Genomic DNA, 1,153,433 nt, shown 5'->3' with positions numbered 1-1,153,433 from the left:
TAGACAACTGAATTCGCTCTTACTAGTTTAAGCACAAAGAGATTTAATTGACATTTTGAAGAAAACTTGCCAAATGCAGTTCTCAGAATGTCGTTGCTGGAAACATTACCTTTAAAGCTGAAAGAACAGAGAAGCAGAGAGTAGAATGGCTGCTTCCGAGGACCAGAAGATGGGAAACTGGGAAGGTATTAATCAGAGGAAACAAACTTAAAAGTATGCCAGATGATAAAATCCTGGAGATCTACTGTACAGCTTAGTACCTACAGTTAAAGGTACTCTACTGTACACTGAAAACTGTGCTAAGAAGATTGTGATTGGGGCGGCGCCTGTGGCTCACAGGGGTAGGGCGAGGCCCCATATGCCGGAGGAGGCGGGTTCAAACCCAGCCCTGACCAAAAACTACAAAAAGTAAAATAAAATAAGATTGTGATTGTGTCCTTAGCACAAAATAATGAATAATAAATAGAGAATGGCAGCAAGCTTGGTGATGGGTATGGTTATGGCACAGATTGTGGTGACGGTTTCACGAGTGTACACTCTTCTCCAAACTCATCAAGTTGTATTCTCTAAGTCTGTACAGCTTTTTGGAGTTTAGAAGTAAATAAGTAAAGAAAAGGAAAGTAAGACCCAGAGAGGCAAGTCATTTTTCCATATTCATTCAATAAGCATTTTTGAGACGTAAGTCCCCAGCATGGTACAGAAATGAACAGTAGTAGGTTTCTCCTCTCCTGGGGCTCACGGTCTGTTGTGCATAGCTCTCACTCCGAGAGTTTTAAAACACGTGGACTTCAGAATTACTAAATCAGAGTCTCCAGAGAGCCTGGGCATTGTAGTTGTAAGCTCCCTGGGTGATTCTGAACTGCTTCTAGGTATGAAAAATCCTGGTCTACAGAACCCCGTCATAACATTTAGAGCAGCTCAGATGCTTGAGGTGCAGAACTAGAATTTGACTCCAAATCTGGCCTCCGCTTTGGAGCGTCTGCCACAAAACCATACTGAATCTCCATTACTGGCAAGTAACTGATTTTTTCTCTTCATTTGAAATTAACACTACCATTTCAGTATAATTTTTATTTATAAATATCTTACACTGTTTAAATTAGAGACAACTTTGAACAGGAAACAAGGTTTGTGTTTTCAGAATATTTTTTAATAAGTTGCCCCTAAGCGAATGTAGATAAATCCATTTTCTCAAGTGAGAAATTAAATTGGATGATCTCTCACAATGTCAGCATTCCACAAAAATCCAGTCATAGAAGAATTCAATTGTTGGGCAGCCCTGTGGCTCAAAGGAGTAGGGTGCCAGCCCCATATGCCGGAGGTGGCGGGTTCAAACCCAGCCCTGGCCAAAAGCAGCGAAAAAAAAAAAAAAAGAAAAGAATTTAATTTTTGGTAAGAGGGTACAAAAGTTTTAGTTATGCTAACATATAGCATAGTAACTATAATTAATAACACTATTGTATACTAGAAATTTGCTTAAGTGTCCTCACCACTAAAATAAAATGGTGCCCACATGAAATGATGGAAAGGTTGATTAGCTTGATTGTGTTAATTATTTCATAATGTATATGTATACCAAAATATCACATTGTACTCCTTAAACATATACATTTTTATTTGTCAATTATAACTCAATAAAGCCAGAAGAAAAAAAGGAAAAAAATTAAGAAAAGTAAATTAGATGATCTCTATGATTACTTTCAGATCTATAAAGCTATGATGAAAATGTTCTGAACTATCTTTAAATCCCTTCTTTAATAGCTGTGGAAAATAGGGCTTGAATATCTAGGTCTGTTTGCTTTTCTGTCATTAGCATTTTTTTTTTTTTTTTGAGGATCTTTAAGAAGATTTTATCCTTTTAGGTCATCTTAGAAGTGGCTTTTCTCATGTAAGGATTTGTGTAGTTTTATAATTTCAGTCAGCACACTGGATGCTCATTATCTTTCATATAAGAGTCTGGTCATTTGATCTCCTAGTGTTGGTTCCTTGTTTACTTCACCTCTGTGCCACTGATAAGGTGGTTATTGATAGCCTTCAAGTCTTTAATTATTTAATCCTTGTTGATGAGAATAAAAAGTCCCCCAAAAGGACGGCTTCTCATTATAACATCTTCTCCTTTTCTTTCCCAGTTGAGACATCTCTGAACTGCCAAACAGGTATCTCAAAGAGGAAGGACACAGATCCTAGCACCTCAAAAAGCATTGAGAGGCTTGGCACCTGTAGCTCAAGTGGCTAAGGTGCCAGCCACATACACCTGAGCTGGCGGGTTCGAATCCAGCCCAGGCCTGCCAAACAACAATGACAACTATAACCAAAAAATAGCCAGGCGTTGTGGCAGACGCTTGTAGTCCCAGCTACTTGGGAGGCTGAGGCAAGAGAGTTGCTTGAGCCAGGAGTTGGAGGTTGCTGTGAGCTGTGATGCCACAGCACCCTACTCAGGGCGACAGCTTGAGGTTCTGTCTCAAAAAAAAAAAAACCCCAAACATTGAGAATCCCCTCTTTTCTGTCTCCTCCTCACCTACAGAGAGTTATGGTTACCACATTTAGCAAAGAAAAATACAACATACCAGTTGAAGTTAACAAAGAATACATCTTTAATATAGATATATCTCATGTACTATTAGGGACATACTTTTACTAAAAATTATTTCTTGCTTATCTGACATTCAAATTTAACTGGACTTCCTGTATTTTCTCTGGAAACCCTACAGAGAGTTATAATGCTTTATAAGTCCATCTAACACTCTGAGATCTAGGTTTCTTTGAGATTCGGTCCTGATTTAAACCCTCAGTGAAGTTGCCTTGGCAGTTAAGACTGTCTCTGCCTGAAGCATAGGGGATCTTGCACTGCCCACCTGCACCCAGCTCCCCTTGGTTGTGAGAATATAAGCGCAGAAGCAAGACTTTGCTTGAGAAACGTAGGCTAAATATTTCCCTTTGGTAATTTTTATTAAATATTTCACAGACACACAGTAAAGATAGTAACATAATGCATTTCACTTATACCCTCTTCAGTGTTTTTGTTTGGGTGGATGTGTAGATGAGTGGGTAAGTGTGAGTATTTGTTCTGCCATTTCCTAAGTCAGTGGTTTGGAAGTTTGGCTGTAAAATAGAATCACCTGGGAACCTTTTAAACTCTCAGTCCCTGCCTGCTTCCCAGACCAATCAAATCAGAATCCCTGGCAGTAGAGTCAGGCATCAGGAGTATTTAAAGCTTCCAGATGACTCCAATATATACCCAGTGCCAAGAACCAATGCCCTGCATGAAAATGGCAAATTTGAAGAATATTTTTTACTGCTCAATTATTTTATGTTCCTCTTCAAAATTGATTTCATAGACTTTTCAGAAAGCATATTATGTTATATCTAATACATGACAACATCATCAACTTTAAAACAACAATATTGTACTTATGTTTTTAACTTGTAGCCTTTCACAAAAATCACCACGGACTGCCCTTATGGAGACATACATGCCTCAGCTCTTAACTACAGAATAATGTAAGGGGTAATCAAATGTAAATACAGAATTGGAAGGAAGGCTAATATAGCTTCAGGAAAGTTGGGATCAATGTAAGGACTGATATTGCCCTTTTTAATGTTTCCTTGACATATAGCTGGTCAGAGCTGGCCTGATTTACAGTTGCTCTTACCTGGATCTAGAGGCAATGGCTCATGAACTTAACATGAGCTTCTGTTAAAAGTATAGATACTATCCACTTATTGCCCTGGGAGAGAACAAGTCATGTTTGTTTTTATTAATTTTGATTTTATTTTATTTATTAGTGTCAACTACATACAGAACAATATGTTAGGTGCTCTGGAGTGTCCAGAAAAGGCCTCAAAAAAATTTAGAGTACCACAAAGAATAGTTGTCAGAGGCCAGGCATAGTGGCTCATGCCTATAATCCTAGCACTCTGGGAGGCCAAGGCAGATGGATTGTTTGAGCTCAGGAGTTCGAGACCAGCCTAAGCAAGAGTAAGACCCTGTCTATAAAAAATAGCTGGGTGTTGTGGTAGGTACCTATAGTCCCCAGTTACTTGGGAGGCTGAGGCAAGAGACTCACTTCAGCCCAAGAGTTTGAGATTGCTGTGAGCTGTGATGCCACAGCACTCTACCGAGGGTGACAAAATATCTCAAAAAAAAAAAAAAAAAAAACTAGTCATCAATAGGATTTTGCCATCTAATATGGGATTTTGGCCAGGTGTGGTGGCTCACATCTATAACCCCAGCCCTTTGGGAGGCCAGGGCAGGAGGATCATTTAAGGCCAAGAATTTGAGACCAGTCTGGGCAACATAGACCCCATATCTACAAAAAGTAAAAAATTAACCAGGCATGGTAGCATGTGTCTATAGTCCCAGATACTTGGAGGCTGAACCAGGAGAATCACTTAAGCCTTGAAGTTCCAAACTGCAATAAGCTAGATTGAGCCACTATACTCCAGCCTGGGCAACAGAGTAAGATGCTGTCTCAAAAAATAATAATAAAATAAAATAATGGAGTTTTTATTTTCTCCCTTAGTTACACTCAAGAAATGCTTGTCTCCTGCTGTTGATGAATAACTTCAGAGTACTATGGATCATGCTGAAGAAAATGAAATCCTTGCAGCAACCCAGAGGTACTATGTGGAAAGGCCTATCTTTAGCCATCCGGTCCTCCAGGAAAGACTACACACGAAGGACAAGGTTCCGGATTCCATTGGGGATAAGCTGAAACAGGCATTCACGTATGTTGTACTTTAACTTATTTCCTGTATCACTCAGTTATGAGAGAAGCAAAGTCAAATGTGTAAAGAAAACCTGTGCAGTGAAGTGGAGAAAAACTGAATGGTGAGCACTTGTGATTTGCAAAGCTGTTCACAGCTTTTCAGTGCCTGGTTGATCCTTGACACAGGCTTCGTCATGTATTCCACCATGTTTATTGAATTCCTACTGTGCCTTACATCTGTATGAACAACCCACTCTCTAATTCTCCATGCACATTCAAAACATCCACCTCTGCCCCTTGTCTCCCAGGAAGGTTCCAGCCACTCTGTCTTTTTCCCCCTACCACTCCTATATTCCATTTAGCGACATCTTGAATAACCCATTCTGAATTTTTTCTTATTGTTCTTGGGTCTGAAAAGAGAATCCCTTGGTCTGAATTCTACAGAACCGTTCCTCATTTGTAACTTTATCTCTGTTTTTCTCCGTCCTCCCAGATGTACTCCTAAAAAAATAAGAAATATCATTTATATGTTCCTACCCATAACTAAGTGGTTGCCAGCATACAAATTCAAGGAGTATGTGTTGGGTGACTTGGTCTCAGGCATAAGTACAGGAGTGCTCCAGCTTCCTCAAGGTTGGTGGAATATGTTTCTTTTTTTGTTTTTCTTATTACCATCTCCTCAATTACTTGACCTCATTTCTGCTTATTTCATCATGACTTTATAGTAACATTGTCATTCCAAGTAACCTTTACCTGTCTAAAGGATTCTTCAGAAAAATCACAGAGATATTGATAATAGAAAACAGTGATACTGTTTCACAGATCAGAACACAGACTGGGCTTTATCTTACCACTTGCTAAGTCCGTCACTCAATGAACATTTTGTTGTGGCTATTGTTAAGGTTCCTGGCTTTCAAGTCCATATTCTAATTACAAGGATCTATGATATACTGAATCCTTTGCTGCTCTGTAATTTTATATATGATATACGAACTTAAGAAAATATTTGTTGATTTATTCATCTAAACAATGATTAAGCACCTGCCAGGCTCTCCCTGTCCTCATGGAGCTAACTCACCAGTCAGGAAGTGAGACACACAAAAAATGAAAGCGCATATAAATTTTTAATTAGAAGTGATGATAAACACTAGGAAGGGAAAAACATGTTACTATAAGATAATGACAGAGGGTCTAAGTAGGGAAGGGAGAGTTGAGCTGTGACCTGAGGCATGTGGAGAATGAGAGGGACCACTTTCCAGGCAGACGGAACAGTGTGTGTGAAGCCACAGAGTAGGGAAAGAGCTGGGTGAGGATGCTATTCTGAAAAAGAGTGGTCAGAGAACAAAAAAGAGCTTCTAGAAATGAAAGCTATGATAGCTGGAATAAAACATTCAGTTGGAGAGTTGGAAGCTAAACAGAGGAAATCTACTAGAAGTAGAGGAAAAAGATAAATAAATAGGTAAGAACACCAAGAGGAACCGATCCTGGTGTCCCATCATAATCTAAGTAGAACTTCCAGAAAAAAAAGAAGGGAGTGAACAGAAGGGAAGAAATTATCAAATGATCATCTCCAGAATTGAAAACAGGTTTTCCTCAGTTTTCAGACTGAGAGGAATCATTAAGTACCCAGCATACTAAATGAAAAATAAAACAAGGTATATCATATTAAAATTTCAGAATACCAGGGATCCCAAAACTTTCTAGAAAGGAAAAATAAAGTCACAGAATTATGGCATAACTAATGAAAAGCTGACGAGGTAGAAAGTTAATAGTTTATATCTAAAAATGGATAAATTAAGACATAACAATGCAGACATGTCATCTAGAACAAAATTCCCCAAGCCCGTGTCATTTACATTGCTTGTGGGGCTTGCCCTGTGCTCTGCGTCGCTGGCCTCCACCCCTGCATGCTGGTCCACACCTCCCCCACCCCCTTGACCTGCCCATCATAACAATTAAAAATGTCTCCAGACACTGCCAAATGTCCCCCAGGTGCAAAAGCATTCTCCATGAGAACTGCCGATTTAGGGAAATGGAGGCAAATACCAGAAAAACAGCAAAAACAACTGGAGGTTTTTAGCCTCTGAGGTGCAGAATCTGAAGGGAGAGGAGTGAAGCAGAAAAGGGCTGGGTTTTCCTGAGAGCCTTGGAGTGACATTTGGCTTTTTAATCTCTATTATATTTGTATTTCTTTGCTAGAAATACAATTTATATTTTTAGAAAGGACAACATTTAAGTGGCTATATTATCATACAGTAGAACCTCCGCAGTTGACCACTTCCCTTCATTCACCACTTCCTTAGGTTGACCCAGTTTTCATAGACTGGACATGCACCACACATATGTGTCAATACAGTAGGCCTAGTTCCTTCTGTTGACCACGTCCATATGTTGCCCAGTGTGTTACAGTCCCTGGGTGCTCAGCTTACAGAGTTCTGCTGTATATGAAATAGGGATGCTTTCCTAACTCTTCTTTTGCTAAAGGTTTTTTCTTCACAGCATAACAGTGTATTATGTGTATTTTCCAGTTGTCCCAGAAACTTGGCTGAGGCCTGAGAGCTGAGGACAAAGGGTGTCAGACCATCTATGCAAAATTATGAGTCAGTGATGCCCAAACTCTCTCTTTAGTTTACCACTTCAGCAAAGTATATGAGGAAATGAGGAGATTGACATAACATTTGGAATGAGAATTTTAAGTGAGGTTAAGCCTGATGCATTTCCCTTCCACCTAAAGTCAAGTAAGGAAGGACCATAAGGGGGCAGCTCTGAGCATTAGACAGTGTTTCCTGGAGTTTGCAGAGAAAAGGCTAATTCTTGTATGGAGAAAAGGCTTGCTGCTCTAAAAAATAAGGTCTGGCTTGGCGACCATAGTACAGTGGTTATGGTGCCAGCCACATACACCAGCGAGGCTGGCGGGTTTGAAACCAGCCCAGGTCAGCTAAACAACAATGACAACTGCAACAAAAAATAGCCAGGCGTGTAGCAGGCACTTGCAGTCCCAGCAACTTGGGAGGCTGAAGCAAGAGAATCGCTTAAGCCCAAGAGTTTGAGGTTACTATGAGCTGTGATGCTACGGCACTCTACTGAGGGCGACATAGTTAGACTCTGTCTCAAAAAAATAAATAATAAAAAATAAGGTCTTTTTTTTTTTTTTTTGAGACAGAGCCTCAAGCTGTTGCCCTGGGTAGAGTGCTGTGACATCACAGCTCACAGCAACCTCCAACTCCTAGGCTTAAGCGATTCTCTTGCCTCAGCCTCCCAAGTAGCTGGGACTACAGGCGCCCGCCACAATGCCCAGCTGTTTTTTTGGTTGCAGCTGTCATTGTTGTTTGGTTGGCCCGGGCTGGAGTCAAACCCGCCAGCTCAGGTGTATGTGGCTGGTGCCTTAGCCACTTGAACCATCAATAAGTTCTATTTTTATAAAAGGTCTACAGTTAAAGGATGGTGTGAACTTTCAGGACAACAGGATGAAGAGAGTTCTTCAGAGCATGTGGCCCACCCTTCCTAAGTTTCTTGGGGTAAAATGCCAATCTTTCCCATAGGAAAACTGGGTACCCTGGACCTAGCCAGACTTGGCTTATTTGAAAGATACCTGCCCAAGAAGACTGCCTACAGGATGAGCATGTACCAGAGAAAGAACCTGAAAAGGAGCTGAGGGGGGATCTAAGATTCAGGGGAGAGGATGTTACATAAGCCAGGGAATAGTATGGTGGGAGTTTCCCCCTGCAAAGGGGTCTCCGGAGAACTGACAAAATGCTCCATTACCAGTAGAGAAGGAGCCAGCATTTATGCATCAACACCAGATTGCAGCTGTACCTATTAAGACTTTTTTTCCTTATCTATTCTGCAAAAGAATAAGCAGAAAGAAAAAAATCCATCCACTGACAGGAGATGAGGAAAAACTGTCTCAGTCTCGACTCTGTAAGCACCAGTGTAAGATTGCATGCAGGATTGGGTAGGAGAAAGTTAAACACATCAACTTTAATTCAGATGAGTTTCACTTGTCCATCAGAGAGGAAGACCCAAGAGAAAAATGCACGTGACCCCTGTGTTCTCTAACGACCTCCCATTTCTGTTCCGTCTCTCACCCCACAGGCTTAGCCTTCGCAATGCTGGCAGCGGTACCCCCGGTATTTGGCCTGTACTCTTCATTTTATCCTGTTATCATGTATTGTTTTTTTGGAACCTCCAGACACATATCCATAGGTAAAAGCTTACGCTCGATAGTCTTGTACCTTTCCTTTTGAACTTCCAAGGTTTGTAGTGTGCCAAAGAGATAGCATGGTTGTTATGAAAAATCTGCTTAATACCTTTAGTTACTGCATACACAAGAAGTGCTTTAAAAAATACATTCCTCCTAAGATTTCTAGTACTTATGCTTTCTCCTTATCTTGGGATAATTTTTAAAAAGACAATTTTCTTGTGTAAAAGCAATTGTCGACATCCGTAAAATGAGAGAAATGCTTTATTTCTTACAATAATTTGCTTGCATCTGACTTTTATTTTTATTTCAATAGTAGTACTTCCAGTTGCTAATTTCTATGCATGTATTTTATTTTCACTATATTTTAGGCTCTGAATTATATGTGCTTTCTCCTTAATTTAGCAGCAGCATATGCATTTCCTAATAGTGTGGGTACCACGTGCAGCTACCACCGTCAGACACACACGTGACATTTCAGATATCTATTGCGGGGTAACAAATAGCCCCCAAATTTGGCAGCTTAAAATAATGATCATTTTTATTGTTTTTATCTTTTTTTAATTTTTTTAATCTTTTTTTTTGGCTATTAAGTCACAAGCCCATCTTTATTCAAGGAGGGGGAATTAGACTCCATCTCTTGATGGGGAAATGTCAAGGAGAGTATGTGGCATTTGAGGTGTTGCTGTGGTCATTTTTAGAAAATGCAGCCTGCACACACAATTGCCCGCACCCCAGGGGCAGGATAGTACAGGATGGCAGTGCAGTCTCCTTTCAAGGATGACTATTAGCCGCACCTGTGTCCCTTGGTGTGTGGGCAGCAGCCACACTTTCAGACACACTTTCAGACACTCTGATGGTCGTTTCCTTGGCCCCCTGAACAGGGATCGTTCATGCTTCACTATTCCAGGTCCTTTTGCTGTTATTAGCCTGATGATTGGTGGTGTGGCTGTTCGATTAGTACCAGATGATATAGTCATTCCAGGCGGAGTAAATGCGACCAATGGCACTGAAGCCAGAGATGCCTTGAGAGTGAAAGTCGCCATGTCTGTGACCTTACTCTCAGGAATCATTCAGGTAAGACTCAAAGATGGGGAAGAGGACTCTCAGCTGTTACTGTAATAATTGCCTGCTGAGTGCTTTTGGCTGGTCTTACTACATGGAAGGCAGAGACAGGCAGCAAAACTCCAGGGCTCAGGGTTCATCAGAGCTCAGGGTTCACAGCATGCAGCAACTCCGGTCCCACGGCAGGCCTCATTTACAACCATGCACAACTGGCAAGCAAGTTTCATTGGCTACTTTCGAGAAACCAAAAGCAAGACAAACTAGAAATAGCAGGATTGGTTAATCCTGGAAGAAGATATCCCTATCTGCTTGGAAGAAACAGCCGGCGATCATGCACAACAGTCTACATGACTCAGCAGGTCCCCAGTTCCATGGGACAGGGCAGGCCTGAGCGTGGACAATGTTCTGTGGAGCTCCACGCTGCTTGGTTGGTTAGTTGCTTACCTACCACAGGTGAAAGTTTGTAGTGTTAGAAAGTGATCCCGGAAGAATTTTTACATGTTTTTGTTAGTCTTAACTTCCTGATCTATCATGTGATTTATTTGTTTCTTTGTCATTAAAAAATAGTTTTGCCTAGGTGTCTGTCGGTTCGGATTTGTGGCCATATATCTCACAGAGCCCCTGGTCCGTGGGTTTACCACTGCAGCAGCCGTGCATGTCTTCACCTCCATGCTAAAATACCTGTTTGGAGTCAAAACAAAGCGGTACAGTGGGATCTTTTCAGTGGTATATGTAAGTAAGCAATTGCCTGGCTCCCTGCTTTTGTTACACACACACACACACACACACACACACACACTCTTCTTTATCTCTTTTACTTTCAAGGCTCATATTTCTTTTTTTCCAAGAAGTTCCATAAAAGGGGAAGATTCACTTATCCTAAGGCTTTCTGAGAAAAGGGCTATGAAGATTAAACCTCAAAAATCTAACGGTATTAGTATGTGATATTGCCTGCTTCACAAGAAATTTTTTGATGGGTCTTTATTTGGTAACTACATCATCACTCTAGGTGAAGAGAGAGCTTTTTCCTATGACCAAATTATGTTCTTTTGGGAAACTAACAAATAATGTAAAGGCATAGTAGAAGAACATAGCTCTCTCACAAACTGATAAGCAGAAAAAAGGCTATAAAACATAATTTATGAGTTTAATAAAAATATATATACCCTGTACACAACTGAGGTATACATATATATATATATAAATTATTTGCAAGCACTTGGGGATCTATGGTAATAACTGATCATGTTGAAATTTATGTGAATTTGATCACAGATTCTAAAAATTCAGTATCTTTTCATGTAATGCAGTATAATTAGAAATGGAAAATTAAATATATCTTTAGGACCCCATACAGTTAGAACTAAAAACACACCACATTTCTTTTTTTTTTTTTTTTATTGTTGGGGATTCATTGAGGGTACAATAAGCCAGGTTACACTGATTGCAATTGTTAGGTAAAGTCCCTCTTGCAATCATGTCTTGCCCCCATAAACATTTCTTTTTTTTTAAAGATGCATCATAGGGCTTGGTGTCCGTAGCTCAGTGAGTAGGGTGCCAGCCACATACACTGAGGCTGGTGGGTTCAAGCCCAGCCTGGGCCTGCTAAACAACAATGATGACTGCAACAAAAAAATAGCCAGGTGTTGTGGTGGGCACCTGTAGTCCCAGCTACTTGGGACGCTGAGGCAAGAGAATTGCTTAAATCCAAGATTTGAGGTTGCTGTGAGATTGTGATGCCATGGCACTCTACCCTGGGTGACATAGTGAGACTCTGTCTCCAAAAAAGAAAAGAAAAGAAAAAAAGATGCATCATAAACAGTTTTATTTTAGTGAATAGAAGTTTCTAACATAGAATCACCTTTGTAAGCAAACTTTTAGAATACATTATTGTGAAAAGCACACTTCTAAATTACCTGTGGATGAAGAAGAATTAGAAAATGATTCAAATTAATCAACAGTGAAAGTACTACATATCAAAACTTCTGAGATGCTGCTGAAGCCATCCTTGGAAATTAAGGGCTACAGCCTTCATAGGCATTGATGCCCCAGATTCTGTACTAGGCATAGAGATACAGCAGTGAGCAGAACACATACAGTCCAATGGGACAGCAGTTATTAAACCATTAATTGCATACACATGTAATTATAATTTGTGTTAAGTGCTATGAAGAAAAGGTACAGGCTGCTCTGAAAGTTGAATAACCTTTAGCTTAAGGGTCTAGGAAACTCAGGAAGTGATATATATCTGAGGAAGTAACATTGAGTCCTTGATTGACTAGAACGGATTCAAACAATAGAAATATCCCCTAAATAACCAAATTCTTAGTTTTCCACAATAGCTAATAACATAGTTCTTACTGTGAGACTTCTTGAAATGCCTTGTCACTAAGAAAATACAACATATTAGTCCACCTGAGCATGCTGTAGGTGTCGATGGGAAATGATGGGTAGGAAGTCTATTTTGTTTTTAATGGGGACTGACTGTATTTGGGGTACCCAAACTGTATTTGGGGTACCCAAACCATAAACCTATCATGTAATGAAGTGGCTTTCTTCTCTAACTCTCCAAACTTTGGCCTCTTGTGGCTTCAAAGTCCATCTGATTTCTCCTTCTTTGAGCTTCTAAAACCTTTTCTATATATTTTACCTTTGGAGTATTGTATTGTTATCAACTCATAATTCTTTCCTAATGCTCAGGATTGAGTTTCCTTTTCTAAATTTTAAATATTACAATGAAACATCAGCATCAAATGTCTCCTGATTGGTAAAAACCACAAAGGTGGAGATTTCTGCTTGAGAACTTTTAAATAGAAACGTCCAGTAATGCGATGACTGGTCTGCATGAGTGCACGGAGTATCTCCTGGGGGCAATTTCTTGATGTAAACATCCGGTGTTCCTGTGTTACAGAGTACAGTTGCTGTGTTGCAGAATGTTAAAAACCTCAACGTGTGTTCCCTAGGCGTCGGTCTGATGGTTTTTGGTTTGCTGTTGGGTGGCAAGGAGTTTAATGAAAGATTTAAAGAGAAATTGCCGGCACCCATTCCCTTAGAGTTCTTTGCGGTAAGTCAACTCGAGGTGATGACCCGTCCAACTTCAACAGCCACACACACCTGTCTCTGGGGGGGATTTTGAAGTGGATGAAAGAGGAACTGGGAGTCAAAGGGTCTTTTTTTCCCTCTCTCAGTTCTGCCCAAAGAAGGTTGGAATTTGTTAAAGGGAACATTTACAAATTCATTGACAAAAACAGTAAAAAGAAAAATAATTGTAACATAGGCACAGATGATTTTTCCAAATATAGGTGAAGACCATATATGAAAATTTTAACATTATCCCTGAGTGATGGGATTATGGAGCATTTGTTTCCCCAAGTATTTATTATTTATTTGTTCTGTAAGGAGCACCCATTACTTTAATAACGTGGGAAAAATAAAACTATTTCCATTTTGAAAAGACAAATGTTCCTAAACTTTCTCAGTTCCTTGGCACTCCTAAGCCAAAAGAAATGTCTCACAGTTCCATTTATTAAGTAGTTAGGTCCAAACACCTTATATACTTATGACTAACAATTTATTGGCTGTTTGTAAAAATATGCCCACAAATTGGAATAAACAGTATTTTGTTATATTCATAAGTAACCACTATTATTTATTCATGAAATGTGTGTGCCTGGTGGGCACCACACAAGTCTCAAACCTCAGAGTCGGATTGGACGCTGCTACCTTCATTTCTTCTTTGCATGGTTCCTGCTTTTTAATCACAGCTACCACAGAACACCCAGCTTTACAAAGAGAAGGCATTATTGAAAGGAGCACAGTGGAAACTGATGTTAAAACTGCAAACTACCTCCAGCTAGAAGCTTGCACAGTGTCCAATAGATGTCGCTGTTTGACAGACACGTTATAATACCCAATGGGTCCCAGTGACTTGACACCCTGGGTCTCCTTTGTGTGTGGGTGGGTGGGGGGTGGGGGGAGCCACAGGGATAAAAAATAAAAAGTACAGACGTCTGATCCAAATTTAGCAAAGAGTTAAATTTCTAGCTATGAAAACAAGTGACTGGTATAGTTCACCAGGAAACCAATCTGTTTGATGCTTTTCCTTGCCCTGGTCTTGTCTACTTTGTTCTAGTACCTTTTAACAGGCAAAAACTTTACATCTTTTATATTAACCTGGATGGAGTTGAAACACATTCTTCTTAGGAAAGTATCACAAGAATGGAAAAGCAGGAATCCAATGTACTCAATACTAATAGGAAGCCAGTAGGTGATCTAATACATGAGAAAAATTCAATTCAATTCAAGTAGGAGGGAGGGGGAGAAGGAGAGCAGGGAAGGGGATTGGTGTCCTCCCACATAATGGGCACAATGTGAGGGGGTATGGCACACCTCTTGGGTACGGAACACACTACAAGAGGGACTCTACCTAACAAATGCAAACATTGTAACCTACTTGTTTGTACCCTCACATTAACCAGAAATAAAAATAATAATTAATAAAAATATAAATTTTAATTTAAAAAAAAAGAGGCAAAAACAACCAAACCCCCTAACTCTACACAAGTCTAAAGCCTCTTTTCTCACTGGGGCTGAGCTCAGAGTTCCTATTTCTACTTGGAGTACAAGCAGTTCTGAGCACCTTTGCATGGGAAAGAAGAGAGGCAAGCTGTAATTATGAAGAAAATGATGAAGGCTGCCTCTCCTGCCCAGGGTTACTAGTACTGTTTCCCAGATTCCCTTTAAAGAGTCCTTCTTGGGTCCCAGGGGAACAGTTTTTCAGAATTCTATCATTGTAATTATAGTCTTTTCAATAATACCTGAAACCAGTGTTTTTTAATCTTCTTACCTAAGTGCTCCTTAGAACAAAGGAGAGAAAAGCCATACTGGAAAGTTTGGGGACAGAATCTTTATAACTATTTTAAGCATAGAATTTATTTTTTGTCATGAACACATTTTTTGAATTTTGAGTACTCTTTTATAGTACATTTGTGTCAATAGGCAAACAATGGTCTAAACTGTTTACTACTTATATAAAATTGGTGCAGTGGTAAGTAATTGGCTCCAGAGACGTAAGCCATATTTATTTATCCTGTGGTTTTTATTTTTTATATTTTATTTATTTTTTTGGTTATGATTTTTGTGTTTTAATTCCAGTCCCCAAATGCTCGTGAAAAAAGAAACGTTCGTGAATGACTTTTAAATATTAGTCAAATCAGAATCCAAGTCCCAGATGTTGTGTTGAAACCTTGTGGATTTTAATCTGCCAGGCTACGCCACCAGTTTAAGCTGCACAAAAAAACGCAACTGAGGTTGAAAACATAATGCCACCAAGAGAAAAGGGTTCTTCCATCAAAGGGACCAGAAATGCCCTGCCTTTGTTCTCTCAGGCTGCTGTCTCTGATATGTAGCAATAAACTTGCCTTATTACTGGTTTCCTGCAGCAGCCACGGCCCTTCCCTGCTGGCCATTCTTCCTTCTCTCCTGGACTACCCACTCAGACAGTTCTAAAAGCAGTAGTTCCTGGGGATGAAGCAATTTGCTATATTACCTGCTATTTTATTATTCTTCTCCTTCTCCTCCTCCTCCTTCTCCTTTTTTCTCTATTTTTTCTTACTCCCATTTGGTGTTTTTGTTTTTTTTTGGTGTTTTTTGTTTTTATTTGATTTTTTTGTTTGTTTCTTCAGTTTGGGGTTTTTTGGTTGTTGTAGTTTGTTTGTTTGTAGAGACAGGGTCTCACTCTTGTTCAGGCTGGTCTCAAACTCTTGAGCTCCAGTGATTCACCCCCCTCAGCCTCCCAGAGTGCTGGGAGGACAGGTGTGAGCCACCTCGTCAGGCCCTGTGTTTTTCTTCTTGTAGTTCACTAAAGGTTGCACTTTACACCCCAAGTAAATCTATGCCCTGACAATCCAGGATGGCCTCATGTACAGTGACACTCTGTGTGATTCCACTCTGATCCTGACTCAGAAATGGAGAAGACAGCTACAGGGTGCTGGTGGAGACCTCTAACCACACCAGGTGCTGCTATCCTGGAAACAGGATCCGCAGGGGAGGATCCTAAACCCAAACATACATTTTATAATGATACACTTGTCATTGCACCACTCCCACAATACACATTCTATCATCTTCTAGTCATAGTATCTCGGCCAAGGACTTGATTCACCTCCCCAAGAGGAAAGGTCAACCTCTGAGAGGTTTTATGGCCCCTTTCTAGTTGCAACTGAGTAGCCAAACACCTCAGCATGGAACAGAGCAAGGTGTAAGAGGAAAAATGCCAGGCTGCAAAGAAACTTATAGAGTCCCCTTTAATTATGTGGGCTAGAGTCATTAAAAGAAGTTAGAATTACTGGCAGCTAATAATTATAATGGTTTTTAAAATCTGAATGTTAAAAATGATAATAAATTTGACTTGGCTGATAAATTCTTTGAAGCTCATTTTTCTGGCATTTGAATATTCATTTCTAAAGGTGCACTTGAATTTGTGTCTGTTTTAGGTGGTAATGGGAACTGGCATTTCAGCTGGGTTTAACTTGAAAGAATCATACAACGTGGATGTCGTTGGAACACTTCCTCTGGGGTAGGAAAATAGTTTTATTTTAAGTAACAGTGTGACTTGAATAACCAATAGACCTGTTCTTTTTAACCCCTGCTTTAGTACTCTTACAAAGAAAAGTAATCTCTTTTCTACATATAAAATAGCGGAGGGTTGGAGGGTGGGTATGTGTTTTTTTTATTGTGGTGAAAAAGCCTATAACATAAAATTTACCGTCTTAACCATTTTTAAGTGTACAGTTCAGTGGTGTTAAGTATACTCATATTATTGTAAAACAGATCTCCAGGACTTTTTTTATCTTGCAAATCTGAAACTCTGTACCCATTAGACAACAACTCGTCCTCTTTCCTGTTCCCACCAGCGGCTGGTAACTACCATTCATCTTTCTGTTTTTATTAATATAAACTCTGCGTACCTCATATAAGTGGTATCACACAGTATTTGTCTTTTCGTGACTGGCTTATTTCACTTAACGTAACATCCTCAAGGTTTGTCTCTACTATAGCATGTGACAGTACTCTATTCCTTTCTAAGGATGAATAATGGTCCATTGCATGTGTTTATCGTATTTGATTTCTCCATTCATCTGTCAGTGAGCATTGGGGTTGCCTCCACTGAGGCTATTGAGAATAGAGCTGCTGTGGATATAAGTGTATAACTATGTCTTTAAGACCTTACTTTCAATTATTTTGGATATGTACCCAGAAGTGGGATGCCAGATCTATTTATTTTTTGAGGAACCTCTGTTTTCCATAGCAGTTGTACCATTTTACAATCCCACCAACAGTGGCAAGTGGTTTTTTATTTATTTTTTTTTTTTTTGCAGTTTTGGCTGGGGCTGAGTTTGAACTCACCACCTCCGGCATATGGGCCTGGCACCCTACTCCTTTGAGCCACAGGCGCCACCCCATGGTTTTTGTTTTATTTTGTTTTCTTTCTTTCTTTCTTTCTTTTTTTTTTTTGTTGGGGATTCATTGAGGGTACAAGAAACCAGGTTACCCTGATTGCATTTGTTAGGTAAAGTCCCTCTTACATTATTTTGTTTTCTTAAACAGTTAAATTCTCTCCTTGAGTGTTATAGGAATTAAGAAAAAAGAAGAAACACTTAAATCCTAGTCTGTCACTTACCTTGGGCAGGTCCCTTCTCCTCTCAAAGCCTCCATTTCCCCACCTGCCAGGTGCATGTGGTAATTTATATGCATCTCAAAGGCAGCTGGGAGAGCGGCAGGAGGTACTGCATGTGAAGCGGGTGGCATGCGTGGTACGCACTCTAGACGTGTTGACTGAACGTTCTGAGGCTTGTTATTTCATTGTTTTCTAGTTTCAAGTCACTGTTACTTCATCTATGTCTGTGGTTCTCAACCTTCCTAATGCCGTGGCCCTTTAATTCCTGTGGGTCGCAACCCACAGGCTGAGAACCAATGATCTATGTTATCTTGTGGAGCTTATATTCTACTAGTGGAGACAGACAACCGAATAATAAACAAACCAATAGTGAGAAGTACTATGAAAAAAAAAGTGGAGCCAGGTAAAGGATAGGACAGACCAGGTGGCTGTTTTAGGTACGGTGTCAGGGAAGGTGATACGTGTATTTGAGAGACATGAATGAGGTTTAGTGACTTGCTAGTGAGGTTCAGCCTGGACCCAGACTCAGTCTTCTGATACCCAGTTGTGGGTTCTTTCCATTACCTCACACCTGGGTCACTAACAAAGTTAGTAATATGATAAACATTAGTCTTTTAATGGATCCTAGAAATAATTTGATTAAATATGAAATGCTTACACTTAGATTCCTCCTTTTAAAAATATACTGACAGGCTATATAACATTAGTATATATAACATTCTATATATATATATACACACATACACATATCTATAGTATATATATTATATATGGCATATAGATAATATATGTATATATACTGATAGGTTAAAAACCGCATGTCACCATAATTTCTATGTTATACCTTCCTTTCCCTATTGCACTGTACTCAGATATGTAGCTTTCCTTCTATTTATGAGAACTTAATTAAAAAAGAAAAGGACATTTTACCTTTCTGGAACATGGCTACCCAGAAACCTTATCTTTCTGAAACTTTGCCCAAAACCAAGCAGGTAACAAATACTTACCTATCTACTTATCTATGGACAATCATGCTGATTTGGTTATCTGTGAATCTTACTGCTATGTAATGAACTACTTCCAAAACAGTGGCTTAAAACTGTGGCTAGCAACCCATAGGTCTGGGTTTGTGGCTCATGCTGGTGATCCTATTAATTTGGAGACTGAAGTGGGAAGATTGCTTGAGGCCAGGAATTCAGGACCAGCCTGAGCAACATAGCAAGACCCCTGGTTCTGAAAAAAATAGAAAAATTAGCCAGTGTGGTGATATGTGCCTGTACTGTCAGCTACTAGGATGGCTGAATCAAAAAGAATCACTTGAGCCCAGGAGTTTGAAGTTGCAGTTAGGTGTTATAATGATGCCATTGCATTGTACCCCAAGCAATAGGGTGAGATCCTGTCTCAACAAAACAGAACAAAGCAAAAAAAAAAACCCCAAAACCTCACAGCAACCATTAATTTTCTTATAATTCTTTAGTCTAGATTGGGCTCAGCTGTGTGGTTCTTCTTCCGGTCTTGCTTGGGAGTCTCTCAGGCATCTAGAGATGTTTGAAGGTGTGACTGGTGCTGGAAATCCAAGAGGGCTCCACTCACACGTCTGTCACCCCAGCTGGCGTGGCTGGAACAGCTGAGGGCTGGTCGGCATCTTCTCTAAACAGGATATCCCCAGCAGGGTAGTCAGACCACTTTACATGGTGGCTTAGGGCAAAAAGAAAGAAACAGAGAATTGACCAAGCCTCTGAAGGTACTCAACAGCCTCGCTCCCACTACATCTGTCAGTCAAAACACATGACACGGCCAGATTTAGCCAGAAGGGAAACAGATTCCACATCTAGCTGGGAGGAGCAGCATGTCTGTAAAAGTACGAGAGGATTGGTTGGTGGCCGAATTTGAAAGCAGACTACCATACTTACCTATAAACGTACATAAAAACATACATGTTGCGGTGTCCAGAAAGTGACAGTTGACTGTTAAAGATCACAATCTCACATTATAGCCTGTCTTTTGATTTATTTTCCTTAACTCATTCCAAAATGCATCCTTTTCTTTTATCCTAATTGCTCAGTCCTAACCCTGCTTTAAGGCGCTCTCAGCTAATGCATGTGCAGCAAAGTGAAGAGGAAAGATGATAAACTTCATAATCAGACCCCCTGGGTTTGACTCCCGTCTCTATCTTGGGCAAGTTACTTAACATCTGTAAACATCCATTTTCTCGCCTAATAATGGCACCTATCCAATAGGAGTGTTGTGAAAAAAAATGAGATGACTTACGTGAAGCATGTAGCATGTAATCTAGCCTCGATAGATATTAGGTTCCTGCCCCTTTCTCCCTGCCGTTTCCTTATCCAATAACTTGAAATATCCAATCTGTCATTTGTTACAACATAGTAAGTAACAGAGATAGCTGTTTGACCGTGGACAGATCCCTTAACCTCACTATGCCTCATTTTTCTCATCTGTAAAATGGGGATTATTATGATGCCTACTTCAGGACTATTAGAAATAATTAAATGAGCATAGAACCAGGCACTGAGGAAACACCTAATAAATGGTTGCTATGGTAGTAATCATAACTATTACTGCATATCAATTAAATGATTGTTATTATTATGGCTGCTGTTATTATTATTTAGCCCAGGGCCTTGAACTAGAGCAGAATGCCTTTGAAAATCCCTATCCTCTTCTCCCATTCTATGTATTTCTTTAGTATAAGGGTCCCAACCTGTAAGAATGGACCACAAAAGCTGGATTCCCCACTGTGAGGTTCCAAGAGTCACACTTTTGGCTCCTTCAGATTCCCAGGTGTATAATCTTCTGTTGCTCCTTTTCCAAGTTACACACTCAACTAAAAGGATAAGAACATGGGAAGAGATTACATCAATCAATCACAAGGTAGAGAAGTATGGACCTAATGTTTTGAAGACAGTAGTTCTCCTCTAAAGTAGCCCTTCTAGGCTGGATGCAGTGGCTCACCCCTGTAATCCTAGCACTCTGAGAGGTCAAGGCAGGTGGATTGCCTGAGCTCAGGCGTTCGAGACCAACCTGAGCAAGAGTGAAACTCTGTCTCTAAAAAATAGCCAGGCACTGTGGCGGGCACCTGTAGTCCCAGCTACTCAGGAGGCTGAGGCAAGAGAATCACTTTGACCCCAAGAGTTTGAGGTTACTGTGAGCTATGATGCTACGGCACTCTACCGAGGGCAATAAAGTGAGACCCTGTCTCAAAAAAAAAAAAAGGTAGCCCTTCTCCAATACCGTCCCACCCAGAGACTTGGGTTTGAGCGCCTTGTGGCGTCTGAGCACTTTGCTGACCCTCTCTTCTTCCTGTTACTGTGTCTTACAACGGCCTTCAGGGTGTCATGAGGTATAAGGTTCCTCCTTTTATAAATAAAACAGCATCTGCTCTCTCCTGATAACCCATCCAGGTAGAAAGCCACACCCTGCAGTTTAGGTTTGGAAAGAACCTCTCTCAGTCAAGAAGGGCTCTCCTTTTTGCCAATCTGGAGGATCCAAGCATTGATCACCTCATTTGCAGATAATGACCCTCTATATTGCGCCCCTTGGCCTGTGGTTTTTTCCCAGTGGTCACAACACTCAAGTTAAAGCCAGCTTGATTTTTCAGGCTACTACCTCCAGCCAACCCGGATACCAGCCTCTTCCACCTCGTATATGTGGATGCCATTGCCATAGCCATCGTTGGATTTTCAGTGACCATCTCAATGGCCAAGACCTTGGCAAATAAACATGGCTATCAGGTTGACGGCAATCAGGTAAAAATCAATTGCCTGCACACTTTCCACACCAGTACAGTTATCATGCTCTGTTCTGGAAGGTACATTTAGATTTATCGATCTTGGTAGAAAAACTTACTTGGGTGATGGATGTATTTGGAACCTGTATTTATTCAACTCTACCTTTTTTTTCTTTAATTATGAGCATTAGAATCATACCTGGACAGGGGTAGAACTGAAAAGGTGATATCTCCAATTTAAAGTGTATACTTTGCCAAACTCCTTTAGATGTTATCCCTATTTTTTTTTTTTTAAGACAGAGTCTTACTCTGTTGCTCTGGGTAGAGTGCCATGGCATCATTATATCTCATAGCAACCTCAAACTCTTGGGCTGACATGATCCTGTTGCCTCAGCCTCCTGGGTAACTGGGACTACAGGCACCTGCCACAACACCCAGCTAGTTTTTATTTTGCAGTTTTTGGCCGGGGCTGGGTTCGAACCCGCCACCTCCTCCGGTATATGGGGCTGGTGCCCCACTCCTTTGAGCCACAAGGTGCCGCCCTAGTTTTTGTATTTTTAGTAGAGATGGGGTCCCACTCTTGCACAGGCTGGTCAGGAACCCTTGAACTCAGGCAAACCACCGGCCTCGCCTTCCCGGAGTGTAAGATTACAGGCATGCGCCACTGAGCCTGGCCTATTGTCCCTAATTTTAAAGCTTACAATCTGGAAGTAAAACACAAGGGTCCAACAGAAGTAATGCCCTTTTGTACTCGAGCATGATATTGTGGGGTTACAGAATTCTATGCTTATGATTTTGTAATAAGATCAGTATAGATTACCAGCTCATAAGAAAACGAACATTATTTGTGCCATTATTTGCAATTTGCATGAAATTCGGTAACAACAACATCACACACTCAAGCACCAAAAGGCGTAACTTCTGCTGGACCCTGTATTTTTTCAAACCATTTTTGCTCCATAGGAAGGCCTAGCTTTGTTTATTAAAATTGGGGCAAATGGTTCATCTCTCAAACACCACAGTATTCTCTTTGCTACCTTCTCTTGTAACATAGTCACAAATAAGGTATTTAATCTAACACCATGAGCTGTAATCTTGGTATGACTATGACAATGCCTATTTTAACACCCTGTATATTTCTAAGGGAAAACTAGATGCTTCACATTCATATGAGGTATAAACCAGAAATAACCAAAGTAGCCCTAAGAACAGGACTTACTTGCCCTAGGAAGACACTGGCATAAGTTGTTGATAAGTAATAGTCCGGGCACTTAAAAGATGCCAAAAGTCCTATGCCTCACGAACTTTCTCTTAAGACAACAAAAATATTTTGTTCCCTTTTACTGCAATTTAAAAAAGAAAATAAAACATTATTTGTTTAGAGAGTGTGTTTGGGAAAGAGGAGGCTGCGTGGGGAACACAGCATTTATCTCTAACACAATAAAAATGTTAAGAGTTCCCACCCCCAATAAAATATTCCATAATTCCTGTTTTGAACCGATGCTAAACAAATTCTGGTAACTGAAAAAAGATTGAAGAGACAGCCTATACAGCTACAAATGTGTATTAAATGGGCTATACTGCTTTTACTCCTGAAGGATGACCTCTCTTTTGTATTTTGTTTCCACACGGAAAAGGAGCTCATTGCCCTGGGACTGTGCAATTCCATTGGCTCGCTCTTCCAGACCTTTTCAATTTCCTGCTCCTTGTCTCGAAGCCTAGTTCAGGAGGGAACTGGAGGGAAGACACAGGTGTGTATGTAACAGGCCTCTAAGAACTAGTGATTTGAGTGGTAATTACATTTTAATCTCTTGATTCTATTCTGAACCCAAACAAAGCTACTCTGCCTGCAGATCCACGCTCCAGTAAGCTGTGTAGTGAATCAGAGAAAGGCATGATTGGTTGAAGCGAATCACAGGAACTGAATCTATAGAAAAGGGGTATATTCTCCCGTCAAATTGGAAAGTTTTACAATACTCAGCTTCCAGTAAACCTCATAGTTCAGACATGGGATATCATCATGAAAGCTGAGTATGGACAGGATGCTGCACCATCCAATAGAACTTTCTGCAATGGTAGAAATGTTTAATATACGCACTGTCCAATATAGCAGTCATCAGCAACATAACTCTTGAGCACTTGAGATGACCTGGATTTTAAATTTTAGTTAATTTTAATTTTATAGAAATGTAGAGGCCACGTGTGGCTATTGGCTACCATATTGGACAGCAAATACTTACCTGAACTCTTGGCCCTTATGGGTTGCGGGTTGGCACCAGACACCTTTCACCACCTCTGACAAGGATTTTTCAGTCAAGGTATTTAAACAGAAGCTCATTTCAGCTTCTACTTAAAAGCCATAAGAACCAAAACTTCAAAGAGGGAATGGGAGAGAGTTCTAGGTTTCTGTAATAGTTCAGATGATTCACTTGAATCCATATTTTCTTGATCTTCCCACAGTGATTATCCAAAGAATAAGACCAACCTCTGCCCCTGCTCTTGCCCATGTCTCCTAAAAGCCCCTTCCTTGTGTCCTCTCATTCAGCTTGCAGGTTGTTTGGCCTCATTAATGATTCTGCTGGTCATATTAGCCACTGGATTCCTCTTTGAATCATTACCACAGGTGTGTAGTGTGGACTTGGTGTGCGGCGTTTCCCCATATAAACATGTTGTTACTTTATTTCTTCATATGTTTTTGGCTATACTAGGGGTTTTTACTGTAACCATAGCCGGGTGGTTTGAGAAAGGGCCAAGGCTAAGACCAAGATCCTGCTCCATGGTCTCCTGACAGCTGCCCATAGGACCTTGGCAAAGGTATTTCCCCTTCTCTTGGGCTCAGTTTCCTTATCAGCAAAGTAGTTTGGACTGGTTAACCTCCAAGGCCCCTGCCCTCTTTGACTATCTGTGACCTAATACTTTCATTGAAAATCTGAAGTGGCCTACACTCATAAGACATTTATTTGATGATAAATTTAATCCAGCAGAGATCAGGCAGTAGGTGGTGGCTCACACCTGTAATCCCAGAACTTTGGGAGGTCAAGGTGAGAGGATTACTTGAGATCAGTTCAAGACCAGCCTGAACAACAGAGTGAGAGCCCATCTTTCAAATAAATAAATAAAATGTATAACAGAAGAAAAAATCATAATGTAGGAAGACCGTGGATGAAATAATTCCTTGAATACCAAGGTTAATCCTGAACCTCTTGATCACTGTGTGTATTTGCTGCTAGGATATAAGCCTGATTTTCCAAGGCTCATTTTAGCTAACCAAGTTCTGAAAATCCTGGCTCCAAAGACACCATCAGTGCTAGGAAGTGATCAGGGAGAAGGTGTGGGGGAGGCAGCAGCAAGGCAGCGAGGAGAGGCATGCGGGGATGTGATCTGTGGACAGAGGAGAGGTGCTCTGCGGACAGCAGGAGAGAAATGCAGGGATGTGATCTGTGGACAGGAGGAGAGGAATGAGGGGATGTGATCTGTAGACAGAGGAGAGGCATGCGGGGATGTGATCTGTGGACAGAGGAGAGGCATGCCGGGGTGTGATCTGTGGACAGAGGAGAGGCATGAGGGGATGTGATCTGTGGACAGAGGAGAGGCATGCGGGGGTGTGATCTGCAGACAGGAGGAGAGGCATGCGGGGGTGTGATCTGAGGACAGGAGGAGAAGCATGCGGGGGTGTGATCTGTGGACAGAGGAGAGGCATGCGGGGGTGTGATCTGTGGACAGAGGAGAGGCATGCGGGGGTGTGATCTGTGGACAGAGGAGAGGCATGCGGAGGTGTGATCTGCGGACAGGAGGAGAGGCATGCGGGGGTGTGCTCTGTGGACAGAGGAGAGGCATGTGGGGGTGTGATCTGCAGACAGGAGGAGAGGCATGCGGGAGTGTGATCTGAGGACAGGAGGAGAGGCATGAGGGGGTGTGCTCTGTGGACAGAGGAGAAGAATGCGGGGATGTGATCTGGGGACAGAGGAGAGGCATGCGAGGGTGTGATCTGCGGACAGAGGAGAGGCATGCAGGGGTGTGATCTGCGGACAGGAGGAGAGGCATGCAGGGATGTGATCTTCAGACAGGAGGAGAGGAATGCCGGGTGTGATCTGTGGACAGAGGAGAGGCATGTGGGGGTGTGATCTGTGGACAGAGGAGAGGCATGCGGGGGTGTGATCTGTGGACAGGAGGAGAGGAATGCGGGGATGTGCTCTGGGGACAGAGGAGAGGCATGCCGGGGTGTGATCTATTTCAGGCTGTGCTGTCGGCCATTGTGATCGTCAACCTGAAGGGAATGTTTATGCAGTTCTCAGATCTCCCATTTTTCTGGAGAACCAGCAAAATAGAGCTGGTAAGTAACAAAAGTGATGATTAGGTTTATGGGTCATAGCAGCAAGTATGGTCAGTGCTAATACGTGGAAAAATGTGAGAAAGGTGAAGTAGGGTGTGTGTGTGTGTGCATGTGTGTGCATGTTTAATTCTTATGGAACTTTTAACACGATTCTCCATAAAGCTTTCTGTTTTGGTTCAGACCATCTGGCTGACCACTTTTGTGTCCTCCTTGTTCCTGGGATTGGACTATGGTTTGATTACTGCTGTGATCATTGCTCTGCTGACTGTGATTTACAGAACACAGAGGTAAGTGCCCAGACTGGAACTGGTGTGGGTGTCCTGGCTGAGATTACAATGCTGACTTTAAGGATAGACCGAAGTTTAAAGTGGTGAAAGTGGAGCCCTTTGTTTATTTCTACTTAGCATGAAAGGAAGCTGTAACATTCACATAGCCTGTTGACTAAATAAACAAAATCCCAATAAAATATTCTCTCAAATGTTGCTACATGAAAAGAGCATGGTTTCCATCACTGTCTGTGCCATTCCCCACCTAGTACTGCACTGGTTTACGTCCCCTCTTCTGAGTGAACCCTGTTCTTGCAGTTTGCTTGTCATCTCATGTCACTAGATGCTGACATGACTTTCAATGACATGAAGCAGACGTGAACATAGGCACTTCTCCAGTTGTCCCTTCTTCCACCCTGAACCATAATCCCCTGGCTTCTTTTCTTAGCTGAGCCCGCTAGGGAATAATCTTTAAAAAGCTGCCATTGGCCAGGTGTGGTGGCTCGGGCCTGTAATTCTAACATTTTGGTGGCTGAGATAAAAGGATCACTTGAGGTCAGGACTCCAAGACCAGCCTGAATAGAGGGAGAACTCCATCTCCACAAAATTTTTTAAAAAATTAGTTGGACGCGGTTATGTGTGCCTGTAGTCCCAGCTACTTGAGAGACTGAGGCCACATGATTGCCTGAGCCCAGGAGTTTGAGTTTGCCATGAGCTATAATGTTACCACTGCACTCTACCTGGGGTGACAGAATGAGACTCTGTCTCAAAACATTAATAATGAAGAAATCACCATGAAAATAAAAAGGAAACATTATGTCATAGCAACAGCCTAGACTTATTTATTTATTTATTCATTTATTTAGAAATAAAGTCTCACTCTGTTGCCCAGGCTAGAGTGCCATGGCCTCAGTCTAGCTCACAGCAACCTCAAATTCCTGGGTTCAAGTGATCCTCCTGCCTCAGCCTCCCAGGTAGCTGGGACTACAGGCACCTACCACAATGCCCAGCTAATTTTTCTATTTTTAGTAGAGATAGGGTCTCACTCTTGCTCAGATTGATCTTGAACCCTTAAGCTCAAGTGATCCTCCTGCCTTGACCTCCCAGAATGCTAGGATTATAGGTATGAGCTACTGTGCCTGGCCCAATAGCCTAGACTTTAGAGGCTGGTTCAAGTCCCAGCTGCACCTTCATAAGTTCTATAATTTAACATAACCTCTCAGGGCTTGGTTTTTGCATCTGTAAAATGGGACTAATACTTGGCACCTCAACAAGTTACAGTAAGGTTTAAATGAAAATAAGGCATACAAAGACCTAGTTCAGTGTCTGATACATTCTACCCTCTCAACCAGTAATAGTGCTAATAGTGCCCTCTTTGTTTAACGCAAAGATGAATGAAAATGAGATTAGTCTGGTTTGCCTATAGTTGCAAATCATATAATAAAGTGACGTGTTGAAAGGCCAGTGGATGTAGATATTATCTACAGAATGAGGAAAATACCTACAGTGCATCTTAGAAGGGTACAGGTGAAACTTACTAAATGCAGAATATAAATGTCTGAACACAATAACTAAGAAAATGCCTTGAAGGCTGTGTTAACCAGTTCGATGAAAATATTTCAGACTGTATATAAAACCAGCACATTGTATCCCATGATTGCATTAATGTACACAGCTATGATTTAATAAAAAAAAAAAGAAAGAAAAGAAAATTAAGTGAATCACAGCCAATAAAAAATAAAACTACACTTAGAGCCTAACAATGAATGCCCTTGTCTGTTCAACTGCAAAAAACATGTAGCCATATAATGAATATAAGATATGACAGAGAGGTAGGCGTCAAGCAATTAATTAATGGAAATAACGTGACTGTTTTGTATTTTGTAATATTTGTCATCTTTTTAAAATTTGTAGTCTGCCGTCATTCTTCTCCTCATTCTAAATAAACCTTATACCTGATTTAAAAAAAAACAAACAAAAAAAAACCACATAGGATTCCAAACTCAGGTTAAAAATAAAACTACAAATTCTAACACTGTTGCCCATTACTATCTAAAAAAAGTTTTTCCCATTGTTATGAAAAACATTATTTGAGGGAGAAAGAGAAGTACAGCCTTTTTAAAAAAAATTTTTCCTTGGCCAGGCATAGTGGCTTGCGCCTGTGATCCTAGCACACTGGGAGACCAAGGTGAGTGGATTGCCTGATCTCACAGCAAGACCTTGTCCTTAGAAAGAAAATAGCCAGGCATTGTGGTGGGTGCCAGTAGTCCCAGCTGCTTGGGAAGCTGAGGCAAGAGAATCACTTGAGCACAAGAGTTTGAGGTTGCTATGAGCTATGATGCCACGGTACTCTCTACCAAGAGCTACAAAGTGAGACTCTGTCTCAAAAAATACTTGCCCAACTTTAAAATTTATGATAAGAAATTATAATATCCAATTTGGTAAAGAAAACAAAAAAACAACAAAAATCACGAAAATTCTACACTATGGCTTGTTAAAGGACATAGATATTTCTAAACGATGATGTTCACTAAAGCTCTGAGACAGAGGACTCAGGTAGATGTTCTGTCCTTTGCTGGTAATTTTAAAGGGTCTTTGTAGGTATACAGCCAGCAGTCAGGACACTTATTTATTTTCAGCTGGCTTTCTTTTCTGTAATTAGGACAAACTTTTCAGGATATGAGGAGTGGTGCTTTGGCTTTGGCCTGTTGCTCCACTCAGAGCAGGCATAGTTGAGAAACAACTATTTCATTCAGCAAACAATTCCTGACAGTCTCCTCTATGTGGGCACAGAGGGTGCTACAAATGCAATGGAGGTTCAGCTTCTGCCCCCAAGGAGTTCGTTATAAAACATACAGCAGTGATTATAATCTTCATTGACTAGATCATAATGTTATTATGTTCCAGAGAGATGCTAGACTCTAGGGATACTGCAGTAAATGTGACAGGGCCCCTCCCTTCATTGAGAATGTATTCACTTGCGGATGACAGACATGTATTAATGATTATATTAATAATGGTAATGTCCTAGCACTCTGGGAGCCTGAGGTGGGAGGATCATTGAGCTCAAGAGTTCAAGACCAACCTGAGCAAGAGGGAAACCTCATTTCTAATAAAAATAGAAAAATTAGCCAGGGGTTTTGGTGGCCACCTATAGTTCCAGCTACTCAGGAGACTGAGGCAAGGGATTGCTTGAACACAGGAGTTTGCTATGAGCTAGGCTGAGGCCATGGCACTCTAGCCTGGACAACAGAGTGAGATAATAATAGTAATGAAGTCATGATGGCACTTAATTATTACAATTACTTATGTGCCTGTCTCTATACAATACCAATGCTTTATGTCATTTCATCCAATGACTATTGGCATCGCTATTTCATAGAGGTGGAAACTGAGGCCTGGAGTGATTGGGTAACTTACCTAAGATGACAGTAAATGGTGGGGCAATGACTCTGGTATGAGGGTTTTGGAATTCAGAAGCTGACTCTTAATCAGCATTTTCAAAAACTTAACATACACAGTTATAAGTGCTTCATTAGCTGTCAGCAAGGTACAGTGTGATAATAAGCATAAGAGACACCCAAATAAAACCCTGTAAGAATTTGTTGAAAAGACTTGCTAGCTGTCAGTGTCAACAGGGAAGTAACAGAGCTTGGCCTTTACAGGCATCAATAGCATTTAGACTTGCAGAAATGGGGTGCCAAGGCACTCCAGGGGATCAGGAAGACCCATTTCTCCTCTGCCTGTTGGATCCTCAACCTTTGAGGCCTATCTTGCCCAGCCGAAGGCCTTCAACTCCCCCTGTGCCCCCTCCACAATGCTCTGGTCTTCCTCTCCCATTTTGCACGTGTCCATCGCAGTCAGTTGTGTAACTGTGTCATCTGTGCTCCTGCCCCTCACTCTCCCTCCCCAGTGGCACTAGATTGCAACACACGGGCAGCACTTTGAGTTTCTCAGAGGTTTTCTTGTAATGGAGAACTCAGCTGAGAACCTCGTTCCCATATCTACAGTATTAGTCATTGGGATGGGGATTATCCACAGATGTCAGTAGACTGTGAACTTCTTGTTTGTAGAGTTGATGTTTGTTCCCAGTACCAGGCACATATGCATTCTCTGAATATTTGCAGAGGGAATCTACCCAGAAGAACAGCTAACGTTCATGTTATATATTCTAATTTGCAAAGCACTTTTGCATTTATGCTAAGAAGCACCAGAGTATAGTAGCAACCATGGAATGTCAAATCAAAGACCTTGAGTTGAATCCCAGCTCTCTGACCTTAAACAACTCACCTAACCCCACTGAGCCTCAATTTCTCAACCACACAATAGTGGTAATAAATGGCTCATGGCATCATATATAGGTATAATCAGGTAATAGCACGTGCTCAAGAAATAGTCTCTGTCATCATATGGTATCTAATTTGAGCCAGACTGTCCTACAAAAAGAATTAGAACTCTCAAAAGGTAGTATTAAAAATGTATTCAAACCCAATATAAGAAAATCTCTGTGCTAACTAGAGATTTTTGTTTGCTCTCCACACCATCAATTGATTACCCTCAGCCCCAACCATGAGTCACTGACTCTTGCTACTAACAAATAAAAATTCCCTCTCCTACCTTAGAATTAGAGCAGGAAGATGATCCTCTCTACTGGGCAGCATAAGGAAAACTCAAGTAACACATGTTCCTGGCATAACGTGAACTCTGCACACTTCATTATTGCCCCAGTCTTTAAATGCCAGTGTCTTTTGTCCTGTTTGTGTATGATGTGTGGTGGGGGGGGTCAGTGTGGAGTGAATGTGTGATGTGTACAATCTGTGTGGTGTGAGGTGTATGTGATGTGTGTGTACTATGTATGTGTGTAGTGTGTGCCTGTGTGGTATGTGGTGGAGGTGTGGGGGGTGCATGTACATTGTATATGTGGGGGGGTCTGAGCGTGTGTGTGTGGTATGTGATGTATGTGTAGTATATATGCGCATATGTGTGTGCACGTGTGTGTATTGTATACACGTGATATTATGTTGTGTATGTGTATGGTATGGTTGTATGTGATATGCATACATGTGTGTGGTATGTAGTGTATGTATTGTGGGGGTGGAAGGTGAGTATTGTGTGTGTGATATATTGGGTTTGGGGTGTGTGTATAAGGTATGAAGTGTATGTGATGTGTGTGTATTTGGGGGGTATATGGTATGTGTGTGGTATGTATGCATGTAGGGGGGTATGTGGTGTGTGTATTAAGGGGGGTGTATTTTGTAGTTTGTGTGCGGTACGTGGAGTGTGTGGGTATATGTAGTCTGTGTGGAGTATATGTGTGTGTGAATTGTGGGAGTATTTGATGTGTATGTTTGGTATGTGTATGCATGTGTGTGGGGTATGTGGTGTGTGTGTTGGGGGGGATGTTTTGTGTGTGGTATGTGGAGTATGTGGGTACGTCTGGTTTGGTATGAGGAGTGTGTTATGTGTGTATGTATGGGTGTATCGTGTGTGGTACCTGTGTGTGGTGTGAGGTGCGGGTGTTAGGCTTAGAATAGCACTTGGAATGTGATATATGTCAAGCTCTTCTGCAAAAACCCCACATAAGGATGAAGTATTCCTGAATTCACCAGCAAATCCTTACATGACATGTAAATACACAAAATCTTATTTTTAAATACCACGTGGCACCTTAACTCATGGTATTTAATATACTCTCTGTCCCCAGTCCGAGCTACAAAGTCCTTGGACAGCTTCCAGACACTGATGTGTATATTGACATAGACGCATATGAGGAGGTAGGACCTTTTCCTTTATCATTTTAAAAGGTTGTGAGCACGTGATTTGATTGCTAAGTGCTGTTTTTGCCTAGAACAAAAAGTAGGGTTGAAGGGAGGGAGGTATAGTGTGCAAAGTGAAAAGTCTGAGCTCCAATTTACGTCTGGATTTAGTTTTTACTATGCAGTAAATACTCATTTTCCTAATATATATTTTTCCTCATTTTTAATGGGGATAAATATGTATTATTGGAATTAAAGTATTTATTTGGAAAATACTGAAACTGAGAGGATGGTTTATATATGTATGGTTTTCTTCTGATGTGTTTATGGTAAAATACTAATTTTAACCACATAAAATATAGGTGGTGGGACTGTGGAATTCTCCCATTTCATTTTATTGGTTAAAAGCATGTCTTAGAACTTCCTTGATTCTGAAAGTTCTTTTCACCTATGGAATCTCAAAGACTTTGCAAAATCTTTTAAAACTCGTCCTGTCTGTTTTGCTATTCTGGGGAAGAAATTCTCAGACCCACAATGAGGTATTTTAAGGTAAAGGTGTCAGACTTGCTATTTTTCTCTCTATGTGCTGGACTCATCGTTTCCAAACTGCATTCTAGCGTTCCACGTGGCTTCTCAATGACATATTCCCTCGGTTTCCCGTGTCCATTTTGACTCCTTCCTGCATTCAGTGAATCAAACCGCTGTACACTTCTGTTTGCCTGCTCTTCACAGTCTGGGCAGCAGCCTTCCCTCTTCTGTCTGTCTTCTTTTGTCTTTTTGAATATTTTTTCGTTCCTTCTTCTTTGCCTTTCATGGTTAAAATAAAACAAAGCCAGACTTTTTTTAAATAAATGGGAAGATGTGCATTTTTTAAAGCTTTCCTCTCAGAACTTTTCCTTCCAAAGCTTGAGTAGAGTGGCATCATTTCCCCTAAACCCTGAAAGAGGGTTTCTTAGCAACTTCTACATTAACTTTTAAGTTGAAAGAGGAAGGCAATTAGCAGCTTTTATTCTGAAATATTTCCATGTGTTAAATTTACTAATATTTTACTTCTCAGGTGAAAGAAATTCCTGGAATAAAAATATTTCAAATAAATGCCCCAATTTACTATGCAAATAGCGACTTGTATAGCAATGCATTAAAAAGAAAGGTGAGTCACAAGAAATTGAATGATTATTTCTAAGGAGGGGACTTGTGGGCTGCCAGGGATGTGAGAGTCACTTACATGTTTCAGTACCTTTATACTATTTCATTCTCTCTCCCTCTCATCTCTCTTTCCTTTTCTAAATGGCAGTAAATATACATAACATAAAATATACACAAAAACGTCAAACATTTTCATGAGTACAATACAGTGAATGACATTAAGTACATTCATGTTGTTTTGCAACCATCACCATTACTCTCTTTTGTATATATTACAAGATGTATATATTACCTTTAAAAAAATTGAGAAAAGAAAGTGAAAAAATGATTTTACTATTCTTACTCTTTGGTTCAGGAGGGATTCCTCTGGTCATGATTAGAACTCAACCCTAAACCACCCAGTATATTGGAAAACCTCCATCAACTCACTGAGTCTCTTAAACATAGGAATCTGAGAGGTCTAAGGTTGATAAAGACCACCCTAAAAATTCTCTTTAATACTTTAGCTTCTGTTTGTCTTAAATAAAGACAGAGAATAAGAAAAGCAGCTGAGCGTGGTAGCTCATGCCTGTAATCCTAGTACTCTGGGAGGCCAAGGCAGGTGGATTGCCTGCGTTTAGGAGTTCAAGAACAGTGTAATTGACAGAGAGAGACCCCTTCTCTACTAAAAAAGTGGAAAAACTAGCCAGATATTGTGGCCTGTAGTCCCACCTACTTGAGAGGCTGAGGCAAGAGGAACACTGGAGCCCAGGAGTTTGACGTTGCTGTGAGTTATGACACCATGGCACTCTAGCCAGGGTGACAGAGTGAGGCTCTGTCTCAGAAAAAAAAAAAAGACTTGGCACCTGTAGCTCAGCAGCTAGAGTGCCAGCCACATACACCAGAGCTGGCCAGTTCGAACCCAGCCTGGGGCTGCCAAACAACAATGACAACTACAACCAAAAAAAAAAAAAAAAAAAAAATAGCTGGGTGTTGTGGTGGGCTCCTGTAGTCCCACCTACTTGGGATTCTGAGGCAAGAGAATTGCTTAAACCCAACAGTTTGAGGTTGCTATGAGCTGTGACACCATGGTACTCTACCCAGGGTGACATAGTGAGACTCTGTCTCAAAAAAAAAAAAAAAAAAAATAGAGCAAAAAAGAAAAGCTACCAATGTTCCTTTAACAAGGGAGTAACCAACTCAGGATGTTTGAGGGCAGGGCAAGGTATAACCAGGGATGGAGTGAGAACTGGCTAGGAAAGCAGTTTAATGGGGAGGTTTGAGGAGAACTGGAATTTGAGTGGATCCCTGGAGCCATGAGGTGGTTTTGCATATGTTCCTTTTTTGTGAAGACTGGAGTGAACCCTGCACTAATCATGGGAGCGAGAAGAAAGGCCATGAGGAAGTATGCCAAGGAAGTCGGAAATGCAAACGTGGCCAATGCAACTGTTGTCAAAGTGGTGAGTGGTCTTTTCATTGTAATTTCCCCATCTCTCTTGATCTGCAATGTACACCATCTTTATTCTTGATTGAAGTTTAAATACAGCATGAAGTTACTAAAATAGGAAACGTATACAGATGGGGCTCACGCCTATAACCATTGAGCCCAGAAGTTTGAGGTTCAAGTGAGCTATGATGGCACCACTGTACTCTAGTCTGGGTGACACAGTAAGACTCTGTCTCAAAAATAAATTAGGGGGAATTCTGGGAAGATGGCAGACTAGTAGCAACCCTCAGCAGAGGCTCCTGACCAGAGGGAGAAAAACTGGACAGAATCGAACTCTGTGAAACCAAAGGTGGGGAGCTGAGCCAAGAAAGAAGTTCAGCAAGCTGTGACCCCAAGGAAGACCATTCAAGAAAACAAATTACAGGTACAAAGCCTATTGACTAGAGGATAGGAGATCCCTCTCCCAAGTGGGAGGCCTGCCCAGGCTCTCTGCGAGCGAGCAGGGGAACAAAAGACCCCTCATTTTACCTCACTGGAGAGAGCCTCTAAACACTAGGTCTCTTTCTCCAGAGAGGTCCCACTTATGAACCTAGACACCACCCCACCAGGCATAAAATTTAACAAATATTTTCCCCCACAATTCCAAACTCCCAATCTATCCTTCCCCTCTTGCATGGCAGTTTGAAATTCTGCCCCCTGCAAAGTGCAGAGTGTTTGGTCTTTCCTGAGAGATCTGGGCATAGTGTAGACAGCCAAACATCAGGATGGAATCTGTGACTACTGGGGAAGAAAGAGGGTATGGGAAGAAAGGTACACATGGGATGAGGAGCAGTCCCCTGGTTATGACTTTGCCCGTCCAGTGGTGGTATTGACCCTTGGTTAGGGCTGTGTCTGGCAGGAAAGGATGAAGAACCCCTGGCTCTGATGGCAGCCACAAATGGGAGAGTAGTTGCCTGGTGTGGACTGAGTTCTACAGGTAGGGCTGGTCCCCAGCCCCCAGCTGGATAGCCAAGCAGAGGCTTGCCAGGTGTAGATGGAGACCTGAGGGCAAGGACGTGGTCCTGACTCCAACAGAGCCAGCAAGCCTCTGCGTATGGACTGAGACCTGCGGGTGGGGGCATGGTCCCCTGAACTGAGACCTGCAGGTGGGGGCATGATCCCCTGACTCCATCTGAGCCAGCCAGCTGAGTCTTACTGGGTATGGACTGAGACTGGCAGGCAGGTTGTGGTCCCTTGACTCCAACTGGGCTGGAGAGCAGAGGCTTGCCACGTGTGGACTGAGAACAGGGGTGGGGGGTAGGTGTGGTACCTGGCTCCAACTGGGCCAGCAATCAGAGAAGTGGACACCAGTGTGGACTGAATCTAGCGAGTGGGGGCATGGATCCCTGTCTCCAATCCCTGTTGGAGACCCTGGCAGGTGGGGGCATGGACCCCTGACTCCAAATGTGCTGTTGGAGATACCTCTCTGTTGAGCAGGGTTTTTACTTCCTGAGACAATTTGATTGGAACTCATGTCTGGGGCTGTCTACCGCGGGATGCTCTGAGGTTGACCTTCAAAGTTGTGTAGCACAAACGAACTTTTGTTCTGAAGAACAAAAGAAGGGTGGGGGCAGGGTGCCACAGCTGTCTGTATATCTCCACAGCTGAGATTTTAACCGAATACTGTGGCTTCTTAGGATAGCGTAGAGGTTGACTGATATCAAAACAGAGGTAGCTTGTGCTATCTCACCAAGTAGGTCCTCAGAGTGTCCAGCCAAAATTCTGAAAGGGGCCTTTGTAGGGTTATAGGGGATAAGCCACAATGACAAAGCCTAGCACTTTGGTAAGGGGCTGATTATCTCTACTACCTGGGAACTCCAATTCAATCTCACCCTGTCAGTTCTGATACCCAAACAGTGGAAAATAAACATGGTGCAGAACCAACAGAAGAACTCTGGCAACTTGAATAACCAGAGTAGATCAACCCCCCCCCGCCCCCCAAGGAATGACAAAGGAGATACAACTGAAGATGCCATGCATAGGCAAATGGCTGAAATGTTAGAAATCAAATTCAGAATATGGATGGCAAATAAGATGAACAGAATGGAAGAAAAGTTAGAAATTGAAATCCAAAGAGTAGTTCTAAAGTTTTCTTAAGAAATTAATGAATTCATGATGGCGCCTGTGGCTCAAGGAGGAGGGTGCCAGCTCCATATACTGGGGGTGGTGAGTTCAAGCCCAGCCCCAGCCAAAACTGCAAACAAAAAAAATAATAATGAATTCAAAGACTAAGTCACCAAAGATATGGACATAATGAGAAAAGAGATAGTAGAGTTCAAGGAAATGAAAAAGTTAGTTGAGGAACTCTGAAATACAGTAGACTCCCTCAGTAATAGAGTTGATCAGGTAGAAGAAAGGATCTCTGAAATTGAAGACAAAGCTTTTGAATGTTCCCAAACACACAAAGACAAAGACAAATGGAGAGCAAAAACTGATCATTCCCTGAGAGAGTTGTGGGGTCATTCCAAAAGATCAAACATTTCATCTTATAGGAGTTCCCAAAGGAGAAGAGGATGGTCCTAAAGGCACAGATGCTCTACTCCAAGAGATTATGGAGGAGAATTTTCCAACCATGGCTAGAGATACATAAATCCAGATAGAAGACAGTTTCAGAACCCCAGCAAGACTCAACCCAAATAAAGCATCTCCTAGACACATTGTGATTAACTTTGCCAAAGTTAAGATGAAGAAGAAAATTCTGCAAACAGCTAGATGTAAGAAAAGCATCACCTACAAAGGGAGAAATATCAGAATGACTGCAGATCTCTCAGCCAAAACATTTCAAGCCAGAAGAGGATGGTCATCAACCTTAAATCTCCTGAAACAAAACAAATTTCAGCCTAGAATCCTGTATCCAGCTAAACTGAGTTTCATTTGTGATGAAGAAATCAAACACTTCAATGACATACACATGTTGAAGAAATTTGTCATATCTAAACCAGCTCTCCAGGATATTCCCAGACTCATCCTCCACAATGACCAGCACAATGCTCTACCACCAAAGTAAACTCACTCAGAAATTTTTGAACAAAATTCAACTTCCACAGTGGTGAAAGGATTAAAAATGTCCACTGGACATTTGACAAATATGACACCCAAAACACTACCAGGCTTATCAATTCTCTCAATTAATGTGAATGGTTAAAATTGTCCTATAAAGAGGCACAGGTTGGCTGACTGCATACATAAACTCAGACCAGATATCTGCTGCATATGAGAATCTCATCTTACCTTAAAGGATAAAAATAGATTCAGGGTGAAGGGATGCACATCTATAATACAGGCAAATGGAAACCAGAAAAAAGCACGTGTTGCAATTTTATTTGCAGATACAACTGGCTTTAAAACAACAAAGATAAAGAAAGATAAGGAAGGTCACTATGTGTTTGTCAAGGGAAACACCCAACATGAAGAGATTTCAATAATTAACATTTATGCACCCTATCAGAATGCTCCTCAATTTATAAAGCAAACCCTAATGGATATGAACAACTTGATATCTTCCTTCACTATAACAGTCAGAGATTTTAACACTCCTTTGACGGTTTTGGATAGATCTTCCAAGAAGAAACTGAACAAAGAACTATTAGACTTAAACCTGACCCTAGAACAAATGGACTTAACAGACCTCTAGAGAACGTTTCATCCTAATAAAACTGAATATACATTCTTCTCATCAGCCCATGGATCATCCTCCAAAATTGATCATATCTTAGGACACAAGTCTAAACTCAGCAAATTTAAAAGAATAGAAATTATTCCTTGTATCTTCTCAGACCACCATGGAATAAAAGTTCAACTCAACAGCAGCAGGAATCTTCATACTCAAACAAAGTCATGGAAACTAAATAATCTTATGCTGAATGATAGATGTGTCAAAGATGAGATGAAGAAGAAAATCACCAAATTTTTGGAACAAAATGATAATGAAGACACAAGTTATCAAAACCTGTGGGATACTGCAAGGGCAGCCCTAAGGGAAATTTATAGCATTGGAAGCCTTCATCAAGAAAACAGAGAGGAAGTCAACAACCTAATGGATCATCTCAAGCAACTGGAAAAGGAAGAACATTCCAACCCCAAACCCAGTAGAAGAAAATAAATAACCAAAATTAGGGCAGAATTAAATGAAATTGAAAATAAAAGAATCATTCAGAAGATCAATGCAACAAAAAGTTGTTTTTTTAAAAAAGATTAATAAAATTGATAAACCTTTGGCCAACCTAACCAGAAACAGAAAAGTAAAATCTCTACTATCATCTATCAGAAATGATAAAGGAGAGATAACAACAACACCTCCGAAATTCAAAAAATCCTCAATGAATACTTCAAAAAACTCCATTCCCAGAAATATGAAAATCTGAAGGAAATGGACCAATACTTGGAAGCACGCCACCTTCCTGGACTCAACCAGAATTAGAAATCTTGAATAGACCTATATCAATCACTGAAATAGCATCAACAATATGAAATCTCCCAAAAAAGAAAAGTCCAGGACCAGATGGCTTCACATCTGAATTTTATACACACACACACACACACACATACATACATATAATTTTTGTTGTTGAGACTGAGTACCACTATGTCACCCTTGGTGACATCATAGCTCACAGCAACCTCAAACTGTTGGGCTTAAGCAATTCTCTTGCCTCAGCCTCCCAAGTAGCTGGGACTACAGGTGTCTGCCACAATGCCCAGCTAGGAACTGGTACCTATATTATACAACCTTTTCCAAAGCATAGAAAAATAAGGAATACTTCCTAACACATTCTATGAAGCAAATATCACCCTGATCCCCAAACCAGGAAAGGATCCAAGAAAGAAAGAAAATTATAGACCAATACCATTAATAAATATTGATGCAAAAATAATTCAATAAGATCTTCTTTTCTTCTACTGGGTTTGGGGTTGGAATGTTCTTCCTTTTCCAGTTGCTTGAGATGATCCATTAGGTTGTTGACTTCCTCTCTGTTTTCTTGATGAAACAAACAGAATTCAACAACAATCAAAATAATTATACACCATGATCAAGTTGGTTTTATTCCTGGGCTACAGGGTTGGTTCAACATACACAAATCTATAAATATAATACATCACATAAATAAAATAAAAAACAAAGACCATATGATTCTCTCAATTGATGCCAAAAAAGCTTTTGATAATATCCAGCATCTTTTCATTATGAGAACACTTAAGAAAATAGTCATAGAAGGGAAATTTCTTAAACTGATAGAGGCCATCTATAGCAAACCCACAGCCAATATCATAATGAATGGAGTAAAATTGAAAACATTTCCACTCAGATTAGGAACAAGGCACTTGTTGTCTCCACTGCTATTCAACATAGTAATGGAAGTCTTAGCTATCGCAATCAGGCAAGAGAAGGCAATTAGGGTATCCAAATAGGTTCAGAGGAGATCAAACTCCCATTCTTCGCTGATGATATGATCTTATACCTGGAAAATCCCAGGGACTCAACTACAAAACTCTTACAAGTGATCAAGGAATACAGCAGCATCTCAGAGTACAAAATCAATACTTACAGATCAGTAGCTTTTACATATGCCAATAATAGTCAAGCTGAAAATATAGTCAAGGACTCTATTCCTTTTACAGTAGTGCCAAAGATGAAATATCTGGGAATTTACCTAACAAAGGACATGAAAGATCTCTATAAAGAGAATTATGACACTCTGAGAAAAGAAATAGCCGAAGATGTTAACAAATGGAAAAACATACCATGCTTATGGCTAGGAGGAATCAACATTGTTAAAATGTCCATACTACCCAAAGCAATCTACAGGTTTAATTTAATCCCTATTAAAGCACCATTGTCTTACTTTAAAGAGTGCTTTGTTTTATATGGAATCAGAAAAAAAAAACAAATAGCCAATACATTACTCAGAAATAAAAACAAATCAAGAGGTATCATCAGGAGTTATCTTCAAGCTATAATATAAATCTATAGTCATCAAAACAGCATGGCTCTGGCACAAAAACAGAGAGGTAGATTTATGGAACAGAATAGAGAACCAAGAGATGAACTCAGCTACTTATCATCATTTGATCTTTGACAAGCCTATCAAAAATATTCAGTGGGGAAAGACTCCCTATTTAACAAATGGTGCTGGGTGAACTGGCTGGCAACCTGTAGAAGACTGAAACTGGACCCCCACCTTTCACCATTAACAAAAATCGATTCGCACTGGATAAAATATTTAAACTTAAGACATGAAACTATAAAAATACTAGAAGAGAGTGCAGGGAAAACACTTGAAGAAATCATCCTGGGAGAATATTTTATGAGAAGGACCCCTCCCCTTCCCACCCCTGGGGCAACTGAAGCAACACCAAAAATCCATTACTGGGATCTGTGTGATCATACTGAAAAGCTTTTGCACAGCCAAGAGCACAGTAAGTAAAACAAACAGACAACCTTTAGAATGGGAGAAGATTTTTGCAGTTTAGGCTTCTGACAAAGGTCTGATACCTAGAATCCACAGAGAACTCAAACTAATCAATAGGAAAAGAACAAACAACCCCATTTCCTTTTTCTTTTCCTTTTCTCTTCTTTTTTTCTTTCTTTTCTTTCTTTCTTTTTTTTTTTCTAAGGCACAGTCTTATTATGTTGCCCTCAGCAGAGTGCAATGGCATCACAGCTCACAGCAACCTCCAACTCCTGGGCTTAAGTGATTCTCTTGCCTCACCTCCCAAGTAGCTGGGACTACAGATGCCCACCACAACGCCTGGCTATTTTTTGTTGCAGTTGCCACTGCCATTTTTTTTTAGCTGGCTAGGGCCGGGTTTGAACCTGCCACCCTCGGTATATGGGGCCAGCGCCCTACCCACTGAGCCACAAGCACCACCTAATAACCCCATACCTATGTGGGCAAGAGATCGAACAGAAACTTCTCTGATAAAGACAGGTGCATGACCTAAAATACATGAAAAAAAATGCTCATCATCTTTAATCATCAGAGAAATGCAAACCAAAACCACTTTGAGATATCATCTCACTCCAGTAAGAGTAGTCCACATAACAAAATCCCAAAATTACAGATGTTGGTGTGGATGCGGAGAGAAGGGAACACTTCTTCACTGCTGGTGGAAATGCAAGCTAATACGACCTTTTTGGAAAGACATTTGGAGAATACTCAAGGAACTAAAAGTAGACCTACCATTCAATCCTGCAATTCCTCTATTAGGTATATACCCAGATGATCTAAAATTACTTTACAACAAAGACATTTGCACCAGAATGTTTGTTGCAGCCCAATTCATAATTGCCAAGGCATGGAAACAGCCCAAGTGCCCATTGACCCATGAATGGATGTGTTATATGTATACCATGGAATACTATGCAGCCATAAAAAAGTATGGAGACTTAACATCTTTTATGTTTACCTGATGGAGCTGGAACATATTCTTAGTAAAGTATCTCAAGAATGGGAAACAAAGTATCCAATGTACTCAATACTACTATGAAATCAATATATAATCACACATTCATACAATGGTCTATGAAATCAATATATAATCACCTACACATTCATACCAATGGTAAAACATAACTATAGTCCCAGAAAGTAGAAAGGAAGTGGAGAGAGAGGGGAGGGCAGGGGGGAAGGAGGGAGAAGGGTATTTGGGGGGACCTCAGCTAATGTGCATGATGCAATGGTACATTTCAAAACTATTAAGAGTATAATTGTGATGGATGTGTTAATTAGTTCAAAATAAGCATTTCACATTGTATATCAAAGCAGTACACTGAACCCCATAAATGCATCAATACACATAGTTATGATTTAGTAAAAACCAAAAAGTAATAAATAAAAAAGATCCCCAAAATTAATGTAATTATTACTATTATTTTAAAATAATAAAGCTTAGAAACAATCTAAGTACCCTTTATATATTAGATGTCAGTTATAAGGATACTTCTGAAATTAGTGAAAACATTATTCTGAAAAATAAAAATTCCCAAAATACCATAATAAATTTTTCCATTAGTGTTTTGGCATAGATTTATTCAGCTGATAGTAAGAAAGCTCAAAGGCTGTTTTTTGCTGTTCAGGCATACGATGACTTGTGACCTGTTATGCGAAGTTAATTGGAATTACTTTAGAAGTTAGGGAGAAACGGATAGAATGACTAAGGAAAGTGGATTTTATTGGACAAAAAAGGGGGGTGGGGAGAGGAAGAGAAGAAAAGAAATTGAGCTAAAATTAAATGCTGTGTATGCATTCTTTTTTGGTCACTTTACACATACAAGGCTGGAATATAACAAATATTTAGAAGGAATCTGGTATAATCATTAGCTGGTTTCCCATTATAAATCTTTCTCACAATCAGAAACTGTTAGTTGTCCACCGAGTTCTGATTTGGCTTAATTTTTGACATAGGATGCAGAAGTAGATGGAGAAGATGGTACCAAGCCTGAAGAAGAGGATGGTGAAGTAAAATATCCCCCCATAGTCATCAAAAGCGCATTTCCTGAAGAACTGCAAAGATTTATGCCCCCAGGAGATAATATCCACACCATCGTTCTGGATTTTACACAAGTGAATTTTATTGATTCTGTTGGAGTAAAAACTGTGGCAGGGGTAAGCATCATTTTAACAAGTCATTTAATATCTCTGTACCCGAGTTTGCCATCAGTAAAATCAGGAAGTTGAACTAGGGTCCCTTTCCAACTCCTAAAAACTTCTTTGTTATTATTGGTTTTTCAACTTTTGATTATGGAAAATTTCAAAAATATACAAAAGTAAAGAGCATAGTATAATAAATACCCATGTACCCATCACTCAGCTCCAATAATTATCAATTTATGGTCAATCTGGTTTTGTTTGTACCTGACATCTACTTCCCTTTTTCTTATTTTGAAGAAAATAAGACATCCCAGTCATCGCATCATCTGTAAATATTTCAGTATCTCTCTCTACAAAAAGATTCTTTTTAGAACACTACCTGGGCTGAGATGACAGGGAAGCCAGGCTCAGATGACACGCATGAGCTTCATCATAGAGAAAAGATTTTAAAAATCATTACCATGATATTTTTATTATAACTTAGTAAAATATAACAATATTTTTGATGCCCCTAATCATCACTATCTGTGTAAACAGCAAAATAATAATAATAATAAATTACTTTAACTAAAAAATGGATAATTATTGCAGCATAGTAGTTCAAGTGAGTAAGTTAGAGTATTTATATCACTGAAGAACATACGGATAGGAACTTTCAGCTGGCACGGATACAAGAGAAACTAAACTTTATTTCAACCTATTACAGATTGTAAAAGAATATGGAGACGTCGGTATTTATGTATATTTAGCAGGATGCAGTGGTGAGTAAATCTGTAGGATATAGAGAAGTTTAACATTTTAGTTTTATCTTTTTTTTTTTTTTTTGTAGAGACAGAGTCTCACCTTATCGCCCTCGGTAGAGTGCCGTGGTGTCACACAGCTCACAGCAACCTCCAAATCCTTGGGCTTAGGCAATGCTCTTGACTCAGCCTCCCAAGCAGCTGGGACTACAGACGCCCGCTACAATGCTCGGCTATTTTTTTGTTGTTGCAGTTTGGCTGGGGCTGGGTTTGAACCTGCCACCCTTGGCATATGGGGCCGGCGCCCTACCCCCTGAGCCACAGGCGCTGCCCCCTAGTTTTATCTTTTTTTAATAGCTTCATGTAGAAATTTTTCCCTTATCAGTGTAACCTGGTTTCTTGTACCCTCAATGAATCCCCTACAATAAAAAAAAAAAAAAAGAAAGAAAAGAAAAGAAATTTTTCCCTTATTTTACTTTATTTTTTTGTTTGAGAGAGGATCTTACTCTGTTGCCCTGGATAGAATGCCGTGGTGTCACAGCTCACAGCAACCTCAAACTCTTGGGCTTAAACAATTCTCTTACCTCAGCCTCCCGAGTAACTGGAACTATAGGCACCTACCACAACTCCCAGCTAATTTTTCTATTTTTATTAGAGACCGGATCTCTCTGTTGCTCAGGCTGGTATCAAACTCCTGAGCTCAAGCAATCGACTGCCTTGGCCTCCCAGAGTGCTAGGATTACAGGCATGAGCCACCAAACCCAGTCCCTTAATATTTTAATAAGAATAAAAATTATTCTTCTGAAAAATCACTCAACAGCCAGCTTTGAAATTAGCCACTTTCAGGCACTCACAATCACCAGGTTACCTGGTTACAGCAGGCCTTCTGACCTGGAGTTGGCAGAAAGGAGCTCATACACCAGCATTTATTATTTAATGGCCGCCACAAACATATTACAGTTATATAAAATCATTCAGATTGCTTATTTCTCTATCTACTTGTTTTTGGAAGACCTGGACTGCTATTTTTGTTTTATGTTATATTTTGGTTAAAACAGCACTTGAAAATAAAATCTATTTGGCTCAGCGCCTGTTGCTCAAGCAGCTAAGGCGCCAGCCACATACACCAGAACTAGTGGGTTCGAATCCAGCCCCGGCCTGCCAAACGGCAATGACAACTACAACCAAAAAATAGCCGGGCATTGTGGTGGGCGCCTGTGGTCCCAGCTACAGGATGGGATGCTGAGACAAGAGAATCGCTTAAGCCCAGAAGTTGAAGGTTGCTGTGAGCTGTGATGTAACGCACTCTACCCAGAGCAACAGCTTGAGGCTCTGTCTCAAAAATAAATAAATGAATTAAAATCTATATAAAGACTCTCTTTTTACCTGTCAGATTGGCAAAAATCAAAAATGGTTGACAATATGCTCTGTAGGCTTATGGTGGGAAAGATGCTCTCTCAGGCATCACCAGCAGGAGCGCAAACTAGAACAGCCCTTATGGAAGAAGGAATGACATTTATACATATATATATATATATATATTTCAGAATTATGAACATATTTACCTTTTAACATAGCAAATCCAGTAACATGCTTCACACATTCACAATGACTTATGTATGTGGCTGATCATCATAGCATTGTCTATGAAAACAAAGCCTGGAAAAAATTCAAGCACCAAATAAAAGGGATTAATTATTATAAATAAACTAGAGTACATCTATATAATAGAATACCATGTAGAAAAAATTGGTAAAAAGAGTCTATAATTATATAAATTTTTTTATATATGTGCTATCTTTGGGGTAAGAAAAGGGGTAAGAGAAAATATATATTTACTTATATTTGCATAGGGAACTCTTGGAAGAAAATACAAGAAAGTATTTAAAGTAACTTCCTGGAACTAGAGGTGTGATGCTGTGGAGAGAGGGATTGGAGTGAAAGTTGTCCTTAAAGCGTTTTCAAATGTAAATTACATGAAAGTGTTACTTTTTAAAAAGTGTTCCAGACCCCTATCCAGAGTGCAGACTAATTTTCTTTTCTTCTTTTCACAGCACAAGTTGTGAACGACCTCACTCGAAATAGATTTTTTGAGAATCCTGCCCTATGGGAGCTGCTGTTCCACAGCATTCATGACGCAGTGTTGGGCAGCCAACTCCGAGAGGCGCTTGCGGAACAGGAAGCCTCGGTGCTCCCGCCGCAGGACGACTTGGAGCCCAATGCCACACCTGCCACTCCAGAGGCCTAGAGGAGGACCTCGGCCTGGGATGGGGTTACGAGCCTGTCATGAAATTTCTAATCTACACATTTTAAATACTACTAGACAGTACATTTTTTTCCCTAAAGGTAACCAATAGTAGTCAAGGCTTGATTTGGAGGGTGAATGACGCATAATAGCAAGGTGTATCTCACTTGTGTTGTTTTTCTTTTTTTTTTTTAATTGAATATTCAAAGAAAAATTGGCCTCTTGCCTATATTTATTGGGTAGTGACATTTCTGTTACTTTTTAGTATTACCTTTGTGAGCTGAGCACTTAAAATTTATTTTCTTGGCTCTGCACCGGTAGCTCCCTGAGTAGGGCGCCAGCCGCAGACACTGAGGCTGGCTAAACAACAATGACAACTGCAATGAAAAAAAATAACCAGGCATTATGGTGGATGCCTGTAGTCCTAGCTACTTGGGAGGCTGAGGAAAGAGAATCACTTAAGCCCAAGAGTTTGAGGTTGCTGTGAGCTGTGATGCCACAGCACTCTACTGAGGGTGACATAGTGAGACTGTGTCTCAAAAAATATATGTATTTATTTCCTTTAAGTACTTAGGATTTAAGTATTTACTTCCTTTAAGCCTATGAATAGGATATGCTGTCCCCAGATGCTGTTCCTTGGTTTTGTGGTTGTTGGTCTACAGACTGTAATCTATTAATCTAACACAACAAGGAAACCCAAAATTTTCTACAAGTTCGTGTTTTAAAATAACCTTTTATTATTATGGAAATGATGTAAGTGTATTGGGGGATTTTTTTTTTTTTGAGACAGAATCTCAAGCTGTCACCCTGGGTAGAGTGCTGTTGCATCATAGCTCACAGCAACCTCAAACTCTAGGGCTTAAGTGATCCTCTTGCCTCAGTTATTCTGTTTTTAGTAGAGACAGGGTCTCGCTCAGGCTGGTCTCAAACTCCTGAGCTCAAGCAGTCCATCCACCTGGGCCTCCCAGAGTACTAGGATTAATAGGCCTGAGCCACTTCGCCCAGCCAGATAGGGGAATTTTTAAAAAGCAGGCAAGCAAAATTAAGAAAAGAAAAGCATTATATTCCCACCATTTAGAGATTACCACTGTTAATACCTTAATACATATCCTTCCAGGTCATTTTCTATGCATATATATATTGACATTTTTCATATCTACATAGTTTTATAACCTATTTTTTAAATTACTTATTTCAGAACATTTTATTGGGGTCTCACTGAGTTTTTGGGGGGACAGAGTCTCAATATGTTGCCCTCAGTAGAATGTCATGGTGTCATAGCTCACAGTAACCTCAGACTCTTGGCCTTAAGTGATTCTCTTGCCTCAACCTCCCAAGTAGCTGGGACTACAGACGCCCACCACAATGTCCAACTATTTTTAGAGGCAGAGTTTCACTCTGGCTCAGGTTAGTCTCGAACTCCTGAGCTCAAGCAATCCACTCGCCTTGGCTTCCCAGAGTGCTAGGGGAAGAGTGGGCCGTGCCAGTCTTAAGCTCCTGGCCTTAAGTAATCCTCCTGCCTCACCATCTCAAAGTGCTGAAATTACAGAACACCTTTACCTCAGCCTTCAAATTTCCTTTTTATCCCCAAATTTGCAGTTGGCTTGTCCAAACTGATACTCTATGACTTTTTCTTACAACCGGTCATGATTCTTTGAGTCTGTTTGGTCTATTTTAAAGTGGACATAGTTCCTTTCCTCAGAACATTGACTTGTTAAAGCTGAGGTGGATGTCTGGTAAACTCCTGTTACTTTTTTTTTTTTTTTTTTGCAGTTTTTTGGCCAGGGCCAGGCTTGAACCCACCACCCTTGATATATGGGGCCAGTGCCCTACTCCTTGAGCCACAGACACCGCCCAACTCCCATTACTTTTTCATGGTGGTTTTTAGCTTGTTTCTTTATTCTCTGAACTACGTACAACCTGGAAGTTAAAGTCTTCATGGGTTCGAACTAAAACATTTTGTGCTAGAGTATATATCATAGATAAGAAACATGTTTCATTATTGCATCATATGGAAAATATCTAATATCTAGTTGAAGTGTCATAACAGTACTACAGTAGATCACTAGATTGGCAGGACGGGCTCATCCTCCAGGTTGGCTTTTCCCTTTGTGACTTCAGAATTATCGATATGGTGTTCCTTTGACATTGAATGAATATCCAGTTCCCCATTAGCCATTTACCCAGGAGTTTTAACATCAAGTAATTCTTGTGAACTTTTTCCTAATACTCTTACTTCTCATTTATTAGTTGATTGTTATATGTCAATTATAGTTTTCCCTCAGCTTGTGTTATTTGGTCATCCTTAGTTACAGTTCTTACAAGTTGAATGTTGTATTATTTCTGTTTCATTATTAATGTCAAAGCAAAGAGTTGGGTTTAATGGATGGTGACAAATGGGGATTGCTTGTTTTACATTTTCATTTTTTGGTCTAATTGTAGTCTCATGAATTTTCATAGTTTGAATGTGTTTCAGTCCATTCTTTTTGAGGCTTGAATTTTCACAGCTGTGCCCTTGTGACCCTAACGCTTTGTTGTTCTTGCTAATAGTAAAGTAGGCTTGAAGACCTTTTTTTTAGACCAGAGTCTTACTTTGTGGTCCTTGGTAGAGTGCCATGGTATCATAGCTCACAGCAACCTCAAACTCTTGGACTCAAGGGATTCTCTTGCCTCAGCCTCCCAATTAGCTGGAACTACAGGTGCACACCACAACGCCCAGCTGTTTTTAGAAATGGGGTCTCACTCTGGCTCAGGCTGGTCTCAAACCTGAGAAATCAGGCAATCCACCCCTCCTCGACCTCACAAGTGCTTAGGATTACAGGTGTGAGCCACCATGCCCAGCAGACCATATTTTTAAGAAAACTAACCTCCCCTCATCAGTGGCTAGGGTGCCACCCACATACACTGGGGTGGGTTTGAAACTGACCTGGGCCTGCTAAACAACAATGACACAAAAAATAGCCAGACATTGTGGCCGGCACCAGTAGTCGCAGCCCGGGAGGCTGAGGCAAGAGAATTGCTTAAGCCCTACAGTTTGAGGTTGCTGTGAGCTGTGAGTGCTATAGCACTCTACCAAAGGCAACATAGTGAGACTCTGTCTCAAAAAATAAAAAAGAAAAGAAAGAAAGCTAGCCCCCAGGTATAATTTAATATCTTCCTTCAAAGTCTGTAATAGTTACAGTTAATACTTCACCAAACTCAGTTTATAGCCTCCAAGTGGGTAAAATGCTTATCTTAATCATTCCCTATAGCTGATACAGAAACATGGAATGGCAAAAGTCGGAAAGGGATGCCTCTCCGGGAGTGTCCAACCTTTTTATTTTTCTGAGGTACATTGGAAGAATAAGAATTGTCTTGGGTCACACGTTTAATACACGAACACTAGTGAAAGCTGATGAGCAAATAAATAAATAAATCCATGCATGCTTTTCATGGTATTCTACACCATAGATAAGCAGAGAAAATCATCACAAAAGCAGCCTGTGGGCCACAGGTTGGGCACCCCCTGCTGATGTAGGTGTTTCTAGTATCTCATGACCAGCTTACTGTAAACCAAAGCATAGGTATTAGCCAACCTCTCTAAAGCCTCTTCTGCTAAGAGTTCTGAATATGAGTTTGTCTTTTTGTTTTGTTTTGTTTTCTTATTGACTCCTTGTGTTAGTTTTCCTAAAGAAAGATACTGCCAGGAGAAAAGTAGTCAGATCCCAGTAGAATTATGCTGGGATGGCCTCCTTACAACCAAGTTTGTTTTAGCATCTATCAGGTTTTTCAATGTCTTTATTTAAATTCAAAGGAGACCTTTCTGATCTAATAATTTATGTAGTTCTAGAATGAAATTAGATTTCCATCCGGGTATTTCCCTTGCAGTCATCATACACAACCAGATACATCTGCATTCTGATACAGACTGCCTTCTGAAAGAGCACATAGTTGTAGAAACTCAGCTTATACAAGAGACTTTTGTGAAAGGGCCCATATCATTGCAGCCATTGAATAGAATTTAAGGATTTTAAACAATGTTATAAAATACTTCACTGCCTATGCGTTAGCACTAGTGGTCAACAAATGCTTTCTGTACAGTAGATCCTCAGTTCCCAGTGACTGGTAGATTGGAAGCAGTGTGCAAAAAAAGCTTTGTAGCTTACGTGTTTGTAGGTAACTTTTCTGTTCTTTAATTTTTTAACTGTTTTGAATAGAATTCTGTCATGTACATAAAAAACATGTCTTATTGAAGGTGGGAAAATGTATTTTTTAGTATTTTTAGCATCTTAGGACATGAGTGGATTTTAAAAAAGAATATCATTTCTCCTATATGTAAATACATCAGAATGTTTTACTTAAGAGTTATTTCATACAATGGAAAATTTCCTAACCTGTTTTGTCTTACAGTCTTGTCTCTTACCTTTCCAGGTAATTACTACATAAGCCCGTCTATTCTTTCTGGGCCTTAATAGCTGCTGATATGTGCCTGCGTTTTCCAAGTTCAGATTCATATTTTGATATTGTCCTATCTAAATGGGCATAATCTACATTGTAATCTACATATGTAGGGACTGAACTATCCTTACTTTATGGCAATATGGGAAAACCCTGTTTTCAGGAAGGTCCCATGAAGAGAAGTCCTTTGACTTCCTCCAATCCTGTGCAATGACAGCTGTTGATCTCTGCCTTATGAATGAATGCATGGAATGTTTGAAAACAACTGTGACCCAGGGCCCGGGAAACTCCGATTTAGATCATAGACATTGACTCTACAGAGCTTATGGCAGTTGATAATGGGGTCCCAACTGCCATAATCATTTGCAGTGTGACCCAGAGAAACAGTGAGGGTATGGACCCCCTTCAAGCCATGGCAGTACCTCATTCTGTGGTTTCCAGCATGTATGTTTAGTCCTATCTCCTTACCTGTTGAGCAGGGTAAGTACATAGCCTCCAAGTGTACATTTTGAGAAAATGAGTCTGCCATCTTGTGTGTGCCAGGAAGAGAGGGGGTGGTGAACCCAGAGAATCTGTCCTGGGTGGGTAGGTGTGTTTTTCTGAGTGGGGGTGGGTGGGGGTGTGTGCCCTTGTGTGGGGATGCGGGAGGGAAGAGTAGTGGTGGGGAAGGCTTTATCTATCATATCTGCCCCTTTAAAGATAGCAAATCAATTTAAATTCTAAAATCAAGCAAAATTTCCCTGTGTGAGCCTGTAGGCTTTAGTGAGTGCAAATGTGTTTGGTCCTTTGAGTGCACCTTTCACGAATGCTTTTAGGACGTTCAGTTTGTTTAGATTCTTGATACTATGTTTTGAGTGCTGATAAAAAAGTTTGAGAACTGATAAAAAGTTTTTATCTAATTCTCCAAATATATAGCCAAGGAAAATGCATGCAGTGGTTTTGAAACCCCTCCAATCCCAACAACAAAATGTTCAAAGCTAGCACCGTATCAGGCAACATGCCTGTGTACTGACTTAGGTTCTGTCAAGTTTAAGCATCTTAAAAATCTACTTTGACTTCCAAAAAGGCTTACGAGGCTTTTCATTGTACTGGTATACATGGCATTTCACTTTATGTAATAAATGAACCTGAGAAGCATCATGGTAATTAGATTTTTTATATCAAATCATTTTTTAAATGTTAAAAAAGTTGTTTAAAGGAACTCTACCTGGTATTTTTCTAAAATCCTGATTTGTCAGCACCCTGATATATGTATACTTATGTGCATGTACATATATGCATGCACACGTATTTTAGATGGCGTTATCAGTAAAATGTATATTTTATCTTTTAAATAGGGTACAAACATGCTAATCTAGACAATGTTGATGCTACCCGCATATACATGCTTATGCAGAACACTCAAACTCTTCAAATAATTCATCGTATATTTGATGTATGGCCAGTTAGAATTTTATCATGTACCTAACTGAAATATCAAGATTATTCGGTCTATGTATGTTAGGCCTGAAAGCTCAGCATATCTAATTTGAGTTGGTGTATACTGGCATGTGACTATATGAAAAAGTGGAAAAACTTCCAAGTGTATTCTAAATGCTTATTACATTTATTTAATCAAAACATTTAAAAACATACATTTTTAATCATTTACTTAAGTATACTTTATTATAAGCATAACCTGAAAATAGTTTGCTCTGTTTCATTCCTCAAGACAGACCTGGGCAGGGTTAGAAAAAAATAATTTTTCTGATCAAGTTTACAAAAGAAAGAATGCTGGTTGGATTGTATGAATAAAAGCCTTCAATTTTTTACTTGAAGACTTTCATAAATTTAAATATTTCAGTGCAACACTTAAAGCATTTTCTATGTTGTCAACTTTTTCTTTTGTGAGTTATGAATTCATCCAGCTTTCATTATTGTGCAACTTACTTATGACTGTTGAACTTTAATAAAAATATTCCTTACTGTGCTTTGGTCTCGGTATCAGGGTAAGAGGTAATTGTGATGGAAGATGGGATTTGGTGGTGGTTGCACAGATGTAATTTTAAGGAGATCCGTTGAGGATTCTAGTACCATCTTCATTTTGAAAATACCTCGCTGTAGACCAGAAGTCTAACAGGAACTTAAGCAAAAATTTAAACCACCAATTTATAAAAATGAAAATAATCACTTCTCTATACAAAGCCAATCTTGGATTGTTTAAATAGAGTATCATATATGCACATTTTCCCCCTGCTTTACCTGTGCCACTTCAGTGTTTATTAAAATACCAATTCTTCTTGATTAATTTGAAATCGTTGTCAAATTGCGGTGCAAAACATAGTATATCAAATGCTTCTTCCACCACACAGAGCTTTGGCTTGATTATTTAACATGGCAGGGTAAAACTATCCTAATGCATGTCCTATGTCTAGAAGAGCTACTTCGATGAGAGCCAGAACAGCATAATAGAAGTGTAGGTAATGAAGCTGACAGACTTGGACTTGAATCCCAGCTCTGCCAATACACAAGTAAATTAGGTAGGAAAGTTTTTGGATCCATTTGATCCTCCTCACTAGTTAGATGGGAGAATATTATGACAACATATATACAGCACCCAGCCAGCATATGCCCAGAACACACATGGTATAAGCATGCACTTTATATATGAAACTTAAATGATAGTAGGTCAAAAACTAATTATACATTATAACAAGCTTGTCTGCCTAATGACATTAGCTATCACCTTTATTACATGACAAAGAAAAGAGATCTAGGAAAAAGCATATAATTTTGAAGCCATTTATTTTTTTTGTCAATTGGTTATTAACAAGTCTACATAAGGTTAAGATTCCAATTAAAAGAAGTGTTTTCCTTTGACGATCCTCAGGGCTCAGTTGTATGTCATGTAGCGAGGAGTAGCACTGAATTTGGCATAAGACTTAATGACCTTATTTACAGCTTCTAAGAAATCCTTCTCAGTAGCAATTTTTCGCCGGGCTCTGATTGCAAACATACCAGCTTCTGTGCAGACGCTCCTAATCTCAGCACCTTTTAAACAAAAAAGAAATAAATAGATTTAATTAAAGCAGCCTGAACAGACAGACCAATAAATATAATCAAGACCTTTCCACTTACCAGTGCTATTTGGACACAGCCGTGCTAACAATTCAAACCTGATATCTCTTTCAACACTCATTGAACGAGCATGAATCTTAAAGATGTGAGTCCGACCCTAAAAATAAGGGAATTGACAAATATTAAAATGGAAAAATGTCACAGGAAGAAAAAATTTCAGGACTCTTTTCTAAAATGAAATGGTTTCTTTACCTCTAGATCAGGTAAGCTAAATTCAATCTTTCTGTCCAACCTCCCTGGCCTCATCAGTGCTGGATCCAAAGTGTCGGGTCTGTTAGTTGCCATTAACACTTTAATATTGCCTCGAGGATCAAACCCATCCAGCTGATTGATTAGTTCCAACATTGTTCTCTGCACTTCATTGTCACCTCCAGCACCATCATCAAATCTAGCCCCTGAGAAGACAAAAGTAAAGATTAAGTTTCATGCCCACTCAGAGTAAGCACTGTTCATTACTTGAAAGCACTATAATAAATCTCAGCTCAAATCCCGTCCTCTGTCACAGCCCACTTTGAAGCAAATACTGTAAGAACAATCTGTTTCACACAAAGCTAATTAGAAAGTGAATCTTGCATTCAAAAGGATTCATCACAGATTTTGAGTCTTCCTCAAACCATTTTTTAAAATTTTCTATAGGCTCAGCGCCTGTAGCTCAAGCAGCTAAGGCACCAGCCAGATACACCTGAGCTGGCGGGTTTGAATCCAGCCAAACAACAATAACAACTACAACCAAAAAAATAAATAAATAAATAAAAAGTCAGGCTTTGTTGTGGGCACCTGTCATCCCAGCTACTTGGGAGGCTGAGGCAAGAAAATCGCTTAAGCCCAGGAGTTGGAGGTTGCTGTGAGCTGTGATGCCACAGCACTCTACTCAAGGCGACAGTTTGAGGCTCTGTCTCAAAAAAAAAAAAAAATCTTCTCTATACAGAATTCTGTTTTTTCAAATCACTCAAGGACACCTTTTGATACAATATACACCTACATGAGGTTAACAAGAGTAACATGAAAACTTCAGCACTATAATGATATTTGATTATATGCAGGAAACATATCATACCATTATAAATTACCCCAAACTGCCCTTTAAAATCTGGCTAAATCCATCAATGTTCTGTGTGGAAATGTTACATAAATTAATAAATAGTATGGCTAAATTCACAACACAAAGAACCATACCAGCTTACTATTAAGCTGAGTTGGATATACCAAGGTATTCTAAGTTCATGTTAGTCTCTAATTTCAACCAGAATAGCTAAAGCAAAAAACAAAAACAAAAAAACCCTAATAGCCTCCAGATATATTTTTGCATTTTAAAGTTATATAAATGTATTGTTTATATTATAAAACAAATATAAAATGAAGTTTTATAAATGAGATTAAAAAAACCAAAGAAATTCTGGTATTTTCTTCCTGCATCTTAAAAGACTATCTTATTCACAACCCACTTAGAAACTACAGCTCCAGAGCACCCTGACATCATAAGGCATATTTCAGTGATACTACAAAAATGACTTCAGTGTCCCAACACTGCATAATTATAGTGTGACCAAATTATGGGCTACTAGAGATTACTATTATAGACTATAATAGCCAATGGCTATCAGACAGGTTAGCGTTTTCAAAGTCTACTACATTTATTACTTAATTTAAATTTCTCAAAAACTCATGATATAAAACAAGACAGGAATTATCCCTTTTTTATTTATTTATTTATTTTTTTTTTTTGAGACAGAGCCTCAAGCAGTTGCCCTGGGTAGAGTGCCGTAGCATCACAGCTCACAGCAATCTCCAACTCCTGGGCTCAAGCGAGTTTCCTGCCTCTGCCTCTCAAATAGCTGGGACTACAGGTGCCACCCACAACACCCGGCTATTTTTTTTATTGCAGTTTGGCTGGGGCCAGGTTAGAACCTGCCGTCATTGTTGTTTGGTAGGCCCGGGCTGGATTCGAACCTGCCAGCTCAGGTGTATGTGCCTGGCGCCAAGCCAGGAATTATCCCTTTTAAGATGAACAAACAGAGGTTAGTGAAAATAACCTGTCTAGATCGCATTGCAAATACTATCATCAAATCCATGAAGCAATAAAAACATTATTTTACATGCACTAAGAAACTCAACACCAATTAAATTATAACCCAGTACTTTCTTATCACATTAAAAGACAATGTATTGGGTGGCGCCTGCGGCTCAGTGAGTAGGGCACTGGCCCCACATACTGAGGGTGGTGGGTTCAAACCCGGCCGGGGCCAAACTGCACCAAAAAAATAATAATAATTAAAAAAAATAAAAAGACAATGTATCTTAGTTTAGGAGTTGTTTAAGTGTGGAAATATGTGTTGGATGAATGAAATCAGAGACAGGTTTAGCATCCCAAATCTAAAACCCAAAATGCTCCAAAATTTGAAACATTTTGAGTGCTAACATGAAGCTCAAAGGAAAGGTTCACTGGAATTTTTGGATTTGGACTTTCAGATTTTTTTTTTTATTATTAAATCACAGCTGTGTACATTAATGCGATCATGGGGCACCATACACATGGTTTTCATCACACTGGTTAACATAGCCTTCCTGGCATTTTCTTAGTTATTGTGTTAAGACATTTATATTCTACATTTAGTAAGTTTCACATGTACCCTTGTAAGATGCACCGCAGGTGTAATCCCACCAATCACCCTGGACTTTCAGATTTTGACTGCTCAACCAGTGTAATGCAAGTATTTCAAAATCCAAAAAACAAAACCCCAAACTAAAACCCAAACCATTTTGGATAAGGGATACTCAGCCTATAGCACAAACATGAAAAATTTTAAAATGGCAACAGTATCTAAGATTTCTTTTTTCCTTTAGAGTTTAGCTCTGCTGTTTATTAGATCTGTAGTTCAATGTGCCAAAGCTCATAAGAGTTGGAATTAAAATTTTGTATAAGATTAACATATAGGAACTCTAATACATATCACTTTAGAGTTCTTATGAAATCCAACCCTAAAGTAGTTCTCTAAAATATCATTCATACCTCCAATAGCATCAATTTCGTCAAAGAAGATAAGGCAGGCTTTTTTTGTTCTGGCCATTTCAAAGAGCTCACGAACCATTCGAGCCCCCTAATGAGAAAAGTGATCCATTAATTCAAAGTTGGTTTTTAAAAGCTGTTACAATACAATAAAATGTTATGTTTCGAAATTTTTGATATTTATTCCTAACAGTATTCTCACTCATTATCACATGAACTTTTTAAAAAATTCTCAAGTTTGCACCCTATTCCATCAAATTACTCTTACTAGCCTTAAAACAATATTAAGCAATTTTCATAATTCCGTATCTATTAAGTTAAGCAGTAAGTTTATGACCTGAAGAGGTCAAAATAATAGCTAAATAAAAGTACCATTCTAATCAGTAAAACTTGAATAAAAGCATCTGATCTTTTACTTAAAATTTCTCATCATTGAATTTGATTTGTAAATTCTGATTAGGAAGTGAAAGTACATCTTAACTCATGCAGCTCCTTTTCTAATTCTTATTGTAAGTATACTAATCATTAGTATACTTCAGATGCAACATATACAGCCCTAACCCTAGCCTTATTTCCTAAATATACGTGCATTTGTATGTGTATGTGTGTGTGTATATACACCCATGCATATATAGACAATGTATATTCTCACTTTCTCATTGAACATAAAACATTGCTCCTGAGGGGAAAATATACTTTTTAATTCATTCACTGCACATTTCTGTAGAAATCACAAGTACAGAAAATGTCATCTTCCTGAGTAGGAAGCATATTGAAGTTTTAAGTGGCCGCCTATTTCCAAATGACCACATGGGGCGGCTGGTGGTTTCTGGGCTTCTAATTAAAATCAATCACTCAAGATATTTCAGGTCTCAATCCTTCAATATAGAATTTAATTTCATTTATACTTTAATTTTTAATTTCATTTATACTTTACAAATATTTCACAGAGCTACACACTCTTTGATTTTGATAAATTTACTTTACCTCACCAACATATTTCTGTACAAGTTCGGATCCAATAACACGAATGAAGCAAGCATCAGTCCTATTGGCAACTGCTCGAGCACAGAGTGTCTTGCCTGTGCCTGGTGGACCAAAGAGTAGCACACCCTTGGGAGGCTCAATACCAAGGTTAACAAATCTCTCTGGCTGTGATAAAGACACAAATTTTACACTTGATCACTTAAATAATAAAAGACTACTTCACTTTAATATATTTAAACCAAAATTATTAGGTCCACAATCTATACAGCTGATCTAAATAAGAAACTTTACTTATTCTCATATATAAGATCTAAGCTAGACTCATATCAATACGTAAGACTACATGGCTTTTTTTTTTTTTATTAAATCACAGCTGTGTACATTAATGTGATCATGGGGCACCATACACTGGTTTCATAGACCGTTTGACACATTTTCATCACACTGGTTAACATAACCTTCCTGGCATTTTCTTAGTTATTGTGCTAAGACACTTACATTCCACATTTACTAAGTTTCACATATACCCTTGGAAGATGCACCACAGGTGTAATCCCACCAATCTCCCTCCCTCTGCCCCCCTCCCCCCTCCCTCCTAGATGGCTTTTAAAAGTGATTCTACACTCTGGGAGGCCAAGGCATGCGGCATGCGCATGGCCTGAGCTCGCGAGTTCAAGACCAGCCTGAGCTATAGCAAGACCCCATCTCTAAAAATAGCCGGGCGTTGTGGCAGTAGCCTGTAAACCCAGCTACTTGCGAGGCTGAGGCAAGAGAATTGCTTAAGCCCAATAGTCTGAAGTTGCTGTGAGCTCTGAAGCCATGGCACTTTACCAGGGGCAACATAGTGAGACTCTGTCTCAAAAAAATAAAAAATAAAAATAAAAGTACTTCTATAGTCTAGGCATGGTAGTTCATAATTGTAATCCCAGCATTTTGGGAGGCTAAGGCAAGAAGATCACTTGAGGCCAGGAGTTCTTTATAGCCTGGGAAACATAGTGAGACCCTGTCTCTACAAAAAATAAGAAAAATTAGCTGAGGGTAATGGTGCATGCCTATAGTCCCAGCTACTTGAGAGGCTTAGGGAGGAGGATTGCTGAAGCCTGAGAATTTAATACTGCAGTGAGCTAAGATCAAGCCACTGCACTCCAGCTTGGTTGACAGAGCAAGACCTTGTCTCAAAACAAAAACAAATAAAATAAAAATGCTTCTACTCTCCAGTCTTGAAATATTTTCCTAATTTTAAAAACTTCTTGTTTAGGGTGGCGCCTGTGGCTCAGTCAGTAAGGCGCCGGCCCCATATACCGAGGGTGGCGGGTTCAAACCCGGCCCCGGCAAAACTGCAACCAAAAAAATAGCCGGGCGTTGTGGCGGGCGCCTGTAGTCCCAGCTACTCGGGAGGCTGAGGCAAGTGAATCACTTAAGCCCAGGAGTTGGAGGTTGCTGTGAGCTGTGTGATGCCATGGCACCCTACTGAGGGCCATAAAGTGAACTCTATCTCTACAAAAAAAAAAAAAAAACTTCTTGTTTAAAGAATGTTAAGTATTAATCTGGTATTCAATGCCCTAGCTTTCCTTTATTATCCGCCCAAGTTTAACTTCATTTAGCTTAAGCACATTTCCTCTTGAGGTCATTTAAACACATGGTTTCTTCTATAACAACCCATAACATACTTTACACACTACTAAAGTTGTACCCCATCCTCCTTTGTCACCATAAATAACAGATTTTTTTTTTTTTTTTGTAGAGACAGAGTCTTACTATATCGCCCTCAGTAGAGTGCCGTGCATCACACAGCTCACAGCAACCTCCAGTTCCTGGGCTTAGGCAATTCTCTTGCCTCAGCCTCCTAAGTAGCTGGGACTACAGGCACCTGCCACAACCACAACACCCGGCTATATTTTGTTGCAGTTGGGCCGGGGCCACTCTCAGTGTATGGGGCCGGTGCCCTACTCACTGAGCCACAGGTACTGCCCAACAGATCTTTTTTTATAGTTGACTACTAAATCCTTTTTGCTTGGTCTCTCTGAAACTTACTAATTTTCCACACCCCCACTTTCCACTTTCTCAAAACATTTTCATTAAGAAAAATATTAAATTTAAAAGGTATCTAATATATGACAATTTTAGTGCTCACTACACAAAAGATTGTTACATCTTTATACACAGGGTACAACACTCAGGTACTTACATGAAGTAGTGGAGTTTCAACTACTTCTCGCAATTTCTCAATTTGTTCCTTACAGCCACCAACATCACTGTATGTGACATCAGGCTTTTCTTCCACCTAAGAGAGGGATAGAAATATGCAACATATAATCACAGGCTTTTGAGTATCAGTCCTGATTCATCAGAATAGACCTAGTAACCCCCAAATAAATAAATAAATAAAACAGATTTATAACAAGTTAAAATTTTAATAAAAAGAGAATAGAGCTGGGCATGGTAGCTCACATCTATAATCCTAGCACTCTGGGAGGCTGAGGCAGGTAGAGCACTTGAGCTCACAAGCTGTAGACCAGCCTGAGCAAGAATGAAACCCCATCTCTAAAAATAGCCAGGTGTTATAGTGGACGCTTGTATTCCCAGCTACTTGGCAGGCTGAAGCAAGAGGATCACTTGAGCCCAAGAATTTAAGGTTGCTGTGAGTTACAATGCCACGGCACTCTACCGAGGCTGACAAAATGAGACTCTGTCTCAAAAAAACATAAATACATACATATATACATAAAAATGGAATACACTGCCAGGTATATCACTAGAACTACCTGTTATATTACTTGTTGTGACACTAACAGAGACACACTAGTAAAACAAAGACCAAAGACGCCCTCACCTGAAAAACTGTTTTGTTTTTTTGGAAAGATAGAGTCTCACTTTACCGCCCTCGGTAGAATGCCATGACATCACAGGACTCACAGCAACCTCTAGCTCTTGGGCTTATGCGACTCTCTTGCCTCAGCCTCCCGAGCAGCTGAGACTACAGGCGCCTGCCACAATGCCCGGCTATTTTTTTTTTGTTGCAGTTTGGCCGGGGCTGGGTTTGAACCTGCCACCCTTGGTATATGGGGCCGGCACCCTGAAAAATAGTTTTAAAAGTTTTGGCAACTCAGGGCAGTGCCTGTGGCTCAAAGGGGTAGGGCACTGGCCCCATATGCCAGAGGTGGTGGGTTCAAACCCAGCCCCAGCCAAAAATTGCAGGAAAAAAAAAAAGTTTTGGCAAGTCTTTGGCATATACCCCCATATTAAGTTTATTAGTGAAAGATTTCAAACTTTTTGAGATGAGAGATGCAATTGTATTAAATGTCATGCCATTTCTCTTTCCTTCCCATAATTTCTTACCTGCATCATGGTAACTGTTGGGTCGATCTTAGGCGGCAGTGGAATGTGAATTTGGTATTTATTTCTGTCCACGCTAAGGAAGTAAAAAAAATTCTCACTAATACATTCTTTAAGGTTTCAAAATGCTTTTATGTTTAGTCTTTTATTCTCAAAACCATACTTTAAACAAGCAAGAGAGAGACAGAGACCCTAAAGTGAAACAAAGAAAACATTAAAACTTTTAATACTAGAAGAACCAACCTATACAATGTCAACTAAACACTTGACTCAAGAAGGGAGATTTTAAAAATTTACTGAGTGAATTGTGTATTCTATGGACATTAACTCACTTAATCATAAGTATCCTAAAGCAATTACTTCCCCAACCTATACCATTTTAACATAAATGGGCTGGTAAACTTAACTCCAAAATCCTGAACTAACTTTGATGATAACTTTTGAAGCCAATTGTAAAAAGCAATAGAGGCAGTAGTGGGTTGGGGAAGCTGGCGGAAAGTTAGGAAGCAGATGCAGAAGGACTTTTCACCTGGAGTGCATCACTAGATTATCCCTCGGTAATCCAAGGCACTTAGGTCACTCATTCACAGCAAAGCCAAGAATATGAATGCACTACAGTGTCTTTAATGATAGAGAAGTATTATATTCATTGTAAATAACCATCTTACCCAACTCTCATCCCTTCTTCAATGTCAGTAGGTGCTACCTGATCACTGAGGTCCACCACAAACTTGGCAAACTGCTTCACGTTGATAATGTATTTTGGATCCTCTGAATCAGCATTGATTATCTTTGTACACCTAACACAGCAAAAGGCTTGATTAGAGTAAGGAACCTAAACCACTATAATGAATTCAAGTAATAAGACTCTTTCCTGGGCATGTGGTACACAGGTATAAACTAGAACTTGAGAAACTGAGCCACTGTCATAGATCCTTTTCTATGCTCAACTCCAAAGGGCCACTCAACTTTAGCCAACCCATCAAATTTTCAAAAGATACATTCCCCTGGAAAATTAAACCCAAATATTTCATCATTAAGAATATGGCTTGGTGCCTATAGCACGGTGGGTATGGCACTGGCCACATACACAGAGGCTGGTGAGTTCAAACCCAGCCAGAGCCAGCTAAACAATGACAACTGCAACAAAAAAAATAGCTGGGTGTTGTGCCAGGTGCCTGTAGTCCCAGCTACTTGGGAGGCTGAGGCAAGAGAATTGCTTAAGCCCAAGAATTTGCAGTTGCTGTGACGCCATGGCACTCTACCGAGGGCAACATAGTAAGACTCTGTCTCAAAAAAAAAAAAAAGTTCTCTAATTTCTTGATTTTCATAATTATGTTCCCTTATTATAAGCAATACCCCTTTATATCTTCAGTTGCTCTCCTTTTAATTTTCCCTGTGAGATGACAGTCACCTTATCTTATAAATCAAATGCAGAAATAAACATCTCCCATTCTCTCCTGAGTTTATACTTCAAATCCATGTGTACTGTTGCTATTTTTGACTTAATTATATTCATTTTCTATATGACCTAGTGAAGGTGAATTTATAATACCATGTACACCACAGTATGAAACAATCAACTTTCTTTCCTCTGCTATATTGTCTATTATCTGTCTACTGAAGAAAACAAAACAAAACAGAACTCATGTTAGAAAAAAGCTACATAAGCCAGAGCAACAAATACAAAGAAACATAAAACCACCTCTGGCATATGCACGTAGGTGGAGCTGAAAGTAGGGTGAAGAGCACTTTGTCCTCGTAGCATAACTGTGTGACAGGACTCTGTTTTCTGTTACTAGCCAAGGTCTACTCGGGAAGAAGAATTACATACACAGTAGAACCTCTGTAAGTTGACCACCCAAGGGACTGCCAGAAGCTGGTCAGCATATGGAAGTGGTCAACATAAGGAACTAGGCCTACTGTACTGATGACGTACATGTGGGGCACGTCTGTGAAAATTAGGTCAGCTTGAGGAGGTAGACAATATAGGGAGGTGGTCAGCTATGGAGGTTCTACTGTATGCAGAAAGAATCTCATCACTACTTAATCCGATAGACTGGGCCACAACTATATGCACAGATATGCATTTTTTTTTTTTGGCGGGGGCTAGGTTTGAACCTGCCACCTCCAGCACATGGGGCCAGCACCCTACTCTTTGAGCCACAGGTGCCTCCCAGATAAGCATTTTTTAATCTACAGTTTTAAGAGTACAGAGACGTTGACTTCCAGAATGACAGAAAAAGGACCTTTAAAAATCTGCCCCTGGGTGGCGCCTGTGGCTCCAGTCCCATATGCCGGAGGTGGCGGGTTCAAACCCAGCCCCGGCCAAAAACCACAAAAAAATAAATAAATAAATAAAAATCTGCCCCTCTGCAAAAGCAACAAGAACACTGGCAGAAAAGGTTTGAAAGCCCAATCCCCAGAGGGCTGTCAGGTATTTGTCCTATTTGGCAGCCACCTGGGAAGCGCCATTCTCAGTTTGTTTTCATCTGACCTAACTGACAGCTCCCCCTGTCTGAGTGAGCCCTACCAGCTGGGTAATTGTTGAAAACAATTATCTGCATTTATTTAAATAGACCAAAAAAATTGAAAGGACAAACAAGAGTAACAAACAGCAATAATAATAATGGTTGAGGAAAGGGAAAATCTGACTTCCAGAGGTGACACACTGTATTACTTACAACGTCTGATTTCCACAAAAAAATAATCTGAGTTACAAAAACATACAGGAAATTGTGGCCCATAGACGGGGAAAAAGCACTTAATAGAAACTGTCCCTGAAGCAGCCTGGATGTTGTTCTTACTAAACAAAAACTTTAAATCACTACCACAAATATTTTCAAAGAACTAAAGGAAGCCATGTCTAAACAATTATTGAGACATATAAGAATGATGTCTCACCAAATACAAAATATCAACATAGACAGAAATTAGACTGGAACATAATTTGGCTACAAAAAGAAATTTTTGATACATATTACAACATAAATGAACCTTGAAATACACTAAGTTAAAGAAACCAGAAGCAAAAGGTCATATGATATGTGATTCTATTCATATGATACACCCAGGATGGGCAAACTCACAGAAACAAAAAGACTTAGTAGTTGCCAAGGCCTAGAAAAAGAGAGGGATGGAGGCTGTTAATAGGTATTGAGTTTCTTTTGGGGGTGAAAAAAATATTTGATTCTAGAATCAGATAGTGGTGACCAATACATAACTTTCTACATATTCTCAAAACCAAGCCAGACATGGTAGCGTACCTAAAAAGTATTAAGAGTGAACTTTATTAATTTTATATCAAAAAGATTGTTGTTTTAAAATTCATAAGCTTAAAACTATACACACATTAAATTTTATCATAAGAGAGTATAAGACTAAAAATCAATGGTAACTCTTTCAAAATAATCTTTGCTTTGTATAAAGGCCTAAGATCTTAGGGGGGTAGGGGTGGCTCTGTAGCTAGTCTGTCAATTAAATAAGCATCAGAAAAATCCATATGCAAAGGCATTTCCCTCTAACTGCATTACCGAAAAAAATTCCCCTCTTATGGCCTATAGAAATGTACCTACATTTATAAATTGACCAGGGCGGTGCTTGTGGCTCAAAGGAGTAGAGCGCCGGCCCCATATGCCAGAGGTGGCAGGTTCAAACCCAGCCCCGGCCAAAAACTGCAAAACAAACAAACAAACAAAAAAAAAACTGCAGATGCTGGCACGGGTGTGGAGAGAAGGGAACACTCTTACACTGCTGGTGGAATGGCAAACTAATATAAATTGACCAAACCAAATTTATTTCAGAATTAAATTCCAATCCTAAACTATCTGTAGAAGATATGCTTCTCTACCTATAAAACCATGGTGGTCATGCCTATAATCCCAGCAATTTGGGAGGACTGCTTGAGGCCGGGAGTTTAAGACCAGCCTGGGTAACATAGTGAGACCCTGATACTACAAATAAGAGAATTAGCTAGGCATGGTGGCATGCACTTATAGTCCCAGCTACAACAGAGGCTGAGGCAGGAGGATCACTTAAGCCCAGGAGTTTGAGGTTCCAATGAGCTATGATCCTGCCACAGTACTCCAGCCTGGGTGATAGAAAGCCAGACCCAGTTGCTAAAAAAAAAATTAAAAGTAGGCCAGGCACAGTGGCTCACACCTGTAATCCTAGCACTCTGAGAGGCTAAAGCAGGTGGATTGCTTGAGCTCAAGAGTTCGACCAGTCTGAGTAAGAGTAAGAACCCATCTCTACTAAAAGTAGAAAAACTGAGGCAAGAGGATCTCTTAGGTCCAAGAATTTGAGGTTGCTGTGAGCTGTGATGCCACAGCACTCTACAAAGGGTAACAAAGTGAGACACTGTCTCCAAAAAAAAAAAAAAAAAAAAAAATCAACATAGGAAATAAAATTTTTCCTATGTTCTAAGAAATAAAAATATACATATATAATAATTTTATAATAATATAAAATATTATTTAATAATTATTATTAAAATAAACTTTTAATAATAAAAAAGAGAGGGCTGCACCTGGCACAGTGGCTCACACCTGTAATCCTAGTACTCTGGGAGGTTGACAGGGGAGAACTGCTTGGGTTCAGGAGTTCGAGACCAGCCTGAGCAAGAGTGAGACCTCATATCTAGTAAAAATAAAAAAATTAGCCGGGCATCTAGCTCAGGCAGGGTTTTCTAGGCAACATTAACAATCAAAAGGTATAATGAAAATATTAATATAGTATTTTACCTCCTAAAAATTTTAAGTATTAGTAATAACAAAATGTGCCAGGAAGTTAAAAGTCAAGTGACAAACTAAGAAAAAAAATTGTGGCATATTTAAGAAAAGATTAATATGTACGATATAGGAAATGCTTCTAAAAAATAACAAGAAACAATCCAAGAACAAACATGAATGGTCAAAGAAATACAGATGTTTAATTAGTATAAGAAGTAGCTATCATACTAGTTAGTAATCAGCACAATGCAAATTAAAATGAAATATTTTCCCCCAAATAGCAAAAGCATAAAAACTGATAATCACATATTTTACATTGATCAGACAAATGGACATTTGCCTCAAAGCCTCTTGGTCAAAGTATAAATAAACTGGTCAAACCCCTTGTTTTCACAGATTTTTTTTTTTTTGTGTGTGTGTGTGGTTTTTGGCCGGGGCTGGGTTTGAACCTGCCACCTACGGCATATGGGACCAGCGACCTACTCCTTGAGCCACAGGCACCGCCCTTTCACAGATATTTCAAACTATAAATGCCTTTGACCCCAGACTTCCACTTATAATAAGTTAGGCTATAGAAATGTGTGCACATACGGAGAAATATTTAACATATTCATTATATCACTGTGTGTACTAACAGAAATTATAAGCAGCCTAATGTCTATGCATTATGTAATTTCTTAAAAAATAAAACAGGTACAGGCGGCGCCTGTGGCTCAGTCAGTAAGGCGCTGGCCCCATATGCCGAGGGTGGCGGGTTCAAACCCAGCCCCGGCCAAACTGCAACTGAAAAATAGCTGGGCGTTGTGGCAGGCGCCTGTAGTCCCAGCTACTCGGGAGGCTGAGGCAAGAGAATCGCTTAAGCCCAGGAGTTGGAGGTTGCTGTGAGCTGTGTGAGGCCACGGCACTCTACCAAGGGCCATAAAGTGAAACTCTGTCTCTACAAAAAAAAACCAAAAAAAAAAAAATAAAACAGGTACACCTGTATTAAAGACAAGATTTCCATAATATGTAGCAGTACCTAAAAAAAAAAAAAATTATGATATGTTTCTTTGCATACAAATATATACATGAAGATACACAGAAAGAGGATTAAGAGGACCACACTATTTCAGTAATGTCTGAGGAGGAGCAATGGGAAAGTGAGGATGAGAAGGGAGGCTTTCATATTTTGCTCTTTATCTTCCTGCATCCTTTAATTCTTTTAAATGATTCATGTATTTTCTCAATAACTGCTTAAGAGTTAAAGTATTAACCCCAGACAGTTTTGTAGAAAGCTTCATTTCTTAGAATTTGGCATAAAAATTCTTTTTTTTTTTTTTTTTTTTTGTAGAGACAGAGTCTCACTGTACCGCCCTCGGTAGAGTGCCGTGGCGTCACACGGCTCACAGCAACCTCCAACTCTCGGGCTTACGCGATCCTCTTGCCTCAGCCTCCCGAGTAGCTGGGACCACAGGCGCCTGCCACAACGCCCGGCTATTTTTCCGTTGCAGTTTGGCCGGGGCCGGGCTTGAACCCGCCACCCTCGGCATATGGGGCCGGCGCCCTGCTCACTGAGCCACAGGCGCCGCCCCGGCATAAAAATTCTTTATCAACTATTATATTATCCCCAGGACTGTAAAAAGTACTTGAAAATACAGATCAAAACAACTGTCCACAGAACGCTGTGCATACCTTGCAACCTGTAAAGGCTGTTCACTCTGGAGCGTTTGCTTATCTGCGGCCAAATCCCAGAGTGCTGGTGGGGCCAGGCCAGTGTCAGACTCTTTAATGCCTACACGGAGAAAGAGGACAGAATTCACTAAAGTGTAACGCATCACCCGAAAACATGCTTTCTCAACTTCAACACTAATGACATTTTGGACTGAATAACTTTTTGTTGTGGGGACTGTCCTGTGCATTGTAGGCCATTTAGGACAGCCTCCAGCCACCAGATGCCCTTAGTACCGTCCTTTCTCAAGTCATGAGCATCAAAAATGTCTCCAGACTTTGCCAAATGTCCAGCAGCTGAAAACCACTGCCCTAAAGTAATTGTGAAGCCAATAATGAAATGCCAAATTTGACATTTTTGTGCAGGTCAGACACTAAAATTTCACCACTGAAGTTCCCAAGAAGAAAAGTTTCCAACTCCCACTTACTTCAAGCAATACCATGTGACATCATACTTTTATTCAAAACACTTTTTTGACTCATTTATTGGAATTTATTTAACTGGGCTTTGGCCATTAAAAACATTACTTGCTTGGAGGATGGTATTGTTTTGTAGTTGCATAAGCATTACATAAGTTTACAACAGAACTGAAAAGAGATCATTAAATGAGACGCAATTTCTTTTTTTTTTTTTTTATATTGACAGAGTCTCACTTTGTCACCCTCCGTAGAGTGCCATGGCATCACACAGCTCATAGCAACCTCCAACTCCTGGGCTTAGGTGATTCTCTTGCCTCAGCCTCCTGAGTAGCTGGGACTACAGGTGCCCGCCACAACACGTGGATATTTTTTTGTTGCAGTTTGGCTGAGGCCGAGTTTGAACCCGCCACCCTCGGTAGGGGGCCGGCGCCCTGCCCACTGAGCCACAGGTACTGCCTGAGATGCAATTTCTTAAATGATAGGAAGGACAATGAGTTTTTTCAAAATCTGTAATTCATGAAGGAATAAATTTCTAAACTCACTTGATACAATTTATATATTACATTTAAAAACAGTGAAACAGCCCAAGTGCAGTGGCTCATGCCTGTAATCCTAGCCGGCATTGCGGGAGGCCAAGGTGGGATCAAATGAGGCTGAAGAGTTCTCAAGACCAGCCTGAGCACATAATGAGACTTTACCTCTACAAAAATTAAAAGCTGGGCATGCAGTGCCAGCTACTCAGGAGGCTGAGACAGGAAGATCCCTTGAGCCAACGGGACTGGTGTTGCAGTGAGCTATGTCTGCTGAACTCTAGCCTGAGCAACAAAGTGAGACCTCGTCTCATTCACTCATTCATTCACTCATACATACATAGAGTGGAACCGAGAAGCCAATTTGATTAGATCTGCCAAACTTAACTTGCCTGCTTGCTTTTGGTAACTTGCTTTTTGTTATTTTTTTCCCATGTAGCTAAAAGCCACACAACTAAAATTTGTAACTTCACCTGTATTGGCTTCCTTATAGATAATATTTGTAATGTACATGTCACTATGCTAATGGTTATTTAAGTTGTTTTTCAGGAACTTGAGGGCAGCTCCTATCCAGTTCAAACAAGTTGAAATCATTGACTGGGAAGTAGCCTTTTGATGTCAGAGGGCCAAAACTCCACTGAGGATCCCACTCATACCATTTTCTGAACATATGCCTTATAAAGAGCCATGAACCCCAACCACGTTTGCCTAGATCACAAATTACTTCACTTTCTCCCAACTGCCAATCACCTTTCCCCACACCTTACACCAGCCTAATTTTCTAACCCATAAACACCCCTAAACCTATCTTTAGGGAATTGCATTTGAAAGCTGATCTCTTGCCTTCTAGCTGGGCTGCCTTATGAATAAATCTTTTCTCCTGGTGGCGCCTGTGGCTCAAAGAAGTAGGGCGTTGGCCCCAAATGCCGGAGGTGGCGGGTTCAAACCCAGTCCCGGCCAAAACTGCAAGGAAAAAAAAAAATCTTTTCTCCTTTTGCAAAACGGGTTGTCACAGTGATTAGTTTATTGTATGTGGGCAGAATGAACCTGGTCAGTATCAAGAGGAAATGGGAATTAAAAAATACATACCAGTGAGCTCATTGATTTTCTTGAGAAGTTGCTGAATATCATCCTCAACCTGCTTGATCTGCCTAGAGTAAGTGCTCTGACCCTAGGTGATGAAAATCAATTTAATTAGAACATCAGGATACCAAGAATTTGCTAAACTAGATAAAAATTGGCCCCAAAACTCGTGAAATGAAAATAGAGAGGGAGTATATCATTTTCAGAAGTATTGCTGAACCGGCCCAGGCACAATGGCTCACGCGTAATAACCCTAGCACTCTGGAAGGCCAAAATGGGTAGACTGACTGAACTCAGAGTTCAAGACCAGCCTGAGCCAGAGGGAGATCTCGTATCTAAAAATAGCCAGGCATTGTAGTGGGCACCTGTAGTCCCAGCTACTTGGAAGGCTGAGGCAAGAAAATCACTTAAGCCCAAGAGTTTGAGGATGCTGTGAGCTGTGATGCCACAGCACGCTATCAAAGGCAATAAAGTGAGATTCTCCCTCTCAAAAAAATAAAAGTATTATTGAACCAATATGTCCCCTTAAACACATGAAAATCATGCCTAAAATTATACAGTTATAGATCCATCCCTATGCATTAAAACTTTCTATTTCAGAACTAATTTGGTTATACTTTTTAAATGTAATAAATAATTGTATAAATTTCAAATAGTACCACAGTTTAAACACAAATAATATAAAAATAATGTATAAGTTTAGACATGCTAGGTACTCGAATCTATTAATACTATAAGACAGAAACTTTAGGTAGGTAACTTTTCTCAGAGAAGATTACTGTGAACTACTACTACACAATCTTTTCTAATTATTCTGGAAGAACATACCAAAACACTTTTTTCCAACATAAAGTATCTACACTTTGTAAACACTGAAAGGACTTACATAAGTTTTCAGCAAGGCAATATCCCCCTCATCCAGAGCTAAAATAAGAGAGATAACACATGAGATTCAAAAATAAACCAGACCAAAATTGTGAAGGTATAAAATACAATCATCAAATAGCTCCTGGACTCAAGGAACTTTTGCCTACTTGAGGGAATGAGGATTTAAAAAGGTCATAATGTACATGATTACATATTTTATATACTTTATATAGTATACACATAAAACACATCCATTAAGGATCTTTGTTAAATTATAACATATTCATAAAATGAAATACAACACAGCCATTGAAAATGATTAACACAAAACAGAGCTTATAGACACAGAAAGCTATCCAAGAAATACTATTAAGTGAACCAGGTAGGCTAAAAGAAAAAAATGTATATAGGATGTACATTTAATTTGTTTTTATACAAAAATTCTTTAAAACAAATGTGAAGAGTACCCTGAAATGGTGTTCACCTAAAAGTTAACGGTGGTTATCCAGGATTTCATGATTTATAACCAATCCTTTTTATTCACAAATTCTGCATTTATGAATTTTCCCACCTTCTCAAATTTATTTGTAATCCCCAAGTAAATATTCATACACTTTTGTGATCATTTACAAACATGCATAGAGCGGAAAAAAATTGATTTCACAGCTGACAAGTCACTCTGCCCTCTTGTTTCAGCTCTCAAACAGAGAGGACTAGAGGATGGAAATAGGAGAAATGGTAGCGTAGTCTAAGAAGCTCAGGCTCTGGGACAAGTTGAACAGAATTTGAAACCTAATCCTGGAATCTATTAGTGGGATAGCCTTGGCCAAATCACTTAACATTCCTCAGCATGGTGGCTCATTCCTGTAATCTTAGCACTCTGGGAGGCCAAGGCAGGTGGATTACTTGAGCTCACAAGTTTGACACCAAAGAGACCAGTCTCTAAAAAATATAGCTGGGCATTGTAGCGAGCACCTATAGTCCCAGTTACTCAGGAGGCTGAAGCAAGAGGATCGCTTGAGCCCAAGAGTTTGAGGTTGCTGTGAGCTGTAACACCATGGCACTCAACCACAGGGCAACTAAGTGGGACTCTTATCTCAAAAAAAAAAAAAAAAAAATTCCTGAACTTCGTTTTCTTTTTTGTAAAATAAAAAAGAATCTTCCAGGATGAGTTGTTTTTAGGATTTAATATTACAATCTATGTGAGATATGTGTACATAGTTTCTTCTAGGAGCAATTGTTCAGTATTTGCAGCAACTATAAGGAGCATATACACCTCAAATAACAAGAATCAACCATACGTATTTTAAGAAAAACATTTTATTTTTCGATCTAAAAAAAAAAAAAAACAAGCTATTTTCATAGGGCAGACCAGGCTTTGATTATTTTTATTTTATTTTGTTTTTACTAAGTATAAGTAGAGGTAGAAAAAAAGCATGCTTAGGTAATAGCAGCTAGGAAACATAGTTTACATGTTAGGCAATAAAAGAAAATTAGGTAGATGGAGGTTTAGGGCCCTAATGAGGTAGACAGCAAATGCCAGAATGAGCTTTTGATAATACAAGAACTGTGCTTTAGGAAGAATTAGTTCATACGACATGAAGAACAGATTAGAGTATGTAAGTTAAAGGTCACAAGAACCTCACACAGAATAGTGGCAATGAAGAAAGGAAGGAAGGGTCGGATAAAAAGTCCTTACATGAAGAATCTATAGCACACAGCAAATGACTCAATGTAAGGATCCAAGAGGGAAGTGATGCCCAGGCTTTGCACCTAGGAACCTCAGAGGAAAGTGGTACCTTCTGGCAGAAAGAGAGAAGTCACAATAGAAACTGGCTGGCAAAGGGAGATACTAAGTTCAATTTTAATTTTCTTAAGTTCCTTATATGGCTACCTACGCAGAAGAGTTAACGCAGCAGGCATGACTGCTATCCTTTGAAAGGCCTGCTTACAAAGCTGAAGGTTGGCCCTTCACTGGTGTTTAAGAGCATAGGTTTCAAGAGGATTCCCACCATTCCTAGACCTGATAAAGTGGTTTACCGTGCCTAAACCACTTGTGCACTTGTGCAGTTGCTTCTGGAGTCTGGAATTTTGGCACATGCTAGGCAAAGGTACCTATACGACCAGCCCCTGATAAAAACTCTGGGCACTGAGGCTCTAATAAGTTACCCTGGTTAGCAACATTTTACACATGTTGTCATAACTTGTTGCTGGGGGAATTAAGTATGTCCTGTATCACTCTACCAGAAGAGGATCCCTGGAAGCCTGTGTCTGGTTTTCTCCCAACTTCCCACCACGTGCCTTTCCCCGTTGCTGATTTTACTTTATATCCTTTCAGCTACTGGGGAGGCTGAGGCAAGAGAATCGCTTAAGCCCAAGAGTTTGAGTTTGCTGTGAGCTGTGATGCCATGGCACTCTACCCAGGGCTACATAATGAGACTCTGTCTCAAAAAAAGAAAAAAAAAAGAAGAGCAATCAAAGGAGGACGATTAACAGGAAGGTTCAAGAGAGGTTCAACAATGTCAAAAACACAAAGACTTACCTAACAATTGCAATCATTGTAACCTGGTTTATTGTACCTTCAATGAATCCCCAACAATAAAAAAAAAAAAAAAAACACAAAGACTAAAATTGAGAAAATACTACAGATCTGAAAATTCAAAATCACTGATCAGTTTCAATAGATTTATAGGGACAAAACCAAACCGCAAGGAGTTTAAAAGTAAAATAAATAGTAAAGAAATGGATACAGTGGGCAGAATAGTAATAATAGCTATTTATTGAGATCATCACTGTATAAGACACTGTGCTTAGAGGTATATATAATAGACTATATTATTTAATACCATATAAGCCCATAAAGTGAATACAATTATTTTCACATTACAGAGGAAAAACTGAGTTTCACAGTTTATGTGATTTATCTATTATCATACAGCCAATAAGTAAGAAGCAAAGCCAAGATACAAACCTAGGTCTTTCTGACTTTTAACTTGTCTTTTCTGCCACTTTTACGCAGTGAAAGAGAAAAGAAAATGAGTTGTAGTTTGAGAGGGCAAGAGAGTATAAAGATTTTTCTCAACTATTTGCTAAAATGGATATCAGCATATTTACAAGAACAAAAGGGAGAAATTCTACAGGAGAACAAACAGGAGAGGTAGTGATTGACGAAACAAAATCCCAGAGGAGGAAGGGATAAGGTCAGAAACACAGATGGGAAGGTTAGACTTGACAAAAATTGCTATCACTTCCTCTAAGGCAGGACTTACCAAAAAAACAAGATGATAGAGAAGTTAACAGAATGAATTCTTGAGTGAATTCTCAATCTTCTCAGCAAAGAGGAAAGAAGTCATCAGCCAGGAAGAAAAACACTGAACTGAGGACTTGAGAAACTGGAAAAGGCTTGAAATAACCACTATGTCAAACGAAGTGGAGTCAATAGGACATTCACAAAACATTGCTTAGCAATGACAACCTCGTTAAGATCTGAAAGCTTAAATCAGAAGTAACTTACTACAGTTTTTATCTGTATGAAACAATGTTGACACCCTATGAGCAGAAACAGATAAGAAATAATAAAATTTCCAGAATTCAGGAGGGGAGAGCAAACAGAAAATGCAATGGCCAAAAATAGTAGGTTCTAAGTGCATTGTGGAAAAAGAAAACAGTCTACGTAAGAGAACAGGATACCAGATTGGAGGTGATACTAATTAGATGGATCAAGAGACAGGTCAGGTTAAGATTCAGTGGTAATGCAGATAAAAGAGCAAAAAGTTGTGGTGAGAGAAAAAATGTAAAGTTTGATATTTTAGAAGTGAAGCAGTTTCCTTTAATAATAAAGTTGAACAGTGATCACCTCCTTAAGTGGCTGAGGTGCAGTGATGATGGAAATCATCAGAATTGACATAACTCCAAAAGTATGTGACACAACAAGGACAGGGAGCCAAGAAGAATGAGTTTGAGACTCAAATGACCTAGGCATGTGGCCTAAAAAGATCACGTATGTGCTGGGTAATCTTGGAAAAACCATTTAATCTCTGTGAGCAGCAGTTTTATCATCTGGAAAAAAAAGAGATAATATAAGTTCTCCCCTCACAGTGTTTCTTTAAAGGTCAAATAAGAGATGGAGGAATAAACACACAATTAGTTATAACTGTACCCATGAAATAAACATTAATATTTTTACAGAATGACAATGAACCCAGAGAAACACATAGATTACTGTGCACGTATCAAATGATAAATCTCTGAGACTAAGTTTTCCAATGAATAATGAATACCTCTGCTGTTTCAGTGTCCTAAAATGCTCCTAAGGGAAACAGAATGGCATGAAGGTAGAGAGGAAACACTCTTTGGAGGGAGGCTGTAAATGGAAAAGAAAGTGTGCTAACAGAGGTTGAAATTAAGAAAAGAGAAGAGACACACACAAATTACATAAGAATATTTAAAAATAGCTTTTAAGGGGCGGCGCCTGTGGCTCAGTGGGTAGGGTGCTGGCCCTATATACTGAGGATGCCGGGTTTGAAGCCGGCCCAGGCCAAACTGCAACAAAAAATAGCCAGGCGTTGTGGTGGGTGCCCGTAGTCCCAGCTCCTCGGGAGGCTGAGGCAAGAGAATTGCCTAAGCCCAGGAGTTGGAGGTTGCTGTGAGCTATGATGCAACTGCACTCTACCAAGGGCGATAAAGTGAGACTCTGTCTCTAAAAAAAAAAACTTATAAGGAACAAAAGGAGACAGTGTAAAGATGAAAATGCAAACAGGGTTAGTAAAAAGAAATCATATCCCAAAATAACATGCATATCCCATGCATTGTGAGTCAAAATATCAACTGATACACTCTGCATGGAGAGTAATCTGGTCGAAATCAACTCCAAAAGAATTTACGCTGCAAGTTGTACTTGTACATATGGTAAAAGGTACATGACAATACCATAATTGCTTATAACAGTAACAGATTGGAAAAATCTAAGTGTCCATCAATAATGATTACATACATTATTGTACACCCATAAAGGAACACTACATAGATGCAGAGACAACACCAATGATATGAAATTATATTGAGAATGAAAAAAAGCACAATCTTGAACTATATACAGCATGCTACATATATGTAAAAAAGGAATATATAAACATTCTTGTACATGCCTAGAAAATTTCTAGAAAGATACCAAAAATGGCAACATTAGCTGCTTCCGCAGAGACGTTCATAGCTGGGATGGGAGACTTTTCAAATGTATCTTTCCTGCCCCTTCAGTTTTGAAAAGTGTGAATGTATTATTTAGTTAAATAAATTTTGACTTTAAAAAACAGAGGGGGGCGGCGCCTGTGGCTCAGTCGGTAAGGCGCCGGCCCCATATGCCGAGGGTGGCGGGTTCAAACCCAGCCCCGGCCAAACTGCAACAAAAAATAAAAAAAAAAAATATAGCCGGGCGTTGTGGCGGGCGCCTGTAGTCCCAGCTGCTCGGGAGGCTGAGGCAAGAGAATCGCTTAAGCCCAGGAGTTGGAGGTTGCTGTGAGCTGTGTGAGGCCACGGCACTCTACCAAGGGCCATAAAGTGAGACTCTGTCTCTACAAAAAAAAAAAAACAGAGGGGCAAAGGGTAATACCCAATATGATGAGATTTCAATTATTAATGTTTATGCACCCAACCAGAATGCGCCTCAATTTATAAGAGAAACTCTAACAGACATGAGCAACTTGATTTCCTCCAGCTCCATAACAGTCAGAAATTTCAACACTCCTTTGGCAGTGTTGGACAGATCCTCCATAAGAAGCTGAGCAAAGAAATTTTAGATTTAAGCCTAACCATCCAACGTTTGGATTTAGCAGACATCTACAGAACATTTCATCCCAACAAAACTGAATACACGTACTTCTCATCAGCCTACGGAACATACTCCAAAATCGATCACATCTTAGGTCACAAGTCTAACCTCAGTAAATTTAAAGGAACAGAAATTATTCCTTGCATCTTCTCAGACCATCATGGAATAAAAGTTGAACTCAGTAACAACAGGAATCTGCATACTCATATAAAAACATGGAAGTTAAATAACCTTATGCTGAATGATAGCTGGGTCAGATGAGATTAAGAAGGAAATTGCCAAATTTTTGGAACAAAATGACACTGAAGACACGAATTATAAGAACCTCTGGGATACCGCAAAGGCAGTCTTAAGAGGGAAATTTATAGCACTGCAAGCCTTCCTTTCTCAAGAGAATGGAAAGAGAAGTTAACAACTTAATGGGACATCTCAAGCAAATGGAAAAGGAAGAACAGTCCACTCCAAACTCAGTTGAAAAAAAGAAATAACCAAAATTAGAGCAGAATGAAATGAAATTGAAAACAAAACAATTATACAACAGATTAATAGCCGGGCGTTGTCGTGGGCGCCTGTAGTCCCAGCTACTCGGGAGGCTGAGGCAAGAGAATCGCTGAAGCCCAGGAGTTGGAGGTTGCTGTGAGCTGTGTGATGCCACGGCACTCTACTGAGGGCTATAAAGTGAGACTCTGTCTCTACAACAACAACAAAAAAAAGAATTATACAACAGATCAATAAATCAAAAAGTTGGTTTTTTGAAAAGGTCAATAAAATAGATAAACCTTTGGCTAACCTAACCAGGAAAAAAAGAGTAAAATCTCTAATTTCATCAATCAGAAATGACAAAGATGAAATAACAACAGACTCCTCAGAAATTCAAAAAATCCTTAATGAATATTACAAGAAACTTTATTCTCAGAAATATGAAAATCTGAAGGAAATTGACCAATACTTGGAAGCATGTCATCTTCCAAGACTTAGCCAGAATCAAGTGAAAATGTTGAACAGGCCTATTTCAAGTTCTGAAATAGTATCAACCATACAAAATCTCCCTAAAAAGAAAAGTCCGGGACCAGATGGCTTCATGTCAGAATTCTACCAAACCTTTAAAGAGGAACTAGTACCTATATTATTCGACCTGTTCCAAAAGGTAGAAAAAGAAGGAAGACTACCCAACATGTTCTATGAAGCAAACATCACCCTGATCCCCAAACCAGGAAAAGACCCAACAAGAAAAGAAAATTATGGACCAATATCACTAATGAATATAGATGCAAAAATATTCAACAAATCCTAACAAACAGAATCCAGCAACACATCAAACAAATTATACATCACGACCAAGTCGGTTTTATCCCAGGGTCTCAAGGCTGGTTCAATATACGTAAACTATAAATATAATTCAGCACATAAACAAATTAAAAAACAAAGACCATATGATTCTCTCAATTGATGCAGAAAAAGCTTTTGATAATATCCAGCATCCTTCATGATCAGAACACTTAAGAAAATTGGTATAGAAGGGACATTTCTTAAACTAATAGAGGCCATCTACAGCAAACCCACAGCCAATATCGTATTGAATGGAGTTAAATTGAAATCATTTCCACTCAGATCAGGAACCAGACAAGGCTGCCCATTGTCTCCACTGCTCTTTAACATTGTAATGGAAGTTTTAGCCATCACAATTAAGGAAGAAAAGGCGATCAAGGGTATCGGTATAGGGTCAGAAGAGATCAAACTTTCACTCTTCACAGATGATATGATTGTATATCTGGAAAACACCAGGGATTCTACTACAAAATTCTTAGAAGTGATCAAGGAATACAGCAGTGTCTCAGGTTACAAAATCAACATTCATAAATCGGTAGCCTTTATAGATACGAACAATAGTCAAGCTGAAAAAACAGTTAAGGACTCTATTCCATTCACAGTAGTACCAAAGAAGATGAAATATTTGGGAGTTTGTCTAACAAAGGACGTGAAAGATCTCTATAAAGAGAACTATGAAACTCAAAGAAAAGAAATAGCTGAAAATGTTAACAAACAGAAAAACATACCATGCTCATGGCTGGGAAGAATCAACATTGTTAAACTGTCCATATTACCCAAAGCAATATACAATTTTAATGCAATCCCTATTAAAGCTCCACTGTCATACTTTAAAGATCTTAAAAAAATAATACTTCATTTTATATGGAATCAGAAAAAAAACTCAAATAGCTCAGAAATAAAAACAAAGCAGGAGGAATCACGCTACTGGACCTCAGACTATACTATAAATCGATAGTGATCAAAACAGAATGGTACTGGCACAAAAACAGATAAGTAGATGTATGGAACAGAATAGAGAACCAAGAGATGAACCCAGCTACTTAACGTTGTTTGATCTTTGACAAGCCAATTAAAAACATTCAGTGGGGAAAAGATTCCCTATTTAACAAATGGTGCTGCGTGAACTGGCTGGCAACCTGTAGAAGACTGAAACTGGACCCACACCTTTCACCATTAACTAAGATAGACTCTCACTGGATTAAAGATTTAAACTTAAGACATGAAACTATAAAAATACTAGAAGAGAGTGCAGGGAAAACTCTTGAAGAAATCGGTCTGGGCGAGTATTTTATGAGAAGGACCCCCCCCAGGCAATTGAAGCAGCTTCAAAAATACACTACTGGGACCTGATCAAACTAAAAAGCTTCTGCACAGCCAAGAACACAGTAAGTAAAGCAAGCAGACAGCCCTCAGAATGGGAGAAGATATTTGCTGGTTATGTCTCCGACAAAGGTTTCATAACCAGAATCCACAGAGAACTCAAACATAAACAAGAAAAGAACAAGTGATCCCATCGCAGGCTGGGCAAGGGACTTGAAGAGAAAGTTCTCTGAAGAAGACAGGTGCACAGCCTACAGACATATGAGAAAATGCTCAGCATCCTTAATCATCAGAGAAATGCAAATCAAAACTACTTTGAGATATCATCTAACTCCAGTAAGATTAGCCCATATCACAAAATCCCAAGACCAGAGATGTTGGTGTGGATGTGGAGAAAAGGGAACACTTCTACACTGTGGGAATGCAAATTAATACATTCCTTTTGGAAAGATGTTTGGAGAACACTTAGAGATATAAAAATAGATCTGCCATTCAATCCTATAATTCCTCTACTAGGTATATACCCAGAAGACCAAAAATCACATTATAACAAAGATATTTGTACCAGAATGTTTACTGCAGCCCAATTCATAATTGCTAAGTAATAGAAAAAGCCCACGTGCCCATCGATGCACGAATGGATTAATAAATTGTGGTACATGTATACCATGGAATATTATGCAGCTTTACAGAAAGATGGAGACTTTACCTCTTTCATGTTTACATGGATGGAGATGGAACATATTCTTCTTAGTAAAGTATCTCAAGAATGGAAGAAAAAGTATCCAATGTACTCAGCCCTACTATGAAACTAATTTATGGCTTTCATATAAAAGCTATAACCCAGTTATAACCTAAGAATATGGGAAAGTGGGAGAGGGAGGGGAGAAAGGGGGAGAGGGAGGGGAGGAAGGGGGAGGATGGACAGAGGGAGGGTGATTGGTGGGTTTACACCTATGGTACATTTTACAAGGGTACATGTGAAACTTAGTAAATGTAGACTATAAATGTCTTAACACAATAACTAAGAAAATGCCAGGAAGGTTATGTTAACCAGTAAGGAAAAAATTTAAAAAAACAGAAGGGCGGCTCTTGTGGCTCAAAGGGGTAGGGCGCCGGCCCCATATACCGGAGGTGGCGGGTTCAAACCCAGCCTTGGCCCAAAACTGCAAAAAACAAAAATAAAAAACAGAAAATTTGTCTCAGGATTCTGGTTGCACAGGGATAGCACCAAGCTTTCACACTTGCACGGGACTTGGGGAGGGGGCGGCAAAGAGGACCAACTGCTCAAATACAGAGAAGCAGGGGCACTTTTCAAGAACTGTAAAGCCAACGTGCCTTCTTCAAGACCTGAGAACTGAGAATGAATACACATTTCGATCAGAAGAAGGTGAGTACACAACTTGTAGGGTCTTGAGAGAGAATGAGAAGACAGGCCGGTTAACCTGGCTGGCGCCCGGACTATATCACTAGGGGCACAAAAGGGCCAGAGCACAGAGCCGGGAGAAATCCAGCTCCTCTCCAGCGTCAAGGCCGGTCCGAGCTCCTGCCCTGGCGACTGACCTCGGATGGGTTTGTCGTCCTTCTCATCCTCTTTGGTTTTCCGCTGATCGGCACCGAGGTAATCCGGCATTTTGGGAGATGCAAGTGTCTCAGCTTCTTAGTGATTACGCAGCACTTTCCTTACTTCCGGTGGTGCCTTTGTATTCCCTTCCCCACCGGAAGGAGAGGCGGGCTCCGCGGGCCCTTTTGCGCTGCGCTCGAGAAGCGGGACTGAGTCGCGGAGGCAGCACTGCGGTGCTAGGTCGCAGTTGTAAGACCGACTGTCTTCCCGGAGGGAACGTCAGTGTACCGTGGCCCCTCACCATCTCTAGTCCCCCCGTTCCAAGACCAAACCTGGCTTGTTCGATGAGGTTAATCCAGATTTAGTCATTCCTTTAGTGGGCAGCCTCGAGTAAGTTCTTTGACCTTTGAACTTTAATTTCTCCTTTACCTCACAGGATTGTGGAGGCATTAAGTAACAGTGTTTGTAAAATACTTGGCATAATAGGCACACGATAGGTAGTGGCTATATCTACAAAAAGAGTGAAGATAATCTATTTCTGGTAATGAATATATGTGTATATTCCTACATTATGTATCTGTGTGTCAATATATTTTATATATGTGTGTATTTATTCTACAACTTGACATAAGACTATCTGGTTTTTAAAATGAGCAAAGAACTTAAATAGACATTTCTCCAAAGAAGATATACACATGGGTGACAAACACATGAAAAGATCCAACATGACTGTTAGGGACACACAAATGGAAGCCAGTGAGATGCCACTTCATACCGATTAGGACCTCTATTTTAAAAAAGGAAATAAATGTTGGAGAGGATATAAAGAAAATGGAATTTTTGTGCACTGCTGATGGGAATGTAAAATGATACAACGGATATAAAGAAAATGGAATTTTTGTGCACTGCTGATGGGAATGTAAAATGATACAACCACAGTATGGTAGTTCCTTAGAAAATGAAAAATAGAACTAGTACTACTTCTGGGTATATACCAAAGAGAACTGAAAACCTGGTCTCAGAGATAATTATATATCCATATTCATAAGCAGCATGATAGCCAACAGGTGGAAACAACCTGGGTCCATGTACAGATGAATGGATAAAATGTGGTGTGCATGCGTGTACAAATGGAATATTATTCAGCCTTAAAAAGGAATGAAAGTCTGATACATGCTACAACGCAGATGAACCCTGACTACACTATGCTAAGAGAATAAGCCAGTCACAAAATGATAAATACTACATGATCCCACTTATATTAGGTACCTATAGAAGGCAAACTCCTAGAGACAGAAACTAGACGGTGGTTGTCTGTGGCTGGGAGAGTTTCAGTTTTGCAAGATAAAAAGCATTCTGGAGACTGGTTGTACAACAATGAGATTAAACTTAGCATCACTGACATGTACTCTTAAAAATGCTCAAGAAGTTAAATCTCATGTTGTATGTATTAGTCCAGACTAATAGAGAAAAGTAGCAGGAACTTAAAAATAAAAAGCATATACCACGTGTTGTGGCAGACGCCTATAGTCTCAGCTACTTGGGAGGCTCAGGCAAGAGAATCCCTTAAGCCCAAGACTTTAAGGTTGCTGTGAGCTATCGCGCCACAGCACTCTACTGAGGGTGACAAAGTGAGACTCTGTCTCAAAAATTAATGAATAAATAAATATAAAAATAATATAACAGAATCGTCTTTTAAAAGTATTCCACCAGGACGAGGAAAATAATTCTTTCACAGAAAAACTGGAGAGCGTAGGAACCATCCTTTCGTGTGCCTTGGTGACCAGCCGGATGTGAGTCAGTGGAGGAACTAAACTGCTGCACACATTGGCTGGAGCGGTCGGCGGTGGGATTGGTGGTCGCACCAGGAAAACTCCATCCCGGAAGTGATTATTGGCCGTCTCCATGCGCCGGTTCCGGGGCGTCGTAGAGCCAAGGCGCGAGGCTCGGACTGAGAGGTAGAGCCAGAGTGGACGCTAAGCGCCCTCGGCCTGGGACGTGAGCCTCTGTGCCTGCAGTAATAGACCCGGAGCCAGCATGCTGTTGCTGCCAAGCGCCTCGGATGGCCAGGGCACCGCCGTCATCCAGTCGCTGATCTCTGGTAAGTGCCCACTCAACCTTGGCTCGGTCCCGCCTCCGCCGGCTCTGCCTGTCTTCTACCTCGGCGACTCTGGGATCTGTCTACCCTTGACCATGGGGACTAGCTCCGGGACATGTGGGACCGTGACAGCGCCCTTTTGCTCCCTGCTTTATAGTAATCCTACCCTAGATTAGAAGGAAGAAGGGTGAGGGGTGTCTTCCTTTTGCCTCTACGCTTGGTTCCTCCTCTCGCAGCTGCTGACTCATGGATTGGGCTTAGCAGTTTAGGGCTGAATCCCCCAGCTCCCACCCCACTCCCCCAGTAACCCAGAAAGTTTTCCATAAACATCTTCTTGCCTACAGCAAAGAGACTACCCACAGCGAGCACCCCGCGTGCCTGGGGTCATACAAAGCTTTGCTGCTAACTCCCTAAGTTTGCTCCTGCTTAAATTTTTCATTGTCAAAACTCAGATACTGAATCTCATACTGGGTATTAAAAGACCTTTGCATATGCTACTGAAAAGATCTGTGTATGTATACTTAGAATCACTCGTTGCAGTTAAAACTTGTCCTACACAGGTTCTTAGATTTTATAGCCCAGGACAGTCGTGGGTATTATAAACAAGAGTCTCCAGTGTCATGATTTACATTAATTCCATTACATTAGGCTCTTGTTAAATGTGACTTTGAACAAACCTTATGGCATGTGTTGCATTTGCTTATCTCTGTGTTAGAGGAAAAGGCTTGAAAGGCTATGTTCTTGAAAGCCACACCCACCCGACACAGATAGTACTTGTTAAATATAGTGATTAAAACCTCTCCTATGTAAGGTGGAGGAAGACTTAATTTCCCAAACTAGTTACAACATGAAAAGTCTGTTTTTTAGAAAACTGTGACGACGAAGTATAAGGGAAAACTCATCTGGGTTAATTCATTACTAAACAGAAAAAACTTCTTGCTTTCTTATGGAATATGAAGCTAAAATTAAAGATGTTTAGGGTTTTTTTTCCTGATGCATTTATCTTTTTTGCTGATTTACTCTCACTTCTCAGAAGTAGATAGTCTTTTCTACAAGTTTGTTATTTTTCAGAGTGATTTTATGATTTTACATTCTGTCTTCCTAGGAACTGAACGAGATCAGTATTGTTCCCATTTTGAAGGTGAAGACATCCTTGTCTTATTTCAGGTCACATAGCCACCAATTGTCGGACCTAGATAAAACCTAGAGCTTGTGGGTTCAGATCAAGAGTTTGTTCCACTACAGCACAGTTGTAAATTCCCTATAGCTGCTTGACAAATTGTCTTTCAGAACAGATCTTTGCTAGTGAAGACCTCAAATTTTTTAAGAGTTGCTTCAGTTCAAGACTTTAATAAATAAGATAATCTAAACAGTTTTACATTTTTCTGTTTTTGATGAAGCTTGCCCTTGGGGACAATTTGTCACTATTTAATGCTTTGTTTTTTCATTTTTTTGTTTTTTGAGACAGTCTCACTTTGTTGCCCTGGGTAGAGTGCTGTGGTATCCAAGCTCACAGCAACCTCAAACTCTTGGGCTCAAGCGATTCTCTTGCCTCAGCCTCCCAAGTAGCTGGGACTACAAGTACCCACCATAACACCTGGGTATTTTTAGAGCTGTCTGGCTATTTTTAGAAATGTGGTCTGGCTCAGGCTGGTTTGGAGCTAACTCCTGAGCTCAATCAGTCTACCTGCCTTGTAATCCCAGAGTGCTAGGATTACAGGTGTGAGCCAGACTTAATGCTTTGTTACAATTATTGGTGTAAATGTAAAGCATTTTGCAACATTTCTTCTTGTTCCTCACCTTTCTCTCATATCCTCAGAAGAGTTGTTGTTATTGTTGTTGTTTGAGACAGAGTCTCACTCTGTTGCCCTCAGTAGAGTGCTATGGCATCATAGCTCACAGCAATCTCGAACTCTTGGGCTTGAGCAATCTTCTTGCCTCAGTCTTCTGAGTACTTGGAACTACAGGCGTGGGCCACAAAGCCTGGCTAGTTTCTCTGTTTTTAGTTGAGATCTCTAACTCAACTCCTCAGCCTGAGATCTCTTCCTCAGGCTGGTTTGGAACTCCTGAGCTCAAGCAATCCATAGGCCCTGGCTTCCCAGAGTGCTAGGATTTCAGGTGTGAGCCACCGAGCCTAGGTCCTCAGAAGAGTTTTGATTTATTGTTGACATTGCTGTTTTGTCAGAAAACTGGGAGACATTGATCAAATATTAGAAAATGATAATATTGGGCGGCGCCTGTGGCTTAGTTGGTAAGGCGCCGGCCCCATATACCGAGGGTGGCAGGTTCAAGCCCGGCCCCGGCTGAACTGCAACCAAAAAATAGCTGGGCGTTGTGGCGGGCACCTGTAGTCCCAGCTACTCAGGAGGCTGAGGCAAGAGAATCACTTAAGCCCAGGGGTTGGAGGTTGCTGTGAGCTGTGTGATGCCATGGCACTCTACCGAGGGCCATAAAGTGAGACTCTGTCTCTACAAAAAAAAAGAAAATGATAATATCTTACAAACCCTCATGTAAACTGGTAGATGCCTGCAATTATTTTCTTAGTTCATGGTTTTAAAATTGAACTGTGATAGTATCACTGTTTTGATCTTATTTCCTGAAAAAAATTATTGCCTTAAAGATTTATTCCATGCAATACATTGAAGCCTCTCTTAACACTTTCAATCACAGCTTCTACACTTTGTCAAGTTGAACCTGTGGGAAGATGGTTTGAAGCTTTTGTTAAGAGGAGAAACAGAAATGCTTCTGCCTCTTTTCAGGAACTGGAGGATAAGAAAGAATTATCAGAAGAATCAGAAGATGAAGAATTGCAGTTAGAAGAGTTTCCCATGCTGAAAACACTTGATCCCAAGGACTGGAAGGTATTTAATATATTAATCTTTTGTTCATTCTGGTACTTTGTTAGATCAAGAAGGTCTTCTCATGAGTTTTACGTTAATAAACCATGTCTTAAGACGGTTCAGCAATTAAACGAAAAAAAAAAAGATGGTTCAGCAAGAGAATCACAGTTGAGCTGCTGTTTATTGCTCAGTCCTGAGTGGGATGGCCCTGGCTATAAAATACTATTTCTGCTGGAAAAATCATGAAAGTTTCACAGAAAAGATAATATTTGAACTGATCTTAAAAAGATGGCCGACAGTGAAGCAAAGAAGGAAGAAAGGCAACCTGGGCAGAAAGAAGAGATATGCAAAGACACGAAGGAGTAAAAGAATATATATACCACCTCTTTAGGGATTAAAGGGTAGCAAGGGTACGTGAGGGATGGTGATAAGAAATTAGGCCTGCAAAGGGCTCTAGACCAAACACTATTGTATCCTTTTTATGACATGTTAAAGAAAGATTTAAAATTTTATCTGGGGAGCAGTAAGAGGTTATCAAAAATTTCTGAGCTAATTTTAGAAAAGTAATTCTCCTGGCAGTAAAGAAAATGCTTGAAAGGAAAGGGGGTGACTAGAGGGGAAGTGAATAGTTTACTACTGAAGGGCTAGTGCTCTAATCCAAGCCTGCGAATGAAGACTTCATCTAAACTTGTGGCTGAGTTTTGAGGGAAAGGGGGCAGATTTGTTTTTGGAGGTAGAATAAGAAAAAGAGGTATTCAGAAGGCTTCCTAGTATTCTGGCTTGAGCGACCTGCTGGAGCGTGATGTCAGTAACCTGCCGGGAGGCAGAATGAGGAAGTTTGTGAGGAGTGCTGTGTCCACAAGTTTGGCTATGCTAAGATTGATATTTTTACTATACTGGTGAAATTATCTGGTAGATGGTTAGAAATTGGTTTATGACTCTGAAAAGAGGTTAGAGCCAAAGACATTTTGAAGTCTTTGGTACATAGTAGTAGTCGAAGCTATGAGGAATTGAATGACATCAGCCAGGAAAAAGAATAGACAGATAGGTGCTTAAGTGGGTACTAGTGTAATACTTATGGTGTGCTGTGGAGTTAGAGTGCTTGAATTCAAGTCTGGTTCTGCCATTTGGTGCACTGAGACCTTTGGAAAGTTACTGGACATCTCTGGACCTAATTTCTCTTGTTGGTACAGTGAATGTATTAACAGCTCAAAGGATTATAATGAGCATTAGTGAAACGATGTGTATAAAATATTTATTAGTGAAACAATGTGTATAAAATATTTAACTTAGTATTTGGCGCATGATAAATGCCAAACAATTACTAGATAATAAGAATTCTTATCTTATAGGTTATTTAGAACACTAAATGAGATAAGGCATATATGTATAAAGCACTTAGAAAAGTAGGCCAGGTGCAGTGACTCACACCTATAATCTTGGCACTTTGGGAGCCCGAGGCAGAGAATCACTTGAGCTCAGGAGTTTAAGACCAGCCTTGTCAACATAGCAAGACTCCTCTACAGAAAGAAATTAGCCAAGTGCAGTGGCATGTGACTGTAGTCAGAGGTTATTCAGAAAACTGAGGCAAGAGGATCACTTGAAGCCAGGGAGCCCAGGAGTTTGAAGTAGGAATGAACTATGATCTCACCACTGTGTTGCAGCCTGGACAACAGAGCAAGAACTGTCTCAAAAAAAGAGAGAGAGCAAGTAAACAAGCATTCAGTAAATTCCCCCACCATCATCATTATCAAAAAAAATTTTTTTTTTTTTTTTTTTTTATGAAGATAGTCTCACTTTGTCACTCTTGGTAGAGTGCCATGGCATCACAGCTCATAGCAATCTCAAACTCTGGCTCAGGCGATCCTCTTGCCTCAGCCTCCTGAATAACTAGGACTACAGGCACCCACCACAATGCCCAGCTATTTTTAGAGGCTGTATCTCAGGCTGGTCTGGAATTCATGAGCTCAAGCAGCCCACCCGCCTTGGCCTCCCAGAGTGCTAGGATTATAGGTGAGAGGCACCGCACTCACCTCATTATCAATCTTAAAAGAAAAGAATTCAGGTGGCGCCTGTGGCTCAGTGACTAGGGCGTCAGCCCCATATACCAGGGAGGTGGGTTCAAACCCGGCCCCAGCCAAACTGCAACAAAAATAGCCCGGCATTGTGGCGGGTGCCTGTTGTCCCAGCTACTTGGGAGGCTGAGGCAAGAGAATCACCTAAGCCCAAGAGCTAAAGGTACTCTACCGAGGGTGACAAAGTGAAACTTTGTCTCTAAAAAAATAAAAAGTAAATAAAAAAAAAGAACTCAAAATTGAAGAGCATGAGTATTTAACAGGTAACAGTATCACTGTTCACCTGCATAGCTTATGTTCCAGGAGGAGAAGCAGCAAAGGATAACAAAAAGAATAAAAGAAACAGGAAGAAAAAAAAAGACATTTGTTAGTTCAGCAGATGTTTATTAAACATCAGGCACTATATTCTTCCAGAACCATAAGGAGGAGAAAAATCTTAAGGAAAAAAAAAAAAAGTCACCAGTGTCACTGCTTCAGAGAGAGGTCAATCTCATAACATGAAATATAAAAAGCCACTGAATTTTGCAAACTAGAAGTTCAGTTGTCCTCATTGAAAGCAGTTCTAGTAAAATGATCAGGAAGGCAAGAGATTGCAGTGGATTGAGGAGTGATTAGGAAGTAATGAAGTAGAGACCTAATGTAAAATTCTCTTTCAAAGAGTATTTTGTAAAAAAAAAAATGAAAGAGGCTCGGAGCCCGTAGCATAGTGGTTATGGCGCCAGCCACATACACCGAGGCTGGCCGGTTTGAACCTGGCCTGGGCCAGCTAAACAACAATGACAACTGGAACAACAAAAAAATAGCCAGGCATTGTGGTGGCACCTGTAGTCTCAGCTACTTGGGAGGCTGAGGCAGGAGAATTGCTTAAGCCCAAGAGTTTGGGGTTGCTGTGAGTTGTGACACCACTGCATTACCAAGAGCAACATAGTGAGACTCTGTCTCAAAAAAAAAAGAAAGAAGATAGTAACTTGAGAAGGCAGAGGCAGGCAGGAATGGCATTGGGGAATGTTGAGCTCTCTGAAAGTAAGATAAGGAAAAAAGAATGTAGAAGGTCTTTGGTATAGAAAGTAGTAGATGGCATCAGAGCAAGGTAGCAGGTTTTATTCACTCATTCAGTTGTTTCATTCATCAAATATAGATCAGGTACCTGCTACATGTCACTATAGGTGTTGAGGATACTGTGCTGAGCATGACAGTATCACTGTTCCTGCATAGTTCAGATTCTAATGAGCAGGCTGAAAATATGTAAACAATCAAGAACATGTGACCAGGAAGTGCCTCACAAAAAAATGAGAATGGGCCAGGTGACTTTTTATTTTTTTTGTTTTGAGACAGTCTTTTTTTTTTTTGTAGAGACAGAGTCTCACTGTATCACCCTTGGTAGAGTACGTGGCGTCACTGCTCACAGCAGCCTCCCAACTCTTGGGCTTAGGTGATTCCCTTGCCTCAGCCTCCCAAGTAGCTGGGACTACAGGTGCCCGCCACAACACCTGGCTATTTTTTTGTTGCAGTTTGAACCTGCTACCCTAGGTGGGGCTGGGTTTGAACCTGCCACCCTAGGTATATGGGGCTGGAGCCTTACTGACTGAGCCACAGGAGCCACCCCGAAACAGAGTCTTTAAGATTTTTCACAGCACACTGGTTGAAAATCACTGATAAACAGAGTACTATATTATAGTCTGAGATTGGACGAGGTCACCTAGGACCACAAAGTGTAGAGCAAGAGAAAAAGAAACCCCAGAACTGAGTTTTGAAGGTCACCAAGAAGCCAGTAAAGGTGGCAGAAAAAAACTACTGGAAGGTGGGGCAGGGTGAACGAAAATAAATTCATAAAAACTCTGAAGGAAGATAGTTTCAAAGAAGGAGTCAGCTGTGTTGCCATTGGAAATTCAAGTCAAGTGAGGGTAGAAATTGATAGTGAAGAAAACAGCTTCATAGCACCTTGGGTGGGAATGGATAGAGCAGAACCGGGTTGGAATGGGTTGAAAAATAAATGTGACCGGGTAAGAAGATTGAATAGATAGCTGTTTATAAGAAGTTTATCACTGGGCAGCGCCTGTGGCTCAGTCGGTAAGGCGCCGGCCCCATAAACCGAGGGTGGTGGGTTCAAACCCGGCCCCGGCTGAATTGCAACCAAAAAAATAGCCGGTTGTTGTGGCGGGCACCTGTAGTCCCAGCTACTCGGGAGACTGAGGCAAGAGAATCACTTAAGCCCAGGAGTTGGAGGTTGCTGTGAGCTGTGTGAGGCCACGGCACTCTACCCAGGGCCATAAAGTGGGACTCTGTCTCTACAAAAAAAAAAAAAAAAGTTTATCACTGATGGGCAGAGCTCTAGGGCAACAACTGAAAGGATTTTTGAAGATGAGAGAGAAGAACGGTTTTTTTACATTGATGAGAATAATCCAGGTGAAAGTTAGGAGATAGCTGGAAGATGCTAACCTTTGAGAAAACTTACAATGGAATTCAGAACCAAGAGGAAGGATGGAGTAATTTATTTTAGTAAGAGAGGCTTTCTCAGTTGTAAACGGAGGGAAGAGGAAAAGATGTAGGTAGAGTGGTAGAAAGACGCTGGAATTCATGTAGGATAATTTTAATTTTTTTTGAGTTTATTGCAGTATATAATGTATATACAAAAAATCCTCTACACATATTTAATATATACAATTCGACACGTTTGGGATAGTTTTAATATTTTATTTAAGCAGGAGGCAAGGCTATCTGCCAGAAAGTGGAGAACAGTTTGTGTGGTTTAAACAACACTAGAGGACAGAATGTACAAAATAGCCAGCTTAGAGACTAGAAAAATTGACTGGGACAAAGTATGATTGCATGGCATAATAAGGAGCCCATCCATATGAAGTTTGTAGTCCTCTGTTTGTTTGTTTTATTTATTTTTTGTTTATTTATTTAGAGACAGAGCCTCAAGCTGTTGCCCTGGGTAGAGTGCTGTGGCATCACAGCTCACAGCAACCTCAAACTCCTGAGCTCAAGTGATTCTTCTGCTTCCGCCTCCCAAGTAGCTGGGACTACAGGTGTCTGCCACAACGCCCGGTTATTTTTTGGTTGCAGCTGACATTGTTTGGCAGGCCTGGGCTAGATTTGAACCCGCCAGCTCATGTGAATGTGGCTGGCACCTTAGCTGCTTTAGCCACAGGTGCTGAGCCTGTATGTTTATTTTTGAGACATAATCTCCCTCTGTCACCCTGAGTAGAATGCCATGGCATCATAGCTCATAGCAACCTCAAACTCTTGGGTTTGAGCATTCCTCTTGCCTCAATCTCCCAAGTAGCTGGGACTACAGGTGCCTGCCACAACGCCTTGTTATTTTTTAAGACAAGGTCTCATTCTTGCTCAGGCTGGTCTGGAACCTGTTAGCTCAGCGCAATCCACCCACCTCAGCCTCCCAGAGTGCTAGGAGTACAGGTGTGAGCAACAGCACCCAGCTTGAGTAGAGATGAGATCTTGCTCTTCCTCAGGCTGGTGTGGAACTCCTCAAGCAATCCACCTGCCTTGGTCTTCCAGAGTGCTGGGATTACAGGCATGAGTCGCCTCGCCTGGCCAGTAAAACTGGGTTTAAATGAAAACCACTCAGTCTTATTTGACTTTTTTCTTCCCCTGTTTTATGCCCTCAACTCCCCTGCCTCTACTTGATAGCCAACCTTAATCTCCAAAACAAAATACACCATTTGAGTTCTTTAGGGAGTCCTCCAATTGCTAACTCAGCTTCTGTATTTGCTAGCATGTTATCCAAAGCAGAAATGAAAACAGTATTTCCTATCCAAAGAATCCTCGTACCTCAATTTCTCAAAATTTCTACCCAACCTACCTTCTTTACTTTTCCTGTGTTGCTGTCCACTGGCTAAGTCAGAGACACAGAGGCAGACACTGCAGACGAAATGAATGATTTATTAAGGGATGGCTGGTGCTCGCTCAGGCACAGCAGCAATCAGCTGTCTTTATTCACTTTCTTATGTACCCAAAATCATCAGATAAAAAAATAATCCAAGAACAAGGAAGACAAAAGGTAAAGATTCCTTATTAGCGTTAATACAGCAGAAAACGTACACACCTTTCTAAACCAAGAATATCTTGTTTGGAGATAAACAACAATGGAGATGAACCACAAAGGGCTGGGTTGTCTGTTCTGTTTGCCTACTTCCCTATATGATTAACTGAAAGCTTTTGTGTAAATAGAGGTAGGGGATTAAGTGCAACGGTCCATTGCCCCAGGCAAATGATCTGTCTCCAGCTACGACTTGGCCAGAGTCTCCAAGTCTCCGGCACATTCTTTTCCTTTAAGGCGTGACTGCAGCCCAAGTACTGGAAATATTCCTTCTCAGAGCCTCCTGCCTCAAGGAGCACAAATGAGACTGATTCACCTCACAAGGGTGCAGTGGACTGTGCCCCTTCATTCCTGACTCCTGGTTCTATAATATTGTTGTACATTGGCACAACCTACAGGGACTACTGTAATGCTCCCGTTGGTTCTGAAATGTGCCTGTGTTCTTCCTTAAGAATGGCCATAGGATATCAATAGATAGGAAGTGAAAAAAAGCATTCTCTGTTAAGTTAGCTTAGAAAGGGTTGGGTTTTATAGGTTTCTGTTTGCCTTTTTGGTTTTGGGGGAGGTTAGTTGCAGGACTTCTCTGTGCCTTTAATAACTTTATGTATACAAATCATCAAGAAATCTATACATTAGTCTGCATTTCTCAAACTTACATGACCACAGAACCCATTTTTTACAGAACTTCTTACCAGATTCCTATTATGGAAGCATTATTTTGGGAAATGCTCTGTCGCTCCATTTTTAACTTCCTTTTTTTGTTTTTATCAGAACCAAGATCATTATGCAGTTCTTGGACTTGGACATGTAAGATACAAAGCTACACAGAGACAGATCAAAGCAGCTCGTAAGTACTTAAATTATTTTGAAAATAATCAAATATCTGGTGTGGGAAATGCCATCCTTTTGAAAAATACACAGTATCACAATCTATAGCCATAAAGCTACATTTATGGCATGTGTTATATAGTCATAACAATGTAAAATCATAGTCTCGTTTATCTTTAGAACCAGAGAAAAGCAGTTTCATGTATGGACTTTCCCATTAGGCATGAGAATCAGGGTATATGTGTGTGTGTGTATATGTATATCAGGTTAAAGAACATTTTTCTAATTGGAAGAAAAAATAATATTTCACCTCTCGAGGTATGGGCAGCTGCTTAGTTGAAGTTGCCTTGTTACTTAAATTTTTCAATGTTATTTTGTGGTCTTAGGTCACACCTTTTTTGATACCACCCTATCTTCTGTCCAAGAAAGAGTTAACCTAGTGCTTCATTGTTATTTTCATTGACAAGGTCAAAATTGTTGGGGGTGGGGGAGAATATTGGTAACCTAGTCATCATATGCCTTATAAGACAGCATCTCTTAATGTTCCTAAATGTCCTATCCTTTGCATTCCTGTGGATATAATTTTTTATACACATTTGGTTCACCTGATGAGTAAAGCTTAGTAGAAGAGGTGAAGGTGATTAGTTTTCTGTGTTTTATCTTAGGAGAATGTTCTGCCCTCCACTCTAGAGAATGGATATTGAGGTCAGAGGAGGTAAGATTGTGGCCATATGGAAAAGGAGTAGGGAGGGCCAGTTGAGAAGAGAAGTATTATACCTAAAGGAAAATGACTGGACAAAAACCTCCCTGTTGAAAAATACTAATCAAGACTTACTATAGTAAATAAACTCAGAATTTTCACCCTTAATGCTTACATTTAGGAAAATCACAGGAAATACTTTTTTTAACAAAGTAATGTATCAGACCATTTTAGACCTATTGGATTTCTTAAAAGGCTGGCATGATTTTACACAGAGCATATGAATAGTTATTCCAATATACATAAATAGAAAAGTCCACTTGGCATGTAAAAGTGCTTACAAAGTTTAACTATGTGAAAGAAAGGCATGCAAATACCAAAGATATCTTCATATATATAAATCTGTGAAAGAATTAGGAATACTTGGCTCGGCTCCTTTAGCTCAGCGGCTAGGGCACCAGCCACATATACCAGGCCTGGCAGGTTCGAACCCAGCCCAGGCCTGCCAGACAACAATGGCAATTACAAAAAAAAAAAAAAATAGGTGGGCCTTGTGGCGGGCACCTGTAGTCCTAGCTACTTGGGAGGCTGAGGCAAGAGAATCACTTCAGCCCAAGTGTTTGAGGTTGCTGTGAGCTATGATCCCATGGCACTCTACCGAGGGTGACATAGTAAGACTCTGTCTCAAAAAAAAATAAAAAAGAATTAGGAATACTTTAGAATTAGCAAAATAGTTGGTTTTTTAAGATGAAGGAATTCTGGCTTGGCGCCTGTGGCTCAAGTGGCTGAGGCGCCAGCCACATACACCTGAGCTGGCGGGTTCGAATCCAGCCCAGGTCCACCAAGCAACAGTGAGGTCTGCACCCAAAAACATAGCCAGGCATTGTGGCAGGCACCTATAATCCCAGCCACTTGGGAGGTGGAGGCAGGACAATTGCTTGAGCTCAGGAGTTGGAGGTTGCTGTGAGCTGTGCTGCCATAGCACTCTACCCAGGGCGACAGCTTGAGGCTCTGTCTCAAAAAAAAAAGATGAAGGAATTCTTTATTTCTTTCTCTGAAGATTATGCAACAAACTGTAAAGAAAACATCCATTTGCTTATATATTGTCTACTCTTTATTAGCATAATAGAAATAATTCTCAAATATATGTATTCTGTAGCCAGAAGTTTTACAACACGAGTGCAGAGATTGTTTACAGTCAGGGAAATTATAATTTATTTTCTGCCACCCTTATTGAATAGTCTGTCAAAGAATGTCATTCTTGGCCAGGCTCAGTGGCTCACATCTGTAATCCCAGCACTTGGGAGGCCAGGGCGGGTGGATTGCCTGAGCTCATGAGTTCAAGACCAGCCTGAGCAAGAGTGAGACCTCATCTCTAAAAAATAGTCGGGTGTTGTGGTGGGCATCTGTAATCCCAGCTATTTGGGAGGCTAAGGCAAGAGGATCACTTGAGCCAAAGAGTTTGAAGTTGCTATGAGCTAAGACACCACAGCACTCGACTGAGAGTGACCAAGTGAAACTCTGTCTCAAAAAAAAAAAAAATGAAAATGTCATTCTTTTCCTCTGTCACTGTAAAGTAGTCACTGCTTATAGCTTCCTGAAAGTCTAGTCCATAAATTAAAAGGCAACATTTGTGCTTGCAAATATGCAGTTATTAGCACAAACAAATATAATAATAATGTAGTCTGATAGCAGTTGAGATCCTTTGAGTTCTAACATTTTTCTACAAACACAAAAAAAGTTTTGTTTTTGTTTAATATATTTTGAATGACTGATGAAAATTGGGAAGTTAATTATGGGTAAATAAAGTAAGTGTTCTTTTTTTCCTTCTCTCCATTATGTGAAAAGAGTAAATTACTAGAAAAATTGAATGATGGGATAGGAAGTACTTGAGTACCTGCTAGGCATGGCGGCTCATGCATATAATCCTAGAAATATGGGAGGCCAAGGCTGATGGATTGCTTGAGCTCTGGAGTTCCAGCCTGAACAAGAGTGAGACCCCATCTCTACTAAAAATAGAAAAACTAGCTGAGCTTAGTGGTCCACATTTTAGTACCAGCTACTCAGCAAGCTGAGGCAAGAAGGGTCATTTGAGCCCAGGAGTTTGAGGTTGCTGTGAGCTATGATGCCATGGCACCTTACCCTAGGCAGAGTAAGACTCTTATCTTTAAAAAAAAAAAAAAAAAAGTACTTGAATACTAAAGGTAACATTTAAATTATTTATGTAATTTTGTTCTTGAAGTAAAAGTTATCACACTGGCAAATGATACATATAGGTTTGATATTCTTTGCATGAAAATAGTCTTTGGGGCAGCATCTGTGGCTCAAAGGAGTAGGGCACTGGCCACATATGCCGGAGGTGGTGGGTTCAAACCCAGCCCCAACCCAAAAAACAAAACTGCAGAAAATAGTCTTTGGTAATTTGAGTTTTCTAGAGTTGACATTTTAGCTTAAAATATATGTGATATTTTAAACTGAAAAGGTTTTTTTTTTGGCCAGGGCCGGGCTTAAACCTGCCACCCCCAGTATATGGGGCTGGTGCCCTACTCCTTGAGCTACAGGTGCCGCCCTACACTGAAAACTTTTATAACAGCCTTCTTAAAAATAAAAAATCATATTAAAGACTTTTTGTAATAATAGCAATAGGAGAGCTCCTTTGCTTATGTACCTAAAAACACCTTAGAAACTATCTTTCATGGAGGTGGGGGAGTCTGAAATGTCAATGAACTTAAAACAGCTCATCTCAAATTACCTTTGTTTGTTTCAAACTGACAATGTTCTTTGGCTCTCTTTACTTTATTTTTAAAAATTGGTCAACATCTTGTGTCCTCTTCCCCTCTTCCACCACCTAAGGACACTACATAGGACAGTCAAGACCCTCTAATGTACAGGGGTGATTAAAGATGATTAGAGAGGGCCGGGCGTGGTGGCTCACGCCTGTAGTCCCAGCGCTGTGGGAGGCCGAGGCGGGTGGATTGTCTGAGCTCAGAGGTTCAAGACCAGTATGAGCAGCAGTGAGCCAGAGTAAGACCCCGTCTCTACTAACAACATCAAAAACAGCCAGCACCGCCAGAGGAAGAAGAAAATGAACAAAAAAGGAGTACTTCAAACAAAGAAGAATGAACAAGCAAACTGAAATTAAAAATAAAAAAAATTTAAAAAAAAGATGATTAGAGAGAAAAATCAATATAGAAAAATAAGTGCAGTGTTAAGAGATTATGCAACAAAAAATGGAGACATCACTTCTGTAAGACTTCTTCATAAGGTTAAAAAAACCTTAAGTATCAGGCGGTGTCTGTGGCTCAACTGACTAGGGCGCTGGCCCCATATGCCAGAGGAAAACAACCTTAAGTATCTATTACATGTTGTCAGTGAGAAACAAAGACACTATGTTAAATGATGGGGTAGGCATTAAAGAAAGAGAATAGGGAAAAATAAGTAGAGATTACCTGGGAACTAAAAACATAAGAGTAGAATTTAAAATTACCAAGGTCAGTGTACAATTAGTAAACACAGTAAAACAGAGGACAACCTTGAGGAATGATCCCAAGATTAAGAGGGAAAGAATAAAGAGGTCCTAGATTTCCCTAAAGAAGAAATCAGAATAAATGTAACAGAAACAATAATTTCGAATAAAGAAAACTTTCCTGATTTTTATTTATTTATTTTAGGCAGAGTCTCACTTTGTTGCCCTCTGTACAGAGCTGTGTCATCACAGCTCACAACAACCTCAAACTCTTGGGCTTAAATGATTCTCTTGCCTCAGCCTCCCAAGTAGCTGGGACTATAGGTGCCCACCACAGCGCCTGGCTATTTTTAGAGATGGGGGGTCTGGCTCTTACTTAGGTTGGTCTCAAACTCTTGAACTCAAGCAGTCCACCTGCCTCAGTCTCCCAGAGTGCTGGGATTACAGGCATGAGCCACTGTGCCCAGCCCCTTTCTTGATTTTTAAAAAAGATATCTTGGGATTTAGAGGGCTGGTGTAGGCATGTGATTCAGATTTCACTAATCTGCACACAATTGCAATTCAAATGAGAAAAATGTGACTTAAGCCATGCTGCACAAAATCCATTTTGCTGGCAAGAGTGGAAGATCGTGGCAAAGAAAAACTTAAAGCCTTTGCTGGCTGTCCTGGCAGTGGTTAGAGCTTATGCTCTGTTATCTGCACTATGAGGTACAGCAGATGTGCCCAAAGTGGTAGAGTTATGATGCTTCCCAACCATCTGGTGTGGTTTGATTCTTGAGCCTTCAAGCCTGATAGTTTGGTGCTTACAGAGATTCTTTGAGTTACCCAATAATCTTTAATAAATTATTTTTCTGCTTGAATCAGCTAGAATGTAAAAAAGCCTCTTATCCAGTGTTAGTGGTGAAACTGATAATATTTAACTAGAAGAAAAATCTTGGACCTCAAAAAATTAAAATATATTTCTCAATGTTTCTGAACCCTTGAGGTATATATAGAAATAACTAAGCTTTGGCTCAGCGCCCATAGCACAATGATTATGGCGCCAGCCACATACAACCAAGGGTGGTGGGTTCGAGGCCAGCCCAGGCCAGCTAAACAACAATGACAGCTGCAACAAAAAATAGATGGGTGTTGTGGTGGATGCCTATAGTGCCAACTACTTGTGAGGGTGAGGCAAGAGAATCTCTTAAGTTCAAGAGTTTGAGGTTGCTGTGAGCTATGACACCATGGCACTCTACTGAGGGCAATATAATGAGACTCTGTCTCATCTAAACTAGGTGTTCAGAAACTGGAATATGGATAAACAAACCACTGTTTTGTGGCACAATGGAATACTACTCAGCAATTTCAAAGAAGAAAAATTGCCAATACAAACAAGAGTGTGGATGAGTCTCAAAATACGATGTTGAGCAAAAGAAGTCAGACACAGAGATATACTGTAGATTTCATCTCGAAGTTCAAATATGTTCAAAAATAATCTGTGGTGATAGGAATCAGAAAGTGGTTGCTTCAGGTGTTGGGAGTCCACTGGAAAAGGATATAAGGGAACTCTTAAAAGTCTGAGCACTTTTTAATGTAAATTTTATCTCAGTTGAATACACTTGATATGTTAAGCAAACAAACAAAAAAATCAAATCACTTGGGAAATTAAGCATTCTTTTTTATGTAGACAGAAATAAAAATAATAGACATAGACTTTTTTCAACAGTCAGATCATTGCCCATCAAAACTTAAGGGGTGGGAACTAGAGTTTTATCATTAGTAAATTCATTACCTTAACCTTTATTTTATAAAGGAAGTAATAAAATAAGCATTCAATTCAGAGGTTTAAAAGAACAGCACTAAGAAAGATGAGGGAAGAAAATAGAAGAGGTAATATCCCCAAATAGTTTTTATAACAATGGTTCTCAACCTTCCTAAAGCTGCAGCCTTTTAGTACAGTTCCTGTGGGTTGCAACCCACAGGTTGAGAACCACTGTTTTGTAAGAAGAAAGAGAACTACAAGTTGAGGTCCCTAATTCAAAACTCCCAAATCCAAAATGCTCCACGCTGAAACTTTCTGAGTACCAGCATAATGCTGAAAGGAAATGCTCCTTGGAGCATTTCAGATTTCAGATTTTTGGATTTGGGTATTCATTCGGTAAATATAATGCAAATATTCCAAAATCCAAAAGTATCTGACATCTGAAACACTCTAGTCCCAAGCAGTTGGATAAGGGTACTCAGCCTGTAATGAAATACACAAAAAGAAGATATAAACAATTGCAGGAAATAGTTTAAATTGAAACCACTATTATACACAATGAATTTGAAAATTTTGATAAAATTGACTTTTTAAATTGAGGCTGTGGGCCTGAAGTACTTGTGAAAGTATTTTTGTTAAGTATTTAAAATACTATAAAACAAGCCATAAAATTTACTATGATAAAAGAGGCATAAATCAGTGGAGAAGGGAAGGATTATTAGATATTAGGATTTTGAAAAATGGCAAGTTTAGATACTTCCTTGAAATTTTTAAAGTTATCAAAGAATTATCTCCTGAAAACTGCTTTTAGGCCCAGGTAATTTCTTGGGTAACTATTTTAAATGTTATAAAAGGATTGAAAATTATGCTGAACATAAACTGTGTTGGATCAATTTATTTTGTGAAGCTAATGAAATCCAAAGAGAGCTCAATAAAACTACAAACAATTCTTACTAATGAATGTAATGCAATAATAATAAAATCCCAGTTAGAATAATAGCAGATTCAATTTGACAATATATTATAAGAACAGTAACACTCATTACTCATGTGGAGTTTCTCTCACAAGTTCACTTAGGAAATACATCAATATAGCTAATACATGTATAGCTTAGATAATATTAAATCTGTGTGATTCCTAAGCAGATAGTGGAAGTACATAGACTGCAATTTACACTTATTCCTTTTTGACAAGAACTTTGAGAATAATGTAGTAAAGTCCCTACTTAGATAAGTATTTCAGGCTCACACCTGGCAAACCTTTAACTGTTCCATTAATGCTGTTACCTCTAACTAAAATCCAGAAGGGATTTTTTGGATGTTATGATTAAATATATTAGAAACCTATGGCCAGTTTATAGGTAGTCCCAGGACAAGAATGAATAACCAAAATAACCTCTCATAAAAATTTACTATGATAAAGGAGGCATCACAAATCTGTGGAGAGAGGAAAGATTATTAGATGGTATTAGGATTTTGAAAAATGACAAGTTTAGATGTTTCCTTGCCTGTATTAAGATTCCGAGAAGATTTAAAGGATTTAAAAAATAATCTAACCATTGAAAATATGAAACTGGAAGAAATTATAAAATAAATGATTGGTAAAATGTATATAAAAATGACTGAATATCTCCTAAAACATAAGTTTAAACACAACAGTTGGGTAAAAAACACTATCAATAAGCAGATACGATGGAATTAGGAGAGGCAGCATACAAACAGCTGAAGAGTCAGACTGCCTGGATTGGAGCCCAGATTGGGTAGAACTTTGAGCATGTTGCAATGGTCCTGGTTACTTAAACACTCTGTGCCTCACTTTCCTCAAGTGTAAATTCTCATAGGGGTACTGAGAAGATTAACTTGTAAATGTATGTCTGCTTCATATTAAACGTTCATAGATGGTAACAGCTAGCCCTTATTTGTTGAAAGTAACTCACACAGACCAAGAAAGAAAACTAAGGTAACCATCCTTCCAGTTAAAGGATGAAAGAAACAAAAAAAATTGCTGAGTACCAGTGATAATCACAAATTTTAAATAATTAGATCCAGTCAGTGCTAGTGGGGCTGTAATGAAAAGGATGTTCACATAGGAGTATAAAGTAGTAGTATGTTTGGAAAGAAGCTTATTCCTATATTCCCATTCGCTAATTTCACTTTTGTGAATATACCCAAAGAAGAAAGACTCCTAAATATGAAAAAATATTTGTATTACAAATTATTTAAATTGGAATTAGTTATAATAATGAAAAATTGGAAATGATCCAAATATCCAATAGAAGAGAAAGACTTAACTTATAATAAATCTACATGAAATACTGTACTGGGCAGTCATTTAAAAGGAAATTTTGAAGGTTTGCAAAAAGCATGGAAAGTAGAAAACCTAAAATGTTAAATTTAAAAAACAATATAAAATTTGTATATATGATATGATTACACATAAGTTTTTTTTTTTAAGTATATGTATGCTTAAGGAAAAAAATAGTCTTTGGAAATAATAACCAATGATTATTAACCAAAGTGTTAATAATCATTATCTTTGGGTGCTGTTATTCTGACTAATTCTTAAAATAATTATTTCAGTTTTTCTAGAATTTCTGCATTTAATAAGCATATATTTTACTGTGGTGGGAGAAAAGATTTTAAAATTAGCATGATAGTCCTAGAAGTGGTATATATTTAGTTCATCTTTACATGCGATGCCTAAAGTGACAGATTACCTAAATTGGCCTCATTTTGTAGATAAAGCAATGGTTTTAAAACATCACCCAGACAAACGGAAAGCAGCTGGTGAACCAATAAAAGAAGGCGATAATGACTACTTCACTTGTATAACTAAAGGTAAGAAAATACTTTAGAGTCAGAAATTTCTCATAGCAATTGTTGATTTAGTAATTGCTGGGACTGGGTTTCCTATGTAAAATGTAGTTGATTCAACTAACCAGTGACATTTTAGAACATTGCCGCTACGTCACGTTATTTCTAATAATATCCCCAGAGCCTCACCAGTAGCATCAGCAACACCTAGCACCTTGTTAGAAATGCAGGATCTTAGGCCCTGCCCTAACTGACTAATTAGAATCTGCGATTGAACAAGATCCCCAGGTGATTCTTAATAGAAGCTCATCCTACATTTAACTCCTATGTATTATATCTAATGATGAGAATACTGAGATCTTTTTCTATGTCAGACGTTTTGTGGGAATAAACTGTTCTCCGGCTATTTGGCTGGTTTAATTCAAGAAGTTGATTCTAGCACAGTACAGACCCCACAACTATTTGTTGCTATTTACTCAGCCATATCCTCATTAAGCAAATTAATACAGGTAACCATTATTTCTAAATGTTTCCATAAATGTGATTTTACATTTTGATGCTAATTTCTTTTGACAAATAAAAAGCAGTAGTTGGCAACTGAAAAAGTATATTTACTCAACAAGATAACCATACACCATAAAAGTATGGTGCTGATTTTTTAAAAATTGTATACACAACTTTCAGATTTACTCTTGGCCTGTTCTCTTACACTGTGCTAAGAAAGGCTGAGATCCTTCGATCTTTTACAACTATGGAACGTAACAGTTAACTTTCTAGCTATTTCTTTTTCCTCAGAGTCATTTCTGTTGAGGGGTGGTTATTTAACTCTTGCTTTTGAATAGTTAAGTACTTCTCCCAGAAGAAGTACTTAAAGAAGGAGTTAAGTCCAATTACATCCAGTAGTGCTAGAGCTGTTCTTACCTAAGATAAATCCTCCCTATCTCACAAACACACAAAATTCTTTTTTTCTTTTCGTTTTTTTTTTTTCTTTGAAAGACAGAGTCTAACTCTTGTCACCCTGGCTAGAGTTCCAAAATGTCAGTCTACCTTATAGCAACCTCAAACTCCCAGGCTCAAGTGATCCCCTTGCCTCAGCTTCCCAAGTAGCTGGGATGACAGGCCCTCACCACAATGCCCAGTAGTTTTTCTAAATTTTTTTTTGGTAGAGACAGAGTCTTACTTTTTCGCCCTCGGTAGAGTGCCATGGCATCACACAACTCACAGCAACCTCCAACTCCTGGGCTTAGGTGATTCTCTTGCCTCAGCCTCCCGAATAGCTGGGACTACAGGTGCCCACCACAACGCCCGACTATAGTTTTTCTATTTTTAGTAGAGACTGGGTCTTGCTCTTGTTTAGGCTGGTCTTGAACTCCTGAGCCCAAGTGATCCTCCTGCAGAGTGCTAGGATTACAGGTGAGTCCCAAAGTCTGGACCCAAATTTTTAAATATGAAAATTAATTACCTTTTTTTAAAGGAGGAGAATATTTGTTTTCTTACCTAAATAAATAAATAAATAAAAGCCATGGTGATGTGATCTTATAATTTTTTTCTCAGCTTATGAAATGTTATCTGATCCAGTGAAAAGACGAGCATTTAACAGTGTAGATCCTACTTTTGATAACTCAGTTCCTTCTAAAAGTGAAGCAAAGGATAATTTCTTCGAAGTTTTCCCCCCAGTGTTTGAAAGGAATTCCAGGTGAGTGAAGGCACATGACTTTTGATCATAATGCTCTTGACGTGCTTCTTGTAGTCTTCTAGGTTTCTGCTCTTTTCCTCTAACAATAGCTTGATTTATAGCATATCTCCACAGTCTTTTCCTCCTCTACAATATTGAGCCTTTCTTGTGAATTTACTGTTCCATTTATTTTGCTTTTTAAATAGAAGGTCTACCTTTCTGTAGTGAAATTCCTTACCAACATATGGGATTTTTTTTTTTTAAGTTTCCTTTGGAGGAAAGAATAGTATCTGACTTTCTCCCGTGTGATACTTAGGTAACAGTAATTTCCCATTCTTTTGTTTCCTCCTTGTCAATGGATACACTACTCTATTTGACTCATTTGTCTCACTCTGTCACCCTCAGTAGAGTGCTGTGGCATCACAGCTCTCACAGCAACCTCTAACTCTTGGGCTTAAGCGGTTCTCTTGCCTCAGCCTCCCAAGTAGCTGGGACTACAGGCGCCCGCCACAATGCCCGGCTATTTTTTTTGTTGCAGTTGTCATGGTTAGTTAGCTGGTCCCGGCTGGGTTTGATCCCACCAGCCTCAGTGTATGTGGCTGGCGCCATAACCACTGTGCTACAGGCGCTGAGCCTTTCTTTTTTTTTTTTTTTTTAAGACAGTTTTACTATGCCCTCAGTAGAATGTGGGCATCACAGCTCACAGCAACCTCAAACTCTTTGGCCTTAAGCGATTTTCTTACCTCAGCCTCCCAAGTAGCTGGGGCTACAGGCACCCAGCACAATGCCCAGCTATTTTTTTGTTGCAATTGTCATTGATGTTTAGCTGGCCCAGGCCAGGTCTGAAGCCACCACTCTCAGTGTATGTGGTCTGTGGGGCAGCGCCTGTAGCGCAGTGGTTACTCAAAAAAAAAAAAAAGATTTTCTTTTTTTGGAGTATCTGATATCAAAAGCTTCTTTGACAAAGTATGATTTATATTTAAGGTTAGTGCATTTAGGAGCTCCAGTGGTGCAGTCAGGTAGCATGCAGTACTTAGAAGATTAAGGCATGTATAATTTATTTCATTAAAGTTGGTTTTAAAATAGTCTGTACAAATATTATTTTACATTTTTGGTTCCATCTGCATTGGTAGATTTCCTTAAAGCACATCTTGGCTACACATTGGAATTGCCTGGAGAGCTTGAACAACTCCCGATGCCTGAGTTCCACCTGGGGAGATTCTGGCTCATTGGTTTGAATACCTGTAGGAATTTTTATTGCCTCCAGGTGATGCTGTTGTGCAGCCAGGTCTGAGATCTTTGATTAGCCCAAATACAATGATTTTGCACAGTAGAAAACATTGGCCAATAGCAGCCTCAGGATCCTTTTCAGAAGTGATGCTGAAGTGCTAAACCTAGAAGTCTGACTCTAAGGGAGAAGGTGGTAGTGATGAAGGAATGGAAATTGGTTCCCTCTGTGAATATTAACATTTTTTAAAGTACTAGGTGTATTGGTTGCTTCTATGCTGCCTATTTAAGGGCAGGAGTAAGTGAGTTTGGGAAAAGGGGAAGGTGGTCTTTTCCTATCCTGCCTGGCAGCTACTCTAGCAAACTAAAGCTAACATGTAGTGAGAGGACAGTCCCACTGTTTCTCTCCCCTCCCCAGTCCATCCTTGGCCTCACTTTTCTTGCACCTGTGTTGTTTTGTGTCCTACTGCCGACCTTCTTTGGGTTGAAGAGATTGTAGGGATGGGAGATTGGAGGGAATTAGTAAAAACTATAACTATTTTTTTTTTTTTTTTTTTTTTGTGGTTTTTGGCCGGGGCTGGGTTTGAACCCACCACCTCCGGCATATGGGACCAGCACCCTACTCCTTGAGCCACAGGCACCGCCCAAAACTATAACTATTTTTAATAAATTAGGTTGTCTCTTGAAATTTTGTGCAAAATTTTTGAGTAGAATTTTTCTTTTGTTATTTTAGATGGTCAAATAAAAAGAATGTTCCTAAGCTTGGTGATATGAATTCATCCTTTGAAGATGTAGATGCATTTTATTCTTTCTGGTAAGTGAATATAATGTTTCTATGATGATGCCATTTTTCAGAAGGATAAGTGTTCAATAAGTACTTCATCTAAGCAAACTGCAGAACCTTCCCTGAACAGAAGCACTCTTGCATACCTTCTATGTGACATTGAGGCTCTCATAATTGTTTCTTAGTCTGTTTTCTATTCATGAGGTTTCTAGATATCAAACACACTATAGCAATGAAAATTAAAACTAGGTAATCATTGGAGTTCATTAAAAATAAACACGTTTTTATTAGCTGTCTTCATATTGAAAGTACTTGAGTTCATGAGGAAGGAGATAGTATTTGTCTCTAACAATTCACTAATTTTAATAAGCACATACAAAAACTTAAAGTCAAACAAAAATAATAAGATTTACTTCTACCAGTTGAGCTATTTTTACCTTTAGAAAATACAAATCAAACATATGAAAACCACTACTAGGGATACCTTAAGACTTGACAGGCTAATGAAAATGCAGGTAGGGAAAATTTTAGCAACTTCTAGCTAGTCAAGAGAGAAACCCTAACAAAGAAGAAATACCAGAGAGGCCGGATGCAGTGGCTCACAATGGGAGGCCTAGGCAGGTGGATCATCTGAGCTTAGAAGTTTGAGACCAGACTGAGCAAGAGCAAGACCCCATCTTTACTAAAAATAGAAAAACTACCTGGGCATTATGGCAGGCACCTATAGTCCAGCTACTTGAGAAGCCCAGACAAGAGGATTTCCTTTGCCTGAGAATTGAGGTTGTTGAGTGAGACTCTGTCTTTAAAAAAACAAAAGGGTCGGGGGGCTCTGCGCCCATAGCACAGTGGTTATAGCACCAGCCATATGCACCGAGACCAAGGCTAGAGGGTTCAAGCCTGGCCCAGGCCAGCTAAACAACAATGACAACTACAACAAGAAAATAGCCAGGCGTTGTGGTGGGCACCTGTAGTCCCTAGCTACTTGGGAGGCTGAGGTAAGAGAATCACTTAAGTCCAAGAGTTTGAGTTTTCTGTGAGCTGTGACACCACAGCACTCTACTGAGGGCGACATAATGAGACTCTCTCTCAAAAAAAAAAAAAAAAAAAGAGAGGCCGGGTACCCATAGCTCAGTGGTTAGGGTGCCAGCCACATGCACTGGGGCTGGTGGGTTCAAACTCGGCCCAGGCCTGGTAAACATACAAAAATAAAAATAAAATAATAGCTGGGCGTTATGGCAGGTGCCAGTTGTTCCAGCTACTCCGGAGGCTGAGGCAAGAGAATCACTTGAGCCCAAGAGGTTGAGGTTGCTGTGAGCTATGACACTACAGCACTCTACAGAGGGCGACAAAGTGAGACTCTGTCTCGATAAAAAAGAGAGAGAGAGCAGGAAGTTACAGTTTTGACTTACTGATGACAAAATGCAGTATCGTTAAATCAAAGATCTGGATTTTTTCATTCGATACCAGAATGAATGGAAGAGATCTGTTAAAACAAACTTATCAGATTGCCATTTTTTAAAATTATATGTGTCTAACTTAATTTTAAAGGGAGTTTTCTTATTTGTTCTGCCTTGACTTTTTTTCATTTCTGTTTATATTAGGTATAATTTTGATTCTTGGAGAGAATTTTCTTATTTAGATGAAGAAGAAAAAGAAAAAGCAGAATGGTATGTATGCACATCATTAATAAAGGAAGATAGTTTGGGCACGGTTTCTCACGCCTATAATCCCAACACTCTGTGAGGCCGAGGTGGGCAGATCACTTGAGCTCAGAAGTTCAAGACCAGCCTGAGCCAAAGCAAGACCTCATCTCTAAAAAATAGTCAGGTTGTGTGGCAGGTGCCTGTGGTAGTCCCAGCTACTTGGGAGGTTGAGGCAAGAGAATCACTTGAGCTTCGGTGTTTGAGGTTGCTGTGAGCTATGATGCAACAGCACTCTATCAGGGGCAACAAAATGAGACTGTCTCAATAAAGAAATAAATACATACATGAATGCATAAATACAGGAAGATATGTATTTGGTATTTGTGATGATGTAAAAATATACCGCATATATTTTCTTTCATATGTTCTCTTTGTACATCCCTTTTTTTTTTTTTTGAGACAGAGCCTCAAGCTGTCACCCTGGGTAGAGTGCTATGGCATCACAGCTCACAGCAACCTCAAATTCCTGGGCTCAAACGATTCTCCTGCCTCAGCCTCCCAAGCAGCTGGGACTACAGACACCAGCTGTTGTTCTAAAAACCACAACACCTGGCTATTTTTTGGTTGCAGCCGTCATTGTTGTTTGGCAGGGCTCGGTTGGATTTGAACCCGCCAGCTCAGGTGTATGTGGCTGGCACCTCAGCCGCTTGAGCCACAGGTGCTGAGCCTGTACATCCTTTTTAAATAGTTTTTTAATGGTTTTGAAATTGCTCTCACATTTTAAACTAGATGGGGGCAAACCAATTTGTTAGGATATGCTTAAGGAATTGCCAAAGAATTAATTGTCAAATAGCTCAATTTAGCAAATTCTTTTTTCTTCTAGTTGCTTGAGATTTAGTTTAGTTTTTTCTATGTGTGTAGGGAAATTTTTTTGATGTGAATGTCCAAAACAATAACCAGAAGTAAGTAGCATTACATGTTAGTGTTATCAATAACATGGTATTTTAACTTTCTAAAACATTGTTTATATATAAATCTAGAAAATATTACATTTTCCTGTCAGTAGCATCAATAAGCAATATTTTGTTTCTAAAATTTTCTATTTGATAGTCGTGATGAGAGGAGATGGATTGAAAAGCAGAACAGAGCAACAAGGGCACAAAGAAAAAAAGAAGAAATGAACAGAATTAGGACATTAGTTGGTAAGTATAACCAATTTTTTTGTTAATTTTTTTAAATGTTAGAAATTCAAAACATTAACTTTTTGTTTTGGTAGACAACGCATATAGCTGTGATCCAAGGATAAAAAAATTCAAGGAAGAAGAAAAAGCCAAGAAAGAAGCAGAAAAAAAAGCAAAAGCAGAAGCCAAACGGAAGGAGCAAGAAGCTAAAGAAAAAGTAAGATTACATTTGATGAAGTTGGACTTTAAATGTTTATAAGATCTTTAATATTTAAGCCTATTTAAAAAACTATGATCTAGAAGCAGAAAATTTGGTGCTACTATGAATGAATCGTGGTAATTTGGTACAACTGATTGTACCAGCAAGTTTTTATTGAGCAAAAACATAATGTCATATAAATTCCTTTAATAGTATGCTTATTTTTAATATGTTATATTTTCTTTTTTTTTTTTTATTGTTGGGGATTCATTGAGGGTACAATAAGCCAGGTTACACTGATTGCAATTGTTAGGTAAAGTCCCTCTTGCAATCGTGTCTTGCCCCCATAAAGTGTGACACACACCAAGGCCCCACCCCACTCCCTCCGTCCCTCTTTCTGCTCCCCCCGAGAGGAGAAATGTTTCTAGATCTTTGTCAGCTGCCTTTCCCAGTTCAACCTTTGGTCTTCGATAAGTTGACCCCTCATCTAATATAATTTATTAAAACATTAATTTTTTGAATAAGATAATACAGCATTTAGAAATTTTAATTTTCTTACTAAAATGATTTTACTCTTCATTTTTAAAGCAAAGACAAGCTGAATTAGAAGCTGCTCGGTTAGCTAAGGAAAAAGAAGAAGAAGAAGTTAGACAGCAGGCATTATTGGCAAAGAAGGAAAAAGATATCCAGAAAAAGGCCATTAAAAAGGAAAGGCAAAAACTTCGAAACTCATGCAAGGTATGTCAGACTGAACAAATTCTAGGTGTGATGGCATGCACGTATAGTCCCGTCCACTCAGGAGGCAGGGGCAGGAGGATCGCTATATGTGTATATAACCCTGATAATTTTTTAAAAATATAATCATCTTGCATTTATCAAACCAAAGCAAGTTGTTCAATATTCTAATATTCTGTATTCATATCTCCCTAATTATCTCAGCAATGTCTTTTTACAGTTGTAGGCTCGGTGCCTGTAGCTCAGCAGCTAGGGCACCAGCCACATATACCAGAGCTGGTGGGTTTGAACCCAGCCTGGGCCTGCCAAACAACAATGACAACTACAACCAAAAAAATAGCCAGGCGTTGTAGCGGGCATCTGTAGTCTGAGCTATTTGAGGCAACAAAACCATGTAAGCCCAAGAGTTGGAGGTTGTTGTTAGCTGTGACACCATGGCACTCTACTGGGGGTGACATAGTGAGACTCTGTCTCCAAAAAAAAAAAAAAGGAAACATTCTTTTAGGAGTTAATGTTATTTTCAAAGTTCTAAAAGCTAACGTTTTTACCTAAACAAAGGAGTATTATTTGGGTGAGTTCTGGTAGTTTTCATGCAAATACAGTTTTTGCTAAAAAAAAAAATAAAAAAATCCCCAAAAGTTTTGAAGCATAATTTTAAGAGATGTTTTTAAATTTTAAACTGAGAAAGTCAGAGAGCAGTACTAAATCCTTATTAAACAGCATTGAATGAATACATTAGTGAAATTCCAAGGTATAGGGAGCAATTGCCACACAGGATATTTTATATATCATTGTAATTAAACTTAGCAAGTGTGTAAATGTTTAATATTTATAGAAAAATTTACATGTGACTGTCCATCAGGCTCTAGACTTTAGCATGTACAGTCTAATACATATAGGCCATCCTGAATCTTCAGGTAATGCAGTATAAATTAACCTACCCCATCAGTGGTCTTTGAAGCTGCACAAAAATATAAGCACTGGTTGTCCCTTTAGGCATTTTGGTAAGGAAGAGAAAAATCTAAACAGAAAAAATGAGATATTTTTTCAGATTTTACCTTCGAATGTTATTTTCAGAAGGAAGTACTCTATCAAAGTGGTAAAGAACATGGGCTCAAGGTTGGGAGTCATTCTCCAACTATCTCTTAATAACTGCGGACCTTTAGGTTACCTCAACAATGCCTTAATTTTCTCACCTCCACTGTGGCTGAAATAGTATCTGGTCTTAGAGTTGTAAGATTAGATGAGATAATTCACGTGCAGTACTTGGCACGTTCAGTATTCTGATACAATGAGAACTCAACTAAAACTTTAAAAAGGCCATTTAGAAATAGAATGCTTGAATATAGTTCTTAGAGAGTATGCATGAATAAGAGTAAAAGTTCTGGCATTTGGTAACTTTGTTTTATTGCTCCTTTCTCATGTGAGCTAATTTATTCATTTGTGGAAATGCTCAGGAGATAAATTACAGAGTACTAAGCAGATATAATCAATGTGGTTATAATGATGACCCAGTCCTTGCCTTCAAGGTATCCACTGATTTGTGATGGGAAATGACAAACAGGCAATTTAGACACTTCAAGATGAAAACTAGGATGAGAAGTTTCCAAAAAGATAGTAAAGGAAGGCTTACTGGATATAGTAGGATTTAGCCAGGTGAAGCAGCATCTCTAACATATGATTAGAAATAAGAGAAATAAAGTGTTAAGATTGTGGAGATCCAGAAAAATGAGGTTTAATGAGCCAGGGTCACCTAAAGAGGTAAGGAGGAGCCAGATCTTGAAAGACTTTATATGTCTTGCTAAAGTGTTCAAATCTAATCCTGGGTTGGTCTTTGTCAGGGTTCTCAGGGTAGAGGCAGAGAGACAAATTTAGGAGTCTTTTGCTACAATCCAGGTGAGAATATTGTGGCCTTCATGGTAGAGAGGTTGAGAATAGAAAAGTAAATGAAATAGGCCCGGAGCGCTGGCTCACGCCTTTAATCCTAGCACTCTGGGAGGCTGAGAAGGGAAGATTGCCTGAGCTCAGGAGTTCAAGATCAGCCTGAGCAAAAAGTGAGACCCCATCTCTACTAAAAATAGAAAAACTGAGGTAAGAAGATCACTTAAGCCCAAGAGTTGGAGGTTGCTGTGAGCTATGATGCCACAGCACTCTACCCAGGGTAACAGCTTGAGACTCTCTTTTTTTTTGAGACAGAGCCTCAAGCTGTCACCCTGGGTAGAGTGTTATGGCATCACAGCTCACAGCAACCTCAAACTCCTAGGCTCAAGCGATTCTCCTGCCTCCCCCTCCCAAGTAGCTGAGACTACAGGCGCCTACCATAACACCTGGCTATTTTTTGGTTGCAGCTGTCATTGTTGTTTGGTGGGCCCCGGGCTGGATTCGAACCCACCAGCTCAGGTGTATGTGGCTGGCACTTTAGCCGCTTAAGCCACAGGCATCGAGCCGGCTTGAGACTCTTGTCTCAAAAAAAGAAAAGTAAATGAAATAAAGAGATATTTAAGAAGTAGAATAATTTACTGCCTGTCGGGAAGGATTGTATGTTGTAGATAATAGAGAAGTGAGGTTTATATATGCCTTGGTCCATTGCATGAGATACTGGATGTGTAAGGAATGCTTCTCTTCACTGAAATAGAAGACTTAAAAATAAGGCTAGGGGGAAATGTTAAGTTTGGGTTAGGGCATGTTGAGCCTGTTGGGTCACTCAAATGAAGATGCTCAGCAGGTGATTGGGGGTATGAGTCTAGAGTTCAAGAGATCATCACACACTCATCCATATCTAGATGGCAGTAGAAGCTCTGCAGGTAGATGAGATCACCCTGGGAGTGAGTGTAGAGTCAGGAGAATGAAGATGAGACCACGGCAAACACCAGTACTTTAGAAACTAATGGAGGAAGAGAGGCCTCAGGAGGAGTGACCAGACAGGTAGGAGGACAATAGGAAAGTGCATTAAAAGAAGCAGTGGAACTTTAGTGAGAGCCAGATTGCATGAATTAAAGAAGCAAGGAGAAGTGAGACGTAGGAGACATAGTGTCAGCAGCAACTTAAGGCATGGGAAGTATCAGAATGCTGAATGTGCCAGGTACTACATGTGAACTTCCAGATACTCATACATCCAGGTGCATCATGCTGTTCTGTTTTCAACATAATTTTGAGTTAATCAAAATGTTTGCTAATACCTCCTATTTTTTAGCATACTACCCTGTTTCCCCGAAAATAAGACATCCTCCGAAAATAAGACCTACTTACAGGAAAGATAAGACATCCCCTGAAAATAAGACCTAGCGCATCTTTGGGAGCACACTTTAATTTTCGGGGAAACAGGGTATATTGTCTTTCTGTTTAATTTCGCATTTGAAATTTCCAACAGATTTTATCCTTCAGCACACTCTAGGTGAAACAGGCAGCCAAACAAAGGGATTTTATTTTGAGTCATTATAACATAATTTCATAATCCTTAAGGGTTCTCTGAGGAATTATTCTGAAATATTCTGACTTGCATAACATTCCTAGGCATTCTACACCATCTTTCTTTCCTTCCCCTCCCACCTTTGACTCCCCAGTCTTGATACAATGCCTTTTATTGCCTACTTATCAGGGAGAGCCTTAGCAGGTACCCTAGAAGTATAACTAGGGGTGATTAGAAGACCATTGTGTATGTTCCTATCAAGAATCTCTGAGAGAGCTCATGCTTTGTAATCGTGTTAATGGATGTATTTTTGATTGTCAGATGATAAGACAGAAATGTTTTGCGTTTATGCTTTTAGAACTGGAATCACTTTTCTGACAATGAAGCAGAGAGGGTTAAAATGATGGAAGAAGTGGAAAAGCTTTGTGATCGGCTTGAACTAGCAAGGTATACTATTGAATATAGTGGAACTACTATTGAAGTCTTCTATTTTTTTTTTTTTTTGTGGTTTTTGGCCGGGGCTAGATTTGAACCCACCACCTCTGGCATATGGGACCGTGAAGTCTTCTCTTGACCTTAGGATAAAGTTTCATCCCTTTTTTTCTTTAGCTTACAGTGCTTGAATGAAATACTCACATCATCCACAAAAGAAGTAGGAAAGGCTGCTCTAGAAAAACAGGTAAAAGAACACGTCACTTCTACCTATATTTAGCATTTACCTCTGCTTTTATCTACTTCTTTACCTAATTTATAAGTTACTAAGAATAAAGAGTATTGATTTTTCTATCTCCCATTATGTTTTGTTTATAGTAAATGCTATTTTTTTATTTATATTGGATTTTATGTGTATAGTTTTTACCAGGCATAGTGTTTGATTTGTATTATTCAACACATTAATCTTAGTTTTTGCCAAGTAATTACTAGGGAAAACGGTTGTTTCGATTATTCCTTATTTTCATAGGGTCATAATATTGAGAACCAAAAGAGATTTTGTTCTATCTAGTAGTTTATACTTTTATTTTCCAAATAAGGAAACAGACCCAGAAATTCAACTCAGTTAAACAAATAGTGGTACCTACTATATATACACTGTGCTTAGTTTTTTTTTTTTTTTTTTTTAGAGAAATGCCAAAAGCTATTGCTGCCACAATGGAGTTAGGCTGAACAGTTTATACTGGAAAGAAAAAGCTTAAGGACCAAATGATGAAGAGCCCACAGTGAACACTGTAGGTCAGACAGGAAGTGCCAAACTCCAAGTCTGAGTGGCCAAGGTGAAGGAAGGGAGTGAACCAGCCTGCAAGGAAGGATCGTGTTGAAATGGTCAAGGGAACAGCAGGTGCTATAAAATAAAGATAGGAGTAGAAAATTAGCAGGCAGTGGAGTGTGAAATGAAGTTGGTTATGAAAAGTAGAGCCAAATTAAGCAGGTTTTTAATAACCTTAATCAGTTTTCATTACTACAGATCTTTGAGTAACTGAGGGTTCAACATTGTACTATTAACCTGGCATTTGTGGGCAAAATGCATCTAAAAGATGTGAAGTAGCTAGTTGCTAATCTGGTGACCCACAGACTAGCCAAGTAGTGTCTAAGGCACCTGGAAGTCACGTGACATGAGTACTGGGCAGGTCAGGTAGTGGGAGGTTCTTGGTTCCTCAGGCAGATCTACGCAGTCGGGAAGCCACAGGAGGAAAAGTCAAGAGTGCAAAGCTGATGCTGGCTTTGGGGTTGACCTAGGATGAGTATAGGGTCTCAGAGTAAGGGTGACATTAAGGACCACAAAGCCCTAGCAAAATAGGGCATGAAGAATAGCAAAAAGACACTTTGTCTCTGACTTACCTGTGATATTTGCGTAGATAGAAGAAATCAATGAACAAATTAAAAAAGAGAAAGAGGAAGCTGAGGCTCGTATGCGACAAGCATCTAAGAATGCAGAAAAATCAACTGGCAGAGGTGGAAATGGCAGTAAAAATTGGTCCGAAGATGATCTGCAATTGCTAATTAAAGCTGTGAATCTTTTCCCTGCTGGAACAAATTCAAGGTACTGGTTTTAATCAAACTTCTCTTCAACCATACTGGAGCCTGGAAATAATATAAGCAAACTTTCAAATAGCAACACTGGTTCAAGTAGAAACTTCCAGAGATAAGTCTGAGTCTAAATTCTCAAGACTAACTTCCATTGAATTTTGTATCACAGGGGAAAATGTGAAAAGCAAGGGACATTTTGAACCTGTTAATCTTATCCATTACACCAACACATATACATATATTCTCACAGCCAGATGTTTCATCAATTTCTGAGGAAATTGAAGATCATGAGACATAAACCTTGACTATATTGGCTTATCCTGTCTTGGCTTGTGCTAGAGACTGGGTTTTGTGTTCTGCAATTTCTCTTTTACAGTCTTGTTCTTTGTCCCTTCCCACCTCAAATGTGAGCTTCCAAGTCTTGAGTTTAAAATCAAAAGCCTGTGAGATCCAGTTTCCCTTATTCTATACATGAGGAAACTGAGGCTCAATTTTCAGCATGATGTATCTCCTTTTCTTAAGAAGTGTTACACTAGGGCGGTACCTGTGGCTCCAAAGTGTTACAGTGGCAATAACACAATGTGTGATTTTATTTTTGTTGATTTGTACACAGAATCTGTATGTTTTTTGTGCAAACCTAAAACCAAGATCGTACATTTTTGATTTAAACATATGAAAAGCAAAAACTATAGTCTAAGGTCAGGAGTATTCAACCTGCAACCCAGGCACATGTGCATTCTGTGAAGACTATATTGCTCATCTTCGGTGTTGGATATCATGAAAATTATGTGTGGATCTTTTTTTTTTTCCTGCTCATCAGCTTTCATTAGTGTATTTAATGTGTGGCCCAAGACAACTCTTCTTCCAATATATAGCAAAGAAGAAAAAAGGTTGGACACCCCTGGCACCAATAGTAATTTAGAGCAGTAACATTAAACTTCTGATTTATTCGGAGCTCATTCTATAGATATTGTAACTAACCTTTCTATAGTAAAAAGGTAATGGTTTATGTTTTTTGTTTGTTTTTCCTTAATATTAAACTATTGTATTGGTTGCTGTAGATGGGAAGTTATTGCTAATTATATGAACATACATTCTTCTTCTGGAGTCAAAAAAACAGCCAAAGATGTTATCAGCAAAGCAAAGAGTCTCCAAAAACTTGGTGAGTAGCAGTTTTGAGAAATCAGTGTTACTTTGAATGTACATTTTTAAGATAATTTATGCAATTTAATAAAAGACTGAATGAGATGTATTTGAAATTTTTCATTTCTCAGATCCTCATCAAAAAGATGACATAAATAAAAAGGCATTTGATAAATTTAAAAAAGAACACGGAGTGGTACCTCAAGCAGAAAATGCCACACCTTCAGAACGGTTTGAAGGTAATTGAGTTTTTTCTAGAAGTAGAAAATGCTAGCCGTGCACCCAGGCTATTTGAAGATACATAAGACTAGGATCTACGTTTAGAGTGATTGGAAAGTGAAATGTTTAGCAGACGGAAAGATAAAGCATTTTCAGGACAGTCACAGATTCGCTTCCACTAACCATTACAACTGATAGTTGAAGTTCTTCCCTTCAGATTCCATAGAGGGGAAGGGCTGAGCTTGTTTTGTTTGCCAGATTTTACAAATCAGAGGATATTAATGGGGCAAATGAAGTAATACTAGTATTTTATCAAGGGTAATTTCCTGATTTTGACAAAACATTTCCTTATATAATTACATTTTTTTTTTTTTTTTTTTGAGAGAATGTCTCAAAACTGTCACTCATGGGTAGAGTGCTATGACATCATAGCTCACAGCAACCTCCAATTCCTGGACTCTAAGCGGTCCTCTTGCCTCAGTTTTTTATTTTGGGGGGGAGGGTGTTAGTAAGGATGAGGTCTGGCTGTGCCTTAGGCTGGTCTCAAACCCGTGAACTCAAGCAGTCCACCCATCTCGGCCTCCCAGAGTGCTACCGCCCAGCCAGGAAATGTCTTTTATTTTTAAGAAAAAACATACTGAAGTATCTAGGAGTAAAGAGACATCCTGGTTGGAGTTTTTTCTCATGTAGTAGAACAAAGTATGTTTACATAGAGAAAGAAAATAAGCAAATACAGAGGGCAGGCACAGAGGCTCAGGCCAGTAATCCTCTGGAAGGCTGAGGTGGGTGGATTGCTTGAGCTCAGGAGTTCAAGACCAGCCTGAGCAAGAGTGAGACCCTGTCTCTATCCTGCGGTGCATCTTACAAGGGTATATGTGAATCCTAGTAAATGTGGAATGTAAAGGTCTTAGCAAAATAACTAAGAAAATGCTACAAAAGCTATGTTAACTAATGTGATGAAAATGTGTCAAACGATCTATGAACCAAGTGTATGGTGCCCCACGATCATACTAATGTACACAGCTATGGTTTAATAAAAATAAAGAAAAAAAAAGTAGGAAAAACTATCTAGGCATTGTGGTAGGTGCCTGTAGTCCCAGCTAACCAGAGGATCACTGGGAGTTTTAGGTTGCTGTGAGCTATGACACCCAAGCACTCCACCCAGGGTGACAGTGAGACTCTTTTATCAAAAAAAAAAAAAGAGGAGGAAGGAAATACAGTAATAATGTTTACATTTTTATATTTGGAGATCCTAAGTATACAGGGATTCTTTCTGCTCTTGAAATTTCTTCAAAATTAAAAGATGTAAAACTATTAGTGTACTAAGGTTGTCAGGTATTCTAGCTGATTACTCTGGACCATGTTTTTCAAACTCCAAATCATGACCCATATCTGGGTCATGAAATCAATTTAGTGGGTCTTGACTAGAAAATAACAGTTTATACCTATCAGCATGGTATTAACTTGTGAAACTTGTTCACGTATTCATGTTACATGTTTTAGGATGTGACGTGAGTTATTTTTTTCTTGCTATGACAAAAATGGTTTGAAAAGTTTGCTTTGGGAAATGTATTCATGCATTTGTGAGCCACCAATCCTTCTTTTCCTTAAACTTGCCTTTAAAAAATGCTTTTGGATTAATAGACTTGACTCTACTGTTCTACTGTTAATCCCAATTTTACCTGTATGTTTTCTTTTTTTTTTTGAGACAGAGCCTCAAGCTGTCCCCCTGGGTAGAGTGCCCTGCCATCATAGCTCACAAACTCAAACTCCTATGTTTAAGCCATTCTCTTGCCTCAGCCTCCCAAGTAGCTGGGACCACAGGTGCCCGCCACAACACCTGGCTATATTTTGGTTGCAGTTGTCATTGTTGTTTGGCAGGCCTGGGCTGGATTAGAACCCGCCGGCTCTGGTGTATGTGGCTGGCACCTTAGCTGCTTGAGGCACAGGCGCTGAGCCACCTGTATTCTTAAATGTAGTTTATCATCCCCAAATTTTAGTTTTAAAAGTCATTCTCTGTGGTTGTAAAAATCAGGAGTGACTTGTCTGAGACATTATTTTGGCTCTTTAGATAAAGATAAGTAACAAAGTGACGTTTCAGAACACCTGAAGGGCACTTCTAAAGGAGTTTATTAGCCTGTTGTATTATCTTCCCCACAAAATACCATACAATATTCAGGTATTAGCACCATCTTCTCAACTCTTGAAGCAGATCCTGATGTTTTTTTACCAGTCTTTTCTGTGAGAAGTGAGTGACCCTGCAAGGGCAGGAGTTATCAGTAGTGATGTTATACTTGAGCTTGATGGGCAGGCTCTTCAACTGTACCCTTAAACAGGAAGCTGGTTACCATTTTTTGAAGAGTGATTTCTCATAAGAATTTTGCAGCACTACCTTTAATTTTGGTATTGTGAACAGCAGAAAATTGCATGTCAATTCCATCGTTTTTCCAAGAGGAAATAAATCTATGGTATGAAGGAGGGCTTTAGGCAAATAAAAGGAAATTCAACTAAGAACATTCCTAGAATTTAAAAGTACCTTCAGAAAAGCTTCTAATCTGCCTTCAAAAACAGATCCAAGTTCTCTGACTTAAATTTTGAGTAGGTGGTGATGTTTTTTCTTTAATTGGAAAATAACTTTGGATTCCAGACTTAACTGTACCACATCTAACAGGAAATAATTTCAAGTAGTAGTCAGGCTACTAGTAATAAAGACCTGTGTTTTCACTGCATGGTCTGAAATAACTAACTTTAAGCAGTCCATTAACATAGAGAAACCAGATCTGCTTTGTGTTTTGTCCAATTTTTTTTTTTTTTTTTTTGGTTTTTGGCCAGGGCTAGGTTTGAACCTGCTACCTCCGGCATATGGGACCCGCGCCCTACTCCTTGAGCCACAGGTACCACCCGAGTGTTTTGTCCAATTTAAAAGGTTTAGTTGAAGGACTGCAGCAGCAGTTATCAGTACTAGAAGTGCTTAGCATTGGCTCCACCAGATTTTAGCAGATGTAGTAAAAAGAAGGCCACGCTAGTGTTACAATCTTACCTCTTTAGCTCTGAAACCTTGGGCACTTGTGGAGCATGGTTTCTATCCAACAAAAAGGTTTTTTAACTATGAGGAAGCTCTTTTTCCTGTCTTGTAAGGAGCTGAATTTATCAAAACAATTAAATAACTTGTTGTGTTTTTGAGCCCAGTATCCAATGGTAGGTACTAGAACTTAAATACACTTTCTTCCAAAAAGTCTGGTGAGTATGTTAGGTTGCAAGAAACCAGCAATACAAGGCAAGTCTATTACACTGTATTTAAAAAACCTTCGAAGTGGCTCAGTGAGTGGGGTGCTGGCCCCATATACCGAGGGTGTTGGGTTCAAATGCAGCCCTAGCCAAACTGCAACAAAAAATAGCTGGGCATTGTGGCAGGCTCCTGTAGTCTCAGCTACTCAGGAGGCTGAGGCAAGAGAATCACCTAAGCCCAGGAGCTGGAGGTTGCTGACAAGTGCAACAAAAAATAGTCAGGCCTTGTGGCGGGCACCTATAGTCCCAGCTACTTGGGAGACTGAGGCAAGACAATCACTTAAGCCCGAGTTTGAGGTTGCTTGAGCTGTGAGGCCACAACACTCCACTGAGGGTAACATAATGAAACCCTGTCTCAAGAAAAAAAAAAAAAAAAAGGCCTTTAAAGTGTTTCATTTTCTGGGATGTGAGCTAATGTTTTTTTCTCTCTCTCCGATTAATATTTAGAGGTTTATTAGTATTTCTCCTCCCCAGAAGTTTGTTCAAAATTATACATCGCAGGGCAGCGCCTGTGGCTCAGTGGGTATCGGCCCCACATGCTGAGGGTGGCGGGTTTGCGCCTGGCTCCGGCCAAACTGCAACCAAAAGAAAAAAATTATACATCCCAGATTGGAACAGCCACCTAGCATATACTTGTGCACCAATATTCATCTGGCAACATGTTCCAACACAACTTTCTATCAATCAGGATGAGAGTTTTTATTTATTTATTTTTTTTAGGATGAGAGTTTTTAAATAAAAATTTCTCTCAAACAGGCCCATACACAGATTTCAGTCCTTGGACAACGGAAGAACAGAAGCTTTTGGAACAAGCTTTGAAAACATATCCAGTAAATACACCTGAAAGATGGGAAAAAATAGCAGAAGCAGTACCTGGCAGGACAAAGAAGGACTGCATGAAACGATATAAGGTTGTACATTTAGAGTTTGTAGATCACAATATCATTAAATTAAATTTAAATCAATTTAAACTTGTTACTATGTTTTGATTATATTACCTAGTTAATAATATACATTAGCATACTTAATTCAATGCTAGTAGTAATGGGGGCACATTATTATTTTTTTTTTTTATTGTTGGGGATTCATTGAGGGTACAATAAGCCAGGTTACACTGATTGCAATTGTTAGGCAAAGTCCCTCTTGCAATCCTGTCTTGCCCCCATAAAGTGTGACACACACCAAGGCCCCACCCCACTCCCTCCATTCCTCTTTCTGCTTTTCCTCCCGAGGGGGCACATTATTATTACAAACTTTCTAGCCCTGGCAGTTAGCGATGTCAACAGTGTCAATAGGATCTTTGTTTATAGATTCATCCGATTTGGATTTTTTACCTATTCACACAAAATGCTAGCTAGCTCTGTCTGACAGCTTCTCAATTTAAATCATACCTTTCTCTTCCTAGGAACTTGTCGAGATGGTAAAGGCAAAGAAAGCTGCTCAGGAGCAAGTGCTGAATGCAAGTAGAGCCAAGAAATGACTTCATGACAATCTTTGTTGTGTGTGCATTTTTATAATAAAAACGAATACTGTACAAATTTTTATTCTTAAAATTATACTTGTGGTAATAATTTGTAAGTATGCTTCCTCCAATGTAATTTGTCAGAGCACAAAGATTGACCATTATATAAAACTACCTTTACAGTGGTAGTGTTACCTTTATGACAGTATTTCATGCCGATTTCCGGATATGTATGTTTTTTTCTTTAAGGATTGATAAAATGTACAAGTCTCTTAGTTTTATAAATATATATGTGTTCAAAATATTTTGATATAGGAGCATTTTATTCACGAAGCCAACGCATGTTAGTGCGAATCTGGTTAAAATCTGGTAGTTGCTCAACAGGACCTAAGGATTAAAAAGACAGTTAAAAAAACTGAATTAAATGAAAAGTACTTGGCCAACTTTCTACATAGAAGAAAAGGAGCTAGGCTTACCAACGGCAGCAATAGCTGGACTCTTATCATAAATATATTTGGTACATACTTCCCGAATTATCTCAGCATTCACAGCCTGAAATAAGGGAGATACTATCATTCAGAGCTTTATTTCTATACTTGGAACTTTTAAAAACTAAAGCAAAATATTTTAAGCTTTTGGGGAGTTTTGTTTTGGGGTTTTTATTTTTAAAAGCCCCAGAGATGGGGCCCTGCAGTCCTGCTCTTACTCAGGCTGATCTCATGCTCCTGAGCTCAAGTGACACTCTCACCTCGGCACGAGACACTGTACCTAGCTTATTTTAAGCTTTTGTAACCTTTACCAAGGATCTTTTTACATGCAATCTGGTAGTATCTAAGGACTACTTACATCAATTCGTGCTTCAAGCTCAGGGATGGGAATCCTTCTATTATAGCATAACATTTGCCTACCAATATCTTCACATATTGGAGTTGAACCTGTTTAAAGAAAAGGAAAATCTAAGTACTGAAAAACAGATCAACCATATAAAAACAGCACCATGTCTTTAATCTTACCATCAAGCTGCAACAACATGTTTGTTTTCAAAAGATTTCTGGCTCGTGCAACTTCACTTTCAGTGACACTTGTACAGAGACGCATCCTAAAAAGCATTTGGAAAAATAGTATCATCCAGTAGTTAGAAAAGGTTGTTTTTTTATCAGTTTAATGACTTAAAAAAATAATGCTATATTCTAGGGCGGTGCCTGTGGCTCAGTCGGTAAGGTGCCAGCCCCATATACCGAGGGTGGCAGGTTCAAACCCAGCCCCCGCTGAACTGCAACCAAAAAAAAAATAGCTGGGCGTTGTGGCGGGCGCCTGTAGTCCCAGCTACTCGGGAGGCTGAGGCAAGAGAATTGCTAAGCCCAGGAGTTGGAGGTTGCTGTGAGCTGTGTGATGCCACGGCACTCTACCGAGGGCCATAAAGTGAGACTCTGTCTCTACAAAAAAAAAAAAAAAAAAAAAGAAAAGAAATAATGCTATATTCTGTATATTCACAACATACAACTGATTGTTTTTAATTTAAAAACAATCTCAATGCTTAACAAAAGCTAAAATACTGATTTACTTATCTTAGTACTTTTTCAACAAATAGTATACACAAATTTGTCTAATTATTCATTAGCAGACAAAAGTTCAATACAATTAGGCTGACCACATTTTGAGAAATGCTATAAGTGTCTTGAGACTTCATGAATGGGTCTGAATGTATAATAGGGGTTAGGTCTATGGGTCCTTCATTTTCTCAGAATGATCAGTTGAGTCTAACTTAAACATTATAGTTAAATTAATAATTACATCCCAGTTAGATTTAGAGATATAAGCAACTTAAGAGTGGAGGAATGGAACCAGAACTAAACAAATTTTCCAAGAAGCTATGAATAGTTCATCCTCATACTGACTTTTAATTTACTGGTTTTTTGTTTTGTTTTTTTTTTGTAGAGACAGAGTCTCACTTTATGGCCCTCGGTAGAGTGCCGTGGCCTCACACAGCTCACAGCAACCTCCAACTCCTGGGCTGAAGCGATTCTCTTGCCTCAGCCTCCCAAGCAGCTGGGACTACAGGCGCCCGCCACAACGCCCGGCTATTTTTTGGTTGCAGTTTGGCCAGGGCCGGGTTTGAACCCATCACCCTCGGTATATGAGGCCAGCGCCCTACCGACTGAGCCACAGGCGCCGCCCTAATATACTGGTTTTTCATTAAAACTTTTTTCTTTTAGCAATGGCAACTTCAGATTTACCTCCATAAAACTGCCTTTCCAAGCCACATTACTTTCAGAGATATTTTTTGAACAACTTCCAGTTAACTTTTTTTTTCTTTTAAAAATATGGAACGCTTCACGAATTTGCGTGTCATCCTTGCGCAGGGGCCATGCTAATCTTCTCTGTATCGTTCCAATTTTAGTATATGTGCTGCCGAAGCGAGCACTCCAGTTAACTTTTAAACTTTTAGGATCGTCTTTCTGAAGTACCTGCTTCTGAAACATTAAAACTTTCCATAGTATAATTCAACTTCACATGAGACTTAAAAAGTATCTTGTGATCCTTAAAAACACGGTGAGCATTGCTACTGCTTAGCCTAGTTCTCTTAATTAAAAGCTAAAATTACCATAAGGTATAAAGGGGAAATTAGCCTAAAATTCAAATTCTAAGCAAAATTTAAATTACTTAAAGCTATTTTCTCACCATTCTTTTTGAACAACATGTAGCATATCTGCAACTGTGGCTGGTTCACAAACCATATAGAGTCCCCATAATCCTGTATCTGTGTAAGAAGTATTGAAAGACTGGAAGCTATGGCAGAGACTGCCATGACAAGTAAGCTGGGCCAACTTGCTAGATAAATTCTATAAAGGAAAAAAAATAGTTGAAGAGTATTGTCAGTATACATGTGCAAAATACCAAGAACAATGAGATGCAACAAACTCAATGTCCTTAAGTTGCCCAGTTTTATATAGCAAATCACAATAAAGTTAAAATTCAATGAGATGAAGAATTATGCTTATTACACTGGCCCACTGCAACACCTGGAGAAGTTCACTGTGTATAGAAGCAGTGAATCCTGGTACTAAATGTAGCTGCTGTATCTATTTCTTAAAAATACTATTATCACCCAATTGTAGGGCTCTTGGCTATGTGTGCATAAAGATATGAAATATTACATGTGAAGCCTAACACATTTAGATACAATGTACTTTGAAGAAATCTATGAGTATAGAAATTTATACACACCATATTTTGAAATAATTTCACTTATAGAAGAGTTGCAAAAATAGTACAAAGAATTCTCTATCTAAATTCCCTTAACAACTGTAATCATTTTACTATGTTTGCTCTATCATCATCTTTACATGTTTTTTGAACTGTCAGTTACAGATATGATGCTTCTTCCCCTATGTTGTTGTGTACATCTGAAAAACAAGAAAGTTAACTTTCTTACATCACCTTGGAGGGATTGGTTCTCAGACTCCCATTAGATACCAAAATCCACAGATGCTCAACTCCCTTACATAGTGTGGTATTTGCATTTAAGCTGTGCATATCCTCCCATGTGCTTTAAATCACCTCTAGATTACGTATAATACCTACACTATGGAAATGCTGTGCAAACAATCATTATACTGTATTGTTTGGAGAATAATGACCAAAAAAAGTCTGCACATGTTCATTACAGATGCAAATATTTTCCATTTGTGGTTGGTTGAATCCACAGATGCAAAACTTAACAGCTGAGGCTGAGGCAAGAGAATCACTTAAGCCCAGGAGTTGGAGGTTGCTGTGAGCTGTGTGAGGCCACGGCACTCTACCAAGGGCGATAAAGTGAAACTCTGTCTCTACAGAAAAAAAAAAAAAAAACTTAACAGCTACATGGGGTCTACTGTACTTTTTAAATTAAGATATTAAAAATGATGTAGTATTATTAAATTCTTATTCAAATTTTCCCAATTATCACACTCATAAACTTTGTGGCAAAGAAAAACAAAATGATCTTTTTCTGGCCCACATGCAATCCAGGATCAGTTTATATTTTAAGTCAAAACTCATAGTACAAAGCTTTATTTTGCCACATTGGGGGGAGGAGATTCTTATAAAAAACTTAGATTTAAGGCAACTGTGGTTCAGTGAGTAGGGCGCTGCCCCATATACAGGTTCAAACCCGGCCCCGGCCAAACTGCAACCAAAAAATAGCCAGGTGCTGTGGCGGGTGCCTTTAGTCCCAGCTGCTCAGGTGGCTGAGGCAAGAGAATCGCCTAAGCCCAAGAGCTGGAGGTTGCTGTGAGCCGTGAGATGTCATGGCACTCTACTGAGGGTGGTAAAGTGAGACTCTGTCTCTACAAAAAAAAAGAACTTAGATTTAGAAAAACATAAAAATCTTCCAATTATTATAGGAAATTACTTTAAAATCATTTACCATTCCTCCTCCAAAAGAGCGATCCCAGTTGCCAATCAGTGTATTTGCAACCATGAGGCAGATTGTATCAGGATGTGACCAACCAACAGCTTCAACAGCTATTGCAAGGTGTGCCAAAGGCATCTTGTCATCTCTCACCCGAATCTAGTTAAAGAAACAAATTTAGTTAAAATTACCACTATATAACAGGTTTATCAATAAAGGAAGAAATTCACCAGTCCCATTAATTGCAAAGTTTAAACTCACTAGGACTCTTATTTTGTTTTTAAACTATCAGGCTTCATTCCATCGTATAGTTTATTTTTGAAGAATGTAATGAATTAAGGAAAAATTACATTAACCAAAGGACTTCCAATTGAAATGCTACAGAAAGCCACCAGTCTGTTTACCTGGATGAAAATTTCCAGTATCTTACTGGTAGAAATCAATCTTTTTTTTGAGACAGAGTCTCACTATGTCGCTCACTATGTGAGCTGTTGCATCACAGCTCACAGCAACCTCAAAACTCTTGGGCTCAAGCAATTCTCTTGCCTCAGCCTCCCAAGTAGCTGGGACTACAGGCACCTGCCATAATGCCTGGCTTTTTTTTTGCTGCAACTGTAACTGCTGGTTAGCTGGCCCGGGATGAGTTCAAACCTGCCAACTTTGGTGTATGTGGCTGGCGCTATAACCACTGTGCTATGTGCACTGAGGCTAGAAATCAATCTTTTGTATCTGACCAACTAAATCTTTACCTAAATTTAAACTAATATTGACATTACATGTTTATTTTTGTACAGCTAGTGCTATAATTCTATGCAGGTGCCAACATCAAACCTCTTTCCTTTGATCATCCTTAATGTGGCAAACTAAGCCCATAATAGGCTTAAAGATACAGTGACAAGTGGCAGACGCCCTGGCAAGTTCTAGCTCTAACAGCTACCCCCAGATATGTATTCTGCACAAGAACTTAGCCAAGAGTAACCTAATGTGAAAGTCCAGAATTTGGGGGGCTTTTAATTAAAAGATTACTTTTACATCTTATAATTATATATAAAGGGCTATTATGCCAAAGAAGCAGCAAATAACGCTGCTCTTAAAACCATGCTTCCTTAGCAAAGAAAAACAGGTGACTACACAACATGGGATAGGAAGGATTGTAAGCAAATGAATATCCTTTTCCCTTTTTCTATGTTTTAATTTAATGTTTTGACTTCTTACATTTTATTCTTATTGGAAATATGCACATTTTGTTTACATATAAACACAAAACAAAAACCCCAAGGCTAAATAAATGCTAGGGAACTAGCCCTACCTCACTTCCTGTGAATTTGCAGGGAGGCAGAGCTGGTATTTCTCCTTTGTGTGTGCATAAAGAGTCACCAAAATGAAACTTTGCTAACTCAAGCAGCTCATCATGGGAAACACCTAAATTAAAGGAAAATATTTTCACATCTATCAGCAGTACAGTTTATAGTAAACTGTAGGTAGTAGAATGTACATTATACATGAAATATGTGCATTCACTAAAAGCCATTAACTAATATTAAAAGGAAGCTCACACAGCACACTTACTTCCTCAGTGTTGTGAAGATTGGGCTTCTACAGCTTTCAAATTTTCAAAAGTGATTAACAGTTTTCATCAACAGACCAAGTATTCACAGCTGAAGATAATAAGAGCTTGAAAATATCACTCTTCATACAAAATGTTATATTAAATTGTAAAAAATTCTAGAATACAAACTAGCAAAAAAAGCCAATTTTCAGTAAATTATTTTTGAAGTAGAAAATACAAATATGAGGTTCTATCTCATCTAAAGAAAACTGGATATACAAATATGCTTCATTCTCTGAGATCTGCCACAGAACTCAGGAACAAAACTGTCCTCTGCATTTCTGAATACATCCATAGCTAGCCAAATGCTCACTACTAGCTAAACTTGGCACCCAAATAGATTAAGAACAAAACTGTCCTCTGCATTTCTGAATACATCCATAGCTAGCCAAATGCTCACTACTAGCTAAACTTGGCACCCAAATAAGTTTATAAAAAATTTATAAAAACAAAGGCATTAACAATAGACTGCCATATAGTTTCTTTGAATTAAACTTTCTATAAGAATATAAAAGCATGGCTTACATCCACATTTTTAATTTTTTTTTTTTTTTTTTTTGTAGAGACAGAGTCTCACTTTATCACCCTCGGTAGAGCGCCATGGCATCACACAGCTCACAGCAACCTCCAACTCCTGGGCTTAAGTGATTCTCCTGCCTCAGCCTCCCAGGTAGCTGGGACTACAGGCGCCCGCCACAACGCCCAGCTATTTTTTGGTTTGCAGTTCAGCCGGGGCCGGGTTTGAACCCGCCACCCTCAGTATATGGAGCCGGTGCCCTACCGACTGAGCCACAGGCGCCGCCCCACATTTTTTCTTTTCTTTTCTTTTTTTTTTTGAGACAAGAGTCTCACTTTGTCACCCTCAGTAGAGTGCTGTAAAATCACAGCTTACAGCAACCTCAAATTCTTGGGCTCAAGTGATTCTCCTGCCTCAGCTTCCCAAGTAGCTGCCCTAGCCGCTGAGCTACAGGCACCAAGCCCATCTGACTATTTTTAGAGATGGGGTCTGCTCAGGTTGGTCTCAAACTTTTGAGCTCAGGTGGTCTACCCACCTCAGCCTCTCAGAATGCTGGGATTACAGGCAGGAACCACCACGCCCGGCCCTCATCCACATTTTCCAAACAAATTTGTGGTGTAAAACAAGACTGTGTGATAGTACATTATTTGCAGAATCACTATGAGGACAGCACCTTGGTCAATCTAGAGGGTGACAAAACACTTGCCAGAAGCACATGTGAAAAAGTAAACATGCACAGTTCTTTTTCAGTATCTGATACAGTGGCTTCCACTCTTTTATTATCTTCACCTACTAACCCTCCTGGCTGGATGTGCCAGATAAGCTCCTGCTCCAACACCACCTCTACTTATACCGATGTAAAAGACAGAGTAACCTGCCATTTTTAAAACAATGTAACCTGCCATTTTTAAAAAAATGAACCAACGATCCAAGACAAAAACTGAGGTCAGCAGAGTCTTAAACTGGCCTATTTCACTCACTCAATTTCACCATTTATAAGGCACATCATCATTTATGTACCAATAAGATAAAAAACTAATCTATGACAGGCCATTAAAATGGCCTATAAATAGCCTGTAACTGTAAAATACCCTAACTTCAGCAATGTCAAAATAAACCCGTGAACCAAAATGGAACTCATTGTGTACATATGCTACCAAGCCAGCGAGATCTCAAATAGCTTGGTTGTTCTGGCCTCGTGTAACAAAGCTTCTCTTCCCATTTCAACGTCAGTTTCAAATCTTTAAGCCCCAATCAGGACCAGTCATTTTAGAAACAATGTCACTCAAGAGAATTTTAGAGCTCACTGCCTGCCATACAAAGGTACCTATTTAGCCAGGAGCCACAACGAATAACGTTCAAGGTATTTCACCCTCACTTTTGTCTTTTCCATTACCACCAACCCCAGTTAATTAGCTCAGAAATCTACCCACAGCAAGTAGAATTTTAATTTATTGTAATTTTGAAGAAAGAAAAATTATATTTACAAGAACACAAAAAAATATTCATCTATCTTCACTTTGCTCTAAATCAGGCATCCTCAATCTTTTTAAACAGGGGGCCAATTCACTGTCCCTCAGACCATTGGAGGGCCAGAGTATAGTTTAAAAAAAAAAACTGTGAAATTCCTATGTACACTGCCTATGTCTTATTTTCAAGTAAAAAAACAAAACGGGAACAAATATAGTAACACTGCCTCATGTGGCCTGCGGCCGCAGTTTGAGGACTCCTGCTCTAAATAAACAGAAGAGAAGGCTGGAAACCAATTAGAAAGTATTCTTTCCCTACATGCAGACTGCCTAAATATGTGGCAGAATTGTCTTTCATTCGCTGCCTTTAAACTTAACCCCCAAGGAAAACCGGTGCCACCTGCATGTCTGCATCCCCATTACACATTCTCATGGCCCCCTATGTGCTTCCCTTTCTCAATGATTAGATCTATTAAGTGAATGAGCAAAACAAAAAAGGAATGCCATGCTTAACCAAGGATGAAAATGATCCTCAAGAAATAACTTACATTCTCAAGAGATTCTCAAACCGTAGAACACTATCTTCCGGGTATAATTGTCTCCCAGTTCACTTATTTCCTTTTTTTTTTGCAGTTTTTGGCCAGGGATGGGTTTGAACCCACCACCTCCGGCATATGGGGCCTGTGGCCTACTCCTTTGAGCCACAGGCACCTCCCTATTTCCCCTTTTTTACAAGTAAATTCTACTATGTATATACACCTATGTATTGAACAGTGCATTAAGTTTTTCTAGAAATGAAACCCACTAGAAAGAAAATAGAGGGAAAGTCTGGTTCCACTGCTTCACATTCCCTTCATACAACAGTTCAGTAATTTGCGCTATAAATAAAAAACCTTAGGACAACTCCCAACAGAACCAAACTGTAAGCACACCACTGTAACAACTGTGTTTAAAACATTTATAGATATTTAAATCGACTAACCTCCAGCAGCAGCAAGCACTATTCTTGGCCCCTTATAATGCGTAGTTATATAATCAACTAAATCCTTACGATTTATAGATCTGTAAGTGGAATAAATAAAGCAATTATAAAAGGAAAACAAAAAAGCACAGATCTTTACATAACATACGCAAAATAAACTTGGACTTAAAAGATAGTCTAAAAGTTAAATGCAGTACAAAATAATATAGGCAAAAATTAACAAAGAACTTCAACTTCTTTAAAGAAAAAGATTAGCCTTGTTAATTCAAGACACAGCTATAAGCCTAGAACCTGGGAGTTAGGTAGGACTAAAGTATAGCTACTACAATTTCATTCAGGTTATCAGTGGGGAAAACATGACTTTTTGAAACATACTTTCTTTTTTTTTTTTTTTGAGACAGTCTCACTACGTTGCCCTCAGTAGGGTGCTGTGGCATCACAGCAACCTCAAACTCTTGGACTTAAGTGATTCTCTTCCCTCAGCCTCCGAAGTAGTTAGGACTACAGGTGACTGCCACAATGCCTGGCTATTGAAACATACTTTTTGAAAGTTTATAAGTGTTAATTTTCACAACTCATAAATTCCCCCAACAAAAAATTTCTAAGAATTATACTTACTTGATATTTTCAGTTGGTCCCAAAATGGTCCGTCCAAGTGCAGTATTTTGATAGGCCGTGGCATGAAGATAATCAAAAACAACTTCTTGTAAGTTGGTTTCAACTTCCTGCATCTCTCTAAGGATTACTCCACGCTCACGTTCAATCTCTGCTTCTCCCAATGTGCTATTTTGTATTATATCAGCAAGAATTTCTACAGCTAATTGAGAACAAAACATAAGAAATGTGGCTGAGCATAGTGGCTCACACAATCCCAGCACTCTGGGAGGCCAAGGCAGGCAGATGACTTGAGATCAGGTGCTCAAGGCCAGCCTAAGCAAGAGTGAGACCCCGTCTCTACTAAAAGTAGAAAAATGTAAAACAATAACAATATAAAATTAGCTGGGTGTCATGTCGCATACACCTACACTCCCAGCTGAGGGAGGCTGAGGCAAGAGGATCGCTTGAGCCCAGGAGTTTCAGAGTTTGAGATTATAGTGAGCTATGATGAAGCCACTGCTGCAGAGCAAGACTGATTTAAAAAAAAAAAGAAGAATCTTACTTTCACTGTTAAAATTTATTAAACATCAGAAACCATGACACTGATTATACTCAATACTCACTATAATATTAATCTCAGAAAATTTTCCACATATTTAACATACCTAAAAAGACAATATTTAAATAAAATAGGCAATATTAAAATTTAAGATGAAGGGGCAGCGCCTGTAGCTCAGTGGGTAGTGTCGGCCACATACACTGACGCTTGTGGCTTTGAACCCAGCCGGGGCCAGCTAAAACAACAACTGCAAGAACAAAAAAAAAAGCCAAGCATTGTGGTAGGCGCCAGAGGTCCAAGCTATTTGGGAGGCTGAGATAAGAGAAACACTTAAGCCCAAGAGTTTGAGGTTGCTGTGAGCTGTGGCACCACAGCAATCAGGCACTCTGCTGACGGCACCATAGTGAGACCCTGTCTTAAAAAAAAAAAAAAAATTTAAGATGTAGGCTGGACTCACTGGCTCATGTCTATAATCCTAATACTATGGGAGGCTGAGGCAGGAAGGAACACTTGTTCTTAAGAGTTCGAGACCAGGGCAGCGCCTGTGGCTCGGTGAGTAGAGTGCTGGTCCCATATACCGAGGATGGCGGGTTCGAACCCAGCCCCAGCCAAACTGCAACAAGAGATAGCAGGGCATTGTGGTGGGCGCCTGTAGTCCCTACAGGCTACTCGGGGGGTGCTGAGGCAAGAGAATCGCCTAAGCCCAAGAGCTGGAAGTTGCTGTGAGCTGTGACACCATGGCACTCTACTGAGGGCGACAAAATGAGACTCTGTCTCTAAAAATAAATAAATAAACAAATGAACAGAAAAAGGTAGTAGGGTATTATGGCTGGCATGGTAGTCCTAGCTACTCGGGATTTGGGGTTGCTATGAGCTAGCGTGACACTACAGCATTCTAGCTTGGGGCAACAGAGTAAGACTCAATCCTTAAAAAAAAAAAGAAGGGCGGTGCCTGTGGCTCAGCGGGTAGGGCGCCGGTCCCATATGCCGGAGGTGGCGGGTTCAAACCCAGCCCCGGCCAAATTAAAAAAAAAAAAAAGAAAAAATTTATAAAGAAATTTAGGCTCAGTGCCTGTGGCTCAAGCAGCTAAGGCGCCAGCCACATACACCTGAGCTGGCAGGTTCGAATCCAGCCCGGACCCACCAAAAAACAATAACAGCTGCAACCAAAAATTAGCCAGGTGTTGAGGCGGGCGCCTGTAGTCCCAGCTACTTGGGAGGCAGAGGCAAGAGAATCGCTTGAGCCCAGGAGCTGGAAGTTGCTGTGAGATGTGATGCCACAGCACTCTACCCAGGGCGACAGCTTAAGGATCTGTCTCAAAATAAATAAATAAATAAAATGATGTGGAAATATATTAATATATACTGTTCTATATAAAAATTACAAAGTAGAAAGTTGTCTACAAAGCCTGAAAACATCTATGTATATACAGAGGGTTCACATCATCCAAGTATTCACTATCCAACTACCCACAGCAATAAGGCTGCGACACAGAGGCAAAGAATTATTACAATCTAAAATGTACCCCCAACGAAACACTTAGAAATTGGTCTTCTCACACCTCAATTTGCAAAAAGCCAAAAGTGAAATGAAGGAAGCCATATCAGACTATTGAGTAATTTTATTGGAAAAAATCCTATCTCCAAAAAGAAAAACCAAATTTATTCTTGAAGAATTAGTATATAGTTATAATCATAAATTAAATTTTATTAAATATAAAATAAACTTAAAATCTTTTTTCTTGGGGACAGAGTCTCACTGTGTCACCCCTGGTAGAGTGCCATGGCATCACAGCTCACAGCAACCTCAGACTCTTGGGCTCAAGCAATTTTCTTGCCTCAGCCTCCCGAGTAGCTGGGACTATATGTGCTCACCACAATGCCTGGCTATTTTTAGAGATAGGGTCTCCCTCTAGTTTCGCCACAATGCCTGGCTATTTTTAGAGACAGGGTCTCCCTCTAGTTCAGGCTGGTCTTGAACTCATGAGCTCAGGGGATCTTTTCTCCTTGGTCTCAGAGAGTATTGGGATTATAAGTGTGAGCCATGCTTATAATCCTAGCACTCTGGGAGGTTAAGGCGGATGAATTGCCTGAGCTCAGAGGTTTGAGACCAGCCTGAGCCACAGTGAGACCTTGTCTCTAAAAATAGCCAGGAGTTGTGGCGGGCGCCTGTAGTCCTAGCTATGTGGGAGGCTGAGGCAAAAGAATCACTTGAGTCCAAGAGTTTGGGGTTGCTGTGAGGGATGACAGCATAGCAGCTACCAAGGGTGACAAAGTGAAACTCTGAGCCCAAGAGTTTGAGGTTGCTGTGAGCTATGATGCCACAGCACTCTACCAAGGGTGACAAAGTGAAAGTCTGTCTCCAAAAGAAAAAGAGAGAGATGAAGTCTACGTTGCCCAGGCTGGCCTTGAACTCCTGGGCTCAAGTTGTCCTCCTGCCTCAGCCTCCTCGTAGATGGGACTACAGTAAATGGGACTACAGCATCATCACATGTGGCTTAAGTTTCTTTTTTTAGTCTACCGTATAATTTTGTTCCTTGCTTTTTCTTGAGACAGAGTCTATGTTACCCTCGTGGCATCACAGCTCACAGCAACCTCAAACTCTTGGGTTTAAGTGATTCTCTTGCCTCAGCCTTCCAAGTAGCTGGGCTACAGGCACCCGCCACAACACCTGGATTTTTTTTTGTTGCAGTCTAAACTTAGCTGGCCCGAGCCAAGTTCAAACCCACCACCCTCGGTGTATGTGGCTGGCACTGTAACCACTGTGCTATGGGCACGGAGCTATTGTTCCTTGTTTTAAATTCACGTTCAGGGACCTTATCTCAGAACCAATTGTGTTTAAGTATTAAGAGCACGACAAAACGGGCCAGGCATGGTGGCTCACGTCTGTAATCCTAGCACTCTGGGAGGCCAAGGTGGGTGGATCGCTTGAGCTCAGGAGTTCGAGACCAGCCTCAGCAAGAGGGACACTTGTCTCTAAAAATTACTGGGCATTATGGCTGGCACCTGTAATTTCAGCTACTCAGGAGGCTGAGGCAAGATCAGTTGAGCCTAAGAGTCTGAGGTTGCTATGAGCTATGACACCCTGGCAGTCTATCCAGGGCAACAGAGTGAGACTCTGTCTCAAAAAAAAAGAAAAAGAAAAAAGAACATGACAAAACAAACTGTTATAGTAACCTGGGGCTAAGATCATGACCAAAGGGGAAAGAAATCTATAAAACCGGGCGGTACCTGTGGCTCAGTGAGTACGGTGCTGGCCCCATTCACGGGGGTGGTGGGTTTGAACCCGGCCCCAGCCAAACTGCAACAAAAAATTGCCGGGTGTTGTGGCGGGCACCTGTAGTCCCAGCTACTCGGGAGGCTGAGGCAAGAGAATCGCTTAAGCCCAGGAGTTGGAGGTTGCTGTGAGCTGTGTGAGGCCACGGCACTCTACGAGGGTCATAAAGTGAGACTCTGTCTCTACAAAAAAAAAAAAAAGAAAGAGCCCACAGATGAGAGGACAAGAATTCCTGTGTGAAGATCTTCCTTTAGGTGGAAGTGTTTCCAAAATGAAGGTTTCCCATTATATTTCCTAGTATTTATGTTTTAATGTGAGATCTTTTTTCTTTTTTTGAGACAGAGCCTCAAACTATCGCCCTGGGTAGAGTGCCGTGTCTTTACAGCTCACAACCTCCAACCCCTGGGCTTAAGCGATTCTCTTGCCTCAGCCTCCCAAGTAGCTGAGACCAGAGGTGCCTGCCACAACGCCCGGCTATTTTTTGGTTGCAGCTGTCATTGTAGTTTGGTGGGCTGGATTTGAACTCGCCAGCTCAGGTGTATGTAGCTGGCGCCTTAGTGGCTTGAGCCACAGGTGCTAGTCTAATTCTAATTTTCTTTTTTTTTTTTTTGCAGTTATTGGCCCAGGCCAGGTTTGAACCCGCCACCTCTGGTACATGGGGCCAGTGCCCTACTCCGTTGAGCCACAGGTGCCACCCTCTCCTTTATTTCTTTATATTTCAAATTGTATATGATAGTACAGTAATAATACAGGTATTTAACTGAACTTAAAAATATATACATATTGAGGGTGATCAAGTTTCTCACAGTAAGAATGGGTGATAATAAAAACTTTCAGATCACTAGCCTGATTTACCTTATACACACAGCTTCACCCAGATGAGGGGATTAAAATCCCCAGTAAATCTCAAAGTTGGAGTGGCTTCTAATTTGTATTTCTTAAGGAAGCCTCTCTACTGTTCCAGAGGCTCTGTCCTTCCACGCCAGAAGTGTGGGGTTGTCAAGGGTATACCAAAGGGACTTCTCCCTTACTTTTTCTTTTTTTTTGAGACAGAGTATCACTTTTTTTTTTGTAGAGACAGAGTCTCACTCTATGGCCCTCAGTAGAGTGCCGTGGCCTCACACAGCTCACAGCAACCTCCAACTCCTGGGCTTAAGCGGTTCCGTTGACTCAGCCTCCCAAGTAGCTGGGACTACAGGCGCCTGCCACAACGCCCGGCTATTTTTTGGTTGCAGTTTGGCCGGGGCCGGGTTTGACCCGCCACCCTCGGTATATGGGGCCGGCGCCTTACCGACTGAGCCACAGGCACCGCCCCAGAGTATCACTTTGTTGCTTCTAAGTAGAGTGCCCAAGGGCTGGCGTCACAGCTTACAGCAACCTCAAACTCCTAGGCTCAAACAATTCTCTTGTCTCAGCCTCCCAAGCAACCAGGATAACAGGTGCAAGCCACAACCTCCAGCTATTTTTATTTATTTATTTTTTTTTTTGAGACAGAATCTTACTTTTTTGTCCTCACTAGAGTGCCATTGTCTCACAGCAACCTCAAACCCTTGGGCTTAAGCGATTCACTTGCTTCAGCCTCCCAAGTAGCTGGGACTACAAGTGCCCACCACAACGCCCAGCTTTGTTGTAGTTGTCATTATTGTTTGGCAGGCCCAGGCTGGATTCAAACCAGCCACCCTTGGTATATGGGGCCGGTGCCCTACACACTGAGCGACACCATTTTTTTGAGACAGAATCTTACTATGTCACCCTTGGTAGAGTACTGTGGCATCACAGCTACCTCAAACTTTTGGGTGTAAACGATTCTCTTGCTTCATCCTCCCAAGTAGCTGAGACTATAGGTGCCAGCCACAATGTCCGGCTGTATTTTTGTTGTAGTTGTTGTTTGGCAGGCCCGGGCCGGGTTCCAAACTGCCAGTTCCGTGTATGTGGCTGGCGCCCTAGCTGCTGAGCTATAAGCGCCAAGCTCCCAGCTATTTTTAGGGGTGGGGTCTGGCTCTTGCTCAGGCTAGTCTCAAACTCCTGAGCTCAAGCAAACCACCGGCCTCGGCCTCCCAGAACGCTAGGATTACAAGTGTGAGCCATCAAGCCCAGCCCTTCCCTTTCTTTTTCTATTATTCTTTTTTGCTTTCCTTACTGTTCTGTGTGCAAATAAAGGAAGGGAGTAGGCTAGAATGAACAACTCTTTAAAAAAGCCTGGCCTAATGCTTTTTTCTTGGTCTCTAACCAGTAGTGGAGCAAAAAATCTTTCTAAAGAAATGATTAAAAATCTTACTATTGGTTTTTATAATTGAAACCAACACACCACTCACTGTTGTCATTTCTGTCGGTTTTAATTAAAAATTAAATTTTTAATTGTATTAATTTACAGGTGATGAGTGTATTTTGTTTTTTTTTTTTTTGTAGAGACAGAGTCTCACTGTACCGCCCTCGGGTAGAGTGCCATGATGTCACACGGCTCACAGCAACTTCTAACCCTTGGGCTTACATGATTCTCTTGCCTCAGGCACCCAAGCAGCTGGGACTACAGGCACCTGCCACAACACCCGGCTATTTTTTTGTTGCAGTTTGGCTGAGGCTGGGTTTGAACCTGCCACCCTCGGCATATGGGGCTGGCGCCCTACTCACTGAGCCACAGGCGCCACCTTTGTTTTGTTATTTTGATAAAGCAAATGAATCTGGTCAGAAGACATACATGTGCACCCATAATAAGCTACTTACTAGCTATGCAATCCTGGGCAAGTCAGAGTCAATGCCTCAATTTCTAAAACTGCAAAGTAGCAGCAATCTGATTACTATGCAAATCAAATGCATCATACATACACAAAAGTACTTGTGTAAAGCGCCATTCAATTGTTGCTAATGAAAGCCTATTAATAACTTCATCAATTAGCTCTAAAACTGCCAGATTTTGGTATTACTTCTTCCACTGGGAAAATGTCTTGTGTAATAACTTTGATTTCAAACATTCAGTACACTCTACAAATGTGGGAACCACAACATACTATGCTATGCCATCAAAATAATTAATTTTAAAAAATAAAAATAAGGGGCAGCACCTGGGGCTCAAAGGAGTAGGATGCCGGCCCCATATGCCAGAGGTGGCGGGTTCAAACCCAGCCCCAGCCAAAAACCACCATAAAAATAAAAAATAAATAACCCTTATCTTATGGCTATACAAACAATCATCAGGTTCAGTACCCATAGCTCAGTGGTCAGGGCGCCAGCCACATACACCGAGGCTGGCGGGTTCAAACCTGCCCCAGGCCTGCTAAACAACAACAAAAAATAGCCGGGCGTTGGGGTAGGCACCTGCAGTCCCAGCTACTTGGGAGGCTGAGGCAAGGGAATCGCTTAAGCCCAGGAGCTTGAGGTTGCTGTGAGCTATAATGCCATAGCATCTCTACTGAGGACCACATAGTGAGACTATGTCTCAAAAAGAAACAAACAAATAAAAAACAATCATCAATAATCTTATAAGTAGACATTTGCTAAGTATGCTCAGGACCAATAGTTTGATAAAAATAAGGAATAAAAACAATTATAAATATTTTACTACGCAGGTATGGCTCTAGAAGAAGTAGGTTTAAATCAAGTGTTAGGATTCTGTTTGCATAAATATTTGATATTATCTGTCATATTTGGAGGGAAAAAGTAAGATCAGCTCCACCCTTGCCTGGGGTTTGATTTCATTCTTTCACATTTCTAAAACTTACTCTTTTATAACAAAAACCATAGTAATTAGCTGGGTGTGGTGGCTCATGCACGTAACCCTAGCACTCTGGGAGGCTGAGATGGTGGATAGCCTGAGCAGGAGTGAGACCTCGTCTCTAAAAAATAGCCAGGTATTGTGGCAGGTGCCTATAATCCCAGCTATGCAGGAAGCTGAGGCAAGAGAATCACTTGAGCCCAAGAATTTGAGGTTGCTATGAGCTATTTCACCACAGCACTTGACTGAGGGCAACAAAGTGAGACATTGTCTCAAAAAAAAAAAAAAAAAAAAAAAGCCATAGAAATAATACTGATTTACCTCTGAATCTTCGTGAAAACTACATTATCTACAGTATAAATAAAAATACCTCTGGGCAAGTCTTTAGAGAATGCTTTGGCGTAATACACAGTCTGCTCTCTGGAGGTATAGGCGTTAAGATGAGCACCCATATTTTCAATCTCAAGTTCTAGATCCAGCTGAGATCTCTTTTTGGTGCCCTTGAAATGAAAAAAGGAAAACAAATTATGATACCTTCCTTTGCCCTTCATCTACTCTAACTAGTTCAGATAATGAATATGGAGGACATAAGCAAATATATGAGTTCCATATAGGGTTCAATTTGGTTTCTAAAGTACATCAGGCTTCAGAAATAGTATATACATTCAGATGATCCTTATTGTTTCAACTTTAAAAAGCAATTATCAGTAATTATTTCAGGTATAGTCCTGAAAAAATAAAAATAAAACATCCTATATTATAGAATTAGCTTTCATTGCCTTTTTCTTTTGTATTTTCATAGTATAAACATTGTATCTCCTTGCCTTTAAAGAATGAGATTTTGTACTACTTCTTAAAGAGAAGGCATTGTAAAAAAGTCTTACAACTTGCCTTGAAAGCCATATGCTCTAGAAAGTGAGCTGTTCCATTATTCTTCTCATTTTCATATCGACTTCCAGCATCGATCCAGAGTCCAACCTTAATGTAATCAAAGAAAATAAAGTAAACTGTTCTTGTGGGGTGAGGAGGTCAGTTTTTTTCCTTTTTATTACAAATGCTTTCTGGTCTTAATACTAAGGGTTTTTTTTAACCTGAGGGAACTGACAGTTAATAACTGTGAACAATCAAATGCTTTCTGGTCTTAATACTAAGGTTTTTTTTTTTTTTTTTTTACCTGAGTGAATTGACAGTTAATAACTGAACAATCAGATTTTAAAATTTTGATCATTAGGCTACTGCTGGGAGCTACGCTGGGCTACATTAGGCTACCTGCCAGCTTCACTGAGGATCCAAATTCTTAGCCCAACTCATTACTACATAAGTTAGTAACTGTAGTGGTATAAAGAACATCAGAGATTTTATTTCTTTCTTTTTTTTTTTTTTTGGTTTTTGGCCAGGGCTAGGTTTGAACCCGCCACCTCTGGCATATGGGACCGGCGCCCTACTCCTTGAGCCACAGGCGCCGCCCAGAACATCAGAGATTTTAAGAAAACTTAGGTTCAAATCTTGGCTCTGTCATGTATCAGCAGAGTGGCCCTGAACAAAATCATTTAACTCTGAACCTACTTCCTAAACTATAAAACAGGAGTGATGATGTCTACTACAAAGAATTGTTTTGTTTTGTTTTGTTTTGTTGAGACAGATTCTCACTCTGTCGCCCTGGCTAGAGTGCCCTGGCGTCATAGCTCACAGCAACCTCAGACTCTTGGGCTTAAGCAATCCTCTTGCCTCAGCCTCCTGAGTATATGGGACTATAGACATCCACCGCAATGCCTAGCTAGTTTTTTATTATTTTTTTTCTACTTTTTTAGTAGAGATGGGGGTCTCACTCTTGCTCAGGCTGGTCTCAAACTTCTGAGCTCAAGCAATCCACCCATGTCAGCCTCCAGAGTGCTAGGATTACAGGCATGAGCCACCACACCAGACCTACAAAGAATTTTTTTTTTTAGATAAGAGTCTCACTTTGTTACCCACTCTACCCACTTTGTCACATGGGTGGAGTGCCATGGCGTCATATCTCAACAGCAACCTCTTGGGCTCAAGTGATCCTTTTGTGACAAGTTTCATAATGAAATTTTACATTCTCTAAAGGAGTTTCTAGTGTTCACATCAGAACTGAAGCAGGCAGCTAAGTGGCCTTGACTAGACAGGGATGAAACAATGAGTGTTATCTCAGCTCCAGTGGCCTAGCAACGGCACTCTTAGAAAAAGCAGAGGAGGGCAGCACCTGTGGCTCAAAGGGGTAGGGCGCCGGCCCCATATGCTGGAGGTGGTGGGTTCAAACCCAGCCCCAGCCAAAAAAAAAACTGCAAAAAAAAGAAAAAGCAGAGGAGACAGAGAGGTCTCAGTACAAATTGGTGACAGAACTTTGTATTTATGTACACTGATACAATTGCTTTGAGTTTTTTCCAGGAAACAGAAGAACCTCCTTGCAGCACTGAGATAACTATAGGGATTTACTCTACTAGAATGTCCGGAGAAAGTCAAGATAAGAAAAACAAGAGGGGAGGGAGGGGGGAGATGGGTAGAGGGAAGGGGATTTGTGGGATTACACCATGGTGCATCTTACAAGGGTATTTATGTGAAACTTGGTAAACGGTCTGTGAAGCTAGTGAATGATGCCCCATGATCATATCAATGTACACAGCTATGATTTAATAAAAAAAAAAAAAAAAAAAAGAAAAGGGCGGCGCCTGTGGCTCAAGGAGTAGGGTGCCAGTCCCATATGCCGGAGGTGGTGGGTTCAAACCCAGCCCCAGCTAAAAGTCACAAAAAAAAAAAAAGAAAAACACCACTGCGAATTGTGACCAAGAGCCACTGAGCCTGAGCACAAGGCTGAAAGAATGAATAATATTAACACATAGCTCATTATAATACTAACATTCCCACCCTGGGGAGGGATTTGCCCACCATTTTCTGTTTATGGGATGTATGAACTAGCATGGTTCCTAACTGTGCTTACATGCCTTGCACTCCACCCCAAACATACAAAGGGATACACTCCTTCCATGCATTATTCATGTTCACCACCATAAAACCCCTTAACCCTGCTAATCTGGGAGTGGATTTCAGGTGGCTTGGGCCCTCCCTCTCAGTTGAAGCTTCTTCTAGAATAAATCCTTTCCTCCTTGACAATCCTCCTTGTCTCAGAACTGGCTTCATGTGCAGCCAGCAATAGTGAACTCCCCTTTGGGTTCATTAACACTCTTGCCTCAGCCTCCAAAGTAGCTGGGGTTAAAGACCTGTGCCATGAGGCCCAGCTTTTTTTTTTGAGACAAAAGTTTCACTATGCTGCCCTTGGTAAAGGCCGTGGCATCACAGCTCACAGCAACCTCCAACTCTTGGGCTTAAGCGATTCTCTTGCCTCAGCCTCCCAAGCAGCTGGGATTACAGGTGCCTGCCACAACGCCTGGCTATTATTATTATTACTTTTTTTTTTTTTTGCAGTTTTTTTTTTTTTGGCTGGGACTGGGTTTGAACCCACCACCTCTGGTATATGGGGCTGGTGCCCTATTCCTTTGAGCCACAGGCACCACCCAACCTGGCTATTTTGTTGTTGTTGTTGTTTGGCAGGCACAGACCAAGTTCCAATCTGCCAGCTCTAGTGTATGTGGATGGCACCCTAACCTCTGAGCTATTGTTGTTGAGCCATGCCCAGCTATTTTTAGAGACAGGGTCTCACTCACCTCCAACTCTTTTTTTTTTTTTTTGTAGAGACAGAGTCTCACTTTATGGCCCTCAGTAGAGTGCCGTGGCCTCACACAGCTCACAGCAACCTCCAACTCCTGGGCTTAAGCGATTCTCTTGCCTCAGCCTCCCGAGTAGCTGGGACTACAGGCGCCCGCCACAACGCCCGGCTATTTTTTTTTGGTTGCAGTTTGGCCGGGGCCGGGCTTGAACCCGCCACCCTCGGTATATGGGGCCGGCGCCTTACTGACTGAGCCACAGGCGCCGCCCATCTCCAACTCTTGAGCTCAAGCAATCCTCCCACCTCGGCCTCCCAGAGTGCTAGGATTACAGGCCTGAGCCACCACACCTGGCCCAAAGAATTGGTTTAAAGATCAAATAAGACAATGTGTATAAAAACACACGGCACAGGGTAGCCCAGCAAATATACCTCTTTCATTATCACAAATATTACAATAATAAATAACAGGCTACAAGAACTAGATGCAGACATAAAACAGGCTACACATGCACCCAGTAACTAAGCTTCACTGGACAAAGATTCACAACTCACAGAAACCTGTCAAGGCAAAATTACTGCCACCATTTTTGAACCACCAGCCTATGAAAGAAGATCACCAATTTGCTGTCTCTTAAATGAGAGATCACCCAGAGAAGGTTGCCTGAATCACTTACTGTGCATGTTGAGAGCCCGGAGTCTTCAGAAGCCACTCTGAGTCCATTTTCCAAACGTGTCACTCGTGTTTCAGGAACATTCAGAACAACTTGTGTAGCAGCCTGTGTACTTCTCAATCTGTTCCCTCCAAAATACAATGGCTGGTTGAGGGTAAGGAGTGGAAGAGAAGCAGCAAAGCATATTATTAATGTTCTGTTAAATGTCAATTAGAAAACCAATCTATCTCAAATCAACTCTCTGTATAAAATAATCTCTCCACTGGTTTGCCTGGCTTAGAAACTTCCTTCACCAACCACTGTCCTAAAGCCAGCAACATTATAATAAACATGCCCTTCACTTAGGGATGATGGAATTACACTACCCATAGATAAACTGACCTTATTTTAATACCGCTCCAGGAAATGTTAAACATTCATTACGGAGAAAACACGCAGAGGGTTAAAAAGTCAAGAAAAAAGGAAAGAGAAAAGGCAAAAATGGGACCGGTTTTCATTGTTCAAGAAAAGCAACAAGTTTTGAAACGGGTTGAAAGAGAATAGAAAGATGGTCCAATGCTCAAAATACACTTTAGCTGACTAGCTTGTTAACTATGGACTAACGCCTTTCAGTTTTTCTTTCGCTTTATACGTATGTTAAAGTCCCATACACGTATCCCTTAGAGAAAGTTAGAGGCTCTCATGAGAAAAATCAAATGCTGACAAAATTTTACTTTCACCACATCAATGGGAAGCCCAGGTGAGGATGAAGCTCAAGTCTCTGACAAAAAATAGAACTCTGGGGCAATAACTACTTCACTTTTCACTTTCCCGCAATTTCCAACCACTACGTTTTGAGTGGTCAACATGCACTGTTTATAATGACTCCTCGGAAGCTGGGGAGAGGGGCCGAAGCCCGCATCCTCCCCCGGTCTCGGCGGGTCACGCGGCGGATGTCCGCAGCCCGCCCGGCCCCCGCGGGTCCCCGACAGGCCGGCCGTTGGGATCCGTTGCGTCGACGCTCAGGTCCGCCGCACCGGATCCGGGGGAAGAGGCCCAGTGCGGAGCCCAAACCAGTGGAGGGATGCTCACCCGCCCGGCGGTGCCTCTGACCCGGAGCCTCTCGGCGAAACCGCAGAGCTGCCGCCGCACAGCCGGGAACAGCATTGCTCGAGCTGTGGAGGCCGCCATGTCTGCTAAAAACAAGGTGGAGGATGTGCTTCCGGGGTCGTGACCTGACGTCCCAGAGCAAGAGGCTGTCCCCACCTTGTGGCCGCGGTGGGAATGACACTCCTTGAAGCCGTCATGGAAGGAATAGTGATCTGAGCGTGACTCTGAGCGGTTTATACCAAATAACACGAATTAGGGTCTCTGTAGAAGCCCCTGTAATCATCAGTTACTTTTATCCATCACCTATGACGTGCAAGGCACAAAGGTAGCGGAGTTAAAGGTAACCTGATGCTACATATCATCCTATTGCGTGGATGGACTTAATTGGACAAACCGTGGAATAAGATCCATAACTCGCTGTGCTTAAAGGCAGCTTCGAGGGGTTGAGACATTTAAAGTTAAACGGGAGGAAAAGGCATGTCAGAGTTGACCCCTATTCACTCTTCCAAACTTTCAGTTTAGCTTATCCCATTCTACATAAATTGTACTTGGTAAGTCACTAATTGCTAAAAGACAGTCCTATTGGCAGGATTTGACATCTTTGGCCATTTTTAAATTCTCTTTTCCCATTATATTCGAGAGATCCACCTCATAGTTACTTCCCCTTCATCTTCTTGGACTTTATTTATAAAGGATCTTTATTCACAGATCCTTTAAGGATACTTTAAAAAGCAAGCACTTTTCTAACTATGAAGTTGCTACAATTATTATTCTTATTTTACATTGCAGAAACTAAAGTGAAATAACTTGCCTAAGATTGCCCTGTTATGAACAGGCTGTCTATCTCCAGGTCCTGTGCTCTGAAATACTTCACTATTTTGCCCTGAAAGTTGGTGTTCCCCAGGCTTCTGGGCCTCTTCTATATATTCTCATTCTCCCTCCGGGCTTCCTCCTCCACTGAGGATCTGTCTGCCTGACCCAGGCCCTTCTCTTGAGCTCCAGGCCCACTTGACCACCAACTAACTAGACAACTACACTTGAACATCCTGCTGGCACTCCAGTATCAACTTGTTCAAAAGAGAATCTGTTATTGCCCCTGACCGAATCTCTTCCTGTGTTTTGTTACTAAACAGCCAGTCATACCTCCATTCACCCAGACATTCAAATCAGAACCCTGGATGTTGTCATTGTCACCGTTTCCCCTTTCCCACCTTCCACGTTTAATTGATGCAGCCCTTTCTTGGGTGTTCAAACTGCTCCAGCCTCACTGTCAACAGAGTTTTACAGTGCCTATCTGATCTTGTTAGAATGAAACTCTTACCATGGCAGTCCCATTATGAAAAATCCTCCAGTGGGCTCTGCGCCTGTAGCTCAAGCGGCTAAGGTGCCAGCCATATACACCTGAGCTGGCGGGTTCGAATCCAGCCTGGGCCTGCCAAACAACAATGATGGCTGCAACCAAAAAAAAAAAAAAAAGTTAAAGGGGAGGAAACTTGGGCGTTGTGGCCCAGGCATCTGTAGTCCCAGCTACTTGGAAGGTGTAGGCAGGAGAATCGCTTGAGCCCAGGAGTTAGAGGTTGCTGTGAACTGTGATGCCACAGCACTCTACCCAGGGTGAAAGCTTGAGGCTCTGTCTCAAAAAAGGAAAAGAAAAGAAAAATCCTCCAGTGGCCCAGCACAGTGGCTCATGCCTGTAATCCTAACACTCGGGGAGGTCAAGGGTGTAGGATTGCTTTACCTCAGGAATTTGAGACCAGCCTGAGCAAGAGCAAAACCCCATCTGTACTAAAACAATAGAAAAATCAGCCAGGCATTGTGGTGAGTGGCAACTCCCCTATCTCAGTATAAAGTCAGGTCTTAGCATGGCAGACAGGGCCCTTCATAACCTGACCCCTATGTGTCTTTCAGGACTCATCTCTCGCCACCTATCCCCTCTGCTATGACATCAGGGCACATCATCTGCTATGATCCAGTTATATAAAAGGATGGCCAAGTTTATTCCCTCGTGTTTCTAAAACAAATATGTGTTAACAATAAAGAAATACAAACATGCATCCATACATAGACATATTTAGAAATGGGAAATTTTACCAAGAATTTGTATTCAACTTTTGATATAATCAATTTTATTAATTTGTTAATGATTTACAGTCAATATCTTGGAACATTAAGCCTACAGAAATTAAATGTGCCAGAGTAGGACCAAGAAATCAAAATGTTTGACTACTACCATAATGTCCCTATACACGTAACCCCAGTAGTACCCAGTGGTATTCTCCCCTCACATACTTGAATAAGATTTGGTACTTGTCCTCTGGGTCCTTGTAATTATACCCAAAACATAGTACTGATAATAAAAATACTTAAAGTGTTAAAGTGTCTGGAAGTCTTCCTTATGTCCCTCCAGATTCACTCCTCTCCCTTTTTCATTTTACTGTGAAACTGACCTGCATAAACTGTGTGGATTTACCATGTTTCTAGTTGGGTTTAGCCAATGAGAGGCATCATCAGGGCACAGGGATCCTGGTGAAGTGAGGGTGGGGGACAAGACCCAGCCTTCTTCATCCAGCTGTCTTCTCTGAATCCAGGGGGCCAATTGGTTCCTTTCTACCTTAGGTCCTAACTTGATACAGGTCTCTGCTGTGGCTAGTTTTGGAATTCTCCCACTTGTTGGTTTCTCTAACCCCTGCCCCAACATTTGTAAATAGTTTATGAAACCCTTTTCAAATTAATCATTTGAATATGCCCGGAACTAGACGGATACAAAGATTTTTAATGGAATTTGTTAATCAGTATTAATTTAAATCAGCATTACATTTAATATTTATTGAGTTGTATTAGGATTAAAACTGATTCTGTGGTATCATTATTAGTATTTAATTTTGCTTTAGCAGAAGAAAAAAGAAACTAAAATGAAACTGAAGGAATTTCAAATAGTTCTTTACTACAAGGTATTATTTCCTGAAAATTACCTCTTTAGAGGTCAAGATCTATTTTTAGTTGATTATTATTATTATTATTTTTTTTTGAGACAGTCTCACTATGTCACCCTGGGTAGAGGACTGTGGCGTCACAGCTCACAGCAACTTCCAACTCTTGGGCGGTTCTCGTGCCTCAGCCTCCCAAGTAGCTGGGACTACAGGCACCCGCCACAACGCCCAGCTATTTTTTTGTTGCAGTTTGGCGGGTGCTGGGTTTGAACCCGCCACCCTCGTTATATGGGGCCGGTGCCCCACTCACTGAGCCACAGGCGGTGCCCTATAGACGTTGATCTTATTCCGAATCTGTTTTGGGGTATCTTTTTTTGTTCATTTGTTTTTTGGTTTTGTTGTTGTCGTTGTTGTTGTTTTAGGGTATCTTGATAGTAATTCTTCTCATCTCGGGCCATGGCCATTCAGCACGTAAGGCTTGCGCACAAGCTCCCCAGGCCTCTCCTCTCCACCCACCTCCGTGGCCTTCACCTTCCTCTTCGTAAGGGTAACGCCTTGTTGGGGTCCGCAGGCAGCCCATCTCGGCCAGGTTCTGCCGCGCCGACGGAGCGTGGTCCCAGGCCGGTCGGATGTGCGAGCCCTCGATCCGCCGCGCTGCCTTCCGACCAGCATTCCGGTTCAGACGCTTTCGGTGGACGTTGTAAACGAACTTCTGCCTCCGGGTCTTGCCCTTGGCCTTAGGCATTACGCGGGGACCACAGCAGCGGCAGCTCGCACTCAGCGCTCCTCACGCTCAAAACCTCGCTTTTTTTTTTTTTTTTTTGAGACAGAGTTTCACTTTATCACCCTCGGTAGAGTGCAATGGCATCACAGCTCACAGCAACCTCCAACTCCTGGGTTTAGGCGATTCTCTTGCCTAAGCCTCCCAAGTAGCTGGGACTACAGGCGCCCGCCACAACGACCGGCTATTTTTTTGTTGCAATTTGGCCGGGGCTGGGTTTGAACCCACCACCCTCGGTATATGGGGCCGGCGCCCTACTCACTGAGCCACAGGCGCCGCCCTTCTTTTTTTTTTTTTTTTTTTTTTTTTTTTGAGACAGAGTCTTACTATGTTACCCTCAGTAGAGTGCCATGGCCTCAGCTCACAGCAACAGAGATTGCTGTGAGATATAAGCCAGGGCACACTACCTAGGGTGACAAAGTAAGATTCTGTCTCAAAAAAAAAAAAACAAAAAAACCTCCTGGGCTCAAGTGATCCTTTTGCCTCAGCCTCCAAAGTAGCTGGGACCTCAGGCGCCTGCCATACCTGGTTAGTTTTTCTATTTTAAGTAGAGATGGGGGTCTCACTCTTACTCAGGCTAGTCTTGAACTCCTGAGCTCCAGGGATCCTCACACCTTCCAAAGTGCTAGGATTATAGAAGGGAGCCACTGTGCTCTGCCTACCCTACTAATTTTTGACAAAAATTCTAAAGCAATTCAATGCATGAAGAATAGCCTATTGAAGGCCAGGTGCCCTGGCTCATGCCTGTAATCCTAGCACTCTGGGAGTGGCAAATTGCTTGACCTCAGGAGTTGGAGATCAGCCTGAGCCAGAGTGATACCTCGCCTCTAAAAAAGAGCCAGGCTCTTACAATCGCCAAAATGTGGAAACAGCCTAAATGCCCACCAACCCAGGAATGGATTAACAAGCTGTGGTATATGTATACCATGGAATACTATTCAGCCATTAAAAAAAATGGAGACTTTACATCCTTCGTATTAACCTGGATGGACGTGGAAGACATTATTCTTAGTAAAGCATCACAAGAATGGAGAAGCATGAATCCTATGTACTCAATTTTGATATGAGGACAATTAATGACAATTATGGTTATGGGGGGGAACAGAAAGAGGGAAGGAGGGAGGTGGGTGGGGCCTTGGTGTGTGTCACACTTTATGGGGGCAAGACATGATTGCAAGAGGGATTTTACCTAACAATTGCAATCAGTGTAACCTGGCTTATTGTACCCTCAATGAATCCCCAACAATAAAAAAAAAAAAAAAAGAGCCAGGCTCTGTGGTGGGTGCCTATAGTCCCAGCTACTTGAGAAGCTGAGGCAAGATAATCACTTGAGCCCAGGAGTTTGAGGTTGCTGTGAGCTATGACGCCATGGCACCACTCTACCAAGGTTAACAAAAACTCTGTGTCAAAACCCCCTCTGTGAACCTCAGCCTAAACTTCACACCTTGTACAAAAGTTAACTCAAAATGGATCATGGACTTACATGCGAAACATAAAACTATGAAATTTTTAGAAAAACATAAAATATTTATAATACTGAGTTTTTAGACATGACAATGAAAGTATAATCCATAAACAAAATTTAAAACCTTTGTTTTGCAAAAGATGCTGTAAAGAGGATGAAAAGATAAGCTAGCTACAAACTGGGAGAAAATATTTGCAAACCACATATTCAACAAAAGACTTGTGTCTAAATACGTAATGAACTCTCAAAACAGTGAAAAAACATCCATTTAGGAAATGGACTAAAGATATGACCAGACATTTCACTGTAGAAGAAACACAGATGGTAAACCACAGGAAAAGATGTCTGACATCCTTAACCATTACAGAAATGCGATTAAAATCAAGAGGTACCATGGCACATGCAGCAGAATGGCTCAAGTACAAAACTCCAGCAGTAACACCATATGCTGTCCAGGATGCAGAAAAACAAGATCACTCATACATTGCTAGTGGGAATGTGAAATTCCAGAGTGGTATAGCAATTTGCTATAAAACCCAGTAATTGTTACATATTTATCCCAGAAAGATGATAACTTAGGTTCACACAAAATCATCTACATAAATATTCATAGCAGCTTTATGTGATACCCCAAAACTGAAAACAACCAAATGTTATTCAACAGGTGGTTAACAACTGTGGTACATCCGTAGCAACTACTCAGCAGTGAAAAGGAGTGAACTATTGATAAAAGCAATGAGAGAATGGACCTCGAGAGACTCACAGTCTCAAAAGATTATATACTACAAGATATATAATATTCTTGAAACGACAAAATTATAGAGACAGAGAATGGATTAGGGTTCTCTAGGGGCTGGGGAGGAGACGGAGGTGAGCACGGCTGTAAAAGGGAAGGGAGGTCCTTGATGGAATCATTCTCATCTCAACTGCAGTGGTGGGTACATGAATCTACCCATGATGATAAAATTGTACTAAACTAAATACACACAAATGCATGCATGTAAAACTGGCAAAATAGTAATAAACTCAGTGGTTGTATCAGTATTAATTTCCCAGTTGCGATATGTATTATAGTTATGAAAGATGTTACCACTGGGGTAACAGACACTGGATAGAAGGTGTGGAAGATCTCTCTGTATTATTTCTTATAACAGCAGATGAACCTATAATTATCTCAAAAAGTTTATTTAAAAGGAAAAAAAAAAATCAAGGCTGGTCACAGTGGCTCGCACCTGTGTTCCCAGCACTCTGGGAGGTGTAGACGAGCAGATTGCTTGAGCTCAGGAATTCAAGACCAGCCTGAGCAAGAGCAAGACCCTGTCTCTACTAAAGATAGAAAGAATTAGCTGGGCATCGTAGTGGGTGCCTGTAGTCTCAGCTACTGGGGAGGCTGAAGCAAGAGAATTACTTGTGCCTAAGAATTTGAGGTTGCTGTGAGCTATGAGGACGTCAGGACACTCAGGCAACAGAGTGAGACTCTGTCTCAAAGAAAAATTTAAAAAAAATTAAAAAAAAGCGAGTTTACATTTCCTAACCCTTTTTCTATTATAGGAGGGGAGAACAGTGGGGGAATGCTTTTTATCTAGACCATTATGTACCACAGTCATGCATTCCAATACACGCATACGTACACACACACATACAACCGGTCACAGAGGTTCTTACACAAATTGAAAGAGGAAGAGAATTTCAGAATTGTGCATTTGACCATAACTAAAAAGACAATAAAGGGAATTGCAGATGAATTGGAGCAAAAAATCTTTGTATGTTTCATAAAGCTTTCCTGATCCAGCCTTTTCTACAATGGTCCCTGGTGATGAGGGGGGGATTAGTGTGCCATGAGATGTGTAATGTGACAGTTAGGGGAGCTCCCTGGATCTGGCTGTGGTGCTGTCAGCCTTTGTGCAGTCTGGACCCAGTGAAGTGCCCTGGCTTTATTTCTTTTTGTCTCTTGCCTCCCAATGGAGGTTACACTGAGGAGGAAGCAGACCCTGACCTGAATGTATGATTGCCATGGGAACCGACGCTGCAATCAATCCCTGGGAATGTAGCCCTTTCTTGTGCACCTTTCTGTGTTCTGAATGTTTCTGAGTTGAGTGTGTACGTGTCCCTGAGTGACTGTATGCTTCTTGGTTAGCTGATTTGTCCTTGAGGACAGAAGCAGATGAAAATGTGGGGTATTTTATACAAACAACTTCACATCCTTCAAGCTTCTGGGGTTTGCTTATTAATTAAGAATCAACTACAATTAAGTATGATAGAAGAAAAGTAATTTCTGAAAAACTCCGCTTTATCCCCATGGAGGCCACCATATCTCTTCCACAGGAAGTTAAGCCCAGCAATTACGATACTAGTTAAATGTAATTTTCTGTCTTTATCATTTTCATTCCCCCCTGGTCTTGATGCCCGAAAACTGAAGATCTTTCTGTTCTCAGTCTCAGTGGCCTTTCCGGGGTGTTTGAGCAGTGACTGGCCTCCTCATTTCGTTCTCCATTGTTCTTCTATTTAATGCTTCTTGATTGACACTGGATTGATGTGTGCTGAGAATTTCTGCCCCTGGCTTCTATTCACTACACACACACACACACACACACACACACACACACATACACACACACGGAGATTCTGCCTGTCTGTGGTGAGACTGACAGGGCCTTCAGGACAAGTGTTCTGCATGAGATGTCTCCATGGGTAATTTCAGAGAAGGGGCTGGTAAAGTGGAAGCAGGAGGAAAGGGACAGAGTCCAGATTCTAATATGTGGGAAAGTTTCAATACAGATCTCAACACAAATTTTCTTTTTCTATATTTGTTTTTGTTTGTTTGTTTTTGAGACAAATTCTGGCTCAATCATAGCTCACTATAGCCTTCAACTCTGTGGGCTCCAGTGATCCTCCTGGCGCAGCCTCCCCTCCCTGTGGGGAGCCAGCCATGAGCCACTATGCCTGGCCTCAAGATACTATTCTTGAGACATGGTTATCAGATTCTTTTTTTTTTTTTCCTTTGGCCGGGGCTGGGTTTGAACCCACCACCTCTGGTATATGGGGGCGGTGCCCTACTCTTTTGAGCCATAGATTCTTACAGAAGTAGATTTAACCTATTTCCAATATCTGCTCAATTATCTGATATCTGAAAAAACAATAGAAGATTTGGAAAACATAGGGATGGTAATTTTCAATGAACTCACATAGAGCATTGTTTTAGTATTGATTTCTAAGAGGGGGTGGCGCCTGTGGCTCAAAGGAGTAGGGTGCCGGCCCCATATTCCAGAGATGGCGGGTTCAAGCCCAGCCCTGGCCAAAAACTGCAAAAAAAAAAAAAAGAAAGAAAGAAAAGAAAAAGAATATATATGTATATTTCTAAGAGGAAATGCTAGTCAAGTTTGATTATCTATCTGCCTGGGTCTCTCTTGTATGCATCTTTCCCTTTTTAACGGTGGATGATTTCACCAAATCTGAGTAGAGAGCTTTAATCTTCAGGTAAAGGTATTTTTTATCTTTATTTATTTATTGGCAAGTAATTATAATGCAAGCCCTTGCATGGCAATCCAAATTTATTGAACTACTGATGCTAATTTATACAAAATTGCATCACTTTAATTAAGGCTTTTAGTTTACATTTGGCCACCTCAAAGTAGTTACAACATTAGGTTGGTCAGTTTAAATACTGTGGCTCCCTGTTGGATAGACACACAATCTTTTTTTTTTTTGTAGAGACAGAGTCTCACTTTAGGGCCCCCAGTAGAGTGCCGTGGCCTCACACAGCTCACAGCAACCTCCAACTCCTGGGCTTAAGCGATTCTCTTGCCTCAGCCTCCCGAGTAGCTGGGACTACAGGCACCCGCCACAATGCCTGGCTATATTTTGGTTGCAGTTTGGCCGGGGCTGGGCTTGAACCCACCACCCTCGGTATATGGGGCCAGCGCCTTACCGACTGAGCCACAGGCGCCGCCCAAAAGTTAATTTATTTATTTTTATTTATTTATTTTTTGCAGTTTTTTTTTGGCTGGGGCTGGGTTTGAACTCGCCACCTCCGGCATATGGGGCCGGTGCCCTACCCCTTTAAGCCACAGGCGCCGCCCAACACACAATCTTTAAATCCAAACGTTAATGCATACAAAGCAACAAGGCATTGTTAAATAAAACAGCAATAGTCACTGCAAATTAGGCCTTGTGACCAATTACACATGATTAAAATTATTTCCCACATTCATATCCACAGTACTCGTCCACCATTTAACATCTCAATCAAAACGTTACACGTGTGAAACAATCACTAACAGGCAAAAATAGTAAACCTGTACATTTGGTATTGCAAGTACACTTATGCATGAGCAAGCGAGGGATTCACAGTGAGAATCTACAGCTGCAGAAGCCTGGAAATGATTTACAAAAATTGTGAAATCATTAAAAAATTGTTAGAAAATATACACTTCTTGTTGTAGACCCCCACTGTACCCACAACTATAAACATTGTTCCCAAAAAAGGAAACATAATAAGAGATTTGGAAAGTCTGGACGTTTCCTTCCCAACAGATATTAAGGGCAAAGTCTTTAATCTAAGACATTATGCTGAAAGGACTATCATATTTTAAAGACAAGATCACTGTCTCCACCGGTTTTTTAAAAAATTAAATCTTTACATTTGTGTTCATCAAAGCACTTGTTTTGTACAATACAATGATAATGACCTTGAATTTCTTTTAAAAAATTACAATAAGCTACAAGTATCAAAGAAGTATCTGGAGTAGTCTATATAGGAGCTCTTTGGACTTTCTTTTATTAGGCTAAAATAGTGGTGCTTTCAGGATTTACATTACAGTACTCTCCAATACAAAGTATGGGGCATGTTAAAGTATACAGTACACCATTTTCATACATGTACAACATTGGTGGATGAAGAATGTCTCTTAGCAGTAACACTGGATGTAGCCTCTGGTTTTACCAGCTGCATACTCTAGGACTATTATGTAGGTAAAAATCTCTTGTGATACTGGAAAGTGATTAGAATGTGCAAACTGTTACAGTAGCTTTCATCCGCCTCTTAAAGGGTACCACCACAGGAAAGTCTATTTGAAGATGTTGGTAGGTTTAACAAAGTTGGAATGCTGGCACTGTTGAATTGGGCAACAGTTCTTCAGACCTGGCTCAGAGCTACAATGCATTTAGTTTATTAAAGCAGCTGACATGATGACTTTTTGCGAGGCTTCCCAGGCCCTGGAGTTTTTCTGTTAATTTGCCACACTAGGTCATAAAAGATCTCATTAACATTTATTTTTGATTTTGCAGAAGACTCTAAGAATGCAGTTGTTCCACTGTCTTGCTAGATTTTGACCTTGTTCTTTTCCTAAAACTCTTTCATCTTCCAAGTCACACTTACTACCGACCAGAATCATTGGAACCTCATCAGTATCTTTAACTGGAAGAATCTGTTCTCTCAGACCTTGTAAGTCATTAAATGTGGACTGTGCTGTGACTGAATAAACTAACGCAAAGCCTTGCCCATTCTTCATGTACAAATCCCTCATTGCTGTAAATTGTTCCGTTCCTGCAGTATCCAAGATTTCAAGCATACACTGTTGTGCATCTATTTCAACTTGCTTTCTATAAGAATCTTCTATCGTAGGATCCTATTTTTCAACAAAAATCCCTTAACAAATTGTACAGTCAGAGCAGACTTTCCAACACCTCCTGAGCCAAGAATGACTAACTTATACTCACTCATGATGCAAATTTGTCAAAACTTAGTACCTCTCACGCTGTCACCGGGTCCCCGCAGCCAGCGTCGCCCCGCTTCCTCCGTCGCTCTTCCCGGCGCCACCGCTGTCCTGCCCCTGCTGCTGCTGCCCCTCAGGCTGCTTTACACGGCTGACTCTGGGCGAAGATTGGCAGTGTCGCCTTGACTATTTTTTTTTTCATATATATGTGTTATTTGGTTTCCACTTTTTCCCCTTCACAAAATTAAAAAGGCTTAAAATTTAGTAACAATAACAATATTTAAGATAAGGACTAGAAACAAAAACCTTGTAAAGAATGAAGATAAATACATTCAGAAAAGAAATCAGATGATTGCGATATTTCATTGCAGCAGTAAAGGTATTTTTTTTAATCCTACTAAATCTATTAGCTGGCATGAAACTCTACTGTTATTGATCACTTTTTAGTTTCTTTTCTTTTTAATTTTGATACCAGGCCTCACGCTGGCACCCTGAGTAGAGTGCTATGGCATCATAGTTGACAGCAACCTCAAGGGCTCAAGCGATCATCATGCCTCAGTTTTTTCTTTTCTTTTCTTTTTTTTTTTTTTGAGACATAGTCTCACTATGTCACCCTCAGTACACTGCTTGGCGTCACAGCTCACAGTAACCTCAAACTCGTGGGCTTAAGCGATTCTCTTGCCTCAGCCTCCCAAGTAGCTGGGACTACAGGTGCCCACCACAAGGCTTGGCTATTTTTTTGTTGCAGTTTCCATTGTTGTTGTTTTAGATGGCCCAGGCTGGATTTGAACCCGCCACCGTGGGTGTATGTGGCCAGCACCCTACCCACTGAGCTATGGGTGCAGCCTTCTTTTTTTTTTGAGACAGAGTCTCACTATGTTGCCCTTGGTAGAGTGCTATAACGTCGCTGCTCACAGCAACCTCCAACTCTTGGGCTTAAGTGATTCTCTTGCCTCAGCCTCCTAATTAGCTGTGCCCACCACAACACCCAGCTAATTATTTTTGTTACAGTTGTCATTGTTGTTTAGCTGGCCTGGGCTGGACTTGAACCTGCCAGCCTTGGTGCATGTGGCTGGTGCCATAACCACTGTGCTACGGGTGCCGAGCCCAGTTTTTCTTTTCTTTTTTTTTTTTTAGAGACAGAGTCTCACTTTGTTGTTCTTGGTAGAGTGCTATGGCATCACAGCTCACAGCAACCTCCAGCTCTTGGGCTTAGGAGATTCTCTTGCCTTAGCCTCCCGAGTAGCTGGGACTACAGGCCCCGCTACAACCCCCAGCTGTTTTTTTTTGTTGTTGTTGCAGTTTGGCCGGGGCCGGGCTTGAACCTGCCACCCTCGGTATATGGGGCCAGCGCCCCACTCACTGAGCCATAGGTGCTGTCCCAGTTTTTCTATTTTTTTTTTTTTCTATTTTTTAATAGAGACAGGATCTAACTATTGCTCAGGCTGGTCTTGAACAGCTGAGCTCAAGCATTCCACCCACTTCAGCTTCCAAGAGTGCTAGGATTACAGGTGTGAGCCACTGGGCCTGGCCCCCACTTTTTAGATTCAATTGTGACAGACAGAATTCTAAACTGACCCTCAGTGACCCAAGACATTTCAAAATCCTTTCCCATGGAATCTCATCCTGTGACGAGATTTCATTATATGGCAAAAGTGAAGGGATTTTTCATATGTAATTAAAGTTCCTAATAAGTTGACTCTAAGTTCATCAAATAGGAGAATTTCCTGGATAGACTTTAGCTAACCAGCTGAGCCCTCTTATAGAGGTTCTAGAAGTTAAGAGTTTCTCTTGCAGGCCTGAAGAATCAAGCCACTGAGAGTTCTACAGAGGCAAGGAAATGAATTCTTCTAACAACCACATGAACTTTGAAGAGAACCGCAAGATGTGGACAAAACCCCAGCCCTGGTTGACACATTAATTGTAGCTTTACGAGACCATTAGCAGAGTACCATGGAAACTGTGAGATAATAAATGTATTGTTATAAGCCAGAAGGTTTGTGTTAATTTGTAATGCAGCAATAGAAAACAAATACACAGTTAATCTGTAGAAGTTTGGCTGGCATAGCAGAGCGACCATTTTGTTACCTTGCTTTATTGCCAGTCCCTTTTGATATGCTCTACCATCTAACAGGGGCATACAGAGAAAGACACCCCTTAACGCTAACTCTAAGCCTATGTCTGTTTGTCAAAGGGGTGATAGTATAAATACAAATTCTCACCTTGATCTCCCATTCCCTGCCCAAAATAATAAATTTTCCCCACCATAGACAATTCATTACCAAATTCTAGTACTTCTATCCCCAAAATATACCTCAAGTCCATTGCTTTCTTTCCATTCCCATTCTACCCTAGTCTAAATCACCATCACTGGGCGGCGCCTGTGGCTCAGTCAGTGGCGCAGGCCCCATATACCGAGGGTGACGGGTTCAAACCCGGCCCCGGCCAAACTGCAACCAAAAAATAGCCGGGCGTTGTGGTGGGCGCCTGTAGTCCCAGCTGCTCAGGAGGCTGAGGCAGGAGAATCGCTTAAGCCCGGGAGTTGGAGGTTACTGTGAGCTGTGTGACGCCACGGCACTCTACCGAGGGCCATAAAGTGAGACTCTGTCTCTACAAAAAAAAAAAAAAAAAATCACCATCACTTGCAGCTATAGATAACTATTACACAAATCAGCCTCCTACCTGGTTCCCCAGCATCTTCCCTATTCCTCTTCTAACTCATTCCTGACCAATCCACAGTGATATTAAAATATTTAGGGGAGGTGGAGCATGGTGTTTCATGCCTGCAATCCTAACACTTTGGGAGGCCATTTGAGGCCAGAAGTTCAAGACCAGCCTGAGCAATAACAAGACATATTTTAAAAATCAACACTATAGCAGAGGTGACAGAGCAAGACTGTGTCTCAAAGTATATATTTAGGTGGGGATTTTGTCACTTCTCTGCTTAAAACACTTCAATTGTTCCCCATTGTCCTTAGGAAAAAATCCAAAATTATCTGGACCCTTCTTTTTTATTTTTTGTTGTTGTTTTGTTTGTTTGTTTTTTAAGACAGTCTCAGTCACTTTAGGTAGAAAGCCATAGCATCATCATAGCTCACAGCAACCTCAAACTCTTAGGTTGACAATCTCTTGCTCAGCTGGAAGAACCAAGCCACTCAGAGTTCTACATATGCAAGGAAATGAGAATTCTTCCAACAACCACATGGACTTTGAAGAGGAATCCAAGCTGTAGATAAAACCCCAGCCCTGGTTGATACATTGATTGTAGCTTTATGATCAAGGTGAGATTTATATTTATACTATTTCCCTTTGATATGCAAAACCCAGGCATTGAGCTTAGTATTAAGGGGTGTTTTTTCTGTGTGTCCCTTATGCCTCAGCTTCCAGAGTAGCTGGTACTACAGGTGCCCACCGCAAAACTGGGCTAGTTTTTCTATTTTTAGTAGAGACGAGGTCTTGCTATTGCTCAGGCTGGTCTGGAACTCCTGAGCTCAAGCAATCCACCACCCTAGGCCTCCCAGAGTGCTAGGATTACAGGTGTGAGCCACCATGCCCAGCCACCTCAAGATAATCTTGATTCACTTTTTCTATACTTCATAATTTTCCAGCCCTGCTTATCTTTTTGTTTTTCTTCACCTTTAGGGCCTTTTGCATATGTTGTTTGCTGAGCCTGGAACATCTTCTTTGCCTAGTTCTTACTCATCCCTCAAACCTGAACTCAAAATCTCCATCAGAGAAACCTCCACACATGCTCCGTGGCAGGTCTTCCTGATGTTTACACCACCTGCCCTGAGCTAGTGGGTCCATCCCTTAGCCACTGCAGGTGTAGCTGCTGCTAACCAGCACACATGTGTACCTTTATCGACTGATGGGAACTGCCTTGCTGAAAGATGCGTGGAAGTTTGTTCATTTCCCAGGTCACGTAAGTCAATTATGAACTAGTGTGGGGCAAAAAGGTTCAGCCCCCTCACATCTGAGTAGGGTAAACTCAGATTTGCATTCATGCTCCAGATATTAGCAGGGTATGGCTCTCTATCCGGAGCAACAGGGGGAGATCCTGCCTCAAATGTGTGTGTGTGTGTAGGTGTGTGTGGGTCAGGCTGCATCGGGGTTCTACCTAGATTCCTCCCTGGCCCTGTCCTGCTGCCTTCACTCCCTTAAAGTTTCTACAGAGGGCATCCCCTTGCTGAATCCCCACTTCAGACTCTGCTTCTAGAGAACCTAAGACATCCCTAGTACAAATGGCATTCCCCATTATTGTCTTGTGTATACCCTCTTTTCCTTCATTGCACTTTTCAAAAATAAACAATTTTACATGCCTGTGGATTTATTCACTTTCTGTATGTTTCCCTGTCAGTTGTGAGACGGATGAGCTGTGAGCTCTGTGAAGGTGGAGACCACACCTTCTTCATCTTCCTCTGCGTCTCCAGTGCTAGCGCCAGACCCAGCACCACGGGGGAGTTGTTGAATGGATGAGTGAGTAGGTAAATGTCGTGTCTTTCTTCAACCTGAGCACAGCTGACAGTGGATATAATTCTTACATTTTCTCTTAGACCATGAGTTGCATGGCACTCAGGTCTCCAAGTCCTTGCTGAGGTTTAGTCTTCTGTTAGTACTCCCAGACTACCTCCAGCTCCTGTCTCTTCCCCCAGAAAGTGAGAAATACCCTCTGCACTAACGATAATTCTTTTTATGATTCCAGTAAATTAATATGTCTGTATTTAATAGAGATTTTATAGAAGCATGAGCCTTTTTAGCTTTGTTCCTTCATATCTAGATATATTCAGTCCCTAGTAGGTACAGGTACTGTTTTAGTTTCAGTGGCTTTAGCAACTATGGTAAGCAGACACAGTCCCTACTCTAATGAAATTCTGTGTCTACCAGGGAGACGTAGACACTGACAATGAAACAAACATAACACTGATGAGTGCCACGAGGCAAGGCAAGGAATGGCAAGGAGTGCAGAAGTGCAGACATACCCAGATAGACTAGGCAGCAAAGGCCTCTTTTACTGGTGTCATCTGAGTTCACTGGATACAAAATTGTTGTTATGTTATGATAATAGTCATGTTATAATAACTTATATAGTCATGTTATAATAATTACATGGTAATAGTAAGTACACTGTGCTTCTAAGTGGAAGCACTTAGAAAACTATGCTTTGTTAACTTACATTCTTGCTTTTTTTTTTTTTTTGTAGAGATAGAGTCTCACTTTATGGCCCTCGGTAGAGTGCCATGACATCACGCAGCTCACAGCAACCTCCAACTCCTGGGCTTAAGCGATTCTCTTGCCTCAGCTTCCGAGTAGCCTACAGGCGCCTGCCACAACACCCAGCTATTTTTTGGTTGCAGTTCAGCTGGGGCCGGGTTTGAACCCGCCACCCTCGGTATATGGGGCCGGCACCTTACCGACTGAGCCACAGGCGCCGCCCTGTCAGACAGAATTTTTAATTCTGTCTCACTTCATGCCCTGGATAGAGTGCTATGGCATCATAGCTCACAACAACCTCAAACTCTTGGGCTCAAACAATCCTCCCAAGTAGCTGGGACTATAGGTGTGCACTACAACGCCTGGCTAGTTTTTCTATTTTTAGTACAGATGGGTCTTGTTCTTGCTCAGGCTGGCCTCAAACTCCTGAGCTCAAGCAATCCATCTGCCTTGGCCTCCCAGAGTGCTGGGATTATAGGCATGAGCCACTGTGCACGGCCACATTCTTGCTTCTTGAGAAGAACCAGAAGGAGAAAGAAAAGGAAAAGAAAATAGTTATGGACAGTTGGTTGTATTTATTTATTCTCCTTATGGTAATGAGAAAACTGAGGTTCAAGGGTCACTACACAGGGTACAAATAAGTGAAAGTCTGTACTATGAACCGAATCAAAGGTTTTCTAACTCTAAAACTCCCTTTTCTCCCATTATACGTTTCTTTGTTTTTTGTTTTATTTATTTATTTATTTATTTATTTATTTTTGTTGAGACAGGGTCCCATCCCATGCCCCTGAGCAGAGTGCAGTGGGCGTGGTAGCTCGCCACAACCTCAGACTCAGGCTGCGGGCACCCCGCTGCCTCAGCCTCCGGAAGCCACTCGGATTACAGGCGCTTGCCGCGGCGCCGGGCTGGGTTTTTCCATTTTTATCATGAGTCGGGGTCTCACTGTCGCTCAGGCGAGTCTCGAACTCCTGAGCTCAAGTGATTCTCCCTCCTCAGCCTCCCACAGTGCTGGGATTACAGGCGTGAGCCACCGCGCCCGGCGGTTTTTTGTTTTATTTTTTGCAGCTTCTGGCTGGGGCTGGATTTGAACCTCCCACCTTGTGGGAGGGATATGGGGCCGGTGCTCTACTCCTTTGAGCCACAGGCGCCACCCTGTTTTGTTCTTTTTTATTATACATGTTTCTCTATTCTCTCTCTCTCTCATTTAAGTGTAAATTTAAGTGTAATAATTTATTTAATTATTTATTAAAGTGTAAATATTTGGGCTCAATATAGACTAAACTTTTGTGTTTGAATAAATGTCTTAGCTAGACATAAACCTGAAAGTTCTATTAGCCTATGAACCACTGTTAGACTATGGTATTTTACTGAAAATCTATATGTTGTGTTGCTGTCCACTGGGCTACTGGTCAATGACGCAGGGGCAGCACTACAGACGAAATGAATGATTTTAAAAGGTATGACTGGTGCTTGCTCAGGCACATCAGCAATCACTTGTCTTTATTCACTTTCTTACATACCCAAACTCATAAGATAAAAATAATCCAAGAATAAGGAAGACAAAAGGCAACAAAACTGTCATTAAGATTCCTTATCAGTGTTAATACAGCAAAGTATGTACACACCTTTCTAAACTAAGAATATCTTATTTGGAGATAAACAACAATGGAGATAAACCACTCTCCGCTGGGTTGTCTGTTCTGTTTGCCCACTTCCCTATATGACTAACTGGAAGTTATTGTGTAAATAGGGTTAGGGAATTAAGTGCAATGGTCCATTGCCCCAGGCAGATGATGGCAGATGTGCCTCTGGCACATTCTTTCCTTTAAAGCATGACTACCTGTATTTTTTCAGCAAAGCCACTTATGGGAGCTGGGGGAGAATATCCCCCAAAACTCACATCTAGCCCAAATACTGGAAATGTTCCTTCTCATGGCCTTGTACCTCAAGGAGCACAAATGAGACTGATTCACCTCACAAGGGTGCAGGAGACTGTGCCCCTTCATTTCCCCCTTTCTAATTAATGACTATTTGCCTGCACTGCTGTCATAGCCAAAAAGACAGCAGCATTATGCTCACTAGTTTTCTTTACCTGTTTCAACTTTTTTGCAAATGATATAAAGTATAAAAATTATGAGGCAAAACAGGAACAGAGTACCCGCAGAGGTTCCAAACAAGGCATGAATCTTATCTAATAGGTTAAGTTGGGCAATTCCATCAGAAATACTTCGCAATATCTCATCTACAGTGATTCATTCTCATTTTTGTTCAAATGTGCTGTATAACTGATGTTGTGATTCAATAATATTGGCAGTTAAATTTTCATGGTTTAACAAATGTTTCCTGACTTTATGCCAAGAAAATAAAGTTTCATTATAAAAAACAGGAGTAACACAATAAGAAGAGACATTCCAATCATATTTCAATTTCATTTGTTTTTCTAAACTGCACAACTGATCTCCTAGCAAAACTATTTGTTCTAAATCAACTAGCTCATTATGAATTTCTGTGTCAATTTGTTTTTGAGTAACCCACAACCCTTCTGCATCTTTATGCCAAGTATACGAATTTTTCAGTCTTTACAAATTCAGTAAGGGCTATTCCAGTGGTGGCTGCAGAAGCAGTGATGGCTATAATCCCAAGAATTGCTGTTATCGGAGAAACCACTTGGTCCTCCTCATCAGCTTCTGAGCCAGATTCATGAGAATCGAAATTGTGGGGGATTCTTCCCAAAACCTCATCATTTTCACTGGCAGCCAGACCCTGGTCCTGGCACACAGAAGAAAGATCCTATCTCAGGAAAAATCAAATCTCATAGAAATAATAAGACAAGTAAACAATTAACAAGTTCCTGGACAATAGATCTCTCCAGGTTTCTCATTCCATGAAATGTTGCCCACAAACCAAACAAAAGGCAGCTTTATGCAAGCCTGAGTAAAATGCACTTCTTGCCATTTAAAGTGAAAAGTATGTTGGGAATGGTGGTGTGGTTTATAAATGTGGGAGCCCCTCCAGGCATGAAGGCCAAACAGAGCTGGGCCAATTTTCCATAAATCAAGTTGGAATGGATATCCAGAAATGCCTGGGGCTGGTGGCGAAAAACCACTCTCCTCCCACACTAATTCCTTTGAGGATGAGTATATAATATCAGTTGCATTTTGCTGGTAACTAAGATAACCAACACCAGGTTCAAGTCTTCCCCTAACATAAGCAGAAGGTCTCCAATCAACAACAGATCCAAATTTAGTTTGCCAGAAGGCATACAAATGAGACCCTCGACATTTTCACCAATGAATCCAATCTGCAATATCAGTAAACACATGAGGCTTGCAGTGGGGCAGATGAGGCAACAAAGAATGCTGTGTCACTATTAATTTAGTAAAAGTCATAGTAGAAAGCATATACATGTCATTATTTCTGGAAGTATTTCTGAAACTGACCCATTGCTGAGCCCCAAAAGATAAACAAGGGGGCTTGGGCCCGACACAAATAGGAAGTCCCGTAACTCCTAAAGAGTAATTCTTAAGAGGTGTGCCTTCTTCCTCAGGTTTAAATGGACCACGATCATCATATGGCCCAGGAAGCCAAAAAGTTTCATTAACATAAATGGAAACAGAAGGCTCAAGCTAGGAGACCCCTCTAAGTAAAGGAGGGTTAGGAACATAGCTCCAATAAGTATAATTTGGGTTAGCACTTACCTGAACATTAAGAATGGCTATCATTGCAAGAAACAGTGCCTGGGGAGTTGCCGGATGGTTGCTCACCGTCACTATTGCTCGTGCTTCCCTGCATAGTTGAGAAAGTCCTCTCCATGTCATCTGAGGGAATGGGGTCTGTTCTCTCCTGTGCCCCATCCTCCGGACAGGTCATTGGCTTTGCTGGATCTCCCTGTCCTCCAGTGTCAGGGAGGACATTCATACTGCCAAGTTCCTGGCCTATCTTGGACGGCGGGATCAGATGGTCATTCCAGAGTTTGATGAATTTGTCTGGGAACTAGAACTCATTTTTTTCTGTAGAGAAAAGAGCATACCCTCTACCCCAACGCACTACCACTGCAGGCAGCCATTGATTGGAAGCCAAGTCTTTATAATAAATAGGTTGATTAATTGGGGTGTGTGTGGCTGTTTTACTCATAATTTTTATCAGCAGGTGTATTGCTTTCAGTGTCCAAATTTAAAAAATTTTAGGGAAATAATGTTGAATGAAATCTATTTCTAGGAGACTTATTATATACTATTCCCCCTTTCTGTTTAATCGACATTTCTTTGCGAGTACGGTTATGTCTTTCAATAACTGCTTGACCTGTGCTATTTTCTGGTATTCTTGCTATATGTTTAATATTATAACTTTGAAAAAATTGTTGACATTTTCGAGAAACATATGCAGAGCCATTATCTGTTTTAATAGTCAATGACACACCCATTACAGCAAATGCTTCTAGTAAATGGGTAATAACAGAATCAGCTTTTTCTGACGTAAGGGCAGTAGCCCATGAGAAACTAGAATAAGTGTCAATTGAATGATGAATATATTTAGATTTACCAAATTCAGGAAATTGTGTTATATCCATTTGCCAAATTTCATTAGGCTTTTGTCCTTGGGGATTTACTCCGGGAGGCAAATGGGAAATTATAATTACCTGACAAGTGGGGCAAGAGCGAATAATTTGTTTAGCATCTCTCCAAGTTATTGAATATCTTTGTTTTAAAGATGAAGCATTATTATGATGGATTGCATGTTCCTCTTGTGCCTTTTGAACAGTGCCAATCAAATGATCAATGGATTCATTACCAGCAGTTAAAGGACCAGGTAAATTAGAATGAGCTCAAATATGGGTGATAACAATTGGAACATTTCTATTACAAATTTAATTTGAAGAATATAAAAAAGATGGAATAATTCTGTATGATCATTGAACAAGGTGATAGTTTCAATATTTTGAACAGTATAAATTGAACAAACTGAGTCAGTAATAATGTTGAGAGGAATACTAGGGAAATTTTGTAATACTAATATGACAGCATATAATTCTGCCTTTTGAACTGATTTAAAAGGGGATTAGTAGTGGGCGGCGCCTGTAGCTCAAGGAGTAGGGCCCCAGTCCCATATGCCGGAGGTGGCGGGTTCAAACCTAGCCCCGGCCAAAAACCAAAAAAAAAAAAAAAGGGCAGCGCCTGTGGCTCAAGGAGTAGGGCGCTGGTCCCATATGCCGGAGGTGGCGGGTTCAAACCCAGCCCCGGCCAAAAACCACAAAAAAAAAAAAAAAAAAATGACCATTAGTAAGTATATCCTACCATACCGAGCTTATTAGCATCTGTGAAAAAATTCTGAGCATTAGGTATTGGATGAAGAGAGATTTTTTTTTTGAAGGGAAATATTTTTGGGGAGAATCCATAATGTCTTCTTTAAAAACTGTAAATGTTTGTCTGGAGGGAGATGATTATCTATAGAACCTAAATAGCCAGCTAAAGCTAGCTGCCAATCTTGGGATAGTACAAATAAATCTGAAATCTGTTAATTTGTTAAAGGAACTACAATCTTTTCAGGATCTTATCCAACTAATTGATGAAGTCGATGGCGACCTCGGATAATTACACTAGCAATCTTTTGGACATAAGTCTGTAATTTCTTGATAGCTTTATGGGGGTAAAAAACACCATTCAATAAAAGCAGATTCTTGTGTTAGTAATCCTGTAGGGAAGTGGTCAGAAGGGAAGACATAGAAAATGAAGTTTCGATAAGTAACAATTCAATCTAACTGTGCGTCCTGAATATGTTTCTCTAACCAGTGAAGCTCTTTTTCAGCTTCTGTAGTCAATGTTTGAGGGCTGTTTAATTTAGGATTCCCTTCCAATATAGAAAACAAATGTATTAAGGAGTAAGTAGGAATCCTAATGAAGGACAGACCCAAACGTTTTTAAAGAATCCCTCCTAATTTGTATTTTTTGAGGTATTATTTTTTGAGCTGTTATTTTATAACCCAAATAACTCCATGGATCAGAATTCTGAATTTTCACAGGTGCAACATTATGTTGACAGCTTGTTTAACAATATCACTTAAAATGGACTGATCTGGATGAGCAAATAATATATCATCCATATAGTGATAGAAAAGTCCCTCAAGAAATTTCAAAGTGGGCGGCGCCTGTGGCTCAGTCAGTAAGGCACCGGCCCCATATACCGAGGGTGGCGGGTTCAAACCCGGCCCCGGCCAAACTGCAACCAAAAAATAGCCGGGTGTTGTGGCGGGCACCTGTAGTCCCAGCTACTCGGGAGGCTGAGGCAAGAGAATCACTTAAGCCCAGGAGTTGGAGGTTGCTGTGAGCTGTGTGAGGCCACGGCACTCTACCGAGGGCCATAAAGTGAGACTCTGTCTCTACAAAAAAAAAATAAATAAAATAAATAAATAAATAAAAAAGAAATTTCCAAGTTATTTTTTGTAAGGGTTGTTGTACATACATTTGACATAAAGTAGGACTATTTAACATTCCTGTGGCAAGACCTGCCACTGATATCTTAAGGTAGGAGAACTATTATTTAGTCTAGGAACTGTAAAAGCAAACCTTTCAGAATCCTTGGGAGTTAGAGGAATGTCAAAAAAGTAATCTTTTAAGTCAATAATAATAATAAAATAATCATGAGGGATTAAGGATGGATTAGGGAGTCCCAACTGAATGGGTCCCATGTTGCGCGAGGGATCGTGGAGTGACTGGCATCACAAGTGTAAAGCCCGCTCCTGAAATTGTATGAAAGTAAGAAATGGCTACAAGTCCATGATGGCAAGTAGTGATAGTCTTTATTTCCAGCCAGCTTAAATAGCCAGCTAGTCACGTACACACTGTTGATCTATAATCACACAATAGCTTTACAAAACATAGGGTAAAATCTGATTAACCTTTTCTTGGTGCCTGCTGATTAACTAACATACATTACTAATATACATTTTTCTAACTCAAAACTATCACATGAGTCATACATTAGCTGCTTTGTTCGTGAGCCGATAAGCCACAAGACCACAATAAAGAAAGAGTAGATTGTTCCTTAAAATCTCTGGAAAACCACAACAACCTGAGGGGCAGAAACTTAGTAACTCGCTTAACCATGGTCCGGAGGCCGTACAGCATATTGATTACATGACTTGCATGCATCAGCCTCTGGGTGGTATCTCTGGGAGTGGAGTTTTAGCTCCAAAGCCCCCAGGCTTAACAGCCACATTCCGAGGTCGCCAGACCTACAACGAAACCTAGGGTAGCGAGAAATCTAAACCGCTTTTCTCAGGCTGCTTGGGCATAGAGCATATAGGCTTTTAGCCTATAGTCCCATAGGTTGGATAATTGAATTGAATTTTCTCAGGTCTGTTAACATCCTCCATCATCCTGATTTTTTCTTAAGGACAAAGACAGGTGAATTCCAGGAGCTTAAAGATGGGATTATATGATTAAGTTTTAATTGCTCATCAACTAATTGATGAAGTGCCTCTAGCTTTTCCTTAGAAAGGGGCCACTGCTCAACCCAAAAGTGGGTATCAAATTTCCATGAAAGTGGAATGGTGAGGTGCTCTACAGTGGCCCCTACAGTAAATCCTGTGGAAAAACAGGAAAGCCAAGACCTGAACGGTCTTTCCCTATTCTAACAGTTTCTGATGGTTTCGGAGTAACACTTTAAGAAGAATCAAATTCTATATCAAACATCATGTTCTTTGCAGCAGAAGAGATCATTGGGATAGATAACATGACTTCCCCATAGATAATATGTCTCTTCCCCATAAAGTAATGGCAATGGGAGCCACATAAGGTCTTATCTTAGCTGGCTGCCCATCAGGTCCTTGACGTAACAATATCTGACATTGTTCCAAGGCTGAAAAAGGTAGCTCTAATGCGTTGTTTTGGCCACTGTTGAGGCCAGGCAAAAGAAGCTATTATAGAAATATTGGCTCCTCTGTGGACTAGACCCTCTAATTTAGTACCATCTAAAATGTAACCTGGCATCAGGGCCGGGAATCATTTAAAAAGGATGCCAAAAAACAAAGTTCCAGTGCTGCCTAAGCCACCCTATCTTTTAATTGGTGCAGCTTTTCCTTTGTGATAAGGTAAAATTAAAAGTTGGGCAATGCGCTGTCCAGCAATGCGCTGTCCATTGGTTGAGTAGCAGAGGCAATGATAGAAATTTCACCATGATAATCATTGTCAATTACACCGACATGGATGTAAAGTCCTTTTAAAGAGGAACTGCTTTGTCCTAATATAATTCCAACAGTTCCCTTGGGGACAGGCCCATGCACTCTAGTAGCCAAAACATATGGGAGGTCATGGGGTACCAAAGAAACATTATTAACAAGTGGTAAATCAAAAGATGTACTATTATGAGTAAAATGGAATAAGTCTGAAACAAGAAGTTTTTCAGTATTTTTAGCTGGTGAAGTTTCAGGATTTTTTAGCTGGTGAAGAATCAGCTTTTACTAACTTTATAGGTTGAAAGGTTCCTGAGTCTGAGCATGGGCCTGATCTATCCTGCGGCTCACTGGATAAATCTGATTCAGTTTCACCATGTTGTTTTAATCTGGGCCCTGGGTCTGGCCCACTGAGGAGTTTCCCGAATCTCGAGGAGGAAGAATATTACCATCCTTATCTTTTATGGATCTACATTTATTAGTCCAATACCTCCCCTTTTTGCACCTTTGACAAATCCCTGGTGGAGGAGATGGGTCACTAACCTTCTCTTCATTACCCTTTCTATAATCTTTTCTAATATGCCCTAATTTTCCACAACTGTAACATTTTGGGGTGCTGCATTTTTTTCATAGGAGCGGCCATGTGGACTCCAATCTGATCTCCAATTAAAGCTGCCTGAAAAGAACTAGAGCCTCCCTTTCTACAAGCTCGAATGAACTTATCAATAGATGCATTTTCTTCATTTCTAATACCAGCCAAAATCGGTGACAGTCATCATTAGTATTCTCATATGCAAGGGAAAGCAAGAGCATGTCTTGTGTGCCCGTTCCTGGAATTGAATGCTTAATGGCAGTGCGGAGCCATGCAAGGAATTCAGCACAGGGCTCGTTTGCTCCTCGTAAAATTTTGGTAAAAAATTCTCCACCCCCAGGCTCCTCAAGTTGAGCCCAAGCATGCATGCAAACATCTTGGATTTGAAGATAAACCTGATCAGGAAGATTAATTTGCCTCTGGTGGCAGCAAAAGTTTCCCATTCCAGTTAGCTGATCATAAGCAATATTTGGGTTACTTTCATGTCGTTTATGTGCTTCATTTCTCCACCAAGAGCAAAACCGTAAATATTGAGCAGGGAATAAAGCAGTTTCGGCAATCCTTTCCCAATCTCTAGGAGTTAAAAGCCAATCCCACAATATGATCCTAAAAGTTCTTGAACGTAAGGAGCATTAGGGCCATAGGCGGTAACAGCATCTTTTAAAGTTTTAAGAAATTTCAAATCGGGCGGTGCCTGTGGCTCAGTGAGTAGGGCGCAGGCCCCATATGCCGAGGGTGGCAGGTTCAAACCCAGCCCCGGCCAAACTGCAACAAAAAAATAGCCGGGTGCTGTGGCGGGCGCCCAGCTGCTTGGGAGGCTGAGGCAAGAGAATCGCGTAAGCCCAAGAGTTAGAGGTTACTGTGAGCTGTATGATGTCATGCCATTCTACCCGAGGGCGGTACAGTGAGACTCTGACTCAGTCTCTACAAAAAAAAAAAGAAATTTCAAATCAACCTCAGCATACCGTATTTCGTTCTCACCTTCTAGGTTAGTAATGTGAGAGACAGGTATGATCAATTCAAGGTCCCGGTTGCGAGAACCGGAGCCCTCCATAGAAATTTCAGGTTCAATAAGAATTTTAATGTCTTAGATTGGGAATTACCACTCGTATGGTTAATCTAGTGGCCATCAAGCTCTTATATTCATATGGAGGAGCAGTTGGAACAGGCCCTTTTAATAGGATAAAAGTTTCCCACTAGTCCCTCTGGAGACAAGGGACTGAAAGACTTGGGGCAGGACCCCCGACTCTGCCCTGAGCGATGACGACCCCAATCAACCGCAAGAGACGGCGCCTGATGCAAACAGCAAGAGGATTTTATTCCAGCATGCTGGGGCTTGACTCGCAACTCTTTTAGGAGTCAAGCCCTGAACAGCAGGTTTTACAAGCTTATAAAGGCAAAAACCACAAGGGAGGGGTAGCAGACATAGCAGGGGCTTTAGGGAGGGGTAGCAGACATAGGGGCTTTTCCAGATAAGAAGAACTCTGGTTCATTACTCATTTGTCTTAAGACAAGATCAGCAGTTAAACATTTGCTTGGCTTTTTTCTTTCGGGGCTATTTCCTAGGACAGTTACAAAAGATCACATTCTTATGGTAGGGGACGAGGGGTGCTGCTACATATCTGGTCCCCCCCCCCCTTTTTGGATTTGGTAGTACTTTCCTTCAGGACGAGAGCACAAAGGCTTGGGTTCCTCAGGAAGAGGAGGAAAAAGCATCTCAGTTGAAATAGGTGGCAGCAGGGATTTGGGAGGTTTCTGCTTTAAGCTATCAATAAGTTCATTACACTCCCTTGAAAAACTTTTTAAATTGTTCATTTTGTCCGGCAGCGCCTGTGGCTCAATTGGTAAGGCACCGGCCCCATATACCGAGGGTGGTGGGTTCAAACCCGGCCCCCGCTGAACTGCAACCAAAAAATAGCTGGGCGTTGTGGCAGGCGCCTGTAGTCTCAACTGCTCGGGAGGCTGAGGCAAAAGAATCGCTGAAGCCCAAGAGCTGGAGGTTGCTGTGAGTCCTGTGACATCATGGCACTCTACTGAAGGCGGTAAAAGTGAGACGCTGTCTCTACAAAAAAAAAAAAGGACATGGTCAAGTGGGAAGGCGGCCAACTATGAAGGTCCTACTGTATTTTCATTCTTTATTTTTTCTTTTCTTTTTTTTTTTGTTTTTTGAGACAGTCTCACTTGGACACCCTCGGTAGAGTGCTGTGGCTTCACAGCTCACAGCAACCTCAAACTTTGGGCTCAAGCAATTCTCTTGCCTCAGTCTCCCTAGTAGCTGGGACTACAGGTGCCAGCTGCAACAACCAGCTATTTTTAGAGACAGTGTCTCACTCTTGCTCTGGCTGGTCACGAACTCCTGAGCTCAAGTAATCTGCCTGCCTCCGCCTCCCAAAGTGCTAGGTTTACAGGTATTAGTCTTTGTGTATTTTTTATTCTAAAAGCATATTGTATATGGATAATTGAACAGATGGTGAGATATATATATACACACATATATATATATAGCTGGTTGCTATGAAAATCTATCATGGAGGGCTGGGCATGGTGGCTCACGCCTGTAATCCTAGCATTCTGGGAGGCTGAGGCAGGTGGATTGCCTGAACTCACAAGTTCAAGACCAGCCTGAGCCAAAGCGAGACTGCGTCTCTAAAAATAACTGGGCATTGTGGCAGTTGCCTATAGTCCCAACTACTTGGGAGGTTGAGGTAAGAGAATCACTTGAGCCCAAGAGTTTGAGATTGCTGTGGGCTGTGACACCACAGCACTCTACCCAGGGCAACAGCTTGAGACTCTGTCTCAAAACAAACAAACAAAAAAATTAGGAGATCTAACTTTTTGTGAACTTTAAATGTTCACTAAATAACTATTTTCTTTTATTTTTTTTAGGGCCTTCAATATCTGTTATGCATGAAGTATCTTTTTTTTTTTTTTTTTTTAATAGAGACAGAGTCTCACTTTATCACCCTCAGTAGAGTGCTCTGGCGTCACAGCTCACAGCAACCTCCAACTCCTGGGCTTAGGCGATTCTCTTGCCTCAGCCTCCCGAGTTGGTGGGATTACAGGTGCCCACCACAAGGCCAGGCTATTTTTTGGTTGCACTTTGGCCGGGGCTGTGTTTAAACCCGCTACCCTCGGTTTATGGGGCCGGCGCCCTACTCACTGAGCCACAGGCACCGCCCTGTTGTGCACAAAGTATCTTAAACTGGAATATAAACAAATTTAATGATCAAGCTGCCATTCATAATATAAGGCAGCACTTAAATTTTGAAACTAAACTTCAGAAAAGTTGTATAAAAAAATCTAAAGGCAGTATTTTGTATTTTGCTATGAGCCAAGTGGGAAACTATTTGGTTATTTCTTAAATATTAATGAACTTTGGGGTACCATTTCTTCTCTCAACTTAAATATAATTCATGAGTAAATGTACCTTACATGTTTAAACAATTTGTAAACTTTTCAAATTTTTGGTGCTTATATGCTAAGTCACATTCTGTATACTTATTTTGACATTTAAAATACTTTCTGGGCGGCGCCTGTGGCTCAGGGAGTAGGGCGCTGGTCCCATATACTGAGGGTGGCAGGTTAGAACGCGTCCCCGGCCAAAACTGCAACAACAAAAAATAAATAAATAAAATAAAATAAAAAAGAAAATGACAATTTAAAAAATAATAATAAAATAAAACAAAATACTTTCCTTGATTCGGTACCTGTGGCTCAAGCACCAGCTACCTACACCAGACCTGGCAGGTTTGAATCCAGCCCGGGCCTGCCAAACAACAATGACAACTACAACCAAAAAATAGCCGGGCATTATGGCAGGTGCCTGTAGTCCCAGCTACTTGGGAGATGGGGGCAAGAGAATCGCTTAAGCCTAGGAGTTGGAGGTTGCTGTTAGCTGTGATGCCACGGCACTCTACCCAGGGCAACAGCTAGAAGCTCTATCTCAAAATAAAATAAAATAAAATAAAATAAAATAAAATAAAATACTTTCCTTGGGCCGGGCACAGTGGCTCACCCCTGTAATTCTAGTACTTTGGAAGGTTAAGGCACATGGGATTGCTTGAGCTCAGGAGTTTGAGACCAGCCTGAGCAAGAGTGAGACACTGTCTCTACTGAAAAATAAAAAAGAAATTAGTTGGATGTGGTGGTGCACACCTGTAGTCCCAGCTACTTGGGTACCTGAGGCAAGAGGATCGCTTGAGCCCAAGAGTTTGAGGTTGCTGTGAGCTACGATGCCATAGCACTCTACCCAGGGCAACAGAATGAGACTCTTTCTCAAAAAAAGAATAAATAAATAAATAATAAATAAAATACTTTGCTGGATTCTGTAAATTAAAAGAATAGCTATTTTACCATTCCAAGAATTGTGAAATAAATGTTCCTTTTCATTTTAAATAAGGAAAAAAATTTTTTAAATGTGGCACAAGGTTTAAGGAGTATTTCAATGGCTACTGCCTAAAGGTTTTTTCTACACATTGAACCAACAGACAAGAACTGAAAAGATAAAGCAAATGAATAAGACCAGAAAACTTGTATGGGAATTAAGCAGTATCCTACATTACACATTCCTTATAGCGTATGTAGTGTTTTCAACATGTGCATCTCTTGCATAGCTGTTCATTAGTAGGCTGTAAATTGCATTTTTTACGTCTATAGACGGAAATAAAGTTTTTTTCCTCTCCAATGATTAATCACTGAGCAATAGCCTGAAGAGTCTTCAGGGCACTGAGATTGGTTTTTTGTACTTTTGAGTTGTAAGGAAAACTGATTTAAAGTACAACATAATGGCTGTGGCTTGAAACGTTGCTCAGCTCATTAGTGAAGCTCACGCTTTTGAAATTGGTGATTAGGATTTTCCTTCAGGGAGATCAGGCTGCAAAGTCCACACATACACTTTTTGCTTCTAGACATTAGCTACGGAGAATGATAAAAGACATACAAAAAGTAGGCCTGTCACTTTGTCTCAAATCATTGAGTTTCTAAGATAAGCAGAACCTTTCTCAGGCACCGAAAGAATTTGAATGATTCATGAAATCCTCTTTTGACATTAAAAATAAAGAGGAACGGAGGGATGGGGGTGGGGCCTTGGTGTGTGTCACACTTTATGGAGGCAAGACAAGATTGCAAGAGGGACTTTACCTAACAATTGCAATCAGTGTAACCTGGCTTATTGTACCCTCAATGAATCCCCAACAATAAAAAAATTTTTTTTTATTAAATCATAAACACATAGATCATATATACATTAAAAAAATAATAAGTAGTAGAGGGGAACGATAAAGCAAAATGTTTCCTTTAATTGCAGCAAATAGAACTTCCTTTGGGAAAATATATGCCATCCATTTGTATTACATACACATAGGTCAATGATTTCTCATCTACAACCCTACCTAGAGACTTTCCTTTAAAACCAGTATTCACGTTAAATTAATTGTGGATTACATTTAGTAATGTATTTGTTTTTAGACAATGTAATTGCATTCATCTCATAACATTTTGTATAGACATACACGTTTTTCTCTTAAAATACTTCATTTAGAATGGCATTAACATAACAGTAGTAATAGTACAAGATAATACCATTAATTTTAGTCAGATAAGAACATTGCATCCTTGTATTAGACTAATGTATTCCTTGCTGGTTTATTTATTTATTTATTACAACACAGGAAGTATTTTAATCACATTTTAAGCTTGCAATCAAGTTAACAAATAAAAAATTACTTGAGTATTATTATTTTTTTTCGTAGAGACAGAGTCTCACGACGGGTAGAGTGCCGTGGCGTCGCACGGCTCACAGCAACCTCTAACTCTTGGGCTTACGCGATTCTCTTGCCTCAGCCTCCCGAGCAGCTGGGACTACAGGCGCCCGCCACAACGCCCGGCTATTTTTTGGTTGCAGTTTGGCCGGGGCTGGGTTTGAACCCACCACCCTCGGCATATGGGGCCGGCGCCCTACTCACTGAGCCACAGGCACCACCCTTGAGTATTACTTTTTTAAGACATCCTGTAATTAGCCGTCTCGTTTTCCATCTTCTTGGAACACCGGGGGCTTTTTTTTTTTTTTTTTTGTAGAGACAGAGTCTCACTTTATGGCCCTCGGTAGAGTGCCGTGGCCTCACACGGCTCACAGCAACCTCCAGCTCCTGGGCTTACGCGATTCTCTTGCCTCAGCCTCCCGAGTAGCTGGGACTACAGGCGCCCGCCACAACGCCCGGCTTTTTTTTTTTTTGCAGTTTGGCCGTGGCTGGGCTTGAACCCGCCACCCTCGGCATATGGGGCCGGCGCCCTACTCACTGAGCCACAGGCGCCGCCCAGGGGACTTTTCTTTTATAATTTTGTGTGTAGCTTAACCGAGGAAGAACACAAGAAGAATGGTACCTTCTGTTTTTTTTTTCACTGTCTGTGGACATTAAAAAAGCGAGCGGCGGCTGCGGGCGCCTGGGAAAGCAAATGGCCGGGCGGCTTGTGGGCGAGCAGCGATCAGGCGGCAAAGCGAGCGAGCAAAGCCAGCGCCGCGCGGTGACCTCAGCCCCAGCCGGCGCGGAGAGGAGGCAGAACGGAGCCGATCTCGGCGCCCTAGCTGCGCTCCTCCCGGCCCGAGCCAGCCCTACCGGGCCGTGGCGGCAACACATCCTCCAGCAGCGGCAGCGGCGCTCGCAGCGCTCGGACTCAGTGGCTTTGCTTCCATATAGCAGGGCTGCTGGGGCCTCCTCCTTCTCCTGACGCTCACAGCAGCCTCCAGTCCTGGTCCACTGGGAGACGCCTTGGCAGTCCGGCCCTCCAACAGTCTGAGGGACAGTGAACTGGCCCCCTGTTTAAAAAGTGAGGATTTCTCGGTGCCAGGTAATCGGCACCCTCCCAGACCTCGGGAAGAGCTGCGCCGGGACCCGCGATCGGCACCCTCTATTTATTTCTTTAGTTGAAATAAAGCCTCAAGCTGTCGCCTTAGGCAGAGTGCTGTGGCATCACAGCTCACAGCAACCTCCAACCTATTGCTCAAGCAATTCTCTTGCCTCCATCTCCCAAATAGCTGGGACCACAGGTGCCCGCCACAACACCCAGCTATTTTTTGGTTGCAGGCGTCACTGTTATCTGGCGGGCCTGGGCTGGATTCGAACCCACTAGCTCAGGTGTATATGGCTGGCGCCTTAGCCGCTTGAGCCACAGGCGCTGAGCCTCCTAGCTGGTTTATTAAAGAGATGTTATTATCTTGAAAAACATGCTAATGTTATGGTTTTAAGCCTCGTAACAGTCATTTAGTCATCTTTTACATTTATGTTTTGCTTCCCAACACGTGCTAGTATGTTGAGCTTTATCAAGTGCATATCACTAACCTATTGCTAATGGGTAGGTTAAGATGACTGTTGCTTCCGTGGAAAGCTAGGCCTAATTTTTTATTTCATTATTGTATGGAAAATTGATATTATCATTATGTATTACGAGTAATAATTTATCTTAGTTTAAGCTGCTATACAAAAATTACCATAGTCTGCATGGCTTAAGTAGCAGACATTTATATCTCACAGTTCTGGAGGCTAAGAAAGCCAAGATGAGGGTGCTGGAGGTCCAGTGACTCATGAGAGTCCACTTTCTGATTTATTGAGGAAGACAGCAGAAAAAAGAAGCTAACTTTTTCCTGTCTCTTCTTTTTTTTTTTTTTTTTTTTTGTAGAGACAGAGTCTCACTTTATGGCCCTTGGTAGAGTGCCATGGCCTCACACAGCTCACAGCAACCTCCAACTCCTGGGCTTAAGCGATTCTCTTGCCTCAGCCTCCCGAGTAGCTGGGACTACAGGCGCCCGCCACAACGCCCGGCTATTCCTGTCTCTTCTTAAGAACTCCATCCTTGGGCAGTGCCTGTGGCTCAAAGGAGTAGGGCACTGGCCCCATATGCCAGAGGTGGCGGGTTCAAATCCAGCCCCGGCCAAAAACTGCAAAAAAAAGAGCTCCATCCTTGAGTCTGGGGTACAGTGGCTCACACCTGTAATCCTAGCACTGTGGGAGGCCAAAACAGGGGTTGGAGACTAGCCTGAGCAAGACCCCTTTGTAATGGGCATGGTGGCAGGTGCCTCCAGTCCCATCTACTCTCTTGAGCCCAAGAGTTTGAGGCTGCTGTGAGCTATGATGCAATGGCACTCTACCCAGAGTGACCAAGTAAGTGAAACTCTGTTTCAAAAAATAAAAGTTAATTAATTAAAAAAACAACAACCCTGTGCCACTTCCATTCACCAAGGCTCCACCCCAGAGTTAAACCCCTCCATGTTGAATCACTTCCTTGTTGGACAGTAAAATCAACTTAGTGCTCACTCTGTCCCAGAGACTGTATTTTTCCTTAATATTATTCTTATTATTGGTATCATCACATCAATCACACACTGATTTGAACGAGGAACTTAGATCTGAAGTCAATTTGCAATGAAGCAGCACCTGGAATTGCTGTAGTTCCATTTTCAATTTCACGATGTTTTTCTTGGCCAAGAATGCACTAAGTCATCTCCAAATTCGAAACAATGGCAAGGACAAGCCACCTGAAACAAACACCTGATTTTCATGATAAATACGGTAATGCTGTATTAGCTAATGGAGCCACTTTCTGTATTTCTGTATGGACATATGCAGTGACACAAATTGGAATAGAACGGAACCTGTCCCCTATTGGCAGAGTCACTCCAAAGGAATGGAGAGATGGGTAATCATCCCAGCTGGCATAATACTGAATTGTTTCAGAACGAACTCATAATTGATGCCAAGTAAAAGCACTGTGTACTCATTAAAATATGGCCATTATTGAAATAAAGTACATTCGAAACCTTCAAAAAAAATGGGCAACTTATTTTAAAACTGGAAGCTAGTAAACTTTCTAGCAAGGATATAGTTCGTTATCCACCTAGTCCAGCAGTTCTCAACCCGTGGGTTACGACCCCTTTTTAACAATGAAAATATGTTGCAGCATTAGGAAGGTTGAGAACCACTGACGTAGTCACTCATGTTTTGGCTGCCTGCAAGGCATCATGTCAGACCTGGGTATCCAACATGGTGACATGGAACCTGTTGTTGTGGGACTAACGCTATAGTCAGGAAACAGATATCAAAGAAGGAGTGTGACAGACATTAAATGTGCAGGTGTAAACCTGAGATTGTGACAGGTGCTAAGAGGGAGAGCTGTGCCTTCACTCTGTACCATCAGCACCTTAAATACTCTCTGAAAGGGAGCAGCAGTGCAGGCAGATGGTGCAGCAGAAGAGGAGGAAGAACTCATGGAAGCCAGTGAGTGCAAGTGGGAGTAACACAGGCAGGGGCTTGTTGGCCAGCTAAGGAGCTTGTTCTTCATCCTAAGAGGTGGCAGGGCCAGACTTGTGCAAGGCAACGCTAGCTGCTGTGTGTAGAAAATGCATCAAAGGAATAGAGTGGGTGCTGGTACACCAGTGAGATGGCAATGACAATCTACTCCAGCAGATGCTGATTTTACATTGTGGAGTTAGGAAGTTTGTCTCAGAGGTATCTTCAACTCCACCTTATTTAGTAGGCACCAGTGTTTCTTTATTTTCCTTTTCATTCAGATTTTCTTCCTTAGTCACTGTTGCTCAGGTTCACACATAACAGGGCCTGCTGTAATAATAGGTGGAATGCATTAGGGAACAAAGGAATGGACAAAAGGATAGTTATTATGCCATCATTCTGTTTGTGAGAGATAAATGTTAAACTCCGGAGCAGCACCATATGCAAAGAACTAATAAATCTTTTAATAAATGCTTAATGTAAATACATGACTAATCAATGTTTTTGGTAACAATACATTGTGTTTAATAACTCTCTTTTTCCTTTATCTACAAGATAATAAATTCTCTGATGTCTTAGAAAACCTAGTTTCTTGAAATATAATATGTTAAAAGTGGTTCTCGCTAACTCGTGGAATTCCAAGTGGCCTCTATTTCCTTCTTTGTATAAAAAGAGGCCTGTTCTGGGTAAGAGCACACACTCTAACCAGGCTGCCTGGTTTGCATATGCTTTTTTGTTTTTTTTGAGACAGAGCCACAAGCTGTTGCCCTGGGTAGAGTGCTGTGGCATCACAGCTCACAGCAACCTCCAACTCTTGGACTCAAGCGATTTTCCTGCCTCCGCTTCCCAAGTGGCTAGGACCACAGGTGCCTGCCACAATGCCCGGCTGTTTTTTGGTTGCAGCCGTCATTGTTTGGTGGGCCTAGGCTGGATTTGAACCTGCCAACTCAGGTGTATGTGGCTGGCGCCTTAGCCACTTGAGCCACAGGCACCAAGCTTTTTCTTTCTTTCTTTCTTTTTTTTGAGACAGAGTTTCACTTTGTCACCCTCTATAGAGTGCTGTGGCATCATAGCTCAGAGAAACCTCAAACTCTTGGCTCAAGCAATTTTCTTGCCTCAGCCTCCCAAGTAGCTGGGACTACAAGTGCTTGCCACAAAACCCAGCTATTTTTAGAGACTGGGTCTTGTGCTGGTCTCAAACTCATGAGCTCAATTGATCTGCCTGCCTTGGCTTCCCAGAGTCCTAGGATTATAGGCACAAGGCACCACCCTGGCCTTGAATATGTTTTTACTTCCCTTACCAGCTTACCTGACAGGGCCGTTAGGAAAACTGTATAAATTAATACATACTATAGCACTTAGTACAATAGCTAGCAAATAGTAAGTGCCCAGTCAATGACAGTCATTACTTTTATTATTATTTCCCTTCAAAATATTATTTTCTACTAAACACATTGTTATATGCAAAGTTATTTTTATTTATTTATTTACTTTGGTTTTGTTTATTTATTTACTTTTTGAGACAAAATATCATTTTGGCATCACAGCTCACAGTAACCTCAAACACTTGGACTCAAGCGTCATAGCTCACAGCAACCTCAAACTCTTGGGCTCAAGCAATCCTCTTGCCTCAGCCTCCCAAGTAGCTGGGATTACAGGAATGAGCCATTGCAGCCGGCCTCCATTTTTAGAGACAGAGTCTCACTCTATTGCCCTGGGTAGAGTGCTGTGGTGTCATAGCTCACAGCAACCTCAAACTCTTGGGCTCAAGCGATTTTGCTGAGAAGCTAGGACCGTAGGCACCCACCACAACACCCAACTAGTTTTTCTATTTTTAGTAGAGACAGGATCTCACTCCCATTCAGGCTGGTCTCAAAACCGTGAGCTCAGGCAGCGCCTGTGGCTCAAAGGAGTAGAGCGCCAACCCCATATGCTGGAGGTGGTGGGTTCAAACCCAGCCCTGGCCAAAAACTCCAACAACAACAAAAAAAAAACCAAGAAAACAAGAAAAAACATGAGCTCAAACAATCCACTGGCCTCAGCTTCCCAAAGTGCTAGGATTATAGGCGTGAGCCACCACTCCCAGCCTGCAAAGTTATTTCTAAACTATGAATATGATCAGCACAACAATGTTAGCAGTACTTATCTCTAGATGCTGGGATGGATAGTGCTTTTATCTACTTCCTTATACTTCAATGTGTTTTTCTAAGTTTCTAGAGTAAACATAAATTATTGTATCAGATAAAATGTTCTTTTTAATTGTCTTCTTCCTAACATAAATTAATGCTACCAAGCAGGTAGCATAGTTAGAAAAACAACAACACAGGCGGCGCCTGTGGCTCAGTGAATAGGGCGCCGGCCCCATATGCCGAGGGTGGCAGGTTCAAACCCAGCCCCGGCCAAACTGCAACAACAACAAAAAAATAGCTGGGCGTTGTGGCGGGCTCCTGTAGTTCCAGCTACTCGGGAGGCTGAGGCAAGAGAATCGCGTAAGCCCAAGAGTTAGAGGTTGCTGTGAGCCGTGTGACGCCAGGGCACTCTACCCGAGGGCGGTACAGTGAGACTCTGTCTCTACAAAAAAAAAAAAGAAAGAAAGAAAAACAACAACACATAGTGCTTCAAATTCCTCCAGATGCTTCATCGGGAAGAAAGGATAACTGAGGCCAGTAGCTCACTAAATGGGAGTTGGGTTTACCTCCAGGATAATGTTGGCAAAACAGTGTCAGCTGTGCTGCTGCTTATTATTTTTTAGCTCCCAAACATAGTCAACAACAAGCTATCAGCTGTGTTTTTTTAGAATTGACACTATTACAACACTAATCTACGATCTAAACTGAAACTGTCTTCAGTGAGCTGTTTAATGCTTAGAGCAGCTGAACTCTCTAAAGCTGAACTTTAATACATGAATATTCTAGATTAATTTAAAGCAGTGATTCCCTTGCAACCCCAGAGTACTTTAATCCTGACATTTGCAGCCTCCATTACCATTTACAAGGCCAACAGATCAAAGTTTAACTAGATTTTACACACTTCAATGTGGTCCTCAATTAAAGGCTTCAGTGTAATGGCTTTACTATCCTGATACTTCTAGCAATATGGCTAGGCAAGAGGAATAAACAGCATTCAGGAATTAGACCTGGTAACTGATTGAGACAGATACTCAGAGAACAGGTATTGGGAAAAAAGTGCAATCAGGCAGAAAAGACATACCATCCAAGCCAGGTAAGGGAAGATCTAACGCAAAGAAGCTAGGATATCTGACCTGGTGAGGGACAAGGCCTGGAAGTCTAGAACAGGAGACCTTTGGAAGTCCAGGCAGTGGACTCAGGGAGGCTTCTTAGCTGGTGGTAGAACTGCACTGCTGGACCTGGTGAGCAGGACTGTTGTTAATCTCTTTTGTGGTTCCCTTCCTGGTAAGGGCTGGGAGGTTTAATAAGAGGGTTCCAAAGAGAGAGACTTGGTACTGCATGCACCAAAATTCAGGATCATGGGAACAGGGCTGAGGTCCAGTTCTTGAACAAAAGCAGGTGGGCGGATCTGAAGAAGAGGATTGGCCTAAACACCGGCCCAGAGCTGAGCCATCTGCTGGGGAACAAGGTGCAATGTGTCATCATACTCGTTGGGGGAAAAAGAATTAAATAGCTGGAGACTAAATAGAACCTGATATTAGTAAATTCTGGCCGGAGGGGCTGAGGTCCTGGGCTTCTGAGAATCACACTGAGACTCAGCCCCATTCTTCCTCAGCAAAACTAGCAGCTTCATTGCCTGCTCTCCTAGCCAAGTACCACAAGCACAGAGGTGAGAAGTGATGTATCTTTACAATTTACATCCCCCAATGCCAGCAAATCACCAGTACCTGAGGGGGATGAAGCCAAGAGGGTCCTGAGGATCCTGAGGGGGATGAAGCTGGAGAGCACAGACCGCAACTGAAGGACCGAGACCACCAGGGTGAACCTGTGGCCTGACAAAATCAGTCACTGACTCCACACAGTGAGGGAGAGCACACCAACGAAAGGGAAGAAGACAGCCCTTGTGTGGTTTCGGTTCCCATTGAAGCCTCATGGAGGATGGGGAAGGTGTATGGGAAGCAGGCATCAGCTGAGTGTTGGCTGCAGTTTCCATAGTGGCTTTATGAGAAATAGGGGTAATCTAGGGCCTGGGTGCTGCTTTGGGTGAGGAATCCCCAGTGAGAGGTGGGTATAACAAAATGGGTCAGGGTATCACTGGAGGGAAAGCAACACTCCCTCCAACAGAGGGGAGCTCGAGCGTTTCACAGCTGCTGCAAGACCACCTTACCGTGTTAACTGTGCAGCTGGCTTCACTTCTCTTTGTCCTTGTCCTCCCAGCCTGGTTAATAGCAGGAACCATCTGTCTTCTTTCAGTGCCTGAAACTGAAGGGGTGAGGTTGCCTGGGAAGGAAATTTGGGAGATTCCTTTAGTTATCTAGCTGTCTCTCCTGCATGTCATGTGATCTCTGGACTTCGGTTTTAGATTTCACTATCATAATTGGTGGCTGTGACCTACCCTTTGAAGTAATGTTTGTATCGTAAGTCAGTTGAGAACACTAAAGCATACCTATAACGTCAGAAATGACGCTGGGTGTGGTGGCTCTACCTGTAATCCTAGCACTTTGGGAAGCCTAGGCAAATAGTTTGCTTGAGCTCAGGAGTTTGAGACCAGCCTGAGCAAGAGTGAGACCCCATCTCTACTAAAAATAGATAAAACTGGCTCAGCACCAGCCACATACACTGGAGTTGGCGGGTTTGAACCCAGCTCGGGCCTGCCAAACAACAACTACAACCAAAAAATAGCTGAGCATTGTGATGGGTGCCTGTAGCCCCACCTACTTGGGAGGCTGAGGCAAGAGAATCGCTTAAGCCCAAGAGTTGGAGGTTGCTGTGAGCTATGACGCTATGGCACTCTACTGAGGATGACATAGTGAGACTATGTCTCAAAAAAAAAAAAAAAAGTGGGTAAAACTAGCTGAGTGTTGTGATGAGCACCTATAGTCCCAGATACTTCAGAGGCTGAGGCAAGAGGATCACTTGAGCTCAAGAGTTTGATGTTGGTGGTGCCCGTAGCACAGTGGGTAGGGCGCCGGCTATATACATGCAGGCTGGTGGGTTCGAGCCCAGCCCACACCAGCTAAACAACAATGACAACTGCAACAAAAAAATAGCCAGGTGTTGTGGCAGGTGCCTGTAATCCCAGCTACTTGGGAGGGTGAGGCAAGAGAATCTCTTTAAGCCCAAATGTTTGAGGTTGCTGTGAGCTATGACACCATAGCACTCTACCAAGGGTGGTATAGTGAAACTCTGTCTCAAAAAAGAAAAAAAAAAAAGAGTTTGAGGTTACTGTGAGCTATGATGGTATATACCATGGCACTCTACCCAGGATGACAGCGTGAGACTCAGTCTCAAAAAAAAAAAAAAAAAAAGTCATAAATGACAGAAAAGTGGAGGGATAGAACTTTCTGGATGACTAGACTGACAAGGCCCAATTGCCTTACATAAAGTGGCTCCAGCTGTGCCTTCTGACCTTACCGTATTATGATCTTTGTTAAAACCAGATTGTACACCTGGTGCAGTGGCTTATGCCTATAATCCTAGCACTCTGGGAGGCTGAGGCAAGCGGATTGCCTGAGCTCAGGAGTTAGAGACTAGGCTGAGCAAGAGCAAGACCTGGTCTCTAAAAATAGCCTGGAACTGTGGCAAGCGCCTATAGTCCCAGCTACTCAGGAGGCTGCCAATAGCAGACAACACTCAAGAGGCAAGAGGATCTCTTGAACCCAAGTGTTTGAAGATGCTGTGAGCTAGGACACCACAGCACTCTACCAAAAGTGACAAAGTGACACTCTGTCTTAAAAAAAAAAAATACTGTCTCAAAAACAAACAGATCCTGTCCCCTACCCTCAAAAACACCTTCCATGTTTAAAACTCAAGAATGGCTTTCTTTCTTTCTTTTTTTTTTTTTCGAGACAGAGCCTCAAGCTGTCACCTTGGGTAGAGTGCAATGGCATCACAGCTCACAGCAACCTCCAATGCCTGGGCTCAAGCGATTATCGTGCCTCCGCCTCCCAAGTAGCTGGCACTTGTGGCACCCACCACGATGCCTAGCTACTTTTGGGCTGCAGCCATCATTGTTGTTTGGTGGGCCTGGGCTGGATTCGAACCCACTAGCTTAGGTGTATGTGCTGGAGCCTTAGCTACTTTTTTTTTAAGAATGGCTTTCTAATGCACTTAAAATAAAAGCCAGACTTCCAATGACCTGGCCCTGCCCACCTCTCCAATTTCATTTTCTTCCATTCTCCCCTTTACTGCCTGATGTTTATTACTCTGGCCTTCTTTCAGTTCCCTAACACCAACATTGTTCTTGCATCTAGACCTTTGCTAAAATGTGCAAAGAGATTTTGACCAGAGTAACTTCTTTCCTCATCATTTAGCTCAGATTTTTATCTTTTCAGAGTCCTTCCCTGTCAGTCTTATTAATTCCCTTCTCTCCAGTCCAGTCTATTCATCATATTGCCTTGTTTTTTATCTTTTTGAACTTACCACTAATCTAAATCAACTTAAAACAATTTTTTTGAGGCTCGGCGCCTGTAGCTCAGTGGTTAGGGCGCCAGCCACATGCACCAGGGCTGGTGGGTTTGAATCTGACCCAGGTCTGCTAAACAATCATGACAACTACAACAAAATAATAGCCAGGTGTTGTGGTGGGCGCCTATAGTCCCAGATACAAAAGAGGCTGAGGCAAGAGAATCGCTTAAGCCCAAGAGTTTGAGGTTGCTGTGAGCTGTGATGCCACAGCACTCTACTGAGGGTAACAAAGTTAGACTCTGTCTCAAAAAAATTTTTTTTAGTCTGTCACCCTGGGTAGAGTGCCACAGCACCATAGCTCACAGTAACCTCAAACTCTTGGGCTCAACTGATCTTCTTGTCCCAGCCTCCCAAGTAGCTGGGACTACAGGTGACCACCACAAGGCCTGGCTTTTTCTATTTTTTTTTTTTTTTGTAGAGACAGAGTCTCACTTTATGGCCCTCGGTAGAGTGCCGTGGCCTCACACAGTTCACAGCAACCTCCAACTCCTGGGCTTAAGCGATTCTCTTGCCTCAGCCTCCCAAGTAACTGGGACTACAGGCACCCGCCACAACGCCTGGCTATTTTTTGGTTGCAGTTTGGCCGGGGCCGGGTTTGAACCTGCCACCCTTGGTATATGGGGCCAGCGCCTTACCGACTGAGCCACAGGCGCCGCCCTAGTTTTTCTATTTTTTAGTAGAGACAGGGCTTCACTCTTGCTCAGGTTGGTCTTGAACTCCTGAGCTTAGGCAATGCACCTGCCAGAGTGCTGGGATTACAGCTGTGAGCCACCACGCCCGAAAATCACACAAAATCAATTTTTTAAACATGTTTATTGTCTTTATTTCTCATCAGAAAGTGCTCCTTGAGGGCAGAGACTTAGTGTGTACCACCCGCACCTATGTGTATAAAAACATCTGGCACACAACAGGTCTCAATATCTTTTTTTTTCAGAGTCTCACCATGTCACCTTCGGTAGAGTGCAGTGGTGTCACAGCTCACAGCAATCTCCAACTCTTGGGCCTAAGCAATTCTCTTGCCTCAGCCTCCCAAGTAGCTGGGACTATAGGCACCGGCCACAATGCCTGACCATCCTTTTGTTGCAGTTGTCATTGTTGTTTTTTAGCTGACCCAGTTTGGGTTTGAACCTGCCAGCCTTGGTGTATGTGGCTGACTCTGTACCCACTGTGCTATGGGCGCAGAGCCTCAATTAATATCTTTTGAATGAAAGAATGAACACTTTTTTTGGCTTGCCGCCCATAGCACAGTGGTTATGGCACCAGCTACATACACCAAAGTTGGCGGGTTCAAACCTGGCCCAGGCCAGCTAACCAACAATGACAACTGCAACAAAAAATAGCAGGGTACTTGTGGTCCCAGCTGCTTGGGAGGCTGAGACAAGAGAATCACTTAAGGTTGCTGTGAGCTTTGATGCCATGGCCCTCTACTGAGGGCAACATAGTGAGACAAGGAAGGAAGGAAAGAAAGAAAGAAGAAAAGAAAGACAAAATTGTTTAAGTGACTCCACTCACATTTGAGGAAATCAGGAATTGCTATCCTAGTCCAAATTATCTGTCTGAGCAGTGGCTTATGAGCGGTCTGCATGAGAGACCTACCCAATGGTCTGCTACACATTGTGTGTAGCTGTCAGCTCTCACCACATTCATATTATGGGCATTTAGAATCCAAAATAGATGGAAGGCAGCAGAAATAAGAAGGAGCAGAGTGGGTGATAGAAGCAGAATTGATGCAAAAGCAGGTAGAGTGAGGGACAGACACAAATGGGGGTGTCACTAGCTTTTGAATTCACTTTGGGTTGCCAAAGATGTTTGGAGCTACAGCTATATCCTAAATGCTAAACAACTGTCTAGTTTTCTGATAGCCATTTTCTCTATATCTTTCAGTAAGAAATGAATTTTGTTTGTTTGTTTGTTTGTTTTTGAGACAAAGTCTCACTATGTTACCTCGGTAGAGTGCCATGGCATCACAGCTCACAGTGTTATGCCCAGGAGTTTCTCAAAGACCATATCACCAGATAAGTCCAATTTAAAGAGGAGTCCTTTTATTGAAGAGCCAGCCAGCGATTGCCTCAGTGTCTCAACATGGGGTTTCTGAGAGCAGCACTGAGTGCTTAAGGGGTCAGGTTTTTAAGGCTTGGTCTGCATCCTGGTTGGCACGCAGGCTTCCCAGGTGCATTTGGGTAGGTTAGCAAGCATTGTACAGAAGCAGAATTTTGCAGTTAGTTAGTTAGTCATATATCTTTGTTTCAGTACTTTTCCCACCTGGTATTTCTCAAAGGTCAGTCCAGGGACAGTTGGTACTCCCCCTGTTTCTCAGGGGAGTTAGTCAAGCAAGAAGTCAATGAGAACTTCCCCATCTATCATGGGAGTGAACCAGACTTACTCCATTTTGTTGAGAGCTTGTGGCCTAGAAATTTGCCAGGAGTTAACTGGTATTTTTCTACTTTATCCTAGGCCTAACAATAGCAGCCTCAAACTCTTGGGCTTAAGTGATTCTCTTACCTCAGCCTCCCGAGTAGCTGGGACTACAGACACCTGCTACAACGCCCAACTATTTTTTGGTTGCAGTTATCATTGTTGTCTAGCAGGCCCAGGCCAGACTTGAACCCGCCAGCCTCGGTGTATGTGGTTGGTGCCCTACTCACAGAACCACAGGTGCCAAGCCTTAAATGTAAAATTCTACATCAACCCAAGTATATAGTATAAAATAGCAAAGGAACAGACAGACCTAACTGCATCATAAGGAGGGATGCATGATCAAAGACACATTATAAATGAACATCAGTCTATATATTGTGAAAAATTGATTTCATGGGTTTTCTAGGTGTGAGGAATCAATAATCTCACTTCTGCTGAAAGGAGATTGTCAGAGTGGGTTTGTCTTTTGTTCTTCGTTTCAAGGAAAAGATGAGGAGATTATCTGAAGTACTCAAGATATATAGGGAGAGGGTACTTTTCATGCCTAAGAAGGAAAACTGAATGTAGATAGTTTTATGAGTTGTTACTTGGAATGGTCTATCTTTACGGAGTTTTTAATTAGCTACTATAAAATTCTAAAGCTGTCAGCCTCTGCCTAAAGCCATGCAAGGATGCGGAGCTGACACATCCTACGTGGCTGCCTGCCATCTACCTAGTTAAGAGCTTCTAATCAGCAGATTGCCGTGCCAGGTAGCTCATACTGTTAACTTCACTTAGACACTGACTTTGAAACAAGGTCAAGAGAGATTCCAAATTGCATGTACAATGAATATCTGAGGAGAGCCTCGAATTAAATCATCACACAATTCAGCATAGTCTTTTTCTCCAGAACTCTGAATGTCTTGCTGAACCATTAATTTCCTGTGCCTTTGTCCTTCACTTCCATTCCTCCCTACTTCTCACCCCTGCTCACGCTAATGTAGGTTCTTCAGAATTCAGGGAAAAATTATTTTTATATGATGCAGGGGGTCTCCCAAGCAAGAAAGGAAATCCCCCTGAACTCACCAATGGGTTCTTTGCTTAGTGCAGGAAAGAATTTGGGTGCCAGCCATTTAGCAAAAAGAACATTTATTGAGAAGGACAGAAAACAGAGCCTATTCTACAGACAGAGTAAGGGTCCTTTTCCAAATAAGAGGGGAATCCCTTATGGGGCATTAGTAAAGTTTTTGGGGGGGGGGTGGAGATTTTTTTTGAGACAGAGTCTCAAGCTGTTGCCATGGGTAGAGTGGTGTGGCGTCATAGCTCACAGCAACCTCCAACTCTTGGGCTCCAGTGATCCTCTTGCCTCAGTTTTTCTATTTTTAGTAGAGATGGGGTCTTATTTTTTTCTCAGGCTGGTCTTGAACTTGTGAACTCAAGAAATCCACCCGTTTCATCTTCCTGGAGTGTTAGAATTACAGGGATGAGCCAGTCTGCCTGGCCTAGTGAAGTTTTTTTAATGTTTAAAAGCCCCGCACATATGTGGCAGGCAAGGTGATTCATGCCTGTGCTCCTGGCACTCTAGGAGACCGAGTGGAGGAGGATCCCTTGAGCCCAGGAGTTCAAGACCAGCCTGAGCAAGAGAGAGACTTGTCTCTGATAAAAATAGAAAAAAATTAGGGTGAGGTGGTGGTGGCCTGTAGTCCTAGCTACTCGGGAGGCTGAAGCAGGAAGATCAGTTGAACCCAGGAGTTTGTGGTTGCTGTGAGCTATGACAATGCGATGGCACTCTACCAAGGGTGACAGAAAGAAACTGTGTCTCAAAAATAAACAAACAAAAAGAACCCAAAAAAGGTGACCAGCATTGTGTTCAGGCCATAACCGTTAATCATAAAGTGCTGTCAGAGAGAGGTAATCATGAACAGTTTGTAAGGCATTCAGCTTAGTACTTTATCCACCCTCAGGTGGTCAGGGGGGTGACTTGCTAGGGACTTCCTTGTTCAGGGCAGTTAGGGTCTGGTATTAGTCAACACGACCACACTTAGGCTCTCATGACTTTCTTTTTTTGTTTTATCTATACATTACGTAGACATAACACTAGTATTTGTACCAAGCACAAAAGTTGGTACAAGGGTATAAATATGGATCACAGTATTGGCATATGAGTACCCCGTATTCTGGTTTGGGAAACAGAAATGGAAATAAATATCACCCTATAATTTGTCAACTGCTTTAAAAATTCTATGGCAATGTCAAGGCAGAGATGACTATTCTGCTTTGAGAAGGTGGGACAGCCTCTCAAAGGAGATGATTCTTGATCTGAGTGTTGGGGGATGAATCAGGGCACTTGGGGGAGAAGGCTAGGAAGAAAATTCCAAGTAGAAGAAACCATGTCCATGAGCCTGGATGCACACGCCGTTGACATGTAGGCTTCACGGTGAACAGGAAGGCTGGAGAGAGACTGTAATAGCAATAACACATGAATATGAAATGAATATGTGACTCTACCTGAGTCACAGCATGGAGTTTAGATCTATAATCCTATGTCTATTCATTAATGCCATGCTAATCTGACAAATATTTTGTATGTATTTTATTATACATTAGACTTTAAGACTGCTTAAAGGGGACTGCATTCATTTAATGACTACATTTGTTTGATGACTCAAACAACACAACAGTCAGGAGACCAAAATCGGAAATCAGTTTTTTTTTGAGACTGAGTCTCACTCCATCATTCTGGATAGAGTGCAGTGTTGACATCATAGCTCACTGCAACCTCAAACTCCTGAGCTCAAGCAATCCACCTGCCTTGGCCTCCCAGAGTGCTGGGATTACACGCCTGGTGAACCACGGTGCCCACCCAGCCTGAAATAAGTTTCACTGAGTTAAAGTTGAGGTGTCAGCAGGATGGGTTCAGTTTAGACTCCAGGGAGAATCTGTTCCTGGCTTGTCCAGCTGTTTGCCCACATGTGTAGGCTGTGGCTGCATCCCTCCAATCTCTGTGCTGGTGTCACATTGCCTGTTTTCCCCTTTGACCTTGTTGCCTTCCTCTTATAAGGACCCTTAAGATTACATTTAGGGTTCAGAAAGGAATGAAGAAAAAAAGCAAGTCAATAAAATGTCAATTAGAACCTCAGAAAAAAAAAAAAAAAGATTACATTTAGGGCCCAGGCCTGTCTGGGTAATCCCGGCTAATCCCTCCCTCTCAAGGTCTTTAATTTTTTTTTTTTTTTTTTTTTTTTTTTTTTTTAATTTGGCCGGGGCTGGGTTTGAACCCGCCACCTCCGGCATATGGGACCGGCGCCCTACCCCCTGAGCCACAGGCGCCGCCCTCAAGGTCTTTAATTTAATAACTCTACAAAGACTCTTTTGCAATATAAGGTAACATTCACAAATTATGGGGATTAGGAAGCGGATATTTGCTTGTTGGGGATTATGAAATTTACTAGAGAGAACAATAGTCTTACTCCCTGTTAGTATGAAAACACTCTCACTGAAAGTGCTTTTTTTGGTATTCTCTCATTCGGCAACAACAACCACCACGGAAATATTTTCTGATCCCAAAATACATTAGATTAAACTCCATAGGTTGACTGCTTCCCTACATTGACCACCTTCTCAAATTGATCTAATTTTTATAGACTGGACATGCACCATGTGTACTAAGGTGGCCTAGTTCCTTGCATTGACCACCTTTGAATGTGTTGACCAGTTTGTGACAGTCCCTTGGGTAGGTCAAGTTACAGAGGTTCCACTGTACGTGGAAATTTCCTCCCACCAGCATTTAGTTCTACAGCAGACACCAGGTGGGTGTCTTCCAATTCAGTCCTGATATTACCTTTAATGTAGCATCAGGTCCCACAAGTTCAGGGCTCAGTCCCTAAGACTATCCCTCCTTTAATACTCCAGTCACAAGTGCAGGCCTTCAGAACTTCTGACCAACAAACTTCGAGTTGGGGTTCCTCTACCCCCTCTTTGGGTTCAGTTACTTTGTTGGAGCAGCTTACAAGACTCAGGAAAAGACGACTACTGGTTTATTATAATAGATTTTTTTTGAGACAGAGTTTTATTCTGTTTCACCCTAGGTAGACTGCCATGGCATCGAAGCTCACAGCAACCTCAAACTCTTGAGCTTGAGGAATCTGCTTGCCTGAGCCTCCCAAGTAGCTGTGACTACCAGCACCCGCCACAACCCCTGGCTAGTTTTTCTATTTTTAGTAGAGATGGGGGTCTCACTCTTGCTCAGGCTGGTCTCAAACTCCTGAGCTCAAGCCATCCACCTTCCTCAGCCTCCCAGAGTGCTAGATTATAGGAGTGAGCCACTGAAGCTATTTTTTTTTTTTTTTTGAGACAGAGTCTCTCTATTGCCCCAATCTAGAGTGCCTTGGCTTCATATTTCATAGCAACTTCAAACTCCTGGGCTTAAGCAATTCTCTTGCCTCAGCCTCTCTGTAGCTGGGACCATAGGCTCCTGCCATAACACCCAGCTAATTTTTTTTTCTATTTTTAGAAAAAACAGGGTTTATGCTTGCTCAGGCTGGCCTCAGCCTCCCAGAGTGCTGGAATGACAGGAGTGAGCCATTGTGCCCAGCCTATGATGAAAGATACTACAAAGGATATGGACGAGGAGATCTGTGGAGTGAGACATGGGGAAAGAGGTGTGGAGCTTCCGTGCCCTCCTTGGGCTTGTCACCTTCCAGGAACCTCCATGTGTCCAGCTACCCAGAAGTTCTTCAAACTGTGTCCTCTTGGACGTTTTGTGGAGACTTTTTTGGATAGGCATGATTGATAACCTTGTGGAAATGTGATGGGACAAAAAGGGTGTGAGGTGGAGGTGCCTGTACCTCAATGGTTAGGGCGCCTGCCACGTCACTGGAGCTGGTGGGTTCCAACCTGTCCGGGCCTGCTAAACAAAAAAAATTAGCCAGGCATTGTGGGGAGAGCCTGTAGTCCCAGCTACTAGGAAGGTGAAGGCAAGAGAACCACTTGAGCCCAAGAGTTTCAGGTTGCTGTGAGCTATGACACCATAGAACTCTACAGAGGGCAATAAAGTGAGACTCGGTCTCAATTAAAACAAACAAAAAAAGGTGTGCAGTAATACTAATAGACTGAGTGGAGAAACCTGGGAAGGTCTGTCTTCTCAGATTCTTCTGGGATGTCTGTGCAACATTCTTTCCCCTAGGGTATGGGGCAGGACCCTCTCTTGAATGAGAGTCTTTTGAGTTTGAGCCACCTGTCAGATTGGAAGGGAGGGCAGGAGAAAGTCAGAGAGAGAAAGAGAGAGAGAGAGATTCTGTTTTCTGAGGCCTGCTTCTATGGCCTAAATCACCCTAGCATTATATAATACGGGCAATGGGACTAGGTGGGATAGCTCAGCCTGTAATCCTAGTACTCTGGGAGGCTGAGGCAGGTGGAGTACCTGAGCTCAGGAGTTTGAAACCAGCCTAAGCAAAGCAAGACCAGGTCTCTACAATATAGAAAAATTAACCAGGTGTTGTGACAGGTGCCTATAGTCCCAGCTACTTGGGAGACTGAGCCAAGAGGACTGCTTGAGCCCAAGAATTTGAGGTTGCTGTGAACTATGATGCCATGGCACTCAACCCCAGGGTTCCTGAAAGATACTCTGTCTCAAAAAAAAAAAAAAAAAAAGCCAGGTGCGGTGGCTCACACCTGTAATCCCAGCACTCTGGGAGGCCAAGGTGGGTGGAATGCCTGAGCTCAGGAGTTTGAGAGCAGCCTGAGCAAGAGTGAGACCCTGTCTCTAAAAATAGCAGGTGTTGTGGTGGGAGCCCGTAGTCCCGGCTACTCAGGAGGCTGAGGCAAGAGAATCGCTTGAGCCCATGAGTTTGAGGTAGTTGTGAGCTATGACGTCATGGCACTCAACCCCAGGGCAACGGAGTAAGACTCTGTCTCAAAAAAAAAAAAAAAGGCTATAGCCGGGTGTTGTGGCAGGCGCTTGTAGTCCCAGCTACTCAGGAGGCTGAGGCAAGAGAATCGCTTAAGCCCAGGAGTTGGAGGTTGCTATTAGCTGTGTGAGGCCACGGCACTCTACCGAGGGCCATAAAGTGAGACTCTGTCTCTACAAAAAAAAAAAAAAAAAAAAAGGCTATGGGACTTATGTGTGAGGAACCCTAGATAAATATACATAGATACCATAACCTCACAGTCTCCATATTGGAAGCATGAAGCAAATATATGTATCTTTTTGTGCCTGAGGACTTTAGAATTCAAGGATGGATGGGAAGGGCTCCTTAATTAGTCTGTGGAGAATCAGAAATAAGTGAAGAAGTTGGTCTGATCTTTGCTGGGATGAAGACAATAGTCTGTTCTGCCTCCGCTCATAATAAATGCCACCAGTTGAATTAACATTGTCCTGGAAATGTGTGTGACAATTTTAAAGGAGTCGGGGTGTCCTTCTGAAATTTGTATTAACTGATCATGGATGGCAGACTCAAATGACTGACTGAGCACTGCAAGTAATCTTTTTCATGTATACATAGAGGAGGTTCGTAGTTTCTGACTCTGAAGTGACTCTGGAGTGACTGTGTATACAATTCAGGACTTGCTGAAGTCTCAGAGCAGAACTCCCTTAGGCCTAGGTAACAGGGTCCCTGCTCCAAAGCCTGCATTTGAGAACCTACGCTGGCCTCTTTTAGCTGCACCTCTCCCCATGCATTCCAAGGAGACATGCCTACTTGGAGTCCAAGCTCCTCCCACAACCACTCTCCAGGTGCCCAGGAATTGGGGGTCCTGCCCAAATGGTTCCAAGTTTGCCTCCAGGGCTTGCACCAACCTCTTTCTCAGGTCTGTCCTTCCATCCTGCTGAGGTCACGTGGCACTACTGTTGTGTGCACTCCTAGGGCCAGGGTGGCCAAGGGACAGCTTTTTCTTGGTGGTAAATGGTGCTATGGTCTGAATGTTTGTGTCCCCCAAACTAATCTGTTGAAATCCTAACTCACCAGGTGATGTATTAGAAGATAGGGCCTTTCAGCAATGATTAGGGATTGATACCCTTAAAACAACCCGAAGAAGCTCCCTTGCCCCTTCCACCATGTGATTGTGAGAAGTCAATGTCTATGAACCATAATGTGAGCTCTCATCAGACACTGAATCTGCTAGTGCCTTGATCTTGGTGTTCTCTGAAGAGAGAACTGTGAGAAATAAGTTCCCATTGTTTGTAAACCACCCAATGTGTGGTATTTTGGCATAGCAGCCCAAATGGACTATGACAGATGGGACTTGGACAATGGGAGGGTCCACATGGGTAAGATCCAGACCTTCACAGGGCAGAACAAAGCCTTGAACAAGAACTCTGAGGAGTGTGAGGATTCAGTCCATCCATCCTTGTGAAGGTGAATGTGTCAAGGAAGGAGGATCAAATATCTTTTACTTACCAGTTGTTCAGCCTCATTTATAATTTTTAAATAATTAAATAAAGAGAAAGGAGAATCAGACATTTTCCCAATATCTAAACACTAAAGACTAAGTGTTAATGAAGACATTTGGGAGTATCCAACCTTCTTTCTTTTTTGCCATTCGTTGGAAGAATAAGAATTGTCTTGAGCCACACATAATATAGATAAACATTTACAAAAGCCAGTGAACAAAAGAAAAGGTCCATTAGCCGGGCGTTGTGGCGGGCGCCTGTAGTCCCAGCTGCTCGGGAGGCTGAGGCAAGAGAATCGCGTAAGCCCAAGAGTTAGAGGTTGCTGTGAGCCGTGTGACGCCACGGCACTCTACCTGAGAGCGGTACAGTGAGACTCTGTCTCTACAAAAAAAAAAAAAAAAAAAAAAGAAAAGGTCCATGTATACTTTTCTCAATATGGACACCATCGATAAGCAAAATGGCACTCAAATAATCTGCTTGTAGCCCGGAAGCAGCAGGTTGGACACCCCTGCATCTTGCTTATCCCTGTCATGCTAGGTAATAGAATACCCTGATTTATGAAGGACAAGGCCCTAAGATATCACTTTCCTAATGACTTGTGGACTTCCTGGATTCAGTTTATCACCCAAAGAGACTCAGGTTGATTGCTTCTCCTTTCTACATGCCATTTTTTTTTTTTTTGAGACAGAGTCTTACTATGTCACCCTTGATAGAGTGCTGTGGCATAACAGCTGACAGCAACCTCAAACTCTTGGGCTTAAGCGATTCTCTTGCCTCAGCCTACCAAGTAGCTGGGACTACAGGCACCCACCAGAACACTCACCTATTTTTTGGTTGTAGTTGTTGTTGTTTAGCTGGCCAGGGCTGTGTTCCAACCCGCCCTCCTTGGTGCATGTCACTGGCACAGTAACCACTGTGCTACAGGCGCCGAGCCCTAAAGGCTAATCTTGTTATAACTATGTAACTTGGTTGCATAAGAATTAAAAATAATTGGGTGGCGCCTGTGGCTCAGTGAGTGGGGCGCCAGCCCCATATGCCTAGGGTGGCGGGTTCAAACCCAGCCCTGGCCAAACTGCAACAACAACAAAAATAGTCGGGCGTTGTGGCGGGCACCTGTAGTCCCAGCTGCTTGGGAAGCTGAGGCAAGAGAATCACGTAAGCCCAAGAGTTAGAGGTTGCTGTGAGCCGTGTGACGTCATGGCACTCTACCCGAGGGCGGTACAGTGAGACTCTGTCTCTACAAAAAAAAAAAAAAAAAGAATTAAAAATAATGCTAGCAAAAATCTAAGAGCACAAAATAAAGAGTTATTTTGCATAAGTGGTATCCTTCCCTGAAGATTTACATGAATCATACTCTTTGAACCACTTAGTTGTAGGAGGGATCCTCTCTCACTGGAGAAAACTACAGTGGGTTTTCTTAAAATTCTCATGGTTAATTTAGGGACAGATTTATTCTGACAATTTAATTAACATTGCAAGGATTAACACTTCCCAGCTACTCAGGAGGCTGAGGCAGGAGAATCACTGTAAGTCTAGATGTTTTAGGTTGTCTCAAGCTATGACTCCATGGCACTCTAGCCTGGGGCAACAGAGTGAGACTCTGCCTCAAAGAAAAAAAAAGGAGAGTGGAGGAAGCAGCTGCCTGTAATCCTAGCTCTCAGAAGTTAGATTATTGGATCTCCTTGTTGCCAGACCAAGGAGACTGCCTGCTTGTCACCCAAACCAATGAATGGAGAAGCGGATGAGAGAGCAACAACTTCACTTTATTTACAGAAAAGCCAGCAATTTCTGAGAGCAGTGAGGATATTTCCTTAAAGAACTGCTCTGCTCTCCTATTTCCTTTGCTACTTTTATACTCTCACAGTAAAAGCAAGCATCAGCAATGTTATTTGTCATCATAGTATACATTAAACAGTTCCCCTCCTCAGTTACAAGGTTGCAAAATATCCCTCTATCTTAAAGTGGTTATATCTTCAAAACATTCCTGCTCTAGACTAAATCCATAGTTACTCATTACTTCATGAAATGCACTGGGTCATTGACTGGCACCATGGTCCTTGGAATGTCCGGTCTCCTAGCTTTATCCATGACAGAGGCCTTGGAAGTGGATAAACAACTACAGATGATGGCACATGGGCTCATCTGACCCTTGACAGAGCCTGTCCAGCAACACCTTGCATACAATGGTTATTAAGGATACAGTGGCCCTCATCATCCCAACGAATTGAAAACAGTTCATGGCAGCATTATTCATAACTGTAAGAGATGGAGGCAACCCAAATTTCCCTGACGAATGAATGGATAAACAAAGTGTTGTATATACATACAACAGAAATTATTATTCATCCTTAAATGGGAATAAAATCCTGTCACATGTTACTACATACATGAACCTTCTAAAGGAACATACAATTCCAGGATTCCCAAACTCATTATGTCTCAGGAAGAACTAAGCCAGAGAACTGGGTCATGCAGCACTGTCCTCCTTCTCCTTATCAGATAGCTGTGATTTCACAACCCTGTATCATAACTTTATGCATAAGCCGAGTTCCCACAATGACAAAGGCCCTTTGCTCTTAGATGACTGTCCTCACAGATTGCTTACAAGGAAATTCCTTGTTAGACCTAAGACCTTTCAGGATCTATAGCCCCCTATAAAACAAGTGCATGCCGGTTACCACCTTAGGACTACAACCTAAGTAAATTCCTAAACCTGGGATGTGCTCAGGTTCACACTAACAATGTTGACTATAAACTATCTTCACAGATGCAGGATGAGGAAAAGATGAGATCAATCATTCCTTTACTACATTGCGATGGCTACATAATAGATTTTTCCTCTACTTTTTTTTTAAATGTTTACCTTATCTTATGTAAAATATAGATTTACTGAGCATTAATCAGAGTCTCATTAGAACATAACGATTTATTTCACTGCCTAGTCCCTTCCTTTTTTTTTGGCATGCCTTCTCTCCTTAATTTCCGGGTTCCCAAACCTTGCTTTGGAGGGTACAGGCCACAGGTGCTTCTGTAGTTTGGGCTTTTCTGGGGCATGCCCTTAAACTGTGGTTTAATAAACCTCAAGTAATGGAGACTCTCATCTCTATCACTTATTATTTGGGTTATCAACCTTAAGGACACATTGCTAAGTTAAATAAGCGAGTTGCAAAAAGGCAAAAACTGTGTGATTGCATTTATATGAGGTATCTGAAGTAGTCACATTCATACGAACAGAAAGATGAATGGTGGGTACCCAGGGCTGGGGGTTGGAGAAAAAAGGGGAGTTGTTGTTTAATGGGTACAGAGTTTGAGTTTTATAAGATGAAAAAGGTCTGGAGATCTGTTTCTTTCTTTTTTTTTTTGTACAGACAGAGTCTCACTGTACCGCCCTCAGGTAGAGTGCCATGACGTCACACGGCTCACAGCAACCTCCACAGCAACCTCTAACTCTTGGGCTTACGCGATTCTCTTGCTTCAGCCTCCCGAGCAGCTGGGACTATAGGCATCTGCCACAACGCCCGGCTATTCTTTTTGTTGCTGTTTGTCCGGGGCTGGGTTTGAACTTGCCACCCTCGGCATATGGGGCCGGGCGCCCTACTCACTGAACCACAGGTGCCACCCTGGAGATCTGTTTCACAACAATATGGTTATACTTACCACCACTGAACTGCAGTCTAAAAAATGGTATACCTGATACATTTTATGTTACATGATTTTTGCTGCAGTAAAAAAAATAAAATAGGGGCGGCGCCTGTGGCTCAATGGAGTAAGGCACTGGCCCCATATGCCAGAGGTGGTGGGTTCAAACTCAGCCCCAGCCAAAAACTGCAAAAAAATAAAAAGCATTGCTATAAGATAATTTTTTTTTACAGTTTTTGGCGGTGGCCAGGTTTGAATCCACCACCTCTGGTATATGGTGCCGGTGCCCTACTCCTTGAGCCACAGGCACTGCCCCAATATGAGTTGAATATTGAGGACTTTTGTGTTTTGAAAATACATAGTTAGAAGGCTGGGCACGGTGGCTCACACCTGTAATCTTAGCACTCTGGGAAGCCCAGGGGTGGATTGCTGGAGCTCACAGGTTCGAGACTAGCCTGAGCCAGAGCAAGACCTTGTCTCTAAAAAATAGCTGGGTATTGTGGCAGGTGCCTGTAGTCCCAGCTACTTGGGAGGCTAAGGCAAGAGAATCACTTATGCCCAAGAATTTGAGCTTGCTGTGAGCTGTGATGCCATGGCACTCTCCCGCAGGGTGACCAAGAGAACTCTGTTTCAAAAGAAAAAAAAATACATAGTTTGAATCAAACAAACACAGGCAACAGATCGAATTTGCGCCTGATTTCAAAATTTTTCTTTTTTTAAGTACCAAAGTGAGAGTGCAGGTACTGAGCATAAGTTGGAGTCAGGTTAGGGCCAACATACCAGAGTGGGTCTGGTCAGTTCAAGTCCTACCTGACCTTCACCTCATGTCTTCCATCCTTGATGTTTTGTAAATTGAGCTTTAACCTAAAAGTGCATATCTGGAATAGTTTAGGGTGATTGATTTAGGAGACAAATTTTTATTTTTATTTATTTATTTTATTGTTGAGGATTCATTGAGGAGATAAACTTTTAAATTAGAAATGTTGTTTTGGGTCATAGGTTATGCAAATTATTGTTTAGCATGGGTCATGGGTTATACTGATTATTGTTTAATATAAGGGTTAATTATTGTTCTTTAAGATAAGGGTTACTTAACAAGGTTTTTGTTTAGAACTTTTATGTGTAAAACTACGGTTTTGCGCGGTGCCTGTGGCTCAAAGGAGTGAGGCACTGGCCCCATATGCCAGAGGTGGTGGATACAAACCCAGCCCCGCCCAAAAACTGTGTCAAAAAACAAAACTACGGTTTAGGAAATAGAAGGGGAGAACAGATTTAAAAGCCTATTCTCATTGTTCTCCAGAACTGCTGGTCTTCTGACAATAAAGTTTGTTGGACCTAATCCCTGTCTCTGCATTTGGCTGACAGTGAAAGGCAGCCGGACTCTCTTCATCTGGTAACATCTTTTTCTGCTGTACCCTTTTATTTATTTATTGAGACAAAGTCTCACTATGTTGCCCTTGGTAGAGTGCCATGGAGTCATAGCTCATAGCAACCTCAATCTCTTGGGCTTAAATGATTCTCTTGCCTCAGCCTCCCAAGTAGTTGGGACTACCGATGCCTGCCACAACACTGGGCTATTTTTTTTTTCTTATTGTAGTTGTCATCGTTTAGCTGGCCCAGGCCGAGCTTGAACCCGCCAGCCCCGGTGTATGTGCCTGGCACTATAACCACTGAGCTATGGGTGCTGGGCCTGCTGTACCCTTTTATTTTATTTATTTATTTATTTATTTAATTTTTTTTTTTTGTAGAGACAGAGTCTCACTTTATGGCCCTCGGTAGAGTGCCATGGCATCACACAGCTCATAGCAACCTCCAACTCCTGGGCTTAAGTGATTCTCTTGCCTCAGCTTCCCGAGTAGCTGGGACTACAGGCGCCCGCCACAACGCCCAGCTATTTTTTGGTTGCAGTTCAGCCAGGGCCGTGTTTGAACCCGCCACCCTCGGTATATGGGGTCGGCGCCTTACCAACTGAGCCACAGGCGCCGCCCTATTTATTTATTTTTTATTTGAGACAGAGTCTCAAGCTGTCGCCCTGGGTAGAGTGCTGTGACGTCACAGCTCAAAGTCTTGGGCTTAAGTGATCCTCTTGCCTCAGCTTCCTAAGTAGTTGGGAATACAGGCACCCACCACAATGCCCGGCTATTTTGTGGTTATAGTTGTCATTGTTGTTTGGTGGGCCGGGTTGGATTCGAACCTGCCACTCCAGTGTATGTGGTTGGTGCTTTAGCCTCTTGAGCTACAGGCGCCGAGCCTGCTGTACCCTTTTACTTATTTGTTTATTTTTTAATTTTTATTTTTAATTTCAGTTTGCTTGTTCATTCTTCTTCGTTTGAAGTACTCTTTTTTTTTGTTCATTTTCTTTCTTCTTTTTTCTTTTCTTTTCTTTCTAAAATTTATTTTATTATTATTATTATTATTATTTTTGCAGTTTTTGGCCGGGGCTGGGTTTGAACCCACCACCTCCAGCATATGGGGCCGGCGCCCTACTCCGTTGAGCCACAGGTGCCACCCTTTCTTCTTTTTTTCAATGTTCTTTCTCTGGTGGATGCTCTGTCCCCTTGCCTCCCTAGTAGCTGGGATTACAGATGCCCACCACAATATCTGGCTGTTTTTTTTTTTTTTTTTTTTGTAGAGACAGAGTCTCACTTTATGGCCCTCGGTAGAGTGCCATGGCATCACACAGCTCACAGCAACCTCCAACTCCCGGGCTTAAGCGATTCTCTTGCCTCAGCCTCCCGAGCAGCTGGGACTACAGGCGCCCGCCATAACACCTGGCTATTTTTTTGTTGCAGTTTGGCTGGGGTTGGGTTTGAACCCGCCACCCTCAGTATATGGGGCCGGCGCCTTACCGACTGAGCCACAGGTGCCGCCCTGTCTGGCTGTTTTTGATGTTAGTAGAGACGGGGTCTTACTCTGGCTCACTGCTGCTCATACTGGTCTCAAACCTCTGAGGTCAGGCAATCCACCCACCTCGACCTCCCACAGCGCTGGGACTACAAGTGTGAGCCACCACGCCTGGCCTGCTGTACCCTTTTAAATAAAATGATCTGTTTTGTACAATTTGTACTCAGTCAAAGGCTGCACTTAAAGACCTAGAAGTCCACATTCTGGGAGGCTGAGGTGCATGGATTGCTTGAGCTCACAAGTTCAAGACTAGCCTGAGCAAAAGAGAGACCCTGTCTCTACTTAAAAAAAAAAAAAAATGGAAACACTGAGGCAAGAGGATTGTTTGGGCCTGCGTTGGACGTTGCTATGAGCTATGACTCCATGGGACTCTACTCAGGGTGACAGCTTGAGACTCTGTCTGAAAAAGAAAAAGGAGCTGGGTGCCATGGCTCACGCCTGTAATCCCAGCATTGTGGGAGGCTGAGGAGGGAGAATTGCTTGAGCTCAGGAGTTCGAGACTCGCCTGAGACAGTGAGACCCCGACTCATGAAAAAAATGGAAAAACCCAGCCGGGCACCTGTAATCCCAGCGGCTTCTGGAGGCCCACTGCACTCTGCTCAGGGGCATAGGGTGGGATCCTGTCTCAACAACAACAACAAAAATAAATAAAAGGACCTAAAAGTCCACGTGTGGCCTTAAGACCACAGTTCCTTACCCCTGGAACACAATCCTATTCCCTCTGTAAGAAGCACTCCAGCTTCATGTATTTTCCCTCCAAGACCTTTGTATAGGCCAGTGCAGTGGGCCTGTAATCCTAACACTCTGAGAGGCCAAGGTGGTGGATCTCTTGAGCTCAGGAGTTTGAGACCAGCCTGAGCAAGGGTGAGATCCTATCTCTACTAAAAATAGGAAAACGAGATGGGAGTCATGGTGGGCGCTTATAGTCCCAACTACTCAGGAGGCTGGGGCAAAAGGATTGCTTGAGCCCTGAATCTGAGGTTGCTGTGAGCTATGAGACCACAGCACTGCAAAGCCAGTGAGACTCTGTCTCAAAAAGAAACAAAGAAACAAAGAAACACAGCAAGTGGGCATAGATACTTAAGAGTGATTTTGTGGGGGTAATAGTAAGAGAACTGGGGAGTTAGGAGTATTTTCCAGGGTCAGAGAAATAATTGATTGCAGAGCAGTAATTAGAATTTAGTTGCCCAAGATCCTTCTGATTGCTATTTGGAGTTATCTACAGGTTTTTTTTTTTTTGTACTTTATATTACATATGTATTTTATCACATACTCAGTAAGGAATGCTGAGGTACTTCATCCATCCAATAAATTGAAAATAAAAATTTTACATTTCTACATTTGTCAGTACACAGAAATCTGAAGGGGGATCTTGAACTCAGAGTGATCAGTTTTCAAGAAAAGCCATATAATCAGTCAGTCTGGCTAACTACTATTCATTGGGAATTGGGGGAACTGAGGCAGGCTCTGATAAGGGACTAAACTCGTTTAGGAAACATCCAGGGATCCTGCAACTGGCTTTTGGGGCAGAACCATTCTTGTGGTGGAGTCTGCTTGCTATCCTTGTTCTAATATACCTTTCACAGCCTCTTCAACAGGAAGTCCTACAAAGGCTGCAAAATCGCCAGCGATTATGGAGGTGTGGGCCTGAGAGACCAAGGCGAAGGCTCATCTCCTTGTTGCGTCTCTTAGTGCTTCCATGATTGGCTGGACTGTTTCAGACCACTGGTGAGTGTTGAAATCTCTCTGCCACACTCTTTGTGCTACTGACCAAATTCCTCCAAGTTCAGAATTTGCAGATTTTATAGCAGGTGGTATTCTTTTCCAAAGATATCTTGCATTATTCATGTGATTATGGAGCAAATATAAAGCTAGAAGTTGACTATACACTGGGGGTGTAGCAATTCCTCCAGCAGTCTTGAGCTCCTGATTCTCTCATTGATCCAGCAACTTTTTGAAACTGAAGGCACTTTCTGCCACCACTGCCACTGGGATCTTCCTGGCCAGTGTTTTGTGAAGTTTGTATCAGTCAAAGGCTGTACTTAACGACCTACAAGTCCACACTCTGGGAAGCTGAGGTGGGTGGATTGCTTAAGCTCATCAGTTCAAGACCAGCTGAGCAAGAGACCCTGTCTCTACTTAAAAAAAAAATAGAAAAACCGAGGCAAGAGGATTGCTTGCACCCAAGGTGCTTATAGCACCTTAACAAGAGCCAGACTCCAGACTATTCCTCCTATCTACAGATTTTAATGATCCAGAAAATAATTTTTGATCTGACTGTGAGTAAAACGATATTTAACTGTGTCAACCTAAAATAATCCAAAGGAGGGCGGCGCCTGTGGCTCAGTGAGTAGGGCGCTGGCCCCATATGCCGAGGGTGGCGGGTTCAAACCCAGCCCCGGCCAAACTGCAACAAAAAAATAGCCGGGCGTTGTGGCGGGCGCCTGTAGTCCCAGCTGCTCGGGAGGCTGAGGCAAGAGAATCGCGTAAGCCCAAGAGTTAGAGGTTGCTGTGAGCCGTGTGATGCCACGGCACTCTACCCTAGGGCGGTACAGTGAAACTCTATGTCTCTACAAAAAAAAAAAAAAAAAAAAAAGAAGAAAAAAAAATAATCCAAAGGCTCAGAATCCAGTTTTAAAGAGTTTATAGCCGGGCGTTGTGGCGGGCGCCTGTAGTCCCAGCTACTCGGGAGGCTGAGGCAAGAGAATCGCTTAAGCCCAGGAGTTGGAGGTTGCTGTGAGCTGTGTGAGGCCACGGCACTCTACCGAGGGCCATAAAGTGAGACTCTGTCTCTACAAAAAAAAAAAAAAAAAAGAGTTTATTCAAGCAAAAAGCTAGAAATGGCCATTCTAGGACACACGGACATCACAGAAATGGAGTCAATGCTGTGAATGTGAAAGTTAAGCTCTTGCTTATATAAGACAAAGAAATTTAACAGGATTAACAACATTACAAGGCTGGTTTAAGTATTACTATCAATTAGTTTGTTTTTAGCTGATTTTCATTTCCTTCCCAATTTAAAAGAGTATACTTAACATTCCATCTTAAGACTATGAAGTCTTTGTGTGAGAAATGTAGGAGGAAGGTTAAAGAAAATCCCCTTCAGTAATTTACAACATTTTACAAAACAATGCAGGTTGGAAAGAAGGCCACTGTATAAACAGAGAAGCAAAGTAGTTTATAGTTGCCTAGGTTATGGCTATTCGTCATATGACTCAGGCGCATAATCACATTCCTTTAAGGCTTAAAAAAATTTAGAGTTCCAACAGCTTAGTTTTTTTTTTTTTTTTTGAGACAGAGCCTCAAGCTGTCACCCTGGGTAGAGTGCCATGGCATCACAGCTCACAATAACCTCCAACTCCTGGGCTCAAGTGATTCTTTTGCCTCCACCTCCCAAGTAGCTGGGACTATAGGTGCCCACCACAACGCCTGGCTATTTTTTTTTTTTTTCTTGGTTGCAGCCGTCATTGTTTGGCGGGCCAGGCTGAATTCGAACCTGCCAGTTCAGGTGTATGTGGCTGGCGCTTTACCTGCTTGAGCCACAGGCGCCGAGCCAACAGCTTAGATTTTGAATTACTTATTTTCATAACTGAATTCCATTGGTACTACTATCTATACATACAGAGTCAATTAAATTCCTCTAGTAACAAATCCTCTAGCCCTCTGTGCTTTTAAGGCTACACTCTTTGATTAATTCTGTAACAACCACCCCTCAACCCAAAAGACTTGAACTAGGAGAAGAAAGAACACAACTCACTTTAAAGGTAAGAGCTATTATGCTAAAATTGTTTAAATGTAGTTTCTCAGAAGTATTTTTTTGTTGTTGTTGAGATATAGTCTCATTCTGCCATGCACAGTAGAATGTCAAGGCATCATAGCTCACTGTAACCTCAAAATCTTGAGCTCTAAGTGATCCTCTTGCATTAGCCTCCCAAGTAGCTGGAACCACAGGCACCCGCCACAACATCCAGCTATTTTTAGAGCTGGGGTCTAGCTCTGGCTCAGGCTGGTGTCAATCCTGTGAGCTCAGGCAATCCACCTGAACCTCCCAGAGTGCTAGGATTACAGGGGTGAGCCACTGAGCTCCCCAAAAATAATTTAAATAGCAACTAATATTTTTTGTGAAGTGTCGAAACAATCATATTTGACATAGTACTAGTCTCCATAAAAAAAGTTAACATTGATTACTAGTAACTTTAGGGAATTGTGTAAATTTGTCGCTCTTCTTTACAAGATTAATTAATATTTAAAAATTAAGTGGCTGGGTGCAGTGGCTTATGCCTGTAATCCCAGCACTCTAGGGCCAAGGCAGTGGATCACCTGAGCTCACGAGTTCGCCTGAGCTAGAGAGAGACCCTGTCTCTAAAAAACAGCTGGGCATTGTGGTGGGTACCCAGCCATTCATAGGCTGAGGCAAGAGAATGGCTTGAGTCTAAGAGCCTGAGGTTGCTATGAGCCTTGGACTCAAGTCTGAGGTTACTATGATGCCACCTCATTGCACTCTATAGTGGGGGAGGGGACCGACAAAGTGAGACTTTGTCTCAAAAAAAAAAAAATTAGGCTGGTAAAGGTGGCTCACGCCTGTAATCCTAGTACTCTGGGAGGCGGAGGTAGGTGGATAGCTTGAGCTCACAGATTTGAGACCAGCCTCAGCAAGAACAGGACCTTGTCTCTAAAAATAGTCAGGCACTGTGGTGGGCGCCTGTAGTCCCAGCTACTTGGGAGGCTAAGGCAAGAGGATCATTTGAGCCCAAGAATTTGAGGTTGCTGTGAGCTGTAACGCCAGTGCACTCTACATGGGGTGACAAAGTGAGACTCTGTCTCAAGAAAAAAAAATTAACAACTTGGACAAATAGTTATTATTACTTGCAGAATGCCTGGTTTCCCAGGGGTGGCATAAAAGGGAAGGATAAATAAAGCTCAGTTCAGCAGGTCAAGATCCAAAGTTAAACCATGAGGAAGCTGCTTAGGATGCAATGTTCATTTCATTCTGTAACATGAAGCAAGACAAGCTAGAGGTTTTCCCTAGTATGATAGAAATTGTTAGTCTAGGGCGGCGCCTGTGGCTCAAGGAGTAGGGCGCCGGTCCCATATGCCGGAGGTGGCGAGTTCAAACCCAGCCCCGGCCAAAAATCACACACACACACACAAAAAGAAATTGTTAGTCTAGGGTGGCGCCTGTGGCTTAGTGAGTAGGGTGCCCGCCCCATATACCGAGGGTGGTGGGTTCAAGCCCAGCCCCGGCCAAAGTGCAACAAAAAAATAGCCGGGTGTTGTGGCAGGCGCCTGTAGTCCCAGCTGCTCAGGAGGCTGAGGCAGGAGAATTGCGTAGGCCCAAGAGCTGGAGGTTGCTGTGAGCCGTGTGACGCCACAGCACTCTACCGAGGGCGGTACAGTGAGACTCTGTCTCTACAAAAAAATAAAAATAAAAAAAAATAAGAAATTGTTATTCTAAACAATGTCTTTTCATTATCTAGAAGAAAACTTCAATCAATTATGCTTTAGAAGTTGTGTTGAGCAGAGATCTCCAAACAATCCGTAAAGCATATGTAGTATTCCAAGAGTTAAGAAAGCATAAACATATCTATATATTCCAAAGCATGTAACATATACATAAAAATGGTTTGTTAAACTGGAAAAAAAAAGAAAGCATAAACATAACCATTTAATTAATACAGCTTCAGGCCTGGCATGGTGGCTTGTGCCTATAATCCTAGCACTGTGGGAGTCTAAGTTGGGTGGATTGCTTGAGCTCAGGAGTTGGAGTGAGAGAGGATACCGGAGAAGTGTGCGGTCTAGGAGAACAGGTCTTCTCAAGGAGACCATTAGGATACACCTGCAGGGTCCTCTTCGTGGTGACTCAGCTCTTGGGAATTTGTAAACTTTACTTCCTGAAACTTGGAAATTTCCACTTCTGTGAAATCCTGTAGTTCTGTGGGAGCTGGAATAGTACCTCCCACTTAATTCAAAGTGGCCAATGGAAAAAGTACCTATGGATTGAAACTTTTTGACTGTCAATAAAAAAGGGGACCACCAAGCCAGCTATGCCATAAGCTCCTGGCTGGTGAATAAAGCCCTTCCTCTTATAAACATGGTGTTTGGGTGCTCTTTCTCTCCGTTGGGCCTCATCTTCCTGCAATATTTTTGGTTCTCTGACCGGGAAACGAGATCACCCTTGGAGAGAACATGTACCTGGTAGTTGCTGCCAATCCTCTGGATACCCACGTGGGGGCCCCTGATTGGCCTGGGCGACACGTCTGAGCGTGCCAGGGAGGCAGATTGGCCTCCCTGTGTGGATTCCTTCAGCGGGTCTTCAAGGAGTCAAACACTGGGAGGAACTGGCATGCAGGAACAGGTACCTACATAGGGAGACATCTAAGGCAAGGTATGATCAATCTGGGGTTCCCACCATTTGGGTGGAAGCAAGGGTCTGATAAACCCTGGGATGTTAGATCACCGGCAGGTCTGTTGAGAGGTGTATGAGAGTGTATGGATGTGACTGACAGGACTCCAAGGGTGGGGCTGGACCTTTCTTCACAGGGCCTAAGGGAGTGTTGGTTTGCCTCCTATGGCTAAGTAGCAGTTCCAGTGGGAAACCAAGTCTTCCCAGGTTAAGAAATGGGTTAGAATTGTGTGCATGTGAGTGCTTAGAGAAGCAGCCAAGAGACAGGTAACAATAGGTGGGGTTTCGCGCCCCCCACCCCTTAACAGGGTGAAACAATTTTGAGTGGCCCTTTCTTCCCTGCTCTAACTTTGCCCCCTGGCTATTCTGAGAGAGCCTGCAAGTTCCAGGTTTTCTGTTTTCTGTCTCAGACATAGGTCTAGTCTTTGGTGGCCACGTGGCCATGTGAGACTTGGGGGGAAATGAAAAGACATCAGAAAGGATAACTGTGTTGTGGTTTTGTTACTGGAATTGCTTCAGTGAGTCCTTGGTCTCAGGAATTTAAGAATTGAGCCCATGGGCCACAGATCAGATGGGTGATAAAAGGGATTTTGTTGGACAGAGGGGCATGTAGAGAGTGGAGAGTGCCTGAGCTACTGGCAGCGGGGAGGAGGCCCAAGTCAGAGGTCTCCTGCATGGGTCCTTTGTTGAGGGGTAAATAATTGGCCCTGAGAGATATTTTGGCCAGGACTTGGTAGATGGAAAAATACCTTTACAAAATAAATGGGTGTTCTCCAAATGAATGAATGCAGCCCCTCACCTTGGGGAAGGTTATTAGGTCTTTGTTGTGGTTTTTGTCTGGGGAGGGCTTAGGGTGTGTACTCCCTAGTCAGGGTTGAGGCATCCAAAATGTTTGGGGCTGCTTTGTTCATGACTTTGCTAGGACTCAGAGGGTGTGGCCTGTAACATGTTTGTGCCTAGAGATGGGAATCTGATGTCTGAGCTTACGTGAGCCTGAAAAATGGGGGTTCCCTGTCCAGCCCTGAGTGGGAAAATCCTGTATCAATGTTAAATTTCATAAAATGTCTCTTGTTTATAAAATGTAATAATTTGGTTTTTTTTGCAGTTTTTTTTTTGGCCGGGGCTGGGTTTGAACCCACCACCTCCGGTATATGGGGCCAGCACCCTACTCCTTGAGCCACAGGAGCTGCCCCTAATTTGTTTTTTTAAATTATTGGGGAGGGTGGCACCTATGGCTCAGTGAGTAGGGTGCTGGCTCCATAAACGGAGGGTGGTGGGTTTGAACCCACCCCCAGGCAAACTGCAACAAAAAAAATAGCTAGGTGTTGTGGTGGGTGCCTGTAGTCCCAGCTACTTGGGAGGGTGAGGCAAGAGAATCGCCCAAGCCCAAGAGCTGGAGATTGCTGTGAGCTGTGACGCCATGACACTCTACTGAGGGTGACACAGTGAGACTCTGTCTCTAAAATAAATAAATAAATAAATAAATAAACAAATACATAAATACAATAAAATAAATAAATAAATTATTGGGGAAACTGAATCTTTGTCAGAGAATAAGATTCTTGCCTAATTATCAGTTTGGTCGAGTGAATGGTTGACTTCATAGTGAACTGTGATCCTGTTTTGTGGGGAGTGGGTTATTGGGAATAAGAGAAATTAGATAGAAAGGAAAATGGTGGTCCTTTGAGCTATTTTTTGAGCTATTTGTAGCTTTTCAAGCAATGTATGTACTTATGGACAGAATTTGAAACAAGTATTTTTTCCTCTCTCCATGATTTCTTGTGTAATCTTGTGTGATTCACCTACGGTGCATTTTACAAGGGTACATGTTAAATTTACTAAGTGTAGCGTATAAATGTCTTAACACAATAACTAAGAAAATGTGGTAAAGGATATGTTAACCAGTTTGATGAAAATATTTCTTTTTTTTTGTAGAGACAGAGTCTCACTGTACTGCCCTTGGGTAGAGTGCCGTGGCGTCACACGGCTCACAGCAACCTCTAACTCTTGGGCTTACGTGATTCTCCTGCCTCAGCCTCCCGAGCAGCTGGGACCACAGGCACCTGCCACAACGCCCGGCTATTTTTTTGTTGCAGTTTGGCCGGGGCTGGGTTTGAACCCGCCACCCTCGGCATATGGGGCTAGCGCCCTACTCACTGAGCCACAGGTGCCACCCAGATGAAAATATTTCAAATGGAGGGCGGCACCTGTGGCTCAGTGAGTGGGGCCCTGGCCCCATATGCCAAGGGTGGCAGGTTCGGACCCAGCCCTGGCCAAACTGTAACAAAAATAGCCGGTGTTGTGGCGTGCGCCTGTAGTCCCAGCTGCTCGGGAGGCTGAGGTAAGAGAATCGCATAAGCCCAAGAGTTAGAGGTTGCTGTGAGCCGTGTGATGCCACGGCACTCTACCTGAGGGCAGTACAGTGAGACTCTGTCTCTACAAAAAAAAAAAAAAAAAAATATATATATATATATATATTTCAAATGGTATATAAAACCAGCACACCGTACCCCATGATTGCATTAATTAATTAATTACACAGCTATGATTTAATTAAAAAAAAAAAAAGACTCTTGTGTGATAAATTTTGTCCTAAAACAGAGTGGTTGTATAAGAAAGTGAAAGGCAGGGCAAAAGTTAAAGGAAGTTTAGAATATTTGTAGATTGTCTGTGCAGGTTAAATGAAGCCCATTAAAGGGAATTTGTGAAGGAGTTTACATGTGATCCAGTTGACTATGCATTTCCTTTAAAATCTTTTGGCTTGTAATCTTGTTTGCACAAATGTTTTAAGTCTTTGATATCTGACAAATCTTCCAAAATCAAAACTCTAAATTTGGGGCTCAGCATGTGAAGCACAGTGGTTGTGGTGCTGGCCACATGCACGAAGGCTGGCAGGTTCAAACTCGATCCAGGCCAGCAAAACAACAATGACAACTGCAACAAAACAAAACAAAACAAAAACACAACTCTAAATTTGGTCTTTTTGAAATATTAAGAATGCTGAAAATCTGAGAAAAGCAAATTAGACTCATTTGATTTATTAAAAATGTATAGGAAACATTGTCAAATATGAAATTGTGATTAATTTTGTGTGGGTATGGTTATATGTATGTTCCAATATTATAAAACATTGGTCTACCCTAATGTATATTGTCAGCAATAATTTTAACTCATCTAAAAAAAAGAAATATTAAGAGAGGCTGACGAATTCTCTCAAATTCAAATTCCTGATGTCTTTGGAAACTGAGTACCTTCAGACTAAAAGCAGACTTTTTTTTTTTTTTTTTTTGGTAGAGACAGAGTCTCACTTTATTACCCTCGGTAGAGCGCCATGGCATCACACAGCTCACAGCAACCTCCAACTCCTGGGCTCAAGCGATTCTCCTGCCTCAGCCTCCTGAGCAGCTGGGACTACAGGCGCCCGCCACAACACCCAGCCATTTTTTGGTTTGCAGTTCAGCCAGGGCTGGGCTTGAACCTGCCACCCTCAGTATATGGGGCCAGCGCCCTACCGACTGAGCCACAGGCGCCACCCTAAAAGCAGACTTTTATTTATTTATTTATTTATTTTTTGAAACAGAGTCTCATTTTGTTGCCCTTGATAGAGTGCCATAGCGTCACAGCTCACAGCAATCTCCAACTCTTGGGTTTAAGCAATTCTCTTGCCTCAGCCTCCAGAGTAGCTGGGACTACAGGCATCTGCCACAACGCTCGGCTATTTTTTGTTGCAATTCTCATTGCTATTTTAGTTGGCTGGGGTAGGGTTCAAACCTGCCACCCTCGGTATATGGGGCTGGCGCCAGACCCACTGAGCCACAGGTGCCACCCAAAGTAGATTGGATAGACCTGATTTTCAAATGTGGCTTAAAAAAACAAAGAACCTTGATTGGAAAGTTAACGTGTCCACGAGTATTGCTAAACTAACTTCAAACAGAACAGAAATCAGTTACATGGAACTGGGCTAGTTTATTATGGCTTTTTGTTTGAAATATTGCTGATTCTTTCTGTGTTCTGCTTTCCAGAAGTCAAGAAAACCATTTGCTGTCTTTTGAGCTATTTTTTGAGCTATTTGTAGCTTTTCAAGCAATGTATGTACTTATGGACAGAATTTGAAACAAGTATTTTTTCCTCTCTCCATGATTTCTCCAGAATTTGAAAGCCATTTGTAAGTATTCTTAATTTCTGACAATACAGTTATTTGCATAAGTTCAATAAGAATCTGTTTTGTTCTATAGGACATGATAAAAGCACTGGTTATTTTACCAAGGCTTTGGCTGGAATAGCATTCCAGAGGTGTCCAGACTGTGTTAAGGACTTAAGGTCGAGTTTATAAGGCCAATAAAAAAGCCCTTTGGAAAAGCTAGCCAGATACCCATCAATAACATTTCCTGATCTGTAGTAAGTCACAAAGGTCACTTTCTGACAGGTCTGGGAATTGAAATGTGCTTAGGGACCTCAAGAGAAGAGGAATTTATCCAATGCCTATAGGTATCTAATGGCAGAGATGAAACCTGGGCTTGTGGAAGGCTTTCACATCTAACCTGAGATTACTTATAAAAGGTTCCAGCAAAGCCAATTTTAAAGGAAATGAAAGCCTAAATGGTTAATAATTATTCTTACTGCACTTTATGCAAATAATCAGACCCAGTATAATGAAGGTACAGTTTATTTTGGCAACTAAGTTAGTTCTGCAATAATTTGTGTTTAGTAAAGAGATAAACTGGAGAGAGAAAAATGGTTCAAAGAAAAAGGCTGTGGCCCACCTGTATTAAATCCCAGCCTTAGAGACTGGCCAAAGAGTATAGAATTATATTCAGTAGTTATATTTGTGCTGGAGCCTTACGACTCAACAAAGGTTGCCCATTGGCTACACTGGAAAAATTTGTGCAATATTAAATGTTATCTGTTGTGTCTAAATAGATATCTCAGGAAAATGAGAATTTCCCAGTAAATGGTGTAACTGTAACACTGCATCCTACTGTGCCTAATCTGTATACTCTGCTGAGTCTGCTGCCAGGAGAAGTTAAGTGGTTCACTTCCCTGGACTTAAAAGATGCCTTTTTCAGTATAAGGTTGGCTCCAGAAAGCCAGAGGCTGTTTGCTTTTCAGCGAGAGAGACCAGACACAGGAACTGCGATCCAGTGCACATGGACCAAATTGCCATAGGAGTTCAAAAACTCACCAAAGGGGGCAGCGCCTGTGGCTCAAAGGGGTAGGACGCCGGCCCCATATGCCGGAGGTGGCGGGTTCAAACCCAGCCCCGGCCAAAAAATGCAATAAATAAATAAAGAAAATAATAATTAAAAATCCTCACCGATTTTTGGTGAAGTGCTGGCTTGTGACCCCCAGAAATTCCCAGCTAAGGAATTAGGGTGTGTGCTGCTCCAGTATGTCAATGACCTCCTCTTAGGGCACCCTACCCTAAAGGGCTGAACCCAAGGCATGGACTGTCTTTTATGACATCTAGAGGCATGTGGCTATAAAGTATCTGAATGGAAGGCCCAGATTTGCCAGCAGCAAGTACATTATCTAAGATTTACTATCCAGCAGGGGGAGGGGAATCTAGGCATGGAATGGAGGCAAGTCATTAATTGCCTCCCCACCCCACAAGCTGAAAGCAAGTTCGGGAATTCTTAGGTACAGTAGGTTTCTGCCACCTTTGGATTCCCAACTTTGCCATCTTGGCCAAACTCTTGTATAAGACAACTAAAGGAGAGGAGGGAGAGCCCTTAGCATGGGGAAGAAAACAAGAACATGCCTTTTCCCAGGTGACTGCACCTGCACTGGGGCTACCAGACTTGGCCAAGCCCTTTACCCTGTGTGTCTCAGAGAAAGGAAAGATGACTGTGGGTGTGTTAACCCAGCCAGTTGGGTCCTGGCCAAGACCTGTAGCTTACCCCTCTAAGCAGCTGGATGGAGTGGCAAAAGGATGGTCACCATGCTTATGGGCTCTAGCTGCTACTGCTCTCCTTGTGCAAGAAGCTGATAAGCTGACTGTAGGGCAGACCCTTAGAGTGAAAGTACCCCACTCTGTGGTCACTTTAATGGACGCAAAAGGACATTTCTGGCTCACTAATGCAAGATTAACTAAGTATCAAAGCTGAACGTGTGGCAATCTACACATAACAATAGAAGTATTTAACATCCTGAACCCAGCCACACTCCTTCCAGTCAGTGGAAGAGAAACTGAGCATGACTGTGTGGAGGTTATAGATAATGTGTATTCTAGCAGACTGACTTGCGTGATGAGCCTTGGACAGATGCAGACTAGGACTTGTATGTAGATGGAAGTAGTTACATGATGGCACAAGGTGAGCAGTGGGCTGGGTATGTAGTGGTTACCTTAACAGAGACTATAGAGGCTAAGCCCCTACCCTAAAGAACATTGGCTTAGAAGGCTGAGCTAATTGCCTTGACTTGAGCCTTAGAACTAAGTCAAGGGAAAAGTATGAATATCTACACAGACTCCAAGTATGCTTTTCTGACTCTCCAAGTACACAGGACATTGTACAAGGAGAAGGGACTATTAAATTCTGGGGGAAAGGACATTAAGTATCAGCAGGAGATACTTCAGTTACTAGAGGCAGTATGGAAACCCTGAAAAGTGGCAGTGATGCACTGTTGTGGATATCAACGAGATGCTTCCACTATCACTAAAAGAAACACTAGGTGTAGCAGCCTGTATAGCCTATGGCTAGGAGGAGTGAGAGTTATAAGAAATACCTGTATAGCTCAATAATGGAACACCTTGGTGAAAAGGGCATGGAGAGGGATTTAGCTTTCCTAACAAGCATGAGACCTTGTGAGATGAGAGCAGTGTTGAATTGGCAGTCTCTACACCTGTGGTGTTGAGAGGCATGAGATCAGCCTTATATTAGGCTGGAGGAGAAGGCAGTTGGGAGCATGCACATTTTATCACTGACACGCTTACTTTGTCTCCTCTCCTGCCTGCAGAACACCAGCACGATGTCTCTCTGCTGATTACCAAGCTCTACTAAAGACTAAGATTTATCTATTCTAAGAAGACTGCTTTACTCTCTCTAAGACTTTCTCTCACTCTCTCATCAGCTAAAGTAGATAGCCCTCAGGCACCTAAGAGAAATTGTTCTTGAGCAAGGTAGCTTAGCGGTCTGTGTCTGGAACCTAGTTAAGCCGGATCCTGACAACTATGGTTGGTACTGAGGCAAAAAGGGCTGCATCCAAGCCATATCAGGTGTTGCGAGTGGCTCCCCTCATCCCATGGGTTCCGGAGCTCTCACCTATCTATTCCCAGAAAGAGAAGGCATGGTTGACAGCAGAGTGGAGCCAGGAAATAGAGGGAGGATAGATAAAGATGCCAGATGGACTAGCTGGGCGTTGTGGCAGGCGCCTGTAGTCCCAGCTGCTCAGGAGGCTGAGGCAAGAGAATCGCGTAAGCCCAAGAGTTAGAGGTTGCTGTGAGCCGTGTGATGCCATGGCACTCTACCGAGGGCGGTACAGTGAGACTCTGTCTCTACAACAAAACAAAACAAAACAAAAAACAAACAAAAAAAAAGATGCCAGATGGACGACTAGCAGTCCCTTAGCTTCTAGGAGCCACCATGGTGGCAGCCATGCATGAGAGCACTCATCTGGGACAGGAGTCTTTGGTGAAGTTGCTGGTCCAGTACCTCTCCATCTCTCACCTGGCAGCCTGGCCAAAACCATCGGTCAACAGTGTGTCACCTGCAACCAGTTCAACATGCACCAAGAACCGATGGTATCCCCAGGAATCCAGTCGTATGGAGCAATGCCCTTCGAGGACTTCCAGGTAGATTTTACTGAAATGCCCAGGTGTAAAGAGAACAAGTACTTGCTGGTGATGGTCTGCACATACTTGGAATAGGTAAAAGCCCTCCCCACCAGGATAAAAAGAACTCCTAAAGCAGTAAAAGTGTTGCCCAGAGCAATCATCCAATGGTTTAGGTTGCCACTCTGGTTTAAATTTGACAATGGGCTAGCGTTCACAACAGAAATAGTGCAAATAATAGCTAAAGCTTTGGGTATCACCTGGAAACCATATGCAATTTATAGGCCTCAAAGCTTGAACAGAATAAAGTGCATGAACAGGGGCATAAGAACAGGAATCAGTAAACTCTGCCAGGAAGCAAAGCTTAATTGGCTATAGGCCTTGCCACTGGTGTTGTTCAAAAAGGCCTCCTTTTAGGAGTTCCAATTTAGCAGGAACTACTAAAAGAACTAGGAAAACTGAATTGGATAGACAAAAGCCCTAGAAAGAATAATAAGAAAAATCTTCATTTAGGTAATTAACCATGTTCTGTTTAGTCTTTTCTGTCTGTACATCCTTTCTCTGTGGGATCAAGGGAATGAAGTCTAGGTCAAGGATCAGAACCTGATCCTCCTCAAACTAAGGTAGAAACGACTTTACATCATCATCCCGACCACATGCATGGCAGCAAAGGTGGAAGGAATCCTTACCTAGAGTCATCACAGCTGGCTGAATAGGGCTTCACTGCCCCTTGGGAAGTCAAGGCAACTTTTAAGATGGTCAACATGCCTTGTTCTAGCCACATACTGGGAGCCGGCTGGTCAACGCATGGCTGAAGCCTGAGGAAACTCCTCCAGGGACTTGTCTCAATTGGACTTTGGGAAAAGGGGAGGAGAAATGTGACACAGGGAAAAGTAAAATCTGGTATGTTTATTAGCCCACCACCATGGTACTATTAAGACCTGAGTAGAGAACCTAAGAGGAGTCACAGTCCCTAAAAATCTAAGTGCTGAAAAAGTGATTAACATTGGTACCTGTAGAAGCAAGCTGATATTGAGAACCCAAATTAAAATATAATGGAATCTCAAAAGGGGGTGATGAGAGAGGATATCTGAGAAGGGTGAGGTCTAGAACAGGTCTGCTCAACGAGACCACAAGGGTCCTCTCCATGGTGACTCAGCTCTTGGGAATTTTTTTTTTTTTTTTTAGAGACAGGGTCTCACTGTACTGCCCTTGGTAGAGTGCCATGACATCACAGGACTCACAGCAACCTCCAGCTCTTGGGCTTAAGCAATTCTCTTGCCTCAGCCTCCTGAGCAGCTGGGACTACAGGCGCCCACCACGCCTGGCTATTTTTTTGTTACTGTTTGGCCGGGGCTGGGTTTGAACCTGCCACCCTCGGTATATGGGGCCGGTGCCCTGCCCACTGAGCCACAGGTGCCACCCAGCTCTTGGGAATTTGTAAACTTAACTTCCTGGAACTTGGAAATTTCCACTTCTGTGAAGTCTTATAGTTCCATGGGGACTAGAACAGCATCTCTCACTTAATTCAAATTGCCCAGTGAAAAGGTACTTATGGGTTGGAACTTTCTGTCAATAAAAAGGGAAAGACCAAGCCAGTCAGGGAGCATGTCCATTTGGACTTCTATGTTTACAGCTCCTGGCCAGTGAATAAAGCCCTTCCTCTTATAAACAGTATTTGGGTGTTCTTTCTCTCTGTTGGGCCTCACCTTCCTGCAACACGAAGAGATTCCATTTCTTTATTTTTTTTTTGAGACAGAGTCTCACTGTACCGCCCTTGGGTAGAGTGCCATGACGTCACACAGCTCACAGCAACCTCTAACTCTTGGGCTTACGTGATTCTCCTGCCTCAGCCTCCAGAGCAGCTGGGACTACAGGCAACCACCACAATGCCTGGCTATTTTTTGGTTGCAGTTTGGCCCGGGCTGGGTTTGAACCCGCCACCCTCGGCATATGGGGCCAGTGCCCTACTCACTGAGCCACAGGCGCCGCCCAAGAGATTCCATTTCTATTAAAAATAGAAAACTAGTCAGGTGTGGTGGTGCCTGTAATCCCAGCTAATGGAGAGGCTGAGGCAAGAGGATCCCCTGAGCCTAAGAGATTCTGGTTGCTGGGAGTTATGAGGCCATGGCACTCAGTACTAAGGGTAACAAAGTGAGACTCTGTCACTAACAAAAGATAAAATGGCATTGAAATCTTGAGGGGAACAAAGGGCACCTTTTCAAACTACCTTAGTCAAGAATTTATGAAGAACTGAGCAGTAACTTCAATTTACCCCATAGGACTGCACGTATGCTGTTATTTATTTTTTTTGGACTTTGCAGGCCAGGTATTAAGCTTGTGACTCACCCAGATGCAAGCAGCACTTAATGGCCCTAAGCCAAAGTGCAAGCTAGCCTGAGGAGATAAAAGTTCACATTTGGACATTAAGTTCTTTACATTCCAAAAATATCACACAGGCACATTTGCTTTCAAAATGTAGAACAGTCTGGTGAACAGTTTGGTGTGCAGTTTTCTGGCTGGCTTTTTTTTTTGAAGAGGGTTGGATGCTGGGCTCCATCACCACCCCTGTCTGACAGTCTTATCTGCATTTAGGGCCTGTTTTTTTTTTTTTTTTTAATGAGTCAGTCTCACTATGTTGCCCTCTGTAGAGTACTGTACTATCACAGCTCACAGCAACCTCAAACTCTTGGGCCTAAGTGATTCTCTTGCCTCAGCCTCCCAACTAGCTGGGACTACAGGCGCCCACCACTACCCAGCTATTTTTTTTGTTGTTGTAGTTGTCACTTTGTTTGGGAGGCCCAGGCTGGATTCGAACCCACCAGCTCCGTTGTATGCGGCTGGCGCCCTAGCTGCTGAGCTACAGGTGCCAAGCCCTCTTTTCTTTTCCTTTTTGCCAAGATAATCCCAGATTGAGGCTAATTCTTTCATACCTATGGGCACACCCCAGGAAGACTTTTATTGAGAAATTGTTTTGCCCCGCCAGTGATTGCTGAATTCTATTGCAATCTGCCTGTACTTAAGTTACTTCACAAACTGATTTCATGCTGCAGTTTAAAAATGCAAACCCGGTAAGAAACTCAGAATCTCAATTTTATGCTATTACTGTCATTATCCTAGGATTTAAAAAAGGATGCACATTTCCCCCCCCCCTTTCCCCCTAGGATGCACATTTCTTAAGAACTATTTGTACCAGCAAGCTGTGACCTAACTTTAAAAGTAAATGAGCACACAGTGGTAAGGTAGTGTTTCCATTCATATTCAATACCAACTGTACACACTTCAAATTACAGCTTACTTCCAGGCTTGTAGCGCCATGGGCCGTATGGGAGTGCTTCTCCACTATCACTGATCTGGCTGTGAGCGCCTAACAGTGGGCCACCAGGAGTTCACCTAGTTTTAGCAGTTGTGGCTGGTGTCCAGGAATGTGTTCATGCGAGATGAAAGTTGCATCTAATTTAGGACAGGAGAGCCAAAAAGGTTTCAGCACGGCTCATGCAGTAGCCAGAGCGTGGGCCGCGGGGAGCTCCGCTACTGCGCCTTTACCAAGATGGCTTCGGCCCCCGACCCGCGCGGGCGGCCATGTTGGTAAGGGCCCCGGAGGCGGTCTGCGCTGGGCTGCCGCCGGCCAGGACGCCAAATCCCAAGGTCACAGTGAGTGACTCAGCGACCGCCCGCCCGAAGGATGGTTAGGTGGCGAACGTTAATGCGTTGCTCGCAGCTAGGGATGCCCTCAGAAGGGCGCGCGCGGTGCGGCCAGGGCAGGAAAAGCTCGGGCACTTGCCGCCGCGGCCCCTCCTGCTACGCCGGGGCGCTGTGCTCCGGAATTCTGTGGCTGCAAACTGAAGAACAGCAGCGGCGGCGGCGCGCGCGCCCGGTCGCCCGCGGTGCTAGGTAAGCGCGCGCCCCCGCGTCCTCGCCCCGCCCCGCCCCACCGCCGCGCGCCTGTGGCCAGGAGCTCCAGTGCCTCCGAGCTCTGTGCTCGTTCGGGGACCGCGCTGGGGGCGGTTTCCTCCTCCCGCTGCCCTCTTTCGGATCTTCTTCCTCCTCCTCAGTCTGCGGGCTGAGCAGTCTGCACACTCTAAACCCCGGCTGTTGGGTTTCTTCTGCGAAGTAGAGGCGGCCGCGAGTGAGTACCCAGCCCCCTGCCTTACCCTGGAGATGCTGCACTTGTGAGTGACAGGGCTTCATCTGAATTTCTGCACCTCGCCAGTTGCGGTGCCTGCGTCTCTGAAGCTGCCTGGGTGAAGATCCATAGTTTTTTGTTTTTCCTTTTTGGGAGAGCAGCTGCCTCTGGGGTTTGAGATCTCATCTTCCCTACAAATTACCAGGTGGCATCTTCACTGATTGGAACACACGTGAATGTATCTTTTGGTCGTATGTAAATGATGGGTCGACAACTTCCTCAGAGCAACTTATTTCTGCTTCATCTATAGTGTTTATTTTCTAAAAATTCATCCCAATTCATCCCCTTTTATCTGGAAATAAGTGTACTTATTTAACCACAGAGTGGAAATGAAGAGAAAAAAAAATGAGGCAAAGTGGGGAAAGGGGGTGCACGGCTGTGCTTTCTTGAGTTTTACGTTTTTTTTTTAAACTTAGGTATTATTGCAGGCTTTTGTGGAACAGGTATTCAGATTTTTTTTTTCTGTCTAGAACTCTATATGGTTCTGGTAAATACACTTCCATGTGTATTTGGGATCTGATGCATTATATTTCAGTTTAACCTGAAAAACATTAAGGGAATGAGAAACTAGCCTTTTAAAAAGTCATTTAGTTCTCGTCTTTTCCTTTACTGTAGACTGTTATGTATATGGTATTAATGCAACATGACTCACCTCGTTGGCTTTGGGTTGGCATGAAGTGTTTGCTGTTTGATAATTCTGATTAATTTATTAAGAAAGTTATTCCTGAGATACAGTTCTCTGCAAATGAAAAAATAATTTCTATCCTTATTAACAAATGGAAGTCTTAACAGTTCGTTTCTGTTTTCAGTTACATTGTTTCTGAGTTAGCTGCAGACTCAAGATGGGCTAGAGAGAAGTTATGTAATCTTTAAAAAGACAAGACTACCTATATCCCACAGTAGTCTGCTTTTGTTGCAAGAAAATGTCAGGTCTGTTAAAGAAGAAATTAAGGGCACATGTACTTATTTAAGATCAGAATTTAGGAGAGAAATTGAGAGGTTAAAACTGTTTTAAGTCAACTGGAAATACAGTCAGGATTTTCAAAGATTTTATTTTGTTAATGTTCTGCAGGCTTTTCTGGTACAAGAAAAGAGATGAAAATATTCAGTGTATTTCTCAAATCCTTATTTTCACTCAATTTCTAATAGTATAGATTATACATTGCAAAATTATAATTTTTAAATTCGTACATTTATAAATAGGACATTTTAACATAAGCATTCCATCATAGGATTTTGGTTAGTCTTGTGTTTTAGAAAGGGTTATTATGTTACTTTGAGTGTTTGTGAGTTTGGAAAGCAGGATTTGTATGAATAGTTAGTCTGTGTTTGGAAAAGTAATATTTGCCTTTAATTTTGTTGTTTCAGTTTGCTTTTTCTTTGCAGTGGTGGATAGCTGTAGATATCATGGGTTTTTTCATTCCTTTCTACTTTGTAAATAAGACTATGACTGTATTGAAGGCCTGTGTTGATCTGAACCTTTTAGACTGAAATGTGTACAAGTGAAAAGTGTTTTTATGAAGTATTATTAGGGAAGTGAACTGTGCACATAATCAATCATTAAAAAGTACTTTAATCCTGAAGGCCTGTGAAGGCATGAATAAAACTGGCATTAAAAAATATCACCTATGTGGCTCATTGCCTGTAGCTCAAGAGGCTAAGGCACCAGCCACATACACCAGAGCTGGTGGGTTCAAATCCAGCCCGGCCGGCCAAATAACAATGACAACTACAACCAAAAAAAAAGCCGGGGATTGTGGCGGGCGCCTGTGGTCCCACCTACTTGGGAGGCTGAGGCAAGAGAATCGCTTAAGCCCAGGAATTGGAGGTTGCTGTGAGTTGTGAGCTGTGAGCTGTGATGCTATGGCTATGGCACTCTACCCAGGGTGACAGCGTGAGGCTCTGTCTCAAAAAAAAAAAACAAAAAACAAATCACCTATGCCTGGTGAGGTGGTTCATGCCTGTAATCCTAGTACTCTGGGAGGTCAAGGCATGTGGATTGCTCTCACAGGTTCGAGACCAGTCTAAGCCAGAGCGAGACCTTGTCTCTAAAAAGAGCCGGGCGTTGTGGTGGGTGCTTATAGTTCCAGCTACTTGGGAGGCTGAGGCAAGAGAATCACTTGAGCCCAGGAGTTTGAGGTTGCTGTGAGCTCTGAAGCCATGGCTCTCTAACAAAGGTGACAAAGTGAGACTCCATCTCAAAAAAAAAAAAAAAAAAAAGAAAAAACCTATTTCACCTATATGATTTCCAGCATAAGGTTCAAATAATAGTTCATTCTAACACCTATAATACTAAAGAATTCTTTCTACCTGTCCGCAATTTTTAGTTCCTTGATTGATTTGTCTTTGGAATTTAGTAACCAATTATAGTATATTTAAGTATTAGATTACCTATGAACTGATAAATCTCAGGGGCAGTTTTTTGCCAAAGACATAGTCTTCTACCAACTCACCTTGGTTTAATAATGTGTTAAAGCTTTATCATTTACAAAGCTCTTTCAAGCTCTTTTAATCTATTTATTTCTAGTTTGATTTTACAACCATAAAATATGTGAGGCTATTAACCCCATTCCACAGATGAGGAAAATAGGGAACTGAGAGCTTTAGAAACTAGCAGTTTGGCCAGGGTCTCTCAATTCAGCATCGCTGGCCTTCCGCAGAAAATATACACAGAGGCCAGGGGCAGTGGCACACACCTGTAATCCTAGCACTCTGGGAAGCCAAGGTGGGTGAAGAGATTGCCTAAGCTCAGGAGTTTGAGGCTGGCTTCAGCAGGAGCCAGACCCTGGCTCTACTAAAATAGAAAAAAACTAACCCACGATTGTGGCGGGTGCCTGTGGTCTGACCTACTTGGGATGCTGAGGCAGGAGGATTGGTTAAGCTCAGGAGTATGAGGTTGCTGTGAGCTAGGACATCAGGGTACTCTACCCATGGCACAGAGTGAAACTCTGTCTAAAAAAAAAAAAAAGAAAAAAACGAAAATACACACCTATACATGGCTGACTCTTGTTACACATGAGTACCAATGAAGCCAAAGTAAAGGGGTGTGGATCAACAGGCTTTGGTCAGCAACCCATTTGTAGACTGCACCCCTATACCTGAACAGGCTATGGAGACACAGGGCTGGCACATAGATGGTACTGGAGAATTAAAAATCATCGAGAAACAAATCAATTTAAGCTTGCTACCTAGAACAATCAATTCATCTTTTCCCTTGAAGGCAGCAGATTTTCATGTTTACTTAATTTTGGGACCTTCTCAGGCTAAAGGACATAATTAATGATCAAACAATGAATGCCTGTGGGCTTCTGCTTGATTTTGTAATCTCTCAGTTAAAGGAATAAAATTGTCAGAATAAAGAAACACCAAGCTTTATCATTGTTAGTAGTATTCATTACACTGGTTACATGTTTGTTTTGTTTGTAAGACTGATGCTAGGTGCTAGGACAGTTGGAGAAGAGCAATAATTTGTTTTGAAAGTTGTTTTCTATGTTTTGAAGATCTTTCAAATTACAGAGATGTTTGTTCCCTTTTCAGTTTACTATATTCATTGTTTTGGTTTGTTTAGAGAGCTCGTGAAAGCCCTGTTTTTTTGTTTTTTTTTGAGACAGAGTCCTACTTTGTCATCCTGGGTAGAGTACTGTAATATCAAAGCTCACAGCAACCTCAACCTCTTGGGCTGAACTGATTCTCTTGCCTCAGCCTCCCAGGCAGCTGGGACTACAGGCACTGACCACAACACCCTGCTATTTTTTGTTGCAGTTGTCATTGTTGTTTAGCTGGCCCCGGCTGGGTTCAAACCCGCCAGCCTCAGTGTATGTGGCCGGTACCCTACACACTGAGCCACAGGCTCAGAGAAAGGAATCCCCTTTCTCTTAAGGAGATTCCTAGAAGCACCATGTAAGACTTCTGCTTGGATCATATTGGTCAAAGTGTCACCAGTATGGCCATCTATAGCTGGAAGGCTAGGAAGTGTAGTCGTTTGGCTGGCACATAGTTATCCTCAGCAAAATGGGTTCTGTAATGGAGAAGGAAAGGAAGACTAGATTTTATGGCCATCTTCCAGTCTTCACCACTGTTCTAGCACATAACCATCATAGAATTCAACTACTCAACTATTCCCCAAGAATAGTTGGGGATACCCTTTGTTGACTTTTGTCTCTGTCCTTTAGTTATTTTTGCTTTTCCTATTATTTCATTCCCAGGAGGAGATCTTTTCAAAAACAATTAATTATCCCTATGAAGAGCAATTAGCAGCTAAGCTCTTTTTCTTCATTCTTTCATTCCGTAAATACTGAACACTCATGTACCATTTGCTGTGTGTTGTTATAGACAAAGCCAATCTTCTACTTTTTTTTTTTTTTTTGCAGTTTTTGGCTGGGGCCGGGTTTGAACCCGCCACCTCCCGAATATGGGGCTGGCGCCTACTCCTTGAGCCACAGGCACCACCCCAAAGCAAATCTTTATTGATTGTATTTCCTTTGTTTTTTTGTTTGTTTTTGGCTCGTTTTTTTTTTTGGGAGCACAGAGTTGAATTGTGACTTAGATGGATTGAATGCATGTGTGTGACCTATCACATTTTGTATTTAGCAATGTAGTCTTCCAACTGGTGGTACTGTGTAGCAGTCTCAGTATTATGCCACCTCCCTAACTTGGAGTGCAGGACAGGCAGAAAGAATAGGCTTTATGGTAGGCAGCTGCCAGGCTAGCAAAAGTTTTAGGGTACCAGAAAGTGCCTTTGGTCCTTATGTCTGTTTTACCTTTGTGCCCATGACTAATGATTTAATGTAATAGTTCTGAATCCTGCCTATATATCAGAATCACCTGCAGAACTTTCAAAAACAGTCTGGAGAACACTTTCCTGCTGGACATTTTGATTCAGTAGCCTTGGATGTAGTTTAAAAAGCTCTCCAGGTAATTCTGATGTGCAGCCAGCATTGAGAATCATAGGTTTAAAGCTTTGTACCTGCTTGGATTTGAAATATTCTAGGAAGTGTTTGCATATTATTCCTTATCAGATCAGACCCTTTCTTGACAACCTGTTTTGACAATGGAAAAAGATGGTAAGAGAAACTCTGAGATCAGCAGAGTCACTTGCTAGGAGAGTCAAGACACTGAAATGCTTTAGGGGCAAACTTAGTTACTGATAGTTTATCTAGAGCTAGGTTTGCTTGTCTGTTTTTCTGGCTCCCATTGTGTGAAATTTTTCCATTGAGCAAAAGAAGCTGGTTAACTGGGACTTCACGCCCTAGAGAAAGTGCTGAGTCTAGATGTGGCCACCATTAGTATCCTGAGTTTGCAGTTTTGCTCCTGGGGGGCTGGGGGGACAGTGAGGAGAGATGAAGGGAATTTTCAGAACCAGGAGATTATCAAGGTTTGGGGTGGTGAGGCCAAAGGAACTTTGAGGTTGGGTAGGCGTTCTGTGGAGAGACATCCTTGTATATTTGTCTTGAGAGTTGTGTGAATTCCAGGCCTTCTCTTATTCAAATACTAGAACAAAAACACATTCCAGCTTGTTCTATTTCAGTTTATTCATCCCATTGCCCTCAGCCCCCATATCTCATCAGTGTAGAAAGTTTTAGAATGGTGTTTAGGGGCAGCACCTGTGGCTCAGTGAGTAGGGTGCCGACCCCATATACTGAGGGTGGTGGGTTCAAACCTGGCCCTAGCCAAACTGCAACAGAATGGTGTTCATATCCCCACTCTTTTTTTTTTTTTTTTTGAAATGGAGTCTCACTTTGCAGCCCGTGGTAGAGTGCCATGGTTTCATCATAGCTCACAGCAACCTCAAACTCTTGGGCACAAGTGAGCCTCTTGCCTTAGCCTCCCAGGTAGCTAGGACTACAGGTGCCCGTCACAATGCCACCTATTTTTTGGGGGGTCTCACTCTTGCCCAGGCTGGTCTCAAACTTGTGAGCTTAGGCAATCCACCTGCCTCCCAAGTGTTGGGCTAATTAATGTCTTTACAGCATAATAAAACAATAGTTTGCAATCACTGATGGCTTACTATGTGCTGGGTACTGGGGTAAGAATTATGAAACTAAGGTTTAGAAAGGATAACAAGGGGTTACATTTGGGAAATATTTATTTCAAAATTATTTTACTCCCTTGTGCCCCATTTCTTGGTAATGTGGTTTTTATCTTCAAATATATTTTTATTATATTCATTTTTAATGAATATAAATTAAATCATTTATAATATACTGCATACTTTCTACTATCCTTTTTTTTTTTTTTTTTAGACATTGTCTCACTATGTCGCCCTCAGTAGAGTGCAGTGGTATCACAACTCACAGCAACCTCAAACTCTTGGGCTTAAGCAATTCTCTTGCCTCAGCCTCCCAAGTAGCTGGGACTACAGGCGCCTACCACAATGCCTGGCTATTTTTTGTTGCAATGTCATGATTATTTAGATGGCCCTGGCTGGGTTCGAACTGCCAGCCTCCGTGTATGTGGCTGGCGCAGTAACCACTGCGCTACGGTGCCACCCAATTTCCTACTATTCTTGAACAGAAGATACTGGACTGAACTCAGGGATCTCAACGTCCCTTTGAATTTCAAGATTCTATTAGTTGACCTAACTAGGGAGGGAGGTCTCCAGGCCTCCCTCAGGGTGTGACCCAGTTAGTGTCCAGGCCTTATTTCCTTGGAAAAGCCCTCACTGTTGATTTGGATTTTGTCATTTACCTTTTCTCACAAAGGATGGACCACACATGATATCGGGGCAGAATGTGTCTGCCCTTCTGCCAAATTCGTGAGTCAGGGGCTCAAGTAGCCTCCTTGATGACTTTCTTGCTTTCCGTCTCCATCTCTGTTACATCAGGGCCCTTTAACTTGTTGGCTAAATTCATGGACCTTTTCATTGTCACTGACTCACTGTATCCTGGACTGTCACTGTCAGTGTGAACCATGCAGTATGTAAGGAAAAATATTCCTCACCATCTCGAGAATTTGGGCCAGTATGTTTTGGAAATGGATTATTATAAAGACTACACCATTTTTATTATTCAGAGCTGACACATCTATAAACATATTAAGCCAAAATTTATATGGTTGCTTACGATCCCCTAACCCCAACAGATGTTGAATCCCTGCAGATCAGGGGCTCATATTTCCCACACTACCTGGAGAGCTAGAGCTTAGATAAAGTAGATATTCATTGTTTGTAAGATGTGACTTTACAAATCTTTTAAGTAGAGGCTCCTACAAATTATATCTGAAAATATTTTAAGTTTAAAACTCTAATGCAGCAGTTCTCAACCTGTGGGTCACGATCACTTGGGGGGTTGAATGACCCTTGTGAAAGGGTCCTAAGACCCTTAGGTCCTTAGTGCCCTAAGACCATCCTGCATATCAGATATTTACTATCATTCATAACAGTAGCAAAATTACAGTTACAAAGTAGCAACGAAAATAATTTTATGGTTGGGGGTCACCACAACATGAGAAACTGTATTTTTTTTTTAGTTTCATTTTGTCGCCCTCTGTAGAGAGCTGTACTGTCACAGCTCACAGCAACCTCTAGCTCTTGGGCTTAGGCGATTCTCTTGCCTCAGCCTCCCAGGTAGCTGGGACTACAGGTGCCCGCCACAACGCCTGGCTATTTTTTGTTGCAGTTTGGCCGGGGCCAGGTTCGAACCCACTACCCTCGGGGCTGGTGCCCTACTCACTGAGCCATGGCGCCACCCATGAGGAAATGTATTAAAGGGTTGCAGCATTAGGAAAGTTGAGAACCACTGCTCTAATGGCTGGGACCAGGCGCCGTGGCTCACCCCTGTAATCCCAGCACTTGGGAGGCTGAGGTGGGCGGATTGCCTGAGATATCAGGTTCAAGACCAGCCTGAGCAAGAGCGAGACTCCTGTCTCTTAAAAAATAGCTGGGTGTTGTGGCAGGCACCTGTAGTTCCAGCTACTTGGGAGGCTGAGGCTAGAGAATAGCTTGCTGTGAGCTGTGGCACCATGGCCCTCTACCAAGGGTGATAAAGTGAGATTCAGTCTCAAAAAAAAAAAAAAATCTAATGTCTGTTTATATCAGATTTGTCTTGAAAAGTCTTGACTTTTTCTGAACAACTTCCTGATCTGCCTGATAAACCTGAGACATTGCATTTTTTTGCCGTAGAGAACTTCATTGTTCTCAGGTGAAAAAAATTTGCTTCCCCAACTTCCCAGTCCACTCTGGGGAAAATGGCTGCACCTGAGCTCCTGGAGCTGGGCTCTTCCTTTCAGGGAGTGGAAACTGGCAGGGGAAGGCCAAGGCTGAGTTAGAGGGGACAGCTCTTCTGTGGCCTGAGTTGACTCTTTGGTATAACCAAAGATAGAATTTTAGAGCGGAAGGGACCTTAGAGGTACAGCCCAGTCCTCTCATTTTACAGATGAATGAAAGCGAGACTCAGCAATGTTCAGTGGCATTTTAAAGACTACAGTGAATCAGAGTAAAAATTGGAATCAAAACTGAAGTCAGAAAGAAATAAACAGGACACTTTTTCCTCTTTCCCTCTCCTTTCTGTCCAAGAGCTACAACGACACATGTTTCTCCTTCCTTTTCTTTGTGGGTTAGGCTTTAAACTGGAAGCTTTTCTTTCTGCATAATTGATTATGCCACAGACAACTGCAGAGAGAAACCATAGCTACATTCTCTAGAAGAGCCACATGGAAGCATATTTTTGTAAAAATTTTGGTTTAAGGAACATTAAATTAATATTTAAGCTTATCTAACACATTTAAGACACATTTTCAAGTTCCACAGGCATCAATGTAGTCTTTTTTCTTCCCCATCCTCCCCCATCTTTTACAATTAAATAATTCTGGATATCATTTAAGTATTATTGATTATATCAGAAATGAATCTGTACTTTGTGTTTAGTATTATTTCTCAGGCATTTAAGAGGAGCAATAACTGTCATTTCAATAAACATTTTATGTGTATTTTTTCTAAATTGGACATAATAGGACATTTTAATTTGATTATCCTAAGAATTCCATTTGTGCACTGCAAATCGTATTTTAAGATGGGTTTTGTTCTGGGCGGCACCTGTGGCTCAAGGAGTAGGGCGCCGGTCCCATATGCCGGAGGTGGCGGGTTCAAACCCAGCCCCGGCCAAAAACCACAAAAAAAAAAAAAAAATAAAATAAAGATGGGTTTTGTTCTTAAGCTCACTGTTATCTTATTTTATTGGTTTTTTTTTTTTTTTGAGACAGACCCTCAAGCTGTCACCCTGGGTAGAGTGGTGTGGCATCACAGCTCACAGCAACCTCCAACTCCTGGGCTCAAGTGATTCTCTTGCCTCAGCCTCCCAAGTAGCTGGGACGACAGGTGCCCGCCACAACGCCCAGCTATTTTATGGTTGCAGCCGACATTGTTGTTTGGTGGGTCCGGGCTGGATTCAAACCCGCCAGCTCAGGTGTATGAGGCTGGCGTCTTAGCACCCTGAGCTATAGGTGCAGAGCCTTATTTTATTGTTTTTTTTTTTTTTTTTGTAGAGACATAGTCTCACTTTATGGCCCTCAGTAGAGTGCCATGGCATCACACAGCTCACAGCAACCTCCAACTCCTGGGCTTAAGCGATTCTCTTGCCTCAGTCTCCCAAGTAGCTGGGACTATAGGTGCCCGCCACAACGCCCAGCTATTTTTTGGTTGCAGTTCAGCTGGGGCCGGGTTTGAACCCGCCACCCTCGGTATATGGGGCCGGTGCCTTACCGACTGAGCCACAGGCACCGCCCTATTTTATTGTTTTTAATTCTTTGTTTTTTTTGAGATACATTATGTTGCCCTCAGTAGAGTTTGGTGGTGTCATAGCTCACAGCAACCTCCAACTGTTGGGCTTAAGTGATTCTCTTGCCTCAGCCTCCCAAGTAGCTGTGACTACAGGTGTCTGCCACAACGCCTGGCTGGTTTTTTTTTTTTTTTTTTTTTTGTGGTTTTTGGCCGGGGCTGGGTTTGAACCCGCCACCTCTGGCATATGGGACCGGCGCCCTACTCCTTGAGCCACAGGCGCCGCCCGTGGCTGTTTTTTTGTTGCATTTGCTTAGCTGGCCTGGGCCAAGTTTGAACCTGTTACCTTCCATGTATGTGGCTGGCACTGTAACTACTGTGCTAGGGGTTATTGTTTTTAATTCTAACCCAAACTTTGCTTTCTTATTTATATGCAGGAAAAACAGGAAGCACCCAGAGTGTTTATGTATTTTGGTGACTTAAAATCTGTTAATAGCCTGTGAAATGACTTTGAGTTCAATATATTGAATTTTGTCTAAGAACTTTCAAAGTATTTGGCAATCAATGGTCAGGAATACTTGTCCTTGACTACTTTTGAAAGAAAACAAGTTTTCTCATTTGTATCCCAAAAGAGTCTAATTGTGTTTTGCATTCATTCCTTTCAAAACTCTTTGTTCTGAGTTTTATATGCTTTTGGTTAGCTAGCATTTCTTTATGAATTACTTTGCAAAGTAATTTTTTGTCTCTAATCATGTGAGCTCTTTGAGACAAATTAAAGTTTTTTTTTAACCCAAGAAAATACTGTTATTTTTATAAAGGATAAAGGGACCTATATTTGTTACATAAAATTATTAAGGAAGGAAGAATAGAAAAATTTCTGCAATCTAAGTTTTTAAATGTATTTAACATTCTAGGATGTTATATCTTTCACTTGAAAAACAATTCAATTGGATCAAAATGTTCTATTTATTGTATATTCTTTACTTTTCTGAACATTAATAATAGTAATAATAACAATTTGCATTTTATAACACTTTGAAGTACTAATCCATGGTGTCATTTGCTCATTACAGTCTTTGAAAGAGATATTTAGGAGTCACCATCTTTATTTAACAGATGAGTAAGCCTAAGTTTAGAGAAGTTGAGTTACTCCCCCAAGCTACCTGAAGTTAATGGTAGAACTGGAGTCCTGTTTTCCTAACACCCAACTAATGTTCCTGCCACTTTTATGAAGATAAATTGCTTGGTGAGATAGATTTATATTATATGTACAATAATTATTTGACTCAATAATTATTAAAAGTTGTTATAACCTATGTTTAGGGTATATAACTTAAGTTCAGAGTAAAGACGGTAATAACTATTAAACTATTTGCTTTATTTTCCTTTAGTTTCTCAGGAAAGCAGGAAAATTGGTTGTTAAGTCAACAGAGTGAGTTAAAATGAAGTTCACTGATAACAAACAATGCAGTACTTTTTTGTTTGATATATGTTGTGTTCATACCTCCCACAGAAAATTCTTGCTTTCATTATCCAGCGTACTTCTCGTGAGTGGACATACGTGCCTTCCCACCAGTGTCCTAAATGCCTGTGGAGAAATACTAATCCCTCCTGAAATCTTACTGAACATGAAGGATGGAAACAGTTTTCATTTTACCCTAGTGAAGCAGTTTGTAGACATTTCAGACATAGTTTCATTAACTATTTATCCAGCATTATATTAAAAGGCCCCTTCTTTCTTCAGTAAAGGAAAGCAAATATAAAATTGCTCACAGCAAACTCAAACTCCTGGGTTCAAGTAATCCTCATGCCTCAGCCTTCTGAGTATCTGGGACTACAGGTGCTCATTATAACGCCTGGCTACTTTTTCTATTTTTAGTAGAGATGAGGGTCTCACTCTTGCTTAGGCTGGTTTCAAACTCCCGAGCTTAAGCAGTCCACCCACCTCTGCGTCTCAGAGTTCTGGGATTACAGGTGTGAGCTACTGTGTGTGGCCTGTATCTATTTTTTTTTTTTTTTTGACATGCCATCTCTCTTGTCACTTGGGGTAGAGTGCAGTGTTATCATCATAGCTCATGCAGCCTCAAATTCCTAGGCTAAAGCGATCCTCCTGCCTCAGCCTCCCAAGTAGTTGAGAATATAAAACTCACACCACTATTCCTGGCTAATTTTTCTATTTTTATAGAGGCAGGGTCTTGCTATGTTGCTCAAGCTAGTCTTGAATACCTGGCCTTAAGCGATCCTCCTGACTCAGCCTCCTAGAATGCTGGGATTACAGGTGTGAGTCATTCCCTGGTTTGTTTACAGTTTATATGTATTCACGTACACCTCTGCTTTCAGTTGGTGTTGGCCTGAAATCAAGGCAGAATTTTCATTCCTTTGTTATTTGGAGACAGATACATAACAAGAAATAATTGGTAACTTGCTACCAATTTAATTTAGGAAACTCCAGCTAGATATGTTAAGGGATTTATCTGAGTTTGAAAATATCAAATCTAGTTAACAGCAGGACCATGCTTATAACCCACTCTCCATCTAGTTTTTCTGTCATTGGTGTTTAAAGATAGTTTGTGAGATGGCTGCTGTGTCTACTAACAGAGTGAAGAGAAGACTAAAACTCCATGAGGAATGTTCTTATGTGACCTGGGTCTCAGGTAGGTTCATACCCCTCCAGGGCTGAAGCTGTCTGTCAATAGAGCACCTGTTGGCAGTGCTTGGTTTGCATGTCCACCAAGTGGACTTCCAGTCCTTTTCCTCCAGGAGAACCAGTGAAGATTTCATGCTTCTGCTCCTTTCTGTCATTTCATTTAGAATGTGTTGTATGAAATGGTGCTTCATAGTAACATCATTTTGGGTTGCTTTAGTATCTTCCATGGGATTACTTAATCCTGTGACTGTCCACACCCTCCCACCCCCCAGGATATCAAAACAGCATGTGTGGATGCTTTATGTGCCCACTTCAGGGCCACTGATTGTGGTGGCAATTGGTGGCCCTGAAGTGGGCACATAAAGCACTTGAGGAAATTGTTTAAGGCTATGTGTCTGGAGCAGGGGAGAGTGTGGGTAGGGCTGGCAACAGACCTTGTGAACCGTCCTGCTGACCTTTACCCTCATCCTGAGAGTAAAGGAAAGGCTTTGGAAGGTGTTTTTTTTTGTGATTTACCTTTTTTTAATTATTCTTAAATCATAGCTGTGTACATTAGTGCAATCAAGGGGAAGTTTTTTCCTTTAGTTTTTTTTGTTTGTGTCCGATTTGCCTTTAAAAATAGCATTCTTGAAAACTGGACTTTGTGTTTGTCCAGCAGTAGCAGGATGGGGGACTTGTTAGGAGAGGATGGCTACCTGTTTCCATGGATTGATTGAGGTAAAAGGCTGAATACATGGGAGGTAAGAAAATGGAGCTAGTGTGAAGAGACCACTTTGCAAAAGCTTATTGTCTAGAGAGAAAAAAAGTACTTAATTCATTTTTAACTCCAGTTCTCCAGAAACCTCTGTGTTTCCCCCTTTCCCTTTTTCACAGCCTGGCTCTCAGGGTTGTCCATTTCCATTGGGTGCAGGTGAGTACGTACTCTGGGATTCCTCCCCACGACCTCAACCCTACTCAAACTCGCCAGGTCAGAGTCTACCTTGATTAGTGGTACTCCCATGCTTGGTTTATTACCCACCCTCCACTCCTCCAGCCATCCCTACAAAGTGCCTCGAACTTGGTGACCATCAGATCCTTTCAAGCCTTAGAGATTCAATTTGTTGCTGTCGGATTTCTTTCTTTTTCTTTTTTCCTTTCTCATTGTCATCGTCTCATCGTCTTTTGACTGGGCTGCTGTTCACTATTTTGTTTTGTTTTGTTTTTTTGACACAGAGTCTTACTTTGTTGTCCCTGGTAGAGTACAATGGCATCACAGCTCGTAGCAACCTCAAACTCTTGGATTTATTAAGAGTGATTCTGTTGCCTCAGCCTCCCAAGTAGCTGGGACTACAGGCGCCGCCACAAAGCCTAGTTATTTTTAGAGACTGGGTCTCGCTATTGCTCAGTCTGGTCTCGAACCCGAACCCGGGAGCTCAGGCAATCTACTTGCCTCAGCCTGCCAGACTGCTGGGATTACAGGCATGAGCCACCATACCCAGCCTTGCTGTTCACTATTTTAAAATGGAATTTGTTATGCCTACCTTGAAGGTTTGCTTGGAGCATTACTCTACAAGAAATGGATGTTCTAGGCTTCTGTTTCTCTTGCTAATCCATCTCGTAGGGTTCAGTTTTTCACTTCTGTCTTGCTGGCAGAGTTGTCATCTTTAACTCTACCACTTTTTGGATACTTTCAGTTTTCCCCCATTGCCTACAGAGTAGCCAGACCTCCTTAATGTGGCAGTCCAGGCCCACAAACTCGTCCCATCCTTTATGCTCCAGTCTTTTTTTTTTTTTTTTTTTAATTTTCGTTAATGTGAGGGTACAAACAACCAGGTCTCAATATTTAAATTTGTTAGAGTCCCTCTTATAGTTGCATTCTGAATTCAAAAGGTGTGCCATATTGTGCCCATGAAGTGGGTATGCTCCAGTCTTTTATTCTTTTTTTTTTTTCCGTAGAGACAGAGTCTCACTTTATGGCCCTTGGTAGAGTGCCGTGGCCTCACACAGCTCACAGCAACCTCCAACTCCTGGGCTCAAGCGATTTCTCTTGCCTCAGCCTCCCGAGTAGCTGGGACCACAGGTGCCCGCCACAACGCCCGGCTATTTTTTGGTTACAGTTCAGCCGGGGGCCGGGTTTGAACCCGCCACCCTCGGTATATGGGGCCGGTGCCCCACCGACTGAGCCACAGGCACCGCCCCAGTCTTTTATTCTTTTACAGTCTGGACACTGACAAGCTTTCCTTGCTTATTATGTCCCAGCTACTTTAGACTACTAGATGTTGTCCAAAAAGTGTCTATTTTCACTATTTTTGTGGTCTTTCAATCAGGGTGTCCTTTTCCTCATTCTTCCTTATTCTCTGATCGTTTAAAATAATGAGCCAAAGTTTATAACTGTATTTGGCAGAATTATTATGATTATGGCAAATATATATATATCTCATAAGCTGTTTATAAGGGGTAGCAGGAGGTCACTTCCACCATCCGTCAGACATATTGTCAGGAAGCAACTTAAACTATAAACTTGTATGTCTTAATTTGTTTAATGAAATGGGATTTAAATGGATGGTCATTGTTTTTGTCCTTTGTAGAGGCCTTGGCCTAAATTCTAACCCAGAAAGCATCATTCTATGAGAGCTGGGTTAACTCACCCAGATAACCCCCCTTTATTTGTATTTTTTTTAATTTATTTTTTTGAGACAGAGTCTCACTGTGTCTCCCTCGGTAGAGTGCTGTGGTGTCATAGCTCACAGCAAACCCAACTCTTGGGGTTAAGTGATTCTCTTGCCTTAGCCTCCCAAGTAGCTGGGACTACAGGTGCCCACCACAACACCCGGCTATTTTTTTGTGGCAGTTGTCATTGTTTAGCTGGCTTGGGCAGGGTTCGAACCTGCCTGCCTCTGTGTATGTGGCCAGAGCCCTAACCACTGAGCATAGGTGCCAAGAGCCCCCCCACTCCCCTTTATTTTTGAGACAGAGTTTACTTCTGTTAGAGTGTCATGGCATCATCGTAGCTCACTGCAACCTCAAACTCTTTGACTCAAGCAATCCTCCTGTCTCAGCCTCCAGAGTAGCTGGGACTATATGACACATGCCACTGTGTCTGGCCAATTTTTTCTACTTATTGTAGTGATAGGGTCTTGCTCTTGCTCAGGTTGGTCTCAAACCCCTGACCTCTAGTGATTTTCCCACCTTGGCTTCCCAGAGTGCTAGGATTACAGGCATGATCTGCAGATCACTTTTAAGTTCTTATAGAACTTAAAGAATTTAGATGTGTGGCCAGTTAACATCAGGATTAGGGAAAAAACAACTGGCCTTTGGGAGTGCCAGGCACTTTATGTACTTTATGTCAGTCTTAAGAAATGTCCAGAGGTAGGCAAATATATATATATATATCTTTTTAATTGCCTACATTCCTGGAGTGAGGTAGGCAGGTATTTTACAGATGACAAAATTGAGGATTAGAAAGGTTAAGTTATTTGCCCAGGATGTAAAGCTTGTTAGACTCTCCTAGCTCTCAGGCTGTCCCACACAGCAGTGGCTGCGTGACATTGGTTCTGTAGCTTCTGTCAGCTGTGATTTCTTTTCTTCACAGCTATTATTCTCTAGAGTACAGCCTATTTGCTCTAGACAGTTTAAAAAAAAAAAGTTCTGGTTCTGTGTACGTGTTTAACTTCAGGTTTGTGTTCTTTCCCTTTCTCTCCTGGACTGTATTTCTATTTAAGTGCCATGGTGGCCAAAGAAAATAATATTTGGCTTTCTGTTAGTATGCTTACTTCCTTAGGGTTATAATGTGTGTTATGTGTGTGCATTGTATTTAATTAACTGGAAAGCAAATGTTTGTTTAACAGAATAGGAAAGAAATGAAGGTCATGACAGATAAATTCATATATATATATATATATATTTTTTTTTTTTGAGACAGAGCCTCAAGCTTTCGCCCTGGGTAGAGTGCTGTGGCATCACAGCTCACAGCAACCTCTAACTCCTGGGCTCAAGCGATTCTCCTGGCTCCACATCCCAAGCAGCTGAGACTATAGGTGCCTGCAACAACACCAGGATATTTTTTGGCTGCAGCCATCATTGTTGTCTGGCGGACCCAGGCGGGATTTGAACCTGCCAGCTCAGGTGTATGTGGCTGGCGCTTTAGCCGCTTGAGCCACAGGCGCAGAGCCATAAATTCATATTTGTAATACACTTATTTATCACTTGTATGTATCTGGAGTCCTGCATAGTTCAGAATCAAGAGTTTTGCTACCTGTTATTTTTTGAGACAGTCTCACTTTGTTGCCCTGGGTAGAGAGCCATGGCATTTATAGCTCACAGCAACGTCAAACTCTTTGGTTCAAAAGATCCTCTTGCCTCAGCCTTCTGGGTAGCTGGGACTATTGGCACCCGCCATAGTGCTGGCTATTTTATTTTAGAGATGGGGGTCTTTTACTCAGGCTGGTCTTAAACTCCTAAGCTCAGGCCATCTTTCTGCCTTAGTGTCCCAGAGTGCTGGGATTACGGTGTGAGGCACTGCGCCCGCCTGTTTCTCGACCTTGAGTTAAGCAGCAGTGGTGCTGGGCGTGGCAGCAGCAGCCACGAACACTGAGCTGTGGTCATGTGCATATGTTTCTGTGTTACTGTGTTTCCAAGTCTGTTACTTGTATTAACTTTTTAAATTCTCCCAAAAACCTAAGAGACAAGCAGTCATTATCTCCATTTTATAGGTGAGGAAACTGAGGCCCAGAGAGGGTAGAAAACTTGCCCATAGGCATATAGATAGGTAGGATACTTACTGCACTGACTTGGCATTGTTAAGCAGTTAAATACATAAGTGAAATGTTTCTCAGTTAATGTGTATCTCCTTTCCTGGGGTTTGGTCTTATTGCATTGTGTAGGAGCATTGGTAGTCTGATGGTAGTCTGACTAGGGCTAGTGGGGTTATATGGAAGTCCCTTGAATTGCTGAGATATCCTCAAGTAACTAAAGCAGTCCTTAATGAGTGTTGTTAACAATATTTTTATTGTTTAATGCAGCTATGAAAATGTTACAGATTTCATCATAGTGCTTTAATTTATTCTACACAATGTCATTGGAATTGTAAATTTCATATGTTTAAATCCTGGCTGGGGACGTATGTTGTTTTGGATTGTGGCAGATAGGGGATTTTTGAAGGGCCTGGCAGTTATGCTAACAGGTAAAGCAAACATCTTTTGTACTTAGCAAGCAATGATACTATATTCTAACATTGTATTTTATAGGAAGAAAGTTTCAGCTAACAGAGACATAATATTTTATAAGTTTGGGGAAATTTTTATTGGCTAAGAAATAATTACTGTACTGTATAATAGATTTTAATGCTTTTATACTTATTATTTTGTCCCCTTCTTTTTTTAGTTCTTCACTAAAGGCCATGGATGAAAATGAAACCAACCAGTCCCTGGTGACTAGCAACCAATATCCTAAAGAAGCAGTAAGAAAATGCCAAAATTCAGCCCGGAATTCTGTAGGAAGTGATTCTTCTAGGTTTTCTAGGAAAAGCTTCAAACTGGATTATAGACTAGAGGAAGATGTAACCAAATCAAAGAAAGGGAGAGATGGGAGATTTGTTAATCCTTGGCCAACATGGAAAAATCCCTCCATTCCAAATGTTCTTAAATGGCTGATAATGGAGAAAGATCACAGCAGCATTCCACGTTCTAAAGAGGTAGGTAGTGCTTGGCTTTTTGGTGTACTTTGTATTTTTTTTTTTTTTTTTTGGTTTTTGGCCGGGACTAGGTTTGAACCTACCACCTCCGGCATATGGGATCCGTGCCCTACTCCTTGAGCCACAGGCGCCGCCCTGTATTTTTTTTTTTTTTTTAATTTAAAAAATTTTTGTTTTGAGACAGAGTTTTGCTTTGTCATCCTTGGTAGACATGGCCATGGCGTCATAGCTCACAGCAACCTCAAACTCCTGCCTCAAGTCTTCTGAGTAGCTGGGAATATAGGTGCGTGCCACCACACCTGGCTAATTTAAAAAAATGTTTTATGGAGGCCAGGTGTAGTGGCTCACACCTATAATCCTAGCACATTGAGAGGCTGAGGCAGGAGGACTGCCTGAGGTCAGGAGTTTGAGATCAGCCTGAGTAAGAGCAAGCCCATGTCTCTACAAAAAATAGAAAAGTTGGGCATGGTGGGACATATCTTTAGTTCTAGCTGCATGGGGGAGTGAAGTGGGAGGATTTTTTGAGCCCAGGAGTTTGAGGTTGCAGTGAGCTGTGGTAATGCCACTGTATTCTAGCTGGGATGACTGAGCAAGACCTCATGCCATAAAATAAAAAAAATTTGTAGAAATGGGTCTTCTTGTGTTGCCCAGGCTGGTCTGAAATTCCTGGCCTCAAATGATCCTGCCGCCTCAGCTTCCCAAAGTGCTAAGATTATAAGTGTGAACCACTTTGCCTACCCAGTTGAGCCCTTTTATATGATTAGGTTCTGGGGAGATAAAGTGAATAGATACAACTCTTGCCCTTAAGTTAATTATTCAGCAGCAAAGTATATACAGAGGGTGGCAAAAAATGTTCACAGTTTAAGAAAGATCTCTTAAAATGTGTATACATAATTTTTTTTTTTTTTTGGCACTCCTTGGTATATGAGTAACCAACTGCAAACTAGAGGTAGGACCAGAGTGCCTAGGAAAGGAAGTGATGGGTCTGACAGAGTGGGAGATGGCTTCATGGAGGAGGTGATGTTTGAGCTGGGCCTTGAAAGCTAAGAAGTACTTTGACTGTGGTTGTCCAGGTAGATGATGTTATGAACAAGGTCACACAGGTGAGAAAGCATATGATGTCTTCTAGAAAGTAGGAACCTGATATATATTTGGAACATGGATTATGAAGGTGAAGGCATGGCCTTGTATGCTTGGCTTTCAGTCCTTGGATAAGGCTGTAGAAGGTATAAACGGAATCTTCAGATGACCTTTCCAGACTTTTGAAAATTGACAATAGGTTCCTAGCCTTTAAATGTATTAGTTTTACTTAGATAAAACTAATTAACATTGGGAGGCGCCTGTGGCTCAAAGGAGTAGGGCACTGGCCCCATATGCCGGAGGTGGCGGGCAGGTTCAAATCTACCCCGGCCAAAAACTGCAAAAAAAAAAAAAAACCAAAACTTAAGGGGCAGCGTCTGTGGCTCAAAGGAGTAGGGTGCTGGCCCCATATGCTGGAGGTGGTGGGTTCAAACCCAGCCCCGGCCAAAAATGGCAACCTCCCCCCCCCCCCCCCGCAAAAAAAACCTAATTAACATTTGCCATAAAGTGTTAGGTGAATGAGACTGATTCCCAATTGCAGTAGTACCTTTTTTTCTTTCTTAGTTTCTAAGCCTCATCCCCATCCCAAATCTTAGATTTCTCTTACATACCAGCCCTACCCTGCCATTCCTTGTGGGAAGTTGTGAAGTAAGGACCTGATGTCAAGAGTTGGGGGCGTTCCTGAGGGCTCGGTCTGCTGTGGGAAGAGGCAGGAAAGTGTTGGAGGGTACTATTGGTATTAGATCTTCTTGGTAAATATGCCCATTTATCTTTGATACCACTTTGATGATAGGAATGTTCACAGTATTAATAAAACTGTTGGGCTTAAGCGATTCTCTTGCCTCAGCCTGCCAAGTAGCTGGGACTACAGGCACCTGCCACAATGCCCGGCTATTTTCTTTTCTTTTTCTTTTTTTTTGTTTAGCAGGCCTGGGCTGGGTTTGAACCCACCAGCCTTGATGCATGTGGCTGGCGCCCTAACCATGAGTGCTGCCCAAAGCCTGGCTATTTTTAGAGATAAGGTCTCACTCTTGCTCAGGCTGGTATAGAACCTGTGAGCTGAGGCAATTCACCTGCCTCGGCCTCCCAAGTGCTGGGATTACAGGCATGAGCCACTACGCCCGGCCAACATTGAGAGCCAATGAAAAACTGAAGTTGGGGCAGTGCCTGTGGCTCAGCGGGTAGGGCGCCGGTCCCATATGCCGGAGGTGGCGGGTTCAAACCCAGCCCCAGCCAAATTAAAAAAAAAAAAAAAAAAAAAAGAAAAACTGAAGTTGGGTTATTTATTACACTCATTTATTCAACCATTTTTATTGAGCACATGCTGAACTGGGCACTGTGAATGATTCCAAGTTGCCTAAGGCATGGGATAAATTCTATGTGCATGTAACCAGAATATCCAGAGGAGATGTGTAAATAGTCATAGAGGAGGAGCCAGGAGTGAGTGCTTCCAGCTCTGGAGACCCTGAGGCAGCCTTGGGAAGGCCGTGTGATTTGATTTTGGTCTCAGAGGGAGGAGAGGAGGAAGACAGTTTAACCTGAGAAGTGGGATCAGTACCGTGCAGGGTGCTCAAGCTCAGTCCAGGGCTGGGGAGTGTCCACTTGCAGGTGGGACAGAGGGGTGTCCCACATGTAGAGGAGTGTTGTGAAACACAGCTGAGGGGAGAATTGGGGCAGTCTGTGGAGAGCCTACTGTTGGACTATGGAGGTGAGACAGGCTTTGTCAGGCAGTGGAGAGTGGTGAGGATTTTGCAGCTGGGGAGAGAGTTACACCTTAATAGACTTTCATTGAGGTGGCTTTTGTATATGGATTGAGTTGACAGGCAGACAGTTGAAAAATCAAAGCAGCTTTCAAGTGTCTGGATGTTACTTAGGATCTTGACTAGGTTAGTGGCTATCTGGAAATGCGAGGGCTCCACAGGCTTGGTGCCTGAGTGGTTGTCAGGCCGGAATTTGCTTTCTTCTTTTGGAATATTTGTGGAACGCTTGGTGTGTGCCCAGCTACTCCTGATGCAATCCTCACAGCAGTGAAGTGTGGGCATAATTGTCATGCTTATTTTCCAGATGCGGAAACTAAGGCACACAGTGGCTAAGAGAAATCTTTGTCGTCTTCCACCTGCACTTCTTCTCTTCCCAGTAGGCCTCCTTCCCACTCAGATTCTCTCATTGGCTTCTCAGTTTTCCTTTAGCAGTGTCTCCCCCATTTGCCCTCTCTGGTCTCTCCCCGCTGCTACCGCCTTAGTTCAGGTCCTCATGTCTTTATGACCTGGCGACTGTTGTGACCCCCTCTAGTCATCATTTGAGGTCTAGAATTACAGTAGAGCCTCTGTAAGTTGACCACCCTCGGGACTGTAACAAACTGGCCAACGTACAGAGGTGGTCAACAGAAGGAACTAGGCCTACTGTACTGGTAGGTACATGTGGTGCATGCCCGGTCTATGAAAATTAGGTCAACTTAAGGAAGTGGTCAGTGTACGGAGGTGGTCAGCTATGGAGATTCTACTGTATTTTATCTAGACGTAAATTGGATGAGGTCTATGTGTATGTGCCAAAAAGATGCTTCATCGTTTTCTCTGGGTGGATTATGGCACTCAAGGCTCTTCCTGTCTTCTGGTCCTTTATAGATTTGGTTTGTGCCCTGCCCCTAAATACCATATTCCTGTTTGGCTCTGTGCTCCCCTGAGTCCCTTCTGTCGGAAGTGCCCTTCTTCCTTTCTCATCATCATGGATTTCTCACCATTCTTCAGGGACTCACACAAGTCACTAGCTTTTTATTCTTTATCGGGCTGTAGCATGTCTTATATTTTATTTAATTACTTACCCAATACCACAGCCTTTTCACTTTTTTTTTTTTTTTGTAGAGACAGAGTCTCATTTTATGGCCCTTGGTAGAGTGCCGTGACCTCACCCAGCTCACAGCAACCTCCAACACCTGGGCCTAAGCGATTCTCTTGCCTCAACCTCCCGAGTAGCTGGGACTACAGGCGCCCGCCACAACGCCCGGCTATTTTTTGGTTGCAGTTTGGCCGGGGCCGGGTTTGAACCCGCCACCCTCGGTATATGGGGCCGGCACCTTACCGACTGAGCCACAGGCGCCGCACCATAGCCTTTTCAAAATTGATTTCTGGCAACTTACAAGAATACATGTAGCAGTAAAAAACAAATGGATGAACATTTAAGAGTAAGTGGGCTACTAGGGCAGAGAAATAAAGCCAAGAATAAAATTAATGCATAAATACTTTACATCATCCCAGCATATTGCTGGAAGTGGACTCAGCTTTTACTTTGAACTTCCTAGTCATGACCAAGAGAGATGCAACATGAAATATTAAGAATTTCCCCAGTAGGGTGGCGCCTGTGGCCCAGTGAGTAGGGCGCCGGCCCCATATACCAAGGGTGGTAGGTTTGAACCTGGCCCTGGCCAAACTGTGCAACAACAACAAAAATAGCCGGGTGTTGTGGCAGGTGGCTGTAGTCCCAGCTACTTGGGAGGCTGAGGCAAGAGAATCGCCTAAACCCAAGACCTGGAGGTTGCTGTGACGTCACAGCACTCTACTGAGGGTGACAAAGTGAGACTGTCTCTTAAAAAAAAAAGTTTCCCCAGTGCCAGTCAAATGATAAAGCCAGTTGCTCAGAAGAAGGGCTTTTGTTGTTACCGAGAATTGAGAGAATAGTTTCTGGGGTAAGTGGGAAGGTGGAAATGGTTCCAAGTCTTCAGTCTGAATGCACGTGTGGTAGATTTAGTGACGCAGCTTACTGTGAGACCTCATTGCAGCTATAACATGACACCAGAGCACAGGTTCCTCAAAGCAGTTTTATAAAGCCAGGTCTGTGATCCTAAAGCATAGTTTATTGTTGGCCTAACTTAAATCAGAGCATAAAATATAGAATAATCAAGGAATAATACTTATCGCCCTTTGTTATGGTTGTTTTACATCTGTTTACCACCCTCTCCCCAAATGTTTAGCTTCTCAGCAGGGATCACGTTTCACTTTGGTTTGATCAATGGCGGAAAACAGGAAGGTTAAGGAATGAGCAGGACCATTTATGACTCTGATTTGCCCGCAATCATCACAGTGCTCCACTTTGAATTATAGGTATTCAAGGTCAGAGTCACATCTGAGCTCCAGGAGCTACAAATAAATGGTCATAAGCTTTCCTTACTGTTTCCAAGGACTGACCTGCTTTTGAGGCAGTTTTCAGCAGACAGTACCAGCTGAATGAAATAGTGATATAAAAGTGACTGCATCTGGGCTTGGCGCCTGTGGCTCAAGCAACTAAGGTGCCAGCCACATACAACTGAGCTGGCGGGTTCGAATCCAGCCCGGCCGCCAAACAACTATGACGGCTGCAACCAAAAAATAGCTGGGCATTGTGGCAGGTGTCTGTAGCTGTGATGCCACAGCACTCTACCCAGGGTGACAGCTTGAGGCTCTGTCTCAAAAAAAAAAAAAAAGTGACTGCATCTGGGCCAGTCTACTTCTGCCACTACTGAAGAAAGCCCTTAAAAATTTTAATAAATTTGGCAGTACTCCGGGTTGTTTTAAGTTTAATTTTCTTTTTGCCTATTGCATTTGGGATGAAAAAAATTACTAAGTTATGATTTTTTTTTTTTTTTTTTTTTTTGTAGAGACAGAGTCTCACTTTATGGCCCTCGGTAAAGTGCTGTGGCCTCACAGCTCACAGCAACCTCCAACTCCTGGGCTTAAGCGATTGTCTTGCCTCAGCCTCCCGAGTAGCTGGGACTATAGGCGCCCGCCATAACGCCCGGCTATTTTTTGGTTGCAGTTTGGCCGGGGCCGGGTTTGAACCCGCCACCCTTGGTATATGAGGCCGGCGCCCTACCGACTGAGCCACAGGCGCCGCCCGATTTTCTTTTTTTTTTTATAGAAGAAATTTTTATTTTTTTATTTTTTTTTGTTGCGATTCTTTTTTTTTATTGTTAAATCATAGCTGTGTACATTAGTGCAATCAAGGGGTACAATGTGCTGGTTTAATATACAATCTGAAATATTCTCATCAAACTGTTCAACATAGCCTTTATGGCATTTTCTTAGTTACTGTATGTAGACATTTGTATTCTGCATTTAGTAAGTTTCGCCTGTACCCATTCTAAGATGCACCGTAGGTATGGCCCCACCCATTGCCCTCCTCCCACCCTAACCTCCCCCCTCCCTTCCCCTTCCTTGGCCCTTTCCCCATAGTCTTGTGCTATAGTTGGGTTATAGCCTTCATGTGAAAGCTATAATTTAGCTTCATAGTAGGGATGAGTACATTGGATACTTTTTCTTCCATTCCTGAGATACTTTGCTAAGAAGAATATGTTCCAGCTCCATCCATGTAAACATGAAAGAGGTAAAGTCTCCATCTTTCTTTAAGGCTGCATAATATTCCATGGTATACGTGTACCACAATTTGCTAGTCCATTCGTGGGTCGATGGGCACTTGGGCTTCTTCCATGACTTAGCCATTATGAATTGGGCTGCAATAAACATTCTGGTACAGATGTCTTTGTTATATTGTGACTTTTGGTCTTCAGGGTATAAACCTAGTAAAGGAATTATAGGATCGAATGGCAGGTGTATTTTTAGGTCTCTAAGTATTCTCCAAACATCCTTCCAGAAGGAACGTATTAGTGTGCATTCCCACCAGCAGTGTAGAAGTGTGCCCTTTTCTCCACATCCAAGCCAACATCTCTGGTTTTGGGATTTTGTTATGTGGGCTACTCTTACTGGGGTTAGGTGATATCTCAAAGTAGTTTTGATTTGCATTTCTCTGATGATTAAGGATGATGAGCTTTTTTTCATGTGTTTGTAGATCGTGCGTCTGTCTTCTTTAGAGAAGTTTCTCTTTAAGTCCCTTACCCACCCTGAGATGGGGTCACGTGTTCTTTTCTTGCTAATACGTTTGAGTTCTCTGTGGATTCTGGTTATTAGACTTTATTGGAGTTATAACCTGCAAATATTTTTTCCCATTCTGAGGGTTGTCTGCTTGCTTTACTTACTATGTTCTTGGCTGTGCAGAAGTTTTTTAGTTTGATCAGGTCCCAGTAGTGTATTTTTGATACTGCTTCAGTTGCCTGGGGAGTCCTCCTCATAAAATATTCACCCAGGCCAATTCCTTCAAGAGTTTTCCCTGCACTTTCTTAAAGTATTTTTATAGTTTCATGTCTTAAGTTTCAATCTTTTATCCAGTGAGAGTCTATCTTAGTTAATGGTGAAAGGTGTGGGTCCAGTTTCAATCTTCTACAGGTTGCCAGCCAGTTCACCCAGCACCATTTGTTAAATAGGGAATCTTTTCCCCACTGAATGTTTTTAATTGGCTTGTCAAAGATCAAATAACGGTAAGTAGCTGGATTCATCTCTTGGTTCTCTATTCTGTTCCAGACATCTACTTCTCTGTTTTTGTGCCAGTACCATGCTGTTTTGATCACTATCGATTTATAGTACAGTCTCAGGTCTGGTAGCGTGATTCCTCCAGCTTTGTTTTTATGGCTGAGTAATGTTTTGGCTATTTGAGGTTTTTTCTGTTTCCATATAAAATGAAGTATTATTTTTTCAAGATCTTTAAAATATGACAATGGAGCTTTAATAGGAATTGCATTAAAGTTATATATTGCTTTGGGCAGTATGGACATTTTAACAATGTTGATTCTTCCCAGCCATGAGCATGGTATGTTTTTCCATTTGTTAACATCTTCAGCTATTTCTTTTCTTAAAGTTTCATAGTTCTCTTTGTAGAGATCTTTCACGTCCTTTGTTAGGTATACTCCCAAATATTTCATCTTCTTTGGCACTACTGTGAAAGGAATAGAGTCCTTGACTGTTTTTTCAGCTTGGTTATTGTTAGTATATATAAAGGCTACAGATTTGTGGGTGTTGATTTTGTAGCGTGAGACATTGCTGTATTCCTTGATCGCTTCTAAAAGTTTTGTAGTAGAATCTGTAGTGTTTTCCAGATATACGATCATATCATCTGTGAAGAATGAAAGTTTGATCTCTTCTGACCCTATGTGGATACCCTTGATCACTTTTTCTTCCCTATTGCAATGGCTAAAACTTCTATTACAATGTTAAAGAGCAATGGAGACAATGGGCAACCTTTCTGGTTCCTGATCTAAGTGGAAATGATTCCAATTTAACTCCATTTCAATATGATATTGTCTGGAGGTTTGCTGTAGATGGGCTGTATTAGTTTAAGTAATGTCCCTTCTATACCAATTTTCTTAAGTCTTCTGATCATGAAGGGATGCTGGATATTATCGAAAGCTTTTTCTGCATCGATTGAAAGAATCATCTGGTCCCTATTTTTTAGTTGGTTTATGTGCTGAATTACATTTATAGATTTCTGTATATTGAACCAGCCTTGAGACCCTGGGATAAATCCCCTAAGTTATAATTTTTAAGATAGATTCAAAACAGCTAAATGTGCATTTCAAGGAAAAAGTAAAAATAGCAGGTTTATCGAATGACTTCAGTTCTCCCAAAATACCCCTTCTTGCTATAATGTAGGTCAAAATATAGTCTGTGATGATATAATACCTTTTTTCCTAACTGCTGCTTTTTCCCTGCTTATATATATAGGAACTTGACAAAGAACTCCCAGTGCTAAAGCCATATTTTGTCTCTGATCCTGAAGAAGCTGGAGTGCGGGAAGCTGGCTTAAGAATCACGTGGCTGGGACATGCAACGGTGATGGTGGAAATGGATGAGCTCATATTTCTGACGGATCCCATGTTTAGCTCTCGTGCTTCACCATCCCAGTATATGGGTCCAAAGCGATTTCGGCACCCCCCATGCACAATAAGTGAACTCCCCCGGATAGATGCGGTCCTTATCAGTCACAATCACTATGACCATCTGGACTATGGTTCTGTCATCGCTTTGAATGAGCGATTTGGTAACGAGTTGAGATGGTTTGTGCCTTTGGGTCTTCTCGACTGGATGCAAAAATGTGGCTGTGAGAATGTGATTGAGCTGGACTGGTGGGAGGAGAATTGTGTCCCTGGACATGATAAGGTCACCTTTGTCTTTACACCTTCCCAACACTGGTGTAAAAGGACTCTAATGGATGACAACAGGGTTCTGTGGGGCAGCTGGTCTGTCTTGGGGCCTTGGAATCGATTTTTTTTTGCAGGAGATACTGGATATTGCACTGCATTTGAAGAGATAGGAAAAAGATTTGGACCTTTTGACCTTGCAGCTATTCCTATTGGAGCTTATGAACCAAGGTATGTAGACGTCCAAAGAAACATTCCTGCCATGTGATAAGTTAACGTGAAAATAAAGTAGTTATAATTTTGCGATACTGTGTAATTTGTGATTTTGATGGTAGAATTTATTATACATTGATTGGGGGTTGGTGGGTCAGCTTCAATTACTTTTGTTTTTGCAGTTTTTGATTGGGGCGGGTATGAACCTGCCACCTCCGGCATATGGGGCTGGTGCCCTAACCCCTTGAGCCACAGGCACTGACCAGCTTCAGTTACTTTAAAAAAAATGTTATAATAGTGGCGGTGCCTGTGGCTCAAAGGGTTAGGGCGCCAGCCCCATATGCCGGAGGTGGCGGGTTCAAACCCAGCCCCAGCCAAAAACTGCAAAAAAAAAAAAAAAAAAAAAGTTATAATATTTAATTAATTATTATTATTATTTTTTGAGACAGAGCCTTACTTTGTCCCCCTTGGTAGAGTTCTGTGGCATCATAGCTCACAGCAACCTCAAACTCTTGGGCTCAAATGACTCTCTTGCCTCAGCCTCCTGAGTAGCTGGGACTGCAGGTGCCTGCTACAATGCCTGGCTAGTTTTTCTATTTTTAGTAGAGATGGGGTCTCACTCTTGCCTAGGCTGGTCTTGAACTCCTGAGCTCAAGCAATCCAATCTCTGGAGAGCACTGGGATTACAGGCATGAGTTACTGTGTCCCGCCTGTAACCAAGTTTAATCCAAGTCAATTAGGATTTTAAGGTTTTATTCTGTTACATTGGAGTAAAGATTTTAAATTTATTTCAGATTGACAAGAGGATAGAAAGGAATACATCTATCCCTTTGATTTGGAGTACCATTAAAATAAAAAAACAATAGAGAGAAACACCAAAAACTGTTTACATCTTACCCTGAATTTCAAGTGTCTCCTGACACGGCAAAACAGTGCTTCTCTAATCTGCTTTTGAGGAGAACACAGTGGCTTTGTTTAGGCTCCCATAGGACCCAGCAGCTCCTGGCAGTAAATAACAACCCTCTCCCTGTTGCAGATGAATTTCTCAGTGGTATGTTCTGTATGGTGCAGAAGCCCCTGTATTGAATCACTGTGGGGTTTAGTTGGTGGTGGGAGACCAGGGCATAAATAACGACAATGTTGTATTTTCTCCTCTGAATGGATGGTAGAGGTTTGTTTGTAGACAGTACACTTTTTCCTTTTTTTTTTTTTTTTTTTTGAGACAGAGCCTCAAGCTGTCACCCTGGGTAGAGTGCTGTGGCATCACAGCTCACAGTAACCTCCAACTCCTGGGCTCAAGCGATTCTCCTGCCTCTACCTCCCAAGTAGCTGGGATTACAGGCCACTTTTTCCTTTGTATCAAAAAATATTCTGAAAGCATTGATTATGTCACTTTTTACTCTTTTGGGAGAATTCTATGAAGTAGGTGCTGGACTTGATGCGTCCTTAAACTTTGTCTTGTTTAATCCTCACAACACCCTTACAAGATGGGGCCAGAGTTATATTTCACAGACAAGGAAAAGGAAGCTCCGAATGTGCAGGGACTTTCCAAAGGCATTCCAGGTTCTGCAAGGGCTGGGATTCACACCACACCGCTGTCTCTCGAGCCCTTATTCTCCATGGGTTAGGCAGCCTTTCCATAATTATCTCCAATCATTCACCAAATAGTCTTCTCCTCTTGCCAAACCAAATACCTCATTGTTTAGTTTTATGATGTTCGTATAAAATTCCTTGAATAGTAATTGGATCTTTTTTGCTCCTCATCTTTAAATTTTATATACTAAAATTTGTTTGCTTTTTGCTTTAGTTAAAAAAAATTCCTATCAATACGTCATGTAGGTTCTTTTGCAGTTGAAGTTTTGGTTTTTGGTTGTTCACCCACTATTCAGTTTCTTTTATTTATATCCAGGACTGTAAAATATCTCCTCTTTTTTTTTTTTTTATTTGAGTCTTAAGCTATTGCCCTAGGCAGAGTGCCATGGCATCACAGCCCATAGCAACCTCCAACTCTTGGGCTTCAGCAATTCTCTTGCCTCAGCCTCCCAAGTACTTGGGATTATAGGCACCCAGGACAATGCCTGGCTTTTTTTTGTTGTAGTTCTCATTGTTGTTTTAGCTGGCCCAGGCCCGGTTCGAACCCAGCAGCCTCAGTGTATGTGGCTGGCGCCCTACCCACTGGGCTCCAGGTACTGCCCAAAATACCTCCTTCTTAAATTAATGATAAGTCATCTTCAGATAAATCATCAATAAAATCAAATTTTACATGAAACAAAATTTTGTCCTTTGGAGGAGAGTTTTGAGATTAGATTTATTTATTGTATAGCAAATTTTTCTTGTTATTTTTTTTTCAGCAGAAAAGTAAATTAACGGGAGATACTTTTGCCTGTTGGGACTTATTTCTTTTCTTTTCTTTTTTTTGAGAAGTCTCACTTGTTGCCCTTGGTAGAGTACCATGGTATCACAGTTCACAGCACCCTCAAACTCTTGGGCTTAAGCCATTCTCTTGTCTCTGCCTCCCTGAGCTGGGACTATAGGCACCCACCATAATGCCTGGCTATTTTTCATTTTTTTAGAGATGGAGTCTCTTGCTCAGGCTGGTCTGGAAACTCTGAGTTTAGGTGATCCACCCTCCTTGGCCTCCCAGAGTGCTGGGATTATAGGCATGAGTGACCACGCCCAGCCTGGAACTTAATTGCTATGTAGAATGTGTTTAATTTTTCTAATCTCACTTTGTCCTGCTGTCCAGCCTTGGTTTCTGGCTCATCCTCCCCAGCATTACTTATGTTCCAACCAGGGTTCTGTACTATGACTCACTTTATAAAATGCCAGTGCTCAGATCCCACCCCAGAATAATTAAATCAGAATCACTGAGTGTCTAGATGAGCCTAATGTGAGTTTAGTGGCTGAAAAGTGGTTGAAAGGACCACTATTGCATGCTGCTCTTTCTTTTGGGAAAATAACTTCATTCTTAGCTGTGCTGATTCAAAGTCAAATGGAGGAAAAGGGAGGTGGAGTGAAAATAACCACACTGAGCTGCTTGTTATTTCTCAAACATCTATATTCCTGTGGAATATCTTAAAGATTGATTAAATGAAGCAGTAATTAGAATCTTTCTTTCTCTCTCTCACCTCTCTCTCTCCTTCCTTCCCTTTCTTAACTTTCTTTCTTCTCTCTCTCTCTCATTATGTCGGCCCTTGGTAGAGTGCTGTGGTGTCATAGCTCACAGCAACCTCAACCTCTTGGGCGTAAGCGATTTTCTTGCCTCAGCCTCCCAAGTAGCTGGGACTACAGGTGCCCACCACAACATGCGGCTATTTTTTTTGTTGTTATAGTTGTCATTATTATTTGGCAGGCCCAGGCTGGGTTCCAACCTGTCAGCCCTGGTGTACGTGGCTGGCACCCTAGCCACTGAGCTGTAGGTTTCGAGCCAGTAATTAGAATTTAGTATATGTTTCAATGGGCAAAAGTAATTAATGGCTGTGTTTCATCAGGTGGTTTATGAAATACCAGCACGTAGACCCAGAAGAAGCTGTAAGGATTCACATTGATGTCCAAACAAAGAAATCTGTGGCAATTCATTGGGGAACATTTTCCTTGGCATATGAGGTGAGTTTGCATATGAGGTGAGTTTGGTTGTGATAAAAATAACTGTGACTATGTGTCTGACCAATGATAGGATTCAGGCAGTACTGTCCCCTAGTGGTGTTTTCAAAGATCAGACTGTAGAATCATACCATGTCCAGGCATCATGTCATCATATAAATTAGCATGGTAAGTCATGATAATTAGTAAAACAATATTTATACACAGTGAAAAAGCCCCATTGTGTGTTTTTCTTTTCTTTTTTTGAGACAAAGCCTCAAGCTGGGTAGAGTGCTGTGGCATCACAGCTCACAGCAACCTCCAACTCCTGGACTTAAGTGATTCTCTTGCCTCAGCCTCCCAAGTAGCTGGGACTACTGGTGCCTGCCACAATGCCTGGCTATTTTTTGGTTGTAGTTGTCTTTGTTGTTTGGCAGGCCCAGGCTGGATTCGAACCCACCAGCTGTGGTGTATGTGGCTGGCGCCTTAGCAGCTTGAGCTACAGGCGCAGAGCCCTTTTGGCTTTTTTCTATAGTTAATGAAGCATGTGTTTGGATAACCAACAATCTGTATGTGTGGTCTGGGGGATAGAAAAATGAGCTATCATGTCTGACCCCTCAGACAGGTTCTCGTTCTAGCGGAAGGTGAAAGGACATATGTGATAAGATGTTGGAAGGGGGAAGTGCTGTAATGTGGGACAGATGAAATAGTCACTTAAGGGAGGCATCAGGGGGAACTTCATGGAACTAGTGACATTTGAACTTGGCTCTGACATTCCAGAAGAGGAAAAGGCAGAGCATAGGATTGGAGGCAGTTAAGCATGGGGAACAGTGAGGAGTCAGTTCGTCAGTTCAGTAGGAGAATGGAGTGCATGGAGGGCAGTGGGAGAAGTAAGGCTGGACAGTGTGGAACTTTCTAGAAATATGGTGATTGGGTGTCTACTATGTGATTTGGTGTCTACTATGTGTCAGGCAATGGGATAAGTGTGGTTTTATAGCTAGACTAAAACAGAAGACCTGATTATTCCTTAGAGGAGCTGGACCCTAGAACTCTATTATAAGCCAGGGTTCTGGGATCACTCAGAGGACAAGAAGAGATAATATAAAAAACCTATCTCTCCTTTACTGGGTCCAGGGCCTGCCCTAAGCAAAATTTAGAAATGGATAGTTAGAACTTGGCTTCGTTGCCATTTGTGGTGTCTTCCACATGTGTGTGTGTGGTATACGAATCAGTGACTTAGATGAAGTAATAGTACTTTACTAAACCTATACAAAGAAAGGAGTCAAGGTTGACTCTTAGCTTTTTAGCTTGAGTACTTGGGTAGACAGTTATGCTCTTTACTGAGATGAGAAAAGAAACCTATCTTCAAGAATTATTGTATTATTTATCTTTTAAGAATTATTCCTGGCCAGGCACAGTGGCTCATGCCTGTAATCCTAGCAGTCTGGGAGGCTGAGGGTGGTGGATCACTTGAGCTCAGGAGTTTGAGACCAGCCTGAGCAAAGAGCGAGACCCTGTCTCTACTGAAAATAGAAAAACCAGCAGGGCATTGTGGCAGGTGCCTATAGTCCCAGCTACTCCAGAGGCTCAGGCAAGAGGATCACATGAACGCAGGAATCTGAGGTTGCTGTGAGCTAAGCTGATGTCACTAGACCCTAGCCTGGGTAACAGAGTGAGACTCTGCCTCAAAAAAAAAAAAAAAGAAAAGAAAGAATTATTCATGTTACAAATCTAACTTCCATCTTTATTTCTTAATGAGTCATGTAATAAAAACTCATTTAGCCTTCCAAATTTGGAATTTGTTTACATTTTGATATTAGTCAAATAACTAAGTTTGTTAAATTATAAAGTAGATAGAATTTTCAGAGAGGACAAGTAACCTATGGTTTCTAAACACTTTACAACTTTTTACATAAAAGCTTTCTTTTTTTTTGAGATAGAGTTTGATTCTGTCGCCCTGAAGTTGAGTGCCGTGGCATATAGCTTACAGCAACATCACATTCTTGGGCTCAAATGATTCTCTTGCCTAAGCCTCCTGAGTAGCTTGGAGGTGTCCACCACAATGCCTAGGTAGTTTTTCTATTTTTAGTAGAGATGGGGTCTTGGTTTTGCTCAGACTGGTCTCAAACTGCTGAGCTCAAGCAATCCACCCTCCGCAGCCTCCCAGAGTGCTAGGATTACAGGTCACTGTGCCTGGCTTGGTCTAATGGCCTTAAATACGATCTAGCTTCTGTATCTCTCTAAGTTAGATGTTTCTACCCCCTATGATCCACACTTATACTACGTATATCCAGCTGTCTACTTGACATCTCCATTTGTATGTCTATTAAGTACCTGGAACCAAAGTCTGAAATCCAACTTCCTCATCTTTCCTCAAACTTAGTTCTTATACATCTTAGTAAGGAGCAGCAGCTCCCTCTTTCCAGTTACTTAGGCCAAAATCTTTTTTTTTTAATTGTTAAATCATAGCTGTATACATTAGTGCAATTAAGGAGTACAATGTGCTGGTTTCATATGCAATCTGAAATATTCTCATCAAACTGTTCAACATAGCCTTTATGGCATTTTCTTAGTTATTGTATGCAGACATTTGTATTCTGCATTTAGTAAGTTTCGCCTGTATGCATTCTAAGATGCACCATAGGCGTGGCCCCACCCATTACCCTCCTTCCACCCTAACCTCCCCCCTCCCTTCCCCTTCCTTGGCCCTTTTCCCATATTCTTGTGCTGTAGTTGGGTTATAGCCTTCATGTGAAAGCTATAAATTAGCTTCATAGTAGGGCTGAGTACATTGGATACTTTTTCTTCCATTCCTGAAATACTTTACTAAGAAGAATATGTTCCATCTCCATCCATGTAAACATGAAAGAGGTAAAGTTGGGCGGCGCCTGTGGCTCAAGGAGTAGGGCGCCGGTCCCATATGACGGAGGTGGCGGGTTCAAACCCAGCCCTGGCCAAAAAAACCACAAAAAAAAAAAAGAAAGAGGTAAAGTCTCCATCTTCCTTTAAGGCTGCATAATATTCCATGGTATACATGTACCACAATTTGCTAGTCCATTCGTGGGTCGATGGGCACTTGGGCTTCTTCCATGACTTAGCAATTATGAATTGGGCTGCAATAAACATTCTGGTACAGATGTCTTTGTTATATTGTGATTTTTGGTCTTCAGGGTATAAACCTAGTAAAGGAATTATAGGATCGAATGGCAGGTGTATTTTTAGGTCTCTAAGTATTCTCCAAACATCCTTCCAGAAGGAACGTATTAGTGTGCATTCCCACCAGCAGTGTAGAAGTGTGCCCTTTTCTCCACATCCAAGCCAACATCTCTGGTTTTGGGATTTTGTTATGTGGGCTACTCTTACTGGGGTTAGGTGATATCTCAAAGTAGTTTTGATTTGCATTTCTCTGATGATTAAGGATGATGAGCTTTTTTTCATGTGTTTGTAGATCGTGCGTCTGTCTTCTTTAGAGAAGTTTCTCTTTAAGTCCCTTACCCACCCTGAGATGGGGTCACGTGTTCTTTTCTTGCTAATACGTTTGAGTTCTCTGTGGATTCTGGTTATTAGACTTTATTGGAGTTATAACCTGCAAATATTTTTTCCCATTCTGAGGGTTGTCTGCTTGCTTTACTTACTATGTTCTTGGCTGTGCAGAAGCTTTTTAGTCTGATCAGGTCCCAGTAATGTATTTTTGGTACTGGTTTATTGCCTGGGGAGTCCTCCTCATAAAATATTCACCTAGGCCGATTCCTTCAAGGGTTTTCCCTGCACTTTCCTCAAGTATTTTTGTAGTTTCATGTCTTAAGTTTAAATCTTTTATTCAGTGAGAGTCTATCTTAGTTAATGGTGTAAGTGTGGGTCCAGTTTCAGTCTTTTACATATTGCCAGCCAGTTCATCCAGCACCATTTGTTAAATAGGGAATTTGTTCCCCACTGAATGTTTTTAATTGGCTTGTCAAAGATTAAATAACGGTAAGTAGCTGGATTCATCTCTTGGTTCTCTATTCTGTTCCAGACATCTACTTCTCTGTTTTTGTGCCAGTACCATGCTGTTTTGATCACTATCGATTTATAGTACAGTCTCAGGTCTGGTAGCGTGATTCCTCCAGCTTTGTTTTTATTGCTGATTAATGTTTTGGCTATTGGAGGTTTTTTCTGATTCCATATAAACGAAGTATTATTTTTTCAAGATCTTTAAAATATGACAATGGAGCTTTAATAGGAATTGCATTAAAATTATATATTGCTTTGGGTAGTATAGACATTTTAACAATGTTGATTCTTCCCAGCCATGAGCATGGTATGTTTTTCCATTTGTTAACATCTTCAGCTATTTCTTTTCTTAAAGTTTCATAGTTATCTTTGTAGAGATCTTTCACGTCCTTTGTTAGGTATACTCCCAAATATTTCATCTTATTTGGCAGTACTGTGAAAGGAATAGAGTCCTTGACTGTTTTTTCAGCTTGGTTACTGTGGGTATACATAAAGGCTACAGATTTATGGGTGTTGATTTTGTAGCCTGAGACACTGCTGTATTCCTTGATCACTTCTAAAAGTTTTGTAGTAGAATCCCTAGTGTTTTCCAGATATACGATCATATCATCTGTGAAGAGTGAAAGTTTGATCTCTTCTGACCCTATGTGGATACCCTTGATCGCCTTTTCTTTCCTAATTGCAATGGCTAGAACTTCCATTACAATGTTAAAGAGCAATGGAGACAATGGGCAACCTTGCCTGGTTCCTGATCTAAGTGGAAATGATTTCAATTTAACTCCATTCAATACGATATTGGCTGTGGGTTTGCTGTAGATGGCCTCTATCAGTTTAAGAAATGTCTCTTCTATACCAATTTTCTTAAGTGTTCTAATCATGAAGGGATGCTGGATGTTATCAAAAGCTTTTTCTGTGTCAACTGAGAGAATCATATGGTCTTTATTTGTTAGTTTGTTTATGTGCTGAATTACATTTATAGATTTACGTATATTGAACCAGCCTTGAGACCCTGGGATAAATCCCACTTGGTCATGGTGTATAATTTTTTTGATGTGTTGTTGGATTCTGTTCGTTAGGATCTTATTGAGTATTTTTGCATCAATATTCATTAGTGATATTGGTCTATAATTTTCTATGCTTGTTGGGTCTTTCCCTGGTTTGGGTATCAAGGTGATATTTGCTTCATAGAATGTGTTGGGTAATATTCCTTCTTTTTCTATATTTTGGAAGAGGTTTAGTAACATAGGTACTAGTTCTTCTTTAAAGGTTTGGTAGAATTCTGACGTAAAGCCATCTGGTCCTGGGCTTTTCTTTTTAGGGAGATTTTGTATAGTTGATGCTATTTCAGAACTTGATATGGGCCTGTTCAACATTTCCACTTTGTTCTGGCTAAGTCTTGGTAGGTGGTGTACTTCCTGGTATTGGTCAATTTCTTTCTCATTTTCATATTTTTGACAGTAGAGTTTCCTGTAGTATTCATTAAGGATTTTTTGAATTTCTGAGGGGTCTGTTGTTATTTCATCATTACCATTTCTGATTGATGAAATTAGGGATTTTACTCTTTTTTTTCCTGGTTAGGTTAGCCAAAGGTTTATCTATTTTATTGATCTTTTAAAAAAACCAACTTTTGGATTTATTGATCTGTTGTGTGTTTTGTTTTCAATTTCATTTAATTCTGCTCTGATTTGGGTTATTTCTTTTCTTCTGCTGGGTTTGGGGTTGGAATGTTCTTCCTTCTCCAGTTGCTTGAGATGTCCCATTAAGTTAACTTTCTCTCTTTCTGTATTCTTGAGGAAGGCTTGCAGTGCTATAAATTTCCCTCTTTGGACTGCCTTTGCAGTATCCCAGAGGTTCTGATAATTCGTGTCTTCATTGTTATTTTGTTTCAAATATTTGGTAATTTCCTTCTTAATCTCATCTATAACCCATCTATCCTTCAGCATAGGTTCTTTAGCTTTCATGTTTTTGTGTGGGTATGCAGATTCCTGTTGTTATTGAGTTCAACTTTTATTCCATGATGGTCTGAGAAGATGCAAGGAATAATTTCTATTTTTTAAAATTTGCTGAGGTTAGATTTGTGGGCTAGGATGTGGTCGATTTTGGAGTATGTTCTGTGGGCTGATGAGAAGAATGTGTATTCATTTTTTTTTTTTTTTATTGTTGGGGATTCATTGAAGGTACAATAATGTATTCATTTTTTTTAGGATGAAATGTTCTGTAGATGTTGAATGGTTAAGTTCAAATCTAAGATTTCTTTGCTTAGCTTCTTTTTGGAGGATCTATCCAGCACTGCTAAAGGGGTGTTAAAATCTCCAACTACTATGGAACTGGAAGAAATCAAGTTGCTCATGTCTGTTAGAGTTTCTCTTATAAATTTAGGTGCATTCTGGTTGGGTGCATAAATATGAATAATTGAAATCTCATCATATTGAGTATTACCTTTAACAAATATGAAGTGTCCATCCTTATCCTTCCTTATTTTGGTTGGTTTTAAGCCTATTGCGTCTGCGAACAGGATTGCAGCGCCTGCTTTTTTCTGCTTTCCATTTGCCTGGAGTATAGATGACCATTCCTTCACCTTGAGTCTATATTTGTCTTTTAATGTAAGATGAGATTCTTGTATGCAGCATATATCTGGCTTGAGTTTTTGTATCCAGTCAGCCAACCTGTGCCTCTTTAGAGGACAATTTAAACAATTCACATTAATTGAGAATATTGATAAGCCTTTCGAGAGTCTGGTGGACATTTTTAATCCCTTTGTGAATGTAGAAGTTGGAATTTGATCAACATTTTCTGGGTGGGTTTACTTTTGTGGTGGAGGGTTATGCTGGTCTTTATGAAGGATAGGTCTGAGAATATCCTGGAGAGCTGGTTTAGTTATGGCAAATTTCTTCAACATGTGAATGTCGTTAAAGTATTTAATTTCTCTGTCATAAATGAAACTCAGTTTAGCTGGGTACAGGATCCTCGGTTGAAAGTTATTTTGTTTTAGGAGATTAAAATTTGATTACCATCCTCTTCTAGCTTTAAAGGTTTCAGCAGAGAGATCTGCAGTTATTCTAATATTCTTCCCCTTGTAGGTGATGGTTTTCTTTCGTCTGGTTGCTTTCAGAATTTTCTCCTTCACATTAACTTTAGTGAAATTGATTATGATGTGTCTGGGGGATGTCTTATTTGGGTTAAGTCATTCTGGAGTTCTGAAACTGTCTGCTATCTGAATTTCAGAATATCTTGGCATGTCTGGAAAGTTCTCCTTCATAATCTCATGGAGAAGAGACTCTGTGTCTTGTGATGCCACTTCGTCGCTTTCGGGGATCCCTATAAGACGAATATTGATTTTCTTTGAATTATCCCAGAGCTCTCTGAGAGAGTGATCTGTTTTTACCTCTATTTCTCTGCCTCTTTGAGAGTTTTGGAGTGTTCGAAAGCTTTGTCTTCAATGTCGGAAATTCTTTCTTCTGCTTGCTCCATTCTGTTACTGAAAGATTCTACTGTGTTTTTCAGATCTTTGAGGGCTGCAACTTCTTGTCTCAATGTGTCAAAATCTTTGGTCATTTGGTCTTTGAATTCGTTGAATTCTTGAGATATCTTTTTGGTTAATGCTAGGAATTCTAGTTCGATCTTATTTGGTATCCAGATTCTGAATTTGATTTCTCACATCTCAGCTATTTGTTTGTGCATGGGATCTTGTGCTGTGTCTGCTCCATTGACCCTTGGGGGAATTGATCTACTCTGATTATTCATATTGCCCGAGTTTTTCTGTTGATTTTGCCTCATGATTGTTTTTCACCATCGCCTCTGGCTGTCCTCAGAGTTGGGGAGGTGTCTCTCCAAGATTAGACCCCAGCGGGATCAGTCTATTGTTGCTGGATCTTTGTAGGGAGTGACCCTGTGTAGTTTGGGGCTGCTCCAGCCAGGGAGCTCTGGTTGTAGAAGCAGCTCTGGAGTGTGACACACCTGGATCTAGCAACAGGGCGGGGGGTGGTGCACACGCTTCTGGGAGTGCCTGGTGCCCAGTGACTTTGGTGCAGAGAGCCCAGGGCTCCAGCAGTCTCTGGCCAGGAGAAGGGCTCCACACAGAGGCAGGGAGGGCTCCCTGGGAACGGCTACCAGAGTCCCTGGCTAGATGAGCAGGCAGGTGTGGAGGCAGGGAAGGTAAAAGAGGGGAGAACGCTGGGTTGCCCAGCTCCTGTAGTTCCTGGTCAGGGCATGCAGAGGCCTGGCGGGCGCGGGTCACGGTTCAGCGGTCATAGTGCAGCTCTTACGGGGGTCTGGGTGGGAGCCGATTGTGGTCAAGGTGCAGCTCTTACGGAGGTCCGGGGGGGTGCCAGGTCAATGTTTCTTTCAGAGGGATATCAGACCCTAGGTCGCCTCAACTTTAACACAGCTTCTGGAAGACACATTGTGATGAACCCTTCGTGTCTGTCAGTTCTCCAGAAGGCAGATGCTCTCTCGCTGCAGCCGCAGGTTGTCACTGCTGCCTATATCACCACTGCCTCCACTGACCCCCGCTTTTAATTCTTACTTTCTAAATTATTTGATCCAGAAACTATAGCCTTAAAGTCAAGGAGGTAAAAAATTGGCTTTACTAAAGTTTCAAAGAAAAATGCTGTTTGTAAGCCCTTCTAAAACCCACGGGTCCAGACCATAATAAATCAACCTGTGCTACGGAGTACAAACTGTATATACTGGCACCCGATTCAGCTAAGATAAAATGACAAGTCCTTCAGTGATAAATTGTACTCTCCACATTATCCATTGGAAATATTCACATAGTCCAATACCTACAAGCAATTAGAAGGATTGAGTTTAACTTTCAAATTAAAAGGCCATTAAAATGGAGCACAGTCCCTCAGTCTGTCTCTGAAAAATACTCAGACAGAACCTTCTTGATCTTAAACGTGGATGGAATATGGTACCTCGTCTCAGATTTCCTTTTATCACAGAGCAATTCAGCCTATTTGGAAGTTACTGAGATCCTTGAAGGACAAGGAGGTCTCCTCACAGGCCGCAGACTTCCACGGGCGCCTGAGAGAACAGACACACAGAGCCTCTTGCTTTCATCTAAGCGTGGCCTTGCCACTCCTTGTCCACAGTCACAGTCTTGATTGCTTCCAGTTCAGCTCCCTTCATGGTAATCAGTATCAATAGGATTTCCATATTTTTATTGCCCCATGGTAAAGTGTCCTGGCATCACAGCTCACAGTAAGCTCAAACTCTTGGGCTCAAAAGATTCTCTTGCTTCAGCCTCCTGTAGCTGGGACTAGAGACGGGGTCTTCCTCTGGCTCTAGACCAAAATCTTGATTCCTCTTTCTCTCATATTATCTATCCAGTCACCCCCCCATCCCTTCCCTCCCCCCACACTCAACCTTTAGATCATATTCAGAATTTGACCACTTCTTACCACCTTCTCTGTTACCATTTTCCTCACAGGGGTCCTCAAACTACGTCCCGTGGGCCACATGAGGCAGTGTGATTGTATTTGTTCCCATTTTGTTTTTTTACTTCAAAATAAGATATGTGCAGTGTGCATAGGAATTTGTTCATAGTTTTTTTTAAACTATGGTCTGGCCCTCCAGCGTTCTGAGGGACAATGAACTGTCCCGTTTAAAAAGTTTGAGGACCTCTGAGTAGTGACGTTATAGCTTGAAGCAGAGCATGATACTCCTCTGCCACTGTAATTTGGTAGCTTCCTATTACACTTGGCATCAAAGCCTCAGCTTTCATAGTTTTCTAAAGTGCCCAATGCAACGTTTTATCAGGTCTTTGTTAAATACCACCTTTTTGGAGGCTTCTTAGATTGTCAATCTGTTGTACTTAGCGTCCTCCACCTTTGTTCTCCCCAGAACTATCAGTCACTCAGATACTATTTTTTATTTATTTGTTTCGTATCTATTTCCATGTTAGAATATAAGCTCCATGAAGGCAAGGATTTTTGTTTCCTTCACTAGCCTACCATGTTTTGTAGGTTCTCAAAAGAATACTTGTTGCTTGAGCAGAGGCAGACTTCCCTCCCAGTAATTAAAGATAGTTTGATTTTTATTCCTTATTTGTACTTCTTTCTGCATTTTACATCTACTTTAAAATTTGGTAAAACCCGTTGAATAAAGAAAAAGTAACTTCTATACAATGTAAAGGAAAGAACTGATGAAATGGTTTATCCATTCATTAATAGTTATTAAGAAATTAAAAGGTATATCTTTATTTCATATTCATGTGGTGTCAGTGTATTTGGAAAACATTTGAGTGGGTGAAACATTGTGAAATCTTTGTGTTGTCCCTTTTTATTGAGCTATGAAAAGGTGAGGAAAAGGGAAATATGGAAACTCTACCTGTCAAAGCTGTATTTTCTAGGATCCACTTTCACTCTGTAGAATATGGTTTCTGTGTTTGACTAGAGCAGTGGTTCTCAACCTTCCTAATGTGTGATGTATTTTCATTAGGGGGTCACAACCCACAGGTTGAGAACCACTGGGCTAGAGGTTTTGCTAATAACCCTTCTTAAGTTTCAAATATTTGTTCTAGCATTTCTTTACACACTCACAAACACACATACACAATCAGGCAATTTTTGAAATGTTGGTAATGTTTAATTCTCTAATGTCATCTTTGGCATGGACTTGATTTATATCAGAATTTCATATAGTGAAATAGTGGTCAAATTTAATGCAGTCCAACAATGTTCAAACTAAGATGGTACCCAAATTTGGTATACATAGTGTTGGCATAGACTGATTTTTATCCACCAGTAAATATTTCTGTTGAATTAATGACTCAAATTGTATTAGAAAATGTATAGACTCATTTCCTAAGGCTTCAATTTTAAAAAAGGCATTATTTTAACTAGGCATCTGTTGGTTATTTTAGTTTGAACTCTTATTTGAAATATTCCCCAAATATACATATTTGTTAATCTTTTTCCATTTTTCTCCTCTCTGCCCTTTGCCAGCATTACTTAGAGCCTCCAGTGAAACTGAGCGAAGCTTTAGAAAGATATGGACTTAAGACTGAAGATTTTTTTGTTTTGAAGCATGGAGAGTCAAGATACCTAAATACAGATGATGAAAACTTTGAATAAATGTGAACACAGGTGCTTTTAGTGAAAAAGGCATCATTTGATATAAATTTAAAAATGAAAAGACTGAGAAATTCATGAATATTATGATTTTTTAAATTTGTTCTGCAAGTTTGTTTTACGTTTTGTGTAATAATGTGCTTACCAGTATGATTGCCATCTCATGTAAGCTGTGAAAAAAGGCTTCAGGGATGGGTTAAATAATGAATTGGCTGATGTGAATTTTAATTCTTGTATCATGGTATAAGCATTGCAGTAGGAACTTTTTTACTAAAGCATTCTACTTTTGTGCTGGTAGAATTTTCCAAGGTGGTGAAAAATGGATAGTAAAGATTCATTTGTCTGTTCTATCCTTTAGGACCTTCTACAAGGTGGGTCAAGGTTGTCTACTCACCTAGGATTTTTTTCCAGAGGCCTACACATACAAATAGCTTTCTTATATTCGCATTATAGTAAATGATGAAATTGACTTCCATATGCGTATTAATGTAGCAGTTGTTGCTCTGTCGAGATAACCTTATATGCCAAATGTTGAAAATGTGATTTGGTAAGCATAAAAACATAGGGGTTTGGGCTAAGTTATCATTTTTAAAGACTTTTTTGTGGTAAAATATACATAACATAAAATTTACCATTTTAACTATTTTTAAGTGTACAGTTCATTGGCATTAATGCAGCCATGACCACTGTAGAGATAACATTTTTAAAAGGGGGAACAGTATATTCTATTGCACATCTACAGGTTCCAAACCAAAAGCCCTCTGATTTGGTCAGAGGAGAAAGAGTGTAGTTTAAGAATATGATTTATGCAATTTTCTATTTTAAATCTAAAAGTCGCATCTTCTGCTAAGCACAAATATAGCTATAATGAAACATTTTAAAGAGATCTAAGTGTAGATATTAAATGTTAATAGACCATATACTTTGAATTAAATTTTATTTTCTGTACACTTACTTTTTTTCTGGTCTCTTAGCTCTAACTTTATCAATAAGATTTATAAGTATTTTATGCTTTACATGATTCAGATGTCTTGTATTTTTATATTAAATGACTGCTAAGCATGAGTCTACCTTTTATTAAGCCAGGCTGAAAAACCAGTTTAAAAAAAAAAAAAGGTGATTCTGGGAGTCAGCTGGCCTAAGATTTAGTCCTGGTAAGGGGTTTGTGTTCACCTGATTACTCTGAACCTTCCTAAGTGAGGAAGCTGGATTAGATCCCATTGGAGGCCCTAATGTTCCTGATCCATAGTCTCAGTACTATTTTCACACAAAATAATCAAAATAGGTTTCTGTACCAAATGCCACTCAGGCAGTGTTCTGTAATTTTTTGCCCATATGTATGTGTATGCCAAATGTTAGCCAGTAAATCTGAATCATGGATTTTCTGTGTAACCTGAAACAAGTCCCTGATGCTCATTGTGCCTCAGTTTCCTCACCTGCAGCAAGAGGATAATTTTGACCTACCTCCAAAAAATGTGTAGGCTAAATAGTAAATTGAGTTTTTAAACACACTTTGGAATTATAAGGGAGAAAATGATTTCTTAAGATACCACTGCCTAATGTAAATGGGTACATTCAAAAGCTGAAAATGCTTTTGGTAATGTATTATTCCTTTTGCAGATGTAAACATATGAGGACAGTAAGCATTGAAAACTAACAACTTTATCTCGGTCATTTTGTAAATTTGGAGAATAATAACCAAAATAAACGATCTTTATCAAAATTTAGTATTTTTATCAACAAAGATGTGACTCAAGGGGAAATATATATGCAATGTATAATAATTTGGGGCACTAAAGCACAAAAAATTCCCCCATAAAGTTAAATTTTTGTGGAAAAACTGAACAAGCATAATTTTCTACTCTAAACAGACGTGAATCAAGGTGTTTGGTTTATGGTGGGTTAGCTTTGAGGAGTGTTGCACTAATTAGTCAAGGCTCATCTTCCTTGCTGCTGCATGCTGAACTGAAAATTCATCTCTTACCTCTACTCCATACAGCAAGCCAAGTGTATCTTGCTTAAGTGTTTCTTCCCTATGAACGGCCTTAACAGTATTTTTACATTCACATATGCTGTTTAACTGAGGGTCTCTAAGCACTTTAATCATTGTGTTCTCTTAGTAGTTCCACTCGTCTGGCCTGCCTCATTTTTCTAGACCTCCTCACCAGCTGTATTTTTTACTACATTCATTCATATTCTTTCTACACTTTATTCATTAAGTACACCAAACTTTATTGTTCCCTGTAGACTCTCACCCTATTGAGTGGTTTCTGCTTTATTTTTCACTTACCTACATTTTGAAGGGTATATGTGCAAAGTAAACATTCTGAAAATTAAGACAGATCCATTCACTTCTCTCAATTTAATTCAATCTAATCTGAATTTGAGTTTTTTTGAACTTTTTACTTTTTGTAGAGACAGGGTCTCACCATGTTACCTAGGCTGGGCTCAAGTGATTTCCCACCTGGCCTCCCAAAGTGTTGTAAATACAGGTGTGAGCCACACTGCAGTTCTCTTTTAATTGATCTAATCCTCTAAGTTAGTTTCCTTGTGAGTGTCCATACTAACATTTAAGATTTTATTGAAGCTGCTTATGGTAACTGAGGAATACTTTGCTATGCCTCACTGCCCAAGAGGGTATGTCATCAATTAGGAGACATCTCTCCTAATAAAACCAAGATATGGCCTATATAGGTAAACATGTGTCTGTGCATTTTCTTTCTGGATAGTTAAAAATTACTCCTATTTTTCTCTAGCGTTTTGACATTTTAGACTCAATCTCTAGTGAGTGTGATTATTTGTTCAAACTAATAATAGAAGAGATGGGAGTTTTAGAATCCACCTCTACTAAAGCACACTGAAAATAAATCCTAGTTTTTAATGCGTTATACTCTGAATACTTTCATTAAGTAGGCAGATTTAAAAAACTGTTACAAAGAAATGTGCCTGGGCAGCGCCTGTTGCTCAAAGGAGTGGGGTGCTGGCCCCATATGCTGGAGGTGGTGGGTTCAAACTCAGCCCCAGACAAAACTGCAAAAAAAAAAAAAAGAAATGTGCCTTTTGGGGAAATTCTTATGTTCATGTCACCAATTATTATTCTAGCCCACTGGGCAATTCCATTTTTCATTTTATACTGGATACTTTTTCTACTGTAAAAATATTCCTTCCAAGTTTGATTTCCTTATCAGGACAAATTTGAGAACCACATTTCTGTTTGAGGATTTTTGACCTCCTTTCTATGGAACTGGTCTTTTATCCATATTATTGACAAATGATATTTAAAGTACTCAAAGCTTTGCCTTAAATACATGAGTAGTAAAGTCTCTGTTTGCATATTGATTTAATGGTAAGCACTTTGGGGGTTATGAACTTAAATACAGTAAAACCTGGCTAATACAGATCTATCAAATTGTTATAGTAGCTTATAGAATAAAAACTTAAATTTTATAATACTGTAATTTTAGTCAAGTAAATGAAAAATGAATAAAATACTACAGATTAAAGGGAGAAAGTCTAACTGTGATTTTTTTCTCTTTATTTAAAAAATTATACAATTTAGGCTTATAGTAAATTCAAACAATAGAAGAAGGTGTACATAGAAGTCATTTCCTCATTCCCCAGTCCTATCCTAGGAGTTTGGATATCTAAGTGTTCTGCTGATAAACATAAATATTTTTCATTTAAAAAAAAACACATGCAATCATTTTAAAAAAAAAAAATTCATGGATATGGATGTCTTTTGACATCACATTTATACCTGCTTCATTCTTTTTCTTTTTTGAGACAGAGTGTTACTATGTTGCCCTTGGTTAAGTGCTATGTCATAGCTCACAGCAACTTCAAACTCCTGGGCTTAAGTGATTCTCTTGCCTCAGCCTCCCAGTAGCTGGGACTACAGGTTCCTGCCAAAATGCCTGGGTATTTTTGTTGTGGTTGTCATTGTTGTTTAGCTGGCCCGGGCCGGGTTTGAACCCACCAGCCTCAGTGTACATGGTTGGTGCCATAACCACTGTGCTACGTGTGCCGAGCGTGCTTTGTTCTTTGTGAAATTGACTTAACCAGCTGCCTAAAGATGGACATTTTGATTGATCCCAGTATTTTATATGTAACAACATCTTTATATACTGGAACACTGAATGGGAATGGGTGAGTCTTAGGAAACATCCTCTCCTAAAAGTTTACATTTTTCATTGACTAGACATGATTAGAATAGACTTTTGAAAGCTATCTGGCCAGGCTGGGAGGTGAACTTAGAGATCAGAATCACACTGCTACTAAAAGAACAAGGTCATTTCTATGGTAGTTCAAAAACCATTTTATCACACCCTAATGCTGTCTCAGGTTAACTGTAAATCACTTCAAACAGAAGGGTAGCTTATGTGTAAAAAAGGTCACTGCCACTTCATGTAGAGAAAATATCTGAAGTATCTGAGTAAACAGCAAAATAAATGATTTCATTACAAGCTTTTATATTCACTTGGTATCAAGTCCAAAATAAACCTGAAGACCATGGCAAGTTGCAACTGTGTTAATGATGAAATGTGGTATTTACTGTTTAAATTCAGCAACTGGAAGAATCCCCTGATCAGGAAGATTGGAAATAAGAAGCTTATGTGTGCTATTTCTAGCTGTATTTCTCTTTGGGAAAATATGACTGACTCATCAGATTTTTGGTATTATTGTTACAACCTTTTCCTTCACCTCTGCGTCATGGTGATGAACTAAAGATCTTATTTTCTGGGCACACTCTTCTCCATATAACAGGAAAAACAATGAACCTTCAGTGAAAGGCTGTGTAGCTGAACAGCCTTCCATTTTGAGGCAGTTATTTATGTTCTGAAATAATGTAAGTGCTCGAAGAAGAATCTCCTTTGCTATGTTGCCATCGTAAAGGGAAAGGAATGACGAATCCACCTGAAAGAGGAAGCAATGAGTAGTAGTCTATATTAATAATACATGAAAACATCATCTACATGTATTTTCGCATTTCTTTTTTTTTTTAGTTAATTAAGTAATTTTATTTATTTATTTTTTTGCAGTTTTTGACTGGGGCTGGGATTCAACCCGCCACCTCCAGCATATGGGGCCGGCACCCTACTCCTTTGAGCCACAGGTGCTGCCCACATTTTCACATTTCACTGCATTAAATGTTTTACATTTTCAAAATTTCATAGAAAACCCTAAAATTGCATAATTTAAATGTATAAAACCTTATGCATCCTTATGTCCATACTAATGGAAAAAAGTAGTTTTGTGTTTTAGTTGAAAAATACAATTTCTTTGGAATCCCAGAATGTAGTTATTTCCTTTATAAGACCCATTACATAGTTTTCATAGTAACTTATTAATTCACCAATCCCTGTAATGTTCACACATAATACAGGGTACAGAGCTGGGAACACAGATGAGATGAATAAGACAGCCCTTTTTCTGTAGAAGTTGAGCTCCGTTCCATCTCAGCATCACTTCTGCTTCCTTCAGAACACATCACAACTTTCAATCATCTTGTTTGATACATAGTTTTGTCTTTCCTCTGGACCACAGAATGCATGAGGACACATAGGGACATGGTGTCATGCTATGCTAACTGGGGTGTCTCGACACTCAGCCCAGCTTCTAGCAGCTACTGATGACTCAGTACTGCTATTTCTATGGATACTAGGATACACGTTAACAAAAAAAGGTCAAGTATAAAAGAAGGGACGGCGTAAGCGCATACAAAATTTGGTAGAGATTATAATTTATTGTTGCAAGAGAGAATGAAAATCTTTTCAAAAGTTAAAATATACTCATTAGGGCATTTATATATGAAAAAAAGAACAAAAAGGCCATCTTTAATATTGTTTCTCAGAGATAACCCTGTTAACATTTTAGGATAAATTTTTCTAGATAAGTTCATCCAAATCTATGTGTGAATTTACAAAATAAATATGTAAACTATTTACTTGGGCACTGAGTAGTCCTTCTGTCATGGCTGGATTTTCAGACAAATTCAAAAGCAGTTTCAAAACTTGAACCTGAAATAATCAGAATATTTGTTTATTTCAGACCAGCAAGCATGCATCTTCTTTCCCAGACATGCTGTCTTCTCCCCATGTTCTCCTTTTTTTTTTTTTTGTAGAGACAGAGTCTCACTGTACGGCCCTCGGGTAGAGTGCCGTGGCGTCACACGGCTCACAGCAACCTCTAACTCTTGGGCTTACGCGATTCTCTTGCCTCAGCCTCCCGAGCCCATGTTCTCCTTTTAAAGTCCTGCCTATGCTTCCCAAGACTGGCTCACATTCTCTCTATTCCATGAAGCCTTCTCAATTCATCCTACTTAAAAGGTTTCTTTCTCTCTCTCTGAACTCTACAACACTTGGCCATTCTCAGCTCTTACAGCGTCATTTAAACCTTATTTTTTCAATTACACTGTTAGGGAGATGGGGGAGACATTACTATAAATGTCTATACAATCACTCTAGACTCACACACTAACATATTAGTAAGCTTAACGTAAATAATTTTTTTTTTTTTCCTTTGAGGAAGGGCCTCACTCTGTTGCTCAGGCTAGAGTGTAGTTGTGCGATCACAGCTCATTGCAACCTTGAATTTCTTGGCTAAAGCAAGCCTCCTGCCTCAATCTTTTGGGTAGCCGGGACTACAAGTAAGGCCACCATGCCTGGCTAGTTTTTTTTTTTTTGTAGAGACAGGGTCTTGCTAAGTTTCCCAGACTGGCTGAAATTCTTGGCCACAAGCAATTCTCCTGCCTTGGACTCCCAAAGTACTGGGATTACAGTTGTGAACCAGTGTCTGGCCAATAAGTGATCTTAAAAACTCTTGTAAGAGCCTAGTTCGGGGTAGAGGGAAGCTGGAGGGGGAAGGAGGGAGGACGATTGGCAGGAGGGAGGGCATGAGGCGGGATCTCAATGTGCACAATGTGAGGGTGTATAACATGCTCCTTGGGTGAGGGGCTTTTCTACAAATGGAACTTCACCCTCAAAAGTGAGAACAATGTAACCTAAAAATTTGTACCCTCATATTAATTTGAAAAAAAATGAAAAAACAATGAAAAAATTAAAAACTCTTGAATCCCAGTTCGTTTCTACTTAAAGCATTAAAAATTTTGGAACAGTTTAATTACCAAGACTAAATAAATAATATGGCTCTTCTCTTTTAAGTGAGTTACTATGAATCTCTGAGGTTATCTTTATGTGAAAAATGTTTTATAATCATGTAAATAGGCACAGTGATATGAATAAGCAAACAAATGCTATTTAATAGCCTACTAGCTAAAATATCAGTATTCTTGTCACTTACAACTGAAAAGTTAGTAGTAAAAACATTCAAATATGCCAGGGGCAGTGGCTGTAATTCTAGCACTCTGGGAGGCCAAGGTGGGTGGATTGTTTGAGCTCATAAGTTCAAGACCAGCCTGAGCAAGAGTGAGACCACCATCTCTAAAAACTAGCCAGGTGTTTTCGTTGGCGCCTATAGTTCCAGCTACTCAGGAGCCTGAGGCAAGAGAATCCCTTGAGTTTGAGGTTGCTGTGAGCTATGACGTCATAGTACTCTACCGAGGGCCACAAAGTGAGACAGGTGCCCGGCCAAAGAAACTTCTTTTTTTTTTTTTTTAAATTGCAAAGGCAGTAGATCCTTACTATAGACTTTTTTTTTGGCCAGGGCTAGGTTTGAACCCACCACCTCTGGCATATGGGGCTGGCACCCTACTCCTTTGAGCCACAGGTGCTGCCCGACTTTTTTTTTTTTTTTTTTTAAATATAGAAAAGCACAAAGAGAAATTTTCCATGACCAGAAATGATCAAGTTTTGGTGTTGGGGCAGCACCTGTGGCTCAAAGGAGTAGAGTGCTGGCCCCTATATGCTGGAGGTGGCAGGTTCAAACCCAGCCCCAGCCAAAAACTGAAAAAAAAAACAAAAACAAAAACAAAAAACAAGTTTTGGTGTTTCTCTTCTGGCCTTTAACTGTGTACACATCCTATATAATTGTAATTCCTTTGATCATGCTAATTTATTAAGGAGGACATAAGGTTTTGCTTAATTTTATTGTTTTTATCAATTATTTATTTTGATAAAGTAAATATTTAGTCATGATAAAAATGTTAAGCAGTGTAGAAGGGAACAAGGTAAAAACAAAAGCCACCATCCTATCAGCCCATCCCACTCTCCAATGATAACCACTGGTAAATTCCTTGTGTAAACACTTTTTCACACACATGACTTCTTCAGGTGAAAGAGAAAGGAGACTGCTGATCCTTCTTTAATGTACTCCCTGGAGGTCACTGCCAGATCTCATCTGGCCTAATTGGCTGTCAGCAACACCAAGAATTAAGTCTTAAGAAAAGACACCTGATTCCAATGTCAGTGAAGTTATGATTAGGAGAAAAGGTATAAGAGTTATGAAATAGGATGGTCCTAAACCTATGAAATAAGCCTGGGTGAAATCAAGAAAACCTAAAAAGGTTCACTAATAGTCAAAGAGGGCAGGTATACAACCAGGGAACAGCAACAGCAATAGCAATAGCTATTTGGTATCCTGTACTAAAATTTAATGTTGCTATCCTCTGTAAAAGAGAGTTAAACATGAGAAAGAAATATATGAAGTACAACTGTAGATTAAAACCATAGTAAGGCCTCTATTTTTTTTTCCCTCTTGTTGCATGCATCATCTTGTGGTGACATTAGGACATTTATTTTAAGCCATTTGATTTGTTCTCATTGCAGATGCAGTGAACACAGTTTACTTATATTAATCTTTCACTATTTGTATTTAGTTATGAATCAGTGGTGTACACAAAAGGTTATGAGAGTACACTGAGGTCCCTGACTTAAGTAAATAACATATTTTAAAAATCATTTTAGTGGTTATTTATTAAGACAATACTTAAAATGGATAGATTTTCCCACTAACAAATGGATGACTATCCAAAAGGTTATTTGCAAGCTGGAACTTTAAACTCAATTTTTACGGAGAATCAATGTTGTGATTAGTGGCTAGGTATGTACTAAGACAGACCAAAAAAGCAAATTTTCTATCCCAGAAATACTGTTCTAGTCAATGTAATGGAAAAACACAACACAACTAAACAAAAATAGAATATGCTATTGTGGTGTGAGTCACCTTTTAAAAAGTCAAAAAAATATACTAAAACACACACCATGTCTGAGACAGATACATATAGCCCAAAGGCCACACTTGCCTGGCTCTGAACTCAGTGTTCCTCCTGAGGTTTTGAATAAAGCAGCTGTAGAGTCAGGTGGAGGATTCTCCTACAGTGGCAACACCATGGAGTAGAGAAGGAAGGAGCTTCCATGGGCCTTCAGGGGCTGGAAGCCATCTTGCTCCACCGGAGAAAGATGGTGCATGCATGTTGGAAATTGCCAGGGGGATGCAGCAATATTGCTAGAAGTGTACTTGTTCTTAAATTTAATTTTGAATGCCTTTGGGTACATCTTGGACCAGATCCAAGTAAGTTTGCTGCTAGAAATGTGAAAAGCACATCAGAAACATAAAAGCAGGATTTCAGCAAGGCTCTTATGTAATCATATCCTGATAACCTCAGGAATAACTGCAGTGATAGTGGATATTTGGAGTATAGCTTCAAAACTAGTCCTTCTAAAATGTTTGTGCCATTTTGGTATCAACTGCCCTAGAGAATACAGACCAATACAGTAAAACCCCGACGAACAATGAACTCATCTGAACTTTCACTAGCCCACATTCTATTTTATGCTATTTTCTCTCTCTCTTTTTTTTTTTTTTGCAGTTTTTGGCTGGGGCTGGGTTTGAACCCACCACCTCAGGCATATAGGACTGGTGCCCTACTCCTTTGAGCCACAGGCGCCGCCCTATGCTATCTTCTCTTGAAAAATGGCAATTGTGACACTGCACTTTACTCAAGAAACTTTCATAGGTTGTCTCCAGAGTCCTTGCTTCAGCTCTCTGTCTGTTGCCCCCTGTATCTGTGTAACTGGACAGAATGATGCACTGAGACATCTTTCACATATTCAATTCACTTTATTTTCTACAAATAATGGCTAAATTAAATAATCATTTTGTGAACACTGAGATAAGCCAAAAATTCAACTAACCATCACTATTATTCAAAGACTTCTTTTAATCAAATTGTTCCCATGTCTGGTAGGGGGAACCTAGCTAATTTGCTTCAATAAAAGGTAATTGTCAAAAGCAAAATCAACATGAATCCACTGATAAGGGAGATAACAGATGATTTTCACATGTTAATTTCATAGTGCACTATTAGGGGATAAAAATTATATACTTCCTTGGGCGGTGCCTGTGGCTCAAAGGAGTGGGGCACTGGCTCCATATGCTGGAGGTGGTGGGTTCAAACCCAGACCTGGCCATAAATTGCAAAAAAAAAAAAAAAATAAATATATATATATATATATATATATATTTTCTTAGGCCTAATGTGAACCTTGATTAAATTTCCTCTTTTTTGAGGGACATCAACTTAAGGCAGGTAGCCTGGAAATTCAATTTGAATCTAAAAATCTTATGCAGTAACTCTTCGTACGTCACATAATAACTGTTTCATACCTTGGTGCTTCCATTTCCAGTAAGCAACACCTGGAACAGATCTGTGATGTAACTGTGAAGCATGTGTTGGTGGTCGTTGGTAACAGTCATGTTTGTTAACAATCTTAATCCTGCCAGCTGCACAGCAGAGTTCAGGGGACCAGAGAAGACATCCTCACAGACTTGATTGATGTATATCTGAAGGCAGAGAGGAGGAAAATGAGCATCTGAGAATCTCCAAAATTCTATTAAATACTTTTCTGCACAGATTAGGAGTAGGGTTATTGTTCAAGATGGTACCAGCTCCTCAGAAAATACATTTTTATCTGATGTCCAAATTTTGGTAACTTTTAATTTTCTTTTACCTCTCTCTTTGGCTCTAGACAAATTTGGTAACATTTTTAAAGCTGACTTGGATAATACCAGGCATTGTGCTTACCATATTACAAATATATCTCCTTAATCCTGAAGACTATCTGAATGAGATGTGTGTTATTATGCTCATCTTACAAAGACTTGAAAGCCTTCAAGGCTCTTGAGTTCCCTGCCCAGTGTCAGTCAGCAGGTGGGGAAAGCAATGTCCAAGTCCAGAGATCATCCTCTCAACTGCAGTGGCCTCCCTCTTGTTGGGGGCCTCCCAACTTAGTCCACTTTTCTATTTTAAATTATCAGAGCACATCACCATCAGGGAAGATGCATGGGGCCATATTGCATCACTGTAAGTATCTTAGCAGTAGAGTCTAGAGAGCTATATTATGTCAGAAGTAAAGAATAGGAGGATAATGTGAAATAAAATTTTTCTTAAGAATTAATTCTATCAAAAGGAAAGCAGAGCAGGCTTGGTGCTCATTGCTCAGTGGGTAGGGCACCGGCCACATACACTGAGGCTGGTGGGTTTGGGTTTGAACCCAACCCGGGCCTGCTAAACAACAATGACAACTGCAACAAAAAAATAGCCTGTAGCTATTGTAGTCCTGTAGCACCTGTAGTCCCAGCTGGTTGGGAGGCTGAGGCAAGAGAATCGCTTAAGCCAGTGGTTCTCAACCTTCTTAATGTCTTCTAATGCCGTGACCCTTTAATACAGTTCCTCATGTTGTGGTGACCCCCCCCAACCATAAAATTATTTTCATTGTTACTTCATAACTCTAATTTTGCTAATGTTATGAATCGTAATGTCAATATCTGATATACAAGATGTATTTTCATTGTTACAAAGGGGTCGTGATCCACAGGTTGAGAACTGCTGGCTTAAGCCTAGAGTTTGAGGTTGTTGTGAGCTGTGATGCCATCTCACTCTACTGAGGGTGATACAGTGAGTATCTCAAAAAAAAAAAAAAAAAAGAAAAAAAAAGTAAACAGAGCAAAATTTTACTTGGTCCAAGATTCTCCTTACTTACCTAGGTATATGTATATAATGTACCACTGGCAAAAAGTAATGCAATGCTAGTAGTACTCAACAGAACTAAACTAGTGTGATGAAATGGAAATCTGAAATTCTATTTTCTGTGTCTGGCCATGATCTTTCCAGGTTGGAAAAATTATGATTCACAGGTAATTGGTATCTACCTAAATAAATGTGAACTTGCCCAAAAGTTCTAACTGGCAAAATTTTCCCCCCTAATTTGTAGGAATAAAAAGTTACCAATTGCTCCACAGCCATTATTAATAAAAAAAAAAATCCCCAAATGTATCCATATTACCATATAAAGTAATGGCAGTGAAGCAAAGACTTAATCTGATTTCAAGATCTAAATTACATTTAAAAGTCCACTGGCTTTCTGAGGTCACAATTTCATTACACATCGATCCTTTAAAAACATGGCATTTTCTTTAGTTCTTTATAAATCATATAAATCAAAAAAATCTTTTCATAAGATACGGATGTCTTTCAAAGCATTTCCTAAAATGTGTAGAATATTTACATACTTATTGTATCTGAATCTCTTCATCATTTCACAATTCTCATAACAAGATAACCAAATGGGCGAGCTCAGTTATTTGAAGAGCTGTGCCCACCTCATCTTGCTTTCTTTTAGAATTCTCTCCTTCACCAACTCTATCTATGGAAACCTTAGACATTCTTAAGAAGCAGGTAAGACTCCACCTCTTATAGAAACTTTCAGCTCAGATCTCTCTTTTCTACAAATCTCCAATCTCCTCATATTCCATCTTGAATTACAACTACTTTTGGACTTGCCTTATCCCTCCTTCTATGATGTGACTCAAGTTTGAGAAGTCTTCCTAGAAAAAGTCCTACATACCTCATTGTTGAATATCACTATGGTCACATTCAAAGTACTCCCCTTGGCCACCTGGTGACCATAGTAATATTCAGCAATGAGGTATGTAGCACTTTTTCTAGGATGAGTTTGTGAACTTAATCATCAGACCTTGTATGATGACTGTGCTGATGGCCATTCCAGAAGGAGTTCCAAAATTGCTTTGAAGGTGCATAGCTTCCTAAAGCGAGTACCTCAAAGGTGCCTGTAGTGATATTCAGCAATGAGATATGTAGCACTTTTCCTAGGATGAGTTTGAGAACTTAATTGTCCAACCTCGTATCTTTCTTAGAAAAAGAGTTGTACCATATGCATTCCTATACTCCAGACCACAGAGCAGGAATTCAATAAATGTAGAACTGAATTAACATAATTTCCAAATTTATTGTGTCTTTCTGTTAATGTTTATCTAACCCTGGCCTAGTCCCTTTAGCACTTGAATTAAACTGAACCCCAACTTTTAAAGTTTAATTGCACCTCTTACTGGCTGGTTGAGGTTCCTCCTTCTTCTACCTTCTTCTCTGTTCCTCTAAAGGTAATTCTTGACCATAAAGTTATAAAGGATAATGTACTAAAGTTTCATTAATTGCCTTTTTATTTTCTTTTTCATTTACAGAAAAGCTCATACATTTGTGATTTTAGACAACTTACCTTTATTTTGATTTGGTTTTCAACATTCACACTCAGATTATTTAATGCATTTAAAGCTTTCTCTTTAATACTGGGGTTAGGACTATTGATATTGTTTCCAACAATTGGGATACCACCCAATTCACGAAGAATAGCCTAAGAGGGAAAAAGAAAAAAAACATGAGTTCTATGTGCATCCCGTTTATTGAATCTTTGCATCCACAAATATAACTAAAAATGAATGTCTTTTTGAAAATACCTTTGCTATACAGAAATCTGTAATTCCTACTTTAAGAAAAAATCTTACCAGAAAATAAAAATTATTAAGATATATAATCACTTAAACTGTAGCACAGAAATACAATTAAGACTTGCAGTGCTACTATAATGACCTTGAAGCAGTTTATAAACAAAATTATTTTACTTTGAAATGAATTATGGGTTGTACCCAACTTGAGTATCTGGCTTTTCATTATGTAACTTATATATTGAAAGCAAATTTGGAAGTGAATTTAAATTCATTCATTCGTTTTGAGACAGAGTCTCAATCTGTTGCCCAGGCTAGAGTACTGTGGCATCAGCATAGCTCATGGCAACCTCAAACTCCTGGGTTCAAACAATCTTTCTACTTTAGCTCCCAAATAGCTGGGACTACAGGCACTTGCCACAACAGTTATTTTTCTATTTTTAGTAGAGATAGAGTCTCATTCTTGCTAACGCAGGTCTCAGACTCCCAAGTTCAAGTGATCCGCCTGCCTCAGCCTTCCAGAGTGCTAGGATTACAGGCATTCGTCATTGTGCCTGGCCAATTTATTTATTTTTTTAAGAAAGAGGGTCTCCCAGACTAGAATGCAGTGGACTGATCATAGCTCATTGTAACCTTGAATTACTGGGCTCAGGCAATCCTGTTGCCTTAGCCTCCCAAGTAGGCAGGGCTATAGGCACGGGCCATCACATTTGGCTAATTTTTAAAATGTTTTTAGAGAATAGTGTCTTGTTTCCTAGGCTGTCCTGAACTGTTAGCCTCAAGCGATCCTCCTACCTTGGCCTCTCCAAGTGGTAGAATTATAGGTGTGAGCCACTGTACCCAACCTAGAAGTGTTAAGATTTAAAATACTAAAGTAGTGTTTTGTTAACACATATTCCTTTTTTATTTTTTGAGACAGAGTTAGTCTAAAGCTGTCGCCCTGAGTAGAGTACCATGTCATCATCAACAGCACATAGCAACCTCAAACTCCTGGGCTTGAGCGACCCACTTGCCTCAGTTTTTCTATTTTTAGTAGACATGGGTTCTCACTTTTGTTCAGGCTGGTCTCGAACTTGAGCTCAAGCAATCCACCAGCCTTGGCCTCCCACAGTGCTAGGATTAGAGGCGTGAGCTACCATGCCTGGCCTGTTTTAATTATTACAAGAAAAATACGCTGAAAGTTACTCTTCTCAGGCCAAGACATGCTATCCTATCAGAAAAAGATTGCCATCATCTATTCTTTACAAGGAACCCAATATTTTACTTTACTGTTTAAGGGTTAGCTTAATATTAGGGAAAAAAAGAAACTTTCCCTCTAAAATTCCAGGTTCTTTCAAAGGACTTATAGTTACTAGAAAACAGTCTTTTCTTTCTAAAATTGAATGGTTAAGACAGATCAAGGCACTATAATTGATGAAGGACACTTGACCTCTACTGCTCAAGGAAGTACTTGTTTTCCGGTGGCTTTTGGCCCACTCTGACTACAACTTGTTTCAGAGCAGTATAAAATTATGGCATCAGAAATACTCCAGAAAACAGGCAGTGCCTGCACCTCAAGGAGTAGGGCACTGGCCCCATATACTGGGGGTGGTGGGTTCAAAACCAGCCCCAACCAAAACTGAAAGAAAAAAAATACTCCAAAAGAGGTGGGTTAACAAATTAGTCACCATCTATTGTTATTCTTTGTTTGCTGCCCCTTTCCACTGAGGCAGACATGGCACCTCCTCCATCCCACATAGTTCCTGGTGGAAACACTAGTTACATGTGCTCTAATCCACTCCACTGCTTGGCTATAGGATGCTCATGGTAAGCCAGGCCTAATTATAACAGGGCATGGTCCCTTGACCCAGAGATGGACCTAAGGGATAGGCACTCGATCCTATCAGAACAATCCACCTCTTGGATCATGAGCTATTGGATGAAGACTTGAGAGGCCAAGGGCTTTCCATCCCTTTGAAGAAAACCTCTTTGTGGCGAGAGAGACAGACAAATATGTAAAGAAAAGCAGGCATAAGTAAAGCCAAAAAGCAGAGAAAGAGAGCGCTCTACCCAGCTATGGGTAGTGGCTCATGCCTGTAAGCCTAGCACTCTGGGAGACGGAGGTGGGTGGAACACTTGAGCTCAGGAGTTCAAGACCAGCAACAGTGAGACCCCATCTCTACTGAAAACAGAAAAACTAGCTGGGCATTGTGGTGGGCATCTGTAGTTCCAGATACTTGGAAAGCTAAGGCAAAAGGATAGCTTGAGCCCAAGAGTTTGAGGTTGCTGTGAGCTATGATGCCATGGCACTCTATGCAGGGTGACACAACAAGACTCTTGCCTCAAAAAAAAAAAAAAAAAAAAAAAAAGAAAGAAAAGAAAAGATAACAAGGAAGAGAGCTCCGATAACTCTTTCTCCAACCTTGAACTAGATTTGGTTATGCCTGAAACCAATGCTATTCTTAGATGTCCAAGTTAGCTGAGCTCAGTATTTCCCTTTGTGGCTTAAAATAATTTAACTTGGATTCTGTCACTTATAACTGGAAGAGTAGGTAATGCACAAAGGTTCTCTCTCTCTCCCTATAAAGCTTCACAGCTTCACAGTAAACCTTGCCATTCTGGAGAAGATGAGACTGAAATGAAGTATACATTGAAAATAATTTTGCATTTATGACAATGTTAAAAAAGGACATTAGTTAAAAATATTAAAAAATAATTTAAACTATTTTCCCATGCCGGGGGGTGGGGGGGTTAGGGGTGGAGAAGGTGGAAATAGGGAGGAAACATCCAAATTAAGCTCTTTTGTCTTTTTTTTTTTTTTTTTTTTTTGAGAAAGGAGTCTCACTCTGTCACCCTGGATAGAGAGCTGGGGCCATCATCGTAGCTCACAGCAACCTCAGACTCCTGGGCTCCAGGGATCCTCCTGCCTCAGCTTCTTGAGTGGCTGGAACTATAAGCACCTGCTATACATCTGGCTAATTTTTCTATTTTTAGTAGAATGGGGTTTTACTCTTGATCAGGCTGGTCTTGAAACCAAAGCTCAAGCCATCCTCCCGCCTCAGCCCCCCAGAGGCTTACAAGTGTGAGCCACTGCACCAGCCAGCTCTTTAGTATTGGTGTTAAGTCTCTACTTGAAGACCATTCTATACTCATTGTTGATTGTCAGAGTGTGGTCCAGGGACTACCTGCACCAGAACCATCCATATAATTTAAAAACATGTACTTAAATGTTAGATGCTTTTACTGTTTTACTGACATGCTAAATTTCAAATAATTTAAAAACTCATGCAATGCTAAATGTTGATTCGATACACTTATTATGAATGTGATGCCAATGACCAACTTTGTAGGGATCTAGAATCCTATTAATCATACTCCTATGAGGTTATGCTTTTCAGAAATAAACATTGTATTGTAGCTATTAAGTAGCCAGATTATATAATGAGGAATTGAGGCTCTGGGTGGGTAGGTAACTTATCTAGGGTCACAATTACTGTTAGTGTACAATGAAGGACTTGTTTGCTGAGACAAGGGTACTTACTTGGTTAACTGAAAAGGCTGCATTGTTACCCACAGTAACCAAAGCTTTTTCAATAATTACAGGATCTTGAGTTGACTCAAGCAGGTAAAGGAGTTTCTGAAGTTGTTCAGTATTTAGGACATCATCATATGAACCATTGGTTAAGTCTTCTGCATAAGAAGAAAGTTACCTAAAATCAGTATAGTTTTTCTTAGATTTATAAAACAATATTAAACACATACTGATACAGTATTAAGCACTTTATACTTTTAATGTCATTTAATCCTCAAGCAACTGTAGGAAAGAGATACTATTAGTATTCTCAATTTACAATGGAAAACTTAGCCTTCTAGACATCAAGAAATTAGCCAATGGTCACTTGGTATGTATGTGTCTGTCAGTAAGACACTGGATGCAAATACATTTTGTTTTTTTGAGACAAAGTCTTATTCTGTTGCTCCAGCTTCCCGAGTAGCTGAGACTCCAGGTGTGCCACAATACCCAGCTATTTTTTTTTTTATTTTTAGTAATGACAGGGTCCCACCCTTATTCAGGCTGGTCTCAAACTCCTGAGCTCAAGGGATCCTCTGGCCCTGGCCTCCCAGATGGATCAAATATACTTTTAATGATAGCATTTTTCTGTTTCTTCTTTTAAAAAACCATGCACACTCATCCAATGGAACATTTATCTGTAGGATATATATTAAGAAATTGGATTGAATTTAGCAGACCTTTTCTGAGGACAGCAAATAGAAGAAAAGCTGTGGGAATAACCAATCCTGTTGCCAGTGTGGCATTTTTGTTTGATTTACAGGAATAAGGCATGATAACTGGGATGCCAGAATAATAGTTTTACTGGTGGTGATGACAAGAGAAAAGTCATCATTTTGAGTAGGAGCTAGAATTGTCAAATGCTGGATCTGCTCCATGATTTTTAGAATAGTTCAACAATTTAAAAAAATCCTCTTTCTAGAAATCATCACAAAAGAAACTTAAAAATTTTTTTTTTCGTAAAGACAGGTCTTGCTATGTTGCTCAGGCTAGTCTCCAACTCCTGGACTCAAATAATCCTCCAGTCTAGGACTCCCAAGATGTGGAGATAATAGGCTGAGCCATCACACCTGGCATGAATGACTTTTATTTCCTACCCTGTGCTCATGAGCAATTTCTATTTTTTGTACAATAAACATGTAACTACAGTAACTATATTGCTTAAAGAAGAATCACAACAAAATGTGAGGGATAGGGACAAATACAGATTATGGGAAACAGTAAATGATATGCTGTCCTGAGAGTCATATGAGAAATCTATTAAGAAAACCTCAAAGTTAAAAGCCAGTAGATTCTCATTATTAAGACTTATGATCAGGAGGGTGGCGCCTGTGGCTCAGCAAGTAGGGCGCTGGCCTCTTATACCGAGGGTGGCGGGTTCAAACCCGGCTCTGGCCAAACTGCAACCAAAAAATAGCCAGGCTTTGTGGTGGGTACTTTTAGTCCCAGCTACTCAGGAGGCTGAGGCAAGAGAATCACCATCAGTCCAAGAGCTGGAGGTTGCTGTGAGCTGTGACGCCATGATACTCTACTGAGGGTGACAAAGTGAGTATGTCTCTAAAAAAAAAAAAAAAAAAAAAGACTTATGATCAGGGCCCTGCTGTTAATTCTGAATCCATTACTGGTCTTATTTATGCTTATAAAACAGGATTTCACCCAAATAACACTTGAAAAAATAAAGGAAAGTGATAAAAATAGCTTTTTAGAATGGAGAGAATTTGGGGTTCATTCAAACCTCTCATTTTATACACGAAGAAACTTTAGTGAGAATTATTTGGGCTCTGCCTAAAGTCACAGAGGTAGCTAGTAACAGAAACCAGAGAAATGAAAATAAAAAGTGCACTCTGGGAGGCTAAAGCAGATGGATTGCTTGAACTTAGCCTGAGCAAGATATAATCTCTACTAAAAACAGAAAAACCAGACAGGTGTGGCAGTGGACACCTGTATCCCAGCAACTCGGGAGGCTGAGGCAAGAGGATTTTGAGCCCAGGAGTTTGAGCTATGATGCCTCAGCATTCTACCCAGGGTGACAAAGTGAGAGTCTTTCTGGGGTGCAGGGGGCGGGGTGAGGAAGACAAAGAAAAAGAGAAAATAAAAAGTTATGGGCAAGTTACTTAACATCTTATGTTTTGGGGGCTCAGTTTTCTCATCACTGAATAAAATGGTTGGTTAAACTTTAACTGGCTCCAGAGGTTCTTATGCAGCCCTGAAGTTGTGTGCTTTTATACATACATGTACATGGCAGAAATGTGATACATTTAAGTTAGCCATATTTGTGAAATATTTCAAAATCGTATTACCTTGTTATATATTATCCTATAAAACCACTAAAAAAAATTTCATAAATTCTTCAGGCAGTGCCTATGGCTCAGTGGGTAGGGTGGTGGTCTCATATACCGAGGGTGGTGGGTTCGAATCCAGCCCTGGCCTAACTGCAGCAACAAAAAAACAGCCGGACATTCTGGTGGGCACCTGTAGTCCTAGCTCCTTGGGAGGCTGAGGCAAGAGAATAAAGAATAAATAAATAAATAAATAATAGCCGGGCGTTGTGGCAGGCGCCTGTGGTCCCAGCTACTTGGGAAGCTGAGGCAAGAGAATCGCTTAAGCCCAGGAATTAGAGGTTGCTGTGAGCTGTGTGAGGCCACGGCACTCTACCAAGGGCCATAAAGTGAGACTCTGTCTCTAAAAATAAATAAATAAATAAATAAAATAAAAATAAATTCTTCATTAATAGTCAAATAAAATTTTACTAGGGAATGGTGTTAAATCATAGAATTTCCACTTGGAAGGGAGAAAGTTCAATGTTGTAATTAAAACTAATAAAGGCTAGGGAGCCAGCCTGTCTAGTTCAAACTCCAAGTAAGGCTCTTTTAAGGGGAGTTTTTTTTTTTTTTTTGAGTCTCACTGCGTTGCCTCTAGTAGACTGCTGTACCATCATAGCACACAGCAACCTCAAACTCTTGGGCTTAAGCAATTCTCTACAGGTGCCCACCACAACGCCGGGCTATTTTCCTGTTGCAGTTGTTATTGTTTAGCTGGCCTGGGCTGGGTTCAAACCCACCAGCCTCAGTGTATGTGGCTACACTGTAACCACTGTGCTATGGATGCCGAGCCTCAGAGAATCTTAACTCCATTAAGCCTCAGTTTTCTTATCTGTTAAATGGGGGTTAACAATGCCTACCTCAAAGCATTTTTGTGCCTAGAATATTGGGAGTTCCTGATATATTTATTACTTTTATTAATGGGACACAAAGCTGATTAATGCAAAAGTGGCTCTGGAACCCAGGTCTTTTTATTTCCAGTACATTACTCTTCTCTCCTCACCCCTTGTGAGCATTCCTCTTAATATACAACTATTTAAAATTTCACATGAACTTTATGGCCACCCTGTGATAAAAAAATGAGCCCCTAATTTAATTTTATAAATTCTAATTTGTTTGAAAAACCATACATTACTTTTTCAGTAAAGAAAGAAAACTTAAAACTAAAAGTTTTAGAGGATGGTGATCACCAATACTTAGCTCTTCTACTGGTGAGTTTTTGGACTGCTATTACACAGGTGAGTTAGTCAAATACTACATGACCTAGATGTCCATCTAGCTTTGTGCCAGTACCATTGTCAAACAATCTCAAGTTCAGTGGTTTTACTCCAGTAAAGGAGAAATTGCAATTCTCAAACGGAATAAAAAGTGACTTCAATAATTTAAACATTGCAGCAAGACAAATTTCAAGATAATTATCATGGATCTTTTCACCTAGTAACATGATAAGCCTGTTGGTGTAATCCTGGGCCCTTCAGTAATATTATCTTCATGTAGGTTTCTTGCTACATTTACTCATAGTTTTTAGTTTTTATAGCTATCATGAATATTTTAAAGTAAATTTTTGAATTGTCATTGCTTGTATTCAAGAAGCTACTGATCTAAGTATTATTTATTTGACTTCAAGATACTTTATATTAAACTTACTGCTTCTAGTAAATATTCACGAAATTGTTTACAAAAAAAATTCAAGACAAAAATTTATTTCTCATAATTTTTTTTTTTTTTTTGAGAGAGACAGCATCTCACTTTGTTGTCCTTGGTAGAGTGCTGTGGCGTCATAGCTCACAGCAACTCCAAACTCTTGGACTCAAGTGATTCTCTTGCCTCAGCCTCCCAGTAGCTGGAAGGCGCCTGCCACAATGCTCAGTTATTTTTACAGATAAGGTCTCACTTTGGCTCAGGCTGTCTCTTGGATTTCTTACAAGTAAATCATTTTGTCACCTACAAATTATAATTTTGCTTAGTATTTATGCATCTTATTTTTGTCATTCTTTAATTTCAGAGGGTACCCTCATATTGATGAGGGTATAAACTGTTAGGTTACATAATTTACACAATTGGTAAAAAATCACAGCAGTAGTTGTGTCCTACAGGGAGTGTACCATATATGTATGCATTGTATGCATCTTACTTTTTGATTCTTTATTTTTTTGAGACAGAGTTTCACTCTCTTGCCTCAGGCTAGTGTCCTGGTGTCACAAATCACAGTAACCTCAGCCTCTCTGGCTCAAGTGATACTCTTGCCTCAGCCTCCCAAGTAGCTGCGACTACAGGCAAAGCACCACCATGCTTGGGTATTTTTCTATTTTTGTTAGATGTGTCTTACTGTTGCTCAGGCTGGTCTTGAACTCCTGAGCTCAAGCAATCTACCTGCTTTGGCCTCTCAGAGTGAGACCCAATGACTGTTAGGATTACAAATGTGAGCCACTTCACCCAGCCTTGTACTGTTTTTTTTTTGAGATGCGGTCTCACTGTTACCTGGCCTGGAGTGCAGTGGTGCTCTTATAGCTCACTGTAGCCTTCAATTCCTAGGATCAAGTAATTCTGTGGAATAGCTGGGACTACAAGTGTGTACCACCACAACCGGCTCTGCTTTTGATAGATGTTCTTTAACAATTTAATATTTCCTTTTATTTACTTCTAACTTGCTTAAGTTTTTCTCAGAAATGATAATACTTTAGTATCTTTTTATGAGATCGTGTAGCTTTTGGTTTTCTAAATACAACTCCTTCTTGTCCTTTTAGTATATTATTACTTTAATTCCCTGATGGATTTGATAGTATTTCAAGATTTTTTATATATTTATTCATAATTGAAGCAGATTTATAGCTTTTCATGCTATCCCTGTCTGGTTTGGCATTAGATTGTAAGATGAATTGGGACTGTTTACATATTTTTCAATGTTCTCAAACAGTCTTAACAGTACAGAAATTACCAATTTCTTAGAGCTTAAGAAAAGATCATCCTCTAAAATTTAAGGGTGACTGACAAAATAAATATTTTTCAAGTCTTCTTCAAAGATACAGGTGCAGCTTCAGGAAGAAGGGACTGGGCGGTGCCTATGGCTCAAAGGGGTAGGGCACCGGCCCTATATGCCGGAGGTGGTGGGTTCAAACCCAGCCCTGGCCAAAAACTGCAAAAAAAAAAAAGGAAGGGACTGTGAACTTAACTTTATAAATTGCCTGACCTAAGATAATGAGGATTTTGGGAACTGGTCATTTTAAATGACTTTGTTAGTATTCATCAGGTTGAGTTAGTTAAGGGAGAAGATAATCTGAGTCCAGGGTGCCTGCCCAATGTACTTATATAAAAGTATCTCTGACATGGCAAATATTAACGAATTAGGCTTGTAACTGTTATGGTTTAAATGTCCCCTCCAAAACTCCTATTAAAACTTAATCCCCAATGTGGCAGTATTGACAGGGCCTTTAAGATGTGATTGGATCATATATTAATGAATTACAGGGTTAATGGATTAATCAGCCATCACAGAGGATTGGTGGCTTAAGAGGAAGAGGGACCTGAGCTAGCATGTTAACATGTTCAATCCCCTCACCATGTGATACCCCTGCCGCTTTGGAACCCTGCAGAGTTCCTATCAGGAAGAAGGCCTTCAACTTTGGAGTTGTTAGCTTCCATGACTGTAAGGGACAAATTCCCTACTTTCAGGTATTTTCTTATAAGCAACATAAAACAGACTAAGACAACAAGGGCAAATACAATTTAAAAAAGACTGAATCCTCCCTAGTGCCAAGAGACCTATCTCCTCACTCCCTCTTTTTTTAAGAGGCAGAGTTTTATTTTATCGCCCTTGGTAGAGTGCTGTGGCATCACAGCTTACAGCAATCTCCAACTCCTGGGCTTAAGTGATTGTCTTGCCTCAGCCTCCACAGTAGCTGGGACTACAGCCACCTGCCACAACGCCTGGCTATTCTTTCGTTGCAGTTTGGCCAAGGTCAGGTTTGAACCCGCCACCCTGGGTATATGGGGCTGCCCCGCCAACTCCCTTTTGTTAATGCATTTCCTTGAACAAACTTGTATTTAAAAATCCTGTTTGTCCCTTTGATATAAATGTGAATCCTTTTAAAAGCTAAGTAGGCTGGGTGGAGCCTGTAGCTTAGAGGGTAGGGCGCCTGTCACATACAGAGGCTGGCAGGTTTGAACCAGCCAGACTTAGTGGCCAGCGCCCTACCCACTGAGCTATGGGTGCTGCCTAAACCATTCTTTGAAATGCAAACTTGTAGGAGAGAGCCCCATTCTCCCCATCTCCGTGAGTCTGGCTCCACATTGTAACTATCTGCTTTTTTTCCCCCTCTACACAAAGGCATTAGCTAACACAACCACCCCAATTACCAGTGAATTTAGGGCGAACTATGTAGTAAATGGTGCTATCAAGTACTCTTTTTTTTTTTTTTTGAGACAGAGTCTCACTATGTTGCCCTCAGTAGAGTGTTCTAGCGTCACAGCTCACAGTAACATCCAACTCTGGGGCTTAAGCAACACTCTTGCTTCAGCCTCCCAAGTACAGGCGCCTGCCACAACGCCCGGATATTTTTTTGTTGCCGTTTGTCATTGCTGTTTAGTAGGCTCGTGCCGCGTTTGAACCTGCCTGCCTTGGTGTATGTGGCCGGCGCCTCAACCGCTGAGCCTGTCAAGTACTCTTATATAATAATAATACTTAAGGACAGATTATCTTGAGAACGCCCACCTAATATGAAATTGGATGTCTCTGCTCAGCTACATAAAGGGGTTGTAATTCTTTCTCCCATCCCATTAGCAGACTGCCTGTGATGTGCGAGGCAATCTGGTATAACAACAAAACTTTAGGTTCTCTTCTATAGTTTTGGAGAGGTGCTTCCTGATGGCAGGATTATTTTAAATTATTCCCCTAACAGCTTCCACCACCTGAAATATTTTCCTAGAACATTCAGCAAAATGTTAAGGACTTTAAAAGCTTTTAGGGTTTTAATGTACCGGTCAACTTCCGGACAGAAGCCTCTTCTTGCACTTGTCGGCCAGCAGGGCGGCAGACAACTGTTTGCATTACCAAGACATATTCAAGTTGCGAGATCCTGGACCATGGTGATTCCAAGCTATCTTCCTATCTCAGAGGCCGGTCGAACGCTAGCAGAATTGTCCCTCTGGCATCCCTTCTTCCAGGGCATCTGCACGCAGAACTTAAACCTATGTGCCAGGCCCCGCAACAGCCCTTCCACAGCGAGAGGAATCCCTTTGGCAACATAAAGGCCCCAAGCAAGCTTTAGAGAGGCAATCAAAATGGTTTTTTTTTTGTAGAGACAGAGTCTCACTTTATGGCCCTCGGTAGAGTGCCATGGCCTCACACAGCTCACAGCAACCTCCAACTCCTGGGCTTAAGCGATTCTCCTGCCTCAGCCTCCCGAGTAGCTGGGACTACAGGCGCCCGCCACAACGCCCAGCTATTTTTTGGTTGCAGTTCTGCCGGGGCCGGGTTTGAACCCGCCACGCTCGGTATATGGGGCCGGCGCCTTACCGACTGAAAACAGGCACCGCCCAATCAAAATGGTTTTTAAGAAACCTATCCTCCGCTGTGACGCCAGACTCAGGCAGGAAAAGTTTAGGCAATTATTTTCCCCGGGATTTTGAACAAAGAAGCGTTGGCAGGGAGGCGGCTCAGGACCCTACACCCACAAAATAACCCGACTTCCTCGCTGGGGCCTCCCTTGGCTACTTATTTACCCCGAGTACGCGGAAGCCACGAGCGCCCACGCTTCTCTGGCCCCCGCCTCCGCGCTGGGCAACCGGCGGCCTCACCTGCAGACCGCGAGGGACGCAGCCTGAGCCCGCGCCCGCCTCGCCGCCGGCCCCGCGTCAGTCTATAAACGCAGTAGCAGGCACCAGCCCCGAGGAGCAGGCCCGCCGCCACCCAGCCCACGTCCCGGGCGCCGCCCATGCTGCCACCGAGGGCTGGGAGCAGCTCTGGGGCCGCGCGGGAGACTCGTAGGCGCCGGCGCGGCGGTCTCACCACTGCCCACCGGGACCAGGCCTGGAAAAAAGGAAATGCGAGTCCGAGCTCCGCCTCCCGGAAACCGCCCCGCCAAAATCCTAAAACGTTCCAGACGGGCCGACGCGTCTCTGCGGCTTCCACCAGGCGGGAAGGGGAAGCTGGCCAGCGGGAGGAGCAACACCGACCGTGCACCTTGCGCCGAGACGCAGCCTGCAGTACAAGCCAGGATTGCCGCCGCATCCGGTAAGGCCCGCCCGGCGGCGCGCAAGGCTCCGCCTCCCTCCTCACGTTAGGCGCCCGGGAAGCGCGACGCTCCGCCTCCCTCCTCACGTTAGGGGCCCAGAAAGCGCGAGGCTCCGCCTCCCTCCTCACGTTAGGCGCCCGGAAAGCGCGACGCTCCGCCTCCCTCCTCACGTTAGGGGCCCGGAAAGCGCGACGCTCCGCCTCCCTCCTCACCTTAGGGGCCCGGAAAGCGCGAGGCTCCGCCTCCCTCACGCTAGCGGCCGGAGCGCTAAGTCCGACTCCCAACTTACGCTAGAGGCCGGGAAGCGCGACGCTCCGCCTCCCTTCTCACGTTAGGGCCCGGGAGCGCGACGCTCCACCTCCCTCCTCAAGCTAGTGGAGGGGAAGCGCCACGCCCTCCTCCCGTCTGGTTGCCCGGACAACGCCCGGACGCGCCTGGCCCAACTCCCGCGCGGCGACTCCTGCACTAGCTGTGCGAGTCGGCAAGGCCTCCGACCATGGCCTCGCTTCGCAACGCCACCCCCAGGCTGAGGAACTACTTCAAGGCCAACTACATTCCTCAGGTCTGCGAGGTACTGGAGGCGCGCGGCGGCAGACACCGACCGACTGAGGGGGTTACAAGGGAGAGGGGAGTGGAGGTTAGGAGGGGCGGGGTGGGAGAGACTGAAGTCAAATTGGGACTAGTCGGCGGTCTGGGCCGAAGGTAAAGATCAGAGAGAAGACAGAGGGGTGATGGTGGCAGAAAGCGAGGAGTGGGGGATATCTCCCAGAGAAAAAGAGCGCTGGGCTCGGGGCGGAAACGCCAAACTCCAACGACTTTTAAACTTTGGATGAGAAGAACCTGAGGACCGGAGGAGTGAGAAAGAAGTGTCAGAGACGCCAAGAAGAGGAAAATCAGGAGAGAGTGGCACTGTGAAAAGTGTTTTAAGGAGGGAATGGGTAGTAATCACCTAAGATAAGGACCCGAAGGAATTCTGTGGACGCTGCCCATGGTGAGCTTGGGGTTTCAAAGGAGCTATGAGGACAGAAAGTAGATGGAGATGAGCTGAGGAAGAGCAGAGCTGAGACCTTTAGGCAGAATGTGGCCAGCACTTTGTGAAGGGAAGGACCCACACAAGCGGGATTGCCTTTGGACAGCAGGAAGACCGCCCACCTCCTCTATTATAATAGGGGAGGAAGGTAGGGTGTGGTGGATAGTACGTTTTGCAAATTTGTGGGTAGGAAGTTGATCAAGTTCCTGCGCCTGTGGCTCAGAGGAGTAGGGCGCTGGCCCCGTATACCGGAGGTGGCGGGTTCAAACCCAGCCCCGGCCAAAAACTGCAAAAAAAAAGTTCTCGTTAACTTCTGTTTTCTCTACAAATAATTGGTGAGATATTTGCCAACCGTGTGTGTTTGGGTGGGGATGAGAATGGCGGTGCAGTAGGAGGTTTAAGCAAAGACAAATTATGTGGAGAATAGAATGAGGGAGAGAGCTGTCTAGGGAAGGAAGAAGGAGAGCCCAGCTGGGTGTGGTAACTCTCCTGTGCAATTCTGAGGGCTGTACATACTACAGCCTCCCTCTTTTTTTGGATGGTAAATAGAAGTACTGTTATTTATTAAAATGTTAAGTACATACACCATTTGACCAAACATTTCCACTTTTTTATTTTTTTGTAGAGACAGAGTCTCACTTTATGGCCCTCAGTAGAGTGCCGTGGAATCACACAGCTCACAGCAACCTCCAACTCCTGGGCTTAAGCGATTCTCCTGCCTCAGCCTCCAGAGTAGCTGGGACTACAGGCGCCTGCCACAACGCCCGGCTATTTTTTGGTTGCAGTTCAGTCGGGGCAGGGTTTGAACCCGCCACCCTCCGTATATGGGGCCGGGGCCTTACCGACTGAGCCACAAGGATGTGCTTTAGAGAGATACGTTCAGAAGGATGTACAAGAATATTCATTGTAACATTGTTTAATAGTTAAAGTAGTAAATAATGTAAATTGTGATTAAGAGAATGACATATGTACAATAAAGTATTTCTGTACCTACCGAGAAGGAATGCCTCCAAGTAAAAAAGAAAAAGTGCAAGTTGCCCAGCAAAGTGTCCACTATGTTCTGTCTAATTTCATGTATACATATATGCATATATATTTGTATAAGTGTTTATGTGTATGTGTGTATACCTATTTATATTTGAGACAATAACACATGCATAGAACATAGGCCAAACTATTAACAACAGATGTTTGGGGAGGGGGATGGGTTTACCAGGGAAGATGAAGGAGAATTCTAACTTCTTATTCTATACATACCTGTATTGTTTTAATTTATTATAATGAGTTTTATTCATGTTGTACCTCTATACAGTTATGCATGAAAATATGTAGATAGAGTGGTCCCCAGTTGTGTGATTTTTTTCTCAAGTAGTATTCAGTAAATGATACAGATGCAGAAATAATTGACTTCATCCAGGACAGAAATTTGCCAGGCATCCAGAATGTCATGGGAGCTAAGGTACTGAGTATCTGAAGGGATGGGCTAAGGACTCTCATGACTGTATGGGAAATCAGAACAGGATGTGATGCTGATAAATGGGCATAAAGTAGAGGTTCCTGTAAGGCAAATGAAGAGAAGTAGAGGGAATTATTAGGTAAAAGAGCTGGAATTATTAGGTAAAAGAGCTGGAAACATAAAGGTAAGGGTCAGAAAGTGAAATGTTTGTATTTAAGATTCAGGTTTGGTTGGGCAGGATAGCTCATGCCTATAATCCTAGCACTTTTGAGAGGTTGAGACCAGAGGATCACTTGAGGCCAGGAGTTCAAAACCAGCTGGGGTAACACAGCAAAACCCTATCTCTACAAATAATAAAAATAAATGGGCATGATGGTGCATGGCTGTAGTCCCACCTACTCAGAAGGCAGAGACAGAAGAGTTCACATTTACAGCGAGCTATGATGTGCCACTGTACTCTAGCCTGCGTCGCAGAGCAATACCCTGTCTTAAAAAAAAAAAAAAAGATTCAGCATCAAGTCATTCTGAGTGATAACTCAGTCCAGGGTATGGCCAGGGAGTAGGTAGCAAAAGTAGACTTGAAGGTCAGGATACATCAGGGAAGTGATAGCCACTTTTCATCTTGCCCTCCAGTTGCTGTAACATCACAAAGGTTTCAAGAGGCAGTCCTTGCTTCCTCCTTTGGTTGAGAAGGCTCTTGCCTACCACATTGCTCTGTACCCAGAGAAAAGACGCCCTCATAAGCATATTCCCCATTGCCTAAAACAGTATTCTTCTGAGTAGTTCTTTACTCACTTCTGCTGCCACATTATATTAGCAGGTGCAAGAGAGCAGTCTTCTGGAGCCACACATCCACTTTAAACTCATTACCCACTTCCTCTAAGAGATTATCAAGATGAATCCCATTCTTCCTCATATCTCTGTACAGCTGTTCATCTGACTCAATGTCTCAGGCCCCACACTGTCTTTTGCAAGCTTTTGAATATATAAATAGTCTTTTCATAATAGTTTTCCTTGTATATTGAACCTCTTCCAAACTTCACCTCCCTGCCCTAAATAAAACTTGATTGTCACTTATAATATCATTTCCCTGAAAACCATTTGAATAGAGGCTGATTTTTAAAAAATCTCACTTGGTTTCCTCAGCTTACTGAATCTGTTGATTTATGATTTGGGGGGGTTTTAGGAAATTCATGGTCAGTTCTCTCTCTTCTTATGGGATGCCAATTATGTTTTTTTTTTTTTTTAACTACTTTGTCTTACCTGTATCTTTTGTTCTGTTCTTTCCTTTTTGGTTTTTTTTTGAGACAGAGTCTCACTATGTTGCCCTCAGTAGAGTGCGGTGGTGTCACAGCTCACAGCAACCTCAAACTCTTGGGTTCAAGTGATTCTCTTGCCTCAGGCTGGGACTACAGGCACGGGCAGGATTCAAACTCTACAGCACTGGTATATGTATATAGCTGGTGCCCTAGCTGCTGAGCTACAGACATCAAGCCCTTTTGTTCTATTCTTCCCTCCCCATATCTTTTTCGTTTATATTCAAGTTTGGATCTTTTTCATTGATTTTTTTTTTTTTTTTTTTTTGTAGAGACAGAGTCTCACTGTACTGCCCTCCTGTAGAGTGCCGTGGCATCACACGGCTCACAGCAACCTCTAACTCTCGGGCTTACGCGATTCTCTTGCCTCAGCCTCCCGAGTAGCTGGGACTACAGGCGCCCGCCACAACGCCCGGCTATTTTTTTGTTGCAGTTTGGCCGGGGCCGGGTTTGAACCCGCCACCCTCGGCATATGGGGCCGGCGCCCTACTCACTGAGCCACAGGCGCCGCCCTTTCATTGATATCTTAAAGTTTACTAATTCTTTTTTATGCTATGTCCAATCTACTGTTAACATCAAATGAAATCTTTTTTTTTTTTTTTTTGAGACAGAGTCTCACTATGTCACCCTCAGTAGAGGGCTGTGGCGTCAGCAGTTCACAGCAATCTCAAATTCTTGGGCTTAAATGATTTTCTTGCCTTAGCCTCCAAAGTAGCTGGGACTACAGGTGCCCAGCTGTTTTTTCATTGTAGTTGTCATTGCTGTTTGGCAGGCCCAGGCTGGGTTCAATTCCGCCAGCTCAAGTGTATGTAGCTGACTCCCTAGCTGTTAAAGTATAGGCTCCAAGCCCAAATGGAATCTTTTTTTTTTTAAAATTATAGCTGTGTACATTAATGCAAGCATGGGGTACAATGTGCTGGTTTTATATATGATTTGAAATAATTTTCATCAAACTTGTTAACATAGCCTTCACAGCATTTGCTTAGTTATTGTGTTAAGACATTTATATTCTACACTTAGTAAATTTCACATATATCCTTGTAAGATGCACTCTAAGTGTTCTCCAAAGATCTTTCCAAAAGGAATGTATTAATTTGCATTCCCACCAGCAATGTAGAAGTGTTCCCTTTTCTCCACATCCACATCAACATCTCTGGTCTTGGGATTTTGTGATATGGGCTAATCTTACTGGAGTTAGATAATATCTCAAAGTAGTTTTGATTTGTATTTCTCTGATGATAAAGGATGATGAGCATTTTTACATATGTCTGTAGGCCGTGCGCCTATCTTCTTCAGAGAAGTTTCTCTTCAAGTCCCTTGCCCAGCCTGCAATGGGATCACTTGTTCTTTTCTTGCTAATACATTTGAGTTCTCTATGGATTCTGGTTATGAAACCTTTGTCGGAGACATAACCTGCAAATATCTTCTCCCATTCTGAGGGCTGTCTGCTTGCTTACTTACTGTGTTTGTGGCTGTGCAGAAGCTTTTTAGTTTGATCAGGTCCCAGTAGTGTATTTTAGAAGCTGCTTCAATTCCCCGGGGTGGGGGGTCCTCCTCATAAAATATTTGCCCAGACTGATTTCTTCAAGAGTTTTCCCTGTACTTTCTTCTAGTATTTTTATAGTTTCATGTCTTAAGTTTAAATCTTTAATCCAGTGAGAGTCTATCTTAGTTAGTGGTGAAAGGTGTGGGTTGAGTTTCAGTCTTCTACAGGTCACCAGCCAGTTCACCCAGCACCATTTGTTAAATAGGGAATCTTTTCCCCACTGAATGTTTTTAATTGGCTTGTCAAAGATCAAATAACGGTAACTAGCTGGGTTCATCTCTTGGTTCTCTATTCTGTTCCATACATCTACCTCTCTATTTTTGTGCCAGTACCATGCTGTTTTGATCACTATCAATTTATAGTATAGTCTGAGGTCCAGTAGCTTGATCCCTCCTGCTTTGTTTTTATTGCTGAGTAATGTCTTTGCTATTCGAGGTTTTTTTCTGATTCCATATAAAACGAAGTATTATTTTTTCGAGATCTTTAAAGTATGACAGTGGAGCTTTAATAGGGATTGCATTAAAATTGTATATTGCTTTGGGTAATATGGACATTTTAACAATGTTGATTCTTCCCAGCCATGAGCATGGTATGATTTTCCATTTGTTAACATTTTCAGCTATTTCTTTTGTTAGAGTTTCCTAGTTCTCTTTATAGAGATCTTTCACGTCCTTTGTTAGATAAACTCTCAAATATTTCATCTTCTTTGGCACTACTGTGCAAGGAATAGAGTCCTTGACTGTTTTTTCAGTTTGACTATTGTTGGTATATATAAAGGCTACCGATTTATGACTGTTGATTTTGTAACCTGAGACGCTGCTGTATTCCTTGATCACTTCTAAGAGTTTTGTAGTAGAATCCCTGGTGTTTTCCAGATACACAATCATATCATCTGCGAAGAGTGAAAGTTTGATGTCTTCTGACCCTATATGGATACCCTTGATCACCTTTTCTTCCCTAATTGCAATGGCTAAAACTTCCATTACAATGTTAAAGAGCAGTGGAGACAATGGGCAACCTTGCCTGGTTCCTGATCTAAGTGGAAATGATTTCAATTTAACTCCATTCAATACGATATTGGCTGTGGGTTTGTTGTAGATGACCTCTATCTGTTTAAGAAATGTCCCTTCTATACCAATTTTCTTAAGTGTTCTGATCATGAAGGGATGCTGGATATTATCAAAAGCTTTTTCTGCATCAATTGAGAGAATATATTGTCTTAGTTTTTTAATTCGTTTATGTGCTGAATTATATTGATTTATGTATATTGAACCAGCCTTGAGATCCTGGGATAAAACCGACTTGGTCATGATGTATAATGTGTTTGATGTGTTGCTGGATTCTGTTTGTTAGGATCTTGTTGAATATTTTTGCATCAATATTCATTAGTGATATTGGTCTATAACAATATCCTCATGGTCCTCAAACCGCGGCCCATGAGACACATGAGCTGGTGTGATTGTATTTGTTCCCGTTTTGTTTTGTTTTACTTCAAAATAAGATATGTGCAGTGTGCAGGAATTTGTTCAATTTTTTTTTTTTTAAACTATAGTCCGGCCCTCCAACAGTCTGAGGGACAGTGAACTGGCCCCCTGTTTAAAAGTTTGAGTACGCCTGGTCTATAATTTTCTTTTCATGTTAGGTCTTTTCCTGGTTTGGGGATCAGGGTGATGTTTGCGTCATAGAACAAGTTGGGTATTATTCCTTCTTTTTCTTTATTTTGGAACAGGTTGGGTAATATAGGTACTAGTTCCTCTTTAAAGGTTTGGTAGAATTCTGATGTGAAGCCATCTGGTCCCGGGCTTTTCTTTTTAGGGAGACTTTGTATGGTTGATGCTATTTCAGAACTTGATATAGGCCTGTTCAACATTTCCTCTTGATTCTGGCTACATCTTGGAAGGTGACATGCTTCCAAGTATTGGTCAATTTCCTTCAGATTTTCATATTTCTAAGAATAAAGTTACTTGTAATATTCATTAAGGATTTTTTGAATTTCTGAGGAGTCTGTTGTTATTTCATCTTTGTCATTTCTGATTGATGAAATTAGAGATTTTACTCTTTTTTTTCTTGTTAGGATAGCCAAAGATTTATTTTATTGACATTTTAAAAAATCTGACTTTTTGATTTATTGATCTGTTGTATAACTCCTTTGTTTTCAATTTCACTTAATTCTGCTCTTATTTTGGTTATTTCTACTGGGTTTGGGGTTGGAATGTTCTTCCTTTTCTAGTTGCTTGAGATGTCCCATTAAGTTGTTAACTTCCTCTCTTTCCGTTCTCTTGAGGAAGACTTCCAGTACTATAAACTTCCCTCTTAGTAGTGCCTTTGCGGTATCCCAGAGGTTCTGATAATTCGTGTCTTCAATGTCATTTTGTTCCAAAAATTTGGCAATTTCCTTCTTAATCTCATCTCTGACCCAGCTATCATTCAGCATAAGGTTATTTAACTTCCATGTTTTTGTATGAGTATGCAGATTCCTGTTGTTACTGAGTTCAACTTTTATTCCATGGGTCCGAGAAGATGCAAGGGATAATTTCTATTCCTTTAAATTTACTGAGGTTAGATTTGTGGCCTAAGATGTGATCGATTTTGGAGTATGTTCCATGGGCTGATGAGAAGTATGTGTATTCAGTTTTGCTGGGATGAAGTGTTCTGTAGATGTCTGTTAAATCCAAATGTTGAATGGTTAAGTTTAAATCTAAAATTTCTTTGCTCAGCTTTTTATTGGAGGATCTATCCAACATTGCCAAAGGAGGGTTAACATCTCCAACTGTTATGGAGCTAGAGGAAATCAAGTTGCTCATGTCTGTTAGAGTTTCTCTTATAAACTAAGGTGCATTTTGGTTGGGTGCATAAATATTAATAATTGAAATCTCATCATATTGAGTATTACCCTTAACATATATGAAGTGACCATTCTTATCCTTCCTTACTTTTGTTGGTTTAAAGTCTATTGTATCTGCAAATAGAATTCCAATGCCTGCTTTTTTCTGATTTCCATTTGCCTGAAATATAGATGACCATCCTTTGACCCTGAGTCTATATTTATCTTCTAAGGTAAGATGAGATTCTTGTATACAGCAGATATCTGGCCTGAGTTTTTGTATCCGGCCAGCCAACCTGTGCGTCTTTAGAGGTTAATTTAAGCCATTCACATTAATGGAGAATATTGATAAGCCTGGTAGAATTTTGGGTATCGAGTTTTTTGAACATCCAGTGGACATTTTTAATCCTTTTGCCACTGTGGAAGTTGGAGTTTGATCAAAAGTTTCTGAGTGAGTTTACTCTGTGGTAGAGGATGGTGCTGGTCATTATGGAAGATAGGTCTGAGAATATCCTCGAGAGCTGGTTTAGTTATGGCAAATTTCTTCAACATGTGAATGTCATTAAAGTATTTAATTTCTCCATCATAAATGCAACTCAGTTTAGCTGGACACAGGATCTGGGCTTGAACGTTATTTTGTTTTAGGATATTAAAAGTCAATGACCATTCTCTCCCGGCTTGAAAGGTTTTGGCAGAGAGATCTGTAGTCATTCTAATATTCTTCCTTTTGTGGGTTATGGTTTTCTTATGTGTGGCTGCTTTCAGAATTTTCTCTTTCATGTTAACTTTAGTAAAGTTAATTGTGATGTGCCTGGGGGATGTCTTATTTGGGTTGAGTCGTGGTGGGTTTCTGAAACTGTCTGCTATCTGAATCTCAGAATCTCTTGACATGTCTGGAAAATTCCCTTTCATAATTTCATGGAGAAAAGCCTCTGTGCCTTGCGCAGCCACTTCATTGCTTTCAGGGATTCCTATGAGGCGAATATTAGATTTCTTCAAATTGTTCCAGAGCTCCCTGAGAGAATGATCTGTTTTTGCTCTCCATTTCTCTTCCTCTTTGAGAGTTTGGGAGTGTTCAAAAGCTTTGTCTTCAATGTCAGTAATCCTTTCTTCTGCTTGCTCCACTCTGTTAGTGAGGGATTCTATTGTGTTTTTTCAGATTTTTGAGGGCTGCAAATTCTTGTCTCAGTGTGTCGAAATCTTTGGTGATTTTTGTCTTTAAATTCATTGAATTTTTGAGACAACTTTTGAACTGCTCCTGGAATTTCTAATTCCAATTTTTCCTCCATCCTATTAATCTTGTTTGCAATCCAAATTCTGAATTCGATTTCTGACATCTCGTGCATCTGTTTATGAATGGGATCTTCAGTTGCATGTGCCATATCTTTTTTTGGTGGGGCCTTGATCTACTCTGGTTATTCATGTTACCGGAGTTTTTCTGCTGATTCTTCCCCATGCTATTTTACACCGTTTGACTAGATGAGCAAATAAAGAGAAGTTGGGTTGGAGTCTACAGGAGTAGTGATTAACCATACCTTTGCCAAAAATCTGGGACTGGTGTCTGTACCTTTTCTCCTGGAGCTTTGCCAAGGACCCATACAGTGCTACGACCTGAGAAACTTGGGACCTGCTTGGTGTGGTGGGGCTAAGTGGCTCTGTCTTGTTTTCAGCTGGTCTCTGTCCTAACCTAGTGAATCAGTTACTCTGGGTTGAAGTCTCAGCTGTGGAGAAATAACAGCAATTAATTCAATCCCTCCCCCTCACAAGCAACAATTGGAAAAGGAAAAATCAAACCTTACTACAACCACACACCCAGGGTACCACTTGGATTGTCCTCAGGCAATTGGCCCAGTTCAAGAGGTCGAAATAAATTGTCTCAGCCAGCAATTGTCTCAGGTAGGAGAGTTCAAAAGGTCTATGGCAACTAGATCACAGGGGTCTGCTGACAACTCAAATATTTCTCTGGTGCTGTGGCACTCTGGTGCTCTGTGAGGTCAGGAAGATCCACCCAGCAAATAGATTAGTCTGGGAAGGTTGATGCCTCTTTCCCCACTGATAACCCTGCAGGGCTGTGACCCAGTTGCCTCCAGTAAGCAGATACTCCAGGGGTTTGCCCCTGCCTGAATCATGGGGAGATCTATGTCGTCTCAGGCAGGCCACTGCTCTCTGTCACTATCTGGCAGTGGGAAGTGAGGCCTGACAACCTCGGGTGCTTAATGGAGGCTGGAGCTGTTCACTCAGTTCCAACCCCGCCCATGATTGATGTTACTGACCAAACAGAACAACTTTGTAGAATTTGTTTCTGTCCCAGCTATATTCCCCTACAGAAGAGACACTGTTTGCATTCACAGAACCTGCGACTCAGGCCCTGTCTGTGCTGCTGCCCAGTCTCAGCTGCAGTTTGTATGGAGCGGCACAGTTAGCTGTCAATTCCAGCCTCTGCCTGCCCTCTTTTTTCTCAGCTACTGATCCCCTGAGGGCCAGGTGTGTCTTAGGCTCAGTAAAGCGGTCCTCTGGGTTAGCCTTGCCTTGGGAATCTGCCGGCTCTGCATGTGCGTATTCTAGTCCCCGCGCTCTGCCCAAGCCGTTACTGCCTCAGGCAAAACCTTTACTCAGGGCGTGCATTTCTGTCCCAGATGTGTTCTACCAATGGTTGCCACTAGAGAAGATGCCCAGCTTTCTCTGGTTGCCCAGAGAGACAAGGGGTATGACTCTGGAATATCCAGGAGTGAGCCCTATTGTTGCCGCTGGGGCTCCTGCTCTGTGTTTCAGGGCACCACCGCTCCTGTATGGTTCCCTCTAAGCTGACTGTCCTCTCCTCACTCCCATGCTGCAGAATCAGCACTGACCAGCAGCAATCCATGCCCTGTCCACACCTCTTGAGAAAATACCCAAGAATTTGGACTCCTGGGGGACAGGCCTCCAGACCTCAGAGTGAGAGTGGAGGGGAGTGCTGGGAGTTCAGAATTGCAGGTAGAGAATATATACAGTTTTGTGCCTGGCACGAAGGTGCCATGGCACCCTAGTAAGGGAAGTAGGTCCAGTTTTTAGAGGGTCTCTCCCATGGCATATTATGGGAGGACTTTTGAACTCTGCTCGCTTATTTGTATGGAGTACTCCGAGTTGTTCTCATGGGGGAGGGGACTCCTGTCTGCTTGGCGATGGATTTTGTACCTTTTGTTTTTATCCTTGGGGTCATAGCTTGCCTCAGCAGGGTTGATGTGCATTCTTCAACCTTCTCTCTTGGCACAGCTCTAATCCAAGGTTACTTGCTAAATTTCTGTCCTTTAACTCTCCTTCTGGACGGGAGCCTCTGTGCAAAGCTGGCTTCAGTCAACCATCTTGCCTCCACCCCCTCCATGTTACCGGAGCTTTTCTGCTGATTCTGTCCCATGATTATTTTACACCATCTGGCTAGATTAGCAGAAAAGGTGAAGTTGAATCGGGGGCTCCTGGAGTAGTGATTAACCAGCCCTTTGCCCAAGAGCTGGGACTGGTGTCTATACCTTTTCCCATAGATTTTTGCAAAGGACCTGTGCAGCGCTATGGCCGGAGACGGGGGACTTCCTTGTTGAGCTGGGGCTAAGTGGTTCTGTCTTATTTTCAGCTGCTCTGTGTCCTACCATAGTGAATCAGTTACTCTGGGTAGAAGTCTCGGCTGTGGAGAAATACCTGCAATTAAGCCACTCTGCACCCCATGGGCAACAACTGGAAGGGGAAAATCAAACCTTCCCACAACCACACACCCAGGATACCACTTGGGTAGTCCTCGGGTGATTGGTCTAGTTCAAGAGATCCAAATCAATCATCCCTGTCAGCACCCAGTCTCAGGTGGGAGATTTCAAAAGGTCTCCGGCAACTGGATAGCAGGGGTCTGTTGTCAGCTTGAGTATGACTCACTCCTGTGCTCCATGGAGTCAGAAGGACCCACCCAGCAAATTAATTAGTTTGGGAAAGTTGATGCCTCCTTCCCCACCTTGCACCTCTGTCACACCCAGTCACTAGTAACCCTTCAGGGCTGGGACCCAGTTACCTCCAATGAACAGATGCTCCAGGGGTTTACTCCTGCCTGAGTCACAGGGAGATCTATGTCTTCTTGGCCAGGCCACTGTGCTCTGCCACACGTTGGCAGGAGAATCTGAGGCCTGACAACCTCAGTGCTTAATGGAAGCGGGGGCGGTTGATTCAGTTCCAGCCCTGTCCCTGATTGATGTTCCTGACACTTACATTTTCACAGAATTTGTTTCTGTCCCAGCTATATTCCCCTGCAGATCAAGGGCTGTTTGAATTCACAGAAACTGCGACTCAGCCCTGGTCTGTGCCGCTGCCCAGAGCTGGCGTGTCTGTCTCTGCTGCTCTCTGTATTGGAGTGGGCATGGTTAGACCTCACACTCAGCTCTCAGTTCCAGCCTCTGCCCACCTGCTTTTGCCTCAGCTATGATCTTCTGGGGGCCAGGTGCTTCTTAGGTTCACTAAAGCAGTCCTTCTGAGTCAGCCCTGCCCTGGGGGTATGCCGTCTCTGCCCGTGTGTATTCTAGTCTCCATCCTGGCACACCTTGCCCTGGCAGGTACCACCTCAGGCATACCCTTTACTCATGGGGCCTGCATTTTTGTCCCAGATCTATTCCGCCAATGGCTGCCACAGGAGAAGATGCCTGGCTTCCTCTGGTTGCCCAGAGAGGCAGGGAGTGTCTCTCTGAAATATCCCCAGGGGTGTGAGCCCTAGTGTTCCCACTGTTGCTGCTGCTGCTTTGTGCCGTGGGGCACTGCCTCTCCCTCTCCTGTATGGTTCCTTCAGTTCACCATCTTCTTACTCTTCTTACTCCTGTGCCACAGAATTAGTACAGACCTGCAACAGCCCATGCCTTGTCCACACCTCTCAAGAAAATGCCCAAGAATCTGGACTCCTGGGGGACAGGCCTCCAGACCTTGGGGTGAGAGTGGAGGGGAGTGCTGGGAGTTCTGAATTGCAGGTAGAGAATATATACAGTTTTATACAGTTTTCTGCCTGGTGGGAGAGTGCCATGGCACACTGGTAGGTTTTTTCTGGGGAAGGAGTTCCGGTTTTTAGAGGGTCTCTCCCATGGGATAAAATAGGAGGATATCTCAACTCTGCTCACTTGTTTGCAGAAAGTATGTTCTCATGGGGGAGGGGACTTGCATCTGCTTGGCCATGGATTTTGTACCTATTGTTTGTTTCCTTGGGGGTTGCAGCTTGCCTCAGCAGGGTTGATGTGCATTCTTCAGCTCAGCTCCAAACCATCAACTTACTTGTTAAACTTCTCCCCTTTATGTCTCCTTCTGGATAGGAGCCTCTGTGGAAAGCTGGCTCCAGTTGGCCATCTTGCCTCTGCCCCCAAATGAAATCTTAATTCAGGTCTAGAATGTCCATTTGATTCTTTTTTTATATATCATGATTATTAAACTCTTGCATCTTTTTATTCATCTGTCTTTTCCTTACTGCTCTCTTTAACTTGTTAATGATTATTTTACTTATTTATTTATTTTGAGATAGGGTCTCTCTTTGTTGCCTGGGGTAGAGTGTGGTGGCCCCATCATAGCTCACTGCCATTTCAGACTCCTGGGCTCAAGCGTTCCTCTTGACTCAGCCTCCCAAGTAGCTGGGACTACAGGTGTGTGCCACCATGCCTGGCTAATTTTTCTATTTTTTTTTTTCTTTGCAGAGATAGAGTCTCACTCTGTTGCTCAAACTGATCTTGAACTCCTGGCCTCAAGCCATTCTTTGGCCTCAGCCTCTCTAAGTGCTAGTATATAGGTATAAACTACTGTGCCTGGCCTGGTTGTTATTTTGAAATCACTGTCTGTTAAGTTGAATATCTACATCATCTAAGGGTCTGCTTCTGGTGTTTGTTGATTATTTATCACATTTCCCTGCCTGTATACAAATCTTATAATTTCATATTTTTATTGGACATTGTATAAAAAAAGAAAAGTATAGGACAGATAAGGTTCTTCCTTTCCTCTCTACAGGGTGAAGAGGTGAAGGCTTCAGTCCAGGTAGTCCTTTCTCTTTCCCTCCCTCCCTCCCTACCTCTCTTTTACTTTTGAGATAAGCTCTCACTCTGTCACCGAGGCTAGAGTGCCATTGAGCCATCATACCTCACTGTAACTTTAAACTCCTTGGCTGAAGTGATCCTCTTACTTCAGTCTCCCTAGTAGCTAGGACTACAGGCATGTGCCGAGATTCCCAGCTAATTTTGTTTTCAATGTTTTTTGTAGAGATGGGGTCTTGGTATGTTGCTTAGGCTGGTCTTGAACTCCTGGGTTCAAGCAGTTTTCCCACCAAAGCCCTCCTAAAGGGCTACTATTATAGGCATGAGCCACCATGCCTGGCTAGACTCCATTTCCTGATGGGAGGTATATCAAAGTCACAAAAATAATGGTATTTATAATACCTTCCATCCCCAAAAAGCATTTGGGGATGGAAGGTATTATTGTAGCCTTTCCTGCTACATTGGGGCTACTGCTGTGGCCATGCATGTGTCCAGTGAGGCAGAAGCTTCTGAGGCTGCTCAGCCTGTGGACAGCCAGGTGGGTTTCTGGGGCCTGTGCAGCTTCATGGCCCCTTCTACATGGCCAGGCTTCAGGCCTCAGTCCTCACCCTGCACAGCTGTAGCCTACCCTGCCATTGCCCCTTCCCCTGATTGTGGTTCAGCAGAGGCTGCTCCAGAGTGCTCCTACTGGATCCCAGATCCTCCTGGATTGGGACCTCATGTGCATTGTGGGCCCTGGTGGGAGGGTACCATGGCCCAGAGGCCCTCTGTGCTCCCCTGCTTTGGAGCCCTACTATCCATGTATAATGTGCATCCTTATTTTTCCCTCAAAAATTTGGACAAAAAAGTACATATTATACATGGCACTTTTTTTTTTTAATTGCTAAATCATAGCTGTGTACATTAGTGCAATCAAGGGGTACAATGTGCTGGTTTCATATACAGTCTGAAATATTCTCATCAAACTGTTCAACGTAGCCTTCATGGCATTTTCTTAGTTATTGTATGTAGACATTTGTATTCTGCCTTTAGTAAGTTTCGCCTGTACCCATTCTAAGATGCACCGTAGGTGTGGCCCCACCTATTACCCTCCCTCCACCCTAACCACCCCCTCCCTTCCCCTTTCTTGGCCCTTTCCTCAAAGTCTTGTGCTATAGTTGGGTTATAGCCTTCATGTGATAGCTATAAATTAGCTTCATAGTAGGGCTGAGTACATTGGATACTTTTTCTTCCAATCCTGAGATACTTTGCTAAGGAGAATATGTTCCAGCTCCATCCATGTAAACATGAAAGAGGTAAAGTCTCCATCTTTCTTTGAGGCTGCATAATATTCCATGGTATACATGTACCACAATTTGTTAGTCCATTCGTGGGTCGATGGGCACTTGGGCTTCTTCCATGATTTAGCAATTATGAATTGGGCTACAATAAACATTCTGGTACAGATGTCTTTGTTATATTGTGATTTTTGGTCTTCTGGGTATAAACCTAGTAAAGGAATTATAGGATCGAATGGCAGGTCTATTTTTAGGTCTCTAAGTATTCTCCAAACATCCTTCCAGAAGGAATGTATTAGTATGCATTCCCACCAGCAGTGTAGAAGTGTGCCCTTTTCTCCACATCCAAGCCAACATCTCTGGTTTTGGGATTTTGTTATGTGGGCTACTCTTACTGGGGTTAGGTGATATCTCAAAGTAGTTTTGATTTGCATTTCTCTGATGATTAAGGATGATGAGCTTTTTTTCATGTGTTTGTAGATCGTGCGTCTGTCTTCTTTAGAGAAGTTTCTCTTCAAGTCCCTTACCCACCCTGAGATGGGGTCACGTGTTCTTTTCTTGCTAATATGTTTGAGTTCTCTGTGGATTCTGGTTATTAAACCTTTATCGGAGGTATAACCTGCAAATATTTTCTCCCATTCTGAGGGCTGTCTGCTTGCTTTACTTACTATGTTCTTGGCTGTGCAGAAGCTTTCTAGTTTGATCAGGTCCCAGTAGTGTATGTTTGGTACTGCTTCAATTGCCTGGGGAGTCCTTCTCATAAAATATTCACCCAGGCCAAATCCTTCAAGAGTTTTCCCTGCACTTTCTTCAAGTATTTTTATAGTTTCATGTCTTAATGAAACTATAAATTAAATCTTTTATCCAGTGAGAGTCTATCTTAGTTAATGGTGAAAGGTGTGGGTCCAGTTTCAATCTTCTACAGGTTGCCAGCCAGTTCACCCAGCACCATTTGTTCAATACGGAATCTTTTCCCCACTGAATGTTTTTAATTGGCTTGTCAAAGATCAAATAATGGTAAGCAGGTGGATTCATGTCTTGGTTCTCTATTCTGTTCCAGACATCTACTTCTCTGTTTTTGTGCCAATACTATGCTGTTTTGATCACTATCGATTTATAGTACAGTTGCAGGTCTGGTAGCGTGATTCCTCCTGCTGTGTTTTTATTGCTGATTAATGTTTTGGCTATTGGAGGTTTTTTCTGATTCCATATAAAACGAAGTATTATTTTTTCAAGATCTTTAAAATATGACAATGGAGCTTTAATTGGAATTGCATTAAAATTATATATTGCTTTGGGTAGTATAGACATTTTAACAATGTTGATTCTTCCCAGCCATGAGCATGGTATGTTTTTCCATTTGTTAACATATTCAGCTACTTCTTTTCTTTTTAAAAAAAAGTTTTTTTTTATTATTATTTTTAATTTCACTGTGCTTGTTCATTCTTCTTTGTTTGAAGTACTCCTTTTTTTGTTGATTTTCTTCTTTCTCCTGTGATGCTGGCTGTTTTTGATGTTGTTGGTAGAGACGGGGTCTTACTCTGGTTGACTGCTGCTCTTATGGGTCTTGAACCTCTGAGCTCAGGCAGTCCACCCACCTCGGCCTCCCACAGTGCTGGGACTACAGGCGTGAGCCACCACTGCTGGCCGCTACTCATAGTTCTCTTTGTAGAGATCTTCCACATCCTTTGTTAGGTATACTCCCAAATATTTCATCTTCTTTCGCACTACTGTGAAAGGAATACAGTACTTGACTGTTTTTTCGGCTTGGTTGTTGTTGGTATATATAAAGGCTACAGATTTATGGGGTGTTGATTTTGTAGCCTGAGACATTGCTGTATTCCTTGATCACTTCTAAAATTTTGTAGTAGAATCCCTGGTGTTTTCCAGATACACGATCATATCATCTGCGAAGAGTGAAAGTTTGATCTCTTCAGACCCTATGTGGATACCCTTGATTGCCTTTTCTTCTGTAATTGCAATGGCTAAAACTTCCATTACAATGTTAAAGAGCAATGGAGGCAATGGGCAACTTTGCCTGGTTCCTGATCTAAGTGGAAATGATTTCAATTTAACTCCATTTAATATGATATTGGCTGTGGGTTTGCTGTAGATGGCCTCTATCAGTTTAAGAAATGTCCCTTCTATAGTAATTTTCTTTTTTTTTTTTTTTTCTTTTTTTTGTAGAGACAGAGTCTCACTTTATGGCCCTCGGTAGAGTGCCGTGGCCTCACACAGCTCACAGAAACCTCCAACTTCTGGGCTTAAGCGATTCTCTTGCCTCAGCCTCCCAAGTAGCTGGGACTACAGGCGCCCACCACAACGCCCGGCTATTTTTTGGTTGCAGTTTGGCCGGGCTGGGTTTGAACCCGCCACCCTCGGTGTATGGGGCCTGCGCCCTACCGACTGAGCCACAGGCGCAGCCCTCTTTTTTTTTTTTTTTTTAACATCAAAGAAATGACATTTTTATTTCTTAAAAAGACATAATTTACATACTAAAATAACGTTACTAATATTTAAATTTTTTTCACTAACAGTACACGTAAGTTGTTTAAAACATGTTTGTTTCAAATTATGCTTTTACACTGTGTATCCTGGAAGTTTATTTATTACTAATTCACATATGTCTTTACATTGCTTGGAAATATTTAGTGAACCAAAGTCATCCTCTTCAAAGTGATCTGATGTACTGTTATCAAGAACATTAAGTTCTAGTTCTGACAAATTAGAAGGCAGATAAGAACTCATTTGAGATGTCTGCAGCAACTGACTTTTTTCTAAAGATTTGCAACCAGTTCTTGTTTTAAGTTTAACAGAGATGTCTTGACCTCTCTTTACAACTTTAGAAGTATGCATACCATTTTGGTCTATCTGGTTTTCTTTTCCTTCAGTCCATTGTGATGAAGATAAATCACTGGTAGAGATACTAGATGCTTCCTCCAAACTTTTATCCTTCGTCTTTGAAATACGAGATTTTCTGTATGAATGTACTGGTGACCCTGCTGAAAATGGTGGGCTAAGAATAGAACTCTTTTCACTGCTGTTTTTCTTTATGAACAATCTTGTTTCACTAGACTTACTTATATTTTGAGTGGGTTTTGGATTTTCTGTCTCTGGACTGCTATCATGAGCTCATAAACTTTTGTTGGTGTCTTCAGTGGTATAGAAATCTTCAGAACAGCAAGAGCTGGTGAAGTCATCTGAGTACTTCAGTTCTGAGATGTTTTCATACCAACTATTTCCACTTGCTTTATTTTCATTCACATTAGCAGTAAGATATCATTATCTGTAGTTTTGCCTGGCCCTTTATCTATTTCTTCATCTACTAAAATTCTGTCAACAGTATCTTGTAGAAAAACATATGGACTTTGAACTTCCACTTCACTTCCCAAAACATTTGTATGGGTAAACATTTCTGAAATAATGGAATGTGCAGGACTCACATTCCATTATTTATATGCTTTTTTTCTGGAAATTTCCCCCAGTGAACCATTACTGGTTCTACTTTTACCACAATCATCTCTCTTCTTATCAGTTGCACATTTCAGTTTAATTTCTTTAGTTGTGCTGGGCTCATCAAAAAAATCCACTAATTTGCCCTGAGGTATCACTATTTTCAGCAAAAGATACATCTGACTCTAAAGACTTATGCTTAGGTAGTTGATGTGGCTTCTGACTTTGTTCTGTAAAACCTAATATTTTGATTTTGGACGATGGAATTCTCAGTTTTGTGCCCAATATTTGTGCTTGCATTTTTCTGTACTGTTCTCTCTTTTCATGTACTACCAACATATCAGGATTTGTTTGTTTTAAACGAAGTCTTAGGGTATTTGTTAAGCCATAAAGTAGCCTACCTCTTGGAGCTCTTTTTTGAGGGGTACCACTGCTCTTTTCAAAATGTTTACCTTTTTAGGGTTTTCAACTTGTTGCTTTTTATGGTGTGGACTGACTGACTTTTCATGTTCCTCCGTTGAAAGCTTATTCTCTTTAGATTTAGTCCCACATGTGGACTTGGCAAAAGATTCTGATCCCTTCTTATCCTCAGCTCTGTATAACCAGGCTAAATGAGGATGTATATGAGTAGGACTTGCCACCGGTTGGTCATATAACAAGGACAATTCAACCAACAAAGCATTTAGTAAAGGCAGCTGCTTTATTGTATTAATTTTATTTTGGTCAGTTTGAGTAGGACATGTAGTTTGATTAACTGCTCCTATATCCTGAATAAGTGGAGGATTTACAAGCACTGGAGGACTCTCATCTGTTGCAAAATTTGTATGTTTTAGAGACCTCCTGTGTGTTGGGGAATTTATATGCTTTTTTTCTGGAAAAGCTCCATCCAACTCCTCGGGTACCTTCATTTGAGGCTCAATAGTGATTTTAACTTGTGCAGGAGGTGTTTATAGTAATTTTCTTAAGTGTTCTGATCATGAAGGGATGCTGGATATTATCAAAAGCTTTTTCTGCATCAATCGAAAGAATCATATGGTCCTTATTTTTTAGTTTGTTTATGTGCTGAATTACATTTATAGATTTACATATACTGAACCAGCCTTGAGACCCTGGGATAAATCCCACTTGGTCGTGGTGTATAATTTTTTGATGTGCTGTTGGATTCTGTTTGTTAGGATCTTATCAAGTATTTTAGTATCAATATTCATTAGTGATATTGGTCTATAATTTTCTTTTCTTGTTGGGTCTTTCCCTGGTTTGGGGATCAAGGTGATGTTTGCTTTGTAGAATGTGTTGGGTAATATTCCTTTTTTTATATTTTGGAAGAGGTTTAGTAATATAGGTACTAGTTCTTCTTTAAAGGTTTGGTAGAATCTGACATAAAGCCATCTGGTCCTGGGCTTTTCTTTTTAGGGAAATTTTAGTTGATGCTATTTCAGAACTTGATATAGTCCTGTTTAAAATTTCCACTTCGTTCTGGCTAAGTTTTGGTAGGTGGTGTACTTCCAGGTACTGGCCGATTTCTTTCAGATTTTCATATTTCTGAGAGTAGAGTTTCTTGTAGTATTCGTTAAGGATTTTTTGAATTTCTGTGGGGTCTGTTGTTATTTCATCGTTACCATTTCTGATTGATGAAATTAGAGATTTTACTCTTTTTTTCCAGGTTAGGTTGGCCAAAGGTTTATCTGTTTCATTGATCTTTTCAAAAAACCAACTTTTGGATTTATTGATCTGTTGTATAAGTCTTTTGTTTTCAATTTCATTTAATTCTGCTCTGATGTTGGTTATTTCTTTTCTTCTGCTGGGTTTGGGGTTGGAGTGTTCTTCATTCTCCAGTTGCTTGAGATGTCCCATTAAGTTATTAACTTCCTCTCTTTCTGTTTTCTTGAGGAAGGCTTACGGTGCTGTAAATTTCCCTCTTAGGAGTGCCTTTGCAGTATCTCAGAGGTTCTGGTAATTAGTGTCTTGATTGTTGTTTTGTTCCAAAAATTTGGTGATTTCCTTCTTAATCTTGTCTATAACCCATGTATCCTTCAGCATAAGGTTGTTTAGCTTCCATGTTTTTGTATGGGTATGCAGGTTCCTATTGTTACTGAATTCAACTTTTATTCCATGATGGTCTGAGACAATGCAAGGAATAATTTATATTATTTTAAATTTTCTGAGGTTAGATTTGTGGCCTAGGATGTGGTCGATTTTGGAGTATGTTCCATGGGCTGATGAGAAAAATGTGTATTCGGTTTTGTTGGGATGAAATGTTCTGTAGATGTTGAATGGTTAAGTTTAAATGTGAGATTTCTTTGCTTAGCTTCTTTTTGGAGCATCTATCCAGCACTGCTAAAGGGGTGTTAAAATCTCCAACTACTAGAACTGGAAGAAATCAAGATGCTCATGTCTGTTAGAGTTTCTCTTATAAATTTAGGTGCATTCTGGTTGGGTGCATAAATATTAATAATTGAAATCTCATCATATTGAATATTACCTTTAACAAATATGAAGTGTCCATCCTTATCCTTCCTTATTTTGGTTGGTTTAAAGCCTATTATGTCTGTGAATAGGATTGCAATGCCTGCTTTTTTCTGCTTTCCATTTGCCTGGAGTATAGATGACCATCCCTTCACTTTGAGTCTATATTTGTCTTTTAATGTAAGATGAAGTTTCTTCTATGCAGTGATATCTGGCTTGAGTTTTTGTATCCAGTCAGCCAACCTGTGCCTCTTTAGAGGACAATTTAAACAATTCACATTAATTGAGAATATTGATAAGCCTTTCGAGAGTCCGGTGGACATTTTTAACCCTTTTGCGAGTGTGGAAGTTGGGAATTTGATTAAAATTTTCTGGGTGGGTTTACTTTTGTGGTGGAGGGTTACGGTGGTCTTTATGAAGGATAGGTCTGAGAATATCCTGGAGAACTGGTTTAGTTATGGCAGATTTCTTCTACATGTGAATGGCAATGAACTATTTAATTTCTCCGTCATAAATGAAACTCAGTTTAGCTGGATACAGGATCTTGGGTTGAATGTTATTTTGTTTTAGGAGATTAAATGTCAATGACCATCCTCTTCTAGCTTAAAAGGTTTCAGCAGAGAGATCTGCAGTTATTCTAATATTCTTGCCCTTGTAGGTGATGGTTTTCTTTCATGTGGCTGCTTTCAGAATTTTCTCCTTCATATTAACTTTAGTGAAATTGATTATGATGTGTCTGGGAGATGTCTTGTTTGGGTTGAGTCTTGCTGGAGTTCTGAAACTGTCTGCTATCTGAATTTCAATCTCTTGGCATGTCTGGAAAGTTTTCCTTCATAATGTCATGGAGAAGAGCCTCTGCCTTGTGAAGCCACTTCTTCGAATTATCCCAGAGCTCTCTGAGTGAGTGATCTGTTTTTGCCTCCATTTCTCTTCCTCTTTGAGAGTTTGGGTGCATTCGAAAGCTTTGTCTTCAATGTCAGAAATCCTTTCTTCTGCTTGCTCCATTGTGTTACTGAGGGATTCTACTGTGTTTCTCAGATCTTTGAGGGCTAGAACTTCTTGTCTCAATGTGTCAAAATCTTTGGTCATTTGGTCTTTGAATTTGTTGAATTCTTGAGATATCTTTTGGGTTACTGCTAGGAATTCTAATTTTATCTTATTTGCTATCCAGATTCTGAATTCGATTTCTGACATCTCAGCTGTTTGTGCATGGGATCTTGTGCTGTGTCTGCCCTATTGTTCATTGCCAGAGTTTTTCTGTTGATTTCGCCTCATGATTGTTTTTCACCGTTGCCTCTGGCCATCCTCAGAGTTGGGGTTGTGTCTCTCTAAGATTAGACCCCAGCGGGATCACTCTATTGTTGCTGGATCTTTGTAGGGAGTGACCCTGTATAGTTTCTCTGGGGCTGCCCCAGTCAGGGAGTTCTGGTTGTGGAAGCAGCTCAGGAGTGTGACACACCCGGATCCAGCAACAGTGCGGGAGGTGGTGTACACAGTTCTGGGAGTGCCTGGCACCCAGTGACTTTGGCACAGAGAGCCCAAGGCTCCAGCAGTCTTTGGCCAGTAGAAGCACTCTGTGCAGAGTCAGGGAGGGCTTTGGAGGGCACACAGCTACCAGAGTCCCTGGCCAGACGAGCAGGTCATTGTGGAGGCGGGGAGGGTACAGGAGGGAGGACGCAGGGTTGTGCGGCTCCCGCAGTTTCTGGTCAGGGCCTGAGGAGACCTGGCGGGCGTGGATTGCGGGTCGGGGGTCACGGTGCAGCTCTTATGGAGGTCCGGGTGGCACCAAGACCAGGAGTTTGAGGTTGCTATGAGCTGTGACGCCACGGCACTCTACCCAGGCTCCTGTGTGCCAAAACCGGTCTCACTCTCCCCCTGAGGTTTAAGGCTGTAAGGCAGCTCAGTTCCCGCCTTTAGGCTGCTCAGTCACTAGGTTACTAGCTCCCACCCGGTCCTGAGGGCGGAGCTTGCCGGGACAGTTCTCTCACAATGGCTCCCTGTGGCCCATAGCCGAACACTGTTAGCTCTGTCCGGCTCAGCAGCTCAGTCTGGGGCCCTAGACAATGCCCAAAGTTCTCCACACTTGTGCTCAAGCTCTTCCCAATGCAGTTCAACTGAGTGCCAAGTCCAAAAACACCGAAACAGTTCACAGGTAAGGCCTTTCCGGTTTGCAGTCTCACTGCTGGTTGTACTTATGGCTGCTGGCGGGATTAGGTCGATTGAACACATGCAGCCACTTTTCAGTTTTCCACTGTTTTTTTTCCTCCTCTTGGGGTCCAGAAGTCCCTTGCTGACTCCCTGTATCCTCAAAGGGATGATTATAGGCAGATCCCACCAGCCAGAGATGACTGGAGTCTTATCTCCCCAGACTCACTGTGCCCAGTTTCAGGGAAGCTGTTACTTGGCTGCCATCTTGCTCCACCCCCATATATGGCTCTTTTTTTCTTTCTTTTCTGTGTTCTCTAGGAGTGGATGTGTACTGGACATTCATAGTTTTCTTATATAACATCTACTTCCCTCTTCCTAATATTTCCTACATTCTTTTTCTTTTTGTCTTTACCTATCTTTTTTTTTTTTTTTAATTAAATCATAGCTGTGTACATTAATGTAACCATGGGGTACAATGTGCTGGTTTTATATACCATTTGCAATATTTTCATGAAACTGGTTAACATAGCATTCACTGCATTTTCTTATTTTGTTAAGACATTTATACTCTACACTCAGTAAATTTAACACGTACCCTTGTAAAATGCACCATAGGTATGTTCCCATCAATTACTCTCCCTCTACCCATCCACTCCCCGTCCCCTCCTATCCCCTCCCTCCCTCCTCCTCTTCTTGGGTTATAGTTGGGTTGTAGCTTTCATATCAGTGCTATAAATGGGTGTCATAGTAGGGCTGAGTACATTGGATACTTTTTCTTCCATTCTTGAGATACTTTGCTAAGAAGAATATGTTTCAGCTCCATCCATGTAAACATGACAGAGGTAAAGTTATTTCCTGCATTCTTATTCCATAATCTACCTCTTGCATCACATAGCCAGAGTGTTTCAAGGAAACTGACTATCCCCTTCTCTGGGGTGGGACCCTGACTGGCTTGCAACAACAATTGTATTCAATTTCCCTGGCCACAATATTTGTGACCAAGTTGTGTGTTATGGGGCAGAATAGGATCACAGGAGAGAACAAGCTGTGGTCCAAAGTGATTTATATCAGGTTGCCAATTGGAATGCTGGCACAGAGATATACTACCTCTGGATGTTGATGGGGAAGCGTATAACCCTGGAAGCAGTTGGCAGTTATCTTGTGTCCACAAAGAGAGATAATTTTAGATTGAAGTGAATTCTGAGGAGGCCGTAGTGGGAAATGGGAAGAGATCAGGCTGCTAGTGGCCTGAATAAGTTTTGTCATGGGAACCAATAAATTACATGTTAAGGTAAGTTTGTTACTTCAAACCTAAAGTGTCTGAAGCAAGATGAAGGGATTATATTTTGTTATAAAATTGCCTAGGTTTGATTCTTGGCTTCCTATTAATTGGGTGACTGTGAGCAAGTTTCTCAGTCTCTCTATCTTAGATTTCTTTATAGTAAGATTCCACTTTACATTCTAAAGTGGGAGAGAATGATCGTGAAAGGGAAAAACGTAGGAAAAGAAGATTGCAATATGCAACAAAATCAGGTGGATTGATTTTAAGAAAGAATAGTTTTCCACTGGTATCCATGGGGGCTTTGTTCCAGGTCTTGAGGGTACCAAAACCCTTTGATGCTCATGTCCCTTATATAAAATGCCCATATATTTGCATATAATGTATGCATATCCTTCTGTATACTTTAAATCATCCCAAAATTACTTATAATACCTATTACAATATAAGTACTGTGTAAATGGTTGATATACCGTATTCTTTAGGGCAGTGGTTCTCAACCGTCCTGAGGCCGCGCCCCTTTAATACAGTTCCTTATGTTGTGGTGACCCCGCAACCATAAAATTATTTTCATTGCTACTTCATGAAGGAACATGAGAAACTGTATTAGAGGGTTGTGGCCAGTTCCACAATATGAGGAACTGTATTAAAGGGTTGTAGCATTAGGAAGGTTGAGAACCAATGCTTTAGGGAATAATGACAAGGAAAAATGGTCTATACATGTTTAGTATAGATCAGTGTTTTTGAAAATTAGACTTGAGTTTGGTTGAATCCATGGATGCACGACCCAGGGATTCAGAAGTTTGACTGTACATAGGAAAGGTGAGGATCTGGAAATGGATTCCTTTATATATATTCCTTGGAAAGCCTTTGTGGGCTTCAAGAGGTTCACACACCTGCTGGATTTTATGTTCAATTCAAGTTAGTCAGGTAATTTTTATTTTTATTTTTTTGACAGATTAGACTCTTGGCATCAGTGGGCCCTTTTTTCTTGGGGAATGGTAAGAGTGGTCAGCTAAGGGGGTACCACTGGAACATTCTATCAGCAAATATTTGTTGGTTCTCTACCAGGTACTAGTTAGAAAACACCTCAATGACTTGCAGCTATGAACTGGAATCTGTTTTTAGCTCAAAATTTGTTTCCTAAGCTCTCTTGACATTTATCAATTTGGGTGTCATACAACACATGAAATCAACTTTAATTATTTTATATGAACTAATCCATCTAAAATATATTTCAACATGGATTTAATATAAAATCATGTAAGTATTCAAAACTTGAATGTGTCATTTCCACTTAGCACACTTTGATATGGACTAGCCACTTTTGAAATGCTCAATAGCCTGATGTGTAACTAGTGGCTACCATATTCAGTGCAGGTCTGACTATATTGACAAATTTAATAAGGCAAGGAAAATTACCCTTCACCCAGAAATGATTTTTTTTTATGCGATTCTCTTGCCTCAGCCTCCAGAGCAGCTAGGACTACAGGCGCCCGCCACAATGCCCAGCTATTTTTTGATTGCAGTTTGGCTGGGGCTAGGTTGAACCCGCCACCCTTGGTAGATGGGGCCAGTGCCCTACTCACTGAGCCACAGGCGCTGCCCGATCTTTTTTTTTTTTGAGACAGAGTTTCACTATGTCACCCATGGTAGAGTGCTATAGTATCACAGTTCACAGTAACCAAGCCCTTGGGCTTAAGTGATTCTCTTGCCTCAGCCTCCCAAGTAGCTGGGACTACAGGTGCCTGCCACAATGCCTGGCTATTTTTTGTTGCATTGTTTGGCAGGCCCAGGCCAGGTTCGAACCCGCCAGCCTGGTTGTATGTGGCTGGCGTCGTAACCACTGTGCTATGGGCACCAAGCCCAGAAATGATCACTGAAGAGGTGGTTCTTCTCAACTGCAGCACAGGTTTTGAAACTTTAGGAGGAGTCTGAGTGGCACAGCAAAGATGGAGGGGTTGTCTACTGAACATAAAATCCAGCAGTCAGGTTGGCTACCCCCATCCCACCTATTAGAGGGGTCACACACTTGGGGCACTTGTTATCAAGAATTTGATGTCCACTTCAAAATTTACTTCAGGAATCACAGGGATTAGATTTTTATTGTGGAAATTAGAGAAATGATAAGAACCCAAGTCATGGACTAAATTGTTAGAGTTTGTTAGGGTTTGTGAAGTAAACCATAAAACCCTTTATCTGAGAAAGGACCCTAGAGGAGACTTCTCCACTAGTGTCCACAGAAATAAAAAAAAAAATTTTTTTTTGAGACAATTTCACTCTGGCGCCCTGAATAAGTTGCTGTGGCATCATAGCTCACAGCAGCCTCAAGCTCTTGGGCTCAAGCGATACTTTTGCCTCAATTTTTCTATTTTTAGTAGAGATGAGACTTTCTCTTACCCAGGCTGGTCTCAAGCTCCTGAGCGCAAGTGGCTCCCCTCTGTCTTTTTTTGAATTTTACCATTCCTTTGGGATATTCTCTTTTTGGTTACTTTTGTATCTGTCTGGCTATCTAAATGAGGCCTGTCACAGTTAAGAGCAAATAAAATGTATAGAAAATCAGAGATAATTAGTAAATGTTAGAAAATTCAGCCCCATTGATAAAAACATAATGTAGATAAAAATAAATTGCTATTTTTCATCCTCCAAATTAACAGAAATAAAAATTTTATAGATTTTGGGCTGGGCATGGTGGCTGAAATCTGTAATCCTAGCACTCGAGAGGCCAAGGCAGGAAGAGCACTTGAAGCCAGGAATTTAAGACCAGTGGGAGAGACCACTGTTTTTTAAAAAAGGCTTGGCGCCTGTAGCTAGTAAGACTCTTTCTTAAAAAAAAAAAAAAAAAGAAAAGAAAAGAAGAAGCTGAGTGTGGTGGTGCTTTCCTGTAATCCGAGATGCTCTGGTGGCTGAGGTGGACGATCCCTTGAGCCCAGGTGTTTGAAGCTGCAGTGAGCTATGATTGCACAACTGTACTCCAAGCCTGGGCCACAGAACAAGATGCTGTCTCTCTTTTTCTTTTTTTTTCAGGTTGATTTTAGTGTTGGCAAGGGTGAGGTGACATGGATGCTCTCACTGTTTGCTGATGAGAGTATAAATTGATAATACCTTTTGGGAAAGCAATTTTGAAATATGTATGAAGATATACAGTATAAACCTTTTGATTCTAAATTTTTATAGAAATCTGCCTTTGAGAAGTAATCAGAGATGAAGATATGTACATTTCATCATTCGTAGTGATAATTGTTAATATGTACTATATATTACATATATAATTTTTAATAATGGGAAAAAGAAACAACATAATTGGCCAACGATTTAGAAATTATTAACTGGGCATTGTGGCAGGTGCCTGTAGTCTCAGCTGCTTGGGAGATGAGGCAAGAGAATAACTTGAGTCCAAGAGTTTGAGGTTACTGTGAGCAATGATGCCTTGGCACTCTACCAAGGGTGACAAAGTGAGACTCTTTCTCAGGAAAAGAAAATATTAAGCATTTATGATATTTTATATATATATATATATATATTTTTTTTTTTAGAGACAGAGCCTCCAAGTAGCTTGGACCACAGGCGCCTGCCACAACGCCTGGCTATTTTTTGGTTGCAGCTGTCATTGTTGTTTGGCAGGCCTGGGCTGGATTCGAACCCGCCAGCTCAGGTGTATGTGGCTGGCGCCTTAGCCGCTTGAACCACAGGCGCCAAGCCTGTGGTATTCTTTTTACAAGACATTATCAACCAACCTCATTATGTGATGCTTTGGTGACATGAAATGTTTATGAAATAATAATTAGCAAAAAGAAAATACAAAAACTATATAGTATGATAATTTTGTAAAAAGTACATGCATTGAGAAAAGACTGAAATGAAAAAAAAATTTTTTTTTTGAGACAGAGTCTCACTCTGGTGCCCTGAATAAGTTGCTGTGGCATCCTAGCTCACAGCAACCTCAAGCTCTTGGGCTCAAGCTATACTTTTGCCTCAATTTTTCTATTTTTAGTAGAGATGGGATCTCTCTCTTGCCTAGGCTGGTCTCAAGCTCCTGAGCGCAAGCAATCCACCTGCCTCAGCCTCCCAGAGTGCTAGGAGCCACTGTGCCCAGCCACTGAAATTAAAATTTTTTTTTTTTTTTTAAGACAGAGTCTCACTTTATTGCCCTCGGTAGAGTGCCATGGTGTCACACAGCTCACAGCAACCTCCAACTCTGGGCTTAGGTGATTCTCTTGCTTCAGCCTCCCGAATAGCTGGGACCACAGGTGCCTGCCACAACACCCAGCTATTTTTTGTTGCAGTTTGGTTGGGGCCGGGTTCAAACCCGCCACCGTCGGTATATGGGGCCAGCACCCTACCCATTGAGCCACAGGCACTGCCTGAAATTAAAATTTTTAAGGAGAGGTTACTTCTGGTGGGCAGGATGATGGTTGGTTTTTATTTATTCTTTGCATTTTTTTCTGAATTTTCCAAATTACATAGGACTGTTTTTATAATACTATTTTTATAATCAGAAAATACTATTTTATAATCAGAAAATATGTTCATACATTAAAAAAATAATGAAATCATAGTCTAAAGGCAGAAAAATGCTTCCCTTTTCCCTTTCCAATATCGTTTTCAAATGAAATTTATTGTTGAAGAATTATAAAGAAAACACAGGAAGCATCAAAGCACTGATTGCTGGGATGCACTGGTTTCTTATCAGCTGGGTGCCCTGGTTGCAGGCCCACGTGAGTGTCTTTTTTTCTTCTGGTCACACAGCTGAAGTCTCCCGAACATCTTGTTTCCTACATGAGCTGTATAAAATCCTCTCACTGTTATTCGGCTTTCAGGTAGGCCTGTGTGCAGCTAATTGTCTACTGGTAGATTTCCATGGTATTTCCTTTTTTTGTTGTTGTTGCAGAATTCTAGGGGTCTAAAGACTCCAATGGGAATGATCTACAGGAGCAGAGAGGGCCCTGGGGACAAAGTGTGAACTCTGCTTCTTCCCTTTATTTTCACCCTGCACATTCAAGAATATCTGTTTTTATCTGGGTTAGATTTTGGGATTCCTATGAGTTAAAGATGTTTTTGTAATTTCAAAAATGAATTTGAAGTCACGGTGATCAATCGTCACGATACTATCAGAGAATAATCTCTTCTTTCATGATTTATGATCTCAGTTTTACAGCAAGCTGGTCTTTTCCATCATAGACCATCAGCGTCTAATATGACGTATGCATTCTGAATCTCTTGTTTATACAAAACACATAAACAGATACTGGAGGGCTTTTATTTAATACCTCGGAATTAAACATCTTTTGAACTTTAATTTTAGATTGGAAATAAATGATCTAAATGATCAGATACTTGGCAATTTGGACAGCAAAATAGTATGTGTAAATTATATTAAGATTGAGGAAAAGTATTTTAGAAATTAAGTTTTAAAAATACCTAATGTAGATACAGAGCTTGAACCTGGATAGAATTGAAAGAAAACTGAGTATTGCCTTCTGATCCTTACATCTCACTGTATGTGTGATTTCTGTCTCTGAGAATTCTGAGATATTCTTTCCACCACTATGGGAACTAGCTTAACATGCTCTTTTTTTTTCTTTGTTTGTTTTGTTTTGTTTTTTTGGAGATCTTCTTTCCCAAAAGCATTTGAGGATGGACATAAAGTTGGTGCAATTTAAAATAGTTTAACATAGTAAATTGCACATGAACTTTATGTCCACCCTATATTTTCAAAGAGATTGTTGAGATAGGAGCTCATACGGTCAAGCCCTGTAGGTAGAATTTCAGACAGTAGGTCATAAAAAAAAAAAAAATTAGAGGCTCAGTGCCTGTAGCTTAGCCGCTAGGGTGCCAGCCATATACACTGAAGCTAGTGGGTTCGAATCCAGCCCAGGTTTGCAAAACAACAATGACAACTACAACCAAAAAAAAAGCTGGGCATTGTGGCGGGCACCTATAGTCCCAGCTACTCAGGAGGCTGAGGCAAGAGAATCGCTTAAGCCCAAGAGCTGGAGGTTGCTGTGAGTTGTGATGCCATGGCACTCTACCGAGGGTGACATAGTGAACTTTGCCTCAAAATAAAGAAATAAATACATAAATAAAATTAGAAATCTTGTGTTTCTCTCTCAATATTCTGCCAAGCAGAAGTCAGCACATTGTTTACACAAGCAAACAGGGCTTGCCCACAGGGACCAGAGATAAGCCAGATATAATATGCAGAAGTTTTAAACAGATACATACTTAGTGTTTGTATCTGAGAACAAGAAAGTACTCTTGCAGTTGTGAGCTCTGATTTCGAGTTTAATGTTTAGGAAAGATGAAAAGAGTTTGCAAAACTAAATCTGTTCAGCAGAGGGCATACGTAAGCTACAAATCACGATTTTGAAGCAAAGTTTATTTTTATGATTTTATGAACGGTTTTTATGTTCTATGTCTTTTTTCAAGATTATGTTGCTAATCTGTAACTTTAAAATATTACATCTATTTTTTTCTGACCAAAACATTTAATTAACAAAAAATATTACAATAGCAGAGAAAATTATAATAACAGTAAGAGAAATTAGAAGTGGGAGGCAGAGTAGAAAAAAAAATGCAAAGGCCTTGGTCCCTAGAAGACCAACACTCCAGCTAAGCTGGCCTTAGCTAACCCAGCTCCTTCTGAGTTTTCCTTGGCTGCTGGCTTCTCATCTTCCCCGATGAGACGAATGATGTGCCTTTCCCGGAATTCATTTAGTTCTTTTCCCTTTGCCTGAAGCTGCTGTGTCAGTGTCTCAATGATCTTCTGTATCTGCTCCTTGTTGTTCTCCAAAGCAGGCAGCACCTCTTTGACAGTCCGCTCCACCAGCACTCTTCTGACCATGCGGTAGCATTTGCGGGTTTCATCTACCTTCTTCAGGGTGTCAATCACTACGCTGTGCTCATTCAATTCCATCTCCAGCTCAGCTGCTTTGGATGCCAGGCCTCGATGTTCCTGCCAAGGGCGGTTGAAGCCAGCAATTACCTGTTCTGCCAACACCGCCCCTTTCCCCACGCTGCTCCCACTGCTTTTGCCAGCACGACCACTGTTCTCCGCCATCTTTGCTGCCCACCTAAAATATTACATCTGTTTTTAAATCACATAGACTCTGTTATTATCCGATATTTTGTTTAGGGACTAATAGCTCTACACATTTGTCAGAGATGTAAGAATCAGAAATTACTGATTACGTGAGCAAGGAATCACCCTGCCAGTTTAGGAGAGGGTGGAATTGGTTATACTAACTCATTTTTGCTCGACCTTGGAGCAAGAACCTTGTGGCTTTTCCCAAAGGCAGTTATCTTTGCTGAGTTCTCTGAGCCCAGCCAGGGGATTAGAACGTGCCTGTGAATTGTGAATCCATGGGACACTAAAGAAATAGAAAGCTTATGAACTTCTCATTTCTCCAGTGACAATTTACTTACATAGGGATTAGACAGCTGAGATTACTTCTGGGTTGGTACAGTTACAATCCACAGGTATCAGAATCATTTGTCTTGCTCTCACCTCACAGTTCTTTCCTTAACTGTCCAGTTTGCTTTAAAATCCCTTAAGTCTGGCCCTGAGAGACATCTATGTCTTTCTCTTCCTGAAGTCTCTTCTGATTATTGAAGCTAGTTGGCCCCTTTCAATAATTTTTAAGATCTTTTCATTTATAGAGATTTAAAAATAACAATTTGATGTCACCTAAGTGCTGACAAGCATTAAAAACTCCTTTATTGGCTGGGCGCCTGTAGCTCAGCATCTACGGCGCCAGCCACATACACTGGAACTAGTGGGTTCAAACGCAGCCCGGGCCTGCCAAACAACAATGACAACTATAACCAAAAAGTAGGCGGGCCTTGTGGTGGGCGCCTGTAGTCCCAGCTACTTGGGAGGCTGAGGCAAGAGATCTCTTAAGCCCAAGAGTTTGAGGTTGCTGTGAGCTGTGATGCCATGGCACTCTACCAAGGGTAACATAGTGAGACTCTGTCTCAAAAAAGAAAAAAAAAACCCCAAATTTCTTTATTTTCAAACCCTTTCCCTTCCCTCCATGGAACTATTGCAAAGGGGGAAATTGTATCATGCATGGTCCAATTAGGAGAAATTATCTTTTTTATTTTTGAAGAAATGCTATGAGAACTGCTGAGAGACTAAGATAAGACCTAGGTCTAGTTCTGCTTAGCCTTTAGGGGTGGGAAGAACTGCTCTGTATAACTCAAGCGATGGAATTATTTTGTTTCTGAGAGAGAGGAGCAGAAAAAAGCAGCAAGAGTGGATCCTATGTTGGGGAGAAGGACTAAAAAAGTATACTCCCATCCCCAAAACATGCACACAAGATAGAGGTACTAGGAGATAGAGAATCAAAAAGGAAAAGAGACATGGCTTAAGAGAATTCCAGGTGTTTTCTGTGGGATGTGTGCTGTAATTCTTTTTCTCTGTCTCAAATGGAGTAATACTCCATAATGAAAAGTTTTTTTGGGTGGGGAGCTGGTAGAAGAAAATGAGATAGCAGCAGCTTTCCGAGTTTCATATTTGAGCTTTAAATGGTATCTTAGATCCAGTAAATTATTTATTTCCTGCCTATGTGTACTATGCCTCAATTTTTCAAATATGTATACTTAGATGTTGTGAATGCTATTTTAGAGAGAGAGTTTGCTTTGTTGCCAGGGCTAGTTGCAGTTGCATCATAATAGCTTGCTGCAAACTCACACTCCTGGACTCAAGTGATTCTCCTGGCTCAGCCTCCTGAGTAGTTGGGATTAAAAATGTACTACCACCCCCCAACTAATTTTTTTATTTTTTTGTAGAGATGGGGGTCTCTTTCTTGCTCAGGCTGGTCTCAAACTCCTGGCTTCTAGCAATTCTCCCACTTTGGCCTCTGGGAATGCTAGGATTTGGAGGTGTGAGCCACCATGCTGGGCCCACAAGTACACTTTTAAAGAGTTTTTGAATTCCCTGTAGTTTTTTTTTTCTTGAGACAGTCTTACTATGTCGCCCTTGGTAGAGTGCTGTGGTTTGCAGCTCACAGCAACCTCAAACTCTTGGGCTTAAGCTATTCTCTTGCTGCAGCCTCCCAAATAGCTGGGACTACAAGCACCCACATGGCGCCTGGCTATTTTTTTGCTGTTGTTGTAATTGTCGTTATTGTTTGGCAGGCCCAGGCTGGGTTTGAACCCACTAGCTCCGGTGTATGTGGCTGGCACCCTAGCCACTGAGTTACAGGTGCCGAGCCCCACAGTAGATTTTGATGGTGGGTTTTCTCTTATCTCTTTTATGGTTGAGTCTGAGAAATTTTTGATTTAAAATTCTATGTTTTCATATTTAAAAAGAATAGAAATCGCCGAGCTAAAGAATCACAATTATGTTTTCAGAGTGGCTATAAAGAACTTAATTTCTCACATAATTCAAAACATGGTACAACAACTTGATTATGTCATTTATGGTGATTTTTTTTGGAAAGAGGCAAGGTAAGCTGTATTTTGATTTGTTGTTAGCAAAATATCAACACTGAATAAATTCAGGAGGGTATGTAAAAAGCATGTTCAATAAAAATTGTCACATTATTTGACTTTTTAATTGTATAAGAGGAAGTGTATCTGTGAATTCAGAAACATTGGGATTTCATTTTCTTTTGTTCTAGGCCCTGTTATGTGGTATACTTGTTACATGTCCTGAGGATCCACTGAGATATTTAGAGGAAATGATCATGGTTATAATTGAAAATGGTCTTACAAGTCTCCTGTGGTAAGCACTACGTATTGCTTTGATTTATGATAGGGAAATATTATATTTTGAACGTAAAATGTTCACTGTATAGCAAGTAAGGTCTTGCCAATCAATGCTTCCAATCTCAATATTGTTTAAGGATCCCTGTGTAGGCTTTTAAGTTCCAAAGACTTAAACATGAATAATTTGCCCACTGGTTCTCAACTCGAGAAACATGGTATGAAGATCTGACAATTGAGTTTGTGAATTTGCCATGGTGTGCTTATGTCAGTAGCGTTGTACAAACAACTTAATAAGGTTTCCTACCCTTGGTGTATGAGTGTCTCACAGCTGTGTTTGTATCACTATATGGTGATGTCTTGGTGAGTGGTGTTCAATATTAACATATTTTTGTGTGCTGTCGTGAGAATGTTGGAGCTTGAATAAGAGCAAGGAATAAACATTAAATTTCTTATTAAAAATGACAAGAGTGGAAATGAAATCAGGGACATGTTAGTCCAAGTTTATGGAGATAATGCCATGAAGAAAATGGCGATATGCAAATGCATTAAATGTTTTTGTGAGGGGAGAGAAAGGACATCAAGGGGAGAGAAAGCTTCACTGACGAAGAGAGGTCAGGGCAGCCAGTAACAAGCAGAACTGATGAAAACATTGCAAAAGTTCATCAAATTTTGTGTCAGTATTATCAGGTGACTATGAGACCATAAAAGACCAAGAAAATATCAATAGAGAAACAGGAGCATCTTAAGTGAAAATCTTAGCATGAGAAAGGTGTAGCTCTTGTATCACAACAATGCACCAGCTTGCATGGCACTGTCTCTGAGAGAATTTTTGGTCAGTAAACAAATAACTGTATTGGGGCACCCTCCCCACTCATCTAATCTGGACCCCAATGACTTTTTTTCTTTACCCAAAGATAAAGGAAATATTTAAAGGAAGACATTTTGATGACAATCAGGACATCAAGGGTAATATGATGACGAGTCTGATAGCCATTCCAGAAAAAGAATTCCAAAATTGCTTTGAAGGGTAGAATAGGCACTGGGATTGTTGCATAGCTTCCCAAAAGGAGTATTTCAAAGGAAAGCATAATGATATGTAGCACTTTGTCTAGGATGAGTTCAAGAACTTAATTGTCAGACCTCGTGTACTCTCATTAGTAACATGTATTCATAGGGCCATTGTATTTCAAGTTGGGAAAGGGTAGCACATTCTCCTTGTAAGGCCCAGCAAAATCTTGGCAGGGTATTTTGAAAAAGTCTTCTGGGTAATTCTGATCTGCTTCTTCCAAAGGAAAATGATTCTTCTTTCTCTTTCTTTTTATTCCACCCATAAGAATCATTGAATTCAGCCAGTTGTGGTGGCTGATGCCTGTAATCCTAGTACTCTGGGTGGATTGTCTGAGATCACAAGTTTGAGACCAGCCTGAGCAAGTATGAAACTCCATCTCTAAAAAAAATATAAAAATAGAAAAAACAGATGGTTTTGTGGCAGGTGCTTATAGTCCCAGCTACTGGGGAGGCTGAGACAAGAGAATTGCTTGATCCCAAGAGTTTGAGGTTGCTGGGAGCTGTGACGTCACAGCACTCTACAGAGGGTGACTACGTGATACTCTGTGTCAAAAAAAAAAGAATCATTGATTTAATTATGGAATTAACTACTATAAAATGAAATTAATTTTTGACTTTATTTTATAATTTATTAAAGGGATATGTTCATTGATCCATCAATGAAGCCGAAAATTCGAAGGTTGTCTGAAACTTACATGGAACAACTTTTTGGACTGGATGATCAGCTGGTAATTATTAGTAACCAGGAATTCTAAAATAATACATCTTATGTTTTTTTTTAAACTTTCAGGTTAATGTGAGGGTACATACAACTAGGGTACAATATTTGCATTGTTAGGTAGATCCCTCTTGTTGTTGTGTCCAGCACCCAAAAGGTGTGCCATATACCCTTACATTGTGCCCATTAATTGGGAGCACCCTATCCCCTTTCCTCCTCCCCTCTTCCCTTGTTCCCTCTCCCCCCAACTTGAATTACATCTTAATTTTGATGGAAGTTTCCAATTAGATTTTATATTTTATGGAATATGTGTTTTTGGTATTGGGGTGCCCAGAAAAGTGAAGGAATGTCATATTTACACAATCACATTCATAGTAACCACCCCACATTTCCAAGGAGCATTTAGACAAGAATTTGTTCCTTCTCTTTCTGATAAAATCTTTCCATTAAGTTTCCTCCTATTCCCTTTCTCCTTGTCTTCTTCTTGTGCACCTTTATAAAGATAAAAATTGCATTATGGAAAGTTTTAAAGGAGAATGTTTTCTTTACTTTCTAATCTGCTCCCTTTTGTATTCCATCTCCCCACCCATTCTTTTTTCCACCTGCCCTCTCAGATTAGGGTACAGGGAATCACACTTATAAAGACATGGCTAAAACATTAATGAGATCTAACTTAAAAGCCAGACTTCATTGTTACTGAAAGGAACAAGCAGCTCCAGCAGCTGGTTTTGATCCTGTAAAGAGGGCAAGGAAGTAATTCCAGACATGAAGACTTTAGAACAAAGACCATGTGTCTTAAGAAAAACTAAAAGAACAAAGGCACATGGGGAGAGAAATACTAACATAAATTAGATGTGAGTGGGACTGTGTGTGATACCTCTTGATTTCAGAGCTGTCGTCTGTATAAGCCCAGGCAGGGTTTGGGAGGTGCTAGTGAAGTTGAGTATTGAAAAGTGGAATCAAAATCTTGTTCAAGGGTGGGTGCTTAGAGCCAGAAACAATTTAAAGCATCTATTTAGAAGGATGGGTGGAGAGTAACACTGGATCCTAATCAGTAGTCTCCAATAAAGGAACAAAAATAAAGGGATGGGATGATTCTGCCAAGCCTGTAATAGTACTGACACACTGGCCAGAACCCACTAGTTCCAATCCTAATTCATCTCCATTGTGGCATTTGGGTGTCTTAACTGTACTTTATTAACTAAGTACCTTTGATCTATTACGGAGTGCCAATACCTGCAAGCTGTGTTCTTTAGAGGCAATCTCAAGAGCTGAAGGGGAGGCCCAGGGAATGGGATTCTAGGTTTTCTGCCCCTACCTGTTTAATTTTGCTTTCAGTGTAATTTTGCTTGAAGAAAGCTTGAAAACCATTGCTAGAAAATGCTAAATTTTTTTAAATAGAATCTCACTATGTCGCCTTTAGGTAGAGTGCTGTGGTGTCACAGCTCACAGCAACCTGCGACTCAAGCGATTCTCTTACTTCAGCCTCCCAAGTAGCTGGGACTACAGGCACCTGCCATAACACCTGGCTATTTTTTTTTTTTTTTTGTAGTTGTCATTGTTGTTTGGCAGGCCCAGACTGGGTTCAAACCTGCCAGCCGGGTGAATGTGGCTGATGCCCTAGCTGCTGAGCTATAGGCGCTGAGCTGAAAATGCTAAATTTTTTTTAAAAAACCACTGATCTACAAAGGAAACCTCACTGTCAATATTTTGATAACAAAATACTGATTATAAAATATACATAGTAAACTCAGGCTGTGTCCAATGTCCAGCTAGAAGCCTATGGGACATCTTTCCAAGAGGCATCATACCTATTTGAAACCTAAAATGTTATTAGAAGAGATTCTCAGAGATGTTTCAAGATGTTGAAAACACAAGGATAAAATGTTGGAAGCTGGCTTGGCACCCATAGCTTAGTGGTTAGGGCACCGGCCACATCCACTGGGGCTGCTGGGTTCCAGGCCTGCCAAAACGGCAATGACAACTGCAACAATAAAATAGCCAGGCATTGTGGCAGGCGCCTGTGGTCCCAGCTACTCAGGAGGCTGAGGCAAGAGAATTACTTAAGCCCAAGAGTTTGAGGTTGCTGTGAGCTGTGACTCCATGGCACTGTACTGAGGGTGACATAGTGAAAATCTATCTCAAAAAACAAAACAAAACAAAAAACCAAAAAAAAAAAACAAAAAAAAACATGTTGGAAGCTGATCCAAACTTAGGATATGACAATTCACTAAGGCATTGAAAACATGCCCACTTACTCTCATAAATAGGAAAAAATAGAAATGAGATAAGACTTTGCAAAAGCAACAAGGAAAATATTTGTTATGGGTAGACATGAAAATGTGAATCTCCAAGTGTTCTAGGGTTGTAAGAGGGCTCAACCTAGGTTGGATCTAGGTTAATTTATTTCTCCTTTGCCCTCAGGGAAAAATGAAAAGTTTTTCTTTTTATAAAGAAATAAAACATTTTAATCTTTAGTGTTTCCAATATTTTTTTTTTTTGTAGAGACAGAGTCTTACTTTATGGCCCTCGGTAGAGTGCCATAGCATCACCCAGCTCACAGCAACCTCCAACTCCTGGGCTTAAGTGATTCTCTTGCCTCAGCCTCCCAAGTAGCTGGGACTACACGCGCCCGCCATAATGCCCAGCTATTTTTTGGTTGCAGTTCAGCCGGGGCCGGGTTTGAACCTGCCACCCTCCGTATATGGGGCTGGTGCCCTGCCAACTGAGCCACAGGTGCCGCCCTGTTTCCAATATTTTGAAATATAGTATATAATGCCAGCTGTGGGGGCACATGCCTATAGTTTCAGCTAATTGGCAGTCTAAGGGAGGAGTGTTGCTTGAGCTCAGGAGTGTGAGACCAGCTTTGACCATACAGCAAGACCTCCCATCTCCTAAAAAATAGTATACTATACTTAATAAATATTAGTTTTACTTTTTCATCATATTTCTTTCCTATACAATTTCCTGCACTGTTATAACTAGCAGTAAAAGGATTTTTAATGTTTTTTTTTTTGAGACAGAGCCTCAAGCTGTCACCCTGGGTAGAGTGCTGTGGCATCACAGCTCACAGCAACCTCCAACTCCTGGGCTCGAGTGATTCTCCTGCCTCCACCTCTCAAGTAGCTGGGATTACAGGCACCTGCCACAATGCCTGGCTATTTTTTGGTTGCAGCCATCGTTTGACAGGCCTGGGCTGGATTCGAACCTGCCAGCTTAGGTATATGTGGGTGACGCCTTAGCTGCTTGAGCCACAGGCGCTGAGCCGAATTTTTAATGTTTTAACATTTTAAAGGTCATAAACAATTGTAATTTTTTCCATTAATTATTAAGATTGCTTTGCAGTTAGCCGGGCGTTGTGGCGGGCGCCTGTAGTCCCAGCTACTCGGGAGGCTGAGGCAAGAGAATCGCGTAAGCCCAAGAGTTAGAGGTTGCTGTGAGCCGTGTGACGCCACGGCACTCTACCAAGGGCGGTACAGTGAGACTCTGTCTCTAAAAAAAAAAAAAAAAAAGATTGCTTTGCAGGGTTTTATAGTCTCTCACTGTATAGTTCTGCATAGTGAGGACAGCCTGTATATACTTATTTATAAAGCACAAGTATGTCTATTTAGAGAAATGAATATAGGAAAGTGTGAATAAGCCGATTATTTACAGAAAAAGTGGGCACTACTCTTGTAACACTAGAAAGAAAGACAGTTTAATAATTTCAGGTGTTCCAAGATGAAAGACTCAACCTTTGTAAGGAGGAAATTAACTCCACAGACTTGATTTCATTTCTTAGGAAATGAATTATCATGCAAGAAGAGAAGGCATATACAGGGTAACCATACAGTTTGTGTGCAATTTAAAATAATGCACAATTTAAAATTGTGCAGGACCTTTATGACCATCCTATATAACATTTAACAAATCCTTTTATTAAAAAAATTGAAGTGTAAAATGAAAGTAGAAAGAATACCATAATTATGAGCCATCATCCAGCTTGAACAATAATTAACATTTTGCCAATTTTGTTAATTTATTCTCCCCTCCTCCCTTATTTCTGTAATATTAGAAAGAAAATCCCAGACATTGTGTTATTTTATCAGCCCCTTGTTGATTTCAAATGGCTTTTACTTCTCTGTGCACATCTGCCCATTAATTAGTTCCAAATTATTAGAGTGTACATGTGACATTTGTTTTTCCATTGCTGAGACATTTCATGTAGGATAATGGTCTCCAACCAAATTGGATAATGGTTTCCAACCAACTTGCTGTTAAAGAAATTGATGATAATGATTTTTTACATAGAAAATCTGAAAGACTCCACCAAGAGAGTGCTGGAATTGATAAATCACCAAAGTCTCAAGTTATAAAATCAATGTATATAAATCAATACATAAATCAGTATTTATGGCTGAGTAGTACTCCCTGGTGTGTGTATGTGTGTGTGTGTATGTATGTATATATATATATACATACATACACACACACCCCCCACATTTTGTTAATTTACTTGTGAACTGATGGGTACTTAGGTTGATCATACATCTTTGCCTTTGTGAGTCATGCTACAATAAACATTCAAGTGCAGGTGTCTTTTTGATAAAATGACTTCATTTCCTTTGGGTAGATACACAGTTGTGGGATTGCTGGGTCAAATGGTAAGTCTACATTTATTTCTTTGAGAAATCTCTATTCTGTTTTCTACAGAGGTAGTACTAATTTGCTTTCCCACCAACAGTGTATAAATGTTCCTTTTTCTCTGCATCCATGCTAACATCTATTGTTTTTTGACTTTTGAATAGTAGCCATTCTGACAGGGGTAAGGTGATAGATATCCATCTATGGTTTTAATTTGCATTTCCTTGATGATTAATAATATTGACCATTTTTTTGTGTTTGTTGGCCATTTATCTTCTTTTGAAAGATTTTGTTAATGTCTTTTGCCTACTTTTGAATGGAGTTTTTTTTCTTGCTGATTTGTTTGAGTTCTTTATAGATTGAGCATATTAGCCCTTTATCAGATATATAGTTTATGAATATTTTTTTCTATTCTGTAGGTTGTAGATTTGCTCTGTTATTTCTGTGGCTGTGCAGAAGTTTTTAATTTAATCAAGCCTCATTTATTATTTTTATTATTGCTATAATTGCCTTTGGGATCTTTGTCATAAATTCTTTGCCTAACTAATGTCTAGAAGAGTTTTTCCTACTTTTTTTCTAGAATTTGTATGGTTTAATGCCTTACATTTAAGTCTTTCATCCACCTTGAATTAATTTATCCGAGTGGATAGAGGTTCTGTTTCATTCTTCTGCATGTGAGCACTATTTGCTGAATAGGGCTTTTTCTCTCCAGTGTATGTTGTTGTGTTCTTTGTTAAAGATCAGTTGATTGTAGGTAGATGGATTTATATCTGGGTTCTTTGTCTTGTTCCGTTGTCTCTATTTTTGTGATGCCTCCATATTTATTCTTTTTGCTTAAGATTGCTTTTCCTATTCATAGTTTTTTTTTTTTTTTTTGGTTTCAAGCTAAGCATAGAATTATTTTTTCTAGATCTGAAAAACATGATGTTGGTATTTTTATGAGGATTGTGTTCTGTAAATCACTTTGGGTAGTATGAACATTTTAACAATGTTGATTCTACCATTCCTTAAGCATGATATATTCTTCCATGTGTTTGTGTTATGTGTGATTTCTTTCATCATTGTTTTGTAGCAATCTTTCACCTCCTTGGTTAAGTATGTTTCTAAGTATTTTATTTTCTTTGTTACTATTGTGCATGGTACTGAATTTTTGATTTGACTCTCAGCTTGACTGTTAATTGGTATATAGGAATGCTACTGATTTAGGTACATTGATTTTACTTGAGACTTGGTTGAATTTATTTATCAATTCCAGGAGTCTCTTGGTATAGAGTTTGGGATTTTCGAGATAAAAGATCATATTATTAGTTGAAAATGATAATATGGTTTGGATATACTTTATTTCTTTTTCTTGCCTGATAGCTATGGCTAGGATTTCTAGCACTATGTTGAATAGAAGTGGTGACAGTGGGCATCCTTTTCTTGTTCTAGTTCTCAGGGGGAATGCTTTCAACTTTTCCCTGTTCAGTATGATGTTGGCTGTAGGTTTGTCATATAGTGCTTTTACAATTTTGAGATAGGTTTCTTCTATGCCTATTTTGTTGAAGATTTTTATCAGGAAGTGGTGCTGCATTTTGTCTGATGCTTTTTCTGTATCTATTGAGATGATCATGTGATCTAGATATTTGCTGCTGTTTATGTGGTGGAGCATGTTTATTGTTTTACATATATTGGACTGTCCTTGCGTGTCTGGAGAGAAGTCCCACTTGGTCATGGTGACTTTTTTTTTGGATGTGCTGTTGAATTCAGTTTGCTAGTATTTTATTGAAGATTTTTGCATGTGTACATAAGGGATAGTGCTCTATAGTTTTCTTTTTTTGTTGTATCCTTTCTTAGGTTTGGCATTAAGGTGATACTGGCTTCATAGAATGAGTTGGGATGGTTCCCTCCTTGATGTTATCGAATAATTTCTGTGGTATGTGTACCAGCTCTTCTTTGTAGGTCTGGTAGGATTTGGCTATGACACTGTCTGGTTTGTGCCTTTTTTTTTTTTTTTTTTTTTGTTTGTTGGGAGGGTTTTTTGTTTGTTTTGTTTTTTGCTTGGTTATCACTGCTCCTTTTTAGTCTGTTCAGGTCTGTTTCTTCCTGATAGAGTCTTTGGAGGTTGTGTGTTTCCAGGAATTTGTCCATTTCCACTAGGTTTTCTAGTTTATGTGCATAGAAATTTTTGTAGTATTTACGGATGATATTTTGCATATCTGTGATATTAGTTGTTCTATATCCTTTTTCATTTCTGTTTGAGCTTATTTGGGTCCTTTCTCATCCATTCCTAGTTAATCTAGCGAGAGGTCTATCAGTCTTGTTTATCTTTTCAAAGAAGCAACTTTTTGTTTCATCAATCCTTTGTTTTATTTTTTGTTTTGCATTTGGTTTAGTTCTGCTCTGACCTTTGTGATCTTTTTGATGTAGGCATTTAAGGCTGTGAATTTTCCCTCCAGGACTGCTTTTGCTGAATCCCATAGATTTTGATAGCTTATGTCACCTTTGCCATTCAGTTTGAGGACTCTTGATTTCTATCTTACTTTCATTATTGACCCAATAATGATTCAACAGAGGGTTGCTTAATTTTCATGACTTTGTGTAGATTTGAATTTCTGTTACAGTTGATTTCTAGTTTTATTCTGCTGACATATGAAGAGATACATGGTATGATTTCTATTTTTTTAATTTGTCAGACATGTTTTGTGGCCTAAGATATGATGTGTTTTGTGGAGGCAATGGATACTTGGGTTTTGTTTTCTCATTTAACCAGTCAGCCTGGTCTTTTCTTTCTTTTTTTTTTTTTTTTGAGACAGAGCCTCAAGCTGTCAGCCTGGGTAGAGTGCTATGGCATCACAGCTCACAGCAACCTCCAACTCCTGGGCTCAAGCGATTCTCCTCCCTCTGCCTTCCAAGTAGCCGGGACTACAGGCGCCCGCTACAATTCCTGGCTATTTTTTGGTTGCAGCCGTCATTGTTGTTTGGCGGGCCCAGGCTGGATTCGAACCTGCAAGCTCAGGTGTATGTGGCTGGCACCTTAGCCACTTGAGCCACAGGCGCCAAGCCAGCCTGGTCTTTTGAATGATAGAATTGATATGTAGGATGTTGGTTTTTTTCATTATGTTGGGCAGTACCTTTTTGGTTTGTTTTCCCACTTGTACTATTTTATACAAGCTCTGAGCTTTTACTTGTAGCAGTGGGATTGCTAAATCATGTGGTTGTTTTATTTTTAGTTTTTTGAAGAACTTCCTACTGTTCTCTATAATGGCTGTACTAATTTATGTTCCCACCAACAGCGTGTGAGTTCCTCTTTCTCTGCATCTTCATTAGCATTCATCATAGCCTGTTTTTTGGCTAAAAGCCATTTTAACTGGGTGAGATGATATAGTTATAGTTTTGCATTTCTCTGATGATTAGTGATATTGAACATAAAAAAAGGAAATTCTGTCATTTGCAACAGCATGGACAGAACTGGAAGGCATGATGTTAAGTGAAATATGCCAGGCACAAGAAGACAAATTCTATATGGTCTCATATGTGGGAACAGAATTTAAACAAATTTAACTCATGGTGGTAGAGAATAGAATGATGGTTACTAGATGCTGGGAATGGCAGTGGAGAGGAGAATAAAGAGGGGTGGTTAATTTGTACAAAAATACAGTTAGAATGAATAAGATCTAATATTTCGTAGTAAATAGGGTGATTGCAGTTCACAATAATTTATTATATATTAAAATAACTAAAAGAATGGAATTAGAATGTTCCAAATCAAAGAAATGGTAATTGCTTAAAGTAATGGGTACCCCAATTACTTGGATTTGATCATTACACATTGTATACCTGTATTTAAACATCACTTGCCCCTCCCATAAATATATACAACTATTACATACCCATGATAATTAAAATAAAAAGAAAATGCATGGCTTCTTTTTACTATTGTTGTTATTAATTTTGAGAGACTATGAAATATAAGTCAGAATTGGGAGGGATTTAAATTAAACATATCTAATACATATTGAAAATAAAAAAGAATGATACTATGTATGATGTTAATGATGTTAATGAAATAAAGGAATGGTACTTTAAAATGTGGTGAAATATGTTAACATAATTTCATATCTAATCTCTTGATTCAAAGATTGAGCAGAAAAGGGAATTGCCTCTTTTGTTATAATATGCTGACAGCTAAAAATTATAATATGAAGTTAATGATTTACATTCATTTTCTATTTGATTCTTACCAGATTCCTAATACTAAATCAAGCACTTTAAATATTATAGAACTAACATTTTTTTTCTGTTGCTATTGTTTAAATACAGCTATTTTTCAGGCATCACAAATGGACGATGTTGGTTCGGTGCCCATAGCTCAGTGGGTAGGGCGCCAGCCACATACACCAGGGCTGGTGGGTTTGAACTCACCTGGACCTGCCAAATCACACTGATAACTGCAAAAACAACAACACAAAAATAGCCAGGCGTTGTGGCGAATGCCTGTAGTCTCAGCTATTTGGGAGGCTGACGCAAGAGAATAGCCCAAGGGTTGGAGGTTACTGTGAGCTGTGATGCCATGGCACTCTATCTAGGGCGACATAGTGAGACTGTCTCAAAAACAAAACAAAACAATGTTTTACAAAGTTAATGGAATTTCTACCATTTATTATGGATATTTATATGCTACTTTCCAGGTAAGATCTTCTAAAGAGAATCAGGCTTAGGAAGGTTAGGGATCTTCAGTAGAGATGAAGAGCTATAATGTAGATGAAATTTGTCTTTACCTCTGCCACTAAATCCTTTTCCCGGTTTTATGCTTCCTGCTGTGGTAACCTTAATACTCCTCCTTCCTTACTCATCTGGATTATTTTTCCCCTATAAAAATCTGAATTTAGTGAGGAATGAGTGAGGAATGATTTCAATCATATCTGTTTTCCCTCACCATAAGCATAATTTGAATTTAATCCTCATTAAAAGTGAGGATTTTCAAATGTCATTGAACATGAGGTAGAATATCAGGGGGCCATGGGCTTTTCTTGGATGCCTAAATAAATCTGTGATTAATGTATGTGTGCTGAATCTATTTGCTTAAAACAGCATTTATAGCAATGTCCAAAGGAGAAAGGATTTGCTTTAAAAAAGTAGAATTCAAAATTCCTAGTCATTGGTATAGATTTGAACTAATCTCTACATCAAATAGATGGGAATATATGTTTGTATATCTATATTGTAAACAAGGTGGCAATAAAATAAGAGAAAAACTTATATCATTAGCAGTTAATAGGAGCCATGTGCATATAATGTGTTAATATGATAATATCTTTATTCATTAAATAATGTACTAGGTACAGATGATTTCAGCAATCCTCAGCTGTTCCCATGTTATAGTTAATAGTTAATAAATTTGCATCTCTTTAAGTTTAGAATTTTTTTTTTTGGAGACATAATCTTCTTGTCACCTTGGCTAGAATGCAGTGGCAGCAGTGTAGCTTACTGCAACCTCAAACTCCTGCGCTCAAGCAATCCTTCTGCTTTAGCTGTATGAGTAGCGGGGACTACAGGTGGCCACCATACCTGGTGAATTTTTTTTATTTTCTGTAGAGACAGGGCCTTGCTGTTTCTCAGCCTGGTCTCAAGCAATTCTCCCACCTGGACCTCCCAGAGTACTAGGATTATAGGTGTAACCACTGTTCCCAGCCTAGTTTTGTTTTGTTTTTGAGACAGTATCACTCTGTTGTCTGGGTTAGAGTGCTATGGCCTTTCAGGGGTCCTCAGACTATGGCCCACGGACCACATGCGGTGGTGTGATTATATTTGTTCCCGTTTTGTTTTTTTACTTCAAAATAAGATATGTGCAGTGTGCACAGGAATTTGTTCATAGTTTTTTTTTTTTAAAACTATAGTCCGGCCCTACATTGGTCTGAGGGACAGTGAACTGGCCCCTGTTTAAAAAGTTTGAGGACCCCTGGGCCCTAGTTCATGGCAATTTCAAACTCCTGGACTCACCAGTCCTCTTGCTCCAACCTCCTAAATAGCTGGGACTACAGCTGCCCAGCATGATGCCTGGCTAAATTTTATATTTTTACAAAGGGTCTTCCTCTTGTTCAGGCTGATCTCAAATTACTGACCTCAAGCTATTCCCCTGCCTAGGCTTCCCAAAATGCTAGGATTACAGGTGTGGCCTCTGTGCCTGGCACTAGTTTAGACTTTAATGTATGTGGTTTTCCTATTCCTGCCTTGTAAGTGAGGAATTCTTGTATATCAAAAAGAGAATTTCATTTTACACTCTTTTAGGAGGGAAAATTATTCAGTTTTAATAGTGACCAACAACTCTACACTATTATAAATATAGCTAGTAATAATGCCATAATATTTACCTTAAAATGCTTTAAAGTAACTGAGATAGACCCCGTCTCTACTAAAAAAATAGAAAAATTAGCCAGGCGTTGTGGTGGGTGCCTATAGCCCCAGGTACTCAGGAGGCTGAGGCAAGAGGATTGCTCAAACCCACGACTCTGAGGTTGCTGTGATCTATGATGCCCCGGCATTCTACCAAGGGTGACAGAGTGAGACTCTGTCTTGAAGAAAAAAATAAATAAAGTAACTGAAATGTAATGGGAAAATTTGAGGCTGTGATTTTTAACTTTTTTTTTTTGAGATAGAGTCTTACTGTGTTACCCTTAGTAGAGTGCCATGGCATCAACAACTCACAGCAACTTCAAACTCTTGGGCATAAACGATTCTCTTGCCTTAGCCTCCTAAGTAGCTGGGACTACAGGTGCCTGCCACAATGCCCAGCTATTTTTGTGTTGTTGTTGTCATTGTTTACAGGCCCGGGCTGGGTTCGAACCTGCCAGCTACAGTGTACGTGGCTGATGCCTTAGCTACTGAGCTACAGGCACCAAGCCTGATTTTTAACTTTTAAAAGGTAGGCAATAGGTATACATAATAGAATTCCAAAATACAGAAATGGGATATAGTTTTCTCAGTCCCTTCCTATTCTTCCACTGCCCAGGTCCCCTCCCCAGAGATACCCATTGCTCTCATTCTTTTGTCTGTATTGCAGAGGTACCCTGTGCATTCCATGTATTTCTAATGTTATTTCAATTATTTATTTTAGATGACTCCAGAATTAATGATAAAAGCATGTACGTTTTATACTGGACGTTTAGTAAAGACCCATTTTTGGTAAGAATATGATTTTTTTGTTAGAATGTTATTATTACATGTATATGCTGTTTTTTCCTCTTTGTGTTTTTATTCTGGATATTCTCTATACAGAGAAACATTCACTTTTGGCTAGTTCTGCTTATTTTATCTATATAGTCATGTTTCTACTATTGTATTATGTATTTCTTTTATATTTAACTAGCTTTTATTTAGCTAAAATATGTTCTTCAAAATATAACGTTGTCTTTTTTTTTTTCTTTAATAAAACTTCATAGTTGAAAGTGTAGGTTTACGGTCCACTTACTTGAAGCCCTTAGGGCCAGATATGTTAGTTTAGATTCCTTTAAAAAAATTTAATTATGATTAGGCTCATTCTTCTGATAAGTTGAAGTTATAACAACATGACTTTATCCAATGATTCTTTATCTTGTCCAAAAAGAAATATGACTGTCATATAATCTTCTTCTTCTAAAACTATCAGGAAATTTTCAGGTCATATTCAACTTGTAGAAGTTTCTTTCTTTGCTGTGATATAAGATAAGGAAGGTATCATGATTTGTTGCTCTTTATTTACTAATGCATTGCCCTAATATCAAAATATTATTTTTCTATATTTTCTGCTTGCAGTAGTTGGAGAGAAATAACAGTACCTCATGCAAAAGAAGATGAGATCATGTCTGGAAAACAGGAAAAAGCAGTGGCATATCACAATTTCAGACTTCAAAAATCTGTATTTCATAGCTGGCATGTTTATGTAAAAAATAAAAAACAAATTTATAATGGTAAATACTTTATTAAAACAAACAACAGCAAAGCATAGTTTGTACACTTAGAGAATTTATAATTTTTATGGTTAGAAAATTCTCATGAAATGAAGGTAGCGCCTGTGGCTCAAGGAGTAGGGGTGCCGGTCCCATATGCCGGAGGTGGTGGGTTCAAACCCAGCCCTGGCCAAAAACCAAAAAATAAAGAAAAAAAAGGGATACCAATAAAAAAACTTAAAAGTTGTTTAAAAAAAGGGCGGCACCTGTGGCTCAGTGAGTAGGGCACTGGCCCCCTATGCTGAGGGTGGCGGGTTCAAACCCAGCCCCAGCCAAACTGCAACAAAAAAATAGCTGGGCATTGTGGCAGGCGCCTGTAGTCCCAGCTGCTCGGGAGGCTGAGGCAGGAGAATCGCATAAGCCCAAGAGTTAGAGGTTGCTGTGAGCCGTGTGACGCCACGGCACTCTACCAAGGGCGGTACAGTGAGACTCTGTCTCTACAAAAAAAAAAGTTGTTTAAAAAAAAGAAATGAAGGTAGAGCCACTAATTTAAAATACTTAATGAGGCTGGGCACAAGGTCTCACATCTGTAATCCTAGCACTCTGGGAGGCTGAGGTGGGTGGATTGCTTGAGCTCAGGAGTTGGAGACCAGCTTGAGCAAGAGCCAGACCTGGTCTCTACTAAAAATAGAAAAACTACTTGAGTGTCATATGGGAACCTGTAGTCCCAGTACTTAGGAAGCTGAGACAAGAGGATCTCTTGAGCCCAGGAGTTTGAGGTTTCTGTAAGCTATGATGATACCACATCACTAAAATGAGACTGTGTCTTAAAAAAAAAAAATGACATCACAGCTCACAGCAACCTCAAACTCTTGGGCTTAAGCGATTCTCTTGCCTCAGCCTCCCAAGTAGCTGGGACTACAGACGCCCTCCACAATGCCCAGCAGTTTTTTGGTTGTAGTTGTCATTGTTGTTTAGCAGGCCTGGGCCAAGTTCAAACCCACCAGCCCTGGTGTATGTGGCTGGTGCCCTAACCACTGAGCTACAGGTGCCCAGCCAATTCTTGCCTTTTGTTTAGATTTTTTTGTAGCTTTCTTGATAATGACTTGTTTATGGCTTCTGCAAACCAGAGAATTCCTTCTTTTTGATTGACTGTCTTTTTTTTTTTTTGAGACAGAGTCTCACTGTGTCACCCTTGGTAGAGTGCTGTGGGTCACAACTCACAGCAACCTCAAACTCTTAGGCTTAAGTGATTCTCTTGCCTCAGCCTCCTGAGTAGCTGGGACTACAGGCACGTGCCACAATGCCCGGCTATTTTTTGCTTGCATTGTCGTTGTTTAGTAGGCCCCAGGCCGGGCTTGAACCCGTTATCTTAGTTGTATGTGGCCGGCTCCCTACTCACTGAGGTATGGGTGCTGAGCCGATTGGCTGTCTTTTTCTTGGTACCGGAGGTAGAGTGGACCCTCCAGAGGTTTTAACCTAAGTGTAATGAAGAGTTAAGACTAGTTAACTGGGTAACTAGAATTTCACAGGATTGTGTTAGTAGGTAATAACAATCTTCAAAATTCTTATCCTGGGTGAACTGTGAGCTCTGTAGTGAAAGCAGTTTTCTCTATTGGAAAGGCCTCTCTACCCTTCCCCATCCCCCTGCACTTCATATTATTCTTTTGGCTTTTGTGTACCTTTCCTTCTTTCTGTGGTGGGTTCTTGCTCCTCCTTCATGTTTCTCTTTTCACTGTCTCTTCCCTTGTCTCAGGGCTTCTCCTGCTTCTGCATCTTGCTTTTTTATTTCTCTCTAATTGCATCTCTTGTCTCTTTTTTCCTCCCAATCTCTTCCATGGTCAGACTGAACCATGTGCACCTGCCAATATTCCTTCCTCCTACCTTCCCTCTTCTCTCTCCTTTTCCCTAAATGCCATCCAGGTGCTGCTTCTCTATACACAGTTCTACTCATTCCATTGCCTGCCCTTTTTTCTTATCCCCTTAGAACTCACCATTATATAACACAAGAGCATATTTTAAAAAAGCATTTATTGGACTTATGCAACAAGAATTTGTATTCCTGTTTGTAATCAAAATTAAGAAATTTTCGAGTTATATAATTTCTCAGAAATATCCAAGTTGCATTCATATTGTAGCACTTGATGGATGCTATTCCTTTCCTTTACCTTCAGGTCAGAATATGTTCTGCGCAATCCTGATAATAAAAACAGTGAAAATTTTGCTTTCGAATTAATTGTCAGAAATACCAAATAATAAGCCTAACTTATGACTCTCTAAATGGTACCATTAAAATGAACCAAAAATAATAAAACATAACCAACATTTAAATATTATACATTTGGATGGGCGTGGGTGGCTCATGCCTATAATCCTAGCACTCTGGGAGGCTGAGGCATGGGGATTACATGAGCTCACAGACTTGATATTACCCTGAGTCAGAGCCAGTCTTCATCTCTAAAAATAGCCAGGCATTGTGGCAGGCACTTGTAGTCCCAGCTACTTGGGAAGCTGAGATAAGAGAATCCCTTAAGCCCAGGAGTTTGAGGTTGCTGTGAGCTGTGACGTTATGGCACTCTATCAAGAGTGACAAAGTGAGACTCTGTCTCAAAAATAAATAAATAAAAATAAATAAATAAAAATTATACATTTGTGTAATGCTATAATAACATTTTCAGTGTTTACCAAATTATTGTAATTTACAAAGTATATAATCTGGTATATTAAATGATATGCAAATGAGGTGTTTTTTTTGGAGACAGAAAATTGTTGCCCTTAGTAGAGTACTGTAGCATCACAGCTCACAGCAACCTCAAATTCTTGGGATTAAGTGATTCTCTTGCCTCAGCCTCCCAAGTAGCTGGGACTACAGGCACCCACCACAACACCCAGCTGTTTTTTGTTGCAGTTGTCATTGTTGTTTAGCTGGCCTGGGTTGGGTTTGAACCTGCTACCCTCAGTGTATGTGGCTGATGCTGTAACCACTGTGATATGGGCACCAAGCCTGCAATTGAGTTTTTGATAATACAGTAGAGTAATTCTTTTTTTTTTTTTTTTGCAGTTTTTGGCCTGGGCTGGGTTTGAACCTACCACCTCCAGCATTTGGGCCTGGCGCCCTACTCCTCTGAGCCACAGGCGCCGCCCTGTAATTCTTTCTATTTTTTTAAATTTATTTATTATTAAATCATAGCTGTGTACATTAATGCAATTGTGGGGCACCACACACTGGTTTTATATACCATTTGACTGTAATTCTTTCTAGAATGTTTTTACTTTATACTTGTGATAACTTACAGGATAAAAACTATAATCAGTATAAGCATTGGTCTTGTGGTTACAATGCTTACAGTGTAAGCAAAATTGGAATATATTGAAAGCTATTTTGGTGGGAAGGAATTCAACTAAAAAGGCATTTAACAGAAAACAAATTATAAAAAAACCCTAATATTTTAAAGAAATCATTAATTTCCAAGCTACCATTTTGCTTATTGTTTTTTTTGTTGTTGTTGTTGTTCAGACAGGGCCTCAAGCTGTCGCTCTGGGTGGAGTGCTGTGGCATCACAACTCACAGCAACCTCCAACTCCTGGGCTTAAGTGATTCTCTTGCCTTAGACTCCCAAGTAGCTGTGACTATAGGCACCCCCCACAACCCCTGAGTATTTTTTGGTTTAGTTGTTATTTGGCAGGCCAGGGCTGGATTCGAACCCGCCAGCTCTGGTGTATGTGGCTGGCACCTTAGCCACTTGAGCTACAGGCCTTGCTTGTTGATTTTAAAATATTGAAAAGTTCCTGAAATCATACAGTAGACAGATTTGGTTTTGTTTGTTCCTCTGTTTGGGAGACAAACTTAGAACTAGCTCTGTTAAGTTCTGACTGAACCAAACAGCCTTAAGCATAATGAAGAAACAGGTTGCTCAGTAGATGAGTTATGTGAACTGAGCAGATGGGCTATGTTAAATGCTTGTTCATTTCCTAGTTTACAAATTCCAATTTGAAAACTATTAATTGGCTAACCTAGTTGAGCTCTAGCCTTCCTGAGTAGCTTAGATTTTAGGATAAAATTGTAAAGTTAGTGGCCCACAAAGGCAGATGAGGCAGATGAAAGGGAGAAAAGAGAGGCTTTAAAATTCCAACCATGGTTTTTCTTTTTTGTTGAAGACAGTCTCACTCGGTCACCTTGGGTACAGTGCAGTGGTATGAGCATAGCTCACTGCAATCTCAGACTCCTAGGCTCAACTAATCTTGTCTCAGCTTCCTGAAAAGCTAAGGCTATAGGTATGTGCCATGATGCCTGACTAGTTTTTCTATTTTTAGTAGAGATGGGGTGTTGTTCTTGATCAGGTTGATCTCAAATTCTGAGTTCAAGCAGTCCTCCCAGTTTGGCCAGTTAGAGTGCTAGGATTATACACATGAGCCACCTTGGTATTGCCCAGGCCCAACCATGGTGTTGAAAATTTGTAGCCCTCGTGTTTTGATCTGTTTGCACAATATTTAAAAATTAAAAATTTTGTTTCCGAAGTTTAAGTATCAGAAGTATTAATATAAAATCCAGATATCCTGCTTCTTTCGAGAAGGGGAAAAGAAAAGAAAATAATCAAAGATAATAAAAATACTGAGCCTATGTTTCTGAGAGGAAACAATTGGCTACAGCTGAAAGGCACTGCCCTCTGTGGGTAGTATCCCTAGGCCTGGTTCAGTCATCTTCCTTCCTGGTTCCTGTATTTGACCTACTGGTCCCTGCCTAACATGCATAAAATAATCCATTTAATCATAGGGCATATAATTAACTTAAAAGGCATTTGATCTGAACGCTACTTAAGATTTAATTTCTTACATGAGTAAGATTTGAAGTTCTGGTTTTATAAAGAACAGACTTGTTAAAAAAAAAAAAGAAATGATATATCCCTTAACATTTCTATTGCAGTTATTACTTATTATTTTCTAAGGGTAAGGTAATGTTAAAAGATAATAAAATCCCCAAATACTATCTAATCCTGTCAAAAGTACTTTCATGTGTAAGCCAAATAAAAACTATCACATGCAACACTAGGTCCTATTATAAAGATGATAGAATATTAAATCGCTTTGTTTTTTTTGAAATGACCTTAACTATATATAGTAATCTAATACATTTTCTTCAGATGCACTATTGCGGATTCAGCACATACTCCATTGTCACAGACTGAAAATGATCCTAAGAAAATGGTGGGATAAAGCAAAAAGCAAGAATCAAAAGAGAGAAGATGAGCTGGTATGGTATATTTGAAACAATTTTTTATCAATCTGAATTTTTCAGTTATATTCATGTTATCTCAGATAATAATGATGTGTGGAAAATACTAAAATCTTGAATATTATACTTTTATTTTTTCCTTGAGGCAGAGTTTCACTATGTCCCTCAGTAGAGTGCGGTGGTATCATAGCTCACAGCAACCACAAACTCTTGGGCTTAAGCCATTCTCTTGCCTCAGCCTCCCAAGTAGCTGGGATTACAGGCGCCTGCCACAACACCCAGCTATTTTTTTTTTTTAATTGGTTGTTGTTGCAATTGTCATTGTTGTTCAGCTGGCCCAGGCTAGATTCGAACCCGCCAGCCTTGGTGCATGTGGTTGGCGCCGTAACCACTGTGCTATGGATGCCGAGCCTTGAATATTGTACTTTTGGTGGGGTCTTTGTTTTTTTAACTTGTAATTTTAATTTTACTTCAGCTATCCCAAAGTGTTTCCTAATGATTTTTGTTGTTTCATTTGAACTATGAATATCAAGGAAAAATCTTATACCAATTTTGTTTAAATTTATTGATAAAGAAACTATTGTTTAAACAGATATTTAGATGGATAGATAAATGTCTAAAATGGAAGAGAAAAGGCTGGGCATGGTGACTCACACCTGTGATTCTAGCATTCTGGGAGGCCCAAGGTGGGTGGATAGCATGAGCTCAGGAGTTCAAGACCAGCCTGAGCAAGAGTGGGACCCTGTCTCTACCAAAAATAGAAAAAATTTGAGTTTGAGAGGATTCATTACTCACCAAAGTGTAGTGGTGTATGCCTGTAGTCCCAGCTACTTGGGAGGCTAAGGCAAGAAGATTGCTAATTGCTTAATCCTAAGAATTTGAAGTTGCTGTGAGCTGTAATGACACTATGGCACTTTACCCAGGGGGACAGAGTGAGACTTTGTCTCAGAAAAAGGAAGAGAAACTTTGATATGATTATAATAGAGAAATAATTGAAGATTGAATAAATTTATTTCCCTTTCTAGATAAGGTTAAATGACTATTCTTTTCATCATTTAATAAAGTACAATTTCATTATTAAATGATTTCTTAAATTATTAAGTTGCTAAACTTACAGGGTCATTATTAATTGGGAAACTCATAAGAATGAAAGCAATTAAAACAGAGGACAGAGGGTGGTGCCTGTGGCTCAAGGAGTAGGGCGCCAGCCCCATATACCGGAGGTGGCAGGTTCAAACCTGGCCCTGGCGAAAACTTCAAAAAAAAAAAAAAAAAAAGAAGAAAGAAAAACAGAGGACACAAACTCTTCCAAACTGAAAAAATATTCTAGTTTGCGTCAGCTAATAGTATGTCATTATTTAGTGTTGTTTTAGGATGCTCAAAGTAACTACTAGGAGCAGACATAGAAACATGCTGGAATTTCTTTTATAGATCCTTGTTTACTGGTAATTTTTTTTTCCTTTTCTTTTTTTTTTTTTTCCTTCAGTGAGACACGTCAGCTTACAATACTGGCAACATTTTAGGACTATTCTTTGACATACAATATCAGAATAAATAGAAAAGAGAACAATAGGATGAAATTAAATCTCCCTCTTTTGTGTTTGTCCCCTAGATCAATGCCCCTACTCACCTAACACTGATTTAGTTATTGAGATTGACCATACCACACATGCAGCAAGAGAGTTTGAGAGGATTCGTTACTCACACACTGCTCAAGATGGTGTGAGAGCTTGTAGAGGACACTGAGATACATGAAGCACAGTTCTACTCTAGGAGTTTATGCGTTGGCCTCCTTGTAGGCTATCCTCTAGCCCTTGCCTTTTCGACATGGCCACTTAAACATTTCCACTTTGGTACCGTCATGGTTAGTCTGTTCTTTCAGTGCTTTCCATCACTTTCTGTCTGTACCAAGCAAGTGTTTTTTCGTTTTTTCCACTTATAATTTTTTCTTTTGATATATATATTTTTTATTATTAAATAATAGCGGTGAACATTAATGCAATCATGGGGCACCATACGCTGGTTTTATATACATTTGACATAATTTCATCACACTAGTTAACATAGCCTTCCTGGCATTTTCTTAGTTATTGTGTTAAGACATTTATATTCTACATTTAGCAAGTTTCACATATACCCTTGTAAGATGCACTGCAGGTGTGGTCCCACCAATTACCCTTCCTCTGCCCATCCTCTCCCCTCCCCTCCCTTTCCCCCTTCTCCATATTCTTAGGTTATAATTGGGTTATAGCTTTCATATGAAAGCTATAATTTAGTTTCATAGTAGGGCTGAGTACATTGGATACTTTTTCTTCCATTCTTGAGATACTTTACTAAGAAGAATATGTTCCAGCTCCATCCATGTAAACATGAAAGAGGTAAAGTCTCCATCTTTCTTTAAGGCTGCATAATATTCCATGGTCTACATATACCACAATTTATTAATCCATTCGTGGGTCAGTGGGCACTTGGGCTTCTTCTATGACTTAGCAATTATGAATTGGGCTACAGTAAACATTCCGGTACAAATATCTTTGTTATAATGTGATTTTTGGTCTTCTGGGTATATACCTAGTAGAGGAATAGTAGGATCGAATGGCAGGTCTATTTTTAGATCTCTACGTGTTCTCCAAACATCTTTCCAAAAGGAACATATTAGTTTGCATTCCCACCAGCAGTGTAGAAGTGTGCCCTTTTCTCCACATCCATGCCAACATCTCTGGTCTTGGGATTTTGTGATATGGGCTAATCCTGCTGGAGTTAGATGATATCTCAAAGTAGTTTTGATTTGCATTTTTCTGATGATTAAGGATGATGAGCATTTTTTCATATGTCTGTAGGCCATGCGCCTGTCTTCTTCAGAGAAGTTTCTCTTTAAGTCCCTTGCCCACCCTGAGATGGGATCACTTGTTCTTTTCTTGCTAATACGTTTGAGTTCTCTGTGGATTTTGGTTATAAAACCTTTGTCGGAGGCATAACCTGCAAATATCTTCTCCCATTCTGAGGGCTTTCTGCTTGCTTTACTTACTGTGTTCTTGGCTATGCAGAAGCTTTTTAGTTTGATCAGGCCGCAGTAGTGTATTTTTGATGGTGCTTCAATTGCCTGGGGGGTCCTCCTTCTAAAATGTTCATCCAGGCCAATTTCTTCAAGAGTTTTCCCTGCACTTTCTTCTAGTACTTTTCTCATGTCTTAAGTTTAAATCTTTAATCCAGTGAGAGTCTATCTTAGTTAATGGTGAAAGATGTGGGTCCAGTTTCAGTCTTCTACATGTCGCCAGCCAGTTCACCCAGCACCATTTGTTAAATAGGGAATCTTTTCCCCACTGAGTGTTTTTAATTGGCTTGTCAAAGATCAAATAACGGTAAGTAGTGGGCTTCATCTCTTGGTTCTCTATTCTGTTCCATACATCTACTTCTCTATTTTTGTGCCAGTACCATGCTGTTTTGATCACTATCGATTTATAGTATAGTCTGAGGTCTGGTAGCGTGATTCCTCCTGCTTTGTTTTTATTTCTGAGTAATGTGTTGGCTATTTGAGTTTTTTTCTGATTCCATATAAAACAAAGTATTATTTTTTCGAGATCTTTAAAGTATGACAGTAGAGCTTTAATAGGGATTGCATTAAAATTGTATATTGCTTTGGGTAGTATAATGTTTTCTTATTTCAAAATATCAAGGACATGCAAATATTTTTTGTTACATGGGTGCCTTTTATGATGCTTAAGTCAGGGCTTTTAGTGTGCCCATCACCCGAATAGTGTTCATTGTACCTGATAGATAAGTTTTTACACCCAACTCCTACCCCCTTTCTTGATTTCCAGTGACTTTTACATCCCTTTGTGTTTATGTGTGCCCATTGATTAGTTCCTCATTATCAGAGTACATGTGTTGTTTGTTTTTTCATTCCTAAGATACTTTGCTCAGGATAATGGTCTCCAGTTCCATCCAAGTTGCTACAAATGACATTATTTCATTCATTTTTGTGACTGAGTAGTACTCCATGGTGTGTGTGTGTATATACACACCACATTTTCTTAATCCTCTCTTGAATTCATGGGCACTTGGGTTGATTCCACATCTTTGCAATTGTGAATTGTTCTATAGTGAGATTGCTGGAATGGTAGGTCTACATTTATTTCTTTGAGGAATCTTCATTTCGTTTTCCATAGAGGTTATACTAATTTGCAGTCCCATCAAGATTAGGCTCTAATATGTATATATATAACACTAGTATTGAGTATATGTGTATTTATGAGTAAAATACTTATTAGCTATAGAGCTATTTATTACACAATTTTTAGGAATGTATCAAAAGTTAAAATGGGGACTTCCTTAATTCCAGCTACTTGGGAGGCTGAGGCAGGAGAATCGTGAATCGCTTAAGCCCGAGAGTTGGAGATTGCTGTGAGCTGTGATGCCACAGTACTCTACCCAGGGCGACAGCTTGAGACTTTGTCTCAAAAAAAAAAAAAACAAAATGGACTTCCTATAGTAAGGCAAGTCCCTGGTACTTTCCTTCTGATTCCAGTTTTTTGTTAGCTCTATGTTAATCACCTCCATTCCATGCACCAAATACCATTTCTATCAGGGCCAAAACCTTGACCTTGTAGGCTTTCAGCTTCCTTATATATAAAAGAGGAAGAGTAGGCCAGGTATGGTGGCTCACACCTATAACTTGAGCACCCTGGGAGGCTGAGGCAGGAGGATCACTGGAGCTCAGGAATGCTTTGGTGCTTCAGAAAGTATTAAACATGTATATGGAAAATTAAAATTTGTGTAACAACGATGATGACAGTGTTTAAGTTGGTATTGTCTTTATGTCAAACATTGTGCTTTATATCTATCATCTCATTTGAACCTTACAAAAATTCCATTTGTAAATTATTTTCATTGCAGCTGTTACAACATGAACTTCAATTGAAACAATGGAAAGATAGGTTAAAATTAAAAATTGCTTCTATAGATGTATTTTTATCTTTGGAACAATGTGCTTCTAAAGTTCCTTTTGAAGATGGGACTCAGGAATTTGACATTTCACTGTTACCCGACAGAGCAATATCACAGGTTTGTATGAATTCAGTATATATTACATAATATAATCTTGCTCTTTATGTATTGCATGGGGTTAGGATAAGGATATTTTTGCCCATTGTTTCCTTCCTTACAAATTATCTGCTCATATCTTGTCTATTCTTAAATTGTAATTTCTACAATTTTCTTACTGATTCATACTAGCTCTTTATTTATCCGCAATATTAGCCCTTTGTCAGGGATATATTTAGAGATTTTTTTCCCCACATTTAATGTTTGCTTTCAGTTTTGCCTGTGGAGTCTTTTGATAATGGAAATTTTAAAATTTTATGTGATAAAGTCTCTTATTCTTGCCCTAGTTATTTGTTTTTATGTCATATTAAAACTATGAATATGTCATTCTTAGTTGTTTTTCTACGTTGATCCACACATTTCCTACACTTAGGCAATTGATATTTTTTCCCCTGTGAACTCCTATGCTTTATCACTGGCTGGTCTGGGGATTGTAGTATACATTTTTATGATATTGCATATAACCCACAAATAATTTTATGGCACTTTACATATAAGAACAAAAAGTATGATTTTATTTTCTTTGTCCTTTGCTTTTTCTATCATTGGTGTACATTTTGTTTCTATACATTTATAAACTCTGATATAATTTATTGTTTTTGCTTTAACTAGCCAATGATCTTTTATCTAGCATGTATAATTTATTTTTGACATTCTTAAAGTCATAAGAAGTTGTAAGTACAGGACAAAGACTTTTGCTTAAACAATTTGAAAGTTGCCATCATGATGCCTCATTACCCGTGAATAATGTTGATGTATTTCCTATAAACTAGTGCATTTCTGTTATAATCAACCATCAGAATCCCCCAAATTCAGGTTTCTTCAGTGGTTTGAATAATTTTTTAGCCAAAGGACCCAGTGTAGATCACATGACACAATTGGTTATCACATCTCCTTAGTCTCCTTCAGTCTGGAACAGTTTCTTAGTCTTTCTTTAATTTTCATGACCTTAATAATGAAGATTAGTAAAATTTTATTGTAGAATATTTCTCAGTTTGGGCTTGTTTTATGTTTCATGTTATGTATTTTTTTTTTGTAGAGACAGAGTCTCACTGTACCACCCTCAGGTAGAGTGCCGTGGCGTCACACAGCTCACAGCAACCTCTAACTCTTGGGCTTACGCGATTCTCTTGCCTCAGCCTCCCAAGCAGCTGGGACTACAGGCGCCCGCCACAACGCCTGGCTATTTTTTTTTGTTGCAGTTTGGCCGGGGCTGGGTTTGAACCCGCCACCCTCAGCATATGGGGCCGGCGCCCTACTCACTGAGCCACAGGTGCCGCCCATGTTATGTATTTTTTTGTTAGAAAGACTAAAGCCATGGTTCTGCTGTGTTCTTCTCATTGTGTTCTCTCTGTAGCATAGGATTTGGATTTGGGCAGAAGTCCTCTTCTTGGACTCTCGGAGGTCTAGGATTATGTTCCTTGATTTACAAGCATATATGAAATATTTATCAAGTGTATGAAAATATCATTTAAAAAATTACTGAATTGGTTGAAGGAGTGATATCACCACACTGGCAGAGTAGAATAAGAAGCAATTTGGCTTTACTTTCCCCCATAGAAAGCCTCACCAAGATTATCACAAGCAATATTCCAGAACTCAGATTTAAGGCTGAGTTCATCCTTGAAGTTATAAAGAAATGAAAAACTCTAAGCAGACTTTTCTATTTGTGATGCCCTTCTTCCTTTCTAAAAGGCACCACATGGTAAATTCTATCCAGACTTATGGTTTTTACACTGGAAAAAGTGAGATTGAGGCAGACAGCCAGTTTCTCTCTCATCTTGGGTTCCTTCATAGGAAAATCATTCCGGCTAAGGAACTGGAAGCATCACAGGAAGCATCACAAAGGCTTATATGAGAAATACTCCTGAGAATAGTTAAAGACAGAAAAGTGGGACTAGCAACCCCAGCCTGTGAAATCCTATTCTTTATTCAGCTAAAGAAAATACCAAATTGGTTGGTTAGAAGAACTGCTCTATAGTAGGCACACTCCGTAGGTCCTCTGCTTTCCCACACAGCAGGGGTATCCCCTTTGTGATACCCCCTAAACACACTATCTGGGATGGGCAACATTCTGGATGTTTGTGAGAACCAAGGCAAACCTAGGGTTAAGGCAATATGTAGTGATAAGAAAGTGGGAGCAATCTAGGATTAAGGGGACTTAATAGGAAAGCTACAAATAACATCTAAGCAAACACCCTAGAAAGACCAAAACAAGCCAGATATTGAAAACCAGAATAAATAATCCTTCAATGTGAAGCCATAGATGTTTGTCCATAAGGAATAACAGCAAACAAGGAACCATGACCTTCCCAAATGGATAAAGCAAGGAGGTAGTGACTGACATTAATGATGGTGATGTGTGAATGAACTGTCAGATTGAGAATTCAAAAGCAGTGGCAAGGAAACTCAGCAAACTCCAAGATAGTACACAGAAGCAATTTATAAATTTATCAGAGAAATTTAACAAAGATTTTGAAATAATAATAAAAAACCTTCCCAATCCTGAAACTGAGGAATATATTTGTTAAAATGAAAAATGCATTAGGAGCTTTCAGTAGTAGAATAGATAAAGCAGAAGGGAAAGAATCATTGAACTTAAAGACAGGCTATTGGAAAATACACAGTCTGAGGGGAAAACAAATGAAAAGGATTGAGGAATGAGAGACAGAGAATAGCCTCAAAAGAGCAAATCTTTTTTTGAGGTTACAGTGAGCTACAATGATGCCACTGGATTCCAGCTGGGAAGGCAGAGACTATGTCTCAAAAAAAAAAGGAAAGGAAAAAGGGGAAACATTTCAAACAAGCAACCTAACAGTACACCTCAAGGAATCAGGAAAGCAAGAATAAGCCAAACCAAAAATGAGTAAAAAGAAAGAACTAATAAAGTTTAGAGCAAAGTAAATGAAATTGAGAGTAAAAGCAAAACAATACAAAAGATCAACAAAACGAAAAATGAGTTTTTAAAAAGATAAACAGTATCAATAAACCCTTAGCTAAACTAAGGAAAAAAGAAGACTCAAATAAATAAAATGAGAAATGAAAAAGACGGTATTACAACTGATACCACAGAAATACAAAAGGTCATCAGAGACTATTATATAGTTATATGCCAACAAATTGAAAAACCTGGATAAATTCCTTGATGCATACATACAATGTAGCAAAATTGAACCACAAAGGAATAGAAAACCTGAACAAACCAATAATGAACAATGAGATTAAAGCAGTGATAAAAAGTCTCCCATCAAAGAGAAGCCCAGGACTTGACAGCATCACTGCTGAATTGTACCAAACATTTAAAGAATTAATACCAGTTCTACTGAAACTATTTCAAAATTCTAAAATCCCTGATTAACATAGATGCAAATATGCTCAGCAAAAATACTGGCAAACCCAATACAACAACATAGGAAAAAGATGATTCACCATGATCAAGAGTGATTCATATTAGGGAGGTGAAGATGGTTCAACATGCACAAATCAATAAATGTTATACATCACATTAACAAAAGCAAGCACAAAAATATATATTATTTCAATAGATTCTGAAAAAGCATTCAATAAGACTTAACATCCTTTTATGATAAAAATTCACAACAAACTGGGTATAGAAGGAGCACACCTTAAAATAATATAGGTCATATATGACAGATCCACATTTAACATCTTACCAAACAAGGAAAAATTGAAAGCCTTTCTCAGTGATATGGAACAAGATAACAATGTCCACTTGTAGCACATTTAAAATAGTACTGACAGTACTGGAAGTCCTTGCCCAGAGCAACTAGGCAAGAGAAAGAAATAAAAGGAATCCACATTGTAAAGGAAGAAGTCATTACTTGTTCACAGAAGACATGATACTATATTTAGAAAAACGTAAACTCCAACAAAAACCTCTTAGAATTGCCCAGTGACAGATGTGATTGTTAGCTCTTTTTTTGGTTGATTAATTTGAGTTCTCTGTAGATTCCAGTTATCAACTCTTTGTCAGATTCCTATCATGTAAATATCTTTTCCCCTTCTGAAGGTTGTCTATTTGCTTTAATTGTCATGTTCTTAGCTGTGCAGAAGATTTTAAGCTTAATTAAGTTTCATTTGTTTATTTTTGTTGTTGTTGCAATTGACACTGAAGTTTTCTTCATAAAATCTCCCCCCAGGTCAACAACCATAAGAGTTTTTCCCATGTTTTCTTTTAGGATTTTTATCATTTCATGTCTTAGATTTGTATCTTTTATCCATCTTGAGTCAATTTTTGTAAGTGGTGAAAGATCTGGGTCCAGTTTGAATCTTTTACTTACAGTTATCCAGTTCTCTCAAAACCATTTGTTGAATAGGGATTCTTTTCCTCAGTGTATGCTTTTGTTTGGTTTATTGACGATGAGATGGTGATAAGAAATGGTTTCATCTCTTGGTTTTCTATTCTGTTACATACGTCTCTGTCTCTATTTTTGTGCCAAGACCATGCATGTTATTTTGATCACTGTGGACTTGTAATTCAACCTGAAGTCTGGTAGAGTGATGCTTCCAGCTTTGTTTTTATTACTAAGAGGCCTTTGATCTTTAAAATTTCCTCACTCTTATCTCCCCACCAAATCCTAGTCTAATAGGAAAGAATTTATGTTGGGTTAATCAAAGCTTTAAATTTAGTTTGGAAAATCTTATTTCAGAATATGGGAAACATGTAGAATTCCTGGGGAATGTTCCTCAGAGCAATGAATATCATGCCCAGTTTTTGCATTTTAAGCATGCTTCCAGTGCCTTCTTCCACCTTGGTTTCTCCCATCTTCACTCGCATGGGAAGTGAAATTGAGCCCTTTGGGGCTCAGATTCATAACTGCCAAAGTGTTAAAGAACTTAGAAATTTTTGTGCTATGGTTTTTGGCCAGGGCTGGGTTTGAACCCTCCACCTCCCGCATATGGGGCTGGCACCCTACCCCTTACCAGAGCCACAGGCGCTGCCCTGTGTTTTTACATTTTACAAGAGGATATCCCCAAAGTCAGACAATTACAAAACTGGGACCAGAATCTGGTTTTCCTATGTTCTTTGCTAAACTTTAACTTCTATATCTTTTTCCTCTTGGCGAATTCCAAAGAAATGGAATATTTATGAATATTTTACTGGTGAGACAAAAAGCAATAATTAAGAACCTTTATACATCTGTTTAGTTGTTCTACTCTTAAAAATATAGGTTAGGGGCGGCGCCTGTGGCTCAGTCGGTAAGGCGCTGGCCCCATATACCGAGGGTGGCAGGTTCAAACCCGGCCCCTGCTGAACTGCAACCAAAAAATAGCTGGGCGTTGTGGCGGGTGCCTGTAGTCCCAGCTACTCGGGAGGCTGAGGCAAGAGAATCGCTTAAGCCCAGGAGTTGGAGGTTGCTGTGAGCTGTGTGATGCCACGGCACTCTACCGAGGGCCATAAAGTGAGACTCTGTCTCTACAAAAAAAAAAAATATATATATAGGTTAATAGGCAGCGCCTGTGGCTCAAGGAGGCCACGGAGGTGGCAGGTTCAAACATGGTACCAGCCAAAAATTACAAAAAAAAAAACAAAACAGGTTAACTTTTTTCTTTTTAAAATTGCTAGATCTTGATATGGCATGAAACCACAGTATAATTTTTAGAGATAGCCTACAAGTTTTCCCAAATAATGTGGAGAATGTTTTCTAAAAATGGACAGGTAATGAGAAAATGGATTTATATAATAATTTATAAACCTAAAACCTAAAAGTTAATTGTTCTAATATTGGCTGGGTTTGTTAAGCTTATTATGTATTAATGTAACAGATTCGTAAAATTAATTTTTAAATCATTTTTATTTTATTTTTTTGAGACAGAGTCTCACTATGTCACCCTCGGTAGAGTGCTGTGATGTCACAGCTCAGAGCAACCTCAAACTCTTGGGCTTAAGCCATTCTCTTGCCTCAGCCTCCCATGTAGCTGGGACTACAGGTGCTCACCACAATGCCTGGCAATTTTTTGTTGTAGTTGTTATCATTGTTTAGTTGGCTCAGGCCGGGTTCAAACCCACCAGCCTCGGTGTATGTAGCTGGCAGCGTAACCACTGTGCTACGGGCGCCAAGCCTTTAAATAATTTTTAAATGCATTTAGTTTGGTGACTCTTCTGGGCAACTAATTCTCAGGGACTAAACACAAATGAAATGTGAATTTGTTCTGAACTTTATTTAAATTTTTTGGAAGTGTTAGTTTTTAAAGTAAATTGAGATTTGTACGTACATGCTGCCTAATGTTTTGAAGGAATGATTGAAAACAGCAATTTGTAATGGGAGACATTTTGAAGTTACTTGGAAAACACATATAAACTGAAGTCTTGTTTCTTAGGTTCAGTTACATCAACTCATAAAAACAAGTCAGGTTCTGTTTTGCAGCCTTTTTCCTTAGTATCATTTACTGTTAGGAAATGCTGCTTAGCAGATGGTAGGGCTCATACACTATCAGTCAAACTGCCGGCCAAACTCAAAGCTAGTGGGAGGGTTGGCAAAGACCATTTTCCGTGAAAATGCAAGGTTGTTTTCTTTTTTTTCCATCTGTGTAGTTTGGCAAGCAACACAGAGAAAAGCCTTATGTTGATGAATTTGGAAAGTCTAAATTAATGTAGTGAAGTAATGCAGTTGTCTTAAAATGTAAAAGTGCTTGATTAGTTTAATTATGTGAGTGTTGTCTTTCATTTTAAACAACTATGACTTTTTGTTTATACAAAATATATAGCATGTGGCTCTGAAAACTATTATAGAATTACCTTTAGATTTGCAGTGTGGATGGCTCATCTTACGTGGAGGAATAGAAAACCTAGAAAGCTATTAAAACTAGTACCATGTTGTAGATGAACCAGATGGTTCAGGCCTGTTTGATTAAATTACTTGGAATTGTAAAACAAAAGAATATCCTTGATAATTTTTCAAATTCATGTTTCGATAACCTTGGGGTCAGTCTGACCTTATTTCACCAGAGCAGTGGTTCCAGGTCCCATAGCCATGTAGTGTGTGTGGACTTTAGATAAGGGAAGTTTCCAAAACCACATTGCTCTATCAAGGAACTATGTGTGTGTTGGCTCAAGTTGTGGTGGGGTGAAAAAGCAGTTGAAACAAAACATTTAAACATTGCTTTAGGAACAGTTTATTTTTGGTAGAAGGTTGCTCTACCCACAGACCTCATTTTCATCACTCCAGCCTTAATCATAATGCTATGTATGTTAAAGAGTTCACAAGTGATTTTGATCAAAAGTTTTCATGACTTTTAAATTGTAGACATTCTGTTAATTTTAGCAGGAACTACCCTTGCAAAATGATTTAGCATATATAAAATGAAAAACTACGCCCAGAAAGAGGCAGCCATGTGGAAATTGAGAGGGTCTGCTATGGAGTCTGGGTAGCTGGTTCTGTCACTAGCTTTGTGTCCTAGGCATGCTGCTTAATCTTTAAGTAGTCTCATTCGTAAAAGGGGGATGATGGAGAATTTATGTTGGGATTAATCTTAATAATATATAAATTTGGAAAGTTGGGTTGGGGTCATGTTGTTGAGGCATTGGGTGTCCCTCAGGAGACAGGCTTTAACCAGCGGGCAGTGAGGGACCATCACAAGTCATGATGACAGACTTAGAAGCCATTCTTTATCTTCTTCACCTTTCTTCCTTCCTCATCCTCCTACCCTGGGTTTTTTGAGGGAGTTGGATGAAATCTGGAGGTGAAAGAGGATTTCTCCAAGAGAGAGCACTAGGATAGCACTGTGGGAATGAAAAAGAAAGGATCCACAAGAGAACTAAAGCATTACCAGAATTTTGGGACCAACTGTGTGTAGAGTGGAAGGCTAAGTGAGGAAGCTGATAGAGCAGTGTTGAAGCTGGGAGACTGTTGGGGTGAGAGTCTTAGAAATAATGAAGTCAGGAACAGAGCCAGCTTCTTATACTGATCTTAAATGCATGACTCACACCACTCATCGCTTTTTCCTGACTCATGCTCCCTGTCTTGCTAAGTATTTTTCTTTCCATACCATACAGTGTTCCATTGAGATGGTTGATGGAACCTAATTCAATTTAGCAGTTTACCATCTATGTCAGGTGGCTTGTGATTTGCACTGAAGCAGTTTATCAGTTAACTCAGAGTCTGTGTTTTATGTTATGAAGACAACCTTTGCAACATAAAGGTTATCGCACTATAGGGTAACACTAAATAGAGAACTGCTAACCCTGCTCTTCCCCATGCCTTTCCTTGCTCCATCTTCAATTTCTTTCTTTCTATTGATTTATTCCTTTGTGTCTGTAAATGTACTCAATGCATTCCTTTCCGAGAAAATATTTTTCAATATTGCTTCCCTCTTCAGCTAGTATTTTATTTTTCTCCTTTTATGTGTGGTTGAACACCACCTCCCACCTGTCCACCGAGACACTAAAAAACTGCTTAAATAGTCTCTACCTGGGTATTCCAAAGGCCTAAGCCAATACATCTTTTCCTGCTTCTAACCTTCTTTTTCTCCTATATCCTGTCCAATACTCTCTTTCTCTTACATCCTGTTTCTAAATCTATGGCACCATCATCTAAATTTATATAACATATAAATTTGGGAAGTCGGGCTGGGGCCGTGTTGTTCTAAAGACAATTTTGAAATTGTCTTTAACTTCTCTCTTTTAGTCCCTCCTGCATATTCTTTCTTCTTTTTAGCTTGTGATCTTGCTTTCTTTCTCCTCTCTATTGTCTCTGACACTCATTATCTATCAGTGACATTATTATCAAAGGTACTTAATTGGTCTTCCAGCATCTACTCCTGACTTTGACCTCCCAACTCATTTTTCACTTGCCCACCAGAATTGTCTTTCTCATATCCTATATATTCATGTCACATTCCTGGTTAAAATATTTCCTGGACTCCCCATTAGTTTTAACATGCTGCACAAAGCTATTCATGTTCAGCCCCTTACTACATCTCAGTTTCATGCTCCATGGTCTCACAGTAGTCCTGGGCTCTAGCCATGCAGAGTTACTCTCTGTTACCCAAGTGCAAGGCACTCACTCTGGTGTATGCCTTTACCCATCACGTACTCTCTGTGTAGGGACCCTGTCTCTTTTTACTTGCCTGACTCACTCCCTGCTCAGACCCAGCTCAGATGTCATCTCTTCCATAAAGGCTATCCTTTGATCTTTTGCCTTTTCCCCTCATCCCTGGTTAGTTACCCTTCCTCCCTACTCCCAGAGTCCCTGAGGTACTTCTTATTCTGTTATAATGGCCTATTTTCTGTTTTCCTCTTGGACTATACATGTCTTGAAGATAGGCACAGTGTCTTACCTGCTTTGAATTCACAATCTCTAGATGCTCAATAAATATTAGTTGAATAATTGAATATAAAATGTTTTTTTCCTCCTTCAGGTCCATCATTACAAACTTGGTCTTAATCAAGATCCCAGGAATTTCTTGATCATCAAATCCAATCGCCTATGCTCACTTCTCATCTTCCTTGTTCTTTCAGTTGCATTTGATTCTGCTTCTCTTTTAAATGCTATTTTTTGGCTTCTGTGGCATGCCATTTCCTGGCTCTTTTCTGTGGGACTTATTTTTCTATTCTTGTGATAGGTTCCTTGTGCTGCCCAGCTTTCTGGCTGCAACTCCAGTGTTGACCTTGGCTCTTTCCCTTTATACTCTTGCTAAGTTTGGTCAGGGCTTTACCACCACTCCATGATGCAGGTATTGCTTTGGAATCATAGGGACATTTCCAACTTCCCTACCATTTGGAAACTTTAACCTTTTAAATCTCAATGAATGTGAGGCCAGAGGTACTTTTGATGTGTAGGAATGTTGGGAGAGTAGCTGGTTTTGGAGGAAGAAAAAAAGAATTTTAGATTCACTGAATGTGAAATATCAACGAGGCATTACATCAGAAGGTGCTAGAAGCGTCTGAAAAGTCATAGTCATAGAATTCTCTTGAGTAATTTTAGAGTTATGTGGTCTCACCTCTTTCCTGGGACAATATTCCTCAAGATATTCTTTTTTTTTTTTAAAGACAGAATCTCATTCTGTTGCCCTCGGTAGAGTACCATGGCGTTACAGCTCACAGCAACCTCAAACTTTTGGGCATAAGCAATTCCCTTGCCTTACTCTCCCAAGTAGCTGGGACTACAGGCATCCAATAACTGGCTGTTTTTTTGTTGCAGTTGTCATTGCTGTTTGGCAGGCCCAGGCCAGGTTTGAAACTGCCTGCCTCGGTGCACGTGGCCAATGCCATAACCACTGTGCTATGGGTGCTGAGCCCTCAAAGATATTCTTGAGGTTTTACAGAACAATATAATAACACCCTTGTCCTTGCCTGAGTTTGGAACCAATTGAGAAGTAAATAGATGGAGATCAAAATATTATCTGATACAGCTTATAGGGAACTATTGCTTAAGATCACTGACCAATGGGCGGCGCCTGTGGCTCAAAGGAGTAAGGCGCCAGCCCCATATACTGGAGGTGGTGGGTTCAGACCCAGTCCCGACCAAAAAAACTACAAAAAAAATCACTGACCAAGCTGGTACTCTATTGTTTCTTTCCTGAATCAGTTAGACTCATCCCTCAGTCCCTACAAAGCTGGACAACTGCAGGTGTCTCCTGTGCTGCTGAGGACAGGTTAGGGTACATGCATCCTGCATTCAGGTTAGAGCAGAGTGGAGCAGGAGCTGAGATACAGGCCTGGTTCTTTCTCTCAATTCCCTATCAAGTATGTTCCTCCTCTTCTCCCAGAAGTGACAGGTGGAAAAGAGGCTTAGAGTGTTACTGAAGTGTCTCCAGGTGGAGATATGAGGCCAAGGGAATGAAGCATCTCCATTTACAATAATATTTACACAGCCTCTAGTCTAGTGCTTTCTGTGCTAGACAGTCTATTGACTTTGGGATGCATTCTTTTCCATTTTAGGAAAGATTTGGTAAATTAGAAAGTTGCTCCTTGTATCAAAACGGAGAAATGGCCTTCCCAGTATCTTTTGTCCTTCTGGTATATCCACAAGGAATGACTATATTTATCAATTATTTAAGCATAGCTATCATTTTGTTTTCTAATCCTTTTGTGGTTACCTATTCTTAGTACACATAACTGTTTGTTCTTCATTGATGGTTTCTAGTCTTGACTCTCCCTGTCCCCACCCTTGCCACTCTCTTGGCTGCCGCCTTCTATTCATAGGTTCTTGACAGAGTGGAAAAGGACCATGCTTTCTTGCCAACTCTGAGTGGGCCCACCCTCTGAAGGGCAGGGGAGCTCTCCAGGGAGTAAAGGTGCCTGGATCCCTTTGTACCCTTATACTGACCTCCCTGCATATCCTTATCCTGAGGTTTCCCTTCAGAGAGTAATGTGAGAAAAAACTATACAGGACAATGTGAATTTATAACCACATGATGTTACTTAACACCAAGTTGAGTGAGAGAAGCAGCAACCCAGAATGTATCGTGAGTGCCCAGGTTCAAGGTAATCCTTTTATGTGGAAAGCACTCTCTCCCAGGACATGGAAGCCTCTGCAACCAGTTACGGTTTGCTTCATGAGAATTTCCTCCTGATGCTATTTGCATTATGAAGGAGTCCGTTGCTAGAGTGACAAAGAGTGGAGGATGCACTATGCTGAGACTCCTAACCCCACAGGGGTCCCCTTGTGTTCCTAGCTCCTGTCACTCTTGTGGTTAAAAGAAGGTACACCAAGCTACATTTGTGCCCTTACCCTCTTGATTTTGTTGTTTTCCTTTTTCTATAATATAGCTGATCTGTTTGGGTTTTCCCAAATTTTCTACTTTATCTTCTATTTCCATTACTAATTTTGATGCCTCTGGGATTCTCTTATACAATGGCTTCCTCTTCCAATTAGTGCTTTACACTCTACAATGCCTAGAGGTAGAAAAAAATGTTCAAGTGTGATCTGATTAGTACAGAATCCAGTGTAAGTAGTACCTGCCTTAAAGTGAACATTCATGTAGTCTTTCTTTATCCTCCATCAAAGCTGTGCTAGCTAGACTCAAAGTTGACCTGCAACAACTGGTGAAAACTTTAGGACTCAGTTGACCTTTCTGTGACCTGACACAAATGACACCCTATTCAGCATTAAATCTCTTTTGAGACTCAGACTCAGTGATGATACTACTCCATTCTGGTTTTCCATCCATCTCTCTGACCATTCCTTTTAAGATTTATTTAGGGATAACATATCTGTGACAGTGTTTGTAAGGGTTCCATCATTGCTTTTCTGTTCTTTTCACTCTGTCCTCAATCCCCAGGTGATTTAACATGCAGGCTTTATGTTATATGCTGTTTACTCATGACTCCTAAATCTGTTTATCTCTATAGCTGGCTTTCTCTTCTGAGACCCAGACCATTGTATCAATTACTTTCTACCTGTCTGTTTTGTGGGACCACTCCTCATCCTTCACAGTCCAGGCCTTTTTTGGTAAATGATATCACTTGTTACCCAAATTATTAACAGAACTGTGGTGGTCATCCTAGACTTCTTTACTTTTTATTCCTCACATTCAAGTAGGATTAGTAATTAATTGGTACCCATTCAAGATGTATTTTCACATAAAAATAAATATAAGGTGTGATTCACATTATTTCAAAATTTTCCATATAGTGAGGCATATTTTTATCATACTATTTTAAATATGCAAGATTCAAATTTGTATAAAATACATGCACACTACCCTAAGAACTATGCTAGGTTTTTGCTATAAGTTATCTCATGTAATCCTGTCCGGTCTTTTTGAGTTAACTATTATTTTATTCTATTTTACAAATGAAAGAAGTGATGTTTGGGGAAGTGGGAGTGGTAGGGTTGAGTTTGACCTACCATACAAGCCCTTTTTACTTTGTAGAGAATATGAATTATACATACTCCCTAGAGTATTCAGATGAAAATGAATGTTATTTTTATTTGTATGAACAGGTCCATTGCTACATGTCCCCACTCATTTAACCTGTAAATCAACCTCAGTCATCAAATTTAATTCTAATGCCCTCTTGGCCCCTATTCCTTGGTTGTACAAGAGTCTAAGTGGTATTTCACAGAAGACCTTTGGATCGGAGTGGTGCATACTGGCAGCTGAGGCTGTGATCACTGCCTAAATTGACACAGTCTTCTAAAGGCAAGAGACTCCAGAGTTTCTGAGCACAGCTTGGGCATGGGCTCCATAGCTCTCAAGGCAGGCCTTGCGGAGGTCAGTTGGTGTGTCTTTCTGATGGCACCCATTAGAGGGCCTGTAACCTCTTAGGAGGGTCTTCATGGGACAGGTGACTGCCATAGCCTCCATCCCTTCCCTAAGTCTCAAGAACTCTCCAATCTCCCTGTCCCCCCAAACACTAGCAACACTTTTCCACTGATCCAACTTCTCTCTTGAAGGCTGGGTATTTTTGTGGAGCTGGTTTGGCTTCTGGTAGTTGACAATGTCTGCTTTTAGCCCTAACATGTAAGTGCTATGAAAGGATTCATATTAGCACAAAAAAACTTCAAATGTCTTCCTATTTCTATAGTAAAGAAAGAAAAACAAAAAATAATGTTTCAGTAGTTGATTTGCCAACTGCTGTGATGTCTGTCCTACTAAATGTATGGATGGGGGCATTGTGCTGGGTGCTGGGGATGTAGCTGTGGAACTGTGTTCACTGAGCACCGTTCAGACATGTTCAACATGTATTGTTATTCTCACCATTCAGTGCATTTGGTATTATAACCATTTTATATTGAGGATACAGAGGATAGGGTCATAGCAATTTGGTGGCAAAATTAGCATTTGAGATAGACTTTGTTGAATCTAAGTCTCCCCCCACCCCCCCAGTACGTGATTATACCCATCCTTGAGCTTGGGTTGAACTAAAATGCTAAGTTCTTTATCTGACTCTGGCCAGCTGTTCTCCTATGTCGATGCTATTCTCCACTTAAGCACAACAGTTTCCTTTATTCCTGTTTAATTTCATCTTGTTGATTTTGGTTCTGATTCCAGTATTCACTGTGTTAGCTATGTCTTCCAGCTTTGTGGAATTCCCTGATTTGATAAAAATGATTCTTAAAGTCTTATCCATGTTGAAAAATGTTGAATATAAATTCCATCTACTCTCCCTTTCTGGGCTCTTTCTGCTACCCCTAAGCAGTGACATGCCTCTCTGAGTGAGTTTTTTGTTAATTACTTATCTACAGTTTGTATTGTTCCACAGGCATTTGTATTGTGTGGAATATGGAGTGGTTGGTTTGCTAGTGGGAGGCTGGAGTCAGTAGTAGGGCTACCAAGGTGGTATAGGTTCTGGTGGAGTGAGGGACAGAATGTCCCATAGCAGGGCTTGGTAGGACATAGTCTCCAGAGAATTTGACTTATTTTCCAGAGGGCCAACAGCAACAGTCTAGCCTGGGGGTAAGTGCAAAAGAATCCCAAATTGCCACCTAAAGCTATTAGGTGGGGCTGGGAAAGTGGGCAGCTGCAAGGGACGTGGTTAAAGGAGCAGAGAAGGGTGTGCCAGAGTTCAAGCAAGGTGAGGAGAATGTCCTCTGAGGAGAGCTGCCCTCTAGAGGTCCACGTTTCAGTGGGGAAAGGTAGATAACCAGCCAAGGTGGGAGGGAGGGGCAGAGAATGGAATGTGGGAGCCCAGCGGGCAGGAGGAGGCTGGTCTGACACAGATCAGAACTTAAGCAAAAGGAAAAGTGGCCTAATCAAGGAGGGGGACCTGAAGGAGGGGATGGGGCCAGGGTGGAGCTTAGTGGGGTGAGGAGTGAATTTACTTGTGGGATGCAGGGGTCCTCAAACTGTGGCCCGCAGGCCGCATGAAGCAGTGTGATGGTATTTGTTCCCGTTTTGTTTTTTTACTTCAAAATAAGATATGTGTAGTGTGCATAGGAATTTGTTCATAGCTTTTTTTTTTTTTTTTTTGTAGAGACGGAGTCTCACTGTACCACCCTCGGGTAGAGTGCCATGACTTCATATGGCTCACAGCAACCTCTAATTCTTGGGCTTACGCGATTCTCTTGCCTCAGCCTCCCAAGCAGCTGGGACTACAGGCGCCCGCCACAACGCCCGGCTATTTTTTTATTGCAGTTTGGCGGGGCTGGGTTTGAACCCGCCACCCTCGGCATATGGGGCCGGCACCCTACTCACTGAGCCACAGGCATCGCCCTTTTTTTTTTTTTTTTTAACTATAGTCCAGCCCTCCAGCAGTCTGAGGGACAGTGAATTGGCCCCCTGTTTAAAAAGTTTGAGGACGCCTGGGTTAGAGACTGGCCTACGTGAGATGTCAGAAGGAGAGGGGGTTCAGAAGGTATTTGCAGAAAGGTGGATGTGTCAGTGGGATATTGGTAGCTCTGGGGGCAGAGATCAAGTAAGTAAAAATATCAGGAACTGGGAGTTAAATGCCTTGCTCTGGGAAGTATAAGTATGGAAAGGAATAACACTAGAATGAACCCTGTGGTGTTAGATTGGGCTACTGATGGGAAGTGTCAAAAGATAAAATTAGAACAAAACAAATTTAGTTAAAAGATCTAATTGGTTTTTTCTTTCTTTGTGTTTATTTCTTTTTTCTTTTTTTTAGAGACAGAGTCTCACTCTGTTGGCCATGCTGGAGTTCAGTGGTGTGATCATAGCTCACTGCAGCCTCAAACTCTTGGCCTTTAGCAATCCTTTTACCTCGGCTGCCTAACATACTGGGGCTACAGGTGTTAGCTCTTATTTGTGATTTTAGATTTTGGCAACATCTCAAACTTAGAAACTAGAATGAGTGTTCCAATGATCTGAACAGAGAAGTTTGGTTTTATAGGCAGAAAAAGACTGAATAAAGCAGAATTGGAGAACAAAATGTGGATTGGGTATTTTAAAGTTACTTTCCTTGTGAAAGTTAAAGCAGAGGGACGTGTTTATCATGGCGGCTGACTGGCTTATTTGGGGGTTTGGCTGTTACTTCTCTCTCTCCCTCCACTGGGTCTCAACAGTTCAGATAAACAACTTAGTTTCAACTTGGTCACTGGGAACCTTAGTATGAGTGGCTCCATTTTCATTTGGTCTTTTGAACCTAGTTCAGGAGTTCAGTACAAACCAATGGCCTCCTATATATTTTATTGAGCAGAAGTCATGGTTTTTAAAAAATATACACAGTATTGCTTCTAATAGAGAAACTTATTTTATAGCAAAAGAAACATCTCAATGGATCCATGCTCCTGGAATTCACTGGTCTATACCAGCTCTGAAGCAGTGGGTTTGATAGGATGGCCTTTTGAAGACTCAGTTACAGTACCCAGAAGGTTGTGTATACTTCAAACCAGTGTCCAGTAGATGATTCTGTTTCTCCCACAGCCAGGATACATGGGTCCATGAATCAAGGGTTGGAAATCGAAGTGACATCACTCATTACCCTTAGTGAACCACTAGCAAAAATTTTGTTTCCTCTTACCATACTGTTGGCCTAGAAGTCTTACTTCCAAAAGGAGAAATGTTTCCACCAGGAGACACAACAGTGATTTCACTGAATTGGTAATTAAGACTGCCACCTGGCCACTTTGGGCTCCATATGTCTCTGAATCAATAGACAGAGAAGGGAGTTACCGTGTTGGATGAGGGACTGACCCTGATATCTAGGAGAAATTGGACTTCTACTCCACAGTGGGGATAAGGAGGTATCTGGAATACAGAAGATCCTTTAGGGCATCTCTTAGTATTACTGTGCCCTATGATTAATGTTGGTGGAAAACCATCAGAACCCCATCCAAGCAGGCCCAGACCCTTTAGGAATGAAGGTTTGGATCACCCACCACATAAGGAAATGTGACCAGCCAAGGTGCTTACTGGAAGCAATGGAAATACAGGATGGATAGCAGAAGAAGGTAGTTATAAATATCAGCTATGACTATGTGACCAGCTACAGAAAGGAGGACTATTATTGTTAGTTGTAGAATTTCTCCTTATTTTGTTATGAATATATATCAATTACATATGTATCTATGTGTGCATGTCCAATATCTTTGTTTTCCTTTGGATCTTTTTCCCTTAGCATGTAATATAAGATATATTGACTTTATATCGCATTTTTTAAGAATTTCAAATTTTACATCATGATATTCAAGCTATTATGAGATTCAAGGAGAAAAGCAAACATACTCAAGTATTTTATTTCCTGTTCTGGGAAGGAGATAGTATATTATCAGCTATATGCAGCACAGTAGTATCATGTTAGGCAGAATTATGACCTTGTCATTATCTTTATTTGGGGAATGAGTATGGTTTAAGGAGATTTGTATAGGTGCTGAGTTGACAGGGGGTGGACTAGCTTTGATGTAGGCATGAGTCTTCTCTTGGACTTGGACTGGAACTTATACTGTGGGCTTTTCCTTATTCTAAGACCTTCAGGCTTAGACTGGAACAATATCATCCACTTTTTTTTTGCCATCAACCATCCACTCTTGAGTCTCCAATATGCTGACCACAGATCTTGGACCTTAGCTTTCATACTTTCATGAACCAATTTCTTACAGTAGATATATACATCCACATCCACATATCATTGGTTCTGTTTCTCTAAAGAATCCAAACTAATACAAGACACAATGTAGGGAACAGGGAACTAGGAGTGGAGAATCGGGGAAGAACCAGGATGGGTAATGTGACATTTTGAAAACTGGTAGAATAATTTCCATTAGAAAAAAAAAAAAAAAGGAGATCCACAGTAAATGGTTAACGTCAGTGTCTTTCTGGGACAAAAGGTTCTAAAGAAAAAGTTCTAGAATGTAGGTTTTCTTTCTTTTTCTTTCTTTTTTTTTTTTTTGAGAAAGGGTCTCACTATGTTGTCCTTGGTAGAGTGCTGTGGTGTCACAGCTCACAGTAACCTCAAACTCTTGGGCTTAAGTGATTCATTTGTCTCAGCCTCCCAACTATCTGGGATTACAGGCACCGCCACAACGCCTGGCTATTTTTGTTGTTGTTGTTGTTGTTGTTTAGCAGGCCTGAGGCTGGGTTCCAACCCACCAGCCCTGACCACTGAGCTATGGGTGCTGAGCCTTGAATATAGTTTTAAAAGGGCAATGTTTATTAAATATTATTAGTGTGTATATGCTTATTGTTAATTTCTGTCCTTTTATGGATGTTTTGTAATATTTTTATTTTGTGTTAAGCAGAATTTTCTAAATTTATTTGGCTACATTATCATTTTCTTTTACTCCAAAGTGTTTTTAATATTTTAAGGAAAACTTTTGGAAATATTGTCTGTATCCCTGGGATCCAGTGTTTGAATGATAGGCTATAACTACCATGATTCAGACTCATATGGATTCATATATTGAAAATAATATTTTGACCTTTAATGGAATTTGGGAAACATAGTTGCTAAAGACTGAATGTTTATGTTCCTCCAAACTCATATGTTGAGGGCGGCGCCTGTGGCTCAGTCAGTAAGGCGCCGGCCCCCTATACCGAGGGTGGCGGGTTCAAACCCAGCCCCGGCTGAACTGCAAACCAAAAAATAGCTGGGCATTGTGGCAGGCGCCTGTAGTCCCAGCTACTCGGGAGGCTGAGGCAAGAGAATCGCTTCAGCCCAGGAGTTGAAAGTTGCTGTGAGCTGTGTGATGCCATGGCACTCTACTGAGGGCCATAAAGTGAGACTCTGTCTCTACAAAAAAAAAAAAACAACTCATATGTTGAAACCTAATCTTAATATGATAGTGTTAAGAGGTGATGCTTTGGGGAGGTGATTAAGTCTTGAGGGCAGGATTGGTGCCCTTATAAAAGAGGCCCCAGAGGTGTTCCTTGCCCCTTCTGCCATGTGTGGACACAGCAAGAAGATTACTGTGTCTGAAGCAGGAAGTGGTCCTACATCAGACACTGAATCTGCTCATGCTTTGATCTTGGATCTCCAGCTTCCAGATATGTGAGCAATAAATTTCTGTTGTTTGTAGGTCACCCAAACCATAGCAGCCTAAATGGACTAAGATAATAGTGGGGTGCTTTCTGGGATACTAACTTCTAGAGGGAGCATGTCTCTTTGAGAGTAAGTCCAAATTTTGGAGAAATAAGAGACAAATGCAAAGTGAAAAACTTAGGTATTAATTGATGTATTGGTTTTTCCTTAAGAAGCCATCCATATACGTGGGAAGAAGCTCATATTAGTTGCATTTTTAGACTAATTATCATTTTATATATTTTAAAATACATTAAAAACAGGAATAACTTAAAAGTTAAAATCTTAGTTTGGGTATGCAGAACAAGATAGTTGCTAAGAATAGTCCAGGTATTATAGCAATATTTAAAAATGTAAAAGATTAAGCTTACATGCAATGTACAATTTAGCCAAGAAAGCAGACTGATTTATTATTAAGCATTTTACTTTGGGGAGTTTTATTTCTAATAGGATGTGGTTAAATTTTCCTCTATGTGTTTGGAAATGGAAGTGTTGTTATATTTTTTGACATTAGATGTTGTGCAAAGAGGAATGGTTAAACAAGGAACAGAATGCTTTTGACCTCATATTGGTTAAAGTTCTGTTTTAACTTCGGGTGAAAAGAATGACTTCATTACAGAACTGACTTTTACCCTTGAACAAATTTTGCCTTCAAGAAAAAAGGTGTTTGCAGAATTTTGACACAAGTATCTCCTAGCAGAATTTGTCAGTAAATTATGAACTCATATACTGTCAAGTAGGTTATGATCGGAAAATATCCAATAATTATCTGTGTGAGCATTTGGGAAAATGTTCAAAATAGAGTTTGTGTGGTGGAATTGAATTTTATGCTGAAAGGAGTGTTTATAAATAAATAGACTCATCTGTTCTAGGTAGGACTATAGTCAGACAGGAATGATCTATCATTCTAGAAGAGAATGGTTTCTTTGGGAATTTTGTAGGAAAACAAGCTCTAAATGTAGAAAGCTAAAGTAAGAATCTCAGTTCTAGATAACTTTTTTTTTTTTTTTGGAGACAGAGTCTTAAGCTGTCGCCCTGGGTAGAGTGCTGTGGCATCATAGCTCACAGCAACTGCCAACTCTTGGCCTCAAGCCATCCTCTTGCCTCAGTTTTTTGTATTTTTAGTAGAGAAAGGGTCTGCTTGGGCTCAGGTCTTGCTTGGGCTCCCTTGAGTTCAAGCAATCCATCCACCTCAGCCTCCCAGAGTGCTAGGATTATAGGCGTGAGCCACTGAGAACTGTGTGTTATGGACTGAATTGTGTTGTTCCTTCTTAAATTTATATATTGAAGCCTTAACCTTCAGTGTGATGATATTCGGAGGTAGTGCCTTTGGAAGGTGATTATGTTAAGCTGAGGATATGAGAGTGGAACCCCCCAATGGGATTAGTGCCCTTATGAGAAGACACCAGAGCTTCCTCTCTCTGTCGTGTGAGCACACAGGGAGAAGGCTTCCATCTGCAAACCAAAAGGAGGGCCCTCACCAAGAACTGGAGCTGCTGGCACCCCGATCTTCAACTTCCCAGCCTTTAGAACTGTGAGAAATAAATGTCTATTGTTTAAGCCTACAAGTTATGGTGTTTTGTCATAGCAGCCTGAAGTGACAAAGATACAATGTGGTCTACTGTATTCAATTTAATTTCTCGAATCTGTAGTTTTCAGATTTGTATAATTGGGATAAAATTTATGTGAACCATGATGTTTGTGAATGAGCCCATCCATACTAACCTTGAGTAAACCAATATTGAACATGAGTGGGTAGACAGTGATTTAATGGACCCAAGAGATTTGCTGTGACATTTAAAAACACATATGTCCAAGCTGCTTAACACTGACCTGAATTACTAATGAATGCTTAAATATATTCATATTCTAACAGATCTCTTCGCTGGTCCCTTAGTCACAGCTCTTGCAGATGCCTGCTTTGTTTAGTCCCACCTAAGATGGGACTAAGATGGGGCAGGGATCCAGGTTCTCCCTATGTCATTTTTTTGTCCCTAGCCAGAGGACCAGGCCTATCTGAAGATTCTAATATAGGCTTTGGCATTTTAGTATTAATGGACTGATATTAAATTTCTAATTTATTATATTTTATTTTACATCAAGAATAAAGATGTTTTCCATTTTTCCAACCAGAGGTATGGTCTTCTGGTTACAGAACTCACTAACAGGGCTTCCTACTCAGTCACCGGGTAGAGGTACCCAAGGGATGTACCTGACAGCTAAGAGAAAATCAGCTTTCACAGGGATATTTTTCTCATTTTTTCTTTTTCTCATTTTACGAGCCTCAAGAAATACAGATATCTTGACCTGATGGAAACTCCTCCTTCAGCTTGACTGAGCAACTTTAACATTTAGTCCTTGTAAATTACTTTGCCAGGATACATGTGAAAGCACTCGTAAACTAAGTGCTATCTAGTTGCCAAGGAGGTCTTGCTATTGTTATTGGATGGTGTGTACAGACACAAAATTCTGTGATGCATATTTGTTTCTAATTTAGAAGATTTCTACTGTATCTTTTTCCCCTTCCAGTGCCAATAGTGTTTGAATTTATTTGTTTTCTACTTTATGACAAGAACTCTTCACATGAATTATTATTATCCAGACAGTCTAACAAATAAGCAGGGAGTGCTTTATTACCAGAGAATAGATTTAGTTTTCCCAAAGTTCTTTTCCTTGAGACCTGGCTTGTCTTGGAGATCAGGGAATTACAAAATCTTAGAAGCATTGAATCTTTGTGCATTTGAACTTTAAGGGACTTAAAGTTCATGTCTTTGAACAGAAATTTATGAGGTTATGACTGATAAAAAGTACCTGCTTAACAAACAAGTGTTAAATGAACTGGTGAATAAATTAATAATTCCCCACATAATAGAAAAGTCATCAAAATCCTCATGTACTGGAATACCTTTCAGATAAAAGTCTATCTCCATTTATGCAAGAATTTAAGATCTAGGTGATGGGTAGGATCCATCTCAATATGAGCTTATTTTTTTGTTCCTGTAATTAATATCCTGTTGGAATTCATACTTGACAATCAATAGCTCCATCCCAGGTCAGGAACACACCCATTGCTCCATCAAGGTCGGTGGACAGGAACCATTCCTGGTCAGCCCACCACAGTTTAGTCCTTTGTCCTTCTTCCCTGCTCTGTGTAGATCACATGTGTAGATACTCCCAATATCAGTCTAACTTGATTTAGTTCTCACCATGAGCTTTGTAAATTCTTTTCTTTGGGAGCTTGCTTGTTTTGGAGACCAGAGAATTACAAACTCTTAAAATAATAGAGACCTTGCGTGCCAGAAGGGTCTTTCCTTACAAAGCTAAAGTCCACCTGCTGTTGATTTCCTCCCAGGGATCCAGGTTCTATCTTGTAAGAGCAAATGAAAATATCTGCTGTGCTCTTGGTGCTTCAGTTGATTGCCAACATTTCTTAGTCTCCCTTATCCCAGGAGTCATCCTTGGTCTCTTTCAAGACTGTCACTCATCTCCACATGATTCAGGAGGAGTGGAGAGTGGACAGGAGGCTTGAAAAGTCTCAGATTCCAGGGAGACGCTGCCTGCAGCTGCCTCTGTATCCTGTCCTCAGCTGGGATCATGGATCACCGTCACCCATTTCAGCTCAGGACAGAGCTGGCTTCCTTGCACTTAGGAATTCTTTTTCTTTTATTCTCCTCCTACTAGAGGTGGAGGGCTTCTTCACTCATCTTTAGTTCTTTTTGTTAAATTTCTCCATTTCCCACATGATGTGGGATTTCATTTCCCTTTCTCACATTATTATTTGCTCGTGGACCACTGGATGCTACTCCTTCTGAAGATCCTGAGTCCCCTGGCACATAGTGGGTGCTTATACTTACCAAATAGAATTGAGTATTCTTATATTTCATACTAATATAGACTGTCAGTGATACAGTTTTCTTTTTTTTTTTTTTTTTTTTTGTAGAGACAGAGTTTCACTTTATCGCCCTCGGTAGAGTGCCATGGCGTCACACAGCTCACAGCAACCTCCAACTCCTGGGCTGAAGCGATTCTTTTACCTCAGCCTCCCGAGTAGCTGGGACTACAGGCGCCCGCCACAACACCCAGCTATTTTTTGGTTTGCAGTTCAGCCGTGGCCGGCTTTGAACCCACCACCCTCGGTATAGGGGGCCGGTGCCTTACCGACTGAGCCACAGGCGCCACCCGATACAGTTTTCTTAAAATTCTGCTTTTTATTCTAAGTCCCATCTTGTCAGTTTTCTGGGTTTAGGACGTCTTACATGGAATAACCCATGCAGTGGTTATCTCTGGAATTGAATCAGGAATCCACACTCCCCTGCCGACATTCTTCCTGGGTACCACGCTGGTAACAGCCTGTGTTCCATGTGGAAATATTTTCTGTTTTTTCCAGGTGTAATTGTATATGAACATTTTAAAATTCTCAATATACATTATATTGTTCTAATTATAGAATAAATGGCACCACTCCCTAAGAGAAAAGTAGTTTCATAGTAATTGCACTTATATTTTTTGTAATATAATGTGGAACACTTGCCTTTTTAATATTTCTGGGCAATACTTTATAGCATTTATGAGGTATGACTTAAAAAGTAGCTGCTTAACAAACAAGTGTTAAGTGAACTAGTGAATAAATTAATAGTTCCCTGCATATTAGAAAAGGCATCATTTGGTCTTATTCTAAGAATACTTTTCATATAAAAAGTCAGTCTCTGCAAACTAGTACAACCTTTCTGGGAGGAAGTATGGAGAAACCTCAAAGCACTCAAGCGAGACCTCCCATTTGATCCGGCAATCCCATTACTGGGCATCTACCCAGAAGGAAAAAAATCCTTTTATCATAAGGACACTTGTACTAGACTGTTGATTGCAGCTCAATTTACAATCGCCAAAATGTGGAAACAGCCTAAATGCCCACCAACCCAGGAATGGATTAACAAGCTGTGATATGTGTATGCCATGGAATACTATTCAGCTATTAAAAAAAATGGAGACTTTACATCCTTCGTATTAACCTGGATGGAAGTGGAAGACATTATTCTTAGTAAAGCATCACAAGAATGGAGAAGCATGAATCCTACGTACTCAATTTTGATATGAGGACAATTAATGACAATTAAGGTCATGGTGGGGGGAGGAAAAGCAGAGAGAGGGAAGGAGGAAGAGGGGTGGGGCCTTGGTGTGTGCCACACCTTCTGGGGGCAAGACATGATTGCAAGAGGGATTACCTAACAAATGCAATCAGTGTAACCTGGCTTATTGTACCCTCAATGAATCCCCAACAATAAAAAAAAAAAAAAAAAAGAAAGATAAAAAATCTGTCTCCATTTATGCAAGAATTGAACATATAGGTGATGGGTAAGATCCATTTTGATATGAGCGTTCTTTTTGCTATAATTAATACCCGTTAGAATTCATAGTTGGCAATAAATCATACAATATGGAAAAATAAATCCTTTAGACTTAACATTAAAAATTACACAACAGCAATATAAGTGGGAGTCTAGGTTTAACTCTCTGGCCAAGAATCATAAAATTTTAGAGACTAAAGAGATCTTTAGGAGTTATCTCATCAAAGATAATTATTTTCCAGATGAGTAAACAGAATCAGAGAAGTTAGCTAATGCTACTGGGTTGCATTATGTCCTCCCAAAATTCTTACCCACCCAGAACCTCAGAATGTGATCTTATTATTTGGAAATATGATTTTTTCAGACATACTTAGTTGAGTTCATATGGAATTAGGATGGGCCCTAAATATAATCACTGGTGTCTGTGCAAGAGAAAGGAGAGGGACAGGCAGACAGATAAACACAGGAGGAAAGCATATGATGACAGATACAAAGACTGGAGTGATATAGCTATAGTCAAGGAATGCCAGCAGCTACCAGGTGCTAGGAAGAATTCTGTGGAGACTTCAGAGGGAACACTGACCCCCTAACATCTTGATTTCAGATGTAGCTATAAGCCAAGCAATTGCAGCAATCACCACCAGGTACAAGGAAGAATTCTCCTATGGGGATTACAGAGGGAGCACTATCCCCCAACATCTTGATTTCAGTTCTCTAGCCTTCAGACTGAGAGAATAAATTTCAGTTGTTTTAAGCCACTCAGTTTGTAGTAATTTGTTATGGTAGCCCTAGGAAACAAAAACAGTAACCTTCACAGGTGTAGTGATGACTTTGGATTAAAGGCCAAGTGAATCAAGGCTCAGTCTACCATGAGCAGTTGTGCTCCTAATTCTCCTGTTTACTTCAGTGTGTTGAGAGGACTTAGAGGTGCTCTCATCTGGGATTTTATGTCTTAGTTGAGTGCAGTGTGCTGTCCTTAGAGCTTTGCTTCCTGCTTCACCCGTGGTCTAAGTTGTTCTAGCGCAACTCATTTGTTCTGTCACCTACACTCTCAGACCACTGGCCTATACTTCTACTGCTTTTCTGTGTCACTGCTTTTTCTAGGTGAGTTTATGTTTCGGAACATAGACCAATCATAATACTTCCTCTTTCTTCAAAAATACTCTGTAAGTGCAGCACAGGTATAAAACTACAAGTACAGTTCTCAGGCTACTTCATCCACCTTTCCAGGACTTTTGGGTCATTTCAATGGCTGTTTTAATTGCCAGCATCTTTTTTCCTTCTCCAGTACCTGCAGACAAAAAGTGAAGTTTTTATTTTATAATGTCCTTTGATTTTGTAATGTCTTTTTATAATGTCCTTCTATTACATTGGTCTATATTTTTATTCCATACCTTAAGGTTTTGATTGCTGTGTTGTGGTAAGTTTTGAAATTAGGAAGTGTGAGCCCTCAAAGTTTTTTTAACTTTTTTTTTTTTTTGCTATTTTTGGCCGGGGCTGGTTTTGAACCCACCACTTCCAGCATATGGGGCCAGCACCCTACTCCTTTGAGTCATAGGCTCTGCCCTCAAAGTTTTTTTTTTTTTTTTATTAAATACATTGGACTTCAGAGCACCAACTTTGTTCTTTTTCAAAATCATTTTTGGCTATTTGGGACCTCTTGCAATTCCATACAAATTTGAGGGTCAGCTTTTCCAATTTTTCAAAGAAAACCTTTGGAATTTTGATAGGGATTGCATTGAATCTATAGATTACTTTGAGTGGTATCCATATCTTAGTATTTTCATTGTTAATAGTATCTATTCTTTGGATATTTGATAAAATACTCTTGTAAAAGTCTTTGGGCCTGTGTTTAGTTTGGTGTTTATTTATAGACAGATTTAAAATTCTAATTCAGTTCTTTTTATTGTTGTTATTATTATGTGTTCCAATCTGCAAACGTGGGGTGCTTATCCATTTATTTAGGTCTTTAATTTTTTTCAGCAATGTTTTATAGTTTTCAGTATACTAATCTTTCACCTCCTTGGTAAATTAAATTATTTGTACATATTTTATTCATGAGTGGGGCATTAAAATGAAGTATTTCAGATATGCATAAAAAGTAATGAACAACTGTGCACTCAGCATACAGTTTAAGAAATAAAGCATAATGTACAACTAAAGCCTCCCTGATTGCATTCTCTTCTCTCAGAGGTAATTACTCTCTTTTTTTTTTTTTAAGAGACAGAGTCTCACTTTATGGCCCTCGGTAGAGTGCCATTGGCATCACACAGCTCACAGCAACCTCCAACTCCTGGGCTTAAGCGATTCTCTTGCCTCAGCCTCCCGAGTAGCTGGGACCACAGGCACCCGCCACAACACCTGGCCATTTTTTTTTTTTTTGGTTGCAGTTCAGCCGGGGCCGGGTTTGAACCCGCCACCCTCGGTATATGGGGCCGGGGCCTTACCGACTGAGCCACAGGCGCTGCCCGGTAATTACTCTCTTAAATTGAGTGTTTATTATTTCCTTGTATAGTATGAAGTAGGCAGGACATTAGTCCTCGTGAAGATATCCATATCCTTATCCTCAGAATCTAAGAATATGTTACCTTACATGGCAAGAGTTTATTTATTTATTTATTTTTATTTTTATTTTTTGAGACAGAGCCTCAAGCTGTTGCCCTGGGTAGAGTGCTGTGTCATCACAGCTCACAGCAACCTCCAACTCCTGGACTCAAGTGATGCTCCTGGACTCAACAGTTCTTTTAGATGTCAGTAAATTAAAGATGGGGGATTACCCCAGATTATCTGGGTGGACCCATAGAGGTCACAAGAATGCTTACATGTAAAAGAGAGAGGCAGGCCTTCTTGTAATACATCTCTCCAAGGGCCAGATAAGTTTTAGTATCTCTAGCTTTTGTGACCTAGAGGTATCTTCAAAGTCCTGGGACCCATTTTCTCTTTGAATTGTAAAGTGGGGGTCTTCCTGGCACTTTAGGAATGTGACTAATCCAGGCTATAGCCATTTGACTTTCTTAGGGAGATAAGAGACCTTTTATTATCCTTTTGGAATAGAGCAATTAACTAGACAAATGGCTACAGATCTAATCTACAAAGTAAAATATTTGTAGTGGAAGTGAAGGCTAAACATTCTTTAGCTTTATATTATATAGATATCTGGAGGCTGGAGATTTTTGTGGGAGTGCTGAGAAATCCAAGTAAGCTTATTGCCTCACATTGGTCTGTCAGCTCTTGAGGTAGTTTGGTATTATCTTTCATTATGACTGCGGATTTGTCAACTTCTCCTTATAACTTTGTGGCTATTTTATTAGGTGCTTACACATTTAGGATAGTTAAATATCTCTAGTAAATTGTTTTCTTTCTTTTTTTTTTTTTTTTGAGATAGAATCTTACTCTGTTGGGACCCTGGGTAGAGTGCTATGGCTTCATAGCTCACAGCAACCTCAAACTCCTGGGTTCAGGGATCCTCTTGCCTCAGCCTCCTGAGTAGCTAGGACTACCGATGCCCACCACAATGCCCAGCTAGATTTTCTATTTTTAGTAGATACTGGGTTTCGCTTTTGCTCAGGCTGGTCTCCAATTTCTGAGCTCAAGGAATCCACCTGCCTCGGCCTCCCAGAGTGCTAGAATTACAGGTGTGAGCCACTAGGTCTGCATAAATTGTTTTTATTAATTATTATATAGTCATCTGTATCAGAAACTTTAAAAAAAAATTACCTAAAATACAATATAAAGTGAATGCAAATGAAAGGAAATCTGGTAACTATTATTCTACTCTCTCCTTCTGTGAGTTCAGCATATAAGAGAAGTCATGCAGTATTTGTCTTTCTGTGCATGGCAGAGAAGATTTTAAGTGTGTCCTTTGCAAGAAAAAGTAAAAGTATGTGAGGTGATGGATTTTTTTTTATTAAATCATAACTGTATACATTGATGCATTTATGGGTTTCAGTGTACTGATTTGATATGCAATGTGAAATGCTTACGATGATGGATTGTTAATTAACCCAATTTAATAGGTCACATTGTAAACCTATGTCAAAACATCACATTGTACCCCATAAATATATTACATTTATTATTTGTCAATTAAAAATAAAATTAAAAAGAAGGCTGATAGCTGTATTAATGTCAGGGAAACATTAAAGCAAAAACCATTACTGGGGATAATTTTTGTCTTCCAACCTGTGAATTTTGTTAAATTTATTGTAAGTATTGATATACTTGTATTCATTCTTCTCAATTTTATTTTATACTATTTATTATCTTTTTATATTCTTTTCTCCTCCTTTCTTTCCTTTATTGAGTTTTATTTTATTTATTTTGAGACATTGTTTTACTTTGTCACCCTTGGTAGAGTGCCCTGGCGTCAGAGCTCATAGCAACGGCAGACTCTTCGGCTCAAAGAATCCTCTTGCTTCAGCCTCCCTGGAACTGCAGGTGCCCTTCATAACACCTGGCTATTTTTAGAGATGGGGTCTCACTCTTGCTCAGCTTGATCTTGCATTCCTGAGTTCTGGCAATCCACTTGGCTCAGCCTCCCAGAGTGCTAGGATTATGGGCGTGAGCCATTGTACCCACCCTATTTATTGAGTTTTAAAATCTACCCCCTATTCTCTACTTTCATGTTTTAGAAAACATATATTTGATTTCTACTATTTTACTGGTTACTCTTAAATATTTTTAACTCATGCATTTACTAATAAGGCCAGAAGAAATAAATTAACATCAATACTTTTTTCTTGAATAATAATCTAAATTTAGAGGACTTTACCTCTGATTACTCCCTCCAGTGTTACAGTATCATTATTATCTAGTGTTTTTGCCTCACCTTTTTATATTCTCACATTAGTCATCATTATACTATTTTATAAGTAGTCACTCTACCTACATTCTTACTAAATTCTTTGCCCATCACTACTATTTGCATTTTACATCTTCTGTTTTCAGTGTTCTGTAGAAGTTCTTTTGTGAAAGGTCTATTGGTGGCAAACTCTCTTAGCCTTTGTCTTAAAGTGTCTTATTTATTTATTTAGTTATTTATTTTGCTGTGAACAGGGGTTTCCTTGTGTTGCCCCATCTGGCTTCAAATCCCAGGCTCAAGTAATCCTTGCACTTCAGCCTTCCGAGTGGATGGGACTATAGGCATGTGCCAATGTGCTTGGCCAAAGTATCTTAATGGCCATTCTTGAGCTGTATTACTTGCATGTGGTATGAAAGATTGATAATTATTTTCTGCTCACTTCTGCTTTATATCTTTGCCATCTAAGTGACATTCTTTTATAGGTAATCTGTCTGTAGTTGCCTTTAAGATTTTTTTGTTTGGTTTTGTTTTTGGCCTTTTGAAGTTTCACTATAATGCTGTTACTGGACAAAGAAGCCCCAGTCACTTCAGCCAATATGCAGAGATGAAAATAGGGCCACCAAACTGTCAGAAGGCTGATGATTCTGGAGAACAGTGAGAGTACCCTCTCCAAGACTGTTCTATTGTTCCATTTCCAAAATTACAGTTTTGTACATAAAAGTTCAAAGTGAAGACCTCATTAACCCTTATTTTAAATAATAATCAGCATAACCCAGTGATCTATTATAACATTTCCAATTCAAAAGTTAATCTCCTAAATCAGTCCACCTAAACTAATCAAGATAGGCATCTTTAGGTTGGGAGCTAAATTTACAAAACAATAAGAATGGGAGACAGAGGGAATGGGGTGGGGCGGGGGCCTTGGTGCATGCCACACCTTCTGGGGGCAAGACATGATTGCAAGAGGGACTTTACCTACCAAATGCAATCAGTGTAACTTGGCTTATTGTACCCTCAATGAATCCCCAACAATAAAAAAAAAAAAAAAAAAGAATGGGAGACAGGAGGTAAAGGTCACTTAGGACCTAAACCAACCAGGCCAGCTGTGTCGTGTTGGCCCTATAGTATTTTTGCCACATGCACTCTCAATGCCATGAATATCTTTTCATTTTCCTGCTTGGGACTCTTTGTGCTGTTTTTTTTTTTTTTTTTTTGGAGACAGAATCTCACTCTGTTGCTCCAGGCTAGTGTGGTAGCATTGTAGCTTCATAGCTCACAGCAACCTCTAACTCTTGGGCTCAAACCATCTTCAGCCTCCTGAGTAGCTGACACTACAGGCACTTGCCACTAACGCCTGGCTAGTTTTTCTATTTTTAAGAGACTGGGCCTTGCTCTTGCTCAGGCTGGTCTCCAACTCCTGAGCTCAAGCAATCTACCTGTCTTAGCCTCCCAGAGTGCTAGGATTACAGGCTTCTTGAATCTGACAATTGTTGCCTTTCATCATTTCTGAACATTTTAATCTGTGGTATTTTAAAATTTTGCTTTGATTCCATTTTCTTTGTTCCCTCTTGGAAATTCTATAAAAATGTATGTTGGACCTTTTCATGTTCTGATGAGATGTGAGGTTCTTTGGCCTCTCTGTCCCAAGAATGGGAGGAGGGCCTCCGCGGCAGTGGCAAGTGTTACAGCTCGAAATGAAAGAGCCAGACTCAAAGAGTGGGCATCAGCGCTGGTTTAATAGCAAGAAGGCTTTCGCATAGACACGGACCAAGCGAGGATTGCCGATGAAAGGTGGAGAGTGCTGGGTGTGTATCCTGACCATCACCCCTAACCCATCCCGGCCAATGAGGTCTGTTTATTTTCTTTTTCTTTTCTTTTCTTTTTTTTTTTTTAGAGACAGAGTTTCACTTTATCGCCCTCAGTAGAGTGCGGTGGTGTCACAGCTCACAGCAACCTTCAACTCCTGGGCTTAGGCGATTGTCTTGACTCAGCCTCTCGAGTAGCTGGGACTACAGGTGTCTGCCACAAGGCCCAGCTATTTTTTTTTTGTTGCAGTTTGACCGAGGTGGGTTTGAACTCGCCACCCTTGGTATATGGGGCTGGCGCCCTGGCCACTGAGCCACAGGCGCTGCCAACTGGTTTTTTTTTTTAGAGACAGAGTCTCAGTTTGTCATCCTCGGTAGAGTGCTGCGGCATCACAGCTTACAGCAACCTCCAACTCCTGTGCTTAGATGATTGTCTTGTCTCAGCCTCCCAAGTAGCTGGGACTACAGGTGCCGGCCACAACGCCCGGCTATTTTTGTTTTTGTTGCAGTTTGGCCGGGGCTGAACCGCCACGCTAGGTACTCACTGAGCCACAGGCACCATCCAGGTCTGTTTATTTTCAGACCTCCTGATTATTGGTTGTTTCTTAAGACTGATTGGTTCTTGACCCTGGGGAAAGTTGAAGGGGAAGTCCCAAGACGAACCCAGAAGTTCTGAGCCACTCACCCACAATGTTATGTAATGTGCCTGTAACATCCTTTCTATTTTTCCTTACTTTATTTTCCTACACTTTATCTTCTTGTCATTTCTTTAGCTAGAGATTCTAGTTTCTTGACTCTCTTTTTAGCTGAGTTATATCTGCTAACTCTTCCATTGATTTTTTAATTTTAATAATTTTATTTTTATTTTCCAGGAATTTTATTTTTTTAATATATCTGCCCAATTCTCTTTATTTTTTTATTTTTGAGACAGAACCTTTCTTTCTCACCCTTGGTAGAGTGCCATTGAGTCATAGCACACAGCAACCTCAAACTCATGGGCTAAAGTGATCCTCTGGCCTCAGTTTCCTAAGTAGCTGGGACTACAGGAGCTGGTACAATGACCGGCTGTTTTTAATGATGGGGGTCCTGCTCTTGCTCAGGCTAGTCTTGAACTTGTGAGCTCAAGCGATCCACCCACCTTGGCCTCCCAGAATGCTAGGATTACAGGTGTGAGTCACTGGGCCTGACCTCAATTCTCTTTTGACAACATCCTTCTCAAGAATTTTATTATTCAGGGCCAGGTGCAGTGGCTCATGCCTGTAATCTCAGCACTCTGGAAGGCAGAGGTGGGTGGATTGCCTGAGTTCACAAGTTTGAGACTAGCCTGAGCAAGAACGAGACCCCGTCTCTAAAAAAAATAGCCAGATGTTGTGGTGGTCACCTGTAGTCCCAGCTACTTGGGAGGCCAACGCAACAGAATTGCTTGAGCTCAAGAGTTTGAGGTTGCTGTGAGCTATGACACTAGGGCACTCTACCCAGGGCAATAAAGTGAGACTCTGTTGGGGATCCCCGCCATCTCTGCTCTGGATGTCAGGTCGCCAGCCCCAGCCTGTCTGGACGCAGATCCCTGTGCTACCTTGCTCAGGATCAACTCACCTTAGGTGTGGGAGGGCAATTCGTCTTAGGAGAGAGAGAGAGACAGAGAAACAGTAGGAGAGAGAATCTTAGAATCTTAGCAGTCTTCGTAGAAGGGCACTGGGTAGGTGCTCTACGAGCAGGAGGGGCAAAACAGTTCCGTTCTCAACCTGTGGGTCTCGGGTGGAACAACCCTTTCACAGGGGTTGCCTAAATGCATCCTGCATATCAGATATTTACATTATGATTCATAACAGTAGCAAAATTACAGTTATGAAGTAGCAATGAAAATAATTTTATGGTTGGGGTTACCACAACATGAGGAACTGTATTAAAGGGTGGTGCATTAGGAAGGTTGAGAACCACTGAGTTAGAGTGAGGGAGTCTGTGAGAGAATGAACCAATCCGGACTAACCGCTCCTGCAGCTTCTAATAGAAATGATCCGAATCCGGACTGACCTCTCCTGCAGCTACTTGTAGAAATGATCCTGTAGCTATTTAAACCACAGGTGTGGAGACTGCCAAGCACTGACACTCGTGCCCTTGTGCTGTCCTGCTAAGGAGAGCCAAATCCCTTCCCCATGCCTTTATCACCAAGGTGTTATCAAGATGTTATATCACAGGTGTTCCTTATAGTTAAACAGCGTATTCAAAGCTTAACTCTTGCGTGTCCTTCCCTTGAATCATCTGGTTTCCTACACTGTCTCCAAAAAAAAAAAAAAGTTTTACTTTTCTTTTTGTTTTTATCATGTATTTTGGAGTCAATATTTGACAATTTTGTAATATAAAATTATTGTTTTCATTTCTGTTGACTCTTGTTGGAGTTTCTTTTCCTCATATGGTTTGTAGTTTTTATTTGGGAGCTCATATTTGGGGGACGGGGGCTTAATCTGTGGGAATCCTGTAAGTCCTGGCTTGAGTATCTCTTTAGAGAAAATGATATTTATTTATGCCAGTGTCCCAGAGTTATTACCTATTTGAAACCTCGTGGCATGTTAATATATCAAATCCATTATAAAGGTTATAAGTCCAAATTAGATTCCACAAGTAATTAAAATTCAAATCCCAACACACATGATAGCTAGTCTTTGCTTACAAATTCTTTGGGGGGATTTTTATTTTCATTTCCTTTAAAAAAATTACTTTAGTGTGTTTAAAGCATACAAAATGGTTTTTTGTAACACAGATGAGTTGTATAGTGGTGACGTTAGGGCTTTTCCTGTACCTGTCGCCTGAACAGTGTACATTGTACTTGATAGGTAATTTCTCCTCCCCCTTCCTAACCTCCTCACTTCTGAGTCTCCAGTGTTCATTGTGCCACTCTGTATGACAATGCCTACTCACGTACTCATTGCTTCGTTCCCACTTAAGTGAGAACATGTGTTTTCCCACTTAAGTGAGAACATTTGTTTTTTCATTCCTGAGATACTTCACTTTTTCATCTCAGGCTGGGTACCCTAGTTTTTGTTTTGCCAGTGGTAGATATTTCTTCTAACTCTTTTGTAATCCTGGATTTCTCCCTCCCCCTCTCTTATAATTATGGTTGTGCATTCCTTAATGATGGGAATACATTCTGAGAAAAGTGTTGTTAGGTGATTTTGCCATTGAGTAAACAGTGGTTCTATGCTGTGGTTTCATAAACTTGGAGGGTATAGCCTATTGCTGTTAGGCTACAAACCTGTACATCATGTATCTGTACTGAATACTATAGGTAGTTATAGCACAATGATAAATATCTATGTATCTAAAAATAGAAAAGTTACAGTAAAGGTATGGTATAAAAGATAACCAAATGGTGTAACTGTGTAGGGCACTTACCATGAATGGAGCTTACAGAATTGGTAGTTGCTCTGGGTGAATCATTGAGTGAATGGTGAGTCAATGTGAAAGCTTAGGACATCACTGTACACTACTGTACTTTATGAACACTCCACACTTAGGCTATACTAAATTTACAAAAAATTGAATAATTGCACTACAACCTTACAATGGTTAGACATCATTAGGGGCGGCACCTGTGGCTCAGTGAGTAGGGTGCCGGCCCCATATGCCGAGGGTGGCGGGTTCAAACCCAGCCCTGGCCAAACTGCAACCAAAAAATAGCCGGGCATTGTGGCGGGCGCCTGTAGTCCCAGCTGCTCGGGAGGCTGAGGCAAGAGAATCGCGTAAGCCCAAGAGTTAGAGGTTGCTGTGAGCCGTGTGACGCCATGGCACTCTACCCGAGGGCAGTACAGTGACACTCTGTCTCTACAAAAAAAAAAAAAAGACAAAAGGAATTTTTCAGCACCATTATAATCTTACGGGACTATGCTATCATATTTGTAGTTTGTCATTGACTGAAACATTGTTACACAATGTGTAAACATTGTTACAGCTGATATTACTGTATCAGCTTTGTATGAGCCTGGTGACTTTTCTTTTGTCTCTCTCTCTTTTTTTTTGTTGTAGAGACAGAGTCTCACTGTACCACCCTCGGGTAGAGTGCCATGGTGTCACATGGCTCACAGCAACCTCTAACTCTTGGGCTTACACAATTCTCTTGCCTCAGCCTCCCGAGCAGCTGGGACTACAGGCGCCCGCCACAATGCCCGGCTATTTTTTTTGTTGTTGTTGCAGTTTGGCCGGGGCTGGGTTTGAACCCACCACCCTCGGCACATGGGGCCGGCGCCCTACTTACTGACCCACAGGCACCACCTTCTTTTGTCTCTTTATAGCCAGAGAAGTTTAAACCCATTTTCTGGGAAAAACAGCAACCATCCACTGTTTCTCTCTCCCAAGCAACTATAGTTTGAGACCCCGTCTTTATTACTACTCTGGCTTTATAAAGATTGAGGCCATGGAGATTTTTTTTATTTTCTTGAAAACTGAAATGTTTTTTTAAAAAATGTTTGTTTTAGCATTTACTTATGTTTTGTATCAAAGGATTTCCTGATTTTCTGGTCTACCATTTCTCCAGAAATAATAGGCAAAATGGGTTTATTGATCTTTCCCAGGAATTCTATAACTTTAGAAGGAATCCAGGTTAGTTCCACAAATTATTGAATGTCTTCTGTGTACCACCTACTATTTAGAGAAAATCACTTGTTTCCTAGCAGAATTCTACCTTCATTCAGAAAATAAAACAAATATGCTTATCTTTCTCACCGTCCTTCTGCAACCATCAATTAAGAAGATTACATTATATAAAAAGCATTATCAAATAAGTTCCAGTACTTTGGATAAAATTTCTATCTTCAGATGAAATTCTAGCACTTAAACTGCAATTGCAATGTATGGAGAACAGTACCGTTATTCACATGTGTGCACACACACCCATGCACACACACACACCCCAGTTAGCAGTAGAAGAGTTACTTTGAAGTTCATATATTTTTTCAAAATTGTGTATTTTTCTTTGTGTTTAGATTTTCTTCTACCTGAGTTTAAGAGATGCAGTAGTATGTAGTCAAATTAGTCATGCCTGGCTTTCAATGACGCAGATGAGCTCATTGTGGACTGCTGTAAGTAGATGCTAACTGAATTGTGTCTTTGTTCTAGTTCTGAAAGGAGAATGGACTACTATATAGCTGCCTTTTCCTTGCTCCTCCTCCTTCTAGCAAAGTGCATTTGGTTTTCTTTTGTTCAAGCACAGGTCTGGAGGAAAAAATTGAAAGATAATAATGTTATTTTAAAAGATAACGTTATTGGTATTTTAAAATGTACATACTAATTGAATATTACTTTTGGATGGAAACAAAGCTCCATTTTATTGGGAGTTTGTACCCCATTCTAGTTTTGTTATTAATGTTTGTCTGCTTTCTTTTCATGAGCACAGATGGTGTGTTCAGTCCTTGAATATGGGAAAGAGTTGTGGTGTGCAATAGCCTTTTTATTACTCATAATTTGGAGGGGGTAGTTCTACAAAAAAGAAAGGATGACTTTAGTGTACTTGGCTGCTAGTATGTAAATAGACTAGAGCAGAGATTTATGTGACCATGGAGTGGCCAGGGATGATTAATAAACAATAATATTGATATTTTAGTATTGATAATATTTTCAGCTAAAAGTTTGTGAACATCCCAATTTCTCATTGCCTTCTGAACAAAGATTTGTGCTAAAATGCTTATTAGAATTGTGCCACATTTGACACAATTCATAAATAAAGGCAGAATATAAGATGAAGGGTAAGATAAAATTGTGGAAAGAGAAATTTGCTGAACTTAAAGAAATATAACTTCCTGCCCTGACTTTGTTCCTCACTGCCAGGTGTGGCCTCTAGGCAGAAATGTTTTTTTTTTTTTTTTTTGAGACAGAGCCTCAAGTTGTCACCCTGGGTAGAGTGCAGTGGCATCACAGCTCACAGCAACCTCCAACTCCTGGGCTTAAGCAATTCTCCTGCCTCTGCCTCCCAAGTAGCTGGGACCACAGGCGCCTGCCACAACACTGGTCTATCTTTTGGTTGCAGCCATCATTGTTGTTTGGCAGGCCCAGGCTGGATTCAAATCTGCCAGCTCGGGTGTATGTGGCTGGCGCCTTAGCCACTTGAGCCACAGGCATCGAGCCAGAAGTGTTGTTTTTTTTCTAACCCCTACCGGGCTTCTGCAGATATGTCCTGACCTTAATATTGTACATATTTTTTCTCATTTAGACCAGTGGATTCATTTTGTCTTCTTTATGGCTTTCCAAAGGAAAAAATAACATCCCCAAATATCTAAGTAAGAGATTTATTTATTTTTTAAAGAGATTTATTTATTTATTTTTGTATGTACCCTGTTTTTTTTGGGCAGAGTCTTACTTTGTCTCCTTAGGTAAAGTGCTATGGCTTTGTAGTTCACAACAACCTCAAACTCATGGATGGGTTCAAGTGATCCTTTTTCCTCAGCTTCACGAGTAGCTGGGACTACAGGCACCTGTCACACTACACCCAGCTAGTTTTTCTATTCTTAGTAGAGATGGGGTCTCGCTCTTGCTCAGGCTGGTCTCAAACTACTGAGCTCAAGAAGTCCCCCTTCCCTGGCCTCCCAGAATGCTAGAATTACAGGCATGAGCCACTGAGCACAGGGGGAAGAGATTTATTACTTTAAACCAGTGGTTCTCAAAGTGTGGTCCTGGGACCAGTAGCATTAGCATCACCCAGGAAGTTGTTGGAAATGCAAATTCTCAGGTTCTATCCCAGACCTACTGAATCAGAAATTCTGGGGGTAGTAATCAGCAATCTGTTTTGGTAATTCATCCAGATGATTTTGTTATAGGCTAAAGTTTGAGACTCACTGCCTTAAGCTAAAAATAAACTTAAGCCAGGAATACCTAATTTATTAGGTAGGATGGATTTGGCAAGATAGAATCAATTCTCTTCTTGCTAAAGTGAGAACAGAACAGTACAACTAAGAACGACATAGTGCTTTCATGTAATGTAAAGATGTTGAATTGATGTATGACGCCAGAGCCACTGGTACCTTCTCAATTCCTCTTGGTTTCTTTGAGTGAGGTTAAGAGCAGGGAGGTACAACCTGTGGCCCTCAGGCTGCAGGCTGATTTTGTGAGGATGTTTTTTGCTTATCTGTGGTGTCACATATTACAAAAAGTATACACAGATCTTTTTTTTTTTTTGCTAACCAGCTTTGTTAGTGTTTATGTATTTAATGTGTGGCCCAAGACAACTCTTATTCTTCCAAGAGTGGCAGAGAAATAAAAGGTTGGATACCCCTTTTAGAGTTTCTATGCCATAAATGGCACTACACCACGTATTAATACGTCAGTCTTAGCATGTGTTAGCATCAGTCCTCTAATCATTAGCAATAAGGAAGGATTATGAAGTAACCTATGAACTGGACTTTAGACAATAGGGAATATGTGGCCACTGAACATTGATTAATGGCATAGATGATCATATTTGTATTTTTTTTTTTAGAGACAGAGTCTCATTTTGTCGCTTTTGGTAGAGTGCCATGGTGTCATAGCTCACAGCAACCTCCAGTCTTGGACTTAGGCAATTCTCTTGCCTCAACTTCCGGAGTAGCTAGGAAAACAGGCACCCGCTACAATGCCCAGCTATTTTTTTGTTGCAGTTTGGCCGAGGCCAGGTTCGAACCCACCACCCTTGGTATATGGGGCTGGCGCCCTACTCACTGAGCCACAGGCGCTGCCCCATCACATTTGTTGAGATTAAAGTATCATCCAAGAAACAAGAGAATTTGGGTGATATATGCTTATTTGCTTATTTTTTCCTTTTAATCATTGGCTGAGTCCTCTTCCCCAGTGTCTTTCTGGAATGAGAAACATAGACATGTTTTAGGGTACAGAAATAGTACAGAAATACACTAGTGCAAGAACAGTACAAAAGTGCCATCCTAGGAGTCCATATTAGAAAATGCAAGGAGTATGTGTGTCTGCATGCCTGCAAGCACACTAAGAATATCAAACAGGCTTTGCTTGTGTGTTGTGTATTTTAGTTCTATTCTATGCTTGATTTTTATTTCTAAACCATTACTTTAAAAATGGTTTTATTTTATGTACAACTAAAGGACAGATGTTCTACCCATAAATTCTATTTTTCAAAACCTATTAAGAGCTTTTATAAAGAAAATCACATAACAAATTTTATTTTTTTCTAAGCCAAACTGTATCCAGCTTTATTAAAGATACTTTTCATAAACAATCATAGTATATCAGGCAAGACATGGGGGGACAGTTGTTAACAGTGTATAATAACTTTCAAACTCTCTTCCTCAAGGGAGCCAGTGTAAAACCCAATGAAGTCTTCATTTGATGCTCTGAACAGGGAAAGTTTAGAGTGAGGGTTGACATTCCACATTTAGCATGTTGTTTAACAACTTTTTGCAAGCTGACCCTGACTTTCAGGAAATGAAATGAAAATGGCAGAATTTGTCTGAACATCCACAATCTACAAATGGAACTGCTGCTCTTTTGAGAGCTGCCATCTCAGTGTCACTGGAAAAGCCTAGATTCCTTGACATACTGGTAACCAATTATTGGGGGTCAATTCTAAGAGGTGACTGGATTTAAGGGAGTTAAGACTATGCTGAAGGCAGAGAGGGAGAATAGGACATAAAAATAAATTAGTTTTTTCATAGCAAAAGGCATTTGTGCCAAGGTTGCTGTGTGTTGACATCAGGGAATCCCTTCTCTTGGGAGCAAAGAGGAAGTCACTCAAAACTAGAAGGGAAAGGTATTTTCTCCATGTCAGTCTAGCTTGGAGACATTCTATTAGTGATATATCCCCTTTCTCCAAAAAGTAACAGTGAAGTTTTCTGTGTGCTAACAACGTAACTTTGAAAAAATGCACACACTTCACTTGGCATCTCCTGCACCTTCAGCTTTCTGTGCCTGGCTGTTTTGACATCTGCATTTTCTGCAGCGTTAGTCCCCTCCTTGCCAATGTCAGCCTTTCCCTTTTTCTCTTTGGGTACCTTCTCTGCCTTCTTTGCAAGGGCCTTTTTAGGCTTGGGCTCTAGCTTTGGAGGAGCAGCTTTAGCAGACAACCTTGTGGATCTCTGTGGTTTGTCCCTTGCCTTGTCTTTCTCTCCTTAAGCATCCCCTTTAGCCTTCCTTTTGGGCATGGTGGTGGCAGCACTATGCAGGCTATAAGCGGGGATGCAGCAGCGCTTAGTACTTTGGTTGGTCCTGGGATTGTTCTTGCTGTCTCTTTTTTTTATTTTTTCTTTGTGGAGTCATTATCGCTCAGAGCAACCTCTAACTCTTCGGTTCAAGCTATCCTCTTGCCTCAGTCTCCCAAGTAGCTGGGACTACAGGTGCCCACCCACCACAACACCCAGTTAGTTTTTTCTGTAGTGGAGATGGGGTCTTGCTCTTGCCCAGGATGGTCTTGAACTCTTGAATTTACCCGCCTTGGCCCCCCACAGTGCTAGCACCTTACCCCTGGCTCCTCTTCTTCACACTGCTCCTATACAACAATTTTTTCTTTTTCTTTTTTTTTTTTTTGTGGTTTTTGGCCGGGGCTGGGTTTGAACCCACCACCTACGGCATATGGGACCAGCGCCCTACAACAATTTTTAAAAAAGCACTGGATTCCTCTGCTTCTAGATCACTGCTGGGCTAGAAAAATAAACTTTGTTCTACTAGGAGTCACAAGTTAGAACTGAGTATTCTCCAAAGTGGAAATTATATGGTGCCATTTCAGACATAAATTATTCAGCTTTCATTCCCAACATCCATAACTACTTCTTAGAACAGTTAAATCAGGCCAAAACAGTTCAGTGTAATTAGCCTTCATGGTAAGAGGTCACTGTGCTCTTGTAGGATGCTAATAACCCCAAACAGAAAATACTCATCAAAATAAAAGATATTAGGGTGGTGCCTGTGGCTCAAAGGAGTAGGGCGCCGGCCTCCTCACACCTGGCCCTGGCCAAAAAAAAAAAAAAAAAAAAGATATTATTAGAAGCTAATATCTACAAATTGTTAGTTCCTTATTATATCCTTCCTTCATAACATTAATAAAGGGAGTATTTTACTGCAAAGAAAATTTTATTTTACCTATCACTAGCTAGACTTTTTGTCCTTAGTGATTATATAAATGCTATCTAGTGCTATTACCCAAATGGCACAGTTATGTCCACAATTCACTTATATATTTACAAACAGAATTTTCACAATTTACATAAGCATATCTATCAGTGAATAACATTGAGATGCAATCTAACATCTGTACTATCTGATATTTTGTTGATAGCAATGTAGGAGATATATTATTAATTACCTTTCGAGTGACCTTATGTAAAAAATAAATCAATAACCTAAATGTTCTAGTCTCCAAAGGACTTTTTCAAATGTACATATAGGAATGGTTACAGACAGAGTTTTAAGAAACATTTTCATGTCCACATCCTAATTGCTGTACCATTTTCTCATCCAGCTGCATTCCTTTGCCTGCAAGAGGGGCTTGGATAAGATGTATGTTTTGCTTAACTTCTTTGATGTTCTGAACTTTCTGTAGCTCTTTATTTTTCTTTAATCTGTTCATTATAAATTTAGCTGGTGTTTCTGTTTGATCTCTTCAAGAGTCTTCATTGCATCAATAATTTTATTCATTTATCTCCCTGGTATTTGCATGTTCAGTTTTCTAAATTTTCAAATTCAAGTGAATTGTAAGCTCTTCACCAGCTACTTTCCAGAATGCGTTAGTCCACCTGACCTTGCCAGGACTGTGCTCCTTTAAAATTTTTTTTTAACATTTGTATTTACAAAATCTGAACACCTTGCAATCATTGTGGATGAACATCATGCTATGGCCAGAGTAGATTGGCCTCGAACAGAAATAGCATTTCTTGATATGCATATTGAACCTGTGTAGGTCTCCAACTACCGAACCCAGGCTTGAGAGGAAATGACCCTATGCTTGATTTTTAAATCTCTTTACTTCATGTTTGTGCTGCTTTGTCATGTTTTTTTAAACTAATAACAGTAGCTAATTTTTATTGCTGTCTGTATGCCAAGTGCTGCACTAAGCACTTTACTTGAATTTTCTCAGTTTGTCTCTGTAGCTTCCTGAGTTAGTCATTATTGTTTTTCCCATCTTACAGATTGAGAAAAACTAAGGCTTAGTTAAGTAATTGTCTAAATTTTTTTTAATACTTCTATCATGATGAATTTTATTTTATTTTTAATTAATTTTTAATTAATTTTTATTGTTAAATCATAGCTGTGTACATTAGTGCAATCAAGGGGTACAATGTCCTGGTTTCATATACAATCGGAAATATTCTCATCAAACTGTTCAACGTAGCCTTCATGGCATTTTCTTAGTTATTGTATGTAGACATTTGTATTCTGCCTTTAGTAAGTTTTGCCTGTATCCATTCTAAGATGCGCTGTAGGTGTGGCCCCACCCATCACCATTCCTGTCTAAATTTTTAACATTAAGTGCCTGGGATGAGATTCAGGCTTATCTGACTACAAAGTATGTGCTCTGAATTATTAAATATTTATTAAGGAATGCCAGGTTTGCCATTTGCTTTTCCTTAACTGGAAGAATAGAATTTCTGCTCTCCAGGTACTTTTAAAATAATATCTTGCGGTCTGTGACCCAATTCTCATAAAAAAGCTGGGCATTGAGAGTAATATTCATGGTGGATTTGAGAACATTGAGTCCTCTAGATATTGTGGATTTTGTCCCTGAGTTAAATCATCCAATCAGAGAGTAGCACACTTGGATATTGTTGCTTTTTAAGTTGTATTTTTTGCCCTAACTTCATCTTCTGTACAGTGTTTTGTTACATGGAATTTCTTTAATTTATTTAATCAATCTCATATTGAAAGGTATTTAGTTTGGTTTCTATCTTGCTATTAAAATACTGTAGTGAGCATTGTTTCTCTTTTTTTTTTTTTTGTACACACGTATGACTATATCTGTAGGATACATTCCCAGATGTAAAATTATTAGGGTAAGGATTGATTTATACTCACAAAAGTGTATAGAGTTACAGAATATCATTTGCTCTACATTTTTCTTAGCTTTCTGTACTTTTTAGTATCTGATATCTCATGGTTGTTTTAATTTATATATCTTTTTTTTTTATTGTTGGGGATTCATTGAGGGTACAAGAACCAGGTTACACTGATTGCATTTGTTAGGTAAAGTCTCTCTTACAATTGTGTCTTGCCCCCCAAAGGTGTGGCACACACCAAGGTCCCACCCCCTTCTCTCCTTCCCTCTCTCTGCTCTTGAATTTATATATCTTAATTCGTGAGAGAGACTGGACATTATCTCCTATGTTAAGCCAATTTGCATTTACATTTTTTATCCTAATGTACTATACTTTTTATCAGCCAACTCAAATACATTTTTGGAAGCAAACAGGGAAATGTGTGTGTGTATTCCTTATTTTATCTATGAAATTATAAATGAACCATTCAATACTATTACTAAATAGAACACTCAAAGTAACATTTCAGTTTCTATTTGGAAATGATTTGATGAAAAGCTTTTAGTACTTGATGCTTTAAAACACTTAAAATTTTTACATGAAAAAAGATTTTTCTCATTTCTTAATGTCTTTTATTTATCATTTTTAGATTGATTTTTCCACAGTGAAAAACATAATTACAGATAAATACGTTGTATCTACTTTGCAAAGGTGGCGTCTCAATGTGCTGCGTTTGAATTTCCGTGGTTGTCTTTTCCGACCAAAAACTTTCAAATCTGTTAGTAAGTATGTTTATTGTAACTATTTGTCTTGTTTTCCTGTATTCTAATTAAGCAAATAAAAAGAAAAGCATAAATAAAGTAGAAACTTCAGTGTTAGTTCACAAAAATGTTAATTATTACCATTTAAAAAGCTTGTAATATAGTCAGATCCTGGAAGTTGGTCATCTGTGTATTCTTCCTGATCACTTTCTTTTTGTCTAGTATTTTTCTATCAATGGATCATCAATTTATGTACTAAAAAATACAATGTAATAAAATGTTCTCTAAAAAAAAAAATCTAACAATGGATAGTAAAAGCATCTTTCTTCAACTCAAATCCATTCACTTATTCCAAGGCACCAATGTATCCGTTTTCTGTTTTTATAAAATATATATATGGTGAAAAATATACAATTTTAATTTTAATTTAATTTAATTTTTTATTTTTTTTGAGACAGAGCCTCAAGCTGTCACCCTGGTAGAGTGCTGTGGCATCACAGCTCACAGCAACCTCCAACTCCTAGGCTCAAGAGGTTCTCCTGCCTCTGCCTCCCAAGTATCTGGGACTACAGGTGCCTGCCACAACGCCTGGCTATATTTTTTGGTTGCAGCCGTCATTGTTGTTTGGCGGGCCCGGGCTGGTTTCGAACCCACCAGCTCAGGTGTATGTGGCTGGCGCCTTAGCTGCTTGAGCCACAGGCGTGGAGCCCATTTTTAATTTTTAACATAAAGGGGGTATATGGTTTTATATTTTCTTTTGTGTTCTGGAAATCTTTTCATGTCAGTACATCTAGATCTACTAAATTCTTTTAAATACTATGATATCATTTTCCATATTATAGATGTACCATAATTTATTAAACCTTCTTCCTGTTGATGGACATTGAGATTATTTTCAATTTTTTTCAACTTGGCTTTTTTGTACTTCCATTGTGATATTTGTCTTCAACCTATATATCCTTTGAGATTAGTTTTTTACTTATCACATATACATTTCTGGAAATGAGAGCAAGAATATACATATTTCAAAAAATTGTACATTCTTACTGATTCCAAATAATAAAAAAAGAATGCCATATACATGTGTAAGTATCAACTTGAGTAAGTCTGAAGATATTAATGGGTAAAATCAAATTGCAGAATGATGTATATAATCTAATACCATTTACATATAGTTTTTGAATATGTAAAATAATATATATGTACTTTTTCTTTTGAAATAATTTCAATAATACCTTTTCGAGGACACACATATAGCTAGTAACATAAAAAGCATGCATGGGAATGAAAAACTATAGCTGCAAATAATGGTTATGTAAGGGGATAGAGAGACAATTTAATGAAATGGGGAAGAGGTACACAAAGAGTTTCAACTGTATCTGTAAATATTTTTCTTGAAAAAAGAAATTATATAAAATAGGATAATTCTGATTGGTTATTGCTAGTACTATAGAAAGCTATAGTTTTTTTGTCTGATATCATTGTATCTGACCATGTAGTAAGCCCTCTTCTTGGTTTTAATAGTTTGTCAGTTGATTCTCTTGGGTTTTCTATGTTGCCTGTTACAATCAACAGTTTTATTTCCTCTTATTCCTATTATATTTTTTCTTTTTTTCTCTCATTTTTTTACATTCATTCCTTAGGAGCTCCTTTGCAGTATTGGAAAGTAGCAGGGGTAGGCAATAATCTTGTCTTGTTCTTGACCCCTTTTTTCATATTTTTAATGACAATAACATTCATATTATTTTATTCATTTCTGGGATGTGGGAATATAATACAATTCTCACTTGTACAGCAGCTCTCTCCCTCATAGTCCTAGTTCAATCTGATCACATCTGCCTTTGGATTTTTAAGAACTATTAATTTCTGATCCACCAACACTATTCCTGCTTGACTTCTAGGAATGTTATAGAGTTTTGAAAAAAGACATAGTCTTCCTCTGTCACCAAAGCTGGAATGCCATGGCACAAACATAGCTTACTGAATCCTGAAACTCCTGGGCTCAAGCATTTCTTCTGCCTCAGCCTCCCATGTAACTACAGACACATGTTGCTATGCTTGACTAATTTTTTCTATATTTTGTAGAGATAGGGTCTTACTATCTCTACAAGTTGTCCAGGCTGGCCTCAAACACCTGGCCTCAAAGGATCCTCTTGCCTTGGCCTTCTGAAGTGCTGGGATTATAGATATGAGCCACCCTACCAGGTCTTAGTCCAAGTATCTTTTTCACAGAAGAAAACATAAAAGCCTGAGTAGACTTTGATTTTCTTAAGGAAGTAACTATTTCATCTTTGTGAGATTTTTAATTTGACAAAGATTACTTACTGAAATTACTTTTATGTCCAGCAAGTTTGAGTCTGTCAGAGATAAAAACCATTCTCAGAGATGTTTTAGTTTTTCCATCCCCACCCCCCCACCCCCGGCTAAAGTCAGTTCATCTGTTGATAAGTCTAGAATTGCACACATTTCTGGCAAGAATTTTAGTTCTCTGATTGTTAGATTGAAGATAAATATTGGCTGATACTTTGGGTTCTTTGACTGGACACAATAGTTGTAATCCTATGTCAATAAAAGGATTAGAAGAAAATTAACTTTAGAATGTCATCTTACAGCTGGGTGTGGTGGCTCATGCCTGTAATCCTCACACTCTGGGAGGCTGAGGCGGGTGGATTGCTTGAGTTCAGGAGTTTGAGACCAGCCTGAGCAAGAGGGAGAACCCATCTGTACTTAAAATAGAAAAAGCTAGCTGGGTGTCATGGCAGGTGCCTGTAGTCCCAGCTATTTGGGAAGCTGAGGCCAGAGGATTTCTTGAGCCCAAGAGTTTGAGGTTGCTGTGAGCTATGATGATGCCGTGGCACTCCACCCCAGGGTGACAGAGTAAGAATCTATCTAAAAAAGAAAAGAGAGAGAGAGAAAAAATAAAAAAAGAATGTTATTTTAAAATGTTTAAAAGGTAGATGAGGGGACCAGTTTACAGAATTTAGGCAAATAGATTCTCATTTCTGAATTACCTCTATTTGCTAGAGCAGGAGACTTGTTTAGATATTTCAGAAAAAGACACGTATTGATCCAAGGTATAGGCTCCAGAAGAGGGAATGCTAAGTAAATGGAAAAAAACAAAACAAAACAACTTTTGAAACTTAAATAACTTTCTCAAAAAACCAGGCCTTATGTCAGAATTAATTCAGGCTTGGAATTCAGGTGACCTCAGTTTAGAGTAAACCTTATTTATTTCAGAAAAATTAGAGAATCTTAGGACTAGTGGGAAAGTTAAAAAAACAAACCTTTTTAAAGTTTTTTTTTGGCTGGGGCTGGGTTTGAACCCACCACCTCTGGTATGTGGGGCTGGCGCTCTACTCTTTTGAGCCACAGGCGTCGCCCTAAAAAAACAAAATTTATCCAAATACTCAAGTGATAAGTATATATGGTCAATATGTGTATCTAATGATAGTCATATTTTTGACTACTATAAGATAAACTTATGTTTTGAATCTCATGAACTTCATTATCTATTATTATTATTTTTTTTTTGAGACAGAGTCTCAAGCTGTCGCCCTGGGTATTGCGCCATAGCGTTACAGCTCACAGCAACCTCCAACTCTTGGGCTTAATTGATTCTCTTGCCTCAGCCTCCCAAGTAGCTAGGACTACATAACACCCAGCTATTTTGTTGTTGCAGTTGTCATTGTTTTAGCTGGCCTGTGCCGGGTTTGAACACGCCACCCTCGTGTATGTGGCCAGCGACCTGCCGACTGAGCTACAGTGCCGCCTTCATTATTAAATAGAAGAAAAGTCCAAAGGCAAATTATTAATGTAACTATCAAGAAATTGGTAGAAGAGAAGTATCTAACTGTTCATTCCATAGATCAACTGTGCTTCCCTGTAAAACTATAAACTCTTATTCAGAGAAGAGCAATCTTTTTTTTTTTTTTTTTGAGACAGAGTCTCAAGCTGTCACCCTGGGTGGAGTGCCGTGGCATCACAGCTCACAACAACCTCAAACTCTTGTGCTTAAGAGATTCTCTTGCCTCAGCCTCCCAAGTAGCTGGGACTACAGGCGCCCACCACAATGCCAAGCTATTTTTTGGTTATAGTTGTCATTGTTGTTTGGCGGGCCCGGGCTGGATTTGAACCCACCAGGTCTGGTGTATGTGGCTGGTGCCCTACCCTCTTGAGCTGCAGGCGCTGAGCCAAGAATAGCAAATCTTAAGCTGTCAAGAATGTACTTCAACTTCAGCTCTGAGAGTTGTTAGTAACTCCTACTGACTAATTTTTGGCTGGTCTGGGTTAATTTCTATTTCACTGTGTTCCAGAGCTTTATTTCCAAATAGATCCCTGGGGATGAAACTGAATATAAAAATCAACCAATAAAATCCCTAACTGGCCTCTAAAAATTAAATTAAATTTTTCTGAATCAGGTTTAATCTCATTTTATTCCAGAATCTTTTTGTCCCCAGTGTGATTCTCCTGTCGTCTTCAAAGGTCACATCAGGTTTTCTCCGTCATCAAATCTTGGCTGTTTCAGGAACTATGTGCTTAATATTCCATTCTGAGGCTCATGAATTCATTTGTTATTTTGCTGGTAACTCTTCAGATTTAACAGTGTTTTTAACAGTGAACAATGTGGAAATTTGCGTAGAGAACCAGTATCTGTAAGTCTTCCCCTCTGACCCAAACTATTGGTAATACAATCCAGAGTTATTTCCTAAATCCCTAGTTTTGGCAACACTTTGAGCTTCCCATTCTTTTGATTTCCTGTACATATTAATACAGATTTTAACAACTTGGACCGAAACTCTCTCCTGCCCTCATTGGTGCTCATGGAGAGAAAGAATTAACCTTCCTGGTACTTGCTCTGCTTCTTTTCAATACATATCTTATATATGTGATATATGAAATATAATAACACATTATATATGAGGTATGACAATTAAGTTTGTGAACTCATCCTAGAAAAAGTACTACATACCTCATTGCTGAGTATTATTATGGTCACCTTTGAAATAATCGCCTGGGGAAGCTATGCACCAACATGAGTGTCTAGTTCACCCTTCAAAGCAGTTTTGGAACTCTTTTCGGAATGACCATTAGAATTGTTGGGCAAAGTTCTGACAATTAAGTTCTTGAACTTGCCACTGTGACCTTACATTGGCATTAGTATGTAAGTACTAATACAATGTACTATATACATTGGCATATAGTACACTATACAAACAACTCACTTTGGTTTCAGAACCTTGGTATATCAGTGTGTTCATGTTGACATGTGGTAGTATCATGCTGAGTGGCATTCATTATTGTTGTTGTATGTTTTTGTGAGCTATATGATGATAGCACTGATGACCATTTCAGAAAAAGAGTTTCAAAATTGCTTTGCAGGGTAGACTAGGTGTTGGTGTCACTGCCTGGCTTCCCAAGGGGAGTACTTTGAAGGTAACTGTGGTGATAGTCAGCAATGAGGTATGTAGCACACTTTACCTAGGATGAGTTTGTGAAGTTAATTGTCAGACTGTGTGCACGCACGCACACTCTGTGTGTGTATGTGTGTGAGAGAATAAATATCCTCTGATATTTTTTCCTTTTTTTTTTTTTGCTTCATACCAAATTCTGACCATGAATTCTAACTTAACCCTTTGTTTTATGCTCCTTGACATATTAGCTTAGCAGGGAGGGCTTCCCAGTGTGAGCCCTGCTTTAAAAATAAAAAGAACAAACCCACAATGCTATTTTTACACTCACCAGTGTTTATATCTCTTTAGAGCTCATGATTCACACCATCTACAACTGTTTCTCAGAGTGCTTCCAGTATAATTCTTGTACTTTCTATTGCTTGTGATAATTCTCCTTCAGGTGTAGCTTGACAGTTTTTTTGCAAAGATCAATGAAGAATGGTTGAGAATTTAGATTTACTAGTATTCTTATTTTGGAATTTACAGGAATCAGAAATTTATTTCATGTAGAAGCTGAGGGGGGCTGTTGAGGGGAAGGAATGACATTTTGTTATGGCTAAACATTTTAATTTTCTTTAGGTATGTACAAACAGCTCCTGAAAGACATGTACAAGTGAATCAAGTTTTTTTTTAATTGTCAAAAATCAGTAAAAACATTTATACAGGACATCATGAAATTCTAATGCCATTGTTAGGCCCCAGCTCATGCAGGTTACCAGTGTGGAATTGTTATTAGAGGAGACTGCTTCATGAACACGCAAGCAGGAGGAGAGTACTCTGGATTATGTAATTGTCACAATAAGAATTTTACTAATAATTAAAGAAAGCTTCCCATAGCTGGATACCCTGCATAAATAGGCAACACAGTTAATCAAAATGTAAACGTATGGTTTTCTGATGACAGTATAGCAAATATTAGACTAGTTACAACCAGGACAAGTTCTACATTATCCCACTATAGTAATTCTTACACTTTGCTTCTTTGGTATGTGATCCCTGTGTATTTTTTCCCATTCATCGTCTTCTGTATCCTGGTCGAATGTCTCAGGGTACGCTGGTAACTTGTCTTTGGGACATTCTTCATAGTAACTTCGAATGTATTTGCCCACAAACCACCCTTTGTATTCTTCAGGCGTTTTGCATTCCAGGCCATTATAATGGACGTTGTAGTGGTGCTTTAACCAGTAGTAGAGGTAGTGGATGTTGTAGTCACATCTCCAAGGATTATCTCTCAGCCACAAGAGTTTCAAAAAATACAAGTCTTCTAATACTCCATAGTCAAAATTTTGCAGACTGTTGTTTGATAAATCTAACTCTTCTAAGTGTGTGAGCCCTGAAAAAGCAGCTGGAAACAGAGAGTGTTTATTAAACCAGTGAACAGTTGAGTCAATCCAACTGTATGGTATATCTTCAGGATAAACACAAATTAAAAATAAGAGGCTTGAGGCAGAGCGGCTCTGCGATCTCCTCTCCGCTTTCCCACAGAGAAACCCTGACTGGCCGCAGAGGGCGAGCCACACACACGCCCTCACGCCTGCGAGGTCACTATCATATGACAAAGGCTTTGCCACAGTTCATTGTCCTCCCTGTGTACTTTCCATTTGCCTTCCTGGGATAACACAGATTTTATTTAGGAAGTGAAAGTTTAGAGCTCTTCCAAGAGAATTGAAAGTGGGTCCCTCTCATGAAGGAGAAAAGAAACCAGTATAGGAGGCGGAGCAAGATGGCAGCCGAGTAACAGCTTCCTTGCATCTGGGCACCGTGAGTCTGGGGAGATAGGACTCCAGGCATCTCTGGCTGGTGGGATCTGCCTATCATCACCCCTGAGAGGATACAGGGAGTCAGCGAGAGACTTCTGGACCCCAAGAGGAGGACTAAAACAGTGGAAAACCGGCAAGTGGTCACGTGTGTTCAATCGGTCTAAACCCGCCCACAACTATAAGTTCAGTAGCAGCGAGACTGCAAACCAGAAAGGCCTTACCTGTGAACTGTTTTGGTGTCTTTGGACTTGGCACTCAGCTGAACTGTCTTGGGGAGAGCCTGAGCGGGAGTGTGGAGAACTTTGGCCTTTGTCTAGGGCCCCAGTCTGAGCCGCTGAGCCAGACGGAGCTAATAGTGTTTGGCTCTGGGTCACAGGCAGACATTGTGAGCGATCTGCCCCGGCAAGCTCCGCCATCAGGGTTGCAGAGCTGGAATTGGGTGGGAGCTGGTAACCCAGCGACCAAGTAGCCTAAGGGCGGGGTCTGAGCCGCCTTGCAGCCCTAACCCTCGGGGGCAGAGGGAGACCAGTTTTGACACACAGGGTAAGTGGATAGCCACCTCAGCAGTGATTCCAGCGACAAGCACTTCCCAGAGAAAGCTTCTGCTCAGTAAGTGAACAAGTTCAAAGTGCCTTTTAAGTGGGCTGAAGAGAGATTTAGGGTGTCTACCTGCTGGGGTTTGAGAAACTAGCAGCCTCCAGTCGTATCAGAACTGTGATTAACATCTCATACCCCAGAAGACCACGTGTTGCCCAGACAATATTCAATAACATATACATACTGCTTTGTTTTTGGTTGGGTTTTTTTTTTTTTTTGGTTTGGTTATTTTTTTTTGTTTATTTTGATGTTGTGGATTGTTGTTTTGTTTTTTAAGTTCAACCTTTTCCATACAGATCTTTTTTCTTTCTCAATTTTTCTAATTTAATTATAATTTTCCATTGCTGCCTATTTCAATAATTAGAACTTCATTTTTGTTAGTGTTTCTACCGCTATTATTTGGTTTTTCCAGCCAATTTTATCCCGTAAAGTTTTCTGTTTGCTTGTTTTGGTTTGATTTATAGCATTTTTGTCTTTCCTCTCTACTTGGTGAAGGTGGGGTACTGTGTCTGATCAGGTTAGCAAAGAGCTGCTGACCTCAAGGGAACCACCCAACTGGGCACCCCCAAAAGGTGTTTTTTTTTTTTTTAAGGTTGTATCAAAGTACCCTACTGTACACCTATATTGCTCTGTCTCCCGCTTTCTGTGCCTCTCTTCTTTTTGTCAATATTCTTTTTACCCACCCTCTCTCCTTTCTCGATTTTTCTTTTTTTTCCTTATCACTCGGTCCTCCTTTCTTTCATCCCTTTTTTGCTCTTCAACCTTCTCACCCTTCTGGTCCTGTAACACTTAGTCCACAGGCACGAGAACTTAAAGAGCAAGAGGAAGTGAAAGGAAAATTAGGGCAAGGAAACAGATAAAAGAAATCACCCATGAGGAAGAATCAGCAGAAAACTCCATGCAACATGAAGAACCAGTCCAGAACAACCCCGCCAAGGGACCATGAGGTAGCTACTGCAGAGGATTCCACCTATACAGAAATGTTAGGAATGACAGAAAGGGAATTTAGAATACACATGTTGAAAACAATGAAAGAAATGATGGAAACAATGAAGGAAACTGCTAATAAAGTGGAAAATAACCAAAAGGAAATCCAAAAACAGAATCAAATCAGAGATGAACGATATGAAGAATATAAAAAGGATATAGCAGAGCTGAAGGAAATGAAACGGTCAATCAGGGAACTTAAAGATGCAATGGAAAGTATCAGCAACAGGTTAGACCATGCAGAAGAAAGAATTTCAGAGGTAGAAGACAAAGTTTTTGAGATAACTCAGATAGTAAAAGAGGCAGAAAAGAAGAGAGAGAAAGCAGAACGTTCACTGTCAGAATTATGGGACTTTATGAAGCGTTCCAACATACGAGTTATAGGAATTCCAGAAGTGGAAGAAGAATGCCCCAGAGGAATGGAAGCCATACTAGAGAATATTATAAAAGAAAATTTCCCAAATATCACCAAAGATTCTGACACACTGCTTTCAGAGGGCTATCGGACCCCAGGTCGCCCTAACTCTAACTGAGCTTCTCCAAGACACATTGTGATGAACCTGTCCAAAGTCAAGACAAAAGAAAAGATTCTGCAAGCTGCCAGGAGTAAGTGCCAGTTGACCTACAGTGGCAAATCCATCAGATTGACTGCACACTTCTCTAATGAAACTTTCCAAGCAAGAAGACAATGGTCATCTACCTTTAATCTACTTAAACAGAACAATTTTCAGCCCAGAATTCTGTACCCTGCTAAGCTAAGCTTCAAAATTGACGGAGAAATCAAATCATTTACGGATATACAAACATTGAGGAAATTTGCCACAACAAGACCAGCTCTACAGGAAATACTTCAACCTGTTCTGCACACTGACCACCACAATGGATCAGCAGCAAAGTAAGAACTCAGAAATTAAAGGACAGAACCAAACCTCCACACTGATGCAAAAGATAAAACTAAGCAATGGACTCTCACCAAATAAGACGAATAGAATACTACCACACTTATCAATTATCTCAATAAATGTTAATGGCTTGAATTCCCCACTGAAGAGACATAGATTGGTTGACTGGATTAAAAAACACAAGCCATCCATTTGCTGTCTGCAAGAAACACACCTGGCTTCAAAAGACAAATTAAAGCTCCGAGTCAAGGGTTGGAAGACAATTTTTCAGGCAAATGGAATTCAGAAAAAAAGAGGAGTTGCAATCTTATTTTCAGATACATGTGGATTTAAAGCAACTAAAGTCAAAAAAGACAAAGATGGTCACTTTATATTGGTCAAGGGAAAAATACAACAAGAAGACATTTCAATTCTAAATATCTATGCACCCAATTTAAATGCTCCCAGATTCTTGAAACACAACTTATTCAGTCTGAGCAATATGATATCTGATAATACCATAATAACAGGGGACCTTAACACTCCTCTTACAGAGCTGGACAGATCCTCTAAACAGAAATTAAACAAGGATATAAGAGACTTAAATGAGACCCTAGAACAACTGTGCTTGATAGACGCATATAGAACACTCCATCCCAAAGATAAAGAATATACATTCTTCTCATCACCCCATGGAACATTCTCCAAAATTGATCATATCCTGGGACACAAAACAAATATCAACAGAATCAAAAGAATTGAAATTTTACCTTGTATCTTCTCAGACCACAAGGCACTAAAGGTGGAACTCAACTCTAACAAAAATGCTCGACCCCACCCAAAGGCATGGAAATTAATCTTCTGTTGAATAACGGATGGGTGCAGGAAGAAATAAAACAGGAAATCATTAACTTCCTTGAGCATAACAACAATGAAGACACAAGCTACCAAAACCTGTGGGATACTGCAAAAGCAGTTTTGAGAGGAAAATTCATCGCTTTAGATGCCTACATTCGAAAAACAGAAAGAGAGCACATCAACAATCTCACAAGAGATCTTATGGAATTGGAAAAAGAAGAACGATCTAAGCCTAAACTCAGTAGAAGAAAAGAAATACCCAAAATCAAATCAGAGATCAATGAAATTGAAAACAAAAGAATCATTCAGAAAATTAATGAAACAAGGAGTTGGTTTTTTGAAAAAATAAATAAAATAGATAAACCATTGGCCAGACTAACGAGGAATAGAAAAGTAAAATCTCTAGTAACCTCAATCAGAAATGATAAAGAGGAAATAACAACTGATCCCACAGAGATTCAAGAGATCATCTCTGAATACTACCAGAAAGTCTATGCCCAGAAATTTGACAATGTGAAAGAAATGGATCAATATTTGGAATCACACCCTCTCCCTAGACTCAGCCAGGAAGAAATAGAGCTCCTGAACAGACCAATTTCAAGCACTGAGATCAAAGAAACAATAAAAAAATCTTCCAACCAAAAAATGCCCTGGTCCAGATGGCTTCACTCCAGAATTCTATCAAACCTTCAAGGAAGAGCTTATTCCTGTACTGCAGAAATTATTCCAAAAAATTGAGGAAGAAGGAATCTTCCCCAACACATTCTATGAACCAAACATCACCCTGATACCAAAACCAGGAAAAGACCCAAACAAAAAGGAGAATTTCAGACCAATCTCACTCATGAATATAGATGCAAAAATTCTCAACAAAATCCTAGCCAATAGATTACAGCTTATCATCAAAAAAGTCATTCATCATGATCAAGTAGGCTTCATCCCAGGGATGCAAGCCTGGTTTAACATACGCAAGTCTATAAACGTTATCCACCATATTAACAGAGGCAAAAATAAAGATCCCATGATCCTCTCAATAGATGCAGAAAAAGCATTTGATAAAATCCAGCATCCTTTTCTAATTAGAACACTGAAGAGTATAGGCATAGGTGGCACATTTCTAAAACTGATCGAAGCTATCTATGACAAACCCACAGCCAATATTTTACTGAATGGAGTAAAACTGAAAGCTTTTCCTCTTAGAACTGGAACCAGACAAGGTTGTCCTCTGTCACCTTTACTATTCAACGTAGTGCTGGAAGTTCTAGCCAATACAATTAGGCAAGACAAGGAAATAAAGGGAATCCAATGGGAGCAGAGGAGGTCAAACTCTCCCTCTTTGCTGACGACATGATCTTATACTTAGAGAACCCCAAAGACTCAACCACAAGACTCCTAGAAGTCATCAAAAAATACAGTAATGTTTCAGGATATAAAATCAATGTCCACAAGTCAGTAGCCTTTGTGTACACCAATAACAGTCAAGATGAGAAGCTAATTAAGGACACAACTCCCTTCACCATAGTCTCAAAGAAAATGAAATACCTAGGAATATACCTAACGAAGGAGGTGAAGGACCTCTATAAAGAAAACTATGAAATCCTCAGAAAGGAAATAGCAGAGGATATTAACAAATGGAAGAACATACCATGCTCATGGATGGGAAGAATCAACATTGTTAAAATGTCTATACTTCCCAAAGCAATCTACCTATTCAATGCCATTCCTATCAAAATACCAACATCATACTTTCAAGATTTGGAAAAAATGATTCTGCATTTTGTATGGAACCGGAAAAACCCCGTATAGCTAAGGCAGTTCTCTGTACCAAAAATAAAGCTGGGGGCATCAGCATACCAGATTTTAGTCTGTACTACAAAGCCATAGTGCTCAAGACAGCATGGTACTGGCACAAAAACAGAGACATAGACACTTGGAATCGAATTGAAAACCAAGAAATGAAACTAACATTTTACAACCAAAATGTTGATAAACCAAAATGTTGATAAACCTAATCTTTGATAAACCAAACAAGAACATACCTTGGGGGAAAGACTCCCTATTCAATAAATGGTGTTGGGAGAACTGGATGTCTACATGTAAAAGACTGAAACTGGATCCACACCTTTCCCCACTCACAAAAATTGATTCAAGATGGATAAAGGACTTAAACTTAAGGCATGAAACAATAAAAATCCTCCAAGAAAGCATAGGAACAACACTGGAAGATATTGGGCTGGTGACAGACTTCATGAAGAAGACTGCCATGGCAATTGCAACAACAACAAAAATAAACAAATGGGACTTCATTAAACTGAAAAGCTTCTGTACAGCTAAGGAGACAATAACCAAAGCAAAGAGACAACCTACACAATGGGAAAGGATATTTGCATATTTTCAATCAGACAAAAGCTTGATAACTAGGATCTATAGAGAACTCAAATTAATCCACATGAAAAAAGCCAACAATCCCTTATATCAATGGGCAAGAGACATGAATAAAACTTTCTCTAAAGACGACAGACGAATGGCTAACAAACACATGAAAAAATGTTCATCATCTCTATATATTAGAGAAATGCAAATCCAAACAACCCTGAGATATCATCTAACCCCAGTGAGAATGGCCCACATCACAAAATCTCAAAACTGCAGATGCTGGCATGGATGTGGAGAGAAGGGAACACTTTTACACTGCTGGTGGGACTGCAAACTAGTACAACCTTTCTGGAAGGAAGTATGGAGAAACCTCAAAGCACTCAAGCTAGACCTCCCATTTGATCCTGCAATCCCATTACTGGGCATCTACCCAGAAGGAAAAAAATCCTTTTATCATAAGGACACTTGTACTAGACTGTTTATTGCAGCTCAATTTACAATCGCCAAAATGTGGAAACAGCCTAAATGCCCACCAACCCAGGAATGGATTAACAAGCTGTGGTATATGTATACCATGGAATACTATTCAGCCATTAAAAAAAATGGAGACTTTACATCCTTCTTATTAACCTGGATGGAAGTGGAAGACATTATTCTTAGTAAAGCATCACAAGAATGGAGAAGCATGAATCCTATGTACTCAATTTTGATATGAGGATAATTAATGACAATTATGGTTATGGGGGGGAAACAAAGAGGGAAGGAGGGAGGTGGGTGGGGCCTTGGTGTGTGTCACACTTTATGGGGTCAAGACATGATTGCAAGAGGGACTTTACCTAACAATTGCAATCAGTGTAACCTGGCTCATAGTACCCTCAATGAATCCCCAACAATAAAAAAAAAAAAAATTAAAAAAAAAAAAAAGAAAATAAGAGGCTTAATTGTGCCTGTTCTTACTTTTTCTTAGAGCATTTACTTTAGAAAACTTGTAGCAGTAAGTACTTTCTCCTCTCTGAAATGCCTTTAAATTCTTTTGAGGACTAGATAGGCTTTTTGTCACTTTTTTTTTTTTTTATTAAATCATAACTGTATACATTGATATGATCATGGGGCATCATATACACCTTTTTAACCAGGAGTGTCTTTCTCAAGGATCTGGGACAAATAGCTGTTGAAAGACATTTAAAAATGAATCAAGTTTTATTTATTTGTTTATTTACTGTCAAGAAGCTTCTGTGGGAGGGTAGGAGCCACCTTCCATCACAATGGTACAAGTTTATATTTTTCTGGATAAAGCCAATAAGCAAACAACTGGTCACCCAAATTGCCAGGTGAAGTTAGCATGAACTATGTGTGACACAGCTGCTGTCAAGTCCTCTTACTTGAAGACTAGTCATTGTCCGTTCTGGGAACATGTATATGATGGGTAGTATTAGCTTGGCTACATAAAGAGAAGATTCCTTCTGTCTTTGCAATCTCTTAGTGAACTGATTGTGATATGCATCACATTCTGGTTTAAAGCTTACTCAATAATAAAAGTGTTCTTTTATTTTTTTATCTACTTTGTGGAGAGGATATCTGGGTTGAAAGAAGATTTTAGTTATATTTTCCCACTGTACATATGTCTAAATGTAAAATTCTGAAAAAATATTTTTAACTCAAAGATTTTTCCCTAATTAGATAAAGTAGAATTCAAGTAGTTTTAAGTTAACTTCTTAGAAATGTGTTTTGGGGGCGGCGCCTGTGGCTCAGCGGGTAGGGCGCTGGCCCCATATGCCGAGGGTGGCGGATTCAAACCCAGCCCCGGCCAAACTGCAACAAAAAAATAGCCGGGCGTTGTGGCGGTCGCCTGTAGTCCCAGCTACTCGGGAGGCTGAGGCAAGAGAATTGCCTAAGCCCAAGGATTTGGAGGTTGCTGTGAGCTGTGTGATGCCACGGCACTCTACCGAAGGCGATAAGGTGAGACTCTGTCTCTACAAAAAAAAAAAAAAAACAAAAAAGAAATGTGCTTTGGATGCATGTTTTTTTTTTTTTTTTTATACTTACCGGAAAAATGCCACAAAAAAGGCATGAATTAGGAAAATATTTAGAATGTAAGACATTAAGTGCAGGAAAACATGAAAAATGTGCCTAGTGGTGATTTGACAGCTCCCTAGAATATCAGTAAACTCTGAAAATGCCTAGAAAACAGCTTTTTTTCCAATTTGTGGGTTGGGGGAAGAGAGTCTATTACTGTAGAGTTTGAAAACAATTTTTTCTAGTGTTTTGAAAACATCTGGTTGTGTTTTGGCAAGCTATGGTAGCTATCAGCTTTGAATCCATAAGCATTTAATTTTGCTAGAGGGTGGATAATTAAAACCAATATCAAAAACATAACACAAAATAAAACAACAAAAAGCTTTTTTTCCTCCTCTCAAAGAAATCTATAGTTAGATTATCCCTATTTTCATAATATGGACTGACCAGATACCCTAGAAATATATGATTTCAAATACTTTGTTTCTGTTTCAAATATTATGTCATTACTGTTTTAAAATACCCCTTTTAGAGCATAGTGTTCTTATTTTGAATTTGGAAAATATGCTGTCATACCAATATCATTAACAATTTTCATATCATCTGTTCTCAAACAAAACCCATAATTCTACCGAAAAAGAATATTTTCTATTTTGGTGCAAAGCAATGGCTTGAGTGAGGGGGTGGGGAACAAAAGGTCAGCTCTTACAATAGTTTTGAAGACATTGGATTTTTTTTTTTTCTATTTGCTAGAATTTTGTGACTCATTGATCTCACAAATTTACCTTTCTTCGAACAAATCAGCCCTCAGATGGGAAGCATACGTAAACATTTGTAGGTTTTATTTTGCAAGTGCTATAGTTGTTACTTTAACCACATGTATTCAAGCACTCTGGCAAGCTAGTTTTCATCTGTTTCTTAAAGAAAGTAAAACCCTAGTAGGGTGTCTTCTTTCTCTTTTCCACAGTAATGTCTGGCATTTTATCAGACTGTTATTCATGCCTTTTAAAGTCTGGCAACTCTCACTGCATTTGTATATTTACCAGCAAAAATCATTAAAGTAAGTCTACTTTGGCAGTGTTTCATCTCAAAGACCCTGAAACATAGAAGGCCTTTCATTTTAAAACTTCTTTAGGTCATTTTTACTTATTTAAATGTTGAGATTTTTTTTGTTCCAGAAGCGCTAAGACATTAAGAAAAAGTGCTTGGCATTTAGTAGGTGCTTAATACATGCTAATGTAGAAAATACTTCCTTGGGACTGATTTGAACAGGGAAAAAACAAGAGTACCACACTGACAGTACAAATCATGTTGTGTGTCAGCTAAGAAAACACAGTGGGTGAAAAGATTGAAAGTTCTTCACGGAATCCTAAGGATGGAAAAGGAATTCTGCAATTGTGGGAATCCCATAACTGATGAAAATATTATTTGTGAGAAATATGTGAAAAATATCACAAGACAGATCCATTTTGCACTATTATCTCTCATCCATTTGCACTGTCGTCTTATTTTTCTCTAGTTTTCTTTACCTTTGATAGTTCTACTATAATTCTTTAGTATTAAGGTTTAGTATGAAGTATCTCTGGGTTCTTTGCCCTGTGGCCTGGTTTTGTGGAGACTGGCTACCAGTTATTAACCTGTATACTAATATAATGATCACTTCTGTGAAATAAAAATTGCTTTTGACCTTATAATTCAAGGGTACTCCAGAGCTTGTACTGTTACAAAGTAATAGGCTAAGGTGAAAGTACAGCATACTGTTGTCCCCTTGGGAAATTATAAAAATTACAATTTGTAATATTTTTAAAAGATGTTAATACTAAAATATGCCTTTGTTGCTCCAAAACAGTTATTCTCAATTCTTACTTTATCATGTTAAAAGTCTAATGTTTGTAACATTTTATTGCATTATTACTGTTAATTATTTTTATAATTTGGGCTTTTGAAATGGAAGAAGTATCATTGTGAGGGCATGTAAAGAGTGTGCAAAAAAAGTATACGCATTTTAAGAAAAAAAACTGTGTGTTAAAATTGTAATAACATGTCAGTAACAAAAGATGAAATAAGTCATTGTCAGTATACTTTTCTCTGCATTTGGAAGGTTCTCATTTATTTCTTTTAATAAAATTTCTACCCTCCTCTTTGCCTCTTCTTTAAGGCAAATAACTGTTAGATTAGTCCTTTGAGTCCTTTTTTTTTTAGATTTTGTAGGTATGCTTTATTCTTTCCCTTTTTTCTCTTCTGTATATTTTCATAAAGCCCATTTTTAAACTCACAGATCCTTCTGTTTGATTATTTCTGCTATTGAGAGATTATGATGCATTTTTTAGTTTGTCAATTGAATTCTTCAGCTCCAGAATTTCTACTTGATATGTAAAAATGATTTCAATCTCTTTGTTAAATTTCTCTGATAAACTTCTAAATTCACTCTGTGTTGTCTTGAAGTTCAATGAGCTTTTAACAAAACAGCTATTTTGAATTCTCTATCTGAAAGGTCACCTATCTACATCACTCTGGGTTTGGTCATTGGTGCCTTATTAGTTTGTTTTGTGAGGTCATGTTTTCCTGGATGTTCTTAATGCTTGTGAATGTATGTGTATTAGTGTCTAGGCCAGCAGTTCTCAATGTTGCGAACCATAGTAACTGTATTAAAGGGCCAGGCATTAGGAAGGTTGAGAACCACTGGTCTAAGCATTGATGAGTTAGGTATTTATTCTAATGTTTGCAGTCTGGGCTTGTTTGAACCCAGCTTTCTTGAGAAGACATTCCAGATATTCAAAGGGAGTTGAGTGCAGTTATCTAAGTCTTTGGTCACTGCAGTGGTATCAGTACTAGGGGTAGGGGGTCTCCCCAAACTCCACTAATGCTGTGATTCTTGCAGACTCCTAGGGATATTGCCTTGGTGGACTTGGGTAAGATACAAGAGAATTCTCTGCATTACCAGGCAAAGTCTCTCACTCTCTTCCCTATTTGTGTAGGGCTGCTGGAGTTGGGGCAGGAGTGACATGGGCATTCCCTTGTGGCTACCCAGTCTCAGCCAAAGCCCATGGTGACTGCTGCCTCACTATCCCTGATGTTTATGCAAAACCCAAGGCATGTTAGTCATTGGGTGGTGAATCTGCCAGGTCTGGGTCCTTCCCTTTAGGATAACACGTTTCCTTCTGACCCAGAATAAGTCTAGAAGGGCTATCCAGGAAGTAAGACCTGGATTTAGGGCTTCAATAATCTGCTTAGTACTTTATTTTAGTGTGGCTGAGCTTGTTCCAAGTTATAAGTTCTCTGAACTCTCTCCTCTCCTTTCCCCAGATGGAAGATGACTATCCTTGAGCTATACTATCTGGAGTTGGGGGAGGGGTGACAGAGGCATTGGCTTGGCAGCCACTCCTGGTGTCTCTCTGGGTCTTGTGTACCCCAAGTCCACTGGCTCCACACCAGCACAGCTGCAGGAATTGCCCAAGGACTGCAGGCCTTCTGGCCTGACTGCATTAGGAATTTATTGTAGGCCCCAGGCTGTTTTTTGGATTTCTTTCTAGTTGGGCTGGTCTAAATGCTCTCTCCATGGGAGCCAGCAGAATTCTGCCCCGTGCTGTGTTCCTCTCCAACAGGGTGGCCCTGAGTTCCAGCACATACCCCAAATCACTTCACTGTCCTTCCCCTGTGAGACAGATTCTCTCTCTACTTGCTCATTGGCATGGCACTGCCGGGGCATGAGGAGGGGTGGAGTAGGCAGTGCAAGATTTGTCTTTTGTGCCCTCTTCAGTGTTTCTTTTCTTGATATGATGTTTAAAACCAGGTAGTATGATCACTCACCTGACTTCTGGTTCTTCTGAAGGTGCTTACTTGTGTGGATAGTTGTTGAATTTGGTGTTTGTGCAGAGGGATGATTGCTGGAAATTTCCATTTAGCCTTCTTGCTCCCACATTTTATCTTAATTTTGAGCTTGGTGCTTAGCAGTTTGTTTCAAATTTATTCTAAACAAGCCTGGGCTTAATGAATACCAAAGAAGTCCAAATCTGAATTTCCCTTTTAAAAAATCACTACATGTTTAGTGTATTATTGACAAATTGCCATGTATTCTTATTTTTTTAATCTGCTCCACAGAACACTAACTCTTTGGGCTAGCTGAATAAATGTTGCTTAGTAATTTTTAGTAATATGCTTCACACAGCAACATTTTTGCAAATATTTCTCTGACTGCCAACCAAATTCTAATTTAAATTTAGTTGTCATGTTTAATTAAAATTTGTACTTTTTAAATATTTAGTTTTTTAACAAAATTATATGTACTATACATGTTGCCATAGGAAAATATCATAGAATACCTGTCACCCATTTAAGGGGCTTTTCAGTGGGACTTACCAGGATCTATAAATTCAATGCCATTGCTGCTGAGGTTTAATTTCTTTAACTCATGAACATCTTCAAATTCCTTGGGTCGAAGTTGGTTGATTTTATTGTATGACAAGTCTAGCTTAACAATATCTGGAGGGATGTTGTTTGGAACTTTTTTCAGCTCTGGAAAAATTAATAATAAGTAGGTTATTATGCCCCTCATTTTCTTCTTTTCCCCATTTTCTCTGTGCACCTGTGAACTTGAATAATCAGCTTTTAAAGACTTAGGAGAAAGGATAGCTAAAGCCAGAGAAAATTGGCATGAATAAGCCTGAGTGCAAGCTAAATCCCATCACAGCCCAGTGCAATGGCTTCCCACCTCACTATGAATAAGAGCCAGAGTCCTTAGTAAGACCCTCTGAAGCCACTAAGGGCTGTAGGTCATTCTTGCCACCTGAGTCAACACCTCCTAGCTTTAGAAAGAAGCCTGTTTATCAGGATGTGCTTATTAAACCCACATCTGCTGTGCTGGACATAAGGGTGGATGACAGAACAACCGCTGTAGGACAAACTAAAGTGGTTTTAACCACAAATAAGTGGGTAAAAAAATGCTTATGAGAACACTCTGAAACCTGGCTTAAGCAATGTGGCAGACCTGCAGATGCTGGAAAAAGGATATGAATTGCAGAAAGCACTTTGGGGTTGTCAGTAGCAGCCCTGGGTAAAAATAGCATCCACAAGTAATACCAGGAAATGCAAATCAAACCCTTTACTAGTGTGGCTTAGAAAAGCCACATTAGTAAAAATAGTTCTTTTACCGAATTTGCACAAGAATTACTAAGATTGATGTAAAATATGTTTGCTTTTGATAAAGAATATATGAATTTCCCCATATCAGAAGTCAAAATTGATGAGTAGACCAGGTTCTACTTTATGTATGTATTTCATATTTACTGCTGCCTGACATTCTTGGTAAATGCCTCAACAAATACTATATTTACTTGATTGTCCCTTTCTTAACCAAAGCTTGCTGATTTTGAGGAGGAAATTAGGAAATTTTCTCCAGTAATTTTCCCATTTACTAGGCTATCTTGATTGTCAGCAACCTGAGAACCACTCTGAAGGTTTGGTAGTGTAAAAAAAAGACATAAAGGATCCTGTCTATTGTTAAGTTTTAAAATCCTTAACTATTGTTCAAGCCAGAGGCAAAATTGTGCCCTTAACTTCAAAGGCAGCTGAGAGCAACTTACCTGCATAATTCTCCCTGATGCTAGAAGTAAAATGACTCTTTTAAAATGGCAAATTATTCTGATAAATGTGAAGCTAAAAGCAAATTTAAAAACTCTTACTCTCATGTATTCTTGGCAAATCCATTTACCTCAATATGGCATAAACATGCCTTTCAGCTAGTCCCACACTTATTCCCTGTGAAAGACTAAGTTTTGTTGGCAAAAAGCCTGTCTCTCAGTGAATAAAGCAATTATTTCTTTTTCTTGCTGTCAGATGTTTAAAGCAGAAATACATAGTGGTCTTTGACATCTGTGTGGTCAAACCCGCACACATTAGGTAGCCTCAGTGTACTGTCTGACTCATTCCAAGTCAGCTGGGAAAGGCTCAATTCTCAATTTATGGGAATCCACATGCAGGTTCTGTATATGTGATCATGGATATGGTGTACTTGTACAGAGCCTAATAGGAGAATTCAGTACAGGAGGAAGCCTACAGAGGCATTTATAAATTCTTTGTTAATAGATGTGCCCAGAATCTTGAAGGAGGAGATGGTATTGCATAGTGGTCCATGGTTTAGAAGCTGACTTACTACCTGTGTGACCTGTGAAGGGCAACTTAACTTGCCAATATCTCAAATTCATCATTTATAAAATGAGGATAATTACAGCACCTTTTATATGAGGGTTATGAGGAGCAAATGACATAATGTATGTAAACTATTACGTCTCAGAGCCACAGAGCATTTACATGTTAGCTCTTACTCATTAATATCATTGCTAGTTCCACTCTTGATGACATGTTTTAAAGCAGCAGTTCTCAACCTGTGGGTTGTGACCCCTTTGTAAGGATGAAAATACATCCTGCATATCAGATATTTACGTTACGATTCATAACAGTAACAAAATTACAGTTATGAAGTAGCAATGAAAATAACTTTATGGTTCGGGGTCACCACAATATGAGGAACTATATTAAAGGGTCACGGCATTAGGAGGCATTAGGAAGGTTGAGAACCACTGTTTTAAAGCCTTCTTTAAATTCTACGTGGAGCACTATAATCAAAAGTGCTGTGTTAACTATATTCTGACAGGGAGCTAGAGATGAACATTGTTGAAACTTCATTTTTAGTATTTGATATTTGTTACCATTTATAGACTGGAATAAGGAAAATTAGGGTGTATTAAATTCAGGTTGTCATACCTGAATTCTAGCTATGATTTCTAATTCTTTGTATTTTTATTTTTAAAGGTTGCTCAGATTACTGCTTTGAAAAAACAAAGGCAGCTCAATTCTCATCATCAGTGTAAAGTACACAGCTCTGTGCCAAGCAGTACTAAAAGGAGACAAGACCTTTGCTTTTAAACTTATGCTTTTAAACAATATAAAAAAAGGAAAAATAGGCTCGGCGCTCGTAGCTCAAGTGGCTAAGGTGCCAGCCACATACACTTGATTCGAATCCAGCCCAGGCCCACCAAACAACAATGACGGCTGCAACCAAAAAATAGCCAGGTGCCTGTAGTCCCAGCTACTTGGGAGGCTGAGGCAGGAGAATCGCTTGAGCCCAGGAATTGGAGGTTGCTGTGAGCTGTGAAGCCACGGCACTCTACCCAGGGTGACAGCTTGGGGCTCTGTCTCAAAAAAAAGGAATAATAAATGATCAAATTAATCAAGAGATTTATATAAACCATAATGAAAGGCATTTATATTGATGATATTAAAAGACAAAGCTGACCTTACAAAATTTAAAGTATAGGTTCTGAATTACATTAATTCTTGGTGCAACTTAAATTGTCCTTTAATGTATGACCTAGTATTGTATAAACTGTATGTATCATGAAATTGTTTATATTGTGTTCCAGTAAATAATGTATTTTTAAAGCAGGTGGTATGAATTTATGGGGCATTTCTGAAATGTTGTATTTAGAAAGCAGTAAGTTGAAGAGATAAAACAATGAAAACTTATTTAATGTATTTTTATAAGCTGATGTTTGCCAAGAGAAAAAGAAAAATATTATGGAAAATAAAGGGGAAAAGACAAAAGCAGAAATAGGACCATTGAAGGAGGAATTACCCAAGAGTATAAAGACAGTAGAAAGAAAGATCTTTCCAAACATACTTTCTTAGATTACAGTGTAGTCTCACTGGAGAAGTTTTAAATCTTGTGTAGATGGTATTTTTTCTCAGATAATTAATGAACTTAATCCGACCTTTCTCTTTGACACCTGATACATTAAGTACAAATTAGCTTGAGGGTAGATCCTCAGCATTCTAACCTACATTTAGAAGAGGAACTTTGCTCTAGTTTTAAGAAATGTACAATTCCAGTTTTTTGGGGGGGTTTTTTTGCAGTTTTTGGTGGGGGCTGGGTTTGAACCCTCCACTTCCGGTATATGGGGCCGGCGCCCTACTCCTTTGAGTCACAGGCACAGCCCTACAATTCCAGTTTTTAATCTAGCATCACAAAAGAAATTTTAGTGAAACATAGTCTTAAACATGAAGCACTAAGTATTCACATAACAGTATCAGGGAAATTCCCTCTAGTCTGGCTACAGAGAAACTACATTTACTGACTGTTCTGGAATTCTCTAATTCTCTAGCATTGTTGAAGCAGTCTTGTTTGGACATGATCAGATTAGTTCTGGATGACAGCAGGATGAAGTAGAAAGCTGTTAGGCTCTGGCTCAGGTAAAATGAGGTTCAAATCTTATCTTTGCTGCTTACCTGTGAGATCTTAGCCAAGTGAATGAACCTCCCTCAGCTTTTTGTTCTTTTTTTGAACCTCTCTCAGCTTGATCTGGAAATGGGGATATTACTGCCATCCTGGAAGTCATGAATGGACAGCATGTGTGTGGGGACCTGGAGGTTCTCAGTTAATGAGCACTTCTTCTCAAATTCAGAAGTGCCTAGAATGGTGTGCCCCAGATTATGATGCTGAATGTATTGTATCTGCTTCACTATGGCTTTGAATCAAAAAACAGTTCACAGGGTGACTTTGTAAGCAAAACTCTCTGTGCCACCTGTCTGTGGTGTGATTTAACCAGTGTCCCCTTTAGAGTTTGGCAGGAGGGCAATGCTCAAGTGTAACTTTGCTGATAAATGAACAAATTTACCCCTGGTTCAGGTAGCCTGATTGTTCGAATTTGACAAACTCCTGCCTGCCTGTCATTCTCTTCTCTCTGAACCTTCCCTTTCTCTTGCCTTCGAAGAAATAAAACAAAGCAAAACCTCCCAAAATTGGTGGAAGACATGATAACCAAGCGCTGTATTGATTCTAATCCAATGTCATCTGGCTTTAATTTAATGCTACAAATAAATCATTAAACCATGCCAGAAATAAAACATATAGACATTGTCATATGGTTTATTATCGTGGGATAGATTAGCAGTTCCAGACCATGCTTTGAAAACATCAGTTTTACTAACATGTCAAGACTATTACTAAAATCTCCCATCTGTTTTTAGTTCACGACTTTATCTTTTTCATGCAAATCCTACACAAGTGTGAGGATTTGCAAGAAATAGGTAATGTTCTAGAAATATTTTCTTAGTTTCATAGTTCTTGGATTAAATATTGTCAATTTAGTGTAATTTTTTTGTTTTATTCTAGATAATTTGGAAATAATTAAGATACAGGATATTACCTAGTATTTATTAAAACCTTGGGACTAAACAATGGTGCAGAAACACCATCGCTACACTGCGTCTCAGAGTGTTCTTGCCAGTCCTGTTCCGCAGATGTTTTTTCCTTGAGGTTATCATCTCCCCACAGATGTACATCATGTTTTGACTTTAATTGGCATAAATTGGCACACATAGACAGCATTTGCACCTGTTTCCATACCCACTAGTTTAGCTACATAAATTGGATTTAAGATGAAAAGAATTCCTACAGTCACAGCTTGTGATGAACAAATAAGTAGAACCCAAGTGGCCACCCCTGCTGAGGACACTCTCCTATATTGTCCCCTAATCACCAGCCACTTTGAATCTGGACTCCAGAAAAGCTTGGAGTGAATTTCATTGTCACTGGGGAAAGATTTCTGGTGAAAGTGACACCAGCAATCTCAAGGGATGGTGGGGTGTAGGGAGGATTGTAAGATTCAAAGAGCATTTTTAATTACCCATGAAAATGAAAAAGAAAAGTACGAACCTTTCCTTTTGCAGTCCAGCGTTTGTATAGGAAACACATAATTGTGGCAAAGCGTCGAGTCCACCTCAGGCTTGATGACTGGGGGTCTCCCTGACACTTGGGGTTTCGGGTCCAGTTGTTCTTTTTCTTCTTCATTACATAACTGTTCAGATTTTATCTGCCGCAGTTTTTTATTTTTTAGTTCTTGTGGGCTTTTGCACTTGGCATAGTTTCCCAAATTTCGGTTCCTTGGAATCTGCAACATTGAAATAAGCGTTTCTATCTCACAAGTACAGTGCCAGGGGTTGTCATAAAGACGCAGGTAGCTCAGGAGAGGTGTATAAATGAACACCTCCTCCGTCAAGACTTTGATCTGGTTGTGCTGCAGTAAGAGGGTGGTAAGTTTGTTTAAACCAAAGAATGCCTCACTCTCAATTTTGGAGATCTCATTCTGTTGCAAGTCCAAGCTTTTCAGCCTTTTAAACTTGGAAAACATGTTGTTCTTCAGTATGCGGATCTTGTTTCTTGCTAACAGCATGTGCAGCAAATCTTGAGGCCAGTCAGGCAGCACATAAACTAATTTTCTTTCTTGACAATCTAAGTATTTCTCGTGGAGGTACGTGTACACGTCACAGGGGAGGCCCGGTGCATAGCGTTTGACCGGGTTGGAGCCTCTTCGGCCCCCACCCACCCGGCCATGATTCATGGGGCTTCTCAGACTGCCTGGGCTTGCTTTGCGCAGCTCAGCAGCTTTGAAAAAGCTGAGCAAGATTACAATGGTAACTACGCGCATTCTGACATCCAGCTGGTCCGAGTTACTTGGTGTGACAGAGGGAACAATGAAAGTATTCCTTTGAAATCCAAGTTTGGGTAATCTTAACTAATGCAGATCAGGAGCAATGAGATCCAGCTGGGGAAGTGGCAGTCCCTATGTTGGAAGAGAAAAAAACTATTAAAAGTTGAGGGGGATGGGGCCTTGGTGTGTGCTACACCTTCTGGGGGCAAGACACGATGGCAAGAGGGACTTTACCTAACAAATGCAATCAGTGTAACCTGGCTTATTGTAGCCTCAAAGAATCCCCCCCCCCAAAAAAAAGTTAAAGACCATTGTAAGTGCTGTGTTACTGACATAATCGCATCCTTTTTTAAGGCAAAGGCCTTCCAGTTAATAAAGGTGCTCACAGAACAGTAGCGAATAAGGCTCTTCACCTTCTTATGAGCCTGTTTTAGAGGTCAAATGTTTGTGTCCTGAGTTTGAATCAAGGCTTTCCTACCTGCTTAACTGAATGAACACAGGCTGATTATTTAACTTTATCTCCAGTATCTGTGAAATGGGACCAAGGATATCTTCCAGTGTTGTTGGGAGGATGATATAGGCTGATGCATGTGAAACACCTCACAATGCCCCACCCACGGGGAGTAGTCTACAAATGGTGGGGCTCAGCATGATGAAAACTGAAACCTGTGGTTCTTCATCACATTGGATTTAAGAAATTAAATGATTTCTCCATGCAGCCTTGAGAGACACAAACAAGAGTAGGACTTGGAGGGCTGTCTTCCTGAGCTTATTTTCCTTTGCTGTCTCATGTAGATTGTGGGATCCAGAGATACCAAGAGTAAATGGCACTGTCCTTGTCATCTCCTCTATGTCCTGGCTCAGATGTCATCTCAGTGAAGCCTTCTCTGTCAGTCTCATTTTAAATTGCACCCTCCCCCTTGCTGGCCACTCCCAATCCCCTTTCTTATTTTTCTCCATAGGACTTATCACTATCTGTCAGAGTAGACCCTGTCTTTTATTTCTTTTGTTTACTGTCAATATCCCCACCTCCAACCAGAAAGTAAACTACATAAGGGCAAGAATTTTTGTCTGTTTTGTATTTTTCACTACTGTATTTCCTTGGTAAATATTTGTTGAAAGGATGAATTACATCCTAAATAACTATTCTATTCCATAAGAACATTTATCTCATAAACTTATATAGTTTGGGGATTCTGTTACTTCCTTAATAAGTATTACTGGTAACTTCCAAGATCTGTAGCTTTTAAAGAATTTTTTCATTTTTTAAAAATTCTAAAGTATTTCTGGTTTGTGTTTATCGGTTAGACACAGTACACTCTTGGCAAAGGAAGAAATGTTTGAAATGGATTTATAGGTTCGGTGCCTGCAGCTCAGCGACTAGGGAGCCAGCCACATACACTGGTGGTGGTGGGTTCAAATCCAGCCCAGGCCTGCCAAACAACAATGACAGCTACAACCAAAAAAATAGCCAGGTGTTGTGGCGGGCGCCTGTAGTCCCAGCTACTTGGGAGGCTGAGGCAAGAGAATCGCTTAAGCCCAAGAGTTGGAGGTTGCTGTGAGCTGTGATACCACAGCCCTCTACCCAGAGCGACAGCTTGAGACTCTCTCTCAAAGAAAATAATAATAAATAAAGATAAAATGCATTCATAACTGCTAACGTGTCTGTTGTTATTAATGTGGGGCTATGTGGTCATAAGCAGCAGTGTGTATTTTCTCATCATGTGGCAGTTTGAATGCCAGGATCATACCCTTGCCTGGAGTTTTCCTGCTTCATGGGGTTCCACCAGCTAGAATGCCTTCCTCCTGCTTTGCCTCAGGCATTCCTCCCATTCTCTGGTTTGTGTGTCCTCTCCAGCTGCTCTCTTCTCACATTTGGAATTTTATTTGCTGTCTGCCCAGACTTGGGGCCCTCATTGTGTAGCACTTTGCCATCTAGCTGTTTGTATACATATCTCATCTCCTCTGAGAGCATAAGCTGTGCAGTGGCCTCTGGTCCCAGAGCTAATCAGGCACTCAGCCTCTCCAAAATTCCCACTTCTCAATTTGCAATTCATTGTAAATTTTATGTAAATCTAACCTAAAAAAAAACCACATTTTGTTTATTATTATGCATGCTGAATCATTTATGATATGCATGTTGAATTATTGGGGGCAAGTATGCTGGAGTCTGTAGTTTACTTTGAAATGCATAAAAAAGACAGGTTGAGGCAATGGAGAAATGGATTGATGGGCCAATATGTGATAAAGCAAATATAGTAAAATATAAATTAAAATCTAGGTGGTAGGTAGATATTTATTTTATAATTCTTGCTACCTTTGTGTATGTTTGAAAAATTTCATAATAAAATGTTAAAACATAAAAAAAGCATGCAAAAAAGCATGAACAAAAAAGCATGCAGGTTGGCTTTCTTCAAGTGGTTCCAAGCTAAAAGCTCTAGGTAAATAGTGTTTTTCCCAAAAGTAGTGTTTTACTGTTCTCTCCTCCCTGCTATAATCCTCAAATAATAAACATTTATATATTTTAATTTTGAAGGCAAAAGAAATCATTTTTCTAGGAAAAGAAACCACATACTTAGAACTTACTTGCTAAGGTTTTTGTTTATTTTCTAGTGAATATATGCATTGAATGTAGGATACAAAAACCTTAAGTTTGAACATTTATAATATGTTGTTTAATGATGTGTACCTTGTTTGATTTAGGCCACTGTAAAAACTTGCAAGAGTTGAATGTCTCTGACTGCTCAACACTAACGGTAAGTATAAGCGCTTATTTTACTGTTGTTTATATAGATTTGGATCTGAGGCATTAGAGTGCCAATATACACAGCATACATGCCTGTGTACTCATTTAGGATGAAATGTGGAAAAGGCAAACTATTTTAAACACTGGCAAAAATTTTTATTTATGCTTCATCTGTACAATGCGATTATTAATCTTACAGATGTATACCCAGTGTTGGAGCCTCTGGCAAGTGGAAATTCTTCAACGATTACACAGATATGAACTGTACTTATATTTAATGCTATGTGTGTACGAGATAAAAAAGCTGGCCCCAGCAAAGATGATAAAATCCTTTTACTGGTCTTCATGGCTATCAGTGGCTGTGCCAAAGGAGACATGGGAATGAGCATGTATCCCTGGCTGCTGCCTTCCTGGTCCCTGTTTGCCCACACTCTGTCTTCTGCTCTGTGAGCATTCTTTCTAAAAGGCAGATCTAACAGCTTTGTTCTCATCCTCCATTAACTCTGCCCCTACTGTCATCTACACTACTAGATAAGGTCAGAGCTCTTTAATATCACTGGAACTTGGAGACCCTCTGTGGTTTTGCTTCTGCCTCCCTCTCTAGCCTCATCACACTCCACTTTGTGCACACAGTTGCAGTGATCTTGCTGCTGAGCTTGCTTTGCTGCAGGCTCCAAGTTGCTTCTTGCAGCTTTGCGTTTGCTCTTGGTCTTTCCTTGAAATGCTCTTTCTTTTTGTCCTCAAGTGGTGCTTCCTCTTTGTCAGGCTTATTGTACACATTACCTCCTCTACCAAGACATCACTGGCTCCCAGCACTGGCCTTACTGCTGCTCCTCTAGGCTCCTGTAGTTCTAACGGTGTGTTTTTGCCTCCTCTGCTAGTCTAAGAGACCCAAAGGATAGGAGATGTGTTTCATTCTTTGTGTCAGTCATAGCACCCGGTGCAAACTTTTGTATATAGTAAATGTTCAATAATGTTTAGTGAATGCAACTGTATAGAGAGGCCTAGTTGGCCATGGACAACATTGGCTAGAAGTTGAGATTCCATCTTGAGTTGTCATAACTAACATTAGGAGAATGAGTAAGATCACCTAGAGAGACAGTGAGAGGAGAAGGGGACTTAACAATTGAGCTTACTTTTAGGAGAAGGTGAAGGGTATTAAGAAGGCATAATAATAATAGAAGAAGGTTGAAAACCAAGAGGTATCAAAAAATGCAAGAGAATAAAGAGTCTCAGGAAGAAGTGAGCAAAGTGAGCAGATCTGAACAGTGCTCCCCGGATTTGAGAATTAGAAGGTGACTACTGATTTTTGCTGGAACAGCTTCCATGGGTGTTGGGGCAGACATTTAATTGTAGTGAAGTGGACAAGAGGTGAGAGAGTGGGGCATTAGGTATAACCTGCTCTTTCCAGGAAAGTAGCTGAGGGAGTGGTAGAAGGAAAACAGTCAGGGAAATAGAGGCCAGTGGAGACTCAGGAGAATGGAACAAGTTTCTAAGGAGACAGGAGGGACTACGATGCACAGCCTGATTGTCTGATGCCCCTCATTAAGCACCAACTCCAGGATGAAGGCCAAGATGCGTGGCATGGGTGAAAATGTTATGAACTGGACCCTCTTGCTACCTCCCAGCCTCATCTTTATAGTTATCTCAAATTTCTACTCTATTTCAATATTGAACCACTTAAAGTTCCCTAAGCATGTTTATGCTACTTCCATTATATCCTTGAATCCATTTTCCTCCCTGCCTAAATGACCACACTTCCTTTCTTACCACCCCATCCCAACCTAGCTAAGACTTGCTCAATCTTTAGAACGCTCTTTAACTCTATTGGGTCTTTCTATTCACTCCCCCTCCCCACTGATCTTTAAAAAATAGCCTTATTGAGATATAAATAAATTTATATTGAGATTAAATTTACCCATTTAAAGTGTACAATTTAATGGATTTGGAATATTCACGGAGTTGTGCAACCATCACTACAACCAATTTTAGAACATTTTCTCTCACCCCCAGAAGAGCCCATACTCATTAACAGTCACCCCTCATTTTCTCCTAACCCCCTTACTCCTATGCAATCCCATTAACATTTTGACAGAGTTAATTTTTCCTTCTCCTTGGCTACATCTATGGTTTCAGTACTTCAGCACTTACACTTTCCACTCTGTTATATTTATGTGTACGTACATATCTCCCATTTGAGAACTGAGAGCTCCTTGAAAAATCCTCCTTTAGTGATTTTTTTTCCATGAAATTTATCCTCCTATTTTCATAATAAAACATCTTTTCAAAAGGAGACACGTTATACATATAAATAAAATGGGTTTGTTTGTAAAAATAGTAAAACCCTTAGAACTCTTCCATTCCTTACCTCAATACACAAATTAAACGTTTAAATTAGCTGTTTGATCCCTGTCCACTAGAACATAGGGAGTTTCTCTGGACTATAAAGTAAGCATCTTGCCATGGGATTATACTTCTACATAAATAAGCTGCTGCTTTATGTATGAAAGTGCCCTCAAAAGTGATCTGCAAGGGCTTTCGGCTCAGAGGAGGCCAGGGTGCAACTTTCTTCGGTCATCTTGAATCTGGATTCATCTGACACCAACCACCTTTACCATGCCACCTAAGTTCAACCCCAGCAAGATCAAAGTCGTGTACTTGAGGTGCACTGGTGGTGAATTTGGTGCCACGTCTGCCCTAGCCCACAAAAGATCGGCTCCCTGGGTTTGTTTCCAAAAAGGGTTGGTGATGACATCGCCAAGGCAATCAGTGACTGGAAGAGTCTGAGTCATTACAGTGAAACTGACTATCCAGAACAGACAGGCCCAGACGGAAGAGGTACCTTTTATCTCTGCCCTCATCATCAAAGCCCTCAATGAACTGCTGAGAGACAGATAGAAACAGAAAAAGATTAAACACAACAGAAATATCACTTTCGATGAGATTGTCAACATTGCCAGACAGAGGCAGCACCAATCTTTAGCCAGAGAACCCTCTGGAAATATTCAAGAGATCCTGGGGACAGGCTAGTCCGTAGGCTGCAATGTTGATGGCTGCCACACCCATGACATCATAGATGACATCAACATTGGTGCCCTAGAATGCGTAGCTAGTTAAAAAGTACAAAGGAAAGTGTTTCAATAAAGGATCATTTGACACTCCCCCCCCCGAAAAAAAAAAACAAGAAAAACAAAAAACAACAATAAAAAAAGAGTGATCCAAAAGAAATTGAGGCATAGATATGTCAAAGAACACATCAGAGAAAAATGTTCTACTTTTCTCCGGTTGTGCCTAACTTTCTCTACCAGCAGAGTGAACGTGGGCTTCTCATGAAGAGAGATTTAAAATCTTTACTGCCATATCCTCCAGATGTCTGCCTGTGGTTATAATGAGGTTGTTTGTCAAATGGATTCATCCTTTCTGTGGATATTTTTAGTACCTACTATGTTAAACATATTCTGCTAGGTGCTAGAAGGAATGTTATTAATAAATGAATTGGTTTTCAGTTCTTGCCCTCAGAGAGCTTCAGTACTACATTTGGGTAAAAGATCATATTTTTTGAATCTGGTCTTCTAGTAGGAAAATCAAAACAATGTCAGATGCATTGAATTTGTGAACATCAAAGTCTTGTCCAATTTTGGAGTCTAATAGTGTGCAGGGATGATAATTTTATCCAGCTACATTTTCCTATTGTTTTTTTCCTTCAAGACATAGACTGGGGGATAGGCTTTCATTTAAGGAGTTGGGTAACATTCATTCCAAGAGCTTTGATTTCTAAGTTTGTCTTAAGAAATATATTACATTCAGAAGGATTTGAGTACATTGTGGACAAATTCACAACTCATTTTTCAGTGTAGGCACTCAAACAGTTTTTGCATTCATGTGTTTAAAGATTTGAGTATTGAATCTTGACTTCTTTTAGATACTGAAAATGAGAGTGATCTGAAGTTGTTTGGATGTCAACACTCCTCCAGGCAGGAAAATGCAGAGAATGGATTGCCTCGTCATCTCAAAGGGAGTGAGGTTCCTTTTTGGTACATAAATCATACTCACCTTCCTCTTCCTGGCCCCCACATTTTCATCTTCTCTGTGGCTGCCTCGCTAAGGATATTTAAGCCTGCTCTCCCTCCTCTCTTTGCCTCATCTTACTTGCATTTTTGCCAAGGTCTTTCAACATGTGCACGATCACTTTGATACTTGATTAGCACACTGAATGTTTTCAAAGACAGATTTTGTGTGTATTAAAGCCAGTGCCACACATTATACTTATTCTCTCCATTCTTTCTGGGAAAATTGTGCTATGCACCTTTTATCTATCTATGCATATCCAAATTCTACATTTTGGTAATGGAGTGTCTAGAAAAATTGCTGACAGTTTGAAGGCAGTGGTAAGTGTATAGTGTTTATCAAAAGCTCTGCACTTGAACTCATGCAGCATTGGTGCATAGAACCTTTCCTATAGCAGAATAACCGAATTTAACAGCTTAAAATAGAAACTTGTACTCTCTCCTGTATGGTTTGCTGCCCCAGTAAATCAACCAGTTCCTATTAGAGTGCGGCGGATGCTCTGACCTGACTCCTATATCTAAGGAATGAAATGTTAATGTCCAGGATCCTGCTAAAAATAAATCTTAATGGTGTTGGGGTGGGTATATTAACCGTGCAGAATTCTTCTCCTGTCCACATCTTCTATCCTAGTGGTGATTGCCCACTTCCAGTCAGGTAGATAACCTGCAATGGTCTATTTTTTTCAGGAGCAATATAATGTCGAACATTGCATGAACCAGAAATATTTAAAACCTAGTTGACCAGTTAGTAGACCTGGGAAGATTCATCAATCATCATTAAATAAATAAAAACCTTCTGCTATTCACTCTGTTTTCTGTATAGTGACTTATTAGGAAAAGCAACTCTTTACAGTCAAAGCTTCCAATTACCTGATCTTATAAATATCAATTTAGGACCCATACTTGAAATCACTGTTTTTCTGTCTTGTGTCACAAACACATTATTATTTGACTTTAGTTTCAGCTTTCTAAGGGGAAGGATGCTTGAATCTTTAAGGCCCTCCCCCACCCTAACCCCAACACTAAATTTCATGCCCAAATTGTATGTAGCCTATAGTTTATTTCAGCCATCTCAAACTTACCATAAATTTGTGAACATTTGTTCAGGCATTTTAATGTATGTGTTTTTAGTTAACAGAGCCACAGAAACTTAATTACATGCACACATACACATCCCTTATATATTTGTGTAAATATGGATTCACTCTTACTGAAGTCCAGTTGTTGAGAGTGCTTACTATTCCTGTCTTTCAGAATGATTTTGGTAAATTTTAAAATAGATCAGTTTTTAAAAACTTTTCCTAAAGAGCTCAAATTTGCTTGTCACAGAGTTGAACTTGAAAGAGTTTACATTTTTTTTTTTTTTAATTTGGCCGGGGCTGGGTTTGAACCCGCCACCTCCGGCATATGGGACCAGCGCCCTACCCGCTGAGCCACAGGCGCCGCCAAGAGTTTACATTTTAATGAATGTCATTGTCATGGGATGAGACTTTATTTCCAGAGGAAGGAAAAAGGAGAGAGTAATGCAGTTTCAAGCAAAACCAGGCATCGGTTTAATTTCATTTCAACTATTATCAGATAAAGATATGAAGGGACCAACTCTTGCATTTATGTATTTTCTGGGAGCACGAAAAGAGATAATAGAGAGATGATGGAGGAAGTTGCAAAGCCTGTTAGAATTTGGTAAGATTTTTTCCTCTTGTTTTTTTCTTGTGTATGTGCAGGATGAATCAATGAGACAGATTTCAGAGGGCTGCCCGGGAGTCCTGTATCTCAATCTGTCTAACACAAATATCACTAACAGGACGATGAGACTCCTGCCAAGGTAATGCTTGTGTTATTTGTATAACACTGAAAATAATTATGTTATAGGAGGCTCTGGCATTCTCAAGCATACCCCATAGGCAGTGTTCCCTTTATCAACACCTCACTACTGTGGCACCTATATTCTGACAATGGGGACTGCTGCTTTCATGTTCCCATGCTGAGACCTGTACTTTCTCTACTTGGCAGGCCCAGTTTGAATAACTTTTGCCTTGCCAGCATTGTTGTTACTCTTGTAGCGATGTGCACAGTAGCTTAAGTTAGACTTTCGCTGTCTCTTTCTTCCTGGTCCCCTTCCTGGACTTGCAGCCTGGCCCTGAAGTTCCAGTCTGGTGTTTGGGACCTCTCTACAGTAGAGTACCAACATCCTGCTTCCCTAGACGTTGAGCGTTCTGCTCCAGATTCCCTGTTGCCACTCTTGCAGCCTGTTGACACTCCCAGCACCTCCAGGGAACCTGAGACTGACACTTGACTATTTATAGACTTTTGATGACCCTGGACACAAATATTGCTTCTCCTCAACCAGCAATTCTTTGGAAGAGAAGGGATAGAAGAACAAAAGAGTTGGTAGAATATTCAAATATATCATAAATTGGTGTCTATTATTCTTTATTTTCACTATGGAAAGATTAATCAGGGAGAATACATGATCACATTGGGAGAGATTCAGATTTGACTTTGGGAGAAATGTCTCAAACTATTGTGAAAGAATGAACTATTTTTAAGAATATAACTTTTGAGATCCTTTGAAAAATAACAGTAAAACATTTGGAAAAGCTTAACCCAAAAATCCTGGGTGGTAATTTTCTTTATATTCTGACTCTACCCATTTCCTGCAAATGTGCAAGCCTAAAAAAAAGTGGTACAATATTTTCTGTTTATCCCATTAATTGAGCTGCCACATTTTATTAGTGAAATCTATTAAACCTTCCCTTTGAAATTTCTTGTTACTTTTAAACATAGAGGGTCTTCCTCCTTCCAGACATTTAATAGACATTAACTTAACTTTTTTCTTATTTTTTTAAACTTAAATACGTATGGAATTCAATCTAGAATTTATAGAATTTATTTTGGTAGGTGAAAAGAGTAATTATCTAAACCAGAGGCCACCAAACTACAACTCATATGACCCAAGGCCTGTTTTGTACAGTATACAAAGCAAGAATTTTTATCAAATGATGTGTGATTCCTCTATAGGTATATCTAAAATTCTTACATAGGCAAGAAATACTTAACACTCATCACTTTCTAATATTTTCCTACATGGTACTATGTACATTCTTGAGGTTCTTTATGTCTAGAATATCTATGTGTGAAAATGCTACAGAATGCTGTGCTACTGCTCATGTCTCAACCTCGTTTTCAGTGACCTGTCATTGTTAGCTTGGAACTTGCCCATATGGAAGCATTCAACACCATGGAAAATGGCAAACGTTACAAATCAAAGCTTGATGTATTGTTTTTGTTGATTGTTTAGATTTAAGAAGGTGACAGATACAACAGTTAATAAAGCAAATAAAATTTAAAGGCATGTCACATCTGTAGCTACAACATTCTAAGTATGAAAAATTGAGGAAACATTCTTTCAGTACTTGAAAACTGTTATCTAATTCAGCACACAAAGCACTGACATCATTGATGGACAGGTTTGGACATTTTTGTTATTTCATTTTTGTCTCATTAATGTAAATAAATATATGCATACTAGAACTATAGTATACTCATTCTTCATTTGTAACCATTGGTTTGCCTGATACATTAATAAAAGTTTCATTGGTGAAAGTCAATGAAATTATTGTGTGGGAGAATTAATTGGCTACATGGAATTTACAATGAAGAGTACTGTATATTTTATCACTTGAAGTTGTATGCTACATATCCATTATATCTATAAAACAGTAAAAATTTGGGTGGTGCCTGTGGCTCAAAGGAGTAGGGCGCCAGCCCCATATGCCAAAGGTGGTAGGTTCAAACCCAGCCCCTGCCAAAAAAAAAAAAAAACAGTAAAAATTTTATTATAAAATTTTATCTATTTATATGTATACTTTTTTTTTTTCTCCCTTCAATGTTGTATTTGGGAAGAGAAAATTAAAATTCAGAACAAAGAGAAAGTCAGGAATTTTATAAAAAGGGGAAATGTTAGCTATTGCTCTTTCAGAAGGTTCATTGGCACAGGTAATGGTTCAGAGTGCTGGCAAGTTCCACCGGTAGCAGCCATGGTGGGTGACCACCCTGGACTGCAGCAGGTCATCTCAGAGGCTAAAAATCTTCTTCAGCTGGGTAACCAGTAATTGATAATTTTCATTTAATTGGTACCAAGGCACGAATTGCATTCCCGAATTGTACACCAACTCAGCCCAACAGTATTTAAATTCTTTAAGGAACATGATGTGTACTTGGGCTCCTTCCTGAAACACCCTGCGAGGAGCCTGCTGTATTTCTGGGTGATATATGTAGTAGAGGCGGGCAGCAAAGATGGTCAGGCTCATGTTTGGGTTACTGGTCAGAAAGTTAACCACATGCCATGCACAGTGAGCTCAGGGACTCCAGGATATGTACGGTGACCTCATAGTGGTGGTCAGGGGGCATCTGCTTCTGGAACCAAGACAGGAAGCCCACTTCTGCATGAGGAGAGGTCCTGGAAAAGACCTGGTTTCGGAAGACCCCCCTGTGGAAGGAGCTAGGTGAGTTGCTGTCCTCGTTTCCTTTCACCTCAAAGCACAGCCAGGTGTCCTTCTGACCACGGAGGGCAGGTGTGTTGTTGAACTGCTTGTAGAATGTGTTTGGAAACATTCCCTCCATTGGCTCACTGAGAATCTCATTCATAATTTTTCTTCAGTCTGTTCCAACGCGTGACCCAACGCGTTCCCCAGTGGTCCACAAAGTTTTCCCAACAGTGTTGAAATTCTTTAGAGGACATGATGTACACCTGGGTCCCTTCCTCAGTCATCCTGAGCAGCCCCTGGCGGTAATCCTGTCTCCAGAAGTGGTAGAGGCGGGCAGTGTAGATGGTCAGGCTCACGTTTTCATGTGTGGCCAGAAAGGCAGCCACTTGCCACGCACAGTTGTCACAGGGACTCCAGGACATGTACCAGGTGACATGGTAGTAGTGTTAATGGGACAGCAGGGGCCTGACCCAGGTCAGGAAGCACATTTCTGTGTGCCAACGAGAATATCGAGGGCCCTGATTTCGAAAGACCCCACTGTAGAAGGAGCCAGGTGAGTTGCTGGTGGTTATTTTCAACTCAAAGCACAGACAGGTATCATTGCGGTGAGAGAGGAAGGGTCTGTTGTTAAAGTGGTAGTAGAATGTTTTCAGATACATTCGCTCCATCTGGCCTCTGATCTGTGGAATCATCCTGCAGCCTTGTCCCTGCCCTCCTCTTTGTCTGGGGCAGTAAGGTTTCATTTTCTGCTTTGGTGGCCCTTGGGGTAAGACCTATGTATACTTTTTTGGAGAGTCAGTTGTTAGATAATTAAAGATAAAATAAACTAGTGCTAATTATTATTTTTTTATAATATTGAGTCTATCAAGAATGTAAGTATCCTTTAAAAATTTTTTTTCCAAGTTCCTAAATCTTTCAAAGAAATGTTGTCTTATTCATATAGATAATTTTTGTGAAAGTTTCCTAGGTATCTTTCGAATTTTCATTGTGAATGGTTATCTTTTCTGATTCTGCTTTCTCATTATATTTTCTTTTTTGTTTCCTTTTATTAAGTCATATACACATAGATGATGAATACATTTATGCTTTTGTGAGATATAATGTGTTGATTTTTTAATACAATTTGGAATGGTTACATCAAACTAATTAATGTAGCATTCACCTCATTTACTTAATTACTGTGTTAAAACATTTATGTTCTATACTTGGTAGATTTGACTTGTACCCTTAGAATATACTGCATAGGTATGGTCCCACCATTTATCCTCCCTCTATATAATTCTGCTCTGATTTTGGTTATCTCTTTTCTTCTGCTGGGTTTGGGGTTGGAGTGTTCTTCCTTCTCCAGTTGCTTGAGATGTCCCATTAAGTTATTAACTTCCTCTCTTTCTGTTTTCTTGAGGAAGGCTTACAGTGCTATAAATTTCCCTGTTAGAATCGCCTTTACAGTATCCCAGAGGTTCTGGTAATTCGTGTCTTGATTGTTGTTTTGTTCCAAAAATTTGGTGATTTCCTTCTTAATCTCGTCTATAACCCATCTATCCTTCAGCATAAGGATTCCTGTTGTTATTGAGTTCAACTTTTATTCCATGATGGTCTGAGAAGATGCAAGGAATAATTTCTATTTTTTTAAATTGCTGAGGTTAGATTCGTGGCCTAGGATGTGATCGATTTTGGACTATGTTCCGTGGGCTGATGAGAAGAATGTGTATTCAGTTTTGTTGGGATGAAATGTTCTGTAGATGTCTGTTAAGTCCTGATGTTGAATGGTTAAGTTCGAATCTAAAATTTCTTTGCTTAGCTTCTTTTTGGAGGATCTATCCAGCACTGCTAAAGGGGTGTTAAAATCTCCAACTACTATGGAATTGGAGGAAATCAAGTTGCTCATGTCTGTTAGAGTTTCTCTTATAAATTGAGGTGCATAAATATTAATAATTGAGATCTCATCATATTGAGTATTACCTTTAACAAATATGAAGTGTCCATCCTTATCCTTCCTTATTTCAGTTGGTTTAGAGCCCATTGCATCTGCGAATAGGATTGCAATGCCTGCTTTTTTCTGCTTTCCATTTGCCTGGAGTGTAGATGACCATCCCTTCACCTTGAGTCTATATTTGTCTTTTAATGTAAGATGCGATTTTTGTGTGCATCAAGTATCTGGCTTGAGTTTTTGTATCCAGTCAGCCAACCTGTGCCTCTTTAGAGGACAATTTAAACCATTCACATTAATCGAGAATACTCATAAGCCTTTCGAGAGTCCGGTGGACATTTTTAATCCTTTCGTGACTGTGGAAGTTGGAATTTGATCAAAATTTTCTGGGAGGGTTTACTTTTGTGGTGGAGGATTACGCTGCTCTTTATGGAGGATAGGTCTGAGAATATCCTGGAGAGCTGGTTTAGTTATGGCAAATTTCTTCAACATGTGAATGTAATCGGAGTATTTAATTTCTCCGTCATAAATGAAACTCAGTTTAGCTGGGTACAGGATCCTGGGTTGAAAGTTATTTTGTTTTAGGAGATTAAAAGTCGATGACCATCCTCTTCTAGCTTAAAAGGTTTCAGCAGAGAGATCTGCAGTTATTCTAATATTCTTGCCCTTGTAGGTGATGGTTTTCTTTCGTGTGGCTGCTTTCAGAATTTTCTCCTTCATATTAACTTTAGTGAAATTGATTATGATGTGTCTGGGGGATATCTTATTTTGGTTGAGTCGTGTGGAGTTCTGAAACTGTCTGCTATTTGAATTTCAGAATCTCTTGGCATGTCTGGAAAGTTCTCCTTCATAATGTCATGGAGAAGAGACTCTGCCTTGTGAAGCCACTTCGTCACTTTCAGGGATCCCTATAAGACGAATATTGGTTTTCTTTGAATTATCCCAGAGCTCTCTGAGAGAGTGATCCATTTTGCCCTCCATTTCTCTTCCTCTTTGAGAGTTTGGGAGCGTTTGAAAGCTTTGTCTTCAATGTCAGAAATCCTTTCTTCTGCTTGCTCCATTCTGTTACTGAGGGATTTTACTGTGTTTTTCAGATCTTTGAGGGCTGCAACTTCTTGTCTCAATGTGTCAAAATCTTTGGTCATTTGGTCCTTGAATTTGTTGAATACTTGAGATATCTTTTGGGTTACTGCTTGGAATTCTAATTTGATCTTATTTGGTATCCAGATTCTGAATTCGATTTCTGACATCTCATCTATTTGTTTGTGCATGGGATCTTGTGCTGTGTCTGCCCCATTGATCCTTGGGGGAGTTGATCTACTCTGATTATTCATATTGCCAGAGTTTTTCTGTTGATTTCGCCTCTTGAGTGTTTTTCCCCGTTGCCTCTGGCTGTCCTCAGAGTGGGGAGGTGTCTCTACAAGATTAGACCCCAGTGAGATCACTCTATTATTGCTGAATCTTTGTAGGGAGTGACCCTGTATAGTTCCTCTGGGGCTGCTCCAGCCAGGGAGTTCTGGTTGTGGAAGCAGCTCTGGAGTGCGACATATCTGGATCCAGCAACAGGGTGGGAGGTGGTGCACAAGGTTATGGGAGTGCCTGGTGCCCAATGACTTTGGCACAGACAGCCCAAGGTTCCAGCAGTCTCTGGCCAGGAGAAGGGCTCTGCGCAGAGGCAGGGATGGCTCTGGAGGGCATGTGGCTACCAGAGTCCCTGGCCAGACGAGCGGGCCGGTGTGGAGGCAGGGAGGGTACAGGAGGGAGGACGCAGGGTTGTGCGGCTCCCGCAGTTCCTGGTCAGGGCATGTGGAGGCCCAGTGGGTGCGGGTCACAGGTGGGGGTCGCGGCACAGCTCTTATGGAGGTTCGGCAGTGCCAAGCCCAGGAGTTTGAGGTTGCTATGAGCTGTGACGCCACGGCACTCTACCCAGGGCAACAGCCTGAGGCTTCCCTGTGCCAAAAGCAGTCTCACTCTGCCCCTGAGGGTTAAGTCTGCAAGGCAGCTCAGTCCCCACCTTTAGGCTGCTCAGTCACTAGGTTACTAGCTCCCGCCCAATCCTTGCTCTGCGACCCTGAGGGCAGAGCTTGCTGGGGCAGTTCTCTCACAATGGCTCCCTACAGCCCACGGCCGAACACTATTAGCTCCGTCCGGCTCAGCAGCTCAGTCTGGGGCCCTAGACAATGCCCAAAGTTCTCTGCACTCTGCTCATGCTCTCCCCAAGGCAGTTGTACTGTGTGCCAAGTCATAAAACACTGAAACAGTTCACAGGTAAGGCCTTTCCAGTTTGCTGCTTGTACTTATGGCTGCTGGTGGGATTAGGTCAATCGAACACATGTGACCACTTGCCAGTTTTCCACTGTTTTTGTCCTCCTCTTGGGGTCCAGAAGTCCCTTGCTGACTCCCTGTATCCTCAAAGGGATGATTATAGGCAGATCCCACCAGCCAGAGATGCCTGGAGTCTTATCTCCCCAGACTCACCGTACCCAGTTGCAGGGAAGCTGTTATTTGGCCGCCATCTTGCTCTACCTCCAACTGGTTTTATTTTTATTGTTTTATGTTTTGGATTTTATATTACTGCACTATACTCAGTGTTTCTGTTTTTGCCATATGAACTATGTTGTTTACTTGTGTAATCTGAAGGTATTTTAAAGGTACCTACACATTCTGTTGTATATTCTAAATAGTGGATATCTGTATGTTTTTATAAAACATGCTTTAAGATGCATTTCTCTCATTATTAAAGTCAAAATAAATAATATTTATAATTTTTTTTTTTTTTATTGTTGGGGATTCATTGAGGGTACAATAAGCCAGGTTACACTGATTGCAATTGTTAGGTAAAGTCCCTCTTGCAATCATGTAATATTTATAAGTTTTAACAACTTCTGTGTTAGACTAGTGATCTAATACATTTCAATTCTCTCTCTACTTTTCCCTTGAACTTGACATCCCTCCACTACCACTATCCTATACCACATATTAATTGTGGGTTTTGCTAGTCATTTAACTCCCCTTTTAATAATTTTTTGTGTTTGCATTTAATATTATGATCATATTTATAATGATTATCTAGACCTAACTCTAGTTTAGGCCATTCAATGATAGTCTTTATTTCCCACAATTTCCTTATTTTGTAATCTTGAGTTTGATTTATCTGATGATGACTGGAAATACAATTTTAAGACTCTTTTTAAGAAAAGATGCATGTGTGTTATATTTTCAGCCATTGATCTCTGAAGATGACTATTGTCTGGAGGACAAACAACTTTTTTGGCGTATAGTTCTTGAATCATGCCCTTTGTTTTATCTTTAAAACCTAATAAATGTTGGTGTATAAACTTTGATATTTCAGGTTAAAGGAAAGTATAACACTAGTATGAATTTTTTGTTCCTTTGTTGGTAACCTATTTTTTTGGCCAAGATGGATGCAAGACTTTCCTTTTCTCTTACAAATTAAAAACATTTCCAAGCATAATTGTGTTCCTCTAATTAATTTTTCATGGAACATGGTAAACGTTTTGAACATTAAAACTTAATTTTTTTTACTTTGCCAAGGAAGGCATTTCTTTTTAATGCTTTTATCCATTTGTTCAGAGTTTGTCTGCAAATTATTATTCCCATGCTTCAAAGCTGTCATTTTCTCTTTCATCGTTTTTATTTCTACATGCATTTCCATTTGCATACTGCCTTCTATATATTAGGAGTTCTCGAAGTGTGGTCCAAGAACATCAGTGTCCTGGTAAATGTTTAACAACTTCCTGGGATGGGGAAGGAAGAAGTTCTGACTGGTAGGATTTAGTGATTTCCCTGGTGTAAACAGTTCCACCATGGATGATTTTAGGCTACCAATATGATGTCACGGAGTGTAGAGTTGGCAAGAGATGCTAACAATTGATTTTCATGAGTTGGTGAAAGCTGGCTCTAGTGACACCAATGTGAAGCCCCTGAGGATTCCTAAGACCCTTTCAAAAATTTTCTAAGATCCTGTAGTCCTGTGATGTAGAGTATCACTCAGTACTTTTCTTTAGGCATTCCATTCTATGATATATAAATATATGTGTATGTATATTTGTATTTCTCTATATGAACATATGTACATGTATGTATATATCTGTATATACAGAGAGATTATAAAATCCATAAATCCATTTGTGAAAAATTAAACTTATAAAGTAGACGATTTGGGAGTAGTTTATATCACATTACAAATTATTTTTTAACTTAAAACATATTTTTTTCCAGTCATATGTTGAGATAACTTTTTCTACTGGGAAATTTATGTAGTACTACTAAAAACTATGTATAACTTTTTAGGATCATTTATTTTACAAATGAGGCTATACCATTAGTGGGCAAAACATACAAAAGTAGGATCCAAATAAGAATTTTGTTTTGTTTTACCTTCTAGTTGTTGCCACTGAGAGAATATTCAGAATAAATACTACTTGATATTGATAATTTTTGTCATATAAAAATGTATTATAATTTATCTTTAATAAAAATGCATTTCATAATGATTCTCTATTTTTGCTGTTTTTCATGGTTTCAAACATGCTTGCATATTCAAGAGTGTGCTTTCACCCATGGACAGCCTGAGAAATGTAGGTTATTGCTGCTGTCATTCTCTCTCCATTGCCTGTAGTGTTTCTTTCCAACGAAATCATTTGCCAGAAGAAAAATGTAATTTGTTTGTCCTTTCTTGGCAATGGTGATTTGCCAGTTTTTATTTGAATGTTTTTCTTCACTCCTTTTGGGATTTAACTCAGTTTTCAAAAGTTGAAAATGAGGACTGCCCACAGCTCATGCCCATTCCAGGAAATTTTTTGCTTTACATGTTTCCTGAATTAAATCCTTTCTGTTTATTTCTATTGCCACAACCTAGGTGGCACTCTCAGCACCTCATCTGGCACAGTGTCCTGCCATTTCTGCCTCTGGTCTCTTCTTCAGTCTGCTTCATTTCATGCTACATGAAGTATCATTCTGGAACAACTTTCTTACCGTATCCTTGACTAGACTCTTCCCTACTGTCTTTTGACTCATTCAATCAAACCTCCCTGCCCAGGTTTTCTAAGAGAAGTGCTTAAATCTGGGCATCTGATTACTACCTGCTTCACTTTCCCTACCATTGAAATTCCTTTCTTCTTCTCTTGGCTCATCCTCACAGCCTTGATATCTTTAATCTTGCCATCTAACGGAAGTCTGCAGTGATTTTTCCTTTTCCTGAATTCTAATGACAGCATTCATTCACTTATCCACTATTTATTGATCAACTACTGTAGGTGCACCATTCTGGGCATACAGTGCTGAATAAAACTGTTATGATCATTGCTCTTTAATGGCACCATATAAGTTATAGTGGCATTTAATGATTTTTTCTTTTTTTTTTTTTTTTTTGGTTTTTGGCCGGGGCTGGGTTTGAACCCGCCACCTCCGGCATATGGGACCGGCGCCCTACCCCTTGAGCCACAGGCGCCGCCCTTAATGATTTTTTCATATAAACAGACCCTTCAATTGGCTTGAAAGTTTCTTTTCATTTTTATTATTATATTATTAAATCATAGCTGTGTACATTAATGCAATCATGGGGCACCATACACTAGTTTTATATACAATTTGACATATTTTCATCACACTGGTTAACATACGGCTTGGAAGTTTCTTATTGTCAGGGACTATCATGTTATATATAGTTTTATCAAAGAATGGCAGACAGAGTAAGCTATTGTCATGATTGGACAGTTTCAAGATCTACCCAGCAAATATGAGGCCAAATCATTTAGATTTTCTGCAGCATTCTATTACTTGATACTGTCTCTGTGAAACTAAAGAACCCAACATTCAACTCAAAAGAATCCACATGCGGTGGCGCCAATAGCTCAGTGGGTAGGGCGCTGACCACATACACTGAGGCTGGTGGGTTCGAACCCAGCCCCGGCCAGGTAAAGCAATAATGACAACTGCAACTAAAAAATAGCTGGGCGTTGTGGCGGGCGCCTGTAGTCCCAGCTACTTGGGAGGCTGAGGCAAGAGAATCGCTTAAGCCCAAGAGTTTGAGGTTGCAGTGAGCTATGACACCACGACAATCTACCCAGAGGTGACAGCTTGAGACTCTGTCTCAAAAAAAAAAAAAAAAATCCACATGCAGATTCCCTCTTTTATAGAGTAAGCTATGTCTTGGTAGATTTTCAGAGAAATTTTTATTTAAATACATAATTTTACATTCCTTCTGACAGGTCCTTCGAGTGTTGGAGATCTAACACGTATCACCCCAATGGAAAAAAGACAAAGGAGAAAAGAATAATCTCTGTAGTTTCTATAAGAATTGTAATTTTTTAAAGATTATAGCAGCCACAGAAAAATAAATAAATCACAAAGAGAGAACCCACCCCTCAATAAGGAGTACTTAGTTATCAAATAATTAGGAAAAGATAAAAATAAGCTGTAGATACTTTACCTCAGAGTGTAATTAGAATTACCACATAGTCTCTGGCCTGGAAAAATGATGACTCAAATCTCACTTGTCTAGAGGACACATTTTTTTTTGCCAACACACAGAATAAAAAGTATTGCATAAAATTTACCAAGTGTGATTTCACTGTTTAGCGATACTTTTCCTATCCTTAGTAACTTTAAGTCTCTGGCACTATAAATCCCTAGAAAGGCGTACCTTAAGGGCAACTCAAGATCCTTGTGCTTTGCTTTCAAACTGAGGGTTCCCATGAGGCTCTTTGAAGAGAAGCAGAGACTTTCCATTGGGAGTCATTTAGTCTAACAATTTCTTTTGTCTAAACAAGACAAGACAAGGGGGGTCAGTGGATTTCCCTAAAAGGTCAGGGATAGAATTCAGGGGTTTTGTGAATTTTAATGGGCAATAAAATAATCATCTCTAATTTCACTAATTTCTAACTGAAATGTAGGTAAAAGACAAAATAGTGTTAGCAGTCTCTAGAACTTTTTAAACCCATATAAAGGACAAATATATTCTTATCACATTACAGTTGTTATAAATATTTCAGAATATCATTGATACACATCACTACCTCACAGTCACAGTAGTTATTAGGACTGCCTCTAGATATTATTTAATATGTAAATAAAGAAGCACACTTATTATTAAACTCATTTTTTTAAGAAAAATTTTGGTAATCATATTTCAATGCAATTGGCTGTCTTTGTGATCTTATGTATTTTATTTTAAGCATTTTAAGACATATGCTGAAAAAGCGTCCATAGACTTCACCAGACTGCCAAAGGTGTCCATGACACAGAAGTTAAGAGCCCATAGTTCAATTCTCATTTTTGGCATTTGTTAACTACTCACATGAAGTTAAAGAAATTGAACATGGGTTTGGTATAGGTATAGACACAATGTAGTGTCTTCCAAACTCTTGGAATTGCTTCTGTGTGCCACTCTTGTCAGATGAGTATCCATCCCATTCAATGAAAGAAGATAGTACAAACTCCCTAAAAAAATACATTATTTGAGATAGTAACAATAATAATATGTATATCCCTATTATTTATTAATTAGGGACAGAGTTTCATGCTCTCTCTTAGGCTGAATTTGGACTCCTGGGCTAAAATGATGATCACCCTGCCTTAGCCTTCTGAGTAGCTGGGACCCCAGGGATGTGCCACCATGCTAAAGCTTTTACCATGTCCATGCCGATTTTAACTGTTAAAGTCACCCTTGAGGTAACAGTATTATATCTGTGTTCTCATTTAATTGTCATACTTCTAAAAGGAAAAAGCAGATCAGATTACACTTGTGTTACAGATGAGAAAACTGGGGTTTAGAAAGCTGTTTGCCCCATAGTTAGTTGAAGTAAAAAAAACAAAATAAAACATTATCTCCACTTAACAGATGAGAAATAATCTGTGAAAGATTAGGGAAGTCACAGTGTCAGGGCTAGGAGTCCAGTTCAATTTGGTCAGATTCCAAAACCTTGTCTATTTTCCATCATGTAGGGCCTTACTATTCCTTTCTACAAATTAGAGAACTAAAGTTAGAAATGACACCCCTGCATTTCCCCTCCCTAAGAAAATTGTACTGAGTTGAATCACTGGTATACTCAAGGGAATGAAAGATAAAGCATTTCCAAAACTTTGGCACAACTCTTAGTCCACTTTTTGGGGTAGGGGAAGGGAGGGTGAGGAGGGGGCTTGTCTTTGGGTATTAGTACTGCTTTCTCCTTCAAGGCCTCACCTGCCCTACTAGTCACTAGGGAGTCCAAAGCCTGCCCTCTTTGTTGACTCTTGTGAACACAACCATTCCCAGATGGGAATGTGTGTTCTAAATCAAGTAATTTGCTATGTGTTTTTCATATTTTAGGACTAAATCTGATTAGTGGTCAATGCTTGTAAATCTTATATGATGGTAAACCTTTTTATTTGTCAGATTTTGAGGGGCAGAGAAACATTTTCCCCTTACTTTTCATTCTTTTTGTTTTATAATTTACTGTTAAACTGTTGTAGAACACAAATCAAGAGCATTTTGTTAATTCCATTACAAAACTAGGCAGTAGTGGGAGTCCTTGCACTTTTAAAAAATGCCAGGCTTAGGAGGGCTTGGAAAATTGTCCACAGTGTGTCCTCAAACTGCGAGCCCTTGCGTGGTAGTGTGGGCTTATACCAATTACTACCCTTCTTTTTTCTGGAAGCTCTCATTTAGTCATTGTGGTAACGTCAGATTTAATCTGTTCCAACTCCAGTGAGATCGATAGCCTCTGATGTTGTTTTTAATTCTTCTCATGTGTTGCCCACTCATTTGCAGACTGTTCTTCTTAACCCATGTTTAAGTTCTGTATACCAATTAGTTTTTCTTTAACCTTAATAATAAAACTGTTACTTATGAAATCATGCATATTTAAATCTATCTTTTTAGGACATTTGCTTATCAGATCTATTTTAAGAGCCTTTTTTGTTCAATTTTTTTCTTCTGCCTCAAATTCTTGCTGTCCTTTAACAGTTAATTTGTGTTTAAGTGTTATTTTAGTGCTCAAAAAAACTCACAGCAACTATAAACTCTGCAACTTTGGTTTCAAAAGCTAACTTTTAAACAATATGAATGCACTCTCCCACCCCTCCTTCAAAAAAAAAAAGTCTTTATCTTGGTCAACTTTCTTAAAAATCCAGGCAAATATTCTTGCATTCATGAATTATATTCACTCAAAATGTAATTATGCATTATCTGGTATACCACAGTAGTTTCCTTTAATCAACAGGGAGTGAGTTAACAATAAAATTAAACTGTTGAAGCTCTGCAAGGAGAAAAGATTAATTCACAGTTTTACTTTGTCATAGAGGCTTAAGAAAGATCGGAGAGAACAACTAAAGGGTAGTTACTTTCTTTCCTCTCTTGCCTTGTCTTTTTAGGCACTTCCACAACTTACAGAATCTTAGTTTGGCTTATTGCAGAAAGTTCACAGACAAAGGCTTACAGTACCTGAACTTGGGGAACGGATGCCACAAGCTCATCTATCTGGACCTCTCCGGCTGCACCCAGGTTTGTCTCTCAGTCTTCCCTTTGCTGCAGCGGGTGAGGAAGTCCTCCCGAGAACGGGCTGCATCCAGCCTTCATGATATACTAATGCTGTGCACGGACCAACGCACACTTTTCAGAGGTTTTAAATTACACGGCCACGGCTGCTGAAATTTTCCTCAGGATTGCTACTATAGGCTCTTGGCTTCTTTCCACTGGAGTGTCACATAGACAAGCAGGCAGAGCTCATTGGATGAGGGAACAGAGCACTTCTGTGGAGACAATCTGAGCACAATTCTAATCCCAGAGCACTAATCTTAAAAACTCTGGAGTTACTACCAAGATACAAACAAAGGAAAAACTTTTGGGGGAGAATTTGTACAGGATTCCTGAAAAGTCAGTTAGCTCCCACGTGGGTTTTTTTTTTTTTTGGTAAAGTGCTGCAAGTAATAAATACGAGAAAGGAAATACAATAAAGATTGTAATTTTAAAAATTGCATCGCATGTTTGGGCTAAATAATCTGAAAGTTTGAGATCTACTTGGAAAATATTTAAGTTTAGGAGAAAAGGATTGGGGAAGTTGGGCAGAAAATAGGGTAAAGTTGTGGAGGGTAGAGCATGGCACTTTGGAAATAGTTACTGCTTTATTGATAGTTTTTTGTACTCCAATTTTGATAGTTTTAAAAAATTTTTTATTTATTTATTTTTTTAAGTTATATGCACATAGATCATGAATACACTTATGCATATGTGGGGTACAATGTGTTTTTTTAATACAATCTGACGTGCTTACATCAAAACAACCAACGTAGCTTTCGCCTCATTTATTTGATTATTGTGTTAAGACATTTATGTTCTACACTTGACAGGTTTGACTTGCAATATGCTCCATAGGTGTGGTCCTGCCTTTTATCCTCCCTCTATCAAACCCTCCCCCTCCCCTCCCTTCCCACTCCATTTCTCTTCTTCATCCTGGGCATAGTTGTGTTCTATCTTTCATAAGAAAGTGTGAGTAAATATAAGTTGGTTTCATAGAAGTACTGAGTACATTGGATACCTTTTCCTCCATCCTTGAGATACTTTACTCAGGAGAATATGTTCTAGGACCCTCCATATAAACATAAAAGAGGTAAAGTCTCATTTTTAAGGCTGCATAGTATTCCATGGTATACATATACCACAATTTATTAATCCATTCATGGGTTGGTGGGCACTTGGGCTTCTTCCATGACTTGGCTATTAGAATTGAGCTGCAATGAATTATCTGGTGCAAATATCTTTTTTGCAAAGTGACTTTTAGTCTTTTGGATATATTCCTAGTAGAGGAATTGCAGGGTCCACCAGCAGGTCAATTTATAGATCCCTGAGTGTTCTCCAAACTTCTTTCCAAAAGGAATGTATTAGTTTGCATTCCCACCAGCAGTGGAGAAGTGTTCCCTTTTCTCCACATCCATGCCAACATCTGTAGTTTTGGGATTTTGTTATGTGGGCTACTCTTACTGGAGTTAGATGGTATCTCAAAGTGATTTTGATTTGCATTTCTCTAATGATTAAAGATGATGAGCATTTTTTCATGTGTCTGTAGACCATGCGCCTGTCTTCTTTGGAGAAGATTCTGTTCAGGTCTCTTGCCCATAGTGAAATGGGATCACTTGTTCTTTTCTTCTTAATAAGTTTGAGTTCTCTGTGGATTCTGGTATTTCAGACCTTTGTCAGAAATGTAACCTGCAAATATCCTCTCCCATTCTGAGGGTGGTCTACTTGCTTTACTTATTGTGTTCTTTTTTTTTTTTTATATTAAATCATAGCTGTGTACATTAATGCAATCATGGGGTATCATACACTGGTTTTATAGACCATTTGACATATTTTCATCACACTGGATAACATGCCTTCCTGGCATTTTCTCAGTTATTGTGTGAAGACATTTATATTCTACATTTAGTAAGTTTCACATGTACCCTTGTAAGATGCACCATAGGTGTGATCCCACCAATCACCCTCCCTCCACCCATCCTTCCCCTTCCCCTCCATTCCCTCTTCCCGATATTCTTAGGTTATAACTAGGTTATACCTTTCCTATGAAAGCCATAAATTAGTTTCATAGTAGGGCTGAGTACATTGGATACCTTTTCTTCCATTCTTGAGATACTTTACTAAGAAGAATATGTTCCAGCTCCATCCATGTAAACATGAAAGAGGTAAAGTCTCCATTTTTCTTTAAGGCTGCATAATATTCCATGGTGTACATATACCACCATTTATTAATCCATTCATGGATCGATGGGCACTTGGGCTTTTTCCATGACTTAGCAATTATGAATTGAGCTGCAATAAACATTCTGGTACAAATATCTTTGTTATAATGTGATTTTTGGTCTTCTGGGTATATACCTAGTAGAGGAATTATAGGATTGAATGGCAGATCTATTTTTAGATCTTTAAGTGTTCTCCAAACATCTTTCCAAAAGGAATGTATTAATTTGCATTCCCACCAGCAGTATAGAAAGGTTCTCTTTTCTTCACATCCACGCCAACATCTCTGGTCTTGGGATTTTGTGATATGGGCTAATTTTACTAGAGTTATATGATATGTGAAAGTAGTTTTCATTTGCATTTCTCTGATGATTAAGGATGATGAGCATTTTTCATATGTCTGTAGGCCATGAGCCTGTCTTCTTCAGAGAAGTTTCTCTTCAAGTCCCTTGCCCAGCCTGCGATGGGATCACTTGTTCTTTTCTTGCTAATATGTTTGAGTTCTCTGTGGATTCGAGTTATTAAACCTTTGTTGGAGACATAACCTGCAAATATCTTCTCCCATTCTGAGGGCTGTCTGCTTGCTTTGCTTACTGTGTTCTTGGCTATGCAGAAGCTTTTAATTTGATCAGGTCCCAGTAGTGTATTTTTGAAGCTGCTTCAATTGCCCGGGGGGTCCTCCTCGTAAAATATTCACCTAGACTTATTTCTTCAAGAGTTTTCTCTGTACTTTCTTCTAGGATTTTTATAGCTTCATGTCTTAAGTTTAAATCTTTACTCCAGTGAGAGTCTATCTTAGTTAATGGCGAAAGGTGTGGGTCCAGTATCAGTCTTCTACAGGTCATCAGCCAGTTCACCCAGCACCATTTGTTAAATAGGGAACTTTTCCCCACTGAATGTTTTAATTGGCTTGTCAAAGATCAAATAATGGTAAGTAGCTGGGTTCATCTCTTGGTTCTCTATTCTGTTCCATACATCTACCTCTCCGTTTTTGTGCCAATACCATGCTGTTTTTATCACTGTTGTTTTATAGTATAGTCTGAGGTCTGGTAGCGTGATTCCTCCTGCTTTGTTTTTATTGCTGAGTAATGTTTTGGCTATTGGAGGTTTTTTCTGATTCCATATAAAACGAAGTATTATTTTTTCAAGATCTTTAATATATGACAATGGAGATTTAATAGGGATTGCATTAAAATTGTATATTGCTTTCGGTAGTATGGACATTTTAACAATGTTGATTCTTCCCAGCCAGGAGCATGGTATGTTTTTCCATTTGTTAACATCTTCAGCTATTTCTTTTCTTAGAGTTTCATAGTTCTCTTTATAGAGATCTTTCACGTCCTTTGTTAGGTATACTCCCAAATATTTCATCTTCTTTGGCACTACTGTGAACGGAATAGAGTCCTTAACTGTTATTTCAGCTTGACTATTGTTGGTATATATAAAGCTACCGATTTATGGATGTTGATTTTGTAACCTGACACGCTGCTGTATTCCTTGATCACTTCTAAGAGTTTTGTAGTAGAATTCCTGGTGTTTTCCAGATATACAATCATATCATCTGTGAAGAGGGAAAGTTTGATCTCTTCTGACCTTATATGGATACCCTTGATCGCCTTTTCTTCCCTAATTGTAATAGTAAAACTTCTATTACAATGTTAAAGAGCAGTGGAGACAATGGACAACCTTGCCTGGTTCCTGTTCTGAGTGGAAATGATTTCAATTTAACTCCATTCAATACGATATTGGCTGTGGGTTGTTGTAGATGGCCTCTATCAGTTTAAGAAATGTCCCTTCTATACCAATTTTCTTAAGTGTTCTGATCATGAAGGGATACTGGATATTATCAAAAGGTTTTTCTGCATCAATTGAGAGAATCATATGGTCTTTGTTTTTTAATTTGTTTATGTGCTGAATTATATTTATAGATTTACATATATTGAACCAGCCTTTAGAGCCTGGGATAAAACCAACTTGGTCATGATGTATAATTTGTTTGATCTGTTGCTGGATTCTGTTTGTTAGGATCTTATTGAATATTTTTGCATCTGTGCCTTGGGGCACCACTGCTCCTGTATGGTTCCCTCTCAGATGATTGTCCTCTCCTTACTGCTGTGCTGCAGAATCAGCACTGATCAGCAGCAGTCCATGCCCTGTCCATACCTCCTGAGAAAATACCCAAGAATCTGGATTCCAGGGGGACAGGCTTCCAGACCTCAGAGTGAGAGTGGAGGGGAGTGCTGGGAGCTCAGAATTGCCGGTAGAGAATATATACAGTTTTATACAGTTTTATGCCTGGCAGGAGAACGCCATGCACCCTAGTAGGGGAAGTAGGTCCAGTTTTTAGAAGGTCTCTCTCGTGGGATATAATGGGAGGACTTTTGAACTCTGCTCATTTTTTTATGGGGTACTCTGAGCCGTTCTCATGGGGGAGGGGACTCCCGTCCGCTTGGCAATGAATTTTGTACCTTTTGTTTGTGTCCTTGGTCGCAGCTCACTCAGCCAGGTTGATGTGCATTGTTCAACCTTCTCTCTTGGTGCAGCTCTAATCCACCAGGTTACTTGCTAAATTTGTGTCCTTTAACTCTCCTTCTGGATGGGAGCCTCTGCGAAAAGCTGGCTTCAGTCAGCCATCTTGTCTCCACCCCCCTCCCTGCCCCACACCCCGTTCTCTCCCCCTACTCCTACTTATTGTGTTCTTGGCTGTGCAGAAGCTTTTTAGTTTGATAAGATCCCAGTAATATATTTTTGGTATTGCTTCAATATCCCTGGGGGTACTCCTCATAAAGTTTTCTCCCATGCCAATTTCTTCAAGTGTTTCCCCTGCACTCTTTCCAAGAATCTTTAGGTTTCATGTCTTAGGTTTAAGTCTTTTATCCAGTGAGAGTCAATTTTTGTTAGAGGTGAAAGGTGTGAGTCAGTTTCCGACTTCTACAAGTCTCCAGCCAATTCACTCAGCACCATTTGTTAAATAGGGAGTCTTTCCCCCTATTTAAGTTTAAGTATTAAAGATCAAATGACGGTAAGTATCTGGATTCAAATTTAAGCTATTTAAATTTGACTTATTTTCTTTCTTTTTTTTTTAATTTTATTTATTTATTTATTTGCAGTTTTTGGCTGGGGTCAGGTTTGAACCCACCACCTCCGGTATATGGGGCCAGCGCCCTATTCCTTTGAGCCACAGGCACTGCCCCTTTTAACTTATTTTCTGTGTGTATTTTATTGACATTGAGGTTATAGTATATTCATTCTTCTATAAGAATAACATAGTGCAGGTGAGAACTGGCTGAAGTATTGATGGTTACCATTTATTGAGTCATTACCCTATGCCAGGCATTGTGTTGAGTGCTATACAAAGATCAGATTTTCTTCCTATTCAGTGCTATGTAGTATGTATTTATTATGTCTATTTGGAATCCAAGAGTCCAAGGCTTAGGACGGTTGAATAAATTGCCCAAGGTCACACAGCTGGTGAAAGCTTATGGGTACATGGTGCTGGTAGTTACAAGTACCTGTTGGTAGATGCTTATGCAGGCAAGGTTCCCTGGGGCAGCAGGAAATGCAGGGGCAGCACAAGCTTCTCCTCTAGGTTCTTGAATAGATGGAATTCCCACCTAGCCACCAGCACTGGCATACCATGATTTCCTGATGCACCAGACTGCTAGGTGGATGTCTGGAGGAAGGACTCTAAACTAGGGCTGAAAACTTATTTGAAACTAACCTGATGAGGTATAGCTTGCTAAACACCAACATCTACCACAGCTTTGTCACTAAAGTGGCCTTGATGTTGCCCTCAGCTTGACTGGCTTTAGACAGGCTTCTTCCTGACTCTTGGCCCCTGACCTCCCTTTTCTTCCAACATTTGCTTTAGAAGACTTGGAATTGTAAATTCTTTCTCTGCCTCCTTTGAGATATTTTTTTAAAAGGGCTTCTTTTGTGTTTTCCAACCCTGGAATGTCTTCCCCAAGGACCTGGAGCTATTCCTTTTATAAATAATCATCAAAGAAGATAGTATCCCATTTTTCAGTCTCTGTGGGTGGGTAGGAGCCTAACTTTGATGGACACCAGTTAGCCAAGCAGATGGCCTAATCATAGAGAAGAATATTTGCAAATCCAGGGATAACTCAATGTGCTGACACAGGCCATTGATGAGCAACCCCTCCCCCGATCTCTGTAAGTCTCCTGACTTTCCTGTTAGCTCTCACCAGTGCTGAAAACCCTGCCCACAGTATACCTCTGCTCCTTACTCTGCTCAGTTCCACAAGGTAATTATTTCAGCAGTAATATACAATGCATGTACAGACACACAAACACACATGTCCTTGGGATAAATATTCTCAGGCACTTCACTGTGTCTAAAGGTTTCAAATCTATGAACCTCTGCCCAGATAGGCATGCAAAACACATGTGATCTGTCTTTAAATTCTGAGCCAATATGTAAAACCTTGGAGTTTTTACAAAACAATCTAGATTTCAAGCTCTTAAAAAATTAGAAGAACTAGCAGAACTGGACCTACATTCCCTTGTGGCGCAGTGGGCTAGAGCTGCGTCAGCCTCTCTGTGGTCAGTGTGCCAGCCTCTCCTGCACTCAGCAGTGTCTGCACATGCACTCACACCACGCCTGCTACTATTCCGTTGCATTGCCTGCCTGGCCTTAGTAAGTATTCGAGTTCCTAACATAAAAGTAGAATTCTTTCTCTAATTGCTCCTTAATATCTAAGTCTCAAAACACAATGAAGTTATGGTATTTCACATCATTATGCAAAAATTTGTTGCTTTCTTTCATCCATCTCTCTTCCATTTCCATTCGCTCATTTAGTAACTCAATAGAGGTTTAACTCTAAGTGTCAGGCACTGTTTCAGGCCCTAGAAATTGTGCTATTTGAAACCGAGGCACTTTAGTCTCACTGGGAGTAAGAAATGGGCTCATTATGAAGCATGGATAGCTTATTTACAGCTGCTGCTTTGTAACAAACCCTTGAAGCTTGGATGTTATTCTTCTGAGAGATTTACTAAGTCTGATGATGAGGTTCTGTCTGTCTCCCTACCTCTGGGTGTGGTACAAAAATTGTTTCAAAGAAGAAAAATTGGTGATTCGTAGATTTTTTTTTAAGGTTTTCCCCTCTTAAATTAAAAAATTCTGTCTTGCAAAATAGAATTTTTTTTTTTTATAAATTTGGAATTTTGCACTAGGAAGTTATATGTTAACATATTTGACCAAGAGAAAAGGTCCTGATAAAACAAAAAGACTTGAGAATAGGAGCTTTTACCTAAATGCTTTTCACTGGTGTTTTTTTCATGCCTGCTGATACTTGGCACTGTGATGAATAAAACAGCATTCCTTATCTTTCAAGAGCTCTGGATTAACATAAACAAAATATATAAAGGACTCAACTTTAAGTAGTCACTGCTGCCTAAAAAAGGAAACATTTATTTTTTCAATATTGTGAAAGAATTTTAACCATACTTGTTAGAAAAAAAAAAATAAATGATGATGGAGAGCTGCAATGAAAAGTGAAAATCAGTTTCATATGTTTCAGAAGTACTCTGCATTCTTTTGGGATTGAATAAACACTCTAGGTACATTAAGTAACGTGAATGATTTTCTAATGAATATCAAAACTTGGAAATGTACTTGTGTGTCATCATCCTTGATGTGGTAGAGGTGATGCCTTTGCTCAGTTTCCTCTCAAAAAAGCCTCTACTTACACTTGGCCACAACTCGGGGTAAGTTCCCTCCAGTGAGCTCTTTCAGTATCCATTTCAAGCCTCTGGCCTCACATTTGTAACTGAATTATCTTTTTATCCTTTTAAAAAACCTTTGATTTTTTTTTTCTTGCTACATGTTAAATGTGTAAAAATTTGAAAATACATACAAGAAAAAAGAAGAAAAATTTTAAAATAACCAGTAATTTCACTACCCAGAAATAATAAATGCTGTTGGTGTTTTGGGAGTTAGCTTTCTGGTCTTTTTTCTGTGTGTATCTACACTTCTTTTAAGCTAAAATGGATTATATGGTACACATACCTTTTATTTGATATTCTATAAAGTTACTATTTTTCTATTACATATTTTTCTATAACTCACTTTTAGTAGCTATATAGTATTCTATTATATCAAAATATCATTAAACCATTTATTATTAGCCTACATTTTTTGCCATCATAAATAACTTGTGAGGAAAATCTTTGTAGCCATATCTCTACATATATCTATGTAATTTTTTGGTACAAAGTTTTAGAAATGAAACAGTTAGGGACTATAATTATTTTTAAGGCCATCCATACTCCACAAAATTTGTCAATATAAAATAATGCTTAGTATCTTCATAAATATACTGTAGTATATTAAAAAATTTTGTCAACTTGATATTGGAAATGACATTTAGTATTTTTAATTTGCATTTCTTTGGTTACTTGTATGGTTAAATGATATGCATTTAACTGACAATAACTGACAAGTTATTCCAACAATCTTCCAGCTACTCAACACTGGGAAAAATAAATTCTGTGTTCCCTGTGCTTATAGGGCCTAGAACATGTAAAAAACTTGTGGTTTTCTTCCCCAGCAACACAGAGGAAATTTGTCCACAGTGGGAGGAAATGAAATGATCACAAAGAAGCCAGCCTTTGAGAAGGGAGAGATGATGTATTTAAGAAGGAGAAACAATGTATTGTATAATTGGACTTTCAACTGAAGACACTATTAATTCTCATTCTACCTAAGCTGACTTATATTGGGTCTCCATAATTGCAACTGAAAGGAATTGCTACAACTCTGATAAGGCTGTCATTCATATTTAGTTTTCATTTAGGCTTAAAAAGAATACATTTGAATGTGCTTTGTGGAGACAACCTTACTTAAGAAAAAAACTGAGAGAGCTGGGTACTTGTGGCTGTACCCCCACATACCTGTAACCCCAGCACTCTGGGAGGTCAAGGCAGGTGGATTGCTTGAGCTCACAAGTTCCAGACCAGCCCGAGCCAAGAGTGAGAACCCATCTCTAAAAATAGCAGGGTGTTGTGGTAGACTCTTGTTGTCCCAGCTACTCGGGAGGCTGAGGCAAAAGAATCACTTGAGCCCAAGAGTTTGAGGTTGCCGAAGAGTGCTACAGCAATCTACCAAGGGAGACAAAGTGAGACTCTGTCTCAAAAAGAAAAAAGAAAAAGAAAAGAAAAGAAAAAAACCGAGGCCCAAGAGAAGTTGTGAAGGTTTATCACAGCTCTTCACATGCTCATATTCTATGATGTACCTGAATGTGTTGCTTTGAATGTGCTCATGCCTGACCACAAAGCAATCCTTAACACCCAAGAAGCCAAATTAAATCTGCTTCTCATTTTGCTGTACCTAACGAACTCTTAAGAAATTTCCTTAATGATACACACAGAAAAGTGCACAAAGTGCCATGAACATTCATGTACATGTCTTTTTTGGCAAACAGCACATAGGTCTGTTGGATATATGTGTGAGTGTTCTTTAGTAAAACCACAAGACAAGAGGAGACAGCCAAAGGAGCAGGAGTAGCCTGAGAAGTAAAGTGGGTCAAAGACTTAACCCTGGAAGAGTAAGAGGTCGGAGAGAAGAGGAGGCAGCTTTGGCACTTTCAGAAATACCGTTAGGAGTAAGAAGATGAGCATGAGGATTAAAATGTATACTATGAGAACCATAATATAAGAATTTAAGAATACATAGCAATTTAAAGAGCCATGTAAAACAAATTAGAGGAGTCGTTTGTATGGGGGAGGAGAATGGGAATGGGAAATGTAGTTTATTTCCAAAAGAATACACACACACACAGAGACAAATAGTATTTAATCATACGCCTCAGTTCATGGCACATTTTCATGATCAGTCAGAGCAAGGCCCTTCTATTGTTTCATTTATTTTCTTTTATCCACGTTTCCCAGTCCTGTTCTCCTCCCCCAATATAAGCAACTCCTCTAATTAGTTTTATATGTTTCCTTAAATTTTAGTGTATTTTATATTCTTTTTTTTTTTCAGATTTTAAACAGCTACCTTTATTATATTTAAAAATTTTAACCTGTAGTCCCAGCTACTCGGGAGGCTGAGGCAGAATCGCCTAAGCCCAGGAGTTGGAGGTTGCTGTGAGCTGTGTGAGGCCACGGCACTCTACCAAGGGCTATAAAGTGAGACTCTGTCTCTACAAAAAAAAAACAAACAAATTTAAATATAATTTTTAAATATTTAAAAATTTTAAATATAATAAAACTATGTTTTTTGTTTTTTGTGATTCTCTCTCTTTTTTTTTTTTTTTTTTTGTTGTTGGGGATTCATTGAGGGTACAATAAGCCAGGTTAAACTGGTTGCGTTTGTTAGGTAAAGTCCCTCTTGCAATCATGTCTTGCCCCCAGAAGGTGTGGCACACACCAAGGCCCCACCCCCTCCCTCCTTCCCTCTCTCTGCTTTTCCTCCCCCCACCATGACCTTAATTGTCATTAATTGTCCTCATATCAAAATTGAGTACATAGGATTCATGCTTCTCCATTCTTGTGATGCTTTACTAAGAATAATGTCTTCCACTTCCATCCAGGTTAATATGAAGGATGTAAAGTCTCCATTTTTTTTTTTGTTTGTTTTTGTAGACACAGAGTCTCACTTTACCGCCTTCGGTAGAGTGCCATGACGTCACAGGACTCACAGCAACCTCTAGCTCTTGGGCTTCAGCGATTCTCCTGCCTCAGCCTCCCGAGCAGCTGGGACTACAGGCGCCCACCACAACGCCTGGCTATTTTTTGGTTGCAGTTCAGCCGGGGCCGGGTTTGAACCCACCACCCTCGGTATATGGGGCCGGCACCCTACTCACTGAGCCACAGGCGCCACCCTAAGTCTCCATTTTTTTAAATAACTGAATAGTATTCCATGGTATACATATACCACAGCTTGTTAATACATTCCTGAGTTGGTGGGCATTTAGGCTGTTTCCACATTTTGGCATTTGTAAATTGAGCTGCAATAAATAGTCTAGTACAAGTGTCCTTATGATAAAAGGAATTTTTTCCTTCTGGGTAGATGCCCAGTAATGGGATTCCAGGATCAAATGGGAGGTCTAGCTTGAGTGCTTTGAGGTTTCTCCATACTTCCTTCCAGAAAGGTTGTACTAGTTTGCAGTCCCACCAGCAGTGTAAAAGTGTTCCCTTCTCTCCACATCCACGCCAGCATCTGCACTTTTGAGACTTTGTGATGTGGGCCATTCTCACTGGGATTAGATGGTATCTCAGGGTGGTTTTGATTTGCATTTCTCTAATAGATAGGGATGATGAACATTTTTTCATGTTTGTTAACCATTCGTCTGTCTTCTTTAGAGAAGGTTCTATTCATGTCTCTTGCCTATTAATATATGGGATTGTTGGCTTTTTTCATGTGGATTAATTTGAGTTCTCTATAGATCCTAGTTATCAAGCTTTTGTCTGATTGAAAATATGCAAATATCCTTTCCCATTGTGTAGGTAGTCTCTTTGCTTTGGTTGTTGTCTCCTTGGCTGTACAGAAGCTTTTCAGTTTAATGAAGTCCCATTTGTTTATTTGTCAGTAGCCTTTGTATACGCCAATAACAGTGAAGATGAGAAGCTAATTAAGGACACAACTCCCTTCACCATAGTTTCAAAGAAAATGAAATACCTAGGAATATACCTAACGAAGGAGGTGAAGGACCTGTATAAAGAAAATTATGAAATCCTAAGAAAGGAAATAGCAGAGGATTTTAACAAATGGAAGAACACACCATGCTCATGGATGGGCAGAATCAACATTGTTAATGTCTATACTTCCCAAAGCAATCTACCTATTCAATGCCATTCCTATCAAAATACCAACATCGTACTTTCTTTCTTTTTTATTTATTTATTTATTTATTTTAAATTCTTTTGTAGAATTTCTTTTTTTTTTTATTTCTTTTTTTATTTTTTATTGTTGGGGATTCATTGAGGGTACAATAAGCCAGGTTACATTGATTGCAATTGTTAGGTAAAGTCCCTCTTGCAATCATGTCTTGCCCCCATAAAGTGTGACACACACCAAGGCCCCACCCAATTCCCTCCGTCCCTCTTTCTGCTTCCCCCCCATAACCTTAATTGTCATTAATTGTCCTCACATCAAAATTGAGTACATAGGATTCATGTTTCTCCATTCTTGTCCAAAATCGTACTTTCAAGACTTGGAAAAAATAATTCTGCGTTTTGTATGGAACCAGAAAAAACCCCGTATAGCTAAGGCAGTTCTTAGTAATAAAAATAAAGCTGGGGGCATCAGCATACCAGATTTTAGTTTGTACTACAAAGCCATAGTGGTCAAGACAGCATGGTACTGGCACAAAAACAGAGACATAGACACTTGGAATCGAATAGAAAACCAAGAAATGAAACTAACATCTTACAACCACCTAATCTTTGATAAACCAAACAAGAACATACCTTGGGGGAAAGACTCCCTATTCAATAAATGATGTTGGAAGAACTGGATATCCTAATGTAAAAGACTGAAACTGAACCCACACCTTTCCCCACTCACAAAAATTGATTCAAGATGGGTAAAGGACTTAAATTTAAGCCATGAAACAATAAAAATCCTCAAAGAAAGCATAGGAAAAACACTGGAAGATATTGGCCTGGGGAAAGACTTCATGAAGAAGACTGCCATGGCAATTGCAACAACAACAAAAATAAACAAATGGGACTTCATTACACTGTATTTTTATATTCTTATATTGTGCGTTTTAATTCTCATAAATGATAATTGTGCTATAGGTTTTGCTCATCTTCTTACTCCTAACAGTATTTCTGAAAGTGCCTAAGTCACCTTCTCTTCTGTCCAATCCCTTAATCACAGAGGGCTTCAGGGTTTAGTTCATGATCTACTTTCCTTCTCAAGCTACACCTGTTTCCTTTGTGCTCATATCTTATATCATCTACAATTATGTAATATATAAACAATCATATGTACGTATGTGCTTATACATGTATATACTATACACATATACATGTATGTGCATAGAAGTCTATGTATAAAATTGTATATGTCATATACATGATATATGTCTCCAAACCAGACTTTTCTTTCACACTTTGAACTCTTCTATCTTTAAAGAAAAGTTCCCTGCTTTAAAGAATAACTCCTTGCTCCACCCATGGCCTTCCCCATCTCAGTTAATGGTAGTTCCATCTTTATAGTTGATTTGGCCAAAACTCTTGGCATCATCTGAGAATTGGGTCCCCGAAAACTCACATGTTGAAGTCTGAATTCCAGTAATGCCTCAGAACATAACCTTATTTAGAAAATAAGGTCTTTGCAGGTGTATTTAGTTAAGATGAAGTCCTTAGGGTGGGCCCTAATCCAATATGACTGATATGCTTATAAAAGAGGGCAGTTTGGGCAGACACAAGCACACAGGGAGAATGCCAGTGAACATGAAGACAGCCACCTGTAAGCCAAGAGAGAGGCCTAGAACAGATCCTTCCTTCACAGCCCTCACGGGGAACCAACTATGCCAACACCTTGTTCTTAAACTCTGAGACTCCAGAACTGTGACAGAATAAATTTCTATTGTTTAAGCCACCCAGTCTGTGGTACTTTATTATAGCAGATGTAGCAAACTAATCATGCTTAATTCTTTTCTCTCTCCCCACCCCTGAACATCCACTGTGACAGGAGGTGCAGTTGACTATCCTGCAGAATCTAATCAGGATCTGATCACCCCTCACGTTCTCCTCAGCCCGAGTTACTGTCATCTCTTACCTGGCTATTGTGATAGCTGCCTAATTGGTCTCCCTACTTGCACCCCTATAAGTTTCCTACAAGTCTACTTTCAACACTGTATCTGGAGTCCTCTTTTTAAGAACCAAGTCACTGTCATTCCTCTGCTCTAATACCTGGCAAGGTTTCCTATTCCCTTAATAAAAGAAAAACTTTGGAAGGACTTACAGACCCTGAGATATATGCTTCCTTCTCCATTTACCTCTCTGACATTATTTCCTGTAATTTCCCCTTTTGCCAACTCTGCTCTAGCCACACTGCCTTCCTTGCCATTCTCCCAAATCACAACCAAGCTCACACTTTAGGGTTTTCACACTGGCTATTCCTCCTGCCTGGAATATTATTTCTGCAGATATCTGTATGGTTAGCTTCCTTTAAATCTTTCCTCAAATATTCTCAAGAATGAATAGATGAAAAAGCACTGGCAAAAATGCTCCAAAAAGATCTCCATTAGTTCCCTGTTCATTTCAGAGTTCTATAAAATATGTTTGTATTTCTCTTAAATCTCAAAATTAAAAACAGGAAGGATTAAGAGTTTTAAAGGGAAGCACAAAGCTCCTACTTGAAGTGGCCAGTTAGGAGGCAATGATTTGGGTTTTCCTTTTCCTTTACCCTCTGCTGTGTTTGTGTGTAACTTCGAAGATTCTCCATTGACATTATCATGGGGTGGCCACTTTCCTTTGAGATTCATGTATTTCCAACTGTATGCAACAGTGGGTTATGGCATGGACGTCAGGCATGGAACAACCACAGACATGCTGGGAAGGAAAGCTGGAGCCCAGCCAAGCGCAGGCTGAAACCCAAATGCCTAGAAACTAACAGCTCTGCCCGTGGAGTAGGAGAAGCCAGATAAAGAGTGGGGAGTTTGGACTGAGTTTCAAGGTATAGTTAAACCAGACAGTAGGATACCTTGTTGTGGAGCAGTGGTTCTCAACCTTCCTAAATGCCATGAACCTTTAATACAGTTCCTCATGTTGTAGTGACCCCCAACCATAAAATTATTTTTGTCGCTACTGCATAACTATAATTTTGCTACTGTTATGAATCATAATGTAAATATTTGATATGCAGGGTAGCCTTAGGTGACTCCTGTGAAAGGGTCGTTCGACCCCCAAAGGGGTCGTGACCCACAGGTTGAGAACTGCTGAATGTAGAGTTCTGCCCCTGGACCTCCCTGTTCTTCATTTTTAGGCTTACTTGTTCTACTCAGCTCAGCTTTTGTCCTCTGCCTAGACAACCCCGTATCTTCCCTCTCTTCCATTTTCCAGGTTATCCTCAAGGCTCTGCTCAGTCACAACCAGCTCTAGAAAGGCCTTGCCAACCCCTTCCTCACTTCACCTCAAATTTGGCTATGACCCTTTCCTGTGTATGCTTCTGTCACGCACTTTTCACTAAGCATTCTCTGTGTATTGTTCATTTGTCTGCTCCCCTCCCCATTATGAGCTCTTTGATGAGAAAGATGGTGCATTATATACCTTATATATCTATGTACCTGTATCCTTAGCACATAATACCATACCTGGCATATAGCACTTTGATCAATGTTTGATGAATGATTGAATGAGATTGCAGCCAATTTTAGGACACTACTAGCCAGGTGATTCAGGTGGAAGCTCAGGACACCTGTTAAGTAGCTGAGAAGTTGGCAATTTGCTAAAGCAAGCTTTGATGATCCCTTCTTGTTATAGGTTGAATCTGAAATTTTTTTTTCTTGAGACAAACTTTCACTCTGTCACCCTGGGTACAGTGCTGTGGCATCATTGTAGCTCACAGCAACCTGAAACTCTTGAGCTCAAGAGATCCTCTTGCCTCAGTCTCTGGAACTACAGGTGTGCACCACAATGTCTGGCTAGTTTTTTCTATTTTTAGTAGAGACGGTTGGTGGGGGGGGTCTTGCTTTTATTCAGGTGGTGAAATTTCTTTAAATTTACAGAAGGAAAGCACCTAGGAAATTATGAAATATTAAAGTGAAAGTTTTTTTTGGCTTGTATGAAAGGTTTTTATTGGCAAGAGAGGGATGCTGCAGAGCAGCACCAAGGAGGAGAGAAAAGGAGAGAAGGGAGAAAAGAGAGAGGAAAGAGAGAGAGGGGAGGGGGAAGGGGGAGGGAGAGAGGAGAGACCGAGAGACCGAGGGAGAGACAAGTGAACGTTTTTTTATGAATTATATTTAATTACTATGTACAAATCAACAAAAGAGAAAAGGTACAGCATCCCAGGAATGTTCAAATGATCCTAATACTCAATGCAGTTTACTCAGTGGTTTATCAATTCTTGTGCTGTTAAATCTTTCTGGGACTTACGAAACTTAAAGGTAGGCTGTGCAAGCTAAACTGAAGACTCCGAGGTCACTTCTGTTCTTTCTAAGCTACATAAATTGCAACTTCCCCTTTCAGAGAGGCAGAGATCATGGAAGGCCTTACTTATTCCCACCCCTCCCCTCCCCTCCCCTTCCCTTCCTTTCCTTCCCTGAAGCAGAAGGCAATGAGATGGTAAGAGGAGCCCGGACACCTGGGATCTAGTCCTTGCTATGCCGCTGACCAGTTGTGCAACCGTGGACAGTTACTTGGCTTTTCTGCCTCATTTTTCTGTGGAATGGCTCCGCTGGGCTAGATCATCTGTGTGGTCTTTCTCAGCTTTAGGATTTTGTGCTTCCATATGGTGACGAGCCAAGACAAGCAAGGAAGGAGCAAGATTGGGGAAAAAGAATAAATGGATTTTAGTTTAGAAAGGACAAATTTGGGGTTCCCATGATACATCTGGGTGTAAATGACAAGTAGAAGCAGAAATAGTAGACATCTTGTCCTTGGAACAGAGTGGGGAGTAGAGGTATAGATAAGGGAACCTATCGATAAAGGTTAATTAGGACAGTAAAAGTATTGTGGCCAGCTAACCAGTTGTGAATGAGGAGATTACGTATCAAAACAAATTGGCTACAGTTAAATTAAAAATTATAGTGCACTTACAGTTGGTTGATTCCATTTTCCTTTATGCTCTGGACTGATAAAAAGTGGGAAAAGCCCTGCTTTTTAGTATTGCCTGAATTCCGTGGTGTGAATACTCTTACTGTGGCCTATTTTAAGCTACCAACAAGAGATCACTGATTAGGAAGTTGGGAAGCTGTGTAGAGGGGCACACCATTAGGTAATGATTTCACCATGGAGATACAGGAGACATAAATACCCGTAAGAGCATAGATAGTAGTAACTATCAGATCCTGAGAATTTAACTATGTGCTTTTACAAGTGGTATTAGCTGACTCTACACAGCTCTGAAACAGATGCTAGGATAGGGCAAATAACTTGCTTAAGATCATATAGAAAATGTCCAGGACAAGGTTAGAATCTTGACCCACCTAGTTTTGAAGACCAGGCTGGTAACTACTAGATCATCATTTTTAAAACTGTTAAGTGCTGAAAGAGGGATGGAGGGAGGAGGGTGGGGCCTTAGTGTGTGTCACACTTTATGGGGGCAAGACATGATTGCAAGAGGGACTTTACCTAACAATTGCAATCAGTGTAACTGGCTTATTGTACCCTCAATGAATCCCCAACAATAAAAAAAAAAATAAATAAAAAAAAAATAAAAAAAACTGTAAAGTGCTATACTGCATATTGTTTTAAAAATTGTTGCATTTTGTACTTGAAGAAAATATTATATGGCCTTAAATGTCATTTAATAAGGAAGAGTTCTAGTCAAAAACCAGTCAAGGGTCAAAAGAGATGACAGTGAAATTCCCACATGTCTGGGTCAGTTCTTATGCCTCAGTTTTTCTGTTAAAGGAATGCTTTGTGTCCTTTCTGAACCATGCTTCAACCTATGTTTAAAAAATTGTAGAATTTATGAAAGCACTTTCTTGTATCTTGTAAATAGGACTTAATATTAAATGGTTGTTATAAATGTTAGTTTGAACGTAACTGTATGTTGGCCATATTGAAAGTAAAAATAAAGAAACATAGCAAACACCTATTATCACCCACAGCTTAATATAATATCTTTGTAGGCAAAATATATAAGGATGTTTATTATATTAAGCAGTAAAAATGAAACATCTGGCAAAAATTTTTAGATCTTGAAGAATCAGATGACAAAATGATGAGTTTCAGGGGACTAAGATCATGTTTCCCCCTCTTAAAAAAAAAGCTTGAAAAATTTTTTGTGCTTTCTGAAAACCATACTTATTTTAGTTTCTTCTCTGTTCCTCACTTGGGAAGTGACTTACGTACTGAAATTCATGAACTGTTCACAAAACTTTATTTTGGTCTTGGACTTGGTTAAAGCATGTGGTTAGAATTATAGCTGTAAAGCCACTCTCTAGTTCAATAAATTGAGACAAACCAAGTAACTCTGTGGATTATTGTGTTTTAAGAAATATTATGGTTGTGATCCTCTTAGTTATTAAGGAGATAAAGCTTTGTTATAATGCAGGGGAAACTATGAGCAGTTTGGCTACTGGTTGAGGAAAAGAACCAGATAGTATACTGTAGACAAGAAAGACAAAGTTAAGCATGGGTCTTCCTGCTCTGGCAGGTCACAGCTCTGAGTCATGGTGCAGTGGGTGCACACAGAGCTGGCAAGCGTGCATGCCTGCCTAGCATCTGTGGGCTTCACTCATCTTGTGTCCTAGTTGGTTCACTCACACTGGAAAATTAAACCTTTTTTCATGTTTAGTTGACCAATGTTTTTAGATAAATTCTTTATTTTTTTTTTTTTTTTTTGCAGTTTTTGGCCAGGGCTGGGTTTGAAACTGCCACCTCCGGCATATGGGGCCGGCGCCCTACTCCTTTGAGCCACAGGCGCCGCCCTTTAGATAAATTCTTTAACAACCAACCATATTGTCTGCCTTCCCATTGGAACTTCTAAGTTTCATTTACATTCTATTAATATAATTTACTCAACAACTATTTGGTGTATTAACAAATACTCTTCGCTAGGCCTGTGTTAAACTGTGAAGGATACAATGATGGCTAAGATGCCATCCATGTTCCTTGGCAGGGATACTAGATGTGTGTGCAGGTAACTGTCATATAAGACAGTTGTGCAGACAGAGTGAGAGCTAAGGGCTTCAGTTTTCTGAGATGTTAAGAGGATGAAATATGTATACTGGAGGTGACCAGCAAGGGCAATTAGGAAGCAGTGCATTAGAGAACAGATAGGATTAAAGACCATAAAGGTGGGAATGGACATGAGAAATATATAGACCCAGAACCTACAAGATCATCCGAAGAGAAAGATTGTAACCCCATTAAGATTAGCCCACATCACAAAGCCCTCAAACTGCAGATGGTTGGTGTGGATGTGGTTAGAAGGGAAGACTTCTACACTGCTGGTGGGAATGCAAACATAGCCTTTTTGGAAAGAAGTGTGGAAAATTCTCAAAAAACTAAAAGTTGCCCTTCCATTTGATCCTGCAATACCATTACTAGGTATGTACCCAGAAGAACAAAAATCATTTTGCCACAAAGACATTTGCACCAGAATGTTTATTGCATCTCAATTCTTAATTGCAAGTCATGGAAACAGCCCAAATGGATGAACAAACTGTAATACATGTATGCCATGGAATACTATTCAGCCATTAAAAAGATGAATACCTTACATCTTTTACATTTACCTGGATTGAGTTAAAACACAATCTTCTTAGTAAAGTATCGCAAGAATGGAAAAATAAATATCCAATGTACTCAATACTAATATGAAAACAATATATAAATAATTACATGCTCATATGAACAATACAAAACAAATATAGTCTAGTATGAGGGCAGGAGGAGGAGAAATGAAATATGTATACTGGAGGCAGAAGGAGGGAGGGCATGTGGTGGGATCTCACCTAATGTGCACATTGTGAGAGTACCCCTCTTTTACAACTGGAACTTTACCCTGCAAGTGAGAACAATGTAACCTAAAAATTGTGCCCTCATATTAATTTGAAATTTAAAAATACATTAAAAAGAACCAAAGAGACAGGTTGGACCTCAAGAGAGATAATAGCCAGGTCTCTGTTTCTGTCCCTACAGAAGACACAGTATTTTATTCAAAAGCCTATCAAACCCTTTTAGCAAGGCCCCTGGAAAGTGTTGCTACTGAAGATGCTTGTAGTACATTTGAATGCAATAAAACAGAATTTTCCATAACATTTTTGGAAAAAAGCTTTGTTTTTCTCTTCAACAATTCATTCTACTTGCTAAGCTAGGCTCTTCTGAGGTCACTAAGAGGTCATGCAGAATATATGATATGACTAAAATCATTGCATTACTCATTAGTTGTTGGATACAGTGTTGAGAGAATGAGAGAAACAGCTGGAAGTGGTACAGGAACACAGCATGGGCCATGTCTGTCTCAGATTGATAGTTCCTTTTTTTTAATTTTTAAATTTTATTTTATTAAATCATAAATACATAGATCATGTATACATTAATGCATTTATGGGGTACAATGTGCTGATTTCTTATAGAATTAGGAATGTTTACATCACACTAGTTAATATGTACCTCATCTCATTTACTTAATTATTGTGTTAAGACATTTATACTCTGTACTAATAGATCAGACATGTACCCTTGCATTATGTACCATAGGTGTGATCCCACCATTCACCTTCCCTTGATCTGACCTCTCCTTTCCCCTGCCATCCTCCCTCCTTCCTCTTTCATCTTGGGCCATAGTTGTGATCTATTCTTCACATGAAAGTGTGAGTGATTATAAATTGGTTTCATAATAGTATTGAGTACATTGGATAGTTTTTTCTTCCATTCTTGAGATACTTTACTAAGTAGGATATGTTCCAGCTCCATTCATGTAAATGTAAAAGAGGTAAAGTCTTCATCTTTTTTAAAGCTGCGTACATATACCACAATTTATTAATGCATTCATGGATTGATGGGCACTTGGGCTTCTTCCATGACTTGGCTATTATGAATTGAGCTGTAATGAAAATCTGGTGCAAATATCTTTGTAATAAAGTGAGTTTTGGTCTTTTGGATATACACCTAGTAGAGGAATTGCAGGATGAAATGGCAGATCCACTTTTAGATCCCTGAGTGTTCTCCATACTTCTTTCCAAAAAGGATGTATTAGCTCGCACTCCCACCAGCAGTGCAGAAGTGTTCCCTTTTCTCCACTTCCATGCCAACATCTGTAGTTTTGGGATTTTATTTTGTTGTGTGAGTCACTCTTACTGAGATGATATCTCCAAGTGGTTTTGATTTGCATTTCTCTGATGATTAAAGATGATGAGCATTTTTTCATGCACCTATCATCTTTAGAGAAGCTTCTGTTCAAGTCCCTTGCCCACAATGAAATGGGATTACTTGTTCTTTTCTTATTAATAAATTTGAGTTCTCTGTGGATTTTGGTTATCAAACCTTTGTCAGAGCATAACCTGCAAATATCCTCTCCCATTCTGAGGGCTGTCTGCTTGCTTTACTTACTGTGTTTTTGGCTGTGCAGAAGCTTTTTAGTGTTGCTTCAATTGCACAGGGGGTCCTTCTCATAAAGTATTCTCCCAGGTCAATTTCTTCATCAGATGGATATTTCTAGCTGCCGCAAGGGTCTGGCTCTGCAGATATGTCTTTTCTGTGTTGCTGAGCTAACTGATTCAGAGACATTGCTATAGAGGAGGAACAGAAAATGGAAGATTGGTAAGATGTTATCATCCCTGTTGGTAAGCTCCTTCCTTCTTTTTATGACCTTGGAGCAGCAAAGAGGAATCTGAGCAAGTCCTTGGTACTTATTAGCACTTTGGGTTTCAGTGAGCATGTGGCTCACTGACAACTCTTTTCCTTCACAGACACGTTTGTCTTGCCATGCTGATGGGTGAGACCCACCCAGAGGCAGCTGGAGAGAATTTTCCTGTGATCACCAAAGTTCCTCTGCCCCTATCAATAGCAGTAGCTGTCTACTGGGACTTGAAGTGGGAGCATCATTGGTGAGGCCGGTTTCCCCAATTTCCTAAACAAGGGGGTTTATCCAGCAAAAAGCAAAGGGCAGGGCTCTAGGTAGTGTTAAAATAGAAGCCAAAATAACTTCACAACTAAACAGAGAAGAGAATCATACACAGAAAATGCACAGATATTAGCTATGACGAAGCCTGGGATTGTAACAAGTTAAAATACTTTGCTTTTTTCTTTAGAGAAGAATTTTTATTTCAGACTTATATCTCCATTATTTCAGTGAGGAGAAAGGACAGCTAATAGTTGCTTGGCCCAAAAGATTCTGGCAGGAATATTTGAGTCATAAAATAGTAGCCAAACGTCTTTTTGGATTTTCTTATATAAACTGTGTAGAGAACTGAACACTTCATGCCAGCACAAAGCTTAAAAGCCTCTTCTCAGAGCACCCCTGCCTCCTTGTCTGGATACTAATCTTGTTGGTTGATAGCACCAAGTTTTTGACTGTGTTGCAGGGAATCACCCAGCTGTTGCTGCTTTTTGCTATCACTTTCTCTCTCCTCATTCAGAAATTCTTGTCATGGATGTATTTCCAAGATAGCAAGAAAGAGAAAGTTGTTTGTTTGTTTTATAGAAGCCATTGTTAGAGATATTAGTGCTACGACAAGGGACCAGAATCTGGGATAAAGGGGAGGAACTTAGAAGCAGTGTCCAACAGCAGTTCTCATCCCTGGAGTTGTGTGTCATAATGGGAAGAGGTGGCTTCTAGCCCTGGCTCTGCCACTGCTGTGTGACTTGAGACCATTCATTTGTTCAGCACTTATGGAATGCTTGTTCTGTCAGACACTGTGTTCACCACTGGGGACACATTGTGAGGAATGAAGAAAACCTGTTCGCAACGTGAGGACTGCACTACAATGAGCTCTCAAGGCCCTTTACCCATAGTTCTTTTCTTTCTTTCTTTCTTTTTTTTAGTTAATAAAATCAAAATAGAATTTGTTTTTGTTTTTGTGTTCTGCTTTATTCTCTTAGTCCCAGGCTCAGCTAAATACCAGAAAAGGTTTGTTCCCTTTTTTCTGAAAGGTTGAATTACAGTTTCCCAAGTGGATCTTCGCACGTCATGAAGGATGTTGAAGTTGCTGAGTATTTTACAAAGGAAATGTGTGTGGCTCATTGAGAATATAGTTATCTTGAAGAATTTCTCCTTTATGGTTGAAAGAAAACAGGCTCTCTTATAGTGTCTTGCTGTTGATGCTTATTTGTCTTATGTGTTATATATTTAAAATTGACTTGTATGCACTATTGATAGGACTTCAAACTAGTGCAGCCTCTGTATTAAGGAATCTAATAAATGTCAAAGCTAGGGTGTGAAATCAGTCTCTTGTATACTGTTTCTATATCCCTTTTCCCTGGGTGATTCCACTGGCCCTGCATTCTTAAAACTGACTGCAGTGTAACTGTAGCTGTTCTGTAGAAAAGATCTTCCAGGGGTAGCCAAACTTTGGGCTTCTCTGTGACACACTGGAAGAAGAGTTGTCTTGGACCACACATTAAATACACAAACACTAAGAAAAGCCTTGGTAGGAAGGAAAATGATGCAGAAAAGTTGTGATGCATGCCTGTTGTTAATCAGGAGACTGTTCATCCCTGCTGCCTTTTATATGCTGAGGAATGGGCCATACTGCCCATGGCCTCCCTACAAACTGGAGCCTTAAGCAGTGTCCTGCAGGTGTGCTCCTTTTTTGTTCTGGGCTCTATACCTGCATGCAGAAACAAATATCAGTGCTATAAAATTGTACTTCATCATCTTGGAAAGATGTTTGGACCATCCCAAAAGCCTTCATTGAGGGTTATCTTTTAAGATAAACTTAAGCTTATAGGGGAAATGACGTTTTATTTTTTTTTTATTGTTAAAGCATAGCTGTGTACATTGGTGCAATCAAGGGGTACAGTGTGCTGGTTTCATATACAAACTGAAATATTCTCATCAAACTGTTCAACGTAGCCTTCATGACATTTTCTTAGTTATTGTATATAGACATTTGTATTCTGCCTTTAGTAAGTTTCGCCTGTACCCATACTAAGATGCGCCATAGCTGTGGCCCCACCCATTACCCTCCCTCCACCCTAACCTCCCCACTCCCTTCCCCTTCCTTGGCCCTTTCCTCATAGTCTTGTGCTATAGTTGGGTTATAGCCTTCATGTGAAAGCTAAAATTTAGCTTCATAGTAGAGTTGAGTACATTGGATACTTTTTCTTGCATTCCTGAAATACTTTGCTAAGAAGAATATGTTCCAGCTCCATCCATGTAAACATGAAAGAGGTAAAGTCTCCATCTTTCTTTAAGGCTGCATAATATTCCATGGTATACGTGTAACACAATTTGTTAGTCTGTTCGTGAGTTGATGGGCACTTGGGCTTCTTCCATGACTTAGCAATTATGAATTGGGCTGCAATAAACATTCTGGTACAGATGTCTTTGTTATGTTGTGATTTTTGGTCTTTTATATTTTTGGTCTTTTATAGCTTTACTAGGTATAAATCTAGTAAGGAATTATAGGATCGAATGGCAGGTCTATTTTTAGGTCTCTAAGTATTCTCCAAACATCCTTCCAGAAGGAACGTATTAGTGTGCATTCCCACCAGCAGGGTAGAAGTGTGCCCTTTTCTCCACGTCCATGCCAACATCTCTGGTTTTGGGATTTTGTTATGTGGGCTACTCTTACTGGGGTTAGGTGATATCTCAAAGTAGTTTTGATTTGCATTTCTCGGATGATTAAGGATGATGAGCTTTTTTTCATGTGTTTGTAGATCGTGTGTCTGTCTTCTTTAGAGAAGTTTCTCTTCAAGTCCCTTGCCCACCCTGAGATGGGATCACGTGTTTGTTTCTTGCTAATACATTTGAGTTCTCTGTGGATTCTGGTTATTAGACCTTTATCGGAGGTATAACCAGCAAATGTTTTCTCCCATTCTGACGACTATCTGCTTGCTTTACTCACTATGTTCTTGGCTGTGCAGAAGCTTTTTAGTTTGATCAGGTCCCAGTAGTGTATTTTTGATACTGCTTCAATTGCCTGGGGAGTCCTCCTCATAAAATATTCACCCAGGCCGATTCCTTCAAGAGTTTTCCCTGCAATTTCTTCAGGTATTTTTATAGTTTCATGTCTTAAATTTAAATCTTTAATCCAGTGAGAGTCTATCTTAGTTAATGGTGAAAGGTGTGGGTCCAGTTTCAATCTTATACAGGTTGCCAGCCAGTTCACCCAGCACCATTTGTTAAATAGGGAATCTTTTCCCCACTGAATGTTTTTAATTGGCTTGTCAAAGATCAAATAACGGTAAGTAGCTGGATTCATCTCTTGGTTCTCTATTCTGTTCCAGACATCTACTTCTCTGTTTTTGTGCCAATACTATGCTGTTTTGATCACTATCGATTTATAGTACAGTCACAGGTCTGGTAGCGTGATTCCTCCTTCTGTGTTTTTATTGCTGACTAATGTTTTGGCTATTTGAGTTTTTTTCTGATTCCATATAAAATGAAGTATTATTTTTTCGAAATCTTTAAAATATGACAATGGAGCTTTAATAGGAATTGCATTAAAATTATATATTGCTTTGGGTAGTATAGACATTTTAACAATATTGATTCTTCCCAGCCATGAGCATGGTATGTTTTTCCATTTGTTAACATCTTCAGCTGTTTCTTTTCTTAAAGTTTTATAGTTGTCTTTGTAGACATCTTTTACATTCTTTGTTAGGTATACTCCCAAATATTTCATCTTATTTGGCAGTACTGTGAAAGGAATAGAGTCCTTGACTGTTTTTTCAGCTTGGTTACTGTGGGTATATATAAAGGCTACAGATTTATGGGTGTTGATTTTGTAGCCTGTGACATTGCTGTATTCCTTGATCACTTCTAAAAGTTTTGTAGTGGAATCCCTAGTGTTTTCCAGATATACGATCATATCATCTGCGAAGAGTGAAAGTTTGATCTCTTCTGACCCTATGTGGATACCCTTGATCGCTTTTTCTTCCCTAATTGCAATGGCTAGAACTTCCATTACAATGTTAAAGAGCAATGGAGACAATGGACAACCTTGCCTGGTTCCTGGTCTAAGTGGAAATGATTTCAATTTAACTCCATTCAATATGATATTGGCTGTGTGTTTTCTGTAGATGGACTCTATCAGTTTAAGAAATGTCCCTTCTATACCAATTTTCTTAAGTGTTCTGGTCATGAAGGGATGCTGGATATTATCAAAAGCTTTTTCTGTGTCAACTGAGAGAATCATATGGTCTTTATTTTTTAGTTTGTTTATGTGCTGAATTACATTTATAGATTTACGTATATTGAACCAGCCTTGAGACCCTGTGATAAATCCCACTTGGTCATGGTGTATAATTTTTTTGATGTGTTATTGGATTCTGTTCGTTAGGATCTTATTGAGTATTTTTACATCAATATTCATTAGTGATATTGGTCTATAATTTTCTTTTCTTGTTGGGTCTTTCCCTGGTTTGGGGATCAAGGTGATATTTGCTTCATAGAATGTGTTGGGTAATATTCCTTCTTTTTCTATATTTTGGAAGAGGTTTAGTAATATAGGTACTAGTTTTTCTTTAAATGTTTGGTAGAATTCTGATGTAAAGCCATCTGGTCCTGGGCTTTTCTTTTTAGGGAGATTTTGTATAGTTGATGCTATTTCAGAACTTGATATAGACCTGTTCAACATTTCCACTTCATTCTGGCTAAGTCTTGGTAGGTGGTGTACTTCCTGGTATTGGTTGATTTCTTTCAGATTTTCGTATTTCTGAGAGTAGAGTTTCTTGTAGTATTCGTTAAGGATTTTTTGAATTTCTGAGAGGTCTGTTGTTATTTCATCATTACCATTTCTGATTGATGAAATTAGAGATTTTACTCTTTTTTTCCTGGTTAGGTTGGCCAAAGGTTTATCTATTTTATTGATCTTTTCAAAAAACCAACTTTTGGATTTATTGATCTGTTGTATAATTCTTTAGTTTTCAATTTCATTTAATTCTGCTCTGATTTTGGTTATTTCTTTTCTTCTGCTGGGTTTGGGGTTGGAGTGTTCTTCCTTCTCCAGTTGCTTGAGATGTCCCATTAAGTTATTAACTTCCTGTCTTTCCGTTTTCTTTCTTTCTTTTTTTTTTTTTTTTGTGGTTTTTGCCCGGGGCTGGATTTGAACCCACCACCTCCGGCATATGGGACCGGCGCCCTACTCCTTGAGCCGCAGGCGCCACCCTCTTTCCATTTTCTTGAGGAAGGCTTGCAGTGCTATAATTTTACCTCTTAGGACTGCCTTTGCACGTTCTGGTAATTTGTGTCTTGATTGTTGTTTTGTTCCAAAAATATGGTGATTTCCTTCTTAATCTTGTCTATGACCCATCTATCCTTCAGCATAAGGTTGTTTAGCTTCCATGTTTTTGTATGGGTATGTGGGTTCCTGTTGTTATTGAGTTCAACTTTTATTCCATGGTGGTCTGAGAAGATGCAAGGAATAATTTCTATTTTTTTAAATTTGCTGAGGTTAGATTTGTGGCCTAGGATATGGTCAATTTTGGAGTATGTTCCGTGGGCTGATGAGAAGAATGTGTATTCAGTTTTGTTGGGATGAAATGTTCTGTAGATGTCTGTTAAGTCCAAATGTTGAATGGTTAAGTTTAAATCTATAATTTCTTTGCTTAGCTTCTTTTTGGAGGATCTATCCAGTACTGCTAAAGGGGTGTTAAAATCTCTAACTACTATGGAACTGGAGGAAATTAAGTTTCTCATGTCTGTTAGAGTTTCTCTTATAAATTGAGGTGTGTTCTGGTTGGGTGCATAAATATTAATAATTGAGATCTCATCATATTGAGTATTACCTTTAACAAATATGAAGTGTCCATTCTTATCCTTCCTTATTTCAGTTGGCTTAAAGCCTATTGCGTCTGCAAATAGGATTGCAATGCCTGCTTTTTTCTGCTTTCCATTTGCCTGGAGTATAGATGACCATCCCTTCACCTTGAATCTGTAGTCTTTTAATGTAAGATGCGATTCTTGTATGCAGCAGATATCTGGCTTGAGTTTTTGTATCCAGTCAGCCAACCTGTTCCTCTTTAGAGGACAATTTAAACCATTCACGTTAATTGAGAATACTCATAAGCCTTTCGAGAGTCCGGTGGACATTTTTAATCCTTTTGCGACTGTGGAAGTTGGAATTTGATCAAAATTTTCTGGGTGGGTTTACTTTTGTGGTGGAGGATTATGCTGGTCTTTATGGAGGATAGGTCTGAGAATATCCTGGAGAGCTGGTTTAGTTTTGGCAAATTTCTTCAACATGTGAATGTCATTGAAGTATTTAATTTCTCCATCATGAATGAAATTCAGTTTAGCTGGGTACAGGATCCTGGGTTGAAAGTTATTTTGTTTTAGGAGATTAAAAGTCAATGACCATCCTCTTCTAGCTTGAAAGGTTTCAGCAGAGAGAGCTGCAGTTATTCTAATATTTTTGCCCTTGTAAGTGATGGTTTTCTTTCATCTGGCTGCTTTCAGAATTTTCTCCTTCATATTAACTTTAGTGAAGTTGATTATGATGTGTCTGGGGGATGTCTTGTTTGGCTTGAGTTGTGCTGGAGTTCTGAAACTGTCTGCTATTTGAATTTCAGAATCTCTTGGCATGTCTGGAAAGTTCTCCTTCATAATGTCATGGAGAAGAGACTGCCTTGTGAAGCCACTTCGTCACTTTTGGGGATCCCTATAAGACGAATATTGATTTTCTTTGAATTATCCCAGAACTCTCTGAGAGAGTGATCCATTTTGCCCTCCATTTCTCTTCCTCTTTGAGAGTTGGGAGCGTTTGAAAGCTTTGTCTTCAGTGTCAGAAATCCTTTCTTCTGCTTGCTCCATTCTGTTCCTGAGGGATTTTACTGTGTTTCTCAGATTTTTGAGGGCTGCAGCTTCTTGTCTCAATGTGTCAAAATCTTTGGTCATTTGGTCCTTGAATTCATTGAATTCTTGAGATATCTTTTGGGCTACTGCTTGGAATTCTAATTTGATCTTATTTGGTATCCAGATTCTGAATTCGATTTCTGACATCTCATCTGTTTGTTTGTGCATGGGATCTTGTGCTGTGTCTGCCCCACTGATCCTTGGGCGAGTTGATCTACTCTGATTATTCATATTGCCAGAATTTTTCTGTTGATTTTGCCTCATGATTGTTTTTGACTGTTGCCTCTGGCCGTCCTCATAGTCAGGGAGGTGTCTCTCCAAGATTAGACCCCAGTGGGATCTATTGTTGTTGGATCTTTGTAGGGAGTGGCCCTGTGTAGTTCATCTGGGGCTGCCCCAGCCAGGGGGTTCTGGTTGTGGAAGCAGCTCCGGAGTGTGACACATCCGTATCCAGCAACAGGGCAGGAGGTGGTGCGCATGGTTCTGGGAGTGCCTGGCGCCTAGTGACTTTGACACAGAGAGCCCAAGGTTCCAGCAGTCTCTGGCCAGGAGAAGGGCTCTGCGCAGAGGCAAGGAGGGCTCCAGAGGGCACTTGGCTACCAGAGTCTCTGGCCAGATGAGCAGGCCAGGGTGGAGGTAGGGAGGGTACAGGAGGGAGGACACAGGGTTGTGCGGCTCCCACAGTTCCTGCTCAGGGTATGCATAGGCCAGGCAGGTTGGGGGTCACGGCACAGCTCTTATGGAGGTCCGGGCAGCGCCAAGCCCGGAAGTTTGAGGTTGCTATGAGCTCTGACACCATAGCACTCTACCCAGGGCAACAGCCCTAGGCTCCAGTGTGCCAAAACCTCAGTGTGCCCGTTAGGGTTAAGGCTGTAAGGCAGCTCAGTCCCTGCCTTTAGGCTGCTCAGTCAATAGGTTACTAGCTCCCGCCCAATCCCTGCTCTGCGACCCTGAAGGCGGAGCTTGCTGGGGCAGTTCTTTCACAGTGGCTTCCTGTGGCCCACAGCTGAACACTATTGGCTCAGTGGCTTAGTCTGGGGACCTAGACAATGCCCAAAGTTCTCTGCACTCCTGCTGAAGCTCTCCCCAAAGGCAGTTCAACTGAGTGCCATGTCCACAAACACCGAAACAGTTCACAGGTAAGGCCTTTCCGGTTTGTAGTCTCACTGCTGCTTGTACTTATGGCTGCAGGCAGGATTAGGTCAATTGGACACACACAACCACTTGCCAGTTTTCCACTGTCTTAGTCCTCCTCTTGGGGTCCAGAAGTCCCTTGCTGACTCCCTGTATCCTCAAAGGGATGATTATAGGCGGATCCCACCAGCCAGAAATGCCTGGAGTCTTATCTCCCCAGACTCACCATGCCCTGTTGCAGGGAGGATGTTACTCGGCCCATGTTTACTATTTATATCAACATTTTATATATATATATATAGTCAGATACAGTTATAGATGTAAAATGTGGGTTATTATGTATGTGTATAAATGTTAGATAGATAGCCAGGAATCCAGGTCTCCTAGGGAAAAAGGACAAGGGCCCATAGTTCTTGCTTCTTTACTTTTCTGTGGGAGCAAAATGTTCCTTAAAGAACAATGATATGAAAAGTGGTACCTAATATTACATGCCAGGCATCATACTAACTATATATATGTATATATATATAGCCTTATTTTGTTTTCTCAAGAATGTCCTAAAATAGGTGTTTTTATATTCATTTTACAAGTGAGAAAATTGAGAGGTTGAGCTGCCTTTTGTTACAAGTGAGAAGGAGGCAGAGCCAGACTCAAACTCAGCTCTGCTGATTCCAAACTCAGAATTTCTTTCACCTATGTTGACCGTCTCTTTTTTATTTTTTTGAGACAGAGTTTCACTTTGTTGCCAGGTAGAGTGCCATTATTTCACAGCTCACAGCAACCTCAAACTCCTGGGCTCAAGTGAGTCTCTTGCCTCAGCTTCCCAAGTAGTTGAGACTATAGGCGCCTGCCACAATGCGGAGCTATTTTTAGAGATGAGGTCTTGCACTGGCTCAGGCTCGTCTCAAACTCCTGAGGGCAAGCAGTCCACCCGCCTTAGCCTCCTAGAGTGCTAGGATCACAGGCGTGAACCACCATGCCCAGCCTGTTGACAGTCTCTTATGTTCAATCATCTCCCCTGGACTTTGCTCTGGGATTACTTAATGGAAAACTTACTCAAGAGTCCGTGGAAAAATACCTCATTCTTGCCTTATGGGTCTTCCATTAGCTTTCCCTCTTTCTTTACCTACTAAAATTCTTATTCCTTCCAAGGGTGATCTTGCCACATCAGCTAAGACTTGGAATCATGTTTAATCTTGTCTGCTGCCAAATTCTGCACCCCTACCCAGACTCTCTCTTACTCCTAAATTTATTCAGCTTTTAGTAGTTGTCCAACTCAATAGGAAATTAAAAAAAAAAAAGAGTATATTATCATCTCTTTGGATTAAATAAGATACAGACAGATTACAGGAAAGAATTGTGGGTCAAAATAGAGAGTAATGGGTCATTTATTTTGGTGTTTTCCTGCAAGGAGAGATCTATGGCAGGAGATGATTCAAAAACTGCCCAAGGGCTTCCTTATGCTACCTTTTAATAAAAGATGCCTTTTTTGTGTGTCTTTTTTTTCTGGTTATGCATTGTCATTGTCAGAAGTTTGAAAAACACAGAAATTACTCACTCTCTAGAGATGATCACTGTTAACATTTGGTGTATTTTTATCTGTGGTGGTTAATTTTATGTCACATTGGCTAGATTATGGTGCCCAGTTGTTTGGTTAAATACTACACATCTAGGAGTTGCTATTAAGGTTTTTATAAGCTGTGTTAAATATTTGAATCAAGCCAGGAGTTGTGGTACATGCCTATTGTTCAAGCTATGCAAGTGGCTGAGGACAGAGGATTGCTTGAGCTTAGGAGTTCGAGGCTGCGGTGAGCTATAATCAGCACCACTGCACTCCAGACAGAGTGAGAAAGACCAATCTCAATAATAGTAGTAATGATAATAATAATAAGAAGAAGAAGAAGAAGAAAGCATAAAATTTCATTTAAATCAGTAGACTTTGAGTAAGGTAGAGGCTATCGTTAATAATGTGGGTGGAGCTCACCCATTAGGTTGAAGGTTTTAAGAGTAAGCACTAAGGTCTCCTGAAGAAGAAGCAATTCTGCCTTAAGACTACAATTACAGAAACTCTGAATTTTCAGGCTGTAGATTTCAGATTCAAGACTACACACACATACATATACATACACAGAGAGAGAGAAAGTAGGAAATTTATTTTAGGAAATCAGATTGAGCTGCAATAAACATTCTGGTACAGATGTCTTTGTTATATTGTGATTTTTGGTCTTCTGGGTATATACCTAGTAAAGGAATTATAGGATCAAATGGCAGGTATATTTTTAGATCGCTAAGTGTTCTCCAAACATCCTTCTAGAAGGAACGTATTAGTGTGCATTCCCACCAGCAGTGTAGAAGTGTGCCCTTTTCTCCACATCCACGCCAACATCTCTGGTTTTGGGATATCATTATGTGGGCTACTCTTACTGGGGTTAGGTGATATCTCAAAGTAGTTTTGATTTGCATTTCTTGGATGATTAAGGATGATGAGCTTTTTTTCATGTGTCTGTAGATCGTGGTCTGTCTTCTTTAGAGAAGTTTCTCTTCAAGTCCTTTGCCCACTGTATTGCAGCCCAATTCATAATTGCTAAGGCATGGAAGAAGCCCAAGTGCCCATCGACCCACGAATGGAGTAGCAAATTGTGGTACATGTATACCATGGAATATTATGCAGCCTTAAAGAAAGATGGAGACTTTACCTCTTTCATGTTTACATGGATGGAGCTGGAACATATTCTTCTTAGCAAAGTATCTCAGGAATGGAAGAAAAAGTATCCAATGTACTCAGCCCTACTATGAAGCTAATTTATAGCTTTCATATGAAGGCTATAACCCAACTGCACAAGAATATGGGGAAAGGGAGGGGAAGAGTGGGAGGGAAGTCAGGGTGGAGGGAGGGTAATGGGTGAGGCCACACCTACGCTGCATCTTAGAATGGGTACAGGCAAAACCTACTAAATGCAGAATATAAATGTCTACATACAATAACTAAGAAAATGCCATGAAGTTTACGTTGACCAGTTTGATGAGAATATTTCAGATTGCACAAATGTACACAGCTGTGATTTAACAATAAAAAAAGCCTCTTTTCTAAAAATAAAAAAAGAAAGAAAAAGAAATCAGATTGAGACTGTGGGGGCTGGTAAGTCTGAAATCTGTGGAGCAAGCTGGTAGGCTGGAAATTCAGGAAGAAGTTGATGCTGTAGTCTTGAATCTGAAATCTGCAGCCTGAAAATTCAAAGTTTCTGTAACTGTAGTCTTAAGGCAGAATTGCTGCTTCTTCAGGAGACCTTAGTGCTTACTCTTAAAACCTCAACCTAATGGGCGAGCTCCACCCACATTATTGAGGATAGCCTATATACACAGTAGAACCTCTATAAGTTGACCACCCAAGGGACTATAACATAGTGGTCAACATACAGAGTTGGTCAACATAAGAAACTATACCTTCTATACTGGTCTGTACATGTGGTGCATATCCAGTCTGTGGAAATTAGGTCAACTTGGTGTATCTTACAAGGGTACATGTGAAATTTATTAGGTGCAGAATATAAATGTCTTGACACAATAACTAAGAAAATGCCGTGAAGGCTATGTTAACTGGTTTGATGAAAACATTTCAAATTGTATATAAAACCAATGATTGCATTAATGTACATAGCTATAATTTAATAAAAAAAAAAAAAGAAAAGAAATTAGTTCCATTTAAGGAGGTGGTCAAAATGCGGATGATCACCTATGGAGGTTCTGCTGTATATATAGCCTGTTGGTTCTGTTTCTTTGGAAAACAGTAATTTACTTTCATTTTGCTCACTTATTTCCTCTGGATTAGCATTTCTCAAACTATAACGTACATGAGAATCATGGTGATACTGGTCAACTGCAGCCTGTAAGTCAGTACGTAGTGGGCTACGATTCTACATTTCTAACAAGCTCCCAGGTGATGCTACTGCTACTGGTCTACAGACCACATTTTGAGCATTAAGTCTTTATATAGCCAGTTTTTCTTTTAAACTGTATCATGAACTCATTCTCCTGAAACATTGTTTGTGGTAATTATTATATCCCATGATATGGACGGCCATAGTTTGATACATTATTCAGGTTTTAGAAACATGTTTCCTAAAGTGTTTTTTAAAAAACTGTCCAAGTACATTGCACCCAAAGGTCTGGCTTCTGTAGCAAATTGAGCCTGTATGGTCAGCCCTGGTTTCAAGGGCTTCTCTAGGCTTTTTAATTTTCTTTGTATTTTAATGGCTACAAAATTCCCGTGGCTTTTGACTGGGTATACTCGCATTATTAGTAGGATCTACTGGGCAGGAGAACTTACTGAATACACATTGTTCTCAGAATTCATTCATATACTCTCCCATTTATTCATGAAATAATAGTGCTCAATTATTTGGTGAGTTGATGCTTCTTGGAACTGGGGTTAATTTAATAATCATAAAGTCATTGAATCATAGTTATGACAATTACTTGGTGCTGTTGTATTTAACAAGACTATGTCCTGATCCAAGAGTCAGGCACACTTCCAGAGGAGGTGTCATTTGAGATGAGCTCTGGTTGTCCTGAAGATGTGACTCTTAAGGTCCCTAACTTTTGGCTAGTTCTTTTTGAATAAGTGGTGGTTCTGATGATAAGACCATTGGCAGTCACTTTTCCTGGGAGGTGGTACACATGAAGTCACTGAAGGTCTCCTTTTAGGTTTATTGTAGCTGCTCCTCATCCTCCCTGTCATGCTTTTGTAGAACTAACTCTTAAGGTGAGTTTCCCCTTCTGTCTAGGTAGAGTCTCAGTTTTCCACGACTGAATCTGCATTCTATCTGATTTCCCACCCATACTCACTTGTTATAGGAAATGGAGCCTAACAAGTTATTATAAGGTAACCCATCATAGGCAAATATTTTGATCTTTGAATTAGTCATTATTTTGAAGACTTTCTACCACTGCTTTTTCCATTAATGTGGATAACAATAATTAAAAAGAAAGAAATCATTATGACAAAGCACTAGCAATCAAAACAGTATTGCACTGACAGAAGGATAGACATATAGACCAATGGAATAGATTTGAGAGTCCAGAAATAAGTCTATGTATTTATGGCAAATTGATTTTTGACAAGAGTGCCAGCACTGTTCAATGGGGAAAACAATACTGTTTTTAACAATTGGTGCTGTGCAACCGAATATCCACATGCAAAAAAAGTGAAGTTGGACTCTTGCCCCACACTGCATACAAAAATTAATTCAAAAATAGACCAATAACCTAAATGTGAGAGCTAACATGATAAAGCTCTTTTGAAGAAAACATTGAAAGTAAGTCATCATGTCCTTGGATTTGGCAATGTATTCTTAGATTGACACCAAAGCATGAATAAGAACAACAAAATAGATAAATGGAGCTTCATCAAAATTAAAATCTCTTAAGCATCAAAGGGCATGATTTTAAAAATGAGAAGATAACCTATAGAATGGAAGACATTAATTCCAAATCATACATCTAAAAAGTGTCTAGTATCCATAATATGTAAAGAATTCTTACAAATCAACAACAAAAAGACAGTTCCATTAGAAAATTGAGATACGCAAATGGCTAACAAGTACATGAAAAGATGCTCATATCATTAATCATTCAGGAGAAGCAAATCAAAACCACAATGAGGTACCACTTCAAGCCTCCTAGGAAAATTTTTTTAAATGGAAAATAAGTATTGGCAAAGCTGTGGAGAAATTGGAACCCTCATCAATTACTGGTATGTTGCAGCCACTGTAGAAAACATTTTGGTGGTTCCTTTAAAAGCATAGAAGTATTAATACATGTACTATATGACCTAGAAGTTATACTCCTAGAAGTATACCCAAAAGAATTGAAAACCAATATTCAAACAAATAGAAAAATGGATGTTCACAGAAGCATTATTCAAAATATCCAAAAGATGGAAACAATCCAAATATTCATCAACAAATGAATGGATAAACAAAATGTGGTCTATCCATTGAATAGGATAATATTATATTAATGTGGTTGAACCTCAGAAACATTACACTGTGTGAAAGAAATCTGGTTCAAAATACTATGTATTGTATTAATTCCATTTATATGAAATATTCAGAATAGGCAAATCCATAAAGACTACAGATTAGTGATACCAGGGCCTGGAGGAGGGGAATATTGAGAGCAACTTCTTAATGGGTACAAGTTTTCTTTTTAGGGTGATGAAAATGTTTTGGAAATAGGTACAGGTGGTGGTTGCACAACATTATAAATGGTTAAGGGACTTATTTCAGTGGCTAGTTTTTTTTTTTTTTTTAATTTTTAAGAGACAGGGTATCACTGTGTTGTTCAGGCTGGCCTCAAATGTCTAGGCTCAAGAGATCCTTCCACCTTAGCCTCCTGAATTCAGCTGAGATGACAGGCATGTGCCACCGTACCTGGTTTAAGTGGTTAATTTTTTATTATGAATTTCATCTTAATAAAAATTAAATAATAAGGCCAGGTGCAGTGGCTCACGCCTGTAATCCTAGCATTCTGGGAATCCGAGGTGGGTGGATTGCTTGAGCTCACAAGTTCAAGACCAGCCTAAGCAAGAGTAAGACCCCTTCTCAAAAAAGAAAATAAATAAATAAATAAAAATAAGAATAAAAAATAAATTAAGACTAGATTCTTTATTTCCTTCTTCTGTCTGCCATAATTTAGGGTTAATTTTAAAACATAGTAACAAAATTATGGCATACCTTTAGTTATTATTACCTTGGGGTTTTGTTAGATATCATGCTAATGCATTCTTTCTCCTCCTTTGTGTTATTCAGATTTCAGTGCAAGGCTTTAGGAATATTGCAAACAGCTGCTCTGGAATTATGCATCTGACCATCAATGATATGCCAACTCTGACAGACAACTGTGTGAAAGTAGGTAGCTGAAATGTGCGTTTTCTTTTCAAAGCCATTAGATGGACACATATTCTAATGGCTTGAGTTATTGGAAAATATGAATGGATTTTTCATTTTAGTTGTTTTTTAACAGAAAACCATTTAAAAATTTGCATGTACACACACACACACATATGCACCTCAAGAAACATCTGGATCCTTAAATACCCTAAGATGCCTTGTTTCACAGTTAGTATTTTTTTTGTTCAGTGATGCTATAGCCTAAGCACAAAATGAAAGTCTGGTTCTTCGTGTCAAGCTGCCAAATGTAGTTGCTTTTTTTTAGTATTACATGTTCTCATCTTTTCCCATACTCTTATTACATGAGTTAATTCTCATTGTTCCAAACTACTTAAATGTAAGTGTATAATATGTGGAAAAAACTCAATTTTCTTTGAAAATAAGAAAATTTAGTAGTTAATGTGTCAGTTTCTGGAAATACTGAGAGAAAAAATAACCTCACTACCTTGCCAAGCCTGTTGTCTACAGTGTGGATAATTTACTCATGTTTTTTTCTTCTAAAGGCTTTAGTTGAGAAGTGCCTTCATATCACGTCAGTGGTTTTCATTGGTGCACCACATATCTCCGACAGTACTTTCAAAGCTCTTTCTATTTGCAACCTCAGAAAGATACGATTTGAAGGTCTGTGATATTAAAAATGTGGTTCAGCATTATTTTTTACTTTTATTCTTGTGGCATTATATGTACAATACTTGTCTTTTCTTCTGTTTTATTTTAAATAGGGAATAAAAGGATTACTGATACATGCTTCAAATTTATGGATAAAAATTATCCAAATATCAGTCATATCTACATGGCAGACTGTAAAGGAATAACAGATAGTAGTCTCAAACCACTGTCTCATTTGAGGAGACTGACTGTGTTGAATTTGGCCAATTGTATAAGGTAATTAGTCATTCAGTCATATGTGCAAGAAACATTATATTGCATGTGCCCCACCCTCAAGGAGCTCATGGTAAGCACAAAAGTCAGGAGTCCAAGTGTTAATGTAAAGGTAAGTGCACAGAGTTCTGTGGTAACAAGAAGGGCCATCCAACCCAGACTGATCATATGAGGGTCATGGAAATTGTCAAGGAAAGCTCAGGATATGGGACATCACAGACCCAGGGAAGATTAAGTGAACTCATAGGAACACTTACAGGCTACCTTTCCTAGAGAGTTAGTTAACAGCTAGTTCAGTTAACAGGATCTTTTTCCATATGGATTCTTTCTGACTTGCTTATGAGGAACCAGTCTTACTGAAGGTTTTTCTTTTGGGTTAAATTTCTCTTCTTATTATGACCAATGGACAGTGGTGCATTCTTATTGAAACACTTTCTTTTTTTTTTTTTTTAGAGACAGAGGCTCACTTTGTCGCCCTTGGTAGAGTGCTGTGGCATCACAGCTCATAGCAACCTCCAGCTCTTGGGCTTAGGCAATTCTCTTGCCTCAGTTTTCCAAGTAGCTGGGACTACAGGCTCCTGCCACAATGTCCAGCAATTTTTTGTTGCAGTTTGGCCAGGGCCGGGTTTGAATCCACCACCCTCGGGATATGGGGCCAGTGCCCTACTCACTGAGCCACAGGTACCACCCTGAAACCCTTTCTTTAGCTATACTATCCTGGTATTTTCAGGATGGCAAAGATCAAATTCTTACTGAAACCTTTCCCCCATTGAATATCTCAGCCTCATACCTGGGTAGATTTCTTATAATCTTATAGTCTTATAATCTTATAATCTTATAGATGATAACAAAATAGCACTCAATCTACCGTTAAGTTGGCTGACATTTGGGGAGACACAAGACAAGTGAGAGTAGTAAACTAAGCAACATAGAATCTTAACCTGTATGCCCTGTTATTAAATGGGGGGGGGATTATGGGTCAGCAAGGATCGGGGGAGGCATAAGGATCAGAATGGGAAAAATCTGAATTAAGAAATTGAGGCCTCCAGACAGCAGCCAACAAAAAATTAAGGCCTCATGCTCACAGCCATGTAAGGAAGATTGGTGGCAGACCCTCTGGCCTCCATCAAGCCTTCAGATGACTGAAGCCCCAGGTGGCATCGTGATTGCAAGCTCACAGAAAACCCCGAGCTAAAACTACCCTAGATCATTTCTAAATCCCTGAGATCTAGAAACTGGGAGGTAATAAATGTTTGCCATTTGAACCATAAAATCTGGATCAATTTGTGACATAGTGCTAGATAACAGAGATACACATACACCCAACGTACATGCCATCTGCTGACATCTTTTATACCCTCTATTTGTTTATATTTGCAAAGAAGTGAACAGTAAAGGCAAAAGGTGAACTTTTTTTTTTTTTTTTGTAGAGACAGAGTCTCACTTTATGGCCCTCGGTAGAGTGCCGTGGCCTCACACAGCTCACAGCAACCTCCAACTCCTGGGCTTAAGCGATTCTCCTGCCTCAGCCTCCCGAGTAGCTGGGACTACAGGCACCCACCACAACGCCCGGCTATTTTTTTTTTGGTTGCAGTTCAGCCGAGGCCGGGTTTGAACCCGCCACCCTCAGTATATGGGGCCGGCGCCTTACCGACTGACCCACAGGCACCGCCCCAAAAGGTGAACTTCTAAGGTGTATGTATGTGTTTGTGTCTATATGTCTGTTTTAGGCTATCTTTTCTGTTCCATCATTTATCTGTCCTCCATCTAATTTTACACAGTATTTTATCTGCTAAATGGGAAAATAGACTACGTACCTCATAGGATTGTTGTTGGGATCAAATGAGTTAATCCATGTAATATGTTTAGAATAGTGTCTGGCACTTAATAGGCACTTAATAAATGTTACCTATTATTATTCCTTTAGAATGTGTTTTAATATCTAATAGAATGAGGCTCTCCTTATTAGTCTAATATAAATTTTTTAGAATTTATAATCAACATGTAATGTTACATATTTTATGGGGTATAATGTGATGTTTCAGTACATGTTGTATAATGATCAAATTGGGATAATTATTATATTTACAATTTAAACATTAATCATTTCTTTGTAGTGACAACATTCAAAATCTTTTCTTCTAGCTATCTTAAAATATACAATGCTTTATTACTTGCCAAAGTCACCCTACTGTGTACATTATTATCTTTCAAGTTAGACATTTTTGCTAGTTTATTCTTCTAGATAAATTTTAGAATAATTTTTTTCATATTTCAGAAAAAATCCTATTGAGATATTGATTAGGATTGTGTTTAAATACAGAAATGAATTTGAGAAAATATGGGAGGCTGAGGTGGATGGATTGCCTGAAGGCACAAGTTCGAGACCCACCTTAGCAAGAGCGAGACCCCATCTCTAAAAAAAAAAAAAAAAATTGCCAGATGATGTGACAGGTGCCTGTAGTCTCAGCTACTAGAGAGGCTATTTTTTTCTTTTTCCTTTTCAAGAGAATTACTTGAGCCCAAGAGTTTGAGGTTGCTGTGAGATATGACACCATGGCAATCTACAAAGGGCAACAAAGTGAGACTCTTATCTCCAAAAAAAAAAGAATTATTAAAGATAGATTAAAATGTACAAGTAGTTTCTAATTATTATTTTATTCATTTTTAATTTTATAACATTGCACCACAAAAACATGGCCTGCACAGTTTCTATCCTTTGGAATTGAGAGTTTCTTATTTAAAGGTAGTGGCGGTGGGGAATAAGATTCTTGTGTTGTTTAGGATGTTGGGTATCATTTAAAACCCTACGGAACTTAAGTTACATTATTCAATATTTTTTTACTTTTTAAAATTATTAATTTACTTATTTATTATAGATATGGGGTCTTGCTTATTTAATATAGAGATGGAATGTAGTGACACAATAATAGCTTTTTATAGCCTCAAACTCCTGGGCTCAAGTGAGCCTTTTGCCTCAGTCTCCTGAGTAGGTAGGACTAGAGGCATGTGCCGTCATGCCTGGCTTATTATTCAAATTTTTGTGCCCTTTATTTGTCAAAAGCTGAGACTGTCACAAAATTATATCTCAATTACTTTCATTTTTAATTTCTAATTATTTTTGTTTTATTTTGCATGTATGCTATCTTTTTCTTATGCTCTTCTTTTGCCTCTTCTATGTGTTCTATTTTACTTATTTTTTTCTTTTTCCTTTTTAAATCTTTTATAGTGTATAGCTTACGTTTTGTAATTTGAAAAGCTTTTATGTATCTGTAATTATTAATTTGTTTTTATTTGTTCTTAACTTTTCCCAAGAATCTTCTTTATTTAAAGGTTGAATCTTAATTCTGTTTTCTATTACATTTCTTTTAAATTCTTTACCCTTATCTTCAGCATTCACAGGGAACTTTTCAAATATATCCTCTACTTGACCTCTAAAAGGTCAATTTTGGGTTTTTTTGAGAGAGGCCCTCAAGCTGTTGCCCTGGGTAGAGTGCTGTGACATCACAGCTCACAGCAACCTCCAACTCCTGGGCTCAAGCGATTCTCCTGCCTCTGCCTCCCAAGTGGCTGGGATTACAGGCACCCGCCAGAATGCCCAGCTATTTTTTGGTTGCAGCTGTCATTGTTGTTTGGTGGGCTGGGCTGGATTTGAACCCGCCAGCTCAGGTGTATGTTGCTGGCACCTTAGCTGCTTGAGCCACAGGCGCCGAGTCTCAATTTTGGTTTTGATGTCTTAAACTAGTTACAGTTCTTATCATTGAAACTTTATTTATTATTTTATTTTTTATCATTGGAATTTTATTTTCTTTGCCATCTGTTCTTATCTCAGATGCTCACTTTTCATCTCAGAATATATCTTAGATTCTCTTTATTTTTATTTTAGCTGGGTCTTTCAGTAATTCCTACTTCTCCTTCACTCTGTTCAAAATGTTCTAATGTTTTTCTACTTTCTGTTTAAGTCTTACAAATCCCATGCTGTATTTTATTTTCTTGTTAGTGAAAATGTCTCTCAGTACATACTCCAGACATGGTATTTAGCAAGAGACAAGTCGATTGATTGTGTTTGGACTTCCCTCCTCCCTATGCCTCACCCTACCCCTGGGTTCTTAACTATTTTCGTGGGTACTGGCACAGTCCCTCTCTCATATTACAGGTAAAAGGTGGGTTGATGGGCATGACAGGCAGCCACTTAATATGGGCTGTTCAGCTGAAACAAAATTTCACCTTTTGCCTTTACTGTTTACTTCATTTGCAAATATGAACAAATGGAGGATATAGAAGATGTCAGCAGTCAGCATGTACTTCTTCCAATGTTTTTCCCATCTATGCACACACCTGTCAGGTTGTCATGTGTGAAAACTGCCTCTTAGGTTTCATTGGTACAATCTCCTGCCCTGCTTTGTTTCCTAAAATGCTCTTTTAGAAGGAACTGGTAGAACTAATTTCAAATGGAATTAGAAATAAAGATTCCATGGAAGACAGAAAAACCGATGGGTCTGATAGACAGTAGGGGTATGGCACTGACACATAGATTTTCTAATTAGGAAAGATAGTCTGAATGGCTGAGGTCAGGGTCTTCCAGCATCAGGTATTTTCTGATTCAGAAGGAAAGAAAGGAGCTGTAAATTCTCTTATTGGGATTCCAGTTTAGCTAAATTGACCTTATATTTACTGCAAACTTCACCATTCCTCTAGTAGTTTAACTCTAGTCATGGTTCTGCCTCTCCTAAGTTTGGTCCTTTTATTTCTTTTTTTCCTCCCAGAATATTAGGGAATACAGATGTTTGGTTTACATACTTTGTTTTCGTACAGATTGAATTAAAGTTATACATGTAAGTGTGCCCTTCACACAGATAGTGTGCACTGTGCCCAGTAGGTGTGAATTTACCCACCCCTCCCCCCACCTTGATTTTCATTGAGATTTATTTCCATATGAGCACTTAAATTGATTAATTAGTTCCAATTTGGTATTGAGTACATGTGTTTCTTTCTCCATACTTGTGATGTTTCACTTAGAAGAATGGTTTCCAGTTCCCTTCACATTGTCCAAAAAGATACTAGATCACCTTTTTATGGTTGAATAATACTCCATATTATGCATATGCCACATTTTATTAATCTACTCATGTATTGGTGGGTACTTGGGTTGTTTACACTTCTTTGTTATTGTGAATTTTGCTGCTATGAACAGTTGAGTGCGGGTGTCCTTTTTATAAAATGACCTTTTTCCCTTTGGATATATACCCAGCATGGGATTGCTGGATCAAATGATAGGTCTACTTTAAGTTCTTTGAGGTATCTCAATACAGTGTTCATAGAGGTTGCGGTAGTTTTCAGTCACACCAACAGTGTATACAGTTCCTTTCTGTCTGCATTCATACCAGTATCTCTTGTCTGGAGACTATTTAATATGAGCCATTCTCATTGAAGTTAGGTGATATCTCATTGTAGTTTTGATTTGCATTTCCCTAATGATTAGAGATGTTGAACATTTTTTCTTGAGTTTGTTGGCCATTAGTATATCTTCACTTAAAAAGTTTCTAATCATGTCTTTCATCCACTTTTTAATGTGGTTGTTTGGTTGTTTCTTGCTGATTTGCTTGAGTTCTTCATAGATTCTGGTTATCAGTCCTTTATCAGATGTATAGCATGTGAATATTTTCTCATTCTATCTGTGGGTTTTCTATTTGCTTTTTTGATTGTGTCCTTGGCTGTCCAGAAGCCATTTAATTTGATTAGATCCTATTTATTTTTATTGTTGTGGAGATTGCTTTTAGGGTCTTCTTCATGAATTCTTTGCGTAGGCCAATATCCATAAGAATTTCTCCAACATTTTCTTCTAGTATTCTAATAGTTTCCTGCCTTAGGTTTACTTCTTTTGTCCATTACAAGTTAATTTTCTGGTGAACGGTCCAGGTCCTGTTTTAGTTTTTTACATGGGACTATTCAGTTCTTTCTCTTACACAGGAGACGGTATCAGGTACTGCTTACCTTGATCACATTTTTACCAAAGAGAAAGAGACCTTTAAGAGCTATCTGTCTTATTAAAAATTATGCCACCTAATTAAATGAAACATTGAACAGAAATAGTATTTTTATTGATACTTCTTTCATTACATTAAAGGCTACATGATCAAATTTGGTTTTAAAATGTTGACAAAATACCAGTATATAGATTACCTTGATATTTTGGAAATATATTGGGTATAGTGCCTATTACTTTAATATTAGTCTGTATATTCATATATAAAATCACATGTGAAGCTTTTTCCACTCTTTCCTACAGAATTGGTGATGTAGGACTAAAACACTTTCTTGATGGTCCTGCAAGCATAAGTATAAGAGAACTAAATTTAAGTAACTGTGTGCAACTGACTGATTTCTCTGCTATGAAACTATCAGATCGGTATGATAAAATATTTTACGTCATATCATTAGTAATTGTATATTTGATAATAGAGATGAGATACCTAAAAGCAAAGACTTTAAAATATTTGGAGAACACTGGAGATGTCCAGCTGGTCCCATATTCAGTGAAAACAAATAAAAGATATCAAAATATAGATTGAACTGATCTTTTGATTATATATTATAAGATGTTTCTTGATTATATATAATAAGATGTTTCTTATTAATTTCACCCAAGAGAAAGTTTGAGATGGTGTCATGCATGAAGTAATGAATGAATGACTTCTCTGTAACTTTTCATGTTATCTTCATGCAAACCCTTACTCCAGCATTTCCCAAGGTTTTCTGGCTGGTTAATTTATTCCTGACTCCCCTCTTGTCAGAGGTCTTGTGTAATTCCTTTAGCAAACTTGTAAGGGATAAGTGAGGAACTTAACTTACACTTTTAGTGGCCATTTCTTTGTGATACTTATGTGATAGTTGTTTTGTATGCATGTGGTATGTTTTTTTCTTAGTATAAATGACAATATAAAACTAAATCACCAACAGAAAGTTTTATATGTGTATAATAATCTACTTCCATTTTACTGAACTTTGTAATGCCAAATTATTTTCTACTTTTAGGCTACTTTTATATTGTGAAAAGGAAAATTCTTTGTTCAATGCCATTTATTTTCGAAAGATAGTGGAAACTAAACTGACAATGTGATTGAAAGCTAAAATTAATTCATGCTATTTTATTTCAGCTGCTATAATTTAAACTACTTGAGTTTACGAAATTGTGAACATTTGACTGATGGAGGAATTGACTATATTGTAAACATCTTATCCTTGGTATCAGTAGATCTCTCTGGAACAAACATCTCTGATGAGGTAAAAAAAATATTCCAGACAGTTCAATGACTTTTATTACTTTCTGTAATATAGTCATTTTCCATTTTGCTTTTTTTTTAGAGACAGAGTCTTACTTTGTTGCCCTTGGTAGAGTGCTGTGGCGTCACAGCTCACAGCAATCTCCAGCTCTTGGGCTTAGGCGATTCTCTTGCCTCAGCCTCCCGAGGAGCTGGGACTACAGGCGCCCGCCACAATGCCTGGCTATTTTTTTGTTGCAGTTTGGCCGGGGCCGAGTTTGAACCTGCCACCCTCGGTATATGGGACCAGCGCCCTACTCACTGAGCCACAGGTGCTGCCCTCATTTTTCATTTTGTAAACAATGGAAAGAACAACAATTAGTTTTACCTCTTATATAATTAGATTATAAAAGCAGGTAAGTTTAGGATATTATTTCTAGAATAGTGGTAAGTTTATAAGCCATTAGTTTTTTTTCTTTGCTTAAAAAATAGCAAAACATAGGTCAGGTGAGGTGGCCCAGACCTGTAACCTAGGACTTGGGGAGGCTGAGGAAGGAGGATTGCTTGAGGCCAAGAGTTGAAGACCAGACTGAGCAAGAGTGATACCCCACTTCTACAAAAGATAGAAAAGTTAGCTGGGCATGGTGGCACAGTATTCCCAGGTACTTGACATGCTGAGGCAGGAGGATTGTTTGAGCCCAGGAGTTGGAGGTTGCAGGGCTCTATTATGATGTTACTTCACTCTAGCTCAGGTAATGGAGTGAGACCCTCCCTTAAAACAACAACAAAAACAACAACAAAACCCCACAGTATTTTGAGGAAAATCCTGACAAATCATAGTATTTCATATTTCATGATAATATAGAATTTGTTTCATTTTGGAAGTTTGGTCAATGCAGAAATAATGTGTTTTAGGTGGCTTAACTATATTTTTCTTGTGGATTTCACATTCTATAAGACTACTGAGTGCCTTGAGATCTAAGTCTTTGGTTCAAGACTGAAATCTAGAAATGGCCCATCAAATTTACAAAAGGACACATTTTACGAAACTCATTTCCCCCTGGCTGATGATGCTACTCACCAGAGTTGACAGTTAGGCCATGCTCATCTTACCAGTCTGGAGCTGCCCCATTTATTAATTAAAAGTAGGATAGACCCCAAGAGATCAGCCATGTTTCTCTAAGACTTTAATGGGCTATAGTTAATCTGTGCATTGGGAGGGATATAGAAAGACAACAGAGATCTTTTCCCCATCTGCTTACTAAATCCCTGGTCAAATAGTATCTGTCTGTGAAAGCCTTCTCCAGCCCAAGTGCCTCCTTTATCATAAGCTGTTTCTCTGTTTCTCATTACATTAAAGACATCTGTGTTATGTGTCCATTCTTCCCCAACGTTCAGTGGGCTCTTTTACGTGAAGGGTTGTATCTGTTCATTGACCCACTTTTCTTTCTTTATTATTTTCTATGAATGATTTTGGATTCAGCCTCTAGTCTGCTAGATTATCTCCTCCTCCTTCCCATGTCATCCAAGTGTGATGTGAGAGTGGAGTAGCAAACAAATACATGTAGACAACTCACTTTGGTAGAGTCAGTGTCTGTCTTCTCACTGTCATTTTCTGTCCAAGCTGTAATTCAGTGAGATTTGTGAGGGCCCATTGGTCTTTGATCCCTGATGTGTCTTCTTTCCCTTCACATCTTCAGGCTCCCTTGTCATGTCTGCCTTTGGTCATGGTAGGGCATGGCAATCCTGTGACGTTATCTTAAGTCCATAGTCTGAGACAGCCCCTATAGACATGGATGTATTTGCCCACAAAACCATGCCTTACTCTCCCCTTGCTCTGCTAGAGTGGCTAACCCGAGTCAGCTGGATTCCAAGTTCGGTTTGGTACTTTTGAGGCATTTGTGAGTGATTAAAGGGTTAGTAGAAGGGAGAGGCCAACATTTTCCTTTACCTTTATTTGCATCATCTCAGCTCACTTTCCTTCTGCTCCCTTGAACAGGACTGCTATGGTCCCTGGTTTCCTGGGTAACCATGGCCCCTGGGCTTTAATAATACTATCTCTTCCTATAGTCCTTCCAGCACAGGGCCAGTAGTGGTTTCCTACTGCTGCTAATTTCTAGATTTTGTCAGTTTCTCTACCACCTAGGTAGCTAATTCCCTGCTAAAATGAAATATCTTCAGTTTCAAATACACACATTTGTTTCTGTTTTGCTCAATGGATCTTAACTGACCCAGTGATGGGAAAACTCTGATGTCTTCTTGCTTTTATTCAGTCCTACCAAGGAAAGATAGAATGGGTGCCTGGTTACTCTTAGATTCCCAAACCTATACAGAGGTGCTGATTCTCTCCCCATCTGGATTGACCCTAGGAAGGTCTATGTGGGGAAATCCCTGGAATCTCATCCTTTGCTTCCCTTGGGGTTTTCTTCCCCTCCTCTTTCTCCTCTCCTCCTTCAGTCTTCCTTTCCTGTCTTCTTTCACCCTTTCTCCTCTCCTCTTTCCTTATATTTTTAATCTAATCTAAGGGTGTAAAAAAATGTTCCAGCTGATTATATGGCTTTTTTGTTTTTTAGACAGAGTCTCAAGCTATCACCCCTGGATAGAGTGCCATAGCATCATAGCTCACAGCAACCTCAAACTCTTGAGTTTAAGCGATTCTCTAACCTCATCTTCCCAAGTAGCTGGGACTATTGGCGCCTGCCACAGCGCCCGGCTATTTTTTTGTTGTTGCAGTTGTCATTGTTGTTTTAGCAGACTCGGGCTGGGTTCGAACCCGCCAGCCTTGGTGTATGTGGCCAGCGCCCTACCCACTGAGCTATGGGCACTGCCATGATTACATGGTTTTTGAAAATGTTATGCCCCAAGTCTTTTAGGGCTTGGGCTTTTGAAGCTTGAAGGCTCAGGATTTTTTTCTCCTGTGTTCTTTGTAACACTGTTTCCCAGACATGTATGAGTAAAATGACCAGCTGTTGTCTGAAGAATCATAGCATGACAATAAGTAGAAGATCAAAGCATATTATAAAACACATCAAAATATAATTCTAACACAGCATTTAGCACAAGCTTGAAGTGCCTGGAGTGAAAGCTAAACGCCCTAACTTAGAGTTTAGCACTGGGGGATAATTCAGATTTTATTTTCAAAGACCATGTATTATTTAGATAAATAAATAATACAAGTTAAAAACTTAGGAATATAGCCTCAAGTTCCATTCTCTGTTTTTATTTTCTTCTGAAGAATATATGTAATTTGAGAGAATTGTAAGTGGACATCTATGGAGAAGAAAGCCAGATGATTAAAAAATAAGTCTTCTGAAAGTTGTCGATTTCTTCCTCCAGTAAAACTCTGTCAAAAAGGCAAATGATTGGCAATGTCAGTGCTGCCACAGCTGTGGAAGCTAACCTCAGACAGTCAAATTAAAATGAGTCACCCTGGATGTCAATATGGGTAGCTAAACAGCAGCCTAGATTGTAGGTCTGACGAAGTGCAAATTTGACTACAGACTTAATATTTGGCTTTTATACTCTGGAATGCTACAGATATTTACCAAAGATCAAATGTAATCAGTTGTGCCTTTTAGGGGAACATTTTTTCCATGTTTTCTAATAATCATATTCATTCTCAGTTCTTCTCTATAATAAGTTTTCCACTAGATTCCACATAATTTTCCACTAGAATTCCACATAATTCACTTAGGTAACAAGTATTTATGTTACTACATTGTGCTTAGTGCTAGGAACGCCAGAATGAACAAAACAGACATGGCCCCTCCTCCTAGAACTTACATTTTAGTGGGAAGACAGGCATAGGGCAGGTGGTTGCAAAATATGATGAGTGTGGGAGACAAGAGAAGGAAAATCTAACCTGATTCAGAGATTCAAGGAAGACCTCTTTTTCCCAGAGAAGGAGAATGGGTATTCTGTGAGCCAAAGAAACAGCCGCAGAAAAGCATAAAGGTTTAAAAGTGTGGTGACATCAAGAAATCCACAATTTGGGTATAGCTTGATGGTAAAGAGAGTGGCAAGAGATGTTTGAGAGTAGCCTGGTAAGTGGGGGTTCAGAAGCCATGTTAAGGAATCTGGTTTCTGCACTTTTGGCCGTGGAAGGACATTCAATATTGTCACTCGGAACATTAACATGGTAGGATTTACATTCCAACAAGATCATCCTATCTGCTCTACACACATGGGAATAATAGAGGCATAGTGACTGATTATAAAGCAGTCATTCAGGTGAAAAGTTATGAAAGTCTATATTAGAGCTAGAGCCAGGGAGATAGCAGTAGGCACGAGGCAAAGTCAGTGTATTTGAGAGACACTGAGGATGAAGAATCAACAGGAGATAAACTGAGTGTGGGAGTAAGGAAGAGAGAGAGAGGGAATCAAGGAAGACACCAGACTGTTGGCCTGAGCATTAAAGGGTGGTAACCATTTCTGAGCTGTGTGTCCCTTATATAGTTGGGGAGCACATCAGTACAGGCTGGGAAGATGGGTGTGTTTAGCTTGAGTCACTGCAGGATAACTTTATACAGATGTAGACAAGCTCAGCAAATAAGCACAAAAATAATTGAAATTTACTTCTCAGAGATAGAAGACCTCTTTGGGGCTTTGGAGGGTGAAGGCATGTTGCATTCTGAAAATCATGGAAACTCATGAGGGAGTTAATCAGCATAGGCAAAAATCTAGACATTTAGAAATCAAGAAACATATTTAATTGGTAGAGCTAACTTAAATGGGGGAAGCAAAAAGAAAAACACGGTTATTAAAATTTATCTATACATTTTTTGAGACAAAGTCTTGCTCTGTCACCCCGAGTAGAGTGCAGTGGTGTTATCGTAGCTCACAGCAACCTCCAGCTCCTGGGCTCAAGCAATCTTCTTGCCTCAGCCTCCCAAGTAGCTGGGACTACAGGCGTGTACCACCATGACTAGCTAATTTTTCTCTTTTTAGTCAAGACAGGATCTTGCTCTTGCTCAGGCTGGTCTCAAACTCCTGAGCTCAAGCAGTCCTCCCTTGGCCTCAGAGTGCTGAGATTGCAGGCATGACCCACTGTGAGCCAAAATTTGTATTTCTTATAATAATTTTATTGTCCTTAGTCATTCTTTTTGTGTAAAATAGTGAATAATTTTTATATCATCCATGGATAAAAGTTGTTTAGGAGGTTATCTACTAAGTATATAATTAGAGAAAGAGGAAATACAAGTTGATCTGCCTCTTTTAACATAAAGAGAATAGAGTTTGTGAGGGAAACAGCTTATTCATGTGAGGTAAGGTATCTTTTTTTGTGAGACCAGAGTCTCACTCTGTCACACTGACTAGAGTGCCATGGTGTCATAGCTTCCAGCAACTTCAAACTCTTAGGCTCAGGAGATCCTCTTGCTTTAGCCTGCTGAGTAGCTTGGAACTACAAGCGCCTGCCACAATACCTAACTAATTTTTCTATTTTTAGTAGAGACAGAGTCTTACTCTTGCTCAGGCTGATCTCAAACTCCTGAGGTCAAATAATCTACCTGTCTCAGCCTCCCAGAGTGGTAGGATTACAGGTGTGAGCCACAGTGCCCAGCGACTTACGGTATCTTTAGAAATCTTTAATTTTCTACAGTTTTTTAAAATGTCTAACTAAATGGGATGTTACTCATTTCCTTCTTACCCCAGAGGACAATTTGAATATGAGGTTATATCTCCAGGTATATAGGGAAAGGAATTCTGCTATGTAAGAGCATTATCATTTACTAAAGACCACAGGATCTACTGTGGGGGCAGTTCAGTCTGTTGCTTAAGCTGCCTTAGTCATTGCCATATTTGTTATTTTAAGGAAAAATGAGTCAGAGCAATGTTCCAGACGATGTACTTAGCCAGTGCTTTAAGTAGACTCTTTCATTTGACAGATTTTCAAAATCTTTCACTATGAGTACTAGATCTTGAGTGCCTGTTTATGTAGGCAATCTCCTGGAGAACCTGCACCAGAATGTGAGATCCAAGAAGACTGAGACTTTGGTTTGTTCACTGCCGTTTTCCCAGAACCCTGGGAAATAGTAAGCACTTGATACTCATTGAATGAAAGAAACGAAGTCTGGGCTCTGGGATTACTAATAAGACCTATTTTCTGCAGCCCAATTTGCAAGAGCCAATGCAGGTAATTTAAATACGATATGGCGTTTAGCTATGTGGTGTAGTGATGGAAGTAAGCAGAGGAAAGATTCTTAATGCCTAACACAGAAACGTGCAAATATATGTGTGTTCAAGGAATTCAGTGTAGCTTAGCCTTGCTAGAATATACTATAAAAAAGAGATGTCACTGAAGGAAATTTATGCTATGCCAGGGACATTGGACTTGAGCCAATGGACAGTGAAACAATGCCTAGCAGGGGAGTCATAGTCATGGTCAGCCTCTAATTTTAGATAGATTATGTGGGTTGTTCTCTGATGAATAGATTATAAGGGAAAAGGACAGAGGCAGGAGAAAAGTAGGAGGTATTTTAGCAATTAAAGGAACAGATGAAGAGTTCTCAAACTGGATCAGGGTCTAGAATTAGTGAGAAAAGGATATGTTTAAGAATATTTCAGTAGGTAAAACTGAAAGAATTTGGAAGTTGATTAGTTGTAGAAAAACAAGGACGTGAGAGTGGGGTGAGAGGATAAGAATAATTCTAAAAAATATGGTTTCAGTGGATGGAGGTCCTACCTCAAAAAAGGTAATGTGAGAAAAATAACAGGTTTCAAGGGAAAGGTGATTGGACTGAGTTATAATCTGTGGGATATTCAGGCCACAGGATTGAGAGAGAGAGATAGTGACTGGGGCTGTAGGTGGGGTAGTCACTAGCATGGAGGTATGAATGTGGCCAAGATCCTTAGTGACAGGTGGAGAGGGACGAGAGAAATGTTCCCAGAAAGAACACAGCAGAACATCAGTAGAGGAAGAAGGAGGTGAACCCATGGAGTAAACTAAAGAAAGAAGGTTAAAAAGTTTGTAAGAAAACCAGGTGAGTGTAGTCAAGTGTGGAATGTATTAGGAATAACCAGCGGTATCTAATTGAATCAGAGAAAGACCAAAATTTGAAAGAACATTTACCATTGATTGAATAGATTCTGTCTATCCCTCCAGTATCATCTCATGCCCTGTCTCTAGTCATTCCCGTTCCTCCAGCACCACTGATTTGTTTTAGTTCCTCAAATAAGCCATATCTTTTCCTACCTCAGCACCTTTGCATATGTATGTCTCCTGCTTGGGATTATTCCTCCTTTGGTTCTTCTTCTTCTTTTTTTATGACTTCATTTGATGTATCTGGCAATCACCAGTTAGTTCTTATCCTCAATGACTGACTGTAGATTTTTGAAAGTGGTAACAGGTACATAAGTAACCAAAGAATAGAGCTTGTTGGGTGAATCTTCATCTTCATTACATTTTCTGGATAATTGCATATGGATATGATATGGGACATTCATTATGCTGTTGGCCCAGACAGTTTTGTTGAGCCTGGTATCAAGGCACACATCAAGAGTCCCCATCTCTTTCATGGCAAATTTCCTGATCTGTTCAAGTGCCCGAGGGGCACACTTCTTGAAGCCCACTCTATGGATGATATATTCTTGGGTTACCACCTTGTTGATGGCAGAATGGCCCTTCTTTCACCCCCCTTCTTTTGTGGGAGCCATTGTACCGGCCCAAGTGGGAAAGGAAGAGCCTCCTTCCATTCTTCATGTGCCTGGGTAGGCAGATGCTGAGCAAGTAATCACTGATAGCAATGAGAATAGTTGAAGCATCTTGACGTGAGCTAACAGGGCCTTTTCATATTTTTGACCTTTTTTTCTATTATAGATATTAGTCATAATGTTTATAACTATTGGAAAATCATGCTTCTCAATTTAGATCATTTCAAGACAGTATCAATGAGTTTATACTATTGATTCACTCTTTTTTCAAGAAAATATGAGTCACAGTAACATTAATATCTTAGAAATTTTTTAAATAAGTGTCAGTTAGTTCCTAATCTCATTACTGCCACATTACAGCATAGTTCCCTAAACGAGTGTTACCTACTTAGATCATTTGACAGTAATAATGGCTTTTAAATTATTAGTAGTACATAAATTGTTTTCAAGTTGAATAGCAAAATAAATAAATAAATTCTAATTGAATATTGGCATTTTCTTTCCATGTTAATTTTATGTGTGAAATTATAGTCCTCCAAAATATTTATGAACAGTATACTAGAAAGAATGAAGCCAATGTGAGATCTTTAACAATCATTGGTATAGTCTACCTCTTATAACTGTCCCCACCCCTCCCCACTATCCCCACAGCCACTTAGTTCAAGCACATTTTCCTTAGTAACCTCTATTACAGTGTTACCTTCCAGCCTGCAAATCCAAGTTTATTCATAAAAATAGACACATAGAACAATGGAACAGAATAGAGAACACAGAAATAAACCCACATATTTTTTTTTTTTTTTTTTTTGTAGAGACAGAGTCTCACTGTACCGCCCTCGGGTAGAGTGCCGTGGCATCACACGGCTCACAGCAACCTCTTAACTCTTGGGCTTACGCGATTCTCTTGCCTCAGCCTCCGGAGCAGCTGGGACTACAGGCGCCCGCCACAACGCCCGGCTATTTTTTGGTTGCAGTTTGGCCGGGTTTGGGTTTGAACCCGCCACCCTCGGCATATGGGGCTGGCGCCCTACTCACTGAGCCACAGGCGCCGCCCAAACCCACATATTTATAGCTAGCTGATTTTTGACAAAGGTGCCAAGAGCACACTCTCTTCAATAAATGCTGCAGGAAAACATGGATATCCACAGCAGAAGAGTAAAACTAGATCCTTATCTCTTACCATATAAAAAAGTCAACTCAAAATGAATTAAAGGCTTAAATGTAAGATATAAAAATGTGAAGCTTCTAGATGTTGGTCTGGGCAAGGAGTTTTTGGATAGGACCAGGTAAAAAGACCCCTCAAAATAGATAAATGTTATATCAATCTAAGAAAGCTTCTGTATTGCAAAGAAAACAATCAGTGGAGCAAAGTGACAACCTACAGAATGGGGGGAAATATTTACACACTGTGCATGTGACAGGGGGGTAATAGCAATAATATCTGGAATGCATGAGGAACTCAAACAACTCAGTAGCAGAAAAACAAATAATGTGATTTTTAAAATGGGCAAAAGACCTGAATAGACATTTCTCAAAAGAACACACGCAAATGGCCAACAGGTATATGGAAAAATGCTCAGCTAAACATAACAAAAAAAAAAAAAAAAGAGAGAGAGAGAAAAGAAAATATGCTCAGCTAATCATCAGGGAAATGTAAATCAAAAACACGATGAGAAAAACAAAACAAAACAAAACAAAACAAAACAAAACAAAAGCACAATGAGTTATCATCTCACTGCAGTTAGAAAGGTTATTATAAAAAAGACAAAAAAATACATGATGGTAGGAATGTGGGAAAAGGAGAAGTTTTATATCCTGTTACTGGGAATGAAAATTAGTATACCCATTATGGAAAATGATATGGAGGTTCCTCAGAAAATTAATGGTAGAAGTACCATATGGTTCAACAATCCTACTACTGGATGTATATACAAGCCTGTGGCTCAGTTGGTAAGGTGCTGGCCCCATATACCAAGGGTGGCGGGTTCAAACCCGGCCCTGGCCAAACTGCAACCAAAAAATAGCTGGGCGTTGTGGCGGGCGCCTGTAGTCCCAGCTACTCGGGAGGCTGAGGTAAGAGAATCGCTTAAGCCCAGGAGTTGGAGGTTGCTGTGAGCTGTGTGATGCCATGGCACTCTACCGAGGGCGATAAAGTGAGACTCTGTCTCTACAAAAAAAAAAAAACAAAGGAAGTAAATCAGTATGTCAAAGAGATATCTGCATTCTCATGTTCATTGCAGCACTGGTCACAGCAGCCACGATAGGTAATCAACTTTAAGTGTTCACCAATGGATGAATGGATTTAAAAAAAGTCATATATATTCACAATGGAATACTATTTAGGCCTAAAAAACAGTGAACTTTTGTCATTTGTAACATAAATGAGTCTAGAGGACATTGTATTAGAAGAATGGCTAACAAACATGAAAAAATGCCAACGTCCCTACTCCTCAGAGAAATGCAAATCAAAATCATCTTGAGATATCACCTAACCCCAGTGAGAATGGCCCACATCACACAGTCTCAGAGCCGCAGATGCTGGTGTGGATGTGGAGAGAGAGGAACACTTTTACACTGCTGGTGAGACTGCAAAATAATACAACATTTTTGGAAGGAAGTATGGAGAATCCTCAAAGAACTCAAATTAGACCTCCATTTGATCCTGCAATCCTATTAGTGGGCATATACCCAGAAGAAAAAAAATCTTTTTATCATAAGGCATATGATAGTCTAGGCATTTGCCCTAGACTGTTTGTTGCAGCTTAATTTACAATTACCGAAATGTAGAAACAACCTAAATGCCTACCAATCCAGGAATGTATTAACAAGCTGTGTATGTGTATATCATGGAATACTATTCAGCCATTAAAAAAGATGGAGGCTTAACATTTTTTGTATTAACCTGGATTGAGGTGAACACATTCTTCTTAGTAAAGCACCATAAGAATGGAGAAGCAAGAATCCAATGTATTCAATTCTAATATGAAGGCACTAAGATGACCTAATATGTGGTGGGAGGTAGGGGAATGAGGGATTAGAGAGAGAGAGGGGGATGGGGGTCATGGTGTGTCCCACCTCTTGGGAGTGGGACACAATTATAAGAGGGAATTTACCTAATAAATGGAATGAGTGCAGCCTAATTCTTGGGATTCAATGAATCCCAAACAATAAAAATAAATAAATAAATAAATTTATATATATCCACAATGGAATACTATTTAGCCATTAAATAGTATTAAATACTATTATATACTATTAAATACTATTTAACTCTAAAAAACGGTGAACTTTTGTTATTTGTAACAACATAGATGAGCCTAGGGGACATTGTATTAGGTGGAATAAGCTAAGCACAGAAAGACAAATACTGCATGATTGCTCTCATATGTAAAATCTAAAAACATGAATCCATAGAAATAGAGTAGAATAGTGGTCACAAGAGTCTAGGGAGGGGACCAGGGAGTAGGAAGATGGGGAGAGGTTGATCATTAGGTGCAAAATTATGGTTAGATAGATGAAATAAGTTCTCGTGTTCTATTGCATAGTAGGATGACTATAGTTAACAGTAATGTCTTGCATATTTCAATACAGAGGATTTTGAATGCTCTCACTGCAAAGAAATAATAAATGCTTGCAGTGAGCAATACACCTATCCCGATTTGATCATTATATGATGTATACATGTATTGATAGCTCACACTGTATCTCATATGTACAGTTATTTCCTTGCTCAGAGTCCTTAGGGTTCCATATAGCTCACAGGATGGCATAGAGTATCATGGGCTCTCCCTGGGGTGACCCTTGCTCACCTCTGTGGCCTCACTTCTGGCTTTCTTCCACATTTCATCTTAGCTCCAGAGATACAGCACTCACTCTCCTTTAGTTCCTAAACGTGTTTTGTTCTTGCTTCTCCATCACTGCAAGTCATTCCCTCTGCCTGAAACATCCTCTTTGTTGCTTGTCTACCTGGCAAATTGTAGCTGTGGGAAGCTTTCCTGGAATTTCTGAGCAAGCTTAGGATCTCCTTCTCCATGTTTCCACCATGCTTTCTATATGCCTCCATGAAAGCCATCAGCTCATAATTTAATACTTGTTCTAGGCCTGCCTCCCATCAGCCCTGTAAGCTTCTGAGGGCAGAGTCTAGAGCATCCTGTCCTTGGGCTACCTAGCACGATGCCTGGCTCATAGGAAGCACACGAGACGTCTGCCAGTGAGTGAAATGAATGGAACTGGACCATTTCCTTCCTCTCTCTCTCTCTTTTTTTTTTTGCAGTTTTTGGCCAGGGCCAGGTTTGAACCCACCACCTCTGGTATATGGGGCTGGTGCCCTACTCCTTTGAGCCACAGGCACCACCCCATTTCCTTCCTCTCAACCAAACACTTAAGGCTTCCTTCATAGATTCTACATTTTCTCAGTATGCTCCAAGCTGGAGTGAGAGCACTTACAGCTGCAGGACTTAATCTGATGATACACTTTCAAGAGACCACCCATCTGCAAGGAACACACACACAAATCAAGCCTAAGTTCAGTAAGCAAAATATCTGAAGCAGGAAACCCATGAAATCACTTGGGATTCAAGAAGTAGGAATAATGAGAATTAAAAGGAAACAGGATAGCTCAGAAACAAATGGATTTGCCTTGGATTTTCAAAAAGCAAAAAAGAAGTCTTTGGTTTTTTGTATGGAGCTGCACCTCTCCTTAAGTCCTCTCCAGGCTCTTCTCTCCAACGGTGGCCTTATGTGCATCGCTGGTCCCAGAGGTTACAGGCCATTGTCTCTTGTGTCTAGCAATGTGCATACTAAAAACAGTGCAAATTGAAGTGGCCAACATAAGTCTGTCACTTCCCTTAAGAAGAATCTTTGGCAGCATAGCCCTCCTCTCAACCTCCATCTGCAGGAGGCAAGCAGCCTTAAGGTGAGTTGCTCTACTTCCAGATAACAGAGATGTCAATTTTCCTTCCTTCTGTTAACATCACATGTAGAGGACCTATTTCTGTGTAGTGACCAAAGCCTGCTTTCCCTTAGACTTGGAGATCAGAAAATTAGATCAGAGAGGTTCGTGCATTTTAAAAAGAAATAGGATTACAAAGTTCGTACTAAATCAAGTAAGTAGAAATAAACAAAGATAACTGAGAAGAAAAGGTATGTTTTCAAAATAAAATTATCATTGCTAACTAGAGTATAAAAGGGAAGAAAGCTTGAGAGATTAATATCAATTTTCAAGAACATTGTACAAGGTAACAATGAGTGACTTTAGAAAGAGGATGTGTGAATTGAGATAATACAGATTTCCAAGTGTAAGTTTTCTTCTTTACTCTTGAAAGAATGTGGTTTGAGCATAGAGCAAATCTTTCAGAAAGAAACATGAAGTGTAAACAGATTTAAACAATTCCAGAGGGAAATATATTCTAAGAATTCTCCTAGTATGCCAGTGAGAAGAGAAAATTGAGTCCATAAAAACAGAAATTTATAAATGGACTAATTCATTCAATAAATATTTACTGACCTGTGTCAGACAGTTACTGAGTGCTGGAGGAGTAGCAGGCAGGAGGACCAGTAGGAGGACAACAGTGCAGTCCTGGTTTCAGGGTACAGTTTAGTGCAAAAGAACAATCATAAGAAATGTAGCAACACCACAATGTTAAAAGCTACTAAAAGGAATGTAGAGGACCAAGCAATATGGTGGCCGAGCAACAGCTTCTTTGCAACTGGGCACAGTGAGTCTGGGGAGATAAGGTTCCAGCCATCTCTGGCTGGTGGGATCTGCCTATAACCATCCCTTTGAGGACACAGGAAGTCAGCGAGAGACTTCTGGACCCCAAGAGAAGGACAAAAGCAGTGGAAAACTGGCAAGTGGTTGCATGTGTTCATTTGGTCTGATCCTGCTGGCAGCTGTAAATAGCAGCAGTGAGACTGCAAACTGGAAAGGTCTTACCTGTGAGCTGTTTTGGTGTTTTCGGACTTGGCACTCAGTTGAACTGTCTTGGGAGAGCTTGGGCAGGAGTGCAGAGAACTTTGGGCATTGTCTAGGGCCCCAGACTGAGCCACTGAGCCGGATGGAGCTAATAGTGTTCGGCTGCGGGCCACTCTGAGCCATTATGAGAGAACTGCCCCTGCAAGCTCCGCCCTCGAGGTCGAAGAGCAAGGATTGGGTGGGAGCTAGTAATCCAGTGACAGAGCAGCCTAAAGGCGGGAACTGAGTTGCCTTAAAGCCTTAACCCTCAGGGGCAGAGTGAAACCAGTTTTGGCACACTGGGTAAGTGGATAGCCACTTCAGCAGTGATCCCAGCGACAAGCGCTTTCCTGGGAAAGCTTCTGCTTAGCCAAGTTTAGAAGTTTAAATTGCCTTTTAAGAGGGCCGAAGAGAGATTTAGAGTCTCCACCCTGTGGGGTTTGAGAAATCAGCAGAGGCCTCCAGTTGTATCAGCATTGTGATTAACATCTCATACCCAGAACAACATCACCTGTTGTATCAGGCCTCCAGTCGTATCAGCATTGTGATTAACATCTCATACCCAGAACAACATCACCTGTTGCCCAGACAATATTCAACAAGATATATATACTGCTTTGTTTTTGATTTTGATTTTTTGTTTTGTTTTTTTGTTCTTTGTTGTTGATTTTTTTTAATTTCAACCTTTTCCCTCTAGATTTTTATTTTTGTTTTTTTCTTTCTCCATTTTTCTAGTTTAAATACAATTTCCCATTATTGCCTTTTTCAATAATTAGAACTTCATTTTTGCTAGTGTTTCTACCCCTATTATTTGTTTTTTCCCCCAGTTTTATCCTGTAAAAGTTTTCTGTTTGCTTGTTTTGGTTTGATTTATAGCATTTCGGTCTTTCCTCTCTACTTAGTGGAGGTGGGGTACTGTGTCCGATCAGGCTAGCAAAGAGCTTCTGACCTCAAGGGAACCATCTAGCTCGGCACCCCCGGAGGTTGGTTTTTTTTTTTTTAAGGTTGTGTCAAAGTACCCTACTGTACACCTATTTTGCTCTGTCTCCCTCTTTCTGTGCCTCTCTTCTCCTTGTCAGTATTCTCTTTTACCCACCTCCTCTCCTTTCTCATTTTTCTTTTCTTTCTTTCTTTTTTTTTTTTTCTTCTATCCCTTCTTGCTCTTCAACCTTCTCATCATTCTGGTCCTGTACCAAAAGGACTCATTGAAACCCTAGTCCACAGGCACTGCAACTTAAAGAGCAAGTGGAAGTGAAAGGAAAATTAGGACAAGGAAACAGATAAAAGAAATCACTCATGAGGAAGAATCAGCAGAAAACTCCTGGCAACATGAAGAACCAGTCCAGAGCAACCCCTCCAAGGGAACATGAGGTAACTACTGCAGAGGATTCCACCTATAAAGAAATGTTAGGAATGACAGAAAGGGAATTTAGAATACACATGATGAAAACAATGAAAGATATGATGGAAACAATGAAGGAAACTGCTGATAAAGTGGAAAATAACCAAAAGGAAATCCAAAAACAGAATCAAATAAGAGATGAACGATATGAAGAATATAAAAAGGATATAGCAGAGCTGAAGGAACTGAAACAGTCAATTAGGGAACTTAAAGATGCAATAGAAAGTATCAGCAACAGGTTAGACCATGCAGAAGAAAGAATTTTGGAGGTAGAGGACAAAGTTCTTAAGATAACTCAGATACTTAAAGAAGTAGAAAAGAAGAGAAAGAAAGCAGAATGTTCACTGACAGAATTATGGGACTTTATGAAGCATTCCAACATATGAGTTATAGGAATCCCAGAAGGGGAAGAAGAATGCCCCAGGGGAATGGAAGCCATACTAGAGAATATTATAAAAGAAAATTTCCCAAATACCACCAAACATTCTGACATATTCCTTTCAGAGGGATATTGGACCCCAGGTTGCCTCAACTCTAACTGAGCTTCTCCAAGAAGCATTGTGATGAACCTGTCCAAAGTCAAGACAAAAGAAAAGATTCTGCAAGCTGCCAGGAGTAAGCGCCAGTTGACCTACAGGGGCAAATCCATCAGAGTGACTGCAGACTTCTCTAAAGAAACTTTCCAAGCAAGAAGACAATGGTCATCTACCTTTAATCTATTTAAACAGAACAATTTCTAGCCCAGAATTCTATATCCTGCTAAGCTAAGCTTTAAAATTGACAGAGAAATCAAATCATTTACTGATATACAAACATTGAGGAAATTCGCCACAACAAGACCAGCTCTACAGGAAATACTTCAACCTGTTCTACATATTGACCATCACAATCGATCAGCAGCAAAGTAAGAACTCAGAAACCAAAGAACAGAATCTAACTTCCACAATGATGCAAAAGATAAAACTAAGCAATGGACTCTCACAAAATAAGATGAATAGAACACTACCATGCTTATCAATTATCTCAATAAATGTTAATGGCTTGAATTCCCCACTGAAGAGGCATAGATTGGCTGACTGGATCAAAAAACACAAGCCATCCATTTGCTGTCTGCAGGAAACACACCTGGCTTCAAAAGACAAATTAAAACTCTGAGTCAAAGGTTGGAAGACAATTTTTCAGGCAAATGGAATTCAGAAGAAAAGAGGAGTTGCAATCTTATTTTCAGATACATGTGGATTTAAAGCAACTAAAGTCAAAAAGACAAAGATGGTCACTTTATATTGGTCAAGGGAAAAATACAACAAAAAGATGTTTCGATTCTAAATATTTATGCACCCAATTTAAATGCTCCTAGATTCTTGAAACAGACCTTACTCTGAGCAATATGATATCCTATAATACCATAATAATAGGGGACTTTAACACTCCTCTTACAGAGCTGGACAGATCCTCTATAAACAGAAATTAAACAAAGGCATGATATAAGAGATTTAAATGAGACCCTAGAACAACTGTGCTTGATAGACGCATATAGAACACTCCATCCCAAAGATAAATATACATTCTTCTCATCACCCCATGGAACATTCTCCAAAATTGATCACATCCTAGGCCACAAAACAAACCTGAACAGAATCAAAAGAATTGAAATCTTACCTTGTATCTTCTCAGACATTAAGGCACTAAAGGTGGAACTCAGCTCTAACAAAATGTTCAACCCCACACAAAGGCATGGAAATTAACCTTCTGTTAAACGACAGATGGGTGCAGGAAGACATAAAACAGGAAATCATTAACTTCCTTTAGCATAACAACAATGAAGACACAAACTACCAAAACCTGTGGAATACTGCAAAAGCAGTTTTGAGAGGAAAATTTATCGCTTTAAATGCCTACCTTTGAAAAAATGAAAGAGAGCACATCAACACACTCACAAGCCATTTTATGGAATTGGAAAAAGAAGAACAATCTAAGCCTCAACCCAGTAGAAGAAAAGAAATATCCAAAATCAAATCAGAGATCAATGAAATTGAAAAGAAAAGAATCATTCAGAAAATTAATGAAACAAGGAGTTGGTGTTTTGAACAAATAAATAAAATAGATAAACCATTGGCCAGACTAACGAGAAATAGAAAAGTGAAATCTCTAGTAACCTCAATCAGAAATGATAAAGGAGAAATAACAACTGATCCCACAGAGATACAAGAGATCATCTCTGAATACTACCAGAAACTCTATGCCCAGAAATTTGACAATGTGAAGGAAATGGATTAAAATTTGGCATCATACTCTCTCCCTAGACTTCGGCAGGAAGAAATAGAGTTCCTGAACAGACCAATTTCAAACACTGAGATTAAAGAAACAATAAAAAATCTTCCAACAAAAAAATGCCCTGGTCCAGATGGCTTCACACCAGAATTCTATCAAACCTTCAAGGAAGAGCTTATTCCTGTATTGCAGAAATTATTCCAAAAAATTGAGGAGGAAGGAATCTTCCCCAACGTGTTCTATGAAGCAAACATCACCCTGATACCAAAACCAGGAAAAGACCCAACCAAAAAGGAGAATTTCAGACCAGGAAATGAAACTAACATCCTACAACCACCTAATCTTTGATAAACCAAATAAGAACATACCTTGGGGGAAAGACTCCCTATTCATTAAATGGTGTTGGGAGAACTGGATATCCACATGTAAAAGACTGAAACTGGACCTACACCTTTCCCCACTCACAAAAGTTGATTCAAGATGGATAAAGGACTTAAATTTAAGGCACAAAACAAATTATCCTAAACTATTTTTTATACACATTCTTAATAACACTAAGAAATGTGGATAATGAAAAATATATTCATACCATTGCCCACCCTATAAAAAATTAAACTATCTTCATTTTTCTGAGTGTTCTTCATTTTATATACATACACATGCATACACATAAAGACACACTAACACACTTATGCCCAGATAGAATTTTGTATTCTGCTGTTTAAACCTAAGTCTATTACTCTATGTTCTTTATAACAATCACTTTTTATGTTACAGGTTGAATTAGAGGGTAAAAAGAAAAAGATAAAAAGAACAATCACTTCTTATTTATTTTTTCCAATGGTAAGAAAACAATCATTTTTTATATTTGCAGATTTTTTTTTTGAGACAGTCTCCCTCCATCACCCCAGGTAGAGTGCAGTGGCATCATCACAGCAACCTCAAACTCCTGGACTCAAGCAATACTCCTGCCTGAGTCTCCCAAGTAGCTAGGACTACAGGTGTACAACAGTGTGCCTGGCTAATTTTTTTTTTATTTTTGGTAGACATAGGGTCCCACTGTTGCTCAGGCTGGTCTTGAACTCCTGACTTAAATCTCCCATGTTGGCCTTCCAGAGTGCTAGGATTATGGGCATGAGCCACCATACAGCCCGACTGTATATTTGCAGAATATTCTGAGTGTATTATAACTTCTCAACTTTTCTACTCTTGAGAAATTTAGATTTCATTTACTCATTAATTCATCATTATCTTTCTGTTTTCTTCATTTGGTAAAAAAAAAAATCTATGGTTCTTAATATACTTAAGTAGTAATTGAACATTGAGTATAAAAACAGAAACAAGAGAAAAAGTTTTTATAATCCTTGGGTTTCTTCCCCTCAGTTTTTTCCTTCTTTTGAACAGGACGTTTTGTTGTTGCTATTGTTTTGGCCAATTGCTTTCCCAGTGAGTTTCAGCAATTTTTATTTAATAAATTAATTAATTCAATTTAATTTGCCAGCAATAAAATAATTGTGGGAGTTTTATACTTACCGATATGGCTATTTAAAAATAGACAGAAATTAAAAATGTGTTACTTGAATTTGCATTTTAAAAAATTCTAGTAAGATTGATAATTTTTCCCATATTTACTTATCATTGTGATTGTATTTCTTCTTTTGTGAATTTTCTTCAGGGCCTTCCTCATTTATATATTGCGATCTCAATACTTATGCCATTTTTTTATGAACTCCTTATACTGTAATAATGTTATTAATGATTTATCATATTTATAGTTTTAAAGAGATTATATAATATCCCCAGTTATTTTCTCCACACTTTTACAATGACTTACCTCACAACTGTGGATAAAAGATTTGTTTTAGCATGTTTACCTTAAAGTCCATAAGCTACTGTTAATAAAGACTATTGAAAAATGAAGAAAAGTAAAAGTTGGATAAACTATGCAATCTTATGTAATTTTATACAGTTTTTTTTTTCAAGAGAGTGATCCTTTAGTCATATGCAGGATAGATTATAAAGTTTATTTATATTTATTTACTGTTCTGACATGCCTATATAGAAATGTTGACCAAAAAAATGTTGACAGTTTCTAAACTGAAGCATACTATAAACAAGGATGACTTGTAGCAATGCAACTGTCACATAAATTATGGTATATTTATTCTAATGTTCAACTTTCATAATGCCTATTGATATTTCCAGGCTTTTCTAAAAGTACAGTTTCTTAGGGAAAAAAAGCCATGTGCAAGTTTAGAGCATAAATCTTACTTTCAGTATGTTGAGTTCTGTTTAACAAGTTTTCATCCACCTAATTTTCATACATAAAACATGGCTTGTTTTGAATTATGGCCCAGTGTTCAGTGTTCTAATGGAGCAGAGTATTGGTATGTTTGTTTTCCTCAGTGTGTCATTTTTTAATCAAAAAGTAATATAATCACACCAATCAAAACAATAACTCCATTTTATAAATTGCTCTAACAGGAATTTGAGAAAATTAATAGATTAGTTTTAGGTAACATAAAAAATTAATTGGGACAGTTAGTATTACATTTAAGATAAGCTTATTTTATTCAAAATACTTTCCAAAATATTGAGCATAATTAAAGGGAAAGAGTGATAGAAAAAAGATTTAAGTGAATACTAGCTAATAATTGTAGGATAAGCGATATAATTAAAAATCAGCATTTTGCAACCCCCATTGTAAAAACTGATTTAGGCAAAGATCACTAATGAATACAAAACTATTAAAAAGATTTCTGGGAAAGAGTGTTTATACAGTCTCAATGAATCACACCCAAATAATTTATTAAATAAAAAGGGGGTAAATATACCTCCTATAATGAAGAGACTTGGTAGTCACCACCTGAACCAAGCAACCTACCAGTAGTCAGGGGACAACTGATGTAGATGCTTCCTAATGGGGTGCAATAGCACTTAGGTGGTATTTTGCAAAAAATGTTGACCTGGAATCTGATCATAAGGAACAATAAGACAAATCCAGAATGTGAGTCATTCTACATAATAACTGTCCTGAGCCCTTAAAAAAAGTCAATGTTTTTCAAATTTTTCTTTTTTTGAGACAGGGTCTCACTCTGTTGCTCAGGCTAGAGTACAGTGGTGTCATCATAGCTCACTGCAACCTCAAACTCCTGGGCTCAAGCAATCCTCCTGCTTCAACCTCCTAAGTAGCTGAGACCATAGCATAGCTGAGATTACAGGCATGTACCCCTGTGCCCAGTTAATTTTTCTATTTTTGATAGAGACAAGGTCTTACTTTTTCTTAGGCTGGTCTTAAACTCCTGACCTCAATCATTTCTCCTGCCTTGGCTTTCTAAAGTAGTAGGATTATAGGTGTGAGCCACCATGTCTGACCTTAAAAGACAAAATGTAAAGGAAAAAAAAAAGTAAGAGATGTGATAACCAAATGTAATGCATGAACTATGACAGGTCCTAGATACAAAGTAATTTGAATATTGACTTTGTATTAGATAATGTGGTATTACTTAATTAATTTTCTTAGGTATCATAATGCTATATATGCCTGTACTATATATACATAATACCATTTAGTCACATAGGAAAATGTCCTTATTCTTAAGGAAATGCATACAGTATATTTAGGGGTAAAGTATCATGATATTTAAAACCTATTTTCAAATGGTTCAGGGAAAAAAATATGCATATAAAATTAGATAATATATATATAACTATATGTAATAAATATAAAACTATTTTCATGCATTTATATGAATAAAATATGTATGTTCACATACCCCCTTAGCAATTAAGCAAACGTGGCAAAATGTTTACAATTAGTGAATTTAGGTAAAGGGTGTATAGGTGTTCATTATACCACTCTTTGAAACTTTCTGTCGATTTGAATGTTTTCAAAATAAAGAGGGGAAGGATGTGTTATGTTTATGTGGGTAATATTCTAAGCCAGGAGTAATAGTGACTCAGCCATACAGTAGGTGCACACGCCCACACCATTCCAACATTTGGTAACTAGTTCATTGCTATTGTCTGTCTACATTAGCTAAACAATTCCAGATGTAAACTTGGGGTAGGAGGGAAACATAGTACTCATGGATTTGTCTGTTCCCAAATGTCTTATGTACATCTATCTGTTGCTGGCAGTGTTCCATCTTTCCTCCCACTAGTCTCAGTGACCCCAAACTTAACCAATTCCCAAACAACTCACACTTTCCAGATGTTCATGCCATCTCCTCAACCTGAAACACTGTTTTGCTTATCAAAATCGTACTCAGTTTTTAAGGCCTAATTCAAATTCCCCTGCCTCCTTGAAAGCCTCTTCTAGATCACCACCTCTTCCTTCCAACTGAAATCAATTGTTTCCTGCTGTGTGGTTCCTATATGTCCCTTGAAACATACCCCATTCTTTTCTTGCATTATGGTCATTCATGTACCAAGTTATATTTCCTGGAGAGGGAAAGTTCTGCTTAACTCTGTTGCATAGAATGAAGTCCAGATTCCTTAGAATAATGTATGAGGCTTTTGGGGCCTGCTGCCTGCTTCCTTTTGAGCCTTAGGTCTTGATACTTGCTTCAATGAACCTCATAATGGAGCAATAATGTAAGCCTGTTTTCTACTAGGGACTCTTGGGCCCCTAACATTCAGGTCCTCAATTCCATGGGCTATGGAAGAGCAAAATGCTCCCCAGATTCTGGTGTATCCCTGGCGGCTCCTATTCTCATAAACCTGCAAAACTGGAGACTTTCAGGCTCCTCTGTGTTGATCATAAGGAACAACCAGACAAATCCAGAACGTGAGTCACAAAAATTGGTCCTTTTTTGTACTTTTGGAAAATAGAGCCAGAAACTCTTTCCAGCCAGAGCATTCATGAGTTTGGCTGACTTTCGAAGGAGAACAAGGAGGATTTACATTGCAGTGATGCCACAACTTTCCTAAAAAGTAAGCATCAATCTGTACTTTGTCCCACTGAGGCCCAGTCACTCCATCTTGCTGGCTCCTGCTTCCTCATTTTTTTGTGGTTTCCTACTTTACTCTTTCCATCCCTTGCAGAGGTAAAGGGATCATCAGCCAGCCTCCAAGACTTTTATCCCAAGCACTTAACAAGATATTAAACAAAACAAATAATAATAAACCTCCTGTTTCCTCCTTAAGAGGAATCCAATGACCACCTGTTGGGATAATTTTTAAAATATCCATCATAAATCCATTCAACCATGTTGTATAGTTCCCTACATTCTGTTTTATCCTTTAATGCCTTTGCACCTTCTGTTCCCTTCTGCCTAGAACGTCCTTCCCTTCACAGTCTTCTTGGCAACTTGCTCCTCCCCATTCATGACTCTCTTCCATATGGTTTTCTCCAGTCCTCAGTAGCTGGCCCTGTATTCTTCTTCAGTACCACTATACATGGTATTTACCTTTCACCAGATGGCAGTGATCTCTTGTACTTGTCTATCTTCCATGCCAAACTATGGGCTCCTTAAGAGCAAACACAGCACATTATTGACCTTTATGATCTCAATTTCGTATCCCAGAGTGTGATCAATATGATCCATCTAGATAAACGCTTATTAAGTGAGTGTTAAAGATGAACGAGTTTATTCCAGACTTGAGATTTAAGATTTTCTAAAGGTATAAAGAAAATCTGTAAAATGTTCTAACACTTGTCTCAGAGGACACCTCCTAATCTGGAACATTTATAAACCTTATGGTGCCAAACAGAATATTTACCTGGCTGTTTCTGATGTTCTTAAGGTCATGGAAGCTTCTGAGTCAAAAAATTATTAAAAATATAACCAGGCATTGTGGCAGGTACCTGTAGTCCGAGCTATTCAGGAGGTTGAGGCAAGAGGGTTGCTTGAGCCCAAGAGTTTGAGGTTGCTGTGAGCTATGATGTCACGGCACTTTACCCAGGGTGACAGAGTGAGACTCTGTCTCAATATAAATAAATGAATAAATTAAAATAAATATAAGAATCATTAAAAATGAACCCTGTTGACTAGAATAGTATATTTCTCTTGTTGGGAGAAGCTGGCCTCCTATAACTGGCATGAGGCAGTTTTTAGTGTAGACCTCATCCCCTCCTGCTTTCTTAGATTTGTTGCTGATCGGTTACAAAATTATGTTTACTGCCTGGGCATCGTGGCTCATGCCTGTAATCCTAACACTCTGGGAGGCTGAGGTGGGTGGATTGCTTGAGCTCAGGAGTTCAAGACCAGCCTGAGTGAGACCAAGACCCCCCCATCTCTACTAAAAATAGAAAATTAGCTGGGCATTGTGGCAAGTGCCTGTAGATACTCAAGAGGCTCAGACAAGAGGATCACTTGACACAAGAGTTTGAAATTGTTGGAGCTAGATGCCATGGCACTCTACCCATGGCAGCAGAGTGAGACTCTGTGTCAAAAAATAAAAAGTTGTGGGTGGCGCCTGTGGCTCAGTGAGTAGGGTGCCAGCTCTATATATCGAGGGTGGTGAGTTCAAACCTGGCCCTGGCCAAACTGCAACGAAAAATAGCTGGGGCGTTGTGGCAGGTGCCTGTAGTCCCAGCTACTCAGGAGGCTGAGGCAAGAGAATCACCTAAGCCCAAGAGCTGGAGGTTGCTGTGAGCTGTGACACCAGGCACTCTACAGAGGCAACAAAGTGAGACTATGTCTCTAAAAAAATAAAAATAAATAAATAAAAAATAAAAAGTTGTGTTTACTTACAGCAGAAAGGCCTTATGGTAACTTGTCTAATGAATATGATGACATCTCTTTCTCCTTGTCTTGCTAATGGATTGGTCTTCAGGGTTTGAAGATCACTGATAAAAATATTGATATTTGGGGCGGCACCTGTGGCTCAAGGAGTAGGGCGCTGGTCCCATATGCCAGAGGTGGCGGGTTCAAACCCAGCCCCGGCCAAAAAACACACACACACACACACACACACACAAATATTGATATTTGAAGAAGGGGCAATTTCTATATTCATTTTGGAATGAAGGATGCTGTATAACTACTTTCTGATTTTTATTTAGTTATACAGCTATTATGTCAGTCAGTTCAATTTTAAAAACATCTTTATTGAGATAAAATTCACTTACCATAAAACTCATCAATTTAAAGTATACAATTCTTTGGTTTATCGTATGTTCATGGAGTCATGTAACCATCTCTACAATCTAATTCCAGAACACTTTTCATCATGCTCACCTAGTTTAAGAAGCATATCTTATAGAGTTATAAAATACCATCCTGAATGCAAAACAGGAGGATGGCATCAAAAAGCCACAATCATCAGTACTTATTTAGTGTTGTGCCAGCAATCCTGTGGGAGAAGTATTAGTAAATGAGACAGTACAATTACACATAAAAAAATTTAAGAGTTTAAAAGTACAGTTTAACTTTTGCTAATTAAAAAATCCAAAACTTGGGCGGCGCCTGTGGCTCAGTGAGCAGGGCGCTGGCCCCATATACCGAGGGTGGTGGGTTCAAACCTGACCCCGGCCAAACTGCAACCAAAAAATAGCCGGGCGTTGTGGCGGGCGCCTGTAGTCCCAGCTACTCGGGAGGCTGAGGCAAGAGAATCGCTTAAGCCCAGGAGTTGGAGGTTGCTGTGAGCTGTGCGAGGCCACGACACTCTACCAAGGGCCATAAAGTGAGACTCTGTCTCTACAAAAAAAAAAAAAAAAATCCAAAACTTTTAACTTGAAAAATAAGTGGGCTAATTAGTGAATGACTCTCTCTGGGTCTTTATATAAACATCCATTCCCTTTCTCTTCAATGGATTAAGCATTATAAAATGAGTAAGATTTTTAGATGTTTAAATTAGACATAAATAAGAGTTTAATGACAAATATATACATCGGGCACATGAAAGTATCTTCAAAATAAAGTTATAAGTTAGTTTTGTTTATATTGATTCATATAACATTTATTTGAAAATGGAAAGATAACCTCCAAAGGAGTTTTCTGGCTCTGGAATTCTGTAAAACATTTTGCAAAACATTAGAAACAATTATATTGGCCAACCAAAATTATCTTATGCTTTAAGTGTAAAGAATTATAAGACAGAAGAAATTTTTTTCATTTGCATGATTTTTTATGTTGTTAGTTTACATAAATAGTTACTGGGAATATACTTTCCACACTATAGTCACAAAATTATCTTTATGTTAAATATTTTCAGGGTTTGTTGATACTGTCCAAACATAAAAAATTGAAGGAACTTTCTCTATCTGAGTGTTACAGAATCACTGATATTGGAATTCAGGTAAGATAATTAAGATCTTCTGTTAAAGAATTAAGATTGAAAATTAAGCACAATTGAATAAACTTTGCAGGACACAGTAGAAAAAAGAAATGGGCTTGGCACCTGTAGCTTGGTGTGCCAGCCATGTACACTGGAGCTGGCGGGTTTGAATCCAACCTGGGCCTGCCAAACAACAATGACAACTGCAACCAAAAAGTAACTGGGCGTTGTGGCAGGCGCCTGTAGTCCCAGCTATTTGGGAGGCTGAGGGAAGAGAATCGCTTAAGCCCTAGAGTTTGAGGTTGCTGTGAGCTGTGATGTCATGGTACTCTACCCAGGGTGACAGCTTGAGACTCTGTCTCAAAAAAAAAAAAAAGAAAAAAAGAAGAAAAAGAAAAAAGAAATGGATTGGAAATATAACAACATATATGTGATGATCTCAAGTGAACCAAGATTATCTCTAGGCTCTTAATAAGGTCTCCACTGCCTTTAGTGACTGAGATTCATTTTCCCATTTTTCCCTGTCTCTTCTCTCCCTTCCTCATGTCAGGCTCAGAGGATAAATAGGAATGTTTTACACAGAGAATAATGAACAGCAGTGAGGTAAAAGTCTTATATAAACAAAGTGTTCTGTAGATAGAACACTTAATAATAATCTAGCTATGAAAATTGGCAGCATTCTAAAAATTATGTTAGATTCTTAACAATTAGGAACTTAAGTTACTGGAACATATTTGGTAGCGTATGTTATCAGAATGGAAAGCATAACATAAGTAATTGAATAGGGTAAATGATTATGTGCTCAATTGAAGCTTTAAGAAATCATTAGAAAGTAAATTTCCTAGGCCTGGTCTTGAGTGATGTGCAGGAAGTCATAAAGTAAATATTATGAGCAAGCCATAGCATGATTTTTTTTTTTTAAATCACATTAGGCAGTTCAGTATTCTGCTTAAGAAAAATATAAACAAAATCATGTGCCACACATATGTTGAATGAGGAAAATACCAATAATTTAGGAATGTAGAAATTGAAACGCCTTGGAAGCTCCAGACAAATGTGTCTTTAGAATTTAAGACCCAACCAATTATGAAAACCTGGAGCTAAACTAGGAAAAGAAAGGAGAGGAGGGAAGGAAAGTGAGGGGGAGGGAAGAAGGAAGTTTTCTTATTGAGATGAAATGATTTATTTCACAAGTAGAAAAAAATGCTAGTGATAACAGTGAAATCCACAGAGCAGGACAAACTTGAAGTTGTCTGTATTAATTTGATGTGGACCTTGTAAGAAGTTTCAACGTAACTGATGGGAGAGTTTTAAAATACCATATAAACCAGGGGCTGTAGAGGATTCCAAGTCAAACAATGCTCCCAGGGGTGTCCAACCTGCAGCCTCTGGGCTGCATGTGCATTATGTTTTGCTTATCTGTGGTGTCAGGTATTGTGAAAATTATGCACGGACGTTTTTTTGCTCATCAGCTTTCGTTAGTGTTTGTGTATTTAATGTGTGGCCCAAGACAAGTCTTCTTCCACTGTGTGGCAGAGAAGAAAAAAGTTGGACACCCCTGCAAGCTGAAGGAATCTTAGAATCATCTAAATCAACTCCTAATGTTACAAGTGAGAAAACCCCAGAGGGCTGAAATAACTGGTTCCAAGTCTCATATCTTCTCAGCAAAGTAATTCAAGTACAGTTTTATGGAAATGAAAAGTAGAAATGGAGAATTATTCTACTAAATTGTTGATTGACAACATGGCTCAGTGAAAAACATGTTTTTAAATGATTTTTGTTCTATCTTACTGTGTCTGGACGATGTAATAATACTTCTGGGAATACTATAACACCACTAAGAAATTGTTTTAAGAAACATTAGTGTTAAGCAATGTCAATTTCCCCTACTTTCAGATCATAGGTACTAATTCTAACAAATTCCTACGAAACCTGTCTAGTAATATATTCTATAGTATAAAGAGTTAAAAGGAACAAATATTCTCCTTCAAAGCAAAGATCCCGGAGAGGATTAGGAACTTTCACACCAGATGAGATTGTAAGAAAAAAGGTTACAAAACATTTAGATTTATGTAACCTACTAGGAGGAAAAAAAACCTGAAAGAATCCTCTGAAGTTAAACCATGATTTATTTAGCACAATTAATTTAAGGGTTAAACATGCATTTACACAAAATTTATCCATGCATATGATAGAATCAGGCTTTCAAAAGGTTTTTGACAAAGTGATAGACCAAAGGTTATTAAAATAACACAGTTAAAAGATGAACATTTCTAATTTGGGTTATATGTTTTATATGGTGATCAGTTACATTTGACCAATAACTACAAATCATTCAGAATTGTTGAAACTTACCATTGAGATGATACAACCTTTTAATATCCATTACTTATTAATTTTTCAAATGCTCCTTGTAATAAAAATGTGTATACAGGTATTCAAGAGACCAGTATTTTCTGCCATTTCTTTTTGATTCTATAAGCTTAAATATTATATTATTTTTAGCTGCTCTGGGATTTTATATGAAAGCATTTACCCATGCTAACTATATTAAAGATATACCATAGTGAATTGATCTCAGATATCTATTCAAGTTCATGAAAAGAAAAGAAACTTGTTTTTTAGCATATCTTTTTTTCTCCTCCCTGCTGTTATTATTATTATTTTTGTTTGGTTTATTTATTTATTTGGATAAATAAATTGCCCAGGCTAGAGTGCAGTGGCATCATTATAGTTCATTGCAGCCGCCAACTCCTGGGCTGAAGGGATCCTCCCACCTAGGCCTCCAGAACAGTTGGGACTACAGCTTGCCACCATGCCAGGCTAATTTTTTTTTTTTTTTTTAGTGTGCGGTGTTTCGTTCTTAGTCATGCTGGTTTTCAACTCCGGCCTCAAGCATTCCTTCCACCTCAGTATCCCAAAGCACTGTGCTGGGTGGGCCTCCTCCTTGCTTTTGAAGTATGTGTACATTTGTGTGTGTGTGTGCTGTGGCTTTTATCCAGTTTTACCTCTAACAAGGTTCATATTTCTGGGCATGTGATAATCTTTCTCCTTTCCTCCTTGAGCCTAATTATTGAATCCCAAAAGGGAACAGGCAAAGAAGGGGGAGGAGAAAGTGACATATAAGCCAGTTTCGCAATTTCTTTTTTTTTTTTTTTTTTTTTTATTGTTGGGGATTCATTGAGGGTACAATAAGCCAGGTTACACTGATTGCAATTGTTAGGTAAAGTCCCTCTTGCGATCATGTCTTGCCCCCATAAAGTGTGACACACACCAAGGCCCCACCCACCTCCCTCCTTCCCTCTATAGTTTCGCAATTTCTTATCTGGATTTACATAAGAGAGGGAAAGGGAGTAAAATAAGGTGATAATGTTGAGATGCTTAGTTATCCACAATTTATGAGGAATTCCTCTCAAGAGGAATATACTATAGGAGAGATTCTCTTTTTAACATAAGATATTGAAAACTTACACACAATGTATTACATTTAATGAGAAAAATGAAGAGATTTTTACCCAAGTTTAGTTTCGCAAGAGTCATGAACAAAATAAGAATAAAAAATGACCTCACTTTAGTGTTTTACTGGAAACCATAGCACACATGCAGATTGAGTGTCTGGAGCCTCAGATGTACTGACTTTGGGGATCTGGCTTTAATTACTTTCTTCGACTTCAGTTCTTGTTTTCTGAGCTCAATAGACGTTCAGTCATTATGTTATGCTAAAATTATTTGATCTTGAAAGGCGTTTGGAAGAGATGTTTGATATAGTCATAATTGAGCATTTCTTAAGAAATCTTTTCCTTGAGCATTTTATGAATTTACTTAAATAACACACTATCAAGTTTGGCAAAGGAATTGACTTATTTTTATTTTATTTTAATTTTTAGTGTCATGAAAAGACTCTGAGCTCTTTAGTTTTTATTTTAATGGTTTTAATGTATAAAATTAAAAATATATAAACCAAAAAACATGAGCTGAAGGCAGAATGAAAAATATCCAGGCAGTGGCAGCACACGAAAGAAAAAAACACTTCTCCTATTGTATGTGTTTACTCTAAAACAACAAGCATCACTGGCCCTTACTTTCTTCTCAGTTGTGAACTTAATTCACTGAAAAGATTAGTGGAACCTTAGGTTGGAGTCTGGGGAAGATGTTTGGCTCTAACTGAAAGGCTGGTAATGGCAGGGCAGCTGAGATGTGCTGTAGCGGGCTGCTTCCCTGGCTGGCCAAGGAAAGTGCTACAATTGGCCATGCCTGTTGGAAAGTGGATTTGATCCAGGGTGGCTGCACTGCTAATACTGTGTGCCGAAGCAACTGGAGTTCTCTGATCAGGATTAGTGCTATTTCCCCGTGTCATTCCTCCAGGTGCTGTGTGTCTTTCTGAAGATGTTCACACCAATAAAAAAATACATTGTTGTGATTTCATTATATAGCATTCTTCTAAGAGAATCTTTAATTTCTTCTTGTCCATACCCCATTCTCAACAAGATGTCTGTTTTATCCCCCCATCACAGATGTCTATTTCTGCTTTCACATATGGTGTAAGTTTATCTTCATGACCCTCATTCAGCCACTTGTCTTTCATGATTTGCTCCAGAGTGCCACCTTTAACTGGATTTACTACTAGGAAATGTTTTAGAAGTTTTTTACAAGCTCTCAAGATGTAGGAAAGGAGGTATATTTCCTTCTGATTACGTTCATTCCCAGTTCCTTAATGTTTTCCCCCAACAAAGAGAAGTATGCCAGTTTGCCAAGCAGATCTAGAATCACCCCTAGGTTCCAGACATCAACCTTGTCCCCATGACATTCCTTGCTCTGGAAGAGCTTGGTGGGCTGAGTATGGAGGAGTACTACAGAGTGTTTGAGGTTGATGGTCAAAAGTAAATTCAGTACTTCAGCCAAAATCAGCTATTTTGAAGTTTATATTCTCATCCAGTAATACATTTTCAGCCTTCAGGTCTTTGTGAACTACATGCTTTTTGTGGCAATATTCAACTACAAACATGATCTGTTGAAATTTAGATCTTGCTTCTTCTTCCTCCATTCTTCCCTACTCAAGCAAATATTCGTATTATTTCCACTTACATATTCTATAATGTTACACAATATTTTTCCAGTTTCAGTGATTTCTAATAACTTGGCTATATGTGGATGGTTTAAACTCTTCATTATTTGCACTTTGCAGAGTTGTTTGAGTCAAGTGTGTTTTGTTGATTATTTTTATGGCAACCTCTCTGCCTGTTAGTATATGTCTGGCCAATTTCACGTTCCAAAACTCCCCTTGCCAGTGGTTTTCAGTAGTCTATAGTTCTCAATTACAGGCTCTTCATCTGCACAGAAAGAGTTTCCCCTCCAAATGCCTAAGAGGCTGGTATGAAAAGTGACTTCTTCACACCCATCTCCGTGTGATGTGTCCCCAAAGTAACTGGATCACTACCTTCTGGAATGACTTCTGGATCCTTAACTTTTCTCAAAGCATTTCAGTTTATCAAAGCCACACACTGCCCTCAGCTCAGACCTTGGGCCATCTGGGCATCATCGGGTCTGGAGATAGGGACCTCTCCATTCTGTGCCATGCCATGTCACAGCTCCCCAAAGGCACCCACATGGAAAGCATAGGCGTTTAGCTAGGGAAGCTTGTCCTTTAGAAAGTTGCAGCCACTAGTGCTGGGACCTGGGCCCTGCCATGCACCCTACCACACGTTAGGGCACCAGCTACCAGGCAGCCAGGCCACCGAGGCAGGGGACTTGGCTTAAATGCCATATTACAATAAAGTCTTATTGGAAGTTCTATCTTATTTTTTGATAGAACCAGTGGAGTAAACCCAGTTATATACTGTGCTTGCTTTTTGGACCCTCTTAAGTTAGTTTACATTTCTCATTCCCTTTTCTTTAATTTATATATATTTTTTAACTTTTTTCTTTTCATTTCAGTTTTATAGGTCCAGTAATTCCCTTTCTTGAGAATGAAATACGCTATAAATACATGAATATAATACCCATATGTAGGAGTATATATATTTCTTTTTGCAGATTATCTGTGAATGAAAATCTTATAGCTAGGCAAAAATTTCTGCTTATTTCAGTGTTAGTGGGTTGAGGTAGTTGATTAATAAAGGTCAGTAATAGGGGAAAATCAGGTTTCATTATGAGGTACTGGAATGATTGACACGTGTATGTGCAGTGAAAAGTGCATGTTTGTGTTTACATGCAAACATGTATGTAAATGTGTATCGTGTGTAAATTAAGTGTGTAAAAATTTTAGCATGTTAGATTACATGTGTTTACATATAAACATATGTAAATGTATATCCATGTGTCTAGATTATGTCTGTAAATTATATACAAACGCAATTTAGTATATGTTAAATCAGATGTATACGTCAATGTGTATATGTATCGATTACACTCAAATTTGTGTTTAGAGATGCTATAGTAGTGTATATTTCTAGGCAAAAACCAACAAATAGTGGTCAATATTCAAAGAAAATAAAAATTAGTGTGTTAAAGAATTATCTTTTTGTTTATATTTTAATTTAAAAATTAATCATCCATTTAAGTGACAAGGATCCTTTTCCTATGGAAGTGTGAATTAGCTCTCCTGTAACAAAGGTAATAATATAGTATAGGAAACGTAGGCCTAGCTGCCAGAAGTTCTAATTTTTATGCTGATTTTGCCTCTTACATGGCCAGATGATCTTAAGAAATTCACTCAGCCTCACAGTAATTCATTGCTCCTATAATGACTACAATTGTGAAACAGATAAGATTTAGCACTCTAAAGCATGGGGCAGCTTTTTTGGTAATATTTCTGTAAAATTTTGCTATGGAGGGCCACATAATTTATATTTTAGGCTTTGCAGACCATGCAGTTGTAACTACCAAACTTTGTCATTCACAATATGTAAACAAATGAGAGTGGTTGTGTTACAGTAAAACTTCATTATGGACATTGAAATTTGAATTTTATATAATTTTGGTATATCATGAAATATTATTATTCTTTTGAAATTTAAAAATATTACAACCATTCTTAGCATATAGGCCATATAAAAACAAGTGGCATACCAGATTTGGTGTTGAAGTCAGTATCTACTCTAGAATCCCAAAGAACTTTCCAATTTTTGTTCTGTTAAGCTTTGTGACTTTGGTTAAGTTATTTTCTTTCTCTGGGCCTTAGATTTCTTACTTGCAAAAATGAGTACAATAATAAAATATTCTTTATGTTGTATTAAATGACATAATACATCTATGTACTTAGCATGTTTCCTGTCACAGAATGTGTAATATTACCTTTTATTCTTGTTATTGTTCTATTTGGTAAAGAAGAAGTCAATATTAGTTAATTTTTTTAAAAATTAACATTTTTAATATAGTAATTTGATAATTTATTTGGATTTAAATGCCCAAAACAGGTAATCTCAACAGTCAGATTGCACCTAATGGTAAGGAGATGTTTTGGAATATGTTCCTTGAAGAAAAAGTGTACTTATTTTTACTCCTTTAAATGAGTGCATTTATCACAGGCATATAAATTGTGATTGACTAACATAAATTTATAATACTACATAAATATCAATTGCTACTATTCTAGAGAATAAACCAGGTAAAAGGACAATGGTCATTGTTTTTCATTGGGATTATATTTTATTTATTTATTTATATATTTTTTGAGACAGAGTTTCACTATGTTACCCTCGGTAGAGTACCATGACATCACAGCTTACAGCATCTTCCAACTTTTGGGCTTAAGCAATTATCTTGCCTTACCCTCCTGAATAGCTGGGACTACAAGTGCCTGCCACAATGCCGGCTATTTTTTTGTTGTTGCAGTTGTCATTGTTGTTTAGCTGGCCTGGGCTGGGTTTCAACCCACCAGTCTCCGTGTATGTGGCCAGCACCCTACCCACTGAGCTATGGGCACTGCCTGGGATTATAACTTTAAACAAATTTTCCCACATCCCAATTAATTAAGTAGAATCCTTAGCACATGGATGTACCCATGTAAGCATTTAATTAACACAACTTTCTTTTCTTTATTAAAATTTTACTTAAAATCACAACTGTATACATTTATGGGGAACAATGTGATGATTTGAGATACAGTGTGGAATGCTTAAATCAAACTGATTAACATAACCATCACCTTATTTATTTTTTGTGGTAAGACATTTATAATTTACTCTTAGTTATTTTAAAATATGCTCTTGCATCATGCACATTAGGGAAGATCCACCGAATGCCCTCCTTCCTCCCACCAATTACCTTCCCCCTTCCCCTCCCTTCTCCCCTTCTCCCCTCCCCCTTGCTAGGCTATATTTGTGTTTTATCATTCGTGTTTATATATTGGTTTCATAATAGTATTGAGTACATTGGATACTTTTTTCCCATTATTGAGATAACTTTGCTAAGAAGAATGTGTTCCAACTCCATCCAGGTAAACATAAAAGAGATGTAAACTCTCCATCTTTTTGTGACTGAATAGTATTCCATGGTATAAATGTACCACAATTTGTTAATCCATTCATAGGTTGATGGGCATTTGGGCTGCTTCCATGACTTGGCAATAATTATGAATTGGGCTGGAATAAACATTCTGGTACAAATGTCTTTGTGGTAAAATGATTTTTGTTCTTTTGGGTAGATATCTAGTAATGGAATTGCAGGATCAAATGGAAGGTCAACTTTTAGTTCCTTGAGGATTCTCCATACTTCATTCCATAAAGGTTGTATTAGTTTGCAATCCCACCAGCAGTATAGAAATGTTCCTTTCTTTCCACATCCATGCCAACCTCTGCAGTTTGGGGACTTTATGAAGTGCGCTAATCTCGCTGGGGTTAGTTCATATCTCAAAGTGGTTTTGATTTGCACTTCTCTGATAGTTAAAGATGATGGGCATGTTTTTATGTGTTTGTTGGCTCTTTGTCTGTCATCTTCAGAGAAGTTTCTGTTCAAGTCTCTTGCCCATTTCTTCATGGGCAAGAGACTTTTCTTCTTTATTCTTTTCTTTTCTTCTTTATTAATTTGAGTTCTCTGTAGATTCTAGTTACCAGACCTTTGTTGGAATCATAACATGCAAAAATCTTCTCCCATTCCGAAGGCTGTCTGTTTGCTTTACTTGTAGTTCCCTTAGCTGTGCAGAAGTTTTTTAGTTTGATCAAATCCAATTAATTTATTTTTAGTGTTGCTGCAATTGTCGGGGGTGGGAGGGGGCTTCCTCATAAACTATTGTCCTAGCTCAATATCTTCAAGCTTTTTTCCTACACTCTCTTGTAGTATTTTCATAGTTTCATGTCTTAAATTTAAATCTTTTATCCAGTGAGGATCAATTTTTGTTAGTGGTAAGAGGTGAGTCCAGTTTCAGTCTTCTACAGGTCACTAGCCAGTTCTTCCAGCACCAGACTCCAGGTTATACTACAAATCTGTAGTTATCAAAACAACATGGTACTGGCACAAAAGTAGAGATGTAGATATATGGAAAAGAATAGAGAATCTAGAGATGAACCACCACATATCGTCATTTGATCTTTGATAAGCCTAACAAAAATATGCACTGGGGAAAAGAATCCCTATTTAACACAACTTTCTTATAGCAGCTTACATGTGTCCCTACATTGGCCTCTCTGTGTGAGCCCTCTCACCTCCCACTCATGTGTGGGTATGACTGATCAAGTCATGGAGTAGGAGGGTCTACAGGTCCACAATGGGGGGGTGGAACATGCCTTTCATTAACATATGTTAATCTTACATCCTGCAATAAGCTATAATTGTTTATTACTTTTAGAAGGATTTGTGGTTGATTCTTTGGAATTTTCTACTTAATTTATTGTATTGTCTGCAAACAAAGCTAGTTTTATTTCTTCCTTCCTAATATGTATATCCTTTGGGATTTTTTTTTTTTTTGTATTCTTCCAATATGACATCAAAAGTGTTGAGAGGGGACATTCTTTTTTTTTTTTCTTTTTTTTTATTGTTAAATCATAGCTGTGTACATTAGTGCAATCACCTGTACCCATTCTAAGATGCACCATAGATGTGGCCCCACCCATTACCCTCCCTCCACCAAAACCTCCCCCCTCCCTTCCCCTTCCTTGGCCCTTTCCAAGAGGGGACATTCTTACCTGGTGCCCTATCTCAGGGAAAAAAAATCACCTAGTTTCTCACCATTTAATGGGATGTTAGCTATATGTTTTTTATACATGTTCTTTGTCAGGATGAGGATGTTTCTTTCTATTTCCTAGTTTGCTGTGAGTTTTTATTATGAAAGGGTGTTTGATTTTGTCACATGCTTTTTCTCCATCTAGTGATACCATCATATTTTTTTCTTTAACCTGTTGTATAATAGATTATATTAATTGATTTTTGAATGAGCCTCACATACCTAAAATAAATCTTACTTGGTCATGATATATAATTCTTTTTATAAATTGTTGGGTTCAATTTGCTAATAGTCTGTTCAGAATTTTTCCATCTATGTTCATGAGAGAGAATGGTTTGTCATAGTAATTTTTCTTTCTTTGTATCTATGTGTGAGTTTGGGTAATGCCAGTTTGGGTATTAGGGTAATGCCAGCCTCATAGAATGAGTTAGGAAGTATTGTCTGTGCTTCTATTTTTTGGAACACACTGTAGACAATTGGTATTATTTCTCTCTTGATGAAATTAAGCATTCATCTGTGCAACCCTCCTGGCTTGTTACTTTTTGTTTTGGAAGTTTAATCACTGATTTAATTTCTTTTTATTTATTTATTTATTACATTTTTTTGATTAAATCATAGCTGTATACATTAATGCGATCATGGGGCACCATACACTGGTTTTATAGACCATTTGACATTTTCATCACACTGGTTAACATAGCCTTCGTGGCATTTTCTTAGTTACTGTGTTAAAACATTTATATTCTACATTTACTAAGTTTCACATGTACCCTTATAAGATGCACCACAGGTGTAATCCCACCAATCACCCTCCCTCCGCCAATCCTCCCCCCTCTCTCCCCTCCCTCTCCCCCTTCCCCATATTCTTAGGTTATAACTGGGTTATAGCTTTCATACGAAAGCCATAAATTAGTTTCATAGTAGGGCTGAGTACATTGGATACTTTTTCTTCCATTCTTGAGATACTTTACTAAGAAGAATATGTTCCAGCTCCATCCATGTAAACATGAAAGAGGTAAAGTCTCCATCTTTCTTTAAGGCTGCATAATATTCCATGGTGTACATATACCACAATTTATTAATCCATTCGTGGATCGATGGGCACTTGGGCTTTTTCCATGACTTAGCAATTATGAATTGAGCTGCAATAAACATTCTGGTACAAATATCTTTGTTATAATGTGATTTTTGGTCTTCTGGGTATATGCCTAGTAGAGGAATTATAGGATTGAATGGCAGATCTATTTATAGATCTCTAAGTATTCTCCAAACATTTTTCCAAAAGGAATGTATTAATTTGCATTCCCACCAGCAGTGTAGAAGTGTTCCCTTTTCTCCACATCCATGCCAACAACTCTGGTCTTGGGATTTTGTGATATGGGTTAATCTTACTGGAGTTAGATGATATTATTGATACAGGCCTATTCAGATTGTTTCTTCTTGTGTAAGTCTTGGTAGATTGTATCTTCCAAAGAATTTAATCTAGGGTAGCAAATTTGTGGGCATAAAGTTGTGCAGAATATTCCTTTATTATCTTTTTCTTGTACATGAAATCTGTGGTGATGGCCTTGGTTCCATTTCTGATCCTAGTAATGTGTGTCTTCCCTTTTTTCCTCACACTTTCTTTCTTGATTAGCCTGGAAAGAAGTTTATTGCTTTCATTGATCTTTTCAAAAACTGCTTAGTTGATTTCTCTTTTGTTTTCCTGTTCTCAATTTTATTAATTTCTGCTTTAGTTGGTATTATTTTTTTCCTGCTGATTTAATTTGATCTTCTTTTTCTAGTTACTAAGATGAAAGCTTTGATTACTGATTTTAAGTCTTTTTTCTTTTCTGATTCATGTGTCCAGTACTTAAATTTCCCTCTAAGCACTGCTCTGCCAGTCCATCCCATGCATTTTGATAAGTTGTCTTTTTATCCTCATTTAGTTTGAAGTATTTAGTTGAAAATACTTCAAACTAAATGAAACTAATTTCTCTTGAGACTACTTCTTTGACCTATGTGTTATTTAGATGTGTGTTCTGTAAATATTTTTGGATTTCCCAGATTTTTGTTATTGATTTCAAGTGTAATTCCATTGTGAGAGCACATTTTATGATTTCTAGTCTTTTTGTTGAGGTGTCATTATACAGGAGCCCTGTTTGTGTGTGGGTGAAGTGTGGGCATGGGGACACATTCTGCATACCTGGGATGACTGCTCCATCTTTTAGTGGGCCTGAGCCCCAGGACTGTGATCTTTGCAAGTGCTTCTTGAAGGTTAGAGCAGCTGGAGTTCCGTATTTCCTTTCTCCAGTGTTGGCTTGACTCTGGTAAAACCCACATTGGTTAGGCTTTGGTAAAATGGTTTCCCTTGCCTTTTTAAATGAGAACAGGGTGTTCTGGGGATATTTAAAAATGGTTTTCCCTTGCCATTGCCAGAAGCATAATTTTTCATGGTTTTCCTCTGATCATCACTCTGAGAACTTGGTGGGCCTCTTACAGGTACAACTCATGAAAGTGTTGGGGCCCACTGAAGGCTAGGTCTCAGGAGCTTTTCTCTCAAGCAAAACCCTTCTCAGACTCCAGCAATTAATTTTCTTGTAAGTGTTTCTACTGATACTGGCTTCAGCTGCAGGTTTTTGCTCCTAGTAAGCCTCGATCTCCTCTATTCACCTGTCTCTCCAATTTGCGGGGCAGTGGTTTGTCCTGTGACCTTAATTGTCTGATGGGTTTAAGAAGAGTTGTTTTCAATTTGTTAAGCTTTTTTCTTGTTTTGAGGATGGGAAGGATAAGTACCAAGTTCTGTATATGAAAGGCTAGAAACTGGAAGTCTTGAACATTCCTTGTGGACTTGTGGATTCTGACATCTGAAGGGATGACAAATGTGAGGTAGGTTCTGAATCAGATTTAAGAGCCCAGGGAGGGAGTCAGAGAACTGGAGCATTAAGGAGCCAGGAGTAGAGAGCTACAGGGGAGCCGAGCAGGCAGACATCCATTGTTGGTGAACCCTGCACCTGTGGCTGTCACCAGCAAGTGCTTTCCACAGTGCAGCCTGGTAGGCTGACTGTGTTCACATAGGTGGGGACTGTGGCTGCTCCAAAGTTCAGGGACATTGGTCATGTCCACTCAGAAAGATTTTTAGGCTTCCTTAATACAACACTAGGATATTATTTGGAATTACCAAGTTGGAAACATAGATGATTAATTAGGCTGCTCCATACCTTCATGTCAGATCATGCTTAAATTTTCTCATTTCAGATTGATTAATTTTGTGAATATGTGACATCTTGCTCAGTGATTGAACAGGCAACACTTAGAATAAGACTTTCTTTGTAGCAGACACAGATAATCTATGTGTTTTCTGAAAACAGAAATCATTATACATGTTTTTGAAATGGTAAGTCTAGGTCTAGTGGGTTAGGTAGATTTATAAGTAGAAAAAGTACCATGTGGCAGTTGTTAGTTAGCATTAATTTAGCACCTACTACATACCAGGCACTGTTGTATTTCCCATGTATGAAGTAGTTAATACTTTTAATCTCATTTTACAAACTGGATGTTCAAAGAGGTTACAAATCTTGTCCCAAGTCATGAAACAAGTAAACTCATGAGCGAGGGTATTAGATGTCTAATTCCAAAGTGATGCTTTTAGCCATTATTCTGTGATAAAGGCATTTAGGAGGCTTGGAAGGATTCAGCCAAAGTACCTAATCCAAGATGGGAATGCCAGGGCAAGTTTATGTTGGAAAACTCATTTTAATAAGGAATGTGGAAGTTAGATTGAAGGACAGAAGGGAGAAAGGAGAGCTATCAGCAGTGAAGACAGGAATATAAATTGAGAGTTTTTGTTATAGTCTAAGCATGGGAGAATGGCAGCCTGAACGAGGGCAGTGTCTTAGTCCATATGTGTTGCTATTAAGGAATACTGAGGCTGGGTAACTTATAAAGAAATAAGGTTTATTTGGATCATGGTTCTGCAGATTGGATGACTGGGCATCTTGTGAAAGCTTCCACTTATGGCAGAAGGTGAAGGGGAGCTGTGCAGAAATCTCATAAAGAGAAAGGAAGCGGGGGCAGGATGGTGCCCCCCTAGCTCTCATGGGAACTAGTAGAGCGAGAACTCACTCATTACCATGAGGATGGCACCAAGCTATTTATGAGGGCTCCATCACATGACCTAACACCTTCCATTTGGTCCTACCTCCATCAGGAGGTATGGGGGGCAGACATCCACACTACTGCAAGCAGTAACAGTGAGGCTAAAGAGGAGGGAATGGATTAGAGAACATTTAGAGAGCACAACCCATGGAATTGTTGATAGTTTGGCTAGGGGACAAGCGTGAAGATGTGTTAAAGATGATGTCCAGGCACATGACATGACTGCTGGGGAGATTTGTGATATCCACACTTTCAAGCCCTTTCCCATAGCCAGGCAAGGGCTATGAACAACCAAGTCCTTTTCAGTATTTTGGCATTTATTGTTGCCCTTTCTTTTCCCATGAGTGTGTGATTTATAATAAATATATGTATCTTGGTCTTTGCTGCCAGTTCCTGGCACAATGCTCCTAAAAACCTTGTAACTACCTGAGCAATAGGGATATTAGATATATGTTTTGTTCTAATATTTGGTCTCTGACCCTGGTTCCTACACAACTCTTTTTTTTTTGTATGAAAGAATGTATTTCTTTAGAATGAGAAAGGAAATTACAACAGAATGACTGGAGATTTCAGGTCTTCTTGAATCATAAATGCTGACATAGAAATGCATACATAGAAATGCTTTCTTATCAAAATTTAGCTTCTTCTATCTGTCCAGAACACTAACTCCCAGTCATTCCCAGCACTCACATGCAAGTAAAATTTAAGCAACATAAACTTCATCATAAATCTGCCTCTGGATATAGGGAAAGCTAGTTTGCAAGGTGGACAGGTAGAATTCTAAGATGTCCCCAAGATTCCCACCTGCCTAGTTAACATAACCTGTGTGATCCTGTCCCCTCGAGTGTGTTAGGCCTTATGAATTTAATGGTTAGCACTTCTGATTAGGTTACAATGTGTGGCAAAGGTGAAGGAATTTTTCTCAGATGAAACTAAGATCCCTGCTCAGTTGATTTTGAGTTAATCTAAAATGAGATTAGTAAGCACGGACAGAGTAGTGGGAAAGGTTCCCCTGTAATCTTTGGAGGAACTTCTATGTCCTAAAAGGACCACATAGCAAGGAGCTATAATGGCTTTTAGGAATGAAGAGCTGATGGCCTGTCAAGATAACAGGGACTTTAGTCCTACAATGGCAAGAAATTGAATTCTGCCAACATCTATGTGAGCTGGGAATGTGATCCAAGCTCCAGAAAAGACACAGTTGGACTGACTCGATGACAGCTTTGTGAGACCTGAGCAGAGGACTCACAAAGAATCATTAAGAGTACTGGCTGTACTCCTGACCTACACAACTCTTAATTCATTAGAATTTCCTGTGTGTTTTTTGTTCTAAGGAGGTGGCTCTTGGCTGCGGGCTGGTCATCAGAAAGGACATGCTATGATTAGAAGCTTGGAACTTTAAGCCCCACCTACCCCATTCTTTGGGAAGGAGAGAGGAGCTGGAGATTGAGCTAATAATTGATTGTGTCTATGTGAGGAAGGCTCCACAAAAATCCCTGGTCTATGGGGTTTGGAGAACTTCCAAATTGGCGAACATAATCATGTGCCAGGAGGGTGGTGCACCCCAACTCTCTGGGGACAGAAGTTCCTGCAGTAAACCTCCCAGACCTTGCTGTATGTCCTACTTCATCTGGTTGTTCATCTGTGTCCCTTATCCTATCCTTTATTACACATATATAATAAACTGGTAAATTTGTTCCCCTTAGTTCTGTGAGCTGTCCTAGCAAATTATCAAACCCAGGGAGGTGGGTACAGGAATCCTAATTTGTTGCTGATCCTTCAGAAGTATAGGAGAAAAACTGGGATTAGTGGTTGGCATCTGAAATGGGGACAATCTGTTGGTACTGAGCTCTTAGCCTGTGGGGTCTACACTAACTCCGGTTAGTGTCATAACTGAGTTGAACTGTAGGACATCTAAGGTGGTATCAGAGAATTTGTTCATGTGGGAAAATACACATCTGGTGTTGGAAGTGGAATGTTCTGGAAGTATTGAGAGTGGTGTGAATATATAGGGAAAAAGTTTCGTTTTCCCATAGAGAGAGTGAGTTTGTCTGTGTTTCCTGTAAGCTCTCTTTACTCCTCTACTCTTACGGCAGTCTTTTAAGCATCCCGTCCCCTTTCCCATTCTCTCTGTAGGCTTGTGGCAGCTGGAGGCAGGCAAAGGAGGCTCAGTTAGAATTCATTTCTGCTTTTACTTGACTTCAAGTAATTTGAAGGCTGTAGTGTTCTCTTAATTCTAGTAGTAATATTGAATGTATGTCTACTGTGTAATTTTATTTATTCTCTCTGTAAATTTTATGAAGGGGAAGGAAAGATTCAGACTTAGATAATTGTCATTGTTCTCCATACCCAAATATGGCCCCTCTTATCTTTTATTAATTATGAAAGATATCTCTGACAGAAGTGCTTTTTAAAGCCCTGAAACGAATGCAGTGAGTAGTATTTATAACCATACAAGAAAAGGAGAAGCATGTGGTAGTGGTTTGGTCTTGTAAGCTCTTTTGTACCTTTTCTGCCTTGACTGTGGCTAATGTTATTCACAAATTGGTTTACTAGTATCTTGCAAATGGCACCATTGATGGATTTTTTTTTTTTTTAACAAAGACCAGTCACAAAGGCCTTAAGGATTTACTTAAAAAACCAGCTTTGCTTGCCGTTGATGGATTTTAAGGATGTAACCTAGATCAATGTCATGCTCTGACAATCACAAAGTTACCTGACTACTTTTGTTTATGGAGCATACGCAGCAATAGAGATGCTAGAACCTCTACTTCCTTCATTGTCATTCTTAGGACCCCTTCTTTTGGAGACCCTTTATCTTGTCCTCGTTGCTTAATACTTGAGATGACATGTTCCTTCTCTCCCTGCCACCTTTTTTGTTGGGACAGAGTATCACTCTGTTGCTGGGGCTAGAGGGCAGTGGTGTCATCCTGGTTCACTGAAACTTCCTGGACTCAAGTGATCCTCTTGCTTCAACCTCCTGAGTAGCTGGGACTACAGGCATGTGCCAACATGCCCAGCTAATTTTTTCTACTTTTAGTAGATATGAGATCTTGCTCTTTAGTAGATACAGGATCTTGCTCAGGGTGGTTTTGAACTCTCTCAAGCAATCCTCCCTCCACAGCCTCCCAGAGTGCTAGGATAACAGGCGTGAGCCACCTTGCCAGTACCTCTCTCCTTTAATTGGTGGGTTTTAACCACACATTATTTATTACGGTAGATTGTAAACTTTTTATTTTCTTTTTACTTGAGCTTTAGTAACAGATTTATTATGATTCACAAATAGGGAGTTAGAGAGGAGGGATTAAGGCTAAGGGACTGAGAGGGGCAGCCGTAATTCCTTCATTGCTGGGAGAACACCAAGCAAGATCTGCTGCAGTTCACTGGGCTTTGTCTGACCCAGGAATGTTCAGTAGGCTTAGTGTTCTGTAGATGTAGGCTGCTCAGGCAGAGTGTTAAATGGAAACTGTTAAGTGGGAACCGAAGCCTCAAAGTTCTTAGTCCTGTGCCCTGGACTACCCATGTTGGAGAATTGACACCTTTAGAACTAGTGTGGAACATCTACATGGACTCTTCAGTCAGAAGGGCTACTTTCAGGTACTTACTTCAGGATACTTACTTACTTCAGGGTACTTACTTCATTCAGCAACAGTCCTGTCACAGTCTTCCTCCCCCAAAATGGCCTCTGACCGGCCTGTTCTGGACATTTGTCTCTAGTATGTAGGAAGGGTTGGAATTGATGTATCTTAACAGTTAAGAATTGGATTGCTCGCCAGTGACTTTTTTTTCTTTTTGAGATAGAATCTCATTATGTCATCCTCGGTAGAGTGCCGTGGCATCATAGCTCTTGGCAACCTCAAATCTTGGGCTTAAGTAATTCTCTTGCCTTAACCTCCCAAGTAGCTGGGACTACAGGCGCCCACCACAACACCTGGCTATATTTTTGTTGTAGTTGTCATTGTTGTTTGGCAGGCCTGAACTGGGTTAGAACCTGCCAGCCCTGGTGTATGTGGCCGGTGCTCTAGCCACTGAGCTTTAGGCACCGAGCCTTTTTTTTTTGAGACAAAGTCTTACTTTGTCTCCGTAGGTAAAGTATTATGGTATCATCATAGCTCACAGCAACCTCAGACTCTTGGGTTCAAGCAATGTTTTTGCTTCAGATTCCCGAGTAGCTAGAACTCAGGCATCTCAGGAATGATGGCTAATTTTTCTATTTTTAGTAGAGATGGGGTCTCACTCTTGTTCAGGCTGGTTTCTGAGCTCAGGCAATCCACTGCCTTGGCCTCCCAGAATGCTAGGATTACAGGTGTGAGCCACTTTGCATGGCCTCTTTTCTGATTTTAAATACTTAGTATGAATCACTAAACTTTCGAACTATAATAGTTACAAATTATTGTTTATGTAAAGTTTTTATCAATCATTTTCACCAGGTGATAGACTTCACCACCTACTGCTCAACCAAAACTGATTTCAATAGCCTTGGGCAAAAACTGACCTATAATGGTAAAGATGGATTAGATGTGTTGGTTCCACACACCAACAAGTTAAAAAAAAAAAAAACAAAAAACATTGATTTCTATTTGGTTTCTGAGATTAAGTCATTTAGGAATCATCAAAGAATGAGATTTCAATAACTCCACCTTTTCTCCAGGGTTTTTATTTATGGGTTGCAATAGAAGCTGCAAACGGAAGATTCCTTTCCAAAATGGCCTTAATCATTGGCCTTTTTTGCAGCAGAAGCTCTGAAATCTCCTGTATCGGGAGACGCAACATGTGGACCCTGGGCCCTTTATCTCTTGGCCATATTGCTCAAGAAAGTCTTCTCATCTGATACTCCAGGTTACTGTTAGCAAATAATCGACTAAATTACTTATGGTGAAGATCCCTGAGGGTCATGGGTTTAGAATTGTTTTAAAGGGTCTTAGGAGAGGAAACCAAGGATTTCCTTTGTGTGGAATTAGGGCAAGGGTGCATATCTGGTAGCTTGTGGAAAAAACAACTTCTGCAAAACCTGGAGTAACTAAGAGCTTTGCTACAGAAATCTATGCTGTATGGCTATCCGTGCCAAAGGTGATTTCCTAAAATTTGTAATAGAACAGCATACCCCAGGAGAACCAAGGCACCTGGAACCAACTTGGAGTCACAGACAAACTCCTGCCAAGATGCCTGGGTATTATTCTTTCTTCAAAGTCTGTCAGCAGAATAAATAAGGTCAGTATTCTCTGGAGCTCCTAACACTGATGTGCTTCCAACTTTAGAGGGAGTTCAAAGGAATTAGAAATTTGCTAGATTTCAAAGGAAGTGAGATTCGACATTTCCCAATAGTCTGTAAGGTTCCAAGGGTTACTGGAATCATGGGTGCCCTGTTTTCTTGTCTGAAAAACAACTGAAGCTGAGACTACCCCATCTGAGTCTTGGCTTCTTGCCCACTCCCACTGGAGAACCAAGGCACTGTTGACCTTGCTAAAGGAAGGTGTATTTTCATGTTGAGCGTTCACAGAGCAGAGCAGAACTGTAAGATGTGTTAAAAGGAAGATAATCCTTAGGGGGCCTTTCCCACCCTTTAAACTTCTCCTGGAATGTTAGTTTATCCTACATAAGATGAAAACTTGTCAAAAGTTAAACCAAACCTGTCAGATTATCTGAAGACAAAAAGAACAAAGCAGGGGAAAGAAACACCAGAATTCCACTTTCCTACCAATAGTACGAGTTTATTCTTCTTTAGTTAAGTGGCCGATTTGTTTTTGATTCCTCTTCTGTGTGACATGCCTGGGCTTTTCTCATTGTACCTCACTTGACAGAAACTGAATGCCTGCGGCATGTCTCACAGCAGCTATGATTTTTCCATATTACAATTTCTAATAACCCTTTCTATCAATTCTGATTAAATTTTGTTAACTGTATTTCTTCAACCTAAGCTTTCCTCACATTGAAGGTGATATTTCCAGATCTTAAAGTAGCAAGCAGGCAGGATTGTTCCAGATTCTCCCTGGCTCACTATTGATGCACAAAAGGCAGCATTCCCCTAGGGCAGTGGTTCTCAACCTTCCTAATGCCCGACCCTTTAATACAGTTCCTATGGGTTGCGACCCACAGGTTGAGAACCGTTGCTCTAGGGTGTTGTATCTGCCAAGTGCTTCCAGAGTATATATTTTCCTCCATCTTCCAATAAGCCTATGAGATAGTTATTTTCTCTTTTTTTTTTTTTTTTTTTTTTTTTTTTGTAGAGACAGAGTCTCACTTTATCACCCTTGGTAGAGTGCCGTGGCGTCACACAGCTCACAGCAACCTCCAACTCCTAGGCTTAGGTGATTCTCTTGCCTCAGCCTCCCAAGTAGCTGGGATTACAGGTGCCCGCCACAACGCCCGGCTATTTTTTTGTTGCAGTTTGGCCGGGGCCGGGTTTGAACCCACCACCCTCGGAATGTGGGGCCGGCGCCCTACCCGCTGAGCCACAGGCGCCGCCCGAGATAGTTATTTTCATTCTCCTCTTATAGATGAAAAAATTTGAGGTTAAATGACTTGTTCAACGTCAGACAGACACAACTTCATATTTCAGGCTCTGTGTTTTTCTACTAGATCCCCTAGATTAGATTATCTTTTATTCTACTATGTCTTAAACAGGAAGGTCAGAGCACCACTGACAATTCATGAACTCCTTATTTCTTAGAGATCCTTAAATAGAAGAAGCCATAGGATGGTGTCCTTAAAATAGAAATTCTATGTTGCCATTTTCTTTGGAAAAAATAAGAAACTCCTTCCCCCACAAATAAAAAGTGAGGTGGCTGGCTATGCAAAAAAGAATCCCATCAACTCTTCTAGGCTGATTATTACTGCTGAAGTAATTTTGTCTGTCCTTATCTCATAGAGGCCCCTGGAGCAACTACATCAGGTGGCCAGTCTGAAAAGATTAGAATCCAAGGCACTTAAGATTTTAAGCAGTGTTCTTTGTATCAGATGTGACATGCTCTAGGGAAGTCTTTGTCTTAAAATGTTCTATCTTATATGTCTATTTCTGAGAGTGAATTTTTAGGAATCTTAGTATCTTTTCTATAAAGAGGCATTGGATTAAACTGCCTTCCCTATCAAGAGTTACTGGATTAAGTTGCTTTTGAAATAAATATTCTATTGAGATAATGCCTAAAAGATGAAACCTGTAAAAGACTTCTACATTTTCTTTCAAATAAATTTTAGAGATTTCTTGAAACAATTGCTTTATTTGTATTAATAGAAACATTGGATTAAAAAGAAAGACTTATGGGGTGTGCCTGTGGCTCAAAGGAGTAGGGCACTGGCCCCATATGCTGGAGGTGGCAGGTTCAAACCCAGTCCCAACCAAAAACTGCAAAAAAAAAAAAAGGAAGACTCACAACATGTATGTATAAGTACAGTAGGCCTAGTTCCTCACATTGACTACCTCTATATGTTGACCAGCTTGTTACAGTTCCTTGAGAGGTCAACTTATATATACAACATTTATATGTTTGTTTTAAAAATAGTTTTCAAAGCTCTTCTATCCATCATCAAATGTAACCCTCATAACTCTTCATCAAGTATTTACATCTTTCTAGTAAAAGACATAACTCTCAAAAAAGGTCCTCTGAGGAAAGATCCATCCGCAGCCAGGGGAAATCTGAATCTCTTGTTTTCTTTGAGCTTGTCTTTGGTTGTAATAAGAATACATCAAAAACCATGTCTGGACCTCTTTTTGGCTGAGACAGCTTTGTTTCTTGAGATTCTGAACTCCGTAAGGAGCCCAGGAGCTGTGACACCACGGCACTCTACCGAGGGCGATAGAGTGAGACTTTGTGTCTAAAAAAAAAAGGAAAAACCTAGCACAGTGCTCCAGGAAAGATCATTGTACTATCTGTATTTAGATTTCTCATTCAACAACAACAACAACAACAACAACAACAACAAAAATCCTATCACTGCCAGAACTAGACCAAAGGCCTTTTATATCAAATCTTTCATAATCTGCTGTGTTCCCATAGACTGATAGGGACACATGGACACTGGATATATGTGGAAGTGCTGGTGAAGAAGAAGAGGCACAACCAACTCCAGACTTGGAAGGTCACAGGTTCCCACCTGACCTTATCTGTCAGTTAACACTGGTCTTTTTATGTTGTGTAGTGATAAAGTATACAAGTGGTTCCCACCTAGTCAGGATGTTATAGACTTGATTATCTAACATCCTCTGTTATAAGGTATTAAATGCCAGCCAGATTACAAGCTTGGACATTTTTGTTCATAAAGTGGTACCAAGCAAACGTACTAGAGGTAATATTAGAAAAATAAACTCACTTGTATATCACAATTCTAAATTCTTTTTGGTGCCTTGGCCTTGCCCCTTTTCTCTTTCACAGAGTCCTCTCCATATTTAAAACCTGTGGGCTCCTTTGAGGTTGGGCTCTAGCTAAGCCTTGTTCACCTGGTCTCCCTGGTTGGGGGAGAGGTGGAGGGAGGAAAGAAGGGAGGTGGGAATGCTGGAGTGGCATCTCAGCAGGAGGGTGCAACCCCCAAGCTCTGCAGAGTTTGGTTTTGGTGCCCAGGCCAGGCCCACACCCACCTGCTCTTGTTCTGGTGGGCACAAGGCCATCTTTGGTAGAGTGTAGTTCTGCATCTCATGCGACACATGAGGCCTAAGAAACTGGGTTATAAATTAAAATTGTGTAGTTGTGTTTTAGCCTTTGAAGCAGCCAAAAATGGTCCTAATCATGGAAAATGTTCTTGACAGCACAAGATTTTTCCAGAATTATCAACAGACAAAGGGAGAAACCTCCAATTTTGCAGAAGAATTAATTGGGACCTGATGAGGCAAATACTTCAGAGATGATATTATGATATGCACCGGGAAGCAAGTTTTCTAAAGGCCAGGAGCTGCCATCTGTCAAGGTGGTTTAAATCAGGATTTCAGCAAAAGCCTATTATTATGATAGTCAATAAATGTGAGTGGACTCCGTCTGCTATACATACCCAATTCAGGAATGTGGTCATGAAGCCCCTGCACTGTGACTCAGCTCAGAAGACAGAGAAAAAGGATTTAACTCACTGTGAGATATGAAAGTTTTCTTCCACATTGTTAACCCCACAGCAAAACTGGCTGATACGTGGGAAAGAAGCCAAGCTATAATTTTTGCATTTTCTCTCCATCTTCTAAAAAAGATTTTAACTTGGAAAGAGCTTAGCGCAGCATTTTCCAGGAAAAAAAAATCAACAGCATTGATATATGTGTGATTCTACACCACTGGACCCAGAAGTGCATATAATAATCTCATCTGTAAGGGAAAAACAGAATTTCAGAGTGATATGTTGAAACATGCCTGTAGACTTAAGTACTTAATATGATTTATATCTCTCTCAAGACAAATATGAATTACAAGACAGGAAAAGTTCTGACTTTAGTTCTCAGATCTGCAATTGATTTTAGCATAAAGACTTGGACCAATCTTTGTGCCTCAGATTTTCCCTGGATGAGAATGCTACCATGAATGTATGTTAGACCTTGTAATCATTTTTTAAAGTTACTTTTTAATTTAAAACTTCTGAGAAAGTTTGGCTTCATGGTCTTTTACAGCATCTATTTTTTTTTTTTTTTGCATTTTTTGGGTTATGAACCCACCATCTCCCATATATGGGGCCAGTGCCCCACTCCTTTGAGCCACAGGCACCACCCCCTCTTATAGCATCTAAAAAGACATAAAGTAGAACTGATTCAAGCCATCTAAGACGTTGGTAATGCCATTGAGAAGGGTTTTCAGATGCTAAGAGTCTTCAATCTTCCTTTAAAATGTGTTTCATCTTTCAAGAAGTTATTCTTATAGTTTAAATATTCCTTCAAATTTTTTCTGGTTCCTCAAAGTCTATCCATTCTCTAAGTTGAAAACAATGTCATCCAGCTTCTTGCAACATAAGACAAGACTTCATTATTAAAACAGACTTCTTAATTTTCTGGAGGATTAGTACTTATTGAGAACTCACTATGTTGTAAATATAATGTTTAGAAAAGGGATAGAATAGCTAGCATAGTTCCAGACAATACTTACTACATTCTTAATGAAAAGTGTATTGAGGGTGGCGCCTGTAGCTCAAGTGGCTAAGGCGCCAGCCACATATACCAGAGCTGGTGGGTTTGAACCCAGCCTGGACCTGCCGAACAACATGACAACTACAAAAATAGCCAGGCCTTGTGGCGGGTGCCTGTAGTCCCAGCTACCTGGGAGGCTGAGGCAAAAGAATCGCTTACGCCCAGAAGTTTGAGGTTGCTGTGAGCTGTAATGTCACAGCACTCTACCTAGGGCAATAGCTTGGGGCTCTGTCTCAAAAAAAAAAAAGAAAAGAAAAGTGTATTCAATCTGCAAGTTGAGATTCAAGCCCCCTGATGCCAACCATTCAAAGGGAAATTCCCTGTGGCACCCTGGGCCTCTGCTGCCTCTGTTTGATTACTTCCAGTACCCAGCCTGCCTCCCGACTAGGTACTCCTTCCAATTTTTGCCATCACTTGGTTGCTTGTAGACAAGACAGATTTCCATGCAAAGGTAGTCACAGTACAGACATGAGTCAAATACAGTAAGTGCTGAATCAGTTGAAAAAGACAAGTTCTGGATGAGATCAAAGGCAGAATCACTGTTGGCTGTGGTGGCCAGGGAAAGATGATTTAGGGTTAAATAACTATTTTAGTTTTTAGTATTTTAGTATGTTAGTTTTTGTCAAAGTACAATACAAATAAATATCATTAATATTGTTGATGTCATATGCAAATCCCAATAATAGTTAACATGTATTTTATTTTTTATTTTTATTATTTTTTTGCAGTTTTTGGCCGGGGTGGGGGCTGGGTTTGAACCTGCCACCTCCGGCATATGGGGCCAGTGCCCTACTCCTTGGGCCACAGGCACCACCCACATTTTATTCTTTTTAATGAATGTAAATGTTTTTTAATTGACAAAAATTATATTTATTTATGGAGTATAACATGATGTTTTGAGATATGTATACACTTGAATGGTTAAATCAAGCTAATTAACATATCTGTTACCTCACATACTTATTTTTTTGCAGTGAATAGCAATTTTCAAGGATAAAATACATTGTTTAACTGTAGCCATCATGTTGTACAATAGATCTTTTGGATTGTTTCTCCCTAACTGGGAAAATAAAATGAAACGCTTCACAAATTTGTGTGTCATCCTTGAGCAGGGGCCAATCTAATCATCTCTGCATTGTTCCAAGTTTAGTATATGTGCTGCCAAAGTAAACACTAGTTCATTCTTATTGAGTGTTTGCTATGTGCCAAGCACTCACCAGTGTGCATATGTCCTGTCAACATTGTATACAGAACTTTATAGATAATCAGAGAATCAATTTTTTCTAGAACTATACCTGATGTAATCCACATAACCACCATTTGCTATGGATATTGTTATCCTGTTATTGCCCACAGGGACATGGGCTTTGAGAGACTCAGTAACCCACACAGTGGCAGAGCCCTGCTTCTGAACCTATTGTGTGATGCCATAGTCTAGTCTTATCTACTATGCTAAACTGCCCCTCCTGGAAATTTTCCTTATTCTGTTAACTTGCTAAAGAAAATGGCTGGCTAACCAGTTCTTTCCAGTCTTCCTTAGGGCTAAGACAAGAGAAATTTGGCATAAGCAGTGGAAGAGAAGCCAACTGGCGATTATACCTCGGAAGTCATCCAGATGGCCATGTAGCCCAGGTCCTTTTCTCAGTCCTGAGAGGAAAGGACATGAAGTCAAACGGACGTCCGAATTTATATATAAATAGGGAGTATCTTGCTAGTAACACTAATTTAGTATTTATAACTAAAGTGAGTGGTAAACTATCATTTACTAAGGTCTCTAATTTAGTACTCTAAGAATGCGAGCTGCTTCATAGGGAGGCGTAATTTTTAGAATATCTGAACACATTTTAGATAGTTGTCATTCTTAAAATTTGAAGGAGGGACTTTTAAATGTTATCTTGAATTGGTATGGTTTCCAATTTCTCCCGCTCTTGCTTTAGGAATATATTTTTACAATGACTGTCATGTTTACTTTTGTGAATCATTTTGTTCTTGCTGAGTTGTAAACTTTTAACTGTTATTTCCTCATGGATTCTTATCATTCAGTTCTTTTTAAAATGAAAAGTACAATGAAAATTAAGAAGGGAAGAATTTACGATTATTTCCAGGCCTCTTTCTAGCCCTAGAAATTTCAGATGAATATTTTGGCATTTCCAAACAATGCAATAGAGTAGATACAATTTTTCCTAATTTAAAGAAGAAGAAACTGAGGCTCAGAAAAGCCAAGTGATTTACTAAGATTTCAGAGGTAATAAATGGAAGCAATGAAATTAAAACTCAGGTCTGTCTGAGTCCAAATAATGTGTGATCTTTACATTATATTCCATTGTCTACCTTGAAGTGTTTGCAATATAGTTTTACCTCCAGGTTTCTCTTTCTCCACTCACTTGGCTGTATCATTACTGACTCTACAAGTAAGATTTCCTTAGAGCTAACTTCAGGAAAATTAAAATTTTGTTAGCAGGAATTTGAATATGACTAAGCTATTAGGTTGGTGTGTGATTATCTTTTGCTGTAAAGACATTGGATGTAATATTTTTCCCCTTTTTTGGTGTCAATATGTCAAATCTGTATCTCAGGGACTAAAATGTATATTAAGTAAGCTGCTATGGGTAAAATGGCTCTAGATGCATATAACATTTGAGTAAAGATAAAGGAAAAGAAAAGAAAAAACCTTTGCCCTTGGAATTCTTTGCAGGCATTCTGCAAACTCTCTCTGACCTTGGAACACTTGGATGTGTCTTATTGCTCCCGGCTGTCAGATGGTATTATTAAAGCATTGGCCATTTACTGCACTAACCTCACGTCTCTCATCATTGCTGGCTGTCCAAAGGTATGTGCAGGAGTCAGAGCTCAGACATGCCCAATTTAAGCACTTCCAGGGAACGCAGGGAGGACAGCACTCGAGGGGCTGCATTCATCAGAGCTTGTTTTCTTTGCCATGTTTGAAGTAATTATTAGATTATTTTTTCTATGTCCAAATTGGAAATAGTTTTGTGACTTCATTTGTATCAAAGTAGAATTTTCCAAAAGCTAAGAACGTAATTCTCAAAGAAATATAAACATGTGTTAAAGATTTATTTAATGCATTAATGAGAAAACCAGCAAAGTGATAAAGCCAGTGTGTAAAGCAGTGGTTCTCAACCTGCGGGTCGTGACCCACAGGAACTGTATTAAAGGGTTGTGGCATTAGGAAGGTTAAGAACCACTGGCGTAAAGCATCTGATGAACTTAGTATTTATAGGAACTGATGACAGAATGTTGGATTATGATTGTTAGGTTAGATCTAAAATTGGTTAATGTCCTACAAGGCAAGAAAACCACAACCTTGGGGTTAGTTTCTACTAGGTAGAAATAATTTGTATTTCTCCTGGACAAAAATTTAACGAGTTAACAGTAACTTAATTGAGTTGGGACCTTAACAGTAAATGGTATGTCAAACAAAGGCACGATTTCCTACAGAATTCCTTAGGTGGCTCTGTTAAACAATGCTCCAGTTTGACAATGCAAGGATATATAATCATCTTCTGTTTTATTGTCAAGTGTTTGATATTTTTTCTTGATATCTGTATACAAATGAAATACATACTCATTATGAAAAATTTGAACCACATAAAAGCTTAAAGCAAAAATCCACTCTTCTGCCACTTACACATAACCATTATTGGCATTTTATATTTATTCTTCTAGAATTTTTTCTATGTCCAAAGAGATTGTAAATATTTATAGGAATCTTATGGTTTGCCTTGTTTTTTTAAAAAGCAATACAAATACATTTTCTGTAGTATATTGTAACCTATTTTCTTTTACTATATCATGAACAGATATCCATGTCAAGAAATAGAGGACTTGGGTTCTGGAGTACTAAGGCAGATTCAATATACATATATGATTTTGTTCCTCTTGAAACCCTAACAAAACTGCAGATGAAGAGTGAGGGCCCATGTGAATAAGGAAAACAGGAGAGGAGACAAGAACAACAACATTTTGGAAGCTTGCAAATAGATGGACTAACTTAGCAGATCAGAGACAGCTTTGAATCCTAAGCCAATAGTAGAGAATGCTGAAAAAAAAAAATCTGATTTACACCAGAGGATTCAAACTTGGCAGTACTAGGTAGCTCTGAGCTGGGTTAAGAGGGGGGCTAAAATAAGGAAGACCGAGTAAAGATTCTGCAGAAGTACATAGATCACTAAATCTCTTCTCCTACTTCACACTTCTGAGTGACTGTCCCTGCCCATCCCAAACAAAAGCCTGAACATTTATTTCCTAAATACAGATTTCTCAACCCTGACACTGTTGATATTTTGGACAAGATAATTTTTTGTAGTGGAGGGTTTTCCTGTAGACGGTTCACAGCATCCCTGCCTTCTACTTGCTACATGTCAGGAGTACCTAACCCTCTATACCCAGCCAAAAAGTCTCCAGATAGAGCCAAATGTTCCCTGGGTGGCAAAATCACACCTGATGGAGACCCACTGTTCTAGACATAGTAAACCAGAGGGTTTCTCGGCCAATTAAGTGATTAAATGCTGAGTGCAGAGACACTCAAGCTCTTTTTCCAATTCAGTATTCAGAACTTAGATGCCAGATCTTTTCCTCTAGGTAACAAATTGACATCCTCTTGTCTGGGTACTCTGACTCACCCACGTAAAAGATCTAAAAACATGGACATTGTGAGCTTTCCCAACAAATAACCCCCTTGACCACCCTTCGCTAAGCTTGTCGTAGAGAAGCCCCGTGCCATGCATTCAGACCTTCCAGTCAGTGTTTAGTCCCTCATTATTAATCATGAACAGGGAGTCCAGGATTACCAGACAGAAGAGGCAAGTCTCTAAAGTGGAAGATAATGACCAAAACAAATTTACAGGAAAAACTTAGCATTAGCAACTATGAAGGAAGAAAAAAACACCAAAAAAGTTTTTTAAAAAATCCTCAGAAATTCCAAGTTTATGAACAACCACATTCTCTTCTTTTGTGCAGACTGATAAGCTTTTATTTACTGCAGCATCACCCTGACTCTTATGATTCCCTACACTCTATAGTTAGTCTACCAGTTCAGCTTCTATGTTGTTTAGTTTGTGGACAGGATGACAGGATTAAGAGTGATGCTAGAACCTCCTGAATCTTCCACAGCTAATTGTGCTGTAACAAAGACAAGAAGACAGTAGGAGAAAAGACAATGATAAGCCAGGACAAAATGAAGCCACTACGTTCACAGCAAAATTAGTTTTATTTAATAATATACTAGTTTAGAACTAGGGAAACCAGATGTCTTTCTGGACAGCATCCCCTAGGTCAGGGAACCTAGCATGCCAGCAGCACCGACCAGCTGACTCTGCAGCTTGAACAGGGAGAGCTCACAGGGGTGCTTGCTTTCTTAGCACATGGACACATGGCCAGCACATGGTTTGCTGGCAGCTGTCCTGGCCATAAAGCAGGCACAGACAGAGACTAGGCTTTTTAGTGGCTCTAAAGAAGAAAGTAGGAAAATGAGAAAAGGAGAGGCTCCAGTGAGAATAGAAAATAGGGCATAGGATTTTTGTTTTGCTTTGGTTTTGTTTTTAGGTAAGAAGCAGCTGAGGAAATTCCTTCCATAAACTATTCAGTGGATACTGTTTTGCAGCCTAAGGGAGATGTTAACAGAGAATGTGTCATGAAATATATCACCCTGCGTGCAAGGTTTAGGGGGAGAAAGAGGGAGGGGAGTAGATGGTTTCAGAGTCCTGATGTAAAGGAGTAAAAGGGTTGAGTTTTACTGTCTGAATTGTTCTAGTCAGACTGTGCATCAGATGAGCATCCTGATTCAGAACATGTGGTGACCATTAGTTGGGCCAATCTGAATGCTCCTCAACTAACCTCACTTCACCTCACCCAGAGGTCATAAGGCTGTGGCCCAGCCTAATATATTCCACTTACATTGCTTTTTCTTAGAGATAAAAAAATAGATTTTCTTTGTATTTTTTATATTATTTTTAATTTCAAAATAAATTACATGGATACCTTGTATAAGGCTTAATTTGGGGATTTAATGTGCCCATCACTAGAATAGTGTTTACTGTTCCCCATAGGTGAGCTTTTACCCCTCACATCCTTCCACTCCCCCATTCTTGACTTCCAATGTCCTTTATATTTCTTCGTGCTCATATGTGCCCACTGTTTAATTTCCAGTTATTAGAGAGCACATGTGCAATGGTCTGTAGTTCCATCTAAGTCGCTGCAATTACATTGCTTTTGATAAGCCTTAAAACACATTGGTGTCTGGCTTATCATTCTATGCCAGGTTTCCCAACAGGCCACTAGTGAATTTTGAACGGTCACTTTATCCGTCCTTGGAAAGCCAGCTCCTTCCTACAAGCACCTCACCTCCAAGGTCAGTCAGTAGTACTGTGACCTCATTGTACTCAGCACTAAAATGCCAAGGAAGGGTGGAGGAAAAAAGCTGGTTGCTGTGGGTCCAGCTCAAAGCCCTGAGCAGTGCTCAAGGCCCTGTCATTTAACACTGTCATCTTTGACCTCATGATGTTGAAGTGAGGGAGGACTTAGTAATGGTTAAAAAGAAAGAAAAGGGGGCGGCGCCTGTGGCTCAGTCGGTAGGGCGCTGGCCCCATATACCGAGGGTGGCGGGTTCAAACCCGGCCCCGTCTGAACTGCAACCAAAAAATAGCTGGGCATTGTGGCGGGCGCCTGTAGTCCCAGCTACTCGGGAGGCTGAGGCAAGAGAATCGCTTAAGCCCAGGAGTTGGAGGTTGCTGTGAGCTGTGTGATGCCACGGCACTATACCAAGAGCCATAAAGTGAGATTCTGTCTCTACAAAAAAAAAAAAAAAAGAAAAGAAAAGAAAGAAAAGGGAGGAGGGAAATGAGAAAAATCAAAGTGAATCCCTTAACAATAATGAAAAAATGTTTCTATAGTGCACCCTAGAGGGAGATAAGAAAGCTAAAACAAACCCACGCTTTAGAATCACATTTCTGTAGGTTCACTGAGCACTGGTTCCCAGCTTGTCTGCTGAGACAGAATGCACTTATAGGCAACAAGTCACATGAAACAGATACTTATATGTTGGTAGCAAGGCACAGGACTTGTCAAGAGCCAGTTCCCTAAGGCTCCTGAAAGCTGCTGGAGGTGGATCAAGTCTCAGCTGTGCATGGTCCCCTTCACCACAGCTGAGGGACTCTGGCAAGTAGCCCACCTTGGATTTTATAGCCTGGAGTCCATAAAACCCAATGAGCTAAAGCACTGAAGGACATCCTGTTTCTAGGGGTTAATGGAACAGCCCAGCCAACTGTTCCAGCCAGCACCTGATCCCAAACCCCATCTCAGGATGTTGCATTCCTAGAATATTCTATAGTTATTCTTGGGAATGACAGGCTATAAAAGGGAGAAAAGTAGGTGGGTCCAAGGCCACCCAACCAACCGTCTTGCAGGTGAAATATATCTGAGAAGGTGAATGAGTTAGGTCACAAAGCCTCACTGCTCTCCCAGGAGCCCTGAGGTCCTGGGTGCAGGTATAGCTACACTACCTTGTCAGTTAAGAAGGGGATGGGAGAAAGCCCCAGGGCATGCACAGAATTTCTTTCATATTAATGTGAAAATTTACCCCAAAATTTATCATCAGAAATGTCTTCAGAGCCTTGATGGCACTGGGAGATGAGCATTAACAATAGTTTTGTTTGTTCGAATTACTCTTATTTTACAGATGGGCACATATATTACGTAAGGTGAGATTCTTGGCACATGGCTAATGTGTCAGTTATCTATTACTATATAACCAGTCACTCTAAAACTCAGTGACTTTAACAACCATCATTTTGTTTGCTCACAATTCTGTGAGCCAGCAATTTGGACTTGTCTTGGGGGATTCTTCTGATAGTGGTTGTACCCAGGGTTGCCCATGTAGCTGCAGTAATCTCTTGGCTGCATGTAGAGCTGGTTGGCCAAGGGGGCCTAGGCTACCATAGCTTCTTCTTGCTGTATGTTGTCTTATCCTCACACGGGTTAACCGAGCTTTTTCCCAGGGCAGCAATACATTTCAAGAGGGCAAAGAAGCAGCTGCGAGGCCTCTCGAGGCCTGACTTAGAAGAAGAATATGACTTTTTTGCATTCTTTTGGTCACAAGACAAGTCATAGGCTAGCCTAGATTCAAGAGGTGGGAAAACAGAGTCTACTTTTTGCTGTGAGTAGCTGCAGAGTATTTGTGGCCATTTTTAATCTACCACAGCTATATTCTTACAAATAAATAAAAAGAATAAAATAAGAAATAGCCAAATATAGCCTAATATTCAAGAAGATAATTTCCCAAGAACCTCTCTTTCTCTTGCAAATATATCCCAAATATTTTTACTATATTTGAAAGCCCTCCCAAGATTCAGAGGCTTATCAAAAAGCTAAAGAAAAATTTGGGCACCCATTTTTGGCCTAATCTTCAAAGTAAGCCATTTCTTCCTGCATATAAATTTTTATTAGTTAATATATCATGAAACCAATTGTTATTAATCCAATAGTTTACTTGGTGGCCTATTTAGATCCTTTTCTTGCTACCCATCTTTGAGGAGGTTTTCTTTTCTTGGGATCATTACTAGTGCTAGTGAAATTACTTGACTTCCAAGACAATCAAAGCACTAACAGTGGGGAAAAACAACAGCACAATTCAGCAAACATGAAAGACAACAGTCAAGCTTTCTTTTGTGTAAAGAGCTCTTACTTCAAAAACAAAAAGCAGATCCCATAGATTAATGATAAAAGAGATGAATAATCATAATTATAACTATTATTATTGATTGGGTGCTTACTATATGCTAGTCACTAGTTCCATACATTATCTCATTTAATCCTATGGCAAATCTTGGGTAAGTACTTTATAAAGGGTAAACCGAAGTTCACAAAATTTAAGCAACTTGTCTCTTGTCACACAACTAGATAGTGGCAGAGCTGGGATTCAAAATAGATAAAATACTATTAGTAATCAATGTGGAAAAAGATTTGACATAATAAATCTAAGTCAAAACATTATTTGAAGTACCATTTATGACCTTCCAAATTATGTAATTTTAATGGTAATATCCAGTGAGTGGCCAGGGTTCAGTGAAACCAGTTCTTATGTTGCAGATGGCATGATAGGTGAGTATGATCCTTTTGTTAAACAATGTGAAAATATGTAAATAAGAGCTACAAAAATAGTCATACTCTGTCTTGATCTGTTTTCTGTTGCTTATGACAGAAGACCTGATTTATAAGAAATAAAATGTGTTCTGGAGGCTGGAAAGTTCAAAGTTGAGGGGGAGCACCTGGTGAGAGCATCCTTGCTGGCGAGGACTCTGCAGAGTCCTGGGGTGGCACAGGGCATCAAATGGCCAGAGAGTCAAGTATGTTTCTAAGGCAGTTCAGGCTTCTCTTCTTCTTATAAAGCCACCAGTTCCACTCCCATGATAACCCAGCAGACCATTAACCTCTTAATCAGTTAATCCTTCCCTTCATGAAGGCTGCCCTTGTGATGCAACCACCTCTTAAAAGCTCTACCTCTCAGTACTGCCACACTGGGGACTAAGTTTCAACATGAATTTTGGAGGGGACAAACATTCAAAGCATGGCATACCCCATTAACTACACCTTCTGAAATCTATTGTAAGGGAAACAATTCAAAATCTGGAGAAGACTACATTCATGAACACAATCATCAAAATGTTATTTAAATAGTAAAAACTTGAAAGTAACTGAAATGACCAGAAATATAAGAATGGTAAACTGTGTCTATTAAATCAAACATTTTATAACTACTAAAGATTATAAGTATGATGACGGTGAAGTAGTATGGAAATGCCTTAGTAAAAACAAGAAAAGCAGAATGCAAGCTGGGCATGGTAGTGCCTGCCTAGTGGGAGGCTACTTGGGAGGCTGAGGTGCCCAGGAGTTTGCAGCCGGCCTGGGCAATCTGGCAAAACTCTGTCTCTTAAAAAAAAAAACAGGGCGGCGCCTGTGGCTCAGTCGGTAAGGCGCTGGCCCCATATACTGAGGGTGACGGGTTCAAACCCGGCCCCGGCCGAACTGCAACCAAAAAATAGCCGGGCGTTGTGGCGGGTGCCTGTCGTCCCAGCTACTCAGGAGGCTGAGGCAAGAGAATCACTTAAGCCCAGGAGTTGGAGGTTGCTGTGAGCTGTGTGATGCCACGGCACTCTACTGAGGGCCATAAAGTGAGACTCTGTCTCTACAAAAAAAAAATAAAAAAACCTGTAGGATACAAAATTAATTTAATTACTATATATACAATTCTGTTAATGGGGGGCTAGGAATGGAGAAAGTAAGAAATACTTCAGAATATTACAAGTAGTTATGTTAATTAAAGTGATGAATTTGTTTTCCTTTGCTATTTTTGCCAATTTTTTTTTGGTAATGTGCTTATATTATTTCTAAAATATAAAATAACTTCATTTAAGAAATAGACCAAAACCTTTTTTTTTCAGAGAATCAAAGGTAGTTGCGTGGGGAGTAACATAATCCCTGTGCTGGGAGCACAACCCTGTAGCTGGTAGTGAGAATGCAGCCAAGCCATCTCCATCCCTGGTTCCCAGCCCTCGATCCATAAATCCCAACAATGTCACCTCAGTTTTTGAACATCTCTAGGAATTGTCAGGCCCCCTTTCAGCTTTCCCAGTATCAAACCAAACCTACCACTCTGAGCTCCACCTGCCCTGGTCTTTCCGTCCCCTAATTGTCCTTCATTTCCTCTACAAGTCTGAGAGCTCCTTTCCCTTGATGACAACAGATCCTCAGAGACCCACTTAGTACGACAGAAATGTCTGAAGAATTTTTTTTGAGAACGATTTGCAATGTTGAACCTTGGTCCTGAGCATGTTCTGGAATTTGGACATGATTAGACAATGACAACATCTATTTTCCCAAACTGAAAAAGTATACATTTCAAACTGAAGGGCTTCACTGCACAATTCTCTTAACTTTATGTTAAAAACAAGAGCCCAGTCTCATGACGTATGTATTTTAGAATGTTCAAACATTTAAAATAAGAAATTAAATCCAGTTGAAAAAGAATTCCTTTAGGGAGAGTAATCTAATTGATTCTGTACCAAGTCTCAGCTCAGCTATAAATTCTAAAGCTAAACCCTGAGTAAGTGAAATAATCTTACTTGAATTGCCTCCCCAGGACATGTGGGAAAACCTGTGAGATGTTGGAACCCTGGCAGAATTTCTCAGAAAGGGATTCATGAGTCTCTGTGGCTTCTTCTCTTCCTTCTCCCCTGCTTCTAAACATCTGTCTTACCTACTTATCCTTTCCAGGTTACTCCTTGTTTCTTACATACAATCCATCAGAGATGTCTAGACTCCTCATAGGAATCTGATCCTGTCTGCAGGTTAACTTCAGGGGATATGTATTTTGTAGTTTTGAGACACAAACATATGTTTCTAAATTGATGGTGCTTTGGAGGGGATTTTACATTTAAAGGCAAATCCCAGCTCAATAGCATTTCATGAGCTGCTCATATTGGTGTGACAGGCATTACTAAAGAAATTTTGATGAAGCTTCCCATCCAAACCAGAGGACTCCTAAAAGAAAATAACAGCAAAATCACAAAGTCTATTGGCGCCACTTGAGGCAGACATTTTATTGTTCTGACATTATTTGGAAACAGTTAAACTACTAACTTTAACTACAAACCCATCATGGGAAAGCTGGGTGAAAAAATCTGCAAGTATCCTGATTTCTGTTGATAGGAACTGAATGATTGTGTCCTCCAAAAATTCCTATGCTGAAACCCTAACTCCCAGTGTGACACTGTTAGGAAGTGGGGCCTTTGAGAGGTAAACAGGTGTAGAAGAGGTGATGAGGGTGAACCTTTCATGATGAGGCTTTGTCCTTGTAAGAAGAGGAAGAGGCAAGAACTCTCCCTGCCATGTGAGAATATAGGGAGAAGGCAGAGGCAGACTCTGCATACGAGGAGGAGGGATGCCACCAAATCCCTCACCAAACACCAGATCTGCAGGTATCTTGATGTTGATCTTGGACCTCCCAGCCTCCAGAACTGTGAGAAATAAATGTTTGATGTTTAAGCTGCACAGTCCATATTATGTTACTATAATGGCCTGAACTGACTAAGGTATTGTTCTTACCTGAGATGGTGTTTATTTGAATAACCAATACTGTGTGTTCTGGCTGTGTGTTCAGATTACTGACTCAGGGATAGAGATGTTATCAGCAAAATGCCATTACCTGCACATTTTGGATATCTCTGGTTGTGTCCTGCTTACTGACCAAATGCTTCAGGCCCTTCAGATAGGCTGCAAACAACTCCGGATCCTTAAGATGCAATACTGCGGACGTATTTCCAAGTATGTACCTGAATATAAAAGTAGTTTTCAATTACTTTTCTGAGTAATATGTATGTGGCCATGGCATTAGTGGTTTTCAGTGTTAGGAAGTTTCATTCAACTTTTTTGCCTAATTGAAGTCAACATTTTGAGTTGAACCAAAGGATGCTCTCTTCTAAAATGATCTTTGTGGTTCATGTCCCCTTTCCAGTAGCCCTTCTACTTTATGCACCTAACCTTCCTAGACCAAGTAGGTGTCCAACACCTTACCTCTGCTCCCTGTAACATTACCTCTAGCTCTTCCTCCACTCATCTCTCATACTATAGTCTATTTAGTCATCCTCCCTAGAGGTTAAGAAAATAATCTGATTAAACTCAAATTAAGTTCACAGTTAAGTTTTTCCCTCTTCACTGAGGGCAAAAATGTACCAGCATTTTAACTGACCTGCTAAAGTAGCCTGTGAAATACTTAACATGAGAATCCTTGACTATTCCCTAAAGGTCAGGCTCTATTTTACAGGCTAGGAAAACTGATACTAAGAATTAAGATTATAAACTAATATTAAGAATTAATGTGGTCTAAGCTTATAGATTTCACAGAGAAACTTTCTTAGTTAAATAGCCATGGCATGAGCTGAACCATGAGCTCTGGTCACTTGAGGAATGAGGAAGAAAATGCTTTCGGATCCAAGGCTATATGCTAAAAGAAAGAAAGAAATGGAAAAAGAAGGGAAAAAAAGGGTGAAAAAAATTACTTGTGAAACAGCAACTCTTACTGACCCCAGGCCTGTAGGGAGAAAGGCAGCCAACTAAAGCTGGGTCAGAGACAAGGGGCAGGTCCTTGAAAATGTTTGAAGACCCTTTGTGATAGGTCTGCAGATAACTCTCATGTGAATATTATTAATCTTGTTTAAAGAACAAAACCATGAAATCAGACCTAGGAGTCTCTGCCAAACTCATTAAACAGCCAACTTTGGGCAAGGTGACAGTGAATCAGTGAACGAATAACGTTTTATTCCAAAGAGTTTAGCATCTAGCCTTTTGATTGCATTTTTGCCAATCACTATTTATGGGAGGTAACATTATTGAACTTCTAAAAGTGGGATTTTAGACAAAATGAATGGAGACTTTCTGGCATGGTCTCTCTGAACTTAATCATGGTATGATGCTATGGTTTGAATATTCTCCAAGCCCACATGTTGGAATCTTAATCCTCAATGCAACAGTGTTGAGAAGTGGGGCCTTTAAGAGATTATTAGGTGACAAAGGCTCTGTCCTCATGAATGGATTAAAGCCATTATTATGGAATTAGATTAGTTGTTGCACTGGTAGGTTCATGATAAAAGGATGAGCTTGGCCCCCTTCTGTTCCCACCACCTTGGTTTCCACAGTGGGATGATGCAGCAAGAAGGCCCTGGCCAGTTTCTGGCACCTTGGTATTAGACTTCTTAGCCTCCAGAACTTTCAGAAATAAATTTCTTTTTAAATTACTCCGTCTATGGTATTCTGTTACAGCAACACGTGGACTGAGACACGTGGGATGCTGAGGTGTGATTAGTGTGATATCTGGTCAAGGAGATCCATGATACCCAGAAATATCCAATCCTACCTTTGACTACTCAGTCCTTTTGCTAGGCTGCTCAATAAAAACTATGCAAAGAAAACCAACAAGGCAAAGTAAGAATTTGCTCCTAGCTGATGTTTGTCCCCAAACCTCAGTGCAAAACTTGAATTAACGAGCAGGGTGTGTGAATAATCCTCCTGTTAAAGCCAGGACAGCCAAAAGGCCTGTTTGTCTTCTGTTAAGAAGCCTACCTCAAAAGTAGGTAGAGACTTGGCTCTAATGGCTAGTGGGGGCTGAGTTGGTCTGCACATCTATTTGTCTAAAGAGGCCACACCACCACCTTTTAATCTCCCCAGAGTCTCCACACCTGCTCAGCTCCAGCAGGAAATAGGCCTAGAATCCTTTGACTCTTTGTTTAGCAATGGAAAGGATAGTTCTTACTACAGAATGGCTTGGAAAGTCCCAGTGTTTGGACTGGTAAGACTCCAGAAACATCTATCTTTACATCCAACATCTAGGAGAGGGTGCAGCTTATCAATAAGGGGGCTCCTGAGATACCTGGGCCTCTAAACTTTCATTAGAGAAGTGGCAAGTCCTAGCCACATGCAGCTCTTTGGGGGTATCTCAAGGGGCTGTAGACCAGCATCCTTCATGGAGTTGGAGTGATCATTGTAGGTGGACCTATCAAAACTCAAGCCCTCAAAGATCTCAGTCCCTTAACTATGTTCACCGTCTATGTAGGGCTAATTTGGTTCCCTCAATTGCAGTGGTTTTGTCTTGTCTGGGTAAAATGGAACCTTTAACCTCTGGGATAAGGGAGATTTTTCTTGCTTGGAAAGAGGCTCAAAAACTTTGACTCCCAAAGCAATGGACTGTACACATCTGATTCCATTTTGAACATGAAAACTTTGTATGATGCAACCCTTAAAATCCAATTACAGCTTCACAAGAAACTGATGTATAAATTCCTTCATACTCAATGGAATCAGAAAATATACCAGCTTTGCTAATCAAAGAAGTCTGCTCAGCCCATGCTACCTGAACCAGAAGAGCAGCAAACTTTGGGTCAATGAGCAAATTGGCTGTAGCTCCTTTGCAAGATAAGATATATCTGTCATTCTGTCAACCCGAGAGTCTGCAGGGCTCCCAGGAAGTGACCCCAGAAACCCCTATGGACATGCAATAAAGTCTCCTTTATTTTAAGGAGGAATAAGTAAGATCTATGATCATAAAACATGACATGAAAATCTGCCTGTAAAGGAAGCAGTTGTGAGACAGCCACTCAACTTAGGGTGCTCGTTGACAGAAAGCAAGAAAGATAGTGCCATGGGAGAAAGGGTAGGAGACAGGAGAGAGACCCCCACACGGCCTCTATGACCCAAGAGGGCCTAAAGAACCTAGGAGAAGCTGAAGAAGAATTAATTCTATAGTTAGCAAAAAGTAAAGGAAACTTTCTGATATTTTGTGTCTGAAGCCCCAAACTTTCATCCCTCGAGAGCCCAGTAGAGAAAGTCTTAGTCTTAGAAAGCTCTCTATTTCAGAGCCTCAAATAACAGTATAAAGCTGCTTTGAAGGCCTTCTTTAGCAATTGCCAGAAGCATAAACTCAGGCAGTTCCTATTGCCCAGGTACCCTGAAATGTCTGTGTTGCTGGCAAATAAAATTCTTGTCAGAGTTCTTCTCTCCAGCTCATGGGAAGCGTCAACACTTTCTGATCTGGGGCTGCTGACTTTTACTGTTACTAGTGTGAATGCATGATGCTATTTGACAATTATTATTTGGCATATACTGTGCTAAATCCTATTTTACATATATTATATAATCCTCACAAATACTCTACCACCATAAAAATGGATGAGGAGACTGGTGCCTCATCCTAAATAACATGCCCAAAGTCACAAATCAGAGGCAGAACATGCCACAAATACCTAGATCTTAATCATTACTATGATGCTTTTTTGTCTGTAGATTCTTTCTTTTTTTTTTTTTTTGGCCAGGGCTGGGTTTGAACCCGCCACCTCTGGCATATGGGACTGGTGCCCCACTCCTTGAGCCACAGGCGCCGCCCTGTCTGTAGATTCTTGACTTCTTTTAAAGTGCTGACATCAAAGAGATGTGGTCAATGAGGGGAGACACGTGCTGTTGTGCTGCTGGGTACTAGCAATCGTTGTGGTGGCTCCAGCACTCCCCTTCTTTGTCTACACAGGAATTAGAAGGAAATATGAGGGCAATTAGTGCTGCTACAGAGTTAACCTGGAATCCCTTCTCACTTACCAAAAACAAAAACCACACACTTCAGTACAGCATTATCATTAACCACCCAATATGATATTTAACAAATATTTGTGACCTATCATATTTGAAAATCACTGATCTACTGATCACTGTATCTATACGATACAAAGAAACCTCTCACTGGGTGAAATGAGTAATGATGACCCACCACCATTACTCCTTTCTTAAAGCATAGACTGGTTCAATTCCTGAATCATTTCATACAAGGTTTTGCAGTCACTTAGTCCAAGGCAGAAGGGAACATATTCAAAAGATTCCACACAGAGGTTCCTAAGCATATATTTACTTTTTTTTTTTTTTTTAATTTCAGGTTAATGTGAGGGTATAAACAATCAGGTTACAATATTTGAATCTGTTAGGCAGAGTCCATCTTGTAGTTGTGTCCCACACCCAAAAGGTGTGCCATATATCCCTATATTGTGCCCACTAAGTGGGAGCACCCCAAGTCCCTCCTCCATTGTTCTCCTCCATTCCCCTCCATTGTTCCCCTCCCCCAACTTGAATAGAATTAAGGTTTTCTCCTATGTGGGCATGAATTAGATCATCTACTGGCTTCATATTAGTATTGAGTTCATTGGATATTTGCTTTTCCCTGCCTGTGATACTTTACTAAGAAGAATGTGTTTCAACTCCACCCAGGTTAATACAAAAGATGTGAAGTTGCCATCTTTTTGGTGGCTGAATAGTATTTCATGGTATGCATATACTTAATCCATTCTTGAGTTTATGGGCAGTTAGGTTGTTTCCATGCTTTGGCGATTGTAAATTTAGCTGTGATAAAAAACCTAGTACAAATGTCCTTATGATAAAATGATACTAGGAATGTAATGCCTAGTAATGAGATCAAATGGGAGGTCTAATTTGAATTTTTTGAGGATTCTCCATACTTCTTTTCAAAGAGGTTGTATTAGTTTGCAGTCCCACCAACAGTGTCAAAGTGTCCCTCTCTCTCCACATCTGCATCAGCATCTGTAACTCTGGGAATTTCTGATGTGGGTCATTCTCACTGGGATTAGGTGATATTTCAGGGATATATTTTCTTTTCAGTACTTCCTAGTTCCTATGTGTCGACCATACTAGAGCAAGAAGCTATTAAAAACAGAGACAGAGAGAGAGGGAGAGGGAGAGATATCTGTCTGTTTCTGGAAGGAGCATTTAGTTTCTATATTTTCAAATTACCTCATACTTTTCAGAATTTTATAGCTATATAGCTAATGTACCCTGGCTTGTCGTGGAGGAGTCAACATCCCCATCTTTCTTTTTATAGCTACATAGGATACTGTGATAAAGAACTCTGAAAAACTTATTGGCAGTCTCCATGCTGATCTGTTCTCTTGGCAAGGTGCTGAGTCTTAGTCCATGTGAGGATGACAAAGGTCCTGGTGAGGCAGCGAGGACAGTGAGTTCAGGGGCTAAGGGTTCTCTGAAGGTTAGGGAAGTAGAATAGGGGACAGTCCACACGAGCATTCAAATGCTTCTAAAATTAATCCTAGCTTTTCCCCAGGACAGATTGAGATTTTCAGTTTTTCATCCAAGACCACCCTTGCTATGAAATCATGTAGGACTAAAATAGGCCCTAGAGACACACCAGACTGGAGGATGCCTTAGCCTTCCAGCACTTGAGCATGGGATTGGGGGAGGGTCTGAGACCTGATCCTTTGCTCCCCTCTAGTCAGTCAGCATCTCTTCTAGTGCTCAGGGACCCACTGATGTTTAGTTTCACTGAAGCTGATTGTGGCTGTGATGGAGCACAGTGCTCACCACCAAGAGCTACTGTAAGGGGGGCAGAGGACAAAGGAATAAGCCAATTTAAGAAATGTACACACTGGTCGGGTGCAGTGGCTCACACCTGTAATCCGAGCACTGGGGGAGGCCGAGACAAGTGGACTGCCTGAGCTTAGGAGTTCCAGACCAGCCTGAGCAAGAGTGAACTCATCTCTAAAAAATAGCCAGGCATTGTGGTGGGTACCTATAGTCCCAGCTACTTGGGAGGCTAAGGCAAGAGGATCACTTGAGCCCAGGAGTTTGAGGTTGCTGTGAGCTATGATGCCATGGCACCTACCTACGGTGAAAAAGTGAGACTCTTTCTCAAAAAAGAAAAAAAAAAAAGGCACATGCCATTGGGCATGATTCTGTCCCATCACATCACATTCAATGAGTAGTCCACCTATTCACTCCCTATTTTTCTTATCTATACTGAGAAGTCAACATCCCCATTTTTGTTTTTCTTGTTATCTTCTCAAATCTTATTTGCCAATTGGTTTTTATATCACAATTACCACCTAATGTACCCTGGCTTGTCACAGACTGGGGAACCGACCAAAGGATGTAGTGTTATACATGCCCAAACTTAGCATTCCCTTCTTATCAGTTAACTGTTGCTGTTCTGAAGCTAAGGGTAAGATACACTTTGGTCAACTGGTATGTGCAAATCTTTTATTTCCTAAAATAATTATTCTTTTTTCCTATAGGTCAAGATCATTGTTGCTGTAAACTGTAGGACTCTTGTGCTAGTCAATGTCAGTGGCATGTAATCAGTCAGTATGTGCGTGTCAGAGCTCTCTGTTTGAGAGTAAGGTGCTGGAAATAGGAATATGAGAATGCCTCCTCTCGACCAGCAAAGCCGCAGAAGCCCCCAGAGTTAAAGGACTTTCTTTCTTGGAGTGAGCTGATGAAACCTCTTGTTCTGGCTGTTAATGCTAGTTTTCAGGGAGATAAAAAGAAATGGAATATACCCTTAAATAACTTACTACTTTCTTAAACAAAAGGAAAATAACAAATTTTAAAATTACAAATAATGCCACAAAACTATGTATTAGAAAGAAATTAATTCTATGATTAACTTCCTATAGATGTTCAGAGGAGGAAGAGATTGGGTTTGAGTCTTTACAAAAGAGCTTGGGTTGTTTGGAGCTTTGAAAGGTAGATAATGTTTAGACTCATAGAGATGGGGTGAGGGGTAAGTCATAGTGGAGCTGTGTTGCCTATGATAGTATTTTACCCATATGAAGCTGATGGTGCCAATGCTTTATGCCTCATAATCTGTCAACACTTTGTATTATGTTGTGGTAAGTCCTGGGGGGGCGGGAAGGGGGTTCTTCAGAAAACACCTTGAAAGATATGGTAATCTCAACTCCAAAGAACTGAAAAGGGAGAAATATCATCAGGAGAAGAATACAGGGGAAGCAGATGATATATGCCTATTATTTTTGTTTAATGGTTGATGTTCTATGTATAGTTAGAGGAAACACAAAGATTATTATATAAGAAGTTTAAAATGTAGGATAGCACAAAAAAAGATTTATAAAACTAACAGAATGCCAAATATTATCTTTGACCATAAACTTACCATTTTTAAATTTGAGAATAAATATTTCTCAAAAGAGAAGAAACTTGTTTGCCAAGTTTTAGTCCATCGGGATTGGTGGCTCCAAATTAGTATGGAAATTAGCATTTGACAATTGCTTTTACTCAAATTGTTCTTTAAGCTTGTAGAAGTTTTGTGTGAGAGCAAATACATAAGACAAAAAACAATGTGGTAAGAGAATTAGCTGGGGTTTGGTTATCTCCCTGTTGATTCTGATCATTTCAATACATCTAAGATTTCACTGAAGTGAAATAGCATTTTAGACTGATATATCTCTGCTTTTTCCAATTTCATTGCCTTACCTGAACACATATGGCCATTTAGAACAAACTTAACTCCAAGTGCATGGCAATGCCACCTCCATATCAATGACTCAGACGTTTGTAGTTCATAACTCACTATAACAAAGAGCAGTTGTGGGGAAAGTCATCCCTTCCTGGGTAAACATCATAGTTACTCATTTCTAATCCAGAAGACGTACCTAGTTATTCATTTCTTTTTAGTACTTGTCTTGTGATTTGGAGTACTGTCCTAAAAAAGGAAGTTCTGTCTTCAGAATGGCTTTATTTTCAAGTTAGATAAACTTTTTTCCTGGTATCTTCTTTGCTTCTTATTTCTTCCTAAGAAAACTATCATAGCATTTTTGGTTATGGGCACCTTTAAGTCACAAACCTTCTCCTCAGAAAAAAATGCACATTTATAGACAAAACTGTACGAACTTCCAGGGAGTTCATAGACCTCCCTGAAGTTCATCCATGTTCACAGCTCCTGCCCTGGTGCCTGGTCAGTCTTCAGGGGTTGGTTGGTTGGGTCACTCCCTCATCAAAGAAAAGAGCGATTCCAGGCAGGGGGCTTTCTCAAAAGCAGCGTAAAGTGGAGTGACCTCAGTGTGCCCACTCATGGCCACATGCAGTTTCCTTACCCAGTCACTGTGCCTGTTAATCTCCAAACTGGCTGAATCAGAGAGCTACTTAGGCTTTGGGACCTTACTTATTTGCACAATTTCTCACATCCTCTTAGCAAGACAAGAGACCCCTGAAGTGAATTTGACTTGAGACAATGAGTTCTCCAGCTCCAAATTTGGTCTAGTTTGAAAATTCTGAACTAGGGATTACTTGTGCAATTCGCTAATGCTAATCACTGTTATTACAGGGAGGCAGCTCAGAAAATGTCATCTGTAGTTCAGCAGCAAGAATATAGCTCTAATGACCCTCCTAGCTGGTTTGGATATGACAGTGAAGGCAAGTCTCTTACGGTGAATCAGGAAATGACACCACCTCAAGACACCATAGACATGACAGTGAAAAAGTCCACACTCAATAATGAAGAGAAAGAAGTATGATCTTCAACCTCAAGCAGGAAGAACGAAAAATCTAGAAGTTGGCATCTTTTTCTTCTTGTGATGCAAGTATTTTCATTAGCTGGATCTCAATAACAATATAAACAGGCAACAAGTCATCTTCTGATTCTTATCCCACCTACATATATTTCTCACATTGTTAGTTCTTCTGTCTAAATCATCTTTATTAAAAAAAGAAGTCAAATCAAGCACTATACTGTGATGTAAATTTTCTACCTAAATTTAACTTAATCAAACCAAAAGTTTCCATGAGCTTATCAAATCTAAGTTATAAGCCTGTCAAACAACATTGGTAAATGTGACTTTTTTGAGAAGGAATTTAGAAGCTTGTCTTTAGAAAGCAAAAAGAAAGCATACATGGCTCCAAGTCATCTTGGCTATAAGTCAAAGAGTTTGAGCCAGGATGATGACATAAGGATCTGTGAAGCTTTATTATAGGGAATATAAACATATATTTTCAAAGGAAACAGGGCTTTCTTGTCATTTCCAGACATTTAACAAAAGAGATTTAACTGTGTATTGACCCTGAATTCATGTCAACATTTGACTTAACAGTGAGGGGAAAATTAAATAGAAACAGGAACTATCTGTAAATAGAAAGACATCTGTAATGTCTCAGAAATATCTCTTTTTAATCAAATTTGCACTATGGAGGGATTTTAAAACTATGCTATAACAAAAAAGATATTCCCTCAATTTTATGCTAGGAGGTATAGGCTATTAGTTGCTTATCTATTTTTTAAAAATAAGCCTTCAACTATAGATTTTTTTAATCATTATTTGATATTATGTAACACTGATGTTGACAAGTATCCAAGACAAAGTACAACCCTATCCTAACTGCCACAATCAAGCTGTGTCAGTAATATTAGATCAGTCTTTTAACCTTTCACTTACTTGGGGCCAATCCATTTTTGTATTTTACAAATTTGAAATAAGTATAAAAACTTAAGGTGTATGAAAGTAAGGGCTGTACAAAGTATCATTATACAGTACTTTGTATTAGCTGAATACTTTTATTTATTATTATTATTTTTTTTTTTTTTTGTAGTTTTTGGCTGGGGCCAGGTTTCAACCCGCCACCTCTGGTATATGGGGCCAGTGCCATACTCCTTTGAGCCACAGGCGCCACCCTGCTGAATGCTTTTAACATAATTAGGTCTAGGTCCAGCGCGGTGGCTCATGCCTATAATCCTAGCATTTGGGGAGGCCGAGGCAGGTGGTTTGCCAGGGGTTCAAGACCAGCCTGAGCAAGAGTAAGACCCTGTCTCCAAAACTAGCCAGGCACTGTGATGGGCAGCTGTAGTTCCAACTACTTGGGAGGCTGAGGCAAGAAGATCACTTGAGCCCAAGAGTTTGAGGTTGCTGTGAGCTGTGATGCCACAGCATTCTACTGAGGGTGACAAAGTAAGACTGTGTCTCAAAAAATATATATATAGTAATAGTTCTCTCCCCTCTTAGGTTCATTTTGAAAGTTTAAACAAGGTAATATCATGTAGGTCTGGAAAGGTTCCTGGGAGTGGACATGCAGGCAGGGGAATCAGTTAGTAGAAAGTTTTAAGACCTAAGCCAAGAGATTTAAGATGACTGTTCAAATAGTTAAAATAATTTTTAATTAAATTTGGAGATTTCTGGGAGCTGCATAGAAGTTGGCTTCAGAAGTCTGTCTGCAAGTGTCTCATGTATACCACTGGAGAGGCCTGTAAAAGAGGCAACTGCTTTCTAAAGGAATAATGTCTGTAGAGGGAAGAAGAGCTAAGGAGCACACGCCCTATTCCGCTCTCCAGAAACCCAGCAGGCTGCTTTACTGTCAGAGGTGTGCTCTAAAACTCTCTGAGCAACATCTTCTTTTAAACAAAAATGAGAAACACATTCATTCATTCTGGGGAGAATTTTGTAGCTACATCAATAAAAGGAGTAGGTTTTAGAAAAAGTGAGCTATGAGGGGAGGCCCAGAAGTGGACAGGAAGAGAAATCCCCAAGTTCTCAGTGCAGAGTACTCAAAATACCAAAGATATTACTTAGGTCTTCACTTGTCAGTATCTGTATACATGAGTCTGTGTCTAAGAGTAAAATACGGCAGCTTTTCCTTTCTCTTTGGGATTTACTGAGATTCAAATAAGTACAGTTCCACTAATAACTTTAAAAATAGTTGACTGCTGCTAAGCTCATGATCTTTAGGACTGTAGTTGGCTAATTTCATCAATTTTATTTTTAGTCATGAAAATATTCATATTATTGCATGAGGGTAAAAAAAAGACTATAAAAATTGTCTCATTGCTTCACAGTTTTCTCTATTTAATAGTATAACAACCATATCACAACCATACCAAATATATAATATGTGAGTATCTTTCGAACTTGCACACATTCTTATTTCATGAAGGATGAGCAAAGCCTACTTTTTGTTTCATAAATATGTAAAAACAACTCTAAAGAAATGGAATATTAACAAAAAAGAAACTATTACAAATCACAATATTGGAAAGACTTTTTAAAAATCAGTGTTTAAGAATTGATTTTATAGGCTGGGTGCAATGGCTCACACCTATAATCCTAGCACTCTGGGAGGCCAAGGTGGGTGGATTGCCTGAGCTCACGAGTTCGAGACCAGCCTGAGCCAGAGCGAGACCTCATCTCTTAAGAAAATAGCTGGGCATTGTGTTGGGGTGCCTGTAGTCCCAGCTACTTGGGAGGCTGAGGCAAAGAGAATTGCTTGAGCTCAAGAGTTAGAGGTTGTTGTGAGGTATGATGCCATGGCACGCTACCGAAGGCAATAAAGTGAGACTGTGTCTCAAAAAAAAAAAAGAATTGATTTTATATTAATCATAAAAATCATAATCCAATAGATAGGTGTATTCAGTATTATATAATAAATGTTATGTATTTATATATGTGTGTGTATATATATATATATATATATATATATATTTATAAAAACATCTTACAGTGCCTTTTAGGGCATCAGCCTTAATCCATTTTTATGTTTGTTTGCTTGATTCATGAGTCCTAAAATGCAAACTTGCATAAAGTTACACCAATATATATAATGTTGTATATATTTATATATAATAAAGTTAGCAATGAAATTTATAAAGTAAGTGTATATAGTATACCATTATAAAAGTGAAATCTATCTTCATACATTGGGCAGTAAAATAGATGAAGGTTTCTTTCCCCCAATGAGATATTTCTGAATTACACAAAAGATATTAAGAATCAGTAGCAACTGCTTCATATTTACAAGTTTTTTATTCACAGCTTAAAGTTACATTGGTGACATAATGGGTATAAAGCAGGAAACCTGTCACATGAGCACAAAGAATTCTAACATAACTCCTCCCTCCTATCCCCCCACACCGATGCCTTTGTATAATCTCTCCTTGAATGGGAGTAGAAATTATAAATATGATGATGTAAAGAGATATCACTCCCCAAATTATGTTACATTATATGGCAAAACAATGATTATCTGGAAGGGCCTGACCAAGTCAGACCTTTAAAGGCAGAGATTTCTCCAGCTGCTTACAGAAGTAGTCAGATATTCAAAGCATGAGAAGAACTGAATGTTATTATTGCTACTTGAAGATATAGGTGGCCTCTAGAAGGTTAGACTGATTGCTGGCTGATGGCCAGCAAGAAAATGGAGAGTTCAGTCATATCCAGTCACAAAGAACTGAATTTTGCAAATTAAATGAATGACTTTGGAAGCAAATTTTTCCTCAAAGCCTCCAGAGCTCCACCTGGCCAACACGTAATTCCAGCCTTGTGATACCCTGAGCAGAGAACCTAATCATGTTAGGCTCTTGACCTACAGAACTATGTGGTAAGTGGGTATTATTTTATGCCATTAAATTTGTGGTGATTTGTTATAGAGCAATAGAAAAGGAATACAATAGCTAAGTACAAATTTTGAAAAAGCCCTTCTGAAACAATTAACCAGTATTCATTCTTATTTTGTTATTATCAACATTTATATGAACAGTAGACCTTGCATTTTTGTCATCAAAGATCTGCTAATTATTGTTAAAAATCATAAATACAACTCGAACCAGACTTAGTCCTGCAGTTTCAGGGACTGAAACCAGCTTTGCTTTCTAAAACTTACAGTGCCTTTTGGGGCATCAGCCTTAATCCATTTTTCATGTTTGTTTGCTTGATTCATGAGTCCTAAAATGCAAAATTGCATAAAGTTACACCAAGAGCAATATTTGACCACCTACATCCCAACAGTACATCTCTAAAACCCAGAAACCTTAGAATGCCAAAAATGTTTTGTTTTTTTTTTTGTAGAGACAGAATCTCACTTTATGGCCCTCCGTAGAGTGCCGTGGCCTCACACAAATCACAGCAACCTCCACCTCCTGGGCTTAAGCGATTCTCTTGCCTCAGCCTCCCTAGCTGGGACTACAGGTGCCTGCCACAACGCCCAGCTATTTTTTGGTTGCAGTTCAGCCAGGGCCGGGTTTGAACCTGCCACCCTCGGTATATGGGGCCGGTGCCTTACCGACTGAGCCACAGGCACCGCCCCAGAACGCCAAAAATCTTAGTATAGATAGTTGGAGTTGGGAAAGAGTTACAAAGGGGTTATCTGGGCTTGCCCCTCCTTTCATTTGCTCAGCTCTACTCTGAGAGGGAAGCTACTCTGTTTTTTATTGGTATAGGATGAGTATCTCTTACTTGAATTGCTTGGGACCAGAATTGTTTTGGATTTCAGATTGACTTGGATTGTAGAATATTTGCAGAATACATACCACTTGAGCATCCCTCATCTGAAAATCCAAAATCTGAAATATTCCAATAAGCATTTCCTTTGAGTGGTCATGTTGGCATTCAAAAAGTTTTGGGTTTTGGAGCCTTACAGGATTTTCAGAATAGAGATTCTCAACCTATACAATTTTTTAATGAAGGTTTAAAAAAGATTTATTGAAGCATAGCTGACAAAATATGTCTTTAAAGTATACACTGTAGTAAGTTTTGATATATGTAAAAATCTATGAACCATGTCCTCTGTCAAGATAGTGAATATATCATCATGCCCAAAAGCTTCTTTGTACCCATTGTAATCTTTTCCTCATTCCCCTCCCTGCCTATTGCCCTCCGACCCCTAACCCCTAGCAATCACTAATCCATTTTGTATCACTATGGATTCATTGCATTTTCCAAAATTTTATATAAATGAAATCATAAATTATGTACTCTTTTTCTAATCTATCTTCTTGCTATAGGGATCAAGGGAAAACTTGCCCTTCACCCTCTGAAGATTTCCTGGAAAAATCAACTCATAAAAGACAATTGGAGAAAAGGCATACAATTTTTTTTTTTTTTTTTGAGACAGTTTCATTTTGTCACCCTCAGTAGAGTGCCATAGTATCGTAGTTCACAGCAACCTCAAACTCTTGGGTTCAAGTGATTTTCTTGCCTCAGCATCTTAACTAGATGGGACCACAGAAACCCACCAGAATGTCCAGGTATTTTTAGAGACAGGGTCTCACTCTTGCTCAGATTGGTCTTGAACTTCCAAGTCAAGCGATCCACCCTCCTTTGCCTCCTAGAGTGCTAGGATGGTATAGAAATGTAATGAACGTGCACACAGGGAGAACCACAGAGTGAATACCCAACTCCCCAGTGAGGTGCAGAAGCTTACATACCATATCTTGAGGTCATAGAAAGAATGGAGGCTCAAAGTATAGCCAAAAGCAGGAGATGGTGTCACCACAGGTTATGATAGCAAGACAGATTATGGAAAGGAGGGAAAAGACTTGCTAACAGAGCAAGCAAGCAAGTCTTGTGTAGATCTGAGGTCCCCAACCCTGGGCCATACTGGTTCATGGCCCATTAGGAACCAGGCTTCTCAGTAGGAGGTAAGTGGTGGACCAGCAAGGAAGCTTCACCTGTATTTATAGCAGCTCTCCATCACTGGCATCACCACCTGAGCTCCGCCTCCTGTCACAGCAGCAGCAGCATGAGATTCTCATAGGAGCATTGGATCCTACTATAAGCTGTGCACATGAGGGACCTAGGTTGCTCTTCCTTATAAGAATCTAATGCCTAATGATCTGAGGTGGAGCTGAGGTGGTGATGCTAGCACTGGGGAGCTTCTGCAAGTACAGATTATCATTGGCAGAGAGGTTTGACTGCACAAAGACCATAGGAACTCAATTGCTTGCAGACTCATATCAAAACTACCCCCACCCCTCCCTATCTGTGGAACAACTGTCTCCTTGAAACCAGTCCCTGGTGCCAAAAAGGTTGGGAACTACTGATGTAGATGAAAGCTTCTAGGTAGCAGCTCACAGAGAGAGCTGTCAATGTTTCTCTCAGGCCTTGAAGGGTGTCAGACTCTCAGTCAGTCTTTCTTAGATCAGGACAAGGAAAGACATAGCAGCATCAATGCAGAATTTTCTACAGATATACATTTTTCCCACAAAAGACAGCTTTGCAAGACTAGTTCTGTTTGTGGGCTCTTTGACAGCCATTTCAAAATGCATCAAAGAAATATGTTTTGTGGTAAAATATTTTCTTTTCTTTCATTTTATTTAGCATAATTATTTTGAGGTTCATCCACATTGTACATGTGTCAAGTGGTTTCCTCACACACGTGTGGACTGGTACTTTACTGGATGCTCGTGAGCACCCCAAGACCGCCTTTGTACTGTCCCTCCTCTCTGTGAACTCTGGGCAGCCCGGGTCTCCCCAGGAGCTCAGCTCAAACTCCCCATTCAGGGGTCTGTTGGGCTCTGCCTGTGTGACGACTCCTTGCCCTGCTGCCTAGAAACTCTTTAAAGGAAATAGTCTTTGGCAATCAGAGCTCACCTCTTCCTAGCCCTGTGCGTCTGTGTTCTCTGTTAATCAAGGTAATTAAGTTGTTAGATCTCTGGAACTCCACTGCAGTTCTGGATTTAAGAAATCTGAACTGAGGAGGGTTGTTGCCATTCATCATAGACATTTTCCTTGTTGAGTCCAAGCACACAAATGAGAGAATGATCCTCTTCTCAAGTCTAGTTTTTCCTTTGTAGTACTATGTGATAGTCTTAGCTGAAGGAAAGGTGCTTTTCTAATGCAAATTCTTTTAAGGATTCTTGCCTTTCCTTTTCTTTCTGAGCCATAATCCTGTACCATCTGGAGCTCACTGTATCTTACTCAGAACACAGCTGAGTACTCAATGACTCCCTCTGGGGTTTTACCTCTTTCTCTTGCTGTATTTTCAGTATCATCACAACCTCACTTATTAGCTTTGATTAACTGGTTAAAAGCTCTTGCTCTAGTTGGTAAATCCTTGTGTTAGAAACTTCTTGTTCTTCTAACTCTTCATCAAGAAGGGGTTCAGTTCTGTGCCTGTGCTGTATTTGGTAAGTCAGGATTTTGAGGTACCTTGCATCCAATAATTTTTCTGTAATACAGAATTTCTTTTTCTAGTATGAGACAGAACAGTGACCTAGGGCCGCCAAGCAAGGCAAAAAAGGAAAATCTTCAGTCCTTTCAGGGGAAGTTCCAGGCACTCCACTAGCCTAGAAAAGTGAAAGGGCAACCTGATGAGAACAATGGGCTTCCCAGGGAGTCAAGTCAAGGGGCCTTTTGCTTTCCTATGGGAACTAAAAGGTGAGCCTCTTAACATGAGTTCTTGAATTGTTTTCCAGAGCCCTCATGGGATGGAAAATACAGATGAGGGGAAACTGAAAAATTGAACTGCAACCACCATTCTTTGTTCTAAATTTCCCCAACAGCCTGCCCCACCCATCTTAACTTTCCTTTCTGCTAATCCAAGAATTTGTTAACCCACCTAGAACCCATAAGTCCCCCATTTCAGGATATCATGCCTTTTAAACTGGGCCAATGTCTACATTCCATGTGTTGATTTACAATTTTGCCAGCCTTTCAAAACCCTGGGGGTTGTAAGCCACTGGGGAGTTTGGGTCTCAAGCATCAGCTTGGTGCCAAGCAATAAAGATGCCTTTTTATCCTGCACTAACTCTGGCTTCAGTCTCTGGCTTTACTGCACCAGGTGAGCAAACCCCAGATGGGTTTGGTAATAATAATTCAAGTAAGTGTGGATGATCATGCCACTGCACTCTAGCCTGAGTGACACAGCAAGACCTTGTCTCAAAAAGCCTCAAACCCCAAAAAACCATGGAGGAAAGAACTAGAAATCCTGAACTCTCTCTTGTTACTCTTTTTCCTTTTTTACACCATTTAGCTCCAATAACTAAGCACCAGTAACAGTAAAGCTTTTCTAAATATCTGAGATCACTTCCTTAATGTATTATTCGTCACCTCCCCAATTGAGCATTTCTTGTGCATAGAGTGAGAAGCTTATCCACCCGTTTCCTTCAGCAGCAACAAGGCCAAGCATGTGCTGCTACTCCTGACAAAATGAACACACAAGCAATTTCAGCTTGCAGACAAACCTCAAAAGGCAGAACTGTTTATAAAATTCCATTTAGGTTCCTTGAAAATAGCTTTCTCTATCTTATCAATAAGTAATTTACTGAAAGCTCTTTGTACTGTGGCATAAATCTGTGGGGACTCTTAATTTGACAAGTTTATAAAATCCTTTCTACAAAAATCTTGCAACATATATTGCAATGTGAGGTTCAAGAAACCTTGTCCCTTATTTTCTTTTGCCACTGAACATCAGATAATGTTTCTTTGACTGAGATATGAGAAAATGACCAATCTATTCCTTTCATTACCTGAGAGGAAAGGTTACCTAAGGACATGGGTTTAACTCTGTAATTTGCTCCCTAAATCCCTGTCCAAATCTACCCAAACATATGAATCTCTACTTCTCTCTATTTAACCCAGAATGTACCTTCTCTAATCAGCACTATCTATCAACAAAGGTAGGACTCCAGGGAGTAATTTGCAGAATTTAATTCTCTTGTGTAAAAAAAGGATTAAAAAAATAGGATGAAAAGCCTTCTTGATAAAGTGAACTTCCTGCCTCCTTCCCTACTCCCTCTTTTAACCTGATAACAAGAGGGGGTTATAAATAAAAGCTTTAGTTACATCTGGTTCAGAGGGTACTTCTGCTGCTGTCTTATTAGCAGCAGATGAAGTTTCAGTGCAGCAGTTTGTAGGATTCCTTCTGTAAAAGCACAAACAGCACTGACCACCCACTATGGCATGTACCATGCTAAGTATTTTGAGGATGTTCAAAAGATGTACAGATGTGTCAAATGCCCTCACAAAGCTCATTAGGAAATCACATGCTTATGAATCAACATGAAAATAATTACTCTGAAATTTTATTATTTTTAACACAAACATTTCATAAACAAAATCTCTAATACCACATAGGACTTCCAGGACAAAATATTTTAATTTTGTCAATATTCCTTAACTAGTCTTCTCTTAACAAAAGTATAACCCAAGATGTCTTGACAAGAATCTTTACTGGCAAGAAAATATTTCTGAGCTGGTTTTAGTGGTGCCAGTCCACTGATTTTTCTCTGAAAAATGTGGAATAATAACAATGTCAGTAGTACTCCAGGCATTGAGCAAGTGCACAATTAACCAGTTCTTCCCAAGAAATAATCTTATATACTCTTCTACCTCAAATCTTTGCTTCTGCAATGTCTAATCCCATCAACTGCGTTTTTCACCTCAGACATTGTAGTTTTCATTTACAGAAATTCACTTTTGGTCTTTTTATATCTTCCATATTTTAATGTTTTAAAAATGGAGATTACAGTTATAATAATGATTTTATTTTCCTTTTCCAACTTCTACGTCAGTTCTGAGTTGTTTCAATCAATTATTTTCTTCATTATGAGTCATGTTTCCTTGCCTCTTTGCATGTCTGACAATCTTTGGATGCTAGACATTGTGAATTTTACTTTGTTGGGTACTAGATACTTTTGTATTCCTATAAATCTTGAGCTTTGTTCAAGCATGCAGTTAAGTTGCTTGGAAATAGTTTCAGTCTTTTGTCTCTTGTCTTTTATGATTTATTAGGCAGTTTTAGAGTGTTTCTCAGCCTAGGACTAAATGTTTCCCACTACTAAGTGCTCTACCCAATGTCCTATGAGTTATTATGTTGTTTCTATTCTTGTGGGTAGAACAGAAATTACTCCTGGACTTGTGTGAACACCAGGCTCTACTCTTCTTTTTTGTAGGTACTTTTTCCTACAAACTCTAACTCTGTCTTGCTCTCTGTGGACTCTCATCTTGATCTCCTAAACTCAGGGCGTCTACTACATTCTTTACTAGTTACACCTGCCTGTACCGTAGCTTACAGACTCTCTTAGGGCAGTAAGCAGGGCTTATCTCATTTTTTCCCCATCTCTCAGTGATCACTTCCTTTTATTGTTTGATGTCCTTGTCAGTTTAAAACATGTTTTATTTTGTTGTTGGTGTCATAACAAAACAGGTAGGAAGGTAACTCAGTCCCTTTAATTCCATCTTGCCTGGAATACTTTATGGTTTTTCTTCCTCTCTTTCCCTCTCCCTGACATTTTTCTTTTATAACTTCTTATTTTTAATAATTCTAGACTCACAAGAAGTTGCAAAAATAGTACAGATAGGTACTGTGTACCTATCATCCAGTTTCCCAAATGGTGACATTTTATATAACTATAGTGCATTACCAAAACCAGGAAACTGGTTGGCAAAGTACAATTAATTAAACTGTAGATCTTACCCAGATTTCACCACTGTTTTCAGGCATTCTTTGGTTTTGTTTTTTGGTATATCTATATACTTTTATGGCATTTCATATATAAACAGATTCATATAATCATCATTATAATCAAGATATGAAACTGTTCTGTCACAACAAAGGAAGTCCTTTGTTATGTCCCTTTAAAGTCAACTCCTTTCTCTCCTTCCTTAACCTTCAGCAAACATTTATCTATTCTCTACTTCTATAGTTTTGTCATTTCAATAATGTTATATAGATAGAATCATGTGCAGCATGTAACATTTTGAGATTGGCTTTTTTCACTCAGAATAATGCCCTTAAATTGTTGTGTATCAATAAATTGTTCCTTTTATTGGTGAGTTATCTTATATGGCCATTCCATGGGTTATACAAACATTCGCTCATAGAAGGATATTTAAATCATTTCCAGTTTGGGGGTCTTAAAAATAAAATTCTGAACATTTGTGCACAAGTTTTTTTTTTTTTGTAGAGACAGAGTCTCACTGTACCGCCCTCGGGTAGAGTGCCGTGGCGTCACACGGCTCACAGCAACCTCTTAACTCTTGGGCTTACGCGATTCTCTTGCCTCAGCCTCCCGAGCAGCTGGGACTACAGGCACCCGCCACAACACCCGGCTATTTTTTTGTTGCAGTTTGGCCGGGGCTGGGTTTGAACCCGCCACCCTCGGCATATGGGGCTGGCGCCCTACTCACTGAGCCACAGGCACCGCCCCTGCGCACAAGTTTTGAGTGAACACAAGTTTCGTTTAGCCAGGATAAAGGTAGAGGAGTATAACTGCTAGGATATTAATCATAGTTTCATGTCCTTTTTTTAAAGGAACTGCCAGATGGAATTCTAGAATGGCTATATCATTTTATATACCCACCAGCACCGTAGGAGAGATCCAGTTTCTCTGCATCCTTGCCAGCATTTGTATTATTAGTATTTTTTATTTTAGCCATTCTAGTAAGTATATAGTGGTATCCTGTTCTGGTTTTAATTTGCATTTCCCTAATGGCTGATCCTGGTGAACATCTTTTTGTGTATTTATTTGCTATTGTATATCTTCTGTGGTCGCATCATTTCCTAAGTGTTACATGAAAACAGGATCTGTACACATTAAACTTAAGTGCATAAATCAGGTTTTCTTCACTGCTGGGAAAAGTTCATTCAGGGTAAGAATTTGGCTGTGGTTTATATTTCTTGAATGGCCAAAATAAATACAAAAACGAAACAATGATAAAAAAAAAATAAAAACAACAGGCATTACAAACGGAATTTGTAGTACTAACTTTGAGGCCTAGACTTTGAGCTCTAATCTAATCAGCAAACTACAGCCCATAGGCAAAATCTAGCCAACGGGTTTGTGTTTGTATGGCCTGAAAGCTAAGAATGGCTTTTAATATTTTGAGTTATTACAAAAGAAAACAAAGAATATGTGACAGGGACCACATGTAACCTGCCAAGTCTAACACATTTACTATATGGTGCTTATGGATAAAGTTTGCAGATGAATTGAAATAAAACATGATCTTTTGGTGGTGGTGGGGTAAACATTAACAAAGTTAACATCTGATTACACATGATACTCCCAGGATCTTACACTTCAACAAAAACACAGGGAAACAAAAACACCATAAAAGCATAATGACTTGAAGACATTTCCTTTCTTGCTCTGTTGACCCAGCTGGAGTGCAGTGGCATCATCATAGCAGCTCACAGCAACCTCAAACTCCTGGGCTCATTGTTATCCTCCTGCCTTGGCTTCCTGAGTATCTGAGACTTATTCTTGAGTAATGAGGCACCATGTCCAGCTAATTTTTCTATTTTTTGTAGAGACAGGGTCTTACTATGTTGCTCATAGTAAGCAATTCTTCTGCCTTGGCCTTCAAACCTAGACTCAAGCAATTCTTCTGCCTTGGCCTTCCAAAATGTTGGGGCTATAGGTGTGAGTTACCTTGCTCAGCCCCTGTCAAAGTACTGTATTTTTTTTTTTTTTTTATTGTTGGGGATTCATTGAGGGTACAATAAGCCAGGTTACACTGATTGCAATTGTTAGGCAAAGTCCCTCTTGCAATCAAGCAGACAGCTATAAGTATATAGTATTCTTCATTCTGTTACTGAATTTCTTCCATGTAGTCCCAAAACATATCTATATTGCTGACAAATCATGTGTTAAAGGCTTGGAAAAAACCAAAATGTAAGTGTGTTCTAAAAGGGTGTCATTTCTAAGGATTAGTCATAACAAAAGGCTGGATTTTTTCCCATTTGGAGAGAAAACACTGTCTCTAGATTTTAAAAGTGGCATCCTATGAACACTTGGTCCCATTTTCACCTTTTCTCCAACTCACGAACTAGTATTCCATTATAAATCATGATACCACTGAATGTATAACTCCAGCCTAAACACAAGCTGAGAACTCTCTTCTGACTTGGTGGTTTACTTTGATCCAAAATGAATTTGTTATAAAAAATAATAAGTGCTTTATATTTTCAATTTGACTAAAATGAAATAAACCCAGTAGTGGCAGCTTCCTTACTATGCAGATGATGATAAGCACCAGTCCTTTGAGTGGCAACACACTTTTCCACAACTAATACTCTTTAAGTCATTTAACATCTAAACTGCAGAGTTTTAAGACAAAGGGACTTTGTACCACATGCCTGTCTAGGCTTGGAGAATAGCTTGATATTCCACAGTCAGGTTTCATCTCTAAGTTGATGAACCAAGTCTAAAACCCATAGGGAAGTCAGCTCTTTCTTAGGAATATCTTACCTAAGCTATTTACATGTCGAATTTGTCATATATGAGTAGAGCACGAAACTTAGAATCAAGGCTCAGATAAACCGCCTGAGAATACACCCATACCACAAACTCGTGCATAGCTTTTGAGTAGGTAAATATTTTAGTCTAAGAGAGTCCTAAGCTTTCTTTTGACCTCAAAATAGTACATGATACATGTAAATCACTGTTAAGAATTAGACAACTTGCAATAGCAAGGGAAACCATGGAGCAGGAAATCAAATAAAATTACAGGGTGACACATCAAAACCCTGTGGGAAGCCTGAGACAAAGGGACTAAGTTTTACTGGCATGGCTTCTTGCAGAAATTATCCAGGAGAAGTCATGCTACAGATAAAGTCCAGACTTTTTAGCAGCGAAAGTATTTCTGTTTCTGTGCCTCATAGGCTCTTATGAGGAAGACCCAGAGGAGCTGAGCTCAGCTGCCTATAATAACAGCTCACATATGAAGCTGCTCATTATTTCCAAAATTGGGTTTCAGATTGGAAACCTCTACCAAAAAGAAAAATCTGCCCTGATTTTTGAGGCCTCTTAAATTATTTCACCCACTTTATACATAGGGCCTGTGGCCTTTTGGGCACTGAACAGTTGTAGCATCAAAATGAAATATGAAAGTTTCTCTTTAAGAGAAGACTGCTGCTGTCTTCAGGTCCCCCCCACCCTACACACACACTATTACTCTAGGGGATTTAAATCAGAGACCACGTACAAGTCTACCTGAGGCCCAACCGCACAGTATATCCTGTGCTACTCTACAAAAGGACTTCGTTGATCAAAACCTAGATTCTTGCACTATGAGCAGGAAAATGAATATTTATTCTGCAGTGGGGCCCTTCCGGGTACAGAAAGTAGGGGCCAGAGTTTAAGACATAATAATTGCACACAAAAGAACTAAAGAGGCCAAGGAGCTTCATAAGACCCAATAAGATAAGCCTGCGTCTTCCTCATAGTGTTCATTTGTCTTTTTCTTCAACCAAAATTTGCTGAAGGCCTATTTATGTGTTTGCTGAGTTAAAGACAGCTCACTGTAGTGTCCAAGCCCCTATACTCTTTCTCCTAATTACTACAGTAACCTGCTAATGCTGTGGTCTCCAATCCTCAGGCGGAAGACCAGTACTAGTCTGTGGCCCTAAGGAACAGGGCTGCACAATAGGAGGGGAGTGGCAGGCAAGCAAGTGAAGCTTAAGTTGTGTTTACTGCTGCCCCCCACTGTTCACTGTCAGAGCTCCACCTCCAGGCAGACCAGAGGCGGCATTAGACTCTCATAGGAATCACAGGACCACAAACCCTACCGTACTGTGTGCACTCCTTATGAGAATCCAATGCCTGGTGATCTGAGGTGAGGTAATGCACCCGAATCCTCCTGAAACCACCTCCTCCCCACCCCAGGCCATGAAAAAATTGTCTTCCATGAAACCAGTCCCTAGTGCCAAAAATCTTTGGGACATCTGTGCTAATTAACTTTCCCTTCATCTACCATAGTTCTTTCTAACCTTTCTCCACTCAATAGAGTGACTTTTGTAATATACAAACCTAAGTGAAGCCTAAGTTAAAATTCCAAGGGCTTTGCAATGTCCTTAATATAAACTCCAAACTGGCCCTCTGCGATCTGACCTCTTCCAAACTCTTCAGCCTCCTTGCATACCACTTTCCCTTTTTCTCTCTACACGCTGGTCATAGGTGACTTCTCTCACTTCCTCAAACTCACCTTGCTAGTCTAATTTAGATGTATCACCTCTACATTCTCACAGCACTGCACACATACCATACTTTATTATAACATTGAGCCCCCATATAGGATTCACTGGTTTGTCTGTCTTTCCCTGTGAGATGACAGAGTGTAAGCTCCTCAGAAGGCGGAGACCACACTGTATGGTACCTTTGCACTCCTATTTTCTGGCAGTGCCTGCCTTAATAAATGCTAGGTAACTGATGGAACAAAAGTAGGGAAGACAGGAAGAGGAGCTAGGCCAGGGAAAGACAATTTTGATTTTAAATATATTAAGCTTGAGGTAGTACTGGTTTAATGGAATGGAAATGGGCAAGAACAATAAAGAGATCAGGTCTGCAGATCATAATGATCTGAAAGTTACATGCATAGAAATAATGGCTACAGTAAGAGACTAGAGTTTTAAAACTAAATCTAAATTTCAGAAAGGCATATTGCTTCCATGAGTAAAAGAATGAAAATATGACAAAACAGCATTCACGTATAACTCAAGCATATTTATGTGTGTAAATAATTTGATTATGTTATGATTCAGAGCACTGTTAAACAAATTGTGTTATTGCTTTAGATCACTGGGAGCAAAAATAGGTAACTCAGTTGGCTCTTTATCAAACTCATGCCATAAGATGACAACAAGTTGATTGTTACCACATTTGATGTGCAGTCATGTACCTCATAATGATGTTTCAGTCAACGGTGGAATCACTGTGCATTACTCGCCTGTTTGTGGTAACCCTGGTGTGAACAAAGCTACTGCCCTGCCAGTCATATAAAGTTAGAACACATGCATTATGTATATACACAATACTTGATAATCAATGACTGTGCTACCGGCTTAGTATTTACACTAAGCTAAGGATAATTTATTCAGTACAGTAACCTGCCATACAGGTTTGTGGCATAGGAGCAGTGCATGATCCCATAAAGCCTAGATGTAGAGTAGGCTATGCTGTCTAGTTTTGTGTAAGTACACTCTAAAGCAGTGGTTCTCAACCTTCCTAATGCCTCCTCATGCCATGACCCTTTAATACAGTCCCTCATGTTGTGGTGACCCCCAACCATAAAATTATTTTTGTTGCTACTTCATAACTATAATTTTGCTACTGTCATGAATTATAAGGTAAATATCTGATATGCAGGATGTATTTTCATTGTTACAAAGGGGTCGCGACCCACAGGTTGAGAACTGCTGCTCTAGACCTTTGCATGATGGTGAAATCTCCTGATGCATTTCTCAGGACATATCCCCTTCATTAAGCTATGTGTAATTGTACTTTTTATCAAGTTTTCACCATGTAACTAAGAGCCAGCCCATTGAGTCAGATCTGGGAGTTTATGGGTATTATGTTTATTCCTATTATGCTCTTTGTTAATGCTCTATGATTTTTAACAGACTACTTTCTCAACTTACATAACATATACACTGAATATTTAAAACTGAAATTTGATCTTCTGAAAACCACCCCACCTCTTTCTCCCCACACATTTCCTTTTCCTAGTCAGTATCTCCTGGGTAAGCTAAAAGCTTTCATCCATGAACAGTTTAAGTGTCCTTCTTGATGCCACTCTGGTAGGACTTAAAGGAAAACTTCACCAGTTTTAATTTTTTTGTTCATTAAAAAAATAAACATTAAAAAATAGTATCAGCCATTAGTATAGCCAGATGTGATGAAAAGCATGCAAAAGCTATTCACATTTGTAGGATTAAGAATTTGTTGTATTCATGAAAAAATGTTCATCATCTCTATATATTAGAGAAATGCAAATCAAAACAACCCTGAGATATCATCTAACCCCAGTGAGAATGGCCCACATCACAAAATCTCAAAACTGCAGATGCTGGCGTGGATGTGGAGAGAAGGGAACACTTTTACACTGCTGGTGGGACTGCAAACTAGTACAACCTTTCTGGAAGGAAGTATGGAGAAACCTCAAAGCACTCAAGCTAGACCTCCCATTTGATCCTGCAATCCCATTACTGGGCATCTACCCAGAAGGAAAAAAATCCTTTTATCATAAGGACACTTGTACTAGACTGTTTATTGCAGCTCAATTTACAATCGCCAAAATGTGGAAACAGCCTAAATGCCCACCAACCCAGGAATGGATTAACAAGCTGTGGTATATGTATACCATGGAATACTATTCAGCCATTAAAAAAATGGAGACTTTACATCCTTCGTATTAACCTGGATGGATGTGGAAGACATTATTCTTAGTAAAGCATCACAAGAATGGAGAAGCATGAATCCTATGTAGTGAATTTTGATATGAGGACAATTAATGACAATTATGGTTATGGGGGGGGAAACAGAAAGAGGGAAGGAGGAAGGGGGGTGGGGCCTCGGTGTGTGTCACACTTTATGGGGGCAAGACATGATTGCAAGAGGGACTTTACCTAACAATTGCAATCAGTGTAACCTGGCTTATTGTACCCTCAATGAATCTCCAACAATAAAAAAAGAAAAATCGGGCGGCGCCTGTGGCTCAGTGAGTAGGGCACTGGCCCCATATGCCGAGGGTGGCGGGTTCAAACCCAGCCCCGGCCAAACTGCAACAAAAAAATAGCCGGGTGTTGTGGCGGGCGCCTGTAGTCCCAGCTACTCGGGAGGCTGAGGCAAGAGAATCGCGTAAGCCGAAGAGTTAGAGGTTGCTGTGAGCCGTGTGACGCCACGGCACTCTACCGAGGGCGGTACAGTGAGACTCTGTCTCTACAAAAAAAAAAAAGAATTTGTTGTATTAAAAGAGCAAGAGGCAAGAAGATCTCTTGAGCCCAAGAATTTGAGGTTGCTGTGAGCTATAATGCCATGGCACTCTACCCAGTGCAACAAAGTGAGACTCTATCTCAAAAAAAGAGCACATTTATAATATGCACATCAAACCAAGTTCCTATTTATTCCAATCATATAAGGTTATCTTTAAATATTGCATTATAATATATACATTCAGGTGATTTTTAAGTTAGAGAATTAGAACGCAGCTCTTTCAGAAAATATTGAAATCAAGTTTACCCAGTGTGAACTAATGAGTGTTCCTAAATAACTGAATTAGTTCTTTTAAATGTCTGCATCATGTTACTGATAAACAACTAGAAGAAAAAGTATCAAAACTAGAATGTGACATGGAAAAGGATAAAAAAATTAAAATTGCAGTTAGGAATACCAAATTTCTACTATGTACAGAAAACGACTATTCATCTGACATAGCAAAGTGCAGCCTCCTTACCTGTAATTGTTACACCATCATCTTTATGAGCTTCAGCCATTTCCTGAACATGGACTTCTGAGTTCACATCAACCTCTTTTCCTGATAACTGTAAAGAAGCTGGAAGAGAAGATGGGACCTTGACAATAATAGAACCTGTAATAAATTTAGAGGTGAGCTTATTTCTTAATGCAAAGAAATCAAAAGTACCAGACTTTATTATACATTTGATTGAAAGGGTAGCACTGCTCCTGGTGTACTGTTTTAACTACTCATCATATAGTATTTTAAATAGTAGTGCCTTTTCCTTACTCCCAGCTGGTCAAAGATTCCTTCCTCTCGAGGCATTTACCGTGACTTCTGTCAAGAGCATGTGTCATTAGGATATTGTGAGCTACTAATTCTTCTTTTGCCAATAGCCCTATCCAGTTCATCCAATATCAGAAAGTTACTACACGTGTAACTTATAGGGAGGATTTACCACTGAGCATTTGCTAAAAGCCAGATATCTAATTATGTTATGTTCTTAATTCCCTTGTCAACTTTATGAGTTATTATCATCCTAATTTTATAGAGAACCCATTACTGTTGGAACTTAGACTCAGCTCATTAAATACAAAGCCCATGCTTTTAACCGCTGTTGGTATTTCATACACTGCTGCGTCATTATACTGCAAGACTTGTGTCTCCATTTATCATTATAATACAACTTGAACCCTGAGCTCTCTACTTTCACAGTTGTGCCTTGTATGTGAGGAAAAGTAACAGTGTGAAAAAAAGCAGCCATGCCCTTGTGTGGCTGGGTGCAGTGGCTCAAGCCTGAAATCTCAGAACTTTGGGAGGCTGAGATAGGAGGATCACTTGAAGCCAGGAGCTTGATAGCATCCAGGGCAACATAGCGAGACCCCTGCCTCTAAGAAATTAAAAAAAAAAAAAATAGCCAGATGTGATGGCACTTGCCTGTAGTCCCAGCTAGCTACTCAGGAGGCTGGGGCAGGAAGATCATTTGAGCCCAGGAATTTGGGGCTACAGTTAGCTATGATGGCACCACTGTACTTAAGCATAGGAGACAGAGAGAGACCTTGTCCCTAGGGATAAAAAAGGATTATTTGAATTCCAACTGATGAATTATTTCTTTTGAGAGGATTTCAGGTACCTCACCTTTATTCCATTTGAATCTGATTGACAATTTAAGCTTTGAAGGAGTAAATCAGAAAAAGTACTCTGTTAGCTATGAAATTATTATTTTCTTTTTTAAAATTTCAGGTTAATATGAGGGTACAAACGTTTTGGTTACATAGTTTGCATTTATTAGAAGTCCACATTGTAGTTGCTCCCTTCACTCTGTAGGTGGGCCATATACCTCTGCATTGTACCCATTACGTGAGAGCACACCAATCCCTCTTCCTTTTTTCCTCTCTCCCTTTCCTCCTGCCCCTGCCTGCCCCCATGTGACCTGTGTTTTCTCTTGTGTGGATGTGTCTTTGCTCATCTATTGGTTTCATATTGGTTTTAAATACATTAGATACTTGCTTTTCCATTCTTGTGATACTTTACTAAGGAGAATGTTCTTCAGCTCCATCCAACTCTATCCAGGTTAATACAAAAGATGTAAAGTCTCCATCTTTTTAATGGATAAATAGTATTCCATGTTATACATATACTACAGTTTGTTAATCCATTCCTGGGTTGATGGGCATTGAGGTTGTTTCCCCATCTCAGCAATTGTGAATTGAGCTACGATAAATATTCTAGTGCAGATATCTTTATGGTAAAATAATTTTTTTTCTTCTGGGTAGATACCTAGTAATAGGATTGTGGGATCAAATGGAAGGTCTACTTTTAGCTCTTTGAGGATTCTTCATACTTCTTCCCAAAGAGGCTGTATCAGTTTGCAACTGCACCAACAGTGTAAAAGTGTTCCCTTTTCTCCATAACTGTGGCAGTATCTGCAGCTTTGGGACTTTATGATTTAGGCTATTCTCACTGGGGTTAGGTGATATCTCAAAGTGGTTTTGATTTGCATTTCTCTGATGATTAGGGACAATGAACATGTTTTTCATGTGTTTTTAGCCATTGTCTGTCTTTTTCAGAGAAGGTTCTGTTCATGTCTCTTGCGCATTTATAAATGGGATTGTTTACTCTTTTCTTGTTTATTAATTGGAGTTCTTTATAGACTTTGGTTATCAACCCTTTGTCAGATTCGTCACATGCAAATATCTTTTCCCATTCTGAAAGTTATCTGTTTGGTTTAATTGTTGTATCCTTAGCTGTGCAGAAACTTTTTGGCTATGGAATCATTTTTCAAAACAATTATGTGAGTTGCACTGTAAATTCACCAACATACTTCTGAAAAAGTTTCTCATCAAATAAAGTAGGTAAAAGGGCACTACCATGAAGCATTAACTCCATCTCTGTGGACAACGACAGTTTGGATGACATCTGCTGTGAAAGTTATACGGATTCCTTTAGAACGTATTTGGTTATGGGCCATGGTTTTCCTTCTAGTCTGCTTAATATCACTTAAGCTTCCTTAAGTAATTTTGTATCTTCTCAGTCTTCCTAACTGGAGCTGGAAGTTTGGGGTAAGACTGATAAACTCGCATATCAACTCTTTAAAAAAATGATAAACAAAGCATATCACTGTAACTTGTTTATTTTACTAAAATACAAATTGCTTTTAAGGGTTCCAATGTAAACTACTAACAGGAAATTCCCCATAACAACAGATGAGGGCTTTAGGAAAAAATGAAATAAAAGAAAAACAATCCTGGAAGATTTCAGAATGAATAGAACATACATTTTTTTTTTTTACCAAACATACTTTCCTAAGTAGAAAATCATGGTTTTAAAAAGCTCTTATCTAGGAATTTAAAAATTATCAAATGTGATAATGTTACGAATAATTTTTCTGTTCTTTTTTTTTTTTTTTTTGTAGAGACAGAGTCTCACTTTATGGCCCTCGGTAGAACCATGGCCTCACACAGCTCACAGCAACCTCCAACTCCTGGGCTTAAGCAATTCTCTTGCCTCAGCCTCCCGAGCAGCGGGGACTACAGGCGCCCGCCACAACACCCAGCTATTTTTTTTTTGGTTGCAGTTTGGCTGGGGCCGGGTTTGAACCCACCACCCTCGCTATATGGGGCCGGCGCCCTACCACCTGAGCCACAGGTGCCGCCCCATTTTTTTCTGTTGTTAAATGAATAACATCTTAAATGTATGAGATCTTTGCAGAGAAAAGAGCTCTATCCCATCTCCCTCTGCATCTTTAAAAAAACAACTATCATTACCAAAATTTCACAGCTGTTTAAGACTTCTCATGATCTGAAAATTTTCCTAATGTCCCATGTTTATCACTATCGTTTTTAGAGCTCTTGTTTTACCTTCAACCTCTTTTCACTTCATGAACTTCTTCATGGTTGACATCAATACTACCTCCTTCAAAATTCAAAAATGAATTAATACTAATAGTATCATTTATTGAAAGCACACTGTGTTAAGATTGGTGATTTTCCTAGGGACAAAATGTTAAGTAGAAAAGTCAGTACTCAACTTTAAGTATGACTTCCAGGCCGAAGCATAAACTTTATGAATGAATCAATAAGGTCGTCATATTAACATTCCATAAGCGAAAAGAAAACAAGCATTATATTGTTTTGTTTTTCACTTGCCAAAATGGTAAAGACCTAAGAGGATCAAGTGGCTAGCTCTGAAGCCTACAGCAAGACGGTGGCAGAGTTGGAATGGATTCCAGATATTTTACTGACCATTAAGCAACAGAGGCCTGAATAACTTTCCATTACTGAAAAAAAATTGCCTTTCCCAACTGTGGTGAGAATTAAGAGATCTGAAGTAAGACACAAATCTTTAAGCTTCTGCCAGTAATATGGCAGAGAAAACAAACAATTGTAATCCTAATCAAATTTTGTAAAATCATATGCTATTTCTACAGCTTATTAGAACAATGTTCCGAATAATACTCTAAAGCATTTAAATGAAGATTAATGACCTTCAAAAGTTTTAAAGTTTTCTATTTGCTTTGTCATCACAGCTCACAGTAACCTCAAAGTACTGGGTTCAAGTGATTCTCCTGCTTTGGCTTCTCAAGCAGCTGTGACTACAAGTGCCCACAATACCCAGCTAGTTTTTCTATTTTTAGTAGAGATAGGGTCTTACTCTTGTTCAGGCTGGTCTAGAATTCCTGAGCTCAAGCAACCCACCCATCTTGGCCTCCCAGAGTCCTAGGATTGCAAGTGTGAGCCACCTCACCCGGCTAAAGTATACCATTTTTAATGAAAGATCTAGGCTCTTAGGATAAGTTGTTTGTATTAGAAATTAAATTATATAGAGAAACACATTATACATAAGGCTTGATACTTCAAAAGACTAAGTCAACAATTAGTTTAGAGGCCCATCCTGGTGATAACTTTTATTTCAGGATTGCACTTTGATATGTATTACTCTATCTACATTGACAGCCTGAGCAGGACCACTTATAGACTGGTAAAAAAGCTCCCAAAAGAATGTATGAAAACATTTTCCCTCCAAAGAATATTCTATTTTAGAAATAAGACTAAACTGAAAAACCTACATAGCGACATTAAAATAATAAAGGTCCACAATAATTGTCAAAATGTTACAACATTTTTGTTTGTAGTACAAAGGAAAAGACAGCCATCTGTCCCCAAAATTTTAGAAATCATTGGTCCAGAGGGCAAGTAGATTGGTCTTTAAATCAAGTTCTATCAGAAGACATTTTCTTGAGATTTCTAGGTCAGTATAGATAATTTGACCGTCTGTTTCCTAAGTGTTACATAAACCTTCCTTACACTGTATGTCAAAATAAAACATTCCATTTGGCTAACCTTTATGGGATTTCAGTTCCACTTTCCCCAGTTGGCTGACATAAACATCTATGGCACCCTGATGAGTTGAGGCTTTTAAAGATCCAGAGGATGAATCTGGGAAGAAGGAAAAACCATAAGTAGAATCATTCTTACTTGAGTAAATGGAATTGTTAACTTGAAATAAAAGGCTCTACTTTAGTAAGAGGAAAAGGAGCTAAGACCCTTGTAAAATTGTGTATTTTTCCTCCTAGCAATGCCATCATTTTCATTAAAATGTTAACAGTATCAGAAATCTATAAATCTATATCTAGATAACTTATTAAAAACCTCTACATTTATAGGAACCTGAATAATTTATCTCTACACATTTACTTTAAAACCTAATAAGGAGGGAAGTCAGTGTGCAAGCAAAAGGCCACAAAGTGTCATGGATGTATTTGGTTTATTGTCATATTGACAAATTTTGTAAAACTTCCAATAATTACCAAAGAATTCTATCCCATATACAGTCATATAAAAGTAGCAAAGTTAACAAAAAAATCAAGACCTCTCATAACTTTTTCTTTTAGCAAATTTGCTAGAACTAAAATTTTAGTTCTAGTGTTCCTAGTCATAAAAGGTTACATTGGTTTTGCTGTATTTTTTAGAAGGACATCAAGGGGTGAGAAGAGGAATTATTTGAAGAGTAGGTGAAGCTTGTTTACATGTTATATTTCTTTTCATGTTTCTGAGATTAAACAGACATCTTTAAGTTAAGGTAAAAAAATCATAATTAAAGTAGGGCTGATTTCACGCTCAATTTCCCTCTTTCATCCATGACCCCAGTTTTCAATCAGCCAGTATTTCAAGTTCATGAGGAAGTAAGAGACTGGTAAGTGATTTTTCCTTCTTCTCCTGTGGCAACTGAACCTATAATTGAATATTCTATCTGACTGCCTGGAAAAGGCCAAACCATATTCTTTTTAGTGAGACCTTTTTAAAAGTATATTTTATCAGGAGCCTTTATTACTTCAAAGTGGAAGCTAAGGAGAGAGTAGGGTAAAAATTATATCATACTTTTTATAAGATGTGGAGAGAAAACATTTGTATATCTATATACATTTTTCTTTAAAAGAAACTTTAAATTACTCTCAACAAAGACAATAATTTTGGAATAAGCTATTCAAAATCTAGCTCTGAGATCATTTATAATAATTCATCTCCAATCTATACTGAAAAATGTCCTTTATCAGACCCAATTTAATTAGTTTTCAAGTTTCAAAAGTAAACACTGATGCTGGGACATGTTATCACTAGAGATAAGTAACATAAAGTAACTGGACAAAGATGACTATTTCACTGCTTAAGCACAAGCAGAAACTCCTTTTAAAACCTCTTACTGAATCCTGAAAAAAGCCAAGTAAAACATACACTATGGTAAAAAAAAAAAAATGTGGACTACAGAATGTGTGTGTTATCCCAGACAGAACAAAGGAAAGTATTTAAACATTAGTTTGATTTCTTGCTTTCCCCAGGAGGGATGGAAAAAAAAAAAAACCCTAAGATTTTCAAGTGGCTCATAAACAATACTTTTACTTCTTTTTTCCCTCCCAAGTGGGAAATAAACAACAGCTAAATAATTACATCTGAAGCCACAAACTAATTATATCCTCATGTAATCAGTCTGGAGCTCTGATAATGGCCCATCCCTGGCAGGCTATCAAAAAAGAAAATTAAAATTTATGATATATTTTCAAAAGAGACAGTATAAGGATATCTTTTTTAAAATTGCAGTGAAATACTCTACTTTTGTTCTTCGTAATGTTGAAACTCCAACTAATTATCAAGAGTAAAATTAAGGTTTCATTTATAGAATTTCTTTTATATTTGGAGTCACAAAAGGATAAATTCTATAGATATGGGAGAAATTTTTAAGGGAAATATGCAATAGAGGGTGATTAATAAGTGAACAGAGATCTGAGTCCAGACAGTGGTAGGAATAAGCAGATTATCACAGAGAGTTTTCGATCATTATAATTCTGGGCAAAGATCTTGTTAGTCTGACAGAGACCATTGAGTTTTCTTGGAACATTAAATACACAAAAGGGAAAAACTGATGTCAACCACCAGCTAACACTACATACAACCAAAGAAACAGAAATTGGTAATATAGCCTTTCTAGTGGCAGTGAGTAACAACTAAGTTTTAAAGGCTAAAGTTCTAAACTTAACTATTTTCTTCAAACAAATGGAAAACGCTCTTAAAGTTAGTCAAAAACATTAAAGTTCTTAACTTTCATAATTTTATGCTTGAGTTTCAAAATATAAATATGAGGAAGAGCAACACGAAAGATATTTCTTGATTTCTGTAACCTGATGTATACACTTACAAAACTATACTAATCGCAAGAACAAGGAACAAATTTTACACATAGGACATAGGACTTGAAAAGGCGGAATTTTAAGGTCACTTAAGTAAAGGTTTCTAAATGGATGTCCTGTCTAGGTATTCTGTATTAGGGAGAGTGCAAAAAGGAGGCTGGGCTTATCAAAGGCACAAAAAGGAAAAAAAAAATTAAAAAGAGATGTTCTGTCTTTTTCTTAAAGATATAATTACCAGTACTAAGGTTCTGACAGTGCCTTCTGAAGAGGCAAGACACTATAGGGACCATAGAGCTTGGTGAGCAAATCTCTCTCAAATCCTCCTACCCCACCATTATCTACTATGAAGCTCTGCTTTCTCCTGTTGACTCATTTTAATTGGAAGATTGCCTAATGTTCCAAAGGTATTATTTAAAAAATAGAAATCCAAAGAAAATCAAAGTTTTGACATACATAATCACTAAGCACTTAATAGCACTTCAGCTTCTGAGAAAAGTTCTGAAATAGGTTTGAACATATACACAAAATCCAATGACTTGATAACTTAATAAGCTGATTGTTTATATTACCTAAATTAGAAACAGAGGATCATAATTACATTTATTCTTTTTATGAAGGAATCACAGAGAGGACACTTAATTATTCTCCTGAATTCAAGTAGTATAATACCTAAATCATCTCAAGTCTGATACATTTCAACTACGTAAACTTTTCTTGAGACCCATTTCAATACTTTGAAGCCTCAGCCAGTCTAACAAGTTCCCCCCTCAGGTTCCTAGGAATCAATTTTTGTTTCTTTGTAACTGTTTTGCTTCTCCTAATCTCAATTCCTCAAAATCCAAATTGCTCAGTACACTTTAATTACGTAGGTTGTCAGGATTTGTGGAGCTGTCTTCAACTTTCTCCAGTAACCAACCAATCAAGAAATTCCATATAACATTATCTTAAAACATTACCCACTTTTCACCTTTAGGATTAAGGCACCAAACCCAGAATTTTTCAATTCTTTATTTTTTTTGTTAAATAAAGTTTTATTGGAACACATATATATAAGTATAGCTATTCGTCTATGTACTGTCAATGGCTGTTTTTGTGTTACAATGGAGAGCTGCATGGTCCAGAAGACTATATTGCCCAAAAGACAAAAGTATTTTTTTTTTTTTATTGTTGGGGATTTATTGAGCTGCAATAAACAGTCTAGTACAAGTATTATTTGGTGCTTTATAGGCAAGGGCTGCCGACTCCTGCTCTAGAGCAAAACATTTTGTTTTGTGAAAATGATCTTAACTTCCCTGTAAATCAGAATATAAAATTTGATTCTACTTAATAAGACAGTGATTTACCAATTTACTGAAACCAGATTTTTGTTCCAAGGTAGCATTAGTAGTAAACATATGGATATAAAATTCTTGCTTAAAGAAATGAAACAAGTTGTCTTAAGGCAGTTATAACTTTTCATCGACCTTGACTGCTCACTATTTTCCTTTTTGAGACAGAACCTCAAGCTGTCACCCTGGGTAGAGTGCCGTGGCATCACAGCTCACAGCAATCTCCAACTCCTGGGCTCAAGTGATTCTCCTGCCTCCACAGGCACCCGCCACAATGCCAGGCTATTTTTTTTTTGGTTGCAGCTGTCATTGTTGTTTAGCGGGCCCAGGCTGGGTTCGAATCCGCCAGCTCAGGTGTATGTGGCTGGCACCTTAGCTGCTTGAGCCACAGGCACTGAGACTGCTCACTATTTTCTATGGGTAATGGAGTTCCTTCCACAGATTTATTAACTAGCACATGACCAAGTAGATAAATAGGACTTTGCTGAGTTGGGTAAAAATTATGTCATAGCCTTATTTGTTTATTTATTTCACCTCTTTAGCTGTTATATCCCTATTTTAAAAAATAGCAATTCTCATTCACTTATAAAGAAGCACAAGTGAGTTCTTGAAAAATAACCAAGGCATCTCCTGCTCTAGCTGTCAGTAGAAATGGGACGGATTCTCACAAACAGGGTTTGGGTCCAGACATACTAGAAGGAAGAAGCTTATAACAAGTAAACAAGCTCTGACTTCTATACATGCTGATAAATGTTGCTATGTCCTCCTCCTTTCTTCTCTCCTTCTTGCCCTTCCATTTCTGAATTAATGCTTACTGTAATAATACTATGTTTGAAATAATAGTATAATGCTTTATAACCTTATACTTGAAGCTAATAAAATGTCATGAATAGAAGGCGGAGCAGCTCAAGTTACAACTGCGCACCCCCAGAAGGTGGTTTTTTTTTTAAGGTTGTATCAAAGTACCCTACTGTACACCTATATTGCTCTGTCTCCCTCTTTCTGTGCCTCTCTTCTTTTTGTCAATATTCCTTTACCCACCTCCTCTCCTTTCTCTATTTTTCTATTTTTTTCCTTATCACTCAGTCCTCCTTTCTTTCATCCCTTTTTTGCTCTTCAACCCTCTTACCCTTCTGGTCCTGTAACCCTTAGTCCACAGGCACGAGAACTTAAAGAGCAAGAGGAAGTGAAAGGAAAATTAGGGCAAGGAAACAGATAAAAGTAATCACCCATGAGGAAGAATCAGCAGAAAACTCCAGCCAACATGAAGAACCAGTCCAGAACAACCTCACCAAGGGACCATGAGGTAGCTACTGCAGAGGATTCCACCTATACAGAAATGTTAGGAATGACAGAAAGGGAATTTAGAATACACATGTTGAAAACAATGAAAGAAATGATGGAAACAATGAAGGAAACTGCTAATAAAGTGGAAAATAACCAAAAGGAAATCCAAAAACAGAATCAAATCAGAGATGAACGATATGAAGAAAATAAAAACGATATAGCAGAGCTGAAGGAAATGAAACAGTCAATCAGGGAACTTAAAGATGCAATGGAAAGTATCAGCAACAGGTTAGACCATGCAGAAGAAAGAATTTCAGAGGTAGAAGACAAAGTTTTTGAGATAACTCAGATAGTAAAAGAGGCAGAAAAGAAGAGAGAGAAAGCAGAACGTTCACTGTCAGAATTATGGGACTTTATGAAGTGTTCCAACATACGAGTTATAGGAATTCCAGAAGGGGAAGAAGAATGCCCCAGAGGAATGGAAGCCATACTAGAGAATATTATAAAAGAAAATTTCCCAAATATCACCAAAGATTCTGACACACTGCTTTCAGAGGGCTATCGGACCCCAGGTCGCCTCAACTCTAACCGAGCTTCTCCAAGACACATTGTGATGAACCTGTCCAAAGTCAAGACAAAAGAAAAGATTCTGCAAGCTGCCAGGAGTAAGCGCCAGTTGACCTACAGGGGCAAATCCATCAGAGTGACTGCAGACTTCTCTAATGAAACTTTCCAAGCAAGAAGACAATGGTCATCTACCTTTAATCTACTTAAACAGAACAATTTCCAGCCCAGAATTCTGTACCCTGCTAAGCAAAGCTTCAAAATTGATGGAGAAATCAAATCATTTACGGATATACAAACATTGAGGAAATTCGCAACAACAAGACCAGCTCTACAGGAAATACTTCAACCTGTTATACACACTGACCATCACAATGGATCAGCAGCAAAGTAAGAACTCAGAAATTAAAGGACAGAACCAAACCTCCACACTGACGCAAATGATAAAACTAAGCAATGGACTCTCACCAAATAAGACGAATAGAATACTACCACACTTATCAATTATCTCAATAAATGTTAATGGCTTGAATTCCCCACTGAAGAGACATAGATTGGCTGACTGGATTAAAAAACACAAGCCATCCATTTGCTGTCTGCAAGAAATACACCTGGCTTCAAAAGACAAATTAAAGCTCCGAGTCAAGGGTTGGAAGACAATTTTTCAGGCAAATGGAATTCAGAAGAAAAGAGGAGTTGCAATCTTATTTTCAGATACATGTGGATTTAAAGCAACTAAAGTCAAAAAAGACAAAGATGGTCACTTTATATTGGTCAAGGGAAAAATACATTGAAGACATTGAAGAAAGAAGACATTTCAATTCTAAATATCTATGCACCCAATTTAAATGCTCCCAGATTCTTGAAACAGACCTTACTCAGTCTGAGCAATATGATATCTGATAATACCATAATAACAAGGGACCTTAACACTCCTCTTACAGAGCTGGACAGATCTTCTAAACAGAAATTAAACAAGGATATAAGAGACTTAAATGAGACCCTAGAACAACTGTGCTTGATAGACGCATATAGAACACTCCATCCCAAAGATAAAGAATATACATTCTTCTCATCACCCCATGGAACATTCTCCAAAATTGATCATATCCTGGGACACAAAACAAATATCAACAGAATCAAAAGAATTGAAATTTTACCTTGTATCTTCTCAGACCATAAGGCACTAAAGGTGGAACTCAACTCTAACAAAAACGTTTGACCCCACACAAAGGCATGGAAATTAAACCATCTTCTGTTGAATAACAGATGGGTTCAGGAAGAAATAAAACAGGAAATCATTAACTTCCTTGAGCTTAACAACAATGAAGACACAAGCTACCAAAACCTGTGGGATACTGCAAAAGCAGTTTTGAGAGGAAAATTCATCGCTTTAGATGCCTACATTCGAAAAACAGAAAGAGAGCACATCAACAATCTCACAAGAGATCTTATGGAATTGGAAAAAGAAGAACAATCTAAGCCTAAACTCAGTAGAAGAAAAGAAATATCCAAAATCAAATCAGAGATCAATGAAATTGAAAACAAAAGAATCATTCAGAAAATTAATGAAACAAGGAGTTGGTTTTTTGAAAAAATAAATAAAATAGATAAACCATTGGCCAGACTAACGAGGAATAGAAAAGTAAAATCTCTAGTAACCTCAATCAGAAATGATAAAGGGGAAATAACTGATCCCACAGAGATACCAGAGATCATCTCTGAATACTACCAGAAACTCTATGCCCAGAAATTTGACAATGTGAAAGAAATGGATCAATATTTGGAATCACACCCTCTCCCTAGACTCAGCCAGGAAGAAATAGAACTCCTGAACAGACCAATTTCAAGCACTGAGATCAAAGAAACAATAAAAAAGCTTCCAACCAAAAAATGCCCTGGTCCAGATGGCTTCACTCCAGAATTCTATCAAACCTTCAAGGAAGAGCTTATTCCTGTACTGCAGAAATTATTCCAAAAAATTGAGGAAGAAGGAATCTTCCCCAACACATTCTATGAAGCAAACATCACCCTGATACCAAAACCAGGAAAAGACCCAAACAAAAAGGAGAATTTCAGACCAATATCACTCATGAACATAGACGCAAAAATTCTCAACAAAATCCTAGCCAATAGATTACAGCTTATCATCAAAAAACTCATTCATCATGATCAAGTAGGCTTCATCCCAGGGATGCAAGGCTGGTTTAACATACGCAAGTCTATAAACGTTATCCACCATATTAACAGAGGCAAAAATAAAGATCACATGATCCTCTCAATAGATGCAGAAAAAGCATTTGATAAAATCCAGCATCCTTTTCTAATTAGAACACTGAAGAGTATAGGCATAGGTGGCACATTTCTAAAACTGATTGAAGCTATCTATGACAAACCCACAGCCAATATTTTACTGAATGGAGTAAAACTGAAAGCTTTTCCTCTTAGAACTGGAACCAGACAAGGTTGTCCTCTGTCACCTTTACTATTCAACGTAGTGCTGGAAGTTCTAGCCAATACAATTAGGCAAGACAAGGAAATCAAGGGAATCCAAATGGGAGCAGAGGAGGTCAAACTCTCCCTCTTTGCTGACGACATGATCTTATACTTAGAGAACCCCAAAGACTCAACCACAAGACTCCTAGAAGTCATCAAAAAATACAGTAATGTTTCAGGATATAAAACCAATGTCCACAAGTCAGTAGCCTTTGTGTACACCAATAACAGTCAAGATGAGAAGCTAATTAAGGACACAACTCCCTTCACCATAGTCTCAAAGAAAATGAAATACCTAGGAATATACCTAACGAAGGAGGTGAAGGACCTCTATAAAGAAAACTATGAAATCCTCAGAAAGAAAATAGCAGAGGATATTAACAAATGGAAGAACATACCATGCTCATGGATGGGAAGAATCAACATTGTTAAAATGTCTATACTTCCCAAAGCAATCTACCTATTCAATGCCATTCCTATCAAAATACCAACATCGTACTTTCAAGATTTGGAAAAAGTGATTCTGCGTTTTGTATGGAACTGGAAAAAACCCCGTATAGCTAAGGCAGTTCTCTGTAACAAAAATAAAGCTGGGGGCATCAGCATACCAGATTTTAGTCTGTACTACAAAGCCATAGTGCTCAAGACAGCATGGTACTGGCACAAAAACAGAGACATAGACACTTGGAATCGAATTGAAAACCAAGAAATGAAACTAACATTTTACAACCACCTAATCTTTGATAAACCAAACAAGAACATACCTTGGGGGAAAGACTCCCTATTCAATAAATGGTGTTGGGAGAACTGGACGTCTACATGTAAAAGACTGAAACTGGACCCACACCTTTCCCCACTCACAAAAATGGATTCAAGATGGATAAAGGACTTAAACTTAAGGCATGAAACAATAAAAATCCTCCAAGAAAGCATAGGAAAAACACTGGAAGATATTGGCCTGGGGAAAGACTTCATGAAGAAGACTGCCATGGCAATTGCAACAACAACAAAAATAAACAAATGGGACTTCATTAAACTGAAAAGCTTCTGTACAGCTAAGGAGACAATAACCAAAGCAAAGAAACAACCTACACAATGGGAAAGGATATTTGCATATTTTCAATCAGACAAAAGCTTGATAACTAGGATCTATAGAGAACTCAAATTAATCCACATGAAAAAAGCCTACAATCCCATATATCAATGGGCAAGAGACATGAATAGAACTGTCTCTAAAGACGACAGACGAATGGCTAACAAACACATGAAAAAATGTTCATCATCTCTTTATATTAGAGAAATGCAAATCAAAACAACCCTGAGATATCATCTAACCCCAGTGAGAATGGCCCACATCACAAAATCTCAAAACTGCAGATGCTGGCGTGGATGTGGAGAGAAGGGAACACTTTTACACTGCTGGTGGGACTGCAAACTAGTACAACCTTTCTGGAAGGAAGTATGGAGAAACCTCAAAGCACTCAAGCTAGACCTCCCATTTGATCCTGCAATCCCATTACTGGGCATCTACCCAGAAGGAAAGAAATCCTTTTATCATAAGGACACTTGTACTAGACTGTTTATTGCAGCTCAATTTATAATCGCCAAAATGTGGAAACAGCCTAAATGCCCACCAACCCAGGAATGGATTAACAAGCTGTGGTATATATATACCATGGAATACTATTCAGCCATTAAAAAAAATGGAGACTTTACATCCTTCGTATTAACCTGGATGGACGTGGAAGACATTATTCTTAGTAAAGCATCACAAGAATGGAGAAGCATGAATCCTATGTACTCAATTTTGATATGAGGACAATTAATGACAATTATGATTATGGGGGGGGAACAGAAAGAGGGAAGGAGGGAGGTGGGTGGGGCCTTGGTGTGTGTCACACTTTATGGGGGCAAGACATGATTGCAAGAGGGACTTTACCTAACAATTGCAATCAGTGTAACCTGGCTTATTGTACCCTCAATGAATCCCCAACAATAAAAAAAAAATGTCATGAATATATTTCTATACTGCAAACTAGAGAGCTAGGTTATTATATTCTTAAAGGCTGAATGATATTTCACTTCATGAGTGTACCATCATAATGTATTGAACTATTATCTTAGTGGGAACAAATTAAAATGCGCACCATCATTACAAACAAAGAGATGTATTAAGCATATATCTTTATATCCTTACCAGATTATTCCTTAGGATAGATTTCTAAAAGAGGGGGCAAAGTAAATGTACATACTTCTGTCTTGACATACATTTCCAAATTGTCCTAAAATATGGTTGAGCAAATTCAGACTTAAACTAATAATTTATAAGAACCTCTGTTTCACCATAACCTTATTAATATCAGTAGATATTATCAACATTTTAAGTCTTGACTGCTTATATTTGTTTTCCATTAGTAAGAAAGTAGTGTAACACTGTATATGCATACCATTTCTCCTACAAATTGCTTGTTCATGTTTATCCATGTTCCCATTGACTATTCCCTTTCTTCTCATCTCTCTCTCTCCCCCCCACACACCAGACACCTACATATTGATATGTGTATGTGTGAATATATATATTTTGCAGACATCTTTCTAGTCTTTACCTTTTACTCTGGTTAACATTTTATTAGTATAGAAAAAAGCAAAAAATCAAGTAGGAATTATATACCTCATGATAGAATCCTTCCAAAAAGAAGGCAAAATATATTTTTAGATAAAAGAAAACTAAGAGAAATTGTCACTAGCAGACTTGAGCTATAAGAAATGATAAGGTTCCTCATTTGTATAATGGTGAACCAAAAAAAAAAAAAATTGAAAAAAAAATGCTAAGGAAATGATACTGATTATAAATTCATATCTTCAGGAAGAAATGAAGAACACTGGAAATAGTAAATATAAAACAAATTTCCCTTCTTAAATTCTTTCAAATACATCTGACAATGTAAAGCAAAAATCATATCATGTTATGGGTTTTATAATATATGCACATATAAGACAGCTTATACTATGAAGGATAGACAGGGGATCTATGTGATTGAAAATGCATATATTTTAAATGAAGTGGCATAATGTTAATTCAAAGTACACTGTAAATAGTTAAGTTTGCATATTGAAATCACTAAAATATCCACTAAAAGTTTATGCAAAGGTATAGCTAATAGGCCTCTTGGAAAATTAAAATGGAGTTCAAAAATATATCCACTTAATGCAAAAGAAGACAAAGGAAGGAGAAAAAGAGAAGCAACAAAAATAAAAGGGACAAAAGAAAATCAGTAAAATGATAGACCATATCAGTAATTATATTAAATGTTAATGCCTACACACTCCAATGAAAAAAATGAATTTTTAAAAATGCTGTCTCTAGGGCGGCCCCTGTGGCTCAAGGAGTAGGGCGCCGGTCCCATATGCCAGAGGTGGCCGGTTCAAACCCAGCCCCGGCCAAAAACCACAAAAAAAAAAAAAAAAAAAAAAAATTAAAAATGCTGTCTCTAAAACGGTTTTTATACATAAAGATAGTTGAAAATAAATGAATAGAAAAAGATATGCCATGCTAACATTAAGCATAAGAAAGAAAAAGTACTGTTGTTATCACTAACTGTAAACATAAGAATGCCTTTATCATTATCCAATGAAGTAGATTCAAGACAAGGAATGTTATCTGAGAAAGAAGGGCCTTTCATTGTGAGAAAAGGGTTAATTCATCAGGAAGACATAATTTTAACAATTTATATAAATATCTAAATAACAGAGATTCAAAAGTTGACAGAATTAGTTGAAAAAATTTTAAGATCCCTCTCTCAGCAACTGACAGAACAACTAGACTGAAAAAGAGAGAGAGAATACAACACACTTACTTCAAGGGCAGATGATACATTCACAGTATAGAACCATATACCAGATGGTAAGTCTCAATAAGTGTAAAACAACTGAAATCAGAGTACATTCTCTAACAAGAATGGAATTATTTAAATTAGAAATCGATAAAAATGAGATCTAGCAAAATCCTAAATATATGAAAATTGAGAGGTTGGGTGCAGTGGCTCATGCCTATAATCCTAGCACCCTGGGAGGCTAAGGTTGGTGGATTGCCTGAGCAAGAGCAAGACCCCATCTTTAAAAATAGCCAGGCATTGTGGTGGGTGCCTGTAGTCCCAGCTACTTGGGAGGCTGAGGCAAGAAAATCACTTGACCCCAAGAGTTTGAGGTTGCTGCAAGTTATGATGCCATGGCACTCTACTGGGGAGTAACAAAGTGAGACTTTGTGTCAAAAAAATAAATAAAAGAAAGACAGAAAACTGAACAACAGACTTCTATGGATCATCATTACATGAACAAATTTGACAATGTAAGTGAGACAAATTCCTTGAAAGTAACAATTACCAAAATGTAACACCAGATAAAACAAGGACAGACACCTTGTTATATCATGTCCATGAATTAGGAGACTCAGTGTTGCTGAGAGTGAATTTTCTCCAAATGGAACTATAGATTCAATTATTCACTGCAATCTCGAATACAAATGCAACTGCATTTTTTGGTAGAAATTGACTGAAAAATCAAAGGACATACAATATCCAAAGCAATCTTAAAAAAAGAAATTTGAAAAGGCTTCAACTACCTGATTTACTTATTATATAAAATCATAGTTATAAAGATATTGTGGCTTTGGCAAAAGACTCGACAAGTAAGCCAATCAATCCATAGTGAAAGAGCAGAAACAGATGCATACTTAAACAGTCATTTGATTTTAGGAAAAGACACTGATGTAATCCATGAGAAAAAGGAAGTTTTCCTCAACAAATGGTGATGTAACAACTAGATATCCATGTGGGAAAAAGGAAACCTTGACTCCTAACTCACATTAATACAAAAATTAGACATGATCTAAGGTAAAAGCAAAAATTTTTAAGCTGCTAGGAAAAAAAATAGGAGAATATCCTGCAACTTGATAATATAAATAACCCAACTGAAAAATAAACAAGCAATAGCTCTAAACAAAAACTTCAAAAAGGAAGATATACTAATGACCAATAGGCACATGAATAAGTGCTGGACATCATTAGTCATTAGGGAAAGATAAATCAATATAAATCAATACCATAGATATACCACTATTTACATCCCAGGATAGGTAAAATTTAAAAGACGGGCAATCATAAATGTTGGTGAGAATCTGGAGCAACCAGAATTCTCATATATTGTTGATAAGAGTATAAAATGGAACTCTGGGGAAAGGTATGGCAGTTTATCATAAAATTAAATGTATACCTACCTGCTCATCCCAGCAATTCTATACTTTCATATTTCACCAAGAGGAAAAAGAAACCATCCACCATAAAACAACTTGTATAAGTAGGTTTATTAACAGCTTTATTTAAAATTGCCCCAAATTAGAAATAACCCAGCTGGCCATCAATAGGAAAATGGATAAATAAAGCTTTCTAGTGGCCTGATTTCAATCTGGTATATTATAAAATAACAGTGAGACTGCCCTTTTAAATATAAATTTTATATCCCTCATCTACTAACATCTTGCTGTAGTTGGAATAAAGTTCCAATTCTTACTATGTCTACAAGGTTCTAAGATCCAACCTGACTTACCTCATCGCCTACCACTTTCCCCAAACCTTCTACATCCTCAAAAACGATAAACTCCTTCCATTTTCAAGATTGTACTTGCTGTTTCTCTATCTGGGAAGCTCTGCATCCAGAATTTTACATGTCTCTTTCCCATTATTCTGACCTTAATTCAAATCCCCAACCCCTGGTCCCAGACCATCCATGGTTGCTTAACCATCTCTATCCCATTACCCTTGCTTACTTCTTCATTGCACTTATCATGAAATGAAATCACCATTTGACATTTACATGCTTGTGATTTTCTTCCTAGCATTCAAAGATGATGAGGTCTCTGAGCACAGAAACCAAGTCTTGTTGACCAATCCATACCTAAATCCCAGACACATTGTAGGCACCCAATAAATACACGCTGAGCATGTTACTGGCATACTCAGGGCTGTCTTCAAATGTTAACACAATTTTGGGACCAAGAAACAGTGACATAATTTATATCTTTCTTTCTTTCAAAGACTTACATAGATATATGAAAAACTCAACAAATTCATATTTTATTTCTTAATACTACCTCAAGTAATTTTCTCTGAGTATACATATTTGTACATTGGCTCTGCTTATATTTGACTTGCAAATTGGGATCCTGTCAAGTTTATTAGCTAAACTGTACACTTTCTTTATTCTAATAAAGTATCACAAATATAACTACTTTAAAAAGTGGGCAAAATTTACCAACAAGCAGCTTAGTACATACCTACTGTGATGTTACCCATCTTAGTTTGTAATGTTATATTACCTGTAAAAGAGAGAGAAAGAAAAGATAATTTTATATATTATGGATAATCTAGAAATGAACTGTTATACAGAAACCTAAAACCTGGTTCGATAACTACAATTCTGTTTCATAACTATTATTATTGTTGGCAATTTTTCTCAGTATCACAAGTCCACCTAGAGATTTAGTTGAAGTTCTGAAACAATTAGCTTTAATTAAGCATTTATGCAAACTTTCCTTTATTCCCAAATCTAAAACTTTGATAGCACAACTATAAAACAAATCACCATGCTTCTCGAAACACAGAGGAAAAATGATACTTCTAAAACCCATAAATGAAAAAAAGGACTCAAATGAATCTACTATACATTGATGTATTTATCAGACCACATAAAACCAAGTTTTGAGCCAAAAAAACACTTAATATTGGGTGGAAAAATGATTACTTTTATTTTTCAGTTCAGTTGCCATGTCTTTCTGTTAGATTAAAGTAGTTAATCTGGACCAAGAGTTAAAGTGGTTTTGGGGTACGAATAATGACTATATGAAACTATAACTAACAAAAAAAATTCAAAGCTTTCCATTTTTCAATGAAAATATATTTCCCAGGACAAGTACTGGACATTGCAACGATTCTTCCCAGCTCCTTTCCTCTAATACCAAAAGTGGTAGTACTCTTGGATTCAGGAATTAATATTCATCTCACCAAAATGTAGGTAGTAATATTACCTCTTCTAAAATAATCCCAAAACTGCACTAAAAAGTAAAGGAATAACTTTGGTCTCAGAATTAATGTAAGATAAACTTATTCATGTATTGTATAAATACTAACATGAATCAATTATTTGGGAAAATGCAAAAAAGGAACTTGATTCATTTGTGCAGCAGTCAGATGTGCCTGAGTGCAAAATTTCCTTTCGAGGTCTGACATTCCATCCTACTTCAAGTGAGTATATGGACAAGGGGTACATGTATGTAGAAATAAAAACTTGGTTTGTGAGTAGAAACTCATAAAATTATTTTCAAGTCTCATTAAGTTACAAGACTGAGAAGATCCTGTGAAATGTGTTAAGTAAATGTTATTTCATTGGTGTGTTCCGTACATGCTCTTCCAATTTTCAAATGTGGCAAATATAGATTCACCATCACATGCAAACTGGCCAATAAAGCAGACATCATATGGTCCATAATAACTATGCGCATTTCTATTGCTCTCAAGTTATGAAACTTTTCCACAAATCCCAGTATTTGAGAAAATATAGTTTTTCTTAGTTAGTAACCCTTCATTCTAACATGGTCAGAGGAAAAAGAAACAAGCAATCAATTGAAAGATAAACATTGAAAAAAAAAATAAATAAAGCTGCCCTTGACCACCACGGAAAATAAAAAAAGAAAGATAAACATTGGTTTCTTTTTCTTCACTAAAAAAAATGTGATTGTGGTTAAAACAGCACATATACTCATATAATCCAAACACAGCAATCAAATATTCTTAAAGGTTAAGTTCTTTTGTGTTGTGTTTTTCTTTTCCCTTGGAGGGGAAGGACGTAGAAAGGGCTATTTGCAAGCCACAGTGCTAAATTCTAAGACTACAGAGATGAATAAAGCATGATCCTTGCTCTTGAGCATTTTATAAATAGGAAAAAATATATGGGTCAATGGAAAGCCAGAGATGGGCTGAGGATGCTTTAGCTGAGTGCTGAAAGATTACTAAAAGTCAATGAGTTTTTTTAAAAAACTGGGAACAGCATTTCAGACAGAATAAACAGTGCTGACATTGGTGCATAGCTTTCCAAGGGGAGTGCCTCGAAGGTGACATACTGATGCTCAGCAATGAGGTATGTAGCACTTTTTCTAGGATGAATTTGCAGGCTTAATTGTCCAACCTCATATCTCAGCCATTTGAAAAATATTCTGTCTAAGGTCTATGGGCAGAAATAATGTATGTACTCCTAGGCTTGGCTTCTGAAACTTCTTGCATGGTCCTCTGTGCTCTCATCACTTCCTTTCCTGGAAGCTTGGAAGCCACAAACTGAAGATGGCAACATCATCTTTATGGAAAGAGCCATGTCTTTGTCTCCAAGGAGCTGAGCTGAGGACAAATACTGTATGCAATACTGATATTTGTGTCAGATGTCTTAATCCTGAAAAACCTACACTGTCTGCACTAGAAACAGAGCTGCAATTCCTTTCAAGATTTCATATAAAGAAGTTTAACATGTTCAAATTCAACATCAAGTATCAAAATGATAAACCAAAACTTCACAGTAGACCTAAGAAGAAATACTAGAATTTCAATAAAGTATTTTCATGAACTTCATGAAAACATCTATTTAATCTGATAAAAGTTTCTTTGTTTTAAAATTTAATATTATTTCTGACTTATAAGTTCATGAGGGAGATTTATACATTCACCAGTGACTAAGAGTCCTAATTAAGGCAAATTAGGGCAGTTCTTAGTGAAATTCTGCATGCTATTAAAAGTTATAACCTGTGTTTACATAGTTAATGTATTTTATTTCTGCAAAAATTTCCAAAATTCAGAAGATGTTATTTAAGGAAAAGTTTAAACATGTATATACTATTCAGTCTTTTGGGAACAAAAGACTTTTGAAGTACAGAGAAAGTGACAGAACTAATACTTAGCAATTTTTCTATTGACGTATGTTCCCAGAGAACCTAAACTTATTCATAAGTTTAAAAATTCACAACTATCATGGATACCCTACATATTAACCTAATTAGTTTGTTTAAATTATGTGTTGTAGGCTCAGCACCCATAGCTCAGTGATTAGGGTGCCAGTTACATACACTGAGGCTGGTGGGTTCGAACCTGGCCCAGGCCTGCTAAACAACAATAACAACAACAACAAAAACAACAACAACAACAAAAATAGCTGGGCGTTGTGGCAGGCAATTACAGTCCCAGCTACTTGGGAGACTGAGGCAAGAGAATCGCGTAAGCCCAAGAGTTTGAGGTTGCTGTGAGCTGTGAAGCCATGGCACTCTACTGAGGGTGACACAGTGAGACTCTGTCTCCAAAAAAACCAAAAACACAAAACAAAAAAACAATTATGAAAACACAGAACAAAACAAAAAAACAATTATGTGTTATAGATAAAACCAATCTCAGCAAACCTTTTTAAGGAAGTTGTTGTTTTTTTGTCTCTAAAAGAGCCAGGAAATTAAACTTATATTTAAAAAATATATTTAGTAGAATATATATAAGTACATGTATATATTTACATATCTATATATAGAATTCTATAAAAACTATAAATATTCAAATATAAGAATATAATAAAATATTCTTCACATAGAATATAATAAAATATTCCTCACATAAAACCAAATTTAATTTTTGATTATTTAGAAGGAAATCAAGATAGTAAACTGTCATAAAATTTTATATCTAAACACAAACTATGTAAGTACCTATTCTCCCCACTAGATCCCTAGTGCCAGAACAGTGAGTATTTGAGTCAATGAATAAACTAGTTTATTTAGTATATAAAGCACACATACTTAACAGGCATGATTCAACCAAATTTACAAATAATAAATATGACCAGACAATTAGTGTACTCATTTTTGTATCCAGAAAATGTAATAAACTATACTTTAAAATTCCATTTGAAAAATCATTTAGGATATATTTGTGTCTTCTCCATGAATAGGAATCAGTTTGCAAGGCCAGGAAAGATACATTGCTCCCTTCACCTTGTTAAGGAGCACCCTTCTAAGTACTCAACACTAACATAGTAGATGTTAGTTTCCCATCGGGGTATATAAGCAAATAGAAAATACCGAGAAGAAAAAGTTCATAACCTATTTTCCTTTCATGGGTGCCTTAGACGCCATACACTTAAGATAGCAACGTTGCTTTAATGGAAGGAGTCCAGTCCCTGAATGCCAGGGCATCAGATGTCATATGACTTAATAAATAGTCCTGAAACTCAAGAAGCTTACAATACAGAACAGAGCTGAAAGAGTTTGTCTGTGTAATACAGATGACACCATCTGCCTAGAGTGAGCCAGGAAGCCCTCAAAGGGATTTTGCAGTCACAATCAAGAAGTTCACTGCGGCCGTGTACACAGATTTGCTTAAATACTGTTTATAAACATCTCCTAGGAAATCAAGAAACCAGAATCAAATCCTTGCTATTCCACTGAATAATTTTCAATTAAGAGTAAACAATTAGGCATTTCTTGTCTCCCTCATCTGTAAACAGCTAACTGTCCATTAAATGAAAAGGACTGGCCAATTTAGGCCCTCAGTACACGTTAGCTTTCAAACAACCAACCACCCCCACCTACTGGCACAAGGGCTCCAAACTCATACATCTAGCAGAATCTACCAAAAAGACACTTATTGCTTTATATTTATGTAAAAATGGTTTTTTTAATAACATTTATATGGTAGATTTTTTTCACCTCTTCCTGGGCAGGAAAAAACAGTTTAAGCCTTGCTTTAAAAAGGAAGCCAAACTAAATAAATCCTGAACAAGTAGGTCTTAGAATGCCTACATTTTCAAAGTTCATTTTCTGTCAGTCAGGTATTTAGAAGTAGCAGCATATTTTCTCATGTAAACAGGTTTTAAGATTCCAAAACCAGCTTGTTTAAATATAGCCAAAATATATACCTAATTTACGTAATATAACCATCAGCATTTAGAACAAAGAATTCACTGAAATGTATATTCAGAGTCCCAGCTTGGGAGGATCCTTGGGAGACATCACCTCCACAATGTGGGAACTTAGTGCACCAGTCACGACTCTAATATCCTCACCCAGCAGGATGTGGGACTAAAATGCTGTCTGCTCTTCTATCCCCAACCCACCCTTGAACTCCAGACTCCAAAAGCATGTTCACACAATCCCTTAAGACAAGGATGGAAACAAAGGTGATATGGGAGAGGGACACAGGACACTTAGGCTTGTCTGAAGCTCATTTGAAAAAGTCAAGCCACTGGGGTGTGATTAGAAATGAAGAGGGATTTTCTTTCTTATTTCTCTCTGTACACACAAAAACCAAAGCAGAGCGAGGGCCAAAGACTAGATGGAGAAGGCAGAGCTGAACAACATGTAAGCTGTTTAACAGTTACTTCTGTGAAAATAACTGTAATCTGAAACCGGATCAAACATTCCCTCCCTCTATTCCTGCTGCTTGCTGTACTAGTATCACAAAAGGGGATCTGAGAAATAGCCAAAAGAGAGCATTGCACCGAGGCAGGGTGATAAGGGACAGCAGTTAGAAATGAGGTGGGAGGTAGCACCCCGATGGAGATAGTAGTGACTGAGGAAATAAGGAAGAAATGGACACTCAATTCTTCCACAATAGTGAAAGTTTTTTAAGGATTGATTTCATCTCTTGCCCAACTTTCTTGTTGTCTGGAAATCTAGCAAACAGGGGTAGTTATAATAGATGTGTTCAATGAATAAATAAATATAACTGTAGTGGATGCTATAATTCCTTATCCAGATCCCCCTCATAACTGAAGGATTTGTTTTCCCAGCTGTTGGAAGTACTACTAAAAGGAATTGAATAGTTGAAGAGAGACACCTTGGCCCAAGATCACACTCCTTCCCACCACAGCCTGTATCTAATGATCAGGGACAGAAAGGTCCAGCACCTCTCACCCCAATTTGAGACAACCCTGAGGGACCATTACAGCCTTAGAGCTCCCCATTGGGTTTGCTGAAACTGCTTCACAGTTCAACTTCTCCCATGGAAATGGAGCTTCCTTCCTTTACTTGGTATTGGCCCCAAGATACCCCCCTAGTAAATCTGATGCACTGTAATTTCCATCTTTCAGGGAAACCCAACCTGAAACAATAGTACAGAAGAGGACCGAGGTTTAAACCAGCCGGGAATGGTATTTGACTTCATAGTGAAGGTCAATAAATATTAAAAGGCTTTATAAAGCCTAAGGAATTAAGTTTTATCTCTAGAAGTTTGTTTCCATTTCACTTTAAGTAACAGATTTTTAGGTGACTGCTTCAAAAAAGTACACCTGTTTAACTGCTGTGTACACTATCAATGATAAACTCAGTTCTTGTGTAACTTAAAGCAAAGAAATTAAAAAGCAATGGATTTAGTGTATAAAGCACTGTAGAAAATGGAGCTGTTTTTCCTGCGGATGTTAATATCGGATTTGATAAGAAATTGTTTTTCCACTAAAAGCTACTAAATAGATTAAGTATAGTATTTTTCATTATGATCACCACAGTTAGAAATGTAATGCTTGTATAAAAGTCGTTTTTAAAATGTGAAGAGTTCCAAATTACCAGATCTATTCCATGGTTAACTGAATAAAAATTGAATAAGTGAGTAAGTTACAAACCATTTGCTTTGTCAAGATAGAGCTCTACTTCTACTTACCCTTTTGAGGCTTAACTAATACCTTCACCTTGCAAGAATGGTTGAGCTTTAACCATAAATTTGAGGCTCACAAATTATTTCAAGAATTTAAATACTTTTTTAAAGAATTGTTTTTAAACCAGAAGACAATTTACCAATTTGCTGTACGGCATGGCTAGCACTAATAATGCTTTTTAATATCATCTAGTTTGTGCTCACTACTTAAATTTGGGGGGTTTGCCAAAGTGTATAGAAACTAACATTCAGCTTTAGTCTAGATGTGAAATTAATGGACTACACGTGGAAAACGTCCAAGTCTAGACTTCCTAGAATATAGCCTAAAAGGCATTTAGCAGATATGTATGTACTGTATTTCTTGCCAGGACCAGTGATGCTCAATTCCATCTGTATATATTTCAGAAAACATACCTGGATTGGAATCCTCTGCTTTGTGGAAGTTTAAGAAGCAGTCGCTGAGTGACATTGAACACCAGCATGCCTTCTGCCATATCACCTCACCATTATACTCTCTTCTTTCACTGATACAAACACTGACTATGTGATATTACTTGTCTCCAGACATATGCTTTAGAACTCACAAGAGGATATTTAATCAAAGAAAAGTAAAAATGACAGGGTGTTGAGAGAACCTGGTGCCAGTACCAATGTACACAAAGCATTTTAACCAAAATTAGTATTACCTAGTTGCTAGTTGTAATTAGATTCCAGCCAAATGTTTTATTATTATTATTATTATTATCATTATTATTTTGAGACAGTCTCACTCTGTTGCCCTGGGTAGAGTGCTGTGGCATCACAGCTCACAGCAACCTCAAACTCTTGGGCTCAAGTGATCCTTTTGCCTCAGCCTCCTTCCTCTTTCTCTCCTTCCTGCCTTCCTTTCTCTCTCTCTCTTTTTTGAGACTCGCTTTGTCACCCTTGGTAGATTGCCATGGCATCATAGCTCACAGCAACCTCATACTCTTGGACTCAAGAGATCGTCTTGCCTCAGCCTCCTAGAGTGCTAGCATTACAGGTGGAGCCACTGCTCCCCGCCTACCACCCAAATGTTTCATTAATTTAACTCGTAGATTTCCAGTCATAACATAAAAGCAACCACTTACAATCTATCTTTACCTAATACTGCTTTTATTTCGTTTTCTCCATATAGTTCCTTGCTATTTCTTATTATAAGAAAATGCATTAAAAACCAGAATAATAATCTACTGGCTTCATACATAACAGCATAATATTCAATCTCTTGCCAAAATAAAATTAAATTAGTTTGAGTCATTTTATTTTTATGGTTTTTAAAAAGATGGTTAGTCTGCAATTAATCATTTTGAAGACCAGTTTCCTGATCTTTTTTCAACTATAGAGAGTCATCTCTTAAAATGTATGCTGTGTGGAAAGTCTGAGATATATTAGGCCTTTGTCAGCTTACCATGAACACTTCCTAATGTAATATCCCCAGCAGTAGAAGACAAAAATGATGATTCTGTATAAAGATACTTGGCTTTCAGCAAACCATCTTCAGTTGATATTGTAACAGAACTTCCCTGCAGTTTATCTATGGTCACGGTCTAGTAAGAGAAAGACCCTAATCAGTTCATTATAAAACAAAGACTAGTAAAAAGGCAAAATTATATCATTGGAATCAGTGGATAATGACATAAAAAGTTACCTAGTGCATAATCACTTTACTGACTCTTTACAAGATTGTGAGCAATAATGCATTCTTTGTAGAATAGGCCTTGTATATCCTTCTATTTATTAAGGTCTTGTTTGATTTCTCTTAATAGATGTTAGGTATTTTCTTTATAAAATTCTTGATCTTTTGTTAGACTTATTCCTATTTGATATATTTAAGTGCTATTATGCATATATCCTTATAAATTTCATTTTATCTTTTTTTTATTGTTGGGGATTCATTGAATTTCATTTTATCTTAATTGAATTTCATATTTGATCTTAATCCAACATCCTCACATTTAAAAAGATTCTACATGCATAAATATTGTCTACAGTGATAGTTTCATTTCCTCCTTTCCCATCCTTATAGGAATACTTTTTTCCTGGCTTTTTCTTGCTTCAACCATCTGGCTCAGGCCTCCTGTTCAATGGTGGAAGACAGCTATTGGAAGTGCTGAGATACCAAGTATCCTTACCTTACTCCTGTTCTCAGAAGGAAAACTTACAACACTTCATAGAGCATGAGTTTGCTACAAGTATCTTTTAGATACTCCTGATCAGATTAAGGAGGATCTCTTCTATTTCAAATTTGTTTTATTGTTAATGCTATTTATATCATGAACAGAGAGGAGAGGCGAATTTTAGCACATATTTTATTTGTGTTGAGCTGTCATTTTTCTCCTTGTGTGTAATGAATATACTATTATTTCTAGAAGCTTTCCACTTTCCACTTAGTAAGACAGTAGCTTTTCACTGAATAAATGGAAGGAATTTTATATTTATCCTTAAGTTTCCCTACCAAAATTCCATATCTATTTAGGTATACAATAGATAAATAATAGGTGTCAAATATTGCTTACCATGGAAAATGTATAATAGATAATAGGCATCACAATATCTTTAAATATTCTTTAAATATTTATCTTCTGGTGTTTCCTAAAATATTCACATGTATTATTTGTGAATATTGTTCACAGTGTAAAATGAAGATACCTAGTTAAGGATTCCAATCATCTTTATAGTGTTTTAAATAAATGTTTTATAAGTAAAGTGAGTATGATATAAAATTGTTGATATAAAGTAATCACCAGGAAAGCTGGCCATAATTTTGTCCAGAAAAAACTTCAAATCTCAAATAGTGCACCGGGGTGTTTACAGAAATAGCATCACTGTTTTTCCACCACTGGTATCAGTATCCTCCACTCCAAATGTGTCCCTTAAAAATTGTTGAGTTCAAGATGTTATCTATTAAGAACTGAGTTTCAAGAATATTAAAATATGAGAAGACAAATGTATAAAAGAGAAAGCAAAGTACCCCGATGTTCTTATGGGAAGCAAATAAAAATTACTTTCCCTTCTGGATTTGAAGTATATAATGCTCTTTTTATGGACTTAACTATGAAGTATATAATATATACCTGTTTGCTTATCTATTGAAGTTTTGTTTTAATTATAAATCAATGGGAATTTTTACTTTGAATCTAGTTTCAATAAATCTGTCAAAGAAAGATTATTTCAACTATATTCATATTTGTGAAAGTACAAACGTTTTGCCTTCCTCAGCTTTATAATAAAGATATGAAATTCCCAGACATGATTGCAAGAGGGACTTTACCTAACAATTGCAATCAGTGTAACCTGGCTTATTGTACCCTCAATGAATCCCCAACAATAAAAAAAAAAAAAAAAAGATATGAAATTCCTGAAAAAAATTATCCTCAAAGTTATTTGAGAAAAGTTGCTTTCTGCTCATGGTTTCAAATTCTCTGAGTATTTCCATAAAGCAGGCAACAAAATAAGAATCCTCCAACCTTATATAGATAATGAGGCTATTTTAGGAAACACCAGAAGATAAATTTTTAAAGAATATTTCAAACTTAATTAAATTTGCAAAGGGAACTTCTGATCCAGGGGTCCTCAAACTTTTTAAACAGGGGGCCAGTTTACTGTCCCTCAAACCGTTGGAAGGCCGGACTATAGTTTAAAAAAAAAAAACTATGAACAAATTCCTGTGCACACTGCACATATCTTATTTTGAAGTAAAAAAACAAAACGGGAACAAATACAATCACACCGCCTCATGTGGCCTGCAGGCCGCAGTTTGAGGAGACTCTTCCCATAACCACCTAAAGCCATCACAATACTCCTTATAAGGAACAAATTTACTTTGTTCGTTAAACGCTAAATCTTCTTACTCTTTAGAAAGCTAGAAAAATATCCTCCCTTGCTCCACCAAAGCAAATGAAAGCGAGTGAAACCACAAAACCCTTCCCCCAGACACAATATGGTTACTTCGAACCAATCATTCCATTAAATTAATTTCAAAGAAATTAAAAATTCAGTAGTACCCACACATAATGCACTGTATCAGATTCTAACTAACACAAACTTAGGATACCACAGTTTACAGGAAAATATTGAGGCTATGATTTATAGTCATCAATGCTAATGGAAAAACGCTTCATAAATAAACTCTCTGGATGAAACCGTATAGCTTGCTTATTAATAGAAGTAGCTACTTAAAGAACAAAAAGTAGATCCCAAAATCAATACCTTCATGACAGACGCTTTACTATAAATTGACTTTCTTTTCTATTCATAAAAGGAAAAATTTTCACAAATTTAGTTATAAATATTTATATTATTTATACTTCTTAAAAATAATGAAAACCAAGTCTACGGATGTCCTGTGGCTTTGTAGCCCAGACTAAGAGAAGACAGCTGAAAACATTGTCACTAGTTCACCAGAAAGTCAGATTCGAAATGGGTTTCTATACCTTAAGTTATAAAACTAAATTTAAGATACTGAAGTTAAGGATAGAATTTTAAAACATCTATGTAAATAACAATTTGAGTCTCACAATCTTGTCGAGTAGACAAAACAAATATTACCATCTCTGTTTCTGAATAAGGAAACTGAGTGTCGGGGAAGTTAAATGGTAGATCCAGAACTGGATCCAAAGCAAATAAAAATTACTTTCCCTTCCGGAAAGTACTCTCCCCTGTGATTCCTTTACCTTTATCATCATCACCACCACAATAAATGTTATATTAAAGTTAGCGATGTGCCAGACAACGTTTTATGTATTTCACCAATATTAACTCATTTAAATCTTCGTAAGAGCCCTCTGTGGTAGGTCCATTACTATTATCCCATTTTCCAAAAAAAAGGACACAGAGAGGTTAAGTAACTTGTCTGAATGTGTAGAGTTTAGTAGTTAAAAAAAGGACACATAGAGGTTAAGTAACTTGTCTGAATTTATAGAGTTTAGTAGTTGCTGGATTCAAACACAGGTAGTTTGGTTTTCAATTCTGTGCTCTTAAGAAATTCACTGGGCTGCCTCTCAAATATTCAAAGCACATTCCTATGAAAGTTATATATTAATATTAAAGGTTAATAGATTCTATAAGTAGTTACTATTTTTAACAATCAAAAATTTAGAAATACACATGAAAAATTAACACTATAATAAAAAATAGAAAACATATCTAGACTGATTATTTAGTACATCACAAAAAAATCAGGCAAGAAATAAACTAGTGTAATAGAAAGCAGGAATAAATGAATATTTGATAAACCATAAAAGTTGGAGCAAATAAATAACTAATGAGAGGAAACAGTGGCCAAAACATTCAAAACAGCAAAAAATTGAGAGATGATTTAAATTCTTTCATGCTATATTTGAATGTAAATACATAATATCCTGGTAACATAGGTCATTTCAAGTAACATTAGCCATCATATAAAGAATCGCATTTGAAGGTATTACAAACTCATCCAATTTCCCTCTTGTACCTCCAAGACTACAACTATCCGAGAAGTGACACTAAATGCCATAACCTCAAAAGAGCTGTTGCAGAAGGCCACATGGTGCCTTCTAACATTTTCCTAGCTTAATTTAAAGGGTATATTAAAATGTTTGGGTTTAAACAGCCTTCCAGAGGTCCTAAGAGAAAGGTGATGGAAAATAAAAATAACTGTAGAAATACTTATAATCTATTTTTTAAAATTATGCCAACAATAATTTACCTACAAGATATACTCACAACTCTTCCCTATCCATTATCTGAGAATAAAGTTGACTGTAGAATTTAGCAAATTTAACAGATCCCTGCAAATTACATTAAGTGTAAAATAAAAGGAGGCTTAGATTTTCTCAAAGATTTAAAACAATACTGATATCGTTTTTAAAAGTTTCAATTTTGTTTCTTTGTTTGTTTTTTGAGACAGAATCTCACTCTGTCACCCTGGGTAGAGTGCTATGGCATCACAGCTCACAGCAACCTCAAACTCCTGGGTTTGAGTGATCCTCTTGCCTTTGGACTTCCAAAATTACACCCTTATTCTTAATACTATGCTAAATCATAGAAAGCAACAAAAGAAGTTGCTTAAAAAATACAAACTATCTTCCCATCCCAGGTAACTACTAAAAATCCTGACCCCCATTCTCCCCACCACAAAAAAGAGCTTTTGGAGAGTAGTAAATTATCTAATGGTGCCACCTTGTGGGAAAAATTGAAGAAAGTAGGCCTGAAACTTGCCTAGGAGCCAGGTAACAAGACTTAGAAAATACTCAAATAAAACTAACGCAGAAGAAAAATCCAATTTAGATACTGGTGATATTACTTAATGACCTATTTTAATCTATGATCATAAAAACAAAAATCTCTTTAGAACTAAAATTAAACAGTAAGCATTTAGGTATTTATTGACTCCAGATTAGGAACTAAATAACTGTCAAAAGTATTAAACTACAAACTAAAACTTAAATTGTATAATATTTAATCACCTCAATTTCATGTTTGAATTTATAAATGAACTACAATGTTTTAAAAGGGGAATGTTACACCACAAGCTTTGTAGAACCTCTCCACTCTATGAGCTAAATGGAAGCAAAATTGTCATTAGTAAAAAAAGGAAAAGTTTTAATCTTACACTTTGATGTGATACATGAATATCTATATTTCCATAAATTGTTCCCAGACAGATCACGTTGCCTCCTTTTGTCTGAACATGTAACTTTTGACTCTGAAAGATAAATACAAAGATACGTGTAGAGAAAAAAATAATAAGTTTGACTTATACTAATGAAACATTTCAACCTTTCTTTATTAATAGTAATAATGCAGCAAAAGAAGAAAATAGAAAGTCACTGTCTGGAATAGACATCAACTAGGAAAAAATATCAGTAGCTATTAAAAGGACTAAATAAGGCACCTGGACTCAGAGGGAAAAAGAAGAGATACTCTTTGGTCTTTCAGTAACCTCACTAAAGAAGGGCTTAGAAATCAAAAATCACCATGACCAGCTAACTAAATATTAACGATGATGAGAATGACAACGAGACTCAGTTACTATTCATTATTATTAATGCTCATCATTACTAATAACAGTTAATAGTTATCATTTACTTGGCATTTTCTCTGGACCAGATGCAATGTTACCTACTTTACATAAACTATCATTTAATCTTCGCAATAGCTCAGAGAGATGGATATTACCTTTTTTTCCATTTTACAAAGGAAGAGATCCAAGATTCAGAAGGTTAAAATAACTTTACTAGGGTGAAAGAACCTAGAATTTCTGAAAGAAAAAGAGCTGTCCTACACACTTGAACACAGTAAGAAATACGTTATAATTGTATGTGAACCATTAGATGTTTCACCTATTTTTTTGCAGTAATCTATTTTCCCTTAACCTTTACATGTATCTTCAGTTCTGCTATAATCACAGGAGATAAAGGAGAAGTAAATAGCAGAAGCTGCAGAAGAAGAAAAATAACAAAAGCAAACTCACAAGTATCATGATTAGCAACTGCAGAGAAGTGTCTAAAAAGTAGGAAACAAGAATTCAGAATAAGTTTGTGGTTCCTTTACTTAGAGAAAATACAGTAAAACCTTAAGTAAAGTAGCCCAGGAATAAATTTCAAAAAATTTAGTGAAAAGAGAAAAACGAATCATTCTTGTAAAGTCTATATTACAGGCCAGGTGCGGTGGCTCATGCCTATAATCCTAGCAATTTGGGAGGTGGAGGCGGGAGGATCACTTGGGGTCAGGAGTTCAAGACCAGCCTGAGCAACAGCAAGACCTCATCTCTACAAAAAATAGAAAAATTAGTCAGGTATGGTGGCACATGCCTGTAGACCCAGCTACTCAGGAGGCTGAGGCAGGAGGATCTCTTGAGCCCAAGAGGTTGCAGTGAGCTATGATGATGCCACTGCACTCTAAATGCAGTGATGGAGTGAGACTCTCTCTGAACACCTCCCCTCAAACTGTATTATAGCATAGTAAATTATTTCATGCCCACAGACACATGAGCCTGAAGTCAAATTATATTTAATAAATAAATTCTTTAGCAACCAAATAATTGACGAACTTTAGGAAAACTATCCCTAAAGCATCTGTTGTTTTTTAAATCAAGCATTTTTCACCAAGCTTATATGCATTTCCAGAAACTTTGTGAAACTTTACAAAATTGTAAACAAAATTTCATATACATGTGCACTTTTTTTTTTTAAGGAGACAACAATCAGATTTTCCAAGCAGTCTAAGGTTCAAAAACATTAAGAGCTACTGTTATAATTTAAAGTTATCTAATTCTCCTAAAATGTGAAGTGGATTAGAAAAATTTTGTAAATATAAAACCAAACAGTTAAAGTAAATATTTAAATAAATCAGAAATTATTTAGAAAAGAAAATTAGTATACTGCATTAAAAAAATGCAAATTTATGGCATTCAATTAGTTAAGGGTTTGTTGCCTAAAAAACTTATTTACCTTACTCCCTATGGATACTGAATAAATGAGGTATTGCTATACATTTTGCTTGAACAATAAAAAAGGTGAAAAGAGCATGAGCTTGGAAATCAGGAGATTCGAGGTCAAAACCCACCACACCTATGGTGCATCTTACAAGGGTACATGTGAAACTTACTAAGTGTAGAATATAAATGTCTTAACACAGTAACTAAGAAAATGCCATGAAGGCTATGTTAACCAGTTTGATGAAAATATTTCAAATTGTATATAAAACCAGCACATTGTACCCTATGACTGCATTAATGTACACAGCTATGATTTAATAAAAAATTAATTAATAAAAAAAACAAAACACCAGCTCAATTATTTTAGCTGTGTGAACTCAAGTTTCCTCAACATATTGGTGTCTCCTAGCTTCTTACATGTTACTTGATAAAATGGAGATAATTCAAGGATTAGATGAGGCTTAGCTAAGATTCCTGGTTCATCATAAGGACTCATTAACAGTAGTTATTATTATTGCTATAAAATTCTATTACATAGATCCACAACATTTCAAGTCCTGAAAATAAGTGAAAGAGAAACTTACATCAACAGGGGATCACTAACTCAAAGGTAATGACATTGCACCATATATATTACTTAAACCAGCTATTATACCATTTGTGAAGTTACATCAGTTAAATCCTAAAATCTCAAGAATAATTCTCTCAACCCTTAGTATATCATTCCAATCCACTAGCCCAATTTTGTTCTTCAGCTTCTTTTTTGAGCTATTTTATTTGTAAAGATTGATATTTCATTACTTTTTTTCCCTTAGAATTCAGAGAATGAACACAAAAACCTACTGACTTTAAAAAAATTTAACAAAACTTATTCTATCTTGAAATTACTCTATTAGTCCACTGGACTCCTATAAATCTAAAGTACAATATGGAATAATAGTGTTCTTATTTTTCATATGTCCTGTAAAATTTTGCTATGTCATCATCATAGGAGTTAGTTCATCATTATTTGTCAAGTATTCCCACCTATGCTAAAAAAAAAAAAAAAAGAAACTAAAATAATAAGAAAATGGAAGAATGATGAATTTGCCTAGTATTGTGTTTCTCAACTGGAGGTGATTTTGTCCCCAAGAAAACATTTGGAAATGTCTGGAGACATATTTTCTTGTCCTAACTGAGGAGCATGCCAGTGTCATCTAGCAGGTAGAGGCTGGAGATGGTGCTAACACCCTACACTGCATGGGACAGCCCCCTCCATCAATGAATTGCCTACCCCAAAATGTCAAAAGTGCCAAAGTTGAAAAATCATTTTTTATCTTATGCCCATAATGGCAAAAAGAAGAAAACTGACAGAGAAAAGAGCTTTCAGAATTATCAGATGAGTCAAAATATGAATGCAAAGAGACAGAACAGTACAAAAGATTCTAATTTTGATTGTGAAACTGGAAATTTCAAACTCCAAGTCTTCATTCGATAATACTCTAAATACTATCTTTTACAACAGGAACCTGAATCAATCCATTTTGCTAAAGGGATGAGTAACAATAGCAATCTTTTATGATGTTTTTGCAACTAAATTTGTTTGAAATGATTCATGTGTGGACAAATGCTGAAGGGAGGTATGCAAATAAAAATGGATGAAAAAAACCCATGATATGAGAATTAAAAATGCATCAAATTAATTATTCTAATTTAGTGTTATAAATCTAAAAATGAAAATGCTTTGCAATTATAAAGCAAAGATAACAGACTTCACTTCAACAAAATCACATGTATCAGAATTCATAAAAGTATTGTGTTTTGACTAAGGAAATGCCGAAAGTGGTAGGAGTAACACTACATTAGAGCCTATTAAAGACACATTTCAAATCATTTATAGCTGAGGTCAATGTTATTTTAAGAAAGTTAGATATAAAAAGACTAATTACAAAACAAGATGAGCTATTTGTTGTTTTGCACAAATTGCTCTATTTAGTCCTTAAGTAATGACCTAGTTGGTACATTAAACATGTAATTAAGGTTAAATCTAAATATTTCAAGCACAGTTATACTACATAAAGACTTTTCTTAATTCTTTAATAAGTGGAAGAGAATCATTAGTAAAAACTAAAATTTCTTTAATAAGATCTCAGATTACCTTGAATATGCTAGTAGTTTCACTATATGTTTTGAAATGAAACCTAAGAAATACAAGGTGAAACCTTCAAAGTTGCTACAACCTCTGTAATTTCAAACCAGAACTAATTTCAAGGCAAAATTTTTGCAAAGAATTACTGAGACACAAATAAATGATAATATTCTGAAAAATAGAATAAATAATCTCTCTTGTTTGATACTACAGTTCATAGGTTAAGGGTTTAAAAAAATTGAAATAAAATTAGAAAAATGCTTATACCTTAACAGATTGCAAGATGCTGGTCCCCTGCTCAGTTTCAATTTTGCAATCATCACACTCAATATTTTCAACTTTTACACAGCCAGACCCTGATGACTTGATATTCAAACCTAGAGGTAAAAAAAAACAAACAAACAAAACCAAGTTAGTAGTATAGCAAATGAGCTCCAAAGCATTTTAGTGCACCCCAGAAAAACAGCTCCTCAGTTATTTTCACAATATTTCTGAATCCTGGAGAGAGCATAGTTATCAACAGTCTCTGTCTAAAAGTAAGGGGTCTTTGCCATGACAGCAAGGACCGAATGCAATAGGCTGCTAGGTTTTAGATACAGAGCAGTTATTTCTGTGACCCATATTCTCTAAAGAGAGAAAATAACATAGATGGAAAATAAAGGCAAGAAACTGCAATTCTTATAGGTACTCCTGGGGAAGATCATGGAAGTTTCTTTGGTATATACAATCATGACTCAAGTCTTCAAATCCTATCTCTAACCTTTCATAACTAAATGATGAAAATATCCCCCAAGCAGTTATATCACAAGGTGTAGGAAGTAATTTTTTAAGGAACAACTTTGAATAACCTAATAAATACTAGTAAAACCACAATATTGTAAGTAACAGTGTTATATGAAGAAAGTCTGGAAAATAAGCCATCCTTGGCTGTTAGTTTAAGGCATAACCTTAAGCATATCTTTATACAAAAAAAATTAAAATATTGACATTTAATACCTAATTCACATAAAGAGGGGGGCATTGCTAGATATGGAGAGAAGGGAACAGATTCTAAAGATATTCTGTCCTTACTCAAGTAGGTATCGATATTAAGGTTAGACAAAAAGTGTTAGTTAATGCTATTCTCACCCACTCACTGAAACAGGTAATAGACAAACTGTAGAAACGAGTATGAAGAAAATTAAGTTGATTTTGAGGGGCCTGTGGAATAGATGCATGGAAATAGTATATTGGAAATGGAGTTCTGGCTCTAAGAAGAGAAAGGAAAAACTAATGAGATTTGGAATCACTAGCAAACATACTATCCGTTGTCACCTGTACTGCCATAAACTTTGTTTGGCTCTGCCCCAACACAGTACTCTGCCTATTTTGTACTATAGGTAAATCTTCCTCCCCCCTGCAGACTGGTAAATTTTGAGGACAGGGTCTCATTCATCGAGGCCACTTAAAAGTTAAGAAGCAATAAGACATAGTAGTTGAACAGATTCCAGTCAGTTCAAATCCCAGCTCCAACACTCTACACCTAAGCGAGAAGGCATATTCCTTGATCTACCCCCACGGGAGTGTTCAGTTTCACGAAGACATGTTTTTCTGTTTGTTCATCCATTATAAATATTTGCATTATGAAACTTTCTATATCTCAATTCCCTCATCTGAAATGGTGGCAATAACACTACAGTAATGTCCTTTTATCTGAGGGGAATATGTTTCAAGACCCCTTATGGATACCTGGAACTACAGATAGTACTGAACCCTACATATGCTGTTATTTTCTATATACACACTTAGGATAAAGTTTAATTTATTAATTAGGTGCAAGAGATTAATTATAAATCGAACAATTATAACAATGTACTCTAATAAAAGTTATGTGAATGTGGTCTCTCTATCTCACAATATATTGGTATTTTCAGACAGTGGTGGATGCATCCTCAATCCCTCTGTTCAGCCCCAGGGAGGAGCCCTTCCAGAGAAGTGTGTATACCGAGTGGCTTTTATCTGGGAAGTAACATGGAATCCAAACACCTAGCAGACATATCTTCTTGCAGGTATTATTACTGAAATTTCCTGGCAGTCTTACTATTTGTTTTTCTCCAAAGCTTGCTACTTCTAGGTGACAGGCACACTCAAAATCCTGACTCAAGCATTATAAAAGTGATCTACGTAACCAGAAACATTGTACCCCAGCAGTACTTTGAAATTTAAAAAAACTAGTCTTGGTACTGATGGAGAACTTAGGCCACAGAGAATGGAAACATCAGTAAGACGATGGGTGTCTACTTGAAATCAAATATTTGGTCCAGGTTAGAATGTCCACATTCTAGAGACGTGGCTATCTGGGGACAGACTCCCACTCTGTGAGCTGGGGGAAATGTAGATGGACTGCCATGTCACTGAATGGACTATCTAGAACCCCAGTCTTCGGAAAACAAGCCAATTTGCAAATGACAAAGTGACAAAGGAAAACACAAGGAGCTCCATAAATATTATTCTATGTGGATTATTCCATATCATGTGTCCATTTCATGTGTAACATTTCTATAACTGGGAACCTAATAATTTTTAATAAATCTTTTTATTTTATATTTATTATTATTTTATATTAAATATTATAATATATTAATATTTTTTTATTTATTATATATATATACACACACGCTTTTGCAGTTTTTGGCCGGGGCCAGGTTTGAACCTACCACCTCCAGTATATGGGGCCGGCACCCTACTCCTTGAGCCACGGACACAATTCTTAAATACTGCTCGGAAACTCAAGAGTAGAGCGGAATAAAAGAGGTGGCTTCCCAGGGAGACAAAGGTAAATCGCGTTAAAATTCCGGCACAAAGGGCCCAAATAAAAGTGCACGTCCAGATAAAAGCAGTCTGCTGTGCTGCCCGGGAACTCAACCCCGTTTTAAATTCACTTCACTTCACTTGCCAAACTTCAGGGGCGCGTTCACCTCCACGGACGCCTGTGGGTCGATGGTGTCAGACACGATGGCCATCTCTTTCAGAGCCTCGTCGTAGTTGACCTGCAGACAGTCTAAGCCCTGCGTCCTGCCCTCCACGCCGCACACTGAGATCAGCACACGGTCGCAGTCCGGGTAGGTGAGGGGGTCCAGGGGCCTCACGGCCAGGTGGCACGGGAGCCGCGCCCGCAACTGCCCGAACGGGCTCACCAGCAGTGTCCACTCCCTCAGAGTCCGGTGCGCAGGGCCAGGCAGAGGGAGCTGGGCCTCCGAACCCAGCCAGCGCTCGCCCCCTCCTGAGTGGTGCGGCCTGGACTGGCAAGCCTGACGCGTCCGAGGCCCTGAGCCTGCCCAGGCTAGAAACGGACGGAGCTGGAGGCAGCCAGGCCTCCAGCTTAAGCAGGAGGCGAGCATCGCAGGCCTTAGCCACAGGGAGGGTCACTTGCCACAGCCAATCGACCTGGCCACTGTGCCCTCCCGCGACAAAAAGGAGAGTTTGCGAGGCTTTGCTGGAGCAAGAGCGAGTGCGCTCCCTTGACTAGGCGATTTAAATCTCAGCTGCACAAACCTCAGGAACAGGTTGAAATTTCCAAAACTTTAAGAATCAATCCAGATCCAGAAGGGGAAGGCAGTGGCCGGTCTAAAAAATTGTCTACTCCCGCCCCTTTCGCTAAGGCCAACGGGATAGGTAGTTCTAAAGGGCTCGGATGTCAAAGGTCTCTGTAGTTCATAAACTACATATCCCAGGAGGCAGAGCTCAGAAGAGGCCTGGTAACGAAGCAGGTGGTGCACCCTCTGGGCAAGCCGCGCGCCCTTTGCCTCAACCCGATTGGTCCGTGGAGAAACGGGTGGGAGAAGCACACAGGAGTCCAATTGGCCAATGGGAAGCGAGGAAAGGGCCAAACGGATAACGCTGTGTGGTCACCTTGGATACCGAGGACGCGACTTCTCGTTTGGAGAAGGGGGAGCTTTGGAGTGAGACCCCGAAGGCCAAAAAGTAAAGAGAGAAAATAGGCGCCTAAATAAGGATTAGGACCAAAATAAGGGGTAAGAAATTGAGCTTTTAAAGATGAGAAGTAGGTGCAAACTATGTGTCTCCTCTGTGGGTGTTAGACCCAAGCTGCACTAAACCAGTGCGGGGTGGGTATTGGAGAGCTCGGATGGAGAATCTCTTGGCAAGACAGCAAAGAGCCAGATAAGTGCCTTTTGAAGGAATTCCCTCTTTGGTACCAAACATAGGAATCTGGCTTCTTCCTGACCTTAAGTGACCTTATGCCAATCTTTGGACGTCTTTGATTAATTGCTGCCTTTTAAAATAAAGACACTAAGACTTTCCTTGCCTTTCCTCAGAGGGTTCTTATAGGGGTCAAATAAGAAGATGAATGGGAAGGCAGTGCCCTAAAATTGCAATGTACTGTATTTTTTCAATGCACCTTGTATTGATTCTGTTACCAAGACATCAGAACTTGTTTTGAGAGCAGCTTTATCTCTTTGAGTATAATGATCCTTGGTTTGGGGGCTAAAAAAAGAGAAATCAACATAGTGCAGTGGAAAGAGGATGGGACAGGATGCCAGATTATCTTCCTGGCTCTGCCACCGGTTTATCTGTGTCACCTGGACCTGTTTTTGTTTGTTTGGTTTTGTTTTTTGAGACAGTCTCACTCTGTTGCCCCAGGCTAGACTGCTGTGAGGTCACAGCTCACAGCAAGTTCAAACTCCTGGACTCAAGTGATCCTCTTGCCACAGCCTCCCCAGGAGCTGAGACTACTGGCGGAGGGCATAATGTCCCACTAGTTTTTGTATTTTTAATAAAGAAGGGTGTTGCTTTTGCTCAGGCTGATCTCTAATCCAGAGCTCAAGCAAACCACCAGCCTTGGCCTCCCAGAGTGCTAAGATTATGGGCATAAGCCGCCATCCCACTCTGTTTCTTCCGTTTTAAGATGAAGAAAAATTGTACTAAATGGTCTTTTTTTTCCTCTAAGGTCTCTTTTACCTTTTATACTTAATTATTCTTTTTTTTAATTATTCTATAAATGATAAAATGATGAGGGAGAAATATTTATTTTCTTCTTTGCTTCTTGGTTTCTCTCTCCCTTTCTGTGCCTTTACCCTTCCTACAAATTATTCTGTATTTTTTGTTTTTTGTTTTTTTAGCCAAGGCATCTACAAATATTTCAAAAAATGTAAGTGCTGAAACTGAACACCTTCAAAAACTGAAGCCCTTGGCCAAATGCAATGACCAGAATTCCTGAGCATGGTGGCTCACCCCTATAATTCTAGCATTCTGGGAGGCTGAGGTTGGTGGATTGCCTGAGCTCAGGAATTTGAGACCAGCCTGAGCCAGAGCGATACCCCGTCTAAAATAGCCAGATACTGTGATGGGGGCTTGTAGTCTGGGCTACTTCAGGGGCCGGAGCAAGGGAATCACTTGAGCCCAAGTGTTTGAAGTTGCTGTGAGCAGTGACACCACCTCACTCTACTGAGGGTGACAAAGTGAGACTCTCTCAAAAAAGAGAGAGAGAGAGAGACAAACTGGGCTAATGTCCTCAAGGGTTCAAGTCACAAGTTCTTTGCTAACCATTGCCTTTTTAAAAAATGCAGTGTTTTCTTAAGTTTTCATTTTCTCTTCTGGTCCTTCCTTATTCTTCTTTCTTTAGTGAAGAAGGGCCCACTGGTTCTATCCCTGGGTTTGTGTTTCACGTGTCATAAGTATTCAGACCAATCTTTAATCTGCCTTTTAAAAGGTAAATAAAAATGAGTATTACATGTTTTTGATTACATGGATCACTTTTGGTTTTGGTTACATGGATCGCTTTTGTAATGCTTGAGACAGAGTTATAAGAGTGCCCATCACTCAAAGAATGTTTATTGTACCCATTGGGTAAGTTTTCACCCAGTTCCTCCCCTCTCCTCTCTCCTGAGTTGCTTTCCCTCTGCATTATAGCAGCATCTATTGTTTTGGGACTTTTCAATAAAACACACTCTAACTGGTGTAGGTGATATCTCCTTGTGATTTTATTTTGCATTTCCTTGATGATTAGTTATGTTAAACTTTTTTTTTGACATTTGTCTATCTTCTTTTGAAAAGCTTCTGTTCATGTTTTTTGCCCACTTTTTCATGGGTTTTTTTTTATTTTTACCTTGCTGATTTTCTTGAGTTCTTTATAAATTCTGGTTATTAGCCATTTGTTGGATATATAGCTTATAACTATTTTCTCCCATTCTGTAGGTTGTCTGTTCTGCTGATTATTTCCTTGGCTATGCAGAAGTTTTCTAGTTCAACCTAGTCCCAATTTTAGATTTTTGTTATTGCTGAGATTGTCAGTGTTGTCTTCTTCAAAAATTCTTTGCCCAGGCTGATACTGAGAGAAGATAATCCATAAAAAGTAAGGTCTAAGAGAACAGAGGTATTCTCAAGGAGAGCCCAAGGATACACCTGTGAGGCCTTCCCTGTGGTGAAGGAATTTGTAGAAACTTAACTTCCTGGGACCTGGAAATTTGCTTGCTTCTGCTTCTGTAAAAGCCCAAGCCAGCTTCTCTGGTTTGATTCAAACTGACCAAAGAGAAAAGTACTCTTAGGCTGGAACTTTTTGACTGGGGATAAAAAGGAGAAGGCAGTTGGGAGCACGGCCATTTGGAATTCTTTTGTGCTGTTGCTCCACCAGCTGAAATAAAGCTCTTCCTGTTTTAAACACGGTGTTTGGGTGTTCGATCTCTCTATTGGGTCTCGTCTTCCTGTAACAATACCTACAAGAGTTTTTCCAACATTTTCTTCTAGTATTATTATGGTTTCTTGCCCTACAATTTAAGTCTTTTATCCATCTTGAATTAAGTTTTGCAAGTGATATGAGATATGGATGCTCTTTCCTTCTTCTGCATGTCCTGTCCAATTTTCCCAGCACCATTTATTGAGTAGGGTTCTTTTCCCCAGTGTACATTGTTGTCTGCTTTGTCAAAGAACAGTTGGCTGTATGTGGATGGTTTTATATCTGGGTCTATGTCTGTATTTTTGTGCCAAAAATGGTTAATTATAGCCTTGTAGTATACTTTGAAATCTGGTGATGTGATGCCTCCAGATGTTGTTTTTGCTTAAGATTGCTTTGGCTATTCAGAGAACTATGACATTGGTATTTTGATGGGGATTGTATTGAATTTGTGAATCACCTTGGGCAGTATGAACATTTTAATAATGTTGATTCTACCAATCCATGAGCAGGGGATTTTTTTTGGTTTGTGTTATCTGCAATTTCTTTCCTCGGTGTTTTGTAGTTCTCTTTGTAGAGATATTTCACCTCTTTGCTTAAGTAAATTCCTGGGTATTTTATTTTCTTTGTAGCTGTTGTGAATGATGTCGAGCTGCCTTTGTCATGAAAACTCATAGGCATAACTTTGAAAAGAAAATTGGAAAAAGCACCGGGTTACACAAATTGAGAGTATACTCAAATTTGCTGTAGAAATGCTAGATATTTTTAGATTAAATATGAATCCTGAATAGATAATTCTGTTTCTGTGGTAATTTTTCCTTTTCTGAGGCAAACTAAGTTAATGGAATTGGAAACTGAACCATACACGTCTATGTTGCATAATCATTATTTTAGTATTTTTAAATAATCAAAACTGAATAAATTTGACTGAAAAATTACTTTTCTGATGATGTGAGGTTGAAAATTGAGAAAATTGTTGTATTAGGGTTTATGGAAGATATTAAAAAGTTGTAGACACTTAAAAACAGTCTAATGAGTATCAAATCTGTCTACATGACAATAGTGATGAAAAACGCTGTACTTTCCATCTATATGACATTATAGTTTTCAAAACATGTTAATATGAATCATCCCACTGTATCCTCTCAAAACACTCTTGTTTAGCAGGGCAATTATTCGCCTTGCATTATAGATGTGGAAAGAGATTCAGGAACAGTAAGATCAGGAAGTTAGAAGGTCTGGCCCTCTTATTACTTCCCAAAAGGGACCTTCTATTTTCCTGACACCTTTCAAGAAAAGAAGAAACTATTCACTTCATAAATAGAAAATCATATATCACGTTTTCCTTCTTATTTATAATTTACTTATAGGATTTTTTTTTACCTGATCAGTCTTGAAAAGCCTTGTCTGTGTTCATGCACATTATTGCAAATTATTTTCTGGTGGGAAAATAATTTAGTACAAACTTATATTTTGTTTTCTGTCTAAAAAACAGAGTTCAAGTCAGCAATAAGCATAAAAAGGCTTAAAAATATGTTCATCTGTGACCTAGAAATTACACTTTTTAGGATGTAAGTATAAAATTAGAGATGTTCAAGGAATTTTGTTTTATGTGATTACTAATAATAATTTCATCAATTTAAATTTCCCCAAATAAGAGGGTATTACATAAATTAGTATACGTGTGTTTTTTTTTTGTTGTTGTTGTTTGTTTTTTTGAGATAAGGTCACACTCTGTCGCTAGGGCTAGAATGCAATGGCACAATTATAGCTCACTGCAACTTCAAATTCCTGGGCTCAAGCAATCCTCCTGCCTCAGCCTCCTAAGTAGCTGGGATTACAGGTGGTGTGTGCCAGTATGCCCAGCTAATTTTTCTATTTTTTATTTTTTTCTATGGGGTCTCACTCTTGCTTTCTCTTTTTTCTTTTTTTTTGAGACAGAGTCTCAAGCTGTTGCCCTGGGTAGAGTGCCGTGGAGTCACTGCTCACAACAACCTCAAACTCTTGGGCTTAAGTGATTCTCTTGCCTCAGCCTCCCAAATAGCTGGGACTACAGGCACCCGCCACAATGCCCGGCTATTTTTGGTTATAGTTATCATTGCTATTTGGTGGGCCTGGGCTGGATTCGAACCCGCTAGCTCTGGTGTATGTGGCTGGCACCTTAGCCACTTGAGGTACAGGTGCCAAGCCACTCTTGCTTACTCTTGCTCAGGCTGGTCTCAAGCTCCTGACTTCAAGCAATCCTCTTGCCTTGGCCTACTAAAGTGTTAGGATTATAGGCATGAGCTACCATGCCTGCCCAGCCACATCTGGAATATGTTACAACAATTTAAATATTATATTTTGAAGATGAGTCAATGATATGGGAAATATTCAATAATAAATGTAATGAGCAAATAAATTTTGTATATAGTATTGAACTTCCAATTCTGTAATGATAAATTTAATATCAAATTATACTACATAGAAACATTGCCTGAGGAGTAGACAGCAGTTGATAACAGTAGTCACGTTGGAGTGTGAGATTATGAATGGTTACTTCCATTTCTGTGTATTATCAATGGTGAACATATATCCAGGTCTGACTCAAATTATCAAATGGGTGGAGGATTTCTTACCACATAAATGTAAATGTCAAGGAATATTTTATGATGGATGTTCAATAAATGAACAGCAGAGGGCATGAGAGTTTTCAGAAGAAAATGTAACCAAAATAAAGGATTTAGTAATTCAGCTTAAGTGAGGAAAGTCTTAGACAGAAATTTAATTATCTGAATTATAAACTATTTAAAAAATTTCTTATGACTTCTATTAGTCTTAGGGAATATTATTAAATAATAAACTCAATAACCTAACAATACTGAGAAATATTTAATGAATGTGTAGATAGTCCTATCTGAAATCTCTACATGAAATTGCAAATAGAGACAGTTTTATTTCTTCCTTTCCTAATCTATATGGCTGTATTTCTTTTCTAAGATGCCACTACAATAGTGAATTGGAATGGTGAAAACAGCCTTATTTGCAGTCTTATAGGGGAAAGCATTTGGTATTTCACAGCAGCTCTGAAGTTAGCTGTAGTTTTTTCATAGATGACCTTTAGTGGAATTAATTCCTAATTTTCTTTTCTTTTTTTTTAAGGTTTTATTTTATTATTATTATTATTTAGTAAACCATAGCTGTGTACATTAATGTGATCATGGGGCACCATACACTGGTTTTATAGACCGTTTGACACATTTTCATCACATTGGTTAACATAGCCTTCCTGGCATTTTCTTAGTTATTGTGCTAACACATTTATATTCTACATTTACTAAGTTTCACATATACCCTTGTAAGATGCACCACAGGTGTAATCCCACCAATCACCCTCCCTCCCCCCATCCTCCCCTCTCCCTCCTCTCCTTCTCTTCCTTCCCCCTATTCTTAGGTTATAACAGGGTTATAGCTTTCATATGAAAGCCATAAATTAGTTTCATAGTAGGGCTGAGTACGTTGGATACTTTTTCGTCCATTCTTGATATACTTTACTAAGAAGAATATGTTCCAGCTCCATCCATGTAAACATGAAAGAGGTAAAGTCTCCATCTTTCTTGAAAGCTGCATAATATTCCATGGTGTATATTTACCACCATTTATTAATCCATTCGTGGATCGATGGGCACTTGGGCTTTTTCCATGACTTAGCAATTATGAATTGGGCTGCAGTAAACATTCTGGTACAAATATCTTTGTTATAATGTGATTTTTGGTCTTCTGGATATATACCTAGTAGAGGAACTATAGGATTGAATGGCAGATCTATTTATAGATCTCTAAGTGTTCTCCAAACATCTTTCCAAAAGGAACGTATTAGTGTGCATTCCCACCAGCAGTGTAGAAGTGTGCCCTTTTCTCCACATCCACGCCAACATCTCTGGTCTTGGGATTTTGTGATTTAGGCTAATCTTACTGGAGTTAGATGATATCTCAACGTAGTTTTGATTTGCATTTTTCTGATGATTAAGGATGATGAGCATTTTTTCATATGTCTGTAGGCCATGTGCCTGTCTTCTTCAGAGAAGTTTCTCTTCAAGTCCCTTGCCCAGCCTGCAATGGGATCACTTGTTCTTTTCTTGCTTACACATTTGAGTTCTCTTTGGATTCTGGTTATTAAACCTTTGTTGGAGACATAACCTGCAAATATCTTCTCCCATTCTGAGGGCTGTTTGCTTGCTTTACTTACTGTGTTCTTGGCTGTGCAGAAGCTTTTTAGTTTGATCAGGTCCCAGTAGTGTATTTTTGAAGCTGCTTCAATTGCCACGGGGGTCCTCCTCATAAAATACTGGCCTCGACCAATATTTTCAAGGGTTTTCCCTGCACTCTCTTCTAGTATCTTTTTTATAGTTTCATGTCTTAAGTTTAAATCTTTAATCCAGTCTGTAAAGCTAGTGAATGATGCCCCATGATCATATCAATGTACACAGCTATGATTTAATAAAAAAAAATAAATCTTTAATCCAGTGAGAGTCTATCTTAGTTAATGGTGAAAGGTGTGGGTCCAGTTTCAGTTTTCTACAGGTCGCCAGCCAGTTCACCCAGCACCATTTGTTGAATAGGAAATCTTTTCCCCACTGAATGTTTTTAATTGGCTTGTCAAAGATTAAATAATGGTAAGTAGCTGGGTTCATCTCTTGGTTCTCTATTCTGTTCCAGACATCTACCTGTCTGTTTTTGTGCCAGTACCATGCTGTTTTGATCACTATCGATTTATAGTACAGTCTGAGGTCTGGTAGTGTGATTCCTCCTGCTTTGTTTTTATTTCTGAGCAATGTCTTGGCTAGTCGAAGTTTTTTCTGATTCTATATAAAACGAAGTATTATTTTTTTGAGATCTTTAAAGTATGACAGTGGAGCTTTAATAGGGATTGCATTAAAATTGTATATTGCTTTGGGTAGTATGGACATTTTAACAATGTTGATTCTTCCCAGCCATGAGCATGGTATGTATTTCCATTTGTTAACATTTTCTTTTTTTTTTTTTTTGTAGAGACAGAGTCTCACTTTATAGCCCTCGGTAGAGTGCCGTGGCATCACACAGCTCACAGCAACCTCCAACTCCTGGGCTTCAGCGATTCTCTTGCCTCAGCCTCCCAAGTACCTGGGACTACAGGCGCCCACCACAACGCCCGGCTATTTTTTGGTTGCAGTTCAGCCGGGGCTGGGTTTGAACCCGCCACCCTCGGTATATGGGGCCGGCGCCTTACTGACTGAGCCACAGGCGCTACCCTTATTTAACATTTTCAGCTATTTCTTTTCTTAGAGTTTAATAGTTCTCTTTATAGAGATCTTTCACGTCCTTTCTTAGATAAACTCCCAAATATTTCATCTTCTTTGGCCCTATTATGAATGGAATAGAGTCCTTACCTGTTTTTTCAGCTTGACTTTTGTTGGTATATATAAAGGCTACCGATTTATGAATATTGATTTTGTAACTTGAGACGCTGCTGTATTCCTTGATCACTTCTAAGAGTTTTGTAGTAGAATCCCTGGTGTTTTCCAGACATACAATCATATCATCTGTGAAGAGTGAAAGTTTGATCTCTTAAGACCCTATACCGATACCCTTGATCGCCTTTTCTTCCCTAATTGGGATGGCTAAAACTTCCATTACAATGTTAAAGAGCAGTGGAGACAATGGGCAGCCTTGTCTGGTTCCTGATTTGAGAGGAAATGATTTCAATTGAACTCCATTTGATACGATATTGGCTGTGGGTTTGCTGTAGAAGGCCTCTTATCAGTTTAAGAAATGTCCCTTCTATACCAATTTTCTTAAGTGTTCTAATCATGAAGGGATGCTGGATATTATCAAAAGCTTTTTCTGCATCAATTGAGAGAACCATATGGTCTTTGTTTTTTAATTTGTTTATGTGCTGAATTATACTTATAGATTTACATATATTGAACCAGCCTTTAGACCCTGGGATAAAACCGACTTGGTCATGATGTATAATTTGTTTGATGTGTTGCTGGATTCTGTTTGCTAGGATCTTGTTGAATATTTTTGCATCTATATTCATTAGTGATATTGTTCTATAATTTTCTTGTTGGGACTTTTCCTGGTTTGGGGATCAGGGTGATGTTTGCTTCATAGAAGGTGTTGGGTAGTCTTCCTTCTTTTTCTACATTTTGGAACAGGTTGAGTAATATAGGTACTAGTTCCTCTTTAAAGCTTTGGTAGAATTCTGATGTGAAGCCATTTGGTTCCGGGATTTTCTTTTTAGGGAGATTTTTGGATGGTTGATGCTATTTCAGAACTTGATAATGGCCTGTTCAACATTTCCACTTGATTCTGGCTAAGTTTTGGAAAGTGATGTGCTTCCAAGTATTGGTCAATTTCCTTCAGATTTTCATATTTCTGAGAATAAAGTTTCTTGTAATATTCATTAAGGATTTTTTGAATTTCTGAGGAGTCTGTTGTTATTTCATCTTTGTCATTTCTGATTGATGAAATTAGAGATTTTACTCTTTTTTTCCTGGTTAGGTTAGCCAAAGGTTTATCTATTTTATTGACCTTTTCTAAAAACCAACTTCTTGATTTACTGATCTGTTATATAATCCTTTTGTTTTCAATTTCATTTAATTCTGCTCTAATTTTGGTTATTTCTTTTCTTCTACTGGGTTTGGGGTTGGAATGTTCTTTCTTTTTCAGTTGCTTGAGATGTCCCATTAAGTTGTTAACTTCCTCTCTGTCCATTCTCTTGAGGAAGGCTTGCAGTGCTATAAATTTCTCTCTTAGGACTGCCTTGCAGAGAGGTTCTGATAATTCGTGTCTTCATTGTCGTTTTGTTCCAAAAATTTGGCAATTTCCTTCTTAATCTCATCTGTGACCCAGCTGTCATTCAGCATAAGGTTATTTAACTTCCATGTTTTTGTATGAATATGGAGATTACTGTTGTTACTGAGTTCAACTTTTATTCCATGGTGGTCCGAGAAGATGCAAGGAATAACTTCTATTCCTTTCCATTTATTGAGGTTAGACTTGTGACCTAAGATGTGATCGATTTTGGGGTATGCTCTGTGGGCTGATGAGAAGTATGTGTATTCAGTTTTGTTGGGATGAAATATTCTGTAGATGTCTGTTAAATCTACATGTTGGATGCTTACGTTTAAATGTAAAATTTCTTTGTTCAGCTTCTTATTTTTTTTATTATTTTTATTATTTTTTTTTATTGTTGGGGATTCATTGAGGGTACAATAAGCCAGGTTACACTGATTGCAATTGTTAGGTAAAGTCCCTCTTGCAATCATGTCTTGCCCCCATAAAGTGTGACACACACCAAGGCCCCACCCCCCTCCCTCCTTCCCTCTTTCTGTCCCCCGCCATAACCATAATTGTCATTAATTGTCCTCATATCAAAATTCAGTACATAGGATTCATGCTTCTCCATTCTTGTGATGCTTTACTAAGAATAATGTCTTCCACGTCCATCCAGGTTAATACGAAGGATGTAAAGTCTCCATTTTTTTTAGTGGCTGAATAGTATTCCATGGTATACATATACCACAGCTTGTTAATCCATTCCTGGGTTGGTGGGCATTTAGGCTGTTTCCACATTTTGGCGATTGTAAATTGAGCTGCAATAAACAGTCTAGTACAAGTGTCCTTATGATAAAAGGATTTCTTTCCTCTGGGTAGATGCCCAGTAATGGGATTGCAGGATCAAATGGGAGGTCTAGCTTGAGTGCTTTGAGGTTTCTCCATACTTCCTTCCAGAAAGGTTTTACTAGTTTGCAGTCCCACCAGCAGTGTAAAAGTGTTCCCTTCTCTCCACATCCACGCCAGCATCTGCAGTTTTGAGATTTTGTGATGTGGGCCATTCTCACTGGGGTTAGATGATATCTCAGGGTTGTTTTGATTTGCATTTCTCTAATATAAAGAGATGATGAACATTTTTTCATGTGTTTGTTAGCCATTCGTCTGTCGTCTTTAGAGACAGTTCTATTCATGTCTCTTGCCCATTGATATATGCGATTGTTGGCTTTTTTCATGTGGATTAATTTGAGTTCTCTATAGATCCTAGTTATCAAGCTTTTGTCTGATTGAAAATATGCAAATATCATTTCCCATTGTGTAGGTTGTCTCTTTGCTTTGGTAATTGTCTCCTTAGCTGTACAGAAGCTTTTCAGCTTTTCAGTTTGAAGTCCCATTTGTTTATTTTTGTTGTTGTTGCAATTGCCATGGCAGTCTTCTTCATGAAGTCTTTCCCCACGCCAATATCTTCCAGTGTTTTTCCTATGCTTTCTTGGAGGATTTTTATTGTTTCATGCCTTAAGTTTAAGTCCTTTATCCATCTTGAATCCATTTTTGTGAGTGGGGAAAGGTGTGGGTCCAGTTTCAGTCTTTTACATGTATACATCCAGTTCTCCCAACACCATTTATTGAATAGGGAGTCTTTCCCCCAAGGTATGTTCTTGTTTGGTTTATCAAAGATTAGGTGGTTGTAAAATGTTAGTTTCATTTCTTGGTTTTCAATTCGATTCCAAGTGTCTATGTGTCTGTTTTTGTGCCAGTACCATGCTGTCTTGAGCACTATGGCTTTGTAGTACAGGCTAAAATCTGGTATGCTGATGCCCCCAGCTTTATTTTTGGTACAGAGAACTGCCTTAGCTATACGGGGTTTTTTCCAGTTCCATACAAAACGCAGAATCACTTTTTCCAAATCTTGAAAGTATGATGTAGGTATTTTGATAGGAATGGCATTGAATAGGTAGATTGCTTTGGGAAGTATAGACATTTTAACAATGTTGATTCTTCCCATCCATGAGCATGGTATGTTCTTCCACTTGTTAATATCCTCTGCTATTTCCTTTCTGAGGATTTCATAGTTTTCTTTATAGAGGTCCTTCACCTCCTTCGTTAGGTATACTCCTAGGTATTTAATTTTCTTTGAAACTATGGTGAAGGGAGTTGTGTCCTTAATTAGCTTCTCATCTTGACTGTTATTGGTGTACACAAAGGCTACTGACTTGTGGACATTGGTTTTATATCCTGAAACATTACTGTATTTTTTGATGACTTCTAGGAGTCTTGTGGTTGAGTCTTTGGGGTTCTCTAAGTATAAGATCATGTCGTCAGCAAAGAGGGAGAGTTTGACCTCCTCTGCTCCCATTTGGATTCCCTTGATTTCCTTGTCTTGCCTAATTGTATTGGCTAGAACTTCCAGCACTACGTTGAATAGTAAAGGTGACAGAGGACAACCTTGTCTGGTTCCAGTTCTAAGAGGAAAAGCTTTGAGTTTTACTCCATTCAGTAAAATATTGGCTGTGGGTTTGTCATAGATAGCTTCAATCAGTTTTAGAAATGTGCCACCTATGCCTATACTCTTCAGTGTTCTAATTAGAAAAGGATGCTGGATTTTATCAAATGCTTTTTCTGCATCTATTGAGAGTATCATGTGATCTTTATTTTTGCCTCTGTTAATATGGTGGATAACGTTTATGGACTTGCGTATGTTAAACCAGCCTTGCATCCCTGGGATGAAGCCTACTTGATCATGATGAATGACTTTTTTGATGATAAGCTGTAATCTATTGGCTAGGATTTTGTTGAGAAGTTTTGCGTCTATATTCATGAGTGAGATTGGTCTGAAATTCTCCTTTTTGTTTGGGTCTTTTCCTGGTTTTGGTATCAGGGTGATGTTTGCTTCATAGAATGTGTTGGGGAAGATTCCTTCTTCCTCAATTTTTTGGAATAATTTCTGCAGTACAGGAATAAGCTCTTCCTTGAAGGTTTGATAGAATTCTGGAGTGAAGCTGTCTGGACCAGGGCATTTTTTGGTTGGAAGATTTTTTATTGTTTCTTTGATCTCAGTGCTTGAAATTGGTCTGTTCAGGAGCTCTATTTCTTCCTGGCTGAGTCTAGGGAGAGGGTGTGATTCCAAATATTGATCCATTTCTTTCACATTGTCAAATTTCTGGGCATAGAGTTTCTGGTAGTATTCAGAGATGATCTCTTGTATCTCTGGGGGATCAGTTGTTATTTCCCCCTTATCATTTCTGATTGAGGTTACTAGAGATTTTACTTTTCTATTCCTTGTTAGACTGGCCAATGGTTTATCTATTTTATTTATTTTTTCAAAAAACCAACTCCTTGTTTCATTAATTTTCTGAATGATTCTTTTGTTTTGAATTTCATTGATCTCTGATTTGATTTTGGATATTTCTTTTCTTCTACTGAGTATAGGCTTAGATTGTTCTTCTTTTTCCAATTCCATAAGATCTCTTGTGAGATTGTTGATGTGCTCTCTTTCTGTTTTTCGAATGTAGGCATCTAAAGCGATGAATTTTCCTCTCAAAACTGCTTTTGCAGTATCCCACAGGTTTTGGTAGCTTGTGTCTTCATTGTTGTTATGCTCAAGGAAGTTAATGATTTCCTGTTTTATTTCTTCCTTCACCGATCCGTTATTCAACAGAAGATTGTTTAGTTTCCATGCCTTTGGGTGGGGTCGAGCATTTTTGTTAGAGTTGAGTTCCACCTTTAGTGCCTTATGGTCTGAGAAGATACAAGGTAAAATTTCAATTCTTTTGATTCTGTTGATATTTGTTTTGTGTCCCAGGATATGATCAATTTTGGAGACTGTTCCATGGGGTGATGAGAAGAATGTATATTCTTTATCTTTGGGATGGAGTGTTCTATATGCGTCTATCAAGCACAGTTGTTCTAGGGTCTCATTTAAGTCTCTTATATCCTTGTTTAATTTCTGTTTAGAGGATCTGTCCAGCTCTGTAAGAGGAGTGTTAAGGTCCCCTGGTATTATGGTATTATCAGATATCATATTGCTCAGACTGAGTAAGGTCTGTTTCAAGAATCTGGGAGCATTTAAATTGGGTGCATAGATATTTAGAATTGAAATGTCTTCTTGTTGTATTTTTCCCTTGACCAATATAAAGTGACCATCTTTGTCTTTTTTGACTTTAGTTGCTTTAAATCCACATGTATCTGAAAATAAGATTGCAACTCCTCTTTTCTTCTGAATTCCATTTGCCTGAAAAATTGTCTTCCAACCCTTAACTCGGAGCCAACACTGTCAAAGGAGTGTTGAAAGCTCTGACTATTATGGAGCTGGAGGAAATCAAGTTACTCATGTCTGTTAGAGTTTCTCTTATAAATTGAGGCACATTCTGGTTGTGTGCATAAATATTAATAATTGAAATCTCATCATATTGAGTATTACCCTTAAAAAATATGAAATGACCATTCTTATCCTTCCTTACTTTTGTTGGTTTAAAGCCTATGTGTTTGCAAATAGAATAGCAACACCTGTTTTTTTCTGATTACTGTTTGCCTGAAATATGGATGACTATCCTTTCACCCTGGGTCTATATTTATCTTTTAAGGTAAGATGTGATTATTGTATGCAGCAAATATCTGGCCTGAGTTTTTGTATCCAGTCAGCCAACCTGTGTCTCTTTAGAGGACAGTTTAAGCCATTCACATTAAAAGAGAATATAGATAAGTCTGGTAAAATTTTGGGTATCGAGTTTTTGAAAGTCCAATGGACATTTTTAATCCTTTTGCCACTGTGGAAGTTGGAGTTTGATCAAAAGTGGTAGAGGATTGGGCTGGTCATTATGGAGGATAGGTCTGAGAATATCCTGAAGAGCTGGTTTGGGTATGGCAAATTTCTTCCACATATGAAGGTCATTTAAGTATTTAATTTCTCCATCAGAAATGAAACTCAGTTTAGCTGGATACAGGATCCGGGGTTGAAAGTTATTTTGCTTTAGGAGATTAAAAGTCGATGACCACTCTCTTCTGGCTTGAAACATTTCAGCAGAGAGATCTGCAGTCATTCCCATAATCTTCCTTTGTAGGTAATGGATTTCTTACATCTGGCTGCTTTCAGAATTTTCTCCTTCATATTAACTTTAATGAAGTTAATTATGATATGCCTGGGGGAGGTCTTATTCGGGTTGAGTCATGCTGGGGTTCTGAAACTATCTGCTATCTGAATTTCAGAATCTATTGGCATGTCTGGAAAATTCTCTTTCATAATTTCATGGAGAAGGGCCTCTGTGCCTTGCGATGCCACTTCATCCCTTTCAGGGATTCCAATAAGGCCGATATTAGCCTTCTTCGAAATATCCCAGAGCTCTCTGAGAGAATAATCTGTTTTTGTTCTCCATTTCTCTTCCTCTTTGAGAGTTTGGGAGCGTTCAAAAGCTTTGTCTTCAATGTCAGAAATCCTTTCTTCTGCTTGCTCCACTCTGTTACTGAGGGTTCTACTGTATTTTTCAGATCTTTGAGGGCTGCAAGTTCTTGCTTCAGTGCGTCAAAATCTTTGGTGGTTTTGTCTTTAAATTTATTAAATTCTTGAGACAACTTTAGAATTTCTCCTCGAATTTCTAATTGCGACTTTTGAATTGCTCCTCGAATTTCTAATTCCAAATTTTCCTCCATTCTATTAATCTTGTTTGCAATCTAAATTCTGAATTCGATTTCCGACATCTCAGCCAGCTGTTTATGAATAGGATCTTCAGTTACATCTGCCATATCTTTCCTTGGGGGGGGGGGTTGATCTATTCTGGTTATTCATGTTACCCAAATTTTTCTGCTGATTTTGCCCTATGATTATTTTACACCATTTGACTTTTCCCCTGGAGCTTTATCGAAGACCCGTACAGTGCTATGGCTTGAGAAACTGGGGACCTCTTTGGTGTGGTGGGGCTAAGTGACTCTGTCTTGTTTTCAGCTGGTCTCTGTCCGACCCTAGTGAAACAGTTACTCTGGATTGAAGTCTCAGCTGTGGAGAAATACCAGCAATTAAGTCACCCCACCCCCCACAGGTAACAATTGGAAAAGAAAAATCAAACCTTCCTACAACCACACACCCAGGGCACCACTTGGATAGTCCTTGGGCGATTGGCTCAGTTCAAAAGGTCCAAATCAATTCTCAGTCAGCACCTGTCTCAGGTGGGAGAGTTTAAAAGGTCTCTGGCAACTAGATCGCAGGGGTCTGCTGCCAACTCAAATATGACTTGCTCAGGTGCTCCATGAAGTCAGGAGGACCCACCCAGCAAATAGATTAGTCTGGGAAGTTTGATGCCTCCTTCCCCACCTTGCACCTCTGTCACACCCAATCAGTGATAACCCTTCAGGGCTGTGACCCAGTTGTCTCAGATACTCCAGGGGTTTGTACCTGCCTGAATCACAAGGAAATCTATGTCCTAATTTTCTTATACATTTTATCATGAGCAAAAATGTTATATATTGTCAAACATTCTGTTTTTTCTGTATTTATTGAGATGATTGTATGGTTTTTCTTTCTTTCTTTCTTTTTTTTTTTTTTTGAGATAGAGTCTCACTATGTCACTCTGGGTAGAATGCTGTGGCATCATAGCTCACAGCAACCTCAAACTCTTGGGATTAAGCGATTCTCTTGCCTCAGCCTCCCAAGTAGCTGGACTACAGGCGCCCATCACAACACCCAGCTATTTTTTGTTTTTGTTGTTGTTGCAGTTGTCATTGTTGTTTAGCAGGCCTGGGCCAGGTTCGAACCCACCAGCCTTGGTGTTTGTGGCAAGCTCCCTAACCACTGTGCTACAGGTGCTGAGCCCATATGGTTTTTCTTCTCTAATTTACTTATGTGGTGTATTACAATGATTTATTTTCAAATGTTGAATCACCTTTCATTCTCTGGCTAATGCACGTTTGATCATATTATCTTGTTTATAAATGTCTAGATTCAATTTCTTAATTATCTGTATTTTTGTATTGTATTTTCAAGAAGGATATTGGTCTGAAGTGTTCCTTTATGTCTTTTTCTGATTCTGGTGTCAGGTAAAATTAGGAGGCAAATGTTCCCTCTTATTTTCTGGACGATTTGTAGAGAATTGGTATTCTGCTTTTGTTTTATTTATCTCACTCAAAAGTCAATCTGCTCTCTTTATCTAAAGTTTTCAATTTGTAAATCTTTAGCCTCACAATGAAAGGTATGTGGTACACCTCATAGGTGAAGGCACAACCACAACTTGGACTTTACTGAACCAACGCAAACAATGTGACCTAATCCTCTGTACCCTCATATTAATCTGAAATTACAAAAAAAAAAAAAAGAAGAAAAGAAAAGAAACAAAGAAACACAAACTTCAGCCTCTCCCCCTTCTCTTCTTTCCATTCTTCAGTTCTAGAGCTCTTAGACATATAATCGAATTTCTCATTCTCATCTATGTCTCTTGTGTTCACGTAATTTGTGCTTCTTCGTCTTTTTTTAATTTCATTTTGGATGATTTCTTCAAATTTTATCATGTATCTCACAAATTCTTTCCTGATCTTTGCTAATCCAGAGTTTAATGTTGGCACTGAGTTTTGTATCCCAAAGACTGTATTTTTGCTTTTAGAGGATTTATTTGGTTCTTATACTAATCTGCTTTCTCTTAAATTGTGCTATTTATTTATTGTGGTTTCTTCACCTTATCTCTTTGATTATTTTGAACATTTACATAAAATTATTTTGTTAGGTTCTGTTTTGGGGTTGCTATTTCTCTGTTGCGTGGACTCTCTGTCTCTCTCTCACCTCATGGTTTACATCCTGTCATGGCTTGTAAATTTTTATTCATAGTTCATCTTCGAGGGATTTCTTTACTGTGAAAAGCCTTTAAATTCTAGTTTATAAGGGATGCCCCTCTGGAACAATTTTATACTTGCTTTAGTCAGAGCTCTACAAATTTCCATGGTTATGGGCCAGGGTTTTGATTTTTATTTATTTTCTCCTGCTTTGCCTCAGTTTTTTTTTTTTTTGCAGTGTCTGGCCAGGGCTAGGTTTGAACCCGCCACCTCTGGCATATGGGGCTGGTGCCCTACTCCTTTGAGCCACAGGTGCCACCCTTTGCCTCAGATTTTTATACAAAATAGTTTATTCATACAAAAGTATGAATATAAAGTATTAATATGGTATAAAGAATAATAACAAAAAATAATATCTTTGTACCTAATACCCATTTTTGGAAATAAAACGCTACCAATGAGTTTGAATTTTCCCGCTTTCACCCCAAAGCAGACCAAACTGAGAACTGGGACGAAGAGAGTGATTCCTGCAACACAGAGCCCTCAGGGGAATCCCTATCTTTTTCTTTTCTTTTTGTTGTTTCAAAACCAGCTCCGAATATGGATTTGTACTGCAGCTGTGGGGCTGCCAGAATGCCAAGGACGCTGAAGAGTAAAAGAGAACACTGTGCCTCTGAGTAGAAGAACTGGGAAAAGAGAGTGGGGAGCATCTTCATACTCTTCTCTTTTTTCTTGCTGTGTTAACCTAAGAGCAGCCTCAACTACATAGACTGCATGATAGCATAAGGCAAAAATGAAGACAACCCAATCTTGCCATAAATAAGGGGAGGGGGTCCATGAAATCTGGAAAGTGTGTGAGGAAATCTCATTTAGGAGAAAACTGGCGAAGGTGACCCCAAATTCTGTGTTTGTATTCATGCCAGCCCCACTCCTGCATAAACATGGAATACAGTGGTCCCCTTTTATCTTTGGTTTTGCTTTCTGAGGTTTCAATGACTCTCACTAGATAAAAGATTTAAACTTAAGAGATAGAACTATAAAGATTATTGGAGAGAGTGCAGGAGAAACACTTGAAGAAATTGGTCTGGGAGAATACTTTATGAGGAGGGCCCCTGGGCAATTGAAGCAAAACCAAAAATACATTATGGGATCTGATCAAACTAAAAAGGTTCTACACAGCCAAGAACACAGTAAGTAAAGCAAGCAGACAGCCCTCAGAAGGGGAGAGGATGTTTGCAGGTTATGCTTCTGACAAAGGTTTAATAACCAGAATCCACAGAGAACTCAAACTTATTAATAAGAAAAGAACAAGTAATCCCATTTCATTGCGGGCAAGGGACTTGAACAGAAGCTTCTCTGAAGAAAATAGGTGCATGGCCTACAGACGCATGAAAAAATGCTCATCATCTTTAACCATCAGAGAAATGCAAAATAAAACCACTTTGAGATATCATCTAACTTCCGTAAGAGTGGCTCACATAACAAAATCCCGAAACTACAGATGTTGGTGTGGATGTGGAGAAAGGGAACACTTCTGCACTGCTGGTGGGAGTGCAAGCTAATACATCCCTTTTGGAAAGAAGTATGGGGAATACTCTTTGATCTAAAAGTAGACCTGCCATTTGATTCTGCAATTCCTCTACTAGGTATATATCCAAAAGACCAAAAATCACTTTATAACAAAGATATTTGCACCAGATTGTTCACTGCAGCTCAAATCATAATAGCCAAGTCATGGAAGAAGCACAAGTGCCCATCGACCCATGAATGGATTAATAAATTGTGGTATATGTATACCATGGAATATTATGCAGCCTTAAAAAGATGGAGATTTTACCTCTTTTACGTTTACATGGATGGAACTGGAACATATCCTAAAGTATCTCAAGAATGGAAGAAAAAATATCCAGTGTACTCAGTACTATTATGAAACCAATTTACAATCACTTACGCTTTCACATGAAGAATAGATCACAACTATGGCTCAGGATGAAGGAGGGAGGATAGAGGAAAGGAAGGAGTGGAGGGAGGTCAGATCAAGGGAGGGCGAATAGTGGGATCACACCTATGGTGCATAATGCAAGGGTATATGTTGGATCTATTAAGTATAGAGTATAAATGTCTTAACATAATAATTAAGTAAACAAGATGAGGTATATATTAACCAGTGTCATGTAAGCATTCCCTTCTATATGAAATCAGCACATTGCACCCCATAAATGCATTAATGTATACATGATCTATGTGTTTATGCTTTATTTAAAAAAATAATAAATGGAAAATTCCAGAAATACACATACATTAATTTTAAAGTGCCCACAGTTGCGAGTACCATAATGAAATCTTGCACAGTACAAGCTCCCTCTTGCCCGGGATGTGAATCAGCCCTTTGTCCAGCATAGCTGCACTGTCTATACTACTTGCCTGACAGTCACTGAGTTGCTGGCTTGGTTACCAGATCACCTGCTGTGGGATTGCAGTGCTTATGTTCAAGTAACCCTCATTTTACTTGATAATGGCCCCAAATCACAAGAGTAGTGAAGGTGGCAATTCAGATATGCCGAAGAGACTTTGTAATGTTCCTTCTTTAAGTGAAAGGCAAAAATTTTCAACTTAGTGAGGAAAGAAAAAATTCATATGCCAAGGTTGCTAAGATCTATTGTTAGAACACACCTTCTATCTGTGACATTGTGAAGAAGGAAAAATAAATTAGTGCTGGTTTTGCTGTTGAATTTACTGCAGAAGTTATGGCTACAGTACACATAAACTGAAACTGCAGATATAGGGTACTGTCCACAGTTTCAGGCATCCACTGGGGGTCTTGAAAACTTGTCCCCCTCAGATAAGGAGGGCCTACCCAGAGGTGCATAGTGAAGGCTTTGAGAAATGAACTACAATAAAAGCACCACCAACGTCCCAGAATAGCTCCTGAGTGTTGCATGTAATGTACATATCCAAAGGGCACAGCAAAGACCTTGAAAACTAAATGTTGGAATCATTACACCTAAAGGCATGACAGAACTCGTGATCTGAGCCTCACCAAATTGATTGCTTAGTAAAACAAATGCCCCAAATCAATATTTCTAGAAGACTTTAACAGGATTCAGAGCTTCACAGCATAATGTTCAAATTATCCGAAGTGCAATCCACAATCACTCAATGTATCAGAAATAGGAAAATCTGACCAATTCTCAAGGAAAAAGATGTCAATGCATGATCAAAGACTTTATTCATGATAGTCTAAAACCTTGAAACAACCTAAATGTCTCTGAAACATGAATGGAAAAACAAATTGTAGTAAATCCATAGAATGGAATGCAAAGATGGAGAACAGATCACCAACAACAGCAACTACCACTACAGAAGGGGAGCATGAAATAATTTATATTTTGGGGGGAAAGGGGAAGAACTGTCATGTACCTTGATTGTAGTCATGGTTACGTGAGTGCAAGCATTGGACAGAACATACAGAGTTATAAGCAAAAAGCAAACTCTATCTGTAAGGCAGATAACTTTGAAGGTGAATTCTACCAAATATTTTAAGTAAAAAAGAAAAAAATTCCAATTGTATATAAACTCTTCCAAGAATTAGAAAAGAACTTTTCCAAACTCACTTTATGAAGCCAGAAATATATTGATAACAAATTATACAAATATATTAACAGAAAAGAGAACTACAAGACAATCTCCCTCATAAACGTAAAAGCAAAACAGTTAACCCCATATAAGTAAATCAAAATCGATAATATTCTTTTTGTTGCCTTATTGCATTATATAACATCTTGTACAATGCTGAATAGCAGTGGTGAAAGAAAGATGTTCCAGATCTTAAGGAAAATGCATGTAGTCTTTCCTGGTTAAGTGTGGCATTAAGTGTAGGTTTTTCACTGATGCCTGTATTAGTTGGAGGAGGTTCCTTTCTTTTCCAAGTCTGTGGAGTTTTTAATCAGGAGTAGAGACTGGATTTTACCAAATTGTAATTCTCAAGTCACATTTGACTTCTGCAATTGCAAGAGGTGCTCAAACGTGGCTTAGATTCATCTTTTGTTATCAATACATATTATTACAATTTTAATAAAATTTTTCCCTTTCTGAAAGTGCATATACATTTTTGGCACCCTTGTATAAACACATAAGTGAAATGAATGACAGTAACGTTATAATGGTTAAAAAGGAACTCAATGAAAATGAAAACAATGTATCAAAGTCATAGTAGGCACTGAAAGCTTAAAAGGAAACTTGTAGTATTGAAAGCATATGTTAGAAAAGAAGAAAAATCTAAAAGTAAGTTTCCACCTTACGGAACTAGAAAAATCCAAAATAAGCTCAAGAAAAGAAATAATAAGAATTATAACAGAAATTATGAAATTGAAAACAGGAAATCAATAGAGAAAAATCAATGAAATGAAAAGCTGGTTGTTGAAAAGATCAGTAAAATTGATAAACCTCTAAAAACGCTAACTAAGAAAAAACAACATACATTACTAATATCAGAAATAAAAGGAATTGTACACCATCACCAAGTGGGATTTATTTCAGGTATGCAACACTGGTTGAACACAAAAAAAATCAACGTCATCTATCTCATTGACAGGCTAAAAATAAAAAATTACATGATCATATCGATAGATACTGAAAATACATTTGACAAAATCCAACCCCCACTTATGATAAAAACTCTCAGTAAAGGAGGAATGGAAGGAAGATTCCTAAACTTAATAAAGAATATCTACAAAAAAAAACCCCAAAAACCCTGCAGCTAAAATCATACTTAAAGTGATAAACTAGAAGCTTTCCCACTAAGATCAAGAACAAGGCAAGGATATCCCTCTTACCACTCCTTTTCAACATTGTACTGGCAGTCATAGCTGATATAATATGACATGAAAAGGAAATGAATGGTATACAGACTGGGAAAGAAACAATATCTTTTTCACAGGTCACATGATTGTCTCTGTGAAGATCTGAAAGGATCAAAAACAACAACAAAACTCCTGGAACTGGTAAGAGATGTGGCAGAGTTGCAGGATACAAGGTTAATATCCAAAAGTCAATTGCTTTCCCTTCATACCAGCAATGAACATGTGAAATCTGAACTTAAATACAAAGTGTTATTTACCTTAGAACCCCCCCAATGAGATACTTAGGTATAAATCTAACATTCTATATATAGGATATATATGAGGAAAACTACAAAATTCTGGTGAAAGAAATCAAAGAGCTAAATAAATTGAGAGATCCTCCATGTGCATGGAGAGGAAAACTCAAGATTGTCAAGATTTCAGTTCTTCCCCAATTGATCTATAGATTCAGTGCAATCTCAGTCAAACCCCCAGCAGTTTACTTTTGGATAGCAATAAACTTTTTCTAAAGTTTATCTGAAGAAGCAAAAGACCCAGAATAGCCAACACAATATCGAAGGAGAAGAACAGAGTTGGAGGAATGACACTACCCAACTTTAGTAATTGCTATATTTTTATTCCAACTCTGCATTGAACTAAAAAAGAAAAAAGAATTGCTATATAGCTACAGTGATGAAGACAATGTGGTTTGGGCAAAAGAAGGGATAAATAGATCAGTAGAAAAGAATAGAAAGTCCTGAAGTAGGCCCACGTAAATACAGTCAACTGAACTTTGACAAAGGAGTTAGGGCAATACAATGTAGTCAGGCTACTCTTCAAAAAAATCATTTTGGAACAACTGGACATCCTCATGTAAAAAGATGAATCTAGGCACAGATCTTACATCCTTAACAAAAATTAACTCTGAATGGATCATAGACCTATTTATAAAATGCAAAACTATGAAACTTCTAGAAGATAACAAAAACCTAGATGACTTCCTGTTTGGCAGAGACATTTCAGATATAGCTCCGTGAGGCATGATTCATTAAATAAATAATCAACAAGCTGAACTTCATTAAAATTAAAAACCTGTGCTCTGTGAAAGTCAGTGTCAAGGGAACAAGAAGAGAGGGAAAATATTTGCAAACAACACATCTGCTAAAGGACTATTATCCAAAATACACAAAGAACTCAAAATTCAACAACAACAACAGGTTTTAAAATGGGCCAAAGGCCTTAACAAACAGCCCACCGAAGATACACATATGGCAAATAAGCACATGAAAATGCCCCACCACAAATGTCATTGGGGAAATGCAAACTAAATTAACAGTGAGATACTTTTACATACGTATTAGAAAGGCAAAAATCCAGAAACTGACAACACTAAATTAACTGGCAAGGATGGGAAGCAACAGGAACTCTCATTCTTTGCTGATGGGAATGCAAAATGCTATAACCATTCTGGAAGACAGGCAGCTTCTAACAAAACTAAACATTCTCTTACCATATCCAGCAATCATGTTCCTTGGTCCCAAAGGAGCTGAAAACTTACATCCACACAAAAACATGTACATGGATGTTTATATTAATAGCAGTCTTATTCATAATTGCCAGAACTTGGAAGCATCCTTCAGTAGGTGAGTAGATAAACTGCAGTATATTCAGACAATGGAATACTACTCCATGCTAAAAAAAAAGTAAGATGTCAAGCCACAAAAAGATATGGGAGAAACTTAAATGAATATTACTATGAGAAAGATGCCCATCTGAAAAGGCCATTTAGTGTATGATTCTGACTATATGACATTCTGGAAAAGGCAAACTATGGTGGCAATAACAAGATCAGTGGTTGCTGGGGAATTTGGCAGGTGATGGAGTGATGAATGGGCAGAGCGCACAGGAATTTCAGAGCAGTGAAAATATTCTGTATGATAATATAACGGTGGATATGTGTCATACATTTATCCAAATGCAGAGTGTACAATATTATGAGCGGACCTTAATGTAAACAATGGATTTGGGGTGATTATGATGTATCAATGTCGGTCCCTCAGTTGTAACAAATGCACCATTCTGGTGAGGGATATTGATGACAGGGGAACTTATGCATCTGTGGGGACCAAGGAGATTTGGGAAATCTTTGCAGCTTTCTGTCGATTTTGCTATAAACCTAAAACTTCCTTCCAAAAATAGTCTTTAAAAAAAATAAATAAAACGATCCATGTAGGAAAGGAATAAGTAAAACTGTCTTTATTCACTGACAACATGATCCTCTAAGTAGAAATTCTAAGGAATACTATTAAAAAACTATTAGCATTAAAATAGGATACAAGGTCAAAAACAAAAATCAATTCCATTTCTAAGGAAAAAATAACATTTGGAAATTAAAATTTTGTAACAAAACCATTTCCAGTAACATACAACATGTAATACTTAGGGATAAACTTAAAATACATAGAGGATCTGTTGTCTTAGTTCAGATGGCTATGCAAAAATATTATACAGTATGTGGCTCAAGAAACAAATGTATTTCTCACAATTCTGGAGGCGGCACAGTCTAAGATGAGGGTACCAGCATGGCTGGTTCTGGTGAGGCCGCTTCCTGGTCTGCAAAAGGCCAAATTCTTACGTCTTTGCATGGGAGAGATGCCTTTTTATGTAGCATCTTCAAGGCCACTGCCACCATCATGAGGACTCCACACTCATGACCTAATTACCTCCCAAAGGCCCCATCTCTAATTATCATCTCATTGGGGATTGGGGTTGCAACATATGAATTTTTGGAGGACATATTCTGTCCATGGCACTTATCCTGTGAAAACTGTAAAACATTACTGCAAGAAATTGGAGAAGAGTTAAGTAAGTGGGAAGAAATACCATATTCAGGGACAAAGAGATTAAGATGTCACATCTCCCCACATTGGTCTATTTCAAAATTCTATCAGGCTTTTTAAAAGTAGAAATTGACAAGGTGCTTTTAAAATTTACATGGAAATGCAAAGTACCTAGTGAAGACCAAATAATTTTGAAAAAGAACTAAGTTTGAGGACACATACTGCCTCATTTTCAGACTTGTTATAAAGCTACAATAATAAATACAGTATTGTAGTGGTATAACAGTAGACATCAATCAATGGGACATAATAGAGTATAGAAATAGACCTACGCATATTTGGTCAATTGGTATTTAAGAAAGTTTCTGTGACAGTTCAATAGGAAGAGTTTTCCCAATAAATGTTGCTGGAATAATTGTATATCCATATGCAAAAACAAAAAAAAATAAAGAACAACTTCATGGCATACAGAAAAAATCAATATGAAATAAAGATCTAAATATAACAGTTAAAATGATAAAAGTGGCTCGGCGCCTGTAGCTTAAGCGGCTAAGGCGCTAGCCACATACACAGGAGCTGGCAGGTTCGAATCCAGCCTGGGCCTTGCCAACAATGACAACTACAATCGAAAAATAGCTGGGCATTGTGACGGGTGCCTGTAGTCCCAGATACATGGGAGGCTGAGGCAAGATAATCGCTTAAGCTCCGGAGTTTGAGGTTGCTGTGAGCTGTGATGCCACGACACTCTACCCAGGGCAACAGCTTGAGGCTTTGTGTCAAAAAAAAAAAAAAAAAAGTTCTAAAAGAAAATACGAGAAAAATTCATGTGACCTTGAAATCAGCAAATACTTCTTTTTTTTTAAATTTCAAGATATTATGGGGGTACAAATGTTTTGGTTGCATATACTGATTTGGTTATTCTTGAGTCAGTTGGAGTTAACAGTGCATCTATCACCCAGATAGTGCTCATTGTACCCGTGAGGTAGATTTTCACTCAGCCGCTCTTTCCTTCCCCTCTCCTGATTTCCACTAAAGTTTACTCCTTCTGTGCACGTGTGCTCATCTGTTCAAATTTAATAGTATTTGTGGTGTTTGTTTTTCCATTCTTTTTTTTTTTTTTTTTTTATTGTTGGGGATTCATTGAGGGTACAATAAGCCAGTTACACTGATTGCATTTGTTAGGTAAAGTCCCTCTTGCAATCATGTCTTGCCCCCATAAAGTGTGACACACACTAAGGCCCCAGCCCCCTCCCTCCATTAGGATAATTCCAGCCAAATTGTTGCAAAAGGCTTTAATTCACCCTCCTTTGTGTCTGAATAGCATTCCATTGTGTATGTGCGTGTGTGTGTGTGTGTGTGTGTATATATATATAAAAGCCATTCTAGCTGAGATAAGGTGATATCTCCTGCGACTTTAATTTGTATTTCCCTGATGATTAGTGATATTGATCACTTTTTCATATGTCTTTTGGCCATTTGTCTACCTTCTTTTGAAAAACTTTGGTTCATGTCTTTTGCCCACTTTTTAATGGTGTTGTTTTTCCTTGCTGATTTGCTTGAATTCTTTGTAAATTCTGGTAATTAGCTCTTTATCAGATGTATAGCTTGTGAACATTTTCCTCCATTCTATAGGTTGTCTTTTTGCTCTGTTGATGATTTCCTTGGCTGTGCAGAAGCTTTTTAATTCAACCAAGTCCCATGTTTTAATTTTTGTTGTTGCTGACATTGCCAATGGTGTCTTCTTCATAAATTCTTTGCCTAGGTGGATACCTAGAAGAGTTTTTCCATCACTTCTAGTATTTATAAGGGTTTCATTCTCTACATTTAAGTCTTTTGTCCATCCTAAATTAATTTTCATGAGAAATATGGATGTTGTTTCATTCTTTTGCGTGTGCCTATCCAATTTTCCCAATTCAATTCCATTCATTGGCTTGGACTTCTTTCTCCCAAAAGTGTACATTGTTGTCTGCTTTGTCAAAGGTCTGTTGGCTGTATGCAGAAGGCTTTATTTCTGGGTTCTCTGTTCTGGTCCATTGGTCTATGTCTCTATTTTTTTGCCCCAAATGGTTACTATATAGCCTTGTAGTATGGTTTGAAGTCTGGTAATATGATGCCTCCAGATTTGTTCTTTTTGCTTAAGATTGTTTTGCCTATTCAGACTCTTTTCTGGTTCAAAATAAAGTGTAGAATTATTTTTTCTAGTTTTATGAAATATGACATTGGTGTTTTGATGGAGATTGCATTGAACCTGTAAATCATTTTGGGCAGTATGAATAGTTTAATAATGTTGAGTCTACCAATCCATGAGCAGGGGATGTTTCTCCATTTGTTTGTGTTATCTACAATTTCTTTCCTCGGTGTTTCCTAGTTCTCTTTGTAGAGATATTTACCTCTTTGTTTAAGGAAATTCATGGGTACTTTATTTTCTTTGTAGCTATCATGGATGGTATTGAATCTTTGATTTGACTCTCTGCTTTACAGGTGTATAGGAATGCTACTGATGTAGGTATATTGATTTTGTAGCCTGAGACTTTGCTGAATTTAATCATCCATTCAAGGAGTCTCTTGGTGGAGTCTTCAGAGTTTTCTGGACATAAGATGTATCATCAGTGAAATGCAATAGTTTGACGTCCTCTTTTCTGACTTGGATCCCTTTGTTTCTCTCCCTTGCCTGTTGCTCTGGCTAGAACTTCTAGCATTGTGTTGAATAGAGGTGGTGACAGGGGAGCCCTTGTCTTCTTCCAGTTCTTAATGGTAATGCTTTCAACTTTCCCCCATTTAGTATGATGTTGTTTGTGAATTTCTCATATTCAGCTTTTATAATCTCCCATGTCCCACTCTGCGTCATCATTAAAAAGGCTAAGAATGGTGATGGCTCTGGAACCTTGCCAGTTTCTCCAAGTACATGTGGGAAAGGAGGCACACTGTCCTTGTGAAGTTCTTGAATGTCCAGGTTCTACCATTTCCTTTCTTTTTTCTTTCTTTGGCCGGGGCTAGGTTTGAACCTGCCACCTCCGGCATATGGGACCGGCGCCCTACTCCTTGAGCCACAGGCGCCGCCCATACCATTTCCTTTCTTAAGGCTTGTCCGAGGTAGACGCGGTAGCTCAGGGGCTTATTTTAACTTGGTTTCTCACCAACTTTTCTCGTTCCCCAACTTCAGAGAGATGCTTATTTACTTTTATTTTTCATTTCCTCCACCAATGTAAAGGTAGGAAAATTGGCCTAGTAAGTATTCTTCTAACCTTATAATTAATGTAAGAATCTTTGCCTTTAAAGGAAGGAAATAAATTGAGTAAGCGATGCTGGTGGGAGAGAGGAAGACTGAAGTGGAGATCTGTCTAGGGTCAATGAAAGCCTGAGAACAGGAAATGCTTGCGCATCAAAATGACAGGGCTATGAAATTTGCAGACATGGGAGAGGGAATTTTGCCTACTTCACTGATTGTCTGGAGTAGCTCCTCCCCTGACTTGGAACTGATGTGTATTGCTTTAAGGACTTTTCTTTAATCGTGGTGTTCCCTTTCTTCTGCTCTAATACTCAATATCCTGTGCAGTCTTTCTTATCCTAGATTTAAATTTCTCAGTGAGATTTGAAGATTTGGTGGAAAACTCCCACACCAAAGCCTAAAGGAATGCGCGAGGATACATTCATGCTGAAGACTCAGATCATCTTTTCCAGCCTATAGATACTGAAATATTTGGTCCACCTCCAGGATGACCTCTATTTATTTGTTCCCTGTCAAAGTGATTTAAGGCACATTACATATGGAAAACAAAAGAACAAGGTAGTGGTAGGACGGGGCTAGCATTTATCAAGGACCATATGCTGGGCCCTGGGCTGAGACTTCTCATGCATTGTCCCATTTAATCTTCACAGGAACAATTTGTTTTTCTTCTTTTTAGATAAGTCTTCTTTTTAAAATTTATATTTATTTTTAATTTCAGTAATCTGAAATAAGGGTACGAATGATTAGGTTACATTGTTTGCCTTACAATAACTCTTAAATTATCCTGCAGGTTAGGAACTAGCCACTTAGTAGGTTAATATTTTGCCCAAGGACACGCAAGAAGGGGAAGAATGAAATTCAGGCCAAATCAAAGAACTTCCAAGTAGTCATTTCCCTTCCTCCATGCTGTCAGTCTGTAGAATAAGTCTAAGTCACTCATTCCAGGCTTAGATGAAGTACAAGGAGGAGGAGGTGGGAAAAGGGAGGAACCTGGCTGGTACTGATGGTTGACGGTGGTAGTTAATGTGTCATGAAGTTCTTTGCTAAGCAGAGACCAGGGCAGGTCCATGTTCCCACTAACCACGGTAGGAGGAAAAGGAAAAGGGTAAATGACAGAGCAGACTTGCAAGGCACTTGCCTCATTAGATAAGATATATGGGCCGCTATATAATTGTAATTACTGTAGTAAGTGTTGTTTTGGTACCATTTTTTAAAAATTCAAGCAGAGAGGACAGTGGAATTTTTGAAACATGCACATTTTGGTAGCAGGCAAAAGGAGTGGCCTGCAGTGGGACTCTGGATTGCACTCAAGCATGTAGACTCTCTGCTCTACAGACTCCCTGGAAGACACTCAGCTTAGACCTATGTGGACATTCTGAATCTCCTATGACAACCTTCAGGATTTGAAACTCTTAGCCTCTGCTAACACTAAATTATTTGGAAACTCTTGAGGGGACCGATAGGGCCTTTTAGACACCCTTGATGTTTCTGAAGTCCACCTGGACTTGCAGGACTGTAAATTATTGCAGATCCAAGATCAGTGTTTCCTGCCACGCTATGTGTAAATGAAAGCTTTCGTTTGGTTTGTAACTATAGCAACAAGTTCTATAGCCCATTGTTTTGCTCAACTCAGTCTAGTAATCACAGCTGTACAAGAATTCATTAGTCTTTTTTTTATGAATTTGTTTTTTATTTCAAATTAATATGAGGATACAAATTTTTAGGTTACATTGTTCTCATTTCCAGGTAAAGTTCCATTTGTAAAAGAGCCCTTCACCCGGGGGCATGTTATACACCCTCACAATGTGCACATTAGGTGAGATTCCGCCTCATGCCCTCCCTCCTTCTGCCAATCATCCGCCCCTCTACCCCTGCCCCCCCTGTCCCCTTCTACCCCCATACTAGACTATATTTGTATTTTATTGTTCTTATGAGCATGTAATTATTGATATATTGATTTCATATTAGTATAGATTACATCAGATATTTATTTTTCCATTCTTGCGATAGTTTACTAAGAAGAATGTATTCCAATTCTATCCAGGTAAATGTAAAAGATGTACAAGTCATGGCAGCAACCTAAGTGCCCATCAACCCATAAATGGATCAGCCAACTATGGTGTATGTATACCATGGAATACTATTTAGCCATTAAAAAAAGATGGAGACGGCGCCTGTGGCTCAAAGGAGTAGGGCGCCGGCCCCATATGCCAGAGGTGGCGGGTTCAAACCCAGCCCTGGCCAAAAACTGCAAAAAAAAAGAAGATGGAGACTTTACGTCTTTTATATTTACCTAATGGATGGATTGAAGAATTCATTAGCCTTTAATTGATTTAGATTGTGTTGTCTTGCTTTTTGCTAAAGGAGTCCTAGCCTTATGCTGTTGCAGTGACAGAAGTTGAATTTCATGAGCCTCTCTGTGCTCTTGATCCTGCTTTTTGCTGAAGGCCAAGACGGAAAGACTCCGCTAAGACCAAGGACAGATTCTTGTATGGTATAATGGGAAAGGCTAAGGGATTTGCAGCCAGAGGACATGGGTTTGAATAAATATTGCCATTTATTGCTCTGTTATCTTGGGCATATCATTTTCACTCTCTTACCTTCAATTTCGTCATCTACAAAATGGAGATAATTCTTATGGTATATAGTCTTAGGGTAAGTGAAAACAACTTGAAGGCTTTGTTTAAATTGTAAAGGGCTATATAAATGTTTTTATTATTAGGGGCCCTGAGCAGGAGTGCCTGCATGCTGACAGGGGCCATGGGGAGGGTCCATGGAGACAAAGTCTTGTCTGTTCCTAAGATAGTTCTGCCCGTGGTGCTTCCCCAGCAGGCCCCCACATGTTCTGCCTGCCCAGAAATGAGTAATACAGTGTTCATTTTGCCTATGTAGGTTTCTGAGAAGAAAGGGCAAAAATATTAAGCAGCTTTGGAGAGAGGGTGAGGAACTTTCCTTGGGACTGTGCTTGGGGCACAGTGGGAGTGGGCAGAGGAAGGCAGGAAGACAGCAGAATGAGGAGGGACACTGGTGTGCTCCCACCTAGGGGGCACAGGGTAAGGGTACATGGCACACCCTTGCCAACAACTACCGCAGGGACCTCGCCTAACAAGCACAGACATTGTAACCTAGTCACTTGTACCCTCATATGAATCATTTTAGACTAAAAGAAATGAGCTCGCGCTCTCTTAGCGTCCTTCCGTCCATTGTGCTTATTCTGTGACAGAGCCTTGGCTCCCCAGGATGGTGGACAATTAACAGATTCCTCTCTGATTACACATGTACATCATTAAAGATTTAACTGCCTAGCACATGTGCCATTAACTTTAAAGCCTAGGTAAGCCCTTGAAGGTTTCTCTCAGAGCTTTGCTCTCTTTTGTGTGTTTGTGTGTTTTTAATTAGAAGTAATTCAAACCACATTGTTATTTTAACACTTCGATTATAAGGCAAAGTTTATCTGTACTTACTTACTGCAGGAGTTTTCCTTTTTCCTGTGCCTGAGTGGAGGTTTGGCAGGATTCTTTTTTTGAGAGGGTATTTTTCTCTTTTGTGTTTTTAGGAACAGAAAAAAATTGCAGGTTTTTTGTTGTTTTTGCTGGGTCTTGGACTGACAAAGCTTTTTACCCTCTCTTTTTAAAAACATGTATCTTATCTTAAAAAAAGTTACAAGTCGAATTTTGTCTTTGTGTAGTAATAAGGAGTATTGTACAATTGTACGTAGAATGTAAGATGTACATGTACATAACCATGATCATTTTATCTTTTGCATGTAAGCCTGCCAATCTGGTCCTATCTGCTGTTGTTGCTGCCCATTGCATGGGCCTGAGGTACGCCTCACGTGGGATTGGCTGCCCAGCCTTCTGAGCCTGTCATATTGTGGGTCAGAAGCTCCTAGGAGGGGCCTTTAACATACAGTGTTAACATCATCTCCAAACGAGAATATGCATATCATGCCAGAGATATACTGATAGGACTGAGAGGCACTTGTCATACAATTTTATATCACAATTTGTATAATCCCGTTTTGACATTTCTGTGTTTTTGTATAGATTAGGAAAACAAGAAAAAAATTGGAAGTGTTCCAGAGTTCTCCCTTCCTCCATGTGATTCAAGGTTCTTTACTGCAGAAAGTTACATAGTTAACCTCAAGGGCTGCTGGGGGAAGGACTGCAGTCAAGTTTCCAAGGCTATTAGAAGAGCTCAATTACAAAAAAGATGCTCAGGTTCTGGGTAGGAAGACCAGAAGGGTGGCTTTACATGACACACTGCTATTTCTAAAATGAGCAAAACTCGTTCTTGTTCAGTGATGAGTAATAGTGAAAGGCAGTGTGGTTTCCTGCTGTCTTTCTTGAAGCGTTGCTAGGGTACTGTCAAAATCATCACATCGTTTGTGTGTCCTGCCCCATTCTTTGGAGCATGTGGCATTTGGTTCTTGCACACGCTCCTTGTAATTATCAAGAAGGATTTCCTTCAGAGTTCAAAATAAAAATGAAATGATGATCACCTATATTTAGCTTTAAAGAAGAGGAAGTAGTGGTGTGTGTTACAAAACAAGGCAGACCGTGCAATATTCGTTGCCCAATTATTTTTTGTGAAGCTTCCTATTTTGCTTTCTGTTTTAACCCTTAGATCAGTGGTTGTCAACCTGTGTGTCACGACCCCTTTGGGGGTCTTCTGCATATCAGATATTTACATTACAATTCATAACAGTAGCCAAATTACAGTTATGAAGTAGCAAAGAAAATAATTTTACGGTCGAGGGTCACCACAACATGAGGAACTGTATTAAAGGGCTGCGGCATTAGTAAGGTTGAGAACCACTGCCTTAGATGAAGCATGAATAATACAGGAATTAAATGTTCTTTTATGATGGGACTAAAGCTTCTTTTCTCCTCCACTGGCCTCTCTGTGTGTCTAAAGCTTACGTGTCAACGCTCAGCTCAGATCCTCTCCTCATAAAACCACATCCTCTCCTCTTCAGACAAGTACAGAACAGCATGGAATCTTGGTTCCTTCACTGGGGCTGCTTCCTGCAGAACTCACCATGCCAGCGGCCCCTCCAGAACAGTGCAGTGGGAGGCCTCCCTGTTCCTCCAAACTTTCATAGCATCTGTTTCAGTTATAACTTTAAAAAGTTTATGCTTTGATTTTCTTTTTATTATTTCTGTCTTGTCAGCAGTCTGTGGGCCCCCTGAGGTGAAGAACAATGTTTTGCTCACCAAAGTTCTCTGTCACCTGCCCATAGCACAGTGGCTGGCTCTTAGGCTCTAATTCAGACCTTTTTAAAACCACTCTTCTCACTGTAACCAATCTCTTTACAACTCAGATTATCCTCTGTGCAAAGAATGCCTGGAGATTAAAGTTTAAATTCAAGCTACAAATAGCTTTTTAAGCTTTATCTACCTTCCTGTGGACACTGCTTTTTATTTAGGCTTATTTTACCATACCTTGTATGACATAGAGCTGGTTATTTCCTTGCCTTGCTTCTGTAGATTGTATATTACCTGCATCCTTGTAGATTCTTAGTGTTCATACCACACTCTGTGGTTATAACATGGTCGCCTGGGCATATATTTTATTTCATTGTTTTACTTGCAGCTGTTGATCATGTTGTCTGCAGGGTGTAATGTTAATACAATGGGCTTTGCAATCCTGTATTAACTACTCCTTGAATAGTTTTTGTGTTATCCATTAAACTGTGTTATATACTTAAGTCCTTTCCTCCCTATTGTCTAGATCAGTGTTTTTCAGACTTTTTTTTATCTCACAGAACATTTGAACCCATAGTTAAATTTCCACAACATACTTAAATTATGCTGATTTTCAAAAGATTTAAAAAAGAATATATTCACTGTGCTTTGAACTTCTTTTGAAAATAATTTAATTAATGATCTTTAAAAATGTTCACAGCACATCTAAGATCTTCTCATGGCACACCAGTTGAAAATCACTATTTGAGATTTAATTCCTATTTTAGGTTTTAATTCACATGGGATTTTCTTATGTGCCTCTATTGCATTTTTTTACTTTCTTACTTAGTCTCCCTTTCTTTTTTCTTTAAATCAGTTTATTGAGGTATAATAAATTTCAGTATACAATAGAGTATTGTTACCTATAGGCACTGGCTGTGTAGTAGATCTCCAGAATTTATCTTGTATAAGTGAAACTTTATACCCTTACCAATCACCTCTCCATTTCCCCTTCCTTCAGCCCCTGGCAACCACCACCCTACTCCCTTCTGCTATGAGACTGTTCTACATATAAGTGACATCATCCAGTGTTTGCATTTCTCTGCTGGCATATTTCACTTAACAGAATGTCCTACCCGTCTGTCCATTGTGTTGCTAATGGCAGAGTTTCCGTTTTTATGGCTGAATAATATTCCATAGTATACATATATCAAAATTTCTTTATCCATTCATGGACGTATGTTGATGGACATTTAGGTTGTTTCCATATCATGGCTATTGTGAATAGTACTGAAATGAACATAGAAGTGCTTATATCTCTTTAAGATCCTGATTTTAGTTTCTTTGCATATACATCTAGAAGTAGGATTGCTGGATCATTAGGCAGTTACATTTTTTTTTTTTTTTAATTTTTATTTATTTTTTTTGTAGAGACAGAGTCTCACTTTATGGCCCTCGGTAGAGTGCCGTGGCCTCACACAGCTCACAGCAACCTCCAACTCCTGGGCTTCAGCGATTCTCTTGCCTCAGCCTCCCGAGCAGCTGGGATTACAGGCGCCCGCCACAACGCCCGGCTATTTTTTGGTTGCAGTTCAGCCGGGGCCGGGTTTGAACCCGCCACCCTTGGTATATGGGGCCGGCGCCTTACCGACTGAGCCACAGGCGCCGCCCCAGGCAGTTACATTTTTAATTATTTGAGAACTCTAGACTGTTTTCCATAATGGCTTTACCAAGTTATACTCTCCCCAAGAGTGTACAATAGTTTCCTTTTCTTCACATCCTCATCAACTTACCTTTTCTTAAATAATAGCTATCCTTCCAGGTTTGAGGTAGTATCTCTTGTGTGTTTTTTATTTATTTATTTATTTTTATTATTATTTTTTTTTTTTTTGGCCGTGGCTGGGTTTGAACCTGCCACCTCAGGCATATGGGGCCAGCACCCTACTCCTTTGAGCCACAGGCACCGCCCTCTCTTTGTGGTTTTGATTTGCATGTCCCTGATGATTAGTGATGTTGAGCACCCTTTCACATGCCTACTGGCCATTTGTATGTCTTCTTTGGAAAAATATTTATTCAACTCCTCTGCCGTTTTTTTTTTTTTGTAGTGTTTCACTAGGGCTGGGTTTGAACCTGCCCATCTTCAGGTATATGGGGTGGTGCCTGTGGCTCAAAGGAGTAGGGCTCTCTGCCCATTTTTAAATTGGGTTATTTGGAGGGTCTTTTGCTATTCAGTTGTATGAGTTCTTTGTGTATTTTGGATATTAACCCCTTATCAGATATATAGTTTGCAAATATTTTCTCTCATTCCATAGGTTGCCTTCTCACTTTGATGATTTCTTCCTTGCTGTGCAAAAGCTTATTAATATGATGTAATTCCACTTGTTTATTTTTCCTTATTTTTCTTTTCGATGCCTATGCTTATGGTGTCACATCCAAAAAAAATCACTGCTAAAACTGATATCAAAGAGCTTTTCCCATATGTTTTCTTCTAGGAATTCTGTGGTTTTAGATCTTATTTTTAAGTCTTTAACCTAGTTTGAGTTAATTTGTGTGTGTGGTATAAGGGTTCAATTTAATCTTTTGCATAGGGATGTCCATTTTTCCTAACAACATTTATTGAAAATCTATTCTTTCCTCATTGTGTATTCCTGGTGCCTTTGTTGAAAATTAGTTGACTATATATGCACTGGTTCATTTACAATGAACCAATATTTGTACATACTTACGGGCTACATGTGATAACTTGTCATAGACAAAGTGCGTAATGATCAAGTCAGGTTATTTAGGGTATTCATTACCTTGAGTATTTACCGTTTCTATGTGTTGGGAACACTTTAAGCCCTCATGTCTAGCTATTTTGTAATATACAATACATTGTTGTTAACTATAGTCATCCTACTCAGTTATCAAACATTAGAACTTATTCCTGCTATATAACTCTACGTTTAGACCCAGACCAATCTGTCTTCCTCTCCCTTCCTAGACTCTGTTATCTATCATCCTAAGCTCTACTTCCATGAGATCAGCTTTTTTAGCTTCCATATATGAGTGAGAACATGCGATATTTTTCTTTCTGTGCCTAGCTATTTCACTTAACATAATTACCTCCATGTTGCAGCAAACAACATGATTTTATTCCTTTTTATGGCCAAATAATATTACACTGTGTTTGTATTCCTCATTTTCTTTATCTATTTGTTTATATTATACTAATTTTTTTCCTTTGGATAAATACCCAGTAGTGGGCTTGCTGGAACATGTGGTAGTTCTAGTTTTAATATTTTGAGAAATCTCCATACATGTTTTCCAAAGTGTCTGTACTAATTTATATTCCCACCAACAGTATATGTAAGAGTTCCCTTCCCCCAATTCTTACCAGCATTGGTTTTGTTTTGTTTTTTTGTTAATAGCCATTCTAACTGTGGTAAGATATTTCATCATAGTGTGATTTGCATTTCCCTGATGATCAGTAATGTTGTGTGCTTCTTTTTTCCATATGCCTTTGGGCCATTTGTATGTCTTCTATGGAGAAATATCTGTTGTATTCATCTTCTTTGTCTACTTGTTAATGAGTTGTTTTTTTTTTCACTGTTTTGAATTGTTTGAGTTCTCACAGGTTCTGGATCTTAGTCCCTTGTCAGATGGACAATTTGCAAATATTTTCTTCCATTCAGAGGGCTGTCTCTTACTGTGTTGATGTTTCGTATTTTCTGCATAAGCTTTTTAGTTTAATATAGTCCAGTTTATCTATTTTTGTTTTTGTTATCTGTTCTTTTGAGGTCTTAGCCATAAAATATTTGCTTAGACCAATGTCCCAAAATGTTTTTCTTATCTATTCTTCTAGTAGTTCTGTAGTTTCAGATCCAGATACATTATCATATTTAGTCTATACATCTTTCTGAAACAGAAAAATTAATTACTATTATTCCCATTTTAGATAAGAGTAAATTCAATGAATAAATAAGTTATCTATGGCCACTCGACTAATAAATTCAAGAAGCAGAACCTACCAACCCTCTGGCTTCATATTAGAGAACATGCTTTCCATAATAAAGAAAGATGCTTCACATCATCAAGTGCAGCTAATCCAACAAGATAGACATGGAGACGATACACATTCAGCAGAAGATCCAGACCTTAAATGTATGACCGTTACAGTTCTCTGGAAAGAGAAGGGTGTCCATATACTAGTCTGTTGATTCAGTACAGACACATATTTCAGAGATCAAAAAGAATGGGTGGTAATTTTGGCATTCTTTTATGTAATGGAGTCACCTAAACAATTCTCTCCAGAAAATCAGTCATCCCAATGTCACCAAAGTGGACCACTGGAGATGTTGCAGGCTAAGACAGGATCCTTTTAGAAACTGCTCTCGTTTTATATGAAATCAGAAAAAACCTCGAATAGCCATTACTCAGAAATAAAAACAAAGCAGGAAGAATCATGCTACCTGACCTCAGACTATACTGTAAATTGATAGTGATCAAAACAGCATGGTACTGGCACAAAAACAGAGAAGTAGATGTCTGGAACAGAATAGAGAACCAAGAGATGAATCCAGCTACTTACATTATTTAATCTTTGACAAGCCAATTAAAAACATTCAGTGGGGAAAAGATTCCCTATTGAACAAATGGTGGTGGGTGAACTGGCTGGCAACCTGTAGAAGACTGAAACTGGACCCACATCTTTCACCATTAACTAAGATAGCCTCTCACTGGATAAAAGATTTAAACTTAAGACATGAAACTATAAAAATACTAGAAGAGAATGCAGGGAAAACCCTTGAAGAAATCGGTCTGGGTGAGTATTTCATGAGGAGGACCCCCCAGGAAATTGAAGCAGCTTCAAAAATACACTACTGGGACCTGATCAAACTAAAAAGCTTCTGCACAGCCAAGAACACAGTAAGTAAGGCAAGAAAACAGCCCTCAGAATGGGAGAAGATATTTGCAGGTTATGTCTCTGACAAAGGTTTAATAACCAGAATCCCCAGAGAACTCAAACGTATAAGCAAGAAAAGAACAAGTGATCCCATGGCAGGCTGGGCAAGGGACTTGAAGAGAAACTTCTCTGAAGAAGACAGGCACATGGCCTACAGACATATGAAAAAATGCTCATCATCTTTAATCATCAGAGAAATGCAAATCAAAACTACTGTGAGATACCATCTAACTCTAGTAAGATTAGCCCAAATCACAAAATCCCAAGACCAGAGATGTTGGCATGGTTGTGGAGAAAAGGAATCACTTCTACATTGCTGGTGGGAATGCAAATTAATACATTCCTTTTGGAAAGGTGTTTGGAGAACACTTAGAGATCTAAAAATAGATCTGCCATTCAATCCTATAATTCCTCTGCTAGGTATATACCCAGAAGACCAAAAATCACATTATAACAAAGATATTTGTACCAGAATGTTTATTGTAGCCCAATTCATAATTGCTAAGTGTTGGAAAAAGCCCAAGTGCCCATTGATTCACAAATGGATTAATAAATTGTGGTACATGTACACCATGGAATATTATGCAGTCTTAAAGAAGGATGGAGACTTTACCTCTTTCATGTTTACATGGATGGAGCTGGAACATATTCTTCTTAGTAAAGTATCTCAAGAATGGAAGGAAAAGTATCCAATGTACTCAGCCCTACTATGAAACTAATTTATGGCTTTCACATGAAAGCTATAACCCAGTTATAACCTAAGAATAGGGGGAAGGGGGAAAGGGAGGGGAGGGAGGGGGGAGGTGGACGGAGGGAGGGTGATTGGTGGGATTACACCTGCGGTGCATCTTACAAGGGTATATGTGAAACTTAGTAAATGTAGAATATAAATGTCTTAACACAATAACTAAGAAAATGCCAGGAAGGCTATGTTAACCAGTGTGATGAAAATGTGTCAAACGGTCTATAAAACCAGTGTATGGTGCCCCATGATCACATTAATGTACACAGCTATGATTTAATAAAAATAAATAAATAAATAAATAAATAAAATAAAAAAAAAGAATGGAAGAAAAAGTTTCCAATGTACTCAGCCCTACTATGAAACTAATTTATGGCTTTCATATGAAAGCTATAACCCAGTTATAACCTAAGAATATGGGAAGGGGGAGAGGGAGAGGAGGGAAAGGGAGGATGGGCGGAGGGAGGGTGATTGGTGGGATTACACCTGCGGTGCATCTTACAAGGGTACGTGTGAAACTTAGTAAATGTAGAATATAAATGTGTTAGCACAATAACTAAGAAAATGCCAGGAAGGCTATGTTAACCTGTGATGAAATTGTGTCAAACTGTTTATAAAACCAGTGTATGGTGCCCCCTGATCGCATTAATGTACACAGCTATGATTTAATAATAAAAATAAAATAAAATAAAAAAAGAAACTGCTCTGGGTCCACCTGAATACATGAGCAAATCAATGGCTTCTATACAGGGCTGGCTTCATTAGATGTGTTACCTGTGCAGTCACAAAGGGACCCACTCTCAGAAGAGCTATGCAATTGGCTGAATGTCCTGGCATCACCATCTTTAAATGCTTAATAATTTTATTTTTGAGCTTCTGTTTTGTAAGTGAAACCTATTGGGACAATTGAGCATGCATGTGAACCGCAGAGCCAGGGTTGAGTGATTTGCCTGGTGGCCTGGTGCTCAAATGCATGCCTCCGAGCAGTTTGGGGTACTGCAGCCAGCCTAGCACTTGGGTCAAGATTGGCATCAGTAACAGCAGGGACAGCACATGTAATAGCGGCAGTTAGCACAGCAGTGCCCTCAGGAGAAAGAAGAGGCTCTGCATGGGGATATCTCTGGGACGCCGCTTGTCCCCAGAACCCGTCCCTGTGGCATCTGCACATAGAGTAAGGACAGGAACTGCTGACATTCATGCAGAAAACTTTTTAAAATTATTAAAAAATAAAACCAAACACATGGACATTGCAATAAAATTTATCAGGGAGTTGTTAAAATTCTTCAAAGGGTTTAAAATCTCCAGTTTTGAAAATGATTATAATATCTCAAATCAAATACCCATGGGTTAGAAATAAAAATTATCTTTAAATATCATCGCATTCTACAGAAAAGAACACTTTTCACGTGCAGCATTTAGTAAATGAAGTATTAACAAGGAAGGCCATTTTCAGTTTTATTTCTTCTTTGCAATTGAACATGACAGCTATAGAATTTGTACACGCAAGTGTTTTGGTGCATGTACAAACCATGAAGACCCTTTCAGATTCTTGCACAACCTCCTCAAGTTACAGTGAGTGTCAGAGGAAACAAGAAAATGAATATTGAATAAATTTACATTTAAAATTTGCAACTTGAGTTTGAAAATGAATATGATTTATATGGAGTTAAATCTTTTTAGAAAAATTGTTCTTTGAGAATCGTAAACTCTAGAGGTTATATTTTGAAATGATTTATCAGAAATTTATCTAAATGTTGTCAGAGCCTATAAATATTCTTATCATTTCCAGGAACAGATGTATCAGCAAGAAGATTCTTCTCAAAATTAAAAACTGTCAAAAATTATGATTTTTACGTTTTCCAGAGATGACCATCATAAGCGTCAGTTATAGTAATTAAAAATGGAGTAGCAATGAGTACAAATTTTGATAATCTAGTAAAGGAATTTTCAGGAAAGTGAGCCAGAAAATTTTTATGATCAAAATATCGTTATTTTTATTTATTTAAAATAAAATTATGACACCAAAAATACTGTCTTGAAATGTGTAGGTGTATGTTTTTATTCATGTATCACTATTACCTCTATTATTTTATGAGTTTGTAAAGTGAAACATTATATTTTGTTAAGTTTAATAGCACATTTCTCTTGCTTTCTGAACAAGAAAGCTCACATTTATTTTTGGCCCCAATACCTGCAAATTATGTAGGTGGCCCTGTCAATATGATTTGGGGAAGAAAAATTTTCAAAGCTGGCAATAGCAATAATAATTATAGAAGAACCTCAATTTTGCTCCTTTGAGCCTTTGGTTTTAGGTAAATTAACTTTACGAAAGGAGTGAACGCATTATTGTTACTTCATTGATTTAGCATTTCATATTTTACTTCTGAAAACTCAAACACATTATTTGCAATTGTAACATTCTCTGACATTAGGAGAGTAGCAGAACTGGTTTGTTCCATTGGCAGTTATTATTTTGGGGTTTCATTCTAGAAAGGGTGTTATTTGCTAGGGGTTGAAAGTATATGGGTAAATAAGATATAGCTCCTATTCTAAGGAGTTCAATAAAGGAGACAATATGAACAAATAGTAAATTACAATACAGTATTTTAAAAGCAGTTACAGAATAGATATAGATTATAGAGATCTTGGAAAGCAAAGTCTTCTTAACCCAATGGAATCGCTAGAAGGATTCCCACATACTTGTTCTGTAAATATCTAGGCCGATACTGACTTGCATTGTTCCATTTTATTAAATAGAGAGTAAAGAGTGTCTTGCATGAGATCAGCTGCCGACCAGCCCTGCCTCCAGTGCAACCACTGCTGTCTTTGTTCCTCCCTGGACTTGGCTCCTCAAGAGCTTGTTTCTGCCTAGTTTTACTCAGCTCATGCCGATAGCCTAGCCTGGCTGCTGGTTTATATTTTTCCAAAAAATTGGAATTAAGTTTGTGTCATATTTTAAGGGCGAAGGTTATCTTTATTTATCCATTTGATAAATAGTAATTGAGTGCTTACTATAATACTCAGTAAACTCAGAACTTCAGTTCCTGCCCTGATGGAATATATATTCTAGTTATATATTTTATTTTCCAATTAATGCAACACTTACCTACTTTTTTAAAATAAGAATTCTCGATTTCAATGTAACAATAGAGAATTATCTTTATTATAAAGCAAGCTTTTATAATAAGATCAGGTTACTTTCCTGATTTATAGTTTCACTGAAGAATAGCTTATTCCAGTTGAGTTTTGCTTCTTTTCTTTTCTTTCTTCTTTTTTTATTTTTGAGACAGAGTCATGCTCTGTCACCCAGGCTAGAGTGCCATGGCATCAGCCTAGCTCACAGCAACCTCAGACTCCTGGGTTCAAGTGATCCTCCTGCCTCAGCGTCCTGAGTAGCTGTCACTACAGGTGCCTGCCACAATGCCCGGCTCATTTTTTCTATTTTTAGTGGAGACAGGGTCTTGCTCTTGCTCAGGCTGGTCTTAAACTACCAACCTTAAGGGAACCACCCACATTGGCCTCCCCGTGTGCTGGGATTATATGCATAGCTACTGTGCCTCACCCACTTTTATTATTTTCCATTAATTTTAATTTATAAGTAAAGGCGCGCCTAAACAGCTAAATATGGATTAATTTTATTTCAGAATTGTGAAAAATGGAAGACAGTAACACAGACACAGAAAAAGAAGATGAAGAGGAGAAGGATAAAAAGGATCAAGAGCCCATTTATACCATAGCACCCACAATTAACATTCAAGATGAGCGGTTTGTTAATTTGTCTGACACTCCAGCTTTCATTTTTCTGCACGAGGTATATTTCTCTTAATATATTACTATAGGAAAATCTGAATCATCATCTACTTAAAAATTCAGATGAAGTGAATGTCATTATCAAAATTCTTTATTATATGTATCTTTTAGGCAACATGTACAGTTTGAAGCCCTTTAAAATAAAATGGTCTCTGCCTTTTCTTTTAAGAGGGTTTCGTGTAATTCTGAAATGACCCAGTAGTGTAGGTTCTGATGCTTTTGTAGCATAATAAATATCTGCATATACAGAGTGTCCATAAAGTTTGTGTGCAATGAATGTACCGTGTTAAACTATTTTAAATTGCACACGAACTTTATGTTCACCCTGTATAAGCAGTCAGTTATGTACATTTCATGGGTTGGTACATGAATAAAAAGGGAGATTTTTAAAAATCATATACTGGGGGCGGTGCCTGTTGTTCAACGGAGTAGGGCACTGGCCCCATATGCCAGAGGTGGTGGGTTCAAACCCAGCCCCGGCCAAAAACTGCAAAAAAAAAAAAAAAAATCATATACTAGCTTTACTTCCATGAAGTGAAGATAAAAGATCTTGTCGTGTAGTGATATCACTGCAGTGGAGCACTGAAATCTGCTGTTTTCTATAAGCAAAGAAACAAAAAGGGTACTATGATAAATTGTGTATTCTCATTACCTGATGTTTAAAAAGCAGGTTCAACCCATATGTGAGAAAAGTTGTTCATCTTAAGCAATGACTGACTACACACACAACTGTTACTTTGTCATACCTGAGAACTGTGTTTTAGAAAATGGTTCAGAGGACCTTCGAATGCTAGACTATTAACTTTATATACATGTAACTGAATAAAACAGTCTAAGAAATTTGGTAGCCATAGTAAAAGTAATCTTTTCTAAAGTCTTTAATGCAAAAACAGAGTTTACCAGAAACTAGGAAGCAAAACCAAATTGGAATAGAATACAATGAAAAAATCTTCAAAATGATAGCTTTTATCGAAGCAATACCCTGAACCCCATAAATGCATCAATGTACAAAGTTATGATTTAATAAAAAATAATTAAAAAATGAAAATAATAAAATGATAGCTTTATATATGTGTGTATAGGATCTAATTGCTCAACTGTTTACTTTTTTCCACAGTTTTAACTTTTTCATTTATTTTGACATAATTTCATACATACAGAAAATTTTCAAGAACAGCACAAAGAACTTGCCTGTCCATTTCACTCAGCTCCCTTAGATTTTAACATCCTGCTGCGTTTACTCTACTCTTTCTGCTTTCTGGTTCTCCCAGTGTCTCGCTCTGAAGACCTGATGCCCCTTTACATCTAAATGCATCAGTGTGTTCTCTGAAAAGAAGCCCTTTCTCTCAGTCATGCTACCATTATGTCAGGAAATCGACACTGATATAGTACTGGTATCTAATCTTCAGACCTAATTCAGATCTTGCCAGTTGTCTCAATAATGTTCTTTATAATAAAAGAAAATTCCGGGCTCTACAGTGCATTCAGGAGTCATCTCTTCAGTCTCCCTTAATCTGGAATGGTTTCTCAGAATCGGTTTAATTTTTATGATGCTGACATTTTGAAGAGTGTAAACCACTTATTTTGTAGAATTTCTTTCAATTTACATTTGTCTGATTTTCTCATTTTTAGAGTCAAGTTGTTTTTTTTTTTTTTTTAGGACTACTACAGACACAATGTGACTTCTCAAGTAACTCATGTCAGGAGCACATGATGTTGACTTGTCTCATTACTAGCGTTGTTACTCTTGATCACTTGGTTAAGACGATGACTTTTGGGTTTCTCTTCTATTTATTATTTTTTCTGTTTGAAATTCATACACACTTCAAGGGAAGATACTCTGAGATTATGTAACTGTCTTACTCCTAAAATTTTCACCTAGTAGTTTGACATCTTCTGATGATTGGTGCCCAAATCAATTATTCTTATGATGGTTGCCAAATGCTGATTTTCTATAATCCTTCTATATTTCTTACATGGCTTCCTACATAAGGAAGACTGTCTCTTCTTCCCTATTTGTTTGTCTGTTTATCAGTATGAATTTACGGTTTCTTATTGTATTCAGTGGATTATAATTCACAACTATCATTATTCATTTTGCAGCTTTAATTGTTCCAGATTTGCCCAGTGTATACCCCTTCAAGGAGGCTTATTTATCCTTGGCTGCATTCCCATTATTTTCTGTGCCCCTCTTCACTTTCTGGCACAGGAATGTATTCCAGGCTCATCTTATATTTTCTTAGCTCCCGCCCTGGAATCAACCATTTCTTGGAGGATCCCTGGTTCCTTTTAGTGGAGAATGATGTTTGGAAACTTAAGATCTTAATATTGATCCTGGTATGTCATTGCTTCTTGGCCCTCCCAGTGGACAGAGGTAGGGAATAAATGCATAAATATTTGTATTCCTACAAATTTGTATCTATTGCTACATCTGTCTTTATAGATTAAAAACCATGATTTCATACCTTTGGTCTTAATATTTTTAATTTATCAGGGTTCTCTGTTTCTGCTAAAATCCATCAGATGTCTAACTTTGCAGTGGATTTCCATTTCTACACCACTACTAATGATTCAATCAAAAAATAAGGCTAAACTTGTGCCATAAATCTGTTTAATATAGTTGCTGCCAAAGAAGTTATACCAACAGACAGTTGTGATGCGAAGTCACCCACTTTCTAGCACTGACATAATTTCAGAACCCAGTCATACCCTATCACCTTTGTCCTAGTTACAACGTCCCTTCTCCTTGTGGTTGTTAGGAATATAGCCAGCTTATTTCTCATCCCTCTGATCCCAACCCAATGCACCTCACAGCTGGTGGTAAAACAATGGTCAAAACCAAAGTCATATAAATAAGTTTCTCCCTTCTGATGTATTTTCTTTAAACTAGCCAGTCTACTACTCCTGCAGGAAAGCAGAAGGTGTGGTCACACAGGTCCCCTCTCGCTCACTCCCCCCCACAGGTTGAGCTCCAGCCACCTCCAGACTTCCCGTTGCTGGCCCCATCTGCACCTCTCAGATCTCTAAGTAACAAATTTCTTCTGTTTCACGTCAGGTATTTTCTTTTCACCTCCTCATTGTGTCTCACCTGCCAGACACAGGAGAACCTACCTCCCCTCCCATCAGGGCCTCCCAGAGGGTGGCTGGCTTGGCTTACATCCAGATTATAAAGAAACTTAACAGTAAAAATCGCAACTTGAGTTTCTTTCCTTCTAGCAAAAGTTATAATAACAGTAAACATTATATTTGAGTTTTTACAGCCTGATATAAAGAAGCACAAAAGCGTTGTTTTGTAAAATTAAAGGAGAATTTAAGCTGGGTGGGTGGCTCATTTTTGTAATTCTAGCCCTCCGAAAGGGTGAGATAGGAGGATCACTTGAGCTCAGGAGTTCAAGACCAACCTGAACAAGAGCGAGACCTCATCTCTACTTAAAACAGAAAAAAATTGGGCATGGTAACGTATGCCTGTAGTCCCAGCTACTCAGGAGGCTAAGCCAGGAGGATCACTTGAGCCCAGGAGTTTTAGGTATTGTTATAAGCTATGAAGGCCACTGCACTCCAGCCTGGGTGACAGAGCAAGACCCTGTCTCAAAAATAAGCACCATAAATAAATAAGTAAATTAAAGAAATAAAAGAGGGCTTGGAGCCTGTAACACAATGATTATGGCGCCAGCCACATGCACCGAGGCTGGAGGGTTTGAACCCAGCCCAGGCCAGCTAAAAAACAATGACAACTGCAACAACAAAAAAATAGCCGGGCATTTTGGCAGGTGCTGCTCAGCCTCAGCCTCAGCATTTTGGTGGGTGCTACTCAGTCCCAACTACTTGGGAGGCTGAGGCAAGAGAATCACTTAAACCCAAGAGTTTGAGGTTGCTGTGAGCTGTGATGCTACGGCATTCTACCGAGGGTGACGTAGTGAGACCCTATCTCAAAAAAAAAAAAAAGAAGACTTATAGAAACCTCTTGTGCATATCAATCTTCCCTCTAACAATTTATTAAATATTTCAAGAATCTGTCAATACACTGTATGGACAAATTATACTTACTAATCATTGGGTATGACAAGTCCTTGATTAAAGTGACTATACAAGAGCTTTCAATAGCAGCATCGAGGAACTATCTTATCTACCCTTTTGAGTGGTGTCAACATCAGCAATTTTACTGCATGAGAACTGTTCCTCAAACCAGCAAAATTGTGCAGAACAAATGATTGGCTTTGGACAACTTTATTCCCATAATAAACACCACTAAGATACTGGAATTCCAATTAGGTACAATATCTGTAGCTTCTTTTGCAATTCTTTTTGCATTCCTCCAAAATGTGTGGGTCTTATGAGTTTTTAACCTACTTTGTATAAAGTTATCCTCCAGTTGTCTAAACAGAAGCTGTTTCTGCAGAAACAGCAAGAGTTCAGATGGCAACTGCGAGAAAGCAATCAGGAATCCACTTCTGAAGGTCCAGATGGTTGGCATCACATTGAAGAACCAGAGCTGCTTGTAGCGTTTGTTGTTACTAATGTTAGTTGCACAATTGGCCCAGCACCACTGAGTTGCAATGCATGGGTGTCATGTTGTCGTGTAAGAATATGTTCAGTGTGACATTCATGGCACTCGGCAGTTCGGACCCAAACCACGCTTATAATCGAGTCATTCAGTTAGTTAGACCCTGGTGATCTTTTGTTTATGTTGTTCTTCCTGGCAGGAACTCTCCCATATTTGGAAGGAAAAAATTCACATGCCTAGGGAAACTGGCATGCATTCAAAATACATGAAGTAAGGTCATGACTATCCACAAACCCGCCTAGTCACAGTGTCTCTTGGAAGTCTGAACCATTCAAACTATAAGCATAAAATATTTGGATAGACCACAGTTCTCAGCCCTTGCATCTGTTTCTAACCTTTCAAATCCTGGCTTAATTACCATGTCCTTCAAAAAGCTGCCTGAGTAGCCAGCTTACAGAGGTTTCTCCAATCTCTCAACTCTTCCAGCATTTATAGGCTGCACCTGTCACTTAGCGCTTAATTACAAACATTTACTGAAGACTTGCTCATCATGAAATATTTTGCATAGAATATTTAGAGTTTCCCGCTGACATTATAATCACATTAAGCAAGAAGACTTAACAGGGCAGCAACTACACTGTGTTAATTCACTATTTGGGCTGAATGGTCAAAGTGACGCTTGGGAATCCAGCCCCACAGCTCTCATCAATGTACTGTGTGGGCTAATGCTGGACACCTGCTCCCGCACTTTGCCATCACTGCTTAACCATGAGGCCTGGAACTCCCCACACTTCTCTTGTCCCATTAAAAATGTGATACCACCCTCTTTTCTTTTTATTGAAAATATTTTTTTAAGGTATAACGTAGATACAGTAAAGCTCACAAAGATTAAGTGTATGGCTCAATGAATTTTTATATATGCCTACAATGAATATGTTCGAGACTGAATCTATCATTCTTCTCTCTGTTTTCCTCCTATGTTCTTTGTTAGCTTGAGAGTTAAATGTCTCTTTTAAATATTTATCTCTTTAATTCATCTTTCTCCCACCATATTCTTTGTCAGATCAGGATGTATTTCCAGAAAGCAAGACACTTCCCTTGAGACCCTTCCCAGTTATGGCTTATCACCACCATATATGAGGTCTGACAATTAAGTTCACAAACTCATCCTACAAAAAGTGCTACATACCTCACTCCTGAATATCACTACAGTCACCTTTGAAGTACTCCTCTTGGGAAGCTATGCACCAATACCTGTGCCTAGTTTACCCTTCAGAGCAATTTTGGAAATCTTTTTCTGGAATGTCCATGAAAGCTGTTGTATTACCCTTAATTCCTGAATGTCATAAAAATGTTGTCCTTTTATATTTCCTTTATTTTTAAATGAAAAAAAAAAAGTCACTAGGGGCCAAATTAGGTGAGTAGGAGAGTGTTCCAATACAGTTATTTGTTTATTGGCTAAAAACTCGGTCATGTGCTGTGTGAGCTGGTGCATTGTTGTGATGCAAGAGCTATGAGTTGTAGGCTATTTCTCTATCGATGTTTACTTGGTCTGCTATGGTTCTCACAGTCAACTGACAATTTTGGTGCACAATTTGACAAATTTTTGCAATATTTTCATCAGCTATGCTCATTACTGGCTGCCCTGATGTCTCTTCATCAGTGACACCTCTCTGTCCTCAGAAAAACATTTAATCCATTTGTACACTGCCATTTTCTTCATGCAGTTACCCCCATCAAGTTGGACTAACATGTCCATGATTTCATTTCCGCTCTCACCAAGTATAGCAAGAAATTAAATGTTTGTTGTTCTAATTTAAACTCCAACATTCTCATGACAGCACGCAAAACATACAAATAATAATGAAGGCCACTAAGCAAGACACTGCCCCACATTGATATGAAGATAACTTCAAGACATGGACATACCAAGTTGTTTATACAGTGCTGCCAGTGTAAGCACATGGTGGCAAGTTTACAAACTTGTCAGACCTCATACAGTAGAACCTCCATGGTTGACCACCTCCCTGCATTGAGAGTTAAATGTTTAAGCTTATCTAATTTTCATAGACAGGACATGCACCACATGTACGTATCAGTACAGCAGGCCTAGTTCCTTATGTTGACCACCATGTATGTTGACCAGTTAGTTACAGCCCCTTGGGTGGTCAACTTTCAGAGGTTCTACTGTATTATCATAGTTTGCCTCTTCTTGATCATATAAATGGAATCATATGGTATTTTTTTTTTCTGTGTCTGGTTTCCTTTTCTCGTTGTTATATCTGTGAGATTCATTAATAAGTTTGTGTTCTTCTTCTCAATAAAGAAGTGAGTTCTTCTTTATTGCTACATAGAATCCTACTGTGTGAATATACCATAATTTTCTGGTCTATCTATTCGGTTTAGAAAAATGGGTTGTTACTGTTTTGATGATTATGAATAAAGTTCTCTAATTGTTCTTATGCATGCCTTATAAATTCACTTATCCTGAGAACATACCTAGGGATGGGGTTATTGAATCATAGTCCAGGTTTATATTGATAGCTTTAGTAGAGACCTTCAATTGGTTTTCCCCAAAGTGTTGTCCACCATAACTCCACTGGGAATTATGTTAGATGCTGGCTAAATTACAGCACTGTAAGTGACAGAGAATTCAGAAGAAGAAGCAGGTTCAGGATCTGGATTTGAACTTACCAGGGAAGATCCTGGTTAAAGATGTAGACACGATAGGATCCTGACAGTATTCTGGTAACAACTCGTTACTTACACATATTTTAAAGTACAATCTACCGCCATTTGTTTATAAAAAGATGCTGCCATCATTTACCTAATTTCATACTTTTAAAATTATCTTTTACTATTCACATATTCAAAGGATGTTTCATTTTTTATATTTGGTTATGATACTTCATTTCATATATTTGGTTCTCTTAAGCGTGGTATCATATAAAGTTTTAGATTTTTAAATAAAAATTTAATTACTGAAAATATGGTTGCTTTTCTGATGCTACTAAACCTTCATCCTGTAGGTTGGAACTTCTGTAGTCCTACTAGTTAGTTTCTTGAGATATTCCCTAGTTAAATTTAAAATATTTTAAAGGAATTGAAACATTTTCTATTTTTTTATGAAATGAAAAGATACAATTCCCACCCTAAATAAATTTGTGACATAGTTTCAAGTGTGTAATTTATTTTTCCTAAGGAGTCTATAAATAGCAGCAATTTTGAGACATCATTCATTTTATCTTAAAGACTCTGAAAGATTGAGGCTTGTCCTGGGTTACACAGGTGGGCAGAACCTGGAAACCCAGTCGCTGTCTCCTAATTCAGCACGTATTGCACTTGACCTTGTTCACTTGGCATTTGCACATTTAAACACTACTGTTTTAGGATTTTACAAATTGACTTTTAAAATAAACTACACATAAAAACAGGAAATAAAAATAAATATGTAACACGTTGCTATTTAAATATTTCTCATTAGTATCTCTACCTTTTCTTCGTGAGATTATCACACTTCATTACCAAGTCCTACCTCTATGGTACTTTAGAAGCTGTGGTTGAAAAACATAAATTTCTTTTTAAAACTCTTCTACAAATCTTGCTATTACTGGCATGTTTTCACTTTTCTTCAGACATCCAAGCAGCCTTGCAAGAATAACTTTTCAAGATTTTATTTGGCTATTGAGAAACTTTAAACAGACCGAAAGTTTATTAAACAATACAGGGTCCACTTTTCCCATAAAGTTCTGTTGTTTTTACTCTGCCTGTGAGGTAGAATTTGAAAAATCTTTCCAATATGGAAGAAGACTTTGAGATGCCTAGAATGCATGTAAATATTTGAGATATTGGCATGGTTTATATCTATTTACAAAGGTTAAAAATTTACATTAGGATTATCAGAATACAGGCTATATTCCACTTTCCAAAGTAGATTAATATCCCTTAAATTCAATCAATAAGATTATACACTACCCAAGTGGTCAGACTTAAAGGACAGAAGGTCCTCTGTTAGCCTGTCCTTTCTCTTGGGTCCTTTAAATTGATAAACATGAAGATTGGGTCTGGCCAGGTATTTGGGATGTTGTCAGAAAAACTACCTGAAAAGGCCGTGATTTGTGGTGAGTGTCAGAAGAGGGTTGAAAATTAGGGACAGAGAAGAGTTGGCCAAAATAGAGAAGAAGAAAAGTAAAGGAAAATTGGTTCTTAACTGCTTCACAGGTAATCTGTGAGGTTATCTTCATTTGCTCATCCTGAAAATCCTGACCATGTGCGGTATGCCAGACCCAAACACCTGCCCTTGGTGGCCCATCCGTCCCTCTTCTGTGTGCTGTATTTTTCTCTCTCCCCCTTTATCTTTTTTCTCTCCATTCACTGACATAAGATCCTATTTGTATCTGTGCATGCACGTGCGTTTATTTCTAATTATATAATAAAGTTTTAATTACCTCTTTATTTTTCACTGATTCCTTAGCATTATTATAGCAACTTGATTAAATATTGAGAATAATCATCTAAACTTTGATACTGGCTTTCTAATAGTCACTGTGAACAGATGTTGCTTTCTAATATAAGAATTAAGAGAAATACTAAATGGAATTGCTTTCTCCTTTGAGAAAGAAAGTCCTCGAGAGGGAAATTAAGTTGGCTTTTGAAAGTTTGTAGCTCTCAGAGAATGTACATTTTACTAAACATCATATCTTCGGTAATTCAAGAATTATTTGAATATATTGGGGACTAAAGATGGAAGCTTAAGGATTAAAATAAGGAATACCTCTCACAATGAAGACATATAGGCAGAAGCAAGGGCACTATTATCTGTTGGGTAGCTTCCCTGGGGAATAAACAGATGGAGATCAGGACTGGGAATTTGGCCTTCTGGTAACTGGATTCACAGCTAATATTAGTTAAATGAGTTAAAAGGCATCAACACCAGAAAAGTCAGGTTAAGCAAAGCAGTCCCTAAAATTTTCATTAAGCAAGCAAGATCAGGTTCTTAATGGCCAAGCAGTAAGATATAAGCCAGCCTAGGAAGTTAAAAAACGGAGGATCAGGGAGTCCGGTAATAAAGTTTATCCAGCCACGGGGCTAGTTTTATATGTGTGTATAAATATATAGAGCTATATATAGCTATTTTAATACATAAAATATGCATGTAGTGCAAAATTCAAAAAGGTGCAGAATAGTCGGCAATGAAGTCAGCCTCCCACCCCATTCTACAATTTGAAGTCTCCCTCCCATGGACAACCCTTGTTAACAAACTCTTATGTAGCCTTACACAAAGTCTTTGGACAAACAAGCAAATGGCAGTATAATATACACACTTGTTTTGTTCATATGCATATACAACGATTATATTCTTTCTATTGCTTGTAAGGTATTCCAATGCATGAATGGAGCATACTTATTTAACTAATTCTCTATTGTAAGACATTTAGGCCATTGCCAATCTTCTGCCATTATAGATATCTCATATTAAAGGGACATAGTCCTAATAGTGGAATTAGTGTTGCTGGGTCAACAGGTTTGCTCATTTTAAAAAAATCTTTAACTGTAATAAAATATACTATCTTAACTTTTTTTTTTTTTAAGACACAGTCTTACTTTGTGCCCTGGGTAGAGTGCCATGGCATCATCATAGCTCACACCAACCTCAAACTCTTCGGCTCAAGCAATTCTCTTGCCTCAGCCTCCAGAGTTGCTGGTACTAAGGGCACCCGCCACAACACCCAGCTTGTTTTTTCTATTTTTTTAGTAGACCTGGGGTCTCACTATTGCTTAGCCTGGTCTTAAACTTCTGGGCTCAAGGGATCCTCCACCTTAGCTTCCTGATAGCCTTGAGCCACCAACTCTGACCTTATGTATACAATTTAGTAGTATGAAGTATATGCACTTTGTTAGACAAACAATCTCCAGAACTTTTTTCCTTTTTTTTTTTATTAAATCATAACTGTATACATTGAAGCATTTATGAGGTACAATGTGCTGATTTCATATACACTTTGGAATGCTTACGTCAAACTGGTTAACATAGCCTTCACCTCACTTAATTATTGTGTTAAGACATTTATTTATACTCTACACTTAATAGATTTGACATGTACCCTTGCAATATGTACCATAGGTGTATGCAAAACTGAAACTCAGTACCTATTGAACAACTCCCCAACTCTCCTCCCTCAGCCTCTGCCCGGTGTTTTACCTTCTGTTTCTATGAATGTGAGGACACCTATCAGTTGAATCGGACAGTATTTTGTCTTCTTGGGACTGGCTTATTTCACTTAACATAATGCTATCAAAGTTCATTCACGTTGTTCTAACACATAGCATGTGTTAGAATTCCTTTCCTTTTTCAAGACTGAGTAACATGGTATGTTTAGACCACACTTTGTTTACCTGGTCATCCATTGCTGGGTACTGGGGCTGCTTCCTCCTCTTGGCTATTGTGAATAATGCTGCTATGAATGTGGGTATACAAATATCTTTTCAAGACCCTGCTTTCAAATTTTGGATATAAACCCCAAAGTGGAATTATTGGATGATGGGTTTGTGTGTTTAAAATTTTTGCTTCTATCACCAAGGTGCTCTTTACAGAGTTTGTCACAATTTTTGTGCTCAGCCACATTAAGTGAATACCTCATTACTCATACCAGACTTGTGTGCCATCTAACTTTTTTACCTTTGTCACTCTGATGGGGGAAAATGCTATTTCATTATAGTCTTTATTTATATCTATCTTAAAATAAGAGAAATAGAGCTTCTTTTCAGATGCTTAAGACTGTTTAAAATATAGTATGTTAATAGAAAATTTGAGATATAGAAAGGCCAACAGATCAGGAAATGATAGTTTATTACTCATGGTTCCAAGAGGAGGGGGCTCGCCAGGCTGCAGGGGTGGGGAGGCTCTCTCCTGGGAGAGCACCAGAGCTGGTCAGAAAATGGAGGAGGAGGGAGGATTGTGGGTAAGAGCCCTTACTGTGGTTTCCAAAGTAATGAACAGATGAGACAGGGTAAGCAGGCTTAGGACTGGCTAGTTGGAATAATTTCTGTGGACTGTGGGGCAGAGGGGATGTTCCTATTTGTCTGGTTTCTGGTACCAGGGTGATTAATTAGTGTAGGCGGAAGAGAGACTCTGATTACTGCATTTGAAAGTGTGTGGGGATAGAGGGGGAACAACATAGGAGGCAGGTGACTCAGGCATATTATATTATTGGATTGTTGGGAACAAGGTGCAACCAGGGCACACATGTGGGGCAGATGTTAAGGCATCAACTTTGCAGAAGCTGGAAACATGATTAGTGCAAATACCCATTTGTACTTTCTTATAAATTTTGTTCACATTCTTTTTTCCCATTTTTGTATTGGGTAGTTTGTTTTGTTCTTATAGATTCATAGGAACTCTTTGTACATTTAAAAAGTAGGCCTTTGGGCATAATATGCCATGTGAAATCTTTGTTTACAGGATTTCATTTGAGTGTGCTTTTGGTGTTTTTTTCCCCCACATGGAAACTTACTTTTTTATGTGCTTGAACTTATCGATCTTTTACAGCATCAGGACAAAGACCTTTGTTCTTCTGTGGTTATAAATTTGTTTCCTGTGTTTTCTTCTAGTACCTTGATGGTATGAGTAATCATATTTTAACCTTTGTTCCCTCAAGAGTGTACATATATATGTTGGCATAAAAGGAAATAGAAAGGAGATACCAGCAATAAGCTTAGAACCTAATGCCAAGTCCATTATCTTGTGAGGCAAAAGTTCTTTAGGTACTTTAAGCCCAAGTGGAGGTAAATAGATAGATGCACCTGAGTGGCATCAGGAATATGATATAAGGAGACACCAGAATTATCTGACACTGAGCTTCAGGTTAAGAAGATAGGAATTTTGCTGTCTTTAAAGACTACAACTAAGAAGGGACAGGCTCGAAATATCTTAAATCTTGATGGCTTGGAAAGAAAAATCACTGATTAGCACAGTGTCGGGGTTGGCTCCGGGAAAGCAGGCCTTTGTTGTAGCCACGTGTGCTCGAGCTGTGCGCCCTTCAGCAAGTCATTTAAGTTCTCTGAGCCTCACTTCATGGTAGGAATACATTTTTCAGCTCATAGTCCTTCAAGGGTACCTCCCTGCCTACTGTGGTAGTTTCTACCTCTTTTTCAATTGCTTTTTTCATTTTTATTCCCATGGAAACCTTACACAAAAACACTATATATAAAAAACAGATTTGGATGTGTTAGATATAGGGGTAAAGGCTGCAGGTAAGGGCTCCCCGTTCTCCCCTTCACCTCTACCATCACAACCAGCCCAGCAGCCCAAATCCCTGCGGCCCCACTGGGGAAACCCTTGCTCTGCACAGATAATTTGTGAACTGAATAAAACTGATTCTTCTCACTCCCACCTTAAGACCCATCTCAGCACAGATCCACCTCCAGAAAGCCTTGGGAAGTAACAGGGCTACACTGAAATCTCTTTTAGCACATGGAGGCCAGAGTGCCACAGCACATCAGGCAGCAAAACGTCCCCAAATTCCTCAGCACAGCAGGCGCCTCTCCTACATCCTTTATTTTTTTTTTTTAAATCTTGTACCCTCAATGAATCCCCAACAAAAAAAAAGAAAAGAAATCATAAGACTTAGCCCAAAAGAAAAAAAAAAATCTCCTCCAGAAACTTGCCTTCCCACCCTGGATTTTTCCTCTTTGTATCTCAGCCCATCTTCTTCTTGATGTCTTTGGCCCTGTTGTTATTTTTTAAAGCAGTCTTCAAGTTCCTTCCAGTATGTATTCCCACCCAGCATCCCATGGTCACCTCACAGGTGCAGGCACAGAACCGAGCAATTAAGAAGAAGTGGTGGGGGGACCAGAGATACTTAGGTTTGAATTTCCCTTGTCTGATCATAAGGATTAAGTGTCACCATCTTGACTTCACGATCCGTCTCCAACATTCCCTTTCCCCTGACTTCATTGTTCCTCACTGCAGAGCCTGTGCTCCTGCCAAATTAGATGTGCTATTATTTTCTTAACTAGTTCCTGACTTTCCACCCTGTCCTGGCTTTGCTCCTCTTGCACCTAGGCCAGGAGTGCTCTCCTCCCATGTCTGGGCTCCAGAATTCTCCCTGGCTCTCAAGGACAGCCCAGACCTCAGACCTTCTGCTTTTGTGATCTGTCTGCATTATACTTGCATTTTCCTCACACCACTGACTATTTTCTTTCACGTGTTTTGAGCTAATCTGTACTCGCTTTAGGAACTTCATGAGCAGGAAGCATATCATATTTATCTTCATGTTCCTGCAAACTCTCAGCTCACTGTCTTACAGATAACCATGCAAAGATTTTGCTCAAAAGAGCAAATGTATCCAGCAATTAGCAAAGCCTGACACTAAAATAATCATACTACTATGATGAATCACTGTTTGAAAAAGTAAACTTAAAAAGGAGAAATTTCTTCTGAGTTTCTGAATGCATTTCCCACATCAAGTCAACCTAAGTTCTCAGTGATTTGAGTATTTAAAGTTAGAACCATCACATATCTATTCCAGTTTTATTTTGCCAGCTTAACCCCCAAAAGGTATGAAATAGAAAGGCAATGATTTTTAAAGGCTTTTTGAAAAATAAAAATCCCTTTTTAAACGTTAAATTGCACATGGAGCCCCAATATATAGACTAACAGCAGAACTATTTCAACTGAGCGGTGCTTCACACATCGCACATTGTCATGGTTTCTCCCCCAACCTTACTTCCTTTGGCATTTCAAAAACTACGTCTGTAGAACTTTAGGGCCACTGGGGACACAGTTTGAAAACCTCTGCTCTAGGCTCGGCACCTGTAGCTCAAGAGGCTAAGGTGCCAGCCACATACACCAGAGCTGGCAGGTTCAAATCCAGCCTGGGCCTGCCAAACAACAATGACAATTACAACCAAAAAAATAGCCAGGCGTTGTGGCAGGTGCCTGTAGTCCAAGCTACTTGGGAGGCTAAGGCAAGAGAATCTCTTAAGCCCACGAGTTGGAGGTTGCTGTGAGCTGTGATGTCACAGCACTCTACCCAAGGTGACAGCTTGAGGCTCTGTCTCAAAAAAAAAAAAAAAGAAAAGAAAGAAAGAAAACCTCTGTTCTAGCAACTCAGTATGTTAAATGCCAATACTGCATTCATCATGAGTGTATTGCTGTCTCCTGTCCAAATTTAATAATTATCTCTCATACCAGGGCCTTTCAAAATTTCTACTAGTTGGCTTGATCGTGTTAAATAAACTTACTCAGTATAGGATAGAAACTAAAAAGTCACCATCACCAACACCAATCATTTGTAAATGACACTCATATTTTTAAAAGAATTATTTTATCTAACAAATGAAAATAAGAACTTTGGAGTTTACTTAAGTCTTCAGCTTCCAAAGAATGAAGATATGGTCATCAGCAAATTCTGCCATGTAACCATGGGAGTGAAAGAATGTTTGGAGAGTGGAGAGACTTGTTTGCCTTTTCTGTCAGAGTCGGTATAAATTTTGACTTAGCTGAAGGAAGAAAATAATTTTTAACCACGAGGTTAAGTAGGGACATTAACCTACTTGAAAATATATATTAAATTTTGAAATATCTCCTGTCTATAAAATATTATATAATTATTTGATAAGATACCAAAAAAGAGATGTTTACCTTAAGCTGAGATATAGTGGAATCATTTTTCACTTTCTAGATTGACACAGAGTGTCAGAGGCAGGTGATACTGAGGTCTGCTATGTATACCATGTATGTTACCTGTGGAAGATTAGCTCATTTTGTGAGAAACATGCCAAGAATGTCAGGAAAGCTGAAATGGATAATGGCTCTACAAATGATAAACAATTTTTAGATAACAGAGGCTTTTTACTTTCCCAAGGAAGTCTTTTAGTGAGGGTAAAGCATTGCCTCCTGATTGCAGCATTAATCACAGCAGACAGAGTGAGCATTGGAAATGCGCCTAGGGAAGTGTTCATTCATGGCTGGCGCTCAGCAAGTGACAGCTGTTTATCATTATTAGTGTGCAGAAGCAAGAATCTGTAAACAGAAATGAAAACAAGTTACTTAGTGTCAGTGAAAAAAGTTATATTAACATTAATGAATGGGAAATAAATGTAAGTAAATAATTTTGTGGACGTTTCTTCAACATACTTTTAAACATGAACATGGATTGCTTGTCTTTTGTGGGAAACTAGAAAGCCAATTTCCAGAGATAAAAACTGAACAGATGGTATCTGTTTCCAACTATGTTGCCCTTTGTACAAGGCCTTCCGTAATTAGAGAAGCAGTTCATTCTGAACCATATCATTCTCCTTAATTTCTCAGAGAAAATCTTGAATACTAGAAATGAAACTCAGATTTTGATAGTTTAGAAAGCTGTTGTTTGAAAAAGTCATATTCAGAATACTGTGAGAACCATATAGCACCAAGCTATCTATGCACAGAGTAGGCAAAAGGGGAAAATATTCATTGGATTCAAATAGTAACATCAGCTATTTTGAAGAGCTAAGAAAAAAGGCTCGTATGTTTATTTTAAAATGTGATGATTTCCTTTCAAAAGGAAAGTAGAGCAAGTATGTGAGTATTCTCGGAGGTATAGTGTAGATTTCTTTCTGAAACAGCTATTAAAATAATATAGATCTTTTGAGAGATAGTGCTGTCTCTAAGCAGTGGACCATCACTTAGTTAGATCGCGGTTTTAATTTTGGTTTACCCCTGGGACTTTAGGTGATTAAAGACGCAGACGCAGTATTGACTATGGGCACAGGGACAGTAGGCTGCTGACTTGATAGAGGATTTGTAGAGAGAGCAGAGTCTGGACAGGGGGGCAGGGCAGCCAGGCTATGAGATTGTGGAAGAGGAGAGAAGCAGTAGAAAGGAAGTAGTAGTTCAAGGGATAATAGGAGCATTGCATTAATAACACAGAATTGTGCTGGTTCCTCCTCATCTCCAATGTCAACAAGGTCAATTTGTCCTGGGGCTGCCTCTGTGAAGGTCTTTGCTCCATAAACACTTATTTACTTGGTTATCTCCTCTAGTCCCAAGGACTCATTACCATTTGTATTCTAGCAATTCTCAAGTGTATTTCTGAACTCTAGATTTCTTTCTAGAACTTCAGACTAATATCCAAATGCTTAGATCCACTTGGATGTCTTATAGGTATTTGAACTTAGAGTGTTCAAAACTTCCGATTCCAGCTCCCCACCCCAACGCATTCCACACACTTTCCAGAAAAGTCTCTCCCTGCAGATTTCCCCATTGTTATTGGCAGCTCCCTCCTTCAAAGTTGCTCAGGCTAAAATCTTGTAGTTCTCTCTGACATCTCTAATTGTTTTTCCTATTTACTGCTGGCTAGCCTTTGAGCAGCAAATTCTGTCACCTCTGCCTGTGAAATAGATGCAGTGCACTGTAACTTTTCTTCATGCTTTCACCATCTTTCACCAGGATTACTGAAAATACTATCAAACTGGCATCCTTGCTTCAATCTTTGTCTCCCTATAGTCTATTCTCCAGTCAGCAGCAAGAGTGATTGATCCCTTTAAAACCGAATGAGATAGCTCAGTGAGTAGGGCGCCGGCCACATACATGAGGCTGGTGGGTTCAAGCCTGGCCAGGGCCTGCCAAACAACAATAACAACTGCAACAGAAAAATAGCCAGGCATTGTGGCAGGCACCTGTAGTCCCAGCTACTTGGGAGGCTGAGGCAAGAGAACCTCTTGGGCCCAAGAGTTTGAGGTTGCTATGAGCTGTGACACCACAGTACTCACCAAGGGTGACATAGTGACACAGTGTCTCAAAAAAAAAAAAAAAACCTTCATTTTATTGAGCTGATGGCAATTATCTTTGGGGACTGACCTGAAAGGAAGAGAATACTCATTGCTGATCACTTGATTAAAAAACTAATAATAAAAATAAAACTGATTTGGAACCAGCACATTGTACCTCATGATTGCATTATTGTACACAGCTATGATTTAATAAAAATAAATAAATAAAAATAAAACTGAATGAGATCATATGTCACCTTTGCTCAAAACCTCAGGGCTCTGATCTACTCCAGGTAAAAGGCAAAATCCTTACCTGGCTTACAAGGCCTGGATGATATGGCATCCCACCCCTGGTCTAACCCCGATTCCCCAAGCTCTCTCTGATCTCATCTCCTGTACTCCTACAACCCAAGTTTCTCTGCTTTTTACACATGGGCCCCTTTGCTGACCCTCAAACATGCTGTCCACTCTCTAGACTCTGGACTTCTGCAGCTCATGCTGTTTCTGCTTGGAGCATGCTTGTCCCAGATCACTGCCTGGGTTGTGCTCTCATTTCTTCAGGACCTAGAGATGCTTCTGTTCAAATGTCACCTCCACAAAGAGGCTTCTCTTGACAGTTTATATAAAGTAGTGCCCCCTCCTCCATCACTCCCTTATCCTATGGAATTACCATGGTATTTATCATATTTATTTGTTTCCTTTGTTAAAATGTAAACTCCATCAGTACAGGATTTTTATCTGTGTTGGTCACTGATGTATCTCCAGCCTTCTAGAAGACTGTCTGGCACATGGTTTCCACTCAGTAATTACTTTTAGAATGAATTAGAGCTAAATTTGCCCCGGCATTTCTATCTCCATAGGTCTTTGAATTCTAAGACATCTCTGGCTTCTCAGCTTTAGCATCAGCTGCTATCGAATCTACATTCTTGTTAACTAAGCAAGCGAACTATTAAGACCAAACACATCTGCTCAAGCCAGGCTGTTGAACTCATAATTCCTGGCAAGTATGCCTATATCAATAAATATTCAGTCACAACTAAAATTCTTTCTTCCTCAGTCAGGCAACTTCAATCTGTCTCTACAGGTCTTCCCCAGACTTCTGCTAATATAAATTACCGAAAGGCTTCTCCTCCATTTTGACTTTGCAATTGATATTAGGGCATGCCCTGATTGCAGATCTGAAGATGCTGTGAGTGGCATGAAGGCGCCTAAAGGAGGATTAGGAGTGGTCTCTCAGGAACAAAAGCAACAGTGTCTTCCAGCAAGAGAAGAGCCCTTTCAAACACTAGGGGAGGGACCGCTTCAAGGAGCAAGGAAGGCTCCATTTGGAAATTCAGGGTACTCCGAGTTTCCAAGTACTTCTGTTTCTCCTCATTTCCTCTTTCCAATCAATAAACAAAGGAGACTTGGCAAGGCTATGATTTACTGGACACTGAAATTTGGCAACACAGAGAATGAAATGAGAGTTTAGAACCAGCTGCTTCTGTGGAGGTGGAAGAGATTGAAATTGAAGGTGGTTTGCAAAGAGATCTTTAATCTATAATTTTTTTAAGTTAAAAAAGTTTTGAATTTTGTATTAAAATTTCAAAACTACAGTATAGTATAAGTAGTATGAAACACTGTTTCTTTTTTCCTTTAGGAACTCAGGCGAACAATCGCTGCTCAGCCTGATACCGCCGTACACCCCTGTGTGCTGTGTGCTGCATGCTATAGGAACTTAACTCTTGTTTATGTCAATTAGCCTGCAAACCGGGTTTGTTATACAGCATGTTACTCACTAAATGAGTGAGTTGCAGTTTCTAAGGACCTATTGACAACTTTAAGTGAGGACTTTCTGTATCCGATCCTGTCTTACCATAGTCCTATCTAGTTTCAATCATGTCTCACCTGAGTTCACAATCACCCAGATCTTCAGATGTGGTACCATTCCTTTCCCAATTTTATTTCTGGCTTCTTTAGACTACAGCTCTTCCTCTATGGCAGCATGTTACTAACTGCTTAGAGTAAGAACACTCCTGTCTCAAATATCCTTTACTCTTGTTCATACAGATTGATTGCAGGGTAAAACCTAGACAATTACTGAATAATGTAATATATAATAAGAAATATACAGAATGTTAGAGGATCAAAGAAGAGAGGTGCCAAACATCATCTAATGTTATCAGGGAAGTCTGCTCAGAAGAGATAACAGCAGGAGGGAGAGGGGAGGACTTAAAAAACCTAGGTATGTGCTAAGTGCTCTACGTACAGAGGGCGCCCCAAAAATGTATGCACATTTTAAGAAAGGAAAAAAACTGTATTAAAATTTTAATACTCAATGTATACTGAGAACATTTATTATCTTCTATCTTCTATCTCTTGTAATTATAGAAGTCTAACATGACCTTATCGTTAAAATTTTAATATGGGTTTTTCCTTTCTTAAATATGTATTTCATTTAATTCTCTTGATAATTTTCTCAGGCAGATTCTATTATCATCCTTATCTTATTGAAGGAACCAAAGAGCATTAAGAGTGACTTGCTCTTAATCACCCAACTTGCAAATAGTGGAGCTGAAATTCAAACCTAGTAAGTATGGCTCCTGAGTTCCTGCTCTCAATCATGGATGATAACATAAATCTCAGCAGTGTTCAAAGATGGCATCTGTCTAGACCAGGCATTCTCAAACTTTTTAAACAGGGAGCCAATTCACTGTCCCTCAGAGGGCCGGATTATAGTTTAAAAAAAAACAACTATGAACAAATTCCTATGCACACTGCACGTATCTTATTTTGAAGTAAAAAACAAAACGGGAACAAATACAATTCACACCACTTCATGTGGCCCGTAGACCGCAGTTTGAGGACGCCTGGTCTAGACCAAGGGAATAATATTTGCAAAGTAGTGAAAACATGGTTGGTTTGAGCAAAAGCAGGTGTTCAGTATGGCAAGAGTGTGAGTAATGGAAGAAATCAGTTCATGGAGGAGTGGGTTATTTGATGGATTTTATCTGGTAAGAAATAAGGAGTTGTTGAAAGTTTTAAGCAGGACAATAGCATGATCAAAATTGTATTTTTGAATAATCCTTCTGGAAGTGATATGAAAGATGAACATGAATAAGCTGCTATTAGGAAGCATTTGCATGATTTGAAGGAGATGATGAGGGCTTACCAGAACAGCAGCAAAATGATGGAAAAAGAGGGCATGGCACTGAATGCCCCAAAATGAAACCAAGACTTTCGTATTTGAAGCATTTCAACAGTTTCTAGAGGGAAATAAGATAATAGAGTTCCTCTATTTGCTTCTATCTTCCTGTTAATGAAACCATTCTCACTGAAGTCTTCAAAGAATCAAAGATATTGTCTAAATTAAGTAAACATTATACAAAATTTTCAGACAAGAATACATAGCTATTTTACAAACAATAATATTTAATGTTTTCACATTGAAGAATACAGAGATACTAAGATTAAATCTTTTATTTTACAAAATTTTAAAAAGTCATAAAACATAAACCTAATTATACATAAAAGAAAATCATTTTAAATAAGAGCTTATTGTGATGACATTGGTCAAATTACCTTTTCTTGGGTAGCTGTTCAAAGGTAAGGACTAGTAAATTGGGTTTCACAGAGATTTTTGTACATTTAAGCTCTTTACTTATTGGGCAGATGTGTCATTAATCCATTTGGAACGTTACTAGCTATAAGTAAAATTTGATTTTTTTTTTTTTCACAGTTGTGGGTAAATCACCTCTACCTGGAATTTCTAAGGACCAGTTTCAGTAAATAGTTTCAAAGATTAATATTTAGAAATAAATTCAAAATTAAAAAAACAAATATTAACCATCAAACAGAAGCAAGACAAGACTCTAAATAACATGTTTGTAAATAATCAATCCACATTTATTAATGTTAGCATATATTATTAGTGAATAGTTATGTTAAAGTGAAAAGACTCTGAAATACAATCTATTTCCATCAACATGTTCAAGATCGTATCAAAGTCTAGAATATATTTTATAGTGTGTGATATAAAATGATTTTGAAAAGGAATTTCTGTATTACAGAAGGTATTAAAAAAGTGACATAAAAGTCTAATGGAAAATAAAATTTTGATCCCTCGAATAAGAAAAGGATCCATCTCTATCTGGAAAGATAAAACAATACGCTTTTGAATATTTATGTGGATTAATTATTTGCCAAATTCTCCTATAATGATACTTTGTTTCCATTAACTCAATGAACTTTATGTATATAAGCATGTATTTTTTAGAACTGTATCTTGTGATAACTCCTTTTTTGATCACAAAAATTTATAGTATACATATATTAGTAATTATATATAAATGAAAATGCCCTTATCTGAAACAAATACATTATATAATATCAAACATTTTTTAGTTTTTAATAGCAAAAAAGAGAAAAAAACAGATATATTATTTACATTTGCTATCCTACTTAATAGATACATAGCCTTTTAAATCTATAATATTTTACATTTTGGCCATTTAATTCTATTTGCTTTTCTCTAACATTTACCTGGTTTTCAGGTAAACATGGTGAAAATTATTATGAATACTATTTTAAAGGACTTTACTATGAATACAAATTTTTAAAGGACTTTAAAATTTCTTTTTGATTAAAACTTTCTGTTAAAGATTAATATTTGAAAAGTTAATTTGTTACCTTAAACAACTATCGTCCTTAATCATCTTCAAATAATGAACAAAGATGCATCTTTGTAAATATATTTTAAACTTGGTTAGTGTATTAGAAATTAAAGATCAAAATTTATTGCTATGATTCACATATAACCTAGTGAGTTACTTCAAATTTTAGTCTAGAGTGTTTTTTTAAGGCACAGAATACTGCTGTTCTCTCTGTAAAGGTCCCTTTTTATAAAAATAAAATTAAACATTTTATTTTTTATAATCTTTTTAATACTTAGCATTCCAGAGTTAATGAATTATAAAAACTACAGATCCTTTGGTTAAAAAAAATAAATAGCTATCTTTGAATTTCTGATAGTAAAATAAGCAATCCACCAGTTAGGGTTCTGTATATTTTAAAATTCTTATCTTTTTATAAATAAATTTACCTAGAAAACTTTTCTTTCCATGAAGTAAATCACTTAATCATATTATTGCTTTGGATATAAAACTGGACTTCAGACTATGATAGCCTATAAATAAATGAATTTTCTACCCACACCTATCCCCTTAAAAGAAAGCCTACCAGTAGTCTAGCACAGGAGTGGACAATTCTAAATTAACAATTATTTGTTCATATAGAGCAGAAGAAGAAGAAAATTTTCATGTCAAAGAACATTGTCACTGTCAAACATCTGAGTTATAAACTGTGCATGCATTATCTTTAAACCACGGGCTTTAAGGTAATATTATTTCCTAAATGCTTTTAGGGATACCATTAAGCTACCACATTTAAAAAGAGTTTAGTGACAAACATTTTACATTTCATGAATAATACATGAACAGCTTTAATTCTATATATTATTCCCCTTAATCTTGGAACTCAGATGCTATGGGGTTTTCCTGACCCGAAGTCAATGCCATAAATTGAGTCAGTTTACCTCAGAATGAAGATTATCCAAATAATTACAGCTTGAAAAGATGTGCTTATGTCATAGCTAAAATACAGATTACTTGTGTAGATTCTAGCCTGCGGAATAAACACTAATTTTTAAATTATAGCAAGTAATACAAGTAATAGAAAAGTTTTCAATTAATGGAAATGAGAATTATAAGTCTAATATATAATTCTCAACATTTCCAATTGCTTGCAAGCTTTCAGTGAATAACAGTATGATAGCAAAAAAAGGACTCCTTAAAAATGCATTATTTTTCAGCTTTATTTCAACTGCTGTGTAGCCTAAGAAACCTACTAAACAGACATAAGTTTTTAGCCATAGGAAAGGAATACGAAATAAGGCACATGCTAAACTGCTTAAAGAATTATTACCCTGTTAGATAATGCACACCTGGAGGAATGAGTGCTAGTGATTTATGGCTTAAAGTGCTTGGGTCTAATCATCATTCTGGCCTCTTTGAAGGAGGACTTATAGCCACCAGGGTGTGCCTCACTGATCCCAGGCCAGGTGCCCCAGAAGATCCCATTGCGGACACCTCTGTATTTTTGGTGATAATATTTGCCATTTAAATTTGCAGAAAGACATGCATCAAACCACCAGCCTGAACTATAGTACAGCCCACAATTTCCAGAAGGATATCGATCATTGTCTTTATCTGGGGTGGTGAAAAACTTCATATCGTGGTTGTAATGTTTATTGAAACGTAGGGCATCTCCAGCTGTACCATTATAGTTACCAATGTGTAAACGGTATCTCAGAAACTCGTTAGCCACATAAAACTGGTCGTATAAGGCATACAGTTTGACACCATCAAAGTCTTCAAGATCTATTCTCAGAATCATTTCCTGACTCTTGGTCAGAAGATGAATTTTATCATTCCCCAGCCAAAATTCTCTTCTGAGGTTTCCGAAGCCCGCTTTGTAGTCTTGCCATGTTCTGGTGAAGTTGGTGCTGCCATCGAGACGTGCCTGCAGCAGAGTCCAGCCTCCCCCCATGGTCTCCATGTCACAGTAAACTTCAAAGCTACTGTTTTTGGGATCAGGTGTTACTCTGTAGATCTCACTGCTTCTTTTGCCTATTGTGTAGTACTCAGAACAGTCTTTATATATTAGATGTTGAACTGAAGGGGGAGAAAAGGCAGGCATTGGATATTGTTAATAAAGACTATGCATCTGAAGAATTCTTTAATGTGCAAAAGCAGTTTGGTAATTCAATCAATGGAAATAATGAAACTTTGCTTTGCTAAACTTACTTGCATCTGTTTAGCAAAAGCTTGTTAAGGTCTCAGAACAAGAATCTGATATTATAAAGTAGAAGGTGCTCTCTCATATACTCCTGGTTGGTCCTGATACTGACAGCATCAACAACAAACAATAATAAGAAAAGAATAAGTAAAAGTAGTAGTTCAGTAATTTTAGTAATTTAGTTTATTTAGCAAGGGCTACCTATAAACTCTAGTCCAGGCACTCTGCCAAAGATAGCATAACATTTTCACACATAATATGCACATCAGCCTTATGATGTAGGGATTCTGGCCAGTCTGCAAATGAGACTATTTAGGCTTAAAGCAGATCAGTGGCTTGCCCAAGTTCACATAAGCACTGAGTGGCAGAGCCAGCACATGAACTCAGATCTGGCTGGCACCAAAGCTTATTCTTATAAACTTTGCATTCCTTGGTCCTAAAATTCATGATTCCAAATCTCCAAGAATTGCATTCCACACATACAGAGGAAGCCCAGGCTTCTATTTCCTTTCACCTCAGGGAGCTGATAGCCTCTGCTGTCAGAATGTTTTATGCAATATGTTCCAAATGAGGTATTAACATTCTAATGTGCACTGTTGATGATAAGTTTACATTTATTTTATTTGGCAGCTACATAAAGAAAATCAAGTGAAATCTTCTTTCAATGACAACAATATTCTTGGTCTGAATTTAATTTTCCAGGGAAGTGTTTAGCTACTGTTTCACATTTTTAGTTTCTAGAAAGAAATGGCAAGTGATTGATTAGGTTCAAATGTTTAATAATCAATTACCAGAGTTTTGTAGGAGTCAAAGACAATTATTTACTGCTAGATAATTTTTATAAAAATTTCTGACAGATGAAGTAACATTAATATAAGATACTGTCAGCCACAAAAATCTATTCCTATATATTTAGAACTCAGAATATTCAGATATTTCTCCAAAACTTTAAGGAGAAAAATAGAACAATAGAATCGTGTTCAGATCATTATAAGTGTCATGTACCATCAAATCTAATGTGTATGCAATGATGTCACCTAGAATGTGCACTTCTGATTTGCAATGTGCAGGGTACATGTCAGACACAGGCTGCCACGGGTGTTAGCAACAGTGGTCTTTGAAACTGCAACCCACATTCACTGGCTGATTCCCTGGGGGCGAAGCATGCCTGAGGTACTCGCTCCAAGGAAAGTGATCTCTACATGTCCCTTCCACCTCACACTCATAGTAAGTAGAGGTCCTAAAGCAGAGATGGCTTTCCAAGTATAACAAGACCATCCGCAGCAGTCCCCAGAATGCAGGTGGAAAACCACTGTTGGGGGAGGGGGCAGTGCCATTGTTAGTTCATGGGCAGGCTAGATAGTCAGGTCTGTGGTCCTTTACATGTATTCAATGAAATTAATTCAAGTCATTTGGATGGTAAGGATGAGCTCTATTTTTGTATCCTTGAATTCTAGCTAAAGGCAAAAGAGATAGAAATAAAAGTGGCATTGCAAAACTCTCCCCTGAAAACATTTTTGTGGAGCTAGTTCTCAAAGCAAAAAGTTTTACACACACACACACACACACACACACAAAGCTGCTTTTACTTCATCTATAAAATCTCTCATTTTTATTAGCTATTTGGGATTATGAACTGCAGATCACTTGCAGATCTTTCAAGGACTTCTTGTCGCCCATCACAAGAAGAGCTGATTCCCAATGAACAAAGCACAGCTGTGAACAGTGCCTTATCATACTGTTTTCAAACACCTCAGTGAAGAGAGAGATAAGTTCAGTGAACTAAAACATGAAGAAAGTCTCTATTTCTGCCTGTGTCTGTAGGTCTGGCATTAGTAAATAAAACCTTAAAATTGACAGTGCTTTCTTACGGTTACAGAATTTATTCTGATTTTTATAATTAGGTCATATGTCATTTCTGTGGTCACATTTGAGAAGATTATTTTTTTCCTGTACACCTTGACATTATCTATTTAACTTATTTTTTCAGGTTAATGTTTATCAATATTGTCTAGCCATAGAACATCTAAGAACAAGTGAGAAAACATTATTACACATACCTGGACGTGACTGTATTTGTTCTTGGCTGGGACACTTTGAACATTTGCCATCCAAACTATTGACAACAAATGTTAGGTTTGCCACTTTGCTATCAACGTAACTTTCTACGTTGTTCATGTTTACAAGATGCAGCTGCTCCAGGCGGCCGTGCAGCGCGTCGATCTCCCCCTGGGCGCTCTTCAGCTCGGAGGACAGCTTGTTAACCTCGCTCTCTAGTTCTCTGACTCTGTTGTCACCAGCCTCTCCGAGGGTTCCGGGGTCCGGCTCGCGGTTGTCGTCAGCCTGCAGTTTGCACTCTTGGCAAGACTTCCTTAGGCTATGTACGATCTCCTTCAGGTTCTGGACTTCTTTGAACACCTCCTCCATCCTCCCCAACTGCGCTGGGAGCTGGATAGTCAGGGGAGGCAGGGCCACCTGGTAGGGGCACTCGCCTGCCTCGCATTTCCCTCTGCTTTCCAGTCTCATCGGGCAGGCGTCCTTGGCTCTTTCATCTTTGATTTCCTCTGTTCCGTTGTTTGCCACTGCCCAAACCCCGCAGGTGGCGAGGACAGCTGAGCTCAGCCAGTACCAGTGAGCCGGCTTCATGTCTGCAGCGCTTCTCCCCTCAGCAGGAGTGCGCGGGGCTGGAGCTGCTTTATAGCGGCAGCTGCCTGAGTCAGGCTTTCTGCGTTCCCAGAAAAGGGCGGGAGCGTTTGCATCACAAGTTGCAGAAACGCACAGGAAGAAGAGATCGCCCTCATCAAAGGCACCTTGCCAAAAACTGTAATTTGTTCTCAGTCAAAATAATGTGCATCAGAATGATCATATTCAACTGGATGGACATATCCAACAGCATTCACTTTCATAAGAAAGCAGGGTCTTGCATTTCAAAAATAATTTGGTATACTTACGTTTGAAGTAAATCACTTAATTATACTTAACTCCTTGGAAAAAAAATAGTTTTTAAAGATCATAATTAACATGCTGGTTATCCAAACTGTTTAAAGAACAGAAATGCTGCTAAAATAGAAACAGTGCTTTTTCCTTCTTAGAATGGGGTGTTGAGGCACCTGTATTTTCTTTATGCTTGTCTTTCAGGTGAAATCTTAAGCACTTTTAAGTTTCTAAATATAACAAAGTGCAGCTTTCTGAGTCCTGCAATGGATTTTTATTTCATCTATTTGCAAAAGAAGAAAACTGGTAGAGAAAAAAATGTTGCTTTCTGTTCCTTTGACTGTAACATGGTGTATATAAACGTCTAAATGCCTAAAACACATTTAAAAGCACATTGTCGTCTCCTGTCAGAACCAGTAGCTGCCTTCTTTGCCCATCCCGGTTTCTGTGACTGTGCTGTCCTCTTCCAGCCATTCCAGTCTCCGTTCTGAGGCTTCTTTTTTTTTTTTTTGTTCTGAGGCTTCTTTCTCTCCACTGCAGCCTCTTCCCTTCCCTTCCTTCCCACCGGCAGCCCTGAGGAGCAGGCCTCTTGCTTTCTGTCTCCACCCCTCAGTAGGCTGCTTGGCCTGTCACCTTGTTCAAGACATGTCAGCACTAAGGACAGTTTTCAAACTTTTCCCCTCAGAGGCTGGAGGCAGGAAGGGGGAACTGGCTTCAAGTAGAGAAACTGCCTCCTTTTAATTTGTTTTGCATATGGACTTCTCGTGTCAGATGTCTTTTTAAAGAAGGATTTTATTGCTTTAAAAATAATTTCAAAATGATTGACATGGATAAAAATCCAAATTATTTACAGAGTGTTTTAAGTAATATGAAAATCTATCTTGTGTTTATTTCTTTATCCCAATCTCTATATACCCCTTTCCTTCTAGCCAAACCTTGTCCTTGTTCTTGAAAGGTAGCAGGCTCACCTGACATGTCCAGGGCTGGAGCTGCTCTCGCAGGCTCAGGAGACCTGGCTCCCAACCCTGGATCTGCCTCTAGTTATATGTCCACGTCGCGTAGATCATTAACTTTACTGAGTCTTTGTTCTTGTACCTGTGACAGAGGAATTTAGCGAGTCTCCCTTCATACAGGAATGATACTTACACAAGGGGAAAAATGCAGTACATAAATGTGGCATTCTTTCCAAACAAATTTGTCAAACATGTTCTACACACCTTATGACTCATTTCCCTCCATTCTGTGACTGGGCTTCTTAACAATCTTTTGTTTTTCTTCATTCCACTCAATGTACTCTAACCAATTTTAGAGAATTTTTAACTTTCCAGCTAAAAGTATCTATTTAATCTGCTAATTTCATTTCTCTCTCCCCACCCACTTTCAAGTTATGACACTCTCCTGTTGTGAGAAATAAGTGAATGATTAGATAATTTTAAAAGGAATGATGATAATATAGGTAAATATTTTATAAAGTAGAAATATACATATAGGAGTGATGTTTAGTTTCTGGTACTTTATTGAATCTCCTTGACTGGTTCATGTTTAGTTAAGTCTTTATTAAGGCTGCCCTGCACACTCAGTACTGTGCTGGAGCCTATGTGAGATGCTGTTCTAGGCACTGGGCTACGCCAGTAAACAAACCATACAAAAATGTTTTTCCTTCATAGAAAGGGGTATTGAGGACCTCATATTTTCTTCATGATGGGCTTTCAAGTGAAATCCTAAACACTTTTTAAAGTTTCTAATTCTAACGGAAGTGCAGCTTTCTGACTTCCTTGCACTTTGGGTTCATCGCCTTAAGTCAGCCTTGCTTGTTTAGCACTGCTGTTGATTCTCTGGCTCTGCACACCCTAGAAGCCAAGGCCAGTGGCATAGTTCCACCTACAAAGCTTGGAAGTGCTTTGGGAATTGGCTGTTGTCCCTTCAGGATACATAGGAAAATCCCAAAGTAAAGGCAGAGAACTTCTCTATTAACCAGCTTCATTGACACTAATAAGTCATCCTCTAGATTTTTAGTCTGAAAGGTCGCTGGCCACTGACCACAAGGCAGATGCTAAGTGGCCACCACACGAGAGAGGCTCTGTAACCTACGGGGGAAGAAAGGGTTGTGCTATCTTTACAGTTACCATTTGTGCTGCGCATGAGCAAAGAAAGAGCTCAGTTCAATAAATGACTTGCCTGGCCATTTAACAGTTTTTAGTTTTGGTTTTTCAGTTCTTAAGAGACAGAGCTGGAATTTGAACCTGGATATGACTTCAAAGTTCATGTCATTTCTCTTATGTCACAGTGCCACATGGGAGGAAAGATAATATGAGGAAGGTATTTTAGAACCACATGGAAGGCCTGGTGCTTAAATCAGTGCTTAGAGATCAATGGGGAGCCACTGAAAGCTTTTGAGCAAGGACAATAGAATTCCTTTTCTCCCCTGGGACCACTTTTAGGAATGAATCTTCTGCTAAAAACCAGTGGGAAGTGGTGTTCCAGGTGGGGGGCAGTAGTGTGGCACAGGCACCCAGGGAGACGTGAACCAGTGTGGTGGCTGGAGGGTGGAGAAGGGGATGCAGACGTTATGTCTAGGAGTGGTAGAAGCCATACGCTCAGATAAGCCGTGAACAGTGGAAGGAGTGGAGAATGGAGGCAGAACTCTGAAATATGACTCTGATTGCAGTCAAGTAATGTCATGGTAATGGGACAGACGGAACAGTAGGGTTGGGAGAGTGTAGTAGTATTTCTGTTTTCAGTACATTGAATTTTGAGTATTGACAAGCCATCAAATAGTAATATCTGGGAAATAATTGGACTTCTGGTTATGAAAATCAGCACAGGATATGGTTGTCAACTTGAAATCACAGGAACCAAAAGGATGGTTAAAGAAATAGGACGAAAACCAGAACAGTACAGGAGCGTCCTGTATACCAGTAGAGGGGATTTCAAGAAGGAAGAAGCCATCAGAAAATCAAAACCCGAACAGCTGTCTTCTTTGCCCTCGAGTCCTGTGGATTCCCATGCTCTGACCTTTGTTCTCTTCCCTCTTACTGAAAGCCTGTCAGGCTTTTCTTATGCCAATCCTGCCCTGACTCCTGGTTTTGGCTATTGATTCCTCATGACCATGTCAGAATCTTGCTTTCTATCCCAAATTTGCCCTCAACCCAGCACGGAGACGTTATATTCATGTGTAGATTTTTTTCCAGATCTGAACAAATTATTTAACATCAGTACATGGTGGGATTTTAGAGTAGCAAGATTTGTCTCTATAAGTCATGTATGAAAATTACTATCAGTCTATCTTCATAACATGTATGGACTGTGTATGTAAGAGAGAATTTGCATTGTCTACACCTTAATCAGATTCCTAAAGTAAAGTTTCATTTCCCCAATGTAGTTTTTTTAAGGAAACCCTTTATATTTCTATTTGTACACAGGAAGTAAGTAAATTTAATGATAATTATTATAATATCGAGATCCTTTCACTGATGTTAAGCTTATGAATTTAAAATATTTGTGGTTTCTGATTTATTAAGTTCAGGAAACTTTGATTATTCCTTAGGGACAAAACATTTACTTTTTAAACTAATTGATTTGAACTGTTAACAGTAAATAATGTTTATTTTAATATTCCCTAGCAGTCTTAGTTCTTATTCATTATAAACTTCAGGAGAAAAACTTAGTCAAGATTTTGGCAACCAAGAAAGAGATCAAAAACTGCCTGATTTTGGTTAAAGCTAGAGTAAGAGTTGGCAAGTTTTCTAGTCTGTCATAGATGAAGAGGTTCAGACTCTAAATCCCGCAGGATGGACCTACCACAAAAGATCTGTTATGTGAATCCTTAAGGCTTCTAGACCAACTAAAGAGAAAGGCAGAAATAGCCAAAGATGTGCTGTTAATGACAGTACATAACACACAGTTATTGATATTCTGATGGCCCAGCTCTTTGGAGGAGTATCTAGGGATTCTCAGGTTAGAATTTATGGAACTGGAATATAATGTCCATCAGTCAATATCTGTCAGCAAAATCTCTTTTTATTGTATACCCCACATCAAGCCAGGGATCATGGGGGACCCAAGAGGTTCATGGACATGGCATCTAATTTTACTGTCATCTCCCCAAAGTTTTAGAGACTTAGAAAGTTTCATATAACCAATGTTGAGGAAACAAAATGTATTTGCTTTTATTTCTTGTATTGTTTCTTTTTATATTCCTAAAACAAAATAATAAAGAAAGTAAAGAAATTAGGAAAGTGAAATTGTGTCTTTCTGAATTTTGTCTTGGTTTCTCATTATGGGTGACGATTATTTTATACAAAGTCAGCATGAATACTGAATTAGCAAATGCTGAATCATTGCTCCTAGAGTTAGGTATCTACAAGCCTCTGGTAATACCATTTTTTGATAACCAATACATAAGATTATTTTAAGTATGATTCTGTTTAAAGACACCTTATTTAATATATATTGTTGATTCATTAACACAGAACTCATGGCCAACAGAACTATAATTCAAGCCTGAAGGAAATTTATTTAATACATGTAATTATCTCACAGCTTTCTTGAGCTTAAGAACTCTAGACAGCACTTCAGCACTATTCTCAATGGCCATTTTAAGCAGTAAAATTGCGAAAAAACACAAAAATGTAAAACAAACAAACAAACAAAAACCCATGGCACTAAATAGACATGTTTATTGTATGAAATTTGAACAAAAGAAGGCAGAAAGTTACCTTCTTCAACTTCACCTGGTGCTTTGACGACTCTAAGTTTTTACTATTCCGCACGTTTCCACAAAAGGTCCCAAGAGGGTACAAGTATTAATTTGGGGGTTACAAATAAAGTTTAGAAAGTAGGTGAATCGTGAACAAAGACAGAATCCATGAGTAATGAAGATCAACTGTATGTTGTTACGAAATTCGTGGCTTTAAATTTTGGGGATGTCTATACACTTATTCTGAGATGGGTAATTTGGTTTTATCTCTTTTATCCCTTGCATTTCCTGGGAGGTTTTATTTATCTGTCTATATTTAACATTTTGAAATAATATATAAATGTGAACTTATATAACATATAACATTACAAGGGTATATATTGTTACATAATGTTATATAATATCACATAATGTATGTTATATAATCTATGTAAATATAAATTTAATCATGAAATTTAGCTTGGGAATTTCTTTTCATATTTTAATTTATTTGTAAGATAGCATTCTGCTTAAACAAACTATTGCAGAAAAGTGAAAATATTAAAATTACATGCTAATTCAATAATTTCATCCTGAATGTATAACTTTTAAATGACTGCCTTGCACTCTTTGAAACTTGTTCTTTTGGCTCGGTGCCCGTACCACAGTGGTTATAGCACCAGCCACATACACCAAGGCTGGCGGGTTCAAAGTGGGGCCAACTGCAACCAAAAAATAGCCGGGCGTTGTGACAGGTGCCTATAGTCCAGCTACTGGGAGGCTGAGGCAAGAGAATCGCTTAAACCCAAGAGTTTGAGGTTGCTGTGAGCTATGATGCCACGACAATCTACCCAGGGCGACCTAGTGAGACTGTCCCCCCCCCCAAAAAAAAAAAGAAAAAGAAAACTTGTTTTTTAAAGACTCTTAAGCTTATCTTATGTGATATATATGTCAGCATGTGAATTCTCAATAAATGTTAATTTAAAGGCCATTTCCACTGTGCTGGTAACTAAAGAAATTTTATGAATTGGAGAACATGTTTTAGATTTCAGATTAACATTGAAACCCTATAGTTTCTCATCCAAGTTCTTCTAAGGAAATCTTTTTGAATATGATTTAAAGTATATCATTCTGAGGTATAGCATTATCTTATTTAGTTTATTGGTTGTTCTGCTTTTAGTTTGATATTATATATGATTTGAGTCATTTCCTGTTATTTGCAGTGAAAAATTTTCAGGGTAAGAAAAAAAATTCTTCATGATCATTATCAACAGCTGTGAAATTTCTTGACCCTTATTTAAACTATCCACCATTATTTGTCACAGCATTCTCTGCTTGTGTATTTAAAACAAAATTATTTGATCATGTTTATATGTATAAATAACATGGCATGTGTTTTAACACTTAATACAAAATTCAGCTACAACAATTGCTGTTGCACAAAAAGATGACAAAATAGACACATAAATTGTCAGTCATATAAATATAGATTTAAAATAAATCTGCATTTATTACTGTGATCATCTCAAACCATAGCAAGATACAACAGAGTGAAAAGAACCCTCAGAATGGTAGTCACTGAACCAATGTTTCTGGTGAAGAATCACTAACTCTCTTGCCACTTAAGGCCTCAGGAAGCAAGGCCTTAGTTTTCTCATCTGCAATATAAGACAATCAGGTTAAGTGTAACATTTCATGATTCTAAATGTTATTAAATAGAAACCATGTAATAGCAAAGCAGATCATCAAGACAGAAACATAAATACATATTTTTCTTTAATTAAATTATTAATTCCAATAGATCTACTTCTTAGTTATTCACCCATTCAACAAATACTTATAATTATCCCATCTATCACTGGGCAAGGGACATGAACAGAACTTTCTCTGAAGAAGATGGACAAATGGCCAATAAACATATGGAAAAAAAGGTCATCATCCCTAATCATCAGAGAAATCCAAATTAAAAACCACCCTGAGCTATCACCTAACCCTAGTGAGAATAACTCACATCACAAAGTCCCAAAGCTGCAGATGCTGGTGCAGATATGGAGAAAAGTAAACACTCTTACAGTGTTGGTGGGATTGCAAATTCTAATATAGCCTCTTTGGAAAGAAGTATGGAGAGTTCTCAAAGAACTCAAAATAGATTTTTCATTTGATCTTGCAATCCCATTATTAGGTATCTACACAGAAGGAAAAGAATCATTTTATCATAAGAACATTTGCACTAGATTGTTTATTGCAGTTCAATTTACAATTGCCAAGATGTGGAAATAACCCAAGTGCCTATCAACCCAGGAATGGATTAACAAACTGTGGTATGTATAGTATACCATGGAATACTATTCAGCCATAAAAAGATGGAGACTTTACATCTTTTGTATTAACCTGGATAGAGTTACAGAGTATGACAAGAATGGAAAAGCAAGCATCCAATGAACTCAATACTTATATGATCCAGTAGATGAACTAATACATGCCTACACAAGAGAAAAACTCCATTTAATTCAGGTGTGGGGAAATGAGGGAGGGGAATTGGTGTGCTCCCACTTAATGGGCTACATAAGAGTATATGGCACACCTCCTGGGTGTGGGACACAACTACAACAGGAACCTTACCCAACAAACACAAACATTGTAAACTAATCATTTGTACCCTCATATTAATCTGAAATAAATTTAAAAAATACCTACTTTGCAGTTCTTGGACCAGGCTCTGTACTAACACTGAGGATAACCAGGCGAAAGACAGGCATGTCCCTGACTTTGTGGAGCTTTAAGTCAGACCAGTAAAGGCAGAGCCAATCTTGGGCAGAGGCAAAACATTTGGTCTTAATGTGTAGTTCAGTAAGATTATCTTTTCTGAACCCCGAAATTTCCTTCTGCTTTTCCACGTCATTAGACTCTCCTTTTAGAGTCATTTTAAACAAATTATACCACAAATGTGGCACTGAGTCTATAAATGCAGTCATGAATCGATTCATTACAGAGACACATTCTGAGAAAAACATTAGGCAATCTTATTGTGCAAACACCATCAAGTGTCCTTACACAAACCTGGATGGGGTAGCCAGCTGCACACCTAGGCTGTATGGCAGAGCCTACTGCTCACAGGCCACAAACCTGTACAGCATACTGTACTGAATCCTAAAGACAATTAGAAAACAGTGGTATTTATGTATATAAATATATCTAAACATAGAAAAGGTAGAGTAAAAATGGTAGAATATTATGGGGCTGCTATTATCAATAGAAACATTATTTTGCAGCACAAAGCTATTAACTACTGTAACACAGAATAAAGAGATAGCTCTAAAGTATTGGAAATATAAAAGCATTAGGAGGTAAATAGATTAAAACTTTTTGCTTTTGACATTTGCTGTTTTCTCTTTCCCCTTCCTGCCCTGTTTTTTATGTCTTTGCTTCTATGGTAAGAAAAAAAGCGGGTACAGAGGGAGAAGTAGCTGCTTTATAGCAATTGAGAAACATATGGATTAGGGGATTTTACACTTTTTTCTTTCTAAGGCAAGAATCAGAAGAGGAGCCTGGCCTGACTTGAAGAAACTAGGCCAAGTTTAAGTTGCTGTTCTTTGCTGCTCCACAAACAGCGAACATCTGATGCTTATTATGTGGCCTGTCTTCTCTAATTTTCCCCTCCAATTCCCACCCAAATAGAGAAGACAGAAATATAGTAGGGTAAAATAAAGTAGAATCCAGAGAGATGAAGGTAGTGGGGTAAAGATGAACAAAGAGACAGAGAAGAGGGAAGAAGAGAAATTAAATCGGGGTGGGAGCTGACCATAATCTGTCATTTAATAAAGACATTAAGTCCATATGCAAAGCTAATTTTTCCCTCCAGAATGGATATAGAGAGCATAAAGTTAGAAGACATGACTGGAATCATAGTATTAGGGCACCAGAGATAAATGCCTTTTTCATCATTTTGACAGTGGCTAGTCTTGTTAATAAGATCTTGCTAATAAATTTTGGTTTGTGTTATGCTTCCCAACAAAAAAGTTAAATAAACTTTTAGGGCATCCAACTTCCAAATGGCTTAACTTAATAAACAGTGTAAATTTTTAGCCAACATACACAATTTCCAAATGGTTTAAAGGCATTTTGCTGTGGAATTATTTGCTTCCATAACAAATTAATTTCTCGAGTTTTTCATATTTTGAAACACCATTACTATAGCAAATGGTAAAATAATTTGTCAGGTAGGATTTGAATTAATTTGTATAAAATAGAACAAATAGATTTTAGAGTTTATTAAAGCAATTCTAATATTTATACAGCCATTTCAAGCTTATTTTTTGCAGTGCCATAAAACCTCAGGAAGTGATATTACACCTTATCAATGTCAGCCCCTTAATTTTAAAATGAGAGAACAGGTCTGGGAGAAGCTAACTGACCTTTCCAATCCTGACTCAGATCTCCCAATTTCCAGACCATCGATTCCAGATTGATCTCTTTAATACCATTAATTTGTACCTAGACTATGTAAAAATGCTACAAAAATATAGTTTTCCCACATTAGAATTTCTACTATGATGGCTTCTGGGATTTTAGAAGTAATACAATTTCTTAGGTCTTTAAAAATAATTGGGAGTTGCCATATCTGCTATTCACATTTATTGTACACAAAAATGATTTAAATTATTTCACCAATATATATGAATCTGTTTCTATAAACATTTTTCCCATTTGTCTTTCTATGTTTATACTTATGTATGTTGTCTCAGAATTTAGATTATTAGAATGACAATTAAAACAAAAATTTCTTGTGCCTCATCCTGCCAAGAGCTATATTCTAAAAGGCATATGACAAACTTACAAAAAATTTTTTACTATAAATTAAATACTCACTGTAAAAAAATAGAAAATACAGAAATACATAACTATAATCCTACTGCTTTTCTTGATTGTTGTAAAATATATAACATGAAATTTACCAATTTAATAATTTTGAGAGTACAGTTTTCCTCACCAAATTAGGCATAGAAGGAACATACCTCCGAATAATAAAAACTATAAATGACAAACCCACAGCCAGTATCATACTGAATGGGGGAAAATTGAAACAATTCCCCTTAACAACTGGAACAAGACAGGGGTGCCCATAGTCACCACTTCTTGTCAACACAGTATTGGAAGTCCTAGCCAGAGTAATCATGTGAGAGAAAAACAGGGTATTCAAATTGGGAAAGAGGAAGTCAAACTATCCTTGTTCACTAATGATATGATCTTGTATCTGGAAAACCCTAAAAACTTCACCAAAAGACTCCTAGAATTAATACATACATTCAGCAAAGTCTCAGATTACAAAAATTGATGTACACAAATTAGTAGCATTTCTATATACTAATAACAGTAAGTTGAGCATCAAATCAAGGACTCAATACCATTTACAATAGGTACAAAAAATCCAAAATACATAGGAATGTATTTAAAGAGGTGAAAGATCACTACAAGGAGAACTATAAAACATTGATGAAAGAAATTTCAGATGGCACAAAGAAATGGAAAAAAAAATCCTCTGTTCATGGATTGGTAAAATCAACTTCTTTTCAAATGTCCATACTGCCCAAAGTGACTTACAGATTCAGTGCAATCCCCATCAAAATACTAACATCATATTTCACAAATCTGGAGAAAATATACTAAGTTTCATTTGGAACCACAAAAGACCCTGAGTAGCCAAAGAAATCTGAAGCAAAAAGAACAAATCTGGAGGCATTACGTTACCTAACTTCAAACTATACTACAAAGCTATAGTAACTAAAACCACATGGTACTGGTATAAAAGTAGAAGCACATACCAATGGAACGGAATAGTGAATCCAGAATTACAACCGTGTACCTACAACCAACTAATCTTCAACAAAGCAGACAACAATATACACTGGAGAAAGGAAGCCCTATTCATTAAATGGTGCTGGGAAAACTGGAGAGCCTCATGCAGAAGAATGAAGCAGAACACTTATCTCTTGCCATATACAAAAATTAATTCAAAATGGATAAAAGACTTAAATGTAAAGCATGAAACCATAAAAATTATAGAAGAAAACATAGGAAAAATGCTCCTAGACATTGGCCTAGGCAAAGAATTTATGCCTAAAGATCAAAAAGCAACAACAAAAATATATATGAATGGTAATTAAATTAAAAAGCATCTGCACAGCAAAGGAAATAATTAACAGAAGAAACAATCTACAGAATGTTGCAAACTATACTTCTGCTAAAGAGCTAATATCCAGAATTTACAAAGAACTCAAACATACCAGCAAGAAAAGAACAAAAAGCCCCATTAAAAAGTGGGCGAAAGACATGGAAAAAGTTTTTCAAAAGAAAATAGACAAATGACCAATAATCATCTGAAAGGTGCTCAATATCACTAATCATCAGGGAAATGCAAATTAAAACCATAATGAGATATCACCTTACTCCTGTCAGAATGGCCATTGTTAAAAAGTCTAAAAACAATAGTGACATGGATACAGACTCGCGGGGGTGTCCAACCTGCAGCAGGTGGGCCACATGCCAATTATTTGAACACCAGTTTGCTTATTTGTGATCTGTGGTGTTGTATACTGCAAAAATTATGCATGGATCTCTCTCTTTCTTTCTTTTTTGGCTCATCAGCTTTTATTAGTGTTTTGTGGTTTTAATGTGTGACCCAAGACAACTCTTCTTCCAATGTGCAGTAGAGAAGAAATAGGTTTGGACATCCCTGGTTGATGGGACTGCAAATTAGTACAACCTCTGTGGAAAACAGTAAGAGATTCCTCAAAGGAATAAAAGTATACTTGCCATTCAATTCAGAAATCCCACTACTAGGTATCTACCCCAAGGAAAAAAAGTCATTTTATAAAAAAGGCACCTGATGGGGAAGGGAGAGAGGAAGTGGAGGGAGGGGGGAGGCTGGGCAGAGGGAGGGTAATTGGTGGAATTAACCTATGGTGCATCTTACAAGGGTACATGTGAAACTTAGTAAATGTAGAATATAATGTCTTAACACAATAACTAAGAAAATTCCAGGAAGGCTATGTTAACCAGTGTGATCAAAATATGTCAGTCTATAAAACCTGTGTATGGTGCCCCATGATTGCATTAATGTACACAGCTACGATTTAATTAAAATAAATAAGTAAATAAAATAATAAATAAAAAAGATACATCAGGCTAATTTAGTATGTTAAAAGTATATAAGAAACAAAGTCAAATATAAAATGATGTTTAATTTTCTGTGAAAAAAAAAAGGCACCTGTATTCAAATGTTTGTTTCAGCACAATTTATAATCACAGAGATGTGGAATAAACCTAAGTGTACATCGATTCAAGAGTGGATTGACAAAACACACACACACACAGGGGGTGCCCCCCAAATGTATACATATTTTAAGAAAGAAAAAACTATTAAAATTGTAATATTGAATACATACTGATAACCTTTATTGTCTTGTCTATTATATCTTGTATCTCTTGTCATTGCAGAAGTCACACATGACTTGAGTATTATAATTTTTTTTTTGAGACAGTGTCTCACCAGAGTGCCATGGCATCATAGCTCACAGCAACCTCACACTCCTTGGCTCAAGCGATCTTCTTCCCTCAACCTCCCCAGTAGCTGGGACTACAGGCACCCACCACAATGCCCGGGTATTTTTCAGAGATGGGGTCTTGCTCTTCCTCAGGTTGGTCTCAAACTCTTGAGCTCAAGCAACCCACCCACCTCAGCCTCCCAGAGTGCTAGGATTACAGGCGTGAGCCACTGTGCCTGGCCCAAAGTATTACAATTTAAATACATATTTTCCCTTTCTTAAAATGTGTATACATTTTTGGCATCCTTTGTGTACACACACACACACACACGTATATACTTACATACACCATGGAGTACTATGCAGTCATAAAAAGGAATGAAATAATGTCATTTGCAGCAACTTAGATGTGGAGACTATTACCCTAGATAAAGCGTCTTAGGAATGGAAAGACAAACACTACATGGATTCTTTAATAATTGGGAGCTAAATGATGTGCACGCATGGGCATAAAAACATAAAGGCCATTGGAATCCAAGAAGGGGGTGGGGTAAAAACTTATATTGAGTACAATGAACACTGGTCTGGTGATGGGCATACTAAAAGCCCCAACTTCAGCAGTATACAAGGTATCCATATAACAAAAACACGTGTACCACCCTTAATATTTTGAAATTAAAAAGTTAAAAATTTTAAAAGGGTACAGTACAGCAGGGTGAAGTACATTCATACTGTCATGCAGCTGTCACCACTACTCATCTCCAGAACTTTTTCATCATGCCAAACTGAAACTCTGTGTCTATTAAACAATAACTTCTCAATTTCTGCTCCTCCTCCAGCTCCTGGCAACCACTCTTCTGCTTTGTCTTAATGGATTTGACTATTCTAGGTGACTCTTCTAAATGGAATCACACAATGTGTATCCATATGACTGGCATATTTCACTTAGCATAATGTCTTCCAGGTTCATATATCAGAATTTCATTCCTCTTTAAGGCTGAATACTATTTCATTGTTTGAATATATCACATTTGGTTTGTGCTTTCATTTGTTGATGGACACTTGGGTTATTTACAGTTTGGGGCTGTTGTGAATAATGCTGTGAGCCTTGGTGTGCCAATATCTGTGCTTAAGTCCTTGCTTTCAGTTCTTCTATATACATATCCAGAAGTGGAATCGCTGCTAATACTATATTTAATTTTTTAAAGAACAGCCATACTGTTCTCCACAGTGGATGTTCCATTTTTTAAAATATTTTTACTAGCGCTTGTGCTGCAGCTCCAAGGACTCTGAGGCAGGAGCGGCTGCAACGGCGGCAGCCGGTCACTATCATATGACAAAGGCTTTGCCACAGTTCCTTGTCCTCTCTGTGTACTTTCCATTTGCCTTCCTGGGCGGAGCAAGATGGCAGCCGAGTAACAGCTTCCTTGCATCTGGGCACCGTGAGTCGGGGGAGATAGGACTCCAGGCATCTCTGGCTGGTGGGAACTGCCTACCATCACTCCTATGAGGCTACAGGGAGTCAGCGAGAGACTTCTGGACCCCAAGAGGAGGACTAAAACAGTGGAAAACCGGCAAGTGGTCGCGTGTGTTCAATCCGTCTAAACCCGCCCACAACTTCCACAGGCACAAGATCTTAAAGAGCAAGAGGAAGTGAAAGGAAAATTAGGGCAAGGAAACAGATAAAAGAAATCACTCATGAGGAAGAATCAGCAGAAAACTCCAGGCAACATGAAGAACCAGTCCAGAACAACCCTGCCAAGGGACCATGAGGTAGCTACTGCAGAGGATTCCACCTATACAGAAATGTTAGGAATGACAGAAAGGGAATTTAGAATACACATGTTGAAAACAATGAAAGAAATGATGGAAACAATGAAGGAAACTGCTAATAAAGTGGAAAATAACCAAAAGGAAATCCAAAAACAGAATCAAATCAGAGATGAACGATATGAAGAATATAAAAAGGATATAGCAGAGCTGAAGGAAATGAAACAGTCAATCAGGGAACTTAAAGATGCAATGGAAAGTATCAGCAACAGGTTAGACCATGCAGAAGAAAGAATTTCAGAGGTAGAAGACAAAGTTTTTGAGATAACTCAGATAGTAAAAGAGGCAGAAAAGAAGAGAGAGAAAGCAGAACGTTCACTGTCAGAATTATGGGACTTTATGAAGCGTTCCAACATACGAGTTATAGGAATTCCAGAAGGGGAAGAAGAATGCCCCAGAGGAATGGAAGCCATACTAGAGAATATTATAAAAGAAAATTTCCCAAACATCACCAAAGATTCTGACACACTGCTTTCAGAGGGATATCGGACCCCAGGTCGCCTCAACTCTAACCGAGCTTCTCCAAGACACATTGTGATGAACCTGTCCAAAGTCAAGACAAAAGAAAAGATTCTGCAAGCTGCCAGGAGTAAGCGCCAGTTGACCTACAGGGGCAAATCCATCAGAGTCACCGCAGACTTCTCTAATGAAACTTTCCAAGCAAGAAGACAATGGTCATCTACCTTTAATCTACCTAAACAGAACAATTTTCAGCCCAGAATTCTGTACCCTGCTAAGCTAAGCTTCAAAATTGATGGAGAAATCAGATCATTTATGGATATACAAACATTGAGGAAATTCGCCACAACAAGACCAGCTCTACAGGAAATACTTCAACCTGTTCTGCACACTGACCACCACAATGGATCAGCAGCAAAGTAAGAACTCAGAAATCAAAGGACAGAGCCTAACCTCCACACTGATGCAAAAGATAAAACTAAGCAATGGACTCTCACCAAATAAGACGAATAGAATACTACCACACTTATCAATTATCTCCATAAATGTTAATGGCTTGAATTCCCCACTGAAGAGACATAGATTGGCTGACTGGATTAAAAAACACAAGCCATCCATTTGCTGTCTGCAAGAAACACACCTGGCTTCAAAAGACAAATTAAAGCTCCGAGTCAAGGGATGGAAGACAATTTTTCAGGCAAATGGAATTCAGAAGAAAAGAGGAGTTGCAATCTTATTTTCAGATACATGTGGATTTAAAGCAACTAAAGTCAAAAAAGACAAAGATGGTCACTTTTTATTGGTCAAGGGAAAACTACAACAAGAAGACATTTCAATTCTAAATATTTATGCACCCAATTTAAATGCTCCCAGATTCTTGAAGCAGACCTTACTCAGTCTGAGCAATATGATATCTGATAATACCATCATAACAGGGGACTTTAACACACCTCTTACAGAGTTGGACAGATCCTCTAAACAGAAATTAAACAAAGACATAAGAGATTTAAATGAGACCCTAGAACAACTATGCTTGATAGACGCATATAGAACACTCCATCCCAAAGATAAAGAATATACATTCTTCTCATCACCCCATGGAACATTCTCCAAAATTGATCATATCCTGGGACACAAAACAAATATCAACAGAATCAAAAGAATTGAAATTTTACCTTGTATCTTTTCAGACCATAAGGCACTAAAGGTGGAACTAAACTCTAACAGAAATGCTCGACCCCACCCAAAGGCATGGAAATTAAGCAATCTTCTGTTGAATAACAGATGGGTGCAGGAAGAAATAAAACAGGAAATCATTAACTTCCTTGAGCATAACAACAATGAAGACACAAGCTACCAAAACCTGTGGGATACTGCAAAAGCAGTTTTGAGAGGAAAATTCATCGCTTTAGATGCCTACATTCGAAAAACAGAAAGAGAGCACATCAACAATCTCACAAGAGATCTTATGGAATTGGAAAAAGAAGAACAATCTAAGCCTAAACTCAGTAGAAGAAAAGAAATATCCAAAATCAAATCAGAGATCAATGAATTTGAAAACAAAAGAATCATTCAGAAAATTAATGAAACAAGGAGTTGGTTTTTTGAAAAAATAAATAAAATAGATAAACCATTGGCCAGACTTACTAGAAATAGAAAAGTAAAATCTCTAGTAACCTCAATCAGAAACGATAAAGGGGAAATAACAACTGATCCCACAGAGATACAAGAGATCATCTCTGCATACTACCAGAAACTCTATGCCCAGAAATTTGACAATGTGAAGGAAATGGATCAATATTTGGAATCACACCCTCTCCCTAGACTTAGCCAGGAAGAAATAGACCTCCTGAACAGACCATTTTCAAGCACTGAGATCAAAGAAACAATAAAAAAGCTTCCAACTAAAAAATGCCCTGGTCCAGATGGCTTCACTCCAGAATTCTATCAAACCTTCAAGGAAGAGCTTATTCCTGTACTGCAGAAATTATTCCAAAAAATTGAGGAAGAAGGAATCTTCCCCAACACATTCTATGAAGCAAACATCACCCTGATACCAAAACCAGGAAAAGACCCAACCAAAAAGGAGAATTTCAGACCAATCTCACTCATGAATATAGATGGAAAAATTCTCAACAAAATCCTAGCCAATAGATTACAGCTTATCATCAAAAAAGTCATTCATCATGATCAAGTAGGCTTCATCCCAGGGATGCAAGGCTGGTTTAACATACGCAAGTCCATAAACGTTATCCACCATATTAACAGAGGCAAAAATAAAGATCACATGATCCTCTCAATAGATGCAGAAAAAGCATTTGATAAAATCCAGCATCCTTTTCTAATTAGAACACTGAAGAGTATAGGCATAGGTGGCACATTTCTAAAACTGATTGAAGCTATCTATGACAAACCCACAGCCAATATTTTACTGAATGGAGTAAAACTCAAAGCTTTTCCTCTTAGAACTGGAACCACACAAGGTTGTCCTCTGTCACCTTTACTATTCAACATAGTGCTGGAAGTTCTAGCCAATACAATTAGGCAAGACAAGGAAATAAAGGGAATCCAAATGGGAGCAGAGGAGGTCAAACTCTCCCTCTTTGCTGACGACATGATCTTATACTTAGAGAACCCTAAAGACTCAACCACAAGACTCCTAGAAGTCATCAAAAAATACAGTAATGTTTCAGGATATAAAATCAATGTCCACAAGTCAGTAGCCTTTGTATACACCAATAACAGTCAAGATGAGAAGCTAATTAAGGACACAACTCCCTTCACCATAGTTTCAAAGAAAATGAAATACCTAGGAATATACCTAACGAAGGAGGTGAAGGACCTCTATAAAGAAAACTATGAACTCCTCAGAAAGGAAATAGCAGAGGATATTAACAAATGGAAGAACATACCATGCTCATGGATGGGAAAAATCAACATTGTTAAAATGTCTATACTTCCCAAAGCAATCTACCTATTCAATGCCATTCCTATCAAAGTACCTACATCGTACTTTCAAGATTTGGAAAAAATGATTCTGCGTTTTGTATGGAACCAGAAAAAACCCCGTATAGCTAAGGCAGTTCTTTGTAACAAAAATAAAGCTGGGGGCATCAGCATACCAGATTTTAGTCTGTACTACAAAGCCATAGTGGTCAAGACAGCATGGTACTGGCACAAAAACAGAGACATAGACACTTGGAATCAAATTGAACACCAAGAAATGAAACTAACATCTTACAACCACCTAATCTTCGATAAACCAAACAAGAACTTACCTTGGGGGAAAAACTCCCTATTCAATAAATGGTGTTGGGAGAACTGGATGTCTACATGTAAAAGACTGAAACTGGACCCACACCTTTCCCCACTCACAAAAATTGATTCAAGATGGATAAAGGACTTAAATTTAAGGCATGAAACAATAAAAATCCTCAAAGAAAGCATAGGCAAAACACTGGAAGATATTGGCCTGGGGGAAGACTTCATGAAGAGGACTGCCATGGCAATTGCAACAACAACAAAAATAAACAAATGGGACTTCATTAAACTGAAAAGCTTTTGTACAGCTAAGGAGACAATAACCAAAGCAAAGAGACAACCCACACAATGGGAAAGGATATTTGCATATTTTCAATCAGACAAAAGCTTGATAACCAGGATCTATAGAGAACTCAAATTAATCCACATGAAAAAAGCCAACAATCCCTTATATCAATGGGCAAGAGACATGAATAGAACTTTCTCTAAAGACGACAGACGAATGGCTAACAAACACATGAAAAAATGTTCATCATCTCTATATATTAGAGAAATGCAAATCAAAACATCCCTGAGATATCATCTAACCCCAGTGAGAATGGCCCATATCACAAAATCTCAAAACTGCAGATGCTGGCGTGGATGTGGAGAGAAGGGAGCACTTTTACATTGCTGGTGGGACTGCAAACTAGTACAACCTTTCTGGAAGGAAGTATGGAGAAACCTCAAAGCACTCAACCTAGACCTCCCATTCGATCCCGCAATCCCATTACTGGGCATCTACCCAGAAGGAAAGAAATCCTTTTATCATAAGGACACTTGTACTAGACTGTTTATTGCAGCTCAATTTACAATCGCCAAAATGTGGAAACAGCCTAAATGCCCACCAACCCAGGAATGGATTAACAAGCTGTGGTATATGTATACCATGGAATACTATTCAGCCATTAAAAAAAATGGAGACTTTACATCCTTCGTATTAACCTGGATGGAAGTGGAAGACATTATTCTTAGTAAAGCATCAGAAGAATGGAGAAGCATGAATCCTATGTACTCAATCTTGATATGAGGACAATTAATGACAATTAAGGTCATGGGGGGGAAGCAGAAAGAGGGTTGGAGGGAGGGGGGTGGGGCCTTAGTGTGTGTTACACTTTATGGGGGCAAGACATGATTGCAAGAGGGACTTTACCTAACAATTGTAATCAGTGTAACTGGCTTATTGTACCCTCAATGAATCCCCAACAATAAAAAAAAATATATTTTTACTAGCAATGTACGATAATTCCAATTTCTCCCTGTCCTTACCAATGCTTGCTATTTTCTTTTTTTTTTTTAATAACTAATAAGTATGAAGTGCTTTTGATGTGCATTTCCCTACTGGTAAGTAATGTTGAGCATCTTTTCAGGTGCCTGTTGGCCATACATATATTTTCTTTGTAAAGAGTCTATTCAAGTCCTATATCCATTTTGAATTGGTTCTTTTTGTTGCTGTTAAATGTAATCCTACTACTTTTAATATTTTCATAAATATTGAGATGTATATCTGTAATTTTTAAAAAATTAAACCATCTTCTAATAGTTACATTAATATACATTAAAATGTTCAAAATATATATGTATAATTCAGATCAAATACTCAAATAACCACTACCCAGGTTGAAAAATGAAATGTTGCCAGGTCCCAGAAATTCCTCCTATTCCCCCTCCCTCATTGCAAATAGCTACCATTCTTTTCTTGTTGTTTTTCATTGTTTTACCACCTAAGCATGATTTCCTAAACACCACCCTTTTGTTTTGCCTGTTTTTAAAACTCAATATAAATTTAATAAGACAAAATGTGTTCTCTTGCATCTGGGTTCTGTAACCCTGTGTTACATTGGTGAGAGCTACCCATATATTGAATATTTTTCTATTGTATGTTTATACTGATATTAACCCACTCTATCTCCAGTAGACCTTGGGATTGTTCCCAGTGTTCATCTAGTACAGCTCTACTTGAACGTTCTCGTATATGTCTCTTGGTATACGTGTGCATGCACCTTGGCAGGTTATTTACCAAGGCTTAGAAAGGCTTGGTCAGAGGCTGTGCTGTTCAGCTTTAGGAGAAGGATTTTTACAATGTTCCTTCCCATTGCTGCTGCTTCTTGACACTTGCTACTGTCAGTTGCATATTTTTTTATAACTTGTGCTTTTTCATGTCAGTTAAAGGATATCTACTTAATCACTTTTAACAGGTGCATAGTGAAAAATGGTATTAAAATTTATCTACCTACTTCATTATTAGGAAATAATTATATTAATATTATTTTCAAATTTTCACTCTCACAAGCAATGCTACAGAACTTCTCATTTTATATACACATATACATATGCATGTATATTCTTACATACTCATATATACACATTTATGTCATTCGACAGTTATAGATTATTTCTAGAAGTGAAATTGCTGAACTGAAAATATATATACCTTTTCAGACATTCGAAACAGATTGTCACATAACCTTATGTTTTTTTTTTTTTTTTGAGACAGAGCCTCAAGCTTTCACCCTGGGTAGAGTGCTGTGATATCACAGCTCACAGCAACCTCCAACTCCTGGGCTCAAGCGATTCTCCTGCCTCTGCCTCCCAAGTAGCTGGAATTACAGGCGCTCGCCACAATGCCCGGCTATTTTTTGGTTGCAGCCATCATTGTTGTTTGGCAGGCCTGGGCTGGGTTTGAACCCGCCAGCTCAGGTGTATGTGTCTGGCACCTTAGCCGCTTGAGCCACAGGTGCCAAGCCATAGCCTAATTTTTTTTTTAACACTATAAATATTTAAACCCTCACCAAAAGCATATGTATGTATTTGTTTTCCCACACTTTCATTAAAACTGGGTATTATTCTTTATAAAACGTTCCCAGTATTATATGCCCAAAATAACTAATTTCTGTAGTTTTCTGGATTGTTAGTGATGTTAGACAATTTGTTAAATAATTGTTAGTCACTTGGATTTATTTTTAGTGACTTATATTTTCATGACCTCTGGGCTTCTATGGTGGAGTTTTTCTTTCTCATTTTGATTTGTAATACTTGTTTATACCTTCTATTTTTGTAATATTTTGTAATATCAAGTATTACATATCTTTGATATTTGATTTTTTTATTGTAGTATTATTGATATAAAGAAGTCTTAGGTTTTGCATTTTGTATGTATTAATCTTTTCCTTGTGTTTCCTTCCCAATGCTAGTTAGATTAAAACAATCTCTATTTGTCTCGATTTTTGTGGTTTTATTTTTTTATGTTGAATTTTAATACTCTAGCACTTAAAGTGTGAGGTAGGGACCCAACTTCACAATTTTGGCCAATGGTTAGTGAGTTCCGACGGTACAGTGTATTGATGAATTCCATCTTTTCCTGTACTAACTTGAAATGGCACCTTTTAGCACATACTGAGTTACACATACACAGGTGTATTTAAAGCTTTTTCTGTGGCTTTCTGTTCTGGTGTTGCTGTCATACCATTTTAATGTCATGAATTTATAATACATCTTAAATCTGAAAGGGAGAGTTCACACTTACTGCTCCTCTTTTTTAAGATTCCAATAATTTATTACTTCAAAAAAGTACTTCAACTGTACTTTATAATTTTTATGTTCCAGAAAATTCTGATTAACTTGAGGGTTATTGGCCTCTTTTGAAGTATCTTTTATGATCCTGGGATACACCTTCCAATCTTCTTTTACGTCTCTCCATGTACTCTCATAATTTTCTTTATATGGATCTTCCATGTTTCTTGGTACCTGTGCTTCTAGATTCTCTGTCTTATCCTGTACTATTGTGAATGGAATCTTTTCTTCAGTGGTTTTAAAACTTGTTATTCTTGTTAACTAGGAAAGCTACATTTTTATATATTTATTTTATAAATGGTCACCTTATTATATGCACATACTATAATACTTTTACATTTTTCATGTAGGCATTTAAATCAGCTACAGATAATGGCCATTTGTCTTTCTTTCCTAAATGTATACATCATTTCCTGAATTATGTTGGGTGATTATGTTCATATTTCTGATTTTAATGGGAATGCTCTTAGAGTTTCATAGTTAAGCATGATGCTGTTAGTTTGAAATTAATGTCTAAAAGACAGTAAATTTCCCATGGCCAGTGGCTAAGCTTCTTAGTGTCATTAGTTGACTCAGGCCTACACAGGAGGTAGCATGAAATTCTTGTTTACGAAGCTGGGTGATTTGTCCCTTCAAATTTCCCACAGTCTAGATCTTGCTCACTTCAGTCTGTATTTCCTTTACATTCACAGAGGCTTAGTTTGCAGAGGCTTGATCTGGATCACATTTACATTTTTCTTTTCTTCCTTTTTTTTTTAACCAAGACTTTCCAGGTGGTGCTGTGAACTTCCATCAGGGGCACGTGACACAGGTTGCCTCCCTTTGGGTATCATTACCCACCACTGATGATCCTTGTCCGGGTCTATTAACTTACTAGGGATTTTAAAATGACAATATTATAATATTGTCCCCCTTTTTCATATTTTAATTAGAATCCTTCTAAGAACAGGTTACTCTAATGTAGAGTTCATACGAAAACGACATGGTAAATACTTTACTCATTCCCTAGATTTTCCAGTTTTCTGGAATGCTTAATTGATTCCCTGGTATCCTCCAAACGTAAGACTTTTTCCTTCTAAGTATTATTGTGAACTCAATAATTTCAGTCCTTTGCAGTTATCATCTTATCAACAAGCAACCTGATCTATCTGGGGGCAGTAGGAGCCCTTTGACATGACTTTGAATCCCTCTGAAGTGACTCTGGTAGTCTGTAATAATTTATTTGCCTTCTGGTATGAAAAGGTGTTTGAGGATCATTTGTTTCTGTGCTCCAAATCTGACATCAAGCATTTCTCCTACGGAGACCTATTTCTCTTAGTGTGAAATGGTATTGAGAGACCTCTCGGTAACAAGAGATGCTCATTGCCGCTAGATTGATCTGTGTTTCCATGCCTTTTTAATGGACAGACTGGGAAATATATCAGTTGACCACCAAGGGACTGTAACTGGTCAACATACAGAGGTGGTCAACATAAGGAACTAGGCGTACTGTACCAATACGTTTGGGCGGTGCATGCCTGCTCTATATAATGATATTATCAATTCCAAGTTAGTAAGACAGGAATTTATTTAACCTCTTCAGTCTTATAGATGTCACCTCATTTTTTCCACAGCAAAATTCTGGCTTTCAATGATACTAATATAATTATTCATTTACTTTATCTCACAGTGTATACCTGTTTCAGAATAACACTACCACCAACAACATGACTATAAAAAACAGTAGCAGGTCTTTCTGACCTTTAGAGCAAAACCTACCTAGGATTTATAGGTAAATAAGAACAGTTCTTTTTTTAATGCACTTATGCTCCAACTTGATACATAGTAATGTTCAATTGGTTTGCTTTCAAATTTTAACAATTACTTTTTAATTTAATGTTCAATTTAATATTAATAATACTATTAAGTAATTTAATTTAATATTGTTAAGAGTAATATTTTGTTTTAGATAATCTCTATGAAGCAAAATATATTCAAAAGAATTCTAGCTTCCCTCCCTAACCCCCTCCACCCTGATCCCTCCCTCTTCCTATGGTAACTCTAAGATGTTATATTTGTAAATGACTGTCTTTATTCACAGCACAGCTTCTGAAATTTAGGAAGATTTGTGCTTTTGTTACGATGGTTCTCTTTATGTTAATACCATCGATAAAAGTATAAAACCCACGTCCCTTCTTCTTTTTTCTTTTTTTAGAATTAACTTTGATGTTACTACTTTTTTTTTTTTTTTTTTACTGTAAGTGGCAGTGAAATTAGCCAATACATCTTCTCCCTACCATTTCTCACAGCATTAATTTGACAGTGTCCTTCTATGGATTTTAGCTACACCCCGATGTTCTTTCATCACTGCCAGCCTGTGCTACCTAAAGTTTTTTAAATGTGCTTCACACTGTCTCTATGTCCTCAGCAAAATTATGCTACTTATTTTTCAGTTTCTCTAATTAATTTAGAAATGAGTAACAGAATGGGATCGTGTTCAAACCCCAACAAAGTTCCAACCAGCTTTGCGACTTTGCTCAAGTTTCTCAATCATCTTGAGTTTTGTTTTTCCTTTATTTTTATAAATTGTGGATTATAATACCTATTTCATAGGGCTATTATGAGAATTGAATGCGATAACATATGTGAATCACCTAAATAATAAGTGGTCCATAAAATCTCTCAAAAAAAAAGATTAAGCATTAATTTTTAACAAGATATAAGAGAAAAATTACTATTCTATACCTTTCCTGTATTCATTCATTTGGCAAATACTTGTTGACCATATTCATTTCATGAATTATTCATTTAGTAAACACTGATTGAATGACTGCTATTTCGTAGGCATTCATATGTACACTATCATGAATTTATTCCACAATCATTTGTTAGTTCCCTATGGGTTGGAGACCTGGGGGTTTAATAGTGAAAAAGATGGACAGATGTGGTTTCTACCCTGGTGGAATTGCCAGTTTTTCATCTCATCAGAAGTCAGAAATCATGCAACTTCAGAATAAGTTATATTTGGCCTGATAATCCCCTCGTAGAATCCCGAGTTTGCTGGTGCTTGACTTCTCTGGAAAGAATTGCCTCATTTGACTGCATTGCTCGATGTTTACTTCCTATTTGGCTCCAACCTCTACTGAAATGATAGCTGCTGGGATAATTTGTTCAGAATTTGTATTTCCCTTACAAGTTACAGCATACTTTTTTGTCAAAGCTCATAAAGCACAGCACCAAAGGGATCATTAGCTGTGAGGATGTTGTTTGTAGATAATGAAAAGTTCTTCATGTTAACTGAACATTTCCTGTTTTTTAGCCCTAACAAAATTTAGCTGAGCAACACATTTTCTTAGCGTCTTCTTAATCTTTTTTAGCTTTTTTCTTCCATGATGTATGTTTTATTGAATTGCAAATATCAGTATCCAAGTAGCAAAATGTCAATATAAACATCTTCTTAACATTTTGATTAGTCAACGAAGAATCAAACTCACATTTATATGATTTTTTCATAAAATTATAAAAATTATAAAAACAGTAACAAAGTCTCTGAAATTTTAAAGCATTAAGTTCTTTTTGTTGTTGTTATTTTTGTTTTTGTTTGGGGTAGAGTGTTCTGGCATTATAGCTCACAGCAACCTCAAACTCTTGGGCTCAAGAGATCCTCTTGCCTCAGCCTCCCGAGTAGCTAGGATCAAAGGCGCCTGCCATGACACCCAGCTATTTTTTAACAGCAGGGTCTCATTCTTGCTCAGGCTGGTCTTGAACTCCTGAGCTCAAGCAATCCACCCACCTTGGCCTCCCAAAGTGCTAAGATTACAATTGCAAGGATTATAAGCTGAGCCACCATGCCCAGCTAAAGTAGTAAGTTCTAAACCTCAAGTAATACAGTCATTATAGCCTCATGCCCAGTCAGGTAGAGAGGGGTAAGGGAGACCGAAAAATTCCAAAGACTAAGGCATTTCAAAAAGTTTGTGTGAAAGTTTTAGAAATGGGCAGCTATTTTTTTAGTCAGGTGAATGACATTTTCTATAGATAGATAGATATAGATACAGTCATGCATTTCTTAATGACAGAGAAGGTTCTGAGAAATGCCTTGTTAGCTAGTATCACTGTGTGAATAACATAGACGGTACTTACACAAACTAGGCTGTATGGTGCAGCCTACTGTTCCTAGGCTACAAACCTGCACAGCGTACTGAACTGAATACTGTAGATGATTGTAACACAGTGGTATTTGCATATCTAAACATATCTAACTGTAGAAAAGGCACGATAAAAATATGTTGTAAAAGATAAATAATGGGAAACTCATATAGGGCATTTACCGTGAAGGAAGCTTTTGGGACTGGAAGTTGCTCTCAGTGGCTGAGCGAGTGAGTGTGAAGGCCTAGGGCATCACTGTACCCTGCTATGCTGTCACACAACTGACATTGCAGTAGGATTGTTCCGCCAGCATCACCACAATACCTGAGTAATGTGAAGTGCTCTGATGTCAGGACAGCTATAACATGACTAGCTAATAGATTTTTCAGTCCTGTTAGAATGCTATGGCACCATCATTATAAATATGGTCCATCTTTGATTAAAAATCATTATGCAGGGGTGGCGCCTGTGGCTCAAAGGAGTAGGGCGCCGGCCCCATATACTGGATGTGGCAGGTTCAAACCTGGCCCTGGCCAAAAACTGCAAAAAAAAAAAAAAAAAAATCATTATGCAGGACATAAGTATGTTCATGTTCATTTGCGTGTTCTATACCCCTGCCCATAAATTATAACCTTGGTATAGTAACTTAAGGTTACAATTTTTATATAAATTTATAAATGACAATTCTCATATAATTTATTATGTAAACTATAAAGCAAGGTTCCGGTCTCAAATGTTTACAAGGCTCACACAAAAACGGTAAATGAGTGAAGCGGCCTCAGTCTGTGTGGGTACATGGATTGGGTGGGACGGACTCCGCTCCTTTCGAAAGGCGCAGCCTCTCTTAGTACCTCTGAAAAATCAGCCTGTGCTAAGTGATGATGGCAGTATTAGAATATTAACCCAGTGTCATCAGATCTAATAATTTTTCAAGAGAAGCTGAAAACTCAGATTTTTATGGCAAAATATACCAGTTTTTCAATGTTGCCGTGAATTTACTAATTTTTTAAATTGCGCACACTAAAAGCATCTGCAGAATATATTTATACTGTTGACTGCAAGTTCGCAATCTCTGGCGTGAAATACACTATTACATTAACACAATGATCCAGTAAATGAGGTGAAAGCTATGTTGATTGGTTTGATGTAACCACGTCAGAGTGTATAAAAAAAAATTAACACACTGTACCCCACATATGCAAAAATGTATTCATGATCTATGTGTATATGACTTAATAAAAAATTAAAAAATAAAGAAATACACTATTACAACATGAATTAAAAGATATATCATCTATCTTAAGAGATGTACCTTCTTTTTCTGATTTAATAATCTGTAGAAATGTTTATAAATCCTGAAACTGTTAAAAGTATCAGGAATAACTGGAAATGTGACATTTCCATGAAACGAAGCTATTTATGTTTGCCAGAAAACATTAAAACATTTTGTAATAGTCAACTTGGTGAACTAGAAACAGCTGTGTTTGGTGTAATGTTTGTTAGGATCTATTTTTTTAGACTTTTAAAAAATTTCTACTTTACTTGGGCATCACAGTTGGTATCAAATGAAAAAAGTTAAAATTATACTTGTTTTCTTTTCTCTGTTCTTTCTAAAACCAAGACAAGTTTAAAAACTGCCTTTAAATATTATAAAAACCAGATTTCTTGGAAAACTGTGCTAATTTCTGAATATCCCACCCTTTTCTGAGGAAATTCTGGGATAATCTTGTTGTATAATTGCCATGGGTAATAGCTATTTTCTGTTACAAATCAATTACACTACTTAAAGCAATTTATAAAGTGACTAACTGGTTCATACTAGTATACAAAGTAAAGAGTCCGAGAATCTTACTTTAGGTTGAATGTAACACTTAATAATACTCATTTAGTTATTAAAAAAACTATCCTTTTTCCCTCTAAAACGTGTTAGGATTCAAACATGCAGTTATTGGATTTTCTGCTTTACTCAAGGGTTTGAATCTCTTTGGTATTTCAGTTTGGCCCACTAGTCCACCAAAGTTATGCATTGTCGGAGCTGGATCATGTTGAGTTGAAGACTCTCCCTGGATAGCAAGCTGTCAGAATGTGTTTGACAAGTTTTCTATTCAAAGACTCTTAATATTCCATTCTAAATCCTACAGGAAATGTGAATATCACAATCAACCAAGAAATCCATAAATTTCCCACCATCATCATCAAGTTTAGGTTCTTTTTCCTTCATACACATATACACACACTCTGCAGGCTGCTGGTGTTGCTTCCGGGACTCCCTCCTTTGGTGATGCCCTTGATGGTCAATTTGGTCCAGATCACATGTGTATGTAGACAGGGAAAGCCTTTGGCGATATGCTCAACCCTTCATGCCACACCCCTACCCTGCTACATACCCATAGATTCTTCACTGAGGTGCTAAGCACCTGCTGTGTGCCACGTACTGTGGGGAAGGTTCACGAACACTAGAGAGATCCCTGCCTGGGCAGATGTGGGCGTAATTTCAACACAACAGGTTAAGTGCTGTCGTTGAGGAATATATGAGATATGGTGGCCTCAATTATTAAATATTTTTGTGTACTTAGTGTCTGGTAGAGTTCTAGATGCTCAGGATTCATCAAGTGCAAAAGAGCCAAAGACACTCTGCCCACAATGAAACACCTGCAGCACACATAAAAAGATTATGCACTAGAGTTCTGACATTTGACCTCTACATACATGACAAATAATAATTTTGGTGAACAAAATTGAATAGCTTCTGTACACTAGCAACACATGATCCAAAATGAATTGACAGGAAAATCTTAAGAATAAAATACTTGGGATTAAGTTTAACAAAAGTAAATGCCTTGTTGTAATATACTGCCAGGATTTAAAGCCCCCTTACCAGTGAATTAGCAAGAACGTAACTCAAGAATCCCTATATTCTGCTCTTAGGTTTCATTTTGTGATATTAATGGGGAAGTTCATGTTGCAACTTTGCGTTTTTGTTCTTTTTTAAAAACTACTTCTGTAATTAGTCATGAAAGACTTCACTGTTCATCACAATCTGCCTGCCAGAGGGGAGGTGGAGGGCACCTCACGATGCCTCCGTGCCAAGTACGTCGCCATTGATGAATACTGCTGTGGCAGTCGCATCTTCAAAACACGAAGGTGGGCACCAGAACTCCCAAACTTTCTTTGTTGTGGGGAGCACCTCCGTCTTCTACCTCACAGCCTAGAACTATGATACACTAACAGACTGAGGAGGGAGGTGCTCTCAGCACACAAGAGGGGGCCTAGAAGGCAGGTGACCATGGCTATTCAGCAGCACGGAAACCAGCAAGCAGCCAGGCCCAGGGACCCGGCCTGCTGTTCTCTGGCTCACCTACATTGACAATGACAGCCCTTTAGGGCAGGACGGGGTGGTAGCTCTGGTCTGTGATCATCTAAAGTGAGTTGAACAAATGATCAGCCATGAGCATCTTCAGACATTTGTAACCCTGTGTGATGCTCTGTCTCTAAGGGCCCGGGCTATGTTTCAGTTTACTGTCTGAACCCACTCAGACTTTTACGGGGAGCACTAGGGATAGGAGCCTCTGCCTGTGAAGGACTAGAAGCTGACTGGCCAGACACCTCCTGCAACAGAATGCATCCTGGGCCCTGACAGCCCCTGCCTCCGCCCCTGCTCTCCTGGTGCTTGTTTTGTGACTTTTATCATGCTGTTGGTCTTGACCTGGCTCTGTTCTTTACTCCAGCTATGTTCTGATGATCATGTGAATGCCCTTTGTGGCTTTGGCCTGTTAGGTTCTTTGTGCTTGACCATTGGCTCATCCTTTGAAGTTTCAGTCTGGCTCGCTGCCTGCCTCTCTGGCCCACAGCTACTCCAGTCTGTCACCATCTCACACTAGGATCACTGGAGGAAGGGAGGAAATAATTTAAACAAGGGTTAAATAATTGTTAAAGTTCCAAGCAATTTCAGTTTTACTGGGACAAATGTGAGTGTTTTACAGGGAGTGACACTCATTGGCGTGTATGTACCTAGGCATGTTTTGTATTTATTTGGCCACACATTCATCTTACAATCCTGATGACTTAACTTTGAAGTCATACCTATAGCTGAGCACTGCTCAGCCACAATGGCCATTGTATTTGCTACCTTCACTCTTGAGAGGCCCCGGTCACCTCCTCCGGCCTCCCCCTCAAATTCCTGTGGTGGGCCACCAAGGGAGGAATGGACAGCTGTGAAAAAACAGTCCCAGAGCTGTCTGCTGCTTCTGAGAACCTCGCCAACCACCCAGGGGGACAGAGAAGCCGTGAGCAAGGCAGCTTAGCATTTTGCATGGCACATTCTCTGTTCTTCCAGGCCCATGTACAGGCCAAGTTACTGTTATTCCATCCCTCCATTTACATTTGCCTCCTGAGACAGGTAAATTGAAATGGAAGTGAGTGAAGGAGCATGAAGTCTTCCAACTACTTCATTAGTTTTAAGGTAAAGTCAGGTCAACAACAGTTTAACGATAATTGTTAAACATTTACAAGTTATGTGCCGGACTGAAGGATGAGGAATAGCAGGGTTCCTATCACCAAGGGGCACACAGCCTACTGGGGGAGACATGTTTAAACATAGGTTGGTAAACAGTGTACGACAAGTGCAATAGTAGATGCATCTGAAAAAAACAGAAGCAGTGAGAGGAAAGAAGTCATTCTGCCTGGAATTGTCACTTGAAGGAGCCCTGGAAAGTCACCACTGAGAGATGTTGAAGAAGAATAGGAGTGCTCCAAGTAAACAAGAAAGAGAAGAAATTATAGATGGGAGAAGATAACATGGAAAAACACGGCATGATTTGGGAACTGTATCAGCTTTCTACTGTTGTCATAAAAAATTACCACAAACTTAGTGGCTTAACCAACACAGATTTACCATGTTATAATTCTATAGGTCAGAATTCCAATATAGGCCTCAACTGGCTAAAATCAAGGTGTAGCCAGGGCTATGTTGCTTTCTGTGGGTTCTAGGGGAGCATCTAGTTCCTTGCCTTCTCCATCTTCTAGAAGACACCCACATTCCTTGGCTCACGACTTCTTCCATATTCAAAGCCAGTCACAGAGGGTCAAGTCCTTCTCACATTTCATATCTTTCCTCCTCCTCCTTCCATTTCATCTCTCTAACCTAGTGAGGAAAGATTCTCTGGTTTTAAGGACTCATGTGATTAGACTGGACTCACCTGATAATCTACAGTAATCTCCCCATCTCAATGGTCCATACTCTTATCATTATTTCAAAGTATTACAAGAGTACAAATGTTAAGGGTTCATACTCTTAATCACATCTGCAAATTTCTTTTTTCCATGTAAAGAAAGATACCCACAGGTTCCAGGGATCGGGACTTGTACACCTTGGGCCACAAGGGTTGTGGGGAGGCATTACTGTACCCACCACAGGAGCTATAGCTGCTGCTACAGAACTGAAATGGGCATGGGTGACTGGAGGGGAAGGAGACAGGTTTGGAGAGGGCGACAGCTGTCAGGCAGTGACGATCCCTATACACCACATTAAGGAACCAGGGCCTAGTTCTGAAGGCGATGGGGTCCTTTGAAGAGTCTATGGCAAGGTGAGAATTGTATTTGGATAGAGCACTCTGCTGGCAGCATATAGGGCAGACACGGGAGGACAAGATGGAAAGCCAGGGAAGCTGACGGTTGCTACAATCTCAATAAAAAGTGATAAGGACTTGTGCATGGCATGTTACATAGATTATTTATTCTATGAAACTACTTGATGGTATGTTTTATAATTCAACAGAATCTATGGATGAAAATGTTCCATAATATCAAAACTTTGAACAAATCTAAAGGCAAAGAAAACCACACCAAGACACATAATCAAATCACTAAAAAATGACACAGAGAAAAAGTCATCAGGGGCGGCACCTGTGGCTCAGTGAGTGGGGCGCCGGCCCCATATGCCGAGGGTGGCGGGTTCAAACCCAGCCCCGGCCAAACTGCAACCAAAAAATAGCCGGGCGTTGTGGCGGGCGCCTGTAGTCCCAGCTGCTCGGGAGGCTGAGGCAAGAGAATCGCGTAAGCCCAAGAGTTAGAGGTTGCTGTGAGCCGTGTGACGCCACGGCACTCTACCCGAGGGCGGTACAGTGAGACTCTGTCTCTACAAAAAAAAAAAAAAAAAAAAGTCATCAACCAGAGAGATGAAGACGTTGACCAGTTTCATCTCTGGTGTGCTGATGGTAGTGTGTGGTAGTGTGCTGGTGGTCTCCTTACTATGGATTGGTGGGTGCCTCGGAGGAGGAAGAGGAGATGAAGAGCAGAGATTACTCTTTAGAGAAGAATGAAATAAAAAGTGAAGGAGAGGGCTCAGTGCCCATAGCACAGTGGTTATACATACACCAGGGAGCCGGATTTGAACCCAGCCCAGGCCAGCTAAACAACAATGACAACTGCAACAAAAAATAGCCAGGCCTTGTGGCGGGTGCCTGTAGTCCCACCTACCTGGGAGGCTGAGGCAAGAAAATCACTTAAGCCCAAGTGTTTGAGGTTGCTGTGAGCTGTGATGCCACAGCACTCTACCTAGGGCAACATAGTGAGACTCTGTCTCAAAAAAAAAAAAAGGAAAAAAGAAAGAAAGAAAGGAAAAAAAAAAGGAAAGCGAAGGAGAGAAAGAAGAGTGTAATAGATGGGGGCATAGAATATAAGATGGGTTTTGTTTTTTTGTTTTTTCAATGAGAAAGATGAGAAAATTCATAGGTTGAGGAGAATGATAATGATAATAAAATAGCTGACACTGATTCAGCCCTTGTTTTTGTACAATGATACTATACTAAACCCTGTACATACAGGGAATCTCTTAGTCGTCACTCCAGGGACTCTTTTTTAGTGGAATGGGGTCTCTTTTTCTCTTTTACAGATGAAGAAACTGAGGCACATATTGGTTAAATATTACTCCAACTTACATAGTTAAAAAGTAGCTGGACTGTAATTCAAACCAAAGTTCATTCGTGATATAGTTGACTACTGTGCTGACCCAGGAAAGGCAAGAAGAGATTATACAGGAGAGAAGCTGTTACAGATGACTTATCCCCAGGAAGAGGAAGGAGCCTGTGTATTTGAGGGTACAGGTGGATGAGTTGACCTTAACCAGAAGGGAAGAAATACATGGCCGATTGTTTTCCGGTAAATGAGTCAGGTGCATGAGAAAGCTAAAGGTTGATATAACAATAACTGAAGGGAAAAGTTAAAAGAGTGCTGGAGCAGTGTTGCAAGCTCAGTTGCCTGCTTTCAGGAAAGAACTTGAAACTTGAAATAGCTAAGTTGTTTATTTCCAGCTATGAAAAGGAGAGGCTGAGAGGGAGAATGGTAAGGATTTATATTACCTCAAAAAGCATGCCAAGCACCACCCAGGATGAGGCAAAACCAGTAGGTAATGAGAAAGAAGGTACAGAACAGGGCAGGCTAATGACCATGACGACCTCGGACAAATCCCGGTTCCCCGCACACACGCACACAAACACCTAATCGTTTCTTTCTGCTGCTCCCTCGCCTTAAGCTCACTTGGCAAAAGCTCTTACTCAGCTACTACTTTCCTTGGAATGTCCTAGAATTTCAATTTTTGAAATTTTTTCCATATTATTACATGTCATCCATGAACCATGAACCCTTGTTAAACTTTTCTCACTAGAGTAAACGTTTCCTTTCGGTCACAATTACCAACAAGGCAATTCAGTAACACAAGTGTCTATTGTGAAATCGTATGTATGAACTTATGACATTATATCTAACCTTTTGCTGTGTACACTCTTTGACAATTTAAAGTTGACCTTTATGCTTTCTATATTCCTTGGAATCTGCATTTTTAAAACATGACACACTTGGTTTCTGTACCCACTTGTATTATGCAATGTGAAAACACAGCCATTTTTTTCCACATCTGATACAATTTATGAGTGAAGCTTTTTTATCAACAAGAACTGAGTCTGAAATTTCCAAGCAGATTGCTTAAAGAGATCATTTGCAACTCATAGAAAAGTCACTTTTTGATGAAGGCTAACATCCAACTTACAATTTTTTTTAATTTTAAGAAGGCTAAAATCTGTTCTTCATAGTTTGTTTGGCCTTTTTCTTTTTAACAGAGGTTTCTTTTAGTCTGGGAGACAAGAATAATAGAAGGTTAATCAACTGTCCTTGTGATCATCTATGACTTCAGCTTCTCCAACTTAAGTAGAATTGCAGAGACGTAGTAGGTGTTTTGCCCTATCAGCTTTCTTGACAGCTTCCTACGGTACCAAAGGAGTGATGAAGACAGCAAACAGCAAAGGAAAGCTCCCCAGGCTTACAGCTTTTATGCTGGCCATAAAACCTGCCGACATGCATCCTTGGTCCACCTGCCACCAGGCTTCAAACCATTGCTGTTAAAGACAGGACTCAGCTGAGAGGGAACGCAGCGTTCACTAAGTCAGAGCTAGAATCTGGCTGTATTAGCACTAGGATTTGAGCAGAGCAACCTCCAGCACAAAATTCTCTGTGATTCCTTCTTGTTTATACCAATAGTCTTGAAGCACATTTTAATAGTCTTTTATTATTAAAAACAATATATACATATTGGAAGAAATTAGAAAATACAAGTAACCACACCAAAAACAGCAACATGTTCTTACCACCCAGAGAACATTATTTTAGCATATCAGTACTTATCCTTCTGGATCTCTGTGTTTTCATACTCATATATAAAATAAGATTGTAGTCTACAGTTTTTCCTTTCTGACATGTCTCAGCTTTATTCACATCTTCCCTGCATCAGATCTGAAATGGGCCGTTTCTCTAACACATGCTAGCTTCTTTCAGCAGGACATGTTACTAGAAACCACAATGTGGGTGTTAGGAGTGCTCATTGTTGCTAAAGTGGCATTGTTGCTAGACCATTTTAATGGGAAAAGCTAGGAATTTTTTAGATCATGAATTTATACTTATACAAGGTGGCCATAAAGTTTGTGTGCAATTTTAAATTGCACAATTTGAGTTGTCACCAGACCCTTGTATTTACGATTCAATTTTAACTTTATCGTGTTTTCACTAATTTCTTTGATTTTACAGTTGTATATATTTTATTTTACACTGAAATCCTTGATTTTTAATGTAATTTACATTTAAGAATTTAAGCTTTATTGAGTTATAACTTGCACACCATAAAACTTTTATTTTTATCATTATCATAACAAAGTATTATGTTCAGTAATATTTCAGACACTGTTCTTAGCATTTAGCAAGAGAATGCCTTTATATGAAAAAGTTACATAAGAACACTTTGGATGGGACAAGATGGCTGACTGAAGCCAGCTTTCCACAGAGGCTCCCATCCAGAAGGAGGGTTAAAGGACAGAAATGTAGCAAGTAACCTGGTGGATTAGAGCTGCACCAAGACAGAAGGTTGAAGAATGCACATCAACCCCACTGAGGTGAGCTGCGACCACAAGGATACAAACAAAAGGTAAAAAATCCATCACCAAGAGGACAGGAGTCCCTTCCCCCATGAGAATGGCTCGGAGTGCCCCACAAACAAACGAGCAGAGTTCAAAGTTCCTCCCACTACACTCTACAGGAGACAACCTCTAAAAACTGGACCTACCTCCCCTACTAGGGTACCACGGCGTTCTCCTGCCAGGCACAGCACTGTATAAAACTGTATATGTTCTCTACCTGCAATTCTGAGCTCCCAGCACTCCAAACCACTCTCACTCTGAGGTTTGGAAGCCTGTCCCCTAGGAGTCCAGATTCTTGGGTGATTTCTTGAGGGGTGCAGACAGAGCCTAGACTGCAGCTGGTCGGTGCTGATTCTGCTGCAAGGGAGTGAGGAGAGGATGGTAGGCTGAGAGGGAATCATGCCAGAGTGGTGGTGCCCTGAGGTGCAGAGCAGCAGCCATTTTTGGCAATAATACGGCTCACCCCGGATATTCCGAAGCCACACCCCCAGTCTCCCTGGGCAATTAGAGGAGGCCAGGCATCTTCTCAAGTGGCAACCACCATGGAACCGATCTGGGACTGAAACACAGGCCCCGTAAGTAAAGGGTTTACCTGAGGTGATACCGGCCTGGGTAGAGTACGGGGACTAGAAAACGCATGCGCAGAGCCAGGAAATTCCCAGGGCAGGGATGACCCAGAGGACCACTTTACTGAGCCTAAGACACACCCAGCCCTCAGGGGATCATCAGCCTATAGACAAAGGAAGGCAGGACGCTAGAACTGACACCTAACCATGCTGTGAATACAAACCTGCAAGAGCAAAGACAGGACCTGAGGCGCAGATTCTGGGAACTCAAAACAGCTTCTCTTCTACAGGGGAATTTAGCGGGGACAGAAACAAATTCCTGCAAAGTTGTTCTGTTCTGTCAGTAACATCAATCAGGGGCAGGGCTGGAACGGATTGAACACCCCCCCAGCCTCCATCAAGCACCCAAGGTTGTCAGGCCTCACCTCCCCCTGCTGGATAGAGGCATACAGCAGAAGCCTGGCTGAGCAGACATAGATTTCTTTCTGATTCAGGCAGGTGCAAACCCTGGAGTATCTGCTCACTGGAGGCAACTAGGTCACAGCCCTGCGGGGCTATCAGTGACTGGATATGACAGAGGTGCAAGGTGGGGAAGGAGGCATCAACCTTCCCAGACTAATCTATTTGCTGGGTGGGTCCTCCTGACTTCACAGAGCACCGGAGCAAGTCATATTTGAGTTGTCACCAGACGCCTGTGATCCAGTTGCCAGAGACCTTTTAAACTCTCCCATAGGAGACAGGTGCTGACTGAGACAATTGATTTGGACCATTTGAACTCAGCCAATCGTCCGAGGACTATTCAAGTGGTGCCCTGGGTGTGTGGTTATAGGAAGGTTTGATTTTTCTTTTCCAATTGTTGCCTGTGGGAGGCAGGGTGACTTAATTGCTGGTATTTCTCCACAGCTGAGACTTCAACCCAGAGTAACTGTTTCACTAGGGTTAGACAGAGACCAGCTGAAAACAACACAGAACCACTTAGCCCCACCACAACAAATAGGTCCCCAGTTTCTCAAGCCGTAGCACTGTACAGGTCCTTAACAAAGCTCCAGGGGAAAAGTCAAATGGTGTAAAATAATCATGTGGTGCAATCAGCAGGAAAACTCTGGTAACATGTATAACCAGAATAGATCAACCCCCCAAGGAAAGATATGTCAGATGTAACAAGATCCCATTCATAAACAGCTGCCCGAGATGTCAGAAATTGAATTCAGAATTTGGATTGCAAACAAGATTAAGATAATGGACAAAAATTTGGAGTTAGAAATTTGAGGAGCAATTCAAAAGTTGGAATTAGAAATTCGAGGAGAAATTCAAAAGTTGTCTCAAGAATTCAAGGAATTTAAAGACAAAACCACCAAAGATTTTGACGCACTGAAGCAAGAATTTGCAGCCCTCAAAGATCTGAAAAATACAGTAGATCCCTCAGTAACAGAGTGGAGCAAGCAGAAGAAAGGATTTCTGACATTGAAGACAAAGCTTTTGAATGCTCCCAAACTCTCAAAGAAGAAGAAAAATACAGCAAAAAAAGGGTCATTCTCTCAGAGACCTCAGGGATAATTCGAAGAAGGCTAATATCCGCCTCATTGGAATCCCTGAAAGTGATGAAGTGGCTTCGCAAGGCACAGAGGCTCTTATCCATGAAATTATGAAAGAGAATTTTCCAGACATGCCAAGAGATTCTGAAATTCAGATAGCAGACAGTTTCAGAACCCCAGCACGACTCAACCCGAATAAGACATCCCCCAAGCATATCATAATTAACTTCACTAAACTTAATATGAAGGAGAAAATTCTGAAAGCAGCCAGATGTAAGAAATCCATTACCTACAAAGGGAAGACTATTAGAATGACTGCAGTTCTCTCTGCTGAAAATTTTCAAGCCAGAAAAGGGTGGTCATCAACTTTTAATCTCCTAAAGCAAAATAACTTTCAACCCCGGATCCTATATACAGCTAAACTGAGTTTCATTTATGATAGAGAAATTAAATACTTTAATGACATTAATATGTTGAAGAAATTTGCCATACCCAAACCAGCTCTTCAGGATATTCTCAGACCTATCCTCCATAATAACCAGCCCAATCCTCTACTATAAAAGTAAACTCACTCAGAAACTTGTGATCAAACTCCAACTTCCAAAGTGGTGAAAGGATTAAAAATGTCCACTGGACTTTCGAAAAACTCGATATCCAAAATTTTACCAGACTTATCAATATTCTCCATTAATGTGAACGGCTTAAACTGTCCTCTAAAGAGGCACAGGTTGGCTGACTGGATACAAAAACTCAGGCCAGATATTTGCTGCATACAAGAGTCACATCTTACCTTTAAAGATAAATATAGACTCAGGGTGAAAGGATGATTGTCCATATTTCAGGCAAATGGTAATCAGAAAAAAGCAGATGTTGCTATTCTATTTGCAGACACAATAGGCTTTAAACTAACAAAAGTAAGGAAGAATGAGAATGGTCACTTCATATTTGTTAAGGTTAATACTCAATATGATGAGATTTCAATTATTAATATTTATGCACCCAACCAGAATGCGCCTCAATTTGTAAGAGAAACTCAAACAGACATGAGCAACTTGATTTCATCCAGCTCCATAATAGTCAAAGATTTCAGCACTCCTTTGACAGTGTTGGATAGATCCTCCAATAAGAAGCTGAGCAAAGAAATTTTAGATTTAAACTTAACCATCCAACATTTCGATTTAATAGACATCTATGCAACATTTCATCCCAAGACAATGAACACACATACTTCTCATTAGCCAATGCAACATACTCCAAAATCAATCACATCTTAGATCACAAGTCTAACCTCAGTAAATTTAAAGGAATAGAAATTATTCCTTGCATCTTCTCGGACCACCATGGAATAAAACTTGAACTCGGTAACAACAGGAATCTGCACTCTTATACAAAAACATGGAAGTTAAATAACCTTATGCTCAGTGATAGCTGGGTCAGAGATGAGATTAAGAAGGAAATTGTCAAATATTTGGAACAAAATGACAATGAAGACACGAATTATCAGAACCTCTGGAATACTGCAAAGGCAGTCCTAAGAGGGAAATTTATAGTACTGCAAGCCTTCCTCAAGAGGACGGAGGGGACCTCCAGCACTCTGGTCATGGCACTCCTGGTGGTGTTGGGCGTCCTGGAGACTACAGATAATGGACATCATCTATGGAACCAAGACTTCATTAGTTCATGTGGCAGTCTGACTAATAACATGAGCAACCTAGTGTTTGCTTTCCAACAAGAACCCAGACTGCACAAAGAAAAATGTCACTGGGTGCCAGACAAAGAAGTCAGCGAGAGACTTCTGGACCCCAAGAGGAGGACAAAAACAGTGGAAAACTGGCAAGTGGTCACATGAGTTCAAGCGGCCTAATCCTGCCAACAGCTGACTCATCGAAACCTTAGTCCACAGGCACGGGAACTTAAAGAGCAAGAGGAAGTGAAAGGAAAATTAGGGCAAGTAAACAGATAAAAGAAATCACTCATGAGGAAGAATCAGCAGAGAATTCCAGGCAACATGAAGAACCAGTCCAGAACACCCCCTCCAAGGGACCATAAGGTAGCTACTGCAGAGGATGATTCCACCTATAAAGAAATGTTAGGAATGACAGAAAGGGAATTTAGAATAAACATGATGAAGACGATGAAGGAAATGATGGAAACAATGAAGGAAACTGCTAATAAAGTGGAAAATAACCAAAAGGAAATCCAAAAACAGAATCAAATAAGAGATGAACGATATGAAGAATATAAAAAGGATATAGTTGAGCTAAAAGAACTGAAGCAGTCAATTACAGAACTTAAAGATGCAATGGAAAGTATCAGAAACAGGTTAGACCATGCAGAAGAAAGAATTTCAGAGGTAGAAGACAAAGTTCTAGAGGTAATTAAGATAGGGAAAGAGGCAGAAAAGAACAGAGAGAGAGCAGAATGTTCACTGTCAGAAATATGTGACTTTATGAAGTGTTCCAACATACAAGTTATTGGAATCCGAGAAGGGGAAGAAGAATGCCCCAGAGGAATGGAAGCCATACCAGAGAATATTATAAAAGAAAATTTCCCCAATATCACCAAAGATTCTGACACACTGCTTTCAGAGGGATATCGGACCCCAGATCACCTCAACTCTAACCGAGCTTCTCCAAGACACATTGTGATGAACCTGTCCAAAGTCAAGACAAAAGAAAAGATTCTGCAAGCTGCCAGGAGTAAGCACCATTTGACCTACAGGGGCAAATCCATCAAAGTGACTGCAGACTTCTCTAATGAAACTTTCCAAGCAAGAAGACAATGGTCATCTACCTTTAATCTACTTAAACAGAGCAATTTCCAGCCCAGAATTCTGTACCCTGCCAAGTTAAGCTTTAAAATTGACAGAGAAATCAAATCATTTACGGGTATACAAATATTGAGGAAATTCGCAACAACAAGACCAGCTCTACAGGAAATACTTCAACCTGTTCTGCACACTGACCACCACAATGAATCAGCATCAAAGTAAGAATTCAGAAATTAAAGGACAGAACCTAACCTCCACACTGATGCAAAAGATAAAACTAAGCAATGGACTCTCACAAAATAAGATGAATAGAACACTACCACACTTATCAATTATCTCAATAAATGTTAATGGCTTGAATTCCCCACTGAAGAGACATTGATTGGCTGACTGGAATAAAAAACACAAGCCATCCATTTGCTGTCTGCAAGAAACACACCTGGCTTCAAAAGACAAATTAAAACTCTGAGTCAAGGGTTGGAAGACAAATTTTTAGGCAAATGAAATTCAGAAGAAAAGAGGAGTTGCAATCTTATTTTCAGATACATGTGGATTTAAAGTAACTAAAGTCAAAAAAGACAAAGATGGTCACTTTATATTGGTCAAGGGAAAAATACAAGGAGACCTTTCTAATATTTATGCACCCAATTTAAATGCTCCCAGATTCTTGAAACAGACCTTACTGAGTCTGAGAAATATGATATCCGATAATACCATAATAACAGGGGACTTTAACACTACTCTTACAGAGCTGGACAGATCCTCTAAACAGAAATTAAATGAAGATATAAGAGATTTAAATGAGACCCTAGAACAACTGTGCTAAGTAGGCGCATATAGAACACCCCTTCCCAAAGATAAAGAATATACATTATTCTCATGATCCCATGGAACATTCTCCAAAATTGATCATATCCTGGGACACAAAACAATTATCAACACAATCAAAAGAATTGAAATTTTACCTTGTATCTTCTCAGACCATAAGGCACTAAAGGTGGAACTCAACTCTAACAAAAACATTCGAACCCACATAAAGGCATAGAAATTAAACAATCTTCTGTTGAATAACAGATGGGTGAAGGAAGAATAAAACAGGAAATCATTAACTTCCTTGAGCACAACAACAATGAAGACACAAGCTACCAAAAACTGTGGGATACTGCAAAAGCAGTTTTGAGAGGAAAATTCATCGCTTTAGATGCCTACATTCGAAAAACAGAAAGAGAGCATCAACAAATTCACAAGCCATCTTACGGACTTGGAAAAAGAAGAACAATCTAAGCCTAAACTCAGTAGAAGAAAAGAAATACCCCAAATCAAATCAGAGATCAATGAAATTGAAAACAAAAGAATCATTCAGAAAATTAATGAAACAAGGAGTTGGTTTTTTGAAAAAATTAATAAAACAGATAAACCATTGGCCAGACTAACGAGGAATAGAAAAGTAAAATCTCTAGTAACCTCAATCAGAAATGATAAAGGGGAAATAACAACTGATCCCACAGGGATACAAGAGATCATCTCCGAATACTACCAGAAACTCTATGCCCAGAAATTTGACAATGTGAAGGAAATGGATCAATATTTGGAATCACACCCTCTCCCTAGACTCAGCCAGGAAGAAATAGACCTCCTGAACAGAACAATTTCAAGCACTGAGATTAAAGAAACAATAAAAAATCTTCCAACCAAAAAATGCCCTGGTCCAGATGGCTTCACACCAGAATTCTATCAAACCTTCAAGGAAGAGCTTATTCCTGTACTGCAGAAATTATTCCAAAAAATTGAGGAAGAAGGAATCTTCCCCAACACATTCTATGAAGCAAACATCACCCTGATACCAAAACCAGGAAAAGACCCAAACAAAAAGGAGAATTTCAGACCAATCTCACTCATGAATATAGATGCAAAAATTCTCAACAAAATCCTAGCCAATAGATTACAGCTTATCATCAAAAAAGTCATTCATCATGATCAAGTAGGCTTCATCCCAGGGATGCAAGGCTGGTTTAACATACGCAAGTCCATAAACGTTATCCACCATATTAACAGAGGCAAAAATAAAGATCACATGATCCTCTCAATAGATGCAGAAAAGCATTTGATAAAATCCAGCATCCTTTTCTAATTAGAACACTGAAGAGTATAGGCATAGGCAAAAATAAAGATCACATGATCCTCTCAATAGATGCAGAAAAGCATTTGATAAAATCCAGCATCCTTTTCTAATTAGAACACTGAAGAGTATAGGCATAGGTGGCACATTTCTAAAACTGATTGAAGCTATCTATGACAAACCCACAGCTAATATTTTACTGAATGGAGTAAAACTGAAAGCTTTTCCTCTTAGAACTGGAACCAGACAAGGTTGTCCTCTGTCACCTTTACTACTCAACGTAGTGCTGGAAGTTCTAGCCAATACAATTAGGCAAGACAAGGAAATCAAGGGAATCTAAATGGGAGCAGAGGAGGTCAAACTCTCCCTCTTTGCTGACGACATGTTCTTATACTTAGAGAACCCCAAACACTCAACCAGAAGACTCCTAGAAGTCATCAAAAAATACAGTAATGTTTCAGGATATAAAATCAATGTCCACAAGTCAGTAGCCTTTGTATACGCCAATACCAGTCAAGATGAGAAGCTAATTAAGGACACAACTCCCTTCACCATAGTTTCAAAGAAAATGAAATACCTAGGAATATACCTAACGAAGGAGGTGAAGGACCTCTATAAAGAAAATTATGAAAGCCTCAGAAAGGAAATAGCAGAGGATTTTAACAAATGGAAGAACACCACCATGCTCATGAATGGGCAGAATCAACATTGTTAAAATGTCTATACTTCCCAAAGCAATCTGCCTATTCAATGCCATTCCTATCAAAATACCAACATCATACCTTGAATATTTGGAAAAAATGATTCTGCGTTTTGTATGGAACCAGAAAAAAACCTGTATAGCTAAAGGAGTTGTTAATAAAAGTATAGCTGGGGGCATCAGCATACCAGATTTTAGTCTGTACTACAAAGCCATAGTGGTCAAGACAGCATGGTACTGGCACAAAAAATGGGGACACAGACACTTGGAATCGAATAGAAAACCAGGAAATGAAACTAACATCTCACAACCACCTAATTTTTGATAAATCAAACAAGAACATACCTTGGGGGAAAGCCTCCCCATTCAATAAATGGTGTTGGGAGAACTGGATATCTACATGTAAAAGACTGAAACTTTACCCACACCTTTCTCCACTCACAAAAATTGATTCAAGATGGATAAAGGACTTAAATTTAAGGCATGAAACAATAAAAATCCTCAAAGAAAGCATAGGAAAAAAACTGGAAGATACTGGCCTGGGGAAAGACTTCATGAAGAAGACTGCCATGGCAATTGCAACAACAACAAACATAAACAAATGGGACTTCATTAAACTGAAAAGCTTCTGTACAGCTGAAGAGACAACAACCAAAGCAAAGAGACAACCTACACAATGAGGAAGGATATTTGCATATTTTGAATCAGACAAAAGCTTGATAACTAGGATCTATAGAGAACTCAAATTAATCTACATGAAAAAAGACAACAATCCCATATGTCAATGGGCAAAAGACATGAATAGAACCTTCTCTAAAGAAGACAGACGAATGGCTAACACATATGAAAAAATGTTCATTATCCCTATATATTAGAGAAATGCAAATCAAAACCACCCTGAGATACCATCTAACCCCAGTAGAATGGCCCACATCACAAAATCTCAAAACTGCAGATGCTGGCGTGGATGTGGAGAGAAGGGAACACTTTTACACTGCTGGTGGGACTGCAAACTAGTACAACCTTTCTGAAAGGAAGTATGGAGAAACCTCAAAGCACTCAAGCTAGACCTCCCATTTGATCCTGCAATCCCATTACTGGGCATCTACCCAGAAGGAAAAAAAATCCTTTTATCATAAGGACACTTGTATTGGACTGTTTATTGCAGCTCAATTTACAATCGCCAAAATGTGGAAACAGCCTAAATGCCCACCAACCCAGGAATGGATTCACAAGCTGTGGTATATATATACCATGGAATACTATGCAGCTATTAAAAAAAAATGGAGACTTTACATCCTTTGTATTAACCTGGATGGAAGTGGAAGACATTATTAGTAAAACATCACAAGAATGGAGAAGCATGAATCCTATGTACTCAATTTTGATATGAGGACAATTAATGACAATTAAGGTTATGGGGGAGGGGAGGAAAAGCAGAGAGAGGGAAGAAGGGAAGGGGGCGGGGCCTTGATGCATGCCACCCCTTCTGGGAGCAAGACATGATTGCAAGAGGGACCTTACTTTACAAATGCAATCAGTGTAACCTGGCTTATTGTACCCTCAATGAATCCCCAACAATAAAAAAAAAAAAAAAGAGAACAGAAAGAGAGGAAGTTAACCACTTAATTGGACATTTCAAGCAACTGAAAAAGGAAGGACATTCCAACCCCAAACCCAGTAGAAGAAAAGAAATAACCAAAATTAGAGCAGAATTAAATGAAATTGAAAACAAAAGGATTATACAAAAGATCAATAAATCAAAAAGTTGGTTTTTTGAAAAGGTCAATAAAATAGATAAACCTTTGGCTAACCTAAACAGGAAAAAAAGAGTAAAATCTCTAATTTCATCAATCAAAAACGACAAAGATGAAATAACAACAGACTCCTCAGAAATGCAAAAAATCCTTAATGAATATTACAAGAAACTTTATTCTCAGAAATATGAAAATCTGAAGGAAATTGACCAATACTTGGAAGCATGTCACCTTCCAAGATATGCCAGAATCAAGTGGAAATGTTGAGCAGGCCAATCAAGTTCTAAAATAGCATCAAGCATCCAAAAATCTCCCTAAAAAGAAAATCATGGGACCAAATGGCTTCACAATCAGAATTCTACCAAATCTTTAAAGAGGAAGTCGTACCTATATTATTCAACCTGTTCCAAAAGGTAGAAAAAGAAGGAAGACTACCCAACACATTTATGACGCAAACATCACCCTGATCCCCAAACCAAGAAAAGACCCATCAAGAAAAGAAAATTATAGACCAATATCACAAATGAATATAGATGCAAAAATATTCAACAAGATCCTAACAAACAGAATCCAGCAACACATCAAACAAATTATACATCATGACCAAGTTGGTTTTATCCCAGGGTCTCAAGGCTGGTTCAATATACATAAATCTATAAGTATAATACAGCACATAAACAAATTAAAAACAAAGACCATATGATTCTCTCAATTGATACAGAAAAAGCTTTTGGTAATATCCAGCATCCCTTCATGATCAGAACACTTAAGAAAATTGGTATAGAAGGGACATTTCTTAAACTGATAGAGGCCATCTACAGCAAACCCACAGCCAGTATCATATTGAATGAAGTTAAACTGAAATCATTTCCACTCAGATCAGGAACTAGACAAGGCTGTCCATTGTCTCCATTGCTCTTTAACATTGTATGGAAGTTTTGCCATCGCAATTAAGGAAGAAAAGGCAATCAAGGGTATCCATATAGGGTCAGAAGACATCAAAATTTCACTCTTCACAGATGATATGATTGTATATCTGGAAAACACCAGGGATTCTACTACAAAATTCTTAGAAGTGATCAAGGAATACAGCAGTGTCTCAGGTTACAAAATCAACAATCATAAATTGGTAGCCTTTATATATACCAACAATAGTCAAGCTGAGTCAATAGAGTTAAGGACTCTATTCCATTCACTGTAGTGCCAAAGAAGATAAAATATTTGGGAGTTTATCTAACAAAGGATGTGAAAGATCTCTATAAAGAGAACTATGAAACTGTAAGAAAAGAAATAGCTGAAAATGTTAACAAATGGAAAAACATACCATGCTCATGGCTGGGAAGAATCAACATTGTTAAAATGTCCATACTACCCAAAGCAATATACAATTTTAATGCAATCCCTATTAAAGCTCCACTGTCGTACTTTAAAGATTTTGAAAAAATACTACTTCATTTTATATGGAATCAGAAAAAAAAATCGAATAGTTAAGACATTACTCAGAAATAAAAACAAAGCGGGAGGAATCACACTACCAGACCTCAGACTATACTATAAATTGATAGTGATCAAAACAGCATGGTACTGGCACAAAAACAGAGAAGTAGATGTCTGGAACAGAATAGAGAACCAAGAGATGAATCCAGCTACTTACCATTGTTTGATCTTTGACAAGCCAATTAAAAACATTCAGATTCCCTATTTAACAAATGGTGCTGGGTAAACTGACTGGCGACCTATAGAAGACTGATACTGGACCCACACCTTTCATCATTAACTAAGATAGACTCTCACTGGATTAAAGATTTAAACTTAAGATATGAAACTATAAAAATACTAGAAGAGGGCGGTGCCTGTGGCTCAACGGAGTAGGGCGCTTGCCCCATATGCCGGAGGTGGCAGGTTCAAACCCAGCCCCAGCCAAAAACTGCAAAAAAAAAAAAATAATAATACTAGAAGAGAGTGCAGAGAAAACCCTTGAAGAAATCGGTCTGGGTGAGTATCTTATGAGGAGGACCCCTCCACCCCCCAGGGCAATCGAAGCAGCTTCAAAAATACAATACTGGGACCTGATCAAACTAAAAAGCTTCTGCACAGCCAAGAACACAGTAAGTAAAGCAAGCAAACAGCCCTCAGAATGGGAGAAGATATTTGCAGGTTATGTCTCTGACAAAGGTTTAATAACCAGAATCCACAGAGAACTCAAACGTATAAGCAAGAAAAGAACAAGTGATCCCATCGCAGGCTGGGCAAGGGACTTGAAGAGAAACTTCTCTGAAGAAGACAGGCACATGGCCTTACAGACATATGAAAAAAATGCTCATCATCTTTAATCATCAGAGAAATGCAAATCAAAACTACTTTGAGATATCATCTAACTCCAGTAAGATTAGCCCATATCACAAAATCCCAAGACCAGAGATGTTGGTGTGGATGTGGAGAAAAGGGAACACTTTTGCACTGCTGGTGGGAATGCAAATTAATATATTCCTTTTGGAAAGATGTTTGGAGAACACGTAGAGATCTAAAAATAGACAGGCAATTCAATCCTATAATTCCTCTACTAGGCATATACCCAGAAGACCAAAAATCACATCATAACAAAGATATTTGTACCAGAATGTTTACTGCAGCCCAATTCATAATTGCTAAGTCATGGAAAAAGCACGAATGGATTAATAAATGGTGGTATATGTACACCATGGAATATTATGCAGCCTTAAAGAAAGATGGAGACTTTACCTTTTCATGTTTACATGGATGGAGCTGGAACATATTCTTCTTAGTAAAGTATCTCAAGAATGGAAGAAAAAGTATCCAATGTACTCAGCCCTACTATGAAACTAATTTATGGCTTTCATATGAAAGCTATAACCCAGTTATAACCTAAGAATAGGGGGAAGGAAGAGAAGGAGAGGAGGGAGGGGGGAGGATGGGTGGAGGGAGGGTGATTGGTGGGATTACACCTGTGGTGCATCTTACAAGGGTATATGTGAACCTTAGTAAATGTGGAATATAAATGTCTTAACACAATAACTAAGAAAATGCCAGGAAGGCTATGTTAACCAGTGTGATCAAAATGTGTCAAACGGTCTATAAAACCAGTGTATGGTGCCCCATGATCACATTAATGTACACAGCTATAATTTAATAATAATAAAAAAGAACACTTTGGATGGGGACCCTGGCAATACAGTTTTAAACATTTCCACATACTTCGTAGCTCAATAGGTAACTATAACTGTAATTAGTCAGATATTCAAAAACTTAAAGAGGAATAGATTATTTTCTTTGTTTCTAATCCTACAAAGTCTTTATTTTTTAATTTCAGATTAACATGAAGGTACAAATGATGAGGTTACATTGCTAGCATTTGTTAGGTAAAGTTCAAGTTATAGGTGAGCCTTTCACCTATAACTGTTATACCCTTACATTGTACCGATTAGGTGGAAGTTACCAATCTCCTGAATTTAACTGTTTTTTTTCTCTTGTGGGCATGTTATGGCTTATCTATTGGTTTCATATTAGTATTGCATACATTGGATACTTGCTTTTTCATTCTTATGATATTTTGCTAAGAAGAATGTTCTTCAGCTCCATCCAGGTTGATACAAAAAATGTAAAGTCTTTATTTTTTGTGGTTGAGTAGTATTCCATGGTATACATATAGCACAATTATTAATCCATTCACGAGTTGATGGGCTTTTGGGTTGATTCCACATCTTGGAGATTATGAATTGAGTTGCAATGAACTTTCTAGTGCAAGTATCTTTGTGGTAAAAATGATTTTTTTTTTCCTTCTGGGTAGGTATTTACTGGTTAGTAATGGGATTGCAGGAGCAAATAAAAAGTTTACTTTTATTTATTAGTGTGAAAATTATTCTTTTTTTAATTTTATTTTTTTATTAAGTCTTTTGTACATAGATCATAAATACATTTATGCCTATTTCAGTGTGTTGATTATTGTACAGATTGGAGTGCTTACATCCTACTAATCAGCATAGCTTTCATCTCATTTACCCAATTATAGCATTAGGACGTTTGTGTTCTACACACGATAGAACCAACTTGTACTTGCAATGTGCTCCATAGTTACCTAAATTAGGTAACCAAGAAAATAATTGACATAATCATGTTCCAAAAAACTTTCTCTTTGGATGATATTGATACAGGATCCCCCCACTCAAGGCTGGACAGGGCACCCCCCATTTTCTAGCCCAGGTGAGCTCGGAAATCAGACTCCCATCTCTAGGCATAAATAGGCTGCCCTTAGGTACAAACAGGCTTACCTTTCCAGGCTACACCCTAAAAAAAAACAGTTTACTGTTAGCTCTTTGAGGATTCTCCATACTTCTTTCCAAAGGGGCTGTGTTAATTTGCAGTGTAAAAGTGTTACCTTCTCTCCACATCCATGCCAGCATCTGCAGCTTTGGGACTATGTGAGTGAGCTGTTATCTCTGTGGTTAGGTGTATCTCAAGGTGGTTTTGATTTGCATTTCTCTGATGATTAGGAACAATAAGAATTTTTTTGTATGTTTGTTGCCCATTTGTCTATCTTCTTGGAAGAAGGTTCTGTTCATATCTCTTGATCACTTCCATAAAACTCTTCTAAAGTGTTTTCTTTTTTAAAGAGAAATTTAATTTATTTTTACCACGATTTTATGGTTATAATTATTTTATGTTTATCATGATTAAAATGTAAAAAATATGGAGTGCATGCTTAATATCACTATTGATACATCACACATTATAATACAAATCGATTCTTGTGTAACATTTCATTTTAGACAAACGGTAAACATTTTCTCTCATTTTACAGATGAAAAAATTGAGACTCAAAGAGATTCATTAACCTGCTGAAAGTCACAGAGGTGATCACTGCCAGAATTTATATCTGGATGAGTTTGACTTTTTTCAGTAGTCTTTAGTATATATACAGCTTTGTATAATCATGTTCTAATTTTAGAGTAATCCCACTACATCAAAGAATCCTTATATCCATGAACAGTTACTCGTCTGCCTCCCAACTGCCAGATCTACACGTAACCACTAAATATACTTTCTACCTCTATCTATGTGCCTACTCTGGATATTTCATAAAGATGGAATGACATCATATATGGCCTTTGTGTTTGGGCTCTTTCACTTAGCATATGAATTTCAAGTTTCATCCATGCTGCAGCAGGTTATCAAAATTCCACTCCTTTTTATGGCTGAACAATATTCTATGCTATGCATATACACTTTCTTTGTCTGTTAAACAATTCGTAGACATATTGGTTGATTTCCTTTTTTGAGCATTGTAAATGAAGCAGCTATAAACATTTGTGTCCAACTTTTCGTATGAGTTGATGTTTTGAATTTGCTTGGATACGTGCTTTGTTTTTTATATGGATTTGAGTTATTGTCTGGTTCAGCTTTCAGCTGAAGCACTTGCTTTAGTATTTCTTATAAGGCAAATATTCCGGAAATAATTCTATTTTGGTTTTTTTTTAACCTTATGAACATTGTGATGGCTAATTTTGTTTTATTTTATTATTTTTTATTTCAGATTAACATGAGGGTACAAATAATTAGATGACACTGTTTGTGTGCATTTGTTAGGTAAAGCTCAAGTTAAAGTTGAACACTTCACCCAAAGGGTGTGCCATATACCCTTACATTGTGCACATTAGGTGAGAGTTTGCCAAATCCCCCCTCTTCCCTTTTCCCCTCTCTTTTCTTCCCCTACCCCCATGTCTTTATTTTCTTTTCATTTTTTGATGTATACTTTTAATAGAGATAAGATTCTTGGTTGATGCCTGAGTTTTATTTTTTTCATTCCATACCTTTCTGTCCTCTATTGTTTTAAAAGAGAAATCAACTCTTAATCTTATTGTGACTCCTTTGTATATAATGAGGTGAGTTTTTTGTTTATTTTATGGTTGTTTTTGAGATTTTATCTTTAACTTTGTCTCTCAGCAATTTGATCATGATGAGTCTGGGTATGAATATTCTTTTGTTTATCCTACTTGGAATGCATCAATTTCTTGGATATATACATTAATGTTTTGTTATCACATTTAGAAAGTTTTTTGTTTTTTGTTTTTTGCTTTTTGAGACAAGTCTCACTCTGCTCTGGGTAGAGTATTATGATGTTTTAGTTTACAGCATCCTCAAACTCCTGGGTTTGAGCGATCCTCTTGCCTCAGTCTCCTGAGTAGCTGGGACTACAGATGTGCACCACTACACCCAGCTAATTTGCTCAGGCTGGTCTCAAACCCTAAACTCAGGCAATCCACCAGCCTTGGCCTCCCAGAGTTCTAGGATTACAGCCATGAGCCCTGTGCCCAGCCTTTGAAAGACTTTTACTCAAATATTTTTTGTCTCTTTTCTGTCGGGCTGTCTCATTACAGGTGAATTGGTGGACTTAAAGGTGTCCCTGACTTTACAGATGAAAAAACTGAAGATCTGTTCATGTGTCTTCCTGCTTTTTATCTTTGTTCTTTAAATTATAATAGTAGAACCTCTATAAATTGACCACCCATGGGACTGTAACAAACTGATCAACACACAGAGGTGATCGATACAAGGAACTTCCGTTGAGTACATGTGGCACATGTCCAGTCTAGGAAAATTAGGTCAAATTAAGGAACTGTTTAATGTAGGGAAGTGGTCAACTATGGAAGTTCTTTTGCATATACAGTAATGTCCACTTTCTACTACTTGCTTTCTGAAGCTTTAGTTATACACAGTCAACCATGGTCCAAAAATATTAGATAGAAAATTCCAGAAATAAACAATCTATAAGTTTTAAATTTTATGCCATTCTTAGTCACATGATGAAATTTTGCACTGTTCTGCTCCATCCAGACTGGGATATGAATCATCCCTTGGTCCAGCATATCCATGCTGTAGATGTTACCAACCTGTTGATCACTTACTAGCCATCACACTTACCAGATCAACACTTACCAGAACACAAGCTATCACAGTGCTGTGTTCAAGGAACCGTATTTTACTTAGTGATGGCCTCAGAGCACAAGGCAGTTAGGATATGCCAAAGAGAAATCATAAAGTGCTTTCTTTAAGTGAAGCGGTGAAAGTTCTGAGTTAATAAGGAGAGGAAAAGTAATCGATGCTGAGATGGCTAAGATCTATGTTGTGAATAAATCTTCTACGTGTGAAATTGTGGAGAAGGAAAAAGAAATTTGTGCATAGCATATATAGGGTTTTGTGCTATCTGCACTTTTAGTCATCCACTGGCTGGGGGGGTCTTAGAAAGTATGCCCCAAGGATAAGGGAGAACTACTATAATCTCTGCTGTCTTCAAGTTCGCTGATTCTTTAACTGCTGAACTCCTCTCATGAGTTTTTTCAGTTATTATCATTTTCTACTTAGGAATTTCAATTTGGCTCCTTAAAAAAGTCTTTATATTGATATTTTCTATTTGATGAATTTTCATCATATTCTCCCTTAGTTCTTTAAACATGTTTTCCTTTCATTCTTCAAACATATTTATAATAGCTGCTTTGACATCTTTGTTAAATTTGACATCTGCACTCTCCCCAAGGCAGTTTCGGCTTTTTTTTTAATCCTGTGTTTTAAAAAAAAAAAATTATAAAATAAAGGTTCACACTGTGTAAGGGGCCATACTTTCTTGTTTCTTTGCCTATCTCATAGTTTTTTGTTGAAAACTGGATATTTTAGACTTTGGATTTGGATCCTCTTTAGGCTTCTTGTTATTGCTAATTTGGTTTTTTCAGTGTTCTTGTGTTTATTTGTTTAGTGACTTGGCCGGACTAATTCTGTGAAGCGTATTTCCCCACAATGTGTGCACAGCCTCTGATGTTCCTGCTTTGATATTTTTTCCTTGGTTTTATTTTTAAGCTTGACTTCCTGGGGGTTGCCCCTGGGTCAGCCATCGATTGGTTGAGGTTGTACTTAAGCCCTCTGAGCCAGGAAGGTTTTCATCATTTTGCATTGGCTCTGTGTGTGGGAGTTTATAGTGCCACTCAGGCACTGAGAGCTTAGAAATACCTCTTCTGGTTGTTCGTGGGTGGTCACAACTTTGGGCTTTTCCACAGCCTTCTAGACCACCAGTATCAAGGGTGATTTAGACTATCTTTCACCCTGATTTCTCTGTTAAACTTCTGCTCTTCCTTTACTGATAGCACCAAGCTATTAGCCTCCTCTGTCAGCCCTATGACAGCCATCATTTGTGGTTATGCTCTTGGGCATGGATATTCTTAGCACTGCTCCAAGTTAAGTCAAGGACAGGGCTGCAGAGCTGCAAGTCCTCACAGCTTGGTCAGTCCCCAAACTTTGATCTCTCCATTGCCCTGCCCAGAGCCTCTCTGTAGTGCAGGTCACTGGGGAGTGGGAATGGGCATTGGGAGCAGCTATAGCCACCTGTAGGGCAGAAGGGTAGGTGGCAAGGGAGCCGAGTGCTACAGCCTCTGTCCCACCCACCTGGGACAGATCTTCAGCAGCAGGGAAGCAGAGATGGGCGCTTCCCTGTCTTCTAGGCCTGCCCTGAATTTGGAGCCCAGGGGTGATGGCCGGGGCTCATGGTTCCAATGCCACACTTTCTCACTATTCTCACTGAGTTTCAGTAGACTTTGTTCAATAAAAGCTTCTCAATTTTTGTATGTCCTTAGGTCAATTCCCAGAGACTTTTTGTTTTTATTTTTGAGACAGAGTCTCACTTTGTCCCCCTCAGTAGAGTGCCCTGGTATCATAGCTCACAGCAACCTCAGACTCTTAGGCTCAAGGGATTCTCTTGCCTCAGCTTCCCAAGTAGCTGGGACTAGAGGTGCCCAGCGCAATGCCTGGCTATTTTTTTTTTTTAGAAATGGGTCTTGCTCTGGCTCAAGCTGGTCTTGAACCCGTGAGCTCAGGCAATCCACTGACTTCGGCCTCTCAGAGTGCTAGGATTACAGGCATGAGCCATCGTGCTTGGCCTCCAGAGACTTTAAATAACTGTCTTAAATTACTTTGACTAGTTTAATTAATTGTTTTGAAAGACAATTCCTGAAACTCTTTATCCCACCATTCTGGAAGTCTCACTCCTTGGTCTATAATTTATATTTAAATGCTTTAACTTATATAAAGAAAGTAATTATAAAAAAAATATAATTATTTAGTACTAATAAAACCACAGAGTATAGTTTTAATATTCTGTGGTATCTTTGTATCTATCTCCTCAAATGTTGAGCTACCTAAGGGCAGAACCCGTGTTATATCCAGTTCTGTTTCTGTTACACACAGAGCAATAGTAGAATGGTCTTTTCAGCTCAAGAACAAAACTAAAGACTGCATGTGTTTTTGAATATATGTGTCCATAATTACCTTACCTTGTAGTTTACCTCCAGAAGTTGGCTGGTTGGCTAATTACAAGACCAGCCTCTACTTGGCCTTCATTGTACACACATACATGCTTATATACTTACCTTTTTTTTTTCTTAAGAGACAGTCTCACTCTGTCTTCCAGGCTGGAGTGCCATGACTCAGCCTACCTCACAGTAATCTCAGACTACTGGGTTTAAGTCATCCTCCCACCTCAGCCTCCCGAGTAGCTGGGACTACAGGTGCACACCATGACTCAGGTCTTCTTTACACAAGCTGAGGTGTAAAGGAAAAATTGGAGTAAAATAGGTAAAAAGTGAGAAAATGGCTAAATGCAGTGAGAGCCCATTTCCATTTTTAGTAGAGAAGGGGTCTCACTCTTGCTCAGGCTTGTCTCAAGCTCCTGAGCTTAAGACATCCTCCTCCTTCAGCCTCAGGGTTAGGATTATAGGCATGAACAACTGCACCTGGCCTCCACTTACCTTTTCACGACCTGTTCCTAGCAGTTTTTTTCTTTAAAAGTGTTTATATTCAAAGCTTTGAAAAGACTTAGTAGATTTTAAGAGCATCATGCTTATGTTCTGCACTCTTTCAGAAACCAATGAAAATGTTTGTGACTTGAAATAAGTTATATATTGGTTCAAAAATACAAAGAGAAAACTGCAGAACCAAAATAAATGTGTTTAAGTATCTATTAACCTTAAGTCAACTTACTACCAGCAACTCAACAGTTAAAAAGTTACATATATGGCCAGGTCCTGCCTGCAGTGACTCAACTAGTAATCCTAGCACTTTGGCAGGCGAAAGTGGGAAAATTTCTTGAGGCCAGGAGTTTGAGACCACCTGAGCAAGAACATGACCCTATCTCTTTAAAAAGTAAGAAAAAAAAAATAGCTGAATGTTATGCTGTGCACTTACAATCACAGTTACTTGGGACGCTGAGGCAGTAGGATTACTTGAGCCCAGGAGCTTGAGGTTGCTGTGAGGTATGATGATGCCTCGCACTCCAGCCAGGGCAACATAAAAAAAAATTACATATAAATTTTTAATATAGCGAAAGGTAGAACTTCCTCAAAGGTATTTTTTTTTGAGACAGAGTCTCACTTTGTCATGCTGGATAGAGTGTTATGGCATCATAGCTCACAGCAACTTCAAACTTTGGGGTTCAAGCAATCTCCTTGCCTCAGTTTTTCATTTTTAGTAGAGACAGGGTCTCACTATTGCTCAGGCTGGTCTCAAACTTGTGAGCTCAAGCAATCCACCCACCTTGGCCTCCCAGAGTGCTAGGATTGCAGTTGTGGGCCACCATGCCCGGCCCTCAAAAGTCTTAAAGATTCTGTGTGCACTATATTTCACCCACAGTGAAAAAAAAATGAGGATTGTGGGGATTGGAACTCAGGCCTGGCACCAGCTACTATGGCTCTTATGAAAGATTCCCAACACTTTCAGAAGAAGAAATATTTTCACAGTGTATTAATGTTTTTCTACCCAGATTGGAGTAGAAAGACCATGAAATCCCAAAGCGTAAACTCAGAACTATGCATTTTGACAGCTACATGTATTCACTTGCTAGTGAATACAAGCAGTTTCCAAAGCTCTGTGCCTGGGATTCTATACAGGCTGAAGATACGGTGAAGAACAAGGTAACTCACGTCCTTTCCTCATGGGCCTTACATAGTTGGAGAAGTAAAAAAAATGTTTAATCACACAAATAAATTTAAAATTATAAATCCTAATTTCAAATGTTAAGAAGTACAGAGTTCTTTGGGGGGATGGGTATGTGTAGGTACCTCCCTTAGACCTGGACATCAAAGAGGATCTTCTTATGAATTGATATTCAAGCTGAGGTGTAAAGAAAGAATTAGAGTGAAATTGGGGGAAAGTGAGGAATGGTTAAATGCAGAGGCTTGGAGAAGGAGAGAGATTCATGTTGCCAGGTACAATGACTAATGACTATAATCCTAGCTCTCTGGGAGGCCAAGGCAGGTGGACCTCTTGAGCTCAGGAGTTCAAGACTAGCCTGTGCAAAAGCAAGACTCTGTCTCTACTAAAAAATACAAAAACTAGCTGAGCGATGTGGCAGGTCCTATGTAGCTGTGTCCCAGCTACTCAGGAGGCTGAGGCAGGAGGATTGCCTGAGCCCAAAAGTTTGAGGTTGCTGTGAGCTAAGATGCCACACATTCTGCCCAGGGTGACAGAGTAGGACTCTGTCTCAAAAAAAAAAAAAAAGACTGAGATTCATGTCTTTATGGAAATCAAAGGCAGACAGTATAGCAGAAGCAATATGAGCTTGAAGAGGGTGTTGCAAGAGGGGCTGGGAAGGTCCCAGCGTCACGCAATACCGTAGGGACGTGAATACCCAGGGTCTGGAACTTTACTCCACTTGAAGGGTTTTGAGGACCTAGCAAACATTACTCTGTCTAAGGTTTAAAAAGATCTCCCTGGAAAGTAGATGGGCAGGGGCCAGATTGGAAATAGGTGCAGGTTGGTCAGGAGGTTTGGTAGTGGTCATTGAGTATGGGGAAGGGAGGAGAAAGTGGATGGATTAAGAACGATTTTGGAGGTAAGAACAACAGTGGTGAAAATCGTGAATCTTTTCTTTAGTTCTATTTTTTAATACTGTGTGATGTCAATAGCAGTTCAGGTAGAGTCAAAGCTGATGCATACGAACGCTTGAGACCTTATGGCTTCAATAAGGTAGAACCTTAGTGTTTAATGTTGTATTATGATGTCCATTAACTAGTTATCACCCAATTCAGAGAGTAAGTCAGAAATAAAAAAGTTGCCAGGTGTGGTGGCTCATGCCTATCATCCTAGCACTCTGGGAGGCTGAGGCAGGTGGATTGCCTTAGCTCACAAGTTTGAGACCAGCCTGGACTAGAGTGAGACCCTAGCTCTCAAAATAGTTAGGTATTGTGGCAGGCACCTGTGGTCCCAGCTACTTAGGAGGCTGAGGAAAGAGAGTCACTTGAGGCCAAGAGTTTGAGGTTGCTATGAGCTGTGATGCCACAGTACTCTACCAAGGGCGACAAAGTGAGAAAAAAAAAAAAAAAGGAAATGAAAAAGGAATAACGATGCCTCTTCATTTACTTTAAAGATGTGTACCATGTAGACTTCTTTGACAATAGAGGTGGAGGCATGGTGGTGATGGAGACAGTGATCATGGATTTTGGGAGATAAACCGCCTGAGTTTAAATTCTGACTCTGCTTTTAACTAGCTCTCTAACATCAAGCAAGTCACTTTTCTAAACTTTCGTCTCAAATGGCAATAATAATCTCTACATCATAAAACATTTATGAGAATGAAATAACTGATGAGTAACACTTCCCCATTATAAGTGCGCAATAATTATTCATTTTCACAATTTATAAATAGCCATCCTAGTAACCATACACTATTTGGATTATTTGCTAAATCTTAATATGTATTTTTTAGAATTAGGAGCATTTAACTCCATTTCCTCAATTTCAGATGAAGAAATCACAGGCTAAGGAAGTGAAAAGTCTTGCCTAAGAACACAATTTACTGACAGCAGAATAGAGCTAGAACTCTTCTCCAAACACCCAGCACCTTTCTGATGTACCACACTGCCTCCTTTGTGTCCTCTCTAATGTTTAACTGGAAGATTTATAACATATATCCTCTTTATGTCCTGCTTAAGCCTAAAGAGGGTGATGACTAATAGTGACCTATGTTCTCTTTGCTAGTTGCACGCTATGGGGAAAATTCCTGGAACCAGAATGGCAGAGTTAAAAGCCAAGTATACCTTGCTGCATGATACCGTGATGAGGTATGCTGTGTGTCAGCGTGAAGACACGTTTTATCAACTTTAAATTTCTAACCTGTGATAAGACCACAATGTTTGCATTTCCCACCTCCAAAGCGGATCCCAAGACAAGAAGCTGAGTTCAAGTAGTTTGAGAAGTGATACCAAAAAGTCTCATGAGAGAGTGGGGACATGTGACTGGGAAGGGAGGAGTCCCGCTGAGGCTGTGTTAATTGGCAAAATTACACTATGGGTGGCTGGGGCTCAGTCTCATAGAAGGTCCTCCGAGTGTCTGTGGACAACAGACATCAGAACTCTCACTGAAGGTGAGGAAACTGGGATGTTTGTAAACAAGTTCCACCCGTCGCTGGTTAAGACTTTCTCCTAGGGAGAACTCAAGGATTTTGAGGCTTAAATGGAAGGTTGCAGGGGTCCTCAAACTGCAGCCCATGGGCCACATGAGGCAGTGTGATTGTATTTGTTCCCATTTTGTTTTTTTACTTCAAAATAAGATATGTGCAGTGTGCATAAGAATTTGCTCATAGTTTTTTTTTTTTTTTAAACTATAGTCCGGCCCTCCAACGGTCTGAGGGACAATGAATTGGGACCCTGTTTAAAAAGTTTGAGGACGCCTGGCTCTAGAGTAATCTTTTCAATGCATTTTACATTGCACTTAACTGGGAGAAAACTTCATGCAGAGATCAGGGCTTCCCCCCAAGCCTCTTTGTATATACAAGAAATACGGTGGTGTTTCTCACTCTCTGGACAGCTCTTATTTAGAGACCAGTGGAATTTTGCAGGGTGCTCTGACCTGACTTTCTCCTCCCCTGGCCCACAACTCAGCTCCCTGGGCCACAGTGGTGAACAGTAATGCAGGACCCAGGCTAAGCATCATTTCTTCCTGCTTCCAGTTGTGTTGCAGAACAGTTACTTCCTTCTGCTACCCACATTTTACCTCTTCTTGACCCCTTAGTTCCCTCTCTCACCGTAGCAAATACTCACTATTCTCTCCCACTCCCACAGCATGACGAAGTGGGCCCATCCTTCTGGAACTGCAGCCAGGATGGAAATACTGAACTGAAACTGAATGAGCTTTCCTTAGAAACCACTTTAGAAGAACTTTTAAATGCCCTCTGTTAACACTGTAATTTCAAGTACATTTGGGTAGATTGCCAATTGTGTTCTGACTGGAACCCTAACCACCTTGTCCTTCTCTTTTTGTGGGAAGACAGGCACTGTGGCCTGGGCCAACACTTACCATTCCAATAGTTGAAGACCGACATATTGAGGAAATTGGGTAACTTTAGATTTACAAAGCATCTTAACATTCAAGTAGGTGGAACTGTAAGAGAATAACCTCAGCTTTCATTAATGGAAATTATTTGTGGTATCATCATATCATTTACTCCCTCCTACAAAATCATGATCATTTTTCAAAGTCAAGTGCACGTATCACATTCTCATTGAATTTAATCTTTCCTTTGTCACCTCCAACTGTCTTGATCTAGACACCAGTGGTATTTCTTGTCACCTGGGATTCCAGCCACCTGTTTATGTCCCTTCTTAGGTAAATTTTGAACATCTTGAGGCCAAGAGCTGAGCTTATTTACCTCTAGCATCTAGCATAGCACAGGGATAAGTTAGGTGCTATATAATACCTTGCCCCTCAGTGTCCATGGAGGATTGTTTCCAGCAAGATATCAAATCCACAGATGCTCAAGTTGCTAATATAAAATGGTATTATATTTGCATGTAACTTATGCACATCCTCCTGTACACTTTAAATAATCTCTTGATTACTTATAATAGCTAATTTAAATTTATGTCAATAATAGTTCTTATGCTATATTGTCTAAAGGATATTTGACAAGAAAAAAGTCTGTACATGTTCAGTACAGATGAATATTTTTAAAATAGTTTCAGTCTGTGGTTGTTTGAATCCAGGGATGTGGAACCCATGGATAGGGAGGGCCAACTGTACTTGGCACAAAAATCTACTGAGTTGAATTGAACCCAGGAATGGGGTGCAGCTGTCCTCACTAGACCCCCACGGGAGACGCTAAGGGTATTAAGGTGTACACTTCTCATTACGCGGATCTCTATTCTGTATAACCCAGCACACAGGAGTCCGAGGTCCAGCTGCTACAGAATGCCAAACGTTTCACTAAGCAAATACAAGAGCAGCGAATTCACCTGCAGCAAGCTGATAAATTTCCAGAAGCATTCTCCACAGAGGTCTCCAAAATGAGAGAACAACTCCTCAAGTATCAAAACGAATACAATGCAGTGAAAGAAAGAGAGTACCACAACCAGTACAGACTGAATAGGTAAGTCCACACTGCCCTCGCGTTCCCTGAGACAGATGACCACCAAAGCTGCTTCCACACAAGTAAATTAGGAACATCAGCCTAAATTAGGAAGTCATTTTGGGTACAGGGAGTATGAGCTGGCAAGGTGACAGTGATTACAAGGCTAGTTCTTCCCTAGGTGTCCTAGAATGGACCGTCCCTGAATAAGATTATACAATTGCTAGAAAAGATGCTCAGCTGGCAGAGATCCCTGCCATGTTTTTTGAGTGTCAGGAAAGCCATAAATCAGGGGCAGCTGCAGCCCAAGGGCACACTTCATAAAACAAGGGCGTGGCACTCTCCTGCCCTCTCCTGCCCTGACTGTGCCCTCACCCTGCGACCGCGGCAGTGCCAGATCACAAGTCCACATGGCGAGGATTTCGCCCCACGCATGCTTTCCAAATCTGCCTCCGTGAGCTGAGGGTCACTGGCTCACCCCACTCTCCTAATACAGTGACAACAGGACCACATAGTCAACCTGCCTCTCCTGTTACTAAACTACTCCTCAGGCTGGAGGAAAAAAGCTGTGTTCTTTTGGGAGACACGTTTATGTACATCTAGATTGTACCATTTAGGGAACTAAAGCAGATCTTCATTGCTAAAAGGACAAATGTTATTTCCAAAATCTCCTCCACCATTCCTCCCTTGGAGCAGCAAGTCAGCGGAAGAGTTTATTCAGCAAGTCACACTATTTAGATTGAATTTGGAAATGATTACAGTTGAGGTTTTGTGTGCAGTGTGCTGTGTGCCTGGGTATAGGAGAGAAAGCCAAACCATCTCTCCTAGAATTTGTTACCATTTAAGGTGGCAGAACTTTCGCTGGCTATTTTTTAAGAGGAGGTGGATTTCTGACAGTGCAAATATGTGTAATTCAGTCCTGCCTAGAAATAAGCAAATGACTTGAGTGACCTCACAAAGACCTTGCAAGCCTTTGGTTTTGAATCCTCTCTCTGGGACCTATTATTTTTTTAATTGCGGGGTGGATAAAGAAGGCCAATTTAGCCGAGGGAATTCTATTCAGGGAGAAAAAATTGAATTTTTTAGTTTTTTAATCTAAACTTCAGGCTCACCAGCAAGGTCTATAAAAAGAAAGCCCAGCTATTTCTGAGCTCTGTAAGCACTTTCAGTTGAGAAAATAATGAAATTAAAACAATTGGTGGTTGTTCATTAGTAGTGAATATGAGAATGCTTGACATTTCCATGAAAGGGTAAGAGGAACATAAGTCAGTTGATATTTAAATTGTTTAAAATTTCCAAGTATTCCTGCCAAGAAAAAAAACAAATCCCAGAACTGTTGCCTTTTAGGTATAGACAGGCAAATTGTTCACTGAGACAGGGAGGGGATGTGCCCAGTGACTTACAATGAACAAGAACATTCAAAATGCACATTTGCAGAAATGTTTAGTGGGTATTCTTTTTGAATTTTTAATGTGTGATTTTTTAGCTTGAGCAGATTTCCTTGTATTCTCAAATATTACCAGCTAGCGAATTAATAGGTGCACTTTCATGAAAATAATAGTGACGCCAAACGAAATACCATGAAAGAATTGTAGGCTATATGTTTCATTGACTTAATGTATATAGTATTATAGTCATACACTGCTTAGTGATATTTCAATCAATGACAGACTGCATATGTGATGGTGGTCCCATAAGATGATATCGGAACTGAAAATTTCCTATTGCCTAGTATTTCCAATATGTATTTTTTATCATTATAAAAGTACTCCTTCTGCTTATTAAAAAATGTTGACTATAAAACAGGTCCTTCAGAAGGTATTCCAGAAGAAGGTACTGTTTTCATAGCAGGTGACAGCTCTGTGTGTGATACTGCCCCTGAAACCTTCCCATGGGACAAGATATAAAGGTAGTAGATGGTGATGATCCTGACCTGTGTAGGCCTAGGCTAATGTGTGTATTTATGTATTAGTTTTTAATAAAAAAAGTTCAAAAAGTAAAAGATAATTAAAACAAAAACTTACAGAATAAGGATACAAAGAAAGAAAATATATTTCTATAGCTGTACAAAGTGTGGTTTTTTTTATTATTTTTTTTTTATTGTTGGGGATTCATTGAGGGTACAATAAGCCAGGTTACACTGATTGCATTTGTTAGGTAAAGTCCCTCTTGCAATCATGTCTTGCCCCCAGAAGGTGTGGCACACACCAAGGCCCCACCCCCTGCCTCCTAAGCTAAGGGTTATTACAAAAGATTCAGAAAGTTAAAAAAATTAAGTTTGTAAAGTTGAAAAGTTACAGTAAGCTAAAGTAATTTATTATCAAAAAAGGAAAAAATTTTAATAAATATAGTGTAGCCTAAGGGTATAGCATTTATAAAGTCTAGAGCAGTGCACAGTAAACGTCCTCCTAGGCCCTTCCCATTCACTCACCACTCACTCACTGACACCCAGAGCAATTCTAGTCCTACAAGCTCCATTCATGGTAAGTGCCCTATACGGGTGCACCATTTTTATCTTTTATACCATATTTTTACTCTGCCTTCCCTATGTTTAGATATATAAGAACTTACCATTGTGTTACAATTGCCTATAGTATTTAGTACAGTTACTACTACTTGTACCATATGGCCTAAGTGCGTAGTAGACTGTACCATCTAGGTCTGTGTAAGCCAACTCTGATATTGACCCAGTGACAAAATCGTATACTGACACATCTCTCAGAATATATCCTTGTTATTAGGTGACACAACACTGTCCATGGTACAGGAACAAATTCCCTCAACACCCACCCCACCCCACCCCCAGGAGAAAAAGTAGATATTTCCGTCCCCACACAAAATAAAGAAACCAAGCCAATAAGAAAAAGCTATTCATCCAAATATACAGATGATATTTGTCAGCCCAGCACAACAAAGTCTCATTCAGTGTCTCTGGATCATCGAAGCCCAAATAACTAGCACCCATTCACCCCAATATCTTTAGGAACTTCTGAATCATAGGCAACTACTAAGAAGAACATCTTGTGCAAATACATTCTAGAGAAAGGATTTTACTCTGTAATTGTATGGACTTTTCTGATGTTTTCATGTAATATAAACCCTTTAATAAATGTTAATGGTAAGTATAATTATATGGTTAGTCAATAATTAGATCATTACAGCAGTTTCAGGTTTTGGATTTTGTTCATTGATGACCTTTTAATAAATACACAGTTCAGGAAAGAATGCATAACCTATTTAAATAAGTTAAATAAATACTTTATAAATAAATAAATAATGAAATATTACATAAAAACTATTAAGAACATACTTATTTTGAAAACAAAGAGGAAGTCATTATCTTTCTAAATTATCTTTTCTCTGAAAAGATTTTCCAGAATTCTCTTTAACCTTTTCCTTGCTTTGACTTTGTTACCATTGTTACCTTTTTGGGCTTTCCAGCTTTCTAGTAATTCCTAATTTTTGGATAGATGCTATGTGTCTCTCATGCTAAATTTTACCTATTTTGACAAGTCTTGGCCAGTTGAGAAACAAGGCCATAGTCAATTAGCACTGCCTTTTGCAATGTGAACAGAGGGGAGGGGCACTCAGGCTGCACACGTGCAGGGCTGTCCTGAAATGACCCTGACCTTAGTGACTATTTATTCTCCCATAGCTGGTCCTGTGGTCCTTGTTGTTGCTCTTGGGAGTTTATTAGTTGCTTTCCATTCTTTGTCCAGTCATGATAGCAAGGTTGAAACCAAGGAACAACAGAGCTGGTAAGAAAGGGAAAGAGGGATGATTTTAGCAATATGTCTGGAATTAGAATTTGAGAGAGGGGCCTGCAGGTACAAAAGGTTAGTAGTAAGGAAACACAGCTGGAATTCAGATTTAACCTTTTTAACTTTAAAAATGGAAAGGCAAGTATCCAATGTATTTAATACTCATATGAAGCTGACAGATGATCTAAATACATGCCCACATAAAAGAAAATCTCAGTTCAATTCAAAATGGGGAAGGAGGGGAGGTAGAGAAGGAAGGGGATTGGTGTGCTCCCAGTTAATGTGCCCATTGTAAGGGTATATGGCACAACTCCTGGGAGCGGGACACACTACCTGACAAATGCAACCTTTGTAACCTAATTGCTTGTACTCTTACATTAATCTGAGATTTAAAAAAAAATCTTTCTTGTCCCTCGTGGTAAGCAATATCTAACAGAATGAGTTTAGAACAGGTTTCTCAGAGTATAATCCTCAGATAACTGAAAGATACACACCTGAGATGCCATTTAAAAAGTAGATTCAAGGGGTAGCATCTGTGGCTCGAAGGGGTGGGGCGCTGGCCCCATATGCCGGAGTTGGTGGGTTCAAACCCAGTTCCACCCAAAAAAACTGCAAAAAAAAAAAAAAAAAGTAGATTCAACCCCAAAAGTAGATTTCTGCCCAAAATGATGTTTGAATTTTTTATAAGCCTCTGGTATGATCCTGACACCACATTAGAATTTAAGAACTATTTATTCTAGAGGTGGTTCTCAGGCCCGATCATTCAGTCTGTGTTTAAACATTTCCAGGGACAAGGAGCTCTCAGCCTTCTCACAGCAGCTTGTTCTAACTCTGGAAAGCTCCTACACACAAATGGTCATCAGATTGGTTCAGAAACCCACTGTCTTACACTCACGCTGGTTCCTCACTTCATGGTGAACGATGCCTCTCACACATGGCAGCACGTGAAGTCTTCCTGCTAGTCTCTTCACCCACACACCCATAAAACCCAAAGCCTTTGATGACATGGTTTTAGTGAGGGCTATTGTGATGCAGAAAGGAAGCAAATGAAAAGGAGTTTGACATTGAAGCTCCCCTAGAAAGAAGAACAGTGTCAAGTTTAAAGTTGAATGTGAGTAGAAAAGGTTAGGAACTAATGAAGATAGATTAAAGACTTAAATATAAGCCCTGAAACCATAAAAAGCCTAGAAGAAACCTAGGAAAAACTTCTGGACATTGGCCTGGGCAAAGAATTTGACTATGACCTCAAAAGTAAATGTAACAATAAATAAATAAATAAATAAATAGGACCTAATTAAACTAAAAAATGTCTTCAAAGCAAAAGAAATAATCCACAGGAAAAATAGACAACCTACAGAATGGGGGGAAATGTTCACAAACTATACATCCTACAAAGGACTAATATACAGAATCCAGAAGGAACTCAAATCAGCAAGAAAAAATATCTCATTAAAAAGTGGGCAAAAGGCGGCGCCTGTGGCTCAAAGGAGTAGTGCACCAATCCCATATGCTGGAAATGGCAGGTTCAAACCCAGCCCTGGCCAAAAACTGTAAAAAAAATAAATAAATAAATAACAAGTGAGCAAAAGACATGAAAATTTTTCAAAAGAGGAAGTACAAATGGCCAACAAGCATATGAAAAAAGAAATTCTCAACATCATCAGTCATCAGGGAAATGCAAATTAAAATTACAAAGATATCCTATGTACCACCTGACCCCTGTCAGAATGGGTAATGTTAAAAAGTCAAAAACCAGTGGATGTTGGTACAGATGCTGTAAAAAGGCAATGCTTATACGCTCCTAAAGGGAATGTAAATTTGGTAAAACCTCTATGGAAAATAGTATGGAGATACCATAAGAACTAGAAGTAGATGTACCATTTGATCCAGCAATCCCACTGTTGGGGATTTACCCAAAAGAAAAAGGAGTCATTTTATAAAGATGACACATGCACTCATATGTTTATCACAGCAAACTCACAATGGCAAACATATGGAATCAGCCTCAGTGCCCATCATCTGATGAGTGGATAAAGAAAATGGTGTGTGTATGTATACACAGACATGCCATGGAGTACTACTCAGCCACAGAAAAGAATGAAACAGCATCTTTTGCAGCAACTTGGATGGAACTGGAAGCCTTATTCTAAGTGAACTATCTTAGGAATGGAAAAACAAATACTGCATCTTCTCACTTATAAGTTGGAGCTAAATGATGGGTATGCATAATCATACAGAGTGGTATAATAGGCAGTGGTGACTCAGTGGTCAGGGGGTGCAGGATGAAAAATTACCTGTTGGGTACCGTGTACATTATTCAAGTGATGGATACACTAAACACCCTGACTTCACCACCATACAGTTTATCCAGGTAACAAAAAATATTCGTACCCCCTAAATATATTAAAATAATATATATACTTTTTGAGACAGAGTCTCACTATGTCACCCTCAGTAGAGTGCTGTGGCATCACAGCAACCTCAAATTCTTGGGCTTAAGCAATCCTCATGCCTCAGCCTCCCAAGTAGCTGGGACTACGGGCACCCACCACAGTGCCCGGGTATTTTTTATTGCACTTGTCATTGTTGTTTAGCTGGCCCAGCCTCAGTATATGTAACCGGTGTGCCTGAAATAATTTTTTAAAGTTAGGAGTTAACATGTTAATATACCAAGAGGCACATAACACAAAAAGTTCTTGCCTCAGTAATACCATTCAAAAAATGATAGTCCAAAAGGGAAAAAAGAATACTTGAAGATGTTTATGACATCAGAATTTATAAAAGTGAAAAAGTGGCAGTGAGTAAATTCTAAAAAACAGTGGAATCTTTAAATAATAATGCTTTCCAGAGACAATTTGATACTGAAGAGCTCCATAGTCAGATAGAGCTGAGTTTGAATGTCAGTTTAGTCTTGACTGAGTGACTGTCTTCTCGGTTTCTCCACTTGTACAAGAAAAATAACAATACCTACTTACCAAGGAGGTCAAGTTCAGATGCGATTCATGTGAAGCACCTGACATACGGCGGGTACAATGAATAACAAATAATAATATTTAGGGTTATTTTATAATGGTAGGTCCACTGAATGGGAAGCCATGAATATAGCTATTAAATTATTAATTATGAAGTCTTTATGGAAACTTGGGAAAACATTTAATAATTAAGTATTCATTGAAGGTACAGAGAACCAGGTTACACTGATTGCATTTAGGTTACGTAAAGTCCTGCCTCCAAGAGAGGTGTCACACACTGTGAACCCCCACTCCCTCCCAGGCAAACATTTTAATTAAATGTTAGGTAAAAATGGATTCAACCATACTTTCACTTTTTATTTTTTGAGACAGAGTCTCATTATGTCACCCTTGGTAGAGTGCTATGGGTTAGGGTTAGGGTTAGGTTTAGCACTAAGCATCACAGCACTACAGCATCACAGCTCACAGCAACCTCCAACTCTTGGGCTTAAGCAATTCTCTTGCCTTGGTCTCCCAAGTAGCTGAGACTACAGGCGCTTGCCATGATGCCCTGCTATTTTTTTGTTGCAGTTGTCATTGCTGTTTACCTGGCCACGGCTGGCTTTGAACCTGCCAGCCTGGGTGTATTTGGCCCATGCCCTACCCACTGAGCTATGGGCACCACCCATATTTTCAAGATACAAAAAAAATAAAAACTATCAAACATGCTATGTGTTAGGGGAGGGTCGTGATCTTTATAAATAGAAAAATACAGTTTTACAGGAAATAAGTCAATCAGTATTGAGAAAAAATGCATGATTGAAAGGTTTTAAACATCCTAAAGAATAAGTTATTGTGTATTTGTTAAAAGCCCATTTATTTAAAGAAAATGCCATAAGTCGTGTTTTTATTATTATTATTTATTAAATCATAACTTTGTACATTGATGCATTTATGGGGTTCAATGTACTGCTTTGATTTACAATGTGAAATGCTTACATTGAACTAAGTAACACATCCATCCTGTCTTTTAGAGGAGCTTCGAGTCACCATTTTGAAACTCAGAAACACTCAAGTTGCCTTTATAACCAAAAGGTGGCAGCACACTACCTCCCCCTGGTGGCAGCATGCTCAAGGTGTGGGATCGACACCTAGGAAGTAAAATATCTCCAACTTAGGCAAGCAATAAATCCAAAGACATAAATATTTAAAGCTCTGAAAAAGTCAGTTTCAATTTATGGTCTGGACAACTGACCTATATCAAATTCAATGGGACACAAATTTATTACACTAACTTTAATCTACATTATTGCAAATAAAATTTAATAAATAATAATACTGATGTGCCTGCACCTTTAATTTCAAATCTACTGGCTAGTGAGATCTGCTTATTTGATATACCCAGAGGACATAATATTCCATGTATTCTCGGTATTATTTTATAGGTAAATATTTCTATATTTTAAAGTTTGTGTTGATCACACTTGGAAAATCTTATGACTTCTTTGGGCCTTAATAGCCATTAAATGAAGAACAGCAAGAAAAATGAAAAATATTTCTCTTAGGCTTCTTCAGGAAGTCCGGTGGATAAAACAGAGTTCAGAATAAGGTTATTTGAAGAAGAAAATAAACAAGCTATTGCATCCAAGTCATTATTTTATTTAGAACTTTGAGGGTAACTCTATTTGAAGCAATTTCCAAAATCTCACTTTAACATCATGTCATCTCAGCCTATCAGTTAAAATAAAAATATAACACAAATGGTTTTTTTTTTTTAATTGTTGGGGATTCATTGAGGGTACAATAAGCCAGGTTACACTGACTGCAATTGTTAGGCAAAGTCCCTCTTGCAATCATGTCTTGCCCCTATAAAGTGTGACACACACCAAGGCACAAACGGGGTTTTCACAAATGTTTTTCTCATCAACAAGTGAACAAAACCGTATGTTTCCATTCACTGTCTGTACTTCCTAATATTTTCCTTTCCTTTCCTATTTACTTTCAATGATGTCTGGCTTTCACAAAACTTTCTGGCGTGTCTTTCCTGGGAGGTCAATTACATCCCTTGATGGATGGTGTTGTTGAGTTTGACTGTGTTCTTACTGATCTTCTACCACTGGATCTGTTCGTTTTTGATGGGGGGGGGGGTGTTGAAGCCTCCGACTATAATAATGGATTCAGCTACTTCTCCTTGCAGTTCCATTAGGTTTTGCTTCGTGTATTTTGATGCTCTGTAGTTAGGTGTGTACCCATTAAGGATTATTCTGTTCTTAGAGAATTGACCCCTTCTTCATTCTGTAATGATACGGAATGATACTTACCTCTGTAGGCAGGTGTGTTTTCCCTCTAGCGTCTTCCAGGATTTTTTTTTATCTTTGATTTTCTGAAATTTCTATGTTACATGTCAAGGTGTAGCTTTTTGGGCCGTGTATCCTACTCAGTGTTCTCTGAGCTTCCTGGATCTGTAGTTTGGTGTCTGACACTATTTGAGGGAAATTCTCAGTCACTATTACTTCAAATATTTCTTCTGTCCCTTTCTCACTTTCTTTCTGATATTTATGCCTTTTGTAATTGTCCTACAGTTCTTGGATATTCTGTTCTAGAGAGATTTGAGGGAGGGGAAGTTCTAGTGTTTCTTATTTTTGCTTTTCAGTTTTAGAAGTTTTGACTGAAATATCCTCAAGCTCATAAATTCTTTCCTCAGCCATTTCTATTCTACTACTAAGACACCTATAGCCCTGGCTCCTTAGGAGGCTGAGGCAAGAGGATCTCTTGAGCCCAAGAGTTTGAGGTTGCTGTGAGCTATGATGCCCACAGCGACTGGTTGAGAATCTGTCTCAGAAGGAAAAAAAAAAGGCATTCTTCATTTCTGTTACAGTGTTTTTGATCTTTAGCATTGCTTTTTTATTCTTTCTTAGAATTTCTATGTCTCTGCTTACACTGCCCATCTATTCTTGTATTCTATCTATTGTAACCATTAGCTTTCTTAACATATTAATCAAAATTCTATTTTACTTTATTATATTTTATTTTATTTTATTTTTATTTTCTTACAGTTTATAGAGTAGTCTAGAACTTCGGAAATATTTATCAGATTTTCTTTTTTTTTTTTTTTTTATTGTTGGAGATTCATTGAGGGTACAATAAGCCAGGTTACACTGATTGCAATTGTTAGGTAAAGTCCCTCTTGCAATCATGTCTTGACCCCATAAAGTGTGACACACACCAAGGCCCCACCCCCCTCCCTCCTTCCCTCTTTCTGTTCCCCCCCCATAACCATAATTGTCATTAATTCTCCTCATATCAAAATTGAGTACATAGGATTCATGCTTCTCCATTCTTGTGATGCTTTACTAAGAATAATGTCTTCCACGTCCATCCAGGTTAATACGAAGGATGTAAAGTCTCCATTTTTTTTAATGGCTGAATAGTATTCCATGGTATACATATACCACAGCTTGTTAATCCATTCCTGGGTTGGTGGGCATTTAGGCTGTTTCCACATTTTGGCGATTGTAAATTGAGCTGCAATAAACAGTCTAGTACAAGTGTCCTTATGATAAAAGGATTTTTTTCCTTCTGGGTAGATGCCCAGTAATGGGATTGCAGGATCAAATGGGAGGTCTAGCTTGAGTGCTTTGAGGTTTCTCCATACTTCCTTCCAGAAAGGTTGTACTAGTTTGCAGTCCCACCAGCAGTGTAAAAGTGTTCCCTTCTCTCCACATCCACGCCAGCATCTGCAGTTTTGAGATTTTGTGATGTGGGCCATTCTCACTGGGGTTAGATGATATCTCAGGGTTGTTTTGATTTGCATTTCTCTAATATATAGAGATGATGAACATTTTTTCATGTGTTTGTTAGCCATTCGTCTGTCATCTTTAGAGAAAGTTCTATTCATGTCTCTTGCCCATTGATATATGGGATTGTTGGCTTTTTTCATGTGGATTAATTTGAGTTCTCTATAGATCCTAGTTATCAAGCTTTTGTCTGATTGAAAATATGCAAATATCCTTTCCCATGGTGTAGGTTGTCTCTTTGCTTTGGTTATTGTCTCCTTAGCTGTACAGAAGCTTTTCAGTTTAATGAAGTCCCATTTGTTTATTTTTGTTGTTGTTGCAATTGCCATGGCAGTCTTCTTCATGAAGTCTTTCCTCAGGCCAATATCTTCCAGTGTTTTTCCTATGCTTTCTTGGAGGATTTTTATTGTTTCATGCCTTAAATTTAAGTCCTTTATCCATCTTGAATCAATTTTTGTGAGTGGGGAAAGGTGTGGGTCCAGTTTCAGTCTTCACATGTAGACATCCAGTTCTCCCAACACCATTTATTGAATAGGGAGTTTTTCCCCCAAGGTAAGTTCTTGTTTGGTTTATCAAAGATTAGGTGGTTGTAAAATGTTAGTTTCATTTCTTGGTTTTCAATTCGATTCCAAGTGTCTATGTCTCTGTTTTTGTGCCAGTACCATGCTGTCTTGAGCACTATGGCTTTGTAGTACAGACTAAAATCTGGTATGCTGATGCCCCCAGCTTTATTTTTGTTACAGAGAACTGCCTTAGCTATACGGGGTTTTTTCCGGTTCCATACAAAATGCAGAATCATTTTTTCCAAATCTTGAAAGTACGATATTGGTATTTTGATAGGAATGGCATTGAATAGGTAGATTGCTTTGGGAAGTATAGACATTTTAACAATGTTGATTCTTCCCATCCATGAGCATGGTATGTTCTTCCATTTGTTAATATCCTCTGCTATTTTCTTTCTGAGGATTTCATAGTTTTCTTTATAGAGGTCCTTCACCTCCTTCGTTAGGTATATTCCTAGGTATTTCATTTTCTTTGAAACTATGGTGAAGGGAGTTGTGTCCTTAATTAGCTTCTCATCTTGACTGTTATTGGTGTACACAAAGGCTACTGACTTGTGGACATTGATTTTATATCCTGAAATATTACTGTATTTTTTGATGACTTCTAGGAGTCTTGTGGTTGAGTGTTCGGGGTTCTCTAAGTATAAGATCATGTCGTCAGCAAAGAGGGAGAGTTTGACCTCCTCTGCTCCCATTTGGATTCCCTTGATTTCCTTGTCTTGCCTAATTGTATTGGCTAGAACTTCCAGCACTATGTTGAATAGTAAAGGTGACAGAGGACAACCTTGTGTGGTTCCAGTTCTAAGAGGAAAAGCTTTGAGTTTTACTCCATTCAGTAAAATATTGGCTGTGGGTTTGTCATAGATAGCTTCAATCAGTTTTAGAAATGTGCCACCTATGCCTATACTCTTCAGTGTTCTAATTAGAAAAGGATGCTGGATTTTATCAAATGCTTTTTCTGCATCTATTGAGAGGATCATGTGATCTTTATTTTTGCCTCTGTTAATATGGTGGATAACGTTTATGGACTTGCGTATGTTAAACCAGCCTTGCATCCCTGGGATGAAGTCTACTTGATCATGATGAATGACTTTTTTGATGATAAGCTGTAATCTATTGGCTAGGATTTTGTTGAGAATTTTTGCATCTATATTCATGAGTGAGATTGGTCTGAAATTCTCCTTTTTGGTTGGGTCTTTTCCTGGTTTTGGTATCAGGGTGATGTTTGCTTCATAGAATGTGTTGGGGAAGATTCCTTCTTCCTCAATTTTTTGGAATAATTTCTGCAGTACAGGAATAAGCTCTTCCTTGAAGGTTTGATAGAATTCTGGAGTGAAGCCATCTGGACCAGGGCATTTTTTGGTTGGAAGATTTTTTATTGTTTCTTTGATCTCAGTGCTTGAAATTGGTCTGTTCAGGAGGTCTATTTCTTCCTGGCTGAGTCTAGGGAGAGGGTGTGATTCCAAATATTGATCCATTTCTTTCACATTGTCAAATTTCTGGGCATAGAGTTTCTGGTAGTATTCAGAGATGATCTCTTGTATCTCTGTGGGATCAGTTGTTATTTCCCCTTTCTCATTTCTGATTGAGGTTACTAGAGATTTTACTTTTCTATTCCTCGTTAGTCTGGCCAATGGTTTATCTATTTTATTTATTTTTTCAAAAAACCAACTCCTTGTTTCATTAATTTTCTGAATGATTCTTTTGTTTTCAATTTCATTGATCTCTGATTTGATTTTGGATATTTCTTTTCTTCTACTGAGTTTAGGCTTAGATTGTTCTTCTTTTCCCAATTCCATAAGATCTCTTGTGAGATTGTTGATGTGCTCTCTTTCTGTTTTTCGAATGTAGGCATCTAAAGCGATGAATTTTCCTCTCAAAACTGCTTTTGCAGTATCCCACAGGTTTTGGTAGCTTGTGTCTTCATTGTTGTTATGCTAAAGGAAGTTAATGATATCCTGTTTTTTTTTCTTCCTGCACCCATCTGTTATTCAACAGAAGATTGTTAGTTTCCATGCCTTTGGGTGGGGAGCATTTTTGTTAGAGTTGAGTTCCACCTTTAGTGCCTTATGGTCTGAGAGGATACAAGGTAAAATTTCAATTCTTTTGATTCTGTTGATATTTGTTTTGTGTCCCAGGATATGATCAATTTTGGAGAATGTTCCATGGGGTGATGAGAAGAATGTATATTCTTTATCTTTGGGATGGAGTGTTCTATATGTGTCTATCAAGCACAGTTGTTCTAGGGTCTCATTTAAATCTCTTATATCCTTGTTTCATTTCTGTTTAGAGGATCTGTCCAGCTCTGTAAGAGGAGTGTTAAGGTCCCCTGTTATTATGGTATTATCAGATATCATATTGCTCAGACTGAGTAAGGTCTGTTTCAAGAATCTGGGAGCATTTAAATTGGGTGCATAGATATTTAGAATTGAAATGTCTTCTTGTTGTATTTTTCCCTTGACCAATATAAAGTGACCATCTTTGTCTTTTTTGACTTTAGTTGCTTTAAATCCACATGTATTTGAAAATAAGATTGCAACTCCTCTTTTCTTCTGAATTCCATTTGCCTGAAAAATTGTCTTCCATCCCTTGACGCGGAGCTTTAATTTGTCTTTTGAAGCCAGGTTTGTTTCCTGCAGACAGCAAATGGATGGCTTGTGTTTTTTAATCCAGTCAACCAATCTATGTCTCTTCAGTGGGGAATTCAAGCCATTAACATTTATTGAGATAATTGATAAGTGTGGTAGTATTCTATTCGTCTTATTTGGTAAGAGTCCATTGCTTAGTTTTATCTTTTGCATCAGTGTGGAGGTCAGGTTCTGTCCTTTAATTTCTGAGTTCTTACTTTGCTGCTGATCCATTGTGGTGGTCAGTGTGCAGAACAGGTTGAAGTATTTCCTGTAGAGCTGGTCTTGTTGTGGCAAATTTCCTCAATGTTTGTGTATCCGTAAATGATTTGATTTCTCCGTCAATTTTGAAGCTTAGCTTAGCAGGGTACAGAATTCTGGGCTGGAAATTGTTCTGTTTAAGTAGATTAAAGGTAGATGACCATTGTCTTCTTGCTTGGAAAGTTTCATTAGAGAAGTCTGCTGTCACTATGATGGATTTGCCCCTGTAGGTCAACTGGCGCTTACTCCTGGTAGCTTGCAGAATTTTTTCTTTTGTCTTGACTTTGGACAGGTTCATCACAATGTGTCTTGGAGAAGCTCGGTTAGAGTTGAGGCGACCTGGGGTCCGATAGCCCTCTGAAAGCAGTGTGTCAGAATCTTTGGTGATATTTGGGAAATTTTCTTTTATAATATTCTCTAGTATGGCTTCCATTCCTCTGGGGCATTCTTTTTCCCCTTCTGGAATTCCTATAACTCGTATGTTGGAACGCTTCATAAAGTCCCATAATTCTGACAGTGAACGTTCTGCTTTCTCTCTCTTCTTTTCTGCCTCTTTTACTATCTGAGTTATCTCAAAAACTTTGTCTTCTACCTCTGAAATTCTTTCTTCTGCATGGTCTAACCTGTTGCTGATACTTTCCATTACATCTTTAAGTTCCCTAATTGACTGTTTCCGTTCCTTCAGCTCTGCTATATCCTTTTTATATTCTTCATATTGTTCATCTCTTATTTGATTCTGTTTTTGAATTTCCTTTTGGTTAATTTCCACTTTATTAGCAGTTTCCTTCATTGTTTCCATCATTTCTTTCATTGTTTTCAACATGTGTATTCTAAATTCCCTTTTTGTCATTCCTAACATTTCTTTATAGGTGGAATCCTCTGCAGTAGCTACCTCATGGTCCCTTGGTGGGGTTGTTCTGGACTGGTTCTTCATGTTGCCTGGAGTTTTCTGCTGATTCTTCCTCATGAGTGATTTCTTTTATCTGTTTCCTTACCCTAATTTTCCTTTCACTTCCTCTTGCTCTTTAAGTTCTCGTGCCTGTGGACTAAGGGTTACAGGACCAGAAGGGTGAGAAGGTTGAAGAGCAAAAAAGGGATGAAAGAAAGGAGGACCGAGTGATAAGAAAAAAAAAAGAAAAATAGAGAAAGGGGAGGGGATGGGTAGAAGGAGTATTGACAAAAGGAAGAGAGGCACAGAAAGAGGGAGACAGAGCAATATAGGTGTACAGTAGGGTACTTTGATACAACCTTAAAAAAAAAACCACCTTCTGGGGGTGCCCAGTTGGGTGGTTCCCTTGAGGTCAGCAGCTCTTTGCTAACCTGATCAGACACAGTACCCCACCTCCACCAAGTAGAGAGGAAAGACAAAAATGATATAAATCAAACCAAAACAAGCAAACAGAAAACTTTACGGGATAAAATTGGGTGGAAAATGAAATAATAGCGGTAGAAACACTAACAAAAATGAAGTTCTAATTATTGAAATAGGCAGCAATGGGAAATTATAATTAAACTAGAAAAATTGAGAAAGAAAAAGGATCTGTATGGAGAAGGTTGAACTTAAAAAACTAAACAACGATCAACAACATCAAAATAAACAAAAAAAACAACCAAACCAAAAACAAAGCAGTATGAATATGTTATTGAATATTGTCTGGGCAACACGTGGTCTTCTGGGGTATGAGATGTTAATCACAGTTCTGATACGACTGGAGGCTGCTAGTTTCTCAAACCCCAGCAGGTTGACACCCTAAATCTCTCTTCAGCCCACTTAAAAGGCACTTTGAACTTGTTCACTTGCTGAGCAGAAGCTTTCCCAGGGAAGTGCTTGTCGCTGGAATCACTGCTGAAGTGGCTATCCACTTACCCTGTGTGCCAAAACTGGTCTCCCTCTGCCCCCGAGGGTTAGGGCTGCAAGGCGGCTCAGACCCCGCCCTTAGGCTACTTGGTCACTGGGTTACCAGCTCCCACCCAATTCTAGCTCTGCAACCCTGAGGGTGGAGCTTGCCAGGGCAGATTGCTCACAATGGCTGCCTGTGACTTAGAGCCAAACACTATTAGCTCCATCTGGCTCAGCGGCTCAGACTGGGGCCCTAAACAAAGGCCAAAGTTCTCCGCACTCCCGCTCAGGCTCTCCCCAAGGCAGTTCAGCTGAGTGCCAAGTCCAAAGACACCAAAACAGTTCACAAGTAAGGCCTTTCTGGTTTGCAGTCTGGCTGCTACTGAACTTACAGTTGTGGGCGGGTTTAGACGGATTGAACACACGCGACCACTTGCCGGTTTTCCACTGTTTTAGTCCTCCTCTTGGGGTCCAGAAGTCTCTCGCTGACTCCCTGTATCCTCTCAGGGGCGATGATAGGCAGATCCCACCAGCCAGAGATGCCTGGAGTCCTATCTCCCCAGACTCACGGTGCCCAGATGCAAGGAAGCTGTTACTCGGCTGCCATCTTGCTCCGCCTCCCAAAATTCTATTTTAAATTCCTGTTCCGATCATTCACGTCTCTGCCATATCTGGTTTTGATGCTTGCTCTGTCTCTTCAAACTGTGTGTTTTTACTTTTAGTGTGACTTCAATTTTTTCCTGATAGCTAGACAAGATGTGTTGGGTAGAAGGGGCTGCTTTAAATAGGATTTTAGTCCCATGGTCAGAGGGTGAGGGGAAAAGGAAGCAGTCTGTAGTTCCATGATTAGGTCTGAGGCTCTTCGGAGCCTGTGTATTGGAACTGTGAACTTCATCAGTGCTTCTCGGGACTCTTCAGTTCCCTGTAAGAGGGACAGGATGTCTAGAGTGCATTGGAGTTCAGTGTTCCCTTTCTCTGCATGGAAGGCTAGAGCCACCCTAAGTTGGGTATTTCACTTCCCCCAGGCCAGTTAGACTTTGATAAAACCCCAGCAGGGTTAAACTCTGGCTAAATAGTTTCTCAGCACACGCCTTGTTAACAACAGGAGGATAGGGAGGGAAGGGGACGGAGAGGATGGGCGGAGGGAGGGTGATTGGTGGGATTACATCTATGGTGCATCTTACAAGGGTACATGTGAAATTTACTAAATGTAGAATACAAATGTCTTAACACAATAACTAAGAAAATGCCATGAAGGCTATGTTAACCTGTTTGATGAAAATATTTCAAATTGTATATAAAACCAGCACATTGTACCCCGTGACTGCATTAATGTACACAGCTATGATTTAATTTTTAAAAAATCATCTTATCATTAAAAAGAAAAAAAAAATAAAAGAACAGGAGGATACTCTGTTACACTTCAGAATGGTTCCCATCCCCTCCTCCTGCTGGACACAAGAAGATTTTTCTTCAATATTCACTGTGAAGACCTGGTTAAATTCCTGGAGGTAAAATTCACAAAACTGTGTCTTACCAGAGATTTTCACTCTGTGACTTGTCCACAGTGACCCTTCAGAAATTCATCAATGACAGTTTAGATTTCTACCTGGCACTGTTTCCTGAAAGGTTTCTGCTTGTGGGTTTCTGCTGTGCTATGTTGTGATTCTCTGGCTTCACCTGTCTCTCCAATGTGGGGGACCATGCTTTGCCCTGTGACCTCACTTCAAGAAGGGTTGTTAATTTTTAATTTCTTCAGCATTTTATTTGCTGGGATGAAGTGGAGCCTTCAAAGCTTCTTATGTAAAGCAATGAAAACCTGAAATATTTTGCTTTTTGTTTGTTTGTTTGTTTCTCTTCATTTTCTGGACTTCTAAACTTTGTAATCTCAGAAATCAGCACTCAGTTCTCTTGCTGTTTCTATCTATAATATTTCCTGGTGTGATCCTATCCAGTCCTGTGGCCTTAAACATCTTTGAATGGGCTCTGATTCCAGGTAGATGGAGTAAGCCCACTTCTTGTCTCTCCTACTAAACACAACTCTAAAACTAGATGGAATGCATCAAGTATAATATATTTGAGGACTCTGAAAAGTAAGCAGCAGCAAGCAGACAACGGGAGAAGGTCAGAATTCAAAATGCACCACCATTGAACTAGCGATAAATTTATCACACCCACATCCCCTAGTCTGAACACTGAACAGCCTGAAATATAGAGGTAGACAGTGGCCTGGGCAGAGAGAGCTCCGGGAACAGCTCTCTAGTTCCGGCTCAAGGAGCAGGCGAGGAACTCAGAGCAGACAAGGAGCAGCTATAGCAGGGGCTCCATTCAGGGAGAGAGCACAGGAGCCTACAGGGAAGAGAACCTCTCACTGTTCTGTGATTTTCAACAGAATAGGGACGTCTTCTTTGCTTATTTGTGTGTGTGTATGTGTGTGTGTGTGTGTGTATATGTGTCCTCGCGCTGCCTGGCGCTGGATGTGAGCAGTCACAGAGATACAGGACAGCACAGGGCAACTACATCTCTACTTTTCCGGTTAAGGATTCAAAAGGGTGAAGACTTTCAAGTATTCAGAAAGTATCCACAAATATTCGGAATATTTGTGAATCTGACCCTTAAACTAGTTTATCAAAGTTGAGAACTGAGATAAGATGATTCACTTCCCAGGTCCCAAACCTGCCAGGGTCATGCAGAAAAGATCTGCATGACACTGCAAAAGTGTTGAAAAATGAACTGATTCTGAAATCATAGCCCAGAAAGTTGGCTGGACCCTTTGACCTGACCCTGACAATGTCTGCTAAGACAAAAATAGCAACATTTTTCATAGGACTTAACCGAGACCCAAAATACCATTATTTAATGTTCAAAATGTCCATGGTATTATTCAGAATTTTTCAGACATAAAGACCAGGAAAATAGAAACCTGCATGAGAAAAGGCAGCCTACAAATAATAATACTGAGATGACACAGGTGTTTGAATTGTCGGTTTGAAAGGCAAGTTTTATATAAATACTTCAATAATTTCAAATACTTTCCAAATGAACACAAATCAGAAAATAGGTAAAACCTATAAAGAAGACCTACATGGAAACTTAGAACTGAAAAATACACTAACTTCAAAAATCTAACTAGATGGAATTAGAGATGACCGATGTCAATGAACGTGAAGGTAAATAGAAATTATCCAATCTGACAGCAGAAAAAAGGTTGAACAAAAATGAACAGAACCTTAGGCACCCATGGGACAATAACACAAGATTTAGTTCATGTCATCAAAGTTGCAGAAAGAGAGAAGAGGTATGGTGATGGGGGAAAAAAAAATGGAGAAATAATGGCGGAAAACTTCCTAAATTTGGTGAAAAAACAAGCCCAGACATTCAAAAAGCTCCATGTACCCCAAATGGGGTAAATCCAGAGAAATATATTTCAAATGTGTCACAGCAAAATCTGAAAACTAAAGACAAAAAAATAAAAATCTTAAAAGAATCAAGGATTTAGAAGGGCTTCAGGAATGACTCTCATGGTTACAACTTGAACATTAAGTGAATAAACACACCATAACCGAGAGAAGGAGTAGAAAAGCAGTAGGTTTCAGAGGGGAAGATAATGAGTTTCAGTTTCAGGGGGTTTTGGCACACACAGCTGGAATTGCACAATCAGAAACTGAAAATAAAAATTTGTAGCTTCAGGCATATACTGAGCTAGAGATTTGTAAGTCATCCCTGTAATTGAATCTGTGAAATAGCACAGAGAATAAGGAAAGAAGTTAGGCTTCAGCTAGGCTATGCAACAATAACAAATCAATCTTAAAATCTCAGTGGGATAACGTAATAAAAGTTTGCTTCTGGCTCAGGCTCACAGCACAGTCCAGCACAAGTCACGCAGCCTCCTCCATCCTTTAGCTTTGCCAACTGGAACAACATGCCTTCCAAGTTCAACACGGCTGCGGAAGACATTTGGTATTTACTTCCACTCACCTTCCATTGGCAAGAAATAGGCCCATGGCCCCAATCCAGATGGAAGGGAGGCTGTGAAATGTTCTCCTGTGTATCCAGGAAGGGAAAATGGGAGAACGAACACATGGCAATGTGTCTGTCACAAGGTCAAAGGCAGACCCTATGAACACAGCCCAGCAATGCGAACAGAGAAGTAAAGACAAGTTATGCCCACCTGGTCTTACAAGTTCATAACAGAGTTTAATACTTTCTACTCAGTTCTTCACCTGAAATGCTCTTTTACTCCCTTGAATGTCTTCATCCCTACTACATCTAGGTCTTGTAGAGTTTCCTCTGGCTGTAACATTCTCTGATTCTGCGATGTTCCTCTCTAATGTTATGCCTCAAGAGTATAATTATCCTACAAAATTGAAACTGAGCTCTTGAATAACCCTTCTCCACACCTTTGAACTGTGAAGTCTTCCCTTAGATAATTTCCATGAGGTTTTTCTCTAATCTGGATGCAGAAAAATGTGATGCAATAGGTCATTCCGAGGGAGGATATATTAATATGTCCGCATACACGGCCTTATGTCATTTAGCATATAAATTGTTTGACTTCAAATAATGAAAATGAGAATAAAACTCCTTTCAGTCAAGCCATTTATTTGTATAAATATTTTTTGGATGCCAGCTCTGTGCCAGCACTTTTTAAGATGATGCAGCGGTACCTAGGGAGCTGGCTTTTCTAGTAAGGAAATAAACACATTCAGGTAGCAAAGAACAAAAGAGTGAAGAGAATAGGTGCTGTTTCAATTAAGATGATCATGTACCTCTGTGAGAAGGTGACATCTGATACAGAACCGCACGAAGTAAGGAGTGAATCGTGCAAGGATCTGTGCAGAGAGCATGCAGTTGGAGGGATCGGAAAGGGCAGAGGCTCTGAGGCAAGAACAAAGTTGGCAAGAAGGCCAGTGTGGCTGGAGCTGGGTAATAGCAGGCAGTGAAGTTGGAGAGCGGGATATACAGGGCCAGGCCGACTTGGGAAAATAATTAAAATTTTGGTCCAGGCATGATGGGAATTTATCAAGCAAGGATGTTATGTGATCTTGCTTACGTTGTTAAAAGATCACCATGGTCCTGGATGGAGAACTGATTTTAATGGGCAAAGACGGTGGCAGGCAGGTAGATCATCAGAGCTTGTGGTAGGTTGCCAGTTACAATATGCAGAATTATATTATAAATTATAAATGTTTACTCAGCTCGGAAGCAGCCTGAGTCCTGTGTGCAGAGATAACCGCTCGGGTGGACGGTTCTGCACAGCGTCGTGGGGGTTCTGGGAGGAGAGGGAAGCAGCTCAGTGGCCTGTGGGAGTCAGGAAAGCATCATAAAGAATGGACACCAGGTTGCCTGGCAGACAAGCGTGGGAATGGCATCCTGAAGAGAAAAAAGAGGAAGCTGTTAATACAGAAAGAGCTCATTCTTTTATACTTTGTCAAACTTGATTTTTCTACTTTTTTTTTTTTTTTTTTTGCAGCTTAATGGAAGAAAAAACCCTCATGGTAAAAGAATTCGAGAAGATACCTAAGCCAGGAGTAAGTCTTAGATGATCCAGAGTTTGTTAAATATGGCTGGATTCAAACATCCCTTTTTATAAATATTAATGTTTATCGCAACAATCATAGCCTGAGACTTTGTAAGATTGAGAAGTCTCAAGTGCAAGTGATGCTGAAAGGACATCTGCACAACTTCTGGAGTCAAAATAAGTGGTGCCTATTCATAGGCCATAGCTTTTGGGCATGTAATTTATCCTATGTTTACTTGGATAGTATCTGCTTTGTTTCCAGAAGAAAAATAGATTTCTGTGTTGGCACTTAAGAACATTATTTTGCTATAGTTGTTATCCCCATAGCTTTCTAAATATCTCAAGTTATCACCAAAAATTTTATAAAGATGTATCACTTATCTATTCCTGCATAATAAACCATCCCAAAACTTAGTGGCTTGAAACAACACTATTTATTTTACAGTTCTGAATCCAGCTGGCTCCCCTGAGACTAAGTGGTCTAAGATGGCTTCATTTATATGTCAGCCAGTTGGCAGGATAGTTGGTCTAAGGTCACATGTCACTAGTTGGTCACATGATGGTGGAAGGTTTTTCAGCCGCAAGAGAGGGTAAACCCCAATACCTGAGAAGTTTCTGAGCCTCTGCTTAAATCGTTTTTGGTAACATTCCACCGGTCAAGGCAAGTAAGTGGGAAGAATGATCAAGACACTTTGCAAAAGGGCCTGCTTATACTGCAGAATGGGAGGAATTTGTGGCCATATTTTGTGATTTCTCATAGAAAGTAAATGAAAAGATCATCATACTTTGCTTCCACTTGCTGATATTTCAAAAGTGTGTTGATGGTGGTTTAATTCCAAGGCAGCCCATAAAAACTTACTTGGCATAAGGTGAAATACTATTAATTCTATGTAAGTGCACCTAACCATCATTTGCAATACGGATTTTAGGGGAAAAAGCATTTTGAATTTTAGTTCCAGATTATGGGTTCACTAATTTTACTCTCTATATAGCATCAGTGGAAGGAGGGCGATAGGCAAAAAAGCTCTGAGCAAGCTAACTGGATCTATCCACTTAGTATTAGAGTTAACAGAAAAAAACAAACTCTGCAAAATATCTTTTAAAGACTTTGTACTGAGCTGAATATGAGTCATTATGGCCTGGGAAGACATAATCTCAAAGGTTTTGAGAAAGTGTGCCTGAGGCAGTTGAATTATAATTTGGTCTTATATATTTTAGGGAAACAGGAGTTGTAAGTAAAATCATAAATCAAGGTATACATTGAGTCAACCCAAAAAGGCGAGGCATCTAAAAACTTATAACTTATACATGGGTCTAGGGATCCCGTTTTTTTGTTTTTTTTTTTTTTAATTGCAGTTTGGCTAGGGCCGGGCTTGAACCCACCACCCTTGGTATATGAGCCGCAGGCACTGCCTTCTAGGGATTCTTTAGTTGTCAGTTGATTGAGAGTGTTAAACCTCATCTAAAAATTTGGAGTCATCCAGGCATGGTGACTCACGCCTATAATCCTAGCACACTGAGAGGCTGAGGGGCTGGTGAATCACTTGAGCTCAGGAGTTTAAGATCAACCTAAGCAAGAACAAGAACCCATCTCCAAAAAAAAGTAGCCGAGCATTATATTGTGATCCTGTAGTCCCCGCTGCTTGGGAGGCTGAGGCAAGAGGATTGCTCAAGCCCAGGAGTTTGAGGTTGCTGTGAGTTGTGACACCATGGCATTCTATCAAGGGCAACAAAGTGAGACTCTGTCTCAATAAATAAATAAATAAAATAGACTAAAATAAACTAAAAGAAATAAAAATTTGGAGTCAGTAGGAAGGAATGCTCCAAATAAGGTGTCTGTTATCTGGCACGTGACACCATACCAGCAAGAAAAAAAGAAAATAAAAGAGAGAGAGAGAGACCTGTTTAACTAGATTTTATAGGTTGTAAGGCATGACTTAACCCTTGCCTTGGATAAAATCTGCTTTGTTTCCAGAAGAAAAAAAAGGATTCTGTGGTTGGCACTGAAAAATATTATTTTGTTATAGCTCTTACTACAGCATGGCCTTAGGTCTAGTTTATAATTTGGTAATTTTTTTTTTTTTTATTTGAGACAGAGCCTCAAGCTATTGCCCTGGGTAGAGTGCCATGGCATCACAGCTCACAGCAACCACCAACTCCTGGGCTCAAGGGACTCTCCTGCCTCCGCCTCCCAAGTAGCTGGGACCAAAGGTGCCCGCCACAACGCCCGGCCATTTTTTGGTTGTAGTTGTCATTGTTGTTTGGCCGGCCCAGGCTGTATTCGAACCCGCCAGCTCAGGTGTATGTGTCTGGTGCCTTAGCCATTTGAGCCACAGGCACCAAGCCTATAATTTGGTATTTTCTTGCCACAAAGAATCTGTTTTGTCTGTCTTTGTCAGTCTATTTTAACATAAATGCTCATCAGTTGTTGTTTTCTAAATGTCAAAAAATTAGGGGCATTAGGATGTATGTCTGACTTCCTTTCCTGTCATGGCCAGGAACTCAATTTTAACTTCTTTTTTTTTTTAATGGGTGACCTTTCGCCAAGAGGGGTATGTTCAGTCAGTAAAAGGAGTTGCTTAGAATTTTAGATTTTATTTTTAGTTTACATTAGTAATGTATAGACTTTCTTTATCTCTTTTTTGTTTGTTTGTTTGTTGGGGGGCGGGGGGCGTTTAGAGACAGGGTCTTGCTCTGCTGCCCAGGCAGCAGTGTAGTATATAGTAGAAGGTTACAGCTCACTACAGCCTTGGACTCCTGGGCTTAAGCAATCCTCCTGCCTCAAGCCTCCCAAGTAGCTGAGACTACAAAGTAATATGTAGATTTTCTGAGTATGAGAAAGCTTCTCTCCTATAAGTTAAACATTCCCTGGATACTCAGACATGGGAAACAAAAATATACTAAGTCTGGACAGAGGGCATTTAGGAGAACAGTAATAGTAATAAGAAAGTAGGAGATTAAGGAATGCGAAGAGTTGGATATTCCAAATATGAACACCCTCATCTTTAGTTCCAATCTGACTCAAGTTAACTGTACACAAGATATGCAAAGATTATTTGCATCAGATTTTGTCAAATCACAAAGCTACTATAAAACAGACTGGGTATTTTCACTCTTTTTTGGTACGAAATAGAAATTAACTCAGGAAAAAAACATTTAAAATACAATGTAATTGTCTTGCCTTTATTGAAGATGTGGGAGATCGTAAGTTACATTTAACTCTGAGAAATCATTCCAGACCTCAAAACAAATATAATCAATATGGTGAGTGAAATTATTTTAATTCAGTTTTCAAGGAGATGTTTGCTCAGACTATACAACCTGATCATTTTCACAACTTTTAAAGGAAATGGAGAAGAAGATGAAGATAGTGAAAGAAAGCACTGAAGAATTGCGTAAGGAAGTACTACAGAAGAAATTAGAGATTAAAAATTTACGGGAAGATTTGTCATCTAAACAGAAGCAATTATTAAAGGAACAGAAGGAGCTAGAAGATTTGATGGAATATCAGGTCACCCTAAAGGTATGCCACTTACAGTTCACAAATATTTAAACACTGTTCCCACATGGATGTAAAAACGCATGGGTATCAAGACTAACTTGGTAGGTTTCACAAAGAAGGACTGTCACACAATCAGGAATGTGCTGTGTTGTGGTGGATCCCACCAAACTAAACCTAGGCTCTGGGACACAAAGAACTTCAGGATGTTTGGGACTATTACTCTAACTTGGAGCCCTGCCCATGGGGAAAACTCTTTCCAGTCCTCACCACTCCTTTATCAGTGTTAGAAATGAGCATCACAATAGAAAATTGCTTCCTTGTAGAGCAAATGTCCTAACCTTGTGTGTATATTTGTATGACCTCATCCTTGTCTGATTCCATTTCACTTCCTTTCACCATAAAAGTGATGAGAGGCCTGTATGTTTTAGAAGATAATGAATTACAATTCATTTTATTTTTAAAAATGTATAATTCTCAAAACTATTTAAATAACCTAGAGTAGTTTAAAAAGCAGTCTCTGAGATTCATTGGCTTAGAGCAGGTGTCCTCAAACTTTTTAAACAGGAAGCCAGTTAACTGTCCCTCAGACCGTTGGAGGGCCGGACTATAGTTTAAAAAAAAAAAAAAAACTATGAACAAATTCCTATGCACACTGCACATATCTTATTTTGAAGTAAAAAAACAAAACGGGAACAAATACAATCACACTGCCGCAAGTGGCCCATGGGCCGTAGTTTGAGGACCCCTGGCTTAGAGGATAATCATGATTTACTTGGACCTGTTGGCCAGGATGTGCCCACCTGCTACTCAGAACGCAGGAACTGAGCAGGGATGGACTTACCAGGAAACCAATGAAGCTGAAGCTTCAGGCCCGTCACGAACATGAAACCTCTTCCAAGGCCCTGTAACAATTTTTCCTATTTTTCTTAAAGATGGCCCCTTTCAGCCTCACAAAATTTGGATCTGCCCCAGGACCGAGCAAGATCCCACAGAGAAAGGTCTCAGCCTACCACACTGCAGTGATGTGTTCAACCTCCACCTATACATATTACCCCAGGCCTCAAAATCCCCCGACTGTTAGGCAGGATGGCGACTCTCTTCTGTAACCCCAGCCATGGACATAAGAGTCTTCTGACTTAAACTGAACCTTCCATGACTCCACAGAGCATGATGGAAAGTGATGTTACACAAACTTGACTTCTGCTCATGCCCTTGCCACTTACTAGCTGCTTGACATTGGGAACATTATTCAACTTCTCACAGCATGAGTCTTAGGCAGGTTTCCCCAGAAGCAGAGCCTAAGAAAAGTACTGATGGAGGGAGAGCTTAAGGAGAATCTGATAAGGGACTGAAGGAAGCAGGATAGAGCTGGGGAAGAAGCCGGGCCGAAAGGCAGCTTCAGGAGAACTGTGGTCTCAACCTGCTCCCGTAGAAAAGTCATGAATTCATGAAGTGCACCACACGGAGGCAAGTTTATCCCCACACCAGGGAGTCACTGGTCCCAGCTTGCCCCTCTCCTCTCGACCAGCCGTCTATTCCCTCACAAGGCTGCTCCGCTCAGCCAGTGGCAACCCAGTGGAGAGGAGACTAAGCATGAACTGTCAGCTGTCACCCTGCAGTACCTGAGGGACAGGTGTACAGACTGTTTCCAACTTACCATGGTTCAATGTACAATTTTTCAGCTTTATAATGGTGCAAAAGAGATATGCATTCAGTACAAACCACACTTAAATTACCCACACAAGCATTCTGCTTTTAACCTTCAGTACAGTGTTCAACAAATTACAGGAGATATACACTACTTTATTATAAACAGACTTTGTGTTAGATAATTTTTGTCTAAATGTAGGCTAATCTAAGTATTCTGAGCATGTTTAAGGTAAACTAGGCTGAGCTCTGATCTGAGTAGGTTAGGGTGGTAACCTATAAATGCATTCTTGATATTTTCAACTTACGATGGGCTTATGGGGACATAATTCCATTGTAAATAGAGTAGCATCTGTTCCTCCACAAAGGGAGTCTTAGCAGAGTACCAACAGTACCTGTTACACTCAATTACCTCTTCCTTAAAATAGTAACAATATAACTAATAAGGTCATTGTGAATGTTTAATGGAATAATTAAAGCACACAAAGCAGTAAGAATTCTAGGTATTGTAGTTTTTCTCTCCTATTTAATTTACTTAACTTTATTCAAATTGGTATGAGGGTACAATATTTGGTTACATTGTTCTCACTTCCAGGGTAAAGTTCCATTTGTAGAAGAGCCCCTCACCCAGGGGGCATGTTTTTCACCCTCACAATGTGCACTTTAGATGAGATCCCGCCTATCTTAATTGCTTGTGGTCTAAGATTACATGATTTAACATGATTCCATTTGTTTTCTAGGATGAAGTGGCGTACCATCAAACTGTTCCTGTACAAATTGGAAAAGAGATAGAGAAAATGACACGCAAAAAAGTGTAGGATTTAATATTTCTTTTTGAATCCCTTCCAGCCCCGGTTACATGTGTGCATGGAACAGGGTTCTGACCAGAGGACACATTGAATTACTGTTGCAGTTTTAGAAGTATCTGCTTTGGGCCCTGTCTAGGTTATGTACATAAAGTTCTTTAAAAGAAAATAATATAGCAAATAACTCTCATTCATAACATTTATGTCTTAATTGTGGGTCAAGAGTCTGTTTCCAACTTATAAATTACATGTTTATGGAGAACTTCAATTGACTTTAACAGAGATGTGCAAGGAATGAATTATCTAAACTGATTAGAATGTCATGGTCTGGAAGTGTGTCAGCCAGCAGCCTAAAGTCCAAATGACGACACCTCCTCACTTTGCCATTAGTCCCATGAATGACACCCCCAGACATTCAGAGGAGATTTGGATGCACATATATGTCATTTGAGGAAAACCTTGGGGTTTAGAGGAACCAAAAAAGATAAAGTGAAAATATAAAAAATTTAGAAAAGTAACATAATTGTTCTGGTAACTGATCTTAAAAGAAGAAAGGATAAGGAAGCAGGCACTGGTGACGGTTTTAAAACCCAAGTTCACCAGCCCCAAAGTAGAGAAATTCAGGTTCATTCCCTGAGGCTGGTCAGGATGAGGCAGTAGAATCAGAGGCAATGGTAGCAAGTGGGATCTGGGCAGAAAGTAGAGAGGCTGGACTAATGTCTGCCTTTAATGGCACTCAGGGGAGATACCCCTTCTGAGATTACTGCATTTATGACCAGCTCTTCCTCTGCCTGGGTAGGAAGTAAGAATAGGCAAAGACAGCATGACCCACACTAAGGCAATCGTACACGTGTGTGTGTGTGTGTGTGTCCCCTACAGAGAAATGGAAAAGAAAAAAATTATCTTGGAACTTGAATTAAAAGACCTAAATGAGTCCCTAAAGAAAGTTGAAACCAAAATCAGCACTGTAATGGAGGAAAAAGAGGATGTAATAAAGGAAGTTGAAGGCAAACGAGCCTTACTTGAAATCAAAGAACGGGAATATAGCCAATTGGTCAAGCTATTGGAATTAACCAGAGAGAACGAAGTAGCTTCACTAAGTGAAAGGTTAGTTGCATCTAAAGTTCTCTTCAACTTACATTTGAGGATTCAAAACATAATCTCAAACAGTTTTATGTTGATTCAAAAAACATTCTTAAATAATTTTATATCTATTTTTACCATTAATAAAATATCTATATTACAGGCTGGGTGCAGTGGCTCATGCCTGTAATCCTAGCACTTTGGAGGGAGAATCATGTGAACCCATGAGTTTAAGACCAGTCTGGCCAGTACTGAGACCTCATAAGCTACAAATAAAAATAAAAAAAAAATTAAAATTAGGCATACTGGCATGCTCCTGTAGCCCCAGCTACTTGGGAGGCTAAGGCAGGAAGATCTCTGAATTCCAGGAGTTTGAGGTTACCGTGAGGTGCGATGGCACTACTGCACTCTAGCCTGTCTCCTAAATAAATTAACAAAACAAATATTCTCTGATAAAGCATTTTGAAGTCTTTCTTCCATCCCTTACTCATCATTTTCCTCAATTCTCTGTGACCAAATTTTACAGACAAAATCTGTTGCATGTTGTAAGTTTCTGAAATGTGCGTTTGGGAAGCACACTGGAGTGTGCTATAAAGTTCAAAGATTTTACCAACATTTACCATTTATTTGGTAAATCTTGACTTTTTCATAATAGGAGTGATTTCATTGGTTGATTCATCAATTTCATTGATTCATTGATTCTCTGGGAGAGCTTATGTCCTAATTTAATTTTTAATTAAAATTTCAAGGAAATTGAAGGCTTCTGTCTTGCCAGTCTATTATTACATTTGGGAATTTTTTATAAGACTGCAGCTCTAACTGATACCAACTCATTAACCTAATTGCTTTTGACATTTGCTATTTATTTTGGTTCTAACATGAGAATTGCTCAGTACTACGTATGTACACACTGAGCATGCTAAATTTAGAAAAACACAGTAGGACAGCTGATGACACATCACTTTCATTTCCCCTTTTACTTGGAACAGAGGAATCTTGGATCTCAATTTACGAAACAGTATCATTGACAAACAGAACTACCATGATGAACTTTCTCGTAAGCAAAGAGAGAAAGAACGAGATATTCGAAATTTAAAAAAGGTGGAACTACTCTTAAAAGTGTCCTGTGATGCACTCACTCAAACTCAAGCAATGCATCAATGGCTTCTGTTAGAGGTGAGTGTTGTAAACCACTATCTGATTTTTAAGCTAAGTTCTATCGTTTGAAGTAAAAATATTTTAGGAAGTTGTTTTTGCTATCCATCGAGAAAAAGAAGAAAAGTGTCAGAGAAAAGATAATTTTCAAATGCTTCAAGCCTGTTATAGAATCCATAGTCCTATAATGTTTTTCAATCTCCTTTTGTTAACCCAAAATTATGGAAATGTCCAGCCGGGCATGGTGGCTCACGCCTGTAATCCTAGCACTCTGGGAGGCTGAGGTGGGTGGACTGCCTCAGCTCACAGGTTCGAGACCAGCCTGAGCAAGAGTGAGACCCTGTCTCTACTAAAAATAGAAAAACTGAGGCAAGAGGATCACTTGAGCCTAAGAGTTGGAGGTTGCTATGAGCTATGATGCCATGGCACTCTACCCAGGATGACAGCTTGAGACGGTAGGAAGGAGGGAAGGAAGAAAGGGAGGGAGGGAGGGAGGGAGGGAGGGAGGAAGGAAGGAAGGAAGGAAGGAAGGAAGGAAGGAAGGAAGGAAGGAAGGAAGGAAGGAAGGAAGGAAGGAAGGACGGACTTGTCTGAATCAGACATCAGCCCTGTAGGTCTGGGGAAGCAATTATGTGATGGAGTTCTGGAATAGCCAGAGGGCTTATGGCAGGGCAGGGCAAAGCCAGTCACTATCTTTCCCAGTTGAAAGGGTCAAATCCAGCACAATGTCATGGCAGACAATGTAAATATAGATGGTCAGTGTCCTGCACCTCCAACTAGTCCAGGGCAATCCAGAACCCAATGCCAGGCTACCTGGCCAATTCTGTGCAGAAGTGTACTCCAGTCAGGGTACTCAAGATAGCTGTTACTTGCGTAGTACCTCTGGGTGCCCCAGTGAGCGGGTTTGGTCCCATTGCTTCTGACTTCCCCCCCAGATGGCACTTCCTATGCTAAATGACAAAGTGCTACCAGGAAGGCAGAGGATCCTCGAGGGGCTGCAGCCTGTGCCAGAGCTTTGGTCAGTGCCTCCTTTGGTAAAGAAGGCGTCAGTCCCTGAGATGAAGCAGCTCTGCAAGACTGTCATGCTCCAGGAGATATTTTACACAGTAGTTTCCCATGTGGTAGATGTGTGTGATTCTAACTTACACCTACTTCTCCTCTCCTATGCACATGGGAAATTTAGACTTCCTTCCTCCCCTTGCACTTGAGCAAGGTCATGTGACTAGTCATGGCCGATGGACTGTGGCCAATGTCTCTTCCTGTCTAGGACATGTAACTCCCAGTACAGAACCTTCTAGCTCTTTTTCCCTCTTCTGTCGCAATTATGGAAGGACATGATGATATAAAGGTGCTGAAAATGGGAGCAGCTAGGAATTCTGAGTGAACAACAGTTTCAGAGACTCAGCTCAGTGGGCCACAACTTTTGTAAGAAAGAGCTTTTGCTGTTTGAAGCCAGGATGCTCGGGGTTGTTCATGCCTGTAGCACCATTTAGCCTGTCCTGTCTGAAAGACCAACCTTAAGCAATGTGTAAAAAAACTGGTCAGGGTTATAAGTGTTATAAATGACTGTCAGATGGCACTCATAATCTTTTCATTTTAATCTTTGTATCTCAGTAAAGGAAAATGTGTTTTTTACCCTTTTGCAAAATAAATGTAACAATTACTTATGTTTCTTTTATCTTTTTAATAGTTTCATTGCAGCTCCAGCAGAGAGATGTAGTTTTATTGCTCTGAAATCTCTTTAACTCTGTAATGCTTTTTGCCTTAAAAAAGATTATTTTGTCTGATAATATCAGTTACGCTGGCTTGGTGGGGGGTGGGTGTTAGATTTTGCATGGTATCTAATTTGTCATCCATTTACTTTCATTCTTTCTGTGTGTGTGTCATACATAGCATATACCTTTCAAAATCTGGCCCATTAAGTTCTGCCTTTTAGTTCTTGTACTTAGTACAAAAATTAACATTTAATGTAATTATAGATATACTTGACCTTATATCTATGATATTACTATTGCTTTCTCTTTGCCCTGTTTTATGTTCCTGTTCTCTCCTATATTTTCTTCTATATTAATTTTCTTGTTTTTCTCATTTTAGATAAGTATTAATTTGTTTTGTTTTTGAGACAGTCTCACTCTGTGCCCTAGGTAGAATGCTGCGGCATTATAGCTCACAACCTTAAAAACTAGGGCTAAAGAGAACCTTTTGGCTCCACTCTCCCAAGTAGCTGGGACTACAGGCACTCACCACAACACCTGGCGAGTTTTTCTATGGGCTCGAGCAGTACATCCACTTCATCCTCCCACAGGCATGAGCCACTGTGCCTGGACTGCATTAATTAGTTTTGTGTTCTATTTCTATTCTTTAGGTGGTTACTAACCCTAAGGATAACAATAGTCATCCTCGAATTACTAGAGTCCAGTATAAATTAATACTTTACTACTTTCCAGTCAATGCTAAAACCTTTGAAGACTAACTCTATTTACCTCTACAACTCCAATCTCTTCAAAAACATTTTTAACCCAACTTTCAAAGTTACTTGTGTTGGAAGTGTTGTTTTCCTATAAGCTACTCCATCTTAGAACAAGGCCCAAGGGCATTAAAATGTTAAGTTGTAACTCTGGGCAAACAGACCCTGTGGCCGTCCTATCTCAGTCAAGTGAGATTGATAGTAAATGGGAGAGACAATATCCCTTTAAAGTATTGATGGAAACCTGAATGTGATGAATAGGAGACTCTTAAAACCAGCAAGTGTTGCTTGTATTGATAAAAACAATCCTTCTTTATTGAACAAATAACCATTAAGATTTATTTGAACAATATAATAAAAATTATTACTGCTTTTAATAATCTATCTTGTTGATTCCAGGAGTAAATTTAATCTGTTAAATATACTTCTTATGCCAAATCAACAAAGAATTCCCATTAAAATTGAAGAATAAGGTAACCTAAATAGAAGCAGTAAGATAATTTGTCACATAGATTAATGCTTGTTGGTGCTCTCAAAAATGGTTATACATTGATAAAAATCATAAGATTGTTATTCTTGTGAAGCATCACAGGAGTGGAGAAGTATAAATCCTATGTACTCAATTTTGATTTGAAGACAATTAATGACAATTAATGACATGGTGGGGCATGGGGGAAGGGGAGAGCAGACAGAGAAGGAAGGAAGGGCTGAAGGAGAGGAAAAGAAGAAAGAAAAAAAAGAACAAGAAAAGAAAATGGTGACTAATTTTCACATAAATTGGTTTTAATTTTGATCGAAGTATATTACTTAAACATTAATTTCCAACTCAACATGTTAATATGTTGTTTAGGATATTGTATCCTCATTTATAAGTGACATATGTTTGTAATTTCTCCTTTATAAAATATATATTTTCTCCAACTTTAATATCAGGCGTACCCAGATCAAGTAGAATGATTTTGATGTATTTCTTCTTTTTCTACTGTGTATAAGATTTAGCATGATCTGTTTTTTTGAAATTATCTTTTACTTTTATTTATAAATATTAGTTGTCTATTTTTTGGTACTTAAATAAAAAAATAAGAAGAAGTTAACTGATGACTCCATACTGAATCTCAGAGTCAAAGCATTCTATAAGAGACATGCTCTTAATTTGACAATGCGAATGTTACTTTCTTTGCATTATTATTATTATTGTTTAATATTTCGATGAAGCAATTGTCTGATTCCTTTTCTGACCATATTTATGTTCGTTCGTTCTTTACAAGGTTTTTGTTTCTAATCCTTACCTTAAACATTGTTATTGTTATTAAATTTTAAGTCTTTTTAATTTTGTGAAGGCAAAAAAATGGAAATCTAATTAACACATGTATATGTAAAAATTTGAATTAAAATTTTAAAAAAATCACAAGATTGGTTCTAAAAGATGACACATACCAAACAGAAAATCTAAATTAAGTACCATAGGGAGGACACATAAAAATAATATAAAATGTAATTCTGATAGCTCTACTTGTAATTAACATATAAAATGTTGTGATGGACCGTATTTTTTTCCATCACAGCCACAAAATAAAAACCCTAAAAATTATATATTTTTACAAAACATAAAAGAATGATGGGAAGTAAATTCCACAAATGCATAGTCATTTCTTGGTGGGCAGAGATGGATGGCCTTTTTCCTCCCTGGGGCATTTGCCAACTCTAGGTATGGGCAAGTGGAAGATGGGCCTGCCAAGGGAGGCAGACATTGCTGGGGTAAGGCAAAACCATCAGAACTTCTACTACCATGTGAGCTGGAATGACAAGCTGGAATCAGGAGGATTCCTTAATCAAGGACATTATACTCTAATGTAAAAACGTAATACTTTGCAACATTCCTTTACATTTAAATATGGGTGTTATTAATTTCCATTTGGAACTGAAAAGAAATAAGGCAGGGACTCCTGGCATTTTGCCCTGACATTCACCATCATGTTTTAAGTATTGGAATATCATGAATCTGTAAAGTTATTGTATGTCTAAACATAAGATCACGTCCAAGGTGGTGACAATAACAACAACAAAATCCTCTTGCCAAGCAAATTTGACACCTTATGTATGCTACAATTTTTCTTTATTGGGTTTTCTAGAAATTTCATCTCTCTTTGCCCTGATTTAAAAGTGATTCTGCATTTTTCTGTCTTCATGACTCACCTCCAGTGTTAAAGGCAATTGTGACAACATACTATAGAGGGATTTAGGAGGAGAGTTTTAGCTATGAGTCAGGCAGAATCAGGTTTAGTTCCTAGATCCATTGAACTTCTCTGTATTTTTGGTGTTTCTAAAGGTTTGAACTGGGATTATTGCAAGAAAGAAGAGTGATTACAAATAGGGAATTGTGTGGTACCAAGAAGGTACTCAATAAATATTGCTTCCCTCTTTATACATACAGACTTTTTGAAAAGCTAAGTGAATATGACTATTTTAGTCCCACAAAGAAGACGACATCCTCAGGCCACATTGAGGAACCCTGAGATGTCCCTCAGTACTCACTCTGTATTTCATGAATGACTGCAGCTGCCCACCAGCTGTTGCTCTCCATACGTTCTTCACAATGTGAAGATGTTCACCATTTCCCCTGAGTGAAGGGCTCAACTACAACTTGAACTTTACCTTAGAAATGAAAATAATGTAACCTAAACATTTGTACTCTCATATTAATCTGAAATTAAGAAAAAATATTCTCCCATGTATTTCCAGTTCCTAATCAAGTGCTATTCCTTCGGCTGATTCTTTTGGTATGTTTACAATGGGTGTTATTAATATGTGGTGTTATTAATACACCAATGGGTGTTATTAATACGTTGGTGTTATTAATACACCAACATGTTTACAATGCTGCTACTTGAGTTTTTGGTTTTAGACTTGATCATTGAACTTCTCACTGTAAAAAATGAGGATCTGGCTGTCTTTTAGACCCCATTCACCACATATACATTTTTTGGCCCTCCACACATTTAATATTCCCATACCGTAATTTTGGTTAGTTTAGAACTTGTTGTTTACATTGTTATGAATATGTAAAGGCCACTCACACCCGAGCCGTGTAATATATAATTACCCTTCCTTACGAACTCGTCTGTTCTTAGGCATTTGTGTACTTTCTGTGCACTTACCGTTAGTTCAATCCCAAACTCTTTTCCAATAGTATAAATCTCCTCTCAGCATATTAATGCACATTTGCTAACCCATTCATTTAATCTTTTTGAAGAAACCACCCCTAAGCCTTGTCAGTGACTTAGTCAGACCAAGAGGCACACACCTGCAGTCGAATGAGCTGAGTTTATTACACATCGCAGCCCTGGAGGACCATGCCAGGAAGGATGGCAGGTAGTGTTGCTACAGGGTGTTAGAAAGGACTTATTGGATTTACACTTGGGTTGTGTGATTTGGGGAATAAGCGAGAGTAATTCTGTGTTGAATAGCTTAATAAATCTAAGCGAGAAAGAGCAAAGACCAGATGGAGGCAGATGGCTGTGATTGATAAAGGCAGCTGCGTGTGGGAATGTGTGGTATTTTGTGGCTTGACAGTGTTCATGTTTTTTGTCTATGTGCAAACACAGTTAGGAAGTGTTCTCATTTTTGTCTTGATCCATCATGATCACAGCATGGCTTTGTCTGAAGTTGATGTTTTCTGAAATTGTTCATGTTCAACAGAACACCTGGGCCTGGCACCAGACCGGCTCTTGGATGTCAGGGGCCGCTTTTCTCTTCCTCAGCCTCTGGCTTGTTACCCCAGAGCCTCATTTCTCTCCAGGCTGACTCCCCTGCTCTCCTCCTAGGAGCTGCACGCCCCCATCTTGGTAACACTCTTAATCTCTCTTCTGTGTTAGGTTCCCCCTTTCAAGGATCTCTTCTGTCTGTCTTGCTCTCTTAGCTTTCTTTCTTTTTGTGGGGGGAGCATTCCAGTGGCTTCCTGAGAAAATGTGAAGGGAAAGTAATTTTTTAAGACCTTCTGTGTCAGAAAATGCATATCAGAAGATCACACATGACAGAAAAATAGTTCACTCTCACACTAGCCATACAGATAATCATTGAATTGGATGTGAAACTTTAAGTTGGAAATAATTTTCCCTCAAAAGAAGGCATGGATCAATTGTTGTCTAATTTCTGGAGTCACTTTTAAGAAAACTTGGTATCTTTCTGATTATTGTTACTTTGTTTGAAATCATTTTTTTCCATGCTAGAAGCTTGTGGGATCTTTTACTTGCCTCCAGAATTTTTTAATTTCACGATGATATTCCCTTTGTGTCCACTGTGCTGGGCACTCAGTGGGTTCTTTGTTTATGGAAACCTGTGCCCTTTGGTTCTGAGACTTAGTCTTGAATTTTCTTTAATTTTTTCCATTCTATTTTCTCTGTTCTTTTTTGAACTCCTTTTATGCGGATGTTCAGGAAGTCCTCTGGAAGGACTCAACAGGAAATCCTCAGGAAGTCATCAGGAAGTCCTCTGATTTCCTTGTATTTTTAATTTTCCTCTTTTTTTTTTTTGTCTTCTTGACTTGCCAAAACAGAGATTTCTTTAATGTTTCCTTCTAATCCTCCTGCTCTTTCATTCTGCTATAGTAGTTTACATTTCCATGAGCCCTTTTTATGATCTGAATGTTTCTCTCTTTTATGCTATCCTTATTTTTCTTTCATATCTTCTCTTACTTCATGAAGGATTATTATTATTTTTTTTTTTTTTTAGACAGGGTCTCACTCTGTCACCCCAGCTAGAATGCAGTTGTGTTGTTATATCTCACTACAACCTCAAATTCCTGGGCTCAAGCTATCCTCTTGCCTCAGTCTCACAAAGTATTTGGATTATAGGTGTGAGCCAGTGTCCTCAGCCCTTACCTCACTGATCTCCTTTTTCTTCTTCTTCCTGAATAGATGTTATTTTCTTTTTTCTTTTTTTTATTAAGTCATATACACAAAGATCATGAATACACTTATGCATATGTGGGGTATAATGTGTTGATTTTTTTATACAATCTGACCTGCTTACATCAAACCAATCAACATAACTTTTGCCTCATTTACTTGATTATTGTGTTAAGACATTTATGTTCTACACTTGACAGATTTGACTTGTACCCTTGCAATATGCTCCATAGGTGTGGCCCCGCCGTTTACCCTCCCTCTATCAAACCTGCCCCCTCCCCTCCCTTCCCACTCCATTTCTCTTCTTCATCCTGGGCATAGTTGTGTTCTATCTTTCATAAGAAAGTGTGAGTAAATATAAGTTGGTTTCATAGAAGTACTGAGTACATTGGATACCTTTTCCTCCATTCTTGAGATACTTTACTCAGGAGAATATGTTCCAGGTCCCACCATGTAAACATAAAAGAGGTAAATTCTCCATCTTTTTAAAGGCTGCATAGTATTCCATGGTATACATACACCACAATTTATTAATCCATTCATGGGTCAATGGGCACTTGGGCTTCTTCCATGACTTGGCTATTACAAATTGAGCTGCACAATTTACAATCACCAAAATGTGGAAACAGCCTAAATGCCCACCAACCCAGGAATGGATTAACAAGCTGTGGTATATGTATACCATGGAATACTATTCAGCCATTAAAAAAAATGGAGACTTTACATCCTTCGTATTAACCTGGATGGAAGTGGAAAACATTATTCTTAGTAAAGCATCACAAGAATGGAGAAGCATGAATCCTATGTACTCAATTTTGATATGAGGACAATTAATGACAATTAAGGTTATGGGGGAGGGGAGGAAAAGCAGAGAGAGGGACGGAGGAAGGGGGGTGAGGCCTTGGTGTGTGTCACACTTTATGGGGGCAAGACATGATTGCAAGAGGGACTTTACCTAACAATTGCAATCAGTTTAACCTGGCTTATTGTACCCTCAATGAATCCCCAACAATAAAAAAAAAAAAAAAATTGAGCTGCAATGAATAATCTGGTGCAAATATCTTTTTTGCAAAGTGGTTTTTGGTCTTTTGGATATACTCCTAGTAGAGGAATTGCAGGATCCAACGGCAGGTCAATTTTTAGATCCCTGAGTGTTCTCCAAACTTCTTTCCAAAAGGGATGTATTAGCTTGCTTTCCCACCAGCAGTGGAGAAGTGTTCCCTTTTCTCCATATCCATGCCAACATCTGTAGTTTTGGGATTTTGTGATGTGAGCCACTCTTATAGGAGTTAGATGATATCTCAAAGTTATTTTGATTTGCATTTCTCTGACGATTGAAGATTACAAGCATTGTTTCATGTGTCTGTAAACCATGCGCCTGTCTTCTTTGGAGAAGCTTCTGTTCAGGTCTCTTGCCCATAATGAAATGGGATCACTTGTTCTTTTCTTCTTAATAAGTTTGAGTTCTCTGTGAATTCTGGTTATCAGACCTTTGTCGGAAACATAACCTGCAAATATCCTCTCACATTCTGGGGGCGGTCTACTTGCTTTACTTACTGTGTTCTTGGCAGTGCAGAAGCCTTTTAGTTTGATCAGATCCCAGTAATGTGTTTTTGTTATTGCTTCAATTGCCGTGGGGGTCCTCCTCATAAAGTTTGACTTTATTTTCTTTAAGTTCCTTTTTCCTGGTCTCCCTTCCTTCTTTCTTTCCGTCCTTCCCTTTCCTCCTCCTTTTCCTCCTCTTCCTTCTCTTTTTCCTCTTCCTCTCCTCCTTATTCTTCTTTATTTTTATCTCTTTCTTATTAGAAACCTCTCATATAGGGTTATCCTTGGTTGTCTGCTCATATTTAAGCATAGGATGCTATAAAAACTAATTGGAGGCTGTTTCTTATGGTGAGGCTTGTTGCTGTAGTTTGATCTGGCACACAAAATATGTAAGGAATGGTCCTGGACTGAAGGGGAGTTTACAGTGGAATGCTCACATATTTTAATAAATAAAGGCTATTTATATTTTGACACTACTAGCTATTAAGTTCACAAAACAGCACCCACAGAATATAAAACTAACAGAAATTAAAATGTATTAAAATCCTCTTCCTTCACTTGGTGTGTGTCACACTTTATGGGGGCAAGACATGATTGCAAGAGGGACTTTACCTAACAAATGCAATCAGTGTAACCTGGCTTATTGTACCCTCAATGAATCCCCAACAATAAAAAAAAAAAAAAGAACAATCTATATTTTTGTCCTAGTACAGTTTTAGGGAGAGACTAACATCCTCTCAATTCATAATTAGCCCAGCCACTGCCCACAGCTGGCAGTACTTGAAAATAGGAGTGGGTCAGTCACACCCAGCTCTGGTGAACATTTCAGACCTGCATGCAATCCAGAAAGGAAAGAGATAAAAGATAAGCATGAAGGGCTCCAGGAGTTCTTCAGAATTTATTTTCCCCCAGAGACAGTTGATTCTCCTCTGGCATTTGACTGTTCAGAGAACCTCTCCCAAAACATAAGGTGCAAGCCCCATGAAAGTTTAGAATATTTTAGGAAAAAAAATCAAAGCATTAAACTAAGATTCACTGATAGCAACTAGTTGGGATGTTTACAGCAACAGAATAATGTCTAATTTCTTAACTTTGATGAAAGTTACTGATGAATTATTTATGCACGATGGACAGACACCAAAACTATGAACAGGGACTCCTGAGAAGCAGCATGCGACGTAGAGGCAGGGCGCAGACAATGTTGGTATTTTACACATTTCTCTTGTGTCGTTGGTTTTAATAAACATGTTTTTAAGGTGAGAAATGCCACACTATAAAAAGCAAACCAGAGAACTAAAATAAGCCTACAAAACCTGGTAATATGTGTGATTTAGGGCTCAAAAGCAATCATATGTATCTTGTCACCTCAGACCACCTAATTAAAACTTCGATACTTCATGGTTTTTTGTCCTCTTACATTAATGGAGACTTTAGTCTTACTCCAGCCTACTTTCCAGATTACCTTAGGAAGGTTTCCTTTCAAAAGTATGTCAATTAGATACTTTGGAATTTGGTTTCAACAAGTAACAGAAACTCAACTATAGTGGCTTCACTAATAGGGGGTTGTTTTATTCACAATATCAAAAGAACAGAGATAGGCCCATCAGGTAATTTCACGTAACAATAAGTTCAGGATTCTTCTAGCTCCCCTTTCTGTCTTCCTTGACGTGTGTATTCCTTCTTTGTGGTTGCAAGATGGCTGCTCTGCCTTTAAGCATAAGCCCACACGAGGCAGAAAGGAGCAAAAGGTGTGCAGTAGAGGACTTGGCTGGCTCTGCATTGTTAATAGGAGAACAGTCATTTTTCCAGAAGCTCTACCCAGCAGACTTCCACTTATATTTCATTGGCTTTTCCTGCCTTATATGGTTGCTTCCAGATGCAAAGGAGTTTGAGGACCCCAGAGATATGCAGAGATCAAATGAAGGGTGCCTATTGGCAGGCCCTGCTGGCAATGTCTCTCCTTGTGACTTCTTCCACAACCATGTATTCCTAATTCCTGCCTGAAACTGGAGAGCTGGGTTTATGGAGAATTGGAAACCGTGTTAGAGAAGCAGCTAGCCAGAGTTCAAAATGAATACAATTCACTGCAGTATTATTTGTACTTCAAAACACTAGAGACAACCAAAATGCATTGAGGCCTCTAACCAGGAAAATCTGTCAGAAGCCTTTAGTTGACATTGTCTGGCGAGTGTGCTCTCATCACACTTCAGTCAAAACCCTGTAAGTTTTTCTGTCCCACTCAGCATTTATGTACAGATTTGCCTACACTTAGGGGCAGAGCATGAGGAACTGCTCATTCCCAACTCACCTGTACTAGAGAAGTAGACAGGGACGCAGGACACTTGCTGGGCTTCCTCTGTCCAGGAAGGCTTAATCCGCCTTTCCAGAAGAAGAAATCAATTCCTTATTGATGTCTCACCTCTTCCATAAAGTCTCCTCTGATTATTATCATCATCATCATTATTATTATTTTGAGACACAATCTCACTTTGTCAGACACAATCTCACTTGTCAGTCTTGGCATCACAGCAACCTCAAACTTAGCTCACAGCAACCTCAAACTTTTGGGCTCAAGTGATCGATCCCCTTGCCTCAGCCTCTCCAGTAGCTGGGACCACAGGCACCCACCACCATGCCCAGCTAGCTTTGGTCTCACTATTGCCCAAGTTGGTCTCAAACTCCTGAGCAAGACCAAGCTCAGGCAACCCGCCCACCTCGGCCTCCCCAAGTGCTAGGATTATAGGCATGAGCCACCAAACTTGAAACTCCTGAGCTCAGGCAATCCACCTGCTTCGATCCTCCCAGAGTGCTGGGATCACAGGCATGAGCCAACAGTGACGAGCCCCGATTGTTAAAGTCTGTGCTGAGCTCTCCCTTTTTTGATCTGCTGTGGTACTGTCCATTAAAACCACAAAATTCTGTGTTATATAGGTTCCACAAGACCATGTCCCATCTTCTTAAAGTTGAGTGCATGCTTCTCAACAGCTAGCCTTCCAGGGTAGGAGACGTAAGGGGAAGCAGGACACCATGGGGCACCTGAGAGTACAGAAAGGGCTACTGAAGATACACTGATTCATGGATGATAGGGCATCCAAAGACACTTGAACTATTCTAAAATAGCATCATGTCCCTCAGAAAGTTCCTGCTAGGTGACCTTTAAATCACTAAGTAGTGTGATGTTCCCATCTTGGGACAAGTTTTAGCCAGTATTCAATATTGATGCTTAAAAGCGTATGCTGTCACAGTAGGAAATAATCTTATCAGACTGGAATCATGTGCTTTTGGTATATGGTTCCAAATCTGATCCAGTATAGTGTTGGCTCGTGGCTATAATCCTAGTACTCTGAGAAGCCATTGCAGGAGGATCCTATGAGGTTAGGCATTCAAGACCAACCTGAGAAGGGCAAGACTCCATCTCTACTAAAAACAGAAAAAAATTCTCTGGGTGGGTAGTCCCAGTTACTTGGGAGGCTGTGGCAGGAGGATCGCTTCAACCCAGCAGTTTGAGATTGCTGTGAGCTGGGCTGCACCACTGCGCTCTAGCCTGGGGCAAGAGTGAAACTCTGTCTCTAAACAAACAAACAAACAAACTAACTCCAACTCTGAGTCTTCTCTGAGCCTCTCTGCTTTCTTCTTTATCCTAAAAAATCTGACAAGCTCATTCCTAACAGGGCAACAAAGAGTAATAGAATGAAATATTGCCTTCTCCCTGAAGTACTTTATCACATGACAGAAGTGAAAGCCAATATATCAGAAATGTAATAGAAAGTTAAAAAGCTTTTCTTTTTCCAGCTACTAATCAAACTACTATGTTATAAGTAACAAACTATTCATCTTATTATTAATAAATAGTTTCTGTTTTTCTTCAATCTATTCATAAATGGGCTCACATTTTATAATTATTATAACTATCATTTGAATAGTCATAGGATATGCATGTTTCCAATGTGCTAGGTCATGAGTTGGGCAGTCTAATGTAGTGTTAAGATCAAGGGCTCTGAGTCTAACTTCCTGGATTTCTACCTGCACCTCTGAGGCAAGTTGCTTAGATATGTTTGTGCCTAATCTGTGCAAGTAGGGATAATATTGCCTACATCACAGAGTTATTAAGATTAAACAAGACCATACATATAAGTACTTAGAACCTTGCTGAGCACTTAGTCTATGCTCCATAAATGTTAGCTGTTTTTAGTATAATTGATGAGAAAATATTTGTATCTGGTGAATCATAGATTTCTGGCAGGTCTTCATATTTTACTTTTGCCATGACTTTACAAAGAATACTTGGCATAATAGACAGTTCCTATAAGATTGAGAATTGTTCATTTGCCCACCATTTCAAAAAGTACGTGATGGGATTGACTACTTAGCATTGAAGACTTTTCTTATATAAAAGCCTGTCTTAAATTTTGATTTCCAGATCGATGCTATCCCTAAAGATGATACTACATTATCTGAGAGAAGGAGAGAGCTCCACAAGGAAGTTGAAGTAGCCAAGAGGAATTTAGCCCAACAGGTTAATAACAACTTTCATTTAAGAAAGGTTAATAGAAAGTTGTGTTTTTTAACCATGCTCAATGAAACGCCATTAACAAGGGAGACATCAGAGTACGAGCCTACCTCCTGTGGGCTTATTTCTTCATCTCAAAGTCCACTCCACCACCACATTAAATTTGAGAAGAAAGGAGGTGTTGAAACTGGCAAAAATTATACCAAGTAATGAGAGTTTAAAGCTATGGACTGGTGATTATGTTAAAAGTAAACAACAAATATTTTATTTCACCAATGTTTAATAAAAAACTTTCAAATCTTGTTTATGCAAGCTACAGTTGAGGTATTTTAAAATATGTTTTATATCTCTTTTTCTAAGCTTGAAAATGCAGTCCGAACAAGTTCTATCATGTTAAAGCAAATACTTTCTTTTATAAAATAAAGAAAAAAAGCTAAGACAGTAGAGTTACTCTGTTTTGGGGAGAGTTATTTGTTTGTTTTGAGACAGAGTCTTTTTTTTTTTTTTTTTTTTTTGGTTTTTGGCCGGGGCTGGGTTTGAACCCGCCACCTCCGGCATATGGGACCGGCGCCCTACTCCTTGAGCCACAGGCACCACCCGAGACAGAGTCTTACTCTGTTGCTCAGGCTAGAGTGCCATGGTGTCAGCCTGGTTCAAAGCAACCTCAACCTTCTGGGTTCAAGTGATCCTTCTGCCTCAGCCTCCCAAGGCATGCACCATGATGCAAGGCTAATTTTTCTTTCTTTCTTTCTTTTTTTTTTTTTTGTTGAACATGTTTGTTTTATTAATTTTTCTATTTTTTAGTACAGACAGGGTCTTATTTTGCTCAGGCTAATCTCAAAATTCCTAGCTCAAGCGATCCTTTTGCCTTGGCCTCTAAGAGTGGTAGGATTACAGGGGTGAGCCACCATGCTTGGCCTGTTTTATGTTTTAACAAAATTAATTCTACCCAATAAATAAAAAGGTAGCCTAAGATACATAGTACTAACCTTTGTATTCTTTCAAACAAATTGTTATGTTTTTTCGAAAGAAAATTCTATCAGAAGTAGAATCTAAGTTAGTAGAACAACAACTTGCAGAAGAAAACAGGCTTTTAAAGGAACAAGAACGCATGAAAGAACTGGTGTTCAACCTTATTCGTATGACCCAACTCAAGATTGATGAAAGGGAGCAGAAGTCCAAGGATTACCTGAAAGCTCAGGTAACTGCATTTTTGTAGTTACTATACAAGTTCAGGGTGGCCTCAGCTTAACACATTGGGCACCAAAAATCTATACAGTTGACCCTTGCACAACTCAGGTTTGAACTGCCCAGACATTACTACAAGGCTTTTTTTCAAACAAACACAGATGGAAAATATAGTGTTCTGGGAGACAAAACCTGTCTGTATAGAGGACCCACTTTTTGTTTAGGTGGGTTCTACAGGACTTTGGGACTTGACTAAGCATGGATTTTTGTGTACTCAAGGGGGTCTCAGAACCAATCTCAATCCCCAGCCTTTACCAAGGGATTACAATAATTGTAAGTTTCCTTCAAGTTCCAGTGACTACAAATCTTCCCTGAGACTCAGTCATTACACTGAAAAATAGTCACAGGATTCACTGATCCTTTTTTTTTTTTTTAGAGACAGAGTCTCACTTTGTTACCCTCAGTAGAGTGCCGTGGGGTCACAGTTTACAGCTACCTCCAGCTCTTGGGCTTAGGCGATTCTCTTGTCTCAGCCTCCTGAGTAGTTGAGACTGGCTATTTTTTTGTTGTTGCAATTTGGCCAGGGCTGGGTTCGAACCTGCCACCCTTGGTATATGGGGCTGGCACCCTACTCTCTGAGCCACGGGCACCATCCCTAGTTGCAGGATTCAATTAGCACTAGCCAACAACCTAGAGGGAAAAGGAGACTGCTCGCTGACGATGAGAGGAGGATTTGAACAGATAGCAATTTCAGTAAGAATAAGGTAGGTGCCTCCAGCAGGCAGGGCTGAAAGCTGCGTGGGCTACAGATGCTATCTGGGATTCCCTGTCCTCTCAGATTCCACTGTGATTCTCCTAGGAACAAACTCAAGAGTGGTAGCATTCATCAGTTTTCTCTCTCCCAAGCTCTTGAAGCCACCTTTAACACCTTTCCTAACTAAGAGGAATTTAGCCCAACAGATTAATTTTAACTTTCATTTAAGCTTCTATCTAAGAAAGGTTAATACAAAGTTGTGTTTTTAACCATGCTCAATGAAACTCCATCAGTAAGAGAGACACTGTGAACTAAGGCCAGGATGCCCTGATTAGTACTTCACATCACGATTTTCCTGAGTTTCTACAAGCACAAGAGCTGACCCAGTACAAAATCCTCAAACCAAACCAAATGAGAAAAAAAATGTCAAAAACTACATTCTTGTCATGCTAGCTAAAATTCTAACATTACAATAATTTACCCTGCAAGGATCATGTCCAGGTTGTACCCAGAAGTTCCTTGTTAAAAATGAATAGGATATGACACATTACTATAATAAAATAGAATACCTGGATTTATCACGTGACCCAGTTGTCTGTTTCCAGGTACTTCCTTTGTTCTCATTGTAAGTAATTTTTACACAGAATGGCATTGCTTCTCATCCAACAGAAAGAACTCTCACCAAAGCATTACTCAGCAACAAGATTAAATAGATTTTGCAGTGGGTTTTATTAGAGTAAAGAAGGGAAAGGCAGTGGTCAGGGAAAGAATGGAGGAAAGGGAGGCAGCATGAGGCAACAGGGGAAGCCGGAACAAAATAAGCAGAGACGAGCACAGAAGTGTGAGCAGGCATCTCCCCAAGAGCAGGGTCTGGGGTGGCGCTGGAGAGAGAGGTGTGAGCAGGCATCTCCCCCAAGGTCAGGGTCTGGAGTGGCGCTGGAGAGAGAAGTGTGAGCAGGCATCTCCCCCAAGGTCAGGGTCTGGGGTGGCGCTGGAGAGAGAAGTGTGAGCAGGCATCTCACCCAAGGCCAGGGTCTGGGGTGGCGCTGGAGAGAGAAGTGTGAGCAGGCATCTCCCCCAAGGTCAGGGTCTGGAGTGGCGCTGGAGAGAGAAGGGTGAGCAGGCATCTCCCCCAAGGTCAGGGTCTGGGGTGGCGCTGGAGAGAGAAGTGTGAGCAGGCATCTCACCCAAGGCCAGGGTCTGGAGTGGCGCTGGAGAGAGAAGTGTGAGCAGGCATCTCACCCAAGGCCAGGGTCTGGAGTGGCACTGGAGAGAGAAGGGTGAGCAGGCATCCCCCCCAAGGTCAGGGTCTGGGGTGGCGCTGGAGAGAGAAGTGTGAGCAGGCATCTCCCCAAAGGTCAGGGTCTGGAGTGGCGCTGGAGAGAGAAGGGTGAGCAGGCATCTCCCCAAAGGTCAGGGTCTGGGGTGGCACTGGACAGAGAAGTGTGAGCAGGCATCTCCCCCAAGGTCAGGGTCTGGAGTGGCGCTGGAGAGAGAAGGGTGAGCAGGCATCTCCCCCAAGGTCAGGATCTGGGGTGGCGCTGGAGAGAGAAGTGTGAGCAGGCATCTCCCCCAAGGTCAGGGTCTGGGGTGGCGCTGGAGAGAGAAGTGTGAGCAGGCATCACCCCCAAGGTCAGGGTCTGGGGTGGCACTGGAGAGAGCAGAAGTGTGAGCAGGCATCTCCCCGAGGCCAGGGTCTGGGGTGGCGCTGGAGAGAGAAGTGTGAGCAGGCATCTCCCCCAAGGTCAGGATCTGGGGTGGCGCTGGAGAGAGAAGTGTGAGCAGGCATCTCCCCCAAGGTCAGGGTATGGGGTGGCGCTGGAGAGAGAAGTGTGAGCAGGCATCTCACCCAAGGTCAGAGTCTGGGGTGGCGCTGGAGAGAGAAGTGTGAGCAGGCATCTCCCCCAAGGTCAGGGTCTGGGGTGGCGCTGGACAGAGAAGTGTGAGAAGGCATCTCCCCCAAGGTCAGGGTCTGGGGTGGCGCTGGAGAGAGAAGTGTGAGCAGGCATCTCCCCCAAGGCCAGGGTCTGGGGTGGCACTGGAGAGAGAAGTGTGAGCAGGCATCTCCCCCAAGGTCAGAGTCTGGAGTGGCGCTGGAGAGAGAAGTGTGAGCAGGCATCTCCCCCAAGGCCAGGGTCTGGGGTGGCGCTGGAGAGAGAAGTGTGAGCAGGCATCTCCCCCAAGGCCAGGGTCTTGGGTGGCACTGGAGAGAGAAGTGTGAGCAGGCATCTCCCGCAACGTCAGGATCTGGCGCTGGTCCAGAGCAGCATTTTCAAATCAGCCTGGAGTGGGCTGGAAAGATTTCACTCATGTGAGTTTTTCCTAGTTAGAAACTTCCTCCCTTTTTCTTTAGAAATTTTATAAATACTAGAGGTATACTTATTTGTTATAGGAAGCACTCATCTGCTTTATAAACTAGATAATTTAAGTTAATCTCATAAACTGGTAACGCTTATTACCTTTATGTGACTATGTAAAGCAAGCCTCGCATTAGTTAAAGCACATTAAAGAACAAGACACTTCTTGAGATATGGAAATAGAGAACAAAAAAGTGTTGTTTATCCTTTGAGTATTCTTCGGCCTGAGAATTAGTCTTGTTGAACATTAGCAGTAATTTCCATACGAAGGCAGTCCATCTTCTTACTTTACTCTCACATCACATCTACGTTCCTATAGAAGACGAAAGGTGAGGGGAATCTACATTGCTATCACCCCAGACAGAGAAGATGACATTCACTTTTATGTCTGTATTAGTCCTCACATACACAGGTACTGAAATCGTTTTCTTCTAACCCCAATTCTCAGTAAGAACAACATAAAATAAAATTGCTGCACATCAGTCTTGGCTCTGTGATGGCCAATTTCTTTAGAGTCACTCGTGTGAAGTGGGTTTAGCTCTTTCAAGCCTTGCGAAGAGGCTGACAGAAACTGTTTCTCTGGTTTCTACCAGAAAATACTTCCTCTTTGAATGTATTCTTTTTCCCAGATGAAAGACTCAAATCAGTGTCTTTAAATTTGAAGAACGTAACTAATGTATTTAGCACATGATATATTTTTAGAACTTTGGAAGGCTAGTGGTTTTCTTTTAAAATATTCGTGTGGAATCTGTGTGACGCCTCCTTCCAGCTGGTGTCAACGTGCTGCTTCAGTGTGCAGGAAAGCACAGCCAGCGTACCAAAGAATAGAAAAGCACTTTAAAATCATTGCTTCAGTCTCTCACAAAGTGCCACAGAAGGTTCCATTTATAATGCTTACCAAAATGGACTACACAAAAAAACCCCGCCAATCCTCTCCCCTCATCTATCTTCCATAAACTCCAGGACGCCTAGTCCAGCCGTGCAATTCACAGTCACGCTTCCTTTCTCTCAAAAGTTACCCAGATTTGTCCTCAAATCCAGTCTGTGCAGGCTCTTTTCCTTTTCTCCTCTCCTCGCCTTCCCTTTCTTTAAGCAACTCCTTGTCCTGGCCAGTGTGCAGCGGGTCAGCTGGCCAGGCTGTTTTCAGATCTCCTTACTATACTTTTCACCTGCACCTGCTCAATCCAGCCGAAGCCACGACAGAATTTTCTCTAATTGATGGGAACAAGGTGGGGTGAAGCTGGGAGTGTTCATATGTTGTTTACTTCACGCATCATTTTTATATTTCAGCATAAATATAACAGCATTATTAAGGAAATGAAAACAAAGAATCTTGAAATCAGTATACACCGAAAGAAAAAACGAGAAATTCATCGTAGGTAAAAGAATTATGTGGTAATTTACCTATTAAAGTGAGGGCAAAAGACCGACTTTTATTTCACAGGCTTAAAAACACACTTTGTATTTTCACAGACTCAGAGAGTTTGCTACACTATATGACACTATTCGAAATGAAAGAAACAAATTTGTTAACTTACTTCACAAAGCTCACCAGAAAGTAAATGAAATAAGAGAACGTCATAAAATGTCATTAAATGAACTTGAAATTTTAAGAAATAGTGCAGTTATTCAAGAAAGGTAAGTATTACAATAATTATTGCACTTTCAAAAACTTTTCTGATTCATTTGAACTCTAAAATACCTTAGAGATAATAAAATAGAAAATAGTCTTTTAGAGAGCTTGAAAAGCCATTGTTCAAACTCCTTGTTTTATAGACAATAATCTAAACATCTGAACATGACTCCTTATACCTGTGTTTGGGAGCCACGTTTTAAATGAATGAAAATTAAATTATATAACTATGTTTACTATAATAACTTTCACTTACCCAATTAGAAAGAAAAGCAAAAATCTAATAATTTCCATGTGAAGTCAGAAGACAATCAAATTATTTATTAATCAGCGCTGCCTCCCTTTTGGGAGGAATATAGCAGAGTGGTAAAAAGAGGTGTTTGTCTAGACTCAAATCCCACCCCTGACACCTATTAGCTGTGTGACCATGGAGAAGCTACTTTGTCTCTCTGGGTTCACTTTCCTTATCTAGAAAAATAGTCTTTATTTCATAGCTTTTATTATTAAATGGGCTAATCCATGTCTGTATAAACACTCAGAAGAGTGTCTAGAAAATGGCTGTTGTTTTGTTTTCTCTTTTCATTCATTATTTACCATGTGCCAAGATCTGTTGGACTCCTTCACCTATGTTAGATATCAGTAGATGATTGGGGTATGTATTGATTCTATATTACTTGAACTTCTTCCAGTGGCCATTTAATAAAGATATTTTTATAAATATGAATGTAAAGACATTACAAAATGGCCTTGTTAGGGGAATGAAAAAATATATCTAATTACCTAGATGAGTTCTCATCCCACATGAAAATATCATTTATAGAGACCACATACTCATTTAGCATTAATTGCGGCCCTGTGCTGAGTCAAGCTCCATCTTAAGTCTAATGGACATATCAGATATAACCATCTCCATCCTCTAGAGAGCAGTCTCCTGAGAATGACAGAGCAATAAAGGAATGACTACAGTCTCTTGCTCTGATACAAGGTATCAGGACTACATTGAGGGACAAGGGAAAGATGTCCTAATCTGGTTAGAGGGAGGATCTGAGACTCGGAGGATTATTAAGATTCCTGAAGAGTATCCTGTGATGAATATCATTATTACTACCACTATTGTCATTTCAAGGAATACACAAAAGCAAGATCTACTTTGATGGTGCTTGAGTTTCAAAAATCTTCGTTGTTTTCAAAGAAACTAAAGAAAATTATAATCTTACCCCTTGTCCCATTATTTTAAAAGAAAGCTACAAAATTTCATGCTGAAACATGCCAACAATGTTACCATCAGAGAGAGCATGCAAAATGATGTGTGCAAAATTGTAGCAACCCTTCAGGAAATGAAAGAGAGGAAGGAGACACAGCTGAGTAACATTGACAGACTAGCCAACACGATCACACTGATTGAAGAGGAGATGGTGCGGCTTCGCAAAAAATACGAAAAAGCCGTTCAACGTCGAAATGAAAGGTAAAAACCAGGAGGCTGCATGAAGACAGAGCCCTAAGAGATTCAATTTAGAGAACTTTCTTCTACTTATGCTTGATAGGGAGTATTGAGGGACATTTGACAGTCAGGCTTCAATAGTCTTTGGAGGGGAGGGGCTGCGTGTTTTTCCTAAAAAAAAAAAAAAAAGAAAGAAAGAAAAGAAAAAATAAATAAATAAAGAAGTCTATGCTCTCTAGAAGAAACTGGCAAGGGAGGGTTTGAGAAGTTGCTTGCTTGAAGATCAAAGTACTTTCCCAGGCCAGTATTCCAGCTTCCTCTGTGAACACCAAATTCTTTCAGTGTAATTGACATAAATAAGTCTTTGGAACTTGTATCCATTTTGTAGCAGATTTGATCTTATTATATCCATGATCTTACTATATTCATTCAGCAGATCTCCCAATTCATTTTCTCAGCAAGTAAATAAGGTTTTTAGTATTAGCATAATTTCTTCCAGACTGCAATTATATCATTAATCAATCTATTAATTTAGCAATTTTCTTCAAATTGCTTATACACTGAGAAATTGGGATGTGAGATTGTAGAGCCTTGGAATAATGACATCCAGTATCAGGGTTTTTTTCTTTTTTTAATCTTTTTTTTGAGGTGAAGTCTTGGTCTCAGCTGATCAGTCTTCTAATATACACACGTCACTTCCCAGCTTGGTGGTGGGGGTGGGGGTGGGGTGGTATCTCAGCTTATCCTCCTGCCTCAATCTTCTAATACACACATGTGTCACCTCCCAGCTTGGTATCTTTTAATTTTTCCACCAGATTTATGTGCTATTTTGTATAAGGCATTGGAGTGCTGGATCCTGAGAGTACAAAAAGGTGGTAAAACATTGATCCTGCTTCAGGATCATGAGAGGGGATTTCAAAAAGTAAAAGAGACACAATGTGGAGCTAAATTTAGCCAAGTTATTACTATGTGCACACACTTTTTGAGATAGAAGAGATTAAAGGTGGAGCTCTGAAAGAATGGATACACATAGTGTGTGAGAGACCTTTAGGATCCTTAGAGGAACAGCACATTTTCAAAGAGTTGGTGGGTTTTTCTTTGGGGATGGAGCAGGGGCGGGGGAATTCCTATTTGTCTCCTGGCACAAACCACAGCATGTTGACAGTGTGTTCCCAGACCCTGTTCAGATCTGTGGGGCATAATCAGTCATACAAACCAGAGCTGCTGGAGTTAGAAATTCTTACTTTGTTTCTTCCCTATATTCTTCTCTCAGAGAGAGAGGGGGTCTATCCTTGGTATGATTACAAAGGGAAGATTTTTATCTGTTCATAGGGAAATTAGCATCAGAAATTTTTAACTTTAGAAGAACCTAATGAGCCTTGCAACGTAATCTAGAGCAGACTCACACCAGAAACACATTCCCTGGCCCCTGCCTGTGTGTTTCTGGCCAGGCCTTGGTTGGCAAGTCTGGCCCAAGAAAAGGTTCTGCAGAAAATCAGACTACAGGATCACTTTGTTTATGCATCAGGAATGATATTCTTTCCCACCCCAGGAAAACATCTGGGACTTGCAGAGACACTGGCCAGCCAAACGCAGGCTAAACAATCCTTCTGTCCACAGAAAAATCCAAAGCATGTATGTAGTTTAACTAGAAAGCCATTGTAAATATCTATTGTCTTCTAGAATTATGCTATGTTGATATATATATTGTACCCAAAGCCAGAGAGAATCATAATGACTAGTAAAAACAATGGCCTCAATGCCCACTTAGCCTCTGTCTCTGCATTTGATCACAGTGGTGTGCAACTGATAGAGAGGGAGGAAGAAGTGTGCATTTTTTATGAAAAAATAAATATCCAAGAGAAGATGAAACTAAATGGGGAAATTGAGTTACATGTCCTGGAGGAAAAAATCCGATTCCTGAAGCTGAAGATTTCTGAGAAACAAAGACAGATTCATGTGACCCAGAAATTACTGCCTGCCAAGAGGTCCCTGGACGCGGACCTAGCCTTGATCCAGATTCAGGTGGGAGAGTCGTCTGGGGATACTTTCTGGAGCCATTTGCTGTGTTTTCCCCTTTCATTAGTTTGTAAGTTGTGTAAGTTACATCTTGTTTAAAAATGCCTTTGCACACTCCTCTAAGGTGGAACCTATGCTTCAGGTTTGCTCCATGCTTTGCTCCATGATACAAATTGTCTTTTCTTTTTCATGAGATATTTCTGTCTTTCTTGAAACTTAAACCATCCCAGGACTCTTCTCAGGCTTAGCTTTCTCACAGCCCAAAACTGCAATAATCTAAGCGGTCACTACTTTCTGCATAATTATGATGTTGATGCTTGCTAGAAAGATCTTGGGGGACCATCTAGTTCTCTTAGTTTTGATACTCTTGTCCCCTAGAGAAGAAAGTGCCTATAGTTTGTTGCTTAGTATTAACTGCCAATCACTTAGACTGAGACTCCTTAGCAACACCTGTAGCTCTATTTTTAGTAACTTGGCCTCTGACATGGCCTTTTTAAAAGTGGAATAAAGCTAACAAATTCAAACATGAAATAGCAAAAACTAAACCATGAACATAAGTTACTTTCTCTGGGGGAGGAGTCAAGATGGCCAAGTAGAAGCAGCTTTAACCAAAGGCTTCTATCTGGAGGGGGAGCTACTGGACTGAAGTGGATTAGGAGAAGCTGAAGGAGGGGAGCTGAACACAGAAAGAGGAAAGTGAGATGTACATCACCCCTGCCGAGGCAAGTGGCAGGGCCAAGAAAGAGGAAGAAAAACAGGTATGGAACAACTAGTGGGAAGGCACCCATTGCCAAGAGGACGGGAGAAACCCCCCACCCCCAACAAGCAGGAGGCCTGCGGTTGACAGTATGTTCCGGAGCCAGTAGGGAAAAAGTGGACCTCTCTCCTCACCCCACAGAGAGAGCTGCTAAATTCTGGGCCCACGCGAGTGAGCTCTCACCTCTAAGCCTAGGCCCCATCCTACCTGGCACAGAAGTGAACAAATATTTTCTCTGTAATCCTGAGCACAGAATTTACCCTTCCCCATTTCCTGGTTGCATGAAAGACTGCCCCCTGCACAGGCTGGAAAGTTTGGCAAGTTTGCAGGAGGGAGGGCATTGTGTGTGCTGCTAAGTTGCAGGCGGAAATAGTGGCACAGCTGCTCTAACTTTGGTGGAGAAAGGGGTGAACTTTCCTGATTCCCTTTCCCACTAAAAAAGACCCTTCTCTAGCCCATCAGGATTTCTCAGACAAGCTCTGCCCATGGATTTCTATTTTGTGTCCCCCGGATGACCTCCTGAACTTGTTTGGGTGGGCTTTGCTAGTGCAGTCTGAGCAAGTTTGGCTAGAATTGGCAGCCAGGGCTGTCTGTCTGGTGACCCCCTGACCTCATGTAGGTGGGCTTTGCTAGCAGAGCCTGAGTGAGTTTGGCTGGAACTGGTAGCCAGAGCTGTCTGCCTCGTGACCCCCTAAACTTGTTTGGGTGGGCATTGCTACAGCAGCCTGAGCAAGTTCTTCTGGCAGAAAGAGGTGCCTATTTGGCACCTGCAGCCAGAGGTGTCTATTTGGCAACCTTCTGAAATTCAGCAGCAGTGGAATTGAAGCAGTGAGCGGCAGATTTAGCAGGTCTGTCTGTGTATACCCCTCCTCCAGCTATCATTGGCAGAGGGTGGGGCTGCAGATGTTTGTATCTGTGCTGGGCAGAGATTACAGCAAAATACCTCAACTTCTTAGGATTAGATAGAGGGGAGACTTACATCAAGATAGAGTCAGGTTGAGCTATCTCACCAAGCCTGCCCTCAGAATCTCTGGCTGTAGCCCTGAAAGGGACCCTTGCAAGGCTATAGAAAAATAGCCACAATCACAAGCCTCAGCTCATTGGAGAAGAGGTGATTAGCTCCAGTTCCTGAGGCCACCTGAGCCAGTCTCACCCCACTAGATTTCATTGCCAAATAGGGTAGTACAATGTTTCCTAAAGGTCCCCAATTAGATCAGCCCCCAACAAATATTCAGGGGCAACGTACTATTTCAACTAAAATAGTTTAATTAATTTTTTTTTTTTAAGCTGAAAATACTTGTGGGGAGGAACCAACAGAAGAACTCTGGCAACATGAAAAATTAGAGCAGATCATCTCCCCCAAGAGATTACAGTGGAGATACAACAGAAAATACCATCCATAGAGAAATGGCTGAAATGTCAGAAATAGAATTCAGAATATGGATGGCAAATAGGATGGTTGGAATGGAGGAAAAGATAGAAATAAAAATTTTTAAAAAGTTCAAAAATTGTCTCAAGAAATTAATGAATTCACAGACAAAGTTACCAAGGATATGGACATAATAAGGAACAATATAGCAGAGCTTTTGGAATTGAAAAAGGCGTTTGAGGAGATTCAAAACACAGTAGAGACCTTTAGTGATAGAGTTGAAGCAGGGAGAAGAAACAATTTCAGAAATTGAAGACAAGATGTTTGAACCATCCCAAGCATGAAAAGAGGCAGAAAAAAGGAGAACAAGAACAGAATGTTCCCTGAGAGAGTAATGAGATTATTCCAAAAGATCAAACATCCAAATTCTAGGGATTCCTGTAGGAGAAGAGGATGGTTCTAAAGGCTCTACTCCAATACATTATGATGGAGAATTTACCAAGCATTGCAAGAGACACAGAAATTCAGATAGTAGGTAGTTTCAGAACCCCAGCATGACTCAATCCAAACAAAGCATCTCCTAGACACATTGTAATTTACTTTGCCAAAGTTAATATGAAGGAGAAAATTCTGCAAGCAGCCAGGCATAAGAAAAGAATTACCTACAAAGCGAAAACATCAGGATGTCCACAGATCTATCAGCTAAAACTTTTCAAGCCAAAAGAGGATGGCCAATGACCTTTAACCTTCTTAAACAAAACAATTTTCAGCCCAGGATCCTATATCCCACTAGATTGAGTTTCATTTGTGATAGAGAAACCAAATATTTTACTGACATATATATACTGAGGAAATTTGCCATAACCAAACCAGCTCTACAGGAAGTACTCAGATCCATTCTTCATAATGACCAGCACAATGGTTCACCACTGAAGTAAACACATCCAGTATTAAAGAACAATGGTGAAAGGGATAAAAATAAGCTCTGGATCTCTAAAAAACAAGATGACCAAAACTCCATCATACTTAATAATTCTTTCAATAAATGTGAATGGCTTTAATTCTCCTCTAAAGAGGCATAGACTGGCTGACTGGATTCAAAAGCTCAGGTCAGGTATCTGTTGCCTCCACAAAATACATGTTACCTCAAAAGATAAGACTCAAGGTGAATGGATGGAAAGCAGTATTCCAGGCAAATGGAAATCAGGAAAAAAGCAGGGGTTGCAATTTTATTTGCAGATACAATTGGATTTAAACCAAAAAATAAAAATAAAAAAAGGAAAGACAAGGATGGATACTACATACTTGGAAAGCACACAACATGAAGCTATTTCAATAATTAACATTTATGCACCCTACCAGAATGACCCTTGATTTATAAAACAAACCCTAATTGATATGAACAATATGATATCTTCCTGCACTATAATAGTTGGAGATTTTAACACCCCTTTGGCAGTACTGGACATATCCTCCAAGCAGAAACTAAACAAAGAAATAATGGACTTAAATATTCATTATTAAGGTCCAAAGAAAAATGGACCTTAGTACAAATGGACTTTACAGACGTATACAGAAATTTTATCCTAACAAAATGGAATACACATTCTTTTTATCAGCCCACAGATCATCTTCCAAAATTTATCACATCTTAGTACACAAGTTTAACATCAACAAATTCAAAAGAATAGAAATTATTCCTTGTATCTTCTCAGATCATCATGAGATAAAAGTTGAACTGAAGAGCAACAGAAATTTTTATACCAAAATAAAGTCATGGAAACTAAATAACCTTATTCTGTATGACTGCTTGGTCAAGGTGAGATTAAGAAGGAAATCATTAGATTTCTGGAACAAAACAATAATAAAGCCACAAACTATCAAAACCTGTGTGATACTGCAAAGACAGTCCTTAAAGGAAAACTTACAGCATTAGATAACTTCATCAAGAAAACAGAAGTCATAACCTAATGGGCTATCTTAAGCAACTGGAAAAGAAAGAACAATCCAACCCCAAATCCAGCAGAAGAAAAGAAATAACCAAAATTAGAGCAGAATTAAATGAAATTGGAAACAAAAGAATCATTTAGAAGATCAGTGAGATAAAAAGTTGGTTCTTTGAAAAGATTAATAAAATTGATAAACTCTTGGCCAAACTAACCAGAAACAGAAAAGTAAGCTCTTTAATAACTTCAATCAGAAATAATAAAGGGGCAATAACAACAGATACCACAGACGTATAAAAGATCATCAATTACTACAAGAAATCTATTCCAGTAACATAAAAATGTAGAGGAAATGGACCAATATCTGGAAGCACATCATCTTCCTAAACTCAACCAGAAAGAATTATAAATTTTGAATAGACCAATATCAAGCACCAAAATAACATCAACTATACAACATCTCCCAAAAAAGACAGATCCCTGGGCCAGATGGTTTTACACCAGAATTCTACCAAACCTTCAAGGAGGAACTAGTTCTTATATTGCATAATCTATTCTAAAACATAGAGTAAGAAAGAATCCTCCCTAAAATGTTCTATGAAGCAAATATCACCCTGATCCCCAAACCAGGAAAGGATCCAACAAAAATGTAAAACTATAGACCAATATCATTAACGAATATCAATGCAAAAATATTCAATAAGATTTTAGCAAGCAGAATTCAGTAACTGACATATGAAAAAAATGTCACCATGATCAAGTGGGCTTCATTCCAGGGATGCAAGTTTTGTTCAATATACATAGATCCATAAATATAATTCACCACATAAATAAAATCAAAAACAAAGACCATAAAATTCTCTCAATTGATGCAGAAAAGGCTTTTGATAATATCCAGAATACGTTCATGATAAGAACACTTAAGAAAATATGCTTAGGTGGGACGTATCTTATATTGATAGAGGCCATCTACAACAAACCCACAGCCAATAATATATTGAATGGAGTAATGTTGAAAGCATTTCTACTCAGACCTGGAACTAGCCAAGCATGCCCACTGTCACCACTGCTATCAACATAGTGTGGAAATCCTAGCCATTGCAATCAGACAAGAGAAGGAGATTAAGGGCATTCGAATGGGGAAAAAGGAGGTCAAACTCTCACTCTTTGCAGATGATATAATCTTTTATTTTTTTTTTTTTGAGACAGGGTCTCACTTTATTGCCTGCGGTAGAGTACCATGGTGTCACAGCTCACAGCAACCTCCAGCTCTTGGGCTTAGCAATTGTCTTGCTTCAGTCTCCCGAGTAGCTGGGACTATAGGCACCCACCAAAATGCCTGGCTATTTTTGTTGTTGTTGCAGTTTGACTGGGGCCGGGTTTGAACCCTCTACCTTCAGTATGTGGGGCTGGCGCCCTACTCACTAAGACATGGGTGCCGCCCCAGGTGATATAATCTTATACTATTATGCCCAGGAGTTCACCCAGAGACCACACAGCCAGACAAGCCGAATTTTGAGTCCTTTATCAAAGAGCTAGCTGATGACTGACTGCCTCAGTGTCCCAACAAGGTGATTCTGAGAGCAGCCCTGAGTGCTTAAGGGATTGGATTTTTAAGGCTTAGTCTGCATCCTGGTTGGCACATAGGCTGCCCAAGTGCATCTGGGTAGGTTAGCAAGCATTGTACAGAAGCAGAATTTTGCTGTTAGTCATCTATACATCTTTGTTTCAGTACTTTCCCCACCTGGTATTTTTTTAAGGGTCAGTCAGGGTATAGTTGGTACTTCCTGGTCTGTTTCCCAGGGAGTTAGCCAAGCAAGAAGTTGGGAGTGAATTAGAAGCAATAAATCGATTAGTACTTTCCCATCTATTTTGGGAGTGAACTAGACTTACTCCATTTTTTTAAAGCTTACAGCCTAGAAATTTTCTAGGAGTTAACTGGTATTTTTCCACTGTAGCCTAGGCCTAACACTTTTCCACCTTAGCATATGTCTACTACGCCTAAAAATACCTGGAAAACCCCAAGGATTCAGCTACAAAGCTCTTAGAAGTGATCAAGGAATATGCAGTGTCTCGGAATACAAAATCAATAGCCACACATCAGTACCCTTCATATATGCCAATAACAGTCAAGCCAAGAAAAAAATCAAAGACTCTATACTTTCCACAGTAGCTCCACAAAAAGATGAAATACCTAGGAATTCGTGTAACAAAGGACATGAAATATATCTCTGAAGAGAACTATGAAACCCTCAGAAAAGAAATAGCAGATCTATTAGCAGACATTAACAAGAGAAGACATTAACAACTGATAGAACATACCATACTCGTGGCTGGAAAGAATCAACATTATTAAAATGTCCATACTACCCAAAGCAATCAATAGATTTAACATAATCCCCTTCAAAGCACCAATGTCATACTTTGAAGAACTTGAAAAAATAGTACTTTATTTCATATGGGACAAGAGAAAACCTGAATGGTGAATATAATTTTTAGAAATAAAATCAAATCTGGAGGGATCAGGTTATACTACAAGTCTATAGTGATCAAAACAGCATGGTACTGGCACAAAAATAGAGCCATAGGTCTATGGAATAGAATAGGGAACCTAGAGATGAAACCTGCCATTTGATCTTTGATAACCCTAACAAAACATGCATTGGGAAAAAGAACCCCTATTTAATAAACAGTGCTGGGAGAGCTGGCTAACTACATGTACTGAAACTGGACCCACATCTCTCACCATTGACAATAATTGATTCTCAATGTATAAAAGATTTAAATTTAAGACATGAAACAATAAAAATTCTAGAAAAGAGTGTGGAGAAAACTCTTGAAAATATTGGCCTTGGAAAGTATTTTATAAGAAAGACCTGCCTGGCAATTGCAGCAATACCAAAAATAAATAATTGGAATTTAATCAAACTAAAAAGCTTCTGCACTGCTAGGGGTACCACAACCAAAGCAAACAGATAACCTTCAGAATGGGAGAAGATTTTTGCATGTTATGAGTCTGACAAAGGCCTGATAAATAGAATCTATAGAAAACTCAAATTAAACAACAAGAAAAGAGCGAACAACCCCAATTCTATGTGGGTAAGAGACTTGAACAGAAACTTCTCTGAAGATGAGAGACAATTGTCCAACGAACACATGAAAAAATGCTCATCATTCCTGATCATCAGAGAAATGCAAATCAAAACCACTCTGAGATATCACCTAACCCCAGTAAGATTAGCCCACATCACAAAATCCTGAATCTACAGATGCTGCATAAATGTGGAGAGAAAGGAACACTCCTACACTTTTGGTGGGATTGCAAACTAATACAACCTTTTTGGAAAGAAGAATAGAAAATTCTCAGAAAATAAAAGTTGACCTTGCATTTGATCCTGCAATCTCATTACTAGGTATCTACCCAGAAGAACAAAAAGTGTTTTACCACAAAGACATTTGCAGTAGAATGTTTATTGTAACTCAATTCACAATTGCCAGATGTGGAAGCAACCCAAAGCACATCAGTCCATGAATGGATTAACAAACTGTGGTTTATGTATACTATGGAATACTATTCAACCATAAGAAATGATGGAGACTTTACATCTTTTATGCTTACCTGGATGGAGTTGAAACACAATCTTCTTAGAAAAGTATCTCTCAAGAATGGAGAAAAAAAATCCAATGTTTTTAATATTAATATGAAACTAATATATAAATAATTACATAATTATGAGTATTGTAGACTCATCTGCTAAACACAGATATAGTCTAGCAAGAGGGAGAGAAGAGGGAAGAGGGAGCATAATTGGTGGGATCTCACCTAATGTGCACAATGCAAGGGTATTCAGCATACTCCTTGGGTGAAGGGGTCTTCTACAATTAGAACCTTACCTTGGAAGTGAGAACATTATAACCTAAAAATTTGTACCCTCATATTAATTTGAAATGAAAAAAAAATAATTTTAAGAAGGTACTTTCTTCACATGTAATATTCAGAGTTTTTTGTTAATGAAAATTAGAAATAAAAATTTGTGGCCTAAGAAATAAAAAGAAAAAAAATGTGGCCTAAAAAAAAAAAAAAGTGTGGCCTCAATTTTTTCCCATTGATTCAAATTCTAACCTATAACAATATTTTTATCTATAATATCAGGTCTGCTATTGCGTATTTTTCTGCTTACAAAATTTTTTTCAAAAATGTCTTAATTTTATAAAGATATAAAAATTTTGAAGAAAATTTGTACCCTAAAGATATGTTATAATTACTATTAAAATTATCAAAAATCTGGGAGCAACCCTTCCATTCTTTTTCTGGGCATATAGGTCAATGTCTTTTATTAGCTCACACTGTAGCCTCCTTTTGTTTTTACTTACTCATGTCAAGGGAATTCACAGGACTCAATGGAACCAGGGGATGGATCTACCTTCGCACTGCGTGGCACTTGAATACGTATATATTATATAGATAATGGCATCTTTCAGTTTGTGCAAATATGCCAAGGTTCTGATTCCAGTGTTTGCTTAGTTAATCCTAAGTTTTCTCATTCATTTCTTCAATGAGTGTGACCAACTTTATTATTTTTTTTATTTATTTTTATTAAATCATAACTGTATACATTGATATGATCATGGGGCATCATACATTCGTTTCGTAGACCATTTGACACATTTTCATCATAATGGTTAACATAGCCTTCCTGGCATTATCTCAGTTACTGTGCCAAAACATTTACATTCTACATTTACCAAGTTTCGCAAATACCCCTGTAAGATGCACCACAGGTATGATCCCACCGATCCCCCTCCCTCTACCCACCATCCCCCTCCCTCCCCTCCCTTTCCCACTTCCCCCTATTGTTAGGTTGTAACTGGGTTATAGCTTTCATGTGAGAGCCCCAAATTAGTTTCATAGTAGGGCTGAGTACATTGGGTACTTTTTCTTCCATTCTTGAGATACTTTACTAAGAAGAATATGTTCCATCAACTTTAGATCAATTAGCTAGAAAGTCCCACAGTCTTTCCCAAGATTCCTGTATCTCTGACTCCTACTTCCAACAAATGGTTTATTTGGGGGAATCAATCTGCACACACAGTGCTTGATGCACTGATCACATGTGCCCCTCCAGGACATGATGTGAGATTTCCAGCTTCAAGCAAGTCATTTCTGAACTTTGTCCCCTAGCACTGGATCCCTGTCATATCCTGTTGTTTGTTACAGCTGCAGTGCTTGGAGTATTTTTTTAAGTCTTCTTCTCCTTTTTTGCATCATTTTTCAGAATTCTCTTAAGGTTTGCATTTTTTCAGTTGTTTGAAATAGTTTTAATTGTCCAACATTCTAATCCAAGGATTATCATGAGTCATATTCTCGTGGTTCTTGTAATAGCTCCATTTCAGAGATCTTGGAAGTCACATAAACTGTTTTAGTACATAAGAACACTATTTTACATAGACAGAGTAAACAATTTTTACTCAAATATCAACAAGGACATAAAATATAAGCACCCCTTTGATAAGCACACACCACATTTTTGGTTTTTATTTATTTTCCTAATTATGAAAAGGGAACATTAAATGTTGTTAATAGTAAATACTACAAATATTTGATTACATGTGTGTATCCTGCAATTTTGCATTAAGGGCAATTAAAAAATGTAGAGAGGGAAAAATTATTTATCTCACCATTTATAATCTTTTTGTAGAGAGAAGGAACACAAAATTTTAGAATTCTCAGACATAACTATATTTAACTCTCAGACATATTGTAAGATTCTTCAAATATACTATCTTGTTCAATAGTTCAACCCCATGGGATTGAGCCATTTGTTTTCCTTTAACAATTAAAAAAACTAAGGTTTAGAGGATTGCCCTGAGATTTACACGTGCATTAAGTAGGAAATTGATGCCTCTGAGTTGTCACCACGCTCCACTTTTCTCTCTATAAAACAAAACCTAAGTGTGGCTATCATTTCGATACTTAGGGGGTACCCATATTTCTTTATACACCTTCAAAGTCTCATTGACTCAGTACATATATTAATAGTTGATATAGAAGACATAATATTAGGGGTTTAGCAGGAAAGATATAAATAGCTCAAGCTACTCCTCACAGAATGTACCTTGGGTTGACCCAGAAGTTAAGAACGTTCTTCTTTGGGTAGCCATTAAAGCTATTTCCAGCAAAGGGTTTTAAAATGAGGTCCAGCAAGTTGGATGTATTAAACCTGGTCTCTGTGGCAACCTGCAACAAGGAGGAGGTTGTATCCTTAGAAACCCACAACCATACAGCATCACATGAATACAACACAGAGTGGGAAGCAATCAAAGGGCTGCTGTGAAATCAGCCTTTCTTCCCCTGACTCAGACGGCACCACCCTGGCTTAAGCAGCATCACTGCAATGCCATGAATGAGCACAGACACGGCTTAACCCAGGTCCAGCTGATGGAGCATTAAGAAAACAGTGCTCTTCCACCCTCGCCTGGGTTGGTCCTGTTGAAAGATTGTAAAGACGCCAGACTATGTGATTTTAAGATTTACTGAGCTAAGGAGTTTTAAAGCTAATGTTTCTTTCTTATTTAATAGTTTTCACAGTGCACAGACAGAATAAGAGAACTGGAGAAAATGTTTATAAATCCTGAGGGTAAGAACAGAACTCGCTTCCTTCAAGGGAAAGATCTGACTCAAAAAGAGATGATCAAAAAATTAGACAAGGTAAACATTCTTGTTTACTATGATTGCATCTTAGCCCTTTGTGGGTATAGGTTAAAGATACCTGTTATACTATTTTATTATATGCCAACAACCATATCCTTTATTACTCTAGCCACTAATACAGTCCTTTGTAATCTAGTACAAAGTCTAAGTGTGATCTAGAGTAATGTTTTTCAACCTTTTTTTAATCTCATAGAGCACTTGAACCTATTGTTAAACTTTAATGGCATACTTAAATTATGTTAAATTATGTTGATCAATAAAAAAATATACTTACTATGCTTTGAACTTCTTTCAAAAATAATTTAATTAATGATCTTTTTTTTATTTATTTATTTTTATTAAATCATAGCTGTGTACATTAGTATGACCATGGGGCACCATACACTTGGTTCATAGACCGTTTGACACATTTTCATCACACTAGTTAACATAGCTTTCATAGCATTTTCTTAGTTATTTTGCTAAGACCTTTACAGGCACACCTCAGTTCCTCTCAGAGCACACCAGTGTGCTGTGGCACACTGGTCAAAAATCACTAATCTAGATACTTGCCAAGTTAAAAGCCATTGTTTTCGAGATTCCAAAGGTGCCTTTCTCTTGTTATCTGAAGAGATAATTTCTCTTCCTGATGGAAACATATTAGCTGCTAAATACAGCTGAGAAGGTCGCATTCTACCATAGTGGGAAGAACTCCCAGAGCTGAGGAGGGTAGGGGGATAGTGCTCTAGTTAGAAAGGATTTTGTCTTACGACTTTTTGCTTCTTGTTGAAATTGTTTTCAACTGTAGCTGGAACTACAGCTGGCCAAGAAGGAGGAGAAGTTACTGGAGAAGGATTTCATCTATGAACAGGTCTCCCGGCTCACAGACAGGCTCTGTAGCAAAACTCAGGCCTGCAAGCAGGACACGCTGTTCTTAGCCAAGAAGGTCTGCCTGAGTGCCTGAACCCCTCCCCCATCCTGTCTTCTGCTCCTATCCCTTATTACCTTTCATTTCTCCACAGACGGTTTGATTTATTGAAAGAAGCACTGGATAGATTTGGCTTTATGACTAGTGAAACATGAGAAATCTAAGAACAACTCAGAGAATTGTCCAAAATAAGTTTTCAATCTTGTTCTCTAAGTGAATTAACTTTATAGGGGAAAACCAAAGCTTTTCCATGGCTATGTGCAAGTTTCACTCAGCAGGGTACTATCCAAATATGATCATTGTTACCTTTGTATCTCATGCACAAAGTTAAACCTTTCTACTTCCTTTAGCATGGAAGGTCTCACTGATTTAGCAGACAGCATAGGAACGGCTCTAATGCAGAACTCAATCAGACCGCAGAAATGGAAGGGGATCATTAGAACAGCAATCTCACCCTACTCAGGCCGTCCGCATCACGAGGGTGGAGCCACCACCAGGCCTCACCAATGAGAAAAGGCCAGGCCAGTAACATAGAGCTTCCTAATTTAATAAATGTAACACACTAGAACTCCAGATTCAAAGCCAATGGGTAGGCTGGGACTGCTAGAACTCCCAGTGGGTTGGCTGGGACTGCTAGAACTCCCAGGGGGTTGGCTGGGACTGCTAGAACTCCCAGGGGGTTGGCTGGGACAGCTAGAACTCCCAGGGGGTTGGCTGGGACTGCTAGAAGTCCCACTGAAAGGAGCAGCCAGCAGGACAGTGTGCCATGCAGCCATCCAATGCTGACTGTTTGTTGGAGCCCTTGGGGCATCCCCCTAGCACAGGGACTTCATCCAGCAGTAACTACTGAACCCTGCAAGGTGTGGGGCCTAAACAAAGAGAAAGGGACACATTGCTCACACTATATGAACCTCACACTATCTAAGTGGGAGAAACACAAGAAAATAGATAATGGTAACACCCACACCCAAGGCTGCAGGCTCCCAAGGACAGCAATTGTTGCTCATTCTTCTTCATTTTCCTCATGCCTGCCATTTACTAGACTCTAGCAAACCATTTACTGACTGAATATGTAAACAATCAGTCCTGTTCTGAAAACAGTCTTAGCACACCATAAATCCCAGGCCATCTTTATTTTACTTTTATGTTTGTACTCTGAAGACTCTACTAATAGACCCATCGGGCCAGTGGCAGTTATGAAATTCACAACTTTAACTCATAAAATAAGAAATGCTAAGACTTAGTTAATCTCATGAACTTTGCCTGATTTAGCAAGTCTGATGTTTCTTTAAATTTGCCTGCCTGCCTTTTGCAAAATGAATTTCTCTTTCTTTGGAGGAAGCCATTTTTCACTCAGGGATGTCTTGTCAAAGCTGATGGCAGAGTCTCTCTGGAAGGCAAGGTAATGCCAGAGAAATGCACAGCATTGCTGGCCACTTTCTGTGGACAAGAAAGCTCCAGCAAACCTGAGTCCTATCCTAATGATTAATCTCCCCTTTCTTTTCTCCACCTTCCATGCTCTCTACCTGGTTCTTCCCCAACCCACACACACCATTTAAAATGATAATTTCTTCATAAGTAGGCAGAACTGGAAGGCAGAAAGACATTCATTTCACGGATCTGTGATTTACTAACACTAGCAAGTGACCTTGAGAGAGAAATCATAAATACCTTAAAATACAGTTTTCTCATCTATGAAATGGGTGTGATATCAGCTAAAGTTGTTGAATAGTTAAGCACATAAGTGGCCTACCTAGTGAGTATTCAACCAGAATACACATCTCCTCAAGTCTCTCACTTTTCCTAGATAATTTATGGCTCCTCTTGCAAATTTCCCAACAGAAATGGGAACTCTCAGCTAAGACTTACAGCAACCTAGAATAGTACCAAACTTTTTTATTACAGAGAAGGGAGGTTGGATAGTTATACACACATACACACTCACATGTGCAGTAGCTAAAGGAAAAATGACTTCCTCCAAAGAAAAGGAAATTCATTATGCAAGAGGAAGGCAGGCGACACTTAAAGAAACATCAGATAAGATAATTTGGGCAAAGTTCATGAGCTTAAGTTATAAATTTCACAACTGCTACTGGCTGATTAGTCTGTTGGTGGATGACATCAGAGCAGAAATTTAAAAGCAAAATACAAATGGCAAAAGTTCTTCATGGCTCCACTTCTATGGTTCCTGTGCTGCTATCCAGCCTCATGCACATAACTCTTGTCCTGCCTCCCAGCCTCAGGTCTGGCTCTGAGGCTCCCACTGCTCCTGGTCTCATGGCTCCCCACTGCCACTGAGCCCTGCAGCCATCCCTGGTGAGAACCACTCCACAGTCTAACCCTTTGCCAGGGACCCTTGAGACACCATTGCATCTGAACCCAGTTTCAGCAAACACCCACAGCCTGAAAACCCATAACCACTGCCTAGATAGTTTTACCCAGCTGCCACTGTCACTTCTGTGGGGCGACCAGGGCAGAGAAACCTCCCACAACATCAGCCTCCATGGAGAGGGTCTTGCCCATCCCCCAAGTCAAGCTCTAACAACAATCTGGGGAATAACCCACAACTCCACATGAATTTCAGTATCAGCTTGAACTGTACAATCACAGGGGAATAAGACAAAACAGAGAAGTTATGTTACAGGCTCCCTTCTCTCCTGCAAGGTCAATCTTCCATAGTAGGACACAAAAGCACCATCTAGGGACCTCTCCCTCCTCTCACTAAGTAGGAGTGTTCCCAGCAAAGGAGAACAAGTGCCCTGCAAACCTATCAGCCCTGAACTAAAAGAAGAGGATTCAGATGAGAAAAGAGCAGCAAAAGAAATATGGAAATATGAAAAAACAACAGTTCAACATTCACAAAGGATCACAATAGATCTATACCGAGGACCCTAACCAAAAGGAAAATGTTGGAAATGGAATTTAGAATATGGATGGCAAATAATATGAATGGAATTGAAGCTAAAGTTAAAAACAAACATTATGAAGCCAAAAAATACTTCAGGAAATCAATGTTTTAAAAAATAAAAAGTCAATAAAGAGCTAGATAATATCAGAAAGCACATAATAGAATTTAAAGATAGAAAAAGAGATTCAGAAAATTTCAAAAGATAGCAAAAACTTCAACAACATGCTAAACTAAGCAGAAGAAAGAATCTCAGAGCTTTAATTAATCCCAGACAAAGATGCAAAAAAGAGAGAAATATGGGACTATGTAAAGCCCACTAATATACAAATTTATTGGGTATCCCTGAGGAAGAAAAAGGAAAAGCAAAAACATGGAAAATTTATTTGAGGGAATTATTGAGTAAAACTTCCTTAGTATCACCAAAGATTCAGATATCCAAATATGAGATTCTCATTAAACACTGGGAAGTTTCATAGCAAATAGGACATCCCCAAGACACATAGTTATCAACTTGGCTAACATCAAAATGAAGGAGAAAATTTTATAAGCAATAAGACAAAAGTAACAACCAATCTGCAAAGAAAAATCCATCAGACTAACAGCAGCCTTTTCAGTGGAAAATTTACAATCCAGAAGGGATTGGGGGCCCCAATTTTAGTCTTCTAAAATGAACTGCCAACCAAGAATTGTGTATCCTGCAAAATTAAGTTTCATAAATTATGAAAAAATACTTTACCAGATAACTAAATGCTAAGGGAATATGTCACTTTTAGATCTGCCCTACAGGAAATACATTATACATGCAATAGCACAATAGATACCAACCAGTGTAAAAACACTCAAAAGTTAAAACTCACAGCTCTTATAAGAGCACAAAAGGGTCAACAAAACAATAAGGTACTACCCAATATGATAAACCGAATAGCATCCCACATATCAATACTAACACTCAAATGTGAATAATCTGAATGCCCTACTTAAAAGACATAGACTGGATGAATGGATGAAACAATCCAAACCAAATGTCTGTTGTCTCCAGGAAACACATCTAATCCACAAGCACTAAAACACACCCAAGGTGAAGAGATGGAAAAAAAATATTATCCACCCCAAAAGAGAACAGTTGTAGCTATTCTTGTATCAGATAATATAGACTTTAAATCAACAACGGTTAAAAAAAAAAAAAGACAAATACGGACATTATATAATGGTAAGGAGAGCAATTCAACAGGAAGATATGACAATCTAATTGGTATATATGCACCAAACACAGAAGCTCTCATTTATAAAGCAGATCCTACTTGATCTAAACAAAGAGATAAACAGTAGCATCTATTTCTGGGGACTCGAACACTTCAGTGAGGAGCTGGACAGATTATTGAATTAGAAAATCAATAAAGAAACACTGGACTTCAATGAGACTCTAGAACAAATGGTCCTACCAGACATTTATAGAACTTTTACCCAAAAACTACTGAATATACATTCTTCTCAGCACATGGACACTCTCCAAGACTGATAAGCTCTTAGGTCACAAAACATGTCTCAGTTGATTCAGAAAAAATCAAAATCATACCATGTATCACCTCAGACCATAGTGGAGTAAAACTAGAAATCTATTCCAAGAGAAACACTCAAATCAACACAAAGTCATGGAAATTAAGCAATCTGCCGCTGAACAATCTTTGGGTCAATGACAAAATTTAGACACAAGTTATCAAAATCTATGGGATATAGAAAAAGCAGTCATAAGGGGAAAATTCAAAACCTTGAGAGCCATCAAAGACTTAATACCATTCACAATAGCTACAAAGAAAATAAAATACTTAGGAATGCACTTAATCAGGGAGATGAAAGATCTCTATAGGGAAAACTATGAAACACTGATGAAAGAAATTACGGTGATGCAAAGAAATGGAAAAACATCATGCTCATGGATTGGTAGAATCAACATGGTATAAATGACCATACTACTTGAAGTGATTTATAGATTCAGTGCAAACCTCATCAAAATACCAATGTCATACTTCCCAGTTCTAGAAAAAAATATATTCTATACTTCACTTAGAGCCAAAAAAGAGCCCAAATAGCCAAAGGAATCTTAAGGAAAAAGAAAAAAATCTGGAAGTATCACCTTACTAGACTTCCAATTGTACTACAAGACTATAGTATCCAAAATAGCATAGCCAGGTATTGTGGCAGGCACCTGTAGTCCCAGCTACTTGGAAGGCTGAGGCATACATAGAGGTTGCTTAAGTCCAAGAGAGTTTGAGGTTGCTGTGAACTATGATGCCATGGCATTCTACCTGGCCAACAGAATTAGACTCTGTCTCAAAAAAAAAAAGAGAAAAGAAAACAAACAAATGAACAAAAAAGCATGGTACTGGCATTAAAGTAGAAACATAGACCAATGGAATAGCACAGAGAACACAGAAATAAAACCATCTACCTACAACCAACTTATTCTCAACAAAGCAGACCACAATAGATGCTGGGGAAAGGAAGCACAATTCAATAAATGATGCTAGGGGAAATGGATACCCAAAAGCAGAATGAGATAGGACCCCTATACATTGCCATATACAAAAATTCAAGAATTTATGAAAGACCCCAAAGACAAATATAGCAACAACAAAAATAAATATATGGGACTTGATAAAATTAGAAATCATCTGCATAGGCATAATCAACAGAGTAAAAAGATAACCTACAGAATGGGAGAAAATATTTGCAAACAATACATCTGATAAAAGCTAATACCCAGAATCTATAAAGAATTTAAATCAGTAAGAAAAAAAAATTAAAAAGTGGGCCAAAGACATGAACTGAAGTTTTTCAAAAGAAGATAGACATTGTGGCGGGTGCCTGTAGTCCCAGCTACTTGGGAGGCTGAGGCAAGAGAATTGCTTAAGTGCAAGAGTTTGAGGTTGGTGTGAGCTGTGACACCACGGCACTCTACCCACAGTGACAGCTTGAGACTCTGCCTCAAAAAAAAAAAGACAAATGGCCAATATACATGAAAAAATGCTCATTGTCACTAATTATCAGGAAAATGCAAAATTAAAGCTACAATGAGATAGCACTTAACCCCTGTCAGAATGGCCATTACTTACAATTCAAGAAACAATAAATGCTGGCATGGATACAGGGAGAAAAGAACCCTTATACACTGTTGGTGAGACTACAAATTTGTAGTCTCTATGGAAAATAGTGTGGAGTTTCCTCAAAGAAATAATTGTAGACTTACCAGTGGACCCAGCAATCACTCAAAGGAAAATAAGCCATTTTATCAAAAAGATGCCTACTCTCAAATGTTATTGCAGCACAGTCCACAACCTAAGGGCCCATCAATTCATGAGTAGATTAAGAAATTGTGGCAAATATACACCATGAGTATTACTCAGCCATAAACAGGCATGAAATAATATCATTTAGAGCAATCAGTGAAGTATCTCAGGAATGAAAAAACAAACACCACATGTACTCTTTCATAATTGGGAACTAATCGGTCAGCACACATGAGCAAAATGAGATAGCAGGACAAAATTGGCATCAAAGAACATTTTTTCCTCTCCTTCTCATCTCTTAAGAAATAGACATTAAACCCTGCCCCTCAATGCTATCTACCTTGAAATCCAGTAATTAGGTAACAAATCATTTACTTTTCTCTCCTTGACCTTATTTGCACGACCGAAGTGTTGGGTTCCATGTCTTCCACATCTTAATTTCTACGAAGTCCCAGTTGAACTGTCCTTCCTTTGGGCAAGAAGGCCTCCCACCCTTATAGATAGCCAGAAGCCTGCCACTTCCTTGAAGTCTCCATGGCATGTATACATAGACTAAGTCTTGTGCTCTTTAATTCTAGATGAATGGCTATCAGAGAAGGATCAAAGATGCTACTGAAAAAATAATGGCTCTTGTTGCTGAGCTGTCCATGAAACAAGCCTTGACCATTGAACTCCAGAAGGAGGTCAAAGAGAAAGAAGAATTCATCTTCTCTTGCAGTTCCAGGATGGAAAAGGGTCTGCCACTCAATAAGGAGATTGAGGAAGAATGGTTGAAGGTACTTCGAGATGAAGAAATGTATGCCTTGGCCATCAGTGAGAAGACTCAGGTAAGCTTTGGCTCCTGAACTGCATTTGTAAAGTGTGCCAAGAGAGGCAGTTATCCTGGAAGAGGGGGCTGTCAATATTCCCACAACATATGAACAATTTCCCACTCTACCACATACATAGTCTGAACAGTCAATATGGGTTTCTTTTTTTTAGATATTATGTAAATAAGTACAGAAGTCCAAAGTGCCATAATACCCCCTGAAGGACACTTGGAAAGCAGAAAGGCCCACCCTGCAGCTTTATGTTCTGGCTTTCCCCCAGCATAGCAAGGCCCAGGCTGACACTGGCTTTATCCATGGGTCTCCAATCTCTGTCATCCCGTCCCTGCTGACCACACCCAACTCCTCCATGCCCACGTGCTTGGGCTCCACAACACACTGTGAGGCCTAAAGCCACACGGTTGCCACGGGCTTCTGCAGATGCTGCACCTGCTCCCCACAGGCCTCAGTGCCACCCCATCTGCCACCACTGAGTCTGATTCTATCACTGGCTTCACCTGCAGGTTGAGTATCCAGTTCCTCTGTCTACTCCCATGACCTTTCAACATTCTTAGAAGGGAATTAGGCATTTCTGTCCAAGGAGACTCCATCCTGGGGATATGTAACTGACTCTTAGATTTTGAAATGATGTCACCAAAAGGATTACCATTCAGTGCCTAACACATGCTAGGAATACCTGAGCACAGAGTCTGGTTTATAATTTCCATAACACTTGAAACTATAGATTTTAGGGCATTCAGATTTTACCTAGGGTATCCCACTGTAATTTACCCATCTCCATTATGTAAAGTTCTTTTTACAGCTGTAAGAGATTATTTTTCAAGGGCACAGGCAGAATCTTGAAGACTGAGGCTCACAGTAAGCTGTTGACCATTTTTCTTCTCTGCTTCCACTTTAATCTGTTATCTCTTCTATTGTAACATTTTCTCATCAATGACTTACCAAAGGAAATACATTGTCCTGCCTTTGTCGAACATAGAGAAATAATTAGTGCTTGATAACAGATATTCAGGTTGGAACATAGACACCTAGGACCCACCATGCAATTTCTTACAAACCCTAAACCTAAAGAGCAGTGTGATTCTAGAGCAGTCCACCCCATTCCAATGAGATACAACGTGCACATGTGTATATGTGTTTGGTGACTCCACCCTTCCTCCCCTTCTGTCCTTTGGCTGTGCTGGCTGTTACTCCCCAAAGACTGGTCAGACAGCTGTGTACATGTTTGGGACCCAAGGATGAAGTGATTTCACTAGAGTTTTCAGAAAACTAAAAAGGAAAAATCATTCTTTGCAGGAGTACTTTGAAGCAGACGGTCACCAGTTGCCCAATGGAGTTTTCACAACTGCAGAGCAGCGTCCAAATGCCTACATCCCAGAAGCAGACGCCACTCTTCCTTTACCAAAACCATATGGCGCTTTGGCTCCTTTTAAGCCCAATGAACCTGGAGCTAATATGAGGCACATAAGGAAACCCATTATAAAGCCAATTGAAATCTGAATGTGTAAACCAGTTCAGGCCTCTCAAGGAGAGGACTTCACCCAGGCTTCCTTATACCAATAGCTGGAAAATGTGAACATAATAGTTGTAAAATTACAGATGAATAAGGTAACCACAATTCATCAACAACAGAGGTAGAACATGGTTTCAGTTTACTCTCACCAACTATATTTTACATAACGTTCAGGACATAAAATCGACTTACAATTATGTCAAAGAATATATTTGCCTTGCTTATTTCTTTTTTACTCTTTATATGTCTACATTTCAGAAATATGTAGTTGGCAAGATGCTATAAAAATGCACCAAAAATTAAACAGTTTTCAATGAAGTACAGAAACTGGCAGAGTGGTCTTTGCTCATTCAAGAAAAAAAAAAATGCTGTTCATTATATGTACTTTTGAAAGAAAGATAGAATGACTATTTGAAAAGGAAAATATCCCAGTATCACACAGGCATAACTCACTTTGTTGAATAAGAAGTGGTGCTTAAAGTCAATGTCGGTAAATCTAAAGTATGCAAAAAAAAAATAGTGAGGCTTGTCATTTGTAAAGCAATGTTATCATGATTCATTTTACAGGAATCCTTTTGCTGCAAAAAATAATTATGGCCTTAATTTAGCTTTCTTACAAATCCAGATTTTTCATATTATTCTAACTAAACTCATGATTAAGTGCTGAGACCAGATTTTTCAAAATCTCAATAAAAATATTTATAACTTTGATAGCAGTAGAAAGAATTGAAAATGAGGCCAGTTTTACTTTTCTTCATTACTCTGATTTCATTGTATTTCACTCAAGTGTATTTTCCTAATTTTGATGTATTTTCTCATGTACAAGGATACATGGGTTTGAAAGCTACAATTTTACACTCACTAATATGCTGAAACTATCTTTAATAGCAATGGTAGTTATGAATTTTATGTCACCACTCACAGTAAGAAATATCACATCTGTTTATTTTGCTAAATCAAATATAATCTGTTTCAAGCTCCTATCCTGTTGGGCTAGAGGGAAATTTAATCTCATTCTCAAGCTATGAGTCCTAAATCTAACCTGACTGATTGGTTTGTATTGAGAGTGCCTTTGATAAGTAACACTATGTAAGCCATGGTTTTAACGCAAAGAAATACTGCATACTTGAACATTATTCCTATGTTATTGCAATTAGTAATCTCATTGAAGATTTAAAAAATATATACATGGGAAGTGTGACCAATGGAAAAATGGAAAAATAATTTTTAGAAATCACATAGAGATGTATTTTTAAATATTACATCATGTTCTTACTGGTTTAGACAAGTAAGGAGCCACAATGTGCTGAAATGTCATTTGTATTGTATAAGGCTGGAATTTGGGAGACCTTGTGTATTAAGGAGTGTAAATTTTACTTATGATGAATGGCAAGTTATTGAAGGATTATGAGCAGAGTGACCAGATCAAACTATAGTTTATCTCAAATATGTGTTGGATATATTAGACCATAGGAAGCAACTGAAACAATGTAGGTATGAAAAGAAATGAATGAAAGCAGGGATCGAAAGATAATGACCTTATCAAGAGAAAGACTCAGCACTACATTGCTGATTGGGCTCCAAGATTTTGAGACTTGATGGCCATGAAGTATTTGATCAAAAAGAGAAATTCTATAGGAGAGGACAATTTTTACAACACAACAATTTTAGAGAAGAAATTAAATGATCATACCAGCTAGTGATATTTACAATCATTGACATTTCATAAGTTTGGTGTGAAGAGAGAGAAGTAAAGGGCGATGGGCTGACCCTGGGTCAGAATTATGTCACTACAGAAAAGAAAAAAGGAAAATGGTAGAACAAGTTGGGTGCCATGAGGGCCTGTAGAGAAACATGTTCATGGACTTACGATTCCTGACTCAAGTCAAAAGGCTATGTTCAAAAAATAGGAAGAGTCAAGCCAAAACTTTCAATTTTTTTTAATGACAAGACAGTACTAAATCAAATTTTCATAAATATAAAAAAATTATTATAAATACAGTTTTATCTGTACTATCAATAAACAATACTCTTAAAACTAAGTATAAATTATTATATGTTACAAATTATTCTGTACTGGAGATGGCAGATTTAGTCCAAATTCAGTGTTTTTTGTTATTTGGGTTTTTTTTGTTTTCTTTTTAGTAGCTTCTTTCCAAGTCGTGTTCATGGGCAACATTTAGTTTTCTTGCTTGTTATTATGTTATTTCAATGATGTACCTAGTTTTTACTTTCCAATCATTGTTCCCTCCATTTTTAAAGCATATTTCAGAATGCAACAGAAACTAGCTCTTGGCCTTTAAGCTACTAGAAAGATGAGCTACTGGGAAGAGCATCATTTATGCCACTGTCTCCCTCCTTGGGCTGTTCATTTCTCTACATTCGATAGTTCAATGGCAATTCAAAATTGGAATAAGGTATAGAAGTTGAGTTCTGTCTGAACAAATACCAAACTGAAATTCAGATGGCTCAACAACATATTCAGATTTTTCTTACCAATTTTAAATATTGCTAAAGAATTCTCAATAAAAGTAAGGTTAATGAGTGAGATTCAAATCACAGAAGCAGATCCAATAGCATTTTCTCTTTTATAGGCCTAAAAGCATTGTGGTGTGTTTCAGAGCTGCTTCTTCTACGAATTCTGCATCCACATTGTCATGTCCTTCAAAAGCACACAGAGCTGGAAGGAAAAAAAATAGTGGGGATGAGGGAGAAAGAATTACTAAGGACCCATGGGACATTTATAACTTTGTGCCCCACAGCTCACTGAAATCACATGTTATATTTTATGTTATTCTGAGAATGTGCTATTAAATTTTATTAAATTTTAGCACCAAGAAAGAGCATTCAGATCAACCAAACAGGCTTTAAACCTCTACTCTTTTAAAACTTCAAAGGTGATTATTCCTTTGGTAATTTACTCTAGGTAGTACATTTTACAAATTTCTAATGAATACAAATTGCAGTAAGAATGTGCTTTTAAGTAAAAAGTATCTTAGGAAGAAAACACTTTTTGACTAACTGATGTATGAAGGGAAAAGTGGGAAGACCCTGAGAACAGAGGAGTAAATTACCTTTATTGGAGGATTCTATATCTGTCAGAATTTCAACGAAATAGTTCAAAGGCAGAAATTCTACTCTGAATGATGACTTGTCACTCATAGAATTCCAAGGCTAAAAGGGAAACCATGTCTGTATAAGTTGATTATCCAAAACAAGCAGAAATTTAAATAAAATGATAAGGACTACAATTGTCCATATGGATATGTTGAAATGGCCAAATAGGATCCCCCCAAAACATCTAGTTGGCTATGTCTAACACAGACTCACCTGTTTCTTATAGTTCTGAAGCAGCCATGTCACATGGTTCCGTGAAATGATGCTAGAACTCATAGGATGATCCCAAAGTCTACAGATCTTCTGACCAATACGCTATTATGCAAATTGAAAAAGACACGGAGGAGAATATATCTCTGCATTAAATAAATACACCTTATATCTATTCAGAACTTACAAAGTATTATCCTAAAGCAACTAGTAAGTTTAAAAGACAGACCTTTTATGACTAAGGACCCTTGAAAAAAGGCCATGTTCCTATAAGGTATACTTCCGAATTTTGAATAAATGTTCCCTTAAAGACTACCTGGAAGAAAGCAGTTTATACATTGATGTTGCCAGATTCTTTTTCTAAAACGGAGTTTATCTGCTACTCTTCAAACCCAGAGATGTGCATGCCAACTGTAACTGATGTTTTGACAGGAAAGGAAAGGGTGTAGGCATGTTTGTATCAACTTCTCTGCCACTGTCTTGCCCGGAAGATTTAAATTCCCTTAGAGTACCTGGGGGTGGGGGTGGGGGGGGATAAAACTTGGACACCAAACCGGATGTTCAGCAATGCTCTCTGGAGAAATCTAGCTATGGAAAATATGCTTTGTTTTCTATTCTTGCCTTTGCTTCAGTAAGCCAGAGGAGGAGGGGCCGCTAAAGAACAAGATGATTAGGTCCAGAAAGGCAAAGGACACCCATTTGTGGGAGGATGGTGCCAGGGGTACAAGTGCTCAAGGTATGTAAACATCAGCCAGAACTGACTGAGGCTCTTAGGGTCAGGAAGTTTGCCAAGTCAGAGGCTCGGATGACCTTGCAGTGGAACTTCACATTTTCATAATATTTCTGACTCAGTGAGCTAATATCACACACACATAAAAAAGGAGTGCCTTTATAACTCTTCCCCTCATGTTTCTCATTTTTCCTTTGACCTGGGAATGTTTTCCTGCCATAATAGAAATGCAGTAGGAGGAAATACAGTTCCAGAATCTTCTGACCTCACCTGTATTTAAGTTTTTTATCAGTTTAAATGCCAGGCTTAGATGTAAATATTAGTGCGGTTTCCTAAGAGGAGAAAATGGCTAAATGTTCTCATTCAGCTATGCCAGGGCGAGTGCAAAGCCTGCGCACAAGCACTTTGTAGGCCCTGTGGGAGACAGCCGGCAGGGGTGGAGATGGATGGGATTTCTTGGAAAGGATAAAAAAGTGGAACAATTTAATTGACTTTAACCCAAAGCAAGTAAACCTTCTTCTTGCAAGGAGAAATTGAAGGAGGGTCATGCCAAGGCTTAGGGAGAAAATAAAATACTATTCAGTATTACCGGAGGAAGCCGTACAATGATGCTGAATTTTAGTTTTTCATTGTTCTCTGTGTTGTCCAGATCTACGAGAAAGTAAGCAATTGGCAAACAAAACAGGAATATCCATTTAATACCTTAGCAAGGTATTAATATTTGAGTGGTTCATCCTGATAATGCATATCCCCAACCTTGTATTCTCAAGCTAATCTAACAACTTCGCAAACTTTAGTTTGTGACTCTACAAATAAAAAGAGATATTTTTTCAGGCATAAAAAAAATGTATCAACTAACTTACAATAGAAGATGTCCTTGAGGAATGGCAACTTCTTTAAAGTCTATATTAACAAAACTCGTGTATTACAATATCATAAAGAATCATTTAAGAGTGATTATACTACAGACCTTATTTAAAGTTCAAATTCACATAAGCGCTATATCTCTCATTAATTTTTCTTGCATTTCAAGTCCAACTCTGAGATGACAAAGCTCATCAGCTGAAAGGAAGCCATTTTGTGGCACTTTCTTGAGAAACAATCCTATAAAGTCTCCTAAACTCAAGTGCCCTTACATACGGAAAAGGAATAAATGGTTGTGTGAACTGAGATGTCCTTTGGAGACTTCTTAAGAGCTAAGGCACTTTAAATTGGCCCAAAGGATGTTTACAGAAAATGGGCTGTGCTCACAGGACCAGTTACATAATTTGTGGGGCCCAGTGCAAATATAAGTACTGAGAATTTCAAGATTTCATGCAGAGCATTAAACTGAGCATAAGACCTTTCTGAGTGTGGCCAGGCCCTGTGTGAGACTGCACAGGTCACACACCCAGGAAGCCAGCTGAGTGGTGCTCGGGCTGGGACTAGCAAACTCAGGGTTTCTTACCTTTCATAAGCTTTGTGACAGCTGTTTCGGTGAGAAGCAACACTCCACTGTCAATGTAATGCAGCAGGTTATGCAGAGGGAGACAGTGGACCCCAAGGATGGTGTGCAGAGTGTGAAAACCTAGGATGAGAGGTCCACGAGGGCAACACGGTCAGCAGCATCTCCAGCGTTGCAGAGGGGATGAATTAGATTGTGTCAATAGAGCACTTAGCTCGGTGCTTAGCACCTGGAGTCAACTAAATTCCTTGAAAACAAGATCTAAATTTCCTTGTTTATATTATTACAACTAAATATCGTGCTGGAGTAAGTCCCAAGTGTATAGTCCCTTCTCCTTGGGTTCTTTCCTTGGCACAAAAAAAGGGAGGGGCAAGGCCTGCTCAATGAAAAATGGTTTCTAAGTTTAATATGTTTAAAATTCTATAGTCAGACAGCAGAAGAGAATGGAGTGCTCCAAACTCTGTATGTCCAGGGCAATTATTGTGATAGGGACCATTTTGCTGAAGGAAAAACACTTGGATCCGAAGGGAACAGTGTTTAATGCCTATTCTATAGGAATTCAATAGAAAGATCAGTGATTTCTCAAGCCTAGGTCTCGTGGGAGTGCTAACCACATAAACCCAGAGCTCTACCTAAACCATGAATCACAAAAAAAGAAAGCAGCATGCGTGAGAGAAGATACGAGACCAGGAGAGAATCAGAAAAAGCCCTATTCAAAATGACGGCATTTGAGGGGAGCTTTGAAGGATAAATGTAATTTCTAGGAGTGGAAATGGGGCAAGAGAACATACTGAGTGGAGGAAACAGTAGAAAAAGCCAGGGTTGGCCTGAGCAATCTAGGTGAGGATCCCCACTATAGGTTACTAAGACTTTCTGAGCCTTTATTTCTTCATCCCTAAAATGAAACCACTAGTCCCCCTCCCCGCAGGGCTGCTTTGAAAACTGCAGCTTCGTCTATAAAAAGCCTAGCATGCAGTGGCCAATACTGGACGCGGACTGGAGCCTTCTATCTGTGCACTGGCTCATGTGAGCCTCACACAACACCATGAGGTGGGAACGACTCAATTCACAGGAGCTAAGAAACTTGTTCCCGACGACATAAACAGTAAGTAGCAAGTTGAAATGTGAATGCAGGCTGTGGGGTTTTCACCTGGTCTTTTAACCATAACATTATCCTGCCTCAGTAACTGTGTTAATGGAACACCAAAGGTGAGAAAGTGTGGGGCATGTTCAGGATATGTTAAACGATCCAGGTGAGTTGGAATCCCGGAGGAGAGAGGAATGATTAAGAGGTAAGCTTGCAGAGGCTTATTTACTCAGCAAATCCCTTCCGTACATTGGGCAGGGGGCTAGGAGCACAAGAATGAGCGACACAGGCCAGTTGCTGCCCCCGGGCACCTGTGGTCTCACAGGAGCAGGGTGGGGGCAGACAATCAAATAATCACATTTTTTCACATGAGAAACTTACTAAATGTAGAATATAAACATCTTAACAGAATAACTAAGAAAATGACATGAAGGCTATTGTAACCAGTTTGATGAAAATATTTCAATTGTATATAAAACCAGCACATCGTACCCCATGACTGTGTTAATGCACATAGCTATGATTTAATTTTTAAAAAATCACATTTTAAAAAATGTGAGTAGTTCTGTGCTAAAAGTCCATGTGACAGAGGTTGCATGCTGAGTAGCAGCAAGGAATTCACTAACTTAGGAGACTTTGGGAGGCACTGAAATTTTTGAGCAGGACAGAAAGAGGCCAAGAGGCACAGAACGGCTTGGAGTAGTCATTTTCCACAGGAGTATGAAGGCCTGCAGGAGGCTACTGCCTGAACACCCACGCAGGGACAGAAGGCATCAGCAGGGAACCAAGAGGGAAGAGCCAGAGCGGCACCGTGACAGGTCAGGGCTTGGTGACTGACCAAACGTGGGAATGACCTACTCTTAGGAACATGGATGGCAAAGGAGCAATGCCTAGTGAGCAGGGGCGTGGATTCAGAGAAATCATGGATTTTCTCCCTGAGCAATAAATCATGTGCAGTGAGACAGTCCTAAGTCCTGGTAATATCAAGGGTCAGATGAAGTGCACGCTCTGCCCACAAGCAGATGTTAATGGGCTGACAACAGGGTGAGTCCACCAGCTTTGCTGAATCAAAAGAAATCATGATTTTTACTAACAGACATGAGGTTTTCCAAATGAGTTTGGAAATTCTTCCCAAAACTAAAAAAATGTTAGATTATTTCTAAAGAAAGGTTTATACTAGATTATTGATCTTAACTGATTTCCTGGATTCAAAAGTCCTCCAGCCCCTGTGTCAATGTTTTAAAGATTGCTGGTAACCCCCTGTCCTCTATTTTTAGGGCACAGTCCCAAGCTCAGTTCATTCTTGGCTTCCCTCCCCTAGGTCAGCTCTGATCACCAAAGCAAATTGCTATAAGGAGGCATCAATTCCATCCTACTTCAGACCTCACCCTCCAGGGCTCCCAGCCTCCTCTACCCAGCAAGGAGAACACTGATCTTTAAAGGAAAAATGCCCTCACTCTAAACCATGGCTCCCTTTTTGTGGGCTTCATTCCCTTCTTAAGCAATTCAAGTCCTAAGTCTCTGCCACTTGGAACTCGCACAGTCCTTACTAGTCTAGTTGGCCTGGAAAGCAAGCACACTCAGACACAAAAGCACCCTGGCCTCACGCACACGTGCAGGTGCGTGCACACACACAAATGATCCAGTGTCACTTCATTCGCTATTGTACATCATGTGAAGGAAATAAACATTTAAGGGGAAAGGAGAGAGAAAGTGCTTTCCTTACTTGACCCACAGACACAAGGCATGCAGTCTCCTCGTAATAATTCTCAATCACTGTGGAGAACAGGTTTCCCTCCTTCTCATAGTAAAAGAATGTCAGTTCTGTAGAGAGTGGACTTTTGTGCTTGGCTAGGCATAATAATATCCCCAGTAAGTCAGTTTGGTTTATTTTAAAAAGGAATTGAACATCTATGGTGAATAAATCTGAAATTATCAATCCACTCCCCTACCAAGTTTTTGTATTAACAAGAAACAATTAAGAATTTAAGCCAGATTATTTAGGTGGCTGAGGTGGGAGGAATCACCTGAAGCTAGGAGTTTGAGACTGAGCAACATAGCAAAACTCTGCCTCAAAACTAGAAAGAATTTAAGCCAGAAAGCCATATATAGTTTTCATGAAATCTCTTCACTCTTTCTAAAGTGTACTTCATAATTCATGTTCCACTGGGATAATTTTAAACTATTCATTCCCCTCACAAATGGTCACTTTCAAATCCCTTTTGGAAACTCCTTTTGTACCTGCGCTATAGACAGACCTTTTAAAATAAAGTGTATACACAGAGGAAGCATGAAGGATTCTGAACTGTATCATGTAATAAATATGCAGAAACTGGCATATGCTGTGGGAATTTGGGGGCCCATAAATAGCCAATGTTTTAACATTGACTAATTCAACTGGAATACAAAATTTAACAGGAAGCACAGGACAGTAGTTAGAAGCACAGATTTTGGAGCTAGATTACCAGAATTTGAATGTTGGCTCTGTCACTAAATAGCCACATGACTTCAGGCAAATTATTTAGCTTTTCTGGCCTTCATTTCACCATCTATGTACTGGGAGTAATATTGAGACTATATGTTATATGACAATGCATTTTTGTTGGTCAAAAACTGGTTAGATACTGACAATTTAATGTGGCTCAATCTAAGTTTCTACCACTTAGGATTGTCATGAAAATTAAATGTGCTAATTTGTGTGAAGTACTTAGAACAGTACCTGTCACAAAATGGGTACCACATATGTGTTGACTTAAATGAAGAACAAATTAATGATAGAGGGATGGATACATATGAATGAATTAACTAAATAAAACCAGCTGATACATAGAATGTTATTACAGCTATCATAAAGTTTAACACTTAGAACTTACATGTGATAATAAACCCATGCACATACAGGTAACAGTCTTCAACAATGGCACCAAGAATACACAATAGGGAAAGAACGGTCTCTTTGATAAATAATATTAGGAGAGGCAGGTGTGGTGGCTCACTCCTGTAATTCTAGCACTATGGGAGGCCAAGGTGGGTGGATTGCTTGAGCTCAGGAGTTTGAGAGCAGCCTGAGCAAAAGTGAGACCCCCGTCTCTACTAAAAATAGAAAAATTAGCTGGGTATTGTGGCAGGCACTTGTAGTCCCAGCTACTCAAGAGACTGAGGCAAGATAGTGCAAGCCCAAGAGTTTGAGGTTGCTGTGAGCTATGACACCACAGCACTCTACCCCAGGGCAACAGAATGAGACTCTGTCTCAGATGATGATAATAATAATATTAAGAGAACTCATTATCCATATGCAAAAGAATAAAATGGGACCCTTATCTCTGCCATACATAGAAATGAACTCAAAATGGATTAAAAGCTTAAGTGTAAGACCTAAAACTGTAAAACCCCTAGAAGAAAACATAGGAGGAAAGTTCTATGGCATTGGTCTTGGCAATGATTTCTTGGATATGACATCAAAAGCACAAAAAACAAAAGTAAGTATATGTAAGTGGGGCTATGTTAAACTAAAAAGTTCTGCACTGCAAAAGAAACAATCAACAGAGTGAAGGCACAACTTACAGGAGAAAATATGCAATATGTATGCAAATCATACATCTAATGAGTTAATACTCAAAACATATAAGGAATTCAACTCAATAGCAGGAAAACAAATAACAAGATTAAAAAATGGGCAAAGCGCAATGTATAGTGGCTTGGGCCTATAATCCCAGCATCTCAGGAGGCTGAGGTGGGAGGGTCACTTGAGATGAGATCTCCATCTCTTAAAAAAAAAAAAAAAAAAAAGATTTAAGGATTAGACATTTCTCAAAAGATGACATACAAATGGCCAAAAATTATGTGATCCTGTTTCAGAATCCTAAGGGAAATTTTTAGCTGCCAAGCACATGAGAATCTTTTCAATGCTTGGCTGCAAGGGAAACCTGCTCCCTTCTGAGTGTTAACCTTCAGACACCTCCACCGGCTAACCCAGGCCTGGAGACATCAGAGAAGAGCTCCTGGAAGTAGCTCCACGGCTTCAGATTATCCTACAAGGTTGTGTGGGGACCAGCCCAGGCTCTCTAAAGTTAGTCCCAAGCTACACATAGTTCGAGGGATCTGTCAGAAGAGACTAACTTCAGGGCCCATTTCTCACAGTGACACCAGACACACCATTTCTCTCATCATTAAACTCAGTGTGCCAAAGTTCAGAGCCCACATGAAGAAGAAAGAGCAAACCCCCTACACCAAAGGACAAGAGCGCCAACACTTACCGGGAGGAAGGGGTAAAAACAAGCTGTTAGTAGCTTCCAAAATCCTGGTCATGATGTGAAAGACCGCAAATTCACCAGCACTGCCTTGCCTGTTGCTGGGTAAAGATAACAAAGCTGTGTGTCAGCCAAGGAGCTCTTCTCTAAAACCCCATTTGTGCCAAGTAGTGGTTCTGGGTTTCGTATATGGGGGGATTCATGCTGATTATGAAATGTGTGCTCTGTAGAAAGCCTCATAAATGTAACAGTGACCATCAGCTTAATGCCCAGAATCTAACCAGGCAGTAGGCACACACACATTATGAATTAATTTAAATTCCCCTTCTTGGCACTACTGGCCTCATGTGTCCCTCCCTCATCATCAACCATATGCCAGGAAAGAAGATGGGTGAAGTAACAGGACATGACTTTGGATGCTAAGTATACAACTAAGATAATTGAACTACTAAGATGCTTTGAACTATGATGTTTCAAAAGAGCTGTGCTAAAACAGGCAGCAATCAGCTCTCTTGGCACTCTGTACATCATGATAAAAGAGAGTGAAAAATACTTGCGTACAAATGGAGAACCCAAGAATGAAGATTATGTTTCCTCCAAATGGTTTCCAGGATGCGGCAAATGACATCCAACTAGAGGGTAAAGACAGTCCATTAACCACGGCCCTCATCCTTTCCCTCAGGGCCCCGACAGCTATCCTTCCATAGCTCTGACAACCACATTCCAGGCCGCTGGCATTCAGGCTGTGCCCAGACACACAACCAGCCTTTCTGGGGTCAATTCTGAGGCACTGGAATCCAAAATGGAAAGACTGAAAAAGTACACCAGGGCCTAACAGAGCACCCTCTGTCTGTGTGGGCAGTGCCCCAGCTAAGCTTCCCCCTCCTGGCTAATTGGCCCCACCATTCACTCTTACAGGCCCTCATCCATCAGTGAAGGTCGAGTACCACTGGGTTTGCTCTAGGCTTCTTACACTGCAAGGGCCAAGAACTGACAAAAGAAAGAAGATACAGAACAGGATGGAGGGCATGAGTGTAAGCTGTGGAGCGAGACTGGTATCAGGTCCCAGGTCTATTATTTTACTATTGGGTAGACCCAGGCAAGTTATCTATCCCAGTGTCCTCATCTGTAAAACAAAGGGGAAACAATAGGCTTGTTCTTGTAAGAACTAGTTGGCACAATGACTGGAACATAAGTCATCAATAAATCATAATCATAACCAGCTATGGTAGATTGCCTTCTTTGCCTTGGCAGTTTATCAAGATCACCATCAACCAAAGTACATCACTTGGTCTGCCTTGGCTATTCATCAGGAAACCCACTGCAACAAGTTTTCCAGCAGGTGAATCCACGCATTGCATGTGTGGGCTAAGAAAGGGGGAAAAGCAGAAAGGACCTCTACAGACTCACAGGCAAACACTATTTAGCCTCAGTGGCACAGATTCTCAGTTTCTCTTTGGCTGAAGTCAGGTAAGTTAGTATGTAATCAGTCTCATCAGGTTGTGCAGCAACCCCCTCGGATGTGTTTTGGAAAGGCTGCCTAATGCCCTTCCTTCAAGGGGAACAGGCAGCCCAGCTGGTAGCTGCTGGGCAGAGAGGTCTGGCTTGAGGGAGAAAGCCAAGAACACTGGAGTTTTGGGAGACTACATATGTATCATTTCTGGCCCTTTTGGTTATAAAGGTTATTGACACAAACTAGGGTCAAAATTTTTATGTGATTATGAAGAAAAACGATGCTTGGGGGAAAACCCTTCTTAACACTTTGGAAGGTGATATTGAAAGTCAACAGAGAGAGAGGTGATAGGTTGGTGTGTTAAGTAGTTTGTGTTAGGAGTTGAAAAAAAAAAAGAAAGCAAGTTAATATCAACATGGGGAGGATCAGTGCCACATTCACAAAGTGAGCTCTTAGTACAGTTCTAATGAGAAGAAAATTTAAGAAAGATTCAATGCCCTGATTATACATACTGGCATAAGAGAATACCAGACTTTCCTAATATATTAAAAACTATGAAATTCAAATTTACTATAGAGATTCAAATGTATTATTTAAAAACAGACACTAATGACTGCAATAAAGGCACAAAACTTTAGAATCAAACATGAAGATATTAAATCAAGTTATATCTAATAAATGTCATTTTTCAGAATACAATGCAAAAATGTATGTTCATACCCTAGCTTGTCTACATACTGGTCTTGCCCAAACTTGGAGAAATAATGGAGTGTTCTTTCTCTATGCAACTGTTTTTTTTTTTTAAGTGTGTCAGATATTCTTTCTAGATTCTACTCAGGATCAGGACTCAACTCTATATGCTTTCTGGAAGACTCAAGACAGCCTTAAAATTCAACCTAGTCATGTAGCTTCAGTTTACTTGTGCAGTGGTGTTATTAATATGGATCACACAATTGAACAACTCACTAGCAGGTAAGGACTTCCAGTCACATCAGAGGTATTTATACAATTAAGCCATAATCTGGCCTAGACAGGCTATTAGAACTAATTAAGAATTGAAGTTCAAGTTCTCTCATGTCTGCACATAAACCTCCATGTACTCTTAAATAAGGCTCTGAGAATTGCCAAGAAGAGATGTCAACATTTGGCAACCCCACTAAATTCATTGTCCTATGCTTCCCTGAGTGTATAATTACTATTTGAAAGGAGGGCAATAAGCCACAGTCAAAATCAAGTTCTCTTTGTCTGTGGTTCTTATTACTCTTTCCTGGATCTATAGCACCAAATACAGTGGCTTAAGAATGGGAGATTTCCAAAAACCTAATCTGAAAAACACAAGTGGGTTCACTAAAACATGTTCTGGGAATTATATACAGTGTGTGTATGTGTGTGTGTGTGTGTGTGTGTGTGTGTACAAAAAGCAAAACTAACCAGTTTTGAAATGTAGCTCAGTACCATCTGTTCAATTTTCTTCTTTTCTATACCCTGTAGGTGTCTCAAAAGATGGTCTTGTAACTCAGACACCATCTGAAAACAGAATTGTGCATTAGATAAGTTGCAACCTACCTACTCACACCTGCAACTGGTTTGAATTAGATCCATTTAGTAACATTCCTTACCAATGTGAAAAATATTGGATCTGAAGATTCTACCAGCAGAAATGTGTAACTCTCAGTATTTCTCTGGTGAGTATAAACGAGGGGCCCCCAACACTTTCCTCGAGGGGGGACTACTTGTGATTTACCCACAACCCAGTGAGTAACTGAGAGTCTGACCCCTGATAAGAATCCTAAGTTGCCAACTTAAAGGCCAAAGGCTTTGGGATCGACCCAAGGATTGATCTACCACTGCTGGATCCTGGGGAATTAGCAGGACCAACTCTACACACGGGACAACAGTTTTGAGTGTTTGCAAGGACAGAGGCAGGAGTAAAGAGGAAATCTATCAGGTAAAATCCTCTGTACAATGGCCAGAGACACTCAACACAGCCTTTGACGTGTAAAGGTACTCTAACATTCATTCTGGTGCCTCCTCATAGAGCCTTTGTGAAATGATAAGTTATGTTGTTATATTTCCTAATATAAAGCCTTCCTGGAGAGAATCCCACTGGTCCATGTGGTATTTTCAATATGCCATTGGAAAGTATTTTAAATAGGCTTGTGGTATCCACATTCATAAATAAAAGTGATGATTATCACATTTTTATTTTAAGGCTATGCTGACTTTTTTAAGTGATTGAAAAACTTTTTTTTTTGAGACAGAGTCTCACTTTGTTGCCCTTGGTAGAATGCCATGGTGTCATAGCTCACAGCAACCTCAAACTCTTGGGCTCAAGTGATTCTCTTGCTTCAGCCTCCCAGGTAACTGGCACTACAGGCACCCGCCACAATGCCTGGCTATGTTTTGTTGCAGTTGTTACCGTTGCCCTTTAGCTGGCCCGGACCAGCTTCAAACCTGCCACCCTTGGTGTGTATGGCCGGCACCATAACCACTGTGCTACAGGCTCTAGGCTGATTGAGAAGCTTTCTATCCTGTTTCAAAAAATACTTTATACAGCATGGGAATGATCTGGACCCTAAGTTTGAAGGAACTAACTCATTAAATAAGTTGGGGCCTTCTTTGGAGATAATCTTTGACACTTTTTCAAATTATTTTATAGTTATTTACTTTTAAGCTTTCCTACATGTTTCTTTTTGGATCAAAGTTGGAAATTTATATTTGCCAGGAAAACTATTTGTTTAACTAGACCTTTTAATGGTGTAACATGGATTTATACATATTTCTCTTATTTTTTAAATTTGCTATTTTAAAGTAAAATCTGTTACCTAAAGTAACAGATTATTCCATTATTAAGTCCACAAAGTTTTAAAAAGGTATAAGATATTTTAGATTTATCGATTCTGCCCTTTAATTAATTTATTTTCCTTTATAGTTCTTTGATAATCCTACTAATAGGACTTCTTGAGAAAGAATTCTTTATTCTGTTGCATTTAAAACCCCAAATACAAATGCCACAAAGACACTGCTCTTTCCTTTTTAAAACTCTCACCATTACATGTTTCTTATCAGGTTTGTAATTATATTTTATTGGTGTGACTGATCAATGTGTGATCAGTGACGCATTCCAAGAGGGTGGAAGTCACGTATGTGTTGCTTACACTGGACAGGCGGGGCCGACAGTGACTATTTGTTGAAAGAATGAGTGGGAGCAAGGTCATGGTGGGAAGTAGGAAGTACAGTCCGGCCTCTCCCCTCTTCTTGGGCCCATTGTTTTTTGGCACCTAAGGAGCCCACAAACCACTTACCAGCCCTATCAGCAGCCTCTGGTGGTTATCTTCCTCCTGCAAGAGGGGTGTTAATCTTGGCTCTGAAATGAAATAGAGCAACAGTCAAACTCTGAATTGTTTTCATGAAATGGGTTAGAAGAAAGAAGAATCAGCCTGGGTTGCCCCTCCCCGAGTCAATGGGAAAACATAACACTTCCCTGACAGGGTGAATAGTTTTCATTAGCTGAGTATAGCCCCGTCCTAGAGGCTGAACCTGTCCCTCAGGTGGTATGCAGACGGCTCTGCGAAACAGACAGAGGGAAAGAGCGAGAAAGCAGGAATATTCCCCAGTACCGCTAGGCTCTTGTCTTGATTATTCTTCAACACAAAAACTCACCACTAACTAAGAACCCCTGCTCCACTGGAGACAGAGGAAGTGAGCCCTCTCTTAACCATATGAGGGCCATAAACTGAAGGATAGGGTTTGGGGGAAGGACTGTATGACCCCCCCATAGTCCAGGGACTTTGGGAGTAATTGAGCTAAAGGGACAAGTCAGTTACTTTGGTAAATAATACTAATTGCACAAGTCACCAGACTGAAAAAAATGGCTACAATAAGATGGGAAAGCGACATGTAAGATTAGAGCAAAGGCACTTTCTCCACCACGATTTGCAGTGCACTAGCAAGACAGAGGGCAGGTCACCAGGCTCACCAGAAGACCTGGTCTGGTGCTCCTCTGAAACCACCTTTGTGCTCTGTTCTGCCTCCCAGCAAACCTGAGCCCAGTGCCGGGCAAGAGGGCAGATCTGCCCTGCTCAGTGGGCCAACAACTCCCCCTCAGGAGGGCACAGCTGCCTCTTGACCCCCAGGGATAAATCCTACCTGGATCTACACAGTCCTCGTGATTAGGATAAAACAATTCAAAACGTGAGCCCAGCAGCCCTGAGTATTCTGTTTCAGGTAGTGACGGCATTCTTCATGCCGAACTAGTACAAGCAAAGCCCGTGCAAGGAAGGAAAGGAGTTTCCTGAAGGCGTAAAGAGAAAGCGACTAGTAACAGGATGCACACAGTCCCGACACAGGGGACAGGAGCAGCCCTACCAGCAAGGCGGGAGGGGAGAGCGTGGCAAATGATCAGCAACAGGCCCCATAAGGCAGAACCTCTGCCAATGCAAGAAGGGGAACAGACCCTGGAACACAGGCAGGTCCCTCCCGGGTTTTCAGTGAGCCCGGCTCTGTCCGCCTGGGCTGATGACAAGGTCACAGTTCACTGGGCTGTGTGCACAGCTGGGGACACACTGTATGAAATAATTTCCATTAGGGTCACTCAACATGTACCTACAACATCCAAGCCCATAAAATGGGAGTGGGGTATGAAACAGCAGCATGTTAATGACGGCTGAACTTGATGAGGTATGAAAGTGTTCCCACGACAACTACAGAAACGCTTGGACCGGAATGTACTCAGCATTTCCCTTTCCACCTGGCTAAGTCCCCCTTGTTTGTTAAGACTTAACGCAGATGTCACCCTTCTGGGAAGCCTCTTCCCACCTCGCTCCCTCCCCCAACCATCCCCACTCCTGACCTAGCCCCTCACCTCCTGCACCGGGGGAGTCCTCATACCTGTGGCTTGTATGAGAAACAGTGCGCTGCTGTCTCTCCCTCACACACCAGGGAGAAAGCAGCCGCCTCGGGCGCCACGTGCACTAGCGCTGTGCTAGGTGCTGCTAACTGCTTTACCTCTTTTGCTCCCACGCTCTCCGTCCCTGCCCCTGAGAAGGACAAAACACTAAATGGATAAATGACGTGCCTGGGAGCACACGGTTAACACGAGGCAGCACTGGAATGTAAGTCCTGGCTCCTGAGCCCATGCTCTTCCCGAAGAACCACACTGCTTACTGCTTACCTGGAGGCTCCTCACCTTTGTACCCCCTAGGACCTAAGCCCAGTGTGTACCCAAGTTTTAACCAAATTGGCAGGTGCATGCGGCAGACAGCTAGAGGCAAAGCAGCACCAAGCAGAGGGAATTGGCCAAGTGCGTCCTTTGGGTACAGCAGAGGCACGTTAGTTAGTGAGATCAACTATACCATGACAAATAATGAAAACCAGAAGACCAATACCCAGGGCCTCCAACAGCAAAAGCACATTCAGCAGCTGTCCCTGCGGTTTCTAATGCCAAGACAGACATGTAAAGAGCTGTGTGGCCCCTCTGACGGGAAGATAGTAAATGGTGCCGCCTCCATCACACTCCCCGAAGCGATTTTCCCGCCACCCCACAGTGGAAGGAAGAACAGCAGTGCAGAGAAAACCCCAGCTGAAATCCAGAAGGCTTTATTATAGGGTTTTTTCTTACCCGAATTCCTCGTTTCTAAGTTAGAAATCACCCTACGAAGAAATGAACCCTGTGAGTCATACAGTATTATTTAGAGAAAATTAAAGCCACTACACCATACAAAGATATTCTCCTTTAAAAACCCATCAAAAACCGCCACAGAAACTGCTGAAAACCTCAAAAACTTTAGTCAATGTAGTGAAAACCACATTAGGCAATTATAAAATCCCAAAACAATCATTGCCAACAATGGCAATGATTTAGAACAATTGAAACTCTCAGTTATTGGGAATCATGGGGACAGAAAATAGAGCAGAGGTTGGAACGGGGCCTATACTTTTCGCAATCCAAGATGACTCATCTCTCCAGATAATAGGGTTTCAAAATAAGAGCAAGCTCCCCTAATCTACTAAAACTTTTCTTTAATCAGCCTAGTGTAAATCATCCACCCCCAGGTTGCAAGTCTATAGGGTTTAAGACGTAAGATTTTCCCTCTGGAATTTCTAGCCTCACACTCCAGGGTAGGGCCCCCGAGCCTGCCTTCAAGAAGCTGACAGTATCATTTTGCTGAGGATATGCAACAAAAGCAAGCTACTTCCATGAAAGGGAGCCGGCAAAGAAATTGTAAAAGTTACCTATCTTATAGATACAATAACCTTGGATTTTACTTACTTTATTGCATTGTCAAGAATATTCCTCACATATGCCGTGGATCTTCTTTTTCCTGTTTTCTAAGAGCGAGAACATGTCAGGAGTATGGAAGGTTTTGTGCATGACTTTTTTCACATCAAGGATATAATGCAATATAGGTAAGAGCTTCAAAAAGAAGAAATATACTTTCCAGGTAATCAGAACACCTAGATTTTAAAAATTTTTGTAAGAAACATTTTATCTGAAACAATTACAGATTCATAGGAAGCTGCAAGTCAGCCATACGCTATATACAACACCCAACTATACGCAACAACATGTACCCTTCATGCAGTCTACCCCGATCCTTATATCTCAGGTAACTATAATACAATATCAAAACCAGGAAAGTGACGTTGGCACAATGTGTGTGTAGTTCCATGTCATTTCATCACTTGCTCCACCACAATTAAGACACAGAACTGTTCCATCACCCTAGAGATCTCCCTTGTGCCCTGCACATATAGTCAATCACATCCAGTCTCCTCCCTGCAACTACCCCAACCCCTAGAAGCCCCTAATCTGGGAGCACCTAGATTTTTTCGTAAATAGATTTTTAACTATACAAGTAACCCAAGAACACAGATATTAATTGTCCTTCTACTCTGAATGTACTGTGCATCCCTTAAGCTCTCTGTATCCCAGTTTCCTCCTCAGGAGAACCAATCATAGAAGCACCCCTGTCTGCAGACGTCAATGAAAAGTTGCCCAGCCACTGGGAAGGGTGCTACGGACACCGCGCCAGCATGCTTTGGCTGCTTGCTCTGTTCTCACTGACCCACACACACCTCTTCAGAGATCAAGTTGTGCCATTCCCTCCTGACCACACTGTTGTTATAGCGTAAATGTGGCTTGGTGTACTTAACGTATTCTAGGTTGGAGTTCAGTTTTTCCCAGTAGCCCTTAAAGCTGTGCACCTGCAAGAGACAAAAACATCAGCAACCTTAAGAAGCAGGCCCTCAGTGGACAAACCAGTACACACCCACCCAAGAACAACTCAATTTAATTCAAGTTGGGGGGAGGGATGGAGGGAGGGGGATGAGGGCGCTCCCACCTGATGGGCAGGCACAATGTCAGGGTATACAGCATACCTCCTGGGTGCGGGACACAACTACAACAGGGACCTTACCTAACAAGTGCAAACACCGTAACCAAATTGTTAGTACCCCCATATTAATCTGAAACTAAAAAAAGTAGGCCCTGTGGCCCAGTCTACCCAGCAAGTATCACACAAGTCTTATATCCCTAGGTCTCATGTGGCAGCATTTCCGAGAGAATATTTCCCATGAGGGATGGCATTCTAGTCCCAATAGGAATTCTAAGACTGAAAGAGTCTCACCTTCCCACTTTGTTTTCTGTCCTTTTTACAACTCAGAACTGCTGCTCACTTCCCAAAACCAATAGGACTTCCCTGGGTTGAGGCTTAGCAGGAAACCTATATTAAACACACCAAGTCATTTCCTCCCGAGGGACCCATTTCTATGACTTAGGTTATATCAACAGTGCCTCACTCAGAGAACATTCAGAACATTTGGAGCAAGTGGACAATGCTTACTTTCCTGCCAAGCTTATTTAATTCTAAAGATACTTTTTAAAGTCTAGGAATAAAAAAAAAAAAAAATGAAATGAACTAATTTTACATTCAGTCGTCAATACTACCAAACAGAATTGGTTGACGTTCTATCTAGGTCTTTTGATTTATTGGTATTACCCTAAAGAATTTATTTAGGGTACTACCCATTATATTCATTTTTTATTTTTATTTTTTTAATTGGGGATTCATTGAGGGTACAAGATACATCACACACTGAGACCCCATATTCATTTTTTAATAAAAAATGCAAGGCTATTACATTTTTTTAATGTTGAAGGATACAGTGACACAAATGTTTTTAAGCCAGTGAGGACAGGTTTATGACACATACTTTCTTGCCAAAATATGTGCATTTATAAAAGATTTGACTGAGGCCAGGGGTACAATGTGTGGCCATAAAACAAAGTGAGCTGTTGCCTGCTGTGGTGACAGACCTGGATGAATTGTAAGAACATAAAAAAAAAAAAAATACATATCAATAAAGAAAAATGCTCTAATGTTGAATAATAGTGCACCATTTTCACATTTTTTACTTAAAGGATAGTCATAGTAGGTTTGAAATGGATTATGGAGTATCAGTAAAGCGAGTTACGTGAGAATATTAAAACTTGCTGTTTTCAAGACCTAATATGTGCATTCAGCCAACATCCCTTCTCCCAGAAACAGAAAAACTCTTTCCAAGAAAGTCTCACTCCAGGAGAGAGGGAAACACCAGGATCAGGGCTCGCTGCTCACTTAACCTACACCTTGCTCACCTTTCTACACCTTTCCATTCATTTATAATGAATGTACCTTTATCCACCCTTGTTCTTCTTTGTATCAAAAAATAAAATAAATCCTGCAGGCATTTGGCAGCATTAGGTCCTTGACTGGAAGTCACCCAGAGCTTTCTGCTGTCTTAATTTGGGCTCAGGCACAGTAGTGCCAAAAGCCAGAAAACTAACTGGTGTTGTGGGGACATCTAGTGGCCAGTTAAGCTATTACCACAGCAGTTCACCCAGACCTTGCCCAAGACAGGTTATGGGAGGGGATGAAACTCAGGTGCCCTCTATCTGTCCTCTGTCCTCGTCTCCTCTTGCCCCTGTCCTGATGTTGGCAGACCCCACTCATACTTTTGGGGAAGAGGGTTCCTTTTTGTAGTCTTATTTTTAATTGAAAAATAATAAATGTATATATTTATGGGTTGCAATGTGATGTTTTGATAGATGTATACATTGTGAAATGATAAAACCAGACTAATTAACATATCCACCTGTCAGCCAAGAATAAACACAAAATAGAGTTGTCCCCAGGTTCACGAACAGAAGAGGGACTAGAGCACCCTCTGACCCTATGTAAGATGGAGCCTATGTTTGTACAAGCACTTTTCTGGGGAGATGGTCTACAGTTTGCATCAGATTTTCAAAGAAATCCACAGCCTAAAATAGTTTAAAACTACAGTGTTAGAAGAAAAAGGATCTAAATTTAAAACAAAACAAAAAGAAAAACCTCTCTTTACACAAGAAATATTGTTAGGAAAAAGTCCCAAAAACATTTGCACATGAACTTAAGGGAGGTCACTGGCTTGTTATAAAAATATCTCTAATATTTAAGAGAGTACAGAGAAAGCAAGTGTATATGTCACTATTTGGTATCAACCAGATAACTGATGCAATTTTTAAGTTATGAAAATGCACAGAGATCAGAGCAGACAGACGATAGCACTTCATTCTCTGCAGCGAGGACAGAGGCCTCCAGCATGCGACTGACTCAGTCTTGGCCACTCAATGGAACCACCTGGATTCCATTCCCAAGCGAGTTAATCAGTTTGGGGTGTGTCCAGAGCCTCAGGAGTTTCACAGGTCCCCCTAATGTTTGGCCAGGTCTGAGAACACAGCTTGAGCATGTCTGAGTAATCTCAGTCACCTCCCCCGCCAAACCCTTTGCTCAACTCTACGTCTGGCTTAGAGGCTGATAAAGAACCAACTGTCTGGAGACCTGTGCTTGCGTGGCTTAAAACTAGGAGATGTGGTTAAAGATGAGCTTAGAGCCAATCTGTGAGGAATCCTGAATGCCAAGTTAACACCAGCATACTCATTAATCCAGAGAATAACAACACAACATGTTAGATGTTATAACCTGGTATGGAGGGGAAGGGAGAGCAGAGTTTGCACAATCACATCCAGACAGTCAAGGGCCACCGTCTCACACCCGGGCTGAAGGATGAACCTGGCAGTGCCTATCCAGCAAGGTGCACACTGAGCACCATCAGGAACTCCAGCACCACAGCAGCTCAACAAGTCCATCACCAGGTACTTGATAAAAGCACATACTACTTTTTAAAAATGAATAAAAATGTTTTATAAGAAAAACACCCATGAATTCAGCTACTTCTGGGAGACTCTGGTGTTAGAAGATGTCAGATCCTCAAGAAGAATTTTCCTTCTTGGAAAGTTCTTCCAAGGAGAGTTTTAAATTTTGATTTTAAAGGACAGAAAATTATTCCAAGTCTATTCTTCAGAAATAATCTCATCTTGCCTTTCAGGAAGTTACAGAAAGACTGCCAAATGCAGCTCATCACAACTATTAATTGAACAAAAAGACCAACGGGTTACACCAAGGGACTGTTTCCTATTTATGATTTGGATAGCCAACTGATCCAAAAGCAAAAATGAAACAAAAAAGCCCTGTGGTACTGGCTCATCTGAAAATTACTGCCAGAAAAAAAAAAAAATCTGCCTTTCATTTCTAAAGGGCGCTCTGGCTTTCATCCTACAGTCTGCTGATTAACCAGCATCTTCTTATAGGAGGGGAGGCCAATTCAGAGAGAATGCTTGATTCTGTGTGCCAGGACTCCTCGAGCAGAAGCAAAGTATCAATCCAGGTTAGCTTTCCAGTGAATCCCATCTCAGTATCAGCTTTTCCTTACAGCCTCCAGAGACACAGTGACCCACCTCCTCCATCATAGGCAGAATAAAATAGAAAATGTCAACTTGTGCACAAGGCTCACAAGGCACTGTACTAAACTAACAGGCTCTGAACAGGGACATCCACACACAGGACAGGTGACAAGAGCTCCTGAGGCTGCCCACCAAGGAAAATGAAAGTTTCAAGTTCAAAATTTCCTGAATATAAATGGGCCTTCTCCTTTTTCCTCAATATTTTGCAAAAATCTCCCCTTCTTTGCCCATCTGGATAATGCTAGGAGCCATTTTTAATGGACTGGATTTTTGAAAAAGAAAAATGAAATCAACTAAGATGGTCTTAACTATTCCATCTCAAAATCAGCAAATGCCCCCAAGAAAGCCACTGCTAAGATATTTCCCCTTTCTCAACCTTAAGAATTAAACATTATGTTTTTGTCCACTACTATGAATAACAGCAGGATAGTCTAGTGGCTGGTGGGAGAGAAGCAGAAACAAGAATCCTTGGATCCTGAGTCTGTTCCTAAATTTCATCACCTAGGAAGCAGACTGAAGATACCTACATCATCTCTACAGAAATGCAGGGCATGAATTCACCAGCCCCAAGGTCTGTTTATAGCAGTGGTTCTCAACCTGTGGGTGGTGACCCACAGGAACTGTATTAAAGGGCCACGGCATTAGGAAGGTTGAAAACCACTGGTTTATAGTAAGTAATGCTGCTTTGCAGCATCATAAAATTATGTTTCACAGTATTAATTGGACTCACTATAATTAACTGTCCCACAAAATACGTTTAAACTTTAAAAAATCAATATTTCCCATATATCCAACTGACACTCTGGTAATGTTATTATAGCTTGGTCAGAGCAACAATTCTAATTTTTAAAAATTATAATTTACATTGTACTAATACTTTAGATCTCTCACAACCTTACCTTGGAAGTTATATTGTGGGAGGCAGGGGAAAAAGCATCCTTTGTGCTTGACTAAGCTATTACAGTCACGTTCTGCCCAATTAAAACAGCATTTTTTGACATTTTTTAAGTGAAGAAGTCTCTAACTGAAGAAAAGCCTAGGTACCAACTATACTTTTCCCAGTTCTTCAAGGTATTAGGCCACTGAAAGACGTTTGCACTAATGTACTCACTTCTAAGTGGCTATAAGTAGGAGGGAGATTTAATTCTTTCTGGCCTTCCAAGGTAGTTAATAATCTCTAAACGAGTGATGAAATACACTTAAGATATCAAACTTTAAAAAGATTTTGGTAGGAGTACCCCATTTCTCCATCTGTTCTTTTATATTTATTGTTCCTGTGCGTGTGTGTGTGCATGTAAGACAGGGTCTCACTCTACTCCCCAACTAGAGTGCAGTGGCACCATCACACTCACAGTTCACAGCAACCTCAAACTCGTGGGCACAAGTGATCCTCCTGCCTCAGCCTCCCAAGTACCTAGGATTAGAGGTGTATGCCATGACACCTGGCTACTCTTGTATTTTTTTTTCTTTTTGTAGAGACAGAGTCTTGATATGTTACTCAGACTTGAATTTCTGGGCTCACAAAACCCTAGGATTACAGGTATGAGCCACCACACGCAGCCTATTTCCAATTTTTTAAAAAAATCCTTACATGCTTCCTATGATTGGATAGTTTCAATGGTTTCTCTTCTCACTATAAAATCAAGGGCAAGTTTAACCTTTTTTTTTTATCATTGAGACAGAGTCTCACTTTGTCACCCTTTGTAGGGTGCCATAGCGTCATAGCTCATAGCACCCTCAAACTCTTGGGCTCAAGCGATTCTCTTGCCTCAGCCTCCCTAGTAGCACAATTTTAACCTTTAAAAAGTCACCAAAGGGATAAAAATCATTCTTAGGAAGGTCATTCTGCATGACATTCCAAAGACCTTGTTTCAATACATTTCTTGTAAAGTCTTTCAGGAACCATTTATAAACCATTTTTGTTTCAGGAGTCAATTTTCTAATTCAACTAGTTTGTCCATGCTAACATGTTCATATACGTTGTCATCCATTCTGGCCACAAACTGATTTTTTTCTCACCGGGATGTCCCAAATCCAGGTGTGAGCAGATGAGATGTCTGGCGAGGACCAGCCTCCTAGACAGCCGGGGTTTTACTGTACCCTCCTGTGGCAGAAGAGCTGAACTAGCTCTCTGGGGTCTCTTCTATAAGGGCCCTAATCTCAATCACCAAAGGTTCTACAACCTGAAACCATCACCTTGGCGGTTAGGACTTCAACATAGGAATTTCAGAGGGACACAAACATTCAGACCATAGTGATATATTAAATATTCACAAAGTGCTCTACTGCATGCTAGTTTTGCAGACAGCACAGGAGGGAAGTGCGTGCACAGTTTCATTTTTCCCTTCCCTCTCTTGATTTCCTTAACATAGCACTTATCCACCAGGGAGAATGAAAAGTGTGGTCAGAGTAAACAGGGATCCCATGGGCCTCCAGGAAACAGTATGGCAGCAAGCACACATTCGAAAGGCAATTTGCCATTCAAGTCATGAGTGTTCAGAGCCGACTCCTACCAGGTAAGCATAACAAGAACAGTCCCATAACTGGAACTAGGCAGGGAGGAGCAGAGGGTTGGGCTATGCCACTGCAATCAGGTCTTTCACAGTATAATTAAGCTGGGATTTGGGGCAGAAGAAGTAGGTCAAAGGCAAAGGCAGCAGCTTATAGTGAGTGGTATTGTGCTAGCCGAGATGGGAAACAAATGAGAGCTATCAGGGCCAGGTGTCTTGTGAACCGGAAGGTACTGATTGGGGTTCTCAGCTGAGCCACTGGGTGGCGGTGGAGGCAGCAGGTCAAACCAAATCGAGTACTGTCTTCTCGCTAGTGCAAGGCCAGTGCCAGCATTCAGCTCTGCCTTCCCTGCTGGATCACGTCTGTGTGGAGAGGTCATAGAGAGATCTATAATATTTCAAACTTGTCCTAAGTAACCACTAGCACGTGAACACAGTGGAGCCGCCAAAATGCTTCCACAGATGTGTGGGGGTGGTTAATGGGAAACAAATGCAGAGCCAAATGCTAAAGATACAGAGAGAAGAGGAAAAAAGTGAGAGGTAAGAGGGAGTAAGCCCTAAAGGAGAAGAGGACGTGGAAGACATAAACACGTCATTTTACACACACACCCCAGAGGGCAAAAATAAACTAGTTGGTTCCTAAGCAAAGCCAATCATAGTCTTTGATTAAGCCAATGGGTAAAAAGCTCAAGAGGACTTTCCCATCACTGTTTTATGCTTTTTAATTTTTGAAATGAAAATAGACAATGTTGATAAGGTCATAGTAAAATTGGTAAACTCACAAATACCTTATAACACTGTAAATTATCACAACTTCTGTTGACTATCAACTTAACAATAAAATAAGAATTAAAAGGTATAAAAATTGGACAGCACCTGTGGCTCAAAGGAGTAGGGTGCTGGCCCCATATACCAGAGGTGGCAGGTTCAAACCCAGGCCCGGCCAAAAAAACTGAAAAAAAAATAAAAAACTGTAAAAATTGTCATAGTCTTTCACCCAGTGATACTCCTGAGCACTTAGCCTTCGAGGAACAAGTTAAAAGAAAAACTGCGTGTACAAAATATGCACTGCAACATTATTTTTAACAGTAATTTTTTTTAATTGAGGGCTTGAGACTGTCCAAAACAAAAGAATAATTGAGTTAAGACATAACAACCCACTGGAATCCTATGGAGTTATAGAAATCATAATCATTAAAAAAAAGAAATTATTAAGCTTAAGTAGCTTAATAATAAAAAATGATTATAATTTGTAATATTTATCAAATATCTCTAGATCACAATTACTACTAGGTAAAATACACATTCCTATGACAAAGACCAAGGAGAAATGAGGGAAAATACACAACTGATATATTAAAACTGCAGAATTGTGGCTGACATTTCATTTCAAAATTTTTCTTCACTAAATGATTGTCCATTAAAAATATTATGGGTTTAATAGGAGTAGTGGTAAAGGCAGAAACAATAATAAGAAAGGGTGGAATCTGTTAATATACCTTTTAAACTATTAATAAAACCATTCTTTTCCCTTTATCTTCCTACGTTAGTAGGGCTTCATAGCAGTACCACACCGCTGCCTAGAAACACAGCTCATCACTCTATCTCGAGGGATTCTTCCTAGAACCAAAACCCAGACCCATGAAACCATCCCAATCCGTCCTCTCTTGACCTAGACCATCACTGTGACCTCAAACACTGTGGCCTTCCCCAGCTGCCCAGGCCTGGCCTATCCTGGGAAACCCCAACTCCTTTGGCACAAGGGACCAGTTTCATGGAAGACAATTTTTCCAAGGACAGAGATTGCAGGGGTGCAGATGGGGGTTTAGATTCTCATAAGGAACACACAACCTAGATCCCTCACATGTGGAGTTTACATTAGGGTTCCCACTTCTATGAGAATCTAATGCAGTGGTTTTCAACCTATGGGTCACGACCCCTCTGTAACAATGAAAATACATCCTGCATATCAGATATTTACATTCCAATTCATAACAGCAGCAAAATCACATTTATGAAGTAGCAATGAAAATAATTTTATGGTTGGGGGTCACCACAACATGAGGAACTGTAGTAAAGGATCACGGCATTAGGAGGCATTAGGAAGGTGGAGAACCACTGCTCTAATGTCACTCCTGATAGGACAGGAGGCAGAGCTCAGACAGTGAAGCAGCAAAGTGAGCAATGAGGAGCGGCTGCAAATACAGATGAAGCACTTTCATGGATCCAAAAGAATCAAATGTAAATAAAAGGCTCACAGTGGGGCAGTGCCTGTGGCTCAAAGGAGTAGGGCACCAGAGGTGACAGGTTCAAACCCACCCCGGTCAAAAAAAAAAAAAAAGAACTGTAATAAAAGGCTCACTGCACCACCTGCTGCGGGGAGCTGAGATTTCCCTGTTCACGCCAAGCTGTAATTAGCAGAAGGCCATGCCAAAAGCAACAAAGAAGCTTCAAGGAAACCATGCTAAACTACTCCCCTGTTTTTAACTACACGTGTGTTCTTCTCTAGTCACCCTCCTCCCCCCACCCCAACCTCTTCTCTCTATTGTTCTCTGAAGGCTTCTGAAACCACCAGATTGCGGAAAGACACTAACACCTAGAGCTGAAGGTTCTCAGCTGGACTGAGACCACATGGTGAGCCAATATATAGATCACTCTTGAGAAACAGAAAAGCTGTCTTAGAACCTGCAGGAAATCTGATAATCCCAGCCCAGATTACTTAATGGTTTTAAGATCGGAAATTCCTTGTGTGTGTGAGTGCATGTGCACACACACATTTTGAGGCAGTGACAATGCAAATGAGGCAAAAACAGCTACCAGGCTCTCTAAAGGTAATTTATAAGAGCTCCTCCAGCCTGGACTGGTTTGAGGCACAGCGGCAAGTGCTAGTTCTATGCAGTTTAGGTTAAGCACTGTAATTCTCTCCTACCTTTAGGAAACTTCCCTCCTCAAAGAGTGTGCCTAATAATTGCTGTAACATCATACCGTGACCACTCACTCACTCACGAAGAATTCTCCAGAGAACCAGCTCCTACCCTACCCTGCCCATTTGCATCCCTTCTGGGACCACCATGATACTGAGGGCTGCAGAGCTTTAGCCACATGCGTCTGTGCTTTAGCCTCTCCCCGTAAGGGACTTACCTTCATAAGAGGCAACTCAATGTCTTCCGTCACAAGTGTTATTCCAGGAATTTCCTGTAGTGGGGAAAAATATGTATGCACAACTGCTCAACAGATCAACTACAAACCAGCTCAAGCTTTCAGGAAGTGTGTTTGTACAGACAGAAGCTGTGGGCAGCTTCCAGTTTGCTAATCTCTACTTTAAATAAACCTTGGAGTATATAAATAACAGGGAACACAGCCTATCTCTTGTCTCAGGAAGGGAAATATTCTTTTAAGTCACAATTTTAATAGTTGACAGGGTCTCTAAAGGAGAGGAGAAGACTATAAAGAATTGGAGAGCTGAGAGTGTATTTTTTAATGCATTTCTATTTAGGAACAAATGCGGCAAATGACATTTGCACCAAATGTAATAATAAAGGGGGACTGTTCTGTTATTTATACTCCTTCCTTCTTCTTCTTTCACTTACATATATCATAGTTGGTCACTGGCTCAAGAGAAGGAACCAGGAACAATTGGATTCTTCCTGACTTCAATGGAAGATTTTCCTGTACCTCATTGTCCAGCTTCATTTCAGAAATAAGAGCTCCTGATAAAGCATTTCTGCAGCACTATCACAATGGTAAATCTGAAGGTGAGCAATTCCTATCAGGAAGTCCACACCATAACACTCTGCACTAACTAGTCAGCATTAAAACAGAAATTGAATAAAAAGAAAAATTTTCAAAATTGCCCTGTATCCACTGTTGTTTTGAAAAGTGTGTCTCTATGTTAGTTATGTAATTGGCCTCTCATCTGGTCAATTCAGCTTTCACTTCCTAAAAAAATGACATATGAGAAAATAATTAAGGAAGTGCTGTGTAGAAATAAAAACTGGCATTTGTTTAGAACTTAAATGCCTAGATTTAACTGATATGCAGTTTTCCTGTGAAAAAGAGCATTGCAGTGATAGAAAAAATTTTTCAGAAAATTCAAGAAACGGAGTTCTGCATTGTGACAGTAGAAAGCCTCTGAGAAGAATCTACCCTGGGTTTCACTTATCACTACTCAGCAACAGAAGATACCTTTGAAAAGCATTAAAATTTCACCACAGTTTTAGGTTAAGAATAGCACTTTATAATAACTATAACAATAGCATTTTATAATAGTTACAATTGTTTACAAAGCATAATTCAGGATTATCTGTGCGTAAGAGCACCATATTTTCTAGTATCTTAAAAATCCAAGTCAGTTTTTGCTCTATGGAGGGATGAAATGACTGTTGTCTCCTGTGGCAACTTTTTATTGAGGTCATATAACATTGAGAGCATTTGTGAATTAGAGAAAGGAAAACAAATGATTTCCATCAATGCTAAAGATAAGCACAGGCTCACAAACTTTCAGGCTTACAAGGGAACTTCAAGGTAACCTACTCCAACCACAAGAAGTTTAAAACGACATGGTAAACCCCAAGACAAGCTCAGTATCCAGAGTTTATAATGTGGTTTTGTGTTGTACTTCCTGATGTCACTCTGTGTATGTCCACAATGGCACTGCTGCCCCACGGAGTCCTGAAAAATGTATGAGTGCAGCTGTCTTCATGATGATATTCTCACACCACACGCCATTAACACGTGCTCAGTCTTCCAACATCACCCTGGGAACTAATGTGGTGGTACAAGCCCTGAGCACAGAACACCCAGCAGTGGGTGGTGGTGTGGAGGGCGCTGAGATGTGCATTTCCTGACTCTGGGTGGTGTAACCTGCAGACTTCCTGCCACATTACCACAGAGTCTGCATGTACATTCGCAAGCCTTCCGAAAGAAAACTACAGGAGCCTAGAGAAGGACCAAGCTCAGGGCTTTCCTTTATAATTCTACGGTTAGGCACAAAAACCTAATAACTATTAATGAACAAAAGACAAGAAAAAAAAAAGGTTGCCTTTAGAAAAACACTACCACTGTGCACATCTAAAATCTAGAATGGAATCCAACACGCTTGATAGGACTGTATTCGGTCATGGTCTAAATATAAAATGGGAAGTTTCATAATTTATCCTAGTATGTATTTTCCTATGTTACCTAAATGCAATGTATTTTTCTAAATATGTTTTTGATACAAGCCTCTTGTTCATATATGAAAGGAGAGAGGCAGAACCTCTCTCAGGTGCAGCCTCTGAGTGCTTTCACTTGCTAGTTCAGCAAAGCTCAGTGTACTGCACCATGTTAAAGAGAACGAACAGTGTCTTAGCTCACCATTTCCTAATTTATTTAATTTTATTATTTTTATTTTTGAGACAGAATCATACTCAGTTGCCCCAAGTAGAATGCCATGGCACCATCACATAAGCTCATGGCAATCTCAAACTCTTGGGCTCAAGTGATCCTCCTGCCTCAGCCTCCCTAGTAGCTGGGACTACAGGCACCCACCACAATGCCCAGCTATTTTTAGAGACAGGGTCTCGCTCTTACTCAGGCTGGTCTCAAACTTCTGAGCTCAAGCAATCCACCTGACTCAGCCTCCCAGAGTGCTAGGATTACAAGCATGAGTCACCATGCCCCAGCACTGTTTCCTAATATAAAAGGAAAGATTCCAGACCAACAGGAAGAAAACTTGAATGGAGTGATATGCCTAAGATTGTTGGTTCTTGCTGATCTTGAAGCTCTGCAGTTATTATAGTTTTCTTTATGAGCCATGGAGATCCTAATCTACCCAATAAAACAGCAGTGATCCAGCCGTTCCTCATTTATAAAAACCTAATAAATATTTCAATCCATTCCAGTCATTAAAAAAAAAAATACTAACATTTTATAAAAACACCACGATAGAGGTTTAGTTCTGCCTGGTAGTAGAAAGAGCAATAAATACCCTGTATATCTATCTTTTCCTTTAACTTTACTGCTTTTTATATAAATCCTTTTGGTCAATAGCAGGGATTCACTATTACTTTTCTGCCAGAAAATTCCAGTTCCTTATAAGTTAAAACAGAAATTAAATCACAATCTTGGCCGGGTGCAATGGCTCACACCTGTAATCCTAGCACTCTGGGAGGCCGAAGTAGGTGGATCGTTTGAGTTCAGGACTTTGAGACCAGCCTGAGCAAAAGCAAGACCTCGTCTCTACTAAAAATAGAAAAAATAGCCAGGCATTGTAGCAAGTGCCTGTAATCCCAGCTAACTCAGGATGCTGAGGTAGTAGGATCGCTTGAACCCCAAGAGTTTGAGGTTGCTGTAAGCTATGATGCCAGGGCACTCTACCCAGGGTAACACAGTAAAAAAAGAAAGAAAGAAAGAAATCAGAACCTTGGCTACTACAACAGGAATGGCATGTAACTGATCCATAACTGTGAATTGATTTTAATTGCATACAGAATACAAAGTCTTAACTTACTATATTCCAAGTGAGCACTGAGGAATATGGCAAGAGTTTATCCACGTTACTTGTTTTTGGATACACACTCCAATATGAAGAAGCTGAGTAGATGTTTGAAAGGTTAAAGAAAAAAAAAAAGATGTGGTTTAATAAGGAGGCAGTTGACAATTCAAGCAAACCAACAAAAATTTTCAGTACCTATCCCTCATCCTCAAGAGGTTAACCATTATGATTGTATCTACTGAGGAAAATGTTCAGTTTCTGTTTTTTTACAATGAGAATAATTTCAAAGCATTTTTATTTAGTACTACATCTACCCAGATGACATTATACCACTTTATACAAAAGCAGCCAGCACAAATCTGGGCTGGAAAAGTTCATTTTACTGAAAAAAAAAATCACTAATAAGGTCACAGAATCAAAATCCAGTTTCTTATCTCATCAGTCTCTGAACAGCCACTGCTTCTCAGGAAACCACAAGAGAATGAAATTTAATTAGCTGCTGACTATAATAGAGTCTGTTTTAAAGTGCTCCTAAGCAGCATTTTGACAAGTTGAGGCATTCATTATCAATTTACTGCTTTCCCTCCAGCAAAAGGGTCAAGTACGCAACTTAAGGTGCGGCATCAGCACACTTACCAATTAGAAATTCCTGAATGAGGTCAAATGAATGGCAGGCAGAGGCCTTCTCAGAAACCCATTGAATAATCTTTAAAAAGTAAGACAGAACTCTGTTGGTATTTGAATCTACGCTCCACCCCACCACCAAGGAAGTACAGATATATATGAACCTTTTAAATTCTGTATCTATTTTGGAATTGCCTAAAAATATATTCATTTCTACACTTTCTTCAGGATACATAATGCAAATCCAGGTGGGTAAAAAAACTATATTACAAATAAGGTTCCTTTTTATACATCTTTTTAATAAATGTCCTTGGCTGGTGTCCAAATAAACCTTTTTCAACCCAATGTTTGTTTGTTTGTTGCTAGAACAGGTCATGTTACAGCAAAACACCACTGGGAAGAGCTGTGAAAACAAAGCAAAACAAAACTGCCAGGCTAGCAGGCAGCAGGCCTGGGTGTGAATCCCAGCTCAATCATCAGTGTGACTGCAGCTAATCTTCATGAGCACTAGTCTACCTCCATCCCAAAGGAGGGATTGTCCCTGCCGTATATCAACAGCTCTCCCTCAGCCTCTCTAACCACTCTCACCTGCAGAGCAATGACACTCCTTATGTACTGCCACAATCATACTCACATTCTGTTCCCACCACCAAGCTGTTTTATTCCAAACCTATCTATGCTACTTATTTTTCACAATTAGGTAATTTAATAAAATATCACTGTAAACAAGTTAAATACATGTACAGATGCAAAAAGAGTGTTGGGTCAATAAAAGGTGAATGCTTTGGAAAGACTCAAAGGTAGGTATCTATAATACTTACTAAAAAACTAGGTGTAGGTTAGACAAATATAAAAGATTGAGCAAAAAATGGCTGATAGGCACAGATTGCTTCAGATGAGTCTTATTGACCTTAGAAATAAAAATCTTTAAAAAGTAACAGGAAGTTGGCTCGGTGCCCGTAGCACTGTGGTTATGGCTCCAGCCACATACACCAAGGCTGGCAGTTTCGAACCCAGCCCGGGCCAGCTAAATGACAATGACAACTGCAACAAAAAATAGCCGGGCATTGTGGTGGTCGCCTGTAGTCCTAGCTACTTGGGAAGCAGAGGCAAGAGAATAGCTTTAGCCCAAAAGCTTGAGGTTGCTGTGAGCTGTGACGCCACAGCACTCTACCGAGGGCAACATAGTGAGACTCTGTCTCAAAAAAAAAAAGTACCAGGAAGTTAAAGATGACCCATTCCTAGTGGTTTTAAGCAAGAAAAATGACTCTGAACTCCAATTAGCCGGTGCACAAAGACCTTAATTTATATCAAAAGGCCTTAAATTACATCATAATGAGCATTTTAATATTTTATATTAAAATAAAATGTCTAATGTATTTATTTAATTAAACAACCACCCATTGGTCCCATACAAGTCTGGTAAGGGAATTTCTCTGACTTCACAGGATAGTTGCAAAAATTAAGTGACAGAGAATGTGTGAAAGTGCTTTGCAAACTACAACGTGCAATGCCAATGTGAGCTATCTTTATTAAAAAGGCTATAATATCTGCCACCAGATTTCATCCCTTTTGATAATTACGCACCAAATACAGACCAGGAGAAAAAGTAGACATTTGAGAAACTCATTATTAACTGAGCATTTCTTTAGAATGTTAATGATGTTGCTAAACATTTATTCACAATATGGAAAAGAAAATACTCAAAAAACCGACATACCCCAGGTATGTCTGATTTCTTTTCTGAATGTATTTACCTTCTCTCGTTCTTTATGAGGTTTTTGTTTCTAGGCCTTATCTTAAACATTGTTATTGTTGTTAAATTTTAAGCCTTTTTAATTTTGTGAAGGCAAAAAGTGGAAACCTAATAAACACACGTATATGTAAAAATAAATAAATAAATAAATAAAAACAAGACATACTCTCAGTCTAAAGTCTCATAAAGATCCATAAAAAACAAACCACAAAAGAATATGTTAAGAGACCACAAAGCTCACTAAGTGTTACCAGAGAGAAGTAACGTCTGATCATTTTCAACCATCAAATAAACACATTCACTATTGTCTATTTGCTAATTATTAAACATGAGCGACATTCGCACCTGGCCTTCCAGGAACCGTGGGCCTCGGCCACAGGACAGCACACAGTGCAATGCAGCCATCTTCTCATAGTCTCGGGAGGTGTTCCATAGGAACCATAATAAATAGGACTGGTTGAGGAATGCTCTATAGAGCTTTCCGGAACAACAATCCAGGACCAGGGACTGTGACAGTGACTGTAAGGAGCCATGAGGTAGCATATCAACCATTTCATTATTTCCTGGCCAAAAAAAAAAAAAAAAAAAAATCAGATTAAAGAACCTCCTCTCACCCAAACTTGATATCAAAGTCAAGACAAATGCAAATAGGCCATATTTATCAGAGAAAAACTACAGCCATACCTGTCTGAAACAGACTGTGGCAGATCAAGTCTGGATGCTGAATGTTAAGTAGATGGAAGAAATGACCAGGTATGTAAACAGCCACATAATAGTCTGCAGGAGAGAAAGGTTTATGTCATCGTCATGTGGTAAGAGCCATAGGGTACAGATAAAGCCCAGAACGTCACACTGTTTTTCTTTGAACTTCTCAAAGCACAGAAGTTTTTGCCAATGTAAAGATGTCTGACGCCAATACATTTCATCTCACTAGCCAGATCTCATTTATTTCTATCTGTGGCTAATTTTTTCAGACATTTATCCACGGTTTTCTTAATTTATACTTTGTTTCTAAGTGAACTGTAGCTTATTGTGAAACTAAATGATCACTGGGAACAAATTGGAATTCAAACAACATGAATTATTCCTTAGTCTGATAGACTAGAAATAGTTCATAATGGAAATTTTCTTCATAATTTCCTCCACTTTGGGGAAGCTCTAACATTTAGTTCCTCACGTTTGCCCACTCATCATCATCATCATCTTGTTTAGAGAACCTTCAAATTGATATTCATCAAAACGATCTCTGCAGAGATCCTGACACTTTATGAAGTACTAATTTATTTCCTCACATAGCGAGCTGCTTAGAATTCATACCTTCAGTCCCTTTAGTCCTCACTTTGCTCAGTCCCCTCACATCATGCTTTCCTTTTTTTTTTTGGCCGGGGCTGGGTCTGAACCCACCACCTCCAGCATATGGGGCCGGCGCCCGACTCCTTTGAGACATCATGCTTTCCTAACCCTTGGTCATGACAGTAGACAGACTGGGAAATAGGGATGGAAAAAGATATCAAAGAATCAGTCCCTGCACTAGATATTTTTATACCAAGAAAATTTGTACCCAAATTGAGACAAGGTATAAAAAAAATAAGTTTCTGGAGAATGGTAGGGTAAAAGTAGCCCTTGTTGGTAATTTTTCTAGGATCTTAGAAAAAACAGAAATTCACATGGTGGTAGTGAATTTTATATAGATGAAACATTTAGATTATAAATGAGCCAGCTAGCCTCCTTTCTCTAAGAAGCAAAGCAACACATGCTAATCATTTACATAGACAGCATTCAATGTAAAAGAAAGGAAAGGAAATAAAACTCAAATGAGTTGATTCATAAATAGCCTTTCAGTCAAAATGGATTAAATGATGTTAAGGTGCTTAGTACAAAATGGTTGTGATAATCTTATTATTATGGTAACACTTTAGTAGAAAAACACAAGTAATGTAGTGGGACATAGGGGAAAAGGTTTGAGTATCAAATGACCTAGTTAACTCCTAGCTCTTTCACTTCGCCAGTTATTAGGGAGGTACTAGTCCCTAGGGGATGTGGGATTACTTTGGGGTGTCACATCACTGGGGTAAGGGTGGGAGGATTCCTGCTGGCATTGGTGAGTAGGCTCAGAGATACTGGGTGCCTCAATGTGCAGGGTAGTCTCACCAGAAATGTCACTATACCTGCGGCAGGCTCGGCCACCGAGGACACTCGTGTGCTCATCCCCAAAGCCTAGAATTATGTTGAGAGACCTCGTATGTGTGATTAGGATCTTGAGATAGAGAAAGTGTCATGGATTATCCAGGGAGGACCCAATGAAAGCACAACAGTCCTTATAAGAAGGGGAGATGTGACTACAGAAGAAAAAGATGACCATATGACAAGGAAAGTGATGGAGTCCTGCGACCACAAGCCAGGGAGTACTAACTAGCCCCCAGGTGCCAGGGGAGACGAGAAGTGAATTCTTCCTTGGAGCCTCCAGAAGGAGCCAGAACTGTTCACACCTTGATTTTAGCCCTTCAAGAGTATTTCAGATTCTGACCTCTAGAACTGGTTAAAGCCCTAAGTTTCTAGCAAATTGGTACAGCAGCAATATTAAACTGATACAGAATATGTTAATTAGACGGATTTGATCATTTCACCATATATGGAAGCACACTGTACCCTGTAGATATACAGAATTATAACTTGTCAATTAATAAATAAACTTTAAAGAAAAAGAAAAGAAACCACTATTGTATCCCCCATAAGTGACTCTAAAATACGCATGGGCACATAACTCACTCTTTCTGAGCCTCAGTTTCATTATCTATAAAATGGGGATAATATCACCAAGCAGACTTGCTATAAGGATCAAGACCACTGAAGTAAAATACCTAGCATACAGTACACATTCGTTAAAGATAAATGAGAGGCTTCTGTTTATAAACATCTTTCTCACCTAGAAGTATTTGGGAGAATTACAGAAAACTCTATTTTTAATATTTCAATCAACATAAGCTCCTTTAAATAAGGTGGCAATTCAGAGAAATTGCATGGAATTAATAGCAAAAAAAAGCATTACTCAATAAATATTGTCACAAAAATTGCTGCTAGAACAGTTTGAATCTTGGGTATAATTTTGTACATATTAAATAAAATGTGCTTAAGAAGGAAAGATAACTTATATAACAGAGCTTATTTTTGCAAAGCTCGTATTTCTGCCCTCTCTGCACTCTGAAGACCACAGAATAAGTTATGCCTGACCTTTTCAAGTCCCTCCCAGGGGGGGATAAAAATAAAAAAAGGTACCTTTGCCCTCACAAAATGCTAAGTTTTCATAGTGGAAAGTTTCCCACATCACTCCTGAGCTGGGATGCTGAGACAGCACTGCTGATAGGAGACCAGACCCAGACCCAGGAAACCTTATATTCATCTCCATTATCACAGGCAGCAGTGGAACCCAGCTCCTCTAAGGCAGTTTCCCACGGGTTCAGACATCATGTTAAGATTTGCCACATACCAGCCCACTAGCATAAGATAACTAACCACATCAGTAGTATCGTTCAAAATGAAAATCTTTTTATGGACTTTCATATCAGTTCATGCTCACTTTGCTCAATCCTCTCACATCACGCTTTCCCAACCCTTCGTCACGACAGTAAACAGACTGGGAAATAGGGATGGAAAAAGATATCAAAGGATCATGTACTCTAAACTTGAAGTTTTCTTTTTTAAAATATTGTGCCATGTCCCGTCTAGGCAAATAACAATTCTATTCCTTACTCTAAGCTGTTTGTGCCCCATGTCCCAACTGGCGTGAAAAAGCAGTTTTCAGGAGGGAAGTACAATAAACTCTTTAAATTTCTTTCATTATAGACTCCCTTAATATGCTCAAACTTAACACTATTGAGGAACCAAACAATATGAAATTTACACAAGGAAAACAACTCACTCAAGTGGATCTACAAATCTTAATGAGACTTGGGAGATTTTCATGATTAGCACTAAGAAATAGACAATTTCCAAAAGCCTCATCCTCTCAAGAATCAAGGGACGTGATGTCTTATTTGTCACAGGCTGTTAGGGGACATCTCATACACAGTCATCATTTTTAAACTAACAAATGGCTTTTTAAGACTGCTGCAATAATGCTCATAGCCTAGACTCCCTAAAAAGGAGGACACGCCCCACAGACCCAAAGGATAATGAGGTTAAGAGGGAGAAGTGTGTTCCAGAGAAACCTTCTCCCATCAGGCTTCAAAAGGGTTATTGATTGTCATCACAACCTGAGTGTCCAGGAGGCATGAGAAATGGGGCACACAGGGCGGAGAAGGAGGAGGGAAGGCACAGCGTGCGGAAGGAGTGCTCCTAGCAGAGGCACAGCTCTCCATCTCCATCACCCACCGAGGTTGAGAAAAGTCACACCCTTCGTCACGTGTGAGCCCGCACTCCCAAGAGCAGCAGTGAAGGTCTGGCTGTGTCCTGCAGAGAGAGAACATGAAGCCAGAGAAAGAATGCAGACTCCACCCAAGGTGACTCTAGGTAACACGCCTCATTTCTAGCGACTGTGAAACTGATACAGCAAGCATCTTCTGACTTCCAGATTTCGTAGTCCCCCACATTCTCCAAAGGCAGCATTGAAGGTAGATCATCTGTGTGCAGTCACAATCGAGTAGTCGTTCTGGGCTTAGACATAACCGTGGATCCCAAAAAGAGGTGAACTGCTCAGGGAGGGAAGGATCCAAGAGATAGTAGAGACCAGATGACCACTGGGCCTCACCCCACCCAGGCTCACTGCTATACTCAGGCAGTCACCGAGACCCTCACACTTGCCCCAGTCACCTTCAAATCCCACTTTTAGTTAGGAAGGGTATCTGTGAAACTCACTGCACTGGGCCTTACTCTCTACTTTTCTAACTCTTAATCTTCAGGAAAGTTTTATTTCCTGGTTTTGATCCTTACATGAATCATTAGGAAAATGTGTGAAAATTTTCCACGAAATCTCACACTAACACTATTAAAGTCTGTACACATATAACATATATGTCTCGTTCTGAAGTTAGTTTTAGTTTCTCCATTGCTAAGTTCTTAAACTCCCTTTACTTTGCTCTCTAACCATGGCAGGTAAGGGTAGGAACTTCTGCAGAATAACAAACTGTGGTAAAATTTTTTAAATATTGGGGGAAATTTTCATCTTTGAAACATTTTAACTCCACTCACATTACGTGCTGCACAAATACTAATTATGAGTAACTAAACAAGTGAAATGATTACTCCTTGGCATGGTTCAGACTAAAAGGCCATACTGTGACCCAGTGCAGAAATGGAGGTGGCTGGGCATCTTATTGTTGTTTCTCTACTCGTGATACAGCGAAATCTTGGGCCATACATATGTGAAATGAAATAAATACATCTCAGTAAACAAGACGTGCCTAAAACAAGGTACCACATTTTCCTTTCAGATTTGCAAAACCTGTTTAGGTCTGAGATCATAAACACTTTTAACTAAAATCCTGTGTGAGTTTGCAAGTAAAAGCTATAGATAATTTTCAACTAGTTATAACTAAAAAGCAAACACACTTTGGGCGAATACCTCCATTAGGATTCCTACATAGGCCTAGAAAAAGATATAGGCCCCGATAAGAATTATGATGTGTGAAAACAATTAACTTAGTAATCACCACTAGTAACTTTTTTTCAGGAGACATGAATTATACATACAGGTATACAGGCATAAACATACTGATGAAAATTGATTGCAAGGTAATAAGACTTAAGATCTAATTTGCTACTGTTTGGAAAAAATGATTACATAAAAGTAAAAAAGAAATGAAAAGTACCTTTATGAATGTAAAACACTGAGTATGTGATTTGCTCCAGAGAAGCACACTTGGGGCTGTAACAGACGCACAAACTTCCTGGAAGTAAGAAAATATTTAGTACAGTTTTAAAGAATATACGTCATAGGTAAGTAAATTTCTCTAAGTCACTTAACCTTGTTTCTATTCCTTCAGATATCCTGCCCTGTCTTACCTCACGTGCTTCCCAAATTCTAGAATTGGTTTATGAACAAGCTAATAAATTTCAAGTCAATAATTATTTAACATACACTATAGGTGTCGTGGTAGACTATGAAAGGATAGGAAAATGCACTATGCATCTAATATGCATGCACTGCCCTGCCCTGCCTTATCTAGCTTGTCACCTTTCAATTATTGCTAACAGCTATGAACACCAGTTTATCAAAAATGTGTTCTTCGCTTTACAGAAAGCTTCCGGTCTTCTTGTTTATCTTGACTGAGAGGCAAAGTGTAGTCTATCTCACGAGGCAGTGGGAGTAAGTGTGGTGTGTGAGCCAGACCCACTCATATTCGGGTCACTGAAGACATAGACCCATAGCCAAAGGAGAGCTCTTAGCATAGAGCAGCCTCCCCAGAGGAGCACTGACTGCTTTCTCCCACCTCGCCAGTCCAGGACAGCCTCAGCCTTCCCACCCCCTCCATGTGTAAAACTAGTCAAAGTGGTTGCTTTTTAAAAAAGATAAAAACATCAGCCTCTGATGTTTTTCTTTTTTCATAAAGAAATGAAAATTAAAACAAGTCACCACATTTTCCTTTCAGATTTGCAAAGGTCTTAAAATTATAAGTGGCCCACCGATGAGGGCATTAGGCTTACTGAGACTTCTATTCCAGTGCTAGTGTTTATGTGATTAACAGAACGAGGACATTGCCAGGTAGAAAGCAACTAGACAAGGAGTCAGGAAACGTGCAGTCAGCCCCAGAGCTAATGTAGACTAGCTGTGTAGATTCAAGCACCACTGTCCTTCAGCAGATTTCAGCATTTCTTCTATTCCACCCCTCTGGTACCTCTATCAAAAATCATGGTAGAAACAAAAGCCCATTTCCTCTAAGAAGGCTATCTTATTGCAATAACTTGAAAATGCCAAATAACAAAAAAAGAATAACTTTATCAGATTAAATAGGAATAATTCTGCTAGATGTAAAATTACTGTTATGGGTTACAGAGCACATAGTGATAACTGTTCTTTAAAATTACAGCAGACTCAGTGGGAATAAAAGTTATCTATCACCAACGCATAAGCAAAATAATAATTATAAGAGTTACACAAATCTCATGTGCCGCTTTGACTACTTTCATACAGTAAACATATTATCAGCAAAAAACTACTGGCTTATCCATTCCTTTATGTTTTATAATCACAAGGAGCAAGAAATAGCTTTTAAAAAAAGGTAGAAACATCAGCCTCTCCAGTAATAAAGAAATGAAAATTAAAATAAGTCACCACATTTTCCTTTCAGATTTGCAAAGGTCTTAAAATTATAATGAATGCTGTCAAGGGAGCATGTTCGTCCTAGAACATTCTCAAGCAGTAGAAAAGTGAACTGGTACAAACACTCTGAAAACTAGTTTTTGCGAGGATTAAATACATTCAGACCTGCTGATACAGTAATTCTTTTAGGAATCTATCTTGGGTACTAAACATGAAAAGTCGACAAAGTAAAGAAGATCATAACCTTCATTCTAGCAGAATCTCTTGCACACCATCATTTAGAGATCGAAAGCTATCATGTTTTCTCATTTTGGAGAAAATTAAAGTGAGATGTAGAATAAATATACCTAATGACACATACTGAGAATCATAGTCAGATCTCATAAGCAAGTACTTCCAAATTGTTAGGTCACAGCTTAGTGTCCCCTCCCAATCCCAAAGAGAAAAAAAGACACAGCAAGGTGAAATGGAGTGAACACAGGGTCTGCGAGGATGCCCAATAGAAATTTCTGCGATGATGGAAATGGTCTATCCTTGCACAGTCCAATATGGTAGCCACTGGTTACATGTGGCTTTGTGACCAAGGATATACTTTTTACTTTTCACTTTAATTAACTTACATTAAAACAGCCACATGTGGCTAGTGGCTACCACATTGGCCAACATAGCTCTAGAGTATTGGTTCTTAACCCTGACAATACATTAAACAAACTTGGGACCCCAGATGCCCGGGCTCTGCCTCCGAGATGAAATCAGAACCTCTGGGGCTAAGGCTCAGGCATCAGTATTTTTTAAAGCAGAGAGAGGGAAGGTGGAAGAGGGGTGGGGCCTTGGTGTGTGCCACACCTTCTGGGGGCAAGACACAATTGCAAGAGGGACTTTACCTAACAAATGCAATCAGTGTAACCTGGCTTGTTGTACCCTCAATGAATCCCCAACAATAAAAAAAAAAAAATCAGCAGATTTGGATTTGTATCTTGGCATTTAGCATTATATTGTTTCATAATTAAATCCTCTAAGCCTTGGTTTCCTCATCTATCAATAAAGAAGTATAAGACTTACTTCATAAAACTTCTTATGAGAATTAAATGAGATAATCTACATAAAACTCTGGCAAAGAAGTTATATTTGGCTATAAAGGTTAGCTTCTATTGTAATTATTCCAGAATAATTGTGCTGCTATTTATAAGTTGGAGGAAGTCACAGTTTGAAAAAACAAAGAATGCTCTTAAGGGTGTATTCAGAGATGTTTAATAAAATTCATCATTGATGAAGATAACATCTCAGCGCTGGTTAGCCGTGGGGAAACCATTTGGACAATGAAAACTATTGTGGATAATGTTTTCCAAGGGAAATTATCTCACTGCAGCCATTATTAAAAGGCTCTATAAAAATGCTAAAACACAGGCCTAATTCTGGGAACTTGTGAAGAGCAACTCTCAGAATTATATGAACAGGAAAGAGAATTTACACATTTCCCAACTTATTACCTCCCCCTAAGGGGCACACAACAAAGAATCACAGCCTGACTTAGAACCTATAAAAGCATTCTAAGTACAGATTCAGAGTTGACCGTCAGCCAGGGAAGGAATGAGAATATTTTTCCTCTCAATGCTTAGAAAGACTGACTGATTTACCCTCCTACTGTAATTTAGAAAAACCTATAGTGTTAAATAATTCACAAGTGTCAACAGCAGCAATGCTTTTGCCCACCCTCAAGCTCATGAGCACGCCCATCACCGAGATTCTAACCTCTGATCCCTTACAGCAGTTCTCAATCTGTGGGTCGCAACCCCTCGGTAACAATGAAAATACATCGCAGCATTAGGAAGGTTGAGAACCACTGCTGAGAAGGTAGCCAACTTCAATTCAGGACAAAGATGCTTTCAAGAATGTAACAAGTAAAGCTGAAAGGACAAAATAGCTAGACCAAGATGTGACGACTGAATGTCAATTTTTATGTTATCAATACTAATGTAAATAATGAAAATAAAGCCTGTGTACGGCCTTGAGTCTATTTGCTTCCTTCCGTGGCCCATGTTTTCTGGCCTCCAGGCTAGTGAAGAATTGAGCTATTACAGAGGGAGCCATATCTGGATTAGATTATTTGCTTTTTTCTTCTATCCTACTTTGCTAGAATAGATTTTGTTTTAACAACAAAGGTAAGATAATCATTTTTGAAAAGTATTTTAGGAAATACATGAACTGACAACTTATTAATCAGAAACCAAAAGTTGCTTCTCTGGCTTGTTTCATCTTAAAGCTGGAAGCATCTCATTTGAAACTGGCTCATTTTTTCTACTTCAAAGCTGACTGTGAAGAGTAAGGCTCATTTTCTACTCTTCCAGACACTGCTGAAAAAGGAAAAACAGACTCTTTCACGTTTTATGCCAGATAAGCCTAACATTTGATTAAATAAGATGTCATAAATAGCCCATTTATAAGTTACAGCTGCTGCTGTTCATGAGAAATTCCTGTGGGAATAAAATGAAAAGGAATAAAAAGCCACATAGAATTAAAGCCTAAAATGATTATTTATATCCAATAGATTTCAAGCAAAGTACCAGGGAAGAATCTGCCCTGCTTCTTCCGTGAGCTCTGGATCCCACTCCATCCCGCCTTCCAAGCACATTTACTCTCCCAGTATTCCTCTCTGCTGTGTCTTTTTCTTTCCTCCTCTACTAAGGACTCGTATATCCTGTAAGTATTCAAATATCCCAGACTAGAGTCTTTACCATCTTAAAAAACAGTGTTCCCTATTCACTTTCCCCTCTGGCTGCAGCCTGTCTTATGCCTCCTCTTACTTCTATGACTTTCTCAATCCCCATATAACTCAGCACAATCATGATTTCACCCCAATTCCCCAGCACAGACAGCTCACATAGCCTCTGTGCTGCTGGACCCACCTCTCGCTACCTGTTTACAGTTAGCCACTATCTCCATTGTGAAGCTCTCCTCTGCTTTGGGCTCCTCTAATACCACACTTGTTTTGTTTAAATATTATTTTTTCCTTTTCCTTTGGATACTTGACCTAACTTTTGTATATTTATGCTTCTAGATCTAATTCTTATGTCTTCCCTTCTGACTCTGCCCCCCTCCCAGGGCTGCGAATGCCCGCTGCTTTCTGACAATTTTCACATTTGTTCATTGCTATTTCTGCCCCTCTTCTAACCTCCAGATTTCTTAGTTAACATGCCCAAAACAACTTGTGATCTTCCTTTCCAAGCCCTACCCAAACCCCTATGCTTCAGTAAATGGTCACCTGCCAGCTGATGACAGAAACCTGAGAACTGTCCCTTTCCATCTAATTTATAGCAAGTCCTTTTAGTTCCATCTCCAAAACACATCTCAAATCCATCTATTTCTCTCCACCTCCATTGTCCATCCGAGTAATCATCTCAAATGTCCAGCTACAACTTCATGCTAACTACTCATCTCCACTTTTTCTCTTGCCTCCAATCCATTCTTCACACAGCAGCCACAGTGAAATTTTACAAATACCTATCTATTCATGTCACTGCCTGCTTAGAAAACTTCAGTGCACAACCAACAGTAGATACTAAAATGCCAGATGAAAAGTCATTAGGGAAAAGATAGTCATATGGCAGCAAAGTATCACCCTACAAAGTACTAATGTATAAGTTAAAATGTCCCTTCACAAGGGATACACACAGTGGCTACTACCTAACCGAATGACGACATCCTGACATTATAGGTCTCCTGAAATGAAATTCACATCACCTATGAAATATTCTCAATAAAAATGTAACCTGTGTCTAACTGTTCCCTTACACAATTGGGTAGAACTTCCAATCCACAGGAAATGTAAAGGATGGAGGAAAAGCTTTATGCCTTTGCGAGGAAATATCCGGAATGTAGGACATTCCATATGGCAAATGGCCAGGACTCTTTAAAATCTTAATGTTGTGAAAAGAAAAACAAGGTCAAGAGGTAGGATGTGAGACTGTTAATGTGCACATTAAAAGAGACTACAAAGCTTAAACAAGCAAATGTAATACACGAATCTTAATGAGACCTTGACTTTAAAAGTTATATATGTATGTATATTTATTTGCATACTCATGACATTTTTGAAATCATTATGAAAATTTGAATATAAAATAAAGTTTATTAATGTAATTAATTTTTCAGTGATAACGGAATGGAGACTACGTAGAACAGTCTGTTAACTAAAAGAGGCGCATGCTGAATTATCAGTGGTAAAGCGTTATAATGCCTCCAACTTATTTTTGAATGGCTAGATCAAAAAGAAGAAAATGATACCTAAATATGGGGAGAATGGTAAAGCAAACACTGTAAATGTTATGATTATTTAAATAAAAGGTACATGGATGTTTGCTATATTTTTGAACTTTTTCGTGAGCTTGAACATTTTCAAATAGATTTTATAATAAGAGAAAAAAACTTCTTCAATGACTTATCACAACTCTTAGGATAAAAATGTAAACTCTCCCCATGATCCACAAGGTCCCAGGTAGTCTGGCCCAAGCCTGCCTCTCCAGTTTTCCTTCCTAATACCCTCCTCCTTGCTTACCCTGCTTAAGTTCTATTGGTGTAAGCTCACACAGTCCTTCAAGTCTCCCCTGAAAGGTCACTGTCTTCCTTGAACTCCCTAGGACCAGCGTACTCATGTATAGAGGGACTCTGTGGCTAAGGGGGACAAGGAACAGGAAAAACTGGGATGAATAATGAGGGAGTGAGGTGGAAGAGGGGGTGATTTTCGGGACTCAGACAAAATGGGATGAAATGCCTGTGGGGAAAGAAATAAGGATGGGTGGGCTGAACTAGAACATAGTTGAAGATGCTAGTATCTTCTATTAAACCTCCCGTCAAATGCTCTCCTGGCTTCCTGTACTGCTCATTCATAATATTTATGATGATTCTATTTAAATACTATGAGTGCGCTTATGTAATGTTCAAAATACACACAAAATAGTGACCCTTATACGAATAAAGATTAGGCCTGTTTTGCTCATTATCATATTCCCAACATCTAGCAAATATTACGTGCTTAATAAATATTACCTTAGTGGGGATTACATAATTTGTTTTTTAACTGCTTTTATCTTAATTCATTTATTTTTTTATTATTAAATCATAGCTGTGTACATTAATGCAATCATGGGGCACCATACACTTGTTTCATAAATAGTTTGACACATTTTCATCACACTGGTTACATAATTTATTTTTAAAGGAATACAATTTTTTAAAGGAATGCAATTTTAGTCAAAGTATTACTCAAGTGGTAAATGTCCAACTTATTTGGGATATTAAAAATTATATTTCGTTCTTAGAGTTAATTGTTTAGGCGAATCAAGTAATGAGCAGTTTTTTTACCAGCTTCATTGAATGTAATCACATTCTTTTCTCATTTTCAAGCATTCCTCTTTCCCTCTCCATTTTCTATATCCATAATAAACAGGTATTAAGGAACAGAATATTGTATACTAATAGCTTTATGTCAAGCTCTGATTGTTAGATCATCAGGTTTCAGCCAGCCTACAGTCACATACCAAGGGGGCGGGGGTCAGAGACTGCCCCCACTGATGTTTTGTTTTTATATGTTCTATTGTCCCACATAAACAAATATATTTTTTAAAAAACTATTGGTGGGGTCAGAGACCTTTGGGGATGTGACTATTAAAACTTGGTACATAAGTTTAGAACACAAGCACATCAGTAAGCCTGACATAGAACACATGACCATCACTGCATGCCATTTGTTAAAAGACAGTGGGTGAGAAAACATAAATTAACTAAATCCACCCCCTCTATTAGAATGATACAAATAATAACAACTCTGCTGACTGCGGGTCCTTTGATACAGACAATAAATGTATAAAACCAGTGAAGAAGATCATTTGATAGATGAAAATCCTCGCGATCATTAATATAAGAATATAGCCCTGTTATATTTTATTTTCATAATCCATATGGCTAAACAATGAGTAAACTTGGTCTAGAACTCATGGGCAGTTGAATAAATTGATAATACAACCCTGGTTATTACCTGTATGGTTGGTAAAAACACACAGAGTAGGATGTTTGGATAATTTCTCCTGGTATTGACGACAATCACATCCAAAGTTGACAAGTCTAAGAACATAAAGGATAAATTACCAAATGCATTTAAAAATATCCCCTCATCAAGGACATGAGTAAATACTATAATATACCCACAAAAGTAGAAACATGTTCCTGAGAAATTTAAGTAGATAGCTATTTTGGTTAATAAATTCAATAATTAAAAAAAAATGATACATAAATGACATTGGACTGGAAATATAGGAAAATACATATTATTTTCAACTGACATTTTTATAACTTTTTTGAACTGTTTCAAAAGAAATACAAGTAAATGTTCATATATGATAAAATAAAGCTAGTGAAATACTTAGCATTTTAGGATCATTGCTCTAATTCAGAAAGACTTTCATTTCTACTACAAATTGATGGCCTTGTGTTTTTTTAAAGTGTCGTATGTTTTTACTCATGTAAAATAGTCTAGAAAAGAAAAAAATTCTGCCTTTTTCTGTAAAAAGGAAATACAAAAAAGAGTAATACAATAGACTCAGCAGAGGTACAAGTGGGTTGACCAGTAGCATCTTCCTTGATGGCAACAAAAAAAGGGGTTTGATGTTTGGTCCTAAACATAGCTTTCTAGCTCATTAAATCCTTCGTTTAATCACAGGGAGAAAAGCACTTCTAAACACAAAAATTAATGAGATGCCCTACAGAAATAAATGGCTAAAAAGTCAGTACAACTGACTCCACGTGAAAATTCTGTTCATTCTTGATAAAGTTGTTTATATTTCCTGTGGAGCACAAGAATATAAAAAAAGATACAACACACAGAATATCAAAGTGTCCTTTCATCCGTATAGCATGTATTAGGAATAAACATAAACATTTTGCCCACAAGGATCTATAAAAATTAGTAACAATCTATAAATAACTTACTTAAATCCTGAGTCACTTAATGATATGTCCAAGGACACTTCAAACTGTCAAAAAAAAAAATCAGTAGAAAATGACTCCCCAAAATGACATTGTGGTGACAGTTCTAGCAACTCGAACAAGCCGGCCAGTGCTGTGCTTGCCTAACGATGAAAAGCCCATTTGACCATCATCACCTTTAGAGGTTATACCCCAAATTCACAGCACAGAAAGTCCATTGAGAATATTCTGGAGTTTACATACAATCACAAGCTTGACGTATATTTACTTCTTGAAGGGCTAATGCTTGGTAATCTTTGCCTTGGATATGTATCACAAATGGGTTATATAATAGGCCATTTAGAAGCAGCACCTTTTACAAGATAGATAGAAGGAAAGAAAGAAGGAGGGAGGGAGGAAGGGGAGGGAAGAAGGAGAAAGGAAGGAAGAGAGGGAGGGAGGAAGGGGAAGAGAGAGGGAGGAAGATGGGGTGTCTTCAAAGAAGAGTAGGTAAGCCAACAAAAGGGCAGGAGGGGCAAATGAAATTCTTGTAACGGTGTGATGCCAATCTGTATTAGATTCAAATATTCCTACTCAAGAAGAATAATGTCCATCACAGATAAAGATATTGGGGATTCCTCACAACAAGGCCAACATTCCAAATAGCACTGTGGGGAATAATGCTAGATTTTTACTAATTAAACTACATTCTCCTATTAGCTTGTCTTCTTTACTTTCAAATCCACCATCCTCACAAATCTTTTTGGGTCAAATAAGTTGCAACCACCTCAAGCTACCTATTATAGACCATACCTATTACTTCCTACCACTCCCCACTTACACTTGTTTCTTTAATGTAAGGCAGTTAGTGGAGAGCTCCTGTGTGTGTTCTAATAACCTATATGAGTCGCATTTGTTATGGAAGTGAAGACTTGAGATGGCAAGAGCTATTTTACTTGCTCATACAAGTGACTAACATCAAGAATGCTATGATGCTAAGATGTTGTTTGTGACAACAACTCTCTTAAAAAGGGACAATACAGACTGATCATTCTGTGGACTCACCATTAAGTTAAAGCTCTCACCAGCATAAAACTGGATGCATTTTAAGATGCTCCTTGATTTCTAAAACAGAAAATAGAATGACTTATTACAAAATAAAAAAGCTAGGAAAAAAAAAAGGAAGCAGTCACAAAGCAAACAATAATGAAAATCCTTTCATTATTTTTAATAAACCTTCTTTTACTGCTCACATCAATGAAAATACAGTGATTGAGAAAGTGCAGCAATGATATGTAAATCAAATTATTCCTGTAAAAAGGAGTGCCCATGGAGTTGTTTTCACCTTCAGGTCAATGTAGTATAATCTCTGGTCTGGCACATCCCACTGAGCCCAAACAATATCCTCAGCTATTCTGTCTCTTGAGAGATGGCCAGAATTTTTAATCACCTAAAGAAGGAAAAAAGTATACATAAATACTTTTAAAGGAAAACATATCTGGAATTCATAATTATTTCCCATATCTGTATGATACATGTAAATATTTCCACACTTTATTTTTAGCACTTCCCCCAACTTCAACACACACGGACAATCTTTCCAGAAGAGTTTTAAGGCATCATTTCATTACTTCCTCTTCCTGAATACTCTATAATGCACTATTTTATTCTTGTTCCTAGTTTAACAGACAGGCTGGTACTATTGAAGGCAAGAACACACCTCCCACAAATCAACAGCTACATGAACAGAAGATTCATAACTTCCTTGCTGTATATAACTCCCTCAGGACTCTGCAGCCGAGAAGCCTTCACTGCTTAAGACAGAGGCTGTGACAGACTTAGCCTGGGAGTGATTATGCAAGGAGCACTTTTTGACCATAAACCAACCATGTGGCTTTGGGCCTGCTTCTTACCTTTATGTCTTCTGCAGTGAGTATGATGATGTTCTCCATCTCTCAGCAATACTTAACTACTCATCCTTCAAGACCTGACTTGGGCATTGCTCTCCTGCACAAAGCTTTCCTTTACCTCCCTATGATGAAGGCAGAGCTCCTCACTTCTGTGTTCCCATAGTGCCTTGTTATGCTTTTATTACAATTACATTTTAATTAATGCTGTACAGCTCCCCCATAAGTATACACTCTTCTACAGCACCTTTCTATTTTCAATGTCTTGATTGTTTCGAGCATGTAATAGTATTCAAGGAATGCATGTTCAAAAGAAGAAAATGGAAATAAGGTGTGCAAGAGTAAATTGCCAAGGATACTATTTATTACCTGTGTAAAATATTTTTTTCACTAAGTAACAAAATCAAAGAACCACAGAACCTTAGAATCAGGAAGTTCCAGAAACCATGTAATGCAATTTCTCTACAGGTGAAAACTGAGGTCCAGAGAAGTTGGATGAAGCTGCATAGTTAGTTCAGCATGGCCTGGAATCTCAATGACCTGACACCCTGACCGTGCCCTTTCAGTACATCACCTAACTACAAAATAGGTGACAGAGTAACCTGACAGAGGAATTAAGAATTCACTTTTCCTCCAAATGCTTATCAAGCAAAAGGAATCTACATTGAGATAAGTAAGTAAAGAATGAAGACATGAGAAATAAGAGCACATGGGGGAAGGGTTCAATTCAATTTGAGTTTGGAGGAGAGGGAATGGGGGAGGGGAGGAGAGAAAGGGATTGGTGTGCTCTCACTTGATGAGCACAATGTAGGGGTGTATGACACACCTTTTGGGTGCAGGGCACAGCTTCAAGGGAGACTACCTAACAGGTGCAAATATTGTCACCTGGTTGATTGTACCCTTGCATGAACCTGAAATTAAAAAAGAAGAGGAAATAAGGGGAAAAGGGAAGACCAAGATCAGCCATATTCATGCCTGAACTCTCACTAATCCTAAAAGATGTCTCCACCAAGGCTAACTTGGAACTTGAGGGCACAGCATGGCATAAAGGGACAATAGGTTGTATGCTTCTGTTTCTTGCTTGCTCAGGTCCATTCAATTTAGGCCAGAGGAAAGTGATGCTACAGGAAAGATCCAAGAGTATACATCTGTCTCTAAACCTTGGAAACCCTTTCCATTTTTTCTGAAATTAGTTGGGTTAGGACAGATACACCTTCCAGATAAAGGCACACATTGACAAGAACATGAGTATCAGACTGTGGCCCATCCAGGTTCAGATCTCAATTTTGTTCTTCTCTAGAGTCACCTCACCTCTGTGAGCCTTGGTTGCTGTCTTCTCTATAAAAACAGGGATAATTATAATACCACCCTGTCATGCAGGGATGTTGAAAAGAATATGTGGGTTTGCACACTGCTGCAAAAAGCTCTCGTTGAAGCCTTTATGAACGAGGACAGAAGTGCTCCTTTCTTGGAAGAGAAATGAAGGGATGCCAAGGCTGCGCCACTTGGCTGCCAGGATCATTTCTGGGCTGCTGCCAGCTATCTTCTTGCTCTTCCCATTGTGTCTCTGCCTCTGTCTTTCCCTTTTGTCTCCCAAACCCTCTTTTTATTAGCCAGTCCTCTGTCTATGCTCATTCCCAGTTCCTGAGCCCAACTTGTTTACTTAAGTCTCTGCTCTAAATTATCCTCCCTAGCCCTGGAATCCAGCCTTTGTCTTTCCTCGTGAGCTGACCCTCTTCTGACCCCTGACCCTGTGCTGATGCTCCCATCCACTTAGTCAGTGGTGGCCACTGGCAGCCCATAGCTCAAGGCACATACTTTCTATTGGTAAATTTCCAGCCAGACTTCTTAATTTGAGACTTTCAATAGCAAATACATAATTAATAAATTCCTGGGCGGTGCCTGTGGCTCAGTCGGTAGGGTGCTGGCCCCATATACCGAGGGTGGCGGGTTCAAGCCCGGCCCCAACCAAACTGCAACAAAAAAAAAAAATAGCCGGGCGTTGTGGTGGGCGCCTGTAGTCCCAGCTACTCGGGAGGCTGAGGCAAGAGAATCGCTTAAGCCCAGGAGTTGGAGGTTGCTGTGAGCTGTGTGAGGCCACAGCACTCTACCGAGGGCCATAAAGTGAGACTGTGTCTCTACAAAAAAAAAAAAATAAATAAATAAATAAATTCCTTTTTCTATTTCAATTTTGTTCATATAACTTTAAAATTTTCAGCAAAAGACTACTTCGATGCCAATTAAATATTGAAGGAAATCATTTTAATATCAATAGTGTACTAATAAATTATCAAGAAAAAGTTCAGTAGAAAAAAGAGATAAAGATATAACTAAATCATTTTCAGAAACCAGATTAAATAGCTAATAAACAGAGGAGAGGCTTAAACTCACTAATATTAAGTGAAATACAGACTAAGATAATAATGGAATATCAACTTATCCCCAGGAAATTGGAAGTTTTTGAAAAGGTATAGATTTTTTTTTTTTTTTTTTTTTTTGTAGAGACAGAGTCTCACTTTACCGCCCTTGGTAGAGTGCCATGACGTCACAGTGAAAAGGTGTAGATGAGAGAAAGGTACTCTTACAATTATCAATTGTTGACAACTTGTCTGCAAAGCAATCCAGCACAATCTGTTGAAATTTATTAAATGCATGTACCAATCAACACAACAAACTGTCCCTGAGGAGTTAGCCCAGAGAAATATAGAGACCAAAACATAAAACTAGATAAAAAGTGTTTGAGACAATTGACGATGCAAAAAACAGCAAACTGGGAGTCAAGTGAATGTCCATGCACAGAAGAATGGCTAGGAAAATATGGACATTCCCACTGAAGACTATTATGTGTTCTAGATAGAATGTATTGGAAGTATTCTAGTCGACTTGTAGGTCATTCCACAAAATTGAATGCAATGAATAATAAGCAAACCTCTGGGTGTGTCAGAGGTGGGAGTAGGAGATTATACAACTATGGAGAAAAGTATGAAAGGATACATTCAGTTATGAACAAAAGTCAGAGGTAAAAAGGAAAGGGAAATGTGGAAAACAAGCAAAAATAAAATAATGACACTATACAAAACCTCAGCATATATGTTATGATCCCATGTTATCTATGTGTACACATATGCATAAAAATTAAAAAAATAGCCAATTACCTATAGCTCTATTTAGAGATACTCCTGATATATTAAGTCAAAAGAAAATAAAAAATCAGGTAAACCTATGTATCATGGTTTTGTCTTGGTAAAAACAATTAAATCTCCACATATATATACCTAAACTTGCATAGATTTGCATGGGCAAGGTAAAAGCTGTGGAAAGACTCACACAGGCTGAGGGCTGAAGTACAGATATAATTAACTTCATATATATTTGTATCATTTCACACATTACAATAGCAAGACTACCATTTGAGTGACATCAAATATAGAGAATGTTACATATGAACAACTTGACTCTATAAACAGCCTAGAAACATAGCTCTCTGTGGAGGAAACACTGAAGCAAAGGAATTTCAAATCTTTACCACTTTCTTTCCATCTTCTTGGGTGACTTGGATATGAAATTGCTCAATATCTTTTAAAAAAGAAACAAAAAAAAAGATAAATTAACCTTCAAGAACCACATGAATACTCATTTTGCCTAACAGTTGTAAACAAATTTTTTATAAAATCAATTCAGATTAAACAGCTGACAGCAAAACAACCTTGTCACAAACAGTAGTCTCCTGATAGAGAAGGAAAAAATTACCTTTCTCTATCCTCCCTTTACAGTCTTTTACAGTGCTACTTTTACAGCAGAGAAAAAGGCCCACATTTACTCTGCTCCTCAGTATCAACAGTAGATGAAGCATTTAGTCCTTCTTCTCCCCAGGTTCCCTCAATAAGACCTTTGCCTCCTCTGTACTGTCAGTCATACGCAGGGCCAACCAGGGCTCATTCAGCAGAGTTTATCTTCAATTGCCAAAAACAAACACTTTTTGTGTGAACATATCAGACAGACAAGGTATTTGGGGGAGGTATTTTTATAGAGGCCAAATTCATACTAACAAAACCCTAAAACATGGGTCAATTTATAGATAAGTCCCTTTCTATCAGTCACAACTTACATTCATATATACTTACCTCTGCTGGTTCTAGCTACAAAAATGTAAGACAGAAAATTGAGCAAGGCCAACTGAACACAAACCTAAACTCTCAGGCCTGTCCTTCCAACTATAAACCAGCAGTTTCATATTGTAACATGAAAAAGAGCTTAGTAGAAAGCACCAACAAAAAAAGAATTGTGTCTTTCCCAACCTGCCCAACCTTAAAAATATCATGCCCCAACTTATTTGCCTCTACCTGAATTTTTCCAAGGAAGTGTGTGTCCTCAAGTTCTGCCGTGGGACTCGTCTAGCCACTAAAGCCTTCTCTCCCTGCTTCATCTAATCCTCTCCCCTTACAGTTATCAGCTGTGGTAGATATTCCAAAGGAGGATGGACTAAAGAAGGCAAAAATGACCTGTGCAACAACTGTCCTGTGCAGCACCCTACCATGTGACAAAACTGCAGGCCTATGTATGTAAGAGCCCGCCATTCTCCAGATGAGGAGCTGAGCTGAGGAACAACACTTGAGGGTCCAAGGAAGAGCCCTTCTCTAGTGATTCCAGATCTCAAATGGACACCAAAGTTCTGTGGAGCCTTGGTAATGGCCAGTGGACAATTAGAAGATTCAATGACATCCTACACTTCACTAGGAGACTGTGGCTTTCAGGAAATTCCCATACATCACCTAAAGATAACTTACATTTCTCTTCTGAAATCAGTAACAGATGGTTCTCTGGAAGAGGGTGGCTTTCAACGCATGGATAGAGGAACTGTAAAAAGGAAATTAATCAAAATTATAAGTAACTATCCTGCTTGCACAAATAAAATAGAACCTTCATCTCTGACAAGGTCCCTACATTGACCACCTCCCTATATTGACCACCTCCTTAAGTTGACCTAATTCTCATAGACTGGACATGCGCCACATGTACATATGGGCACAGTAGGCCTCGTTCCTTCTGTTGGCCACCTCATGTGTTGATCAGTTTGTTACAGTCCCTTAAGTGGTCAACTTAAAGAGGTTCTACTGTATTCCAAAAGTTGCATATGATCACTGTAGTATCTGACCACAGAAGGAACCAGGAACCACAGACTAGTTTAGGGAAACCACATGCATGCACACACACATGACAGCTCAAAGCAAGCAGGAAAAGGAACGCTCTCAGGGCCTCAGTTTTCCAGGGAAAACTGATCTCAGGTACAAAACTCTTACCATTCATTTAAACTATAAGGCTATACAATTCTAAGAAATAAAAACAAATCTGGAAGCATCATGTTATCAGACTTCAGGTTATACTACAACTCTATAGAGATCAAAACAGCATGGTACTGGTACAAAAACAGAGACATAGGAACTACGGAAAGGAATAGAGAACCTAGAGATGAACCCAGTCACATTTCACCATCTGATCTTTGATCAACCAAACAAATGTATGCATTGGGGGAAAGAATCCCTATTTAGTAAATGGTGCTGAGAGAACCGGTTAGCTACACGTAGAAGACCAAAACTGGACCTGCATTTCTCACCACTGACAAAAATCAGTTCTCACTGGATAAACAATTTAAATTTAAGACACAAAACAATAAAAATCCTAGAAGAAAGTGTGGGAAAACTCTTGACAAAATTAGCCTGGTAAAAGATTTTATGAAGAAGATCCCATTGCCAGTTGCAGCAACACCAAAAATAAATAAATGGGACATGATCAAGCTAAAAAGCTTCTGCACAGCTAAGGTACCACAACTACAGCAAATAGACAGCCTTCAGAATGAAGAAGATATTTGCATGCTACAAATCTGACAAAGACCTGATAACTAGAATCTATAGAGAACTCAATTAACAATAAGATAAGAGCAAACAACTCCATTTAGAGGTGGGAAAGAGACTTGAACAGAAACTTTTCTGAAAATGATGGACGAATGGACGACAAACACATGTAAAAATGCTCATCATCCCTCGTCAGAGAAATGCAAATCAAAACCACCTTGAGATGTCACCTAACTCCAGTGAGATTAGCCCGTGTCACAAAATCCCTGTGCAGAAGTTGGCATGGAAGTGGAGAGAAGGGAACACTTTTGCACTACTGGTAGGACTGCAAACTAATAACCTCTATGGAAAGAAGTGTGGAGAATTCTTAAAGAGATAAAAGTTGACCTTCCATTTGATCCCACAATCCCATCATTGGCTATCTAACCAAAAGAAAAAAATCATTTTACCACAAGGACATTTGCACTAAAATGTTTATTGCAGCTCAATTCACAATTCACACCTTCCACATTTGGGTGGAAGCAACCCAAGTTCCCATCAACCCATGAATGGATTAACGAACTTTGGTATATGTATACCAAGGAGTACTATCCAGCCATAAGAAAAGATGGAGAAGAGGGAAGGTAATTGATGGGAACCTCACCTATTGTGCACAATGCAAGGATACATGTCAAAACTATTAAGAGTCTCAATGTCTTAACACAACAAATAAGTGAGGTGAAGGCTATGTTAACCAGTTTGATGTAAGCATTCCAAATTGTATATAAAATCAGCACATTGTACCCCATAAATGCATTAATGTACTCAGTTATGATTTATTAAAAATATTAATAAATATTGGGTTTAATAGAAAATATCACAATCATAAACAAGTCCATTGATCCATTAGCTTAAAACCTATTGACGGCACAATTGCACACAAAAGCTAAAGACAAAACACTGGTACCAAACACAGCACATAAAGAGAGGCCTGAGCCAGGCTCTGAAAGATCTTTCCCAGAATCAGAGGCAGCAGTAGCTCAAACAGGTACCAAAACAGGGAGGAGGCAGCAGCATCCACTCCACAAAGGCTTGAGAGTGAAAGGAAAGTTGAGCAATAGACCACCTTGGGAGCAAGGGGTAAAGAATTGGACAAAAGGGTTGTATTTCCTGAACATCAGGTCATGCCATATGAAGTGAAGAAGCTTAGGAGAGCAGGGAGTTTTAAGTGGGGAAACATGCAGCACACTCCCTGGATGACAGGCTCAACTACAACTTGAATTTTACCTTAAAAACACAAACAATGTAACCTAATCATTTGTACTCTGATATCAATCCGAAATAAATAACTGCGGAAACAATAAAAAAAAAAAGAAAAGAAAAGAAGAGATGGAGAGTTTACATCTTTTGTGTTTACCTGTATGGAGTTGAAACACATTCTTCTTAGTAAAGTATCACAAGAATGGAAAAACAAGTATCCAATGTACTCAATACTAATATGAAACCAATATATAAACAGCTACAAGCCCACATCAAAGAAAAACACAAGTATAGTCTAGTGAAGGGGACAGGAGAGACAGGTCGGGGGAGGGTGATTGGCAGGATCTCACCTAATGTGCACAGTGGGAGGGTGTTCAGCACACCCCCTGGGTGAAGGACTCAACTACAACCTGAACTTTACTTTAGAAATGAAAATGATGTAACCTAAACATTTGTACCCTCATATTAATCTGAAATTTTATAAAATAAACTATAATGCTAAAGCTGAAGTTATTTCTAGGGATGGTGTTTCCTGTTTGAGACATCTGATTCTGTAGCATATCAGAAACAAGGCAAACAATATTTATGCAGAATGTTCTTACTTACTTTTTATATTTAGAGTCAGAGTTATAGGTGTGTGATGTACCCATGTAATGTATCCACTGAGTGGGTATTTACCCATCCCTTCTCCCCTCCCCTTGACTTGGATTTCATTGAGATTTGCTTTCCTATGAGTATATGCAAAAAGAGTGATCAATACGTGTATATTTGTGTGCAACTAAACCAAGTATATAATTTGAGAGCCAACTAAACACATTCCCTACTAAGCCTTCCAAAGTCCCACATCCAAGAGACAAAGCAGAAGATAACCAGGGACTTTCCAAGAAAGGACAGGGAGTCATAGTGTGGCGTGGGGTCAAGGAGTTACAAGCCACAAAGCACAGAATGACTGCCACTGGGGACAAAAAGCTTAATCCATCACATGCCTCCTTCTAGGTGCTCTCCCAATGGGCTGCCAGCAACACAGGGCCTGACCTTGTCAGTTGTGATGATGAGAGAAAACTGGTCATAGCATGACTTAATTCTGTCATCATTGAAAGGGTGTCTATAAATCAGTAGTTTCCTTTTGTGGCATGAAAGACCAGTGAATTTGGTTGTTTTTCTCCTAAAACTTGAGATCGTTATGAAAGGACATAACTTTTTATGTCCCAATTTGACAGTCATCACCTTCACTAAAACCAGGAAAAATTTATGATAAAATATATTATCCAATATCCCAGATTTTCATAATAGGAAATTGGAAATAGAACTGGTCAATTTGTTTTTTAGGATTTACAGTTGAGTTTCCCTTTTAGAATTTAAAATAAAACATTAACTATATGGCATTCTGCATGGCAATAACATCAAAATTATAAAAAGACAGCAATCCAGAATTCAGCCACAAAAATAGTATAGAACTAATTATTTCAAGCTTTGTGAAATTGTACACATTAAGATACTTTGTGTATTGGGTTGGGAAAAAACAGAGATGAGTAACACTGCATGTATGATGGGAGCACAAGCGCTCAGGGCCTCACACTAAGGAGGCGCTCCTGCAGGAGACGGTATGGGCTGCCGGGTTTGTAGAGGTGGCCAGGACACGCCTGCTCAGACAGGAGGGTGCACTGAGGTGCTGATAAGCAGCAGCTGCCAGCCTCTGTACCTCCCCTCAGTCTTTGGGTGGCAATGGGTGGGAACGGTTTTGAAAGTCCCATTTATGTGGCTGTTGTTTTTCTATGATGAGGCAGCCCTAAAGCAAGGCCTAGAAGCCAAAAAATAGATGGGCTTCAGACACAGCTCTACCAAAGCACTCAAGGGGGGTGGGGGAGTGTTTTACATTGTTAATAGGAATCTACACAGATTATATTTATTTAGGAAAATATTTATCTTCACAAATACGGAGCTATCCTGAGAATCCTGGTGTTTGGGGGGTATGTAATCTGGGGGGTTGGTATGTAATTTCCCACTGGACCTATCAGGGAGGCACAACTCATGCTGGAATACCTGCCACTGTCCTGCTGGGGGTCCTCTGTGAAGGAAGTCAACACTGCCCATAAGACTTAGGAACAGACCACTGGAGGGCACCAGGAAAAAGGAGCTAGATCCCAGGGAAGACTCAACCCGATGGACAGCAGATGGCATGTCACTAGAGGACAGAGAGAGGGAGAGAAGGAAAGAGAGAGGGAAGAGGTGGGGATTTGCCATAGATGGAGGTCTGGAGGAGTTTTTCTCTCCCAAGGCAGAGATGGGATGATCAGGGGACAGGACTCAGAACTGAGATGGATCCACAGAATAAGGACAGATTTTTTTTTATTTAGACAGGGACTTTTCCTTTGGTCTACAGATGGTCTCATGTGTTGTGTACTTTTAATATTTTTTAATTGAGATAAAGTTCACATAACATAAAGTTCACCATTTTAACCACATTAACCTGTGCAATTTTCAGTAGTTTTTAATGTATTCACATGTACAACCATGCACTTTTAAAAAATTTCCCTTGCTATGCTCTAAGTGCCTTTAGTTGCCCCCCATCCTTTAGTAACATCTCCACCTTTATACAGCCCCAGGTAAAGATCCTAAGGAAGCCAAAGGAACAGGCCAGAAAATGGACACGTGCTCTGTCTCTGTCACCCCGGCTCTGATGACAATGCAGACGGAGTAGCTTCCTGAGGTGAAGAATACAGCTGGGGGCTCCAGGCCCAGCTCTGTCTGGAAGGGAGGAGTGCACCACAGTGGAGCCAGGAGCCAGAGCAGAGGAGAGACAGCCCCTTGTCCTCACACACTGGAAGAGGGAGACCTGTGGGCTGGAGGCTGGAAGTGGGTTGGGGGAGAAGCGGCAGCGGTGTTGTATAACACAGTTTGACTGCCCGTAGATCAAAAGAAGTGATGTTCTAACCTAATGTAAAATTAGGTGAAGGGAAGTGATGCTGTGGCCCTGATGACATCTGCGGTGGCTGGGTTCTGTAAAGTGGCCACCAACACAACACTGAGCCACTGCTGCTGGGGAGATGCACGGGGGCCAATCAGAATCCCAGAAGACACAGTCTGAAACGTCATAATCCAAATATTGCAATCCCAAAAGATCACAATTCCTAACGTCCAAAATCCCCCAAATCACAAGCTCAACAAAATCAAAATCTAATTAATATAATTAGATTCCAGAAACAAATACATGAAAATTAATGAAAAGGTATTTATTAGCCAGGAGCAGTGGTACACAATGTGGTGTCAGCTACATGGGAGGGTGAGGCAGGAGGATTGCTGAGGACAGGAGTTCAAGACCAGCTTGGCAACATAACAAGACCCCATTGCAAATATATATATATATTTTTTTTTACAATTATATATTTTATATTTGTATATAAATTTGTATATTTATATATATAAAATATATATTTTTACATTTACTATATATATTTTACATTTTTAAAAGATTTATCTGAGAAACATAAACATACAACAGAATACTTCATAGGCCAATGTACCTAACAAAACAGGAAGTAACAACATACATATCTTTTGCAAGCATAAACTTGCAAAGGTCTCAGGTGTACTAACTATCCTGTAATTGTGATTTTTTGCAACTTAAAAAATGACGGATTTAGATTAGGGATTTTGATCTTTTGGAACGTCAACATTTAATATTCTAACATTCAGGCTTGTGTCTATGTTGCAAACACACACAGGAATGGGTTCCAGCGAGCCTCTGGTCACAACATTCCTGTTAAAAGATTAATACATAACCTTATTTTATTTATGTTTTTACTTAAAAACACCTTATTTAACATATATCATTGATTCATTAACATTGAACTAGGGGCCAGAAGCATTATAACTCAGGCCTGAAGGAAGCTTATTTAACACAGATATTTTCTCTGTAAGGCACATCACAGCTTTCCTGCACTTATGTACACTAGTCAGCTCTACGCTTAGCGGTAATTTTAAACAGTAAAATCATGAACAAAAAGCACAAAAATTTGAAACATGGCATCATGAAAACACTTGTTTATAGTATGAGCGCTGAAACAAGAAGGCAGAGCGTCTCTGTGCTCAACCTCAATTGAATATGTCGAGGACTCAAATTTTTTCACCACTTATCATATGTCTGCAAATGACTCGGAAAGCACCATGAGTATTAATCCGGGGGATTGCAAATTCTCAAATTCTCGTGAGTAGAATTTCCAAATATGGAAACTGCAAGTAGTGAGGACAGACTATATCTATTCTACCTGCATTATACATGCAATGTTTCTGTATCAGTTCATGAAGTTGATAAATTCAGGGATTAAGTCATTTAATCATAGATATTTAATCTATCAACCATTTTAAAGCTTACTTTACATGTGCATTTAATATTCTATATTTTATCATAAAATGTTCTATTACTATCAGACAAGTGATGATATAATAAATAGTCAGAGGATTCTAGGTTTCAGTTCATAATTTCCATGTTAGTGAAGGAAGAGCTGACACTTCTAGCCAGTACCCATCTATGAGATTGCTTTGAGTTTATTAAGTGTGATAGTGTGTGGGAAAACACTGTGTAGACACCATTTCCTCCAGGTTTCTTGCTTTTGGATTAGTGAGATAAGTGACAGATGAGAAGTGACAGTGACAGATGCTTACTTACCTGTACCCAATTATAGCTATCCACTGCTTTTAGAACCTTCACGTTGTTAACAGGGTGGATTTCAACTAACAAAGTTAAGCACTTTGATCCTGCAGAGAAAAAGAAGCTTTTAGTAACGAAGATGAGAATATCACACGTTATCTTTTCTAAAACAAGTGGGAAAAGGAATTCCTGGTAAATCCTACTGTGTTGACTTTACAGCTACGAAAACAATTCTACCTACCGTCATCACACATTCCCCTGAGGTGACTTCAACTGTAAATCTAGTCCCATTTTTACTCTCTAGAGGTGTGGGGTGGCTCCAGGACCCCAAACGAGCAATTAACCCAGCAAAAGACCTGCCTTCCATACTCCCAGGAGCCCTGAAAAAAAAACTGCATTTTGTTCCAAAAACCACAGGACACTCAAGAAATGCAAACATCAGAAAGGGAGTCTTTGGGCACCCTTAGAAACAGCAGCAGATACCAGGGAAGACAAATTTCAGGTCATAAGAATTCTTCACTTTATGGAAAAGCATCACATTTAAAACCCAGTGGCTTCTTGAAATAGATTACCATGTATGGCTTCCTTCTCATCAGCCATACGTGACAGTGCCGGACAGACTGGATTCTAACGGGTATCATTTTGCCCTTGATTATCATGGTTCTACAATTTGCAAATCAGGAGTGTCTGAACTTTGAAAATATAAAAACGTGTTAGCTATTGTATTAGCTATGCTACAAGAAAAATGTACATTTTCTTAAAGTTTGACACTTGACTCCAAGTTTGACTTTGACGTTTCTTAAAATCCAAAATAGATACAGAAAACATCCCAAGGGAGAAGTCAGTGTACGTGGAGTGAGTAAAAGTCCCCCCATCCCTCAGCCATATTTAGTGCAGCTTTTCAGGCCCTCAAGGCCTAACAAACAAACACAATTCAATTCAGTGTCACTCCAATTTTGTGGCAAAACTGAAAATATTATTTGTATACGAAAATATAAAGGTGTTTCTGATGTGGGAACATGTTAAGGCTGACATCTCAGTAGGACAGGAACTGAGTCTCCCTCAGAGATGGTGGTAGAGCAGTGATAATCACCCACTTATTTCCTTAGTGTCACATTGGAACAAATGTCACAGACGATAGCATTTAAGAGGAAGTCCATGGATGTGGGCTAGAATAGCTATCTAAATTTTAGGGCAAAAGTTCCCCCTCCCCCAAGATTAAACCATAGAAAAGAAGGATTTGTCTTATATTTGAGCTCTTGTTACCACCCTAAGGCTGGGTGCAGTGGCTCAGGCGTGTGGTCCCAGCCACTCGTGAGGTTGAGGCATGAGGTTTGCTTCAGCCCAGGAGTTCGAGGCTGCAGGGAACTATGATGATGCCACTGTAGTCCAGTCTGGGTGATAGAATGAAACCTTGTCTCTAAAACAGTAAAATAAAATAAAAAGACTCTAATATGATCAGGTGCTCTGTCAATAACTGCTTTCTATAACAAGGTGTAATTCAGGGATGGCACAGCAGCCTAGAAATTAATTGATGTCAGCTTTCAATGTTTAAAAACGTAACCTGACAAAGCTGCTTTATTTTTTAAAAAAGGCAAAAGAGAACAATGTCTGTCATATGGCCTAACAATCACAAGGACTGGATATCTCCATGAACATGCCTTTCAAAATTATTTGAAAAAGCAAGACAGTGAGGGAGTTACATGGAATCACAAATATACAACCAAAGGACAAATGAAAATCAAATGTTTGTTAAATGGGTACTTGTGGCTCAGGATGAAATCCTAGTAATGGAACCATATGACCAAAGTAAACGCAAATGCTCTGGAAACCTGCTTGAGGACTCAAAAATGGCTCCAGATATAAGGAATACACTGGGGTCAAAGACACTCAAGAATAAAAACAGAAATGTCCTGAAAGGTGAGAATGAGCGGAAAGCAATTTTTCCTAATGTTATTTCAAATGTGTATGACTAAATTAACATATTAAGTAGTGCAAGCTGACCCATGTGATTATTTTATCTCTTCTCCTAAAAGTTTATATATTCTAACTGGGGAAAAAACAACTTTTGAGGGAAACTGTTTCGCAAGGGAAACGTTCTATTAGAAAATAAGGAATCACCATGTACTTGTCCCTTTTAGCATGAATCCAAATCAGATAACGAGGAATCAGGTAAATTTTCTTACCTTTACAATCAAAAGATCTTCAAGGGCAGAAACCATCCCCCTACACCAATTTTTCTCTTGGTAGTACAGTCCAAACATGTAACTCACTAGCATAACAGTAAGAGTAAACCTTTGCAAATAGGAATTTCTCTCAATAGCAGTGAAGCGGGGGGGGACGCTCTGGATTTGGATTCTAGAAACCACAGCTCTAGGGTCAGCTCTGCCACTAACCTAATGTATACCTCTCCTAGCAAATCATCAAACTTTCCTGGGCCTCAGTGCCTTGTTGCTAAAAAAATAAATAAAAAATAAGAAACAGATTGCAGAACCAGATTATTTCCACAATCAGTTTCAGCCATAAAATCCCAAGATTCCATATGAAGTACTAAATTAAGAATTTAGAGACTCAAGACATCAGTGGATTCTGGGAGGGTGTTACTGAAGGGAAGACGGGGCTGGAAGGTCTGGATACCAAGGCAAGAAGAGACAGTAGGATCAAGGCACAGGGGTGGGCATGACATGGGGAAGACCGAGGGTGGGCAAAAGAACCTGGTCTGACAGCAGTAAAGGCGGATGTTGTGAAATGGTGATAGGGTACAGGAGTCCAGGCTGGCTGGCTCTGAAGGGGCTCTGGTTATTGCTTCAGGAGCTCCTGGACCAAAGCACAGCTACACAGAGGGTCTGTAGCACTTACCTCTCTACAGTGGTACATGGGAGCTCTGGAGAATCTCAGCAACCTACAAATGTAGTCACCCCAATTGCACCACCCAATTGCACCACAGCAGTAGGGATCTGCTGTGTCTTGGGCAAATGCAACTCCCCAGAGGTAGAGGGTAAAGGGGATTTCCTATGGAAGGCCATTTTCTAAATAAAGCGTGAACTTAGCCATGGCCACAGTGAGAAGAGGATCACCACTGATAAAAACTATGTCATAAAGTATGTGGGTCAAAGGATCCTATTTTGCTTACATGAAAGATGTTACAGCTCATCTCATTTGCAACAGAGAATTCTCATTTTAAGTAGAGTGCTAAACACCACCTGAGCAAACTACATTTCACAATCAAATGGCTTATGAAAGGTCATTCATGGATAGACATTTCCCACATATTTGTTAAAAGGACTACACACCATAAAAGACATTATAGGGCTTTCTGGTTACATCATGTCTGAAATCTTAACTGAATGAAATGAATCTTCCCATGATCAACAATACCTTCCATATACTGAAGTCTCCCAAATGTGTATCTCCAGCCCTGGCCTCTTACCCAAACTTCTGATTTATACCCAATTGCCACCCATCTCACTCTCCACTGGGATGTTCATCAGGCATCACAAACACACATGTCCAAAATCAAACTCTTCTTTCCTGCCCCCACAACCAACATGTGTACGCGCACGTGTATACACACACACACACACCCCCCTGCCTGTTCTGGCAAAAAAAACCTTTAAGTAAGTCATCCTTGACGTATCTCTTTTTCTCATGCTCCTTTTGAATCTTGACCAGTCAATCTTTTAAATATACCCAAACACAACCACTTCTCCCTTGGTCCACTCCCCCAGCTGCTGGACGCTGTAATGGCTTTCCAGCCTCCCCCCCACCCCCCACCCCACTGTCCGCTCACCCTCCTGCAACCTATTTTCCACACAGCCACTACAGAGTAAGTCAGATTCCTCCCCTGTTCAGAATCCACATTGCTTCCCGTCTTGCTCAGGGTGAAGGCCAAGTCTTCGCAGTGGCTTCATAGGGCCCATGTGATCTGCCTGCACCTCACACTCCTTTTCCTCGGGCCTCAGTTCCACCCCTCAGCCTCACTTACCTCCACACTATCCTTGAACAGTGAGCCTACAAAGTACAGTCCTGCCCCAGGGCCCTTATGCTAGCTATTTGCTCTGCCAGAAATGAGTTTTCCTAAGAGCCATGTGCTTGTTTCCTCCCTTCCTTCAGATGCCTATTAAAATACTCCCCCATAGTGTTTCCCAGGATCATCCTCCAAATAAACTAACTGCACTCAAATCCTTGCCTCAGTCTCTACTTGTAGGGAGATCCACACTAAGACAAGAAGTTATCTAGGGGACAGGATTAATCTAGGATCTCTCTAGCCAGGGTTGGCATGAGAGACTGAGGAGAAAGAGACAGGAAAGAAAAGTACACTAGTAAAACTGGGGGATTATCAAATTAGTGACCACCTTGGATCTTTAACTGCTTAGAGTATACTACAGAATTATCCACTTTAGGAATACAAAGGGGGACCAGTTCTCCTCTAGCTCCTTGCCCCCAGTGGTCATCGTTGCTCTGTTGGGCACCATGACAAACCATACTTCTGGGTTGTACATGTGTAGATTATAGACAGATTTTTCCCAACACCCCTGGGTAGAAAAGAAGTAGGTAACCATCTGAGGTGATGCACTGTCAAATTATACCTGGGCGGGCCTGGTTCTGACCACAGTGGCTGGCATCAAAGGTGAGCTACAATGTATAGTTGTGAGGTGTCTGATACAAGAACTATTCATGTTCATGCTAAGTATTTTGTTGTTCGTTTGTTTGTTTTGAGACAGAGTCTTACTCCACTGCCATGAGTAGCGGGCAGTGGCATCATCATAGCTCACTGCAACCTCAAACGCCTAGGCTCAAGCAAACCTTCTGTCTCAGCCTCCCAAGTAGCTGGGACTCCATGCACATGCCACAACACTAGGCTAGTTTTTCTATTTTTTTTTTTTTTTTTTTTTGTAGAGACTAGGTCCTGCTCTTGCTCAGGCTAGTCTCAAACTCCTGGCCTTAAGCAATCCTCCCACTTTGGCCTCCCAGAGTGCTAGGCATGAGTCACCACACACAGCCCATGCTAATATTTTTAAAGATGTAAGCAGATAATCACATTACAGGTGCATCAAAATTATAAGACCGAGGATGCACAGCTGAATAGAATGTAATGTGATAATGGAATAAAACTTGAAATTGGTGTGAGAGTTCATTTTATAATATACATCATCACAAATGACTACTGTTTAAGTGACAATCAGGCATCCATGGTAAACATCATGTAAAAAATTTTGGCTTACCAAAATAAAGAATTGTTAGTGCTAAAAGGAATAAGACACAAGAAGAACTGGGCAGCACAGGAACCACCCCAGGCTCTGTACAGACGCCCAGCACCACCATCTGCAGGAACACACACAGCCAGGCCTTTCAGCTTCTTGCATAAAGGGGTTTATTAGCTCACAGGTCATGTTTAGGAGTCAGGACACCAGTGTCCCAGATTATATTTCACTTAACCTAGTCCAGCTCCATGTCCTCAGACGTGAGCACTGCACCTAATTTTAAAAAGGGCCGAGCGTGGTAAGAAGAGGGCGTGACACAGAAGCACAGAGGGGCTGTTGTGGTTCTCGGCATATCATGGCAGGGGAAGGTAAGGATGAGGAATAGGGATGAGGAGATTTCGGGGTCAGCCTCCTGCCCGCTGACATTGCCCATAAACTCTTTTGCTGAGGCCCAAGAAGGTCCATTCAGACCCAGCTCTGGTGCCCTTGCCGCTGTAAGGTGGCTCCCCGGGGAAATGTGTGTCATGAGAAGCCTGAGACTCTCTCATAAGCCTCATGTGTGGAAAGTATGTACAAAGTTTTTTCCATCCCCTGCAACCATAGAATACATCTAAATGGGAACTATGCTAACAATAGAAGGAATTTAAGTGCCAAATAAACAGAACAGGTGGAAAGCACTGGGATCAGAGAAGCACATGAATGATGGGATCTACTAGCTACAGGCTGGCTCCAGCCCACCGCAGGTTAGCACTGTCTGAGTAGGATTTCTGAAGATATTTAAGCCAATATTTACAAATTAGATTTTTATATAAAAGTCTAGACTTCTCTTGATAAATTGAAAAGCTGGCCCAACTGGACCAGTGGCAATGAAAAGCTAGAGCTGAGTAGTAACTGCTCCCCCTTTGAGGTTCCCCTGGCAGCCCCCACCCTACCACTAGTCCCCATAGCTCTTGAACTCCTTTTCATTAAAGAGAAAAAATATTTCTTGGTTTCTATGTTTAAAATGGGAGGGGGACATGCTGTTGGTCACTCAATTGGTTTCTTACACTCAGGCTACTTCACTTCCTTCCGTGATCTCTCTGACCAATGTACACGTCAGCCATGGAAACCCAGGACTGGACTGAAAGCTCCATGAGGGGGCTGCCACATCTCTCTCCACACCATTGAGTCCCCAGCGCCATGTATAGCACCTGGCCCACAGCAGGCAGTCAGTAGTGTCAGGTTACAGATGGATGGATGTCACAGAATGTTCTTTTAAAACGCAAGGGGGCACCTAATGTGCATGATGCAATGGTACATTTCAAAACTATTAAAAAATGAGTATAATTGTGATGGATGTGTTACTTAGTTCAATGTAAGCATTTCACATTGTATACTGAAGCAGTACGCTGAACCCCATAAATGCATCAATGTACAAAGTTATGATTTAATAAAAAATAAATTAAATAAATTAAAAAAAATTAAAAATCGGGGGAAGGACAGAGGAACATCTCATAGCTATAAAGTGGGCCTTGGCAAATGAATAGAATTGACCTTTTATTCTGGTGGACTATTTATAACATGCTAGGGATTAATCAGATATAAGGGGGGAAATGGTATTCTTGACTTTCTTAATCTTTCACACTAGCTTCTGGCCTTGGGTTTCTAGTTCAGCATTTATTTAAACTGCATGTGCTAATTACCATCTTCAATACTTCCACTATTTATGGTTGTTTTCTGCACTTTCCTGTTCACTTGTAAAAGATATTTTAAAGAAAGTCTTGTTCATGCATCACATGACCTTTGCCTTCTCATTCTGAGATACAATAAGGCAATTTCTAAAGATGTTTGACATTTTAGTAGCACTACAATAAATCATCTACCAATAGGCATTAAAAGGTATAATTTCATTACCTGGTTGAAGCTCATTACTTCCTCCCTCTAAAGTAGATTGAACTAAACTTGCAGCTAATGGTAGAAAAAGAAAAAAAATTCATTAGCAGTTGATCCATGTGGTAGCTGTTTAAGTTTACTATTTTATACCTGAAATAAATGAGGGCTAAAAGACCTGTCAGCGGAAGAGTAAGGTAGAATAAGAAGCATTCTTTTTTTGTAGGTATACTCTACCGATTCTTCATTTCAAACCTAATTTCCCAAGATCATTTCTTTCCCAGAAAATCATCATTATAGAATGATCAAATATTACAAAAATTCAATACTTGGAACTCCTGAATGTTAACATTCAGTTATTGACACGTAACAATAAAAGTTCAACTTACCAAGCAAAGTTCTCTCGCTGTTGACAGAACAACTGACAACTTCCAAGTCTTTCTCAAAGGTATACAGATGCTATGAAAATAAAAGTATTTTTAAATTTGGAATTGCATGTTAAATACCAATTATATGAATATAAATTCCCATTAAGCTATGTACTAGTATTATTGGTTTAAATAATAAATTACTTTAGACAAGCTGAGACATTCCAGAGCATTCTTTATGAAAAATGTTTGCTATTTCTTGGCATCCATAGCTCAGTGGTTAGGGCACTGGCCACATACAACCAGGTGGGTTGAACCCAACCCGGGTCTGCTAAACAACAATGACAACTGCAACAAAAAAATAGCCAGTATTGTGGCGGTTGCCTGTAGTCCCAGCTACTTGGGAGGCTAAGGCAAGAGAATCGCTTAAGCCCAAGAGTTTGAGGTTGCTGTGAGCTGTGATGCCACAGCACTTTACTGAGGACAATATAGTGAGACTCTGTCACAAAAAAAAAAAAAAAAAAATTTGCTATTGCAGGTCATCTTTGGCACCGAAGCTCAGCCATGAGACAACCAGGCACAGTGGGTAAGAGCACAGACCTTGGAACACAACTAGATCCAGGTTCCACTTGCGACTGCTTGCTAGCTGTGTGACTTTGGACAAATTTTTCAGCCTTTCTATCCCCTTCTTCAGTAAAACAAGAATCATAATACCTACCCTCATGGGATTTTTAAGAAGATCAAGTGAGATAATCTACATGAAGCCCTTAGTACATGTCTGCCACACACAATAAGCACTCAAATGTGAGCTATTACAATTATTGAGGTAGGTAAAGTTTTAATCAAATTATGCATCTTATGATATCATTAGTTATGTCTTAGAGACTGTCACAAGTCCATCTCCTCAAAGACTTCCATAAAGGACCCAAAAGTAGTATTTTTCTTGTTGCAGTCTGAGACATTTAAAATTTCACAAGATTCCATTTCTTCAAATATTAAAGAAAAGGAAAATAGCCATGAAGAAAGATGATGTGATCTGGAGACTGAGGAACTTAAAAAAAAATTATATTAGGCAAACTCTCTGAAAGTATATTTTGAAGGTAAAGGAAAGATTGTCTTAGACCTCAGGAGAGAATAGGCAAAGAAAAACAGAAGTATGAGAAGGTTTTTAATACCTGCATACTCACAAAAAGCACTGAGAACACACTAAACTCCTATGGCCAAAAGTTAGTCAAAAATATTGGGAAATCCAGGGAACAATTAGAAAAAAATGAACTTTCCTTTAATAAAGAAGGCACTAAATTCATGAGAGAAATTTTGATTTCCTTTGAATCTTGTTCTAAACTGAGGAATTCTAAATTATTAGAAAAATCATGACTATATACACTTAATTTTTAATATTTTATCCTTTTAGTTATAAAACAAGTATAGTCTCCATGTTTAAAAATACAAACATTATCATTTAGAAAGTCAAGAGACATAAACACTCCATTATACTCAGCCAATCTAACACCCTCCCCAAAAGAAGCACTTTTATAATTTTCTCTGTAGCCTTCCAGTTCACTTAAAATGAATTTTTAATATATTATGCACTTACATTATATAATTTTCCTGTATATATCCCATTTAGGTTAAAAATTATATAATTTTTCTATACTTTATATAATTCACAGGCCCTGAGGAATGACACAGTATTTTCATTATATAATTTTTTAACATAAACGGGATATACTATTCTGAAAACTTGCTTTTCTTCATATAACACTATGCCTTAACAAGAGCCTTCATATCACAAGAGCCTTCTGTGTGAGTATACCTTTCTAGACTTCTTTTTTTTTTTTTTTTTTATTGTTGGGGATTCATTGAGGGTACAATAAGCCAGGTTACACTGATTGCAATTGTTAGGTAAAGTCCCTCTTGCAATCATGTCTTGCCCCCATAAAGTGTGACACACACCAAGGCCCCACCCACCTCCCTCCTTCCCTCTTTCTGTTCCCCCCCATAACCATAATTGTCATTAATTGTCCTCATATCAAAATTGAGTACATAGGATTCATGCTTCTCCATTCTTGTGATGCTTTACTAAGAATAATGTCTTCCACTTCCATCCAGGTGAATACGAAGGATGTAAAGTCTCCATTTTTTTTAATGGCTGAATAGTATTCCATGGTATACATATACCACAGCTTGTTAATCCATTCCTGGGTTGGTGGGCATTTAGGCTGTTTCCGCATTTTGGCGATTGTAAATTGAGCTGCAATAAACAGTCTAGTACAAGTGTCCTTATGATAAAAGGATTTCTTTCCTTCTGGGTAGATGCCCAGTAATGGGATTGCAGGATCAAATGGGAGGTCTAGCTTGAGTGCTTTGAGGTTTCTCCATACTTCCTTCCAGAAAGGTTGTACTAGTTTGCAGTCCCACCAGCAGTGTAAAAGTGTTCCCTTCTCTCCACATCCACGCCAGCATCTGCAGTTTTGAGATTTTGTGATGTGGGCCATCCTCACTGGGGTTAGATGATATCTCAGGGTTGTTTTGATTTGCATTTCTCTAATATATAGAGATGATGAACATTTTTTCATGTGTTTGTTAGCCATTCGTCTGTCGTCTCTAGAGAAAGTTCTATTCATGTCTCTTGCCCATTGATATAAGGGATTGTTGTCTTTTTTCATGTGGATTAATTTGAGTTCTCTATAGATCCTAGTTATCAACCTTTTGTCTGATTGAAAATATGCAAATATCCCTTCCCATTGTGTAGGTTGTCTCTTTGCTTTGGTTATTGTCTCCTTAGCTGTACAGAAGCTTTTCAGTTTAATGAAGTCCCATTTGTTTATTTTTGTTGTTGTTGCAATTGCCATGGCAGTCTTCTTCATGAAGTCTTTCCTCAGGCCAATATCTTCCAGTTTTTTTCCTATGCTTTCTTGGAGGATTTTTATTGTTTCATGCCTTAAGTTTAAGTCCTTTATCCATCTTGAATCAATTTTTGTGAGTGGGGAAAGGTGTGGGTCCAATTTCAGTCTTTTACATGTAGACATCCACTTCTCCCAACACCATTTATTGAATAGGGAGTCTTTCCCCCAAGGTATGTTCTTGTTTGGTTTATCAAAGATTACGTGGTTGTAAAATGTTAGTTTCATTTCTTGGTTTTCAATTCGATTCCAAGTGTCTATGTCTCTGTTTTTGTGCCAGTACCATGCTGTCTTGAGCACTATGGCTTTGTAGTACAGACTAAAATCTGGTATGCTGACGCCCCCAGCTTTATTTTTGTTACAGAGAACTGCCTTAGCTATACGGGGTTTTTTCTGGTTCCATACAAAACGCAGAATCATTTTTTCCAAATCTTGAAAGTACAATGTTGGTATTTTGATAGGAGTGGCATTGAATAGGTAGATTGCTTTGGGAAGTATAGACATTTTAACAATGTTGATTCTTCCCATCCATGAGCATGGTATGTTCTTCCATTTGTTAATATCCTCTGCTATTTCCTTTCTGAGGATTTCATAGTTTTCTTTATAGAGGTCCTTCACCTCCTTCGTTAGGTATATTCCTAGGTATTTCATTTTCTTTGAGACTATGGTGAAGGGAGTTGTGTCCTTAATTAGCTTCTCATCTTGACTGTTATTGGTGTACACAAAGGCTACTGACTTGTGGACATGGATTTTATATCCTGAAACATTAACTGTATTTTTTGATGACTTCTAGGAGTGGTCAAGTCCAAGTGGTTGAGTCTTTGGGGTTCTCTAAGTATAAGATCATGTCGTCAGCAAAGAGGGAGAGTTTGACCTCCTCTGCTCCCATTTGGATTCCCTTGATTTCCTTGTCTTGCCTAATTGTATTGGCTACAACTTCCAGCACTACGTTGAATAGTAAAGGTGACAGAGGACAACCTTGTCTGGTTCCAGTTCTAAGAGGAAAAGCTTTCAGTTTTACTCCATTCAGTAAAATATTGGCTGTGGGTTTGTCATAGATAGCTTCAATCAGTTTTAGAAATGTACCACCTATGCCTATACTCTTCAGTGTTCTAATTAGAAAAGGATGCTGGATTTTATCAAATGCTTTTTCTGCATCTATTGAGAGTATCATGTGATCTTTATTTTTGCCTCTGTTAATATGGTGGATAACGTTTATAGACTTGCATATGTTAAACCAGCCTTGCATCCCTGGGATGAAGCCTACTTGATCATGATGAATGACTTTTTTGATGATAAGCTGTAATCTATTGGCTAGGATTTTGTTGAGAATTTTTGCGTCTATATTCATGAGTGAGATTGGTCTGAAATTCTCCTTTTTGTTTGGGTCTTTTCCTGGTTTTGGTATCAGGGTGATGTTTGCTTCATAGAATGTCTTGGGGAAGATTCCTTCTTCCTCAGTTTTTTGGAATAATTTCTGCAGTACAGGAATAAGCTCTTCCTTGAAGGTTTGATAGAATTCTGGAGTGAAGCCATCTGGACCAGGGCATTTTTTGGTTGGAAGATTTTTTATTGTTTCTTTGATCTCAGTGCTTGAAATTGGTCTGTTCAGGAGCTCTATTTCTTCCTGGCTGAGTCTAGGGAGAGGGTGTGATTCCAAATATTGATCCATTTCTTTCACATTGTCAAATTTCTGGGCATAGAGTTTCTGGTAGTATTCAGAGATGATCTCTTGTATCTCTGTGGGATCAGTTGTTATTTCCCCTTTATCATTTCTGATTGAGGTTACTAGAGATTTTACTTTTCTATTCCTCGTTAGTCTGGCCAATGGTTTATCTATTTTATTTATTTTTTCAAAAAACCAACTCCTTGTTTCATTAATTTTCTGAATGATTCTTTTGTTTTCAATTTCATTGATCTCTGATTTGATTTTGGATATTTCTTTTCTTCTACTGAGTTTAGGCTTAGATTGTTCTTCTTTTTCCAATTCCATAAGATCTCTTGTGAGATTGTTGATGTGCTCTCTTTCTGTTTTTCGAATGTAGGCATCTAAAGTGATGAATTTTCCTCTCAAAACTGCTTTTGCAGTATCCCGCAGGTTTTGGTAGCTTGTGTCTTCATTGTTGTTATGCTCAAGGAAGTTAATGATTTCCTGTTTTATTTCTTCCTACACCCATCTGTTGCAACAGAAGATTGTTTAGTTTCCATGCCTTTGGGTGGGGTCGAGCATTTTTGTTAGAGTTGAGTTCCACCTTTAGTGCCTTATGGTCTGAGAAGATACAAGGTAAAATTTCAATTCTTTTGATTCTGTTGATATTTGTTTTGTGTCCCAGGATATGATCAATTTTGGAGAATGTTCCATGGGGTGATGAGAAGAATGTATATTCTTTATCTTTGGGATGGACTGTTCTATATGCGTCTATCAAGCACAGTTGTTCTAGGGTCTCATTTAAGTCTCTTATATCCTTGTTTAATTTCTGTTTAGAGGATCTGTCCAGCTCTGTAAGAGGAGTGTTAAGGTCCCCTGTTATTATGGTATTATCAGATATCATATTGCTCAGACTGAGTAAGGTCTGTTTCAAGAATCTGGGAGCATTTAAATTGGATGCATAGATATTTAGAATTGAAATGTCTCCTTGTTGTATTTTTCCCTTGACCAGTATAAAGTGACCATCCTTGTCTTTTTTGACTTTAGTTGCTTTAAATCCACATGTATCTGAAAATAAGATTGCAACTCCTCTTTTCTTCTGAATTCCATTTGCCTGAAAAATTGTCTTCCAAACCTTGACTCGGAGCTTTAATTTGTCTTTTGAAGCCAGGTGTGTTTCTTGCAGACAGCAAATGGATGGCTTGTGTTTTTTAATCCAGTCAACCAATCTATGTCTCTTCAGTGGGGAATTCAAGCCAGTAACATTTATTGAGATAATTGATAAGTGTGGTAGTATTCTATTCGTCTTATTTTGTGAGAGTCCATTGCTTCGTTTTATCTTTTGCATCAGTGTGGAGGTTTGGTTCTGTCCCTTAATTTCTGAGTTCTTACTTTGCTGCTGATCCATTGTGGTGGTCAGTGTGCATAACAGGTTAAAGTATTTCCTGTAGAGCTGGTCTTGTTGTGGTGAATTTCCTCAATGTTTGTATACCCGTAAATGATTTGATTTCTCCATCAATTTTGAAGCTTAGCTTAGCAGGGTACAGAATTCCGGGCTGGAAATTGTTCTGTTTAAGTAGATTAAAGGTAGATGACCATTGTCTTCTTGCTTGGAAAGTTTCATTAGAGAAGTCTGCGGTCACTCTGATGGATTTGCCCCTGTAGGTCAACTGGCACTTACTCCTGGCAGCTTGCAGAATCTTTTCTTTTGTCTTGACTTTGGACAGGTTCATCACAATGTGTCTTGGAGAAGCTCGGTTAGAGTTGAGGCGACCTGGGGTCCGATAGCCCTCTGAAAGCAGTGTCAGAATCTTTGGTGATATTTGGGAAATTTTCTTTTATAATATTCTCTAGTATGGCTTCCATTCCTCTGGGGCATTCTTCTTCCCCTTCTGGAATTCCTATAACTCGTATGTTGGAACGCTTCATAAAGTCCCATAATTCTGACAGTAAACGTTCTGCTTTCTCTCTCTTCTTTTCTGCCTCTTTTACTATCTGAGTTACCTCAAAAACTTTGTCTTCTACCTCTGAAATTCTTTCTTCTGCATGGTCTAATCTGTTGCTGATACTTTCCATTGCATCTTTAAATTCCCTGATTGACTGTTTCATTTCCTTCAGCTCTGCTATATCCTTTTTATATTCTTCATATCATTCATCTCTGATTTGATTCTGTTTTTGGATTTCCTTTTGGTTATTTTCCACTTTATTAGCAGTTTCCTTCATTGTTTCCATCATTTCTTTCATTGTTTTCAACATGTGTATTCTAAATTCCCTTTCTGTCATTCCTAACATTTCTGTATAGGTGGAATCCTCTGCAGTAGCTACCTCATGGTCCCTTGGCGGGGTTGTTCTGGACTGGTTCTTCACGTTGCCTGGAGTTTTCTGCTGATTCTTCCTCATGGGTGATTTCTTTTATCTGTTTCCTTGCCCTAAATTTCCTTTCATTTCCTCTTGCTGTTTAAGTTTTCGTGCCTGTGGACTAAGGGTTACAGGACCAGAAGGGTGAGAAGGTTTAAGAGCAAAAAAGGGATGAAAGAAAGGAGGACCGAGTGATAAGGAAAAAAAAAGAAAAATGAGAAAGGAGAGGGGGTGGGTAAAAGGAATATTGACAAAATGAAGAGAGGCACAGAAAGAGGGAGACAGAGCAATATAGGTGTACAGTAGGGTACTTTGATACAACCTTAAAAAGAAAAAACACCTTCTGGGGGTGCCCAGTTGGGTGGGGTCAGCAGCTCTTTGCTAACCTGATCAGACACAGTACCCCACCTCCACCAAGTAGAGAGGAAAGACAAAAATGCTATAAATCAAACCAAAACAAGCAAACAGAAAACTTTACGGGATAAAATTGGCTGGAAAAACCAAATAATAGCAGTAGAAACACTAACAAAAATGAAGTTCTAATTATTGAAATAGGCAGCAATGGGAAATTATAATTAAACTAGAAAAATTGAGAAAGAAAAAGGATCTGTATGGAAAAGGTTGAACTTAAAAAACAAAACAACAATCTACAACATCAAAATAAACAAAAAAAAAACAACCAAACCAAAAAAAAAAAAAAACACAACCAAAAACAAAGCAGTATGAATATGTTATTGAATATTGTCTGGGCAACACGTGGTCTTCTGGGGTATGAGATGTTAATCACAGTTCTGATACGACTGGAGGCTGCTAGTTTCTCAAACCCCAGCAGGTAGACACCCTAAATCTCTCTTCAGCCCACTTAAAAGGCACTTTGAACTTGTTCACTTACTGAGCAGAAGCTTTCTCAGGGAAGTGCTTGTCGCTGGAATCACTGCTGAAGTGGCTATCCACTTACCCTGTGTGTCAAAACTGGTCTCCCTCTGCCCCCGAGGTTTAGGGCTGCAAGGCGGCTCAGACCCCACCCTTAGGCTACTTGGTCGCTGGGTTACCAGCTCCCACCCAATTCTAGCTCTGCAACCCTGAGGGCGGAGCTTGCTGGGGCAGATCGCTCACAATGGCTGCCTGTGACCCGGAGCCAAACACTATTAGCTCCGTCAGGCTCAGCGGCTCAGACTGGGGCCCTAGACAAAGGCCAAAGTTCTCCGCACTCCCGCTCAGGCTCTCCCCAAGGCAGTTCAGCTGAGTGCCAAGTCCAAAGACACCAAAACAGTTCACAGGTAAGGCCTTTCTGGTTTGCAGTCTCGCTGCTACTGAACTTACAATTGCGGGCGGGTTTAGACGGATTGAACACACGCGACCACTTGCCAGTTTTCCACTGTTTTAGTCCTCCTCTTGGGGTCCAGAAGTCTCTCGCTGACTCCCTGTATCCTCTTACGGGTGATGATAGGCAGATCCCACTAGCCAGAGATGCCTGGAGTCCTATATCCCCAGACTCACGGTGCCCAGATGCAAGGAAGCTGGTACTCGGCTGCCATCTTGCTCCGCCTCCCTGCCTGGCTCCATTTCTATACTTCTTAATCCTTTAAGAGCTCTATCAATTTCTGAAGAACTCATTAATGGGCATTTAGTTTGCCTCCTGATTTTAGGTATTATAATAATTCAATGATCTTCCTATTAGATACATCTTTGTTAACTTGTAGAGGTAGTTGTATAGAATCAAAACCTAAAAGTAGAATTTCTGGGTCAAAAGAGATGTAATTGTATTACAATGAATTCTTTAATTGTAAGCATCAAAAAATCTTCCTCAAACTAACTAATGCAAAAAGTTTTGGGTTCAATACGTTTTGTAGCCTCCATACAATGGAACTTCAGGTTCTATTCCCCCAAACCACAGCAGTCTCCACCCAGTGGATTTGCATATCACCAAATCCAGTGGAAAACAGAAAAGTCCAATCCCAAATTCCCAGTAAAGCCTGTTACTCCCCTTTATTGAACCAGCTTAGATCATGTCCACTCTTAGGTGCACTAACAGGGAAGGCCTGCATGAAAGGGTGTGGAGGAAAGAGGTGAGAGAGGGTAAGGAAGGAAAGGTGATCGAAATCTTACTTACATGTAAGGAATACATTACTTCCCATTCAGCTACTTCAGCTATTTGGTTCAGTCAAAATTTCAAAGAAAAAGCCCAAGATGGAATCAACCTATTTCTCTCTATTCCTCTCACTAAGTATATCTTAAAAACCATGGTCTTTATATATAAAACAAATCTAAGACAACTCTGGAAAGTACAGAGAAGACGGCAGACTCTCTAGGGACCACAGGCCCTGAGGAATGACACAGTAGTGAGTTTCCTGGGTTTTACTTTCACATCATATATCCTAGACTTGGAGCTAAAGAAGTGAAAACAACAGAAATGCTGACGGAAGCATACACAGACACACACACAAAGGCACACACAGACACACACACGGGCACATGGACACACAGACAGATAGATACACACAGGGACACACAGACACAAAGATAGACACACACACAAACACACACAGATACATGGACACACAGACACACACACAGATAAACACACAGACATACACAGACACACACACACAAAGACACAGACACACATTCTCTCTAGCTAAAGCAACAACAGGAAAGGGGAAATCTAGCAAGATAGAAAACTTTTAGACTATAACTACCTTATTCCTGCCAGATTATCATAGGAAAAAAATGCAATCCCACCCCTACCTTTACCAGCAAAAACTGAATTCAGAGTCTAGATTCCCATCTTTGCCCAACTACAAAAAGGCACCTTTCCCACTGCTGCAAAAGAGGTGTCAGAAAGACCAAGTAGGCACTTAGGACTCTGGTCCAGAGCTTTCCCCCACCAAGAGCATCAATGAAGCCACGTGGGGATCCTGGTTGCCTACCCAAACCCAGCACAGAAGTGGTGCCTCTCGCCCTCCTCAGGGGGATGGTGTCAGAGGTGGCTGGATGGGGTGATACAGTGATAACAGGGTCTCCACCTGCCTTCCCCTATTAGGGAGCCTGAAATCCCACCTCTTATCTAGCCATAACAAGGTGCCTGTCCCCACTGGGATACCAAAGGCGGGCACAGGGGGGAACCTGGACTTCACCTCTACCTAGCAGTAGTGAGCTTGTACCCCCTCCCATTCCTCAACAGGTGCTGTCAGAGAAGGCATGCTAAAACAGAGACATAAATAAGATCCAGAGTCCCCTAACGTTCAAATTGTCTAAGATACAATAGAAAATCATGCCTATGCCAAGAACCAGGAAAATCCCAAGTTGAAATAGAAAAACAATAGGCACAAGCCCTGAGATGACACAGACATCAGAATTCTCTGGCAAAGATTTAAAAACATCCATCATAAAAGTGGTCCAATAAATAATTCCAAACATGCTTGAACCAAATGAAAAAATAAAAACCTCAGCAAGGAAATAAAAGAAACAAGGTAAAAAAACAAATGCAACTTTCGCAACTGAAAAATACAATAACCCCGGGAGGCACCTGTGGCTCAAGGAGTAGGGCACCAGCCCCAGATGCTGGAGGTGGTGGGTTCAAACCCAGCCTCAGCCAAAAAAAACTGCAAAAGAAAAAAAAAAAAAGAAAGAAAAATACAATAACCCCAATGTTTTAAAACAAAACCTCAATGAACAGAGAAATCAGTGAACTTAAACAATAGAAATTATCTAATCTGAAACAGAAAGAAAATAAATTGGAAAAAAAGAAATAGAACCTAAGATCTAATATTCTAACATAAAATATCTAACATTCAAAAAATACATAAATAAGAAGATCAAACATTCATGTAATTAGAGTCCCTAAAAAGAGAAGAGAAATGGGGTAAGACTAATAAAGTTTTTGAAAAAATAATGGTGGATGACATCAAATTTGATGTCCCAAATTGGACAAGAGACTATAGATTGAATAAATTGAGTGACTCCAAGCAGGAAAAAACCCAGATAAATCCACATCAAGACACATCATAATCAAACTTCAGAAAACTAAAGACAGAGGAAAAAAATTTGGAAGCTACAAGAAGAAAAGACAACACCATATCTACAGAAGAAAAACAATTTGAAAGATAGCAGATTTCTTATGAGAAACCATGGACACCAGAAAAGTAGCACAATATTTTTCAAGAGCTGAGCAAAAAGAATTGTCAATCCTTAATTCTATATTTGGTGAAATTATTCTTCAGGAATGAAAGAGAGACATTTTCAGAAAAAGCGAACTGTATGAATTTGTCATCAGCATACCTCCCCTAAAATAGTGGCTAAACCAAGTTCTTGAAAAAGAAAGGAAATGATAAAAGAGGAATCATAGAACATCAGAAAGGAAGAAAGAACAATAGAAAGAGCAAAAATACGGGTAAACACAGACTTTCCTTTTCTTGCATTTTCTAAATTATAATTGACAAATGAGAGCAAGAAGTATAAAATTGTCTAATGTGTATCTTAAAGAATATATAGGAAATGAGGAAAATTGTAAATGGGGAATGGTAAAGGAACTTAAAAGGAGGTAAGGATTCTATACTTGATTTGAAGTGCTGAAGTGTCGACACCAGTAGATCCTGGTGGCGATGGAATGGTTCTGTACCCTGAGTGCAGTGTCAAAGACAGGAATCAATGCATGTGATGAAACGGCCCACGACCATACGTGCATTCTACCAGGGTCAACTTCCTGGTTTTAATATTACACTACAGTTATACCAGATGTGAAAAGTCGGGACAACTGAGTGAAGGCTGCATAGGACATTGCTGTACTTGTTTTGCAAAGTTTTTAAAAATCACAAATTTTAAAGAAGGATGAGTAAGTGTTAAGCCTCAGGCACCATTATCTTGAAGCTCTATTACCAAGAGAAAGCACCATCTCTCGGTGGCACCTTTCCCAGGCAGAAATACAGCACTTGAAGACAATGTTAAAGTCCAACTAGACGTGGCATACGAATTCATTCCCTCAATAAAACCGTCAAAGGACTATAAAAAACATATGGGTTATAAGGGTTTTTGAGTATGTGGAGGGGATATGAGAGAAGAGGAGGATTTGTTTAGCAACTGTAGTTCAGAATCAAGATTAGCCTATTAAATTGCCTATTAATTTATCTTTCAGCCAATTTATTTTCAGAGCCAATCTCCATATTTTGAAATTCAAAGAAGCTTTGTCATTTAAAGCAACATAAGAAACAGTCACTCTGGAAAGAATTGGCTAGACATTGAAAAATATTTACTGAATTCCCATCACTCACAAGGCAGTAAGCCAAATGCAATGGGTAGGAAACACATTGGTTTGCAAAATACTCTTCATTCTTAAGTGTGTACAGTCTTGGGAGAGATGAATACGTCCACAGAAGATAGTATTCTTCTAACAAAGTTGACAGAAGACTATGATGTCTCCTCTCAACCCATCTTCTCAGAACATATATCCCACAGAAATTGAGCGGAGGATTGCACTAAAATGTGAGATTTTATTGTCTCTTTCTCTAGATCATGCATTGTGACAGGGTTTGTCTTGGTGTCCCCAGCATCTAACAGGGGAAACACTAATAATACACGTGTTGGATCAGTGAATAAATGAATGAATGAACAAATGAGTGAGTGAAAGGAATGGGGAAATGGGAAAGAAGAAAAACTTAACCAAGCAGCCCATGGAAAGCCTGAAGAGTAAGGTGATATGTGAGAAATGTGGAATGGATAAAGGACATTTAAATTCAAGGATGTCTAGTATTCGATTCCAAATTATTTTTACATAGGCAGAAAATGACTCCTTCCCTTTTACTGCAAGAATGAGACAAAGTCTATCACATCAGCCAATGCCCTAACTGAGCAGGTAGGGGAAAAGTTAAAGAAAAAGGGCTGAGTTCCATATCCAGATCACTGCGCAGGAGTAGGAAGCAAGACAAGTAAAGATTATGCAGAAGCAGAATTCAGAGCCAGAGGCCATTATGAGATTACCTGGGAGCACACAAATCTTGAGAATGGCTTTGAACTTCCTACTTTAATACAGAATATCAGATAATTGGTTTGAGCTGATCTAACTTAAATCTCAAAGGATTAAAAGAGACTCTCTGGAGTCCTTGCACTTTTTTTGCTTTGTAAGATAACCGGACCAAGAGATGGGAAAGGGAGAGGAGAAGAAAATGAAATAAATAAAAACTAAATGTTTAGAAATTGAAGTGATAGGGTTTTTTGAATTGTTTTATCTTGTTTTATGAGAAAGGATCTCATTTTGTCACCCCAGCTAGAGTGCAGCGGTGCCATCATAAACTCACCACAACCTCAAAATCCTGGGTTCAAGCGATTCTCCTGTCTTAGCCTTTTGAGCTGGGACTACAGGCACCTGCCACCATGTCCAGCTCATTTTTCTATTTTTTTGTAGAGACAGGCTCTCACTCTTGCTCAGGCTGGTCTCCAACTCCTCACTGATTTTCCCACCTTGGTCTCCCAAAGTGCTAGGATTACAGGTGTAAGCCACGGGGCGAGGCCTCCAACTTCACTTTACATACTATATTACATTACTTTCAACTTTTATATACAAAGGAGACAGAAAGAAGAAAACTGTAAAAGCAGTAAATCTATAATTTATGGTAATTTTTTTTACCTCGTTTTGTCTGGTTTGGCAATCATATAATCCAAAGAAGACATTTCCCTTATCACCCTAAAAAAAATTAACCAAATGTGTATTAAATGTCATCATTTAGGAGTTAGAATGTTACTAGTTTTAAAGTAAACCTGCAATAATTCATTCGATCTTAACAGTAAAAACACTCTAAAGGAAGCTTGCTGCACCTGTCAGAAAGAGACTGATTGAGCTTAGTCATTTGGGCTCAAAAAATGAAATAGATCAACAGCGTACAGCTCAGTGAGCTTGGGAGACGAGCATGGGGAAGGAGTGAATCTTTTTGCACCTCCATTTATATCTTTGAGAATATATATAATGTATAACAGGAGTGGCACTAACAAGTCCATCATAGTCTTATAAGTAAAACTTTTAGAATCACGTAATTCCTTAAAAGGTACCATCCTTAGACACAAAATGATGTTGCTAAAACCAAATGATATTGATACAACTGTGCAGGTCAGACTGGTCATTGGAATTAATCTTTCCTGTGTCCCTACTACAGTAACGTTAACAGTAATGTGAAATTTTTCTTAGAATACAACATTGAAAGCACATGGTTAAATAATGCCTCAAAAGTCCTAGCATATCAAAGTCTGAATAGACAGGATAAACTTATTATGTATTTTCTCAAAGATAAAAATTTAACACATTAATTCAGTTAAGACATACATTAGAACCTCCATAGTTGGCCACCTCCCTTCATTAGCCACCTCAAATTGACCTAATTTTTGTAGACTGGGCGTGCACCCCATGTCTGTATCAGTACGGTAGGCCTAGTTCCTTATGTTGACCACCTTTGTATTTTGACCAGTTTGTTACAGTCCTTTGCGTGGTCAACTTACAGAGGTTCTACTATATTTTACTTAGTACTTTTTCTCTAGAAAATAAGACTATTCACATACTCAAAAATGTTGAGTACTGTGTCAGATGTGCCTGCTCAGTTTCATTTTATTTTATTTTTATTTTTTTACATTTCATAAGACTTTCAGTCATCCTATTCAATCTCACACACAAAAAACAAGATCATATGTTAAAGATTATATGCCCATCACAATAGTTAAATGCCAGTAAGTCTTACTCATTACCCCTCAGTATAGTAAGTATAGAACTCTTTAAAGAGAATATAAAAGGTTAAAATAGTAAACATGATGTTATGTATATTTTACCACCATAACAAAGAGACTATACACATACCTTATAGGTATAAATGATATTTCCATTTCTTTCAACATTTAGTACACGTAAACTCGCATAATTATTTTCTAAAACATCTGAAATGATAATAATAGCAAGTTAATACGCAGATGGTAGAAAACATATCGAACAAATACAAGTGAAAGAAGCCAAGTAAAAGAACACATATTGATAATTCCGTTATATACAGTTTACGAATAGGCAAAGCTTTTCTATTTTATTAGAAGTGAGAACGGTAGCGACCTCTAAGGAAGAGGAAAGGAGAAGTATAAAGAGATATTCAAGGTAATCTTCTTAAGTGCTGGAAATGTTGTATATCTTGGGCATACTGACAGGATCCCTTTGCAATAACTCATAAGCTGTATACTCTTGGCTGTGTGCTTTTCTGCATGCGTGTTAGTTACACTACAAGTGAATGTCCATTAAAACAATAAGATAAAGAAGAAAGTAGCACTCAAGGTTTTAATCAGTGACTGTGATGCTCTAAGCCAGGGGTCCTCAAACTGCGGCCCGCGGTGTGATTGTATTTGTTCCCGTTTTGTTTTTTTTACTTCAAAATGAGATATGTGCAGTGTGCATAGGAATTTGTTCATAGTTTTTTTTTTAAACTATAGTCCGGCCCTCCAACAGTCTGAGGGACAGTGAATTGGCCCCCTGTTTAAAAAGTTTGAGGATGCCTGCGAGTCTAAGCAAATGACTAAACCAGAGAAAAGTGCCAACCTTCCCTGTTCTATTTTCCCCCATGGAACAGTGCCACTGATCAAAGGTCAGGTTGATCACACAGATACGGGGCTTTCCCACTGCCAAGACAGCTCCCCCAGAAGGTTCCTGCAGTATTACAGATCCAGGAGCTAAGAGGGGGAGAGAGAGAAGAGCTGGGAGTGGAGAAAACTGAGTAGAGAAAAAAAGCATCTTCAGAGTTCCCTACATCCCCGTGCTAAGGTGGTATCAGCAGAGACCCCTGATAAAGAAGCTTCTAAATGAAGGTCCCTGGACTACGAATGCAGCTATGTATAAGACTATGGGTAGCTAGGAAAGCCTGAGTGGTGATTGCCACTCCCGTCGGGGACTGCTGTGCATTAAAAAAATTAACGGAGCTATCGCTCCCAGTCCGTGTACTTTTCTGTCTGAAACCCATATTTTGATGAAGGACATAAAGATTCTTTACACAAAACATTTAACCAGCAAACTAAAGTTTCCATCATTTTTCTTCTAAAATTTTAGGATAATTCTCCTAATTCTAATTTAAAGAAGTTAAGCATTAGTAGACACAGCATTAATAAGTATCATCATTAACAGGGGAGAAGTATATATTTTCTCAACTTTTTCAAGTTATCTTAAATTGCTTAAGTTTGACTTATTTTTCCCATACACAACTAGTGTTCTTAGATATCAAAATATTACATTATAACAAATTCTATAATAACATTCAGATAAAACATATACAAAATATTCTAAAACTGAGAACAAATTTCAGCTTTCCTAGTTAAAAAGGAAAAACATGGCCAGGTATGGTGGCTTATGTCTGTAATCCTAGCATTTTGGGAGGCCAAGGCAGAAGGATTACTTTGAGGCCTGAGCAACATAGTGAGACCCCATCCCCACCCCCACAAAAAATAGAAAAATTAGCTGGGCCTGGTGGTATGTGCCTATAGACTCAGCTACTTGGAAAGATGAGCTAGAAGGATCACTTGAGCCCAGGTGCTGGTGGTTTCAGTGAGCTATGATGATACCACTGCACTGTAGCCTGGACAACACAGCAAGATCCTGGCTCAAGAAAAAATTAAATTAAAAAATAAAAGGAAAATGAGGGATAAAAAAAATCAAAGTAATTGGTGAGCTAGACACCTGCAATGGAGCTTGGGGTGGGAAACATTTAGGCAGAAGAGGAGGCTACACTGAGAACTTAAGCATTGTCCTGAGATTTCTCTTAACCATCCACAGAGGAAGAAACTTTGTGGATCTTATGGGGGTGTAGCAAAGGGATAGGGGAGATGTTTTTATATATATGCATTTTATATATGGGTATATGCATATATATATATCAATGTATATTGAACTGTCAGACAAAATGCACACTTATTTTTAAAAATAAAGACAACTATTTGGTATCTTAGAACAGGAATCACACAATTAGCTCACTGCTAAGTAGTACTACACAGTTTAAAGTGTTATTTTTTCCATATCATCCACACCACATAAGGTATTACAGGCCTACCAGACTAATAATAAACAATTGAGTTTCAATTAGGTAAAGAGACTTGGCAAATACCACACAATGAAAAGTGGCACAAACTGATCTCAAACCTAGAGAAAAGTAAACAGAATAATGGGCTAAGTATCCTGTACCAAATTTACAATGGGAAAAGGAATAATTACTCAAAAATCCTTTTAAGGTAGATCTTGTAGACATCTTAAGAGTATTGTAATGAGTCCTTTTTTAATCCTACACATGACTGAAAACTTCTGGAATGCAATGTGTCAATACTGTGAGAAGTATTTTTTTCTTTCAAGATTATAAGGATGTTGAGAGAGGCCTTCATAAAAGTACACTTAAAAGGTTTCGGCTAAGATAAGCAACTTCTTTACAAGAAATCTTGCTAAGAAAAATCCAATTTACTTTCAAAAGCACATCTAATTTTCAAATCATTAAAAAGTTAAGAGAAAACATTTCCAGTAAATGCAGATTATAACGAATGGCATATGCTTATTCCATTAAACTAGTGGTTCTCAACCCTGGCTGTTTTAGAATCATTAGGAAAGCTTTTCAGAGAACTCTGAGGCCCCAACCCCTCCCCAAGATATTCTGATTTTATTGGTCTGGTGTGGGGCCGACTCTCTGCTGTGTATAAGTATGTGTTTTTAAGTTCCCCGGGTGATTCTAATGTGTAGGATTAGAAACCACTGAATATTTAGTATATAATTGCTTACATTATATACTAAGCAAAATTAGCATAGCTAGCACCAGCTTATAATATAACCATGGTAAGCAGAGCTGAAAGAAATAAAAATAATGATTTCATGGGTACATTAGGTAATAATAACTGCAGATTTGAATTATGCTGCACTTAAGTACATGGTTCACATTTCAAGGACATTTGGAACTGACAAATTTGGCAATGTTGGAAATTCAGAGACTGATGCCTTACCACACAGTATTAACCCATCAGCCCTTCCTCCCTAGATTCTTTGCTCATGTTTTACCACACCCTTATAAAGGAGGTATTCAAGAACCTCTTTGCTTATTCATTCTGACTCTTCTCCCAGGAGTTCATCACTGGAAAGTCCAGAGGAGGAAGTTTAGCAATTTCAAATGAGGAAATGTAGCTTAATTTTACAGTTCAGTGTATTTAATGCTCATGAAGAAAAAACAGTGTAGCATTGTGATAGGTGAGATACTTGTATAAGTAAACCTGTAAAAGAAAACAGAGTACCTCCAGGCAACTCACAGCTCATGTAAAATAGAAGCCAGTTTATCATATATTTTCATTCATTTCAATCTATTATTTGTCAAACAAGGGATTTCACTATACAGGAAGACGTTTGCTGAATGTGTAAATTTTATTCCCAACTGCTATGAGACAAAAAAAAAAGTGTTTTGTGTCTCTTCAATGATCTCAGTTGGGAAGAATAAGTTGTGGAGCTTTATACAAAAATTTGAACTAGTTCCCAATACACGGATCAAGAGATGATAATGTATGATTTTATCTATTCTGTAAATAATACACATAAATCCTGAGGCTCCACATGACCAAATATTATAATTCCTTAACCTATCAAGTGGGTTTATATTTCATCCTCTGAATAAAACGAGAAAAAGCAAGAATGGGATAATTAGTTGAGAAGCAAAAAGAGAGATGAGAAAAGAACACAAGGAAAGTGGGGGTGGGGTAAGAAGGAGGGATTGCAGCTCAAGAACAATGAAGCAAGCAAAAGCAATTTGACCAGGGCAGCTCCTGACCCCCAAATCAATCTGGGAGTAGACAGGAAGCAACAAGAACAAAAAAAATCATTCCTCCTGAATCAGTCACCTGGTCATTATGTCACTTCCCTGGCAAAGATGAATGATTACAATATTTGAAAGATGAATCCATCTGGTGTATCATAAATCCAGGACTAATCAAACCAGGTAAGGAAACCTACATTCTTTCCAGTCTTAAATACTCATGACATTTAAACCTTTTTTCACGCCACAGGTCTTAGTTTCTTGAAGATGTAATCCACCCCAAGAAGGGATTTTGATTTTGAATGCAAAAACCAATATGTAGAATCTATTGTATTGCTGTCTACCTACAATAGTTAGACCATGTCATTAAATGTGCTATTTATGAGAGCAACAAACAATAATAACCTGGGGGGTGGGGAGGGGGAATCCAGCAAAAAGTGTACAGAACCATTATGGAGAAATCTCTAAAACTCATTAACAGTCATTAAAAGAATCTAATAAATAGCAAGCTATACTTTGTTCACAGTTGGGAAGATTCAATATTGTATAATAAAAATGGCAATTCTCCCCAACGCTGATCCATAGAGGCGATGCAACTAAAAATTCCTATAGACTTCTTGGTGAAGTCTGGCAGATGAATTCAAAAATAGATATGAAAGACCAAATGGCAAAAGCCAGGCGCAGTGGCTTATGCCTGTAATCCTAGCACTCTGGGAGGCCAAGGTAGGTGGATCCCCTGAGCTCATGAGTTCGAGACCAGCCTGAGCCAGAGCAAGTGCCGGTCTCTAAAAAAAAAAAAAAAATAGCTGGGTGTTGTGGCAGATGCCTGTAGTCTTAGCTACTGGGGAGGCTGAGGTCAGGGGATCATTTGGGCCCATAGCACTCTATCAAGGGCGACAAAGTAAAACTCTGCTCTAAAAAAAAAAAAAAAGAAAAAGAAAATGGCATAGAATAGCCAAGATGCTCCAGAAAAATGCCAATGTGAAGGGACTTACTCAACCAGTTATCAAGGCTTATCATAAAGAACAGTTATTAAGATGTTGTCATCTCAAGTTGAAATAATGAAACAAAACAAAGAACTCAGAAAAGGAGACCTACACATATAAAGAAGCTTGATGTGTGACAGAAATGGCCTTGTCAGTGAGGACTAGAAGATTGTTTGGTTAGTAACATTGAAACATCAAGCTATTAAAATCGAGTAGCAGGGTGGTGCCTGTAGCTCAGTGGGTAGGGCACTGGCCCCATATATTGAGGGTGGCAGGTTCAAACCCAGCCCTGGCCAAATTGCAACAAAAAATAGCCGGGCATTGTGGTAAGCACCTACTCAGGAGTAGTAGTAGTCCCAGCTACTCAGGAGGCTGAGACAAGAGAATCAGCTAAGCCCAGGAACTGGAGGTTGCTGTGAGCTGTGATGCCACAGCACTCTACCGAGGGTGACAAAGTGACAAAAAAGAAGGAAAAAAATTAAAAAGAAAATGGAGAAGCAATAAAACTGGATTCCTACATCATGTCACACAAAAATAAATTCCTGGTGGACAAAAAATAAAATATGAAAAACAAAGCTATAAAGCTTTAAAAGTAATTTAAAATGTCTTCATGACTTCTGAATATGGAAGGGTTTATTTAAAAGATCAGAAAAAGCACATGCAAACTTTCAAGGAAGACTCAGACTACATTAAAATTAAGAACTTCTGTTTATCAAAGACACCATCTCAAACTAAGAAAGCAAGGAGCAGATTGAAAGGAAACATTTGTAACATGTATGGTGAACAAAAAACTAGAATCCAGAATACATAAACAACCCCTTTAAAAAGTCAGTACTTTGGCTTGGCACCCTTAGCTCAGTGAGTAGGGCACCAGCCACATACACCAAAGGTGGCGGGTTAGAGCCCAGCCCAGACCTGCTAGACAACGACAACTGCAACCAAAAAAATGGCCAAGCGTTGTGTCGGGCACCTGTGGTCCCAGCTAGTCAGGAGGCTGAGGCAAGAGAATCGCTTGAGCACAAGAGTTTGAGGTTGCCATAGCACTCTACTGAGGGTGACATGGTGAGACTCTGTCTCAAAAAAAAAAGTCAATACTTTAAAAAGCAGAACAGAAAAATGAACAAAATAATGAACAGATTTCACAGAAAGGGAAATTCAAATGGCCCATAAACACATAGAGATGCTCAACTTCAGAGCACAGTGAAATAGGCCAAAAAAGTAAAATCTTTGAGAACCACGTTGACTGATCAGCTTAGGGTTTGTTAGGATTGAAAACATTGCCACACCACAAACAAGGGTGTTATAATAATAAGTACCCTAGCTTGGAAAACAATTTGGTACTTCCCAGGAAAGGTGAAGATGTGCATAGCCTATGAGTAAGCAACTCTGCTCTCAGACATAAAGGCAGTCCCCAAGTTACAAACATCCTACTGATGTTCAACTCACACTCACAAACAGAGGCTATTAGCAATAATAGGTAAAAGGACCTGTTCCAACTTAGATACAAATTCAACTTAAGAACAAACATTCAGAACCTATCTCACTTATAATCAAGGGACTCCCTGTATATCCTAAAGAAACTTGTGCCTGGGTGTACCACATGGTTATTAAACGCATTGATCATAGCAGTAAAATCCAGAAACCTTCCAAGTGTCACCCAGCAGAAAAAAGGTAAGTAAGCTGGTTTCCCTAGGAAGCACTCTGAGACAGAGTTTAGTACCTGGTATATTTATCAGGGGGGCTTATTAAAGTGGGATTAACATTGTAAGAAAGGGGACAAGGACATAGGTCAAATAACCTCAAATGAGCTCAGAGTCCCCTATAGTGAAATCTCCAGAACTAAAATGGATGGTCAGAGTCGTCTCACATTGAGTCAAAATGGCCAGACCTTTAAATACCACCTCAATCCCTCACTGGATGTGAGCCACAAACAAAAGAGAGTATGGGTGAGGCAGCCCTGGGCAATCCCTGAAGGGGCTGACAGCAGCAGAGTGTCTGCTGACCACACCTCACACCATGTGGGACAAGCGCTTCTTTGAAAGGACACTGGTTCACCTCTGCGCCCACCTTCATGTTGTATAGTCTCATGATGGAATATTACACAGCAGTATAAATTAATGACCTACAGCTAACCAGTCAACACCGGTCTCAATCTTGCAATATTGAGAAAAAAGGGCAAAAAGAATATTTACAATATGCTTTGATTTACTTAAAGTTCACAGACAAGTAAAATTAAACATTTTACTTAGGGAGATATTTATGTGGATTAAAACTACAAATAAAATCAAGGGAAAGCTGGGTGCAGTGGCTCACACCTGTAATCCTAGCCCTCTGGGAGTCTGAGGTGGATGGATTGCTTGAGCTCATGAGTTCCAGACCAGCCTAAGCAAGAGCAAGACCCCTGTCTCTAAAAAAAAAAAAAGAAAGAAAGAAAGAAAAACTGAGGCAAGAGGATGGCTTGAGCCCAAGAGCTGAAGGTTGCTGTGAGCTATGATGATGCCATGGGACTCTATCCAGGGCAATAGCTTGAAACTCTGTCTCAAAAACAATAAAAATTAAAAGTAAAAATAAAAAAAACATGGGCGGTGCCTGTGGCTCAGTGAGCAGGGCGCCGGCCCCATATACCGAGGGTGGCGGGTTCAGGCCCAGCCCCGGCCAAACTGCAACAAAAAAATAGCCGGGCGTTGTGGCGGGCGCCTGTAGTCCCAGCTACTTGGGAGGCTGAGGCAGGAGAATCTCCTAAGCCCAGGAGTTGGAGGTTGCTGTGAGCTGTGTGACTCCACGGCACTCTACCGAGGGCAATAAAGTGAAACTCTGTCTCTACAAAAAAAAATAAATAAATAAATAAAAATTAAAAAAAAAAACATTTAAAAATCAAGGGAAAATCAAAGCAAAAGTTCAAATGGCTATTAAGTGGGGAATAGGATCTGATGGGGCACCCGAGAACTGTCAAAAGTCTTGGTATTGTTCTATTTGTAAGGTAGGTAGTGGGAACAGAGTTTTGTTTTGTTTTTTTATTATTCATGGCTAACATGTTTTTCTTTTTGTAACTGTTTTGATTTTTAACCAATTTTTATTTCAGTAGAGATCATTCCCAGTTCATCCCACAACCAGGAGCAAATGCAGGAACCAAATGTGATCACCTTATTCCTTGACCCCTTGTTGACTAAAATAGTATCTTACATGCACAGAATTTCCATGGCTGACTTAACTCAACTCCCTGGATATTTTGCCAGAAACATGTCACATGTATTTCACGAAAATTACTTAGCACTACTAAGAAATCTTCAATTGTATTTGTTGATGTAAAAATATGAAGGCTTCACATTTAGAAAGCATTATGAAAAAAAGCAAATATGCAGAGAGGAGACATCACAACAGTATAATTATTCATAATTTACATTTGAAAAGCTGGGACTCTGAAAAGAAAATAATTTGCACAAATGTGTGGAGTAATGACTGTGCTAAAAATAAGGCAGAATCCCAGACTCCCCAGCCTGTGCTATAAATTATAGTAGAAAGGGAATTAACTTGCCAGGTTTTTTAGAGCTACCACCCACCGGTGACTATAAGCAGAAACAATCCTCTCAGTATAATAGGGCTAATGTCTTGCCAAGATATTTGCTCCAAAACAGCAAAATACTACCAATATCATAAAAGCTAGTATTTCTGGTAAGTTTACTTTCTGAGGACCCAGGCATATCTGTTGTCCAGTGGAACATCAATACAGAAATGTGTATTTCTTCACGGATGAGTGAAAGATAGAATCCAAATCCAACAGGGTCATAAACAGCTTTTCAATCTCAACACACATTTCTAAAACATAAAACTGTGACATTTCACACTTCATCTCACTTCTCATTTGCAGACACCTGCCATTTTAGCAAAATAAGGTGGGAGTTCAGTCAACAAAGCCTGTGGCTTTGTAGTGGAAGACAGACTTAGGGTTGCCTGTTGTATTTCAAAAAATTAAACATTCAAAAACGTTTTAGACATTCAGGAGACTTTTTAAATACCCCCCTCCCCACACACATATACACACACACAAAGCAATGTTTTATAATAACAACACTAACAGCAAACTCAAACCATAGGCTACACTAATATATATGACTCCTTATTTGAACTAACAACATGCCAAGCCAAAGAGACCTACACATAATTCTGCTGAAGCCATACTATAGTGAAGGTACAAGGTAGCAATGGAAAACTTTCACCAGAGTTTAGGAGAAAAGACTTAAAGATACAGGTAATTTGAAACCCCTAACATGTCCTCTAAAGGCTACAGTGTTTAAGGAAAACCAAAGTAGGAAGGGAAACACACTGAAGTGTTCCCATGCCCACAAATTTAAGCCTTAATGATGCTTCATTATTTACAGCAAACTTCTTTTAAAGTACAAGGCAAAAACAAACAAAGAAAAAATTGGGAAATCATAGGGTTCTCATTCTTTGAAGTAGATCAATGCTGGGAAAAGTCACTTTTAACTCCCTCACCAAAATAAAAACAAGGATTTTTGTGGCAGATGAAAACCAAAGCCTCAACTGTTGGGAGTTTGTTACAATTCACCCTGAGGAAGTTGGTCAAGAAACTGAGCATCACTTTTTTTTTAAGAGACAGAGTCTCACTTTATCGCCCTAGGTAGAGTGCCGTGGTGTCACAGTTCACAGTAACCTCCAACTCCTGGGCTTAGGAGATTCTCTTGTCTCAGCCTCTGGAGTAGCTGGGACTATAGGCACCCTCCACAACACTCGGGCACTTTTTGGTGCAATTTGGCTGGGGTGGGTTCGAACCCGCCACCCTCAGTATATGGAGCCGGCACCCTACCCACTGAGCCACAGGCGCTGCCAAGCACCACTTTTTCTCGCTCTCAGGCTTTCAGGCTGAGCAGGGTGGTATGCTCAGGGGTGCCTGGTGCTTCTCCACAACACAGCAGGCACAGCTGGATCTCAGGTCACTGCTCCCAGCCTAAAAGGGGTCCCCAGCTCTCTGACTCTTAACATCTGGAGAGGCATGTCTCTTAAATTTGTGGTCCCCAACACCATCACACTTCCACCCCTTGAAGACTAGGTGTGATCTTAGGGCCCTGAACCAGACCCTAGTCTAGCCTGACCCTAGCCATAGCCTGAAGCCAGATCATAGCACTTGCCTTCACCCAAGGGCTCCAACTTGAACCCCCAGCCCAAATGACTCTAATTATCACCAGAAGCTGGGCCTTAACCCTAGCCCTCACCCAAAGGCCCTGAGCCTTCTTCATCTATCAGTTCTAACTAACCCTAATTACCACCCAAAGCCGAGCCCTAACCCTAGCCCTAGCCCTCACCTAGGGGCCCCAAACCCTCCTCAGTGTTCGGGCTCCCCTCACTGTAATTATCACTGTAAACCAGGCCCTAACCCTTGGCCTCACCCAAGGACAGTGGTTCTCAACCTTCCTAATGCCGCGGCCTTTTAATTCAGTTCCTGTGGGTCGTGACTCACAGGTTGAGAACCACTGCCCAAGGACAACGAACCCTCTTCATTTTCCAGGCACCACGAACCATAATTATCACCTGAAGCCATCCCTAAACCTAGTCCTCACCCAAGGGCCCTGAACCCTCATTAATTAACCGCATTAACCCAGGCCCACCTGACCCTAATTAATACCCAAAGCCGGGCCCTAACCCTACCCCTCACCCAAGAACCCTGAATATTCTACATTCTCCAGCCCTGCCTCATCCCAAATATCACTCAAAACCAGGCCCTAACACCCCCACCCAAGGGCCCCAAGTCAAGTCATCTTCATCCCCCAGACCCACTTGACGTCAACCATCACCCAAATCCAGGCCTGAATCCTATCTCTCACCCAAGACCTTCTGACCACAACCATCACCCAAAATTGGGCCCTAACTGTAGCTGTCACTAAAGAGCCCTAAACCCTCTTCATCTCCCAAGCCCACCTCACCCCAACAATTACCCTAATCTGGGCCCCCACACTAGCCCTTACTTTAGAGTCCTGAACTCTCTTCAACTGCAGGCCTGCCTAACCCTAACCATCACCCAAAGCCAGGTCCTAACCCTAGGCCCAATCAAAGGTCTCCAGCCCTCTTCCTCACCCAGACCTGCCTTACCCTAATTACCACCTGAAGTTTAGCCCTAACCCCTATCTTCACCCGAGGACCCTGAACCCTCTTCACCCAGGACCACCTGATCCTAGTTATCACCCCAATTGGACCCTAACATTAGCTTTCATTCAAGAGCCCCAAGCAAGCTTCATTTCCCAGGCCTCCCTCATCCTAACTATTACCTGAAGCTGGGCCCTAATCTTAATCTTAGCCTTCACCCTAGGGCAGCAGTTCTCAGCCTGTGGGTCACAACCCACAGGAACTGTATTAAAGGGCCATAGCATTAGGAAGGTTGAGAACCACTGCCCTAGGGCCTCTCTTCAACCCCCTGGACTACCAGACCATAATTATTACCTGAAGCCAGACCCCAAGCCTAGCCCTCACCCAAGGACTCCAAACCTGTTCATCCTCCAGCCTCCCTGACCCCAAATACCACCCAAAGCTGGGCCATAACCTTAAGCCTCACCCAAGGACCCCAACTCCTCTCCATCCCCTAGGACCACCTGACCCTAATTATCACCTGAGTCCAGGCCCTAACCCTAGGGCCCCCATCCAATGGCCCCAAACCCTCTTTATCCCTCAAGTCCATCTGACTCCAACCGTCATCAAAAGCTGGACCATAGCCCTAGCCCTCACAAAGGGGCCCCAATTCCTCTTCATCTCCTAGACCCATTGACCCTAATTATCACTCGAAGCCATGCCCTAACCCTAATTATCACCCAAAGCCTAGCACTCACCCAAGGGCTACAAACCCTCTACATTCTCCATGACCCCCTGACCATTATTATCACCTTATCACCTGAAGCCAGGCCCTAACCCTAGCCCTCACTAAAGGGCCCAGGACCCTCGTCATGCACCATGCTCACCTGACTGTAATTATCACCCAAATCTGGCCCTAACCCCACCCTCACCTAAGGGTGCCCAACGCTCTTCATCCTCCTTGGCCCCCTGACCTTAATTATGATCTGAAGCCAGACCCTAACTCTAGTGCTCTCAAGGACCCAGAATCCTCTTCATGGTCCAGTCCTCCTGACCATCAATATCACTCAAAGCCAGGCCCTAACCCTCACCCTCACTTAAAGGCCTTGAACCTTCTTCATTCCCCCAGAGTCCCTAATCATATTTATTACCCCAATCTTGACTCTTATACTAGCCCTCATCCTGGTTTCTTAAACTCTCTTCATCCTCCAGACCTACCAGACCCTAATTGTCACCTGAAGCTGGGCCATGACCCTAGCCCTCACTCAAGGGCCCAGAACTTTCTTCAACTCACAGGTCTGCCAGATCCTAAATATCCCAGGAAACCAGTGCCTAACCATAGCCCTCACCCAAGAGCCCCAAACCCTCTTCATCCACCATGCCTCCTGACCCCAGTGTTCCCCAAAAGCCAGACCCTAATCCTAGCTCTCACTCAAGGGCCCTCAACCCTCTTCATCCCTGAGGCCCACTTGACTGTAATTATCACCCAAAGGTGGGCCCTACCCTTAACCCTCACCCACAGGCCCCCAAACTTCTTCATTCCCCAGGGTCACCTGACCCTAACTACACTCATAGCCAGGCTCTAATCCTGGTCCTCACTCAAGGGCCCCAAGTCCTCTTCAACCCTCAGGCCTGCCTGACCTAATTGTCACCCAAATCAGGGCCCTCACTCAAGGGCCCTGAGCCATCTTCATCTTCCAAGCCTGACTGACCCCAACAATTACCCAAATCTGAGCCCTTTAGAGTCCCAAACCCTCTTCAACCCACATGCCCACCTGACCCTAACTATCAACCAAGCCATACCCCAGCCCTAATCAAAGGTCCCCAGCCCTCTTCATCACCCAGGTCTACCTGACGCTAGTTACCCCACAAAGCTTGGCCCTTACCCTAGCCCTCATCCAAGTGCCTGAATAATTTCATCCCCCAAGTCCACCTGACCCCAACCATCACCCAAAACCAGGCCATAACCCAAGTCCTCACCCAAAGTCCCCAACTCCTCTTCATCCCCTAGGCCCACTATACCCTAATTATCACTTATAGCCATGCCCTAACCCTACCCCTCACCCACAAGTTTAAAACTCTCTTCATCCATTAGGCCCACTGGCCCCACCCTAACACTAGGTTGGGCCTTAATCATAGCCCTCACTCAAGGGCTTGAAGCTTCTTCATGTCCCAGGCCCACCTGTCCCCAACTATCATCTGAATTCAGGCCCTAACATATGCCCAAGGGTCCCTGCAGGGACAGACAAAGGTGGACTGGGCTTTTTCACCCCTGTTCGGGTATGGGACAACATAAAGTTGTCCAGGCTTTCTTACCCATGGGAGAAGGCCATGGGTTTCTGGGTAGCCAGTACTGTGTACAGTGAAGTCATACTTATGTGACTGCTGCATGGCAGGGTACCATTATTGTTCTCCTGGGTATAAAGGGGCACAGGACTTTCCATAGTGCAGATTGTGTATCACAGAATGTAGACTTTCTATGTAACTCAGCTCCCCAGCCTCCAGAGCTGGATAAGGGCAGACTTCCTCTGCTTGCTCATTGGCTGCTGGTGAGCTGAATAAATCATGTTGCACCTGCTCTCCACGCCCGAGTTTTACTCTAGTCTCTCCAAATCAGAACATTGGCATTACAAATGATGGTAAGGATGGGATTTGTTTCAGGCTGTGTGGGGGCTCTCTAGGAAGGAAGGATTGAGGAGTGACCTGCCATGAGTATGTGCTTCCTGGAGTCCCCACCAGGAGTGGCCCAAGGTCGATGGGAACCAGTATGGTTCAAAGAAGCCCCCCATACAGGAGAGGCTTCTGAGAAGAAAAGTGCCCACATGGCTGGGAGGGCCATGGGCTAGGTGTTTCCTACAGCCCTGTGAGAGGAGACTGCAGTTTCTCTGTGAAGCAGCCCATCCTCAAGAAGTCCAAGAGGAAATGGCAGAGCAACAGCAGCAGCAACATGGAGCTTTACAAGAAACAAAATGCAGCAGCACCTGTGGCTCAAGGAGTAGGGCGCCAGCCCATATGCCAGAGGTGGGGGGTTCAAACCCAGCCCCGGCCAAAAACTAAAAAAAAAGCTCGGGTCTATCTTTCAGCTCTGCAAGCAAAGACGGAGACAATCCTCTGTAACAGCCGGTGTTCAGGAACTCCAGCATGAGCTAAAGAGGGAGAAGGAGCGGCAGCAGCAGAGGCAGCCAGAAGCAGCCCTGAGCACTGGAGAAAAGAAAAAGCTCCTTAAGGTGGAGCAGAGTATGACCCACAGAAGCAGCTGAACTCTCCCACGGCAGTGGTAAGAGACTCCCTAGAACAAGAGGAACCCTGTTTTAGGGCATAGCCAGTGGTGACACTAAAGGTAAAAATGCAACAACAGAGGGCCCCCTTGGGGTGGGCAGCTGCACCACCACAAATAACTAAACACTCTACCTTTAAGGAGTTGGTGGAGATGGGGAGGCAGTTCAGACAGAAGCTTGATGAGACCCTGAATGCCTGGCTGGGGGATATAAGGGTGAATAGCTGCTGTCCTAGATGCCCCAGGAGTAGAGAGTAACCTTTATCATGACACACCCATGGGCTAATGTTAAGGGTGTGCCAGGTCCTGTTAGTTGCCAGGAACTGAGTATGTGAAATGCTATGTGTGATTTGAACACTTGAGCCATGATGAAAGTGGTTGTTGCTGGTGTGGGTCAAAAACACTGTGTTGCAGATGCTCCCTACTTCCTTGTTTGGGTTCTTGATGGTGATCCTGCTGCCCTGTGTAGGTACCTTGCAGTACCAGGCAAAAGAAAAGAGGCTCCCAAAAGAGGACGGAGCTGGCTGTTCCAGTCCAACAGAGACAGGGGAAGACCCTGAAGCTTGACACAGAGACTGGAGACCTTATGTGAAACTTTTAATTAAACAACAAAGACAACTGCAACCAAAAATAGCCGGGCATTGTGGCAGGCACCTGTAGTCCCAGCTACTCAGGAGGCTAAGGCAAGAGAATCACTTAAGCCCAAGAGTTAGAGGTTGCTGTGAGCTGTGATGCCACAGCACTCTACCAAGGGTGACATAGTGACACTCTGTCTCAAACAAAACATAACTGTGGTTGTTATATGTTATAGGTGTCCTTGAGATAAGGTACCAGCACTGGGCAGAAGACCCAAGGTTAGTTACTCATTTAGAACTAAAGAAAAAAAGGGTACTCTTTACTTTTCAAAACACCAGCTGCTTTTCTTTCTTAATTGGCCCTGCTGGGTCTGGCCCTTATGGTAGCTGGGCATATTCTTAACAAATGGCTTTACATTGTATTTCAAGGGACATATATTTGCCTGATTTGTGAATAGGACTGGTCACTGTGTTTGCCATTGATTGTCCATCATTGTGGACATGTACTACTGTTGCAATATCTGAAAGCAGAGTTCCATACTCCTCACACAGGGACATTTGCGGAAAACTCAAATGCATAGATTGTGAGGCAAGAGACCCCCAAAAGGGTGGAGTGTAGGGACAGACAAAAGTGGATTGGGCTTTCTCCCCCCTGGCCTTAAGTATGGGACAAGATGTAGTTCTTCAGGCATTCTTACCAATGGGAGAGTGCGATGGGTTCCTAGGTAGCCAGCACCGTGTATAGTGAAGACATGCTTATGTAACAGTTGCTTGGCAGGGTGCCATTATTATTCCCCTGGGTATAAAGGTGCACAAGACCTTCTGTATGTGCGGAATGTGGATCACAGAATGAAGACTTTCTGTGTAACTCAGCTGCTTGTGAGCTGAATAAAGCATGTAGAACCTACCCTCCATGCCTGAGTTTCTCTCAGGTCTGTCTGAATTACAACACTGCTATTACAGCCTGGAACACTCTTCATCCCTCAGTCACCCCTGACCCTAACCAACACTCGAAGCCCGGAACTGACCTTAGCCCTCACTCTAAGGCTCCGATATTCTTCATCCACCAAGCCCACCTGACCCTACCATCACTTGAAGCCAGGCCAAACCCTACGGCCCCAAACCCTCATCCCCCATGTTGGCCTGAACCTATCACTCCAAGCCGGGCCCTAACCCTGGCACTTACCCTGGGCCGTGAAACCTCTTCAACTCCCAGGTCCCCAGTCCCTAATTGTCACCCTAAGCTGGGTGATAACCCTGGCCCTCACACAAGGGTCCTGAACCCTCTTCATCCCTCAGGCTGGCCTGACCCTAACTATCACCCAAACCAGCCCCTACCCCTAGCACTTACTCTAGGGCCCTGAACTCTCTGCATCGTCCAGGCCCCCCTGACCACAAACATCATCTGATGCCAGACCCCAACGCTAGTCCTCACACAAGGGCCCTGAATTATCTTCAAAGCACAAGCCCGCCTCCTAATTATCACCTGAACTTGGACCCTCACTCTAGCTCTCATCCAAGGGGCCCAATCCTCTTCATCCCCCATGCCTGCCTAATCCTAATTATACAAAGTGAGGCCCTAACCTTAGCCTTCATGCAAGGGCCCCAAACCCTCATCAATACCCAGGCTCACCTAACTATAAACAATCACCCAAATTGAGCCCCAACCCTAGGGTCCTGAACCAACTTCAACCCTCAAGGCTGATCTGACCCTAACTATCACTTGAAGCCAGCCACTAAACCTAACCCTCATACAAGGGCTTAACCCTACTCATCACCCGAAGATGGGCCCCAAACCATCTTCATCTGGGTCATTCTGACCTTCCTGACCCTAATTATCACACAAAGCCAGGCCCTCCCCCTAGCCCTCACCAAGGACCCAAACACTCTTCATCCCCCAGGCCCTCCTAAGCTGAACCATCACCAAAAGCCGGACCCAGACCCTAGCCTTCACTCAAGGGCCATGAACCATCTTTATCTCTCAGGTTTGCCTGCCTCTAACCATCACCTAGAAGCCAGGCCATAACCCAATCCCTCACCCAAGGGCCCTGAACATGCTTCACTCACCAGGCTGCCTGACCCTAACCATCACCCAAGGCCAAGTCCTAAACATAGGCCTCACCACAGGGCCCTGAACTCTATCATCCCCCAGGCCCACCTGACCCTATTATCACTTGATGTCGGGCCCTAAGACTAGTTCTCACCCAAGAGTCCCAACTCTTCATCTCCCAGAGCCACCTAACCCAAATCATCACCCAAGGCTGGGCCTTAACCTTAGCCCTTGTCCAAGGGCTCCAAACCCTTTCCATCTCCCAGGCCCACCTGACCCTAATTCTAACCTGCAGCTATGCCCAAATCCCAGCCCTCACCCAAAAGCCTCTCATCATCCCCCAGGCCCACCTGACCCTAATTATGACCCAAAGCCCGGCACTAAGCCTCCCCCTCACTCAAGAGACCTGAAGCCACTTCATCCCCAGGCCAGTTTGACCCTAACCATCACGGGAAGCTGGGCCCTAACTCTAACCCTCTCTTAAGAGCCCCAAACCTGCCTTACTCTAAACATCACCTGAATCCAGGTCCTAAGTTTATCCCTCACCCTAGGTCCCCAAACCCTCTTCAACCTGTAAGTCCACCAGACCCCAATTATCTCCCAAAGCCAGGCCCTAACCCTACCCCTCAACCTAGGGGCCCAGACCCTCTTCATCCCCCAAGCCCATGGGACCCCTATCCATCACTTAAAGTAGGGCCCTAATACTAACCCTCACCCAAAGACCCTGAAAGCTCTTCAGCACACAGGAACCCCAGACCCTAACCAACACCCCACACTGGGCCCTAACCCTAGCCCTTACCCAAGGTCCTGAACCTTCGACCTCCCTTGGGCCCACCTGACCCTAATTATCACTTAAAGCCAAGCCCTCATCTAACCTCACCCAAGGTTTCCAAAACATCTTCATCCCCCAAGCCCTCCTGATCCCAACCATCACCAGAAATTGGGCCCTAACTCTAGCTCTCACCCAAAGCCCCCAAACCCTCTTTATCTCTCAGGCCCACCTGACTTTAACCATCACCCAAAAGAGGACCCTAACCTAACACTCACCAACGTTCCCCAAACCCTCTTCATCCTCCAGCCAGCCTGACCCTAGCCCTCACCCATGGTCCCAGAACCTTCTTTACCTCCCAGGTCTGCCTGACCCTAATTATCATCTAAAGCTGGGTCCCAACCTTAGCCCTCATTCTAGGGGCCCTGATCCCTCTTCATTACCCAGGCTGGTCTGTCTGTAACCATCATCTAAAACCAGCCCCTAACTATAACCCTTGCCCTAGGTCCCCAAACTCTCTTCATCGTCCAATCCCACCAGATCATTATTATCACCCAAACCCGGGCCCTAATCCTTGTTCTCACTCAAGGGTCCTAAACCTTTTCGTCCCTAAGGCCCATCTGACCCTAACCATCACTGGAAACTGGGCCCTAATCCTAGCTCTCATCCAACGGTCCTGAACTTTCTTTATCCTTCATGCCTGCTCCACCCTAATTATCACCCTAATCCTCAGTCATAGCCCTAGAACTCTCTCCATTCCCCAGGCATGCCTGACCCTAGCCATCATTTGGATCCGGGCCCTCACCCAAAGGCCCCTAACCCTCTTCAACCTGCAGGCAGGCCCTAACCCTAGTTCTCACCCAAAGGCCCTGAACTCTCTTCATCCCCAGGCCTACCAGACACCTCCACCCGCCAGTCTCTCACAGAACTGGCTACACAGCAGGCGGGAGCAGCAGGAATCAGAGAAGTTTTATTGGTATTTACAGCAGCTCCCCATCACTGGCATCACCTCAGTTCAGCCTCCTCCCAGATCACCGTTGGCATCAGACTCACATCCGAGCCCAACCCGGCTATAAACAGCGCAAGCCCAGAATCCATGCTCCTCGTGAGAACCCAGTGCCTGATAATCTGCGGCGGTGCGTCAATCACCCCCAAACCATCACAGGTCCGCGAAAAGACTGTCTTCCACCAAACACCCCCTGGTGCCAAAAAGGTTGGGGACCACTGCCACGGAAGCTGTTCACATAGACTTAGAAACACGTCTTACAAACGTGGTGACAAATTACACAATTATTATTCATATGGTGGTTTGCTTGGTGACCCGATTCATCTTCCTCAAATCGTGCAACTTGCAGGTGTCTCCTATCTTGGCAGAGCCCCTCCCCAGCCGATTAACCTTCCTGGGCAGGTGAGATGCAAGTGGAACTAGAGAAGGACCCCTCCCACTCCCCGCAGCTGCTCCTCCATTTCACCACCACCACGAGGCGATGCTGAGGGGACCGATTAACCTTCCTGGGCAGGTGAGAAGCAAGTGGAACTAGAGAAGGACCCCTCCCACTCCCCGCAGCTGCTCCTCCATTTCACCCCCACCACGAGGCGAGGCTGAGGGGACCGCTAGCGTCCCGGCCCTACTAAGGGTGAATTTCCAGCGGCAACCAGCAAGCCACAAGCTGGCGGCCTCGCTAGGGGAGAGAGCGCAGACCAGCTGCGACCTTCACCCAGCCGACAGGGGGTGAGGGTGGCAAAGCCAAAGAAGCCGGCGCTCTACAGAAGATAGTTCTCTCCTCCGCCACTAAACCGCACGGGCTGGCGGGGCTGCCGGCCGCCGGAGTCGTGGGAACCCCTAGGTGTGGATGACTCTGACTCCCCGCCCCCACGCGGCGGCCACCCCCCTCCCCCGCACCTGCGCCGCCGCCTGCGGCCCGGGCGGCCTCTGACACCACCCGCTGCGCCCGCAGCCACGGGAGCACGTCCTTCCGGAGATCGAAGTCGGCGACGAGACGCAGGGCCATCGCCCGGACGCGGCCACCAGACGCCTCTGGGCATTCCCAGCCCCGGGTCGCCACCTCGCCCTTCCACCCGCTGTGCCCGCCCCCTCCTTCCTCTCCCGCCTGTCCCCGCCGCCCGCTGCTTTCGGTTCTGCTGTGTCCGGGCCGACCCGGGCACCGCCTCCTCCCGGCCGGCGCCGAGCCGAGCGGGGACCAGGCCCCCGGCGTGCACCCGGGACAGAGGACAGAGGCGCAGAAGGAATTGAGTTTTTCTTGGGCCCCGGCGACGTGGCTAGAACAATGGTTTCCAAACTTTGCTGCACCTTAAATGTGGAGGGCAGGCATTTCCCTTCTTGATCCCCAGGTGATTACACGGAGCGGCAAAGTTTGGAAACCACTTGGTTAGAATGAGCTGGATTGCCTGAGGAGGTCCAAGTTCACCACAGAAGCAGAAGTAGGCAGTGTTTTGGGCCTAGTCGACCTAGCTGCGGGCGGTGGTGTTTTATTAATAGTATTTAAGTAGTAAGTGGCAGCTGGGAGCGTGTGAAGATGATTTAATTTTTAGAGACGCTAAAAAGTTAATTAGCTTATCACAAACAAGGTCCTCTGTACCTGTTAGCTAGGAAGCTACCCTGGTCCAGGTAGCTGAATTGTCTAGGTAGTATTCCTGCTGCAGTCTGTCCTTAAAAAGTCTGTCATGTTAAGCGCCTTCCTACCCCTTCCCCTCTCCCTACAAATAAGCACAGTGTTTTCATAATCTTGCCATTCCTCAGCTTCCTCTTGGTTCCTGCGCACACCATCGGTAAGCTTATTGGTTGCTGTGCTGTAGGCAGCGCCAGCACATCGAGAGCATCTTCCTAAAACCGAGCTATCCTGGTGTGTCTACGCAGAAGACACCAAGTAACAGCTCTCTGTCCCAGGATAAAGTGCCAACTCTTTTTCTGGAGCCTTCAAGCCTCTTCATCTAGAAATTCAAGTCCAGGCTGACTTGGCTTATGGAACTCCTCTGATTCCACCCACCTTCCTCCTAGAAAAAAAATCTCTAGGTCCCTCCAGCCTATCCCCACAGAACCTTCTCCTCTCAACTGCAGCCCACAGTAACCCTCCCTATCCTACACTACAGTAGCATTGCTAACACGCCTGTTTGACAATCATATACAGTACTGCCTTGAGACATGAAAATTGTTATCTTAGTCTTGGCACAACCCCCATGTCCCACCAGGGACTCAAAGAGAAGAGCACCCTGAAAGGTGTTCAATGTTTATTGAAGAATGCATACAGTAATAGACTAAAGAGCACTTTCACATGTTTCTTAAAGTTAGAGTCTGATGACTCCTGCACTGAAGTCATCTGGGGCACTGTTTTACAATGCAGACTCCTGGTCTCTGGACCTGGGCAAGGCCCAGAAGTGTGCATTCGAGCCTCGGGTGATTCTTGGGCTTACTAAAATTTGAAAACTCTGGCTAAATATAAAACACGGCCAGGTGTGGTGGCTCATACCTGTAGTCCTGGCACTCTGGGAGGCGGAGATAGGAGGATCCTTTGAGGTCAGGAGTTCGAGACCAACCTGAGCAAGAGTGAGACACCTCCCCCATCCCTACTAAAAATAGAAAAATTAGCCATGCACTGTGGTAGGTACTTGTAGTCCCAGCTACTTAGCAGGCTGAAGCAGGAGGATTTCTTGAACCTCAAACTGAGGAGTTATGGTTTGAGGTTGCTATGAGCTAAGCTGGATACCATGGCACTCTAGCCTGGGCAACAGAGTGAAACTCTATCTAAAAAAAAAAAAAAAAAAAAAAGAAAGAAAAATTAAATATAAAAAAGTCTTATTCCTAAAAGTGACCTAGTGGATGATTCCACGTGAACTCCACTTCTCACCACCATATACATAGGAAATCCACCTAGTAAGAACAAGAAGATTTAAGAGAAATAAATGCCCACTGAAGCTATTTTTTGAGTTGTCAGTGAATAAAACAGAGGTCTCTGAAGCCATGGAGAGCTACTGCAATTAATATTTCATATCCAATGATGTTTGTTGCCTTTGCCATATAGAAATGTCCTTATCTGCCCATATTTAGAATTCACTGAGTTTCTCTTGTTTACTGAGAGAAATTAACTTTTCCAGTTAATTTCTAGTTTTGATAAGCAGGACTGATTTTATAGTCAGGCAGTGAAGATTGTTACAAAGTATAGGTATGAGCCACCTAACTGGGCATGGTGGTTCACACCTGTAATTCTAGCACTTTGGGAGGCAGGAAGATTAATTGAGCCCAGGAGTTTGAGGCTGCAGTGAGCTCTGATGACTACTGCACTGTAGCCCAGGTGACAGAGTAAGACCCCATCTCTAAATAAATAATATAAAATAAAAATTCTCTTCAAATTAAAGTTTTAAAAAGTCAGCACAAAGGTATAAGAAATAACCAAGATTAACAGAAAGAAGTGGCCCAAATCATAAGGGTGCTATATGAATGGCGAAGTATGGAATGTAGAAAAAAGACTGATGAAAGGTTACTTACTAGCTGAAAATTTGTGAAGAATTATGCTGATGGGTTTATCTTTCAACTCTAGAAAAAACAAAACTGGACGGTGTCATATTTTAAAACATCCCTCATAGAATCATTCAACATTGGAACTGGCTTTTGAGTGAAGTAGAAAGAATTCTGCTTTGGGAGGATTTTAAGAATAAACCATTTTCCTTAAAATCAGAGCATCACATAGAGTTGGAGCCTAAATGATGTTATAATGAAGGCCTTTACGTTAAAGGTGAGGACACTGATGCTCAAAAAGGTATTTAGTCTAAAGTACCAAAGCTAGTTGATAACAAAGTTATAGCCTCCTTCTATTGGTTAGATCCAGATGACCGAATCAGAGAATGCTTAAGTTACTTCCAAATACCACACCCTGATTGGGGTGAAATTCTGAGACTACAGTGAGAAATCACAAAGCACAAATCTCATGGTTTTCTCAAGACACTTTAGGTTCTTTGTGATTTCATCTTGAGTTGTTAGTGGGTTGAGTGAATCATTTGTATGTGGAAGGTAGTCTATTTCACAGAGGTGTTAAAATGAAAAGTTCCACCCTCCTGACCAAGAAAGAGCTCCTGGAAGTAGCTAAGTATAGAATTTGATTCTGAGTCAGAGAATGGCCTATTTAACAAAATCTAATCCAAAAGTTAAACTGTAAGGTTTAAGGTACCTAAGGAAAAGACTAAAGATATCATTTTGAAATTTTCATTCAGTGGAACAATAAAAATGTGCTAAAAGAACATTTTTATTAATACACTTATGTGTTGAAATTAAATAGGCGTGAACTAACTAAAAAGTGAAATTCACATTCTGGGGGCTACTCCTTTGAGAAAACAGCCAGGAATTTTTTCTTAAAATTAATATAGCTTACCCCAAACTGCATTAGAATCTAAAGGTACATAATAAGCAAGGTTTCTCCGCACTTCCAAGCAATAATCTGAGTTGTAACTAAGATTCTATAGCACTTCCATGAGGTAGCTTCTTGTGTAGATATTGAAGATCCTACTTTTCCAAAGTAATTTACTTATAGTAGAAATACTTAGTATATTTTTAAAGAAATAAGTAATGTAGTCATCATGAGTCCCTCAAATCCATTTCCTCCCAGTCAGTTGCTAGCAGTTCCTCTTGTCAGTGACTGATTTGGTAATAGGCAGATGAATCACTCAGAATTAAGTTCACCAATTAACACAGATTTTATTGAAAACCCAAATTAACACAGATTTTATTTCCTCACTTATCTGAAGGTATACAGTACAAAACTCATAGGAAAGGTCCCTCAAGTTAACAGGGACACAGGCTCTTTCCAGCTTTTTGTTCATGAGACCTTGAGTGTACACTTGTCCTTATGATCCAAGCTTGCAAAAAACTTCATCATGTCTGCATTCCAGAAATCAGAAAGGAAGGATGAAAAGGGAGATTGCTACCCTATTTCCCCGAAAATAAGACAGTGTCTTATCAATGTGAAGGAAATGGATAAATATTTGGAATCACACCCTCTCCCTAGACTCAGCCAGGAAGAAATAGAGCTCCTGAACAGACCAATTTCAAGCACTGAGATCAAAAAAACAAAAAAAAAATCTTCCAACCAAAAAATGCCCTGGTCCACATGGCTTCACTCCAGAATTCTATCAAACCTTCAAGGAAGAGCTTATTCCTGTACTGCAGAAATTATTCCAAAAAATTGAGGAAGAAGGAATCTTCCCCAACACATTAATATGAAGCAAACATCAACCTGATACCAAAACCAGGAAAAGACCCAAACAAAAAGGAGAATTTCAGACCAATCTCACTCGTGAATATAGATGCAAAAATTCTCAACAAAATCCTAGCCAATAGATTACAGCTTATCATCAAAAAAGTCATTCATCACGATCAAGTAGGCTTCATCCCAGGAATGCAAGGCTGGTTTAACATACGCAAGTCCATAAACGTTATCCACCATATTAACAGAGGCAAAAATAAAGATCACACGATCCTCTCAATAGATGCAGAAAAAGCATTTCATAAAATCCAGCATCCTTTTCTAATTAGAACACTGAAGAGTATAGGCATAGGTGGCACATTTCTAAAACTGATTGAAGCTATCTATGACAAACCCACAGCCAATATTTTACTGAATGGAGTAAAACTGAAAGCTTTTCCTCTTAGAACTAGAACCAGACAAGGTTGTCCTCTGTCACCTTTACTATTCAACATAGTGCTGGAAGTTCTAGCCAATACAATTAAGCAAGACAAGGAAATCAAGGGAATCCAAATGGGAGCAGAGGAGGTCAAACTCTCCCTCTTTGCTGACGACATGATCTTATACTTAGAGAACCCCAAAGACTCAACCACAAGACTCCTAGAAGTCATCAAAAAATACAGTAATGTTTCAGGATACAAAATCAATGTCCACAAGTCAGTAGCCTTTGTATACACCAATAACAGTCAAGATGAGAAGCTAATTAAGGACACAACTCCCTTCACCATAGTTTCAAAGAAAATGAAATACCTAGGAATATACCTAACGAAGGAGGTGAAGGACCTCTATAAAGAAAACTATGAAATCCTCAGAAAGGAAATAGCAGAGGATATTAACAAATGGAAGAACATACCATGCTCATGGACGGGAAGAATCAACATTGTTAAAATGTCTATACTTCCCAAAGCAATCTACCTATTCAATGCCATTCCTATCAAAATACCAACATAGTATTTTCAAGATTTGGAAAAAATGATTCTGCGTTTTGTATGGAACCGGAAAAAAACCCGTGTAGTTAAGGCAGTTCTTAGTAATAAAAATAAAGCTGGGGGCATCAGCATACCAGATTTTAGTCTGTACTACAAAGCCATAGTGCTCAAGACAGCATGGTACTGGCACAAAAACAGAGACATAGACACTTGGAATCAAATTGAAAACCAAGAAATGAAACTAACATCTTACAACCACCTAATCTTTGATAAACCAAACAAGAACATACCTTGGGGGAAAGACTCCCTATTCAATAAATGGTGTTGGGAGAACTGGATGTCTACATGTAAAAGACTGAAACTGGACCCACACCTTTCCCCACTCACAAAAATTGATTCAGGATGGATAAAGGACTTAAATTTAAGGCATGAAACAATAAAAACCCTCCAAGAAAGCATAGGAAAAAAACTGGAAGATATTGGCCTGGGGAAAGACTTCATGAAGAAGACTGCCATGGCAATTGCAATAACAACAAAAATAAACAAATGGGACTTCATTAAACTGAAAAGCTTCTGTACAGCTAAGGAGACAATAACCAAAGCAAAGAGACAACCTACACAATGGGAAGGGATATTTGCATATTTTCAATCAGACAAAAGCTTGATAACTAGGATCTATAGAGAACTCAAATTAATCAACATGAAAAAAGCCAACAATCCCATATATCAATGGGCAAGAGACACGAATAGAATTTTCTCTAAAGATGACAGACGAATGGCTAACAAACACATGAAAAAATGTTCATCATCTCCATATATTAGAGAAATGCAAATCAAAACAACCCTGAGATATCATCTAACCCCAGTGAGAATGGCCCACATCACAAAATCTCAAAACTGCAGATGCTGATGTGGATGTGGAGAGAAGGAAACACTCTTACACTGCTGGTGGGACTGCAAACTAGTACAACCTTTCTGGAAGGAAGTATGGAGAAACCTCAAAGCACTCAAGCTAGACCTCCCATTTGATCCTGCAATCCCATTACTGGGCATCTACCCAGAAGGAAAAAAATCCTTTTATCATAAGGACACTTGTACTAGACTGTTTATTGCAGCTCAATTTACAATCGCCAAAATGTGGAAACAGCCTAAATGCCCACCAACCCAGGAATGGATTAACAAGCTGTGGTATATGTATACCATGGAATACTATTCAGCCATTAAAAAAAATGGAGACTTTACATCCTTCTTATTAACCTGGATGGAAGTGGAAGACATTATTCTTAGTAAAGCATCACAAGAATGGAGAAGCATGAATCCTATGTACTCAATTTTGATATGAGGACAATTAATGACAATTAATGTTATGGGGGGGAAAGCAGAAAGAGGGACGGAGGGAGGGGGGTGGGGCCTTGGTGTGTGTCACACTTTATGGGGGCAAGACATGATTGCAAGAGGGACTTTAACTAACAATTGCAATCAGTGTAACCTGGCTTATTGTACCCTCAATGAATCCCCAACAATAAAAAAACAAAAGAAAAAGGAAAGAAAAGCACGAAAAAAAAAAAGACAGTGTCTTATTTTAAGGTGTGCTCCCAAAGATGCGATAGGTCTTATTTTCAGGGGACGTCTTATCATTCCTGTAAGTAGGTCTTATTTTTGGAGGATGTCTTATTTTCGGGAAAACAGGGTACTTCTTTTTTAAAGATGCTTCCTTGAAGATTCTATAGAACATTTCTACTTACGTTTTATAGACCAACATTTAGTCAGATGACTAATATAGCTTTAAAGGAAGCAAGGAAATATACCTGGTCAGTGATGTGCCCAGATGAAAGTCAGGACAATATTACCTAAGACTATGGGGGAAAATGGATATCCAGAAGCAACTAGAGATGTTATATGTAAACCCATCTCATCTTATACAATGTTATGATCTGCAACCCAATTCTGACCAATGAATTGCAAGAAAACCTCTGCTGTGGTATTTCTGAGAAAGACTTCTCTATTCCTAAAACAGGAGACAGAGAAAAGATGGTCCCTTTCAGCCCTTAGATATTTCGAGGTCTGACATAATTCCTAGAACTGCAGCCGTCCTGCTACCATTCTAAAGATGGAGTCAGGCAGAGTCCAGAGAGCTACAGAGAAGAGGAGCCCTGATTTGGCATTTTTGGAGCCAGCCCCAGCTCTGGCCTTTCTGATATAAGAGATGACAAGTTTCTCTATTATTTAACAACATTGAGCCAGACTTTTCTTTTACTTGCAAGCAGTGATCATTTCAAAATTTCAGACAGAAACCAAAGAGCGCTATAATCATAATAGACTTTGGTTTGAACACTTTTAAAACACAATACAGGGTGACCACAAAATTCATGCTCAGTTTTAAATTGCCCACAAAATTTATGGCTACCCTGTATTCTACATATGTACTTTTTTTTTCTGAGTCTCACTCTGTTGCCCAGACTACAGTGCCATGGCATCAACTTAGCTCACAGCAACCTCAAATTCCTGGGCTCAAGCAATCCTCCTGTCTCAGCCTCAATAGTAGTTGGGACTACAGGCTTGTGCCATCATGTCTGGCTAATTTGTCTATTTTTAGTAGAGAGGAGGGTTTCTCTCTTGCTGGTCTCGAACTCCCAACCCCAAGGGATCCTCCTGCCTCAGCCTTCCATAGTACTAAGATTACAGGTATGAGCCACCATGCCTAGCCTAGTCTATATTTTTATATTGTTTTATTACCAAAATCAAGTAATGTTAAGGGAGTAAGCTTAAGGGGAAAAGCCTAGATAAGCAAGAAGTGTTAGTTCCCTTTTAATGTAAGAGCCTCTGGATCAAATCACCTGAAACTCATCCTATCAGCAGACTTCTCAATTACATGAGACAATGAATTTCCTTATTATGTAAGCCGGTTTGCACTAGGTTTTCTGTTGCTTGTGCTGAAAGCATCCCAAATCAAGGGTTCCCAAATTTCATTGAACATCCAAATCACCTGAGGATCTGTAGATTCTGAGTCAGCAGGCTGGGGTGGCCAGGAAGCTGTATTTTAACAAACTCCCAGGTCATGCTGATGCTGCTGGTCGACAGATGAGATTTTGAATCACAAGGTTCTACTACTAAATGAGAAGATCTTTCCACCTCTGTATTGCTACCTCACTCTCCACCATGGAGTAGACCAGGTGAGGATAGGCTTGGAAGGGCGAGGTTTGGAGATACCCTGCAGCTAAGGGGCTAAGACCAGAAAGGAGGCAAGTACTGAACTCAAAAGTCTGAACCAGGCTACAGGCCACAAGTTCTAGTAGCAAACCACAAAGAGTCAGTAACTAAAAGGAAAGGCTGGGTACAATGGCTCACACCTGTAATCCTAGAACTTCGGGAGGCCAAGGCATAAGAATGGCTTGAGGCAGGATTTCAAGACCAGCCTGGTCAACATAGCAAGAATCCGTCTCTACAAAAAAACTTGCAGTATTGCAAGAATAGAAAATCAAACATCATACATACTTACTATTAAGTTAGAACTAATTGATCAATGCCCATGTGCTCTATGGTAGTAAAACTCAATGGAAAGCAAGCAGGGACAGGAGGGAAGGGGTAAATTCACAGGTAACAGGTACAAGGCCCACTCTCTACAGTATGGGCACACTTATAAATTTGACCAACTGTACAAAAGCAATTCATGTAACCAAAACATTTGTACCCCCCAAGTAGTCCAAAATTAAAAAAAAATTAACAACTGGCTTACAAAAAATTGGCCAAGCTTGGTAGCATGCAACTGTGGTCCCAGCTACATAGGAGGTTCATGCAAAAGGATTGCTTGAGCTCAGGAGTTCAGGATTACAGTGAGTTATGATGACTTTACTTCACTGTAGCCTGGGCAACAGAGTGAGACCCTGTCTCAAAAATAAACAATAGAATGTACAAAAATATGAAGAGATCATCTGAAAAATACCTAATCATGTGGAAGTCGGCTGGAGGTGGTGGTTCTCACCTATAATCCTAACACTCTGGGAGGCCGAGGAGGGAGGATTGCTTGAAGTCAGGAGTTCAAGATCAGCCTGAGCAAGACTGAGATGCCACCTCTACTAAAAATGGAAAAATTAGCCAGGTGTGGTGGCACAAGCCTGTAGTTCCAGGTACTCAGGAGTCTGAAGCAAGAGGATCACACAAACCCAAGAGTTTGAGGTTGCTGTGTGAGCTATGATGATGCCACAGCACTCTACACAGTGAGACTCTGTCTCAAAAGAAGAAAAAAATCATGTGAAAGTTATGTTGCCACCTGTGATTATTCATTTCATAGGATAAATGAATACATGGATTTTAGCATTATTTGTAATGACCAAAAAAATAAAAGCTCAAAACGTTAGTCAGAAAACTCCATTTTAAGTGGCTTCTTAGATTCTCCTCTTATTAAATCTGTATATTTTCAAACAGAAACTTAACTTATTATTTGTGGTTTATATAGAAATGTTCTTCTCCCTGCCTCCCCCTCCTACTCTTTACTCCCTTCCCTTCCCCTTAATTTTCTTTCTTCTTTTTTTGAACAATTCCATCCTAAAACCACTAGATGAGGCAAAGAAAAGTATGTGTCTGCACAGGTGGGGTTAAGAGCATGGTGTTGACCAAAATTTGAATGTCAGAGCTCAAAAGGGAGCAAGAGAGTAGGGATGGGGACAGGGCAGTGGGCACCCAATGTGAGATGTCAGAGTCCAAGGAGGGCATCCATCTGGGTGAGGAATGGTAATCCGGCTTGGGGAGGGCCTGGGAATGGCAACTAAGATGAGAGGCTGGCTACATACACGGGGTTGGATCATTTAAGTAAATATATTAACAATAATGTGAGCCATATCTTTCACTGACAAGCCAGGAAGTCACAAAAAAAGGAGGAAAAAAGTAAAATAAACCCTGTGGTGTTCGACTGGAACTGTAGGTATTGGTATAAAGTTATAGTTTTCAATAGATAAATGATAGATGCAGATTCGTAAATGTTTGTATACACATACGTACACATACGCATATCCATATGCGTACACATCCATACACATACACCCATCCATATGCATACACATGCATACGCATACTCCTACATAGACATATGGAGACGCCTACGTAGGCATATGCACGCACACATATATACATATGCATATAAATATACATACATACCCCTACACAGGCATATACACACGCATGTACCTACACATATGCATACACATACATACATCTCTAGTTCTGTCCACTGAACACTGGGAGCAGTAAAACCCATATATCTATCAACACACCCAGCATAAAGAACCAAGAAGATGAGCCTGGGTCACCTTGTAGAGCCAGAAGGTAAGAGCATGCTCAAAGAATGATGAGGACCTGTCAAAAAGACAGATGGGCCAATGTGAAAGAGCTCCCAACTGGCCACCACTGGGATAACTTGAGCATCAAAATAAACAATGATAACAAAGAAGTATAATCTAACCAAGCTAGGAGTCCATAGGGCTATAGATACATAAACACCTGTATACACATATATGGTATCTGTATACATAGAGACATGTTTTAAATATATAATACGCGTGTTTTTTTTTCTCTATTTTTAAGAGACAGTTTCACTCTGTCACTGGTTGCCTGAGGGATCGTAGCTCACCACAGCCTCAAATTCCTTGGTGAGGGACCCCTCCCACCTCTGCCTCCTTTGTCGCTGGAACTACAGGCAAATACTTCCATACCCGACAAACTTTTTTTTAGTTTTTGTAGAGACGGCTGTGTCTCAAACTCCTGGCCTCAAGACATCTTTCCACCTCAGCTTCCCAAAGTGCTGGAATTATAGGCATAAGCCACCATGCCTGGCCCACACACATTTATTAAAAAATACACATAGATACATTGAAAGTTTGAGGAGTAGGATAGCTAGATAGTTTCCAAGAACTGACCAACAAAATATACTTATTAATCCTGGTATATACCACCTTAATTAAGTGAATGTTATCAGTAATGGGGCAAATGGAAGTCATAGGATACAACCACTTCCAGAAATGAATAGCCTTAATCTAATCATGAGGAAACAGCAGATAAACCCAATGAAAGACATTCTACAAAATAACTGAACTATAACCTTTTAAAGTGTCAAGATCATGAAAGTCACTGAAAGACTGAGAAACTGTTCCAGATGAACAATAGAGAGACACGGCAGCTAAATGCTCCACATGATCCTGACCTGCACTCTTTCCTTATTATGAAGCAGGTCTGAGGGAGGATTAGGTCGCAGTGGTTATAGCAAGCTGAATTTCCTGACTTTGATGTTCGTACTGTGGCTATATAGGAGAAGATTCTCATTTGTGGAAAATACATAGTAAAGTGTGTGGGGGTAATGGGACATCAGATCAGCAATTACTCAAAAATAGTTCAGAAAAATAAAAGTTTTATGCTGCACTACCATCTTTTTGTAAGTCTGTGATTGTTTCAAAATGGAAAATGTTTTTGAAAACAAACATTATCAGAAGAATTTGTGTTTCCAAAGACTCATGAAGTTTCTTTTTTTTCTAAATAAGGAAATATCATCTCCTGTTATGCTGAAAGCAAACTTTAGTGACATGGGTGGGTTTGATTTAAAATACTGAACTGTTAGAAGATGCAAGAGTTTTAATTTAGATTGCATTTTCCCTCTTTACTGCAAACCCCTAAAGAAAGTAATTGTACTTAGTAAACTTGGTCTTTACGAATTTAATTCTCCAAAACTATCTGAAATAAGTCATAGTCAAATAATAGGAGAAGCATGATGGAAATTGTTATTGTAACCTTTTAAATAACTGTCCTTTCTTCTTAATAGGAAACTTCCATTAACTGGTCTGCGGGGAAAGATTACTAAAACTAAACCTTTTTTTTTTTATTCAAAGCAATCATATGACTTCATTTCATAGGGAACTTGATGACAAGGAATAAATATCTATTACAAAAATATTTTCATTAAAAATGTATGCATTCACTTCATGAAATCTTTTGTGAATTTCATGAACCGCAACTTAGCCATTTTATAAGAAATGTAGGGCAGATGTTTGTGTCTGCAGCAGATTTTTCATGTCCAACTGCTGTGTGTTCTGTACATAGATTCTTTTCAAACTTATAAACACAGCAGAAGCCACCAGAGAAAAATCTGAAGCAACTCATTACAATCTTGGCAGCGGGTCTCCCTGAAAGCAACCTTTACTGAAGCTGAACACCGTCCTAGCAATTCCCTCCACAGGAGATCTACTGTGACAGCAGACCCCTGGAGAATATTTCCTGCAGGAACCAAGAGGGCCGATTGAGGGTCTTGAATAAAACACAAACTAAGTAAATACATCACCATCTTGAACGTGGTGGGTTAGTGTACCCCTTTGAATGCCTCCTAAGAAAATTAATTTGATTAAAATTAAATATTTTGTTGTACAGTGCAATGCTCAATTCAGGGGACTTTGGCGTCCCTCGCTAGAGAGTATCAGTGATGGGGAGAAAGGAAATGACAGGCTTTTGATGACAAGAAACTCCTTACATTGAAAAGATTTTACTTTGAAAATATAGGTGATCATTAATGAAAGATGTATCTCCTTGCTAAGACCATTACATTTTCTATATTTTTCACCAGTCTGTGGCTCTGAATTTTTTTTCAGCTGCTCTCCCCTCCAGTTGGTTTTGATAATTACTGGGGCTGAGAAATTCTTCCCAATTCCAGTGCTTCATGATAGCTCCTTCCTCCTTCCTTTTTCCTTCCAGTGGCTCTCTCTTTGCTGTCTTTGTTCTTAGCAAACATTGATCAAAGTTCCGTGACTACACATTGACTCATTAGGTACTCAAAGATCTTCTTTGTTAAGTAGCTTTTTAAAATTATTTCAGTAGTGGTTTATTTTATTCATTTTATTATGAATCACAATATAGAAAGGGAACATGGTTTGACCTGAGGTATAACAAAATTACCATATCATAGAAAATCTTTCCAGAAAAGATTTTACTGTGCCAAAAAACACAAAGTAAACTCTGAATCTTTCTTTATGTGAATGCTAATAATACAGACTACTTTAGAGAAATTGCAACTAGCCCAGCACATTCAAAAGAAGATCCAAGGTGCATCTTACAAGGGTATATGTGAAACTTGGTAAATGGTCTGTGAAGCTAGTGAATGATGCCCCATGATCATATCAATGTACACAGCTATGATTTAATAAAAAAAAAAAAAAGAAGATCCAAGCAGTTAATCTTCAAAATAGCCATCAGTCTGTCTGCTAAAACCCCTGTTATTTTCTGAAAATAATCTGTGGAAGTATTGAGATTTGCAGAGCTTTTATAAATTTTATTGAAGGCTCCAAAGTCCCCTGAATTTAAACATTGCATCATATAATAAAATACTTAATTTTAATCAAATGTTCCCACTTATGTTTAATTTTATGAAATACGTTTAATTTAAATCCTCTTCATTCTCAAAATCCACACCTTTTACAAATTTTGAGTATACCTCTTTCATACAGATTTTTTCTGTAAAAAGACAATCTGCATGTCTATCCTCTTAGTCAAGATCCATCTCTGGTGTGATGGAAGAGAGGCTATGGAGACAAATTAGAGCCACTGGGAAAGAGATAGCCCTCTCTCCTGAGTGGAATCAGAATGGCATCAAAATGTTTAGTACTAATGGCAACTTGAACCCTGTAATGTGTCACCTTTCTCTTCAGGGCCTCCAGCTTTCCAAATGTCCATCTAATCGGTGTCCACCCCTGGGAGCAGATAGTACAGTTCCCTGTCCGGGTGTCCTTTGATAGTATCAAAACCTTGTTGTTTAAGAAAAAGCCTGATATCTACACCAGGTTGGCCGAATGCTCAGCTGAGTCTCAAGAGGGTAAAGAATTTCAAGTTTTATTTTGTAAAGCCAGCAAGAGAGTGATATACTCAGTAGTACTTCACTGAGAGTTAAGAGGCTTGGATTCTTGTCACAGCCCTGGCATCACCTAGCTTGGTAATCTTGGGCAAGTCATTTAACCTTTGTAGACTTGGTTTCCTTCTTTGTAAAACAGAAGGCACTACGTTGAACTATGATCCCCAAAGTTTGTTTGTATCCAAACAAGGCAACGATTCCCAACTATAGTGGCAATAAGATAATCCAAAAAAAAATTGGAACATACATCACAGTCACATCCACTTCCCAACCCCTGTCACTACGTCCCTACGTGGGGAAAGGCTTAGGAGAAAACTGTAACCCTAGTAATTAAGGAAACACTACAATTTTAACAGTGAAAGATACTAAGATAAGACAAATTCTACAAAGTAAACCAGAGAAATAGAATTAATGATTAAGAAATACTAGGGACAGATTTCAAAAACTCTGTCATACTTTCCAATTTCCCCTCAAAAATCGAATTGTAGGTTTTCCTACAGACCAATGGATAGACGCCTGACAGTTCTTTGGGGGTAGTGTATTCTTCTATTCGATCTAAGATGCAAGCAATGCTATTCATTTTTGCTTTAAAGGCCTCAGTCAAGGTTTTTTTTCAGTGTTAGAAAAATCCTAACTTCTTGAGTATTGATTATATGCAATCCAGGTAAACCAAGCTTCTGTCCATCATTCAGAAGCTCTTTCACGCATGCAGCGTGGGTCCCCAGGTCACCCCCATTGGGAAGCTGGCTGAACTCTCCAACGGTCTCCACCAGGGACGGGGTAGATGGAGCTTCCTAGGGAAGCCAGGTCACCACCCAGTTATAATTGGAACATTCATCAGTCACATCCTGTAGAAGTGAAAGACAAGTTCTCTTCCCAGGAATTGCTTTTTGTCTGAGGTGGGGGAATTGGGCTGGGGCATGTTAGTTAAGGTGCAACTCACCCCTGGGAACAGGAATCACACAGATTAATGGCTGAGCCAAGGGACTGGCCCACAGCAGCCTCTCTCTGACCACCTCTAGTGCATTGTCACCTTCACTACCTACCTCTCCCCATGTCCCCTGGAGAGCTGGCTGGACACAGGGAGGTCAAGAGCAAAGGGAGAAGAACAGTGGCTGTGGTAGGGATCAAATCCTTTTCAGCCCTCCTATACCTTTTCTCTCCATGTTTGGCCCCTCCTGCAGCTCTGACATTAAGCATTATGAGAGCAATAGAGAGGAGCTTTTTTTTTTTTTTTTTTTTTTTTTTTTTTAGAGAGAGAGGAGCTTTGTAGGGCACACAGTATCAACCACGAGTTGGAATATCTGCCATTTGAGCATTTTACCTGGAATGAGATCTGAATCCCAGAGGAGAATAATTCCTCTCCGAAAACACAAACCCTAAGCTGGCTGTGCAAGAGAAGCAACTCCTAATGAGTCAGAGGGATAAGATTTGGGCTCTTTGTATCAACCACCGCCTCTGCTATCCACAGGAAGCCTCACCCAGACCCTCCCCTCCGTCAGCCTGTGAAATTTCAGTTCTAAGAGGCACCTGAAAGAGCTTGTTAAAACACTGGGCTCCACCCCTGAGCTTCTGATTTGCATTTCTAACAAGCTTCCAGGTGGTGCTGACCTGGCTGCTCTTGAGAACCACACTTGAGAACTGCTACTCCAGCACATGGGAGGCATTTAGCAAACATTTGTTCATTTTCATAATGGGAAGTCCTGGATGAGTGCTGTGGGACAGAAGAAAATAGAAATCATTTCATTCTGGATTTCTGAATTTATATGTATTTGTTGTACTTTTTTTCTCTCTGTGTTCCACACTGTTGATGCAATTTTAGCAATTTTCAGCAAACAGCTGTTGCTTTCCTCTTCAAAAGATAATGAGAATTTAATCATAAGTAAAATGATATTTTGGGAGAAGGTGGTATATCTTATATATCTGTGATAGCCTTGCTCTTCCCTCTTACATAATTGACAATTGATATTTTACCAATTATGTAAATTGACTTTAGATTTTCTTTCAAATCTTTAGGACACATCAATTAAAAAGGTCTAAGTGACTTCCCAAGATTAACACAGGAACTCCTTTTGTCAGAAACAAACATTTCTGACCTAAGAAATCCTTTCTGGCTCCAGTGACATGAGACAGAAAAATATTAGAGTCTGCGCAGTGGGGTTTAGGGTCTCTGCTTATTTTATCTCACTTCTTCAGCTATCTGCTTTAGCTTAAAGCATGAATACAAGTGAGTTAAAAGGGGATGGATCATTTAAAACCTACATTCTCCAAGCTTCCTCCTCTTAGTCATATACACTTGGGGAAAAATTCATACAAAAGCATAAAGAGTCAACTTTTATTTAATGAGACTGAATGTTGCATATTCATCAATACATGGATGACTAGAATTACTTGAGATTTGCAAAGACCACTGGAATGAGAATATATTTTCTTGCATTACATTTTTCCATGCTCAAAAAGCTTTATAGACTTCCAAAATGAATTTCTGTAACATTACCCTGAGGTAAATGAGGAACAGGAGTAATTATATCCCCTTCATGGATGGATAGGTGCACACAAATGAATGGGCCAAATAGACCAGGAAGGAAGTCAAGCAAGGGCCCAAATAATTCCAATACAATCTGCCTCTCCTATCACTGCCAGTTGTCTTTGATTTGGGAATATCTGTGTTGTGGGAAACTCTGAAGGCAGTGTTTTTAATTCTTCAGTGATGTAAGAAAAATACTCTGGAGGGACATCTGAAGACAGGAAACGATAAGACCATGGAATATGGGCAGCATAAGACCATGGAATATGGGCAGCAGCAGTGCAAGGCTAAGTGTATAAGAACTGAATTTAATTTTTCTGGATAAGATGATCAAGGTGTCTCCATCCCAAGTTCCATCAGCACCCAATCAGCCAGCAACATGCTGTTATTTGTATAAAAGCAGGTAGAGAGTGGGCAATATTAAACTAATGGACATTGCACAGCTGCAAACCTCTGAAAGTACTCAACATTTGGGATGTACTAAGCAACCAAAATGTTTTCAAAATAGTTTTCAGTGCAACAGGCTTAGAAATATGCCAGCCAGAAGCCAGACTGCTGACATAAAACAACACAGCCACAAACCCTGGGGAGAGGAAAAAAGCAACAGCCTGAAAACCTGCACTGTTCCCTAACCCTCCTTCATATGATGCCATGTTCTGTTAAGAAGAGATTCATACTACAAAAACTAAGTCCCTTGGCAATCATAAATTTTAATAACGTTACTTCTTAAGCAATGGACACTATGACAGGATCACAAACCAAAAGGCCCGAAGACTTCTGGCTTCCACAGGCAGCTCTACATCTCCAACGTCTGAGGTCCTCCAGCAGCAAAAGCCCATCCCTGGCTCACCAGAGACCTCATTATTCCTGCCCTTGACATGCAGCAACCTCCTCAAGGGGACAGCAATCCCAGAAAGCTCTGCTTCCTGGTGCCTCCATCCCAGAGAGCCTGAGACTGCAGGAAATGAAAGGTGACTAAGCCCTCAGTGAGTAGAGGCCTCAAAGGACCAAGGTCTAGGGTTTTCCTTTTCGGTAAGAACCAAGTAGGGTACATTTTGTGGAGCTCCATTTATGAATGGAAGAGAAATGAATAAAATTCTCAGGGAGAAAGAGATTATAAAATGGGTAAACTACTATTCTAAAAGATATTTGCCTTAAACTCAAAAAATACAAATAAAGGGCCTTATCTGGGCAGTATTCCCCCAAATATTTCAAGGTTGAGAAAGTGACATGCTACATATACAACCACCTATGAAAACTGATTATGTAAAGATAGAAATAGGTATTTAGAGGGAGGAGAGTTAATGTTCTAATCAAATAAAATAGCTTAATCAAACATATTTGATGTTATACTTTAAATGGTAATAAAATACAACAGTAAAGAGATCATTGAAACAACTGTAACTAATATTATTTTACACAGCCTAAGGTCTTTCTTTAGGGTTTTTTTCTTGTTACTTTGATAGTTCAGAATCGTTTGACACCATCAATATTATTAGTCTATTAATCAATATTATCAGTTTTCCATAATGCCATGAAATTTTTTTATTATTAGCATTCTCACAGATATATTCTTACTGGGGGAAATAGTGCTGGATCAAATTCCTTTCACCCATGGCTCGGCGCCTGTGGCTTAAGCGGCTAAGGCGCCAGCCACATACACCTGAGCTGGCAGGTTCAAATCCAACCCGGGTCCACCAAACAATAATGACGGCTGCAACCAAAAAATAGCCAGGCGTTGTGGCAGACGCCTGTAGTCCCAGCTACTTGGGAGGCAGAGGTAGGAGAATCACTTGAGCCCAGGATTTGGAGGTTGCTGTGAGCTGTGATGCCACAGCACTCTACCCAGGGCAACAGCTTGAGGCTCTGTCTCAAAAAAAAAAAAAAAAAAAAAAAATTCCTTTCACCCAGAAATTACTTTGTTCCTCCTCTCCAACTTATGTTCAAATGCCTCATGTGTTTTTATCTTATCATCCCTTGTTGATATGTTGGCAATTTTTCTTAAACATGTCAGGTCGAAAGAATAACCTAAAGAAAAACAAAACAAAGGCAAACTTTAGGGCCTCTGTATCAACTGGCTTCTCAGCATTTGGTGGCATCTCCTTTGAATGTCTTCTTGCTGTCTGATTTGGAGGACTGAGCTTACTGCTTATATAGCAAGGCTGTGAAATGAAGAAACAGCTCTAAACTCAGCTAAGGAAGAGGACCAAGTAAAGAACCATGTACATATGGGATATCCCTGGCCCAGGAATTTAGTTCTCCTCAGGGGAGAAGAAAGGGGGATAGAAGAATTGAATGTGACATGGTGCTTACTTGCAAGAGAAAAGTCATCTGGAAGTGATGACCTCAAATTGTCAAATTTTATATTTTTCTATTCCTAGCTGGAAACCATGGCTTACGTTGTGTAGAATTCAATTATACACAAAGTTACATTTTTGTACTCCTGACTTTCTGACTATCAAATGTCAAAGTCCAAGTCTGCTGCAGTTAATTGTGACATTTGCTGAGCGGAAAAGTAGAGGATGTTCTGAAAAGATATGTGTATAGCAAGAAGTCCAGTTTAGATTAGAGAGCAGGAAAGGACGAGGCCAGTAGAGACAAACTTTCTCAGCCTGACAGAAGCTGCTCAAACTGTCAAACAACCTGACCCAGAGCACCTGCAGACAGTTGAGATCCAGCAGAAATGCTGGCTTCCCTGACTTTCAGCTCTTATCATCAGTGTTTAAAATAATATTGCCAAAAGTAGGTGAAACCTGAGACCAGTATGCAGGTACATTTTCTTTAATGTTTAAAGCTGCCTTGTAACTGCACTGTAGGCAAGTAGCAAAATCCAGACTGTGAGAGAAGCTATAGATCAAAAATCCGTTTGCTTCAACAAGTAAATTGCAAGGAGAAAAGAGAGACGAGTAACATTTAGCTCAAGGGGAAATAATCACAATGTGTGGGGATTGGAGCCTGATTTTTAAAAAATAACTTAAAAAGTTGATGTTTTCAAAACAATGTGAAAATTGAATACTAATGGCCTATTTGATGAGTTAAGGAAACTGTGTTACAATTTTAGATATGATCATTGATCTTGTGGTATTTCTTAAAGACTTTTTTGTCTTCTAGGGAAATATGCTTTAAATATGTAAAGATGAATGATATGATGTCTGTAATTGGCTTCAAAGTAATACAAGCAGGGGATGGATGAGGGGAGGGAGGAGGCATGACTGGCCTTAGGTTGGTGGATCTTGGAGCTGAGTGATGGGTACAGGGGGATTTATTGCATTACTCCATCTACTTCTGTGTATATTTAAAATTCTCCACAACTAAAAATAAAAATGAGCACTGTGGCTCATCCCAGTAATCTCAGCACTCTGAGAAGCTGAGGCAGGTAGATTGCCTGAGCTCGGGAGACAGACCAGCAGGAGCAAGAGCTACACCGCATCTCTGCTAAAATGGAAAAATTAGCTGGGTGTTGTGCTGGGTGCCTGTAGTCCCAACTACTTGAGAAGCTGAGGCATGAGGATTTCTTGAGCCCAAGAGGTTGAAGTTGCTGTGAGCTATGATGACACCATAGCACTCTACCCAGGGCAACGGAGTAAGACTCTGTCTCAAAAATAAATATTTTTTCATAAATAAACATGAAAATCCAAAATTAAAATCAAATCTGCTTAATAATGCTACCCTTCATGTAGAACTGTGTGTGACTAGACAAGTATCGCCAGGTACACTATGCCAGTGGAAACTACCTGTTGTTTTGCTTTGTGCCTGTGAATTAATGAATATTCACAGACCCATTTAGCCCTATATACATCTACTGCCTGTCACCAGCCACACATCATGAAAGAGTCATGGGTTCACTTTGCTGCTTCCACAGGCATCTTGTCTGCAAGCCTGCAGCTCATGCTTCTCACTATTAACTCCATATGGTGATGCTGCCTGCTTTCAAGAAGCTGTTGGGAGAGTTGATGGGGGAACATCTAAAATAATTTAGCATTATGCAGTATAATGGAAATAGGTCAGGGACCAGGGCTGGTTTTGATTTAAGATCTGTTATTAGTCCTGGCTCTGTCTTTAGTCGGTCACATGAAGGTGGAAAGTTGAACAAGCCATTTAATTTAGTTAGTCCTCAGTTTCTTCACTGTAAATGAAGTGCTCAGGCTGCTCTCCAAAGTGTCTTAGCTCTGGGACTCTAGGATTCACTAATGTTTATTATAAAATATTTGAATGCTTATCATATAAAATATGTTGCCTTTATTTTTTCTTTTCTTGCTCATATAAAAAACATAGTACAGATAGCCTGAACAGTGTAAATTAAATATCTTCTGTTTTGTTTTTGTTTTGGTAGAAAATGATGCTTAGTCAGTTTTCTATAAATAAATAAAACAGAGTATTTACATAAAATTTAAGCCAGTCACAGTGGCTTACCCCTGTGATCCCAGCACGTTGGGAGGCTGAGGTGGGAGGATTGCTTGAATCTAAAAGTTCAAGACTAGCCTGAGCAACATAGCTAGATCCTGTTTCTACAAAAAATAGAAATAATAGCCATGAGGGTGGTGTGCACCTATAGTCCTAGCTATTTGGGAGGCAAATAGGTAGTAGGATCACTTGAGACCATGAGCTGGAGGTTGCAGTGAGCTATGATGATGCCGCTGTACTCTAACCCAAGCAACAGAGTTAGACTTTGTCGCAACAACAACAAAAAAAAAAAAAAAAAAAGAGAGAGAGAGAGGTAACTAAACATTATATGCCTGCTGATTTGGGAATACAATCCCCACCTTTGATGAAAAAAAATCAAACCCTAATCTGATCAAGATTCTAGACCTAATTCCCCTTTTCAGGAAACTCTGGGGGCAGAGGTACATTGACCTGTTACACAAACCATAAGAATGAAATCAGCCAAATCCTGAATATGAGAATCATTACAGGACAAATGTTCTGGTTTCCTGAACAAATAAATTCCAAGGACAAAAAAGGGGGAAGGGGAGAGAAGAATTATATTTTCAAAAATGTTTAAGGGGTATGTCTAAAATGTATTATGTAGACCTCGTTTGGGTCTTTTTATTTTTAAGTTTCATAATGGTGGAGTTTGGGGTTTTGGAGTTTCAATACTTTATTGAATATTATTGGCATACAAAACGCTGTACATATTTAGTGTATATAACTCGATGAACTTGGAGATAAGTACACACCCACAAAACAAACCATCATCAGGGTCTATGCCATACACATATCTATCACCTCCAAAATCTTTCTCCTGTCCTCTTTATTTTGTATGTGTATGATAACAACACTTAGACTCTGTTTGGGTCTTGACTGGAACAACCCAATTGTTTAAAAAACTGGAGAAAATTTGAATACTAAATGGATTATTTGGTGATATTAAGGAAATTACTGTTATCTTTAAAACAAGATATAGTCTGGTGGGCTTATTTTTTTTAGTTCTCATCTATTAGTGATACAGACAGACATATTTACATGTGAAATAATATGATATTTATGTTTCACTTCCAAAGATTTAGTGTGGGAGGGAAGTGAGTGTATAGATGAAACAAGATTGGTCATGAGTCAATTATTTCAAAGCCAGGTGATATGTGCGGGGGGTTTCATTATTACATCCTCTGCATTTTTGTGTGTTAATTTTTTTATAAAAGACAGAAAAAAAGGGAAACAAGATATGCTGATAGTTTATAGAAGAAGAAAAGTGTATTATTATTCTGAAGTTGAAGATAATACAGCTATTTCACTTTTGGTATATGAAGTGAAGAATGCATTACGAAGTGCTCTTTAAAAAGACAAAGGCAGGGCGGCGCCTGTGGCTCAGTTGGTAGGGCACCGGCCCCATATACCGAGGGTGGCGGGTTCAAACCTGGCCCCGGCCAAACTGCAACCAAAAAATAGCCGGGCGTTGTGGCGGACGCCTGTAGTCCCAGCTACTTGGGAGGCTGAGGCAAGAGAATCACTTAAGCCCAGGAGTTGGAGGTTGCTGTGAGCTATGTGAGGCCACGGCACTCTACCGAGGGCCATAAAGTGAGACTCTGTCTCTACAAAAAAAAAAGACAAAGGCAAAACCCCTAGGGATTTGTTGGGTTTTGTTTCTCTTTTTTGTTTAATTTAGGAGTTAAGAACAAAAAACAAACAAAAAGAAGACCACATACATTATTCTGTTATTTAATAAAAACGTTCACTGAGGGTGGCGCCTGTGGCTCAGTGAGTAGGGCGCCGGCCCCATATGCCGAGGGTGGCGGGTTCAAACCCAGCCCCGGCCAAACTGCAACAAAAAAATAGCCAGGTGCTGTGGCGGGCACCTGTAGTCCCAGCTACTCGGGAGGCTGAGGCAAGAGAATAGCTTAAGCCCAGGAGCTGGAGGTTGCTGTGAGCTGTGTGATGCCACGGCACTCTACCAAGGGCCATAAAGTGAGACTCTGTCTCTACAAAAAAAATAAATAAATAAAAAACATTCACTGAGCACGCACTCAATACCAGACAATCTTGCCTTGCTGTGTGTATTTGTGAGATTTCCCTTACAGTGTAAATTCCAGCTGGGGCTATCAGGACAACACACATAAAGGAATTAGAAATCAGTCCAGGAAAACATTGTAACATAGATAGCTAGCTGTCCCCTTCCCTGGGATTGTACTTCTCTTCCATGCAGTAGAGTAATTTCAGGGATGCAGATGCTCAGCCAGGGGTCTTTTCCCAGCACAAGGTGGAGCTCTGTGCCCACCAGCAAAAGCGTGTGATATGGCACTTCTGGACCAAGATGGCTTCAAGATGGCTTCTCTGCAGTCTTTCCAACTTCCAGATGAACGTTAATGCCAAGGGCCACTCTGGGAGTTTTGTGTTAAAGACGGCAGAGCTTCCAACACCCTGGGTCTCTAAATGGGGGCAAAAAGCACAATGACCCTTCCCTATCTACCCCCCACGAATGCACCAATACATACATCCACACTGTCATCAGTCAACAGTAAGTATCACTGCTATGATATGAAGCATAAGATTTGAGGTTTATCTCTCATAGAGGGTAGTACATCTACATATTTCCAACTTGAATGGTATAGAATATACTGGGGTGAGAAATCACTACAGTTGAAAAGAAATACAAAATGTTTCATGGAGAAGGTAGAACTTGAGCTGGATTTTAAACCAGGAGCTATAAGTGGCTAAATAGAGAGGATTGGGGGAGGGTGAGCACCAGCATAAGTAACCAATACAGGAACCACAGCAGGAATTCACATGCAGCTAACGGATAGTGAGACCATCCTGATGAGCAGGTACAGGGTGGGAAAAGTGGTAAATAAAGGTGAAGAGGCAGGATAGGATCAGAGTATGGAGATCCCAGGAATTTAGGACCTGATTCAATAACAACCACTGAAGCTTTTGGAGTAAAAGGATGCTCAATAAAAGATTTGTGTTAGGAAAATCAGTGAGACAAAAAGAGTGCAAGACAGGCCTGAGAGAAAAAGATTAGGGTAGGTAACTAGGTAAGAGGATGCTTTAGTAACCCAGTTTTGATATAATTAGGGACCTTTTTGGCAAACTCAGTAGAAAAGATGGGTAAATGCAGGATCATCTTAAAGCATAAATCCACAGGGATGATAACAGAGGAAAAAACATGCCGTCAAACACTTAGTCAATGATATGTGTCCACTTTTAACTCTTAAATATGTGAGTTCTATTTTTTGAGCATATTATTTAATCTCAGTTTGTGTCTTCCTCTGTAAAATAATAGGAAAGAAGCAAATGACCCCGAAGTTCTTACCATCGTATGGTTATAAAGTCATGAAGGAAAAAAATAGAACAATGTCGTATTCAGTAGGAGGAGGCAAAGAAGGGGAATATTTGAATGTAGGCTAAATGGCTAAAACGTAGTTTATTTGAACTGGCTGGTCCCCTGCAAGTGGATACTTGAATTGTTACCAATCTTTTGCATTACAATGTATCAATGAATGAGCAAAAGTACTTTAACTCTCCTAGATTCTCAATTACACCTTGATTTTAAGAACTAAACACTGAATAAGTTATATTAGTTGCAATCTTAATTCCCTCTTAGAGATGAATATTACTCTAAAGTTTATTTCCTAATTGTAAAGATAAAAAATGCAAAGGTATTTGAGGGAAAAAATTAAGATATTACAAACACTGTATATAGTATCATCACCAACTTTATTATTACCATCAAAAACAGATAGTACTGGCTAATTATTCCCTAGATAACTATGTATAAAGGAACAGTAAAATGTTTTTTGGTTTTCTTTTTTTCCTTTTTTTACAATTATGCTTGGATTTGTTTCATTTTGTATTACTTTATAAACAGATCTCTCGAAACTGTTTTGCAAACTAAGAAAGCGAGCATTACTCTCCATGCTGAAAATAATAAGGGAGGGAAAATAGATGAAGGGAAATAAGCAAAGACCCTGACACACAACAATTTTCTGGTATTTCACCATCACCTTGCTATGGCATCAAAGAGACCACTTATCAGGTATTTATTTCACAAACTATAAGAATCTTTGCATGAGCCATGTAGGCATTGCCTGACACAGGTATAATTATGCTACAGATCAAAGGCCAAGATGGATGAAATCAAATAAGAAATGGATTCTCAAAGATGTGTCTGACAAAAGACTTGTATCTAGGGTATATAAAGAACTTTTACAACTTAGTAACCAAAACATAAACCATCCAACACAAAGTAGAAAAAGATTTTGAAAATACATTTCAGAAAAAATGTCCAATAAGCACATGAAAAGTACTGACCATCATTAGTCATCAGAAAATACTGAAGAATACTACAATGAGATAGTGTTATGCACTCACCAAACAGCAGAAATTCAAAAGACTGACAGCACCAAAAGTTGGCAAGAATATAAAGCAAACAAAACACTCACACATTGCTGGTAGAAGGATAAAATGACATAATCATTCTGGAAGCAGGTCTGGTAGATTTTATAATACTAAGCATGGACATATTCCATGGCCCAGCAATTCTACTCCTAATATTTATGCAAGAGAAATAAAAATATATGTACACAGAAACACTTGTACAAACATGATCATAGAAGCTTTATCCGTCATAGCCAAAATCTGGACACTAATCAGGCATTCATCATTTGGAGAATGAATAATAATATTATGGTATAGTCACATAACAGAGTACTACTCAACAATAAAAAGGAACTATTGATGCACACAACAACATGGATGGGTGATAAAAACATGAACGAAAGAAGTCTTATCCATAAAAGCACATAATTCATGAGTCCATTTATATGAAGTTTTAGGACATGCACAACTAATCTATGGTGGAAAAAATTAGAACACTGGTTGCCTGGGGGAAAGGGAAGATGAGGGAGGATTTACTGTAAAGGGGCATGAGGAAACCTTGTGGGATGATAGTAACATCCCGTGTTTGGAGAGGAGTTTAGATTACATAGGTATATACATTTACCAAAACACAATGAATGGTAAGCTTAATATTTATATGTCATTATCTATCTATCTATAATATATATATAACTTGAAGAAAAAAGAAAACTGTAAACCAATATAAAAATCTAGTTAATAATACACATGCTGAAGCTTTTAGAGATGAAATATACTAAAATCTGCAAATTACTGCATCAAATAATTAAGATGGATTGATGGATGAAAGAATGGATAAATGTATAGTTGGGCAATAAAGCAAACGGCAAAATGGTTATTATAGCATATGTATGGGTGAATATATAGATATTCATTGTACAGTTATTTCAACCTTTTTGCATATTTGAAATTTATCAAAATAAAATATTGTCTAACAAAAGGAAATAATGAGACACCTTCGGTTGTATTGCTTATCAGGATGCTTATTATCAGAAGATGTTATTATCAGAAGATAATAAAAATTGATGAAATAAATGTTAGACCAACAGAAAAAGAGATTTGGCATTAACTACGGTTAGCTAACACTTATTAGGCTCCTGATTCCCTAAGGTGTGCCTGCCTTTTTATGAAAAATATTAAATTTAATAAAGGTACTAAAATGTGGACATTGATGTCAGGTATCCATCATTCAGGGGATTCGTTGAGAGAAAATCATTGTGGGGTTGGGGAAATCCACAAAGAAGAATAAATGAAATAAAACTGAATTTAAGAGGACAGAGGAAAAGAGAACAAAATGCACATTTTTACTTTGACCAATTTTATAAGGAAGCAAAAGGGCCAATTCAAAACTTTATAGACTCATGATAGTGGTGTTTTTGAACACACATTTTCGGGTTCCCAATGACAGTGCATCAGTGAGATTTTATGTACTATTTGAAGACTTCTAATCAAGATGGCTGCAAAAGACCAATAGGCACATTGATCTTGATTTTAGTACCTGCCATAACAGTAAGCAAAGTAAATATGACCAGAGACTATATTTCAGAAAAAAAGAGGAATAGGCAGAAAATGGAAAGGTTGAAGGACTGAAGCTGGTGAGGAAAAGAAGTGTTTTATCTCAATAGAGAGATAATGCCTTTGGGACTAAAGATAAAGATACCATCACAAGTAGAATATACACCTGTCCATAATGAAGTATTTGTCTCATACATTTCTCAAAATAGATTTTCTTTGAACCTTAAAACCTGAACTGTGCTGTGTCCCTTAGGATATCACAGAATGGCCTATTTTCACTAGACAATCCCAGAACTAAATACTAATCTTTTACTCACCTGTTAGAGGATAATTTAAATTAGCTTTATTGATTGCAGAACTAGACATACATTAATGTGTCTTTTATGGTCCCTGACCTAGCAAAGCATGAGAAGCATCTAAAGTATGAAATAAATGCAGAGTGGTGTTGTTAAGCGGTTATATTTTAAATTGCAAATGCAACATGGGTTTAGTTTCTCAAATTCTTTTAATGCTACAAAGAAGAAAACTACTTGCAATATTGAACTTCAATTCTCCGTGGTTTGTAAACATAAAGAATCTTAAATCAAAGGATTTAATCAATTTAGCACATTTCCATTTCTTTTTAGAGATGGAAATTCAATACACTGCAGCTACAAGATGGACGGCATTCTTGACATGTAGGTTGCAATCCTTTAAAAGGCAATACTAGAATTTCATCTATTGACCTCGTGTGCATTTAAGCACTTTTTAAAAAATCCTTTATTTCTGGGCAGCGCCTGTGGCTCAAAGGAGTAGGGCACCGGCCCCATATGCCACAGGTGGCGGGTTCAAACCCAACCCCGGCCAAAAACTGCCAAAAAAATCTTTATCTCAGAATTAAATAATTTGTTTTCATGTTATTAAAAATTGTCAACAGCCGGGTGCGGTGGCTCATGCCTGTAATCCTAGCACTATGGGATGTGAAGGCACATGGAATTCCTGAGCTCACAGGTTCGAGACCACCTTGAGCAGGAGTGGACCTCGCCTCTAAAAATAGCCGGGTGTTGTGGCGGGCACCTGTACTCCCAGCTACTGGGGAGGCTGAGGCAAGAGAATCGCTTAAGCCCAGGAGTTTGAGGTTGCTGTGAGCTGCAATGTCACAGCACTCTACCAAGGGTGACATAGACTTTATCTAAAAAAAAAAAATTATCAAGTTCTATTTTTGGAACAGGATTCTGCAAAAGAATCTGTAATCTAGAAAAGTCTCAGACATGACATTCTGAAAAGTGATCTTACTTGCCTGCCTCTACAGTTTCACTGGGCTGGGGCTGGGCTGGTCCAGGTGGGCTAAATGCCCCTGCAGCCGGCCGGAAGCTTGTACCCGGGCCGGCCTGTGGGTGGCGCAGAGCTCCTGTGCGCGTGCGCAGCTCCTATGGGCGCTTCCGCTGGAAGTGTAGTAACATAGCAGGTATTGGTTACCAAACGCTGGGGGAATATCCAATGCCGTCATCCTTGATTTACCCTTAGCGAATGCATTGGAAAGAATTACTGAGCCACTTGGTGTCAGGGAGAGGAGGTAGGAGGGAGGATGACATTTCCAAATGCAGAATAAAAACATCTCTTTCTATTATTAATGGTGCTGGTCTGGCTTTACCTGGTCACTGGGGCTGTAGTGAGAGCTACACAATAGTGTTTTGGGTTTGTGGGGTTTTTTGAGACAGGGTCTCATTCTGTGCTGAAATGCAGTAGCAAAGTCACACCTCACTGCAGCCTAGAACTCCTGGGCTCAAGTGATCCTTCCACCTCAGCCTCCTGAGTAGCTGGAACAACAGGCACACCACTCCTAGCTAACTGTTGTAATTGTTGATGTTGTTAGGCAGGGGCCTTGCTATGTTGCCCAGGCTGGACTCCAACTCTGGCCTCAGGCTAGGCAACTCCAGCCCCCAACCCCCTTGGGCCTTCCAAAGGGTTGGGATTATAGACAGGTGTGAGCCACCTCTTCCAGCAGGAATTAGAATTTAAGAAGAGCAGTAAAGGTTTTAAAGATTGTATGAATACCAGAAAAGGAAGAGACCCTTCTAGGAAGGGAAGACTAGAAGAAAAAGGACAGAACTAGGATTGCCATTTCATAGACCAGTAAGGGAACGGGCCTGAGTTAGAAGATTTATTCTACTATGAATAATACCATAGAACTTAAAGCCCATTCATATACATCTCATAGGTTCTCAAAACAATCCTTTTACTAAGAGAGAAGGTTTTATAATCCTTGTTTGCATGTCAGAAATTAAAGATCCAAGAGGATAAGTTATACCTCCATCCTATGCCCTTCTCCCCACAGGGCCTATGTTCACATCTCTCTTTTGCCTGGAAAGTGCTTCCTCTCTTTATCTTGTTAACTACTACCTATCATCAGCTCTCACTTCAACCTTGATATCCTAAAGAGAGTCTTAGCTTACTTCCCCTTTCTGGGTCAGATCCCTCCATAGTCTATGCACTCAATGGAACGATTAACATTTATCATGACCGTAATGTTCTATTTATTAATGGGAGTAAATCAAGAGGAGTAAATAATAGAATAAGTAAATTAACAGAACCCAGGTCTGCCTAGGTTGTTGCTCATACATTTTCCTCATGAACACATGATCTGCAAAAGCTACAGTGGAACGAGCTAAGGCTGTTTTACCTGAAAAAGAAAAATTAGGGGAGAGGATATGACAGTTGTCTTTAAATGTTGAAAAAGCTGTCTTGTGGAAAAAGGATTAGACACATCCTGCATAACTCCAGAGAGCTGAACAAAGACAAATGGGGTGAAAGTCCAAGGGGCCCAATTTCACTGCAGAGAAAGGAAGTAAAATATATAACAATGAGACCTGTCCAAATATGAAGTGGGCTGTCTGTTAAGGAGGTAAGCAAACGAAGGCCGGAGAACACCTGTCTCACGAAGAGGAAATTCCTATTCTGGAAGGGAAATTGTTAGCCACTTAGGCTTTTCCAAGCCTAATATGCTTCTCTAGGTCTGGAGAGAAACTTAAATGCAAAATTGAATTTGATTTTAACTGACCTCAAGGAGAGAAAGCTACAATGAATAATTGTTCTTGTGACACCCAACTAACACTGGACTCTTTAAGAAATATGCCTGCATTTGTGAGTGGCCACTTTTGAACCCGTTGATGAGGACTTTGAGAGCCAGCATCCAACAGCAGTTAGGGCTGTGCACCTGCCACTGTGACTAAAGGGAACAACTTCATACAAGGGAACAACTTCAGAGTCATTTCCCCTCCAAGCAGAATCTCTCCCACTTCTCCACCCTCCCCAGCTTCAGGCCATATAAACACAAACACATTTCTATGCTGGGAGCTACTGCTGTGTGCTAAAATCTCAGTGTGTACTGAGAGATCTCCTTCCAAAGTACTGACAGAAGCTGTCCATTTTACCAGCTACTTATGGCTACACCTTATGCTGAGCACAATTTACATTTCTCTCTTCTCCTACAAAAATCTAGATCATGAAAAAGACATTGAGAGAGAAGAAAATCATCTTTTAAATACATATTAAATTCACAAAAACCTTAAAAATTATGTGGATGTTTTTGATTGGCTTATCAAAGATCAAATGACAGTAAGTAGCTGGGTTCATCTCTTGGTTCTCTATTCTGTTCCATACATCTACCTCTGTTTTTGTGCAACATCACAAAATCTCATAACCATAGATGTTGGCATGGATGTGGAGAAAAGGGAATACTTCTGAACTGCTGGTGGGAATACAAACTAATACGTTCCTTTTGGAAAGATGTTTGGATATCACTTAGGGATCTAAAAATAGACCTGCCATTCAATCCTGCAATTCCTCTACTAGGTATATATCCAGAAGACCAAAAATCATTTTATAACAAAGATATTTGCACCAGAATGTTTATTGCAGCCCAATTCATAATTGCTAAGTGGAAGAAGCCAAAGTGCCCATCAACCCACAAATGGATTAATAAATTGTGGCATATGTATACCATGGAATATTATGCAGCCTTATAAAACAATGGAGACTTTATCTCTTTTATGTTTACATGGATGGAGCTGGAACATATTCTTCTTAGCAAAGTATCTCAAGAATGGAAGAAAAAGTATCCAATGTACTAACCCTAGTATGAAACCAATTTATAAACACCCATACTTCCATATGAAAGCTATGACCTAACTACAGCCCAAGATGAAGGGGAAAGAGGATGGGGAGGGGAGAGAAAGGGGGAGGATGGGTGGAGGGAGGGTAATTGGTGGGGGAGGATGGGTGGAGGGAGGGTAATTGGTGGGACCATACCAAGAATGCCATTTGCATTCTTAAAATGATCAATCAAAAGGTCGGATATGTGGAGAATGGATTTTGTGGAAGCAGTAATACATGTAAAATGTACCTATGGTGCATTTATGGTACATGTTATATCTACTAAGTGTAGAATATAATTGTCTTAACACAATAACTAAGAAAATGCGGTGAAGGCTATGTTAACCAGTTTGATGAAAGTATTTCAAACTGTATATAAAACCAGCACATTGTATGCCATAATTGCATTAATGTACACAGCTATGATTTAATGAAAAAAAAAGAAAAAAATTATGTGGAGACTAAAAACTAGGAATCCTGATTTTGAAACCAAAGGCTAAAGCCATCAATATTTGGATGGAGGTGAGCTTGTACAAGGTCTGTCATTGGTACTTTCAGCAGCCCCAGGCCTGGAACAACAATGCCAGTTTTTCTATAGAGAAATATAATCTGAATGTCAAATCACCAGTTTGCAAATTTTAGAATATAACCCATTTTGAACAATCAGATTCAACAAATTGTAATATTAAATTTACAGGATAATTCTTAATTTCAATTTCAGGCCACAGTGTCTGTTTTCTGGATGATATTTGGTACTCTAATCTATTTGGTACTCTAATCATCACATATTTGCTGATATTTGGTACTCTAATCATCACATATTTGCTTAGTACCTACTATGTGTCTAGCACGTACTAGGTATGGAGTATAGAGAGGTAAACAAAATGGCCACAATCTCTGATGTTACAGGACTTCTAATCTAATTTAGACCAAATAAGCACCAAATTGATATATAACTACAAATTGTAACAATTGATATAGAGGGAAAGGGTCTGTAAGGCAGACTTCTGAAATCAGAGTGGGTTTTCTGAGGAAGACACATTTAGTTGAGAAATTAAGAATAAGTGAGAATTAACCTTGAATGAGGAAAAGCTCATTCCTGATGAAGGACATATTCCAAAGCTCTAGAGTCAGAAAGAATTAGGTTCCTTTAGAAAGAAGCAGAGAGAATGTCTACATGAGCAAGGGGAAGCATGAGATGATACTGGTGGGAAATGCAGGGGCAAACTCTGCAGAGCCTTGGTAAACTTAAGGAACTGAAGGTTACTAAAATGCAACAGCAACCCCCAAAAGGAGTTAATGCCATTTGCATTCTTAAAATGATCAATCAAAAGGTCGGATATATGGAGAATGGATTTTGTGGAGCAAAAACGGTGTTTCTTTTTCTATAAGCTCCCCATTCACAAAAGTAACAACTTCCAATTTACAGCCATGTTAATGTAGCATATTTAGAGTGTATTCTTTTAAATAATTATAGAAGTTTAACATCCCTCACGTTTTTTGCTTACCAGGCAACTTTCTCCTGAAGAATAATACAGGGCGTCCCAATAGTCACCCCCTAAAGTCGCCATACCTAGGGAGGATGGGAAATAAGCCAAATGTACCTTTATTTGCAAAATATTCATGACAACGTTTGACCAAGAAGTGGCCAACATGTAGAGAATATTTGATAAATAATTCGTAAAATTTTGTCATGAATATTTCATAAACAAAGGTACATTTATCTATAATTTCCCATTTTCCCTAAGTATGGTAACTTTAGGGGTGTCTTTTGGCATGCTTTGTACTATCACTAAATGAGTCAAAATTGAAATCTTTTCCATTCATGCAATATAAATTCTAACATAGAGAATAAAGGCAAATTATTGTTTTCAAGGCAAAAGAAGGAGTAAAAATACCACCCTTTTATGTAATGGTACATCCAGAACATTATCTCTGTTGTATAATCAGGAGAAACTGTGCACTTAGCTGAAGATGCTGGGACAGAAACAGAGCCAGAATAAGACATCCTCCATTCCCAACTATTTCTCTCTGTTTTGTTGCCCAGTATTACTGCTTCCTGCAGGGTACATAGGAGCAGCAGCCAGTCCTTTTCATTGTTCTCATGACATTTATGTGTAAGTGGCACACACCTACAGGTCCCAGTCCCAGTAAGGTTGAGGCAGGAGGATCAACCCTTTGATGCTTCACTCTTCTTCTCATTTCCAATCATTCTTCCTTCTCTTTCTTGACTGTTCTTTGCCTATCATTGTTGCATTTGCTCAGGCTAGGTGATCTGTGTAATTTCATTTCATGTTTTTATTAGCATTTTTTCCATAGCTGCATTTTTTTTCTTTTTGGAGACAGAATCTCACTGTCACCCCAGGTGGAGTGCAGTGCTCTCTGCAACCTCGAACTTCTGAGTTTAAGCAATCCTCTTGCCTCAGTCTTCTGAGTAGCTAGGACGATAGGTACACATCATGATTCCTAGATAATTTTTCTATTTTTACTAGAGACATGATCTCACTCTTGCTCATGTTAGTCTCAAAGTCATGAGCTTAAGTGATCCTCAGACCTCAACCTCCTAAAGTGCTAAGAACATTATAGGTGTTAGCCGCTGTGCCCAGCCTGCTCAGACATTTTTTTACAGCTCTTAATATCTGAATAAGTAAATAGATAATCAAAAGAGTACATTTTTTAACAGCTGCCATTACCACCCTTTTACCTCTTAGGTTAACATTTATGAATTAATAGGTATGATTTGATTTATGTGACAATGTGAAAATTATATCCAGCTAAATTTTGGGGCAACATAAATACGGTATGTTTACCATATTCTTATACCTAAGAATAAAAATATATATACATATCCCTAAAAATTTAATTCACATATGTATACATGTATACATATTATATGTACATAATAGCATATAATTTCTATTGAATAAAAAATCTAATATATATTATATAATCCAATATAATATATACATTCTCAAATCCTTATTCATTTGGTAGCCAAATATTTTAATTCAATTAATTTCTTCACAAACTCAATATGCAGTCATATTATATTAAAAATTCTTAAATTTCCTATTTCCTCCAAAAATAAAGTATTACTTATCATAAAAATTACCTCCCAGGCATTGACACCCAGAATTTAAGACCCTATGTCAATGCTAAATTTCAGTCCTGAATTAATGCAAATTTTGAAATATTTGTGGTTGTTTATACAAGTCACATTCCTGTAGAATATAAATCACTTAAAGCACTGATAAAAAATATAAAATTATAAAGACGGGACAGATTTTATTTAAAACATTTAGAAACCTTCTAAATATAGTTTAGGGAGAAGGAAATAAGTATGTGTGCTCTATTAAGCTCTAATGCTTTAGGAACCCACAAAACAATTACCACCCCAGCCAGCTCCTGATCATAGAGATGGAGGCAAAAGCCATGACGGAGACCAAAACAATGAACCTTTGTGACTAGCTACAGGAATACAGCAAATCCAGTGACATTGACGTTGCCTGGGAACCAGTGCTCAAGACAGAGCGAGTAGTCAGAAGTCAAGAGAGCCTTCATGGGTAACAGAGCACACAAACCCAGGAGTTGAGAGAAAATCTTGGATCACACAAATAATAGAGGTCAAAGCCAGGCACAGAATCAAGAATCAAGACAAGAATTCAGAATCATACACGTGGCACACCACAAGACTATCCTATTAGTCATTTGAGTGGATCTATTTATAGCAAGAATAGTGTATGATAGCTGTAGGTAAATCAGTTCCAGCCATTCCTTCTACCATAGTGGTCTTTCCAGACACTGGTAATTATATAGGCCATTTATTTTCCCCACTATCCATCAGAGGGGAGGAAAGTGAGACTTATTATAGAATAAATTAAAAACTTACATTTTCTCTTCATGTCTAAGTTGTAAACATGATCCCTCCCTACTACATTAGCTATTGGCTGGAATTCAAGCACGATCAAAAGACAAAGCAAGTCTGAAATTAGGCAAGGGAATGTCCAACTAGCCAGAGAACTACTGGAAAACAAAATTAAATGTAAAAACCACACCCTTCTTTTTTAATTTTTTACATCTTTATTGAGACATAATTCGCACACTGTACAATCTACCTAATTTAAAGTGTATAACTCAAGGCTCGGCACCCGTAACTCAGTGGCTAGGGCGCCAGCCACATACACCAGGGCTAGAGGGTTTGAAGCTGGCCTGGGCCTGCTAAACAACAAGGACAATTACAATTACAACTACAACAAAAAAATAGCCGGGCGTTGTCGCAGTGCCTGTAGTCCCAGCTGCTTGGGAGGCTGAGGCAAGAGAATTGCTTAAGTCCAAGAGTTTGAGGTTTCTGTGAGCCGGGACACCATGGTACTCTACCAAGGACAACATAGTGAAATTCTGTCTCTAAATAAATAAATAGTATAACTCAATGGCTTTTAGTATATTCACAGACTTGTACATCCATCACCACGATCAGTTTTAGAACATTTTCATTACCCCCAAAAGAAACTCCACTCACCTTATCTACTATTGTGCTCAACTACTATATTTTCTGTGTAGAGTTACTTATCTGGCCATTTCATATAAATGGGATCAGACAATATATGAGCCTTTGCAACTAGTTTCTTTTATTTAACATGTTTTCAAGGTTCACTCGTATTATGTATGAGCACTTTATTCCTTTTGATGAATAACATTCTACATTATTTATATACCACATTTTATTTATCCATTCATCAGTTGATGGAAATTTTTGCTATTTCTACTATTTGGCTATTATGTACATCACTGGCATGAACATTCGCATATAAGCTCTTGTACAAACGTATGTTTTCATCTCTTTTGAGTAAAATTGCTATACTATATGGTAACTCTATATTTAACTATTTGAAGAACAGCCAGACTGTTTTCCAAAGTGGCTGTACCATTTCACCATTTTTTTACTCCCACCAGCTATGTTTGAGGGTTGCGGTGTCTCCACCTTCTCAACAACACTTGTTAGTCTGTCTTTTTCATTATAATACCACATCTCCCTATTTAAAAATCTCAAGCAGATTGTCTAGATCTTTGGATCTAGTTATTGAACTGGTCCCCTGGTTAAAGAAGCCTATTTACAAAAAACAAAGTACTGAGCACATACAAGCCTGATGGGCAAGCAGAAAAGAAAAGGCCAGAGCTGGATGGGCAGGCCGAGGGGTGGGAGAGGTTTAGTACAAAAGCAATACCCAGTACCCTCTGACTATATACACAAAGGAGGCCTGGCATTGTAACTGATTCTACATGAACTCGTTCTAGGAATGGCTAGGCTAGGACATGTGGGTGAGAAAAGATGAACAAGTGTTGGAACATCACTCAGATTAACTGGAGAGGGAATACGGAGCCAAATCTAAGTTCAAGCTATTCTTTCTCCCACTCCCATTTGTATTTTTTTCACCAAAGGGCACATATTAAAACCCTTGGGGTTCTTGCTCACCTTTAAAGTTTTATAATTCCATGATCTTCTTCCTGTAAGTGAACCTTAGATTAATAGTGCTGTACATCCCTTACATAAACAGAAGAACTTATCTTAATAAGATTCAGTTTAAATATTTCTAATTTTGAAAGAATATTTTTACTTTTAATGTTTCTTGAAGCTTGTTGTAATATTGTGACTCTGTTGGTAGCATTGGTGTTTCTCGGAAGTCACTGAAATTTCCTGAACATCCACATAACAGAAAAGGTGAATATGATTAAAAGGGACAAATATCCAACTTATTACTTAGAAACAATGCTGATTACTTATTTAGCTAGTGAGAAAACTGTGCTCATTCAAACTCGAGAACTGTACCATAGAATAAGATAATTTCATTGAATTACATTTGAAAATATAGGAAAAGATGAATTAGAGAGGTGGAGGATTCAAAATAAGTAGGACCAATTCCAAACAAAATACCAACCAACCAATTAGAAGATGGTACATGTACTCTTCCTTATTTAACATGGAAGGAAATTGCAAGTAGTATTTGGCTAATAAGGTACTTCCTGGGCCCTGAAATTACTAGTTTTTCAATTTAATGGATATTTGTTGTACATCTGCTACAGAAACTTTGATGGTTACCGTAGCTGCCAAAATAAATCATGGTCTCTACCAATAAGGAGCAATAGAGGGCTTATCCTCTGCCAGGAACATGCAAACTTATCATCTAGCTGCAATACCCTGGGACATTTCTACAGCTCTGATAGAAAAGACTGAGAGTGGAAATGGTGAAGAGGGATGTTTTACAGTTACCTAAGTTGAGGGTGAGAGGAGGACAAGGTGGGGAGTGGCATGGGAAGTGGGGAGAGAAAACCTGGTTCATGACTTCATGAAGGAATAGGAGCCTGGGCGGCGCCTGTGGTTCAAAGGAGTAGGTCACCGGCCCCATGTGCCAGAGGTGGCGGGTTCAAGCCCAGCCCTGGCCAAAAAAAAAAAATGAACTAGGAGCCTATCACTAAGCAGAGAGCGGTAAAAGGCATTTATGAAAGCATTGTAGTGTAAGAGCAAGAGTTTTGGAGATTTATAAGGTTTCACCTTACAAAACTGTTAATAGTTAACCAGTTTTTTCCTGCAATAATAACACATTCATATGGTTCAATCTAATACAAAATAATTCCCACGAGTGTGTGGAGCAAATATTTAGGACCTGTAGGAAGACATGTTAGAAAAGTAGTTGGGGTCAGAGTAAGAAGAACCTTGAAATGAAGTAGTTTCAGTTTTATCCTACAGGTGATGAAGAAGCAATTCGCAAAATGACTTTTGACAATGGCAAATAAATGTCTCTTTAAATGTATAAAGGATTTCAAATTTAAGAGAAAACTGCATGTCATTTTCATTGCCACAAAGAAAAAAATGTAATGTTAATATTCGTTATTAATAAGGACTCCATACAATTCTGGGTGTGTAAATAGGAATCATCTTTCTGGAAGGTAATTTGAATACACCTTGACCAAACATTCCACTTCTATGACTTTTTCCCAAGGAAACAGTCAAGGATATTTTTTTAAAAGAGTTCAGCCACCAAGGAGTTGTTTAAAAAAATCATGATTCATCCTCATAATTGAGCTACTTTTAATACTTAAATGAATATTTAATGATATGGAAATGCTTATAAAATTTTGTTAAATGAAAAAAATAGGTTAGAGAGCAACAAAACTCAGTCAGGGCTTATAAGAACTAGGTCAAGCCGGGCGTTGTGGCGGGCACCTATAGTCCCAGCTGCTTGGGAGGCTGAGGCAAGAGAATCGCGTAAGCCCAAGAGTTAGAGGTTGCTGTGAGCCGTGTGAGGCCACGGCACTCTACCCGAGGGCGGTACAGTGAGACTCTGTCTCTACAAAAGAATAAAAATAAATAAATAAATAAAGAAGAACTAGGTCAGACTGACTAGATTTGTGTTCTAGAGCTACCATTTATTTACGGTCTGTGACCTTAGGCAAATAATCTAATCTCTCTATAACTCAGTTTCATCATCTGTAAAATGGAAATAATACCAATCTATACCTCACTGTGTTGTTGTACACATTAAATTAGTTACTATACACAAAGCACATATAAATTTGCCTGGAAAATAATAAACACCATCCAAGAGTCAGTTATTGTTAACATCATTCATATTTATTCCCAGTAAATTAAGACAACTTTTAAGCTAATTTAAAAAGCAAAGTTGGGAAGAAGATCCATGCTGGCAAGAACCATACCCAAAGCACTCCACAGAGCTGGTCCCATGAAGTCACCACTCCAGCTGCCAAGCAGTGACCCCATAGTTTGCACTGCCAAGTCCTGCAGTGCTGGACACTACATATTGCCTTAGAATAGCTGTCTCTGCTGCCACTGGAAACCGGATGCAGCTGCCATCACTGTTGTGCCCTGGCCAGAGCAGATTCTGCGTCATCCTTGCAGCTTTGAGTCACCAGCTCCTGAACTAAAGCCTAGAGAGGATTCATCGGCATGGCTGCACCAAGTGCCCAGTTCCCCGCTCTAAGGAAGGTTAAGAGAAAGAACATCAGGTGTTTTTATCATATAGAGAGACAGATTCTACTTTACATGAAAGAAGACATCAAACTTAGAAAACAAATTTGTACACTGGGAACAAGAGAAAAATAAATGACCCCTTTACAGTTTAAAAAACATAGATGTAACTTGAATACACTTGTACATGCTAAAAGAATATACATCCAAGTGTTAGTGATTAACTCTGAATTGACCATAATGACTGATTTGAATTTTTATCATCTGTCTGTACCTTCACAAATCTTCTGTGACATGGAAAAAGCAAGACTAGGCAATATCATACCTCTGTTTTTAAAGAGAATTGAGTCTTTCTTAGATATAGCCATGGACGAGAAAGACTAGGTTCAGGTGACCATTATTATACTAGTGCAGGCTCTTGCTACTCAAAGTGTGGTCAATGGAACGGCAACATCAGCTCGATGCAGAAGCATAACGAAAATGCAGACTCTCAGGCCCCACCCCAAATCTACTGAAATCAAGAAGCATTTTGATGAATCAAGAGCTACTCAGTCAGGCACGATGGCTGATGCCTATAATCCTAGCACTCTGGAAGGCCAAGGTGGGAAGATCACTTCAGCTCAGGAGTTCCAGACCAAAAAATAGCTGAATGTGGTGGTGCATGCCTGTAATCTGAGCTACTTGGGAGGCAGGAGGATTGCTTGAGCCCAGAAGTTTAAGGTTACTGTGAGTTATCATGATGCCACTGCACAGGGTAACAGAGCAAGACTGTGTCTCAGGGGTAAAAAAATGTTTTGGAAGTATAACTAAGAAAGCTTGACAATGTGAAGAAGAAGACAATGTCAAGAAAAATGACAAGCCTTAGAAACATTCCCAAATTTAGAAAAAGGTAGTATCATTCAGAGAAAAGAGTTATTGGAACAGGAGCCAGCTGTGAAGGGAAAAGATCAATTTGGTTTTTGGCCGGGGTTGGGTTTGAACCCACCAACTCCGGCATATGGGGCTGGCGCCCTACTCCTTTGAGCCACAGGTGCCACCCTTCGATTTGGTTTTTAACATGTGAGGTTTGAGAACTTGAAAGATAGTCCAGCAGGGGAAACATAGAATTAGGGTCAGTAAGAAATGTCAAGACTGGGCTTACAAATTTAAAGGTAGCAGAAATCATAAAAGTGGCTAAGACTGCTAACAGAGAACATGCAGAGCAAGACAAGACCTCCAAGCACGATCCATTGGTGATCTCTAGATTTTACAAATGGGAGCGAAATAGAAGTCGGAGAATGGATAGCCAAAACTAAATTCATCCAGAGATTAAAGTACCAAAGAAAGAAAAGAACGGCATTTCATTATTATCCAATTTTTCTCCTTTCATGACAAACACAATTACACTTACCCTGAAAAGGACAATAATGGATTAAAGGAGATATTAATTCTAGAAACAGAATGACCAGAATAGTTTGGGGGTGGGTGTGGAGGTATGGAAGAGAAGGTCACCAATACCTTTGATGTTACAATAATAGATCTTATCCTTCAGTTATCAAAAGTTTTATTTTTTTTAGTTTTGATGAAAATTTTACAATTTTTTTTTTATTTTTTATTTTTGAGACAGAGTCTCACTTCATTACCCTTACAGTGCCATGGCTTCCCAGCTCACAACAACCTTAAACTGTTGGGCTCAAGCAATTCTCTTGCCTCAGCCTCCCAAGTAGCTGGGACTACAGGCGCCCGCCACAACCCCCAGCTGTTTTTTTTTGTTTGTTTGTTTTTTAGAGACAGGGTCTTGTTCTTGCTAAGGCTGGTCTCAAACCTGTGAGCTCAGGCAATCCACCCACCTTGGCCTCCCAGAGTGCTAGGATTACAGATGTGAGCCACCTTGAGAATTCCAATTTTAAAAGAGGTAACAGGGAAGCTCCCATTGAGAAGATGAATGGACCTGAAGGAGGTGAGGAAGCCGCTCATGCAGGTCCTGGAGGGAACAGCATTTCACAGCAATGCTCTGAGGCTAGAGTGGTCCTGGTGTGGCCAGGGAGGCTGGTGTGACTGAAAGGAGGGAGGGTGAGGTGGGCAGGAAAAGAGAACAGGGAAGTAGAGGCCCTTGGAGGCTTTGGAGTAGATAAACAATATTAACCGACTTGGATTGTATCATTCTAGCTGCTATTTTAAGAACAGACTGAAGTTAGGAAAACCAGATAGGAGGCTGTTATAAATACCTAGGCAAGAATAACAGTGACTTGGACTAGGTACCTTTTACAGCTTTATCTCTTTTCAGATAACTATCTTTTTTGTTTTTCTTCTAGTATATCCTACTATAGTAGGATGGTAATAAAGATAAGAGATTGTATGTGTAGCAGAGAAAAGAATGCAGAATTCTCAACTCTAAAGTTACATAATTCTATGTATTTTCACATTTATCCTCAGCCACACAGAACTAAATGTACAAATTAAATACTCAATACATTTAAATACTTAATTCTTCTAAATTATCATAGCTTCAAGGAAACGTTTTTTAAAAAAAAACCTTAAAACTATTATTATCACTATGTCAATAAATTTATATTTAGGCTACGGTAACAATAAAGGAACCTGATAATTTATTTTAAAGACATGAGCTATATTTTTGAAATGTAGCATCACTAAATGATGACTCGTTCTAAAAGGTGTAATTTTATGGCCTGGGTTGGGTTTTGAATTCTGTAATTAAAACAAAACTGAAAGTGAGATCTAGAGTGCACACACAGACTTGGGTCACCTCAGGACAAAGTGTTTGCTTTCTTCTATGGATCTGAGACCAAAGGCTCCATGTATTTACCAAAGGCTAAAAGGATAAACCATTATTTCTTATTCTAAAATACACAATCAAATCAAGTTAAATGTTGATTCAGAGAAAAGAGCTGTCAACACTGTATTAATATTACCCCCATCTGTAGAATACTTGATTGTTTGCAAAGCACTTTTACTACCATTATTTCAATGGAACCTCACAATAGACCCATTAATGTCGTTATTCCTAATCTACAGATGAAGAAACCCTGGCTCAGGAAAATTGAGAGACTGCCTCAAGGACATCCAACTAACTAGCCAGTGCCAGACCTGCAGACAGAACCCTCACTTTCCTGGTCACTGGTTTTTATATGATACCAACCTGCATTCTTTCCCAGATGTAGAATTAATTGGGGGCAAAAATGATTTTCCTATGTGTGAATTATCCCAGGAGAGCAAGACCAAAGCCGGAGAGCAGCACCTGTCAAAAGGTACCAGCTTGGGAATGATAATCTTATGGTAAATACTGTGGTCCCCATTTAATGTAGGAAAAACCAGGGAACAGAGGCTTGTTCTAGTGGTTCTGTAATTATTCAGAAGTGGTTTGCTTACCTTGGTAGGCTTACCTTGGTCTTTTTCACTCTTTCCTTTCAGCTTGCTTGATCTCCTGGCCTGCTTGTTAGCACCTCCACCAGAGGGCAGGCAGGGCAGGATGAAGAGCACTTATAACCCATCAAAAGTTAGAAGAAAACTTAGGTCTTTATCTTAACTTGGGCTTTGGAGTCTTTCTGGATTTCAGTCATTAAGGTGACCTTTGCCACCATTCTCCCAGGTAAACCTGGAGTAAACAATGCAGCAAAATGATTTAAGAACTGAAAAACAGAGTTTCATTATACTTCTATACATTTTCATGACTGATTTTTCTAAATGATAAACTGTTAAAAATATAACACTTAAAGACACATGGGAAGATAGATGGGCAATGTACTAGAACAGATAATTCACAAAAGGGGAAATTCAGCTGGCAGTGAACATGGAAAAAGCGTTGCTCTTTACTAACAATTGGAGAAATACATGCTTAAAATAAGGAACTGCCATCTTTTAGCTATCAAATCAATGAAGATTAAAAATAAGAATTATTGGTAAACATGCGGTGAAACTGGGATTTTCATATATTTTTAGTAAAAATGTAAATTGGCACCATCTTTCTGGAGATAAATCTGACCATGTTAGAGAGATTAATCCTGACGGAAGAAAATCAGAGTAATTTCCTACTACATAAGTTGAAATTAAAAATCTGGTTCTTTTTCTTCTAATCAAGTGAGCTCTTACATAGAGAATGCAGACGCATGATATGTAATAGAACAAAAAGCAAGTTTTCTACCACTTCTTGCCATCTGTACACTCAGTGGGTTGAAAGATGAGGAGAGTAGGGGGTCTAATTCTTACCACTCTGGGGAAGATGTATTTTGATGGTGGGGAGATTAGCAAGCATCTGGATGTCTGTTGGTCTCCCAAGATTACAATCTGTGCCTCATACCCACAGGAGAGGGAAGTAGTGCTTTCTGCAGTTTCTAGCAGGTGTAATACATGGCTCTGACCATCAACCTTTAATGCCAGGTTGACCTGGAGAGAGCCAGAGGGCCTATCCAGATACAGTTATGGGTGTTATCAACAATGGCCAGGCAAAATAGCCAGGAATGCACCCTCACATTACATTGCTATAAGCCAGTTGTGGTCTAACAGCTCAACTATGACATCTGTCCCAAAATTCAAACGATAGCACTAGTAACAGAGTTGTCTGATCTTTCTTACTACTTGAAGCCTACTAGTGTCAACCAAATTAAGTCAAAAGAGAGAATCTCTCTTTTATAATAGGAATTTTCTTAGCAGGCCTAGGCCACACAAAAAGAGATTTTCCTAAATTCTGTTAACTATATATTCAGCACAATTTATAATGGGAGAAACTGGGAACAACATAAATGTCCAATAAGAGTATAATATGAGTGTTTGCCAGGGGCTTGAGGGATGGGGAAGTAGGAAGTTGCTATTTAATGTGTACAGTGTTTCATTTTTGCAAGGTGAAAATGTTCTAGAGATCTGTTGTATAGCAAGGTGCATATATAGTTTAACACTAATGTACTTAAAAATGGTTAAGATGGGAGAGAGAAGGAGAGGGAGGGAGAGAGATATACCTGTTAACTATTTGACAAAAATGGAAAATGTTTATCCTTTAATAAGAAGTTAAAATACAAAATACAAAGAAAAGTTCCAGTTCCAAGTAAGCAGACTCCACCCTATCTTTCCCACTGAATGCAGATGCAAAATGGATGGAATACATGTAGCAGCTGTTTGAGTACTCTGAGATTGAAATGGTGGCCAGCAGATTAGGACAGAAGATCAAAATCTGAAGTCATCCTGAACAAACAGGGAGTTTTCCTATTTTCTTCCCCTGCCCTCAGTATCTCCCATGTGGACTCAAGGCAGCCTGAAACCTGAAGCAGGAATGGGCATGGACACAGAGGGCCACAGAAGGCTTCTAGCTCTTGCCCGAGAAAAGGGATCCCTAATGCTCAGAGAAAACAGGAGAAAGCACCTGTTTTTCTTTGCTTTTTTCTTGTCTGTTCATCTCACACCCCAGCCTGCAGGCAGCCACAGGAGCAGCAGCAGGGGACACAGGTGCCTGCAACTCTGAGGGCCGAGTTGAGAAGAGAAACCAGCTGGGTCTCTGGGAGGGGAATCATGGTATCAGAATTGGAATAGTGGACATGATCTGTGCAAACTGCCTAAGAGAACCTGGGTGTAGTTAGAAATGTACATTTAGAACTTAGAAGACGGTTCTGGGCTAGAATTGTCTCCACAGAATCATGTTTATTTACTTACTTTTCTATTAATAAACAATAGAACACTTTTTAAAATAGATTGAAGATGGGTATTTCTCAGTTGCATAAATCCTTTTCTGTAAGTAGAGTAATCATTTTAACTTTAATACTCAATTCTACACAGATAATTCATAAATATGTGTTACATGACAAATTCTCCTAACTTAAGTTTCTAGTTTTATGTTACATGTATCTTCAAATACCTCGCCTTTACTGTGACGTAGTGGGTATTGTTGGTATCCTGCCCAGATACCCTGTACTTGTTGGTGCCACTTTCAATGGAAAATTTGTTCTTGGCTAAATGGGTGCGGGAGAACTTGCCAGGAACACTGTTCACCCCTCTTCTTTGCCCCTGCCCCCCTCCACCAAAAAAAACTACAGCCAATGATAAGGGGTATTAGAAACAAGCCTCCTTGCCTCAACATGGGATCAACTCGGTGCTACAATTAGTGCTTTCCCAGGGAATTTTTCTGAAACTCATCTCCAGTTAAGACACATTCTTGGCTTGGTGCCTGTAGCTCAAGCAGCTAAGGCGCCAGCCACATACACCAGAGCTGGCAGGTTCGAATCCAGTCTGGGCCTGCCAAACAACAATGACAACTACAACCAAAACATAGATGGGTGTTGTTGTGGTTGCCTGTAGTCCCAGCTACTTGGGAGGCTGAGGCAAGAGAATCACTTAAGCCCAGGAGTTGGAGGTTGCTGTGAGCTATGATGCTATAGCACTCTACCCAGGGCAACAGCTTGAGGCTCTGTCTCACAAAAAAAAAAAGACACATTCTTGCTTGGCTTTTTTCCCCTGCCCTAACCTGTTTCCCTTAATACCTTTTTCCTTCAAATCTAAGTTAGAGTAATCCACCAACAAATTAATGGAACAAGAATCCCAGTCTCAGGCTTCACTTAGAATATGACTTAAGACACATACCAAAATTGATTTTATCAATTCTCATTAAAACAGCTTTTCCTTCTGTATTTCCAATGTCTAATAAATAATCTCATTTTCTGACTTGCAATCTAGAAATCTGGAAGTCATCTTTGATCCCAAGATTGTGAATTTTCTACATTTATAAGTATTTAAAGCTAAATACTCTAGATGTTTTCTTCTGATTACTGAGTAAAGGCTAATTACTCACATTTTCTTGTAGCATTCTTCAGTATCTGCTCCACTGAAGAAGCAAAAAATAAAGCAAATTATTATTATTATTACAACTTTGAAAATGGAATCTCTTACCAGTGGAAAAGTAAATAGAATTGTATTTGGTCCTAGGCTGTAAGCCAGTAGTTGTCAGACTTTGCTTGCATACTCCCTAAAGTAAATTTGAAAACTTTCATATTCCTTCATACATGTTTTAGTTTTCATCTGAACTTTTTCATCATAAACTTAATAGTGGAAAAAATGTGATTTCTTGTATATTATAATTATTGACATGTTTAAAACTAAACTATCACATCACTCTTGTAAGTAACACAAAAATATATTTAAAAATTTTAAATTTTCAGAAGTTTCACATCATTGCCTTTTTTCCTTTAACTCATATTTGCATTTCACTTTCCTAACAAAAATTTATCCTAATCTTCCATATTTTGATGGTTAGAAATATCTTATTGATTACTCTATCATAATTCTTTGTAATAAAAATGTATACACAAATTGAAATATTTTCTGACTCTATAATACTATTTTTTCTTTTGCATGTAATTATCATTGTAGTTATTACATAGACAAAATTGATCAACCAGCCTAAATCACACCTTTAGATAAATGTTAAAGGTTAAATTTTTTTTTTTTTAGAAGGTTAAATTTTATTGTTAAATGCATCTTATGAGATATGGGCCTCTTTCATATGAGTTTATGTATCTATGGGTTAATATTAATTTTCACTAGAATTAGACATACATTTTATTCCTTTTTTTTTTTTTTCTTTTAGAGAAAGAGTCTCACTCTGTTGCCTAGGCTAGCTTGTAGTAGTGTGATCATGGCTTACTATAACCTGGGCTCAAGTGATCCTCCCACCTCAGACTCCGTGGGACTACAGACACATACAGCCATGCCCAGCTAATTTTTCTTTTTATAAAGATAGGGATCTTATTATGTTGACCAGGCTGCTCTTGAATTGTTGGCTTCAAGTAATCCTCCTGCTTCGGCCCTCCCTGAGATTGCAGGTATGAGCCACCATCTGGCCTATTCCATTCCTGTTTTAAGTGCACGTTCTGAAAAAACTTACTCACATTAATGAACAGATGAGACTGGAAGGAGTTTTATTATAACAATGACCTATAATTATTTGAATAACTATTTGAATTATTTTTGTCTGACCTGGCTAGATCTGGGACTATTCCTACCCTCCATTCCAAAAAAGGGGTAGAACCTTGAGGTCAGGCCTCTCCTTCCTGAATCAGCACTTGTATTTCATTTATTCAACAAACATTTATGGGCACTTTCTATGTCAGCTCCTGAGTGAGGCCCCAGGGATACAAAGACCTTTACCCTCCTAGTCTTCAAGGAACTTACATCAACTGTTCAGGACTCAAGTTCCTCACTGAGGTGCTCTAGCCTAGCTGGCCACCCTCCCTGCTGCCTAACCAAAGACTTTTCCATGTCCTGGGATTTCTCCCCACATCCTTGTTTCCTATTTTACCACCTACCAAAAGCTATGTTTATCTCATTTCCTCTAGACATTATTTCATGCTTTCTAATGCAGAACGTGCCATATCATGGAGGATGCTGCAAATGGATTGTAAGGATGCCCAAGATAGTTAATTCTCCACCCCTCCACAATTCAAAGGAGCGGTCCGAGACCTAGTTGCTAAGAGGCTACAGTTTTATTACCTGTAGGCAATAAGAAGCTTCTTCAGTGTGCTATACAACTACTATCATATTTTTATGTGTATCTTGTTTTCAAATATATTGGGAAGCCCTGTAAATTAATTTATCCAAGTATGAACCAAAAAGTCTAAGCAGAAGTCCAAATGCACAGCCTAGAAGCTACATCTGGCTTAGAGACATCTTTGACAGAAGTTAATAATTTTAAAAATTGTTTGTTTAAGGGCTATACATGGTGGCTCACACCTGTAATCTCAGCACTCTGGGAAGCTGACATGGGTGAATTGCCTGAGCTGTAGGGTTCAAGACTAGCCTGAGCTGGAGGCATCTGTAGTCCCAGCTACTCAAGGAGGCTGAGGCAAGAGGATCACTTGAGCCCAGGAGTCTGAGGTTGCTGTGAATTATGAGAAAGTGAGACTCTTTCTCAAAAAACAATATTTGTTTACAACATTTAAAAATTCCACATAAGAATCTAGATGTCAGTCTTCTCATGAAAAATTGACCAATGACCAGTATATTCTCATATTGGAATATGCAACTAGTATTGAGTTATAGTTGCCCTCTCAACACAGAGTATGCCCTTTCCACACTACCTGCCTTCTTCTTTCACCTGCCTCACTCATGTGTACTTTCTCATCCCCATGATCACTTGATTGCCCTTCACATCTCCTTCACACTAATGTGCACACACACACTCAACATACGCACAAAACTCATGTCTCAATAACAATGCCTTCAAAAATAGAACATTAGAGAAGCAATTATTTTTATTCTAAAAACAATACATATGTATTATAGCACTCTGGGAGGTGGGGGCGGGTAGATGACCTGAGCTCACACGTTCAAGACCAGCCTGAGCAAGAGCAAGATCTCATCTCTAAAAATATCTGAGCGTTGTGGTGGGCACCCATAGTCCCAGCTACTTGGGAGGCTGAGCAAGAGAATCACTTGAGCCCACGAGTTAGAGGTTGCTGTAAGCGATATGCCACAGCTCTCTATTGAGGGCAACAAAGTAAGACTCTAAAAAAAAAAATTAAAATAAATAATAAAAAATAAAAACAATACATGTGCATTATAGAAAATTTAGAAAAGGACTAAAATTTAAAAAAATTATCAAATCACCAGTGATCTTGCTACCCAGAGATAATCATTGTTAAACCTCAGCATGCATTTTTCTGCCCTTTGTCTATTGTTATATTCAAGGATACACATGTGACTTTGTTCCAAGTGGGCTTATATTTTTGTACACTTCAAAGCCATTGTTATTACTTTCCTTTGTGTTTAAAATCATGGGATTTATTTGGCAATCATGATTGCCTATAAATAAAAATCATCTACTTCTTTTTTTTTTTTTTTTGTCACCCTCAGTAGAGTGGGCCATGGCATTATCATAACTCACAACAACCTCAAACTCTTGGGCTCAAGCAAGCCTCTTGACACAGTTTTTTTTTTTTTTTTTTAGTAGAGATGGGGTCTCACTCTTGCCCAGGCTGATCTCAAACTCCTGAGCTCAAGCAATCTACCTGCCTCAGCCTCCCAGAGTGCTAAGACTATGGTGTGAGCCACAATGCTCGGCCCTACTTCTAACTTCATTGTTTAATGCAATATTACATACATTAAACCTTACATAATAATTAAATTGCTTTAGAACTCATTATATGCACTAACTTGCATAACATTTTCAAATTTTTTAGAATTGGTGTGAGCCACTCAGAGGGCACTTGGAGCTTAGATAAGAACATCTATCACTCAGTTGTGGTAGAGAGCAGTATGCTATCACTTTTGGCTTCAGAGTTTCAGATGTCTGCAATAGCCAATTTCAGATGACTGTTAACTGGATGTGGCCTGTAGTTGGGCCATGTCATTTGCCTATGTGTCTATTGAAAAACACTTTGGAGCTAGCTAGAGGATGAGAACAAGGACCAAAAACCCCTTCTCTCCACCCCCCTCTGACACCTGGGAACTAATAAGCCCCTAGACTTCAAGAAGAAAAGAGAAGTAAGAATCAACCGAGATGAAGTTTCTTTCATCTCTCATTAACTCTGGCTGGGACTTATGTAAAAATTACATTGATAAATTGTAGGCGTCTAGAAAAATAAGGTGATATTTCTTGGCCACCTGAGTTTATGGAGCTTTATCTTTGCTTTGCATGTTGTTTTTTCCTACAAAAGCATCCTATGTGGGTACTTTCATTTTTCACAAAAGTACAGTGTGAACATAAAAGTAAAATTTCTAAAAACTTTATGGAAATACCCGTAGTTGAAGAAGAATAAAGAGTAATTATTTCTTCTAACTGTGATTGATAAGGTTTCAGAGATTTAAGATGCTAGCGCTACATATAGCATGAGAGAGGAGAAATTATGAATTAAGGTTTTTCCTTTTCTTTCCAAGTAAAAAATAAAAACAAAATCAGAAAAAGTTGTCATTTTAATGTGATTCTTTTTAGACAAATATAATGTTTACTATGAGATTTTTGTTCTTATCCTGTCTTAGGCCTTTTTGTTGTAGGTTGTAATAGCTTCAACAGCATTGAAAACAATTTGAACAAACCATTGTCATGATTAATCTTAGTTTAAAATTAATCCATCCTGAACTTTTCTTTCCAGAGCTATTTATGTATTAATTATTTTAGTACATATTTACAGAAAGCCTACGGGGGTGCAAGGCATTATGCTAAGTGCTGAGGGAAAAGGATGAACAAAATACAGTCTTTTTCCTGCAGGAGGTATCGGTTTCGAGAAAGACAATTGCATCACAGAGCTTACTCCTCTTTATCCAAATATGAAACAGAAGCATCCTGGCATAACATAAAACCGGAGAAGTGAGTACAAATCAAGACAGGAGATGGTGGCTGAGTCTTAAAGGATGAGTAAGAGTTTTCCACATGAATAAGTAAGGAAACCATTCCAAGCAAAAGGCAAAGCAAGGTGAGTTTAAGAAAGTAAAACTGGTTCAGCATGACCAAGGAGTTAAACTAGAGAGAGGAAGAGAGCTGGCAGATAAGGCTAAACAGAAGAGGAGAGGCAGATAATAAAGAATCTTATGTCATGTTGTAGGTTTCAATTACATTCTGAAGGCAATGGTAAGGTTTTTTAACAGCAAAAGGTCATGATCATATTTATGTTCTGGAAGGTTAATTTCTTAGTAGGATTAAGAATCAATATTGGAAACAGGGAAACCAGGTAGCAAGCTGGTGCAGGCACCTAGGTAAGAAATGAAAAGGCCAGGACTTTCTGATCATTATAAATGTTAGTGAAAATCTCATTCACAGATTTAAACAATACTCGTTCTTATTTCTAAGTCCTAAAGTTGTAAAATTTCAAGTTGAAATCTTTCCACCTTCTTGAATGAGAAATTTTCTAATAGTCTTGTCTCAAGATTCAGTACATCTTTTTCCAAATCATAAAACCACTATTTGCTGAGAATGTAACAAAAAAATGGGGATGTGGTTGTTTAGAATTGCAACAATTTCACGTATCGGTCACCACAGTCTATTACACCTGCTCATACGCCCACCTCTTGTCTTTATTTATAGGCCTTTGCTTTCTCAATTTTCCATTCAAATCTGATTTTTAAAAAATAGGCTGACCACCAAATTGAGTGAGTCACTTTTGTAGACAATTCTTATGGTTAGTGGAGTTTCAGTTTTCAATTGCTTTTTAAATAGTAACAGTTGTTCTAAATGTCCAAAACTGCAGTTCAGTAATATCATCATCCTTATTTAACATATCAGAAGAAGGCAAGCGAATTGTAGTGCAATATGAATTTAAATTTAGGACTCAAGTCATGTACTATGTGATAGGTATGATCTGAAGTAAAGTGCACTCATTAAATCAATTTGCATAAATTTGAATCAACTGGGAAAAGCACTGCTCAATTGACTTTACAGAGATAAGTTGTAAAGCTGCAAGTTGGAAACTTTTGCAAGCTTATTGAATAAGTTCATAATCCTATGAGACATATTTAGGCATGCTTTTAATTCAAACCTTTTTTTTTCTCCAAATGCCCTTGAATTTAATGTTAACTTACTACTGTTACAATAAAATATTTAGAAGTATTTTACCAGTGGCACTTAATGGTAGAACTAAGCCTGATGAGAAATAGTTTAGGGAATTCCTGAGTCCACTAACTATTTTATAAGAGATTCAGAATTTCCAAGACAGTAAACTGGGCTTTGTTTTATACAATAGATGAGCTCTTGTAATTTGAATTTACAGAAGAACTCATGGAGATTATTCTGCTCAACTTCCTACTGTTAAGGAATGGAGGACCAGAGAATTCTCTTATGTGACCAGTGTGACAAAATTAGGGTAACAGCCCTAGAATCTAGGACAGAATTCTTTCCAAGCATCCCTGACCATCTTTCCCAAGACCTTATCACCAACTTAGATTAAACCAGAGAAGTTTCAACTAGAGAAGAAATTCTTTTTAATTAAGTGAATAACCAACCTCTAAATTACACTATATTTTGTATAAATTTTGATAATCACACCTCCAGTTAGTATACTTATGGGAAGATATATTCAAACAATTGTATCTGTCAAATTTGAACTAAAATGGTTAGGACGCTATGTGGGGACATATCAGTCTGAATTGATTCAAACAGTGAAGCTAAAAATAATTTGGAGTAAGTAGCAATGAGCTATGGAATAAATAGCTGACCATGTCTTGCTGATAGATGTTAACAATCCCATTTTAATACCTGGATGTGGATGATGGATAATCAGCTGTCTCAGCTCAGTGGTTCACCTCACCTGCATCAATGTAGCCTAACTCCCAACCATTTCTATCTAATTTGTGATTTTTAAAGTTCAAACTGTGGTGTTACTTTGATTGCAAAAGATCTTGAGCAAAGGAAAAGTGGAAGCCTGGTGTGAAACTACCCTGAGGGCTTTCGAATGGAGCCCCAAACAGGAATGGTCTCTGGCTTTCAACTTCCTCATCTTCTCCCATTATCATGGACTGTGAAAAGAAATGGGGAAATTGTCACACTAAGGACATGACATACAAGAGTCCTTGGACTTACTAGAATTCTTGGTCTTTGTACACATTAGTCAAATGTAGTTATTTAATTAGTAACCACTAAGTTCCTTTTTACAAATATATGTTGAGAGAGCTTAGAATTGAGGAACATGCGGTATTCATTTTCATATGGGCCGGGTGGGGCCCTGTGCCAAGGGAAGTTCAAAGCCATAAAACAATTACTCAAGTCCTTGTGGCTGAGCCCTTATAATACAAAAATTAGGCTATTCATTAAAGAAAAACGTAACTTCTGATTCCTAGTCATGTAATGAAAATCCCTTTCATAAAATGGTGGCTACCCCTAATCAATAATGGAAAGGCACTGACATTTGAGCACCTGCAGTGTGTTTTACATATTTCCTCATTCTCACAATAGGTCTGTAAGATATGTATTACCTCATTTCAAAATGAAGGAGGAAATTCTGAAAAATGAAGAAAGGTCATACAGCCAGAAGACCAATCTGTCTGAACTCAGAGTTTAGGTATATTCCACCATACTCTGCTCTTCCTCCCATCTGAGAAGAGCTAGAAGATTTCAAATTCTTCCTTCAGCGAAAATATATTGTAAGCTCCCATGTCCTTTGAATGTAAAGAGAGTTGATCTTATATCAACTTATATCAGGCCATATTATGCCCTGTGCATTTTTGTTTGTTTGTTTGCCCTGTGCATTTTATCTGCAAAATCTGCTGGCTAACCTTATTTCAAAGAGCCAGATATCTCTAGCTGTGAGTAATTCACTGTAGGATGGGTATTTAACAAATGCAATGTGATGATGACTGGAGAGCATTTGTTTCATAGCCATCAAACCAGACTTAATTCCAGCTCCACTGTACTGAGATTATTTGTCAGGTGCCAAAACAAGTGATGACAGGGGACCAAGGCAGATGTTATGACAAATTAATAAGGGAGGCTGCAGGCCAGGAAAGAATCATAAAGTACTTGAAGCATACACTGAAGTATAATATCAAGTCATCTAACATCACTGACTGAAAGAGGCCATCAGAAAGTAACTCAGTTTTGACTGAAAAAGCCACAGAGACACGACAGCTGAGCTCCCAGCAGGGTCTGGTTTCCTCATCAGTAGCTTCACTACTGTCTGGCTAAGCATTTGGGCTGGCTTTCACATGCAAGGGGATCACATAAGATGGAACATTAGATCATGTCCAGTTTACTAGAACCAGTAAATATGTTCTACATTTAGAAGAAAAGGAAGGATTTCTGGGTCCCTTCTCCCTTAAAAGGCCACAGGACAACCTAGAGTTTACTAGAATGACAATGTCTTAATTTTACTTACCCTATTTGCACCTGGAAACTATCTCTAGCACTGCACAGGGCACATATTAATAGCAGTAGCAGATTATATTCATCATATTCACAAAGATAAATATTAAAGACCTGCCTAAATGTGAAGATTCATATACATCGAGGTCACATTTCATCAGTGCAGATTATCTTCCAGATATTATCATTAAGTGCAATGATATAAAAGGATCTTAAGAATAAATATGAGGCAGGCTCAGTGGCTCAAGCCTGTAATCCTAGCACTCTGAGAGGCTGATGGGGGTGGATTGCTTGAGCTTAGGAGTTCAAGGCCAGCATGAGCAAGAGCAAGACCCCTTCTCTACTAAAAACAGAAAAACTAAGGCTGGCCATGGTGGCTCATGCCTGTAATCCTAGCACTCTGGGAGGCCAAGGTGGGGATCACTTCAGCTCAGGAGTTTGAGACCAGCCTGAGCCATGAAACCTCATCTCTAAAAATAGCTGGGCCTTGTGACAGGCACCTGTAGTCCCAGCTACTTGGGAGGCTGAGGCAAGAGAATTGCTTGAGCCCAAGAGATATGATGATGCCACAACACTCTATCCAGAGTAAGACAGTCTTTTTTTAAAAAGAAAAAAAGATTGTGGCGGGCGCCTGTAGTCCCAGCTACTCGGGAGGCTGAGGCAAGAGGATCGCTTAAGCCCAGGAGTTAGAGGTTGGTGAGGCCACAGCACTCTACCGAGGGCCATAAAATGAGACTCTGTCTCTACAAAAAAAAAAAAGAAAGAAAGAAAAAAAGAATACATGGGTTAAAATATAAATAAGTGAAAACTTAATGGCTTTACTTACAAAAACCAAAGAATATACAGACCACATTTTAAAATGCAAAAAAGGTCTCCATCACACTGATAAAAAATATACAAAATAAAATTTCAGTAAGATCACATTTTTATTTCTAATATTTCAAAAATTACAATATCAAGTGCACAAAAGGGCACAGTGAAACCTGCTATCTCATACTTAGCTGGTAGAAATATGGATAGCTGTCAGCTCTCTGGAAAGTAATTTACCAGTATATTTCAAAAGCCTTAAAGTGTTCATCAGAAACTCTGGGTGGGGCCAAGAATTCTGTGCTTTAACAAACTATCCAGATGATTTTGATGTACATTTAAGTCTAAGAAACACCACCCTAAGGACTCTTACTCACTCCCAAGCTAATGATCATTTGTCATAGACAGAATGTTTATATTCCCCCCAAATTCACATGTTGAAACCTATTCCACAAAGTGATGATATTTAGGGGAAGATTCTTAGGGAGGCAATTAGGTCAGAAGGGCAGAGCATTCATAGCACTAATCCCTTATAAAAAGGGACCCCAGAGAGCTCCCTCATCCCTTCCATGATGTGAGGGGGTAGTAGTGAGAAGGCACAGTCTGTGGGCCTTTTTTAGACACTGAATCTGCTGTTGCCTTGATCTTGGTCTTCCCAGCCTCTGGAACTATGAGAAATAGATAATCAATGGTATATTCTAGGGTACTCTCTTATAGCACCACGCACAGACTAAGATACCATCTCTAGGCAGATGTGTTCTAACTCAACTTCTGTACCCGAGATATGCTTCTTTCTTTCTTTCCCTTTTTTTTTTTTTTTTTGAGACAGAGTCTCACTATATCACCCTCGGTAGAGTGCTATGGCATCACAGCTCACAGCAACCTCAAACTCTTGGGCTTAAGTGATTCTCTTGCCTTAGCCTCCCAAGTAGCTGGGACTGCAGGAGACCACCACAACGCCCAGCTATTTTTTTGTTGTTGTTGCAGTTGTCATTGTTGTTTAGCTGGCCTGGGCCAGGTTCAAACACACCAGCCTCAGTATATGTGGCTGGTGCCATAATCACTGTGCCCCAAGATATGTTTTTTGAATTCTAGACCTATATAACTAACTACCCATTTGATATTTTCATTTTGATAGTTCATAGATACTGAAAAATAAACATATTTAACTGTGAAGTTAGATGTTTCCCCAAAATATCTTTTCTACCTCCAATGCTCCCAAACACCACAATGGCACTATCATTTCCACTCAAGCCAGAAACCTAGGTGTCATATGTGACTCCCCCTATAGTCTTTCACTTCATCCCCACACCCAATCAAGTGCTATTACTATGGACTGAATTGTGTTCCCCCCAAATTCATATGCTGAAGCCCTGACACTCAATGTGACTATATTTGGGGTCTTTAGGAGGTAATTAAGGTTAAATGAGGTCAAAAGAATGGGGCCCTCATACTTACAGGACTGTGGCCTTATTGAGAAGAAGAAAAGAGGGCAGCACCTGTGGCTCAAAGTAGTAGAGCTAAATGCCAGAGGTGGCGAGTTCAAACCCAGCCCTGGCCAAAAAATGCAAAAAACAAAAAGAAGAGGAAAAGAGAAATGACTCTCTCTCTCTCTCTCCTCCATACCTCAGGAGGACATAGTAAGGAGGTAGCCTTTTGCAAACTACAAGAAACCCCTCACCAGAGACTGACACTCCCAGACTTTGATATGGCACTTCCAGCATCCAGAACTGTGAGAAAATAGATCTTATTTAAGCCACCCGTCCACGGCATTTTGTTATGGCAGTTGAGGAGACTAAAAGAGATCTACCAACTTTCTATTCCTGTTCATCTCTACCACCACCACCCTTACACAGACTACCATCATCTTTGCCTGGACTATTGCAATGCCTTTCTAACAGTTTTTTCCCCTCTAGGTCATTCTCACCTTCTTTAAATCTTTCTCTATACCCAGCTAGAGGGATATCATTATCAAGTTTCTACTGAAAATCTTTCAATGGCTTTCCATTGTCTTTCAAATGATGCCCAAATCCAGATATGCCAGGATAATATAATATAAGAAACCCCCGTCCGGTGTCCTAATCATTTGTCCCTCCCACTCTAAACACTTGCTGCCCTCAGTGCTTGCGTCACCTCACCAGGGCCCTCCTATTTAGACTGCTCCAAGTGGCACTTTTTGGTCATGTGGGAAAATATATGGCTACTCTCTCCGGCCCACTTGGGATCACATTTTTCTGTAAGGTTATGCCTAGGTGTAACTCTCAAGAAACCCACGCAGCCCTGGACTACACTCTTACTCAGTAAGGATACAGTCCAAATTTTCCTAATGTTATTTCTCTGTTTTAAACTTTTAAGCCAAGAATTTAAAGTTCCTATTCTTGGCTTTCTTTGTAAACTCCATCTGCCTCTTGGGGAAACATCTCTTGGCTTACAGCCCAGGCGGTGGAGGTTTGATGGTTAACATTGTTCTGGGATTAAAAACACATCCACTAATAGTTTACAAATTACCTCAAAGCATTGGCTCTAGTGTCCTATCCTATTTGGCCCCTACATACAACTCACCATTCTGTCCAGCTCTCTCGGTTGGAGAAAAGCCACAGTCCTCAGAAAGACTGTGCTCTCTCCCACCTTTGGGCCTTTGCACATACTGACCCATCCACCTGGAATACTTTTCTTTTCCCCTTCTCTTTGCCTGTTCAACCTCCGTTTCTCAATTTAAACATCATTTTCTTAGGAAGAACACTTTGACCACTTTTATACAAGGCTTTCATCATATATTCACAAAATACTTAGAGTTTCTTTCAATTTGTAATTTATGCACTTGTAATTACCTACAAGTATTTGTTTAATTCTATCTATTTACCTATGTTTAGTGGAATTTTAGGCTATAAATTCCAAGTGTCTGTTTTGTTCTTTAATGTAATCTCATTTCAAGAACATACTAAGTATTCAGTAAATATCTCTGACACAAGATTAAATCACTTTTTGTGTAGTTTTCAAAATTGGAGTTCTCATACCATATCTGTTTATCTACAGTATCCCAAGATTGCAAAAAATGTTATTTAAAAAAATGCTGCATTTACAACTACTTTTCTGAATGGATTATGATTAAAATATTTTTTGGTAGAGATGAGGTTTTACTACGCTGTCCAGGCTGATCTTGAACTCCTGGCCTCACACAATCCTCCCACCTCAGTCTCCCAAAGCACTGGGATTATAGGAATGAGCTGCCACATCCAACAGGAACAGAATGTCATCAATGCCACGAAACCAATACAAATTGGGAATAAATTTGTTTGCTTAATTATTCTCATGAATCTCAGGTTAACAACTTCAGAATAAGTAAATGGTGTGTATTTGAACTCAGTCAGTACAGGTACAGTCATGAAATACTATTTCTGCATAAGATTTCACTTACAAAGAAAGCTTGAAAGCCACTGTGGCTTCAGCGTCTAGAGAGAGCAGAAACAGAACTTTTTATAATAAGGTTGGAAAAAGAGTCCAGAGTCCTTTAACACAGACCTACGAGACATTTGCAGGAGCTTCATTATTTTACCCAATCTGGTTTGTTGGGTAATTTACCCAATTATTATTGGGTAAACTAAGGAAACATTTACAAAAGTATTCCTAATGTTAGTTTTTATTCTCCTCTCTTGCCTTTATCCGACACAATTTTTCCTTCTCCAATATATATAACCAAGATATATTTCTTAGTGGGCTTGAGGGAAGGAGAGTACAGACTAAGAGAGACGCAAAGAGGTGAGTCTTAAGCATCTCCTAGGCAACATGTAACACTGATTTTCCTGCCATGAGTCTTCTTACTTTTCCTCTGATACAACCCAGGAGAAAATACAAAGTATATTTGACTCTATGCCACCTGGATAATGATACTAATAGATCTGTGTCTATTTCAGGACAACCATGGTTGAATCATATTAAAGAAATACTTTAGCTACAGTAGTGATTCTCTGAAGTCTCAGTAGAGAAGCTATCCTACTGATCAACCTCCAGACCTGAGTTATCAAATTTATTACTGGCTGCCAACAATGTAACATCTTTACTTGGATGTCAAACCCAATGAGTCTCAAATGGAACTCATTATCTTCCACTACAAACTGGTTTCCCTTCTTAATTTCCCTGTGTGAACAGGGCTACAGTCATAATCCTAGTCACCTGAGTTTATGATTTTGGTAATATTTTTAATCTCTCTCTTTTCCCACCCTCACAGCACCAGTAAGAGTGAAGGCATGAGAACCTGCTCTCTGTCCCACCCACTTAAATGGGCGAGGCACTGACATCCAAGAGTTGTCAAAGTATAGTGTGAGGTCCTTTTGGGCCGGAATGCCCTGTGGCACTTACTAAAAATGTAGACTTCCCTCTACACCGCCCACCTCTTCAATCAGGGTTGGGTTGGGGCATTTTGAATTAGATTCCAAGGAATCTTTTAACGGCAACTAAAAAGAATCAGTTCTCTGAAGGAAAAGAGTCATTAGAGAGAGACACCCTTTGGAGGAGCAACAAGTTATGCTGTCCAAAGGGCACAATGGAGGTTCCAGGGGAAACTATGGAGCCCCAAGCAGGTGGGTGGAACATAGAGGCAGAAAGGCAGCGTGTAAGGGTTCAATACTGCTGAAGCCACCATTTACATCTGTTGCCCCAGATAGGGCAAGAAAGACTCTAGTTCCCCCCAAAAAGGACTAACCAGAACAAGTCATACCAGAGCCTAGTTAAAGTACATGGGGGAGGAATAGGGGCAACTCAGTTAACACTATAGCCTTCCAGGGTTGTCACTGATTGGTTGGATCTCGACTCTATTTGACAATGAATAGACCTAGGGAACAATACAGGAGGCTGGTGGAGGCTGAGAGCAATGATTCAGGGCTTCGCCTGTATCAGCCAGGATTTAGTTGCCAACACAAGAAGCCATGTTAGTTACGGTAAACTCAAGGGGACTTAATATACTGAATTGGGTGCTTACAAAATTGTTGGAAAACCTGGGAAACGGTTTCCAGGCTGAGCCTATAGGAATGACTGCCAGAAGTGCCAACCAAGGTAGCTACTGCCTGTGCCCTGGTCAGAAAACTGAGGAATGATCAGAAAGCTGGGGAATAAGGAAAAGTCTTCCCCAAGTGCTGGCTCTAGGCTGCCTCAGTCCAGATCTATGTCAGCAAAATAGACATCCTTGTCACTGACAGAAATAGAATGCAGATCATGAGGCCTCTGCAGCATTGTCATAAAACAAAACAAACCCCCAAACCAGAGCCTCCACGTCCTTGCTTGGTAGTGGAAACAGCAGAAAGGCCACTTCCATCACTGTGTTAGCCAAATATCAGATTCATGCCGGGCACGGTGGCTCATGCCTGTAATCCCAGAATTTGGGAGGCCGAGGTGGGTGGAATGCCTGAACTCACAGGTTTCAGACCAGCCTGAGGCAGAGCAAGACCCTATCTCTAAAAATAACCGGACGTTGTGGCGGGCACCTGTAGTCCCAGCTACTCAGGAGGCTGAGGCAGAAGAGCGTTTAAGCCCAGGAGTTTAAGGTTGCTGTGAGGTGTGATGCCACGGAACTCTACCAAAGGTGACAAAGTAAAACTCTGTCTCAAAAAAAGAAAAAAAATAAGAAAGAATCACATTTTTATGTCTGTTTGGCAGAGGCTGAGTCACGTGTGGAAAATGAGGGAGTCTGAGAAATGGAGCTCTCTGTCCTGTAGCATGCTACAAAGGGCAGTGGGGTGGAATCGTGTAGAACACATATGATGTCTCTTGGCATCATACCACATACTCATCTGCAAGCTTCCCCAGGAATGGAAGCTGTCAGAGGCCAGGGACCTGTCCTTTACTGTTTTAGAAGCCCCAGCAAGCACTGCACAGAATGGCAGGTGAATAGTGGGGGAAGCAAAGAAGAAGTTCAGGATCAGGTCAGGGCAGAGTCAATAGGTGGAAAACATTAGCAAACTCAGTTTTGGATGGTATTTGAAACCTAAGTTGAAATGAAACAGGGAAGATACTACTATTTCTTATTTCCTAGTAGTCTAGTAGTTTTTGGTTTCAATCTGTTTCTCTTTATTTCCATGCCTATGAACTTAATATGGTTCAAACTCCTTATGTCTGGAAAAAAATCGGTTGTCTCCTAACTGGTGTCCTGCCCAATTTCTCCCCATTCTTCCCCATTCTAGTCCATTCTACGCACTGATCTCTGGACTAGGTTTCCTAAAAGAGTTGTCTTCAAACTTTTCACTTGGCAAACATTTCCAAAGAATTTTGTAAAGGTTTATATCCTCTTGCACATTAAGCTGACATCTAAAATTTTTCATCCAAGTTTTAAAAGTTGCAAAGGATGTAACTTCCAATGTATTGTAAATATTATCATTTAAAAATAAAAATATTACATACTTTAAAAAATACATCTAATAGAATCTAAACACTACATCTATTTTTAAAAAATACATTAACAAGCTGTTCTTTAATAATCAAGAATGTTGTATCTTTCCCTTTTCTTCTTGAATTCATGTTTCTAATGCTTCCACCAAAGAATTTTATTCTATTAGCACATTCTATTTTATTTTATTCTATTCTTTTACTACTGAAAATCTTTTTATCAGTGGTCTTAATTATACAATAAAAGTAAATGTGTTGAAATTATGTCCTATGATCATGAAGCTAAGAATTATTCTGGATTGAGTTATCGTTTCAATTAGTATTAGAATACTATTGATGAAAACAACATGAATATATTATAAATTTTGACAAATAATTATTAAACAGGAAAAGTAAGTTTTTATTGTATTTCTTAATGAGCTGAATGGGGCCTAGCTGGTTTTGCTAAAATTAGTTCTCTGTAGATAAAAGTGAATGATTGCTAAATTGAAACACAATTTATTCTGTTTTATCCCTTCAGCTTTGTCTGTTGTATCACTAAGGTAAATGCTGGGAAAACTTGTTTGCATAAATAAGTAGTTGGGAATAGAAGCAATGCTCTCAATTCTTTATACTCTGTCAGAATCAAGCCAAAAATCTTGGGGCAATATAGCACCAAAATTCATTTTTTAGGTCAGGTATCATGGCTTAAACCTGTAATTTCAGCACTTTGGGAGGGCAAAGTGGGAGAACAGCTTGAGGCCAAGAGTTCAAGACCAGCCTGGGCAGCACAGCAAGACCCCATCTCTACACAAACAATTTTTTAAAAACTAGCCAAGTGTGGTGGCTTACATCTGTAACTCTAGCAGTTTTGGAGGCTGAGGTGGGAGGATCAGTTGAGGCCAGGAATTTGAGACCAGCCTGGACTATAGTGAGACTCCTTCTCTAAGAAAAAAAAAAAACCTAGATGAGCATGGCAAGAGGATCACTTGAGTTGAGTCCAGAAGCTTCAGGTTGCTGTGAGGTATGATTATGCTATTGCAATTTAGCCAGGAAATAGAGAGAGACCCCCTCTCACCAAAAAAAAAAAAAAAAAAAATTAGTTTGGCTTGGCTTGGCAGTGTGCCTATAGTCTTAGCTAGTTAGGAGGCTAAAGTAGAAGGATCACTTGAGCCCAGGAGTTTGAGATTACAATAAGCCATGCTCTGGCCATTGTACTCCTGCCTGGGTGAGAGTGAGACTCTGTTTCAAAAGAACAATTTTTAGTGATCGAGTGATAACTCAACTGTAGAACTTCCTGCAAAGACCTACAAATTGCTTATCGAAAACAAACTAGAAAACCATCTAAATGCAAAAGCATTAGTTACTCATTTTTTAATGTGACTCCCTTTCTCAATACCAATTACTATACTGTGTTTGTAATTATCATGTTTTGTTCCAGAGGTTTTCCTACTCTAAGGTAATACATAATCATACAATCTTCTTCAAAATAGAAGATAATGGGGGAGGAGGGTGAAAGAAGAGGTTGAAAGTAGAGGTAGAAAGGCAGGTTCTCAGGCAGATCAGTTTTAAGGAGTATAAAGGAAAATTGAGCATCCAGAATCTGATTTCCAGAACATTTTTCTTGGCCTTTATATCCCTCCATATCCCTATGCCACACTAGTTTGAAGAAGACCCAGAACAACTTGCCTAGGTGACATCTTCCCATTGGCATAAAACATCCACAACTTTAAAAAATGTCAAAAGGGTAAGTATGACTAACCATTTAAATCATTTAAGATCTGTTTCTATTTTAAAATAATTTACTACTAATATAATTGACTAGACAACTGGTAAAACATATGGCAAATGCCGTTTTCTTTGATTCTAGAACTGACAGCTACTTTATATTCAATATTTCTAAAATTTCTTTTTGCACAAGAAGCTGTCATTTAATCAACGATGCATCTCACATCTTGAGGGAATATACTTTTAAAGAACAAGCAGGCAGGAGCAGAGTGGTGGTCTACTGTTCTTGGGCCTGCCATTCTGTAGCCAATTGAAAACTTCCTCCAAAGCTTAGATGTCAGTCTTAGACATGTGTGGGATCCCTGTCTCCAGGCTTCGCCTCCAGAGATTCTAATCCAGAACGTCTGCAATGGAGTCACGAATGTACATTTTTAACAAGCACTCCAAGTGTCACACTTTGGGAACATTCACCTCAAGGGAAAATATCCTGGAAAATATATAAATTGAAATTTGCAGAGGTGATTTATAAAATGAAAAAGTTAAGAACTAGCATGGGTTAATTAAGAGAACTACTACAAAGCACACTTGTGTGAGTTCAGTGCTGATTTAAACAGGGGGAATAAGCCTTATCTACAGTAATCATTCATGTCCAAGGGATCACAGAGGTCAGAAGGTGAGCTCACCAAGTCTGTGTGCTTTTCCAGGGAAGAGGACCCACCAAGTCACCTTACCATTCCTGTAACAAAACATATCCTAGACAGGACCTGAGCATATCACACTATACAGGCTACTTTACAGGCTAACCAATCTGAATTAAAGAGAAATCTGATTTCAGGAAGAACTTTACTTTCCTAGAACGCTTAGTTTTTTTGTTTGTTTGTTTCAGACAGGTTCTCACTATGTCGGTCTCAGTAGGGTGCATGGCATCACAGCTCACAGCAATCTCAAACTCTTGGGCTTAAGCAATTCTCTTGCCTCAGCCTACCAAGTAGCTGGGACTACAGGCACCCAGCACAACACCTGGCTATTTTGTTGTTGTTGTTGTCATTGTTGCTTAGCAGGCCCCAGCCAGGTTCAAACCTACCAGCCCCTGTGCATGTGGCTAGCGCCCTAACCTCTGAGCTACAGTGGTTAAACAATTTTTTTTTTTAATTGGTGCTATCATATAAAGAAGATGAGTCGATGTAAAGTGACACACTGTAACAGAGAGGAAAACACCTCTATATTTAGGTTTGGTGATATCTACTCACTAGTGTTCACAGGGCAGCTGCCCCGTAAAATTAAAAATAATAGCAAGCGGAAATAAGAAGTAATGCACTCTCTAGGATAAAAGAATTGTTTGTGCACACTAATTTGTTAGATTGCAGTGTATATTTAGTTGCCTATTACCTTTATAATTACTAAAAGATGACACATATGAATATACATCAAAATCCTTTTATAGAAAAAGGTATTGCAAGTTCTTGTATAGAAGAAACTTGGATTTCCCCAACCTATGGAGGAGGTAACGAACTGATGATGTTTATAATGATTTTTTTTTTTAGAGGCAGAGTCTTGCTTTGTCACTCAGGCTGGAGTGCAGTACTACAATCATAATTCACTGTAGCATCGAACTCCTGGGCTCAAGCAATCCTTCTACCTCAGTCTCCCAAGTAACTTGGACTACAAGGATGTGCCACCACATCTGACTAATTAAAAAAAAATCATTTTTATCGCAAAACTGCAGATGCTGGCATGGATGTGGAGAGAAGGGAATACTTTTACACTGCTGGTGGGACTGCAAACTAGTACAACATTTCTGAAGGAAGTATGGAGAAACCTCAAAGCACTCAAGCTAGACCTCCCATTTGATCCTGCAATCCCATTACTGGGCATCTACCCAGAAGGAAAAAAAATCCTTTTATCATAAGGACACTTGTACTAGACTGTTTATTGCAGCTCAATTTACAATCGCCAAAATGTGGAAACAGCCTAAATGCTCACCAACCCAGGAATGGATTAACAAGCTGTGGTATATGTATACCATGGAATACTATTCAGCTATTAAAAAAAAAATGGAGACTTTACATCCTTCGTATTAACCTGGATGGAAGTGGAAGACATTATTCTTAGTAAAGCATCACAAGAATGGAGAAGCATGAATCCTATGTACTCAATTTTGATATGAGGACAATTAATGACAATTAAGGTCATGGGGGGAAGCAAAAGCAGAGAGAGGGAAGGAGGGAAGAGGGTGGGGCCTTGGTGTGTGCCACACCTTCTGGGGGCAAGACATGATTGCAAGAGGGACTTTACCTAACAAATGCAATCAGTGTAACCTGGCTTATTATACCCTCAATGAATCCCCAACAATAAAAAAAAAAGAAAAAGAAAAAAATCATTTTTGTATGTAGAGATGGGGTCTTGCTATTTTCCCCAGGCTGGTTTCAAACTCCAGGCTTCAAGCCATCCTCCCTCCTCAGCCTCCCAAAGTGCTGGGTTTACAGACATGAGCCATTGCACAGGGCAAAAAGTTATTTTTTATATTTCTGAAAACTACTATTTTTTTTTTGTACTCACTAGTACAAGATGAAGTGCAACTATAATGTTAGGCAAGGTCTTTTTCACTTTTTATTCAATGTTTTGTTTTTGTTTAATGTTTCCTTAAATGTTTCAACATATGCAAAAATAGACCAGTATAATGAATCCCTTATGACTATCAACATATGTCTGTTATTTCATCTATACTTCCCTCCCACTGCCCTCTTCTCTCCTCACTGGATTATTTTAAAGCAAACCTCACATGATTTTATCTTTATCCTTAGTATCTTTAGTATGTACCTCCAAAAAGTGACCTTTTAAAAAAAGATAACCACATCTAAAAAATTAGCAACATATGATTGTTTTTAAATACTTTAGAATTTGCATATCCAAAGGAAGGATCACGTCAAAGCATCATCTTAAAAGGTCATAGGGGATGCAAGCATTTCCCAAAACATTTTTGGAATACCACTCAGGATTACTTTCAAGACTTACAACATATTCTTTTAAGTATCTCACATGGTAACAAATCTCTACTCTCCAAATATCTCACATGGGAACAAATCTCTGCTCTCTAAGGATAGACTTGAAAATAGCCAAAAAGTCTTTAGGAATAAACCCCGATGAATTGTTAGTAATCAGACTGAGCGGGACTATCTTTGTTAGAGAGCAATATACACACAGAGGCACAAAGTGTGTCCACTTCATGGAAGGATGCTTGTAATCTAGCTCTGAAAGTATCTACTCAATGCAGAGGTGCCGGGTGAGAGAGGGAGCTCTGTTGCTTCTGAGCTAGAGCAGGAGTGGCTCCTAAGCGGAGAACGCGAGAGGCAGCTGAGAGAGCCAGCCAACTGGTGAGAGGAAGTTATGCTTAATCTTTGCACCCTAAATTCCAGTGATTCCAGGCCACTTTCTCTATTTATCTTACATGTCAGGCCTCCATGCTTTTACAAACAATGTTCCCTGTGATTGGAATGCCTACTCCCTCTGGGAGGACCCACTAGATGAATCTCTAGTCATCCTTTAAAACCTTAATCAAATATTACCAAATTCTTCGACTCTCTGTGGCACAATTATTTATTCCATTCTCTGATCCCAGTTGTACTTTGTAGGTATCTCTTTAGACATCTATGTGATTGTTGTATGTTATTTATACTATATGTGTATATTCCCCCAATTTGACTAGGAGCTTATTTTTGCATGTTCAGCATACAGTGACTGGCACATAGTGGGCCCTCGGTAATCACCTGTTTATTACAGAGATATGGTTAATAATCTGGGTATCTTTAAGTGGTGTAGGCCCTGAAATGTTCTCATAACGTAGTTATAGGCTTACAACATTACAGTATGAGGCAAAAAAGAACAAACCTCATGCAAGGGCAATTTTTGCAACAGAATCCCTAGAAGTTTCAGATCTTGGCAGTGGAAAGTTATAGCACAGAACTGCCCAAAAAACAGTTGGCAATTTCCTTCCCTCTCCTTTTAAAAATAAATTTTCCAAATCCATTTTCTTCTATCAGTGTTGTTTTATTTTCCTTTGAGGGGCTAATGCTCGAAGAGTTACTGAATTACATACAAATTGAAATTGTGTGCAATCTTAGTTGGTGCGTATTTTAAAAAAACTAAATTGGGAAGGCAGAACACAAAGCATAAAATGGACCATCTACTTCAGAGAAAACAAATGGCCAGCTATCAAAATCACTGTATAAAACTCCAGAAACTTAGATGAGTTGGAACTAGGATTTAATAAGCTCTCTTATCAGAAAGATTTATATACTTCTCTTTCTCTCTTACCTTCTGCCACAAAGCAAGAAAAACTCCATTCACTTCTACTGGAATGATCAACCTGGCCTGTGGCCCTGATGGGAAGCGGAAGCATCTTCAGCACTGTCCCAGTGGTATGTGCCACACCCACCACACCTGTGGCATAGTCATAGGATGAGAAATAAAGAGGTTTGTGGGTAGCCCAGGTGGGTGGAAAGGAGAACCGGAGAACCACCTGTATAGAATAATTGTATCTGATGTCACCTGTTCTTGGCTATACCTGAATTTTATTGAGACAATGAAGCCTTGTGAGCCCCAGCTGACTCACAGAGTATTTTCAAACTGGTTGCAAGTCCCCAGAAATTTTTACAGTCCTTGTCAGGTAGTAAATATTCTATTAAACTGTGTTTATGTGGAAATAACCTGATTTGGATACAGAAGAAACAGGATTGAAGTAGTTGAGCAACAGGTTTGCTTGGTTTTAATAGTTTCATTGCTCAACCTGGGCAAGGCATCCCACGACATAAAAGATTGTTATAATTCAACCTGGAAATCCGGCCAGACCACCTAGAGATTTACAAAAGCTCTTCAGCCTCCACAACATAGGAATTAATTCTCTGACTTCACATCCCAGGCTTCTTGGATCTGGTGACTTTTTCTCAACTGGAGAATATATTAAATAAATCAGTTTTATAAAGGAAATTTATTGGTTTTCTAATAAAAACAGAATCCAAATTTATAGTTTAAAATAAATGAATGCACACAGAATTAAGTACATAGTAATGATATAAATACAAATAATAGTACTATTTGTATTTTACTTGAAAACATAGCATATTTAGATTATTACATATAAGGAATTTCATTCCCAATAAATAGGGAAAAGGTGAAACATTCAAAAACCCCTTTTATCTTTTGAAATCCCAAATACTAAAAAGTGATATTAAACTTGTTTCCAGATTTCACAGAAAGTTATGAGAGATATTTTCTTAAATTCTCAGAGGAAACAATTCCAAAATATTTTAATGTTTATTCAAAATATTTATATAAATAGTTTGCTCTGAAGATCAATGTGCTAAATTGAGACATTTTTCCCAAGGAAGGTTTAACTTTTATTTGCTGAATCTAAATTTTGCATAGGGAAGTTCAAAATCCTTCACTGTAACTGCTGCTTTCTAGTTAATCATCAATTCAGTTCACATTAATAATGCAAACTTTTGAGTGCATATCTACCCATGATCTCATACTTGCCTGGGGGAACCACCCATTAAAATGAGGGCAGAAAATTCATCACCCTCCTTACTTCCTTCAAGGACATTCGTGAGAATAAGGCATTGATTGTGTTAAATTAATCTTAATAGGTTGCTAAAGGCAAACTTATACCTGATTTGGAATTACTGGCCATTTCTAAGTAAATTCTACTTAAAAAGTCAACTAGTTCATCAAGAAATCAATCGCTTTCACCAAAGCAAGATAAATTATTATTGATTTTTAATTTTTTAATACTTTTAAACTTATGGAGGAATTGTAAGACTATGACAAAGAATTCCTAAATACCTTCACCCAGATCCGTCAGTGTTTAACAATTTGACACGTGGTTTAGGGCTTGCTCTGTCTCTATCTCTATCTGTATGTATTTATACACACACACACATTCTCTTACATAATCAGGAAATTTCACATTAATACATCATTATATTATGATCTACTATACCGCCTATCTTCCAACTTCACTCATTTCCCAATAATAATCTTCATGGAAAATGTTTCCTTACTCCAATCCAATCCAGGATCACTTGTGGCATTTAGTTGTAATATCTTTTAATCTTGAAAAGTTTCTCAGACTTTCTCTTTTACAGTAACATTGTTAAAGAATACAGTCCATTTGGGTTTTAGAATATCTCCCAATCTGGATTTCCTTGAAGTTTTTCATTATTAGATTGAAGTCGTTATTTTTGGCAAGAATGCTTAATAAGTGATGATGTGTCCTCAGAACATCACATCAGGGGGCACGTGATGAGAGCTTTTCTCATTAGTGAAGTTAACTCGAGCACTTGGTTAAGGTGCCCATTAGCAAAACAAGGTAAATTGCTGTTGGCAAAAAGGAAAAACAATTTTAGAGTTATTTTGTGGAGATTGTTTTCTGAATATTAAAATCTCATATTTAGGGACAAAATAAGGTAATATATAGCCCCTGCTATCCAGAAAAGAAATATTACTTATATTGTGACTAATTGTACTATAGGATCTAATAAACACAGCTTTCATTAATTTTATGCATACCACCTTTAATACATTTTATTTACATTATTCTATATTTTATTATAGGCCTGAAAGACTACAATTTTAGCCCCATTTTTTTGCACATGAGGAAACTGAGATAAGTGAATTCAGTGGTTCTCTCAGGGTTATATAGGTAATAAATGGAAGAGGTAAGATTTGAACCCAAATCTACCTGGATCTCAAACTTCTGCTTGTTCTAACATACCATGCTGCAATTCCTTTATATGAGTAATCTGTTTCTGTGTATTAGCAAAAACTAAATGTAAATGTTATTAATTTTTTTCCTTGTAAAAAGATCAGGCTGGCCATAGTGAGTTATGTCTGTAACACCAGCACTTTGGGAGGCTGCAGTGGGAAGATTGCCTGAAGCCAGGAGTTTGAGACCAGCCTGGGTAACATAGCAAGACAAAAAATAAAAAAAATTGGCACTGTAGCACACATCTGTAGTCCTGACTACTCAGGAGGATGACGCTGGAGGATCATATAAGTTTTAGGCTGTTATGACCTATCATCACCCCACTGGCTCTAGTTTGCATAGCAGAGATAAACTCTGTCTCCAAAAAAAAAAAATAGGTTCAATTAATCCACAAGAAAAAACCCAACAATCCCATACATCACTGGGGAAGAGAGATGAATGGAATCTTTTCTAAAGACGACAGACAAATGGCCAGCAAACATATGAAAAAATGCTCATCATCCCTAATTATTAGAGAAATGCAAATTAAAACCACCCTGAGATATCATCTAACCCCAGCGAGAATGGCCTATATCACAAAATCTCAAAACTGCAGATTCTGGCACGGATGTGGAGAGAAAGTTTTACACTGCTGGTGGGACTGCAAACTTTTTGGAAGGAAGTATGGATAAACCTCAAATAACTCAACCTAGACCTCCCGTTTGATCCTGCAATCCCATTACTGGGCATCTATCCAGGAAAAAAAAACCTTTTATTATAAAGACACTTGTACTAGGCTGTTTATCGCAGCCCAATTTACAATCGCTAAAATGTAGAAACAACCTAAATGTCCTTCAACCCAGAAATGGATTGGTAAGCTGTGGTATATGTATGCCATGGAATATTATTCAGCCATAAAAAAATGAAGATTTTGCAGCATTTGTACTAACCTGGATGGAGGTGGAACACATTCTTAGTAAAGCATCTCAGGAGTGGAGAAGTATGAATCCTATGTATTCAATTTTGATATGAGGACAATTAATGACAATTAATGACATAGTGGGGCATGGGGGAAGGGGAGACCAGACAGAGAAGGAGGGAGTGGGTGAGGGAAAGGAAAAGAGGGAAGAAAAAAAAAGACAAGAAAAGAAAATAGTGACTAATTCTGACATAAATTGGATTTAATTTTGACCAAAGTATATTACTTGAACATTAATTTTTAATTCAACTTGTTAATATGTTGTTTGGGATATTGCATCCTCATTTATAAGTGAAATATGTTTGTAATTTCCCCTTTATAATAATATATTCTCTCCAATTTTAATATCAGGTGTACCCAGATCAAGTAGAATTATTTTGAAGTATTTCTTCTTTTTCTATTGTCTATAAGATTTGGCATGATCTGTTTTTTGAAATCATCTTTTACTTTGATTTATAAATATTAGTTGTCTATTTTTGGAGCCTTAAAAAAAATAATAATAAGTTACTGATGACCCCATACTGAATCTCAGAGTCAAAGCACTCTATAATAGACATACTCTTATTTGACAATGTGAATGTTACTTTCTTTGCATTATTATTATTATTATTGCTTAATATTTCGATGCAGCAATTCTCTGATTTCTTTTCTGAATGTATTTATGTTCATTCATTCTTTACAAGGTTTTTGTTTCTAGTCCTTATCTTAAACATTGTTATTGTTTTTAAATTTTAAGCCTATTCAATTTTGTGAAGGAAAAAAATGGAAATCTAATAAACACATGTATATGTAAAAATAAAAATAAATAAATAAAACAAGAAAAAAAATAGGGCAGCACCTGTAGCTCAGTGGGTAAGGTGCCGGCCACATACACCCAAGCTGGCAGGTTCAAACCCAACCCGGGCCAGCTAAACAACAATGACAACTGCAACAAAAAAAATAGTAAGGCGTTGTGGTGGGCACCTGTAGTCCCAGCTACTTGGGAAGCTGAGGCAAAAGAATCGCTTAAGCCCAAGAGTTTGAGGTTGCTGTGGGCTGTGATGCCACGTATTTCTACTGAGGGTGACATAGTGAGACTCTGTCTCAAAAAAAGTAATAAACAAATAAATAAAAATTAAAAAATAAATAAAAATAAAGGAGATTAACCTTTGAGAAGAAAATTTTTAAAATTCTAATGATAAATTTTAAAAATTATCTTAAAAGTATATTTTAAAAATAGATACTGGAAATAATGGCCATCTCTCATATGCCAGCTTTAAGTAAGAGTCAGTGTTTATGTTGCACTTTTATTTACCATATATTTTCCTCTATATTGCAGACATTACTTTTCCTTTTCCATGTTCTCCCATTTAGCCTGTTATCCACTTATATCCATCTTTCTTTCTGAATATTTGGATCTCTGGATCTCTCTCTCTCATTCTGTCTTCTTTCTTTTTCCTGGTAGTTTTCCACCTTTTCATTGTTAACTTCTTTCCATTATATTATCACAGCTGAGACTCAGGCATTGACTATGTTCCTGAATTCTCCGCCATTTAGCACTTCTGTTAATATTTTTGAATGGTGATAATTAAGGGTAATCCCAAATTGGGTAAGGGTAGTTACAACCCAATTTAAAATATCTGAAAAAATGGGAAAATGGATAAATCAGAACAGAAGATTTTTGATGGGATACCAGTAATGTAATTACTTTAAGAAAGAAAAGCAATCTGTTTAAGTATAAAGGTTGTACAGGATGCACTTTGCACTTTTTACAAGTATATCAGGAAAGAATAGGAAAGAATAGAGGATTAAAGTGATTCCCATTCTGAAGATGAGGCAAGAGGGTGGCACATCAAAAAATGAGTCGAGTATTATCTGTAAACAATATTATAAAATTTAGCTGGGTGTGGTGGCTCATGCTGGTAATCCTAGCACTGTGGGAGGCCCAAGCAAGAGGATCACTTCAGTTCAGGAACAGCATGAGATCCCATCTCTAGAAAAAACAGAAAAATTATGTCCTGGGTATGGTAGGACATAGCGATAGCCCCAGTTACTTGGGAGGCTAAGGAAAGGAGATTGCTTAAGCCAAGGAGTCTGAAGCTTCACTCAGCTATAATGATGGCATTGCACTCTAGCCCAGGTGACAGCAAGACCCTGCCTCCAAAAAAAAAAAAAATTTTAAAAAAAATATATATATATATACACTAACCATGAGGTTATCCTTCCTTTATTCTCAGTATTGGTTAGGGCTTAGATATAGCAATGTTTCTGTTTTGGCTTTTCACATTTAAAAATATACGTATTTTATAGCAATTTACAGTCCCAGTTAATGAGAGATTCCAAGAAAAAGCAACAAAATCTTCAAAGTATATACAATAATGCCTATCAGGACAAATTTAAGAAATTGAGCTTACTGGTCTACTCTGCATTTCAGAACTGTTAACATGGAGTATAAGAGAACAGAAAATTTTTCAGATAAAGCTATGAAAATATCGCTTATAGAATCAAAGACTATTTAGACTATAGAATCTAATGGTATAATAGATATTATTTGCTTTATGAATATAATCTGCTAAGTGCTTTATTATTATTTCTAAACGTGCTCCTTTATTTGTTTATTTATTTATTTATTTATTTTTGAGACAGAGTCTTACTCTGTCACCCAGGCTAGAGTGCTGTGGCATTAGCCTAGCTCACTGCAACCTTGAACTCCTGGGTTCAAGCAATCCTCCTGCCTTAGCCTCTCAAGTAGTTGGAACTACAGGAATCTGCCATGATGCCCAGCTAGTTTTTCTATTTTTAGTAGAAATGGGGTCTCACTCTTGCTCAGATTGGTCACAAACTCCTGAGTTCAAGGGATTTTCCCACCTTGGCCTCCCAGTGTGCTAGCATTAAAGGTGTAAGCCGTGACACACAGCCCTAAACTTACTTCTAAGCAGTCCTAAAAAGAAGTAATATTAGCCCCAACCACTAATATCTTTTAGTAATAAGCCTTTTATAATCAGTAAGTACTTGCTTTTAAAAGTAAAAGTCTTTTTCAATCATTCATACCTAAATGAAAACATATTTCATCAGAAAATCACTTTGCTTCACTCCTAATACCTAATTAGCAGTTGTTTTGAAGGGGGAAGTGAGGGAGAAGAACAGAATAATTTGGAAGTACTGAGATTTCATGGAGCAACCAGTTCATGTTGGGCATCAGAGATCAATTACTGTCATTTAAGGGCATTGGTGGGCATGTCACAATTTCTTATGTCACAATTTGTTCTGGTACCTCATGTGGCAATAACCACTCCACTGAGCGTTAACGGCTTGAGAGTTTGGGAATGCTCCCTGGTGAGTAAACTTCTGTTCAGCTTGTCCCAGTTGGCACAGCAGGCAGTGTTAAGGAAAATGCAGTAGGAATCATATGTGGTAAATGCAAAGGTGAACTTCCTGATTGTAAGGATGAGCAAACACCAGACCCAGTTACTTAGAGAGAGTTTGTGGAATCTCCATCCAGGAGGAAGTAGTTCTCTCAGGGGAAAAAGTTCTCTGATACAAAGAAGCTCTGTGGACCACATAGACCTAACTGGACATGCCTGGAGACAGAAGGGGAGGCTAAGCTTTCTTTGAATAAGAGGCAAAAGGGTTATCTTTTTTTACAAATTAAATATCATGAGTATTCATTTCCATCTGAACCAAAAAATACACAAAAGATTTTTATTCTGCAAGAGATTTAGGAACCAAATTATCTGGAGAACCTTACAGTTTGGGTTTTCAAACCTACTGTTTTTTTTTTTTTTTTTCTTCTAATAGGCAATCTCTTATAATTGTTTTAGATAACAAAAGTACTTCCGATTGGAAATTGGTAAAGAATAATTGCTTTTTCTAATTTCCCACCTTGCCTTCAACAAGTTTATAAGCATGTGACAGGAACATGGAGAAGTAGGGGGGAAACATGGGTGGGATGGGTGGGGAGCTCAAGAAAGCACAAGCACTTAGATTTTGTTCATTTAGTTCACAGATGATTATTCCACTGCCAACAGAATCCTTCTCTCCACAAAAAGTTAACAATTATTATCACAGTAGCCCCTAGTTTACTTATTAAAATGTAAATGCCTACAACATACTAGGTGCAGAATTAAACTGAATTAATAATTTCACACCACATCCTAACTTGAAAGTACATTAAAAGTGTTTCCTAACTTTCCACACATGTAAAATTGGTATGCTGGAGGAGGCTGAACTAACTAGAAAATCTGTGAAATCTCTGAATTCTATAAACCTGTATTTCTGTGGTCTCCCTAGCTTGACAGTGCTGCTTTTTTGGACTATGGCATTAGATCCTGGCTCTGCCACTTGCTCGGTATGAGCTGAAGGGAAGTTGCCTAACCTTCTTTGGAAACAGCTTCCTCATTTTACTACTATCATTACAACACTTGGTGTACTTTGTTGGCCAAGTTACTTCTCATTTATGAGAAATTGTAGATGGGACTCAAGAACATTTACAGGTTGGTCATCCTTAAGTTAAAAATTTTAAGTCCAAAATGCTCCAAAATCTGAAACTTCTTGATGCCACAGTAGAAAATTCCACACTTGACCCCAAGTGACAGACTGCAATCAAAATGCAGGTATATAACACAGTTTATTCAGCAATCGCAAGAGAAAAAATACCCTTCCATTCCCCTGCAGCTGTGATATATCTTTTCTACGCATGCCCAGATTCCTCCATGCAAACCACAAAGAGTAATAAAACAGCACATGTGCAGAACAGATGTGCCAACAGCAAGTTGTCCACAATGCCCACATGGAGTCAAGATCTATCTCCATTACTCCGTGTTGTTTTTATTATTTTCTACTCTTTAGTGTCAAGATAGTATTAAAAATGTCAAAAAGGGCTGCAGATACCCCTAAAGGTAACAGTTATGAGAAAAAGAAGAAGGATTTGTGTTGGTCTATAGCACAGGAAGTAAAGCTGGTGGAGGAGTGGTGTGTGAAATATTGAAGAATGTAGTGTCAGAATGACCACCATATATGACCAGAAGCAACAGAATGATAAGCTGTCAAAGTTCTATGCTTAAACTGATAAACAGAAGTTAATGAAAAACAAACAAACAAAAAAACAGCATAAAACTAAAAATGAAAATCTTGACTGTATATTGAAAGAGTGGGCCAGGCATGGTGGCTCACGCCTGTAGTCCCAGCGCTGTGGGAGGCCAAGGCGGGTGGATTGCCTGAGCTCAGAGGTTCAAAACCCATAAAAGCAGCAGTCAGCCAGAGCAAGACCCCATCTCTACTAACAACATCAAAAACAGCCAGCACCACAGGAGAAAGAAGAAAATCAACAAAAAAGGAGTACTTCAAACAAAGAAGAATGAACAAGCACACTGAAATTAAAAATAAAAAAAAGAAAGAAAGAGTGGATCCATCCACCTTGCAGTGAACATTTAATGGCATGCTGATCATGAAACAAGCAAAGATCTACTACAATAAACAGAAAATTGAAGGGAACTGTGCATATTCAACAAGTTGGTTGCAATAATGTAAGAAAAGACATGATATTAAAATTTTAAAGCTATGTGGCAATAAAGCATCTGCTGATCATAAGCCTGTAGAGCAGCGGTTCTCAACCTGTGGGTGGCGACCCCTTTGTAACAATGAAAATACATCACAGCATTAGGAAGGTTGAGAACCACTGCCATACAGAAATTCATTGACTAGTTTCCCAATATCATACCTGATGAAACAATGACACCAGAACAAGTCTATAATACTGATAAAACATTGAGCTTCTTGTTTTATTGCCCTGAAAAGATACTGACTTCAGCTGTTGAGACAGTCCCTACAGGAATTAAGGATGCCAAGGACAGGATAACTATGCCAACATGTGCTAATGCAGCAGGCATGCATAAGTGTGAACTTGCTCTGATAGGCAAAAGCATGTGTTCTCACTGTAATAAAGGAGCCAATTTCTTACTTATCCAATGTTGTGCTTAAAAAAGCATGAATCACCAGAGGCATCTTTTCTGATTGGTTTTATGAACATTTTCTACCAGAGTCTCATGCTCAAAATAGGAAAGTTCGATGGGATGATGACTGAAAGATTGTATTCCTTGACAACTGTTCTGCTCATCCTCTAGCTGAAATTCTCATCAAAAATAATGTTTACATCATGTACTCTATCCAAAATGTGACTTTATTTACCTACATGATGAGGGCATCCTTAGATCAATGAGGAGTAAATATAAAAACACTTTCTCGAAGAGCATGTTAGCAGCAGTTAACATAGGCATGGGTGTGAAAGGATTCAAAAGGAGTTTGGCATGAAGCATGCTGCATATACTGTTGCCAACATTTGGAACTCTATGACTGAAGACGGTCGTACATGCCTGGTGCAACCTCTGGCCTGCAACTGTGTTCAGGGATGATAAAGAAGGTAGTGGCTTTGAAGGATTCTGTCTGTCTAATAAAAAAAATGATATCTGACCTCCTTACTTATGCCAAAAATATACCTTTAGAGACTGTCAGTAAGCTGAAAGAAGTAAAGATGGAGTTTTTGATGTCATTAATGAGAATCTAGTTGTTCATTCATTAGCCAGTGGTGAAATAGCTGAAATGGTTTTGAGTCAAAGTGATCATAATGATGAAAATGACATGGTTTACACCACAGATAAAGTCCCTATAGATGACACGGTTAAAATGTGTAAGGGCTTATTGAAGGACTACAGCAGTGAGCACTTATAACAAAACAAAAAATATATATCTGTTTATATCATCACAGTCTTCTTTTATGTTTTAAAGAGATGGAATTTTGAGGCCAGCTGTGGTGGCTCATGCCCATAATTCCAGCATTATGAAAGGCTGAATTGGGAGGATCACTTGAGGCCAGGAGTTTAAGACAAGGAATAGTATTTTGCTATGTTGCCCAGACTGATCTCCAACTGCTGGGCTCAGCCAAAGAGAGAGAGATTTTTGGTTATTTTTTCACTGCATTAATGGTAAGTCATTTTTTGACTGTTAAGTTATTTATGTGTGAATAAATGTAAAAAAAAGATTGCTTTTTTGGTAGCATATAAATTGAGAGTCAGAAATGATGGTGATGCCCAAAAACCAAAGATTGTCCACGTGGGTAGTTGAGATAGTGACACCTTTGTTTTCTGATGGTTCAGGGTACACAAATTTTGTTTCATGCACAAAATTATGAAAAATATTTTCTACCTAAGTTTCATAAGGACCAAAAATCAAGCATCTTATGTGCTCAATACTAAGTTGAAACTAATAGCTTAACCACTACAGGCCCACCTAAGAGAAAAACTCAGTTAAGTTCAAGAAGGGGTTGGGGGAAGGAGTCGGGTAAGTTCCCACCTAATGGGTACAATGTATGTGTATATGGCACACTTCCTGGGTGAAAGACACAACTACAACTCAGTCTTTACAAATGCAAACAATATAACCTAATCGTATATACCCTCATATTAATCAGAAATTTTAAAAATAAAAATATTGTATAAAATTATCTTCAGGCTATGTGTGGAAGTTGTATATGAAATGTAAATGAATTTCATGTTTAGGCTTGGATCTCATTCCATCCCCAAGGTATCTTATTATATACATGGAAAATTCCAAAAACTGAAAAAATTCACATTGGTGGCACTATGCCACCTTGTCACCCTTGTTGGTGCTGCTATGCTATCCCATCACTGTGCACAAGGAAACAGTCAGTACACGGATTAGAAGTACAATGCTTGCAAGAGGTGGGCTTCCCATAGGTGCAGGGAAGCCCCGAGTAACCGCTGCTGTAGCCTTTTATTGAAACAATATACAACAGGCGGGGGGGGGGGGGGTGTCAGGAATAAGAACTATGTGCTTAATGATCGCTATGTGCTCTTTCCTCATGGGCTTGACTCCCACCCTGATGCACCACAAATGTTCAAAGTATAACACCTGCTTGCTAACAAGCTATCGATCTTATCTTATTAAAGCACTAAGTTTCTGGAGGTTTGTCTGCAGGCTGAAAAACATCTCCCTGCTGGCGGAGAGATTGTCCTTCTCCCAGCGCCTCCCTCAAGAACTGGGCACCGTTAAGACATTTATATTCTACATTTGGTAAGTTTCACACGGTACCCTTGTAAGATGCACTGTAGGTGTGATCCCACCAATCACCCTTCCTCCGCCCATCCTCCCTCCTCCTTCCCCTGCCTCTCCCTCTTCCCCATATTCTTAGGTTATAACTGGGTTATAGCTTTCATATGAAAGCCCCATGATTGCATTAATGTACACAGCTATGATTTAATAATTAAAAAAAAAAAAGAAAGAACTGGTGACCTTTCACACAAACCTGGTGCTCAGTCTCCTACAAATTCAAAATCAATCAAAATCTGAAACACTTCTAGTCCCAAGCATCTCAGATGAGGGAGCCTCAACATATAATACCTATTTTTAAAAGTCTAGTATTTGAGAGGAATTATGCCTCATAACATCTACCACGGGAGAGGCTCAATAAAATTAATCTCATCCTTTCTACTATCTTTGGAGAGGCTCCTCACCTATTTTAAACTAATACCACATGGAATTTCCCACAAAATAAGGGACAGGAGTTGAGAAAATTGTTAGGTTTATTTTTTGGAGTTTAATACAGGCCTTGAATTTCAACATTTTACTTTTCATCTTTTATTTCCCATTATGATCAAAACTATTTGGCACCTATGTTAGCTGTCTGGTTTCCCAAAGTCAAAGCTCAAATTAAATAATATGAACTTGAGCGGAAACACCTGCTCTTATCATAAATACAAATGGCTAGATCAAATAGCCAGATAAAACTTTAGGAGAGTTTGGAACTTTTTCTGAATATTTTTAATTCCTCCCTTGCCCATTATTATTTTACTTATTTGGATATTAACAATACAAAATGTTCTTTCCAAACTAGATTCATGGTTTACTTTATGCTTTTTTTTTCTTTTTAACTGTATATCTCCACCTTACTATAGGTAAAAATAACTATAGACTTCATGAAGACACTAGTTGAATACAGAATTCAGTATGTATACATTTCAGTGAGTGACTTAATAGTAAGTGTAAATCTGCGGGGTGCATTTGCTCATACCTGTAATCCTAGCACTGCAGAGACCAAAGTGGGAGAACTACTTGAGACCAGTCTGAGCAAGAGCCAGACTCCATTTCTACAAAAAATAAAAAACTAACTAGGCGTGGTAGCCTGTGCCTGTAGTCACAGCTAAGTAGGAGGCTGAAGCAGGAAGATAGCTTGACCCAAGAGTTTGTGGTTACAGTGAGCTATGATGACACCATTGAACTCTAGCTGGGATAACAGAGCAAGTAGCTGTCTGTCTCCAATACTAGGGAGGCTGAGGCAAGAGACTCACTTAAGCCCAAGAGTTTAAAGTTGCTGTGAGCTATGACACCACAGCACTCTACCTAGGGCGACACCTTGAGACTGTCTCAAAAAAATAATAAAAATAAATAAATAAAAATCTGAAATCATTCCCTGGATTTACAGTAGAAAAAGAAACAAATCTGACATGTGCTTCTGTATCTCTGAAGTTTTTATCTCAATGTAGTAAGTGAAGTTGATTTTTTTTTTCGCACACTAGAACATAGGTTTAATTCTTCAGTAGCACTTATAATAAAAATATATGTAAAACAGTCTCAGTTCGCCCCTCAGTTTGTCCCGGGTTCAGAGGCCTGGCTCTCAATCTTCCTACAAGGGATCTGAAGAATTAGGGATCCTCTCATTTCTACAGTCTATATTTCTCCTATTGAATCTGGAGGGAGGGGACCCCAAACCAAAATAAACTTGGTTTGAAAAACAACTTGCTTTGCACAGCCATTTTGTACTTATTTGCCCTTGGAAGATAGCGTGTCCCAGTCTCTGGTCGCTTCTATCAAATGCCACTGGCCCTGACTCATCCACTCCTCCTGGTCTTCATACAGATGCCTACAGACCCAGCACTTAAATATACACTGCGAGGGTCATCAGGCAAGGAATCCACCACCGGGTAGCTGTTTCTATGAACTTTTTTGAGTTTTATTTTCAACATCATTTGCCTTCTAATTTGATTGGCTTCCTCCACATTCTGGTAGGTGAGCTGGAAGTGGTGCTGTCTCATACCTAGCTGAAACCTAGTCCTCTCTGATAAAGCAACTTTGAGGACGTTGCCTTTGTACTTATTTATTACCTTCATCACATTGGTTACTTCTGGTGAGTCCACATCAGGATGGTTTAACGCTATGACTGGCTGGTTCCAGCGGGGGCATTTAATTAGCTGATCTGCCTTAGCTGCTATCAAAGTTGTCTTGCAAGCTGAAAAACTGAAGGATCCTTGAGATAGCTGCTGGGGTCAGCCCGAATCTTATTTTTCTTCTTGGATAAGCTTACCTGTTTGGTTTTATTTCTACTTATAGGAAGATTTCTGGGAAGGAGCTTTCCCTGCTTGCTCGACTCCCTGTCCCCTTGCAGTCCACGCAGGGCAGTCTTTCTACGGGTGGTGCTGCAGATAGCACTCTCTTTCCTTGGTTTAAACCGAAAAGATGTCTCAAGATTTGGGGACATGTCTTTTGGCTCACTTTCACTCATCGAAGGCTGGATGTCTGAGTCTGTCTGTTTCACAGGGCAGGAAGGAAAGGTTTTACTGTGTCTCATGGCAAGGTATGTCAGGAGGTGCTTCACAGGTAGCCTCTATGATGTGGGTGTCCTCAGAGGAGCTGAGAAGCCTCATTCACTGGCCCTGATCATTCAACAGGTACCCTTCAGAAACCTCAGAATGATGGTGGTGTTGTTGGTAATGGACTCCTTACTTATTAGCAAAGATACCCACAGTTTGTCAATGACGTTGATGGGAAAACTCAAAGAGTGACCAGGATGCTCCAGTGTTGATCCCCACTAGTTCTCTTCCAGCTTCCTATTAGAGGAAACCATTTTTCCAAGAATACTGACTGATCTTACATCTAGACTCCAAGTCATTTTCTCTTATGGGCAACAAGCCCTTTTCTCTGGAGAAGGGGATGGATGCAGATGACACAGCAAGAGGGAGTAACTGCTGTGAGCCACTGGGTAGGCTTCTTCCACCTTTAGCAAAAGAAACAGCAGCTTTATATGGAAAAGGGTTTGATGCAGCTCCAAGACCACAGAACATACCGCTTTTTAAAACAGATGCTGGTGAACAACCTTTTAAGGCAACAGAATGAAGAGAAGCTCTGTGTGTATATAAGTTGTTTATTTTTATTTTTTTTCTTTTTCTGGAAATCCTCAACTCTTTCAGAATTGAGAAAGGATTCTCTATGGTTGTGTACATTAGCGTTTGGCATGAAAATATCGTAAGATCTTACCCATTTCACATGTCTAAGTTGTTTCTGAATTGAAGACTGAAGATGATCAATGCCTATGAGTTTTCCAACATTCCCTTCAATTGTTAGAGACTTTTTTCCTGCAGAAGCTATTTTTTCTTATTCATCTAAACTATTCTCTTTCGTCATATGCTCAAAATTACCTCCATTGCCCCTGCCAGCTTCGTGGCAATTATTTTCTTCCTGTGGAAACAGTTTCAGAACCAGCTGCTGTGTGCCATTGACAACCTTCATGTCTACCAATTAGACTAAACAGTTTGCAGGCACAACTAGTTCTGCCGGTGCCACAACTGTGAGCGGCATACCTGGCTGGACAGGTTCTTTTGCAGGAGATAACACTCCTACCTCAACGTTTTTGTTCTCAAATAGATTGACTTCCCTTTGCTCAGACAGGGCCATTTTATTTGGGGATACATACTACATCTTTGGTATTCCTTTGGTTCAGGTAACAACATATTGTGCATTTGTCTTTATTGGTGTGGAGAGAGAACCTTGAAAGTTGATCTGACAACTTATTTTGAAATGTAGTCCTTGGATTGGAAGCTTTCAGAAGCTCCAAGGTTTATTTTGAAGCGCAGCTCTTTTCAACTCCAGCTTGGCAGTAGTTTTGAGCGTGGAGAGAGCCAGCCCTCTCATGAACTCTCTTCATGTTTGACAATATAATCATTTCTGATAGCACCATAGTCACGGTACTCACACAGTTTCACCAAGTGTCTCTGAAACACCCCTTTTATATCTGAAACGTAGCTGCAGTGAGAACAAATAAATTTCATCTCTTCATGTTGAAGTGTGTGCTTTTTGAACTGCAAAGGGTCCTCTGTGGAAAGTCAACATTTATCACGATAATATTTGCCTGGCTTAAAGTTCTTCACCTTAAATTTGTTACTGACGGAACTTGAAATGGTTTCAATTTTATTTCCAACATGAATTGCACTGGGATTATTGTTCACAAAATGGGAATTGGGAGGAGCCACACCCAGACTGCATTTGAAGCAGACATATATGTCTTCCTTCTGGCTTTGCCCCTGAGCCTTTTTCAAATCTTGACGAGGGATTTGTGAATGCTTTTGCACTTTACATATGTAGCAATGGTCATCATGGCAGCCTCTGCCTCTGAGCCTTGATACAACAGGCTTTACACTTCCTATCTATCTGGTCCAGGTCTCAGTTAGCATCAAGCTGCTTGGGTGACATGGTCAAGGAATTGTGTCCACCATTCATTTGTGTAGTATATATCTGCTGTCCACTATCCTTCACCTTTTTTATCTGCATTTTTAAAAAGACCTGACTGACATATGGAAAGATCTCGCATGAAGCATCCTTCAGTACAGTTTGTGACTGTGACTGGTGGAGGAGCCCTACTTGCTGGGTACACACTTAACTATCCTTGTTGGATATACTGCCACAGAGATGCAGGGTCGCAAAATGTGATTGCTTTCAATTTCCTGACATTTCCAGAAACACTTGATAATTCTCAAAGCCAGCCTTTAACTATCCTCCAAGATTAGGGTCTGGAGAAGTCACAGGGCTTTTCTAAGGTCACAGCGTTGGTGCAGCACAGCAGCCAGCGTCCAATCTAAATTCTTTGTTTCCTGCTACCCCGCCGTGTGAACTGAAGTGACAGTCAGGATCCGTTGCCACTTCTATTTCCTGCCTTGGAACCTTGGAGCTGCAGATATAAAACAAAAACGGGACAAGTCCCAGGGGCTTCCCTTTCAGACCTTTCCTTCTCAGGCACCAACTGCGGGACCCGGTCGGCTTCTTCACTGGGCAGTCCGGGTGGCAGCGCTGCTGCACAGACAGGTCTTGCGTCGCTGTCTCCCGGGGACGTCCGGGGGCTGCTCCAACTGCGGAAAACCGAAGCCCGTCCGCGGGGCTGGAGCAGGCCCGGCCGGCAGGGAGAGCTCGCGGGGCCGCGGCGGCACCGACGCTGATTTTGACTCAAAGAATATTTGAGGACGCCTTGAAATAGAATCTTTGCCAGTCAAGGAGCTATGTAGATTCATACAGATGCACGTGGTCCTTGAGAAAACCCTGTGAAAGCCACTGTGAAGACGCAGTACGCCCGCGCTGTCGGGTGCAGACATTTCCGTAGTACTTAGGGTCAAACCCTCCAGTCACCAGCAGGTAGGAACTCGGAATTGGGGACATACGAATAAGAGAAATTACATTACTATCAGCGGAAGTAAAAATGCAAGAAGTGAAATGAGAAGGAGACGCCCTGTGAGTACTGACGTCCCATCCTTCTGGGGCATTGTGAAATAAGCCAGGCCTCTTTGGGGTCAGTCTGAACGTCGTGAAAGAACGCCAGCTCTAAAATTAATATTCTGCTGATCATTTGATTATTTTGTGAAAACTGAGAAAAAAAAATGATCAAGTGATGGCAAATAAATGACTTTCCTTCTCTTCCTTTTTGGCTTTCCATTCAAGAACCCATGTTATTTAAGCAACACTATTCTTGCAAGAGAGGTCAATCACACCCCCAGCTCAGAAAACAATTAAAACTTGTTTGTGTGCTTTGTTTGTGAGGGAAGCATGCTCACGGGGATTATCCAAAAGACATGAAATCAATCCATTCCTCTATATAAGCAGTTAAAAACGGGGATCGATTTAGCCCACGGAATTATTTTGTTTGACCCACATGGTATTTTTAAAAATTTTAGCCAATAATGAAAAATTGAGATTTCAAATATAGCAGATCTGGCAACACTGTACTGATACCCGCCATGGCAACATCTGCTAGAGCTGAGAGCTGACTGCTGGTCCATTTAGTTAAGCCAAGGCTTTCCCAGGGGTCACAATTCTCTGTCTCTCTCTCTCTCTCTCTCTCTCACACACACACACACACACACACATACATACACCCCACACACACCTGCAGTTTTTATTGATTGCATGTTCTTTACAAAGCAAAATCTTCCATGACAACCTTCAGAAGAAATTTTCTCCTGGCTTCCTTAAGAGCACTAGCTATGCTTATCTGAAGCAATTTCTTCAGGTATCTTGTCTATCTCTCCAGCTTATTCTCCTCTTATTGTTAGAAAGTCTAGAATAAAATTGGTGGCCAATCCTTAGCCACTGTATAGGGCTCAGTGATATATGTGTGTGTTCTTGGCTACATCAGATACCTACGCTTGCCCTTTGCTTCAGCCTTCTCTCTCACTGTATTTAAAAAGTCCTAGCACTCTGGGAAGCTGAGGTGGAGGGTACAGAGACTACTTAAGCTCAGGAGTTTGAGACCAGCCTGAGCAAAAGTGAGACCTTATCTCTACTAAAAATAGAAAATTAGCTCACTATGGTGGCAGTTGCCTGTAGTCCCAGCTACTTATGAAGCTGGGATAAGAGAATGGCCTAAGCCCAAGAGTTTCAGGTTGCTATGAACACCACAGCACTCTAACCAGGGTGACAGAGTGACACTCTGTTTCAAAAAAAATAAATTAAAAAAAAAAGTAACATTTATTATATCTAAGAGAGAAAAATAAGACCTCAAAAATTGAATATCTATAAAATGCTCTTTAATATTTAGTTTAAAAAAAATACATAGCCATAGTTAGAAGATTCAAATAATGTAGAGAATAAGGTAATACTTAACATTTTATAGGATATGATTTAGGTACATTTAAGAATGTTATTTTCTTGTTCTGAATACTGTAATTCTTTTATGATAATTCACAGTACTAAATTTTCTTTCAACTAAAATAAGATTGTACAAAAATATTATTTATAGGACAGTCAGGAAAATAAGAATAGTAACGGATATTTGATAATAGTAAAAAATTACTGTTGTTTGGGGACAATTGTGTTTGAATGGTGGAGTCATTATCTTTTAGATAAATGTACTAAATATTTACAGATAACATGATACTCAGCACTTCAAGTAATCTGAGGCATAGAGAAACAAATTAATCAATTAATATTGTTGAATCTGGGTGATGGGTATATAGGCTTTATTATACTATTCTACTGTTGTATATGTTTGAAACTTTCCATGATAAAAAGCATAAAAACTACATATGTACTATTGCATTTATTTAAAATGTAGTAAAACTGAGTTTTAAAAATAATACCTATCTTCTCTGAATATATTCTTTAATATTACCCAAGAAAAATATAGAGTTTCTGAAATTACAGAAGATACTAATTTACAATCCCAGCATGCAACTGTTTTGTAACATTTTTTATTGAAATATAATTCATGTACCAGGAAAATACACTCTGGTAATTTTTAGTATTTTCACAGAGTTGTACAAACATCACCACATCTAATTTTAGAACATTTCCATCAACCCAAAAAGAAACTTCATGCCCCTTAGCAACCCAGCATACAATCTGATTGCAGACTGCACCATAATCTGGGGTTCTTTTTCATAATGGCCATACAGGTAAAGCCTCGACTCTCCTACACCAGTATCTAATTATCTTTAAGCACTTGTCCTATCCTAAGAGTGAGATCTCAATTGTGACAGCTCCTTTCTTCTTACCTCCTCATCACACCCACAACATAAATGTAGTCACCTTAAGTAGATTGCACTGAGTGTTCCCAAATATAGGCTTCCGATAAGAGGATTATATTTTTAATATATTACAACCCACTGATGTTGAGTGTGGCTGTATGTCATGCTTTGCCAATGGAATATAAACAGACATAATATACAAAATGTGTGAGCACAAGCTTTCAAAGACATTGTGAGTTTCCACCAGCCCTCTTGTTTTTGTTTGGTTAAAAACCTTAATTTTACTTGTGAATGGGACTATCTGTAAGTGGCAAACTGTTTATTCAGTTGCTTTTTTTTTTTAGGAGTTGGATGGGAGGATGTTTGCTATGCTTTTCTCATTGAAAATGAAGGAAGTCTAGGAAGAGGACATGACGTAGTAAATACAAAATTAAAAAGTAAAATAAAAAAAAGAATATGAGGGAAGTTATATTTCTATCCTGGTTTTACTTCCTGTTTATAGGCTAAAGATGAAACTGTCATTATGCTGCTGTGGAAACAGCTTATATATCTTTTCCTTCCACTCTTTCACGAGCAGGATATGGCACATAGAGGGATTTTCACTTAGTCCTGGGATGTTTATTGTCTAGGTATGAACAGCTATAGGCAAAAGTGAATTTCAGGATAAACTGGTACAGCTTTTATGGAGAGCAATTGGGTAATATCTTTTAAAATTAACAAAACTACATATTTAACATAACAAATTATAGCAATTTATTCTATAGAATAATTTATTATTCTTTCTTTCTATAGAATACAACTTGTTCTGTAGAATGAAAGAAATAACTTAATAATATTTATTAATAAAAATTTATTCTATAGAATAAAAGAAATAATTTAAGTGTCTTTCATTAAGAGCATGGTTAAGTAAGTTATGGAACAGCCATATTGTGAAATACTGTATGGCCTTTAAAAGGCATGAAGTAGTCTTACAATTAGAGATGATAATTTGATTACATTAAAGCCTCATTAGAGGATAGTGGGGGAATAAAACCTATAAACCCACAATGACAAACACAACAGAGGAATGGAAGAAAGGGTTAAACATTTTAATGGATTCCAAAAGAAGAGGAAAGAGAGGTAGCTGGACAGGAAACAGCTGAGAGTAGGGAATATGAATAAGAAGGAAGTCGGTTCACAAAAAAAAAAAAAAAATCCAGACAAGAATAGAAAGTATTGGGAAATTTATTAGGATGTGATAAAAGGGAGAAAAAGAAAATTAGAAACTCTAGGAAAAATAAAACACTCTACAGTAGAACATTCATAGTTGACCACCTCCCTATATTGACCATGTTCTTACATTGACCTAATTTTCATAGACTGAACATGTACCACATGCACTCAATAGAAGTACCTAATGTTGACCACCTCCATGTGTTGATCAAGTTGTTACAGTCACTTGGGTGATCAATTTACAAAAGTTCTACTGTATAAGGAGAAAAAAGGTAATGATAGGATCCTGCTTGGCCTTGCGATGAATAGTACTTACATAATCATAATAATGCAAACTATGACTTTATATTTAGACTTAAGTATATTGGGTATATGGGGAAGAACAAATGGGGAGGGGGGATAAGAATGCTAAATCCACATCTATGAAAACAGGGTAAACCAAGTCTGTGATGGTTTTAAAATATGTACACAAATTCTCCTTCTTTCAAGAGTTGGAGAATAATTCCCTGTCCTTTGAGTATAGAGTTTCTGAAATTACAGAAGGTACTAATTTACAATCCGAGCATATTTACTCTAACATATAGAATAAAGTGCAAGTGAGAGTGTGTAACTTTGGAGACTAGGTCATAAAAAGCACCGTAGCTTCCTCCTCACTTGTACTTTCTTGGATCACTTGATGTAGAGGAAGCAAATTATGTCATGGGGCCCAATGGAGAGGATGAGGTAGTGAGAAAATAGGCCTACAGCTAGTAAGAAATTGAGGGCCCCTGCCAGTAGCCAGGTGAGTAAGCCATCTTTGCAAGTGGTTCCTCAACTTTCAGTCAAGCCTTGAGATGACCACAGCTCTGGGCCAGAATCACTCAGTTCAACCATTCTCAGAGTTTTAACCCATAGAAAATGTGATATAATAAATATTTGTTATTTTAAATCATTACGTTTTTAGATAATTTATCGCACAGCAATACAAATTCTTTTTTTTTTTTTTTTTTTTTTTGTAGAGACAGAGTTTCACTTTATTGCCCTCGGTAGAGTGCCGTGGCCTCACACAGCTCACAGCAACCTCCAACTCCTGGGCTTAAGCGATTCTCCTGCCTCAGCCTCCTGAGTACCTGGGACTACAGGCACCCGCCACAACGCCCGGCTATTTTTTGATTGCAGTTTAGCCGGGGCCGGGTTTGAACCCGCCACCCTCGGTATATGGGGCCGGCGCCCTACTCACTGAGCCATAGGTGCCGCCCCAGCAATACAAATTCTTAAAGTGACAAATAAGAAACAATATTATGAACTTGGCCCAATGGCTGACATCTAAAATCCTAGAACTCTGGGAGACTGAGATGACCAGATTGCTTGAGCTCAAGAATTCAAGACCAGCCTGACCAAGAGCAAGACCCCATCTCGACTAAAAATAGAAAAGTTAGGTAGACATTGCAGTGGGCACCCGTAGTTCCAGCTACTCAAAGCTGAGACATGAGGATTGCTTAAGCCCAAGAGTTTGAGGTTGCTATGAGTTATGATGATGTCACAGCACTCAACCCCAGGACACAGAGTGAGACTCTGTCTCAAAAACAAAAAGGGGGGTGGGGTGGGGGCCTCAGTGCCTATAGCTCACTGTCTAGGGTAACAAAAAGGGGGGTGGGGTGGAGGCCTCAGTGCCTATAGCTCACTGTCTAGGGTACCAGCCCTATACACCAAAGCTGGTGGGTTCAAACCCAGCCCCGGCCTGCAAACAACAATGACAACTACAAAAAAAAAGCCAGGCATTGTGGCGGGTGCCTGTAATCCCAGCTACTTGGGAGGCTGAGGCAAGAGAATTGCTGAGAAGCCCAACAGTTTGAGGTTGCTGTGACACCACAGCACTCTACCCAGGGCAACATAGTGAGACTCTGTCTCAAAACAAACAAACAAACAAACAAAAACCCAGTATTATAAGCATGTTAGATGATTTTGGAGATCACCATCAAAAAAAAGAACTGTTTGTTGAGGGCAAGACAGATAGAGAGATGAAAGGCAGGAGACTGCTATCTTTATAATATTATAAAGCTTTTGTTACTATTTGATTTGATCTTTTACAAAAGGGTCTCGCTGTGTCACCAAAGATGGAGTTCAGTGACATGATCATATCTTACTGCAGTGTCAAACTCCTGGTCCAGAAAACCTGCCTCAGCCTCTCAGGTAGTTGGGACTATAGGTGCACCTATGCCTAGCTAATTTCTTTATTTTTTGTAGAGACACGGTCTTGCTATGTTGCTCAGTCAGGCTAGTCTTGAACTCCTGGCTTCAAGCAAACCTCCAACCTCAGCCTGTTAAAGTTCTGGGATTAGAGGTATGAGTTACCATGCCCAGCCAACCATAAATTTTTTTAAAAACCGCATATAGGACTTGAACCGCAGAGGCAAGGTTGCTGAGCGTTAGCGAGAGTCTCACACTCTGTTGCCCTGTGTAGATTACCATGGCATCATAACTCACAACAACCTCAAATTCTTGGGCTCAGGCCCACCCGCACTTCCGGAAGAGCTGCACCGCGACCGGCGACCCACGATTGACATCCCCCAAGACCTCTGCAAGAGCTGCGCCGCGACCCACAATCGGTGCCCGTCCAGACCTCCAGAAGAGCTGTGCCATGACCCGTGACCCGCTATCAGTGCCCTGGACCCCAGTAAGAGCTGTACAGTGACCCGCCACCCATGCGTGCGGGGCCTCCGCATGCCCTGACCAGGAACTCCAGGAGCCGTGCAACCCCAGGTCCTCCCTACTGTATCCTCCCTGCCTCCACACCGGCCGGATCGTCTGGCCAGGGACTCTGGTAGCCGTGTGCCCTCCAGAGCCCTCCCTGCCTCTGTGCAGAGCCCTTGTCCTGGCCAGAGACTGCTGGAGCTTTGGGCCCTCTGTCCCTAAGTCACTGGGTGCCAGGCACTCCCAGAACCATGTGCACCACCCCCCGCCCTGTTGCTGGATCCGGGTGTATCACACTGGGGAGCTGCTCCCACAACCAGAACTCCCTGGCTGAGGCAGCCACAGAGGAACTATACAGGGTCACTCCCTACAAAGATCCAGCAACAATAGAGTGATCCCACTGGGGTCTAATCTTGGAGAGACACCTCCCCAACTCTGAGGATGGCCAGGAGCAATGGTGAAAAACAATCATGAGGCAAAATCAACAGAAATACTTGGCAATATGAATAATCAGAGTAGATTAACTCCCCCAAGGAACAATGGGCAGACACAGCAAAAGATCCCATGCACAAACAAATAGCTGAGATGTCAGAAATTGAATTCAGAATCTGGATAGCAAATAAAATCGAATTAGAATTTCAAGCAGTAACCCAAAAGATGTCTCAAGAATTCAATGAATTCAAAGACCAAATGACCAAAGATTTTGACACATTGAGACAAGAGGTTGCAGCCCTCAAAGATCTGAGAAACACAGTAGAATCCCTCAGTAACAGCAGAATGGAGCAAGCAGAAAAAAGGATTTCTGACATTGAAGACAAAGCTTTCGAATGCTCCCAAACTCTCAAAGAGGAAGAGAAATGGAGGGCAAAAACAGATCACTCTCTCAGAGAGCTCTGGGATAATTCAAAGAAAATCAATATTCGTTTTATAGGGATCTCTGAAAGCAATGAAGTGGCTTTGCATGGCACAGAGTCTCTTCTCCATGAGATTATGAAGGAGAACTTTCCAGACATGCCAAGAGATTCTGAAATTCAGATAGCAGACAGTTTCAGAACTCCAGCATGACTCATCGGGAATAAGACATCCCCAGACACATCATAATCAATTTCACTAAAGTTAATATGAAGGAGAAAATTCTGAAAGCAGCCAGACAAAAGAAAACCATTACCTATAAGGGGAAGAATATCAGAATAACTGCATATCTCTCTGCTGAAACCTTTCAAGCTAGAAGATGATGGCCATTGACCTTTAGTCTCCTAAAACAAAATAACTTTCAACCCAGGATCCTGTACCCAGCTAAACTAAATTTCATTTATGATGGAGAAATTAAATACTTTAATGACATTCACATGTTCAAGAAATTTACCATAACCAAACCAGCTCTCCAGGATATTCTCAGACCTATTCTCCATAAAGACCAACGTAATCCTCCACCATAAAAATAAACCCACCCAAAAAATTTTGATCAAATTCTAACTTCCACAGTTGCAAAAGGATTAAAAATGTCCACCGGACTCGAAAGGCTTATCAGTATTCTCAATTAATGTGAATGGTTTAAATTGTCCTCTAAAGAGGCACAGGTTGGCTGACTGGATACAAAAACTCAAGCCAGGTATCTGCTGCATACAAGAATCTCACCTTACATTAAAAGACAAATATAGACTCAAGGTGAAGGGCTGGTCATCTATACTCCAGGCAAATGGAAAACAGAAAAAAGCAGGCGTTGCAATCCTATTCGCAGATGCAATAGGCTTTAAACCAACAAAAATAAGGAAGGATAAGGATGGACACTTCATATTTGTTAAAGGTAATACTCAATATCAAGAGATTTCAATTATTAATATTTATGCACCCACCAGAATGCACCTCAATTTATAAGAGAAACTCTAACAGACATAAGCAACTTGATTTCCTCCAATTCTATAGTAGTTGGAGATTTTAACACCCCTTTAGCAGTGCTGGTAGATCCGCCAAAAAGAAGCTAAGCAAAGAAATTTTAGATTTAAACTTAACCATTCAATATCTGGACTTAACAGACATCTACAAAACATTTCATCCCAATAAAACTGAATACACATTCTTCTCATCAGCCCATGGAACATACTCCAAAATCGACCACATCCTAGGTCACAAATCTAACCTCAGCAAATTTTAAAAAATAGAAATTATTTCTTGCATCTTCTCAGACCATCATGGAATAAAAATGGAACTCAATAACAACAGGAATCTGCATAACCATACAAAAACATGGAAGCTAAATAACCTTATGTTGAAGGATAGATGGGTTATAGACGAGATTAAGAAGGAAATCACCAAATTTTTGTAACAAAACAACAATGAAGACATGAACTATCAGAACCTCTGGGATACTGCAAAGGCAGTCCTAAGAGGGAAATTTATAGCACTGCAAGCCTTCCTCAAGAAAATGGAAAGAGAGGAAGTTAATAGCTTAATAGGACATCTCAAGCAACTGGAGAAGGAAGAACATTGCACCCCAAACCACCCAGCAGAAGAAAAGAAATAACCAAAATCAGAGCAGAACTAAATGAAATTGAAAACAAAAGAATTATACAACAGATGAATAAATCCAAAAGTTGGTTTTTTGAAAAGATCAATAAAATAGATAAACCTTTGGCCAACCTAACCAGGAAAAAAAGAGTAAAATCTCTAATTTCATCAATCAGAAATGGTAACAATGAAATAACAACAGACCCCTCAGAAATTAAAAAAATCCTTAATGAATATTACAAGAAACTTTATTCTCAGAAATATGAAAATCTGAAAGAAAATGACCAATACTTGGAAGTATGCCACCTACCAAGACTTAGCCAGAATGAAGTGGAAATGTTGAATAGGCCTATATCAAGTTCTGAAATAGCATCAAGTATACAAAATCTCCCTAAAAAGAAAAGCCCAGGACCAGATGGCTTTACGTCAGAATTCTACCAAACCTTTAAAGAACTAGTACCTATATTACTAAACCTCTTCCAAAATATAGAAAAAGAAGGAATACTACCCAACACATTCTACGAAGCAAACATCACCTTGATCCCTAAACCAAGAACCAACAAGAAAAGAAAATTATAGACCAATATCACTAACGAATATTGATGCAAAAATACTCAATAAGATCCTAACAAACAGAATCCAACAACACATCAAAAAAATTATACACCATGACCAAGTGGGATTTATCCCAGGGTCTGAAGGCTGGTTCAGTATACATAAATCTGTAAATGTAATTCAGCACATAAACAAACTAAAAAATAAAGACCATATCATTCTCTCAGTTGATGCAGAAAAAGCTTTTGACAATATCCAGCATCCCTTCATGATCAGACACTTAAGAAAATTGGTATAGAAGGGACATTTCTTAAACTAATACAGGCCATCTATAGCAAACCCACAGCCAATATCGTATTGAATAGAGTTAGATTGAAATCATTTCCACTTAGATCAGGAACCAGAAAAAGTTGTCCATTGTCTCCATTGCTCTTTAACATTGTAATGGAAGTTTTAGCCATTGCAATTAGGGAAGAAAAGGTGATCAAGGGTATCCACATAGGGTCAGAAGAGATCAAACTTTCACTCTTCACAGATGACATGAATCGTATATCTGGAATACACTGGGGATTCTACTACAAAACTTTTAGAAGTGATCAAGGAATACAGCAATGTCTCAGGCTACAAAATCAACACTCACAAATCTATAGCCTTTATATATACCAACAATAGCCAAGCCAAAAAAACAGTCAAGGACTCTATTCCTTTCACAGTAGTGCCAAAGAAGATGAAATATTTGGGAGTTTATCTAACAAAGGAGGTGAAAGATCTCTACAAAGAGAAATGTGAAACTTTAAGAAAAGAAATAGCTAAAGATGTTAACAAATGGAAAAACATACCATGCTCATGGCTGGGAAGAATCAACATTGTTAAAATGTCTATACTACCCAAAGCAATATATAATTTTAATGCAATTCCTATTAAAGCTCCATTGTCATATTTTAAAGATCTTGAAAAAATAATACTCTGTTTTATGTGGAATCAGAAAAAAACCTCAAATAGCCAAAACATTACTCAGAAGTAAAAACAAAGCAGGAGGAATCATGCTACCAGACCTGAGACTGTACTATAAATCGATAGTGATCAAAACAGCCTGGTACTGGCCCAAAAACAGAGAAGTAGATGTCTGGAACAGAATAGAGAACCGAGAGATGAATCCAGCTACTTACCATTTTTTGATCTTTGACAAGCCAATTAAAAACATTCAGTGGGGAAAAGATTCCCTATTTAACAAATGGTGCTGGGTGAACTGGCTGGTGACCTGTAGAAGACCTGGACCCACACCTTTCACCATTAACTAAGATAGACTCTCACTGGATAAAAGCTTTATACTTAAGACATGAAACTATAAAAATACTTGAAGAAAGTGCAGGGAAAACTCTTGAAGGAATCGGCCTGGGTGAATATTTTATGAGAAGGACTCCCCAGGCAATTGAAGCAGTATCAAAAATACATTACTGGGACCTGCTCAAACTAAAAAGCTTCTGCACAGCCAAGAACATAGTAAGTAAAGCAAGCAGACAGCCCTCAGAATGGGAGAAAATATTTGCAGGTTATACCTCCGATAAAGGTTTAATAACCAGAATCCACAGAGAACTCAAACATATTAGCAAGAAAAGAACAAGTGATCCCATCTCAGGGTGGGCAAAGGACTTGAAGAGAAACTTCTCTAAAGAAGACAGACACATGATCTACAAACACATGAAAAAAGCTCATCATCCTTAATCATCAGAGAAATGCAAATCAAAACTACTTTGAGATATCACCTAACCCAAGTAAGAAAGATGGAGACTTTACCTCTTTCATGTTTACATGGATGGAGCTAGAACATACTTTTCTTAGCAAAGTATCTCAGGAATGGAAGAAAAAGTATCCAATGTACTCAGCCCTACTATGAAGCTAATTTATAGCTTTCATATGGAAGCTATAACCCAACTATTGCACAAGAATATGGGGAAAGGGCCAAGGTAGGGAAAGGGAGGGGGGAGGATACGGTGGAGGGAGGATAATAGGTGGGGTCACACGTATGGTGCATCTTAGAATGGGTACAGGCGAAACCTACTAAATGCAAAATACAAATGTTTACATACAATAACTAAGAAAATGCCATGAAGGCTACGTTGAACAGTTTGATGAGCATATTTCAGATTGTATATGAAACCCGCACATTGTACCCCTTGATTACACTAATGTACACAGCTATGATTTAATGATAAAAATAAATAAAATAAATAAAAACAGCATATAGAAATTTTATTGATTACTTTTTTAATGTTTTGAAAAACATGTAGATTTTTATGTTTTTGTATATTTTAAAACCTGTATGAATTTCATATATATACACAAATATATGTGTTCATAGATATACACATATGTATGCATGTTTAGGTACATATACTACATATAGACATATGTATAACATATGTGTAAGACACATTTATAAATGTGTCTTTGAAAACAGTTTGAAATCAATTAGAAAAATCAAATTAACACATATTTAGTGGGGAGGTTAAGAGAGATTTTCACTCTTTACATATTTTACATAGCTTAAATTTTTTAAAAAAGGAATGTATTTTACATAACTTATTTTGTTAATTGAAAATTTATGTTGAAAGTGAATGACCACTGCATGATCTGAGGGAGATAAGTGCTCTAAAGAAGGATTCTTTTGCTTAAAGCAAAAAAGTTAATTAAAAATCATGAAAATATATGTAACGCAAAAAATTCTGAGGACAGATGCTTAAAATTTTTTCTGGGAAGACCTGTGAATGTTACACTGTAAGAAGCGTTTGTATAGAGGATCCAGATTGCCTACATTTGAATTCCCAGCTTTGCCACTTACAATATGTATAGTCTTGACTTCTCTGTGCCTAGGTCTTGTCATCTCTGAGATGAATATAATAATAGTAATGTCTGTATCATAGGGTTTCTGGTAAGATCAAATAATGCAGGTAAAGTACTTAACAAAGCACCAAGCCAGAGTAAGTACAAGGTATGTGTTATAAAAAGTATGTTGCGAGTGGACTCAGTATCAACACCATAAGGATATAAATTGCACTTTAAGTCAGCTGGCTCCAACATAGTAAAGACTCCAGAATATAAATAGAAGAGAGAGACATAAGAACAGCAATTTGATTCTATGACTGCATGGCAAACACAGTTTTTATGTGAGAAAATCTGAGGTGATATGGGGGGATTCTCATATAGACTTTAGGGTCTTCAAGTTTTATTACACAACAAGCACAGTTCTGTCTAGATATGTTTATTATTTAAATAGTCTTATGTTTAGCATGGCTGGGGCTAAGAGCAGGCATAGGAAGGCCTCCAGCCACCCCTTGGCACTACCAGTTTTGTCACATTGGGCCAATTATTTTACCTATTGAGGCCTCCATTTCTTTATCTATAAAGTGAGGATATTGGACTATATAATTTAAGAAGTCTCATCCAGCTTTCAGATTCTACAATCCTAGTATTTTGTGACATCCAAAACTCAAATGAGGAAAACATCAGTTAGAGGAGAATGGTTACCAATTGTGACTTGTGAATGCAACTTACCTAAATTCTGAATTTTAAAAATACTAGTAAGTCTACCTTCCCATTAACAGAAAGGAAGAGTATTGTGAACTATCCAAAAAGGCATAATTTTAAAATCATATATATTAGCTTTATAATATCTTAAAATATGAGATAATTTAAAAACAAATATAATATGTATTATGTTTTCTTACAATATTAAAATTATTTCCCATTCCCTAAGTGACATTTGTGGGCAATCTGATGAACCTGATCACAAACTGAAAATATGTTTTGTTTTGTTTTATTTTTTTGAGACAGAATCTCACTCTGTTGCCCTGAGTTGAGTGCCATGGCATCTTAGCTCACAGCAACTTCAAACTCTTGGGCTCAAGTGATCCTCTTGCCTCAGCCTCCCAAGTAGCTGGAACTATAGGCGCCCACCACAAGGCCTGGCTAGTTTTTCTATTTTTAGTAAAGACAGTATCTCGCTCTTGCTCAAGCTGATATCACTCTCAAGCAATCCATCTACCTTGGCCTCCTTAAAATATGTTTTAAGTAAAACAAAAACGTAGAAAAGTACTAAAAGTTAACTGAACCTAGAACTTTCTTACCCAAAATAACAAATACCTTGTTTTTTTTTTCCTCCCTTTATTTCAGTTTAATATGAAGGTTTGTTTGCACTTGTCAGGTAAAGTCCAAGCTGTAGTTGAGCCCTTCACCCAGGCAGTGCACCATATACCCTCACATGGTGCCCATTAGGTGAGAGTTTACCAGTCCCCCTTCCTGCTCCTCACATCTTGTTCCAGGTTGAAATGTAAGCATGAATATATAGGCAATACTTCAAGGTGATTAAAAGTTTGAACTATATTGTGAGACCTGAGGTTACACTGTATAAATTATCTAAGCTCTCTGAATCTCAGTTGCCAGATCTGTAAAATGGGACTAAAAAAGAATACATACTTTCTTGCAAGTGATATGAGGATTAAATGAAATAATATAAGTAAAGCACATAGTATGATGCCTGGTATATAGTGTTTGCACAAAAGCAGATGATTTTCTTTTTATTGCCCTTAAACACCATATTTACTCAACTCTTCATTTACTTACAAATAATATACTGCTATATTATTTATAATATTTTATAACTGGAAGTATCATATACTTGTATGAGTTTATATTCTAAAATTTAAATGTTCAAATGTTAACTCTACCATTTATATCCTGTGTGATTTGGGGCATGATAACTAATTCAGAGTTGTTTGGAGGCTCAAATGAAATAATGTATATAAAAGATTAAAAAATGTTAACTATTATTACTAATATTCATGATGCTATAGAAATCAATAATCTAACATTGTGTTTAGTGGCGGACCAACATACAGAAAAAGCAATGTTCGGGGCGGCACCTGTGGCTCAAGGAGTAGGGTGCCGGTCCCATATGCTGGAGGTGGTGGGTTCAAACCCAGCCCCGGCCAAAAACCACAAAAGAAAAAAAAAAAAGAAAAAGCAATGTTCTTTTCCTGTTTTTTCATTACTCCTGCCTTATTTTGGTCTGCAAAAAAATCAGAAGGTAAGGAATATCTTCACTAGGCCATTAGCACCATTTCTTACAAGGGATTTTAATAAGCATCTTTGAATACCTATGAAGCTAAGTTTATAACACTGACTTTTTGTTATTTAATCAATGAATCTAGAAATATTTGTTTTGTTGCCTTTTATTTTATTTATTTTTTATTGTTTGGGATTCATTGAGGGTACAAAGAATTAGGTTACACTGATTGTATTTGTTAGGTAAATTCCGTCTTATAATTGTGTCCCTCCCCCAAGAGGTATGTCATACTCTGTGACTCTCCAACCCCCTCTCTCCTTCCCTCTTCCTGCTCCCTCATTCTCCTACCCCTCATCATGTATTAGGTTATCTATTGTCTTCATATTAGAATAGAGTACATTGGATTCTTGCTTCTCCATTCTTGTGATGCTTTACTAAGAAGAATGCATTCCACCTCCATCCAGGTTAATACAAAAGATGTCAAGTTTCCATCTTTTTGAATGGCTGAATAGTATTCCATGGTATATATATATGCCACAGCTTGTTAATCCATTACTGAATTGGTGGGCATTTAGGTTGTTTCCACAATTTGGCGATTGTGAGTTGAGCTGCAATAAACAGTCTAGTGTAAATGTCCTTATGATAAAAGGATTCTTTTTCTTCTGGGTAGATGCTCAGTAATGGGATTGCTGGATCAAATGGGAAGTCTAATTTGAGTTCTTTGAGAATTCTCCATACTTCCCAAAAGGTTGTATTAGATTGCAGTCCCACCATCAGGGTAAAAGCATTCCCTTCTCTCCACATCCATGCCAGCATCTGCAGCTTTGAGATTTTGTGATGTGGGCCATTCTCACTGGGGTTAGGTGATATCTCAGGGTAAGCTCTCACCTAACTGGCACCCAGTGTAGGGGTATATGGCACACGTCCTGGGTCAAAGACTCAACTACAATTTGGACTTACCTAATAAATGCAAATTTCACAACCTAATTGTTTGTACCTATATATTAAGCTGAAATTTAAAAAAAAAGAAAAAAGTCTACCTTGTTTAAGCCATTGTTATTTTGGGTTTTTTACTCATAGCTGGAGCTAATCCTAACTGATACAGGGATCTAGTGGTAAGTTTTTTTTCTCAGTGTTTAAGGTGGCTTTCTTATTCTTAAATTGGACAGATTGACGTGTCAGAGGGCTGATTTTAATGTCAGAACTAATTACCTTAGTACAAATGGAAGAACATCATAAATCAGTATTGTTAGGCAGGGCATGGTTGCCCCATGCCTATAATCCTAGCACTCTGGGAGGCTGAGGCAGGTAGATTGCTTGATTTTAGGAGTTCATGACCAGCCTGAGCAAGAGCAAGACCCCATCTCTAAACATAGCCAAGTATTGTGGTGGGCAGCTGTAATCCCAATTACTTGGATGAGGCAAGAGCATCACTTAGCCCAAGGGTTTGAGGTTGCTGTAAGCTATGATGCCAGGGCACTCTACTTAGGGTAACAAAGTGAGACTTTGTTTCAAAAAAATGAATAAATAAGTAATTTTTGTTGTAAGTTAAAATACTATGACTTACATAATGACTATTCATTGAGGTACAGTGATTTTTCTAATATATAATAATAATACCACCTATATTCTCCAGGGCTGTTGAGGTTGACGCTTTTAGTCATAGTAAATTGATGCTAAAAAACTAAAAGAACCAGTTTAAATAACAAGTCTAAACATGGGAGAAAACAAACTAAAATTAACTCAATTTGCTCAAAATATTTGTTTCAAATCTGCCATATCACTTGATAGTTTTCTGATCCCTGAAGATATTTTCAAAGTTGCCTTTTATTTCTTTAATCATAAAAGGCATAGTGTTTTACAGTCTGTCACACAGAGATCTTTGTGGATCTGTTTCTATTATCTCCTATCTATTGCTTACGGGGCCAGATTTCCTTACCCACCTCATTATCTTTGTGTACTGCACACTGCACTTGAAAAATTATTGAAACTAATAATTTCAAACCAAGATATTTTCCTACTGAGAGAATATCTATTCATTTCTGAGGGTACTACAAATTGGAGACCACCTTAATCCAAGTTCAAGGCCTTAAGGTTCCCCGAAACCATCTATTTAGTGCACATTCAAACTGGTATACTGATTTATCTCTCATTTACCCTTAGCCCAGAAGTATTTTTTTTTTAGTACAGCTTACTGCGCAAGCCCAAATTGTCTATTGGACTCCCTGCTGTGATGGCCCAGAACTTTGACAGCCACCAGCCTATCAAAATGAAAGGTGAAATTTGCTAGGGATCACTACATGCCTTTAGGAAATCGCTTCTATGCTCACTAACCTCTCTGAATTTCAGTGTTACCATCTCTTCAATGCTTTTAAATTATTTCTTTATATTTTTCCAGCATTTTTAGTTACTTTGGTAGGACCTTTAGTCCAAATAACTTAGCCTACTCTCATTAGCCAAAACATTTACTTTATAATATTAAAATCATTACTGTTTACTGCTTAGTTGTTTTTTTCTAAATTTTCTACATGTATATGTACTACTTTTGGAATACTAATGCAAGTTATTATAGAAGCTGTAATGGCTGGTTGCAGTGGCTTGTGCCTGAAATTCCAGCTACTTGGGAGACTGAGGCAGGAGAATTTCTTAAACTCAGGAGTTCAAGGCTGCAATGAGCTATGATTATGATCACACTATTGCACTCCAGCCTGGGCACCAAAGTGAGACCCCACATCTTTAGAAAGGAAAAAAAAAAATGTGTAATGCTAAAACCACTTATTTATTTTATATCTTTAACATATGTCGTCCATAATTTATGACTTTAAAGATTTGACTTTCTTATGAATGGATTACTTCATAAGCTAGAATTTAGTAATATAATTTTTTTTTTTTTTTTTTTTAAATGGCAGGTTTTTATTAGGCAGCCAGGAATAAGCTGAGTAATAAAATAACAACTTGGCCCAGAGTAAAGGGCTCCCTGCATTTGACATTTCTACTTTATTTCTAACTGGAAGCCCTCTGGAGTCATACAGAGTAGTAATATAATTTTTTTTTTTTTTGAGACAAAGTCTCAAGCTGTTGCCCTAGGTAGAGGACTGTGGCATCATAGCTTGCCGCAACCTCCAACTCAGGCTCAAGTGATCCTCTTGCCTCAGTTTTTCTATTTTTAGTAGAGATGAGGTCTCACTTTTGCTCAGGCTGGTCTCAAACTTGTGAGCTCAAGCAATCCACCCACCTCATCCTCCCAGAGTGCTAGAATTACAGGTGTGAGCCATCGCGCCCGGCCTATAACATTTAATATTTAAAAAAGACTATCTTCCATTGACATTACTCTGAATATTCTAAGCATATTATTATATTGGACAATCCTAAAACATTTCTGAGTATATTATTATGCATATGTTTTATTAAATAGTCTAAGTCCATTTTATTAACAAACACCGTTTGGGCTCTTTTGATTTTAAAATGTTACTTTCTTATCATTTGTGCTAATTGTGTACTATTTGCATTAGTATATACTTATCATTAGAACTATTTTTTTTTACACCATATAGTAGCTTATGTTATCTTCTGTATGAATGTATCTTATTTCCTCTATTAAGTATTAAACTCCTGGAAGGAATCATGTCTTATACATCTTTGCATTCTACATAGTATCTCACTCAACATTTTTGGTAGGCTAACTATAATTTCGAAGTTTTGTGAAAGTTTGTGCCAATTATTTTAGCATAAAATCAGATTTAGCAAGAAGTTATAAAAATTATAATGTACTAATGTATATGAAATAACAAGGAGACATTGCCACAATGTAGTTTTCCTTCTTATATTTCCACTGCCTTTTGAGTGTGCTAGATACTTTGCAGGACTTATTTTCATGAAGTTAAGGTTATTCAGTGCCTGAATATCCAGTTTGAAGATTAGCCATGCCTTTCCTGCTTCCTGTCCTCTAGACATTGAATTTTCTATTAACACCTCCAGTGAATGGGAGCTGGGAAAATGAAAGGAAACTCAAGTCAGCTGATGAGGCTGATAGCTCTATGGAAAGGTATGGTAAGAAGGAGTTTTAAATTATTATTTGAGAATGAGAAAATACCTGTAGTTGATTACCTGTACCTGCGATGTTTATTTAAACATGTACATTCTCACGATAGCATTTTCATCCAAAGACACTTTTGATTAAAGGGAATCCAGATGAAAAGAAAAAGTAATGTTCATATTCAGTGCTACATACTATATATCCCAGATTTTCCAAAACAGTTCCCACTTTAAATATTATGTCTTACTGTTATCATCGGTACATTGTGATGTGTCCTACCATGTATACTGATTTATGACATAAGTGTGTCACAATATTTATAGGAACATTTAAGACATTTTTGAAATGTCTCCTGGTGAACTTCATCTAGGTACCCCTGATAGCCATTAAGTGGATTTTAGTAATTGCTCCACAATCCTTTCCAAGGAATTTTACAACTTTATAAACACACACACGTGTGTGTGTGTATTTATAGATAGATAGATAGATAGATAGATAGATAGATAGATAGATAGATAGATAGAGAAACATTTTGTGTTCTTGTGTTCTCCATTTTGGGTTAATAGCACCACCATTCATCCAGTGGGAAACTGGGAATCAGGTCTCTTCCCTCTTCCTTAGCCTCTTTACCTAGGAAGCCTCTTGTTATGGACTGAATGCTTCTATTCCCATTCCCCCAAAGAGCTCACATGTTGAAGCCCTAACCTCCAATGTGATAGTGTTAGGACGTAAGGTCTTTGGCAAGTAATTAGAAGTCATGTGAAGATGGAGCCTCCGTGAGGGGATTAGTGTCTTTGTAAGAAGAGGAATCAGCACACCCACTCTCTCTTTTGAGGATATGGCAAGATAGCCATCTACAAGTTACAGAGAACCCCACCAAGAACTGAATCTGCCTTCACCTTGATCTTGTACTTCCCAGCCTCTGTAAAAATGAGAAATTAATATAGATTGTTTAAGCTCCCCTAATCTACAGTTCTTTGTTATAGCAGCCCAAGCTAAGGCACCTCTGCATGTTGAACTGCTGGTCACCTCTTCCCATATGGCTTCATCATTCAGTCTTCACAGTAAGCCAGAATGGCTTTCTCTAAAAATCAAATACATTCATGTTATCTATGCTTTAAGATATTCTTCAGGCTGAGTGTGGTGGCGCATGCCTGTATTCCCCACACTTTGGGAGGCCAAGAGTTTGAAACCAGCCTGGACAACATAGAGAGAACTATCTCTACAGACATTTAAAAAAAAATTAACAGGCATGATGGCACACACATATAATCCTAGGCTAATCAGGAGGCTGAAGCAGGAGTCTTAAGCCAAGGAGTTTGAGGTTACAGTAAACTATGACTTTGCCAGTGCAATGTAGCCTGGGTGACAAGAGTGAGAACCTGCCATTAAAAAAAAAAAAAAAGATATTCTTTAGTGGCTCCCTATTGCTATAGCAGAAGGAATGAACCCAAAAGTCTGCAGGGATATCTAGGAAACCTAAATATGGAGGTATGGGCCCAAGGAGACAGAAGACTGGAGAATGTATGTTGCGTTAAAGTTACTCAAATTCAATTAAAAAAAACCCTGCACCAAACAAAGCCTGTCTGCCGCCTGACGGTTTTAATCCTTTCCACTTGTTAAACCAGGTTCATCACCTAGCCCCATACATCCTGCTTTCCAATTACTCTCAGCTGTGTGCAGTTCTCCAGCATCTCTGCCCATGCCACTTCCTCTATGCAGAATGTCCTAGTGGTGAATTCCTGCTCATCCTGGAAGGTTTGTTGCCTCTGGAAGTTTGCCCTGATATGCCTATGCTGAGATTAGTAATTTTCTTTTGCATTCCAGAACAAATATTCATATGCTATTTAGTTATACAGCTTATCTCACTGCTGTAATTAGTGTTTATGTCTGTTTCATCTAAACACACACATAGCTCATGGTGAATTTATCTTGGTACTGAATTTATCTTGGTATGCTCAGCGTCATACATTGTACCAATAGCGCAGGCACTCGGAAAACATTTGCTGGCTGGCTAGATGGCCTGCTTCACTAAATGAAATGTATGATTTAAACAGTATTCTAGAAGAACTTCAGTTTTCAAATTTTCAAGTACATGGAGTAGGTCTGCCGGCCTATAAAGTATTGCTAAGTGGAAGCCACTGTCAGAAATGTTTTAGTGAACAGATAAGTCTGAGATATGACTGGCATACGCATTTATGGGAAGAAATGAAGCCAAAGGAACACCTCCTTAGATGTACCTTCTTTCTTCCTCAACCATATGGAAATAAACTAGATAGTAGTAGTCAAAAGCTGGAGCTTCAGATTTCACATAGATTCCAGGTAGAGTCTCAGCTTGCCACCTACAAGTTGTGAGACTTGAGGCAAGTTACTTAATCTCTCCAAACCTGAATGTCTTGTTTGTAAAATGAACATCATAGTAGTACTTACCTCATACATTATTGTAAGGATTAAATGAGATAAAGTATGTAAAGCATTTAATATAGTGTGTGGCACACAGTAAGCACTCGACACATATTAATAATTCTAGTAGGATAGTATTTTGAAATATTCACATATGAATATTTTCTTTCCCTCATTTTCCCTTTTCCTTTTATATTCCTTAAAATTCAAGGAGCTGGCCATGTTCACGGTCTCGGGGAAGGGATTATAAAATGGTACAAAGCAGATAAACTTACAAATTTTCTGATTTGTATTTCCAAAAGTCCTGGAGAGATTAGTAAGAATGAAGTACAAAGTATCATAGCCATAGACAAGGAGAAGGATTTGCCCAAGAAAGAAACAAAACACCAGTAGGCCGAGGATGAAGAACAGGAGATCTACCAAAAGGTTTGTGTTTGCACAGACTAGGAAGGTGAAAGCCCAGTTGAAGGAGTAACTGCATGGTATGTTGGAGCAAAAAGATTCATAGGCAGCCTCACAATAATTTCCATACTACAAGTGCATCATAAAATAGCAGAATTCCAGGGCTTCTGGGGTGTCACGTAAGCAAAAGAAATGTTTAGACCTAAAGGAGGTATTAGTTATGTATTTCTGCATAACAAAAAACACTTGAAAACTCTATGAGTTAAAACAACAAACATTTATTACCTCACATATTTTCTGTGGGTTAGGAATTCATGAGTAGCTAAGCTGGGTTGTTCTGGCTCAGGGTCTCTCATGAAGTTGTATTCAAAGTATCAGCCGTGGCTGCAGTCATCTGAAGGCTTGACCAGGGCTGGGGAATCCATTTCTAAGATGGCTCACTTACACAGTTGGCAAGTTGGTGCTGGCTATTGGCAGGATGCCTCAATTCCTTACCATGTGGATTTTTCTGTAAGGCTATTTTGAGAAGGACATCGAGAGAAAGTCAGAAATGAAACCTTGTCTTTTTTGATCCAGCCTCCGAAGTCACACACCATCACTTCCCTCAATCCTGTCACATAGATCAACCTTGGTATGAAGTGGGAGGAGAACACAGGGACATGAATATCAGGAGGTGAGGACCACTGGGAACTATCTTGGAAGGCTACCACACATGATAATGAGGTGGTAATTATTTCATTTGTACTGATTGATTAGCTGAACAAGATGATAATACCTGACAACATGGCAAAGTGTAAGGTACCAAAATCTATCATTATTATTATCATAAATATGGGAATAACTCTTTTATTTTTTTCCCAAGTGGTTCAAGGTGACTCCAGAAAATTACAAGGTAATTTTCAACCTTGGACATATGGCAGAATCAACTGGGAAGAGTTTCTGATTGAATTGATTGGGAATAGGGCTTAGAGCAACAGTATTTATTTATTTGAGAAAGAGTCTTACTTTGTCACCCTTGATGGCATCATAGCTCACAGTAACCTCAAATTCCTTGGCTCAAAAGTGATTCTCTTGCCTCAGCCTCCCAAGTAGCTGGGACTATAGGCGCCAACCACAATGCCTAGTTATTTTCTGAGACGAGGTCTTGCTCTGGCTCAGGCTGGTCTTGAACCTGTGAGCTCAGGCAATCCACCCACCTTGGCCTCCCAAGTGCTGGGATTACAGGCATGAGCCACTGCGCCTGACCAGCATCAGTATTTTTTAAAGTCCCAAGGGTGATTCTGATACATAACCATGGTTGAGACTTCAATGCTTTATACAAATCAATCTTCTTGCTGTTTTAAACATCTATGATTCTATCAGGAGCTCACAATATAGGAGGCTGGTTAATTCTCCCTGCTAACTGCCTACGATAGTTATCTTCAGAAATACCAGAATAACTCCTTAATAACATTCTACTAGAGAACACAGCAAAGACTAAAGCTTGCTAAAAACAAACAAAACAGCACCAAGGGGATCTGAATTGGCATTGTGTTGTCTAACATAGTTAAAGCAACTCTGCCTCTTATCCCTATCAGCTTCAGCAGCTGGTCACTAACTAACATATCCATATATCTACTCTCTTGGTGAATTCCACACTTCTAACCATTTAAGGTAAAGATCAGGAATCATCCCAGAACAGAGGCTCCAACCTGTTTATTTACTAAAGTTGTTTTTATTAGGTTGAAACAGTTCTTTTAAAATCTTTAGAACAACACTTAAGATTTGGGAGATTTCATATAAAAATATATACTTCGACTTCTCTTGAAAAAAATGGAAGATGAGGTAACAGCAAACCTTACCTACATGAAACTGGCTAGAAAGGAATACTAGATGAGCTCCTGGTTCATGTAGACTTCATAATTGCCATAAGGGATGCTGAGGCTCCTGTCATTCATTTATGCCTCTTGTCTGGCTGTTGACTACATCTGATACCTCTGTCCTTATTACTTCCTTTTACCATGCAACCGCCTATAATTGATCAGCACATCTTATATAGATTCTAGCATTTGTCTTATCTGTCTTCCTCATCACCATCTTAACTGCTACAAGATCAGTTCAGGATCTCACCATTGTTCATATGGACTATGTAACAATTTTCCTTTAGCTCCACCTGTCTAATCCATTGCTGACACACCAGTGAAGTAAGCAGATGTTACTGTCCTGCCTAAAGGCCTTCACTGGTTCTCCACTACCTTCAAGATGAAGTTCAAACTCCTCTAGTACACGGTACCAGGTCATCCTGCTCGGGCCCTGGCTCGCCACGCTAGCCTTATCTCACTCCACTCCCACCTTAGTAGTCTGTGCTCCAACCCTGCCAAACAATTCTGTTAACCAGGTGGATTATGTTGCTTTTTATCCCTAGAATATTCCCACATCACCTACCATCCACTCAGCCCACACAACCCCGCTCTTAACATCAGAGATTCAGAGTTGGGTGTTACTCTCTCTTTGAAGACTTTTCTATTTCATTTCTAACTCCACAGGTAAATATTAACATCGCACCCCCACCTCTGTTCCCTTGCATCCCTATACGACTGCTATCCTGGTAACTACAACATTTTATTGTACATGTTTCTTTACTTGGTTGTATTTCTATGTATTTCATTGCAAATTCCTTAAAGGTAGGGACTTTGCCTTACGTATGTTTAAATTTCCAGACTAGGCTTGGTGGATATAGCTGCTTAATAAACATTGGCTGAGTGAATAAAGGATTACTTCAAATGATTACTTGCAAGTTGGTTGTTCTTTTAAACAGAGTGATCATCTTTTCATAACCCCATTTATCCTATACCATTGATCTATCTGCTTTTATTCAAGGTCTATGCAAGGGTAAATATTTTAGCTCAGTTCAAGCAAATTAACTCAATTTCTGAAACAGGGAGTTCAAATCAATGATATATATTTGTGTTACCAATGTTCCCCCAGTTATATTATTAAGAAAGTTACCATATATTGCCTCTAACACCTGGGGGCAATAAGATTGATAAGTAATTTATGATTCAGGCTAATTATACCATATGTGGGACACACATCAGTGTGCCTTACGGGTATGGCTTATAAATAACACGAGGTTATAGCTATCAATCCTCTTAATGAGGAAGAGAATAGAACTTTTTTTTTTTTTTTAGTCGAGACAGAGTCTTACTATGTTGCCCATGGTAGAGTGCTATGGTGTCACAGCTCACAGCAACCTCAAACTCTTGAGCTTAAGCAATTCTCTTGCCTCAGCCTCCCAAGTAGCTGGGACTAGAAGCACCTGCCACAACGCCCCACTATTTTTTGGTTGCAGTTGTCATGGTTGTTTAGGTGGCCCAGGCCGGGTTTGAACCCACCACCTTCAGTGTATGTGGCCAGCACCGTAACCACTGTGCTACAGGTACCAAGCCAGAACAGAACTTTCAAAGAACTATGAATCAACGAACTTTTACAGCATAAAAGAAAATAAACAGCATATCTCCAACTAATATACTCTGTATTATTCTCTGGGAAACCATAGTAATAGAACAATTTTAAAAATATTTAAATTCTCAAAATTTCAGTTTAAATCACACATGTTGCTTCTCAGCCTTTTGGCTAAAATCAAGGACAGATTAAATAACACCAAAAAACCTCTCTTGGTGTTTTAAAGACCTTCGCTCATAGATATTTATTGTGTTATTAAACAGAGTGCTCCATTTTAAATTCTGGACATACTGCTGCCTTTATAAAAGGATGTAGGTATTGCGGAAGTCAGTAAAATATTTCAGTCTGGAAAATAAGAAAGGGAGTCCCCGGCTGACTGCATAGCATGCCAAAACAAACACTACTTTGCTAAGGAACTGGGCAATTTTTTTTTTTCATCAGAACCAACCCATATGTTACAGCCTTGCTCATGAAGTTTAAATTTTCCTGTGTATGGGAGGTGAGAGGATAGGTCAGCAAACAAGTAAAAGGTAAATGCTATGAATGGTGATACTGATGCTGTCTCTGATATAGTTTTCCAAAATGGCAAACCTCTGGTAAAATTTTGAACAAAGTACTATCTTCTTTCAATTTATATGATAGTTGTATTTTTGGAAAACCAGGAATATATTAAAACAATGCTAAAACATTTTCTATTTATATATAAATAGAGTAAGATTCTACACTCAGATAATTATGAGATTTTCTACCTTCAAAAATATCCAAAGGAGGCTTGGTACCCATAGCTCAGTGAGTAGGGTGCCAACCACATACACTGAAGCTGGTGGTTTCAAGCCCAACCCAGGCCTGCTAAACAACAACTGCAACCAAAAAATAGATGGGCGTTGTGGCAGGCACCTATAGTCCCAGCTACCTGGGAGGCTGAGGCAAGAGAATCGCTTAAACCCAAGAGTTTGAGGTTGCTGTGAGCTGTGATGCACAGCACTCTACCAAGGGCAAGAAAGTGAGATTCTGTCTCAAAAAAAAAAAAAAATATATATATATATATAGATATGTATATATCCAAAGGGATACTCAAAAGTCATGCCAAAGGCAAATAAGGAAACTTTTGTAGTGCAAGGAATGTTTTATACCTGGATTGCTGTGGTTACATGGGTATATTCGTCAATCTGTATACTTAAAATGGGTACATTTGTTGTATATAAATGATGTCTAAAAACTGATTTAATAAAAGAAGACATAAGAGATGAGAGACAATTCTTTAAAATTGATAAAAGAGGTGGTTTTTAAAAAATTTCAGATTAATATGAAAGTACAAACAATTAGGTTATAAGAGACCACACACTTAATTCCACTCAATCGTGGTACAACCAATAATACTCTCACAAATTTCCAAACCACACGCTAGTGATCAATACAACATTCACTGAGAATATTGCATGCCATCTCTTTGTGACATGAAAAGCCACTGGAGGGTTTTGACCAGAGGAGTAAGGTGTTCTGACATGCTTTTTTTCTTTAATTTTGTATTTGTTTTGGTTTGAAATTGTTTATTTTATTATTTATTTATTTAAGACAGAGTCCTACTTTGTCGCCCTCGGTAGAGTGCCATGGCATCACAGCTCATAGCAACCTCAAACTCTTGGGCTTCAGAGATTCTCTTCTCTCAGCCTCCAGAGTAGCTGGGACTAAAGGCGCCCGCCATAATGTCTGGCTATTTTTGTTTTTTTAATCAGCCAATATTTTTTTTTTATTTTCACATATACATGTGTTCATTAGGCTTCTACTTTTTGCCTTTACAAAATTAAAAAGGCTTAAACTTTAACAACAATAACAATGTTTAAGATAGGGACCAGAAACAAATAGCCACAATGTCTGGCTATTTTTTAAGAGACAAGGTCTTGCTCTGACTCAGGCTGGTCTTGAACTCCAGAGCTCAGGCAATCCACCCACCTCAGCCTCCCAGAGTGCTAGGATTACAGGAGTGCGGTACCATGCCCAGCCTGATCTGACATGTTTTAAAAGGATTGTTCTGACCCTTGGGGCAAAGGCAGGAAAAGGCTGATGCAGAGAGACAAGATAGAAGACAATCATAAAACACAGATGAGAGATGACTGTAGCTTGGACAAGAGCAGTCCCAAAATGGTAATCATGAGATGTACTAAAAAAGACTCATAAATGTCAACTAGAGGCCCAAAGAACATATCAGAAGAGTTTGAAAAAGTTTATTAGATTACAAAAAGTAAATAGTGGTAATTTTCAGTATTCTCAATAATCCTCATATCATACTACTTCATTATTCAATGAAATTAAAAAACACTTTGGGGTTCTAGCCATGTCATTTGTATCTAAGTACAATGAAGCATTATTTTCTGTGGAAATGAGATTCAACAAAAACATTCTTTTAAAAATAACTTACCATAGAAAAGTATATTTCCTAAGGAACGTTGTTTAACTAGGCTATTTCTGTGGTAATTAAGATCTTATAATACCTTAAGCTCCAGGTAATAATGAATATTGGTTTATCATTTGAGTTTTTCTAAGTATAGAAATTTAGGAAATTATGCTGGATTTCTTTTAAGACTGGAACCTACTAAGTTGATTTTTTTTTTTTTTTTTTTGAGATAGGGTCTTGCTTTGTTGCCCATGCTAGAATGCAGTGGCATCTTTATAGGTCCCTGCAACCTCTAACTCCTGGGCTCAAGTAATCCTCCTATCTCAGCCTCCCAACACACCACCACAACCAGCTAATTTTTCTATTTTTTGTAGAGTCAGAGTCTTGCTCTTGCTGAGGCTGGTCTTGAACTCCTGACTTCAAGCAATCCTCCCACCTTTGCCTCCCAGAGTGTTATAGCTGTGAGGCCACTGCTGTAATGTTTTCTAATTTAAATAAAATCTGAGACAAATTATGGCAAAATATTAAAGTGTGAAATGAAATATTATACCAGTGAAAGACTGCAGACATAAGAAGTCACATATTGTATAAGTCCCTTTATATGAAATATGAAGAATAGGTAAATCTACAGAGACAGAATGCAGATTGGTGGGTGCCAGAGTTTAAGGGCAGGAAGGAGTAGGGAGCAACTGCTTAATGGGTATAGAGTTTCCTTCTAGAGTCACAAAGATGTTTTAGAACTAGATAGAAGTGGTAGTTATACAATACTGTGAATATATTAAATGCCACTGAATTGTTCACTTGAAAATGGTTAATTACATGTTATACCAATTTCATTTATATTTTTTAAAAACACTAAGGAAAGTGAGAACTTCAAGCAGGGAGGTTATTATTGAAAAGGGTCAAATGCTGCAGAAGGGTAAAAAAGGATATAAATTAAGAGGTCACGAGATCTGGCAAGCTGGAGGTCCTTCAGGAGAAATGTGCCAGCAGTCAGATTGTTGCAGGTGCCATGAATTGGGCAGTAGTTTATGGGAATCTTAAGCAGTCTGTAAGATAAGGAGAAAGAATCAGGGAAGGGAGATAGAGAAGAGGAGATATTTGTACAGCAAGAGTAGGAAAAGATAGAAAAGGATAGAGAAGGTCCACAGGTAGAGAAGTTAGCTTTAGAAAGAATTAAGAATCCTAATACTGGAGAGTAACAGGTAAGGAAAGGGGTAAATTTGTGATTTCCAAATTTCACTTGGAAAGGAAAGATGCTGAATCAGTTAAAACTTGCTAACTCCTTTTTCATTCTAAGATTGAGGAAGCAGGGTATAGGACTTGGAAGGGTGGTAAAGCCATGGGAGTTGACCAAGAATAAATAAAAGGGCTGTCTCTTCAGCTTTGGGTGCACTAGTGGAAATCATAAATATCTCCCTTATACACAATTTAAAAATTTAACTGTTAAAAGCATTGAGTGATTAATAGTCTCACAAATTGCTCACTAAAAATAAAACCACTGCCTACTCTCATCTGTGTGTCACATGATAGTGGATTTGTGACATATTATGAATGTACTTAATATAGTGTTTATGTAACACATAACAGATCAGTCAGGAAATACTGGAGAAAAATAGCAAATGGAATGTACTGAAGAAACATTAAAATATTAACATTCAACTAGAAAAATAAGCAAAAGATCTCTAGAAGACAAGTACTACTGAAGAAAGATACAAGCAAATATTTCGCTAGAATTTCAAAATAATGAAACTACTCAAAAATTTATGAGAGGGCAGATAATTGTCTTAATAAATTACATACGAGGGTGGCGCCTGTGGCTCAGTTGGTCAGGCACTGGCCCCATATACCGAGGGTGGCGGGTTCAAACCCGGCCCCGGCTGAACTGCAACCAAAAAATAGCTGGGCGTTGTAGCGGGCGCCTGTAGTCCCAGCTACTTGGGAGGCTGAGGCAAGAGAATCGGTTAAGCCCAGGAGTTGGAGGTTGCTATGAGCTGTGTGATGCCATGGCACTCTACCGAGGGCCATAAAGTGAGACTCTGTCTCTATAAAAAAAAAATAATAATAAATAAATAAATAAATTACATACGTAATTTATTTGAAAAAGAAGAAAATATACACCTTAAAGTTTAAAATGAACTATTTTAAAATATATATATGTATGTAACATATAACAGATCAGTCAGGAAATACTGGAGAAAAATAGACAGCAAATGGAATCTATTGAAGAAACATTCAACTAGAAAAAAAACACATATATATATTTTTTGTTTGTTTGTTTGTTTTTGGCCAGGGCTGGGTTTGAACCCGCCACCTCTGGCATATGGGGCTGGCACCCTACTCCTTTGAGCCACAGGCACAACCCTTTTTAAAGTATATTTTTAAAAAGTAACTGGTAGAGCATAATCTTAAAATCATAACGTGGTCAGTAGTTGAAAGGCAAGAATAATGAGTAACTATTAACAGTAAATGCTTAACAAATTTTCAATTACTGAATGAACTTGGATTTCATGACTATGAAATGGGCATCTTGAAATGTGATATTCACTGACAAGGTAAAGTAATCATCTAATGCAGTGGTCCCCAACCTTTTTGGCACCAGGTACCAGTTTCATGGATGACAATTTTTCCACAAACAATGGGTGAAGAGTAATTTTGATATGAGTCTGCAAGCACTTAACTTATTATGGCTTCTGTGCAGTCGAATTTCTCTGATAATTTGTATTTGTAGTCACTTCCCAGCACTAGGATCACCACCTCAGCTCCTCAGGCATTAGATTCTCATAAGGAAGCATAACCTAGGTCCCTTGTGTGCACAGTTTACAGTAGGTTCACCCTCCTATGAGAATCCAGTGCTGCCGCTGATCTGACAGGAGGCAGAACTCAGGTGGTGATGCCAGCAATGTGGAGTGGCTGTAAATACAGATGAAGCTTCCCTGGCTCACCTGCCACTTACCTCCTGCTGCACACCCCAGTTCCTAACAGGCCATGGACTAGTGTTGATTCTTGGCCCAGGGATTAAGGACCACAGATCTTATAAATTCACTGAATGAAACTATTATACACATAGGTGCTTTGTGCAATTCTATGGGCATTAAAATAGTTTTGCATAATGTTAGGGGTGAATTTGAGAAATAAAATTTCCTTTTATAGATTTTAATTTAAACTTGTGTAGCTCCTCAGCTTTCCAGTTGCCTACACAGAAATGTGAAGTGCAAAGTTTTTCAAAGAATAGTAAATGTGATAAAATATAAAATCACATTGGAACTTTACATACAAAAATAACTGAGAGACTAAAAGAAATCTTAGCTTTCTAGTTGCCTACACAGAAATGTGAAGTGCAAAATTTTTTACAGAATAGTGAATGTGACAAAATATAAAATCACATTGGAACTTTAAATACAATTTATTATTTTACTGTTGTAAAACAGACCTGACACCAAATTTACCACCTTAACCATTTAAAGTACACAGTTCAGTGACATTAAGTACATTCACATTGTTGTGTAACCATGTCATTCAATACTCATCCCAAACAAAACATTTTATTTATTTATAGGTGTTTAGTGGTAAAAAACATTTACCATCTTATCCATTCTTTTTGTTTTTTTGAGATAAAGTCTCACTATGTTGCCCTTGGTAGAGTGTAGTGGCATCACAGCTCACAGCAACCTCCAACTCTTGGGCTTAAGTGATTCTCTTGCCTCAGCCTCCCAAGTAGGACCGGTGCCCTAACCACTGAGATACAGCGTCATGCCCATCTTAAACATTTTTAAGTGTGCAGTTCAGTAGCGTTAAGTATACTTGTATATACTTTGTTGTGAAACAGATAACTAGAACCTTTTCATCCTAAAATCTGAATCTCTTTACCCATTAAACTCCCTATTTACCTCTTCCTCCCAGGCGCTGCTACTCACCATTCTATTTTCTGTTTCTATGAATGTGACTTGTTTAGATACTTCATATAAGTAGGATCAAAGTTTATTTTTAGCTTAAAATATTACTATCATTGAATGAAAGAAATTTTTGCTTGTTTTGTTTTGCTGATAGTCTGGCCTGCCAACCTTAATCAATACAATAAATGGATTTTATATGGCACAGTCATATGTCATAGGCCCTGTTAATGATCCATTCCTAAATACAGAAACTAAACACCATAGTGTTGAAAGACCACTAATTAATTAGATGCTCAGGTAGTATTTGACTTTGAAATTATTTATAAAATACTGATTTTTCTTTGAATGTTAAATGAAACAGCATAAGAAGTATGAGACGGAAAAGTTGAAGAGGGTAGATTTAATGACTGCATTCTTCTCCAGTTAACATTTATCCTTATTGTATGTAGCCACTGTTGTGTAACACTCTTTAAGTTTTCTCTGAGTGGATTCACAAGGGTTTGGTTCTAGTTCTGCCACTTGGGCAAATCATGTAATTTCTCAAAGTTTAGGCATTATTATCCCTACTAGAATTCTAATGCACATATACAGATGCAGATAATACTGCCTGACCTACCTAAGAGTAGAGTTATGAGGACAATTATGAGGATAATATGTGGAAAAACTCTGAAATATTTAGCTTAGAAATATAATGTTAAATATTGAGGAAATTTCATTGTCTTCAAACTTCTCTCCATTTTTATGTGCCTTTCTTCTGAAAATCTTAAGCTACCTGAAGAAACTAAAAATTATGTTTCCTTATCACTAATTCCCTACTTATTAAATTACATATTTCAGCAAAAAATTCATAGATTAAAAAATGCTCAACAACATTTTTGCTGCGACTAGGCTACGAATGAGGGAGTAAAAGAGGCCAGGAATAAACTAAAGAGGAATTTCCCTCCCTTCTTATTCACCTCCCCATAACTTCCTCTCTAGGAGTCCATTTTTGATATAGTTTAAGGGTACAGGGGTCACACCTATAATCCTAACACTTTAGGAGGTTAAGGTGGAAAGACTGCTTGAGGCCAGGAGTTCAAGACCAGCTTGAACAAGACAAAGACCTTGTCTCTATAAAAACAAAAAGAAGAAAAGAAAGGAAAAGAAAAATTAATAAGGTGGGATAGTGCACACCTGTAGGCCCAGTTACTTGGCTGAGGCAGGAGGATTGCGTGAGCCTAGGAATTTGAAGTTGCTGTGAGCTGTGATGATGCCACTGCATGCTAGCTGGGTGACAGAGTAAGACCCTGGCTGGAAAAAAAAAGTGTAGCAAGGACGGAAGAATGTAGAATAAAATGTCAGGTTAATATCAGAAGTGCTATTATGGGAGAATCTCAGGAATAGTTTTAGACTTCACCCACAGTTTCACTTAAATTATACCAGGTATAAATGTACTGTGACTCAGTGGTTTACGCAACAAGCTAGATACTCAGGACCTATAGGTTCTGGCCATGCATCTGATCTTTTTTTTTTTCCTACAAGTGAGTAATCAAATCCACTCCCTGTGTTTTATTTAGTTTTTCATCTATTAATGAGGACAATGATATCAAATTACTACCCAGAGTTGTTAAAAAAAAAGAAAAGCTCATAAGGAGCTATAAAATACTGTGAAAGCCATAACAAAGGTAGCTTTTATGTGAGAATAGATATAAAAATACTTCAAAAGTTAAAATTTCTACATAGAAAGAAAAAAAGGGAGAAAGGGGTACTGTGAATATGAACAAGTAGATAATCCTGAAACCTCTTTTGGATAATATTAGGTTTAAATATAATCCACTTAAACCTTTACAAAAGTACTAAGAAGAGAGACATTAATAGGCTGGGTGTGGTGGCTCAGGCCTATAATCCTTATACTCTGGGAGGCCAAAGCCTGTGGATTGCCTTAGCTCAGGAGTATGAGACCAGCCTGACTAAGAATGAGACCCCATCTTTAAAAATTGCCAGGCATTGTTGTGGGCAGCTGTAGCCCCAGTTCCTCGGGAGGCTGAGGAAAGAGCACTGCTTAAGCCAAGAGTTTGAGGTTGCTGTGAACTATGACGCCAGGGCACCCTACCAAGGGCAACAAAGTGAGACTGACTGTCTCAACAACAAACAAACAAACAATATTAACCTTTCTTGTCATTCCTCCTGTATTTACCCTGAGTGAACATGACTAGTGAGCAGGAAAAGAGCCTACAAAGATGAGGTGGTGGGTAAAAACGCATTATAAAAGGCGCAGAAATAATTCACCATTTAACCAGTTCTTATTTTATTATTTTATTGTTTTAACCAGTTTTCTATGAGCAAGTGTAAAGCGAAATACACAAATGCTGAAACCTATCTCCTTCGGGAGCAGCAGGTGGCTTTCCTACAAAAAGGAAACTGTTTAACTTGCCATGAGTAAGAAATGGAGAAAGTTTTTGATGCCTATAATATCAAGTATGACATTCAATCCTGTGTCCAGTCTACTTTGGAGCTTCATACCTATACAATATTCAAAATTCTACTTTGCTGTCTTCATGCTTTTTGTTTCATTACTTCTTTTGTCTGGGTGTTCAATTTCCTGTTCAAACCAAATTTCTTTTTTTCGTGTGTGTGTTTTTTTGTGGTTTTTGGCCGGGGCTGGGTTTGAACCCGCCATCTCCGGCATATGGGACCAGCGCCCTACTCCTTGAGCCACAGGCGCCGCCCCAAACCAAATTTCATTTATCCTTCAAGTTCTGCCTCTGTGACTACCTCATACTCTGACTGCATCATTCACAATTTTTTTTCTCAGAAATGTTAAACTTGTTATTAATCTGTGTCACTAATTTTGCATTTATTAACCTAAGAATTTATTGTTTTTTCTCTCTCTTTTACTAATACATATGCTCCTTAGGAGAAGGAGTCATCATGAAAACATTTTTGTATCTCACAGATACAGCATAACCCTTCAAGCTCAAAAAACATCTGTAGCTTGAAACAAGACCTAAACACACACAGTAGAACTTCTGTAAGCTGACCATACAAAGGACTATAAAATAAACTGGTGGACCATACAGAGGTGGTCAAAGTAAGAAACTTCCATTGAGTACATGTGGTATGAGTCCAGTCTATGAAAATTAGGTCAACTTAGGGAAATGGTCAATGTAAGGAGGTGGTCAGCTATGGAGACTGTACTGTATATTGAAAAGAAGAAAATAAACCAGTTAGTTACTAAGAAAAACACTGTTCAGCATTTCCAAAGAGTTGAAATCCTTGGAGATACTATTTTACATTAATTTTCCCTAACCTACAGCAGATGCCAAAGGTAGCTGCCAAAACTTCAAGAAATCCTCCGGTGTCATAAGAGAGGCACTGCCAACAAAAGGAAAAGCTAAAAAAAAAAAAAGAAAAACACTAAATAACGCCAGTCAACATAGGTCTCACTACCTCAAACAATTAACACCTCTCACACACTATACCAGACTGTCATTAGACCATTGCGCAACTTGGCCAACAAACAGTTTTTTACCAATTACCATCTGGTTTGTATGTTTTGACATATCAAAAGTGGAGGTGCCCTGTGATCATCTACCCACTTCTATATCTAGTCTGATTTCTTTCCCAGTTATGAGAGGAAAGTGGGATGAAGCCCAGATTCTGACCTTTTCTCACATCCAGTGAAACTAAATAGTAGTATTTGGTATTTGGTTAAAGTAAAATATGGCAGACTCTTACTTCAAATAAAATTTACCTTAAAAATCAAACTGTTCCTCTCAGTTAATTTTTAAAACACAGAGCAAAACTGTACCTCTTTCCACACATATATAAATCCATGGAAAAAGATTTAGAAGGGCACACGTGGAAGTGCGTGTTTCTTAGGGGAGTGATTTGGCATATATTAGTTCCATTATTTTATGGAGAAATATTTTCCTTTCTAAAAAAAAGTGAACAAATTGTATCTTGCCATTCATACTTATTTTCTTCAGGGAGTTTTTCATTAAATTCCAGGGTGCTTCTGAACACCCATCTGGGAAAGTGTCCTACCACTGATATTTCCTACTATAACCAAATTTCCTGACCAATCTGCTCTGTACAAAATGTTGTTTGTGGGTGTAAAGTGACCAAAGTCAAGTCCATTTATCAAACTCTTTGCTTCTTTCACATTACCACAAAGCTACGTTCCTTAGGGAGGGGCTATATGGTGATGTTGAGAAACCAAATTACTAGAGTTCATCTTTTGGCTCTGCTAAAAATATTGTGGGAGGGTGGGAGGCTGGCAAATCACTTTATTTGTAAAGTGATGAGTTAGAGCACAATATACTCCGATAACTAGAAGACAAAAATGAATAAAGATTTACAAAACCTATTCTATGGAGGAAAGTCTCTCAGTTTTGAAGCGCAGCGAATCTAAAGGCAAGGAGAAAAATTCCCTTCAATCCAGGAAACACTGTGCCCCTACTAAATGCGTCGTATGCAAAGAAGGCACTCCGAACCTTAGCCGCTCACTCGCCAGGGCTTAAAGGGATTTAAGAACAGAAATCCTTTCTCCTTTCACCCAAGAAACGTTTCGCTTCTCTCTCTCTAAAGTCCCAAAGCCCAATTTCTGTTCCTTCACCAAACCAATAGTAAAACGAGCATCTACCAGCTGTGAACTCGTAGCGACACTACTACAGCTCCCAGCATGCCTCGCTTCCCACTACTGCCCTCTCCCGCACCCGCTCTTGTAGTCCCAGCCCACAGCTGGCGGCGGCGCCGAAGTATTCTTGAAAGCTGCTTTTCTTCCCTAGCAGGCGGTGAGACCGCAAGTTCCAACTTAAGCCCTACTCCAGCCAGTTAAGATCCGCCCCGCTCACTGTCTCATTCCCTTTTCCAGGGAACTCACCTCTCCTCCCAATCCGAGTGGGGCCACGCCCCGGAAGTGGAGTCCAGTTGCCCCACAGACGGCTGAAGCTCCTCCCAGCCACTCCAGATAGGGCCCGGGCCTTGGGCGGGGTTAGAGGCGTGGCTCGGGGGAGGGCGGGGGCGGAGCCGCAGCGCGGGGCCGCGCGTCTGGGTGGCGGCGGGGGCGCGCCCGTGGGGAGAGGCGGCGGCGGCGGCGGCGGCTGCTGGTGGGGGGTGGGGGGGGAGGAAGAACCGGGAAGGGGGGCAGGGCGAGCGGAGAGCAGTGTTCCTGAGGCGGCGGCGTCTCCGGAGGAGGCGGAGGGCGGGGAAGGAGTATGAAGCAAGCTGGGAGCTGGGGCTGGCGCTAGCCGCTGCGGCTCGACTCGCGCTGCGGGAGAACGGCGGCTGCTCCTGGAAGTTGTGTCGGGAGCCGGGCCGGTGCCGCCGCTGCCGCTGCCGCTGCCTAGAGCGCTGGGGAGCAGGAGGGAGCGGCGGGGGTGGGCGGGGGTCGGGAGCGAGCTGGGGAAGACGGAGCGGGCTGTGCGCCGGGCGGGCGGGCGGCGGGGGGGCCAGCGACCGCGGCCGGGGGGACGCGGGAGGATGGAGCAAGTGGAGATCCTGAGGAAATTCATCCAGAGGGTCCAGGCCATGAAGAGTCCGGACCACAACGGGGAGGACAACTTCGCCCGGGACTTCATGGTGAGTCTGTCCCCTTGCTGTCGTCCCCTCTGGCCGGCGCCGGAGCCCACGGCCGCGGGCTGCCCGTGCTTTGTGTGAGGCTGTGAGGAGAGGGGCGGAGGGCGCGCGCCAGCCGGCGGGCCGAGCGGTCTGGGAGGCCGACGGGAAGTGAGGCCGCCTCTGCCCTTCGGCCTCTGTGCTTCCCCCGCGTTCGCGACCCCTCGGCGGGCGCCCGGGGCGCGAAGGGAGCGGCCGCCGGGCCGAGCCCGCACCCGGCTCCGCCGCCCGCGACCACCTATTGTTTCTCCGGTCGGGAGAGCGAGACGTGTGAGGTGCAGGCCGGGCGGGAGGGGCTCCTTCCCACACCTCCCCGCCCGCCCTGCTCTGCACGGAGGGTCGGGGCGGCATGTCTGGCCGTGACCGGGAGGACAGCGGATCGCGGCTGGCGGAGAAATGGAGGTTTTGAGGTTGTTTGGCATTAACTCGTGGGGTCTCTTTGCTCAAGCTAGTCTCAAAGTGGGCGAGGTAGGACCTCTGCCGTTTCTGGGTTCGGGATTATTTCCAACGCTTGGGAAAGGATTGTCCGTGAGGAATCTCGGTTTGCCGAATTTCCGTTTGCCCCTGTCCAATCTGTTCTCTCTTGAGACTCAGGTTTGGGGGGTCTTGGGGTTAACTTAACTTTAGGTTGGGGTAATTGTGGATAGGAGGTTATCCTGAAGGAAGCCTACTTCGGACTCTTCTCTAGGGGATATCGCCGAAGGCGGAGGGGATGTGACTATTACTTCCTATCCGGGGTGGGGGTGGGGAACTTGGGAACAATAGTCCTGGTGGGGCGGAGGCGACGATATGGGCTGAAGCCCTGAACTGGGAGATAACCTTTCCAGTGCGTGTCCCCCCCCCCCCCCCGGCCCTTTCTGCCTTCTCCTTGTGCAGGCTGACTTGAGAGGAGATGAGGGTTAAAAAGTCTCCTTCCTGAAATTGCACTAGATAACGTCTCTGTGAGGGGGTCAGATCCAAAGGCGTGGGACCAGAAGTCCATTTCCTACATTACTCCCCTCCCCGCCCCTTTTTATTTTTCTGCTGGACAATGTTCCCTCCAGGGTTGTTTCCCGGCTTAGGAGGCGGCGGTTGCGGCTGCTACTCCTACGGATATTGCGCAAGACTGGGGCGTTGGAAACCCTGGAGGTCTGGGGAATGGAAAAGGAAGTGGGACTTTGGGAAGTGGTTGCTCCTTAGCCTTGGTGGGGATTGGACAAGGGAAATCAGCTAGAGAAAATTTTGATCCTAGGCAGAAAAGGACATCTCCAAGAATAATCACTTGACTCTGAAGTTTGATTGTAAATTGAATACATAGTTAATAATGATAAAATAAATGGGCAGCAAACATTACCTAGTTTGTATTTCAAAGTACAGTCGTTTTCAAGGTGCAGGTGAAATGACTTATTACTGAAATACTTTTTTCACCTTTTAAATAGACTTGCGTCTAGTAAAGCTTTAGCGTTAAAAATTTTGATGGTTTATAAAGTATTAATAGATCCTTGGTCTTACACAATATTGTAACAGTAGTGTGATTCCTGCTTCTCAGACCAATAATAGAGGATACAAGTTAAATAACCTATTCTTTATTTGTAAATATTTTCTCTTGTTATTTAGCCTATATAGTTTTGAAAAAGTACTTTTGGATCTGAAAAGGCCAAAGGAGAGGACATTTTCCCTTCTTTACCATTAAGAATTTCTATAATATTGATACCTTTTGACTGGTGTCATTTATAATAATTGGATAAAGTTCCCTTCTAACAGAAGTAGAAGAAAATATTTACTTAGAGTATTTAAGATGTGTAAAACACGTCTTTTATGATCTTATTTTGGTTATGAAAGAAGAGGGAGTGTAGTCTTTGGTTTGGTTTTTTTGTTGTTGTTGTTTGCATGCTAGACATCTTGTCATCCCTGGGTACTATCCTGTCAGGAAGGAGCTTTGGTGATGCAGGCAATCAGGATAGGTGCCGGATTCTCTGAACTCCTGGACAGGGGAGGTAGCCTCAGGGTTCATGTTTTGGGGATGAGTCAGGAATTCCTATCGGAGATTTCATTTTTCAGAGACAAAAAGGGTCTCCTTTTCCTTCCATAATATCTAGCTATAGTGAGGTGATTCTGTTATACATTGAAGATTTGATGACTAAGGCTATTCTTTTATAATGCTTGCTCTTTTATTTCCTGACTTGATAAGCAATAGCTATAATTAAGGTGCCTGTAGTTGATGGAGCTTTTTCCCTTGACTGGAGAGCTGGAGAGGATGTCTCTCTGGCATGAAAAGAAAAAAAAGATCAGCTGATAGATTCTAACTGTTGTTATTCTTCAATTCTAAAATCAATTAAAAATGCATTTTTAAACTTTAACATTTCAGAACTGAGCATTATAATCTAGCTGTTACAACCCTATTCCACTATAAAGTAATAATATTTGTTCCAGTTTGGAAATGAATAGAATAATAGATGCCTTACACTTAGGAAAGTTGAGTGGGCATTTCAGACTGTGGTCTAACTCTAAGCACAATGCTCTTTCAATTTTTCTATCCAGACATATTAATGTACCATCATCCAGAAGCCACCTCTATTCATGATTTTAATATTTCTGTGTGCCGTATCTATACACATCATTTTGTAATTCTTTTTTTAACCTAAAATTTTGTTAAGTGTTTTTAATAATTATAACTGTTTTTTAAAACTAATTTTAAGTACCTGTATGATATTTCACCTGGTGACTATTTTGTTATCTTTATCCCTTATTGTCATGATTGAATGTTTAGGCCATTCTGTCTTCTGCTATCATCTATAATTCTGTGACTAATATCATGGTAAAACTTATGTATTTTTTGGCCAGGTACGGTGGCTCACGCCTGTAATCCTAGCACTCTGGAAGGCCAAGGTGGGTGGATTGCCTGAGCTCACTGGTTTGAGACCAGCCTGAGCAAGAGTGAGACCCCATCTCTAAAATTATTCAGTTGTTGTGGCTGGTGCCTGTAGTCCCAGCTACTTGGGAGGCTGAGGCAAGAGAATCACTTGAGCCCAAGAGTTTGAGGTTGCTATGAGCTGTGATGGCACAGCACTCTACTGAGGGTGACACAGTGAAACTCTGTCTCAAAAAAAAAAAAAATCTGTATTTTTCACTATTGCATAAGACATCTTTTTGGTAATATAAGAGGATATAAACATTTAATACATATTCATAAATAACTTTTTGAAAAAGTTGGGTCAGTTTATACAACTGTCAGTAATATATGAGTATTCATATCACAGTTATCTTCATCTGTATTTGATGGTTGAAAATGGTGTCTTGTTTTATTTTTATTTATATATTTACTTTGTTTAGAGGCAGAGGTCTTGCTCTGTCACCTGATTGTAGTGCAGTGGCCCGATTGTAGCTCATTACAGCCTCAAACTCCTGGGCTCAAGTAGTCCTGCCTCAGCCTCTCAAGTAGTTGGGACTGCAAGAGCATGCCAATACAGCCAGCTAATTTGTGTTTTGTTTTAGGGACAGGGTCTCACAATGTTGCCCAGGCTGGTCTCAAACTCCTGGCTTCAAGGGATCCTTCTGGCTTAGCATCCCAAAGTGCTGGGATTATAGATGTGAGCCACAGTGCCCAGTAGTATCTTATTTTAGTTTGAATTTCTCCATTGCTGTTGACGATCGAAAATTTTCCACATGTCATTAATTATAAGTTGTCTATTCCTGGCCTTGGCCTGTTATTTCCTCAGCCTCTTAAAGATTGTGTAAAACTGTGTTGCCCAGATTGTTACACCTTGAAAACATGCTAATCTTGCTAATAAACAAATTAGCATGTAAATAGCCATTTTCTAAATCTTTCCAAAATGCTGAGATTATGATCATGACAAGTAAATGTAAAGTAGGGTGGTAAACATTCATATTTGACAGATCTAGGTTTTACTCAGCACAGACTCCCTGAAATGATCTTGAGAGGTGGAACCATATTTTGAATGAGCTAATATATGATAAAGGCTAAAGGTGATGCTGGGAAGGGTAGAGTTCAGATTGTGAAGGTTCTTATATCTATGCTGTATTTAGATTTTATTCTATAGACCAATAACAACAATTCTGGACAGTTTTGTAGCACAACTTGTGGAGTCACAGGGAAGGTAAGAAGGTGTTAAGAAAGTAGACTTGCTGGCCCAGCACTCAAGCAGCATCTGCTCCCATCTCATCTCCACCTACTTTTTGAAATATATTGTGAGCCTTAGTTATTCAGGTAGGTTCTGGTATAAAAACTGAGAATCACTGCTCTATTATCTCTGGAGAGCCACTGAATGGTTTGGGTAAACAGGTTGGGCACAGTGGTTCATGCCCATAATCCCAGCTTTTGGGAGGTGGAGGCTAGAGGATTGCTTGAGGCCAGGAGTTTGAGACCAGCAACATACCAAGACCCTATCTGTATAAAAAAAAAAAAAGTAAATATTTTTTAAAAGAAAGGTGTCACAGTCATTTTACACACAGTCATTTGTGTTGTAGAAAGTTGATTCTGATGGCAGGATGAAGGATAGAATTTGGGAAGCTGTTAAAATATTAAGTGGGATGTTAAGGGCCTAAAGTTGAACTAAGAAGGAATAGAGAGCATGCAATGGCTCTGATGAGGATTAAGAAAGAACTCTCCATGATTCACTAGATGTGGGTAGTAACAGAAAAAAATGTAGTAGTGTGATTTCTAAGATTTCTAGCTTGGTAAACTTGCTCGAGTATAGAAGGCACCATTTGGTAGCATACGAGTAAGACAGGAGAAACAAGTAGAGAAGACCAAACAAGATTGTGGGAGGAAGTTCCAAGGGAGAAGAGGACGAATTTAGTTTTGGACATGTTAAAACTGAGGTGCCTATGAGATATGCAGTAGAAATGTGGAACTCAAGAAGCTCAAGATTGTTGACAGGATGGAGTTAAAGATTTAGGCATTATCATATAAGCATTTAGAAGATAGTTGAAAGCATGGGAGTGAATGAGCTTATTCTGATAAGAACATAGTGACTAGCTTTAGGTTGAAGAGCATCATAATTAAAAGAGCAGCCAAAAGAAGGAAGTACTAGTGTTCCTCAGAAGATGTGGTCAGAGAGTAGGGAGGAGAAACAGAAATATCAGAAAAACCTGGGAGAGTTTCAGGAAGGTATTATTACCAGAGACAAATAATGCTGGGAGGACTGGTAAGGTGAAGTTGAGAAAAGTGCCATTCCGTTTGGCAAGTAGGAGTGCTTTGGTAACTAGAAAAAAGCAGTTTGGATTAGGGTATGGAAAGAAGTCAGATTATAGTGGGTTGAAGAAAAAATAGGTAGAACGTGGGTATAGTTTCCTTCTATTTATTTTAACATTTTGAAAGTAGATGGTGAAAGCTAGAGGAAGATACAGATTAGAAGGAGAGCTCCCTCCTACTGCCTTTTTAAAAAAAGAAATGAGAAATAGGGAACATTTTTCATATTATTCTTACTTTGTTTGAAATGACTGTTGTCTAAGTATAATTTTAAAAGAAAGATAACAAAAGCCTTCCTTTTGGTTAAGACCTCTGAAGTTTTTGATTAGAAGTTTGTTGTTGAAATGTTAGAAAACAGAAAGGAAGGGAAGACTAAAAGCCTGCAAGGATCTTAGACTGTCTAGGCAGAGTCTAGATAAGTAAATTTTCATTGTTTTTGAAAACTATTCAGAATTGTGACTTACAGGGGTTTTTTGTTTTTATTAACGGCCTTATTGAAATACAATTACCTATCATAAAATTAATTTATTTAAAGTATTCAGTAGTTTTTAGTATATTTCGAAGTTATGCAGCCACCACCACGATTAATTTTAGGACATGTTCATCACTCCAAAAAGAAATCCTATACCCATTTAGCAGTCATTCCTCCTCCTTGCCACCATCCCTAGGCAACCACTGATGGAACATGTATTTCCAGAGATGTACTTGTTATGGACCTTCCATATAAATGGAATCATACAATATTTGGTGTTTTGTGACTGATTACTCTTAACATAATATTTTCAAGATTCATCTAGGCTGTAGCATGGATTAGTTGTACTTTATTCCTTTTTATGGCTGAATAATATTCTATTGTATGGATATCTCATTTTGTTTAGCCAGTCATCTGTTGATGGGTATTTGAGTTATTTCCAATAACGCTACTATGAACATTTTTTTTTTTTATGAGACAGAGACTGTGTTGCCCTCGGTAGAGTGCTGTGACATCACAGCTCACAGCAACCTCCAACTCTTGGGCTTACGCCATTCTCTTGCCTCAGCTTCCCAGGTAGCTGTGACTACAGGCGCCCGCCACAACTGGCTGTTTTTGTTGCAGTTGCCACTGCTGTTTTAGCTGGCCAGGGCCGGGTTCGAACCCACCACCCTCAGTATACCACCCTTGGTATGTGGGGCCGGCTCCCTACCCACTGTGCCACAGGCTTCCCCCTTTCCTCCCCCTGGTACTGTAAACATTTTGTGTGCAAGTTTTTGTGTAGACATATGTTTTCACTTCTTTTGAGTATATACCTAAGAGTAGAATTGTTGGGTCATGTAATAACTCTATGTTTAACATTTTGAGGAACTGCTAGGCTGTTATCCAATGCTGCTGCCCATTTTACATTCCCACCAGGGGTATATGAGGGTCCCAGTTTCTCTACATCCTCACCAATGCTTGTTATTATCTGTCTTTTTGATTATGGGTATCCTAGTGGGTGTGAAGTGGTTGTGGTTGGTTTGTTGGTTTTAGTGATAGGAAATATTTTCCATTCCTTGTATTTGAGCTAACCTTAGTGCTTTCCCAGTGCCTGGTTTAGTTAGAGTTTTCTTATCCACTCCTTGATAGATATATATTTATATTTTAACTAATTTCAAAAGTAGAAGTGAACTTTTAAGTAACTCTCCAGATGTGGTTCACTGAGATAGTAAACTAAAAAGTTACCTTTTTGCAATTCTTAGAAATGTACTATATTTACTTTTAGAATATCTTTAGCTTTTTTTCCCCCCTCCAATATCCATCAATAATTTGGAAAAGGGTTTTGAAAAAACGAAACTGAAAGTAAGACATTAACACTTAGATTTAATTTTTTTGTGTACATGATAAACACTTTTCTGTATCAATAGTAGTCAGTTCACTAGCTTTATGATTACTTAGATATCTGTCGACCTCAGACTGCAAGTCTCCAAGCCTAGAGACTGGGATTGAATTACCTTTGTACCCCCATTGCTTAATGTAGTGATTGGCAGTTAATAGGCACTAAGGTCCATTGCGTGAGAAGAAATTGTAGGCAAGCTTAGTACGTAAGACAGAGAGATTCTGTTAAAGGTGAATTCTTCAAAGGGTCCAAGGGCTTATCTCTTACTTAGACTATCATGAGAACTGCTTTCTCTCCCTCCTACACACAGATGAATTCACACAACTGTAGTTATATAGTATTTTCAGCATCTACTGAGAGAATGTAAGATAAAGAGCTAAGCTGAACTCAGACCTTTTAAATAAATTTGATTTATTAGTTGCAATTTCAGAAGTGGAAGCGAAATTTTAAGTAACTCTCCAGACTTGGCTTACCGAGATAGTAAGTAAACTAAAAATTTACCATGTGGCAATTCTCAAGAATGTTGTACTGTATTAAAATATTGTTAGATTTTTTTCCCTCTAGTATATGACATTTAGTTTGGAAAAGGGGTTTTTGAAAAGCTGGAACTGAAAGCAAGACATTAACACTTAGGTTTCACTTTTTTGATCATATGATGAACACTTCTTTGTATCTATAGTAGTCAGTTATTACTACATAAATTTGAAAAATATGGGTGGCACCTGTGGCTCAAGGAGTAAGGTGCCGGCCCCATATAACGAGGGTGGTGGGTTCAAGCCCGGCCCCAGCCAAAACAAAAAAAACTGAATACATAAATTTGAAAAATAGTACTACATATGCATAAATGTCTCTGGACACTTCTTGGTGTACGTAGGAATTCGGGGACCACTTAAGGTAACTTTTCTACTTATGCATCCCACACCTTGTAAATCATAATTTGTAACATTATCTTCAGAGTATTAATTTTTTAAGAGTATTTTAATAAAATTTTAAACTTTTGGCTTTGGATTTAATCATTAAAATCCATATATCTCACTGGTACCTTACTGGTATCTGTTCAAAAAAAGTGAACTTGGCTGGGCCTGGTGGTTCACTCCTGTAATCCTAGCACTCTGGGAGGCCAAGGTGGGATTGCTTGGGTTCAGGAGTTTGAGACCAACCTGAGCAAAGTGAGACCCCATCTCTAAAAATAGTTGGGCATTGTGGCAACTATTGTGGCTGTAGTCCCAGCTATTTGGGAGGCTGAGACAAGAGGATCACTTGAACCCAAGAGTTTGAGGTGAGCAGTGATGTCTCGGCACTCTACCGAGGGCAACAGAGTGAAAGACTCTGTCTCCAAAAAATTAAATAAATTTTATATACATATATATAAATTTTTAAAAATAGCAAACTGACGGGTATTTGAGGACTGGTTGTAAGTGATAGCAGTTTTCTCCTTGCCTCACGTGTCTTGCCTCATCCAATCCATTCCACATTATTATACTCATTTTTCTTTCTTTCTTTTTTTTTTTTTTGAGATAGAGTCTCACTTTGTCATCCTCTGTAGAATGCCGTGCCCCATAACTCACAGCAACCTCAAACTCTTTGGGCTTAAGTGATTCTCTTGCCTCAGCCTCCCGAGTAGCTGGGACTGCCGGCGCCCACCACAGTGTCCAACGAGGTCTCATTCTTGCTCTTGCTATAGTCTTCAACCTGTGAGCTCAGGGCAATCCGTCCGCCTCAGCTCCCAAAGTGCTGGGATTATAGGTGGAGCCACCGCGCCTGGCCTATACTCATTTTTCTAAAATACCACTTTAGAAAACTAAAAATTTAGAATGACTTTACTACTTTTACCTAGAACCTGGCGTCTGTAGGCTAATCGAAACCCTACTGGTTGTTAAATCAGGAGATATGGATTAAGTCTTTGTCTTACTTCTTAGTTGTATATTTTCTTTAATACACATACGTAGGACCGCATCAGAAACATGACTGCATTTTCATTATCAAAAAATGTAAATTGCCAGGCATGGTGGTTCACACCTGTAATCAGTAGTATTCTGAGAAGCTCAGGCAGGAGGATCACTTGAGCTCAGGAATTTGAAGTTGGAGTGAGCTGCAATGTACTCTACTCTAGTCAGAGGGACAAAGCAAGATTTTGTCTGAAACCCCCCCCCACCCTATATATATAAAATATATGTATATAAAAGTTAAAAAACCCATAGCTCTCTTTTATGACCATTAAAATTACCGTAATTTTTTTTTTTTTTTTTTTAGAGACATAGTCTTACTTTGTCACCCTCAGTAGAGTGCGTGGTGTCACAGCTCACAGCAACCTCCAACTTCTAGGCTTAAGCAATTCTCTTGCCTTAACCTTTCATATAGCTAGGACTACAGGTGCCTGCCACAACGCCTGGCTATTTTTTTTGGTTGTAGTTGTTAATTGTTGTTTGGCAGGCTCAGGGTGGATTTGAACCCACCAGCTCTGGTGTATGTAGCTGGCACCCTAGCCGCTTGAGCTATAGGCACCAAGCTTAGTGTGAGTTTTAAAAGCCACCTCAAAGTATCAGATCTAAGCTTTGCTTTTTTTTTTGAGAGAGTCTTATTATGTCGCCCTCAGGAGAGTGCTGTGGCATCACAGCTCACAGCAGCCTCCAACTCTTGGGCTTAAGTGATTCTCTTGACTCAGCCTCCCAAGTAGCTGGGACTACAAGTACCTGCCACAATGCCTGGCAATTTTTTTTTTTTTTTTTTGCAGTTGTCACTATTGTTTAGCTGGCTTTGGTGCATGTGGCTGGAACCATACCCACTGTGCTACAGGCACCGAGCCTAAGCTCTGCTTTTTTTCAAACTAATTATGTCTTTTTCTCATCTCAATTTTGATTCTCTGGTTTTCCCTTCTCCTTTACCCCCAGTTTGTAACTGCCCCTAGGTAGAGGATCAGAGGCCTACTTCGTACCCTGGTGTTCTAGAGCCTTCTTAACGATAGCGTCATGTTACCTTTCTAGGTTAAACTCCTATACGCTGTAGTATGTTTCCTCTTCCCTCTACTATTCCTAATCCTTGAGCACACTAGATGAATAAAATCTTGCTGATCTGTGGTTGTACTATTTAATTATTCCCTTTTTTACAAAGCTTTTATTGTATAGACCAGTACTTTGAAGGTTAGAAAACTAAAAATTTAGAATGACTTTACTAATTTTACCTAGAATTCAGAAGCAAAAATGTGATTAATTCTCACTTTCCGGGATAGTTTAGCCCATTTTTTTTTAAGTACTTGTTTTCCATTGTAAAGTTTAATTTTTAATGCTATATGAATAAAAACGATATTCAAATTGTTCTAACCTACTAGTCTCTTCCAAATGAGTTGAACTCCTCTCCTAGTATTTCATATTTCTCTAAGTATTTAAATTTTTTAGATTCATATGGTCAAGCATTGACAATTATCTCCTTCCCTCTGAAATCAAATAATAATCTTGTTTCAGCTTATACAGTATTACATGGTCTGTGGTTGGCTTATGGCAGATACAAGAAACAAACAGTAGTTGCTCTTTAAAGTTTTTCCTGGAGAATGTGGACTGGATCATGTTAATCTCAGAGACTTCGGGATGTATGTTAATATCTACATTTCCTGTAATAACTCTTTTTTTAGATGTAATTTGCATATCAAGAGCTATTTAACAGCATTTGGTAAGCTCCGAAGGAATGCAAAGATTCGTCCCTGTCATTCATCCTTAGTCTCTACCATCTATCTGTTTGTACGGAAGATACTTATTGAGCTTGCTTGAGTGCCCACCAGGTTCTAGGTACTGTGTTTAGAACTGGCAATTGAAAATATTTCCCTCAGGAAGTTTACTAATTGAACAGCCATGTGAGTATCAATAGGAACTTTCTTGAGGGTAGTGGGTGGCTTCAGGGGGAGTCTGTGAACACTTTCAAATTACAGTTTATATAATATTTTGTATGTAAGTTCATTTGAGGGGGAAGAAGGTTCACAACTCTTAGATTCTCAAGGGATATGGGCCCCTAAAACCTTAGAAGTCCTAGACTCGTAGAAAGATAATGGGTTTGGAGCCATGTAGACATTTATTTCTATCGTGGCCCTGCTGTGATCATGAGCAAGCTATCTGGAGAAATTGGGGATATAATGCCTACCTAGAAAGATGACGGTAACATGTTTCTAAAGCTCCTAACGTAGTATGTAGAGGGTACTCAATGACTCAAGATGTCATATTGCTCCATTGGAAGTGTAATCAAGATTTATTTATTTATTTAGAGACAGAGTCTTACTGTGTTGCTCTCAGTAGAGTGCCGTAGTGTCATAGCTCACAGCAACCTCAAACACATGGGCTCAAGTGATGCGATTCTCTTGCCTCAGCCTCCTGAGTAGCTGGGAGTACAGGTACCTGCCACAACACCCAGCTATTTTTAGACTTTAGAGAAAGGCCCTCGCTCTTGCTCTGGGCTCTTGGTCAGGCTGGTCTCGAACCAGTGAGCTCAGGCGGTCTGCCTGCCTCTGCCTCGGCCTCCCAGAGTGCTAGATTACAGACATGAGCCACCGTGCCTGGCCCAGTATTCAAGATTTAAAACAGAGACAATAGAGTCTAAATCTGCCTGAATAGATAGATAATGGACAGTCTCTACAAAGAGGCCCCATTTAAGCTAGTTTTTGAAGGAAGAGTTTGTCAGGCGGACTAGGTGAATAAAGAACATTTCAAATATAGGAAAAAGAGAACACTTCTTTTTTTTTTTTTTAGAGAGACAGAGTCTCACTTGTCGCCCTTGGTAGAGTGCAATGGCGTCACAGCTCACAGCAACCTCCAGCTCTTGGGCTTAGGTGATTCTCTTGCCTCAGCCTTCTGAGTAGCTGGGACTACAGGCATCTGCCACAACGCCCAGCTATTTTTTTGTTGGCCGGGGCCAGGTTTGAACCCACTACCCTGGGTATATGGGCCTGACGCCCTACTCACTGAGCCACAGGCACCACCCGAAAAAGAGAACACTTTCAATGACATGGAGATAAGAACTATGAGTTTTAGTTAAGAGGAACAGTGTGGCAGTGTGTAAAGTAAGCAAAGCTCATGTACTCAAATAATGGGATTTCCAAAGGAAAATCATCTTAAATTCTGAGTTCAAATGAATGTGAAATTGGTGTCTGTTTCTGAGTGTTTTGGTGAGGAGTGTTTTAATGTTCCATTATTTTGGCATAGTTGTTTAATCAAGTTCCAGCTCTATGATCAGTGTTCTTTAAATCTGGTAATTTTACTTTACTTCAGCTATATAAAATAGTATTCTTTGTTATGTAGTTCTTAGATGACTACATCAGTGTTTTCTTTGGCTTTTATCACATCTGTTAAAAGTGCCATGTAAAAAATTTCATTAAAGTCTTTAGGACCTTATTGGGAGGCGCCTGTGGCTCAGTGAGTAGGGCGCCGGCCCCATATGCCGAGGGTGGTGGGTTCAAACCCAGCCCCGGCCAAACTGCAACAAAAAAAATAGCCGGGCGTTGTGGCGGGCATATGGGGCCGGCGCCCTACTCACTGAGCCACAGGCGCCGCCCGATAGGTCTCTTTCTTAATTTGGATTCCTCACCAAAAATGAATTTTCCATATGATGACTGTGAAGATGTTTTGAGACTACACATTTGCTACACAAAATGAGAAAGGAAAGGAATGCTGCAAGAATGTGGAGAATAGCTTTTCTAGACATTCTCTCTCAGGTTGTGTATAATGGTTTTACTCCTGAAACCAGACTATAAAACTATTTAAAAATTAAGGAGCTTGTTACAGGTCTTGGATTTAGAAAGGTGGAAGAGCTCAGTTTGACCCAAGTCATGATAGCAGACACTTTTTCTATGACATGATGCTGGCTAGGCCAACATTTATATCCTTACTAGCTAGGGAAGAAGTTAATAAAGTAAAAACAATTTAAAGGGGAGCATAAATATCCTGTAAATTACAAAAAGTTTTCTGTCAGTGTAGATTTTTGGCCTACTTCCAAACTAGCTTTAGTGAAAAAAGAATTTATTGCAATAGAATACCATCCTTGAGCTGCTTGAAGGGCAAGAACCAAGAAATGAAGAGCCATCTGTAACTCATTCTCTCCATATCAGCCTCTGTGTGTCTTTCTATGGTTCTCATGTCATCAGTTTCTCTGTCTCTGGAGTTGCTTAGATACTTGTCTTTGCTTCTCTGCATACCTGCTTTACTTTATCTCTCTTCGCATTTTGACTTTGTTTTGGGGCTGCATGGTGCTGAATAAAGGCATCCCTTATGATAATGTAACCTGTCCCATTCACTTTTAGCTTAGACTGACTAGAATTGCTACATCTCATTTTCATCTTCCTAAAAAAAATCAACTTCCCTGTGAGATGGTTGTTGCATATTATAAAAGTTTGAAGTTGACCAATGTAGTGAGTTTATTCATATGTATGTGAAGGAACATCTCTTAGAGAAAGGGAGAGGTGGTAAGCTAACTAGGCAGGTAGCCCAAACAGTGTCTACTACTGGAAGCAAAATTGAAAAAAAATTACTGTTCTAACATTTTAGCCCCAGGTGAACTCCATCCACCTTCTTTCAGAGAAGGAAAAAGCACAAAGAGTCCTTCTGACATGGGAGAACATTTTATTGGCTCTGGCAGAGCATTATTTCACATTTATAGTATACGCTACACATCAGGCAAAATATGAAGGTTTCTGTGTGGAAACTGTAAAATTAAGATTATCCATAAGCTTCATATGTATGGTACCTAAGATTTAAATTATGATTTTTCATTGTTGGAATTTGGAACCTTCTTGCCAGGAAATATAGTTCTAAAGGTCAATTTTATCAAAGCATTGTATCTAGTCACTACGTTTCACTCTCTGAACATGCATCTGAAATAAACCACTATCTGAAAGATTAATGTATTTTCTTCATAGTAAATTTTATGTTCTTAAAATTAATCTAATTGTAATTTTTTAGCTCATGAGTCATCTAAAATTGATATACTGTGATGTTTGCTTGGCTGTCAGTGTACCTGTCTCTGCCTATGAATCTGCCTGCTTTGCGCTTCCCTTTGTACCTCTCTATTTTCTATTTACCTTTTTTTGTATATTCTGTCATTTGGCCTGTTTATGCCTAAGGTTCATTAATGTGTGTTAGTAATGGGTATAAGAGATAAATCGGGAGGTACTGTATAATTTAGAAACTTCCCATAATTTATGGCCTAGCTTTTTATAATTCTTTACTTCTAATAATGTAAATAGATTTTTAAATGCCAATGTGAAATGTAGAATATGTGGTTATCAATAGTAGGATTTCACAACTGAAGTAATTGAACATGTTCAAATATTTATCTCTAAACCCATTCGCTGAAATTATTAGATGTTGCACAAAAGTAAAAAGTTTAATTTTTAAAATTACCTTATAATTTAGATAGAAGATGAATCATTAAGAGAAATGTGATTTTAATATTTTACTATACCAGATCCTTTGGTCTTTTTTTCTTTGGAAAAAGATAAAGAAGATTACTATTTTAATTATTTGAAAGCTAGAAACAGAACAGTTGTTTGTGAAAGTCATCATTCAAAGGAATTGTTATTAATAGTAAATTGAATGCTTAAAGTGAGCTTTCTGGAGCGCATAGTTAAGTAGGCATTGGCTGGCTCCACTTCTTCAACTCATTCATTTCTTTGACCCATTGTAAGCTAATTTCTAGCTTTATTATTTTACTGAAATTGCATTTGCCATTATTCCTTAGACCTCCTACCCTGTTTCCCCGAAAAAGGTGTGCTCCCAAAGATGCGCTAGGTCTTATTTTCAGGGGACGTCTTATCTTTCCTGTAAGTGGGTCTTATTTTTTGGAAGATGTCTTATTTTCGGGGAAACGGGGTAGATTTATACATTTACTTTATAGTAGTACTTGCCTTTCTTGATCCCTCTTCAGCATTCAGCACTGTTGACCATCTTTTTTCCCCTAGATGTTGAAGCATTACTTAAACTTGGTTTTTCACCTGCCCCTTTAGTTGTTCTACTCTATTATTGGCTCAGATGCAGCCTGCTTTGATCTTTTTCATACTCTTAGTTTCTAAGGAAAATATAATTGAATTCTTGAATGTTTAGAAATACTAAAGAATCTTACTCATCTTGTAAAACTGACTATACTGACATAGATTATTCTAATGCTACTTAAGATTTTGGAAGAATAATAAAATATTGATATTTTCTTATATCCTACATTCTTGTGATGACTCGTAGATTGTATTTCTGGAAAATGCAACTTAATCTAAACCAGAAGTACAGGATGAATATTTAACCAATATGTTTATTTTTTTGTTGTGCTTTATTATATATCTATTTTTATAAGCTCTTTATACCACATTTATAATATTTTCAATTATTTTCCAAATGATCAAACCCCTTGTTTTCTAGTTACTAAAGAAGGCTTAGAAAATTTTAGTTTAGGTTGTGCCTGTAGCTCAGCAGCTACGGTACCGGCCACATACACCGAGGCTAGCGGGTTCAAACCTGGCCTGGGCCAGCAAAGACAACTGCAACAACAACAAAAATAGCTGGGCATTGTAGTCCCAGCTACTTGGGAGGCTTAGGCAAGAGAATTGCTTAAGCCCAAGAGTTTGAGGTTGCTGTGAGCTGTGACACCATGGCACTCTACCAAGGTGACATAGTGAGACTCTGTCTCAACACAAAACAAAATTTTTTTTTTATTTTAACATGGAACTTGGATTGAATTGGACAAGTTGTTACTGTTATGCCGTAGATAGAAGAGAGAAAAGCAATCTTTGATATTAGTGGGCAGAAATCTTAATTATGGGGGACTTAAGAAAGGAATGTATACATAGACAGGAAAGAAAAGATTTGGCAGAAGTAACATATCTTTGTGACATGCTTCATTTTAGCAATTTGGGTATCTGGCATTATAGTGGACACTCTGGTGACATGGATCCACAACAGTTATAGCTGGATTAGACCTAGCCATAACCCGGTAACTTTGAGTAAATGATTTAAACCACTCTCAATCTTAGTTCCTCATCTATAAAACAGAAATAAATTTTAGTGTAATGATAGGAAAAGTGATTGAGGGCATTAAGTGGGAAGTAAAATAAATGTAAGGGGGAAAGGCAAAATTACTTGCTCTTTTTCTCTTGTAGACTTTTTTGATGATAATGATTTAAAATGTGTATATTTAATTATATGAAGATACAGGTTGAACATCCCTAATCCATAAACCCACACTCTGAAGTACTCCAAATCTGAAGTTGTTTGAGTACCAACATGACACCACAGATGGAAAAATCCCACATCTGACCTCTTATGATTGTTTGTAGTCAAAACACAGAACTTTGTTTCATGCACAAAATTATTTAAAATATTATATAAAATTACTTTATATATATATCATGAAGTATATATACCATATATACACACATATACATATATTGTATATAGGTATATATATATATACACACACACATATGTATGTATAAGCATACAGAAGTAACATCTTTGTGATATGCTTCATTTTAGCGATCTGAGTGTCTGGCATTATAGAGGACACTAAAGTGTCCACTATAATTGTGTGTGTGTGTGTATACACATACATACATACATGGTATGTAGGAAACATGAAGGAATTGTGTTTAGACTTGGGTCCCATCCCAAGATATGTCAAGCATTTCATATAAGGGATACTCAACTTGTAGCATTGATGATAGTATGTGTAGATATGTAGCAGATGATGGTAGATATACCTAAGGAAGTGAGCCTAATGTTATTTCAAAGATTTTGAACTTTACTCTGCTTAGAAAATACGTTGTACATGGTGATTTAGAATACACATAATGAAACAAAAGCTTCATCTACAGTTCTTAACCACTTGCAGTATGCTCATATTTTCTATTCTCTTTCATTAAAAAAAAATGCTTATTGCAACATACTAAATTTATTTCACTTCCCATTAATGGATTACACAGTTCGAAAACATTTCTTTAGCATGCTATGGTTGCTTAATAGCAAAGTGAGATGTCTCAGGCAGCACTGTTAAAAGAGGTAGCAACAGGATTATTATCTTAATACTATTAATATTATTGAAGTGACAGTGAATCAATTTAATTCAGTACCTTAGCACCTTCAATTCATTATGGCATATACAATGATAATTTAAGATCTAGCTTGACCTTCAATCGTTTTCTAAGTGATGATATCCTGTTGGGTATTGAGGATTAAATGAGGTAATGTTTATTATATAATGTTAAGTGGAAATATGACATAAACCCAAATACATGGTGTTAGTTAAGTGGCAACAATGTAGTGTCTTTTATTACCGTATAACACTCCAAAATTTAGTGCTTTAAAAGGCAATGATTTATTATTTCCTCACAATTCTGTTGGTTGACTAGATGGGTTCTTCTGCTAGTCTTGCCCTAAAATCATGCATCTTGCATTCAGCTGGAGGCTCAGCCTGGGCTTTCAGTATTCTATAACAAGTTCACTCATATGCCTGGGACCTTTGCTAGAATGACGAGGACCTCTGGTCCTCTGTCCACTTGTTCTTTCATTCGAGGCCTTTTCACAGTATGGTGATTTCAAGGATCCAAGAAATTGCAAAGCCTCTCAGAGGCCTACACTCTGTAACCCACATAGTGTCACTTCTGCAGTATTTTACTGCACGAAGCAAGTCACAAGGCTACCCGGGATACAAGAGCGTCATAGTACTCTCAGTTTGTAATAAATTTATTCCTAATGCCTTTAATGTAGTGGGTCCCTTGAACAAATTAATTAATACATAAAAATACGAGAAGCAAACTTAAATATCTTTTGTTGTAGTGATTGTCTTTTTGTTGTTGTTAACATTTTATTGGAACACAGTCATGTCTATTTACTTCTACACTGTGACTGCTTCTGCCACTCAAGGACAAAGCTGAGCAACTGTGATGGGGACTGTCTGGTCTACAAATTCCAAATTATTTACTATCTGGACCTTTACAGAAAATATTTGCCCATTCCCTGCTCTTACTTGTGCCCATTAAGTGGGAGCACACCTATGCTTCTTCCTCCTTCCTCTTCCTACTCCCTCTTTTCCCTGCCCCACTTGAACTAGAGCTTTTCTCTTATATATTAGATGGTGTATGTGCTTCATATTAGTATTGAGTACATTGTATTCTTGCTTCTCCATTCTTGTGATACTAAGAAGAATGTGTTTTAGCTCCATCCAGGTTAATACATAAGATGTAAAGTCTCCAACTTTCTAATGGCTGAATAGTATTCCATGGTATGCATATACCACAGTTTATTAACCCATTCCTGTGTTCATGAGCAATTAAGTTGTTTCCACATCTTGGCGATTGTAAATTGAGCTTTGATAAACAACCTAGTGCAAATGTCCTTAAGATAAAATGATTTTTTTTTTTTTTCTGGGTAGACCCCTAGTCATGGGATTGTGGAATCAAAAGTTCTCTGAGGATATTCTTTATACTTCCTTCCAAAGAGATTGTATTAGTTTGCAGTCCCACCAGGAGTATAAAAGTGTATACCCTTCTCTCCACATCCACTCCAGCATCTGTAGCTTTGAGACATTGCGATGTGGGCCATTCTCCCTGGGGTTAGGGGATATCTCAGGGTGATTTTGACTTGCATTTCTCTGATGATTAGGGACAATGAGCATTTTTTCATGTTCTGTCTTCATCAGTGAAGGTTCTGTTCATATCTCTTGCCCAGTGGTAGATGGAATTGTTTGCTCTTTTTTGTTGATTAATTTGAGTTCTCTGTAAATTCTGGTTATCAACCCTTTGCCAGATTTATACCATGCAAATATCTTTTCCCATTCTGAAGGTTGTCTTTTTGCTTTAATTGTGTTGTTAGCTGATCAGAAGCTTTTCAGCTTAATTAAAAACCATTTGTTTATTTTTGTTGTTTTGGGATTGCCGCTTAAATCTTTCCCCAGACTGACATCATCAAAGGTTTTCCTCACACTTTTTTTAATTTAATTTTTTATTAAATTATAACTATATACATTTATGGGATAAAATGTGATAATATGTTTTACAATGTGGAATGCTTAAATCAAACTGGTTAATATAACCATCACCTCACTTATTTTTTGTGGTAAGACATTTTTAATTTACTCTTAGTTAAATTAAAACTTGCTAGACTATATTTGTGTTTTATCATTCACATGAATGTGTAAGTGTTTATATATTGGTTTCATAATAGTATTGATACTGGATACTTTCTTCCCTTTTTTCTTTTTTGAGACCAAGTCACCCTGAGTAGAATGCAGTGGCGTCATAGCTCACGGCAACCTCATACTCTTGGGCCTAAGTGATTCTCTTGCTTCAGCCTCCAGAGTAGCTGGGGCTACAGGTGCCCACCCAACTATTTATTTATTTATTTATTTATTTATTTTTAGACAGTTTCATTATGTTGCCCTCAGTAGTGCTGTTGTGTCACAGCTCACAATAACCTCAAACTCTTGGGCTTAAGCGATTCTCTTGCCTCAGCCTCCCAAGTAGCTGGGACCACAGGCGCCTGCCACAATGCCCAGCTATTTTTGTTGTTGTTGTTGTTGTGGTTGTTGTTGTGGTTGTCATTGTTGTTTTTCTCTCTAAGTTTTTTTTTTTATTGTCTATTAATCACTAGTAGAAGTACTGATAGAGAAGGTAGGTCATTGAGAGTAAAATGAACTCTTCTATTTTGAATGAACAGGATCTCAGAACTAAAGGGAGTCTTGGTAATTATTTTGCCAACTCACACAATCTCTTTAGCATTCCTTGTGAATACTTCCTCATGAATAGCTACTGTACTTTCCTATTGTGGGTTATGGACCAATTTACACAAATTTAATGATTCATTTTTTAATTTAGAATAAAAAGGGAGTAATTAAGATCACACAGGAAATTAATTGAAACTGAGAAATTTTAGAAATGGTTATTCATCTAAAATAACCTATTTTATACATAAATATTTTTATAAATAGCTTTTCTTAAAAAATTGGAGAAGAGATTGGCACTGTTTTGCAAGTCTCATTAGTGTCTGGATTCTTATCTGCTTCATTGAGTCTGTTGCTGTATCTTACATTATTTGATGTATATGAAGAAAATACAGCTTCATACGCATAATTTAGTTGGAAAGGCAGGAGTGTATTATTAGCCTGTATCTTTCCTTGATACTACATCAAAACTCAACACATAGTAGTTTCTTAAAGATTAGTTGCAATGTGGAATCTGAAATAATGTCAACTGAGTTTCTTACTCTGTTATTTAAAAAACTTCCTTGCATTTTGGATGGGTATTTTTTAACTTGTATGTGATTTTGAAATGTTATACATTTGTTATTGGGAAATACTAGTTCACTGAGGTTTTTAGAATTTCCCAAGTTGATACATTTTGTTTACAGTATCAAATAATCATGTATGTTAATATTACCAGCATTTTCATAAGAAAGTCTCAAAATAGGGGCAAGCTGTTAAGCTAATAGTGGTGAATTCAAGTTTGTTCCAACATTCTGATTTTTGCTTAAAAGCTTTAGTAGTGTCAGTTGTTTTCCTTGAAATGATAGGCTTATTTCATTCATTTTTGAGAATATGTCCTATCAGATATGAAATCCAGATAACTATAGTTTGACCATAAAAATGGTATTCCATAGGGAAAAAGTGGCTAATTCAGCTTGCAACTGAAAATAATTGAACAAAAGCTTTTCCTAGGGATAACCATTGTCCTTTGTTGTATTGGAGAAGTGCTTTTTATGTGTACTTTCCATTTTGTTACACAAAATATTTAAAAAAACATGTACTTGAGGGTTAATATTTAATAAAATCTGTAATTTTTACTGCTTCATCAAAGATATTCTTAAGAGAAACTGGCCTTTATGTTTCTTATGCATGTACAGGGATGAAGAATATGGTGACCACTAGTTAGTTTGTGCTAAGTTGCCAGCATTCTTCCCACCAGTGCTTTTTCACTGTCAGTGCAAAAGTCAGCAGCGTGTAAAGGACAAATAATAGCTTGGTAATTTTATGGTAATAGTTTTGAACTTACCAACTACTAAAGCTTGAGGTGCTCCAGGGGTATGCTGACCACACTTTGAGAACAGCAGGGTTTGACAAACTTTTTCTTTTTTTTTTTTTTTTTTGTAGAGACAGAATCTCACTGTACCGCCCTCGCGTAGAGTGCTGTGGCGTCACACGGCTCACAGCAACCTCTAACTCTTGGGCTTACGCGATTCTCCTGCCTCAGTCTCCCGAGCAGCTGGGACTACAGGCGCCCACCACAACGCCCGGCTATTTTTTTGTTGCAGTTTGTCCGGGGCTGGGTTTGAACCCGCCACCCTCGGCATATGGGGCCGGCGCCCTACTCACTGACCCACAGGCGCCACCCGACAAACTTTTTCTTAAAGGTTCAGATAGTAAATACTTTAGACTTTGTAGGCCATATGGTCTCTTTGCGACTACTCACCATTGCTGTTGTGGTGCAGCCATATAATAGATAAACAATTGGATGTGGCTGTGCTTGAATAAAAACTTTATTTACAAGAGGCAACCTAATAGCCCCATGTTGTGGTGGATGCCTGTGGTCCCAGCTGCTCAGGAGGCTGAGGCAGGACAATCGCCTAAGCCCAAGAGTTGGAGGTTGCTATGAGCTGTGTGACACCATAGCACTCTAGGTACTCTACCGAGGACAATAAAGTGAGACTCTATCTCTACAAAAAAAAAAAAGAAGAGACACCCTGTGGGTCTTTGTTTGCCTTAGCCAAGGGTATATGTAGAAGGTAGCAAATCTGTGAAGGGAAAGGGAGATTAGGAAAATTCCATCTAGTAGGTAATACCATATAGAACTTTTCCCTGTTAAGTTGCGTCTGTCTAGGGGAGAGGGTTGAAATGGTAACATGATATGGCAGACAATTGCTGATGAAATATATTGGGTTTGGCAGAGTAAAGGTATTACTTATCTTTTCTTCTTTTTTGATCCCATAACTGGTTTGCTCACCCTCATTGTTATCATATTTGTGAGTTTTCACTTTTTTTTTTTTTTTTTTTTGAGACAGAGCCTCAAGCTGTCACCCCGGATACAGTACCATGGTGGCATCACAGCTCACAGCAACCTCCAACTCCTGGGCTCAAGCGATTCTCCTGCCTCCGCCTCCCAAATAACTGGGACTACACGCGCCCGCCACAACACCCAGCTATTTTTGGGTTGCAGCTGTAGTCGTTTGGCAAGCCTGGGCTGGATTCGAACCCGCCAGCTTTGGTGTTTGTGGCTGGCGCCTTAGCTGCTTGAGCCACAGGCGCCAAGCTGAGTTTTCAGTTTTATCTTTAAACTTTTGATCACATACTCTTCTCAGTAAAAAAAAATTTTTTTTTTTTTTTTTTTTTTCAGTTTTGTCCAGGGCTGGGTTTGAACCCACCACCTCCGTCATATGGGGCCAGCACCCTACTCCTTTGAGCCACAGGAGCCGCCCTTCAGTAAAAATTTTTAAGCATGTACCTTTTATATATATATTCATTAATTTGTACATTATATACTTGTACTGCCATATTAAAAAAATTTTTTTTTCTTGCTGTTGTCATTGCTGTTTTAGCTGATCAGGGCGGGTTTGAACCCACTACCCTTGATATGAGGGGCTGGCGCCCCACCCACTGCACCACAGGTGCCACCCATATTAAAATTTTTTATTATAAAATATATATTATTTATATATAAATTTTAAAAATGTATCTACTAGTGCTACAAAAAAGTGTATTTGCTTGGTAGAAGCATATTATTAACATAAAAATCTTCTTGATTATAACGCTTTATGAGATAGTGTTTAAAAGGCTAGTTCTGAGTTTAACAGTTTCCATAGATGAAAAAGGTATCTGATAAAGACACATAGATCCAAATGGTTTTAGTAAAATCATCATGCTCATTTTTTTACTTAGTCAATATAGAAGACCTATTATGTGCCAAATACTATCCTAGACTCTAAATAAGGTAAGGACAAACTTACCCAAGCTGACTTGGACACTAAATGATAGTGATGAGATAGGGAGTACAGGAGGAAAGATGGGTTGAGAAGTTAAGTAGTTAACTTTAGAGGTCTTGAGTTTAAGTTGTCTGAAAGATACTGAGATGATAGTAATGAATTTAGATTTCAAGTGGATTTAGTGTTAGGATTAAGATCCAGAATTTTTTGTGAATTAGTGCATTAGATCATAGTGAGATTACTAGGATAAAGAATATATTCTGAGAATAAAAGAGGGAGAAACACAGAACATATGGGACATTTAAGGGTCTGGTTGCTCTCAGTCCTGGATAGTTAGAAGCAGAACCTGCAGGTAATGTAGAGTGACTTGAGTTGAAAAGAAAATTAGGATTTAGACCAAAATTTGGCAAATAAAAGTCATGGGTGACCTTGTCAAAAGCACTGAGAAATGGGTAAGGCACAAATTTGCTTTTTTTTTTAAGTTTTTTTTTTTAAATGGAGGATATTAAGGGAGTTTTTAGGCAATGGTTAATAGGTGAGAATGGGTTTTTAAATTTTATTTATTAAGGCACTAGGAGAATTGCCTTTTTCCACGAAATCCTGTCTTATATATGAGAAATGCAGCCTGCTATAGTCATTTTGGGAAATGCTGGGAAGGTGTGAAAAGTTTAAAAAGTGGTCTGTTGATTTGATTTACTGTCATTCCCTCCTTTTCAATCCTGGAATCCTTTCTTACATTTCTATACTTTCTGTGCCGCCACCCTTGTGCTACTGTTTACTGTTGTGTTCTCCCTCTAAAACAAGATGGTTGACTATTACAATCATAATTGGCTTAAAGCCTAGAGATTGTGGAATCAAGGTGATTAAAACACAATTATTGGGTTGGTGCCACTTTTCACTCAGTGAACTCATACTTCTCACTACAATCCAATGGGCAAGATACTACATTCATTTTATAGGTGAGATGTCAGAGTTGTCCTTCAGCTTGGTTAGGGCACTGGGAGTAGTAAAATCCCATCCAGTAGGTAATACCATAGCATACAGAACTTTTCCCTTTTAAGTTGCATGTGTCTGGGCGGGAGGGTGGAAATGGTAACATGATATGGTAGACGATTGTTGATGAAATAAATTGGGTTTGGCAGAGTAAGGGTATTACATACTTACCTTTTCTTCTTCTTCTTCTTTTTTTTTTGAGACAGAGTCTCAAGCTGTTGCCCTGGGTAGAGTGCTATGGAGTCACAGCTCACAGCAACCTCCAACTCTTGGGCTTAAGTGATTCTCTTGCCTCAGCCTCCCAAGTAGCTGGGACTACAGGCACCCACCACAACGCCTGGCTATTTTTTGTTGTTATTGCGGTTGTCGTTGTTGTAGCTAGCCCAGGCCGCATTCGACCCTGCCAGCCTCCATGTATGTAGCCGGCGCCCTACCCACTGAGTTATGGGCACTGCTGTTTTCTTCTTCTTTTTTTTTTTTTTTTTGTAGAGACAGAGTTTCACTTTAATGCCCTCGGTAGAGTGCCGTGGCATCACACAGCTCACAGCAACCTCCAACTCCTGGGCTTAAGTGATTCTTCTTCCTTAGCCTCCCGAGTAGCTGGGACTACAGGCGCCCGCCACAACGCCCGGCTATTTTTTGTTGCATTTTGGCCGGGGCTGGGTTTGAACCCTCCACCCTCAGTATATGGGGCCGGCGCCCTGCTCACTGAGCCACAGGCGCCACCCTGTTTTCTTCTTTTTTGATCCCATAGCACTTTGTAGCTACCTTAATTAAAATTTACCATAATTGATTGCAATTAAATATTTTTCTGTTTCTAGTTCTAGATTGTGAAGTTTTCACAGGACTGTGTATTGTTTTTATATTTTTCTTGCTTAGCCTGTGGTCACATGATGGGTGCTTTTTGAATCTTGTTAAATAAATTAGTCATTATAATTTGCTTGCAAGTGTGTTTAACAGACAACACACATAATGGTGTTCTATGTTATGTGAGGGCTGTATGGAATCTAGCCATTTAATATGAAAAAATAGAGACATAAATGGTTGAATACTTTCTGGACAGGATAGCACTTATCTAACTTGCTTATACAATAAACTGCAAGAAGCATCACCAGGTTTTTCCATTAGATAGATCCTCAGATTAAACCAATCCTGCTTTTATCGAAGAGAAAACTGAATTTGGCCCAGGGTCACATGAATGGGTAATAAATGGCAGAACTATTCCAACACTAAAACCTGTTTTCTTTTTTATGTTTTGCTGTCTTTTTCAGTGTAGTCATTGTGGGCACCAGCAGCATGATCATCCACTCATAATTTGAAAAAAGGTGGTGGTGGGGGCTGATTAGCAGACCTTTAAATTAAGTAACTTGCTGCTTGACAACCCAGAGAATTTATTTACATTTCTCTTCTCTCAACTGTGTCTCAGAATCATTTGCCTAAGGTACTTACATTAGTATTCCATGTCCATTAACATGAAACATTTTCTAAAATGCTGCACGTGTAATATTTTTAATCAAGGGAGAAAGAGGCTCCGCATCTCTGCAAACTTAGCTATCATATTATTTCTGTTCATTTGCCCACTAGTAAAGTACTAGTAGTTAATGTGTATTTTGCAAAACAATGTGACCCTGTTTTCATGGTTTTAAAGTTTGTTTTATCAATGTAACAACTTCATTGAAGCATAAAACTTTGAGTTTAGTACTTATTCAGTGTGTAAAGTATTAATATAAGGAATAGGATGCTTTTAGCCTACTAATGCTGTGAAAAACATGTTAAAGGGTCATCTCTCTTTCTTACCTTATGGTTGGAGCGAGTTGTTGTATGCAGATCTTTCTTGTTTTCTGGTATGTGCATTCACTGCTGTAGATTTTTCCCTCTAAGCAGGGCTTTTGCTGCATCCCACAAGTTTTGGTAAGTTATGTTTTCATTTAGTTCAAAATATTTTTTAAATTTTTCTTGAGTTCTTTTTTGAGCCTTGTATTATTTGTAAGAGTGTTTAATTGCCTCATATTTTTGGATTTTCTGACTTTTTGTTACAGGTTTTGAGTTTAAATCTATTGTAGTCTAAGAGTAGACAATGTATGATTTCTGTTCTTTTAAATTTGTTGAGGTGTGTTTTACAGCCCAGAATGTGGTCTATCATGGTTAATGTTTCGAGTGAGCTTGAGAAGAATATTTCTCCTGTGGTTGTCAGATGAAGTAATCCATAGATGTCCATTATAATCTTGTTGATTGATGGTGGTGTTAAGTTTAATTATGTCCTTACTGGTTATTTGCCCTCTGTATCTGTCCATTTTTGATAGAGAAGTGTTGAAATCTCCAACTATGATAGTGAATTCCAGTAATTCTACTTGGAGTTCTATCAGTTTTGCCTCACATATTTTGATGCACTCTTGTTAGACCGATACACATTAAGAATTGTTATATACACTCTGGGAGGCTAAGGCTGGTGGATTGCTTGAGCTCAGGAGTGTGAGACCCTGTCTCTAAACATAGCTGGATGTTGTGGTGGCACCTGTAGTCCCAGCTACTCAGAAAGTTGAGGCAAGAGTATCACTTGAGCCCAAGAGTTTGAGGTTGCTGTGAGCTGTGATGCCACCACACTACTGAGGGTGACAAAATGAGACTCTGTTAAAAAAAAAAAAAATTGTTTTGTTTTCTTTGAGAATTGATCCCTTTATCATTATGTATGCCCCTCTATGCTTGATAACTTTACTTGCCAGGAAGTTGTGTCTATCTGAAATTAATAATATAGCTACTCTCGGCTTGGTGCCTGTGGCTCAAGCGGCTAAGGCGCCAGCCACATACACCTGAGCTGGAGGGTTCAAATCCAGCTTGGGGCCCGCCAAACAACAATGACCACTGCAACCAAAAAATAGCCGAGCGTTGTGGCGAGCGCCTATAGTCCCAGCTACTTGGGAGGCTGAGGCGAGAGAATCACTTGGGCCCAGGAGTTGGAGGTTGCTGTGAGCTGTGATGCCATGGCACTCTACCCAGGGTGACAGCTTGAGGCTCTGTCTCAAAAAAAAAAAATAATAATAATAATATAGCTACTCTCGCTTTCTTTTTATTAGTGTTAACATGATATATCTTTCCATATCTATTTACTTTTAATATATACACGCATGTGTCTTTATATTTAAAGTGGATTTCTTATAGATAACATGTAACTGGGTCTTGTTTTTAAATCTGTACCGACAATCTCTTATTCGGTGCATTTAGATCATTGATGTTCAGAGTGATTACTGATATATTTGTATTAATATATACTGCATTTGTTACTGTTTTTTTTTTTTTAGAGACAGAGTCTCACTTTGTCACCCTTGGTAGAGTGCTGTAGCTTCACAACTCACAGCAACCTCCAGCTCTTGGGCTTAAACAATTCTCTTGCCTCAGCCTCTCATGTACCTGGGACTACAGGCGCCTGTCACAATGCCCAGCTATTTTTCTGTTGTTGTTGCGGTTTGGCCGGGGCCAAGTTCAAACTCGCCACCCTCGGTATATGGGGCTGGCGCCCTACCCACTGCACCATAGGCACCACCCTGTTAGAGTTTTTATTTGTTACCCTTGTTCTTCGTTTTTATTTTTTGTCTTTCGCTCTTTTCCTGCCTTTTGTGGTTTCAATTGAGCGTATTGTATGATCTGATTTTTCTCCCCTTTGTTAGCATGTTGGTTGTATTTCTTTACTGTTTTTGATGTTGCCCTAGTCTGTACAATATGTATTTTCAACCAATACAAGTCTATTTTTAGATAACACTAAACTACTTTATGGGTAGGGAGATTATTTTATAATGACAAAATAATCCTAATTCCTTCCTCCCATCCTTGTTATCATTACTGACATTATCTCGCTTGTACATAAGCATACACATAAAAGCATACATAGCCAAATAATACTTTTGCCATTACTATTTTCAACAACTGTTATGAGATCACTTAAAAAGAAGTAAAGTAAAAGTTTTAATTTTACCTGCATTTATTTTTTCTCTGATTCCTTTCTCTTTTTATATAGATGTGAGTTTCTAGACCTGATTTTTTTATTCTTCTCCTTCAAAAACTGATTTTAACATTTCTTTTAATATTTCTCAAAAGGCAGACCTGTGGCAACAATTTCTGTTTGAGAAAGTCTTTGCAGGTCCCTGGGTTACAAATGAAATTGGGTTCGTGAGTTTGTTCTTAAGTTGAATTTTTTTTAAGTTCGAATCAGTACATTTATCTTTTGTAATAGCCTCTGTTCATAAATGTGAGTCATACCTTAGGCAGATATTTATAACTTGTGGACTTACTATAGTAGCCTCTGTTCATAAAAGCAGGTTGTACAGAAGCCGATGTTTATTCATTTGAGGCTGCCTATATTTTTCTTTCATGGTGAGAGGTGAGAGGACCTGTGCCTCTCAGCACTTAACAAAATTGACTAACATTGGATAAAAATTGACTTCAATTTTGAAGCATACTTTTGCAGAGTTCAGAATTCTAGGTTGGTGGTTTTTTTCCTCTCAACACTTTAAATACTTCATTCCACTTTCTTAGTTGCCTAGTTTCTGAAAAGAAGTCAGATGTAAATAGGCATTCTTTCCCACAGGGTATGCTTTTGCTTGGTCTATCAAAGATCACATGATGGTATGGGGCTAGTTTCATCTCTAGGTTTTCTATTCTATTCCATAGCTTTGTGTCTCTACTTTTGTGCTAGGCCCATGCTATTTGATCACTATAGACTTGGAGTATAACCTGAAGTCTGGTAACCTCCAGATTTGTTTTTATTTCTTAGAATTGGCGTTGGTTATTCAGGTTTTTTTCTGGTTCCATATGAAATGAAGTACTGTTTTTTTCAAGTTTTTCAAAGTATGACATTGGTGCTTTAATGGGAATTGTGTTACACCTGTAGATCGCAAACTCTAAGGCCAGAATTTTGAAAATGTGAAGGTAATAGACTAATGCCTGGAATCACACGACCTCCCTAAACTCAACCAGAAAGAATTAGAACTTTTTGAACAGACCAGTATTAAGCACCGAAATTGCAACATAATAAAACAGTTCCCAACAAAGAAAGGTCTTGGACCAGATGTGTTTACATCAGAATTCTACCAAACTGGCAAAGATGAGTTTGTGCCTATATTGCAGAACCTATTCTAAAATCAGGTATTATCTCTGTTTCACAGAAGGAGTTGGGGAGGGTATGAGAAGGAAAGTACCCTCCCCAACTCCTCCTGTGAAGCAGAGATAATACCTAATTCCAAAGCCAGGAAAGGATCTAACAAAAAAGAAAACAATAGACTAAAATCATTAATGTATATCAATGCAAAAATATTCAATAAAATTCTAGCAAACAGGATACAGATACACATTTAAAAAACTGTATATCACAATCAGGTGGGCTGTTTATTAAATGGTGCTGGAAGAACTGGTTAGCCACATGTAGAAGATCAAAATTGGACCTGTACCTTTCACCACTTAACAAAAATTGACTAACATTGGCTAAAAGATTTAAATTTAAGACACAAATTGATAAAAACTCTAGAAGAAAAGGTGGGAAAAATTCTTGACAGTATCATCCGGAAAAAGATTTTATGAAGAAGATCCCATTGCCTATTGCAGCAACAGCAAAAATAAATGGGACATGATCAAGCTAAAAAGTTTCTGCACAGTTAAGGACACAACAACTAAAGTAAACAGACCACTTGTTTGCATGCTACAAATCTGAAAAAGGGCTGCTAACTTAGTATCTACAGAGAACTCTAATCAGCAAGAAAACAGCAAACAATTTCATTTATCAGTGGGCAAGAGACATGAAGAGAACTTTCTCCGAAAAGATAGACAACTGACCAACAAACATGAAAAAAATGCTCACCATCTCTAAGCACCAGAGAAATACAAATCAAAACCACTTTGAGATATCCAGTGGTGGATATGGAGAGAAGGGAACATTTTTACACTTTTGGTGGGATTGCAAACTAATACGGTGTCTATGGAAAGAAGTATGGAGAATCCTCAAAAAGCTAAAAGTAGACCTTCCATTTGATCCCACAATTCCATTACTAGGCATCTACCCAGAAGTAAAACAAACATTTCTCCATAAGGACATTTGTACTACAATGTTTATTATAGCTCATTTCACAATTGCCAAGACATGGAATTAACCCAAGTGCTCATCAACCTATGAGTGGATTAATAAACTGTGGTATATGTACACCATGAAATACTATTCAACCATAAAAAAAAGATGGAGACTTTACATCTCAAATATTAACTTGAATGGAGTTGAAGAACATTCTTCTTAGTAAAGTATCACAGCAATGGAAAAGCAGGGCCAGGCGCGGTGGCTCATGCCTGTAATCCTTGCGTTCTGGGATGCTGAGGCAGGTAGATTGCTTGAGCTCAAGAGTTTGAGGTTGCTGTGAACTGTGATGCCATGTCATTCTACCCAGGACAAGGGTGAGACTCTGTCTCAAAAAAAGAATAGAAAAGCAAGTATTCAATGTACTCAGTACTAATATGAAACCAATAGATAAACAACTATATGCCCATACAGAGAAAAACACAATTAGATTCAAGTGGGGGGATGGAAGGAGTGGGGTTGGTAAGCTCTCACCTAATGGGCACAGTGTAAGGATATAAAGCACACCTTCTGGGTGAGGGGCTCAACTACAACTTGGACTTATATAACTAACAGAAGTAATGTAACCTAATTGCATGTATCCGCGTATTAATCTGAAACTAAAAAAAAAGTCAAGTGTAATTCTTTTATTTGCGGTAAAGTGATTGTTCCCTCTGGCTTCCTTAACAATTTTTTCTTTATCTTTGATTTTTTTTTTTTTGTTAGTTTGAAAATGATATGCCTAAGTATAGATTTTATGTAGCATTTATTCTACTTAATGTTCCTGAGCTTCTTCAATCTGTGGTTTGGTTTCTGACATTAATTTAGAGGAAATTCTCAAATTATTGTTTCAAATATTTCTTCTGTTTCTTTCTCTCTTTTCCTTTTACTACTCCCATTATGTATGCAACTGCACCTTTTGCAGTTGTCCCACCAGTTATTGGATATTCTGTTCTGGCTTCCCTGCCACCAACCTCTTGTTTCTAACGAGATTTTCTTTCTCAAACTCAGAATCTTTACTCAGCCATGTCCATTCTACCAAGCTCAAAGGCAAATAAGTTTTATTTCTATGACAGTGTTTTGATTTATGTCTAGCATTTCTTTTTGGTTATTTGTTAGAATTTCTTTCTCTCTGCTTACATTGCCCATGTAATTCTTCCATACAATCGACTATGTCCGTTAGAGTTCTTAGCATATTAATCATAGATGTTTAAGATTCCTAGTCGGATAATTTCAATATCCCTGCCATATGAGAGTCTGGTTCTGATGCTTGCTGTGTCTGTCTTTTTTGCCTTTTAATATGTCTTACCAGTTTTTCCTGATAGACATGATGAACTAGGTAAAAAGAACTATTGTAAACAGACCTTTAGAAATGTGATGGTAGACTGTGCGTGTGTGCAGGGGAAGAGTAATATTCTGTAGTCCTAAGATTAAGTCTCAGTCTTTCAGTGAACCCATACCTCCAGACTGAACTTCTCTCTTGTTTCTTAGCCCCTTACCCAGCCCAGGATGGCTTGAATGACCTGTAGTTGTTACCTTCTGTCAGGTCAGTAAGGGTCTGCTAAAACCCCAGCAGGTTAAACTTTGTTTAGACAGTTTCTCCTTAGGGCAAGACCTTGTTAAAAATGCTGCCTGAAGCCTCTTTTATAAAGGCCCTAATATCATTAACCAGCGAGGAGCCTTCATGGCCTAATCACCCCTTAAATGCCCTACTTCTTAAAACTTATTACATTGGCAACACTTGAATTTTGGAGGGGACGTAGTCAAATCAGAACAGACGTCTACCATATCTAGATAAATTTTTTTATTTAATAGATACTTAATCTAGAGGGGGTCAGTATGGCATTATAGACTAGTGGAATACTATTTAGGGGTAAAGCTTGACCTCAAAAAAATTGAAAAATCTGTAATACAAAAGGTAGTGCAAAAGCAATAGACTTTAAAATGTTAAAATGAAAATTTTAAACTTAACAGATGGAAAATTATTATCCAAAATACATGAGTTGCTTTTGTATATCAATAAAAAGGATACTCCAGTAGAAACATGGGCATATGGTACGATACTTAACAGAAGAAAAATGTGAATAATTGGTGAATATAGGGGGGGGAAATCAGCCTTTCCAATAATCTGAGAATTTGAAATTAACCAGCATTAACTTCTGGGAAGGATCCACTGGATTTGGTAAGATTAAAAAAATGATAATGGCAACATTCAGAAATTGAGAATAGAGGTGTTGGCAAGGATAAGAAAAATGGCTGTTTCTAGATCCTGGTAATAGAAGAGTAAACTGATAAAGCCTATTTTGGAAGGCAGTTTGCCCACTTCTATAGAATTTATAATTAATACACATACTCATTGATCCAGCATGTTAATTTCTAGAACTCTTTCCTTAAAATATTTGCATATATGTGTAAAATAGTGTGTTATTTGCAGCAATCTTTGTGAAATAATCTAAAGTATTAATAAGGAAGCTTCATGTGGTTGGCTACCTAAAAGAAAGGGATGTGGAGGAGAGAGAGGTTTTACTTTTTGTACTTGTATGCAGAAAATAGTTAGCAGGCCTGAGACTTCTATCCTTAGAAAATTCTGATTATAGGGTTGGCCCTTGGCTGGTGTCTGGGAACTTGGATATTTGGGAGACTTCCCATCACCCCTTGATAAGAATGGTTCATTGTGCCCAAATTGTTTGGTTTATGTTGAACACTTACTTCTTTCTGGGAGTCTGTAATTTGGCTTGTGCTAAGCAGAGAGTGCTTATGTGAAAAGTAAAAGCCCTAAGCATTGTGTCGTTAATGAACTTCTCTGGTGGATTTCACATGTTGTCATATCTTGCTGCACGAATTAAGTGGATCTTGTGTGACTTCATTGGGGGAGGACTCTTGAAGGCTTTGCCTAGTTTCTTCTTAACTTTGCCTGATGTGCCTTTCCCCTTGTTGTTTTCACTTGGTATCTGTTAGCTATAATAAATCATGTGAGTATGATTATCAGAGTGATATGTTGAATCATTCTGGACATGTTGATGAGTTTTTTTTTACAAGTGTGTATTGTCTTACCCCTTTATTTTGCACATTTTTCCTGATGGTAAATGATTAAAAGCTTTCCTTGGGCTCAGTGCCTGTGGCTCAAGCAGCTAAGGTGCCAGCCACAAACACCAAAGCTGGCAGGTTCAAATCCACCCCGGGCCCACCAAACAACGACAGCTGCAACCAAAAAATAGGTGTTGTGGTACCAGCTACTTGGGAGGCTGAGACAAGAGAATCGCTTAAGCCCAGGATTTGGAAGTTGCTGTGAGCTGTGATGCCACAGCACTCTACCCAGGGCAACAGCTTGAGGCTCTGTCTCAAAAAAAAAAAAAAAAACTTTTCTTGGTGACATTGTAGGTAATATAATAAAGAAGTGAATAAAAAACTGTCTGCAGGTATGTTATTCGTCATTAATATGAAGTATATGATTTCAAACCAAAAGTTTATTATATCTCAAACAAGAAGCAGTACAATTAAAGTATGAGCCTGAACTATTGACACAGTTTTGCCATCTTAACAGTAACTCGTGTATGCCAACAGTGAAGAAGCCTAAAAAGCAAGTGGTAATGTGATCACAAAAGATCACAAGCGTTTTCCACAGCTTGTTGAGAATTGAGTATGTTTCCTCCTAAGAAGTGGTCCAAAGCCTAAAAAAAGTGATAGCCACTTGATGCAAGGTCTGGTGAATACAGTGGATGACAAGAGAGTTTCCAAGTCCAACTTTTGTAGTTTGAGTAGTGTTGTGTGTGGGACAGCATTGTCTTGTGTGTGGGACAACATTGTCTTATAAAAGGATTGGCCTGTCTCTATTGACCAATCTTTATTGCATAACGCAAGCATCCTCCTGATTCTGTCCAATTTGTTGCAGTAGACATTTGCTGTAAAAGATTGACCAGGTTTCATGAAGCTGTAGTGGATACCACTGCTGTCTACCAGACAGACACCATTAACTTTTTTTGATGAATATTCTGTTTGGGATTGTGTTTTGGCACTTCACCTTTATCTAGCCATTGTGCCAAATGCTTGCAATTGTCAAAAAGAATCCGTTTTTCGTCAAATATAACAATATGGTGTAGAAATGGTTTTACCTTTGCATCTTGACATCAAAGAAAGGCAAACTTTGAGATGCTTTCTCTTCTGACCCTCATATAGAACCCATCTATCCAGATGGAATAGTAACATCAGATCTTACTGCTAATTCACATGTATGTTGAGATGGATTCACTTCCACTATAGCTTTCAGCTTATCATTATCCATCATGGTCTCAAGTCACCCAGGTGGCTCACTTTCAACATTAAAATCACCAGAATAGGGTGGCGCCTGGGGCTCAGTCGGTAAGGCGACGGCTCCATATACCAAGGGTGGCGGGTTCAAACCTGGCCCCGGCCAAACTGCAACCAAAAAATAGCCGGGCGTTGTGGCGGGCGCCTGTAGTCCCAGCTGCTCGGGAGGCTGAGGCAAGAGAATCGCTTAAGCCCAGGAGTTGGAGGTTGCTGTGAGCTGTGTGAGGCCACAGCACTCTACAGAGGGCCATAAAGTGAGACTCTGTCTCTACAAAAAAAAAAATCACCAGAATAGAACTTCTCAAACCATTGATATACCATTGATATACTATGCCATTCATTAGCCACATCCTTTCCATACACTTCATTGCTATTTTGAGCTATCTGCCCAGTGTTGGTTGCACAATGGAATTCATATTCAGAAATAACATGAATTTATTACATATCCATGGTTTCACAAAAATTGTTCTAAAATTTTTTTGAAAGCTAATCATAAGCCCAAACATGTGTTTGAAAGAATGAGGATATATCTTCACAATTTAAAAAAAGTGTCAAAGTGAAGTATCAGAGATATCAACTATCAAACTTACTACTTAAGGAAAGTGGATGTTTCTTACTTAATAACCTAATATTTATGACAAGGAGATATTACTTAGATAAATAATTTTTTAAATTGCCCTTCATTTTTTGATGTTTCAAAAAAAATGAGTATGTCAGTATGATAGTAAACCACAAAGATTTTAAATTATATTTTAAGTTTATACTCTCCAGTTACATACAAACTATATTATCTCAACTTAATGAACCGAGTGAGTTATAATATAATAATAGAGTGCCAATTCACTGACTGTGTCACGTTCTGAATATGGTTATCAATGTCTGTTATGTCTGAAAGCCTGTCATGCTTTATTGAATATACATATGGAAGATAGTAAGCACTGTGGGGGAATAAAAAGAAATGCAAGAAATTATATCTGTCAGGTAGTGAGTTATAATCTTGGGCTGTGGCAGAAGTGGTAGTGATAGGATAAAATGAGTAAACAAATGCTGGATATAAAAGGCAGGAATGATAAATACTACATGACTAGGATATACTTTAGGAATGTGTGCCACATGATTATAGCATAGGATAGGTTAGGTGAAATTGATGTGAAATCAGTCATGAAAGTGATAATTGAATATGAATCTTTCTTTTTGTTATAAATATCTGAATTTAGTATGTCAGTGAACTGAAAAAATTAATCATAATTTCATGAGTAGAGCTGAGCTCTCCAATATTATATAAGTATTGTGTGTCCTGGTAATCTGAGTTACTTTAATGGGACTTAAAGTAAGTAGCTATTCTTCCTTCCTGTACTAGGTAGGACATATTAATTTTTGTGCAAACAATTACAAAGGGTTCCTTTTCTTTTTCTTTTTTTAAAAATTTTTAATTGTGGTAAAATACACATAACATAAAACTTAACATCTAAGCCATTTTTCTTTCTTTCTTTCTTTTTTTTTTTTTTTTTGAGACAGAGCCTCAAAAAGCTCTTACCCTGGGTAGAGTACTGTGGCATCACAGCTCACAGCAACTTCCCACTCCTGGGCTCAAGTGATTCTCCTGCCTCTGCTTCCAACCTCCAACTCCTGGGCTCAAGTGATTCTCCTGCCTCTGTTTCCCAAGTAGCTGGGACTACAGGCGCCTGCCACAACGCCCCGCTATTTTTTGGTTGCAGCTGTCATTGTTGTTTGGTGGGCCCGGGCTGGATTTGAACCCACCAGCTCAGGTGTATATGGTTGGCACCATAGCCGCTTGAGCCATAGGCACCGTGCCATCGAAGCCATTTTTAAATATCATGCTTTCTGTCTATATGGATTTGCTTTTTCTAGATGCCTCATATAAGTGGAATTTTATAATATAGTAGAACTTCTGTAAGTTGACCACCCAAGGGACTGTAACAACCTGGTCAACATAAGGAACTAGGTCTACTGTACTGATACATGTGGTGCATTTCAAGTCTGTAAAAACTAGGTCACCTTAAGGAGATGGTCGTTGCATGGAAGTGGTAAGCTGTGGAGGTTCTGCAGTATTTGTCTTTTTGTGACTGGCTTATTTTCAATTAACTTGATGTCCTCAAGGTTCAACCATGTTGTAATGTGTATCAAGCCTTCTATCCTTTTTAAGGGTTAAATCATGTTCCGTTATATGTATATGCTGCATTTTGTTTATCCATTGATGGACACTTAGGTTGCTTCTACCTTTTTTGGCTATTGTAAAAAATCCTGCTATGAATGAATATGTTGTACAAATATCTTTTCAAGACCCTACTTTCAGTTCTTCAGGATATATACTGAAAAGTGGAATTGCTAGATAATATGATAATTCTATTTTCATTTTTTGAGGAAACAATATGGCTGCACCATTTTACATTATCACCAACAGTGCATTAGGGTTGTAGTTTCTCCATTTACTTTTCTTTACATTCAATTTTTTGAACAGGCAATACATTTATATAATCCAAAAGGTATGAAAAGATATAACATCTTCTCATCTGATTTCCAAAGACACACCACTGTAACGAGTTTCTCTTTTGGAGATATTTTATGCATATGTACAAGCAAGTACAGATTCTCTTTTAATTAATTAATTAAATAAATTCTCTTTAATTCTCTGTTTAAGTCTCTTTAACACCAATAATAGTGTGTTACATACACTATTGTGTTCCTTGCTTTTTGCATTTAATACATATTTTCAAGATACTGCCATCTCACTATATAAAGAGCTTCCTCATTTGTTTTTCAGCTATATCATATTTGATTGTATGAATAATATAAATCTATTTAGCTGATTCTGTGTTAATAGACTTTTTGACTGTTGGCAGTCTTTTGCTATTCGCAATACTATAATAACTGTATGCATGCATGTTTACACATGTGTGCCATGTTAACTGGAGGACAGATTGTAGAAGTCTAGTAAAATTTAACTTTTTCATCATTTTATTTTTGCTATTTGTAATGCTGATATTTAAGCAGCTAAGAATGTTTTTATGTCTATATTTTAAAAAATTATTTATTTAAAATAAATAATGTGAAATAATTTTACAGAAGGCATTTATTTACACATAGAATAGTAAACCTTTTGCTTCTCTTTGAAAAACGAAATTTTGTCATCACAATTTTAAGGGCCTAAAAGAGGAATACGCTTTTTTTTTTTTTTTAAGATGAAAATGAGTAGAATCTTCTTCTGTATTGGCATAGCCAAAGTAAAGTTCTCACTTTTACGATACTACTTCCTGTAGTAATAGATTTATCAAAATATATACATGTGTTGGGAAGAAAAATGTCCTAAAAAGTAAGTGGATTGTTGGTGAGGGTATGCAGAAATTCGAACTTCAGTGAAGTGTAGTTGGAAAGGAATACTAGCACAACCCCGAAGGAGAGTAACTTGGTAATTACAAATGGATGTAACATCTTAACCCAGGAATTGTATATATCCCAATACATGTATATATTTTGATAAATCTATTACTACAGGAAGTAGTGTCGGAAAAGTGAAAACTTTGGCTTTATGCCAATATAGAACTAGATTCTACTCCTTTTCATCTTAAAAAACGTATCTTTTTAAAGGCCTCTTAAAATTGTGATGATAAAATTTAGTAGTTTTTCAAAGAAAAGCAAAAGGTTTACTATTCTATATGTAAATAAATGCCTTTTGTTGTTAAATTTCAGATTATTTATGTTAAAGTATATCATAACAAGAATAAGGCAAGAATCTTGTATTAGAGTTCTTGTCTGATTTTTAAAAATATAGACAAAACATTCTTAGCTGCTTAAATATCAGCATTACGAGTAGCAAAAATAAAATGATGAAAAAGTTAAATTTTACCAGACTTTTTTCATTTCATTTGTATTTAATAATCTGTTGAATAGTAACATCAGAATGCTTTAAATATGGCTTGAAGACTGAAAGAAAGTGGGTTCCTTTGAAACTAAATTTCAGCAGTGTAGTCGAGTAGAATTTAAACAATTCACAATGCCGACTTTGAGTACTTCTGAAAGCAGGAAGTGTATTACTGATACACAGAAATATTCCAGCCCAAATAACATCCCTACTGCCATATGTGGTAAGAATTTGTCAGTAACCCACAAACCGCTTCTGTAATGCAGTGAATAAGCAGAATTGGTCTTTGTTGGACATTTCCAATTTGATAGGAAAGAACTTTGTTTTGCAGTGTCTTATAAGTAATTATTAGCTTATGTCTTGAAGAGAGCCTGGCACATCGTGGGTGCTCATGGTTTATGGAAAGAAGGAATAAAGAAACCTGTACATAATTCTTTTAGACATGATTTTAACTTAGTCATTGGGACCCTTAAATGCAGAAATTACTTGAGTAGATTAAGGACTGAGTTAAATATTCTGACTCAGCTTATTAATGATACCTTTAAATACTTTTTTATTCTAGCCGCCCTCTTCACTGCTTATTTGAAATAAATACTAGTCAGATGTTTGCACTTAAGCTAAAAAAGAAATTATTCTTGGAGGTCAATTATAAAGGGATGGGGAAATAAAAGCTTAGAGAAACAGGAAAATGAATTGTGAGGACTTGGGGTCAGCAAAATTCAGTGACAACTTTGTAAATCATTAAAATTTTGAAAATATCAATGTTTCTCTAAACTTTAATTTTTTTTTTGTATTTTAAGCGATTAAGAAGATTGTCTACTAAATATAGAACAGAAAAGATATATCCCACAGCCACTGGAGAAAAAGAAGAAAATGTTAAAAAGAACAGATATAAGGACATACTGCCATGTAAGTTTGAAATGACCTTGATAGAACAAACAGAAATGCTAATTAGCCTTTTGTAACCTAACTGGCTTTATTCTTCCTGAGTTTGATTGTTAAGGAGGTAGTAATTAACTTCTCTCTTAAAGTAGCCTACAAGATAAATAATCTGTAGCTGTTCTTCTTGGTTTTCCTCCTGATAGTAATTTCTGTTGTTTATTTTCCTTTAAGCATCACAATTGTTCTAATACTAAATTACTTTTAAATGCCAAAAATCTAAGAATCTCTTTTGTGAACCTCTGTTCAAATAAGTTATTTCATAAAAATAATACAGACAATTGAATGGATTTTATAAACTGCTAAAAATATTGATTTATCTGTTATCTCATCAGAATTTGAATTGATTGATTATGCATGGTAAAAATAAACTTTAAGATGATCCAGACACCTATATATGTACTATTCTCACCATTCCGAATATGTATATCTGAGCATATCTTAGACCATGGGTGTCCAATCCTGAGCCCATGCGCCACATGCTGCCCAGGATGGCTATAAATTCAGACCAACACAAATCATAAATTTACTTAAAATATTAAGAGTTTTGGGCGGCGCCTGTGGCTCAGTCTGTAGGGCGCCGGCCTCATATACCGAGGGTGACGGGTTCAAACCCGGCCCCGGCCAAACTGCAACCAGAAAATAGCCGGGCGTTGTGGCGGGCACCTGTAGTCCCAGCTACTTGGGAGGCTGAGGCAAGAGAATCACTGAAGTCCAGGAGTTGGAGGTTGCTGTGAGCTGTGTGAGGCCACGGCACTCTACTGAGGGTCATAAAGTGAGACTCTGTCTCTACAAAAAAAAATATTAAGAGTTTTTTTTTTTTTTTTTTTTTGGTGGAACTCAGTTGTGCTGTTCTCCAGTGAGAGCTTTGTAGACTACCATATCATGTTGAAATGTCACATAAAATAAACATACGTACACCCTCAATATTTGTACCCTTGCATGGCTTCAGTTTTATGGCAGTGTGCCGCTTCCAGTGTGTTATCTTGCAAGTGCAGAAATCAAATTGATGCCATAGGATGTTACATGTGCTCATGGTGATTTGACGAGGCAGCAATCATCAATAATATTTCAACCTACCATTGCAACGTTAGGCGTTTGATGTTATTTAGAAGTCAGGTAAGCATTCTTAGTTGATTATTAAGGGTACTTCCACACCTCAGCAGTGCCTCACACATCACTTACACTTTACAATTGGCCCTCCACCTCACCCTGCATTGGCTGCCAACATGTAGAAGGGCACAAACCTTGCTTTCTATTTTCCTGTCAGTTAATCTTCATAATAAAAGTGAATATAGTCTCTTTTATCTATGACTACTTTTTAATTGCAGTATGGCTTCTGCAACATCTCAAAAGAAAACAGAACCCCAAAAAGAAAAATTATAGTTGAAGGAAGATTGTCCAAAGAAAAGTGGACAGATGACTACTTTTTTGTCGGACAAATATTAAGACAGTATGCTTAATTTGTAGTGAATTTGTGGGAATTTTCAGACTAATTTCAAGAGGCATTATATGCAAAAACATGCTGCCCAATTCACTGTGTATGAAGGATTGTGTCGTAAGGACCAAATAGCAAAACTGAAAAACATCTGTCTTCTGAACAATAATTTTTTTTTTAAGTTACGACTTAGTGATATTCCATTGTAAAAGCTAGATATATGGTAGCATATTTAGTAGTAAAAATATAAAAATAATTTACTGATGGTTAATTTATTAAGCAGTGTATGGAAAGTATGGCAGATATAATTTGCCCTGAATAAAAGGTGGATATTTCTAAAATCAGTTTGTATTACTAGACTATAGCCAGGCAGATTGAAAATATTGAAAAATGTATTGAAAGATACTTAGAGAGTAAAGCTGCTAATTTTAAATTTTGTGTTTTAGTGATGGATAACAGCACTAATACTACAAATATGGCTCAGCTTGCCTTTTTTTTTTTTTTTTTGAGGCAGAGTCTATGTCCCCCTCAGTAGAGTCACAGCACACAACAACCTCAAACTCTTGGGTTTAAGCAGTTCTCTTGCCTCAGCCTCCCAAGTAACTGGGATTACAGGCGCCTGCCACAATGCCCGACTATTTTTTGTTATAGTTGTTAAGCAGACCCGTGCCAGGTTCAAACCTGACAGCCCCAGTGTTATGTGACCAGTGCCCTAACCATTGAGCTATGGGCGCCGAGCCAGCAGTTTGTCATTTTTATTAGACATAATGATAATGAATGTAATGTCAATGAAGAAATGGCGTCTTTAGTGCCATTAAAAGACACAGCTAAATCAAGAAATTTATGCAAAGCAGAAAAAAATATGTTAAAACTATTTTCTTTGTCCATTTTCAACATATCTGGTATAGTTACTGTGGTGCCCCAGGGATGATAGGTAAAAGAGAGGGACTTATAAAATTAATAGAAGAGAATGCAATTGCTGCCCTAAACTCACATTTGATGAAGTATCATTGCATAGTACTAATTTATGTGCAGAAACTAAAAATGGATAATGTCATGCAAGTTGTCCTCAAGACTGTGAATTTCATAAGGGCCAAGAGATTGAATCATTGCCAATTCCAGGAATTCCTTAAAGGTATTGATGTTGACTATGGTGACATCATTTACTTTTGGGGAGTAAGATGGCTAAGTTAAGGTCAAATGTTGAAAATATTTTATAATTTGAGACGTATTATCAAGTTGTTTGTGATAGGAGAAACCAAATTTGTGCCGGAAGTTGATGGTGGAAACTGGTACAGTATTATTGTTTTTAGTAGATTTAATCAGTCATTGAAATGAGTTAAACATAGCTCTTTAAGGTAAAAACCAATTTATCAATATAACATTTCAAACTGTAACAGCCTTCCAAATGAAACTCAAATTATGGCAACCTCAAATGAAGGCAAACAATTTTGTACATTTTGACATATTGGCTAAACACTGTCCTGCGAACAGTGAAAAATATGCACCCTTGCTTTTCATTTGATATAAGGACTTGAAAACGATTTCAAGATTTCTGAGAAAATAACATTTAGGTGCATTTGCAATTCCATTTACAATTGACATAAATATGTTACCTGCCAATTTTCAAATGCAATGCATAGATCTGCAATCTGACATAACTTATATCTCTTTACTGAACTTTAATAGGTCCCGTCTTCTAAGAGACCAGTACCCCTTGATTCACAATCATACCTTATTCATGTCATTGCTTTTTGTCAGCACTGACATTTGTGAGCAACTATTTTTAATAAATGATGCACATTAAGAGTAAAATTAGAACCAAATATCTGATGAACACCTTGAGAACTCCCTTAGAATTGCATATACTTCCGTCCAACCAGATACTGATGCATTAGCTTCTTTTTTTTTTTTTTTCTTTCTTATTAAATCATAACTGTGAGGCTGGGCATGGTGGATCATGCCTGTAGTCGTAGCACTCTGGAAGGCTGAGGTGGACGGGTTGCCTGAGCTCACAGGTTCAAGACCAGCCTGAGACAGAGCAAGACCCCACCTCTAAAAAATAGCCAGGCATTGTGGTAGGCCCCTGTAGTCCCAGCTACTTGGGAGGGTGAGGCAAGAGAATCACTTGAGCCTAAGAGCTCTAGGTTGCTATGAACTATGAAGCCATGGCACTCTACCAAGGGCGACAAACTGAAATTCTGTCTCAAAAAAAAAAAATCATAACTATACATTAATGCGTTATGGGGTACAGTGTACTGAATTGATATACAGTGTGGAAATTTACATCAAACTGATTAACATAACCATCACCTCACTTATTTGTTGTGATAAGACATATTCTACTCTTAATAGTTTAGAAATGTACCATTGCATTGTGCACATTAGGTGAGATTCTACCAAATACCCTCTCTCCTCCAGACCTGTTCCCTCTTCTCCCCTCTCCCTACTCTTCCCTCATTCTTTCTGGACTATAGTTGTGTTTTACCATTCATATGAATGTGTAGATGATTATATATTGGTTTCATAATAGTATTGAGTACATTAGGATACTTTTTCTTCCATTCTTGAGATACTTTACTAAAAAGAATATATGTTCCAGCACCATCCAGGTAAACATAAAAGATGTAAAATCTCCATCTTTTTATGGCTGCATAGTATTCCCATGGTATACATTTACCACAATTTGTTAATCCATTCATGGGTCGATGGGCACTTGGGCTGCTTCCAACAACTGTGTTGTTGATTCCAATCAACAAAAATTGATTCTCACTGGATAAAAGATTTAAATTTAAGACATGAAGCTATAAAAATACTAGAAGAGAGTACAGGGAAAACACTTGAAGAAATTAGCCTGGGAAAATACTTTATGAAGAGGACTCCCCCCCCCCCCCCCAGCAATTAAAGCAACACCAAAAATATATTACTGGGATCTAATGAAATGAAAAAGCTTCCGCACAGCCAAGAGCACAGTAAGTAAAGCAAACAGACAGCCTTCAGAATGGGAGATGGTATTTGCAGGTTATGTTTCTGACAAAAGTGATAACTAGAATCCACAGAGATTTCAAACTAATCAATAAGAAAAGAATAAAAAGCCCATTTCTTTGAGGGCAAGAGATGCATTAGCTTCTTAAATATAGTGTCAAGTACCCCACTAGTTTTATGTTGCCCTCATTTCTTTCCCTTTTACAATAAAAAAGGCCAAAAAAACCCACATTTTATTACTGAGACATGTACATTGCCTATATAGTGATTGCAAACCTGCTTGATGGTTTACAAAAACTCTCCAACTGGGCTGCTGCATAATAAGGATTATTATGTGAGAACATTTTTGCTTATCTGTGTTGGCAGGCATCACGAAAATTATGCATGGAACTTTTTTTTTTGGCTCATCACCTTTAGTGTTTATGTATTTAATGTGTGGCCCAAGACAACTCTTTTTACAATGTGGCCCAGAGAAACCAAAAGGTTAGACACCCCTGTCTTAGATTAATACAGCATTATATAATAATATATCCTTAGATTCATTTTTCTGACAAAATAAGTTTAAAAGTGTGCATAAATGTATCCCTATTGTATAAAATAAAAATTTTTTCCTCATACCAGCTATGTCTTAAAGCTGTCAGTAGTCTTTCCTCAGGTATCAGGAAAAATCTAAATTTGATGGTATTGTTTCCTCAACTCTCATTCATTCTTAAAGCTTGTTCACTCTAAAATGTTGATAAAGTTCCCAGTGACTTTTAAATTGCTAGATTCAGTTGTCTTTTTTCATTGTTTATTCTTTTCTATTACTTATTTTGATAACATTGACCAGTCCCTATTTTTGCAGTTTTCTTCCTCCATGATAACCCTTTTTCCGATTACCTCCTCCTTCTCTCTCTACCTCACTGACTTCTTCCTCATCTTTTTGTTATTATTCTCAGCTCAGCTATGGGATATATAGATGGTCAGTGTTGACAGCCTTAACAAATGGCAACATAGCATAATGGTAAGGAGTTCTGATTCTGGAACTTCAAATCCTGACTCCCCTCTTTCTAGCTATGAGACCTTGGACTTAACATCTCTGTACCTTGTTTTTTTTACCTGTGAAATGGAGATAATAATAATGCTTTCAGGATTATTTTCAGCATTAGATAGGTTAATATAAAATGCTTAGAATTGAACCTAGCACATAGTAACTACTCCTTTAGCTTTTACAAAATAAGGTTCATTTTCCTTACCTTTTGTCGTAGTCCATTCGTGCTGCTATTACAAAAAATATCATCATAAACTGGGTGACTTATAAAGAACGAAAATTTAGTTCTTAAAGTTCTAAAGACTGGAAATTATAAGATTAAGGCACTAGCAGATTTAGCATCTGGTGAGGGCCTGCTCTCTGTTTCATCGATGGTGCTGCCTTACTGTATCTTTTCATGGTGGGGGTGGGGGGCAAATGAGTTCTCTCAGGCTTCTTAACTAAGACCACTAATTCCATTCCCAACCTCTTAATACTATTACATTGGGGAGTAGGTTTCAACATAACGAATTTGGGGGAGACACAAATATTCAGACCATAGCACCAGTCCACCTCAGAATAGGAGATGGCATGGGTTTCTGGACACTTTGTACTAAGCAGAATAATCTTTTTTTTTTTTTTTGAGAGTTTCATTATGTCACCCTCGGTAGTGTGCTGTGGCGTAACAGCTCACAGCAACCTCCAACTCTTGGGCTTAAGCGATTCCCTATCCTCTCCCTCCCAAGTAGCTGGGACTACAGGCACCCACCACAACGCCCAGCTATTTTTGTTGTTGTTGTTGTAGTCATTGTTGTTTAGCAGGTCCAGGCCAGGTTCGAAACTGCCAGCCCTGGTGTATGTGGCCAGTGCCCTAAGCCTAAGCACCGAGCCTAAGCAGAATAATCTTGAGATAATCTTAGAATTCTCTAGAATAATTTATACACTCAGAGAGAGAGTCTTTCCACTTTCTTTTTCTGTCTTCTAGGGAAATAAATTTTAAACAGCTTCAGGTTTTTTTTTTCATGTGTTTCATTCATTCCATTCATTTTACAGAAAGCTTTCATCATTTTCTATATGCTTGCAATGCAACAAAACACAATCTAGCAAAAATCCGTGCTTGTTTGGATCTTATATTTTGGTCGAGGTGATAGGCAGATAAAATGCAAATTAACATATATGGTCTGACGTGGTGATTAGTGCTATTGAGCATAATATAGTTGGAATGAGGGGCAGAGAGAAACAAGGGAAAAATAGGGGGGAAGCTTTATCATTTTGGTTAGGGATAGAGGGGAAAGGTTAGTGATATAAGACTTTATTTTTTATCTGAAAAAATAAAAGCCCCGATTTATATTATTTGCTAATTTCTGTGATAAACTATTTGTTGTAATTATTACAACAAAACTATGAGGTTGGTTTTTATAGATGTGAAACTGAGACACAGCGAAGTTAAATAACTTGTTACAAGCATATGGAATGGGATGAGGATGTAAACTTAAGCTGTATATATCTAAGTGTTGGTTCTCACTATGGTGATTTTGCCCCTCAAGGTACATTTGAAAATGTCTGGAGATATTTTGGTTGTCACAACTGGAATTTGGGAATGAGCAGGCTACTAATGGCATCAAATGGGTAGAGGTCAGGGATGCTGCTGCACTGTCTACAATACACAGGATACATCCTCCCCCCAAACAAAGAATTATCCAGGCCAAAGTGTCAGTAGTGCTGAAATTGAGAGCCCTTGCCCTAGAGCAGTGTTTTCAACCATTTTTATCTAATGGCACACTTGAACCTATGGTTAAACTTCCACGGCACACTTGAATTATGTTCATCAAAAAAAAGTTAAAAAAGGGCTGTGCACGTAGCTCAGGGGTGGGTAGGGCGTCCGCCACATATGCCAGGACTGGCGGATTTGAACCCAGCCCCAGCCTGCTAAAAACAATGACAACTGCAAGAACAACAACAAAAAAAAATAGCCAAGCACTGTGGCAGGCGCCTATAGTCCCAGCTACTTGGGAGACTGAGGACTAGAATCGCTTAAGCCTAAGAGTTGGAGGTTGCCGTGAGCTGTGACTACACAGCACTCTACACAGGGCCATAGTTTGAGACTCTGTTTCAAAAAAAAAAAGTTAAGAAAAGAATATACTTAATTGCTTTAAACTTCTTTCAAAAATAATTTAATTAATGATTTTTAAAATTTTTCTCAGCACATCAGTTGAAAGTCTCAGCCCTGGCTTTGGCGCCCGTGGCTCAAGCAGCTAAGGCGCCAGCCACATACACCTGAGCTGGCAGGTTCAAATCCAGCCCAGGCCCGCCAAACAACAATAACGGCTGCAACCAAAAAGTAGCCGGGTGTTGTGGCGGGCACCTGTAGTCCCAGCTACTTGGGAGGCAGAGGTAGGAGAATCGCTTAAGCCCAGGAGTTGGAGGTGGCTGTGAGCTGTGATGCTGCGGCACTCTACCAAGGGTGATAACTTGAGGCTCTTATCTCAAAAAAAAAAAAAAGAAAAGAAAATCTCGGCCCTAGAGCCTGAGCTTTTAATCTCTGTAATCAGAGTAGCAGTTCCTTTCCCCCTTCTACTTAGGTACATTTGGCAAAATTTTCCAGTAAATTTCTAGTTAGTTTGATTTAGAAAATTATATTAAAAGTAATTGTACGAAGAAATGTACTGTTAGAATAAGTCATTAATTTCCTTTGCATGTTTAACATCTCCAGTGCTTATAGAAATAATTTTTAAATAGATTTGAGATACAATTTATATACCATGAAATTTACCAATAAATTTATAATTCAGTGATTTTTTTTTTTTTTTAGTAAGTTTAGAGTTATGCAACAATTAATACAATCCAGGTTAGGAAATTTCTGTCACTTCCACAAAATCTGAAGTCTTCAGTTCTGGGCAACTGTTAATCTGCTTTCTATCTCTATAAATTTTCCTTTTCTGTAAATTGAATATAAATGTAATCATACAGTATGTAGTCTTTGTGACTTCTTTAACTTAGCATGTTTTTAAGATTCATTCATGTTGTAGCATGTATCGGTTCGTTTTCTTTTGTTGGGTAATATCCTGTTATATAGATACATCACATTTTCTTACCCATTCACTGGTTGATAAACATTTTGAATAATGCTGCTGTGAATATTTCCATGCAAGTCTTTATGTGGGCATAGGATTTTGTTTTTCTTGAATGGATACCTAGAAATGGAATTGCTGGGTCTGTGGAAACTTATGTTTCACTTTATAAGAAACTGCTGAACTATTTTCCAAAATGGCTATTACATTTTACATTCCCAACGACAATGTATATGAGGGTCCTAGTTTCTCCACATCCCCATCAATACTTGTTGCTGTCAGTCCTTTTGATTATAGTTATTTTTTAGTGTCTATGTAGAGATATTTCATGGTTCTCATTTACATTTCCTAATGAAAAATGATATTGAGCATCTTTTCATGTACTATTAGCCATTGGTATATCTTTGGTGAAAAGTCTATTCAAATCATTTCCACATTTAAAAAAAATTTTGAGTCATGAGAATTCTTTTTTTTTTTTTTTTTTTTTTTTTTGTAGAGACAGTCTCACTGTACCGCCCTTGGTAGAGTGCCGTGGCGTCATACGGCTCACAGCAACCTCTAACTCCTGGGCTTACGTGATTCTCTTGCCTCAGCCTCCCGAGCAGCTGGGACTACAGGCGCCCGCCACAACGCCCGGCTAGAGTCATGAGAATTCTTAATATATTCTGGATACTGAAGTTAGACCCAGAATTGAGTAATTCCTAAGTACTATTAGGTCATGGGATATCTCTTGAAAGAGCTAAAGTGAGCTAGCATTGAGCTAGCCTTTAGAAGTGGTGGCTCAGAGGCCCCTGTCTATTTTTACGTTAATTATGGAGATTATTTCTCAGAGCTATGATTTAGTAATAGGAAGTTTCTATTTTCTTGGAGGTGACAATGTTTATGTATTTTCTTTCTGTTGTCATAATTTATTAATGTTTGGGGGTGCTATTTTAAAGAATCTTTTCTAAGGCCAAAATTGGCTTTATCTACTTGCAATAGGCTCCTGGGGGATTGTTGTAGCAGTCAGTAAAATGGTGGAGAGGAATGATTGCTTTCATTTTTTTGACATTTAGATTCTTTCTGCTCTTTTTATGATTAGTAATAGCACCAATAGGCAGGGTGGGTCACACAGGTAATGCCACCACTTTGGCAGACTTAAGTCAGGAGCCCAGAAGTTTGAGGTTGCAGTGAGCTCTGATCTTGCCCCTGCACTCCAGCCTGGGCAACAGAGTGAGACCCTCTCTCTAAAAGTAAACAAATTTTAAAAAATAAGAGCAATAATAAAGAATATTAAAACATGACATAAGTAACATAATAGCAATTTTTATATTCTCAGTAATATACTGTACATATAGTATAAGGCAGTAACTATAAAATTTTCTTAGAATTTAATTGGGGAGTTTAAAAATAGGCATATGTAGCTATTTCTATACCCCATTTTGAACTTACTGAATTAAACTTATTGCAAGATATTGGGCTCCATTAATCTCGTATTTTAATTTGCTTTCATAGCTGTTGAATAATTGGGGATGGATGAAATAAATTGGCAAAATGTCGATAATTGTCGAATCTGGGTAATGGATATATGAGCATTCATTATACTGTTCTGTTTTGGTATATGTTTAAAATCTTCTATCCTAGAAAATTTATTTTACAAAGAAAAGCCCAGCTTATATGTAGCCAGCCTGGCACTGTCTTATCATTTGGGAGCCACTATTCTCCCAATCAAAAGTAACATTTACCAAGTACCAAGGGGTAAACCAACTATTGTATTCTACCTTTGACATACTTTAAATGGAGGCACATATGCCATAAGATAATTAATTAGAATCCCTTACTTGCTTAGCAGTCATGTTAAGAGAAAGCTTCATGTAGTTAGTTAACCGTCATTATCTTAACTACTGTGACTATTCTTTTTATTTATCTATGTATTTATTTATTTTGAGACAGAGTCTCACCCTTAGTAGAGTGCTATGACGTCATTGCTCAGAGCCTCCTCCAACTATTGGGCTCAAGCGATTCTCTTTCCTCAGCCTCCCATGTAGCTAGGACTATAGGTGCCTCCCACAACACCCAGCTATTTTTAGAAACAAGGTCTGCTGTGGCTCAGACTGGTCTCAAACCTGTGAGCTCAGGCAGTCTACCCGCCTTGGCCTCCCAGAGTGCTAAGATTATAGGCATGAGCCATCGCGCCTGGCTTTACTATGACTATTCTATTCTTACTTACCAGAAGCGTAGCACATTTTTTTGTATGTGTAGTTACTGTCCTAAATGGCATAAAAATGAGGGGTGGAGAGAGCAGCATATAAGGTGGAGTGAAATAAATGACAGAGCATTGGTAAACATGTATACATTTTGTTTCCTGGAAACATGGTAAGGAGATAAATGGTTTTTATTAGGAGACAGCATGTCTTTCTTATATGTCTCTTCCTATAAATTTACAAAGAAGGTCACATCAAAAATAGACTTATTAATTAAATTAGCAGAACTGAGCCTTAGTGCTATTTATGAAATTTGGGCTTCAAGTCAAGTATAGTGCCTCACACCTTTAATCCTAGCACTTTGGGAGGCTGATGCAGATATTGCTTGAAGCCAGGAATTCTAGACCTGCCTGAGCAAAGCAGTGAGAGTCTGTGTCTATTTAAAAAAAAAAAAAAAATATATATATATATATATATATATATACACCCTGTTTCCCCAAAAATAAGACAGTCTTATTTTAAGGTGTGCTCCCAAAGATGCACTAGGTCTTATTTTCAGGGGACGTCTTATCTTTCCTGTAAGTAGGTCTTATTTTTGGAGGATGTCTTATTTTCGGGAAAACGGGGTGTGTGTGTGTGTGTGTGTGTATGGAGAGAGAGAGAGAAATAAGCTGGTCATGGTGGTGTGTAGCTATAGTCCCAGCTACCAGGAGGGCTGAGGCAGGAGGATTGCTTGAGCCCAGGAATCTGAGGTTGCAGCAAGCTATGATGATATACCACTATTCTCTACCCTGGACAATAGGACAAGACACTATCTAAAAAAAAAAAAAAAAACTACCAATGAAAAATAAGTTATTCATTAGTTGTCCTTTAAGATTTTGCTAAGAATTTTTTTTATTCATGTTTATTACTTTTTTCTTTCTTTTCTTTTTCTTCCTTCTCATCTCTCTTTCCCTTCCCTTCCCCTCTCCTCTCTTTCAGATAGAATCTTAGAATACTGCCCAGGGTGGTCTCAAACTCCTGGACTTAAGTGATCCTCCTGTCCTAGCCTCTGAAGTAGCTGTTATTACAGACAAGTGCCAAGTGTATTTCTTTTTGTGTTTTAACTGCTTTTCATTCATTGTTCATGGATTAGAAGGGATTGTAAAGTGATAACAATAATGACAAGCTGTGGTTCTTTTAAATCTGAAGACAACAAATATTAGGCAGTTTTATTATTTTATGATTTCATAGTCTCAAAGTATCTCCCTCAAATGTTATTAACTACAAAGGGAAAAATAGTAACTTCATAGTGGTGACACCAGCCAATCCCATATTAACCAAGTGACTAAGTGTAACATCACAAGTAATAAGACATATGGATATTATCAGCCCCCAGTATGTTATACTGAGAAGAACAGAAATATTTCTATGATATTCTTAACAAAATTTCATAACCTCATTGTGGTCATAAGAAAAGATCAGTCAAAGCAACTTTTCTATATTGTAGGAGATTAGAAATAATAATTGAATGTAATGTGGGATACTAGAAAGAGAAAAAAGATATTAGAAAAAATTGGTAAAATTTATATAGTCTGTGGTTTAATTAATAGTTTTATACCTGTTAAATTTTTGGCTTTGTTAATTGTCTTATGGTTATGTAAAATGTTAATATTAGAGGAAGCTCAGTGAGAAATAATATGGGAATTCTATACATTATTTTTGTAATTTTTCAACAAATATAAAATTATTTTTAACTAAGTTCCAAACATCAACAGAAACTGGAAAAACTATTTGCATTACTTATGACTGAGGGCTGGCTTTTCTCTTTTTGCATAGACGTCATTGAAATTAGTAAGAATCAGTATATTATGCGTGGAAAATGGGCAAAGGCTATAAACAAGTAGTTTATGGAAAAAGAAATGTACATATGCAGTAAATACATTAAAATACCACTTGCATAATTAAAGAAGTGCAAATTAAAACAAGATATTTTTACTTTTTGGATTGTCAGTGATTAAAAGGTTTGGTAGTACCCAGTTTAGTTACTCTTACTAATGACACATGTGTAAATTGTTACTTACCTTTTAGAAGGCAAGTAGCAATTCCTTTATTAGGAATTTACCTGTCAGCAATGCTGATAACAGATATATGTACAGTAATGTTCATTGTAGTAATGTTTTAACATTAAAAAAATGGCTCATCGGTAGTATAACTACTATAATAAAACATCTACATAGGGTGGCGCCTGTGGCTCAGTGAGTAGGGTTCCCGCGCCATATACCCAGGGTGGATGGTTCAAACCCTGCCCCAGCCAAACTGCAACAACAACAACAAAATAAAAATAGCCAGGTGTTGTGGTGGGCGTGCCTATAGTCCCACCTCCTCAGGAGGCTGAGGCAAGAGAATCGCCTACGCCCAAGAGCTGTAGGTTGCTATGAGCTGTGATACCACAGTATTCTACCGAGGGCAAGAAAGTGAGACTCTGTCTCAAAAACAAAAACTATATAATGAGATTTCCTGTTTAAAAAGGAAGATAGAGAGGTGTGTCTCTGGGAAGAATTTCAAAATATATTATTAACTGAAAAGTAAGAGGATATAGAACACCATGTGCATATAAGATGATTATATTTGTGTAGCTTTTCAAAGTAAATTGATATTTGCATAAAAATAATGTTTTCTAAATAGTGTCTTGTTGGGAAAGAGAGAGCCCCAGAATCAAAGGGCAGGGGAAGACTTATTTTCATCTTACACCTTTTAAGTTCTATTTTTAAAAAATTATATATATATTTACTTTTATTTTAAAAAATTAAAGAAAATATGCTTCATAAAGTAAGTATTTTTTGGACTTTTAAATTTGTTTTATTCTAAATGATATTACCTATTAATAAATATTATTGATCAAGTACAGTATTGAGCACTTTTTATATAATCTAGTTCATTAACTTGTAATTAATTATTACAATTTCATGTAAAATATGAAAGTAGATTTCCTAATGAGTTTGAGAATCAGCCAGTGATTAATATTTGTGAGGTCTAATAATTAAGTTCATGTACCCATTCTAGAAACAGTGCTACATTCCTCATTGCTGATTATCACTATGGTCACCTTCAAAGTACTCCCGTGGGAAGCTAAGCTATGCACCAATGCCAGCACTTGCTCCACTCTTCAAAGCAATTTTGGAACTCTCTTTCTGGAATGACTATCAGAATTGTCATTGTATGACACACATAAACACAGAACAACAATAATGAATCCTACTCAGCAAAGGTATTACCACATGTTGATATGAACATAGCTGTGAGGCATTGAGACACCTTAGTGTCTCAAGTTCATGAAACCTTACCAAGTTGTTTTTATAGTACTGCCAAAATAAGCACATGATGCCAAGTTTGCAAACTTAATTGTTAGACCTCATACAGTAATGGCTCTGATGCTCATTCTACAAAAGGAGTTCCAAAATGGCTTAAAAGTGTAGATTAGGCCTCAGTGACAGGTTCCCAAGAGCGATACTTCAAAGGTGACTGTAGTGATGATACTCAGCAGTGAGGCATGTAGCACTTTTTCTAGGATGAGTTCATGAATTTAATTGTCAGGCAGTACATTGTTTTAGTCACCTGGTATGCTTATTAAAAACCAGAGACTTAAACCCAAGAGTCTGCTATAGTAAACCTGGAGTGATGCCCTGGAATTTGTATTTTTTAAAAGAATTCCAGAGATGATTATGATTGCAAGTTTAATACACTGCTGTATCACTGGCTTTTTTTTGTTTAAGATTTGTTTTATTAAAAAAAAAAAAGATTTATTTTATTTCCTGTCAGTATAATGTTAGAAATTACCCTGCTGATGCCTAGAGTCCATTTTCATTAATTGTTTTTAAAAGTAAGTGCTTTTAATTATCTATATAACTTTCCTTATGCTTCATTAGGAAATACCTATTTGCGTAAAGGACATAATTATAGAATGTCTTTTTTTCCCTTGTAGTTGACCACAGCAGAGTTAAGTTGACTTTAAAGACTCCTTCTCAAGATTCAGACTATATCAATGCAAATTTTATTAAGGTATGTATTAATATTAAATGGTATTTCTCTGCCATATTTAATGTCTTCCTGCATACCAGTTTTTAAAACTTTTGAAATTGCCCACACATGGTACCAACATCGAAAGAAATAAAAATAAAATCACTATCTTGGCACATTTTATGCGTTCTCCTTTTAACCTCCTTATTCATGTTCATAACAGTTTTGCCTTATTTTGCGGTAGCAGCAATAACATTTGTTTTGTTTCTTCCTTTACATTGAAGGCTTACAAATACATTACCTATTACTAAATCATCTTCTCAGTTACTCCTCTGATTTTCTTTTTGTTTGTTTTACTCACCACTATACTAATGAGGAACTCCTCTGATTTTATCTATACAAAAGTACATGGTCATGATCTGTGGAAACCATATAGGTAGTTTCCAGTTTTTCTTGTTAACTAACTTGTTCAGATAGCTTTGTTAACTAGTTATTGGGTCTAATGATATCACTATGAACACCTTTTGTTCTTTTGTCTTAGGATAAATTAATAGGGCTGGAATTACTGGATAATGCAAATTTAAAATTTTAGAACATAGGCCCAGCATGGTGGCTCACTCCCATAATACTAGCACTCTGGAAGGCCAAGGCATGTGGATTACTTGAGCTCAGGAGTTTGAGACCAGACTGAGGAATTGTAACACCCCATCTCTGTAAAATTGCCAGACGTTGTAGTAGGCTCCTATAGTCCCAGCTACTCGGGAGGCTCAGGCAAGAGGATCGCTTAAGGTTGCCATGAACTGTGACGCTATGGCACTCTACCGAGGGTGACAAAATGAGACCCTGTCTCTAAATAAACAAATAAAAATTATAGAACATAAATTGAAAACTTTTGGCCATTGTCACTTTCAAGTGGTGACCCAAATCCAAGATTAAATAGTCTATTTTTTTAATAACCTTTGTTTAGATGCCTTTGATGAAAAGCAGTCAAATTCTTACATAATTTTCAATAGAGATAGATGCAAACTGCCACATGATTAAGTTTAAATACAAGGCTTTAATTTGTTCCATCAGTCATTCTTTGTTTCTGAATCTTACTAGTTATATGACAGTATAATTTTCAGTCATTTATGTGTTATTTATACATACTTTAATATTATATTTTGTTGACAAATATTAAGTGGTAAGAGTTTTTATGATAAAATTAATATCTATGCCAACACTGAACAGTCATGGTTTCAAATAATTCCTCTTTCCACAAAATCAATTTTATTATAATTATGATAAAAAATTAATAGATTAAACAAAAACCAGTAAATAAATGGTTTGCTGTTTTAGATGTTTATGTTCATGTCAGTTTTAATTGTAGTTAATGGTACTGATTCATTGTATGACTCAGTTATGTGGTAGTTTTGGTATTTTAGTTACTTATCCTGTTGGATATATTTTCTGTTTGTTGTATAAAACCTTCATAGTATATACTTAATAAACTTTTAAGTTGAATAGATAATTGAAGATATCTATGGATAACTAAGGAAGAACTATTAACTAGTTTTAGTATCGATTTTAGAATCACTGTATGTTTTTATATTTCTGCTAGCTTTGTTAACTAGTTATTGGGGCTTTTGTTTTTAATTCCTAGGTAAATAATAATTTCAATTAATATAATTTGTTCCATCAGTCATTCTTTGTTTCTGAATCTTACTGGTTCTATGTTGGTATAATTAGTATAATTGAAATTGGTCCTTAATTATCAATTCTGTGATAATTGATATCTAATAAACATACAAAAGTAGTAGTTTATATCTAATAAACATACAAAAAGTAGTGATAGTTACCAAAAGCAGAAGTGAACTAAATACATTTTGCCATGGCTTTATGTACTGTGAAATAAACATTATTTAGAAATGCTTTAAGTAAAAACAACAGTATTATTGATAAAATTTGAAACCTTCAAATTTAGGTAATAAAATACTTTTGGTAATAAAATGAGAAATGTAAAAGTTGTTTTTAACCATTTTAGGGTGTCTATGGGCCAAAAGCATATGTGGCAACCCAAGGACCCTTAGCAAATACCGTAATAGATTTTTGGAGGATGATATGGGAATACAATGTTGTAGTAAGTAATTTACTTTTCATAATATATTTTGAGAAGTATATATGTAATGACATAGGATGTTTTACTGAATAAAAAATGAGAGATAGTTTAGCTATCTGATGTGTTTAATTACAGTTTGTGTTACTAAAAAGGCAGAAACTGATTTTTAGGATATCATTAAGTTCTCACAAACTAGTCTAAGCATTTTAAGAATATGTGATAGGACCAGGCCTGGTTCAAGCCTATAATCCCAGTACTTTTAAAGGCTAAATCAGGAGAATGGCTTCAGGCCAAGGGTTTGGGACCAAACTGGGCATCATAGTAAGACCTTGTCTCTTCAACAGATAAAAAAAATTAGCTGGGCCTAGGAGTACACACCTGTAGTCCCAGCTACTCGAGAGGCTAAGGCAGGAGGATTGCTTGAGCCTAGGAGTTAGAGGTTGCTATCAGCTATGATGATGCCACTGAACTCTAGCAGGGTGACAGAGTGACACTTATCTCAGAAAAAAGTGAGTTGAGATACTGCACAGAGCTGCCCTGTACTACTGTGTATCACCTTGGGAACGCAAGCATTTGTTTGTAATAGGCTTTTTTATGGATTTATAATGATCCTGAAACACTGGCATCCTGTTAGTCTTTGAAAGCTTAGTAAAATGAGAAAATTCTAGTTCTTAGTTTTTGCTGTTATTTCATTTTAAAAATAGATGTACAAAAAAGTAAAAAGTAAAATTATATGTCTTTGGAGATTGACTGGGAAAGGGCATGAAGAAACTTTCTGGATGATGGAACCATCTAGTATCTTGATAGGAGTTTGTGTTCTGCAGAGGTATGCATTTGTCAAAACTTAGGGAGAATGTTTACTTAAGATTTGTACATTTCATTATATGTGAAGTTTACCTCAATATGTAAAATTTTTATATTGTAAACAATATAAATACAGTATGAAAATTAATGAGTTCTAGATAATGATATGCATGCTAAAGCATGTAGGGGAAAGTGTACTGATGTCCTCAATTTACTTCGCAATGCATAAAATTAATACTGAGCTGGCTATGTGATAAAAAAATTACAGTGACGTATTAATGGTAGAATATAGATAACTATGCAGTATTTACTATAAAAATCTTTCAACATTACTTACTGTATGTTTGAAAGTTTGCCTCGTAGGCTGAGTGTGGTGGCTCACACCTGTAATCCCAGCACTCTGGGAAACCAAGATGGATGGATCACCTGAGCTCAGGAGTTTGAGACCAGCCTGACCAAGAGCAACCCGGTCTCTACTAAAACTAGAAAAACTAGCCCATTAATGTGGTGAGCACCTGTAGTCCCAGTTACTTGGGAGATTGAAGAAAGAGCAGCATTGAGGTTGCTGTGAGTTATGATGACTCTAAAACACTCTACCAGGGCAACTGAGTGAGTCTCTGTCTAAAAAGAAAAAGTTTGCCTTGTAAAATGTTGAAAGGGGAAGCAAATTTAATAACCTTTATTTATTTTTTGAGACAGAATCTCACTTTATCACCCTTTGTAGAGTCCCATGGCATCATCTTAGCTCACAGCAATCTCAAACTTCTGAGCTCAGGCCTCCCTAGTAGCAGGGACCCTACAGGCAGCCAGCACAACACCTAGCTATTTTTCAGAGACGGGGTCTCTCTCTTGCTCAGGCTGGTTTCAAACTCCTGAGCTTAACCAATCCACATGCCTCGGCCTTCCAGAGTGCTGGGATTACAGGCGTGAGCCACCACGCCTGGCCATAATGTTTATGTTTAAAGATGTTTTTAAATTAAGTACTGTCGCGATCGCATAAATGATCACAGATTGACAGTACAAGCTGCAAGAGGCTATCCTGCACCTAGCTAACAATATGTGCAGGATAGTCCGGAGCACTTCTCACAGAGTCCTTTTATTGAGAAGATACATAATGAGTGGTTACTTGGCAGCTTGCCTCCAAGTGATAAGAGATTTCCAGGATTGCCAGGAGAATGTCTTATTCTCAACAGTTCCTCAGAGTTACGAGATTGGTGGCTGTTACAATAAGCCTGATGTACAATCCTCTACATGTTACTGTCCTCTACAAAGTACATACATCATTTAAGAAAATCTATGAAATGTATTTTAGTTAATAGTGCCGTATAATTAGAGAACTATCCTAAAAGTGATATATTAATATAATTTGAAACGTAAATTTGTAAGATTCACATAATTTAACTCGTACCAAATAAATCATGTTCACTGGAACAATTTGATTTGTTGCTATCCAGTCATCTAATAGCAAGGTGTTGCTATCCACCTTGCTATTGGAAGGTGTGGTTCTGATAATTTCTTTAACTTATACTTTTAATATTAAAACCACTTTTTTAGACAGAGTATACTTCTGCTCATGTTAAACAGTAATTCTTGAAATTTGTTTTTTATTAAAAAGTAAAATTGTGTTTAACTAATGTGTTGTCATCTCACTCACCAACGCTGCTTCCTTTTAGATCATTGTAATGGCTTGTCGAGAATTTGAGATGGGAAGGGTATGTATTCCTGTTCCTCTTACTACTTCATTTCGAGGGAGAAATATTCCTGGTCTATTATTATTATTATTATTATTGTAATTATTATCTGAGCCTAGATAGTTAAAGTAGATAATTTTATTTTGGGATTTGATACAAGGAACAAAATACTCTAAAAATATTCTAAAGTGTGTAAGGGTTTTTTTGTCTATTTATTTCAACATTTTGTAAGTATATTTTATGATATATAGGTATACCTCAGAGATAACTGCATGTTCAGTTCCTGACCACCACAATAAGGCAAATATTGAAATAAAGCAATTACTACAATAAAACAACTCATACAATTTTGTTTCCCGTTGTATATAAAACTTATTAATATGTTTACACTATACTATAATCTATTAAGTGTTCTATAGCTTTCATTGTGCCTAAAATGTGTGGCTTAATTTAAAAATACTTCATTGCAACAGCAAGTTAACAGTCATCTGAGCCTTCCATGAGTCAATCTTTTCAGTGGCAGAAGATCTTGCTTCAATATTGATGGCTGCTCCCTGATGAGGGTGTTGGTTGCTGATGATTTGAGTAGCTATGGCAATTTATTAAAAGAAGACAACAGTGAACTTTGTTTCATCAATTGACTCATCTTTCATGAAAGATTCTCTGTACCATGTGATGCTTTTTGATACCATTTTATCAGTAGAACTTCTTTTAGAGTTGGAATCAATCCCCTCAAGCCCTGTCACTGTTTCATAAACTTAAGTTTATGGAATATTCTAAATCCTTTGTTGTAATTTCAACAATGTTCACAGCATCTTCTCTGGGAGGATCTAGAGAAACCACTTGATTATCTCATCCATAGGAAGTAGTTCTTATCCATTAAGGTTTTGTCATAAGAGTGCAGCAATTCAGTCACATCTTCTGGCTTTACTTGTAATTCAAATTCTCTTGCTGTTTATACTACATCTGCAGTTATTTCCTCCACTGAAGTCTTGAACTCTTCAAAGTCATCCATGAGGGTTACAATGAACTTTTTCCAACCTCCTTTTAATGTTGACATTTTGACCTCCCATGAATCATAAATATTTTTAATTGCATCTATTATAGAACAGTAAATCTTTTCATTAAAGGTGTTCAATGTATTTTCCCCAGTCTATTAAAGTAATCATACATATGGCAGGTGTAGCCTTACAAAATCTATTTCTTAAGTAGTAAGACTTGAATGTCAAAATTACTTTGTCCAATGGGCTACAGAATGGATATTTGTTAGCAGGCATGAAAACAACATTAGTCTCCTTGGACGTCTCCATCAGAGCTTTTGGGTAACTGACCAAGTGCTTATCAATGAGTAATAATTTGAAAAGAATCTCTTTCTGAGCAGTAGATTTCAACACTGGGCATAAAATATTCAATAAATCATGCTGTAAACAGATGTGATGTCATTTAGGCTTTGTTCCATTTGTAGGGTATATTTGATGTGATTCTTAGGAGTTCTGTGATTTTTGGAATGGTAAATGAGCATTCAATGTAAAGTAGCCAACTACATTAACACCTAAAGTTAGCCTGTCCTTTGTAGCTAGACATTGACTTCATTTCTCTATTTATGTAAGTCCTAGATGCCATTTTTTCCCCAATATAGAGCTGTTTTGTCTATAGTGAAAATCCATTGTTTAGGGTAGCTGATTTCATTAATAATGTTAGCAGATCTTCTGGATAACTTCTTGCAGCTTCTATATCAGCACTTCCTGCTTTGCCTTGCTTATACTTCCATGTTCTAAAGACAACTTCTTTCGTAAAACCATATGAACCAACCTTTGCTAGCTGCAGACTTTTCTTCTGCACCTTCATTGCCTTCTCTGAAGTCTTGACCACTTCAAAGTCATCCATGAGAGTTAGAATGTACTTTTTCCAAACTTCTCCTCAGCCTTCATAGAATTGAAGAGAGTTAGGGCCATCCTCTGGTTTAGACTTTGGCTTACGGAACTGTTATGTCTGGTTTAATCTTCTATCCAGAACTATTATAACTTTCTCATATCATCAATAGGGCTGTTTCACTTTTTCTGATTATTCATATCCTCACTGGAGTAAGTAACACTTTTAATTTCCTTCAAAAATGTGTCCTTTATGGCTGAATGCGGTGGCTCCTAGCACTCTGGGAGGCCGGGGCAGGTAGATCACCTGAGCTCAGTTTGAGACCAGCCTAAGCAAGAATAAGACCCCATCTCTACTAAAAATGGAAAGAAAAAAACTAGCAAGATGTTGTGGCGGGCACCCGCAGTCCCAGCTACTCGAGAGGCTGAGCCACAGGGATCACTTGAGCCTAAGACTTTGAGGCTGTTGTGAGCTATGACGCAGTGGCACTCTATCTAGAGCACAGGGTAAGACTCTAATAAAAAGAATTTTTCCTTTGCATTTACAGTTTGGCTAACTGGCTAGCTATTGGCCTCTCTCAGCTTTCAATGTGTCTTTCTCACTAAGCTTAATCATTTTTATATTTTGACTTAAAGTGTGAGCAGTGTGACTCTTAATTTTACCTACCACTTGGAAGCCATTGTAGAATTTATTAGCTTAATGTCTATGTTGTCATGTGGAGACCCAAGAGGAAAGAGAGGGGAGAGAGATGGTGGAATGGCTAGTTGGTAGAGCAGTCAGAGTGCATGCAACATTAATCAATTAACTTTGTCTCCTTAAATGGGTACAGTTTGTGGCATCCCAAAACAATTACAGTAGTAACATCAAAGGTCAGATCACTTTTACAGCTTTAATAATAATGAGTTTAAAATACTGTGAGATTTATCAAAATGTGACACAGAGACCTGAAGTGATCACATGCTGTTCTAAAAATGGGACTAATATAGTTGGTTAATAATGCAAGGTTGCCACAAACCATTGATTTGTAAAAAATGCAATTATCTGTGGAGCACAATAAAACAAAGTACAATGAAACAAGATGTGTCTGTACTTAAAAGAACTGACTAGATGTATATTGTTACTTAGTAATCTTTGAATACTTAGTAGTTGTAAGTAGGACATTATGGACTGAAGTGGAGTAATAGTATGAAATTGAGCAAATAAAAATGTGTTAAATAAAATAATTCTGATTAACATTAATTTGTAGTTTAAATTTTTGATTAGTCTATTTCCAAATACCACACAGTGTTTTTTGTGTGTTTGTACTATCTTTTTAAACATTGGTATTTTTATGCCGTGTACAAGTGAAATTTGTTTCAAAACCATTATAATGTATTTCATTTTCTTTGGGGCTATGGTGAAGGGAGTTGTGTCTTTAATTAACCTCTCAATTTGGCTGTTGTTGGCACATACAAAGGCTACTGCCTTGTGGACATTGATTTTATATCCTGAGACATTACTGTATTTTTTTATGACTTTCAAGAGTATTGTGGTTGAATCTTTGGGGTTCTCTAAGTATAAGATCCCATCATCGGCAAAGAGGGAAAGTTTGACCTCCTCTGCTTCCATTTGTATGCCCTTTATTTCCTTGCCTTCCCTAACTGTATTGGCTAGAACTTCCAGCACAATGTTGAATACTAATGGTGACAGAGGACAAACTTGTCTGGTTCCAGTTCTAAGAGGAAAAGCTTTCAGTTTTACTCCATTCAGTAAAATATTAGCTGTGGGTTTGTCATAGATAGCTTCAGTCAGTTTAAGAAATGTGCCACCTATGCCAATACTCCTCAATGTTCTAATTAGAAAAGGATGCTGGGGTGCCTGTGGCTCAGTCGGTAGGGCGCCGGCCCCATATACTGAGGGTGGCGGGTTCGGACCCGGCCCCGGCCAAACTGCAACCAAAAAATGGCCTGGCGTTGTGGCGGGCGCCTGTAGTCCCAGCTACTCGGGAGGCTGAGGCAGGAGAATCGCTTAAGCCCAGGAGTTGGAGGTTGCTGTGAGCTGTGTGAGGCCACGGCACTCGACCGAGGGCCATAAAGTGAGACTCTGTCTCTACAAAAAAAAAAAAAAAAGAAAAGGATGCTGGATTTTACCGAACGCTTTTTCTGCATCTATCGAGAGGATCATATAGTCTTTTGTTTTACTTCTGTTGATGTGGTGAATAACATTTATACACTTACGTATATTAAACCAACCTTGCATTCCTGAGATGAAACCTACTTGATCATGATGTATGACTTTTTTGATGATAAACTGTAATCTATTGGCTAGGATTTTGTCAAGAATTTTTGCATCTATATTCATGAGTGAAATTGGTCTGAAATTCTCCTTTTTAGTTGGATCTTTTCCTGGTTTTGGTATCAGGGTGATGTTTGCTTCATAGAACGCGTTGGGTAAGATTCCTTCCTCTTCAATCTTTTGGAATAATTTCTGCAGTACAGGAATAAGGTCTTCTTTGAGGTTTGATAAAATTCTGGTGTGAAGCCATCTGGAGCAGGGCATTTTTTTTATTGGGAGATTTTTTTATTATTTCTTAGATTACAGTGCTCGAGATTGGTCTGTTCAGGAGAGCTATTTCATCTGGGCTAAGTCTAGGGAGAGGGTGTGATTCCAAATATTGATCCATATCCTTCACATTGTCAAATTTCTGGGCATAGAGTTTCTTCTAGTATTCAGAGATAATCTCTTGTATCTCTGTGGCATCCGTTGTTATTTCCCCTTTATCATTTCTGATTGAGGTTACTAGAGATTTTACTTTTTTATTTCTAGTTAGACTGGCCAAAGGTTTATCTATTTTATTAATTTTTTCAAAAAACCAACTCCTTGTTTCATTAATTTTCTGAATGATTCTTTTGTTTTCAATTTCATTAATCTCTGATTTAATTTTGGATATTTCTTCTGCTGGATTTAGGCTTAGATTATAATTTTACCAGTTCCATCAGATAGTTTGTGAGTTTGTTGATGTGTTCTGTTTCTGTTTTTTGAATATAGGCTTCTAAAGTGATAAGTTTTCCTCTCAGGACCGCTTTTTGGTGTATCCAATAGGTTTTGGTAGCTTGCGTCTTCATTGTTGTTACGCTTAAGGAAGTTAATGATTTCCTTTTTTATTTCTTCCTACATTCAACTGTCATTCAACATAAGGTTATTTAACTTCCATGCCTTTGTGTGAGGTTGAACGTTTTTGTTGGAGTTGAGATCCACTTAGTGCCTTGTGATCTGAGAAGATGCAAGGTAGAATTTCAATTCTTTTGATTCTGTTGAGGTTTGTTTTGTGTCCTAGGATATGATCAATTTTGGAGAATGTTCCATGGGACGATGAGAAGAATGTATATTCTTTATCTTTGGAATGGAGTGTTCTATATACATCTATCAAGCACAGTTGTTCTAGGGTCTCATTTAAATCTCTAATATTTTTGTTTGATTTCTGTTTAGAGGATCTGACCAGCTCTGAGAGAGGGGTGTTAAAGTCCCCTGTTATTATGATGTTATTGCTCAGACTAAGCAAGGTCTGTTTCAAGAATCTGGGAGCATTTAAATTGGGTGCATAAATATTTAAAATTGAAATGTCTTCTTGTAATTTTCCCTTGACCAATGTGAAGTGACCATCATTGTCTTTTTTGACTTTGGTTGCTTTAAATCCACGTTTTCTGAAAATAAGTTTGCAACCCCTCTTTTCTTCTGAATTCCTTTTGCCTGAGAAATTGACTGCCAACCCTTAACTCTTGAGTTTTAATTTGTCTTTTGATGTGAGGTGTGTTTCCTGCAGACAGCAAATAGATGGCTCGTGTTTTTTAATCAAATCAGCCAATCTATGCCTCTTCAATGGGGAATTCAAGCCATTGACATTTATTGAGATAATTGATAAGTGTGGTAGCATTCTATTCAGCTTATTTGAAAGTCCATTGCTTAGTTTTATCTTTTGCATCATTGTGGAAACTAGGGTCTGTCTTTTAAGTTCTGGATGTTTACTTTGCTGAAAGTCCATTGTGATGGTCAGTGTGTAGAATAGGTTGAAGTATTTCCTATAAAGCTGGTCTTGTTGTAGCAGATTTCTTCAATGTTTGCATATCAATAAAAGATTTGATTTCTCCATCAATTTTAAACCTTAACTTAGCAGAATATAGAATTCTGGGCTGGAAATTGTTCTGTTTAAGAAAACTGAAGATAGGCGGCGCCTATGGCTCAGTGAGTAGGGCGCCAGCCCCATATGCTGAGGGTGGCAGGTTCAAACCCAGCCCCAGCCAAACTGCAACAAAAAAATAGCCGGGCATTGTGGCGGGCACCTGTAGTCCCAGCTGCTCGGGAGGCTGAGGCAAGAGAATCGCGTAAGCCCAAGAGTTAGAGGTTGCTGTGAGCCGTGTGACGCCACAGCACTCTACCCGAGGGCGGTACAGTGAGACTCTGTCTCTACAAAAAAAAAAAAAGAAAACTGAAGATAGATGACCATTGTCTTCAGGTTTAAAAAGTTTCATTAGAAAAGTCCACAGTCACCCTGATAGATTTGCCCCTGTAGGTCAGTTGGCACTTAGACCTGGCAGCTTGCAAAACCTTTTCTTTTGTCCTGACTTTAGATAGTTTCAGCACAGTGTACTTTGGAGAAGCCCTATTTGAATTGAGGCGACCAGGGGACCAGTATCCCTCTGAGAGGAGTATGTCTAAATCTTTGGTGATATTTGGGAAGTTTTCATTTATAATATTCTCTGGAATGGCTTCCATTCCTCTGGGGCATTCTTCTCACCCTTCAGGGATACCTATAACTTGTATATTTGAACGCTTCATAGAGTCCCATAATTCTGTCAGTGAACGTTCTGCTTTCTCTCTCTTTTCTGCCTCTTTAACTATCTGAGTAATCTCAAGAGCTTTATCCTCTGCCTCTGAGATTCTTTCTTCTGCATGATCTCTAATCTGTTGTTGATACTTTCTGTTGCATCTTTAAGTTCCCTAATTGCTTCATTCCCTTCAGCTCTTCTATATCCTTACTATATTCTTCATATCATTCGTCTCTTATTTGACTCTATTTTGGGGTTTCTTTTTGGTTATTTTCCACTTTCTCAACAATTTCCTTCATTGTTTTCATCATCTGTATTTTAAATTCCCCTTCTGTCATTTCTAACATTTCTTTATAGGAGGAATCCTCTGCTATAGCTACCTCACGATCCCTAGAAGGGGTTACTCTGAACTGGTATTTCATGTTGCCAGGATTTTTCTGCTGATTCTTCTTCATGAGGGCTTTCTTGTATCTGTTTCTTTAGCCTAATTTTCCTCTCACTTCTTGCTCTTTAAGTTTCTGTGCCTCTGGCCTAAAGTTTTAATGAGTCCTTTTGGTATAGGACCAGAAGGATGAGAAGATTGAAGAGCAAGAAGGGAAAAAAGATTTTAAAGAGAAAGAAGAAGGGGTGAATAAAAGGAAATATTGACAAGAAGAAGAAAGGCACCAAAAGAAGGAAACAGGAGTAATATAGATGTATAGTAGGGTACTATCTAACCCAGCCTTAAAAACTCCCCAACCTCTGGGGGTGCTGGGATGGGTGGTTCCCTTGAGGTCAACAGCTCTTTGCCAGCTGGATCAGACACAATACCCCACCTCCACCAGATATGGAGGAAAGACAAAAATACTATAAATCAAACCAAAACATATAAGCAAAAACCCTTATGGGATAAAATTGGGGGAAAAAAGAAAAAAAAACAATAGGTGCAGAAACACTGGCAAAAATGAAATTCTAATTGTTAAGGGAAAAAGGGAAGATTGTATTTAAACTAGAATAGTGAAAAAAAAGGGAGAAAAAAGAGCAAAAAGGAAAAAAATCAAAAGATGTCAAGGAAAAATGTTGAAATTAAGGAAAAAAAAAAAAAATCCCCAAACCGAACAGTATATATATCCTGCTGAATAGTGTCCGGGCAACAGGTGATCTGACGTATGAGATTTGGATTGCAATATTCATACAGCTGTTCGATATGGAGCCTGGAGGCCTCAGCTGGTCTCTCAGACCCTGCAGGCTTGGGAGCCCAAATGTCTCCTTAGCCCACTTAAAAGACACTCCAAACTATAAACCTTGGACAAGCAGAAGCTTTCCAAGGAGAGCACTTATCGCTGGGATCTCTCCTGGTGTGGCTGCCCACTCCAGTGCGCCAAATCCAGACTCCCTTTATGCCCCTGAGGGCCAAGGCTGTTAATCTGCCACACTTGGATCTCCGCACTTCCCCGGCATCTCAGTCCCCGCCTTTGGGCAGCTCAGTCACGAAATTACTTGGCCAAGGTCTCCCCGCTGATCTCCGCACTGCAACATGCAGGGGCAGCTCTCCCACAGCAGCTGTCCCGGCAGCCCACAGCTGAACGATATTAGCTCCCCTCCAGCTCAGCAGCTCAGTCAGGGGCCCCAGACAATGCCCAAAGTTGTCTGCACACCTGCCCAAGGTCTCCCAAGGCAGTTCAATCGAGTGCCTAAGTCCAAAAAACCAAAACAACCCACAGGTAAAGCTTTTCCTGCTTACAGTCTCACTGTTGCTATGGTTACAGCTGTGGGCAGCCTCCAACCGAACAAACATACCCACCACTTGCCAGTTTTCCACCGCTTCTGTCCTCCTCGTGCGGTCCAGAAGTATCTCACTGACTTCCTGTGTCACTGAAGGGAAGCCTCTGGGCAAAACCCACTGGACAGAGATGCCTGGAGTCTTCTCTCCCCACTCTCACTGCACCTGGCTGCAAAGAAGCTGCTACTCGGCCACTGTCTTAGTTCAGTCTCCCGAACTAAGTATTCCTAATGAAATACTTAGTAATATACCTAACAAGAGGTGAAGGACCTCTATAAAGAAAATTATGAAACCTTAAGAAAGGAAATAGCAGAGGACTTTAACAAATGGAAGAACATACCATGCTCATGGCTGGGAATAATCAACACTGTTACGCCATCCCTATTAAAATACCAACATCCTATTTTCAAGACTTGGAAAAAATGATTCTGTATTTTGTATGGAACCAGAAAAAACCCTGTATAGCTAATGCAGTTCTTAGTAATAAAAACAAAGCCGGGGTATCACCATAGCAGATTTTAGGCTGTACTACAAGGCTATAGTGGTCAAGACAGTATGGTACTGGCACAAAAATAGAGGCATAGACATTTGGAATCAAACAGAAAACCAGGAAATGAAACCAGCAACTTACAGCCACATAATCTTCGATAAACCTAATAAGAACGTCCACTGGGGAAAAGACTCCCTATTCAATAAATGGTGCTGGGAGAATTGGATATCCACATGTAAAAGACTGAAACTGGACCCGCACCTTTCTCCACTCACAAAAATTGATTCAAGATGGATAAAGGACTTAAATTTAAGGCATGAAACAATAAAAATCCTCAAAGAAAAAATAGGAAAAACACTGGAAGATATTGGCCTGGGAAAAGACTTTATGAAGAAGACTGCCATGTCAATAGCAACAACAGGAACAATAAAGGGCATTTAATTAAATTGAAAAGCTTGTGTACAGCCAAGGAGACAACAACCAAAGCAAATAGACAATCTACTCAATGGGAAAGGATATTTGCATATTTTGAATCAGATTAAAGTTTAATAACTAGGATCTATACAGAACTTCAATTAAAGAACTTCAATTAATCCACAAGGAAAAAAAACAACAATCTCATATCAATGGGGAAGAGAGAGAATCTTCTCTAAAGAAGACAGACAAATGGCCAGCAAAAACATGAAAAAATGCTCATCATCCTTAATTATTAGAGAAATGCAAATTAAAACCACCCTGAGATATCATCTAACCCCAGGGAGAATGGCTTGTATCAGAAAATCTCCAAACTGCAGATGCTGGCGTGGATGTGGAGAGAAAGGAACACTTTTACACTGCTGATGGGACTGCAAACTAATACAACTTTTTTGGAAGGAAGTATGGAGAAACCTCAATGAACTCATCCTAGACCTCCCATTTGATCCTGCAATCCCATTACTGGGCATTTATGCAGAAGGGAAAAAACCCTTTTATTATAAAGATACTTGTACTAGGCTGTTTATTGCAGCCCAATTTACAATCGCTAAAATGTGGAAACAGCCAAATGCCCTTCAACCCAGAAATGGATTGGCAAGCTGTGGTATATGTATACCATGTGGAATATTATTCAGCTATTTAAAAAAATGGAGATTTTGCAGCATTTGTACTAACCTGGATGGAGGTGGAACACATTATCCTTAATTAAGCATCACAGGAATGGAGAAGTATGAATCCTATGTATTCAACTTTGATATGAAGACAATTAATGACAATTAATGACATGGTGGGGCATGGGGGGAAGGGTAAGGAAAAGAAAAAAAAAGAAGAAAGAAAATAGTGCCTAATTCTCACATAAATTGGATTCGATTTTGACTAAAGTACATTACTTAAACATTAATTTTTACTTCAATTTGTTAATATGTTTAGGATACAGGATACTGCATCCTCATAAGTGAATTATGTTTGTAATTTCCCCTTTATAATAATATATTTTTTCCAATTTTAATATCAGGTGTATCCAGATTAAGTACAATGATTTTGTAGTATTTCTTCTTTTTTTATTGTGTATAAGATTTGGCATGATCTGTTTTTTGAAATTATCTTTTATTTTTATTTATAAATATTATCTATTCTTTGATACAAGTTGATTGATGATAGTTAATCCATACTGAACCTCAGAGTCAAAGCATTCTATAATAGACATACTCTTATTTGACAATGTGAATGTTAACTTTCTTTGCATTACTATTATTATCATTGCTTAATAGATCATTGCAGCAATCGTCTGATTTCTGAATGTATTTGTCTCTTTGCGAGGTTTTTGTTTCTGGTTCCTATCTTAAACATTGTTATTGTTGTTAAATTTTGAGCCTTTTTAATTTTCTGAAGGCAAAAAGTAGAAGCCTAATGAACACATGTATATATGCAAATAAAAGAAAATAAAATAAAAATCATTATAATGTTCTATAGCATATATTCTTAAGTCCTCGTATTAGTAAGTGATAATATATTTACAGACAATAGGTATTTAAACAAAACTATAAGTGTGGCTTTCTGTACACATGACATACAAATCAAATTTAAAAGCTCAAATTAGATCTCACATATGACCACTACTAGGCATATACCCAGAAGAAAAAAAAGAATCATTTATCATAAGGGTATTTGCACCAGAATGTTTATTGCAGCTCAGTTTACCTAAATCCATCTGTTCAGGAATGGATCAATAATTTGTGGTGTATGCATACTGTGGAATACTATTCAGCCATAAAAAGATGGTGACTTCATATCTTTTGTATTATCCTGGATGGAGTTGAAATACATTCTTCTTAGTAAAGTATCACAAGAATGGAAAAACAATTCTCTAATGTATTTAATTCAATTTAGTACTATTATGAAACCAGTAGATGACCTGATGCATGCCCACATAGGAGAAAAACTCACTTCAATTCAAGTTGGGGGGGAAGGATAATGAAGGAGGGGAATAGGAGAGGGGGGTGGGGTGTTCCCACTGAATGGGCATGGTATGGGGATGTTTGATACACCTTTTGAGTGTGGGACAACCAATAAAATCAAATATCTTGACCTGGTTGTTTGTACCTTCACATTAACCTAAAATTCAAAAAAAAAAAAATCAAATTTAAATTACATAGTAATTTTAATTGAGGTTTTCTTATACGAACATGATTTGTTAATGTTAAATAAAGTTATAAAAAGTTTTTTTTTAGTAAGAGATACATTTATTGCTAAAGCAAGGTAATCTATTTTTCAGTTATGTATAATATAGTAATATTGGGAAACCTTATTTTAATCATTTATTTCATTACTGTCAAACACATTTTACTAATATGAACTAATGCGGGACAGAAAATGAAAAATCTTCTATCAGTATCTTTTTCCCAACAGCATATAGTCACTTCATAAAGTCTGTGTCACATTTTGGTAATTCTTGCAATATTTCATACATTTTCCTTATTATGTCTGTTTTTATGGTGATCTATGAAGGGGGTAAGAAAAATCTAAGTCTACAAAATATAAAAACTGAGAAATATCAATAATCAAGTTATCTGTTTAAAGTATTGTCCATGTGCACTTTAGTACTATTACTAATCATTCTTCAAGGAAATTTTTCATACTCCTAATGCTTTTTTAAAGTTACTATTAAGGTTAAAAATTTTCTCTTTTTTCAGTCTATTAATAATTTCATACTGTGCATCAGTAGTAGTATTTGATGAAAATTAAGTTGTATAGCATACAAAATTTTAGAAAGCTGAAGTTTTGTGATTTGTACGGTCTTAGTAGTAGATGGTGAATGAGTTAGAACCTATGAAATTTGGGGGTGAACTTGACTTTTCTTGACTTTAAATGTGACTCAATGGAAAGATAATGAAATCAGGCTCATTATCTAGTGGCTCACACCTGTAATCCTAGCACTCTGAGAAGCAGAGGTGAGAGGATTCCTTGAACTTAGGAGTTCAAGACCAGCCTGAGCATGAGTGAGACCCCCACCCCATCTCTACTAAAATTAGAAAAAAAATAAGCCAGGTGTTGTGCACCTGTAGTTCCAGTTACTTGGGAGGCTGAGGCAGGAGGATCACTTGAACTCAGGATTTTAAGGTTGTTGTTAGCTGGACTAACACCATGGCACTCTAGCCTGGGCATCTCCAAAAAAAAAAAAAAAAACAAGAATGAAGTCAAATAAACCTTCCTTTTACTACCATTTTGATCATGGTGCAGTACAGTTCGATCTGAGCTTTAGTTTCTTCATCTCTGAAATGAAAATAATACCCATCTTGCAGTATTAGAGATTATGCACATATGAGACTTTATGCATAGTCTTTGATATTGTTATAGTTTTATACTGATGATATAAATACCAGCAACTATCCTTAATTACTGTTCATCTGAATGAAGGACCTCTTATTTACACAGCTTTCAGCTCTTACCTGAATGACTCTTTTGTAACTTGTTTTCTGTTTGTTTCAAGATATTAAAACTTTCCTAGGTAGAAGACCAAAAAAATTTAAATGCCCTCAACAATAATTTAATTGTATCATTTTGTATAAACTTCTCTTGATAAAATGTTTAAGGATTACCTATGATTTTGAGCCTTTAATGTATTTATTCATAGTATTTAAGCTAATCTGACATTCTAGCCTTTGCCCTGTGAGTGGTACTCCACTTACTATTTTTGGAACTATTATAATTTAACTAGAAATTCATGAACTGATACATTTCCTACTGCTAAAAGGTTTATTGAAACTAAACAGTCACTTATCCTTCGTTTTATTGGGTCTAGATAACAATATTGGGTGATTTCTTAGCATCTGAAACACTATCTTCTATAAAGTTATTAGGCTTTTCGTTCACTTACCTAATTTTCTAAAATAATTGTTCTTGATATTAGAAACCACTGAAAATTGAACTCTTTACTGTTTCTTTATTTGTTTAAAATGGGAAGGCAGGAAAGGAAACTGATTACTCTGTAATCACGAGTAAAATTTGGTAGTTAAAATAATACATCATGACCGTATAGGTTTTTATCATCAATAGAACATTTGAAATATACTCTTACTTATTAAATGTAACAAGCCTGTAAGGTAATGATTATTATTGTTTTTATAAGTAAAGAAATTAAAGGACAATAAAATAGTAAAATTTGTATTTGCAGCATTCTTATGAAAGAATGGTCTTTCTACTTTCTCGCAGATTTTACACTTAATGAGAATTCATCCAGATACTGTAGAGATTGTCATTAGAAACAGTTAAACTTGCCTGGCAACCATAAATGGACCTCCTTGTGGCAGACAGATTTTTTTTAGGTAATTTTTCTTTTCTAAAGGAGGATCTTTGTAGACCAGGCAAACTGGTATCCTTATGTTGAACAGTTGATATCCTTATGTTAATAAGTTTTTCTTGACTAATTTTGGAGAGAACTTAGTAGCCTGCCTTTAATAACAATTGGGTAGGTCTTTAACTCTCCCAGCTTCTTGCTGATGTCACTTTTTCTGTTTCATGGAAGGAATGACAAGCTGAACCACTGGGCATAAAATATTTGTAACAGTGTAAGAAAAACTACCACATGGATTACTTGCTAATTTTTTTTTTCTTTTTTGGGGGGAATAACAGAAAAAATGTGAGCGCTATTGGCCCTTGTATGGAGAAGACCCTATAACATTTTCACCATTTAAAATTTCTTGTGTAAGTACCTATTTTTATAAATATTTTTAATCAGAAAATTGGCATGCTAGATTGATGAATAATTAAATTGTAATGTGTTGTGAACCAAGGTTTATACAGGGTATCCATAAAGTTTATGTGCAATTTAAAATATCATTTGTGATTTTACACCTAAAATAATGATAATGTTTGTTTTTATAGTGGTTTTGAAGTTAGAAGCTTTTAGGATGACTTTTCATAAATGTATAATTTCCTTGTATCTTATTTTGTTAATTCTGGCTTAGCCTTTGCATATCATTTGACATAGCATTTATTTATGCGAGTAATTTAATTAACAGTATGCTTTGAATGGTCTGCTTTGAAATTGGTGTATTCGTTTCAAATTGAATAAATGGGAAAGACCATTGATTACTGAAGTTTGGTGTATCATGGTAACCTTTCAAATCTATGTATGTTGAAGAACTACTCCCATCTTGCCGAAGATTGATCCTTTATAGCTGATAATTTGGTATGAAATGTAAAATCTATTCTGTACTACATAAGACTCTGGAAATGAATTATATTCAAACTCAAAAACTAACTTAGCAAATATCTGAGACCATATATTAAAAAACAAAAACAATGAAGGAAGAAAGTAGCAAAAGCAAGAGAGTGGACAAAAAGAAGTAAAATGTAAGCAAACTTTAAAATAGGACCAATAATTTTCTTATGTGCCACACGGTATCATTTTTCTTAATCACCTAGAAGAAATAATATTAATTCAACTAAAAAGACCATGAAATATACATGAAAACTAAATAATTAGCCTGTATTAATGCTCTCTAGAGAAGCAGAACCAATAGAGGATGAGAGAGAGAGAGTATGTGTGTATGTTTGCCTGTCTGTGTGTGTGTGTGAAGAGATACAAGGAATTGGCTTACACAGTTATGGAGTCTGTCAAGTCCAAAATATACAGGGTAGGCTGGAGACCAGGAGAGCTGATGTTCAATTCTAATTCAAAAACAGGCTTTTGTAGAACTGGGAAGAGCTGATGTGTCAGATGAAGGTAGCCTGCTGGAGAATTCTGTCTTGCTTAGGGAAGGCTGGTTCTTTACTCAGGCCTTCAGCTGGTTGAAAGAAGCACACCAGTGTTATGATAGACAATCTGCTTTACTCAGAGTCTACCAATTTAAACATGAATCTCATCCAAAACACTTTGTAATGTTCGACCAAATATTTTGTTATTCTGTGGCCCAGTCAAGTTGACATATAAGCCAGAGGCATGGGCCTAATGCTAGCTATTTGGGAGGCCAAGGCAGGTGTGTGCTTGAGCCAGGAGTTCAAGACTAGCCCAACAATATAGCAAGACTGTCTCTGTTAGAATAAAAAATTTTTTGACTATCACATTTCATGTCTCAGAATTGGCTTGTGTTTGACTTTCTTTTCCGTGGTTAAGTGAAATATTATTTCTGTAATTTTGTCATTAATGAATTGAAGAACTCCATAATTTTATGACTTGGTTGTACTTCTGAATTCCTCTGTGAACACTCAAAATTAAGTGCTTTCTAGGTTGATGAAGAAAAGGATTTAAAGCTGTGTTATGCTGTCTACTTTATAAATGCAATGGGATTTTTATAATGTTAAGTATAACTCACAGTTGAACTCTTTGGGTTGAATATTCAGTCAACACTAAAGTGCTGGTAAGAATTAACTATTTATAGGTTAAATATAAAAAATTTTTTTAATTCATCATTTTATTTTGTTTGGAATGAGTAATAAATAACTAGCACATAACAAACTGTCTACCTGGGTGAGGGAACACCTCCCCCTTTCACTAATCCAGGAAGTATTTTTACAATATTAGGCCTCTGGACAGCCAAGGAAACCTAATTCTATGCAATGTTTGTTGTGTTGAATATTTACAAATATAAATGCAATAAGATAACTTAAAATTAATCTCACAATTCAAGTGAAAACATGCACAGTTCAGGCTGGGCATGATGGCTCACTCCTGTAATCCTAGCACTCTGGGAGGCTGAGGCAGGAGGCTTACTTGAGGCCAAGAGGTTGAAACCAGCCTGAGCAAGAGCAAGACCCTGTCTTTACTAAAAATAGAAAAATTAGCCAGGAGGATTGCTTGAACATAGGAATTTAGGGTTGCTGTGAGCTAAACTGATGCCATGGCTCTAGCCTAGGCAACAGGGTAAAACTCTGTCTCAAAAAAACAAACAAAAACTACAATTCAAGTGAAAACAAATCTTTTAACAGTCAGCAATAAGACAGTTTGAAATTTTTAAACATTTGGGAGTCAGGAGAGTAAACAAATCCCAATAATCAACAGAGGAAAAAAGGAAATAGTTTGTAATTTTAAAAAAGAAGAATTGAGTTTTTTTATTGATTTATTGATTGCACTAAAAATAATTTTAAAGTTCTCTGGATAAAAAGTTTTAATTTGTCAGTGTCTAGACTGATCCATGCTAAAGAAACAAATTTTTACTTGAATGCAAAATGGAAAGTAATTCATTCATATGTCTTGTAGTTGTTTCAGACAACTCAGGATTTGTTACACTGATTTAACTACAAATGAAAATCAAATTTATAAGCAGAAAGCATGTTGATGAAAATAACCATAGTGAGTGACTTGACTACTTGGCAATCAGAGTATTTGAGACCAAGTCTTGTTGGAAGCTTACTTGGAGTGGGGATGACGAAGAGGATAAAATGTTGTAAAGGGGAGGACTGGCTAACAGGAGCTCAATTTCATGTTGTTGCATGTAACCACTTGGACTAGATATCAGCACCCCACCTATGGGTCATATGTAGCCAACTGCTTATTTTGTAAATAAACACTTATTGGAACACAGCCCATTGATTTATGTGTTTGTCACAATAGCAAAATGAGTAAACAGAGACATTATGACACAGAAAGCCAAAGGTACTTAACTAGCTGGCCCTTTACAGAAAAAGTTAAGTCACCCATACTCCCTTTTTGATAAAAGCAAAAACTTACACCTTCCTCTTAATGTTATTTGAAAAGTTTAAAATAAATTATTATTTTAAAAACTAAAGCAGGTATAATAGCGACTGTCCTTTTTATTAATAAAACAAAATACACTATTGCTCTTGATAATTATAGTCCTAAACTATTTGTGGTTTTAGCTATTACAAGAAAAAATAATTTGTTTAATGAGTTATTAGACAACAATTTTTGTATATTGGCAAATTTATGGAAAGGCTTCATTCTAATACTTTGACTAAATGACCATAAGAAACTTCGAAAGTGGTTATGTGATCATCAAGCACAATGATGATAATTTGGAATTTTCTTTCTTCTTCCTTTCCAAATTACTGTCCAGTTAATTGAGAATTGAGTGTTAGTAGAGAAAATCAAGCCTTATGGATGATAAAATGGTTGAGGGTGGGATATGGTGGTCAGTACTGAGGGGTGATACTCTATTTGTATTATTTCTGTTACATGATTCTAGAGATGATTACTACTTTTTGCAAATGTTTTATTGGACAATAGACTTTCTGACAAGTTTGTTAACATATTTTTCTGTTTAAAAAAAAACTACAAAGGAACTTAGGTAAACAAATTGTTGCCTTTTTTATCTCCCTATATAAGGTTTTTGGTTTTGATGTTTTTTTTTGGGGGGGGGGGGCAGAGTCTCAATCTCTTACCCAGGCTAGAGTGCTGTGGCATCATCATAGCTTGGTGCAACATCAAACTCCTGGGTTCAAGCAATCCTTCTGCTTCAGCCTCCTGTGTAGCTGGGACTACAAGTACCCACCATAACACCTAGTTAATTTTTCTATTTTTAGTAGAGGATCTACTTGGGAGGAGGATCTCCTAACTCCCTAGCTCAAGGAATCCTCCCACCTTGGCCTCCCTCATTGCTAGGATTACAGGTGTGAGCCATCATGCCTGGCTTATACAATTTGTTTGTTTGTTTTGAGACCAGAGTGTGTTGCCCTTTGTAAGGTGCTCTGGCATCACAGCTCACAGCAACCTCAAAGTCTTGGGCTCAAGCCATCCTCCTGCCTCAGCCTCCCAAGTAGCTGGGACTACAGGTTTGTACAACACCCGGCTATTTTTTTTTTTTTTAGAGACACAGTCTCACTCTTGCTCAGACTGGTCTCAACTTCTTGAGCTCAAGCAGTCTACCCCTCTCGGCCTCCCAGCGTTGTGTGAACCACCTCGCCCAGTCTATAATTTTTTCTTTTAACAGACATTTTTTTTTTCTTTTTTTTTGAGTAACTATTTGTTCCATATGTACATGCTAAAGAAATTATTTGTTTATTTTTATTTTGGATTAACTAACATGCAGGTACATACAATTAGGTTACATTTGTTTGGGTTTGTAAGGTAAAGTCCAAGTTGTAGTTACAATACTCACCCAGGAAGTATGCGATTTACCCATGGGAAGTTACTAATCCCCTCTCCCCTTTGAATTTAATTGAGTTTTTCTCTCATGTGTGCACATTGTTATTAATCTATAAATTTCAACTTAGTATTAAATACATGTGATGTGTGTTTTTCCATTGTCATACTTTATTTAGGAGAGTATTCTCCAATTCATCCAAATAGTTACAAAAGATAGAAAATCTCCATCTTTTTTATAGCTGAGTAGTATTCCATAGTATACATATGCCACAGCTTGATAATCCATTTGGGTGTTGAAAGGTACTTGGATTGTTTCCACTTCTTTGTGATTGTAAATTGGGCTGCTATAAACATTTGAGTGCAAATGTCCTTATGATAAAATGACTTTTTTTTTGGGGGGGGGGGTAGATACCCTGTAATGGGATTGGAAGACTATAAACATTTTTTTCAAATTTTTTAATGTAGTAGAAAACATTCTTTGATTTCCAACACTTGTTTCTTTTTGTTCATATTGCTTTGGTATATCTACTAGAAGATTTAAGACTTTATTTTATTTTATTTTTTTGCAGTTTTTGGCCGGGGCTAGGTTTGAACCCGCCACCTCCAGCATATGGGACCGGCGCCCTACTCCTTTGAGCCACAGGCACCGCCCAAGACTTTATTTTTTTAAGGGCAGTTTTAGGTAACAAAATTGATAGGAAACTAGAGAGATTTCCCATGTGCTTCCTGCCCCACATGTGTGGTCTCGCCTGTTACTAACATACTCCCCCCAACGTGGCCCCTTTGTTATAATTGAACCTGCACGAACACATCTTTATTATCCAGAGTTCATAGTTTACATTAGAGTTCATCCTTAGTATTTTACGTTATGAGTTTGAACAAATATGTAGTTATATGCATCCACCATTGCAGTATCATACAGAGTAGTGTCATTGCCCTAAGAATTCTGTGCTCCTCCTCTTCATCCCTTCCCCTTATCCTCTCTCCAAACCCCAGCAGCTATTGATCTTTTTACTGTCTCCACAGTTTTGCCTTTTTCAGATTGTCATATAATTGAAAATATACAGTATGCCAATATGCAGATTGGCTTCTTATTTAGTGATACGCATTTGAGGCTCTACCATGTCTTTTTATGGCTTGCTAGCTGTTTTATTATTATTATATTTTCAATTGACACATAATGATTATACATATTTATCGAATACAGTGTGATATTTCAGTACACCATGTACATAATGTGGAATGATCAAATCAGAATAATTAGCATATCTGTCACTAAGCAAATTGATGATTTTTAGAATGATTGTTTTTATAATTATCAAATACACCTGAATTTTAAAGGTTAATTTTATATTGTGGACTTTAATACAGGTATTTTGTTTTATTACATCTATGTTTTTGTTTTAATGTTTTCACTGACTCACAAGTGGTTCTCTTTATTTAGGAGGATGAACAAGCAAGAACAGACTACTTCATTAGGACGCTCTTACTTGAATTTGAAAATGTAGGTACTTTCTATTTAGAGACAGTCTCTTAAGAATAGTTTTCAAAGAGACGATATATAAATAGTATATTATTTAACATAGTGAAGGAAATTTATTTTTTAAGTTATATAAAATGGGAACAAAATCACTGTTATATTTTATTTAGTATCGAGACTTATCCTTATCAAATTACCTAATAAGTAATTAAATTATAACTTAAGAACTATTCCTAAATTAAATTTACTATATTTGGAATAGTTATTCCTTTTTGCTGCAAATATTTTTCCTTTATTGGAGAAAGCAGATATTGTATTGTTTACATAATTATTTCTCTCTTCTACTAGTTTATAATTTTTTTAAGACAAATCATTATCAAAGCTGTTTCAGAGCTATATAAAATGATAATTTGTCTAGGAAAGAATCAAAGAAAATCTGATGGACATTAAAAGAATGCTGTCAACTTCTTCCTCATCTCTCTATTTTAATATCTTAATTTTTAAATCATTATAAGTAATTCATCTGGGTGATAAAGTCTACATCATTCTTCCCAACTCAATGTATTTGTAATCATACCTACAACTTCCTACGTTCTTATTGATAAGCAGACATAGGTCCAGTACTCTTACTACCCCCTTGACTTTTACTAATTGTGTCCCTTTAGATGAGTTATTTATTTTACTTTGGTTACCATTTTTTAATTTATGGTGATAATAAGCACCTGATTGAATTTCTATAGTATATCAGACATCTCAGTCCTTTTAACTTCATAATAGCAGATATTGTTAACACTGATTGCATATAAATAAAGATACAGAAGCTTTGAGAAGATAAATAGCTTGCCTAAAGGTATTCAGTAAATGGCAAAAGTAGACTTTGAATACATTTTGCCTAGATTCCAAGCAGTAGGGTTTCTGTCTAACACAGATTAATTGTTCTCAAAACATTTTGACTTCAAGATTTCTTCCCATCCTTAAAAATTATTGGGGATCCCACAAAACTTTTGTTTATGTGGGTTCCATCTTTCATTATTTACTAAATTCAAAATTAAAACTGAGAAATTTTCAAAAACACAAATATACAAGCACATATACCATTAACTATTAAAGAAAAAGGCAAATAACACCTTAGTATTATTCTGAAAATTATTTAAAACTTATAGATCCCCCATTAAAGGGCCAGGGAAGTGGTTGTACCCAGACCTATAATAAGACAAGTGGATTAGACTAGATCGTTTCTAAATTCTATTTCGATTTAATAGTCTATTAATCTAATTACTATAGGTTCTAATATAATGTTTATGGTATATTGCTCATCCATTTAATAGTGTAGATTATTTGAATAGTGTGTATATAGTGTAACGATTAAAGTACACATTCTAGAAGTAAGACTGCTGAGTTTACATTCCACATTTGTCACTTCTGGTTAAAGTTTAGGCATGTCATTTTATCTTTCTGTTTCCTTATAAAATGAGGATACATAGTATTGAGAGTACTTTTCCTCAGGGAGATTAAATAAATTGTTACATGTGTGAAGCCCTTGGATCATACTTGTTATATAGTAAATAGTCAAAAGTGTAGGTTATTATTTATTTGGTTTTTCTTTCTTTTTTTTTTTTGGTAGGCAATGCTAAACACCATAAAGAGATGTCTTAGAAATTATAGTTAAATAAGATATGCAGCTTTAAAAATTTATAAATGTATTTTTGTAATTGTTGAATTTGTTCTCTCAAAGGAATCTCGTAGGCTATATCAGTTTCACTATGTGAACTGGCCAGACCATGATGTTCCATCATCATTTGATTCTATTCTGGACATGATAAGCTTAATGAGGAAATACCAAGAACATGAAGATGTGCCTATTTGTATTCATTGCAGGTACAAAAGAATTTCCCAAACATAGAAATATCATATTTTTCTTTAAGTTTAATGTTAAATGTAGTTTTATTTCTACATTAATAAGAAAGTCATCCTAAATTTCTCCTGGCCTTGAAATATAGCATGTTTCAGACTGCAAATTGATGTAATCTCATCTGGTTGACAGACCATTTAGACTGAGTATCCAGCCTACGGCCTATGTGGATTATTTGAGACCTGTTTTGTTTATCTTTGGTGTCAGATATCGCAAAAATTATGCACGAACATTTTTTTTCTCATCAGCTTTTATTAGTGTTTGTGTATTTAATGTGTAGCCCAAGCAACTTTTATTTTTCAGACCTCATGGTGCAATAGTAGTGCATCTGACTCCCAAGACAACTCTTATTTTTCCTATGTGTGGCAGGAAAAAAATAAAATAAAAGTTTGACTCCCTGATAGAGTTAGTTATCATCTATTTGAAAATGGTATTCAAACTATAGAATATGGTGTAAAAGTATAGAATATACTCTTTTTATCGTTCTCCAATTAGAGCATATGGCCTCACTGATGCTCATCATACTGTACATCATACCAAAGTCAATACAGTAATATTACAATCAGTTTTCTTCAAGTGGCTAAGCAGTTTTCATGCTTGATGAACACAGACATGAGATTTTTAAAAATATAAATGTATATAGATGTACATAGGCTCTTATTGATCTAAGATACTATCAATGCTAAGACACACTTTACGTACGTTAAGAGTGGAAAATGTCGTTTATAAGAAGGCATTGATGATAAGATATATACCAATTTCAGAGCAATTACACTGTAGATTGACAGTATGTTTTATAATTGATGAAAAACTCAATGTTATTACCGTTCCTGAGGTGCATTAGTTTTCCTATTTATACCACTACCTGTCATGTCATAAAATTATATTAGTTGTAGCTACTGACAGGAAGTTAGCACTCTTACAGTAAGGTGACATTAATAGGCATTTCCTAGGCATTTTTATCAAATCATGTTTTATAACAGATTACCTCATTATACACATTATGTAAGACTAAATGATTACTGACATCAATCAAGCCGTCTCTGAAAATGAAAGTACTAAGTATAGTGAGCCGGACATGGTGGCTCACACCTGTGATCCTAGTACTCTGGGAGGCCAAGGAGGTTTGATCAACCAAGCTCAGGAGTTTAAGACCAGCCTGAGCAAAATCAAGACCCCCTCCTTTACTAAAAATAGAAAAAACTAGCCAGGCATTGTGGTGGGCGCCTATAGTCCCAGCTACTCAGGCTGGGGCAAGGGGATCACTTGAGCCTCAAGAGTTTCAGGTTGCTCTGAGCTAGGATGCCACGGCATTCTACCCAGAACACAGAATGAAACTGTCTCAAAAAGGAAAATTAAAAAAAAGAACATACTAAGTATAGATGCATCTACTTTAACTTGCTCTATAGAAATCTTTCATTTATTCCAGTAATGTTCAAAACTCAATTAGGTTTTGCAAAATTAGTCATTTGGACATGTAAACCCTGCGTTTAACATTTGGGGGAATAAATATGAGATTGTTAATTTGGGGGCAGGAGCGTTAGTTTATTTTATATTCCAGAAGGGGGTTTAATTCTATAATATACTTAAGACAAGTCACTTTAAGATAACTAATTGTTCTTAATTTTAATCTTTGGCTATTTCTGTTACATGGCCATTTCTATAATTGTCAGGCTACTCAATCTTTTTAATAATGAAGGGCAAGAAAACATTCCAGTAGGGAGGAAGGGTCCTTAAATTTTTATGTCAGGCCAAGGAAATTTTCTGTTGTGGCCCGTAGATCATAAGCATCTCTATGACTCTTGGATCCTTAAATATTGACATTCGGGCTCAGCTCCCGTAGCACAGTGGTTACGGAACCAGCCATATACACCAAGGCTGGCGGGTTTGACAACAATGACAACTGCAACAAAAAACAGCCAGGTGTTGTGGTGGGCGCCTGTAGTCCTAGCTACTTGGGAGGCTGAGGCAAGAGAATCTCTTAAGCCCAAGAGTTTGAGGTTGCTGTAAGCTGTGATGCCACAAGTACTCTACCGAGGGCGACATAATAAGACTCTGTCTCAAAAAAAAAAAAAAAAAAAAAAATATATATATATATTAACAGTTGTTTGTTCCTGCCTCTTCTGACAACCTCTCTATCACCAAGTGGCTTCTGAATTATAACTTGTGGCTCTGCTCATAGAACTCATTGTTGTTCTCCTTTTTGAAAGCTTTTAAAAATGTTTTGGCTCCATGATGACATTTTTAAAAAATAGAAAGCATTCAAGAAACTCAAGAGCCTAGGCATGGTGGCTCATGCCTGTAATCCCAGCACTTGGGAGGCCGAGACAGGTGGATTGCGTGAGCCAGAGTGAGACCCCATCTCTAAAAACTAGCTGGGCATTGTGGTGGGTGTCTGTAGTCCCAACTACTTAGGAGGCTAAGTTAAGAGGATCACTTGAACCAAAGAGTTTGAAGTTGCTGTGAGCTGTGACACTACGGCACTCTATCAAGGGTGACGAAGTGAGACTCTGTCTCAAAAAAAAAAGAGGGCAGCACCTGTGGCTCAAAGGAGTAGGACGCTGCCCTCATATCCCGGAGGTGGTGAGTTCAAACCTTGCCCCGGCCAAAACTGCCAAAAAAAAGAAAGAAACTCAGTAAGGAAGTATACTTTCCTCTTGTTAAGGAAAAATATTAAGCAGTGTACTAAACAAAGATAAGATATAGTAGCCACTTGGGCTTTGCTTGCTTTTTTTTTTTTTTTTTGACAGAGAGAGACAGTCTCACTTTCTTGCCTTGGCACTTGGCATCACAGCTCACAGCGACCTCAAACTCCTGGGCGTAAGCAATTTTCTTGCCTAAGCCTCCCAAGTAGCTGGGACTACAAGCACTCCGCCACAGTGCCCGGCTATTTTTTTGTTGGAATTGTCATTGTTGTTTAGCTGGCCCAGGCTGGGTTTGAACCCGCCAGCTTGGGTGCATGTGGCCAGCGCCCTACCTACTGAGCTACGGGCCCTGCTGGCTTTGTTTTTTTTTTAAGATAAATTTGGGAGGCCAAGGCAGAAGGATCACTTGAGGTAAGGAGTTAAAAGACCAGCCTGCGCAACATATTGAGACCCTGTGTTTTAATTATTTAATTAATTGTTTTAAATTAACCTAGTGTAGTGACATATACCTCTGGTCCCAGCTACTCAGAGGTAGAGGCAGGAGGATTACTTGAGCCCAGCCAGAAGTTTGAGGTTGCAGTGAGCTATGATCATGCCACTACACAAGATTCCATCTCAAAAAATAAATAAAAAGAAGGAATTTCTTCAGACTTAGAGATTTATTGTTAGTTGAAATAGGTAAAGGATTTTTTTTTTAAGTGAGTATAAAACACTGAAGATAGTTTTCTTATGCAGTTAGTATGATTATAGTACCTGTAATTAGTGAAGTAAAAAGGCTACTTTTTATTTATGGGCCAGGAAGGTGACTTGCTGTTAGAAATGTGGGAATCAGTTAACAACTTGACTGATTAAGGCAATTTTTTCTGTAGTTAATTCAGTAGTTAGTTGACCATTTAATTAAGTAGTTGACTGGTCAAAAACAAAAAAATATGTAATCATAGAATTAAAAATTAAGTTAATTTGACTTCTTTCAAGTTAGTTGGAATTATTTCCTATTCCATTTCACTAAGGTTTTCCATTAAAAAACAAATTGACCAGCTGGGCAGGGTGGCTCATGCCTATAATCTTAGCATTCTGGGAGAAATAAACAGACCATTTAATATTTTTTAAAAACTAAAACAGTATGTTAACTATAATGATTTAAAAAATACATCCAAAAAAATAAAAAATAAAAAAATACATCCATAGGGCAGTGCCTGTGGCTCAAAGGAGTAGGGCACCTTTATACTGGAGGTGGTGGGTTCAAACCCGGCCCCAGCCAAAAAAAAAAAAACTGCAAATAAGTAAATAAAAAACACATCCATTAAAAGCAGCAAATCCTTTTTCCTTGTTTTAGTTCTACTAGAGGTGACCATTGTTAAAATTTTAGAATGTCCTTTTAGTGTGTGTATGTATATGTATGATATTTGTTCCAAAGAATGTTTCCCTTGTTAGTATATCATATGTGTCTTTCTAGTGTATAAATATTCTTCTGTAATACATTATGTGGTATATATTTAACCATCATTCTTGCCTTTTAATTTATTACCTTACTAACCTTTACTTTTTCAGCTGTTTTAAACAATTTAAATGCTCAGTGAGCAGTCTATTTTTTGTTTTTAGTTTACTTAAGTTGCCAGTCTTATGGTTAAATCCTTGAGCACATCTCCAATTATTTTATTGAGATTTTATCTAGAAGTGGAATTTCTAGATCAAAGGACCCTAACTTTTTCATGCTTTTAATATATATTTAATTTTGTTTGTTTGTTTTTTGAGACAGAGCCTTTCTTTGTCACCCTGGCTCCAGTGCCGTGGTGGTGTAGCTTTTGGCAACCTCAAACTGCTGGGCTCAAACAATCCTCTTGCTTCAACCTCTTGAGTAGCTGGAACTATAGGCGTCCACCATAACACTTGGCTAGTTTTTAGAGACGGGGTCTTGCTCTTGCTCAGGCTGGTCTCCAACTCCTGATCTCAAGCAATCCCCCCGACTTGGTCACCCAGAGTGCTAGTATTACAGACATGAGCCACATTGCCAAGCAAACATTTTTACCCATAAAATTGATGCCAGTTAATCCTACCAATGGCAATATGTGGGAGTGCCTGTTTCCCTATACCCTCCCAAGTAATGTGTTTTTTTGTTTGTTTGTTTGTTTGTTTTTAGAAAGAGAGACTCTCTGTTGCCCCAGGCTAGAGTGCCATGGCAGCAGTCAGCCTAGCTCACAGCAACCTCATACTCCTGAGCTTAAGCAATCCTTCTAGAAGCTTCTGCCTCCCAGAGGCCTTTTATTTGTTTTTTAATTCCTATGTGAGAGGCAAGTTTTTTTGCCTCAATCATTTGTACCTTCTGTGAATTACTTATTTCTATGTTTTGCCTATTATTTTATAACAGGCATTTATCTTTTAGTTATTGCACAAATTATTTTTTTACATTTATATTTTCATTATACTATCCTTTAATCATGTAAATACCATGGTTTTTCATGTTTTCTGCCTATGTTTGACAGACACATTTTGAATTGTCATGTAGTCAAATTTGTGAATCTCTTCATTTGTGGTTTTTGTCCATTGAAATATGCTTAGAAAGTCTTTCTCTAACACAATAGTGTAAAATTTTTACCTGTTTAAAAATGTTCTTTCTTTTTTTTTTTCTTTTTGAAACAGAGTCTCACTATGTTTATGTTGCCTGCAGTAGAGTGCTGTGGCATCACAGCTCACAGCAACCTCAAACTCTTGGGCTTAAGTAATTTTCTTGCCTCAGCCTCCCAAGTATCTGGGACTACAGGTGCCTGCCACAACACTCAGCTATTTTTTGTTGCAGTTTTCATTGTTGTTTAGTTGGCCTGGGCCAGTTTTGAACCCGCCAGCCTCGGTGTATGTGGCTAGCACCATAACCACTGTGCTACAGGTGTGGAGTCTAAAGTACTATAGATTTAGTTTTTAACATTATACTTTAAATCTGCTTAGATTTTTTTTTTTTTTTTGGTTATTGTATGAAGTAAGAATCTAATGTTTGTTCTTCTTTGGTAACAATTCCCTGTACCATTTATTGAAAAGTCTAATCTTTCTCCTTTGGAGAATTCACCATTAAGTAATAAATACATATACTCAGATCTGTTTCTGAATTTTCTATTATATGTCACTAATCTTTCTGTCTTTGTAATACCATGCTTTTAACTATCAAATTTTAAATATATGTTATTTTAGTCCTAGTAATTCTTTTTTTTTTTTTTTTTTTTTTTTTTGTGGTTTTTGGCTGGGGCTGGGTTTGAACCCACCACCTCCGGCATATGGGGCCAGCACCCTACTCCTTGAGCCACAGGCGCCGCCCCAAGTCCTAGTAATTCTTAACTAAAATTCTAGAAAATATTTTCATACATGGAATTCAGAAACATATCAACAGCTAAGAATTAATATTATTGATGTTTATTATTAAGAGCTTAAAAATCATACTAGGTTGCTTTTAATGTACTTCTGTCAGGAATTTTTAGATTATATACTTAACAAACTATTGACACTTTAAAAAATTTTGAATTGTGCATTAGAATGCATATAACGTTTTTCCTGCTTAAAAATTATTCTGATGTCAGGGTGGCACCTGTGGCTCAGTGAGTAGGGCGCCCGGCCCATATACCAAGGGTGGCGGGTTCAAACCCTAACCCCGACTGAACTGCAACCAAAAAGTAGCTGGGCGTTGTGGCGGGCGCCTGTAGTCCCAGCTGCTCGGGAGGCTGAGGCAGGAGAATCGCTGAAGCCCAAGACCTAGAGGTTGCTGTGAGTCCTGTGACATCATGGCACTCTACTGAAGGCAGTAAAGTGAGACTCTGTCTCTATAAAAAAAAAAAAATTATTCTGATGTCAGTAACATCTTTTAATTACTCATACTGATTTTTTAATCCAATGGCGCATATGTCTTCTTCTACTTGAGAATCAGTTCTTTTCAAGTATTTTTTGGTCAAGCAAAGTGGCTAATGCCTATAATCCTAACACTTGTGGAAGGCCAAAGCAGGTAGATTGTTTGAGCTCACGAGTTGGAGGCTAACATGAGCAAGAGTGAGACCCTGTCTCAACTAAAAATAGAAAAATTAGCTAGGTGTTTTGGCAGGTGCCTGTAGTCCCAGCTACTTGGAAGACTTGAGTCACTTGAGCCCAGGAATTTGAGGTTGCTGTGAGCGAGACGAGGCTGATGTCATGGCACTCAAACCCAGCGCCACACAGTGAGATTCCATCTCAAAAAAATAAAATAAAGTTAAAAACCTGGCACTGTATTCTCTATCTCCCATTAATTCTTTAGGAGATGAGAATGAATCAGTTATCTCTGTTCTTTTGATGAAATCACTGCTGGTGCTCAACTCACTTTCTAGGGCTGTGGCATTCTTTATCTTTGCTGTATCTGTTTTGCAGATTGAAATGATGTGCTGTCGCTTCCTCCTTTTCTGCTATAAAACACGAGTCATCTTGAACATAGAATATATTTATCTTTATAAGATGTTGTTAGCTTGTGAAAGTTTTCTGAGGTAGAATTAGACTTCCAGAGTGAAGGTTCATGGGTATTGTGTCAGTTACTCTTGGAAGTTTCTTAAATTAAATTTCAAAAAGGCAACAGTACCTCTTATTTTGTGATTTCACTTTATTCAGTTTCACTGACCCGAAGGGGTGGGTATGTGCAGCTTTGGGGCCACATGTGGCCTTCTGACTCCTTGACTGGGGTCTTTTGACTAAATCCAAATTTTACAAAACATGTCCTTTTATTAAGAGGGGTACAGGAGAGAAAGATGAAGCTTTTCTTGCCTCCTTTGCTGCTTAAAAAAGAACAGTCTTGAAATTGGGAGGCCGTTAGTTCCCCCACACCACTGAGACAAGGATAGTAGTACTGGGATATTGTTACAAGTGTTCTATTTTATTATTAGTTATTGCTGTTAAACTCCCATCGTGTGCCTAATTTATGAATTAGATTTTATCATAGGTATGTATGTGTCAGAAAAAACATAGTATATATAGGATTCAAGACTATTTACAGTTTTAGGCATCCACTGGGAATCTTGGACCGTATCACCGGATAAGGAGATACTGCTGTAAAAAACTAATATGAAGAATGTTGCCCTGTACACACTTTAAGTTGTCGTTTGTCACATTTCTTGAATGATTTTTTGTTTCTGAATAACATGTTCATCTATATTTATTTTGTATTTTGTTGTACTTTTTATAGTGCCTATGTTCGAGTAATATTTTATATTTATTTTATTATAAAAATCAAATTATTTTTGTAAACTTTATATCCTTAGTGCAGGCTGTGGAAGAACAGGTGCCATTTGTGCCATAGATTATACGTGGAATTTACTAAAAGCTGGGGTAAGAATAATTTTTATGTAGTATTTTGTCCAGTGATCTATTATGATTTTCCAACTTTATGATTAATTGCAGTAAATTAAGTGCATATTAAATTAATTGTATATTTTAGGTACATATTACTTTTTCTGAATTAGTTTTACTGTGTAAGAAGATTTAAAGAAAAGGTAATAAAAAGGTATAAATGCTGCATATTGCCTTAGGATAAAGTACTGGGCAAACAGGGTAAGGGTATTGTTCTAGGTGAATGCAGCAGTCAGGATATAAACTGTAAATTGACTTTTCCAATACAGAATTCTTCTTGCCTTTGTATATTTCTAGATAAAAGTGTATTCCATTCAGCAAATATTTATGCCTACTAGAGACATTATGATATAGTGGTTGAAGAAAGCTGACTCTGGACCCAGGCTGCTCAGATTAAAATTCTAGCTGTCATTTATTAGCTGGGTATCTTGGTCACATAACCCCATTATGCCTCAGTTTTTTTCACCAGAAAATAGAGATCATGATAGTAATAATGGATATGAATAAAATAAATGAACCTTTGTTAAATTTTTCAGAACTATGTATGGTATGTAGCAAGTTCTCAGTGCACTGTTATTACTGTTGCTGTTGTTTGGGTTGTTTCTACCACTACTGTTTCTAAGAAGTTATGTTTGATCTATGGAAGTTACAAGAATAAGTAAGATTCAGCCTCATTATAAATTTGAAAAACACAAGTCTCATTGTATATATATTTGGTTCTTTGCTAATCTGTAATCATTTTGTGTATGCATTGGGAAGTTGTAAATAATTCCTTAAAAAGATAACTGGGGTTAAATTTTATTTTTGTGTCCTCCAAAACATCATAATTATCTTCTGATACTCAAATGAACATGTTTAAGTGAACAGAGCTTAACTAGGATAGTACCACATTTTGACCATAAAAGTTAAAAATTAAAATTGGAATGGGAAGAGGCACTCAATCTAATGCCGGCAAACAAAGTAAACATCTGGTCATGTTTAGATGACCAGATCATCAATTTAGATCATAGTCTCCATTTGATTGAATTTGGCTTAACATAAATATAATCTCATGCCCTAGGTTAAGTTTTGATGAATATACATGCCTAAGCAATAAACCTGGGAATCATTCTCAGCTCTTCCATCATTTTTGTCACTTCAAGATATTGTTGCTGATCTCAGTTCTAATAATTCTGCTTCGATAAACCTCCACCAGTTTCTCTCTTTTAGATTGTCATCTTCTGTGATAGAAAAGTTGGATGTGGATGAGTACCACATCCTTCTTTTAGTTTTGGCTTTATCTATTAAACTTTTCAATTCCCAGGTAGAGTATTTGTACAGTCTGCTATGCCTGTGTATATTTCCCTCACTTCTTAGGGGTTAGTCTTCTTTTACTATCAAACTAAATTGTCACTCTGCACACCTAACAGTCAATTGCAGCCTCTTTATTCCCACTCTACTACAATTATGCTTTGGCCAGATATTTATTTGTTCACATATCTGGCTCCCCCAGCTTCACTGCTGAGGGTCAAGATTAATTAGCTTTGTATCCACAGAACCAAGCACAGTGTCTGACATGTAGTAGGTAGTGAGTGCTCAGTAAATGTTTGCATTAAACCAGAATGTATATAAGGTTTATATGAAAAATTGAAGAATTTTCTGTTTTCTGAATAAATGTCCAAAATTTATGTATTCTTTGTTTTAGAAAATACCAGAGGAATTTAATGTATTTAATTTAATACAAGAAATGAGAACACAAAGGCATTCTGCAGTACAAACAAAGGTATGGTTATTTCACTTTATAAACTATATTTTTATAAATGTCTTCTTTTTAAATGGTCTTTTCCAGGCCAAGCACAGTGGCTCATGCCTGTAATCCTAGCACTCTGGGAGGCCAAGGCAAGAGGATTGCTTGAGCTCAGGAGTTTGAGACCAGCCTGAGCAAGAGTTGTCTGTTTACTAAAAATAGAAAAACTAATGGGCGTGGTAGTGCACGCCTGTAGTCCCAGCTAGTCGGGAGGCTGAGGCAAGGGGATTGCTGAAGCCCAGGAGTAAATATATTAATAAATAAATTATCTTTTCTCTTGTTTATCATTCATCTCCCTAATAGGAGCAATACGAGCTTGTTCATAGAGCTATTGCTCAACTATTTGAAAAACAGCTACAACTATATGAAATTCATGGAGACCAGAAAATTGCTGATGGAGTGGTAGGTGTTCTTAGCCTATTTGTTTTAGTAAACTTTTTACTTTTTACAAAGCAGTAATATTTAGCTTTTAATTGTCATCTTGTGTTTTACCTAACAGAATATCCAAGACCATTATTTTTACTTCACCTGGATTTTTTAACTCATTTTCTTCCTGTTTATATTTCTGTTATGATAGATATTTAATGACTCCAATATGTATTAAATAATATTCTAAATAAAATAAAGGTAGAAAAAAGATCTTATGTAAAAAATATTGTTGTTCCAAGTATAAATTATTTTTTTTAAATGTACTGTATTTTTTTCTTTCTTCCTCCCTTCTATCCCACCTAAGTAATTGTAAGTTGATTGTTCTTGATCATGATAGTATAAAGCATTGTAGTTATTTATGTATACGCTCTTTAATTAAACAGGATCATAGGATCACAATTAAGTCCCTGTTGGTATGTCATAGTTCAAATTATAAATCATTTAAGTCTTATTGGATATTCTAACTTGACCTGCTAAAATACTGTATTTTCGAAGTGTTCTTATTTCTTCCTTTATTTCCAGCCAGTCCTCTTGTTTTCTTTTTATGTGTAGTCTTGTCCCTGAAGATGTTGAGCTATTTTTTAGTAGAATTTTTTTTTTTTTTTTTTTTTTATTGTTGGGGATTCATTGAGGGTACAATAAGCCAGGTTACACTGATTGCAATTGTTAGGTAAAGTCCCTCTTGCAATCATGTCTTGCCCCCATAAAGTGTGACACACACCAAGGCCCCGCCCACCTCCCTCCTTCCCTCTTTCTGTTCCCCCCCATAACCATAATTGTCATTAATTGTCCTCATATCAAAATTGAGTACATAGGATTCATGCTTCTCCATTCTTGTGATGCTTTACTAAGAATAATGTCTTCCACGTCCATCCAGGTTAATACGAAGGATGTAAAGTCTCCATTTTTTTTAATGGTTGAATAGTATTCCATGGTATACATATACCACAGCTTGTTAATCCATTCCTGGGTTGGTGGGCATTTAGGCTGTTTCCACATTTTGGCGATTGTAAATTGAGCTGCAATAAACAGTCTAGTACAAGTGTCCTTATGATAAAAGGATTTTTTTCCTTCTGGGTAGATGCCCAGTAATGGGATTACAGGATCAAATGGGAGGTCTAGCTTGAGTGCTTTGAAGTAGAATTTTTTTGCATCTTTATCATTGAACCTTCAGTAACTATCACATATTAAACTAAGTATGAGGAAATGAGTTACAAATTTTATAACCTTTGTTTTCCTTTTTCTCCTTTAAATGGTTTTCTCAGTTTCCCAGGCTATTTGTTTGAAATCTCTTGGTGTTCTAAATGAGAGATTTGTTACCTCAGCATCCAGTGATCAAAACAAAAAAAGAGAGAGAGATTTGTCACCAAATACTGATGTCAGTACGTTAACCTAATATTGGTCCACGAGTTTTAGGAGCTATGTATTTTCTTCATTAAGCAAGTGACAGTTTCCAGTTTTTAAGATTTATATATGACCTATTACTCTTCATTAATAGGAATTATTGTTCAACATGGCTTCCTACATTGCCATCTTTTTTCCCTTTAATCTAATTAAATCTTTTTGTAACCTATTCTGAATCAAGCCAAATACTTTAGTAATATAAAATAATTCCCTTCCTTCGTTCCTTCTTTCCCTCCCTTCCTTCCTTTTTATTTTTTTTTTTTTTGAGACAGTGTCTTACTCTTTCACCCTGGGTAGAATATCATGATGTCATCATAGCTCACAGCAACCTCAAACTCTTAAGCTCAAGTAATCCTCTTGGCCTCAGCCTCCCAAGTAGGTGGAACTATAGGTGCCTGCCACAACACCTGGCTAGTTCTTCTATTTTTAGTAGGGGCGAGTCTTGCTCTTGGTCAGGCTGGTCCCAAACTTGTTTTTCTATTTTTGGTAGAGATGGGTCTCAGCTTTTGCTCAGGCTATTCTCAATCTCCTGAGCTCTAAAGGAATCTTCCCTCATCAGTCTCCCCATAGTGCCAGGACTACAGGCAAGAGCCACTGCTCTGGGATGGTTTAGTCAATATCCAGACTATCCAGCCTACTTGGTTTTTTGAAATATTAAGTATCTGGCTGTGTGCGGTGGCTCATGCCTGTAATCCTAGCACATTGGGAGGCCTGGGAAGGTGGATTACTTGATCTCAGGAGTTCAAGACCAGCCTGAGCAAAAGAGAGACTCCCTTCTCTACTAAAAAGAGAAAAACTAGCTGGGGGTTGTGGCAGCTGCCTGTAGTCCCAGTTACTTGGGAGGCTAAAGCAAGACCATTGCTTGAACCCAAGAATTTGAGGTTGCTATGAGCTAGGCTGACACCATACTACTCTAGCCTGGGTGACAGACTCTGTCTCAATAAAAGGAAGAAATCGACAAAATTGTTTTAAGCTTTAACTGAAAATATTTCTGTTTTCTTCCATAAATGCAAGATTAATTTCAAAGCTAAGGATTTTATACTTAGAAATATAGATGTTTTAGCCCATTGTTTCTTTCAATATATAGATCCATTACATTTTTAAAATGCACAGAAAATTATTTTATTGCAGTATTCTGTATTGTATTTTTTAAAACTTACATTTAAATAATATCCAGAAAATGATGTCATATTATAATGATAAATATTATGTCACCTTTTTTTCTTCATTTTCCCATTACTTCATCTAAGTTTTTATTTCATGAGTTAATCCTTTTTTACAACCTGTAATCCATACTAGGATTATAATTCTGTCATAGGCTGCTTCTGTCTAATAGGTCAGAACTTTACAAATGACGAAGGAATATAAGAAAAAAGTCATATTCTGTAGGAGATGGGATGAAATAATACCTAATAGCAAATAAGTGGTTATTTTGAACCTACTTTCTTACCTTATTGCCTGGTACTTAGTAGACTTACACAAAATATTTGAGAGAGATATATCTCTCACAATGGATGAGAAAAAATGGATAGATAAAAGGTAGATTATTATTCTAAATAACTTTTAAATATTTTTCTCTTATGAAATCTTGTTTTGACTTGGCACCTGTGCCTCAAGTGGCTAAGGCACCAGTCGCATACACCTGAGCTGGCAGGTTCAAATCCAGCTCGGGCCCACCAAACAATAACGGCTGCAATCAAAAAATAGCTGGGCGTTGTGGCAGGCACCTATAATCCCAGCTACTTGGGAGGTGGAGGCAGGAGAATCGCTTGAGCCCAGGAGTTGGAGGCTGCTATGAGCTGTGATGCCACAGCACTCTACCCAGGGTGACAGCTTGAGGCTCTGTCTCAAAAAAAAAAAAAAAAAATCTTGTTTTTCTGGGAACTTTTAATATAGGTGATTGTTTTTGTAGGATGGCTGTATATGGTTGCAGACCATAAATCCCAGTTAGAGAAAATATGGAATCTAAAATATTGGATAAAATCATCTTAGAACTATGTGGTTGAGTGAAATGATTTGAAATAGGTACTTACCACTTAGAAACTATGTTTTGAGAAACAATAGCAAATCTCCATTTATAATCTCTCTTAAGCTTAATTCAGAAGTAAAAGTTTTTTAAAGTGTTTATGTTGCAGAATTATTTTTGTAGATTTTTTTTTAAGGGGCAGGGTCTTACTCTTGTCCCCCAGGCTGGAGTGCAGTGATGTAGTCATAACTGAAGGAAACCTCAAATACCTAGCAACCCTCCTGCCTCTGCCTCTCAAATAGCTGGGACTATGGATGCAAGCTACCACACCCAGCTAAATTTTTTACATTTTTTATAGAGATGAAGTTTCACTGTGCTGTCCCAACTACTTTAAAACTCCTGGCCTCAAACAGTCTTCCTGTCTTAGCCTCCCAAAGTTCTGGGATTATAGTTGTGAGCCACTGTCCTTAAGCTGTATTTTTGTCGAAATTTTAGTTTGAAATACTAATTGTCAATATAAGATTCTATAATAAATGATATTCATTAGAGGTGTTTACAACTAAAACAACTTCCCAGAGTGAGAGATCTAAAGAGAAAATTTATTCTACAAATCTGTATCGTATTGATTTGGGATTTAGAAATACCTCAGTAAGCATATACCTGTAAGGTGTACATCCTTGCCTTTTTATTTTATATATAAAAGACAGTATCATTGGTACTGTCAATACCAGGATTTTCAATTCCTGGATGATTAGTAATACTAGTAGTTTGCATGTGGTTCTTCCGTTGTATTATACGTTTAGATGTGATATTAAATTCTGAATATTTTTTTCCTCAAATGTAATTTTTTTTTACTTTTAAAACACTGTTTTAAAGGTATTTTATTTACTCATGTATTTTATTTTGTTCTATAGCTGATAGCATATCTTTTAATATTTGATAATTTAGTCCTGGTTTCTTTTTCCTTTTGTGGTTTTTTTATATAATTTAGATACATGGGAAATGTTAGTACACAAAGTAACTTTAGCGAGCTTGACTTAAAAAAAAAAAAAAGAATATACTACCACTGAATTTCCACTAGATTTTTTAATTTCTAAAGTTCCTTTCAATTTCAAAATTGGTGATTGCTTCAATTGGTAGCAAAAGCAGCTAGAGAGAGCTGTATACATTAGGACCAATGTGGACTCAAAAATTGTAGGTAAGCAGAGCACAGACTCATGCCTGTAATTGTAGCCTTTAGGAAGATTGCTTGAGCCCAAGAATTTGAGGCCAACCTGAACAACATAGCAAGACCCCATCTCTATAAAAAAATACAGAGAAATAGCCAGGTGTATTGGCATGGGCCTGTAGTTCCAGCTACACGGGAGGATTCCTTGAGCCCGGGAGTAGAATGCCTGCACTCTAGCCAGGGTGACAGAGTTTGACCCTGTCTCAAAAAATATATATATAGGTAATAAAAAAAGGTCAGAAGCTACTAGAGTATAGTAAACATTACCGTAGGTAAATATCTACTTCCACTGAAGTGACAAGGAAGTTTTCTTCATGCCATTTGGTTGCAGCTCTGCATTGCCACATTGATTCTTTTCATCAAAGTGAAACTCAGCTTGCTAATCTCTCCCCTAGAAGTAGTTCCACACTTGGCTCTTTGTGTTAATGTCTGTCATTCTCTCATTCACCCAGAATGAGGAATCCTTTATGACACCTTCTTTACTTTGTCACATGTAATCTTAACTATGATATCTTTGATTTCACAGCTTTATAGTCATGATTATATGACTTTGGGGCTTTATTATTACTTTTACTTTTTTGTTTGGGATATTACCAGACTATACTTTTTGACATTAAATATCATGACCTTTAATTTTTTTGCCATTGCTGACTTTGTTGAGTGTGTTTCACATACAGGTGCACAGTGCCTTAGCTGAAATTCCAAAATCCAAAGTGCCCTGAAAACATAGTTTTGTTTTGTTTTTGTTTATCTCTGTGAGTTTGATACTATACTCATTTGGTAGCAAAACCTTATGAAGCCACTTATGTTTTACTACAAAAAAACATTTTATAAATTATAAGCCATTCAGTAAAAGCCGTTTCATATTGTTCACCTTTAATTTTTATTTATCATACTTAATGCAAATATTTACACATTTTAGTACAAAATATTAATGAATATTATTGTAGTTAATGAAAATGATAAACAAATGGATCAGTAATTTTGATGCAAAGTCTCTAAAATTCTGGTGGAGCCTGAGGATCTAAAATTTTGTTGGCCAAAAGTCCTAATTTGCCTAAGGCAGTGCCAGTTTACAGTTGTTGCCTAGCTGTAGCAATTAATAGTGCTCTCCAAAAGCTCTGCTTTGGACAGTAAATTATGTGGTCACTTTACCTATATAGCAGATATCCCTAGTGAAAGTTTTCCTTCTTATGGTGTAACTCTCTGTTTCTGATCAGGTAGTTAGATGTGGAAAACTCTACCAATCCATTATCAAGAGACAGGTACATTTAAACATGCTGGGAAATCGAGATCTTTATTTTTTTAGTTGGAAATTGTTGAAGTAACAGTTATAAAGATGAAGCTGCTGTGATGGGCATGTTGAAGTGCCTCTGGCTTAAAACAACAACAGGGCAGCGCCTGTGGCTCAGTGAGTAGGACGCCGGCCCCATATGCCGAGGGTGGCGGGTTCAAACCTAGCCCCGGCCAAACTGCAACAAAAAAATAGCCGGGCGTTGTGGCGGGCGCCTGTAGTCCCAGCTGCTCGGGAGGCTGAGACAAGAGAATCGCCTAAGCCCAAGAGCTAGAGGTTGCTGTGAGCCGTGTGACACCATGGCACTCTACCCGTGGGTGGTACAGTGAAACTCTGTCTCTACAAAAAAAAAAAAGAAAACAACAACAAAACAAAATGCAACTATAGTTTGAGAGTTTTTTAATTGATAGTGTATGAAAAGATGGCTTTTTCTAGAATTATCTGAGATGTAAGCAAAGATGAAAAGCATTTCTGTCTTCTACCTTGGAATTAACATAGCCTAGCTGGATAAATATGAGGAAATTTGAGAATAAAATTAATTCAAGGTAATATTTTAATTTTACTGCTCTTCTGTTCATAATCCTAAACCTAAGATTCTTATACCTGCACTGTCTCAGAACCATCAGTGTTGTTAATGATGACATTGGTCCTTGTGACTAGCAAGAATCAGGGATATTCCTGGATGGGCTTTTCCTGCCTTTCTGGGGTTCATATGGTTAGTCAGTAATACAGGGACTATATTCTTTAATGGAATAGAGCACTCCACATAGTGGCAAGGAGAGTGAAGCAAAGAAAGATTAAAATGAATCCTGGCGGCTGGATGCCTATGTTCAATGGTTAGAGCGCTGGCCCCATGCACTGGGGGCGGCAGGTTTGAACCTGGCCCAGGCCTGCTAAACAAACAAACAAACAAAAAAAAAGAATCCTGGGACCAGCTTAAAAGTACTAAGTAGTAACGAGGAATCACAGTAAGGTAGTCTAAAAAGGTTTGGAAAGGTAAAGGATATAAGCCTTTGTTGGCTTTTTCCCCCTCTCTGTGCATGTTAGATTTCTAGTGGGAGTGATCTTTGTGAGGTGGGGGATTTCTTAGGAAATCTGTTTCTATACAGTTATATTTGAAATATGTTGAAATGCTTCTGGGCACAGTAGATCTTTAAGTAACTGGCGATGGCCTATTTTTTGATATCAATCTTTTTCATTGAAGTTCGGCACAGTCACTCACGCCTGTAATCCTAGCACTCGGGGAGGCCGAGGCAGGTGGATTGCTTGAGCTCACAAGTTCAAGACCAGCCTGAGCAAGAGCGAGACCCCGTCTCTAAAAAATAGCTGGGCATTTTGGCAGGAGCTGAGGCAAGTGAATCACGTTAGCCCAGGAATTTGAGGTTGGTATGAGCTATGACACCACAGCTCTACCCAGGGTGACAAAGTGAAACTTTGTCTCAAAAAAAAAAAAAAAACGTTTGATTCTTCAGGCTAAAATATGGAGCCAAAGTTAAAGACTCATTATTTTTTTTTTTAACTTGGCAAAATTGGTATTATTTTAAAAATTGAAAAGCCCAGAAATAATTAGTTGAAACATGAGTTAGAAAAATTATGTTTCTCTTAACTTACAGTGAAGTATTTTTTCCCCTTGGCAGAATGAAATTAACGCTGAAAATATAGTCAGCTCCATAGATCCTGATAAACAAGAATCTCCTCCTCCAAAACCACCAAGGACCCGCAGGTATTGTATATCTTTTATCTTTGAAAAGATACTTTTATTTTACTTAATGTTAATTAAAATGACAAATTCTGAATATTTCTAAGTTACTTTTATAAATTTAATTATTCTTTTGTTGAGGACGTAACAAATGTATGCCAACTAATTTGTTACTGGCAAACTAAAAATGGTTTCATTTGAATGAAATTTCAGTAGTACTTACACAACCATGAATTGACTATAGCTTATGTTTTGGTACATGGTACAAACTAAAATTTCAGTTATTCTAAAGATATACATTTTCTTGTGATAATTAAACAAGTAATATACTTGTCAAAAATTGTATGCATGTTGAAGAAATCATGTAACAATGTTTAATTACATTGCTAGCAAAGATGGGTTTATTTCTGTCTAGTTTTTCTTACTTTCATACCAAGCTCTTTTATAATAGTTAAGATTATATATATTTCTGTCTTCTTTATTCCCTTTCCCTTCTGTTTCTATTTTCTCCCTTTAAAATTTGGTGGAAGTATTACTCAACTTTAGAGTTAATACTCAACTTTAGACATGGTTAGTGTTGCCAGTGTCCATTGTTAGTGTTGAGTCTGGATTGAGATCATTCCTCCTTACAAAAGAAAAGGCCAGCCAGACACAGTGGCTCATGCCTGTAATCCTAGCTCTCTGGAAGGCTGAGGCAGGTGGATTGGTTGAGCTTAGGAGTTTGAGACCAACCTGAGCAAGAGCAAGAACCTGGTGAAAGAAGCCAGACATAGTGGTAGGTGCCTGTAGTTCCAGCTATTCAGGAGGTTGAGGCAAGAGAATCACTTGAGCCCAAGAGTTTGAGGTTGCTATGAGCTGTGACACCACAGCACTCCACTGAGGGTGTCAAACTGAGACTCTTTCCAAAAAAAAAAAAAAAAAATCTTGTATTTCACTTAATTTGAAAAAATCATAACTTTTATTCATAACCACAAATTGTAATGGCTTTTAATAACAGTAGATTTGGCTACATAATTGTCATCCAACAACTTATTTCCAAAAGGAGAGACATTCTTAAAATACCCTTTTTTAATGTCTTTTTTTTTCAGTTGCCTTGTAGAAGGGGATGCTAAAGAAGAAATTTTGCAGCCACCAGAACCTCACCCAGTGCCACCCATCTTAACACCTTCTCCCCCTTCAGCTTTTCCAACAGTCACTACTGTGTGGCAGGACAATGACAGATACCATCCAAAGCCAGTGTTGCACATGGTTTCATCAGAACAGCATTCAACAGACCTCAACAGAAACTATAATAAATCATCAGAACTTCCAGGGAAAAATGAATCAACTATTGAACAATTAGATAAAAAATTGGAGCGAAATTTAAGTTTTGAGATTAAGAAAGTCCCTCTCCAAGAGGGACCAAAAAGTTTTGATGGGAACACACTTTTGAATAGGGGACATGCAATTAAAATTAAATCATCTTCACCTTGCATAATTGATAAAATCTCTAAGACACAGGAATTAAGTTCAGGGGATCTAAAAGTTGGTGACAGTTCTCAGAATTCTTGTGTGGACTACAGTGCAACACAGTTAAACAGAGTTCCAGTTACTTCACCAGAAGAATCACAGAAGAATTCAGACACACTTCTGAGGCCAGACTGCTTGCCTCTTGATGAGAAAGGACATATAACATGGTCATTTCATGGACCTGAAAATGCCACCCCCATCCCTGATTCATCTGAAGGAACATCCTCAGATATCTACTATCCAACTATAAAAACTGTGGGTTTAACAACAAGCCCTACAACCCAAGTTGAAACCCTTGATCTTGTGGATCATCATAATAGTTCACCTCTATTTGGAGCACCCCTTAGTTTTACTAATCCTCTTCACTCTGATGACTCAGACTCAGATGAAAGAAACTTTGATGGTGCTGTGACCAAGAATAAAACTAGTATTTCAACAGCAAGTGCCACAGTTTCTGCTGCCACTAGTACTGAAAGCATTTCTACTAGGAAAGTGTTGCCAATGTCCATTGCTAGACATGATATAGCAGGAACCATACATTCAGGTGCTGAAAAAGGTAATAATATAATGTCTAACACTTAAATATCTTTATTACATGCAATCACAGTTTTAAGCACTTTAGCTATATTAATTCATTGTGTCTTACTCCATAGTACACTCTAGAACCTATAATAAATTTAGTTGTTTCAGATACTAATTTTTTAAAAGAAGCTTTATTTATTGTTCCCTTAATTTGGTCACATTATATCAATGGATTTTGTGTTTCCAAAGTATCATAATTGTTGTAACTGGAAAATTTCTTCTTGGTAGATGCCTATAGACCCTACTTGGGAGGCTGAGGCGAGAGGATCACTTGAGCTCAGGAATTTGAGACCAGATTGGCAGCAAATTGAGAGAGACTGTCTGTCTTTAAAAAAAAAAAAAAAAAATTATCTGACTGAATAATTGGAAATAATTTAGGGAAAATAGAATCACTCAAAGTAACAGTGGCAAAAATACTGTAAAATGTCTTAGTCATTTAATTTTACCCATTTTTTCTTATAAATAGCTATTTAATCCTCTTGTGTTCCTATAACTACAAAATAACCTTTTGTAAAACTCTTCATAAATGCTTGCAAATGAGACTGCTTACAATATTGCAAGCTTTTCAGCAGAATATGGGCAATTAATTCATTCAGTAGTGATATACATATTTAGTCATCAAAGCAACTATTTAATTAATGACTCTTGAAGCAGTTTTAGCATTTCAAGATAATGCATGTACTTACATCCCAAGATATATAATTGGTCCTTGAAACTCCTTTGATCTGCCAAAAAGAAACATGGTTGCTTTTTTAAACAGACCATAGAGTTGCCAGCAGATGTGTAAACATGAAAACTATTTAATGATATTTTGATAATCAGTGGTCATTTACTCATCAGTGAACTTTGGTAGTGATTCATACAGACTTTATATTATGCATATATATATGCATATATATAGTATTATAATATGCAAAGATAATACTGTGAACCTTAAAGATGATTTCTGATCCAATACATTGCCACCCTTACTTGGTGCTTTTATTTTCTCTAATTCAAAGATACTGTATTTTTTATCTTGAGAATGTATCTTAATAGAGAAGAAATGAGTAGATCTAAGTTAATTTCTTAAATTACACAGTTCTATTTTCTTGATATTTCTGTGTTTTATTTGAAAGATCTTTAGAAGATGATAAAATAATAAATATTCTTTTACCAGTTTGCCGTTCTTCCTCAACTTCAGAGTTTGAAATATCACTCTCCAACTGTAACTATATAAGGAAGTGTATAGACAGGAAATTTTCATTTTGGTCTTTTTAAATATATCAGAGATCTGTCTTATACCTAGAAAGCTGGGTTTCTTAAACCATTGCTAGAAGTAGAATTCAGCGAGGGCATAAAGTGGAATTTAAGACATGCTGTACAGGGTTAGTCAAAACCACTGCTATCTACCAGCTCATTTCTGTTCTTTCAGTTTTGTATTTCAGAGCAAAAATAGCTGTAAATGTTAACACCTGATGTTATTTCACCCTACTTAACTATACTATTGGTTTGATATTAACTGAAGATTTTCCTGTGTAAATGTTCTTTGCTGCAACATAACTATAAGGAGTCCTATTAATGTGTTGCTAAGTATATACCTTATAGATTATTTCCTGTATAAATTATCTTGGAGAACCACTGGCACCAGAATTAGGGGTTTTGTTTTAGAACTTGTTGGTGAATTACAGCTATGGATTGCTTAACTATAGAAACAAGTTCTGGGCAGCGCCTGTGGCTCAGTGGTAGGGCGCTGGCCCCATATGCCGAGGGTGGCGGGTTCAAACCCAGCCCCGGCCAAACTGCAACAAAAAATAGCCGGGCATTGTGGCGGGCGCCTGTAGTCCCAGCTGCTCGGGAGGCTGAGGCAAGAGAATCTCGTAAGCCCAAGAGTTAGAGGTTGCTGTGAGCCGTGTGATGCCACGGCACTCTACCCGAGGGCGGTACGGTGAGACTCTGTCTCTATAAAAAAAAAAAAAAAGAAAAAGAAAGAAACATGTTCTAAGAAATGCTTCATTAGACAATCATGACATTTTATGAACATCATAGAATATATTTATACAAAACTAGATGGTGTGAACTACTTTACTATTAAGGATAGCCTATTGCTTCAAGGCTGTACACCTTTGTGGCATTTTACTATACTGAATACTGTAGGCAATTATAACACAATGGTTAAGTATTTGTATACATAAACATAGAAATGGTATAGTAAAAATGCAGTTTCTCATGGGACTGTTATATTTGTTGTCCTTTTGTTAACTAAAACTTACAGTCATACAGTACATGATTATAACTGACTAACTTTGTATTGGTAACCTTAAGTAATCTTTTGCATAACTTCCTGACAGAAATTCCTGGCTATGAATTCTTTTTTTTTTTTTCTGGCTATGAATTCTGATTTCAATCTTGACTCAGGCCTCCTGAGATATTTCTCAAATTTAGCTACAGTATATGATTTGCAAAAGCCTATGAAAATGAAAAATGTGCAGTCATTGGTTGAATAATCTCAGAAACAAAAGTTTGTAACAAAGAAAATTCATTGATAGTATACTTCAATGGTCCAAAAATCCAGGGGGAAATATGCAGTTGAGAAGCAAGAGCCAGACTTTTATGCAAAATAAAAATCTTTGGAGGAAGCAGAATGGCCCTTCTTGCTTTTGTTCATTTAATTTATGAAATGGTACCACAATGCCAAGATTATTTGTCCCTTCCTTCCAGCAGCGATCTCTTCACTGTGAGCTGTTAGTAACAAGAGGGCAAGGAGAAATATGATGATGACTCAGACTGCCACTACTCAATAAGGTAGATAGTTATTTAGTGGCAAGAAAGAGTACTAGAACTCTTCTCTCTGGCAGGAACAGAGGCTGTATTTCCTTGTTTCCGGCTAAATAAATGTAAGAGGGGCAAAAGCAGTCATACCCACCTTATGTTTGTTAAAAATGGAAAGGCTTTACTTGATTTCCAATCTCTTTTTACTGTGTTCTCCGTCAGATGTGGTAAAACAGAGTATCATCACAATGTTGTTCATTTTTTAAGAACAGTGGGCAAGGCCAAGACAAAGTAATACAGTATCCTCACATTTCTTTTTCTTTATCCCATACTCTCTAACAGAGTTTTCCGACAGCATTACATCCTCCTATTTTCTTTCTGTACCTCCAGTGAAAATTCTCATATAATATACACATTTACCCTAAGCCATGATAAGACTAGCCAATAAGACTTTTAATATATTATCTTTTCCAATATTTAATTTTGTTTTTACTAGTGCAAAACTTGTATATGGCTTCATGAGTGATCAAAGTACAGTCATGTGCCAAAGTTTGCAAGATTTTCTACATTAAATAAGTGAATGTTTAAAGTTTTTAATAGCTATATTTTTATGTGTATTAGAAAAACAACTAAGACTTCAAAGCTGTTATTTCTGTTTAAAACGTGACTGAAATACATAGTTAAGTTTAAAATGTTTTTGTTTTTGTTTTTAGTGAGTAAGGTTTAAAAGTGAATAGGACAGATGGTACATAGTATGGCAGAAATCATAAAAGGAATTAAGCAATCGAATCCAGTTTAGGAAACACTGGCTTTAGTCAAATCATCAAAGCTTTCTTTTTTATACTCAAAGCATCATCAGTAATCCCAGTAGAGAAGTCATTTCCCTGTTGATTTCGCTACTGAAGGTTGCGTTCAGATTTAGAGGTTGGAGTAATGTCTGTGGCGTGTTGGGAGAGTCATTTTCTGTGTGTCATAGCGATAGAGTAAGTTATTCTTTGCTCAGTAAGCTTCATGACTCTTGATAATGAGTGGAAGAGGTTTCTTGTTTATTTTTTGCATTTTTACAAACCGATTCTCTTAGATATTTATGATAGGGAGTTCTAGAATGCCAAGAAAGGACTCTGATTTTGTTTAGATGACATGTTAATTTTTAATAATTTGTTTAAATTTTATGTATTTAATTTAGATGTTGATGGTAATGAAGATTCACCTCCTCCCCTACCTGAAAGAACTCCTGAATCCTTTGTATTAGCAAGTGAACATAGTGAGTGTCTCTTTTGCTTTTGCATTTACTTCATACTATAATAAAAAACAGTGAAAAACAAGATTTGTTTTAATGTAGTAGTTATTGAACTACACAAGGGAACTCAAAAACAAATTTGAATTGTTATTGATAAATGTTTTTGATTTCTTGTTTGAAAAATTCTTTTAAATGGTATTTTTTGTTTGCTAAGAATGCTAAAATAGCTGCATTTACATTAGATAGTAGAATCCAGTTAAATGCAATTGTAAATTTGCATTTACAAATTCCAGTATCTTTTCATTCATTAAAAGTAGCACTTATGAAGATGTGAATAGTTTTTACTTGATGTCAGGTTAGGTAAGTAAATATTTAAGCTGGGTTGTGGGTTGGCATGGCTGAATTAGTGTTAATTGAGTGACATTTAAAACCACTAGAGTGGGACAGAGTGGTCATATTTCAGAGCATTGATAGTATAATTCTCTTCATTATCCTTTAATAAGGAATGCAGAAACAGCTTGAATGTATTTATGGTGTCTCATGCTCTGTCAGGGTGCTCACTAGCACAATGAATTACACTTTACCAATATGTTATTAATTTTGACTGATTTTTAAAATCAGGCAAGGCACAGTGGCTCACACCCATAATCCCTGCTTTTTGGGAGGCTGAGGCAGGAGGATCACTTAAAACCAGGAGTTTGAGAACAGCCTGGGCAGCATAGCAAGATTCCATCTCTACAAAAAAGGTGATAAAAATCCAAAAAAAATTTTTAAAGAATCTTGAAAACAGTGAGGCAATATACTTCACTTATCTAAGTCTCTCAATTATCTGTAGATTATAGTAAGCTCTAATGACTGAATTCATTTAGTTACATTTTGAGAAATTTTTTGAATTAATAGAAACTATAAAAATTTTTATGGATGCAGCAAGCCAAGTGCATTCATTGGCTCACACTTGTTATCCCAGTCCTCTGGAGGCTGAGGCAAGAGGATTGGTTGAGACCAGCCTGGGCAACATAGCAAGACCCTATCTCTGCAAATAAATAAAAAAAAAAATTAGGTGCAGCGGTGCATGCCTGTGTTTTAGCTTCTTAGAAGGCTGAGGCGGGAAGATCTCTGGAGCCCAGAAGTTAAAGTTTCCAGTGAACTTATGATAATGCACTCCACTCCAGCCTGGCCAACAGAGTGAAATCATATGTCCAAAACAAATTATGGAAGTGATAGTTTCTAAAAATCTTTTTTTTTTTTTAGACAAGAGTCACAAGCTGTTGCCCTAGGTAGAGTGCTGTGGTGTCACAGCTCATAGCAACCTCAAACTCTTGGGCTTAAGCAATTCTCTTGCCTCAGCCTCCCAAGTAGCTGGGACCACAGGCACCCACCACAACGCCCAGCCATTTTTGTTGTTGTTGTTGTTGTTGTTGTTGTTGCTGCTGCTGCTGCTGTTGTTGTCGTCATTGTTGTCCTAGCTGGCCTGGGCCGGGTTCAAACCTGCCAGCCTCAGTGTATATGGCCTGTGCCCTACCCACAGATCTGTGGGCACCGCCAGTTTCTAAAAATGTTTAGAATCAGGCAGCGCCTGTGGCTCAAGGAGTAAGGTGCCAGCCCCATATACGGCAGGTGGGGGGGGGGGTGGCGGGTTTAAGCCCAGCCCCAGGCAAAACTTCAAAAAGAAAAAAGAAAAAAATCTTTAAAATCAATCTGTTTTTGTATGTTACTTTAATGTAAGAAAGCTCAATAATTAAAGATGTTAATTTTAATAAGATTTCATTTTCCTCAGATACACCTGTAAAATCTGAATGGAATGAACTTCAAAGTCAAGAACAGCCCAAACAAAAAAAGTCTGAAGTGAGTCTGGGTTTAGAACAGCTATAACTTAATTACTTTTACTCTCTTGTTAACTTTTCTACAGTTGTTTATTACAATAACTGTCATATTAAAGCCATTAGATATAGTTCATAATTTTTGATCAGCATTTCTTGTGCTAAGATTTCAGATGAAAAGCCAGTCTAAAATGTGAGTTCCGAAATTTTTAAAAGGGTAACTTGATCTACATATAACCAACACTTCAGAGTATTTTCTCAAGCTATTTTGAAAATGTACTTTCCTGGATCGCTCACAATATAACACTAGTCCTCCTATTGGTTTTTCTGGCCACGTGAGATTTCTTTGACATTCAGGAAATGTTTTGGTAGTTAAATATCTTGGCCATGGGAAATGCCATTTTTATTAACAGTATTTTTCAGATTTTCCCCCATATTTTAATAGCCTTGAAGTTGGGCTACATTTTATAATTGATTTTAAGACATTATGATGTAGTTTAATTGGCACATAAAATAATGATAGTCCATGATAATGATGTCTTATTATAATCAATGGTACCATTCTTTTAATTTTTTTCCCCATGAACTCAAAGCCATGATGGCAAATCAGTAATATCATAATTTGATGAAACATGATGGATGACTGACAAAATGCAGCTGTATGTTCCTGTGTAGGAAAAGTATTATCTCCTGCTTTTCCAGTTTTTATCCAGAAATACTTATTTCTAAAATAAAACATGATAACATTTAAAAATTTTACTTCTGATTGTTTTCTTACAATTCGGAAAATGTTGATCTGCCTTGATTTTTCAGGATATATATCCATAACAGACCTACTTTTCTATTAATTTGTACATAAAATGAACGTATTGTGATTACTATTAAATGTCTTTCTTATAGGGCTTGATAACCTCTGGAAATGAAAAATGCGGTAAGTTGTGACGATTTTTTTTTTCCTTTTTGCTATAGATTTTATAGATTAATTTCTATAAAATAATGATATGTCGTGGTGCATACTATTTATTTGGCTATTTTTGTAAGTGGAAATAGCTAGGACAACTCTTCTAGAAAGCTTAATATACATAGTATACTTGTATCAGTATCAGCATACATATTACTGATTTGGAAAATCTTGGAAGTTACAGGCTAATAGGGAAGAATTATTTTTTAGATATTTTCCTATATTTTATTTTCTATTGTTTATAAAAACTCCTAGAAGCTAGAGCCTGATGTAAATAAATGCCATAAGTTTACCGAGGTGATTTGGCTCATAAATTTGGCTCATAAAATTCCGTTGTTCTAGGACTTTTACATCTATTTGTAAAGACCAGTAAAGTTACGTAGTTCATACCAGTGTTTTAATTCCAAGTTTTCTACCATGTTGCTTTTACTATTATACTAAAATAGGTCATTCTATTAATTTTTATAAGTGAATGACCATGTAAGTAAATCCTCAAACATCCTAGCCCATATAATTCCTTTAATTCACCTGACATCTCTGCCCCTACCTCCATTCTGCTTCAGTTTGTCTTTTTTGGGATTGTACTCTGGATCTTGGCCTTATGGATCTATTCCATCTCATAAACGCTATTACTATCTGTTGCTTTATAATGAAAAGAGCAGAAGCTTTAGACCAATGGTTCTCAACCTTCCTAATGCCACGGCCCTTTAATACAGTTCGTGTGAGTCGCAATCTATAGGTTGAGAACTGCTGCTTTAGACTCTTTAGAGCCAAACCAGTCTACATTTGGTCTCACTTTTGCCATCACTTAATGAGGTGGCAAGTTACCTAATCTTGCTGAGCCTCCATTTTCTCAAATTTGTAAGCTCAAGCTATCCACCCACCTCACCCTCCCAGAGTGCTAGGAATATAGGCGTGAGCTACCTTGCCCGGCCTGAGCTTCCATTTTCTTAACCTGTAAAATAGAGATGTAGTTGTACCTGCCTAAATAGTACCTGCCTTTAGAACAGTGTTGTGAAGGTTTAATTAAATAAAGCACATATATAAAGTCCAAACACTGCACCTGGCACATGATAGACACTCAAATGTTAGCAAAGTCTCACAGGCAGCACCAGTGGCTCAGTGAATAGGGCACCGGCCCCGTATACCAAGGGTGGCGGGTTCGAACCCGGCCCCAGCCAACCTGCAACAAAAAATAGCCAGGCATTGTGGCAGGTGGCCTATAGTCCCAGCTACTTAGGAGGCTGAGGCAAGAGAATTGCCTAAGCCTAAGAGCTGGAAGTTGCTGTGAGTCCTGTGACATCATGGCACTCTTCCGAGGGTGGTAAAGTGAAACTCTGTCTCTACAAAAAAAAAAAAAAAGAAGAAGAAGAAGAATTATTGTTTGGGGGAGCAAATAGTTCATTCATTAACTAAGAACTTGTTTGCCATTGATTTCAGTTGCAATTGTTGCCTTAGAACATAAGCATTTAGTTTAACTACCTTAAGGAAACATAATATGCCAAGGTCTAGGTTTATGAAATAAAGTAAACATAACAAGAATCTTTATATTGTACTACAGGTTTCTAGGTGCCCACAAGAACACCTAATAAGATTTTCTGTGCTTACTACCTTTGTATTTATGTTTATCTGGGCCCCTGAAATTAAGATGCCCGAGTGAGAAATTTTGCTCTTTTAACTCATTGCCAACATTAAAAAGTTAGAGTGTTCAACCCATGATGCTACAAAGGGTGATGATTAACAAGGACTTTATTTTGATTTTAGATCATAAAGCAGGAGGTGTTCACATGGAGATTTGTACGGAATGTCCACCTACTTTCAGTGAGAAGAAAGAACAAACATCAGAAAGTCCAACAGAAGCCACAGACATTGGTAATTTGTTTAATAGATAATTTTTTTTTTTTTTTTAGAGCAGAGTCTCATTATGTTGCCCTCGGTAGAGTGCCGTGGCTTCATAGGTCACAGCAACCTCAAACTCTTGGGCTTAAGCAGTTCTCTCACCTCAGCTTCATAAGTAACTGGGACTACAGGTGCCTGCCACAACACCCGGCTATTTTTTTTGTTGTAGTTGTCATTGTTGTTTGGCAGGCCTAGGCTGGGTTTGAACCCACCAGCCTCGATGTATGTAGCTGGCACCCTACCCACTGAACTGCGGGCACTGCCTATTTAATAGATAATTTTGAAACTTTAAGTAGTTAACACTAGCATGAATGGTATATAAGCAAATCTTTCGTGTTGGAAACACTAAAATATCTTAGATATTTTTCTTACATTGTGATCAAATTTATTTTTAGTAGAAAGTTTTTTAAAAGCAGTTATTTTTAATTACCCAAAATACATGTACAGTTGTCTTGTATTTGCAAAGTCTGATTTGGCTTAAATTCTAAATTCCTTTGTAGAATTAATTTATTCCAAAAAATGAAAATGACTATCGACATAGTTTTAGCAGTATACAAGTTATTTCTGAGTACTGACTAGTTATTGTGGGTTTTTTAACTATAGGTTTTGGTAATCGCTGTGGAAAACCCAAAGGACCAAGAGATCCACCTTCAGAATGGACATGATTCAGGGAGCTAAAAGACATTTTAATTTATACTGGAAAATTCATGTGCCACTGAAAGCCAAGTTTATAGTATTTCATCTTTAAAATGTGGGATTAATAGCAGTGTAGATTGTTACCTTAATATTTCTTGCCAGGACCATCTACCTGCCTTATACTACACTTCTGAAAAAGTATTACCTATGGTTTATTTTGTAACTTAAAGTATTATTGCCTTAATGTCTCTTAACCCTGTTACACGCTGCTTGTAGACATGTTAATATAGTAATACTTTTATGATAAATGGAGTTTAAGGACTACTCTTCTGCTGTTTTATCATGTATGCATTATTTTGTATATGTACAGGGCAAGTAGGTATATAATTTGATAAAGTTGCAATCATATAAAATATTATTAACAGAAGATGTAAGAAATTTCTGCATGGTCTAAATTTGTGTGTATTTTATTTGTAAATTATTTGCCCTGAAATTTTAGAAAATAGTTTCTGAATTTTAAAATTGCTGGATTCATGCAGCCAGCATTGCAGGTTATCCAAGATCAAAGATTGTAATAATAATACATTTTGTAAATTGTAAGCAAAAAGTTATTTTTATATTATATGCTGTCTAATTGTTTATCCCAATTCTTGTTTTCATCTGGTCATGGAGATTCAGTAAGTGCCTTGGAACAATATTGAATTCTCTTAGCTTGTGTGTATTACTTTAATATTTGAACTCAACTGGGATTAGAAGACTATCAGAATATATGTATGTTTCAGAGTATTTGACCTGTCATTAAAAAAAGGCAATTTTATAGTGTCTACTTGTTGCCTTGGTTTTTCATTCCTAATTCCTAGACTCAGTCTTTTTTAATTTTTGTCACACTGGGTAGAGTGCCATGATGTCATAGCTCATGGCAACCTCAAACTCTTGGACTTAAGCTATCTTCCTGACTCAGCCTCCCTACCAGCTGGGACTACAGGCGACCACCCCAATACCAGGCTAGCTTTTTTTCCTATTTTTAGTAGAGACAGTGGGTCTTGTTCTTGCTCAGGCTGATTTCAAACTCCTGAGTTCAAGGGACTTTGTCTTTAAGATCTTCAAGTCATGACTGTGAAAGGAGTTTAATCTCTTAAAGCACCTTCTTAAAAAACAAAAACAAAAAACGCTTCTATTGGGTGGCACCTGTGGCTCAAAGGAGTAGGGCGCCAGCCCCATATGCCAGACATGGCAGGTTCAAACCCAGCCCCTGCCAAAAACTGCAAAAAAAAAATAATAATAATAATAAAAATGCTTCTATCAAGTCTAAATACTTATTCCTGAGGCAGCCCTAGGCATGCTTCTCATCCTTATCATTGTTAGCCTGCCAAAGTCCTAGTAGAACACAAACAGAGGTGAGGCTGGCAAAGAGGAGAGAGAACTGGTTCCTTCCCATCCTGTGACTGGAGCACAGGTTCTATCCATAAATACTAAGCGTTGACACCATGCATTGGAATTGATAGATATCTATATATATATGTTCCCTCTGCATACAAAATACTGAAGAAATTAGGTAACTAAAGTAACATGGAATAACCTTATTTACATAGAAGGGGGATTGGTATGGAGGAGAAAATAATACTATAACTTCATGTTAAAATTTATTTAAGTCTGAGGCCTGCCTGAACTAGAGCGAGACCCCAGTCTCTAAAAATAGCCAGATTTTGTGGTGGGCACCTTTAGTCCCAGCTACTCGGGAGGATAGGGCAAGAGAATTTCTTGAACCCAAGAGTTTGAGGTTGCTGTGAGCTATAACACCACAGCACTCTATCAAGGACAAAAAAAGTGAGACTGCCTAAAGGAGGGAAAAAAAAATTTTTTTTTTTTTTTTTTAAGCTAAATGGTCTTCATGTTCTTTCCTTAGAATTTGGAAATTTTCATTTATGTTTTGGTCATAAGAAAATGGTAATACAGTGGACACTTGACATTTATAAGACACAGAACTCCTATAATGTATCTTAATAAAACTTAAAAACTCAACTGGGTATGGTAACTCACACCTGTAATCCTAGCATTCTTGAGAGGCCGAGGCAGGTGGATTCCTCAAGCTGAGCAGTTCAAGACCAGCCTGAGCAATAGCGAAACCTCATTACTACTAAAAATAGAAAAACTTGGCCAGATGAGGTGGCTCACACCTGTAATCCCAGCTCTTTGGGAGGCTGAGGTGGGCAGATCACCTGAGCTCAACAAGTTCAAGACCAGCCTGAGCTAGAGCAAGACCCCAGTCTCCAAAAATAGCCTTTCCGGAGGCTGAGGCAAGAGAATCGCTTGAGCCCAAGAGTTAAGAGGTTGCTGTCAGCTATGACATCAGAGCACTATACCAGGGGCAACAAAGTAAGACTGTCTCAAAAAATAAAATAAATAAAATAAAATAGAAAAATTAGCTAAGCGTTGTGGTGGGCGCCTGTAATTCCAGCTACTTGGGAGATTGAGGCAAGAAGATCGCTTGAGCTCAAGAGTTCTAGGTTGCTGTGAGCTATGATGCTAAGGCACTTTAGTCTGGGCAACAGTAAGACTGGCTCAAAAAAAGAAAAAAAAAAAAGGCCTGGCACCTGTAGCTCAGTAGCTAGGGTGCCATCCATATACACTGAAGCTGGTGGGTTTGAATCCAGCCTGGGCCTGCCAAACAACGACAGCTACAACAAAAAATAGCTGGGCGTTGTGGTGGGCACCTATACTCCCAGCTACTTGTGAGGCAAGAGAATCACTTAAGCCCAAAGAGTTTAAGGTTGCTGGGAGGTGTGACGTAGCAGCCCTCTACCCAGGGTAACATAGACTATCTTCAAAAAAAAAAAAAGAATCTTTAGGCTCGGCGCCTATTGCTCAGCAGCTAGGGTGCCAGCCACATATACCAGGGCTCCAAACAACAATGGCAACTATAATAAAAAAAATAGCCAGGTGTTGTGGTGGGCGCCTGTAGTCCCAGCTATTTGGGAGGCAGAGGCAAGAGAATTGCTTAACCCAAGAGTTTGAGGTTGCTATGAGCTGTGATGCTACGGTACTCTACCAAGGGTGATACAGTGAGACTCTCTCAACCAAAAAAAAAAGAATCTTTAATGTTTGTTTTTAGACTGTGGTTAATGTTTCACCAAAATACTCAAAACCTGGCCCAGAGTTCCCTGCCCCAGAATTTAGGAATTGACCTTAAAATTCAGCTTCCAAGGCCCTACTCTGGGTCTGAATTAGAAGGGGGTCAAAGAATGTGGAGTTTAGACAATACCATAGGTGGATTCTATGGATTAATGAAATTGGAGGAGGCCTGTGGGATCAAGTCTAAACTTTCTTAGCAAATCATGCAAGATCCTTAGTCAAGATCTGTCTGCTGCTGACCTCTGGACTTTTCTCCAGTTGTTCCTGTGCTCCAGCCACAATATACTATTTCCCATTTCCTGAGCCCTCCACATCTTAGTCATCCTATACTTTACATTTTGAACATCTTTCTCTGTCCTTGTTCTAGGGAGCCCTATTCATCTATCAAGACTTAGTTCAAGTGTCATTTCCTCTACTAAACTTCTCCTCTTGTCCTATTTCCCATCAACTCAACCAACCATTCCCTCCTTGTATTTATACTGTAACCCTATTCATTCATTAATGTACTTAACACTTTCTACTCAGCTAGGCTAGCCCCTTTGAGAGAAAATGACCATGAAATTTAGGGGAAAAGTTAGCATACATATATACTCAACAGGTATGCAAAGTGGAGCTAATTTTAAAGGTAAGTATTTTCTTAAGTATTGTCCTAACAGAATAGAAAGTAAATGTCTCTTGAATGGATGTGTTGAATAAAAGACATAGCACGTGTTAAGTTTCATGCCTGGTTTTGATTTATATTCCCAGTAGAAGTCTACAAGTAGACATCTTTTAATAGGCTTTTGTATTTTAAATCTCCGTACTTTTTGGCATATAATGTAAGACATCTAAATAAATACAGTGAATTTTACACAGGTTGTCCTTCCGCTCGGAACCAGCACATAAGCTGAATGGTCAAAGCCAGGGGTGGGGAAACTTTTCATGTTGGAAGGCCAAATTATTTTGGCTGTAATCAAGTGAGGCCACATTCTAGAAATTTCTATAGATATACTTACAAATGGACATTATTTGTAAATAATAGTCGTTAGCTACTATGTACTTAGTAATTGTTAATTTTAAAGTTAACTTTTCTTTTTCTTGGCTTTTTTCTTTTTTTTTTGAGACAGCCTCAAGCTGTCGCCCTGGGTAGAGTGCTATGGCATCACAGCTCACAGCAACCTCCACTCCTGGACTCAAGCGATTCTCCTTCCTCTGCCTCCCAAGTAGCTGAGACTACAGGTTCCCGCCACAATGCCCAGCTATTTTTTTTTGGTTGCAGCCATTGTTGTTTGGTCAGCCCTAGCTGGATTCGAACCCACCAGCTCAGGTGTATGTGGCTGGTGCCTTAGCTGCTTAAGCCACGGGCGCCAAGCCATTTTTCTTATTTTTTGAGACAGAGACTCACTGTGACACCCTGGGTAGAGTGCCCTGGCATCATACTAGCTTACAGAATCTCAATCTGTTGGGTTCACGTGATCTTCTTGCCTCAGCCTCCTGAGTAGCTGGGACTACAGGTGCCCACTTACAAGACCCAGCTAATTTTTCCTATTTTTGGTAGAGACAGGGTCTCACTCTTGCTCAGGCTGGTCTCAAACTCATGAGTTTAAGTAAAGTAATCCACCTGCCTCGTCTTCCCAGAGTGCTGGGATTATAGGCATGAGCCACCAGGCCCACCCTAAAATTGACTTTTTTTTTTTTTTTTTTTTTTTGGAGACAGTCTCACTATGTTGCCCTCAGTAGAGGGCCATGGCGTCACAGCTCACAGCAAGCAACCTCCAACTCAGGCTTAAGCAATTCTCTTGCCTCAGCCTCACAAGTAGTTGGACTACAGGCGCCTGCCACAACGCCCAGCTATTTTTTTGTTGTAGTTGTTGTTTGGCAGGCCCAGGCCAGGTTTGAACCCACCAGCCCCAGTGTAACTTGGCCAGCGCCCTAACCGCTGAGCCTAAAGTTAACTTTTTAATGACTTTCTTGTCACTGCTTTTTGTTGGGAAGCTTTTTAATCAGTTTCTATTCCTCCTCTAGATCAGTGATTTTCAAACAGTATGCCACAAAATTTTTTTTAAATTATTAATTAGGCTTGGCCACATCTAAGGACCTATAAGGCCACACGTGTTCTTCAGTCCCACCCCTGGTCAAAACCATTATCTATCAATTGTTAAGTACTTGGCCAAGAATATTCCCATAGTCTCCAAACCTCATATTTGGCTCTATTCTGAAAACATCTGTCTCTCTCCACATATATGTGTGTGTGTGTGTGTGTGTGTGTGTGTGTGTGTGTGTGTGTGTGTAAAGAACATTTTTCCTAGTTATAAACTAAAAATTTTATGCTTAAGGTGAAGGGGAACAACAAAAGAAATACAGTTTGCGATGCAAAGTTTTTGACAGAAAATCAGTGAAGAATGATGTCTTAATTATGTTTAGCCTGAAAATCTTTACTGATTGTACTATTTTTGTTGAGATATATATTTGATACTCTTATTGCAATCTATGAGATCATTCTATTTTAATTTTAAATACAAGATTAAGGCCAGGCATGGTGCCTAATGCCTATAATCCTAGCACTTTGGAAGGCTGAAGCAGGAGGACCACTTTACCTCAGGAGTTCAAGACCAACCTGAACAACATAGTGAAACTCTGCCTCTACAAAAAATAGAAGAATTAGCCAGATGCAGTTCTGGGTGCCTGTAGTCCCAGCTACTCGAGAGGCTGAGGCAGGAGGATTCCGTGAGCCCAGGAGTTTGAGGTTGCTGTGAGTTATAATCAGGCTACTGCACTCCAACCCAGACAATAGAATTAGACCCTATCTCAAAAAAAAAAAAAAAAGACAAAATTCAATGAGGTCATTGTGCTCATTCTAAGAAAATTCTTGCTGCTTTTGTTTTCTTTACACAGATAAAAATTGCCTAATCCTAATTGTGTGCTTTGAGTGGCTATTTTAGATATCAAAAATTCAGGTTCTATTAGTAGCTTTCTAAATAATGAGATCTGTGCTAATTTTAATTTTTAAATATTTTATTTTCCAATTTTGGGTCTTTGTTACAAAGCTTTAAAGGCCAGCACCTCATTCTTTCATTGTGG

The 1,153,433-nt window shown here is 39.2% G+C and overlaps 14 protein-coding genes, 4 non-coding genes and 7 pseudogenes across 41 annotated transcripts; 8 read left to right on the top strand and 17 right to left on the bottom strand.

Annotated features, from left to right (window-relative positions):
• Positions 1-4,576: 4,576 nt before the first annotated feature.
• On the top strand, positions 4,577-51,023 carry SLC26A5 (solute carrier family 26 member 5). Of its 2 annotated transcripts, XM_053553950.1 has the most exons (19): positions 4,577-4,728; positions 5,203-5,342; positions 8,805-8,915; positions 9,821-9,987; positions 10,543-10,707; positions 12,887-13,039; positions 16,470-16,552; positions 21,273-21,420; positions 23,039-23,152; positions 23,947-24,024; positions 25,639-25,734; positions 25,915-26,021; positions 31,705-31,774; positions 32,814-32,906; positions 34,234-34,341; positions 42,773-42,973; positions 43,665-43,719; positions 45,753-46,044; positions 50,354-51,023. In XM_053553950.1, exons 1-18 carry the CDS (start codon positions 4,577-4,579, stop codon positions 45,944-45,946), a joined length of 2,235 nt encoding a protein of 744 aa, XP_053409925.1. In that variant the 3' UTR covers positions 45,947-46,044; positions 50,354-51,023. The 2 variants fall into 2 exon arrangements, with proteins under 2 accessions (XP_053409925.1, XP_053409926.1); XM_053553951.1 differs by lacking the exons at positions 23,947-24,024; positions 25,639-25,734; positions 31,705-31,774; ... (4 more) ...; positions 45,753-46,044; positions 50,354-51,023 and having other exon boundaries at positions 25,915-26,025.
• On the bottom strand, positions 43,267-43,397 carry LOC128560669 (small nucleolar RNA SNORD10). Its single transcript, XR_008373134.1, has one exon. It is a non-coding gene; the product is annotated as a small nucleolar RNA SNORD10 (small nucleolar RNA).
• Positions 51,024-53,091: 2,068 nt separating the features above from the next.
• On the bottom strand, positions 53,092-80,358 carry PSMC2 (proteasome 26S subunit, ATPase 2). 3 transcript variants are annotated; one of them, XM_053553956.1, is made up of 12 exons: positions 80,207-80,358; positions 70,184-70,221; positions 69,304-69,385; positions 67,229-67,328; positions 61,496-61,627; positions 60,831-60,903; positions 59,680-59,775; positions 57,492-57,656; positions 56,508-56,595; positions 53,690-53,892; positions 53,498-53,594; positions 53,092-53,410 (listed from the first exon to the last, which is right to left on the bottom strand). In XM_053553956.1, exons 1-12 carry the CDS (start codon positions 80,274-80,276, stop codon positions 53,253-53,255), a joined length of 1,302 nt encoding a protein of 433 aa, XP_053409931.1. In that variant the 5' UTR covers positions 80,277-80,358; the 3' UTR covers positions 53,092-53,252. The 3 variants fall into 3 exon arrangements, with proteins under 3 accessions (XP_053409931.1, XP_053409932.1, XP_053409933.1); XM_053553957.1 differs by lacking the exon at positions 70,184-70,221 and having other exon boundaries at positions 80,207-80,343; XM_053553958.1 differs by lacking the exons at positions 69,304-69,385; positions 70,184-70,221 and having other exon boundaries at positions 80,207-80,341.
• Positions 80,359-80,452: 94 nt separating this feature from the next.
• DNAJC2 (DnaJ heat shock protein family (Hsp40) member C2) lies at positions 80,453-119,897 on the top strand. 3 transcript variants are annotated; one of them, XM_053553953.1, is made up of 18 exons: positions 80,453-80,597; positions 81,910-82,308; positions 85,065-85,166; positions 92,055-92,130; positions 100,761-100,859; positions 102,390-102,531; positions 104,471-104,551; positions 106,123-106,188; positions 107,275-107,366; positions 107,441-107,562; positions 108,133-108,282; positions 112,047-112,135; positions 112,298-112,367; positions 113,542-113,726; positions 114,775-114,875; positions 114,988-115,095; positions 119,120-119,274; positions 119,769-119,897. In XM_053553953.1, the coding sequence occupies exons 3-18, from the start codon at positions 85,134-85,136 to the stop codon at positions 119,841-119,843; spliced, it is 1,644 nt and encodes a 547-aa protein (XP_053409928.1). In that variant the 5' UTR covers positions 80,453-80,597; positions 81,910-82,308; positions 85,065-85,133; the 3' UTR covers positions 119,844-119,897. The 3 variants fall into 3 exon arrangements, with proteins under 3 accessions (XP_053409928.1, XP_053409927.1, XP_053409929.1); XM_053553952.1 differs by having other exon boundaries at positions 84,976-85,166; XM_053553954.1 differs by lacking the exons at positions 80,453-80,597; positions 81,910-82,308; positions 85,065-85,166 and adding an exon at positions 92,777-92,826.
• Positions 119,281-142,492, bottom strand: PMPCB (peptidase, mitochondrial processing subunit beta). Its single transcript, XM_053553955.1, has 13 exons — positions 142,371-142,492; positions 141,303-141,443; positions 137,832-137,918; positions 137,311-137,440; positions 129,414-129,612; positions 128,796-128,875; positions 125,528-125,640; positions 124,234-124,377; positions 122,508-122,668; positions 120,839-120,924; positions 120,672-120,760; positions 120,302-120,377; positions 119,281-120,212 (listed from the first exon to the last, which is right to left on the bottom strand). Exons 1-13 carry the CDS (start codon positions 142,467-142,469, stop codon positions 120,148-120,150), a joined length of 1,470 nt encoding a protein of 489 aa, XP_053409930.1. The 5' UTR covers positions 142,470-142,492; the 3' UTR covers positions 119,281-120,147.
• LOC128560459 (U6 spliceosomal RNA) lies at positions 122,144-122,250 on the bottom strand. Its single transcript, XR_008372959.1, has one exon. It is a non-coding gene; the product is annotated as a U6 spliceosomal RNA (small nuclear RNA).
• Positions 142,493-145,624: 3,132 nt separating the features above from the next.
• LOC128598338 (nucleolar protein 16-like) lies at positions 145,625-146,063 on the bottom strand (annotated as a pseudogene).
• Positions 146,064-152,734: 6,671 nt separating this feature from the next.
• On the bottom strand, positions 152,735-153,349 carry LOC128560348 (ras-related protein Rap-1b-like; annotated as a pseudogene).
• A 22,365-nt stretch (positions 153,350-175,714) lies between these two features.
• LOC128598337 (cytochrome c oxidase subunit 7B, mitochondrial-like) lies at positions 175,715-175,946 on the top strand (annotated as a pseudogene).
• A 24,899-nt stretch (positions 175,947-200,845) lies between these two features.
• Positions 200,846-201,460, bottom strand: LOC128598208 (COP9 signalosome complex subunit 8-like; annotated as a pseudogene).
• Positions 201,461-216,650: 15,190 nt separating this feature from the next.
• NAPEPLD (N-acyl phosphatidylethanolamine phospholipase D) lies at positions 216,651-259,856 on the top strand. 5 transcript variants are annotated; one of them, XM_053608543.1, is made up of 5 exons: positions 216,651-216,700; positions 235,536-235,845; positions 244,509-245,155; positions 248,629-248,743; positions 259,663-259,856. In XM_053608543.1, exons 1-5 carry the CDS (start codon positions 216,690-216,692, stop codon positions 259,789-259,791), a joined length of 1,212 nt encoding a protein of 403 aa, XP_053464518.1. In that variant the 5' UTR covers positions 216,651-216,689; the 3' UTR covers positions 259,792-259,856. The 5 variants fall into 5 exon arrangements, with proteins under 5 accessions (XP_053464518.1, XP_053464517.1, XP_053464519.1 ...); XM_053608542.1 differs by lacking the exon at positions 216,651-216,700 and adding an exon at positions 217,274-217,523; XM_053608544.1 differs by lacking the exon at positions 216,651-216,700 and adding an exon at positions 217,576-217,758.
• A 4,455-nt stretch (positions 259,857-264,311) lies between these two features.
• On the bottom strand, positions 264,312-285,525 carry ARMC10 (armadillo repeat containing 10). Of its 3 annotated transcripts, none has more exons than XM_053608556.1 (6): positions 285,079-285,525; positions 277,007-277,155; positions 273,261-273,395; positions 270,352-270,528; positions 265,734-265,805; positions 264,312-264,702 (listed from the first exon to the last, which is right to left on the bottom strand). In XM_053608556.1, exons 1-6 carry the CDS (start codon positions 285,290-285,292, stop codon positions 264,451-264,453), a joined length of 999 nt encoding a protein of 332 aa, XP_053464531.1. In that variant the 5' UTR covers positions 285,293-285,525; the 3' UTR covers positions 264,312-264,450. The 3 variants fall into 3 exon arrangements, with proteins under 3 accessions (XP_053464531.1, XP_053464532.1, XP_053464533.1); XM_053608557.1 differs by having other exon boundaries at positions 285,154-285,525; XM_053608558.1 differs by lacking the exon at positions 285,079-285,525 and adding an exon at positions 284,335-284,738.
• Positions 285,526-286,068: 543 nt separating this feature from the next.
• On the top strand, positions 286,069-552,432 carry FBXL13 (F-box and leucine rich repeat protein 13). Its single transcript, XM_053608560.1, has 21 exons — positions 286,069-286,161; positions 320,023-320,126; positions 321,816-321,906; positions 333,616-333,683; positions 334,293-334,447; positions 339,568-339,677; positions 344,556-344,723; positions 380,579-380,674; positions 388,206-388,338; positions 416,433-416,485; positions 422,267-422,367; positions 436,338-436,467; positions 473,251-473,349; positions 473,895-474,012; positions 474,114-474,276; positions 480,563-480,682; positions 481,431-481,557; positions 506,972-507,055; positions 534,116-534,250; positions 543,596-543,759; positions 552,116-552,432. The coding sequence occupies exons 1-21, from the start codon at positions 286,087-286,089 to the stop codon at positions 552,303-552,305; spliced, it is 2,484 nt and encodes an 827-aa protein (XP_053464535.1). The 5' UTR covers positions 286,069-286,086; the 3' UTR covers positions 552,306-552,432.
• On the bottom strand, positions 303,505-305,453 carry LOC128560227 (microtubule-associated protein 10-like; annotated as a pseudogene).
• On the bottom strand, positions 316,872-317,463 carry LOC128598207 (prefoldin subunit 2-like). Its single transcript, XM_053608559.1, has one exon. It carries the CDS (start codon positions 317,457-317,459, stop codon positions 316,992-316,994), a length of 468 nt encoding a protein of 155 aa, XP_053464534.1. The 5' UTR covers positions 317,460-317,463; the 3' UTR covers positions 316,872-316,991.
• On the bottom strand, positions 385,993-386,469 carry LOC128560226 (probable ribosome biogenesis protein RLP24; annotated as a pseudogene).
• Positions 394,382-436,457, bottom strand: LRRC17 (leucine rich repeat containing 17). 2 transcript variants are annotated; one of them, XM_053608548.1, is made up of 4 exons: positions 436,408-436,457; positions 412,955-413,861; positions 407,602-407,757; positions 394,382-395,112 (listed from the first exon to the last, which is right to left on the bottom strand). In XM_053608548.1, exons 2-4 carry the CDS (start codon positions 413,724-413,726, stop codon positions 394,715-394,717), a joined length of 1,326 nt encoding a protein of 441 aa, XP_053464523.1. In that variant the 5' UTR covers positions 413,727-413,861; positions 436,408-436,457; the 3' UTR covers positions 394,382-394,714. The 2 variants fall into 2 exon arrangements, with proteins under 2 accessions (XP_053464523.1, XP_053464524.1); XM_053608549.1 differs by lacking the exon at positions 436,408-436,457 and adding an exon at positions 433,630-433,674.
• On the bottom strand, positions 532,488-532,594 carry LOC128560536 (U6 spliceosomal RNA). Its single transcript, XR_008373033.1, has one exon. It is a non-coding gene; the product is annotated as a U6 spliceosomal RNA (small nuclear RNA).
• FAM185A (family with sequence similarity 185 member A) lies at positions 547,349-610,488 on the bottom strand. Of its 5 annotated transcripts, XM_053608551.1 has the most exons (9): positions 609,815-610,488; positions 607,147-607,256; positions 602,925-603,017; positions 597,741-597,879; positions 589,915-589,956; positions 575,567-575,662; positions 570,723-570,857; positions 556,432-556,493; positions 547,349-547,499 (listed from the first exon to the last, which is right to left on the bottom strand). In XM_053608551.1, the coding sequence occupies exons 1-9, from the start codon at positions 610,257-610,259 to the stop codon at positions 547,407-547,409; spliced, it is 1,215 nt and encodes a 404-aa protein (XP_053464526.1). In that variant the 5' UTR covers positions 610,260-610,488; the 3' UTR covers positions 547,349-547,406. The 5 variants fall into 5 exon arrangements, with proteins under 5 accessions (XP_053464526.1, XP_053464529.1, XP_053464527.1 ...); XM_053608554.1 differs by lacking the exon at positions 556,432-556,493; XM_053608552.1 differs by lacking the exon at positions 547,349-547,499 and having other exon boundaries at positions 555,563-556,493.
• Positions 609,872-813,420, top strand: CCDC146 (coiled-coil domain containing 146). Of its 2 annotated transcripts, XM_053608541.1 has the most exons (19): positions 609,872-609,980; positions 653,527-653,693; positions 738,173-738,255; positions 740,349-740,558; positions 761,811-761,868; positions 765,205-765,381; positions 767,748-767,821; positions 768,693-768,920; positions 769,886-770,072; positions 783,391-783,486; positions 784,511-784,681; positions 789,070-789,158; positions 789,253-789,417; positions 790,653-790,877; positions 792,650-792,878; positions 803,525-803,653; positions 804,444-804,581; positions 811,337-811,585; positions 812,882-813,394. In XM_053608541.1, exons 2-19 carry the CDS (start codon positions 653,538-653,540, stop codon positions 813,083-813,085), a joined length of 2,868 nt encoding a protein of 955 aa, XP_053464516.1. In that variant the 5' UTR covers positions 609,872-609,980; positions 653,527-653,537; the 3' UTR covers positions 813,086-813,394. The 2 variants fall into 2 exon arrangements, with proteins under 2 accessions (XP_053464516.1, XP_053464515.1); XM_053608540.1 differs by lacking the exons at positions 609,872-609,980; positions 653,527-653,693; positions 738,173-738,255 and having other exon boundaries at positions 740,355-740,558; positions 812,882-813,420.
• Positions 671,006-671,074, top strand: LOC128560670 (small nucleolar RNA SNORD2). Its single transcript, XR_008373135.1, has one exon. It is a non-coding gene; the product is annotated as a small nucleolar RNA SNORD2 (small nucleolar RNA).
• On the bottom strand, positions 676,786-680,546 carry FGL2 (fibrinogen like 2). The gene is made up of 2 exons (XM_053608550.1): positions 679,847-680,546; positions 676,786-677,662 (listed from the first exon to the last, which is right to left on the bottom strand). Exons 1-2 carry the CDS (start codon positions 680,430-680,432, stop codon positions 676,956-676,958), a joined length of 1,293 nt encoding a protein of 430 aa, XP_053464525.1. The 5' UTR covers positions 680,433-680,546; the 3' UTR covers positions 676,786-676,955.
• Positions 813,421-815,023: 1,603 nt separating the features above from the next.
• GSAP (gamma-secretase activating protein) lies at positions 815,024-917,445 on the bottom strand. Of its 6 annotated transcripts, XM_053553885.1 has the most exons (31): positions 917,218-917,439; positions 897,634-897,710; positions 896,419-896,475; positions 882,906-882,975; positions 882,541-882,594; positions 875,462-875,550; positions 868,489-868,558; positions 867,228-867,277; positions 863,140-863,244; positions 862,860-862,919; positions 861,819-861,862; positions 860,869-860,954; positions 853,384-853,461; positions 851,948-852,025; positions 848,261-848,353; positions 847,922-848,139; positions 845,833-845,902; positions 845,212-845,294; positions 841,863-841,916; positions 832,467-832,595; positions 831,661-831,719; positions 831,010-831,041; positions 828,695-828,756; positions 826,821-826,916; positions 824,498-824,568; positions 823,943-824,037; positions 818,603-818,722; positions 817,745-817,806; positions 816,429-816,530; positions 816,173-816,272; positions 815,024-815,778 (listed from the first exon to the last, which is right to left on the bottom strand). In XM_053553885.1, exons 1-31 carry the CDS (start codon positions 917,324-917,326, stop codon positions 815,687-815,689), a joined length of 2,565 nt encoding a protein of 854 aa, XP_053409860.1. In that variant the 5' UTR covers positions 917,327-917,439; the 3' UTR covers positions 815,024-815,686. The 6 variants fall into 6 exon arrangements, 5 of the variants coding, with proteins under 5 accessions (XP_053409860.1, XP_053409861.1, XP_053409864.1 ...); XM_053553886.1 differs by lacking the exon at positions 896,419-896,475; XR_008372932.1 differs by lacking the exon at positions 815,024-815,778 and having other exon boundaries at positions 816,227-816,272; positions 816,429-816,741; positions 917,218-917,443.
• Positions 917,446-997,581: 80,136 nt separating this feature from the next.
• Positions 997,582-1,000,341, bottom strand: LOC128598336 (zinc finger protein 518B-like; annotated as a pseudogene).
• Positions 1,000,342-1,037,256: 36,915 nt separating this feature from the next.
• PTPN12 (protein tyrosine phosphatase non-receptor type 12) lies at positions 1,037,257-1,148,063 on the top strand. 2 transcript variants are annotated; one of them, XM_053553893.1, is made up of 18 exons: positions 1,037,257-1,037,695; positions 1,076,786-1,076,894; positions 1,091,575-1,091,651; positions 1,093,633-1,093,728; positions 1,096,185-1,096,223; positions 1,110,238-1,110,309; positions 1,116,096-1,116,155; positions 1,117,867-1,118,009; positions 1,125,950-1,126,016; positions 1,127,722-1,127,799; positions 1,128,127-1,128,225; positions 1,135,782-1,135,867; positions 1,136,932-1,137,908; positions 1,141,872-1,141,949; positions 1,143,703-1,143,770; positions 1,144,646-1,144,676; positions 1,146,471-1,146,578; positions 1,147,209-1,148,063. In XM_053553893.1, the coding sequence occupies exons 1-18, from the start codon at positions 1,037,597-1,037,599 to the stop codon at positions 1,147,268-1,147,270; spliced, it is 2,349 nt and encodes a 782-aa protein (XP_053409868.1). In that variant the 5' UTR covers positions 1,037,257-1,037,596; the 3' UTR covers positions 1,147,271-1,148,063. The 2 variants fall into 2 exon arrangements, with proteins under 2 accessions (XP_053409868.1, XP_053409869.1); XM_053553894.1 differs by lacking the exon at positions 1,037,257-1,037,695 and adding an exon at positions 1,037,928-1,038,141.
• The last annotated feature ends 5,370 nt before the right edge of the window (positions 1,148,064-1,153,433 follow it).

Source organism: Nycticebus coucang, chromosome 11 (genome assembly GCF_027406575.1).
Source record: "Nycticebus coucang isolate mNycCou1 chromosome 11, mNycCou1.pri, whole genome shotgun sequence".
NCBI classification, from domain to species: domain Eukaryota; kingdom Metazoa; phylum Chordata; class Mammalia; order Primates; family Lorisidae; genus Nycticebus; species Nycticebus coucang.
Note: the sequence above shows the minus strand (reverse complement) of the source record. Positions and strands in the feature narration are given on the sequence as shown.

Coding starts and splice junctions, on each gene's coding strand:
- ARMC10 (XM_053608556.1), bottom strand. CDS start 285,292: ATGGGCGGCGCCCGGGACGTGGGCTGGGTGGCGGCGGGCCTGCTCCTC. Junction 273,396..277,006: donor CAGCCTTTTCAGTTAACCAA/GTAAGTACCCTT, acceptor TTTCCCTCTTAG/GCTATTCTTCGTGAATTGGG. Junction 265,806..270,351: donor CTGGAAATGGAAGCACCAAG/GTATGAAACAGT, acceptor TGATTATTTCAG/GTTCAAGTTTTGAAACTGCT.
- FBXL13 (XM_053608560.1), top strand. CDS start 286,087: ATGGCCTCGCTTCGCAACGCCACCCCCAGGCTGAGGAACTACTTCAAG. Junction 334,448..339,567: donor TAAAAAACAAATTTATAATG/GTAAATACTTTA, acceptor CATTTTCTTCAG/ATGCACTATTGCGGATTCAG. Junction 473,350..473,894: donor TGACAGACAACTGTGTGAAA/GTAGGTAGCTGA, acceptor TTTCTTCTAAAG/GCTTTAGTTGAGAAGTGCCT.
- DNAJC2 (XM_053553952.1), top strand. CDS start 82,245: ATGCTGTTGCTGCCAAGCGCCTCGGATGGCCAGGGCACCGCCGTCATC. Junction 114,876..114,987: donor AAAGAGTCTCCAAAAACTTG/GTGAGTAGCAGT, acceptor TTCATTTCTCAG/ATCCTCATCAAAAAGATGAC. Junction 119,275..119,768: donor ACTGCATGAAACGATATAAG/GTTGTACATTTA, acceptor TTCTCTTCCTAG/GAACTTGTCGAGATGGTAAA.
- PMPCB (XM_053553955.1), bottom strand. CDS start 142,469: ATGGCGGCCTCCACAGCTCGAGCAATGCTGTTCCCGGCTGTGCGGCGG. Junction 137,441..137,831: donor TAGAGCATATGGCTTTCAAG/GCAAGTTGTAAG, acceptor TTTCATTTCAAG/GGCACCAAAAAGAGATCTCA. Junction 122,669..124,233: donor GCTCTTTTGGAGGAGGAATG/GTAAATGATTTT, acceptor TTTCCTTTATAG/AATTTATCTAGCAAGTTGGC.
- LOC128598207 (XM_053608559.1), bottom strand. CDS start 317,459: ATGGCGGAGAACAGTGGTCGTGCTGGCAAAAGCAGTGGGAGCAGCGTG.
- FAM185A (XM_053608551.1), bottom strand. CDS start 610,259: ATGCTCGCCTCCTGCTTAAGCTGGAGGCCTGGCTGCCTCCAGCTCCGT. Junction 570,858..575,566: donor GGAACTGAAATCCCATAAAG/GTTAGCCAAATG, acceptor AATTTATTACAG/GTTCTATTATTGTCAAGGTC. Junction 556,494..570,722: donor TGATGGTGTAACAATTACAG/GTAAGGAGGCTG, acceptor TTTGCATTTTAG/GACTCATGAATCAAGCAAAC.
- PTPN12 (XM_053553893.1), top strand. CDS start 1,037,597: ATGGAGCAAGTGGAGATCCTGAGGAAATTCATCCAGAGGGTCCAGGCC. Junction 1,037,696..1,076,785: donor ACTTCGCCCGGGACTTCATG/GTGAGTCTGTCC, acceptor TTGTATTTTAAG/CGATTAAGAAGATTGTCTAC. Junction 1,110,310..1,116,095: donor CACCATTTAAAATTTCTTGT/GTAAGTACCTAT, acceptor CTCTTTATTTAG/GAGGATGAACAAGCAAGAAC.
- FGL2 (XM_053608550.1), bottom strand. CDS start 680,432: ATGAAGCCGGCTCACTGGTACTGGCTGAGCTCAGCTGTCCTCGCCACC. Junction 677,663..679,846: donor ACAAATACAGTCACGTCCAG/GTATGTGTAATA, acceptor CTCCCCCTTCAG/TTCAACATCTAATATATAAA.
- PSMC2 (XM_053553956.1), bottom strand. CDS start 80,276: ATGCCGGATTACCTCGGTGCCGATCAGCGGAAAACCAAAGAGGATGAG. Junction 67,329..69,303: donor GAAAATCAATGAGCTCACTG/GTATGTATTTTT, acceptor TTCTCCGTGTAG/GCATTAAAGAGTCTGACACT. Junction 57,657..59,679: donor TTGAAACTCCACTACTTCAT/GTAAGTACCTGA, acceptor TCTTTATCACAG/CCAGAGAGATTTGTTAACCT.
- GSAP (XM_053553885.1), bottom strand. CDS start 917,326: ATGGCCCTGCGTCTCGTCGCCGACTTCGATCTCCGGAAGGACGTGCTC. Junction 896,476..897,633: donor ATATCATTTATACCTATAAG/GTATGTGTATAG, acceptor AATTTTTTTTAG/GGTGATAAGGGAAATGTCTT. Junction 816,531..817,744: donor TCATTGTACGGCTTCCTCCG/GTAATACTGAAT, acceptor TTTGCATAATAG/CGTATTGGTCAGAAGATCTG.
- LRRC17 (XM_053608548.1), bottom strand. CDS start 413,726: ATGCGCGTAGTTACCATTGTAATCTTGCTCAGCTTTTTCAAAGCTGCT. Junction 407,758..412,954: donor GCTGGACTGCAAAAGGAAAG/GTTCGTACTTTT, acceptor TAATTTTTCCAG/AGCTGAAAAAAGTTCCAAAC. Junction 395,113..407,601: donor CATTGAATTTATAGATCCTG/GTAAGTCCCACT, acceptor CTCTGTTTCCAG/CTGCTTTTTCAGGGCTCACA.
- NAPEPLD (XM_053608542.1), top strand. CDS start 217,315: ATGGTTAGGTGGCGAACGTTAATGCGTTGCTCGCAGCTAGGGATGCCC. Junction 235,846..244,508: donor GCATTCCACGTTCTAAAGAG/GTAGGTAGTGCT, acceptor TTATATATATAG/GAACTTGACAAAGAACTCCC. Junction 248,744..259,662: donor CATTTTCCTTGGCATATGAG/GTGAGTTTGCAT, acceptor GCCCTTTGCCAG/CATTACTTAGAGCCTCCAGT.
- SLC26A5 (XM_053553950.1), top strand. CDS start 4,577: ATGGATCATGCTGAAGAAAATGAAATCCTTGCAGCAACCCAGAGGTAC. Junction 9,988..10,542: donor TACTCTCAGGAATCATTCAG/GTAAGACTCAAA, acceptor ATTAAAAAATAG/TTTTGCCTAGGTGTCTGTCG. Junction 21,421..23,038: donor ATCAGGTTGACGGCAATCAG/GTAAAAATCAAT, acceptor CACACGGAAAAG/GAGCTCATTGCCCTGGGACT.
- CCDC146 (XM_053608541.1), top strand. CDS start 653,538: ATGGAAGACAGTAACACAGACACAGAAAAAGAAGATGAAGAGGAGAAG. Junction 740,559..761,810: donor AACCAGTACAGACTGAATAG/GTAAGTCCACAC, acceptor TTTTTTTTGCAG/CTTAATGGAAGAAAAAACCC. Junction 761,869..765,204: donor AGAAGATACCTAAGCCAGGA/GTAAGTCTTAGA, acceptor CAACTTTTAAAG/GAAATGGAGAAGAAGATGAA.